Below are 1,153,433 nucleotides of genomic sequence, written 5' to 3'. Positions count from 1 at the left end.
TAGATGAGTTATCTTCAGACATTCATGTTTAATTTGACATTTTTCGACTAAAGCAAAAGTCCAATTTAAAGTGGTTTAAAGAGTTATGAGTTATGCTTCCGTTTGTCAAACAGCTTCATTCAGGTCCTCTCATTGCTCCACACGTCAGAGCAGCGTTAGGACGGATATGCCACACCTCTCTCCATATACAACAATTTATAAAAGGAAGCCGGAGTCCCTAAATTGTTCGTCTCTTTAATTATATCATGGCATGCATATACTGTACCGTAGACCAACTGACAGGTCGACAACACATCCGAGTTCATTACGTAGAGAACCACAAGTAAACAAAAAATTAAACACCCTGTTGGTTGATTATCAGATTGTTGATAATCAACAATTGTTCATAATACGACACATTATTAAGGGGACATACAGTTTCTACGGAACAACTTTCACCAGGCCTTTTAATTGGAGTGAATATAGTCTAGTGAATCTTTTTATCTAAAGTGGTCTATTTTTCAGCAAACTGACAGTGCAGCTCCGTCAAAGTCAATGTTTCGGTGCGATTGCAGAGCAAAGCACAGATGCTATAAAGGGGGTTCCTGCCCCAAAAACATTAATCGTACATACCTGTGCCAAAAGGATGCACAGACAGACAACTGGGCTGAGACTGAAACATCTGTGGCCCATGTTAAAGTTATAATCCGTAAGATTTTCATGAAATCAAACCCTGTATTTTTATATTTGTGGTCTGCATTTTCTTTAGTAGTAGCCATTAAATATGTTTACATTCAGTATTTGTCTCATTATTTATGGTTGATTCCACCATTCCCACGCTGGACTTAAACTATGGATTCATAGGAAATGAGAGATGTATTTAATCCAGCATCCCCTATTTTCCCTGACATCAGCCGCACTGTTTACAGTTCAAGGCATGGTCACGTTACATTTCTGGTGTACGAATATTTGCTGCATCTCCCATCCTCTGTTATTGAAGTCCAAACAAAGGACTAAATCAAGGAGGATTCACAGGTCAGAGTTCACCTTTGTTCAACTTTGACCAGGCGGATTGTGCTTGTTTGGCCGACTCAGACAACGATGCACTGTTTGTGGAGAAGTTATTATTATTAAGTTATTATTATTAATCTGCTATGTTTTATCACTATTGTCATATATTATCAAACTACCAGATGACTAACTGTAGCATCACTTTCATAGTGCATCGACTCTGATCAGTGTTTATTTATTACCCACTGCCTTTTTCAGGACTGAGTGAGGGTAAATATAATTGAATGGAACTTCCTGCAGCTGTACCACAGCTTTATTGAGTTACTGCTGATGCAAACCAAACATTTCCTACTGCTGCTTTGAATTGAAAGCATTCAACTTGCAAAACATAAGGTGGCTTTTATTGAGAAACAACGATTTATTAAAACAATGTGAATTTGTCTGGCTGCACTGTAGCAGATACACCGGTTTCTGTTCGGGTTGGATTTCTGACAAAGTTGCTCAGAGTGTTTGCTGTAATAATAAACCTTCGTGTTGCCAATGAAATCTTAAGTATTATAACATTTTGGGGCCGTTTCTTTTCATTTGTCTCTCCATTATTCACTGTGAGTGGAACAACGTGTTAACATTGTTATGTTGGGTTGAGCTGTCAACGTCTGTAAAATATATGAAACATAAAATAACAATGTGTATACATTAGCTGAAGAGTAAAACCCAACATCTTAAACCTCAAAACGAGCCTGGTATAATAATTCAGAGATAAACATATAACAACACACAAATCTTTAAAAAACGATGCATAGCATAAACAACATTGCAAAATCCAGCTCCACTGCACTTCATACCTAAACCTCAGCCAGGCGATTTGTTCCCACAAGCGAAAACAGGTGTCAGGAGTGTTTTTGCTTTTTCCAGATGGAGCCTGCTGCTCAGGCGGAGAGGGCGGTGGTGAGAGTCTAAAGCGCTCCTGTTGAAAACGAGGGAAGGAGAAGAAAAGAAGCGAGGTGTTTCTGGGGGCCCAGAGGAAGAGGAGGAGGGGAGGTTCGGGGCGGGGGGGAGGTTTTAGGGCTCCCGGCTGTAAACACTTTTGCTTGGGACCAAAGCTCCTCCAACTCTGCTCACTCCACGGCGCTCCTCTCAAAAGGAGTAGGGGCCATATGACGCTCCACACCGATGCTCTAGCTGTCCTCCTCCTCCTCCTCACGGCTGCACACCACCCTCTTCCTCAGAGCTTCATCAGAGAAACCATGTCCCTTGGGTTCTGGGCGGCCCTCAGGGGACCCTCTTCTTCTCCTCCAGACGTCATCCTGGTCCCCGTCCTCGTATTCCTCCTCTTCATCGTCGTCTTCCTCGCCGTCAGCCTCATGCTCGTCCTCTTGATGTTGGATTAACCTCGCCTGCTCCATCGTCTGTTTCTCTGCAGAGACGCATTCATTCACAACAATCAGTGACCGTTTATGAACCAGCTGCAGATAATGTATAATATATCTGTGCTGTGTTTACATCATATATGTACATAATATAAATGCATCAGGGCTCATTAAGCAGTAATCAGTGTACTCTCATATGAAACTCACTCTGGTAGTAATCAGGAGAAGAAAATCGTCGAGAGGGGAAGACAAAATCTGCGATGAACACCAGTAACTGCAAAAACAAGACAACAATAACCATTAATTCACCGTTAATATCCATGTTCATGCCTGATGAACACTGTATTAACATTCATGCCGTTTCACTCTTATGAATATTGATTTAAGGCAACGTAATTGCTCACCAGTCCCAGCGCAAGGCCGGAGAACAGAGTGGCCAAGCCAAAGATGACGTATGATCCCCAAACAGGGATCCCCAGTTGCTCCGTCATGTAATTATGACAACGCTGGAAAACACAAAAACACTTTTAAATATACAAATACAAATATTGTTTTACAACATTCTCATATATTATTGATCATCAAATTCCATGAATATGACTGTTTAAAAAAACATAAATATATATGTATGACCTATTTTTTCAGATTACTTCCTCAGTAGGTTCTGTTGTCTGTTGACAATAAGAAGAATATAGAATAAACTTGTATTTCACACTGTCAAAAACCTGAATTGAAGACTTTGTAAAGACTGATTTACTTCAACAGCTGTATGTGTTTCCAGTAAGTTTAGCTTTCTGTCCCACATTATGTATTGTCTGCGCTGCATGTGAGGTAAACTTCTTTGCGTCTATTGTGTCAGCTCTGTATCCTGTAAAACTGGATTAGACCCCCCCCCCCCCCGTTGTACACTTAAAGGCAGTTTGGTTTCTCAATGCAGTTTCACACTGGGCAGCACAGTCTTCTTTGAATGGCTTGTGGTAAATGGTATAAATACGTTACTGTACGCAATAACCAGACAGTCAGCGCTTCCTAGAGTGAAATCCTCACTTACCCGGATAAACATGGAGAGCTTGAACAAAGCAGACATTGAATTCATTCTGCAAAAAAAAGGAGGAGGAAACGACACCATGTAATTTAACACAGATTTGTCGAATGGTAACATCACTACAAATCCTGAACAGAAAGAATAAAAACAGTAGTGAAGAACAGGGATTTGTTTGTGGTTGAGATTTTAAACCAGCAGACACACGCTAAAAATAGAGCGAGCGAGGCACGAATCTGATGTTATTTTCAGTTATTTCAAAGCAAAGAGCTACAACGGTGATGCTGTATCAGTGGACTGATGCTTCAATGAGACAATCAAGTTTCTGTTTTCACTGCAGATTCTAACCTGAGAAACAGAGGGATTGTGGATGATATCAAATAAAAACTAAAAAACCCTCTCAGAACTTTGATATACTTACAAACGTACTACAAAATATTATTTATTGCCCAAGAGGCTATAAACTCACAAAAAGGAGGACGGCCCGAACCAAGATGAAACCGGCTCCACTGCTTTCCATTTCTGTTCATGAACAAAGCTGAGGAAGTCATCCTTAGTGCGAGCCCCCTGGTACTTCCGGAAGACGCCATCCTTACAGCTGTGACGTACAGACACACACAGATACTGAACTACGTTTTCCTTGGGAACATCTCATCGAATTATCACAAATGTGTGTATTTAACAGCTGACTGTTAATGTTGAGTGATGTTTTGCATTTTAAGCTAAAGGATAAAAATGCAAAACAGGCGTTAGGCCAAAATATACAAAGTGTTTCATTTGACTGCATTAGATAAACTACGCAAATTAGGATACAAATAAACATTTAGCAAAAAACACAGTCACAATGTGAAGACTGTATCTTGTGGCTTTTTTGTGACTTGAAAATTCATTTTTAAGAACAAAAATTAATACTACTTACTGACTAACTTACTTACCAATTACAAATACTTCCACACATTGGTTAGCACTTGATTTTCTGATACTGATGATAGTTGCTTTTACATTAGGTAAGTCTGTTTTTGAAAGGGTGTAAGGGCTGAAATAGTGCTGATCAACAGAGAGTTTATCAATAATTATTGATTAACTGTTTTAGTTATTTTTCAAGCAAAAATTAAAACCTTTCACTGGTTCTACCTTGTTAAACAACAAGATCTTGTATCATTGTAGATTGAAATGAAATTGGTTTTGGGCTGTTATGTGGAAAAACCTTATTTGAAGATGTTACCTTAGACACTGGGTAATTATGATGGGCAGAGATTAATCTAAAAAACACAGACTAGGTTTACTGTGCTATGCTAAATGACACATTGTTAGAAATGACAGACAATTTCCTCCCTTCCTGATGATGGAATATAAGAAGATTGTGCAGAGATCAGCATAACATTAGTTTGTGTGACATTAGGGCTGCAGCTATCAAAATGTCACAATCAATCAGCTGACTATTTTCCCAATTAATCTGGTAAGTTCTTGGTCTGTTAAACACCAGAAAACAGTTATAAATGCCCATACCAATTTTCTAGAGCACAAGGTGACAAACAACAACAAAATGTAAAAAATATCCAGTTTACGTTAATGTATTAATTTAGAAGCAAAACATTTGCAGATTAATTTTCTGTTGATTGACTAATCAATGAAATGTCGCTGTAGATTCAAAACTAAGTAAACACCAAAGGATAATTTCTTTTCAAGGTGGTACACAGCAGCATTACAGACAGCACAAGCAGTCACACGAAAGAGGAAGCAACAAAAACCGCAAGGACTTACTGGTAAATAGTAGGAAGTGAAGTGATGATGAATCGTCCACTCAGACCTTACAGAGGGAGGAGACGAGCACCGTCAATGTGCAGGAAGTAACATTTGTGACTCACAAATAGACTGAAATAAATTTTAGATTTGGCAGATGGGCTGAATTCATCTCAGACAACTGTTACAGTGCACCACTGGCTAACATCAATACTGACAAAAACCAAACATAATCTTGTTTTTGAAGAGTGTGTGAAGATATGGTAAGGTATATGTATGGTATATGTATTGCAGGATTGTTGTATTAGAAAATTGGACCAAATGTCTCTCTGACTGCACCAGCAAAGCCAGTGGTCACAAGGATTCTCTGCTGGATTAAAGAGAACTGACTCAACACTGGTGTGACACAGTTTCAACAACAAACAGGACATTATACTCCTGGCCTACTGATTTGGCCGTTTTGTCCTGCTGTTTGGTACAATGTAGACATCCTGCACTGGCTTGCAAGCTGTAGTTTGTTATCAGATAGAGAAATCACAGTGGAGCTGCCAGTTGGGAAAGATAATTTTAACATACCGGGTTGTTCTGTCACGTCCACCTTGGCTATGTTGACCCCCATGTCATCCCCCCAGTCTGCAAACTCCTTCCACACCGACTGCAGCTGCTGGCATGCTGGACACCAGGGTGCGTAGCTGCAGGAGGGGGTGGAGGAGTGGAGGGTATTAAGTTTCACATATAAATCCTCAGATAAACAGCACAATCACTTACAACAATGTGTAGATGTTCAGTGAGAACGAGCTGACATGTACTGATGACCTGATTAGCTGTTTGTGCTTTTTATTGGTCTGTGCTAGCTAAAAGATGGCAGCTGTTAGCGTAGAGAGAGAGACAATTTTAGCAACTTGTCAGGACTAAAAAGAGACAAATAAGACAATAAGCAGATAAGACTGAGCAATATATCCTGTAGCCGACCGGACACGGGAATTCACGCCCCAATTTCTATACGAGCTTAAAAAAAGCCAACGGACAAGCTAGCTAGCCGGTTAGCCGTTAGCAGCAGGACACTTACAATTCAATCATCCATTCTCCAGCCAGGATGTCCTCCCAGTTCCCGTCGGTGACTTCTTTCAGGCTGTCCGGCTTGGCCCAAACTGGCAGCGACGTTAATTGTAAGACCAGGAATAAACAGCATATCCATGAGCGGTGTTTTGACTGTAACATTGCTATGTCCGCACGGCTGTTCGCCATGACTGTCTGAGCTGGACTTCCGTTGTGCGCCTTAACGTCCGAGTCACGTGGTTTAGTGTTTCACCGACGGCAGGAAGTGAAAGTCTGCATGAAATTATCTTTAGCAAACACAGGTTACAGTGGTCTATCAGGTTTGTTCTCTTAGTCTTAAAGCTGCAATGTTCAAAACAGAGATGTGCTTATTAAAACAAATGCAGTTTAAATTATTGCTACGAAATGCAGTAGGTTTAAGCAGCGTCTGAAATATGTAAAAATAAATGAGCTACTTCATTCTTATTTGTTGTAAACCTTTGAATCCAGCAGGTGGTGCCATTGTCCCTAAAATAACTCAGAAATTAGGTACAGTCGAGACCAAACATTTTATTTCATGCTCTGTGATTCAGCATATTCAATTTAAAATAAAAGAATGGATGAAATATTAAAGTACCAAGTGTCAGCTTTAATCTGAATTTTTTAACATCAATATAGAAAATACTGTTCATGGGAGATATAGACCTTTTATTGTGCCAAACATTTAGGGGTTCGATAGTAATGGGACAGACACAAAGTCAAACAAAATCATCTCATTTTATATTTTGTGGAAAGTCCTATGCTATACTGTCTTGAAGTCTTGGACCAATAGACATCACCAGATGCTTTGTACCTCCCCTGGTGATGCTCCCTTTCCCAGGCTTCACTACAGCCACATTCAGCTCTTGCCACATCTCTCTGCCTTTAGTCTGGTCTTCAGCAAGTGGAGTGCATGATTAATCAGACTGAGATCAGGTGAATGACTCAGCCAGTCGAGGGTATTCAACCTCTTCACCCTAAAAAGCTCTTTGGTTGTGTTGGCAGTATGTCTGCCATCGTTGTCTTGCTGAATGATGAAATGTCGTCCAATGGGTTTTGATGCATTTGGCTGAATCTGAGCACACAGAATGCTCCTGCAAACCTCTGCATTCATTCTGTTTCTTCCGTCAGCAGTGAAATCATCAGTAAATGTCAGTGTTTCAGTTCCATTGGCAGCCTTATGTGTCCTAGTCATAACAGAAGCAGCACCGTGTTTGACAGATAAGCTGGCATGTATGCATTTTTTTCTCTCCATACTTCCATCATTCTGGTAGATGTTTTCGTTCCTAAGGCTTACCAGGGGTTTGCATTTTATTTTGAATTCTCTAAGGTTGTGGTCATGAAGTATTCTCTTGATATTTGACAAGGTAATATGTCCTCCTACATCGTGGAGAACATTTCTTGACCTGCTGTGCAGTCATAAAAAGGTTTTTCTTCACCATGCAAATGATTTTCAGCTCATCCACAAGGCTTGAGCTCATCAGTCGACCAGTTCGTTTGCCATCTTCTAGTTTTCCTGTGTGCAGAGTTTTGCTTTTTTTGGAGCCTCATTATTATCTTTTTCACTTGCACTTACACCTCTTTACTCCTAATATTGACAGACAACGCCTCCTCAATTTAAATGGCAACTTCCAACTCTGAGTCACGTGAAGCCCATTTGTGCATGAACTAGCGTTGAAACAACACGACACATTAGTAGGCAATTACTTGTGAACTCTTGCTCTATGTGTCAAAAGGGATACATCTCCCACAAGGTTCTTTCTATATTGATTCAAACCCACTCAAATGAAAGCCGAGACTTGGCACTAATGTAGTATCAATGTTTGTTTTTTTCAAATTGAATGTGCTTAAGCAAAGAGCCTGAAGAATAACAAATGTCTAAGTGTCCAAATATGTACAGTCTGGGCTGTTATTATGAGTTGCAAATATTTATCATAAATGGAAAGAGATTCAATGAAAAATATATCGAAGATGATTGGCAGGTGGCTACAGATTTGATTAGGTTTATTTTTGGAAGTGGGTGGTGGATGTGGTGGTTAGGTTGTCTTCTTTTCTGTGTGTTTTTTTCTTTTTGAACTCAATAACAGTCCCAAAAAACCACAGCGTGAGCGCAAGCAAAGATTTAAGGGACAGATAAATACATTCATAGTCTTGACAAATATTGAGAACACGTAAAAACAGACCAGAGTAATCAGTGTTTTTGATCCAAGAGGAACTGTGTTCTTTACTTGGTATCTTCAAAGCTGCATGGCCTGACTGTTTTGCATTTTGCATCCATCGCATGCAAAATCCATTTGATTTGACTTGGAGGTGAAGTGCAATCCTATTAGACTCTGCCTTCTAAGTAATGTCAAACTACTTCCCAGGATCCTGACTGCCAGATACAGAAAAGCCCTGTTATAGTACCAACAGTACCAAGAATCTGCTAAAATGTACACCTGTCCATCCATTAGGCCATGCAGTCATTTCCTGTCACATGTCTGGATGGGCTGCAGTGGAGGTAGATTAAGCATACATCCTTCTATTCAGCCATGTCCTCTTGCCGGTGTCCCCAGATTAGATGGGATATAGTCACAGTTTGAATCACCCAGGATGCCTCCCTGTGGCTGCCTCTGCAGGGAGGCAACAATGACATTCATCCCACACCCACAGATACCTAAACAACATCAACTAGCTCTGTAATTGTGAAGGAGCACTGATTGTACTCATGTTTCTTATGGATATCTGAGCTCTTAAAGGATATTTGATCTTACAGAAATATGATATTAATATTCTTTATTGTTATTTAAGATGGACTTACCTTTATTTTTTCAGGTAAGCCCCATTGAGATCTCCTTTTCAAGGGAGACCTGAAGACAAATAATACAAGATACAGAAAAAGAAGAAATGTTTTTCTTTTGGTCACTACCCAAAGATCATCAACATAACTGATGGCAACAGCTGTTGCTCCTAAAACATGTTCTTCACTTATGAATCTGCCATTCACTCTCCAATCTTGACCTTCAAATTGCTTAAATTAGTTTTTTGTGCTCACTTAGTTTGCCACACATTTTGTGGTTCATGCCAGCTTGCGTGTGTGTGTGTGTGTGTGTGTGTGTGTGTGTGTGTTGTGTGTGTGTGTGTGTGTGTGTGTGTGTGTGTGTGTGTGTGTGTGTGTGTACAAGAGCGAGAGAGTCAATCAGCCTGCCTCTGTGTTTCTCTGCATGAGAGGATTTCACTCTGAGTGAATCTGCTGAATGAGAGCAGTTATTATTGCTGGGAACCTGCAGGCAGAATGCAATGGCAGCCAGTTATCAGTGCACCTCACACTCTAAAAATACCCTCCAGATGACATCCTTTTGTGCCCCTACCAACGCCCCCTTTCTCCAGCCATCAGCTCTGCTCCACTTACAGCACAAAATGAATCTCCTTCCTGGCTCGGCAGTCATCTGCTCTCCTCCTTTAAACTTAATGTGGCAGTGAGGAAAATAAGTGGTAGACCTGGGAGTTGTTCTGTGTTGTTTTTCCAATCCTGATTATGTTGCTCAGATTGCTGCCGGTTGAAGGCAGGAACATTGTGGCATTTTCTCCCCTTTTTTTTAGACCACTGATTCCAATATTAATTACTGTATTTTGACAATAAAATCAATCAGAGTTGACATGAATTTTGGCGCAGACTTTCACAATCCTGGATGAACCTAACATTTGTAATAACTTGATTTATCATACCTCTATCACTAATGGTGCTTTTAAGTGAGGTCACGTTTATCTGAAAGGCCCACTGATGTGACACGATGTTGCTCTCAGCAGCAAAAACATTCTCAACTCTGGACGGTTTTTGTAATTTTACATGTTAAGGACCAGTGTGTAGGATTTAGTGGCATCTAGCGGTGTGGTTGCAGATTGCACCCGAGTAATTACCCCTCCACTCATCCTCCTTTTCGGAGAACATGGACTGTATATAAAAATGGACGTCGACTCTGGGTCTGGAAAATGAAGCCAATGTGGAAGTGTCTTAAACTTGTATTCTATCGAATGGCTGACTGCACTGGTTGCAAAAAGAAGTCAGATTGTAGTGAAGTCTATGGGAAAATGACCCTACTTGTCACTTGATTTATTACCTCAGTAAACGTTTTTGTTATGTTTTTATGGTCTGAATCAGTAGTTTGAAGTTTTCTTGAATACAACATGATGTTCATTTTTCAAATTCTGGTCCTATTTAAAAGAAAATAGATGTTAAAGCAGAGTGGTTTTAGGGCAGGGCTTCAGGACCCACCAGGTGTGCAAATGTACACAGAGACCTTAACCAGTTCATCCCAGGTACATGCTTGTGTCTCATAGCTTGTGGTTAAGTATATTGTGTATTTTCATTTCATGCATTTCATTAACCCCATTACCATTCTGTTCAAAGGAATGCATTTTATTAAGATTTGTTTTACCATTTGTAAGTGTCCTTGTTTTCTGCTTTAATTCATATGTATTAGGTGAACCTGGATGAAGCTAATGCAGTATAATGGGACAGGCCTGCAGTAAATCTTCCCTCATGAGGATTAAAATGTTCAGTATTTACTGAATCGGTTTGAGAAGTGTTGGTTTATTTTAATGGTCAAGCTCTTCAGGATTTTGCTAGTTATGTGCCTGCAATGCAATAGCTTTGAAGGCATATATTCGTATTCTGCATACTTATTCATCTTAGTCATCTTCTGTATAGAAATTTCGGCACATAACTAGTCCCACAGCTTTGAGAAAACCCAGACAATATATATATTCTTAGCGAATCGAGTAACCATGGTAATGTAAATGCTGATAAAAGGTGAAAAAATTCCCATAGAGAATGAATGGGGAGACGTCTTGGAAAACGACCAAACCCAGCCCTTGGAGCTCTACTGCTGCATCATACTTCAACACACACACACACACACACACACACACACACACACACACATACACTTTTGACAGAAACACACAAACACCATCTCCACGATTTGGATTAACCTTCAAAATAAAAGTCTCAACATGGTAAAAGGGAATTATCTGCTCTGTTATGCAATTTATACTGCCAAACACAGAAGCACAGACACTTTCAAAATAAGAGTCTTACTCCTCCCCAGCTCCACCCTCTCATCCAAATATGGTTTCTTCTGGCTCCAACTTTGCCAAACTTGAGGCTTCAAAACGGCAGTTCACAAACCAATGGATGATGTCGCGGCAGTTGGTAGAGAACCTGTGGCTTTTTTTTAAATAAACCAAAAGGCCCTCCCTAGAGCCTGTGTTTGGTTTGTTAATTCTGGGCTGCTGTATAGAAACATGGCAGTGCAACTCGCGTTGAGACAGACCCGCTCCCTAAGCTGATAAAAACCCAAGGTTTCTTAGTTTTAGGTGATTACACACTAATGAAACACAATTATGAATGTTGTATTCCACTTCTGTCGGTAGATCACCCTAAGTCACACACACTGGTCCTTTAATTTGCTGTTGATTAAAGTGTTGATGGCTGGCCAGAGGCTGGTTGTTGCCATGGTTACTGCTCCGGTAGAGCAGCTTGTGGATGCCAGTATCTGTGGCTGCAGCCCTTAAACTGTTTTTCTTTTTAAACTCTTTTAGGAATGGGTTGTTACACAACTTAAAGCTGCTATTATCTACATTTTTATAATGACCAGGGTTACTTGACCTGCATCTTGAAGGTGTGCTCATAGTGATAAACTTGCTCCACCTACTCCTCTCTACAGAGAATTTCAGCTCATTGTTGGGTCTACTGTCAGCAATGTTACTGGTTCACTCTCACCACTCCTGTCAGCCTTCGCTCAAAACTTATTTTCTGGTGCAAATTAGTTGTATATAAACATAATTTCCAGGAAACAGGTTTTTCCTCAGGAAATTAGTGGAGACCAAAACAGAACAAATGAAGACTTGCACTTGCATTGGCCAGTTGGCCAGAAACATGACTCTAAATTAATGAATCTAATGTTGTATCTGCTGGATTTGTAAATAGGCAACTGTTTGCTAACATTATGTCATATCAACTCAAGGTGATCATGTGTGTACTACTCATTTTTCCTGTACCCAAGCGGCCAAAAAGGTAAGTTATTTCAGTTTTACTAAATGGACTTTTGGGGGAATTTTTTGTTTTGTCAGTTGCTGTTTCCAAAGTAAAGACTGTACTTTGAACTCTAATTTTCAAGTCAGCATGGGTGAAAAGTATGCATGTACGCATATTGGCAAACACTATCATCATCTGCTGATGAAAGTTTCAGAGCAGCTACTAAATGGACCTTGAGGTGAGATTGTTTGTTGACAGTTGTTTCCAAAGTAAAGAATGTACTCTAAACCTCAATTTGAAATGTAATAATTTCAAAGCAATATTCTGTTAAATATTGTCGAGTGAAGTTACATTTTTTTTGTTTTTGTGAAGCCCAATACCTCCTGACTAACCTGGGCTTTCCTATAAGACAAACCCTGAGCACATAACGAAAGAAAAAGGTGAAAATCCCAGAAGAGGAAATTGCAAGAGAGGTCCCCTCTCATCTGAAAGCTGGACGTGCAGTAGTACCAAAACCAGCAGTGATCTAATAGGATTAAACTATAGTTGGTCCAGTATTAATGTAGCAAATCCAATGAAATAAGTCCAAGAAATGAGTCCAGAGAATGAGTCCAATGGAATGATTCCACTTTATACATCCATGTGAGTTCTACTTTGGTGCGTCGCCATAATTTGGATCATGTAGAAGCACAGACTAATTACTGCCAAATCAAATCCATCAGGGTGATTATTGTAGCAGCACAAAGTGTAGCAAGGCTCCATGAAGCAGCAGAGATTCAGGAAAAAAAAAATCTGCTCCATTGTTGCCACACATCATTGCAGTCACAGCAGGTGTTTAACATCAGGTGTAAATGGCTGTGACCACAAGTGCAACGTACAAGAAAGTCTCAGTGCAAAGAGAGCACTGCACAGCAGTGGTTTGTGTTCCTTAAAGTCAGTGCAGATTTACATGTTGAGCACATTTTGTGTGCACGTGTTGTGTGGCCTGTTTCCTTTAAACCCCATAAGAATAAACAAAAAAGAAGTTCAATATTTAAACAGCGTGTGCACTAAACTACAAATCATGAAATATTATGAGAAAAGTGACAGCCTGAGATCATCACTGTGTATGCATGTGTGGGTCCACATCCACATGCAATCTGAATGTGAAATGTTAATTGTAAAACCCATCAACTTGAGTATTGTCTGGCCCATAAAGGTACGACTGCAACACTTTCCCTGCAGCACCAGCAGGTGTAGATGCTTTTTTCTTCTGACAGTCACAATTTCTTTCATCCTCACATATTTTCTTTTTCATTATTTTCAAGGTTGCATTACCATTGCCACAACTTGGAGACCACAGCTGTGACACTTGCAGTGGGCCTGTGCAACTGTAGCGCTGCATGGATGTGAAGGTCATCAGTGGGCAGTGTTCCTTTATTTTTTATGCAACTGTATTGTCATGCAGCTCTCAGAAACGGTTAGGATCCACGTGAGCCGTGATGGATTCCAGTAATTTCAAGGTTTTGAGAGTGATGAGTGAGAAGTGGCACAGCGTGGGAGTGAGGAGGTGGAGCATGTACTCCAATCACAGCTAAGCCTCTCACACTGAGGCCGCACTACACAACACTTTACAATCAGTTTCTCCGGGTATTCCACTTTTTTCTGTCCCCAAAAAAATCTCACTCACTCGCAGTTTTCTGCCTTTTCACCTAAATTCAGCAGTGATGCATTGCAATCCAAAACCTCAGGAAAATCCTTGTCCGTCTCTTTATATCTCACCATCTTTTCCCAAGTGATAAGATATATCAGTGACATGATTTTTCAGCAGAGCCATTCTGCAGCCCTGCACTGTCCACAACTTGTCCATCGGCAGGTGCCTCTTCAACCGCCTTCCAGATGTGGTGACTTCAATCAAAACAGGCAACATACAGTACTGGCTGTACTTCTTATTAGTTAAGACAGTATTCATAATGGTTGTACAGTTAGGATTGTTAACTCATGGGATACACGGGACCACCCTTCGCAGAAGTCTTGTAGCAAACAGACTCCCTTCATTAGAAACCAGCAGATTTCTAATCAACACATTTTGATGCAAATAATGGATAAATTGAAAAAACATGTTGCTACCAGCAGAAATGTTTCATGTGCATTCATTTTATTATCAGTAGTCATCTTACACACTGTGTTTGACTGATTTGAGCACAGTATAAAGACAGAATGTTTCAAACAAACACAGAAGTGTGTTTGTTGTCGTTCCCTCTTTAAAATGACGTGTCAGAACAATCAAGGGGGACAAGCCGAGTGAGGGACAGTCATTTTTCCCAGTGGACCTTACGAGGAAGACCAGACATGAGAGATGGGAAGCTTAGCGTGGCAATTTCAGCTAAATACCAGCTGCTCCAGGAAACCCCATCAACATCTGGAGCCACTGAAGCAGCCCTAATTACCTGTGAGATTTCATATTTTGCCTTGTGTCCTTTCATACATCTTACTTATTCTCACAATGAGGACTTCCTGTGGTTCAGACTCTCCAGAGGGATTCGCTGCCAACTGCTCACAGATTTCAAGCTTCAGGCAGCGTGGTTACGCTCCAGCTGTTGCCGTAACACACAACATCACAACAACACCTTTCTTTTCACTGTGGATAACTAAATTTGATATTAATTAGCTGGCTATATGTCTTGTAAGAGCGACCACGTGTTGATTAATTGATTACAAGTTCTTTTTATTCAAACATGTTGGTTCTGTTGTGTGTGTATAATAAATAGTGAGGATGAATATGAACATGCTAAAATAAATACAGGACGACTATTGGGATCAATATGATGAGATATACACAATGTGAACACTAGTAAGAGTATGAATATCATGAAATGTAAATGCATAAACTCAAAAATTGTCAGAAAAAAAAGCATAAAAGTAAAACTGTGATACACCAGAAACTGTTGAAGATATCAAAAAGTTGAATACAAGTTTAATAGCTGAAAGTCTTGTGAACAGTTTAAAGTTTGAATGAAGTCTGTAGCTGAAAGTATGCTGAAGTAGTTAAAGTTCACAGAGGCTGAAGTTTTCAATGATTTGAACATCGTCTCCACTCATTTGAATGGCAAACAAAAGCAGAAAAAGCTTAATATTTCAAAAATGATAAATAGTAGAAATAAGAAAAGTAATAGCAGAAATGTCCTGAACGAGCTGAATGTTTTGATAGTTGAATGTTTTTTGTAGCACAAGTATAAAGGAGTATTTAGGTGCCCAAATGCAAACGGAAGATCATAAAGATTTGAATAACAAAAATAGATTTAGATTCAATTTTCTAATTTAGTATTAGAGGTTCTGAAAACTTTGCATGCAAGATTGTGTTTGAGATTTTGTTGTTTTCTATATGAGGTTAATTTCTGTTGTGACATTTCTAAATGGCTCTTAAAGGCCTCAAAAATTCTAATTATACACTTGCACATGATTAGTAATCAGTCATTCTTCTCCCTTCATTTCTATCCACAGGGCCATTAGTGAGCCTTGTGTGAAAGGGGAGCTGGGTGTACTTTATTGCTTTCTATCAAATTCCTCTCTTTTAACATCACAGTATTATGAGTTTTTCTGTTCAGCGTAAATTTAAAACTGCAGTAATTGCCTTTGTAACAGAAACAACACCTCCTGCCTCTCTCATGAAAACTATAAATCACTGTGCAACCCCAAACCACATTAAGGATTCTACAGCATAATGCCTTTTCTCATTTGTGAAGTCACAGTACAAACAGTATCTGCGGTCTTCAGCTCAGCCGCCTGCAGAAGTGTCAAAGTATCAAGCTACTGAACCCTCTGGCCACTGATTAATGAGTCTCTCTCCTCCCACAGCCTGCAGCCCTCTTAGAGGTGCCACTGAGCTCTCATTTGTTTTCACGTCTGTGTCACCTGCAGGGACAATGTTGAATTCAACCCATGTGCCACATTGTGGATGTGTTGCACACTGGATGATAAATGGTTTGTCTTCTGATGGTATGCTGTAATTAAGCTTCTCAGATAGCAGATAGGTGCCTCTAATTACCAAACACTTCTGTGACAAACAATCTTTGCTCAAATGCAGCAAAATGTTAAATTCATCAATGGCAGCTTAACTGGTTACTAATTTAAAATTGCTTTAAAATACAGGAAGTGCACACATTTATCACTTGAAGTATTGGGATTTGTTAATCACATTTTTCCACATATTTTATAATTTATCATCATTGATCAATTAATTATTAATTATATATATATAATTTTAGCCTAATTTTCTATCAAATTTGCTTCAGAAATGAAAGGGTTATTTAGTTAAATTTCTTTTCTTCTAATTTTGTTGAAAGGGTTAGCTGGCTCACTGATTGGTTAGGAGATTATAACCGGGCAGTAAAGTAATTGAAACAAGCACACCCAAAGCCCCCCAACCGGAAATCGGAAAAAAGAAATCCAGTGAAGAAGAAGTTGCCGGACGATCTGGATGAACTTCACATGAGAATATACTAAACTTGGAATACTTCTGTGATAAAACTTGAAGCTTTTAATCGGTGGACCATTACAGACTGAAGGAATATAAATAATGAAGGAACAGACAGACAATCCCAACCATTTAAAAGGTAGGGATTCGTCACCATTTCGCTCTCTTGCTGGTTTAAATCTGAATTAATTATACTTTTGCAAAATAGCAAAAATATAAAATTTATTGGCCGTGACTCACGACCAATGGGAATTATACAAATACTGTTAGCTAACTGGTTCAATTATACATTACTGTTAGCTAACAGTTTCAACTGTACATGTTAGCTAATTATTTCAGTTATACACGGCTGTTGGCTAACTGTACAGTTACAGACATGTTAGCTAACTGTTGGCTAACTGTTATAGACATGTTAGCTAACTGGTTCAGTTGTATGACTGTAAGCTAACTATTTCAACTGTTTGTCCATCACTTCTAGGTAACTAAACTATGTATTGTTTGCTATCTGTTTCGATATATAGGCCTACATTACTGTTAGCTAACTGTTTCAACTGTTTAGCTATTAGCTGTTTAGCTAACTATTTCAGTCATTTATGACTACCCCCTGGAAACTGTAGAAACTAACTTTTTCAACTGTTTATCCAATACTTTTTATCCATTATCCCCTGCGGCACAAATTCCCCTGAATGGGAATTGCTGTGCTGAAATATGTACAGTGACGTATTGCTATCCATTTTTCTCCAGTAAATGCATGTGGACAGTAAGAGACAGTCTCTAAATGTGATGTATGACCATAAATCCAAGAGCTAAAGAACCATACAAAATGGTGAATGCTTCAGTGCGGTGTGTGATATCTTGTGGAATGAATTTATGGTACGCTGTCAGCCACCCAAGAAGAGGCAGGGATGGAAAAATCCATCATCTACAGGGAGAAAATAGTATTTTACCAACACTAACATAATTGTGGCTACAGCGAGATTAGCTGAGAATGCCTTCAGGTCAGTGCCACAGCTGAGCATAGGTCAGTGCTAAATTTGATTTCTTTAATAGGTTTAGTTTAATCTGACTGGGAACCTCCTTAGTAGCATTAGATCCATCTCTCTCATGGTGGAAAATACAAGTTACATGCAATGGTTGGTTTATGATGCATTTTCCTGCATGTCGTCGATTCTCCTTTAGGCAGTTTTCATGTCTGTTTAAGCTTCTATGTGTATGCTTTTAGCTACATTATCCATGTCATTAGACATCAATGAAAGGTTTTGTTTGTCTTGTCTTAATGCATGTGTGTGTCTGAGTCCAATGATGCTTTGCAGTGAGTTATTCATTAAAGGAAAGGGAGGGGCGATGCATTGAATGACTTAAGAGGAGGAGGTATGGTTAAAATGGGGTCAGTTGGACAGTGTGTCACTGGGCCATGGAGCACAAATGATTCTGCTGAGCTCAGCAGAGCTCAGCTGACATCCTGATGCCTTGACTCATCATGGGCCAGCTGTTTTCAGATTTAAGAGTCCTAATCTTTATTGGCACTTTATGACTTCCACTAAGACTGTGAAGGGCATAAATTATCGCTTCAAAAGTAATTGAATGTGTCCGTGCCTCAAGATGAAGTCGCCAAGGGTTCTCCAGAGTGAATGAACTTTTATTTCATTTTGTTTGACTGGCCATCAAAGAGCCTGAATCATCTGTGAACCTGTGCTTTGTATGCAGTTTTTTTGACACCAGATAACATTTCCCAGTTCTTTCCGGTTTTCAGACTTTTAAAATAAAACCTCCTGGATGTGTCTCTGCAGAGCCCATGCAGTGTTGAAAAACATTTTACAGAAATGGGGAGGAAATGAGGTCAGTGATTTTCAAATGATAATGACTTCTTCTGCTCTGCTTGTGTTTGTTTTATTTCTCTTAAGAGAAGAAGCGAGTGCGCTATATAAACAGAAAATCTGCAGTGGTGTCCACTCACTTAGTGCAAAACAGACATTGCATTTGTTTGCATATTCTGTTTGGTTTTTGCAAATCAGCAGGGGCAGATTCTCTGGAGTTTTTGCATGCTGTAGATTAGTTCAGGGGCGTGCAGTGTGCAGCCTGGGATGCCTCTTTATGAGGTTCTATAAATGTGTCAGGCAGCATCAGGGGAAAGCCAGCTCCTCTGGTCCCTGTAATTGGATTTACATGTGTGGAAGAAGGTCTGGATTCATTTGGAACAAAAGACTTTATTCTACTCATCCTACATGGTCCATCCTATTGTTCGACATTTTCAATTCCCTGACTTCCATGCTGGAGCAAAACCAAAAGTGCAGCCAAGAATCAGCTTGTTTGTTATCATAAACAGGTTAAAAATAGGACAGTGTGGCATGAAGGAAAAACAACACATACTGTATGTAGTCTTCTACTATCTAAACAGCCAAGTTGAATATTAAAGAAGATGGCATTGACAATTTTCAAGAATCAGTGTTCAGATGCTCACCACCCACAATATGTTTATATTCTAAAGGATGAGAAAACCTCACTATGCCGTAGAACCTGTCAGAAGATCTATGACAGCACTGTCACATTTTTTATTCTGTTGACTCTGTACTCCTGCACATTAATTATAGCGTTAAACAAGTGCAGACTTTCGCTTTAATTTTAGGGTGTTTACATCCACATCAAATGGCGGGGGTGGGGGGTGGTGGTAGAGAAAATACAGCTCTTGTTAGCCATACTAGCTGGAGACTGTCTCCCGAAGAAGAATAACAGCATCAGTTGTTTCAGCAAGTGCCGCAAAACATCATATTTTTACATTCTAGTGACAGCCCTCTAGCTGTCATTATGACAAGACCAAAGGAGGAAGTCAGGTGATAGTTATTGTAGAGCGAGTACACACGTAGTAATGAGGTTGTGCTAGATGGATGAATGGGTCAACGAAACATCGGACTTTAACATTGGATACTGCTATTAGAGTCCTGTTTCAAACTGGCAGTCAACATTATTTGTTTTGTTTGTTGGTTTATGTTTTTTTCCATGACCACGACCTTACCATACCTTACCTTTCCCCATTATTATAGTAGTTATTTACCCAAACCATGATCTTTCCCTTAACTCATTTTGTTCCCAAAAATCTGAGCAAACTGTTGCCAGAGAGTTGTTACATCATAAAATAGATTTATTTTCAATACATATCAGAAAACATTTATGTCGCTTCTGTACCAGAGGGCATGGACTAATTTGGAGGGCTGGTTGACTAGCAGTGTGGCTCTACAGACGGCACTGCTGCTGAGTCGGTCCATGAAATATCTCAACAATTATGTGATGGATTTCCATGAGATTTTAGGAACAGAAATTCATCTGTACACATTCTTATATAAAACAAGAAACATGTCTGCAACAACTGGATCTGCAGAGATCTTTTTAGTCCCAGGTCATTGGCACTGGCAAACTTCTCTATGTTGTCAGGTATATCATCATCAGTCATCTCTTATTTTGGATAACACAGTTCATCGAAGGTGACACCCTCACCCACCTGTAATGATAAAAATAATCAAAACATTTAACAAAACATTTAAAAACGTATGTTCTGCCGCTTTTTGACCACAGCTAAGCAGGAAATTTGTTTTATTTTGTGGCTGTATTGCTGCTTCGTTCCCTCTTTCATAATGCAATATTGTGGTAAAATTATGTTTTGTAATCCTCTGAGGAGACCGAACCCCAAGCAGCCTTCATCTTCCCTCACAGTGTACCTGAACATTCATCCAATCTATTTTAGAAGAAGGGATGATTTCAGCGGCTAATTTGTTCTCTGTTTGTTTTGTTTTATTTGTGGAAGATTCACCCTCATCTAAATATTAAAGAACACGCCTTCCTACCTTCACCCAGACTTCAGTTCAAATGCATTAACACTAAGAGCTCCGAGGAGGCCATTAATGTTCACACACGTTCACATTAACGTTGACACTTTGCTGTGCAGATCTGAAGGTGAAGACGAGGTGTTGAACACGTGTGACATTAAAAACAATGGAATAAATGGCATCCTCTGGTATCTCATTTACCGCTAATGGTGCATTTTAATGATGAGAAATCTGAAACACACAAAAAACTGAGGCATAATGGAGATGACAAACTCAGTCTCCTTCAAAATTAGATTTTAAAAAGATGCTGTTTTGTGTTATGCTCTTGTGTGTGTGTGTGTGTGTGTGTGTGTGTGTGTGTGTGTGTGTGTGTGTGTGTGTGTGTGTGTACACCAGTGAGCTGCTGTGTATGTTTTTGACTAGCCTCCAGTCTATTGACTACTCTATTGACTGAGTACGCTGCTGCTCCTACAGTCTGTCAGGCCAGGTTATTTGATTGGCCAGACATTTATATCTGAAATTGAATTTGGGGGATGATATCTCCCAGATCCTGCAGTGACTGCGACTTCAAAGTTCATGTTGCAGGAGTAATCAGTGCTAGAAATTAATTTTCCATTTCATTTTCTTTTATTTATAAGGACAACGGACATTTGTGCCAGTGTGAGCCAGCCAGTTCATTTTCGTCCACTGTCCTTTGAATAGATGGTCGAAAATCAAGCAATACATTTACTCAGGTATGGTAAATAAGTACAGTATTTAACTTTTTTCTCTTTAATATTTTGAGCTTTATACTTTTATATACAAATATATATGAAGTACTTAAAATTACCCCCAAGTCAACCGGCTACAACATTAAAACACTGCTTATATGTTAAAGGAATACTTCAACATTTTGGCAAACTCATTTATTTGCTTTCTTTCAGGGAGTTAGATGACAAGACACAAAGCTCTTGTGTAGAGCTGGAACCAGGAGTTGCTTAGCTTAGCTTAGCATAAAGACTGGAAGCCATGGGACACAGCTAGCAATGCTCGGTCCAAGGTTGCCTGAGGCTTTAGAGGTCATGGTAGGAATATTTTTTAACTTTGGTAAAAGCCAGACTGTTTTTCTCTGCTTTCAGTCTTAGCTGATGATCTTATCATGTAACTACAGGAAAGATCACCATTAATAATAATGATCCAGTAATACGTTATGTAGCCTAGATGAGTGACAAATTTAAAAAACAGAACAAATGAGTGTAAAAACTGGATGGTTTGGCTGCACTTGTTGTCTCTCTCATATCCTGTGATAAAGCTTTTCCATCCTGATGAAGGCAGCCTCTGTCTGACAATGCCCCTGTCCACAGGGCACTGGATGGTATAATGAGTATGAAACACACTAATGATAGGAGGGCCCCTACAACTAAGCCCACAACAGGAGGGGTAAGAGATGATATAAAAATAAGTGCACAACTGAGCCAGATCAGGTTTTGTTGCTATGTTTTTGATTTTATTTGCTATAAAGCCTTCATCGCATTGAACTCAGAAGACTGCTAGGGTTGTAATTGAGTCTACAAATTGTGTGGTGGAGGATCTAAACTCATCAGGTGAAGATTTCACTCCCACAACAGTAACTGGTTCTCAACCCAGTTTGACCCAGTGGACAGCACTCTCCATCACCATGATAAAAACACCAAATGAGCAATATCTTCTGGAAGAGAGACTCTTACTGTTAATGTTTTTCCTTTAATTTCTCACCCATCTGTGAATCATATTAAGCAAAAGGCCCAATCTGCATCAAGCACAGACGCAACAACTTACGTTGCTCATACTCCCTCCAGGCCTGTGTTGCTAAAATACCACCAATCCTGCTCTTATTCATCCATAAACAGAAAGAGACTTCTTATATAAGGTGGATATCCTTGTTTCTAAGAATGCCCATTGCCCATGTAAGTACAATCGTTCATGACTCAGTGACAGATGATGCTCACACAAACCTCTACTGGTGTCTGAGCGGGAGGAAGGATGGTCGGAAGTAGTGGGAGGACAGGACAGGCAAGTGTGAGGAAACGGTCTGAATAGCAAGAGGTGGGAAGCATACAATGGCTTATCATTCATGGACAGACACCCACGCAGACACACACTCATCAAAACCCTTAAAAATATATTTACGTAACAAGCTTCCTGCCCTCAGCAAAGTGCATGAGTAAATCCTACTCCTTTCATAAAAATAGTCCCTTTGAAAGAGACACCTCTTTCGGATGTGACGTAAAAGATTTCTCTTGTCACATTATACCTCTCTGTATGTTGAGTGTACTGCTGTCAAGATGCCAAACGCATTGCGCGCTATAGAGCTGGCAGTCACATCAAGTAATTTGTAGATTTAAGAAGGCGCCTCATTGAACTAGCAAAGATATAGTCTGTGTTTCTGGAGCAGAAGGGTTGGACCTCTTCTTGTGCCTGAAACATGTCCACCCACGCTTTCAGCCAATGGCTTTGGGGAAGAAAATTGCACATTCGCTTCTCTTCCCAGAAAATCCCTAAATTAAGACTTTAATGCTCTGAAATGAGACAGCCAGCTTCCTAATGAATCAAGAGCTCATATCAAAAAATTCAGAAATATTTAATGAAAAACTAAACTGGCAAAACTACCAGGACCTTCCAACTCCATGCTCTATTCCATGACGTCCATTGTAGCGTGCAAGAAATTAAAGTACTTTTCTATTGTGTACCACAGTAACAGAATGGATATCAAGTGCAGTCTCCAGAGTTGTTGCAACACCATCCATAATTTCTTTATTGTTTTCCAGCTCAGAGAAGTAGGACAACGCTGTCTGTAAAAACTGTGGGTTATTTGATTTATGGATATTATTGGCCTTGTTGGTTTTTACTGATGGATGTATGAACTTTGGGCTTTTAAAAGAATGTTCTCATTCTCCTTATTTCCAAAACTTACAATAATCTAAAAATATTATTAAATTAAACAAAATTGTTATTGTTAGTTTTATCATGATACAGTTTTTGTGTCTTTTTTTTTTTACTGTAATCATAAAACTTTGGCAAAGGAGTACAAATAAATTCTTAACCCTCACCTTGTAATCTGAATATATATGCAGCTAACCAGAGAAAAATCCTCAATCCTTCTCCAGTATCAGAAAATGCCCCAACTGGTTGAGCCAAATCTAACATGAGGCTGCCACGAGTCTGTCGTCAGGTTTACTTTCTCTTTTTTTCCCTCTTTGCTGCAATGTGTTGCAATCCCAGTTCATCACAGAGACAAACCCAACTGTAAATTTTTTATAAAACATCTTAAAGCCATGATGGACTGTTGTCAGAGTAACTTTTTCTCATTCACTTTGCTTTTTGTTGTTGAGTGCGTATTTGTCTTTCTTTAGTTCCACTGAACTCAGTAAAGAAAACTGGGAAAAACATTTCCAGTATGAAGCAAAAGACAGATTACAGAAGGAAACCTGTCTATATACAGTCACCTGTGCACCTGCTTATCAGCCAATCATGTGGCAGTCCTGCAGATACAGGTCAGGAGCTTCAGTTAATGTTCACATCAAATACCAGATGGTGTTCCTGATAATGTGTGTGTAGCCTGCAGACGTAGGCATGGACTTTAAAAAAAAAATCGATGGTTCCTTAACGTTTCTGTCTCAATAACGACAAGAAATTGAATTTAATAGAAATGAAATTAAAGCAAAGTAAATAAACAGCTATAACAAGCCACAAGACGAGACACATGTTGGATGTACTGGATGTAAACAACAAGCTGTTCTTACTTGACTTACGTGATGTGACACAAATAACAGCTGAGCAAGTGAAATATGAATGAGTTTGCTTCCATTAAAAGGTATACTCTATATAAACATGTTGTTCTTTCTTGCTTTTCATTGTCTCTCTGTAGTACTCTAATATTCTCTAATATTAGTACAGTGGACACCTACTGCACGATGACATTTTAAATCTTTCTGATGCGCTGTGTTGTAGTGTATAGTGCATTAACAGGGAGGTCTCCCAACAAACTCAGCTGCCTTTGGCCCATTTAAAGCTGCTATTTTTAACACAATGCCTCACAAAAAGGCCCAGGAAAATCACCTTGTTTTTAAAGGTAAAGTCAGCCACTATATCTCAGTCTGAGCTTTTCAGTCTTCACTTTGGGTCTTGGACTTTAAAACTCATTGAGCATCATAAGGATTGAACTCACAGCCTCCAGTCTTACAAGCTGTCCTCTAAAACAATGAGCTATTTGGTCACACAATGGAGCCTTATTTCTTAGAGCCTTTGAATGTTTACTTTGAGCATACTCAAAATCCTATAGGACTTCAAAGCTCACTGCAGATCCTAAGGCTTGAACCCAAGACCTCTAACCTCCAGAGTAGTTCCCTTACTCCCTGAGATATTTGAACAGATACTTTAAAGCTGTATTTCTTAGAGACTTTGACTCTTTCCTTTGACTTCAAAATTGAAAGCACTGAGAGTCAAACCCACAACCCTAAAGATACGAACACTCCCTGAGCTATATCCCCAGTCACACTTGTTCTATTTCTTCTAGCCTTTGAGTCTTCCCTGTGAGTGGGGGGCTTACATGTCTTGTTTCAGAAGTTAGTTGGAATGGAATCTTTTGCAATAAAATATTGTATTTATTTCATAATACCACTTTATAGCTTTTAGTAGTCTTGTTAGTATGTGTGTCTGGGTACTGCAGGAGGAGCAGTTGTGGTTGGTTGATTTGGTTTGACGTTGTTGCTTTAGCTAACAGAAGCTAAATGGTTAAATCTGAATCTGATTATTTATTTCATAATTCCTCTGGGGTTCTACCTCCTCATTTATCCAGAAAGGCCAAAGCCCACACTTGGCTGTTGGCTTTCTGATGTCCTTTATTGCTGTTGGAGGTGGTGTTCACTGCTGCACCTCTTACTGTTCCCCAGGGGGCTTCTACTGCTGCTGCTGCTGCTGAGATGGGGGGTGGCATCATGAGCAAACCAGTAGATCAATGGTCACCAAGCCAACCTTTATGTCCTCATCCATGTCTGTTGGAGGTCAACTATCAATGGCAGAGGGGAGAGATTTACAGGGAGACCTGTGTGTGTCTGGCTATGAGAGAAATTTAAGCAAAGGTCGAAAGGAGATAGAAGGAAACAAAGAAAAGGGAGAATGGACTGACCAAAGAAATAAATCTAAAGTATACTAGAAGCCTAATATTGCAGAAAATTTGTATTTGTAAATTTTGTATTTGTTTTTATCAGACAGTTTTTGGACAGCTCCCCCCTCTCTTTCTTTAATCTCACATTGGTGTTAATTTAGCTGTCGCTACCACAAGAATATTACTTTTTAAAATATTTTGAGCATGAGCACTTTGCATGAAACAAAACTGAATTTATATGACAAATTTTAGTTGACAAATTTACAAAGCAATAGGTATGCTGCAAAAAACAATGTTGTCAGCGTATGAACAAAAAATAATGAAACATCTCAAAAATTAAGCATCAGCATGCCATTAGTGTCACTGTGAGCATGTTAGCATGAGCACTGTTGTGCCTATAGCCTCACAGAGCCACTAGCGTAGCTATAGAATATGGAATATTGAAATATTTTGAGCACATGAAAGTTTGTAATTTTTGTAACATATCTTAAATCAGCTTTGAGACTGTAGCTGTGTCTCAGTTTAGGGGTTGCACCCGGTCAATAAAGGCATCGCCTTCGTAGCCATCGTAGCCCGCAAAAGCTGAACCAAAATGAGCCGGTCATCACAAAGTGCCACTCCTGCTGCCCTAGCAACCTTGTTTTTTCTGATTTGTACTGTTAGCTTTTCAACTGAGCTGAAACCCTCTGTTGGTGTCGTTGCTATATTATTTTCACTACCGGTCCGCAATGAATCTTGGGATAGGTTGGGCCATGAAGGATCCATCCGTTGGAGCCTTCGTTGCCCTGGAAAAGAAGGACGCATTTGAAAGGAGCCTTCAAAATGGGACAGCCTGTAGCACTACTGAGATGCAATCAGTCTTCAAATACAGCCCTGAAAGATGTGGACGCTGAATTGGGACACAGATTGTGTCATTAGGAGACTTCAGAGTAAGTAAGTAAGTTATTTAACAATTGTGGGTAACATGACACAGTTTGGACTTTATATAACACAATATAGTCTGTTCAATAACTTTACCCAAACAGTAAAACTTCTTCCTCCATGACTCTGAGATTTGAAATAGCATCAAAAGTTTTCTGAATTATAGTCCCTGAGGTTTTACAGTGTGGATACAGAGGGGAGTTATATTTCTCTGACTGCTGTTAAGGGCTCTTCATATTTGATAAAGGTGTTTAATGGTTGAAATCTCTGGCTGTGCCAAGAGGACATTTCCTCCATTTTTCAGAGCTCCCAATGGAGTTCCCATGCTTTATGTCCACTGATGGAAATCACCATCAAAGTTTCATTGCAACAGAATTTATTTTTTCTCCTTTATCTTTTTTTAAACACGGCCTGTAAGAGCAGCGTGCAGTATCTCCTCTAGTTACCTGGTATCTTTCTCCTCATGATGAATAATAAACACAGGCATTGGCTGTAACATCATACAGACGTTTTTTTTGTTGGGTTTTTATTTGTATTCTCATGCTCCATTTTTCTGTACCTGTTCTGTTTTCACTGTATCGGAGGTAAACAAAGGAGTCCTCAGGCTTGTAACAAAGCCGGCAGTAACAAGAGCTGATTCCATTAGCAGGGAGTCCCTGCTGAATGCCGAGTGGGGGTTGGGAGACAGACTGAATGTATGGATTGAGACTTTTTGAAGCACATTGCATTTGTGGCGTAGAAGGTGCTGGACAAAATTAAAGGAGAAGAGAAGAGGGAAAACAATTTGCTAGCCGTGTGGGAATCCATTTGTACATTTCCCAACTCCATAAGTCTTAACTTTCTTGACATTTCTGGGTTATTGAGAGTATTTAGTGGGAGTCAGTCCTTGGGGGCGAAGAGGAAAATTGGAGCTGGTCAATAAAAAAACAACTGTAACAATGGAGCCTTGTTGAACTACGCAACTGTATTATTCAAATAAATGATCCCTGAAGACACATCGATTTCTTTGTGGCTCAACTAATTCAAAACTACTTGTCACATAATTTGTATGCTTTAGCCCACAGCAGCACTTGGAATTGAGTGATTGCATGTTTAAAGACGCTCAACAGAATCAATAATTTCTGTTGTGTGCTCGATTCCTCAGGTTGCTGTGGTTTTTGGAGAACATTGTACGAGTCCCTGTGCAACAGGAGAGCCGGGTTTAGTAGCAAATCCCCAACACACTTTGAAAAAAAAAAAAAATCATTAGGCTATAATTGCAGCGCAGATTCCCTGCAGAGCCTGGACGGTTTGCACAGGAGACATGGAAAGTGTTGCTGCACGTGCCGACCTTTCCCTGCTCACATGTCTCTTCAGGCAACCTACGCATACTGTAAAATGACGATTGCACTTTCTCTGGTGTTGCTCTGCATTAGTGATGCAGCACTGCGTTGTCGATTTCTTGCTTTGTGGAAATTCACAATAACCGTGACCTTGACCCCTCTCACACGAAAGTTGTGTGCAGCAAGCGGACAGAGAGAAATAACAATCCAGCACACAATGGAGCACTTAAATGTATTTCAGATGCACTTTCAGCTGCTTTGGGCTTTTGTATTTTCACTGACAGCATGGCACCGAGAGGCAAAGCGCCAATTCAAATCAGTGGCTAAGAAACACATCATTATGGGATTCCTCCTGTGCTGATTCCCTGCACGAAACTGCAATATTTGAACTCAGCATGCTTTTTATTCTTACACTCAGAGGATCAGTCATTGCCTGATTGTCAGTAATGCCGCAGGTCTCCACAGTAAGCATTTTTAAGCTGTTTGGGCATTTTTCAAAAGAACAGACAAATAGATACTCTGTGATCTCCAGTTTTTATTTTTTGTTCAATTTACATCAGAGAAGTGAAGAGATCAAAAGGCCTCCTGTCCATACACTGAAAGGAAAATCGTATGTACAAATTTAAATTATACTGTGCTCGCTGATGTTTGCCAAGTTTTCTGAACCAACACAGCTGCAAAATGTTTCCATATTCTCTTTACATTAAAGTCAGACGGGTCGCCTAATGCACAACACCCATGTGCATTTTTCCTACAGGCCTTGTTTGTACAACTGTATTCACTCTCCTTCCCTTCCCACTTCTTCTTAAGGATATATTGATCTTGAGACCAAAATTACACTCAAATAACCACAGAAAAAACATCTCAACGATGCGTTTCATTTCATTAATCCCGGAGCATAATGATTTAGAAATAAGGATCATAAACACAAGGCATCATCACCAGTTTCTCCCTGAAGGCTTAATTTGCAAATATTGCAGCAGGAAAATGCATTTTTCAGGTCACTGTGAAGGGCACAGATGGTACTGAATCCATAAACATGAGTTCATTTGAGGTAGTTGAGGGCGCTGAATTGCACTGAGATGTCAGGAAGTCAGCAGAGTGACGTTGGGCTTTTGTCACTTAAGGTGCCCGTTCTGCTACAGAGACCCATAATAGCAGATGGTTATGAAGTAAGAACTGTTGCATAAGAAAAGGTTACTGGAGGTGAATGTGCAAGTGATCTTTAGGCAGCACATTCATAAGTTTGATTCAGTAGTTTCTGAAGGTTAGGTAAAGCAATGAACTTTGTCAAGTGCAAATTAACTATCAGCACAGTGTCTGGAGGGATTATTTCCTTGTTGGATGATTCTGCATGTGACCAAATAAATCTAATGCCAGTGCTCAGTGCCAAGTCAGTAAGTGGTGTGGTGAGTAATGGTGCGTTGGTTGGGGGGGTGGATGCGTGTGTGGCAAGTCCAGCTTTCATGCAGGACACTGGCCTACACCTCCTGTCACAGAACTGCAATTACATATCTACTTTTATTAATTAAAGGAGCTATTCGTAAGTTTTGCTCTTGCTACATAGCTAGCATTAGCATTAACAGCTGTTTACTTCCCAGTGTAGAAGAAACGTTGCAAGTTCAGCATCAAACCTCTTTCCTTTACTCACCAGCAGCTGTCTCCAGCTGTGGAAAGCAACACCAATGTTAACTCTTGTCTCTATCATGTGAGAAGTTAGCACGCTAACTAGCTAGCCCCTGCCCATCTCGTCACTTTCTAAGAGCGACTTACTGCAGCCTCCAGTCTTCCCTGAAGACAGAGGACGTATTATAACCTCTTGTATTATAAAGACAACAATAGCCAAAGCTCTTTCTTTACTCATGGAATTGTATATAAATGCAATCGAAGCAGCACTTGTAACATCTAAAAGACTTTCACTCACATTTAGCCCAATTTTGACCTAAATGTTTAGACATCTTTTAACCTGCAAACTAACATCCATTCTTACCAGTATGCTGCTGACAGTTCTCATTTACTATACTTAGAATAAAACAATGGCAGTTTTGCGTCTTTGTCTTTAACTCAAAACAAAAGCAACTTCAAAGAGAGAGTAAGTTTGCTTTGCTGTGTAATTTTGGACCCAGTATAACCTTCCAATCTCCTAAATTACAGCAACTTCATTCTTTTAAGAGTAAAAAAAAAACAACCTTTTCTTAAGCCAGAACCCAGTAACAAAAAACTCCATCCACTTCTATTCATTCTATTCTTGACAATATCACGGCTGTGTCCCATAGAGATTCCTATCTAGCCTGAGCTGTGTACGTAAAGCTCCCGCAGCCTGTGTACTTCTTTACACAGATGGCTTGATGCCTCTGAGGCTGCAGAGGGAGTCTGTGGTAAGAAGAGTTAATAGACTCAGTGCAACACACAAAGGAGACTTTATCCCTTATCGATGGAGGGGCAGACTCCAATAAATTATATGAGCTCCAAGCAGGATGATTGAGCTGTGAGTTGAATACTGCTTTTAGTAGCAATTTGACTTTTTTTGCATTAATGAGATTTTCAAGAGCAGACATGTCTGCAAATTTAAAACTACAATGTATTGTAGCTTTTTTAAGAAGTAATTTTGTTTCCTACATGTGATTTCCTGTTGAAATGTGATGGTAAGACGGGATACAATACAGGGAAAGATCATTTCCAATTGGAGAGGCAGTTTCATTTCAAGGCAGGAACAGATTTGTTTGCTGGTATGGAGTAGACAAACAGAAATGTTAGCTAAAACCCGCTATGCACAGCATGCCTCCTACTGAAGGGCTGTGCATGAATTTGCAGTAATCTGATACTCTGCATTCAAAGAGTTTGGAGCATTGTTTCTTATTCTTAGCCTTTCCATAACAAAACTACAAAAGCAAAAGTGTAATGCAATGCACTAAGCAATGTTTTTTTTTATCTGCTCTAACATTAACCTTTTAGTTTCATTTAGTCTTTTCTCTTGAAACATTCAAACTGAAACATACTGTTGAAAAATGAACAATAGAGCTGACCTCTGTCTGTTAGCCAAGCAGCTAAACAGGGAGCTGCAGTTAAACAATAGTCTGATCTTACACCCCCCACCCCCCTATCATACACATAATACTAGGGTTAATTAGCTGCAATGTTTCTTGGTTTCAATTATCAACTGGGGAGGATTGCTGAGATGCTAAGATTTAAAACAAGTCAGCTGGAAACATAAAAAAATCTAGATACTATAACTAATGTTTGTTTAATGAGCTAGCTAAAGCTAATAAAAATGCCAGCAATTCAGCCAGTAAAGCTGACAATTTCCGGCTAGAAATGAAAACACTGCCTCTGTCTATAATCAAGGAGCCATTTTTCAAAACTAGGACTTTCTTGGTTAAATCTGTCAGGCCATCAGTGTGAACTGTATATTAGCCGTGTGAGAACAGAAAGCCTGTGTCTAGTAATAGCAACAACAAAGCATGATATGCACTTACTAACGGTACAGAAAAATGTCACTTTTCCTTTATTTGGCTTCTGTGTAAATTTATACTGTTACATTGTCACAAAACAGTTAAACTCCATTTGTCCTCACGGTAACTCTTCTCTGATGTTACTACACGTGAGGTCAGCAAAAATAGGCGCTTCATCACAGTCTCAGGAGCCTTCCTGGATGTGATCACTGAAGAGTGAAAAGAAATCTGTGAAGATTTTCTCTCAGAGCTGCCTGGTGTCTGTCCTGGCAGCAGGAGAGAGCTGGCACTGCAACAAAAAGGGAAAAGATGAAACGGAGATTCAGCAGGATTGGCCACTTGTCTTCTCAAAGGCAGCAAACAGGAAGATGCAGTTAGGCCCCAAACTGAGGAGATTACATAGAGAACAAATGTCATCATGGTGGAAGCGTCAGCAAGCATGCGTGATCCAAAAATAGCTGATGGGCTTGTTACAAACATTTGATTGGAATCAACGTGGTATTAATTGGTGTGGTTTAATTCAGGGAATAAACCTCCCATTTCTTCTATACTTATATTATGTATTGACCATGGAAGGCCTATGTTTACATGAGGATCGTTTTAGCGATATCTAGAGTTATTTGGCTCTGTGCCAACTATAAAAACAAATTATCTTTTCATTATCTTCTTTAGCATTTACTGTGAACCAACTTTATTCATTTTTCCACTTTAATATGTTTTGTCAGCTGCCAGGACACATTACTGAATGCCAGACTGATTATCTTTAGACTTCCATATTAATGTTCTTCCCATTCTTAAACAGCTTTAGAAAATATGCAAATGTAATCACACTGAGTGGCCTCACGTTGCCCTCTGTGGATCTGAGAAAGGGGGCATTCCCGTTAAATGGGATTATTTCATTTAATTTCCCTATCAACAGCCCCACTGAAGACTAAATCTGGGAGCTCACGTTGCCATGGATGTATTGGAGATGACTGAGGTATTTGGCCATAGAAATGGAGAGGCTCTGGATACCAAACAAAAAAAACTCTTTTCAGTGCAGTGGAGAGTTGCTGCTTTATCTTATCTCACAAGGTGTCAGTTTCCATGTTTTCAATCTCCTCCAGGAGTGATCTTTGCTCCCCACAGCAGCTGAGAGGAGAAGCTTAGAGCTTAGAATAACAAACAATCCAAATCCTGCCAGTTTCTACAGTGCAGCAGCGATGCAGAGCTGTATGGGCTTTTATATGCAGATCCTAGTGTAAATAAACTGAGACAGTCTTTCCTCTTTATGCTACTTTATAATTCTAGTTTAGTAGTCTAGTTTTACTCCACTTTATGTGTTCGACAGTTGTATAATGCGGAAATGATTAGTCAGTTGATCATTTCTGTTGACAGAAAATTAATAACGTTAATCAGTAATCAATGAGAAAAACAGTTGATCATTTTGGTAATTTATCAAGCAAAAACGCAACATATTCTTTGGTTTCAGGTCAAATATGTTTTGTTAATCTTTGTTATTTTATATTTTTATAAATTAAATATCTTTTGATTTTTGGACGGTTGGCAAAGCAGTATGAAGATGCCACCCAGGGCTTTAACACTGCAATACGCATTTTTCATTATTTTTTTTTGACATTTTATAGACAAAACTGTCAATTGATTAATCAATACAGTAAAAATGCTAATAAGAAATGATCATTAGTTGCAGCCCTGTGGTGATACAAGTCACTTTGCCAATAAGGATTTTCCATAAAAAAAATGTGATGATCTTTTAAAATATATTGTATTTCTATAAGTCAAACAACCCAGCAGTATATAAAGCTTTTTAGAAATGATTCAACAGTAACATGTTGCATACACCTAAATGCATCAGTAATAATAGTACAATAATATGATATATATAATAATGTAGCATTCTGAAATCATGAGTAATTTCAATTTTGGTACATTCAATAGTTTCACACTCTTACACTTATACTTGTAACTCAGTATGATTATTTTGGTATAGCTTATTATTCCACCACTACACAAATAGGCTAAAGAGAGCCTCTTCTGAAACAATAGCCTATAATATAAAAGCCTATAATAGCCTTGTCTTCGTATAGAGAAATAATTTGCAGATGATCTATCATGTCTGCAGGATCACATTATATTCATTAGTCTTTCATTGTTTCCTTATAATCCCCTAAACAACCAGGCTGCTTTTACATGTTGAATAATGCTCACAGTCACAAGTGTCTGTTGTTTCAAAGCTCATTAACGGACCCTCTCCGCACTGACGGATGAGTCGTCCAATGGTTGTTTGGAATCCACTGGTTATCCAATGGTAACCGGTCTGAGCTGATGCTGTTTGCTTATTGGTGAGGAGTGTGTCGTATCGGTTAGTCTGCCTCCTCGGTGCTGATGCCTTTCCTCTGGTCAAGGTTGCTCTTGCAGTGATCGCAGTGAGTTGGACGCGACTGGAGCCCCGTTTACGCACAAGCAGAGCAGCAGACTTGATCAGCCGAGGCTCTGCTGCTGTAACTTCTCCTGTTTGTGTTTGCCTTTCAGGCCACAGAGGAATCTCTCCCCTCTCAGCTGCAGCCATGGATGAAATGGAGGAAGAGTTAAAATGCCCTGTTTGCGGCTCTTTTTTCCGGGAGCCCATCATACTGCCGTGCTCCCACAACATTTGCTTGGCTTGTGCTCGGAATATTCTTGTGCAGACCCCCGATGCTGAGTCTCCACAGAGCAGCCGAGCCTCCGGATCCGGCGTCTCAGATTATGATTACCTGGATCTGGATAAAATGAGTCTGTACAGTGAGGCGGACAGTGGATATGGTTCATATGGGGGCTTCGTCAGTGCTCCGACCACCCCTTGCCAAAAGTCACCTAACGGGGTGCGGGTTTTCCCCCCGACTGTCCCCCAGCCTCCTCCGCAACAGCACCTGCTAGCGCAGCCCGGCTCTTTACCCCCGATCCCCCGCAACTCCTGCATCACTTGCCCGCAGTGTCATCGCAGTCTCATCCTGGACGACCGGGGTCTCCGCGGATTCCCCAAGAACCGGGTGCTCGAAGGGGTTGTGGACAGGTACCAGCAGAGCAAAGCGGCCGCTCTCAAGTGCCAGCTCTGCGAGAAGAGTCCGAAAGAGGCCACGGTCATGTGCGAGCAGTGCGACGTCTTCTACTGCGACCCGTGCCGCCTACGGTGCCATCCTCCCCGCGGACCCCTCGCCAAGCATCGCCTGGTGCCTCCGGCGCAGGGGCGGATAAGTCGCCGGGCGAGTCCCCGCAAAATCTCCACTTGCACAGAGCACGAACTGGAGAATCTAAGCATGTACTGTGTACAGTGTAAGATGCCTGTATGTTATCAGTGCTTGGAGGAAGGAAAACACGGCACACACGAAGTCAAAGCTTTGGGCGCAATGTGGAAACTGCACAAGGTACGTGAGTAAATTAAGATGCAAAACCTTTGTTTGTTGTTTACCAGTTGTCGTTTGTTTGTGTGTGTGTGTGTGTGTGTGTGTGTGTGTGTGTGTGTGTGTGTGTGTGTGTGTAGCCTTTGCAGCGACGATGATGATGAATCAGTTCACAGTGATTCATCATCCTCTGAGCTGAGCAACAAGTACGCCTTGAAAATAATGTTCGCTATCTTGTCAGCTCCGCTTAGTATTCAGCAGACACACACAGCGCTGCGGGAGAGTTGATTCCGTCACACTGGATTCAGATTAATGCCTTATAATGCACATTATAGTAACTGGGTGGATTTTCTTCCCTGACACACCTCCAGCTCACATTTCAGTCAGGAGGAGAAATGTGCACGTCTCAAAACTGGGAACTCCGCTGTCTTCAGTGCGCAGTGCTGTGTTTGTAATTCTGTTCACGAGTGGACAACCGGCGGCAGGCCTCTTTTTATCAACAGGAAACCACTTCTGTTACATCTGCTTTTTTCCTTTTAAATGATAAACTGAAGTTGCACAGAGATTCTGGCATGATTTCAGCTCTTGACCATTTGTCTCCTGAGCTTCCAAACAGAGAACTCCTTCCACTCCAAAAATGTTCCACTCCCTTCTGTGCTTTAACAGCTCACAGGTGCTTCACAGATCATTAGACACGCTAATACTGGAGCTATGCTTTAATAAGAACCGGCAGTTGCAGGCCTGTTAGTGTGGACTGAGATGCTATTTTGGAAGGCGAATTGTTGTGGGCAGGGAGGCACGGGCCTCAGCAGGCAGAGCTGAGTTCATATCTCTGCCTCCGCACCAGCAGCCCTCAACCTCCACACTCCAGCTTCCATTGAAGAGGGAGGATGTGGAGCTAATTATAGATGCTCTCCAATACTCACTCACACACCCACACACACCTGGAGTGGGATGTGTAGTGATGATGTCCAAAAAAATGCATTGAGAATTTGTTCACCTGCCTCCCTTCAGGTTTAGATAATCTGGCCTCATCACCAGAGCTGGTCCTATGTGTCTCCAAAACAGCCATTTAACAGACCTCCAGTCCAATCATCTCTCGTAGATGATGGTGTGATAGTGTGTCACCTCAGATGTATGGGGCAATTGTAAAACTGATGGAAAAATCAGAGGGGGGTTTGAGCATTTCACTCACATCAAATTGCCATCACTTGAAAAGTTGCTGACCTTTTCTGCTTCTTCGTTCTTGGATCTGAAATGAAAAAAAGAAAAGAAAAAAAAGCTAGAGGAGTATTTTTAGAAACCAATCAATGGTACCAGGGATATTGGTGCCAACACCCAGCCCGTCGCCCTGTTTTTGGCTTCCATCAGGGCACCTGCTTATTTCTGACCTGTCATCTGAAGCTGTTGCCTACAGAGCTGTGACAGATGGCTCGGAGCTGGCATCTTTTGAGGATGAGTATCTTTTGAAGCTTCAGGGTTTTCCTCATATGGTTCATCAGGGGAAAATGAGACTGTGCTCCATATCCTGCAGATATACTCATAAATCAATTGTAGTCGTGCATAATGAATTTTGTGAAGGAACTCAAGGACCTAGTCAAAGTGGTGGCACTGACTTCCCCTGAAATCTGATTGAATCTGTCACACAACACACACCGCTGTTTTCCTGAACAGCAAATGTTTGCCCAATTTTCTGTCGATTGACTTCTTTTAAGTGGTCAGAAGACGTGCTACGGGTAATACATGCTAATCCTGACATTTTCAAATAAACTTGGGTTTTACGTAATTGAGTCAAAATGAATTATATTGCATATTATTTAGTTCTTTATAGATACATTGTGCATGCAGTGCGTAGCCACACAATGCACACTGTAAAATGTGTGTATTTTTCTTGGCCTGTGCATCTTTAAAGCAGCACGAACTGACTTGTTTTGGCCACTTGGGAGCAGAGCAACAAGATGAAAGCACAATACAGATATATCATCACCTTATTACGATGTTATGACTAACATATTAGCAAACAGTTGCCTCCTTACATATCCAGCAGACATGAAGACAACATTAGCATTCACTTCGGGTTGTGTTTCTGGCCACCAGACAAATGTAAGGCTAATACTCACATTCCTTTTAGTTCTGCTTTGGTTTCCCCCGACTCTTGAGAAAATATATCTGTCTATTTAGCTCCTAAATGTTTCACTGTGTTCACTAGATAGTCGCTACCTTTGTTTGTTGTTTGGTGCTGGGGAGGTGGATTTTTTTTTTTGGCTGAAAACAACAACCTGCCACTGCTGGGTGTTGGGAGGAGTGGGTGTGAATCACAATAGTAAAGTTGTGGGACATAAAACCAAAACGTTGATCTGAAATATGCTAAAACTGTGACGCTGAGCTTAGGGGAACTGCAGATGATAACTCCAGTATAAACTTCATCCAGTATAAATATAATGGATAGTGCTGCTTTAAACACACACACACACTGTATTAATGCTCTCTTACAAATACACATACAACCACAACAAAATGCACAAATGCACATAAACACACACACAAACATCCTGCTTCTCCCTTTATATGCAAACTGATCAAAGCTGTTGGTAGTTTGAGTTTGAGCTTTTGTGACTGGGCTGCTGCATTTTTTAAGCATGGCTGTCTAACGTTGATGCAGGAAGTACTACATTTGAACTCTTTAGTGCTGCACCTTAAACCCACACCTGCATTTACATTTCAGAGCCGAATATTTGGCAGCACGCTCCTCTATGCTTCTATCACTTAATAAGATCTCGACTGTTCTCCATGTGGGATTTTCTCCAAGGCTTTTTAATCTGTAGCATCGTCATCGTCTCGGTACACAGGGACAAACTGTGCTCTCTCTATCTTTGTGCAACATTTCTCTTTTCATGGAGAAAGAGTTGAATCACCTGCCGCCATGGCAACCAAAGCCCTCTTGATGTTGTGCAGAGCAGCAGAGGTCTCTAAGATACTGGACCCCACGAGGAATCCATCCCAGATGCCTTTCAGCCTTCCCCTCCTTCCTCTACAGTACGTGTGTGTCTGAATGCAGCTTCAAATCATTACTCCTGCTATTCATGCTCCTTATCTGCCATTTGCTCACACATCTCCTCCCTTGACTCGTCTGCTGGTCTCAACAGGCAAAGCGCCGTGTTTTATCTCTACCCCCACCTCCCCCATTTTGGATTGCGTGGCTGTGTCTAAACCACGATGGTGATCAATTTCACATCTCCAAAGTCAATTTCAGTTACAAAAGACGAGCAGAAATTTTAAGAGCTACACAGAGCGACTCGTCCGGCTCTCGCCCGACTCTTCAGATTTGTGTCGGAGGGTTTTATGTGTTGACAGGACATCTGCGTTAATCTCAGTAAATCACATTAGAAAGAGTAAAGTGGCGTCGTCAGAGTGTTAAAGCTCTGCACAGCCAGTGGTCCTCAGCTCTTTACGGATGTCACAAGAGGTCGCGCCGGACCCCAAATCCAATCCTGGTCACGCTCTGTCACCTCACTCTGTTTAGTGGCAATTAAAGGTGATTAACCAGATGGAAGCTTAAGTACAAGACGATGTGTGGGTGTGCAGAAAACAAGTCGCAGATTGCAGCAGAAAATTAGTCATTTGCCCTCTTGCCACGCGAGGAGAGATAAATCAGAGGCAGCAGGAGGAGATTTTAACCCAGATGACCCTGAAAGTTTCCATTTGAGCTCCACATGAAAGCAGAAAACAGTTGTAGAAGTGAGTAATTTGAGGAATACACATGTGATTTAAGGGATTTTCCCCACTTCTAGTGTGCACATGTGCTACGCTTTAATGTCGCCATGTGTTTGATCACATGCCTCCTGACATATACAGACGGATCCTCTGGAAGGTTTCATACAAGATGCCCCAAAAACCGAGCTAATGAGGACAGACAGAGCAGATCCTCGGACGAATATTAAAAGACTCGTCTCGGTCTTGAGGCAGATGTTGTCAGCAGCGGCTGATTCACTTTGTGGATGAGCTACCTGCCGTCCTGCCTCAACTCAGTGGGAGCAGAGGAAAAGTCGTGCACTGGCGGCGGGATCCCTGTCATTCTCTCCTGCTTAGTAATGAGACTAACTGTCAGTCTGAATCCATTGTATCCACGGTCGGTCCTGCAGTGTTACTGAACAGCACTCAGGACATCCAGACACAGACCAGCAGGAAACTGTCCCACACAGAGGATATATGAACCTCTTTAGAGAAGAGAAGAAATGCGCCATGCTACTTACTGATGCAAAGCACTGTTATTTATTACACAAAGGTTTCAACCCAAAGGTGTTCAGCATGATAACTGTGTTACCATTGACAACTGCATAACAACAGTGAGCATAATGGCAGTAAAGGTATTGATAATGACATTAGAGATGAAATCAGCGGATCACAGCACATTAAACACGTGAGATTCTCCCAGTTCAACTTTCTAAGCATCTAATTGATATTATATTTATATATAATTAGTTTGTGAAAACTCAGCCAGTTGTTATTTCAGTGTGTCTGAACATTCGATATCGATCAATAATCAACATTTGTGCTGCTCAGATGATTTTCAGTTTGGGGCTGCAGGTTGTTAATACTTATCTCAGTCTCACTTCATTAACATTAATGCTGATTGATTCAGTAGCTGCCACTAAAAACTTCTGGCTTCTTGCCCAACAGCAGCGGATCACAGACTCAAACTGAATCTTTTTTTATAACTTTCGTCGGTTGCAAAGAAAAATCAAAACTAAACTTAATGAGATTCAACAGGTGATTCGAATGGATTCAGATTTGATAATTGGATTTGACACTGGATTTGGATTCAGTTAAATGCTAACGAACCGCAGCCCCACAGACCAATCTAAATCTGATCATGTTGTGGGCACAGTAGTTATTCAAGTTGAGTTTGCTGCCCCTGGTGGTCGATCCAATTCCTGACATTTCCAAATAAATGTCAATTTTAAGGATTATACCTTTAAAACATGATGTAGTATGTAGAGTTTGAGTAGTTTAACATCATTTATCAAGGTAACTATGTAAAAAAGTCAACATCACAATTAATTTTCACATTTATTTATTTGTTTGATAAAGATAAATCAGGGGTGTTGCCATATCAACCAGGACTGAAATCTTAAGGCTCTCTATTGACATACAGGATATTGTGTTATACATCAGAGCATGATATTTACTTTGATGACCCAGTTCACCTTTGATATGGGACCAGTTTAGGATTCTGGTCTTCTGGACTAGACTGTGGACTCACTCGTTCATCGATTGCTGTAACTATTTTCAGTTTAACTAATGGATTCATACAGTCAATACATTGAAAAATGTGCAACTGTGTTATGACTACACTTGGTTGGTAATTTGAAAGATTGTAGTTATTCTGAAATGATCGTAATACGGTATCGTCCAGCTGTGGTCCAAAACATAGGCATGAATGTTGTGTCCACTGTCTTTTTTCCTGTGAGAGGAAACATTCCTCGATGTCCTCCTTTGCTCTCTCCTGAATCCTACATTGTTAATGACAAATCAATAAAGGCCCAGCAACCTGTGGTGACACCGTGGACTAAATCTTTAAGTATGGCATCTTCCCTATAAGTGATTCTGTGCGGATAATAGACACGGTTGTTGGACTGTTCATGAGAGCAGACTGTAATTCACTGATAAGGGGATGAGAGGGAGGACAAAGGCGGGACTGAGGTCTATAGAGACTTAAATTTCACAGTGGGGGGGGCTTGGATGTCTCAAAGCCGTTCAGGTTGATGCGGCTCCATTACAGGTGACGATATTTACCCCTCGAGCTGCCATGTAAAGAGATTACTTGTGTAAATGTTAATGAAAGAAGGAGATAAAGAACAGGAAAATGAGAGCGACAGAATGACCCAGAATGCCCAGAGAGAGGAAGTGAGGCAAAGACTGAGCGGGAAAGGGAGGCAGAGCGATGCTGAATGTGTCATCGCCGGGTAAGTTTGATATACTTATATACTTAACAGAATACCTCAGGTCCAGTCTGGATCTTGTGTCCGCACAGAAAACAATGGCTGATGCACTGAAGGTATTTTTGATTTGACACATTTTTATGGAACTTCTCTGGGGGAACTCAAACTGCCTGAATATTTCAACTGGCTCCAGGTGTGGAACCAGAGAGCGATAAATCCCCCCAAAACTGTAGCCTGCCAATTTTCTTTTGTGGTCTGACTGGGAAAGGGAAAAAAAGAAAGATCTTTTCTTTTCTGTACATAAATGAGTCCCACCCAAAACAAGTTGTCAGACTTTCAGGAGCTTTGCTACATTTTAAAACTGAATATTTCATCACGCTCGGTTACATGTCGCTGCTCTAACACAGTCAGCCCACATTAAATGAGGACACCAGTTGCATAAGAAAGTGGGCTCAACCTGAAATCAGACGCTCATGCAGGTTAACTCCTGCAGTGACCCTGTTTTTATCAACCTCATTGCAGTAATTATCATCAGAGTAATCATCATCAACATTGTTTTTTTTTTTTTAACCTTTAAAGAAGCACTGACGCTATTATCCTCAGTTTGTCTCTGTCTTACAGCGAGACCTTACGGAGCAAAAGTCAAGCAAATTGGAGTTAATACAAACAGTGTTTCCAGAAGAAGAAACAAGTCGGAAATCACTAAATGGATCCAGAAATCCAGGGTTACAGGGACAAACTCAACAAGCTTGAAAAGGGGGAAAAACAAGAAAAGACAGAAGGCAGATCAACCATTTCAACAGAGAACCCTTGTTTCTGATTGGCTAACAGGAACCCATAAATAGTGTTTGGCGGAACAGTTCAAATAAACTAGTTCCTGTCTGCAGTCAATCACAACTTTAACAACAAGTAACCATAGCAACATTACTGATGCTGACCCTAAATACTCACCATCTTGGCTCAAAGTAAATGAAGCAGTTGTTTTGTATTGGTCTTGATCAACTTACTGTATTGTCATTATGATTCTGTGCTGTGAAATGTTTAAGGAATTGTCCATTAATTCCTAATGTTCAGACACCTTGCTGACATAGTTCCTGGCTAAATTCATAGGCTCTGTCCACTTGGTCCCAGCTGGGATCTCTCCCTGTTACATTTGATGATGATGATGATGATGATGATGATGATGATGATGATTGTGTGTCCAGCCTGTTCCCAGGTGCTCCACAGGGCCGGTCCATGCCTGTGGCCATGACAGTACCAGCTATAATACCAAGCCCTGTGAGCACAAGGCAAGTGGCTTCGTCTGAGCTCAAGAACACCTGCTGGCAGCTGACTGCTCACTAATATCTGTCAAATTCCTGTGCATGTTCACAAGGATGCCTTTAACATAGGCTACATGGCAAAAAGTACCAGCTGTTTTTTTTTTCCCCCCTGCTATTATTAATATGCATCTTAATTTCCTCCGGGACTGCTTGTAGTTTCCTTATTTTGGAATCAGGCCATCTGTGGAGGACAAACATCCTTATCTCAACAGTTTTGAAACCTTCAGCTATTCCACCCTAAATGCATTTACAACACTGGAAATGATTGAAAAACACCAGTCCAGAGTGCGTTGTTCTTAGCTATCATTGTAAGAGAGGATTTTACATCGTTTTGATGTGGAAAATTGACAGATTGACTTATATCCCCTCGTCACTGCGAGACATAAAAAGAAAACAGAATTTCTGCAAGACGTGTCTGTGAAAAGGTTCAGAAGAGGAGATGAAGAAAGTGAAAGAAGAAAGTATCAAAGACTGACCTGATTTGGCCTCAGATGTGTCAAGGCCCTTTAAGAAACCACTGCTCCCTCTTAGCAGTAACAACACTCTTCGTTTAACTATTCCTCTGTTCTTGAGAGGTTTTTCCTGACCAGGTATCATCTCTTTGACACAGTCAAACTTGACCGGCAGGTAGGCAACTTGATTATCTGCAGCAGACGACGCCCTCGCCAGATAAATCCGGCGCTGACAAGAATAGATCACTTCGGCCCCATTTCCTGCCGTGCTGTCCCAGGTGTCCGTCAAATAAGGACTCTGTTTCTCACATGAAGAAACTGTGGCAACTTTCAAAAGCCCTCATTGTTATTATCGGGGTTTCTTCACTTTTTTTTTATTGTGTGTGGATAGTTAATGACTTCCTCTGCATTATTGATGACGGCAGATATAAGCAATGAATAATGCACCAGGCACTTAAGTTCTGCTTGTGGAAGATGGTTTCATATGGGATCTTGTTAAGCACAGAGTAGAATCACAGTCTGACCAAGTTTTAACTCCTCCAGCGTGTTGGAAGAGTTAAAAGATGTAAGAGCTCAATTTTTAACAACAGGAAGGTTTCCCAAGGCAGTAAATATCAAGTCGCCTGCTTAATATTTCAGACTGAATTCTCAGAGGGCTGCAACAGTTCATGTAAACAACCGCAACCTTTCATGTTAGAGTCTCTGGTTACTGATACTGTAGGGAGAAACACAATCAGTAATCAGTCTGTGCAAATTACATTCAATTTGAGTTTCTTTCATCGTAGGGATTTGGTGGAAGTGTGTTTCTCTGTTTATTTGGTGTTTTCTTTCACCAGAAGTTGACCTTACCCTCATCTTACGTCTGTTTACAGTGTGTAACCAAACGACTGTGTATTACACACAGGATTAAGTGAGCCTAAAGAGACTGTTTAAAGAACAGCAGAGAAAGTACTTAGCCCCGGAGCTCTGAGGAAGAGCAGGGCACTTAAAAGATTTCTCTGAGAGGTAACACAGCTTTTTAAAATTAGGTTATGGGAACTCAAAAGCTATCTTTGCGCTGGAAGTGATGGAACATTTTGTGGGTATATATGTGTGTGTGTTATAATTAGCTTGAAGAGGAGTGCTTTTACTTTGCTGCGGCTTTAAGAGCTTAGCAGTGACATTACACCTACCTCCTCCTGTCCTTGCACTTCCCACTTCCTGGTGGGGGCTTTAATCCAAATTGGCTGTGACGCCTCTCTGACATCGGCGTTTTCCTTTGACAGATTGGCTAGTTCACTCGCGAAGAGGAACGAAACACGCAGCATGGCCCCGGAGCTGCTGGTGAATTATTCATTTCATGCACGTGTTTCCACTCGGCTTAATTACTGAGATGATTAGTGCTTCCAAATAGCAGGGACACCCTAAGCTCACCATCTCAGCAAACCCTCTGAAGCTCAAACATTCCTGCATCTTCTTCTCCACCCTAATGTTGCATGATGCTTTTATGCCGACTATCCCTGAACAAGATGTATTTTATGTCCCTGGGGCAAGCTTGAAGTCGTGTTGCATTAATGCAAGTGGAGAATTGTTGAGGAAGAGAGAAAAAAACCCTAATTTCTCTGAGGAAACCGTATGTGTATCAGCCAGACCTAAAAGTACAAGAGCATGAATCATGCCATGACAGTGAAATCTATTCCCATGGCAAGAAATGAAAATGCAAATCCAAGTATGATGAGATGTAAATATCATGCATGATAAGTTATCGCTAATAGTTCTCATCAATCATCCTGGAAATGATGGAAATCTCGTTGGAGGGTTGTGTCTTTATTTTTTTTTTAGCCTTTCCAAAACCAAGAACACACAAGCAAAAATGTAAGGAATTAATAAAAAGTATGTTTATCTGCTCCAATGTGAGGTGCAGTCATTAGCATGCCTGGCTAATTAGCTTACTAACTTCATTAGCAACCAGGCGCATTTCCACTGAGCACATCATTAGCTAACACAATTATTTGTGGGGTTACAAGTTACCTTAGAAAAAAAGCCGTGGGCCGTAGTAATAAGGAATGGATTAAACAGTGTGTTTGTCTGCTATATTATAATTGTTAGCACGTCAAAGTGACCTTCTTACTACTAATTAGCAAAATTTTAGGACAGGAACGTCCGCTGTGTGGGAGACAAAATGCTGCTCTAGATAGTAATATTATGTTTGCCAAACACCTGTAATACTGTGCTTTTAATACGACAAGTTAACCAGCTGTAATCAGCAAGAAAAGAACAAAGGTAATCCTTATGTCTGAGTCTTCTGCAGGAATCATGATGCGAGGATGCTAACGTTTTGCCTGGGAATGCTTTAACCTCAATTTTTTGGCGTGATATCTTTGTAGCCATTATGTTTATATTTTACAGGGTTCATATTAAACTGAATTACCTGGAAAAAGCTAAAAATGAAAAAGTCTTCCATAGACTGAGGTTTCAATCAACCTACAGCAACTGTTGCTAACTTAGCTAACACTTGCTAAGAAGATAATCGATAGTCATTGGCTAGAAATGAGAAGCCTACTCTGAAATCGAACGTTCGTTGTTTCAAATATTACTAAGGATCACGAGTGTTGTCTGTTATCTAAACTGCATACGTGCTGACAGGCCTAGCAACAGAAGCTAATTAATAAAACAGTCAAATGTAGCCCCTCCATTAGATCTCAAACTGTAAAGCTCTGGTTTCAGTCCCATCACGCTCCTCAACCCATCTGTTGCTAAAGTCTGTGTTTCCATGTGTCGACCCGCCGGCCATGGCTCTGTGGTCTTTGCTGAGCAGGAAGTAGCCGTGAGCTGTGTAGAAATACAACAGCCTTTACTTTCATGGCACGTTTTGACCTGGTTCTGAGGACTGAGCTCTGCAGGCTCTCGAGCAGACACTGTGGAAAAACGCCTCCAGACAATCAAGTGCTTTTCATTTTATCTGCTCTGTCGCTGAACGCATGCCGACTGTTAACCGGCTGAGGAGAAGCAGCAGCTCCCTCAACGTCCATTACTGTATCAGAGAGGAGAAGAACGTAATTAACTTCCATGCTTGAATTTTGATAATTTAGCAAGCTAAATTGCCAAACATTGGCTAGTTCATGCCTCTTAAATATCACAATTTGCTCCATATCTCTGTTTCACATTGTTATAAGTTGAATATCTTTTGGTTTTGGACTGTTGGCTGGACAATACAAGCAATTCAGGGATGTTACTTTGGGCTCTGGGGACTAGATTTATAGTATTTATATACCAAATTATCAGTCAATAATTAAAACATTATTAGTGGCAGTGATAGATTCTATATCTTCAAAGGCCTACCTCAGGGCTTCATGGAAATCTATAAGATTGTTGAGATATCCTGTGGTGACGGACCTGGGAGACGTGGGAAAGGACATACACACGTCTCAGATCTCTTGAGACGTTACAATATGATTCCCAAGTTAACAAAGAGGAAGTTCCTTGACGTCCTACACGATCCTGGAAAAGTTTACATTTCAGTCTTTGCTCAGCTGTTACCAGCTCAGACTGTCCCTCGGTGCTGTAGACTCATGTTAGCGGCAGCTGTCACGGTTTCCCAAACGCCGAGGTCAAAGGTCAGCTATCGGAGCCCCCGCAGACGGATTCCCATTTGACCAAGCAACGTCAGATACCGAGAGCCGGGTTGACACAGGAGGAGCGGACTGCGTATGCCGGGTTGTTTTCACAGCGTTTTCCACTGTATCAGCTCGTTGCTGGTTTTATTACTGTCTTCCGGAGTTGAAGTGATTTTTCTTTTTTTCCCTTTTTGCCAGCTAACGCCCAGTACCCTCTTTTCCTCCCAGAAGACAATACACTCCCTAAGTTAACGGTTGTCTGGTTCACTCAACCGGGCAAGGTTCCCACAGGGTCAGGCCGTGTCCTCTCGCTCCGTCACCTCCTTGTTCACACAGCCTCGCTTTCACATACATGAACACTGCGTCTGTTTTCCCCTCTATCCAAACAGAGGCATTCGTGTGTCATCGCACACATCCAAAGCAATGGCATTTCCCGTCGGCCCAGTTGCTGTAATCCAATAAGAAAACCATGCAACAGTCGAGTGCTGTATTGTACATAAATCATCTTAGTTTTAGCTGGAAATGTCAGTTTGTGTGTGAGAATAAGGCTGACAGTGGATTTTGTCTCAGGGGTGAAAACTTTGACACTTCAAAATGTCAGCTTCTCAGCAGCTATAAGGCAGCTTTGTTTTCAGATTGACTACCATGCACTTTTGACTTCGCCCAAAACTTCAAAATGGGCGAAGTTAGAGTCGAAAGATTTTCCACAGGGGTAACAGCTAAAGTATACAGTGAATATGTCGGAGACGATCATGTCACGTCATCAAGAAACGATGGGGAATCTGCATCAAAAATAACTCTGCTGCTTTGAGTCTCTTGCTGGGCTGCCTGCATGTGTCTTTCCTGTCGATGTTAAAGGTCCAACAAAATCAGTTTCTTTGGTTTGATGTGTTACAGCATGACACAGGATGTTGGGATTTAACATTGAGAGGGACTTGTTATAGATATGGATTTCTTAGCAACAGATAACAGGCTAGTAAACTTTGATATCCCAAAGTTTACTAGTCTCTTATTTTTCATTTCATGTGACCTTTAATGAACTTTTGTACTGCAGCAAAATGACATGAGAAGAAATGAGGGGCTGAAAGGTTCCTGGACATCGTAACCCCCAAACAATAGAGACACCACTTTAAAAGCATAAATATCAACACTTGTTTGGCTTTTACTCCAACTCCAAGAGGAAAAAAAATATGTTAATCATGATGTATTGAATGGAGAGTTGTAGGGTCTAACAACATCACTACAATGGGCATTTGTTGATTGATGTTTTGAGTGTGGTGCTTAACATTGGCTTTATTGTTGAGTGTAGCATTGTGGCCAGTTTGCAGCTGCCCAAAACTTTGGAGATGAGTCCGTCACTTGATTGAATCTAATTATTTTTGGTTCAGGTGATTCAGCACTTATGGATACGTAATGAAGCAGAGTGTTTTGAGTTACTGTTATTTGAAAATGTAAGTAGAAACTCATATAACTGCAGTGCTGCTGCTGTATCTCTGACACCCTCTCTGTGCTCTCTGCAGGGTCAGCTGTCCCAGGCTCTCAACGGCCTGTCAGACCGAGCCACTGAGGCCAAGGAGTTCCTGGTCCAGCTGAGAAACATGGTGCAGCACATCCAGGTAGTCCACCTCACACACACGCACACACACACACACACACACATGCACATACTCACAGACATACAGAAAACCGTTGTTTTACCAGACAGCAACCAACCATGAACGGCATAAAATTGAATCCCAGTAATACCCCACTGATATGTGTTGGCATTTTGTTACCGAACTCTCATCCCCCTTCTGTGATCCCAGACTGTCCACCACAGCACATCACAGCAGTAGCTGTCGGAGACAAAATGGCTTATCGTATTATTTCAAGTGTCGCTGTTAACATTTTATAATCCCTGGCTGAGGCTGTGTTCATTGTCCAGCTACAGCGCTGTGTATTTATTCCAAAACAAACCTCATTTACAGAAAAACTCAAAGTTGATCTGTTTTGTTCAATTTTTCACTTTTCCCTCTAATTTCGGTTAAAACCCTCTCCGTTAATTGAATTCAGTGATTTTTAAAACATCGAATATTAAGATTTTTTCATGTGCAACATATTCAACTCTAAAGTGATGCCTTTGATTTCATATGTGGATGGTGCATTAGTCACAGACTGTCACGATGTATAAAAGACTGGAATCAATAAAGGCAGTTACATTCAATAAAACCGATGCATTGCCATAGTAACAGGAGACCATTTTTCTGCTGCAAGTTCCGGTCTTTGGAAATGTTTTGCTGTGTGTGTGTGCGATGGAGGATATTGATTTGAGTGGAAATGTCCCTCCATTCACAATGTATCACATGTGAGGAGACAAAGCCACGGTCAGCTTAAGAGACTGATTAGAGGAGGGGGGTGGGATTAAATGCCCTCATCGATTATCGTCACACAGTGGGATGACGCTCGAGGAGGTCCCTGAGACACGGGGGGAGGGGGGTGAAGAGGGAGGAAAGGGAGGAGGAGGGAGAGGCGTGGGAGTTTCGGATGTGTGAAAACGAATAGCACTCTGTGTAATTGTACCTACATTAATCAGTCATCCCATTCGGCTGATGTTTCATGATGATTTTACCCACCCACCTCGTCTGATGGATGATGCAGCTGGAGGAGACGTGTGAGTTTAGATGAATTTTAAAGGAAAACTCTCAGCAAACGACCCGTCCCTCAATTAACTCAGTTTCTCACGTATAAATCATAAAATCTTTATATATTTCAGGGGTAATTCTGCTATTGAAGTGCCCGTACAATTCTACATGACTCATTACATCTCCTCTTTTTCGGTTTTGCACATGGAAAGTATTTAGCTGTTTTTTTGCTTTACTCTCTGCTGTCTTCGAGACGTTTTCCAGCCCCTGTGTGCGTTTGTTCTGCAGGAGAACGGGGTGGAGTTCGAGGCGTGTTTGGTGGCTCAGTGCGACGCCCTCATCGACGCCCTGAACCGACGTAAGGCCCAGCTGCTGGCTCGAGTAAACAAAGAGCACGAACACAAGCTGAAGGTGAGTGAGCGTGACGAGATCTGTCCTGGGACCACTTACGCCCTCTCTCTGGATATCCAGCTGACAGGTGTCAAAACTCTCCCTAGCGGCGTATTTATTCATGAGTTGCAGCATACGGTTGGAAAATCAAACCAAGAAGGCAAAGACTTAGTATAATTTTAGCTTTTGGCACGGAGAGCTTGCTGTTTGGGGGCAGAATGCACAAGATTAGAGGTTTTAAAACAGTCCTGTAGGCAACTGTGTAAGACAATGATCATGATAAACTATCTCAAGCAAGTGGAGTTTTAGACTAGACTAGAAGCTGGAGGCGTGTGATAAAATAAATCTCATACTAACTGAAACCATTGCCAAAAATTCATCTAAATGCGAGTGATACACATGAAGACTGGTTGGCTTTTTTTTTTTCTATCTGTAGTTTAAAATGAAAAAACACAGTTTATCCCTTTAATTCTTCCGCTGAGCACATTATTATTATCAGATGTTGATCATAAAGATTAAATTAAGATTTTGAAGAGGTGAAACTCCATTCCAGTGATTTCAGAGGCGTGAAATGTCCGAATTTTTTCCTTAAACCATCTGCAACATATTGAACGAAGGACATAACTGAGAGATGGAGCTGACAGGCGAGGAGGGGGAGGGAGGGAGATACGGGGGGGGGGGGGGGGGTGATGATACATTTGTGCTGTACAGCATCCAATTTCACGCTTGGCCAGTATGTAGAATCAAGGTTTCACATGTGTAGGTGGTCTGAGGAACACAGTCTGTGCACGGCAGCGTACTCATACACTGACACACACACACACACACGGACATACAGTACATGCACACGCACACATACACTTACATACATACACACGCACTTCCCTTCCTCTTCTCTACATATTGTGCTTGTGGACGTGAAGCTTGTCGTGGTCGTGGTTTTAGATTGAGCAGAGTTGAAGAGTCTCTACAAGCTGAAGCTGTTCGCTCACTGTCGGTTCCACACATGTCAACCTGATCCCCCTACAGGAACCTGATCCCCCTACAGGAACCTGATTCCCCTTCAGGAACCTGATCCCCCTACAGGAACCTGATCCCCCTACAGGGACCTGATCCCCCTACAGGAACCTGATCCCCCTACAGGGACCTGATCCCCCTACAGGAACCTGATCCCCCTACAGGAACCTGACCAGGAAAGGGCAGAAAAAGCTGCTGCAATTTTGCGCCACCTGCAGGCAATGAGTGTCGCAACAGAATTTTTTAAATATAGCTGCTTATTTTTTTATGGTTTACATTTTGTCTTCTGAGGCTTTTGTTACCGAATGTATCATTTGTTTTTCTTTCTAAACATTTATGAACTTGGATGAACCTCAAAGCAGTAGTTTGTGACTTCTGGAAATTATACTTTTTCACATTCTTGCCAAGCGATGAATCAGAAGCTCATTACCATCTGTGAGACAGCAACTCGACTTCAGTTTGTACTCATTAAGCAAACAAAGTATAATGTCTTGATGAGTCGTCATTAGAGGTGCTGGTAGGCAGTAACTTTAAGTTTTGGACAGAGACAGGCGAACTGTTTCCATGACAATGTAATTTAACCCTCTCATCAAACTCTGAACAAAATAAAAGAAAGATATTATATTAAATTGCATCTGGAAAAGTAGTAAGTACCAAAAACAGAGCTTTAACTATATTGATATTTTTCTTTTCACCATTTTCTAACAAAAACTAAAAAAGTCAGATTCAGACGAGTAATTCCTCTCTCTGCAAACTAACCAGAGCCGTCCCGGAGGACAAAGAACACACAGTGACTCTCTGAACAGTGTGTACTCTTCCCAGGACTTCGCAGAAAATAAGCTCAAGTCAACAAAAATCTTTCATTTCTCAGGTTGAAATATAAAACCTCTCACTCTCACAGCAGCTGCAAAAACTCTGCTGTAACACGTTTTGCTTAAAACGCAGAATCTGTTCCATTAATAATTGATGATTGGCTGTTCGGTGAGGGAGGTGGCAGAGGGACATTGGACACTTTCACACCTTCAAGACGGAGGAATAATGTGGCTCAGTGCCGATCACTGACTCTTTAACATTCCTCCGTGACAGATCTAATATTCTTCCTCCTTGAATCTAGTGAACCTTTGCTGCTCACTTACTCAGGGAAACAGCCTCCGTCAGTCCTTCCCATGTGATGCAAGGAAATGTTTTATTTCTCATTTGCTCCTGGAGGGCATGGCCGCTCACTTTAGGTAGATATCAGCCGGAGTAAAAGGATCACAGGGGAGGTTGCGTGTTTCCTGGAGTACATCTGCAGTAATTGGAGCCCCTCTGACATGGACATTCAATGGGATGCTTTCTGCTTCATTAGCATGTGGCTCGGCGGAGGAGGTCGTCCTGCAGCTGTAACTGAATGAGACGTGTTTCTGTGCCGGTGCACTGCTGATGATAATGTTGTACTTTTTTTTCAAATGAAGCATCTCAGAAAGGATTTAATTGCATATTAGAAGCAGATTGTTGGATGAATCAAAATGCTAGCTATGCATTTTATACATGTCCAATTAAGAAACTAACGAGGTGCTCTGATTAATCCTGCTGATTCGGTCACATGAAAGTTGCCGTGATAGCCATGAAAACACATAGAGAACATAAAACCTCTTTAAACAGAGACTCCTGCAGCTGACCTGGCGTCTCCTGTGGAGCCTCCTGCTGCTCTCCCGGTTGCCATGGTGACCAGGACACGTTGAGCTTGTTGTTTGATGCTGCGGAGGCGAGAAGTAGTCCTTCATAACATGAGTCAGGTTCAGGTTTTTTTTTGTTTGTCTGCACATCAGGAGGACTGACCCACGTGGTCGTGAAGAGAGACAGCAGAGGCGGAGAGTTGTTTTCTGGTGGTTCGTCGTTACAAAAGCCCCTTCAGCCAAAGACACTGAAAACCACCAAAAAAAACTGTGTTATTCAGTTTATTTATCAGTTGATCTGATGCAACTGTTCAGGTTTACACTCAGTGGTCACAAAAAGTACAACTGTTCTGCCATAAATTCAACTTTCTTCAAAGAAAAGCAAAATATTAATTTAACTTTATGTTTATTATTAAATTATTGTTGTTGACGTTGCCTACATGATGCTGAGAGGTGCCCGGCCAATAGGCAAATATGAAGCACATTTCAACAAAATGCAGTCCAGTACAACACTCGATATTATTAATAAAAACTGAACATTATAATGGTCCCACGTGTGGAAGCTGTCTCACAACTCTTCTATTGGATTGTATTAAATTGTGTATATACCTAATAAACCCAATAGAGTGAATCTTCTGTAAATGTTATCTTCCTAAATACCGGTTCAAAGCCTTTTCCACATTGTTGAACTATAACTCCGAGGAGGCCTGATAACAAGTCTCTTTTTATATTTTAATTTAACATAAATATTGTATGTGGGAACAACAATCACATTTAAAGATTTTAAATAGTCTACAAACATCATAATCTGCCTTTACAACCTACAATGTGTGTAGAAGTTGAGTGTAAACCCTTCTTCAGGTCATGAAAGCCACCAGACATACAGTAACGTAATGATGCTGCGTGTATTTAATGGTGGCCGCAGGTTTTTCATAGCTTAAAGGATCCTGTTTTAGGCCCTTAACTGGAAATTGCAAATCAAATTTTATACTGGCAGCAAGTTTTCCTTCCTTCCAGGCATCCGTTTTTACCACTTTCTGTCAGTGAAATCTGAAAATCCACTTGCAAAGGCTTTAAACCTGTTTCAATGATAATCCATGATCCTCAGCATCTTTGTGTTAAAGGTTTTGCACTGAATTACAGTTTTTCTGTCCTGTCAGAAAAACCAGCACCTAAGACCTTCAGTCAGCAAACATGGATGTTGTGAGAAGAAACTGTGACTTTGACGTTTCTGGCGAAAAGAAGTCGCCGCTCTGCAACAGACTCCTAAGTCTCAGGTGTTCATGCCTCCCGCAAGCACTTGAACTCATCAGAAAGGAGAATGATACAAAGCAAAAATGTAACTCTGACAAATCCATAAATGTAATGAAATGTACCATGATACACTGCTTCTCTCGCTGTAGTACTTTAATGTAACATGGATGGTGTATTAAATATGATCAAACTGACACGTGCTGTTTCTGCTGTCAGTCCCGTTCACTGTATTTCATGTGGGAGCTCAGCGCTGAACTGATGAGGGATTCTTCTGAGGCTGATCACAGCAACACAAAGTGAATCAGAAACTAAGTCAGGCTGCGTCTTCTTCCGCTCCATGCACAGTTTGCCACCAGCCACGCTGAAGCTGTAGCGAATACTGTAGTGATTTGTTGTTGACTCCTCGTCATCCGACTAAGTGTTTTGCTCCGGGGGAATCCCTGCTCCCCGGGGTCCTCCGCTTACAAACATTCAAACATTCAGACTTTGGACAGTTTGGTGGCTCATAGATGAACTCAGGAAATATAAAGAACACTGGAGGCAAATGTCAGATGATTAATTCTCTGACGTTGAACGACAGTTTTTATTGCTGCAGTGGGATCTGCAGCAGAGAGGATGAACATGAAATATTAAGACTGCTGCTGAATCCAGTATCAGGGTATTATTCTCACGCTTTCTTTGTAAAATGCTGGAGCGATCATCAAAAAAAACTAAGCAACAACAATTTAGGGCAGCGGCTAATAACTATTTCCATAAAAGATGTAACGCTGATTATTGTCTTGATTAATCAATTAATCATTTAGTCTATAAAATTGCAGAAAAAAGTAAAAAGAGCAAAAGAGTTCAAGATGAAATATTGAAAAGAGTGGCTGACTATTTTTCTGTCTCTTGACTAATAGATGAATCTGCTACTTGTTTCAGCTCTAATCCTTTTTGTCATTTATTGAGCAAAAATGCAAAATATTCTTTCAGCTTCTAAGATAGCTGCCGACATTTTATAGACAATGATTCATTGATTCATTGATAAAACAACTGAAAGATGGTTGATAATGGAAGTTACAGCCCATTATCTGTGATTTTTGACGCCTACTTTTGTCACTATTAGAGGTCCCGTCATGTTTGCATCAAGGAGGTGAAGCCTGTCGTACTGTTGTATTTGCTCTGTGTTGGCCTGAGTGAGAGATACATTAATGCCATGGAGGCAGCGTCTCCGTCCTCGCTGACACCAGAGTGTCAGAGGAAGTGGCACTTGTCACTTTCTCTGACCGTCACTGCAGCTTTAACATACAGGACTAATCCCTTCATTCATCTCCCTTTCATCCTGGAACTGTTTGATTGAATGTTTCCCACCACAGTCCCTCATGTATTTCCTTCTCCTCTTTCACTCCTCCTGCCTTTCCTTAACCTCCCTCCTTCATCTCCTCTCGTGTCTCTATCCATCACTCCTCTCATCTCTCTACATTTTGGCTTTTCTACTGTAACATCTTTTATTTTCCTTTCCCTTTTTTACCCCATCTAACCCCGTCTTTCTCTGCAGCTCAACTTTATATTCCACTTCCTTTTCTCAGTATCATTAAATCATCTTCATGCTCCTCCATAATGTCAGACTGTCACAGATTTAATGGCAGGGTCCTGACTGCACTGTAAACCAGCCTGTGCTGCTGCAAGGGAGCAGGTTATTGGAGACTGCAGCCACAGTATCTTGCAAGGCCGAAAGTGCCGCAGTGTCCTAATAATTACAACAGAAACAGATAGAAGGAGGTAATTTATTTCTCAGAGAGGCAGCAGGTCCTGCAGACTCACTCACAGTACACTGTGTGCAGCTGATCCCATATCGTGTGATATTGGTCCCTTTTGGAACATCCTGCCGGTGGACAGTGTTTGTGCAAATCTCTTTAAAGCTGCTATAATCAATACATTAACATTGATCAAATGGCTATGTGTAATAGGAAAGGAGTCACGTGCAGTGAAAACCCCACACTGAGTTATCAGCAACTCTGCTGTTCCTCTCAGCTCTGTGGAGATATCTTTTAACTCGATGTTTCTGTTTCCTGCGCTACAACAACAACAACATACACTTCCTGCTTAGCAGCAAACAGCAGACCGACTCAGTTAGCAACTAGCTGGTGAACAAAGTGGAGCATTTAGCAGCTGGAGAACCAGATATTTCCCTCAGGAGTTGGTAGAGACCAAAAAACAGAGGCTCAAAGTAGAATCAATAATGAATTTACATTCAGATGAACACAAACACAACTCTGTGTGTAAATGGGCAACTATTTTGCCTCCGTATGAACTGAAAAGGTGATAATATGTGAATATTGTTGCTCAGTTTGTTTCTACTGCCCCCTAGTGGCACAAGAAATCACTGATTGCAGCTTTAAATATTAAGAATCTGTTGCCAGGTGATTTTAAACAGATGTTGTTTACCCAGAATGCACTTGATGTTAGCAGTTTCTTTTATACCAAGAGTATTAATGAGTTTGTTTCCCACGGCAACCGGAAAAAATTTCTCATTCGGTCCTGCGAAGAGGAAATTAAAGGAAACCTGCTACGCTAATCATGAATGATGACTGTGAAGGAACGTCTGACTGTATGTTTCATTCGCTCTTTCACTCTATTTATTTCTTATATACTCGCCCTCCCTCCGTTTGGGGCCACGCTGCTGCGACGATGTGCTTAATCACTATGACAGCCACATATGACGGAGAGGACGGAGGACAAGAGCTCCATTCATCTCTACTGATGCAAAAAGAGTCTGGCCCACTTACACAGCCAGATCTGCCCTCTACCACCGTCCTGCACTCCAACTTCTCTCATCCCCGCTGCTTCCCCACCTCTCGCTGCTGCTGCTGCTGCTGCTGCTGCTGCTGCTGCTGCTGTCCCCGCCGTGTTAAATTCAGATGAATGACTCTGATTATTAGCTGATCAGCTGGCAGTGCAGTTCCGCCGGCGGCAGCTTTTGTATCTTATTCCGAAGCTGATTTAAAGCAGATTTCGGGAGAGAAGCTGCTCACTAAGCAACAGTGAGCGTCGAATCTGAGAGAGAAGGACCAGGGAAAAGGGAAAAGATGTGATGAAACATGTTGGCATTCTCTGCACCTTCAAGTCAGATTCCTCCGTGTGTATTATACTCTATGAATCAAGAGATTGTAATTCCAGCTGCGTACGGAGGACGGACAGCGAGTCTGATTGTTAAACAGGCAGACAGCAGTGACAAACTCTTCCTGGAGGCTTGCCAGGCCACTGCAGGGGTGTGGATGCTCCAGGCTTGACACAGCAGGAATGGTTTGGCCCTCAGCCAGAGAAATATAGACCGAACCATCAGAGCTGGAGCGAGATCTCTCACTGTACGGGACGAGAGGTTAAACACTCCTCTGGCTAATGCAACACTAAAAGGGGGGAATAATTGGAGTATGATTAGCTGAGTCTCCATAAATATTAATTTAGTTGAAAATATTCTGTTTGCCGTTAATATTTAATCCTCTTAGAGTGCAGTCGGACGTACAATTTGTTTGCTTTGTTACGAACCTTTAAAGAGGAGCTGCGTTTTTTATGTTTGGTTCATTTAGGTTCACAATGCTCATGTAAGAATAAACCGAGGTTTAGTAAGTATTCACTCGTTTTTGCAGCCTGTCATCTCAGCAGGAAGCAGAACCACAGGTATTTTGGCAGAGGGAAAGGGGTCAAAAAATAAATGTGACTCCAGACTCAGTAACTCCAGCTAAACATGACTGACTTATCTGCAGATTTTGCTGAAATTTACCTTCCCTGGAGTTCACAGCAGATAAGAGCAGATGTGTAAAAAAGCCTTTTGCAGTGTGTTGGAAGACGTCCGAGGTCAGTTAAAATTGTTTTCTAGAGCCACAAACAAACTGAAGTGAAACAGAAGCTGTCCGCTCTGCTTCACTCCTCAGGCTTTCCCTCCTTTCTGTAACTTTTCTTCTCCTTTCGGGGTCAAATGTCAGTGATGTGTCATCAGCTGTGCCCTCAAGAATTGTTCCAAAATGCTCGGCTTTCCCATTTTGCATCCTTTGATATTTTCTTGTACCAAATTTCGATATTCCAAATTCTTCAGCTGAAGCATAAACACCCTTCAACATCAGCTGATGTAGCTGCACAGATTGACCCTGATTCTCCTCAGTCACAGCACCTGTAGCTCTGAACTTCCAACAATGTGAGAAAGTGTGTTTTCCAACGTCCCCACTTACCCCAACTTACCCCAGCTGTCATGGCAACAGCTCATCCTGATCTTAGTACCGGTTGTAAGGAACAAATGAAAACATGTTTCCACGAAGTTGATCATGTGACAGATTAAAAAGTCTGTTCAACAAGGACGATGGTTAAAACGTTTCATCGTGACGAACAGAGGCAACAGATCACCGCACGATTCGACCATCTGATGCTGTGAATTCATGCACCGGAGTGATGAAGGAATGATGAGGAAGGTTCACACGCTAACCCCCCCACCCCTACACCCCCACCCCCTCCGGCTACACCTTTATCTGGTAGCTAATCTCGGAAGCACTGCAACTGTTTTTGTGACATTACTGGGGTTTGCAGGATTGTTGCGTCAGGTGCGATAAAGTTACGTGTCTCAATTCTTGAATAAACTCCCAGAAAAATGCTCATCATAATATATATATATATATATTGCTGATGATATAAAATTACATGTATTGTAATAGAATATTTGATCATACTTGATGCTGTAAACAATCCAGAGATATTTCATGCTCTGAATTAATTAGAAAAGTGTCTCAATGCAACATATGCTGCAAGTTGCTTTTCTTCATCGCAGTAAATAATACGTGAATATTTATTTCCCAGGCCGGTTGCATCTGAGAAAGTGCAATTAATTAGACTACAATCAGCCATAATCATATAGCCGTGTTTTCGCTGTGTCTCAGTGGTGCAGCACTTGCATCTTGATGCTGCTGTCTGACTGCAGTCGTCAGTAAATCATCTTGGTCTCCGAGCGGCTGCAGGAAGGATTTTCCTCTCCATTCAGCCTCGGAGCCCGTCAGACAGCAGCAGTGAAGTTTCTGTTACCTAGCAACCGTCGGTCCAGCACCTCCGCTTATTTCACACTGTTGAAAAGGGGGGAGGTGGGGAGGCTCTGTGGACACCAGTGGTGAGAGAGAGAGGGGGGGGGGGGGGGGGAGGGGGAATCTCCCAGGTCGCATCAAATCAGATATCAAATCAAAGCAATCGATTATCTGAGGGCTTATGTGTGATCAGGTCATGTTATAGGAGAATATGTCATGATTAATAAGAAAGAACATTTTCCAGCAGCGTTGTGTCTGATGTAAGCGGCGATGCTGAAGACTGTTCACGCGGCCTGCGCGCGAAAACAAAATGCCACTTTCCTTCCGTTAACGTCAATAACAGCCTCGGCCCCTGGTGTCAGCCTCCTCAGCCTCCTCTAACCCTCTCAATCTGCCTCCGAGTCTTCAGAGGAAAAAAAATGACTCGATCAATCACTTTGACAATCCTGCTCGTCATCTCGTTATTGGTTTTCCTGCTGGTCGCCTCACCCCAGCTTCTCTTCATCCGCTCACAGCTTTGTTTTAATGTGTCTGTCAGCGTCCTGCCTCCACCCAACATCTGCTTCTCTGTCCTTTTATGTCCTTTATTTATTTATTTTGTCACGATCGCATTGCTTTTCTCTCTCTCTCCTTTTTTTTCTCTCTCTCTCTCTTCCTCATTTATCATTCCTACTTCCACCACCTTCTTTACTTTCTTTGCATCTTCACTCTCTGCCCGATTACAGCTCTAACCCTCCCACCTACTTCATTAAACCGTATTTCTGCATTACCTTCATGTTCCACTCCGAAATGATTACAGGAAAAGGGAAGATGATTAACATGCAATTATCTTCCATATGCTTGTTGTTGTTGTGGAAGTGCATTATACTTGCAAAGCCTGATTCCCTTGTGGTTATTTCTTCTTTCCTCCCTCTTTTCTCTTCCATTTCATCTCATTTTCCCCTTTTCACTCTTTTTTTTTTTTTTTTTTCTCCAGGTGGTTCGGGATCAGATCTCCCACTGTACGGTGAAGCTGCGTCAGACCACGGGCCTGATGGAGTACTGTCTGGAGGTCATCAAGGAGAACGACCCCAGTGGTTTCCTCCAGGTACAATGCAACGCAAGACTCCCTCGCCTTGTTTATGTTACAGTAAATGAAGTGGAGGAGGATGCAAATGTTTCCTAGAGCGCCAGTTCCCAACGTCACTGGCCCTGTCATGAACCCTTAAAGTGAAGCGATGTTTAAATGTTTAATGTCAACCTGTTGCTGTTGCTGTATTTGAATGTCTAAAGAAGTAAAATCATCCATGAATTCACAAGAAAAGGGCAAAGATTTAAGATAGAACAGAAACAAGTTTAACCCCTCTGGGGTTGAGAACGACTGTCTTAGATATCAGGCAGAAAGTAAAGCTGTCAAATTGTGAGGAAATATATATATATATATCTCACATTTTCCTGATTGTAGTGGGAGGATTGATGACATTTCTCACGGGAAGAAAATTTATGCCGAAAAAAGAGAAATCCCTCTTTAAACCCAGTAAATTACAAGCTGCAAATATGAGTCAGACCCAGAACATTTTAGACAAAGTTGCCTCCACATGAAAAATAACAAAACTAAGCTGGTAGATAGGAAAGGTATCTCCTGGTTTTCATAGTCTTAACTGAGCAACTTTGCCTTTTACCTTAAAGTCTAATTCATTTTACGTCTTGGAGTTGGAGGATAAAAACCATCGGTCTTGTGTTTACGTGATGGAAGAGCTGAATCTGCTGAACTCATGAGCACCACCGTACTCAGTATATCACTTGTCTCTCTCTCTCTCTCTCTCTATATATATATATATATATATATATATATTTAAATTATTCATCTTTTTTATCTGCCACAGTGCAAAATCATGCTCTGATGTTTATGTCAGTAACTTTTTCTTTAATGGGTCCCTGATCATTTCCTTGGAAGTTTACAAGGGAAAATGAATATTCTTTTAAAAAAAGAAATCAGCTCTTAGATATTATTATTTATATATGTTGAATTGTTTTCCTTGTCTGGAAACAAATATCACATCTTTGCATGTTCAGCTGACAGTCTGACGTGCATTTATATCCTCATTAAAGGGTTTTTCCTTATTCAAACCAAGGGTGAATGAACAGATTGTGAAGCCATCTGATTCCTGATTTTGGGATGCATAAAACAAACTGACTCTCTCGAGTACCGTTTGAGTTAATTGGAATTTAATCATTGAAACTGTCTCCATTTTCCTAATAGTTATATAATGATATATGATTAAAATCTAAGATGGATGTGTGTGTAAGAAGAGGAAGATCTTAAGTGGATAGACGTAGATACGCCTGTGATTTCCTGGTTCAGACCTCAGTGTTTGTTATCGGTGAGTACCAGAGTTTTAACGTGGATCGATTTGTCCTGTGCTGCTGTCAGATCTCTGATGCTTTGATCCGGAGGGTCCACATGACAGAGAGCCAGTGGGGGAAGGGAACCCTCACCCCGAGGATGACCAGCGACTTTGACCTCACCCTGGACAGCGGGCCCCTCCTGCAGACCATCCACCAGCTGGACTTTGTCCAGATGAAAGGTAAAGAGAGAGAAAGTTAACGGGTGGAGACACCTGAGGGGTTTACACAAGACTGAGCTAGAGGAGGGATGGCAGGTTCAGCGCAGAAGGAGAATTTCTTTTTTAAATCAAAAAGGCAAGTTTAAGCCCCCTTGAGAGCTAATGTCTGCTCTACTGAAGTGTTTTTGAGCAGGACAGTATATCCCTCCAATCCTGTGAAGGAGCTGCAGTCAGACTGCTCTCATGAAGAATCACCATAATATTCCTGCAGCGTTTGCAGTCCTGAATCGTTGGTTTATAGTAAAGCTTTTGAGCTAATTTACGCTAATGTCCTCTGTAAAGGAGTGTCCTCCTTTTCCTGTGACAGCAATCCCTCGGGTTTTCAGTCACAATTTAAAGACAACTTGTCCTTGTATACACAGTGCGACTTCTGTATGTTTTAAAATCACAAATTATTTTCCTGGTGAACATGAGAGGAATTCTCAAGCAATGTGAGTGGGCGAACTTGCTGGTTATCAGGGATGTTTGCATATAGATTTGTGTTTGTGTGTTTTGTACCTGCTTCATATGTAAATACTGAAGGTGTTTGCTTTGATATTCTATAAATTTACCCAGGAAGCCAAAAGAAGTTTTGGTGTGTTGATATTCATGAGTCGGAAGCCTTTGATTGATGTGTTGTGAATTCATAAATTCATGGTGAATTTTGTAAGTGATAAATATTGAACAGGACTTTGTGTACTGCAGAGTCAGATCCTGTGTGTGTGTGTGTGTGTGTGTGTGTGTGTGCGTGCGTGCACATGCGGACATCTTTCCGTATCTCAGTGGGCTGTAATCTGGCCTGGTTTCCCCCTCCTCAGTTCCAGCCGCTCCGATGCTCCAGCTGGAGGAATGCTGCACTCAGAACAACAGTGCCACGTTGTCATGGAAACAACCACCGCTCTCTACCATCACCGTGGAGGGATACATCCTGGAGCTGGACGATGGAAACGGGGGGCCGTTCAGGGTAGGTTTCCCTCCGCAGGTGATCTTCTGTCCCCACGAGCTGGGATTTATCTTTCCACTGTAATAGATGTCAACATTACTTTTCCTTTAAACGGGAACTTTTGTAGGAGCTTTACATTTAGATTACAAAACAAAAAGTGAAACACAGAACCAGTTAGAGTGATAATTCACCTTTACAGAACAATACCCCCCCTTCAAGCTCAACAAAGACGCCTTCACTCGGCGCCAGGGAGGACACCAGCTCACCCGGGGGAATGTGAAAGCGGCGCTTTGTCGCTGAACTCCCTGGAGTCGATGTGTGACGGCCACACCGCTCGGCTCCGCGTGATACCAGAGCAGGTCGAGTGACACACTGTCGCGAGGCAGAGGAGCGACACGCCGTCAGGAGAAAGGGTCTGTGATGCAGCTGTTCGCTGGGATGATCCTGCAGGAAGCGTGATCTGGGTTCACCATGAAATCCATCCCCATAAGACCCTCCCCAGCTCTCTATACGTCGAGGCCCCTGCTTTGTTACTATGACAGCTTATACTTCCTGAACAATCCCCTCAGTACAATGGCAGAGGATATCTGTGTCTGACCTGTACACCTGTAAAGAAAGGCTTCCTTCATACAGCACAGCAGCCCTGTCAGTCTGTGCTAAACTTTGTTGCTCGAGTATTTGATATCGTCTTTTATGAGTCTCTGCTGTGCTCACTGAAGAAGCAAATGAATCCTGGTTCTTATTTTTTTTTGGGGGGGGGGGGGGGGGGGGCGTAAAAATCAAAAGTGATTTTACATTTTAAATCTGAGAAACCCCCGAGGCTGAGAGTTTTCAGAATCAGCACAGAGACGGAGAGAGGAAAATAATCTGTGCCAGTAAAAGGAGAATAAACAAGACTATTTTTGTTTTGAGATGCTTATCCATGTAATGAGAGTAAATGAGGAGAGACAAATTTGTTGTTCCCCATTTCACACAGTCGAGGCACAGGATAAAATACCCAGGAAGCTTCATGGTGACTGCCATTATGGGCTTCAAGCACAAGTAAAACACTTTAAAGGGAGCAGAAATAGCCACAACGGTTTTGGACCCAGCACCTGGACGTGAAGGATTTGGGTTTTGTTTTGCAGGAATCTACACAACCCACAATCTCTGGTTTAACATCAGTCTGAAGGAGTCAAAGTTGTTCATACGAGTAAAGCTTGTGTAGAAGCAAATGGGACTGCAGTTGCTTCTCTAGGCTCAAGAGCATCAGCTAAAACACTCCCTGTGTAATGTGAAAGGTCCAGCAGCTGTTTGCTGAGGCATCCTGTGTTTTAATTTAGGAGAAGCAGGCAGTGACCAGTCTGCTGGTAGCTGCCGCCAGCTGGCTGTGATCTCTCGGCCTTTAACTTCACTCTGGGTTCTGCAAATGTCTGTTTCGTACGCGCCTTCGTCGCTCTGTCTTAATTACAAGTGTTTGGTTGACAGGGTGGTCAGTCTGCCAACAGATTCACCAACCGTATCCGCTAACTGCTAATTGGTAGACAACTGATGCCAAGTTGTGTTACGGCTTGGAGACATTTTGATGCGGTTTGAGATTTACTGCAGAAATAGCGAAGAACGTCTAAGAGCACATTTTGGATCTTTATACAATCTTGTGTTTATTGTGATTATGTTTAAACGGACTGACACAATGTTGTTTTTGCCTTTATATTCTATTCATTTAGTCTGTGCATCTCTTTAATTGTAACTCGAGTCATTTAATGTCAGACCTGCGGCAGATATTTTGCCAAACAACTGTTTTCCAAATTGTTCAGGAAGTTTTCTCTTCCTCTTCCACTCTCTGACTCATTGAGGCTCGCCAACGCAGCGCCACGCTGAGCCTGGCGAGTTGTGTCCCTGTGTCTATTTATATTCCAGTGTGGGCCGCCTCGCCCACGCTCAGTTGTACAAACTCACACTCTCATTTATCGCACTCACCGTCAAATCCAAATGGGACGGTGTCTCTGAAGCGGGACTCTGCTGCGTCTGTTCGGTGTCATAATTACACTCTTGATGTGTCTGCCAGTTTTAACAGGAAGCGCTGTGTCTTTACAGGAAGTGTACGTGGGGACGGAGACCATCTGCACAGTGGACGGGCTTCATTTCAACAGCACATACAAGTCCAGAGTGAAGGCCTTTAACGCCAGCGGAGTGGGCCAGTACAGCAAGACACTGATCATGCAGACATCTGAGAGTACGTGAAGCACCGGCTCCTCCTCATACTTATGTGACTCTATATCTGAAAGAAAAAAATATGCTCTCAAAAAAGAATTCATCCATTTATCCCTTTTGATCTTTGAATTTGCAGAGTGCGAGTATTTGGGAGAAGGTTGTCCACGTCCATAAAGTTATAATCTAGAAAGAGCCAAGACTCAAGTCTGTGAAGTCTGTAAACTTTCTAAAGCTTCGTCACTGGCAGTACTGACCTCATCCGGACTCACAAACCAAATATCTGTCATCTAGCAAGCGAACATTATTTATGTACCAGAAAACAGTTGTGACTTCCAGAAGGGAGGAAGGGAACGGAGGAGAAAAAAGGCTGTTATTGGCTCTGTGAGTTTGCAACATGCTCACAATGACAATGCTAACTGGTATTGTACATACCCTGTTTAGCTTCTTAGTTTAGCCTGTTAGCATGCTAACACTTGGTAATTAGCACTAAACACAAAGCACAACTCTCGTTTCTGACAATCCACCCAACGGTTGTTGAGACATTTCACTCAAACGAAATGTACAAACCCAAAAATATAGTTATCAGATCAAGAAAGAGAGAAAAGAAAAACAATAAGAAGAGCCATTGAGTTTTAAGATGCTTTGTTTTTTTTAATTAGGAGGCTGTTCAAAGTCATTTAGAAGCACTTGTATAAATAGCCTGACAACACTGAAGTGATCACTCCCTGTTTCTAATGTCTGTCATTTAGAAAATGGCAACTACTTAGCAGATTGTGTTGTCACATGGAGCGCAGATGTCCACTGAAGTTATTTCCAGCACATTTGCCATCCCAGCTACCTGCCACATGTTTGCTACTGTATTCCTTTGTTTACCAGGTGGATTTACACCTGGAGATTCTCCTGTTTCCCAGTTGCTGAAGGTTGATGGCACCTACATCTTACCCCTTGGTGTTGTCGATCTTGTGACCATGAGTTTGTACTTTAGCAAACAGCTGGCAGGTATTTTATCGCAGCTCCAATAAGACTAATAGAATCATTTTCTTGTTTTTTTTTCACTTGATAAGATCACAGACTGGAGTCTCGGCTCAGTTTCCTTCTTCTGTTGGGATCCACATGTTCATTTTAAAGCAAATAAATCATGACTAAACTGTAGAAGATCTTAAGAATAATAAACTGCTGCTGCCAGATTAAAGCCTTGCATCTTCAGAGAGTCAACTGCTGAGAGATTTTGGAGGGAAAATATGACTTATTTGACCATTTTCTTAGTTCAATCATGCATTTTGATTTTTAATGATGGATTTCAAAGGGATTTTAAAGGTCCTGAGGCCATCAAACCCCTTCAACCTGTTTTACCTTTCATGTAACACAGAAATAATAACAGTAAAAGCTTCCAAAATATCTGGTGCAAGGCTTTAAGCCTGTAAATTCTGTGTAAGGGTTTGTTTGAGCTTTTATACCAGGTACATCCAGCAGCAGCTGATAATCCACCCATGTGCTTGCTTTCACATTAGTTTAATGCTGCTCTACATAGATGGGGAAGCTTGTCATCCATCAGTGGACCTGAAAGGCCCAGACAGCCTCCCCTACCTGACGGAGCGAGCACTCAGCAGCTGTCGGGGGCTGTACAAAGTGATCTAACCACTCAGACGTTTCCAGTGTTTGTGCAGAGCTCTGACATCGTGCCCCCCCCCCCCCCCCCCCCCCCCCCACTCCCCCGACCGGACTGTGCTTTGATGTTGTCGGTTTTATTCCCCCCCCCCAGGACAAAAGGAAAAGTTTCTCAATCAGAGCAGTTTTTCTCTTTGTTTTCATGCTCGCTCTTTTCAAGTCTTCCCTGGTTTGTTTCTAGGAGCAATTTTTGTTTCTTTTTCTTTTTCTTTAAACCAGCTTCCCTGATCAAACATGCTTTTTACCCTCTCCACCGCCCCTCCCTGATCCCTCTACACTGTCTGCTTCAACGCTTCGCTTCACTCTCCTGCTCCCCTCTTTTTCTTTCTCCTTTTTCCCCCCCTCTTTTTCTTCCCCCTTTCATTTCACATTTCAGCTGGACTCCCTCCATGTGATATTCAGTCTATAGGCACAGGTATGGACGGCTCTCATTGCTGACTGTTTCCTATCTAATCCCTTCCTGGCCATTGCCTGTTTCATCAGTGCACTCCTCACTCTCAGACCAGCAGGTGGGCAGTTTGCTGCCGTGTGGGCTGCACTTATTATATGTTCAATATGGGCTTCTAATAAATGTCTTTGTTTTATTTCCTTCGGGAAATAAGGGGTTTGCAGTGAAACTTTACTGCACATAGTGACACCGATGAAATGTGGACAAGCAAGTCCAGTGGAGCCCATATAAAGTGCAAACGCCCGCCTGTTAAGCTCCCATATTTCTCTGTATAGAATAAAGAGCTGTGGTGCTAAATCTCCAGCCTTGAGTCAAACAGTTTGCAAAATCGTGTTAGCATTTGATTTAACCGGCTGTTGAAGGAACAATTCACCTAAATTACCATTAGGTATATTTTACAACTGAGAGGAATCAAGCTACGCAGAGAGTTTGGGTTTTATTCAATGAGAATAAAACAACATGGACATGCTTTCACCTTAAAGCAGATTTGGCAGTTGGACCATTAATATTCATTTGTAGTTGTGTTTCTCTAAGTCCAATATTCACTCTAATTTTACCCCTTGTTTTGGTCTCAACCAGCTACTGAGGGAAATATCTGTCTCTTTAGCTGCTAAATGCTCCACTAAGTTCAGAAGCCCAGTCGTTAACTTTGTCTGTTTGATGTTCGATGCTGGGAATGAAGTGTACGGTGGGTCAGTGGGCTTTTTCACTGAAGACAGTGAGCGTGAACCGAAACAGTGAATTTTAAAAGAGGCTAAAAGTGTCTAGAGATGTTTCTCTCTTTTATTATTTCAGTAACTGTGAGTGAGACTTTTCCATTACATAAAATAATTTGACACCTTTAAAATAAAAAATATTGATTAGTGCAGCTAAGTCCTTTTACTCAGACCTTGTGTTTTCTTTTGTATTTTGAGTGAAGTCACCCTTTATGGTAAAAGAAAAAATATGAAATGATTAAGAATGTATTTTAAAGTCAGTTTAGTATTTTTTAAAAACATTTTTATTTAAGATTTTATTTAGATTTCTCCATATACACAATTTACACACAAAACAAAGACCCACAATTCAAATAAAAACAAGACAAAACACATAATGTAATGTACAACAAACACTTCAAACAAACAAGCTCAAACTCAGTATCTTCATATCTGATCAACTTCAACAAAATATGGTAAATATAAATAAACACAAATAATAATTTATTCTTCTCCATCCAGTAACCATCATGTGTCATCATTGTTTACCTGTATTATATTCTACAACGTGAAATGAGGATTTCCGGTATTTAATAATCCATCTTATATATAATTGATGAAAAATGACTAATCCAACTATTTTAAAGAGCTTTTTAAGAAGTTAGCTATTTCTGAACTCTGTAGCTGTCACCACCCGTCTGGTTCCAAGCAGGTGAAAACAAACGCCAACTATTATTTGCAGCCTGTCTGACACAGGTGTGATATTATTAAAGATTATTAAGATTATTAGCATTAAGTTATATGTTAAGTTATATAGTGTGATGCTAAGGACTTTTAATCTCAGGGCATCATATAGTGATAGTTAATCTTCTCATCTTCTCTCATGTGTTATTCCTTCCATTTAGAAACTTTGACCGTGTAACTTCACCTCATCTGACCTCCAACTTCTCCTTTGTAAAGTCTGTTCAACATGCCTGTCATTACTGTATTAGAGGTTTGACTGATGCTAAACGAAACGATGTGCAACTCTTCTTGTGCACAGTTGCTTGGTTCACCTTTGACCCAGTGTCCGCTCACCCGGACATCATCTTCTCCAACGACAACCTGACGGTGACGTGCAACAGCTACGATGACAGGGTGGTCATGGGTAACTCCGCTTTCTCCCGCGGTGTGCATTACTGGGAGATGACCATCGATCGCTATGACAATCACCCAGACCCGGCCTTCGGGATCGCTCGGGCCGACGTCTTGAAGGATGTGATGCTGGGGAAGGACGACAAGGCCTGGGCCATGTACGTGGACAACAACCGCTCCTGGTTCATGCACAACAACTCGCACACCAACAGGTGAGGGAAGGAAGTGGAACGCGTGTAAACGAACAGATTTTGTTTTATAAATCGAGAAAGGATCATTAAAGCGACATTAAGTAAGGAGGGAAGGGCTTTTACAGATATTCCACAGGATGTTACTGAGAATAGCTTTTCTTTTACATCTGTGCAGATCGGACGGCGGCATCAGTAAAGGGGCTACGATAGGAGTGCTGCTCGACTTCACACGCAGGATCGTCATCTTCCTCATCAACGATGAGCAGCAGGGTCCGGTGGCGTTTGAAGGGTTGGAGGGCGTCTACTACCCCGCCATCAGCCTCAACCGAAATGTCCAGGTACAGACTGATACTGTGTACAAGATTATATAATGATATTCATTCATTATTTTGATAAATTAACCCCTTAACATGGAGTTTTTTCCCACTGCATAACTCTTTATAAGGCTGTTCTAACCTGCAGACAGATGAGACAGTTTTCAAGATGTTTCGTGCATCATTTTAGAAACAATTCAACACATGAAGATCAACAAAACAAAATCTGCTTGTGTTTCATCTATTTGCATTAGTTTTTTTAAAGCCAGCATTTCCCCAGAATTCAGCCTGATTTATTCGGTATCTTTGGAAACGTTAAGTTTTTCTCCACTAAAGTTTAAGTTGTGTGGGTTTGAAGAGCGTTATGCACATTATGAGTTTGAAAGGACTGAACCACTGACGGGTCAGGGCTTTTTCAGAGGTTAGAATTGAACTAAAATATGTAATTCTGCTGCTGAAGTTTCTGTTCCACAAAATATCTTGCACATTATAAAATGATTTACTATTACTATTTAAAGGAGTACTGATTTGGTAGTGCACCTCCACAAAGTTCAGGGGCTTGTGGGAGATAGATTTTAAAAGGAAAGGTCAAAATCAAAGTAGCAGAGACTGAACTATCCCATAATGCAATCTGTTAGCATCTCTCTTCTTACCTTATCGCCCTGATAAATGTTTGTGACCAAGGCTTTCTGTTGGTATCTTCTTGCCCAAGCTGAGATTGTCTTGGACTTTAAAAATCTCCTCCAGTGTGATTTCATACTGTGAGATAACTGTTTGTACAGGCTGAGTCCTCCTCCTAATGATGAGTAAACTGAACTTCATGTGCAAAATCAGTCCAGTGGTGCAAAATCTGAAACATTGGATATGTTGGATATGTGTCTGCTTAAAGTATTTCAGTTTAGTGTATTTTTCCTGCATTATTTAGACTTAAAACTTCCATTATAATCTATTTTAAATACTGTGCAGTCTTAAATAAACTATATATAATAAGTTGATTTACCCTCCAGAGTCACACTTGATTCCCAGTAACTGATCAACCTGCAAACACCCCCTGGAGCTGTGATGCTGCAAGCAAAAACAGAGGTTTCTACTTGTAGATCAATAAAGTATCACATGAGTACAGTTATTATTCATTAAAACTGCTTTTCCAAGTTTTAAAAATATGGGCTCAGAGGATTAAACCTTGAAAGAGGAAGCTTCAAAGCCCTAACAACAGTTAGCAGCTTTGAATTTCGTATTGCTCACAGCCAGTTTTCTCATAGTGAGCGCTGTTTCTGGGTGATGAAAGCAAACTGCCTCCAAGTCAAAACACTCACTGACGAGGTAGTTCAACAGCTCCACCTGCAGGCACAGGAAAAAAATAAAACTTTTTTTTTTTTTTTTTTTTTCCATACTTTATTAACCCATATATTTGTATGCAAATGTATTTCTCTGCAGGTCACACTGCACACTGGTCTACCCATCCCAGATTTCTACACCCCCGGGGAGGCAGATCCAACTGGCTCTGTGTGCTAAAGACTCACCGCCCCCCAGTTTGGGAAAACCTCTCCAGGTTTTCCCAGGGTTCATCCTGCCAGTCATTAACTATGATCCCACCCTGCTCCCCCTCCTCTTGTCCCCCTGACCGACTGACCCCATGACTCTGTGTAACAGGCCCCATCCAGCGCTGAGCCATGCCTTTATCATGCCTAAACCTTGGACACACGGACCGTCTGCAGAACACTGTCAAAACGGACAGTGCTTCACCATCCGTACCTTGTAATTTGACATGAGACAGATAGTTGAAGAAGGTGAAATCCTGTTGAAAAATAATTGCAATCTCAAGCTGATGGATCGGCAAAGCTATAAATTTATGTACAGTCATTATAAAATGTGCTTAAAGGAATTTGGTATTTTGGAAAGAAAAAAAAACACTCTCATGTCTGTCTGGTAAATATGTATCTACGAGCCAGCAGCTGGTTAGCTTAGCTTAGCTCAAAGACTGAAAACAGAGGGAAACAGCTAGCCTGCTTCTGTCCAAACTTCAAAGACCACCTCAACACCTCTAAAGATCGCTTATCAAAACATGATGTGTCATTTTTTATAATCTGTACAAAAACCGTAGTGTATAAACACAAAGTTGTAGTTTTATGGGGTCAAGATAAAGTGCGGCACCTAACCCCTGCAAATCCACAAATTGTTGTGTTTACATTTTAATTTTTATACGGATTAAACAAACAAGATGCATGTACAGCTTTAAAGCTGCTAATAGGCAGATTTGGTCACCTTTGGACAGAGAAAGACGGAGCTACTTCTTTCCCCGTTTCAAGTCTTTATGCTAAGCTAAGCTAACTGTGGCTCACGTGAGAGTGGTATCGAGCTAAGTGAATGTTTCCCAAAATTTTCAACAATGTCTTTAAAGAAAGTTGGTTGCTTTGTAAATGAGTTGAAAATGGAGCCGCCATCATACCGTCATGAACCATCATCCTGATCCTTCTCGTTTTCAAAAGCACACATGCGCAAACACATCATCATGCATCAGTATCAGTATCTGCCACCAACATCTCCACACCAGGGGGAGCACGAAAGGTCGTCTTTTGTGTGTGTGTGTGTATGTGTGAGTGTGTGTGTGTGTGTGTGTGTGAGTGGATGGGTTGAGACTGGTCAGCAGCAGCAGCAGCAATGAAACCTGGACGAGAACAATAGCCCGACTCTCAGCCGCGTCACTGTCGCATCCTCGTCCGTGTAAATGAGACGCTTTTCTTAGTGGCTTAGCTCATGTGAACCTTCTGTATCGTCTGTTAAAAAAACAAAACAAATAAAACTAACAAAAAAAACACAGCATCAATGTATAAAATGATACTGGAAGCAAAGCCTTTCTCTGCAGTGCAGCTCTCAGAACAAAACAGGAGGGTATTTTTGGTGTAATGTATCATAAAAGCAGGCGATTCTGTGCGTGGAAGTGAGGTAAAGATGATGACTGTGAAGCTATTTGAATAAGGTGCTACAGCAGCTCGCTTAGTTCTGGCTTTTTTTTTACTGTAGGTGACTGAATCCTGGTAGTTTTGTAATATTGTTATTGAAATGATCTATTGCAAAGAGGTGTATAGCTAAATAAGTTATTGATGTTCAGAGTTTTTCAATGAGAATTCATCATTGTTCCTTTATTTGATGTCTAGTTATTACAGAGAGGAAGTAACTGAATCTTTTTGTCGCTTTACAAATGTCGTTTGGAGTTTCAGTTACTGTGAGAACCAGTTTATGTCAGACAAAAGCAACAGGAGCGGTGATGATGCACTGGGATGTTTTTTTTGTGGCATTACATTTCGGGCAACAGCCTCCTCGATGTGAGACAAGGACGTTTCTTAAGACTTAGCCATGCTAGCAGCTCAGTGAGGCTGTGCATAGATACAGTGATACTTTTACGCTAAATGCTAATGCTAACATGCTCACAGTGACAATGCTAGCATGCTGATAAATAGCAGGTATAATGTTTACGATGTGCACCATCCTAGCTTAGCATGCTATCGTCTGCTAATCAGCACTAATACAGAATATAGCGATGGCTGATGGGAGGTGGGGTGATGGCACCAAATCTATCCGATGATGGCATTAGAGAAAAAATGTATGTCTCCATTGTTGTTGCAATTCATCCTTAGAAGCACATGAATGGCGAGCACCAAATCACATGGCTCTCTATCAAGTAGTTGTTGAGATATTTCCCTCAAAACCACAGCGGTGGCGCAAGAGGAAAAATCAGTGGATCACCAAAGTCATTAGGATTCATCCTCTGGGAACCATGAATCTCTGAAAAATGATTTGTGCATATTAATGTAGTGCATGTTGGGATATTTCACGCAATAAGTGAAACTATGACCTGCTAGTTGTGCTGGACGAAAGGTCAGACTATCACCAAAGTCATGAGGGTACATCCTCTGGAGAACAGGAATCTGTATCTGTACAAAACTTTGTGCCGATCCACCTGATAGATATCGAGGTATTTCAGAGTACAAGTGATAACATTGACCTGCTGGTGGCGCTAGAGGAAAAGTCAAGGATCAAGAAAAATCATCCTCTGGGAACCATGAATGTCTTTATGTGGCAATCCATTTAATAGATGTCAAGACATGTTACCAAAAAAACAAACATTTTAAACTCATGCTGGTGCTGGAGTAAAAAAATCACAGGAGTCCAAAGTCCATAGACTTTTTAGTTCGGGGACCATGAACGTCCATCCAAAATGTCTGAGCAACACATCCACTAGTTTTTGACATAATTCAGTCCGGACCAAAGTTTCAGGCCGACACAGACTCCACACAGCTAGCATGGCTAACTGTGACTGAGGTTGAAATGTTCGGGCGTCAGTTCGAGGGAGCAGTTGCCTGTTAGAGATGCCTAAAAAGTTTACCGGAGTATCATAGCCATGACACGTACAGTACATGTCTAGCATTTACATGAGGTGCTATCATGTGTTTGAGCTTCATGGGTGTGCCTTTTCCCCCCTCTTCAATACCCAAAAGATTTATGAAACTTTGCTACAAACTAGATTCATTGCTTCAGCAGAGTCAACCTTAACATCTGTGATGCCTGACTTCACCTGCTGCTATATTTTTTCTATCGTAAAAAAAAAAAGGGCAAAATTCAACAGTGATCATGTTTGCTATGGATATAATAACCACAGTATTGAAGGGAATATTACAGTCAGGTATGGCAAGGTGTGTTTTCTTAACTTTTTAAATTCTCTAATGTTTTTTGTTTCTTTCTCTTCCCCTGGGGTTTCACTGATTGTAAATCATCTGGGACTGAAATCACGTGGCTGCTAGAAAATGGCTGCACACAGTAAACTTTACAATATCCAGTATGATATGTGCATGTGTGCTTACAGTGACAAACTAAACCGAGCCGGTTGCGCAGCCTGTCCCGCTCGGCCGAATTCAAGCTTCAATTTATGCAACATTTAATTGGCTGTTTTTCAAGGATGAGCCTTTTGTCCGGCCGTAATTATAATACCACAGTACAAAAGCAGCTCTTTCCGCAGTGGGTCACCGAGCAGCGAGAGCCTCCTTTGACTCATACGCAGACAAGTGCAGCCATTATCACGGCATTACACAACCTCAGATTCCAGGACAATTATACAAAAACCAGTTTAATTCAGCAAAACAGTTTATTAAAGGCTCATATGTCCAGATGACACGCACACACACGTTTTGTTTCTTACTAGGTAAATACTCTTTTAACACAGTATGTGAGAAAATGTGATTGAAAAGTGACAATTGTGTGTTTCTGTACTGAACACATGGGGGTGCTGACTTTAAAAAGTGTGTGATTGTAACGTTTATTCTTTCTCAACCAGCCAAATACACTTTAATGATATTAAAATAGACCCGGGGGGAGGATTTGAATTCTATCACAGCCTCATAAAACTTTTATGAATTATTAAAAACGTACACACAGTCGCTGGGCGACACTGGGTGTTATATCTCCAAATGTACATACATATGTGTGTGTGTGACCGAGTGTGTGTGTGTGTGTGTGTGTGTGTGTGTGTGAGTGTGTGTTACCTGCACTATAACCTCATTTTATCTCCAAAGTGATTTTTCCTTTTTGCCCAGTTTGATCCGAGGTTATTATTATTATTTACATTGATGCTGAAATATGTCTATGGAGAATTTTACGAATATGAAATGAACATTGTTACTACTATGATTTTAACACCGTATGATTACTATGATTGTTATGATTATATGTCTATCATTGCCATATTACTGCTATTATTATGATGAGTTGAAGTGTAATATGAGGCTCTGTGTTTTCTGTATGTGTGAATATTCAATAAATAGGTGTCAACAAGGTCTGGAATATTTTATCTGTCTCATCCTGGTGCCCTTTGGAAGTTTTTCCTTTTTTAATTTTTTTAACATTAGCCAGTTACAGGAGATTTAATCTGTCTTCATCAACAGATTATAGATTATAAATATCATATATTAATATATAATATCATATATTATAAATATCACCATCACTATCTAATAAAGGAATAAAATGTTCAGTATACAATTCAGTACAGATGCTCGTTCAGCAGAAAGGACATCCTTGAGTCTGTGTCTCTATCAGCTTCGCACATCTGGACACATCCTTCTATGCAAAATTAGTGAAAACCATCGTTTTCAAGTCCAGGCACAAAGTCTCCGTTAGATTGAGATCTGGACTCTGACTCTGACTCTCCATCACATTGTCATTGTTGCTGTGGCTTTATGCAGAGGTTCATTGTCTCCCTCGCTTCTTGCAGACTGTGCAGGTTTCTCTCCCTGATTCATTTAACCTCTTCCCCCACAAGCCACCAGGGGCCTGCTGTCTTTCTCTTTGACACACTCCCATAAAGTTATGACTGGTTAACCAACAGTGTGTACAGCTTCTCTGACTTGTACTTTTCAGTCACTTTATCGTGGAGCTGCTTGGAGTGTTTCTTTGTTTCCATGGTGAAGTTGGACCATGGACCTGGGGAAGAATAAAAGTGTATTTAATTGTCAGAATATCATTGTTTCTTTTTGTTTTCATCTAACTAACGTGTGAATGAACTTATGATAAAATATGACCTATAAATGCAAATTATAGAGACTTGTGCCAACTTTACCAGGACAATCAGTCCCTCAGTGCTTCATTTCTGTGGTGTTTCTGTTCACCTTCTCCTGCTGCTCTGCTCTGCAGCTCAGCAGGGGCCTGACAGGGAAACACCCTCCCCCTGCACTCACCAATGAAAACCAGCAAAAGGCGGAGACTGCTGCATGAAAACTGCCACCACGTTTCCTGTCAACTTCACTTCTTCCAGCCCAGGACCGTCTACTCAACCGACCACAGGACCAAACCCTAACCCTCCCAGCATGGCGACACCTCTCACCGACCAAGAGAAGCGCAAGCAGATAAGCATCAGGGGGATTGCAGGAGTGGAGAACGTTGCAGAGCTGAAGAAGGGCTTCAATCGACACCTGCACTTCACTCTGGTGAAAGACAGGAACATCGCAACTCCCAGGGATTATTACTTCGCCCTGGCCCACACTGTGAGAGATCACCTGGTGGGGAGATGGATCAGAACACAGCAGTTTTACTATGAGGCAGACCCAAAGGTAAAGATCAGAGGCTTCAGTGTCAATGAGAAACTAAACCTCTGCTATCTCATACTGTTAAAACACATCCCACATTCACTTGAGAGTAAGATGCAATACCTCTACATGCAGAGACAATCTTTGGAAATATGTTTTAGACACTTTGAGATTCATTTATTCATTCATTCAGTTCACTGTGAAAGGTTTATCAGATGCAGGAAATGCACATTTCAAATCACCTTTTGCCTTCATGGCTGGTGTTTTTATTTTGAAGGAGCAGGTTCTGTGGCATGTTTTTGCTTTTTTTATGGGAAGTAGGTTGTGTGCAACGTTTTACTGTTGCATAAAACTTTCCACATTTTCAAGAGGTAGAGCTTTTTTTTTCTTTCTTTCTTTTTTTTTAGTTCATTGCGTCATGTTTACTCAGCTATTTTGTGCAGGAAAATGTTTGCTTGTTCCTGCTTCCTTCAGCTCTGCACTGCACTTCTGCACCTTCATTGCATAATCAACCAAAGCAGATCATAAATATTTGTTTGTACTTAATATTAGATTCATACAGTCTCTGTAAAAGGTGTAGTCCGTGCAGAGATTCACAGTGTTCCTGTTTCTTTCTTGTCTTTTGTCCAGAGGGTGTATTACCTGTCTCTGGAGTTCTACATGGGCAGGACGCTGCAGAACACCATGATCAACCTGGGGCTGCAGAACGCCTGCGACGAGGCCATCTACCAGGTCAGACTGAAGTTTATAGGAAACAGAGGTTTCAGCAACCACAACCATAAACACACACACACACACACACACACGCTGAGAACACATTGTGACTGTGATGTTTCTCATAAAAACTCTTTTAAAAAAGTTAACAGTGGGATTTTGTGTTGCCCTCCGCTGTAGCTCGGCCTGGACATGGAGGAGCTGGAGGAGATGGAGGAGGATGCCGGTCTGGGGAACGGAGGTCTGGGCAGACTGGCAGGTAAAAAGGCTGCACATGTGTGAAGATAGAAAATGGAAAATAATTACATTATGCTTTTTTTTTTTTTAAATGACAATGAAACCCAGCTAATGGACAAAGCTCTAGTCATTTCTGCATGCAAACACTTTGTCTCTCCATTATAATTGCTGGGCCAGTTTTGGCAGTTCTCCACCTTGTGTGTGTCTATTGAACATGTGAAGCAACTTGCAGCCACAGAAATGTTGCGACAGACTCTTAATGAACCAACATTTAAATTCTCAGTTCAACACTACAGAGTTTGAATGTTTGATTTCACGCATAACTGTGAACGACTCTTCTGCACACAGCCTGTTTCCTGGACTCCATGGCCACCTTGGGTCTGGCAGCCTACGGTTACGGCATTCGATATGAATATGGGATCTTTAACCAGAAGATAAGAGACGGCTGGCAGGTAACTGCAGCTGCACGGTTCAGTTTCTACACAGCTCCGTCAGCTGTCTCTAACTTAACTGACCTCAAAGTTCAAGCATTCAAGATTAACCTCCCTACATGTCTGTCTTATCTTTCACTCTGAATGTTCATGCTGTTGGGAGGAACAAAGTAGACGTTAATTAGGTCATAATACATCACAGTCTAATCATTAACAGTAATTTCGCTTGTGCCCTGGTGGTTGGTTTTAGATGGAAAAAAAAAAAACACACCTGTGATAAGAGACTCCAAAACTAAAGGCTTTTGCCCTTTTGAATTCTGCTGGTTGTTTGCAGTTCAAACCCTCAGTGTAAACATGCACTTCTGAACGCTTTTTTTTTCACTGAGGGTTGATGATGTGTTAACGTTAATCCCTGCTGCAGGTGAGAAGTAAATATAGTGGAGATTGGTGCGTTTTATTCACTCACCGTGATTGGGTTTGATGAGACATAGTAATAACCTGATTCATCACAGGAAGGAAGTCCTGCTTTTCCCGACCTCTGTCTGCTGCATAAAGAGGTCAGATAAGCTGACACTGTAGCGTGTTGCTCAATGACTCTCTCTCTCTCTCTCTCTCTCTCTTTGCCCTGGACCGACCTGCTGTAGGTGGAGGAGGCAGATGATTGGCTGAGACATGGAAACCCCTGGGAGAAAGCACGGCCTGAGTACATGCTGCCAGTTCACTTCTACGGACGGGTGGAGGAGACGAGAGACGGCTCCAAATGGGTCAACACCCAGGTCCTGATACTGAACTGTCGATTAGATTAAAAAAAAAAAAACACAGGAAATATAGCTGGCTTTTATTTTTGTAAACTTCTATTAACATTACCAGCAACACTTTAAACATGAATAAATACTCATATCTGCTTACGAATACATTATAGTATTTAATAAACACTGGTTTTTAACTCCCTCTAAATGCTAAATGGTGAATTCTCTGTGTTGCTGAGTCAGACTGTTTAGCCTTTTCCCTGTGCAGGTGGTGCTGGCGATGCCTTACGACACACCCATCCCCGGCTACATGAACAACACTGTAAACACCATGAGGCTTTGGTCTGCGCGCGCGCCCAACGACTTTAACTTGAGAGACTGTGAGTACTAACTACTTTTTTTTTTAAAGCCTATTTTTTAGAAAAACAGACTCATTTCATTGTAGCTTTCGACAGAGAAACTTTGCAAGAGAGACGGAAACAGCTGCAACACCGGTAACATGCAACAAGATGTATGGGTTGCAAAATAGATCAAATGCAGCAGTTTTTTATTCTCCTGCAGAGTTTAATTTTTACTTTAAATCACAAGCAGTGTAATATATACATAATATATATATATATAAAATATGGTATCAGTGTAACTAAAATGCATTTAACTGTCTGCAGTTAATGTTGGAGATTATATTCAGGCCGTGCTGGACAGGAATCTGGCAGAGAACATCTCCCGTGTGCTTTACCCCAATGACAATGTAAGTTCAAGATTTCGTCATTATGCACATATTGGTGCGAGTGTGTGATTGTAGCAATAAACCAGTGATGCCTCAACATCTTTCTATCACAAGATAATCTTCTTTAACAGGAAATGTATCATCAACCATGCTAACTGTATCTGTTCTTCTGTATGTTGTAGTTCTTTGAAGGAAAAGAACTTCGTCTGAAGCAGGAGTATTTTGTGGTGGCAGCCACGCTCCAAGACATCATCCGCCGCTTCAAGACCACGAAGAAGGGCACAAGTGGTCGCACCTCCTTCGAGAGTTTCCCAGACAAAGTAAGTTCCTCTTAAAATCAAAAGGGAAGTGTATGAGGTGTATTTCCTCACTTGCAACAAGCGAGGTGCCAGTTTCAACAAGCTGGTTTATGTTTTATGACACCGAGAGAGAAACCCTGCAGATATAATATCATGATATCTTCTTTCATAATACTGAGAAGAGGCTAAAAGTAAACTTTACTGTCATTTCAATCATGGAGCCCGTACGTCATCAACACACTCTCAAGCTCCTACTGTTGTTCACCGACATAACAAATCAGTAATAAAGCAACAGCAGCATCACAACAGAATGTCCTGTTTTCCAGGTCGCCATCCAACTGAACGACACTCATCCAGCCATGGCCATCCCCGAGCTGATGAGAATCTTTGTGGACATTGAGAAACTCGACTGGGACACGGTGAGCTCATTTGAATTCAGCCGTTTTGCTTTTTGAGAGTGACTTGTGATGCGATAATCGCCACAGACTTGAATTAGGAAATAAACTCCTCCCCCCCGTGCAGGCCTGGGACCTCACCAGGCGCACCTTCGCCTACACCAACCACACGGTCCTCCCCGAGGCTCTGGAGCGCTGGCCTGTGGAGCTGCTGGAGACGCTGCTGCCCAGACACCTGCAGATCATCTACCAGATCAACCAGGTCCACCTCGATGTACGTACTGCGGCTTGTGCACGGTCAGACATAGTTGTAGTCCTGAAGGAATAGGTCATCCAGCTGTTGGTCTCCATTTCCCCGCATTTAAACTACGTGTAATCACAAACTGAGAAAGTGCAATAAGAAAGAGACAATGTCTATTACTGACCAACCGCCTGTGTCTGTTTCGTTGCCGCAGAGGATCGCCGCTCTCTTTCCAGAAGACGTGGACAAACTGAGGAAGATGTCTCTGATCGAAGAGGACGGATGCAAGAGGGTGAACATGGCTCACCTGTGCATCGTGGGCTCTCACGCTGTCAACGGCGTTGCAGAGATACACTCCAACATCATCAAGACTGACGTGTGAGACAAAAACACACAACTGTGGGCAAAAAATAATGATGCACAGTAAATCAACACTATTTAGGTTAAACCCAAACTATCACGGCAAACTGTAGCCTGTATTCAAAAAATGCCAAAATCACACCATTAATGGTCGAGGAGATACAACACATACAACCTGTTCACTCGTTTAACCCCTTCATCCACATACAGTGTTTCTATCACACACCAGTTTGAGCTTTTCCTCAGGAGCGTTTCTGTTTTTCCTCCTGCAGATTTAAAGACTTCAGTGAACTGGAACCAGAGAAGTTTCAGAACAAAACCAACGGCATCACTCCCAGACGCTGGCTGCTGCTCTGCAACCCCGGGCTGGCCGAGCTTATCGCTGAGGTCTGTTTGAGCCGCCACAGCAATAACTACACCATCCACTGCCAAGAGGCCGTGTAGTGGTTAAGACCCCCCCCCCCCACGAACGCTCAGCTGTATTTTCACAGACAGTTCGTTTTGCACACGTTTCACTGTGAAATTTAACACCTGTCTCAGGTCATCGGGGAGGATTATGTGAAGGACCTCGGCCAGCTTCAGATGCTGAATGACTTCGTCGACGATGCCGCCTTCATCCGTGACGTGTCTAAAGTCAAGCAGGTAAAGTCCAGAGCAAGTACATTCACTCAAGTGCTGTACGACGTAGTTACAGTTTCTATTTCAACCTGCTTCATATTTCTGCTCCCCTAAATATCTGAGGGTTGTATTCTTACTTTCTTTTTACACCATGACATTAACCTAAATAAAACATAGGACAGAATAACATATGATAAGAATGACACATTTAACCAGTGGCGTGATGTTGTTTCAGATGATCACTTATTATCATTTCCACCAAAGGGATATTTTCCTTCTCTGAGATGGTTTCATTTAAAAAACTATTTGAGAGAGAAAAAAAAAAACAGCAAACATTTGAGAAAAATCCAAGAAACAAATGCAAATTTATTTAGAAGATATTTTTTCTTCTTTCTTCTCCCATTAATCATCTCAAGACCCTCCAGATTTATCTGGCGACCTGCTGGCGTCCGACCCTGAGGTTGAGAACCACTGATCTAAAACCACCTTTAACTGTATATGAAGTAAAATCCTGCTCACACACTGTTGCATCAGTATTAACAATCCAGTAACAGTCACGTGTAATAAAATATCACTCACCGGGAACATTTTTCTGCAGAAAGAGTCTTTTTACTTTTGATGTTTTTTAGTTGAGAATATAAATGCAAAAGTTTTTCTTTCTAATTGAGAATTTTGTAATTGGTGTTTACGTTAGAAAAGAAGCTCAGCACTTCTTCCACCGCTCCAGAGTGTCCACTAATGAATGACAGAAAAAAGAAATTACATTTAAAAAAAATTCAGTAATGTCCAGATTGTTTAAAAGTTAAAAAAAAAAGTTTTAAAGAAAGGTTAAGAAATGCCTATAAAGAGATTTAGAGGCTTTATCTGACGTGATAAAGCTGATTGATTGATTAAAATAAGTGTTCCACAGCATGTTAGTCCCTGTGTTCATGTTACAGCCCACTGGTGATTGCATGATGGTGCTGTACATGCATAGTGGGTGCTTTGTTCCGACTGTCCTGTAATACAACAAACCATCTTTAACGTGTTTATTTCCTCTGCACGTCAAAACAGGCAAAGACATTATGATCTGATTAATTCGTGTGTTGCATCATTGCATTTTTCCTGCTTTAAACTCAGTGCGCGTCCAGACAGGCCGCGCCTGTGACTCAGCGACCTCACATCAGTGAACGACTCCCCCGCTGATAACTTGTCACGTCTCTCTGGTTTTCTCGCAGGACAACAAGGTGAAATTCGCTCAGTACCTGGAGAAAGAGTACAGGGTGAAAATCAACCCGTCCTCCATGTTCGACGTCCACGTGAAGAGAATCCACGAGTACAAGCGGCAGCTCCTCAACTGCCTGCACATCATCACCATGTACAACCGTATGTGAAATCACCCATGTTTGATGACTAAGTGCCAGAGGGTTTCACAAGTCTCTGTAGGTCTGATTCTCTGTGAGTGATGAGTTACATGACACAATCTGACACGATGCGGATGATTCGGTGCGGAAGACACGAACCTGCCGTGTGAATCAAGTGTGGGAATTTTCCAGATAGTCGTCAGACTGGTAAAAACACGGAAGCAGTTTTATCAGCAGTTTGCTTTCATGCTGTTGTCCTTTCACAGGTGTATTCCTATTAGATGTGGCATGTGTATTTCTGTCTCTTATGCATGTCAGCTGGGACAGGCTCCAGGTAACCCCTGAAAGATGAGCAGATATCGTTAATTGTGATCTCATACACAGTGGTAGTTCAGTGTCTTTAAAGTATATATTTTTTGGGCTTTTGTGCCTTTATTGGACAGGATAGTGGAGAGAGACAGGAAATGGGGAGGCAGAGAGAGGGGGAATGACATGCAGTAAAGGCCGTCCGATGCGGGACTTGAACCGGGGCCAACTGCAGTGATGACTGTAGCCTCTACACATGGGGCGTCTGCTTAGACCACTACGCCACACGACGCCCCGTAGTTCAGTGTCTTTAAAGATGTACAACACAGTAAGACAGATACATTGATACGTTAGGAGAGATTTTACTAAAAAACAAGACTCAACAACTGTGCAAGTGGTGAGGCTGTAACAGTTCCTCAGACACAGACGTGCTTTGATTTAAATGATAATTTGATTTAAATACATGTGGAAAACCTCAAAATAACAAATGCTGATCAGAAAACAATCAACCACAACTGTGTGTGTTAAAGATCACACTGATTGTCTGAGGTGCTCACACCTGTGTGTCATTGCTAATCACTACACGAACTGTATGTTTATATTTAAGCCTTCGGTCCACCCCCCGTTTATTATCTCGCCAGCACCTCCACTCGTGCACAAAGGGTGTTTTTTTTTTTGCACCAAATTTCTTTGCAAAACATCTGGTAGTTGCCAATACATTTCAGTCAAAGAGAGAACCCCTGATGGTGCTGGAGGAAAAGTGACAGGATCACCAGAGACAGTAGGAACTATGAACATCGTATATACCTATGCAAAACGCCAGTCAACATGGTAGATGTTGAGCTATCACTTCACTGAATAAGTACTGTGTAAGTGAATAATGTGACCTGCTGCCGCTACATAAAGTAAGGAGATCACCAGAGTCATTAGGGTGTATCATCTGGGCACCATGAATATCTGCACCAAATATAATGCCAATCCATTGAAACGTTGTTGTGATATTTCAGTCTATTAGTCGAGGGCTCCACTGACATTGATCCTGGATAAAAATACCAACACATGAATAAAATGTGAGACACAACAGTGAAGCAAAGACGACAGGAGTTCAACTATAGGCAACACTTTGCAGGGAAATCAAACTAACTAATTTGCAGTCAGTTCAGAGACCTGAGCGCAGGTGTAATGTGTTCATATTTACTATTTTTGTTCAAACTGCATCACTCACAATGAGTTTGTGTCCTTTGTTTTGTTTCAAAGGCATCAGAAAAAACCCCAATGCACCTTTTGTACCACGAACGGTGATCATCGGCGGAAAGGTACGAGCTCTGCCAGAGCAAACATGACAAACAGCACAGATGAGTAAACAGGCCCGGGAGCGGTGCAGCACGGTTTTTGTTTTACAGTAAGTCATTCACTGTCGCCCTCTGCAGGCTGCTCCGGGGTATCACATGGCAAAAATGATCATCAAGCTCATCACCTCAGTGGCTGATGTGGTGAACAACGACCCTGTGGTGGGAAACAAGCTGAAGGTCATCTACCTGGAGAACTACAGGGTGTCTCTAGCAGAGAAAGGTACCACACAGACAACCGGCCGTAACACCGCAACAAAAAAATCTACCTCAAATCAAAAAGGATTCTTCACCAAAATACAGTTAAGAATATTTTCTTCTTGGGTTTTAATTAAAGTTTCTGTTATTGGTCAGTCATACCTGCCACAGATCTGTCAGAGCAGATCTCCACAGCTGGCACCGAGGCCTCAGGAACAGGAAACATGAAGTTCATGCTGAACGGAGCTCTGACCATCGGCACCATGGACGGAGCCAACGTGGAGATGGCCGAGGAGGCCGGAGAGGAGAACCTGTTCATCTTCGGCATGAGGGTGGAGGAAGTGGCCGAAATGGACAAAAAGGGGTAAAGGAGACATTTTTTTAAAGATTTTATACAGTGTTTTCTTCATCTATTTATGTTGTTAAACCACCTTTCACTCGCTCTTTCTTAGATATGATGCCATGTCGTACTACAAGAAGATTCCCGAGCTGAAACAAGTGATGGACCAGATCACAAGCGGCTTTTTCAGCCCCAAAAATCCAGACCTCTTCAAAGACCTCACTAACATGCTCTTCAAACATGACCGGTGAGCAACATAAACTCTAATACTTTTACTTTTTATGCAGCTGATTCCAACCTCCAAAACCATTTCCTGTCTTTTGTCAGTGGTAGATTTTGTTCTTCATACGATGGACGCCTCACTCATGCACATTTTTTCGGCTTTTGATCTTGTTGTTGTCAGATGTGACTGCTTTATTCTCTTTTGTCTTTCGGCAGTTTCAAAGTGTTTGCAGACTTTGAAGACTACATAAAATGTCAAGAGAAAGTCAGCCAGCTCTATCAGGTAACATTTGCCTCAAAACATTTCTCATGATTGTGTTAGTTTCTTTTTTCATTGCCTTTATTTACTATTTTCTTTTCTTTTTCATCTTTTTAAAGGTAATATTTATATTGCATTTAAAGGTCCCATGTTACACACTTTTCTGGTATTTTGGTATTTTTTTAGTTTTAATATCAATAATAAAATACATTTGTGGTTTTAAGAAGCAAAAACCTTCAGCTTCTCTCTAGAGCGTTAGCAACAACACATCAGAGAGCCAATCAGAAGAGAGGAGGGTCTGAGCCTCTCTTCTGATTGGCTGACTGTTTTCTGAGTGATCTAGTAAAAATACAGCAGATTTCACGTAAACACTTAATGAGACCAAATCCCACACAGCTGGAAGGTGGGTTGGGGTGGGCGGGGCTTGGGGCATGGCTGAGGGTGTTCACTGTATAGTTGTGACATCACAAAGTCACAGAAGTCCTGACCGCTTGTTTTAAGGCTCAGCTTCTGAATCCAGGCTGTGTGCATTTCTCTGTGGACTGAGCACTTTGACAGTATTAATAAAGATCCCAAACCTGCTTTATAATCAGAGAAGACATGGACATCTACCTTTATACAATATGGGGCCTTTAGAAATTGGCCTATTAAATATATAGTGATTAGAAAAAGTTTAAAACAAGAAAGAGTCAAAACAATGAACTAGTACCAAGACAATCAACATATGAATATGAATAATGAATAAAGCAATAGATAAATGAAAATAACCTACAATAAAATGTTTATTTTACTCTCAAAGAATCCAAAGGAGTGGACGAAGATGGTGATCAAGAACATCGCAGCCACAGGAAAGTTCTCCAGCGACAGAACCATCACAGAGTACGCGACGGAGGTGTGGGGCGTCGAGCCGACCGACCTGAAGATACCGCCGCCAAATGAGCCGAGAGAGGCCATCGAGGAAACGGCCAGAGCTCTGAAGAAAATGTGAGGCTGTTTCACAACCAAACACTTGCCTTTATGTTTACAATGTGTTAACTGTTCCTCTGTGCCTTTAACCTTCAAGTCACACTTCACTGAACTTTTCAAGAACTTTTAGTGTTTCAGAAACATCACATCTTTTTTTTTTTTTCATTGTCAAAGCACTTGCATTGAAACTTGTCTGTTACAGTCCTTCAGCCCCAGCTCATACAGAAAATGTGGAGTCGCTGTGGAGAGAAAGGTCAAATATTTGCAAATGATTTGCTCATATTTAACATTCCTGGTGTACAGGATGGGCGGGGGTTTCTGCGTTTCGGGAATTCAGTAGGATGTCAGTCACAAAGCAGCTGACTAAACTGAATTTCTAATTACATTCCTGCATGTTTATGCTGTAAAGCCCATACTCCAGACAGTATCAGTATAACTTGATTAAGGAAAGATGCAAACCTACTTCATTTGTCATCCACAGTATTTCATCCCAGTGTTGAAATAAAAAAAGACTCTCTGTGTTATAACATATCAAGTGCTTTTATTTCATGTTTGTAGAAGTTCATCCACTTCTGGCAAAACCAAATCTGTACAGATGCAACAAAGCAACGAAAAACCTGCAAAACACACGCACTTCCCTCGAGCCCGTCTACTGTCTCAATTTTTGAAGAAATCCCCTGCAACAAGAAGCAGATGGAATATTAAATTTATTCAGATTTCCTGAGGGAAATGTGGTTTATGAACAGCGTCTGCAGGAACTGCACAGTTAACATTTGAAAAAACAGATTAATTATTAGTACAGCATATACCAAATGGACAAATATGGACACATATAAACTTATACTGAACTAACTACAAGTTTAACTATAAACTTACTGGACCACATTTGACAGGTTGGGATCTAAGTAGATGCTGCTGTGGGAGAATCCACGATTTGCGGTGTAGGAGATCATTTCAACCAGAGCATCTGTGTTGTGTTTTTTCTGAGCCTGGAGTGATATCTGGTACAGCTGCAGACAGCACAAAGTGCAGAGTCATTCAGCAAAGAGGCAGCAACATTCAACAGGAAGTTATCTAAATAGAAAGGGGAAAGAATGACGTGGAGACTAACTGTACCTTCAGACCCATGTGATAAGGTACAACGTTGTCATCCTCTGCATGCAGTATGAGAAGCGGACCGGTCAAGGTCTTTAAACTGCGTTGGGGTTAAACATATTATAGTCAGAGATGGATTTAATAAAAATGTTAAATCCAAATCATGAACCACAGATGATATGAACATTTCACTGTTGTGCAAAAGAAACTAATACGCCAATAAGCCGATAATACCGTACTTACTTTTTATCATTTGCAAATTCTATGTTGTTCCTTTCCAGTACGTGCCAGAGCAAGCTCTCAAATCCTGGAAGGAACATGTACATCTGGAGGAAAGGATGGGACAAATTAAAAAAGATATTCTTGCAATATCCTGTGAGCTATTACACATACAAATACTTGCAGAGAAATTGCTGTTTGATTTACATCAGTCAATTTCCTGAATGTATTACAGTCAGGATAATGTATTTTTCAATATTTATATTGTCTATAATGGACAAAATGAATCATGTGATCACACACACACCAAATTAGTGATAGAAGAATCTGGGTAGAGAAAGTGCTACGTGAGCTGTTTGAGGCTTTATAAATGCAGGTGAACTTAATGTGGCTTCAGCTGCAGCAGTTGAATTTAAATATGGGCTGTGAAGTAAAATATGAGCTGCTGTGCATCAGTGGCCTTGGATCAATATATAAGCACCGTTTTGTGGCTTTTATTGCACATCATCCGCCTCTCTTTCCCCCGTCTATCCTTATTTAGTCTTGACTGAAATAAAAAAAAAATTCAGTATTTTTTTCATATAAATGTCCCGGAGACATTTGCTATGGTAGTATTAAAGCTGTTTTTGTCTTAGTATTTCCACTTGCTGTTCTTTTCGAAAACATAGACAGCTGTGGACTGGTAAACACCCTGAGGGGCTGCAGACACACAAAAATGTAACGGCTGGCCTCACCTTAGCGAGCGGGTGAGTGGCTACGACCTCTCCGATTCTTGTGTACGGAGCTTCAAGGATTAAAGCATCAAGAGCAGAGCCTGATATTAAAGACAGTAACAAAAAAAAAAGAAAACGATAGTAAAGGATGTTGTATTAACTTCAGATTTACAGCTTTAAATGACCACATGCCACAATATGCTGAATTTCAGAATGGTATCATGTGGTGTGGATTAAGGGCACAGTGAGAAAACAAGCAAAAGACCAGGACCTTTAAATGAAGCGGCTAAATGGAATTCAGCCATGATTACTTTTATTATTGACACCCCTTGCTTTTCCTGCTTCGCCATGTCAGAAAACATGTTACATGAGGTCACTGTAATCTGTGCCACACTGACAGTTGCAGCAAAGAAGAGGTCTAATGGTGTTAGGACTGAAAAAATATTTAAAATCATCTGTGTGGGTTTGTTATGACAGTGCAGGACCTTTAAAGATTTTAACACACCTTTCTCTTGTAGTTTCGCAGCAGCATTAGTTGCCACCCTACAAAAAAAAAAGAGAGTAGGTTTTTACACGTTCGTAATCAATTTCCTAAACTCTACATCTTTTCAGTTTTGTCTATTCGTGTCAAGGACAGAGTTTCTGGAGCGAAACTGACCCAGAGCCAAGTGAGTGTCCCCACAGACAGACAAGACTCCCTCTGCTGTGTTGCTTTACCCACTGGTACAGGTAGAGGGCGTCACTGGTCAACCCAGCTTCACTGGGCTCGCCACTGGAGTCTCCAAAACCTCATGAAAAGACACATTACAACCTCAGAATTATGATTAATACTGTACATTACCTGACAATACAATAACAATACATCAGCAACATGATTAAACTATCCACTATCTATGTTTTATTGACACTGGGTTTACATTAAGCGCCCTTATTTAGCATTTATAAGCAGCATATAAACATTTAACAACACACGACACGCTATGAATATGCTGCAACCTGATATGATGCATCATTTTCTGTAGCAGCCTTCTGAAACATAAGTTTAAAATCATCAAAATGAAAAGAAATCCTCATCCTGAAGTATCAAGTTTAAACCAATGTTAAGACTGTATTTTGTTAAACATTGCCAAAGATGTCCAGGATCCAAAAACAACATTAGCAAATGGATTTTATTCTGAAATTTCAGTTGCATCTCATAAAAAAAAAAGATCAGTTGAAGAGCAACAATAAGCGTCTTACCTCTGTAGTCTAAAGATAAGACATGATACCCTGCGGTACTTAAGACCTGCAACACAAATCAGAGTTGTATCTTGAAGCTTGAAGCCAAAACCATTTGCCAAAAACTGAAAATCAGTTTTACAACATAAACCTCACCTTCACCAGTTCTACTCTGTGTTTGATCGCCCTGCACAAAAATCATGAAAGCAATGAATACAAACAAACACTTGGCTTTTTCAGACTCATTTCCTCTGATCCACAAATCGTTGTGTGCCTGAGCAGTCATGTAATACCCACTAGACTCCATTAGGAGCAACTCAAGGGTTTCTATCGTGCCACTCTCATCCCACCTGGTTCCCACGTTTCCATGGAGATAGATAATAACAGGATGGCCGTCTCCCAGAGTCTCCCGATACCACTCGGGGCTTTTCCCTGCGGCCTTCTCCCATTGGCTGGCAGGGAGTGTATGCCTATGAGACACAAAGATAGGGGGGGGGACTGAGCATCCCAAACAAATACGCTTGTGTTTTGAGACATACAGTAGGTTTTTGAGTGGATCCCGTGCCGCTGAATGAGTAGAGTGCTGTCGTATTCAGCCAGGAGCCACCTGTACCAAATGTGCGCAACTTGCAGTATTTTCAAGTGCTGATGCACTCAAAATGGACACAAAAGGAATCCGAAAATGACCTACCATACTCCCACTGAGATACCTTCCTCCGTGCCGAGGTAGAAGTTGCATGTGTGATTCACAACATCCTCAGGTCGGCCAAGATCCACAAAGAATGGAAACCTCACTGTGGTACACAAGAGCACACAAGGTCAGTACGATTTCTCTTTATTGTCTATCTTATCATATCATAATGTATCGCGTTGTATCGCATTGTCTCAAATTGTAAACAGTTGCATGTGCTATACTTCAGTATTATCATTTATTACTCTCAGTGCAGTTATACTGAAATAATAATAATAATTTTGTGTTACTATTTCACTAAAATGTATCTGCCCTAATTAATGAGTGACAGCATGTTGTGTAGGCACTAGCTTAGTTTAATATGGGTGGAGAGTCTTGTCTAAAGTAACGCATTACAACAGTGCACTGAACAAACATTTGATTGATTTAAAAAAAGGTTTGCGACATGGTAAAAATGTTACCACATCACAATGAGGCACGTGTGTATGTGTATATGCAAAAATGTTCATATTACTGTAATAACAATAATGAGTTCAACTACATCGCCATGGTATGGTATGGTATGGTATGGTATGGTATCTTATGGTATGGTATGGTATGGTATGGTATGGTATGGTATCTTATGGTATGGTATGGTATGGTATCTTATGGTATGGTATGGTATGGTATGGTATCTTATGGTATGGTATGGTATGGTATGGTATGGTATTGTTCAAGGTTATGAGTTATGAGTTGGTTTGGTTCAAAACCTGATGAAAACCTGCTGCAGTCACAGCTCTTCTATTTTTGAAAATGTATTATTTTACTTATTGATTATTTTGGAAATCCAGTGCACATTACTCCTAATTATTGTGGCTGTATTGAAAACACGACACTGTGGCATCAGTGTAATATACAGTAGGCTATTACATCAGACTGTGAATGTTGGCAGGCTCATGGGTCTTTGAAAGAAAGTTTGATGACACACAACGGGCCTTTTCATAACAGACATTTTGGCTTGTCACAAGTAGGAAAAGCAGAGGTGTCATTATTAACACTGATGATGGCTCCATTCTATTTAAGTGGCTCAGTAAAACATGACAGGGTGACAGTGTCACAGCATGCACATCACCAGGTCCCTGAAACTGAGCCAGCTAAATGGAATTCAGCCATTGCTAATTTTATTATTTGCACTTGTGCTTTTACTTTGTGAAAAGACAAAATGTCTTCTCACTGCAACTGCAACAAACAACATGCTGCTTTAGTTGAATAAACTGTGCATTTCTGGATTTAAATACATACAAATATTGATTTTTGGAGATGTAAGATTGAATAAACACTCTGGACGGGAAGCACACAGTACTTACACAAGTGAGCAAATATGGCGTGGCCCAGTATCCAGGGGAACAGGTAGAGAACAACCGGCACTGAAGCATAGACAGTGATCAGAAATGACACAGCTCTCTTCATTTCGGCCACACGTGAAATCAGTCAGCCCGTCTGCAGCTACAAAATCTGCCCCGCTGTCCAGTTCAGTGTATTCCCTTCTGCTTGTTTCAGTCTCGAACTGAGAGAGAATCCAGCAGCGCTCTCCTCCTAACAGCACCAGTATTGTGAAAGGCAGAGAAAAGAGGTCAACGTTCAACTGAGACGAATTGTGTCCTCTTCTGCTATTGGTTCACATTTGATAGAGTGATTCAAACATGTCGTAAAAGGGAAATTGTGTCAGCTTTTTAGGCTACTGATAAAAGTATAAAGTGTGTCACAAGAACAATGACAACATAGGACACAAGTTTGTAGAAAGAATCCAGGCCTGTGATGTTTAGCCAACCCACCAGTCTATTAAGAAGCATTAAATGTAGTAAAATCATACACAGGAACAAACATTTGCTCATAAAAATACCCTTACCACCCCTGTAATGCCACTCAAGCAACAAAACAGAACACACTCAGCTGACAGATCACCACAGTGCACTGCAGGGCATTGTGGGTATTGAAGTTCTTTGACATTTTGCACAATAGATGTTCAAATACTTTTAATGTCAACATATTAACACCATCATATATGTTTAAAATTATATTTCTTACCCAAGTGTGACATTTGAAGTGGTTTGATTGACTGAGACTGGATTATCAACCAGAAAAACCAGAGTGGCAATGACTTTGGAAGAATTCAGTGTGTAAAGTGTACACACTGTCTCCTGACATATGAGATCACATATTTTCCTTGTGCAAGACAGTGACAAACATAGGGGCAGCTAGGTCCAAGGTTGGGTATGAATTTAGACCAAGAGCTGCATTTAGTAGCAGAAAAAGTTCCCAATAGACCCAATAACAGTATTATATTAACCTGATTATCTTATGTTTAAAATGTTGAAGTATTTTATTAATTTTATAGTATTGGTTAGTAGACTGTGGCCGGTCAGGAGTAGAAGCGTAAAGGAGCAGAAATTTTAAATACTCAATTACCTTAAAACTGCACCTAAGTATTAGTAGTTGAGTAGATGTACTTAGTTACTCACCACTTCAGGGTGTTTCTGCAGAGCCCCCTGCAGACCAACCAGTATATTCTGTGTCCAGGATCAGTTCGTGAGAGTAAAGTTTATTATCAGTGATACAAGGACCTAAGAATGAGAGATATTTCTTTCTCCCTTTCTCAGTGTATAATGTTTTGAGTAAAGTCTACAGTTTGTTTTTGGCAGAATGCACTGTGTGGATCTGGGGTCAGCAGTTAGTTAGATACAGTAAAATATGCTATATATATATATATATATATATACATATGAATTTTGTTCCATTTAAATGAAAAGTGTGCTATTATTTATGTACATTAATCATCTGGAAGGTTTATTAGACTGTATAAAACAGCTCAACACAGAACAAGCTTGTCTTTTCATGTGGGGCAGGGTTAGATAGTTACATTTAACTATATAGTATATATTATTATTTACAGGGTCTTGCATTTATTGTTATCCACTCTAAATTTGTTAAAAGATCATGAGCAAATTTAGATGCAAAGTATGAAAGTGAAAACTTTCCAGGACCACTATTTACCTACCATTATTTTTAAGTGTACACACTGTGCTCTGACACATTACTCTACATATTTTGCTTGTGCAAGATGAGAAACACAAGGGTAAAACTGAGGATGGGTGAATCCTTCTAGTTCAACCAACGACTAAAAGTTCAGTGCCAGAAAAACTTCCCTATCTATGCCTTAAGATGAATACAGCCAAACAATAGCGTACCAATAATAACAGGAAGCTTTCGCCATCTTTTAAAGCAGGGAAGTATTTTATTAATTCCACTGTTGGTTTGGTCCACAGGGGGCCAGGCTGTGGCCAGTCAGGCCGTCGCAGGCTCTCGGTCACCGCCCCTTCCTCTCTCAGCCGCTTTTCAAAATCCGCTACGAGCCAGAGGAGGAGGATGATCCAGCCGAGGACACAAAGCAGCTCCCAGAACCTGTAGAGACAACACACACACACTCTCTCTGCTGTGAGGACATAAAACGTCTCTTGCGAGCCTCGATAAGTCAAACTACCGGTAACTGCCCGTTGTATTTGTGGAGAGGGGTAATTTACCTGCGGCGGGGGGAACCACGACGCGACAACGGGGGGGAGAAATGTTGTAAAAGTTAGTTTTACACCCGCGGTCAATCACCAAATTTCGGTTGGAAAAAGGAGCCAACTGTCGCCTCAAGTTCGGAGACTCTGGTGAGTGATTTTAACTGACAATTTTAAACCAAACGTGTCTTTTGTCCGTTGCCTCCTCCTCTGTCTTTCTCAGCCGTTTTTTTTAACGTAAATTTTTAAGGATGAAGTCAGCCAACGGTAAATCCCGACCAACCGTTCACTCCCAACACGCCTGCTGATAAATTAGCCCGGTTAGCATAGCCCATCACTTTCCTATGATTATCCTCTTTGACTCGTTAAGCTACATAAACTACTTCACAGCTGGTTAAGGCTATTATCATGTTTATAACTGACTTCGTGAGCTTTACTCAGGTGCAGTCAATAAGTTAGTGTAGCAAGCGGTGTTTCTAAGGCGACCGTTGACAGTGTAAACATTAAGTAACTAGTGAAATGAGATGTTAATTTCACGTTTTCTTTGCCGTTTTGACTGTTGCTTTTCCTGTACACAGGATTAACAGCAGAGTTAACAGTTGAACTTCTTAGAAACTGAAATGTGGCTGTAAAATGGTCTATTTTAATCTAAAACATTGTGTAGCACCGGATACATTAGTTTTCACATCCTGGAGAAAACACTGTGGTGAACATGACTGTGCAGTTGTGTGCAAATGATCTAACCAGGATTTATTGATTTGAAAATGAGTCATTTAGACTCTTGTGATGCCCATCTCTGATCAAAATCCCTCCTCAGCCAATATCATGCAGTGTTTTCTTTCAGCTTCACCTAATGGAATCACAGCTTTCACACTGTTCAAATGTAAATTAGTTTTGATATCCATGTGACTGTGGCAGCAGACATATGCAGGTTGTTGTTGGGATTATTTTCATTATTGATGAATTTTTCCAACTTTTTTGTTGTTGTTGTTATGAATAGTTTTGTCTGTAAAATTACAGTAAATCATGAAAATGGCCACACAGGCATCTTCATGAAACCTTCAAATGTCTGTTTTCAGTTTACTTTCATGTATGACAGAAACGCAGTAAACCACCACATTTTTAGAAGCTAGAACCAGTAAGTATTTAACATTTTCTGCTCACACTATTACCAAAACTATTACACATAATCAAAATTTTTGCCCACTAATTTTCTCTCGATCAACATATCCATAAATCAACTAATCATTGCCGCTCTAGTTGATGCCAAGTAAACTTGATAGCAGTACAGTCAAATAATGGCGCGCTATAAATAAGTGATGGATCTACTTGTAGATAACTTCAGATCTCATCAGTCACTTTGTGTAGTTTTAATGTAGTTCATCCTGGACAAATAATGTGAAAGATAATAGAAAATGCAATATGATAAAAAATCCCCTGTGATTACTTGATACTGATAACCAACTAAAACAGTTTGTACCAAAAATGGACCAAAGGAAAATTTGAATTTGAAACAAAATAAATATAACACTCACAAAAGGAAATAGTGTTTTCTTTAGTTCAGTGACATTACTTCTTCCAAATATGATTCTATTCAAAGACAGTATGTGACAAACAATATAAAAGTAACTCCCAGTCCTATACAGTCCTGTAAATGGAGGAAGCCTCTTTGTTCCACAATCTTCTCCAATCTGGGAGGAATCAGTGTTTCACCAGGCTGATGTTTAAGAAGAAAAGTTTTGAAATCTTTACTCTTCTGATTGACATCTGCTAGCGATAATTACCAGTCACATCAGTACCAGTGAATGCTGGGATGGTGTGAGGATTAACCTCCTTCTTGTGACCGGGATGGACCCGATTCTTTGGCCTCAGCAGCTGTCAACCCATGGCCACCATGAGCCACAGTGACTGGGCTGAGCAGGAGGACTACCAGGATAATTGGCTCAGAGGCTGCTTGCAGAAAGCAAACTGACTTAGTGTGACAACATGAGCAAAGTGTGTGGAGAGAATCTGATTTAGTGAAAACCTGAAATGTGGTCAGGATGGATCTGTTCTGTATTGCAATTTTCCTGCATTTGTTCTGATAATTTCTTGGTATTGTTGCACATTTTCTTTGCATACTTGCAAAACATGATAGCTTTAGAGAAGCTGCCATACTGCAGAGCCGTGCTCTTCTTGCATTTCATAAGCCGCTCAAATGTGCAGATGCAGAATACTGATTTGGTTTTTGTGGACAGCCTATTGTCTGGGGTGAATGGGTACCCCGAGTCTGGGGTGTGGGGGACACCTGGCCGAGCGCTTCATGATGTCCCTGAGAGCAGCTGGAAAAGCAGGGGGTCAGGCGGGTGCTCATTGTATAGATATATAGGCTCATACTGGGAATTTCAGCTCATTAAATATAGTTGTATGCTCTTAATTTGAAACGTAATTCTGCAAGGTCTTAGATTCAGCATGAATGTAATGTTTATGTTGGAACCAAGTGAGTTAGCATGAAAATAGTTTAAAATACAAAAACACAAAAGTATTCAAGAACTGCAATTAAAAGTGCAGTAAACAGTAATATTAGTTTTTAGTAATATTAGTTGAAATCAAGAAAGTAAAATATTGACACTATATGAACATGGGACTGGTGCCAACAGACCCAGCGCTTAGGTAATGTGCAGAAATGTGTTCGTAAGATGAGGTGGTGCAACGGTCAGATATAAACTTATTAAAAGTATTTGTGAGTAAAAATAGAAGTAGATGAATGCTGTACTCTGATCAGCTCTCTGCTGCTATTTCCAGTCATGTTAACTGACTTCCTTAAGCTTCAGGTGGCTGACCTGGGCTGTTGCGTCTATTAGTTATGTCATTGCTAAAGGGAGTTTTCTTTTTTTGACCCATGATGACCTCTCGGGTTCGACTCTCTTAAAATAACAGATTTACCTCTAAGATAACTACCAAAAATTCATTGTTTGTGTTTTTGTTATTGGTTTATTATGCATTTCATTGTTGTGCTCAGCTCCAGACTTCTCTTTGGGGCTCCCCTTTTTTTTCTCCACTTACTGAAATGATGCATCACAATAGAAAGAACAAAAACTTTCTCCATGTGTCTGTAATTGATGCCACCAGCCAATAATTGTTGGCACAAGGCTCTGGTGTAACCATCTCAATTAGTCCCAGGCTGCTTATTCCACTTGGTTCACTGCCACTTTGTTGTCTTTGTCTCGGTCTTTATAACTAGTTTGCATACCATTAAGTCTAAAAACTTCAAACGTGTTGCTTTTTATATAATGTTTATCATTATCAACTTACAAAATAATGATTTGTATTTTGTCAGCCTTCAAAAAATCGAATGTCTTTTAGATTTTACCATATTGTTCATTGATAGTATTTATAAAAAAAAATCTGAAATGTATTAAAAGGTTATATCTTCCTGTCATGTATTCCTGCTGGAGTGTTGCTCAGTGTTGAGAGAGTCATGGTCAGTGTCAGACTTGGCCATGCCTATCAATTTACCTGATTGTCTAATCACTGTAATTGGATTAGCCAAAACCTCCCCCACAAATGACGCTGGAGCAGCGTGTTGGTCGCTCAGTCGCTCAGCGACATTCTCAGATGAAGGTGCTGTTAGGAACACATCCTGTTGAGATAGATGTTTCCACCCTGTTTGTGAGTATTTTTTAATAGTGATTTGATGAACAATGCTGTAAATGTAGAATGAAGAGATTTTGACTTCTTATCTCTGTTTTGGTTTGCATTGTAACAATGAAGTTGAATGCTACTAACGCTCTGCTATATCACTGTGGTTGGACACAAGCTAAAATGTAATGTAAAACATGACAAAACAAGGATTTTCATACCTTGTTTTTCAGGGCAGGGTGCTGTCCTGTGGGATGGATGACGCCCAAGAGCAGGACCACTACGAGGAGCGCCTAAAAGAAGTTTTTAACAGTTTCGACACCAGTGGCTGCGGCTCTCTGTGCCCAGAGGAACTCTCTGACCTCTGCCAGTCGCTGCACCTGGATGATGCCACTCCAGCTCTTCTCAGTATCCTGCTGCAGAACCAGGACCGCCTCACTGCCAGGGTGAGTTTACTCCTCTGCCCCTGAAAGAAGTTGAAACGATGGAAGAAGCAGTCACTGCATGTCTTTGTTTTTCTGTGGTGTGCAACATTTGGAGCAATTCTCTCAGAAAAGATGTATTTGCGAGTGAATTCTTGTTATTTTTCTGATGTACATGTGAGCCGTGGCCTTTTGGTTTTCCTGTGCATAGAGTCCTCTGTGTCCTTTGATTTTGGCAGATGCCTGTGAGCCACTCCAGCTTTCAGGTCTTTGTGTCTCGAGGCTTTTTGCCGCTTTGTTAGCCGTCTTGTTGAGGAGAAAATGTGCCCCTGTCAGCCTTCATCCCAGGTGTCTGTCGCCAGGACAACCAAGCAAGCTAATCACCATTCACAGATGCATCAGTTTGAGGGTGCTCCATGTGGAAATGTATGAAATGGGGAGGACACTGGTCAGATGTGTATAATTGGACTTCAAACTATAGAGTTCGTATAAAATGCAGTGTACATTTAGCAGATCTCCAGTACATTTTTTTTCTATCTTAAAGTAGAAAGATGAGATAAATCACATAAACTGCTCACCTCTGCACTTTTGCATCAAGTTTTGTTTGTCTATAAGCGTGTGCACAGACAGATGGCTATTGTCTTGCAAGTGCGGGTGTATGTGGGCGGGGTAAATGTTAGCAGAGGGGCCAGTGAACTGATTGCCTACCCATGGCATCCAACAATAAAGTCAAAAAGGAAAAACCCCCAGCCAGCCTCCAAAGCACAATACTCAGGGTTAGCAGCTGTTGATTCTTGAAGTGTGACCTCCCTGCTCCAGCTCTGACAAACCCTCCTCCACCCAGACACCCAGGGACACCCAGCCTCCATCCAGCACACAGGGAATTACACCCAGTCTTAGGAATTTCATGAACTTTTGCTTTGTTTTTACTTTGCTTCAAATATTAAGCATTGCTTGCATTTTTCTACAAAGAAGTCTCATGTTTATTTGAGAAAATACTTCTGTGCATAATCTCTGTTGTAATTCTTGTTGCAGGTTGACTTTGACCAATTCAAGAATGCACTGATTCTGGTTTTGTCATCAACCATCGAGACGCCTCAAGCGGAACAGGACACCTTGCAAAAACCAGGTAAAGTGTTTTTAAAATGCCTGCAGTGTCAGCCTGAAACAGAGCATGAAGCTGCATCATTAACATAAGCCGTGTTTTATGTCATTATCAGTTTAATATTGAACTTCAAGGAAACCTTATCCATTTACCGAGTCATGCAATCGGAGAAGGTGACTCTATAAGCTGAATAAGTGGAACAACCCCCATGCTGATTCAGCTGTAAATCTACATATAGAGGCACAGAGCCAAAAGCATAGGACCCAAAGCCAATTAGCTAACAGTTGAACTGTGTGCACGGTCAGTTACGGTTAGACCACTGGCTTGGCTTGATACTTAATTGGTGTAACTAACACAGTGAGGGCTTATATGCGAATCTATTTCTTAGAAGATATATTTGTGCTTTAAATTGTTGAATATCGTGATCCATCATTTTGTGTGAAATGATCAGACTGAGAGGGTTTATGGTAAATAATACATTAACACACTAATCATTCTCTGATACTTCATATCAAAGTTAATACTTCACTGTCGGTGTCTTACTGTCAATCAAGCATAAAGTGAACTAAACCCAAGTTCCCCTTGAAACCACTGTTGACCTGTAGTTTCCGTTCTAGAGACAAAAAAATCTGTTCTAAAACAAATTGGAACGTGGGTATAAAAGATTCTTTGGTTACCGCTTTTAGAGAAGTAGCTGCTTTTGGAGAAGTAGCTGCTGAAGGCTGAACGAGCATGAGTCATTGTACATTTTTTCCTCTTTCTAACACGGTATCTGCAGGTTTTGAAAGTCTTGAAAGGCGCATTTGCCTTGGAAGGTATTTAAAACAATAATAATAATAATTTAAAAAAAAAATCATAATGGGCAAGTTTCAATTTTAGCAAAAACATAAATTAACTTAAATTAATCATTTTTCATTGGTTAATCCAGTCGCCAATTTTCTGCTACTTCCTCTACTTAATTAATTATATAATCATTATATTATTATTATAATTGTTGTAAAAACTGTTGAAGAACTCCTAAAAGAAGTATATAAGGCCATATATTCCCCATTGCTTTCATTTTTTGGCTGGTATGACTGATTAATAAGGTTGTAAATGTCTTAAATTTAACTGCAGAAACATTGTTTAACCATGTTGTCAGTTGCCCACATGTATACTTTTTAATTTCTTTGCAAGTAGATGTGACATTCATATGATTTTCCTATTCCTTCATCACTGTATCCCCTCAGAGAGTCCAGAGATCCAACCAAAGTTTGTGAAGGGCAGTAAACGTTACGGCCGCCGCTCCACGCCGGAGTTAATAGAGCCTATTTCTGACTTATCCGAAGTTCCCGATGCAAACCCAGCAGAGGGAGAGGATCTGGAAGACAACTATGACTCGGCTGTTCCCAGGAAGCGTGAGGTAAAAGCATAAGACTGATGTCCTCTGAGTTTTTCTAGCTCTGTTCTGAACCTCCAGACGCTGGCATGCCGTTCTTATCGCCTCCTGTCCTTGCATGTGCTGTGTTTCTCTGCAGCCGCAGACCGACGGCGGGGCGTTATTCTTAGCTAATCAGCTTAGCGGCATGCAAGGCAGATCCTGAAAAGTAATATAGACGCTCCAACACAGGATTCACAAAGCTCTGTTCATTGCATAACAATGCAGCACTGTCTGTAAATAACATTGTGAGCATAATTACTGTTTAATAAGCCTTGGGTAATCAAGATGTAACCGCAATGTTTGTGCAGCGTCGTCAGTTTAAGGTTTCATGTTGCGTTTCTGTGTGTGTTGATAAGTGGTCGGTGTCAGGTTGAACTTTGCCCTGAGTGTATGTGCTGGCTGTGATGTGCTGGACAAGTTGGACACTGTGATGCTTACATCATGTCTAAACATATCAGAGTTTTCAGCAGATAAAGAGAGAGACAGACACACATTGTAGTGTTCATGGTTGTCAGTACCTCCAGCGGCTGCTTTCAAGTGTCCTCCATCTTTATTTAAAATTGACATTAGATGCCTCCTTAAGTCTACACAGGATGGCTGTGACTTCAGTCCAACGAGTTTTGCTGTGACAGAGTTTATCTGGCGTTAATTCAGCCGTGGCCATGCGCAGCTGAACGCTCTGCATGGTTCCTCTGGTTGATCTTCTAGATCCTTTTCTTGGATAATCCTGCTCTCACTGCTGAAATAGAGTACATTCAACATATGTAAGGATGATCAGCAGTCTGTGTAATTTATCAAGAATAAGTGCAGACATTCAGCAGCTTCTCAAATGAGGAGATTTGCTGATTTTGTCAGTTTTATATGTAAATTGAATATGTTTGTGTTTTGGATTGTTGTTTAATAAATGATAGATAGTTAGATGCAGGATAAGAATTATTGACTGCTGTGGCCTTGGGACAACAGGATCCTTTTTCATACTAATGCCAGGTTGAACTGGGAAGTGTGGATGTGCTGCAGCAGAATAAACGACAACAAAGAAAAGTTTCCAACTGGTCACCAAAGCGATATAATGACGGCCAGTTCGGCTTGAATGTGGATGAATGTTTTAATATTCTGCGTGTTGTATGTGGCTCCACCCCAGATGCCTCCCGGCGCCAAGACAAATACTATTCGAGGCATTGAACTGAAGCGTGTCTTGGTATTGACTAATCTAGGTTGCAACAATGCTACAATGTCCGGCCTTGGGACCAGCAGATGGGGCTGGGTCAGGGGTGCTCTGCCACAGAGACTGCAGGCCTGGTGCTTGGGGAGGAGGAGGGAGTTTGGCTGTGACAGAGGAACAATGAACCCCGCTACCCCCACCCTCCTGGATGCCTACACACCATGTATCAAAACGCCACTTGCAGAATCCCATCTGTTCTTCATTCCCTCACTGTTTGCTTCCCAAACAATAGATGGCCACGCTGGGACTGAGTTGGAGAACAGTGGGTCACACCCAACAAAACCCCTCCTTCTTTCCTATTTCTGAAAAGCACAAAAACTTCAGTTTTTATATTGTTCTATGTTCAGCCCTCTATAAATACTTAAAAAAAAATTAATAGCAATAAACAATCTTATTTTAAAGCCCATTTGATATCTGGCCTTTTGATCATATTGCATGATCTTCATCAGCACCAGTTTTTCAGCTGGAATTATAGATGTTCATCACAATCATGTTGGTGTATGGCCGTTAAAAAAGCTTATAATAATAATAATCATATATTATTGTTTGCTTCTTTTTAATCATTTTTATTTATTGCTCAGTATTTTTGGCATGAAGTGTGTCTGAAAGGAGGAAAATAAAGAAAAGTGTGTCTGTCCGTGGCACATTTTCTATTGTTCCCACCATTATTACCACCATTCCTGATTTCCCACTGACCCTCCCTGAGGGCCCGTGCCGTCACAAAAGCTCTCTTGTGTTTTTTTGTGAGACACTCCAGCCCCCCCACCCCACCCCCCCCGCACCCAGACTCAGCCTTGCCTAATTTAAAAACATGTTTGAACTCATAAACAGCTGATTGTCACAGGAGAAAATTACTTCTGCGAGTATATATGTTAATGTGGTAATTTTTGTCACAAATGAGTTTCTATATTTTGACTGTTTAAAACTGAAAGGGCTGGATTGTTGAACTGAAGTGATTGTTCATAGGCTCTTTGTGATATTTATTTCCATTCCTTTTTGTCTCTAACAGCGCTGGAATGCTCTCGAGTTAAGCACAGAGGAGTATGAGGCAGAAGGTACGTCTTCCTTTTAGAAAATGTCCTTCATACTGTAGATGTCTGTCAGAAAATGATCACAGCCTCTTATCTTGCGCGTAGGCCAGATGCATCTCTGGAACCCCGATGAGCCGAGCACACCTCGAGGATCCATCGCTCCTCTATCGGCCCGTTTAGAGGAGAGGTTGCGTGAAGCCTGTGAGGAACTGGCTATATCGTGGGACAGATGTGCTAGTCACACTGAACTACTCGCTCTCTGTGAACATCTGGGACTGGAGGTTAGTTGAAGATTGAATGGAGAAACTATTTCTTTCAGGGCAGCTTTTTAAAATCCCATTATCAGAGTTTCTACAACATCGAGCTGCATTTCGATGCACTCTGGCACACAAATACTTCTTTGCAACAAAAGGTTTATGGCTCTAAATTAATGTGATTATGATTTGATGTTGAAATTACTATGCCTCGTTTTTTTCTTGTTTTTCTTCTGATTTTACAGCTCATTAGACAATTTGAGTCCAAAAAAGTGTAAAACATACACACACTGTATATACAGCGTAAAGTAAATACCAGGTCTCTGGTAAAAAAATGTGACTTGAAGAAAAACATGCTGTTATTTTTCAGATAAACTGGGACATGCTCCTGAGTCTAACCGGTGATGAAGGGATGAACGTTCAGGAGTTTGTATCCAGGGTTGTAAACCACAACAAACCCCCCACACCGTCCGCCTCCACACCCTACAGACAGCTGAAACGACATCACTCCACTCAGGTACGCTGTTTGCTTAGCTCTAGCTGGTAACAACATGTGAGCGTCAATCCCTTGTTGTTAATCAAGTTTATTGCTTATTTGTTTTTGCTTCATTAAAAAAATTTTTATGCAACTTCCGTGATTTGAAGACGGAAGCAAAATTTAGTTAAACGTATGTTGATTTTAAACCATTTTTCCTTTCTAATTCCTCTGTAATGGAGTAATTGAAATCAAGATCTCAGGTTGCATTGAGTAGAATTTTGGAGATTAACTCCCTTTTTTTCTCCCTGTGCAGCCCTTTGATGAGGGAGGCCGTAGGATTGCCACCCCCTGTGCTCTGACCAGCAGCATTGGCATGCGTCTCTTCTCCACCCTCGATGATGGGACCGGTTTCACTCCGGTTGAATACCTCCTGGATGCCTGGATAGATGAAGGCATTGAAAACAGCACTGAGATCCTGCAGGTACAACAATATACTTATTCTTCTAATTACAACTGGCCATTACTCTTAACTATCATTAGCATTTTGAATTAGTAAGTTGAACTCATTTGTACATCTTTAACAGACAGCTGATGACATGAAAGAGGAAATTATTTACAAAATTTCAAAAGGCAGTTTTCCATTTTCTTTACTATTCACAATGCAAAAAGTAAAGAATTTCCTGAAATATTTTCTAGTAAGACAAATGTGTAATTGTTTTTTTGCAGGCTTTGAATTTCAACCTAGATGGCAAACTGAGTCTTAGTGATCTCACCATGGCACTTGAAAATGAGCTGCTCGTTACTAAGAATGGGATTCACCAAGCAGCACTGGCGAGCTTCAGAGCTGAGATCAGATATCTCCTGTGAGTATGAGTCACCGCTATAATGCAGCTCAGTAAGATTTTAATTCTTGTTTGTGTTGTGTTTATGTTTGATTAGTTATACGTGGAATCGTTATAGATCTGCTGATTAGACTGAAATAGAACAAGATAAATTAAACTTCTAGGATCATTTATTAGTTTGTTTGTCGTCATGTCATGTTACTCTTTGTACATTTATTATTGTTATGCCTGTTGTTTTCCCCTGTCAGAGAGCGTGTTGACAGGGAACTCAGGGAGAAAGAGAAAATCCGATCTGACCTGGAAAAAGCGGAGAAGTTGAAAACTCAGCTCGCCACTGAGGTGGACGAGCATCACTCTGCCATTGAGCACATGAATACCCTCAAGATCAGGTAACTGTTATTCCAATGTTCGTGCACCATGTTATTTCAACAAGAAGCCACTGAATATGCAGAATGTTTGAATCTGTTTTTTTAATATTTAATTGTGCCTGTTTTTGTTTCAGTCTGTCCCTTCGTTTATCTGGGCCTCATTACTGAGGTGGATTTTAAGGATTAAAATGCTAAGGGATTATAACTGTCAACTTTATTCATCTAGTCCGTTCATATAGTCTGTAGTTGATCCGAATTAGTTTTGTTAACTTTCACATTTCATTTGAAAATATTTAGAGTTCATTTTATATTTAGAATTATGTTATTCCCCTTCAGAAGCAAATCATTTATCAGTTTGTGGGTTAGCTAAATGTAGTTTCCTGCTAAATTCTGGCTAAGATAAAATATTTCGTAAATGTAGAATCAGAATTATGTTGTCTTAACTGTGTTCTCTGTCTGTTGTACTTTTCAATATATAAACATCGTCATTCTGTATTCTCTGTGGATGAATGTGTACAGGAAGCTTGAGCAGGACCACAAAGAGAAGCTAGCAGCGGTCCGATCAGAGCTGATGAAGGAGATGGACCAGATCCGGCAGCAGGCGGGCCTGCAGCGAGAGGAGCTGGAGGCAGAGATCGAGAAGATCAGAGAGGATGAATCTTTTCTCAGGGACCACCTCTCCATATCTGTGAAGGTACCAGAAAGATTTTGTCATTTAGTTTGTGATGATTGTAATGTCTTTGCGTGTTCATAAATATATATTTAAGCAAAGTATTCAGTGACCAAATGGTTTAATTTGAAAACATTGACATGGCTTCACTTTTGTCTCTATACATGACATTATCATCTGCTCATCCAAACGGATATACTGATTGACTTGTGTAAACAAAACCTGTGTCGTTATCTGTCTTTCAGGAAAACAGACGTCTTGAAGTGGAGCTGCTGGACAGCACGGAAAAACTAGTGGAGGCACAAAGTCAAATTACAAAACTCCAAACAAGTATGGACAGCATAATGAAAGAAAAGGTACCAAAACATTCTGTGGCTATATATTTCATAAAGCTGTTACAAGACTATGTAAGTTTCTGTTGTCTCTTGCTCAGCTTCTTTTTTCTGTATCTTTGTTGATCTTTGTCTATGTTTGTTCTCATTTCCTGTAGTTCGGAGACTTGGACCCCGGCAGTGCAGACTTCTTCCTCCAAGAGGAACGTATCAAACAACTGCGCAGTGGCTATGAAGCTCAGTGCAGGGTAATGGTTTCTTTTTGTTTGCCTATCTGTGCAGACAGGGACGCATTAGATGTGGTGACAGTCATATTAGGTTTACAAACTGGGTTGAAGATGCACTGAAAAATCAAACTATAGGTGAAACAAAGATAGCCCTGCACTGTACGTAGTGATAGGATTCATTATTTCTATTCATTAAATGAATAAAACATGTTTAACGCAATATTCTTTTGTTGTTATTTCTAGGAGCTGCAGGATCGTATTGATGAGCTGCAGTCAGAGTTGCAGGAGTTCCACAGTCTTGGTCGAGTTCTTCAGCCCTGCCACAAACCTCTCTCTGAAGAGCTGGACAGTAAAAGCCCCGGCATGGAGTCTGATCCAGGTAGGCTGCACGAATACTTCTACCACCTATACTGGAGAACTCATTGCAGAGCACTAACTACATCTCTTCATGACACACAGACATTTCGCATCGAAACAAGTTGTAATTTGACTTTTTGCAGGCATCGGTTCAGAGGAGGTTCAGCCATTCAGCATGAGCCTGGAGGCGGAGATGATGCTGGAGCAGCTGAAGGAGCAACATCTACAGGAAATGGAAGAACTGCGAAACCAACTGGAAAGCAAGGTAAGTTTATTTGATACCATGTATTTCACATTTAACAAAACTCTGTGATTTCCATTATTAATAATGAGCTGAGGAGAGACCGCAATATAAATAAATCACAATTCTTGACTTATTTGCCTGTTTGAGATGAATGAAATGACCAATTAATTCCTGTGTCTCAAACTATTGTTAAAGTTGTCTTGCCAAGAGCTTCATATTTATTTACTTACTTACTTTTCTATTGCTACAGATCAATGAATTTGATAAGATGGTAGAAAAGCAGAGGGCGACCCATGATGGCCAGAAGGCTGCCTTAGCTCTCCAGTATCAGCAGGAGGTCCAGGCTTTGAGGGAGGAGATGGTCAGGGTTCAGAGCCAGGCACAGGAGCTCCAGAGCCAGCTAGAGCAGGCGGAGCTGGAGCGGACCTCCCTGGAGCAGAAGCAGGCCGAGGAGAGGGAAGAGCTCGAAAACCTGCAAGAGGAGGAAGTGGGAAACCTCAGACAACAGCTGCTGGAGGCCCACACTTACAACGCAGACCTGGAGGAGCAGCTGAAGACCCTCGAAGGCCAACAGGCTGAGATGGATGAAACCCTTCACACTGAGCTGGAGGAACTGAAAAAGCAACATGCAGCTGAGATGAACAAACTAGAGGAGGAGCATGAAGGACTTTCTGAAGCCAGACTGGAAGAGGAGAGAACTAAACTGGAGGAAGAAAAGGCTGAGATGGAGAAGAGGTTGTTAGAGGATTGTGAAAGGGAGAAGGAACTGTTGCAGCAAAGCCATGAGGCTGAACTGAAGGCTCAACTAGAGGAGGCAAAGCTGAGGTTCGAGGAGGAGCGGGATGAGATCGTGCAGGGACTTACAGAGCAGTGGCAGAAAGAGAGGGCTCAGCTGGATGAGCAGAATAATGAGTCTCTGCAGGTGTTGCTGGAGGAAGAGATGTTGAAACTTGTCAAGGAACAGGAAGAGAAGGAGAGCAAGCTCAGAGAGCAGTGGGAGAGTGAACAAGCTGAGCTTCAGGTGTGTCACGAGGACGCTCTACTTGAAAGAATACTTCAAGAAAGATCGCAGTTACAAGAGCAGTTTGAGCAGAGGGAGAAAAAGCTAAAGGGGGAGTGGGAGAGGGAGAGACTGCAGCTGGAGGAGGATTATGAAGGGATGCTCCAGGATAGGTTGAATGAAGAGAGGGAGAAGCTTGAGGCTGAGAAAGAGGAGGTGGAGAAGAGACTAGAAAATTTAATGGCAGAGGAGAGGGCTCGTCTAGAGGAGAGTCACCGAGAGGCTGTGAAGGAGCTGACGGCAAAGCACACCGAGGAGAGGGACGCACTCAGCAGCTTGTTGGACAAACTCAGAGATGACATCGCTCAGGAGAGGTGAGACACGTGACATTTCAGAGGTTTTTCTCCATTTTATTAATGTCTTAGTAACTTCTTTAAAAGTGCATTATTTACAGGAATACTTAGACACTTTGGGAAATGTCATTATTCATTTTCTTTTTGAGAGTTAAATGAAAGGATTGATGCGTTTCTCACAGCTGTTTGAGAAATATGAAGCTACAACCAGCAGCCACTCATCTTAGCTTAGCTTAGTTTAGCATAAAGACTTGAAACAGGAGAAGCGGCTGGCTATGTCCAAATGCAAGCCCATGACCTGCACCTGAAGTTCACTAATTAACACGTTTTATCTATAAATCCATACTGATGAAAAAAATGACAAGTTGTGGTTGTACAGGGGGCTCTAAGGACTAGATGAGTAAGACATAAGGTGGCTTTGGATAGCACCAGGCTAGCTGTTTCCCTCCTGTTTCCAGTGTTTAGGCTAAGCTAAAATAAGAGCCTCGGGCTGTAGCTTCATATTTTCTGTACAGACTAACTCTCAGCAAGAAGCGGATTTTCTAAAATGTTGAACTATTCCTTTTTTAAATAGGATCAGAATGAAAATGTTGTTTTTGTACAGCATTATTTAAAATTCATTGTACTAATAAGAGTTGAAAACTGTTGCTGTAACAATCATTGAATAACCATGTACAGGAGGGAAATCGAGCTCAGCTTCAGCCAAAGAATCAAAGAAGTGGAAGATCGTTTCTCAGGTGATCAAGAATCTGTTGCAGTGCGTTTTCAGGCCGATGTTTTGAAACTCGAGCAGCACTACCAAAGTGAGCTGAAGGCGCTTTCTGTAAGCCATGTCGAGCAGAAGCTCCACTGGGAGGCGCAGATACAGATGGCTCTTGATGCTGCTGAGGAGCAGAGAAGAATGATGGAGGAGGCCATGGAGCAGGAAAGGGAGAACCTGAATCAACAGTGGACAAAAGAACGACAAGAGCTTGAAAGTATTCACAAGGAAGAACTATACGAACTGAGGATAAAGAACAAGCAACTGCAGAAGGAACTTGATGATTTCATTAGTGCAGCTCAGACTAAAGAGATAGAGCTCAGTAAGCAGCTGAATGACCTCCATAACCGTCTTCAGGAAAGCCTGGAAACCAAAGACGAGCTTCTCGCTCTGTCTGAGAACAAAGCGCTTCAGGCTGAGCTGCTGTTAAATCAAACAGTGGAGGATTTTAAACAGGAAAGAGCAGAACATCTGAACAGCCAGTCAGAACTTGAGGCAAACTACAACGAGATGCTGGTAATTTCTGAGAGGCAGATAATGGAGAGGATTGAACTGTTAACAGAGCGAGACGATTTAAAGATGAAGATCGAGGAGCTGGAGATGCTGCTTAAACAGGCAGTATTGGACTTTGAACTTGAGAGGAGGGAGCTACAGGAACATATATCTAGTCTCGAGGAGAAGTTAAAAGATCATCTTGAGAACGACAGAGAACAGCTTATAGCAGAGAGAGATGTGCTCATAAGAAGAATCGAAGAGCTAGAGAGGGAACTCAGTCAGGTTTTGGCCTCAACAGAAAATGTTGAGAAAGAAGAAACTGAGGAATCAAATGACTTAAACACATTAACAGAGGAGAAGCAAAACACCAGAGACTGTATTTGTTTGACCGGTGAAGAACAGGAAACAAGTTTGGTACCTGAAATCCGTATCGATGATTGTGTTGTTCCTACCAATTCCTCTTATCAGGAACTGGTTTGTTTGTCACCATTGATGGTTGAACAAGATGTTGATGTAGAGACTCCAACGGATACTCCTGATGCAGGGGACGAAAGCCCTGGTACCAGTGATGATGATGATGAAGATGACAACAAAGAACAAGACGATCAAACTGTTGAGACTGAGAATAATAACACATGGCCTGAGGATGGCAGTGGTGTTGCTGAGGGATGTGAAAATCAGTTTGGTACTATTTCTGATTTCCAAACTGGAGATTCAAGCCCTGAAGAAGCCGAAGAAGACGACCATCATTTCAGCTGTTTTTCCACAGAAACTGGGCTTTGTGATGAAGAGTCAAATTCGAAGGATGTTGGAAACAAAAACAAATCTGTTTCCCCAGAGATGCTGCGTGAAGCGGTCTCATCGCTGGAGGTGTTTGGAGGTGTGGATGCTGATGAGGATGCAACAGATGGTGAGAATGAAGTAGCTCTCGAATCATGTGAGGATGAGTTCAAACCTCAAAATATGCCCACTGTGGACTCTGGAGGCCCTTCCCATGAAGATGAGCCATGTCATGGGACTGTGGTTGATCCGTCAGCGCTGGAGGAGACAGGGGACCCTTGTGAACTGGCTCTGGAGGATGCTGAGGTTAATTGTTTCCCAAATAACTGTCACCACTATAAACAGGAGGCTGAACTCGTTTCAAACTGTGAACTTTTAACCGGTGAAATAAAGGACGAGCGTGCTGACTGCACACATGGTTGTCTGGAACATCTGGATAAAGCTGGTGATTGTGAGGAGCAGGGTAGCTCTCTCCTTAAACTACAGGCTTTGTATAACACCGCCACAGAGGAGAACATCCTCCTGCATGAGAAGATTTCTCTGCTCCAACAGAAGACTGAAATACTTGAGAATCTTCTGACTCATAACAGTGAAAAGATCAAAACTGGCCACCAGGTGTTAGAGGAGAACTACAGCCTCAAAGTAAGAATGGTACTGTTAATGGAGCACGTCAGAGAGCTAGAGATAAAGGCCTTAAAAATGACAGATCTTCAGATTCGATATGAAGATTGCATGTGTGAAAATGCCAAACTGAAGGACCAGAACAGTCAACTTGAAAAGAGGGTTTGGAGCCTTGAAAGCAGGATGAATATTTTCAGTGATTTCCAAGATCACCAGATTTCACTTGTGGATGAGATCAGCCGGATGAGGGAAGAAAACGCCAAGCTGTCGGATTTGTTCGGTGAACTGGAGAGGCAGGATGAGATCCCTGGACAATCGGAGAGCACCACAGAGGAGGACTATCTGGATCTAACCAGTCAGCTCCAGCTTAAAGTTCAGGCGGTGAGTGATCTGGAGAACTGCTGTGAAGAGTTTGAGAAGCAGAACACCCACCTTCGCAGAGCCGTCACAGAGCTCCAGGACAGGTCGCAGACATTAAATGAAACAACACAGGCCCATAGGTAACGTGGAGAAAAACTAGGATCCCGTCCTCCCATGTCTCCTGTGGCGTCTCGTTGTCCCAGCCCTTTGGTGCTTTGATTTTTAGGAGCACTCCTCCTTTTGTTCCCAGGCACAATGTAGTGCTGTTGGTCCTACCTGTGATTACCGTCCTAATGCTCCTAAACCTTTGTGTGACAGATCTTGACTTGTGCTGCTTTGATCCCTGTAGATCACCAGTAGAACGGCAAAAAAAATGCAAGTTTAATGTGTGTAATTCGTAGAATAAGTTGCTTTTGCTCAGTATGTAGCAAAGCATTTCTTTTTTTGATGTATTCTAAACATGTTCTGTGGATTACAGTTTTAATGCAGCTTGTAAGAATCTGTTTCTGACTTTGACTGACGGAGTTTTTTCTGTGTAGGTCTGAGGCCAGTCGTCTCGCTGAAGAAAACCTCGTCCTCAGGCAAAAGATTGCTGCTTTGAAGGAAGAAGACTTGAAAGAGGCCCAGGATGAGTTGATGTAAGAAAAAACTAATATTATTTTCAATTACTCATGTCAGTGCATTTCTCTTTTGTCGGGTAAAATTATATTTTTTTTCCATAATTAAATTTTAGACAAACGTTGGAGCACTTAAAAAAAGAGAAGAGCACGGCTCAGAAGGCAGCTGAAAATTTCCGGAAACAGGTATTTCACACGTAACTTGATGAATTAAGTTTTTGGAACAGTTTGCTCTTTGTTCAGAAGCATGTCATGAAGTTTTGGTTTATTTCCTTCTCTGCAGATTTCAGAGCTGCGTCAGCAGAGTCAGCAGCTCGATGATGAGAATGGGATGCTGTCAGAGAAAAATGCCCAAAATATTGCTGATATGGAGAATCTACGCCAGCAGCTGGTAGAGCTGATGAAGGAAAACGAGAGGAGGGAGGCGTTCCCCGCTGAAGAGAAAAACAAGGTAAACAATGTTTTATGACAGACTGATGTTCGTCATGGCGTTGTGTGGTGTTGTAGCGGGTAGTTAATCGGTGGCTGTTTTGTGTTAGCTGGCAGCCTGTGTGTCTGCTCTGGAGGCAGAGCTGACCAAAGCTCTGGAGGACACTGCACAGCTGGAGGAGAGGAATATCCAGCTGTCACAGCAGCTGCCTGGCCTCAGAGAGAAGGTGAGAATGAGGCCATGGACACATAAATGGATCTCACATCACCTCCATCAAAGCACAGCATAGACACAAATAAAGTTTTAACAGCACATGATTCCTAAAATAAACTAAGAACAATTTCACCTGCAATGACGAAGGTACAGAAATCATCCTAAAGAAGCGTTTTCTAGCCTTGAAGCACCGAGACGTTTTGGTGTGGTCTAGCTTCAGCTCGTTTTCTTCTTCTTGTTTTAAGGCGTTCAAGTTGGACTCGATGGAGAATCAGCTCAGCCATCTGGTAGAGGAGAGGAGGAGTGTGGATGTGGAGTCTCAGGGCCTCCGCAACCAGCTAACCAAAGCTCAGGAGAAGGTGAGAGCCCATCGTAACCACAGAGTTATATCTTTTCAGTTCAGCCACTGCTGGAGAAAACTAGTGGTGGTTTTTGGTTTGAAAGTAAATCCAACTTTACAAATGTTCACATTTACAATTTTTATTACCTGAGCTCCTGAGTTTATCAGAACAAAATGTATTCTTTTTTTCCACTGTAGGTCAAGACAGTGGATGAAACTCTTCAGGCTGTGAACCATCAAAGTGCTCGTCTTAAGACGGACGTTCGTGTTTTGCAGAAGGAGAGGGATTCCCTCAAACAGGAAGTTTCAGTCCTGAACAAACAGCTGCAGAATGCCAACGATAAAGTAAGATGTTTCTGATCTTTGTCACTTAACAGACTAATAAAATTAGGAATCCAACTTTTTCTCTCCCAATACAGATCCCGATACCTCCTACCTTACCGTTTCAGATTTCTAATCCATATCTAGAGCTCCATTTTCCTCAAATCTAAAATCTGTTCACCTCACTGCATGGAACTCATTGGAACTGAATATATCTGCAATTAATAGCAGAAACACTGAATTCTTGTAATGACATTGACAAAGAAACTGTATTTAATGTATATTGATCATCGTCATATAGTCAACACTATTATCATTTTGTCTGCGAGTAAAGTTCGAAGATGTACAGCAAAATGAAGTAGACCTGTGCATACATTTTCGGTAGCCTTGACCTCTGCCTTTGTTCATCACAGAACCATGTTTTAGAGATGGCCTTGCACTCGAGCGGTGTGCAGAATCAGAGTAAGAAGCTGTACAGAGATGAGATGTCTCGGCTGATCGAACAAGAGCAGCAGCTGCTGAGGCAGGAAAACGAGAGGCTTCAGGCAGAAATGCACAACATTGAAGGAGATCTCGTGCAGTCCAGAGAGAAGGTGAGCTGAGGCCTGCAGCAGACTGAAATTAACTTAAAAAAAAACCTACAGGCTCTCTTCTCTCCCTGGCACTGAACTGTAAGCCCTCTATTTTCTGCTGCAGGTCCGTCAGCTCGATGCCACCATCGTGTCCCTGAAGCAGCACAAACAACAGGATCAGTCGTCCCTGGTGAAGGCCTTGGAGCAGGAGAACACCTCTCTGAAGCAGGAGCTCGAGGCACAAAAGGAACTGACCAAGGTAAAAACATTTTGTGAATCTAACCACTTACCCTTGGTTGTATTGCTGATTTTTTTTTTTTTTTTTTTTTTAAACATGGTGATTATGTGGTGTCCTCTTATGTTTCAGGATTGTGAAGCAGGACAAGGACACACACAGCTGGAGAGCCTTCAGCAAGAAAATGAGGCGCTCAAGGCCCAAATGGCTCGACTGTCTACACAACTGCTAGAGGTACGTCATGTTACCAACATTTCTCCTCTTCTCTTCTTGATCTTGTGTTATTTACATTGAATATTCCCCTCTAGCACTCTGCTTATATTCACTATATGTGACTGCAGCCTTAGTTTTTTTGCCACGTTTCTTCTGGAGAAACTGACCTAGACTCCCAAGGGGAATACATGATTAGATTATTGGTAAATAAAGTTACCTCATAATATACATATTTCTCTCTTAGCTGTAATTCTTTCCTCACGGTTTATTACTTCATCCAGTCCTTTCAGGCTCAGTTGGTTGGACTTCTGCCTCCGTCACCTCACCGGATGCCCAGAGGACAGCATCGAGGTGAAGATCCGGACAACATGCAGGTACAGTACAACCTGAACCTTCCCTGATAGCAGACCTGGGCAAATATACATGAGTATATTTGACCTATATCAGACAAAATGGCTAAGAGCTAGATTTAGTGCCATTGCTTCATTGCATGGTTTGGTATTATATTCATCTCCTGCCATTTTTCTCTCCCTGTCATTATTTTGTCACATCATCATCACGATAATCATAAATTCATCATTAACGCCTATAAGAAGGAATCTATGAACTACAACTCATGTTGGACATATGGTGATAAAATGGGAATTAAAATATAAATACATCCATATTATTTCTTTCACTTTGGTGTAGAAAGTGTGTCCACACAAATAAATCACTCAATCAATTCAGGTGCTGAAATAATTTATTTTATATATCATTATATATATATATAAATGATATATTATCATTTATATATATTATTATAAATATATTTTATATCTTTTTTATTTGCTTTGTGGCTGTAAATGCAAAAAAAAACATAATGATAACATAATAATGCATTACTTTAAAAGTGTGTAATTTTCCAAACGCCTGAGCTGAGTGTCATTTAGTTGTGATGATCCTCATTTGTTTTTATTTCTTATTTCGCTGGGTTTTGCTGTGCTGTTTGTTTTGGTGATTGTCACAGATCCACCTCCGCTCCTCTCTGTCTTCATCTGCTAGTCGTGTGTGTGTGTGTAGTGTTTGCTTTTTGGGTTTTGGTATTTCGTCTGCAGTACCTGTGTGTGTCTCCGTTGTGTTCCTGAACTCACTATTTTCCATCTCGGGACTGAAGTCATGTCAGTGGTGTGATCATCTGGGTGTGGTTCTGGTGACTGTTTTACATTTGTCACCTCATGCTACACAAACCTCTCTCACTTCCCAGCAGGTAGATGTAGCTTGTCCAGGTTTATCTGTAGACAGTCATCCTGCTGTTGGTGTGTTTTAATAGCATCTGACCTCTTGCTGTGTCATCTCACTAGGTTACCATGAATGAAGTGGAAGGAAAGGAGGTTCCCATTTAATACAATGATTGTGTAGACTATACATTTATCTAGTTAATATTTATATCAGCTCAGCTCAGTTTTATTTATTTATATTTGTGTCTGGTGATTCATATGACTTCATGGGATTATTCAGACATGTTCATCAACAGCTAACCAAACATGATGACATGATGACTTCTGGACATAGTGTCCATGGAGATATTCTACAATGGAAATAAAATAAAATAATCATACACAGCCTCACATACATGCAAACTTGAACATAATATACAGATATAAAGAAACATAACCCAAATAAAACAAAATCTACGTTGTTGCATCAACTCACGTTAGATGATGTTACATGTTAACACATGAAACGTGTACTGTAATTCAGTGAATTAATTATATACAGTAAAATCTGTAATCCATATTAAGTATGAGCCTTTTTTTATCTACTATAGTTATTTTTGTTTTTTGTTCTAGCTTCATAAGAGTTGATAAACTTTTTTTAAACTGGCATAAATCTTAGTATAGATTTATAGTATACACAACTGTTGTATAAAATGGGATCTCGTAATAAAAAAATAATGAGTGTACATTACGTGGTTTTCCTGTGTAATGATTGCCAGCTGGCAGTCACCTCTCAGTTCAACACTAAATCAGTGAACATCAGTTTTCAATGAAGTAACTTTAGGAGACTGAAGAAATGAATGAAATATGAATAAATACAGACAAAATATTAAACTGTCCTCTAAATTGTCAAAAACCATTCTAGGATTATTTCACAATTTCACGGTTGTGTATTTTTTTCTGTATTTATTTACATGGTTATTTGATAGTTCTTCTACTTCTCATAAGTTGTCTTTATTTATTTAGTGTTGGACGCACATGTAGCGACCCCTGAAGCCTGTGTACAGGCCTGTGAACTGACCCGCCCTGTGTAGGTTTTTAGGATTAGAGGAGAGGGTAGAGCTCTGGTGAAGTCTACCTGCCTTTTCTCTCCAGGGCCCGATGGCGGAGCAGCGGGCGGCTCACGCAGACAGCTACCGGCGGATCGGTGGATTGTAACACCAGCGCCTTTCCCTGCTCTCCACTTTCTGCTCTTTTACCTCCAAGACTGCTCTCTTCATATTCTGCTCTTCTTCTGCTTTGTTTTGGAGCAAAGATCTGACTCTAGCACATAATGCCGCCCTTTCTGCATCCTTATAGGAGGTTGAACAAATGTGGTGCCCGATTTCAAAGGGCATGAATGTGTAATTGTATTTCCCTGCTGCTAGGTGGCAGGAAAACACAGAAAAGACTCCTGGTGTTTTCCCCATGGGATTAAAAATGACATTACCATTGAAAATTTAAAGTTCGTAAGACATGCCGTACAAAATGTAACATCCATATCTACTGATTACAATGTGGCATCTTGACAAACATTCATTTTTGGACTTTTTAATTCTTGATTACAGGGTGTATTTTCTGGGAATGTTCTGTTGTGCACTTGTACCATTTACTATTGTCTGAGACAGGGTATAAATATATATTTCCTCAGAGGCTGAATCTTGTTTGACAGTTTGCCTTATGATCATCAAGGAGTGTTGACGTTGAGGCGAGGTTAGTGCCTGACAGCCTTCTGAGCCTTTTCTAACAATCAAGCATTTTCAACCTGTTACTGTCACTGTCTGTGTCCACTCAGCATTTATAGAGATTTCTTAATGAAGGTACCAAGTTTTCACTGTTTGTCTCTTCTTGTTTATGTCTGTATTTCGTATTTGACACTACACCTAGCTGAATGTTTCTTCAAGCTACCTGTCCACGTTATGTTTGTGTCCCGGGTCTGTGTGTTGCTGTTTGTGTTGCTGCTGCACAACCAAAGTGAATCACAACTTTCTGGGTTATGTTTCAAACACATCACACAACTATTAACTTTGAATGTTTATCTGGTATTTATTATTAGAAATTCCACGTGAGCCAAATCATTGTTTTTTCCCAGTAGTGGGTTGTTAGTGTAATGTGTCATATCTATTATTGTCATATCTGTGTTTTGGTTTTTGAGTCATATAGTGAGTCTTTTTTCTTTTTTTTTTTTGCACCATGTATAGACTCAAATGTATTTTATTTGTTTTATTTTATTTATTTTCAGTAGAATCATGTCAGGGTTTATTTTATTTATGCATTAAATTATTTTTTTGTAGAGGTATCTGGAATACATGGCATAATTTTATACCTATTTATATTTTATTTATTTTTTCAGTGTGTTGTCCTCTCTTTAGAAATGTACTAGATCTCATTTAATGCAGAAATCAAGAGAAAATAAAGCACCTAGCTCACAAGAATTTGGTCTGTATGTTGTTTCTGACTGCACCAGCTCAAAGGCAAGATATTTGAAATTCATTCTAATTTTCTTGCATTTGATGCAGCAGTTTGATGATATCACTCATTGTCTTGTCACCAGGATGAAAGGAAGAGGAAGATGCAGAATATGGAGGAGCGTATGAAGGAAATTGAACTGTCGCTGCATAACATCAAGCTGCTGCTCAGAGAGAAAGTTGCTCAGCTGAACGAGCAGGTCAGTTCAAAAAGCTCATATCCATCAGACAGAAATTCATTGATATCTCTTGTAAAAGAAAAAAAATTGTCATAAAAAACAAAAACACAATTTTGAATGATTTTCAAAAGTAATACAATTATGGAACTTTGTAGTAGTTTTGCACAAATAGCTACAGAAAATTTGAACCAGATTTTTAAAAGTGGAAAAAAACAGAATCGAGTTGTTGTTTTTCTCCAAGAAAATGCAACATGTCAGGCATCAAATTCACGGTGGGAAACAACATCTTTAAACTAAAGCGACAGGTTGTAGCAGCCAATCAAAAAGAAAAACCAAATGTCAAATCTCCTGAGACAATTACCACATCATTAATTGATAAAATCATCCTCGCCAAACATGTTAACTAGTCAAAAAAAATAATCAAACCTACAGAAACTGTCAAATTATTTCATGAGAAAACAAAGGACCTCTTTAAAAAAGGAAAATGGCAACAAAATTCTAACCCAAATTCAAAATACCGACATGTCGTAGCATAAAGTGAATTAGCAAATAATCAGTTTGGGTCCTTTAAAAGAAAATGTAGATCCAGGATGTTTCCCTCCATTTGAAAAATATGTGAAGGTTGCCCTTTCTTGGAGGGAGGTCATGACAGGATAATTGAGATCTGAGTGTCAAACACTTGACAATCAGTTTGATTAAAAAATAACTTCAATGTAATTATTAAAGAATTGTGACGAAGGCATTATAGTTACTAAGCAGGATGTTTTACAGTTGGGCAAAAAATGATTCAATGGTGACAGTTTTTAAATCAGTGCAGATGCACCTTCTTTCTCTGTGTGCCACAATTTCTTTGCTACATATCGGCCGACAACTGATATATCGCAACAAGCTAACACTAGCTGATAATACTGGCTGGGCAATGTTTTTATTTGGACTCCAGCAGGCAACATGAAATTGGATTAGTAATGGAATTATCAAAGCCTTTTATAATCGACTTTCTCTGACTTTTCCAGATTCGCAAGAATGGCAGAGCAGACGTGGTGATCAAAGACCTGTATGTTGAGAGAGCCCAGCTGCTGGAAGCTCTGGAGGTTACCGACCAGCGGCACAAAATCGCAGAGAAGAAGAACTACCTGCTGGAAGAGAAGATCTCCAGCCTTAACAAGATAGTGCGAGATCTAAACCCATCGGCCCTTTCCTCACTATCGTACCACTATAATTGTTCATAATGCATCACCTTAAACACCCAGAGGTACTCAGGACATTAACTGCACTCCAAAGTCAACCATAAACTGCAATGTTTATTTACTAAGTCTTTTTTCTGCCTTTTTAAAATATGTTTTTTATTGAACACTCCTGCAACACTTCCAGCCAAATGGACAAGAAAAAGTTTTTTTTTGTTGCATGTCCACTGACATGTTTTAGCCTAAATTTTACTGTGTTAAATATGCAGTATATGTTTGTTTTATTCTGAGCAATAATTACCTTAAATTGTGTTGGACCTATGAAGAACTAAATGTCAAGGTTAGACTGTAAAGAAAACATGATATTTTACAGTTATTTATAATTATAAACTATTTTTCAAAGCAGTAGCTGTTACAAGTAAATGAGTAAATATTTTACCATGACACTATACTTCTTTCTCAAAAGAGAAAAGCAATACTGAAGTAAACACCTTTTTATATAAGTGTTCTTTTGTCTATGTGGTCAAAGAGATTACTTGTATTGATCCGTCTTTTTCCTCTCTAGCCCTTATGTAAAGAAGAAACCGAAACCTGTCTGTCAGTGGTAAGATCATGTAAACAGAAACGTCAAATAATCCAAATAATCCGGTGACCTTTTCAGGGTATTTGCTTTCATGTAACACTACATGTTACTTAGACTTTAAATGTCTGGCAAGAGGCAATGACAAGCTATTTATATTTGAATACAAAGCTATGATCTGTTGCAATATGTAAAGCTGTACTTGAAGACTGTGCCATGATGAATGTTTGTGATTCAAGTGAAGGACCTTGTCTTTGGAACTGCTGCAGAGTAAGCACTAAAGTTGAAAACAGGGTAATGTTTTGTGTTTTCAGTATAAATAAAATACATAAATTGTTTGGTTTGATTTCGTATTTGATTATTTAAATTTTCCTCAAGCACCAGTGGAAAGACACTAAGCATGTTTTGTTCAAGTTCTGTACTTGAACTTAAGGTGAGATATTTGCATGGTTATATTTCATGTTTTACATTATTTTTAATATTTTACATACATTTACAAACATCAAGCGTTTGATCTGTGCATGAAGTATGTCACTTAGTAGTGTATAAAGCATTTAAAATGAGCTCGACCTAAAATTAATCTTGTGCTTACACTTTAAATGCCTGAACAAATAATGTGCCAATAAATATATTTATACAACACTGACATGGGGCCAGTCTGCAAAGTGCACTTTTAGCTTGGATACTTTTACATTTGTACTTTGTGACATTTTCAATGAGGGTCTCTTTGCAGTGAAGTATTTCCACTTTTGTCCATTAGGTCCAAATGTAACAAACGCTGTTTATTGACCTGAATTTGGACAACAGCAAACCTATTCTTTAGCCGCTCCAAGTGCAAAGGTCGCATCTCCGTTTGCTGTCAGTTATGTGTTGTAATGATGGATGAGCTGTGTCGCCGAGTTGTCAACATCATTGGCGTCTGTGCTCAGCTGTCTGCTTGCAGGAGGTGAGTTAGCAGATGGGCAGGACTGTGTCGTAACCATTCCCAGTGAGGGCCAGCGGTGGGAGTGGAGCGCTGCTCAGTGCGGACCGGACCGCCGCAGGAAAGACGCTCCCAGTCGCCCAAGTTAGCTGGCTAACTTGCCGCTAGCTAATCTGAAGCTTAAAATGTCGACTTTCCGCGCTTTGCAAACTGAACGGGACGGTTGCAGAGTCGAGGGATTGTGCCATGAAATTGCAGCGCCGTGTTGTTGATGTTTCCGAGCCTTGAGTTATGCTCTCACGAAAGAAAAGTAAAAACGAAGCGTCGAAACCAGCCGAGGTACACGGGAAATATGTGAAGAAGGAAACGTCGCCGCTCCTGAGAAGTAAGCGCAACAAGTAGTTAGCCAGCTAGCTCAAGTTAGCATCGGTTAGCCTGCCAACGAAACTTAAATTAACTGCGAAAAAGTACCAAGCTAACAATAACCAACAGGCTGACGTGAATGAGTGGAGACATATTGCGTCATTGTTGTGGCCCATAAGTTTGTAACCAACTGTTTAATCGCTGTTTCTTTAAACAAACAAGCCTGCTAACCTGGTAACTAGTTCCTTGCTAGCTAAGTGTTCATCAGATTGCTACATTGACATCAGCTGCAGAGTTAAAGGAAAGTTGTGAGATCACGGTAACACTTATACCTTATAAACTCCCCAATTAAACATATTTTGGAGTTAAAGTACTTTTATTTGTAATTGTTTCCTGACGCTATAATCAAGCAGTTTACTGAAAAGTCAGGTTTGTTGCTAGTTAGCCTACATCTGTCCAGTGGTAGACATTGAATGAGTGTTGTCATCTGTTTTGGTGTGTCTGAACGATGTTAAAGAGATTGTTAAAAAGAAAAAAGTGCCCCTTTAACTGACATGTAATTTCTGTTGTATCATTAGTGTTTTTCCCATTAGTAGGAGTGGCTGAAGAAGTATTATTAACATATGCTCAAGTTAAAGTAGCTGTTTTCTATTCTGTGAAGTACGACATTGTTAGTAAAGGTCCTGGATTTGAAATTAAAAGTATGAAAGTAGTATCAGCAAAATGTACTTAAATGTCTCATCATGCAGATTGAATTGCTCCTGTTATTCTTATAATGTATTATGTCATTGCATTATTGATGCATTGAAGTGCAACTGGAATTTTTATATTGTAGTTGTTCCAGGTGTTAATCTACTTTACCTTTTATTCTACCCTTTGGTTAGTTAAAGTTTACATCTTTTATTTTGTATGTTCAATATTTATCTGCCTGTGACTATAGCATTGATAGCTGTGGAGTAAAAATGTAGAGGTGTAAAATACAAGTACCTTAAAACTGTTCATAAGTAGTTCATAGTGCTTAAGTAAGTGTATTTAGTAAGATTCCTCCAATGCCTATTGGTGCTACATCTGTGTTTACTTGACTAATATTGACAGTTGGAGTTGCCCTGTTCATCTGGTTGCAGATCTTATGCCCTCATTCATCCGCCATGGACCCACTCTTCCCAGACGCACAGAGGTCCCTCTGCCAGAGATGGGGCCCTCTGCTTACCCTGTGGCACCCAGCCGGGAGCCCGTGGTGTCCCGCAACAAGAGTTTCCTCCGGGCCCCTGTGCAGAGGCCCCCTCATGAGGTGGCCCGCAGAGAGAGCCACCGCATGTCAGCACCCCCATACCTGCCTCGCAGTCTGGGGGATCTGCCCCACGAATATGGAGGCTCCTCACAGTCCTTCCTCACAGACGTGAGCCCCATGTCTGAGAATGGAGATGCTGCCCGGTATTATTACTCCTCTGAACCTTACTATGACAGCCAGCAGCACCAACAGTCGCACCAACAACAGCAGCAGCAGCAGCAGCGCCAGCCCAGGAGGGTCCCGGACCGCTTTCCTGAGGACTATAGATACTATGAGCACAATGAACACAACTTCCAAAGACTTCCCCGACAGCACACGCCCCCAGCTCCAAGCAGACCCCCTTCAGGTAAACATGAATTGTGTTTTTGCTTCTCACTTTTTAATGGACTTGGAAGGAATTGGAAGTAAGAAAGAATTCAGAGTTTGACAAAGGTCTGGAATTGCATGCTTGGACTGCACACATGGTTTTGGAAAGTACATGGCAGGCAGTCCTGGTCTCTCTTCAGGGACTTAAGTTTGTGTTTTTATTGCTGTTTCTCTGCAAATTCTGTGGTATGAAAGTGGAGCAGTCATGTTTTAGTGTGAGTGAAATCACAATCGCACCAGCAAGCCTACAACTTTTCAGATACATTTTTTCCTTTTTTGAAGAATAAGTTGAGAAAACATTGTAGACTTTGGTGTATAGACAAAATGTAGCAGCTAAAGTACCAATGTATGATTGTTTTTGAAAAGCCAAAGCATTTTGGATAAGTTTTGGACCACACAGGCCTCTCTGAAGGGAATGCAGACTGGTGGTGGTGGTCACTGAACGGCTCAAAAGAGCAATTTCATTTCAGTTTTTTCTGAGGAATTAAATGTGCTCTACATTGTAAATATTAGTATGACACAAGAGTGTAATTTAGGGGGTCATAGGAATTTTCCACCCCCGCCCCAAATGATAGAGAACCTTTTATTTTGTGGCTGACTCATCGACGTCGCGTACATGCTTTAGTATTATGTCTGGCCCACCTATGACATATCATGGAGCCTTGTTTGGAGTGAAGTTAAACAAGCATTAGGGGGCTCTGCATTTTTCACCTCTGTGTTTGCTGAATCTCTCTGCTGGCAAACTAGTAATTTGCAGACCGCCCCCAGTCAAATGTCTCAGCCTCAGCGTGCTCACAAGCATGAATCATCGGTGTATGTACTGCTCTGTGTATAGTTACATTGCACACAAGGCTAATGACTTGTCAGCAGACATGTTTTGCAGGAGTCATCTACCTATAATCAGCTGACACTTCCTTTTATTATTCCACATATATGTTGGTTATATTCATCTTTGTTTAAAAATAACTGTTTACTGGTGCTAATTTTGAATGGAAATGCTGAACATTGGCTAATGATATAAAATATGGGTAAAAACTGCATTATACAAACGCCATTTGCACAACAAACACTACTGTTTGTTGTTCTATTTTGATTATTACACATAATCACCATGAGCATTAATGATATGATTAGCCACACATTTGCATTGCATCTCCATTCTCCTTTCATCTATCAGAAGCATTTCTGAGCTGTGGTTGCTGCTAGAATATCCCTGTTAATAGAGCCCATCAAACAATCTTTTAATCTGATTTATGAGATATTGACCAATAGGATTTTATTTTTAACATAAAGACATAACATGCACAAACAATATTGATACACATCCTTTTGAATTTCTTTTCTTTATTAGATCGTGACAGTGATACATAGTGAGTGGGACATTTCACAGTTAAAAGATCAACTGGTAGATAAACAAAGTACTGGTGACGCTGTTGAACCTAGTTTGGCATTTCTAGTCTGCAATTCTTTGTTACTTATTGACTGATTATATACATCAGTACTGATATAGCTGCACTAAGTTAATATACTGTCCAGTCTATCTCTACTATGCACAGTAAAAGGACAAAGCACCTTGTTGCAACAGGAAACACAACAAATTGGTTGCTGGAAGCGTTTAGTCCAGGTCAAAGTGATCTGGGAATTTTTCTCTTAACAAGGCAGTAAAATCTAAAATCCATTAGCCTTGTGTATCATGAATAATTTGGCTGACAGAATTAGCTGTCAAAAATTGTTGTTGGTAATTCATGGATTCAGTGACCACTGACCTGATGTCATTAAGTTACTCACTTTGTTTTATTCTTTAACTGCTTTATCACCAGTTGTAAATACAGCAGTCTACTCTTGGCTGTATCCAGTGATGTTAGTGAAATGCATAGAGCTTTAGGTCTGCAGAGAGTGTGGCGCTCTGCCATTTCTCTGGAGAAAAGGGCAGAGATGATGATGATGATGATGATGATGATGAGGTGGTGGCGGATGAGGAGGAGGAGTGCATTTCTGCAGAGCACTCGCACATTCCGTCCCTTCACTCAGCAGCTGGCAAAGACCTCCAGCTCTGTTGCTGTCACTCTCGTGCAGAATTTATCAGATTGTAGCCGCCATTTTGCTGAGATGCTTCATTCGCCGCACATTCTCTGGTGTTTTCAACCCTTTGTGGGTCCCTGCAGGCTCATTCATTTTGAGTCACCATACTTCTCACTCAGTCTAACTCGTCCCCGCAGCTGTTGGCTCGACATGCCTTGCTGACATTATTCACCAGTAAAAGTCCAGGACCTGTTGAGTGAGGCCACTCGGCTGTCTGCAGTGTTTGTGAGCGGTTTGTTCTCTTCCAGTGAAAGCCCCTGTGTGTATGTCTGGCCATGCAGAGATCTCTGCCTTCCTGTCCAAAAGTAACAACACTCCCATTTCCTACCATTCATCAAACGGTGTCCGTCAGAATAAGATGCTCCGTCACAACAGTCAAAGAGTCGAGGAGATTAAACAACCCTGTTCACAATCACTGCTCACAGTCATGCTTTAAGAAGTGATTCATCACACTCCTTTCTTTTCCTGCTGTACATACAGTTGCTACATTAGAGTGACCTTTAAAATGCTGTACATCATTCCCCTCCTTTAAATGACATTTTCCCACGCATGCTGTTTTTAACAAATTTTTAAAAAATATTAAGTCTTTCCCAGAGGTGCTGTTAGCTGGCAGCTGCTGTGCTGTATGTTTGTTCAGTTATCTCTCGACCTCCCTCTAGGTTTCTAAAAAGAAATGTTTGTTTTCCTCAGGCATAGGTCGAATACAGGCCAAGTCCCTGGGGAACCTCTCCAGTCTAACGGGAGAGGACCTCCCACTTCCGGCCGGCTGGACCGTTGACTGGACCATCCGTGGCAGGAAGTACTACATCGACCACAACACTAACACTACACACTGGAGCCACCCTCTGGAGAGGGAAGGGCTCCCTCCAGGCTGGGAGAAGGTGGAGTCAGCTGAGTTCGGGGTCTACTACGTGGATCACATCAACAAGAGGGCACAGTATCGCCACCCCTGTGCTCCGAGGTATGTCGTTGAAAACTGAAGCATTTTGTTTTAACAGCATTGTTTTCCACCTCTGCTTTTTTTATGCTTTGGCTCCTCATTTTACGACTAATTCCTGAACTATTCGAAGGAAAAACTCAGTAGAAAATGTTCCTGCTGGTTTAGATGCACCAAGAAAAAGCTACTTACTTATGGTTTAACAGCCCATTTTGTTGAGTTGTGCATATCGGTTTGATAGGAGTAAAGTGACCTATAAATACTATGTTGCGTCTTCCAGTGTGCCTCGCTATGACCAGCCCCCACCACTACCACCTCCTGTGACCTATCAGCCACGCCCCGCAGAGAGGAACCAGCCGGTGCTGGTGCCAGCTAACCCGTACCACACGGCTGAGATCCCAGACTGGTTGCAGGTGTACGCCCGTGCACCACTAAAGTGAGTACTACACGAATGGATAGGTTCATATAGAAGTTATGAAATGTTATTGCATCTGATTGCTGGCTGTCAGGAGACGTTATACACTTGAGTCTTTGGCTGGGTCACTGAAGGACCGTCAGAGACTTGTCCCGTAGCCACTCCAGCGTTGTCTCGGCTGCACGCTTCAGGTCATTGTCCTGCTGAAAGGTGAAGGGTCGCTACAGTCCAGAGTCAGGTCGCATGAATTCTGCAGCAGGTTTTCTTCAAGGACCTTTCTGTATTTGGCTGCATTCATCCTTCCCTCATAACATGATGATGCTACCACCAGGCTTCACTGTAGAGATGGTGTTAGCCATGTGGTGAGGTGTCTGATGTTGGGCAGCGTTTTGGAGCTCTGCCCAAAGATTTCAGTTTGTGTCTCATCAGATCAGAGGATCTTTTTCCTCACTTGTCCCTTAATTGCCGTTTGGCGAACTCCAAGTGAACCGTCACACACCTTTTACTCAAAGTGGCTTCAGTCCAGCCGCTCTGCTATAAAGGCCTGATTGATGGGATGCTGCTGGACAACCTTCCAGCAGGTTCTCCCATCTCTGCAGAGGACGTCTGAAACTCAGAGTGACCTCTGGCTCTTCTTGCACAGTTACTCAGTTTGGCTGGACAGCCAACTCTAGAAAGAGTCCTGGTTGTTCCAGACTTCCTTTATTTCAGAATGATTGAGGCCACTTGCTCCTAGAAATGGTTTTATACCCTTTCCCTGATTTATGCCTTGCCACAATTTTATTGCAGAGAATTCCTTGGATTTCATGGGTTGGTTTATGTCCTGAAATGCGGCGTGACTTGTGGGACCTTATATACATAGTCGTGTGCCTTTCAAAACTATGTTCAAACAGTTCAGTTCTCCACAGGTGGAGTTCAGTCAGGTTCACTTCTCAACGATAATTAAAACAGAGGCTACACCTCACCATACTTTGGAGGGACTGAATTCAGTTTTTGATTTTTAATAAATCTGCAAAAAACACTTTGTGGTTATAGGTTACTGAATGTAGATTGATGAGCAAAAAATCTTATCCATTTAAAATTGAATTTCATAACATGGCTCTATGGTGCTGATAGATGGTGATTCTGATTATTTACCACCAGTCTCTTCCCTTCTATGTCAGGTATGACCACATCTTGAAATGGGAGTTGTTCCAGCTGGCAGACTTGGACACGTATCAGGGCATGCTGAAGCTGCTCTTCATGAAGGAGCTGGAGCACATTGTCAAATCCTACGAGGCGTACCGACAGGCGCTGCTGTCCGAGGTGGAGGCTCGCAAACAGCGGCAGCAGTGGTACGCCCAGCAGCCCAACAAGAACTTCATGGGGAACATGTGACGTGTGTGTGCAGCGGGGACGCCGCGCGGCCACACCTCTCTGAGGTTTCCACAGTTTGGGAGCGGTCAGGGTTTTCCTTTGAAATCATGATTGACTCTTAATTGCCTCTTTACCAAACACATCTGTGCCTTCGCTTGATCCAAATATATCAGCCAGGAAGTTAAGACACACATTGGCGGGGGGCCCTCTTCCCCCCCATGTCACACTTCAATTCACTCATTTTATGAATGACCATGTGACTGAAAAACACTCCAATGAAGAAACAAAAAAACCTATAATGTGCTACATCTGGGGAGACTGCTCGTGGTGCCATTTCCAGCCACTGCCCTGAGAACTGAGTTGCTGTATGGATTTTAGTTTTTAAGACTGAGGAGAACAGAGTCTGAAAAACTCTGGATATTTGTTCCAAACCATCCTGAGATTGTGCCTTTTTAAATAAATAAAACGCAGCATTTTTACAATGTCTGCCCATATCGTGTATACACCAGCTACTCCGTCATTTTTTCCTGTGGGAGAAAACGACAGGCAGCTTCTTCTAATTTGTTCCCATATGAAATACTTCATGACTGTTTTTCCTTTGCTTTGTTATCCTCATGAACTGAAACCACACTCTTTTACATTAAACATAAAGTGTGCATTTTCTTTTTTTTTTTTAATGACATACTGTATGCTTTATGAGACAATCCACCAAAACTTTAACCGATATTTAAGTTTTGATATGAAACACGTCTTTATTTAAAGACCTTTTGATGGATGAAGCATCACATTTGATGCAGTGGTTTGAGCATCTCTCGGCTCTTTGGCATTACTGTAAGTCAGGAATATTCTTGTGTTTGTGTGTATAATGAAACATAAATAAGCTACTGGAACGTTTTAAAACACTTCAGAAGACACATTAAGTTTGCCAAACAAGTGCAATTCAGTTTCTTCTTGTTTCATTCTTTCTGGATATTTCTTGGCTTGGTGATGCCTTATTTTTATGGACTGACACATCTCTTTTGTGATTACATGGAAGTACAGGTTCTTGGAAGCCTATTCTATTTATTAGCAATAAATAAAACCTTTTTAAGATACTCGGAAATGTCTTAAAGTCCAGGGTTTTGTCTAGTAGAGACTGGTGCTAGTGTTCTATAACTATGTGTTAATAATGTTAGGAAAGATAAATAATTTATGACACCGTAACATAAAAAAAAAATGGTGTCAGGAGCCATTTTAAATATGAAAAATATGGGTGGAAAATATGAGACTGAATGCAAATCAATACACTTCTGAATATCCTAAAAGGGTGTGTGTTTAAGTAACAGTAGAATAGGTTTGTAAAGAACTTGTGCTTCTCCTCAAGGAGTCCTTCGCTATGCAGGAAGGTCTCCGTCACATCTTTTCAGAGCGGTGTCATCAGTTTGTACATATCTCGTGTTGTGGATTGCAAATACAGGACATAAGCAATAAAGTCTGCAGTGAAGAAACATACGGTAATGACTTTACAGTTGTGGCCTCTTGCTGCCCCTTTTACTTCGACATGGAGCCTTAAACAGATTTTATTGAGAGATGTAAAATATATATATATATATATATATATAATATATATATATATATATATAATAACAACGGGTCAATGACAATGTGAAAAGTGTCATACATAGAATCTGCATTTACGATTGATTTTCCGGCCTCCAACTTTACTGTTTTGATTCACTCACAGTTGATGTTTGTTGTTTTCAGACAAAAAAATGCTCTAAAAAAAAAAAAAAAAAAAATCCACTTTACATTACCTGCTCATCAGCAAACAGCAGACAGACACAGTTAGCAACTAGCTGGTGAACATACAGAAGCATTTAGCAGCTAAAGAGTGAGATATTTCCCTGGAGAGTTGGTGGAGACCAAAACACAGCTAAAAGAGAGTGAATGTTGGACTTGGGATTCATCGTGTGGCCAGAAATATGACATCAAATGAATGATAATGTTGCTCTCTGTCAGCTGGATGTGTAAATAACCAACTGTTTGCTCGTAAGTTCACCATATTTAAAAGGGGATTATACGTCAGACGTGTTTACAGCTTGTTCCCGAGGCCCCTAAGTGACCACAACAATAATTGTTGTAGGTTTACATAATGTAAGAGCCACAGAGGATGTTCTGCACATCTCAATAATTCTTTTTGTGTATCAGGCTTAAAATCCCCCTTCATTCAAAATGTATAACGTATGTGCAGAGTTTGACAGTAGAAAGCTGTTTTCACTTTGATCTGCTGCAGAAACAAAGTTTCTCTGTGCTCATCTTTAATCATTAGTACAAGTACAAGAAGAATTTGTGTCATAACAACTAGTTTTGAGCCAATCATGGTTCAATATGCAACTATGATGTGGGAACCTGAACCCTCCAGTTCACACACACCAACACTGACTGTGGACTTCTTATTGAAGTATACTACATCTTTGTGTCCAGCAGTTTAAGTAAGTAAGTATTTTTATATCTTAAAACATGTCTGCAGGGAATCTTTCAAGAAATTACTCAAGTCTGGTTTTCATTAATTTGGTCCAACTTTATTATTTATTTCTTTGTAACTGAAATTTTGCAATGCGTGTGCTGAAACTAAGCAGTGCTGACTTGGAAGAGCTCACCAAGAGGTTGAATCATTTGACCTTTCAGTACACTGAGGCTCCCACGATATCCGGAGTTGGTTTGAATGTTGATGAGGGCGGTTTTAGGAATGAATTCTTAAATCCAAGAAAAGTCATCTGCTTTTTTTTTTCCCCCTCCTCTTTTCTGACAGATCTTCAATTCATGATTAATTTGGAGCAACGCAGTGTAAACAAATGCTACTTTTCTGACTTGTTTGAATGGACACAGCACAGCCACGAAGAAATGGGATTTTTAAAACCTCTCGAATCTTAAACTGGACGTAGATGGTTCTTTGCGTGAAGGCCTCACTGATGTTGATTATACATTGTGGAAGACTCAAGAAGCCACTCTGCTGCAGTGCCTTTAAATTTTCAACCCTTGAGGTCAAACCTCAGTATAAACTTGCTAAATGTGCATGACAGTGTTCCTGTACCGTTGGTGACCAGATCTACACGGAGGGGGTGAAGAAAAAAAAACACACATTTCGATGCTGCAGCTGTATGTGATGCAGACGTGTTACAGTGCCGTGATTCAGGGTTATTCGATGAGCTAAAAACAATAACCACAATCCTACAAAAGTACAGTAACAGTCTACTAAGCCAAAGTATTCAAACACCAAAAAGTGCTGTCACCGATACAAGCCTTTTGTTTACAAATGCAAGCTGCTTTGGAAAACACAAAAAGTCGGGGGCCCTGGCCTCTTTCGGCGTGCAGCAGTTTCTCACAGATGATTCAACTTAAGTGTGTGAAGATGATGAAAGAGATGTGGAATGAGGATCCTTTTCCAGAGCAGGCCTGTCGCCCCGCCTAATAACATCTAGCTCTGTTTCCTCGGTGGCCGCAGAATAAAGCTACATTCCTCGGATTTGCTCGAACATTCAGTGAGAAAACACAACAATGGTTTCACCCACCACCTCTACATCACAATGGAAACTAAACACACTCTTTCCCTTCAACCTCAAAAGGCCAAACACACACATATAGAGGATCACCGGGACGCTGCGTAATTACAAAACTGCAAGCAAGACTATAAAGTGAGAGATAATGTCAGCTATGTTGTGTAAACTTTAAACTGTTATTAACTGTGTGTGTGTGTGTTGCGTATTTGTCTTTCCACCCGGTGCTGTTATTTCAAAGCACATGCCAGCACGAAGCTGCTCCCTGATCCAGAACGCTGTAAACCTCCAAAAACAGAACAAAATATACCGTTTACAACTAATAACTGTGCCATTAAGTGTCTGCATGTAGCCAGGCTGCAGAGGATGTGAAATCATTTTTACATGTTATGGCACAATACCACTTTTGTCACAACCATTAAAACTCAATTTTTTTTTTTTTATAAAGTATACCTGGTTTTAGAGCTTAAAGATGACGGACATTAACCATTTACCATGCTGATGATGCTCGTAACGCTTCATTATTTAACATACAGTACATATTTTGGCTTTCAAACATCGCAGATCCTAGATATTGTTTCTTATAAACAGCACTAAACTTCAAAGAACAGAACAATTGTCACAAATGGGGGCGGTTTCACAGGGATGATGTGAGAAAAACCCGTCTGATATGAAATAAAACAGCTGACTGGAGGTTGGATATGCCGAGGTCTCCTCTGGCAGAGCGCCTACAGTGTCTGTACAGGTGTTCATTTTTTTTCTTTTTTTTTTTTTTCCACAGACAAAAAAAGTGAGAGACAATGATTCATGGCATCCATCGCTTGAAAGCACGCACCCACTGACTGAAGAGGTGCCTATACATGAACATTATACAATCCGTTATTAGGTTTAAAGTAGTGAATGTATCGGTGGGGCAGCGCCAATACCAGAATAAAAGAGTGCCTGATGGGTGAGGATGTTCCTCCCCCCCCCCCCCCCCCCCCCCCCCCTCCCTCCTACCCCGTCCATCACCAGGAAGTCTCTGCTGTGTTCTTGTCTCTATCTAATCAGTCCCTCTTCTTGTCCTGCTCCTCGGCAACCTCCTCCACCTGAGGCCCGGGGAAGGCGTGGTGATACAGGTGCCTGTGATTGGCCGCTACATTATACAGCTTGTAGAGAGCCTGTGGAGCAGAGACAGGACACGGTGGTTACCAAAAAGATAGGGCAGCCTGTTTTGAGTCTGAGGGGTAAAGAAAAATGTTCTCAATAAGCTTATTGTTGTGAACACATGGTAATAACTGAGCAGTTTTACTGATGTTCTGGCATCTGGACTGTGGTGGCTGGACAGTCAGGGAACAAGAAGATGAGCCTGAGACAATAAAAGTGAGGGGGACAAAAATAGGAGGGCAGCGCATCCTAAGTGGAAATTACACACTCGAGTTTTTCTGTGGTGGAATATTACATGGGCCTCGACTTTCAGTGTTGTAATTAGACTAAATACATTAATTAAGCCTCGAGTTCTGGGGCAGTTGCCCAATTAGCCCAGTTTGTAATACAGCCTTGGATAATAGTGACAAGAGGAGGCAGCAAAGTCACACAAAGTGTCACTGATTTATTCATCCGTGCCTTGGCCTCCACAGTTTCCTACTAATATTAAAATTACAGATTTTGAGGGTCTGTCCCTGCTGTCTGTCTGTACAGTTGCTTTTTGTAAATATTCCCATGAGCACTGCTCCACTTACCTCATTTGTGCTCCCCTGCAGAGGCATTAAAAAAGAAAGAATATATACAGTGTGAGCACATACATGCGCATATAACATAACACATACAATAAAAAAGGTGTGTCAATAACAGATCATTATTGCTGTGGTGGGTCTGAGCCTGGATGGATCCTGTCACTGATTCCAAGGAGACTGTTGCCACCTAGTGGTTTAATGATACTCAGATACTGATGGAGGTGCAGCTCAGTGTGCAGTGTTCGTCTTCGCTGTACGTAGTGCATTCTGGGATGTTGATTATTCAGCAAAAAGAAAATTAGCAGAGAGCAGATTGATTGTTTAAGTTATATTTTAGTAAAATGCCACAGATTCGCAGGGTTCTGCTTCTCAGATGTGAATATTCGTTGGTTTTCTCAGTCGTCTGTAATGTCACTTAATCACTTTGGGTTCTGCTCTGTTGTTTGGACCATAACAAGCTATTTGAACAGACCAGCTTGAGCTTTGGGAAATAGTGATAGGTATTTTTCAAATATTTTCTAACACTTTATAGAAAAAATTTGAATAATCAATAATTAAAAAAATTCGCAGTTGTAGCTCTGTTTTTTTTCTGGTACTATAATTGATTATTAATTGATTTAACTACAAACTGATTTCATAAAATTGTGTTGAGTCTACTTACAACAAAGTAAGGGAGCAAACCTGAGTCCTAATAAGACGTTAGGTAAATCCTGACCGTTTCATTGGCTGCCGTCTAAGGTTGAACCTGGCGAGTATTGATTCAAGTATTGATAAAGTCAGACAGCCAGCTTTGCGTTTAACTTCATTAATGTTATTGTTGATTTACCTGGTCCCACAGTGCACCAGCCACCTGGTCGATGACGGCGCCGAGTTCTCGGTATTCCCCGGAGTACCGGATGTAGGCCCAGGTGCAGAGAGTGATCAGTGCCAGACCCAGGATCATGTTGCACAAGCTGGCTATGATGTCCACGCCCACAAAGCCCGTGATGCCCGCGGCCACATACATGACAAAGATGACCACGAACAGGGTGGCCGGCGTGCGGGCTGCGTGGAAAATGTTCTTGGAGTCATTGTGCTTGATGTACTGGACAAAGACCTCGTCGATCTCGCCCTCCAGCTGCTGCAGGTAGCGGCGGCTGAACTCCTCGCCTCCCATCTTCTTCACCCCCCGAAACACCTGCAGGGCCTCCTCCCTGATGACGCTGTGTCGGGCCTGGAGCTCGCTGGGGGCCAGGAAGGGCCGATCACCACCACAGACCTGGGGACGGGAAAGAGTGGACAAATGAAGACGGATCCTACAGCTTGGGATTTGTTTGGGATTTCCTCTTCATGTCTTCACCTACCTCCTCCATTTTCTTGTTGTACAGATCTTTTGCGGCTGCGACCGCTGCCAAGTTATTCGCCTCTGCTGTGGCCTGAGAGGAAGCACATGAAAATATAGTGCTGATTGAGTCACAGCATCACAAGTACAAGAACAGGTGCACAGGTGAGTAATTAAAAAAATACAATATTATATAAATCTACTATATATGAAGGAAGGAAAAAGGAACTAAATCCTACATACACCAACATAGATAGTGACTCGAAAGTGTGTTGAGACAAAGTGAGGAGAGGCAGGAAGCTGCACTTGAAAGTCTTGTGTCGCCATGGAAACATCAACATCACTACATCAACAAAACAGTGAAAAAATAATTTACCTGTAGCATGGATTTTGGATGCGGCAGCTCCTCGCCTTGGTAAATTTTGATGTATGCCTGAAATAAAGAGTGAAGACAAGTGAAGGAAACAAATTAAATCAGGAATAGAACAGAGATTTAAAGTTACTGTTACACATGATAAAAAGACAATATATGACTGTGAATCCAAAGCAAGGGGAAGAGGGACAGCAGGAGAAATATGATGGCGGTTGATAATATGAATATCCCTTCGTGGTATCGCTGTATGTCTGATTTATGGAGCCTATGTGGTTTTTAATGTGCCAGAAGTCGGCGCGTGTGCTTCACAGTAACGTCCTTCTTTCCGACCTTGAAGTACTCCACCAGGCCTCTGCAGGTGATTTTGCTGCCGTTGATCTCCTTCACGTCGATGTTACGAGGACTGAGGAGCCACGGGACCAGAACCTTCAGGTTGTTTATGAACTCGCCATCGATTTCTGGACGGGGAGGAGGAGGAAGAGCAACATTCATTCAATCATATTTAATATCTGGTAGATGATTTGCTTTGTTTTGCCTGCATTTCAAACTTCAACTGAGAACCTTAACATCAAAGAAACAGCTAGAGCGTACCTTTAATTCTTCCATCAAAGTGCGGGTTAGTGGCCACCTTGAGGCCGGGGTGAGGCATCAGGAAACAGGAGATGTTGGTGAAGCAGGAGTGGATGTGTTTACGCACGTTCTGCAGCTCTTCGTGCTGGTTCTCTGAGATCTGCACCACAGACACGAGCACACGTTAGACATGATTCAGTTTTGGTTCTGCCAACCTCATGTGAATCTGCGCTGCGATTCTTTCAAACTGCACTTTATCAGCGAGTCGCACGCAGCTGTGGAAACTGACGTGACAGGAGGGAAAGTGACTTGACCTTCAACCCCTGTGACATCAGTGACGACTGACCTTCAGTCTCTTCTCCAGGAACTTCATGCCTCCTTCTTGTCCGTAGGGAAACTCGTACGGAAAACTCCAGTCTCGAACGAGGAAAATCATGGACTGGAAAAAAGAAAATGTCACTGTGATTCATGACCTAACTGACACAACTGGAGATTTTAGTCAAATCACATCTACAAGTAATTACACAGCTGCCAGTTGTTCACTTTGAAATCCTTTTCAGTGATTAAACTTTCCGTTGCTCATTAAATTCTCTTACATAACAAACCTCAATTCAGTATTTCAAGCTGCTTAAAAAATAAATACCAGTAACAATGTTTAAATGTCATTTACAGGCATTTGTCTTCAATCAGCACAGTGTCGCAACTCCAGCAAGTGAAACTATTATACAGTACCTGGAATGGTTTGAGGAAAGTCTCCTCCATTGCTAGTCTGCCATACTCAGTGAAAAGCTGAAATAAATGAGGATAAAACCAAATCAGAGACAATGTCAAATGTTTTGATTAAACGTCCCACTTTTTACACTTTTATTTGAAGGTTTGATATCCATAAGAAGATATAGTTTTACATCAACAACAGGTCGGTGAGCCAATCAAAAGAGAGACTCTGAGCCTCTCCTCTGATTGGCTGATTTCTGAGTGATTGAATAAAAGTAAAGCAGATTGCAGGTAAACATTCGGACGGTGGGTCCAGGCGGGCGGGGCTTGGGGCGTGGCTGAGGGTGGTAACTGCTTTGTTGTGACATCACAAAGTTACAGAAGTCCTGGCGGCTCGTTTTAAGGCTCAGTTTCTGAATACAGACTGTGTGTGTTTCTCTGTGGACTGAGGCTTTGATACTTACACAGTATTAATAAAGAACCTAGACCTGATATATAATCAAACAACACATGGAAATCTACCTTTATACAATACGGGACCTTTAAGTACCATAGTCGTTTTTATGAAAGATCAGGTATATTTGTGCCCTTGGATGCTGAAGAGCTTCTGTGGAGCACTTAAATTCAGAATTTGAATATATGTGGAAGTTTTTTAATTACAACTGGTTGGTTATGTTTCTGCTATAAGCCACAGTACACAGCCAAATACTAATATACAGGTTTCAAATCTGGACCCTGCTGTTTAAGCTCTCAATCGAGCATTAGTGGTGATGTTCGACAGTGTTACCTGCAAGTGCTGAAGGTCGTCCTCTTGTACATTCTGTGAGATATTGTAAACCTGAAACAGAACATGCATACACAGTATTATTTCTTTAACGCTGCTCCATAACAGTCAAAGAACAAACCATGTAAGAGTTTACAGTCACGCTTTTGACCTGATGATGGCGCTAGATGAAACGTTAAGGGGTCACCAAAGCTGGAATAATTCATCCTGAGGGGAACATGAATGTTTGTACCAAATTTCATGGCAATCCAGCTCATACCAAAGTGTGTGTGTGTGTGTGTGTGTGTGGGGGGGGGGGGGGGGCAACTGACATGGCGCTATATTGCCATTGCTAGAACAATGTCACTAGCTAGTGCTAAAAATATAACTGTACTATACTCTTTCATACATATGATTAAATATTCATAGTCTTCACTAAAGCAAAGCTGGGTCAGACGGGTAAAAGTCATCGTACCTGCATGGAGCTTATCATGGTGCTCAGAGCGAAAACAGTGGCAGAATCCCTCAGCGTCGACTGGCTGTCAAACGTGCCTTGTGTGTCCATTAGCAATACAGCAACCTGTGTAATGAGACAGATGAAGACACTGACCTGCGCTGCAAGGTGGTCTGCATGTTTCCCCTGCCTCGATTGTGCTGAGTAAAGAGAGTTGTAATATAGTATGTGGATTATTATGGAAGAGCTGGAGCTCCAGGGAACATGTAGGCAAAGAAAAATGAGTAAAGCAGCTGCCTGAGCTCGTTGGTTTGTTTTTTAATGCAGCTCTAAAAGATCTTGAATTTAAGACAGTATGGGGACATCTTTATTATTATTTTGAGGTCAGTTTTAAAGCTGACAACCAATGGCACTCAGGCCTTTCTTTTGCCTTGCAGCTGTGTTGCGGAAGTTTCTTAGAAGTGTCTAAATGCAAAAACTGACTTCCTCCTGCAGTTTCTAAGTGTGAATGTGTGTAACTATATGAATATGAAGCCGAGAAGAAGTGAAGAAGGGGCAAAGCTGTTGCCAAGATTAATACAAATAAAAATGAGTAATTTTAAAGCAATGGGGAAAAGGTTATGATAGCATCTTACTGTGTCATGTTGAATTATGTCACATTGTACCTCACTGTATTGTAATAGTCTGCTCAATCCTGCCAGGGAATAGTACAGAATAGTTAAGACTTCACCTTTCTTCCATCTGGCTTGTCCACCAGAAAGACCTCACTCCAGATCTGGATCCCAGTGGTCTCCCTCTCGGAGCCCCCCCTCCAGGAGAAGCCGGTCAGAGGCTCGTCTGCTTCCCCGAGCCAGACATCAGAGGCCTGAGCACAAAGACATCAGACGGGTTAGTTCAGTGGGTCAGTTTCTTATCTTCTTATATTGCTTTGGATTAAATATTGAATACTGCATCATCTGTATGTGAAACAAGTACACATGCTTGTGCATAAAGCCTCCACCACAGACATTTCCTCCCCACACACATACATACTGCACATTTAGTAAACACATACACATATCTTGTATTGATCGGTATAAAGAAATGTATATGGAAGCTCGTATGTGCACATGCACCAACACTCTTTGTTTATTTACCTATTATTTCATTGTTCATTGATTCTTTATTTGAATTCATTCATGCACTGCAGCCTATTATTTTCTTGCCGCCTTTTTAAACATCCCTTCACTGAAAAAATGTGAGAGGTGTGACTTTAAATGCAGTTTTGAAATATCCAATAATGAGCTAAATCATCTGACTTTTCCATCCTGAAAAGATGAATATTATCTGTTATGTAAAAATAAAATATCACATATTGGTTTTTCTCAGTAGATTTTTGTTGCAGTTCTGAGGTAGGAGGTCCACATTCGAAAGCTGAGCTTGCACAGACCCAGACACTTACATGGTTGTACATGTAACGCAGCATGAAGTCCATGAGGAAGGACTTGCCCTTGCGGAAAGCCCCAGCCACAGAGATGGCCACCACGTCGCGGTCTCTGACCTCCTCGGCCAGCAGGATGCGACTCAGCGCCGCCTCGTCCAGCTCGAAGGTGTGGTCGTCTTTGACCAGCAGCACCTGGACGGGCCGGGCTCGTCCATCCGGCTCCTCCTCCTCTGAGCTCCAGTCGTAGACATTTTTGTCACTGAGGGACCCTGGGGGACAAGTCAGAGGGGGTGCAGATTAAAAAGGCAGGCAGGGGAATGAACCTGAAAGGGGGACAAATGAACCTTAACTAAACATATTTTCAACTATGAATGTCGTTGTATGCAAAGACAGAACAGTGTTGATGATAAGTAATTTGTGTACTGATATTTTTCCACATAAATTAGCACCAGAAAGTCAAGCAAAGTGCAAGTTAACAGCCATAACTTCTTCACAGAGATGATAAGAAAACACAGCGGTCCATTAGATGAGCAAACAGGAAAAGTTGAGTCCATTATTACTTCCTGTTAGCCCCAGATCAATGGCTTCGCCCGCAAAGCTTGTTAATAACAATAATGAATTACACCATGCCATCAATCCCATCTGTGAGCATCCAATGAGATCATGTGCATTCAGAGCTTTTTCCGGAGCTTTCCAGGCAGTGACTCAGTGTGTTTCCAATCTCTGCTGTCTCATGTAGAGTGTGCAAGCTGCATGACGTCCTGAAGCACAGATTGGGGGAATTTTAGCTCCATAATCCCACTTTTTTTCAATTTTTTTTTCTAATGCTACAACAAACTTAGATCAGCCGATGTAAGTTCTGCAAAGCACAGAAACAGGATCTCTTGCTGAAGAATAAAAAAATTCCTTACACACATTCACCCACGTCAATCTCAGTGGCTGTGATGCTGAGTTAATTGTGTAATTGCATATTAAGCATGCTTATATATCTCACAAAGGCACAGTAACAGGCAAAATTTGGAAGGATGCTAAAAGATTAATGCAGGGTGCCAAGTATGCACAGTGAATAATTTAAGGAGGAATCATCCAAGGTTTCCTCTCAGGCCTGAAGAAGACTGTCAGCTTCACTTCACATCTCCTGCAAAGGCCTCACCCAAGCCCGGCACTAGCCTTCCTGGTTAACCTGATCATGTTGCTGCTGCCCTTAAAACAGCCGAAGACATCAGGAGCAGTGTCTGCTTAAAGTGGGTCAGCCCAGATAAACTCTCTAATGACAAACAGCAGCATTTACCCCCTTTTTTCATCCACTCCTAAAACAGTCATTCAGTCATTTTCCCCCTTTGCAGGCCTGTATTTAAAGATAACATGGGCCACAGAGTGATGTCAGTGGCAATCAAGATGCTGGTTATCATCCTAATCATGGTGGTGGTGGTGTTAATGATGATAGCAATAATGATTGGGGCAAAGATGATGGTGATGAGTGTGATGACAAGCTATTTACTGATGTAATATTACATAATTTCATGCCAGATGCACCATAGACCATGATAAGAGGCTCACAGTGATAAACTCAATAATAGCAGAAGGTTATTTTCAGGCCTTTTGTGGCCTGGACCATCCCAAGAGGATATTTCCTGTGTGCTGGCTATTGAAATCATTTTGGATATTTCATGGTAAAACATATTTATAAAAAAAAATGTGTGCTTTCTTGTGCTTGATTGGCCGATAGTCCTGCAGTGACAAACACAAACATGGTGTATTTCTCACTGCCAGAAACATCACATTTTGTCAGGATCAAAATAAACACACATTGGTCACAATTCTTTGTCGAAATGAAAACAAGCCTTTCGTCATGGAGTCTAAGATAAATATGTAATTGGCTGCGTTGCTTACACCCTCGTCTCGACACGAATAATAAAAAAAAAAAACGCTATGTGCGTCAAGGAAAGCGTGAAATATCAAATGTCGTACGTACACTCACCCCAGCTGTCTCTGTCTTTGCGGTGCTTCGACATAATACTGTCCTTATATCCCTCTATTTGTCCGTTAATGAGCGACCCTAGTCGGTAGTCATGAGTGTCGGGGGTGGGGAGGATGCCCTATCTCCGCCGAAACGATGCTCGTATCACAGGAGGATGATGGAGCTTTTCTTCCTAGCCTGATGCAGCGGTCGCATGTGCAGCCAGGTGGCGCTGTTGTCTGTTGTTCCCTTCTTGCTGTGAAGTAGCAGCTTAATAATGCGGAAAAAATGAATGTGGTTCGCTGTTCGGTGTGTCAAAATAAGAGCCACCGCCAAGTACGGCCTTTGCAATTGATATCAAGGCTCTTTCATTCAGCCTGTTGTTAAATTACCTTACATGCATTTCCTGCTTACGCCGTTAAGTGGCGCCAATTACACAGAGATTGGAATACATGCTGCCTTCGCGTACTGTCGTAAATATCTAGACAAAAAATTACACTATATGCTGGCAGTTGTGTAGTAGTGAGGGGAATAGTGGAACAAAAAAACCTGAATATAATGTTTGTATTTATAAATTTTACTATATTATCATTGAAGGCTGTTACTGGTGGTTGAATAAACAATTTGACATAATGTTTTTTGTATCTAAAACAATATTAGAGTCTCTCAGGGGGGCTATCCTTCTCTGAAAGGTGCACATGGGCTAGTCCATTCCTGCATTGGGGTGGACACGAATAGTTTGTCACAAAAGGGGGGCTAAAGTGAAGCAGTCATCTCATTCAAAAGCAACTTAAATGTAGTTGAGTAGAAGTATAAAGGAGAGGAAAATTTAAATACTATGGGTAAATTCCATTACCTGATAACCATACACTACTGAGGTAAATGTACTTAGTTATTATCCATCACAGAAGAATGGGAATGTCAATGTTTTCTCTAATACTTGTGAATTTTATGAAACACAGTACTGCTTACCAATAAATGGTGCAAAAAAAGTTGACGTTTACACTGACTTACAGTAACTATCAAAAAAATATTTTATCCTTGCTATGCTTCTGTTAATGTAGAAAGCAATTCTCTCGATGCCCAATAACAAATACTTTAATTATATGCTCAATGATATTGTAATTGTTTAATTATTTTATGTTAAAATCATGTGGCTGTGGGACCAGACATTTTGTATTGCTTTTTTTTTTTTAAATTATTATTATTAATGACAGTTTAGATTTTACAAGGAGTTCCTGAATGCAGCATCAGAATCCAGTAACTGCGACTCCTCAGAGATTAGCTACAGACTGTTGCTTTTTTCGGGTGATTTTTTTGGACTGCATTTAAGAGTGCTACTTGACATTACTTATGTAGCTTGCCGTTCATCTTTTACGTATGTGCCTGACGCTTCTCTAAAACTGTCAACAGAGGGAAATGACATGTCAGCGGCTAAACTTAATGCTGGCATTGTTGCGAGGACTGAACTCGACTGTAACGTCTGCGCTGCCGTTGCACTGAAGGAGACGGAGCGAACAGCCACAGCCGACTGAAGTTTACTACTGTTTCCTCGATAACAAAGGGGGACCGCTTTTCTTTCTTTGTGCGATTATTCGACGCCATCGTACAGTTAAAAGCCTGGAAAAGATTTAAAATGCAAGAAGCGCTCATCCGACGTGTTTGTATTGTAAAAGGTAGGCACAGTTGAAGTTAGAACCAGCGGCGAAGCTAAGTTAACGTTTGCTAGTTAGCATTAGCTGACCTGATGCTAAGCCCCTAACTCACCACATCCAGAGTAGACCAGACCTGGATCTGGCTATTTGCTGGAATGACCAGTGCCCATGCTAACGTTAGACACAAGCTAATGTTATTTGAATGCTTTCTGGATTATTCTATGCTTTATTGCGAGCCTCAAATACTTTATTTTGAGGGCACGTTTAAGAGAAAACAAATACCAGAGTTGTTTGTGTGACAGATGTCATGGTAATGGTGACAGAATATTCATATTTTCGACGTAGTCCACCTTAGTTTGTCTGCTGGGTTGATGTTGGGGAACATAAATAAATGAAAAAAGGAAAAAAAAAACATGTTTCTGTTACATTTTGCATTTATGTTCTCTTAATACTTTCCCCCTAAACTTTTCCTATGTCTCTCTATCAGGACATGGGGCACGGAGAAGGACCATCTGAGTAACCGTGATCAACTTTTATTCAGGACCTTCGCTTCGTCAAACCAGCATCACAATAGATCGAGCCAACTAAATGTAAAGGATCGTTTGGTTCAGGCTACCATGGATATCTTTCCCCGACCAAGCGGTGAAATTCAGAGGAGGAACCCTCAGCATGACTTTGAGCTCATTCAGAGGGTGGGAAGTGGCACATATGGAGACGTGTACAAGGTACAGTGGAGTTACTGGTTCCCACAGCCTGTCATTAGAGCTGGAGATATCTTGGTTTACCATCACATGGATTATCAACCCCACAGCCATAATTTAAGGCAGAGTGTTGTTTGTTTTATGAGTCATGATCGATAACATGTGGCCAACGCATCTGACAGTAGCTGTTGAATGAGGGCCAGTTTCTGCATGCATTCATGCCACTTTTTCAGTTACAAAAATACTCCCATTGGCTGAACTACAATGAGCAAAGGATGGGGATCATATTGTCGCTCACCACACATTTCTGTCACATGAAACAAGATGAGTAATATGTTAGGGCTGCGACTAATGATTATGTTCATAATTGATTTAATCTATTGATTATTTTTTCAATTAAGCATTTAGGTTTATAATCTATTAAATGTCAGAAAATACTGAAAAATGTCCATCACATCCTCCCAGATTTCAAGGTGATGTTTTCAAATGTCTTATTTTGTCCAACCAACAGTACAAAACCATTTATGACATTTATGCATTAAAATTTCAGTTGATTAATCAAGAATATAGTCTGCAGATTAATCAAAAATGAAATTAATGGCTGCATCCCTACTATTGTCTTTGATTTCAGTAATATTACAATATACCTAGATGTTGTCTGTCCTGGTTGTGTGGTATTACAGTTAGCTGAAACAATTTCCTGAACTTGTTTTGCTGTTCAGGTTGAGTGAAATGAACAGTGGATGCTTGTACCTGCTTGTCCATTTTATACACATCAGTTTTTCTTTTTGCAGTAGTGACAATGTTGCCCATTCTATTATTGAAACAGCAGCATTTTGGCCTATCATTAGTATTTAGTAAAATTACAGCAATTGAACTTTGTACAGCATTTTTAGATCTTGATTGTGCAGGCAATTCTGCCATAAATACATACATGTATATCTATGTAAATTAAGGGCATTAATCATTCATGCACTAAATTTATTTGCTGTCTTTCAAAGACCTTCAAGTTTAGCACAATTAATTTTAGACACATGAGATAAAATGAGGTGAGGTGAGTGTAGTTATTTTGGTTTTTTTGGCAGACCACAATATGTACACATTTGCAGTTCCGCAAACAAACGCACTAAGCTGCCTAAAACGGGACTGTTGCAGACTCAACATTTCTGTTGAAAAGGAAAGGTACAACTCAGTCTCATAGTAACTCAAAACTTTTCAAAGTGTGTGAAGAAAGACCAAATTAGCAAATTGTTACCGGAATTATAAATCAAGCTACAATCAAAAGACAATATTACTTTATGACTTAATTACTGTCAAGTGGATGCAGTTTTGGAGGGAATTTACTGGAATTATTGTAAACCTTTCATTGGCATGTACTGGAGAGATAGCAGGCATCATGCTCCTGCATTGCATTAAAACTATATTGAGAGACATAAAAGATATATGTTTTTGTGAGGTCTACACAGAAGCTATCTTGTCATATGTGGTAGTTTATCCAGATTTTTCCCACTGTCTGTTGGCTGTAGTGAGGTATGTTTTGCTGGAGAATTTTCTTGTTTATCCATCTGCCACAGACAAACAGATGACCCATCTGATCCACAGTGTGATAGCTCAGGCAGCCTGTCATGGTCCCTCTCCATACAAAGCCTCTCTGGCCAGCCCCCACCCCCAGACAGGCCACCGGTGGAATGCTGCGCCTGGTATTCTCCCAGAGCTCGCAGGCTGAGGGCTGCAGCAGGCTGAAATATGATCAGGCCCCTGTCTAAACATGCGTTTCACTATGGGTGTGTTCTGCGCCGCACTGACAGCGGAAACACCTCAGATTGGGAAAAGTCCTCCTTTGGTCTGCTGTGCACAGTTGCATTTTAATGTGCACAGCATTCCTCACTTTGGATGATTTATTACATCCGATTATATTAATTTGAGAGTCACATATTTTTGCCTTTTTGTTATTACTGTGATAATGATTCATTTATCTTCATTATAGTGTCATATCCTTGGCTCTCAGTGTAGTTTATTTACCATTTATATGCTTGTATTTTAATTCGAATTTGTACTTTTTAATTGTTGCTAGACGTTATGTGCTAAAATCTTACTCTAAGATTAAATAGTTTTACCAGACAAATGCTTATAGGCAAATTTTGTTTTTGAATTGATGAAAGGCCACTAACAGTATTTAGGAAAGGTCAATAATGGAAGTGAGTGCGGTGTTGATACTTGCACTGCCTCTGTTTGTTTCAAAGTGGATGTCAAATAAGGAACTGAAGAATCCTACGAAGTGCACACCTGTACTCTATTTAACAATAATGTTTAGGTCAAGAGTTTCTGATCCTACACACCTCAGTAAGCCTTCATAGTTTATAAGAACTTTGTTGAAGTTGTGAAAAAGTTGGATAAAAGGAAATATGTTCTTCCTTATTGTAAAAAGTTTCTCATATGTCCATACTCACTGCAGTTACCATAGGTCCATGTCAACATCAGACACACCTGTTCTTCCCTGAGCCTGACATGGTGATTGATCTTGTGACAGATTTTGTCTCTTCAGAGGTCTGTTACATGCCAGACTCATCTCCTCCTTCCTCTTGTCAAAGACTGTTTAAGGTTGTTCAAGCTGTCTTGTCTGCTGCATCACATATGTAAACTGCCAGCAAACTTCCTCTTTTGGGGTTTAGTTCTCAGGTTGGTTTTTTGCTGTTTCAGGAAGCTAGACACAGGTTGAAAGCAACACTTTGGTCATTACTTAAACACAGAAAGTCACATAAACAATATGCAAGCTGATCTAATGTGCCATGGTGCAGTACATACACAGTAGAAAAACTGTCCTGTTTTGCAAAATAGGAAAGTTGTTTTTCGTTTGTGTGCTGTTGTTGTTTATATACATGTGTCGTATCAGCTGCAGAACAAGTTTAAGCTTTGTGTGGGTTACCGTTTATATGTGTGAATCACCACCAGCACATTCCCAGCGTTGAAAGGTGGCCATGCTGGAGGGTTTTTGTGGTTTACGGTTGATTTAGCTGCTCGTCTCATCGCTGCACTCCCACAGATTAGGGAGCATCCCGTCTTGACCTGGATTTGGAAGTCAGTGGAACCTACTTTGAAAGAGAAATGTCACATATGATGGATGGATACTTCTTGAAATGTATTTCTATACATTCAGATGTAGTTGCTGCTATAATAAGATATCACACTGTTAAGTTGGTAATGTACGAGAAAAAAAATGACGAGAATGAACAAAAATATCCAACTGTAAGACTGACTAAATCACAAGTCATGCACAGCAGAGATATTTAAAGGTTTGCTGCTCGTCATAGTTGTGGACAGACAGTGTCCAGCCTCTCCCTGCTGACTAACACTACCCATGGGTTGCCCTAATGACCTCTGGGGATGATGCTTGTTTAAGAGGGCTTTTGGTTTGATTTTTGTTGGCCCAGTGAGAAAATACAGTAGAGGTAACCGGTTATCGAGGCACTACTTGAGAATGTAATGATTTTGAGTTTGTCTGATGGATGTAAAACATTCACTACAGTGAATATTTTCATTTCACTTCTCACGAAGGCGAAAGGATCATCCAAACGACAGTCATTGGTTTAATGCCTGTGTAGGCCAAAACTGCAGTCATGGTCTAGTGCTGCATGCAACGATTATAAATCGATTCATTTGTTGACTGTTTATTCATTTAATTTCCTGTTGAGTCAATAAATAATAGTGAAAAAACAGTTTAAAACATCAGTGACAAGTTCTGAGAGCCCAGGGTTACATTGGCACACTGCTTTTTTTGTTTGCCCAACAGTCCCATATCCCAAAATATTCCATTTATATTGATATAAAAGAAAGTAAGGCTGCAACTAACAATAATTTTCTCTCTCAATTTCTCATTAAATTGATCAATCACTTGGTTTCCAAAATGTCTAAAGAGAGTGAAAAATGGTCCATCACAATTCCCTAAAGCCCACAGTGATTTCTAAAAGTATTCACTTTACTATCAAGAAAGACAAACAAGGCATCAGAACTTTTGAGTATTCGAGCATTTCAGTAGCTGGAACTAGGGAATGTTTGGCATTTTTTTTGCTTGAAAATACATTAAGCGAATTATCTGAATATTTACCGGTTATTTTTCTGTCAATGGCCGAGTTGTTTCTGCGCTGAAAGAGAGAAGAGCAGCAAATTCTTACATTTGAGAGGCTCGAACCAACAAATATATCTGATTGTTCCTCGATAAATGAATTAATCACCTAATCAATTATCATTAAACAGGCTACACCACTTAATGGTTGACCATTAATTTTCTGTCACATGAGCAGTATAATGTCCATAGTTTCTCACTGACAGTTGTGTCTGTTGTGTCTTTCAGGCTCGAAACATACAAACAGGAGAGCTTGCTGCTGTGAAGATCATAAAGTTGGAACCAGGTAAGAGTGACCATCTTATTATCTCAGTTTTTCTCATCATAGTGAAGAGAAAACATTCTGTTTTCAGATTTTTCTGTCAGAGCTGAAAAATAAGGTCTGGAAAACAAGTCTGTTATTTTCCAGGCTTTTGAATGGAATGCATATAAAGCACTAAAAAGACTGAAAAATATCATTGCACCGTGCCAATACACATGACTGCAAATATTTATGTGTTGGTAGACCCACTGCTGTTTCACATTTTTTTTAATATGTCTCGTGAAATTTACCGTCTGAAAAAGCGTGTCATTTGGAAAACGAAAACAGAGCAGCGTGACATGAGTGTATGAGGCAGGAGAGGAAAGATGACATTTCTGACTGTGCCCTGCTCTGGAGTCTGTGCTGATGATGACCTAGTGACAGAGTTAGTGCGATCCAGATTAGTGGGATTACCAAGAGGACTTTGTGCCACCGGCAACCAGACAGAGCTCATCTGATTACCAGTCAGTGAAGGAGGAGATTCACTTCTCCTTGTTTTCTCTTTCATTCATTATGTCACTGCTTGTGTAAGGCTGTGAGTGACAGGATAGTGGGACTAATGGTATATTTTTGCCTGAAGTTTAAACGTGTTGTTTTTCTCAGGTGTGATCTTGTCCAGCGTTAAAATCAGTAAACTCTCAGATCATCTGTCTGAAATACATTTTTGCTCCCTCCTGATCAGACTGTAGAAGTCTTGAGCTTTGATATAAGGCCTTGACATATTCTGCTGGCATAAAGGAGGAGGGGGGATTAGAGTGCATTCGTGTGTGCTGCAGAAGATCAGGGGGGCTTAAGCTGCAAGTTGGAAGAAATACTGGACGAGGAATATGATTTTCTTGCTGTCATGACTCCTAAGAATAGAAATTGTAAATGCATACTCACTGATTTATAGTGCAATCGTAGTGAATATCATTTGTAGGAATGACCCCCGAAACGTGGTTCTAAATGATGAAGAACCCTTTTTTAAGATGGATTCTTTCATTGGTAGTTGAAGAAAATCAGGAAGTGAAATGAGCTTATCAGAGTCCACCAGACTCACACTGAGACCAGAGACACCAAGGAGGAGAACATGACACGGGTTAAAGTTTCATACTGTATTTACTTGAGTTGAAGACATCTATGCTTGTTACTGAAAGTGTAAGAAAACCTTTGTGAGCACAAAGCTAATAGAAGTGACTTATCAAAGCAGCTGTTCAGCAAGCATACATTTGAGCTGCTTTGCCACAGACTCCTGTCCACTGCTGGTATGATTTAGCCGTAACGTACTTGTTAGGCTAATAGCAAATAATTTTGAACAAACTTAAACTAAAACCGACTGTTTATAATTGCGTAATCAGCCAAATATCTTAAATTATGGTTGATCCTTATCGACTTTCTGTCTGAGACGGCAGCCCTCGCTCTTTTTAAGTGCTACACAAAGGCAACTGGACTTATTCGTCGTTGTTGAGGACGTTTCACCCCTCATTCATTTCGAACGTCTTCTAGAACCTCAAGTAAGTCCAGTGGCCTTCCTATAAAACTTAGAAATACCATGACCTGGATGACTGAGAGTCTTCACAGACATACAGCCCCCACTCCCAGGCCAGCCCCTCCACCCTCCACCAGCCCAGTGAATCCACATCAGCCGTGAGAGAGAGGATTACAGAGGACAGGATTGATGAGTGGTAGTGATGGTTAACATTTTACATTTGTTTCCAGGGAGCTATTTTTGACTTACAATGACTAAGCTTTTTTAAACATTACTATTACTGCTCTCAGAAGTATGTATCAATTCTAATCCTGTTCTGATATATAATTTCTCTTGTACAGCATCTAGTAAAAAATTGCGTCATGTTTCTGTGCATGTACATCATTTGCAGCAAAAAGTTTCCAGACAAATATCTTTAAACACCATTCACATTTGCTTGATCCTTCTTTTGAGACGAAACGAGGTTTAACCCAGACAGGGTCATCCTGTTTAAGCAGGACTCTCTTTTCTTTACCCCCACTTTTGTAAGAGTCACTCCTTTCTGTGCTTGAGGTAAACAGCTGTGGGCGGACCGTTGAACCAAACAGGTTTGGCCAGGAGAGAGGAGTTAGGAGTGGTGAAGCCCTCTGGCTGCAGGGGCTGCAGGGAGCAGAGCAGGGTAATCTGATCATTGGGAGGGTAAATGATCAGTGAAGACCTTATTAGTGTTGGTCTCACTTCACTCACTGACCATCGAGGGAAACTTTTAGTACCTGCTTCTGTTAAACACTATTACTCTTCGTGTGACAGTTAATTTTTTCAGTTTTTTATTTCTGTCGCTGAGACGTTGGCACAAGCCCCCTGGCAGTTTCCATTAGAAATTCAGCTGCAAGCCATTTGGGTGTGGAAGAATGTCTCTCAACTCTGCGTGCCATTGAATTTATTTTCTATGAGCCTTTACGTCAGAGCAGAACCAGTAACTTCGTGAAACGTTTTTGGGATGGAGCTTAATTAGTGAACTGCTTTTAATTTTTTACTTTAAAGATAAACTTCTTTTTGTCAAAGATGTAATTTTATGTGGAAAGACGGAACAGCTATGCAATCATATACTTAATTCCTACACAATGAATTGAAACTTGAAGCCGTGAGTGAAGATGTGTACATTCACAGACCGGAGGGAAGCGTTCAATATGACAGGAAGTGGCTAAACTCTTCAGCTTCAACTTGCGAAGAAGAGAAGATTGTGTGGAGACTTGTTATGTCTTTTTTTTTCTTTTTTTTTTTGACCAAGCACAGAGTCATGTCACTGAAATTACCCTTGCTCAAATTTTTGTGGCTCCTTGTACCATTTGCTCTCTGTCAACAGATGCATGTGAAAATGACTTATCAACATTAGTTCTTCTTGATGTGAAATGACACTAAAATTAGTAACAGTGTAATTACACATTAGTAGCAGTAATATGTAATTGTAACCAAATGAATCTGCCCAAAGTAGCACTTGCTGGTAGTATTTTGTAATGTGGCAAATACACTGAGACTGGAAATAATTTTCACATTCGTCATCATTAAAGCTGTAAAGCACTAGCTTTTGTAAGACTGTTATACATTCACTACATCCGTATTATGCCACATAAAAAAACAATAAACAAGGCTGAAAAACACAGCAAGCAAACTGAGTAATACTGGCACCTCACCATAACCTCTGCTCTTGTTCTTGAGTGGAGTTCAGCTGTTCTTGCTACAGACTTCTCAAGCATCTGTAACAAGAATAAGAAAATGGAAATAATGGGGCTTGCTGGAATAAATAATTGTAGGTTGTGGCAGGTTGCTGAGCCAATGAGCGAAATGTCTTGCAGAGGATTTGAGTAGAAATTTGAATCAAGCTGTTTTTAAGAGTAATATATTGATGGCAGCATCCCAAGCTACATGTAAAACCACTCAGATGTACTTTTAAAATTCTTTCCACATACAGAACATTGCATGTTCACGGTACATCCTCCCACTGGTGACTTACACTTCCTTTTTCACAATCAACATCTCAGCCATGATGAAGCTAATAAATATACTGATCAAGGCCTTGATCCGATGAATCTAATGAAAAGAAAGGTGATGCGCTCTAATGTAGTCAACAGGGATGCAGGTATACATAGTGGTTCTTTTAGATTGGGTCTGAGATCTGACATTTCATCAGTCTATTGATGTTACTCTTTACAAGAGTCGGCAGCTTGTACATTCAAAGCTGATTGAAATTTGCCAGTTTGTTGTTTATCAGCTGGATAGTTCTGCACGGCATTCCAGCCAGACTTCAATTCAGCCTCTCACGTGAGAGAGACTAACCCCTCCCTTTGCAGACTGAAAACAGGGCTGCTGTATAGCAATTGTACTTGAAAAAGAGCCTCTGTGGCCCAGGAGGTATCTCCATTAATCATGTTTTCTTCCAAACTTCAACTGCTGCTGCATCACTTTTTTTTAAAATTTTTTTATTTGCCTCCTGGTTCAGTGTCTGGAGCTGCATACTGTAGTAAGATGCTGGTCAGGACTGGTTGGTGATATTGCCAATTTTTGCTTGACACTCTGACTATGTTGTCAACCAGATGATTTTTTATAACAGAATTCAGGCATCAAGAGAGGCTTGTTTACATGTCACATTGGTCAGCAGCAAAGACACACACCAAAAAATTGGTTTGTTGACAGTAATTTCCACCACAAGTAATGAGCGGCCTGCTGTTTTGTTTTTAATGTTTTTGGCAGAGATTGTGTCCATTAAATCAGCTTAATCTGGGCTCTTGCCTATGATGACAGTCTGTTGATAGAGCGCCGAAGCTGGCAGGGCCTGGTAGATCTTAACCTCCTGTTAATGTATTCCAGCGCCGTGTCTCTGTACAATTGGGAGCAGCTGGGCTTACATATTTTTGTCTTCTTACTTCCTACTGGTCGGATGTGTTTGAGTGCTTTGCTGAACTGGAGAGCAGCCTGGATATTCGCGTATCCCACATAAACTTTAAAAGTACAAGGTGTTCTTTCTATTGTTATTAGCTGGTCTGTAATCTGATGTATTTACATAGAGATGAAATATTGAACCATATAGTGAGAGGAATAAAAGGGAAGACTATTCTGTGTTTTTTAAGTCTGGAAAGATTATAGTGTTTTCTAAAAGCTCAAGTTTAAGGCTCGATCTATGTATAATCCCAAATGCTTTGAGTGGTTATTTTTGTCACCATTTCAGAATGTAATGTTTGTTCTAGTGTCAAAAACATCACTTCATTGTGTAAGTTTTGCAGATGAATCATAACCCTACTTGTTTTTATTTCATGCCTGCAATCATTCTGTGAGGTGTTTGTTTCCAAACGGAAAATATGTCACTTAAAATGAAACAATTCCCCATACAGAAAATGAAAAAAATAATAATTTTCTGTCCATGTGTCTGTGTGATTTCTCCCTCTGTTTCCAGGGGATGACTTTTCCATCATACAGCAGGAAATCTTCATGGTGAAGGAATGCATGCACCACAATATTGTGGCCTACTTTGGGAGCTACCTCTGGTAAGAGCCAGCTTAGAATAGTCCTGCTTTGTCATTTTACTCTCAGTATTTTCTCTTCCCTTGCTGCCAGTTCAAGGTATAACATTTATGGAAATCACATGTTACTGTCAAAAGGATTAATAAGCCACTGCCTGAAACTCACATGACATATTTAATGACTTAGTCACACCTGTGTGTGAAAGTATGACTCAATGTCTTCAACTCGGCCGACCGGTGCTGACTAGGCCCTTTAGCGCCAGGATGCAGCTCTCATGTTTTAATGGAGCCTATGTTTTGTGGTTGGTATCTGAGGGGAAGTCGGGCTGGTGTGCCCGCCACTGCCTCCGATTTCCAGCAGGTTTAACTGGAATATGAGCCTCTGATCTGTTTCATATGGCTGCTTGTCCACAGAGACGCATTTCTTATCACAGCAGGTATGTCGTATATAGTCTCGCCACACAGAGAACAAATGGTGACTGTAAAGCCTTAATGAGCAATCCACCATGCATCAATTACTATAAAACTAGTTCCATTCTACTAGAAGAACCGCAGCTTTATTCGGGGAAGTTTGAGTTTCCTTTCAGACCTGTTTCCCGACCCAAAATAATTTCCACATCCAGCTAAAAGATGTGAAAAGTAGCACCGTTGTGATTGGGAATGTGGGGCAGTTTACGGTATCATCATCTCTGCTGGCCAAATGTCACAGCTGTAATCATAGAATTTTATCATGGTTACACCAGTCTTATTTTTAGCTTTTTGTTAGAGGGTCGACGTGGGTTTTCTACCCACCCCACTCTCTTTTATTAACATGTGTTGGGAAATTTCTTAGTAACGTTATTTCAGGAAGGATGGATGATTTGTACAGCTCAACTTGTTCAGTAAGAAACCTTTGACAAACTTTTGTGCTATCAAGATATCTAGCTACTTAGCTGTATAAATCTGTCTAGTAAACTGGAAAAGCAACAGCTCCTAACATCATAATCGTCTCTGCTTTCCTCAGTCGAGAGAAGCTTTGGATATGTATGGAGTACTGTGGTGGAGGATCTCTGCAGGACATTTATCATGGTAAGTTTTATTTTCAAGATGAAGTCATAAAATGGTGTTTAATACTGTGCAGATGTAAAATCAATCTCTGTCTGTGTGTTATAGTAACGGGACCTCTGTCAGAGCTTCAGATAGCATACGTCTGCAGAGAGACCATACAGGTTACTTTATTTTGTAAATAATGTTTTGAATTTCAAAGTTTGTAATTTCACTTAAATTCATACTGAATACATTTATTTTGTTTTATAGGGTTTGGGATATCTGCACACCAAGGGCAAGATGCACCGTGACATCAAGGTATCATATCTTTTCTATTTTGTTTTCTTTTCTTTCAACCTTCATTTTATCCAGGACATGCCCATTTTCATCGGCCACACATGGACACTTTTCCTCATGCCTGCGTAGACGGATTAAAGGTCCCATATTTTACACTTTTCCTGTGTTTTATTTGAAGTTTTGATGTCCATAAGACGACCCAAAAACCATCAATCTAGTTTTACATCTCTCTCAGGACTCTCTCTGGAGCTCTAGCAACAACAGGTCGGTGAGCCAATCAGAAGAGAAGCTCTGAGCCTCTCTTCTGATTGGCTGACTGAGTGATCGAATAAAAATGTAGAAGATTTCAGGTAAATACTCAGAGAAACCAAATCCTTCAAGGTATCCTGTGGGCTGAGAGCAGGGACTGCTTTGTTGTGACATCACAAAGTTACTGAATACAGTCTGTGTGTATTTCTCTGTGGACTGAGCGCTTTGATACTTTCACAATATTATTATGTAACTTAGACCTGCTTTATAGTCAAAAATGACACGGGAATCTCACTTTATACAATATGGGGCCTTTAACAAAAAAATCTCAGAAGGCAAGAAAGGGAGAAAGAAGGAAAAGAGGAGGGAGGGGTGAGGCTGACACAAAGGAGCAGCAGTGGCACAGCCTTGAAACAATTAATGTCATGTTGATGCGTCTGTTGGCTCTGAAACAGTCCAGAGGCCCGACGTCTCTCTGAATTAGTGGTGCTGCAGAGGTGTAAACTGAAGTCACAGGAAAAGCATAAGCTGGGGCCATGCTCACCCAGAAGCATGTGACCAGTGGTGTTAGTTACTGCAGTTCTGAGGTTGAGCTGAAGTTGCGTGATTGCCTGCGCACATGCTGGAGCCTCAGTCTCATGTGTTATCGCAGGTCAGGGCTGGACCTATTATCTTTACTCGGCTCTACGGAGTGAGCACTTCCTGTTTCCTCTACTCTCACTACAGGATGCCACCAGAGAGACTGTCAGTCACAGCCAACAGAAACACCATCAGTGGGACTGTCAAAAAGCTGTGCTGGTGTAAATTTACTGGAAGTCAGATCAGTAACAGGTCTGAGCAGTTAATGTTTCGACCAGACCAGATGTTACTGAGAAAGCTTGACACATAATTGGCACTTTTCTTATGAACAAGTTTTGCAACACATCAGTCCTGCTCAGTCAGTCTAATGGTACTTAAATATTACTTTGGTCTTTTGAATGTATTTTCTCTAAACTAAAAACAAAAAATAAACTTTTATGGGACTTCTTAACAGGGTGCCAACATACTTCTAACCGACAACGGAGATGTGAAGTTAGGTAAGTTGCTCTTTAGTTCTCTTAATTCTCAAGGACTTGAACTCCTCAGTAGCTGTGAGTTGTATGTGGATTACATAATCTGAAAAGCCCTGTCAATCCTTGTTACAGCTGACTTTGGAGTTGCAGCCAAAATAACAGCCACCATTGCCAAAAGAAAGTCCTTCATTGGAACACCTTATTGGTGAGTGTGTCACCCTCATAAAATAAGCCTGTAGGCCTTTAACAAGCTTTGCTGAATAGATCCAGGAAGCATGCTTTTCCTTTTGGAATTAGTCTTATTCAAAGAAGCATTGAGTCAATACTTGTTATCAGATACTAAAACATTTTCCTGTCATCATCTGTCTCTATCACCATATTGTATCTAACAGATCTAGTTTGTGGTGACACAGTGTACTAACAGTGAGACAGATGCTTCAGCTGAAAGGTGAAAGTTCAAATTCCCACAGCAGCTGAAGTGTTTTTGAGAAGGTGACTGAATCCTTACCAGCCCCAGGGCCACTGTCCTGTCACTGACCCTGACCTCTAAAACACACTGTCGAAGAGTGAAATGTGAACATAGTTTTCCTACAAAGATCAGCAGAAAATGTCATTAATAATATCAGTTTTAGTTTTCACTTCAGGGAGACCAACCTTTCATTTTTATTTTTGGAGAGTTGTCACTAAATCCTTGCCCTGCATTTATCCAGGATGGCTCCTGAAGTGGCGGCAGTGGAGAAGAACGGCGGCTATAACCAGCTGTGTGATATCTGGGCCGTTGGCATCACATCCATAGAGCTGGCCGAGCTGCAGCCTCCAATGTTTGACCTACACCCGATGAGGTATGTTTTACTTTCCTCAAAAATGATCAGTCAGAGCTTCCTCAAATGCTTCTTAGGCTGCTTCCTGCTTTTGTGTTCTTCTAATGTTTCATCGTGTCTTTTGATTACTTGAATGGTCATCCTGTTTCATTCAAAATACAGTTTATATTTAGAAGAAGTGCAGGCCTTTACATTCCCTAACTTTTGGTCCCCCTTTTTGAGTATATTTCCCTGTTTCAGTCTAATCCAGCAGTTTAATGCTTGTTTCTTTGTCTTCCCCAGGGCCTTGTTTTTGATGTCTAAGAGTAGCTTCCAGCCTCCCAAACTAAAAGACAAAAACAAATGGTGAGGGTCCCAGAATATTCACTGTGTCTCAGACAGCAGCAGTTATGATAATTGGATTAAGACAAAATCATCTTGTCTCCCAGGTCCACCGCCTTCCATAACTTTGTCAAAGTGTCTCTGACAAAGAACCCAAAGAAGAGACCCACTGCGGAAAAACTTCTATCGGTAAAAAATCATATTAAATCATATTGCTGTCTTAATTGAAGTGCAGATTTGGAGTTGAATTTACATTAAATGTTAGAAAATGCTAGTTAAGTCTCAGCCATGTCTGTGTTCTTCCCTTTTTGCATTTTATTCTTTTAGTTGCTGTTAGAACTGTTAGATGCTGTTTTTTGCTCTTGAACTGTTACTATTTGCACAGCACGCAAGAAGAAGTTTGCATTCTGACCAAATCTAGTAGGATCTCAGTTGGCCTGATGAGCTTCTGTGTGGTTTGGCTGAATTTCTAGCTGTTTGGCTCACGGTCAGACTCTGGCCCTGAACGGTTGATCAAAGTTCAGGAACTACATATCTTATTTATTTATTTAAACTTTTCAATTATATCATAGCTGAAGTGCCTCAACTCATTTAAGACGAAGGAAAAGGCCAGTTAGCACCTGTTTTTAATCTTCAGACCTCAGTCATATTCTAACTACACTTCTTCTGTTTCTTAAAAGCTACTTCTATTCTCATGGAGTCTCATTCTCACAGTTCATGTCTCTTGAGGATAGTTCTGGCCCCGTAGTTAATGCAGACAGTCTGAATTACTCTAACAGTGAAACTAGGACTTACATCTCTCTTTCTGCAGGGAGGTTGTGGCTCTTCACCTAGTTTCATGGATCTTGCATGTCAGATTAGGGATGTCACACTGCTGATACAAACTATTATCAAATTGTGCAGCAGTTTACAATAACTTGCAATCCTTTCTTGTTTCTTGCAGCATGTGTTTGTGGCCCAGACGGGTTTGACAAGGAGGCTCGCTGTCGACCTCCTGGATAAGATGAACAACCCAGACAACCACCAGCATTACAGTGAGGTGGACGATGATGACCTCGAGGTAATGTCTGGTTCCATCACATATAACTCAGAATAATGGAATTACCTGGAACAAGAAAAAAAATGTCCTTTTGTTTTTTTTCTGCTTAATTACAAAACAAGAAACTGGTTCAAAAATCAAAACAGTGCCTGTCAAATTTGAGTAAAACAGCTTTTCATGCAAACACTGACTGACTCGCTATCAGCAGCGACTGTAAATATTCCCACAGCCTGTTTTTTCAGCAACATGGATATAAAACATGCAAGGTGAGCTTTGCTGAAATTTCCCTTCCCCTTCGACATTATTATTCAAACGGGACTCAACATGACATCTGTGTGGCAGCCAAAGAGGTGGTACCAGTGCCTTTTTAAAAGCCCATTGTGCTTTTCTCACCCTGACAGCAGTGGCACTGTCTTGGCCACGATGAATGAAAAACACCCTGAGAGCTATTGACTGCAAGCAATGGAGCTTGTTGCAAACAAACAGCCACTGGGATGCATAATAATGTGATGATGCATAAAGACGCAGCACAGAAAGTAGCTCTCGGATCTGCTTTATCTAGTTTGTGCAGATTATTTCAAAAGATAAATTTAACAATTGTGCCAAATGACTCAAGGCAGTGTCGTAATCATTTGATGACTCTTTACCCGACTCTTCACTTGTCTTATCAAGTGCTGCTCCTGCAGTTAAAACTTATTTCCTTATCTTGCAATCTCATTCACTCTTTGTTTCAGCCCCTGTCTGCAGTCAGACACACAATCCGCTCCACCAATAAACAAGCCAGAGCTGAGAGGACGCGCTCAGAGATTAACTGTAAGTGAACAAAAAGCACAAAACCGCATCACCAAGATCAACCCCCTCCCATGAATCCGTCCTGTCACTGGTTGTTGTGTCAGTCAGCCTGGGTGTTTAGATTGAAAGAGGTCCGGCGGCTTGTCTAAGGGTCATCCCACTAATCCCGCAGCACTGGCTGGCATTATTCCAGAAGCATGTGGTAGTGTGTATAAAAATAGCCTGGGGATTCACAGTAGAGAAAATGGATGTAGTAGAGCTAATGATGCTTCTGTGCAGCATAAAGTAGCAAGTAACTGTCCCTCATCTTTCAATAAAAGAATAATGTGAAATGGCTTGTCTGAAGGGTCAATGAGGTTTCCTGAGGAATTTGGTTTTTAGTCAACAGTTGTTGGGACTGAATTTGGCAGAGGATGCAGCTTAATAGATTGTTCAAATTCATATTTAAGAATGTGCAACCCTTCAGGGAAGTTGTTGTGTGTTTGTGTCGTCTTCGGTTGTTGTACAGAACTTGTCATATCTTCATTCTAGGTTGTTGTTGTAGTAACAGTGCGGTGGTGAAGTGTGTCCGTATACGTATTTGTAGCGATACGTACTGTGCCTCATTGTGTTTTTGTGCTTGTTTGTACTGTGATCGTTTGTACCTCCTGTTTGGTTTCATCTATATTTCTCACAATTGCGTCTGACTTTCCCTCCTACATGAAGCAAACAATGGGACACACCAAGGAGGGCCATGCTCAAGTCCTAGCTTCACTGAGGGACACAGGGGGGATGCAGGTTAGTGACAGTGTAGTGAGACAGTGTGTGTTTGTATAAATCCCTAGCTCACTCCTACGACTTCCTGAGAAATAGGATAATGTTGTAGCACACAACAGAACATTTTGTTTGAGACTTAAGTGGCACTAATAAGGTGAGTTCCTGTGCATGGGTTGGCCGCTTACTGTGGCTTTAGCTTGAATAAGGTTGAATAATTTGGTCATTGTGACATTTTTGTCCCTGTCAGTGTCTGAAATAAAAATTAAACTTAAGATGACTAATCAGATCCTAACAAGGAAGCTCAGTTCGACTCGTTCGTCTCACCTGATTCCTCAACCTCACCTTCTCAAATGTTTTCCTGAAGGTTAGTTCTGTGTGTGTGTGTGTGTGTGTGTGTGTGTGTGTGTGTGTGTGTGTTTGTGTGACTCACCTCCTCATTGTTATCAGTGTTTTAAATAACTGCGGCACCACATTATCAGCTCCACCTCAAGTAGAAAATCACTGAAAAAAAAAGTGGTCTGAATTCTTGAATACAAAGTTTCTTTGTTAATGAGAAGCTGATTATGTGGTAGTATTTATTGGCAGGTTGGTTGATTTCTTTCGCCTTCATAATTGCAGCAGTATCACATCATGTTTATATTGGACACCACACCAGTCTCGTCTATGGGATCAACAGTTTGACAGAATGTGACCTCAAACCTAAACTAAGAGGAATCTGCTCCATGGTTTATTTGTACTTCTCTCTCTCTTACCAATATTTCCCCAACATGAAGAGATCTGGTCAGTGTCACTTGTAATCCGTGTTTGTCTTTGGGGACGGACTCGTCTTGAGGCTCCAGACCAAACATTCACATAGTAGTACAATAAGTCAGTGAAGGGCCCTGTTGGTGCTTTGACAGGTATGTTGCAATGGAAGCAGTTGATCTGCTCTTGGTTAATTCTTACACGTGATTATATGCTAAGAATGGACTGAGAGTGTTTTCCAAGGTTCCTGGTGCTACTCCCAAGGCTTTGTGTGTCTTGAAGTGTGGATACTGATGCCCTCTAGTGCCAAAGATGTGTGTAAGGGAAAGGGAAAAAATAAAAGACTGAACACAATTTTTGTCATTCGCAGTCGACAAGCTCCAGTTTGAACCACCACTCCGGAAGGAAACTGAGGCTCATTCTGAAATGGTGATAATTATCTTCACTTTTGTCAATACTAATATTCAAGTACTACTTTCTGTTTCTGTTTGGCATCAGTTGAGTTTATGTGCATGCACGAAAACAAAAAATATATACTCACAAATAACAGAATGCAGGTATTTTAAAATTTCTATTTTTGTGCATGTGTGCCTTTCCACAGGATGTGAGTAAAGATAATGACTTCCCTTCCCCCTGGAGTCCCTTTGCTGAGGGAGGAATAACAACCAGGTAATCCATGGAAACTGTTGTCATGGGAACTGCTCCTATTTACCCCCCTGCTCTCTCTCTCTCTCTCTCTCTCTCTGTGTGTGTGTGTTTCACTTTCCCTCTTCACCTGGCTTATTTATTAGATGGATGCGTCTCTGGAGGTTCATCCAGAGACAAACGTGGTTAAAGTTTTGTGTCTTTATTTATTTTACCTATTTAAAAACACAAAATTCAGGGATCCCCAACATGATTGGTCGATAGTGTTGAGTGACAAAGTATACTTTAAGAAAGCAAGAGTTTCAAATGAAAAGAATGGCATATTAGCTTTCCGCTAGTCAGTCATTATGTTCTGTAATCTAATATCCATTGTTGACACTGATTGTAAACGGATTTTCTTATGGATGCTCCTCACTGTCTCTCACATTAACCTGCTTACTCACTAGATCTAACCTGTGTCTGTGCATGAACTCACTCTCCCTCATCTGCAGTCTAAAATGTCACTTTGGCTCTTAAGCTCCTTCTCACTTGTCCATGTGCTTTGACCGTTTTTCTCCTTCCACTTCTCTCTGTCCCCTTCTGGCTGTCGGCTTCTCTCTCGTCTTGTCCCGCGCAGGAGCCTTCTCAAAAGCGTTGAGGATGAATTGTTCCAACGGTAACACTAACATTGTGTGTGCTGTAGTAGTGTATACACCATCCGCCCGACCCCCCCTAGCTTGGTCACCACCATTTTTGCATTGAGGTTTTAGCACCCACAGTGTTCACAAATCACCGTCACTGGCAACCCTCCATTCCCCATGTGTAGCTGTAGCTGTAGATCCAAATTTTGCATACCGCTGCACACACGAGTCTGAGGTAGGACGGCAGGTCGGACAGTGTGATGTAGAAAGTTGTCTGCGGACCTTGGTTTTGGTCCCAGTGTTAATTTTTCAAGCTAATGTCAAAGTAAACATAGTTGTTGACGATGAACCTCGTATTAAGATAAACAATATTTTTTGTGGTTTCCATCCCATGAAGTTCACTTAAGGTTCAGCAATAGAACAAATACACCCCTCTTCTTCTCCTTGGGGTCATGCTCTCTTTATCTCTAAGGAGGGATTTTACATAAACATTTTAACCACTAACACCCGCCCTGAGCTCTGATGGGTCTTATTTTCCACACTCATTATTTTGTTTATGTCCTGCAGGGGACACATCGCCCATCTTGAAGACGCCTTTGAAGAATTCGAGCTGTGAGTGACGTTAATAGATTAAATTTCATCATAAACACACAAACATTCTTTGCTGTCTTTCTAAAAAAAAAAAAAAAAAAATGCCTCCATTTCAGGTCAACTCTCAAGCCAGGGGTTCCTCCTCCTCTGCCCCCAAAGGTGAGACCCAAAACTATAAAATGTTTTTCGCTATTTGCATTTTTTTTGTAATTAGCATCGATGCTAAGTGTGTCCACTGCAGAGTGTTTCTTTGAATGAAGACCAAACTGTTTTCCCCTTATTTTCAGCCACGATTAAACAGTTCATCAGAGGAGCTCGGCCTTAACGAAGAGAGGTCTCTGACAGTGCGGAGGTTTCCGAACTCAGAGAACGGGCCGAACCAGGTGGCTCGCAGACAGAGCACACCTGAGCAGGGCAACAAGGTGGAGCACTCGTCTCCAGATTTCCTCTCCGCCAGCGTCAGCAGCCCCGGCCTTTTGTCTCACGCCTCTGATCCTGGTGAGTCTCTGCTTTTCTTGTCTAACTGGAATTTACCTACAGTTCTGTGCAGTGAGCTGTTCATATGGCTTCCATTGGTGTCTGTCCTCTTAAATCAAGCATGTCCCTAAATGTGCACTTATTTTATTTTTTACAAGCTCTCAATAAATCTAAATGTAAAGGTAAGACGGCCTGATGCAAATGTGTCTGATCTTTGGATATAGATCCTGTGTGTCTGACAGTATGATTAACAGCTGTGCTACAGATGTAATTTTCCATCTGCCCGCTCTCTTGTGACAGATAATGATTCGGATGGCAGTGTGAATGGAGGCAGTCCCAAGCCGCCACCCAACCAGCAGCACTGGAGAGAGAAAAAGGAATTCCCTGTGAGTTTAAAGATATTGCACAAATACATTACGTTACAGTATGGGTTTCAGTCAAGACCACCACACTTCTCATTTTTGTTTTCATTGGGTTTTAGGATGAAAAAGTAATCTATCATCTTGGAACCTATATTTTATATGTGGCGTGTGTCCAACTAGCTGGCTGATGTTTCACAGAAACCTCAAATATGATGGTTTTCTTTTGTAAGATCCAAACACTGATAATTAAAGAGGGGAATCTGGCGTCCACTCGTGTTTAATTGACTTTGACAGAACACATAGAAAAAACTGTCCATATTGTTTGTTGTTTGCATGATTGTTCAGGCTGAAGCTAAATTAGGCAGCTATATTTAAAGTAATTGTTGTTGTCTCTCTGTGTTGTGAAACTTCATTATCTCACGGTTTTTTTTGTTTCCTCTTCTCCTCTGTAGAAACCAGCTATCAACGGCCTGCCACCCACTCCGAAAGTACTGGTGAGTGAATAATCTGCATTGTACCTCACAGTCCTCACTCCTCCCTGCTGGCCTGGTTTCATGAGCACTGTTATTAAATTCTTGTCAGAAATGCTGCTGTACATTCTGTAGATATTTGGGATCCACAGAGCTTTCTGCTTTGCGGTTGCCTCTGATCTGCTCCAGCTCCAGCTCCAGCTCCAGCTCCAGCTCATTAAACCCTGGCTGACATTTTAGCGCTTCACTGATCCAGAGACTGCCGGTTTTGAGCTGTGTTGCTTTTCGTTGCAGATGGGAGCCTGTTTCTCTAAAGTGTTTGACGGCTGTCCACTGAAGATAAACTGCGCCACATCATGGATTCATCCAGACACCAAAGGTACAGCCTCATGCAACAAAAACCATCAACAAACAGGCAGAATCAACATGTTTTATCAAAGCCAATACATCTTTTTTTCTCTTCTAGATCAGTACCTAATCTTTGGGACAGAGGATGGAATCTATACGCTGAATCTTAATGAGCTGCATGAAGCCACAATGGAGCAGGTAACAGTAGATATATATACATATATTGTTAGCTAACCCTTGCCCCCCATAGTTACTGTTACTACGCCCACCAAGCTTTCCATTCAGGCACAACACATATGCGGTTTACAACTGTAAAAGTGGCAGATTTTCGACTCAAAACTTTTAGAAATTATTGGAAATAATCTGTTGTTGATTTCAGACGGAGGTCGACAAAAGCAGCAGACTTCTCAACTCTAGCCAACAACCAACAACTTTGTCGGTTGAACCATCAGCCGTAACTAGGCTTCTAATTAAGTTAACTTTGGCTCCATGAGTTGGATGGAAAAACTGTCTCCGGCTGACCTTAATGTTTCCGTCCGAGTCGTTTTAATACAGTAATCTGGTTACGCGCAATATATTGCCAAAAGCCTGAGACTAGGGCTCCGTGTCCCAGACTAAAAATTAACTGGATCACCAGTTAATGATCCATGGAAATTACATGTAACTAAATAAAGAAACAGCATTTTTCTTGTAGTGCCGGTAGTATAAATGTGATGAGGAGTGTGAAGGGTAAGATCAGACTCTTATTTTGTTGTAACAAAACCTTGATGGCTGCTTAGCTTCTATATTTGTTTGTATTTTCAAACACTGTGTTTCACCTTTAACGTTAACAAGAGAAAAGACTTTTAGGATGAGGACTAACCAGGATGTTTAGCAGACATAACCCAGTGTCGGGTAATGTTGCTGGAGTGTAAACGTCCCAAAATGCAGTAAAGAGCGGGGGAGAGCTGCGAGCATAACCCTAAACTCTGATAACATCCAGGACTGTCTTAAACACAGTGTGAAAATACTACACGCTGCGATGTGCTAGTTATGAGCCCCACAAACTCATGTGGTCACTTAATGATGTCCTCCTTTGCCTTTGAATTAATTGCATGGTTGGTACTAAAGCACAGAGTTTTATCCCATTTTTGGTTTTAGAAATGTTTGAAAACAAATATACAACCCTCCAGACTCTTACTAGAGCTCCTTTGCATCATGTGCAGAAATCTAAGGCTTGTCAGACCTGCTGTGCCTGGTTACGGTTGCTAAGCTATTATTGGACAGTTCAGGGGAGGGGTTCAGCAGAGATTTAATTGACAAATTCATGTTCTTTCAGCCCCTTTTACTCCCTCCATTGAGATCTAAAGTGCAGCTATATAGTGATTGTGCCATCTTTGTTTAACTCCCTGTTTAGCTCTTCCCAAGGAAGTGTACGTGGCTGTACGTTATCAACAACAACCTGATGTCTTTATCTGGTAAGTGATGGACTTATCACAGCGTCCTGCTTCACTGGCCACTGTCATAACCTGCTGCTTCTTTGTCCTGTGTTATCTGACTGCCCCTGAAGGCAACACAGTCCCTTCATATCTGCAGCCCTAAAATAACAGTTTCTTTTATTTGCCATCAGAAAGCCTCTATAAGAACCGTGTAGCACAGTGACTCATGAGTGACGCATCTGACTTTACAGCCTGTTCCTCTGCAGAGGAACCACTCTTATATTGATCTTTTTTAGGTTGCAGTGTATAACAGCTGCAAAAGCAAGTGTAGTTTGTTTCATACGATAGAACAGAAATGCTGTTTGTTGTGAGAAAACTCAGATCATCTATCATTGGAAACCAAACTGTCTTCAGTTGGCTGTCGTAAGAACAGAAACCTTCTCTCAGTTAAACAGTTGAGAGGATGCGATTACAAAGTGTGAGGTCCACTTTCGGTTTTACCTTCAGCAGTTTGCCCCTTGGTATACTAAACCCCTGTTCTCTTCTCCTCTTCCCTTGGACACTGTCCATCCTCCTCTCGCCTGGCTTGATTTGATATTCTACTAACTGGCTTCATCAGAAGGTAATCATGCTTCACATCATCATCACCACACTTCTTTTTTTTTTTTTTTTTTTCTTCTGTTCACATCTAACCTTTCTACATGTGAAAGCTGCTTCATGGGATACAGGATGTGTTGAGAAAATGATGTTCATAATGTGAAGAAAACGTTAACTCAGTCCTTGTCTGTCATATTTAAGATGAGTACATTTTAACTCTTGGCTTCAATTACTAATATGCTACTCGCTCATGATTGAATATACTGTATTTTGCTTTAGGGAAAACCTTCCAGCTGTATTCCCACAATCTCATCGGGCTGTTTGAGCAGCTGAAGAAGCCCGGCCTGGCTGCTCAGTTCCAGACTCATCGCTTCCCAGACAAAATTTTACCCAGGTGAGATCATCGCATATTTTGCTCCGAATCTTGTCTCTCATATAACATTCTCTTCACCACACTTTTCAGCAACAGTCCTGTCACTTCTGTGATAAGGTGATAACTCTGCTTTTTCTAACTTGAAGCATGTTGTTACACTCATGCTGTGCAATCTTTTTGCTCTGCCATCATGACAAACGACTGCAGTGGTAGAGAAAAAGGAGAACCACTGGCCAACTTCCCTGATTTTAGACGTCATTGGCTCTTTTAAGACTGTGGTCAAGACTGACATGACTGTTTTCTCTTTTAAGGAGGTTTGCCTTGACGACTAAGATCCCTGACACAAAGGGCTGTCACAAGTGCTGCATTGGTGAGTGACCCTCCCCTCCCCCTTAGTTCTATTTCCTCTCCCTTTCATCATATTAAACAAGAAACATCTCCTTATAGTCACATCCTCCATTTTTGTTCCGTCAACCATCATGACTCATATTATGCACTTAATTTGAAATGTTGAATAAACAGAATTTTTCAGATTTTTCATGACTGAGTTTCTCTAGTCTCCTGATATAAACTGTTGTAGAGGATGGACACAGCTCAGGCTAGCTGCACTTGTTGACACTCTTTTCCTCTCTGTTTCACAGTGAGAAACCCGTACACAGGCCACAAGTATCTGTGTGGAGCGCTGCAGTCTGGGATTGTCCTATTGCAGTGGTATGAGCCCATGCAGAGGTTCATGCTGATCAAGGTCAGTTCACTTCTTTCTTTCTTGTTTGAAACATTACTTTGTCCCCACAAATTTCCCTTGTAGAACATTTTTTTATTCTGAAAAACTGTCCTACAATATTTCTCCAAGTAGCATGTCTTTAATTTTATTTTGAAATCTAGCAGTGCAGGGAAACTTGAATAAACTATCCATCACCCCTTTGCTTTTAAAATCAAGTTGTCTATGTTCCCAGGGAATAATTATAAGCACAACACTACTGCACCGGGAGCAAAATGTCACTAGCTTCACACTACGAAAATAATTCAAAACTTTATTAATAATCAGAAAACACTGACAGTAACCACTGTGTCGACTCCCTCTTCCTGCTGCAGCATTTTGACTTCCCTCTTCCCAGCCCGCTGAAAGTGTTTGAGATGCTGGTGGTCCCAGAGCAGGAGTATCCTCTGGTGTGTGTGGCCATCAGCCAGGGCACAGAGCCGGGCCAGGTGGTCCGCTTTGAGACTATCAACCTCAACTCCTGCTCCTCCTGGTTCACAGAGATAGGAACAAGTAAGGCAAACATGTAAATGTACTGTGGCGTAGAGATGAATGCCACGGGACCAATACAACTAATTGTTGTGTTAGGAAGTGGTTGAATGATGACTTCTTCAGAAACCAGTTCCTCTATTCACAGAAACCCCAATAGTGTACAAAGCGACAGCCTCTTTGTGGTTGTGTTATTGATGCTGTGCGATATACATCATCCTCTTTGACGGCTTTTGTACAATTTGAACAAACGGGCAACATATTATGATGTGACTTTCTGTCTGTACATTGGCTGGGATGTTAGAGAACAGGATTGTTACTGTTACCTCTCCTTTCCACAGATAATCAGCAGGTGGATGCAATCCATGTCACCCAGCTGGAGAGAGACACAGTGTTGGTGTGTTTGGACCGTACGTGAATTCTCTTTTTAATAGTTTCGACCTGTAAAATCTCTACAAACATTCTTTGAGGAAACAAGTTTGTTTATTCTAAACTTTTGTTATTTTATTCCCCAGAAAATTTGAAGATTGTTAATCTCCAGGGCAGACTGAAGTCCAACAAGAAGCTGGCATCTGAGCTGAGCTTTGACTTCTGCATCGGATCTGTTGGTAAGTACAGGAGCACATGAGTGTGGAGAATGGTTTATGTCAGTGTGAGAACTTAGATCCTTTATTTAAAGGGGGTATATAACATATATCCAGCAACGATGCATATTCGATTTGTGTTTTTTGTAAAAATCGAACTGAATTGCATCTCACACATACTTGTTGTTCTCCTTAATCAAGCTGGCCATGCTGCACTAACATGTGGCCTCTTCCCTCTCTGTTGTAACAGTGTGCCTTCAGGACAGTGTCCTGGCTTTCTGGAAACACGGCATGCAGGGAAAGAGCTTCAAGTCCAATGAGGTAAAATACATCATAACCACTACAACTGGGTTAAATCTCTGGTACTCCAATACTGGTTGTAAATGTTGCATTCAAACATTTTTCAGTCTTTACAATCAGATCACACTTTAGATCTCCTCAGGATAATGATGGTGTGAGGATCAAAGAGCAACTCCACATAAAACATTATTTTGTGCTTTTATCAGTTTTGATGGGTGACTACAGAATAGAAACTCTGAATGCAGTTTGTGTCACCTCCATGAATTGAAGCGTCTTTGTTCTACACATGAACAAACACCTCTGCCTCTGGTCAACAAAGACCCTGAGTGCCGTCCTTTTATATGCGTGGCTACATGCTGTAGGTGATCCCGGGAGATAAGCCCTCAGGTGGAGCCAGACAAAGTGTCTTTGTGTGAGGCCGAGGTAATGAATTTGTCCACCTTTCACGGAGGGATTCCATGTTAACCTGATCACGAGTCGCGCTCAGCAGCACAATAAAAGTTCAAGAGATCGCGGGGAGGTGAAGCGTTCTGTTTTTATGAAAAGTGATATGGCGATAGGGGCCGCCCTTTTGAAAGCTCGCCGTGTCAGACGTGGTCGCGCCGCACTCGGATGAAACGGGTCCGTTAGTCGAGATCGTGCCCAGCGCGGCTTGACAGTTCTCCCATAGCATGGATTTTTGAAATGTCAGTGGCCATGCAAAATTCATGCTCAATCATAAACGAAACCCGTCACACAACAGGGAGCAGCACTAAATAATTCAGCCCTTGTCTCGTTATGATTCCTCTCAAAAGCGAAGGCATTCAAGGGGGCAGGTCTATTGATCCGTGCTCGCCTCAGTGGGTGCTCCCCTGAACACCCGAGACCTTGTTCTCGTTTAGACTTAAACAGATCAGATCTCTCCCAAGGCCAAGGACTTACACCTAGCAGGTGTCACCGGCCGACTATCTCGCATCTGTCGACAAGTTTTCATGTCATGTCAACACATGGGAGTGTGTTTTGAAGGGGCCCTTGTCTTTTTCACTGCAAAGTGTCAGGCTACATCTTGTGACTAGAGCAGGTAAGCCTCGGGATTGTACACAGTGACACAGAGTCCCTAGAGACAGCACTCAGTTACCTACAGTCTGTTCAAAAAACATGAAGAGTTTGTTGTTAAAGGCACAATACGTGATCCAAATGTAAATAGTCGTCCCAGCACCAAAAATAAAACACAGGACAGAAACTTTCTGACTTTGACATGTGTTTAATTCACAGACTGACACTAAACAACCGATAAACCTATGTTAATGTTGTGTGATGTCATATTAGGTTTGTATCAGTAATATTTGTCAACACACATTTCAATCATGATCAGTTAAACATCGAAATCATCAAATGTAGTTATACTGTATATGTGTGATTTAGAAGGTCAAAAAGACAGATTCAGTGTTTCAAATACTGAACACCTTCACTAACACCTCACACACTCTCACTCCTTTATATAACCTAGCTGGTAGCGCACTGCATAGCAATGATGCTGGTGCCATTTCACATGCACCTGTCTTTCAGTTTGAGCAGCTCCAGGATTTGATTTCTTACAGGCTGCATGTCAGAATATTTGTTGAAAGAATTGTGAAATTGTAATACCAGGCACAAGTATAATGATACTTGACTATTCTTGATTTTCAGCACCACATGTACTTAAGTACTTCAGATATACAGATATATGTTCTCTCATCCGTAGGTGACCCAGGAGATTTCTGATCCGAGCAGAGTCTTCCGTCTCCTCGGGTCTGACAGGTGGGTACAGAGATTATTTCCATCTGCAGCTGCATCAGTGCACATGAGTGATCAAAAGCAACGAGTGGGGGAGGACCTACTGCAAAAATCTCAAGAGGACTTAAATAAAAAAATACATCCACAAAATATTTTCATTATCAGTATAAACCAAGGAAGAAAAGAACAACCTAATTGTATTACATTTTAAATTTCTTTTTACCCCCTCACTTTTCTTGTTTATTCCTGATGGTATAATTTATCAGCCCCATTATTTCCATAAAACCACACGCTCATGATTACGGCTGTCCTCCCTCAGGTGTTTGTGTTTTCCTATTACCTGGAAACCAGTAAACAACATGCTCACCTCCTGCTGCCTCTGACAGATCTCTCACTGTGCCGGTGTCTCCCCCTGACCTGCGGCCATGTTTTTCTCACCTCACTCTGTTTTCATCTTAGCTGAAGTTAATTGTCTCAATCTGTTTCTGCCCCTGCATCTTCCTCTCTGATGGATCTGACCCCTACTGACTGTCCCTGAATGCACCTGTGACATTAACCTTGAATACCCTCTCTCTCTCTCTCTCTCTCTCTCTCTCCCTCTCTCTCTTTCTCTCTCTCTCTCTCTCTCTCTCTCTCTCTCTCTCTCTCTCTCTCTCTGTCCGTCTGTCTGATGCTTGTTGCCTCAGTAGATCTGCTGGCAGCGAGATGAAGGCAGAGCATTGATAAAATACAACAAAACTGCAATGTGTCATTGCTCAAGCAGTTCTCTGTGTAGTGTCACTGTGGATTTATGGATTAATCTCTTTACTTCTGAACCTTTTTTTTAGATGGATTAATTGATTGTTGATGTACATGACATGTTTAGGTAATTATTCACATAGAAAATGTCAAAAACAAGTGAAAAATGCTAGTAGGTTGTGAGAGCCCGATCTTATCTGTCTTTGTCCACAGTTCAAAATGCAGAAGATATTCCAGTTCAAATTATATAAAACAGTGAAAAGCTGCAAATTATCACATTTTCGAAGCTGGAACCAGACAGTGTTCAGCATCTTTGCTTGTTACATTCCTTGAGCAGTTACTAAGTAATATGCAGTTTGTTTGTTTTTTTAGAGTAATCCAATAATCATTTGTCAATAAGATGTCAGATTTTGAAAAATGACATCATTGAAAAATGACATCATAATTACCTCAAATCCAATGTGATGCCTTCAGATTTATTTATTTTTTTAAACCCAAACTTAGTGAGTTTACGATCATAAGATGAAGAAAAGCAGCAGATCTTCACACTGGAGAAGCCAGAGCAAGATAATGTTGAGTATTAGTTTTAGTTTCAGTAATTTTCCAGAATAGTTTCAACAATTCGACTAATCATTTCAACACTATAACAAAGTCAAAGAGGAAAAGAACAAAAGTTGTTACATATTATGATTAAAACTGTGCAGTTAATGCAGTTTGTGCAACAGCTTTACTCCTGCACAGACTGACACTGGGCTGCAGGTAACAATTAGTCTGTGAAATGTCAAAAAGTAGTGGAACAAATGCTCATCATGATTTGCTAGAACCTGAGGTGAAATGATCCAACAAGTGAAAACCTAAAGATATTCAATGCACAATGATATAAAACAGAGAGAAACAGTAAATTGATGATTTATCGATTATAAACGAAGCTGAAAGTTAATTTTCGGTCAGTCGACTAATCGATTAATCGCTTCAGCTCTAGACTGATGTTGTGATGATTGGTTTCAACTGCAGACACAGCAGGACGTGATTTAGCTCTCTCACGCCTGCACACACACACACACACACACACACACACACACACACACACACACACACACACAAACACACACAGCATGCTCAGTTCAGGACACTCCCAGCAGCGGCGCTCAGCTGGTGTTGCCTCCTGATGGAGCCGCCCCGCCTGTGGCACCGGAGCGAGGCCTCTCTCTGCCCAGCCCCCCTCTCCCATGTTTTATTCACCGCTGCCCAGACACTGCCAGCCTGGTTTGAGTGTCTCTCCATGCCTCTGTAATTTCATCTGATGGAACAGACAGTATGGACTGTAGCTTCCCCGCTCACCTGTCACAGCCACGAGACAAACGGCATCTGAAGATGCACCCGCTGCCGTCCCGATCGAGCTGTCATCTGACTGACGCTTAACGTGCCATTTAACATGCACGGCTGTGTCACCGCACTGTCCTGTGAGCAGGCTGATACCGTTAACATGATGCTACGAGTCTTGTCGTTGTCGTTGCAGTTAAATTATTAGCAAGTTTCCTATCAATCACCCTAACAATAAGCGACACGTCTCTGCTGGTGGCAGAAGTTAACCGACCGACTTAATGTTATTTCCTAACATTTTGTCAACGTGTTAGTCCTGGAGAAGAGAGATTTATTGTCGTGTTATCCAGTCAGTAAAGTCTTTAAGCCTTGTAACTGTGAAATACACAGAATTCACACTTTGCAAAGTAAAGCAAATGTTTTAAGGTCAATGTTCTTAAGTTTTATTTGCAAACCATACAGCCATGAACTGAAACCGGTGGCTGTCTGGAGGGAGAAAAGAATTCAGTCTTCTAAAAAGCTCTTGAATGGTTTTGAAAACTCATCAGAGTTAAAGGAATAATCCACCTTTTTTTACAATACGCTTTAAGCTTTTACTACTCTCGTCTGTTTCTTAAAAATGGAGCTAAACCTAGGAGAAGATTGGCTTAGCTTAGCATGGAATCAGAGGGGGAACTGTTAGCATGGCTCCGTCAAAAAGTGTGCCTTTAATTAACATGCTATTTATACGACATCTTTGAATGACGTCTTTGAAAATAGCAGCTTTCCTTGTGGCTGAGTTCAGTTCTAAAGTTGCCACATTGACATTGAAGTTTTCTCAAGGTGCAGCCAGTTTCTTCAGCTTTGGCTTCATGTTGTAGCATCGCCACCTTCATGTAATGTCTCTCGTCTCCTGTGTTTGTTTTGCAGGGTGGTGGTTTTGGAGAGTCGACCCACAGACAACCCCACGGCCCTGAGCAACCTCTACATCTTAGCAGGTCATGAGAACAGTTACTGATCTTCTGCCAGAGACTGGACAGGTCTTAGGAAAGTGGATAAGATGCCTCAGTTTTGGGAGAAAACTCCAGACTTTCGCCTAGGGTTCAGTGTCATGAGAAACTGGTTTAAAACAGATATTGGGAGCTTTTGTTACTGATTGCGGGATTGACAGGTCAGTAAAAGCGGAGCGTCTTCAGACTGGATTCATGAGTAGCCTTACACCAGCAAACACGTTCGCTGTAGCTCCGCTCATCACAAGCGACGAGGAAACTTATGAGAAATAATAAAAGCTCAAATGAACAATGTTACCTAGCATTTCTCTCACTTTTCTGTACTGTGGACTGGGTTACAAACACGTTATCTAGAGGTATTATTGACAAAAGTGCCATTAAGATTCACAAGAATTTGTGATTGTATTAGCAAACAATGGGAGATTTATTGTGTAATTGTCTGTAACATGTCACACATAATCACTGCCAGTGGCAAACGTTATTAGGCTTGAAAAGAGATTTTACAACTTTGTAGTCAAACTAATAGATCAAATTAAACAGGAACCCATGAGCCATGTGGGTTATTTAAGCAATATTTATTAACCTCATGTTAAGTAATAGGGTATGTTGGATTTACAGACAGTGACAGCAGTCCTGCTGTGTGAAGATTAACTACCTAGTAAACAGTTCCTGAGCAGCTTTTGGTTATTTTTACAGCTATGTAATATAGTCGCATCTCTCCTGCTCTGCTGCATTTTTAGAAGTTGGATATAATGTACATTTTTTTCTTTACCCTCTTCTTTTATAGACCTTTTACTTCTCATTATTTGCACCATGTAAGCACTTTTGTACATTTTTTAATTTAAAATAAAATGACAAAATGAGGGACAATGCTAGGTTTTGTTAACATCTTTGCATTCCCTTCGCAAAATGTTTAATGTATGCTGTTTTTGTAATAAAAAAAAAACGCTGTTAACAAGAAAACATGAATGGACTCGGGTTTATTTTTGTGTTTGTGAGCTGATGAGGCGCCGCGTCACTCCTCGCTGATGATGCGTCTCTAATGGGAGGAAGGGGAGAGACGAGTTGAGTATTAATTTCCATTATTTCCCTATTTAGTCTTGCCATCGCTCTGACTTCACAAGCCTGCACTAATTGGTCTCTGTGCGACAGGGCGACACGTCAGGGTTCAGTTTTCCTGTAGTTTACTGCCACATGTGGAATGATGTCAGACAGATGTGGATTGGGGGATTGTGGTTGTTTTGAAAGCCACAGGAAACGTAAAGAAATAAATCCTGAAATGATCAAATCTTCAGCACAATCGCTAACAAACTCATTTAACCACCAACTCAACCTGGTGTCAGGTGTGTGAGACTTTAGGTCTTTTAAGGACGGGATTAAACGGATTGAGTTTGTGCACCTGTGTGGGTGTTTTCTCTGACGTTTACTGACTGTTTTACCTGCATCTTTAATTTTCACACATTTCAGACACTCAGTCTGTCGAGTGTGAACATCTACTAATCTACAAAAACCCCACAGGAGTCTTCTTCTCTTTTTTCTGTAGGTGGAGTCAGTAGTTCCTATGGGGACTGTGGTGGAAAAGGGAGAAATGTGTCAAGTTGACAACAGAGTCAGTGGATAGTACAGGAAGTCAGATGATTTTACCTTCAGAATAAGACTACAGCTAGTTTTGCTGAAGTGAAGGCATCAGCTGATTCACAAAAACAGGTGATCGACAAGTAAAACTATTACGTTTTTTCTTTTAGTGGCTAATTTTTGCTGCCTCTTCTGTCTTTGTGTTGCCATCTGTTTTCTGTTTTTGTTACAATGGGTGTTTTATTTTTCAACGTAAATCACTGGAGCTCCTTATCAAAGCAGTTATGAAATTTGGGATTATCTTCCAGTTACATCTTCACTCGGACTTTACAAATGAGAGAAATCAATGACTGACTCTATCAGCTTTAACCATTTTAACAGTTGCTTATCTTATTACAGAAATACACAAAACACACGACAGTAAAATATATTAATTTAGACTTTAGGAAAAGGTAAAATATATATATGTTATCATGTTTGAACCAGGATCAAAAATGTGATCAGAACTGCTTTTAAAGTGGTTATAAAGGTGCTTTATGTTTATAATATACTGTTCTAGTTATGTTTGTGTAGTACTAGTGTCATCATTATTAATATCAACTTATTTCATGAAGATTCAGACGGTAAATATGGATATTACTATGATCTACACAGGTAAATTAGGGTTTTTGAACTCTGCTGTTGAACTCTACGTTTGTATTTAATCTATTTATTTAGATAAATAAATTGGGTTGTACAAAACAAGAAAAAACATTTGATAGTTAATTGCCTACGAGCATTGAGAGTCACTGTTTGGGGTTTTACTGCTTTACTGAAAGAAGTGACGTGTGCTGACTTTGTGTTTTATTTTGAAAGGCAGGCCCGGATGTCAGCGTGTACTCTGTCTTTAAAGCAGGACACGCTTGGATCTGCAGGGACAGTTGAGCCGGGCTCGTCCACATCACTGGTCGATGTGTGTGGAAGAACAAACGCCTCTGTGTTTCTGCCTGAGAGACACCTGCGAACGTCTTCCCTGAAGGTAAGTTTAAACATTTAATTCAGTGTCTAACAGGAAGTGTTTTCACCTAAATACTTAATATTGAAATGTGTTTAGTTAATGAGCAGCTGGTTTCATGGGACAACTTTACTCAGACTTTAGGATGATAGGAACTATTTTATCATCCCTCAGCATCAGTTATAAACATGAAGCCTCAGCTGTTCATTTTGTCCTTTTTTTGACATTTATTTACCTTTTCCTTGTTGGCCTATTTATAAGTGCAGCACTTTGATTTTATCCCCCTGGCTGTTCACTCTGTGTTGTTTGTTTTCGCTCTGTGTCCCCCCTCAGGGAAATGACCTAATATACTTTGCATTGCAAATGTTTTCGTTACGCAACCGAACTGTTGGGAAACAGGTGTAATGTTGCCTCCAAACAATTAAATCTATCTTTTGGAGGCAGTTTTAAGGGTTATCTTAACATTTAGGTCCCCACCTTCAAGAGGTTGAACCCAATCTGAACTCGGACGCAGGTATTGTATTGCTCGGTCTTGTGAAAGTTTTGCAAACTCTTTCAGTATATTCAGATAATTGTGCACAACATTTCTGTGCAAAATTGTCAAAATACAGCCACAAAGACAAACCTGAGTCAGTTCCGTGTATTATAAAAGCATTATTGTCTTTTTTCTGAGAAGACCCAACCTTCATATCACCTGGTTTTCACCCATTTTTGATCCTTAAAATTTAATTGGGTGAACTATTCATAAGAGCAACAGTTGGTCAAACTCCCCCTCTCTCTTCTTCTCTGTGTCCCCGGTGTGAACCCCCCTCCTGTGTCTCCTCTCTCCTTTTTTCAATAGGCAGCAGAGACGGTGCTGCCCTCTTGGAAAAGTGTTTTTACCCTCGGACGAGCTCCGCTCCCCGCTGAGGATGGAGAAGTACGAGAAGATTGGAAAGATCGGAGAGGGCTCCTACGGCGTCGTCTTCAAGTGCAGAAACAAAGACACGGGGCAGATTGTCGCCATCAAGAAGTTTGTGGAGTCGGAGGACGATCCCATCATCAAAAAGATTGCACTGAGGGAGATAAGGATGCTCAAGGTAACAACTCACACATGCACAATTATTATCCTCAATAAATTCCTGTTTATTCTCCGGAAAAAAAGGAAAAGAAAACAATTGATAGAAATTAAAAACTGTTGATTGTGAGGGAAAAGGTCAAGATTTTTGATATAGAATTTAGCTTATTTAGTCAACATTATATGAGAGAGAAAAAAAATCAGAATTATAAGATGTATTGATGCAGTTCTTGATTTTACAAATCCTGGTTTTAGTGCTGTGAAATATACGGCCTGCTCTCTGTGGTGCAGGGCAGCAGGAGGCGGACACTGTGCAATAAATTCTGCAGAGGGGAAGCATTTTTGTAGCTGCTGCTGCACAGAGAAACTCTCATTTAAGAGAGGTTTACAGGGCTGTAATCAAATGAAAGAAAAGCCCTGCAGTATCAGGGCCACTCAGGTACCTTCATTAAAATGTGAAATCTCTGCGAGAAATTAGAAATTCTGCAGCCTTGAAGAACTGAAGAGGCTTTAGCATCATTTAACATCATCATTGTTTCTGTTTTGTTTTCAGCTCTTTAACTTTAAATTGGCGTCTTAGTTAATTAATCTTAAAGAGCTGAGTGATTAGTTAGTTTTCTGGCCGATAGAGACTTTAAATAAACAACAAAAACAGTGATTGTTTAGTGGCCAAACATTGATGCTGTTCCATCTCTGTCAAGTTTATCTCACATAAACACTCAAACCTGCTTTTTCTTGTTTTCTTTTTATGTTGCGTAATAATAATTCAAAGATGTACTGGTACGATTGTTAGCGGTTTAATTAGTCATGCTGTGGGTGGGAGTGTTAGTGTTCTGCAGGACACCAGGAGCTCATAAATAGGACAGGATGGGGACAGGTTGTCAGGGGCAACAGCATGTTTATTACCAGCTGTTAACAGTTTAGTCTGTTTGATAAAAGCAAACCCCTGATTTTACCGTCCTCTGAGCAGCGAGATTTACTGGTTTACTAAAATAAGTTGAACTGGTTTTGTGTGTGTTGCTGCCTCTCCCTGATAATGTGCGTGATTCACAAAAGAACCTGTGTGTGCTGAGATGTCTCTCCCTTCTTGTATCTCCGCAGCAACTGAAACACGCCAACCTGGTAAATCTGATCGAGGTTTTTCGACGTAAACGGAAACTTCACCTGGTGTTTGAGTACTGCGACCACACAGTCCTGAACGAGCTGGACCGACATCCCAGAGGGTGAGTGACTCCCTCTGGTTACCTGACAACACAGGGATAGATCCACTTAGTTTACTGACTTTATTGACTCTAACATTACAATATAAAATGTATGAAACACAATTTTTGTTAGTATAAAAGTATAGTACAAAAATATAAAGTATAAATAACCACCAGGCCCAAACAACACTTATAGTTTACTCACTGAAAAAATAAAATGGTCACTTTCACTTTCATGCAAGTTTACACCATAACTAAGACTTTCCCTTCTGTGCCTGTACAGAGTGAATTAAGATATTTGAGTTTTGCTCAACTCTCATAATAATTCAGTTTATCTTTATTTTCTTCTGTGACTTTCAGTTGAATTATAAGAAAAGATAAAACATACAAATGTCTAAATGAATGCTCCAACCACAAGTTGCATATTCAAGTCTGTGAGAAAGATTGTTGCGCTACAAGGTCCATTTAGTAGCTGTTGTGTGGCGCTTTCAATCATATCTCATGGTCTTCCTCGCGGAACTTGAAGACGTTCAAGTTTCCGTTGTATTGCGCATTTTTAAGGAACCGTTTGCATAAAGACGCTACCTGCTGAAGATCATGCGATATAAGCGAAAGCTCCAGAACGGCTGCTTAATGGATGCGGTGGAGAGATTGTGTTGTCAGCTGCTGTTTCCAAGAAAGACGAAGAAACAAATGTCAATCTCAAAAAAAGTGTCGAAATCTCAAGGTTTTATATTTTGTGATGAAAGAGAAAAAACAAATGAAAAGACGCGACGTGAAACACGGACGTTTAAAAACAAAAAAAATACAAAATGAAACAAAAACAGCAGCAAATAAGAGATAAAGTTTATATTGACATTGTAAAATATCCTTACTAACATCACCATAATGATTTAAACCATATCCCCCGTGTGTGAAGTTCATTCCCAGCTGTAGAAACTTGTTTTAGTAGCAATCACAATAATACACGTGTGTTTAAGGACTTTATTTTGGTGTGAATGATCTGAGAGGAGCAGCTGACTGACTGACACACTGAGAAACTCGGAGCATTAATCTGAGTTCGGTTGCGTTTCATTAAACAAACTGCTGTGTGCTTTCTATTATCTCTGCATCACATACGTACCACACTGTACCCCGCGCTTTGTCCGCCTGTGATGGGCACAAGGCCCGTCTCCCGGGAGGCTGACCTGCCCACTGCGGAATGTTTACAGTGATGCTGTCCCAGAATGCTTTGCATGTGTCGAGGAGCTGTCGGGACTCTTTAGGCCCGGCCACATTTTATATGGAGTGTTTTCGCTGTCTGGTCCCCCCCCCCCCCCCCCTGGTCCTGGCCTGCAGCCCCCTGGACGCAGAGGGTTCAAAAGAAGAGAAAGCAAAGTGGGAAAAAAGGGGCGGAGATTGTTATTAATTGCCAGTCACAAACCTCGATTTAGCCATTTCCCTGGCAACACTGATAGATGATGGTCCCTGAACCAACAAAGCCTCAGTGTTGAGCATCGGGACTCACAATGGAAACGAACTGTTCACCGCTGTCTGAGGGAGAAGAGAAAAACAGAGCCGCGGAGAGGAAAGCTAGAGAGACAAGAACAGAGTTATCCATCTGTCCATGCTTCTTTCATTATGTTGTGTTAATCCAGTTTCTGTTCCAGATTCCTGGTCCCCAAACAAACTTAGTTCTGCAGCAACTAATTAGTTGAATTTTTAGCCATTAGCAGTGTGGCTCAGGGATTTCATTGGTCTGTTTCTCGCTCCACCACTTTGAAATATCTCAACAACTGCTGGATGCCATGAAATGTTCTACAGACATTCGAGTTCCCCAGAGGATCAATTTTACTGACCGACTAACTTTGGTTGATCCCCTGACGTCTCCTGTGGCGCCATCACGAGGTCGACATTTTTTTGGTTTTGAAGTGAAACGCATCAACGACCATCAGATGGATTGCTGTGAAATTAAGTGCAGATGTTCATGTCCCCATCAGGATGAACTGTGATCGATCACACACGTCGCATCGTCGTCTCGTTAGATGTTTCGATTACTAAGAGGCAGCACAAAAGTCACTGTTACGACAATGAATACAATCAACAAACAGACAAAGAGAGCTGTCACTCACCATAATAATATACACGATATCCCACCCACACATGACACAGGTAGACAAATTCACCAGCATTGATCAGCTCTGATGGATCCGGGTCCTTCTGTACGTTGTTCAAAGAGAAAGTTGCAGCATATTTAAAAAAAAATAAAACCCTTTCACTCTGTCCTGACTCACGAGACCAACATCACGAGAACACAAGCCGCATTGGTTTTGACTTCTGCATGTGCACACAGAGAAAGGAGGAAGCAGTCTGAGGATGAGTCTGTGAACATATGATGATGACCAGGAGAGAAACGGAGTCCAGCGCTGCACAGTGACGTACAGACTCTCTCGGTCAGTTCACCATAATCCACTGAAGATAAAACATCTGCAGCTGTGAGATGTTTCCTTGTCTTGACGGGATTTACTCCTGAAGATATTTTTATTTTGTTTCCAAACTCGTCCCTGACTTAAATCTACTCACTTGATCCGTCTAACGTTTATAAAAACAGACAAAGAAAGATATTTACACTTTGTACTGATATAAAACAAAGAAAAAGTAATTACATTATCAATATAATATCAACAGATGTTTGGCTTTTTTCCTTAAAGGACTAAAATTTAGTTGTTTAAATCAAAGTTTGACTTAAACTACTGGAAATTTTCAACCACATTTCATGGGCTTCTTCAGCTGATGGAGTTTTGCTCAATTTTCATGAACTATGTAGCAACTACTATTTCCAGGGTCAGTAATTGAACCTTATTGATTTCTGTTGATCAGCTGGAACTGATCGATCAGCCCTAACATATTGATTTGTGTTTGTCTCCCAGAGTCCCGGAGCACCTTGTAAAAAGCATCACCTGGCAGACGCTCCAAGCCGTCAACTTCTGTCACAAACAGAACGTAAGTGTCTCGGTCTCGTCTCCTACACGGCGGGTTTTACAGCGGTCTGTCCGACCCTCTCCTCGGCTTGTTTTTGAATTCCTCAGGTCTCCTCCCTCCTCCGGCTCCCAACAAGCCTCCTGCTTTATGGCTCTTTTTTTTTTTTAACAAGAATTCCTTCCCTTGGCTGACCGACAGTTAATGTATCACCTAGACACAACAAACGCAACAAGGGCCTCTATTTAACAGGGTGGCATGAAATCCAGAAAGAACTCTCTCTCTCTCTTCTTTCTCACACAGGCCCTTTATCCTCGACGTCTCACCGCCACAACCATCTGAACGTTACTGAGCCTTCGGGCCTGTTTCCAAGTTCATACAGTGATTAAATGTGAGCGTTTGTGTCCCTGCAGTGCATCCACAGAGACGTCAAGCCGGAGAATATCCTCATCACCAAACACCAAGTCATCAAACTCTGTGACTTTGGCTTTGCCAGGATTCTCAGTAAGTTTTTGTCAACGCGAGTGACGATGCCCCCTGGTGGACACAGCTCTCCTTGAACGTTGTTTAGTTTATGGAGTTTATGGCTCTGGTGTGTTTCAGATATGCAGCTCAGGTTTCTACTGAGAGAGAACAGTCAATTTTTTAAAATGTACTTTCATTTTTTAAAGCCTCAAAATCAGAGTTAGTTGTTTGTCTGGTTGGAGACGCCTCAGTCCGGTGCACACATGGTTGTTTTGAAACCTTCATTATATAACAGACGAGCTACACTGACAGAAATACTTGATAACATTTTGTTAGGTTCATCTTCCACTAACTCCTTTTACTAAAGTAAAACAAGTGGTTGATTGATTTAGTGAAAGATATGTTGTTAGCCAGGTCTCATCGCTCATGTCACGTGTTTCTGCCTCTGTGTTGTGCCGATCAGCTGGTCCTTGTGACTACTACACAGACTACGTGGCCACTCGCTGGTATCGGGCCCCTGAGCTGCTGGTGGGAGACACTCAGTACGGCCCTCCGGTGGACGTGTGGGCCATCGGCTGTGTGTTCGCTGAGCTGATGTCGGGGATCCCTCTGTGGCCCGGGAAGTCCGACATGGATCAGCTGTACCTGATCAGAAAGACTCTGGGTAAGATCAGTCAGATGCTGCTGGTCTCTTACAGTCTGGGAAACACGTGTGAGAAATAGTTTCCTTTTTACAGTAAACCTACTTATTTTGTGTAATGATTTCTGTGAGGATGATTAATGGAGTTTTTTCCACAGAACTATACTGTGATGAAATGATGATTCGGAACAATCTGACAATATTTACATTAAAGAGCAAATTCAAATCAAATCGTTCACAAAATTTGTTGCTGAAACAAAACAGAAAGTGCACGACAATGTGAGGAAGATTATTACAAAGCACATAGAATTTGATTTGAGTGTAACACATGTCTAAATCTATTTATTAGGATTATCAGGATATTGATTATGACGATGAGTCCATCTGTTATTAACAGTCTTTTTTTTCACAAGTGAGAATTAAAAACGCAAAACAAAGAAAAAAACATGTTTCTACTGTGATGAAATTCTTTGGAAGATTACTAAGTTGGAAATATTTACCGGGACTGGATGAAATCTCAATGCCAAGCTTCTTATTCATATCCTGAAAAAGAAAAGAAAAAAAAAATCAAATACACTTCCAGGAATAATTTTGACTTAGAGTCCAGGCTAAAACAACAACAATAACAACAACAACAACAACAACCACAACGACTCGTACTAATCGACTCAAACTGTGTGTTATGTTAATTTGTCCTCTGCAGGAGACCTGATCCCTCGACATCAGCAGGTTTTCAGCAACAACCAGTTCTTCAGCGGAGTTTCAATCCCGGAGCCACTAGAGATGGTGAGACACTCCACCCACTCCCTGTGGATGTGCTGCGTCTGCCTCCATCACACGAGTGGATGTTGTTGCTTTTTAATCTACATCAGCTGTAAACAGAGACTGTCATTCTTCTCTGTAAATGTGGTATTCAGTTGAGTGACTTTTTCCTGGCACAAAAAGGTTGAATAATGTAAATTTTAAACAGGAAGCAGTGAAGTCTGAGAAGTCACACTGAATTAATGTTAAGTCTGTGTCGTTTTGTTTCCGTAGGAACCTTTGGAGCAGAAATATCCGAACCTCTCGCATCAAGCTCTGAGTCTCATGAAGGTAAAGATGTCGTCTTTAACCTCTCAGCAAAATAAAAATCAAATGCACATCTAATGTAATACACATGAGCTACACAAGCTGAAAAGGTTTGGATTTTAATCTGGATAAATTCCCCTTTTCCCTGCATCGTTTACTGTTCGAAGATAGATATATGTGTGTGTCAGAAAAAGTAAAGGAAAACACTAGATCTCATAAAACAGAGTTATCTGGCCCTGACCCGCTCCGTCACCTCTCACCTCTCACCTGTCTCCTGTCTCCTGTCACCTGTCTCCTGTCTCCTGTCGATGGCTCAGGGTTGTCTGAGGATGGACCCGTCTGAGCGGCTGACCTGCGAGCAGCTCCTCCAGCATCCGTACTTCGACAGCCTGCGGGAAAAAAGCCTGTCTCGAGAGCAGGACCGCTCCGTCAACAAGAGGACGCGCTTACCTCGCAAACACCTTCCCCCTGGGGTGAGCTGGACTTACAACACTGATCAGCTGACACATTTAGGGCAAACGTCAGTCAGTGGTGCCAACTATTTCATCATCTGTCAAATCTGCTAGAAAAATTTGTATTAACTTTGAGAGAAATTCTGGGGTGAACAGTGGAGGAATATTTACATTATGTGAGTAACAAAGGAAAAACAAAACCCAGATATCCTTTCACATTTGATTAGGGAATAGTGTCTTACTTTATTAACAGATTATCTTGACAGTTTGATTAATAGAAGTAAGATAAAAGAAAAGAAAAAGGAGAGATGCTGCTCAAAGGACTCGAGGACACTGTGCTGGTGATAAATCTCTGAGTCAAACTGCAGCGTTTCTGTATTGATACTTTCTCTGTTGCGTATTTGAAATGCATGCGATCCCTACTCAACCCAGCAGGTGGACAGGGACATAACATTTCTGCATTGCTGTTATTTTTTAAATATCTTGTTAGTTTTATCTTTCTGAGATGATGTGTCGCTGTAGAAGAATCTAAACCACTGGGAAACACCATGAAATGCAAAGAATGAATGAAACGACTCGAACAGCAAAGTCTACATTATTCACTATTATATTTTCTATATTTGCCAGCCACATACTCGAACTGTATTTAATTTCACAACCAGAGGGATCAGTCCAGTGGTTGTTTTTAGTAAAAAATCATTTTCATTCATAATTGTCCCTTAAATTTAATTGTATTGTTTCTCCACCATCCAGTATTTGCCACAGCTGACCGGCAGCAGCATCTTCCCATCTCTGGACAATAAGAAGTACTACAACAACCTGCGCAAGTTCAACTATCACCTGCCGAACATCTAAACACACTGATCTGAATCTGACCCTGAACACATCACCGTCAAGCATCAACGTTTTCTGAAAAACCTCAGGAAACGCAGCAGCCTCTGGCAGCACCTTTATTTCCTCAAAGCCTTCGAGAGGATCCAACCACTTTTTAAAATGTTCAGTTTTTCCACGTGAGGTGTGTCGGGTGCGTCTTGATACCGATGTCAGTCTATGCACTATTCCCAACATATCGACTCGGGACACGTTGGTTTATGTACATTGCCTATTTCAAGCTGATTGGGTTGTGTTTTTGTGTAGCTTTGTAAAGACGAGGAGCGACGTGTTGCTCCGCTCGTAGTCGCTGAGTGGACTGAAGGTAAAACTACGACGTACGTACTGCCTTGCCTGGTTTGCCAAATGTATTTTTTTATTATATATATATATATATATATATATATATATAAATATAATGACAGACTCTGTAAGAGTGACATGTTTTGGTAGTGAGTTTTATGATTGGTCCTAAGTTATAACGTAGGACACAAACTTTGTCACAGATAACGACTCATGAGCATTTCTGAAAATATTTATTGACGTCAGGAGTGAATACAGTCGTAAACATTCCCTTAAACCACTTTTCACACGCATTTAGCAGCGACAGCACGACGCTGTACTCGTTATCTCTGGAACTTTGGTGCTATGGATGTTCTCAGCCATCTGTCTGTCCTCATATTGTACAAATGCCAAATTAATCTAAAGAGAAATTATTTTAAAGACTATTGAATCCTTGATTCCTCAGCATTTTCTCAAATTCTTTCTCTCTGTGTACATATGGAGTCACTTTTAATACTTTGAATGTTGACAATATAATAAAGTAAAGAATAGTTCACTATTAGGAAAAAAAAAAAAAAATGGTGTCAACAATATAAAGTGCTTTAACTTTTCTCTTTGCTGGACTGTTTCTTTAACATTCAATCACACAGGCTTAGAAATAAAACAGCAACTTAAATATTTCCCATTAACCCAGAACTTGCTCCACACTATCTCCACGAAGAAAGACTAAAACATAATGAACGGCATGTAAATTCACCTGGTTGTTCAGAGCCCTGCACGCTACAGTCTTTCCCTCTACATGTTTGGGTCTTTTACTTTGAAAACCTTTACAAGGCATTCATATGTTACAATTACAGCATGCTCTAAGAAGCAGGAAGCTGTCAGTCCAGGTCCAGTGCTATATCCAGACGTGGAAGTGCTGTCTTTAGTCTGTCGGTTGTCATCTGTTTGTCCTTGATTGCAGGCAGATCACTGAGAAACAGATACTCCAGATTCCTGTGTGGAATTAAAACTTGATTACTTCATCATTCATCTCTTTCTCTCAGCAAAATTAATGAAGCTGATTCATTTTAAACATAACTTTTGTCCTTTGTAAATAAATAAATTGATACAAAAGATTTAAAGTTTACCTCTAACACTCACCTGAGTCTGTGCAGGGCAATGACGCCCTTATCGGTCACGTTTCCACATGACACAACCTCCAACATGTACAAACTCTCCTGCAGATTCTCTATGGAGCTCAGCTTCTCCAGGCAGGTGTCTTCTATGTAGATACACTTGTTGAACTTGATTTCCTCCAAATGTGTCAAACCATCTAGAAAAATGACCACAAAAACAGCATTAGCACATATTCTACTGATTTCACTCACGTGGGCAAAGAAGAACTTTACACCAAAATAAATCTGTGTGGACTCTGGCTCTGAAAAACACACAAGTTTGGAGCGCCGTGGCCAACAAGGTCAGAGACGACGCACTATCTGTGGCTGCCCGGTGTAAAACATCCTCGTCACTTGCGTCACTCTTGGATAATCAGACTTGGAGAGGTGCACTTTCACCTTCACCCTTCCTTTCTTGTTAACACAGAGGGGAATCACTTTCAGCTCAGCGGCCGAGGTTAAGCTCACGTTAACATAGTTAATGTAATATTTACACTTTCTGAACATGGCTTTAAACTTTGATTTGAACAGGCTTTTAATAAGGCTCTCGTTAGTTTGTTAATCCAACACTGCGTGATATGTTGACAACTACTGGGATAGATTCCCATGAAATTTTCATTTATGGTCCACAGAGGATCAATTCCAGTGACTTTGGTGATCCCCCTACTTTACACAAGGACAGAAACATAATATTCTTCACACTGTAACACTGACCCAGGTGATCAAACCCCCTGTACATGATGCAGGATTCAGTAGCGTCAATCGCCTGGATCTTGTATCTGCCCAGAGGCCCTGTTGGCAGTCCGTTGTAGTCGTGATGCCAGCGATCAAAACCTTGGAACCTCACTTTGGCACCGCATCTCAGCAGCCACTCTGCTGCGGCTCGGTCTGGACCAACAGCTTTGATCCTCTCATAGTCCACCCTGAATAAAGACCAACAAACATTCACAGTATGGTAAACACTGATTACACATAATGTGATGGGTCACATTTGGTTGGGGATGACAGGGCAGAGGAGAGGAATGAAGAGGGCAACAGAAGATAAAGTCTAGATGGCAACCTGCCCACCAGGTCGCACATTTAACCTGAGCAGAGCACCCACTGTTTGTTTATTTAGTTAAAATACCATTTGTACTGTTAGCAACTTCAAAATGTAAAGACATCCTTGTTGTTTTCTATTTCAAAACCTTTTAGACTTAAAGTGTATGGTGGGTGCACCACATTTTTAGCAACATAACAAAATGTGGACAAAGTGAAGAACACTTTCTGAATGCACTACAGAATATTAGAAACACCTCTATATATAATGTATTTCACTCTAACACCACCTTTAACTATGACCTCAGTGCTGATATACACACGTGTAATTGAATTAGCACCAGTATGACAGAAACTGAACATTACAGGCATCTAAAGTAAACTATATAGCAGAGCAGTTGTATAGGGTTGCATTATATTGAACAAGTGTACCTAATAAAGTGACCTCTGAGTGTGTCCCTTGTTAACATGTCCTTGCTGCGTAGCTATCACACGTATATTGTTAATATCTAGGCTTATTAATGCTGTCTCACTTGTTAAAAACTGCATTGAGCCATCCCCAGAAGTGTCTGCGGCTCCAGTCCCTCTGCTTCGCCGCACACTGAACTGTCTTCGATAAAAGCCTCATTTCCCTGAGCTGCAAAACAAATTTAAAAAAACGAATAAGTTCTTTAACTGAATTTATACAGTTAAAAAAAAAAAACAGTTGAAGAAACTGCGACACAGTAGAAACAGATTAGAAATTCTCACCTGCCCTCCAACGGACCAGACTGTTTACATTTGGGACGCGTCCATCGCCGCAACCTTTGACATCGTGACGCAGTAAGCTCCTCCAGTCCCATTGGCTGGACGTGTTTACGTACGTGCGTCGCTGACGGAGGGGGCGTGGCTACGGGATAGAGCAGCAGAGTGAGGAGCTAGCGGCGGCTGCAGCAACGGGAGGAGGAGGAAACACCAAACACAAAACTCAGGGAAACCTTTCGGGTAGTTGTACAATGAAGAAGCGACTCTGAGGTGTTTTTAAAACGCTGTGACAATGTTCCGGATACTGAGCGACGCGTCTTTTAAGGCTGTTGGAGCAGCGCAGCCGAAACTGCTAAAGGACATTACAAGCAGACAGCTGCACAGGTAAGACTGTGGAGCAGGCAGGCTACTACTGACAGTGTGCAACCAGTGTGGTGCTGTAGTCCAGTTTAATTACATGTGAGGACTCCTTGTTTTAATTTTACTCACTGGCACAGAAAGGAGCAGACAAACGGGTACCTGCTTGAATATCGTATTACAACTTATAATTACCAAGGACACTCAGGAACAAGAACAAGATTGCATAACATTGCTGCTCTCTGCATAACCTGATCTGCACAAGTCCCGCCACATTGTTTACGCAAACAAAACATTGGTGTCTGCATTGTGCCTCCACAACTGTGCTTGCTCAATCTGCATTTGAACTTTGAGTTTTTAAACTTTTATTTGGCAGAGCACGTGTTGTCAGATTTACTTTTACCTGCAGAACAACATATTTCTTTGTCAGTGTCCAGCAGTCAGTCACAAGTTTTGCATGAAAGCATGTCTGCAGTTTGTCTTTTATATTAGACCTACAGAATCTACATGGCATGCAGCTTATGTTCTGGCTCCCCTCTCCAGCCTGCTTTAAGTAAACACTGAAAAATAATTTTACTTTATTCCTTCATTGCAATAAAGTAATCCTTCTGGTTTCGATAAATGACACCAGCAAGAAATCAGAACCCAATTTCATCACAGATTAAGTTGCCGGATAAAATGTTCTTTAGGTTGAAGTCAGATCAACTACATGTTTTTACAAGTTCTGACAGTCCTGTTCTCCCGCTCTACTCGTCTGAATGCAAATTAAGGAATTAAAGCCCCTCAGCCAAAGTTTCTGTAACATTTCAACTTTTTAGCACATTTTCAGTGATAAACCTGAAGTTACGTAGAGATGATGTTCCAGAGAATGTTTTTCTCCATTGGTTTTATTGCTTCCATCCTGCATTGAGTTTTACTGCTCTCAGCCTGCTTCCAATTTTGAAAAATCAAAACAAGATGTTTGATCTTCCAAGTGTCCCGTGCCTTCTTGTACATTGTGTTCCTACAGCTCTGTGCGAATGTTTCATAATGTGAAAACCCTGTGGTGGATTGTGGAGAAGTTGGATGTACTGGAACTGCTGCTACGTTAAGCCCTCCCACTACATAATAGCCTGTTGTAATTACTGTGGTTTGTAAATGGATTTACTTGTCAGGGAAAAGAAACTTGAGACAGAGCTGGAATTTACAATGTGGAAGTTACAAATGGTCTGTTACCTACAACCCTTGTGTCAGGGGTTTCACAAGTGACCAGTCTCAAAGGTCTATCGGTTGCTCGTACAGTTGGACATTGAACCGCTGACCTAAATATTCTGCTCTCTACCTCCTGCAGTCAGTTATTTATCAGTTAACCATCTTAAATTTGAACGGCCCCTAACCTCACCTCCTGTCTGTCCCTCAGCGCGTATGACGTGGCCGTGGTGGGTGCCGGCATCGTGGGCTTGGCCACAGCCAGAGAGCTCATTCTGCGACACCCATCTCTCAGCTTCATCCTACTGGAGAAAGAAAAAGAGCTTGGTGGGTGGAGGCTTGACAGTTGTTGTTGTGAAAGAAGGGAACATGTTCCAAAGAGTAAAATATTTTGTCTGTCACAGTAATTAATCCCGGTGACAAAGCATGGTCCATGAGGGTTTGTAAAATGACAGATTTATTGTTGCGTTGGCTCCGTGCTGCAGCTCATTGGATCTGCCACGTTTCGTCTTTAATTCAAAGATATTGGGTGAACAGCGAAGGTATGTAATCCTGTTATCGTCCTGGACTGAGTCCAACACTGTTCACCCACTGAACTCCATCAAACATCCTTAAACCTGAAAATACCATTTAACCTCATAGTCACTGTTTCATTTTTAATCCAGTGTGCTGGTGTACAGAGCCAAAACAACAAAAATGCATCTGTGTTCTCATAATTACACACTGCACTGATTTCTACAATTCTGAAAAATATAATTATTATAATATTTATTGTTTATTATAATACCTAATTTAATATAATGTGTCCTGCTTGTCTCATTTGGTTGCTCTACATGGTTTTGACATTTGATTTGTGGCCTTTGAAGTAATAACCCTGAAAAATATCTCCTTTATGCAGTTTCATATTTACTGTATAAACACGACAGTGGTGCCGTCTTCTAATCTAACTCTCTGCATGAAAGCAAATACGTGTATGAAATTCAAGAATCTAGAAAAACTAGCTGTATTTCTTCCATTAGTCTGTGGGTGTTTGAAGAAGAAGAAAAAACAATCTCCTTTTCTTTCTTCTTTTTGTTCTTCCATTTCTCTGTCGTCTTCTTACTCACCAGCTGCGCACCAGAGTGGGCACAACAGTGGAGTCATTCACAGCGGGATCTACTACACGCCGGGGTCGCTGAAGGCCCGTCTGTGTGTGCGAGGAGCCACTTTAGCCTACGAGTACTGCGAGAAGAAAGGACTCCCTTACAACAGATGTGGAAAGGTCTGCGTCTTGTGTTTTAAACCAGATAAGACATAACGCAGCGTGTTTACTGAGGATGATCGGCTCAAGGTGCTCGGCCGACTCAGGGTCACAAGACACAGCTGTACTTTAAATTACCACATGCATGTAATCCAGATGTTGGGGAAAAACTGATTTAGGCATGGTATGAAAAACAAAATCCACACAGTGTGATAAAGAAGTTTTTTAAAGATCTAAGGGGGGGGGGGGTTCATGCAACAAGGCCCCCCAGCCAGGAATCGAACCCCAAACCACAGAGTTATGTAATATGCACCTTTACATTTGGGCTACCAGACACGCCATGATAAATTAACTATCTATTAACAGACGCGGCATTAGTTTGAATTAAGCCCCTGACTCTGGAAGAGTTGCTGTCACACTGTCATACAGGTGTAGAGCTCATATGTGTCTGTTTTGTACTGACACCTTGTTCTTTTTTAGTAATATCAACAATCTACAAAAACACAAGCAGCTGTATGAGAACTTTACCTGAATAAAACACAATCTGAAATCATCACAATTATGATTTAAATCAGAAACTGTCTGATTAAAGAAAAAGAAAGTAAGACAATAAAAGTCTGACTGAGCATTTGATGCCAGAATGAGCTTCTTGACAGCGACACATCAAAGTATTGAGATGTGAACAGGTGCTGTATATTATCTGTCCTGTGGATCGTTGCCTTTGTGTCTATCTCAGTATTGATCGCTGTATCTCTGCCCTTGGCAGCTCATTGTGGCTGTGGAGCAGGAGGAGATACCCAGACTGAAAGCTCTGTATGAGCGCGGGTTGAAGAACAACGTGCGTGACCTCAGCGTCGTCGACGCCAAGGGAATCCGAGAGCGAGAGCCGTACTGCAGAGTAAGAGACTTCAAGATGAGGTTTTCATCTACACAAAAGAGCAGATAGCAGTGAAGGCTTACGGTGAGACATGTTTTCAGGGTATAATGGCCTTGGATTCGCCCTACACCGGCATCGTGGACTGGAGGATGGTGGCTCTCAGGTATGGCACAGACTTTGAGGAGGCAGGCGGCTCGGTGGTAACAGAATACGAGGTCAATGACATTTCCATGGTCAAGGAGAGTCCAGCTGGGAGCACTGAAGGTATTAATGTGTCAACAAAGTTATGATTAAAAAAACGAGCTGTAGTTATTTTAAGTCTATAATTATATGAATGAGTTTTTTTTTTTGTTTGTTTCTATTTGCAGGGATGAATTATCCGATTGCAATCCGAGACACAAAGGTAAGACGCGTACAAATAAAAGCATCGCAGCGTTTAGCCTGGTCTCCGTTCTTCTGCATTCTTTGCATTGTATTGTTTTGGCAGGGTAACGAGGTGCGGTGCCGTTATGTCCTGACCTGTGGAGGCCTGTACTCAGACCGCCTGTCGCAGATTTCTGGATGCAGTCGGGAGCCGAGGATCGTCCCCTTCAGAGGAGATTATTTGGTGCTGAAACCAGAGAAACACTATCTGGTCAAAGGAAATATCTACCCTGTAAGTCTTGATCTGCAGATGTTTCTCATCATATTCTACCAGCATGTGATGAGAAATGATGTAAATGATCTCTACTTCCTTAGAGAAATGTCAAACTTCGGCAAAAAGAGATTTTAATGTTTCAATCATGAAGGAATTTTCTGCCTTAAAATCACATAACATGAGATCAGAAGCTGCCACTCTATTTTTTTAATCGCTACATACGGTTGGAAATGCTCGGGGAATCCAGGTTTCTCTGGAAATAACATCCACGTGCTGCCATCTGAAAAGGTTGGATATCTTTGTATGTTTCAACCCTTCACTCCCTGTACTTTGATTTCGAGGCAGTTCCCTGACAGCTGAAAATAATTTGTCGAAAAATGAGTTGCATTCAAAATATTTTCAGCCCTACTGGGTCACCCAGGGTCGACCTAGATATGACCATTAGAAATCCTGTGAGTGCATCAAACCAAACCTGTGACCTCGTGGCAGAAGATTTCACCTGTGGGGATTTATAAAGTATTAGTCCAGAGTTAGTCCAAAAAATTATATTTGCAGTTTCAGGCTTTCAGTTTAAAGTAAAATTGAAAGCTTGAAAGTATGCTTCCATCTTTTTTTGGAAACAGTTTTACTATTATATGTGCAAAATATCAATGGACCTCCTCTGTTATTGAATGGATCCAATTAAATAATGTCAACATACCTCACTGCTGCTGCTTCATTTTTGTTTTTATGACACATTTTTGCAGGTTCCTGACCCTCGCTTCCCCTTCCTTGGAGTTCACTTCACCCCTCGGATGGATGGAAGCGTTTGGCTCGGTCCTAATGCCGTCCTCGCCTTCAAGAGGGAGGGTTACAAAGTGTACGACTTCAACATCAGAGACTTCGCAGATGCACTTTCGTTCAGGTGCAACATCAAACTTTACCTAAAGGATTATGATGATTATTATAAAGAGAATTTGTCTTAATAACAGCAGCATTTACACTATTCTGAAATGATCCGATGACAGTGCAGTTGTAGGTGAATATTTCATTCTTTCTCTGTTGATGCTGCAGGGGCCTTCAGAAGCTGGTGATGAGGAACATCACGTATGGGATTGGAGAAATGTACAGGGGCGTTTTCATCGGTGCACAGGTTAAAATCCTGCAGAAGTACATCCCTGAACTCTCACTGAGTGACGTGCTCAGGTAGAGGAATGATACACCACTTAAAGATGCATGTTTTTTATAGAAAAACAGAGGCATAATATCTGTTTCAAGCTTTTGGTTTTATGTAAAAAGTGTTTCTGTAACCCTGGTTGTTTTCCTGTACAGGGGTCCTGCAGGAGTTCGAGCTCAGGCCCTCGATCGGGACGGAAACCTCGTGGATGACTTTGTTTTTGATGGCGGGGTCGGAGACGTGGGCAGCCGGGTGCTCCACGTGCGTAACGCTCCCTCGCCAGCGGCTACCTCCTCCCTCGCCATCGCTGAGATGGTCGCGGACGAGGTGGAGAGCCGCTTCTCGCTGTAGAGAAAAACAGGAAACACCAAAAACGTCAGCTTGAGGTGACCAAGTGAAAAGTAAAAGTGCAATTCTTATGTCAAGCTGTCACTACATTAGCATCATCAACATTTTTTATTACAGGTCAAGCCTTAATAAAGGGGGAGAGAAGTGGCACATGTTCAATTTAATTACATTTTTAAGACTGTTTTTACTTAAGTAGTGCTGTTTCAGGTTGCGTAATGTTTACTCCACCACATTTCAAAATAAAATCCATTTTTCTGCACTACATTTGTCTAAAAACAGAGAACATCATGAGTCACTGTCAGTGAAAGCATCAAGCACAGAACAAAGTTTTTAGCTCCGGTGACTTTACCATCAGAATGAAACATTAAAAAAGGGAATAGAAATACACAAACACGTTGTGTTGAAGGTGATATTAACTTTTGTTTTTTTGGACAATCACCATTTTAAATGAGGAATGTTTAAGAGCATTATTCTTGTACTGAATTTCTTATTTCACTTTTGGTTCTGTTGTGTTTTTTCTCAGCAGCTGATTCTATGAGAGCAGCTTGTTTCTGTCGTTTGAGTGTTGTACAGTCCACTCTAAACAGATGAAGACCTTCAAACATAGTTACTGTAAATCAATTTGGGGAAGTTTTGAGCTGAATTAAATAAATTATATTCTCTTTATTATAAATAACAAATACTTAAAGATGATATTTTCTAGTGATCTCTGATTTTACCAATAACTCACATGGGACGTTGGGTATCTGTGTATCATTTTTTTAATTGTTCATCTCATTTTAGAAAGAAACTCTCTATGTAACGCACAGTTATAGCTACAGAACGCACATTTTACAAAGACGGGTTGTCCTTACTTCACTTGACAGTTCTGTCTTCCAAAATAATTTCAATATTTAAAAGGTTTTCAAATTATGTCATATTTACATTAAAGCAAACTGAGAAAACTTAGGTGTTTTTCTTTCTATGTTTTTAATGTGTGTTTGTGGGGAGGTGATCTCACGTAATTCTGGTGCAGTTTGTTTTTGTGGTAGTTTCAGAAGCTTCACGTTGCTAAAAATGTCCAGGTAATGTTGTAAAGTTGTTCTCCCTCCCTGTTATTTCAGTCCATTTACTGACAAATGAATGTTAATGTATTTTTTACCATATATACATATTTTTGAATAACAAATGTACCAATGTTTGCATTAATCTAAGGTACCTTTTAATATAAGGAGAAAAGTAGGGATTTTTTTATGCAAATTCACCTACTTCTAAGGTGCATTGACAAAGGAACTAGAAATCAGAAAATAAACAACTTTATTGTGTTCAGTTTTTCTTAATACTACAAGTTTTGCTGGAAAATGTGACATTTTTTATTTGAGCAGTTGTTAATTTTTACGCACTTCTACAGTTTGTCCACAGGGAGGCGGAATCACTGCAACAAAAATACTGTATAAGCTCCAATGCAAGAACAAAATATACCGAAATTAGATGCTGTTGTTAAACCAGTGCTTCTTTATGTTTGTACTGTCAATGTCTGTGAAATGCCATAAAAAATAAAGTTGCTTTTCTTTTTTGCTTAAATGTGGTACAAATCCATTTTTTAATATTTCTGCTGTATTTTTGTAAACATTGTTCAATTCCAACAGGACTGTGGTTAAGTAAAGGTTGTTTTTTTTATATGACCCATTTATATTCGTGAAACTTTGAATCTCATGCTCACACTGTGGGTCTTCATTGAAATGAGACAGAAAGTCCAGCCTTGTTTTTTTTTTTTTCCGTCCAATAAAATGTGAAATTACGCAGCGTGCGTGCCTGACAGCGGACGCGGCGCAGTGAGCGGCAGCAGACAGACAGGCAGCGGAGTTGGTACGAACATCTTCGACTTCACAAACCAAAAACACCTCGACTGCTCTTCAGCTGCTCCGCTACACAGATATGCCTCGGACTGGTCGCTGTTTTCGGGGGGATTTACTTTGGACTTAGCGCCCCGATCGCCGCGGAGAAGATGACTAAATGCGAAGTACCCAGCGCAGGAGAAAGTGTGCCTTGTTTGGAGCTGAACGGGTCGTGTGCCACAACATAAAACTCGGAGCGCATCAAGGCCAGCAGCAGCCTGTAGCACTAGTTAGCTGGTCGGCTAACGCTAGCCTGCTAACGTTACAGGTGTTCAGGCAGAAAATCACCAAACGTAACTTGTAGCTGTAGTTAGCTGGCAACAAGCTGAGCTCCCATGTCGTGACTTAAAACTGAACTTAATGTGCCTGTTATAAGCTTTTTAGCAAACGCCAAGTAGCAAGTATAACACTTAGCAACATTGTTATTAGCCATTAGCTTTTTAGTCAGACGCTGTCCCGTGTTTACAGCAGCAGCAGGTTAGCATTACTAGCCACCAAGCTAGCGAGTTAACTTTATAGCTACATGTGCTTATTTTTCTTTTGTAGCTTATTTTTCGCAGTTTAACCCGACTCAACCCGGGACTCGCGGTGTAGTTTAGCGATACTCTTCACATTTGCAAGCCAGCCAGTTTGACTTTTTTTTCCACCGTGCCTGCCCTGGACTGACCCACCCACAAGGACTATCTATCCGGGGCCGATGCTGACAGTTCAGACCGGATCACGGCAACGCCAGGAGCCGCTACAGCAATGCAGCCCCAGCAGATATACGACTTTTCAAGTGACGAGAACAGTCACAAATGGAGAGGCCTCTTCGTGCAAGCTCTACGAAAGGTAACACTAGTTTTACTACACTTTCCAACCTCCTCATGAGGTCTTAAACCCTCACACTCCCATACATTTGTGCGAGATACAGAGTACTGGTTTCATCTGTACACCTTACTGACGCAGACTTTTGGTTTCAAGTTGCCAAAAAAAAAAAAAAACCCCATAAAGTTTCCATGTTTTCTGTTATTATTATGAGCAATACAAGCAAATTCTCCCATGTAAAAGCACTTGTAATTGTCCCTGATAAAATCGAAGTAATTGCAAGTATTTAATGTTTTGGTGATCACTAATCAATACTGGAGACACTGTTGAAACTGCTTTCCTCATCCTCTGACAATTTGGCGTGCCTGTAATGTGTGTATTCATTAAGCCTCACCCACAAGTTCCCTATATAACTTTTTTTTTTTTAGTCTGTTAAAAAAAAAAAAAAAAAAGGTTGATCAATTTTGACCAGGTTTTACAGCAACGGGATCCATTGCTGGTGTTTCATAGTGTTGAGGGCAAACAGCCTATGCTAATAACTTTGCCGGGTGTTGATGTTACATCCAAGTTAAATACTAATACAGATGTCCTTGCAGCTGAAAGGCACTTTCAAACGTCACTTGACATGCATGTATTGCTGCCAACTCCTTTATTTGTTCCTCATTTGGTCTAACAGCAAAGACGTCTCATCCTTACTGAGAAGACAGAGAGGCCTTCTTCGGCAGCTTTATGTTGCTTACATACACAGCTTTCCCTCCTTTTTTCACAAGAAATGTTACTTAATTCTCATGAGCCTAATTGAAACTTTTAGGGCAGGAAACATTTTAATTTTAATGTCCTTGGTCAGCAGGACTGACCTGTATCAGTTCCTTTTTGACTGTCCCTCTCTCTCTCCCTTTTCTTGCATCATCTTGGCTTCTCCCCATCATCACCAGGTTTATTTTCTGTTTTCTGTGTTGTTGTGCAGAGTAGAGACAGGACAGTTTTCATGTTGGGTCACCTGTGCTGTGCTCTGAGCAGCTGTAAGGCAAGCTTTCGATGCCATGGTACTTTTCGGGGTGGCCACAGCAAGCGGGGTTACTCACCTTGGTGACCCGCAGGAGGTCGGAGTTCACCCAGACAGCAGCAGTACACTCACAGTATGACCTGCACGTCTTTGTCCAGCCGGTTTACAGTTTCTGTTTCTCTATTTATGTTGCATCTATTCCAACCTGAAACTCATGTCCTTTTGTAATCTAGCAGCAAAATAGTTTCCCATTTTTGTTCTGTCTGTCGTTTAATCGAACTAAGACCACATTCATGTGATAAATAAACAGAGTCAGGAATACTTGTAGTGCATGCGGAGTCAGTACAGTAGGAACCTCACAGCATGTGGACTTTTTTGGAAAGGGATCTTGTTTGAAATATTTGTGTTCTTAAAATAGATGAAAGTACTTCAGACCAAGTTTATTTTCACAGCATGAAAGATACATGTCTGTACCTCCGTAATAGACTTCTCAGTGGTGCTCACTTTATGTGCTGGGCTGTGTTTTGATGAAGTCGGTTAACTACTTCTTTGTTTAAAGTGAAGCTAGTCAAGCTTCTACTTTAGATTTTAGCTGTCAGACTGGTTATTGACTCACAAAATCAGCCCTATCTTTGCCTTTGTTGTGGTTTTGGATTTTGTTAATGCAAAGTAACATTAAGACAACATCAAAATGCCTCCAAAGGATTTAAATCTTTTTATTTGGCTATCAATTATTCAAATGTAAATTAGAGAAAAGGTGCTTTGCCCATGAGCAGCAAGGCCCTGAAACTGGCATGGCCGGGACTTTGTCAAACATTGTTGACATAAGGCTTTTAATACATTCACTTTAGTAACACTAAGTGCCTACAGAGGTAACCAGCCATGGAATTATTCATATAGCAACATGATGTTTATAAATAACACATCCCCTTTTTCTGGCAGTTGTCCGTAGCACGGCAGAGATGGTGTGATGAATCAGGTGAAACTGAGAGAGCAGGTGGTGGGCTGTGGTGCCGCGGTTTCATTGTCTCAACTTGTTACACAACTGCCGCAGGGAAAGCCTGTCAGAGATTGACGCAAGAGAGGTTTGTTATGGTTTTGACAGACTGTGACTCGCTGTTTTTCACAGCTGTCCACTGGGGGGGGAGGGGGTGTGTTTCCTTGTCAGAGGGAGCCATGCTGGATGACTTCACCCTGGAGAATGATTTCAGGTTGTTGTTTAGAGGCAGGATTAAAGACAAACCTGTTGATAAGTAAACACTCTTCAGAGCCGGAGCGGAGAAGTAACTTTAAGATCAAACAGCTGGGGGAGATTAAGATGTGTCACCTTCCCCTGGTGGTTGAACACTTGCAGATAAATGACACAGACTAGAACCTATATTTACTGACATTTGACAAATTGCTGTGAAATCTGACTAATGATTTCAAGGCTGAAACGATTAGTTGATTGACAGAAATTAATTGCCAGTATTACATCATTTTCATCATCAAGCACAAATGCTAAACATTTGTTCGTTCCAGTTTATCATCTGATGATTTGATGGGGTTTTTTTTCTGTATCATAGTACTTAATAACCTGTGATCTCTTTACATGTAAGTAATGCAAACATAACTGCACATGTGGGATGATGAGTAAAGGTGTGAAGCACCTGAGACTTGCAAGTATATACTGTCCTGGGATTAAGACTCAATGGCTGCCATGTCCACAGTTCGAATCTGGCTGGGGACCTTTGTTGCATCTCTCTCCATCATCTCCTATCTCTCCAGTATTGCTATATAATAAACTGAAAATGTTTTTAATGTCTCTATGGTAGAGACGAGGCCTGTATTAAACTACTCTGTAATCTCAATAGTAGAAAGGCCAATTTTGATGCCGAAGTTAAAAGCAGAAAGCTCGTCTTTCCAGTCATGTGTGGCTGACACACACGTGCAGCCGCCCGTGTGTCTGTCTGTGTCGTCGACGTTTACTGTGACATTTTTCCCGGGACGAGTCTAGCGTTCGTCTCCTGGCTGCGTCTGTGTGTCCTGGCTATTCTCGATCGCCGCGGCTCGTGCCTGGTGCTATGCAAGAGCGTCATTTCGCCTCTGACATGCTGGTGTTAATAATAACTGTGCATTCTCCGGGTCTGCTGTTTCACTGGCATCGATAGAAAAAGGCCAGAGCTTTGCTGGGTACAGTTTCATTCCATTGCCATGTTGAGTTAGCACAGCGCTTGTGCTGCTGAGTTCACAGGGCTTCGCTCCATGCGGCGCAGGCCAACTTTTAAAGCTGAGATTGGTCAGGTTACAAGCACGCTTTGTTTTTGTGCGTGTTGCCTCTTTTATCCTCTCAACCTGAGCAGTCAGTTAAATTCTGACAGGATGACTTCACTGCAGGCCAAAACTCACAGCTCAGATTGTATTTTTATTTCAGTCAGGTGGTTTTGCTGCCACATTTATCCAGGGCTAGACAGAGATGTTGTCACTTCAGAATCAGACACAGTGATTTATCACAAGCCTCCACTGCAGTGCTCTACAGTATGAGGCCCAGTCCCACTATGATAACAGATACAGCTGCTGTGACTATTATCTATCTGTCATCTCTCACACAATACCAAACAGTTAAGTCTGATTTGCTTGAGTTTATGACTCTCACTCTCACATGAAGCCCAGTGTTGTTATGAGACACACACACACACACACACACACACACACACACACACACACACACACACCAGGAGGAATGATGGGGGTTTAAGAGCTGACGCACACAAATACATAGTTGAATTTATCATCACATCTCCTCGGGCTCTTGTTGCTTGAAAAAGTTGCCGTTACGTTTCCCCGCAGCCTCTTACAGCTGAGATTTCATTTTCACTTTGCTTTACTCAAAGAGATCTGGTTATCCAGAGAGTCTTGAAGAAAACCCAGTGTTCACAAAGCGTATCTAAATATGACAAAATCCACTAATACTGTATAATTCAGTCACAAGTTTCAGCAGTCAAAAAAAAAAGCAAGCAACACCCAAAGGGCAGAAATTCTAAAGAAGAAAATGAGTCCAAGATTTACAGTCAACATGAGATGTCACTTTTTTAAATGAATTGGGAAGAAGTCATAAATCCTCATTTCAGCATGACTTGCGGTCAGTTCCAATAACGCTGACATTAGCAGAAACCGGTTTTGCAAAGTTCATGCAAGTTTATTCGTGAATCAGTTTATTTTTAGTGTCATTATCCGTTTAATCTTTGAGCTGTCGTCAAGCTAAATGAAGAAATCTTCACTTTAAGACGGTGACTGATGATCTACTGACCTCAAGTGACTCTTCATGCCTTGTGCTAACCTGGCGCTACTACACAGTAACAGTTCACAGATTGCTGTAACAGTAAAATACTACCGGTGCCACTGCAGCAATCTTTTTCTTACTCAACTTTACTATCAAGGTTTGGGTTTTTGTTTTGGCCTCACGTCTCTCCACATGGAACGAACGTCAAGTTTCTGCTTCCGTCAGACCGACTTTGCAGAGATATTACAGCTACATACAGCATACAGCTATCTTTTATTCTATGTTTGGTTATTTTGATTTAGAGCTGAAACAATTTGCCAATCAACTGAAAATTAATCATCAATTATTTTACTGTTTAATTAATAATTTCTGTCATTTTTCTCACAAGAAAATTCAAACATTCAGTGGTTTCAGCTTCTGAAATGTGACTTTTTGCTTTTTTTTGTTTCATATCATTGAAAATTGACTTGGTTGGACAAAAAAAGACAAAATTAATTATTAATTGGGAAATTAACCTTGTGTCTCTGGTTATGCTGCAAAGAACTCAAAGTAAAAACATCAAATATAAAAGGGAAAAACTGGTATTTGAAAGAAGACGACTAATGCAGCCGGTAAACACCAGAATGTCACCCTTAATTAAAGTTGAGTGAATAATTACTCAGTAATTGATATAATCTGGCCCCTGTTGGTCTCATGCAGCACGTCGTCCTCGTCAGTTTAATACTTTGTCTCCAGGATGAGTTTTGTTGTGTTGATCGGACAGGATGTTCCTCGTAACAGGTTGCACTTCCTGTGCACCAGCCCCGGGCCGTCCACAGAGAGGAGCGCAGGCTGATTAATACACAGGTCCCCCACCCTTCCCCGAATATTGAATCAGGTCTGTGGACATCGGCTCATCCTCAGATGGGGTTCAGGCAGAGGATGGGTGGACACAGGGGTCACTGGGTCATGTCAGACTGAGGTCATGGCGAGGCCACATTGCAGCGGACGGCACGTCAGCCAGCTATTGTCTTTACGAGCTGAGTAGCTGAGTGTCAGCGGAGCGCACTTGTGTGTTTAAAGTTGTGCGTTTTTGTTTATTTGTCGTGTGCATGTTGGTTTGCTCGTCATCTTCAGTGCAGCTTGGTGCACGGGTTTTGTGCTGATTACCTTTTGTTTATCTGTCTTTGTCTTTGTGTGTGTGTGTCTTGTATGTCTTCACCATGCATCTGTTGTGTGTGTGTGTGTGTGTGTGTGTGTGCCTGTTGTCTCGGAGCTGATCTCTGCCCTATGGTTCCCCAGACAGTCTGGTTGTAATGGCAGATGATGTCATGGCATGAATCACAAACAGTGACACATGCTCGGGTATAATAACAAGTCCCACCCCCACCCTCACCACACACACACACACACACACACACACACACACACACACACACACAAAGCCACATTACCTGCAACCTGAGCCTGATGCAGCCCCACATACACATCCAGGAGAATAATAAATTGAATTAGAAATGTTAACCCTGTATTAACACCGTCCGGCCTCTATTATTACCTCCAACCTTTCTGTTCTTTTACCGCCGGCGCACACACACACACACACACACACACACACACACACACACACACACACACACACACACACACAACACCACCTGATTACTCGGTTACAGTTCAGACATGGATATTTATTTATTTTTTTTTTTTTTTACTACACAAAGCTCAGGAGTGTTTCACCCTCTGATGAAACAGGGTGCAAGTGATTTTAAAAAGCCGACTGTGCTCTGGTGACCTGAATCTTCGTGTCCCTTGACTTATATCAGTGTCGGCGTGTCGGCATAAGTCTTCCGTGAATCTGCTGTAGGGAAACGACATTAAAGACAGGCTTGTGTTATAAGCATTATCTTTTAACAATAAATATAATCAATGATTTGTGTCTCAAATGCAAATAGACAAATGATTAAAAGAATTGTTCTCAGGCAATGAAAGCATTAATATAATAAAAGTAGTATTTTCATTCAACCATAACCAGGTCGCACTTTATGGAGAGCGGATGATCCAACAATTACATTTGCAAATATGAGTCAGACATGAATCGATTAGTCGATTTAATTGAATAAGCAAGTAGTCGGTTTAGAGAAAATTGATCTGCCAATAGTTTGTTCATCGATTAATCGCTTCAGTCGTGGAGAACAGCGGCTCAGTCCGTGAGGGTTTGACGCTTTTCTTTTATAAATATGGTTTTCAATTTTAAAGAAAATAGATAAAAAATAAAACATACACTGCACATTGAGTAACTTCAGATTTTGAACTGCTACTTTATATTTATCTGTGTGTGGCGGCTCTGTGGTGCATGAACTGGACAGCAACAGTTTCGTGTCAGTTTCCACGTCTGATGCTTTTAATGACGTTGCAGTTTGGGGTAATAAAATCTTCTTTTGAGGTAAAATATCTGTGGTTTGAATGTTTGGATAAAAACACTGTGTGTACTTTTCCACTTGAATAATGAGATTTTTTTTTTTTCCCCCTCTTAACTTTCCCTTGTAAGTTGCAGTGTCTGCCCCATTGTTTTGATTTCATATCTCATTGGTTCAGTGTGTGGAAGCTGAGCATGTTTCGATGTTATGTTTAAGATACCTCGTGAATATACTGCACGTAACTAACACACTTATAGTTATGTAATGTTAGTAATGTTTAGTAAGTTTTTGAGTGGGTGGAGCAACTTATTTACATTTATAATTTTCATGATTAATTAACCTATTATTCATTAATTTCATCTGTACAATGTCGGAAAATAGTTTACAATGATATACAGTATAACAGAAAAAGTATCAAATCAAAGCTGCAACAATAACTCAATTATTTCATTAGTTGATTGACATGAATTATTTGGCAACTATTTTTATGTTTCATTAACTGTTCGAGTTATTTTTAAGCAAAAAAAGAGAAAAAAACTTCATTCTCTGTTTCCAGTTTCTCTAATAATTTGCTGTTCGTCTCTAAACTGAAAACCACTAACGTTGAACAGTTAGATTTTTTTTTCCTTGTGGGTTTTTTTCCTGGTGAATCCTGGTTTTCCCTCCCTGTGTTTTTGGCTCTGGTCCAGTCGGTGTGTGTAGTACGAGCCTGCTGCTGTTGCCTCTTCATACACGCACATCAATACCTCTCAGTCTGCTGCTATGATCTTCTCTCCCCGGGGGGTTCGCTCTGTCGGTAGAGAACAAGGTGGGGGGGGGGGGCAGGGCGGAGGAGGGAAAAGTGAGAGTGAGCGAGCGCTGGGACTTCCTGTACGCTAGCCTTTCCCTTCTTAATGGAGCTGACCCATGAAACTGAACCCCTTCACATGGAACAGGAGGATGTGCATGAAAGCTAACATGTGCTGGAGGTGTTTCTCATTGTAGTGTCCACTGGTGGAGTGGGAAATATATTTTGATTAATCAGTTGTTTTTATGTTTTGTTTTTTATATGAAATGTCACAAGTTCAAATACTCCAAGGTGACATCGGAAAATAGTTTTGTCTGATGAACAGTACAAAAGATTTAAAGATACTACAATACTGACAATAAATACCTTGAGACAATTTATGTAAATTTGTCTAATATGAGCGATTCTGTCCATTAGATTATTTCCATTATTAACTAATCTGCATATTATTTTCTCAAGTAATAGATTGGATGTTAGTTTTTGTTTTTCTGTAAAATATCAGAAAGAAGTGAAATATGTGATAATAAGTTCACAATTATATAAAAAAGAGAAAAGCAGGAAATCTTCACATTTTAAAAATCAGCAATTATTTGGGAATTTAGCTTGAAAAATGAGCAAAACAATTAATCAATGATCAAAAATACATGAAAAAAACAAATTGCTTAATGACAACATTGGATTTTTACATGATTTTTCGTATAGTTATTTATTTATTCGTCAACAGTTTTTCAATTGATCTTCCAGGAAATGGTGATATGTGATGATATGTATTGATATTGTGATATGAAATTACCTATATTGTAATCAGAGTTGAAACAGTTAGTTGATCGACATAAATTCTATTGGCAGCAGTTTTGATAAACCTTCAGTAAGTTGTGTTATTTTTGAGTCTCTGCTGGCGATCTGAGGCGTCTGCGATAGTAAACAAACGTTCTGGTGGTTGTGGATGGCTGGTTGGCAGGACAACCGAGCGGACCGAAGACACATTACCTTAGGCGCTGAACACTGTGAGGGCCGTCTTTAACAGAAGATCGTCTGTCGCAGAGATAATTGTCAGAGAAGAGTTTATCCATTTAACCCAACGTGTTTACAGCGATGAACAGAAGAAGAGAGGAAACTCTGATTTGAAGAGTTTTTCCTTGATAAATGACGTAAACATTTCCTGAATTATAAAAGTTGTCTTTTAATTTGTTGTTCCTTGACAGATTGAATAATGAACTGATTTTTATAAACATTGCCGACTATTTTTTCCAGATCATTTAGACACTCACCCCATTCCCTGGTGAAACTGTTTTATATCTTGAGCTTCTAGCAGTTGGTGGCGGAGGATATTGTCATTTGAAAAGGTGTTTTTCCTACCACGAGAAACCCAGTGAGGACTTTTCATCATTCAGGAGTTCCCCTGTTATTTTTCCACTCGATTACTTTCACTTTGCTTGAATTAACTCCGGTGTCCGCTGCCAAACTATATCAGACCACGTTACTTTCATCACCCATTAGTGTCAGGTTACAGCGGCACTGTAAACACCCCGGGCTGCAGTCTTACCTGCACACGGCCCTGCTCTGCTCTCACCTGACAGATTCACAGGTGGCACAACTTCAAACCAAAGATTGTGACAGTCAAAATGATTTCTCCTTTCTTTTCACCAACTGATTTACAGTAAAACATGTGAAGCTGCTGCTAATTATGATTGAATGATTATGATGTTTGTGATTGAATAGTTTCCTAATGATTTAGATAAATATTTTGATCTATAAGAAAGTTTCCTAGAGTCCAACATGATGTATTTACATGTCGTGTTTGTGTCAGACCAACTGTCCATAACCTTAAAATAAAAAACATTTTAGAAGCTGAATTTTTTTTTAGCATTTTTATAAAATAAATAAACATTTACTTATTATCAAAATTGTCAAAAGATGAATCAGATGAATTCAGTTTACTATTATAGAAGATTAAGAAAATCCCCAAATATTCACATTTGAGGAAGTGGAACGACTGAGTCTTTGTCACTTTTACAAAAAAAGACTTAAATGAGTAAGTAGCTGTAAAAATTTTGATGATTCAAATCGTGAAGATGTTCAGTTTACTATTATTGGAGACTAAGGAAACCACAAAATATTCACATTTGAGAAGCTGGAAGGAATTCATTTTTGGTATTTTTACTATAAGAATAATTATTTTAACAATTAGTTAATTATCAAAATTAGATGGACACAGATTAATCATAATAAAAAACCATAGATGCTCAGTTTAGTATCGTACAAGTCAAAAAAAAAAAAAAAACCTGAAACATTCACATTTTAGAAGCTCTGAATCTTTTTGAGCATTTTTACTTAAACGATCAATTAATTATCATATTTGTTGCAAATTAATTTTCTATTAACTGACTAATTGTTTCAGCAGCACAATACAGACTCTGTTTGTGTTGTGGAACAACAGACGGATCCAGCAGCTTCGGCAGCAGCTCTTTTTCGTTGCCTTTTTATTTTTTTTAGCATTGTACCCACGGTTACATGCACTGTATTGGAATTCACTTTCTATTATGTCTTTATTCAAATGACATTCAATTTTGTGTATTTTTGTTGCTCTGTCTCCCATCCTGACATTGTTGGAGATAGACGACACTTGTTGGATGTGGGCCTCTCAGAAACGGGCCAACTATTCTGTGAATGGAGTCAGGGGAAACCCCCGTAGTTTCAGCGTGGTGACTCACAGCTCCTGGTGTCCTGTGGAATTTGGTCAAGTGCCTATTTGCGGTCAAGAGGATATATCTCATAACCTGCTTCTGCTTTGATATATATTTTTTTTCCAAGTACAGTTTAAACTTGCGGCTTATTTATAACTGTTCGGTCTTGTGAGTGTGCATCAAAACAGAAATGACGTACAGAAGCGTGAATGAGGCCAAGTTGTGGCTTCAGATTTTCCAGCTCCTCTTGTTTTAAAAAGCATCTGAATGCTGTTAATGTGTCCGAACGTGAATCCAAAACAGATCCAGGAAAGAGATCCTTTTTTTTTTTTTTTTTTTTTTTTTTTTTTTTATGATCCCTTGACTTCTCTGCTTCCTCTGTTTTTTCTTTGATTCAGTATTTTATCTCCAGCAGATGAAGTCAAGCTTGAGATAGAAGGGGGACATCCTGCCCGTCGCTGCATCTCTGTTAAGTCAGAGCACAAGAATGCATGAAGCCCGGTCTGCGTTGACCTTTTAACTCTCCTCTCACATTCCTTAATCCGGGGGCAATGTTTTGTCATCATAACGCCCCTCTTTACTATATGCCAGGGTAATTCCATCACTAGCATGTGAACAGGCCATGCTTTTGTGAGTGGAAAGTAAATGTGAGGCTCTCTTTTCTATCCACCTCTCCTTCTCTCTCTCTCTCTCTCTCTGACTCTTCCTTGAGTGCTATAATAGTATCTCAACTGACAGCATTCCTGCAAGAGGGCACGGCCCAAATGACGACAACTTTCGGGAGGCTGGAGGGAGGTTTTTTTTTTTTTTGGGGGGGGGGGGGGGGGTGCTCTCTCTTTCCACTTGTAGATGTAGACCTGATGAAGCCACACCTTCTCTGCTGTCTGCACCTGAAACCACACCTTCTGTCAGGCTGGTTCCCACTGCTGAGCGAACTTGCATGCTTTGTATTTTGTTTTTTTGTTTTTTTGTTTTTTTTCCTGGAGATTACATTTGTTGACAGGTTTATTGTTTGTTGCAGCTTTTTTTAATTTCAGGCTTTAAAAAAAAAAAAAAAAAAGCCTTGATGGAGAGTGGATTTATCTGTTGTGACTTTACAGGGTTTTTGTGGTGGATTTTTTTGTACTGTATCTCTGAGGTTTCATGTGTTTTTAGACATTTCTGTCCATTTAAATTTTAGTGTGTAATGAAAATCCAGGCTTGAAACTCGCTTGAGGGACGTCATCTGTCATAGTGAATATTTTTTGGGTTTCAAATTATTTTATTTTGTTTGATTTTATTAGCGGGGGGGGGGGGGGGTTGGTTGGTGGTGCATTCGAGGACACACTAACATCCAAGAGACTTCCGAGTTTGCCGCCAAAAAGTGTCGCATTCACAGATTTTTCACAAAATCAAATCCAGAGGTTACAGTGCGAATTTTGTTCGTTAGTTTGGTGATTATTGCAGAATATGGAGCTACAGAGGCTGTTTGCCTCCGCCTCCACCACGCCGCCTTCACCTGCAGTCTTGGATCAGGAGGAGGAGGCGGGGGGGAGAAATGAATAAAGTAAACCTCAGCCGCATTCTTTGGAAATATAAACAAGGGTTTTGCCAGCTGAAATCCAAACACGCTCCTCCTGCCATGATATCGCTCTGCTAGCGACAACAAACTGCAAGCTAATGGTTCAACAGCAGTTTTAAAACGACAGAGGTGTCGGCTCGTCGGCCCGCATCATATTTGATTGGATCAATGTTTGTATAGGATAAGTCATAATCTATAACAGAGACACAGGACTATAACAACTTGTTATTTCACTGTCTTTTCAAAGGTGGATGTTTGACTCTTTGACTCTCAGATGTATAAGTCTCCTTGAAAGCAGCAAGAAAGATGTTAATTAAGTCCCTTCTGTATTAAATCTATTACTATAATAATAATGATGATTATGATGTAAAACTGAAAAAGCAACTAAACATTCACAGTGACAAATGAAAGATGAGAAGTGTTTGTAAATGACAGTAAATGTGACCCGATCATACCAGGTGTAACGATCAGTTTCACATATGAAACAGTTTCAGTTGACATCATGTGACCGGTGCAAGAGAGAGTCTTTTCTTTTCTTTTCTTTTCTTCTGCAAGTCTTTACTGAATTGTCTTTTGACCAGATTTTCCTCTTCCTGTGTTTGTGTGTGACGTTCAGGTACAGAAGCAGGTCCACCCGAATCTCACGGCGAAGGAGGACGCCCTGCAGCACATCGAGGAGCTGATCCTGCAGCTGCTCAACATGCTGTGTGTGGCCCAGCCTCGCTCTGTGCAGGATGTAGAGGTAAGGCCTCCTCTCTCTTCATAGTATCTCTGCACTACGCAACATTTAAATATGATTGCAGCAAGAAACTGAGGGATAAAATACATCAATGCAATACAATTTATAATACAACAGTATGATACATGTTATACTTGCTCTGCATCAGCATCCAACGTAACTGATTCCTTTTGTGCGATGCAGCCACTAATGTTCCCAAGTTTATCAGGTGTTAAGAGAAAGATAAATGTCCCCTGTCCCTTCTTACCAGGAACGCGTCCAGAAAACTTTTCCCCACCCTATCGACAAGTGGGCGATCGCCGACGCCCAGTCAGCTATCGAGAAACGGAAGAGGAGAAACCCCTTACTTCTCCCTGTGGACAAGATACACCCACTGCTTAAGGTAGAGACTCGTGGAGAGACCACCAGTCGTAGCAGCGCTGGACGGCAGCTGTATTCACATTCTTATACGACATAATCAACTCCGATGCGAATGCCAGAAAGTTTTCCCAGTTGCTGGGAAATATTTGTAATCTAATTTAACACACTGTTTTGACAGCTCGGTTCAGACTAATTGAATTGGCCTGAACTGATCTGGTCCTTCATGCGGGTTCAGACACCAGAAGTTTGAACTGCTGTTTGGCCCTGGTTTAATATTTACTATGTTTTTATCCTGCTGCAGGAGGTTTTGGGCTACAAAGTGGACTACCATGTTTCCCTGTACATCGTGGCAGTGCTTGAATACATATCAGCAGACATTCTGAAACTGGCGGGAAACTATGTCGGCAACATTCGGCACTATGAAATCAACCAACAGGACATCAAGGTGTCCATGTGCGCAGACAAGGTGAGAAACTGAAGCTGTCAGACATCGCGAGGGACGAGAGTCGCTTTTTTTTTTTCCGATTGTCTCTTGACCGATAATTATTTTGTGTCCAGGTGTTGATGGACATGTTCGACCAGGAGGAAGACATCGGCCTGATGTCTCAGTGCACAGAGGAGCCGTCGTCCTCCGGGGAGCTCACGTACGACGACCTGGTGAGGCTTGAAATCGCAGAGGAGCGGCAGTACCTCCGAGAGCTCGACCTCATCATCAAAGTGTTCCGCCATCACTTCCTGTCCAACCCCAAAATCTTCACGCCTCAGGTGGGGAAAGCCTGTACTGTTAATTAAAAACCTGTCAAAACCTCAGGATTGTTTATTTCACACCTGTCACTCATGTAAACATGGAATACAGACTAAACTGAACATTAGGATCCTGTTTTCACACAATTTCTTTCCATGTGCTGAAAAGACTTTTCGCCTGCTACTAAAACTTCCCGCTGCTTCTGTGAGCAGTGTCCTACTTCTCCTACTATACTGAATATATTTACATTACACTGCAAAAACCTCTGGTGGCTGTGCCGAGGACGCTGTTGAAGTTTGTAGGCGCTCTGACGTGGATGAAATAGAAAAGCTAATAAATGTTTGTTGGGAATAAAAGTTTACACGGTTGTGTCCTCTAGTGTTCTCAAGAGCGGAGAATTTCTACAAGCCGATCGGTTGCAGCCGAACCGCGTCATCGCTCATTATCATAACGTTGCCTGGACCCAACAGGCAAGCTACTGCTTCCAGCTAAGAGACACTGGCGCACATAGAAAATGAATATAAAATAATAGAATGAATCTTAAAAACAGATTTTCTTTTTAGCACCTCTTGTTGGGAATACATCTTGTCTATAAGAAACGTCTTGAGGACAAAATGGACCGTTTCACTGCTTCACAAGCCTTATAATAAGACTGATGTACTACATAAGAAACTGTAGCTGATGCGTCTTAAACCGAGTGTAAAATAATGGCTGCTCCACAAAGTTATCATTTGAATGAAAATGGATTCCCAACAGTTGCCGGCACTGATGAAAACTCCACACTCTTGTGCTGCAGCCAGCTCACACTAAAGCTGCCTTATAAACAAACAGTCAGTTTTCTGACTGTAAACTTAATTACAAAGCCATTTCAGCCAAATCCAGCATAAGAACATTTAAAGATTACAACTGAAAGTCTGTAATCGGCTAACTGGTAATCAGCCTCGTGGAGCGGAACAGAACCAACGCTAACTCTTTACTTTCAAATCATCCGTGATTAGAGACAGTTGTCTTTTTCTGATGGATGACTCGACGGTCGGAACAATCGTCCTGTATCCAAGAAGCTTCTCGGAGGAGCCGATGTGTCCGTGCCTGACGACGAGGCTCCAAACTAATTTGCTGCATCTCCTGAGGCGGTACCCATGCTCTCTGACCTAGTAAACAATAAACTGGCATTCATATCTGTCTCAGAGGGCTAACTAAGGACACCAGTTACTAATTACACCATGTCTAATATAGCAATTAAGAACTCTAAATCCCCTAAAGAGAAGAAAAAAGAAAAAGAAAGGAAAAGTATGGCTAAGAGCAGGGAGTTAAACAGTGGGTCTCTGGGTTAAGAAGAAGTGAATGGAAAGTTGAGTTTAATGGGTCGCTGTGGCTTTGCATATTTTGGGTTGGGTAATTTGCGGTATCATTTGGGTGAAGAGGATAAACCTTTGTGAGGCTTGGTGGAATGCAGAACATGTAATTATGTTGAGACAGGAACAACATCTGCAGCCTTCGCCAAAATAACCTCAATTATGTCTGTTGAAACACAGCATCATCTGAAATTACTCCGAGATGTCAAGACAGTGTTACGGTCAAATAATGACAGGATTGAACTTCTATTCAGACTTTAGCAGTCAATAATCACTACTGTGCTATTTCAGGGTTCTCATCTGCTTGACTAATGATTTCCTCCGGCGAACTGAGCCTTGTTGTTGTTGTTGTTCATTCTAACCGCTGTTTTTAGCGTAGATTTGGCCAAGGGAGGTGGAGTGAGAAAGGGTACTACTTGGCACTTTGTTTCTTTTGTCTTTTAACAGTTTCACTTCCTCAGACAAATTTCGAAAATTTACTTTTGCATTTTGGCAAACTGGCACCATTAAAAAAAAAAAAAAAAATATGGGGAATTAACTATTAGACGTCCCTGTTTGCAATGCACACATCTTTTATTTTTTAGTGATCTCTAAGTGGATGTGCCGATCATTATCTCCAGCGTTTATGTTTATTTACACTGGAGATAACTGCATCCCTGAAGTGTGAGTCACACTGAATCTAGAGATTTGTGTGTCACATCTGTGTGGTCAGATTTGACAGACTCTTACTGGGACGATTCATTTTGACAAGGGTTTCAAGTACCTTAATTGCCTCCATGTGCTCCAACTGCTGACTGTTGATAACCGCAATATCTGACTCCCCGTTGCACCTGCATGCACCTGTCTCTCTCACCTCCTGCAGTGTCCTTGCCTCCCGTCACTCCCTGTCGCTCCTGGTCTGACAGATTAAGAGAAACATGGGAGACTACATATTTGGTCGTGTAGATGCGGAACCACGTTTCTAAAAGGATTTTTATGAGCATGAATGTGCTTGAATAAGACTTTGGACAGGAAATGTATTTCTGTGGCAAGAGTGTGGTTGGATGAAAGGAAAGATCCTCAATCATAGTTGTGCATTTTTGCATCCAAAATAATTAAACCCAGAGTTGCGACTAAAACTGAAACTAAAACTCAAGCAGAAAATGTAGGAAAAAAAAAAAGAAAGAAAAAAAAAGTCAGTTTTCACAGCTGGGGTTTCTTACTACAGTCGCTCCAAATGCTCCAACTTAGAGAGAAAACTCTGATCAGCAACCAGCCGCATGTAAACACAGTTTAAAATCATCATTTTATTGCAGTGTTATGTTAATGCAGTTTTCGTGCCATCACCTAATTTTTTCCAGCTGCCCAGTTTCTTGTGTCCATGTGAACGTTTTTCTTTCACATCCAGGACACAATAAGTCTCCAGTCTCTAATCAGTCATTAGTTATTGACAGTTTTTATAATAGAAGCAGCAGAACCAGAGATATTGTCGTTTTCATTCAACACATTTTTCCTCCTCATCGAAACTGATGTTGCTAAATAAGCTAATCAATCCCTCTCCCTGCTACAGGATTCAGACCCAGCAACCCTCTTGTACCCAAACCCCTCATTTCTAACGTTGTGTCGCCCCGTGTTGCAGGACGTGGAGGTGATATTCAGTAACATCCTGGACATCCACGAGCTGACGGTGAAGCTGCTCGGACTGATCGAGGACGCAGTGGAGATGACGGCTGATGGCAGTCCTCATCCGCTGGTGGGCAGCTGCTTTGAGGATCTAGCAGAGGTACGTGGCATTTACCTCTAAGAAACATAACATTCACCAGTTCCCAGACATCTGCTGCCAAATTTATCTGCCCCCCCGCCGCTAATCTGAATATGAAGCCAAGTGTGTAAAAAGTCACACGATTTGTTTTAGCGTTAGTAACGCTGAGAAATGTTTATAAGGGATGTAAATAATTACACAGGTGCTTGTTACCTCGCAGTGTTTTCCACATGTTGAAAATTAGTTTGAGATTGTAAAAAAACGTATGAGTTGAGTAAGAAAAGGTAGACCGTCTGTATGATTCCTAAAACCTTTTCAATCAATCAATCAACAATGTCAACTGTGCACTTTTAAAAGACAAATAATATTTATCCCTTTTTATTACCTTTTTCATGAGGGAAAATGAACACTGTACTATTTCAGTTTTTCTTTGATTGCCTTCTAAACCCATACTAAATATGCACTCTGTTACCAAACCGCTCCTTATATACATCATCCATAATTAATAATCAAAATACTGACAATAAAGGTTATACGGTAAATAATTTTACATAAAACCAGTAAGTGTAAGAACCTGTTAAAGAAGACGACAGTTACTGTAAATTATAAGTTAATTATCTGATTCCTTGTACAGTTCAGCATGTCAATATTAACTCGGACGTGTGTGTGTGTGTGTGTGTGTGTGTGTGTGTGTGTGTGTGTGTGTGTGTGTGTGTGTGTGTGTGTGTGTGTGTGTGTGTAGGAGCAGGCGTTCGACCCCTACGAGACCCTGTCTCAGGACATCCTCAGCAGGGATTTCCACGAGCATTTCAACAACCTGATGGCACGATCGACCGTTGGCCTTTACTTCCAGGTAAGACGATTGATCGGAGCTCGTTATCGACGCCTTCGCTCTCGATGGGCAAAGAGAACGCGGGAACATGGCGTCAGGGTCTGGGCCCTTTAGGGATATTCACAGAAAGTGAGGAATGAACAATGGAAAGAAGTATTCTGTTCAGGTTTGCGTGATTTTCACATTTTAAGGATTTGTCGTCTGTCGCCTTAAAGACTAAGAAGACGCAGCGTTATTAACATTCAGAAGTGATTGATTATGGGTAATCAACCATGGTTGATATTAATTTATTATAAACCGTACAGAATATTTTTGTTCCAAACTTAATGACTTGGTGTGTCGTTACTTTGGTAGGTTAAAATTAGTAACATTTAATTGCCGTGCTACGGGTTTGAAAGTTCCCAAATTCTCAAATATAAACTTTCTTATGAAGGAAAAAATATAAAAATTACTTGTTTTTAATATGAAGGTACAAGTAGGTCATTTATGTGTTTAGCCCGAGCGCACAGTGTTTGAATACTTGTTCCTGTTTAGCTTTGAAGCGAACCTGAGGTGCCCGGTGGAATTCCTCCCTATATCGTTTGAGGGCATGTCATGTCATATTCAGCGTCCTGTGTACAGTTTATTCGCTGCTGCCGCATTGTTTTATTTGGACATTCCTCACAAGAATAGCATTGAATTATGCTCGGTGGGGTGCAGTTTGGCAGCCTTTGAAGATGAAATATTTGCTGGTGTTTTCTCAGGCCAAAGACCAACGAGTCCGACTGTTCACATGAAGCAACATCAGGGCTCCAAACTCGCAGTAGTATTTACAGTACGAGGCGATTTTCTTCTCTCCTTTTCAAGATTTTGAACGCTAAAGTCACCTCTCATGAAGTGGATATTAAAATGTTGCGAGAGTAGCGCTGTACCTGAGGGCGAGGCCTCGCTGGTCGCCCTCCAACCACCGGCCCTAACCCCAGTTAGATCCAACACCACTGGCACTTTCCTCCACTTACCCACACCCAGTGTTTGTTTTCATGCACTCAATGTAACAGAGCGGAGGAAAGGGCATAGGAGTTAAAAATAAAGCTTTATTCGTGCACTGTATTGATAACGCCGAGGTGTTCATTTAAAAGCCTGTTGCGTTGTTTTTTTTCCTACCAACACTTGACATACAATAGAAAAAGAAACCGGCTCATTAAGTCGCTCTCGTAGATAAAAACTTGAAGATAACAAACATGATCTCTCTCAGCAGATGGGTTCAGCACAGTTGTCAGGAAGGATGTTTTGCCCAATTTAGCTTAAAAGTAGAGACTGAATTTAATGTATTATTTACAGATTGATTGTTTTAGAGTCAATTTTTGTGACATCACAGATTACAAGTCCTTAAAGTGTCAGGAAACGTTACAGTTGAAAGATCTTTGACCTGGTGATTCATTTAAAAACACCATGAAAGAAAATACTGATTGGATCTATTTCGGCTTTATCCACATAAAAAAACAACAACACTGAAACAATCAGTTGATTATTATTGTATTCTGATTGGACCTGGTAAAAGAAACAAACAAAAACAAAAAAAAAAAAAACAAAACGTGGTGTTTACGATGTTGCTTTGCAAAATTCGTTTAGCTCAGCCACTGTACCACCAGTGTGTGCGGGCACAGGATTTTGTATGTGTGTGTTTTGATCATCAGCAGTCCCAGGGGCAGATGGTGTAATGGTTCAGCCTCCCTTCTTAAACTGCCCCCCCATCCCCCTCACCCCCCCATCACCCCCACCCAAACACCTTCCACCCCTTTTATCAAACTGCTGCTGCCTCGTTTCTGCACCGTGGTCTAATCTTATTTTAGAATCTCTCACTTTGTGTTTCATCACTGAGCGGCTGGAGGTTCGGTTCCTCTTCTCTCCACCTCCTTTTGAACAACATGAACCTTAACACGGACACTTTGAATCAACAGCACCGGGGTTTAAATGTGTGACATATGAGAGCGTTTCTTGCGACGGGGATTGAACCGTCGGCGGTGGCGTCGTTGCTGCCTCTGCTCTACCTTCTGCTTTTGTCTCGTTGCATGCGCTTCATCTTTCTCACTCCATCCTTCTTGACTTTCTCCCTCCCTCCCCTCTCTGTCAGATAGATGTGTCTCTCGAGCACTCAGCCCCTGCACTCTGCAGCGTCTGGTATTGTGGGTAAATTACATCGCCTTTTAAAAATAGAACAGGCAGCCACACTGCAGGCCATTTTTCTCCTGGCGAGGAGGAGGAGGAGGCGAAGAAGACGGGGAGGGTGGCGGGTGGCCCAAGACGCATTTCATGTTGAAAATAAGCTGTGAATTAAGATGGCAAAAGACTGTTGAAGCAGCTCTGTACCTCTGTGAAGAGGGGACATGTTGTTCTCATAGTCATTCTGTACCTTTTTCTTACACAGCACTGTTTATATTTAGGCTGCCACAGCGATGATGACGATGACGATGATGATGATGATGATGATGCATGCACCTGTAGAGACTCGTGATGCTAAGAAAAAATATTTGTGTTTTTACATGTTATGCAATCACAGTATAAACATCCTCATCTCCAGTTCACCTGCTCAAACCAGATGTGTGTGTCGCCCCTCACATTAATATGAGAACACAGTGAAATGCTGCTGTAGCTCCAAACACAGTTTATATATTAATAAACAATTGAACTGTGACAAATATATTTAATTATTTATTTATTTTACACATTAAACTGTATTAATGGCAGTAAATGTGTCTATAAGATAAATGAGGAGTAACAAAGTAACTGAACAGCTGAGACTAATCCTTAGTTTGATTATTGATTAATCAGCAGATTATTTTGGTCAGTTAATTGATAATTGTTAATTAGTTTTTTTTAGTTCTAAATAAAAGATTTAACTGGACAAAAGAAAAAGAAGGATCCTCCACTTTCATTATAAACTGGAGCCTATAAAACAGTAATGCGCTGTGTGTGATGCTGAAAGATGTATTGACGATAAAGGGAATAAAGGATAAACAATAATAATATATTGATATAATAAAGGGACGCTTGATCAGCACAGAAATAAGATGTTGAGGAATCAAGAGAGATGATCGGAGGCCTGGACACTGTTATGATTATGCATACAGGAATATGAATAGCCAGGTTTCTCATGTTCCATTTAAATGTCATGTCCCGAATATAATCACAACCACAGTAAGATTTAAAGCCGGGACATTAGAGCAGAGTGAAATGTTCCCGCTGTCTTTTTAAACTAAATATAAATTAATTGTAAAAATGATTTATACTGTACTGAACATACTAACTCGGTCATATCAATAACATGATCTAAACTTAGGTCATTGTTCCCCGGCTGTCCGTCAGTGTGCGTCAGGCAGATGATGATGCTTTCTTTTCCATGCACGCAGACCCTCCCGCTCCCTCCCCCCTCCCCCCTCCCCCCTCCTCCCCTCCCCACGCAGACACCGTGGCCGCTGCTGTGGAGTCTGAGTACTAGCATATTGATTCTGAATCGTCTGTCAGGGGAACAGGAGATTTAAATGGATACTATGACGGCCCCCCTCTCTGGTTACACTGCAGCCTCACTCGGTCAGCCGCTGCTCCCTCCCTCCCTCCCTCCATCACTCGTCACCCTGCAGCCTCTTGCCTGATCTAATTCATCCCCGGTTTATAAAGTGAAACATACACATTCTGGGTGTGCTTGTCTTCACAGCTGTCTCCTGTCAACTGTTTTTTTTTTTTTTTTTTGCTGTATTGTTCTTTTTCAGTTTTGAATTGTTGTACTTTGTGGTAATTTTACAGTCTGGGACACATTATATCTGTCAGTTATAATCACATTTGACTCACCGGCTTTGAAGACGTGAATATGACTACGTATATCTTTACGATGGCTTCCACTTGGGGAACAAAACACAGGCCTTAGACAGATTTGGATTAGGGTTGTAGGAGGAAAAAAAAAATCCACTTTTTTATACAAATCAAACGTTGGCTTGGATCTTTGCTAAGCAGGAAATGCATGAGTGGGGACTTTTTCTCAAAATGAGTACGGTCCTCTCTTCAATCACATGCTGGTTGGTTTAAATCTGTTTCATAATTTCTTCATGCTGATGCATCGCTGACTGGTCTGATGTGTCTTTATGTCTCCAGTCAGTGGCAGAAGGATTCAAAGAAGCAGTCCAGTATGTCCTCCCCCAGCTGATGATGGTCCCAGTATACCACTGTATGCACTACTTTGAGCTATTACAGGTACGTCCTGACACCTGCACAGTCCCAGTCAAAGATACGATTGGTTTTTCCTATGGCTTCAGTTTTTCTGTGGGAATAATAACTTCTTCTTTTTTTTTTTAAATTGCTGATCACATCCTTAGTTATTGGTTAATGATAAACTAAACAAAATGTTGGTTAGAAAATCCTCTGCAGACATTTCTCCAGGAAGAAACAATGTGGCCTATTGATTGTTGATTAGCTCTCAGCCATATCATAAGTCTCTGAATATCCTCTAAAAATAATTCGTCTTTAGTTTGCCCACATAAGACTCACGCTGTAGCTTTGTTTCTGTATGTGCTGTTAAAATGTAACTGGCCTGAAATCCAACACTGTTGTCACATCTCACCTGTGTTGTTGTGATGCAGCTTTCCTACAGAGAACACAGTGGACAGTTTGACTTGTTAAAGCGCAGGTGTTACTGATAAACATTAACAATGACATGTCAAAATGTCTGCTGTGAAAAACATCTATAGACTAATGTTTTATTATTATATTATTATGTTTGTTTGTTTTGCTTTTTTAACAGCAACTTCAGGAGCGCAGTGAAGACCAAGATGACAGAGAATGTCTGAAGCAGGCGATCACAGCGCTGCTCAACCTTCAGTGTAGCGTGGAGCGCATCTATGCCAAACACCAGCCTCGCCGTAAACCTGGGTACATCTGCTCTGCTAGTATTTATATACATATAAGAATTCATTTAGTCAATCTCCATTCACCACATAAGCTAAAGTTTGTTTAGAGTTCAGTCATAAAGGCAGTAGCAGAGGTGCAGACCCTGCTTTGCACATCCTTGCGAAGTAGTGATACTTCAGTGGTTTAAAGGTCGCATATTGTATAAAGGTTCCATGAGTTGTTTGATTATAGATCAGGTCTAGGTTTAAATGACTACTGTGAAAGTATCAAAGCCTCAGTCCACAGAGAAGTACACACAGCCTGTATTCAGAAACTGAGCCTTGAAACGAGCCGTCAGGACTTCTGTAACTTTGTGATGTCACAACAAAGCAGTCACCTCCTTCAGTGATGCTCCAAGCCCCGCCCACCTGTACCCACGGCCCACCCTTGCAGGATTTGGTTTCTCTGAGTGTTTACCTGAAATTTGCTATATTTTTTATTGGATCAGCCAATCAGAAGAGAGACTCTGAGCCTCTCTTCTGATTGGCTGACTGAGAGAGGAGATGTAAAACTACACTGAGATGGTTTTTGGTTCTTAAAACCACAAATATATCTTCTCATGGATATTAACGCTGTAAAAGTGTAAACGCCTTTAAAGTTTAATTTATGCATTGAGCTCTTGAGTTTTCTGACTTCACACTTTATCCCCCCCTCACAGTGAGCCCATGTACCGCCTGTACAGCAGGCAGGTTCGAAGCAAACAACTCGCCATCAAACGCATGAACGAGATCCAGAAAAGCATCGACGGCTGGGAGGGCAAAGACATCGGTCAGTGCTGCAGTGAGTTCATCCTGGAGGGGCCGCTTTTACGAGCGGGCGCCAAGCACGAGAGACACAACTTCCTGTTCGATGGCCTTATGATCAGCTGCAAGGCCAACCAGAGCTCACGGCTCCCGGGGTCGGGCAGCGGGGCGGAGTACCGCCTGAAGGAGAAGTTTGTGCTGAGGAAGATTCGCATCGTGGACCGCGAGGACTCGTCAGAGCTGCGGCACGCCTTTGAACTGATAGGCAAAGATGAAAATTGTGCAGTTTTCTGTGCACGGACAGCAGAGGAGAAAGCGGCGTGGATGGCGGCGCTGGTGACTCTGCAGTACCGCTCCACTTTGGATCGCATGTTGGACACGGTGCTGCAGCACGAGGAACAGGCGCATCCTCTAAGACTGCCCTCCCCGGAGGTTTACCGCTTTGCCGTGCAGGACTCTGAGGAGAATATAGTGTTTGAGGACAAAGTGCAGAGCAAAACAGGCATCCCCATCATTAAGGCCGGCACAGTGGGCAAGCTCATAGAGCGGCTCACCTACCACATGTATGCTGGTAAGATGCTGCAGGACATCGACCCGTAGGTTTCTTTTGCAAAGATATACATCGTGATGCCGATGGTCTGTGTTATCTAATCTTTCTCATCTGTTTGTAGATCCTAACTTTGTCCGCACGTTTCTTACCACATACCGATCATTCTGCAAACCGCAGGAGCTTCTCACCCTGCTGATAGACAGGTATGCTTTAGCCAGAACGCCTGTCCTCTCTCCTGCATCTTTATTCAGCCGTTGTTTATTGAACCACTATCTGAACTGTACGGATAATCATCTTCACCTGGACACTTTTCAGACAAATATTTATCAGTGACTCCATATTGTGGCTGCCCTGACTTCTTGAAATATCGCACGTCTGATTGTTGTTTCCTCTCAGGATTGACATCCCTGAGCCAGAACCCACTGAGGAGGACCGACAGGCTCTCTGGAACGGCGATCAGCCGATGGCGGCCGAGCTCCAGAGGTTCAGGAAGGAGTACGTGCAGCCGGTCCAACTCAGGTATGTATGACAGCTGTCCAATCAGAGGTGATGCTGCCTCAGCTGATCGCTCCTGTGTGAACTCCCCAAAGAGAGAGAGCAGCGGCTGCACGAATAGTACGAACTAAAGGAAATAACAGCAACAGGACAGGGAAATGATTCTCCAAAAACATTCAGGGAACATTGCACAAACTGAGGGAAGGAAAGTAATGTCTGGGTTTGTCTATTTTCTTTGACAAACATGTTGGTCCAGAAGCAATGACGAAGACTTGTGGTGATTAGGAATCCTATTCCAAGGAATACTTCTATTTAGTGCCACTAAAAGCAAGTGAAACATCAAAGTGAAAAAAGGCACCACAAGATAAAACTTTTTTTCTTCTGAATCGAGGCAGGAGATGAGCTGCTTTATTGCTCAGCAGACCCTTCATTTAATGTGTTCAAAGTAAATCGCAGCTTTAAATGACGGACTAATGTCTGCGACGACTCAAGTCAAACTTTTAACCTAATATTCTGTAGATATTAGTCGGTTGGTTACTGATATTTGTGCAGCCTCCGCTCCTTTGAGATGTCTCTAAACTTGCAGATAAACTTTTATAAGCGTGTTCCTGCATCTTGAACTGCTTTCTTTTATTTCCTAACAAGGGCTTCAAAAATGCCACAAAGATTTCATGTGTCTTTGTCTCGTGTTGTTGTTTGGCTCTTTTACACTCTCCTGTTAAGGCCTGAATGTTCTCACTGAGCCACAGAATTACTTTTGTGTGAGACTTTCTATCCTTATAAGGAGCAACAGTGTCAGGAATAGTCTGTTAAGTACCATTTAAAAACTGCGAGTGTCTCAGTATCAGACTGTAGTGAAGGGCAGCTGCAATAAAATCCTTTAAACTTTAGTCACAGAAACAGTTAAAACACAATGAGGTTGTTAGTTTCTCATTGAGAGGAGTAGGAACAAATCCCGTGGTCACACATACTTTACATTACATCCTCTGAATTAACAGCATTTTTCTTAAAGAAACATGGAAGTGAGTCAGCAGATAAGAATATTCAAAAAGGTTTGTTAATGTTTTTGAGCACATGCCTTAGGCAGCAATTGTACATGAAAAACACCAATAATCAAGGATCTGTTCACAGATCGGGACAGGATTTATAGCGGCCTGTCAGGCGGTTTGGGTGGTCTGTTGTTACGTAAACATTGTGATGTCGTCCAGCCGTTTATTTTAGAACCAGGACACTCAAAGTAGGTTTAAAAAAAAAAAACCTCTTAAAGTGTGACATTTGTCCTTTAAAGCACAGAAATGCTGTGTCTCTGCTATTTTTAAGTTTCCACTCTTAGAAAATGTTAACTGACCACCAGCGTGAGGAATACACACTGGGCACCAGCCAGAAACTGTTCAACCATGTTTGCTGAATGTCTCTGTTTTAGCGACGTCTTTGTCCGGGAATCTCTTATCCCCTTGTGTTCCTGTCTGCCTCTTCACCACCAACTGTCCAATAAAAACAGAAATGTTTAAAAAAAAAAAAAAAAAAACCAGCGTGTGGTGAAACAGTAAAAATGTCTCTCCACTTCGGGGGGGGGGGTGTTTGTTTCCTGTTTTGTTACTGAATCAATGTGCATAAATGGAGAAATATTTTCAGCTCATATTCGGACAGATTTCAGTTGTCTGAATTTTTTCTCACGGACAGCTGAAAGTCTGTAACAAAAAATATAGTCAGTTAATAATGGAGCGTGTGTTCGTCTCGCAGGGTTCTCAACGTTTTCCGTCAGTGGGTCGAACATCATTTCTACGACTTTGAGAACGATCCGGAGCTGAGAAGTCGACTGGAGGAATACATCACCAGCAAAATTCAACTGAGAGGTCAGAGCTAGACGCGGGATGCACCGCCCCACCTGCAAACACACATTTAGCTTTGTACCGTCAGTATTAAAACTTCCCTTTGACATCTTTTCTTATGCCAAAGCAAAAACTGCAAAAAAGAAAAATGTGGAGCGTTAAAGGTTATTTTGTCATGAATTACATTTTTGGAATATTAAAATGAACATTTTTAAGTCCAGTGACATTGTTTATTAATATAATTAATAATTTAATTTCCAAATCTTACTCACTTTAGATGTTCTCTGACATATTTATGATACGTATTTGATTAGTGATCCATACCAGCATCATTAAAAGCATATCTCTTCTTGTACAGCAGATCACACACACGAGAAACAACCAGTTTGATGCTTTAGATAAACAGGCTGTTCAAAGTGAAAGTTACAATTTGGTCCAAGCATCAGTTTTAAGAAAAAAGTTTGCAGGTTGAGATTGCACAAAGTTAACCTGTGCTATTAGTGTGGCCCTCATCAGAATTAAGACCATTAAATCCTGTGTGTGTGTGTGTGTGTGTGTGTGTTGGTGCTCACTCTGCTCTGTTTCTGTTTTCAGGCAAGTCAATGAGAAAGTGGGTCGAGTCCATCAACAAGATTATCAAGAGGAAGCTGCAGACGCAGTCGAACGGCGTCAGTCACAACATCACCTTCGAGAGCCCGCCTCCTCCCATCGAGTGGCACATCTGCAGAGCAGGACAAGTGGACATGTTTGAGCTCATGACCCTTCACCCCATAGAGATCGCCCGCCAGCTGACGCTGCTCGAGTCGGAGCTCTACAGGTGAGTGGACGAAGGCTTGGAGGGCAGAGAGGCAGGCTTGTGATTTGTCTGTCGGCAGGTTTGTTCACACAGATGAATAAGATCTGTCAGAGTTTACATTTACAGGTTAAGATCAGATTGTTGTTTTCCCTCTGCTGTTGCCTGTATGAAAAAATGAAAACCCTGCTTCGTCCACAGAGCGGTCCGACCGTCCGAGCTCGTCGGCAGCGTCTGGACCAAAGAGGACAAAGAGAAGAACTCGCCAAACTTGCTCCGTATGATCCGTCACACCACAAACCTCACACTGTGGTTCGAGAAGTGAGTCTGAGGATTCGAACATTTCATTCACAAGAAAAGCCAACATTGGTTTTAGAGTCCTGGCTGCAGAAGATGTATCTCTAACCGTGTGTGTGTGTGTGTGTGTGTGTGTGTGTGCGTGTGTGTGTGTGTGTGTGTGTGTGCACGTGTGTGTGTGTGTGCGTCTGCGCGTCGTTCTCAGGTGTATTGTAGAGACGATGAACCTGGAGGAGAGGGTGGCAGTGTTATCGCGGGTCATAGAGATTCTGCAGGTTTTCCAGGAGCTCAACAACTTTAACGGTGTGCTGGAGGTGGTCAGCGCCATCAACTCTGTCCCAGTCTACAGGCTCGACCACACCTTTGAGGTGAGTCCAACAATCGGCAGGTTGCAGACTGTATTTCCACCAGAAACAAACGGGTAGTTTACCCTACTATTAAGACAAAATGCCCCAAAAGATAAACAACAAAGACTCATTAATCAGAAGACCAGAGCCACAGTGTCCCGTGAAGCTGAAGCTGCTCATTACACACCACAAAATAAAATTAAGATTAAATGGATGAAAGATGGAGAGACAACATTGCTATTTTTACATCCTTGCTAATAGTTGGAAAAGAAAAATTAACTTTATTTGACCTAATGATGGCACCAGAGGAAAGTCCATGTTTTATCATCTTATATACGGTGGCTATTTTAGGACAAAAACAGGCTAAGCTTGTCGACATCAGCTCTACACTCGCAAAGTAGCTCAAGTTTCATTAGGCCGACCCGTGGCTCATATTTAGGAGTCATAATAACGTTTGCATAATAACATGCTAATGTTAGCATGTAAACATTCTGACACAGCAAACTCGGCTTGGACAGATGAAACTAAGTCCTAAATGTCCTAAAACGGCCACCGTACAGAGCACGCTGACATCGTTTATCAAAGCATATAACTCAGGGGAAGCTGATCGGTCACTAGTTGGTCAGGATTCATATTGCGTTGACTTTAAGTGTCTGAAAAATGTCCAACGGTTGTTAAATTATTTCCTTCTGGATCAAAGTGTTGACTGATTAACCAACATGTCCTTAAGGCCAAACTGCGGCGCCAGGACTGAAAGACTTTACACGAGAATCTAAAACACAGATTTGCAAACAGAGACTCTGATACGATTCTGAATGTGACTCTGATTTTGTGAGCTTGCGTTTCCTGCTCGGCTGTTGTATTATGCACAAGCCCCGAGGACGAAGACTCTGTCCATATGGTGCCGAGCCTGGCCGAGAAAATTCACTGGCACAACAGTTACTTTTTTTGGGAAACCTCTGCTGTTTGTCACTTTGATGTAAGCATCCGATCTAAAGCTGAACCTCCTCCGCCCGCAGGCAATACCAGAGAGGAAGAAGAAAATCCTGGAAGAAGCTGTCGAACTGAGCCAAGACCATTTTAAGAAATACTTGGCTAAACTCAAGTCAATAAACCCACCTTGTGTGCCTTTCTTTGGTAAGTCATCCACAGTGTTGCTCCACACACACGACAAGTGAAGTATGAAACGATCTGACAGAATATTTCTAAATAACCGTCCTGTACATTTAGATTCACCATTATTTATTAGAAAGCTTCTTTTTTTTTCTTGATCCCCCCCCAGGTATCTATCTAACCAACATCTTGAAGACGGAGGAAGGCAACCCGGACTTCCTCAAACGCCACGGCAAGGAGCTGATCAACTTCAGCAAGAGGAGGAAAGTGGCTGAAATCACAGGAGAGATCCAGCAGTATCAGAACCAGCCGTACTGTCTGAAGGTGGAGCACGACATCAGGGTGAGAGCTCGCTCACACGTTCGTCTCGCCGCTGTCGCTCAACACACACATTTACACAGATCCTGAACGATAAACTAACAACTTGTCGCTGTTGTTGTTGTTGTTGTACAGCGGTTCTTTGAGAACCTGAACCCGATGGGCAACAGAAGTGAGAAGGAGTTTGCTGACTACCTGTTCAAAATGTCTATGGATATTGAGCCACGGAACTGCAGACAGGCTCCTCGATTTGTAAGTGTTTGGTGACGTTCATGTTGCAGCAATGTTTGGTGCCGTTTCAGTTTCAATTCCTTGTTTTGCTTTAGTCTCGAATTCACATTTACTGCAGGTGAGAGGGAAAAACATTATTTAGATCCTCGATGATGAGTGAAAGCCGCGTTGGACAGCAGTTTCTGTTTCTGTGTGAAATTGTTAAATTTTGCCGTTTGATGGCACCGACTTCAATACTCTCATTTAGCAGTAGCTTCCACAGGGACCAGAAATAGTGAGTATTTCCTCCTCGGGGAAAGACAGAATCGGTTCTGATGGTGAACTCTCTGTTTTTCCTCCTGTAGCCCAGGAAGACCATGTACAATCTGAAATCCCCGGGGATCCGGCCTGTACGAACGTCTACCTCTGGCACCCTGAAGGGCCACCCCGTCCCCCTGGAGAGGGAGCCCCCACACAAGATCACCTTCCGGAGCATCGCCGAGACCGAGCCGGAGATGCCGGCGTCGGCCTCGGTGCCCACCTCTCCGAACACGCCGACCCCTCCGCAGTCAGCCTCCTCTGACCTCAGCTCAGTCTTCATGGAGCCCGACCTCAGCAACTCCTACGGCGGTGAGTTCAGCTAAGAAACTTCCCCCGTAAAAACAATGTTTTTTACAGGGGAAGTTTCTTAGTTTCCAAACATCAGTGTATTTACATGACTTTCAATTCAGCTTCACTGTTTTGTTTTGTGTGTTTTGGGGTTTTTTTTACTCTTTTTTTGGGGCATTTCTCGTCTTAATTAGACAATAAATGTTGGATATGGGAAGTTTGAATTACATGGTCTGTGCATTTTACCCCTAAGATGCCCTACTTCATTTGAATTTTATTATTACAACTAATAATAATAATAATTATAATTCTTTAACTGTGGCTTAATGGAGAGACACTGTTTTGTGTTCAGAGCACTAATGTAAAAGTTAAACTTGCACCTTTTTGTGAAATTAAATCTTGATCTTTTCCCTCCGTTTACAGGAAGTAACCCCATATTCGTTTCAGTCATTCTGCCACCGACAAGTGAGTGTGGAGTTTGTTTTTATTTTTGCAGTTTGTTCCTAGTTGTTTTCTGTTTCAGCTGTGGATCTTTCATCCATTAACTCAATGAGCGTCTTTTCTTTCTCTTTTTTCTTTTTTTCCCAGAGTTCCAGTCTGTGTCTTGCGGGAGCCTCCACCAGCTCGGGGACGAGCAGCTCAAGCCTCCACCTCTGCCACCACGAAGGAAAGATGCAATGTCTGAAGCCAAAGTAAGAGCAGTGCATCATTTCTCGCCATTATACAAATAAATACAACAATCTACCTCCGTTTGACAGGATTTAACGTGACAGTATTTCTGCTAGGTGCAAATTGTTAAGAGACTTGAGGGGACGACTTGGAGAAAGATTTATTTAAGGGGTTTATATTTAACATTTAAAAATGATAATGATTAAAAATATTTTGCTAAATAAATCTTCAAAGATTACAGGGGCGTTTAATAAAATAAGTATAACTTTACGTGACACACATGTTTTCTCTGCCTTCTTCTTCTGTTGATCATCTGTTTGCGGGGCGCCCGGCCTCCATGTTGGGACCCTTCGCTCTGCACCGTATCATTCACTGTTGTTTAGCGACAGTTGAACCTTGTTGTGATCTGTTGGCGTCTCTCTGTGTTTCAGCTGAGCACCATGTCCGACAGCCCTCCAGCCATTCCTCCCCGGCAGCCCCCTCCTCCTCCCAGGAACCAGCCTCGCCCGCCGGTCTACAACGGACCCCCCATGGACGGCCCGCTGCCAAGCCCCCCTCCTCCGCCGCCCCGCGACCCTCTGCCCGACACGCCTCCCCCGGTGCCCCAGCGGCCCCCGGAGATCTTCATCAACTACCCGCCCCTGCAGCCTTCCCCCGTGGGCCGATACCACTGGGACTTCAGCAGCTCCCCCAGCTCCCCCAACACCCCGCCCAGCACGCCGTCGCCACGCGTCCCCAGGCGGAGCTGTCCGCTCAGCGCCAGCCAGAACAGCCTCTGCCCTCTACCTGTTTCCATCACCGCTCCACCTGTCCCGCCTCGCCACAACTCCAGCCCGCAACTCCCCAAACTCCCACCAAAGACATACAAAAGGGAGCTGCTGCAGCCGCCGCTACAAGGCCTCTCATTGGTGGAGAACACCGACAGCAGCCAGTGAGCCTGCTCCGTTCTATTTTTAAACACCCTGAAATGCAAACTTCAAACTGTCTCCTGCAAACTACGACACAGTGGACTCAAAGCTACTGATCAGAAAGAATAACACTGCTCCACGTACTCTTAACTCCACCCGCCCTCCCTCTGCATCGACCAGTCACACCCCAGCTGTGCCTCTCAGGGGATCAGTAGCTCCGCCTTCATCATAAAAACCCTCTGTGCCAATGAGAAACCACCACCGGTGTGCCAGCCAATAAACAACAAGGAGCTGAGTGTTTGTCTGTCTGTGCTGTACGGAGCGAGAATGTTTGTTCCTGATGAAAGTTCTCACCCCTCAAACACTTAACTCACGATTACCCCACGTCCCGCTCCTCCATCACCAGGGTGGGGGGGGGGGGGGGGGGGTGGTGATGGTGGGGGGGGGCCTTGGACTTTGTAGCCTTAACTGTCATGCTTTGTTTCTTTGGGCATTGACATCATCTGGAGTCCTGCTGCAGCTCACAGATTTTTACGACCTCTCTCCTCCTCAACGATCAACGTGGACGTAGCTCTGTCACGGTGGGTGTGAGCAGCGGACATTTCCATTGACTTGTGTTTCCTACTAACTGAAAACAAACAGTTGCCAAAGTCTTATTTTATGCAGGGGGATAAGGGATTTTCTTTTTTCTTTTTTTTAAACAAATGTGACATTAAAAGAAACGCAAACAGGAGGCGACACTGAATCCCCCACCTTGTATCTCAACTGTACACTGTGACTGTAAAGACGCGAGTCGAACTGTCTGATTGTTTGTTTGTTTGTTTTTTTGGGGGGGGGGGGTGGTTTTGTCTGAAGACAGGCTTCTCCGCAGCCACAAAACGTTGCCTTTTAAAAATCCAACAGCGGTGACCTCTGACCCCCGGGCTCCAGTCCTCTCAGCCCCACATTGGGAGGAAAAAGAAAAAGAGAGAGCCAAGAACACTCCATTATTATTATTATTATTTTTTTTTGTTGCACATCAAGCTTGGGCAAAGTCAGCAGGTTTGGACGAGACAGAAAATCCCTCTGCGGTGTGCGACAGAGGGAGAAGTCCGCCACGATATCAAACAGCACCGATCCAGGACGAAGAGAGGGAGGGGGGAAAAAAGGAAAAAGATTTTCTGTCTCCCACTTCTTCAAAAAAAGCTGATGTCTTAACTGATCCCCGTATTGACGTGCGCTGCTGTCTGACACTGTGCTCTTCTCCTAAAGCCCTCATGACCAACTTGTTCTTCATTGGTATTCAAACTCAGCACTGGAAGCACGCAACCTCCCACCAAAGCTGGGTCAGCGCCCCCCAGTGGCCGCCCCAAATAACTATTATTAAAAGAAAAAAAAACCCATGGAAAAAGGGGAACTTTTTAACCCAACTTCTTCTTCTTCTTCTTCTTTATCTCTCCCTCATTCTTTCTTTTTTTTTTTTCTGCTTGAAACGTTTTTGTTTCACTTTGGAAAAGACTGAAATAATCCATGCATCATGCTCAGATGTGCCTTTTTATTTTGTTTTCTACTTTACAGAAATAAGCAAATGGTGTCTAAAATGCTAAAAAATAAAGTTGCCTATGTAATGTTTAGAACAAAGCTATACACTATGAAATTGTACATGTTTGTGGATACTGTGTATATATAACATGTATACACTAACTAAATAATTTGTATAAAGTGACAAGTTTTTTTTTTTTCCCCTGTTGTATTGTACCCTCATCCGCATCTGTTCAGTCGAATATTGCCTAATAATCCAATGCTGCTACAGTCGGATTAAACATTTTAAAAAATAAAATAAAAAAATAAAAAATAAAACAGAAAAAAAAAAAAAAACAGGTCACTGTCACTAACTTACTTACAGACAATCTCCAGTTGAAACACTGGGAGTATTAACTGAGGAAAGCCATTTTTTCTTCCCCGCCCCCCCTTAGCTGTTTTAAAGCAATTTAAAAAAAGAAAAAATATACAGTTGAATATGCCAAGCACTTACTTAGACGTGTGCTTCACTTTGTACATCCTACTAATTGCCTTTTCTCCTTTTCAAAGACTTTTTAATGCTAACACTCATTAAACAAGAGGTTGGAATTGTATTGAAGTTGCAGGTGAATATATCGAGACGTATATTCAGTTTGCAAGTGAAGAATTGGACTTTTTCTTCTTTCTTTTTTTTTTTTTTGTTTTTTTCTTCTGAGAAACACACTTTGTGCACTTTAGGCTGTACTGTTGACGAGCCGCGGTTGTTATAGGTCATGTTTGTAAATGCATTGGTCCTATGCAGCTGTTAAACTCACTTTCTACGCGGATCAGGGCAGAAAAAAAGAAAAAAAACACGAGTCTTACCATCTCACTCCGATTCCCCTCGACGTTTTGTGACAGACGCATAAAACGCCTGAGGACGTCTGATCACCACAAGCTGGATCTCAGCACGTTTTTAAAGATCACTCGTGCCCCCCTCACTTGCTCTGGGGGGGTAAAAAACAAAAAAACAAACCCTCCTAATCCAGAGATGAGAGGGGAGTTCAGGAGGATTTTTTCTTTCTTTTTTAAGGGACAGCTGAAGTCGCATCACTTCACTGTCTTCGCTCGTGTTCTGTCCATTTCCCAAGTTTCCCAAGTCAGTATTGTTGGGGTTCGTTTTGCCAAGTTTTTGTTTTGTTTGTTGTTGTTGTTTTGTTTTTTTAAAGACCCCTCAGCCCCCAACAGATTAACAGACTGGTTTTCCTCCGGTGGCACTGTAACAGCTTGATCCAGCAGTCGGTTTATTTGATGGTATGTGGCCTTTTAACTGCTTTGTATTAATGGTCTTGATGAGATTAATAAATCACCCAGTCTTATTTTGTACTGAACTACTCATTTCTCTTGTTTTTATTTTCAGTTTCTGTAAATCTCAGCTGTTGTAGCAAAGTTGAAAAGATAAGATATTACACTTATTTTGAAACTACAGCTAGCACCTTGTTAGCTTAGCATTATCACCAGCAACAGCACAGTAACAATATTAAAATCAAGTGCTTAAACCTATTAAAAGTTACATTTGTTAGTTCTTAAGCTACATATTGACATGACGTCATCCACATCTCTGGTTAAAAAAATATGGTCTGGAAATTAAAATGGGATTTTTTCAAATGTAAGTCAAAAAGAAAAGCTTCAGTAAGCCGACTGTGCTTAGAGAAGTTTTTTTTCTCATACGTGTTGATAATTGTTTGTTTATTTTTTGGACATAAATCCCCCAGAATGCTCTGATGTTTTTGTCCTACATGTCGGAGTGTAACCCTGAAGAACCAAACACAGATATCCGCCGTCTTAACACGAGCTGTAGCTTCATCAGAAAATCAGGAAAAACATCCATGTTGTCTTCGTCGTTCATGCAGTTGTGTTGTGTGTGTGTGTGTGTGTGTGTGTGTGTGTGTGTGTGTGTGTGTGTGTGTGTGGGGTGTGGGGTGTGGGGGGGGGGGGGGGGGGGGGTCAAACGGTGCTGCAGGGTCCCTCGCTGTCCTCGCTGTCTTCCCACAATCCTCCACTGCTGATCGCTGCTGCGTGTGTCCCCCGCTGCTGAGCCAGGCCTGGTCTGAAGAGAGACAGATGTTCACCAGGTGTTGTCATTGATCAAACACTGTTGTTTTTTTATGGTATTACTGGATCTACTCTTCCTACTCTCTTCTTACTGCGGGGGGGGGGTTGCAGCATCACCATCCTGTCTGTAATCACTGTAAAGCTCGAGTGTCATCACCGTCCCACCCACCTTAGGTTCTCTCTGCTCGGGTTGAAGCTCTGATAGCTTTGCCTCGCCGCGGCTTGAATCGGGATGAAGCCTTGTCTGTGGTCTTTCTCTGGAGCTGCGTCAACCTGGCTCATGAGGTGATACACGGAGAATCGTCAGGAAATGATGACATCACAGGATTTAAGACTAATTACATGGTTTATTTTGGAGACAGAGTCGAACAATGTTCTGTCAAGCCTTAAATTAAAGGGGCTTTGCCTTTTCTTTCACATGAAAATAATTTTTACAAGCCTGTGATTTGTTACCATAAACCTGCAAAAAAGGTCACCAACCTGCATTATGGGAAGTGTAGGATCCAGTGTTTTTGACTTTTCAGTTTAGTTACTTCAGTAACTAATCCAGACTGGTGTTATTTAATTCTGGCAAGAAAAACTTTATTTATATATGTGGGTCAAAGGTGCTGTGGAGAGAAGCTGAATCAGTTCTGAATCTTTGAATTTATGATCGACTGATCAACAAAAATATAATTGTCAACTATTCTGATAATGGGTTAGTCCATTATGCTGAACTTTGCTGGTTCCAGCTTCTCAAATGGGAGAATTGTATCGTTGATGTCTTTGGGTTTTAGACTGATGGTCGAATAGAATAAGACTTTTTGCAAACTTCTCTTTGGGTTGTGGTAAATTAAAATAGGCTTCTTCTTTTAAAGAATTTACTGACATTTATAAACAAGACAAGAATGAATTAGTTGCAGCTTTAGTTCTGACAGTACATGGAAGCCAGTGTAAAGATCTAAGGACAAGTTTTATTATCAGGAGAAGTGAGGAGGACAATAAACCTGGTATATGTTTGTGTAATAAAAACTGAGATACCTGTTTGGACGGGTCGTCCCAGATGGGCCTGAAGGCACTTTTCAGGTGTAGAGGCGGTGACCCTTTCCTGACGTTGACCAGCCTCTTCCCGTAGGAGCCGACGAGACACGGCGTCAGCCCGTCCACACACGAGCCCGCTGTCTTCCTCAGAGGAGGATGAGGGGTCAATCTGGGAATCTGCCACCTCAAACACACAGTCCTCTCTCTGGGAGCCTCTCTGGACTGATGCTGATGCTGATGCTGCTGCTGCTGATGCTGATGCTGCTGCTGCTGCTGCTGCTGCTGCTGATGCTGCTGCTGATGCTGCTGCTGGCTGTATGACGGCTTCAACAGCACCGGCACCTGACTGTCCTCCTCCTCATCCTCCCCGCTGTTGCTGCCCGTCATGTCTCTGCGCAGGGTGCCGTCGGGGCTGCAGGAGGTGACAGAGGAGTAGTCGAAGGCCGAGGTGTCGTCGGGGTCGGTCTCGCAGTCCTCCAGGCTGTGGTTCCCGGGAGGTGCCTCCAGCTCGTTGGTGCCTTTCCCCGTGGGCTGGCTGAAGGTGCCCTGACCCGAGTCGCTGTTCTCGCCCCACCCTGCGGCGTCCGGGGTGAGGAGGGAGCAGTAGGCGTGTCCGCAGTCACGGGCCGGCTGGTTCAGAGTGGTCTGGCCCTTCCTCCTCACCGGGCTGCAGGACCAGCACTCCACACGCATGGAGTGGTGGACGTCCACCCCGTTGGTGAGGGGAGCAGCCTGCGGGGCGTCTCTGAGGGAGGGGAGGGGAGTTATTGTTCTTTAATACAGTGTAGAGTTTCTGACAGGTGTAGTTACTTGTTACTTTGCTGATCCAGGTTTATATATTCCCTGAACTTTCTCCGTCCTTGTCCTTTTTCTTACTGCTTTTCTTTTTCCTATCATCCCCTCCTTTCTTCCTTCTGTTACTTTCTACTTAAAATGACCCTAAAAACATGAAACCCCCTCGATAAACAAGTTTTTTCTCCTTCAATGTAAACACTTTTACTTGAGTTACGTTTCTTGTAAATTCTTTTTTACTTTTTACACAAGTCATGGATGCGAGGTTTTTCTTTGGGCTTTTTGTGCAATTTACTGCGGCTGCTGCAAAACGCATCAGATGCTTTATTTACTGGAAATTGTCTGTATTCACATCGACATCTTCAATGTGAGCGACACCAAAAGAGGTGGATGAGCATGAAACACTTCCTGCCTGAAAGCACAGCACAGCATTGCATGTTGTCGCCTCACAGCTTCACCGGTACACCAGACTTCATTCATCTTCAGCGTGTTTGATCACATTTAGTAAAAAATGGGAACTTTGAATGTGTCTCCTTACTTTTAAGTTTGGTGTGCAGCTGTGACCACACTTTGCAAAACGTTGCTACAGATGTTGAAACTTGCAGCAACATCATGAACACACAGACCTTGCTGTCATTTCCACACGACAACAGTAGAACAGAAATTAAACTTTATGATCCTCAAGTCTCTGCAAGTTGATTTTTTGCTGTTGTTGTTGTTGTTGTACTGAAATGAATGGATGCTAATCTTTGCCTGTGGGAAGTAGGGACTTCCTATTCATGAGTTTAACATGAGCTTGACATTATTCCTGCAGGTGAGCTCCTGGCTGCTGTTCGATCTGCCGCCAGCAGAGGGCGACACTCACCCCTGAGCAGCAGAGTTTGCCCCCTCCCTGCCCCTCTGACTCTCTCTGGTCTCTTGGATTCTTGTGCAACAGTTTGCAGAGGATCCACCGGCCGCAGCATCAGAGCAGCTGCTGTTCATGTGAAGGATAAACAGACATTTTTTTTTAACTCAGAAACACACATTTTGCTCTTAACTGTCCTCTGATAATTACTATTTATCATTTTCTCTTAGTTTTAACTCATGAATAAACTCTACGTAAAGATCATCTTCATGATGCATCAGATGTAAGATACAAAAGCTGCTGCTCCACAATCTCACCATGGAATAATTTGGTTTTTCAAAGTAAAGAACTATCTCAGCTGATTGTAACTGTGACCTGTGTGCCGGCCAATCCCTGTCATGATGCTCTGACCTTTGTCCGGCCCCTTCTCCTTCCTCCCAGCGGACGTCTTCCTCCAGAATCACGTGACAGCGAGACAACACGCTCCTCAGCGCGCGCTCAGCGCCCAGCAGGAGGCTGCAGTCAGGATGCTCTTTACCTGTCCACTGCAACAAGTTCTGCAGCGGGAAAACAAAGGGAAGAATGAACAGCTCAGTAAATGCTACAAGGTTATTTTAATTAATATGATGATATAAGATTTGTCAGTAGACCTTTAATCTCTCTAAACATTTGTCAGGTCATGATCTGGCCTCCAACTATCCTCCAAAAGAGAAAAAAAAACACCATCATGGGTTTTATTTTCTGATGTGAATCATTTTGTGTTTGTGTTTTTCAGATGTTGGACCCCCTCAGCTCAGCCCTCCACTTTAAGGTTAGTGTGGCCCCGCAGCGTCACGGCTCTGCAAAAACTGGCCTCGCCGCAGCGGCTGCTGACTCACCTGAATGTGACTCAGGTAGCCGTGTACACGAGACACGGGCGCCAACAGCAGGGAGAGCAGTTTCATTTCCTCTCTCTCCATCTGGCCGCTCTGCAAAAATCAAAGGAAAAGCTCCCCATCAGCAGATCTGCTCTCGCTAGAGCTTTATGAGTGAGTGACGCTGATGCTGTATCACCTCAAATACCTGCAGTTTGTGGCCTTTCTCAGGATGATTCAGTCTGTTGAACTCCAGTGAGAGGAAGGACGCCAGGGTGGTCGTGTATCCGAGGTACATATCTGAAAAAGCTGTCTGGACAACCCAAATTAGACTAAATGTGAGCAGCCTGTCCCTCAGCGTTCAGAGTGAAGGACTGAAATCATGAAAAATTTTCTCATCTTACGTCATTTTGTCCGATAAGCTGCACCAGGATGTCTCCAACCAGAGACTTCCAGTGTTCGGCAGTTAGTCGCTCCTGCAGGGTGTTTCTGAAGAGGAGGTGTCGCTGTAGCAGCTGCTCCACAAACTTCAGATATGTCTGACTGAATCAAAGAAAGAAAGAAAAAAGACAGTCAAATATTACAAATGTAATTTTAACAGTAAAAGGACATTTGTACTATAATACCTGGACAGTTGTGCTGACACTGACGGCGGATAGAGGATTATTTGATTCCCATTTCTGCCTCTGTGCTGCAGAATGAACGTCCTCAACATTTACCCCTTTTTGCCCTCAGGTGGGAAATATAGTGACTTTACATGCAAGAAAAATTCATTTGCCTTCATTTCCTTCCCTTATAAGCAGTTGAAGATCGTAGCCACTGGAAAAAACAATCCACTGTGTTTCCCCTCTCTAGTTACAGTGTGATGTGTTGTATATAAACAGTTCAGCACTTACTGTGGCTCCACGGTCATCTGGTGAGCTGGCGGTGTCCTGTATCTGTCATACAGCTGGTTTAAGGTTGAAACGTACTCCCACTCAGAATGCAGGAGCTGCATCGCCACCTGATGCCGTGCATCTGCACAGAAAGGACAACAGCTGCACAGATGTGCTTTTCACCTGTAACGTTTATATTTCAGCTTTTTAAATGACAGTCGGCGCTTTGTTCAAAATTGAGCTTCGCATCCAGTCGGATGGAGACTGAAATGAAAGAGGTAACATGTGCTGCCGAAGTGCTTTTCAGCAAGGTATTGAACGGTGGCCTTAAAAGGGATGTCTTACAGAGCACCTGCCGATCAAACAGCTGAGAGGATACAGCGTCCGTTCCTTCGACTGTCTGTACATGAAGTTAAAGGTTCGGTGTTTTTCCCAGCATGCTTATTTTGTTCCTGATGTGTGTTGTAGTTTTGCAGCTGCTTTAGGAAATACACAACTATATGTTTTTGGTTTTTAAATTTCTAAAATGTGGGAAAACTGTTTCCCCTCTCCGGCACTGAAACTCACCTGTGCCTTCACTCAGTCCTGCTTTGAGTCCCTGCAGGAAACAGTGGAGCAGCAGCTTCCCTCTGGACAGACAGGAGGGCGGAGCAGACGAACACTCGCACTGACTCCGTCCGCCGGCCGCCTCTGCTGCGTCACAGCTGCACAACAGTGGACAGATGTCTGTCTGCAGGTTTTACACGTCTCTATGTTGTATTATAAAGCATAACAGGCTAAGATACGTTGATGTGATGTGTCATGTCACACCATGCATGTTATAAGGGTTATAATATCAATGATATATATATATAATAAACCAACAAGGAAAATAATTGAGAAGACCATCAGCCTTTATCTTTCACTGACACATCTTCTGTAAAGTTTTATCATGCTTAATACATTTAATGCAATTTGGAAATTATGTTAATAATGTATCATGTATTAATATTGGACAGTTGTTTCTACATGTGTGTTTTACCTTTCTCTCTGTTTTGACGTGGAGCTCTTTCCGTCCTGCTGAGGTCTCTGTCTGTTACTGTACAGCTGCAACACCTGACACCGCATCACACCAAGTTCTTCCTGTAGGGTGACGAAGCGTTGAGACTAAATACTGTCCACAGCTGAGGGAGAATCATCGTCTAACGCTGAGTAATATCTGTGATGGGTGGACAGACTGGACAGAAGTCCCTGCAGCCAGAGGTTGAACGTTCTCCAAATTATTTACTTTAAATTGTGTGTGTTGCTTTTTTGTGTAGTCATGTGTGTGGAACTCAAACTTTTCACCTTGGGATTTTGTCTGAATATTTAAAGTCTGGATATTAAAATCTCTCCGGTCTCACCCTCAGCGACTCGACCAGAGCCTCCAGACGAACAGCCTTCTTCTGGCAGCTCCTCCTGTTCTCCTCCAGCTCCTCCCTCAGGAACGTGTCTCCATGTTGGATCTGACTGAGCTCCAGCAGAGCGCTGGTGAAACCCGTCTTCAGCTCCGAGACCATGCATTGTAACTGAGGAGACAGCAGGTGTAAGATATTAGTTAGAAATTTTAGATTTTTATATATATTGATATTTGAAGCTGAATTGTCTGAAGTGTGTTTTGGTCCTTGTCTCCATCACATGCTGCTTATTTTACAGCGTCTAATTTAAAGTGAACTGTCTCTTTAACCAACAACAGCAGGCGGGCTGATGAGGGAAGGTGCAGAATACCTTGGAGATTTCAGTGACAAGCTCTGCCTCTTGGGGCTTCATGACCTGTGCAGAGAGAGAGACACAAACAAGCCTGTTTGCAAACACTCAGTGATGAATCTTCACAAACTGTGCAGCCAATATTAACCTGTATGATTTTATCATAGTCATCCTGTTTTTCTCCCAGTAATGAGAATATTTAACCCCTTTCTAACCAAAAGCTCCCACAGATTATAAGAAACACATAAAAACTAAATATCTGCCTGGAATTTGATTTGATTAGTTACATTTTTAAGCGCAAAAATGCAAATTCAGTCAAGATTTTTTTTGCATTTACCAACACATCAAAGCGTATGCATGCACCTGAGGAGTCAAAATAACATTTGCAACCTGTTTTAATGACTTTCAATGTCTATATTCTTGTTTGTTTGTGGTACCTGCTCAGATGTTGCCCCTGCCAGCAGCCCCTCTGCTAAGGAAGTGGCGAGCCAGCCAAAGAGCTCAGCCCTGCAGGGGAAATGGCTGCAGGAGCCAAGATCCCTCCTTATAAGTGTGCTGACAGAAGGACAGGCACGTGTCAGCAAAAAACACTGGAAAATGCAATATGCTTATTATAAGCCTTATAATTTAAAATGAAAATAAAACCAAGTAAAAATCCCTGTGATATAGATAATATTGTCATTTTAAACCACTTTAGGAAACAAAATATGTACAAATCACATTTTTGTTGTAGGTTTCACGTCTGCAATTTACATGCTTGCTACTATAAAGAATCTTTTTAACATTTCCCAACATAACTATAATGTCAGTGGTGTCCAAATATCCAGGCATCCTCCAGAAGACTTAATCAAAGACAGAGACAAGACTCAAGAACAAACTCACCTCAGTCACAGCTCTTCAGTGTTGCCTCTCCAGACATTTTAAAAGATGTTGTGAATTTTAAAATCCAGTAACAATGTCCTGTTTCTACTCCTCTGTGGTGAAACTTGGCCTCAGTCATTTGCGGTGTTTTAAAGGCGGTAGTCTGGTGTTGTGCTGTGCGCTGCTCTGTGCAGACAGCAGATGTCCTGCATGACGCTCAGTGAGCAGCTCTGGGATTTACTGGAGCAGTCAGGTCGAGTATGAACCATGTTAATGTCCTAATGAAACTGTTGCTTTATAACAGGGTTAGTTACAGCAGTGCAGTTATTGTTGCGCATTTATATATATTATATATAAATATATTTTATTCTGCTGTTATTTTACCAGCACATGTTTTTTGTTGTTTTTTAAGATGTTGCTTGCCATTTTTAACAAGTCGTTTTTCAATATGGAGATGAGAAATACTGTCAGTGGTGGCTTGATTTCCTAGAAAACATTAATAAGATGTAAGAAAACAGATAAATATATAATATATAATAATATGGAGGTAAATTTCTCTCAATATTATTTGGATGAACAGATTAACAATTTGTGTGTAAATACATAAAATTATAATAATAAAGTTAATAATAATACAAAAAATTAATTTGTAAACTCACAAAAATGTCTTGCTAATATAAAACAGATCTGCAAATACATGAACAAATTCCACAAATAAAAACATCAGTCACAGAACGCCCACATGAGTATGTGAAAATAAAAATGCAAATCGGATTAGTGCATTTTCTTTTTAATTGTCTTTACTTTGCTGAAGAGCAGCAGGAGAACAGGTGTGCTAACTGGCCATCTCACACAGGTGCCCTGAGTTTTCTTTGTTCTGTGTCCTGAGCTCGTTCTCTGTTTGACCTTCAGGTGAGCTGGTTCCCTCTGTCGTTTCACCTTTGTACCTGAGTGAGTTTATTTCATTATATTTCCTCAAGTCATGTTTATTTTGTTGTTAATTAGTACATCCATAGTCTCAAAACTGTGTGTGTAAAATGTGAATCCACAAGCGCAGAATTGAGATCTACAAATTATTTTTCGCTTCACAAATAGAAAATTGATTCACAAATGTTTGAAAGTTGTAAATGTTAGGAAGATATTCACAAATGCTTTTCATTTATTTGTAAATTAATTGAATGTATTCACAGACACGTTTTTATTTGTGAAATTTGTTTGTGTATTTGCAGATCCATTTTATATTTGCAAGACATTTTTTTTGAATTTACAAATTTCTTTTTTGTATTCATGGAAAGTGTTTTATATTTACAGATTGCACATTTACTCACAGATTGTCAATCTGTTCTCACTAATACTGAGACAAATATACCTCCATATAAAAAATCATTTTCACTCCGCCCGCGTGCATCACTCCGGAGCTAAATCGAGCGCGCTCACGCCTGCGTTGTTTTGGGAAGGGCGTGGTTCAGGCCAATACTTGAATCTGATTGGCTGTTGGGTTCTTTGAGTTTTCAAAATCGAGGCTGACGGAGCTGTCAAAACATGCAGAGGAGCAGAGCGTGACTGGTGAGAAATAACAACAACACGGATATACTGTATGTTTAACCATATATATATATATATATATATATATATGAATCTCTGTAATACTAACACGCTGTGTATTATTTTCTCATAAAGCTAAAATCACATTCTTCCCCCGTTTGGCTTCGTTCAGACAGATGAGCCACACAGCTAACGTTAGCTACAACTGTTTCTAATGTTAGCATGTTGGATAGTGGAGAAACTAGCTAGCTGCTAGCCCGACTGTAGCGTGTCTAATTCAGTGTACAGGTTGGTGTTTGGCCGAGCTTATTTAAAGGACCACACCTGTCACGGTTGTAGCATGTGTTAGCCCACGCGCAGCGGTGGGAGTAGTGCACACTGTTAGTGTTACACACTGAATGCCCACGCTGGTGATCCAGGTGTAAGAGGATTTTATTTTTATTATCAGAAATGCTGCAACCAAACAGAAAACAAAAGACAGTGTGAGTTCTCACATACGCTCCTGTAACTGTCTCTGATATGACTGAGCGGACTTCCGTAACCAACGGTTTTACAGCGTCAATCATTTATATTACCGTACATGTCGGCTAGCGTGCCGCCATGCTAACTTCGCGGTTGAAGCTAGTTTTAGCTGCCCTTCCTTGTACCGCTTAATACACATGTAGAACATAACTGTAACAAACAAACGTCAATACCTTTAACATCAATACTTATCTCACCTGCAACCAAACAGAAAACAAAAGACAGTGTGAGTTCTCACATACGCTCCTGTAACTGTCTCTGATATGACTGAGCGGACTTCCGTAACCAACGGTTTTACAGCGTCAGTCATTCATATTACCAGGCCGCTACCGCCACCTATTGGTGAGAAGTATTATAACTAATAAGTCAACTTCAACAGAAATCAGATGAGTTTTCTCCTATTTACACAAGTATTAAAAATAATAATTATAATCACAAAAATAATGGTGGGGGCCAGGTTACTAACATAAACTAATCTAAACACAATTCTGGAAACAATTTGAACTCATGAAATGCCCAGGGTGCCACACCCTCCCCTACTTAATAAAAAAAAAATAAAAAAAAAATAAAATAAAAAAAATTGTTGTTACTCCATTAACCCAATACTGTACAACTAGTGTCTATTCTTGAATAATAATCATGGTTGCACCCTATTGGCACTTACCTGTCCAATAAAAGCATACTTAGGTTAAACACATTTAAAACCATAGAAGTTAGCACTGCTCAGTTGATACATCAGAGCAAATCATATGGAGAGTAACCATTATTTTCCCATCAAGATTAGTAAACAACTTCATCTCACTGTGATGAATTCTACTGTAACTAGACTCAATACTCGGCCGACACTTCACTTTAGTCTGTTACCACTCTTCCATTGTTTACATATGAAGACACCATAACATGTATTTGTCACTATATTAATTTCAATCTGTGACACTACAGTCTTTACTGTTAAGATCTGTTAAGATGAGTAATATTCTGTCCATCCTTTTTTTCAGCGTTTTCCTTGCAATGTTCTCTTTTTTTTTTTTTTTTTATATCTTAGTCTCTTTAAACTGTATCAGTTTACCATAGTCTCCAGCCCCTTGTTTGCATCCATGAGCACCCAGGGGCGCCACAGTCTCTGGAAGCAAGGTGCTGTTTTGCCCATCTCTATGCAGCCCATACCAGCTTGTCTGACAGTAGGTTGTCCCAGCGTATCATACGTCAGCATCCTTGGCTGCCGCCGCTCTCTCTGAGGATGAGTGTGGACTGTCAGAGGTGATGACCACTGTTCTATGTCAGAGTCTCTGTTCCCTTGGTGTTGGTGTTCTTCTTCATCAGATGTGTGTTCTTTGTGTTGCTCCTGTTGGTCGTGATGATCCTGTGTGATCTGCAGCTCAAGCTCCGCCTCCTCTACATCCGGCTCACTCCCTCTTTCTTGAAGTTCTCCCACCTGTTGTTTCCAGGCCTCAACGCCAGGAGTTGGAGCAGTAACTCTGCCATCATTGTTGTGTTGCTGTGGCAACCTCCACACAAGTTCCCCCTCCTCCTCACTTTCCACATCTGTGCCCTGTTGTTGTAGCTGTTGCTGATCTTCCCCCTTATTTTGTCTCCGACGTTTCTTGCTTTTTTCTCGCCCCTTCCTCTCCGGCTTTTCCACAGGTAAGCTGTCACATGGAAGCAACAGGTTTCTGTGTACTGTGCGGCTTTTGTCCCCTCTCTCAGGTTTGATCTCATACACCGGCATGTCAGGGCTCTTTTGACTCACCACCACGTACACTGTATCCTCCCAGTGTGAACGGAGCTTGCCAGGCCCTCCTCTTTCTCTGAGATTGCGGAGCAGGACTCTGTTGCCAGGATGCAGTTGGGCTCCGTAGGTCTTGTGGTCATAATATCGTTTGCCTCGCGAAGCCTCTTTCTGAGCTGCTGCTGATGCAATCTCATAGGCCTCTTTCATTTGTGATTGCCATTTTGCCACATACTCTGTGTAGCTTACTTGCTGCTCTTTTGATGGTAAGTTGAACAAGATATCTACAGGGAGTCGAGGAGAGCGGCCGAACAGCAAATAGTAAGGAGAAAACCCCGTAGCCTCACTCCGAGTGCAATTGTAAGCATGCACTATTTTTGCCAGAGAGCTTTTCCAGTCTGCTTTTTCATCGTCGGTCAGTGTTCTCAACATGGACAGGAGAGTTCTATTAAAACGCTCCACTTGACCATTTCCCTGTGGGTGATATGGGGTAGTATGGGAGCCACGCATACCACAGATCTTTTGCAGCTGGGAAAACATCTGATTCTCGAATTCTCTGCCCATGTCATGATGGATTCTTGCAGGAAAGCCGAAGTTCACGGCGAAGTGATTGAAGACTTTTTCCACCACTGTTTTTGCAGACTTGTTTTTTGTCGCATATGCTTGTGCGAAACGTGTAAAGTGGTCCATCACCACCAGGATGTATTCATAACCATGCTTGCAGGTCTCTAGATGTAAAAAGTCTATGGAGACCAGCTCGAAGGGGTAAGTAGTGGTGATGGAGGTCAGTGGGGCTCTCGTTACCTTGCTTGGCCGTTTCCTCTTCAAGCATTCACAGGCATGCATCACGAAATGCTCCACATCACTTTGCATTCGGGGCCAGTAGAATCTGTCTCTTATTAGTCCCAGAGTTCTTTCTGCCCCCAAATGTCCCATTTCTTTATGGAGTTCTCTGAATACAGTGTCTCTGTGTTCTTTAGGGAGGAGAAGCTGATCTCTCCCATTAGCTCTCCTGTAGAGGACTCCATCATCATTTACATACAGTCTGCTCCACTGTCTCAACAGGATTCTGACCTCAGGTGGTTCTACTTTCAGGGCGCGACCTTTTGGCAGGTAGTCATTGGCTTTATGTTGTATGAAGCGGCCAATCACAGGATCTTGCTCCTGACTCGCTCTGATGTCATCTTGAGAAAGAGACTTCCCAGCAGACAGTGGTGTGGTGTCTTGCACTAAACTGATGGCAATCTGGCTGACTACAGTGGTCTCAGGAAAGGTGCTCTTTCTCTGTAGCACTGCGCTCTCCACAGCAGCTCCGATAACATCCTGCTCTACCTCCACGGTGCACTGGGCCATGTACTGGTTAATGTCGAGGGGTAGCCGAGACAGTCCATCAGCATCAGCATTCCTCCGGCCTGGTCGGTATCTGATTGTGAAGTTAAAGTCGGCCAGTTCACCCACCCAGCGGTGGCCTGTTGCGTTCAGTTTTGCTGTTGTGAGGACATATGTTAGGGGATTATTGTCTGTGTAGACAACAAAATGTGGTGCATAATAGAGATAGTCTCGGAAGCGTTCACAAATTGACCATTTTAGGGCCAGGAATTCCAGTTTCCCAGAATGCATATGGTAATTCTTCTCAGGGGGTGTTAATGTCCGTGAGCCATATGCAATGACCTTCATCTTGCCTTCTTGTCTCTGATATAACACAGCCCCCAGGCCCTCTTGTGAGGCGTCACAGTGGAGTATGAACGGCTCTGCAAAATCAGGATAGCCTAAAATTGGCGGCTCTGTTAGACAGTCAGCCAGCTTATTTAAAGCATCCTGATGACTCTGAGTCCAACTGATGGGTGTGTTGGGTGGTGACCGGCCCTTCTGTCTTGTACTAACCACTTTTCCTTTTTTTCTGGATACAGGTGGTGAGGCTCTGTCTGGAGGGAGGGTCAGTAGCTGGTACAGCGGTTTTGCCACCTTAGAGAAGTCTGGGATATAGGCCCTGTAGTAGGAGAGGAAACCTAGAACTCGGCTCAGTTCCCCCACTGTCGATGGTGGTTGGTCTTTGAGCGCCTGAACAGGAGCTATTTCGGCTGGGTCCATGGTATAACCCTCTTCTGATATCATCCGTCCAAGGAAGCGAACTTTTTGCTGGAAGACCTCACATTTCTGTGGACTGAGTTTGACACCATGTTTTTGGTATCTCTGCAGGACAGCTCGGATGTGGTCCACATGACTGTCAAATGAAGGAGAGTGGACTAGGTTGTCATCTAAATATGGCTGGCAGGTGACATCACGAAGCCCCTTCAGACAGTCCTCCATACTCCTTTGAAACTCTGCTGGGGCTGAGCTGAGGCCAAATGGTATGCGGTTCCACTGATATAAGCCCCAAGGTGTTATAAAGGCTGTGAGGGGGCGACTCTCAGGGTCCAGGAACCCCTGGTGATAAGCTTTGCCCTGATCAAGAACTGAAAACCAGGAGCTGCCATGCAGGGAGTCTAGCATATCCTGAATTCTGGGAATCGGATGCCTGTCTGGTACAGATTTCCTGTTGAGCTCTCTGTAATCACAGCACAGTCTCAGTTCACCTGACTTTTTGCGAACACAGACGATTGGGGAGGAGTAGGGTGACCGTGACTCTGAAATCCACCCGCGGTTCAAGAGGTCTTGGAGATAATCCTTCACCTCTTGGTGCAGGGGTTTTGGCACTGATATATAGGTCTTACGAACAGGTGTAGTGTCGTGCAGTGTGATGTGCATGTTTAAGGTGGGAATGCACCCAATGTCCTTGTCATCATAAGCAAAAGCATGACACTCCTCTCTTAACACCTGCTTCACCCTCTCCTGCTGATCTTTGCTAAGGTGATCCAGTTTAACAGGAGGATTCCACTGAGGTGGTTCATGGCTGTGTTGTAGGTTGCTGGTTACCTCATTTAGCTGGATGGGAGGCCGCAAGGTGTTCTGTTCTGCTGCCCCCAGTGTCTCATCAGAGGAATCCACTGTGATGGGGTACACTGCTTTAATTTCTTCCAGGCATCCCAGAATGGTGTGAGGGCTTAAGGTGACATCATGCTTGCTGGTGTTGGCTATTGAGACTGGGATGTATACCGACTTCCGCTCGCTGACAGTGACCAACCCCTCCTGGATGACCAGACCCTCAGGTAGCTGTGATAGCTCATCGGGAACAAACAGCAGGCTTTGTCCAGCAAACTGGGCTCCCACATGTGCACAGATGTATGAGGTGGTTATCTGTTCAGCAGCCAGGCGTATTCCCCTTTTCCCTGTCCGCACTGTACCCACACTTTGGCTTGGATCTTGTGTCTGTAGTAATTTCAGCACTGCTTTAGCTGTTTTCACCGACATTGAGAACATTCTGCTGATTTTTTGAATGTTCTGTGGTTTTGACTGCCGTCTGCCCCATTTACCCACGACTTCTTCAATCACATTGAATCCAATAATGGGTTTTTCTGCAACATTGGGATCACTGGACACTAACATGGGAACTCGGAGTGTCTTTTCTGGGTGTGTGTCACAGTCCAAATAAAACTCTGTTTCTACCCACCCGTCATACGGTATTTCACTCCCATTTGCGGCTAATGCTACCAGTGGTTCTGTCCCCAAAAGTTCAATAAGTGGCCTGACAGTGCTGTGTGGGAGGTGTCGTTTTCGCCAGTCATTATTGATGAGACTTGCCTGAGCTCCAGTGTCCCATAGACCCTCAGTTGGTACGTTGTCTAGGTGGCACTGGACCATGCATCTTCTTCCGATGAGACTGATGAGCTTGTTTTGGCGTTGTGAGGGCACATAGCTGGTGTGTGTGTTCTCTTGGGGGTTTCTGGCGGGTTGTGGGTTGGCATACAGTATGTCTGTGTGATCACTTGGTGGCTTTTGTGAACGTGAGGGGGCATTTTGCAGAGACACGGGGTTGAATTGGGACCTGGAGGATGGAAGGGCTACTGTGGATCCCGGCTCAGCAACCCCCTCCCGTTTCCCTGCGTGCTTCTGGCCTGCCTGCAGCCACGAGAAAGGTGGCCTTCCTGTCCACATCGAAAGCAGTGTCTACATGTGTCACCTGCCTGAGCCTCTCTGCATACCTGACATCCTCTAGCCCCTCTTGCAGCTGGTGATGGCCGGGTGTCTGTGCTTGGCCTTGATTTTGTTGCTTCTAATGTTTCACTGAACATTCTCTTCACTTCAAGAACATCAGCCCTGAGGCCCTCAATAAGTTTCACAGTCTCTGGATCTGGTCCTTTACTCTGTCCTTGTTTTTTCTTTGTGGAGACTATATTCCCTACTTTTGTCTGTGTTTCATCATTTGTATCTGTTTCACTATTGGGAGGCAACTGGCTTTTGTTAGCTCGCAGCTCTGTGTGTATCTCGTTTACTCTAGGTGGCTTGACGGCCGTGTTTCTCCTGAGCTTATTTTGTCGTTCTAGCTCAAGACTGGCAGCCTCATTCATTTTTTCAATCAGTACCTCATCGGTGACTCTGGGGTTGCTAAGGTGAGGTTTCAGCTGAAACTTCACTGCCTCGCTGAACAGACCAGTCTCTAATGAGCGAAGGAATTTACGCTGGATTAAGTCTGAGCTGAATTGTTCCCCCTCATCCTCATCACCAGACTTCCAGAGCAGTTTCTCCTGAGCTCTATTGCCCTGAACAGAAAACCCTGAGCCGATTCTTTGGGATCTTGGGCAATGTTCATGAGTCTGTGGAGCAGGTCTGATGATGAGTCAACTTTGTAATGTCCTCTCAATATGGTTTTTAATGTGGGAAGTGTGAGGTCTCGCTTCACTTCCAGCAGGTCTCGAAGGTGAAGGCCCGGGCTTGCAGCTTTAATCACAGCCTCGATTATTTCAGTCTCTGAGTAGCCCTTTTTGAGCCCAGACTCGATCTGGTTGGTCAAGCTGGTGAAAGATAATTTATCTTTCTGTCCCGCCTCCCCTATTTGGCCCCAAATCCGGAACTCTTTTCTCAAAGTCACTTCTGGGGCTGTGAGGGGTGTAGGCTGATTGGCTTCCCTTTCCTTCACTACTGCCATGCTGCTGAACCGGGCCCCCAAAGCTCCTATCTTCTCCTCTAGCGCCCGACGTGCTTCTGCCTGAGCCTGCTGGAGCTGTCCATACTCCTGTTTCAGTCTCTCAATTTCACTAGGCGCTGCTAGTTGTGTCTCTGCTTCATCTGAAGCTTGTTTTTGTAATGACCGGAGGAATAATTGGAGATCGTGCATGAACTGCTGGAACACCTGAGGCTCCTCACTCTCTTCCATCTCTTCCAAAGTGCCCTCGGCTAGCCGGATTAGGGCCCGACGAGACTGTTCTCTGAATCCGTCCCCTGATGGCTCGCTGCACTGTAGATGCTGACACACTGTGATGAGCTCTGATTTCACAAGCGTCCACAGCACTGCACTGATCTCGTCCTGGAGTTGCTCCATCTTGGATTTTCGCTGAACGTACTTGTCTAGGTTCGTCTCTTGGGAAGGGACTCTCAGCTGTCTTAAAGTCCCTCCTGGCTGGCTCGCCAAATTATGTTACACACTGAATGCCCACGCTGGTGATCCAGGTGTAAGAGGATTTTATTTTTATTATCAGAAATGCTGCAACCAAACAGAAAACAAAAGACAGTGTGAGTTCTCACATACGCTCCTGTAACTGTCTCTGATATGACTGAGCGGACTTCCGTAACCAACGGTTTTACAGCGTCAATCATTTATATTACCGTACATGTCGGCTAGCGTGCCGCCATGCTAACTTCGCGGTTGAAGCTAGTTTTAGCTGCCCTTCCTTGTACCGCTTAATACACATGTAGAACATAACTGTAACAAACAAACGTCAATACCTTTAACATCAATACTTATCTCACCTGCAACCAAACAGAAAACAAAAGACAGTGTGAGTTCTCACATACGCTCCTGTAACTGTCTCTGATATGACTGAGCGGACTTCCGTAACCAACGGTTTTACAGCGTCAGTCATTCATATTACCAGGCCGCTACCGCCACCTATTGGTGAGAAGTATTATAACTAATAAGTCAACTTCAACAGAAATCAGATGAGTTTTCTCCTATTTACACAAGTATTAAAAATAATAATTATAATCACAAAAATAATGGTGGGGGCCAGGTTACTAACATAAACTAATCTAAACACAATTCTGGAAACAATTTGAACTCATGAAATGCCCAGGGTGCCACATTAGCATCGCAATATGCTTAAAGTACCAGGAGTAAGTACTCGTTATGTAGACTGACCTTTTACAATTTATTTGTTGATTTAATTTTAAATGGATAAAACTGTAATTTTTTAACACTACCATAATGACAAAGTGAAAAAAGATATTTTTGCAAATTTATCAAAAATCAAAAACTGAATTTATTTCTTATTTACAAAGTGTTCTGATCCTTTGCTATGGCTGTCCAAATTGTGATCACATGTATCCTGTTTGCTTTCATTTTCTTTAAGATGTGTCTAGAAATTGACTCTTAAACTGAATTGATTGGAGATAGTTTAGAAAGGCACACACCTGTATATACAAACAAATACAATATACAAACTCCCACAAGGCCCACTGCATTTCAAGACAAAGAACAAACCATGAAGTCAAAGGAACTCTATAGACATCTGGGATAAAATTGTGGTGTGGCATACACCTGGATGAGGGTAGTGAAGCCTCTTTCTCAACAGTGCTGCGGGCTGAAGCCATGAGGACGAGTGAGTTTGACTCCTCATCTGAAGAGGAGGAGGTCGGAGAGGAGCAGCTGACGCCCTTCCACATCTCCTGGTGAGTTTCAGCAGTTGCGCTTTTGTCTTGACGACCAATTGTGAAATTTCTTTCATGGTTGTGTAATAAAAAAAATGAGTCGGATTGTTTTTAAATGGTGAAACAAGCCCTCACTGTGTACATGTATATTATATTTTGATTGGCTTTAAGGGTACCTCTGTCCATAGTGGAGTGCTCGCAGTTTCTTGGGATATGTGCACTACCAGGTAAAGTTGCAATTAATCATTTTACACTTGCTGTTCTTACTTTATTATTAAAGTTTTTGTGCATCTCAGTGTAAAAAAAATGTCCTTCATCTGACTTCAGGTTGCAAATACAAAGAGATCCGCAGGAGTCTGCAAAGAGACGTTGGTAAGATGGGTTTTGATCGTGTCGATCATGTAGATCTTTTTAATCTGTTGACAGCTGTTTATAACTTTAGCTCTCTTACATCTCGGCTGTTTTTGTTGTTGACAGAGGAGCTTCAGAACCAGGGGGTACAAGAGGTGTTTGTTTTCTGCACCAGAGGGGAACTGAACAAGTACAGGGTTCCCTCCCTGCTGGAGGTCTACCAGCAGCAGGGCTTCACAGTTCACCACATGCCCTTCCCAGACGGAGACGCTCCTGAGCTGGAGCAGTGCTGCAGGATCCTCGAGGAGCTGCAGGTCAGCCTCGAGAACAACAGGAGGACAGTGATCCAGTGAGTGAAATCATCATCCATCAAACTGAGATTTGAACTGAATTTAAAATATGTTTTGCTCTTTGGCATAAAAATAGAACAGAAAACGACTTGTGACTTCTATTTCTCTACCCAGACAATTAAAAAATCCCTTATTTCAAGATGCTTCTCCTTGGGAAGATGCACCACTAACTTAAAAAATGTGCAGAGAGAGGATGTCAAATACAATCAAACTTAACTCAAGCTTGTCTACATGAACAGAGAGACGATACATGAAATCGAAAGCAAGCGGGAGGAGTGTCGCGTAAAGGTTAAAAATAGATGCATCTATACTTTCTATGACAAAGAGTGCTGAGTATTTTTAAACCTTTTTGTGTCTTCAAACTTTGAATTAAGTACCAGACAGCTCCAGAGAACTAGGGTACATCTCACCACAAAGGCATCTGTTTTCACAGTTTTGTGCGGGACACCCCTCGTTACACAAATGAACAATTTGCTTTCAGCTTTTAGCCGTGCATTGATGGCAATTTGCGCTTTTCTTCTTGCCCTTCAGCTGTTTCGGAGGCCTCGGACGCTCTGCATTAAGTAAGGATATTCTTTATGCTCTTACTTTGAAAGTTACCCTTTATTCTTTGGGTCAATGTGGTTTTCTTGCAACACTAAAACAAAAGTTTGACATTAAAAATCCTCTCTACTAGTTTTACGCCAGCGCTCTGATCACATGATCACATGTCTCATGTTTTCTTCTGTTCAGTCGCCGCCTGTCTGCTGCTTCAGCTCTCTTCAACAATGACAGCAAACAAAGCCATCGAAATCCTCCGGGAGCACAGAGGAGGAGGAGCAATACAAACTGTGAAGGTGAGAGGTTACTCTCCTTCCTCTGACTGTGTAGTTCTAAAGGGAAGATAATGGTCTATTTACATGTTTTAGCCCATTATCTAAAAAATCACACATCCTCAAAATTGCTGTCGGGCAGTTTCCACTGTATAACATTAATTTGTGGATTGAGTTCCCTCCTTCCAGGCTGCAGAAGTGTGTTCGTTTCATTAATCGAAATGAATCAAAATAAATGTGCAGAGTCTCGAAACCTGCTGGAGATGCGTGACCCTTCAGAAGTGTTTCATTAGTGTCATGTGATAATGCAGCTGCCAGCGGGCTCTTGTTTTGGAAGCTCTTCCATGGTGCTGCGTTTAAGGATGCTCTGACATTAGAGATTTGGCTGCTGAAAAGCATTCATGAGCGAAAGCCAAACAGTAAGCAAATATGGGAGGTGTGAAAAGGTTGATATGAATTAGAGCGAGAGACTAGTGAGTTGGTTGCTCGATATTATTGGCTTATATTAGCTCAATACAGATATATCTGCATCGCTATAAATGTCAGCTGATGAATAAGGATGAATAATTTCTCTACAGAAATACTGGAATATTGCCATTACATAGTTTGTGCACCAGAGTGGTGTAACATTTAATTAAACTCCTACAAGTTTTAAGTGACAATGTTTATGGCGATTGTGGTGAATTATCTAAGCTGATCCTGATTCCACACAGAAATGGTTGTTCGTCAGTCATCGTGTCTGTATTTATAGTTACTGGGCTCAAACATCACAACAACACAACTCAGATCCTTGAATGTCTGTTTCTGTGAATTCGAGAACAAACGTGAACTAATGACTTAATTTGATTTTTCCCACAGCAATACAACTTCCTCCACGAGTTTCAAGAAAGGTACACAGCGTACCAAGAGAGCAGAGAGGTTTCCACGGAGCGCTCAGTGTCTCGGTGATCGCCGCTTCTCTCATTCAAATCGTGACTCGTGAAAATATCGATCCCTTCAAACTTGCTTTTCTGTCAGTGATTCTTCTTTTGATTGTGTGTGTGTGATATAATTGTATTCTCTAATGATTGCACTTTAACAGAATACTCTAATATATTGCTTTTTGTCATCCTCATTATAATGGAATAAAGACGTGATGAGGAAACCGTTGATGTGTTCAGTGAGTTCAGAATAAATGTCTTTACATGTTTATAATAACAGAGGTGTCTGTTCACCTGCTGTAGTAATGGAGCTGGACTCTATTTTATATATTTTATTTTGAAAAAGTGACTTAAACTATATTTTCTAAACCTCACTTGAATCAATATCACAATAGTGATACTGAAATGCGCTTATTAATATTGTGATATTGAGTGAAGGGAGATTTAATGGATGATTCAGCCTCATGCATCGGACATAATTTCCTTACATTTGCAAAAACAAAAAACATCAATTACTAATTTTGTGATGGTTTTGCTCAGATCAACTAACTCAGAAAACAGAATCTCATCACGAAAGCAAAACGAAACGATATTCAAAAGTGATTTCCTCCTTGTTCTTCTCAGAATCTGTTTTCACTGCAAACCACTGCTCCTCCTTGCAACATTTTATTTCTCAATCACAGTGTCACATGGAAGTGCTCTGTCCTGGCTGCATTTATCTTCAGGCTGGGGAAAGCCCCCTTGAGCAAAACTTGATAACAGCATGCTGGCTAATGTTTGTCACTGGACCTGAGCGTTAGGAGACTTTAATATCTGGAAAAAACAAAACAACCCAGATTTCTGTTAAAAGTGCATTTGTTTAAAAAGATTTTCATGAGGATTTTTTTAGAACGAGCTCTCGTTTTAATCAACGCTGTGATTGAATGATTTGAGATCTTGAACATAATTAAGGAAATCTTTAAACTTTAATGTACAGGTCAGAGGAAATGCTGGTTTCATCTCGACACTGCTGTTAAGAGTTTGTTTCATATGTAACGTGTTTTTAATCCCATTTAGATCAACGGCAAGAAAAACATGTTTTCATGGATTTCCAGTTACAAAAAAGTATTTTAAAGTCTAAAGTCTTTTGCCTAAATGTGTCCCACATCACACAAAAATCATGAAGTACATGAGATAAAAATTGGCCTTAAATATTATATTCTAATCTCCTTTTAAAAACATTGATCTAAAATAACATTCCAGTCCGTAATAAGAGTGGGATCATTTTTATTTAGATTCAAATAAACTCAAGTTGTCATTTCCTAGATGTGACAAGATGGGATCTAATACATAAAAATTTAATTTTATGTGACAAATGATCTTCCCTTTCCCTGATAAATTTACACATTTTGAAAATGGAAATAAATACTCTAGTATTTCTGAAAAATTAAGTCTAATTGCGCTGACACTACAGAAAACAAAAACACCACTTCCCAGATTTTGATTCTGGAAACGAGCGACACTGCGAGGAGTGCTTGATATCGTGGAGACATGAGAAGTTAAAATTAAAAACATTCAATAAGAGTTTTCTAACCACGTGGAATATTTGGTTGTGGAAATGAACAGAATGCACAATGACAAAAACAGTTGAGTTTGAAAAGGTACATTCAACAGTATGGCACGTCAGCAGTCTCATGCTCAAAGCTCAAATGCAGAAAGAGAACTAAAAAGTTCCTTTGCTTCCTAATGCTGAAAACATTGTACCGTTGAGTCTACCTTCTTAATTTATCGATAGCTGCGGGGGCGATTCTACAGAAACACATGTCACATACACGTTGCTTTCTACTCTGGATTCACACTTAAAACAAATATTGCCATTTATTTCAACAGGGATTACATGGTTTAAACGTGATAGACAGGTCTGAAGTACGGAAACAATACGTCAGACGGTTTGAAAACTGATGTTGTGACAACCAGACTGATTGTCCCTGTGCAACATGTTTCACTAAGTGATAATAACCCATGCACTTCAGCCCTCACCGTACGTAACTGTACTTTCATGTAAATGTTAAGACTTAATGTGTCTGTGGGCAAGAACATAAGTCTGGTTTGCACTTTGCTATTTGTTTTAGTGATGGTAATGGATCACTTGGCAGGTATAAATTAGCTGTCGAAGCCCAGGATCTAATTCGCAGAAAAAGATAATGCAATTCAGCACACAGCTTAGATTCTCACAGATATATGCACACCTGAAAATTATGTCTGCCTAAAATTTGTAAACACTCAGAAGTTGGGAACCAAGATGAAAAAAAAAAAAAAAAACTTTATTTAAATCCCAAGCATCAAAAATCACCACACCATGAAAAATAAAAAAAGGAAAAGAAAAAACTTGTCCATTCAGGTTTGTCCTTATTTTCCATAAAATTTAAACTATAGTGTCATGAAAAGAACGCTGCGACCAAGATATTCTCCTAAAACGGGCTAAATGTTTCCGAAATGACACTCTGCGCTGTGTGTGGGGGTTCGAGAGTTCGTCCGCTTGAAATGGCGTCTTGTGTTGCTGAACGGTGGTCTCCAGCAGGTCCAGTGTTCCAGCACTAAGATCATAGTGTCTGGTCGACTACTGTACATGCAGGTCCTTTTCCTTCATCGTCCGGCTTAAGAGCTCACCAGAACATAGATCATCCTGTCGCAAACAGATGAGAGAGTGGAACAAATAATTAAATATTCTGCATTGTTTGGAATAATATAACATAACCACCATCACAGGGTTTTATATATTGTTCATATGTTTTGTTAAAATTAAGTCATTGTGACTTAAAAGTTGGAGGAATAATTCAACATTTTTGAATATAAACTTACTTGCTCTCTTTCTGAGAGTTAGATGAGGAGCTTAATACCACTTAGACCTTTACAGTAAACATGAAGCTACAGCCAGGAGAGTTAGCTTAGCTTAGCATAAAGGATGGACACAAGGGGAAACAGCTAGCCCTACCAGCACCTTTAAAGCGCACTAATTAATGTTGTCTCATTTGCCATTTTACAGAAGACTGTGCTTTACTATGTCTCATCCGGGAGTAGTTGACCGCCTTCAGCGGACTCCATGACGACTCCTGAACCGCTAATTGTTTAATTCATACAAAACCCTGAGTGTAATATGACTAACGGGATATAATGTGTTCATTAGAGGTGCTGGTAGGTGGATTTTGTAACTTTCAGACAGAGCCAGGCTAGATGTTTCCCTCCGTTTTCAGTTTTTATGCTAAGCTAAGCTAATCAGATGCTGCCTGAGGCTTCATATTAACAAGCAAAAGTGGTATTGGTCTTCTCATCTAACTCTTGTACATTAAGTAAACAATCCAGTTTCCCAAAATGTCAAACTATTCCTTTAATGAGATTTTAATTTGCACAGGATGAGTATTGTGAGGAGATTTCAAGCTTTATGAAATTAGATCACGTTATGTACAGTTGACCTATTACTTTACAAATTATAAACATGGCTTTGTATTGGAGGCATCCCCACATAATACAGTCCTGTGTAAATTAGAACCGAATCATGAGCACTTAGTGCTGATATGAACGAGATATAAAAAAATAAATGCGTACCCATAGAGATAGTAGAAGAACGACAGGAGATAGAAAGCCAGTTTGCACCAGCCTTCTTTTTGACAGTATGCCAGGATGTCAGCATTCATGATGGTTGTTGGGTCGTAGAGTCCTGGACAGCTCATCACAGGTCTGCTCATATACCTGCAGCACAGTGGAGCGAAAGTGGTGGATTAAATCAGACTGTGCTGTCTGTAGTGAAAAGCAAGAAATATCAGGGCGTTGGGCAATATAGACTTTTGATGGATCAAACACTGTAATTAGATAATGGATGTCAGAGACCCACCTCCACACATGATAAGCCAACAGTGGTAGGTTGAGACAGAGGGTGAGCCACTCAGCCGCACAGAAGAACATCACACAGAAGAAGAAATGGATGAGATACTCTGGGAGCACCAGCTGCGGAGAGAAAAAATTAGACACGTCAGAATCCTCATATAGTGAACAGTCAGTCCAACTCCCTTATTCTCATGAGCCTGTGTGCTGTGTTATTGACTGTAATGTAAAGACAAAACTCTTTGGCTGTCCACACAAAATACTTAAATTCCAAGTGTGGACTCACAGTAATAAATGTAGTGAGCTGTAATAAGTTAAAGCACACTGGTCAGAAGATAATACAGCATCGAGTCACAAAGCCTCAAAGGCAACGAGGACATTTTACAAAGAGAAAATTGAGCTATTTAAAGAGCCAGACATCTAAAAATTGCAGCCAGCTCCACAGAGGGTTCAGCAAAGGAGTGAAATACAAATGAGCTAAAGTGAGACGCTTATGCTCAACTATGCACTATGTTCTGTGCAGTTAAGCCTCTTGGTTCACACTGTCAGGCCCAGCTTGATGTTTTCTTCCTACACATTATTACATGTACATAAAAATGTCACAGTAAGCTATCGCACTGATCTGACAGAATGTGTAACACAAACAGGGTGAAAAATTAAAACATGCCACCTGCAAAATTTCTGTGATTTTTGAATCCTATGCTCGCCCCCAGAACTGAGGACGAAAAGACGCCACTCGTTTGGTGTTTAATAAGCTTCCACAGTGAGGCTTATTCACTGTCCTCAGATATCCTCTGTGTGATGTGGCAACACAATGAGCAAGGCAGAATGTGTGACTGTGTTTAGCCATGCAGCCACATTTAGCCTCTAACACTGACTTCTAATAGTGGTAAATCTTGAGAGTGGGTTGTTGAATTTAGGAGTCTTCAAGTGAATAGAAAAGGTTAATTAATTTCCCACCCTGCTTATATGTCATGCATCAAGTCTTGACCACAAGTGAAAGAGGGAAACTTATCAACAACTTGCTCTGGAGAATGTTTGCGCATCTCAATATCAACATCTTTTGCAGTGAGGGCAAACCTAGAGATCATCCCACCTCCTGACAAACGGGACTGGGAGACACACTCGAGAGAGAGAGAGAGAGAGAGAGAGAGACCATGCTGTGAGCACTAGCAGTGTTGATGCAGCAGCTTGCCTCAGGTTGACAAGAATTTGAACTGGTGCGGGGTTCAGGGGGGCAGATGGAGGCACCACATGGAAGCCATGCATTCAAAAAGAGCAGAGGGTGGAGGTGTGGGAGGGGGGGGGGGGGGGGGGCAACCAACAGCCCACAGATGGAAAGGTGAGGGGCATGTAGGACGAGGAAGGGGGGAGGAGGGGGCTATAATGTGTTGAAATCCTGCACTGTGCTGCCAAATACAAAACGACTGATCACAGCACAAAAACATTTTGCCAACTGAGCTGAGCGTTCCACACGCAAAAAGACTAGCATGGTCAAAACAGCAGATCGTACAGATCGAGGAACTGTACTTTTAACTTAATAACTCCTCCTACTAGTGAAATCACTGACCAATCAGTGGTCTCGAATATTGCTGATCTGGAGAGTGTTGGGATTCTGCAGCCATCTGCTCTGAACCACAGGTGATGCAGGTTAGAGCCAAACACTGAGCTCATATATAGTAGCTTAGTTCAGCTAATTGCTGAATCAAACTGCAGCCTCCCCCTCATAGGAAAGTGAAATAACTACTATGTGATATGCATGAAGAAAAGTTTGATTTAAAGTTGGAATATAAAATTATTTTCCTCCACAATCTACAGCTCAAAGTATCCACTGTTCAAAAAGCTTTGCTGCAAAATCCAATGACCTGATTTTCTCTTTACATGATTTCTATGAATACTGTTATGTAAAAGCTCTGTCAGGACAGTGTATAGGTCTGGTGTCGTGTTACTGTCATCTCAAACTCAAGACAAGTTACCTGACTTTCTGAGTTTACTGGGAATTTACTGTACCAGTAACACTATATGCAAACAAAGGGTAGGTTGTAATAAAGATCATGCATGTTTTGAGCATTTGCAAGTCTTTTCAGTTAACAACTATACTTTATCAATTATCAATAACAGTGGATATTTCATCCAAGTATTTGTATCCCACTACTTCATATTCTAATGCTTCTCATGAGCACCAAAGCTCCTCTGCTTGAAAAGCAGTTTAACAAAGCTTAAAACGAATAGTCAATTTAATTGGTTAGATGAGGTGTTAAAAGGAGAATATTTTAAAATATCCTGTATTTCAGTAAATGCTTACAACTTAAAAGCTGCACTTTGAGACTTGCAAAATAGAAAGAATAACTACTATTGCAGTCCACAACAGTCAAAAATGCTCACAAAAACAATTAAAGTAATTAATAAATAAATAAATAAATAAAAGGGGCAATTACAAAAATAAATAAATAAATCTATCTACAACACGACAGTGGAAAAGATGGGGCACAGGTGGCGCATTGTCTAATCCCTGAACTCTGGCCTTGACTCAGATTAGTTAACTGAAAAGACGTTTGCAAACACTTCCCCCGTGCAAAATGACAAGACTGCAGACTGAGTTGAACTGAGCGGGCATTTTAAAGATTGGTACAAACCTTTAATGCAATTTTGACTCTTTTAATCTTTTTGACCTTTTCAACTGTCTTTTTGCCGTTAACAAAGTGTAAAAACAAAAGCAGATTAGGAAAAACAAAACAACAAAAGGCGTTAGAGTTTGACAGCTGACAAGATCACTGTATTCATAACAGGCAGGTTATTTAGCATAACAGTGCAGAGAAATGATTGAAAAAGACAGATAGGCGGATAAAGTCCTAAAGTAAATGAAATATCTTTCAACAGAGCATATCTGCATGCAGTCAAAGAGGCAAGTAAGGTGTGTTAGGTACTATGGCGTCACTTACCGGATTTAGAGTGTTACACTGATCTATAGGATTCTTGTAGTCAGTCTTCAGCTCGTCAAATGCTATTATCTGGAGGAACAAGATGACCACAATGAACAGAGAGCACACAACATGGATGTACGTTTTAAATGCAATTTAACATTGGGTATCTTTGAACTGAGTCATAGATGGAGAAATAACTTAAATAAATAAATAAATAACATTATCTTAGTGTACAGTATGTGCAGTATACCATATATTATTGCAAATCTTCCATTACTCTTATTTATTATTTGCCTTAATTTTACAGTCTTACAACAACTGCAACCAGCAATAGTTTTCAATGTTGTCTACTCTCATTTTTAGTTTGTTTGGTATTTCTGCTTGATTAATGACCAAATTATTTACTAATCAACATTTTTTGTTCACTTTTTTTTTTGGATGGTCTAATTAATTGACTCATTAATCATGAACTGTTTCAGCACCCATGTCAAAACATTACACTGTTTGCCTAAAACGTTCTTTTTTCTTGCTTCTTAATAGGTGAATAAGACATAGCTGTATAATTCTCTTGTACAAACTGTTTTTTATTCTGTCATTTAGAAGTTATATGCATAATACTTTGTGTGTTTAGTTACTTTATGCCCTTTTTCTTTCTTTCTTTGTTGAGTATTTTTACAAGAAAGTGACTGGAAACCAAACCAACAGAAGCATTTTGAGTGCCGTTAACTATATGACTTTTTGAGTCATGGACACATTACCCAAAAGTTTACTGTCTGCGCCGCTACTGGCGCCGCAGACAGTTTGACGGTAAAATTAACGCTATTTTCTAAACAAAGACATGCGACATGTCAGGAACTTGAGATCAAGATAACGGATGACAGCAGCATCGTAGTGGTTTGTACCTCCACGATTGGAGGTTAGTTAGCTAAGCCTGCTAACTAGCTGACTAGCTACTAACTGAACGCTAATCATGTGACAAGCTTGACGCGGTAATAGACGGTTACTGTAACTGGACAGCGGTTAATAAATGGTGAACAGTGTAAAGAGATTACGACAACACGTCATGTCAATAAAATTGTGCTTTGGTGTTTAGACTGCTAACTTTAGCTCATAGCCAACGGCGGGGTGTGTTCCATTCATTCTATAGAACACAGCCGTTCTAGAACGAAGGTTTACGTATACTGAGCATTGAGCGCGCAGCGGTTTCTATGGAGTTCCCTTGGTTACGTTCTATCCACACGTTGAGAAGATCGGCGGGGAGCTAACTACGTAAAACCCGAAAACGTCCTGTATATGTGGCTATAGAGCTGGCCTACCGTTAGCCCGGTGTTTGCCAGCCTTCCCCGCTCCTTCAGCTGCCTCTACCGGCGCCGTTGGACTGGCAGGCCAACGGTCTAATCTGAAGTTGTCTAAATGTTTACTTACATGCCAGATTGCGAAGAAGATAAGCGCCGCCGTGAGCAGCAGAGCAAGCATATAACAAAAGGCCGCGAATGTGAACGCCATTTTTTCCTCCGGTTCTGCTCGTCGGTTCCTGGCTCGGCTGGCGGATGATGCAGGCAGCTTCGCAACCGATTTGAGATTTGTCAGTGTGTCTTCTTCTACAGTGACTGTTCAGCTAGCTGACATCATTGCTGTTGCATTACTGCCATCTTCTGGATTTGTTTATGTCCTTCAGGTTCGAGTCTTCCTATTAGTCATAGTGTCCCAAAATTGTAACTTTCCTTAATTATCTGTAGTTTTAATAATTTATATTTTTCTTATTTTATGAAGACATTTGAAGCCTTCTTTTTTGAAGGCACTAACAATGTACAAAAATATATTAACCGTATTGTAAGTTGTCCCTGTAATACCAAAACATGTACTGTACTTATAAATTATATATTACAGTTTAATATACAAGAGCTGTAACAACCCATTATATAGCCTACAGTACTGTGCAAAAGCTTTAGGCACAGAAAGTTCAGAAAAGCTTACAGAAATAATACCAGGAAGTCAGTTAACATCATACAAAATGCAGTAAATGGGGCAGGGAATAAATCAAATAAATATTGGATGTGACCACTCTCCTTGCCTTTGAAACGGCACTAATTCTCCTAGCTACACTTGAATACAAGGTTCTTGGCAAGTATGTTGTTCCAAGCATCTTGGAAAACCTGCCACAGTTTTTTCTGTGGATTCAGTCTGTCTGTGTCTTTTCATGTAATCCCAGACTGACTCCACAATGTTGAGTTGAGGGATCTGTGGGGGTCTGACCATCTGTTGCAGGATTCCTTGTTCCTGCCTCTGAAGATTCTTTATGACTCTGGTTGCAGCCTGAATTTGGGACTGATCAGATGCCTCCTTGATGGTACTGATGATGAGGAACAATCTAAACATCTAAAGTGTCCTAAACTCTTGCACAGTGCTGTATATGTACATGTGTTAGTTTATGTACAGTACATAAAACAAACTAACTGAACATATATTAAGTAACTTCTTTACCCGTACAGTATTTATTCTGTTAATCAAATTGTGAAGGCTTATCGGGTTTTCTTGTTCCCAGCGCTGGACCAAATATGATAAACCCATATGCTAATCATACAATCAGATATGTCAGTTTGAAAAGAGCAGTCACCTGAAAACAGAGGTAAACATCGCTGTCACTTTATTTGGACAATAGGACAATAGACACTTTATAAAGTATGGGAAAATACAAATATCTCAAGTTTCACTGATGCCATGAGGCAGCTGATTATGATACATGTTTCAGGTGTTTTTTTTTTTTTTATTAAAAAGGAAAGAGAATAGTAGGCATTTGTTCAGAGAGGACACCAAAAGCTGAACAACACATTTGCAGGTTACAGAAAAAGACTCAAAAGGCCAAATATATAACAGGCTCACCATATAAAAGGAAAAGCTATTAGATCCACAGGACATAACCAGATACGTGGCTCAAAACCAAAAGCAAACTCTTTTTTCCAATAGACCTTGTACTAGGGAAATAATTTTTTATACTTGACCAATGTACAGTCTGTTACATCCCACTTGCATGAAAATGTATAAAAGAAGAGGGTTGTTGGTATGTAAAAACTTTAGATAGAGTAAGAATGCAGCCGAAAAACCAGATGTTTGAGATGCAATTTTTTCAATCAAATCAAATTAACTTAATCATTTAAGATTAATTTTCTGTTCTGAAAGAAAGCGTGCAACAGAACAGCAAATCCTTGAGCGTGCCATTCGGAAACTTCTGTCAGATTTATGCGAACTGTTCAGACATACGTTAAAGCATGCACTTCTTATACAGTAGCTCTCCACATTTAAGAGGTTTTCAAGAATTTCCTTTGAACCAGAGAACAGTTGAACATGTTTTTATGTATTCACATGGAAAGCAGTACATTGCACATATTTCAAGTGAAATACTAAGACTGTTTCAGAGTGAGCCTGTATTGCTTTTGTCAAAACAATCCTTGTACTTCAGTCAATAGACACCCTTAATTTCAGGTTAGCTGTGCATTTTTGAAAGTCCAAAAGGGTTTAGCAGGTCTTAGGGCCATAAAACTTCCTTTACCCATAAAGGATAGCACACAACTTCAGCTCAAGTAAGAACAGAAACCATTGCGAGTATAATAATTACCCAGATGGAGCTCTGTTTTTCTGCTACAGCAGCATAATACCAAGCTGATAGTTTAAACCTTAGTTCAGATGTCATTAGTAGACAGAAAAAACAAGTGATTACAGTTATATCCCATTGTTCCTGTTAGGCTAAACCTTGCCCGACATGTAAATCATAAATGATTACTGTCTAACATTTGACATCACTAAATGATCTACAGGACACGCTGTGATTGTGCGTACATATTGTCTCTTTGAGTCCGATCTTTAGAAAAAGAAATTGTTTCTATTATTTAATGTAACCAGGTTTATACTTTGACAGAAAAAAAAGAAAAATGTCTCTTTGACTTTATAGATCAGAAAGTTAAAAAAAAAAAAACAACAAAGATTAGTGTTGTAGAAAAAAAAATCTCCAACAAAGCTTTTTCAATCACCATCTATTTTTCCCTCACAAAACATATTTGTGTCATGTTTTTAATTTTGGCCACATGGTTTTTCAAAACAGACATAAATATGACACAAATGTCAGACAAGGCATTAGTATGGTAAACGTAGCAGTAGGACATCATAGACTATGGGGTGATTTAAATCAGCCACAACCCTCCAATATCTGTTCCCAAAGTACAAGTTTCTCAATACGAGACGACACTGATGAGGGAATGTGTGAAATTCATTTGTGCCTATTATTCTTTATTAGGGTCAGACCAATATACTGAGCTGATATTAAGCTTTTATTAATAACCACAAAATCTGCTTCTGTAGTCATCCACCACCTCTATAATGGAGGGGCACCTACAATGCAATTTTCTTTGCAGATGTTGAGCACAATTTATTTAGCTTTTTATCTATCTCAGGATGTTGTTAAGAACTGCTAATCGTTAAGGTCTTAGTTTGGTTTAGAGTTGTAGTGTGCTGCATTTTCAGCAGGAAACAGGGAAGCACTGTCATTTTTCGGGTGTGAAAATAGCCAAAAATATACAACAGAGTCCATAAGCGTGTGGAAAGTGACACATTATTTGTTGTTTTAACTGTGTACTCCAGCAAACTGAATATGTAACTTGCTTAAAGCCTCCGTCTGTGTTTAATCACAAAGCCAATACGACAGAATACAGGTCACAAGTAGGACCTGCTGGCACATTCAACTCATAATTATTAGTATCAGCCTTCAAAAAGTTATATTGGTCAAACCCTGTTCTTTATGGAAAATGTAAATTGTGCAGATGCTGTACTTTACCTACCAAGTCTAAATTTTAAGCACAACTGGCATTTGGAGAAGTCACAGCCGCTCATTCTCAAGGCTGTGACCGCCACGAAGCAATCAAAGTGGCTTTACATCAGAATTAAGCGCAACATTCATAAACACTAATAACAGTAATAGCTATAATGCACAACATTAGCTAACAATCTCCCTAAAGACACAGTAACCCACTTATACAGAGTAGCCCAGTAGAGTAAAAAGAGGGCAGGTAATGCCGCCCTGTGTGCAGTGTTTTCAAGACTGTCGTGGTCACTGGAGATGAGGGTTTGTTGTATAAATTGTTCAGTCTGGAATGTGTCAGTGGAAGTATTGTTTCCTGGGGTGTTGGTGCAGGTGAAAGGCAGAACACAGCTCTACCAAAGGTTCACGCTGTTTTTTCTTCTCTAGGATGTGATCTGATGACGGACTCACAAGGGCAGTTCTGCTCCGTGTGATGGCCCCTGACTAACCTGTTACTGTGGGTGTAGTGGCTTCTGTCAGCGTGTTCATGTGCAGAGGAGACGGTACAACACATCACATTTACTGTAAGTCTTAGGAGAGCCTCTTGTCAAATGCTCGTAGTGTTTTTGTGGTTTTTTTTTTTTAACTTAAATTATAATTAAAATGCCCTTAAATGAATACTGAAGGAGAAACTGACTAAACTCAGATTTGTTCTCTGAATTGTAGCTGTGATTGTTCAGGCAGGAAGTTTGTTTTTCACAACAAATGGAAATGAATGCTATGAAGTGTATGATTACATTACCCTAGATACACCAGAGAAAATTTAAAAAAAAAATCTAAAAAAGTAAGAGTCCCTCAAATTATGAAAAATGATTAAACATAAAAAGGTGTAAACTACGTAAGGAAACAGAAACTGTTGTTAAAATGCCTTTAAATTCTCCTGAATGACCATGGTTAGGAAGGGCGGATGAGCACTATCAATTCCTGTTCAGTTGAAGAGCTATGGGAGTGTTAATTCAATACAGACACATAACTGGCACATGGGGAGATCGTATGGGAGACAAAAGCAGACCTGTGTCAAATAGTATTTTCAGTTTTAGGCTGCCACATGGGTGAGCTTTAGTAAGTGCCACAGATTTTGACAGTCACAGGAAAGTATTCACACTCCTGCGACTGTCTGAACCGTCAGACAAACTACGAGTTGTAATATCGAGTAGACTCCACCAAAGAGGCCTAAAACTGAGAACAGAAAGTGTTTTCACACAGTATTTAAAATCAGGACTGGTACAAAGAGGAGGGAAACGTTAACTGTGGTGTGTTCTCCCCCAGCGATGACACGAGCTGTGCATCCTGGATCCTCCTCACATCCCAGACCCCTGGATGAGCTGAAGACTTTAGCGGAAGAAGCCAAGTTTCTCCCTAAGCCACTCCTCTGTGAGGTCCTCTGTGTTTCTGATCTCAAACACCTGGAAAACATAAAGGTAAGGTAAGTATCATATTCATTCATTTTGTCATACGATAAAATCAGTTGATATTATCAATTACATCAGGTTCAAAGTTTAACTTTTCACTACAGTTTAGTTTTACCCTTATCTCACATATTGTAATATTGTGTGGGCTGCCACTTATTCCAACAACTGTTTTAAGACACTGCCTCTATAAAAAAATCAGCCCCATGTGTCTATTTCCAAGATAAATGTGTATTTAACACATTTCACTTGCACGAATCAGCCAGATTTCTTCAGACAAATTTAGTAATTCACACATACAACAACAAACGGGGACAAAATCTGCACAGTCCAAGATTCAGAAAAACTCCATCAGTTCTCCTGTCAGATGCAGAGGATTTCAATTCTGGAATAAATATCATCATATTCGATACAGTCACAAGGGCTGAGGGCTTATTTAATGAGCCAAACTACTTACTTCTTTTATATATTGTGGCCTTCTATTTACTTTCTTTTAAGCAGTTTTATGTCTGTTGGCCACAATAGTCATTTTATTTTGTATTTTATCGTGGGCACATGCCTGTAATTACATTAATTTTTTATCTCTATTTTCTTGTTTATGTCTTGCTAATGTGTTCCCTCTTTTTCTTTCTTCATTGACAGTTTCATTTTAGATGTTAGTGTTTTACTTCTCTTTTATTGAGATGTTTTTTATGAGACCATTTGGTTTTTTTTAATCTCAAAATCCTTTTTAATCCTTTAATGTATTACATTTTTTGTGTTTTGTACATATAAAGTAACAAATAGACGACAATATGGAAGAAGCACGGCAGCAACTGATACTGCAATATTTGTTAGATAATGATCTTCCAGTACGAATGGGATAAACTGCCCAAGTCCAGGTTTGCAAACTTGTAAACTTGTAAACTCTCTTAGTACAGTGTCACTTTAATTACAGCCCAGTCTGCTTTATAATGTAGCATTAGATAAGTTCATCAGTGTAAGTGTAAAACAGGCACAGCTGACTAACCTTGGTCAGTTCAACAGTTTGCACCAGTTTGTTTTTGCTTCCTGCGTACATCATCTGCTGCTCTGGCCTGCAACCTGCCACACACAAATACACCAACATTTAGAAAAGTGATTATTACACACCATTCATAGTTTTTAAATGCTGCTTAGTTTAAATCTATAATCAAACTCCAGAGATGTTCTTACCCACTGGGCTGGAGAAGATGAAGCAGAGGGGATAAGACACACGTCCATCATCATGTTGGTACTTATAACTGTAGACGATAAATGTTCCCGGTGCTAAGGACGCTTCACATATTTCATATCAGGAGTCAGTGAAATGGAGAACAAGAATGAACACAATTAACTAACAAGATAACATGTATCATAAAATCATCTTCTTCAAACAAAAATCCACCTTAAAACAATTAATATGTCACACAGTGAAGGGGGATCATTTAAATACAGTTGAACTAAGACAGATCATTCATTGGAAGGATATCTTGGCTGTCTCTCAGGCAGCTCGTCCTTCAGATCGTCAGGAGAAATGTCCTAAAACAAGACAAACAGGTAATGAACAACTGTCTAATGTTAAACTATTATAACATTAACATTTAACACTTTTTAAAAATTTTTTTAATTTAAAATGTGGAGGTTAAACATCAACAGCGTTATGTGCTGATCCAAGAATAAATAAAGAGAGAAAATAAGAAGATAACTTGCCTCGTGTTCTTCGTCAAGAATAACAAGCTGCTTGTCTTTATCGATCTTCACTGAAGGGTAGAAAAAGAAAGCATAAGAATATTTTAGTCAACAGCAGCATGGAAACGTCGTGAGTTAATAGTACATTATTTTAAGCCAATAAAATACAGAGAAAAAGAACAAGAAAAAAGTCAGTTATTTTTATATTTTGTTTCATATCTTCTGTTGTAAATCTGCTTGATGTCTCTGCCTTCAGAGTCCATGTCGTGCAGACACACTCCTGCAGTAATCCTTTAGCGGCACTGACATTGTGACCCAGAGTTTGACAGTCAAAGTGATGCAACACTACACTGTCACACCACCTGCTGTGTTTGAAGGTAACTCCTGTGCACTCACAGCATCTGTATATCCTCCAGCCATGTACTGTAGCTAGCTCACTTTTCCTCATCTGATATGTTAAATTTTGTGTTTTGGTTTTTTTTGGATTACATAGGTAAGTTTTGCACATTAAAGTTGTAGACAAGCGTAATCTCATTTTAAAAGATCAGCATGTCTCATCCCTTTCTATGATGACCGGCTTTAACTTGCCTCTAACAGTGGCTGCTGGAAACGTCTGCAGATACGTTTGCTATCCGATGTGGTCGTACGACACATTCTATGTACTACTTCTTTTCGAGTAAACCCTGGCCTTAATCCGAGCAGTAAGACCCCTGAGTTTAGTGAAATTCTCCTTTAAGTGTCAGCTAACAGCAGGAAGTCAGTGAACACAACTGGGCTTGCCCCTGGATTTCAAACTGCAATAAACAAAGCAGCTTGATCTTAGAAACCAAAATCTGTTCCCGAAAATATTTGAGTGCGATAAAGTCGCTGAATTTGGATTTTTATTTGAATCTTCATTCATTCGATGCAGGAGTTTTAAAGAGGCAGAGCGTCCGCCTCCATCTCGTTCCACACAGCAGGAGGCAGTGACCAATCTGCTAGCTGTGTCAGCGTTAATGATGAATTTAACCCACAAGTACTGGCTTAGACTTTACTGAAGGAGGGCGATTTTTGGGAGCTGACCCAGTTCTGTAAATTCGTAAGGATTTTGATATTTACAAAACTAAAAACACTAATCGCACCCTACTGTGGTAATGACGTTCATAATTCTGTGATTGCACTTGTACGAGGGACTCCTCACATCGTCTTCCCGATGACTGTTTGACCTTGAACACATTATCAATAAATCTGCAAGAGAAGAAAGTGACGGACACAAAATGTGTTGCTGGTACTCACTGACGATGGCGGCATTATTGGTCTCCTTCCGGAAACGGAACTCCCTCAGCTTTTTGACCAGATCTTCGTCCACATCACACACCACCAGTGATTCACTCTGACGTAAAATAAACAGGCAAAGACATCGATGTGGTCACTTAAATTTCAAATTCATACAAAAACAAGTCACCATTTATTAATTCAGCTTTATATAGAGCTCATCTAGCACATAAAGAACCCTATAACAGATGTATTCAATCCATGTAATGTATTGCTAATTAATTTGTGTTTCACGTGGCTTCACGAATTTGATGTGACTACAACTAAGACCATTTTATTCTTAAATTTATTGGTCAAACAAGTCATTTTATGGAATATAGTCTAAAAGAACATGAGAATATCTGGCATTTGTACTTCTTTTTTTTTTTTTTTTTAAATAAACTCTGACTTCACTGTGTTCATCCCACCTCTACGACCAAACTTGCTTATTGTTTCATTAACTTGACATTTAGTGTTTATCTCTTTAAACAATCTGTCTGCATGAGTCAAAACTGATCTGATCCAGGCAACAAAAAACAAAAAAAAACCGGTAACATTTCATTGGTCTGAACTTGTCACGTTCACACACAATATTACATAACTCCAGCACAAAGACATAAACTCTTTAAGAGTCTGTGCAGAGTCTCTGAATTCTATAATTACACCTTCCTGAACAGATGGCTGGTGGGAGTCAGGATTTCACTGAGCTCAGAGAGAGATCTCTGCAGATTAAAAAGAGACTGGAGTGTCTGTGGCTGGGACTCTTGAAAAACAGGATGCATAGGAAAAAGATGAGGAACAGGCATGACAATAAAAGCCAGAGGTGGCCACAGGTTTACTTCTCGTTTAAATTCCTCGGGGGGAAACTTAAAACTATCTACTTGATCTAAAGCATCTCATGTGTACAAATGATAAACTAACACCGTCCTAATGTTGGTCGCCACCGTACAGAGTTGAGCCGTCATGACACGCAGTCAAAACCCCAGGGGAAACATTATTCATCCTGATTGAGGCGAGCTAGCATGAAGGCAGCTCCCCAAACCAAGACATGTTGAAACACATCACTGCGAGCCACAAAACAGGAAGCCCGTCACTTTAGTCTTCAGAATAAGAGCATGTAATGTCTCTGGAAAAGTTGCCTCAGTTTTTACACTTTCAGTTTTCAAAACAATTTCGTGCAGAGTGCCAAAATAACGTGGTAAATTAATACTTTATACGCAAATGCTGTTCTTACGCACAAAGTGAAAAAGGGCTGCAACCAGCAACAATTTTTGATTATTCTAACAAAAATACACATTCTTATAAATGCCTTCGGTGACACCTCCAAAATGTCCCGTTATGTTCATCCAACTGTCTAAAAACACCCAATTACAAGAATATAAAACAGAAAAACAGCAAACTGTCACATTAAAAAAAGCTGGAACTATTTCTTTACTTTCTTTTTTTTTTTTTTTTAAATCAACATTTTACAGTTTTACAGTGGTATTTGATACTGACTGTTTGACATGAAATATACAGTCACATTGTTTAAAGTACAGTGTTTAACTGAATACAGCGTTTTGTGTGATTTTCTTTTTCACTGAAATCAATTTTTGTTCCAGTACAGGGATTTTATTTTGAAATCCAACGCCGGTAAACCGTCGATGCTTTTCTGACTGACTTGATACAATGGACAGAGGGTGGAACTATAATGCTAAGCTAGCAGGCTAGCGCTAGCCAATCTGCGACCTTACTTTTTCTCAATAGTCCCCGGAACTTCACATTAGTTGCGAGCACACGATTAAAAAGCAGAGACCGAAATATCGACAGCTCTCTCAAAACAACACGGAACAACTTACCATTGTTGTAGAGTTAAAAATTTCCCTGAAGCTGCAGCTGCTGCTCTGACTGGTAGGGACGCTTTCAATGTTTTTTTTTTTTTACTTCACATTATCTTGTGACTGGTTTGGCCAATCCCACACGAGGCAAGCGCCCCCCTCCTTCAAAAGTTGGTCATAAATCTGTCCTTACTATTGTCATACAGCCCCGGTAGTTTATTAATTATGAATAAACTATAGATAATACTACAAATAGTGATGAAATATTAATATTTTATAATTGTATTTTATAATTGTATGATAAAAACGAGTCGTAGTTATTTTTATTAAAGCATTAAAAATGTGGTAGACAACAAACAACAAACAGTTGGATGAGCATTTCTAGGGAAGCCTGTTATTCATTAATTCCTGGTATTAACTAATGATCACTAGGCCCTGCAGTGGATATCAGGCTGCACTGTCCTGAATCTACTGGGCCCCATGACAGGAAACACTGACCTAACTTACCTTTAAGCTGCCTTTAATTCCTACTTTCACCCAAGCAAAGAGCAGCTTGACCATATCTATGTTGCATCTGATCAGACTAAACTGCCATGGCTCCCTTTGACAGGCAGTATCATCTGAATGCCATGTCCCAGCCATTCCTACTTATCTAGCTCCAAAAGTCTTAGTAACTCAAATACCAATACAGCATTAAAAAAAAACTCCAGCATGAGTAATTTATGTGCAATTGCAGAATAGAAACTCTTCCAAATTCTCAATAATATCAGAGGTCATGACTTTAATGTTTCTCAATAGTAGCTGCAACCCTGCTGTGTCTTATTATATGTAATATTTTTGTAGTTTGTACAAATTGTCTTGTATTCTTAAAATCCCTATCAAAAACTGTTCCAAAATGCCCTTAATTTTAGTCTTTTTTTTTTTTTTAGAGAATCAAGGGTGGATTAGCAACAGGGAAGAGCAGTCAGCAGTTCTAAACTGTGATAAACAATTTTCTAAATGGATTTTGTTCCAGATGTCCTGCAGCACTTTTCCAGAAGATTAGAGTTCAAACAGTCCATTGTTGATGTCTCCTCAGTGATTTAAAGAGCTAAGAAGACAAGTAAAGTATCACATTAGAGCAGCATTTTCCTCAAAAGTTGTTTTTATTAATGACACATCACATCACTGATCTATAAATCATTAGTAAATTATGTATTATAAACCATTAGCATAGTCATTCATTAGAGCTTATAAACTCTTTATAAATGGTGCTTTATCAGGAAGTGGTACTCACATGACTTTCTTCTTGATTTAGAGAAATTGAATTTTAGAATGACATTGTAAATATGTTACACAATTGAAGAAAATAAGATAAAATAGTAACTCCTCCAAAACTTTTTTTAAAACATGTTTGTGCTCTCATCTTCTTTTTACTTTTATATAACTTGGGTGTGTGTCCGCGCGTGTCAGAATACGTCATCAGTCCTTCCCTCTTCAAGAGTTGTAGTTGTGTGTGAGCAGATCTATCGTTAGCTTGTAGTCCTGTCCCTCGGCAGGCAGCTAAATTAGCTGGCTAACTGGCTTCCACGGAAGGATAAATCATCTCTGTTTCCCCGTTATTAACATCTGAGAGGAGTCCATCTTCTGGCGAGGTAGCGTGAAACATCGGCTTTCACTCACTTTACTCTCTTTTGACTCCACGAAGCTAAAATAAACAAACCAGCTAACCATCTGAACAGTTAGCTGCTGTTAGCTAGGTCCGTAGCCAACTGTGTAACATCAGTTAACTAGGTATTTTAAGAACTAAACCCTGTTTAATGTGCTGCGAAAGTCAGAGTAGCATCTCTATAGGTTGTCGTTAAAATAATTCTGTTAAGTCAAGCTATTTTGACTCTGCCCAAATGGATTTTGTTGATCACCAGTCGGGGATGGAAACCTTTACTGTGCCATTACTCAGAGCCTCAGTGTGACATGCCTTGCACTGTTTGACAGTTTGATGTAATCGCTCGTTATAGCCCCGTAATGAAACTAATGAAAGTTGTGTCTTGTTTTGTTGCAGATCATGGCAGATTTCTCGGTGAGTTCCTCGTTTTAAGGTGTTTTTAATTTACTTGTGGCCAGTGGTTAAAAAAAGCTTTTACTAAGATTAACTCTCACTTTCTCTTGTACTTCAGCTGGCAGATGCTTTAGGAGACGACAGCCCGAGCCAGGCAAAGAAAATAGGCAATAATAACCCGTCTGCTCCTGCCAGCCATCCCCCACCTCCTACAAATCCAGGATGGCCTGGTTCAGCCCCTGGAGCACCCACCCAGCCCTCTGCTCCGGGTGACTACACTGGTGGATCATCCGGCCCTGGAGCACCAGGTCAGTTCCCGTTCCCTTCTGGTCCTGGAGCGCCAGGGCAATACCCAGGACCTCCTTCAGCACCTGGTGGGTTCCCCCCTGGTCCTGGGATACCTGGACAATATCCACCTGCACCAGGAGCTCCAGGGCAGTTCCCTTCCAGCCCTGGAGCCCCTGGGCAGTTCCCAGGGCATTACCCACCTGAAGGAGCTCCAGGACAGCTACCTGGAGGCCCTGTTCCTTACCCAACTGGACCATTTCCTTCTGGCCCTGGAGCTCCCCCTGGGCCTTATCCAAATGTGCCTTTCCCAGGTGGTCAGCCAGGAGGAGGAAATGGCATGTATGGACCAGGCGGTCCAGGTGGATTCCCCCCTCCAGCTGGCCCTGGCTCTTTCCCTGCGTTCCCTGCTGGAGGCTTTCCCCCAATACCCACTGGGTCATGGGGACCACCTGCAGGTGGAGGCTTCCCTCCTGCTCCTGGCCCCTTCGGTCCTGGCCCTGGGCCTATGTGTCCATATGGTGGGCCTACTGCTCCAGGTGGCATGCTGGTGAGTACCAATGCTTCTTATGAATAACATTATATTGCTTGCTTGCTGCATTTCTTTGCTGATGTGTTTTTGCTCTGGTGTGCAGTGGAGCATCTATCTTGGTGTGGTAGTCTTTCGTATTCAGGGTGGGGAAATTACAACACTCTTCCAGCTAAATGTACTTAAACCTTTCACTGTGGGTGACAAGTTCATCTACACTGCCAGCCACTTTAGCAGGCCACCTGCTATCTAGACATTCAGCTCTACTCTAGCACAAGGTTTCTTCTAACATATTCAATAAGGCTCATTTGTTGTCTGTCGCTACTGCAGCTGGTGGAAAAGGGTTTCCTGTCTTGTTGGTATTTACTGCAGGATGGTGAACTTTCTGTGACGGCTGTGTTTGGATTACTTTTTCTGTCTTTGGCTCTGCTGCGGTGCAAAGCAAAACATAAAGCAGAATCAACAAATATTCAAAAGTAGTTATCAAAAAATGTATTTTTGTCTTTCAGCCCAGATATAATCCACCATATAATTGAAAGCAATGAACTCAACTTTTCAGTCGGACAAGGACGTCACCTCCAGAATCACCATATGGTTTGATTAGTGCCAAAAACTGAATTTTCATATATATATAAATATATATACACAGTATACAGTTATGTTTTCATAAAGTGAAATGATTTAAAATTACACTTTTACACAAAACTCACGTTAATGTAATAAGACACGTGTTCTCTGCTGAAATCACAGTCTGTATGTTTTTCACTCTCTGCACATTGACTTGTCATTTTTGTATATGATAATGATTAAAAGGTGTTTGTAGTTTTTCTCTCATTTTGCTGTAAAGTCACTTTGTACAGCTGATGCCTTGATGTTGTAAAAATGTTGAAAACAGATTTTACTTTGTCATTGTTTCAACTAATCATTGTGAATTGCGTAAGAGTGGAAAGAGGTGGTGACTCATTGGACATGTTGCTGTAGGAATGTGGGCAGGGTCAAAGCTTTGAATAATGTTTAACTAAAAATCGCCTGTTTACTTTAATATCATTAAACACTTTCCTGTATATGACCATGACTATTAGTGATTAAATGTGAACCTTTCTGCAATTGCCCATGGGGATATAATGAGCAGGGTAAACATTCTTTTCAATTTCTGTACGTTGCTTAATTAACTTAAAAGATACATAAGCAGAAATTAACTTCATTTCAAAATAAAACATAACAAATGAATATATTGTCATGATCTAAAATGTAAATTTTTCTTGCAGATGGTGCCGTATGATCTCCCTCTTCATGCTGGAATTATGCCACGACTTTTGATCACAGTAGTCGGGGAGCCCATACCTGGTGCAGACAGGTATGATAAGAGTCTGCCTCTCATTCTGCTGTCAGTGCTGCTCCCTGTTTGAGGAAGACACATAACTGAATGCCTGATAATAACCCTGCATCCATCCTAATCCTCCAGATCATGACAATGTTGTCATGTTCAACACATGACTAACGTTAGCCCACCCTACACGCTGCACCATTTCCTTCCTCTTTAACATGGAGTTGTTAACAATGAAAGGAGGCCTTTGTTCTGCAAAATGAAAAAAAATATGTTCTTATTTTTTTGTTCAAGCTACTTTTATATTTTATAAAATGTATATTGGAAGAATGATTAGTTGTCAGCAGCAGCACATATTCCTATTATATCTTTTCCCCTTTTTTTAATTCCTTTTTTGCAGGTTCAATGTTGACTTCATCAAAGGTCAAGATGTCGTCTTTCATTTCAATCCTCGGTTTCATGAGCAAACTATTGTTAGAAACTCCAACCTGGGTGGATGCTGGGGTCCAGAGGAGCGGGAAGGAGGCTTCCCGTTTGTTCAGGGAAGCCGTTTTGAGGTAAAGTGTTAAAGAGTCTTGGAGCTGCAGCAAACCATTAGAAAACTCAAAAACTTGAATATGTTGTACATAATTGAGCCTCTCAGTGTCGCACACACCGACGGTCCACCCACATAAGTGTTTTCACTTATTGTGGTTCTCAGAACTGTGTGGGTACGCACAGACCAGACGACTCTTTTTTGTAGCATTTTTGCCATTTAGTTTGATGGCTAGATTGGGGGGGGGGTGATTCACAACAAAGGTCTCTAAATTGAACCAGGAATAAGGGACCAATGAGCCAGAATACGTGAAAACACCTATTTGGGTGTGTGGGGCCTTTAACATCAGACAAATGACCAATTCAGGAAAACGCTGCAGCAGGTGGGGACCTTTGTTCCAAGTTGTATGTCAGCTCGATAGTGGTTGGTAATTGCTCAGTTGGTCGTGGAAAGAAGGGAGTGGATGTGTTCTTAACCAAGTCCTGTATGTCACACAAGATATTGAACATGGGTGAAACTCCAATACTAGACTTGTTAGTCACAGGTACATACTGCGACCTCACCATGTACACAACACCTGAGTCCACAGCTGTTTACGTAGACGTCAGGGCAGCATCATAAAATTCTACCAAACCACAATTCAACCAGAGATGTTGCATTTAAAAAAAAAAAAAAAAAAAAAACCCTGATCAAATATTATTTTTGCAGTGGACATTTGTTGTTGCCGTTATTTACACTACTACAGGTTTACAGGTAAACCTTCACTGACACTATTGCAGTATGATAGTAAACTGTGTTCACCACATTTAAGCTGTGGCACACTCAAGTAAAAACTGTGTTCATGTGAATGAACGATTGATTTATTTGATGATTTAAACATACAGATTAAAATTAGTTAAAATTACTGAGGGTTAAAACTGAAATCAAGATGCTTGTATTAGCTAAATGTCATTAAGTTGCATTTAGGGCTGCAAGTAATGTTTTGTTTTTTTTTTATCATCAAATAACTAGCAGATTGTTTTATCAATTACAATATAATAAAATAGTTCAGTATGCTGATCACATCTTCCCAAAGCCCAATGGGACATCTTCATTTTGCTTGTTTTGTTCAAGGACAGTCCCAACCCCAAAGGCATTTAGTTTACTGTCATAGAAGACAAAGAAAAGCAGCAAATATTTACATTTACATTCCTGACAGGTTTTGTATTGCTCTCCCTGCAGCTGAAGATCCTTGTAGAGGAGGACATGTTTAAAGTGGCGGTGGACGGCACTCACCTGCTGGAGTACGAGCACAGAGTCGGCGGGCTGGAGGAAGTCACCCTGCTGCGAGTCTGCGGAGACATCACCCTCTACAGCGCAGCCCCGAGCATGATCTGAATCTCAGAGCTACGAAGCCACAAGCTGTACAGGAGACATAGGTCAAATGTAACCACTGTATTTCTGTATTTGAAATCCCTTCAAATACTTTGATGCATTTGATGGAATTTGCAAGGCACAATAGTCAGCACAGTGCAGTCTTTGCTCTCCTGGCAGATTAACCCAGGTCTGCACACTATAATCCTTTTCTTTTTTTTTTTTACTGGATGACTTCCCATTTTATAGCAACTCACAATCTGATATATTTTATGACATAACAGCGTAGTATTCAACGGGGTGAAGTGCATTTAAAACAGATATTTTAAGGAAATACTAATTTATTCCTAATGAAAAGATTGTAGGCCAAGTGGAAAAGTGTGACAATGTCCCAAACATTTCATATATTTTCCACTAGTATGCTGTATTTTGTTTACAGTACGTGTATGCTTATTATTCTGTCCTTTATATCAAAACATTGATAAGCCTTTGTAATGCATGAGAGTATGATGATGCTGAAAATCAACTAGTTCTCCTTCTCAGTCGTATATCAGTGCTGGCCAACACACAGTAGGCTAATGATGAAGTTTCTTCAAATTTATCTAAATACAGACTCTGATCTCCTCCTTTGATCAGTATTAATCCTCTTGAGCTCTCGGACTGGAGGGTCGGGTGCTGTTTTACGAATTATGATTTCATGTTGAAGTCAGATCTACTTACTCTAAAAAAACATTAGGGTCAAATTTAAATGTAGAAAAGGGGAGGAAATGGGCCCTATGATTTGTTGCCAAAGATAACAGTGGTATAGTATTTTTAGATTGTTTGCTTATAAATAAAGGGGCAACAAATGAATACTGACTGATATTGCTGTTTTATTCAGAATGATGTACACTTTTCATGAGCTACCTGCCTGCGCTCATAATAAACATTAGTTTCCATGTACAGATTTCTTTATTTAACCCCAAACATGGAGAAAGTTAATTCTCTGTTAGCAGTCAAAACAGGGTTTCTAGGGTGTAGCCACATGTATTGGAAAGTTAATATTACACTAATAAAATGTACATCGTTGATTGCACTCCCTGTTATACCTGCTACAGTGACAGTTATAGTTACTGTTTATCTTAGAGATCAAGAGTTTACATACAAAACAAGAACAGCGGAGGATGTCTGAAGATTCTCCATCATCCAGGTCGCGGTTATCAAAGAAGACAGGATGAAGTATAATGCAAGACAGTTCACCACAAACTGCAGCCCCCAAATGATAATACAATTGAACCTCTTTTCCAGTTTTTACTAAAACTGCAGATATCCTAGTTTTTGTTTTCACAAAACAGTTTCTAGACTTTACTAGTTCTGTGGACAGAAATGTAGTGTCGATAAGAGAGGCCAGAGGAGAATGGCCAGACTGGTTGGAGCTGGTACAAAAAACCATGGGAGTGTTTTCTTGGCACCGACTGGATCCCTTACTACCAATCAATCATGGTTTGATTACCCCCAGCCAATCACAGTATTGTTGCAGAACTGCAGGATTGTCATTGTGTCAAAATGAAACAGAAACTCAAATGAATGCTTCCACCATTTTGTGGAATTCATGCCACTAAGAATTAAGGCTGCTTTGATAGCAAAGGGAGGATCTACCCAGTGTCAACATGATATTCCTAGTAAAGTGTTCATTGCATTTGGACTTGCAATAGTGTATTTTATGTTGTGATATTGTTGAATTCCTCCACCAATGAGAATGTAACATAAAAATAACAATTAGTGTAAACGGTAGCAGTATGTAGTAGTATTAGTAGTAATATTACATTACATTACATTATGTGGGGGCGTATTATGTGTAGTATTCTGCCTCTGTGCTTTCTGATGTGTAATTCAAAGGTCAACCTGCAGTTCCGCCTCAGCCCATTAGGGGGCAGCACAACCCCAAACCACCGAGTGTGCCGAAGGAAGCAAATCGAAACTCCTCAATGAGTTCACCTTCAGATAAATAGTTTGCCCCCCTCTGCGTTTTCTCTGAAGACTAATTTTAATCGTTTGGTGTGTTGACAAGATGAATGGCTCTCTGCCCTCCTCGTCCAACTTGGTGGATATAAAACTGAAGCGAGGACCGGCAGGTAAGAGGAAAACTTGACGTGCAGTTAGCAGGAAGCTAGCTACGTAGCAGCGAAAAGCAGCGATGTCAGGCTAAGTGTGTATCCTCCCCCAAGCTAAAGGCTAATTTGCGAATCAAAACTTTAAAACCTCGTCCCAGCATGTGTTGTCGTGGACTGCACACAAGGAAGCTATGTTGTTGGAGCCTGTTGAGCTCTAAAATCTACGTTTAATTAAAGAAAAACATTGATTTACGCACTTCGACGCGGTGTTAAAATCTTTAAAAGTAACGGCCTGGCAGACTGACAGTTTCTTCTTTGAACCAATGGCGCTGGACAGTCTAGAGGGTTTATTTAGCTTAAAGAGAGAGTAATGTCTGGTTTACGTTTGGGATTTATTATGTAACATTCCGTGAAGTGGCCTCTCTTTGAGTAGCAGCACAGTGTTAGAGGGATTTCTCCTGAACTTTGATCAATTGAGATAAATGGGATGATTGTATCAGCAACTTCTGCCCTGGCAAACATTGAGATTTGTGCCTATTGAATTTTACTCAAAAACCTCTGTCTCATGCCAGATATTGTTTTTGTCTTTCTTTCTTTCTTTTTTTTCAGGCTTGGGCTTCAATATAGTTGGGGGCGTGGACCAGCAGTTTGTTGTGGATGACAGTGGCATATATGTGTCCAAAATAAAAGAAGACGGAGCTGCAGCGTTGGATGGGAGGCTCCAAGAGGGTGACAAGATCCTGGCGGTAATAAATGTCGATTATCATCCAGGAAGTGTAGGATGTAGAGGACAGATATTTTTGTGTGTGTCACCTACACAACATTTGCACAGTTCTGGCCCTCACAAGATTCCTGGGTGAAACATTGGCATAGTTCTGCAGGTTACTCAACAAGAAATAAATAGAAAATGTGAATGCTGTTACCTGTATTTATATGCATTTGTATCAATCTTATAGATAAGAAATTATGATGAACTTGGTCCTAGTGGTTTCAGTGTGACAATAAAGTAAATCTTGCATTTGCAGCTTTAATGAAGCGATCACCTTACTTGACATGACAATTACTTTTCTTGAACGAGACTTGATATTGTATGATAGATGATTTTATAGAGCCCCAAAAACCTCCTAAAAGCAGCCTATGTAGCCTGGGAGGAGAAAACCTGGGTCACTTTGCTCCTACTGGTTAAGTTTATTGCTTTGAGCGTACGGTAACAATTGAGGCTGAAATGTCAAATCCAGCTTTTGACAGCTGGATAGTCAGACGACACTGTTTAGATAGATTTGAGTAAGTACATTGAATTTAAACTGTTAAGGGGGCATAAATAGGATTTTGAAAAACTCACCAGTGGAAATTCAACCTGAATATTTAATTAGCTAAGTAAAGTTTTTGTTTCATGTGGGTTGTGTACCTTAGATCAATGGAGTCAAGCTGGAGAATCGGACACATAAAGCCGCCGTGGAGCTGTTCAGGACAGCAGGGGAGGACGTGGAGCTCTGTGTTCTGAAAAAGGTAGGAGGCATGATGCTTTAAATTAATTCTTCCTAGTATTCACATGTTTCCAAACACATCTTATTTTAAAATCTGCACTATAGAGTCTCTCCGTCACAAATAGAGAAAATAAAGGATGCAAACTGTCTGTCAGGGGGCTCATAGCTATTGTATTGACAGTCTACAAGCTACAACCAGTAAAGCTAAAGACAAATTCTCTCTGTGATGGTCCAGATCTGCACTAAACATACAGCAGATAACTGATTAATTTTGTTAACAGATGATGGCCTTAACAGTAGCCACCCTAATCAAAGTAGCTTTTTCTGTATGAAATGGAGACAACTGATGTTTCTCCAAAGAAGGCAAAAGTTTTTTTTGTGGCAGTGGTTTCTGTTTCAGACATCACAATACGTGGAGCATTTTCTTTCTGACAATCACATTTTCAACGGTAATAAGCCGACTGTTGTTTGCTTTAATGCTACGTGTACTTCCTTTCTGGTTCAGTAGCGTAGTGCCAGCGAGTTGAACCCAGGCTTCCAGTCGCAGCCAAATTTGTCTTGGCTTCTTTTCCTCTTTATCTACTTTTTGGTTTTTTGAATTAGTGGAATGGATGAAATGGTTTTGGAAGCAGGTTCGGAGAGTCCAGCCATTTATGGACAGAAATTTCTCCCACTGGTGGTTAGGAGGCTTGGATTTCACTATAGCCATACCCGTGGTTTTGGCTTTGCTTTAGCCATTAATTACTGGACATATTTTTTATTCGAGCTGTCTGTTTTCCAGGGGATGGCATATGTTTTTAAAGTAAACAGTTTTCTTAGCTTCTTTTAGGCAGAGATCAGGATCAGTTCAGTTTTCTTTGGTGGGAGTTTGATAATTCTTCTATGGTTTTTATGTTCATGGCTTTTTTTAAAAAACAAAATAAGAATGCTCTGAAATACAATATTTTAGACGTCGGTCCACAATTGCTAATGAATCATTACATTCAGTAGGTTTAACAATAAATGAATGTGTTACCTGTTTCAGTTTGACATGTGGTTTAAAGGTCTTTCTATGTAAATATCACCTCCAGTGCAGCTTTAATGTTTATTCTTGTTTTCATATCTGTGTCTTGCAGTTGCCCTCTCACATGAACGGACCCTCACCCTCACACTCAGAATCTTCTGGGGCTTCTCTGGTAATGCTGGGTGCTTTTGTGGGAGCCATCGCCCTCATGTCATTTTTTTACATTCGGCACAGTAGGAAACCCTTTTAACAGAGCTGACGACGACTGTATGTTATTTTTAAGATCAAACACTTTGCTAAAGGCCAAAGAAGTGAAAGAGGGAACAAACTCTAAACAGTAGAGCTTATTTTATTTTATTAGTAAGTGTTGGTGTCACCGATGAGTTTCTCCATCTACATGTTTATTATGGAATTAATGGTAGCTTCTTGACACCCTTCTTATGCAAGAGGATGCTCTCTTACCGCAGAGATGACTTCTAATAGATAACTTTGTGATGGTAAGGAGATAGAGGAGGATGAACACATGACATTCCTGCTGCTGGGCTGAGCTGGGCTGAGCTCTGGCAGAAACAAACAGTAGTTTGCAGAAAAGTATTAAAACCTTGGGTCAAGTCAGACTGACTCAAGCTTCAGGGTCCATTCACAAACTGAAATACGGTGTTGTGTTCAGTCACTCGTGGGCCCGTACCCCCATCGCTGAATGGCAGATCTGTCGACGTGAGAGGAACCCATTCCTGGGTTTTCAGTTTGTCGCTGTTCAAAGTTCACGGCACTGGGTTTGATTTTCATTTTGCTCTGTTGCACAGAATCATTGGAGGAGCAGCATCCTGCTGTGCTGCTTAGATTGAGCTGGGGGTTGAAAAAGCCTGCAGTTCATCTGATGAATCGTGTCCTGTAATGGACTTTTTGAGTGCCTTTTGCTGTATATTCCAAGTAGGTGGTTCTTGTTGCTCCTTAGTGTTGATCAAAATGAAAATCAACCCACTACATACCATTAAATTAATGGATACGAGTGGCAATTTTGTTTTTTCTTGTCAACAAATCTCGTTAATAGCTCCAAACCAATAGCGAGTTAGTCAGTCTCTTAATGCTTTCCAACTTCCTCAGCCACAAGCCCACTTGTTCAATTCACAGATTTACAGTTTAATTTTCAAAAACAGCTCAGTAATTCCCTAAAACAGCTGGGCACTGTGGATTTTACCAAATGTTATGGGGACTATTTTTAACTGCGGATTAATACACATTCAGTTATCTAATGAGTATTTCTGGCAGCAGGGCAGTTTATATATGATTGAGTCAAAATAAACTCTTGTGCCCATGATTATCTTATCATGTCATCCAGTGTGTCTCATTTCGAACAGTTAACAATGGAGCTCTATGGCACAGAGGAAGAAGATAAATCAGGAAATGCTTGTTAGTAAAAAATAATTCATTGTCGGGATTTGTTGACAGAAAAAAAAACGTAGATTATCACCAGACTTATCCTTTTAAAGCAAATATATATTCTTGCTCAGAGTATCACCCATTAGTTTCACTTTGAAGAGTTTATTATGAAGCGTCACATGTTCACTCAGGGTGAACCATTAAATATGTATATAATGTGGTGAGCAGCCCTTTTCCTAATGTCCAGTCACAGCTGATGCTGCCATGTTTGTGTCACAGCCATTTTAAAACATTCTCCTAATTTTGCATCGAGGCCAATGCTTGCAGTCACATCGCACCGACCGCTGAGTGATTTTTCTTGTGGGATGAATATGAAAATTGGAGCATGTTGTCAGAAAGGAAAGGAGTTGTTCTTTTGTGTGAAGGACCAACAGCTTGATATTGAAAAGCAGCTCGAGCCAGTTCCATTTAAAGGAGTTTTCTAAGAGATGAGTTGCTGTCAACGACTTTAAATGTTTTTTGTTTCTTTTGCACTAGCCACAATCATGGAACTCCTCCAGTAACGGCCATAGAGCAGATGAATTGTATGAATTGTGTGTACTGGGTGTATTTGTCCACATTTGTCAGTCTGCAGTGCATCTATCATGTAATTGTCTCTGACTGTATGTGGCTCTTGTTGTCTGTAAATACATTTCATGTCGCTCTGCTGATTGGGACTGTGAATATGTGCAGTATACCAGAGAAGTAGATCAGAAGCACTACTAAATTATGCAAATACTGTGTGTTTGACATCTAAGCACCCATTAAAATTCATGTTGAATTCACCTGGTTTTCCCCTTTTCTTTTCATTTCTAGGCAAGAAATTCATGTGTTTTACTTAAATCTAAAAATGCCACTATTCTTGATTTTGTTTTGTTTTTTGTTTTTTTTAGTCCTGCCAAAAGAGAAAAGATGGATGTAAAGAAAAGATTGGTAAAAAATAAATAAATAAATAAATACTTTCAGTCAAAATGAGAGCGTTTCAGAAGTATGTGGTATTAAGTCAAAATTAAGAGGTATTGTTACATCAAAAGCTTGATTTACTATGTTAAAATTCAGATTTGCCAATTGTATAATATATACAATTATATACTAAATCAAAATTATGAGACTAAGTATGTTGTCATAATTTTATAATTTTCACAGTAAGTGTAAATGTTGCTTATGTATCTCACACTTTTGACAAAAGGCCCGTGACTGTCAAGTTGGCAAACGACAGGTACAACACCGGATGCCGTCAGTTTAGTTTCAAAATAAAAGTGGACACTGTTGCTTGATTTTGACTAAATAAATAAATAAAAATTAAAAAAACTGTCAGAATACAGTAAATCATTTCCTTAAGTCTAATGCTGTTTACTTTGAGCATAATACAGTGGGGAGGAGGGGAATAAATTAACGACTCAGCTAATTTGTTATCACAAAATAAATCACGAAATCTGTTGTATTGTTGCATGTTATATCGCTTTTAACCGTTTTATTTTTTACTGAAGTGTTAATCCATTTTCAGTAAAAAATAAAATAAAATAAAATAAACAACTTCCACAAACAAAACAATGTGTTTTGAGCCAACGGACCTTAAAAGAAAAATGTGTCGGAACCGTTTTTTAACGGTCGGTGTAAGTGGCTCGTGCACCACGCGGAGGTGAAAATGAAGCAGATATCAGCATTTCAGCATGGAGCTGGTGGATCGAAATAGTAAAGTGGTGTCTTTTGTAACAAAATGTGCTCCGATACACCCACCAGCAGCACTGTCTCACATCAGCTGTTGGAGGATGTTGCCTCGGAGGCAGATATGATGTAATCAAACGCTTCAGCCCCGTCCAGAGAGCGGCAGAAAGAGAGCCGGAGCTGGATAACAAGCTCGCCATACGGACGGACCGTGGCTGCCTCGCTACTTTGTGAAATACGTTTGAAAATCAGCATCGAGCGGTTTGGGTGAACGGTTCGGTGTTTTGTTGGAGGAGTCATGTCGCGGAGGTTTGTGCCGACCAGCTTCCCTTCCCGACTTCGAAGAGGATGCTGGATGCGGGTAAGCAGTAGCAGCGGCACCGGCCGGGGATGCTGCTGCTGGTGAACCGGACTCCCCCTATCAGCTTCAATTAACCGCCATGGCTCAGGAGTCCTCTCCCACAGCTGCTCCAACATCTTCCGCGTAAAAAAATGGCCTCGACATCGGTCCGCCCTTGCTGTCCCCCGGCGCCTGCTTCAGATTTCAACATTTGTAGGCCCTTTTTGTCCGTTATGGACCACATTATCAACTCTGATCTGATATTGTGAGCCGCTGTGGTTGCTTTTATTTCGCAAATACACCTCCTGCCTGCATCGGTTTCCCTTGCAACAGATATTACTGGAGCCGGGACATGGGCCGCGTCCACCGCTGCACCCTGCGTTGCCCTGCAGGGATCTGAGCTTCATGCTTTCCTGACCTTACTTGCGATAATGGCTCTGTGACATCTCGCTAAGCTTCAGTTGCCCGGTTGCTTTTGGACATTTTCCCCTGGCTGGCTTTACGCGCAGAGCGGTGTCCCATGCAGTAGTTGTTGCCCTGCGGGGGGAATGAGCAGCCTCCATCCGTCCAGCAGAAGCCTGCCGGCCGCCGCTGCTGCTGCTGTCCGCCGTGTGGCCCTGTGACTTCAGCGGGGTGTGGAGGTGTGCTGACGACCTTAAAACGTGGAGGGTGGGGACGTTCGCCTTTCCAGCTCAGGTTTAAACCATGGCCAATGAACCTGTTATCCTTAACGTGTATGATATGGTAAGGACCCATCTCAACCAAACTGCACTCACTTTTTCTTTTTTCTTTTTTTTTCTTTTTTTTAAACTTATTTCTTGCTTTCTGTTTCTGGCTGAGACTATTTCACCAACTTGGGAAGTGAATGCACCACTAGAGATGTCAGGCCCACACACACCTGTTTCATTTGTGCACTTCACAGCTATTTTCATGTTGCAAAGAGCCAGCTGGACTCAAATATGACATGGAAACTAGGCAGCAAAAACCTGTTAAAATAAACAATCTTCCATGTTGATGTTTCTAATGTAACACTAAACCTGTGGACTTCTAACAGCTGACTTAATAATTTTCTATGGGATATGGTGAGCAGGCACACCCATGTTCAAAGATTTACTGCAACACTAATTGAAGAGGAGACTGGGAGGTATGCAGCCTATACTATAGCTACACAGTGTGTACGTAGCCTTAGCTGGTATGCTGCAGACCTGCTGTGTGATATAAAGACAAATTCTAGGTCTATCTTCTAATTCAGCCTTTACTGAGCAGTATCACTGTGTTTTAACTGGTGGATGAAGATAATCTGGTGATATTTAAGCATAAAAAAAGGTTTTAAAAAAAGTAGAGAAGAATGAAAGCACATAAGACAATACAGTTTCATGTTCCAACCTCAGCCTCCCTCTGACCTCTGTCACTGTGCTCACATGATGCAAACACACACACACACACACATAAACCCACACACATCAGCAAAAGGACAAGGATCCTCATTCAGACATGTGCCCACTGCCAGGTCTTCACATACTGTACTGCTGAATAGTGTGCTGTGTGAGTATTATGCAACATGTTGCTGTAAATGCAAAGAATGACTCTGTTTCTCTCCTGGTTTCACCTCAGTTCTCATTATTCAGCATTCATGAGCAACATGGATGCACAATATTGCTTTTAGTGTATTGTAGTTTTAAGCAGAAATAAGGACATGTCGAGTGTTTATTAATGTGTTCGTCAACCATTACAATCTCCATCCATCCTCTAATAAACACTTAATATATTTTAATGATGTATGATCAGACACATGACCCTACCGTGTATTTTAAAACATTTATTAAACGTTTACAGCTGCGCGCAAATCATTCACAAGTGAGTATAGTTCAGTTCAAAACTCAAGCGGGGTTCATTCTAGACTGAAGATGTAGTAGTTACACAAAAAAAAATGACCACTTACGTTATTTCTTCCAGAGCTTTTTGCCAACATGAGAGTGAAGAAAAAGTATGAACAAATACTGATATTAAATACTAAAATAGTAAAGTTATGGAGTACTTTATGTAGAAATGTATTTACAGATAATGAAATATATACAAACGCATGTCATTTGAATCCAGACCCCGCCACTGACAGTGAAATCTACTGTATAGGGAGGTAGATAATGAGTGTAATTACATTTAATGGCCATAGCAGAAAAGAAACACCATAAATAGCATCAAAAATTAGGTTTAGAATTATAATTAAATATAACAAATAAATCCTTTATACTTCATTACATTTAGTAAATATGGATGACTGTCAAAAGAATGGGTTGGTGGTTTGGCACATATGAAAACGTTTATATCAGGCAGTTACTTGGAGAAAGCCTGAGAGGTGAGATTATCAGTGTGAGCTGTTGATATGTAGCAACCTTTCAGTGATGAAGCTCATTTGGATTCTTGTTTCCCATTAATGTTTTATTTGAAAGAAAATATAAGCGCTCATAATGTTTGCTCTTTTTTTATGTATCCAGAAGATACATATTTTGTAAAACAGCGTTGACTGTTGACTGAGCTACATTGCATGGTCAACCATTCACTATTGGTTTATACATCAGTTACAGATGCTTCACGAGAGGAGTTGTTAATAAACATGTGGATAAACACTTAAAATGTCCTTATACATACTGCTTATAAATAAAGTTTTACACATAAAAGAACGAAAATAACTGCACTTGGAGATTATTATTCACTAGAGTGAGATGAAGTACTTGAAGTTAAGTATTTCAACAAGTGCTCTCATCCTTGAGCTTTTAAAGACCTGCTTCATATTTTGAGAAATTGTACAACTACGAGACAAGAGCGTGATACGTGAATACAGCCAAAAACCAGACTGTGATTTTAAGAACACTCACATAAAACTTTAATCACACACTTAAGCTCAAGACCGGCTTCAGTTTTGGACTCTTGGCTCTCTCCTGATATCTTGAGGACTTCAGTGGGGCCGGAGGTGACGGCTCAAACAGCTGATTTAATTCCAGGGTGGCTCTGCAGTGCCAGGACTTAACAGGTCATACAGCGGCTGTTGAAATGGGAGAAAGTGATCCTGAGCGCAGCGACAGTCAGAGTCAGCCTTAAATACTTTGCAGAGAATTAAACACAAGAACACGAGGAGGCGACGGGATCCGCCTGAGTGTGAATAATATGAGGAGGGAGGAGGATGAGTCGATCATCTTCGATGTGAAATCAGCGTGACTGGTGGATGTGTGTAGTGGCGCATGCTGTATCTGCATAGGCAGGAGGTTGTAGGGGAGGCTGCATGGATCTCTGCAGCAGCGCTGGCGTGCAACATGATTTCACAAAAGCAAGAGAGTGAGGGTGCATCGCCAGAGAAGAGATTTATATCTGTGACTATGAAAGCTTCACTAATGTTGCCAGGACCAATTTGTTAGGGTGAAGTCGGGTCATTTGACAGGCGACTTGTCAATCTCATTTCACTTAGGTGGAAGAATTTGCCCTTGTAGGTGCTTTCTTTCCAGGAATATGGGAGGGTTGCTCCGGTTAAAAGATTTCCAACCATTCCTGGTGTGAAATGACAAAAGCTAGAGAGCCAATAGGGTAGAGGTCACTGCAGACACACGAGAAGACTCTGTTGACACAAAGTAAAGTGGTGGAAATGCTTTTATTGTATCTCTCTGAGCCCGGAAATGTGTTCTATTATTAATAGCGGACAGCTGGGCCAGCGCGGATAGCTCTTAGCATGTCTCCTCCCGGGTGTCCCAGGGCATGGGAGTGTCAGTGGGTGTGGGGTGGGGGCGAGCTGTGGTCCTTCTATGAATAATCTCCTGATAGTAGATTGCAGTGAGAGGCGGCAGCTCGGCTCGTAGCAAGAATAAAGCAGGTTTGATGTGCTGGGTTTGTCTTTTTCCTCCCATAGTCCAAAGATTTCCAGGTCAGACGGACCAGAGACTGTGACTGATTGTATATTTGCCCTTGAGATTGATCAGTCCTAAGTGTTTCCCTTGTTTTCTCTTCCTCCTGGTGCATGCTGGGATGCTCCTGCTGTTACAATCCTGAACAAGAATAAACAGAGGAAGTCAATAAATGAATGAATATTTGCTGCAAATTGCAGGTTAACAGTAGCATGCAGAGATAGACAGTAATAACAATATCACATTTAACAAAATAAAATACTGCAAGTCACTTTGCATTTATTGGACAGTTATGTCTACAAAGCAAAATCAGAACATCAAAATAAAACAGACTTAAACTAAACGTGATTTAAAAAATGGTGTATAAAATTGCTCATAAGAATCATATCAAAGCTCAGATCCTGTAGGAACAACCTAGAATGGCACCTTTAATACCCAAGGGCTGTCTGAAGGGATGATTCAGCTTTAGATGGGGCAAGTGCAGACATTATGTTTAAAACAATATTCAGTTTTATTCAAAATATCCAATTAATAGAGAAGTTATAACTTTAGACAGAAGATGTAGAGTATTACAGTGCTGTTCAGTGTTTTGTATCAGCAATGAGTTCATTACATTTGAATGGGTTAGTGGTTGTATCGCAGTACGAGCCACACTAGCTGTTTCCACCTCTTCCCAGTTGTTACCGTACACAGCTAACCGGCTGCTGCCACCGGCGTCTTATTTACCGCACAGATGCGAGAGTGGTATTGATCTTCTCATCTAACTCTCGGCAAAGAAAAAGGGTGAATGTAAAACAATTCCCTTAACAGAGAAAACAAAGCACTTTCAATTTAATCGAATAGCAAAAGTGCTGTATAATAATTAGGCTCTACAAAGTCAAAAGAATGTGTTTGATTAATTATCATCAAGTAATTGGGATCTACTTTTTCAGTGGAATTGAGTAGCATAAAAAGTTTTTTTTTTGTTTTTTTTAACCAAATAACTTGATATTGATCCTAAATGCCTCACTCCACCTGACCCCCCTTCTTTCACTCTTTCTCTGCAGTACTGGATAAACGAATACACTTCCAATCTGGGCATTGGAGTCTTCCACTCAGGCATTGAGATTTATGGCAGAGGTAAGACGGGGGGTGGGAGGTGTGTGTGTGTGTGTGTGTGTGTGTGTGTGTGTGTGTGTGTGGTGTGTGTGTGTGTGTGGTGGGGGGGCTTCCTTTATGTCTGTGAAATCCCATTACAGTTTCGTCTGAGCTAAACAGAACCAGGCCAGACTCCGACCTGGTGCGTCACTGTCTGATCATGAAATTTTGTGCGAGGCTGCTTTCACAGACACGGATGAAGTGGAGCTTTAGAAAAAAAAAAATGGAAGTTGTGCTCCTAATAACATGACCCCATTTCTCTGGGTTGACTCACCGCTGACTCACTGTAAATGTGTGTGTGTGTGTTTGTGTGTGTGTGTGTTTGTAGTTTAAAAAAAAAAGAGAGGCAGAAACCAGCGTGAAACTAGATCACTGGGAATTCCATTATGCCCTTGCAACCAGAAATATTGGGCCTTCACGCCGAGAAATACGATGAGAGGGAAAATGCAGTCTCTACTCAGGCAGGAAATCACCCCTTTTAATGGATCTTCAGCATAGTATCCAGAGCTTGCAGCATATTTTCACATAACGATGCCATGAATTTAATATACCCTCACTTTCAGGTGAAGAGCTCCAACTCCGAAATATCCTAGTTTTGATAGCTAAGACCACAAAGTATGGCATAAAATAAATCTGATTTACATGTATTGAATCTTGCTGCATAGAGTCCGTCCACCTATAGAATCTGTGTAACCGTCGACACCCAGCACCACAGCTTTGTAAGATTTTAAATGTTGATATTATCAGAAGAGGCTAGTATTGTCTGAATAGTGAGGTTTCATATATAATATAACTAACTACATCTATTCTTGTGATTCACTTGTACTTTATTCCACAAAGGCTAATATTGCACTTTTTACTCTGGTATGTTCATTGGGTGGCTATATTTACTATTCACCTTACAGATTAAGTATTTAAATAGAAAACATATGATCATTGTATAAAATATTAGGCGTTGTTATAGATTAAAATGCTTGCTAGTATATAAAACTGTTAGAATTAGCTTTATATGACAAGTTACAACATTAGAATGTCGTTTACATGTTAATGCTTCCTATAATATATAACAACACAGGTCTTTGCTGGTGATACTTATGTACTTTTAATTCATGTGATTTTCAATGCAGAACTTTTGCTCATTAACAAGTAAAACATTTAAACACTTGAAAAATGTTAATTTGTAAAGTAATCAGTAACGAACACTGTCAGATAAATGGTGTGGAGTCCAAATGACAGTATTTCCCCCTGAACTGTAGTGGAGTTAGAAGTAATAGAGAGAAGAAGAAACACAATACTTGTTTAAATGTAGTTAGTTACATTCCACCATCAGTCTTCATATGGAAAAATTAAATTTTAATACATCTAAGTAACAAATAACTGCTTTAACATATTATTGATAAACTTACTTTATTTCATCTTTGACTACTTGTTTTTATTTCCTGCTTTCTCACATGTCTGAAACAGCGCCGTGCGTCTGTTGGTAAAATGTATACATTCAGATTAAATTCAGATTTTACATAAGTAACAGTTCAAGTTCATTGTATTCAATATCCTGCTGCGGCCCTGGTGTTCATCACTGTTTGCCATTGTGCTGCTGTAATACAGAGCATGGAGGCCTGTAATTAGCCAGGCCTAATGATTTAAGTACAGTGTGACTGTGATTAATTACTCGCTTCGATGTAATCACAGCTGTTGAGTGCTTTTAATTGAAGAGTTAACCTCTGTTTTGCATCTTTGTCCACACAGAATTTGCGTACGGGGGTCATCCGTACCCTTTCAGTGGCATCTTTGAAATCAACCCAGGCAATGCTGCTGAACTGGGAGAGACATTCAAATTCAAGTGAGCATTCTCCAGTTTAGCATACAATGCATTGTGACGTCGCTAATGTTAATGCCAGAGATAAGTGTGTGGGTTTTTTTTTCTTAAACAGGGAGGCCATTGTTTTGGGCACCACAGACTTCACAGAGGAGGACATAGATAAAATCATGGAGGAGCTCGGTAAAGAGTTCAAAGGGAACGCCTACCATCTAATGCACAAAAACTGCAACCACTTCTCCTCCTCACTGTCTGAGGTCAGTTTATATATGTGTGATATACTATACTGTACACTGAAATACACTTATCAGATTTTATACAGACTCCAGAGAACGATGACACTGATGATCTCCTGACTTTTTGTCTCGCGCCACCATGAGGTGAACCTGGATGAGGATGAGGTCTGGATGAAGCACATCAGAAATGTATTTTGGCATTAAACCATTTAGTGCCTCTTAAACCATCAGCAGAGTTTTGAAGTCAATACTCTCGCCAACAGGAAGTCGGTGTAAAGGTCTGAGAGCTGGAGGGATATGATCCACTTTCCTGATCTTAGTGAGGATTCTAACATCAGATAAAGACAATATGTTTAACATCACGTATTCTGCCTTTTTTCAGCTGCTGTGCGGACGGGAAATCCCTCGCTGGGTGAACAGACTGGCGTATTTCAGCTCCTGCATCCCCTTCCTGCAGAGCTGCCTACCCAAGGAGTGGTTGACCCCGGCCGCCCTGCAGAGCCACATCAGCCTCGGCCTCCACAAAGAGGAGCGCAACGAGTCCAGCGATGACGACCCTTCGTCCCCGTCCGGTGCTGCCGCCGCCGGCTCGGGCTCTTCCCACAGCTGTCGCCACACGAGGGTGTGAACTGCCCCACACACACACACACACACACACACACACACACACACACACACACACACACACACACACACACACACACACACACACACACACACACACACACACACACACTGACCTCTGGACCTTCCTGCCACCACTGCAAGTGGCTCAAGTGGCATTAGTAGGCTTGAACAACCACCTGACCTCATACTGTTTGTCCTCTGAGTAAAGAGGCAGGGAAAGAAGACTCTCCTCCTGATGAGGAGAGCTGCAGCCAGAGACTTCAGACCTACAGCACAGAGACCCTTCCTGTCCTCTCTCCAGATGACGGGACGACAGAGGCAAACATTGACCTGAGCACTGAAGTGTGGCTCAGGCTTCGTCAACAACCACTTCTAGATCTGAAGTTTGTAGTACGTTATTATTAGTCTTTTCCATGAACTTTTAAACCTTTGTCAGCCTTGTTCCCTGCCCTGCCTTCTGAGCTGCTTTTGTAGAATAACTAGATAGACACCTGAGACTACTGATAGTGACGTTACCAGGAAACCGCTAATCTGCTCAACTTCAACAAGTTCTCGTTCAATAACCTCTATGTGGCCTTCAGTTAATATTGTTGACTCTGCTTTCTTTGTGTGGAGCTGTAGTAGTTTACTTTGGCCATTTTAGAAGGTTAGCGGGTTAAAGAGGATTGGACCGTTCCCTGAGTTCAAATGTTGCATGTTGAAAGAATTTGATAAAACTAAACTGAGATGCCACATTTCTGATCATATCATCAAGTATTTCTTTTCATTTTCCTTTTTTTTTTTTTTTTAAAGAAACGATCTAAACTGGGACTTGTTTTAAACCGTAAACTGGCCGTTAGCTGCCAGTGTAACCAGTTCACCAACGGTTATAAACAATCAAGGGCAAATACTGTTCGTTTTAAATAGTCGCTGTTCACACAGCGTCGGGCAGCCCAGTCACTTTCTGTGAACATCTCAGAGACACAAACACAAAGAAAGTCAAGCTGCTACACTGACTATTATTGACTTTGTGACCCAGTACAATTTTTGTCTACGCTTTTATATCCAAATAGTATTTATATTATAACGGTGCGATATCTTCCAGGCTAGGAAATGTACATTTACACCCAGAGGTTGCTCCTCTCTGGTCTAATCATTTTTTTCACCATTAAACTGGTAAAGACTGAGCTGCAATGAGAAAGAAAAGCAGAAAAATTCAGTATTCCCCTTTAAGTTGCAGTAATCCTTAAAGGAATAGTTCAACATTTTTGGGAAGTAGGTTTGTTTGCGTTCTTGCAGAGTGTTAGATCAGAAGATGAATAGCACTCTCGTGTCTGTGCAGTAAATATTATGCAACAGCCAGCAGCCGGTTAGCTTAGCTTAGCATAAAGACTGGAAACAAGGGGGAAACAGCTAGCCTAGCTCTTTCCAAAGCTAACAAGATCTGCCTACCAGCACCTATAAAGATCACTTATTATAACTTATTGGCATGTTCCCAGGTCCCAAATCAATCTTCTCCTCTAACCAACAAGAATGAGAATAACAGTATTTCCCAAAATGCCAAACTATTTCTTTAAGACCATATTTTTATGTTTTGATTTATTTTAACTGTGAACTGAACTGTGACATGTTTACAGATACAGAGCCTTTTAAGGAAAGGGAACCAATCTTTTTGTGAAATTACTCATCATGTAAGAGGTTGTGTTTGTTGCAGTGAGAAGATCAGAGGGAGGGAAAAATATGATGTCATAAAACTATTTGTAAACATTGTGGATTTAGCAGATATGCATAACGATTATTTCTGCCTCTGCTATTGATGATGATGGTGGTGATTATAATGACAGTGATGACAAACATTGGCTCCTTGTAGTTTTACTCATGTCACCTGCTTTTCTCAATGTAAAAGTTCAGTAAACAAGGCCACATGCGATTTGAATCTTTTCCCATCCTTCCTGCTGTTGTGTCTTCATGGACAGCTACCCTCTCTCAGGAAGGAAAACGCATGACATGTAATATTGAAAGTCATCTAATTCCTGCTGAACACCTTGATAAATGGGGCTGAAAGTGCAAATTAATCATTTGACCTCTTCTTCATGCTCTTAAATAAGCTATATCCTTATTTATTTTTGATGTAGTCTGACATTTCACCAAGTGTATTGTGTTCAGATTCTTTGGTATATTTTAAGTTGACGGGGGCTGTACAGTGGTCAGTATTCCACACTCAAAAGTCTTTGGCACTTTCTACAGAGCAGAACAGACAGGTATTTTTTTTCTATCGTATGGTGTCAACCTTAACCTTGTATTTCTTTTTTCCTAACCCAAGACAATTTCAAGAATGATGATATAGTACTAGAATAAAGAGATGGATAACCAAGAAATGTTTTGCTTCTTTTGTTTTAGTCTAAAATATGGGTAGTAGCAGACTGTACGGTGGTATATACTGTGAGACGAAGTTTTGCCATCCCGTTAAATTCAAGGTCAACATCTCTGGGTGTATGAAGCTATTGTGGGCAGTGCTGGAGTTCAATGAGCAGGACTGCTTTATGGTAACATTGGATTTTTTTTAAATTATGGTTTTTAGCATCATTGTGATGAAGTACCTTCTTCTGCCGGGTATTGCACATCACTTTCACTGGATTAGCCAAAAACATTAATTTTCTAACTATTTTAGCCATCAAGAATTTCTAAATTTGATTTTACAGAAAATCTCACAAAATATGTTGAAATTGTGATTAACAATTATATCTACTGTCTCTGATTTTATTGCCCAAACCTAAGTAGGCCAATAAATCATCTGGACTGATTTAACTGCTGTTTTTATTCATTCATACATTCAGTTTGTGTTGAAACTGTTTTAGCGAGGCGTTGATATAACTGGTAATTTTGGAGGCTGCAGTTTATGGTGCTGATGAATTGTATTGCACTTATACTGGCAGCCATTTCTGTTATTTTGTCCACCCCATTTATATCCATGAGAATAGGCTAAATAACAGACACACTTTTCTATATAATGCAATACAATTCAACAGCACCGCAAACTACAGCATCCAAAATGATCATACCCCTCACTAAATCCAGCCCATGCTCGGGCCAAATGCTTGTTTTTTCCTGGCGGAGTATACGCCTGGTTCCACGGCCCAAATGTGGCCCATATACAGCACGATTATCAGATGATACTTCCACATGTGGACCAATTCTGGTGCACACACAGAAAATCTTCCAGCTGTCAGCCAAAACTGGAAGATAAAAGAATCTGCCCAGATGTGGAAGTATACGGGCCAGACTCGGACCACGAACCCAGGCATATGTTGGGCCAGAAGTTTAATTTTGCTATCTGAGATATAAGCTACGTGAAGGGATCACGGTTGTCATGTGGGGATACCATGACCTGGATGATAGACGTACATGAGGGGAGGATTTACTTCAGGACTGTTGTATTTTAGCTAGGTGTACCTCATAAACTGTTAGTTGAGTGTATATTTGTTTTTCCAACTACACAATAGTGCTTTAAACCTTTTATTAAATGTGCATACACCGCTTATAAAGGAGAAGTAACGTGTTGTTTGATCTGTTACTGTTACCAAATAGAGGAAAGAACTACTTAATTTACAGCACCTGGATTTAAGATGGTACTTTTCTAACAAGTTTAGCTCCAATACACAACCCTGAACTCTGACCTTGGTTGCCAAATCCGTGCCGTATCCCCCTTTGAGGATTCTAGGAAACGCCGAGTATTTTCTTTTTTTTTTTCTTTTATCTACTGTGTTTCAACTGGATAAGCTATGTCTTACACTACTGTGATAAATTAATACAGCCCACGCACTACATGATTGGGCGATAAAGGGGTAAAGTCATTTGGTTAATAACTAAACCCGAACTGGCAACTTCAAGGCAGCAGCGTTTCCTGTTCTCTTGCTCTTTAGACTCGCTCGCCATTTTGACACAGTCGAGTGGACGGCGCGGTGAAGGTAGCAGCTAACTAGCAACGTAAACAACAGCAAAGGGGACGGCTTGAGGAGAAAATTAAGGTGAGAATCTGACTGAATCTGAGTTAAATAACTGTCTTAACTCGCTGGTTTTTAAGTAAATAACCGTTGGTTTCGTTTATTCCGAGCAGTGAGTTATGTCTTTGTAGCTAACGGTAGGTAGCCGTAGCCGACCTCGAGGCGAGCTACAACCGTTACCGAGCCACAAGTCTTAACTGTGTTTTTCCAGTTTAAATAAAAGCCTGCTTTACCATTTAATATTAAACAGTTCAATCAAAATTATATTTGGCAAATGTTCAGTTTTCACCTCTTGAGTTTCTTCTTTTCAGCAATGCATAAATTTAACACAAATTTATCACGATGTGTCCTCAGGCTAAAATTAGGCCTAAGTGATGACTATTGTAGGGAGTACTCGGATCCATTACTGAAGTAAAAGTACAAAAAACACAAGCTCGAAATACGCCATTGTAGATAAAAGCCCTGCATTAAAATAAAAATGTTACTTAACAAAAAGTGTGTAGGCGTAATCACGATAATGTACTACGGCTGCAAGTAACAATTATTTTCTTAATCGATTAATCCTCTCGTCAAGAAAATGGCGATAAATGTGTGTTATTTCCAACAGATTCAAGGTGACCTCTTCAGATGACTTTTCTGGTCAAAAGTCAATAATCCAAATATTTTCGCTTTACTATCATGTGTGACAAAGAAAAGCAACTAATCGTCACATGTGAGCGGCTAGAAACAGCATGTGTTCGACATCTTCGCTTGAAAAATGACCTAAATGGTTGTTCAGTCGTCACAATAGTTGCTGAGTTATTTTCTGTGAAGTAAATGATTAATCAACTAATCATTGCAGCTGTAAAATGTACTTAAAGTATCAAAAGTTAAAATATTAAAGTCAGGAAATTTTGCTTAATGTCACTTAATACTGTTCTAGAGAGGTGGAATTAACTTAATGAACATTTTTGAGGTTGTAGATTGTGGTGTTGTATTACTGAATTAATATGCTGTCCACTCTTTTTACAACATTAAGGAAGGACAACGTTAGAAACTTACTAGTGTAATGTAAGATAACCTCAAACTCCCACACAACCTCCAGAATCATCATAGATGATGAATTGAATTAACACTTCTTTGAAACAGGCCCATCAAAACCTGAACATTAAACCCTCACGAAGGTAGGATTTACTGCAGCCCTAATGCATTATGCTGCATTACTTTTAGCTAGGTGTACCTAATAAACTGGGCACTGAGCGTGTGAATATCGGGGGTATTAGTTTCAGCTTTGAGATCTTGGGGCCGTGGCAACGTTTGATTGTAAACAACTGTAATGGAACTGGTTTGACCAGAACCTGGGTATAATGTGGCTTTGATCCTGTTCAGGTATGCCAAGTTTCACTATAGCTTGTGTGTTTCACTCCAGACTTGACTTAATGTGGCACTAGTCAGACCTTTATTCACAAGTGCAGAAAAGCATTCACATAGGAAAAGGTAACATATGCACAGTTTTCAGGGAAGTGTTGAACAAGGTGGTAAGCCACCAGGAACATCTAATCATTAAATTAGTTGGTAAAAGACGGCTTAAACTGTAACCACAGTGTTTCCCACACAAAGACTTTACTTGGGCAGGCTGCCCAGGTATATTAACGGCTGCCAAAATATGTTTGGCAACCCATCATACTGTGATGTGCTTAAAATGAACTAAGGGCAAAGTGAAGTCATGATACTGACAAATATTAAACATTAAGCTGCTTCTACTCTCCAGCTGTTGAATGTTTAACAAATCTTGTGTTTTCCCATTTCAGCAGATAACAACATGAGTGGCTGTCGTGTCTTCATTGGCCGTTTGAGCCCACACGCCAGAGAGAGAGATGTGGAGAAGTTTTTCAAGGGATATGGACGGATTCGGGAGATCAACTTAAAGAATGGATTTGGCTTTGTGGTTAGTATCACAGACCACCTTTTTGTCAATCATGATCTCTGTTCCTGTCTTGTTTTTTTGCCTCTACAATTACCATTTGTTTGCCCTTTTTTCAGGAATTTGATGACCACAGAGATGCAGATGATGCTGTGTATGAGTTGAATGGAAAAGAGTTGTGCAGTGAAAGGTAATAATCTGGTGTCTTTGTGTTCTGAGCACATTACTCTGGCAGTATTATAACCAAAGAGAGGCGCAGCATTAGACTACCATCACAGCAAGGTTAGCTAATGCCGATGTTCACCATCCTCCAGTACACCCACCATTGGTTATTAATGTGGCAGAAACTGAATAAGAATCAGTTCCCTGCTTTATATTTATGGTTATTTCCCAAACACTTATTCTAGCTTTGGTGTAACTGTTAACTTCTTCTGCTCCCACTATGACTCAAAGACTTCGTCATCTTACAAGGACAGAATCAAAGGAGCAGATCTGAAGTCAAAATGAATACTCCTATGCTGCTACTTTTTGTAGCTGTGAATTGTGTAGGAGTCCTAATAGTTTGCAGTATATTCTAATGAGAATTGATTTGCGCTGCAGATAAATACCAGTGTAGTCACTCAGTGGTCTGCTCAGAGTGGTTCTGAGTCACAGTGGCAGCAGACATGACTCAAAAGTTGCTCAAAATAAGAAGCAAACAAGTTTGACTTTATCGGAGCTGCAGTGATTAGTCAAGTGATGAAAAATCAAACAATACTATAGTAATTTTTTTTTTTTTTAAATACCAAACTTCCTGTTTCTAGCTTGTAAAATATGAGGATTTGATGCTTTTCTTTGTCACACATGATAGTGAACTGAATTTATTTGGATTTTGGTCAAACAAAACAAGACATTTGAAGACATCACCTTGGTCTATGGGAAAATATAACGGGCATTTCTCACTATTTACTGTCATTTTCTTACAGCCCATAACCACATATAACAAATTTAAGTGAAAATACATGATAGGAAATCAGTCAGGGTGTTGCTAACTGTTTGCAGATGTTGGAGTCAGGAGAAACTTGGAGGTTGTGAAAAATTTCATCATGCTGCACTAGTCAATCTGCTCACATTACACCAGTGATATGTTGCAGTTATTTTTGCAGCAGCCATTTTGCCTGTTAGGAGAAAAACATGTTTGATTTCTTTTCAAACAAGAGAAACACTCATGACGATCAGCTGACCCCTTTTAGACATCGAATCATTGACTGAATCTTTGGGTCGATTGACTATTTGTTTGATGATTTATCCAGATAGTTCTACTTAAATGCAGCACTTGCAACTATGAATCAGCCAACAATGCAGTAAAATCACCAGCATGTGTTTCATAGGAGACCTGGTAGTTGTTGCATTATTAACGGTCAGTTCCTCAGTTAAGGCATTTCTCTCTGTAGTCACCACCGATGATCTGTTTTCTGTAAAGTAAGAGAGTGTTGATGCATCTAATCATGTATTTTCACCTAAAAGCACAAAAACTTAATCCAAGGATTTATTTTAAGTCAGCTCACATAGGATAGTGAACGTGACTGTAAATCTAGCCAGAGCTTTTTTATCAATTATCAACCTACATTTCCTTCTTAGACACATTATTAATTTAATTTGTTACTCATCTTATTCATGTTTTATCTAATGAATTTCTCACTCTGTCTCGTTAAGGGTCACTATCGAGCACGCACGCTCCAGAAGAGGAAGAGGTGGTGGCCCTGGAATGGGACGTTTCAGCAGCAGTAGCAGCTATCGCCCATCTCGCAGCAGTGGATCCAGGTACATTAGTCTTTTAACTAGTTGCTTAAAGCTTCTGCTCATGTTTTGGTACAGTCACAGAGGAAAGACGGGTTCTTGTCAAATTTCCAGTAAAGTAAAACCAGTAGACTCAGTCAGTTGAAATCTTGTGTCATGAGGAAAGTGTGTTTAGTTCACTTTATCAAATGTCAGCATGGATACATTAAAAGTTAATTGAATGGAAACCGGAGTCACAGCTTTGCAAGCAAATGCAGTAGTAGGCAAAATATATTTGTGAGGAAATAAACATAATTAAATCTCTGGTTCTGATCATCATACATTCGACTTGAGTGAGCACAGTGAACCATGACGACTGGGCCAGGGTGTTTATGCAGGTACATGTGATGTACTAATATAAAACTAAGAATGACTTCAAAGCCTGACAAAAATATAATTACATGCGTGTGGCAGAAAACACATGCACAAAACAATATTTGACTTTAATCTTTTAAGCAGGACTAACTGAGATAAAGTCAAAGCTGGTGGAAAATGAAAGCCTGTTGTTCTGCTGCTGCATCAAATTCAAATATTGACCCAGCTCTCAGGCTGGCAAAGTAAATACAACAGCAGTAAATTCAGGTGAATTGTACAGCCTGCATTCAACAGAGGGCTTCCCTGATTGATTTGGAAGCATCTGTCCACACCTGTTTACACAAAAAAGTTTCATTAAAGACCGTCCTTCTTTCTTCGTCTGCCTGTACAGGTATGGCCCTCCTGTGCGGACTGACCACAGGCTCATTGTCGAGAACCTCTCCTCACGGATTAGCTGGCAGGTAAAGGATCACTAAACTTTCTTATCAATCCCACAACACAAGCTCTTTCAAATTTCATAGTAATGATGTTTTTTAAGTGAAGCAGCATTCATTTGATCGGGCCGGGTCAATTTGTTTGTAGTCAGATTACAATAAAAAATGTACTCAACAGTTAATTGGCTAATTACAATAGAAAGCCCCCAGTTTTTTTGTTTACCTCCATCTACATAAGTTTTTCCACACAAAAGCACATGTTACTGCTGGTCATGGGAATTCTAACCAAAAACATTTAACTGATTTTTAACAGCTGCTCTGATATGGTTTCCTTTACATCAGAGGTGAATGCACAACCTCCACGGAGGTGTCAGAAGTGTGTAGCGCCCTCTCCTGGTTGTTTTTCTGAATAGTGTCCATTTGGTGCCTCTCCTTACACGCAGTTGCCGCCGGTCTAAAGTCTTGGCTGGGCCCCGTAGCGGGTGAAAGTGGTCTAGCGCAGGATACGGTAGCCTTAGGAGGTCCGTAGCCACAGTCTGGAGGTTCTGTGGGCTGGCATCCCCGACTGCTGTAACCCCCCTCAAATCCACGGTCCCTACACTCTCCCATTTGGGTCTTTTTCTGTTGCTGATGGAGCTGGGGGGGGGTGTTGAGTTGGGCGCACACCCCTCCTACTACTTGCTCTCTGGTGGTTCCTTACTTGTGGAGGCCGGATGCTGAGTCAAGGCCGAGGTCGTTTCTCAAGGGCTTAACACTGCATTGGTTCCCATTTGCTATTTGGACAAGTGGCTCTATGCTAATATCTTCCTGGGTATGGAGCGGTAAGTAGCATAAAACTCATGTGATTGGGTTTGTTCAGGGTCGGGTGGTAACGGGGTGTAGAGTTTGTAGGGTCTCAAATGGGAAGCGGGGGGGCAGTTTTACTTTGTAAAGATTTTACGTCTTTTGAGCCAAATCACTTTTACATGAACAAAAAGATCAGGTTTTTGTTCACTTACCCATAGTACTGTCGTCATCCATCCCCTTATAAATACATAGAGATAAATAAGTTTATCTCACACATGCAGACACAAAATTTAGCACTGACTTGTACAAAAATGTTTTAAGCTTTGACACATAAAAACTGCTGTTACCTGTCAGGCGTCTTACTCAGAAGTTGAATTTGGTTTTTGGTGAAGAGTTAAAAAAAAAAAAAAAAAAAAAAAAAAATACAATAAACGCGAATTCTTGGGGCCAAGTAATGGGACATAGAAATTGTTTTTAAGAAAAGGCAACACTTGTCCACGCTCACAAAGCATTTTCAGTGGCTCTTTTTGTTTACATGCCCTCCACTGAAATGGGAGCTTATCACAAAGTGACAAAAGACAGCATTAGATAACCCATGTTTCTGTGTGTGCTGGTTTCTTGCTGCCTGCTCATTTCTCTCCCTCCAGGTCAGAAAAAGGCTCTCACTGGCACCTCATGCTCTGTTCTGGTTTACTAATCCTGCTCTATGCTTTGAAACAGGACCTGAAAGACCTGATGAGAAAAGCAGGTGAAGTTACCTTTGTGGACGCTCACAGACCCAACAAAAATGAGGGGTGAGTTCTTCTTCTCATTGTCAAACTTCTCACTCTCTGTCTTTGTCTTCAGAGTTCGGTCCTAACGAATGTTTCTGCTTGAATACAGGGTGGTTGAGTTTGCATCTCGCAGTGACATGAAGAATGCCATCTCCAAGCTTGACGGGACGGAACTGAACGGACGCAAGCTGAAGATTTTCGAGGACAGCAGAAGGTGATTTGTCTTCACTATTTTTTGTTTTTTTTTTATTGTGTAGCTTTAATTATGAGGAGGACTAAAGTGTTTGATCCTGTGATCTAGAAATCTGGTAGATGAGTGAACTCTTCACATGATGGTACAGTTTTAGGGAAATGCTGCTCTTTGCTTTCTAGCTGAAAGTTAAATGAGGAGACTTTAATACAGATGCACTAAATAGGAAGCTAGAGCCAGTAATTAGCTTTGCATTAAGACTGATAGTAGATGGGAACTGCTCGTCTGACTCTGTCCAAAGTTAAAAAACAAGTGCCAGCTGGTTTGTTTTCCCACCAGTGATTGAACCCGACACATCAGAGGCCAACATCATTTATGACAACGGAGAAGATCTATGATTTATCAGAGAATTCAAGACTCTTATTTCTGCGTTAATATCCTGCTCACTACAGCTTGAAGATTTGTCATGTTATTGTTTCTTGTCTTGTGTAAAACTGCATAACACAGGACACACAGGACTAATGTTAAACATGGCTTCTCTCTCTCTTTCTCCCAACAGTCACAGCAAGAGCCGCTCCCGTTCCCGCAGCTACTCTCGCTCAAAGAGTCGTTCCCGCAGCCGCAACCGCTCCAGGAGCCGCTCCAGATCTCTCAGCCGCACCCCAGAGAAGAAGACATCCGGAGGGGGCAAGGCCGCAGCCAGATCCCCCTCCAGATCCAAGTCTCGCTCCAAGTCCCGCTCCAGGTCTCGGTCACGTTCACGTTCACCTGCTCCCGCTCAGAACAAACAGTCTCGCTCCCGTTCACGCTCTCGCTCTCGCTCCCGATCCCGTTCACGTTCCCGTTCCGCCTCTGCAGACAGCAAGCACTGAGTCCGATTCACACGTAGGCGGTAAAATAGACTGGTAGTTGTTCACCATAGGCCTGTATGGTGACACGTGGTTTTGTTTCTTAATGAAGGGGAGGGAATTGCCTTTTACATGGCTTCTTTTGAAATAAGATCTTCAGTTCTTAATGTGCCCACTTTTGGCTTCGATTTTTTTTCTTTTCTTTTTTTTTTTGTTAGTTTGTGCTCTCGCAGGGAAAATATTTTTGTTTTCCCTGTTACTTAATGATTTATACATTTCCCTCTTTTAAAAGTCCCTTCATATTTTGATGAAATACTGAGTGAGAAAAATATTTTGATCGGTGATGATCACAACCTTGCAGCCTGTCGTCGCTGTCTGCCATGTTTTTGATTCCATCCACTCCTCTGTGCTTTGCCTGAGTGTTCAAGGTTAGCTGGGAATGGATTTTGATCCCCCCCCCCAAATGTTGATGGGTCTGTTTTTGTCTGTAATGCGAGCTCCTGGCATTGCCGTGAAACTGTGATTCTGCTTCTGATGAGGCACCAGAACAGGTGCCTCTATACATGCTGCATTCACTGCCCTGATATGTATGTGAACATAAAAATGCAAACATCCCAGTTGGTGATTTTCAGCTTTCTTGTGTAATGATATTGGAATCTGGCACTAATTTAGACTTTTTTTAAACACTGCTGTATCAGGACCTTGTCTTGTGTTGGTGATTAATTTTCTTTGCTTTTACTTTATCTCCAGCCTTGGCTTGTGTGCTGTTGTGTCTATTTGAGCAGGAAGAAATACATTTATTGATTTGATACTAATAAAACTCACTGCATATTGTCATTTCATTTTTTATTAATGTCGACAAGGAGCGATTTAATTATTTTTTTTATATTTTGTGAATGCTGGGAGTCTCATTCTAAAAGTCTCTGCAGTTCAACTGAATAAAGCTTTCTCAAACTATTTAATCTATCAGCCAAAATCATTTCAGTGCTGCGATTACAGCACAAATGTTGCTAAACCCCAGGTACACACATAAAATTTGATGTATATACTATCAGTCTGTTTGAATAATACTAATCAATTTAAATGGGAAAATTGATTTTAACTTGTTTAGTCAGACTCTCTAATCTGTTTCTGTTTCATAAAACAAAAGATTATTATATCTTTGGGGTGTAGAATTATTCTCTAATTATGTAGACAGTGTGGATGATGAGAGAATAGTTAAATGCTCAATGTGACACGAGTATGATGCAAGACTTAATCATTCATTGTAATTAAGACAAACACTACATTGTAGAATTACACCGGGTTGTTAAATAGACAATCATGTCTTCAGATTAAATATGTTTTAATATCCAGGACTGGTGGATGATCAACTGTATATTGTAAGAGATCTTGGTGCCACCTCACCTGGAGGAACTACTTTTAGAAGGCCAGTATAAGAAAGTACTGTGATTTTCTTCTTTGTCCAAAGTGAGGAATAAATCTGCTCTAGATTCAGTATGAAGTGATCCAAGGAAATCTAATGGGTGAACACACTTCAGATTCCTGTTAGGGAGATTTTTACTATATATGTGACTTTAAGGAACAGATTTATGTTATCTTGTTAATGCCAATATGTTTGAATAACTGTCAGTAAAGTAAAAAGTTAAGTTGTCCATTTGTTCATGAGGAGACGACTATAAATGTCACAAGAGAGGAGTGGCCATTGATAAAATAAGAGTGAAGCTGTCCATGGATTAATATGATAACAGCTTATCCATCAGCTCATACTAATCCTTAAGATGCACGCCATGCACTCTCTGAAAACCATGACGGTGAATGGAGTTCAACATGTTTGTTACGGAGCTTGTTCAACAACTTAGAGATTTAATTGTGTAAAATAGTGAACTACAGAACAAAGGATCATTGAGCAACATGTTCAGCCTCAACCACACTGATCACCACATGGTGGCAGTGCCTTCTTATTGTACAATGACAGTCAGCTGGACATTAGGGAGGATACCTGGCTGTTCATAATGAAAACAACTGATCAATGTTCAGTATCCAAATAAATATTAACTTACTCATTCACAATAAGAAAGTTGTTCCTCACATGGTTTGGTCTGTGACTTGTCAAAAGTACCTCAGCAGGGCAGGTGTGGGAACAGGTATGGGTTGTTCCAAGTGAATAATTGTCCCTTAATTATAATAAAGAAAACAAGCTCAGGTAACATCAAAACACTGAGGTGAAGTGGGTAATTAAAATGCAAACATCCAAATTAAAAAAAAAAAATAAAGAGAGAAAGTCAAACTACTCCGCTTCTCCATTTGGGTGTTGTTCTAATATAAGCAGCACTGTCACGTGTAAAGGTGTAAAGGTGCTTCCGTTGGCATCAGTGGACTCTATATGCTTCAGGACTCTCTGCAGTATCAGTGTGGGAGTGGAACCGACCCGGCCCGAGTCCACGGATCCGCCCAAACCTGCACTGTCTGCACCTGCCAACGCAGTCAAGAGGCCTTTCAATGACGTTTTCCCAGGGAGAAAATATGAGGGGTGGTTAGTGCCACAAGATAAGCCAGCTGACTAAAACTGAAAGCTGTGTCATGCAGCTGCCATCTGCAGCAGGAAATTAGTGCCACCTTAAGAAATAAAAAAAATAAAAAATCTGATCTGTTTCTCATTGTAATAAACCAAATCTTACTGTGGTGAGATCATGTGAAGACAAACTGTGTGATGGTGTATGACAGATCATGTCCTTTCACTGCACCGTCAGCTCAAATATTCCAACCAAGAAAGGAAAAAGGAAAATTTTTCAGGCTACAAACATAAATATGTCAGCCTTGGTTCAAAGGTAATGAATGCAGCAGGGAAGAGAATCTGATTATTGATAAGCTGTGGTGAAACAGACGTTTTACAGTAACAAGGTTATTGTTAGCCAGATCTTATGTGTCAGCACTTTGTTTGAGCTGCAGAGATAAGCAACTTCTTTAAAAGATAAATACCCAGCAATGTCTTAAAAACCCATTTAACAATGACAACACAATGCAATCCTCTTTTTATTTTTTATTTCTTTATTTCTACAAGGCTGCTCTGAGCTCATGTTGGTGTCTTTAAATTACTATTTAATTAGATAATCATTACAAAATCCATACACAACAAAGAAAAGCCACAAATCTTCACATTTGAGAAGCTGAGATCAGAAAAACTGTTGTTAAATGACCTTACACATATTTATCTTTTAATAAAATTAAGATGCTAATGTTAATACACAAGACACACAAACTTTGGCACTGAGATTTTGAGTATAAAATGCATTTTTATTTATTATTAATGAGTAGTGCTTTTTGAAATGCAATATAATGCAATGAGGAAACCAAGCCAATTTTTAATCAATGTTTGTAAAAAACATGTTTGTGCCACTCCTCCTTGGACTCATGTGGCACTAATCACCCCTCATACACTGGGAGCAGCGTGGTAGGCACAACAAGCTCAGCGGTCGGTCCGTTCACTCCAGCGCTGCTCCCACTGCAGAGTTCCTCCCTGGCCCAGAGGACCACACCGACCGGCCCGGCTCAACACGGACGGAGAAATGAGCTCGTCCTCCGCCGTTCACATCACACTAACGTGAGCGTGTGACTGCTCTTCTTCACGGACACACACACACACACACACACACACACACACACACACACACACACACACACACACACACACACACACACACACGCACACACACGCACACACACACATATACAGAAGACCCGCACTGGTCTGCTGTTTACAAATCCCCAGCTCGGTGTCGGACAGTCCCACCCGCAGCCCGGACCATGGCGGAGAGAAGTGGCCGGCTGAGTTTCCCCGGCAGCGGGGCTCTCAACAGACCGGTGCCCATGAACCTATTTGCAACATGGGAGATAGACGGATCCTCCCCGAACTGCATCCCGAGGTGAGTCCCTGCAAGCATGACAAGCCATTGTCCTTTTAAACTTTAAAGCCTGTGTTTTGCAATGCGCTAGGCGTGCAGCCTGCACAGTCATTTGTCAGATTGCTAACGTTACAGCTGCACAGCGGCTTACCACCGGCTAGCTGTATCATCATGCCAGGTGGATGCCCATGCAGGCCCCGCAACGGGGTAATGCAATCATGCAGCCATCTGCTCTGTTCTGATGTTGTGGTAAATAGAAGATGTATGGCTTCAAGTTGGTGAGCACCATTTGGCAGGCAGCCACTAATACAGACAACTCAGAAACAAACAGTGCAGCCTTAAAACAGGCTGTAAATGTGTGTATTCTGCAGATAGATGTTGTGTTGAAGGCTCTGAATGCTCATAATCACCCACTCAGTTGTAATGATGGATAACCAGCTTTATGCCAGATCATTGTGCCAGGCTGCACCATGGAGACCATTTGGCTCCTGTGACCCCCAGAGACTCAGAGGATGAGTTCACACTGCAGGTGTTCAGTGTCAAATTCTGATTTAACTCTCTGGGGCAACATTTTATTGTTAAACAACGCATGGTGCACTCAGCTTTTCCCAGATCTTGTGACTGTATCACGCAGCCTTCATCAATGTCACGCAGATTTATTTGTTAACACGTGAGGTCAGAAGCTGACATGGCTGCAGCCAACAGTTATTTTCATTATGAATTTATCTATTGATAGTTTAGTCTTTAAAATGTTAGAGAATAATGGAAAATTCCCATCACAGCTTCCCAGAGCTCAAGGTGATGTTCAAAAAAATTTGCATTTTTTTAATCAGACGAACAGGCCGAAATCCAAAGATATTCATTCTACAATAATGTTAAACAGAGAAAAGCAGCAAATCTTCACATTTAAGAAGCTGCAGTCAGCTAAATGAATGGCTTCAATTATTAATCGACTATTAAAACAGTTGTACTTAAACTTTCTGTCAATCAACTAATTGATTATTTGACTTAGCATATCAGCTCTTTTAGGACTTCTTGTTGGTTGACAAGTCAAACATGGAAGTTTATTCCTCATCTTGAAGATAATACTTTTACAAAACATGACTGACCTGCATGACTGATGATGAACATTATCGAACACCTGGGGTCATGCAGACGACTGAAGGACACATCCATAACCGAAGCGGTGACTCTCTGGTTTCCAGCTTCTCGGATCTGAAGATTTGTTTGTTTTCTCGTCGTTCTGAGACAAAACGATGAATATCTTTTGTTTTGGACTGTTGGTCTGAAAGCGTTTGTGATTCAATCTTGGGAATTTGTGATTTGGCGTTTCATTATTTTCTCATAGTTTTCAGACCGAACAAGGAATCAAGTAATCAAGACGATAACTGGCTGATTAACTGATCATGAAAATGATTGTGAGTCTCAGCTGTGGTTCATGTCTCTGGGTTTATTGCACTGGTAAAATAGTCTGCAGCATTGTAAACTGGCCATTTAATCAAACCACATCCAAGTGTTTCATGTGACTGTTTAGCCTTTTTGGCATTCAGTCATCATTACAAGGTCACTTGCATTTTCTTATCAATTAATCTTCCTTTTTAATTTATTTATTTATTTAGGATTAATAAATTGATCGTGTTGTCCATAAAATGTTGGAAAAATCCCAGAGCCCAACGTGGCCCCTTAAAAATTCCTTGTTTTGTTCGACCAAAGGCCAAAGATCTTCAGTTGAGTGTCACATATGACAAAGAAAAACAAAAATCTTCACATTTAAGAAGCTGGAACTGGAGAATGTTTGGCATGTATGCTTGAATAATTACGGAGACAATCGGTTATCAAATAAGTTGCTAATTTTTAAAAGTTTATTTTCATTGATGGACCAACTGAATATTCAACCGATAGTACAGAGGACGGCACACTTCTGTTATAGTTGTTCATCCTTCCTGAAGTGCCATGTGGGGTCACAGCTGGTCACACTGCCGCAGATCAGACATATGATCTACGCTGAACCTCAGTGACCTTGCACCTACATGTGATGTTGGTTTAACTACTGTACGCTCTGTCATCAGCTGCAAAAAACACAGTGAAGACCTCAGAGGAAGTGGTCGGAAAAAGACTGGAAGAAATCTTCTTTTTCCTCTCAGTCTAATGTTTCTGGAGATTTGATCCAAGCTTTTCGATATCATGTTGAAACATGATAAATATTCTGCTTTTCTTTTTTTTTTTTTCCTTTCCACTCGCATAAGCAAATGCACATTTTTAGCCTGATGTAATGACAGAAATGAAGGAGTTTGTGGTTTAAACTCCACCCGACTAAAACCTGCTGCCAGACTTTGGTCAGCAGCTGTGGAGAAGGGAAAACATCTGTAATTAATACCGGAGTATATGAGGGAGTATATGTGTGTTTATTTATTTTTTTAACTGATGACTGCCTCTCCTTAGCCTCTCTCTATCCTCTTAAGTTAATACCTTCAGTGAGTATTACATTGCATGGCTTTTAGCTGAAATAAGACTAATTCATTTCCAGGAATAGCAAAACTGTGATGTGGACTATTGGATAAAAAGGTTCCTGTAACTAAAAAGTTCCCAGGTTCAATCCCCCGTGACCCTGAATATCTGCCAGTAACATGAACAGCGTAGTTCAGTCATTTGAAGCCGCTTTACTGTGTCCATCTACTTTATTTAACCTATTAGTTGCCTGCGCAGTGAGTTTGTCTGAACGGAGGCTTCACTTCTCGTGCCGATCAAGATCACTGCAGATTTCTATTGACCGCTGTCTGTCAGTGCAGACAAGAGGGAACTCGCCTTGTTGACCAGATGTCAAGTCGACTGCCTCATCCTGTGATATCAGGTGGATCAACAAACTGACCACTGCTTATCTGCAGAGGGTAAAACCTGTTTTACAGCAGCACCGCCTTAATATTTCATTTTCTTAAAATGGAAACAGTCGGAGAGTTAAGAGAGAGTCAGCAGAGCAGAAACCGAGAGAATCTATTTGCAGATTTCGGCATTACATCTAGACGTTGGGCAGGAAAATAAGGGGCACTCAGTATTTTCACACATTTCATTTCATTCTAAAAATCTGTTTTTCCGACCTTCAACATACTGGCTCTTCAGACTGAAATGAGATTTTTTCAAAATGTTGTGATGTTAGAAATGATCTTGAGTTATGTTGCCTATGAGGCTAGCTGTTTCCCCCCGTTTCCAGTCTTTATGCTAAGCTAAGCTAACCGCCCTCTGGCTCCAGCCTCATATTTAACTGAAACATATGAGAGCAGCATCGATTTTCTCTTGGAAAGAAAGAAAAAAAAAAAAACAAGCACATTTCCCACAGTGTGGGACTATTTTCCTCGTTGTCAGGTTATGGATTAATTAAAAATTGAATACATGCATTTCTCAAAGCGGAGTGAGCACGTCTGGTGTGAAAGTAAACATCAGGCAATTTAAAGCCATGTAAGACTTAAACAGCTGGATAGTGGAATCACTAATGACACTGGTGTGGTATGGTGGAAGACATGGGAAAATCTTGAGCTTGAAAGTTCACACTTGACCTCAAAATAAACAAATAAAGTAATTCACGGTCACTTTACAAGCGTTGACAGGAAACCCATCTCGCGGACTGCTCAGCAGATGGATGCTTTTTATTTCATATGGGGGAATATATTGGAGGTTGAAAGCGGAGAGGGCTAGTAACATGTTGTATCTGTTTACCTTGCATGGGTTCATCACTGTTGTAACTCAGCTAAAGTTACTGTCTCTCATGAGGGACCAGGTTGCATTTTTAATTTGAACCGGTACACCGTGTTCTTCTCCTGATTTCGTGTATTTATCCTGTAGTTTCTTCTTCATGCGTCCATAAACCCCGATGGCAGCGGCTCGGAGGTCTCTGAAGCCCGAAGCTATTAGGCTGGGAGGCTTATAGAAGTGCTGTCTCTGCAATGATCTCACGTTTCACGGAGTCACATCAGGACATGTGCCACGCCACGCTGAGATGATTAATAATAACCTATCATAGGTGAGGGAGGGGCCTTAATCACCTAACTCAGAGGGTGGCTGAACGATAACTGCCTGTGGTTCGGATATCCAGATGTCAGATTCAGATGCATGTAACTCCAAGAACTAGTGGGTGAAATGCAAATGTTGCTGTGTACTCTTTTTATTAGGCAGCGCAGAGCGTTTACGAGGCTCTGGTCTAGGCTGCTGCTTATAATGTGAAGCCAGGATATGAAGTACTTGAGGGATACTTCATCCTACAAGGGCTGTCCTTATTACACTCCTCAGCAGAACTGCCTAAGTGTCTGACTTACATTCTGAGTGTGAATGTGAAATGCACTCCTAAGATCTGTCACCTCATCGTGAGAGGCATTTGAGTGAAAGTGCGGCTTTTCATCGCTCAGGGTGTGTCAGCGCGTTATAATGATTGCATACTTATTCCTAAAGATGGACACGTCTTCTAAGAAGCTTCTTCAGCCCCTTCTATCCTGCGTGCAAAATCACTCACGCTGGCGATGTTGCCACCGAAGCTCTCTCCTCTTAAGAGCCAAGGGCAAAGAGCTGCGTTTCATCTTGGTATTTTTGAAGTGGGCATCAGTTGCATTTCTGCACATCAGCCCACGGGCGTGAGGCTAAGTGTTGCGAGAGATGGGGGCCAATCTCTGAGACAGAGCCGGGATTGAACGGGCCCTCGAGTGGCAGCTGGACCCAGTAGGCTGTCATATTTGGGCCTGTTGGAGGCGAGAGTGCTGAGATGTCGCTTTGAGCAGCAGAAGAGACACTCACTCTTTTGTCCCCTGGCTGCCTGGGATGCTCACACTGCGGGAATTTAGAGTAGGATGAATGAGAGGCAGTTAAAGCCTTTCATTGTTTTATGTTCCTCGTGTTGTTCCTGTTGTCCTGCGCTCAGTGCCGCTTCTGTACCAACGTTTGGGAGTTTAAACAAGACGAAGTGTCTACAGCCGCGCCAGCAGCTCTGTGAAGCTGTACTTGCTGCTTTGAGCTAAATGCTAACACCAGCATGCATGATGTTTAGCAGATATAAAGTTAACCATGATCGCCAGTTTGCTATATTTGCTAATTAGCACTAAACACAAAGTAAAAGTGAGGCTCATGGAAATATCATTATTTTGTTTTTGATTTTGTTCAGATGACGTAAGAAAAGTTAAGGAATTTAAGGAATATAAACCTTGTTGTGACACTAGAGGAAAAGTAGCAGGATCAGCAACATCACTCAATTTTGTGCCAATCAATCCAGGAAATGTTGAGATATTGTTGAGATAGCATCAACAGAGTCATTAGTCATTCATCCTCTGGGAACCATGAATATCTATACAAAACCTTTACACTAAAGATAAGAAATTTTAAGTGAATAAGTAAACCTACTGGTGGCGCTAGATGAAAAGTCAGGGGATCACCATTTTCATTAAGATGCATCCTCTGGGGACCATGAATGTCTGTACAGAATCTCAAGCCAATTCATCCGATATTTGTTCAGATATTTCAAAACCAAAGAGCTGGACCAACTGATCAACTCTGTCATCCACAGAGCTATGGCTTTTAGACTGGTACGTGATTTGTTCAAACTTAAACCATACAGCTAATCACCTGATGAATAACAAAGTCATTATGGCGTTTTGTTTTATCCCTGATTTTAACATAACAACAGAAAATTACTGGCTTGTCACGTTGTTATAAGTTAATGTATGGTAATGAACTTTTTAATTATCTAACGTCTGGAGGGCTCCGATCATTGTATCTTCATCTGATATTGAGGTTACTCCTCTTTCCCCCTCCCTTTTCTGAAGTTGAATAAATAATTGATCGTAGGGCTGTGACTAAAAAAACACAGTCATTCAGTCTCATGCTGCTGCTCACTTCTCATACAGATGTCTTAGTCAAGTGAATCTCCCTGCCATGTTCTTTGAATGTTAAGTCAGAGGGCCTTATGTAAGATATCCAGCGCCGCCTTCCCCCCCCTCCATTTTGCTGATGCAGCATGACCTGGAGGACAGACGGGGCAGGACAGGAAAGGGCAGTCGCCTCCTCACTCCACACACACCCTCACACACACACATCTGAGATGCTTTGTGACTCTGCAGGCCGATCAATTTTGCCTCCAGCTGACTTTTCCTCACGCCTCAGTGCCCAGCGCCTTGCCCGACCGCCTGCTTTTTATATTCTTTTATTATTTCCCCACAGACAATATTTGATTTTAAGGACCCCGTGTTGATAATATCTCTTCAGCTCATATTTAAATCCACTGCCTTTCTGCAGAATGAGATCAGGAGCATGAAAAATGACGGTCTGTGTATTTTGTGTGTCCACAAACGAGGGGAAATACTGAGCAAACGTGACATGCACAATATGGGATTGTTCATTGAATGTAGCTGGTGTTCTTGAACTGCCAGAGGGGACGAGACTCTAGTCAGGAGTCAAGGCCTGCGGCAGTCTGAAGGGTATTATACAACTGATAAAGTGTAGACATAAACACCAGATTACTGTAAATAGCCTGAATTAACCCGAACGTTAAGAAATAGCACAGCAGCATAGAAAGGAGTTAATCTTCTTTTGGGTGAATGAAGGTTGTGAAAACTGCAGAAAAATGAAGCTTTTGTGTTTGAGGAGATTAACGCCTTCAAGCTCAGGAGCTTAAAACGTGTCACTCTGCAATATTCTACATGCATCTACAGCACTGATGTTTTATTAGCAAATGCTCCTCTAATTAAATTCATGCTAATTGGAAGATGGGACAGGCACATGTGCCACCTGAGATATGGAGTCGAGAATGACATTTCTTTTTCAGTTCAGCAGCACATTGACTTACTTGAAAGGAAATGTCAGCTCTGATGCGGCAGAGCTAAACCGACCTTGGCCAATCCGTATGTCAGTGTAAATGTTTAGTCCAAGGGCAGGATGTCCTCCTCACTGGGTCCTTTAGTCCAAATAGACCTCAGGGTGACGGAGAGCAGACTAAATGGCTTCCAGCTGAATCCGACACATGATAAGAACAGCTTACTAATAAGATATCAAACGGTTCATCAGCAGAAATGACTCAGTAAAATGTAACGCCTCAGTATATTCAATTAGGTTTGCTACCAGTCTGAGCAGCGGTGGATAAATCTCTGTGCACATTTCATTTTAAGCATCGGAAAGATTGTTGCTTGGCCTTTAAAACTCAGCTAAAACAAGGCGATCCCTTGTTAAAGGTGTTAAAGGTGCTATTTCTAAGTTTTGCTGTTGCTACATAGCTAACGTTAGCATTAACAGCTGTTTACTTACCAGTCTAGATGTTGCGAGTTCAGCGTCAAACTTCATCCCTTCACTCACCAACAGCTGTCTCCAGCAGTAGAAAGCGACGCCAATGTCAACGCTTGTCTCTAACACGTCTTTTTTCTTCTACTGCAGTTAGCACGCTAACCAGCTAGCCCCGACTCACTGTAGCCTCCAATCTGCCCTGAAGACGTAGCGCTGCTCAGAGGGCGCGTTATAATCTCTTGTCTTGTAAACGCAACAATGGCCGAAGCTCTTGTCAAGGGATTATCATCACCACACGCTCACGGCAACAAACCACGTTCAGCAGCAGAGAAAACTTACAAATGTGAAATGTGTGTCCTCAACTTTTCGTGGCATTTTACCATCTTTTAGGCGATTGTTTTGGTTTTACAGCCCACGTCTTCACTGTTCCTGTTCACTTTCATTTTCAGTGAAAAAGCTGTAAAACACAACTTTGTGCTTCCTGCTCCACTCCAAATAGCAGCTAACTAGTGAACATATTCTGAGCAGAGTCGGCTATTTCCTCCTCAGGAGTTGGTGGAGACCAAAACAGAGCAGAAAGGAGAGTTAATACTGCAAACGTGTGAGGCGCACATAAACCACAACTTTATAAGGTGATAATATGTCAGTTTTGTGCTTGTAGCTTGTTCTGTTGCTCCCAAGTGGCCACAAATGAATTAATGCCTAATGTTTGGATAAAACAATTAGCTGATTTATCATTAAGATGACAGACTCTTAATTGTTTCAAATATTGATCAAGCAAAAATGCTAAATGTTTTGTGGTTCCAGCGTCTTCAAAATTTGTTGCATTTCTATGTTTTTATTTATTGTAATTTAATATTTGAATAAAAAAATCTTGACTTAAACTTCACTTTCTCTCGAGCTTTCAAACGCATCTCACTGTTTTCAGTAGTGAATGGGTTTGAGGAAAAAGGTTGAATCTGGACCTGAAGTTAAGATTCTTGTTTGAAAAGATAAAGAAAGAAGTTTGATGTCCTGCTTCAGGTCGACTTGCTTCACTCTTGTCAGTAATGTTTCCCCATTTCCACATTATGTTCACGCTAGTTACGATAACGTCCGCCTCATTTTCAAACCTAAATCCACAAATCTCATTTCCATCTCAATTCTCCTAATAGATGAATTCCATTTCTAAAGAATGTCATCGTGTAGAACTGGGTTTTCTGTGATTGTTGGCTGCAGAGGGTGACCTTATTTCCAAATGTAGCTCAAATTATCGGAATAGCTTTGTGATTACACGGGGCATCCAGGGGCTTGTTTACTTTGTCCCGTGTTCCAGCACTTTTGGGGGTAATGCAGAAAATGAGGTTAACGAGCTGAAAAGGCAGAGAGAGAGAGAGTGAGCGAGCGAGAGAGAGAGATGTGTCAAAACTTTGGGCCAGATGTAGATGAGATTATATCGAGGCAGCTTGCGAACAGTGGAGGCTTAGTGTAGTGAAAAGGAAATGTGACATTTCTAGAGCTGCGTGTGCTGGCTGCCTGGTCTGTCCCTGAATAATATGTTGTTATATTTATATAAAAGGTGTCTTTGTAGTTCAGGGACACATTTGAGGGGAATGTTGATGAGCTGTTCTTCTATTAACGGCAAATTCCTTTCAGCCCTCAAGATTACTTTTGGTTAATATTGTTATTTTCCGTCTTTGAGAGGTGAAAAACGTGAGGGAAATGCGGGAGGACGTTTTGCTGCCGTCCTTCATCGGCAGAAATGCCCCTTTTAATCTTTAATGTCACTCAATACACACATACTGTGCTCACAGAAAATTAATAACATGGACTTTTCCTGGATGATTGTCTCTAGGTGAAATTAAATGTTCTGCCTCACTAGTGTTTCAGCTGCTCTATTATAAACCTCCATTGGGTGAAGTAAGCCTGGCAAATTTTTACATTTACATTTTGCACTCAAGGCGTTCAGACGGCGTTATTATTATTCCCAGTGAGTGCCACGTTTTGATTCATTTCCTGACATCTTGATTCGTTCTTTCATCCTCATATTGATTGTTCTGGCCCGTGGAAATGTGAATTCCTGCACTGAGTGGAGCTTTTGTTTATCCGTGCAGTCATATTGCCAGAATGGCTCTTTTTCTGATTTCTGTCCAAACAGAGACTTCCAGGGAAATCCTTGTAATACATTACTCACTAATTTCCATAGAAACAGTGTTTGAATTATTTCACACTTTGGTGGTGGCAATGGCAAAAAGCATCCGGGCTAAGGAACATTGGTTATTGATTATTGATGTCGTGCCTTTCTTGATAATTTGTTCCCCATCAAACCCTCTGCATTTTGTATAATCTCTAATGAATAAACCCATTTTTCCTTCTTGTAGTTTTGGTTAATTGCAGGAAGGCCCTGTAGGCCAGATTGCGGGCTCTCCTCCTCTTGCAGCAGCCAGTGTGAAAAGAGGGAGCTGCTATTTCAGTCCTCCCTTCACTGAGGCTTAAAGAACTTTTTCTGAATTCAGAGCATGGAGGAGAAATGTAGGTCAGGATCCTTTTTAGAAGACTTGCAGTCGGCAGGAGAGCTTAGAAAGGTTTAACATATTGTTGTAATTAGGGAAGCTGCTGTGCCACGTCTGGCAACTCGCTCCTGGGTGGCTGAGTCATATGACATCGGTCGTATTTTCCAGCGGACTCCTCCCTGATGTATCGCTGGATAGATGGACCCAGCGAAAATCCTAAAGGTTGGCACCGGAAACCAAAACCTTTCATCTCTGCCCCTGGACGACTGTAGAAATGAGCATTCATTATCACTGCCAGTAGAAATAAGCATCGGTTTACACGCCTGTAAACATAACCTCTCCGGCCTCCCAGATGCTGAGCAAGCCGCGGCCGTGTGGTCCTGCTAATCTGCTGCAGCACAGGCATCGACTGAAGCTGCAGAGAATGAGTGACTCAGAGGATTCACACAAACCTCACATTCAGTCGGGGAACTGTAATTCTCTAATAGCTCAGTTTATACAGATCTAGTCCAGAAAGGAGGGATGTTTTATGTCTGACCTGTCTTTAAAATAGAGCTTCGCTGTCTCTTTAATCCATATTTGTTTTTAGCAGACAGTGGATATTAAAAGCTTCAGTTACAGCTTAGAGAATAGACAGGCTTGTCTTTGAAATGGGTTACGGTGTGACTGATGTGTGACCCTGTCAGAGAAACATCCGGTTCTAGCAACAGTAAAACTGGATGTAGAGATGGAGCCGGTTGTCCAGAAATGCTGCAACAACAGCAACATCTGTGAGAATCACAACAAAGGCGTATTTCTCTTTGCTCGGTGTGTTCCCAAATGTTCATGGTGTCGACAAAATATGGCTCCACACATGGCCACCAATTTTTATTAGTGCATTTAGCTGTTAGCTTAGCGTTTGACGGTAAAGACAAACGTAATCTGCTGAAATTGAAAGCAACAGACACAAACTGTGTATGAAATGTGTTGTTATATTTAGAATATATTACTGCTTTGAACAGACTGGGCAGACGGACAGACAGAGTGGTCCTTTTTTTTTAAAAAAAAAAAGGCTTTAAAGCACTCTAGTGTATAACATCCACTCTAGCCACAAAATTCAGACACACATTTAGTTCATAAAGACCTTTAACGGACCATCAGATTAAAACAGTTGTAGGTCTAGGTGGTTGAAACGTGACCCTCTCAGCCACATCCGTCAATACGCTCTGATATAAATGGACAGAGTGCTCCTGCGTGTCCATTTTCCAGCTGACCCTAAAATGCAGAAACCTGTCAGAGCGGCGATGAGAGCTCCTGCCGAAGGGCTCTTCAACCAGCAGTGCAGAGATTAGCGCAGATGTGGTTTCTCTGTTGTGACTGTACGCTTCATTTGCAGACTGCTCTATAATTACTCAGACAAAAGAGCCACAGCTAGACCACCTTTTTTGTTTTGTTTTTTTCTGTTTTGCAATTATATGTCGCGTTTACAGACTCTCGACGGGTATGAAAATCATTATCTAGGACACTTCAGATCCTGGTGTAATGGGATCTGAAGTGTCTGTTTGTTTAATCCATCTTTGCTCTAAATTTTGAACCCAGACGCCACCGCTAAACTTGGTGGAGGAGGGTCAGTTTTGGGTTTGACTGAAGCTTTTTAAAAATGCACAGATTGGCCCGATGGAAACGACATTTATGGACACGACTAACGATTAATAAAGACTTTCATTATTGATTAGCCTGCAGATTATTCTGTGGAACATTCAATAAATGGCGCGGTCTATGAAACGTTAAAAAGTGTCAATAACAACTTGCAGAGAACAAGGTGAAGTCTTCAAATGCCTTGTTTTACAGCCATTCATTCACTACTTTTTGCTTTAAAAAAAGAGTGAAACGATTAATCAGTTCAATCAAAATTGTTGCTAATGACTGTTCTGTTGATCAACTAATCAATTAGTTAATATGTCTAACTTTGGAGTTTCCTGCTTAGTGTTTTTATGAGTCTGACACACTAAGTGGCCAAAAGTATGTGGACACATGGTCTTTTTTCATGTTTAAGGCTAGAACCATTAAAATGTAACTAAAGGAAATCTTAATGAAGTCACAGCCCACAATGATATTTTAAACCGTGTTGTGCTTTCCAACTTTGTGTCAACAGTTTGGAGAAGGTTGTTCTGCTCGAACATGACAATGCCCCTGTGGTCAAAGCCAGATTTACTAAGAAATGGTTTTTCTGAGTTTGGTGTGGAGGGAATGGCTGGCCTGCACGGAGCCTAAACCTCAACCTCAGCCAACACTTTTGGGAGGATCTGGACAACTTCAAGCCAGGCCTTAGCGCCGCAGCATCAGTGTTGCAGCTCACTAAAGCCCTTGAGGCTGAATTGAAGCAAATTTCTGCAGCCAGGTTCCCAGATCTGATGCAATATCTGAAGAGAGGGAGAACTAGTTTTGAATAGATGTGACTGTAATGTTTGTGTCATGTTGTGTAGATGTACCAATAGCATAGCGTACACTTTTCATATCAGAGATATACCGGTAAGCCCCACTGGACCAACCAGTATTTCAGGAACAAACATATGCAAATGTTTATCGGTCTTTTTATCTGACGGTTTGAACATTTCAAGTCGAACACAGCGACCACACACCAACATTTAGCCTCATAATGATTTAAAAAAAAGTCCTGGATTTGAACAGTCGGCAGAGACTAATAATTCTTTTTCAGCCTAGAGATGATTAAAGTGGGTGTCCGGCATCATCATGGGTGGAGCAGCACGCTGCAGATCACTGCATACAAAGCTCTCATTTGTATTCCAGTTTCTGCTGCGCCCCCCCCACCCCCCCACCCCGGGGGGCTCTTGGAGGGCACAGATCATTTTGTGTCCTTTTTTTAGTGGATTAGATTCTCCACACTTTTGGCTGCGAGACATAAAACAACAACTTGGCTCTCAGCTGCCCTGCTTGGAAGTTTCCCTGCCCTCCCTTGTTCTGCGTCAGCTGGTTTAGCGGCAGAGCTCGGCGCCAACTCATAACCTACATACCTCCCGTTTCTTTCTCACTAATAAACACACATTTGTGCAGACGCTGTTGTGTAACCGCAGAGGCACACATACAAATCTCCCTGAAGGTAAATTGGTTTCAGTATCCATCGTGGCTTTAATTGTTTCTAGGTCACTCTTATTCTGAGCCGATGGAGGAGATGGTGTTCATATCTGCCTGTCCTGCATTTTTAATGGAGTGCATTCATTATAGATTAAGAAAAAAAAAAGATTTCTCCTTCTGGTTTAGTGAACGTAGCTCTACGTCAGTGCTACCCCAGTGTTTTCTCTCTCTCTCTCTCTCTCTCTCTCTCTCTCTCTCCTCTCTCTCTCTCTCTCTCTTCTGCATCTCGCTCTGCCATCAAATATCATGGCCAAGGATATCTGGCCCCGAGCAGAAGTGGATAGATTTGATTATTAGGCTCTTTCTCTGTGGATGGCTCTTCAGGATCCAGCCGCCTGTTATTTGTGTCTTGAGTGCGAAGGACACTCAGCTGTGTGAAATGAAGGAATTTCTGTTCATCAGAGGAAAAGAAGGTGGATGTTTTTGGGAAATACAGATAATAAATACAGATTTTATTTCAGATCAGTAAAAAAAAAAAAAAAAAAACTTTAGGTGGTTCTGGTTTTTATTGAAGACGTGAGCGATTCTTAAAGACGCTTGTTGCGATTCATGAAATAGAAAAAGGGTCTTGGGTGTCAAGGTTTCAGTCAAAGTGTCAAGATAATTCTCTTTTAACCTTTAGTCACAAATGTGTTGGTTTAACAACAGACAGAGCTCGATGTTTGACTCGGTGCATGTTGAGTCTGTCCGTGACATTTGGTGCGTAACGCCTGTAGCATGCACCAGCAACCGAGATGTTTCCATCTGGGGAGAGAATTGGATGAAATTGGTGTTTTTCCAGAGAGCTGATGCAGGTTGACACATGTCATTGCAGACATGGAACATAACTTTAAAAAAAAAGAAAGAAAAAGAAAACAATGGGTGCAGGTGTTTCGAGGTGTGTTAGCCGCAGCATTACGAGCCTACAGCCAATCCAGCAGCTCTGTAAGGCTGGTTAATGCTAACATCAGCGTGCAGACATGCATAGTGGCACTACTGCAGCTGAAGGCGATAGAAGTGCCTTCGGTTTGCTGGTGAAGATAAATGCTAAACTGTTAAGGGTTCAACAAAGTCTTTAGGGAACATCCTCTGGGAATCGTCCAGTAGAGATGGAGATTAAGAGCAAAGTTTGACCTGCTGCTGGTGTAACAAGAAATGTCAGGGGATCATAAATATCAATAGAGTTTCTTCCTCTGGGGACCGTGACTATCTGTTCTAAATCGCACAGCGATCCATCCAGCATTTGCTAAGATATCTCAGTTTGGACCAGAGTGGAGGACCGTCTGAAAGTCTCCATGATATATTATAAAACAACAGTCAACAGTGAATATTACATAGCAGTTGTTTCCAAAAAAAAAAATCCATGTATTAAAACTTAAAATTAAACCCTTTATTTATAGCCGGCTGAATCTCACCCTCAGTCTGTCCTCATCTCTACGTCTGATCGGCTTCAGAAAGTCTCTGTCTCTGCAGCACGAATGACAGGAAACTAAGCTGAAGGCCTGTGTTTGCTTGAGAGCACCTTCAATAACTCTTATCTCCCCTGCAGAGCTTTTATCAGAGGATGAGCCTCCCTCCGCTGCCTTAGTGAGATTTCACTCTGCAGCTGTGGTGTCTGGAGGCACTAAAGGCCATAAACCACCATCAGCCTCTGTCCCAGTGTACACAGCCTGGAAGACAGTGAGGGACACTGCTATTGATCTTTGTTTTTCACTGCAGGGTTATCCCGCTCAATACGGCTGTTTAGATTCACTATTAGCTCGGGAAACTAGTCAACGTCAATCAATAAAGAAAGGTTTGTTTTCTTAGTTTCCCCTTACACCTCATAATAAATTCATGGTTTGATGATAAACTTATCTAAGAAGTTGTAGTTATTATCTAAAAAAAACATTGGTTGTCATGAAATAATTGTTTATAAATCATTACAAACATAATTATATAATGGTAATACACTTGATTTATGTTGCATTGAGTCAGTAACATTTAAAAGAAGAAAGAGTCTTGTTTTTCCATTATCTGAAAATAATTGTTTTATGATCTCTTATAATCATGATAAATGTAATACAAAAGAAATCATCTTTGTTTCCGTCCTCTCTGGCCTTTCATACGTTAACACTGACCTCTTTGATTCTTTTCAGCTTGTGTCAGAAATTGCTCAGAGGAAAATTTGATCCTGTGATCAAATGATTTATTCTGTCTTTGCTCAAGTTTGAATCTTGGCAGAGCAGTAAATTTGTTATCTTGAACTAATGAGATATTTGAGTAATGATCATGAGAAAACTATTTGATATGGTTTGATGTCGTTAGTCTCTTTGAAGAAGACTGCAGAGGCTGAGAGCGGCCCTCTGCAGTCTTCAAAATTCGTATTAAAGCAACTTTTTTCAGGACGGCGTTTGCGAAAGAACCCTTTTATTTTCTGTTGCTTTGTGATGTAAGCATTGTGGGAAACATGGAAACACCACAGTGACACTGGGGACACCTCTGTTGTCTATGAGGCCAATTAAGAGGCCACGGTACAGTGAAGCATTGGGCAGATGCCAAAATATGAGACAAAAAGAAGGGAGGAGGTGTCTGATCTGAGGGCTGGCGGTGCTTTGTCTTGAGGACCGAACCCCAGACACGGCTCAGTGGTAATGGCTCCCTCCTATTAATAAAAGATAAGCAGTCAATTATTGAGCTGTCAAAGTAACGTTAGGGACGACAGGGGCCGGGATGGGGCCGGGATGGGGCCGGGATTGGGCCGGAGGAGGGGAGTCGAGGAGGCGTGTGTGAGGGGTTTCACGGAGGAGGGACGGTCTGTGTCCTCGGGGTCTGTATGTTCCTGCTCTCGGGAGATATTTAGGAGACCAGGACCTTCCCCCATCCAATTCACCCCTCACCTTTATCACTTTGTCTTTAACTCACCTTCTTGTTATCCGTTCCTTTCATTTCCTCTGTCGGCTTTTCTCTATTTTTTTGTCTCTTTCTGTCCTACCCTTGTCTCCTTTACTTTATTTCTCGCTGTGAAAACACAAAATTGTCTGCGAGGCATCAGCTGGCGAAACATAGTCCTTATATCAACCCTCAAACTCTCCTTTTTTTTTTATGAAACCGGTGAAGGATGAACTGATTTGAATTTGGTAGTCAAAGGTCAAAGGTCAAGGTTGCTGTGACCTCACAAAATACATTTTTGGCCATAACTCATGAACTAATTATGACTAAATTTCACACAAATGTCTAATAGGATAAAATAATGAAGTGAAAAAGGTCAACTCATAGGTCAACTTCGCTGTGACATCATAATACACGTCATACCTTTAAACTCCTTCAGTGTCGTCACTACACGCAGTTTATTATGAGTCTGGACAGATGTAGATGTAAACTGCAGCTTGACTGGTTGGCGGAGGCGTACGACTGCGAGGCGGTAATTCCACTTCCTGGTTGAGTTTTGCTGTCATTTAGTTTCTGTCTGATCCGGTTTTGTTATGACTTTTGTCATCGTACTGTGGTTGTTTTTCTTTTTTTCCTTTTTTCAGTTTCATTTTGAGACGTCTTTTATGGTTTACATCCCGGGGGGGTTTTCTTTTGAAGCTGGCACAATTTCTTTTTGTGCTCATTATTATCCTGCTGTGCAAATTAAAAATTAAAAATTAAAATTGTCTGTGTCTCATGCACACAGCCATACATACACACATACACACATGAACACACACACACACACACACACAATCGCAGGTTGTTTACACCAAAGCAATTACAGGAATACTATGTTAAAATGCAGCTGATGTTTTCTTCTGTTCCTCCAGTTAATTGTGCAGCCATGTCATAAAATGCCAAGTGTCTTTCATATTTTCATATATTTTGTATTTTCATTTGTCATTTTGCAGAGTCTGATAATTGAGTATTTTATGATTCAATGTGTGCAACAGAGAAAACAAAGTAACACTGTTTATTTCAGTCTATTTCAGCATAAATCAGTCATTTAGATGTTAAATGTTTCTCCTCTTTTTTTTTTCTTCTCATCTTTGATATGCACACATTCACACACATTGATTTCCTCTTTTTGCAATTTCCCCCTTAGAGCCAATTAGGAAATACCAAGTTAGAACCCCAGCCTACATTTTTCCCTCTGTGCTTTACAGATAAAAATCTGAAGTGCTCTCTCTTCCTCTCTCTCTCTGTTTTTCCTCCACCTAACAAGTAATGGCATTCCTGTGTTTTGGCAGTGTGCAGGAAAGCTTCGCCCTCACCTCCTTTCATGATAAAAGCTTGCTGTTGTGGAGAAAGAAGGTGAGGCGTAAAGAGGCTAAAGCAGAGCTGTGTCTGTCTCCTGCCGCTCCGTTGGCCTTCAGAGCTTAATGATCTACTGACACAGATTCATTGAACAAATATGAGCGTGATTTATAGGAAAGCGAGGGCACAGATCAGGATGGAGTTTAGACTTTGCCTCCAGTCGTCTGTTTATTATTCATGAGCAATGGAGAGAGACGGTTTATGTATGAACCTCAGCGACTTCAAAGAGGGGATGACTGTGTCTGAGCGTAGGAGTAGGAGCATGTGTGCTTTTGTTTTGAGTCCATTTTGTGAGGTAATGCTGCTTGTGTATGTCTATGCAGCACAATGTTGTTTTCATTTCATTGACTGGTTTTAATGTGAGATGAAGAAAATTTTAGTCCCCTCAAGATGTTAAAAATATGTTTGGATGAACTCCAAAATGTGCATTTTCATGCTGAACACAGCCAGGTGAATGTATTTCACGCTTATTTTCCTCTGATGGAGAGAAGGTGGATATCACCCTCACATCTGTATGTGAAATATGAATCTCCAGCCAGCAGCTGGTTAGCTGGTTAGCTTAGCATAAAGACTGGGAGCAGGGGGAAACAGCTAGCCTTGATCTGTTCCTTAACAAATCCATTTGCAGGGATTTTCAAAATTGAGCCCCAATGTTTGTAGCTTATATTTGTTTACATTTTAAGAAATTGGTGCCATTAAAAGTAAGCTGAATTAACTATTAGTAGTTCCTGTTTGCAATGTGCCAATGTATGTAATGACAACTATCACTGTATTTCTTTGCTACTGAAGAAAACTTAAAAACATTATAATACTCAGGCAAGTTCTGGGTTATTAGAGTTTTATCAATCCAAGTCTCTGCCAGGAAGTGAGTAAGCATTCCTGAAATGTTGAACACTTGCTTTAAGTGTGTTTGTGTGTAAATGAGTGTGTGTCTATGTTTGTATATGTGTGTGTGTGTGTGCGGACACTGCACTTCAGTACACATTCATTCACATACTTGTACTCTTCCTGTCAGAGCTGTCGTCTCTTGTCAGACAGGTTGAACTGAAATCTATTTTAGGTGCGGTGTGTCCTGAGCTTCGTGACCATCACACACACTTGCACATACAGTAAAACATACGCACACACACACACACACACACACCCCTACCAGTCACTGCTCTGTCACTTCACCACGTCGTCTCCCCAGCCAGCCGGTGAATCCCAGAGCTGAATATTGCATGAGCTGCTGAGCGCTGTAGAGCCCCCGGCACACGCCTGAATAATGGGAAAGAACCACGACAGATTGATTATAGTGTGTGTGTGTGTGTGTGTGTGTGTGTGTGTGTGTGTGTGTGTGTGTGTGTGTGTGTGTGTGTGTGTGTGTGTGTGTGTGTGTGTGTGTGTGTGTGTGTGTGTGTGTGTGTGTGTGTGTGTGTGTGTGTGTGTGTGTGTGTGTGTGGTATGGCTGTTTGGTCTGCCTACCACAGCAAAGCTGGGCTTGAACCTGTTTCACCTGCTTGCATAGATATGTGTGTTTCTGACACTCGTGGTGTTGGCAGGCTTCAGTGAGTAAATCAGGCTACTACCACTGCGGTGTATAAGTGTCACCTCGCACTGGGAATACAGATAATCAACTATATGCTAATATGGTCATTACAGTGCTCGGTATACCAGTGCTCAGACCGAACTGTGCAGCAATCAGAAGGAAAAGTCCCAAGTTTTGGGAAATACAAGAGTTAGCAGAGAATACTGCAGTTAGCATAACTTCATCAAGACTGGAAGCTGGGCTGAACAGCAACTTGGCTTTGTCCAAAGATAACTTTAAAGCTTTATCTTTAAAGATAAAGCTCATTAATTAACAAGTTATATCTCATTTAGTCTCATATCTTTGGACTGAGGCTAGCTGGTTTCCACTGCTTCCAGTCTTTATGTCGAGCTAAACTAATCACCTACTGGCTTTATCCCTTTGCATGGACAGAGTGGTAAATATCCATTCAAAGTACATCCCATCTTCTCTCTCAAAATACAAAGCAAATTATTTGTTTTCACAATAAGTTAGAGACTCAATTATTTTAATTTTAATATGTTTTGGTGGATATTTTAGCAATTTGTGTTCCATTAAAGATATCTAGAAAGCCCAAGTTCTGACCTTTCAAGCTAGCTTTTCTTCTGTTAGCCTCAGCTATCCGATGAGAGTTTCTTTTATCAATCTATCCAAATAGAAGAAATGTGATATTGGGGGTTTCTGTACTAAATCTAAGTTAAAATGGTATCTACTTCACTACATATCAGTGCCTTGCCATTTTACGAGCCAAAGCTCTGGCCCTGTTTTAAGCTAGCTTGTGTTCTGTTAGCCTCGGCTAATGTTTTTTGCCATAGAGGGTTGAAGAAATTTCTGGACATAATCTTAAATTAAAATTGTTTCTACTACAGTAACACGTGATACTTTATAATTTAATATATAATAAAGTCATAATAAAGTCCTGGCTGTTTCAAGCTATATTCTGTTCTGTTAGCGGTAGCCAGACAACGTATGAGAGAGTTTCTTTTATTTCTAAAAAGAAGAAGTCCAGGATGTATAACGTTAGCAGCTGAGACTCACTGGAGCAGTTGAAAGCTGCCACAAATTCTTCAAATTCTTCTTTCATCTTGGTTAACGTAACAATAACCAATCAATAGTAGGCTGCTAGCACAGTACATGCTAATACTAGCCTAGAATATGGACAGAAAAACAGCATGTTCAGTTTTTAAAGCAGAAAAAATAAGAAAACAAAATACACTGAGAACTTGAAGCTAAATTAGAATTAGAGCAAGGGTCTCGATTAATGCTGAAAAAATGTATGTTTTTGCATCACTGACACTTGTCTGAGCCTGTTACAGTGAGCCATGGTGGTTGTCACTTCATTGTACCGACTCACTTCACCCAGGTTTCTTCTTCTTCTTTGGCTTTGACTGAGGATTTTCTAGATAGTCTCTGACAAAGAGGTCCATGTTTCAGAGTGTCCCTTCAAAAACTTTGGATTCATGCCCAAGATATAATATGACAATGATAATAAGAGACCTTACTTCCATAGTACAGTTAATGCATGAAATAATGCAATAAAATAGGATAAAGTTCAATTAAAAAGACAAAAAAGACAAGATTAAATAATGGTTAGATAAAAACTCTCCATGTTAGGTACTACGAAAACCTGAATCTGGCGACTGTTCAGTGGCTGCCCACAGATAATAAACAGTTATGAGGGGTCAAAAGGACAGATTTCCCAACGGGGATTAATAAAATATGGCCTTGCTTAAATTGTGCTGACACAGCCCATTGTTTTCACGACAAAGGTGATGCAGGAACAACACATGCGGTCAGTAGTCCATTATAGCTGCTGTTTTTAATTATCCAGGAAGAGCCAAACAAATGTGAAGAAACGTAGGATGTTTATAAAGGAATTAAACAAAAGCCAACCACATAAAACAAAAACATTTCTGACTACTGGAGTGTGGTGGTGTAATCCAGCGCACAGGACACGAGGTATTATTAAAAATTCCCAAACAGATCACATATCACTGCATGTAGAGGAAAAGGATAAATAATTCATGTTTTATTTTCTACCTGTTACAACCTTATCCAAGATAAAGTAAATCAGAATCAGTCTGTTGTTGATGTTGCCCTGATGTTTTGGTAATTCAGTTGAAAAGCGTTGTGTGAGAGGCTTTAAGGACCCACACACTCATCACAGCTTCCTATGAGGTTTGTGGGATGTTTTTGCCGTCTGATTGATATCAGCTACAGTATCAGCTGACAAGATTCATTACCCTCTCATCCGCTGTTGGCCTCCATGTGTATTAATGATGGACCCCCCCCCCCCCCCCACTTTCTCACTGTCTGTTGAATGAGAGTCAGTGATGCTCTTGAATCCCTGATGTTTTTGTACTTTATTCCCACTCGTCAAGGATGAATAAGCGTTACTCTGTCACAGGCCAGTGTCGGAGCGGCAGGGCGTCGCCCCCCCCTGCTCAAGCTTTGACATCCTAAATTGTGAACTATTACAGTTTCCTAATTAACTGATATAGCTGTCAGTTTTTTTTTTAAGAGTTGACAGCTGATGTCTGAATTAGTGATGTTGAGGGTTTAGTGACTGTCGGTTCATGTGGGAGGTTGTTATGTCTCATCAGAATCAGTCTGACGAAACAGCCTCAGACATGTTGGTTCTTCCTCCAGCACCTTCACTGGAGTGTGTGTGTGTGTGTGTGTGTGTGTGTGTGTGTGTGTGTGTGTGTGTGTGTGTGTGTGTGTGTGTGTGTGTGTTTGTGCAGTGGTGGAAAGCAATGAAATACAGTTACTCATTTATGCTTTACTCTTTACTCCTCTACGTTCATGTTTCCTAACTTTATAATAAAATATATCGTCTTATTTCAGATGTTTATTAGTTGTTAACACTGAAATAACTGTTCCAGATCCAAAGAAGTTAAAAAAGAAAAGAATACAAATTCATGCATCAGAACATAAACACCTGTTTATCATATCAAGACCCCTCAGATTTATCTCGTGTTATCTTGGGAACCACTGGACTAATAAGAGAGCTCCATCACAACCAGCCATAATAATAAATGATATTTATGTTTTGATGCATCAGCACAGAGGATGTTTTTCATTTTGCTTTTGGGTATCTGAAGCACATTTTGCTGACAACACACATGTCCTTCTACTTGAGTAAATGATCTGAAGACATTTTCCTTCTGTCTCTTATATTCTCATATCTTTTTATAAAACACACTTAGTTTAGCTTTATCCATCCCAGTTATATCAGTGAGGGTAGACTAAACTGAACTTTATAAGCTTAATAACAGCAGGATTTATTGCAGGGCTGTGGCATTACACTGCATTAGGTTTAGCTTGTACCTAATATACAGCTTTATATTTGCTTTATGTTGTGTTGTTCTCTCTCTCCGCCATCAGTGCCACAACAATCATAACTACCCAAAAATAATATACAGTAGTCCCTCACTGAGTATAATAATATTTCTTGTTGGTGTTTAATTTTATTTTTTTTTGCATTGCTGCTGTGAGATCGCAGTAATTGGGAGCTGTAGGTTGGCAGAAGTCAGAGCTTGAAACCCAAACCCTGAGAAAAGACGTGTGGCTGTCAAATCTCTTTTTGCACTGTCTGAAATAAGTTGTTGCATCGGGTTGTGACTGTGCAATTGCTGCTCTCTTTCTCTTTCTGTCCTCGGAGTGATCTCACGCTCACTCATTATATTGCTTTCACTCTCTTCCCTTTGCTCAACCTTTCAACACTTTCTGATTCATTTTCTTCCTTCTCTTTCTGTTTTCTTTGTTTCTCTCATGTCTTACCGCTCGCTCTGTTGTCTCTCCACATGTAAGCTCACTCAGTCTTTGTCCCAGACTTTGCAGCCTCATGGATGTTAGCTGAGCTCGGGGGTGTAGTGCAGGACCAGTGGTTTGGAGGGGCAGTCTGGGCACGGCTCCAGCCCAGGACCCCCCCCCCCCCCCCCTCCACTTCCCTGCCCTCCATCCCAAGTCTTCCTGGCATCTCCCCCTGTGCCTCACTCCACCAGGATAATACCGGCCCACAGGAGGGAAGAAAAACAAGAAAAGAGTGCCTAATCATCACTCTCTAACTTTCTCAACTTGAATCAATTTATAGCTTTTACAGATTCAGCACCTGGCCTGACTGCGTTGTTGGGCGATAAAAACAAAACTAAAACAAGAACAACAGCAGATACTTTGTTTTCTGAAGAATAAATCCCGAATGGCAATTTCCAATGACTTAACACTGGTCACATTTTAGTGTACAGATGTGTACTTTAAACTGTTGGTTCACCGGAATCACGTGATGTTCAAATTAATATATTCTAACTTGTAATATGCTCTTATACCAATACCTTTTTTAAATTTGACATAGTATTTGGTTTGACTCCCTCTTGCTTCTTGGGATGTCCCAGAATGCTTTGCTTTCCAAGTGTCCTCCTCAGTGGGGTTGAGGTCAGGCGACTGCGGTGGAAAGTGAACGAGAGTCGGGACTCACTTGGTCATCCTTGTTTCTTTAAGTAGTTCTTGCAAAGCTTTGAGGTGTGTTCAGGCTCATTATCTTACTGCAGTATGAATCATTCTCCACAAAGATGCAAAACAGAGGGTGTATGCCCCCCCCCCCCCCCCCCCCCCCCCCACACACACACACACACACACACACACACACACTTGGAGATTCCTCCCACTGTGTTTCACCTTGGGTTTGATACGCTGCAGTCTCCTTACATAAACCCCTCTGTTCCTGTTATAAATCTCAAACTTGGATTCATCAGTGAACTGGACTTCCTCCAGTCACCCACTGTGAAATGCTTGGATTGCTCAGGCCACCCCAGGCGTTTGGCCTCGTTTCCCCTCCTGAGAAGTGCTTTAGAAACTGCTGCTCGTCCTCGGAGACCACCACAGGGCGGCCTTCTTCTGACAGGGCTGTTTGCTGGTGGGAGTCTTGCTTTCTTTATTTAGCAAATCTTGTGCCTGTGATGAAGTTGCTTTTCCGTCTCTCAGGGAACTCGGCTAGATGTATTGATCTTTTGAATGTGTGGTCACGTTTGGTCGGGGCTGATCGTGCTTTTGAAGTGTTTTAAAGCTCCAAGCGACGGACCCCTCGGAGACCTTCAGTCCAGCCATGATTTTGCGCTGAGAAAGCCTCTCTGTGCTTGGAATAACATCATGTCTTCTGACACTTTCACTTAGTTCTGATGCCGTTTAGTAAGATGCCTTAGTAAACAATGATCTCTGGGAAAAACCTTGAGTTGCATGAATGAGATTGTGGTGAGGTGATCACATCAACCTGAGTCTGTTTTTGAGTCTGTAGTATGTTCACACTGGAAAAATCAAACCGTTCAAAAACCATGAGTATTCAGGCTAAATTTGCTTGATTTGTTTGTGAGCTGTTGATGCACGCAACCGTCCCACACTATGATGAAAATAGGAAATTTAAGAGCCACTCACCAGCTGGAAAAAATAAAGAATAGTTGTGGGTAGTGGTGAGACGGCTCTTAAAACACAAAAGAATTAAAGTTCAGATCACAAAGCCACACATTATCTGTCATTTCCTTCTAGCGGCTTGAAGACTGTTTTAGTTTAATTCACTCCTGAAATGGGGGTGAAAGGAATTTTGTTTGTGGTGCACTAAACGCAAGGTACATTTACTGTTACTGTTGTTCTTGTGTTTCAGTTTTATACTTTACACTTCACTCCACAAGAGGAAAATATAAGAAGCTTTAAAAACACACCCAAGCAGCAGCTCAACTATACAGACGTTTCAGTTGCACTTAGTTCACCTACACAGAGTTTTTGTAACATTTCGTTCATCTTTGCCGAATCTTCTAATGTTCAACAAGGTTTATACAAGTATTCAACAATAATTAGTAAACCATTGAATGGTTAGCGTTAGGGTTAGCAAAACTAACTTATAACCTGTTGAAATATTACAAATACTGACTGTAGAAAGACTCTCCAAATAAAGTGCTACTGGCATTTCCCCTCAAAACATCTCTGGCAATTTCATTGAAATGACAATCTGAGGCCCAAAGAGATAAAGAAATAATATTTCAAAGACAAAGATCGGAGAAAAATGAAAAAAAAAAAGCACATTTACTTCTTTTATCACATCGTGACCCTTCAGATTTATCTTGTGACCCTTTGCACCAAACTGGAGGAAGCTGTTTATTAGCTGTGTTGCACTTTGACTTTTATTTAACCTCCTCTGTTGGAGTGAAGCTGGTTCCTTACAGGAGTCGATGACACAAATATGTCTTTAAAATAAACTGGATCTGAGCGTGTTCATTTCTTGTGCGTGTCAAAACAGCACCAGTGTTTAGATCAGCGTGCTCGCAGTGTATACTTCCCGGTATAGTATTCTTTTGGGACACAGTGAACGAGTGTGTGCGTTCAAGTGCAGCTTGTGAACCTGACAGATCTCGGCCGCTCTGCTCTCGCCCTCCTCTCCTGCAGCTCTCCGCTCTGTGAAGCTCACCAAAGCAGAAATGTCTTGAAAGAAATAAATTCAGTCATGCGTCCACGGCTCTGTGTGTGCGGCGGGGCCAGGCATGGTGGCAGAGACGCTGGTGGCGGCGGTTGGTGTCACAGAAGGTGGTGGCATGTCGGTCGTTGCAGGCTGAGTATGTGAGGCATGTTTAGAGTCGGATGCCACCGGCTCTGAAGCAGTGGCAACCCTGACTGTGTGTGTGTGTGTGTGTGTGTGTGTGTGTGTGTGTGTGTGTGTGTGTGTGTGTGTGTGTGTGTGTGTGTGTGTGTGTGTGAGACGATGTAAGTGTGTGTTGAGGTAGTGTATTTAAATAGCTGGAAGGCAGTATTCCTCTGTAATGTTTGCATCTCAGGTTTCAGCCTGGAGGGCAGGCGTGGCACCGTGTCCCCTGTGACCGCTGCGTCTTCTTCTTCTTCTTCTTCTTCTTCTCTTTCTGATTTCAAAGCATGCAAAAAGATCTGTTTTCAGTATTTACATGCACACTATTGACAACGTGCAATTAGCTGCAGCACGTGTAATCCCAAATTTGAAAGGGTGTGATGAAGAGGCCATGTTGTCTCATCAGAAACACAGATGTGTGAACAGGCTTTACACCTCGGAGGGAAGATAAACGAGCAGCAATTACAATCACGTCTTAAATGTTTCGATGACTCACGCAGACAGAGGGAAAAACAATCAGTGTTTATGAAGCCTGTAATTTGGCAGCAGAGGTGTGTGTGGGGACTGCAACAGAAAATAACAGAGGCTTGATCTTCTCTCTGTAAGTTAACGGCAGTTACATATAGATATTACAGGCATGAATCTAGTGAGCAGGTGAGCTCATGTTGACGAAACGCCTGGCGGGTGATGGACGTATAAGCTGCAACCTGTGAACACACACTACTTACACTGCAGCAGTGTGTGGATCCAACCTGGTGCTAAATAATGCAAATGTCTCAGAAGCAAACAAACGTTCCACAGTCCATTGTTACACGTTTTTCCTTCCACAGTTCAAACTCTCACTGTCATACGACCATAGCTCAACGCATTGTTGTTTTGTTATCAGTTGCAACAATAATGCAAAGCTGCAGCACAATACGTGTGTGTGAACAAATGTTAGAAAGAGATGGAGAGAGGGAAAACCTCATTTGTTAGGAAAATAAATAAATTATATATATATATATATATATATATATATATATATATATATACATGATAAATAAGGGGGTATTTGTTGCTACTGAATGTTTAAGTTGCACTTGATATAAGTAGCATGTAGCTGTCAGGATGATAAAATGTAAACACGACCGTCAGCTGAGCCTGCGTACACTTGAGACTGACAAACGACGGAGCTGAGTCTGACGAGCTGAGACGGAAATGTCCTAAAATGGCCACCATACAGAGAATAATGTCATTTGATTTACAACATGACCTTGCCTCGGGTCAAACATTCTTACAAGTGGTTGATCTGAAAATAGCAAGTTGTTGTTTTTTTTATTTTTTATTTTATTTATCCAACTTGTTTGTCTCCTGATGTATAATTAGCGCTGCAGCTGGCGTGGCTAAAAAAGTCTTATAGCAACAGAATTGCAGAAGTTTGTTTCAGAGATTGAATATTTCTCAGAGGCAGATTTGCTCTGGAGGAAGAAAGGTCGTGTATGTTTCATCAAAATTCTTAATTTCTAAAAATATTCTACTACCTTTTATTCAAGAACAGTAGTTTTTCACGAATGAATGCTAAAGAGAAGCTGCTATCTTTGCTGTTAAAATTAGCCATTTACCTTCTTTCATTTTTTTCTTTTCATTTTTAAAAAGTAGGTCTTTTGCTTCTTTAAGTTTTACAGGAAATTTAACCTCATCTCTGAAATGCTTTAAATTCTCATGTGCAACATAGATTTCCCCACAGAAACTTTATGTGCAGTCGAGACGGTTAAGTTGCATTTCTGCACAAAAAAAAAAAAATCTCACGCTACTTTCTTTTTTGTTCCCTGAGGCCTCTGTGGGTCCCTGTTCCAGTACCACGCCTCCCATGTGACTTTTTTCATTCGCTGACAGGTGAAAATACTCCGTCTTCCTGCAGAACAGCTCCAAGTTTCCTCTTAGTCTATCCAACAAAGGCATTTCTCAAAATACACTCAGCCATCTGCAGCTGAGGAGCGGTTTCAGAGCGTCTCTGAAGAGCTGTTTTCACGTTTTTTCGTAGTGAGTCATAAAGCAGGAGATGGTTTGAATCAGACGGACAGAAAAGAGAGAGAGACAGAGAGAGAGAGAGCAGGACTGCCAGACTGAAAGACAGACAGACGGACAGAAAAGAGAGAGAGACAGAGAGAGAGAGAGAGAGAGAGAGCAGGACTGCCAGACTGAAAGACAGACAGACAGACGGAGAGACGGACAGATACAGGGGGAAGTGGCTTCTCCAGAACCCCAAGAGATGTTAGAATATAGGTCACTCCAGCTCTCTGACACACAACAGCCACACACTGGGAAAAGGCGTGAGCTGCATAGGTTGACCAGTCAGGGTGAAGACGTTTACTACTACCTCGTCAATTCCTGATTAGAGAGTGGACTTTTTAGCCGCCGTATATGTCCACAAAAAAAAAAAAACACTTCCTCTTGGATACACATGTGTACTCAATCACAAACATGGACGGACAGGAACACACACACACACACACACACACACACACACACACACACACACACACACACACACACAAAAACACAAGTAGTTCTCGGAGGCTGAAAGGCATAAAAAGTGAATTTGACTCAGAACACCTGAAAAAAAACCCCAGTCCTGATTGGCTGGCAGGTGTCTGTTAAACCTGTCTGCGACGACGCTTCAGACAAAGCACTTATCAAAAGTTAAACACATTGTAGCATTTTGTTGTATAGTCGCTATGGTTACCCGACACTTCAGACAAAGCACTTATCAAAAGTTAAACACATTGTAGCATTTTGTTGTATAGTCGCTATGGTTACCCGCCCACATGCGCCCACTGGTTTAGAACTTTTCAGACATCATTCTAAATCAGTGGGCATGAAATATATGCTGGTAACCATAGCAACAATAAACAATATCGCTGAGTCAGCGTAAACAGACACTAACCAGGAGGTAAACTGGCTACAAACGCACTTTGAAAAATGGATAATGATGATTTGAATGCTCTTAACTGAGTTTTCTCTGTGGTGTAATGGTCATGGTGTAAGAGCTATAATAGACTCTGATGTGGAAAATGTTAAATAAAATACATAAATTAGTTTGTGGTAATGTGATTAACCTCCTACGCCCGACAGACCCGTTACCGGACACTCAGATGCCAGATGTAGCATCATGGCTCCTGCATTTTTGACCAGGCTTGAGGCTCTGTCATAAAGCAGGGCTCTGTATCATAGTCTAATTTTAATACCTTCACAGTTCCAGTTATGGTGCATGGCTTCCAATACATTTGCATCCAGTCAGCTCATAAAACTAACTTACTTAGGTAACTGTTGGCTAATGTGGCTAGTTTGAGCTTGCTAGGACCGTTTTGGACTGGGTTTGTCCCAGTCTGGGTCTGGGAATTAAACATGCAAACAAAAAAAGAATGGTAAACAAAAACTTTGTGGTGTGAGAGAACTGAAATGGAGGAAAAACTGAACAGTGGAAAGAGAAATGGCAAGAAACTACACTTTTTTTCCCTCCTTTTTTTTTGGCCCTTTCAGTGCAGAGTTTATACAGCAGATAAACAGTGCACGCTGCTGGTTACGTTCCATGTTTGTTTTGGTACAAGAACACACAATAGTCACTACTGTGATTACATAGTCCAGTCATTACTGACCAGTTGTTCAGTCTGCTGTGTAGTGTGTGCACTCAGGCGAAAGGTTTATGTGCAAGTTGGTGGAAACAATCTGTGTGTGTGGTTTTGTCCAGTCTCTGTAGGTTTTTCAGGTTTGTCTCAAGCTCCAGAAAACAAATGTGGCGTGTTGTCTTGTTGTTAGTCAGTCTGCAGTAATACAGATGACATCTCAGCACAGTTATGATGTACAGCAATTCAGGAGCACACAATGTGTCAGACTGCAGGAGGTAAAAACAGCAGAGAATCTTTCCTCTCGATGGCTAAGCAAAGGAGTTAACGGAAAACATCAACCCTGGACTGTTGATGTTTGGACAATGATCATCTGATCTAAGGACTCTGAGCTTTAAAAATGTGTGAATAACATCAAGTGATGAACAGTTTTTGTTGTGCATGGTTACGATTGTTACAGTTTGGAGGAGATTCAACTGTCAAAAACATGGTTCAGTAACAGCTGCAGATTGACACTCAGATACCAGATGTAGCGTCACTGTCTGGCCTTTATGCATCCTCGAGGTGACGGTTACTTTCAGCACAATCTTCCTTATTATGGTGCAAGAGTCATTCAGGCAGGGATCGAGCAGCACTGAAGGGAAATGCTATTAATTACCTGGCCGACACAGTAGCAATTTCTTTAAACAGCTTTGGGAATGCAGCATCCAAGAAGCATCCATCCATCAACCTTGGGCAGTGGTGCAAAGTGGTGATTTGCTCAGTCAGCTTTAACAGGTCAGCAGGTCCAGTGTTGAGTCACTGTCACAGTGTGTGGGATCGGTTATCAGGACCACAAGTAGTCCAATTCAATCCTGTAAAGGGGTTTCCCTAAGTCGCTGAGTGATAGAGTTTTGTTTTTAAGCTTGGGTCAACAGCAACGCAGCCAACTCTCAAATAAAACCAGATTTATTTCTAAGTTACTTTAAGCTCTGGAGGCAATTTATGTGCGATTGTAGCCCAGATGTGACAACAGTTAGACTGCAAAGACCGTGAGAAACTGATATATGACTACATCAAACGGATAAACGTGGTATTGAAATGCATTACTCGGTGGAGCTGGTCCCTTGATGCTTCGGCTCTCCTCACTGTGGTACACTCATGGAAATGTCAGAACAGAAGAAGTGCATCAATATGATGCGCATCAAATTGGCTCTTAATGCATTCCAGCCTATAAAGAGACGAGCACTCAGCCACTCATATATACACACACACACACACACACACTCACTCTCTCGCTCTAACTGTGCTCCACTTTATTCATAACTGATGGTTGCCTGTTAACCTACATCAGAGGAGGAGAAAGAAGTATTTCCATGGCAACCTTGATAATTCATGCAGCGTACGAGTTCCAAACCAATTTGTCTGAGACTGTCAGTGGTCAGTTTGGACCCATTCATTTGTTTGCCACACATTAACAATTCCTTAAGCACACCAAGCCCAAGGAGAGTGTGTGTGTGTGTGTGTGTGTGTGTGTGTGTGTGTGTGTGTGTGTGTGTGTGTGTGTGTGTGTGTGTGTGTGTGGCTGCTCTATGTGCAGCATCTGTTGATTTACTGCTAGTCTTGTGTTTCAAATATTAGAGGTAATCAGATCCTTCTGCTCCTCCTGCTCTGAGCTTGACTCAGCATGCCTGGAGTGGTTCAGCATGGTAACTTCAAAGTGACCTAAAGGGCAATCACTGACCAGGTTAAAGTCTACTGTGTGGCAGAAATGGCAATTACACATCAAAAATTAAAGAAGGAAAAGAGGTGGTTAGCCTAGCTTAGCATACAAACTGGAAACAGGAGGAGACAAATAGCCTGGCTCTGTCCAAATTTTAAAAAATACACCTACTAGCTCAACTAAAGTTCATCAACATGTTGTTTCTTGTTTGTTTAATCCTTACACAAACAATAACGTAGCATTGTTATTTTGCTAACATCCTAACTTTAGCATACTGATGTGCGAACGTTGAGCATGTAACATTTATTAGGTTAGCTTTGAGCTTGTTATCGTAATGTTAACGCTTAGCACTGTAGCATGCTAATGTCAGTCTGGACAAATGTGTAGCTTTGACCACATTACGTCAGAACCTAGCATTCAGAGAGATAATGTTATCTTTAGAGGCTAACAGAGCAGCACATAAACACCTGAAATAACAGATGTTTTGGCCACTTGTGACACAACACAACATTGACATATATGATATATATGACCTGTAGGTTAATATGTTAGCAAACAGTTGTTTATTTACACATCCAGCATTTATGGAGCATGTTTGGAGTTGTGTTTCTGGCCACCTGATGAATGTTACTCCAATATTCACTCTCTAACTCCTGAGGGAAACTTCTGGCTCTTTAGCTGCTAAATGCTACATTATTTTCAGCAGCTATAGTCGCTAAGTGTGTCTTTCTGCTGATGCGGCCAAAAACAACGCATGAATACACTCTCATTAAAAGAAAAAAAAAGTCAGTGTGGAGATTTTTGGCCTGTTGCTAATATTGTGTTTTACAGCACAGAGACTGAACTACACTTCTGCAGAGGGAAGTCCTTCCTCCTCACACACAGCTGTGAGACAAATGTTCAGTTTTTAGCAGGAAAACGATCCCAATCATGGATCAAAGCCATCGCAAAACAGAACGTAGTCGAGTGAGAGCTGAAATCGGAGGCTTTTTCTCCACAGTCTCAGTCTTTGGGGAAAAAAAGAAAAGGCAAAACAAACTGAAATGTTACGAGGCATTTCGAGTGCAAACACTGGAAATTTCGACTTTCAGTAAATAAAGTGTTTTGTTTTTTTTTACACACTAGTGACCAAGTCCAGATCAGATTTCAGGTTCAGGACAGAAGAATAACAGTGAACTTGCAGAAAAAAGTGGTACGGTATAATTTGATGCAGTTTACCGTGCAAGCTCAGCCAGACTGAGGGTTATGCAAGAAGCCAGAGCGCTGGAGGTCAGGACTGCTGTGGTTTGTAGTGCTCTGAAACAATTTTCTACTTTTTACTCAGCCCTGAAGTTCTGTCAAACATTGCAAGGTTGGACCAGATCCAATTTCAATTCAGCAGATTCAGAAATTGGATTTTCTTTCAGAGATTGAAAGTCTCAGACAGCATGACGTGTCCTATCTCTTAAGATGAGATTGAATGCTTTATTTACCACTCAATCGCAGTTTCACCAAACATTTGGTGTGAATCGAAGCAGCTCTGACTGCTCCCCAGGCCTGTTGCAGTACAGTAGAGAGCCCGAGCTGTAATTTTAAATAACACCTTTGAGTTCGCTCCCAGCTTGGCTGTGACATGTAATCAAAAAGAATGCAGGGAGCTCAAATGGTAAATCCTCTAGTTTATCCTTTGCCCTATGGTCTAAGCCTCAAACTCAATCTGTACATAAGCTACATACAGTATTGCTGCTGTCAGATAAAACCAGTGTATCATCAGTTTGTCACAATTAAGAAAACTAAACTTCTTTACTCTCTGTTATTTCTTTCTTTAGCATCATATTCATGCTTTTAAAATAGCTTTTTCGCTCAAAAGCTCAAGCTCCTGAAATTAGACTCTTTCACTCCTGATGCACAACTGGGATTCTCTCACAGACAAGATAAACGCTTTAGTCTGTCTGAGGATGGATCGCCAATCGTCCAGTAGAACTAAATGGAAGCAATACGATGACTCCTTTAATGATATCTGATACACTGTTAACTTAATTCTTACGTTGTGTTCAAGCATCTATTTTAAGTGCGTCTGTGTGTGGGCGAGGTCTGGGGCAGAGGAGCAGGAAGTGGCAGTGTGAAGTATGGAAATCTGACTATCGGTGCAGCACTGCGCCCTCTGTCCGGTTGCCCGACTCTCAGGAGCGAGGAGTGAAAATCCAGGAGGTGAAACTGATCCTTGAATGTTTATGTTGCGTGACGTCCGCACGGTCGCCGTTCCCCCATTTTCGCTTTCTGACTTTTGCTGCTCTCTTGCTCTGTGTGTTGGGGCAGGGTGAGGGCAGATGTTTAAAGATTTAGGTTGATTTTCTTACACAAATCTCTGAACATTGTTCTCTTACTGTCCAGCTGCTATATATAACCCCCGGGACTAATGATCTGAGTTGACAAGATTGTTGATACAAGCCTTTGAATCTTAATGAGCGAGTGATTTGTAGCTTATTTTTGTTTTTTTAGCCCTTGGTTTTCTCAGGCTTCATACAAGCAGCCCTACCTTTATTACTGCAGGTTGTTGAGGCAGTATTCAGCCTGAAGGGAAAACCTGTACACACCACTCAAGGCTGAAAACATTTTAAAGTTTAAAAAAAAAAAAAAAAATTGTATTTACAGTAAATACTGTCCTTAAAAAGACGCTGGCATTAAACAGTCAAAAATACAACAGTAAAACACAGTTCACTTTGCAGTTTAAAGATGCAAATACAACAATTATCAGAAAGTATCAGCATCTAAAAAGGAAACCAGAAATCATTTTTAATTAGGGTTACAATACTGTTTCTACCATCTATCATTTTTGTTTCTGTTTGTTAGTTAGTTAGTTAGTTAGTTTTTTACTTCACTGTGTCCTCCCCACTTCTGAAATCAAACATTTAACCTCGGGGTGGGGATAATTAGAAAATGTTTGTACCCGGTTCTTCGGTCTTGAAATCAACCCTGGGTGATTTTTATCAGAAAAGTTAGCGTCTGTTCGTACTGCCGTCGGGGGGGTCTGCATACGTGGACGTGTTCCTGACCTCCTGACAGCAAGAAGAAGCGCTCCTTTCTTGTATTTGGCAGGACAACATGAAAAAGTCAGAAAAAGAAAAACAGTGTGTGCGACAGCTGAACAAGGACGGGAAATGAATGAAGTGCACGAAACGAGTGTCACGCTTATAAAGAACAACTTTATCGACTTTCTGACTGACCTGTTGCAAATCTAGAGATTAAAATCCAGAGATATAATCAGTAATCATCTTCAATGAATATACAGTCAGTTGTCAATTGTTGTTGTAACCCTAACCCTTGTGCAGGATTTGAGACTCCCATTACAATTGTTTTTATCCATCTTACAGTTTGGTTTTTCTTCATAATGAACTCACCAGATTCTCTCTCCTGGATGGAGACTCTTATCCTTCTTTGAGAAACGAGGTTCAGTATCAACGAATGTAAGATTAATGATTACAGTGGCAGAGTTTACCTGTGTTGAGATATATTCTAATGGCGTGTCGTGCTGATATGATCTGACACTATTCATCAGGTACCGTTGTTTACATCCAGGACGGTGTTGTTACCTCCCCGGCATCACTGACACCAAAACAAATTCCTGTTGGTTTGTTGTTCTTGGCAGATGAAGTGACTGTGATTGTGCTATCGCAGTACCACACTGGGCCTGCCCCCCCCCCCCCCCCCCCCCCCGGCCTTTGCCAGAGCATCTGTGCTGAGCTGGCCGCTGGATTGGGATTTTGGCAGGGCCACGCTACAGGCGGCGGGCCGGGTGTTTAAGCAGGCTGGAGTCCCTGTGGGGCTGCAGAGAGGGGACGGGACAGGGAACAGGTTTCTTTGCTGCAGCGCCAAAACAGCAGCTGTGTGCTTTTCTGCGTGTTGAATGTGTGTCACTGAACACGCAGACAGAAGCTGGGTGTGCACACACGCATCATAGCTGGTGGCAGTGAGTGTGTCCTCGACGTCGGTTCGGAGTGAAGAAGGCAGCAGCTGTTGAGTGAAACCTCAGGACTTGGCCGTATTCTTCTGATGTTTAGCTCTGTGTGCATCAAAGCAGGAACGGAGAGGTTGTCCAGGCCAAAGTGCTGCATGCTAAACATATTGTGGAGAGCGGGGGCATCATGGGAAACGAGAAGTGTCGAGTCTTCGAGTGGATTCTGCTGTCAGAGATTAAAGCAGGAAGCTGGTACGACTCCATGTGATCAGGTTGCATCATTCAAACAAACTAAGATGAACCCAGTGTGATGTCACAGCTGGAAAAAACTGCAAATAACTTTTCCAGTTCAGGGTTTGAATAAACAAAACTTTACAACCGAATCCTCGAACTGAAACATCAGTGATGCTGAGCAGGTTTCTGGAGCTTCCCCATCGAAATCCACAGAAAAAACACCTATTAACATTTTAAAGGATCAATTTTGAACCAAACTGAATCTGATCCAGCAACAGAGTGAAAGACTGGAGTAGCACCTGCCATAATGTCACAAATAAATCACCAAAATGACAGAATTTCCACCCCTACTTATTATACAGGTAAATGTGATGTATGTCATCACTGCATCAGGTTGCTAGGAAACAGTTAACTTCATACTTTTCATACTGATCAAAGACATATTCAGATTTAGGGGTTTGTTATTTGTTGTTACTTGCTTTTTCAGAGGCTATTTTTATCTTGCTCTGGCACAAAAAGTCTTTTAATTTTGCCCACAAAGCCCTGATTGGCTCGGTTTGTGTCACCATCTGGGGAAACTGCCATCGGTTTGTGTCGCACGAGACCTGCAGTGTCTGAATCGCTGAAAAATACTGGAGATGTGGGTCAGGATTCAGAGGTCGTGAGACGAGTTGGAACAAGGTCCCGGGCCCGTAAATCTGCCAATATCAGCTTACTGCAGACATATTGGTGTTAGTGTGTGTATGGGAATCTGTATCAAGATTATTTGTTTATAATATGTGTTAATCTTAATGTTAATGAGGTTCCTATCAGCCAAAATATTTAGTTTGTTGCAGACTTTTCAAACTCCCCATGCACAGCCAATGTTAGCGCTCAGGTGCTGGTCGGTCAGGTGAACAGTACAATTACAGTAGTCCATAATATCAATATCAGTATGAGCCTCAAACACCCAGTATGGTCCAGCTATAGTCTGGAAGTAGGATAATTAAGTTTTAGATTTGATGTGTCATTGGAGGAGGCGAGGCCAGCAATACAGTTATGAATAATATAATCATATTAATGAACTTTAAACAGCCTGTTTCGGTCGAGGTGGGTGTGAGTCTCCGGCAACTAAAATGGTCTTTCGCAGAAACTCAACCACCAAAAAACGTCACAAATGTCAGAACAATTTGTCCAGAGAGAAGAAAAATATCCTCCATTTAATTTCTGCTTGTGTCTGTTTTAGTCAGAATTTTCAGGCCACGAACTAATGAGAAATGGGTCACCGCAGATCCTCTTAAATTAAGTGCTGTTGCATTAGAAATAGCATTTCAGTGCTGCTCCTGCGGGCAGATTAGCTCCTAGAGCGCACACTGCAAGATAAGTCCATTGTGAGGGATCGGGGGAAAAAAAAAAAAAAAAAATCAAATCTAAAAAAACCCCAAAAGCTAAATGTGACTTTTGTAGCAGAGCAGCCTGTGTGGCAGAAATCATCATCCAGCCACATAGCATAACCGACATGGAGAGTGTTGTGGGTTTTGAAAGTGATGGAAACTTGGTAGAATACAAAAACGGGAGAACAAGAATGCTGCGTATTGTGTGTGTGTGTGAGTGAGTGTGTGTGTGTGTGTGTGAGTGTGAGTGCAGGCTGAAAAGACAATGTGAGCCCTTCACTGGCTTGTGTCCATTGTGCCTGGAATTTCTTGGGTCGTGTCTCAGCTGAAGAAGAGAAAGGTCTTCATTCAGTCTGCTGCTGCTGCTGCTGCTGCTGCTGCTGCTGCTGCTGCTGCTGCTGCTGCTGCTGCTGCTGCTGCTGCTGGTGGTGGTGGTGTTGGTGGTGGTGTTGGGGGGGATACTTCTTTAAAACCTGCCATTGTCATCGCTGCTTCTCTCTCCATCCCAGTGTTTTCCTGGTCTGTCGTGGCTGATTGATACGCAGCGTTATGTCACTCAGCAAACTGTGTGCTTTTCGACTGTTCTCTTTGTCGTCCTCTTGTTTGCCGCCTCACCTAACTCGCCAGTGTTTTACCTCCTGTTCTCAAAATAGAAGAATCAGACAGGAGTTAGATTACATCCAAGGTCGACTCCTCGGTCTTTACACTGAACGACAGTGGATATTGGTGTATTAATGTCGCCTCCCTGGGCTTTCTCCGCTCACCCTCTGTCACCCATGGCAGTTTTGACCCACATCTTTTAAAACCATCGCTGCTGTTGAATAGCTCGTTCCTGCTGCTGGACGACATTCAATGCCATGTTTTTTGTTTCTCTCTATCATGCCCCAGAATAATTTAGCAGTGATGTCACTCCAACCAGCAGCACCATTAACACTGTTTAATTTTGCAGGAAAAAAAAAAAAGAAGGAGAAGCAGGATGATAAATGATCGGCCTCCACATTGTGAGCAGCCAGCCTGTTCTGAGCTGCTCTTCTGAATGATTTAATGAAAGGAACCAAACAGTGCCTGAAAAGAAAAGCTCCTTAAAAAACTTTTCTTTTTTCACTTTTGTCTGGTGAGGAAGTGTCTCAAAAAATCGTGACGGGCTTGTTAAAGCACCGTGCCCCCCCCCCCCCCCTTGCTCCTAATACCCTAACAATGCCACCCCACCCCCACGGCTGCCCCACCACCATCCTGCTTCACTGTCACTATTCTGCTCCGCTGGCAGAGACCCGTCTGCAGGACGACTCAGACAAAGTGGTGCAGGATTGAGCTCAGTGTGCCGCGACACCCTCGGTTCACATTCAGTCGGACTAACAAGTGTGGGAATTTTGAAACGTTCCTGTGAACTTCAGCCAGTTCTCCCTCCAGCAGAAAAACTGTTTTAGATGAGGTTGTGGCGGCAGTTAAGTTATCCCACTCTCCGAAAGGTCACATGTTTGATTGATTACTTTTCTCGTGTAGCTCGAACACTGTGCTGAAATCACTGTCGGAGAATTTGGTATATTGGCCGGTATTTGTTATTTAAACCTCTAGATTAAGATTGGGTTAAGGTCACACCGTTCGACCGACCCACAGTAATTCACCAAGATACGCAGCAATGGCGGTGAAGAAGAAAACCGCTTTCTATAATAAACAATGCAGATCTAAAAAAAAAAATTAAAATTTGCAAATGTTTTATGGGGAAATAAACGCTTTTATTAGACCTCAAAGAAGCTAGTTGTAAGCGTTGCTATTGCTACATAGCCAATGTTAGCATTAACAGCTGTTTACTAGCCAGTCTCGAAAAAACGTTGCGAGTTCAGCATCAGACTTCATTCCTTTACTCACCAGGAAATGTCTCCAGATGTGGAGGCCGACGCCATAGTTAACGCTCTATCTCTATCACGTCTTTTTCATCTACTGATGTTAGCATGCTAACCAGCTAGCCCCCCCCCCCCCGTCTCGTCACTTTCCGATAGCAACTCACTGTAGCTGAAGACGTAGCGCCGCTCGCAGGGCGGATTATAACCTCTTGTCTTGTAAACACATCGATGGCTGCAGGTAACTACGTTCAACGGCTGAGAAAACTTACAAATAGCCTCTTCAAGGATACACACAATGTCTTTCGGTGTGTAACATTGAGTGTCAACATAACTTGAGTTTTGAGTCTTCAGGCCGCCTTTAAAGGAATACTTCCAACATTTTGTGAAGTTAGCTCATTTGCTTTCTCTCCCTGAGATATATGAAAAGACAGAATATCTGGGTAGAGTTATGAGAGGGATTTGATTGGATCGCTCAAAAGAGGGAATGACTTCAATATGAAGGTGTATGTGTATGTGATGTATTAAGGTCCATGCTGCCTACTATGTTTTCTCCCTGCTAGCTGCTACAACCAAGTTGCTTGATTGGATAAATGAATGTTACGCTGCCTGAGCTCAGGATGACTCATCCAAAATGTTTTTCAGTGAGAGAACTGTTGACACATATTGTATTTAACGAGAGATAACGGAGCAATTAGCATAGGGACGCAGGTTTAGACAAACTGTATGAAGTATTTGAGGTATTTTATTGAATCTTATTCACCGTGCTTTTATTCGGTGGAGCTTTATTTAATGGTGGTGGGGATTTGTTCATTTTATAAAGCACACTTATTGTTCTTCGTCTTCTTCTTCTTCTTCTTCTTCTTCACCGACAGCATCAGCCAAGACAATCTGTCAGGTTCCTGTGAAATATATATATTTGTATGTTTGTATAAAACTGCTCACACATTGTAACCTGCTCAGCATGAGAGCATCACATCAACACCTGCCGTACGGTAAAGTGTGAGAATGTAATGTCGAAGATTTTCACACATGAAACCTGATGATTCCCTGAGAATGAAATCTGGTCGAACACTGTTTGTGTTTACGTGTGAAAGGTTTACTTGTTGCTGTTTAATAAATACATGCTCGGCCTTTTCTGTGAATGACTCATCTGTTTGTGCTTATTAAGAAAAACATGCCGGCAGCGCTAAACAAAAAAATTTTCTCTCGCTCACTCTCCATCTATGTCTCTGTCTCTCTTTGCAGATTGTGCAGTCTGACTCTGAAGAAGCTGGTTGTGATGAGGGAACTCGATAAAGAGCTGATTTCTGTGGTCATAGCGGTTAAAATCCAGGTATGTTATATAAACAGACACGACAAAGCAGACACGTATGAAGCTGTTACACACAAACACCTGTGCTGATGTAGTAAAGTAAGTAAAGACGTATACAGCATATCTCCACCTTGGAGGCAGCCTTTGGTTTCGGTTCACGTCACACGGTGCGAACATTAACTTGCACAGACTTGTTTGAGATATATTCCAGTGTACTGAACATCATGTTTGCTTCTATTTATGTCAGAGAAAAGCAAGTTCTCATGCAGCCATAATTTAACTTTGACAGTAATTCAACCAGTTGCTGAGCAGAAAACAGGAAAAAAATGAAATTGTAACACCCTGTAAGGAACATGAGATTTGTAAAAAAAAAAAAAAAAGAAAAGTGCTAAAACATAAAAAAAAAAACCCTGGCAGGGTGTTTTAAAATGTGTTGAATCCTGTTGAATAATGTATGTCCCCCACCTTTGCTGCACAGTGAATAACAGCAGCAGAAATACAGAATTACTTAGAGGGGAAAACTGTAAACTAAATTAAACACAACCCTTTTTTTATCTCTTTATTTATCTATTTATTAATCTATTTATTAATCTATTTATTACAGGGCTCCAAAAGGATCCTGAGGTCCCATGAGATAGTGCTGCCACCCAGTGGGTCTGTGGAGACGGATCTGGCTCTCAACTTCTCACTGCAGGTAGAAGAGAAATCACCATGACGCCGTTTGTTGTGCGTTTGTTGTTGTTGATTTCCAAACCATCAATCATTAATGAATAGTTTGTAGCTCAGTGTTTCCTGTTTTTCTTTCTTTCTTGCTGAAGTGAATGTTTTTAGTTAAGAATGTGTGGGATGAGCTTTATTACACCTGTTGCCATGGCAACTGTTCAAACTTACATTAGATATTAGCGAGAGTTGGAAGTTTTTGTATTGCTGATATACTGAGGATGTGGAGACGCATCTTTTCTTGTATTGGTGCAAAGCGCACAGATATGAGGTTGTATCCGATGTTGCCTGTCAAGCGTCAATCAAATCAAATCTGATTTTAAAAAAACACACCCACACCCACCCACTGCTGGTTTTCTTTTCATGGGATTCACTGACAATAAAAAAAAAAACGCACATCATCAGCAGACCTGCTCTTTACGCTGTGTAATTCCTCCTCCCTGCTCTTTCTGTTTCCTCCCTCCACCTTCAGTACCCGCACTTTTTAAAACGAGAGGGAAACAAGCTGCAGATCATGCTCCAGCGGCGAAAGAGATACAAGAACCGAACCATCCTGGGCTACAAGACTCTGGCAGTGGGATCTATTGACATGGCAGAGGTACGCACTGCAACAAACCTGCACTCATGTTCTCGTTGTCGATGCCAGATTTAATGACGGGCGACGCGGTACAGGCTGTGTTAGTTAGTGTGTGTGGACTGTGTAGAAGGTGTGTGTTGTGTTTTTACGTCTCAGAGCAGGAAGGAGCAGAAAGGTGCATCGGCCCCGACAGGCTCTTAGTGTCTGGACCGGTGTGAAAATATAATGAGAAAATGGTGGATGCTGGAGCTGCAGCTCGACTTCGTCCTCCTCTTCCTCACCTGGGATCCGGCTCTAATTCTGGCTCTTTAAATCAAACACTGCACAGAAAAGCCTTCTTAAATAATCACTTCTTCTCGTCTTCTAATCAGTCTGAAAATAACGCTTTTATTTTTGAAAGACCAAAGATAAATCCACTTTCCTCTGCACAAATCGGCTTTGTTACACTTTTCCTTTTAAGAAGTGAAAAAAACTCCCTCTTTTAAGAAATATTTAGAGGAAAATAAAAGTAACTCACAGCACAGACCGATTGTTTCTTGTGCTGTAAGAAAACCTCTAATGCGACTCTCTTCAGATGGATATCTTTCAGTGCAGATGATGCTGATACACTAAGGAGTTCCCATATGGCGGACAAAGCTCAGTGGAGCTTATTAAGGTCACATCTCTGCAGCTGAGAGAAGAAAAAAAAACAAAACATTTTGGCGCCTGGGAAGAGAGAAAAAAAAAAAAGAAGAGGACTTGTACTTAACCACAAAAAAGAAATGGCTCTTACATTTTCAGCTGAAGGATACAGCGAGCCTCTCGCACAACATACCACACAAGTTCCAGTGTAAATTGCTCAAGGCCGACATGGTCTCACAGGACGCTGCGAGAACAGCAAGGCTCTTCCAGATTCGGGGCGGCGCTGTCCTGAGGTGACCTGGGTTTGTGACTAGCTCCGTATGTTTAATAAAAAACACACTCCTCTACGTACTAACGTGCCACCGGGCAAGGCACTCAACCAGCTCTCGCTCTGTGTCTGGCACCAGAAAACAGTGGGTGGTTAAAGTTGGCGGCACACAGGTGTGAATGTGAAGAACCACCTCTGTGCTGAAATGACTGAATGAAAAACAAAACACAGGTGATTTAACTGCTCTGAGTGAAGTCTTCCAAAAACATTAATTCACATTATGAATTTGAAGGAAGAGTTCAACATTTTTGGGGAATGAACTTATTTGCTGTCTTTAAATGAGAAGATGAATGTCTTTCTCGCGTCTGTGCGCTAAACATGAAGCTGGAGCCAGGGGATGAGATGATTAGCCTTTCTTAGCATAAAGACTGGAAACAGGGGGCAACAACTCTCCTGGCTCTGAGCCAGTGGAACCAAATCTGCCTCCCAGCACCTCTAAAGCTCATTAAAGCCTGTTAGCTTCCCTCCAACCAGCAGAGACTACAGGAAGACAAAACAGCCGGACACATTACCCCAGTAAAGCACTGATTTCACTTTCATAATACAACTGAGATATAGCGAGTTCATTACTGAGCTTTAGAGGATTTTGTCACCTTATTGGCAAAGCTAGGCTAGCTGTTTCCCCCCGTTTCCAGTCTTTATCCTAAGCTAAGCTAACAGGCTGCTAACCGTAGCCCTCTCTCTCTCCCTCTCTCTCTCTCTCTCTCTCTTTTTCCACCTCTCACAGGTGATGCAGCACCCGACAGAGGGAGGCCAGGTCCTTCCTCTCTGCAGCAACCAGAAAGACATGCTGGGGAAGGTGGCAGAGATCTGGATCTTTTCCCTGTCCAGTCAGCCAATAGACCACGAGGAGGCAGCCCTGCAGGGAGGACAGAAGATCAAATGCTCCGGTACACATTTTTCCCTCATTACCCCCCCCACTCCCCCACCCCCCGATGTTCTGAGGTTAAAACAGCACGAAAACATCATAATCACCTAATGTGCTCGAGGGGGGGGGGGTTCAGGGCTCAGGGCTCAGGGTGTTGCATTTTTTTTCTCTCATCATGCAGAAAAGCAGCGAAATTCAGGTAGCACACTGTAGCTCGTGTACTGTACATCAGCCTGGCTGCGTGTCAAATAAAAAAAAAAGAGGAAGGGGGGTCACTGAAATATGTATGAGGCATCTTCTGCTCTCCCGCCTTTAATCTCACGACGTCTCCTCTGCTTCAGATAACTACTCAGAGGAGGAGTACGAGAGCTTCTCCTCAGAGCCGGAGGCCAGCGACGACGCCGTGCAGGGACAGGTGAGTGCGACCGGAAACAGACAAATCGCTTTACGTTATCCTGATCAGTGGCGAGCAGGTTAATAATTAAGCGCTCAGCTGGGGCATGAGGTTGGAATAAAACGCCTGTACTTGCACTGCATAATTTGAAGACATACAAGTGTAAATAATGCATTGGCTATTTTTGTTTTCAGGATCTGGAGGATGACGAGTACCGTGTGAGGAAGACAAAGATGCAGAGGAGGTCGATTGTAAGGACGCCCTCCATCACCAGAGTAAGAGACGGGGGGGGGGGACCATGCAGGGGTTGTTAAGGAAAGCTCATCCATTTACACTCTCAGCTAGAGCAGCAGAGGAAATAACACACAGACGGATGAAGACATAAAGTATCTCAGTGAGGGGTCGGGCCGCCAGAAGCTCCAGAGCAGCTCCAGTGCTCCTCGACACAGACTGTCCAGATGCGTTGAACTAAACTGGACGGATAAACATCGGCCTTCTGAAAAGAGATTCACTCATTTGGTGTGTCTCATCTAAAACATTCAGCGAGGCCTCGATATCTGTGTTGAAGCATCTGCATTCACGACATACTGTAGATCCGGTTTGTCGACCAGCTGCATGTTTGAAGTTTGAGCAGCAGCGCGTCACCAGGACAGCGCTTGTTTTTTCTATCTCAATCTAACTCATCCACGATAGTGCCTGAAAATCATTTTATATATTTCATCATAAATACTGAACCGAATCCACCTCACCAGGAGAAATATTAGTTTATACATTAACCTGTTAACAGACACACCCATTCTTCTGCTGGAGCTCGAGAGATGATGTGCCCAACATGAAAAGCTTACTGTTCTTCAACCCTTATGATGACAGTCATAACCCTGGTCTATTTGAAATGTAACTCTTTACATTTTACAACCAAAAAGCCAGAAACAGCCTATAAAAGTGTCTGTACCCTGTGAGTGTAAAAACACTCTGGAGCCGCCGGTTTGAAACAGTTCTGTGTCAACAGCTGCTGCGGTGATCTGGCGATCCTTTTGCACAGGAGACTCGGAGCTTTCAAACAATGTAGAATTTGTCAAGGTTGTGTGAAGAATGAATCCGGTGCAGAACCAAACAGAACTAAAGTCGCTCTAACAAAAGCCGCAGTGCCTCGCAGGCGCTGAAATCAAGTCTAATCAGATTATTAGATGGATAACGCAAATAAATCCATCTAGTATGATATATAAAGTATTTATTAAATTGACTGTCTTGCCTCGTAGATGGCAGTCTAACAGGAATCGCATTTTTCTGACATTTTCTTTCAAAGGCAGCAACAACAACAACAACAACAACAACAGTACTTTCATTTAATCACAGCCTGAAGCACGCCACTGTTTATTGTGTGTATGTAACCTGTGAATTGTTAGCTGCACTGCTAGCCCTCGCTTACTAATGAAAAAGATTATATTTTATTATCAAACAAACAGTTTTCGAAATTACTTTTCTAATTTAATGGATTAAAAACAAACAAATTGCGGAAAAACTGACCAATAATAATAGTTCAGGCTCTGTAGTTGCGATAAACACCAGCTTTTCCAATTAACACCTCAGTGAGTCCAACTTTTATGTGATTCATTTGCAGAATGTCAAGCGCCTGACAAGTATTATCGAACACCTTTCAGCGAGGATGAGTTCGAATATTTTTTGCTCAGGGATGATGTCGCGTCATCGAACTGATCGAGCACCAGCAGGAGATGAAAGCCCCAGAAAGCAGATGAAGCATGATGCTGCTTGATTATTGATTTACATGAGCACAAGCAGAAAAATCGATGCGTAGCCAACGCTGCAAATGTATCTACTGCCGGTAAAATTACTGAAACTGAGGAGCTCCCGCGCGGCAGCGGCTGCAGCTGTTTTTCTCTGCACTGGATTGGTCAGATCACTGCAGTAAAGCGCAACTAGGCCACAAGCTGATTGTGTGTTTATTCTCCTGTGTTTTAGCAGCAGAACTTTAAGCAGCGAGTGGTGGCTCTACTGAAGCGGTTCAGAGTTTCAGACGAGGTGGGTGTTTCTCTAGACGCTGCTGCATCTTCTGGGAATTTCATTTTCCCATGTGCCTCTGCTGCGGAGTTACTGAGCCACTACAGATGTTAACGCCTCTGCTTGTGTGTGTTGCTGTTCCTGTGTGTGTGTGTGTGTGTGTGTGTGTGTGTGTGTGTGTGTGTAGGTGCTGGACTCGGAGCAGGACCCTGCAGAGCCGCCTCCTGAGGTGGAGGAGGAGGACCTGGACCTGGACAGTGTGGAGTTTGAGAACCCCAGTGACAGCGGTCCAGAGCTGGATGACGATGACAGCGTCCTCAGTACGCCGAAACCCAAACTCAAGTGAGTGGCTCTCACTGAGGAGTGTGTGCGTCTTTGTTTGTGAAGCATTTATGTTTTTAGTTGTGCTTCAGGGCAAATAATGATGATAAAACTGAAGTTACATGACTAAAAGTTGCTAAAACTTTAGCTGAAAGTAGTGACGAGTCTAAGCACCAGATTTACAGCTGTAAAGTTCGACATAAACAAGAGCACTGATTGGTCAGAGGGTCAACAGCTGATGTGATCCCATCACAAGCTGGTTTCTAGTTACATGAGCACTGGGTCGGACCACACCCATCTTTGAGCTCTGCCTTTGTTTTGATCTCACCTACACACCTGTGAAGTTTCATGACTGCATCCTTCACGGCTGCGACACGATCGCCGTGATGAAAGACAAACACCTGCCCACACACACACACACACACACACACACACACACACACACACACACACAGACTGACAAGGAGAAAACAATATCAGCTGTTAATAGATTCAAAAGAGTGCTCCAACGATTTAGTGTTGATATTTAATATTAATACATTATTAATATTTAATCGAGCAGAGGCTGCGAGGTATATCCTGACTTTTATGTCCTAGTGTAGGTAAAGCTTCAAAAACGCAAGATCTTTAGCTTCCCATGATGCAATGCGATAGCGTCTTTCTTTCAAGTCTTTCAAACTCGGCACCTCCAGTTTCTAACTCTGGCTTTCTGTTTGAAATATACATCCTCCGAGCCGCCATGTCTCTCGAGTCATTTCCTCACACTTCAGAAAAGCTCCTGCAGAGCAACAGAAGACATTATACGAGTGTTTTCGCGAGATGAGGATTTCTCCTCTCGACTCACAGATTGACTTTTGATGTGTGAAGGCGGCTCGTGAAGGACGGTTGATTTTGGATTTAACCAACTGAAAAGCTGTACCACAAAAAGAGCAACAGCACATTATACTCATAAACAAAAAGGACAAAATTAGATCGGCTTACTGAGACATACTGATTGTTGTTTTTTTTCAAACACAACTCTGGGGAAAAGGAAAATCCTTAAAGAGTTGAGGATGCTCTCATTGACTCTTTTTTTTTGTGTGTGTGTCTGTTTCAGGCCATATTTCGAGGGTCTCTCCCTCTCCAGCTCTCAAACTGAGATCGGCAGCATCCACAGCAGCCGGAGCCACAGGGAGCCTCCCAGCCCGGTGAGACCAGAGTCACCCCACCACCACACTGTAAAACACTGGCCTAAATACCTCCAGCAGGGGTGCAGGTTTCCTTCAGCAATTTGTGAAGAATGACTTTAAAAGGGATCAGAGGTTTTTCAGCTTGTTTGCACCTCACAGCCCTGCATCTGCAAACAAACTGGGTTCCTAATACCACAGCGAAACAGATGGAGATACACCAGTGTAACCAGTGAGCTGCAGTGATAGCAGATGAGTAAATCCACTGGAGCAGAAAGCCTTTAATTGTCCTGCTCAGGGATGACTTTCACTGGAGAGCATAAGAGTCAAATTTCACACACACACACACACACACACACACACCCCCCACACACACACACACACACTCAGATTTTCCCATCAATTCATGCAGGTAATGTGATCACTAGTTTGTTTATGAAGCTGTGGGACTTCTGTTGAACTCGCAATCAGGTCACGAGATGTTGAATGAACCACCGCTTCAGTGTCTATGAAATAAAAGTTGCTGGGACTCCCTTCAAAACCAGTGTAATGTTTATTATTCCTCTCACCATCTCATTCCAGATTGACCCAGATAAAACCAAGTGTGGAGGAGCCAAGTATCCAGATGATAATGTGTCTGATAATGTCTCCTTTGTAAGTATGAACTCTTAAAGCTGCTGGAGATCAATAACTGGCATGGGTGTTGATATGAAGGTCAATATTTTGAGGAAAAACAGAGAAATGAGCAGAAATTGCACATTTGTTGTATGCCTGTATACTCTCTGTTGTTGTTGCTGTTAAAGGATGTTTACACTCATAAACACCCAGAAGCGATTAGATTAAAACATAATTAAGAACAACTGAAATCCTCAAAGACAGTCAGGACTCTGAAGGTGCCGAAAGGTCAGTCTGTTGTTGCGAAAAAAGGCAAATGCATAAACACATCTGTCAGCTCTTAACTCATAAACCCTGTTTTTCTCTGTTTTTGTTTTTCCCACAGGAGCAGCCGGAGGCGGTGACTCCGACCACAGAGCTGGAGATGGACAACATGGACACGTTTTTAGAGAGACTGCCACCAAGTGGCAAAATGACCAAGACAGAGTCGCTCATCATTTCATCCAACAGGTAAAAAAACATGAGCAAGAATAATCTTCTTCTTTAGATCATTGATGTGCTTCTGCAAGGTGGTTTTTTAAAGCTGATGAATATTTATGATGGAAATCACAGAGAACAATCAATAATAACACTGTTTTTTAAAATGGAAAAAAATAGTGAATGAGTTCTTTTATTATAGATGAATGTGTCTAACTGTAATCATCACCCACAGATCAGAGCTTATCCTCCTTGTTGTTGATGATCACATTATTTCCTCTGCCTCCGACACTCCAGTCCTCCGTCTCTCTTCCTCTGCTGTTTTCGTTTTCAGGCAGGAACCGAAGTTGGCAGGTAGGCGAGGCAGGAGCACGTCGCTGAAGGAGCGCCAGCCCAGCAGGCCGCAGAACGAGAGGGCCAACAGCCTGGACAACGAGCGGTCCCTGGACACACGCTGCCACCTACAGGTAGGTGGAGAGAGCTGCAGCACAAAAACATTTCTCATCACACCGAAGTCAGCTGAGCCTTTCTACTACTCCTCACATTTTGAAGGGTAATCTTCTGGTTACTGGTTAAACTACTTTTGTTCAGTTTTGAAGCTGAAGTGTTGGAAGATTCATCTTCGTTTATTTTATCTAAAGTCAAGACCTAAAAACAGGGATCCTTCTTCTCACCCAAAGTTTTCAAATTTTCCCTCCTAAGATCCCAAGAAAGACGGTGTATGACCAACTCAACCACATCCTGGTGTCTGACAACCAACTCCCTGACAGCATCATCCTCATCAACACGTCAGACTGGCAGGGCCAGGTAAGAACAACCAGCGTTTGAGAGAGCTGTTGCTCGATGTTTATTTCAGTTAACTCCAAAATGACATATATTAGGCCTATTCTTTTTTTTGTTTTGTTTTATTTTACAGACTCTTGAAAATATATTATTTTTACATTAGTAAAGAGCTTTTCAGCAAGTGATGTTTATAATGAAGTCACACACATTTCAATTTTAGTTCTGGCGACTCATTTCTTTCTTCTTTTCCTCCCAGTATCTTTCAGATATGCTTCAAAACCACCATCTACCAGTGGTGTGCACCTGCACCACAGCAGACATCCAAGCTGCGTTCAACACCATCGTCTCCCGCATACAGAGATTGTAAGTCTGCCTCTCACATGCCCCCACTGATTTTACCAACAGATAATTACTTAACAACAGTCGAAAGCACTCAGCTGTAGATTAGTGGAGTAAATGGTGACGAATAAGAACAGTTTATTGAGTAAAGTCCTGTTTCCCTGTTTCCCTGGACTAAATGCGACAGTTATTTCTGTGAAATTCTGTGAGTTGTGATTATGTCTCGTTGTTTTGTCTCCTAGTTGTAACTGTAACTCCCAGACGCCCATCCCCATAAAGATAGCCGTGGCCGGAGCGCAGCACTACCTCAGTGCAGTTCTGAGGCTGTTTGTGGACCATCTTTCCCATAAGACCCCTGACTGGCTCGGATACATGAGGTTTCTCATTATCCCTCTAGGTTAGCAGCAGTCCAACCCTAAAGTTTCTCTTCTTGTGTTTTTGTCTTTTGTCTTTTTGTGGGTTTTTTTGCCATATTTTTTTCAAACACAAATAATATGATTTTCCGATTAACATTTAAAATGCTCTACTTGTGTTAAAAAGATCATGGTAGAGACATTTGGTTGCTGCTGTTTTTATTCATTCAGAAATAGCAACCTGCGAATAAAGAAGACTAATACTGAGCTTCTTTATTTGCAGTAGTAACAATAACATCTCAGAATGAATGATACCAATGTTGAAATGCCACACACAACACCTTAGAAACTGTCTGTGTGATGCCTGATTTTGCATTTTGATTGTCTTTAGGTGCTCATCCAGTCTCCAAATATCTCGGCACTATTGATTATCGATACAACAGTCTGTTCCAAGATGCTGCTTGGAGGGACCTGTTTCACAAGCAGGAAGCTCCTGTTGTTGGTGGGCTGTTTTGTCATATTACTTTTTAAATCACAAACACATTTCATTTTTTTTATAATTTATAGAGGTATTTAGAGATCATCTACTATAATGTCAACTGGTTACTTTTGCTGCTAAGTTATAGTAAATATAAATGCACAACTTAAAGATATGAGATTATATGCTGTATGTTCCTGACTATGTATTCTAGTGATTGGAGAAGAGTATTAATTACTGTGTCCTGTGCAGTCCAGGAGAACCCAGATGTGGTATCGAGGGTAACTCAGTACATGCTGGGAGCTAACGGAGCTCACCAGCTCCCCATCGCAGAGGCCATGCTCACCTACAAACAGAAGAGGTATGTTTTTTTTCCCAGGATTTCACTCTCACTTAATAACAAACCACAAAAGAACCAGAAGATTTTCCTACTGATTGTTACCACCAGTTACACTGATGCACAGAAACCTGAAATGTGTTTTTGGAAGCTACACTGAAGTTTGAATTAGGGCTGTCACGATAGCAGATTTTCACAACACAATTATCATGGACAAAAGAATTCACAATGACAATGTTATAATAATATCTATAGAAAATTTGAAAAAATAAAGTGTTTTGTCTCTTTTTTTGGCAAATGAATAAGTTTAGGGAAGTAAGACAATCTGTAACATAACTGTACAAAAGACAACCAGATGAACTGATAAACATAAGATCCACAAGGCCTAACATCAGCCCTCAGTGTTCATCAATCAACAATGTTAGCATATGAGTATTATTAACACAATATCAATATTTCATTCTTTAAATTTCACGGTTATTGTCAACACCGGTATATCGCGACACCCCTAGTTTGAATTTAGATAAGTCTGAAGGTTTCCTCTAACAATGCTTCTAATGCAGAGCTTTCACCTGTTTTTCAAAAGGGGATTGAACTGATCTGTAAAAAATTTACTCTAAGAACAATTTATGTGTTACATGATTCGGCTTTTCAAAAATATTTTTCACACTGTTTTGAACATTATTTACAAATTCAGGCAAAATTACAACTTATAAAGTAAATAAGTCATTGCATGTTGCTTGAAATCAAAATACAAGAGTTTCAAACAAACCAAAATAAAAAACATTGTGTTCTGGCCTCAGTTATACATGTGGTGCACAGCTATGCAGCGAGCTAAACACACTTCCATTAAATTGACCTTGGCCTTTGTAATATTAAACACAATACTGGACAACAAATTCAGTGATAGTGATTACAAATCACAAAAAGATAACATATTGTAAACAAGAGTTAGACCAAAGGTGACATAAAAGTGAATTCATACAGTAAGAAGGAAACTGGATTTAATACTAGCTGTCAAATGAGTTCCCTCAAACCAGGAAAACAATGTATAACAGATGAAGGATCAATAATTAAGCAAAAAACTTGTCATTTTGGGAAATACAGAAGAGATTTATCTGATAAATATGACGCAGCAGCCAGCTGTTTATTACCTTAACTTGGTGCAAAGACCAAAAACGGGGAAAAACAGCTAGCCAGGCTATGTCCAAATGTAATCAGCAGAGACTCCAGCTAGTTGTTGGTCTCAGATAAGAAATACGTTGGTACATATCCCTGTGTGAAAAGGTAAATTGTCATTTTTATATGTTGACTTTTGTACAGATTGAGAAAATAAGATACAGCAAGTTAATTAGTAAGCCCAGGTGCTGGTAGATTTTGTTACCTTTGGTCAGAGCTAGGGTAGCTGTTTCCCCCAGTTCCAAGACTTTATGCCAAGCTAAGCTAATTGTTTGTTGGCTGTACCTTCATATTTAATGATAAGAGTGATATCAATCTTTTTATCTAACTCTAAAATGTCTGACTGTAAGAAGTAAAACATAGTCATTAATCTTGTAAACACACACATAGAGTCCAAAAAAGCAAAAGTTAAAAGAAAACACACAAAAGTTAGCCTAGCATTAGAAGGTTGTATTAGCAACACATTGGCTGCAGACAGCTAGCTAGCCTAGTGTAACTAACACTCCACGCATTTACAAATTAACAATGACATAAAAGCTGCAATAAAAAGGAATGGCTGCACCTAATGCTCAAACAAGAAGAAAATTAATGATGTTTGTCAAATTGCTTGGTCACAGACCTGACAAAATGGCGGATTCAGCAATGTCAGTTAACTAGCATATGGAATTTTGCCAGTAGCTGTTGCTATAGCAACAGAATGTTCAACTCAAGCCAGCTGCTGGTAGCAGAACAGTCGGTTTGGAGTGATTAACACATTCAGTATTAGTATGTGAAATTACATTCATCACAAATGCTGCATTTTCTACTTTCCATTTACTTTGAATCCCCTTTTGAAAAACAAACTGTGGTCAGAGTTTCACTAATGTTGTGGGGGTTGTGTGTTGGAGTTGGAGTGGCAGTGTCTGATGTGGGGGAGTCTGTCTAATAAACATCACTGTCTTTCCATCACTGTGTGTGTGAATAACATGTTTTATCTTTTTGTTGTATGTTTTCTTTCTTTGAAGGAAAAAGAGCTTTCATTTTGATTTTGCAGTAAGGTATTGTGGTCGATTGAGTTTGTTTCTCACGTAGCCTGGTGATTCATGTGCTTTCTGTGTGTTGGAGCCATTTCCTCTTGACCCTCCTCAGTCTTTGCTGTAGCTTGCCACTTTAGCAGCTGCTTCCAAAGTATTTTTTTTTCTATTAACAGCCTGAGCTATAAACTTTCCACAAAAGATCCATCTCTGCCGTCCAAGCCACAGCTCGGAGTTGTAAACAACAGAAGTGCACAGACAGAGTATAAGATTTCTTGAGCTAATTAAAGCTGAACCAGGCCAAATTTTTATATAGAAGTTTTTATAAGCTGAGACACAAGAGCTTTAGCTTTTCTTTTTTGTCCAAAAGAAATTGTGGTTTGGTTGGATCACTTCTTTCCTCAAGGAAGTGACATAATATTTGAGAGGAAAATATGAACTATTTACTCTACAGCAGAAATGGCAGTATATCAAAACAAAACTGAGCTCATGTTAGATTTCCTGCCTCTCATCTTTTGGAAAACTTTTGATTACAAAGCAGCCATGCTAATATCACGTTACATAGTTTCATGTTAGTGAAATTCATGTCTTTCTGCATTTGTTTATTAGCTGGTGCTGCTTTGATTACCAAAAGTAAAAAATACTTAATATTTAAAGATGTATACTTCTTAAAGGAGCAGTTCAACATTTTGGGAAATTATTTTAAATGAAAACATCAATACCACTGTCGCGTCTGTGTGGTAAATATGAAGCTACAGTCTGCAGTTAGCATGTTAGCTTAGCTTAACATAAAAACTAAATGGGGGGGAAACAGCTAGCCTGACTAATCCCAATACAATAGCACTTCTAAAACTAATGAATTAACATGTTATATTTTGTTTATTTAACCTGTACAAAGCAAGTCACTGCTACCTGTCAACAAATAGTTCCACAGATAATGCATTAAACAAACTTGATATAACATTTTAATTAGTGAGCTTTAGAGGTGACGTTAGGCAGATGGTACGTTTGATCAAGTCAGGCTAGTTGTTTCTCCTTGTTTCCAGTCTTTATGCTAAACTAAGCTAACATTTTCCAAAATATCAAATGAACTATTCCTTTAAGAGCTTCATGCAGAAGTTTGGTGTACATCTTCTAAATGTGTGCTTTGATGCATATAAACAATTGTTAATCTGCTCAGAAACTCGACTCAACTCAACATCTGTGTGCTCTTGTTGTTTTTATTTTATCAGGCAATCTCTGAATATTCATCATTCCTATTATTATTCCAAAGAGAGATCATACTCACTCCTCGGTTTCGACTCCAAACACTACTCACTGATAAGATACCAAAGGTCTGAAAAGGGAAAATATGCTGATAAAGTGGCAGGAGACCAAAAACAATCAGCTTTTTGCTCCCTCTGGAGATTTTTTCTTTGTTTCTTCCTCCTCGCTGTTTCCTCTCAGTCATTTCCATGTGCTTGTGGCCATCCATGTCTGTCTGTTATTTGTCCAGTTAGATGTAGGAAACCTGCACATTGTCAGCAAAAATAACAATGTCGAAGTGTCATTAACTCTTTCTTCTGTAATTAACCATGACCCTCAACCACCAGGATAAATGTATTTAAATCACATATTTGGTTTAAACGAATCATGATCCACCGTAGTGTCCTCAATACTACTGGGCCCGTTTTAAGATTATTACAGACAGCGTAGTAGAGCTGAGTAAATGTTTGGCACGTGATACTATTCGTCTACTTGACGAAGTGTCACATATTGTGACTTATAGAGTCTTTCTGGAAAGATAAAGATGTTTAATTTGGTATTAATCATGAGAAGAATAGGAATGTTCTTGAATGCAAATCTAAATAAACGGATAGTGTGAGAGTAACTTTAAAGAGGAGCTCTCAAGTGATCACATTATTGATCACATGCATGCTTAACGTATGAACTTTAGAATAGTCTAATTTATTTATCGTATGTAAATGGGATTCATGATTACAGATTAAATTTGGCTGAAATGGAAACAAAACCAACTGGAGAAGAGGAGGAAAGAATTTCTGTTACAGACAGTGAACAGCAGAGAAATTTGTAAAAGGGGATTTTACTGCCACATAATGAAGAAAACAATTAAGATGTATAGAAAGTGATTGCAAACTAAATCAATATATCGATCCGACAGGTGCTCTTTACCGTGACAGGTAGAAGCACAAAGATCCCAGAAGTCGTGATAGATATTGAATAATGCAGACAACCATGGGAAACAATCTGAGGCTCTCTGTCTTCAGGTGAAATAATTCTGTTCAGGATTACTTATATTTTTCATTTAATGTAAAATACATATTTCTACATCCGGCATGTATAAAGATCTAGAGTCTGTTTGTTTGCCTGTGTGCCGGAGGAATAAATTAATAATATTATTCCACCTGAAGATGGAGAGCCTTGGTTTCTTTTTTTGCATTATTCAGTATCTAGCAGGATCTCTGGCATCTTTTTCTTTTTGACAAACAAGAATAAACCTGATATTGAAAACCAAAAAAACAATTGGTAACATCCAATGTTCAAAGCAAGTGAAGAAAGAACCCTAAAACCAACCAATTCTGAAGTACACCCTGTTCTTAAGAGACATTTGGCGCTCTGTTAAATCTCAGAGGATTTTCAAATGTAAGAAATTTGATAAATATCTTTGTTATTAAGTTTGTTATCAGAAGTAAACGTCTAAAATTTCACATTTAACAGTTTGATAAATGTGGGCCCTGACCTTTATCTGAAAGTGCATGTGTAATGTCCATAGTTTTATGTCCATTTTCATGGATTGACATGCATGTGCATCTTTTATCTGACTACACCTGACATTTAAGCCAATAGCCGGATTAAACATACCAGACAGAAGTCATGTGTTCTGTCATACTCCATCCTTGCAAGGCCTAGACGGACATAAATCGCTCACATACCAGGCAGACATCCGGCTTCCTGTCTCTCTCTCTGGCTGCTCCGACACTGATCACAGCAGAGTTGTGTTGTGCTGGGAAAGCAAACTGTTACCTACTGTAGACTGTCTTCTCTATTCTCTCCCCTCCTCCGTAGTCTCTCTGTTTCTTCCCTGGGGGGGCGATGGCAGGTTTCTTCAAGGCAAGAGCAACAACCTTTCACATCATCAAACGTCTTTACATTTAGAAAACATAGACATATACAGTCCAGTAGAACTCCATCTAGGCTATTTTTCTGCTCACCGCCAGGAAAATAGTTCATAGTGTAGAAGGCTTGTAAACGTAGTGATGCACTACCGCTTAGTGGTAGTGCATGGAACCAGACAGGCTTTTTGATTTAGGTTGGTGCTCTTCCTGCTCATCCATTTGTTTATGGTTCAGTAGTTTAGTTGTTCCCCTGATGGACTTGCTGCCTCCTGAATGCCTCTCTGACTTTAATTTGGTAGATCCACTCTTGTCCCTGCAATGATTGGATGGCTGTGGCGGAGGCCGATAGTTTTGCATGTTTTCTCTCTCCGCTTCTCCTGCTACAATCAGGGGGCCTGCAGTCGGGAAACGTGAATCTATTTGAGTGGAGGTTTAAAGCCCGGCAGCAAGTGCAGCATGCTCTGTTGATTCTGTTTGCGCTGTGATAACTTTGCATACTCTCTATGCAATGGGAAACTGTAGTATTTCCAGATGTGAAACACTGGAAATCAGCATCATCAACATGTACAAGTTACTAACAGTTGATCTTAGTGTTGTTAACCTTAGTTACCATTTCTTACAATTATAACCTTTTACTTTACACAGAGTAGTTTTAAATTCTTGTAGGAGTAACTTTCCATTAGATTTTTCTTTTGTACAAACACTTCAAATTGCTTTTCTTTTTTTCATGAAATGTTTATTGTTTTTGTTGCATCTTCTTTCCTCTGCACCCTCGTCGTTGCCTCTCCACAGCCCTGATGAGGACTCGTGTCAGAAATTCATCCCTTTCATCGGGGTGAGTATCTCCCTTTACCTAAAAACCCACTGTGCTCTGGTTTAGTCTTTGTCCCGCTGATGTTTTATCCGAAGGTTTTTTTTTTTAGAAATTTGTGTTTGTTTGTTTTTTTCTCCTCCTTTTTAATTCTTCAGATGGTGAAAGTCGGACTCGTGGAGCAGACGTCGGCAACTTCAGGTCAGTTATTGTTTGGGTTGTTTCTGGATGTTTAATATTTAGAAAATAAAATATGGCTTATAAAGAAACTGTTTGCATATCGTGTTAATCCTGCTAATACTCTTAAAGCTGCACCGGGCAACATATGTAATCTATGAATCAACATGGTCGTATTTACATTGCTTTCATTCATAATAACGTTATTAAATGTCAATATCTTCTCAAAGCATCAATAATCTTCCACAAAATATCACTTAATTAATATTATTATGACAGGTAAAAATTCTGTGATATTTGATTCTTGTCAATATACCTGCACCCTGGTTAGTTCTATAGTCAACTGAATCATTTATCCTTAAGACTGTAATTAATGAAAATATTTACACTTGCAATTAATGTAAGAAATCCATTTGCAAAAAGATGCTCTGCTGTTGTGCAAAAACACATTTGGACAGTCAAGTCCAAATAGTCACTGGTACAAAGGTAAAACCTGATCATGATTAATACCGTTATAACTTACCTTGATCCTATAACCTCCAATATTATATAAAGATATTATAATTTTAGTTTTTTAAAAATGTTAATAATAAAACAACTCATTGTCCACCAATCATTTTAAACATATTTTGCCTAGTGGGTTGCTCTCTGTGGATTAACATGTGCTGAATGATGTGCACGTCGGTGTTGTTGGTCATTGAGAAGACATTTTATTGTATTCGGTGTAGAAGTCAGCGGTGAGACTGAGGAGGAGACCTTGTTTCAAAATTAACGATGGTAGGGATGTTGTTGTGTCAGTTTGTGTATCTGAAATGTGAGTTTTTGGGGAGACGCGATAATAAGAAAAATCTAAAACAGGATGCCTTCATAGTGTGTACCACACTGTCAACTGTCAATTGTAAAATAAAACAAAAACGGGGAAAAAAACAAATGGAGGGAGATTCGAATTGTTCATTTTTTGTTCATTTTTTTTGTCTGAATGGAAGATTTGAGTTGTGTATCTGCAAAACACTAGTTTATTCCCTGGTTTTAGAATGACCTTCTGTACCGTTTCCTCCCTCAGGAGACTCTGATGATGCAGCACCTCTGGGCTCCTCGCTGCTCTCCTCCACACCTCCGCAAATATCCCCCGCACTCAAAGAGGCGTCGCCCACCCCTCCCTCCTCTCCCTCCGTCACCACCAGCTTCTGCGCTTACAGGTGCCTTTTTGACTTGTGTCCTCAAAACTGAACAATGTCGACTTGTGGCCTGTTGTCGTAGGTTTAATACAGTATGTGTTACCTGAAAAGTGATTTCCCTCCTCAAACTGTTTTAATATGAAAATTGTTTAGAAGCCTGAAGCACTAAACCACAACTAGTCTGTCGCAAGAAAAATACAGTGGTTGTAGAAAAAGTTCTAGATTGTTCTCCAAAAATTTGACATTTCTTAAATTTAAATAAATGTTTTTTTCTTTGTTATAAGAGTATAAGCATGTATAGATGAATAAATAATATCAAATGTGAAATTAATGTGTCATGATATTGGATTTTTCTTCCAGGGGGGAAAACTAATAAAGCTTTGATACAATTTTCAGTATATATTGTTCCAAAATATTTATATTATGTGATGGAAAATTAGGTAAAAGCACATTTTCTATATACATGAGAGTGGGAATGTGACTTTTCTGTAATTGCTGAGCTACAGTGCTGTTTCCTCCACATATTCTCAGTTTTAGCTGCTTTAACTCTCAGTTTATGCATTTTTTTTTTAAATTTCAAAATAAAAGTACTTCCACTTTAACTTTACTGACTTGTTTTCTGTAGCTCCGTCGGTCAGGCGGAGCTGATGGGGCTTCAGGTGGACTACTGGGTGGCTCCAACAGAACGGAAGAAAGACGTGGAGAAGCGGGACTCCTCCTCCAAAAACACTCTCAAGTGCAATTTCCGCTCGCTGCAGGTCAGCCGGCTGCCACTGGGGGGCGCTGAGCCGAGCACCCAGCCCACCATGTCCATGACAGTGGTGACCAAGGAGAAGAATAAAAAGGGTAAGATGAACACCTGTGTCATACAGGTGGAATGATACATGCTTGTTTCTTGGGATTTGTGCACTGTGGTATTATTTTCTGATCACTGTGGGAGCCTTAAAGGGACAGTTCAACCCCAAAATTAACCTCTTAAAAAGTTGATATAATCTGGACATTGTCATTGAGCCGCAATTTACAGATATAAATGAGAAAAAGTGTGGATGAATCACATCAGAGGACATTCACAGAACCGGATGTGATCTGATCAAATCTCCTCTCCGGTCCGACCTCAAACATCGCACCAAAAGGCCAAATGTCATCACAACTTAATCCTCAGGGAGCAGAAAAGGTTCTGAATCCTTCATTTACTCGCAGCGTGCGTCTCTGTCCTTCCCTTCTGCCAGTCATGTTCCTGCCAAAAAAGAGCAAAGACAAGGAGGTGGAGTCGAAGAGTCAAGTGATCGAGGGCATCAGCCGGCTCATCTGCACTGCCAAGCACCAGCAGACCATGCTGAGAGGTAATTTTCTACACAGACCTCCTGCCCTGGTGTTTCCTTCCCTCCCTCAGCGGCCCAGACGTCCTCAGAGAGATCGCTGATGTTTTTCTGTTCAGTTTTGTCTGCAGTTTGTCTGTCGCTATATCAACTTGGCAGTAACAGTAGCAACAGTTGCAATGGTAAAAGTTACAATAAAAAAAGATAGTTCCCTCATACACAATATAACATGACATCTTGATCAAGTATCATGATGAAGATAACAAATATGAGTTTTAAAACAATACCGTGAACCAGCATATTGTCCACACATGATTTGGTGTGTGTTGGTATTTTTAAGTGTATTGAGTGAACAAACAACTTGAAATTAACTAACACTTTTTATTTTGTTTGGTTGATTATTTAAGTCATTTATTGAGCGAAATGTGACAAACAAGCAGAATTTCCAGCTTCATAAATGTGAATATTTGCTGCTTTTCTGTGTTTTGTATCATTGTAAATTGAATGTCTTTGGGTTTTAGACTGTTGGTTGTTCAAAACAAGCAATTTGAAGATGTCACCGTTTTAGAGACTAAATGATCAGTCGGTTAATTGAGGGGGAAAAAAAAGTCCTGTAATGTAAATAAAATTGCCATTTGTTTTGCCTTTTTGTCTCCTGCAGTGCTGATTGACGGCGTTGAGTGGAACGACGTCAAGTTTTTCCAGCTGGCGGCACAGTGGTCCTCCCACGTCAAACACTTCCCCATCGGGATCTTCGGACACACGAAAGGCCCGTACTAGCAGCACCTAAGAGACTGAAACACTGAGGAGAGGACAGCTCCCCCCCCCCCCCTCTCCCTCGTGCCAACCGTTTTTAACCCCCCTCCATCCCACCTTCCCCCAGCACACTTCCTCTATTCTGCTGTCTTAATTTAAGCTCCTGCTTTCCACTGTTGCATTTGTCCGATTATTTAATCTTTTGCGTGTTTTTTTAATTTTCTATTTATGTAAAAACTTCTCGAGGCAAGGCTGCCAAGGGAATATTTCTTTACTCTGCTTTTTAAAAGAAAAAATCCTGCTGATGTTTTATAGACTTTTGAGAAAAAAGCCTAATTAAATAATAATTAGAAATGACTTCTAACCTTTGACATACTGTACGAGTGCCCAGGTTTCACCCTCTGCCATCATGTTTTTTGTTTTTATTTTTATTTGGTGAGGTTGGTTTCAAGCACTTGGCCAGCACAATTAATCAAGAATATATATATATTAAAAAGCAAGAGCAGCTGCCTTGTAATGAAGTGGAAGAGGTGATGGTCATCTCATTTTCTAACCACGGCGAAGAAAGTTTGGATTCTCAACTTCAGAGACTGTTGCCGATTCGTCGTCTTAACCCTGAAGAAGAAAAAAATAAATGGCCCCTGACCTTTTGGCCCTCTGCACTAAATGAAGACGTCCTAATGTGCAATAGACTGAATACTGTGTGAATGCAATTCTGAATAATAACCTGGCACTGTTAGAAGATTACACACCACTCTTAGTTGTGGTTTTCACTCTACGTAGTCCCCCTGTCTTTTTTTTACTTTCTCTTCCTGGTGACTTGGCTTCGAGGTTTGAAGAGTTTTGCTCAAAAATTAGACCAAAAAAGTAAAAGAATAAAATCAAAAAACACCTGCTTTTTAGAAAATGATTCATAGCACAAGATGAGATGGTACTACAAACATAAAGGAATGTATTGATGTTTTGGGAAATTTGCTTATTCACTTTCTAGATGAGAATATTGATAAACTCTCTCATCTGTATGGTATAGGGAGCTACAGCTAGCAGCTAGCTTATCTTAGCATAGCAGGGGGAAGCAGCTAGGATCTGTCTGAAGATTAAAAAAAAAATCTGCCAACCAGCACCTTCAAAGCTCACTAGATAAAATGTTATTTCTCGTTTGTTTAATTCGTACAGAAATTGTACTTTTGTACGAATTAACACAAAATTATTTTTTTTAACCTTCAGACAGAGCAATGCTAGCAGTTTTTCTACTGTTTCCAGTCTTCATACCAAGTTAAGCTAACCGGCTGCTTGCAACCAGCTAGCCTGGCACAAATCAAAAGTAACAAAATACACCTACCAGCATCTCTCAATTACAAACACATTAACATGTTATATATTTTGTTTGTTTAATGAGCCAGGCAAGCTGTTTCCAGTCTTTGTGCTAAGCTAAGCTAACTGGCTCGGAGGTATGAGAGTGGTATCAATGTTCTCATCTAAATCTCAGCAAGAGAGTAAATAACAACGGTTCCTTTAAGCTTATATACAAATAAAATGAGTCAAATTTTACAGAGTGTTTCCTCTGTATCAAGTAATTTTTTTCTAAAATGTTTATTTTTAGGAAAACTCTTCTTCCTCAAGCCCCACACTCCTCCACCACACTCCGTATCTTTTGCTGAAAGCAAACGTTACTTTTGCCAAAGGAAATACTCATCAACTGCAGCTCACTCATTACCTGTGTGGTATTATAGATGACTTCATAATGTAGAGGTGAATGTATTGAAGGTACCTTGATGTAAAGCACTTTTAAATGTTTGTCCATTATAGATTTTAGTGTGTAAAAACCGGCCCCCGGGGACCTGCAGGCACGACTGACTGTGGTTCACGGAGGCACATAGAGACACTGCATCTGTCATTATACCTGAGGTCAACAACAGCACAAGCAGTGGCGACATGGTATATAGTCGATATGCAAAGTAAACCAAGCATCTGTATCTTTCTCAGTGCTGTTTAATATCACTTTACGCTCAGTGTGAAGCCTCGTTGGACTATGTTAGGTTTTAGTTTAATATTCTGTAAGGTTAGCCTAGAACGTGTACAGTATGTGATGTTAACATTTCAAGAAAAAAAAGTTCTGTCAGTAGATTTTTGCTCAATCTTTAGCTGACTATTAAGCATACACTAAAAAAAAAGTATTTTGCTTATACAATTTCTTTCAGTAGCAGTTTCATCATAACCTTTGCCAATTTCTTGATAAGTGCCTAAATTGCTTCATTTTGACAGATCAATATAAATGGATATGTCCCTGGCTAACATGGTGCTGATTCTAGTCCAACAACAACAAAAATATCTCAATACAGTGCATTGATCTTTACAGTCAAGCCTGTTCATTGGAGGGAGGGAAAATCACACTCTGGCCAGTTGACTCTCTAAACACAGGTTTGGATGAATTAAAACAACACTACAGTCCGTTCATGTTGAGCATACTATTTGTTTCTCTATATAGAAGATGTTCTAGATGTTATTTTTGGTTTTTCATGTTGTCTCAGAGAAAGGCTTGTTGAAACTGAAAGTTCCCCTAAAGACTACCACTGTAATCCCAAAAACTGGGAGTAATAAAACTACTATACACACTAAAATGTACTTTTCTGTCCATGTGTGAGTTACTACAATCTGTTTCCTACTCAAGAATTAGATGAAAAAAGGTGATTTAGTCATTTGAACTCCAGCCAGTGAGGGTAACATGAAAAAAGACAACCATTAAAAACAAAATTATTCATATTTTCATTAAATCTGTCACACTTCCTTTTGTTTTTATTTTTTCAACAACCTTTTTATTACAATTTTTCCGACATGTTTTATATGAGAATCTAAAAATCTGAGTGGCAAAAAAACAAAACAAAACACAAACAAAAACCCTTCTCTTTTCTCTCTTTTTACATACACAAGGACAATTTATGAATGTATTTATTTATTCACTGACTGTACTGGTTAGCCCAACCCACCTTTGGCAGACATCACTCTTGCAAACCTTTCTTTTCGTAGGCGGTTAGTGTTTTTCTTCCTGGTTTTTGAACTTCCTGCAGATCTCATAAAAAAATTTAAGCTGCCTCGCACACTCAGCATGTTTAAGATCTACATACAGACTTTCACAGATCTTCAGGTGAGAGGACTGTGCCCATACAGAAATGTAATGTGTGACATATATGTCCCTATATCAAGACTGATGTTGCCATAAATGTCAATTATAAGGAGATATATATTATTATCACATATATACATCCTCTGGATATATGAAGATATAAGTTTATTTATATGAAATGCTCATAGTAAAATTTGTCTATGTATATATATAAAAAATATCTATGTGATGAACTTTTACATAGAACACATGTTTTCTATGTAAAAATTATGTGTTAACATGTGTTAACATTATATTAATTTATTTATGCAAGTTTATTAAACAACATACATGTTAAAAAAAATCTCTTTGTTTATATATGTTCTTCTTTTTCTTCATTAATTTTCAACATTTCTAACTTCACACTCTCAGAAAGTAACATCTGTCTACAATATAAGCATACATACATAAATGTATATATTTGTATATATATACACATATAGATAGATAGATAGATAATACATAATCAATACATACAATTGTTCCAATTTTTAATAGGTGTCATATATAAGTTTTACATATATGTGCATATAAAATAAAGCTGTATATTGGAAATTCAGTATTTGTGCATATTACATTTACGTTTGGGTGAGGGCAGCTCCAAAAGCTTCAGCTTGTGTCTGATTATTCTTGCTATCTGTGCAGTGTTTCCTGTGCAACTTATGTCATACAACCCAAAGTTTCCTCACCACCTACTTAACAGCTGGCAAAGGGGAAGTTACTAAGTACTGACTTAGCACATGCCACCAGTGGATTAACATTTGAAGAATTTTTTTTAAAAATGTCTGTTTGCTGCAAAAGTTGCATTTACTTATTTGCACACAACTATATAACAATGCATCATATAGACATATAGTCAGCAAAATAAAGTAATTAGCTGACAAATACATGTAGTTGAGTATAAAGAAATGTAGTGGAGTAAAAGTAAAGTAGCACAAAATGCAGTTTTATATTTTGCAGCTTAGTTTGACCCTAAAAATGTAAATATTGGTGAATTTCAGTGGGTTCACTCTTCAGACCTCTGGCAGAAACTGCTTTGGCTCTGGTTCAGTAAAATGGAGAAACACTAAATTGAAGCTTGTGGCGTGTAAACGTGAAGTAAGTGGAGCCGTGTCTCTCTGGTGATGCTGAGTGACAGACAGGGGGAGAGAGAGAGATCCTCCGCCGGAGCAGGAAGCTGCTGCCGGGACTGCCGAGAGGGACAGAGGAGGTACGAAACAACGTCGACATCAGCAGCCACCGGGGGATCCACCATAATGTAGACCCAGCCGTGTACCACATCCACCCAACAACACGAGCAGGTGTCCAGGTTGCAGTAGAGAAAACAAAGGCGAAGCGGGTCGTATTTTGTTTTTTGTTTTTTTTTCTAATTTTTTTTTTTTTTTGCGTGCTGAAAATGAAGGAGCTGAAGGGCTGCGGTATGCGGTCCTCGGTGGGCTTTCTGTCCCGCAGAGAGCTGACCGGGCAGCCGCTCATGAAGGAGGAATTCCAGAGACGCAGGCTGGCCGGCTGCACCAGCCTCTACAAGAAGGATATGCTCGGACATTTCGGCTGTGTCAACGCCATTGAGTTCTCCAACAACGGCGGGGAATGGCTGGTGTCTGGTAAGTTGACAAATCCTTCCCTCCCCTAGCTTACACTGTTTTAATTTGTTAGCATGCTACACGCTAGCATAGCCAGGCAGTCAGCTGTAACCCTCCTGGCTATGCTAAGTTAGCCTAGCCTTTCCTGCTAACTAGCTAACGTCAAAACCAAACAGCCAGCGGCTCAGAGGGCAGCAGCAGCCCCGGACCAGTCCCATATGTCAGTGCATAACATGAGCCCTGTGCCCGCTGAAGCGCACATTTACCGCTCCGATGCGTCTAATCATGGCTTCCTCCTGGAATCGCAAAGCTATTTATGTCCTGAGAGGATTAAAAAACAATCATCTGGCCTAGTGTGGCAGCCTGAGGCTTGTCATTTTTGGTCTGCTTTGCACAATAGACCTGCAGTTTGCTTAAACATATGAGCATGGCTTCCACCTGACCAGGTAAATAAAACAGTGCAGATGCAGCTCATTGACTCTGCAACCTCCATGACTGAAAGATATACAGTTTCAGTCCACAGATTGTATGCAAAGGTCTCAGGCAAATAACACATTTTGTTGATTTGAATTTTAAGGTGGAAAAAGTAAATATAACCTGTGTATCAGACAGACATTAACAGAGAGCCTTTATTTAAAAATGACACTTCTTATTTCATAAAATAAGAGAATAAATAATAAATAAATTATACAATAATTATAGCATGTGTTTGCAAAGTTTGTCAGTACTTAGTCACCACACCCCATCCCCCACCCCACCTGCAATTGACAACTGTTAAACATGGGGGTGGAAATGTCCTGCTTTGGGCCTGTGTGGCAGCCAGTGGCACAGGAAACATCGCACCGACGGAGAGAAGAATGGATTCCACTAAATATCAGCTAATTCTGGATGGAAATATTCCGGAGTCAGTCAAGCAAGTGAATGTGAAAAGAGGCTGGCTTCAACAATGAGACAATGATCCTCAGCAGACCTCAAAATCCACCAGGAACCACTTCAAGGAACATGAGCTGAAGCTTTGTGAGCTGCCCTCACACACCTGAACATCACTGGAAGTCTGTGGGTAGATCTTAAACATGCTGAGTGTGCAAGACGGCCTAAAAATATCTCAGAACTTGAAGTAATCGGCAGGAAAAGGCTGAAAATTCAAAAGTCAGGAAGAGAAAGATTCTTAACTGGCTGCAAAACGTGTTTGCAGGCTGTGACATCTGTTAGTGAGCAGTAAGTGCTGACTTCGTAGGGTGGCCAAACTTTTGCACATGCCACCACTGTTTTTGTTTTTTACGTTAATGAAATGAAAGTAACTGTTTTAACATTTGAAGAAAGGCTCCTTTTGATGGCTGTTTGCTGCAGGATTGTTGTGTTTACTTCTTTTTTAACCTCAAAAATCAACAAAATGGGGCGTTGTGTGGCGTAGTGGTCTAAGCAGGCGCCCCATGTGTAGAGGCTACAGTCCTCGCTGCAGTTGGCCCCGGTTCGAGTCCCGCATCGGACGGCCTTTACTGCATGTCATTCCCCCTCTCTCTGTCTCCCCATTTCCTGTCTCTCTCCACTATCCTGTCCAATAAAGGCACAAAAGCCCAAAAAAATATACTTAAAAAAAAAAAAATCAACAAAATATGTCATTTGCTCAAACTTTTGCATACAACTGTAAAAGAAAATATAATAAATAATTATAAAATCTTAGATAAAAATGCTGTAATTGGTCAGGTTTGGGAGTCGGGAGCCGACAGTCCACTGAGCTGTTTTTACTACCTGCTGCAATAATTGTTTATTTATGTTATGTCGACCCACTAATAAATTATTAGACTAAATTGTAGTTCTACATCCACAGGCCTCTAGAAATGATTAAAATGAACCAATCTGTGAAGGGAGCATCAGTGTTTTTGTTCTCCATTTGTCCCTGTCTGCAGGAGGAGATGATCGCCGGGTGCTGCTGTGGCACATGGAGAAAGCCATTCATGCTCGGTCCAAGCCTGTGAAACTGAAGGGGGAACACCTGTCCAACATCTTCTGCCTGGCCTTCGACAGCACCAACAAAAAGGTCTTCTCTGGCGGTAAGAGAGAGAAAATCCCTGTCTGGTCTCTGCTGACGTTTTCACAACAACTAGAACCTTTTCCTCTTTTTAGACCATGTAAGTGTTGTTGCAGATTTATCAGTGGGATGAGGGGGGTTGGAGGTCAAAGGTAAATCTGATTAAATAAGAAAACTTTGTGCAGCAAACAACAGAGCGAACGGCAAATGACAAACACCGAAAGCACTGACATTAGAGACACTGCAGGTGCGGAGCAGTGGAATAAATGTTAAGATAAATAAATAAATCTGAGGGCAAACAGGACTGGGAAGACACCATCCACTACAGACTAGTTAAGATTCTAGATAAAATGTTTGCTTGGTACTTTTATGTGCTTTAAGTAGTTGCAGAAACTGTAGTTAATCGATTGCACATATTTGATGTTGAATGTAAATTATGGATGGAAAAAAGAAAAGTTTTCTATGATGCTGCAGCTGCTGAATTCTAATGTTTTGGAGACACATGTTGAGTGCTGCTCACTGACCACTGTCTAGCTTCTATGCAAATGAATCTAGAGTATCTGTAAAGTGCTGTAAGGCTTTAGTAACTCATCGATAAATAATTAACAAACCCCACTATCTGCTGCACACCTGAGGAAAAAGGCTGTTTTGCATCTCAGCATCGAGGCTGAAGATAAAAACACACTTCACAACTCTTCTGTTTACTGTTTTGCAGGAAATGATGAACAGGTGATTCTTCATGATGTGGAGAGGTGAGTAAAATGACACGATTAATACATATTGATTACACTTAAAGCCATGAAAAACTGTTAATGTGTTTATTTACTATTTAATATTTGGATGAATGTTGCTTCTGCAGGAGGGAAACTCTGAACGTGTTCCTGCACATCGACGCCGTGTACAGCTTGTCTGTCAGCCCCGTGAATGACAATGTGTTTGCCAGCTCATCTGACGACGGACGGGTTCTTATCTGGGACACTCGCGAGCCGCCACACGGAGGTGAGTGGAGGAGCCGTGTATGTTCCTTGTACAACTCACGAACTTGACATTGACACCCTCTATCCTCAGAGCCTCCGTTCTGTATGTGATGTCGTTATGTCTTTTAAATGTCATGTTGTCTCTAACAAACAGCCCAAACCCAAAGATATTCACCTTACACTGATAATAAACAAAGAAAATAAGCAAATCTTCACTGGAGAAACAGGAATCAGAGACAATCAACATTAACGATGAATAGTTATTTATTCATTTTCTCTCATTCAGCTCATTGAGTAGTTGCTTTATTGCAGATCTAAATGAAACACCAAGGATATGATTTCTGAAAGTCTGCAGGATGGCTTATGATGGATTAAGAAGTTGTCATAGAAAAAAATTCAAATCACATGGCTGCAGCTGATCAAATTTCCTGCACTGGAAGATAAATTAATAACTTGCACGATTGGTGCTCCGGCTGGTAAAAGGGATGTGGATCAGTCCATAAAATTAACTCTATAAAAAGAAGATTAACCTCTGCAGTCGTCTCAGTGATAATATAATTATGAGGCGCAGTCAGAGCTTGTATCTACAGCGTGCCCTCTCTTAGCTCGTCTGTCGGTGCAATTAAAAAGCTGCTCATAGGCGGACACACACAGTGTTTTCTAAGTGGTTCTGTTGGACTGAAATGTGTGTATAGCACTTTGTGACCGGACCTAGTGAGACTCGTTGATATCTTTAAAAATGCAGTGGATCATCTTGCATGACGTCCAAGTCCTTCTATTTTGGAAGCCTTCCTTGTGACCATGTTGGCCTAATAATACATTAGTAGTAACTGCTCTTCCATTTCTGCCAGCGGGCTTTTAATGTCGGCGCGTTACAGCAGTGAAGGCCCAGACTGAAAGGATGAATGTGAAAATGAATGTTTTAAAAGTGGCGCTTCATTATCAATTCTGTTGTAAATACAGAAAAGGTGATTTTCTGGGAGAATCTGGGAGAAACCAAAACAGCTGTAAAGATCCATCACTTTTGTTAATTGTAATTCTCATGTCTTTTGTTTGTTTGTTTTTTAAACCTCTCTTCCTGTAGAGCCGTTCTGCCTGGCCAGCTACCCCTCGGCCTTCCACAGTGTGATGTTCAACCCTGTGGAGCCCAGGCTGCTCGCCACCGCCAACTCCAAGGAGGGAGTTGGATTATGGGACATCCGCAAACCCCGCAGGTTAGACTTTTGATCCCTGCTTTCTGTCTCGTAGACGCATGTCGCACCGCTTCCCTCACCCGCGTGTGACGGTCACAGAACCTCTCGGTTTTCATTCCGCCGTCCATGTTAACGGGTTGGAGCAGCGGCGAGAGATCTGATCTCTTGACATTTCATATCGACATCATACCAGCAACATCACATAACTGACACCGTTCGCTTTAGTTTCAGTGTATAAAACTGCATCTGAGGTCATCTACAGGTGAGATAAACGCGTGGCCCAATATTCAAGATAAGAAACTTAGTAGTTCTCCGTGGGGAAGTTAATATTTATTGCAGCAGCAGTAAAATGAACCACAGAGATAATAAAAACATGGAGAACAATAAGTGTTATTAAAAATAATAAAACAGTAAAAAACAACTGAAGGAGTAAAATAGACTAAAATAATTGTGAGCTTTTGTAAATGTATGTAGTTGTTTATTTAACCACTGTAGACATTTAGAAAGTGTCAGAAAATGTTTTTATGTCCGTGCATTAATGTGCATTGTGTACATGTTGATTTCGTATATGATATACATTTTTATTTTATCCATTATTTGTTTTAATGATCTTTTATTTGTTTTCAATTATCTTGAAACAATAGTAAGCAAATGTAACATTCAAGCAGCTAATTGAACACGAGGTTACAAGGTTAAACACATAATCCAAACTTATAAAAAGAAAATCACCTGAAAGTCGTTGCGTCATTTCTCTACAACAGAGAAGATCCAGTGTGCACATGTGAATTAAGTGTGTTACTAAAGAACTTGGCTCCCCTCCTGTCACTTCAAGAATATTTAATTTGAACTTTGGACCGTCAGTTTGTTATTGATCTGTATCAGCATGATCATTTTGCGGTTGCACGATAGTTAACCACAGATCAGTGTTTAATGCGTTTAATCCAAGAGGAGCGAAACATCCTCCTCTGCTCTTGTGACGCTGCTTGTCCGGCTCATATCCAGCAGGTGGCGCTGTTGTCCTCCTGTTAAACTCCTCACCGCTGCTCCTCATCCAACTGCAAAAAACTAATGTTTTTATATCAATAGAATAACTCCGTAAAAAACACTGAGTTGTGCCGAGTGTGTGTTTACACATACTCAGGTTAACTTAGGTCTCAGTTATTAGAGCACAAATGACGGCATGTCCAGAAAAAGTAAGCACTGAGTCATTTCTCTTCCTCCACTGTTGGCCCTGCTTCTCTGCTATGTGGTTGTGTTTACACTTACTCAGTAGAAAGTCTCTCAGTTCACCATTAAGAGTAAAAATAGCTTCCAGCTGAGGTTTATTTAATTAAATACCTCTTTGATGAAATACTTCTTGATCTGCGACGCTGCAGACATGTTCACATTACAGTGGATCTTCTGATGATGTTATGTGGTGAATCAGAGAGTTTTTATGGGATGACATTTATTCTTTTTGTTTTGTAAAATGCTTCACAAGGCTTCAGAGTATTTGAAAAAAAACAAAAAACCCTGGAACATTAATACTCAGAAACCATATTTTCCAGCCTGACCAGTGTGTGAGGTCGACCAGGGATCTCTTAGTTATTGGAGTCGGGGAGAAATTCAAACTTAAATCCAGATGTATTAGAAAACTCATGTTTTGACTCAGTAATTCTCTCGTTTTATTATTTATAACTGATAATTTCAAAGAAGGATGGAGATGGAGTTTATTAACATCTCACTTAAGCTTCTCTCAAAGCTTCTTTGGAAATATCATCCTCTGTTCATTTATGCCTTGTGATGCAGTCATAAATAAATGGCACAACAACTTTCTTCTTCTAAACTACATAAATCATTTTCCACTAATGAAAAGCAGAATCATTATAATTCAGTTCACAATGTTTCGCAGTGACATGGACACAATAACTAACCCCAAATCTATTACTTACACACAGTTTTGGCAGGATGCTCTTCTCACTTTAGGCAGATTTAAAGGTCCCATATTTTACACTTTTTGAGTGTGACATCACAAAGTTATAGAAATCTCACTAACTACAATATAGGACCGTTTAAAAAGCGAGGATTGGTGCATATTGTTCATAATATTTTCTTTCCCTCTTGTTCTCTCAGCTCGCTGCTGCGTTATGGAGGCAGCATGTCCCTGCAGAGCGCCATGAGCGTTCGCTTCAACAGCACCGGAACGCAGCTGCTGGCGCTGCGCCGCCGCCTGCCGCCCGTCCTCTACGAGCTGCACTCCCGCCTGCCCAGCTTCCAGTTCGACAACCAGGGCTACTTCAACTCCTGCACCATGAAAAGCTGCTGCTTCGCCGGGGACAAAGATCAGGTTGGTCATCAGATGAATCAAATATTAAAACTATCGTTACCACTATTACTACTATAAGAATATATTAGAAACCTGGTTAAATAAGTGTTAACACATTTATAAAATATTGGGTTTACCAACTTTACATACAGGGAAAAACACAGTATGTATGAAATGTTACACAAGACATCTAAGAATTTCCATTTCATGTACATGTGCAGCCATAAAAAGCAGCATTTCTTAATATATTGCACCCAAGAGTGTGATTTAGCTTCTGATAGAGCAGACAGACACATGTACATATATATAGAAACGATGTGGAACAGTGGAGATATTGTTTTATGTGACTTTCTGGTTACTTAGAATGAAACTTAAGAGGGATATTGGGAACATGTGGGATCAATAAAAGCAATAAAAATAGAATATATTAGTTGCTTCTCTGAAGTTGGAACTTCTGAGTGTTGGAGGAACACCAGAAGCCGTTGTACTCAGCCAATAGTCGTCCCGTTGGTCCTCCTCAGACATGACATCACCCCACAGTCATGTTTATTATGTTAACATTATCCTCGGGTGTCAGTGGAGCTCACGAAGGCTTAACGATGATCCTCCCCCTACATGAGTGAAGGCGGTGGTTTAAAGGTCACAGACTCAGGTCAGGACTGCGGAGGAAGGTCACCGGTGTGAATCTCTTCACCTGCTGCAAAGGTGGACAGAAAAACTGCATCGCTGAGGGATTTCTGAGCAAGACCACTGATCTCTGATTGATCAGTGGGTCCTACATGTGTTTGAGTGTCGTAATAACACTTCATATTTTTAAGGTTTACATGTATGTAATTGTATAAGAAAAGAAATACTGCTTAACATCCCTCATGGTTTCTTGTTGCAGTATAATCAGCACTCAGCTCTTGTGTGGCAATCGGTGCATGTGCATTGTTAAAGGCCCAAACAGCATATTCATAAACTTATATCGCTGAATCTGACTGAAAGATGAAAATGAAAATAATTAAATGTACAGACCTATTTACTACCGATGTAAACAAGCTTTCACAGCTGTAGAAGACATTAATAACGTACATGCATTTGTTCTGCAGCGATGGTTCCAGTCTTTTGAATTCGTGTTCGTATCGTCTGCCTTTCAAATGTTTTCATCCAGAGCTGCCACAAAAAGTCACATTCGAACTCTGATCTGCTGATGTTGTTGAGTAATGTAGAATCTTTGTTGGTAATTTTGACATCTACATTGAAGAAACCCAAAATACTGCCACACACGACGATCCAATCAACACAGCTTTGTCCAACAAGTGTCCTCCTCTTATTTTTATTTATTAGCTTAGTTTACTGATAGGTCGATCGGGCGGCAACAGGTTGAGCTGTTTCTAAGAGCTCCCTCTACTGGACCTCCGGGCAAACTACTTCAAACGGCCTAATGTTTTATTAACGAATGTTCTTTTGCAAGTTGTGGGAGAGGCTTTGGGAGGGATGAGTCAGATTAGATAATGATAGTTAGTCAACATGTGCAAGTCCAGTGTGCGGATGTGGATGATGAAATGATGAGCTGGACGTTGCTCAGATCATCTGAAGCCGCTGAAGGTCGAGGGTTGAACTTAAAGTGGTTTAAACTTCTCACCTTGTGGCAGTGATGTAGAAATGTACTTGCAGGGTGTGTCGGTACGCTGTGACATCACCAGTGGTTTTGGTTAGAGATGAAACAGAGCACATGTCTGACCTCATCCATCCACACCCCGCAGTGATGCTTGGTGTGGTCAGAGGTGCAACGGACTCTGAAACACTGCTTTTCAGCCTGGTATTGAGTTACTTTTACATATTTATTATTGATTTAATAATGACTGTTGTATTGCAAAGCTGCAGAAGACATTTAATAAAACGTCATCAATATATCTGGTTGAAATGAACCTTTGTAGGTGATATATGTAACTCGATGAACAGGATTGCTTTATGGGAACGTTGGTGTTTTTATGATTCTTGGATCAGTGTGATGAAATGCTTTGATTTGTCAGATATTTAATTAACAGAATGAGCCAAACAGACACATCTATATATTATTTTATGTTTCCAGTGAGCGATTCTTTAGAAAATGTTCTACAGTGTATTACAATATATTTCCATATAAACTGACTGTGTATCTTGTGATAATTTAATTCACACCACCCATTTGTACTCCCTTGACATACTGCACATACATTTATGTCTATACTTTTATTGTGTGTGTGTGTGTATGTGTGTGTGTGTGTGTGTAGGGGGGGGGTGTTGGGTGTTGGGTGTAGTAATAGAGCACAGTTGAGAAAAGGAGGCCTTGGAGAAACCATATCACATGACCAGATGATTTCACGTGTTAAATCAGGAGCCTCATCTCACAGCACTCCACTTCTCAGAAAACCTCCGCATACAGACGCACAACCACAAGTATTAGAGGATTTTCTCAGGCTGGTGTGGGAGCAGAGCCGCAGAGTGGCCACTCACCAGAGGAAATTGATGGAAAGGAAAGAGGGAGGGCGTTACGGGTGTGACATTCCTCCTTGACGTGTCCCCTGGGAACCTGAGGCGGAGCACACAGGTGTTCTGTTCACGGTGTGTTCACGTGCCCCTCGAGCTAAAACCGATCCCAGTTACAGTCTGCGTCTGAGGAATAATGATTTTTCAGCGCCGCAGAGTGTTTTTATGTAGGTCGCCGTTTAGATGAGGACATGAGGATTGCTATTTTTCACAAAATGGGGGAAAAAAAACAAAAAACGTCTAGAATATGGGGTAGAAAAGTGAAGTTGAAAGACAAATGTACCTACAGAGACCAGCAGAATATTTACAGAGGGAAATTGAAGACATTTGTTTAAATCGTTGCCACAAAAATACTACACAACTTTACTCAACGTCAGGAAACCAGCAGCACAAGACAGCGCCTAGAAACAAACGCTAATGACTTGAAAAAAAATGTGCCGCCAGATGGTAAAATAATACTTGACAAACAGTAAGGAAATATGCTAGAAGAAAGGAAAGAACAGAGGAGGGGAAGAGACGGGACAACATATTTTTTTCACATGAAATATTTGTATTTTAAAGCTTGTGAACGTCCACTGTGTAACCAGCTAATGATTCGAGCTAATAAACTCAAGGAAGGTCAAGGTCAGTGGGCCATAACCCAAGATTTAATATGCTAACTATGACAGAATACCTCTTTATTTAATTGTTCTTGAGTCTTCACTAGGTGTGTAACATGATTGGTTAGCCGGAGGCACACAACGGCGAGGTGGTAATTCTAGTTTTTCCCCACCCATCGCTTCAGGACGTATGCATTTATAAGAACAAAGAACATCCCTCGCTCTGGCTGTGTCAAAACTTACCTTAAGTGACAGCTTTAAGTGGAACCATCTGTTTACAAAGTCTAATAGAAGTTCAGTGGAGGAGCAGGAGCTGTGTTAGGGTCACACCGTCATGTCATGTCAAGAGCGTGTTTGATCGCACATTATGAGACACAGCGATTATACATTGAACTCCACCCCTCCCCCCTCGGGGGTCTGTCTCTCTGTATACGGATATATAAAGATTTCCTCTCTCTAAAATCCCTCTGTTTGACCCCTCAGTACATCTTGTCTGGGTCGGACGACTTCAACCTCTACATGTGGAAAATCCCAAAGGATCCAGAAGCAGGTGCGTTACTGAATCTGTCCTCGCCGACTGTGTATTTATGTGTCTGAATGTTGATGTGAAGGAAGTGATTTACCTTAATTTTGTGCATCTCCATGCGACAAAAGAAGCATCTGGTTCCCAAGATGAGATAGTAAATTTTCCTTTGTCTGTTCTTGGCAACAGTGGAACATTTCGTTCTTCTTTGTGTATTTGGTTTGTTTAAGTTCACACTGGTCGTCATCGGCGAAGCAGCGCTGGTCAGTGAACGCATCGTGACTTTGAAGGAGCTTGTTTTTGTGACCCTTTTTTAAACTGCAAGGTTACAGATTTCAGTGGCGTCAGGGAAGTCAAAACAAACCTGATTTCAGTTGTTGTAGCTTTTAACCACAATCGTAAACACAACAGACTTCTCTGTGCTCTTTATAGAAGAGCTTCAACCCGCACTGTTGTTCGCCCTCCGTTTGGTCACAATACACTTTCCAGACACGATACTTTTTCCATTTTGAAGTCTCAGCTCAGGTTCAATTCTCACTTGTGTTACACTGCACAGATTTTTTATTTTTTCTTCTTGAGTTTGAAAGTTTCCACCTGCTCAAACCAACTCAAAACTAAGAATCAAGTCTATTAGTTCTAATTACTCTGGGAAGAAAATCCCCAAAATGCAATAATCCAAGAATGAGGTTGTTTGTAGCTCCGTGGCACCACATGACACATTTATGGATTTCATTTTCCCTCGTGTTACTCACACAGAAAATATGTGCACTGGGCCTATTTGGTGTCAGACTAATGGCATATTATGAGGATTACATTACTGCTGTTACGACGGTTGTATTTCTCATGCCGTATTTTCATGTCTTCTAAGGTCCAGAAGCAGATTGAATGATTGTGGCTTTTACAGCTGAATGTGTTTGTTTTAATGAATCATTGTCAGTGTCTTCCATCTCTGTGACCCTGAGCTTATGTATTATATCTGCCTGTGTCACATCAAGAAACCCGTGTTGTGTTTTTCCTTTTATTTAAGGAGGCCCTGGTCGTGTGGTGAACGGGGCTTTCATGGTCCTGAAGGGTCACCGCTCCATAGTGAACCAGGTCCGCTTCAACCCTCACACCTACATGATCTGCTCCTCCGGCGTGGAGAAAGTCATCAAGGTGAGTAAAGGAGCATCAAGATGGTAAAGAAATCTGTGTTTTACAGAGAGGTAAATCTGTCTGCAGCCGCAGCAGGATGATGAAGTGGTTAGAGGAATTGTTCTGTAAGTGGACCGTCCGGCATTGGAGTCTGCGTGACCTCAGTTGTTGAGACAGCAGACGGGCCCTTAAGTGAGACATTCATCTCGAGTGACACTGCACAGTAACTGATTGAGCTCCGACTTCCTCTGTGGGGCGGGCAAGGAAAAAAAAAAGATGGATTTCCTCGATCAGTGACTGTCGTCTGTAACGGATGAAGTCGGTCAGTTTTCACGAAAAAAAGCGGGTCATGGAGTGACGGATACCGTGTTTCTGAAACCAGACTCTGCCTTTCTAAAGTCTCAGCGGCTTAATGATAGAGCCTCAATCAAACACAAATAGCTGTAGAAGCATTAAAGTTTTATTTTGTAGTTAAAATAAGAAAAACTGGATCTTGATATAATACATGTGGTAAAAATCTTGTTCTTTTCAAGATGTTTGTTTTGATCTGTTGACTTTAAAGAAAAAACCCCACACTCAGACACACACACACTCACACACACACTCACAACATTAAGATTTTACGCTGTTTGAATAACAATGGAAGCACACAGCAGCTGGATTCCTGTATTATTAGTCTCATTCATTGCCGGCTGTCTGAGTCACTGTTCTGTCCCGGTCCTGACCTCATGAATAAACCAGGCAGCATCTGAAGCTCATGTCTCAACAATTTCTGACTGACTCGGTTTCACATCATCAGTCGTAATTTATTTTTTTATTTTTTTATTTTTTTCGCCTGTTCTCATGGAAACACAACACGTGCTGTTTTGCTAATATTTCCTCGTATCAGTGCAGCAGTCCGCTCCCCTCGGTCGATCTTTTCTATCAGTTCAGCTCGACAGCTCAAAATGTTACGGGCTCAACATCAGCTTATTAACATCTAATACTTGTTGCCATGTTTCCATGATAGTATGCCAACTTCCATTAGACATCCACTCTGCAGACCGTAGCCTGTTTAATGACTGAAGACACCTAATATGAATCATCATAAAGGCAATTTCTTTCCAGTATTCAGCTTTCTGTCATCCTGCCTGTGCTTCATCTCAGTGGATATATTTGTACAAATATATGAAACAAATGTGTTTTAGTTGCTAAATGAAGCAGCAGGATGTTTTTTAAGGTTATTAAAATTAGTGTTTTTTAATTTGAATAATTAAGTCCACATAAATATTGTTTTAAAAAAATACCATTCGTTAGAAGAACTGTTCTCATTGACATTGACAATCACTGCAGTTTCTTTTCTGTCAGTACAGTAACACAAGCTCTGTGTTTTGAACATTTTACTGTACAGAGTGAAAGGTGATACAGGCCCAGGTGTTCTGCAGTGAGACTATCAATAACAGGGAATCGGGGGCCACTCCGCTCTCCTCCTGGCTCCTCATTGTTTCTCCATCCATTTGTCATTCTGTCATTCTGCCTTCCCATCTTTCCTACCTTTTAAATCTTTCCTTTTTCTTTTCTTTTATCTCCTCATCTTTCTTTTCCTTCATTCCTCCACCCCACTTCTCCCTCGTGTTTGTAGGTGTGGAGTCCCTACCAGCAGCCTGACAGTCTGGGTGACCTGGAGGGCCGCGTGGAGGACAAATCCCGCAGCCTCTACACCCATGAGGAGTACATCAGCCTGGTGCTGAACAGCGGCAGCGGTCTGTCCCATGACTACGTCAGCCAGTCCATCCAGGAGGACCCGCGCATGATGGCGTTCTTTGATTCGTTGGTGCGTCGAGAGATCGAGGGGTGGAGTTCAGACTCTGACAGTGACCTGAGCGAGGAGGCCATCATGCAGCTCCACGCGCGTGGACGCCGCACTACGCGGGCCACACCAACGGTTCCAGCCACAACCACGACCACGACCGCGACCGCCGGTCACCACAGTGACTCTGACAACTCGTCCTCCTCCTCTCTGGCTGGACCTGACGCCTCAGGAGGGGAGGAGCAAGCCAGGGCGGAGGGGGAGGAGCGGCCCAGGCGACGTAGCAGGCATCAGCGGCATCAGTCTGGCTTTCAGGTGAACGAAGACTCTGACTCGAGCGAGTTTTGGCTTGACCCCATGCCCCGCCCTCGCTCCCCGAGCCCCAGGGACAACTCCACGCTGTCCAGCCCCGCCTCCTCCCCTTCGCTTCCTGCTGGAGCCTCCAGCTCTTCCACCTCCACTTCCAGCTCCAGCAGCGATGACGAGGAGCGGCGCAGCGCGGTGAGGCGGCGCAATGTCATGAGGCGACGACGCATGCATGTGGTCTCCAGAGCCGGGGATCGACCCGAGTCTGTGCAGGCTTTATTTTCAGCTATTGACTCCTGCAGTTACCCGTCAATCTCAATCGATGACCTGTCTTCCTCCTCATCAGGCGAGGAACAGAACTCTCTCCAAATCAAGCCCCAAACTGGCGGCGCCGGAGAAGAGGAAAAATGTCTGAGCCCTTCTGACTTTGTGTGTTCGAGCCCAGTAATGTCCCCCGAGAGCCAAGAGAACGAGGAAGGGAGTGACAGGACTGAGCTGGAAAGACGTCCAGCTGCGTCTCTTCAGTCGCTGGACAGACACAGGACTGAAGGGAGGGCTGCCACAGAGCCGGCTCTAGACAGCTCTGACAGCGGAGAGGCGTGCAGCAGCTCAGCAGCTGCAGACAGTAACTCCCAGAGCCGACGACGTAGCCCCGGAGTGAACGGGCAGCACCGGACTGTGGCGTCATACGTGAGCGAGAACCTCTATGTCTCCTCAGACTCAGAGGGAGAGACTGGTGTCACACCTGAAGACGCCCGGCCACGGAGAGAAAGAGGCCCAGCACAGAGCGCTCTGAAACGGACTCATGTGGGATCAGAGGAGGGAGAATCAGGGTCCTCACCCTCAGAAAAGAAGTTAAAAACATAATAACACATCTCTTCATCTGAGGACGACATCATTTGTTAACAGACTTCATTTAGAAAGTGGGTTTTCTATGGGTTTTTGCAACTCAGCTTTTTCATTTTGCGTCTTGTTGTCGTGTGACACATGAGCTTGCACTGCTCAAGAGCAGAAGACGTTAAGCAGCTAAAAAAAGAAAGTGTGGTTAATTTTTGTTGCAGAACAAATGATTTCGACCTTGTCATCGTTCTTCAGGTCAAACCACAGATGACATTAAAAGATGGGAAATATAAAACATAAGGTAAATATTGTTGATAACAATGGTATTTTAAGTGAAATGCAACAGCTACTCATTTACTTTCATGCAGAATCAGTGTTTCTTTCTCAGTCACGCTCTGGTTGTTGCAGAAAGCTCCACCCAGGATTTGGAGCGCCTCCAACCACAACAAAAAAAAGAAAAAAGAAAAAAAAAAGGTCTTATGGAGGACAAAGGCTTTGCAGCGTTTTAATTTCTACAGTTTCACACTGAGTGTTAATCTGATAGGGCTTATTCTCATTTTTTACGAGATTCTCCGCCGAGACTCCTTCAGGGTGCCCGAAGAATTGACTGTGTCTCCATAGAAATCCTGAGGAGTACCATTTGTTTAAGCTGTGCATTGAAATGATGCTTTCAGTGTCTCTACCGATTGTTTTGTTTTTTTTGTCTCATTATCCAGCCCTTGGGAACCATTACAAGTCAGCTCGCTTTTGTTTTCTTGCAATTAAAGAATAATTTGTTCTCCAGTGACAATGCCACAACGTCTTCCTGAGCTTTTGCTCATTCAGAGTTCGGTTTGTTTGGAGAAAAAGTTTTTACATATTCTATCATAAGTCCATCTGAAACGATGAAACGTTTTATTGCAGATTTTGAGTCCTCCGGGTACCAAGTACTAAACCAAGTTGCCGTGGCAACAGTCAACTCTCCTGTGAAATAAACGTGAAGCCTGTTCATCCGGCCGTGACCCTGAGCAACCGGTTTCCACCAGAGGAGAATATGTTATTGACTGAACCAAAAGGCCGTCTGTGCTTTCAGTAGGAGAACAGTCACAGCTGTTGTCATCAGTCTGACTCTGAATTAAAACATTAACGTCACTCAGAATCACAACATTTGATCAAAATGTCAGAGAGAGTTTCATTACAAATAGTTCATGTCCTTCATTTAAAACAACTACACGGATACTATAAGGAAAATACAGTTCCGAAGTCTCTTGAAAAATGTGTTGAAAGCAGGTGACAAAGCAAGCAAGGTCCATTTAGTAGCTTTTCTCCAGCTTTCAGTCACATCCTCTGATCTTTTTGCTCAGATATAATGGAGTTATACGTAGATGTTCACGTTTCAGGACCTCTCTTCCAAACTGGTTAAATATTGGCATTGAAAGTTCATTCTTCACAGAACTACACTTTGACAAAACAACATCATCATGAGAAAAATGTGATTTTTAGAATCTACAGTGACTTAACAACTGGACAAAACCCCGTCTGCGGAGGAAGACCGTGTGATATATGACCTTGTTTTGTCAACTACTGTTTCCAAACTCAAGAATAAACTTTAAATATTACGTGTACAACTTAAAGCTCTTATTTTGACTTCAGCTATTTTCTATGCTTAGTAGCTTTAAAGATAATTTTCCTGAGCAGTCTAAGGCTCCTTGCAGTTGCACTTCTTGCCCTAAGCTGATACAAAACTATCAGCAATGATAATGTTCAACAACAGTTAAGTTTACGAACATGTCCTCCAGAGACGAAGCAATTTGTTTTATTTTTATTTTGTCATACAGCAACATATTGGTCTAAATGATGTTTGAAAACTTCTCTAAACGCTCCAGATGTGCTATTCTATGTTATTTTGTTATTTTGTTAAGTAATCAAGTTTGAATATGTTTCATATAGAAATGATGGAATCAACTGATTGAACGCCACCATGTTTAATCTTTTAACTGTGGAAAAAAACATGACCTCCCTTTTATCAATAGTAGCTGCGGCCGTGATATCCACTGTTTGGATCCTGTCAGTTTGTCATTAAACTCTCATCATACAGGCAGATGTCAAGAACATTTAAAAGTGAAAGCACAGCAAAGGCAGAAAAAGTTCTGTATTAATTAAAAAGACAGGATATTGGGCCGTCATGTGGCGAATAACCATAAATGGATGAGTGACTTTTCAGCAGAGAAACTGCCGCACCTCCTCAGATTCACCAACAGTGTAATGATTGTCCACGAATCACATGATGTCATTGCTTTCTGAGGAAGCTGCCATGCCCGTTGTCTCCTGTCTCCACTTGAACGACGGCGGTCCTCCTGCTAGACAAAGCAGACTTTACTCAGAGGGCACGCCAGCCCTTGGCGGGAAAGATTACAAAAGAAAAACACAACCCACGGCATCACGGCCTCACGAGCTGGCGGTGGAGAGTTAATCTGAGGGCGGGCAGACGTGTAGTTGAGGGTTATCGAGTTGTTTGTGCAGCTCTCTTGTCAAAATAATTTCCTCTACTTCTAAAACTTCTCAGTGCGGTTGTCACTTATCTGCAGGAAGTAGACACCCTTCGTTTAACCCCCATGCCTCCCCTGGGACGCGTTTTTAAATAGGGATATTGTATGCTTTGGAGTTGTTTACATTTTGACTGCAGCGTGCCTGCTGAGCTGAATATGGCTTAATGATTAATTACAGGCTACAGATGCAGGGGTGTACAGGAGAGTCGGCACCTTTAGCAGCACATAGTTTCGCAGCTGTGACATCAATCAAAATCGTGTAGGGTTGAATTTTACTACTTCACTGAAAGAACTGAGTCACATTTTGTTTTACAGCCACCACACACACAGAGCTCAAGTGTGTTTGTCTGGTCACGTTAGAAGAGAATGGCTCCCATTAGTGAACTTACAATAGCCTTTTTTTTTTAAAATTTTTTTATCTGTATTTATTCAGGGAAGGTTAACTGGTTGTGTGTGCTCTTTCCCTCCCTCATACTGTAGGTCACATTCACAGCTGGGAGGAGCCCAGTGCAACCACAGCCTTTGAGGACTTCCACTGGAGCAAACATGGCTTTAGTCAGATGCACCATGTTGGTTTGGGAGGAGACACCAGAACCTTTTCAGTTTCTTAAAGGCCCAGAAAACCTTTTTATTTTTTTTTATTTTTCAGTCAGTGTCTTACTATGAGTTTTTTGGTTTCTGATTAACTTAGGAGTTTTGTCATATGAGAGAATTTCTGTATTTGTGTTTTTGTTCTTGCTTTTCTTCCTGATTTGTGGTCGGCAGAAAAAAGATGATGTCATGTTTTTCCCTGCACCAATCAGCATCGAGCAGTATTTGAATCAAAATGTGATGCCAGTTGTGGGGTTATGTTTTTTTTTTTTTTTGTTTATGTTGACACCTTTAAATTTTCCCAAACCCACAAAATCCAAATTAAGCAGATAAACTGATATTTTGATTATGAAACTCTAAACTTAAACTTTAATTTTTGCATATTTAGTCATGAATATTTAATGGTACATAGAAAGTCAGAAGAGAAATACTGCACAGAGTCAAAACAGCTGCATCATAACCAGAGATATTAAGTCTGTTTCCATCCACCTGTTTTTATGTGTAGTTGACAAAAATTCAAAAGTGTGATGGAAACAGACCTGGTGACTAAATCATGAAGTCTATAGCAGCAGACAGAAACATCAAACTTTGTCAGAGTGATGGGGGAAACCAACTTTCCTCACCTTAATACATGAAATGAACAGTGTTTTCCGCTGTTTGAGGTTTGACCGGAGCTCTTTTAATGAATTCATCTCGTCCCCTCTTATCTTGCAATAGTTAAATTTTACCCAACTCAGAAATTAGTGCTAGCAGCTGATTATCTCGCTGAACCAACTCCTAATATTCACATATTAATAGCGAATGGAAACACACATTAATTGCATTTTCTTTTGTGGAATTTCCCCCAAAAATTGGTTAAAATTTGCACCAAATTTGGATGGAAACTATCCCATGTATTCTTCAACCTTGTCAAAATCTGGTGCCTTTATTCCTCACGATGAAGATTCAGGTGTAGCCTGGAGGTGCCGGGCCGAAGCAGGGGTGAGGAGCGAGCTGCGAAGGTCTGGTGAGCTCACTTCTTTCTAACTTACTACCAACAGATTTTGTTTGTTTTTCAAACTTATAGTTTTCAGACCCAACTGACACTGACTCAAATGACATCACTTGAGGCAGTCCCATCAGATTTCACACAGCTCCCTCTGCAGCCACAATTTTATCCAACTTTTTTCGTGTATGCAGCAGTACCTCCCGAGCCCTGTACACACACTTAAATGTGTGAAATCAGTGGAGATCCTCTTTAAGATTTGAAGCCAAGTGTTTCAGGGCTTTGAATCAGATCCTGTATTTGGCGCCAGAGCCTCCGTCTGAAGCCCGTCCCCCACACACAGCTGCATTACTTTCTACAAGAGCAAAACTCTCCTTTTCAGATTGAGTCGTGACATTCCCCCGTCCCGTGCCTACAGTATGTTCCTTTTGGTCCCAGATGGTCTTTTGGCTCAACTTGTTTAAACCACAAATCCAAACACATGTACAATTCAATGGGATTACCATGGTAGTTCAGCAGTATCCCATACATGGCTCAGCTTTAACAGCAAGGACACAGCTATTTAAGAATTCCCCTCCCAACATGACTGGAATACCTTGGGAACTTGCCAGAGACCAGACAGAGCCAAATGCACCAGCTCTTCACATGACCTGTGTGCCTCAGAAAGCAGGCCTGAGCTTCTTTGCGCCACTGACTCTTCACAAGATATTCTGGGATTCTGCTGAATAGTATTATGTTGACGTCAAGTGGCTGGACCGGGGAGAAATTCTCCAGTCTGCCCAGACCAAACTGCGCAGTCTGGAGCGTGCCACGGAATAATTATACACATTTCAGTGGTTAATTATAATGAGTTAATTCATGCGTTTAATAAGCCATCATTTGCAGCTTTGAGAGGATGAGTCTCTTTTGTCAGCTGGCCAATTAGCGCCTCTGTTGCTGCTCTGTGGGTTGGATCCCCTTTAGTTTTTAGTGTGATAGGCTGTGTGTTGAAATTACATAATGGACGCTGTGGAAATTCATGAAAGAGATAAATGAGAGAAAACTCAAACAAATCAAAAACAAAGGTCCCGATTAAAACCCTTTTTTACCCACACTAGCAGCTCAGCTTCAGGGGCAGGACTGTCAGTCGGTCCAGCACTTACACTTCCTCCCTGCTTGGTAAATTCACTTTTCTTCAGACTCTACACGTCCAGTTTGTAACGCAGGCTTTCTGTTACAATCTCAAACTGAAGTTAAAACAACCTGATATAATGACCCCATACAACTGTTTTCTTGGCTGTACTTTGTGTTAGCAAGTGTTAGCATGCTAATACGCTAAACTTAGATAGTCACAGCGGTAACCCGGCTAAACTGTGACAACCTTGCTTTTCTTTTACTTATTTATTCTTTGTTCTGTATTCATACTTTCTCTAAATTGAGCTATCTCCTCTTTGATTGAATAAACTTGAGAGTTCAACAAAAGGGGTGAAAGAAAACCCTGCTAGACATCAGCTTGTTAGCATTGTCATTGTGAGCGTGTTAGCATGCAATTTAGCTCAAAGCAGCACTGCACAGAGCCGCTAGTGTGGTTGACAAAGTGAAATTGAATTGGAACAGATAATTACCTTTTGTAAAACGTTTTAGCAAGTAGTTTTCTGATTAGCATCATTTAAATGTAAATTTAATGAATCACTTTATTTTTCAAATGACTGTAGGCTAATTAGCTAATGGAAAAGTGTATAATTATCTCCAGACTGCCTGACTAACAAGATGCAGTCAGCTACTTTGGTTTTCTTCTTTTATTGACCTGGTAACATTCTCGCATAAAGCTTCATTAATGATTGATAAATAATTTACTAATGCTTTTAAGCTATTAATAACATTTTGTTGCCAGGTTGTTATGAATATTATAAATATAAATAAAAATAAGCTGCTCATAAATTGATTTTTGATCCAGACGTCCTGCAGCTGGTTTTTGTTTTGGAGAGGTTTCCCAGGTGAATTAAAGAGCTAAAAAGACACCAGTGTCAAGCTGGAGGATATTTAACGAACCCAGACGTTGTTCTTGTTAATGGCTTAGAACTATATAAAAAAGATCAGAAGAAAAATCTGAAAAATGCAACTGGAAACCAAAACCAGACAAATATCCACAGATAACACATAATTAGTAAAAACAATTTCATCAATCATATAAAGTTAAAGATCGCCAGGAAAGATTAAGGGCTCTAACTTGAGGGCAGTTTGCAGTTCATTCCATTTTCAAAGGTGAAAAGCACCTAAAAGTATTTCTAGCAGGGTTAGTGCGTTCATATGGAGTCTTATCTAAGGATAAGTAGTTACTGTATCGTGTATCACACAAGTACAAAGTTTAAATGAGAGAGGAGATGTGACGTAGTTTGGGAGATGATTAGTCCTTGTCAGCTAAGAAAATCCATCTGACTTTGTGATAGAGAGAGCGACGATGAGTAAGAGATTTATCATTAGTGAGAGTCTCTTTGAGTTTATTTTGTGTCTCTGTGGTAGTTTTGTCTCTAAGTAGTTATTTAGTGTCTTTTTGTACTTTTATGTGTCTTCGTTGTTGTTTTGTGTCTCTTTGTGGTAGTTTTGTGACTCTTTCTAGTCACAAAGTTGACTTTTCCAAAAGAAAATGCTCTGGCCCGGGGGACACCTGACACCCTGGGCCCCTGGGCCCCTGGGCCAGTGCTCAGTAGACCCCTTCAGTAATTCACTATCATACAGGGTTCAGCTGCTGAAGTAATGATGGTTCAGTGGTTCAGAGAACAGAATATCTCCATAATCAAGTGCAGAAATATATGATAACGTAACTATACTTTTTAAATGACGGACGACCTTAAATCCTGTAAAGAACCTAATTTATTTTTTAAGTTTTTAGTCAAATATTGAATATGAATCTGCTGTCAAGCCAAAAAGAAAAGTATTATGTATAGCTAATCTATAAAACATCAGTAAATGATTTATTAGCTAGTGAATGAGCCATTTATATAAACCCTTTACAAATGGTGCCTTATCAGAAAGTAGAACCACTGACTTTCATCACCACAGAGCTGCCGTTGCTGTGTATTCGCTGCACCTCTGCACAGCAGTCACAGCCGGCTTCCTCCAACCAGGGACCGGGCGGTGAGCTGGCAGTCTGCTCCCTCTCTGTGACATCACTTTCCCAACCATCCACCGTTGGAAGTTTGTCCATATATGGAAGAGCACTCCACTTTCTCCTGACTGTCGGGGCTATCCCGTGTCGGCATCTTTCCTGCTCCGTGTGTTTGTGTGAGAATGTGAATACGTGTGTGTCTGACAGAGAGAGAGAGAGGGAGACAGGGAGAGAGGGAGAGAGGGAGGGAGGGAGAGAAAATGGAGAGAGTGGGTTTACCTTACAAGGCAGACAGACCTGGGCATAGCTTCACGTGTTTACAGGAGCTGCATTGTGACTCACTTCTCTTTCTGAATGACTGGAAGCTTGTCGCTCAAGTACAGGGTGGTAACAAACTGTAGTGTAGGGTGGAGGAGACCCTTGACTTAAAGTACTTATAAAAGTACTCCATCACAAGTAAAAGTAGTAAAGTAAAAATGTTACTCAAGTAAGAATGTACTTAAAGTACTCAATTTAGAGAAGTGGCCCCTGTGACTGTTTTACTATTATATATTATATCATTAGATTATTACTGCTCATGCATTAGTGTGTCAGCAGCGTTTTACTGTTGTGGTTAATTGAGGTGGAGCTATAATAGATTAAAATGATTAATTAATTAATAAATCAAATTAAAAAGCAGTTGTCTAAATGGTTAGGTTCAGTTCTGCTTGTAGATATTATACATAGGAACATCATATTTTACAATCTCTTCATATGTTTTGTGTGTAAAATATTGATCTGTAAAGTAACTATAGCAACTAAGCGTCTAGTGAAAAGTGCCATATTTCCCCTCGGAGACGTAGGTAGAGTAGAAGTATAATGTGGCATGTACAGTACAATAAATAAATAAATTTGTTCTCCTCTGTCTCACCCTCAAAACAGATGGGAACGAGCGCTACAACGAGACGTCCACAGATCATTTACACCATCAAAAACCTGCTTACAATAATGATATTCAAGTAGTATAGTAGCCTATTCAATAATATAGCATTCTGAAATTGGACTAAATAATGAGCACTTTTACGTTTATTCGAGTAAGTATATTTGGCAGATGATACTGATAATACATTTCCTAATAGTACTTTTAAATGCAAGACTTTCTGATGCAGTACTTTAATGTTTTAGTGGGACATGGTGAAATTCATTTTAACTGCTTCATATACTGTTGGAGTAACTACAGCTGTGAACAAATGTAGTGGAGTAAGAAGTACAATATTTCCCCCTGAGTTGTAAGAATAGAAGTAAACCATAACACTTTGTATTGTAAGTACAGCACCTGATTAAATGAACTTAGTTACATTACACCACTGCTTTTACTACATTTTGAAAGCTGGACCTTCACTTATAACAGAGCACATTTACTGATTTAAGGATCTAAATACATCTCCAGGTTTTAGAACTTGAGTTGCATCATATAAAAGAATGTGTTACACTAGTTTTATCCTGATTACAGTCTAAAGCAAGGGGTCAGCTATTAAGCTAATCTGTGGGCTGGCTTTTCTCCAGTCTTGTTCAATGGGCGGTGGATGTAGTTTTATAGGTGAGGTGGAGACAGTCATACATCTTTTATAAAACTGTTTTTTAAATTGTATCAAAGGCCAGATATCATCTTTCTCTTGACAGAGTTACAGCAGCTCATGTTAATACTCACTCTGCATCGTTTATATTACAGAAAAGAGCAGCGAGAATTATACACAGAGTGGGTTCAAGGCAACATACCGACCGACTGTTTATGCAGTCAGGACTAATGAGACGTAGCGTCGCAGCCAGTATTAGTTATGTAGAGAGCAACAGGAAAAAAAAGGCAGAAAATGTGCTAAAGTTTGTTTTGTTTTGTTTTTAGCTGTGAGAAAGAGGACCACAGCAGGAATGTGATTTTAAGCATCAGTATGCGTATGGACCACTTTAACGCAGATGTGTATTTCAGTGTGTGGACTCGGACTGAGTGAGTTAAAGGCTTGTTTTCAAATAGCTTTCAGTTTGAAAAATGTATAGAGAGAAAATTATTAGAATATATGAAGTTGACAAAAACATCTTTTATTTCATTTTATTTTTTGCCGATTAGTCAATCATTATATTTGCCGTTTTGATTTCACTTATAAGTAACTACATTTGACAGGCCGCCGATTTCTATTGTTTCCTCTCCCTGCTCCTAGTCAGCGATAGAAAATGTGTGCGAGCAAATTGAACTGAATTGAGCAGAACAAACAAATAAATGAAAGTAAATTCTGGAAAATGACTCACAAAAAGAAATGTCTGCTTTGTGTTGCGCTACAAGACTTGAGAAGTAATTGAAAAGTAACTGTTTCATTTTGTAGTTACATTAAAGTGTATTTGTTTTGGAGAAGCAAATAATAAATCAGAATCAGAAGTTACAACGTCATGTTTTGCATTTACATTACTTCACCTGCAGTCTTGGTGCAAACTTTAACTTTAGACCCAACATCTTCTCTGGGGGGCCGGGTCTGGCCCGCGGGCCGCTGTTTGCCTACCATTGGTCTTAAGTATCCTCACAGTCAAACAGTCAGATGTTTGGATCAACCTACGCAGTCAACCTTGGATATAAAGCCTCAGTAATGACAGCCACGGCGGCCAATCCGCTTCGGGGAAGGCGGGGCCTGTAGCCCCGAGGCGTCCAATCAGAAGCCGCGGTCGGTTATCGATTCAATTTGTCTGAAGCAAAGTTTTTTGCGTCTGTCGCTCCCCGACACTGGACCTGCCTACTGCCTGCAGCCGCGGAGTTCTCCTGCTGGGCGAAAAAACAGAGCAGATAGAGGAAGAAAAGAGGCAGAGTTGGAGGGAGAGGAAGAGAGAGAGAAGAGAGAGAGAGAGAAGAGAGAGAGAGAGGGAAGCCGGGGGTGGACCGTTAATTTCATCCACACACCGTCTTGAATGCGTGGAGGAGAGTAGACTGAGCTGATATACTGCTGTAAAAACATCACCTCGCCGAGGACCGGGGGACACACGAGAGAAGCAGAGAGCGTCTCTATATATATATTATATATATATATATATAGGCTATATATATATATAAAGCTTTATAAATACGTGTATAATATGGATCAGTATGATGGAGACGAAGATTATATGCCCCAAGAAGATGACTGGGATCGGGATCTCCTCCTGGATCCTGCATGGGAGAAGCAGCAGAGAAAGGTGAGCGACTGACTTCCTTCTACCTCCGGTGTAAAGGTGCGGAAGTGAGGGGTTTGTTGGTTGTGATGATAATAACAATGAAGCTGGTTATTATCATTATCAGTATTATCACTCTCACGTTAATGAGGGTGTGTGTTGAAGACTTTTACAGCATATTGAACAGAGCTCAAGGGAAGAAGCGGCAACAGCAGCAAACACCGACCGGCAGCTGTGTCATGATCCGGCTCAGAGTGTCTGTGGCACGGGCTGATCACCTGTGCGGCTCTCGGCTACTTTTTCTCTTTAGAAGAGCACGGTACACATCCCAAACTTTTCTCGCCTTTAGATCGCTCTCTCTTTCTCTCTCTCACACACACACACAAACACACACACACACACACACACACACACAAGCTTGCACATATCCTGCGTAGCGTTATGAAATATCCTGTAGCAGCAATTACATGCAGGAGGCCCACCCATTATCTCTGCAGCAGGAGGGAAAGAGTAGAAGAAGAGAGGAGAGGAAGAGGAAGGGGGGAGAGGAAGAGGAGGAGGGTTGTGTGTGTGTGTGTGTGTGTGTGTGTGTGTGTGTGTGTAAAGTAAAGTTAAGTAAAGTAAAGGGGGTTGAAAAATAATTAAAAACTGGACAGGACCTTTTCCAGCGCAACAGATGTCAGCCATGCGCTTGGCTGCATATGGTGTGGGACTGACCCCTCCTGTCATCTGCTTTATGATGCGACGTGGATTAGGCCGTGCTTAACAACCGGGAGATGGAGTGTGTGTGTGTGTGTGTGTTTGGGTGTGTGAGGAGGAGGAGGAGCGGGTTAAACCTACTATAACTCACTTTGCATCCCCTTTTTTTTTTTATTTAATTTCCGCGCGCTTTCCACTGCACCGTTTGGGGGCAAATATATAGATTCGTGCTTGTTTCTAATTTCTGTGATCACAGTTTGAAAGTTGGTTTAATTTCTAAGTATCTTACTGCTTTGCTTTTTTCCACTTGGGTGAATATGAGCCTCATTACCCGGCGTGCACTCGTGTCACCTTCATTATAAAGAGCTGTGAGACATCCATATATTGTCTTAACAAGCCCAGATCTCCTACACGCGTCTCACAGCTGCCTCGCTTTTTCCAGACACAGTATGAATGGTCTGTTTCGAGAAGGGGTGTTACTTTTTTTTTTTTTTTCTTTCCTGCTCCCCATACTTTTCCTCTGCTTAAAAAAAAAGAAGAAAAAAAAAAAGAAGGGGGAAGAAAAAGCGCAGTGGAATCTGAGTAAGCGCTGTGGTTTGGGCTGGGCTTGCATGGGAGCGAGTGTGCCCAAAAATGGTAATAATCGGCCCCTCTCGCTGCTGTTGGAAAACTTTTTCCCCAAGTTTCTCTCTTGCACAGCGAAGCTCTGGGCTTCTAGTTTCCTGGATTATGTCATCGGCAGGCTGCTACCGGTCGAAAGCAAATTAAGGGAAATAAAGGGAAGGTATGCAGGAAAGGCTGAGGTCAGGTGTGTCCGCCAGAGGAGGACATTATCTACTGCTGCTGCTTCTTTAAAGCCTCCTCAGTCTTAAGTGTGTTCATCCAGGAAAGATGAAGTTTACACAGACCTAAAGGAAACATTAACACCTGACAGTCCTCTCCAGTCTGTGTAACAGACCTTAATGAGAATTAAATAGTTTTCCCTGATGACCCGCACATTTCTGCGTCTGCATGGCCCTCATTGATCTCGCCACCCTGCAGAGAGGAGGGATGTTTTATTCATCTGTTCCTCTCGTCGGAGAGCAGCGATAAGTGCTTATGCTCAGATCTGACTAGACGCATGGACAATTACAGGCTGAGAGACGGGATGACAGCAGCCCCCCTCCCCCTAGCAGGCATGCACCTCTGCCCTCATCCTCAGGGAGCGTTAACTGTCACACACACACACACACACACACACACACACACACACACACATAAAGAAAACACACACGCCACCCAAATTCCTTCCAGGCCTCAGCAAACAGCTTTGCTGCTGATGAACAGATAATCTGGAAGCCTTTCATGTTTGCTGAGTCGTTCCCCATCAAGAAAAAACATCATTATTATTAACATATGTATGATTCTGATCTGTGCATCCTGGAGGAGCTTCTTTCGCCTTTTAGATTGAAACAAGCAGCTGAAAAACATAAAGAAAAACAAGGACGAAACAACAACAGATGTCATTTGTGTATGTTTGCCGTTACCGTGCTGACTGCATGTAGTAGTCGGCAATCAGAGGCATATAAGTAAAGTTATAAAGGCTCTGTAGCTATTCATTTGTCAAGAAGTGACTGGGCAGCAGATATTTTAACACCAAAGTCACCGTGTTTGGTCCAAGAGACAACAGAACTGAGTGTTGTTTGTTCTTTAAATGTCTAAACTAGAGTTTAACAGTAAAAAAAAGATAAAGAAAAGAGAAGCTCATGTTGCGCAGGTGAAGTCTTTTTCTATTTTGCAATTGGCTTTGACGCACACAAACCCAGCATGTCAGAGAGTGCTTAAAATATTTTGAGTGCGATGCAAGTCTTAACCTGACCCCCAGGTATAAAGGAGCTGGTATCCTCTTATCTTGGAATCTTAATGTCTTTGCCGACCCAGGTGTCTCGGCCGCGCTGTGCCAGAGGTTACTTAAAGCTGCAGCTCCCACATATTTTCATGCAACATAGGAGTTTGTTTATCTATTTTCATGACATCACATCTCTATAAAAGAAACAAACACACACACCTCATCCGTCTCTAACAGTTTTTTTCCCCCTATTTTCTCTTCATAGCAGGAAGGTGGAGTTCAGGTGTTAGCTGCCGTAGCTAATTTGTCCAGGTTTGTCCTTATAAGGATAAAAACTGCAGTACCTTCGATCAGGCCCTGCCTGTAAACCTCCCGCCTCCTACATCCTCCCATCTCCCACACCCCAACTTCACTATTCCCAAACACTCCCAACCCACACCCACATTCCCCTGCTCCGACTGTACAAGTCAGGTCACAGATAAGATCGACTGATTTTTACGATTTGTTCACTTATGCCAAAAGAACTTTTGTCTCGTTTCTTGACTTCAAAGCTCGAGTTGATCAGCTCTGACAGACATGGACCATGCCAGCTCATTTGTCTCGTAAGAAATGAAATATCTGGCGTGTCTCTTCATGTAACCCACCGACTGAGTTTATGGATTTTTTTTGGAGTGAAATCAAGGTCTGGGTGTTCAGACTGACGGGCAGTAGCAGCCGTTGGTCAATACATTTCTACAGGACTTAATTAATCCAGCCCACAGGCCAGGAGGCTGTGCGGGAACTTGTCTTTTCGTGTGACAGATATACAGGAAGTGCCCACTAAGCGAATCAGTCATCAGACTTGTCACCACTTTACACTCCCCGCTTTGACTAATCAGCACAGGCTGGGCGGGGCCGTCGCTGGCATTCACACCGAGCATCCTGACCCACATCTACACAGACTGACATTTTATTGCTCCTGGAGAAAATAGAGCTTACGGCAACTGCAGTAAGTCTGATTCTCACAAAGAAGAACAAGCCTGCTTTTGTTTCCTGTTCCCAGGAATAATTAAATTACAGTATGTGACAGGTTTGAGTCGTCAGGAAACTGAGTCAACGCGTGAAATGACGTTTCAGCCCAAGAAAGGAAAACCAAAAAGAGTTACGTGTTTTGTTCCAGGGCTGGCAGCTGTTTACTAGATTGCATAATAGGATGTGTAATGTCAGCTCTGACCACCTCACAGAATGCTTCCTGTCATCAGATTCCTATGCTCCCATGATGCACCTTGCACAAGCACTATATTAACAAAAGAAGAAGAGCGTCACAGACCGCCGATGACAAAGCAGGGAATGTCAAAAGAATGAATTCCCTTCTTTCTCTGTGTGGCGGCGGCTCTGCTCTCGACCCCGATGAAGGCATTATGTGCTGAAATGTTGCTTCTTTTCACTACATAAAACATGAGCGCGCAGACGAGCGTGTCCCTTTTTTCTTCTTTTTTTTTCCATATTCAATAAACTGTCTGGCTGTGTCATGTGATGTTTTCCATCCTACAGCCTGACTCTGTTCACTAATGTCACCCAGAGCTGCGCTTGATTATATGATTTAACTCACATGCATTTATATTCTTGCGAGTACATAGAGCCTACATGGTATTTTAGGAAAGTGAAATGTCATTTTGTAAATAACCTTATGAGAGAGCTGGTGTTATCAGCTGGTCATCATCGCCTGGGGAAGTAGAGAAAAGGTTTGCTGCAGCATTAATACACTCAAATGTTGCGTTTAAAGCCCTTTTCTCACAGACCAAGGTGACGCCTTCAGGTGTCTTTTTTTTGTCGAGCAACAGTCCAAGATCCTCATATCCGAGAAGCTAGAAACACATATTTTAAATATTTGACTCTTTTGCATAAAGTCATGATTTGAGAATTTGATTAATTCCCACTCTGCTTTCTGTCAGTCAACTAATTGATTAATCGACAAATCGCTGCAGCTCTACACTCAGTGTTTCAGACATCCTCGCTTACTGTCTAATATTAATTCAACAGTCTAAAATGAATCTTCTTCATCAACATAGTGCGCGTGTGGTTTTGGGCATCATAAGAAAACAAAAACTGAAAATACACAACATTCCTCACAGGAAGTAATCAAAACTTAGACGGAGGAATTTGTGAATGGCTCACTGTAGGAGGCGGCTTGAGAAAGTAGGTTGTCAGGGACTTTAAGTTGCCCCTGAGCAAGGTGGTAAACCCCTAATACCTCCGATAAAACTGCTCTTGGACCCACAGACGATTGTATTATTGCAACACTTCTGAAAAATCCACATTCTTCCTTTCAATACGTCCCTGCATAAAGGAAGCAGTCCCACAGGTTCTTATATTGGGGCTGCTTCACTTTCTCCCCTTTTAACATTTTTTGAGTTTGAGTTATATGATCAGTTCAATACCTCACTCATACCTGGATGTTATGCATGAAGCTGGGCACAGTTAGCCTAGCTTAGCATAAAGACTGACACGGGGATACAGCTGACCACCCACCAGCACCTTTAAAGGAAGTCGCTGCTCCAGCCAAGAAATATTGAGGCACGTAACTCCCCATCAAAACTCACTGTTTTGTTCAGGTTAAACAGACAAGATCTAACATGTTGGTTAGTCATCTTTAGAGTTTCACATTTTGTTACGTTTGGACAGAGCCAGGCTAGGTTTCCCCCCCTGTTTTCAGTCTTTATGCTAAGCTAAGCTAACTACACTACTGTCATTAACAGACAGGTATGAGTGTTGTATTGAACGTCTCATGTAACTCTCGGCAAGAAAGCAAATAAGCTTCTTTTTATTTATTTTTTTAAATAAGAAAAGCCAACTGTTCCTTTAAGGAGAGGAGAAAGAGTGAAGCAGCTTCGTGTCTCAGATGGCACCTCTGTCTGAATCACGGATGCTTCTGGGAAATGAGCAACTTTCTGTCTGGTTCTTTTAACGGGAGACGGTTCACTGTCCATTTCTCAGTCAGTTAGTCATCTGTCAGCGTGGCGGCTGCTGCTGCTGCTGTCGTCTGTGAAATATTTCAAAGTCAGGAATTTGAAAGATATCTTAATAGAGGTCTGATAATCCTGCGTCCGCTCACTGTCGAGGCGAACGCAGCTGGACTATAAATCCCAACAGGGGCTCCCCAGCGAACTCATCATCCACCCCGGTCACGCTGTCAGGGGTCTGTCTCGTTTGTCCTGATTGATGGGGTCACACGTCGACACCCCGGCTCTGAGGGCCCAGGAGCATCCACCCGTCCCATCACAGGAAGTTTTATGTGTGTGCTCCCAGCTCAGCCTGGTCGGTACGATTAAAGGTGAACGCCCACTTTTTCTTTTTTTTTTAATTGTCCACTGAAGATTATTTTCTTTTAAATCTGCATGGACTTCAACTAGCTTTCAAAAGTTTGAAATCACCCAGAAATATTCATGTTAATGATAGAAATTGTTACTTTTATTCACCACGGAAACATTTAAATTGATCAGAGAGTATGAAGGGAACCAGGACATTAAACTAACGGCTGTTGAAAATGGATCTCGGCTGTCTTATGTGAATCGTTTGGCTTGTCTGGCTATACATTTAAATCAATTTAGTGCCACCTCGGTGGATAAAATGCTCAATGAACGTTTCTGGGTGCTTCCAAACTTTTAAACCCTAGTGTACAACAGAGGGAGATAAATTCAGGAGAGTGTCTTTTTTTTTTCTTTGGGATTCAAACCGAGCTGCCACCAACAAGCTCACCTTTCTACCCATCTTCTCCTCCCTCCGTCTTCTCCTCCCTCCGTCTTCTCCTCCCTGCCTGTAAGTCGATCCTGCGTGAACACGGTCAGAGTTTGATCGAGTTCGCCTCATAATTAACCGAAACATCTTGTTATCTGCCGCTAATGAGAAGCTTCCAAGTCAGGAGGAAACCATCTACTCTTTATAGCCTGAAGCCGTTGGCTGATCTATGGCGTGTCAGAAGATACTGACCTGTGTCTAATGACTCTTACATAACCCGACTCTGCGTCTCAGGGAGGGGTATTGTTCTCCGGTCTTGTGTGTCCTGTGGCTGTTGTTGGAGAACTGGTGGCTGTGTTTACCCAAGAAAAGTCAATGCGACAGCTGACAAACATTGATCCTTCAGAGAGTTGTTTTACTGCACACACAAGTGGAAACACTGGGGTCTTTTCACTGTGCTAACAAGATCATTAGATTCTCAGCTCTGCCAGAGGCATGGCTGTATGGATGGTGAGGATGGTCTTTTTTGTCAGTCCACCATTTTTGCTGCAACTACTTTCATTCATGGTCCCCAGAGGATGAACCCTAATGATTTTGGTGATCCCCTGACTTTTCCTTTGGCACCACAATGAGGTTCGCATTTTTGAAATATCTCAACAACTATTGGATATGGATTGCCAAGAACTTTGGTTCAGCATGTGTCAGCATATTAGCATTCAAAGCACAGCTGTGTCTATACAGCCTCTCTGAGCTGGAGCTGCACGGACGCGGGACTTTTGGTCTCGTTAGAAAATAAAATATCCTTTAAACAATCTGGATTATATGAAACTGATCAAAATAGTCTAAACTACTAAACATTTATTGGATTAGTCACTTGGAAACAGTTTTCCTCACATACCAGAAGTTTTTTATCCCAGCTTCAGCAACTGAATAATCATGTTTGTTTTTTTATTGGTGTACTGCATTTCCTTTGTGGTTTTCTTTTTTCTTTTTTTCTTTTTGTTTTTGGTGTCATACCTGTTGCCGTGCCAGTGATTGAGAAAGCGTTTCCCGACTGACTGAGGAGAGAAGGTTGAACTCCCCATCCTTTCTTGGTCTGGAAAACATTTTCATGCTGTTGTTTCAGCTCTCCTCCCCGAACACTTTCTCCCTTATTTGTTTCAGGAAGGTGAAAGCTAATTCTTCCTCATCAAGCTGCATTCTGCATCAGGGTTTTTTAGAATTCACTGTTTGAAAAGTCAAATGTGAGCAATTACCAGGCTCTTATCTGAACAGCTCCCAAATGCCAGGGCCCTGATGCAAATTCTTGCATGGCTTATTTTCTCAGGCTCATGCTCCAAATTTAGAAACCTATACCGAAATCCAAGCTCATGGTTATAGGTCATTAAAACAGTTTCGAGGCCAATTGTGCAATGAATTTTAACGACCAAGTTTTGGGGGCTTGGATGTGTTTGACTGCTTTGCTTCATTTGAGTTGTATAATTACCAATTCATCCTGCACAGACCTGAGTTTGGGGTTTGTATCTGCAGCGTGGTGGCACATTTAAGACCCCAGACAGGGAGTCTTTCTCCTCATCCACCATGGGATTTGAGGTCAAGGTGCATTTCCGGTAGAGCAAAGAGTGCAGAGCAGAAAAAAAAAAAAAAAACCTGCCCAACGCTCAACCACGTCTGGAACCACTACGCACTTATAGTCACATGCATTCAATAGCATACGACCCAGAGGGGGTTTAAGGGGGATCTATCCGCATGTTTCCAAGGAATTTTCCCGCACCGCATGGGGAGGATGTAGTCGGGTCTTTCCTCCGCTAATGCTATTAATCAAACCTCATGCAGTCTCAAGTGCATGTGCTCATTGCGAAGCCTCTCTTTGAAGCTGGGGGGGGTTCGTACTGTACTCCGGAGAGTGCATGAACACGTGAGTGCATTAGCTGTAAGCCTCCTCAACGGAGCAGCTGCAGTGTGTCTCATTTAAGTGAAAGCAGCTTTGAGTAAACAGACACCGAGGTAAAAGCAGGCAGCAGGCACACCTTTCCATTCAGTAGCTGTGTGGGTGGAGCTCTGAGGGGGGAGAAAGGAGTGGTGGGGGGTGGGGGGAGGGAGGCAGTGAGGGGAAGAAGAGGCTCAGACAGAGGAGCTTTAAGGTCTCTGCACAAAGAGAGCGTGTTCAGGAGGCCATCCTTTGTCACATTGTCAACCTGGAGTCAATAATTTATCCTCACCAGCCAGGATGGCGCACGAGCTATCGAATGACTCTTCAGCTGTTTGAAGGGTGTTTCCCCTCTGCAACGTACCTGCTCTGTCATTAACGGTGTCGGGTTAGTTACTCCAAACGTGTAATCAATTAAAAGTAAAAAAAGTAAACACATTTATTACTTAAATAACTTTTGTTGCTCAGCACAGCTCCACCAAAGTTATCATTAAAACACTCTAAAGCCTCCACACCTGCACATCACATCTTCTGTATTAGGAGCACATTTTGACTTTGACTGTGTGAGTTAGATGATACAGCTCTCACATTTGTCCATTAAATGTAAGGCTACAGCCCAAAGCCAGCTAGCTTAGCTTAGCACAAAGACTGGAAACAGAGGGAAACATCTAGCCTGTTCGAAGGAAACTCAATCCACCTACAAGCGCTAAATTAACTAACGAACTTAAGCTTTTTTAATAACATTTTATTTTTCTGTTCCCTGCACAAAAACCACACCGTAAAGACGACAACTCGCTGTGAGCTAGCTGTTTCCCACATTTCCAGGATTTATGCTAAGCTAACCTAACCACAGCCACAAGAGTGGTATCAATCCTCTCGTCCAATTCACCACCAGAAAGTAAATGAGCTGCTCCTTTAACACGTGTAGGAACAGAAAACATTGCGGGTTCATGTAGCTGCTGACCTACTTTTTAGAAACGTAACTAAACGTCATCAGCTAGCTTAACATTAGCCCTCCAAGGACAAAACCCCGTAGCTAATGTTAGCATTACGGCTACAAGCTAACCACCACCCCTCTCTTCCAGCTCACGCTGTCCTGAATGAGTGTGTCCACTGAACGCACGTAAAATTAATATCAATTCTCCATCAAACTCCTAGAAATCAATCCAACCCCCAAAGTTGCGAAGTAACAGGCATTGCTGGAATTACACATTGTAATATTACTGAATTTATATAATATGATATTTAATTCATAACAGGGAGCCTAATTGTAGCAGTGTAACATCAAGTATTTTTTGAAGTGGTACCTTTAAGTGATGGTAAAGGGGGATTTTTACAGTTGAGCATTTGTTCAGGTTCTTGTCTTTATGTATCTGACTTGATAAAGTTTGACTCTTCCTCTGCCTGTTCAGCCATTGCAGCCTTCATTGCTCTCACTACCTACCCAGCTCTTGTTCTTCTTCTGTTTATCCAAAATCAGCTGCTGTTGCTGCTTCGGCCGGAAACTTATCAACGCATCACTTCCCATGTGGCAGAAGATATTTCCCCAGATGAGCTCATGTAGCTGACAGTGAGGAGTGTAGGACTGCAAGAGCTATAATGACACGGGCTGAGTGGGGTTTAAAACGCTATTATGTTATGTAAATGAGGGACAGGGTGTGAAACTGGAGATCTGTCTGCATTAAAGTGCTGTTACCGGCGCTTTCTCAGTCGGTTGTAGCTAAAAAACTCCCCATAGTAAAAGTTTGATGTTCTTGTCTGTCGTCTTTTACTGTTTTTCTTCTTTCCTGCCGCCTTTTGCTCTTTCTTTCTACCCCTCTTCTGCATGATGTGACTGAGTGGGTGGCGATGTTTTTTTAAGGTAAAAGTTTTTTTTTCTTTCCTGTGTTTTAGCTTCATCCTCAGCGTGTTGAAATCTCCCTCCAGTCGTATCTGGAAGCCCGTCTTCCTCCGCGCACAGGGTGGTGCATCACTCTTATTTGCTCTGCGTGTAATAAATAGGAATTTGCAGAATTTGAACAATGAAGACAGGATGTTTCTGAGGGTTTTATTTTCACTGCAGGCAATTAAGTCGAGTTCAGAAGGAGTTAAATTCAATGCGGTGGATCAGGCTTCCTTGGTGGCCTGTCAGAGGAGTTCGGAGTGCAACGGTTAAACCCACACTGTTTGGAAAGGAGCTAGAGCAAATGTTTCTGTGAACTGGGTTTAATGATAATGTTGGAAATAAATCAATCCATCAATCTGTGTTAGTAAGTCCTTGGGAAGAGTGTGTTTGGATGAAAATGGAGGCCAGAGGCTATTTGTTCAGCTGCACTCCTCCACTTTTCTAAAGTGGGACAAGTATCGAACGTCTGAATTTCAATCAGTGGCTTCTATTGATCGTCTGGTGCACCGGCGCTCATGGTCAGTTAGAGTTGACTCTCTGCAGGCAAGTTGCATTACGCACTAATGACTCTGTGCTGTTGGTGATACAGTCTGCACAATTACATTCTGCAGGAGCGACAAAGCAACACTGACCATCACTTCTTCCCGCTGCACTACTTTTCTGCCACAGCAGGATTAGTCCGCACACTTCTGACGTTACTTCTTTTGTGACAGCAAACAGGCAGCCACTTTGAAGTGCTCACACCAGATCTCATTACAAGCTGTATCACACACTCACCCCTCGAGAGCCCCACCCCTGGTAACTCGGCACAAGAGGAGCGCCCGCCTGCACCTTGTTGGCGTGTAGTGAAGAGCCCTTGGCAGAGCGGCAGGGCAGCAGAGTGGTTTGAGCCGTGTGAAGTGCTGGCAGGTGCTGCGGCTGGTGGACAGATGCAGATAGGGAGGGAGGATGAAACGGCAGCTCTGCCAGTCACAGCTGATTGTGCAGTTCATTTTCAGCTGTTGGTCACACAGGAAATACTGAAGTTCAAAGGTTGTGAAGAGCTCTGCAGGGGACAGGTGTGTGTGTGTGTGTGTGTGTGTGTGTGTGTGTGTGTGTGTGTGTGTGTGTGTGTGTGTGTGTGTGTGCGCATGGTCCTTTTCTTCTTTTTCATTTCTCTCTGACTTTGCCATGAACCATTTCTTATTTTCCTGTCCGGTGTAATTACAACCTCTATGACCTTCCACTGATCCCGCTCGGGTAAGCCAGAAGAGAAACACAGATACCCACAAGATTTTTTTTTGCCCAGCAGAAAATAGTTCCCCTCTCAAACCCTTGTCCATCTTCTGGGTCTGGTTTTATTTTGATAAAGCTGTTTACACGTACATTTAAAATATAATAATATAATATAATAATAACAAAATATTTCTATTAACCTGTGGATCCTTCCAGCAACTACACTCAAACATTAATTCTAATGCAAGCTAGGGCCAAAATCCAGATACAGAGACGAGAGCAGCTAATAAAAATGTTGATTCACCCATCTGAGCGAAATTCAGTTTTTACTGAGCACTCACAGCAATTGATCCTTTCCAGTGGCAGTGAGTGCTTTGTGGACATTTTAACCCCGTGTTTTGCCTCTCAGGCTGCTTATCATTCTGAGGTTGTTGGGTGCACACATGCAAAATGAGACGAAGAAAGCAGGTGCTGCTCGTGGCTGAAGAAAGTACATCAACCTCCACTTCATGCTGTTCAGAATAAAAGAAAAAAATTTTCTTTCTTAGACAGTTAATATAGTCTCTGAAAAGAAGTTTGAATTTAAGTCGAAAATAACGGACTGGAAATATAACGTTATTTATCATAAAGTATCAGGTCTACAGTATAACTAGGAAATCTAAATGTGGCTAAAGGGTTAGTGCCTTAATAATGCAGCAATTCAAATAGCATTTGTGTTTTTGTAAACCACCATTATAATGAAAAGAATAATAACAAATTTCATAACATTTTATCTGTTAGGTTGATATCAATTATATGAATGAAGATAACTGCATTCATTTAATTGAACTGTTTTAACTCTGTGCCCCTCATCTGAAACCAAACCTGTGCCTTTGAACACAAGGGAAAGAAGTTATGGTCCTAACTGTAATAATACATGAAAATGATGCTGTGCACATATTAAACAAACACACGTCTCAAAAATATGTTGTTTTTTTTTAAATCTCTGCTTCATCCATGGCGTCGCTTCTCTTTTCTTCTTCTTTCTCATAAATGGAGTGGAAGCTTAACTGACTTATTCTGACTCAGCTATGGTTGATAATAAACCAGATTAAGAGCAGAACTCGGTGCACGTTAACATAGCCATAGCTTTCTGGTACAACCGCAGTGATGTGACTGTAAGCGTGCATATTCCAGTGCAGCTTCAGTTACGAGCTCGTGTGTATTCTGGGGATCATCAGTGCTGTTCCTTTACATTTGTAGCAGGAGGCAGGAATTTCCAACCAACACAATATGAGTGTAAAGCCGCATAAGATGCAGCTCGGCTACTCAGCAAGTCTGCAGAGTGAGTGTTGCTCATAATTTCACTGTGCGACATAAATACACCGCTCCGCGTCAGGACCGCTTCATGTCGAGGTCAGAGGAAGTCAAGTGGCCTCTAGAGCTGAACCGAACGGATCGCCGAACTCGTGATCGAGGTTCCAGATGATGTATTACCTGGACCTGGACTTTTTTTTTAGCTGAGAGTGGCTTTCATTTCAGGTTTATTTGCTGAACTGAAAATGCTGCCACTTCTCTGTTTGGCTCACATGTGGAACTGATGATCAGGAAGCTTCAGTTTGTGTGTTTGGTTCTCGAAAGCATCCCACATATAAACAGCACCGAGGCCAAAAAACAACAAAAGGCTCTAGTCCTGCTAGCCCCACCCTCCTCCCCACAACCAAGTCACTCTGCCTGGCCCACACACACACTCACACACACACACATACACACACACACACACACACACACACACACATACATACATACACACACAGTTGAATTGTAGATCTTCAAATTTCCTTTTCTTTTCTCCTGAACTCTTTAAGGACTTCTTGTTTGTGTTAGCTTAAAAGCCGCATCCGTTGATGAAGGTCATTTGAAAGCTCCAGAACAGCTACTAAATAGACTTTGTGGTGCCGTTTTAACACATACTCCTTATATAAGTAGGCCTACATGTTTTTCCTACTACTAAAAATTAACATACTACTTGTTCACTAACCGCTTACTAAATCCAAAGCTAGCACCACTACTGGCGAGCTAATCTGCTAGCATGTTTACTGACCACCATACATTAGCTAGCACAAGCTACAAGCTGCGTCTTGCCGGTTGTAGCTGTCCCTCGAGACACTGAACAATTTAACATTTTTGTAATATGCAAACCTCTATGGAAAGAGTTTGTCGAAATAAAAACACTTTTACAAATTCTTCAAACATCATAAGGAAAGAGTGTTTGTTTTTAAACTTGACAGAAAGCGTTGCATCTCTGACCACAGCCGGTTTAGCGGATAGAAATGCAGCACATAAGTACAGTAGCCTTAACAGGACACATACAGTACAGCTGGTGTGTAGACGTGTTGAAAGCGTCCTTTGTTCGAGTGCAGTGTGGCTCCTCCCAGCTCAGCATTTCTCTGAGTCAGGTGATGGTCAGCAGTGAAAAACGCTGCTCTGGCACAAAGCGGCACCAGGACCGAGCCGCACGCTTCCCATCACACGACCACTGCAGGCAAAACGAGCCGGAGCTGACTCATGAGTACTGTGTTATGACTCGGGTGAAGTGGGCCGCTGTACTTCCCATCACACTGTTTAGATTGGCGTCTGACTGTTGTCAGAGAGAGCTGACAGCTCAGGCGTGACTCAGGACTTTTGACTGTGCTGAGTCGTTGTGATAACAAGTTTATTCCTGTTGAGTGCAATGAAAATACTTTTTTCTCTTTGCAGTGCACTGTGCACTGTCCATTTTTAAATAAAGTTCTATTGATATTCATTGATACTTTTTACAGTATGTCACTGAGAAAAACTACTTTTGAATGAATGTACTTTCTTTAAAATTTACTTTAAGTGTATAAAGTATGAATGTGATCTGCCAGAAATCTCCACTGGGTTAATATTTAGGTACGACTTTCAGTGTGTTGTCTCATTTGTATGTTCCTGTGTTTACAGTCCTCCATGTTTGTTTCAGTACCATAAAGCTGACAGACACATACAGTACAGAGAACAGGAGTCTCTACAGACTGGCCTTTGTTCAGTGGGACACCCCTGCTTCGAGCCGGTGAAGCAGGGAGATACATGTTCACGCTGGGCTTTTGAATGACCTGTTGCTCAGCATGGCCTCTTTGATGCCTCTGCTGTATTTGAATAGCATCTGCTCATGGATTTGCATCCAATTTGTGTGCTGATGTGAGATCAGCAGAGGTGCTGCATCTTCTTATCAACATGTGTCGCGCTCACTCAGACATTTGTCACGACACGATGACACATTTGTGTTTGTCTTCACCAAATATGGAGACATAACGTTGCTGAGGCATATTTCTTGTATATCGTAAAACCGTTTCGAGATTGAGAAAAATGTTTTTGTTTATAGAGGAACAGGAGTATTGGATTCAAACATTTACTCAAGTTAAAGGACTAAAGTATCATCCCCAAAATATACTTTAAGTATCAAAAGTAGAAACTCATCGGAGTGTCATATCATTAAATATTGTTGGATCATTATTATTATTTATTAACTTATAAGCAGCATATTAATGTTGTCGCTGGTGGAGCTCATTTAAAGTACTTTATATTTTCTTGAGCAGCTAAATCCTTTATTATAAGTGATATACGATATGTGAAATCTTAATGTGCAAAGTAACTAAAATATACTGTAGGATGCAGAAATAGAATGAAATAGAAAATCAAAACACAAGAACTTAATTAAATGTATTTAGTTACAGTTTAGTGTTTTGTTTTGTTCTGTTTTTTTTTACCTAAAATCTGGAAATCCTTGGGTTCCACCAAACTCTCACTGTTGCAGATGTGTTTGTGGTTGTAAACTTGTGCTGTGTGTGTGTGTGTGTGTGTGTGTGTGTGTGTGTGTGTGTGTGTGTGTGTGTGCTGACGTGTTGGATCCCAGCGAGCACTCGGGGAGTCGTGGACGTGGGTTTTAAGAGCCTTGGCGCTGCCAAGCTGTTTGTTTGTGGGTCTCCAGGCTGTTGTGGTTGTCATAGCAACCGCCCAGTGTTAGGTGCTCTGCGGCATTTTCACAGACGAGCCACTCTTTGTTCAATGAACTCGGTTGAGGAAAGAGCTATTACAGCCACTTTGACTTCTCATTGTAGCACACACACACACACACACACACACAAACACACACACACACACATGAATATGCATTAGGGCCGCTTTGGGCCACAAGAGAGTAAATATCAGTGGACTGGTCACAATGGCTGCTATTCTTTGTCAGTCTGCACTTCTTGGCTGCCTCACTGCTCCGTCAGCACGCGCTTCAACTGTGGACATTGTGAGCGTGCATGTGAGAAAGTGCACGTGTGGAAGTGTATTTGCTTGCATCTACAGTAAAGGAGTCTGCATGCATGCGTTTTTTGCCACAGAGTTCATGCTGACGGACTGTGTGTGTTTTTCTGTGTTAGCATTTTTTTTTTTTACATTTTTCCTTGTGTTCATACTCCGGGCTGCATTTGCTTACGTGCACTCACCCTCGTGCACACGTGCGTGCTGACGCAGCAGCCGAGGCGATAGATAAGTGTAATGGGATGACTGTGCTGAGTCGGCAGTTTGAGTTTGAGTGCCTGGCTGGATGGATGCTGCACCTGAGAGACTGTAGCACTCCATCATGGCTGCAAAGTTGGAGGAAAGAATGTTTCCTCCTCTCTGGTGGGACAGGATGGAGGCTGCTATGGGAAAGTTTGTGTGTGTGTGTGTGTGTGTGTGTGTGTGTGTGCGTGTGTGTGCGTGTGTGAGAGAGAGAGAGAAAGAGTGGAAGGTTTGAATGAGGGCAAGAACTAAGAAATGGGAGCATGAATTAGCTTCATCAATCCCAAGATGCCAGTTTTTACAACTGCACCACTCTGCATCAAATTTCTGGATCTTTTGGTTATAATTTTATGCACATTTACTTTTTATGCACTGTGGCGTAGTTGGTATTTTGGGAAACCTTTGGATCTTGAATAGAATCCAACATAAAGTTCTGTTGGTCAGAAAAATTCATGAGCCTGAGAGTGACGGAGCTGCCAAAATACTCTGTTGAAGCGATTAATGAAGCATCTCGCAGCAGTATCGAGGATGAGGCCTTTGAACATCACACGTACGTTTGGCCGGGTATCAAACCTCATGACGTGTGTCCATAGGAAAGATGGTGAAATATTGGGATCGAGCGTAGAATTTAGTTGATCAGCAGAAAATGAATTGGCAACTGTTTTGATAATTAATCGTTTTTCCAATAATAAAAGTTTATGTATTTATATATTCTCCTCTTATGTGAGAATGTTTCTTTCTCTCTGTGAATCGAATATATTTGGGACTGCTGATTGGAGCAAACAAGACAGTCGCACCATGGTATCTAAAAAACTGTGATATTTTACTGACCAAATAATTAATCAAGAAAGCAATAGGCAGATTAATTGATGATGAAAATAAAAGTTAGTTACAATTGTAATAGAGCGCTCAGATCTTTTGGCTCATCTTTGATCAGATACCTCGTGATTTAAACCAGGAAACTTTTCTTTTCTTAACTTTTCTATATTTAACACTGAGCAGTTTGGCGTCTTGTATTACATTTAAAAAGTTAAAACATTGCCATACAAACTAAGGTATTCTTTTGACATCAGTTCCAAAACTCAGGTGTCATATTGGAACCAATATCTAAACATATCTGTGAAAACTGAAGGATTTTCAAACTTTCTCAGCAGAGAAACGTGATAAAAGAGATGGAAAAAGAAAGTAGGGATTAAATTGGTCAAGTGTCGGCTCAACAAACTGGACCAGCTGCAGGGAGGAAGTACAACGGTCACACACACACACACACACACACACACACACACACACACACACACCGCACATCTGCCCGGCCGAGAGCCTCGTCCAGTGTTTTCGGAGTCAGAGAGGAGCATGTGTGGGTAGTCAGGCTGTATCCTCCAGCGAGTGTTAGAGGAAGGAGACGGAGGGGGATGAACGGTGACCTTTGACCCTCTCAGCGCACTCCCTTTGCTACTTGGCAGGCCCCCAGACTCCTGTCCTTCCTCTGTTGGGGGAGAGACAGCGTAGGGAAGGCTGTCACAGAGAGAGCGAGGCAGATATTTCCCCTTCATTTTTCCACCAGGTTCAAGAGGCAGAAAGGTCATATTGTTCCTGTCCATGACTCACTCTGAGCACGACGGATGGAGCAGTGGCCATTTTTTTTTAATGCAGCGGCGTCGTGCTGTTCATGCCCGAGGTTTAAATGTCGGCATGCTGAGGCGCCTCTGTAGATGTCAGGTGAACTCTTTGTGTTTGCTTTCAGTAATTGGTGGCATCAAAGCAGCCTGAAAATAACTTCAGTGTCCTTTTTCATAGTTTTGTTTTGGCCATCATTTCCATCAGTCATGATAATATTGTACTTCCATTAAAAGGCAAGAAACATGAGCAGTCAAAAGATCAGACAGGTTAGCAGCCGGCTGTGTGGCCAAATGATCTAAACCGCTTTATTTGGAAGTGATACTGAAAGTGAAAACAGACTTATTTTTAGAGATGTTGCCACAGATCACAGGAGTTAACCTTGTGGATACAATCCTATTATAATGATTGGAGTGAAGGTCAATACAATAAAAATACGACCTAATTTGTAAAATAAACAAAATCTGTAGGCGATAAAGGAAAGGAAAAAATCCCCCATTTGCAAAGCCCTCAGTGAAAAACATTTTTTCCATTGTTGTAAATACACAAGGTTACTTCTGTCCACTGTGGGCCACCGTAGGCAATTTGTAGGAGCCTTGTTCCAGCTTGCAGCAGGTTTTTGGTCTAAAAACAAACAAGTTTTTGGCTTGAAGTGGCAGAAAATGTCAGTTTTTTTTTTTTTTTGCCCTATTGTTACCCTGTGTATGTTATGGTTTAAATGTATTTCTGTTATTTCATGTTCAGTTAGTTTACACACTTAAGTCAAGAGAATATATTTCTACCATTGGCTCCATCCATTACCTCTGTTGTGGGACACTTTAAACTTTGGCGGAGCATGGTTACATAAAACCGAATACTGTGTGAGCCAGTGAATAGCCTCCAGTTTGCTTTCGTTCAAGAGTGCAAATGTGTTCATCAAAGTTGTCCAGAGTTGAACTTACATTGCCTCTGTGAGTGAATCCCCTGAAATATAATAAATCTGAAGTTTTATTGTCATACTGGTAAATGATGGTGTGAGTGGACCGGCATATGAGTTGATTATTGGCCACTAAAAAGTGCAAATATATTATTTCAGAGGTTAAAATCTTGCTCTTGAAAGAACAGAGAGGCTACTCAACAACCAGAACCACAGGAATACAGTTTCCCTGCCCTGGTCTTCCTGTTTTCCCTCTCTCTGTCTATACATTCCCTTGTCTCCCTCTTCATCATCTCTGCCTCTGGGCATGCACAGTTCCACCATCGGGTTTTTCAGACTTTGCATCACATCCCTCTGTCCTCTCGCCTCCCACTCAACTGCAGAGATGGACTCTGTGTTGGAGTCTCTCTGCTTGCCAGATGCATGGAGCCACAGTGCAGCAGCCTGCAGAGCGGCCAGACAGCAGTTTGGCCTGTCTTGCATGTCCGCTCCATCCACTGTGTTTCACTGTGACTTTCAAAGAGGAGGGTTGGCTCTTATTTCCCCAGCTCTGCCGCCAAACTCAAGGCAGCAGTAACTTGAATCTTCTGTTCACTCCGCCAGACCTTCATTGTCGATTCTGATTCACCTCTCAATTCTGTTTTTTTGGATGACAGTTCATTTTTATTTTAGGATGTAATGTATATCTGTTACCAATTCTGACAGACTGCACTGTCAGAAATGCACAGGGGAGCATCACATCGGGACTTTTCCAGCTTTTCTTTAAGTTTTTGTTTATGTTTTGCAACTTTATGACCAAATTTAGGCATCGCCCCGAATACTGAAAAAGTTCCTCTATGCCTACTTCTTTCCATTGTTGTTGTCCTGTCTCCTGATTGTGGCTCCGCCAAGTTGTTGTAGGTGTCAAAGTTGCAACAACTGTTCAGGTGAACTGAAAATCTATTGTCTTGGCAACATTGACGAACTCCAGATTGAGCACTCGAATACAAATGATGTGTGGGCTGAATATCTGCAAATACAGATGCTTAACACGTATAACTTATTTAATCAGAAAACACATGATCTGTACAAGTTTAGTGGGTGATTATGAAGCACATGAATTCATTTATTTTGATAAAAAGTTTGTGTTCAACTTCTACACTACCTCTACGTTTGTATAGTATGCCGATGATATCTATGAATACTCGCAGGGCTAGTTCGTGAATTGGTGTAGCTGGTGAGCTATGGCTAACATGCCAGCATGCTGGGAATAATTGCACTATAATCACAATAGCTCTTCAAGCTTCTCCTGGAGCTGGCATTTTGTTCTTGGATTATACATCATTTCATCCAGTAAAAAGTTATTTAAGCTGGGAAATAATAGCTTTCAGAGCTGGCAAACTTACTAGCTGACAGTTTAGCTAGCTTCTTTGGCTCGGCTGCTAATGGAAATGTAAGTTTATTTAAGAGATGTATTTGTACTTTCATTCCTGTCTCATAAATGTCTGCAAAGCATCTGAAGTTTGTGGTGTTTATATTCCAGCAATTGGGTGTTAAACAAAATTTGACGGTTCAGAACAGCTAATAAACTACGACAGCTTCTCCATGCTGTCCATGCCTTTAAAGGTCACCGCTGTCAAGACGACTTGTTATTAGTCAACGGCACAACTTTGTGTGGAAGGCATCATCAAACTTACACTTGATGTTTAAGATTTATGCAAATTTACTTGTCCCTTAAATTGAATCCACATTTAAATAAGTCGATTTTTCCAAAAAATGTTGCCGTTTTGACCGAGCTATTTCCTGTTCTCCATGATACTTAGTGTTTTAAACAAGAGGGGACACACAGTTCAAATGTCCGCAAGTCTGGAAAGTCTAAGTGTAGGATGATCCTGATTGTAAGAACCCACCCCCACTTTTCCAACATCTGTTTTTGAGAAAAAGGCTTTTTGAGGATAGGAAATACTTTTTACACTTGTCCTGTTGGGAAAGTTTCTCTGAGATACCATTAATCCAAGGCGAAGACAGTCCCCGTCATTGAAGCCATTTCTCTCGTGTAAGTGAAACATTAAACCCACGTTAGTGTATCTTGTCTGTCAGTCACACACTCACACTCTCGCCTGTCAGACCTCTCAAAGCGTCACAATCATTTTCTCTGACAGTTTCGCATTTTTCAAACTGTTTTTTTGAGTTCATCATCTGTGACAGCTGTAATTCTTGACTGTTTGACAGATTTTCTCCCTGATTCATTTCTGCAGTGAAGATGTAGAGGGACGCTATGAACTTGTTTTCAGTTGTCACAGCAAAACACATCGAACGAACCTCCAGAAACTTCTGCAGGTTACCTGGGCTGAGGCTACGAACCCAGCATAATTCAGCACCCTCTGTAGAAGACCGTGTTGTACTGGTACTCTCTCCACTCACAAAGAAGATCTGAAGTTGTATATTCAGACTATGACGGTAAATTGGAAAAGTTCCTTCCTTCTTTATCACTTCCCACTGACACATACCCTGCTCCACATGTGTCCCTCCAGGGTGCAGACCGTGCTCCCGGTGAACTCGTCTGGTTATAAATGCGATGCCCGTAATCTTTCACACATGAGGAAATCATCTGGGAGTCTGAGAAAGAGGAAGGTGCTGTAGCTGTTAGCAGCTCTGTTTTCCTGGCACAGTAAACACTTTCCACCAGCACTTTCTGTCCCCCCACGAGCCCGAGTGAAACGAAGGCAGCAGAAAGAGACTTCACATGAGAGACACAACACTTTTACCTCCCCAGGATCCACAGAGGCCCATTCACCCCCCCCCCCCCAACTCATTCAGACATCTCATTACATTACTAGAGCTGTGGGTGGCGTTAAGGTTTTTATGTTGTAAAAAGAAATAGTCTCCCCCATTCAACCTCCTCTCCGCTCCTTTCTCCATCTTAGTCGAACATTTTGGAGGAGACGCTGGAAAGATATTTCTGTAGACGTTTTTCTTGCAATTTATCTGCCTGTTTCTGGGGTTTCGTGGGGACATGAGAGGCCCTCTGGTACCCTTAGCTGGAGACTCAGGCTTGAGAAACTGGCCACGGTGTTGAAAACCGCTTTCCTGTGTCGGACGCTCTGCCAGCAGTATCTGCCTTTCCTCTACACTTGTCTGCCTGCCTGTGTGTTCGGATATGGCAGGGGCTCGCACTCATGAGCTGGCTTGTTTCAGTAAAAGGATTGTACTAATATGGAACTGGCAGGGACGCAGGAAATATTTTCCTAACTGAGGTTGATTAATGGAGTGGGGAGGAGGGGAAAGTGGCCGAGTGAGAGGTGGGGAAAGGAACAGGAGCGAGGAGAGATAGTGGGTTTTCTTAAAAAGAAAACTATGTGATGGCTTTACGGCTGCTATTAATGTGTCATGAAGCAGTTTTTATTCAAGTTTCTAGATTATGTGGTGCTTTACAGTCAGGGAGGTTAAACTCTTTTTAACTGTTAAAGACAGTTTAATTGTTTGTGCTAACAGCGAATGGTTGATTACTCTATTCAACGAAAAATCAAACAAAACTAATCTAACCTCGGGTCACATGTCACAGTGATGGATCTGTTGGCATCAAGTTCAAGTTTATTTTCATCTGTGTAGGAACCACAGGAATTCAACTCTTGTCCCAAGCCAATTTAAAATAAAAAATCTCTCATACTGCTGAGGTGTTCAATGAGAAGATTGATACCACTTTCATGTATGTATGCTAAATCTGAAATACTGCAGGTAGCTTCTTAGCTTGGCCTAGCTCAGCTTAATGACTGGAAACAGCTAGCCCAGCTCTGTTGGATGAGAAAAAATTGGTTCCACTCTCATATCCGCACAGTAAATATGAAGCTGGAGCCAGCAGCTGGTTAGCTAAAGCTTAGCTTAGCTTAGCTGAGCTTAGCTTAGTACAAAGACTGGAAACGGGGGTGCAGCTAGCGTAGTTCTGTCCAAAGCTAACAAATCTGCCGAGTGGCAACTCTAATGTTCACAAATTAAATGTCACGTGTTTGTTAGGTCCACACAAAACAACAGAGTTTAAAAGTGACAAGTTGTGGTTTTACGAGGGTTGTGTGCTGCACGATGTGCTAAGCTAACAGAATGGTATTGAGTTCTTCGTCTAAATCTTAGCAACAAAAGTGAATAAGCGTATTTGTTATCAGGCAAAAATGTTAGACACCCGCTGGTTTCAGCTTCTCAAACATGAGGATTTGTGGCTTTTTTTGTGACTAAATATCTCTGGGTTATGGACTGTTGAGCAGACAAAAGAAGCAATTTGAAGACACCACCTTGCGCTCGGAGAGATTTTGAAGTTAACTGTCAAGTAATTAATATCACCTCGGAAGAAATATCATAAAAATGCAGTAAAATACAGCAGTTTTCCAGTTTTATTTACAACCACATCGGAGAGTACAGTATGTAGTTATACTTGCTTAAAGTAGTTCAGTCTGCTGAGCTTTGCGTTCAGTGGTTACCATGGGAAAAATGGTGCGTGTAATGACGCTGACTGGCAACTTTCCCTGAAACTGATGCGGAGCAGATTCCTCCCGCTCTTGACCCCTGTTGTTTTTATAGCCCGCCTCAGTTCTGGGAGGCTGAGACGAGAGAGAAAAGAGGCAGACGAGAGCAGAACGAGGGGGGGAGTGGGCCCTCACAATTTACGACCCTCCTGTTCCTCCCTCAGACACAGTCGGTCGTGCTTTCACTTTGCTCCGTTACACGACATGTTGCACTGAAACTGCAACAGACTGTGTTTTGAGCTGCCGTAATGAGAGTGATTTTCACTGGCATGCTGTTGATGAGCAGCACATTGAATCGGTCTCCAGGACTCTGATGCAGACATGTTAACAGCTTACAGAGATTCACAGCACATACTGTACTGAGAAAAATTGTGCAAGGACGACACAGTCACACATGGAGCACACAAGGATACAAGACTCACTATAATATACGCAGCAATGTACTGCATGTATTACATTTAAACAATAAACAATCTGTCAAACTGTTCTGAATGTGACAAACAGATGTTTGTCATGCATATTACATTTGAAGTTATATTTTTTGTGTTTTGAGGTATCTGGCCAATTTTATCTAAACTGCACAAGTAGAGTAAATCTCATCGGGTTTTCACTGTTGATCTAAAACAATGATAGAGATAATAAAAGCCTTGTGTCAGTCTCATAGAATAAAAGCAGTTGCTAATGAGACAAACCTTTTCAACAATTACACACAGCTGCACCAGTGAGTTGATTAATCATTTTGTGGATCTTATCAATTGTCATTTTCAAGACAGTCCAGGCTCTGAAATGTGACAATTTACTGCCTTTCTTGGTCTTACATTATAATGAATTAATTACTTAGGGGTTTCGTAGTGTTGGTTGGATTAACACAATTTTAGGGCATTTTTTTATTGCTTTTTGCAGTCATTTTGTTATAAAATGTAGGACTGCAATTGCTTTCATTATTGATTGTTGGCCTATTTGATCAATTACTTTTTCATTTTTGTGTGAGAATAGTGTAAAAGGCCCAAATTTCCAGAGCAGTCCCAGTAAACTGCAGAGCAAGTTCTCCTCTTGTGCCTATTATTGCTTTATTACACAACCCGCTCTCCAGCAAACTCATATGATCAGCAGAGGAATGCAACAAGTTTACACCAGCTCTCGGATCTGGAGTTTGTCAAAAAGTCATTCTCGGACGTTTAGGAAATTCCAAAACGGTTCAGAAGTCGATGAAGCGGACTGAGCAAAAGCAGACGGGGCACCAAAAGCACATTTCATACTGTATCTGATTATACAGTGAGAGTGTTCAAGGGTGAAGCTCACCAGTGGTACTCATTCAGAGCATGTTTGTAATGATGCTACTCATCCTGCCACCCCCTTTGGCTATAAATACCCCGGCCCTCCGCGCAGGGAACACCCAGCGCCTGATGCAGTGATAGCAACTGAAATCTCAGGGGTGGGTGTTTCTCTGTGAGCTCCTTCAGTACTCCACCAGCACGGTCAAGTTAGCGATGCTAATCTTTCACAAAGCCACACTACAGTCATAGGGAAGTGAAAGGCACAGTTGCCCTTAGATTAATTCATTAATAACTACGGTTGTTATGCTTGTCGTTTACAACAATGATGGTCACAGGTTGTCAGTAAGCAGTGGGCTCCTGATTTCAGACATTTCATTTCTCATTTCAATCAGGCGACTGTTGATTCAGCCTGAAATGACGACTGTCACTGGTAGATGTTTTCAGCTGTATCTAGCTTCCTCCGTGAGCTCGTTGAAAATGCTGCCTCTGTATGACTTTTACTGTTCCCAGAGGACTCATTTTAAAACAACAACCCTGTGATAATGTGCTAAATGACTGAGGCTAAAGCTGCAGCATGGCCATAAATATCCATCTCCATGTTCCAGATGAGTCATCAAAAAAAGTTTAGTTTTTTGTTTTTTAGATGTGTTTGGCGTATACTGAAAGTTAACTTACAACAGTTATTGGAAAGTACTTTTTTTCAATTTTAATGTCTTAGAGTTTGAAGCTACAACCAGCAGCCATTTAGCCAGTTAGCTTAGCTTAGTACGAGGACTAGGAGCAGAGGGAAAAAGCTAACTCAAAAAAAATCCGCCAACCAGCATCTCTTCAGTTCACTAATTAACACATTATATCTATATACTGTAAATGTACTTTTTGCTTAACTCGTAGAAACAGTGTAAAAGTTTCTGACTGACTGATGTGTGGAGAGAGCCAGGGCTAAGCAGCCATTTAGCCAGTTAGCTTAGCTTACTGCAAGGGCTACAATCAGAGGTGAACAGCTGGCCTTGCTTTGTCCAAGGCTCAAAAATTGGTAATAAGAAACAACATAGAGCTAAGTAGTCCTACTATTATAATTATGATCATGAAAAATGTAATGTAATGTCTTTAGTTTATACGCTTGTTTTCATTTTTAAATGGTGTGTCTTCACTTTTATCATTAGGAGAGAAAAGACTGAATAATTCTGGTGTTGCTGAAGTGCAAACTTCCAATAACATTAGCATTACGCTAAACTCTGATGGCATCTACAATATCTTCCAGAGAGTGAACACAATTTCTTTAATATAAAGTTCACACATCCTTTTTTGCACACAGCTCATCTCTTACAGGTTTCGTGAGAATATAATGACCATGAGTTTTCATTTTAATGCCTATCTGACTGTCTGCTCAGGCGGTAATCTGCCACTTTGACCAGCGGACCGGTAACTCGGTGTCGTGCCCTGCCAAGAGCCCCAGAACACCTGAGGGGCCTGGGAGTGTTGACCATAACACAGCAAGCGGGTCATGTGACAGTGCAGGTGGCTGCCAGCCTGGACTGTGGGCTGCTGCCAAGCTCCACAGTGACCCAGAGAGTTAGAGGAGCTGCAGGAGGGCCGGCTAATTCTTGTCAGGAGGAGGCTTGTCGTCCAGCCGAACTTACCCTCCTTCCAGCACATTTAACAAGCTAACATTCTTTCTGTGAACTTTTAGTCGTTTTCACAACTGTGCTCTTTGCGGTTTGACTCAAAACCCTTTGGCATTTTCAGCTGTCTGGTCCTGTTAAAGCTGCACTAGGCAGTAGTTTTAAAGAAAAATGCACTCAGTTCATCTACTTAAAGCACATGTCTCATCCCCCTTTGTACCTTCTACATTTCTACCCAAGTGAAATTATGGTTTTAGAAGGTCTAATTCCTGCAAATGTCCTTTGGTATAAAGCCAAACCTAACTTCTTGCTGCTTGGTGTTGCAAATATGCAAAATTTAAACTTCTCTTTCTGACATTTTTGAAGGCGTTTTTGTTAAATTAAGTGGTGGGAAAGTGAACACACACACACAAAAAAAAAGGGAAGGAAGAGAAAAGTAACAAATAATCTCACAGCACAGTGAGAACCTGAACCTGCAGAGCCAGAAAACACTCTTATCTTAACACTGATTAAACTATACAGTATTCACATTAGCTGCTGACACCACAGCCTGGCTTCAACAGTTTAAAGTCTTTGGCAAGCCTCTACAGAGACTATTGATCAGAATTAATTGAAATATCTTAGTGCCTGTTGGAGCTTGACTTAAATCATGACTAACTTTAGAGGAATACAGTATCTCAGAGGCTGTGAGGGCGTGTGCCTGCCAGTTGCACATAAATCTTCACTGCTGGTCTTTTTCCGTCAGTTCTACCCTCAGAGATAAAACACCATATAATCTCCACATCTCCTGCAGTATCCACAGAGTTGGCTTTGGGGGTTTTCATTGGTTGAAACTCCACACCACGCACACATCTGAAACCTGGCTCTTCCACGCTTCAGTTTATTGATAGTCATGTAAACCTCATGCCACTCCATTTTTAAGAGTGACTTCATCGCAGAAAGTTCCACGAGTGCTCTGAAACCAGCTCGCCCAGTGACTTTTAAGTGGCTTTTGTTCCCCCGGCAGTGGAAGGCAGGCCAGCGAAGGACAGTGCTGGCTTTCATAAACGCCTGGCTCCGCTCCTGCAGGTCCTCCTTCTGCTCTCTGGAAGAAACATGGTGCCTGATGTTTGCGCCCTTGGTGTAATTAACCCGGGAACTCATAAAGAGGCGTTCACAGCAGGGTGCGCGGCGGGCCCACTCCTCATGCCAGCTCCTGTTGGGCGGCTGAGATCCTTTTTCCAGATGTTTTCCATTAGCATGTTTGCATGCCAGCAATGCCAGACAATCCGAGGCCTGCTACACCTACTGTATACAGTGTACAATGCCCCAGTGTGTCGCGGCTCCATGGAGAAAGTGCCGTACATAAAGTTGTTAGTATCACAGGGAAAGGTGAAAGGGTGGGAGCATGTGAACAAACCAACAGACCACAGATTGTCAGTGAAATTTCCTTTTTTAAGAGTCTGATCTCACTCTTTATTGAAGGAAAGTCACCCCCCCTCCTCTACCAAAAGGTCAGAGGTCAGGTTTGGCTACACAGAGCTGGTAGTGATTCAGTGTTTTCCTCACAAACACATTAAACAGGAATTTAGTTTGCGACACAACCCTGTCAACGGTAGTGACGCTCTGTCAGATATATTTGAAATATCTATATCTATAAATGATTATCTGATGGATTACCATGAACAGACATTAATGGTTTCCAGAGGATGATCTGAATGACGCTGCTACATGAAAGGTCCCATTCATGTCCCCTTCAGGATGAATTGTAATTGACCCCTTAACTTTTTTTTATTTATCTGATACTTTGGTATTTCGGTATGTTTACTGCTAATTAGCAAATGTCAGAAAGCTAACACACTAATCTAAGATGGTTAACATTACACCTTCTTGACATCAGCCTATTAGCATTGTGAGTCTGGGCAGGTTAGCATGCTGACTTTAGCATTCAGGTCAAAGCACCACTGTGTCTATATATGGCCTCACAGAGCTGCTGGCACGGCTGTGGACTCCAGCAAGACCTCCATCAACCAGGCGGGGAAAAAAAACCTCTCACTTCTTCAGACACCAGCCTGCTGCTCTCATGTTTACCTACCCAAATAAAATTCTGCCTGTGCCGGGTTTAATGCACTGGACTGGCGCCATTAACAACAGATTGTAAAAAAAATTGTGTGAATTTAATAACTCTGCAATATGAACAAACCGGTAGCTTCACAAGCAATGTTGCTTCCCCTGCGAGCACCCGTGGCTCACGCTGGACTTATAAACGCCGCACATACACATGCAGTGTTTGTGCTGCAGTAGATTACATCTCCATATGTGCAGTCACTGATGTTTTTGTCTTCTCCCTCCCCCCACCCCCTTGTCTCTGTAGACGTTTACAGCTTGGTGTAACTCTCACCTGAGGAAAGCAGGCACGCAGATCGAGAACATCGAGGAGGACTTCCGGGATGGACTGAAACTCATGCTGCTGCTCGAGGTCATCTCAGGTAAACAGCTCCTTACTTAACAGGATTAACAGAATGAAAACAGTTCGCTTGGGCAGGACCGTCACATGCTGATTTTGGATAGCAGGATCAACCTCACAGCAAGAGTTCAACATTTTTTTTTTGAAAATACCCTTATTTGCTTTCTTGCTGACAGTTAGATGAGAGGATTGATACCGCTCTCATATCTGTTCCTGTGCACGTCACGGTGACACAGAAGCTAGAACGTTTTCATCTTCTGTAAGTGAAACTGAACATGTTGGTCTAGTTATGAAAGGGACTTCAATTCAATTCTTCAAATTTGATTGGATTACTAAAAAGCAGTTGTGGCAAAGAAATACAGAGCTGTTCTTAAATACGGAGCTGGACAGAAGAGAAATTGATAAATTAGACCTTAACCACATTCTTTGGAAGTGAAAACCAAGTTTATAAACATCCCTAAACACATCTCCTGCTATGATTGTCATGGGTTTGAGGGGTAAGTAGGAACCCAAATGCAGCCAACTCTTGGGAGAACGGTGCAGACAGGTTTATTAACCAAAAATAACAGACATGAACAAACCCTGAACTAAACAGACGAACCGACACAGACAAAGGGGAGCTCAAAGACGATATAGACAAGGGAGGCAAGGGTGATTGAACACAGGTGAAACACATTAGGGCGGGGCAGACAATCAGCACAGACACAGGACCAAGACAGGAAGCAAAAACACTGACACACAAGGAAACCAATTACAAAATAAGATAGGAAGTGCAAAAGTCCAAAACAAAACTAACAAAAAGTGTCTGCCATAGCAAACCGTGACAATGATAGACCATCTCTCTGCTAGCCGCAACCCATGAGCTAACAGTCAACGGCAGTTTTATACTAATAATACAATTATAATAATCTTTATTTATAGAGCATTTTACAGCAATAAAATAGACGAGAAATAAAATCAACAGGTCAAAAACAGATCAAACAATTAAAAATATTAGGTGACAAAAACCAAAACAGAGTCTTTCTGAGAGAAATAAAAGACTTCAAGCTAAATCAAATTCATTTTAGTATGTAGAACAAAATGTTTTTTATTTTAAAGTTGAACGTGCCAGACATTATCATCATCATCATCATCATCATCATCATCATCATCATCATCCTCTGCTCCTGTGTTTTCCTTGTGTAGGCGAACGCTTGGCCAAACCAGAGAGAGGCAAGATGAGAGTCCACAAGATCTCCAACGTCAACAAGGCGCTCGACTTCATCGCCAGCAAAGGAGTGAAGCTGGTGTCTATTGGCGCAGAGGGTGAGTGACAGGAGCTTTACTTCAGTTAACAGTGTCGCTGATCATTTTGGTGATTAATCTATTAATTGTTTGGTTTGTAAAACATATGAAATTAGTGAAAAACGCCCACCACAGGTAAACTGAGCTCAAAGTGTCTAAAATATTAATTACCAAAACAGCTGCAGATTATTTGTTTGATGATTCACTATTAATCAATTAACCAGTTAAACTCAGTGTTGGATAGGTAAATCTTTTACACTGCAGCATATTTTAAATTATTATATATTTTATTATATATTTATTTATATATATTTTCTGCAGAGGTTATGTACATTAAATCTTAATGGGCTCAAATGAGCAGCGAGTCAGTGCTGCTGTCAGATAAAGGCATCACATTTTCAAAATAAAAGTAACTGAAGCCATCAGATACATGTAGTGGAATAAAAGGTACAATATTTTAGTATATTATTTCCCTCTGAAATGGAGTGAGAGCTGTCACATCTCGTTTCCACATGACCTTCTCTACGTTTGTTTACACCTCACACTGCGATGCATCGATTTGAATTAGTCCATCAGCAAAATCAATGTCTACTATTCTGTTGTGAGTAGTTATGTATAATGTAGTCTCTGCCCCTCCCCTCTCTCTCTCTCTCTCTCTCTCTCTCTCTCTCTCTCTCTCTCTCTCTCCCCTCGTTACCATGGCAGTGCCGCCGGCTGCTGTGCCGTTAATGAGATCCTCATTTCGGAGTGTTCCGGTGGAGGTTGTGCTTTGCGATGCATTTTTCCTGAGAGTAAATCTTAGGATCAGCAATCCCCTCAGGGCCTGAGGCTGCTCATTGTTCAGCACAAATAACTCGGGGATGTCCGTCCTCCTCCCACCGGAGAGTAAACAAGTCTTTAGCAAAGTAAACACTCTACTCTCTCTCTCACTCTCTCTCTCTTATTATTTATCTTCCTCTTTCACAGCAACACACGGCCCTCTGGCATTTTCTGAATTCGGCATAGTTTGCATGTTTGTAGCAAACACAAACTTCCAAGTGTGTCCACTAAGTGATCTCAAAATATTTGAGGGATCTTAACGCGTCAGTACCCTTTGTGTTATTTAGCCGTGCTGATCGTTTTAGTTTCGAGTTGTTGTCGAGGTGTGTGTCTCTGAGATTTCTTCTGCTGTCCCAATCCAATGAAGGGGGAACAGAAATTTGATCACGTTGCTCAAAGCTCTTAAAAATGAAATTTAACAACTCGTCCTTCCAGAAACAAAAGTCCTGGTTACTCTTTTTGATGCAGATACTGCACTTTCTATTGCAGAAAAAGTCCCCTCCAACACTGTTCACACCCTTTTATTGGAAGATATCTCAAAGCGTCAGCACACAGAACTGAAACTGTCTGAATGTCCAAACAGCATCAGGGTTAAGTAAGAAAATATGTCATTTTGGATTGTTTGTGAACTGACCTTTTTAAGAATATGAACCCTTGTAAATGAGTCGAATCCAGGTTGAACACTCAGGGGATCTGGCTCTCTGAAAGGCGTGGGCTTGTTCTTTAGCTCCCACCCCGACACATAATAAAGTTAACCTCTGACCTCTCATGTTCAGCCCTTCTACTCTTTCCATCAGTAGCTTTTTCTGTTTCTCACACAAAAATCTTTAAGGAAATCTTGACAAGGAAAAACCTTTAAGAACAAATGAGCTGACGTGTGCAAACTGCAGCTACATCTCCATAAATGTGGATCAATACGATAATGATTCCACATATTTCTACCCCTACATCTCTTCGTGATTCTGCTCCTGTCCTCGGCTCGAAGGTGAACACGCACAAGCTGCTAAAATCTTTATCATCAAGTCCTAAAAGTCTTATTTTCTTAATACGCTTGAAAAAAAAACTTTTATTTTACAAATATTTTAAATAGTTCAGTTTCTTGACGAGGTCTGCAGAGATCTGTCAAGTACCGAAAGTCAGCATTGCTTTGTAAACAGAATTTTAATGTGTCTTTTGTTGCTTTTTATAGTATTTTCAGCTTCTTATTTCTTCATTGCAGAGCTGACAGTAGAGAGGTGACAGGAAGTGAGAGAGGAGAATAAGGGAGAGAAGAAGAACGATGCGTCCACAGTGACTTACCGCTTGATTTCTTCTTAAATTGTGAATTTCCTAATTTTAGACAATATTTGATAAAGTTTAAGGTCTTTTACAGCAGATTGTCTTCCTTTAGCGGCGGCCCAGTGGGCGCAGTGGTTAGCACTGTTGCCTCACAGCGAGAAGGTTCTGGGTTCGAACCCCTGCTCCTCCCACAGTCTTCTACTTCTGTAAGAAACCATAATATTTGGGCCTCAGTGACGGACAGAAATAACTCGATAAGATGGAGATTTTTTTTTGCAGTGCACAGAGGCCGGTATAAAAGCTCCTAAGCCAGACCAGCATTCCAGACAGATTAGCCGGCTGGAATCCCCCCCTGGTCGAGCGGCCCTGCTAACTGTGGCGGTGGGATGGGACTAGTCGCAGGCTCAGATCCATGCGACTCATCAGGGGGTTAGCTGTGGGTGAAGGATAAAGGAGATGGGGGTGGGGGGGGGTGGGGGGTTTCTAATGGAATAAACAGGATTTGTGCCCCCCGATGATCAGTCATGTTCATTAGAGCTAATCTCAACATGTATCTGCATGTGTCAGCCTCGGCCACCGGGCCCAGCTTCTTCTGCCTCCTAATTCAATCTGAGGCGTCTTTCACACACAGTTACATGTACAGACATCTGACTGACATCTCGCAGCACAAGTTTGTCCGTCACGGTGGAGCGAACCGCGGAGCTGCCGTGCTCTGTGCCTTATTGGATTAGAGGCAGAAACGAATGATTATTGAAGGCCAGGCAAACAGGGTGACCTGCTGGAGGGGATTTTCATTATCGACAACACAGAGAGGACTGGACGCAGGCGGTTCATTCACAGCCTTCGGCCGCAGGCGCACAGCTGATTGACAGCTAAACAGGTTCAGGCTCAAATGACTGAATCATCACACATCTCATTCATTCAAAGGTTTAGTGCTCACTGACTCAGTTTCCCCTTTAGAAATACTGTGAGCCGAGCAGAGCCTCTGTGGAAAATCATGCAACTGGAGTTTTGGCTCTGAATCAACAGATTATCTGCCGTGTCGAACTGGGCTCCTGACCTCAAAGGCCCATGAAAGCTGTTTATATTCTGTATATCATACGTTTGTTAAACACATGGTCGCAGTATAAAAAATATGATTTTTTCTTTTTTTTTTAAATCAGTCAGTTTCCTAAGAGTGTGAATAAATTGTGCATCAGGGCATCATTTCTTTAACTCTTGCACTCCTTGTTATTGGCCATTGGAATACTGGATATCTAATACTGGAAAGCAAAGTTAATGTGCTGCTGCACATATTGTAACTGTCTGTGGGCAGCAGCCCAGGAAGCATTGATTAAATAACTGGCAGGTCAAAAGATGTCCAGACATCTAGGTTAGAACTTATTTAAAGGTCCCATGTTTTACACTTGTACGGTATTTTATTTTAAGTTCTGATATCAATAAGAAGATATATTTGTGGTTTTAAGAACCAAAAACAATCTCAATAGTAGTTTAGGCTCTGATCCTCTTTTCTGATTGATCTGACTGTTTCTTGAGTTATTGAATAAAAATATCGCAGATTTCAGGTAAACACTCGTAGAAACCAAATCCTGCAAGGCTTCTACAGTGGGTCGGGGTGGGCGGGGCTTGGGGGCATGGCTGAAGGAGGTGACTGCTTTGTTGTGACATCACAATGTAACAGAAGTCCCAACGGCTCGTTTCAAGGCTCAGTTTCTGAATACAGGCTGTGAGGCTTTGATACTTTCACAGTATTGATATAGAACCTAGACCTGATCTATAAACAAACCACACATGGACATCGACTTTTATACATTATGGGACTTAACATAATTTAAATGATTTTATTTTGATGTTAAGTCCTAATATGAATATTGGTGGAAATTTTGTCCATTCAATAGCCATTGAGACATTTCACTAAAAACCACAACAATCAATTTAATGGTGAGACTTGAGGAAATGTTAGAGGAACAGCAAAGTCTGTTGTTCAAAGTGGGCGATGAACTGTCCGACAGACCAACATCACATCGAGCTACGAAGCTAGCATCGCCAAAAATCTTTTAGTCTTCAACCAAATTTAGCCAAATATTAACCTGAACATCTGGACAACATTTTACCCAGAAATCCCCAGATCAGTGCGGGGAACATCTGCCAGATGTGAAAAATATGAATTACATGTCGCTTTTAAATGTGTAAATTCTAAAATGTAAACGTTGTTGCTTCGTCCGTCTTTCAGAGATCGTAGATGGGAACGCTAAGATGACCCTGGGAATGATCTGGACCATAATCCTCCGCTTCGCCATCCAAGACATTTCTGTGGAAGGTAATTGTGTGTGTGTGTGTGTGTGTGTGTGCGTGCGTGTGTGTGTGTGTGTGTTTCACTTTATTGAATAGGACTCTTGCTCACTGTCTTCATTTGCAGTTGAAAACACTCTTCATTGACACAGTGTCTCAGCGTAAAGACCTTCATCACGATCTCACCCAGCTGCACAATACCAGATATGGACTTGAGCTAATGCACGTTCATTTGAATATGAATGTTTCAGAGAATACTCCTTCCCTTTGGAGGTAGAAATGTTTACATTATGACCCGCTCCTTGGTTAACATATATAATGCATTTACAGTGTAATCCAATTTAAATGTCAGAAGTAATCAGGTTTGATTCGTTCAGCTTTAGATTTCAAAACCGTGCGTTTTAGAGTATTTCACTCTCACTGTGTGGGTGCAACACAATCCCAGACACCAGCTCAGTATCCACTGGAAACAAGAGAGCACGAAACATCCGAGCAATCACACATGCTTCCCATTCACTTCACCTCCACTTAATCCAGCACTAAACAGGGATTAGTCGAGAGTCGGTCAAAGTGAAAAACCCTGAGAGTTTCGCCAACCTCACAATGATCCCTTCTTCCCAAATGCAGAGACATCTGCCAAAGAGGGCCTCCTGTTGTGGTGCCAGAGGAAGACTGCGCCCTACAAGAATGTCAACATCCAAAACTTTCACATCAGGTAAGGCTTGAGGGAGGAAAACATGATAAGTCATTAAAAAATGTTATTTATATTCACATTCGGAGATGAAGTTACAGTTAATGAGATGAGATTGTGGAAGCAGATGTTCGAGCCTCTGCATCAAACAACAAATTAGGCCAAAGACTGTGAATAAACAGCGGGGCCACCACCGTCACCTAAAGTCTGTTTTATTTGGTGCGAACGTTAAATTTGGTGCATTTTAATATTTGGCTGTTGTATTACACCCAAAGTTATATCTGAACCAGAGGTTTTTGGTTAATTATCGTCCCACAAGCTTAAAGATTTTGCTGAAGGGGGACGTCAATACAAATCCAGTTGTGCTGTAATTTAAGCAAAGTAACAGGGACTGATCCCAGTCAGTCCTGACTTTATTTCACTCCCTCTGGTGTTCATGGCGGTCAAGAAGAAGAAAATTTTGTTACTCCATACTTTTAAAAATTGGTGAATCGCCCAGCATCACTTGTGTCTGCCCGTCGATGTAAAACCTGCTTTTTAGATTCAGCTCTTCAGTTTTTAGGCATCTTGGCTCAGTTATCAGCGCAGTGAGTTTGAGTGATGTTGTTTTCATCTCGCCAAGGAGATAACACCAAGAGACATAAAATTAGTTTCTGATGACTCACCCTTTTATCAGTGATAGATCATTGACTATATATCAGTTATAGGACGTAAATAATAATGAAGAACAACTGTTTGGGTTGCCAGGTTGTGAAAAACCCGTCAGACTGGTGATATTCTTTTCTATTTGGTGATAACGAATGTTTGGTAATCCATCACTTTCTAATCAGCCATTTGTTCTTCAGTTATACTTGTTTACAAGTTGGTCGAGATTCTCTGGATGTTTATTTTTTTCATAAAGTGACGCGTTAAATGATCTTCCTGCAATAAAAACCTTCAGTGTCTTTACAATCTGGCAACCCAGAAGTTGTTCTTATTAACGCCTTATAACCGATCTATAATGCTTTAGTAAATTATTTATTAACTTTGGTAACATTTCCTCCAGCATCAGAGACATGTTGGATAAAAACAAGCAGCCAATCGCAGCTGTTCAGTCTCCACATTTTATGTTGGTGTCTTCGCTGTAACTTCTTAACAGAAAACTTTAAATTCAAGCTTCAGACACGACACCGTAGCGGCACCGGGCAGCTCTGGAACACGAATCCCTCAGACCTGCAACTACGTATTAAAGACGCTGTTATAAATTAAAATGTCGGCTTGTCCGGATCAATTAAGACTTTCAGAACAGCAGGATTACATAAATATGTAATTTCCTGACAGTCGACATTAGTGGCCTCAGACGGTGGTGACGGTGAACAGAACAGACCTAAAGCAGACGGAGAGCAGAGCAGCAGACGTGCTCTCATAAACCAGACCAGCTGAGCGGGACAGGACGAGGCGCTAACCAGCCGGCGCATTTAGATTTACACCAGCAGATCTGTCGCATGCAGACAGTTAATGGAATAAGTGCCGAACCCGAATGTGAGGACGTGAGCTACTCTAACATCCTGTCTGGATGTGTCCGCCATGAGTGGGTCTAGTTAGTCCTGAATCCACGTCATGGGATGCCTCCGGGGCGTGTTGAATTATTGAGAGAAAAAACCACTGTGATCCTCAGATCAGTGGATGAAAGCCGAGGCGAGAAGAAAGGTGGAGGTGAGGTCATTTCGGGAGAAGGTAAAGGGAGAGGCTTGATGATCCCTGTGCAGGAGAGAGCGACTGTCAGCGTGGACCCTTTGATGTGGTCTCTCTTTGAGGGATGAGAGCAGATACATCTCTGTCCACAGATGAGACGCAGACAAGGAAAAATACTGATTTTTTAATGTCGTCTCTCGAGCGCTGGAGTGCTGCAGCTTCAGGTATAAGAGCAGCCTTGTAAAAGTCCCTCTTGTGCATTACAGGCTTTTAATGGCAACCAATACACTTAAATAACCCATCGCACTAATTCTCCACCAGTAAATCCTCCAAAACTCTTCCAAACTGAGATTGAGATTGCACTGCACCATCCGGTCAAACTGCTTTTAGACCGCCTGCTTTCAGCCGCTGATCAATGAAGTACAGAAGGTTAAACTAAAAATAACCAGATATAATTAGATACATGATCAATGATTTACAGACAAAATTCTGTTTAACTGTAACGCTCCTAAACTTTGTCCTGGAGTTTAGATTTAGCAGCTGTGCAAACCTCAGTACTGCATTTATTGTATAAGCGCTTAGGTTGTACATTTGTATTTCTCTCATTGTTTATCGCAGTGGTTCCCAACTTTTCCAACTCATGACCCACTTAAAAATCTGAACAATGTCGGAGGCCCACATCCAACGGAGGTGAAGTTCTCAGAGTTCTTTTTATTTTAATGATAATGATTAAACATTCAGGACTGAACTGAAAGCCGTCACTTGTCGATTCACCTTCTGTCTCTTGTTGCTAACCAGTTTTCCATTTTGATACTCAACTTTTTGCCGTGGATTTAATCTTTTAGTGAACAATCCGACTGAGATAGCAAACTAGTGTAAGATGCAGTCCAGTGGCAAAGTGATCCGCCCAGCAACAACATAATCATTGTCTTATCACAGTGATTGGCCTTAATATGAGAAAAAAACACAATGAAGGGAGTTTTTAACAGTTTTAATGTTTTTAAGGATCATTTTCTTTTCAAACATTTAAAAACATAATTTTTATTGTTTGGTTTTTTTTCATTAATAATTACATCTTTTCACCAAAATTGTACTGTTTTCGCAAATGATTTGTCGGCTGTCTCACAATACCTTGGCGGCCCACCACCGGCCCCGGCCCTCAGGTTGATAACCGCTATATAGGTATTATAGAGAATATATGGTTTTAGAGCAAATTTTAAATCTGCTATAACCAGTATCTTTGTATTAACAATAGATTCACTTATTACCTGTAACATGAAAGGTGTTCGTCATAGTGATGAGCTCACAAGGATTCACTCCCTTTGTTGTTCCTCTCAGCCTCTTATAACTCTTTGTTTTGGTTTTTGTGGTCCACAACTTCACTTTCTCACTTCCATAGTGCGGTTTTTGGTCGCAGCAGACAGGGAAGTGCTTTACAAACCCACTGAGCTCCACCTGCTCTGCAGCCAGACCAAGTCAGTGGCTAGCCGGTGAACCTTTAGCATTTAGCAGCTAAAGAGTCAGACAGAGTGAAACTTTAATTGATGCTAGTGCTGCTCCATGTTTGCTTCTTCATATCAACTTTAATCTGTCAGCATTATGTTTATAGTTTGCAAATTACTTAATGCATCTTTAACTTAATCTGGAAGATACAGCTAGCAGCAGTCTTTAGCTTTAATATTTACATGCTAGAAATATAATAAAATATATAAATAAACTTGCATGACTCGATAAAAACGTAGTATTTTCTCGTAGCTTCTCTTGAGTGTGGCGCCTCGTTGCTGCTGCAAACCGGACCACATCTGTAAGTCGGCAAGTCGCCGTGAAACCACTTGCCAAGAAAATTACTCAGGAGAATTAAAGAAAGGCAGTGCCACAGCACCCTGTCTGTTCAGTGTACTAAAGTAACCGAGCAGAAATTTCTTTTTCTCTGAACATGATCCAGAATCTGGCCCTCAGAAGCAAACCGACAGCGATTACCAATTCTGTCCTGAGTCCTTGAAAATAATTTTAATGGCTCGTTTTTCACCAGAGTTCCCAGGTTTCTAACGTTTTTCTTCATATATTCAGACAGGAGAAGAGAGTCTTTGGGTCTCGTCGTGACAAAGCATCAAAAACATTTCCCAAACTTTAGAACCTGAGGTTTAACTTTAATCAGAGACTTTGCGGTACACGTGGTTCACTGAAATAACCCATCATCCCCGTTTAGGCTGATGCTTTCTGCTGTGTTACAGTAACACACCATGTGCTGCCAGGAGGATGTGGGTGTGTTGGGGGTGGGGGGGTGGGGGGGGGTGGTCTCGATCAAAGATTAAAGACAAATTCCTTCTCTTTTCCTCAACTCATTACGTTTCCCCTCACGTTCGCCCTGACATCTCTCTCTCTCTCTCTCTCTCTCTCTCTCTGTTTCAGCTGGAAAGATGGTTTGGGTTTCTGTGCACTCATTCATCGACACCGTCCAGAACTCATTGACTATGGAAAACTTCGCAAGGTGAGGGAACGTTGTCTGACACCACGAACCGCTAAGACCATGAAGCACAAACGCCGGCGGGAGTCACCATGAGTGAAAAGCTTGTAGGCAAATATTCAGTCAGACAGGAGAAAGAAAGGAAACCGTTTTGCTCTGACTGAACCAGTGAAACAGGAGATGTAAACACTTGTTTCATTATGATCACCTGCCGGAAGTATTCTTGTGAGAAAGCACCTGGAGAGTAGAGATCTATCTCAATTACATGAGCACAATAAACTTTGATCTATAAGATATCTGTAAATATAAATACAAAGGTTTATTATCATGTACAACAAAATGATCAAATCCTCACGTCAGAAGTCGAGATTGAGGAATGTTTGGTATTTTGACCAGAAGAATTACATAAATTATAATTATTAATAATATTAATAATAATCATTATAATATTAAACTTTATTTGTATAGCACCTTTCTTACAAGAAATGTCAGACAAAGTGTTTTACAACAAAGACATTACATGCAACAAGTGCAATGAAATAATGAATAACTTAAAAAATTGATCACATAGAAGGCATAAAATCAGTAAGACATCAATACTTTTAACAGCATTTAAAAGAAGTGCTGAACAGTGCATAAGTGCGGTAATTAAAATAAGTCTACACCATTTATTGTTTTATTAGTGGCAAAAGACATAAAGCATTTATAAAAGTTATGTAGAAAAAATGTTCTGGTGATTGAATTTTAGTTTCAAGATTTTTGAAATTTTTCTTCTCTTTCAAGCAACAAAATATATAAAAGCAACATTTAACCTTGATAAACTGATGTGTAGGAGAGACATTGTTCCACGTACAGTAACTAGCTACTGTCCAATAGAAGCGGTTTCCCATCAGGATACTACAGTGACATAAAAGATCTTAATGGTCTCACTGTGTCTGCTGTTGACAGGATGACCCCATGACCAACCTGAACACAGCCTTCGACGTGGCAGAGAAGTACCTGGACATCCCCAAGATGTTGGACGCAGAAGGTGAACAGTCGGGGGGGGGGGGGGGGGGGTGATGAGGAGAACAGACTTTTTCCTGTGTTCAAAGTCAAAACAAAATATACTCTCTCAGAGGTGAGAGTGACAGAAAGCTCCTCTCAGGACATGGATGTGAAAGCAGCCATCTAACAGCCACATCTGCGTTTCCGCGGTGATTAGCCAGGTGTGCAAAGGTGTGAAAAGGGCAGAGCTCCACATTCCTCACAGGCCTACTTAAAGTACATTATGTTACATGTGTACTGCTGAATCAGTGTTGAGAGGGCGATTGCTTTCAGAAAGCTGAGAACCAAAACCGACTCTCCCTTTTCCACCATGTCTTTTTGTTTATTGATCACATGGGACTAAAGATTGCTTTGGCTTCATATGAACTTACTTCTTGTCCCATCCTCCAGGGGAATCACTTCATTAAAGTCTATACAGTTTGGCTTTTTCCGTGATCTGAGAGACTGTATTTTGGCTTGAACGCTCACACACGCAGCTGTGCACACAGAGGGAGACAAACATCCCTTTTCTATTGAATATATTATTGAATTGAATATGCTGTTCTCCTAGTACAAATCAATTCAAGTCTTCAGCTCACGTAGTTAATGTCGACGTTAAAATCTCTGTGTTTAAAAGAGCCGATCCTCCCTGCTCAGCACATCTGGACTGTGATACGACGTGTTTTTCTTTCCACTCTGGATACTGTTTATGAGAAGAGCTGAGCCCCAGCTCTACTTCCTGTTTCTTGATTTATCTGTTCTCTGTTTAACAACCTCCACTGCCCCCCTCCATCCCCCAACCCCCCCTCCCTGACCTCCTCTCTTCCCCGCAGACATTGTGGGCACTGCCCGTCCGGACGAGAAGGCGATCATGACCTACGTCTCTAGCTTCTACCACGCCTTCTCAGGCGCCCAGAAGGTATCCTGGATGCAGCGTCTCCTTCCTCCTGCTCCTCCTCCTCCTCCTCCTCCTCTACCTGACTCCCCTCCTCCTTGTGTTTCTCCTAACGGTGCTCCTTCTCTCTCTGCAGTGCACAACGCCCCCCTGCAGGGGTCACTCTCCTTCTCTTTCCGCATGGTTCACACCACCAAATGCATGATGGGACGACGACACTCTGTTCTTAGAGGCAATGAGCACAAGTGTGTCTCCAGTGTACCTCGTTGTCACGGCGCCGCAGGGCCTTCAAACTCGCTCCCGATTAGGGTTTTGTTGCTCTGAACAGAAGCTGAGCGGAGTGGGAGGTGCGGCGGAGCTTTATCTGATAAATGAAGATGATTGCCTGTGATGAAGGCGAAGGGAGACAAATTGGCCTGAAGTCTAGCGTGGCGGGGGGAAGATGTAACCGTTTAAATGGATGGTTATGTTCAGCCTCGAGAGCGACAGATTAAATGGAGGGTGGAGTGAATGAATGAAATTAAAGGTGGCACTTCAAAGTCAAGCAGCGAGCCGACGGTTCATCTTAATGGATGCGCGCCGGTTTGGTTTAAGTAGAGAGTCTGTTTCCTTGTTTCTCTGCGAGACAGAGGAGCTGTGTGGGACTTTCTCTGTTGGGCAGTGACTGGCTGTCGGTTAGTTTGACAGCTACCTTGACGCACAACAGGAACTGGGAGACGGTGCCTCCTCGCAGAGCATCAGCAAGCAGGACTTACATAAGAGCCAGGTTGATTTGTGAGGCCCCGGCAGCAGAGAGAGAGAGAGTTTCAACACAGCTGTGTTTAAGCAAAAATGTCTGTGTTTATTACTGGAGAGAGTGGGGAGGCGTGGTCTGCCCCCCCCACCCCCCACACACAGACACACACACACACACACACACACACACACACACAACACACACACACACAATGAAAACTACAGCTGGACTCTCAGTTGCATCACAGCTCTGAGAAGTTGTGGGACGGGTCACAGCTGGTTGTTAAATTCAGTCAGACGAAGTTTCGTTACAAAATACGAAAGTTTAAAAGTTCAAAAAGTTTCCCTGCTCACAAAATTAAAGATATTTGACGCCAAAGTTCTAGTTGTATTTTTTGGTTGAACAGCTGGAGGCGATTAATTTTAACACGTCTTGAGATGAGCTTCACATATTCATACATTTAAAAAAAAAGAAAAGAAAGAAAAGACATATAAAATAAAATATATTTTCACTCCGTCCACCCACCTCCTACTTAAAATTCTGCCACATTTATTCTAATATTTTTGAGAGAATTGAACCGAACCGAGTTGAAGACAAACTGGAGGTAGACTGGAGACGACTTGTGCCCTCAGTGCTGCCTCCTCTTGTGATTACGCCCCCTGCTGGCCCTTGTGTCTCTGCACACTTTTACTCTTGTTGCATTTTTTCTCTTCTCTGTCCCCTCTCCCCTTCCTCTGTTCCCTGGGCAGATATCATTAGCACCTTGAGGCCAGATGAGAAGGCCGTCATGACTTATGTGTCGTGTTACTACCACGCGTTCTCAGGCAAGCAGAAGGTGAGAAACTAAATGAAAAAAAACAATCTCCAAACAATGAGCGGATACCTGCCAAAAGTGTCTGGCAGCGAATGACAGCTGAGCCGCAGTCCGACTTTGCCAACATTTGTTTGTTCACTGCTGAAGTGTGATACCACGGTCTGATCCTACGACTCCGCACGACAACAAGAAGGATAATATCAGGCAAAACATCGCCTTCAAAACGTCTCAGCTGAAGGTTCAGAGATGCTTTTTGTGCGGAGTTCACTTTTCTCATGCATCAGCAATTCTATTGATGTTTTTTGAATACGAAAATCTGACTTCTGAAGGCTCAGTACGGTAATTTAAAGCTGCTTCTCAAAGAAAAACCGTCTATACACCAGCAGTCCGGCAGCAAACTGCGGGGCAGACGGAGGTTGGAGACCAGCTGGTGAACATAGTGGAGCATTTAGCAGCTAAAGAGTCAGATATTTCCCTCAGGAGTTTTGTGCAGGTCAGAAACACAACTCAAAGGAGAGTAGATATTGAACTCTGATTCACCAGGTGGCCAGAAACATGTAAATGAACGACTGTTTTTTTTGCTGGTATTGCAGGTTTTAAGCATCTTTCCTGACCCACTCTCTATCACCAAGACAAACGAATGTCAAGAGTGGGGTCAAAGTGGGAGAAGGATCTCTGGATTTTTTAATTAACTAGCCCAAGAAAAACACATACTGACATCTTATCTCCAACAGATCTGTTGAACAGTTTTTGTTTCATGAGCCTTGAAGCGCTATGACTTCATACTTTTCTTTTTATCGTGGGCGGCCCCCCGCTGGGAAACACGACCCCTCAGTCGTTCAGAACCTCCCCGTCTTCCCTCTGTCAGCGGCGTATTGATCCTGGATACATCGCTCAACCTTCCCCCTCGCAGATTTGAAGTTCTTACCCTCTCGGGGGAATACATTATTCCAAAGACATGCCAAATCCGCTCAGGATCTGTGCAGGCAATAATGGAGATGTATCACACACACACACACACACACACACACACACACACACACACACACACACACACACACACACACACACACACACACACACACACACTCAGACAGGTTATCCGCTAAGTCTCCTGTACTTATTAGGATCCACTTCTTAATGGAGCGATTGAACCTCCTGAGGAGAAGGAGTCCGGAAACAACTGCTGGCTGGCACACGGTTTTACGGTGCTGGCAAGGGTTTCACATAGAAACGGGGGGTGGGGGAAACACACTGTCAGACACCTCAGATTCTTCCCTCCGGGGCAGAACTTTCCCCGTAAACACCATCGCTCTAACTTTTTCTCGTTGGCTGGATGTGGATACGGTAATCCTCACATTAACGTTACAAAGAAAGGTGCATGCGTTTATTATCTTTACAGTCATGATGATAAGAATCTAATTTGATTCCTGAAAGTTAAATTGGTCACAGCTCTGATAATATTTACAGACTCCTCAAGGAGTCGTCCGTCCACTGCCAGGCTGACAGCAGAAAGTCAGGAGTTACATATCTCCTTTGCTGTTTTGTGTAAGAAAAAGATTTCTGAAAATATAAAAGCACCAGAATGTAACATGAACATAGATGAAGCAGAGTGATAGAGGTCACATGACTGAGGTCACTGTGGTCATGTCCTCGGTGATGTCTCTGAAAACGTGTGGGGGTTTTATGAGCTGTGGAAGTTTACGATGTGCGATTACAAACATATTCCACATGTGGGGTATTTTAAAGTTAATTACCTTAATTTAAGATTAAATTGCTTAACATTTGACTTTATAGGGGAAAAACAAATTAATTTGAGTATAATGAGGAGATTTTGTGTTTTCGCCAATTATACCTGGCAGTGTAGAGAAGGCTGTAACAACGGTTACAATCGTATAGAAGTTTACAGAAATTATAACTCAGAAGTTGAAGTAGAGATAATCAATAATTTTATGCAACAATTGATGAGATGACGACCTGTAAGCGAAAAGAGGCAATGAGGTTATTGCAGGTTAAAGTGCTTAAATAAGATGTGAAAAAAAATCAGAAAATCTAATATTAAGAAAATGTTCTTTTGTTGGCGAATCAAGAAAATTCTTATGACTGATGATCGGAGGATTTCGCCCTGGTTAAATAAATAAACAGATTCTCTGATTCAAACATAATGATAATACAGCAGAGACACACTGGGGCCGTGTCCTCGTTTGCCTCTAAGATAGTTTTTTCCTTAATAATCGATCCGTCCAGTGTCGTCCCGCTGCCTCCTCTGATGTCAGGGCAAAGTAATTCATAAAAGCGGCCCTGGCTGTCAGGGCTGTCAGTAAACAGGCCTCGTGTGCAAACACTCGCTCACAGAAGCACGACCTGCACATCCTGACTCTCCTTTTAAGGCAGCTCGCCTGCTGCTCCTGGTGGAGCCCCCCGGAGCACGTCTCCGACCGAGCCAAGTTTCCTCGTGATCCCTGGACAAAAGGAGGCTGGAAGCAGCCCTCTGTGAGGAATGCGGGTCTCTGAGCTATGAAACGGGGCGGGAGGGGACGTTCGAGTCAATGTAACTGTGCGTCCGTGCGCTCTAAAAGGACACCGCTGCGAGGTTATGCTGCATTTTAAATCGATTTGTTTCCTCGGAGGGAAACTGATAGTGGTGCAGTTTGGGCTGATTCATTACAACGACATGGATTTCATTCGATTTTTTTAATATAATCTACTTTAACTTCATCACTTTAGAACACCGGTCGTTTACATTTCCAAGCCTAAATCCGCTGCACATTTTCCAGACTTTATGCATGTTGCTTAAATTTCTTGCCTCTATTTTCTCTATAAACCCTTCTCTCTTGTTTTCAGTGAGCTTTCCTGACTACGTGTTGTCATGGAAACTCCGCTTCGCTCATGCATTGCCAGTCCAGTGATGAAGGACTGACAGGCCATGTTGAGGAAGTGTTGTGTCATGGATGAGACCTTCTGTTTCCCCCCGCTGGGCTTTTTGTATTCTCACGGGAGCCTCGCTCTTTATTCCCTTCAGTCTCTGTATGTAGGTTGAGAGTCTAAAATAACACGACTGTACACTGCTGTTCTATAAAAAGACTGTGGTGCAGGGAGAAAGGTGCCCCGACACCTGACGACAGGTACTAAATGATGTGTCCTTGTTAGTCGTCACTGTCGCTCTCCAGAGTCCTTCCTGCTGGAAAAGGACGTTAGATTATTAATTTTGGTGACATCTGGTGACATTCACACAAGCCCAGACAGTTTTCCAGAGGTAGCATCATGCACTAAGCGGTCCTGTTTTCACTGGCTTGCTGCATTGTTGCTGATCTATTGCTTCATCCCCAAAAAATGACTCACTCGGGACAATCCTGCGTAGGCAGTGATGAATATACTGTATGTAAATCAAATATATCCGTTTTAATTTCATGGAGCACACACACCAGATACTCGTGCGTTGTGCGGTATAGATGACTGAACACCAGCGAAGCTCAGTTTACATTTCTGCGTCTCACACTGTTTCTCCCCTCGCCCTCGTCATCCAGGCAGAGACAGCGGCCAACAGGATCTGCAAGGTGCTGGCTGTCAACCAAGAGAATGAGCAGCTGATGGAGGACTATGAGAAGCTGGCCAGTGATGTGAGCACACCCCGATTTTCCCTACAATTGTCCTGCACCTCCACTATCCCCTCTCTCTACCTCTATTCTCCTTTTTTTTTTCTCGAGTCATTCCCTCACCTCCCAGCCCAGGGGTGTCTGTGCTCTGTACAGGTCCAGGGTTAGAGACCACGAAGCTGGTAGATCAAGATAAACAGGCAGCCAGGAAAATACTGGAGCTTTAAGTCTTCAGCACACAAAAAGAAGTCATTTATATAAGACTATAAACATGTTTTTGCCTGTTTTAACTCATTTAAAATCAACTGCAAATGTGTTTTCTTCAACTTATTTTCAACTACATGAATATACAGCAGTTTTTCTACCACTCAGACGACCAGGTCATGTCATTACAACATGAAAATTTAGACTAGATATTAGTTTATCACAGATGTATCAGTGATGCTGCACATGTCAGCCAATAAACAGAAAACTGCCACTGAGAATCAAAATAGCTTTGATGTGGTTTTGAAATAGTGTTTATTTTTCAACTGAAAATATCCAGAACTTTGTTAAAGATTTTATGGATTTATGTTATGTATTCATCTAAAGAAGGAATATTGGCTGGTGTGTATTTATCAGATTTACTAAAACTCTCAGTCAGGCTACAGCTGTTATTTTTAAAAAGTTATTTTTTGCTATAGAAAATTGTCAGCCAATGAAAATGACAAATTGTAGTAAATGGGATGAAACATGCAAAAACACGGCTGTGGATCTTTAAATCAGACACAAAATGTTCTCTTTTGATTGCAAGAAATTAGTAAAAAATTTGCTAACCAATTATCTCAACCTTTATTTTTTTTTCACACATTAATCACATCCACTACACCTCATTTACTTCCTCTCTATCGTTCATGATTCTGCATTTTTCTTCTATTTGCATGATTCTCCTTTGCCTCTCTGACCTTCTTCTTTTCCTTAAACTTGTTTTTCCTCCATTTTCTTCCTCTTATTCTCACCCTTTACCACACACACACACACACACACACACACACACACTCTCCAACACACCAACATCAACACCCCAGCTGCTGGAGTGGATCCGTCGCACTATCCCCTGGCTGGAGAACCGCTTGCCGGAGAACACCATGCAGGCCATGCAGCAGAAGCTGGAGGACTTCAGAGATTACCGCCGCCTCCACAAGCCGCCCAAAGTGCAGGAGAAGTGCCAGCTGGAGATCAACTTCAACACCCTCCAGACCAAGCTGAGGCTCAGCAACCGGCCCGCCTTCATGCCCTCAGAGGGAAAGATGGTCTCGGTAGGTCACAAAAAGTTTGAAGAAAAAAGGACAAGGCAAGAGATTTTGTTGAAGAGTTCCTGTACATGAATCATGATGTCAGCGTATATATGAGCTCATTTTAACCCGTGTCTCACTTGGTGGCTTTGAAGTGTCTGTTTTTTAGCAGAAGATGTGACCAACAGACTTTTAGCCCCGTTAACCAAAGACTGAAATTGTATGAAGTTGTATATGTAAAGAGTTACACAACTGCATGTTTATATTATTTTTTTGAAAACATCAGCAAAACAAGTTGTTTGTCAGAGATTTTGTTTTTCCCATCCAGTTTAAAGCTGTGATGATCAATATTTTTACATTAAAGGAGCTATTTGTAAGTTTTGCTATTGCTACATAGCCGGTGTTAGCATTAACAGCTGTTTACTTACCAGTCTAAAATAAACATTTCAAGTTTTGAGTTCACCATCAAACTTCAATCCATCACTCACCAAGAGCTGTTTCCAATGGTGAAAAGAAACCCTCTTGTTTTGCTTCTATTTCTATCACTTATTTTCTTTTGCTGGAGTTAGCATGCTAACCAGCTAGCTCCAGCCCAGTTGGCCCCTCAGCTCTATGTAGCATTTTGGCATATTTCAGCTAATAGTTTTGGTTTTACAGGCACAGTTTTACAGTTTAATAGTCACTTGTGGGTCATAGCTCTCATAAGCGTCGCAGCAGGCAACAGTTTTAAGTGGAAAAGCCCTGAAAATGAACCCCCCCTGTAAGCTAACTGTCCAACAGCAAACACCAATTTAGCAAACATGGGGCATTTAGCAGCTAAAGAGCCAGGTATTTTTCTCAAGAGTTGCTGGAGGCCAGAATAAAGTGAGTATTGGATGCACATTCATCAGGCAGCCGGAGTGAATAAACAACTGTTTCACCATATCAATTTTAGTGAGGTAATAATAGGTGGGTGTTGTTTGTAGGTTATTTCCATTGCTCACAAGTGGCCAAAAGATCTGTTAAAGCAGGTTTAGCTTTAGTTTAACATCAATAGATGTGCACATATGATATTTTGTTTTGCTCACAGCATTTTCCCCCCTTGTAGACGTTGTTTATTTCCGCCTGTTTTTGGCTAGAATAAATCCTTTGGTACTCTCCTTTGCGTCACTCAGGACATTAACAATGCGTGGGGAAATCTAGAGGGAGCAGAGAAAGGCTACGAGGAGTGGCTCCTAAACGAGATTCGCAGGCTGGAAAGACTCGACCACCTGGCGGAGAAATTCCGCCAGAAAGCAGCTATCCATGAAGCTTGGACTGAAGGTACTGAACATTTTAAATGAGCTGAGAACAGCTCACTGTCTCTAACACAAAGATCCAGCAGGCTCCGGTGCTTAGTGTCATGTGCCTCAGGCCACAGTGAAGCGAAATGGAAATTACAGCCTATAAACATTTACATGTTTGAGATGTTTGCTTGTTAAAATACAGAATGCAATTATCACCTAACAACAATTTTGAACAGTTCAAAATCAAGACACATTGATTTGATATTTTTTTAAAAACTAACATTAACTGTACTGGTATGTTTTCTGTGTCTCTCCCTGCAGGTAAGGAGGAGATGCTGCAGAAGCGTGACTACGAGACGGCTTCTCTGTCAGAGATCAAGGCCCTGCTGAAGAAACACGAGGCCTTTGAGAGCGACCTGGCTGCACATCAGGACCGTGTGGAGCAGATCGCTGCCATCGCACAGGAGTTAAAGTAAGAGACGACAAAACAAGGCCAGGGTCGATGGGATAAAGGATTGTGCAGCAACCTTCTACGGCTCTAAAAGACTAAAATAGAGAAAGGCCCTGGAAACTTTCTTTTTAAATCTTAGACATTCAACTGATTCAGATACACAAAGTGATTATTTTCACGTTAAATTTTCAGTAACTCTCTCTTCCATGGTTGTATTGATCATCTCACTATCTCTCTACACTGTCGTTGGGGATCTAAAACTTTATTATTTCCAGAATTTTAGGTTCACTTCATTTGCAGATGTAAATAACGACACACCAAGAAATTGCGACACAAACAAACCCTTTAGGGATCCATAGAAACATTTCACACCACAACAAAAGACAAAAACTAAATATTAAGATAACGAACAAAGTCACAGCTGGATCATGAAGGCGTTAAAGTGCATCAAAGAAAGATGATGGCACAAAAACAACCTAATGAATACACAAGCTTTATTGGGAATTAAAAGCATAAATGATAATTAATCTCCTCTGCTCTTGTGTGTTTGTGCTCCAGTGAGCTGGACTACTACGACTCCCCCAGTGTAAACGCTCGCTGCCAGCGGATCTGTGACCAGTGGGACGCGCTGGGAGCTCTGACCCAGAAACGCAGTGAGGCTTTGCAGGTGAGAGGGGTTAAAACAGACTCTGGGATACTCCTTAGAGAATTTACAATAAACAAGTTACTGAAGAGTCAGATTTCCAACTTCTAAATTCACTCACTTTGCTGTCCCTCTTTCTAAATCCCCTCTCTCTTCTTGGTGTTGCTTGGAGCAGAAATAATTACACATTTAGAGATGAAAGTTTTCTCCCGCACAGCGAGAGGCTGTGAAGAGACTGGTTGATTTTCAGGGCTCCTGTTGGCCTCGAGAGTCCTTTGAAATCGGAAGATTTTATCCATAAAAATATAACCCCCTCCAAATCCTTCTATATGCGCCAGCTCTTTGTAAGAATCTTAAATAAACCGCAGAGACTGTAAATCCTTGAATTTCACCCAGCAAGTCTTTTAAGGTCAATAAAAAGCCTGTGAGTTTGCGTGATAACCTTTTTATTTATGCTCAACAGAGAACTGAGAAACTGCTTGAAACCATCGACCAACTGTACCTTGAGTTTGCCAAAAGAGCGGCTCCATTCAACAACTGGATGGAGGGCGCCATGGAGGACCTGCAGGACACCTTTATCGTCCACACCATCGAAGAAATCCAGGTGAGCGCGGAGAGAGAAGAACAGAGGAGACTTTATCCACTCTGGAATGAACGGCTGTCACGTTATGTATGCTGGTTAGCTTAGCTTAGCACCAAGACTGGAAACAGGGGAAACAGCTAGCCTGGCTCTGTGTGAAGGTAATGAAAATGACAGATATGAGAGTGATCATGATCTTCTCATCTAACTCAAACAAATAAACGTATTTCCCAAAATGTCAAACTTTAAACTTTGTTTTCTGCTTCAACATAAAGCAGGGAACCATAAGAAAGAAATGCATTTCTCACGTTTATGTAGTTAGGTATACACGTTAGTAGTCTGCACAGTTTGTAAGATTTGATCAGTTTGAGAAGAGTTGTCCTTGTGATTTTTAAATAAATACAGCAGTTCTCTGTCAGTGGGACGTTAAGAGAGAAAACCACAAGCTGTCATTGTTTCATATTCTAAAATTCAAGAAGAGGAAGGAAGCCAGTTCTCTCTCAGATGTAAAAAAAAAAAAAAATGATGATAACCTTTAATGTTGTGGTTGCGGTTTGTATATTTATTTAATATCTTGATGTTTTGCGTCTCAGGGATTAAGCACAGCCCACGAGCAGTTCAAAGCCACGCTGCCAGAGGCGGATAAAGAGCGCCAGGCCATCCTGGGCATCCACAATGAGATTGCCAAGATTGTGCAGACCTATCATGTGAATATGGCTGGCACCAACCCCTACACCACCATCAACCCACAGGAGATTAACGCCAAGTGGGACAAGGTAATAAGATCAATCACGCGCAGGGAAACACGACTCAAGATGTTTTTTTTTCTTTTCTTTGTTTATTCAAGGAAGATCTAATGTGATCAATGTGATAATGAAATCTGTGGCTCAGCGCTTTGCTTCACATTAATGGTAGTGGGATTTAGAAAGTGCCAAATACTTCCCATAGGTTTCTCAACTCTAACTTGCCCGTATCAACTTCCAGTAATCATCAGTCAAACCAAACCTCAGGCCACAAAGACTCTTCATGAGAGATCTTGATAGGAATGAAAAGGAAAATTAAGTTTTGGATGAGGTATAATATATTATTCAAGTCCTGAGACATGTATGATGGAAAACAGGGTTAAGAGCAGGATCAATTTGTTTTGTTCTGATGTTTTTTATTCATTTTTTTTTTACCATTTTGATTCTACAACATCAAAAATCAAACATGCAAACTTGTATTTGATTTGGGTTTTCTCTGCACCGCGCTGCAGGTCAGGCAGCTGGTGCCTCAGCGCGACCAGGCTCTGATCGAGGAACACGCCCGGCAGCAGAACAACGAGCGTCTGCGCAGACAGTTTGCCAACCAGGCCAATGTCATCGGGCCCTGGATCCAGACCAAGATGGAGGTCAGTGCGAGCAGAGGCAAAAAAGACAAACGACCGTGTAACAAGTTCAGGAGGAGGCCAGCTTTTAAGATGAATCACCTACCAGGGCAGTCAGTGTGAAAACAAGGCAGCTCATTTGTATTTTCTCATCATGCGTTATTGCAGGAAATTGGCCGCATCTCCATCGAGATGCACGGCACCCTGGAGGACCAGCTGACGCACCTACGCCAGTACGAGAAGAGCATCGTCAACTACAAGCCAAAGATCGACCAGCTGGAGGGAGACCACCAGCTCATTCAGGAAGCCCTCATCTTTGACAACAAGCACACCAACTACACCATGGAGGTAAAAGCTGGATTCAAGGTCTCCACACATGCGACAATCAAACCTGAAAGAAAACACGTCTAACTTCACGTCACTTTGAAGTAAAACCCCCATTGATGTGTCGGACGTGACCATCTGACCTGGCTGTGTCCTGCAAATACTTTAAGCTTTGTTGAACGGCGCCTTGGTTGCAGATGGTCGCGGTTTGCCACAAAGTAGAAAACAATGGGTGGCAGCATGTTAGGACGACCACAGGAAAGCCTTCAAGAGTTTAATACAAAACTCTTCTGACATGGCAGCTCACCATCGAGTCTCCGGCGTACAAAATTAACTTTTCGGCTCATCGGCCAAGTGCTTAACTCTGAAGCCCTGCCTGCCAAGAACGGTTTTTACTGGCCAGAATAATTCTTATGAATTTTGTCGCAGACATTCTGCACAACAACAGAAGCACTTTCAAAGCTGTCGTGTGGGTGTGTCTGGAATCAGCTGCTGAATGACGAGAGACAAAAGCCACTTTTACATTTTGAATTAAATTAAATTGAATTAAAAAGTAATATTTTTGACTGCATTACATACTGTACATTTCTTGGTGACCTCTTGTGCCCTATCCGTTGCGGTTTAGCCAATGTCAGACCATTTAAAGTGATATTCTATTTTTCTTATTGTCAGAAAATCCCAAAACCAGCAATGGATTGATCGACTTTATCGAATTTAATTTTGGATAGACAGACAATCTGTCTATCCAAAACCTGATATATCTTATTCCTCTGTGCCATAGAGCTCCATTGTTGTCCAAAAACCATTAACTATAACTTCTGGCACTCTATTTTATTATGAGTCAGTTGCACAAATCATATGTGCATATGTGCTCTGCTTTAGAAAACCAGTTTATACTTAAGTTTATATTTCCGAATCAGTTTTTAAAGATTTGTCTTTTCAGTAGGAACCAATGGGCTTAAAGCTGAGAGCCAGAGACAAGCTGCTGTAGAAAAGTCAGACAGTGTTGAGACACGGACTAACAAATTGTGGGTTTTTGTCTTTACATGAGATTTCTTGACAAAAATCTGCAATGTTGACTTATGCTATAGCTGTTCTGGCAGTAGAGAAACAGGGCACAGCTGTCACTATTGTTCTCAGTGTGAAGGAAGATGGTGGCCATCAGAGACAAAGCAGAACAGCCAAATACCAGACTGTGCGGAATCACAGCATTCAAAGTCAAGTTTTGAAGGCTGATTTAGAAGCAATGTCAGACATTATCCGCGATAAAGACAAATAACCAATCATTTACAACCACTGTTTGACCCAAAGCTAAATCTCAGCTGAAGCTCTTGTACTCTCCGTCTCTTCCTTAGCCTTCCTTCATTGTCTCTCTCTCTCTCTCTCTCTCTCCTCTGCAGCACATCCGTGTGGGCTGGGAGCAGCTACTCACCACCATCGCCCGCACCATCAATGAAATCGAGAACCAGATCTTGACGCGAGACGCCAAGGGCATCAGCCAGGAGCAGCTGAACGAGTTCCGGGCTTCCTTCAATCACTTCGACAGGGTCAGTAGTCGCACTGAGTCACTGTGCAGACACAAAGCAGAGAGGCGACGCGCGCTGCTCGTTTACAGTCAGACCTTTTGGGTTTGGTTCTTGGCACAAAGACATGCTGCAGAGTCAGACTGGAGTAGGAATAGTTTGTGAAATATGTTGATCCACTCTCTTGCTGAGAGTTAAATGATAAAGATCAATACCACTCTCATATCTGACCATTAAACATAAGACTAAAGCTAGAAGACTGTTAGCTTAGCATAGCATAAAGACTGGAAACAGGGGGAAACAGCTAGCTTGGCTCTGTCCAGAGGTAATGAAACCTGCCCACTAGCACCTTTTGAAGCTGAGTAATAAATTGAACCTTGTTTATTTAATTTGTGCAAAAACTGAAGAGAAAAAAACAGCAGTTTGTAGTTTTTAAGGGGTGTTTGGTGCCAGACTATTTCCTGGCTGTTACTTCCAAGAGTCTCTACTAATTTTTTAGTGAGATTTATGAGTTCAGTGCTAAGCCAAGTTAACGTCTGCCGACTTCATATTTATGAGAGTAGTTATCAGTCTTCTCACCCAACTCTCAGCAAGAAAGCTGATTAAGTGTATTTCCCAAAACGGTGAACTATTCTTTTAAAGATGTATGCATCACTTTCTGCCATGTGGAGTCACAAGTTTGTCTTTTATATATTTAGACTGCATCTACAAAGCGAAGGAGTTGAGGTGAGAATATATCGTGTCTGGGTTGGTCCTGTCATGTCCGTTATCGATCCTTTAACCAGAAAACAGTGAGTGTGCAGAGTGGACAGTTTGTGTGTGATATGCATCAGGCCGTGGAGTGACCCTTACCGCTTGGTTGAAATGGGACTTACAGTTCAGTGACTCATGTTGAAAATCTCAGGCGCTTTAAGTCAGAATCAGTCACCTTTTATTGTGAAATACAAAAACGTCTAAATGAAAATCAAACACACAGCAGGTGGAAAGAAAGTTTAGACTCTAGTTCATATCACAGGTAGCTACATAATATCTTCCCATTGAAGGCTGCTTCTATAAAACCCTCTGTCTTCGCCCCCCCCCCCCCCAGACTTTAGTGTTTACACTGGGGCTCACAATGTCAGGAACAGCACCAATTATGGATGAGTTTTTATTTAGCTCCCTCTCCTCCTCCTGCCCCTCCTCCCTCTCCTCCTCCTCACCCCAGTTCTCCCGCTGACTCCACCATTACCTCATGCATTCTTCCAGAGCTGCTCTATTGTTAATCAATACCTGAGGTGGACGATCGCAGCCAACGGGAAGTCAAGTGTGGACCTGAGCTTGTGTCTTTATCTCATATTTTATTAGGATTAAGTCTCCCGACGTCCATCTTCACACTTGTTCTTAGACATGAGGGAAAAGCAAGCACCAGATGAATCTGATGGATTCTAAACATTTTTGTTATGGACTGTATTGTATTAGTGTATAAGACCTTTGATCTGACAAAACACACGATTAGTTGATTGATCAAAAGCTAATGAACAGATGAATCAATTATGAAAATAATTAACAGAACGATCGGAACTATTTTTTTAATCTAATCGGCTTTAAGTAATTTAAGCAAAAATGATCACTAATTCCAGCTTCTCAAATGTGATTAATTTTTTATTGTTTCTTAGTTTTCTATAACATCAAAACCAAAACACGTCATTTTACATTCTGAGAACAAGTTATGGTATTTTTTAGTATTGGCTGACATGCTATTGGCCAATTTTAGAAAACATTTGGTAGATTAATCGGTGATGAAAATAATAATTAGCTGCATCCCGAGTCTGTGTCTATACTTATAAACACATTATATGAGTATATGGGAAAATTAATGTGATTGTAAATGTGTTTTATGAAGCATTTCGCTCTTGACGTTTGCCTGTACAGAATAAGGTAAAGAGATACTTCTGCATCTAAGAAGAGCATATTTTGTGTTGTTAAGTACATGTGCCATCGACGATATGAATAACCTCACCACAAGGCCCAGTAGTCTGCCTGCCACACTGCACATTAACGCCTCTGAATGCCCTCGCCCAGCATGGCAGCACTGCTGCCACCGTGTGTTCACCTGCCAGATCCTAATGAATATGCACTGTGTTCTCTGTTTTCTATCTCTCGTGCATGGCCCTCCCCCTTCACCCCCCTCACCTCCTTCCCCCACCCTCACCCCGTGCATGGTGCACTCCCTCCACCCTCCTCCTTCCCCACCACCAACACCACCTCACCCACCACCTCGTCTTACCCCGTCCACCACCACCCCCCCCCCCTCACCATCACTGACACCGCTGTATGTGTTGCTGCATGGCCTGTGGCCCCCCGACGCACCGCCTGGCACTGGCCTCCCACACCCCAGGACCGCTCGGGCACTCTGGGCGCGGAGGAGTTCAAGGCCTGCCTGATCAGCCTGGGTTTCGATATCGCCAACGATGCACAGGTACTTAAACGTAGCCACACCCCCGCGGTGAGAGGTTTAACTGGTTTCTTTTCTTTTTTTTTCTTTTGCACCTTTTCCCTCCTTGTATTTCTTTCCTTTCCCCTACTCTCCCTCTGTTCCCGCCTTTACTGCTGCTCCCTCCGATCTAAATACCCTTTGTGATTTCCCACATCTTGCAACATCCCATTTGTGGATCGTTGCGGCTCTCCTCCCAAAATCTACTCTCTGCTCATCCTTTGTTCTTCCAATGACTTCCTCCGCTATCCCTGCCTCTCCTTCTCTGTATCTCTCTTCTCGTCCTGGTTTCGTTTGTCCATCGCTGACCTTGTAGAAGAGAACAGGAATCATGGATGCTGAAGACTTCAAAACCTGCCTTATCTCCATGGGTTACAATCTGGTAAAGCCATGAGTACTCTTCAAGTATGAAAGTAGGATTGTGTGTGATTGCTGAGGACAGCCGGAAATCGTAATAAATAGATGTAACTTTAATTTCATTTGAATTTGAAAACAATGTATGTACTGTATATCTTATTTTATTTTATTATTATTAAAAATGTATTAGATTGTTTATGGTAATGAAAACCTTAAAATAATGTAAAACTCACTTGTGTATTAAGTTAAGTACATGTAGGATGTCAGTCATTTGCTGAGTTGTTTTAGTCCGTTGCCCTGGGGACTGTCACCACGGCGACTGAGCTTCACAGTTCCTCTCTGTTGCCTCCAGGGTGAAAACGAGTTCTCCCGCATCATGAGCATAGTGGATCCCAACAGGATGGGCATCGTCACCTTCCAGGCCTTCATCGACTTCATGTCCCGCGAGACGGCCGACACCGACACTGCCGACCAAGTGATGGCCTCCTTCAAAGTTCTGGCAGGGGATAAGGTACGATTAGACTGCAGTCGAAGTATCACCATAAAAGAGGAGATATTTCTACAGAGAAAAAGGGAGGTGTTAAAAAACTTTTTTTATATGAAAAAAGGACTTTAAACACCTAAGCAGCACATTTAAAACCCCTATAATCTCTATTTTATATTAATGATTATTCTTATAGAACTGAATAGATTTTCATTATTTGTAGCCATAGCTTAATTTGCACATCGTACCATTCATATGTTTTATGTTTCTCTGTTTTTGGCAAAAATAAAGATGTTTGTAAGTAGCCACCAGCCACATAGAGAGAAATCTCTGCAGCTGTTCACTGTCACTAGTTTTCTTTAAAGCCACAAAAAAAGTGACTTCAGGCAACTAAAGGGCAAAATGTGTAATGTACACGTCCAACAGAAATGGGGCGATTGGTTCATCCTGTTTGAGTCCTCTTACTCGTCACCTGTCAAGTCCATTCGAGTCCAATTTTAGCACTGGTTTGTTCTCACAACTCCTGGTTCTCTTTGACTTGTTCAGTGTCTGACTTCATTTACCAGTGACTCGTTTATTCCAGCTTCAGCATTAGTGCAATTAACTCCTGTACAAGCTAGAAAGATAATTGATTCGGAGTGTGATTGGCAGCAGCAACAACAACTCTTTCACATTATAGTTTTTTTGATGAACTTTATTCATATAGAAACATAACAGAATATAATGTTGTTTTTCGTCCACTACAGAACTACATATTAGCCGACGAGCTGCGCCGGGAGCTGCCTCCAGACCAGGCGGATTACTGCATCGCCCGCATGGCCCCCTACACCGGCCCCGACGGTGTGCCAGGAGCCCTCGACTACATGTCGTTCTCTACCGCTCTGTACGGAGAGAGCGACCTCTGAACACTCTGTCAGTTGTCCTGACTGGGGACCACCAGCCTACCTGCTCCGATCACCGCCACGTCCTCCGACTGCCCCGTCACCACACTCCTGTCCTACTACGCTCATTTTTTGTATGTCTCTGGCCTTATCTTTTTGTCATTATCCTCTGTCTCCTCCTGCTCCTGCTCCTGCTCCTCCTCCTCCCACCTGTCCAGCCTCTTCCCCGCTCCTTCACACCCTGTCTCCGTTGTATTTGCTTCCCACGCAATGCAGCAGCTCTCCAGGTTTACAAAGAGGGAGAGAGAAAAAAATGTTTGTTTCTGTTTTTATTTTTCTTGTTGTCATTGTTTTTCTTCATAAAATGAATAAAGTTAACATATTTTATTATACTGAACAAAAAAAGGTATTTTTCTTCACCTGATTGAAAATAAGAGACAAAAATTGTAATAAAGAAAAATTGCTATACTTTCTCTTCTTATTCTCTGTTTGCTGCAGGGATCAATTATGGTTTTTTAATGGATTTACATTGACAGTATGCGCTTTTAGAGTTACAGATTAGTTCAGGTTAGTTTGTGGTAACTTGTTAAACAAGATTAAACAAGTAACAGTTATCTACAAAATCAGGCCAAAGAACTGACAAACACGAAAATAATGCAGGTGTTCCTTTGATCTGAGCATATGTTGTGATTTAGTGTTTTACACTGCCTTAACCAGCAAATGTGCAATGAATTAAACAAAAAAATCACATTGACAGATCAAAGACTCTTGACTTGAAAAGAAAACCAAAGAATCCAGCACATACTTGAACTTCATTAAAACAACATGTCAGTCCTCAGACCATCATCAGACAAACATCATACAGACAAACAGCACTACTCATAAAAATCTGGGAAGAACCTGCCAGCATCACCTCCCAGTATGCATACAAATGAAGGTCAAAACGCTCCTCAAATACAAAAACAGATATACATAATGAATTCATCAGTATTATTAAAAGAAAATTCACATTATACAGTTATACATACATTTTACAAAACCTCCCTATGGGGACATTATAAAACATTTTTAACCAGTCAGTCCTACATTACATAATGTAGCCTGTTGGCTTTACAAGGTAGAAGAAAAGCACCAAAGGCAATCTAAAGTGAGAAGTCAATTACATTTTTACAAATGAATTGACACACCCTGTTCCTGGAGTATTCTGGGTTGACTATTTTACCTGGTTACTAAGCCCTAACAAAGAATAGAGTACAATGATTATTGTTAATTAAATGAAATCACCTGGGTGGGTCAACAGACAAGAGTGTGAACTGAAACCATTGGCTGCAGAGAAGGTAAGAAAACGTGTGAAAGAGTCAGCAGGAGACTAAACTGTTTGTGACACTAGTGTTGACGGTAAAGTATGTGACTGAGTCTTATTTTTTCTCAACAATACAAAATATATTGCATTCCTATCAATGCTATCCATGAGACCAGTGCAGGGCGGAACCTTGGCTGTGATTTCGCGTCGCTCCGGACAGTTTAAAACGTCGGACACGTTCAGGAAACGCTGTGACCTGCTTGCAGTTTGCACCAGTAAAATGGACTTGTAGCTGAAAGAAGAATCATGTTCAGCATTAAGGCGTTGCAGAAAAACAAAACAGTCAGATATGGAGTCCCTATGCTCGTAAGTAACTTTTACGTCACATTTCTAACATGAAATTTAACAGCAGATAAGCAGTGCTAAGCCTGTTAGCTAACACTTAAGCTAACATGATAGCAGTTCCAGTGCAACTATCAAACATATAAGTGTGTTATTTTAACTTTTTACTCTGGTTATTATGGTCTTCAGAGCCTCACAATAGTGGCATCTGTTTTTCTTGTTTCCTTACTTTCATTTCCTTTGACACGTCTAGCATAGCGGAATTATCTAAACCTGGTCTGAAAAGCAATGTAATTTTCCTTTTTTAGCGTTTTCACAAATAGAGTAAAGGTTTTAAAAATCTGAAACTGTTTTAAAGAGTCTTTAGCTTGTCTGGGGGAAATCTAAAAAAGATTTGACAAGTATAGTGGTTCTTGGTCTGGACCTGATCTAATGTGGTTGAGAGCATTACAATTTAAACAGTCTTGTGTTTAACTGGACTAGAGTATGGACTAAAGGGTAAAGTAAAGGTCATACATGGCGCTGTTTTGAATTATCTCCACTGTGACAATTAGTTGATTAATTGGTAAATTAATTCTCATTTAATTTTCAACATTTGATGATTCCAGGTTCTCAAATGTGAGAATTTTTCCCACTTTTCATATTTCATAGTAAATTTACCATAAGAAATATAGGACACATTTATTTAGAGAATAATGGTAAATAATAATAATAATAAAAATAATGAAAATAATCTTCAGTTCCAGCTCCTGCTCTTAAATGCTTATGTAGCTTGCATAACTTGTGAAATTTCTCTGAATAGTGCTCTGCATAGTCTGAACATAATTGATCAAAATATTTCTGAATAACTAACCAAAGATATTTTTACTGTTATTTCAGTTGCTGGTAATTGGAGGGTCTTTTGGCCTGCGAGAGTTTACACAAATCCGATATGATTCCCAGAAGATCAAAAGAAAGGTTTGTAGTAAATTAATAACATTTTAACATATCCACTAATTGGCTGCATAATAAATATGACAGTAAACTAAGTTCCCAGATTTACATCATTATAGAAAACAGTTAACAGAACTATTATATACACACTTTAAGGATCAGTCTCTGTACACTAACGTGTTGTCAGTGTGTAAATACTCCTCCTAGTGGTTAGAACCATAGTTGCTCCTCAGGGTGAAATTATTATGTCACATGTTTCTACATTTTCAAACACTGCTGGAATATACCAGGTCAGTGTGGTAGATTTCGGCTTATTTAATTAATAATTTTGTTTTTAGGAACTCAGAATTAGACACTAGATGTCTGTCCATTTCAGAGTCACTGCAGGCAAACATCACGAGAGGCTTTTCTAACCAGTTTAGAGTGAGTCAGTAGTGCAAGAGCAAGAAGTGAGAACAAGCTCTAATAATTCATTAAATGACAGACCCAATTCATTAAAATGACAGAGGACTGACCCTTTATTAGAAGCCATTACAATCTGATGAGCTGGCTGCGAGGGGAAGTAGCTGTTTTGTGCTATTTTACTGTGACAAATGCCGATGCATGTCATCTGGGTGGGAGCCAGATGGCAGGGGCGTCTCTTCTTGTTACTGTCCATGTGAAACGGCATTAGACTGTGGAAGACAGTGTGTGTGTGTGTGTGTGTGTGTGGGGGGGTGGGGGGGGGTGGGCAGCATCATGCCACTGGCATGGTGCCTGTGTAGCTGCCCCCACCACTCGCTCTCTTTGGACGGGGCCTGCGGCAGACCGAGCCTCTCTCCTCTGTCACTCTGTGGAGCTGAGATTCATCTCAGCCGTGTGTGTGTGTGTGTGTGTATAAACATGTAATTTAATGCATGGAATATCTAAACAGTTATTAATGAACATGATTGTAACCACTGCTCTGTTTCTTACTTTGGACTGTTATCAGCCTGTTCTTTTGTTTTGTTCTGATTTGCCCACTAAAATCATTAAAACCACTGTCTGAGAGTAAGTCACTGTGTGATCCAATTTGCATTTGCTCTTCAATGATTTAATTTAGCCTGGAGGCAGATATGAACTTCAAGGCCTTTTCTCTTCCCTGTCCAGGTTCTGTTCGAGTCTTCCTCACCTCTGAAGGCTCCCAGTTTGTTTTTGGGGTTCAGGCTACTCGCTTTGTAGAAATAATAATAATACTATTACTAGAGTTTTCTATATATTTTCTATATTATTTATTTTTCTGTAGTATGTAGGTCTAGTTAAAAATCAATCATGGAGTTTCCATAAGTATCCCAAGTAACTGCAGCATTATTGCAATGAAATATTAGAACTCATTAAAAGTAATGAGTCAGAATGGGATTCATTTCAGTCCTATTCTGGGGCAAAATCAGTTTGAATTGCAAAACCCAGATAACTGCATCGGACTCTCTCTCTCCGAAGATTTTTTATTTTATTTATTTTTTAACTTTTACTAAACCTCATAATGTTTATCCAAATCAAGAAGAATAATTTACAGAGTTAAAACACAGTTTGACACTGGTGAGAAAAAGTCAGTCAGTCTTTAGTGTTTGTCTCCTACACAAGTTTATGGAAGAAAACTTCTTCACCTCTGCAGATGTCATCATTTATACATTAAAGAAATAATACACGAAGGAGAGGAGGGGAAGATGCCGCCTAAAGGGGTTTCTCACCGTCTCAGTTCAAAGTTTTAACCGTACAAACCTCTCACCTTGTTCCATTCTTTGTAATTTCATTCAACACTAACGATTTTTAATTTTGCTATCCACCAAATCCAAGACTCAAACAAGGAGCCGCTCCACATCTTTGCCTTTCTTCTCTTTGCTTTCATTTTCTTTTTGTTGTCGTAAACGTGCGTATCTCTGCCAGAAAGCTCCATATGTGTTTCAAATATTTCTTCTCTGTTCTCTGTCAGCTGGATCCTTCACTGGAGGCCAAAGTGAACATCGAGAAGCAGCCAGTCATACTGGAGGAGGAGTATGAGGTAAGGAGAGACAGCTTGAGACCTTGGGGGTGAGGGGGAAGTAGATGAAAGAAACTAACCAGCCTGGTCTGTCTGCAAGACAGTGCAGCTGGTAAACAATATGTGCTTTTGTAGGATGTCATCAAATCCTACAAAAAATGGCTTTTTGCCACATCCCCTGGTGTTCTCCAGCTAATGGCTCTTGCTCAGGTGTTATCACATGATCTAAGTACAGGGTTTTTGTCATGTGATAACAGGTGGTTGTGCATGGTGACCTGTTATCAACACAGCAGGAGCCAAAAACAGTAGAGATGATGTGACAATTTATATTGGTCTATTAGTACCATTATTCGAGTGTTTAAATATATCGCTTGTTAGATACTGTAACATTAGCGCTGAACACTTTATGCCCAAATAAAGGACAGTTCTGTTGCAGTACTTCATTCAATTATTTGAAAACATTATTTGACCTAGGTCTGTAAAAATCAAGACAATACTCACACAAGTCCACTTTTCTCCCAAATATTGTCTGTCTTAAAGAAGACAACAATATAATTTAAATATGGGGATAACTGCACATTTTCAGAAAGCCTCTCCCGGAGGGCAAGTGGAGACTGAGTTTTGGATTGTCAGATTCAGAAATTTACATAAAACTGAATTTTTTGAATATTGAATTATCTGCACCCTGAAGTTTAAACCTCATCATTCACCTGTTGTTTTTCTTCCCCTCTGTCTCTTCCTAGAAAATGAGGGAGTTGAATTTGGAAGAGTGGAAGAACATCCGTGGTCCTCGTCCCTGGGAGGACTCCAGAGAGTATCAGGAGCAGCAGCGATCCAAGCAGAACAAAAAAGACTGAGGCTCATGGACGCCATGCTGAACAGACTGCACACACACTGCAGCAGGACGGGCCAGACAAGAATGGATGGAGTCTGTGGTGAAGACGCCACAGAGACCAAATTATCCCGGATGCTGCCACTTCAGGGCTTGGCCTCAACTTGTTTGGCCTTGGCTTGTGTTGGACTTGAAACTTAGGAAATGTGAATTGTTGTGGTCTCTTCTGGATGTTCACGGCTACTAGTGGTTACAATTATGCCACATGAGCTCAAAACCTTGAAATAAGTTCAAGGTTGCCCATAAATTTAAAGAAGTATGAGTTGCTTCTTGTAGTTTCATACACAAAATTATAAAGCAGTCAGCTGTTGGCTGGTTGTTCTCCAGTGTGATCAGGAGGTTGTAATAAAATCAACCAGTAGGTGGCACATCTGTGTCCTGTTGCACCATACCTTCCCCACAAAAACCAAGAAGGGAAACAAAAATATATCAATATATATAAATATATATATCAATGTATGATTTCCATGTCCCAATAAATTATTGCTATTGATCCAAATTGTTACTTTTAGTTTCATTTTGTTTTTGATAAAAGCTTGTAGATGTGGTGAGTCTTTCTTTACAACTGTATCACATTGATTTACCAGTTGAAAGTATAAAAGAATAAATAACAGAACAGTCCAGCCTTTCCTCAGGCTTTATAGGTCTCGACAGTAATCTGTTTCTCTGACAGTTATTACTTTGCAATGCGGTGGATTTATTACGTTTATAATGGAAATAGTATTACCTTTTGCTTTTTTTGTCCTACAAAACACAAGAACATGATTTTTCGCTGTATGCTGCAATGTCTTCACATCAGTATGTATAAGTAATGTATGTTCTGTCTCGCCTCATTCAGCTTGTGAAACAGGGATGTAATGCATATTCTTCAGGTCCAGAGTTCTCCATGACAGTGTCTCGGGATACATTTTCTGTAATCACATTTTTTTATGTTCATGATATTTGAGTCACTTTAACACCTAGAGTTTCTCAGGCTCAGATATTTATGTGAAACAAACAACAGCTCATATGTGAGGATTTTTTTTTTTTCCATGCACAGGGTTTACAGACATGGATCTTGTTTGGGGTGGTACTTTGTCATTGGTTGTTTCCGTTTCAAGCAGAGCTGCCGTGAAGTAGCAATTGCCTCTAATCCACCAAACAGATCTGAATGACAAAGCGGAGCAATCAAGTAATTTGTCACAGGATTAGCAGATCACATCAAGGCTCTCTTGTCAGGCTGTGTGTTGATAAAAATGTTTGGTGTTTCTGACGAGGCCTCTCTACATTTAGCGTATCCACATGTTGGTGCATCTGTAATCTTAGAGGTGAATCACACACTTATTCTGGATGCTCCACAGACTGCCCCTGGGCTGTTTTTCATTAGATACACACCGCCTGAAAATCAAAGTTACAGCGAGGACGCTGCAGTTTCGAATTGTGGGAAAGAAGAAATATTGAGTTTGATGATAATCAATAAGCCAATGTTGAACTGTTCTTAGGAGAATGTGGCTTATACTGTAATGTTTGCTGCAGTGGTGGAAGAAGTACTAAAATGTTTTACTGAAGTAAAAGAAGCAATAACACAATTTAAAAATATTCTATTAGAAGTAAAAGTCATGCATTCAAAGTGTTAATCATTTAAAAGTTCTGTAAACGATATTCTAAACAATAATATAGCAAAAAACAACTACTGTTTGTTTAAAGATATTGTGGAGTAATGGTGTCCTGAGCAGAGAATAAACACACTCCCTCTTTTGGTTTTGGTATCCAGGACAACGGCGTGTGCATGTTAGTGCATGTGAGTCCGTCCTGTTAAACTGTTGGCCCACACATAGGTACCGCCCACAGGGAAGATGGCACCTTACACTTCACAGCTTTCAGGTGAAAGCTACCTTTCAGAATTGCCTTCATTGAAGAGACCACGTTTTCCTTAAAAAATAAATAAATAAATAAATAAAAGGCCTCAGACCAAAATGGAGATAAGACGAGCACAGGCGAACTAGCCATGGGGACTACCAGCTCAAATCCTGTCTTCCGGTCGACCATCAAAACATCCAGAAAGATTTTTTTTTAAAGTTTTTACCGGCTGTCAGTATCTTCACCGGCCATCTCTGTGTTCCTGTGACTCGTGCGACCCTTCCCAGAGGAAAAGTCCAAGGCTGAATTTCTTTTGTAGTCCAGCTGTCGCGCCAATACTGGTCTGTCTTTACGGAGATGGGGAGAACTACTAGCTGCTAAAGACCCCCACCTTGACTTGGACCCGGTTTTTCTTCTCTTCAATGTTTAAGTAAGTTGATGGCTACGTAATGTCACATGTCTGTTTTCATTAGTGACCGGCTACCAGCCAGGCATGATAAAGTTAGCTAACTTGCTGTTACGTTTGTTATGAATGTCTTCGGGCAACTGTTGCTATCGCTAGCTGGCTAACTGCTAGCATTGCCTCGGGGCATATCACGGCAATGCTAGTGGGCTAACGACTGTGCCTGGATTGTTTAGGTTGGCTCTCATGGACACAGGGTACCTTTTTATTCAGGTGTGCTACTTGTTGTGTGTTTAGTGGCCGATTTCACCGGACTTCGTAACAAGAAGAGAGAGAGGGGTGGGGGGTATAGACTTATTATCAGTATGCAAGTAGAAGTATTAGCTGGATTGAGTTACAGCTCATTTTTAACTTTTCTGTACAGGACTACTATTGTACAGAACTAATATTATTTTATTATAAAATTATTTGGAACATGGAATGATCGCCTGATTATTTTCTCAATGAAATAAATAATGAATAAATAAATAAATAATAATAAATATATGAATAAAATAATGAGAAATGCTCAGCACAATTACCCAGAGCTCAAAGTGAAACCTTAACAATGTTTGTTTTGCCAAGCTTATAATGGAAACAAAGTATTAGAAAGAAAAGCAGCAGATCCTCACATTTTAGATGCTGAAGCCATGAAATCCACCCTGCTGAGTTGTCCTGCAGCACAACACTGAAAAGCTGCCAGTGCCAAGGTTTGCTGTTCTGTAGCTGAGGGCTGAGATCTGACCTCTGACCCTCTCTGGGCAGGAGGATGGGGTAGGTCAAAAGAGCATTTTGTTACAGAAATCAATAACAGCTCACGCTGCTCTTTAATGTGATTTAATGCACAAGAAGCTTTGTGGATTAAGCAAATACTTGTACATGCAGTCACTTGTCTGCAGAAGTATAAGCCTACATGCTGTTTTCACCCCAGTGATGAACTGATATTTAGTGGTTGAATTTCCCTCAGTTTGATGAAGCAACACAGTGAGTGGGGTTTAACCACAGACAATAGTTTGGTCTCTGAAATGGTGACAGTTTCCATTAGAATGCAGTGAGATGAGCTTGAGGAAGTGGATGACCTTTAGTCTTCCTCTCTTCCTCAGCTTTAGGATCCTTCAGGACAACTCAAATCAGCATGTACATAGTCGCTGATGATTTGTTTCCCGTGGTTATAATGAAATATTTCCTAAATTGCTTTTAAAAACTCACCCAATCACATCTCTTTCCAGAAACAGTGTCCCTGTTACTTTGGATCAGAGGTTTTCAAACTGAGTCTCACCTTCCAAGTGGGATGCGGGAGAGCTGATGGGGAAGGAGGGACAGGTACATGTAGGATTTCTAAAGACAACAGGAAGTTAGTTATTGTAGCTCAGCATCTGGTTACGCCGGCTTACCCACATGGTCAGCAGCTGCAGCAGGATATAAAAGGATATAAAAACCCTTATCACCTAATTGCTGCATCAAAATTTGTAGCCTACTCCTTGATGGACTAATAACTCAGTCAAATTTGAACACATAGACATGGTGCACGTATTTTTAGATCCAGTGTGGCTTCCACTTTCTGAGAATATTATTATTCACAGATTATTCATAATATTCCATGAATAAACATCCATTCATTCGCTGTCCAGAATTCGCCTGAGAATCATCGCATTTTCAGGTTTTCTTCAGTCTCAAAGTAAAACAGTGAATGAAATTTTTTCACAGGCGTTTGTTGTTTGACGTATGTTTCTCCGTATTCTGCAGATGAAATGAACTGCGCTTTAAACTAAATACTCCTTGTTTAGTAATTTTTCAGTCCTGTGTTAAATGTACATCACATGGTATTTATTTAGCTGTGTGTTTGTGTGTGTGTTTGTGTGTTTGTGTGTTTGTGTGTTTGTGTGTGTGTGTTTGTGTGTGTGTGTGTGTGTGTGTGTGTGTGTGTGTGTGTGTGTGTGTTTGATGAACCATCCGTAACCTCACTAATTGTGCAAAGCCGTTCTGCCTCACAGCTTCTCTATAGAGCCCACTTTAAATGAACCATGTGAAGGAGACTTGAGAGCTCTGTAGCAAAAGATATGTTTCAGAACACTCCAGTTCTATGGGTGTAGTCGTCACAGGCCAAAATGGGTCAATCCTTAGGGCCTTGCTATTGTAAGTGACCTGTCAGGATGCATGATGAGCTGGAGTCCTAATTTGAAAAAGGCCCATCCCTTCACGTGCTGTTCAATTTTTCATTTGAAAATGCAAGAAAACGTTGTTAAATATTCATTGGACGAGCTAAAAATGGGGAAATGAAATTCAATATTTACCAAGTCGTTCTGCGAGCAGGAGAACTAATGAAGAATCATGTAGCTGGTTGAAATTCTGGGCCCTATGAGAACTGGGCTTCTGAAACACTACATAATCCTTAGCATCTTTCAGTGGCCCCATGCAGCTCTGGAGCTCCTGTATCATTCAGATTTGGCCGCTCGATCTGCAGCTCTGCGAGTAGGTTTTTGACATGAATCAAATCAAACCGCTGCAGCCACATCATCTCGGCTCTGATGTGCAAACACTCAACAGACGAACCAGTCTGCACTCGGTCTTTTTGGCCCTGAGTGAATGAAGAAATCCCCCCTCCTAAACACACTCTCACACACTCCAGATGATGATTAATTACCACTCACAAGAAGACATTTTTCACAAAGATTGGCGACACGATCATTCAGCTCAGTGAGGAAATACAAAATACTCTGTGACTCGTCTGAGGATTTCCTGGCGAATCCTCAAACAACACTATATTTAATACATGTATTAGTGTTTATTATTATTTCCTTAATGTGATGTTTCCTTTTAAAACGGGCTGTTGAGGCAGGACATTAGACAGTGTGAGGCCCACCTTGACTCTAAACCAACAGGCTTTTTAGTTTGACGGGTTGTGTTGACTTCATTAGTTGGACTCTGAAGTCACACCCACTAAATTACTGAAGACACACTCCTGGTTTCATTTGATCTTTTTAAAGCTTCAATCCTTAAGTTTAGTTGGTTTTTACAGCATCAAAGGTTTTTATATGTAGACAAATGATACAATCTGTTTGACAAAGTCAGTTTTGGGTGGAGGAGTGGGAAGCAGCACCGCTGTCTGCCACTGCCGTACACTGAGGGACGAGCAAGGATAATACCAATATCAATATTTAAGAGTTTTAAAATGATGATGATTATTGATATATCAGCTGATAGACATTTCTTATAAACCAATGATGTAATAACCAAAAACACATTTTTGATAAGAATAGCCCTTAACTTAGATATACTGTATACTGAATGGGACAATTTACAGTGTGTATCAGACAACATATACAAAGATAATGTCACCTTTGTATTATCACAGAATTATTATTCTTACAGATTATGTTTTAGTTATCATATCGCATATTTCAAGAATTTGTATACTATGTTGTATATAAAGTATAACCAAATGTGTACAGGCTATTGGTGTTAATTAGTTGATTTGACAAACATCAACAGCAGTTAAAATTATTTGTCAATTATCAGTGGTAACACTTTAAGTTCCCTTATTTAGCATTTATTAGAAGTATAAAAACATAAAATAAATGGTTTATAAAGCACTATAATGACTTAAGACTAACTCAATTAACTTGAGTCGCAGCCCTGGTGTGTATTTGTGTGTTTTTATCAGACCCTTGTCCCAGATAGTAAAACAAAGTCACTGAAGCTGTGGTCAGCGAGAGCCTCAACCTTCCCGACCCGACTGACTCGCTGAAATGTCACTTACAGAGAGCTGCAGAATCAAACGAGGAAAAATAGACTTATTCTACATGGAAGGAGGGAGGAAAGTTAGCGGGGAAATGACCCCTGTGTTTATTTTATTTAGGCTTTCTCTCTCCCTCTCTCTCTCTCTCCCTCCCTCCCTCACTCTCGCTCTCTCATTTCATTTCTATAAATAGACAGACGCTTGGCAGCTGAGGGGTAGTCCACGCAGAACAAATGCACCCCCTGGCTGTTTCACTTCATTCCCCACATAATGAGCCAGACGGAACGCGCACAGATCGCTGCCGTCACTTCCACTCTCCCCAGGACCGAGGCAGGGGCCACACGTCGCCATGGAGACGTGGCTGTCGGGCAAAGGGGGCCCGAGCGTGCAAAGCCGAGACCCCTCAGACGAGCCGACCTCTCCGCCTCGATCTCCCGTCTTCTCGCAGTCCCTTCCTTTTGACTCTCTTCCCTTCATCCTTCCTTTCTCTTTTCATTCAGCACCATAAGGCACGGGGCAGATGAGTAGATCAGTGTGAAGTCCAGTGCCCTGCACTCATCTTCACTGTTTCTCTGATGTAATGGAGTCAGTGTGGGTATTCCTCTCTCACCCATCTTCCGCTGCAAATGTATTCCAGACCAGTGAACCACTGAATGCTCGGCTCCAGTAGCTGCAGCTGCAGAAGTGGCACTCTCCATAGACAAGCTATACTATGTGTGTGCAAATACCGGTCTCTGTGGATATTATTTGAGCTGAAAATACATACAGTGTGAAAGCTTAGCGCAGGGCTCCCTTCTATCTGCAGTGCACTCTGTATATTTATGGGCTGTCAGGGTTTTATTTGAGGAGAGGATTTATTGGTGCAGGGGATGGTCAAGGTTATGTAGCGTTATATGGAGAATAACCGGCTCCTCTCCTCAATATGATTATGTACATATCCACCCATCAAGGTGATGCATGCAGGTCTGAAAGATGGGATGACGGAGATGTTGTGATGCAGTGGCTGCGAAACCATTTTGGTCACTGACCCCTTAAGATGAAGATGATTGTAGATCTCACATGTAGTTTCACTTTGGTGGACTTTGACGTGAGTCTGTGCCACGGGCCAGCTGCAGAGTGTCTTGGCGGAGCTGAGCTGTTGAGGGAACACAGGACTGAAGACTTGAAAATTGAGGATGCTATCACATTGGCTGTGTTGCACCATCGTATATAGACCTGCTCCGCTGAAGCGCAAAGAGCTCTGCGAAGATCTGCAGCAAAGTTTGTAGTAGTCGTAACACGGGAGTCAGTGGTACAAAGAGACATCATGAAGGGTTAACTTTTTTTTCGTCCAGTTAGTTACCAGAGCACAGATGGACAATACTGCTTCCAGCACCATCTCAGGCTTATCACCAGGACGCGTGAATGAATTTTGCTGTGCCGCTTTCTGGGCCGACAAGGCACAAAGAAACAAGAAAAACCACTAAATTCATCATGTTTATTTTTCGGACTTTTCTTTAATCTTTGACATGTCGTAGTTTTACTGACATACTGTCATATAGAAGGGAAATCATTCTTTTATTGAACTTCTCACAACTCATAGATGTGATAAAGAGTTGCGTGTAGACAAGGCTTTGTATGAAGAGGTCACGAGTACAAAATTTTATGAACCACAGAAGCAGGAGCACCTTCGGGAGAGAGATTTTGTTGTTTCTGTTTTTCTTTCAAGTTGTGAACACCACATATGAAATTGGATTCACCTGCGTCCCACTGGGGTAAAGGCTAAAATGTCTGAGACAGATATTTTAAAAAATCAAGCGAATGAAACCAAAAGCTTTTGCATGACCAGAAAGGACTAGTGGTAAGTTAATGAACTGACCCTTCACAACATATTTTCATTTAAGCTAAGTGTTGCATCCCTCCGCGCCATGCATCACTTTTTCCCGACTCGGTGCTTTGCTCTATGTCTGACCCCCCCCACCATCACACCACCCTCCAAACACACACTTTCACTGGTGACAGGAAGGCACCCTCCAGATTCAAGGTCTTTAGATCCTGATGTGAGGTGACTCTTTACCTTTCTCATTTCACAACTTCACTATTCATTACTGACCGTCGTAAGTGGACGTCGCCCGAGGGGTGATGTCAGTGTTAACTCCCCTGGTGACCTCCCCCTCCCTCCCTCGTCTCTCTCTCACCAGCCAGGCCCTGACAGTTTTTTTTTTTCCACTGAAGTTGTTGCAACTCGAGCCTACAAATTATCAGCATGTGCAGAGTGCCGAACGCAGCACGGGGAGAGAGGGAGAGAGAGAGAGGAGAGAGAGAGAGAGAGGGAGAAAATACAAATCACAAAGTGCAAGTGCAGCACTATTCTCTTGTGCTATGCTGTATCGTTCCCTGCTCCAGATTTTCTGCTTCTGCTGCATGCCAGACGTTTTAGTGAAACTGATCCGGGGCCTCGACCGTCGTCGGGCATACTGAGGGGCAAACGGGAAGGAGAGGGCAGGTGAAGTTGCTTTATTCTCACGGAATCAATGCATCCAGTCAGTTTCAGGGCTACGGCCATCAAGCCCACTCCCGTCCTCGTGAGTGCCGCTCCGCTCAGTGGGAAGCACGGGCAGGCCCGCTGTGTTGATTTCAAGTATAATCCATTAATCATCACTGAACTCATGCAGGAGTTTGATGAGAGAGGCAAGAGCAGGCATTGAATTCCAATCATAGGACGCATGCTGGCTGCAGGTACGCTTAAAGAGTCTGCACATCAATCTGTCCAGTGTATTCTCTGCCTCCACCCTTTCCCCTGCAGATAAGAAAACTTCATTAAAACATCCAACCATATTCTCCATACTAATTACAGCATTACATGGAGGGGAGTGGAGGATGGCGGATGGGTGTGGTGGTGGTAGTGGTGGTGGTGGTGGTAGTGGGGGCTGCCTGACCAGATTGGCCCGTCTCAACCCCCCCGGTCCATTTGGGAAGTGATTGTTTTTGAATTTCATATTTGAATTTAACAAGCATGGAAATCTGAACAGGCTAATAAGATTCTGTGCCACAGTGCCGGACTATGTAATTAAAATCGGACCCAATTGATTTTTTCCTGCTTTGCATATAGGCTCCATCCCAAAAGAAAAGAGACTCTGCTTACTGCAATGAGAAGACTGCGCCAAGTCTCTCCATGTTGTTTCTGGGTGGATTAATTATAATTCATTATTGATTAATTGCTAATTAATTTTAAAGACTTTTTAATACTTGTATTAATTTTACACACTGTTTGGTTTGCCTTGGGACTTTTAGGATCTTTTTTCACAATGCTTCAGGTCGGTGTTATGCTGTAATTAGAGGTGGTGGCAGTGTCAACATCCTCCCGCTTTGCTCCTGTCTCTGGGGCTTCGTCTGTCTTGTCAGCAGTGGTTATGGGTGATTGCGCTGCATCAAGGACTGTGTGCCCAGTGAAGCTCATTATCTACTGGCTACTAATGCATCTAACAGGGGGATGGAAGATCACTGGGTTGTGCAATGCAACTGCAAGAGGGGGCACAAAGAGACACAAATAGGATGGTGAGGATGCGCCTGAACTCTGGGAGCCACTTGAGCAGGATTTGTTTAAAGGAATAGTTTGACATTTGGGGTAGAAATTCTAATTTGTGTTAATTTATGAATGAATTTGTTTCACTTTTTTTTTTTTTTTTTTTTTTAAATGTGTTTAAGTAAATTAACTGGGAGCTATGTGAGTATTTTTTCTCCAGGTGTTGTGACTTTCTGGAGTCTGGCAGGTTGGACAGAACCAGGCTAGCTGCTTCCCCCTGTTTTCTGTGTTTGTGCTAAGCTAAGCTAACTGGCTGCTGGCTATATACATATTTAATGGCGAGACATGAGAGTGCTATCTTCTCACTGTTGAACAGTTAGCTGCTTTAAAGGCTTTATGATGATTCATTAGCCCCATGGAGAGCCTCATGCTTAGCCCTACGCTTGTGGTCTGTGTTGCAGTATTTCAACTTTTTTCCTAAATTGTGTTAAAAGATATTTAGGTTATTGATCACAGAAATAACTATATGGACTGACACTTCAGTCTAGTATGGACTTGATCTAATGTTACTGCTGTGGAACATCCTAACAGAATCTGTGGCACTGATTAAAAACCATGCTCTAATTCAATTCAAAAAAGTCCTCTGAAATGTTCTTTCTCAGCTTCTGTAAGACGTTGCATACAGTTCTCCAAATAACTTCCTGTTTGTGTGCATACACGCACATCTTAATATCGTAGTCATGAAGCTGCAAACTTTTTTTTGTTGGCTACTTCCAGAGTTTGTCATGAGAAGAGCTGTGCAGTGTTTGTCTGAAGGAGGAGTCATACAGAGTTTACAGAGGTTAAATAGCAAGTGGTTCCTTAATTACAATCTTTTTACTCCTCACAGCCCCGCCTCCCTCCCACTGTGCACAGTTGTCACGGTGGGCTGTGGGCCTGGACGATATTTATGCTTTGTGTTGCAGGTTTCTTCTCTCAGCTGATGGTGACGTAGTTGCGCGCCTAACCGAGCCTGTCTGTGTGACTTTTACAAATGGGGGGCGGAGGGCTGTAGGGCGCAACCATTTCACACCTCCACCGCGCGAGAAGAGGCCTAATATCAATAGTAATTATCCGAGGATGAGACTTCATAGATGAAGCTCATCTCCAGCGAATCACTGAAAGCTCCAGAAGCCGAGGCAGCGCGGGGGGAGACGGGTCGTGCCTGTTCCGATGGTGCGCAAAGTCCAGCTGACAGCCGTGGTAACTTAAAGAGCGGTGCGCACAGCTGAGCGCGTTTCTAATGTACGACAGTGTTTAATATTAATATCGGTGGGCCATTTCTGTAGAGAGGAGCCGGCACACAGGAGCTCTACAGCAGCGCCTGTTCCCACAAGAGCGACATCATAGATTTCCTGCGCTATCGCAGCGGAGAGAGGAGGAGGAGGAGAGCGCTGATTCACGGCTTGCAGGAGGAGGGAGAGCCGTGCGGACGGGCTCCGAAGATCCATTCCTACCAAGGGTGCAACCTTAAAATACAGACCCCCTCCCACTCTCACACACACATACACACACACTCTCTCCCCCTCCTCCTCCTCCCTCGTCATTGACAGCTTTGCGACCCGGTCAGTCCGTCAGACGGGGAGGATCTGGGGAGGAGGGCGCCAAGGCAGCAGAGGACGAAAAGCGATCACCTCTGGCCGGTTTGATACAATCGCCAATACCGAGCAGGCTGGGGGGAACCTGCCTCTCCGTACATGAGGACGACAAAGCGGCTTCACCGGGGGAATTTGGTCCGAGGAGCACGTTTGACTCCAGAGATCCAAACAGCGAGCTTATTTTGAGACTGTTGGCACGGCTGATCTGAACGGCAAAACAATAATAAAGGGGACGGACAGGAGCTATTTCGCAGTCACTACATAAACTCCCCGGAATACAAATCCAGGTAAGGTTATAACGAACAACGCATGATGCAAACTCACTGATATTAAATCATCTGTGCGTTAATGAGTGATGCAACCTGGCGCACAGTCAGTGCTCAACACACGCAGGCTTTCTAATTAAACACGAGACAGATCACATCAGCCACATTAGATGTATCTCAAGATCCGTGTAGCTGCGAAACACAGTCGATATAGTCTTAACAGATGAGAGCGGGATGTGGTCCGTCACTCCGGGGCGCCTCGTTCTGCTCAGGCTGTAACCTGTCTATCCGCTCCCGTTGCCCCTCATCATTGTGCAGATATGATCCATTGCAACGGGCTGAAATGGATTCGTGATACCGTCTAATGGGTGTGCCATTAAAATAATTGGCGTCTGTCAACGCAAGTAACGGATACCGGTTGTTACAGCACCTCCGAGCCGTCCCTGCTGCTGATTGGCTGAGCACCTGGATTCCCAGTTTTTATATATGAATTTTAATCTCGTATTTTTTTTTTTGCTTGTATTGTGGTTTCCCTCGCACGGCCTGCCACTGTTTACGTTTTTATTCTGGGGCCAAGTGTTTCCTGATGTCAGTCATGTATAGGCCTGTTAATTTCAGCAAAGACACAATAAAAGCATCTACACACGCAGGCCTATATGCACCCTATAAGTTACAGTGCGGGCCTATGGGTGCTCCAGCAGGGATTCCCCCCTCAGGTAGCACTGACATCGGTGTAGTGAGCGAAACAGCCTTCCGATGATTAATCAGGAACAGCTGAGGCTCTCTGTGTCTCTGCTGAGTCCATGTTTACGCGCATCTCAAATAGCCTCCTTAAACAAGACCCCCATCCCAAAATAGGGAAAGGGAAGGAGATCTGTGAGCAGCAGTCAACGCTGTCTGCACCAGTCAGGACATACAGAAGGGTGTGCATGGTGCTTGGTCACTAAATCATTGATATGTACCTCTCTTATTAAAATCCAAGGTTTTAATCTCAGAGTTAGACTCGTTATGGCTGCAACTAGGCAACATGTCTGTCGATTATTTTAAAGATTAGTCAAGTGTTAGGTTCATAACATAATGAAAAATGCTCATCCCAGTTTCCCAAAGCCAAAGCTGACATAATCAAATCGCTTGTTTCCTTCAACAGTGAAAAAGCAACTCAAATATATATTTAGTTTAATATCAGAAAATAAACTTGGGAATATTTTCATTCTCAAATCTGGAACCAGAGAACTTTTTAAAAATGGCTAATTATCATCACAGTTGCCTATTTTCAGTCGATCGACTAATTGATTAATCAGCTAATTATTCCAGCTCAGAGACAGATGAGTGTTTGATGTTCTGTTGGCCAGATGTTTTCTTGGAGGTTCCTCCCTGATCACAAAAGGTTGTAAAGCTTTAAACACGTTTTTTTTTTTTCCTAACACACGTATGAATTCCTGATTTTGATTAAAGTTATATTTACTAGAAAAATTCCCCTCTTACAGGATAAAAGTGCCTTAAGAGCTTGTAGCCCTATAGGAATTAAATCGGTGTGCACTTAAATGGAGAGTATTAATGTCCTCTGATGGTTGTCGTCATGCTGCTTCAGCTTTCTCCCACCTCGACACGAATTCAATTCAGGAAAAACATGAAATACATTTTTTTGAATTTGTATGTTTCAGTGTAAAATTTTTTACAAAATATTTGTAGTTTCAGTAAAAGAATATTTGCACAGGAACCTCCTTAAAAAAAAAAAATCAGTGAACTCTTTTATTAATGGATTTTTATTGATCTGTTTTATTAGCTGGGAGATACAGTATAGCCTATTAGTAAATGTTATAAAGATGGGTAAAATGAATGGCATTTTCATAGAGACCATATCCTCATACATGTTATTGGATTATAAATATTTGTGATATTTGATTTAGTAAATATCACTGAGTTCTACCTCTTTATATTTTCTGAAGAATAAAGCGGTTAGAAGTTGTGTAAATCGAGTTTAATCGGGTTCACCCCCAACTATTTGTGGTCGAAGAGGTCGGAGTAATTGGAATATGTCAGCTGCAATATGGCTCCTAAGTTCCTGTGCAGTTATCGTGAACAACTTTGTCTTTTCACTTGATTATAATACTTTTTGGTAGCTGCTTCTGAACAGTCGTGATTAGTCCCCGCATTCGCAACACAGAATACAATCCTTAAAACAGTAATTAGTATGCAAATTGTTTTGTGTAGCTCCTAATTTGAGGGTCACGGTTCTAATGGTGGTACACTTAGAGAAATGGGGTCGTTCACTCTCCGTCGCCAAACAGCACTCAGTGCAATCTGTGTTGAGATAGAAAGTCAATATTAAGATAGAAAATCAATAGGAAATCCTTGTGAGGTCATACACCTGAACAGACTGTCTGAGTGCTTTAATGTAATCATTTTAATGAGTTTTACGTTATGGCTTAAGATTATGTGTTTGTGTTTCTTAAATGAGCGATCAATCAATCAATCAGTCCATATTAGCTATAGTGCCAGCATTTATCTAACATTGCAATTTTGTTAAAAGATTGTGCAAAAGTCTTTTGTGGGTGTGGAACTTTTGAAAGTCAAAAAATATAACCCTGATGATGTCGCAAGAAGTGTGACTGTCTGCTTGTGTTAACCACTGCATGTTTCTGATGGCGGCAAAGTTTGTTGAGAGTGAAGACGAGAAGTTAACGAGGGACTGATCGAACAATCACTGATTGCCAATAAATTCAATAATGCGACACAGCGAAATAATGTTATTACTTGTTGTTATTATTTGTTACCTGGGAACTCCGGTTCTATAAATCCCACCTCTCGGTATCACAAAGTAAGTGAAAGAATGTAAACACAGTCGCTGTCAATTAACATGTGATCTGTATCTGGATGTCACATCTGGATAAGAAACGATCCATTTTAATGCATGGTGTAAATGCACCAAGAAAATGAATTGTGATCGGAGCGTGATCGGATCACATCTAGGGGTGATCAGGCTCATATTGTGATCAGATCTCAGTAATGCAATTTGTACAGTTTGACTAAACTCTTGAGAAAAGAAATATACCCACCAAATTAAAAGGTCACCTAACTCCGCCCCCTTCCTCCACCTCAAGCTGCCTGGAATAAACTACAAGTGCTGGCAGTAGCTGGAAAGTCTTTCCACAGAAAAAGTGACTTAAAAATGAATGATGCCCTTCCGTCGCATCGCTTCCCTCAATCTGGGACATGCTATGTTTGTCGACAACTTCACCAACCCTGTCTGACTACTTTGCATATTGAGATCTGATCAGTGCTGTCAGACTAATCAAGATAATGAGAACACCAGGCATAAATCCAAAGGCCTGTGGAACAGCTGCCATTATCCAGATAATGTATTCAGATACATTAATACCAGGTGGGGGCTTTAAGTCAAAATATAAGGTCTGATGTTGCTTTGATGTCGACCATTTTTCTTACAAGTCATAATATGGACAACAAAGTCACCTAGAAATTAAAGCAACGAAATGCAAGTTCTGGAAATCAAACTAGTGTCCCACCCCTCCCTCTCCCTGCTCGGTTAAACTCCTCCCAGCCCATCCCCTTCATCCTCATTTTATTCACCGTCTCAGCTGATGTAGGGGTCGGGAGCTTGCTAGCCAGTGAGGCAGCCATAGTGATGTCTTCCAGCGGTCTCGGTGCAAGTAGGGGTATGAGACCAGGAGTGTGTTCACATATTGATTGACAGCCGTGAGCCCCCACCGCTGACTTTAGCCTCCTCTGACTGGTTAGAAGGCCGAGACTCGCTCATAAAATTTAGAAGGGAATATCTCTGCACTGCTGCCAGGCTGTTCAGTGAGTCTGGGTCACAGAAGCGCTTTAACAGCGCTGCTCCACATTTAAGATATGTTTTGGAGCTAGAGCCAGGATGTTAGAGTGATTTTTTTTTCCCCCCTCTGTATATACCGGGTTCAGGCCTCTGAATATTTTGAGTTTTGGAGTACTGACCTTTCTGGCCACAGTAGTGGATAATGCCAGTATCCAGTGGAAACTGAACAATATGCTTCATTATCCTCTAAATTATGAAGCTGTAGGCTAGATAAAGCAGATCAATCATGAAATTAATGTTTTTAATAAACTGACTGTGATAATACTGTGTTGATTTTACCTGTGTGCTTTTACCACAAAATAAACAATATTAATTATTAACACTAACAGGCACTAAAGGTTGTTTAACTTAACCAAACTGCAGCAGCGAGTCTCTCCAAAGTCCACCGGCAGCAGGAATCAGGAGTAATAGCCACAGGATATCAAGCTAACAGGCTAACAGGCACAGAGTGTACTGTCGCAATCTGGTACATGAACGAATCTGGCGAGCCCCGAATCCCCCCCGAGTGGTCTCTTCGCTATTCTTATATGCTCTTATGGGCTGCAGTTCAGCATGTACAGGAAGTGTCGGGGGCAGCGAGTCTGTACGAGAACTGGTAGCAGCATCAGATGATTCGAGTCTACGGGTTTGTAGTACTGAATGGTTTCCTGCACCTGCACTGCTTAAAACTAAACTTTGTCACAGCGCTCAGTTGAGTTTGTAACACCATTTAGGGTTGTAATGCTCTCATTACAGTGAGTTCTGTAACATATAAAAGCTGAATAGGTGGGAGAAGGTGTGACCTTCTGTCTGTGCTGGACTTTAGAGAATAAGGATATGGCTATTTCCTGGAGGCAGTAAGTACCAGTGTAAACTGAATTCATAGTGAACTCACAAAAATACCAGTAGAAAAGATTTGTTAGTTCATTTTGGGCCAGTACTATTTGAAGCTTACGTCAACTAAATAACTAAAGAGAAAAGTTACATACGGGAGCTTTTAGTTTGTATGATACTAATTTAGGTTGAGCTTAGAAATGTTATTGCTGTCCGGATTATAGTCACACCAGTGAAGTAGTGCGTTACATTTTTGTACTGCAGGCAGGTCATAGGGAGGTGGTTGTGGTGGATGCAGGTGTACGAGGCCGGACTCCGGAGACGAAGGTTCCTATCCTGAGTCCTGCATGGGGTTAGGTTCAGACAACAAACACACTTTGGGTTATGGTTAGGAAAAGATCACGGTTTCATTGTCAGTAGAACAAAGAAGTGGTTTTTCGTGCTTCAAGCCATCACAGACAGTTTGAAACCGATATCACAATCTTTAACCAACTACTCTGAGTAAATAATAGCCTACTTTATAAAAAAGACATTATCAGGGCAGCATTATGTTTTTTCTTTGCTGCTGCAGATTAATAGTATACACACGTAATTTCTCAGAGACAACATTGTCATGGAAGTTATGTTATGGAAATGCTATGAAATACTAAACTGCTGTATTATCCCTTTAATTCTGTCTTTTCGGGCCCTGGTAGGTTTTATAAGAGGATTAGTAGAAGTTGTAATGATGAAGTAGAAGTAGCAAGAGTAGTACCAGTAGTTTTAGTGAGCCAGTACATAGTAGGATGCTCTTAGTGATGAAATTAATAACAAGCAGAGGAACTAGTTGTGGTACATATTATATTAATATCAGGGCTGCAATGAGGGGAAATTGGAAAAGATGAGGAATTCATTTTTACATGCACTAAATTGATCATTTAAAATGATAAAAACTATTACTTAGGATAGTGCAAACAATAGTGTTTATAATATGGAAATGGGCACAACTATAGTTTACAGTTTCAAAATAATCTCTGAGCATGATTTTATCCAGCTTGTGAAATTTATAAACCTAATGGGAGCAGGCAGGAGGTATTACCAGACAATTGACTCCCTCTGTCCAGTGTTACTGTATGACCTTATATCTTTAAAATTCTCTGTGTCACTCCGGCAGTTTGCTCTTGGATTCGTGGGTATTTGGTTTGTTTGCCATTTTGTTTTACCTCTGTTTATCCAGGGTAGACTGACTGAGCACATTTTACTCTTTTTCATCACTGTCCTCCTTCCATACTCTGATAACACACATTCACGCATGAGGACACAAGAACCTCCCTCTGTCTGCGTTAAAGCTGCAGGAAATCACAGTGAAGTGTTGAAAGGATAGGCAACGTCAGGCTCATTTAAAGAAGCTACAATCAATATTTTTGTATTAACAATTGATCGTAAGACTATTTGCATGTGAAAAAGGTAGGGATGAACCCACAGACTCTGAAGTTCCCTTCAGCTTGACAAGGCTTTGAAGCGTCTTTTAGCTCATTGTTTTGATTTGGTTCACACCCACTGTTCTCATAGTGTTGTTTTCAACTAGCAGGCAGCTGTGTTTGAATTTAAGCAGCTCTAAAACGGACTGCACACTACTTTCCCAGCATCAAACGGTAGACAGACAAAGTTGGCTAAGCCAGCTGGTAAATATGATGTAGCATTTAACAGCTAGCGAGCCAGATATTTCCCTCAGGAGTTGATAGAGACCTAAACAGACCTAAAAAAAAGAGTTAATATTGGATTTACATTCATCAGTTCAGCAGAAACACTGAATGACAACAAACACATTTGCCATATTGACCTAAAATCACAGGTTTGATGCAGTAATCTCAAATCATGGTGCTTTTCATTCGACTGGTGTAAAAATAGAAAGGTCGAGCAAGGTTACAACAGCAGGCCGACCTAATTTTAGTAGGTCTGAAAATATAGGAGTTGATGTTGATCTGACACTTTAGATTCAGGTTACCCTTCCACCAGTATATCACCTAACAATTAAATAACCAGTCATTTAATCATTCCCGTCCCCAGGTTGTAACATACTGAAAGGCCCTCCCTAGCCTTTAAATCCTGGATGCTGCGTCTATTTCTGCCTCATTGCAGTTTCTGCTCATCCACCCTGGCTAGCCACCATGCAATAAAAAAGACAGGGGAGAAGCTAGCTGGTCAGCAGCACTGCTGCTCTGATTCTAAAACAGGAGAAACATTTCCCTCAGCCTCCCTGCGCCTACATTATCTTATTCATCCCTGCTGACAGTTATTCATCTTTGCAAATTAAACAGCACGTGTTAATAGCATTTTGTAACTGATTAACAGAACGGATGTACAGGTTTTTTTAAAGGGTTATTCTTGTAGGAGGCTTGCTGTGTTCAACTTTCAGATTGATTTTATAAAAAAAAAAAAAAAAAAAAGTCGAAACCAGTGCAAAACCTTTTTTCTCATTAAGTTACCTTTGTCACTCAATTATTTCCCTGTTGTTTTTGTTTGCGCTCAGCGCTGTCAGTTCTCACAGAGATTGCATAGCTGGCTCCTGTCCATATAAATGGCTCTGCTGATTCAGTTAGATTTAAAGTTCCTCGTCTCTGCCTCTGCTGCCGTTTGCTGTCATCCCCTCTTCCCTCCTCCGGATCAGTGTGCTGCTCTGCAATCAGCTTCTTTTTTTAACATCTGAGGAATTTAATTTCAAGCTGAGATATCCTCCTTTAATGTTTTATCACCTCAAAAAAAATAAAAAATAAAAAATGCGCTTCTGGAAGGACATATGTCTCTGAATGTTATTGCGGTTATGATCCCTCAAGAGGCATCATAATAACACTGCCAGTAATGCAATTATTTGTTCCTGTGAACCATTTAATTCGAAATATTAGAAATAATTTATTCCAGAATAGATTAATTGGTTTTCCAAATGCTTGAATTTGCACACAAGATGTTGACTGAAACTGGTTTAATTTTTTTTCTTCAGCTGTTAGGTGTGTGTTGGCCTTTGAACAGATGCGAGTGCTTCAAATATGCCAGCTCTTGTTTGACTATCCACACCTCCATTGAAAATTTTGTCAGCCATCCAAACTGGCTGGTGGTCCGTCTGGATGATATCATTTCCAAAAATATAACCTGGGAGTTCAAGTATCTGGAGTTATTTTAAGTGTTCAGATCCGTTGTACTTAGTAAGAGTTAAATCAAATAAGAAATCAGCATTACACGCCATAACATCTGCCATTTAATGGATGCTTTTATCCAAAGTGCCTTAAAGTGCCATGTGTACGTACTGTACATATTTTAGTGCAAGAGGCCCCAGAGGTAATCAACCCTTTATCCAGGAATCAGAACACAAGAATGCACTTTCAGGTACAAAATGTAAAAATGAGTCAAACTAAACAAAGCTGAAGAAAAAGCAACTGTCAAGGTAATAAAAGAAATGTAATCCTCCGGTGTATTCAGGAGGGAATGATTAACTCACACTGTCTGTATCTCTCTGAAGAGATGACTTTAATTCAGACTAAACTGCCTGTGCGCCTCATGGGCCCCAAAGGTGTGGTGAAAGCTTCAGAGTGGCCCCACCCAACCTCCCGAACCACTAAATAATCAGATACCACCGAAAAGAGAGCCTGAATAATAAATCCCCTGTGTCCCCTTTTAAGTTTGGTGTGGTTAAACTGTTCTTCGCTCTCTCGTTGCCTTTGGCCTCAGCTGTTAGCATCAAAAGAATTGTCAAGTCCCGTCTCACGAGAGCTGACGAGGTACGTAAGATGCTTAGCCTGAGCTTTTATGAATTCGGACAGTGTCTATGTAACGCTGCTCTCTCCGAAGCGGGAAGTGTGCATTTAGGGCTCAGTATATAATGAATTTGGACGGGACATCTGTACCCTTTGTTTTAGTTTGCCTCTTGACGGTCTCCTGCCTCCCCTCTGCTGTTTTTTTTTTTTTTTTGCCAATGCGACATTTTGGACAGTGCTTAGTTTGGCAACATTGCACGCCTGCTGAGCGAGCTGTTTGGTTCAGAGCTGTGTGTGTATTACCCCTGAGATTTCAGACAATCACACTCAAATCCACATTATTGGGCGCATGTATCCACATCTTAACTGAAAATAAACTTTATGATTGGGAATGAGCCCACAGGCTATGATTTTATTAAACTAATGTTATCTACATTGTTCACATAGTGGTTTACAGACCTGAAAATCTCATGAATCTCTGAGCACGAGGAAATGCTTCCCAGCCCGCCTCTCTTAGCTAACATTAAGGTCTCATGACTGTGCTGTTTGTAAAGTAGGAGGCAGAAGCTCTTACAGAGGGATAGTTGGATCGTTTAAATTTGTGCACTCATATAAAAGAGACATTTCTTTCTTGCTTCAGACAGTGTGTGTTTTCCTCTCTGTGAAATACAAACACACAGTCGTACATACTTCTACAACTACTACTCCTTAAACTTGAGATTTAAAACTGTACGATTGCCTTGATTATTTAATTGTGATGTGACTGAAGTGAATGCATTGTACTGCATTGAGTAAGTACAGTTAATGTTTATCAAGCAATAGATGCATTAATTTATTGAATAAGACCCAAAGCGAACTGATGCAATTGTTTTATCACTGTTCTCCCCGTCTGGATGTTGTTTCTAACGTAAAAGATGAAGATGTAATATAACATCCATATAATCTCTATTGTTTCTGTCTGGTGTCTTAGGTGGTGGGTGGAGAAAAAGCACAGCCCAGTGCTGGATCCCAGAGGGACTGTCAGTGTGGTAAGGACCCTTGAGACGAAGGAGGGTGCATGGAGGGTTCAAGGCCTGTGAAGCCAGGGTCGTCAGCCTGCCTCTGGTTGGGGCTGGTCTCCGTGGCTGTAGCCTTCCTTTGTACAGAGGCCCGGACCACTCCGAGCCCTCTGCTCAGTCCCAGCAATGCCACCTGCGAGGGGAACTCCAAGTGTCACGCGGGGATCATCCTGCCCATATGGTATCCAGAGGATCCGTCCATGGGAGACAAGATCGCACGGGTCATTGTGTACTTTGTGGCCCTCATCTACATGTTTCTCGGAGTGTCCATCATCGCTGACCGCTTCATGGCGGCCATTGAGGTTATCACCTCCCAGGAGAGGGAAATTGTCATCAAAAGGCCCAATGGGGAAACAACCACCACCACAATCCGGGTGTGGAATGAAACGGTCTCCAACCTCACCCTCATGGCCTTAGGCTCGTCCGCCCCCGAGATTATGCTTTCTGTAATCGAGGTTTGTGGACACGAGTTCAAATCTGGCGAGCTCGGGCCCTCCACGATCGTTGGCAGCGCAGCCTTCAATATGTTCGTCATCATTGGCCTCTGCGTGTCCGTCATTCCCCAAGGAGAGGTACGCAAGGTCAAACACCTCAGAGTGTTCTTTGTCACTGCAGGCTGGAGCATTTTTGCTTACATCTGGCTCTACATGATCCTGGCTGTGTTTTCTCCCAACGTAGTCCAAGTCTGGGAGGGTCTGCTCACACTGGCCTTCTTCCCCATATGTGTACTCCTTGCCTGGGTGGCGGACAGACGACTGCTCTTCTATAGGTTCATGCACAAGAAGTATCGCACCGACAAACACAGGGGCGTCATCATCGAGACGGAGACTGAACGCTCCAAGGGAATCGAGATGGATGGCAAGATGGTCAACTCTCACTTCATGGATGGAGGTGCGGCCAGCAATCTGATCGGTTTGATCGAGAGCAAAGAGGTAGACGAGTCCCGGCGCGACATGATCCGCATCTTGAAAGATCTGAAGCAGAAGCATCCGGAGAAAGAGCTGGATCAGCTGGTGGAGATGGCCAACTACTACGCTCTCTCGCATCAGCAAAAGAGCCGTGCCTTCTACCGCATCCAGGCCACGCGCATGATGACAGGCGCTGGAAATATCCTGAAGAAACACGTGGCAGAACAGGCGAAGAAGAGCGCCAGCGTGCAGGAGGTGCACGTGGAGGAGCCAGAAGAGTACGTGTCTCGGATCGCTTTTGAGCCTGCTGTCTACCAGTGCCTCGAGAACTGTGGTGCCGCCATTCTGACCATCACCAGAAAGGGTGGCGACATCAACAAGACGATTTACGTGGATTATAAGACGGAGGACGGCTCGGCTAACGCCGGGGCCGATTACGAGTTCACAGAGGGTACAGTAGTGTTCAAACCGGGAGAGATGATCAAGGAAATAAGCATTGGCATCATAGACGATGACATCTTTGAAGAGGATGAGCACTTTTTTGTGCGCCTCAGTAATTTGCGTGTCCTGGAGACTGAGGACGAAGTGCTGTCCCCAAACAGTCTCCCGTACCCAAAGGCCATGCTGGGCTTCCCCGCTGTGGCCACCGTGACCATTCTGGACGACGATCATTCGGGCATCTTCACCTTCGAGAGCAGCTCGGTGCACGTCAGCGAGAGCATCGGTATTATGGAAGTGAAAGTGCTGAGGACTTCCGGAGCGAGGGGAACGGTCATTGTGCCTTATCGCACCATGGAGGGACTCGCCAAAGGAGGAGGGGAGGACTTTGAAGACACCTATGGAGAGCTTGAGTTCAAAAACGACGAGACGTGGTAAGACAGCAACTCTGTTTTTCTAATGGTTGTTGGGCAGTTGCTTTTCATTAATCTGTTGTTGGCGATTTATTATTGGCTATTATCCGATTTTTAATCACCCAAGGTTATTGAAAATGAAGTGAGTTTAGGAGTCATAAATAAGCAATTTTCTTTGTGTCCTAGTTTTTGTGTCCCATTGATTTGTGTGTTTTGATGTGGAATTGCAGTTTGATGGTGGTAAAACTGTCAAGAAGCGATATGATCGCTAGCTTCAAAGCTGTTCGGCAGTCTGCCAGATACACGTCTCATTCAGCGTTCGCTTTTGATACAAATAAGTTGTCTCTTTTGCTTCTTGACATCATTTAATTGAGAACATTCTTTGGTAACCTGTTCGTGCGCTGTTAGCACTCATCACTCTGTGAATTTTAAATGCTTTTTTTCTTTACATGCTTAGGCAGCATACACTCTATATCCCCTTGTTTTCCTGTCAAGAGATTTTGCTCTCATCAGAGCGCTTTGGTAGCGATCCTGTGTGTGTCGCATGCAATGGGGATTCAACTTTGGGATTCGTCACACAACCGTGGAAACAGGAAGTCCTTAAGTAACCCCCACCCCCACCCCCCCGCCTCTCTAATCCCTGCCGCTTTTGTTTTGTCGAACTTTGGGGGTTTATGCTTTTTTTCTTTTTCTTTTTCTTTTTTTTTATTGTTTGTGTTTCATGTCTACTTCAATTGAAATGAAACAGTACAGAGGAACAGAAACAGGATATTAAAAAAGAGGGAGAATTACACCAAAGGTCAAAGGCCAGGCTCGTGGTTCATGTAATAATCAGTACATGGCAGCCTTTTAAGTTAGTAGGTATAACATATAACATGAGTTATAGGACTGAAACTTACAGGGTGGTATGAGCCTCTGCGATTAGTACTAACGTCTTATGTAAATTGTGTATGTTATGTAGTCTTGTCAGCTGTACCATCTGTGTCCAATGCTGCACTACAAAAAGACTGGCTTACAACTGAGTGGGCATATTTGGCAGTGTTGCAATAATAGCAACACACAGTACCGTAGCACAAATGGCATCGGGGGCCATGTATCGTATGATACTCGGGCCTTTCGTCCCGCGCATGTGAGGCAATGCTCGGGGATACTGGCATGCGTACAGAATTGCGCCTCTTGAGAAATATCGATTTGTTTATTTCACAGCTTGCATCCGTTTGCATCTCACACATCAGTCTGCAGGCACTGAATCAAAGTGACATCCTTCCATGACATACCCCTCCCCCCCCACCAATCAGGACCCTCTCAGCACGCCGTGGCTGACTGGCAGTGTCTGTGCTCCAGGGTGTGGGTTCCTGAGGGCTGAGGCAGCCCAGGAGACCGGCGGCGGGGGAATGAGTGTCGGGGTGATCAGCATGCTCCTGGGGCCTGCTGAGCTCTCAGGGCTTTTGCTTGATTTATGTGAGAGACGCTTTTTGGGCCCGGCCTGAAGGCTGCCGGGGGAGTAGAGGGGAGAGATGTGGAGAATGACTATTATTATGAGACTGCTGTGATGTTGTTGGCATTGTGAGGGAATGCTGGTGTATCGATCTGTTTATTGTGTTGCACATTGTGCTGCGAGTTAGATGCTCTTACATTGCAGCAATTCTCCAATGTGAGAGTGCACAACTTCACATGCTGTGAATTGATAAATATAAGTAGTGATCTGGGAGAACAATCTGATTGTATGGTTACATAATTATTTCTTCAAAACACTTCAGCATAACAGTAAGGAACTGTGTTAAAGACATTATTGTCAGTTTTTTAATCTTACGTTTACATGAAATAGAAAACATGAGCCACTGTTGATAAATACTAGTGATCTGGGAGAAGAAATAATTGTATATATACTGTATATTCCCTCACCATACATTACAAAGAAGTGAAAATATCTGTCCAGAGGTAACAAAATGCACCTACCGATGGCTCTAAAGCTTGCTAACTATCACTACTTCTTTCCAGGAAACCAGCGTAGACTGGGGAAGTTACTGGTACATTACCTGTCAAATGTTGAATTGAAGATAATAGTGTTAATTAAGCAAGCAAGCAAAGCTTTATTTATATAGCACATTTCATTCCACGTGGAAGCACGATGTGCTGCACAAAGTTATTACGGAAGTTGCAACCACAAAACCATTTGTGGGTAATGTAAAGAATAAAACATTAGACACAAATTAAAACAAACAAATAAATTATGTGTATGAATTAAAAGCCATTAACAAAATAAAATAATTAAGACCAACAATTTATCAGTAAAAATAAGATATGTAAATGAAAACTATTAAAATGTAGGAATAAAATCTGATTAAATAAAATAATAATAAAAATTAATTAGAAACTGAGAGCTGGATTTTGGAACTTTAGAGAGAGCCAGACTAGCTGTTTCCTCCTGTTTCAAGCCCTTATTTAAGCCACGCTAACCATCTCCTGGCTGCAGGTTCATATTTAACAGACAGACGTGAGAATGATATCAATCCTCGCTGTAACAAAGCAAATGTAGGAAAGAGTATTTCCCAAAATGTCAAACTACTTCTCAGACTGCAGAGTAGCCGTACGTGGCCGAACCTCCTCCAGTTCTCTGTAGTTTACAAACATATCTTTATTAGGAGCTGAGGTTGTGGAGATTTTTTTTTTTACACTGTGTGTAGATGTATTGTCAGGTGGAGAGACTGGGGTGAAGGGCCGGGGCCAAAGGTCATGATGTTTGACCTTTTAATCCTTTTTAGCAAGAACTAAAATCAGATTGTTGCATTTAAATCAGTGGTAAATGCAAACTCTTGACATTTCCAGTGACAGTGAAGAGAAGAGGCGGCGTGTTTACCAAGAAAAAAATTAATATGATAATTAAATTAAAAGTGTCAAAATCACCATCTGTGGAATAAATGTCAAAGAAATAGTCATGCTGATATATATGCAGTCGTTTAGTAGAGTTGTACAGAGTTTTATTGTCCACACTGACGGACGTGGTACAAAATAAACAAGATATGACTTTTACTGCAACTTACAGTCAGTGTTGATTAATGTACTCACTGTAGAGCAATGATAAATGTTGTATGATCACTCAAAACATACTGGACATTATTCAATTAAGCAGTTAAAACAATGAAGATTGTTCATATGCATGAACACGCTCGCATCTTATTATGAAAATCTCCCCTTCCTCCTTCAGAGACTTGTGGATCTTCTGTAGAAACGGCAGACCGCTGTTACTGAACTCCCAACAAATCTCCAGAAATTTCCATAATTACATTCGGATAGTGATGAATTAGATTCTGTGTGCATCCATAAAAAAGACAAAGAGGAGCAGCGGAAGTGACAGCTTCATCCACAAGCATACTAGAAGATTCATGAGAACATTTCCATACACAAAACAAAAGGGGATGAATGTGTAGAATATTCACTAAAGGCATAATTACAATAATGTTTCTTCCGCTGCCTTGAAAGCTCTCCTCGGGGTCGTCTTAACGCTCACAACATGAAAAAATACAGAATTTATTTGCCTCCATTGACTTTACATTCATATTCCATCGGTGGCGTGTGTGGAAATTGACAATGGAAATGTTTATTTCCATTTTGCAAATTACACAATTCCCTCCTTGGCATGTGGTTAAAACAGCTAATTGAGTGTTAATTGTGGCGACTCAATGAGGGCAGAGTGCGCTCCCTGTCTAAAGGGCAAGTTTGTTTTTTTTTTTTGATGTCCTTCAGGACAATTAGACAACATAATGCTTCAGCTCTCATGCTCTTCCTTTCTCTCTCACCCTGTTTTACGAGGCGCTGACTCTCAATCTCTTTTGACACACTTTAGGCCCATTGTTATCAACCGGAGTGGAAATTTATTACAGTCCTAATCTGGAGCTCTGGAATACATCACTCCAATTCTTAGCCAGACAATAGTTCTCAGCACGAAGGATGAAGTTAATAGTTTTTTTTTTTTTGTGGTGATGCTTCTGCTCTGAGCCAACAGATATGAACCTCATCCAGGCACCACAAGCTTCTTAAATGTCCTTTTTATGGCGGCCGAACCTATAAAGCGAGTCCTAAAGCTAAAGAGTGCTTCCTAATAGGCTGGGCTGGGCTAAACACAGGGACACAGTTTGGGGTGGTATATGTCAGTGGCTCCCAACCTTTTTGCCAATGTCTTATTACATTTACATGTGTTCATTTAGCAGATGCTTTTTTCCAAACTTACAAATGAGGTTCAGTCCAAGCGACATATGACCTGCGATCGCAGCTCATGGCGTCAGTGTAGACATGAGAGCAGAGATGCAACTAACATCTGATATCGATCTATTTCACTTAATGTGCTTATTATTTTTTTGGCTAATCAATTAAACGTTTCAATTACAACATAAAAAACATTGAAAAATGCTCCTAATAAATTCTCAGAGCCCAAGGTGATATCTTCAAATAGCTTGTTTCATCAGAGCAACAGTCCAGAACCCAAAGATATTTAATCTACAACACCAGTATCATATTCTTACATTTGAGAAGCTGGAAATGGGAAACGTTTGAGTATTTTTGTTGCAAAATGACTTAAATGACTAATTAGTTTCCACAATTTTTGAGTTTTCCTTCTCATACTATAAAAAGTTTCCAATATTTGTCGATTGTCGATCAGTTGACAATCAATTTATTATTTTGAGTAATTTTTGATGGAAAAATATAATGAATGAATAATTGTCTTGGTTCAGCTTCTCCATTGTGATTACTGGGAATAGTGGTTTTCTTTAGTTTTCTACCAATGTACACGGAGGTGGACAAAGCTGGACTCTGTGGAGCTCTGATGGACATTTCAGAGATGAAACGAATCAGGGAAAATGATCTGCAGATTAATCAGCAGTGACGATATTCTTTAGATGCAGCCCAGAGCAGTACTTAAAAAAAACCAAACATTTTAATCCTCTTGTGAGCCCCCCTCCTCACATTTATCTAGAGACCCTTTGGGGAGGGTCAGGAACCGCTGGTATATCGTCTCTTTGCTGCTGAGAATATTAAAGGGATAAAGGTTGCAGGCGTCTGTTTCCTTTGACCGAGCGAGGATAACACAGCTGTGAGGTGGAGAAGCTCCGTCCCTGGAGAGTTGCATGTTTAACTAGGCGCTGATGGATTCATAAACAAATGAGTGGTGTGCAGCGGACAGACCAGAATCAGCCAAAGTAATTGCCACTGTGGTCACGCTGTATGAGCACGACTCTCCTGCGCTTGTAAACCTGCCATATATTTTTTATATAAATAGCATCATGCAGGGGGGGGGGGGTTGCGATATGCTCACGATAAGATGCACAGATTTGCCCTTTCCCCTGCTACCCGCCCCACCTCCTCCACTTCTTGCCCTCACCGTCAACCCAACCTTTTTCCTTAATATCTCAGGAATGTGTAGCTGTCACCCCTCTGGGCGTCATGACTGACAGAACACATGTCCACGCTGATCCTCATCCTGCTGACCACTCCGTTTTCCCCCCTGCCAGCACTTTCTCAGACATCCTGGAATAGACCCCTGAGGTTTACCTTACCACCCTGCAGCCAGCACCTCTCGCACCAGCAGGATCATCTGCAGCTCAGCTAATCTAGTTCAGCGTATACTTTTGTTCTTTTATTCATGCTAGCACCATAGTTTTTGTTCTCTCAATAATTGGAATGTGTCTTTGTATTTTCACAGGGCCTCGGGGTGTAATCACACTTTGTTTTCTTTAGTAATGTGGTGAAGTTTGTTTTGTAGTATTTTTGTGTGTGCTTCATTACAGTTTACGTCTGGTTAAAAGGGAACCGGGGCTTGTAAACAAAAGTCGCTCTGACTCACATGTGGCTGATTTTTATGGTTGGTATGAGATTTTGGGAGATGAGGGAGCAGAATAAATCAAATTTCATTTTATATATCACAGTGAAGCAGTTTCTAAATATAGCTATTTAAACACTGCTAAAACAACAACTGCACATGATTTTTAACGCCTAAAACATTTTCTTTTTCAACCATTTAACCCAATTTTAACCTAGACATTGATATATATCTTAAAAACGTATCATGGTATGATGTGTCTTCATCGAATATGTCTCTGGTTTTCACACCTGAGAAGAGCACATGAGGAGAAAGCTGAACATAGCAGCTCTGTGAGGTACAGCGGTGCTAACGTTTGCTAATTAGCACTAAACACAAAGTTGGCTGATGGGATTGTCATTAGTTTAGCAGGTATTTGGTCATAATCCAAAGAACTCTGTAAATTAAAATTCTGATCTGATGATGGTGCAGGATGAAAAGTTAAAAGATCATCAAAAGTATCACAGTTAATCTTCTGGGGACCGTGAATATCTGCACGAAATTTGGTGGATATTTCACTGGATGATGTGAATCTTGACCTGATGATGGTGCTAGATGAAACATTTGAGGATTTCTGAAATAGGATTTCTCCTCTGGATACCTGAGCATGTCTGTATCAAAAGTCATGACAAGCCCACCAACAGTTGTTAAAATATTTCGGTCTGGGCCAAAGTGGTTGACTAACATTAGCATCCATAGAGTCTCCTGCTAACAAGGCTAAAAACAAGCCCTCTGCGGTGGAGTGAATTCATCCTTAGTGACAATTACCGGCCATAAAATGGTATGAAATTGTTCCACTCTGCTGTCATCTGATATAACTTGTACACACACACACACACACACACACACACACACATACATATAAAAATACTGTCTCACACAGGCTCTAACACATCCAGAGACATACAGGTAGTGGAGGATTCATGAGAACATTTTTTATCTTTGCAAACTTATTGTAGCTTTTTCACTTTGGCTCCAGCATACAAATACAGTACAGAAACACACACACACACACACACACACACACACACACAGGCACTAACTCACGCACAGGTTGAGTGGCAATAAATATGCTGGCCCTGCGTTTGTTCCTCCCAGTTGGGGGAATGCAATTAAGTTAAAGCTTATTTATAACACAATTCAGTGCAGGGCGTGTCGCCAGCTCCGCACCTCCCCCCCGAGTGTTTGTGTGTAAATCTGACTGAGGTTCATATATTCTGGCTCCCCAAACTTCTGACAGACTCTCAGGCCTAATAGAGTTAGGATAGAGGTAAGTGCATCAGTTTGACCCATTTGACTGTCAAAGCGTTTAGCTACAACGTTTTAACAAATAACCACTGCTTTATTATTTGGTTTGATTCTGGGAAAACATGACATGACGCCTGCTCCTGCACAGTGATTGATTGTGCAAACTTTAAATAAGTTTCTCTGTAAAGTTATTTTAACTGCTCGGTTGACAAAATGGTAATACTGGAGAGTTTGAATGCTGCATGAAGGGGATGTTTTCCACAAAAATATGTGTGTCAGCTTTTAAAGCATTGAAAATAAGATGTTATGTAATTAAGAAATACACTTATTTATATTTAAAATAACTTCTCATCAACTAATTTTTGCGGAATGTAAAGCTGAATGTGGAGTATTTAGGTGCGATTGTTTTAGAATTAAAGGGCTATTTCACCCAAATAAGATAAATACAGAGATAAAATACATGTTTTTCTCACTTAATTGTATCTAGCCATGTAGTTAGTTTCCATAGGGACTGCTTATTCAGTTGTTCAGCTCAGTTGGAAACTAATCAGTGTATATTGTGGATTATCCACAGTAATAGGGACCTTGTTTTTTGAAAGAGACGTTGATGTTGATGTGGCTCTGGGGACGGCTATGTCGACGTGTTGGCCAGTTGTTCCAGACTGAAAAATTAAACAACTGTATGATTGATTAAACATAGATATTGATATAAATGACACCATTAAGCACTGATTTAAATGGTAAAATGCACTGCACTCATATAGCGCTTTTATAGTCTTATCGACCGCTCATAGCACTTTACACTGCAAGCTACATTCACCCATTCACACACACATTCATACTTCTCAAACAGCATTTGAATGACTTTATGTAGGACCTGCCTGAGTATGAAATGTACTTATTTAAATGCTTTTGAAACAGCAGGTATAAGTAACTGAGGAGGCCCAAAAACATTCATTTTCTCACCAAATTTTGCCTCGTTTTAATTTAAATTTCTAGACCTGATCTAAGTAAAAGAGACGGATATCTTAAAACCTGGGCAGATCACCAAAGCTTTCTGCATGGCTGGAGTGATATGTGAGGAAACAGCCTTTTGTAACTTGGACTCTTTAAACTGTAATTAGCTCCAAATGATACTTATGTTCATATAATACATGCTTTATTTTCTTAGTTTTCACCATCCTGCTGATGGATTCTGACCCAGATCTTGCTGTAAACCAACTGTATCTCAATCCAAAGCTCTTCTGCAAAACACAAACACAATCCAGATCCTCCCCGTCCTCCACGTCCCGTTCGACACTGTAACATCTGCACAGCGAAGGAGGCTGCTTACAGTCGATGTTGTGATCATCTGCAGCCTCAAACCTGAGTTTACTGCGGCAGCAGATATGTTTCTTTAATTAGTGTGAGCTACTTTGTGAGGAGACAGTTCAAGTGCTCTGATGCTGCCTTCAGTCATATCAGACATGCTGTAAATAGGAACTGCCTGCTGGGGAAAACTTTTCAAGTCGGCCTCCTAGAGGTGACAAGTAGGATATGTGGGAACTTTTTATTGGCTGTGATATCTTCAGCTTGATGTCATGAACTGTGGAAGTGTGTCAACAGAAATGGAAAACCAAGGAAATAATAATAATTAAAAAAAAACAAACATTACAATTGTTCATTAAAAGAGGCATTCCACTGATTTAACACATGTAGGTCAGTTTACTCATCATGAGGAGAACCACTCACCACAGCTTGTTAGTGGCTGTGGAGGAAGTGTGTCATAGTGATGTCATCAGGACTTCAGAGGCTGCAAAATTTTAATAGAAAGCTTGTATTACCCACTGGTGGTGTTGTGTTCGCAGGACGTAGGTCTAACAAAATATGACTTTTAGTTGCATTATGGGAAATGTAGGATCCAGCTTCTTAAAAACTATGTGATTAACAAGAAGAAAGAAGTGGAGCTGGACAGTTAAAGTAATTTTCACTTTTTATAATCAATCAGTTGAAGCCAAATAAATACCAAACATCTATTTTGTGATAGGAATTTTTCTGACTTAATAATCAATAATGAAAATAATTGTTAGTTGCAGCCCTACTTTGCAAAATACGATGGCAAAATGTTTTTAAAAAAACATCCAGTTTGAAAACTATTGGTATTAAGGTTGACGCTAATGATTCATTTTATCTTTGATTAATCTGCTGAGTAAGTTAAATTGAAAATAACCAAAATTTCTTATAACGATTAATCGAGTATCAGAATAGTTATAATTCAAATACATATTTACTGTATTTAACCGGTGTGATCTCCAGCCCCGTTTCTTTAGCTTTACACAACAGTTCACTTTGTTTGTGGGTTCGCACTTGAAAGAAGGATGAAGAGTGGTGCGTTCAATACAGGTTGCTGCTCTTATTTCATTCCCTGCCTGCCAGGGTGACAGTCTGGGGTGCTGGTAGAGGTGCCCTTCCTGCCCCTGCACCCACATCCAGGCATCTGCATACTTTGATAAAGGTCAGTCCCGCTCCACAGCACCTTACTCCATGCACAGCGCAGCAGCATTAAGACGAGTAATCGATACAGCTCACAGCCAGACGAGCTAAGGTTGCACTGAGCACAGCGAGAGAGGGCGGGGGGGGGGGGGGGGGGGGGGGGGCAGGGGGGTTTTGCACAAGGCTGCAGGAGATGAAGGAAACTGTCGGCCTATAGGTGCCTTTTTTTTTCTGCTGTTGTCTTATTTTTCATGCCTGAAACGGTGAGAGCAAAAACATTTGAAGGTGTTCTTGCAAATGTTCAAATATAAAATGATGATTTGAATGTGTGAATTTGGCTTACGGCAGTTGACATCAGACCAATATACGTACAAAATGCTTCACTGAGCAACCCTGAAGGCTGCTGAGCATCAGTAAAGCTGGATGGAGGAAAAACATTAAAGTTGACTCTTTAAGACCTTTTCCATGAAAAGTTTTGACTTGTGGTTGTGGCGTCTCTGCTGTTGCTTTTTCACAGACAGAACAAGCTGTTTGAAGTATCACTGAAAGGAGGAATATTGATATTTGATCAATGATTTTGTGACATTTTATAAACCAAACAATCAATTGATTAACAGAATATTCAACAGATTGAGGCTGAAGCTATTGATTACTTTCATTAATGATTACTGACATCTTGGACTAAAACCAAAGGATATTTACTTAAAAATAAAGAAGTAAATCTTTTTGTTTAAGATGCTGGAACCAGTTGATGTTTGGCTTTTATTTCTCTTAGATGAATCATTTAAAACATTTTCTATCATCAAAATATTTGGCAAATAATTTTCAGCAGAATTGTTTCAGATCTGAAGAAATATATTTCAGATATTGAAATGAATCAGTAACTAGAAGATGTCACCTCGGCCTCTGGGAAAATAGTTTATTGACTAAACAATTTCTAAATGTATCTTAAGAACAATTGATAGATAGATGTGCAATGAAAATGATCATTAATGTTGAACTTGTTTCTGATAGGAGGGATGGTAGAGGGGTTTGGTTTTCAGAAGCAGGTCGACTCACAGCCCCAGTCAGTCAGTCAGTCAGTCAGTCAGTCAGTCAGTCAGTCAGTCATTCAGCTGATACCCTCCACTACTCGCTCTCTGACCTGTCCTGTCATGAATTGGTGAATCCGTGCTGCATCTCAGGAAGCTCCTCGTTCAGCCCTGGAAAGTGACACTGGATTTTTTCGATATGTGATTTGTGGACTTGACAAAAGTATGGGTTTGAAGTCGAAGAAAAGGAGTCTTTGTTCAGCTGTAAATCACAAGGGGGGGCTTGTACCACTCCAAGTCAGATTTTTTTTTCTTTCTTTCTCCTGTCTTTGATTATCAGGCTTGTAGCAGCCTCCTCTCTCCATATCCCCTCCATCCCTGCAGTGGGGGTGTTCTTTCTCTCCAAACACATTGAACCGATCCTCACTGTGATCTCTCCTCTCTCTCTCTCTCTCTCTCTCTCTCTCTCTCTCTCTCTCTCTCTCTCTCTCTCTCTCTCTCTCCCCCCGTGTGTCAGGCCGGACCAGCATGCTCTGCGGGCAGCTCAGGGGACCTCCTTTAGGGGGAACTCGCTCCTCCATATTATTCCCAGGGTGCTGCAGCAGAAAATGCGCCAGAATGCATCAGTAGTTCCTCGCTACCCTTTCCCTATCCTCTTCCTGCACGTCACCCCCACCCTTCATCCCCTTTCCCATGCCTCCTCTTCCTCCTCCCCCTTCCTTTCTCATCATTTCCTTGTTGGGGAAGCAGCTCTGTGGTGCAAAAGGAGGCGTGAGCTCAACATTCATGTATCAGCTGTTTAGGGGGAAAAAAAGAAAAAAGACTTGATTTGTGTTTTATAGTTAAATTAAAGCTAAAGTATAATTTAATAAAAGCTACTTTTATTTACGATGTAATTATCTATTTAGAATAGATGATTGTAAACACTGATACTTATTAAATAATCTTTTTGACTGTATAACTGAACACAGGCTCAGTGAAGATCCACCTTCTACAGAAGAATGAACAAGCAGATTAAAAAAAACTACCTAATGACCTAATAAAAACATTTGGAAAAAATATTCCCATGGTTACGTCTTGGGAGCGTTCATTTCTGAGGACGGTTGTGTGACAGCAGAATTGGCCACATCAGAGGTAAAAAAAAAATAGAGTGTAATAAAAATGTGACACTACATCAATTAAATCGATGTTTAATTACATTGAACGAGGCACTTTGGCCGACGTGAAGCCTCCGTTTTTACTTGGGTTCGGGCACGTCCATATAATCGCAGCACCAAGACAGATATATCAGAACTTTCCCAGTCGTAATTAGGACTCAGATGTTGACGTGCACGCCATTTGCAAGTCTAATACACTGGTCTGGTAATAATGATAATTCCAGTGTGACATGAATGTGGCATCAGGCCCATGAAACAAACAAAATGAAAATGACATCTTCTATCTGTGTTTTTTTTTTTGTTGTTGTCTAATTTCTGCCACTTCAGTTGTAAGATTGTTTTCACACACTGCTGCTGCACGAGCAATTAAAAGAAAAAGAATAATAAGCCGAAAAAAGATGGACTGGATGTTTGGTTCAGATACTGTTTCCCGGACTCGCTGTATTTGCAGAGCAGCATCTCCTGTCTCAAAAGCCAGTTGCAGACTGGAGAGGCTTTGATGAGCTCGTGTGATGGTCGGTCTTCTGAAGAGCGACGGCACCAGAGAGGCAGACGAATCTCAGTGCAGAAACTCTTGTAATCAGTTGAAGGGAATCTTTATTTTACATCCCTCGTCACTCAACGGCGTCTTTTTTTTTTTTTTCTTCTTCTTCTTCCCTTTCTGTCTCGACTGTGCTTCCCTGAGGAAAACAGTCAGACCCCTGAGGCACAACCCAGCCAAACTCTCTCCCTGCCGCCTCGGGGACAGAGTTGAAGACAGGCTGCGTGCTCAACACATATCGGATGCTTTTGTGTGTCTGTGTGTGTGTGTGTGTGTGTGTTATTTCCCCCTGATGCATCTGTGCTGGTGGGAGAGAGAGAGAGAGAGATAGAGAGAGAGAGAGGTTAACTCAGGAGAGGAGATGGATCTGTTGTGTTCCTTCAAATCCTCCCTGTCGATGCTCGAGTGGCAGTCTTATTAGGCGTCTTATGCTCTGCAGCAGGTTTGCTCGTAGGCCACGCTCTCCCGCATGATGATATTTACATCACACTCCAAACTCAAAAAGCACCCCCCCCCTTTTGCACCCACCGCTTTTTGATAAACATGGATGTGGTAATAGAGGGTAAATCCCTCCCACTTACGCTCACAACAGGAGGAAATGCTCACTGATAACTCCGGGCCCCAAGGATTTTGGCAGACAGCACAATACGAATCATGGCGTCTTGACAGGAAGATGTAAACGGAGGCCAGAGGGAGGCGTAAAGAAGCTGAAGTTAAAGGTTAGCTCACAAGTTCAGCAGAACAGGAAGACGACGCGCAAATTCAGGTCTAAAGTCTTGTCTCTTTCATCGATACGTTGCGTTGGATCCCTGTTCTCGTCTTTGTTGAGATTTGATGTCAGTTTTGTCTTTGTTTTAGTTTTTCTCTATTGGGATGAGCCGTCTTTTCTAATTCCCACTGGGTTCCTTTGTCTCACCTGTAGAGTTCATATTTATGTTCCTTTCTTCTTCATGCGTTTTAAGCTGTCGTTCAAAAAAAAAAAAGAAACTTGCACAATCTTAGCCATCAGAAGTTTTATCTGCCTCACCTGCCCCAGGTATTAAACATGTCGCTTTTTATGTGCTTTGGTGAATGCGAGGTCGTAGGGTCCACGTTCAGCAGTGCTTGAATCTTCAATGTATAACTGCAGAGATAAAAATGTCTGTTGTGCTTCTTGTTGACTTCTGATGTTTTTGTCATGGCTTTGCCACCTCTTCTTTAAGTCTATTCTCTTTTGGGATGTTTTTGTATAAAGCTCTCTGGTTTATTTTACTTTACCCATGGAGTTCGCATTTCTTTTCTTTTTCTTTTTTTTTCTCGTGTTTAGTTTTTAAAATAATATAATACCAAGACCTCGGAATCGTTCTCTTCACCTTCAACAGGTATTGAACAATTTAAATTAAAATGTGCGGGGTCTACGTTCAACAGATCTCACATCTTGAATTTATTTGACTACTGTAAAAGAAATTCTTATCACATAATTTTCAATAAGAATGAAGTCCTTTAATCTTTATTTTGTTAAAACAGGTGAATGAATATGTCAGTGCAGCACAGTGTATCTTTAAATGAGAAGAAAGTCAGGCAGGTCGCTTTATCACAATCAAGAAAAATAAACCTTAATTCAAAAAAACATGCTAATTTGCACTGAATGCTAAAACACTTTTACTGCAAACTCTTTGAGTAGTTTAGCTCCTCAGCCTCGACTTCGGTGTTTTGGTTCACTCTCATCGCTCTCATCAGTGTTGGTTTTAGCCTCTGCAGCAGTCAGTGCCGCCACGCGCTGCTCAGCACCAAACTTAGCACCTGTGTGACGAACATAGTGGATTCATTTATAACGTGAACGAACAAACCAGAGCAGAAAGGAGAGTAAAGATTGGACTGGAATTCATCAGGTGGCCAAATCAATGCTAATGTTGCTAATGTTTCCTAGCATGATAACCATGACAACAACTGAGGTGAAAATGAAAAGTTATGTTTACAGCTTGTGGGCAAAAATCATTTAAAGCAGGTTTAAAGTGTGTGTGTGTGTGTGTGTGTGTGTGTGTGTGTGTGTGTGTGTGTTAGCTGTTAACAGACAGATTCTGGTACATTTACTGCACATTGTCAGTGCAGTGGTTTGGATCAAGTCCCACATTAGACCCATGTTGGTGGCCAACCTAAACCCACATGCGCGTGTAGGAAGGCCGGTCGTGCCAGAGGCTCAGTAATGGAGGTGGAGGCTGGGTAGGAGGGGCCATGGAGGGTCAGTTTGGCAAACAAATGTGCCCATGCTGCCCCTCTGGGGTCCGGAGATGGGTAGAGCTGTCATGTCGAGGGAGCTGGCGAAAGATGAAGAGGTTACGCTGTTGGGATCACAGCTCTGCCAAGGCCTGCGGGACCTCTTTCTCTTTACAACACTCAACCTAATCTCCTCCACTATCTCCCCTTTCATTTCCCTCCCTTTTTCTTCTTTTCATGTTCCTTTGTCTCTTATCGTGTTGGGGGCCCTTGTTCCTGGCTCGCTTATGCTCTTTTCCCCCCCTCCTTGCATTTCTCTCTTGGCTTTATCTCTCCCAGCCTATTTTCAAGCAACCTTTCTTGGTTTTTATCCTCGTGTCTATTTTTTCTCCATCCTCCCCCGTTTATTTCAGCATTAATTTCTTTTCATTTGAATTGTTCTAATTCCATTTCATTTCTTCTCACTCCCACCATCGTTCATATTTATTATTTAAGCCCTCAGCAGTGCCTCCGTATGTGCCCTCCCCTCTTTATAGATGTTGGCCTACTTCTGTCTCAACCTGTAAATTGTGCTTTGGATTGAGGGCTGTTCAGACGTCCGGACCAACGTCACAGCACTGCGGGTGAGGTGTCAAACTGTTAATGCACATTTAACAGAATGCATATTATTCTGCTGTGTATTGCAGTGATTACCTACAGAGGAGGTCCTGATGTTCTGGAAATTTGTTTGGTCTGTGCTTGTGGTCTACATAATATTAAAGAAATATAATTCAACCAATCATTATTACGAACCTGTCATTCAGAGAAAAATCAACCGTAGTTTTCTATTGATTTAAGTTTAGCTCAGATTATTTAGGATATTAGCCTACTTTACATTATACAAGTTTTAAATGGGATAATGACTTTCAAAATGGCATTATATTTATTGATAATGGCTGCATAGTTGGCCGGTTATTGTAATAATAAACTGCTGATGAGTCACTTCTCACAATATTTTGATATCTGCCCGAGGACACCTAATGAAACTGTTGCTAGCCGCTTAAGCTAACATTAACACTAGCTTCACAGAGCTAACTTCCACACAACTCTGAATCTTAATGGTCCAGTCGGAGCTTTTAAGTTAAAACTATGTTATGATTGTGCTTAAAAGATGAGCTTAAACTCTTTTCACCATTTCTGCTCTAAAAGCCAAAATGCAGTAGTATTTAGTGAAGACCAGGATCTGATTTATTGACATCTATTTTTCCGTATATATTCTTTTTAATGGCGTATGCTTGCTAAAAAAGCTAACTAGCCATAGCAGAGTAGCAGTAACTGCCATCACAGTTCGGTGTGGTTAAGCTACTTTTGAATCACATATTTAAATGTTTTAAATTGTAAATCTGATCCCTGCTTTTTGTCTCGTCTCATCTCTTTCACATTTCTGCTTTCGTAATGTAAAATGTACCGGGACACAAAGCTGCTGACACGTGATGTGCCAGCTCTAAGTATAGTGCAGGGCGCTCCCAGCCTATGTAGCCTACATATAGGTTATTTTTGAACAGCAGTATTTATGGGAATAAAACCTTTCTAACCTTCAAACCAATGTCAAAGGAAATGAGAGGGTGTCATTTCTGGATGTAAACTCCAAAAAATACATTTTCCTTCCTGCTACAGTCGTGGCACCTGTCATGTTAGATTTCATCCAACTCGGTGTAGCAGCGCTCTTCAACATGCCACCAACTGAGGCAGCAACAGGACAGCGGGGAGGATGAGGTGGTGCTGGCGAAATGAAACACGCAGGGAGCAAGAAGAGATGGGAACAGATAAAGAAGGATGAAGAGAGAGAGGAGACGGAGAGGGTGAGGCAGAGGCGGCATCAGAGGGAACAAGGTGCAGGAAGATAATGATGGAGGCAAAATGAGAGGCAGAGGAAAAACAGATGCAGGGGAAGAAGAGCGGGGAGTGTGTTTGAGAACGAGAGAAAAACGGCATCTCAGACGGACAGGAGAAAATGAGAGAAAGCGAGAGACAGAGCATTGGAGACGGATAAAGAGAGAGGTGGAAGAGAGAACGGGTGAATAAGGAATGAGAGAGAAAATGAGAGCGGAGCCCCACAGATTTCAGTGCAATGTGTTGGCAGATTTGATGAGGCTTGACCAGGTGTGAGGAGGAGGAGGAGGAGGAGGAGGAGGAGGAGGAAGGGAAGGCACAGGCCTGGTCACTGTAGATGGGATTGAATTTCCTCCCGACAAGCATTGATTGTAGTAACCAACACCATGAGAATAAGTCATTATGAGATAAAAGAAGGCAGTCAGGCCCGATCTGTGTGTGAGATAATGTGTGGGAGATTTTTTATTTTTTTGGATTGATGACAACGATAACCTGCGCACCAGATTGAGGCTCCCCTTTTTATTTATTCAGCAACATTTCAACCTTGGCCTCCAGACTGTCGGAGAGAGAGAGAGAGAAAAAAGGAACTTTAATATAATGACTGATAGCATTACAATGAATTATATCAATATGTAGTGGATGGTAATGATAAGAGCGATTTAGCCTTTGGTTGACAAGATAAAAACACATTGATGTTTATTTTACACGTTCGTATTTTACATAAATATTAACAGATTAAATGGAGCGATGCTGGAGAGCCGGTTCAGACGGACAGCTCGTGTCTGCTGCTACATTTACACATGAAATACTCTCCCGGCTGCAACCTATCTGTATGTCAAAATGCACTATAAGTACAGGAGCTTATTTACTTATTTAAGCTATACATCCATTCACCGCTTCAACCCACCTTATTTTCCATCATCATCACGCGTCGGTGCTAAACTGCGTGCTCGCCGTGTCTCCTCCTCTAGATGTATCCTGTGACGAATCATATCCCTGTCACTTTCCTTTACATCCAGGCTGCTGTTTCTCACAGAGCACTCGGGTCAGGATTCAGTGTTGCGTTAAACAGCAGCCTCTTGCTGATCACATGGTTACGCGCACATAAAACAGGTGTTATTAGGTTGTCCACAGCACCTCAGCCTTACCATGAGCGCATTCATTTGTACCACAAGTGGCTCCGGTGGGAAGTGAATGCCTCCACGTTGAACGGCACAGGACTGTACCGATGTGGGTGTCGGGGAAAGAGCCAGGTCTTTGAAACCAGAAACAGACAGGCAGCACGTGTTTCTCCTTCTCATTGTCAGAGACCTCATAAAGAGAAGGCAGCGAGGCTTTAGACAGGCCCAATTAAAACTTCCAATGCTATGAATTCTCTTTGATCTCTCTCTACAGTCCCAGTGGATGGTCTTCAGTGTCGCATTCCCCTCTGTACTTCTGTCCTATAACCCACTACTTCCTCTTGTTTCAGTCTCTTCCTCCTTTTATTGTTATTTTCATCAGAATAATGTTCATGTAACTGTTTTTGTTTTTTGTTTTTTTAAGTTTTCAGAATGAATCATGTGATTTTTAAAGTAGGAATTGGTGCGGTTTGCTTTCTGTGGAAAAGGTTTTTTGTAAGAATCAGTTTTGCACGTGTAAAAACTATTTCTATCAAGTTTTTCAAAGAACTGTATCGACAGTTTTTATCAGTTTAAGGAAGGACCCTTGGGATACGTGCAACATCAAAGAGCACATTCGCACTGTAGATCTCTTAACGTTGGCTCGTCATTTTTTTCTCCAAACAAGATTGAGAGCCTGTGACTTCAAGCGATAGTTTAACATTTTTGGAAACTTGCTTGTTCATCATCTAGCAGGGAGCTAACTGAGAAGATTGATACCACACTCATGTCTGTCTGTTAAATATGAAACTATAGCTCACAGGCAGTTAGCTTAGCTTAGCACAGAGGCTGGTAGGAGGGGAAATAGCTAGCCTTACACCTGCACTTTGGACTTCATATTATGATCTATATTATATATGACTGATACGATTAAAATAAACAAGATACAACCTGTTAATTAGTGAGTTTTAGGCAGATTTAGTTTACAGGTTAGCCGTTTCCTCCTGTTTTCCAGTCTTTGTGCTAAGCTAAGCTAACTGTCTGCTGGCTGTAGTCTCCTATTTATTGTCTCTCCAACAGAAAACAAGCAAGTATTTAAAGAAATATGAATCTATTCCTTTAAAGTCAATATGAATTTTTAAGGTTTGTTCTATGTGCAGCAAAGACACAGAACCTTGGTCTCTGCAAAACAGTATTAATGTAAAGTAATTTCTTTAGAAACTGATTATAATAATTAGGAGCGGATGATAATTTATTTCCTAAACTGCACAGTGAACTGACTCCAAACCTGCTGTGTAGTAATGACGCTAATTTTAATTTTTTTTTCGGTGGAGAATGGACGTTTTAAACCGATTCTGTAATTAGACGTCAAGCTTTACATAATAGACCAGAATACAAAACAATGTTCTGAAATAAGGTCTGTGAGGCATTTCCATGACTATTATTCAGGGATCACATTAGAGGAAGGCAAATTGTTATTTTACTTCTCAGTCACCGAAGATAAAAACTCCAATTTCTGTGGGACTTATAGATGTCAACATCAAAGTGAGTAGAAATGCAGGCATCTCTCACTTCCAACATGCTGGGGTGGGGGGGTGGGGGGGTGGGGGGGGCATGTTCCCTCCCCCCTTCATGCTTCACGTTCCTTTCCCGCTCTCGGTGTTCTGGTTTGCAAGCGTCAATCCTCCGAGATATTTAAAACAGCTCGTTTCGAAGCCTGAGTTGTTTTTCATCTTTCCTCTTGTGAAAATCTGTCCTTTGATGTTTTGACATCCTCAAAATTGCTCTAATTCCTTTTGCCACTATTTATGAAATTGTTAATTGAGCAATTACCGCAGTGTCGATCTGTCAAAATTACAAGTCGTAATGCTATACTGTTTACCCCCCCTAAGTTTAAAGTGATCTGGTACCTCATTTGAGCGAACAACCAAGCGGACTCTGACAAGGTAATTTGGCGTCGAGATAAAGGCAGAAGCAGACACTTTTAATCTTATGATGTTTGAAGTTTGGCCTGTTTCTGAGTCAGCCCTGATTAAAGATGGAGTGCAAGTCTGTGGATAAAAGTGTGTGTGTGTGTGTGTGTGAGACAGCTGAGGTGGAGGTGCTCCTCCGTTGATGGGCCCTGGTTAAACATGGTATATCTTGTCTTCGGGAAGCAGCGCCCTGCATGGCAGCCTCAGCTAATGGGAATCTGCTGCCTGTCATCTATGGCCAGGCCATTTCATCAGAATGTCAATAAGGGGAAAAAAAAAAAAAAAAGTAGTATAGAATTTCTGTTGCCTACTGATGAATGCAGCGATGGTCGAAGCAAAAGGAGAACAGAACAAATGTGCTGCCCAGAGGGGAGGGGGGAGGGGGGGGGGGGGGGGGGGGGGGCGGCTCCGACTTGGGGGAGATATAGATTGATGAGGGATTGTTCGCTGGGAATGAGATTTCATAAGAAGCTGTAGATTTTCTCCCTCCAGCTGCAGGTATGAAACAGAGTTGTGTCACAAGAGCAGTAATACAAACCCCACCCCTCACCTCACACACTCACACACCCACACACTCACACACTCACACACTCACCTGATGTTTATCATTCAGATGCACCGACAGGGTTCGGCCACGGCTCCTGAGGAAACTCAGGCGTTTACTGGTTGTGTGTGTGTGTGTGTGTGTGTGTGTGTGTGTGTGTGTGTGTGTGTGTGTGTGTGTGTGTGTGTGTGTGTGTGTGTGTGTGTGTGTGTGTGGTGTGTGTGTGTGTGTGTGTGTGTGTGTGTGTGTGTGTGTGTGTGTGTGTGTGTGTGTTGTGTGTGTGTGTGTGTGTGTGTGTGTGTGTGTGTGAGAGAGCTGATAGGGCTCTTTTGCCTATGACTAATAGATGAAAGCCTGGAAGAACTGCGGCTGAATAATTGAGGTCTTATGTAATGATAATTGCGGCCCATAAATAGGGATTCACCTTTGGCAGAGCGCAGACTCCATTTCCACTCTGAGTCCCCCCCCCCCGTCGTGAAGCCGAACAAACTGCTTCTGCCTGAGATCGTTCTCTCTCTCTCTCTCTCTCTCTCTCTTCTTTGGCTAGACTCTCTGTCTCTCCTTCATCTCCTCTTTGTGTCTCTCCCCACCCGTCTTAATGTCTCTCAGGGTTTTTTTGTTTTTTTTTCTTGTCTGTCTCGGTCTTTGTCAGTTACACACAGACAGACACACATGCACAGAGTAGCGACAGTTTCAAAGCAGTGCCGAGTGGAGGAGCCGGTATTGAACAGGAGCCTCAGTGAGATGGGGTTGCTTTAATTGCTGTCAGATGCAGGATGGGAGTGGCAGCAAGCTGCAACAGCTGAAAGGTTTCATTCCAAAACGCTGAAAAAGCTGTTTTGTCAAAAAAAAAAAAAAAATGTTACCAGTAATGTTTAAAAGCACAGGAGGAAACAAACGTTAACATTAAATGATTGATTCACCCACATTATTAAAATAAGAAAAGAAAAAAGGCACCATAATTTCTCACTTACGTTGGGAGATATCTGGTGTTACAGGTAGTTTGAGCTGCCTGTCTCCACCCCACTGCGATTAACTGTTCGCTAAGCCTTGCCCCCTGTTGCTACACCTGTCAAGCCTTCCGCTCTCGCACAGCACAGTGTTTACCAGCTGCAATAGCATGGCTGTTATTGTTTTCACTTTCTGTGTGTGTGTGTGTGTGTGTGTGTGTGCGTGTGTGTGTGTGTGTGTGTGTGTGTGTGTGTGTGTGTGTGTGTGTGTGTGTGTTTGTTAGTACTGAGCAGTCATGTAATAATGTAGTAGTGACTACTGAGTGCCCATGGGTCAGACTGTCAACATGTTAGCCTACAGTCAGTCATATAGACATAATCTTTAACCCCACACAGTAATGTAGTTACTTGATGATGTGCTGGACTTGGACGTAACTTAAGTTACTGCTGTAGGTTGGGCTCCTGTTAGCCCGACATGCTAATTTTAATCAATTTCTCAACCTTATGCTCTCGTGTTTCTTCTTTTGTAAAAGCTAAAAAGTAAAGACACCATGATCTAAATACTTATAATGTCAAAGCATGTGTCTGTTTGTAGAAAAATATGCTGAAAATATTTTTTCTTTTAACACAGATTTTGCAGTTTCCTTTTTTTCATATCTGAGTTTTGGCCTCTCTTCAGCTCCAGCAGCAGCAGGGTCTGTGTGTGTGTGTGTGTGTGTGTGTGTGTGTGTGTGTGTGTGTGTGTGTGTGTGTGTGTGTGTGTGTGTGTGTGTGTGTGTGACGGGGGCATGACGGGTCACTGGGTCTTTAACCATCATGTCCCACTTTCTGGAGCTGCTTAGCCGTGTGGCAGCGTTGTTCCTCCCCCGTCCTCGGTCTCCCAGTGCTCACCTTCTCGCCAAAAAACGCTGCGCCGAGGCCTTGATGAATGTCGGGTTCATAACAGTGATGTAACTACGGGACCGGGGAGTGGAGGGGGGTAATGATTTAATCATCATATAATGGATGGAGAACATCATTCAGACCTGGATTAGTGCAGGTGTTTGCCACCCCAAGAATACTCAGGCTGATGAATCTCATTGTCAGTGCTGGAAGTGATGGTGTGCTTTAATCTTCACTGTGAACCGCAAACACAAGTTATTTTTGAAGTGTCAACGATTCATCTCCAGCAGCAGATGCATGAGAATTAGCTCAAGTGTTCGTTCGAGGAAGCACTTAGCTTCTGATTTTGGCTCACACACTTATTTATTATGACTTTCGTTGTTTCTAGGGCTTCAAGTACTGATTGTTTTCATTATCAATTAATCTGCAGGGTGTGTTCTTTCTTGTTTTAATTGGACAATTGTTTATTCTGTGAAAGTCCAAAAACTAGTTGAAATATACCCATCACAGTTTACACCACAGAGCCCAATGGCACGTCTTTAAATATGTTGTTTATTTGACCGACAGTTCAAAACCCAAAGATAATCAGTTGACAGTGGTTTAAAACTGAGAACCAGAAAATATTTGGCAGTTTTTGTGGCGCCCTGGTGGCTCACCGGGAACAGCACCTTACTGCAGTGGCCTGGGTACGAATCCAGCCCGTGCCCTTTGCTGCAATGTCATCGCCTCTCACTTTGTATGGATAAGATGAGATGAGAAAGTATGTGCATGGAAGCAAAGAAAGTGACCATGATGATGATCAGAAGTTATATTATACCATTTTCTTTGTACTGCACCAAAAAAAGTGAGAATTGTGGTCATATACGTTGTGAAATCTGACAGGTCAAGGTCTTAAATATTGTCAGTGACCATTATCCTGGAAGTCTATGTCAAAACCCGAAATTTTAACATTGTTTTGACTTCATGCTAAAAGCACTCTAACTGAGAACACGATTTCACAGGAACTTCTGATGAGCGTTTATCATTATTTTGTACAGTAAACAGTTAATTGGTAAACTGAAAAAAACCCCCAACTGATCGATTAATCAATAATGAAAATAATCATTAGTTGCAGCCCTAGTAAACACATTAACTCAAGCAGCATTTTTCTTGTGTTTCATTTTCTGAATTAGTCAGTGCAGCCTGCATTTATTTATTGGTGAGCAGAAACGATATCAACCACATAAATGTCATTAAATTTGACATCCACAGTTTTCAAAGATAATATGTGCTCAAACCGGGATGAATTCTTCATTCATATCTTCCTCTTGTTGTGAAACCCCCGAAAAATCCGGTATAACAGACAGATTTCTTTTTCATTTTCTTTTCTCTATAACACCCTCTCTCTCTCTCTCTCTCTCTCTCTCTCTCTCTCTCTCTCTCTCTCTCTCTCTGTCACACTGGAGAACAAAAAGACATTAAACAAACATGTAAGACTCCGGCTTAATTCTCATGGGCCACAAAGTTGTTTTGGATAAAAATGAATGGAAAATGAAAGTGTGTGGAGTGCTCTTTGTGTGAGAGTCCAGTCTTTGAACATGGCTATAATTGGAGAGCTCGACAAAAGGGAAGGAACGACGGGGGAGAGCTCATGGGACGCTCTGGCCTCTTGATTTGGTTTGGAGACGGGGGCTTGTGTGACAGAGAGGAAAACACGGGGAGAGAGGGAGGCAAATCGTGATGTGATAGAAGCACACAGAGACGTGGAGATGGGGAAAAATAAGAGCTGCTGCTGGGGTACGTGCTTCCTCCTCAGCGTGAAGTTTCCATGCCAAATTGGGTATTTTTAGACCGTCTGTGAATAAAATCTAAGCATTTATTTATGTTTATTTTTGTCAGCTTGTCATAATGTCAGCCAAGCCATGTCAACTTATGCATAACTGACTGTCTGCAATTGTTCACAGTCTGTGAAAGAGTCTGAGTGAATGGCTTTGTAATGCAAACAGACGTAGACGGAGCTGCAGGATGCATGTACCTAGATGGCCTGTCTGTTTGCGCTCACCGCCATGCCGGCATATTACTTACTGTACAAGGCACTTTGGGACCAGTAGTAAAATGTGTAGAGGGCTGGCTATTTGAGAACACCTTTGGGAGGCCGTCCAGGCTTTTATTGGTGACATGAGATGAAGGGGGATATTTGCAGGGTGAGCTCCGCGGCTACAGTTACAGATACTTGTGTGAATGCCGACAGTACGGATATTTAGACGCACCTACTACGTGTTTGACTCTACTGTATCTGCATAAGTGCATGTGTGTGAGTGCGTCCGCAGGCTGAAGGAGCAAAGTCAGGACATTCCACAAACGTAGCCCAGGGGGCCGCTTCCGAGGCTATGGGGTTACAAGCCGTCCAGAGTCGCCTCGTGACCAAATGTGGATGAGTTCTCAAGTCCGGATTCATGCCGAGGCTTAATCATCTCGCCCGAGGATACATTATACACTACGAACATCGTCTGTGGTATGCAATGAGGACTCGAGCAGTGAGTGATTGGTGAGCAATGATGGTTTAAAAAAAACCTTCCTATAGAAAAGGCTATATCACTGCTATAACCCCCCCCCCCCGAGGGTCATGATGTCGGTCCTAAGGTCTTGGGCAACACTGACTGCAAATGTCAGATTGTGTCTCAGAGCTGAAGACGTGGCTGTCTGAGGAGAAAATTGTGTTTGACGTGGCTAATTTCTGTGTTGATTTAGCCGGGAGCTGATCATTTTGCTACTGACACATCTGATCAGTGTTGATTTGACCATCTTACCCTATTAGCAATGCTAGCTGGCTAACTGGTCAACGAAAATCACGTTTTATATTTCCTCTTCAGCACTTCAGTCCCACGCAAACTGCTGTACCTAGTAGAAGGAGATCACTGTTTTTGGAGCACCAAACACTCATCACCTGTAGCCTTGAAAGGCGGCTAATAAAGTTTATGGTTCGCTCCTTCGCAATATGGAAGCTGCAGTTCAGATACTTGATTCAAACAGGAGTAAACACTGCATTTGTTGGGAACTACTTTCAGATGCGCCTTAATATACATGGTCCACAGCAGCAGGGCGGTGTTTGTATGATTGCATCAAAATAAACTACAGGGCCCACATTCACCATAATGAAGAAACATGTCACCCAGGGCAACGGTGGCTCATTGATGTGTTTATGGACAACCGTGGATCTCTATGGCACAGAGGAATAAACTACTATGTGTCAGGCTTAGTCGTCCAAACCAGCTCCTTCTTCTTCAGCTGGCAAAGTGGAAAAAAAAAAAAAAAATGTAAACAGAGCTGACTCCTTTTTAAGCTTCACCACAGAAGTTATTTACAGGTTCCTCTTCTTTTTTTCCTGCTGCGTTTTTATATATTTAGTCATTATATTTGAGTACAGCCAATTCTCCAGTGGACCTCCATGATGGCAGCAGCACAGCAGTTGTTGCTAGGGAATCTGTGATGTAACTGCAAAGTGTGTGTGTGTGTGTATAAATATAGCCTGTGTGTGACTGTGCGAGACAGACGAGTGTGAGAGATCTACTGTACGTGCATCACCATTGTTTTGGGGGATGCACATGCAGCACATCACCTGTAGTGTTTGTACGTGAGTGTTTGCACAAATGCACGTGCCCTCTTTGGGGAAAAAAAAAAAATCACCTGAGCCCCAGCTAGTTTTTGGGTCGCTGCTCTTTCACCACAGCTCGAAATGTCAGCAGGATGGATCACATGTTTTCTAGTAACAGTACCCCTCCCACTCAGCCTCCCACACACCCTCCTCCTCCCCCGGGCGTCGTCCTGATGGAAGCTGATGTGATGGGGTCCTCGGCCGCAGGAGTGGCGCTGCTAAAACCAATGAAACCGGCTCTAAGAGGCCCTTGTCTCCTGCCTGCCAGGCGCTTATAGAGATGGATGGAGGGGAGCACATCACAAGCAGCACATGAGCAGATTACTGATGAAGGTGCGGAGGGGGACGAGCGAGCGGCCGCCTCAGCGGCTTCACCCTCGAGCTTCCCACGGCACCACAGCCTGAGCCCTGTGGCACCCGGCCCCGAGCCAGCCAGGCTGCTCAGGACGGGCGATGACGGGATTTATGAATAAGCGGTGGGGATCAAGTAAACACACACAAAGGAAAATAAGACGAATGAAACAATGGCGAAGGGGGTTGAGAAGCACAACAGAAAGAGGAGCGAGGAGGAAGAGGATGATGTGATGCATGCTTGTTGTGGGAGCGCCTCTGTCCCTCCAGGAAGTCATACCGCTTCTCCTCTCCATCTGAAGGAGGCTATGTCGCCATGGCAACCGGAGAGAATCTGCGCCCCTCTCCCGGTTCGCCGGGCTGGGCTGTACGTGCGCATGCATCAATGTGTTTTGCGCGAACACATCGGCTCATCGCCGCTGCATGTGTGCCTCCATCTGATGCGTGACTGTTGCTCGCTCGGTGTGTGAGCGCTCGTGTGTGTGTGTGTGTGTGTGTGTGTGTGTGTGTGTGTGTGTGTGTGTGTGTGTGTGTGTGTGTGTGTGTGTGTGTGTGTGTGTGTGTGTTTGTGTGTGGGTAAGTGTGCATCTGAGTGCGTTTTTTTGTTATGAGCATCAAGTGCAGGCATGCGTGTGCGAGAGGGAGATGCACACACACTCACACACTCACACACACATTCACAGTTCGTACTGCAGGCTTTATTTTTAGCACGTGGCACTTATATAATCAGGGTGACACTGGGGGGAAATAAAAGGAAGGGGAAAAAAACATCTCCTGCATTTCCTTTACCCTCTCTCTGCCGCTCTCGCTCTCTGTTTCGCCTTCCCTACATTTTCCTTTTCTTGCTTTCTATCTTTCCTCCCTCTACATTTTCTTGTTTCTCCACCCCTCTTTCATCCTCTCCTCGGTCTCCGTCTCTTCTCCCCGGTGCTCCCTGCCTCATTATATATTTGACTCCACATCTTCTCTTCTCCCTTTCGCCGCTCCTCTCCTTGTGCTTTTCTGTCTGTTTTCCCACACCCGTCATCTGTCTTCCTCTCTTCTAGCCTCACCTTCATCTCCCTTCGCCATGACACTCTGCAGCCATGGCAGCGAGCGAGAGGGGAGAGGAAAGCGAGGGGAAAAAAGCGAGGGCAGAGGAAACAAATGTCGCAAACAAAAGTGGGAGAAAGAATTATAGAAATGAGGGTGAGAGAATGAGACAGAGACGAGATGAGAAAGACAGAGAGAATAAGAGGAACTGGTGAGTAAAGAGAAAGAAACACAGCAACAGAAAGAGAGAAAGGGAGACAAATCTTCCTCCTAAAAGAGGAGACGGGGATCCTCTCAGACAGATTCCTCGCTGCTTTTAAAGACCCTGATCCACACTCTTCTCAGCCCCTCTTTCTCCTCCTCCTCTTCATCTGTGTTGGCCCATTCCTCAAGATAATTTGAGAATAGATAACATTTCAGGATTACTTGGTGGGACTAGTGCAGAGCGTGCTTCAAGAATCCCTCCGCCACGGCAACTCTGCCTTTCTCCTGTCACATTCGCGGCCTCTCCGTGGACGCACGTCTGGATCTGCCTCAGAAATAGCCGACACTTGGCTGTACTGTACCAAGGTGTGCGTTTGACGTGATCAAGTGGTACACGAGCTGAATGCCACATCTGAAGAGTCATCAAAAAGTAAACGGTGTCTACTGAATGCACAGCACCCAACTACCTCTGTGGAAAACTGCTTACGCTATCACCTCTAATTACTTTTGCTTGACACACAGAGGTGCCAGCATCTCGCACGAAGTGACTCAAACACTGTAGTTAGGGAAACAACTGTAAGTAGCTGCTGATGTGCAGCTATTTAAAACAGCTGAATTGCTTACCAGTTGCATTTGGTAATAAAAGATGTCTTCACAAGGGTATAAACAGAGAGCTCTGTGCTTCTCGGGCACAGTTGTAGTTCTAATTTATCTGTGATCTGAAGTGTCGCTTGTTGATCCTTCACCATGCAAGTTTCTAAATAGGCGGTTTCCTTAAATATTATATTACACTGTGAGCAAATCCTGTGAAAAGACTAAAGACAGTAATGCATAAATCCATCTCCTCATATTTCTGACTTCCTCAGACTGTCTGTGACTCTCAAGGCTGTACTTCCCCGCTGAAGACATGAATCTTCAATAATGACTCACAAATATATGGTGACTTTTTTCTCTTTTTTAAAAACGCTCAATAATTTCCCTGGGCTCTGTAGTTTTTAGTAGAAGTTACTCAAACAGGAGTAAAAAGTGCATCTGTTGGGGACTATTTGTAGCTGCGGATTAATACACATTTGGTCCTCTGGTGAGTATTTACAGCAACAGGACAGTGTGTGTGGGATTGACTCAAGATAAACAACAGTGCCCAGGTTTATAGTAAAGAAGAAACATGTCACCCAGCAACAATGTGCATCTCATTCTTGTGTTTTTAATAGTTTTTGGTTGACCCGCAACAGCTGCACCAGCCCTAATCGCGAATGTCACTGACTGACTGAGTGATCATATTTCCACCATTCCACCAGTTGATAGTTTCCCCATTGGCCGTTGTTCCTTCAAAATGAATTGGTGCAAACAGGTTCTATTAGGGGGTTGTGTGTTGACAGTGCGGCGCATTTCAAGCGAGAGTCCATCAGTTGGGTTCGCTGAGACCACCTCTCGAGGTGCTCTTCAAGCCCGCGCTGTGGTTCACTTAACCTGTTCATCGTGAACACAAAGCGCTCCAGGTTCGCTTCGCCTTTTGCCATTTATATTTTAGCCCTGCTGCAGACAGATCACATGCTGTTGCACTGGGACACTCGAAAAACCATACAGACAGAACCATGGCCTCGGGTGTCGACGGCGTCCACCGTGAGCACAGAGAAGGAGAGAAGCAAAAGAAGATAAAGGGCTGAAAGCAGCTGACACTAGGGAGAATGCAAATAGCCCACGACCTGCTCCGGCCATATAGGAGATTTTGACCTGGTCTTGTTGGAAAACTATTTTGAATAAAAGGGACTAGATTTAGTGAAACTTGCTTTGTGATTTCTTGAAAGTTCTTTTAAAATGTTGTATCTGCAGCTGGCAACTGCACCTGATGAGTTTTAATAGTCCCCTTTTTACCTGCTTCCCAACACAGGCTGAAAATACCTAATGGGAAAAGATTTGGGTGATGAATTTTTGTAATTATGTCTTAATAGGTACAAATACATTTTGTTACTAATACCTGCCCCTGTTGTGTAAAAACCACATCTGCATGTGTGCAGGTGTTAAATATCCCGCTGTGTGTGGTTGCAGGTGTGTGTAGGTATCAGCGGGGGTTATTATGAATGTTTGTGTCAACGTTCATGTTTGCGCTCACTGTACGTGTAAGTGTGTTTGTGCGCGCTTTGTCCGGCGCTTCACAGATCTGAGACAGAAATGTGTCGGCACCTCGGGGAGCATGTTTCACTTCGCTTCCTCAGTGACGGTCAGTCCCGGCCGAACGCTACCAGAGCGCAGAGGGACTCCTCCGCTGCCACTGCCACTACCCCCCCCCCCCCCCCCCCCCCGATACCTGCAACATATACCGCATGGGGAACATGGGAAAATGTGTTTTTCTTTGCCAGCTACAGAAATTGAACCTTTATCGTGTCCATAAATACTTTGATTTTTAATATGCTGTTCTAAACCCAATGGCCTCTGCTTTTAGAGTGGCTGCATTAAAGTTTATTATCAATGCAGATGATGGTTGACACACAGTGTGGTACTGGCGCAGCATGAGATAACACACTTAAAACGGTGAGGCAGACTGAAATATTTACCTCAGTAATGAACTTTGATGTGAGGTCAGTAAAGCTTTAGTTTACTCTTAAGATAGATCAGCATTAGCGCACACACACACACACACACACACACACACACAGACACACACATACGATGGAGATCATCCAGTGTGTTTAATGACGTGCTCATAATCTCATCCAGAAATAAATAACTGAATCTCGTGTGACAGAGATTTAGGTCCTGATTGATTGATCATCCCCATCGATCATTTTTAGACAGACTTTTGGAGGGTTAAAGGAATAGTTGATATTTTTGGAAATATGTTTATTCACTTTTTTGGCCACTTAAATGAGATTAGTCTCTGTACTGAGTACGGAATTGAGGCAGGAGGTGATTAACCTAGCTTAGCATAAAGACGGGAAGCGAGACTGAAAAGCCTAACGTGCAAGGAGAATTTCAAATAATTAGCTACAGCACATAATCACATTTCTGTTTGTATATGAATTAAATAAATGAGACATAATGTGTTCAACACCAGGCTTCAGATGTGCTGGTTTGTTTCTGAACTTTGCTAAAGCATCAGCTCCATACTTAATCATCAAAATAATTGATCTTCTCACGTGAGAAAAGTTCATGAAATACTCTTAAAACCTCAATCCACATCCTATTGAAAAGTAAAAAAAAAAAAAAGTACATATAACCATTGTGTAAACAGTATTAAAAGACTATTTAAATCTGAAGCAGGTCCTAACTACAACTATAATCAGATCAATGCTGTTGAAACTAGAAATCGACCTCCACCAAGGCCGATGTCAAACAACATGTACCAGACTTCAAATGAGTCTGAGACCAAGTTTGGTGCAAATCGATTCAGTACTTTTTTGCATAATCCTGCTGACAAACAAACAAACAGTCAAACAGACACGGGTGATTACATAACCTCCTTTGCAGAGATAATAACGGTTGAAGTATCTTCGACGTCTTCCTCACCACATGGTGATATTCCACAGCCACAGTTGTGCCTCATGTGGTGCAGGAGATACGGTCCGTGTGCATGCAGATCCTGGATAGTGCCGTTGTGAAGTGGAACTGTTGAAAGGCAAATAACACGTGTCCGGCTCCTTTGAACATTAATTCAGGTTTGTCATTTTTCTGTTTCGAGTAAATTCAGTTAAGCTGGTTTGAAATCCCAGCTGGTGTCGTGATTGTGTCTTTGCCAAACTCCTGCATTGCCGGCTTGGAAACCTGCCTCGTTCATCATTGTTGCCTTGACCTCATCCAATGTACAAACCTTGCACGCATGTCCCGAGATCTCAAATCTGATAATATGGAAAACCATCTCAGGTCAATCAGGAAATCACATCTGGAACCTCTCCAGGGATTATGATTTCAGGCGTGGACAAAGCGGTGTAGTATTATTGTTGATCTTGGATTACAGAGCGAGGCAGCAGAGCGATGACCTATCACGCTGTTGTTGATACAGCTTTTTGGTAACGGCAGTTCTGCCCTGGCTTCTGTTTCGCACACAGTTACTTCACCGGGCTCAGTCATCGTGCGAGGCCGGGGGTTTGATGTTCACTGTTGCAGCTGAGTCGAGGGAAACCGCCGGTTAGCGAGCGTCATGGAGGGACTGCTCCGACGCTCCACAGTGATGTTTGGTCACAGGCGGCTGCACATCAGGCTGCGTTTTGTGTTTGTATGCCAGAGAACGAGGGCATTATGCACGTGTGTGTTAAGTCTGCACCGACAAATGCATGAATGCCTGTGTTTACGTTTGTGAGTGCAGGTGTTGTGCAGCTTTTTTTGGGGGGGGGGGGGGGACGACTGACAGGCAGCCACGCTGAGGGTTTTCCAGTGGCTGTCGTTTTGAGCCTGACATCTCAGTGACACATCATTACATATTGCTCAAGGCAGTGCAAGTAACAGTGACCTTTTGTGCTGTTGTTCCCCACACATATATACTTGTGTATATGTGTGTGACTGCAGCTGTATGTGTGAATGTATGAGCTTATGTGCATCATGCGTTTGTACTATCTACTTATTAATTATCTTAATACCTCCTCTGACGTTCACCAGTTTTGATAGTGTGTTATATGAGTGGTTGGCCATGTGTAGACACACACACACACACACACACACACTGTATATGTCCTTTACAAATGAAACCTAGCGCCTTCTTGCCCTTTTTACATTTAGTTCCTCTTCGTACTGCAATACAAAGACACATGCACAAATTCACAGTGGCAGAATCTCCTGCCATTCATGCCCTAAAGTAAACTCTTTTCAAAGTCATTTACTTTAGACCCTTTCCCCTTGTCATCTTCATCCAAAATCCAAGTCAAGTCGCCCTGCTCAGCATTATTTATTCATATCACAGAGCGTAGCAGGATGTTAATTGCTTGTATTATGCACTACATCGGTATGAAAGCATCTATAATCTTTAACCCATCTGTATCTGGCCGCAGAGCTCAGGGTCAAAAAAGGTTGACTACCGAGCTAACTGCTACCTACGTCGAAAAAACACCAAGCACCTGTATTAACTCTTGTCTCTATCAAGTCCTTTCTTCAGCTGAAGTTAGCACGCTAACCAGCTAGCCCTGGTCGTCACTTTCTTTCATCACAATCTGCCCTGAAGACGTATCGCTGCTCAGAGGACGTATTATAACCTCTTGTATAATAAAGACAATGATGGCTGAAGCTCTTGTCAAGTTACAATCACCACCAACAGTTCCTGGCAAGAAAACTTACAAATGGCCCTTTTAACTTAGCTTAAAAAAAGTTAACAGAAAACAAAGTTCCTGGTTTAAACTTGAAACAACAGATGATGTACAGAAAGACATTCACTCCAAATCCCAGACTTAATTCTGATTTCTGATTTAGCTAGATGGTTAAGACACACTTATTTGTTTTTGAATTATCTTTGAAGTTTGACCTCTCTCACTCTCACATCTGTACGGTAAATATGAAGCAACCGCTAGCAGCTAGGTAGCTTAGCTTAGTTTAGCATAAAGACTGGCAAACATGGGCATGTAACCCCCCTTAAAAGAACAATGGGTGTGTTTACACTTCAGTTTTTGTATTAATTAAGCAAACAACCTTTAACACCTGGATTATTGAGATTTTACAGGTGTTAATCGATTTTATTACTTTGTGCTAATCTGTGCTAACAAGCTGCTGGTTGTATCTTCATACAGACACGAGGGTGGTATTGATCTTCTCATCCAGCTCTTGACATGAAAACTAATATTTCCCAAAATGTCAAACTATTGACACAAATGACAGAAATTGATGCTGATGACAGACATGGAAGAGGCAGTTCTCCACCACAGCAGCACTCTCCCTGTGTGTCTCTCTTTTCTGTCGCTCTGTTTTTCACATAACGACATTGTTATCTGTTTTTCCTCTCCTCCATCCTCTCACTCAAGCGGGGCTGACCTAATGTTTTGGACGTGAGTGGTCTGGGATGGCATTCTTTGTCAAAATTCAAAACGCATATGTGTGTTTTTTTCCCTCCTCTCTTCTGGCTGCGAGGCGAGGCAATATCGAGCGGAGAAAGTGTTGACTCAGGGGGAAGGAAAGTGTCAGATTAATAACGAAGACGGGCCACGAGAGGCAGCGGAGGAAGCAATAGAAATTAGACGAGGCGTCCTCATGGTTCAGCCGACCGAGGCGTGCGCCATGTATTTGCAGTGTTGCAGGTTTAAATCAGGTTCATACAGCTGTGCGTCTCAACCTTCGCTCATGTCTTCTTCTTTTTTCTTTTTACCACTGCGTACTGTCTAATGAGAGCGAGAAGGCAGACAACATTTAAATTTTTAATAACAAAGATGGGTCATGACAGGCGGTGGAGGAAGCAGGGAAATTAGAGACCCCAGATGAGACAAGAGGAGAGGAAGGGAGGTGGCAGGGAAGACTGAAGAGAGAGAGGCAGGTAGAGGTAGGTCATTTTCATTCCTGATTAATCCGTCACGAGGGGAGGAAAGTAACTAAGTACATTTACTCCACTACTGCTCGGAGGTACTATGTGCTTTTTCCACAGGACTGACAGATAAATATACTCGTTACTATGAAGATCAACATTTTGCATACAAAACATTTAGGTTTAAACTACCCAACAATATATAAAGTTGCTAAAATCTCTAGTAATAATCCAGCAGTATAACACTAACACCGCTCTGCAGCCTGCTTTATTTCTGATACTTGAAGTGGGCTACATTTTTGCTGCTATACGTCTGTTTTATGTTGTTTTAAAAATACCCATCAGAAGCTCCCAGAGGCAAAGATGACATTAGATGTCTTGTCTGAGCAACATAAAAACAAAACAGCAAATTCTCACATGGATTAATCTGGACCCAGGGAATATTTGGTATTTTGTTTGATGAATGACTCAACAATAAAAATGATTGATGATTAATTTTTATGTTGTTTGTTGTTAGTTGATCAACGGCCTGATAGGTGGGAAGGAAGGAAGAACAGAATAGAAGGAGGAAAGGAAAGATGGAAGGAAGAAGAAAGAGTAGCAAACGAGGGAGGACAGTATGGTTAGGTATGTGTGGTGTGGTGTGATGGGGGGGGGTAATGACACATACCGTCAGACAGGATCAGGAAGAGGCAAATGAAGTACATGGCGTCTCTCCCTGCAACCTGCATTATGCTAATGAGTCTTCTAATGCTGCTGCTCCTCACTGAGCTCATGTAGTGAATATAACACACACACACACACACACACACACACACACACACACACACACCTGCACATGTATACTGCCAAAGATATGGGCATGCACATGTAAGCCAGAGCCAAAGTAGAGAGTCTTACATAATCATGCATGCACACCTTGCGCATGGCTGCACAGAGTTTGGTCAGAAGAAACAAGCTCCCCTCCTCCACCCCTACAGCTTCCCTCCAAGTCGGTGTTGTTTCGGACATGTCTGCACTTCTGGTTATCAGATACATAGTCCATTACTCATGTTTGTTAATAGAAAAGTCACTAGCAGTGACATCATCCACCCTCGCCTCCTGCTCCTCCTGCTCCTCTTCCTCATCTTTGCCTTCCTCTCTCTCTCCTCCTCCTCTTTACCATTGTTCTGTTGATCACGTGACATCGTGTCACCCTCTGAGTCAGGATGTGCAGTCCTAAACCAGATTTGTTCTTGGTCAGAAACAAAGATCATTTTGCGTTGTTTGGAAGTTTTTTCTTTCTGGTCCACATAATTTGTGGCTTTAGCAGCAGGGAATGGTGCAAAAAAACATCATAGATTTACTATCTGTGATTTATACTCACTTTCCCTCAACTCACCCTGTCCTGTATTTCTCCTTCAGCAAGTGTTTTCTTACACTTTCCAGAATGGCCTTCAGCAACTTGTAGGTGGGGAGAACAGTAGCAAAGGAAACAGCAGAATATGTTCGGTGAGTGAAAGGAGCACAATGCTCTGGTATGCTGATGTGATGAAAAAAAACAAGTCTGCAAATACAGAAATTGTGGCTGCACTGCATTCAGGTCAAATGTGCATACTGTCAGGGGAGAATTTAAGTTTGTTTTTGCTCTCGTGTCTCAAAAGACACCTTTGATTCTGAAGCAAAACTTGGCCTATTTTTGATATTCTGGTACAGGCAGTAGTTCAAAGTTTTTTTCCACTGTAACTGTTCTGGAAATATCTTTTTACGTAACGTGATGTCATCAGTGTTTGTAATGATGCGGGAGAAAAGATATTAACAAAACAACAAACTAGGTTTAGAGTTGAAAAGTTGACGCCCGGCCGGTGCAGGTTTGCAGGAACCACTGGCAGCGTTTGCTGGTGGGAAGCCAGTGAGGGATCTCGCACCACCAGCTCTTACCGGTCGATCAGGTTTGCCTCCCAGAGAAGTGGGTGGTGGGATAGCATGACCTCCCTCTGCAGCCCGTCACATCCTTCTGGTAAAAGCTCCTCAAATGTTGCGTGAGCAGAAGCAGCTGGTGTGACTGATGTGCACGACACACGTACACACCTCCGAGGGAGGGAGCGGTGACGAGGGCGGTGGCGAGGGAATTAGCCGTTGCAGAGTGGGAAAAGTGGGAGTAAAAACAAGGTTGTTTTAGGGTTGCACATATGGATGAATAGATGTGCTTAGCTTTGAACAGGAGTCATAAAGTGGAGTCAGGTGGCAATAAAAGGTGAGATATTGGTGCATCATAAACTGCGGCACTAAGAAAGTTAAGACGACTTATATGACACTTTGTGCACTTGTTTTTCACCAGATTTATACTTTAGTATTTCATCCAGGTTTTCATGGAGGTTCGACTGACTGAAGAACTCACCAGGTGTTTCACTGAGGCCTGAGATAAGAGCATTTGGGGTCCGTGTGGTTGCGGTGGTCGGCTCAGATCTTGGTCACATGGGCAGCAGCGTTCGTTCAGCTGTGAGAGGGAGGCTCCCGGTGAGCGTTCATTCATATGTCGGTGGTCGTATTAACAATTTATGACAGAGTGGTTTTTTTGGGGGGGTTTTTTGCCTTTGATTTCTCAGGTTGAAATAGGGTGTGCCGTGTGTGTGTGTGTGTGTGTGTGTGTGTGTGTGTGTGTGTGTGTGTGTGTGTGTGTGTGTGTGTGTACTGGACAGAGAGACACAGAGAGGGAAAGAGGAATGGCTCGGCTTGTTTCAGTGAATGAGTGAAGTCGTGCTCGTGCAGCGTCGTGTGCGTTGAGCTGGCGGACGCTGCATCGCAGAGGGAAGTGGAACGCGTGGAGGCCTGACCCGGGTCAAACGCGGTGCACACCTCCCACACCTGAATATACAGTATAAGTTTTACACAGCATGGTTAAAGGGTCAGGTATATAGAATATGTAAAATACCTGAAACATCAACAATTATCTCATAATTAATAAAGAGAAAGGTAAATTAGTCCTAACAAATGTTTATTTAACTGTTCCTTTGTTTATAATTAAAGCTGGTGGTGAGCAGTATTGCACTATAAAAACATTTTTTTCATTTGATATTTCATATAAATTTTGTTTTTCAGCCTGCAGATTCTGTATTGATTATGCGTGATTGTATTTTACTTAATAGCTGGGTGATGCACATTTTTATTTCAAAGCAGAACATGACTTCCAGACGTAAAGACATAACCTTGTTTTAAACTCTTCGGGGTGCCCTGCATCTTCCACGTTGGTGTCGGCAGGAGAGGCATAAAGAAAACATTCACAGTCACAGCACGTGTAATATAAAGGAGCAATGAATCTCCCTTCCATCTGATGGTGTTTTTTGTACCGATGTGATTGTGTATCTCGCTGTGCAGTGTATTATAACAATGCTGCCATTGTCAGAGTTGGATTCCCAGCGGAGCCACAGTCATCACCATCATCCTGCTTGTAAAATGCAACACTTTGGAAGAACTGCTCACTGGATGCTCTAAACATGTTTGCTGAGTATCCATAGCGACGCTGTGTCCGGGGGGGGGGGGGCAGTGTTGAAGGACAAACTCTCCGCCCTGATCGGATGACACTCATTTAAAACATGTCGGCCAGCTCTTCCCCGCCGGCCACGCTTTTGCCTGCCATGTTCCTGTGTCATTTCTTTCCCTCCTCGTCACATGTCATCCCTGTTTGTGTTGATTTACATCAGTCTATGTTTGGCGGCCCTCCCGCTCAGAGACAGACAGATAACTCTAATGGTAGTTAACTGATGACGCCTGGCTGCGGATTTGGCTCAAACCGAATGAATGAGGGCCGAGTGTGCGAGCGGGGGATCGGAGAATCCAAGTCTCCGTTGAATGCCAGACGGATATAGCGGGCAGGCGGTCTGTGTACCTCCCTGGCAGACTGGAAGAGGAGGAGGAGGATGTGTGAACAGCTGGTGACTGGATAAAGTGGTTTGGGGTGATGGAAGGAAACGGTGCAGAGAGGAAGAGATAAGAGGTCAGGGACACCAGGCGGTTTTATAGTTCAAGAGATCTGACCTGATGTGAGACCGAAATGACCCAGGCATGTTCTGTCTATGTTATATTCGTACGTATTTTCTATTAATTCTAATCCATCAGGACCTATGGTACAGCAGAAAACATTGGCATCGAATGTTCAGAACTGCCTTTAATTGTAATTGATGGTTTTGTAGAACCGTTTTCACTCGTGTCTGTTTATTTGTCGGCAGGATCACATAAAAAATACTGAACCGATTTGAACCGAACTTGGTGGATGGATGGGGCGTGGGCCAGGGAAGAACCCATTAAATTTTGGGGCAGATCCGGATTTTTTCTCTGAAGTCTGGTGTATGTCGTTTGACACTAGCATTGGCAGAGGTCTGCGCTCTCCGAGGGTCCTTCTTTATTTGTCAGTAGGATAACACAAAATGTACTGAACCGATTTGCACTGAACTTGGTGGAGGGATGAGGTTCGGGCCAGAGAGGAACCCACTACATTTTGCTGTGGATCAGTAAAAGCTCGACAGACATATGTAGGATTGGTTGGCCTCAGCGGAGGTATGCACTCCATTCTAGTTCTGTTTGTTTTCCAGCGTTCTTTGGTAGCAGTATGTAGAAAACATTGTGTTTACATTCTGAAAAGAAGTATTTCTTGCTGTCAGTGCTGGAATTTTGGTTTTGAAAAATGACTCGTCTGTTTTTTTGTCTTGTGATGCCTGTGACTTTGATCACAGCGGCGGACGCACTGTCGGGCAGGAATAAACCCAAATCCACACCTTTATTTCCCGCTCTTCTCGTTGTTCCAGTGGCTCCAGCGCCGACCTCTTTTTGATAGAGGTTAATCCCTGAAGCATGCACACTGAATGAGCCATCTCAAGCTGAGTGGCAGGTCTCACTGTGGGGCTGGGGGGGTGCAGCGGCAGCTGGAGAACACGGACTTCCTCTTCTTTTCTCCTCCCAGCCGCTTCCTTCCTTCCCTCCTTCCTCACATTTCCCTCCCCTCCCTGCTCCGCCTCTGTATTCGGCTCAGCCGGCGCTCCTAGGGGGCTGTGAACAGGTGTTATTCCCCTGTCAGGGGCCGCTCTTGAAGGAGATGGCGGGAATGAAGTTGGCATGGAAATGACTGGGAAATCAGGTCAGCATCTTGAACTCACACACACACAAACATCACTAAACTACACAAACCGCCACGAGTATCTAAAAATAACGATGTCACCGGCGGGGGGTGGACAGGAAAATAAAGTAAATGCGAGCAGAAGCATTTGTTGAAATAGAGGATGTGATAAGTGCAAGGGTGGCCTGGACAGAAACAGATATAGAGGAAGGTAGAAGATAAACATAAAGAGCGAGAGTGGAGGAGCAGGAGGTAGAGGGGAAAATGAAACAGAGGATGAGGGTGGAAAAGGAGAAGCTGGCTGGACGGGGCGAACCATATCCCCCATGATTGTCCCTGCCACACTTTGTTAAGGCGTCCTGCTGTGTCCCCGCCTCTTTCCCTGGTTGCTGACACATTGTATTCCTGACAAACACAGTAAGGTGGGGGGGTGGGGGGGTGGGGGGGCAGAGGAGTGGAGGAACAACGGCTGCAGGAGGCAGCGCCATATTGTTCAGGCTGAATTACATGGTCACGCAGGGTGGGCAAAGAAGAAACTCGACGAACAAGAGAGGACGGAAGACGACACATACTGTAAAGAGGGATTAGCTCAAACAGTAGGGGAGGGGCATGAATATGAAACAAAGTCAGACCTGGGTCAGACAGTATTTGCAAAAACTTCCTTGCGTTTGCTTCAGCTTGCCCGGTGAGTGGGAGGCTGCTGGAGCACCATGAGAATACATTTAGGCAGAGAAGTGCAACCTCCAGATGCTGCAGCCGAAACAACGAGCAGCAGATTGCACTTCATGACCTCGAGAGTTTTTCCAGGAACACAGGAGCTCAAGGTGACTGCAACTGAAGTGCAGCAGTCATTTATACTGTAAGCAAGCACTGGATGCCATTAGTATCAACGTCAGGATCCTTGTAAAGTTTGTGGATGTTTTAAAGGAATGGAGGGTTCAGCATTTTGGGAAATGTTGCTTTCGTTACCAGAGCCAGATGAGAAGATCGATATCTCTGCTGGAGCTGTGAGGTTTTTACCCAAGTTTATCATAATGTTCCCTCCAAAGCCCAAAGTCCCCTCCCAGCACCTCTAAAGCTCACTAATGAACACTTTGTACCCTGTTTTTTAACCTGTATGCAAACAGTAAAGGGCAAATGATTAATGGTTTCATGGAGGAGCTGCACACTGTAACTACGTCTTGGTGATCAATAACACGAGCATTGACCTCCTGGAGTCCTGTCATCACAGTGACCAGTGGAGACGCTGTGCACAAAGTACTGAGTGGACAGTTAAACTGGTGTTCGTGAAGGAATAGCTGCAACATGAAAGTTGTTTCCTCTTTAGGTGAATATTTGAGATTCACACTTCAACCTTTTACGTTTAAAATGCTTCACTTTTGCTACTTATTTTCAGCAACTAACCAACTGAAGAGTAAACAGTCTGCTTCCTGTTTACACCGAAACGCCCAGTGTGTGTGAATGGTCATGTGATATAAGTTATTAAGTAGATTTACTGACTGCTCTAAAACAAAAAACAAAAAGAGAGATTGTAGATGGTAAACTGAGACGAAGCAAGCGAAACAAAACTGAACTTTTATACTTTTTCATTGCAGTTAAGCTATAAAACATGATAAAAAAAAAAAAACACCCAGTTCAAAAAAACGGCATCTTTTCTTTCTGTTTCTATATCTGCAGGGTCTGTTTTACAGCATCCATTCAAACATCAGAGCCGCACAACAGTAAATCACAAAAAGGAAAAGAGAGACGAGACATAAACATGGAAGTTGCCGGGACAGAGAGATGAAGATGTTGTAGGGATGTTAAAGGAGGCAAATGAAAGAAAAACATCAGGCAGGCATCTTAATTGAATAGGCATGTACAGCTGTAGAGCTCGTCCTCCCGAGGTTTTTCAACAAATGTCACAGTGAATGAGGAGACTGATGGAGGACAGGATCGATCATCTTAGCTCCCACTGCGTCTTCCCCCTCCTCCACCTCTCCCACCATTCATGCCTTCCCTCCTCTGTCCCAGAGGGCTTGAATGCAGCTCAACCAGAACCCCCCCCCCCCACTGACTGACTGACTGACTGACTGACTGACTCATCTTCGTCTCCCCTCTTCCCTCAGGTAAGGAGAGCAGCATTAGACCTCCCCAGCAGTCCACCGCCCCTCACTTCCTCCGCTGTGCATCCCCTGCCTTTTGCATGTTCCTTCTACATGGCTGGCTGTTTCAGATATCCCGCTGCACACCAGCTAGCCTTTTAGTGCACTTTCCATTTAGCAGCAGCAAAGCGGAGGTTGTCAGAAGGCTTTAATGCTCAGGAATCAGCGGTGGATCCACATGAAAGAGTAATGGAGTAGAGGGACAACTGGGCTTTGTGCCAGATGTCTGGGAATCCTGCAGAACCTTTGGTCCTTGAACCTATGGTTTATATCCACATTATGACTCGGATTTTATTTTCGGTCATTTCTTTTAATCGTGCATTACATTCACTGACTTCAATGTGACGTCACTACAAGCAAATGCAACGGAAAAGTAAACACAAGCGGTCAGATGAATGTACAGCTTGTAAATGAGCCAGCATGTCAGCCAGATTAAACCCCTTTATTTAGGAAAGGGAATAATTGAAAGTGAAATGTTGTGAATAATCATTGCGCAGTAAAACCAGAAGTGCGCTCACCTACAGCACTGAAGGTCAAAGTCGACTAAGAAGCCAGTTTGTGAAGCACAATGGAACAGTAAGTAGAAAGTAAATCAGTTTGTTTTTAGAGCACGTCTCTAGATCTGACTCGGTGAGAGCTCGCTTGACCTTGGTTTTCAGTTTTAACCGAGGGAGAAGCTCGGCACATTCGTTTAAAAAACACCATGATTGGGGATTTCTCACGGCCTATTGATTAACATGCACATCTTATAACCGCAACCTTGTTGTGTAATGCAACCCTCTCTCTTTCTTTGCTCTCAGTCTGTACAGTCAGTGTTTTCTTAACAAGGGTGAAATGCCAATAAAACAAACACATTCCCTGATCTGTGCTCAACATGGTTAATACAATGTTATTAATTGAAAGAAATAATAGAAATTAAAACTGTTGGCGATAAACTCTGAAAACCTTGTTATAGTTTAAAGCAAACAATAAGGACAATTTCTAGTTTTAACAAATTTAACAACAAACTGTTTATAGCCACTGACTTTATTTGTACAGTTTGGAAATCATCATTTTTCATACAATCCTGCTTTATTGAACACATCTCCGGCCACCTCTCAGAAATATTATAATGTATAACACATTTAATTGAAGTTTTCATCTTGGAGAAAAATGGATTTTGTTGAATAAACCACATTTATTTAATACACAGTCAATGAGGAAACAGGAGGCTTGTTTTTAAGATGATGTTGCACCCAGTGTTCCTGCTCAGGTAGATGTGGATTGTTCCTGATCTGACGTGGCATTACTGTGATGAAGGTTCGTCATATCAGAAGCTTATCAGCAAACGCAGCTAATTACTTTTCATCAGCCAAAGTTTCTGCTGGTTTCTACTGGCGACACCGTGGTCGGTCAGCTGTTTGCACCGGCTGATAATGTTTTAGGTGAGATGGACACACTTTTCTTAACAAGTTAAAACAGTAGAAAAACTCCCTCCTGGTCTGTGCTTAGCAGACGGATTGCATGACTCCAGCGTCCAATCCCATCTCCCGCGCTGTTAGCTAATGGTAATGAGGATTCGGGGGGACGGATGATGGCAACACGCTCCATGGGATGGAATTAGCGCTGAGCATTTCAACTTTCCCTGTGAGGCAGTGGCCCTTTTATCCCGTCATTATTGGCAGAGACAATGGTGTGGTTAATCTTTTTAAGACAACACAGCGGAGGGCCAGGAGGGAGGGAGCCGTCCAATAATCTCATCAGAGACCAGACATACACTGTGATGGAGGAGGGTTCCTCCCTTACATGTCGAATCATCCTCCTCTCCTGGCTCATCTCAGCACTCTCCTCTCCAGTTACTCCTCCACCCTCCCTCCCTTTCCCTATCAGTGTGTGTGTGTGCTTGTGCGTGGGTTGACGGTCTGTGTGTGTGTGTGTGTGTGTGTTAAAGAAAAGTGTAACGTGTCGAGGGAGCTGTCAGATGTACAGTGCACATGTAAGGTGAATGTGTGAAGGGGAACTGAAGGCATGTTGGTGTGCAGACGGCAGACAGTGATCATCGCAGTGCAAACCTCTTGTCAGTAACTGGAAAACAAGAGAGTCGCTTGTTCTATTGGATTCTGAAACGTGTCCAGTTTTCAAAAGGCGACTTGCCGAGTGTGACTCACGTCATCCTCCAGACTGATGCACTAAAAATACATCTTATGGTGTGTATCAGCGATGCTGCCACTGAAACAGACTGTGTTTTACCTGTGTAGTAGACCTGCAGGTGATCAGCTGGCAAGTGTTCACGAGCTGTTATGTTCACTGTAGCTGGTTGATGTTAATACGGTCAGTGTTTTGGAGTCGAAGACATTTTATTTTATTTTATTTTATTTTTTTAATTTTTCCTTTGGAGGCATTCGATAGCTTGTCATTGCAAATGTTAAGTTACAAAATTTCTGTTTTCATGCTATGTCCCAATTCAGGGGGGCCTAGCAACCTTGATAACGCCTTTTTTTTTTTTTTACAAAAACTTGAGGTTTTTACTTACATTTGAAAGTGTGATCCTCGAGCTCTCTGTCGACATTGTTTGCTGCCATATTATTTTCATTACTGGCGCAAAGTGAATCTTGGGGAAATGTTGGGCCACAAAGGATCCACCCGTTGAAGCCTTCGTACAAAGGTCAACATCACTCTGACCTCTTTGGCCATAACTCAGAAAATTCCCAGGCTAACTGGTGAGTGGGGGCACACGACCGTGAGGTGGTGATTGTAGTTCATTCAGGGGGTTTGACCCTCTGTCACCTGACGTGATTATGTGTTTGCTTTGTAAAATGGTAAAAACTTGAATATTTTTCTCAGCTAAAGAATTATATGTTATTATTTGGAACAAACTCACACTGTCACACTGTGGAAATGTAAAGAAAAATAAAGAGTTTGAAAGGTGAAACTAACCTGCGGCTGCCTGCACTACATCCGCTCAGGGACAAACCCCACAGCCTTCCTCAATCACTCTCCCTCCAACACCATTTCTTCTCTTCCTGCGGCTTCATCTCTCAGCTCCTACTGGGACAAGAGCATATATAATATAGAGGAGGATTGATTCAGAGAAGGTTAACCTTGTTATTAACACCCCATTCCTCAACCCAACCCTCCCGCCTGCTGACCAAATACTCAACCTTGCACCTGCTCGCCACACAGTGCCACAGTTTGAAGTAGCGGATAGCAGAGGTATAAATTAATGTAAAGCATGTGGCAGGAGATCACAACCTTTGTTTCTGGCAAGCAGCCACGTGTTGAGGCCAGAAAATTCCTTTGACCCCGATAACCATAAAGGAAAATGTTTAGGTTCAGCGTGTGGACCGCATGTGGTGTTTTAATCCATCAGAGGACAGAAGTGAAGCTGCTCTCTTAAGACGCTCAATAGAAAATCATTGGCAAGCCAAGCAACATTTATAGCGGCTCTATGCAGCCCAAAGGCCATTGGAAGACGTTCCACAGTCATTTCTGTATAATTAGGAATTTATCAAGGGACCCATTTTAACATCAGAAGACACTACATTGGTTGCCAGCCCTTAGGTTACAAAACTGTGATGTACTGTAGAGAATTGCAGTGTAAGAAGTAGCTATAGGCCTGATATGTATGTGTATGGAGGAGTGTGTACAGGAGCATTGTGTGTGCAGGACCGCGGGCTGTTAATAGTGATCATAATTTCATGGTGTGTTTTCAAGTGTTTGTGTCAGTGTGCGTTAATGTGTGTTATATGTCTATGCTTGTAGCCACTGAATGTGAGAGAAGCTGAGGTTTCTGGCTGACACACACACACACACACACACACACACACACACACACACACACACACACACAGTCTCAAACCCCCCCCGCATAGAAAATCCATGTCCCTGACTATTTTTAGCGCCACATGCATCCTCCCTGTGCCATGTACCTCTCAATCAGTGATGTCTTTCTGTGTGTGCTGCAAATCCAATGTACCCCCCCCATGCCAACCAATCACACACACACTTAAACATAAACACACATAAACACACACATACACAAACTGTACATTGACTTTTTTTATTTATTTATTTTTTTTTAGGTATTATTTAGGTATTAATTCGATGGTTGCAGTGAGAGAGAGAAAGGAAAGTCGGGGGGGGGGGGTGACATGAAGCAAAGGGGCCGCGGGTCGGACTTGAACCCATGATTTTTTTTTTGCTGCTGAGGGAAAACTGAATATTTCACAAAAAATAAAAAAACTGAAGATTCGACAAATGTCTTAAAAAGCTGTAAAATCTATTATCATCATTATCATATTGTGACCATTCATTCACATTCATGGTCTCAACCCCTCAGAGGGGAACCACTGCTCATCAAAACCTCTGTAGTAATCCCTCACTGCACTGGGAAGAAAACTATGTGAATGCTGCAGTAAGTGATGTCCCATTCTGATCTTACAGTGTAATTATCGTGGATATAAATGATGAAAATAATATGAAATAGACGGGGAGTGACATGCAACAAAGATCCAGGACCATGTGTACCCTGGTTCATGGTCGCCATCAGGTCATCAGGGCATGTTGAACAGTGGTTTACTACCATAAGACAGGATTTACAGATACAATCCCCGAAAGTTATCACTGCAGCAATCTTTTTGTCCTCTCTCTCAACAACTGTGAGGTAAACGGTTGAATCATTACTCATGTAACTAAGCGAACGGTGCACATATTTGATAGGCTGCAGCAATGTATTGCTCGATGACATTGCATTGCGGTAAAAGCTGAGTCAGGTTCAACTGTTTTGCTGGACCGAACTTCTGTATCAGGACCTTTTGCTATTTTAGTGGCCACACTGAAACAAATGAGGACGTTGCGGTTTCCTGAAACAGTGCTAATGCTGGTCTCAAAATGTCCTCATGCTAAACCTAATTTTAGCCTGAACTCTAAAACCAAGTCTTTTACATCAAAGAGCTGTTGTATGATTGCAGGGAGTTGGGCATGTGAGATGGAAAAATACTGTGTTAAATGTATTTTTAATTACCTTAAATGATTAACTTTGGTTGATGTGAGGCGTCCATGTGTATTTGAGTTTCCCAGTCAGAATTACGACTTGACTGTTAACGTCGAACGCTTGGAAACTCGTGGGGACTCCAGTACGACATGACTGTGACATTAATCCTCAAGCAGGCCCTTTAAACAAGCACCAGCCCAAATATCCTCACCCTTTAAAATGTCCTCTCTCTCTCTCTCTCTCTCTCTGCACTTGATGATGGCCCTCACAAAGATAGAAGTACAACTGCACGTGCAAACACAGTAACACACTCCAGCCCCTCCCCCACATCTGCCCCTTCCACTGTAACTGTAACAGTGGGGACATCCAAATGCACAAGAAGACATAATGCATAAGAACATTTGCACCAACTCACACTCATAAATGTGCTTTCTGTTGCTTGATTAGAGACTCACTGAGGCGTGACACTTTTTTTTTTACCCTCCTCCATTCCTGCCAGCAAATGCAGAAATAATAGCAGCATGTGTAGTAACACCACTGTGCAGAGCAGAGCAGAGACAAGGCTGCCCGATGCTGAAACGTGTGCTGAGGGTTGGTCAGCTGCCCGAGTCCTGTGGAGAGCAGAATAACCTCAGAGAGGCCAACGTGACAGACGGGAGGAGAGAGAGCGAATACTGAATGTGGAGTTTCACGTTAAAGGATGGCCTAGTAATTACACAGTATTTTAATTTGCTGACCCAGCTTTGGTTTTTTTTTTGTTTTTTTTATCATGATTATTAAATTAGTGAAACTGATAAATAAAATTGTTTGTACCAGGAAGTGAGATGGCAAAATTCACTGGTGAAGTAGGAGATATTTGCGGAGCTAGTTGATGAACTACTGTAGCTAACAAGCTAATGGCTAACATGCTAACAAGCTGTGAACGTGCTCTCTAACCTAAGCTTCTTTGTATTTCCTCTTTACGATGCTGTTGTTGTCAGGATGGTGAATAATTTAATTTGATTATAGTTACTGAAAAAGACGGTTCAAGCGAGCTATCTTGCTAACTGTCAGTTAGCAAGCTCTTTAAGTACACATAGTCACATCATCACCAACATAGCTAATTAAACTACATTAGCGTCCTCCATGTTGGATTCTGTTTTTCCAAACCGTTTGTAGAGATCTACTTCAGCCCCACTGATTGTGGCAATTTCATAGAAAATTGGTAAAACTAACAAAAACAAGGAGCCTCACGAGTTTAAACCTCTTGTTGAAAATTGAGTGTCCTTGAGCAAGTCACTGATTCCCTCCCAGCACTTTAGTGTTGCTCTGTAGCTGACCCTGTGCTGTGCCTCCCTGGAGAGGAGGTGAAAAGAGAGTTTCTGCACAAGCATCAATAATATCACATTTGGCCCCTGTGGACAGTATCATGACCTTTGTTTGCTTTGTAAATTATGATTTGTGCAGTGGAAATCATATATCTTGGTACAATAATGTTTTATAGGCAGTTATGGTCAATTTCAATGAATCATTTTGGTTCAAAAATGAATTATTGAGACCATAAGTAACTTTTTTTATCTGGTCTGACAGTTTTGATACTGAGCTCTCACTAGCTCACAGATTTATATTCCACTCAAACACTACAGCAGCTCATTTAACTGATTACTACCTTCAACCAGAGAAAAATCAGCCACTGTACCGTTTTGTTGGAGTGAAACGCCGCAGCGTCTTCAGACTTCATAATGGTGTAGAGCATTTCTGTATCTTTACATATAAAGCGTAGAATGAATTAAATCCGTGAAACTAGCCGATAGAGCTTTGAGGCTAATGAATAGTGAGAATATGTTAAAATTATTAGTTCAAACACAGCTCGTACGGCAGCCTGACCGGGAGTATATATGATTTATAAATCATATACATGAAGCCATGTATAAAGTTTAATTCACGCGGCTCTGTTCGAAAATGAAGAAGACGGAATCGGAAAAGTTCTGAAGAAATAAAGTGTGAAGAAAGATATCCACAGTGCAACAGTGTGAATGCCTTCCAGGAAAGTCTGTTTGAAGTGTGAGCTGTTATATATTACATATTTAAAAACTTATCACATCTCAGCCCTTTCTGTGATGGCCGACTTCTAACCAGCCGTCCAGTGAGGTCGTTCAGATCAACTATAAACACTTCTGCCTTTCAGGGAGGTCGGAACAACACGTCAGACGAACTAGTTGTTTTCTAGCGTTTCTAGTTTTGATTATAATCAGCATATACTTTAAACATAATTCATAAAATAATATATATTTCCTATTAATATCATATTATATTGTCAATCATTTATTAAGTATTTATAGACCTGTAAGAGATGCTTCACATGAGGATTAATACAGTAATAAAATGTCATTATAAACAGTTTTATCTACTTTACAGTTTGATGGAATACTGCTAATAAATGGGAAATAGCAGAGTTTAATTAAAGGAATATAAGTAAATAACTTTTTGCAAAGTTAGATGCCCATATGCTAAATATAAAGCTAATGGTAGCAGGTGGTTAGCTTAGCATAAAGACTGGAAATGGGTGGAAACTGCTAGCCTGACTCTGTCCAAATTTAACAACAGCCCCTGTAAAGCTCGTTAACTAACAGGTTATATCTCGTTTTATTGGTACAGCACAAAACACCAACCTGTCATTTTCACACTTCAGTTGTTACATACATATAATAAACTAGATGCTTATTTCCCCAAATGTGAACTGGTTTTATAATGTTTGGCTTTGAAACACCCAGGAAACAGTTTAAAGCCATTCGTGCCATGAAGAAGACCTGCTGCCCACATAGAGCGCGACACCGACGGCCACGTTTTTCTATTTCTGGACCTTCAGCAGTTTCTATACATGACAAGACGGGTCACGATTTACTATTTCAGTGCACTACATTTCTAAGATCGGCTGTTTCCTGATGCAGAGGGGAGCTTGTCGTTCTCCCAAGTCATTCATTTATGATGGTGTTTGTCATTTGGCTGCAGGCGCTTTGGCTTGGCCGGCTCCGACTCTCTAAGTTGTCACAGACCCACGCCCGACACCCAGAATAGCCCTCGTGCATTTCTTGCCCTCAGCCCAACCATCTCCCTCCACCCCCCCACCTCCCCGCGCGCCGGGGTGCTGCTCCAGCTTTTGTTTTGGAGGCCTGACTGCATCCTCTGTTACTTCCCTCTCTTCCTCCTCTCCCTCCCTTGTCGCCCCCTATCAGACACTTCATCTTTGAGTGTTTTATTGCATAGTGTCCTTGTAGAGGAGGACCTTTGGGCTCGCTCCAAACATCCAAAAAAATATAGCCCCCCCCCCTCCCTCCCTCCTCCAGCTTGCCTTGCTCTTGGCTCAGAAAATATGGAGCATGGCTGTCTGTTTTTTCAATTGCCGCCCCGTCCTCTGCTTTACCTTTGAGTGTCCTCCCCCTGTTTTCATCGTCTCCTTTTGTCTCTGTCTCCTTCAGCGCTGGCAGTCAGCAGGTTTTTATGGAGACACTGTTGCAAGGGTGCATGACAAGTGAAACCAGCCAATGCCACTCCTCCTCTCACAGCCAAGCCTCTGTTCAGATCAGGTCTCTCGCCTCTCCAGAAAGAACATTTTATTCCCGACAGTATCTCTCGTGTCACTTAATATTCCTGGTTTTCTCCGTTTCTCTGTCCAGAATTCTCGCACTGGCCGTTTTGTTCGAATCGTTTTTGGAAAACAATTGTTATCGCATCTTTCAACTCTCTTCATGTCAGATGGGAGGTCTTTGCTACAAAGGATCAGGTGATGAGTTAAAAGATTTGAGATTAGGAAATCAAAAACTCATTTTTTGTTAATCAACTAATCAATTAATAACTATTTGTTGGGACAAAACAAAGAAAAACAGTGAACCAGTTGGGTGTTGTGATCACTGGTCAACATGGTTTTCACTGATGCAGATCAGGATGTGTTCTGTATCAGTGTGGGCGTCTTTCTCCTCAGCACCCCTTTGTCGTTAACTGTTATTCATCTGTGGAGTGAAAGGGACGTCGCTGTTGTTAAAGGGGAGAGTTACAGTTGCAGCACAAAGGCGGCATATGTGGCCTTTCTCTAGTGTTATTGGCGTCTTTGGACAATAGGTTTAAGGGCTGGAGTAACGGTGTGTAATCTGACAGCAGCGTTCATCAGCTGCTGAGGTTTATGTGTGTATGTGTGTGTGTGTGTGTGTCAGTGTCAGAGCAGCACACAGATGAAGTAATAGACTGTGTGTCGGCAGACAAAGGTAAAACCTGTTAGGACTCTTTATTCCCTCCAGGGACAGGTTCATTGTGCTGTTTAGCTCGGTGCAGCAGGATGAATAGAGATGAATGGAAAAAGGTTTGAAAGTTTTACGGAAAGTGGTCGTGTGTCATGTGTCGCATTTAGGAAACGGCTGAAAAAGAGCTGGTGAAAAGGGGGTTTTGTATCCATGACGACAAGTAAGAGCGAGGGGCAGCAAATGGGAGCAAGGTCGGGTGCATTAGACATTTGAGTCCTCGACCCGAGAATGTGAGAGATCTACGGGATCACAGAGGTGTCCTGTCACTGGGGGCACATTCAATCATGTCCCCCGCCTCCGCTCTGAAATCACACCGCTGTAATCTGACCAGCTGCCCACTAGGTAAGTTAAATGAGAGATTGACTGTTCCCGCGGAGATGCATGCAGGTTGTGTGAGACCACGAGCCTGCGTTGAAGAAGGCGAGAGAGCTGAGGAGGTACAGCTGCAAGTCCCGCCGTGGCTAATGTGACTTCCGTGTCCAGCTCCGTGACTACCCACGATTCCTCTTCGCGGCGGTATTAATAAACCTGGCCGGGCTCTCGCTGCGAGCTCCCATCATGAGCTACGCGTCGTCAATCAGAGGAGCTTCACCTTTCCATCTGCTTTTGTATATCTGCGTGTTTATATGTGTGTGTCTCCCGCCAATGAGACGCCCAACGCCTGTGTCCTCTAACTGATATCGTGAAGTCATATAACACTTTATTGATCCGTCTGTTTCTTTGACCCCTCACCCTTCCTCCAGCGTCAACTACAGCCCCGTGTCCCTCGAGCTCGTAGCGATTTAGGGGTCGATCGCTCGGGCTGAAGGCTGAGCACACTGCGTTTTTGTTTTTTCTTTTGTTTTTTTTTGACGCCATTGACAGTAAATAATAGCGGATGAGGTGAATGTGACACCAACCGTTGGTTTCTAACTGGTTGCTTTGAAGCCAGCGCACTTTATTTTATTTATTTTTTTTGGAGCCAAAACAGGCAGAATGAAGCCAAGGTCAGCGGCACAGTGGAGGGAGCGAATCCAGGACGGAGCTCAGTGCCGAATGATGATTGTTATTATTATTGTTATTATTATCTGTTAATGAGTCGGAAAATAGTCAAAAATGCCAATCACAGTTTCCCAGAGCCCAGTTTATATCACTTGTTTTGTCCGATCATTCAGCCAGTTCAGTGCCCCCCAGGTCCGCTGTATTTCCTTCATATTAACACTGTATGTAGGAAGGCAAGAAAGGGTGTGGTGGTTGGGGTGTGGATAGGATGGTTTGCCTCCCATCAAAGACCTGCCATCTTTTATAATCCCAACAATATTTTAACCATATTTTATTGGCCATGACCAAAGTTTTAACCATTCCTAAACCAAACCGGTTTGCATTTGTAAGTGAATGTGATCAGAACGGGTTTTCTTGTGTTGTCATGTCGATAGAGTTGGACCATCACTTCAAAATACAAATTTACAATGAATTAAAAAAAGCAGAAAATCTCCATGTTTGAGAAACTAAAACAAGAAAATGTTTTAGTTTCTCATAACCTCTTACGTAACTTCTTCACCTAATCATTTCAGCACTGGCTAAATGCATGTGCCATATTTACCTAAGTGCTACGTTTTCTTTGCGGCTTCATTATTTAAAAAATAATATAGACATATCTACAGTCACATGATAATAAAATACATAAAAATGTATGATTTCGTGTTTTGGTTGAGAAGTTGGACCTACTGAGAGTGATTTAACTGAGAAACGAGGCTATGAACATTAAGATATTGAATAATCTTCATATTAACTCTTCCAGTTTGTAATGTTGTTCAGTAAACATTACAAATGCATAATTACAACATTAAAAGGGATGTAAATGAACCCTGTTCCTGCTGCTTTCTGCTTAGATCATACTAACTCTTCTTTGTGAAGCCGTGAGAATGGATGTTTTGTTATGCGGGTAAATTAACGTTAATGTCACTAATGAATCATCATTAACAGCAACTCTGCGTCTGTCCTCCGTTGTTATTATTTCTAAATCGTCACAGAGGTCCCATCTGTCGCCTGCTCTGATTGGACAGAAGAAACGGAACAACAGTGATCGCGGGTCGAGGCCTTTCTTCAGACTGTAGGTGCAAAAACAGCACAAGAATCAATCTCCTCTTAGAGAAGAAAAGAAAAGAAAAACCTGCCTCTGAAATTGCTTCCAATGTGATCGCACCCTTCATGAGCTGCTCAGGGACACTTCACCAGGGAGGACAGTTGGCAAAATGGGGGCTGGAATTTGGGTCCTCTGGATGAATGACCGTCTCTTTCAGCACGAGGCCGTCCCGTCGCCTCAGTGTGATTGAACATAACAAGCGACACTTACATTGCATCTTGTATATTGGTAGATTTGGGAAACGTGATGCATTCCTCTCTCTCTTTCTCTCTCTCTCTTTCTGGATCCAGTGTCCACACTGAGACTGGCTTTGGCAGACATGTATTATTCAAACGACATCTGGCACCTCCGCGCTCACACAACTCTCACGCTTCTCCCCCTTAAACAACTCGCAATTACAGCCGCTGCATCTGGCTCGGGCTCTGGCCGGCAAAATTTGCAAGTCGCCAAGTGAAGAGTTTTTTTTTTTTGTGTGTGTGATTGCGTGCCTCATTTCTGTTTGGCTTATGTAATATTGATGTCCGACGTCAGCTGCAGAGACGCCATTTCAAAAGGGGGGATTTTACTTCCTTGTTTATAAAACTTTTAGCTCTTTGTTAGTCGGTCAAGTATGCTGTGATTTGTTTGCCTCGCTGGATGAGAAGAAATAAAGCAGACACACAGAGAGAGAGAGAGAGAGAGGGATGGAGAGGAGATGAGGACGAGGGGCAGGGAGGGGCGTATAGGCCTTGTGGGTGTGGAATATTACATCCGATGCGAGTTTGTCATCAGATTGGCAAGAAATCATTGACAAATGTGTTTACTGGCTTTTTTCTGTGATTGCTGGGGTAAAGCAATAATCAGGACTATAATGAGCGAGGCCCATAATCCCTGCACTTGGTGACAGAAACCAGGCCTGCTTAATTAAGGCACTGATTTCCCACGAGGCACTGGGGCCTTTTTTCCCCTCTTGTCCTCTTTATTGGCTTGGCTTTATTTGGGATTTTGAGTGGAGGTGTTTCCGTGATCTTAAAGGGCTGAAACAGTGGAGGCTGGTTTTTTTTTGGGGGTTTTTTTTTTTAACATGTCTACTATCGTATTGTTTTCAGTCCCTGCCCATCTGTTCCAGTTGGTTTACATCGAGCAAGATGCAATGTTTTCTACTTAAACTTTTTAGGAACAGAACTGGTCGTAATCCCGCCACCATCGAAGCCTCCACGCTGCGGTGAAGTGGAAGTAACGTGTGCTGTTTTAAAAACCGTGCTTCAGCCCCTCCACATGTGCTTTAGCAGTGGTTAAATGCAGTCTTGCGTGAGGGTGAAAAGCGACTGAAAAGCACTCAGTAGATTAAGGGAAGAGATGGAGGCAGAGGAAACTTTCAAGAGAATTTGGAAAGGTTGTGTTTAGTTTAACACGGAGAGCCCAGGGCCCAGGTCGGTGGCAGCAGGTGTTTTATACAGAGGGACCAGAGAGAGAGAAAAGAAAGGTCGTATCTAATTGCAGCATTTTTAGCGGCTGCTCCTTCTCTAGCCTGGAGAATCTGAGTCTGCCTGGTTTTTGTGAAAATCCTCAGACTTTGCAGAGTAAAAGTCGAGCGATTTTTAGGGTCAGGCTGCACCAGCAGACGAGACAAAAGTGGAAGTGGAGACTGAGATATCGCACATCTCACTCCCTCTGATGTGTTGCACCAGCACAGTGGTTTCACTCTCGGAGCGGTTATATTATTTAGTGTTTGTGGAACGAAAGCCAGAGAGGAGACCGAAGCAGTGAAGCTGCTGTCGAAGAGGCGTGGGGAAGTGGAGAGGAGGCGGGCAGCTACAGCAAATTTCAGCCGCAGTTTGGTTTTTTTGGCCACAGAACAGAGGGAGAAAGACAATGTGCATCAGCCTCTCCATCTCTATCTCTGCTGCGCCACCTCCACTCTCATGTCTCACTCCCTTCACTGTGTTCATCACTTCCTCTCCCTCCTCCGTCTGTCTGGACGTGGGGAAGGCAAGAGGCTGCTGGCCGAGGGCGGCCCAGTGCAGCGGAGGTGTGAACCCTCTAATCGCCTGTCATTACCCAGTGGCACTTCCCACGCTGAGGGCGCTATGTCTAACATGTTAGCATCAATAAATCATTATCACGTTAATTTTGACACATTAGTGTAATTCGGTTCAGCAGATGACAACACTTGGGAGATGACTTCGTTGTACTTACTTTTTACTTTCCTGCAGGTTGGATTTTATGGGATTTTTCAGTTGTCTGCTCCCACAACACAAACGGAGACCGTTTTATGTGACAGACGAGTGTGGTTTCAACCTTTATGTTAGCTTATAGTGTTGAATTCTATAACGGGCTTTTACTGCCTAATGTTAATGTTACTCTTCAAACCGAATATAGTTACCAGAGAGGAAGAACAGAGGCATGCAAAACGTTCCCTGCAACAATTAATGGGATTCCGTTGGTTAGCATAGCTTAGCATAAAGCCTGGACGCCGAGGGAAAGAGTTAGCCTCGCTCTGTCCAAAGTTCAATCGTTACAGCAGGTAGCTCTCCGTGTGTGTGTGTGTGTGTGTGTGTGTGTGTGTGTGTGTGTGTGTGTGTAATGAACGGGAATTATTTTCAAAATGTTACCGATCAGAATTAGTTCCTAGATCCACTGTGGTCTGCCAGCACCCGGCAGCACATGCTTGTTTATTGTCTAACATCATCAAAGGTGCAACAGACTGCAGCTCAAACCCACCACCCTCCTCCCAACATATTCCTTTCCCTCAAGATAAAAATAGTCACTCGAGGACTCTTCTTTTAAGAGCACTATTTTTATCTCAATACACTTTATAATTACTTTTTAGTTTTGTGTATATATTTAGTTTAGTATATTTACTTTTGTTTATTATTAGCACATGATAGACGCTTATAACGTGCGTAGTTTTAAAATATAATATTACTGTCCTATACTGGGCATGTGTTTCTGTAAAGTTTATCTTCACATATGATTTAAAAGTAAAGATGCCATTTCACGCTGTTGTTACATACATTACATACACTGTAATGCTTGTGCCTGTCTTCTCTCTGCAGAAGAAGAATGCCATGAAGTGATGCCAACTTAGCCAAAACAACAGATTAGTGAACGCTCATGACAAATTCATGCTGTGTGTAGCTCCTACATGAATCTCTGCTCTTCTTTACTTTGACCTCAGAGACGTTTTACTTTGGCTCCTGAAAGTGTGTTACACCCCCCGATCGAACCAGTATCACAGCAGCTCAGGCACAACAGTAAAAAAAGGTGTCGATCAAGACACCGATAGATGAATAACACATGTGAGAGTATACCTTTGAGTCGGGATGTGTGTGTATATACTGTATGAGAGCACTGTCACACCCTCTGGTTCTTCTCTGTCAACACACCACGGTGAAGCCATTCATAACACGCCACCATCCACTGCAGCGACAGCAACAGCAGGACAGTCCCTGTAAACACCACACTCTGATTTGTGTTTGTGTGCACAGCAGGTGTTTGATTGTATCCCCATCACCCTACACACACACACACACACACACATGCACAAGCGCACACACTCATTCAGAGAGGCTCTTTGCAGCTTCCACAGTGGCTGGTGCCAGATGTTGGGATAGATGGATGAATTATTGATAATTGTCACATACAAATGCAAATGTTGCTTAATGTTCCCCACATATTGCTCCATACGTGTGTGTGTGTGTGTGTGTGTGTGTGTGTGTGAGAGAGTGATTATGTTGGGTGAGGGAGTGTCTCTCTGTTTATGAACAGTAGTTTTTAGCAGTTGTCTGTGTGGTAGAGCTGCAGTTATTGTCCAGGGTGAATCAGAGAAAGGGGTCAGCTTTGTAAAATACAGCTGTACGTAACAGATACAGTACATCACCTGCTGCTATTGTGTGTGTGTGTGTGTGTGTGTGTGTGTGTGTGTGTGTGTGTGTGTGTGTGTGTGTGTGTGTGTGTGAGCATGTGCTGAATTTAGACAGATTTTCTCTTTCTCCCTTCATTTCAGTTACTATCGCAGTATCTTCCTTTTCTTTTTGAATGAAGTTCTAGTCACAGTTGCGTTCATGTCATGTGGGAATATTCACTACAGTGAGTGTTAATGCATTCGCACTCATCAGACACACGTGGTAAAAGCTTTTCTCTGCAACGCTCGGCGTATTCACTTTCACACACATCTACTCAAACGTAAAGCAAATCAAACACTTCTGTGTCAAATATAAACAAAATGAGCATTTGTGTCATGTTGTTGTTAAGTTCCCAGTTAAATTCCCCCCACTGTGTATCATGTGAGCTAATTGCAGGTACACCAGAGTGTAAAATGTTGCCGACAAGTGAATTTGTGTCATCAAGCTCCAGAGAAATATAACACAAAGGTGTAATATACTGTGCAACCGCTCTAATGTTTCCGTGATGCTAACATGGCTGTTGATTACTACGTGATTGTTTTTTATTGACTTCCATCAGTCCCTTGTCAAATTAGGGCCACCTAACCAACAGCAGAGAATCAACTCTAATTGGACTTTAATGACATCAAACTTTTCAAAAGATGTTGATTTGCTCTGCGATACTGTCACTGAATGAAGTTAGATTACCAAGCAGCAGAGTAGCTGCATCCGCAAACCCCAAGGAACCAAAAGCTCCAGGCTTTCTGTGTTTTAACTAGTTTGTGCTAATTTTATTGAAAATTTTCTCAGCAATATACATCATATGAGTAAAGTTCAATATTAATTGATGTGATGAGGGCCTCAAGGTGGGTCCTGCTTTATTGCACAATCTTAAAACCCTGTCTTAAAGGGTTTAATCAGCTTGAATCAATATTTTTATATTAACAATGAATGAAATTACTACAAATAATGTGACGGGGGTTGCTCTTAGTGACAGTCTCACAGAGAATTATTAACCTCTGCAGTTACCCGCAGCTCTATGGAGCATTTTAGCATCTTTCAGCTTTTTGTTTTTGTTTTGCAGTTTGTAACTTTACTGTTCGGCTGTAATCAGCATAGATTTTTGCTTTTTGTTTTTTTCAGAAAAACCCACTGTACACAACATATAGTGAAGCATCTGGCAGCTAAAGAACCAGATATTTCCCTCAGACAGCGGTGGAGACCAAATCAGAGCTAAAAACACATTCACCAGGTGTCTCCAAATCAGTGCTAACGTTACTTCATGTCTTAACCTTTGGCTCGCATTGTTCATCACATCAACTGTATAAGCAGATACTATGTCAATGTTATGTTTACAGTTTGTTGTGCTACCCCAGAGTGGCCTTAGAAATGTAGTTTTAAGACTTTTATTATTAGCCATTCATTGGCCATACGGCTTAACCTTTTAGGGTCACACCTTTTAGGGGCTGGAGCCAATCCCAGCTGGTGTCGGGCGAGGGCGGGGGACACCTTGGATAGGTCGCCTGTCTATCAAATGGCTGACATATAGAGATACCTACGAGCAATTAAGAGTCGCCAATTAACCCTACAACATGTTTTGGGATTGTGGGACAGTGCTAACCAATGCACCAAGTAATGTGCTTAATCAAATTACCACAGTGAGTGTCTGAGGCCAGGTTACATTCTTGCATTAAAAACTGTACATATTACACAGAAAGGGGAATGCACAGGTTTCCAGCAGCTCTTTTGTTTTTCTACAGGGAAGCTTAGCGTGTCAGTCAGCCATGCTGCTGAGTGTATGGCTGTGTTTTGCATGTCTACACGGTCATATTGACTGCATTTGCGGTTCCTCTGTGCCTATATATGCATGTCAGGCAAGACCGCACTTCCCTATACTACAGCCGGGCGTTGTGCATGTTATGTGTTTGTCAGATCCCATTTGTCCATTAGACTCCAGTGTTTCCTCTTCTCATTCCTGATGAAAAGCGAGGTACTTTTCCAGGCGGCGGCACTGCAGACATCTCGCCCAGCAATCTGAGGAAAGCCCTGCCGGTGGGACGTGAAGTGAGAGCAAGAGAGATGGATTGTTCTGCTGTGCGTATTGTACTAACAGGATCTTAGATAGCAGTCTCCCTCTCAGCGGGCAGGATTCACATTCAACCGCATATATACAGTGGCCAGAGAAAAGGATTTAGCAATACATATACAGTTTAATTCCTCTGGAGATGCTTGGATTAATAGTTTTATATATATGGTGTGTGCAGCATGAGTGTCTGTGTGTATAAATATCTGTGTTTGTGTGGGTGTATGAGAGACAGAGTTTTGCTTGTGTGTGTCTGAGTGTGCAGAAGTGTGTGTCAGTGCTTTGATTGACGCGCTTATGTCACGGAGCAAGAAGTACATCAGCGGGATGTCAGGGAACGAGCTGCTTTTTTGACTCGATACATGATACATGAGCAGCTATCCATAATGAATGCTGCTGTGCCACTTATCTTATTAGCCGAACCCCCGCTTTCCAAACGCTCTCCCAAACAACACGCGTAGAAAATTGTATTTTTGCTCGGATGAAGAGGAAAAGCGTCTTCCCATGAGATGTCAGAGTCATAATAAAGTATGTCATTCCTATTTCAGGGCTAGCTGCGCTGCTGTCGACTATTGTTGGCTTGTCTGCCGCTCGCGGGGAATGCTTTCTGAGGCCTAAGAGAGCGGATGCAGCGAGTGTCACGACTCGTCTCCAGCGCTGTCGGTTTGTTTCCTGCTCGCCGGAGTCGGGCGTCGGCGTGATGCGCGTGATGTGCAGGTGGCGCGGCGATGCGTTTGCGCGAGTCCAATTGAATTCAACAGAGCCTGTTCCTCGAGGAGTTCCCGCCGTGATGCGCCGAGGCACAGAGACATCTGGGTTCCTACTGACCACTTAACTGCCTGCACTCGTCAATAACTCTTTAAAAAGATCAATTAGGGCGATCAGTGGCGAGAACGCCGCCGGGGGGGCCGAGGTGCCATATTGAGCTGTTTCCTGTGTGATGATGTCAGACACAGCTCCTTTTTCCTGAGAAAGAGGCCTCACCCCTCCGGACATTTGACTTCATTAAAGGGGTGTTCTCCTCAAACCAGAGCAATAAACTCAGCAATAAGCTGCTTCTCTCTCCTCGTCCTCGCCTGGAGAGGAGGGGGTGAGAGGGTGAGGGGGGGGGGGGGTGAGACGGTGGGGTGAGGGGATGAGTCGGTGAGACGGTGGGGAGGGTCCTCGCGGTGTCCAGCCAGCCGTCTCATTGAAAGTCTTGTGACTGAAACATCCAGCCATAAAAATCGATTTAGATAGCGACAGTTTCTTTCATTTATCGTTCACTCACCTTTTTTTGCCCTTGTGAAATGTCCGTTTACACATTTTACACCCTGATTGATTACAAGCTGCTGTTTTCAGTTCATTGTGTTCTTTTATCCGCTCCCGCCGTGGCGCGCTTTTCGCCCCTTCCTTCTCACCCGCGTCAGACAGGCGTGATAAATGTGGTTGTCATGACACCCAGTGAGCTCGCTGGAACCCGTCAGTGTGTCGAGTCCAGCCGCTGACGGACAGGCCGGTCCGGACCACGCTGACCTTTCACCTCCTCACCTTTCTTCCATGCTGATTATTAATCCTACTTACAGTGCACTTCCTGAGTCCCTCCATTGCAAATTAACCTTTCTCTTCTCTCTCTCTCTTCCTCTTCCCCCCCCCTGTCCTTCTTTGTCCCTCTTCCTTTCATGCCCCTTCCTCTTTTTCCTCCCCCTGTTATTCTCCCTCTTGCAGCAAACTTATTCACGTGAAAGTTATTGACGATGAGGAGTATGAGAAAAACAAGAACTTCTTCCTGGAGCTGGCCGAGCCTCGCATGGTAGACATGAGTCTGCAGAAAGGTGCTGTACTGAACCTATTTCTTTGTCTTTTATCGCTCTCTCTCTCTCTCTCTCTCTCTCTCTCTCTCTCTCTCTCTCTTTCTCGCTCTCACACTTTGTCAGTGTCTTTTCTCTCACTGTTTGTAGTCTCCGTCTCTCCCCAGGCGTCTTTGTCTCCTATCTGTCCACTTCCTTCACCTGAACTTTCACTCCTGGAGCCCTAATAGGTGCCTTGTTCAACCCGTTGCTACCCTCTGCTTTCACACCGCTGTGCACCTGAGAACTCTCTCTCTCTCTCTCTCTCTGTCTCTCTCTCTCTCTCTCTCTCTCTCTCTTGCAGTCATGCTTTCATATTACATCTAAAACTCTTGCAAAATCATTCCCATCGTAATGACAGTCTCCCCAGACAGCGTCATCGTCTGCATAGAGAACTGGGAGTCTAGGAGCTGCTATAATTTACCATCCCTGCGGAGCAAGTAGCCATTATTATGAAAAGACACGTTTTGCCTAAAATGCACAATCTAGTAGCCGTTTTATTTAATTTTTTTACGTATACACGGCGGCTTGGGTGAAAAATTCAACAAAATTGCTTCTTCTTTTTTTGTTATTAGACAGTATAACGCACAGGACTGTTTGAATTCACCAGTTTGTATGGAAGTGCAGCTTCACGATCCTAAACACCTGATAGCATCCTGATAGGATCTGGTGTGCCGCTTATATTGAGGTCATGTATTCTCTGGCAGGGGCCATGTTACTCACTGCAAGCTTGTATTCCTCTGCACAACAAGCGTGTCTCGAGGGCTCCTCTCTTTTGCAGCAAGGTGAATATAAAAATAAAAGTAGGACGTAGAAGAATTCAAATCAGAGCAAGTTTTCATCATAAGTTTTGTTTGTCGTCTTGTTTCCAGCTCGTCGTCGGTAATGTCTGCTGAAAGAAGCCAACAGGCATTTTCTTAAGATTCGCGCACCGTTATCTAATGCAGTGTTATCTAACCACGCTCAGGGCCAGGGGATGGGAGAGGCTCACAAGCTGGTGCGGAGGGTGCAGAATCTAACACTTGGCTGTTGCCTCCAAACACTACAGCTCATTATGTTTACGTTATTGGGTCTGGCAGCGCTGTCTGAGTGGTGCTGGCTCCCTGGGTTCTGAGACTAAGAGTCATGATGAAGAGCAGTTACTATGCAGGTCTTTATGAGTGACGGCTGCATCACTCCAAACACTCCTCCGCTGCTCTATGATGCTTCTTGTTTTTGTTTTTTTTATTCCCTTTCTGTGTTGGCACAGGTTTTACCCACACACATGCTGATAGCTGCCTGTCACACATCTCATTTTGGCTGCTTGTAATATCACTCAACCATGAATTTAAACATTATTCCACTTTAGCATTTGCTGCTTAATTAGATGCCTAAAGTGTGAAATCTAAAATCAACCAATGTAAATATACTTGCATATAAATCCACAAATGTATGCACACTTTATTATTATACTGTTTAAATATTATACTGATCTTAACGCTAACTCTAAACAGACATGAACTCATAACTTAAAGATGATGAAACTTTTGAAAGAAGAAATATAGAAGAAATATAACTCTCTTCCTCTTGGAAATGAAAAGTTGAATTCATAATTAATAAACCAAAAACTCAGGATTTAGCTTGGTCTGGTATGACCAGTAGGTTGGCTTCCAAAGTTGGCAAGCAAACTTTAGCAAACTTTAGATAGATATTGCAAGTTGTAACGTCACCAATAAACATTTGATGGTTTTATCACAACAAGACTCGGTCAAGACCCGGGCTAGGGTTAGGCCGACCATTGGTATAACCTTATCACTCAGTCACGTGGCATTCGGCTGACCAATGATGTAACTTCATCACTCAGTCAGCGACATTCATGTTTATAGGTTCAGCCCCACAGTTGCAGACAATATGTGTCGTCTCGTTTGCCAACTTATGTGCTGTAATTGCTGCCTGTGGCCACAGCAGCTGCTGTTGAGCAAAACTTTGACATCTTCTGTCCCAAATCACTCCTAACACACAAAATACTGAGTTAAATTTACTGTCCAACTTTAATGTGAGTGTCTATATATAGTGTCTAATACCGAGTGTGTAATTTATGCACTATACCTATATAGTGCCCTCAGAAATAGCCAAAATTAAACAAGAATTTTTTGTCTGTTATATAGGGAGTGGGGCGATGGGAGGAATTTCAACAGAGCCATGACTTCACTTTACATATTTTCTGAACTCTTTCCTCATCATTCGAGTCTTGTGAGGACATGTGTGGAGTGGTCACTGGGTGATTAGCCCTGCGGTCTCTCTCCGGTAACATCCTAAATGCTCCGGAAACATTTTTCCGCCATTTGAAATGTGAAACAATTGCACTGTGTCTCCAGGTGCTAACAGAATAAAACATATAGTGCGAACACACACTCCATTCTTCGCACATGTCAGTCGGTTTCTGCAGCAGGACTGTTGAGTTGACTGCAGCGAACAAGGAGTCAGGATTGTAATGGACAGAATGGGTGTAGGGGAAGTGGAGGAAGAGAGAGAGATATCTGCTCAGACGGAGGGAGAGATGAGGATGGGTTAAGGAGTTAAGGAAGACTCATGGCCAGGTTTATTCTCCAAAGATCAAAACAGCTGCTTTGTTCGGGTCGTTCACTAACGGGGGAGAGGAAGTGAAACCCTCTGTGTTTTCTTCTGTCTCCAGGAGCTCAGCACTGTAATCCCCTATAGTTTGTACCTATATTATGTACAGTTAAGGTTATTTTTCTTTTATCTGTCATCATGGAGTGTAAGACAGTGACACACCTCTGTGCCACTTCCCTGTCGACATATTGTGTCTGTTTATTACACAAACAGATTAAAATGTTTGCTCATTCTGATCTTGGAAAGACGACAACGCGACCGCGCCGCTAATGAAAGCGCAGGCGGTGTCTACAATGAGTAATACCAGATACATCTACTTACTTATGCTTAAATGCAGGAGGTAATGAATGTTTGATCGAGGGTAATAAATGTTTGATCAATATATGACGAAGAGGTAATGAAAAAGCTTTTCTGTATTATTTCCCGTGCAGGATCATCTTTTATGAATGTGCCCGTGCTGATGAAATCGCTTTGATTTGAAATTAGAGAGAACACAAGCCAGTGTTGAGCAGAGGGGTTACACATACTCTCCTGTTGCCGCAGTAGCTGCCGCAGACATCGCAGGGATGTGAATGATATGATAATTTCTCACTTTTCATATATAATGTGGCGATTATATTGTTGTTCATAAGCGCTGGTGTGGGGCTGATTGGGTTTGTTTTTCTCCTTATTAAAGCCGGGCTGGAGGAGCTGGATTGATGAATATTCTATGAGTCTTTGTTTTGTTTGTTTGTTTGTTAGTTTTGTTTTTTTCTTTTCATATGCAACAGCCTTGCTCCATTTTTTTCCGAGCAGCCTTTCCACCAACGATACTTCACAACAACAACAAAAAGAACGTAACTCTTGTTTCTTTACCTATTATCTCTCTATTATGGATGATCAAAGCAGGAACACAAACATAATCGTCAGATCTCATTTGAACTCTCTGATCTTTTTATTTATTACCAGCAGTTACATCACTGATCGCAAATGTTTGTAGATTTGCTCATACACTACGACGCTGATAGCAGAATCTGGGAGATGTGAGTGAGTCCCAGGCTGGCAGGTCTGACTCTGGACAGTGTGTGAGTAATGAAAGCAATCAAGCCAACAGTCACCCTGACCTGTCAGTCTGGAGTTGTTTACTGCCGGCTCCAGCTATGCCCTTCTCTAACTTATACAGAAGTGGTCAATACCATTAGCACTTCTGGTGAGGTGGCCCGGCGAGCCGCCACTCCACAACTACTGCTGCTGCTGCTGCAACAGCACAACGCTGCAGAGTCGGAGTGAGACTCACGTCCACGTTGGTCGAGGACAGAACAGGATTTTATTGAAGTGACTGGGGTGCTGAGGCGTGTTGATGTTCATGCCGGACGTGTGAAGTTTTTATTCAAACTGTGAAACATTTATTTGTCTTATTTTATTTGGGCAGTTGTCAACGATTCACGAGGGAAACCTGTATTTTCAGGTAGACCTGAATCTTTTTCAGCTCTATTCAAACACAGACATATCCCACTTGGTCTGTGGATAAATGATGATTAGTAAACAGAGACATTAAAACATCTAGTATGTGCAGGGTTTCTGTAGAATGACAGTTACCAAACAGCAAGAAGATTTCTTACTCTCATAAGAAACAAATGCAGATGCACCTTGAAGCGACTATACGATTGAATATGCACATTTTCTATTTGATGTTGTCTTTGTTTTCATGAATTTTGTATCATTCAATATCAGCCATCTTTGTTTTATCTATTTTTAATTTTTTTCATTTGGAACTTCCTGTCATGATTGTATTAATGTTTTATTTGGACTTTTTTTTTTAAATAAATGTTTTATTGTATTTCCTGTTATTTATAAAACTTGAACCCAGAACCCTGTGCATACGTATACAAGAGTGAGTACCAGTATAGATGTTACTGATTATAGTGTATATCTCCATACATCTTCATATGTACTTGCATATTTATACATTCATGTACCCACATGTATAAACAAACACACAATTGTGTGGATGATTAGAAACTGCCATGAGTGTTTTGAATGAACTGGAATTAGTATGGAAGTATGGAAAGGTCAAAAGAAGCAAACAGACAGGATTAAGACCATTAGCCAAAGTAAGAGAAATTGAATTGCTTTTTTTGATAGAAAAATCCCAACCATCGCTGAATGAGGGATTATTAACTGTTTACAACTCCTGGTTTTCTCTCAGTGCAGCAGTCTGACTTTAAACCAAGCAAACTTTGCCATTATGGGGTCAACCAAAGAAAACTGTGGCTGTGTCCTTTTTTCTGTCTTTTTTTTTTTTAATTTAGTAGTTTAGATCAGTCATATATTCACAATGACACAAATAGCACAAGGACAAGAGGACCTCATAAATACTGATTTGTTACAGCACGAGACAGTAGCCCATTTCATCCTGTACTTACAGTTAATACAGGATGGCACCGTGACAGATGAGCCTTGAACCAGCGAATCAGGGTTCATGATAGTATGTCAGCATGTATCTGTCCCGCTGAAGGGCCTTCAGTCAAGTCACTGTACCCTGCAGGGGTGTTGCTTTGTGTCCGACTGTGACCTCTGACCTCTCCGTTGAGGCAGAAGGAAAAATTAAGTTGCACAGAAACCAGTGAGTACCGTGTTAGTTTGTAGCTTGTTGGCACTGAGCAGTGTGGTCTACAGAGTCGTTAAAGCAGCGTTAATTATTCATTGGTAAAATGACAGAAAATCGAGCAAAATTATCGTCACATGTTTCCAAATCCCAAAGTTTTCACTTTGCTCGTGCGGTGCTGCCAAAAGCATTCACTTTACACTGATACAAAATCAGGAAAAACACCAAAGCCTCATATTTGAGTAATTGAACTTGATCTTTTTTTGCTCGATGGACTCGATCAACTAATCAATTGATCAGCTAGTCTTTTTAGTAGCAGCCGAGATAAAAAATGTGGCGAATGACCAGTTAGCTGTTTTTCTATTTTGTTATGTTATGAGCGATGGATACTAAACAGAATAAGACACATTAAATAAATGATGAGCAGGGGAGGGTTTTCTTGCTGAGGCTAAAAATGATCATAGCAAGGTCTGAAGTACACACACTTGTGCTGGAGTATAGAATGAAGAATGGACAGATTGAGAAATAGAAGAAAGGAAGGACAGAGGAGAGAAAAAATCTGCTCTAAAGTGTCTTAAAAAAAAGTATGGGAGAGTATTGGGTTGGCTTGGAAGCGTGGGACCTTCAAATGACACTGCAAAAAGTGTGCTAGGAAGCAGTCGGTGGCATCATCATCGCTCATGCACTGTGGTGTGCTGCATTGTGTGAGTGTGTTTCTTCCATGTGTGCGCGAAAGTGAATGAGGAGGAGCACCAGAGTGAAGTGCTCTGTGCATGAAGGCGTTTCTGTGTATGTGATGGAAATGAGTTTGTGCATGTGTGTGTGCGTGCGTGGCTGTAGGATTAATTCTCTCTCTCTCCCCCCCTGCGGTACTCCATCTCCCATCCTGCCACTTTCCATTCAAATCATGGCTGGCGTGGGGAAATGTGCCACCCGTCTGCCCCCCACCCCCACCCCCCTCTCTGAGTGAGCTCTCATGGCATCTAAGGGCACTTCACATGCTATTGTTTGAGCTTGGCCAGGTCCTTCTCCCAGTCCTCTCTCCATCTCTCACACACACACACACACACACACACACACACACACACACACACACACACACACCCACCCACACATATTCATTACCTCCAAATGAGCTGTGAGTCATTATTATGGAGCGATGCTAAAAACCAAAGCAACTCTGAAGTCCTCTATTAGCAGCAAAGCCAGAGCAGATGAAGTTTGAATGGACATTACTGAAAACACACTGTAAGAGAATGAAGTCTTCATTACGCTGTTCCGTCTTCACGTTGAGTAAAAATAGGTATGACTGGGTTTGGGGAAATGTAAATGGCCAAAGACCAAAATTACTTTTGCAGGAAATTAGATTGGCCTTCAATCAGTCTGAGCCACAAATTAAATACAGTCCTCACCTAAAATTTAATATGAACATGGTGCGGCTCACGGTCCTCATCATTACATCAACCTTTAGACACACTCAGTGATGGCTCCAGCTTCCACCTCCTCGCCTCACTCCTTCCTCGGTGGATGGTTTCCAGAGCACAAACGGTGCCTGTGAAATGTACAGCAGTCAGAGAACATGTACTAACACTAGGAGCAGTAACTTCTGCTGCTGGTGTTGTCGGTGTGGAGCAGCAGCAGTTTTCTTTTGTTGTTGTAAAAGTCACTCTAGTGTAGCAGCTGCAGAATCGCTGGTAGTTGTACTTATAGCATTTAGCTATAGCAGTGAAAGCAGAGGTAGCAGTAGTAATAGTAGTGGAAGTAGCTGTGCGTGTGGGCAAACTGCAGATGGTTTATTTCAGTGAGATCTTTGGCCGTGACTTTGTCTTTTAAATCAATTTATTTGGAGAAAATCCCATAGAAAGAAATCGATGAGATTCCCAACCACCTCAGCGGGTCTCAAGAGAAATCTGAGAGGATGTTGGGAATCTTGTGAGATGATTCACAGGATAGGAAGAGGAAAAATATTTACTGTATTTATAAAGATTAGAAGTTCAGTACACTAAAATTTAAAAAGTTTTTTTGTTCAGGTATTCAACTCGATACTTTTTCAGTTTCATTTATTGAAAATATTTTAATATGAGAAACTAAAAATCTGACTTATATGATATCTGATAATAAACTGTAGGGAGAAGAAGAATACACTGTATTCATGATATACAAAATTAGTTTCACTGATTTTTCCCTTTTCTTTTCAGCCCTTTAAAAACACTCACCTCTCACAGCTCATAAACATACGCAACTATTGTGGGGTCAAAAGGAGACACAGCTTTATTATAACAGGGCACAAGTCAAAAAGATTAGAAACCATTGCATTTAAATTCAGGCAGTCTTCTGTGTCTCCATCACTGGTTGTGACAGCCTGCTGCTGCTGAAACTACGTGGTATATCTAAATAGGATGCTGTGTATGTAAATGTAATTTGGAGCAAGGAAGCATATGTGCACAGTGGAGCGGTTGCCTTTACTCACTGCATTCATGAACAAGAGTAAATATGTGCGTGTAATTTAGTGGAGGAGGGGTTTATGTGTATATTTCATTATTAAATATTGATGAAATATTAAAGCGGCTTCCCTCTGAGGTTTGGTTTACTATCATAACCACATGGAACCTGGAGAAAACGCTGGAGGTTTCACGTGAACCTTCGCACGGTCTCCTCCAACTCATCAGCTCATGAATAATGTCTACCTCCTCCGACATGATGGAACCAGGAGCACAGGACACCTGAACCTAGAGCTCATTACGTTTCCCTTTACCGGGGGTCACGGGCCGCATGAATCTCTCTGAGTCAGTGGGTTTCACGAACGTGGCCTTTGTGTTGCTTTAAAAAGTCAAACTTATCATCATCTTTGTTAGCGGATCTGACCTCGAATGAATCTCTTCCTTCCAGCGTTGCCTCCGTGTCCAGGAAGACAGAATTTAATTTAGAGCTCCAGGTTAAGATAAGTAAATGTACATGTACCTAATGATGAAGCACAGTACTGTAGTTCTTTTCCACCACTGTTAAGTTACATCATAATATTATAAATTTAGTAACACTTTATTTCTCACACCCCATAGTCTCCTAATAATTTCCAAGGAACTCATGTGTTGCTCGACCCTCTTAGGAAGGTTTCTGAAAAAGACTTAAACTTTGGTGATCTGTAATTTGGTTCTCATTGTAGGAAAAAAAAACAAGATGGCGTTCAGCTGGTAGACTTTCAGTTCATTAATTCAAATTCATTTCTAGCAAAGCCGAGGAAGTCTTTTAGTGAGCGCGCAGCAAATCAGCTGAACATGCAGAAATGTAAAATCTGTCTGCAGGCAAACACACGCTTCAGCATATTAAAGTTTCCAATAATAAATTAATATTTACAGTCAGTTATAGTTTTTGGAAGGATTTTTTTTTCCACTGCTTATAATTATATGATATATTACATCATAATTTTACTCTCTCAGAATGTTGTGTGTATTTACCATGTAAGCAGCAAATCACAGATTTCTCTTTGGGAGGAAATTGTTCAAAAATAACAGAACAGGTGAAATTTGAATCCAATTTAAATCTAAAAATCCAATAGGATCGCCTGGTTTTTGACTAAGTCACTGAATTAAATATCTGAAAAATTAAAGAACATCACAATATTACATTGATACAAAATTACAGTGAAACCAATAATGCTATAAGATTTCTAACTGGACGAAGAAATGATTAGAGCTGCAACAATTAGTGGATTAATCACCATTTTTAAACTGAATATCTTTTGGTTTTTCTCACCTCCGAGAAGTTGTAATGGACGTTTTTCTCTGTTTTTAGATGTATAACAGACTTAACAATAATTGACTGATTTAGGAAATAAGCATAAATTAAACTCTGAAAATGAGGCTCGGCTTCATTAAATGAAACATTTGATCCGGTAACAAAACTCTGACAATAAGTGATCAGTCTGTTTGTTCTGATTTATCCCTGATGGGTTTTTCTTTTTAACTCAGTAAGTTTCTTTCTATCCAGATTATAATCTCCAGGCTTCGTGCGGTTGAACACAGTCTCTCTCTGGTCGCTCTCCTCCAGGGACCTCACGTCTGTTCAAAGGGCTGAAGTGCTCAATCCTGGGCCTGGAGGAACTCTAAATGACTGGTATTGAATCAATTAGCTGCCTAATTGGGCTGAGATAAAGACCCCATTTCCTTATCACCAGCTCCACCAGCCATTACAGATGGCACAGGGGATCTCCCAGTGGATGTGCCAGTAGGTCAGAGTGAGGCTGCTGATGGTTTTGGCAACTTCACTGTAATCCAAGGGGGAGTTATAGTGTTGTGTGTATGCTGAAAAACTTCATGTAGAAATTTACCAGAGTCAAATAATATTTTTTTCATGAACTTAATCTCAATATATATAAATGTATTTATAATATACATATGTAATGTTTTATGGATATCAAGTCATTTTAACTTAAAATATCTAGTTTTTATTATCAGGCCACTTCAAAGCTTATAAACATGTGTTGTTCTGACTTAAAGTCTTTTAATTTAACGTGATGAATTTGTTTCTTCCCTCTAGATACTGTATATGTCGATGTTATGTCATAATAATAATGGAAATGATGCGAGTCATGATGAAGATTAGTATTTAGCTAGTCGTTTTTTATTTTCACAACACATGAGTCAACTAAAATGTTTAACTTCAGTGCAGTTAACTGTTATATCTAAGGTAGCAGGGAGACCAGTAACCAGTCTGACTTTACAGTGAAGTAATGTTGAGGCGGTAACGTGACAGTGGATTAGTCTGACATCAGTCATTTTGCCTGGAGGACGACCGCTGCTGTAGATTTTCCCTCATGCTCAGTCCTTTATCGTGTTTTCATGTTAAAATCATTCAGATTGAAATAATCATTTGTACTGTATAGGTGTGTGTGTGGGGTGGATTATGCTACCATCTACTTGATTGTACAGTGGAAACCTCTCGCAGCGGTGCCAGCATGTAAGAACACATCTGTCACCCTGCGTGACGGAGGAAAGGTATGTGCATCGAATATTTCAAAGAGTCACGCAGAGAACGAGCTGCTGAAATCCTCACAAGGACAGACAGGAAGTGATAATCTGAGGATCTGCGGATTAAACACCATTTGCTGATCAAATGACACATTTTACGTGGGTCTCAGTTAAATTGTATTCACTATAGACCTAATATGTCGTTAAATGAGGGCTTATGCCATCATATGCATCATTACACAATAGAACCTCCCACAAAGCAATCCATTATTACCTGAGCTAATGACTCACAGGAGCCTCTGCTCTGCTAATACCTGTCGTTTGAGCTGTCTCCTGGTGCTTTTCACAATCAGTTTTGCAGAGGCTTAGCGAGCCCTGCCCTTGTTTCAGCTGCTGACGGCAGACGCAGCGGGACCTCGGTGAGTGAGCGATGGGGAACAGGTGTCGCTCGCCGCAGCTGCAGCAACCTCACCACCTGTTGGCAGGCGATTCAGGGACGTGACCCCACGACCTCGGTCTGTTTTGTAACCGCAGCTCGGTTTAGGAAGAGCAGCAAAAAAGTGTGGTGGATGGATGGTGACAGTGGATTGACATTGGAGACTTCAGAAGGTATCTGGAAAGTCAAACAACGCAGATGAAAGTATCCAAATCTGTGGTTTTAAGCACCAAAAACCACCTCAATGTAGTTTTACATCTCATCTCTCTGGAGCTCTAGGAACAACAGGTCAGTGAGCCAATCAGAAGAGAGGCTCAGGCTGACTGTTTTCTGAATGATTGCATAAAGAATATAGCAGATTTCAGGTAAACACCACTTGGAGCGTGGCTGAGAGCGGTCACTGCTTTGTCGTGACATCACAAAGTTACATAAGTCCTGACGGCTGGTTTTAAGGCTCAGTTTCTGAATACAGGCTGTGTTCGTTTCTCTGTGGACTGAGGCTTTGATACTTTTATCAGTATTAATATTGAACCTAGACCTGCTTTATAATCAAAAAAGACATGGACATCTACCTTTATACAATATGGGACCTTTAATATGAACCACGTACTGGATCAGGTGCCCTGAAGGCAGCTTGTATTTGAACGTTTAACATTTTGGGAAATGTGCTCATCAGCTTTCTTGCTGAAAGTTAGGTAAGAGGACGGATACAGTTTTCATAATTATCCATTAAAATGGAAGTTAATGCCAGAGAATGGTTAATTTAGCTTACCATAAAGGGGAGCAGGTGGAAACAGCTAGCCTGGCTCTGTCCGGAGCTAACAAAAGTTTACTCACTCACTAAAATCTCTTAAATCCCCTCTCTGTTGTCTGCAAAGTCCCAGCAAAGTTCACTCTTGGCTTATTTTCAAAGCTCTCTTTGAATACAGATGACACAATTAATAATGAAATCTGAGAGGGAGGTGTGACACTGATACTATTCCCCATGCAAGACATGGATTTAAGTAAAGATTATTATGTAATCGTAAAGTACGCCCCAAGGACTGTGTGTCAGGTGACCTGAGCTGCAGGATTCGTTCAGTGAGTCTGAGATATGGAAGCAGGTTTGTTTGTGTCTGTGTTTGCCCATGTGTTTGATTGCAGAATCTAGAGGTGTGTGTTCCTCTTTTTACCCGTCCCAATAGGAAACGTGTTGGAAGATCTTATCAAAAAACACATCTGACTTACGCTGTATGCTTTTCTTTTACCTCTCATCATTCCAGTTGAAGCCTATGTATTGTGCTGGGTTTTGGAATTAGTGGTCAGGGATATAGGCAGATGGGTGTTCACCTCCCTGCCTGCTCCTCCATCCATGGCGCAAATGTCACGACTCACAGGGCCTTCGGTTGCCTCAGCACCACAGAGAAATCACACTGGCACGGATGAACAGATTTAATTCAAATGGGAGCCCAGCGCTTTTCATGCATTCGCAGACCCCGGCTTCATTAAAGCTCCACTTCTTTCGGGGGGTCACGAGGAGGAATGTCGGAGGCAGGGTGTGACATGATAATGAAGGTTATGAAGAGTTAATGCACTTTCTACATTACTCAACTTCCTTTGATTGAACAATGGTCATTTAGAAGTAGGTAACTTGACTTATTAAAGTTGTGATCCTGATTAATTTGGCGACAGCCGCGGTTACTGTTATCAGCAAGTGTGGTTTAACACTACAGGTCCCAGATCTCTAAACACTCCTTCAGCAGCTAATTTGCCAGATAGGAGGAAACTGGTATATCTGTTTGTTCTGCAGCCAGACGAACTCCGTCACGAGCAACTGCAGTCTGATTTAATCAACAGTTCATTGTGGCTCATCACTCCCTGCAATATTTAAGTGATTAAAAATAAATAAATACAAAAAATCATGTTGTTTTGTAGACACATTTTGTGGATGAACACTCGCGGTCACTGTCAGCCAGCTGAATGTTTTGCAGCAGAAGAAGTAGCAATAACTCCAGTCCAACTTGAATTAAATTGCATTTTGTTTCGTCTGCTGTTTTCTCCTTGAAGACAACAGGACATTATGTTTTTTGATTTCTCTGAGGAGTAACCCTGGCTTTGCATTACTTCATTTGAATAGCATAACCTCCGGAGAACTTGTTTCCATACAGACAAATAAAATCTTTGCTCAAAGCAGTTATGTCACTGCTCTGTTACAGGCAGACGGTCACGCTGCCTGCACAAAAGTTACAGACTGAACAGCAACCCACATTGAATTTCCTGCTAAAATCTCCTTATCTAACTTACTAACATGAACATGTCTTGTTCTGCAGATTAGTTTTTTGAATAAGCCACCAAATGAACATTCACTATGGAGAAATACACAACTAAGGTCTGCAAGGTTCATACCAATGAGATAAAATTAAGCTGGATTACATGCAGGCCTCATTTCCCATGAATCCCTCACATGTGAAGGTAATTTGAAGCCATAGGAGTGGTGGATGAAAAATACTATATATAGACGTAATTACTAAATGTAGAAGTGTAACCGTAACGCTTACAGACAAAAGGCTGAGCTCAAATAATAAAATGGGAGTCTGAGTTCATGGAAATCTTAATGATCATAGCTTTAACATTAAAAAATGTCTTTCACATACTTCAACAATAACCTCAACAATAATTAGTCATGTGTGTTGCTTTAATAGCAGCAATCATTTCTGCACGAATAGTTGTCACTTATTGTAAAAGGCAGATATCTTGTTTTGCAGTGTCATTCTTTCCAGAAAAGAAATACAGGATGTTTTTTCCCCTCTTTGCTAGCGCTGAGCTAACTGTCAAAGCAGCATTGATTGTATCAACATGCAATTAAATGGTAATTCAGTGATGCAGTGTTATTGTGGGAAGCGCTGCATGAACAGTCCCTTTAATTATCCCTGATTGTGATTATAAGCTTGCATATTTTTCCTTGTGCATCTTTATCTTTATGTACATTGTTTGCCCAACTTTGTATGAATCGGGACAATGGTGGAACTGCAGTGTATACTTACAGCACCGCCTCCTAAGAGTGGAGGTCAGAGCCGACTTTCTCTGCTGTGATTACTGTGCTGTTGTACAGTAGTTAGTGTAGGATGTGAGACGACGTGTTGGTGATTTACTGCGTCTTTACTCTTTCTTCAAGGACGGAGCCATGAAGTAGGGCTACTTCAGCCGTCGCTGCTGCTGCTGCTGCTGCTGCTGCTGTATTCGTGTCCACATTCACTCTCCATCGTGCACAGCAGATAGGGGGGTTACGGGGGCAGCCATGCACAAAGAATGGCAATAGAAGGTTGGCGTATTGTTATCAAATTAGATTCATTCCTCTGTTTTGAATCACCATGATGCTGCTGCTTTTAAACAAATGCATTTTATTCCATCAGCCCGACGTGATTTATGCTGCAATCCTTTCCCATCCCTGATTGGGGTTGCAGTTGAAGGACGGTGGCCGTCACTTAGCGAATGACACAAGCGTTAATGTCAAAACGCCTCACATGCCTTCAGAGCATCTCCCTGCCGCCGCTGGCCTCGCTGCGGAAGCAGAGTCGCAGCGAGATTGTTGTCTAGTAACGGTTGCCATGGATGCCACACTCTGTCAGGGGCTTAGGTGTAATGGATTTAAATTGAACTGTTGAATTTCGAGCTGGGAGAAACAGAGAGAGGGAAAGTGGGGAAGGAGGAGGAGGAGGATGGCTGTAGAGACTGAGGGAGGAGGGAGCGACAGAAATAGTCTGAGCATAAAAAAAGACAGAGAGGGTGGAGAGAGACAGACACAGTCAACCAAAGAGACAATGAGCCCCAGATAGAGGAGAGAGGAGGGAGAGAGGGGGAGAGTCGTTCTGAAAGCCCTCACCATCTGTGATGAGGAGCTGGAAGAGCAGTAATTGTTCCTGAGAGGTGTGTGGGGGCTGTTCTCAGCACGGAGATATGGATGAGCTGCGCTGTTACCTGCCATGGCGGTGGCACACCACAGTGTCAGGCCTGTCTGATCGCTCGGGTGAGGGCCAGCAGGGGCAACAACCTTCTGTGTGGGCTCTCATTAATGTTGGTGTCAGTGATGACCTTCTCGTGCTCCCCCCGAGAACAACTTCGCTCCACACTGACACACCTCACGCTCTAAGGAGGGGCGAGTCATGTGCTTTGCATCGTTCTTACAGCAGCGACACTCCACCACTCTCTCTCTCTCTCTGTCTCTCTCTCGCTTCTAGTGCTGATTTATTTTGACCAGAATACTTTATTTCTGGGTCTCAGCAGTGGCCTCAGAGGTGTGAGTGGGAGTGTGCGTGTGGTGTGGTTTGTCTGTGAACAGTCGTGGATGGCACAGAGCCTCTGTTTGAAATGACTGTTCACATTACTCGTTGGAAAGTCACAGAGCTCAGTTAAAGGAGCTATTTGTTATAAGTTTTGCTATTGCTACATAGCCAGCGTTAGCATTAGCTGTTTACTTACTAGTCAAGAAACATTCAACATCAACTTCTGCCCTATATTCACCAACAGCTGTGGAAAGCAACACCAAAGTTAACTCGTGCCTCTCTCACGTCTTGTCTTCTACTGAAGTTAGCATGCTAACCAGCTAGCCCAGGCCCATCTCGTCGCTTTTACGCTAGCGACTCGCTGTAGCCTCCAACCTGCCCTGAAGATGTAGCGCTGCTCAGAAGGCCGATTATAACCTCTTGCAGACTCAGCCACTAACAATGAAAACTACTATATAGTGAATATAAATAATGTAAATAGATTAAACCTAAACCTAACCACTACAGGTAAATGCCAAATATAAATAGTATCAAAAATGGGGTAAAAAAATCAAATAATCCTTCGACTCCTCATCTAGCACCATCACTAGGTCAAAATTTTAATTAGTTTCTTCATATGACAGCTGCACCACAAACTGAGGCCACAGTAAAATTCATCAAAATACAGCAACATTGGTAAAGAAATATAAACAAGAACAACAAATGTGAGTAGTTGTGGATCCCAGTCATTCTCTCAGTTCAGCAATATTTTGTATGGTGTGCTGTAGTGTTTTGTGTGTGTGTGCAGGGGAGTGTCAGTGCGGATCTGAAGTGGCAGGAAGCTTTGAACAGCAGTCACACGGCCTCTCTTCATCTCCAGCGTGAACTAAGTGCTGAGGTTCAGGTGCAGCGTTTGAACCAGCAGCAGCACTTGAAGAGTTCAGGTTCACCTGCGAGACGTCACTGAAAGAGACACTGAACGCGTTGTTTGTAGTCGTTTTGTGTCTCTTTCAGTATCAGTGTCTCGCTCCTACATGAGAAGGGTTTTTTACACGTCTGTGATCAGGGGCCCATCGTCTCATAATCTGACCATGTGAGCTGTAGTGCCTTTACACGGGTAAAAGAAAGAATGAATGACTTTATTTTCCCTGTTGGAATACAGTATTACCTGAGAGTCGTTGTTAACTATCTCCAGAATAAACCGTAGCTTTCAGTGGTTATTTTTGTGTCAACAAAAGACTTACATTGCTGAATGATTTGTTTTAATTTTGTGGTAACAGCCATTCTGGAGGATGTCTCATTTAGGAACAAAATTCTTAAATACACATGATAAAATATTCATACTCAAGCTGTCTCGTACCCAGAGGGTAAGACATGAAAGTATTAACCAAAAAAAAAAGTTACTTCCATTGCGCTGCAGTCCTCAGTGGATTTTGGATAATAATGTTGCAGATATTAATGTTGCGTATTATAAGTGGATATTGAGGGCTTCAGACGGATCCTTCGGGCTTTGCCTCTGTGAAAATCCAATGAGTTTCTATCTGTGCACCTCGACCAGGAAGGGCTGTTAATCAGCACTCAGGGTTACATCAATGATGTCAGCACAGTGGCCACTATACATCACGGAGCAGACGAGAGGCGCTTCCTTCACTGATGAACTCAGCACAGAGAGAACCCCTCTGCTGGAGGCTTTTCCTTTGTGTATGTGTGCGCATGTCCCTTAAAACGAGAGCATCAGTGGTTAAATGCCCTAAATTGTTTACGTTCAAATGACGTCTTCTAGTGGCCGTAGCAATCGTGACTCTTGTCCGCTGGATGCAATGGAGGAAAGGGTGATTTTTGGAGCCACTAAGTTTTCAAAGCGAGGACAACAAAACAAAACGTTGGACTTTAAAGGAGCAGTAGAAGTTGAGCTATTGCTACATAGCCAACATTAGCATTGACAGCTTTACCTTGCCACGTTGCGAGTTCAGCATCAAACTGTATTCCTTTATTCTCCAGCGGTGGAGAGCGAGGTCAACGTTAACTCTTGTTTTGCTTCTTTTTCTATCACTTGCTAACCAGCTAGCCCCAGTCGGGCCGGACCGTCTCATTACTGTCCGATACGGAGTCACTGTAGCGTCCACTCTGCCCTGAAGAAGCAGCGCTGCTCATCCTCATAACTTTAACCATGTGGCTGTTAGTGTAATCATGAAGACGAAACCCCCTCACCTGAATGAACTAGTAATTTTTAACACAAACCACAAGTTCTTCTAAACCCAAGTCATTTTCTTGCCGAAATGTTACACACTCAAAATCACTGTGTTAACTGGGTTGATGCAGCTATTGGTTGATATGATGCAGACTCAATAATGAGTTTTTAAGATCTTTACCCAGTACAAATGGGTTGAAAATCATCCGAGGGTTGTTTTGATCCAGTGACCCGGGAGTGATATATAGATAATGCCAACAATGGGCACTGGGTAAAGTTAACCCAGTTAACTGTGCTGTGTAGCTACTGTATTGACCAAAACTGGGTCAATTTTAAACCCAGTGATTTTACCTTTAACCACAGCAGTAGAACACAGTGGACTTCCAATATAAAACTGATGCATCAGAGGTCAAAATATGCAGATTTTTGCCCCTAGTATGGGTCAAGCGCCAAAACAATATTATAGTTGTACTTTTTAATAAGTTAATTTAAAAGTAACTGATAACTGGAGCCATCGAATCAATGTAGTGGAGTAAGAAGTGCAATATATCCCTTGAAATACAAGTTACAAGTTGCACAGAATCTAAATACAAGTGCCTCAAAGTTTCCATCTCTTCTATTGTGAGTAAGCGTGTGAATAAACATGCTGGTGACTGAGCAGTGAACTTGTGACCTGTATAAATACATGCCTGTGTCTGTGTGAGTGTGTTCACTGTGTGTGTGTGTTTGTGTGCGAGGCCTGGTCTGATGACATTATCAGGGCTGGTGATCTGCTCTGTAATTGCCTGCTGCTGACACGGCAGTGAGGCTGATATGGCTGCAGAATAAACAGTCTGCTAACAAGTAGAGGGAGCTGGTTTCCACTCGGTTCACACAGCGCAGCGTGTCCAGCGTGACATCTGGACTAGACGAATCGCAGAGAAGAGGCGAGAGAAAAGACGGGGAGGCGAGGGATGAGAGATGAATAAAAACAGTAGTGGAATATGGAGGGAAGGGGGGAAGGGTGGTGAGGAGTAAAACTTTGAGCAAGAGACGCCAACAAACTGACCAAACTGATCAGGGAGGCTGGGTCCGTGCTTCTCTGCAGCCCCGGGTGCTGGGTGTGGAAACTGTTGAGCATCATGGAGAACATCTCACATCCCCTCCACCTCCTGCCGCTCAAACAGCAGAAAACGTCCAGTCAGACACTTCTTCAGCTCCACTGTGACAAGGAACGCTACAGGAAGTCGTTCCTCCCAGCTGCCATCACTCCGTACAGACGAGAATCACTGTACTGTAAAGTATATTATATTACCACCGTTGCACAGTGTGTATTCAACTTACAGTATAGTTTTATCTCTTATTTTGTATTTTTATACTTTATATATTATCTTGGAGTAAGTATCGTAGTTTAAACAACACAAACAATCCTTAAAAGTCCATTTGTCAGCAGAGTTTCCTCAAATAAGATTTACCTAAAGGGTTTTCAGTTCAAGGACAGAAAACATTATATTTGGCCAATAACTTCCAGATTTACTTCTTTTTTTTAAGTATTGTAAGTATATAAGGATTTTATCTGGCTGTCATTGACAGCTGGCAGCAGATGACAGGAAGCAATGGGAGAAAGACACGAGGAATGTGATGCAACACAGCTTCCCGGATGTGAATGTAACGTCCCTGAACCCCCAGGCCACCACAGTTTGTTCTCTTAAAGCAGTTACAGCAATATTGTATTTTGGTATTTATTTGTCCTTTTATTTCTCATGTTTATTTCAGTATTTCAGTATTAGTTACTGTTACTTAAGGGAAGTATGCATTAGTCTGTATCTGTGATAACGGCTGGTTGGGAAAGCCTGCAGACAGACAGACAGACAGACAGACAGACAGACAGACGCCTCTGGAGACACCAGAGACTTTCCTAATCGGCCCATATGCTGCATCTCACTCAGGACAGTTTCTCATATTAACAAGAGTCTCATTCCTCTGGTGGTTCTCCCTCCACAGCCTTTTCATTTGTTTCACTCTGGGTCTTTCTCTTTATCCTCTCCTAGCCTCTTTCTTATCCCTTTATCTGTGAACTACCTCTCTCTTATTCTACTTCTCTACTCATCCGTCTATTTACTGCTTTTTCTCTCGCTCCTTCTCTTTGCTCTATTTGCTGCACTGTTGGTGGCTTAAAATACACTGATATTGATATTTGTTTTGGGTAAACCCGAATTTAGAATCTAATAGCTGATTGTTATCGGTACATTTTATTTTCACATTCCCTTCTTAAGGAAATGGTTTGTTATTTAGGGAGAAATATACCTAAACAACAAGAGTTAAACTAGAAGATTGGTGCTGCTTTCAATGTCTGTACAGTAAATATGAAGCTTAGCTTAGCATTGCATAAAGAATTGAAACAGGGAGAAACACTTAGCCTGTTTCAGTTTCGGTTAAGTTGCATCATATCTCGTTTGTGTGATCAGCACAAACAAAAGAAAAAGCCGTGGTTTTATGAGAGCTTATGTGAAAATATTTCTTGGCCAGCAGAGCCACTTCCTGGCTAGCTGTTTCCCCCTGTTACCAGTCTTTATGCTAAGCTAAGCTAACCAGCTGCTGGCTGTAGCTTCATATTTAGTGCACAGACATGGAAGCAGCACCAATCTTCTCACCTAAAGAACACATATTTAACAGCTCTAATGTGATGAAACATCAAAATGTCATTTTAAAGGATTAAACTGTTCTAAATAACATGGAACAGACTTTTTCCCGCTTTGTAACATAAACTAAACTCAACTCACTGGCACACAATGTAAAAATACAGTGTTGTGACTGGAGGATCTGCCAATTTTCTTGGCAATGATTGTATTTGTTTACAGTAATCACCCTAATATCTCAAAATGAATGTGTTAAAGATTTATTGATGTCAAAATGCTACACGTAGCAGCTTTAATTAGCTCGGTGAGATTAAAAACATGACTTTTCAGCCGTGAAAGACCTTCATCAGGATGCTCGAGTGAAATCATCCAGCATTCAGTTAAATTATCAGTTCATTCAGTCTAGCAGCGCTGCCTCAGAAGATTAAGTACGGCGTGTACTCAGCATTTTGACTCCTTCCGATTCCACGCCGTCAGAAACATGGATACAGCATAACAAGATGATGGACGCGTTACACAGCCTGCATATTGAAAGATAATAAAGGCAGCTGAAGCATCCGTCTTTGTCATCTAGTTTCTCTCACAGGCTGAGTGTGTGTGTGTGTGTGTGTGTGTGTGTGTGTGTGTGTGTGTGTGTGTGTGTGTTGTGTGTGTGTGTGTGTGTGTGTGTTTAGTGTAGAGCAGCAGTACAGACCGGAGACAGCGGCCGCTCAGCTGCAATCTTGAAACGTTGTTATTTAACGCGTCACTCTGAGCTGCAGGAAACACTCTGATTGTCTGCTGAGGTCCCAGTATGTGTATGTGTGTGTGTGTGTGTGCGTGTTGTATAATGTCAGTGTAAATACCCTCGCACATGCATTTGTTTGTGTTTGTGTGTTTGTCATCCTCGGCCCGTATTGAAGATCCTTTAATTGAATTGGACGGTGGCAGAACGCAGAGGAACATCACTCATCATACCTCCGTCTCTCTCTCCGTCTACATCTCTCCGTTCTAGCCACACATCCCTCCTCTTGTCCTCTCATCCCTCCACCATCATCTCATTCAGCCAACATGTTCCCACTCTTCCTTCCCTTCTTTTCTGTCATCTTCCTTCCATGCTCTCGCTTCGGCCCGGGGATCTGACGGTCGCTGGTTCGATACCCGGCTCCTCCTGAACCACATGTAGAAGTTTCCCCCGAACTCCTCCTGATAGTTAATATATCTCCTTGCATAGTAACTCAGCCACCATCAGTGTGTGTGTGTGTGTGTGTGTGTGTGTGTGTGTGTGTGTGTGTGTGTGTGTGTGTGTGTGTGTGTGTGTGTGTGTGTGTGTGTGTGTGTACACTGTGAGGCACTTTTCTGCTTGGGTATAGCGCTATTTAAGTACAGTCCATTTACCATCCCTCCATAACTCACACTCTCCTCCCTTCTCCCAGCTCTCTCTACCTCCGCTTCTCCTACCTGCACTAATCCCTTCATCCTCCCATCTCTCAATCAATCATCCCTCCACCTATCCACGTTGCTATTCTCTATCCATCCATAAATCTATGTGCTGTCGCTCCGCTCTCTATCTCTCCGTTCCTCCACATCCCCTCCTTTCTTTAATATTCCTCCCATCTTCATTTCTGGCTTCCTCAGAAGCTTCTTCTTCCTCTCCTGTTTCTGCCAATCCCTCCATCCACCGGCTTCTCCCTTCTCCTGCACCCCTTTCTCACATTTATCCATCCATCCATCCATCCGTCCACTCGTCCTTTCAAACACACAATCACACATCAATCCCTGCATCACTAAGTCCTTATCCTCCTCGCATCTACCACTCCCTTCATTCCTCTTTCCATCCTCCAAATCCCCACCTAGCATCCATCCATCCGCTCCTCCACATCCCATCCTTTCACACTCCTCCTTTCATCCACCCCTCCATCCTCTCTCCATCACTTCTTGTTTCTGTTCCTCTTTTGCTCCATAAATCCCTTCAGCCTCCGTCTTCTGCCTCCACCAGAATCTCTTTTCTTCTGTACCTATTTCCTCCATCCTCCCATCCACACTCTCCACACTCCAGGCACAGGCCCAGATCCGCCTCTGGCCTCGGCGACCAGAATAGCCCTGATAAGTCAAATGATGATTCTGTCTTAATGAGCTGTGGAGAGAGAAGGCGTACATTAGCTGCGTATTGACGCTGTGACTCAGAAGCCCGGCTGTGTGCGGGAGCCAGAGGAGGACTCACTCTTTTGTAACGAGACAGATCTGATTAGGCCGAGCACGCAGGAGAACACGCTGATGATGACAACGGTTAAACACAGACACGCCACCCCACCCCCTCACACACACACAAGCACATACATATATATATATATATATATATATATGTACACACACTCCTCCACCCCTCCAATTATATCCCTTTGGTTAATCTTCCCTATCGTAATGCTGGCACAATGACAACCCTCTGGATTGTGAGTGCAGTCTGTACTTTAAGTCTGCCTTTGAAACACCTCTATTTGTCTTTATGTGTGTGTGTGTGTGTGTGTGTTTCATTATCAGCATGTTCTTGTCTAGTTTCTATGTATGTCTGAGTATATATATGCGTGCATGTTGATTATGAATCTACAGAACATTAAAGGTTCCTTACAGAGATTTTGTTGTTTATATTTGCATTTAACCCTTTCATACGACCCTTTTCTGATCTGATGTTGTCAACAGTTTCCTATTTTACACATCCAGCACATACAGAGTAACATTTCATTTCATTTGGATGCAACCAAATTACTGATTAAAGACGCTTTAAGGTAAGGGAGCCCTGGTCGTCACGGTTAAATCATCATAAATATGTCTAATTGTTAATAGTAACTACTTGCTTAAGGTTAGAGAGTGATTGTAGTCATGGTAATAAGAAACCGGCGTCAACTGTCAGTAGGAGACAGTGAACGGTGAGGCGGTCACCTGTGTCGCAGTCCAGCGTTTTGTCAACCTGTCCAACCAGCCCGACCTCGTCCTCCTCCTCACGAGGTTTGGAGGTTTGTTCTATATCAGCAGTCGTGCTCCTTCTGCCTTTGCCCCCGACAGACCATAAATCACGCAGACACTACAAGTCCTTACTAGGTAAATGTAAACATAAGTCTATTTCTTTTTTCCCCTTTTTTTATAACAAACAACTGATGCTTTGTGTTGTTTTTTTTTCCTTGGAAGCAAAAGTCTTGGTGTAATTGATGAGTAGAATAATGTTAACCTACTGTATGTGTGTCCTCGTGTGCTGATCCAAACAAAGACCGAGGCCTCTCTAATTAAAACATTAGCTCTCCGCAGGGAACCTTTAATCCACTACAATTTTGATAATCAATTGATTATTTCACCCGGCTGCTTCACTGTGGCCACATTCCTTCTGTTTGTTCTTCGGTGTTTTACAGTAAGAGTTTTTCCTGTGACGCATTTTCGTCTTTGATTTTAAAACACCACTTGAGTTAGAGCAGTCGAGCGTGTCTCTCTCTCTCTCTCTCTCTCTCTTTCTCTCTCTCTCTCTCTCTCTCTCTCTCCACCATTTCACTGACATTGACTTGTGAAAGTTGACACCACGTTTGTCTTTTAGCTGAAGCTTCCAGCAGCTATAGGCCAATATTCAGCAGATATTATTGAATGTTTTACATCACTTATCAAAGTGATTATCAAATATTCTTCCAGCTTCTCAAGTTGTGAGGATTTTCTCTGTTGAACATCTTTGTAAACCGAATAGTTTTGAATTTGATGGCATCAGTTTAAACTGGTGGGCATTTTTAGTTTTATATATAGTTTTTATATCCTGAAACAATCGATTCATTCGTCAAACAATCAACTTATGTATCAAAAATTAACTTTTCTCTGCTCTTTTTTTACGTGTCCGTCTGTTTCTGTGTATCTGTGCCTGCTGGTCTCTGTAAGTTTTTATATGTTTTTGTGTTTATGTATGTTCACACACATCTGAACACGTGCCGGCCTTTGTTAAGTGACGCACTGTCACTGACGGGGGGGTTTACAGTAAATGGACACTCAGACTCACCACAGCTGGGCTTCACACCGCACTTGGCTTCAGATCAGCGCGGCTCGGCTAGTACTAATGATAATGAAGGAAGTCGCCCACAGCAATTAATGCACTTAGCTACTAATGATGATTAACTGTGGACTGTATTTGATTTCGGAAGTTGATAAGCTGCCTCCAAACACAAACAGGTTAATTAGTATCCTGTCTCCGCGGAGGAGGTTTCAGAAGGAGCCGGTCCATTCATGGAAGATGTGAACAGTTTTGTTTTGTCCTTCAAAGCCTCTGATCCCTTTTAGAAATGTGTCCTTGTTTTATGAACGTAAGGAGAAACGATGATGAAGACGTCAAAGGGAAGAGTTGTCTGTGTGAATCTCTGGAGGCTGAAAGGCGCGTGAAGCCTTTCTCCTCTCTCTTCATCCACTTACGGCGTATCCTGTCATGTAATTATCTTCCTCGCTGGATGACTTTTCGAGCCTCTTTCCATTCTTAATCATATCATTTAGTTATGGTTTACACTTTGCCATGGGCGCCGGGGCGTGTTGTGCTGTGTCACTGATCTGCTCGGCAGCTGCGGCGCACAGATAAACAATCAGGCAGAGTCACAATCAAAAAGCTGAGGGAAGGGGTGTGATGTTTCTGAGCATCTGCACCGGGCACGTTTATCATCAGATGTTGTATGTGGTGAGTTCTCGCCATCTCGCCCATTACGAGTTGCCAGAATACACCAGAACTGCAGGGAGGGGGGGGGAATGTGAGCGGGCGAATACACATCGATCCTCTCGCTGAATAACTTCCATTAAATCCAACCTTTCAATCACCACCTCCGACTGCTCCGGTGGAAAAAGTCACAGTTATTAGTGGAACTTAAGAAAAATCCAGACAGACATTGTTTGAAGAAATAGCACAGAGGAAATTAAAATTCAAGATCCCCTCTGCCCCACCTCTCTTCTGTTGGGTGGTAAATCCTAAATACAACAACGGCACTAATCAAATAGAATTCCAAAAGGAGCAATAATAATGTGGCTATAGAAGGTAGATACACACCGGCTGCATAAACCGCTGGCAGAATCTCCCCCAGCTGCGTTTTATGAAAACAGGTTTCTAATAATAAAAAGTGTATTAAACCAGGATGTGTATTGGAAAGCTTGTCTCATTGTCACTTCAACGATTGTTCCCTGACATTAAAGGAGTCAGACGAAGCCTGGATTTGCTTTTGAATATCTAATCGCAAGGACAAATAATGAAGAAGGGAAGTTTTATGAAGTTTTGATCTCAGTTTTAAATAAATATGAAGCATGCGACTTCAGTGTCTCCAGTGTGTCCAGATCTGTTACCTGTTCTTCACTGATTTACCGTCTGATTTTTTGCATTGCATCATGTTCTTTTGTTCTTTATATAGTACAAATGAAACGAGCTGAACATTTCTTTTGCGTGCGTGTGTTTAATGTTCTTTAAAGCTGATTCCACCGTTGTCTTTTCACTGCAGCTTCCAGTAGCTAATGTTTCACAGACAGTTTGTGAATCTGACACTTTCAAAGCCCCGGTGCTTATTAAGATTAAAAATATTACAAGACTTCACTGCTTCTTCTATAATGTTACAGTATGTCTATAAATAGAAAATCCTCTGAAGCAGCGTTTAGGCCCTTCACGAGATACTAAAACTCTGTAACATGCTAACAGGGCCGTCAGACTGGCTGGCAGCCGTTCATGGCAGGTTGAAGCAGGTTTTGTTGTTGTTTGTTCACAGCCCCCCGACTGACGCTGTCAAATAAAATCCTTGTCATCCTCACGTCCGCCATATTGACAGTGGCGACTCTGGCTCTTACGTAATACAGTTTACAGGCCACCCACTGTTCAATTTCAACATTTGTAGATGCCCCCCAACAAATGTGATTGTTCTAGAGAAGAAGAAGAAGAAAACACCAGCAGCAAAATGGAGAACAAACAAATGACACAACTGCTCAAAAAATATTATTTTATATAATTAAAACAAGAACCAGGAAATGCATCGACTGTAACTGTTCACTTATTGATTTTATTTGGGGTATTTCGTATCCTAAAGTTCAGATTTTTCCAAATCTCTCCCATTTTGAATTATTGATCACTGGATTTGAAAAGTGAATCTGCTAATCTGATTATTAATAAGAAATGTGTGCGTGTAATTCATCTGCTTCAGGGGTTATTTAAAGAGACCTGAGTAGGATGTTTAATTATGCAATTTTATGTTTATTTTCATTATAATTACATTTTATCAGACTATTTGCAGTCGACTTCTTTTTTCTTTGTTGACATCTAGGGATTATTTTATTTAATTACAAGCTCTCTGTGTGTGTTTTTTTTTAATTTTATGTGAACTTATTATTTAAGTGCTCCCAGCAGTTTGCAAGAGTGAACTTACAGATGCAGCTGCATGAATAAAACACAAAGGAGAAGATCCTTAAAGAAAAGTTAAAAGGGCAAAAGAAAAAAGGAGAATTTTATTTAGGAAAAAAAAGACGCTCAGTGGATTTATTATTTTGATATAATCATGATGCGATGGAGGTCTGATTTAGGATGGGAAGTAAAAGTAACTCTTCTTTTCTTATACATTAGTCCAGTACTACTTCATACTGAGTAAGGGTTCATCTGTAATTATTACCTCCAAACTCTTTTATCTGTCTCGGCTGGGAGCAGTAAACTTTTGAATTAGTGTTATACTCATATCTGGAGCTCACCACGCAAAATATTCTGCCATTAGTTGATTTCTATTGGACATTTTCCCCACTAATAAACCTCGATTCTGCCCTGGTGCCCATAAAAAATGACAAAATACCATATTCTTCCCTCCACTTCAGCCGATCACATAATCAGTGCCACATATATTACAGCTCAGGGTCAATACTCAGCCATTTTCTGAAGCCATCACATTTCTCTCCTTCTTCTTAACTGGCTTTTCTCCTTATCAGTGATTCTTTCTTCCATTTCCACTGCTCATTGCCTTTTTTTGTTTTCTCCATCTCTTCTTCTTCCTCTTCTTCTTCTTCTTCTTCCTCCCTGTCTCCTCTCCTCCACAGCCTGGTTGTTAGCTGATGGTAAGTTGTCCATTCTTCCCCTTTAAGCATCTCCACTAACATCCGCTCCTGTGTGAACAGTGTGGTTTAAACATCAGCTGTAAATCTGAGGGTCCCTGTGCACAGTGTGAAATCAGTGATGATTTAGACGCTTTATTTTTTGCTGTGGATCGAGATTTTAAATCAGGTGTGATATAAATAAACTGCATGCTAACTCTGTTATCTTCCGCTGTCATTGTTACAAAGAACTACATGCTCTTTTGCTGCCCTCTCCCGCTCTTAACGACGGATTTGCATGCTAATCAGAAGATTAATTAATCATAAATCCATAAATTATGTTCTCAAGTCAAGAGCAAGGTACAAACATTTGATAACCGTCAAGATAAAAACCTGCAGTTCCGAAATTAGAGTTATTATTAGTTATATATATATTTTTTCAACATCCTTGTCAGGGAAGTAGTGTCATGTAGTGGTGCAGCGCGGAGCAGGGGACGGCTGGATAATCAAATTTTAAACATGAGCAAAAGAAATCCCGTCAGGACTTGAGGGTACACACTGTCTTGGGTGTGTAATTGATTTAGCTTTAAAAAGTGTGTGTGTGTGTGTGTGTGTGTGTGTGCAGGCACTCATGCGCCGGTATATTATGCATGCCTCTGTGTGTGAGTGTGTGTGTGTGTGTGTGTGTGTGTGTGTGTGTGTGTGTGTGTGTGTGTGTGTGCGCGCTCGCCAACACGTCCTCCTATCAAGGGGACTTGGCTGTGATCTTTAATGGCAATGTTAATATTTAATGGTAAGCGTGTTGTCAGCAAAGAGCAGCAGGCTGGGACTCGGGGGCTCGTATAAAAGATGACAAGGTCTCTGCACCAGGTGGCTCAGTGGGGGTGTCACACACGGAGCAGGATGAGAGGCCTCTGGATGCACAGCCGCCTCTTCTTGATAGAGTTCGACAGCACAGAATTGATGTTATGGAGCTCTTTGTAGTTTTGCGGCGCGCTCGGGAACTCTGGGAGGCATTGTGGCTTCTTTCTGCAGCAGAGCCACACAGGACACGTCTGATAGGCAGATAGAGGGATGCGTCAGGACGTCCGTAGTCCTCGGGAATCACTCTGAATATGGAAAAAACTGAAATAAGGCCCTTAAAGAGTTTTGGCAGTGAATGGAAAGCCTTGAAAGTGCTTGGTTTTTATTGTATTGCACCCAGTTTCATCAGTGTGGCTCAGCTCTGCAAACCTGTGGTGAAGAGTAATGATGATACAGTGTTAGATTTAAAGGGCCAGTTCACACAAATAAAAAAATAAAAAACAAGCATGAAAGCTCTTGGCAACACAATGCCAGACTTCATCAGCAGATGGAGTTTGCTCAGTTGTCATGGAAATACATCTCTTGACATGTTTCTATTCAGGTCTATTCCTTTGCCACAGTTTCAGTTCTTTGTGCTTCTATTCACCTCCACTGTGTTTAGCCTGGTTCTGATCCACTGAGTCGCTGCCCGTATCTTGTTGTGTTTGTTCAGCCACTCCTCCGCCTGGTGGTCCAATAGTGAACCAATCAGAGGGCTGGGATTAAGAACGTTAACGTCGTCTTTCTGCATACAGAAAAATGGCGACAGGTGTGGATGAGATATGTGCATCTTGACAAAATGTTGCACGTCGTCTTATAAAAACGCTCTAAATGAACATGTTTTTATTTGATTAATGGGAAACTCGTTCAGTCACTCGCTGCTGATGACTTTGGGAAATTCAACAAAATGACATGGACGCTGTGTATCACGGTGGTGGATGTCAAAACTTTGGCTGAAGTATGATTAGGGAAAATTAGTGTTTTTGTGATTTGTGGCCCTTTTGAAAATGAATGGCTTTCTCTGGAAGTTCTGCATGACCTTTTATTGTCATGTCTGAACCTAAAAAGACTTTGTAACCTCCAACATTTGGGAAGAAAAACAGAATAATGGGAAATCAAAAAGAAAAAGATTTGCACCCAATATTTGCGTCTGCTGTGTTTGTGTGTCGATCAGTCAAGTTTATCTAACCTTTACACAAAAAGGCTGGAGCGCCACCAAACCATCGGACACAGAGGAAGCTCTTGCAAAGTGTTAATGGAGTAAACAGTGCGACAATCGATCTTATAGATGTGCTTTAAATGCTGCACATAAAACAAATCTGAAATTTTAAGCCTGAACATTATGAAGGCGGGATAAACTGTCACCAGTAAGGCAGCCGTCTGATGTTCATACCGTGGCTGAGTATGACACATGATAATCACCTGTTCTTATGTTGATTGCCGTCGTTCTCAATGTGATTTCTTTTCTTTCTTTCTTTTCCTTTTTTTTTTTTGCTCCCTCTGCGCCCAGATGTGCCAGACAGGAAGCTGACATCTGACGAGGAGGAAGCCAAGCGGATCGCGGAGATGGGAAAACCGGTGCTGGGGGAACACTCCAAGCTGGAAGTCATTATTGAGGAATCATACGAGTTTAAGGTGAGAAAGGTTTCATCTTCAAACAGAGCAAACGCAGCCTGAGATGCCTGATAATTACAGCTGGAACCGGTGTTTTCCATGCAGTCGAAACAGATCAGAGATCACGCTAACTAACCAGCTGCCACCTTGCATGGAAGAACAGCTGCATATTTCTAATTTCAGAAGGGTACTGTTGCTCTTCAGAGGCGTCCCAGCCCACATAGATGTACTGCTGGAGGAGATACGGTTTATACGCCTCGTCTAACCTCCTCAACCAAAAACATTCCCACCATATTTGTTTCTGGTGTGGTGCTTTTATCATGCATCAAATAAAGGTTCGTGCCGCCTGGAACTGGATGTCACTGCCATCATGTGGCGGAGCTCATGTATTTCTCTGTATCAGTCTCTGTGAATGCAGATTCCCCTCACTGAGGTAGTAATGGACGGATTGGTGTTGTTGTTTTGGCGTTGTGTCACACAGAGCACAGTGGACAAGCTGATCAAGAAGACCAACCTGGCTCTGGTGGTGGGAACAAACTCCTGGAGAGACCAGTTCATGGAGGCCATTACAGTCAGTGCAGGTAATGTAAGAATCCACAGTGTTTTCGGCGGCACTTTCTCCAGCAGAAACAAAGCAAGACACAAATATGAATGCATAGAATTAGATTTTTCACACTTGTGCATCTATAAGTGATTCCTGGTTGGACAGTTTTATGACACATGGGTCAAATTGTCTTGGCGTGTTATTTATTATTATTGATAATTACTGATATTTTTGTAAATATTGAGTTTTGTTATTGCCGACATTATGACCAATGAGTAAATTTGAGCTGCTAATCTAAGATTTTATCATCCCACAGTATGAAAGCTGCTTTTTAGTACATAACTTGCTTCGTGTGGAGAGTTAGATGAGACGATATATTATTGTTAAATATGAAGGTGGAACCCAGAGACGGTTAGCTTAGCATGATGTGATGATGAAACAAACAAGATAAATAGTATGATAATATAAATTAATTATGGAGCTTTAGAAGTGGGTGGTAGGCAGATCCCTTTACCTTCTGGACAGAGCCAGGCTAGCTGTTTCCCCTTGTTTCCAGTCTTTACGCTAAGCTAAGCTAACTCTCCTGGCTCCAGCTTCTACCAATCTTCGTATCGAACTCTTAGCCAGAAAGCAAATAATAGTATTTTCCAAAATGTCAAACTATTCACGAAACTTTTATACAAGGACAAAAAGTTTTTCCATATAATCGTCAAACTTACAGCCATAGAATATCAGCAGCTCACAATACTGTTTATCACTGACTTCAGTCCAAAACTATTGGTGTCAGTATCAGCCTTCAAAAACTCATATCAGCCGCGTCCTCCTGGAAAGCAAAGCTCTTGAAGCGCTGGAATAATCTCATGTACGTGAGAGAAAACTCATCCATCACGTCAGGTGGTGGCGGCGGTGGCGGCGGCGGCATCAGATCCTCCTGCAGCCTGCAGTGCGGCTGCCGCTCTGTCCGCCGCAGTCACAGCCACCGTGTAGTGAACGTGGCGAAGGCCTCGGTCCATCACTTTGGTGCTGAAATATTTAATCCAGCGGTGCTCTTTATTTTTTCATGATCCACTCGTGGTTGAAAAATGCATGCAGCTCACACGGCCTGACACTTTGAATCAGCACGGTGTCCCTGCGCCTGTCCGCTGTGTTTCCTGTGAGCCGCTGGGACACAGAGGACGCCCTCCACAATGAGGAGGACAACCATTTACATTCACACTTTTAGCTGATATAAGATGATGCTTTTATCCAGAGAGTGAGCAGGGCTTCATTTCCTTGTTCAGGCTCACTTTGACAGAACAAACAGCTGCTGCGATGGATAAATCTGTTGTAGGAAATCTCCCTTTGACCACTTGGTCACCCTGCCAACAAGGTGCAAATACACCAAATATACCAAATACACAAAATACACTATCGTTCCAATTTCTAATAGGTTTCATATATAACTTTTACATATATGCTTTTATTTATACTGTATATTCTTATGCTTTATATGTGTGTTACATTTGTGTATGGGCCAAATTCATTCTACATACTGATTTTGTACAGTGTAAACTTCATACTGTTTTAACAGTGTATTTACAAAGAAGAGATACAACAGACATCAAAATGTTTTTCCTGAGAATACTGTCTATCAACAGCACATGCTACAGTCAACCATGTTTATTACAGTTCGTGCTTTGACACTATGTGAACCGTGAACACTTGACTGCTTACAGACAGTTTGTAGTTTGGATTTGGGACACGATGTGCGAGTTGTTTACGCACAAACTGAGCCAACAGCTAAAAGCCTGGAGCCCAGACTAACCTGATACTGAGAGTTGTTCTCCCACAAAGTGAGTTAATAGAGAGGAGTTTGAGAAACCAGGTTAGAAACCCTGAATTATTAATGAATGCGAATATTAAAGAGTAAACCAAAGTTTATAACCTACAAACTAAAGTGACGGTGAAATCTATTTGTCTCTAAACTTCATTTGCAAAAACATGCAGCTCTTTTAATTCATTAAAAATGTCTCGCTCCCTGTGGCAGTTATTAATCTAGATATGTATTCAGAGTTGAATATACATAACAATAACCTGAGGCTGCAGTGAAACTGTATGATGATGTCAGGCTGAAAAATGTGAGAATTGTTGTTCTCTTCCTTCCCCTCTCTGTCATCCCTTATCTCCTTTATCGATCCTTTATCTCTCCACTCTTTCCCAACTCTTTACCCTCTCTGCTCCCTCTCAACTTTGTGCTTTATCATCTGTCATCATTCTCTCCTTGTCATACCCTCTTCTGCCTCATCATCCTCCATCGCTCTGTTCTTCCTCGCTCCCCGTCCCGTCTCTTAATATTCACTTCCCCTCCGTCACCCCTCTCTCTTTATCTTTGCCCAAATATTCTGCTATCTCTTCGTCCTCTGTGCCGCTCCGCTCTCTCCTGTCATCCGGTTACACTTCAATCTGTCTCGCCTTTCACCCTCCCCCCTCCTGCTCGGCCCCACTTCTGACCATTAGATGAGGACGAAGAGGACACGGGGGAAGAGCGGCTGCCGTCCTGTTTCGACTACGTCATGCACTTCCTCACCGTCTTCTGGAAGGTCCTGTTCGCCTGCGTTCCTCCCACGGACTACCTGAACGGCTGGGCCTGTTTCATCATCTCCATCATCATCATCGGCCTGCTCACGGCCGTCATCGGCGACCTGGCGTCTCACTTCGGCTGCACCATCGGCCTCAAAGACTCGGTCACCGCTGTGGTGTTTGTGGCACTCGGCACATCTGTCCCGGGTGAGTCCAGCTGTGGCACTTAAAGATTCAGTATCTTCATGTTTGTAACGTGTAAATCAGTTTTTTAGGTCAGTTGATGGATGATATTGTTCTTTTATAGTTTGAAAGGAAAACTGTGACTTCATGAGGAAACATGCTTTGTCATCAAGTCGGCCGATATTCTTATTTCCTCCAAACTGACACTTTCACCCGACAGGAGCAATATGTCACCGAGAAGTTGGACTCTGTCAGCGTTTTCTGTTATTAAAGGTCCTATGTGCGGCATTAATAAATCATTTCTATTCCTTTTTTTGGGGATAGGAGTGTCATAAAAACCTATTATAAATATTGTGAACAAACAAAGAGTAAAGCACAGACGACCGCCGACCTTCACACACACACCGACTCATTCAGACGCTGTTTAGCTCCTTTCAAATGAACTGAATGGCTTGTATTTGTCTTAATATTATTATTCAGATGTAACTGCGATGCCACAGGTTGTCGGTTGTTGTGGGAGATACTGTCGCTGTCAAAATAAAATTCCTAATATCTCCAACTTATAATTACAGCAAAGAGGCTGAGAGAAACGGTTTTGGGGGCTGCTCATAATTACAGTTTAAACAAAGTGACATGAATGTGGCATTATCGTCATGATGATCTCCTTTGTTTACAAGAACTGTAAAGTATCTCTGTGGAGGAATGAGCAGTAATGTGATGTTCAAAGCTCCCCGTGTGCAGACTGTGAATGTGACTGTGGCATCTTTTCACATTGTTTTCATACTGATGACAGAAGCTTTTCTCTTTCTTTTTATTTGGCTGCTCATCACACACTACTCACTGAGAAAGTAATAACAATACATTCCCCTAATTATTCAGCAGCAAAAGCAGTGTGTTACATCACTCATTATGGTACTTTCTTTACACCGAGTGGTCTGCACCCGTTTGACACGTGCAAATAGAAAACAAGACCCTGCAGTTTAACAGGCTGGCAGCTCTACAGCTGAGCCCCTGTGACCGCACACAGTCCTGACCTCACAAGCCCCGTCCCGCACCCTCCGACTCTGAAACAGAGGTGAACACAGAAAGTGATGAACCTTGTGGGGCTGCACTTGTTCCCAGCCAGGTTCATCACTTTTCAGTGTCCCCCTGGAAACACCTCTGTTGTGTTGTAGGACTTGTTTTGCGGCGCGTTTGTGTCTCTGCAGGTGTTTTCTTAAGCTGCAGTGCGTTGAGCTCTCAGGGCCACCGTACCTTCCCCATATACACCACCTGCTATCATGTGACCAAAGTTCATACTGCTGATGAAGACCATGAGATGCAGTTGAAACATCAGCTGAAAGCTACTAAATGCACCTAACTATTTTCACAAAGTCAAGAATGATCCTTCTGCTCACTTTTAAAATCATTCAATCAAAGTGAAACTGTCATGACAACCGACTTCTGTCCCCACAGACACCTTTGCCAGTAAGGTAGCAGCCGTCCAGGACACCTACGCAGACGCCTCCATCGGGAATGTGACCGGCAGCAACGCCGTCAACGTCTTCCTGGGAATCGGCATGGCCTGGTCGGTGGCGGCCATCTACTGGCACATGAAAGGGAAGCCGTTCGTGGTGGAAGCCGGCTCGCTGGCCTTCTCCGTCACGCTCTTCACCATCTTCGCCTTCCTGGCCATCTCGGTGCTGCTTTACCGGCGCCGGGCCCACATCGGAGGAGAACTGGGCGGGCCCCGGGGACACAGACTGGCCACGTCAGCCTTCTTTTTCAGCCTCTGGTTCCTTTACATCCTCTTCTCCAGTCTGGAGGCCTACTGTCATATAGAGGGCTTCTAAACGGGAAAGACTTCAGCATGAGAGAAAACAAACACACAGGGGTTTAAAGTACAACTTCAGAGGTAAAAGAGTGAATTCTCACTGTGGAATTTGGGTCAGTCTTGTGTGGTGTGGAAGGACAGGAGAGGTAAACCCGGGGTTTTCCCAGACACCTCCCTCCCTCTCCCTCTCTCTCTCCCTCAACCCCCTCTGTAAGGATGCTTGGAGGTGTGTATCCTGCCCTCTAGTGCCGACAGGCCTGTTCGCCCTGGCTGACAGGAGAGCTGTCCTGAGCCCGTGCGAGTGTGCTTACAGTTGGGATTGGGTTTCCACCAAATCCAGAAGATGCCGACGCCGACAGGTGCTCCTGCATTCCACTGGAAGAGACTGCAGTCTTATATCCGGAGAGAGTTGAGTTAATCAGAGGTCTATATTTTTCTCAACATCTGACGAGAACGACTTTTTTTAAAAAGTATTTTGGGGATAAAAACGCAAAAAATAAATCAAACAAAAAAAAATAAAATAAACACACACACACACACACACACATACATGCACACACACAAAAGAGGAATCAAAGAACTATTTTCTGATCTATGTTAAGGAATAGCAAAAGATTATATCATAAATGGAAATATGTTGTTGAGTGACAGTGGGATGGATTCATAGTATTTATTTTTATTTGCATAGTTTCCTAAGGAGCATTGCAGAGTTCTCAGAAATCACACAAAGAAGAAGAAGCAGAAGCAGAAGAAGAAGAGGAGCGACAGTGACAGTTCATACTGGCAGATGAATCACCATTCAACAGGCGAGGAGGAAGAGGTGGACACAGTGAACATGGTCAAACTGCCCTGGACATTACTTCCGTACTCTATACGTATCTATATATAATATATTTCCATATTTTCTGTATATTTTGAATATTTGTTTAAATGTGGTCACCTTCTGCTCTAACAACAGAGGATTGCTGTGGCTAAGCGGGATGGGGAGGGGGGGTCAAACTATATACTGGAACGATGTCTTCACATTTCTAAGAGTTATGTATCTTGCCTAGGTAAAAGTATGACATTGTATTTTATTTATTTACTGATATCTTGGTCTCACTCGAATTTTCACCTTTTCAATCAGAAATCTGAAAAAAAGAAAAAAAACAAACAAACAAAAAAAAACAAACAAACAAAACAACGTGTTGCTGCAGAGATAAATTCAGAGGTATTTTTGTACTGTTCCATCCATGCACTTTGCTGTATAGTTCTATTTATGGAGACTTCTACTTGTACATGTGCAAAAGGCCCATATTAAAAGTGTCACTATGGACTGAACAAGGTGCCTGTGGAGGGAGAGGCGTTCGCTGCAGCTGCCCACACTGACCCATCAGCTCTGCTCCGCTCAAGAGTTTCTCTCCAAAGTCGTGGATAAATGTTTTTAAAGCTGCATCAGTAGATTTTTGAACAAACTGAAAACACGAATAGGATTGCGACTAGTAATTCTTCCCATTATTATTTGATTTATTGATTAATCTGGAGGTTATTTTCTCAATTAACTGTCTATAAAAATGTAAGAAAATTGTGGAAAATGTGAATCCACATTTCCCACAGTCTGATATTTCTGGTTTGAAAAATGACTCAAATGATAAATTGATAATAATTGCCGACTATTTTTCTGTAAATCGACTAATCGTTTGATAATTGTTGCAGCTCTAAACACATCATCCGCCATATTATATATTATAACCTTATAGAAAGCCAAAGTCTTGCTGCCACGAGATGCTAGCTGCTGCTCTACTAGCTTCTGTATCAGTGCAATCTAATGAAAGGTTTCTTTCGTCTTTATCAGGTTTCACCGTCCAATTTTTAAAAAATAAATCTGTATTTATTAAGTTTAAACTTTTGTGATCTTAACAAACTTAAACAACAAATTTTTTGTTAACACACAAAAAGCTGTAGCTGCTAAAAAAATGTACCAGTACGTCACGTCATTGTAACTTGGATAAACAACAACAATATTCTCTAATAATGTAATTCTTCCAGCTCTGTAGCTGTAATCACTGCTGACTGAAAACAACATCGTTCAGTCTTCTCTGTCCTACTGTTATTAAAGCCTCACTCTGCTGACGTTTGACCCGTTAGGTTCTAGGGCTTATGGGACATTTTGTTTGTTAAACAAAAAAACAGAAATATTAAATGAACAACAATATTTCATTCTTGTTTTTTACCCTCCCTGTCTCAAGAAACGGAGTGAATAACATGACGTATTGTTGACTAAGGTTATATTCCAGGCCGACATTTTATAGTGTCAGTGTAGTTTTGAATAATGTTTACATGTTTATACAAAACCCATAAGTTGTAGTTTCACTTTGGCTCTTTGTAAAGTTGCTGTGGCTAATATGTTAGCAAATAGCCACTGATAATATACAATTAGTAGATATGGAACCATTTGGAGTCGTTCTTCTGAACTTAAGTTTAATATTCTCTCTATTTTTGCCAAATATATCTGTCGCCATTAGTGACGAGCTAATTTAGGCCCAAAACAATCAGCTAAAAGAGGCTAAATGCTCAATACAGCTACAGAATTTAGTAATAACAATAATAATCTTTGTGCTCATAATTATGAGCAACACCTTTCGCGTTACACAAAGGCGTTTGATTTAGTGTTAACATTAAAAAAACGATTAGTGCAGGTTGAACAAAGTAAAATCAACACAGAAAATCAAGGTGAATCCATCTTCAGAAATGTTGTTGTTTTGTTGATTTATTACGATTGTACATCACGACTCTGCTCCTGGTCGTTCTGTGACGAGCGGATGTCAGTGATGTTTTATTTTGGATTGAAACTCTTCAGTGAAGAAGCGTTGTGGAGCGTCAGGGCGGCAGGTAGCTCCAGGTTGAATCTGAAAGTAGCCTCATATTGATACTGAATGCTGTTTAACACATGACTGGTGCTTTGTTTTTAAAATGAGAGAAAAAAAAAATTAGTCGTTTGAAAACCCAAGAGCAGTAAAAAAAAAAAAAAAAAAAAAAGTGTTTATTACTTTATTTGCATAAAGTGTATATTAGTATATAATCAGTCAATTCTTGGCTAATTTAAAAATCACCCAAGATTACCAAAGAGGTGGGATGCAACATCTGTTTTAAAAAAAAATTACAAAAAAGAAAAAGTTTAAATAAAAAAAGAAAAAAAAAAAGAAAAGACAGTGAGTGGCAGTGACACTGTATTTCCACAAGGGGGATGTCAATCTCCAGTCCCTGTGGTCGTCCCTTCTTCTACTTCTCTATTCGCACTCCTCCTCCTCCTCCTCCTCCTCCTCTTCCTCAGTGTTCTTCCTGTGTGATGAGCAGTGTTGTAAATACGTCTCGTGGCTGAAATGGGATGATCTTTCCCCGGCCCTGGACCACACCTGCTCACCTCACTCTCTCTCTCTCTCTCTCTCTCTCTCTCTCTCTCCCTCCCTCCCTCCCCCTCTCTCTCACTCTCTCTCACTCTCTCTCTCTCTCTCTCTCTCTCTCTCTCTTATATATAAAACACACACATTCGGAGTAGAGCAACGGGTCCACTGCTGCATAAGAGGGAGGACAGTTAAGACGGCTGACTGTCCCGTTCAGAGGCAACACAAACCCACATTATGTACATAATTTTTTCAGTGTATGTTTACATAGACACAGTATAGGTGTCCTGGGGGGGGCGGGGTGGGGGTGGGGGGGGTAAGCATGTCAACACGACTCTCACATCTCATCTACAGGTTATCTGCAGTCGCTTCATCTGAGCCAGTGTCAGTGGAAGTGTGAAGTTCTCAAGTTTTTCTCATATCGTTTGAGCCGCTGAGGCTCGTGGCGTCACCCTTTCCTTTGTTCGGATCCTGCAACAGAAAAATATTTTCACTCTTCAGTTGAGCGGGTTTTTACAATGACAAGGAAGTGCCAGTGCTCTTACTGTTATCTCTGCCTAAAGTGGCTACTTGTGTTGTTTATTTAGTTGTATTCTTGATTTTATCTGCCGGGATGTGTTGAGCTGAGCGTCGGCCAGTGTGTGTGTGTGTGTGTGTGTGTGTGTGTGTGTGTGTGTGTGTGTGTGTGTGTGTGTGTGTGTGTGTGTGTGTGTGTGTGTGTGTGTGTGTGTGTGTGTGGTGTGTGTGTGTGTGTGTGTTGTGTGTGTGTGTGTGTGTGTGTGTGTGTGTGTGCTGTGCATGTTGCCTGCTGAAGCCAGGCTGTGCGTCCTCCTCCTCGCACTCGTGTGCACAGGCGGCGTTTGTTGTTGGTCTTCACAAAAGGTCACGACTCTTAAATCGGTTCTGTCATTTCTGTCTTAAAGAATACATATCTTAATTCTGTAAAAGAAACAAATTATTTATCGTACACATCACTTCTCAAGGCACCAGTCTTTTTCTCTTTTTCTTTTTTTCCCTCGGCCTGCAGGATGGAAGTGAAATGTCACTGTACAGTAGTTAGATTTGTGGTTGATGATGTTGTGAGACACTGAGGAAAGCTTCAGTGATGAGGTGAAAACTGTCCTTTTAACTTTTGTTTTTTTTTGTTTGTTTTGTTGTTTTTTTTGGTGTGTGTGTGTGTAACAGAAAAGGGGCACATTTTAATGGATGGGTATGTTTTTTCCTGGCCTGCAATGAGATGTCAAAATAAAAAAGCAAATTTCCAAAGCTGACGATGTTTTGAGATCAACCCGTTTTGTTCTTTTACTGTGGAATAAAAGCAACTTTCTGGTTCATAAGCAAAACACTGGCTTCACTGACTTAAATCTCACCTCTGTGTCTTTGAATCTATGTGTCCACTTGCAGATTTTGGGAAAAAAAAGTGTGTTCTTGATATATTGCCACTGTCACAGAATTAACTTTTCAGGAATTTAGGAGAGCAGACTCATTTACTGCCTGTTCACACTGTATTTTTGTCGTCACAAACAAACATAGTACTTCCACCCAAGATGACATGATCTCTTTAAAGTATCACGTAACGACAGGGACGTGACAGAACGTGCTGCTATTAAGATGCTGCGGTGAAAAAGCACAAGTGTGACGGCCCAAACCGAAGGTGTGGATTTTCAATTTTCTGTTCTCATCGTCCCGAAGCCGAGTGAAGGAATCACTTTGTGTCATTTAAAACATCCTTTTCTTCAGCTTGCAGCTACTTTTGACTCCATCTCTGTGAAACCAGTCCATTGTCTTGTAACTCGTACCTTTACACCATAATTATCTCCATGTCTGTTGATTCCACTTCACTTCAAATCTCCAACCATATCTGACAAAGCTTCCCGGTTGTGTTCGCTCAGGTCATATTTTATTTTGCCTGTTGTGTATGGTGTGTTGTGTGTTTTTCATTCTGCTGTGTGGCCAAGAGCAGGCGGCTTTGTTTACATTTTACAAACCACAGAAAATTCCAAATTTGGATTTGACACAAAAAGAAACGGCACTGAGGCAACGATCCTGTGAGCTGCAGAAACGTTTTTGTTGATATCAATGTCTCACGGAGGCATTTTCAGGTACATTAAAGCTTAATTGAGCATCAAAGGGTATTTTCTAACCTTTCTTCCCTGTCTTCCTCACCTTACTTCACTCTTTCTCTCACACGCTTAAGATCAGAAGTTTTTATTTGGTGCCTGATGGAAAACAAGCTGCTGCTGCGACTTTCTAATAAAAGTTTTCACAGTAAAACTCAAAACAAAAGCAAAATAAACCCTCAGATGTCGCACATCTGGAGGCCTGTTTCTGCCAGAAAAATAATACAAAAAGAAGTTAAATGTTTTGTCTCATAAATTTGACTTATTATCTTGTTATTTACATTTAGTAAGCTAAGATTTTGATTTTTCATCTGATATTTTTGGCTCTTTATTTCATAGTTATGACTTATGGTAAAATGTTGAATAACTATCATCATTTAAAGCAAGATTTTGACTCAAAAGTCAAGTAAACATTATTCTTACTAACTCATTTCCTTTTCAAAAAACTATCATTTTTACTTTTTTATCTCATAATTTTGACTATTTCATAATTTAAGTCAAATTCTTTCCTTAGGCTTAAATGATCAAACCTTTGACTTACTATTTTATAATTGACTTAAAAAGATATTATTTGGTCTAACTGTTTTTTTTTTTACAAAATTTTGACTTACTTTGAGCAGTTTGGTTTTATTCATGTCAAATTTTTCATCTATTTTTCCTTTTCCTGGCAGAAATGGGCTTCCACACATGTCTCATATTTAGCACCTCTGTATGTAGTATACTAATACTAACAATGTATACATACACATGCACACACCACATGTGCAAACAGATCCTTGTGAAATGTGTCAGTAACTAAGCTACAGTATATTCCTGATGTCTTACAACATTTAGACTTTATCTCTTTGTTTTTTCGTGAGCAAGTTGAAATTTAATCAAGTAAAGACAAATCCTTTGAGATTCAGGAGGAACTATTGATTGGATTTTCAACTACACACACATGCACACACTCCGTGTCCTCTCATCAAGTCACTGAAACACTGGGAATTGTTCATTTGATTGTTTATGTGGACTGTTTTTTACCCCTTGTTATATGAATTCTGTTTTTATTTCAGGGAATTGTGCATGGACTTTCACCTTGAGTTGAATATTTTGTTATGTTTTGTTTATTTTGTTGTTTTTTTGAGGGGGGGGGGTCTGTAACTAAATAAAGGAGACTATTTGAAGAAAATCAACAGCTTCCTTGTGTGTGTACAGTTGGCGAGGAGCAGGTTCATGCTGTGTGAAGGGTGACCAGCGTTTGACGCTTAGAGGAGGGCGGGAGATAAACTGTTGCTGACGTGTCTGTGGACCAATAGAGAGCCGGGGATGATTCGCACGTTGGCACAATTGGCTTAAAATAAAGACTAGTGCGCTCCTGGAGTTACAGCGATGATTGGGTGTTGGACTGTGCGTTAAATCATCAAGCTGGTGCCGTGTGTTTGATAGCAGCCAGCGGTGATTGAAAGGCGGGCGATGCGGCAGAATGGTGCCTCCAGTTTCCTGCAGGGTTTGTGTGCGGGATTAGCCGCTACTTAGCTTTGTGTGTGTGTGTATGACTGTGTGTGCGCGTGTGTGTGTGCGCGTGTGTGTGTGCAGACGCAGGGCGCTTCGAGCCGCCAGCACAGCCGCGTCAGGTGGATGCGCCTGCAGTGATCCAGGTCGCCCCTATGGATCGCGTCCATGGATGTCTTCAAACCCGCTTTGGACAATAGTTTGAGTCCCAAGGCGTGCGTGTCCTCATCGGAAGAAGCAGAAGCAGATGTTTTTCGCTGGCCGACACCGCAGAATGGGATCAGCGCCACGCGGGATGCGGGACCCGCTGCGCCGGGTTTCTGGACGGCCGTGTTCGACTATGAAGCGACTGCGGACGATGAGCTCAGCCTCAGGAGGGGGGACCTGGTGGAGGTCCTGTCCAAGGACTCCCTGGTGTCGGGAGACGAGGGCTGGTGGACCGGTATGATAGCAGACCGGGTTGGCATTTTCCCGTCTAATTATGTGAGCAAAGGGAATGGCATCCCGGAGGAAATCCGGGACACCTCGGAGCAGCAGTACTCGGTGCCTCCTCTGCACCGTGAGTATCCTATTGTGCTTCATCACTGTACTGATGAAATGGATGTGCTATCACTAAAACTCAGCACAGGGCAGAGTCTTCCCTTGTCTTTTGTTCGAAGGCCACAGAAACCCACGATGAGACTGCTGTGTCATGGCAGGCGCAGCGCTCTCCTGTTGGCCTAGAAACTGGCTGGTCCAAGCATCCTCCAGCTTCAGGACCATTATTCATCACAGCGCCTGTCAAACAAACAGCCAGCCGCGGTCACCCCGCCTCTGTGCTCAAATTACAATGCACAATGTGTGCGGTATCCTCAGCAGGAACTGGACACGTACCTGCAAGTCCTGCACAGGCAACAACCTATTGTCAGGAGATATAACAGGAATCTTTGTTATGCTTGGTCTGCGTTCATTTTCACAGTGACTGATGGTGTTTGCACCAAAACTGTGCAGCAAGAGAGAAGGAAATATCAAGTAGTGCTTGTTGAGAGAAAGTGTCTGCAGCTAAATGTGCAGCCAAGGCCTCAGAGAGATACAGTAAGCAGAATGAAAAGCAGCTACATGCCAGCAGACCGTGCTGTGAAGGCCAGAGTGTAAACACTCTCACTTCTTACTGCTTTTTGTGAGCTATGTGGCGAGAGGATGCTCAGCACAAACAGACCTTACACGTACATTTAAGCATAAACAGGCTTCTAAGAGGGTTTAAATTGTTTGGGTGGTCCACTCAGCCTCAGCTGTCTTTGTCGGCTGTGTCAGTCTTTGTCGGCTTTCATGTCTTCAGAGGCAGCTGGCCTACTTTCACATACCATCCCACCTGAAATATTCATCAAGGTCAGTCTGCTGAGTAGACTGTTAGGAATCCACAACATGAACATTTGTAGCTACAGTCCAAACACAAGACACACAGGCTCCTGTTCACATCATCAAACAGTCTTTTCGTTTAAACACAAGAGGATTGTCGTCCTTTCTCCCCGTCCTTTCTTGCTTCTCCAAACGGACCTGTCACATTTCAGGACAGTTGCTCACCCTTGTGTAATAGCAGGAGGGATAGTTCTACTAGATTCTGAATTTGGGGCAGCAGGGTGGCTTAGTGCTTTGAGGAAGCATCCTTCAACCGAATGACCTGGTTTTGGGATCCTTGAGTAAAATAGTGAATTCCTGGCTCTGACCTCTAATGTCTTTAATGGCTTTGAGCAAAACTGGAACGCCACTTTAAAGATAGAAACGATGTCAGCTTTGTCTGCCACTCACTTTGTCCTCTTTTGCATCTCTCCTCAGTCCTGGAGATTGATTTCTCAGAGCTGACCCTGGAGGAAATCATCGGGGTGGGTGGTTTTGGGAAAGTCTACCGCGCAGTGTGGCGTGGCTCAGAGGTGGCAGTGAAGGCAGCGCGACGGGATCCGGATGAGGACGCCGAGCAAACTCTGGAGAGCGTGCGTCAGGAGGCCAAGCTCTTCGCCATGCTCAACCATCCCAACATCATGGCTCTGCTGGGGGTGTGTCTGCAGGAGCCCAACCTGTGTCTGGTCATGGAGTACGCCCGGGGCGGCCCCCTCAACCGGGCCCTGGCGGGGAAACGCATCCCTCCCTGCACGCTGGTGGACTGGGCCGTGCAGATCGCCCGGGGCATGCACTACCTCCACAGTCAGGCCATCGTCCCCATTATTCACAGGGACCTCAAGTCCAGCAACAGTAAGAGTCTCTCCTCTCTGTGTGTCAATGTTATTGCTGCAGAGTGAGAAAACTCTTTATCTCTGTAGCAACTTGCTTTGTGAAGCTCTCCCAAAATGAATCAACAGAGCATTAATCAGTTCCTATTTCACTGATAGATCTGCATTTAATAATTTCTGTTAATTTTGCGATTATTTTCTTAATTTTTGTCTAGAAATAGGCAGAAAAATAGTTACAAATAGCCATCATACTTTCCTAAAGACAAAATATTCAATTTACAGTGGTATAAAACTGAGAAAAGCTACAAAGCCTCGTATTTGAGAAGCTGGAACTAGACAATGTTTTACTTTTTTTTTATTTTTTTTAAATGGCTTAAATGGTTAATCAGTCATCAAAATAATTGCCAATTCATTTTCTACTAACTGACTGATAGATTAATCACCTAATTGTTTCAGCCTTAGTTGCATGTTATTCTCTGTCTTACATCATAAATACATACATACATCTGTAGAGTTACTGTAGGTATTAGGTCAGACATGAAGAAATCATTTTGAAACATCACTGTTGTCTCTAGTAATATCTGATGGCCATTTGTCATTATTTTTGTCATATCATAGGGTAAATTATAACCTGATTGATCAATAATAATAATCATAATTGTTATTTGTAGGCTTAGTCCTTCATGTTTTTATTGGTGTCTTTAGTTTCGGTTGTTTTTCTGTAGTTAACTGCCGGAAAGAATCATAATTACCAAACCAAATCAACCAAATTTTTTATGTGTGTGTGTGTGTGTGTGTGTGTGTGTGTGTTTTGTTAAAGCCAGTAATGTCATGATCTGGAATAGTAACTGGTATTAAACAGAAACCTTGCACAGATGTATTATGGTAATGTTGGGCAATGGCACACTCAAAAATAACTTATGCACCTGTCATATATATATATTATACGCTATACAAAAAATCTGTTGGACTGTGCTCAATCCATGATAAACTAGTAGTGATTTACACTGATTGTATATCATTCAGAAATGAGAGCAGAAAGGAAAAGGAGTTTGCATGTATGTTTGTGGAGCAGCTGTAATCTTGCATTTTACCCAACTGGATCCCCTAAATCCCAAGCCTATTACTGAGGATTTACCCAACGCTCTGCCCCAGCCTCCCTACTGGAGGCTCCGCCAATACATACAGCCAGCCTCTTTCCTGCCATTGGCCCGTTCTCTGGTGATCAGCTCAGCCACTTCACTTCCAATAGGCTGCTTTAAAGTGTTAAGTCGGTCTAACTAGTTGCCATCCTGTGCTCTGTGGGGAAAACCCATGCCCTCTTCACAGCACAGGCAGAGTACAGGACAGCGTAGCATGCCAGTCTACTCATGCAAGTGTCTAATCCACAGGTTTTCTTTCCTTTCTTGTCTGTTACACCAGATATAGGTTATACTGTAAGAAGTTCTAACCAGTATGTCATTCTTTTCTTGAGCATTGTGGGTGTTCTTAATGCATTAAATGAAAAATGTTATATTTATATATTTAACATCTGATTTGCAATCTCCCATGACCCAAATATTAATATCAAGCAAGGTGGTCCTCATGGGTTCCAGACGCTGTAGTTGAGTAACTTTAGTCTAATCAGTGGTTAAAGAAGTTGCTCAGGATACATGTCTGCTGTTGGGAATAGGATGTGGGCACACTAAGGCCCCTCCCTGTGACGCATCCATGTGGTAGTGAAGTGGTTGGTGGCAGTTTTATGAAGCTCAGTCCCTGAAAAAGACATGAAAGTCAAGATTTCTCTCATGCATATCTGAATCTTTTTTTTTTCAAATGTTCATAAACAGGGACTTACCCACTGAGCGGTTTCATTTATAGCTGTGCTCATGGGCGTAGGTGTGGTCACAATATCCCTGCCACCCACCCAAAATAGTATGATAGTATAGCAGGGCAAAAAAAAATTCCAAAAAGTTCATATTATAATGAGGAATCAAATGTCATACTATATAGTAAAACATAAAATGTTGGTACACTATGACATTTTATGCCTTACTATACTATGACGTTTTTCACGTTTTTATGGCTTACTATATGGTAACGTTTTTTGTCATTTTTATGCCTTACTATACTATGCTGTTTAAATACCTTACTGTACTACTAGTGGTACTACTGTACTACTACTGTATTTATATGAAATTTTATGCCTTACAATACTATGACATTTGTAAGCCTTACTATGACGTTTTTTCACATTTTTATGCCTACTATACTATGACTTTTTGTGGCTTATTATACTATGACGTTTTTATGAAAATTTATGCCTTACTATTATGACTTTTTATGGCTTACTATACTTTGACGTGTTTTGACGTTTTTGTAACTTGCTATACTATGAGGTTTTAAGACATTCGTATGCCTTACTATACTATGATGTTTTTTTCACATTTGTATGCCTTACAATTCTATGACATTTTTATGTAATTTTATGCCTTAATATACTCTGACTTTTTAAAAAAATTGTATGCCTTACTATACTATGACTTTTTATGACTTACTATACTATGACGTTTTATGTAATTTTATGCCTTACTATACTATGACATTTTTTCACATTTTTATACCTTACTATACTATGATTTTTCTCACATGATGTATGATGTTTTTATGAAAATTTATGCCTTACTATACTGTGAAATTTTTAGACATTTGTATGCCTTACTATACTATGTAATTTGATACCTTACTATACTATGACATTTTTTGACATTTTTATGAAAATTTAAGCCTTATCATACTATGACTTTTTATGGCTTACTATACTATGACGTTTTTATGAAAATGTATGCCTTACTGTACTATCACGTTTTTTCAAATTTTTATGCCTTACTATACTATGACATTTGATGCCTTACAATTCTATGACGTTTTTATGTAATTTTATGCCTTAATATACTATGACGTTTTTTCAAATTTTTATGCCTTACTATACTATGACTTTTTATGGCTTACTATACTATGACTTTTTTCACATTTTTATGCCTTACTATACTATGACATTTGATGCCTTACAATTCTATGACGTTTTTATGTAATTTTATGCCTTAATATACTATGACGTTTTTTGACATTTTTATGCCTTACTATACTATGACTTTCTATGGCTTACTATACTATGACGTTTTTATGCCTTATTATACGATGACGTTTTTATGAAAATTTATGCCTTACTATACTATGACTTTTTATGGCTTACTATACTATGACATTTTTATGAAAATTTATGCCTTACTATACTATGACGTTTTTTCACATTTTTATGCCTTACTATACTATGACTTTTTGTGACTTACTATACTATGACATTTTTATGCCTTAATATACTATGACATTTTTTCACATTTTTGTGCCTTACTATACTATGACTTTTTATGGCTTACTATACTATGACGTTTTTATGCCTTATTATACGATGACGTTTTTATGAAAATTTATGCCTTACTATACTATGATGTTTTTTCACATTTTCATGCCTTACTATACTATGAGTTTTTGTGACTTACTATACTATGACATTTTTATGAAAATTTATGCCTTACTATACTATGACATTTTTTCACATTTTTATGCCTTACTATACTATGACTTTTTGTGGCTTATTATACTATGTCATTTTTATGAAAATTTATGCCTTACTGTATTATGACGTTTTTTTGACATTTTTATGCCATACTATACTATGACTTTTTATGGCTTACTATACTATGACATTTTTATGAAAATTTATGCCTTACTATACTATGACTTTTTTTCACATTTTTATGCCTTACTATACTATGACTTTTTGTGGCTTATTATACGATGTCATTTTTATGAAAATTTATGCCTCACTGTATTATGACGTTTTTTTGATATTTTTATGCCTTACTATACTATGACGTTTTTATGGCTTACTATACCATGACGTTTTTTCACATTTTTATGCCTTACTATACTATGACTTTTTATGGCTTACTATACTATGACATTTTTATGAAAATTTATGCCTTACTATACTATGACTTTTTTTCACATTTTTATGCCTTACTATACAATGACGTTTTTATGCCTTATTATACGATTACGTTTTTATGAAAATTTATGCCTTACTATACTATGACTTTTTATGGCTTACTATACTATGACATTTTTATGCCTTATTATACAATGACGTTTTTATGAAAATTTATGCCTTACTATACTATGACTTTTTATGGCTTACTATACTATGACATTTTTATGCCTTATTATACAATGACTTTTTATGAAAATTTATGCCTTACTATACTATGACGTTTTTTCACATTTTTATGCCTTACTATACTATGACTTTTTATGGCTTACTATACTATGACGTTTTTATGCCTTATTATACTATGACATTTTTATGAAAATTTATGCCTTACTATACTATGACATTTTTTCAGATTTTTATGCCTTACTATACTATGGCGTTTTATGGCTTACTATACTATGACATTTTTATGAAAATTTATGCCTTACTATACTATGACATTTTTTCACATTTTTATGCCTTACTATACTATGACTTTTTGTGGCTTATTATACTATGTCATTTTTATGAAAATTTATGCCTTACTGTATTATGACGTTTTTTTGACATTTTTATGCCTTACTATACTATGACGTTTTTATGGCTTACTATACTATGACGTTTTTATGAAAATTTATGCCTTACTATACTATGACATTTTTTCACATTTTCATGCCTTACTATACTATGACTTTTTATGGCTTACTATACTATGACATTTTTCTGAAAATTTATGCCTTACTATACTATGACTTTTTTTCACATTTTTATGCCTTACTATACTATGACTTTTTTTCACATTTTTATGCCTTACTATACTATGACTTTTTGTGGCTTATTATACTATGTCATTTTTATGAAAATTTATGCCTTACTGTATTATGACGTTTTTTTGATATTTTTATGCCTTACTATACTATGACGTTTTTATGGCTTATTATACTATGACGTTTTTTCACATTTTTATGCCTTACTATACTATGACTTTTTTTCACATTTTTATGCCTTACTGTACTATGACTTTTTATGGCTTACTATACTATGACATTTTTATGAAAATTTATGCCTTACTATACTATGACATTTTTTCACATTTTTATGCCTTACTATACTATGACTTTTTGTGGCTTATTATACTATGTAATTTTTATGAAAATTTATGCCTTACTGTATTATGACGTTTTTTTGACATTTTTATGCCTTACTATACTATGACGTTTTTATGGCTTACTATACTATGACGTTTTTATGAAAATTTATGCCTTACTATACTATGACATTTTGTGACTTACTATACTATGACATTTTTATGCCTTAATATACTATGACATTTTTTCAGATTTTTGTGCCTTACTATACTATGACTTTTTATGGCTTACTATACTATGACGTTTTTATGCCTTATTATACGATGACGTTTTTATGAAAATTTATGCCTTACTATACTATGATGTTTTTTCACATTTTCATGCCTTACTATACTATGACGTTTTTATGGCTTACTATACTATGACGTTTTTATGAAAATTTATGCCTTACTATACTATGACATTTTTTCACATTTTCATGCCTTACTATACTATGACTTTTTATGGCTTACTATACTATGACATTTTTCTGAAAATTTATGCCTTATTATACTATGACTTTTTTTCACATTTTTATGCCTTACTATACTATGACTTTTTTTCACATTTTTATGCCTTACTATACTATGACTTTTTGTGGCTTACTATACTATGACATTTTTCTGAAAATTTATGCCTTATTATACTATGACTTTTTTTCACATTTTTATGCCTTACTATACTATGACTTTTTTTCACATTTTTATGCCTTACTATACTATGACTTTTTGTGGCTTATTATACTATGTCATTTTTATGAAAATTTATGCCTTACTGTATTATGACGTTTTTTTGATATTTTTATGCCTTACTATACTATGACGTTTTTATGGCTTACTATACTATGACGTTTTTTCACATTTTTATGCCTTACTATACTATGACTTTTTTTCACATTTTTATGCCTTACTGTACTATGACTTTTTATGGCTTACTATACTATGACATTTTTATGAAAATTTATGCCTTACTATACTATGACATTATTTCACATTTTTATGCCTTACTATACTATGACTTTTTGTGGCTTATTATACTATGTAATTTTTATGAAAATTTATGCCTTACTGTATTATGACGTTTTTTTGACATTTTTATGCCTTACTATACTATGACGTTTTTATGGCTTACTATACTATGATGTTTTTATGAAAATTTATGCCTTACTATACTATGACATTTTTTCACATTTTCATGGCTTACTATACTATGACTTTTTATGGCTTACTATACTATGACATTTTTATGAAAATTTATGCCTTACTGTATTATGACGTTTTTTTGACATTTTTATGCCTTACTATACTATGACGTTTTTATGGCTTACTATACTATGACGTTTTTATGAAAATTTATGTCTTACTATACTATGACATTTTTTCACATTTTCATGCCTTACTATACTATGACATTTTTTCACATTTTCATGCCTTACTATACTATGACTTTTTATGGCTTACTATACTATGACGTTTTTATGAAAATTTATGCCTTACTATACTATGACATTTTTTCACATTTTCATGCCTTACTATACTATGACTTTTTAAGGCTTACTATACTATGACATTTTTCTGAAAATTTATGCCTTACTATACTATGACTTTTTTTCACATTTTTATGCCTTACTATACTATGACTTTTTTTCACATTTTTATGCCTTACTGTACTATGACTTTTTATGGCTTACTATACTATGACATTTTTATGAAAATTTATGCCTTACTATACTATGACATTTTTTCAAATTTTTATGCCTTACTATACTATGACTTTTTGTGGCTTATTATACTATGTCATTTTTATGAAAATTTATGCCTTACTGTATTATGACGTTTTTTTGACATTTTTATGCCTTACTATACTATGACGTTTTTATGGCTTACTATACTATGGCGTTTTTATGAAAATTTATGCCTTACTATACTATGACATTTTGTGACTTACTATACTATGACATTTTTATGCCTTAATATACTATGACATTTTTTCACATTTTTGTGCCTTACTATACTATGACTTTTTATGGCTTACTATACTATGACGTTTTTATGCCTTATTATACGATGACGTTTTTATGAAAATTTATGCCTTACTATACTATGATGTTTTTTCACATTTTCATGCCTTACTATACTATGAGTTTTTGTGACTTACTATACTATGACATTTTTATGAAAATTTATGCCTTACTATACTATGACATTTTTTCACATTTTTATGCCTTACTATACTATGACTTTTTATGGCTTACTATACTATGACATTTTTATGAAAATTTATGCCTTACTATACTATGACATTTTTTCACATTTTTATGCCTTACTATACTATGACTTTTTGTGGCTTATTATACTATGTCATTTTTATGAAAATTTATGCCTTACTGTATTATGACGTTTTTTTGACATTTTTATGCCTTACTATACTATGACGTTTTTATGGCTTACTATACTATGACGTTTTTATGAAAATTTATGCCTTACTATACTATGACGTTTTTTCACATTTTCATGCCTTACTATACTATGACTTTTTATGGCTTACTATACTATGACATTTTTATGAAAATTTATGCCTTACTATACTATGACTTTTTTTCACATTTTTATGCCTTACTATACTATGACTTTTTTTCACATTTTTATGCCTTACTATACTATGACTTTTTGTGGCTCATTATACTATGTCATTTTTATGAAAATTTATGCCTTACTGTATTATGACGTTTCTTTGATATTTTTATGCCTTACTATACTATGACGTTTTTATGGCTTACTATACTATGACGTTTTTTCACATTTTTATGCCTTACTATACTATGACGTTTTTATGGCTTACTATACTATGACGTTTTTTCACATTTTTATGCCTTACTATACTATGACTTTTTATGGCTTACTATACTATGACATTTTTATGAAAATTTATGCCTTACTATACTATGACATTTTTTCACATTTTCATGCCTTACTATACTATGACTTTTTATGGCTTACTATACTATGACGTTTTTATCAAAATTTATGCCTTACTGTATTATGACGTTTTTTTGACATTTTTATGCCTTACTATACTATGACGTTTTTATGGCTTACTATACTATGACGTTTTTATGAAAATTTATGCCTTACTGTAATATGACGTTTTTTTGACATTTTTATGCCTTACTATACTATGACGTTTTTATGGCTTACTATACTATGACGTTTTTATGAAAATTTATGCCTTACTATACTATGACGTTTTTTCACATTTTTATGCCTTACTATACTATGACTTTTTGTGACTTACTATACTATGACATTTTTATGCCTTAATATACTATCACATTTTTGTGCCTTACTATACTATGACATTTTTATGAAAATTTATGCCTTACTATACTATGACATTTTTTCACATTTTTATGCCTTACTATACTATGACTTTTTGTGGCTTATTATACTATGTCATTTTTATGAAAATTTATGCCTTACTGTATTATGACGTTTTTTTGACATTTTTATGGCTTACTATACTATGACGTTTTTATGGCTTACTATACTATGACGTTTTTATGAAAATTTATGCCTTACTATACTATGACATATTTTCACATTTTTATGCCTTACTATACTATGACTTTTTGTGGCTTATTATACTATGTCATTTTCATGAAAATTTATGCCTTACTGTATTATGACGTTTTTTGACATTTTTATGCCTTACTATACTATGACGTTTTTATGGCTTACTATACTATGACATTTTTATGAAAATTTATGCCTTACTATACTATGACGTTTTTTCACATTTTTATGCCTTACTATACTATGACTTTTTATGGCTTACTATACTATGACGTTTTTATGCCTTATTATACGATGACGTTTTTATGAAAATTTATGCCTTACTATACTATGATGTTTTTTCACATTTTCATGCCTTACTATACTATGAGTTTTTGTGACTTACTATACTATGACATTTTTATGAAAATTTATGCCTTACTATACTATGACATTTTTTCACATTTTTATGCCTTACTATACTATGACTTTTTGTGGCTTATTATACTATGTCATTTTTATGAAAATTTATGCCTTACTGTATTATGACGTTTTTTTGACGTTTTTATGGCTTACTATACTATGACGTTTTTATGAAAATTTATGCCTTACTATACTATGACATTTTTTCACATTTTCATGCCTTACTATACTATGACTTTTTATGGCTTACTATACTATGACATTTTTATGAAAATTTATGCCTTACTATACTATGACATTTTTTCACATTTTTATGCCTTACTATACTATGACGTTTTGTGGCTTATTATACTGTCATTTTTATGAAAATTGATGCCTTACTGTATTATGACGTTTTTTTGACATTTTTATGCCTTACTATACTATGACGTTTTTATGGCTTACTATACTATGATGTTTTTATGAAAATTTATGCCTTACTATACTATGACATTTTTTCACATTTTCATGCCTTACTATACTATGACATTTTTTCACATTTTCATGCCTTACTATACTATGACTTTTTATGGCTTACTATACTATGACGTTTTTATGAAAATTTATGCCTTACTGTATTATGACGTTTTTTTGACATTTTTATGCCTTACTATACTATGACGTTTTTATGGCTTACTATACTATGACGTTTTTATGAAAATTTATGCCCTACTGTAATATGACGTTTTTTAAACATTTTTATGCCTTACTATACTATGACGTTTTTATGGCTTACTATACTATGACGTTTTTATGAAAATTTATGCCTTACTATACTATGACGTTTTTTCACATTTTTATGCCTTACTATACTATGACTTTTTGTGACTTACTATACTATGACATTTTTATGCCTTAATATACTATGACATTTTTTCACATTTTCATGCCTTACTATACTATGACATTTTTTCACATTTTCATGCCTTACTATACTATGACTTTTTATGGCTTACTATACTATGACGTTTTTATGAAAATTTATGCCTTACTGTATTATGACGTTTTTTTGACATTTTTATGCCTTACTATACTATGACGTTTTTATGGCTTACTATACTATGACGTTTTTATGAAAATTTATGCCTTACTGTAATATGACGTTTTTTAAACATTTTTATGCCTTACTATACTATGACGTTTTTATGGCTTACTATACTATGACGTTTTTATGAAAATTTATACCTTACTATACTATGACGTTTTTTCACATTTTTATGCCTTACTATACTATGACTTTTTGTGACTTACTATACTATGACATTTTTATGCCTTAATATACTATGACATTTTTTCACATTTTTGTGCCTTACTATACTATGACTTTTTATGGCTTACTATACTATGACGTTTTTATGCCTTATTATACGATGACGTTTTTATGAAAATTTATGCCTTACTATACTATGATGTTTTTTCACATTTTCATGCCTTACTATAATATGAGTTTTTGTGACTTACTATACTATGACATTTTTATGAAAATTTATGCCTTACTATCCTATGACATTTTTTCACATTTTTATGCCTTACTATACTATGACTTTTTATGGCTTACTATACTATGACGTTTTTATGAAAATTTATGCCTTACTATACTATGACATATTTTCACATTTTTATGCCTTACTATACTATGACTTTTTGTGGCTTATTATACTATGTCATTTTCATGAAAATTTATGCCTTACTGTATTATGACGTTTTTTCACATTTTTATGCCTTACTATACTATGACTTTTTGTGGCTTACTATACTATGACATTTTTATGCCTTAATATACTATGACATTTTTTCACATTTTTATGCCTTACTATACTATGACTTTTTATGGCTTATTATACCATGATGTTTTTATGCCTTACTATACTATGACATTTTTATGAAAATTTATGCCTTACTATACTATGACGTTTTTTCACATTTTTATGCCTTACTATACTATGACTTTTTGTGACTTACTATACTATGACATTTTTATGCCTTAATATACTATGACATTTTTATGAAAATTTATGCCTTACTATACTATGACGTTTTTTCACATTTTTATGCCTTACTATACTATGACTTTTTGTGGCTTAATATACTATGACATTTTTTCACATTTTTATGCCTTACTATACTATGACTTTTTATGGCTTACTATACTATGACATTTTTATGAAAATTTATGTCTTACTATACTATGACATTTTTTCACATTTTTATGCCTTACTATACTATGACTTTTTGTGGCTTATTATACTATGTCATTTTCATGAAAATTTATGCCTTACTGTATTATGACGTTTTTTGACATTTTTATGCCTTACTATACTATGACGTTTTTATGGCTTACCATACTATGACGTTTTTATGAAAATTTATGCATTACTGTAATATGACGTTTTTATGCCTTACTATACTATGACTTTTTATGGCTTACTATACTATGACGTTTTTATGCCTTATTATACGATGACGTTTTTATGAAAATTTATGCCTTACTATACTATGATGTTTTTTCACATTTTTATGCCTTACTATACTATGAGTTTTTGTGACTTACTATACTATGACATTTTTATGCCTTAATATACTATGACATTTTTATGAAAATTTATGCCTTACTATACTATGACGTTTTTTCACATTTTTATGCCTTACTATACTATGACTTTTTGTGGCTTACTATACTATGACATTTTTATGCCTTAATAAACTATGACATTTTTTCACATTTTTATGCCTTACTATACTATGACTTTTTATGGCTTATTATACCATGATGTTTTTATGCCTTACTATACTATGACATTTTTATGAAAATTTATGCCTTACTATACTATGACGTTTTTTTCACATTTTTATGCCTTACTATACTATGACTTTTTGTGACTTACTATACTATGACCTTTTTTCACATTTTTATGCCTTACCAACTATGACGTTTTTATGGCTTACTATACTATGACGTTTTTATGCCTTACTATACTATGACTTTTTTCACACTTTTATACCTTACTATACTATGACGTTTTTCACATTTTTATGCCTTACTATACTTTGACATTTGATGCCTTACAATTCTATGACGTTTTTATGTCATTTTATGCCTTACTATACTATGACTTTTTTCACATTTTTATGCCTTACTATACTATGATGTTTTTTCACGTTTTATGCCTTAATAATCTATGACTTTTCATGCCTCATGAACCATTCTAAATCCATGACAAAAAACAAGGGAACACAGGTTGTCCAAACAATAATACATTTATTAACAACAAAATTACGTAACTTACACAAAAGAACTAAGGTAAGCCATGAGGTGTGGACATCAGTACAATAAATGACGTGGGTGCATGTGTGCATGAATGGGATGTATGAGGTGTGAGCTGTTGTCTGCATGAACACAAAAATACAATTTGCTGAGCAGCTCAGAGAAAGCACCCAAAGACAGCCTGTAGATGCGACCTCTTATAGGGCAGAAGCAGTGGGCACAGGTGCTTCCAACTAGGTGATCTAGGTGTAGCTCTGCTCTCCAGACTCCTGCTGCACAAATTGGAAAACAGAACAATAACTTCAATAGAAATAACAAAGTCAGGTCAGGGGTCCGACACATGCCTTACTATAACTGTGACTTTTTCTATTACTTACTATGACTTTTTATGCCTAACTATACTATGACGATTTTTGAAGTTTTTGTACCTTACTATACGAATATGTTTTTTATGTTGTTTTTAGACCCTACTACACTGTGTCATTTTCATGATGTTTTTATACCTCACTATACCATGACATTTGATGCCTTACTATACTATGATGTTTTTTGTCATTTTTATGCCTGACTATACTATGACATTTTAATGACATTTTTATACCATACTATACTATGACATTTTTTCACATTTTTATGACTTAATATACTATGACTTTTTTATGCCATAATATACTATGATGTTTTTATAACTTACTATACTATCAGTTTTTATCACATTTTATGCCTTACTTTAATAGGACAATTTTTTGCCTTACTATACTATGACGTTTTTTGACATTTCTATGCCTTATTTTACTATGACATTTTAATGACATTTTTATACCATAATATACTATTACATTTTTTCACATTTTTATGACTTACTATACTATGACGTTTTTATGAAAATGTATGCCTTACTATACTATTAAGTTTTTATACCTTATTATGCTATGACGTTTTTTGACGTTTTTATGCTTTACTATACTATGACATTTTTAAGCATTACTATACTGTGACTTTTATGAAAATGTATTTCTTACTATACTATGACACTTTTTGACATTTTTATGCCTTACTATACTATGACATTTTATGAAATTTTATGCCTTCCTATACTATGACGTTTTTATGCCTTACTATACTATGACCTTTTTGATGCTGTTAAGCATGACTATACTATGACATTTTATGAAATTTTATGCCTTAATATACTATGACATTTTTATGAAAATGTATTTCTTACTCTACTCTGACGTTTTTATGAAAATTTATGCCTTTCTATACTATGAGGTTTTTTCACATTTTAATGCCTTTCTATACTATGACATTTGATGCCTTACTATAATATGACGTTTTATGTCTTACTATACTATGAGGGTTTTTGACGTATCTATGCCTTACTATGTTATGATATTTTAATGAAATTTTATGCCTTACTATACTATAACTTTTTTCCACATTTTTATGTCTTACTTTACTATGATATTTTTATGAAAATGTATGCTTTTCTATACTATGACATTTTTATACATTATTATACGATGACATTTCTTGATCTTTTTAAGCCTTACTATGAAGTTTTTATGAAAATTTATGCCTTACTATACTATGAGGTTTTTTCACATTTTTATGCCTATGAAGTTTTTGTGAAATTTCATACCTTACTAAATTATGACTTTTTTTCCACATTTTTCCGCCTTACTATACTCTGACGTTTTATGCATCCTTTATGACTGATAAAAATACATTGTATAGCAAGGCATAAAAACAATAAAAAACATCATAGCATGGTAAAGATAATTCACCTTCACCCTATCAACGATTTCTACTGCATTCTATCTACATAACATGCCATATGGCAGATGCTCCTATCAAAAGCATTGTACATTACACTGCGTGCATACATTTGGAGCATGCCGGCCTCGGGGGGAATCAGCTGTGTTTGTTTCATGGTGTTACTCTTGAGCTACACAGGAGCAGGATTTACTTCAGCCACATGTTTTGCCTCAGTAGCAATAGAGCTACATGAGCAGCAGATGAAGGGGCGCTTGATGTGCACCGCAGCCTGCAGACACACCCTCTCCACTGGGCACAGCCACAGCAGATGGCCCAGCATTGTGGAGCTGAATGGGGATAAGACAGAGAGCATGTGGTTAGGAGGAGCCCGGCTTTGCTTGTGCAAGTTGGGAATGGGTTGTGTTTGAGAGCCTATTACAGCAAATGTGTGTGTCATAGCAGGTTATTTCTGTAGTTTAACTGTAGTGTCAGTGTTTGTCTGAGATGTTCTATTGTAAAAATGCACAGTGAGATCATTAGCATTGATCAAGGTCGGCGTTTTTCATCTGTGTTGTAGTGGCTCACTGTTTCTTGGTTTCTCTGTTCTCTCCTTTTCTCTACTTTGCTTTTATCCTTCCAACACTTTCATCATGGCCTCCCTCCAACCGCACCCTGTTTTGTTCATCCACCGTGTGTCTAATTTTTGCATTTGCATTGTGCTTTATCGTGGGACTCCTGCTGCTGTCTTCCCCAACATTTCAATCCTGGTGATGATTACCTGAAACCTTTTATTTTATCGTCAACACTCCCGCCAATCCACACAAATTCCCCCCATATCCTCCAACCTCCTCCTCATCCTCCAACTGAACCCCCCACCCCCCACCTCCCACTTCCCACTCCACCATTGCCGACCCACATATCCGCTCCAGTCCTAATCCTCGAGAGGGTTGAGATGGAAGACCTCAGCAACAAGACTCTGAAGATCACAGACTTTGGCCTGGCTCGAGAGTGGCACCGTACCACCAAGATGAGCGCCGCTGGCACCTACGCCTGGATGGCTCCTGAAGTCATCCGCTCGTCTACATTCTCCAAGGGTAGCGACGTCTGGAGGTGGGCAGAGGACGGGGGCTTATGCAGCAAACACTCTGCACCAGCTTGTAGAAAAATTGGTCTGAAATCTGAGCCAAAAAAGAGAAGCAGTTTATCCACCAGGCACAGGAAAAAAGTTCAGCTCCGGCAGCAGTTTCCATAGTAACAAAGCAGAGACACAGAACAGGACAGAGTGTTGTGTTTTATGTGATGAGTACAAAACTAAAGTTGGCTAAAGAGTACATTAACTATAAATATACTACACTGAACTTTAGGTTAATGTTGGAGGAGTCAGCATGGAGAGTGTCTCTGCTTTATTTAAAACACTGCCTTAACACAGTCAGACACAATGTCTTGTAATACAGTATATTTTACTACACGGCCCGTCTATTTTAAGATTCAAAGGTTTTATTTGTCATATGCTTGTGCAGTATATGCAGTGAATTCAGGGTGGCATGTTCTTCAGGCTGTTCTAAACAGGCTAGTATGCAGAAAATGAAAAATGTACATATTGCAAACAAAATACAATACGATTTTGCAAATGCGCGAGGTAGTGCGATTCATAGAAGACAGTTTCAATTAAATTTCATTTAGGTCAACATAATTTCTGCAGAGGTAACGCTCATAATTGCATATACATACATTGCATATATTACATATATATATATTGATTCATAATTTTTATATTTTATGTGTCGATTGCAATGTAGTTTGTTAAAGATTCAGTCTTGTGTGTTATTACTGCAAGCACAGCAGAAAAGACTGATTGGTTAATTGACCAACAGAGAGTTAATCAACTTAGCTACCAAATGTGAAACTTTGCTGTTTTTCAATGTCTTACATCAAAGCAATATTTGTTCTGTTGGTCGTACTAAACAAGCAATTTGAAGATGTCACCGTGGGCTCCTCTGAAATATTAACGTGCATTTTCTGGCCTTTTATAGACCTAAGGATTCGTGGATTAAACTTTAGAAGTAAGAATGTCGATATTCCTGTTTTAAGACTTGAATATTTAATGTGGGAATATAATTGAAATGTGTCTCAGTTTCACACTCCAGAGATGAGTCAGATGAATAATTTGTTTGCTTCAATGCCACGTGTCATTTTTCTTCTTTGACAGTCTGCTGTGTTGTCCTTACATATGCAGCAGCATTAACGGCCCAGCTCAGATGTTCCAGACCAAATGTGGGGTTTCCCTCTAGAACAGGATTAAAGTGTGATCAGTGAGAGAGCCAAGCGAAGGCAGCCATGCATTAAAACACTCATGATAGGAAGGTGAATGTGCTAACCAGGGAAAGGGTGGGAGGGGGTTACTCTGTCTCCCTGATCAATTCTACTGCATTAGTGTAGAATAAACCTGAAAAAAAAGAAGAAAAAAGCTTAAATAATTTTGATTTCATGAGTGAGGTTTACAATTTACACCAGGAATTGCAGACAGTCACATCAGAGCATCTGAATGTTATTCTTTAAGAGTCATTTCCAAATGCTCTTTGATCCAGGTCTGTCAATATGATCAACCACATTTTCCAGAATTTAGATAATGATTTAACATGACAGCAGAATCAGACACACAGAATCCGTGACATTCAGCCCAGATCTGTGTGATTTCTCTGTCATTTACTGAAGATCATCAATGTGTGGTTTTGGCGTTGGTCGTGAATCTGTCAGCGACTGTACTTCTCTGTTGACATTTTTCTTCTTTCAACCTTTCCTGTCTCGCCGTGGTATTTCCATGAGTAGAGCGCAAAGTACAGCCATTCAAATCCCTTTCTGACATTTATTCAAATACAGTAGGTCTGCTGAACATTCACACTCTTTGTCAGCAAACATCCTGCTTGACATGCATATATTCATACACACGTTTATCTTTATAACAGATATTATGGAGTAAGTGACTTTGCACTTACCTCAAGCCCCTCATCTCAGGGTGATATTGTAGCATCAGTGGAAGAGCGCTATTTGAAGATGTATATCCATTATGAGTGTTTACAGCTTCCGTCATGATCGTTTCTCATCATCATTTTGTACGTCTTTCTTTCCTTTTGTTTAACTTCAAAGTTACGGTGTGCTGTTGTGGGAACTGCTGACTGGAGAAGTTCCATTTCGGGGTATCGACGGTCTTGCGGTGGCTTATGGAGTGGCAATGAACAAACTTGCTTTGCCCGTCCCCTCTACTTGTCCTGAGCCCTTTGCACGTCTCATGGAGGGTAAGACAGAAAAAATATTAATATTTCCTGCTCATAGCAAATTAGGTGAAACTTATCATGTAGAACTACGTCCAAGCATCTTATGTCGGAGAAAATATAAGACAGGTGTCAGTTTATGAGCTAAAACGATACTATTGAACTTTCATTATTAAACATGAGATGTGTAACCACAAGAATATTTTGTGTTCATCCACTGCAGCAAGGAAAGTCTCTGAAATATGAATAATGACTTGCATCAAATAACCAAAACAGAATATTTTATTACTTTCTGGAACTATGTGAATTGCCAAAAATAATTTTTGGTTGAGGGAAAGTTGGTTTGAGACTGTTTCTCATCTTTTGCCACAGACTGCTGGAGCTCAGACCCTCACTCGCGCCCACAGTTCACGTCTGTTTTGGACCATCTGACGACCATTGAGGAGTCAGGCTTTTTTGAAATGCCAGCAGAGTCCTTCCACTCTCTGCAGGACGACTGGAAACTGGAGATCCAGGAGATGTTTGATCAACTGAGGATGAAGGAAAAGGTAAAGATGAGATGAGTTTCTGTAAAAACCTGCAATTAAAACTCAGGCTCTTCTCTGATGACATACACATTAAAATCTATGTGCAATAGGAAGTTTAAAATTGTGAGTTGAATGCAGGTGTTTTACAGGCTTCAAATGTTTTTTCCTTGTTTCCCCAGGAGCTGCGATCGTGGGAGGAGGAGCTGACCCGAGCGGCGCTGCAGCAGAAGTGTCAGGAGGAGGCGCTGAGGAGGCGCGAGCAGGAACTGGCCGAGCGGGAGATTCACATCCTGGAGCGAGAGCTCAACATCATCATTCACCAGCTCTACCAGGAAAAGCCTCACGTGGAGAGCAGGCAGGGCAAGTTCCGCCGCAACCGCCTTAAACTCAAGGATGGGAACAGGATCAGCCTGCCTTCAGGTACTGCAAACAAACGGTGGTGCGACAGTGTCTGGTCAGTATACACAGGTTTTCAGTCTGAGCTGAAGTTATAGCTGGGATATTGTAATATAGTATTGGTCTATATTTGGTTTTACTTTAAATGTTTGCTTTGCAGGATCTTACAGGGTTAGATTTTGCTGATATTTTTGTACATGTAGAATTATTGGTCATCATTTTTTTTTATCACTAAATATTGTATAATGTACGGGATGCAATTTACTTTTTTTTTTAGATTTTCAGCATAAAATCACTGTGCAGGCGTCTCCCTCGCACGATCGACGGAGGAGTTTGCTCAGCAGCAGTTCCAGCCCTCCAACCAGTCCACCGATACTGCCCCGTCTGAGAGCCATCCAGCGTAAGAACCATGGGCACCTTATATTTACATTTTGATCAGATTTTTATTGATCATTATTACCATGGAGCACACACTTTTTCCTGCAGTTATTATTCATTATAAGCCGTTTAATGTTTGCCTTTTGTTTTCAGTTGTCTGATGTTTATCTTTACTAATCTCTTGTTTTGCAGTCACTCCGGGAGAGGGGTGTACAGCCTGGGGTCGCAACACAGGTTTTCAGCAGGATGATGAGGAGGTTGAGAGGAAGGGCTCCAGGAAGAAAGGCAGATCCCGTGCCTGTGGCCAATACAGGGAGCACAGCGCTGATGCCAGGTGAGAGGACAAAATGAACGAACTCAGCTTGCCGCTCAGTTTACTAAAATTTTTGGTCCAGTAAAAGTATCACTCCGCTTTCTACTGATAGCATTACTCCAATGTTTTTAGCGTAATAGGTTAGATCATGTACTGAAATGAAAAAAAGTGTCCTTGGGAAAACAAAATCTGAGCCTTGTTTTTATTATTTCTTCTTGACAGTGTGAAGCCTCCCCATGAGGGCAGCAGGCAGCGGTCCTGCAGCGCTCCAAACCTTCGCAGATCCCCGAGACACAGTCCAGCGGTGCCTGGGGTGCCGAGCCTTGTGGAGATGGGTAAGCAGGACCGGCGTGGTGGGTCTATTTTGTCTGCCGTATAAACACACTGCATGATAATACAGAAAAAAAAAGTCTTAAGGTTAAAGTGGTGGCAGACTGGCTGGAAAAACATGGAAGAGGAAAGTGAGAGAGTAACATACTTCACTCCCACATGGCTCTTAGTGGTTGACCTGGGGAACTCACAGATGTGCATGTTTGCAGCTGCATGAATGCAAACAGGCAGTTGCTGGAAAAGGATCTTGCTCACTCAGCAAACCGAATTCAGATGGAATTCAAGAATCAGTGTCGTACTAGGACTTTTTCATGTGTGTGAACTGCTCTGTGTATGTGTGTATGTGTGTGTGTGTGGGCTTGTTCGACTATATTCGTGAGAGTCCACTATACTTGTGAGGCCGGACAGCTTTGTGGGACTAAAATGCTGCACCACACGTTTAAAAGGCCACTTCAGGGTTAAGACTTTGTTTTAGAGTTAGGCACAGAATAAGGTTTATGTTGAGGTTAGAGAAATTGTTAATGTTAGGCATTCAGTTGTGATTGTAAAGTCAATGACAGTCCCCAAGACAAAGGTGTGTGTGTGTCTACAAATAGCCTACTGGTTTGTGAATGAGTGTAGAAGCTTTATATGACAGATATAACAGAACTGATATTAACATGTGAATGATCTTGTTTTCAGAAAATGAAGACTGCTGCTTCACTACTGAGCCAGGAGCAGCTCCTGGTCAGTCCTACCTCTGCATCCCCTTCCACAAGGAAGGTCACTCGGGGGTCGCTGCTACTGCTGAAAGTGAAGGAGATGAGTACTGCCCCAGTGGCCAGGTGCCAGGGACGCCACCGTGCAAGAAGAGCCCAGCAGGGGGTCGGCGCTCTGAGCTGGTGTTGCTGGGCTGTGGAGCTCTGCTGGCAGCCGTCGGACTGGGCTGCAACCTCTTAACTTTGGCCCAACCGGAGGAAAGCATTAAATCACGATGGGAGGGCTTCTTCCACAGAACAGTGGGGCAGAGGCGAAGCACCAGCCCCCCGACTCGCAGACTGTTCCGGCGGGAAAGCCCGCTGAAGCCCTCGGCGCCCTCACTACCCGAGCGAGGCCTACCCTCTTCCTATACACTGCTGTCCTTATCATCAGTGTCTGACTGCAACTCCACCCGCTCACTGCTGCGCTCCGACAGTGAGGAGCTGTTAGTGTACCGCCCCGCCTCACCACCCGCACAGGCCTCTGTCAAACTACAACATCAGGCCATCCAAACCCCAGTCAACCCGCTGGTCAACACCCACCTTGAGAGCTTCAAGCGTAACCCTCGCCAGTCTCTCACACCCACCCATGTACCCTGCGCTCCAAGTTCCTCACGTAGCCTGCGCCGAACACCATCAGACGGAGCCATCAAGAAAAGCTGCCCACCTAATAGTCTAGAACCTTTGCCAGAAAAAACAACATTGCAGAACACAGGTAAAGACACATTGGTCTGAAATATCTCAGCAACTACTGGATAGATTGGAGTGAAATTTGATAGAGACATTCAGACAGACGTTCATGTTCCCCTTCAGATGAATTCCAATATCTTTGGTGATGCATCATCAAGTCAACATTTCAGTTTGTAGCAAATGTTAGCATGCCATTTTGCTAAACCAATAGGGTGAACAAGGTGAACATGACATTGAAATTGTGAGCATGGTAGCATGCTAACGCTAGTAAGCTATTTAACTCAGAGCACTTCTGTCTGTCTGTAGACTCTGTTATTTATTGGTCTTAGTCTGTTGTTTAACAAACCTCTGAAACTGCATTCACACTATCTTGGAAAACCAAAACTCTCCACGACTTCAATTAGAATTAATTGTGTTCAATTATTTAAAATATTATATAATAACTATAATAAATAACAATATTGTTCTGATAACAGCCAGTCTGAAATATGATGTTGGCTTTTCTCTTAATGTTTTTCCTCCTTTTTACCACAACAGGCGGCTTCAGAGGTTTAAAAGAAGACTGTCATGAGGTCCCCCGGCTCCCGGATCCAAATATTGTGTTCCCTCCAACACCTCGTCGACGCTGTGCTCCTGAACGCCCCAAAACCCTGGACTTTGTAGCCCGGCCTCGGCCTTCGCCCCGGGCGCGCTGTGATGTGTTTTGGGCAGAGGGGAGGCCCAGGGGAAATGGACATAACCTGGGTAACGGTGAGTCCCCCGCCCACACGTCCAGCACAGAGACTCCCCCCACTGTAGAGTTTGGGAGAGACCCGGCGGTGCTGCCCACCCCCATGGAGGCCCCGACACCCTACTCCCCCCGCAGGAATGAAAACCTGTTGGATCATCAGGATGAGGGACAGTACCGGGATGGAACCGTACCACTCTGCAAACCGGAGATCAGCTTTCCCAAAGACTCACCTTACCGCTATAGACCTGGATTTTGGTCCTAACTCGGCCCCAGCCCTTCACTGGTCCAACACAAGGAGGGGACTGTCCTTGTTGTTAGCCTTTGGATTGTTACAGGTCTGGGTCAATTAGTATTTAAAAACTGAGTCTTTTTTTTAGCTTTAATTGGTACTTAATGAGGGTGGTTCACCTTTCTCCATCTACAATATTGTCAATAAATTACAGGTAGACATTTACTGTGCATATTTTACCTTTCTGACTTTTGTTGTATCACCATATGTGACAGAAATCCTCCAACTTGGCATCTAAAGCTACTACAACAAGCCATGGAAAGTGTTTGAAAATATAATTTGACCCAGGTCTGGTTGTTAATGCATTAGAAGGGCAGAAGAACCATTTTTCTTAACCCTGCCATTTGTCATTCAAGATGTGAAGGACTTTCTTTTCTCTGTGGGAATAAACAGATGAATGGCTTTGTAGCAGAATGGCATTAACAGTTTCACAAAGCTTTACATACTTTTCTTCATTTTAAACTTGAGTTGAAGATTGTGCATTTAATTAAGTGCACTTTTGGAAAGCATCATGAATGTAAAGCTTCAGGTTTTTTCCAAAAAAAAAACAAACAAAGAAACGCTGTCTCTGATTATTTGTAATTTGTCTGTTAAAAGCATTGTGTTATTTGAACTAATCTCTAACTCCTGTGCTAGTAGCTGATGAATTCCTGTTTTGTACTGAGCACCTGTCATCACCAATCACCTCTATAGAGTGACATCCCACGGACAGGGTATGCTGTTGTATAATATGAGCACTTCTTTGCATTAGCAACCTACAGTCTTGAAACAGTGTCAGTCCGACGTTTGACACTGTCTCGAGCTCTGAACTGTGAACTGTACTATAGAAAAGAATGTCACTAAAGCTTCGGTTTCAATTGGGACTGACTACCAGGAAGTCACAATATATCAATAATATCAATGAGCTCATTAATTCCTCATTGTTTGTTTGTGGCCCTGTCGGAGAAGCCTGTTTGGATCCCGAGCCACCAGTTGAGAAATGTTTCTCCAAACTAAAAAGGGAACTTTGTGTTTGTGATTCTGTAAATTGTCTGCCTCAAAAATTGTTCATCAAGGTGAAGGATGTAAAGTAAGTTTTAGGTTACGTAAACGAGAGACTGCATGGGTGTTGAATGGGCACACGGGTGAAGCAGGCCCTGGTGGCATGTGAAAGTTCGTTCGTCATTATTTACATTTGTACTGATTTGTTTTATTTTATTTATTGATTAATTTATCTGATGGTTTATTTTTATAATCCATTGTATTTGCCTTGATTTTTGACACTTATTAATGTTGCTCATGAATGTTTTCTGTGTTTTTGAGCGTTTGCACGAAACTTCAGTTGATTCTGAAAGTGCAACACTAAATAGATTTCACGACTGCAGCCACATCGACTTGCTTTATATTCAATTCAGTCAGTTTCACTGCATATTGAATTATCTTCTGTGTTTTTGCTTCTGGGCTTTTGCTTCAACCAGGGTGCAAGTAGTTTCAATCCAACTGAGAACTACAGCTGAAATGATTGATTAATCGATATATTGATAATCGATTAATAGTTGCAGTAAAAATGCCAAACATGTCTAGGTCTCAGCCTCTCAGTTGGGAGAATGTGTTGCTTTTCTTTATTTTATTTGACAGTAAACTGAATATTTTTTGCTTTTGCACTATTGTTCAGGAAAAACAAGCAAGTTTATGATAACAAGTTGGGCTTTAGGAAACAGTAACAGGCAGTTTTCAATATTTTATAGACTAAACATTTGAACAATCAAGAAAACAATCGACAAAATTGTAAAAGAAAAACTGTGGAAAAAAGGTATTTTATCGAGCTAAATGCATGAAAACTGGATTCTGCACATTATTTTCATTTTGTTTCCACATTTATTTAGGTTTTTCTAGATCAGACTGGGGTTAAATATTATTTTGAAATAATTTATACCCTTTGTTTCAACCTGCTAGACAAGCAAATTCATATTATTAGGTAAATTATGTAAAGAGGTTTCTAAGTCCGGCACGTAAACTGTCAAACTAGCAGGTAAAAAGAGCTAATTGATCAATTATTTGAAAAGTAATTAATAGAAACACTATCTGAATGCCTGTTTCTCTCATTTCATTTTCAAATGTCAAGTGACCTCTCAGTCTTTATCCTAAGTGTATGTACATGTAAATGTGAATGCTTTTTCTCTGAGGATGTGCAGAATGTGATCATGCTCAATGTACAAACACAGTGTTTCAAACTAAGGGTGTTAGTTGAAACGACATTCTCCCTGTAGCCAAGGTGTCATTAACTGTCTGAAATGTTACCATGAATAAGCTGATCCTACTGTTGCTGATGGACATTGTTCAGGTTGGGAATAATAATACTGTTATTGACTGACTTGTATTTGCACTGGAACACACTGATTTGAGTAAAATCATAGTAAACAACAACAACGAGGGTCACAGATTCTTTTACAAGTCTGTGTCTTTCTGTAATAAATGGAAGGCTAACAGGGTAACAGAAGCTTTTATCGATATGTTTATAATAACAACGGATCAAATGACTGTGTAATGTGAAAGATGTCACTCGTAGTGAAGAACCCACACCTGATTTATTGGAGACTCGCAACAGTTTGTGCCTCTCGTGTATTAGAATTAGCATTACATTACATACAGAGATAAGCGTCCATTTATCAGAAAGATAATTACTCAAAAATCTTCAACCATTTGGATGAAAACATTTTCAGCTCACTGCTCGATGAAGGAGATTTTTTAAAGCAGTTTGGTTTGGCTTAGGAAACAGAGTTGAAAACCTTTCTAGGCATAAATTGGACAAAATATTGTTTTCATCCACATGGTTTGAGAGGCCTTTGAGGATTGTGCGAACACATTCAGAAGTAGGAACTACAACTAAGTATTGTTAAATTACTTTGTTTTTTTAAACATCACCTTCCTGAGAAAAGGATAGCTACCACTGTGACATTAAAGTAGCTAAAGCTAACACCAGAGGAACAAACTGGGGCAACCCAACACCAAACAACAGACAGAGTTAGCAGGTGAACATAGTGGAGCACTTAGCAGCTACAGAGTCTTATTCCCTCAGGAACTGGTGAAGACCAAAAACTGAACTAAAATGAGAGCGAATATTGGACTTACATTCATCAGGTGGTCAGAAAACACGTCGTCGAATGAATGCTAATGTTGCTCTGTGAGAAAAACAGATCAGTTATTGCAGGTTTAAAGTATTAGTTCTCGCTCCACTTTTAAATAATTGCCTGTGTTATAATCAGGATCTTTTTCTGACTCATGCCTCCTTATATAATTTTCTGAAAAATCACCTCCATGACCCATCTTATTACCGAGGCCTCACCATGGCAACTGCAGAGACAAAAAGGCATACAAATCATTTCAATCGGCTTCAGTTCACTTGTTTATTTACACATGTGCTTTCATCAGCATCTCTCCATAGATCTATTTTAGCTTATGAGGAATATCATGAAGATGAAAGTTAAAAACTGAAGGGAAATCCACTGCTGCAGCGCCACAAGAAAATATTTCAATCAATAGACACATTTATTACGCATACCTTTACAGTAAACACACAGTATTTGTTGATACAGTAAATGCTGTGGATGAAGTGCTTCGTTTTGGCATTAATAAACACAAGTAGCTTGACTCTCCATAATATTTTCTTGTCATTTCTATAAAGTAGCCTATTTACATTTTGTGATATGTCTCTTAAATTCATACTGCAATTAGCAACCATGTGCTCTTGATGTCCTTCCCTATGCATTTTAAAGTAGAAACCTACTTAGAGAAAGCACCTTTATTAAGATATAGTTGAAAGTATAAAAAAAATCTCGATCTTTTGTAGTACTTTCAAAATCAAAGTATGGTGACACAAGTGTAGGTGGTTGTTACTCACTTGCTCCATGCCATTCAAAAGACATCTTGTGCGAGGGCAGGTGCTAATTTACAGTTACACTTGCCTGCAGACTTGCTGGATTCACTCTACGGACCTTGTTGCTCCTGTCTCTATCACAAGTGTTGGGCCTGTATGTGCAATGTTTGGACTGGCAGTGCATCAGTTTGTAATGGTTAAAACATACTTGGGATCGATTCATACTAGATAAGTTTAGTGGTTTGGAGACAGAAACTCAATATCTGGTACAATTTAAAAAAAAAAAAAAAAAGAAATGCTTCAAGCACACAACGGGGAAGCTCAATCACATAACTGGCAACCAGATGCTGTGCAAAGCAAAGGCAAACATAACATCGCTTCACACCAAGACCTCTGACTCATGTGTAAGGTCTGGGTGGCACACAGTAGGGCTGAAATTTATGACGGGTGAGAAGTCATCAGACATCAGAGTGCTTATGTCGCCTCTTTCTTTTCCCTTTGGGCATTCCGGCGAATCTTCATCTCTGTCAGCTGGATGTAGCGGATGACATTGGTGTCTGAAAAACAAAGACAGGAAAAGGCTGATTTATATCCTGCTCAGACAGGAAATGGAGCATAAATCTACCACTTAAACTGAACAGACCGTGACATAGTAAAATGGCTACAGGAATTAATTTTTGGAAATATTTTCTCAGGGACTCATAAAACATGTTTTTGTTTCCACATGGAGCACCATGCCCTGTTTTTTTTTTAGCTTATCCTGTTGGGTTTAGAAATGGTCTTACAGGACAATCATGTTATCAATCAAGTGAAACATTAACAAAGCTGCAATTATTGGACATTTATATGACAACAATAAATATAAATCATTTAAAGATTTCAAGAGCTGAAGAGGATTGTCGAATACGTTCTGAAGCCTTGAGTTTGAGTGAACCTTTGAATTTAAAATAATTCACATCACATTGTTGTTTAAAGTAATTAAAAAGTAACACAATGAAAAGTGACAAGCGTAGTGTAATTGTGTGTCAAAATGAGGCCTTGGGACTCGAAGGGTCCCCCTGCAATAGAAAATAGTTTAATACCATTCTCCAGATGTTACAGCAGAAGAAGAAGCTATGAAATTACTAATGTTACAGATATTGCGATGGCTGCACCTAACTAACTAACGCAGCATTTTTCCTGCGTGTCATTCGCCTGCTGTTCCCTTCCTGTCCTGCAGTAGTCCTCTGTGTTTCCCAGCATCCCTCATTACCTGACTTACACACTCACCTGTGCACCTGTTTCCAATCCCCTAATTAGCTCCCCTCTATATGTGCCAGTAGTAGTTTCTTACATGTCAAAGTATAAACAGCACACCTACATCTGAGCCCTTTCAGTGCCTCACCGAGCCTTTATATTTATATATATATATTTTATTTTTCTTCGATCCAGTATGTGCGGAAGTTTCGTGAAATTCGGTACAGGCTGTGTTTTTCTTTCAGCCCATTTCATCGTCCCCAAGTCAGATCAATGGGAATTCATGGGTTTGGTACCAACAGAGGTCAGTTGGCCGGTTAAATCAATATTTCAATATCTCAACAACTATTTCATGGATTACCAGGAAATTTGGTACAAACATTTATGGTCCCCAGAGGATCAATCCCACTGCCTTTGGTTATCCCCTGTTAAATGCCACCATCAGGCCACATTTTGCATTTATTCAAAGGTAAAACCTCAAAAACAAATTTATGGTAATTCATGGTTCCCAGATTATATTTTCTTATGACTGATGATTCCCTATAACAATTAATTAGCAAATGTCACACACTAAACCCTTGATGGTAAACATTATACCTGGTCAACATCAACACGCTTGCATGATCATTGTGAGCATGTTAGGTGCTTAAAGTGAAGATGTTGATGCAGATGTGAACTGTAGACTCTTAGTCTCGTTACTTAAAAAACTACAAAATACATTAAGAGGTTGTTTACTACCAATCAGTTAATGTGCTTATTATCAACAAGCTGCACAAACAGAGCACATACTCAAACACGGGGTGTGTGGTTTAATCCAGCTGTTGTTTATGGTCTTTGACATAAGAAGATTCAGGAGCCCCTGACTTACACTTGTGCATGCAAACAATGCAGCCAGGTCTAGAGAACTAATTAGATACTGGAGCTCAGTGTCACAGTGTGTCGGTCCTGACCTGATGGCTCCTGTTTGTGCGACTCCTTCAGATAGTGCAGGGCCTTCTGGAAGTCTCCTAGGTGGTAGTAGGCCACTCCGGATCGATAGAGAGCTTTGAAGTTCTTTCCCTCCTTGTGCAGCACTTTCAGACAGTATTCCTTCACTCGCTCATAGTTCACCAGCTCCATTTGTAAAAGACAGGCTGGATTGGGGAAAAGACAAGAGAGAGGAAGAAGTTAATAGCGATAGCACTGAATGAGCCAATGTTTGGATTTAATCACATAGGGTAGCAGAAGTGCTGATGTGTCCTGTCACCAAACTACGATGGGTTCTTTGGTTAGATCTTTAATATAAAACTAATATAATGATTGATTTGCCGAGGGGTGAATAAATACCATCTACATGAAGTGAAAATCAAAGAAAGTGAGGGGGATAGTGGGGTAAACCCAAGAATGACTCATACTCTGTATGAATCATTCATGAGCTCTGGAGTATTCCCAGAATCTTCCCCTGCTGAAAAGAGAACAGATAAGTGTAGTGTGTGTGTATGTGTGTGTGTGTGTGTGTGTGTGTGTGTGTGTGTGTGTGTGTGTGTGTGTGAAACGTCGCTTACCGGCCAAGCTGTTGTAACACTCCAGCTCTGCATTCTCCATGGCCCCCTTCTGCTCATCTGTCAGCGTGGTGGACTTGCTGATGGTCGGCAGGAGGGAGGACGGGGACTTGGAGCTGGTGTCCGGATCCCCCAGCACCCTGCACAGCCCCTTGATCTCCAGCAGAGCGCGGTGATACTTGCCGATCGCCTCTCGGTACTTCTTATCCTTATAGCACTGGGTACCTTGGCACTTGAAGTCCAGCGCCCGCCTCACGACGTCGGCTGGCTCGTTGTGGGATGGTTGTTTCCACATCGACCCACCATGATGCCTCTGCTGCTGGAGCTGCTGCTGCTGCTGCTGCTGCTGCTGGTGGTATCTGGCATCTTTGGTCCGGCTGCTGCTGCTGTTGGGAGGCTGAGCGCACTGCTGGAGCTTCGGGGAGCCGCCGCCGCCGCTGTCGGTGAGGCTGCCTCTGCCGCCGTCCACCCTGCCGTCGTGCCCAGCCGGAATCACGCTCATTTCGATGTTATTTTATTCTAGCTGCCCTGACGCCCGGCTGTAAATTAGCTGGGAAACTGACGCCCTTTCACTGCATCCTCTCGGCCGTAGTCGCGTCCTCGCTTCGCCTGTGTCGCAGCTACGTCTTCTGTGTGCGCAACCCTGCGCGATGCGCGCTCCACCGTTGTAGCCTTTTCTAGTATTTTTCCCCTCCGACGAGCCGATTGGTCGATGAATGCAGGGCCAATGGTCTCATGGAGGTCGTCCAGCAGGAAGAGGAGAGGTTTGATTTCATTATCTGTTTCTTTGGAAATAATTTCATCATCGATTTGTGTGCAAACTGAACACAATGTTCTATTTAAAATGCTTTTCTTTGTTGTTTGGCAGATGTTTTATTCACAAATGGAAATTTCAATCATGCATTATTGTTTTTAATTGACATAGAAGTCACGAGTGTTATTTTTTAATCCTGCCTCAACAGATGTCAGTATACTTTGTGTTCTTTATCTTGTAAGCCTTGTATCATTTAGTGTTACAGCCAAATAAAAGAACAGTGAAGGCCAATTATTGATAGTGACATTTTTATCAGATTTCTCTCTCTCTAGGCCATAAGCAAATGCTTGTAGACATTTCCAGTATTTCAGCCTCCTTAAACTAAATAGACCGAGGCTATATTACAGTAAGAACAGCTCTTATCGCCGGTGAAGATCAACCCCCTCCTTCCGCCGAAATATTCCTTTCAGTCTGTCGCTCTTATCACAGATTGGAGGAATGCAGCCATCTCTACTCAGATGAACCAGATAGCCTCGATCATCTGCCTGCCTCCCTCCCCAACTGCTCGTTTACTGCGCAGCCACTTCAGACAGACTCATGTCAGGCCACAGTCTCTGTAATGTCAGGCTATGATGTCATTCAAACCGGGGGTTTCTGCAGGGTAATGGTGTTACGAGTCACTATTAAGATTGGGGAGGAAAGCCAGGTGAAGACAGACGAATGAGGTCGTTCTCATTTTATCGACAACACTGAGTGTGTGTGAGCTTGTTTAACCTCCATGCTTATAGATCCATCTGTCCTGTCACGGTCACAGGGCAGTGCACTCAGCTGTCCGGGTGTGTCCCTGGAATTTCAGCTCCCTGGAGCAAATGCTGCTGATCAAAAATAAAAACCATGAACTGCAAAAGCTATTAAAATACGACTGGTTGTTTCATGCTTTGACCGATGTTATTTCACAATGTCACGTGCCTTTATTTGGACTCTAGATAAACATCTGCTGCCAAGAAAGATGTAGCTACACATGCACAAACAATATCTCTCTATGAAATGAAAGAGAAGATTCCTGTGTGCATGTGTAGTCAATGGGGATATAAACAAGACCCGTGGTAAAAGTACTAGTACCATACAGTAAAAAAAAAGTTCAGCATTCAAAATGTTAAAAAGTTAGTTAAAATGTGTTAAATTATAAATGAATCTATCATAAACTTATCTGTAGTGCATTAATGTGCATGTAGAATTTTAATGTTGCAGCTGCTTTGAGGTACAGCCAATTTGTAACTACTTTATAAGGCTGCAACCAATTATTATTTTCATTATCGATACATTTCCTGACTATTTTGTTGATCAATCAGTTGTTTGTTTGTAAATATGAAGAAAATAGACATAAATAATGACAATATGCATCAACTGCTTCTTCATTCAATTTCAAGCCAACAATACAGCTTCAGCTTCAGCCTGTGCAGAAGATGCAATAATCATATATTTAGAGTGAGAATGTATCACTGATTTTGATTTAGAATTGTTTGTTGCTTTATTCAGCCATCTTTCATTTGTAAAAATATAACCACTCAGCTGTAGCTACTCACACCTGACTGAATGCAAGCAAAAGATTCAATACTTTCAAATGGATCAATATTTTTAGTCTTATCTCTCTGCACCAGATTCTTTGAGGATGAAAAACTATACTATCCTCATGGATTGTGCATTTTTACAGAGAACCCACTCTTTTCTAAGAATTCACATTTCTTATTCCTGTGCCCCAGAACAGTTTGGTCAACATTTGTGAACATGCAACACTCTCCCCTAAAGTTAGAAACCAAAGAGACAACCTTAAAATGTGCAATATCATCCCAGTTTGTTCTATAACAATGATGCTGTGAGGTCATAAAAAGTTAGTGTCATTTCTTACATCAAAATGGGTGTTTAAACTTTATATCTAATTTAAAATCTGGATTAGACCTGTTGGAGGGTTATTGAGGTACTCAAAGTAATTATACCCTCAGTAACCTGACTGATGAAAACAAGCCTTAGGCTTTTTTAGAATATGACATTTGTAAATTTATACGTTCAGAACCAGTTTTTCTACTGTATTAGTTCATCATTTGCACTACAGCTCTTAATGTGGGGGAGTTCAATTAAAAAGTGCATTCCACATTTTCATTCGTCACTTATGACATGTAATCGATATTTTAATAGAATACACAACTCTTGACACAGAACAAAGTCAGTGCCCTTGTGTCGTCTGTGGAGGATTTGAGGATCCTGTGATTTCTAGCTTTAGGACAGATAATACAAACTTAATGTCCTTGGGCACAATAATAATGTGACATTTAAGCCTTTTATTTAGACAAATTTGCTTTCAAATGAATGAACAGTATGTTCTTAAATGTTGTGATTATTATTCATTTGTATCTTAAACTTCATGCACAGCAGTTTTACCTTCACTTCCTGCTGCAGTTGATGAGACAAAGCGGGAAAACTCGTCACAGCACCGGATCTTTCGGCCCAGACTCGCCCTAGTCTTTGCCAGAGTCATATGAGTAACAGCATAAGAAAAGTAACTGTGGACATGGATGTGGGCCTGTTATAAGACATGTTAGGTTCAAATAATACATCCATCCATCAACATCCATTTGTGGGGAACGAACAAACACCTGTAACAGACGGATGAGCAGGAAGGGGAGGCCGAGCAGAGAAGCGTCACACTGTTTATACACTGCCCCCATGTGGTGATTGCGCAGTGTTGGCGCCATTTTGGATTTGCGTAAATACGGACGACAACAAACATGATGGCCTCAGTGAATCTGTGGGGTGCCGAATGTAAAGATTCAGTTACAATTTCTTTTTAGCTCACTTTCCTCACATTTAGCTAATTTTCATCTCATTTGAAACAGAAATTCATGTAAAATATCATATTATACTTAACAATGTGTATGAATCTTAAGTCTAAAAGTTAAAAGTTAAATCTAAATATTAAATCTAAATCTAAATGTTTAATCCAAATATTTATTATTATTATATTATTCTGGCCTGTGCAGCAACAGATAACAAACATGATTCGATATTATTATAGAACAAAGCTATATTAAATTTTGTATTTGTGGTGTTGGTTAGTTGGTTTCTATGGATACCTGCTCATCTGCACCTGCTCTTCCTCTCCCACGACCTCCGCTGCCTCACTCCGGCCCCGAGCCCGGCCTATGTGATATGAGGTGAAATCAGAGCTAGCAACGCTCGCTTCCTGGACACTTTAACATGCAAAACAACGTCATATGTGTGACTGATAGTAAAAGAAAAATGTCAGTGTAACTAGTTAGGTGCTACACTTTTTTCATAGATGTGCCACTGGAAATTCAACGTAAAGGTTCAAAAGAAACGTTAGCTGTACTAGTAGTATAGCTAACTTAGCATTAGCAGTGTAGCTAACTTTGTTGATGCTTCTAGCTTTGCCTGATATACAAACGCAGGTGGCTACTAGCTAGCTTGTAATTGTATTTCCAACAAAAAAAATCACCAAACATATTAGCTTGACAGCATCGCGTACAATCAACAGTCATGTTGGTTGTTTACACTCATTATGGTAATCTTTCTATGTTTTCTTATTTGTGAATGAGCCCTTCTGTATTAGGATATCACAACGACTAGCACTGCTATGTTCTCTCTCTCTCTCGCTCTCTCTCTCTCTCTCTCTCTCTCTCTCTCTCTCTCTCTCTCTCTCTCTCTCTCTCTCTCTCTCTCTCTCTCTCTCTCTCTCTCTCTCTCTCTCGTCCACTCATGACAAATCTATTAGGAGAAATATGCTATTGGAGCAGTCAAGGTAACTTTCAATGTGACAAACATTAGCTTTGCCATGTGTGTCAATGCGCACAACTACAATGTTTACAGTCCTACACACCAGGTAAGATGGACAGAGAAAAGTCAGACTTCAGCAGAAAGGTGCAGCACGTTTCCTTCATCTTTTCTTTTCCCCACAGGAACAGATGCAAACGACTGGCAGTTAACATTTGGAGAAATATGTTATTTTTCAGTGGGACAAGCATCAGTATAAGGCCAGTATATTGTTGATCTACAAGTGACACATTTTTAAGCTTTCATGTTTATCAGATGGAGGAGCGTTTTGTAAATATGCACTTAAAAAAAAGAAAAAGGAGTTTGTAATTTGTGTAATAGCATTTCCACACAGATCATAGTTAAACATTTAAGATGAGTTGAAATGATTCTGTTTATTACATTAATTGTTTTTTAACTTGTCATCATCACTAATGCATCTGAAAATAAAAAAATAAATAAGCAAATAATGTGACTATTACTACACTGCTCAAAAAAAATTAATCATCACAGCATAACACCAAATCAGTTAAACTTCAGGGATATCAATCTGTCCATTTAGGAAGCACAAGTGATTGTGAATCAATTTCACCTGCTTTGGTGCAAATTAAAGTGACAACAAGTGCAATTGAGAGGCAAAAGCAAGACAACTCCCAAAAAGGGAATGGTTTTGCATGTGATGGCCACAGACAACTGCTCTCTCCTTAACATGCCTGAGTGATTCTTCTCTAGTTTTGTGTTTTACCAGTGTCCTTGTCACTGCTGGTAGCATAAGGCAGTACCTGCAGTCCAATCAGGTTGCACAGGTAGTCCAGCTCCTCCAGGATGGCACATCCGTACGTTTGGTCGCAAGGTTTGTGGTGTCTCCCAGCACAGTCTCAAGAGCATGGAGGAGATACCAGGAGACAGGCCGTTACATGAGGGGAGCTGGACAGGGCCGTAGAAGGGCATCAACTCAGCAGCAGGACTGGTACCTGCCAAAGAGTCCAAACCTGCTAAATCACTGTGTCAACTAACATGACAAGGAGTTAAGACCCTGTCTTTACCATGATCCCATCCATAATGTTTAAACCTGAGAACATATGGTTGGGATTACGTTTGCATCAATCCCACCCAATGAATTGTTCTCTGTCTCCTCCGGGACAGCAGGGGGCAATCAGCTGTGGTTTAGGAGACGGAAGTTAAGAGCATTCAGTAAGCTTGGGTTACAGCAGCTCTTACAACCTGCGCCAAAACAGTTCATGTGTCAAGTGAGCAGCAAGTGGCAGTCAATCTAACTTCTGGTTTATCCATTTTCTACAAAAATAAAGGCGCAGCCTGAAATATATATTTAAAAAGAATACAAAGAAATAACTCAATACTTTTGGAAAAACGGCAACGAAAAAATTTCTTTCAGTTGACAATGTAATGTAATAACATAATATAATAATATGATTGTTTATGAGTTTTGTGATGCTAACTAAATAACCACCACTGTTAAACCATTAAAACACTGAAAATTTTAAGACGTCATAAATGTTCTAGTATGTTTTTTAGTTGATAGCATCGAATCTAAACATTTTCTACACCGTTCTCCTTAGTTTAAGAAGCTGTAAATGAGGTTTAAACATTAAACCTTAACGTTAAAATATTTTTAAACAAGTTGCAACTTTTACTTTGAAAAGTCACGTACCGGAATGCACCGAGTAGCTGCTGCTAGCTTAAATCTGCACATCACCGAGTGTCACATTTAGCCACAAATTTGACCTGAACTCTATCACTTTGGAGAATTTACATGTACATTTTTGGTGTAGTGAAAGACATTAAGCCTTTTATTCGACCAGTTCCGTCTAAAAATATCGCGCGGAAACTAGAGTTTTTGTTGAAAGTTGACGATGGTGTAACGAATATTTGTGTCGACCGGACACAAGATGTTCTGAGGTGGGAAACGGTTTTTAGTGAAGAAACTTTAGCTGTTGTCATGATTAATACGTTGTATGAAAATTACTGATATTTTTTGATGTATCAGAGTTGTGTTGATAATCTATGTGCGTTTGCCCTTTTAAAAAGGCCTCAAAATGATTTTTTAAATGATTTTTATCGTTTATTATAATTATTAATTAACCTACCAAGGAGTTTATTTTTTCAGTTTATCAATTGATCATTTGGTTATGAATTGTCAACAATTACCAATATTAAATTATTTGCTTATTAGCTGCAAAAATGAAACGTTTAATAGCATACTCTTATTTATTAATGGGCAAACTATTAGTCAATCTATCAGTTGATTAAGGGCTGCAGCTAATGAGTATTTTCAGTATTGATCAATGTCTCTAAGTATTTTTTAAATTAATCAATGAATGATTTTATTTACAAAACAGCTGAATATAATTTTTAAATGCCCCAAAACATTTGGTTGACCCAAAAACATTAGGTTTACTATAATGTAAGGCTGCAACTAACAATTATTTTCATTATCGATGATCGTTCCCTCATTTAATTGATTAATTAGTCGTCCAGCCAACAGTCCATAACCCAAAAATGTTAAGTTTGTAATTATATAAAATAGAGAAGAAGCATTTTGCTTGAAAAATTAAACCATTCTCTTGTCTCTGTCTGTGTCTCTCACCTCTTCACTTACAGATGCCGTCTTTTGACTTCCTGGATAAGGTGGAGCTTTTTGTGCGGACAGGAGTGCATTCTGTAGATGCATCAAAAAATTCAAAGAACCAAACCAGAGCAGCCAGCAAGCACTTTACCTACAAAGGTACTTTGGAGCTAAAATGGCAGGTCACACAGAGAAGCTTCTTACACAGAGGAAAACATGTTTTCTCTCAGTGCAGAGGAGTTTCCAGATGCTGATGATTTTTTTTATATGTATTTTTTTCATGAACAAACATCTGTTCATCTGCATTATACCGGGGCAGAGGCATGAACTGAAAACAGGAACAAAGAAAACCAGAATGATCTGCATGGTTGATAGCACCAGACATAAGTGAGAAAAATATGTTATTTGTCATTTAGGTAAACAGACTTTATACATGTAAATTTCATAAAGCTTTAGTGTTTGTCCTCATATGTTAATTCAGATTTTATGGTCAATCTACCATCTCCTGTAATCTTTTCTAATTTATTGCAATAATCAGAACCATCCCTGACTGAAGAAAGAAGTGTCTGCTACTCCATTTGTATTGCAAGAGAAATGAACGTAAAGATAGTTAGTTTCACTGTATTGACAGTAGTTCCTCCCTCTGTCCATCAGATGGCTGTCTGTGGCGAACTTATCGAGGCCGCCTCCTCAGGGTTGTCAGGAGCGACAAGGAAGTGCGGGAGATCCTGACCCGATACCATGACAACAACAACCACGCTGGCCGGGTTCGGGCAGTAAAGGAGATAATGGTGACTTCAGATCATATGTCATCAACAGAACACTTAGGATGTGTGATCAATAGAAAATTGATAGATTTGTTCACCATTATAAAAACCTGCTGCAGCAGTGCTGGTGGTGTTAGACACAGGTCTTCCTCCTCTGTTTCTCCAGTTGATGTATTACTGGGTTGGAGTGACGGAGGCGGTGAAGAACTGGATCAAAGCTTGCTCTGTTTGTCAGAGTCGAGGTCCCAGCGAACCACCTGGTCCACCTGTCCAGTTCTGCCTGGCCTATGGCTGCGACACCTCCAGCTACAGTTACCCTGAGCTCGGCTTCCACAGGTCAGACACCACATTTACAAAGTTGGTTGATGAGTCAAAAAGGTCAAAAACTCATAGGTCTTGGGTCTTTTTCCACTCTGACAGTCAGCTTTAAACCGTCAGACGACAACTATTTATGTCAATAGTAGATAAAAGCAAGTGTACAAAAACAGTGTGGATCACCAGGTTACAGAGGAAGGTACAACTGAGTATTGTCTGCATAACAATGATAGGAACTGAAGTGTTTTTAATGAGAATTAAATGGGACCTCAGATAGGACCTTGTGGTTTTCTGCAGGCGGACTTTCATTTGGTTCAGCTTTGTCTGTAAGTTCAGGTCAGATTCAAAAACAAAACTCATCTTCCTCTTTCCTTCAGGTTCCCGAAGGAGGCCGAGCAGCGGCGGAGGTGGCTGGCGGTGGCTCAGAGGACGAAGGCTCGCTGCGCTCCAATTCCTGCCTCTGCTCCCGCCACTTTGAGCCGTCCTGCTTTACGCTGAGTGACGATGGTCAGCTGACTCTGTCACCGGACGCCGTACCAAGCATTATCCCTGTGACAGCGCAAGAAGATGAGGTGACACGATACTCAACACACTTACAGTTCAAATCAACATGATGCTCACTGCACTGATTACAGTATTCACATATAAATATTTGATATGCACATTCACTTTTTATATCAGGGGTGAAGGTCTGGGAGGATCAGCAATATGATTATGCAACTAACAAGCAGCAAAAATATGAACAGGTAACGGAACAACATTTGGCCAAACACACAGGACACTGAAATATGAGGTCAAAATAAATATTTTAAAATTAAAAAAAGTAAAATCAAGTCAAGTAATTTGAAAGGAAGAAACTGCAACTTTCAGGGAATGAAATAAGAACATGCAGCGCACAAATGAGCAGTGTCAGGTATTGATTTGTAATGTGAGTGAATGATTTATCACAAATAATCCCACCGACATACACTTGGTATCTTTTAAAAAGAGACTCACCACTGTCTATGAAGTATTTATTATTTGTCTTTGCTGAGATATTTCCAGCCTTTCTTTTTGTATGGAAGTAAAAGAATCAAGCACAAATCAACATTTGAGATTTCATTTCAGAGTTGTGTTCATGTGATCAGGATTTCTCAAAACTCATACTGCTTGTACAGATCTGTGCCTGCACGCTCTCTGTGACTGACTTTGCGCTCACTTGGTTCTATTCTCATTGTTCTTATATGTTTATTAACTCTATTTTGTGTGCAACATTAGAATGACCTATAGTTTCCATAATGCATCCACAGCAGATAAGGAGGTTTAAGCATTTTTAAGCCTGAGTGATCAGGTGATTTTTCTTATCAGGACCTGTAGAGTTTGCACCTGAGTTAGTTGGTGTGATCTGATCAGCTGATCCTCCTCGGTTTTCAGGTTCCTGTCCCTTCAGATGAAGACTTCCTTCCCTCTAACTGCCTGGAAGACCTCATCTCTACAGCTGCTACTGCAGAAACTACAGCCCGCTCTGAACCGGCTTTTGATCACTCTGAGATACCTGTGCAGCTGCAGGAACACCAGTACTGCCTCTCGGCTCCGGATTCAGACTCCGGGGTGGTCCAGGCAGTGAGGGAGGACAAGAGGAGGAAGACCATCATCGAGCCAAGCTTCACGGCCTATAACCAGATCGCCAGGTAGACACGTGATCGGCTGATCACTTTATCCATGTAACATTTTTCTATTTAATTCAACATGGGTTGACAATTTTATTACCTTGCATCCTGCAGGTATCTGAGCCACAGGGTTTTACCGATGCAAAGCAAAAAAAGCAGAGGTGCTCTAAAGAGGATGGCCAAGCGCTTTGGTTTGATAGGTGAATTAAGCCTCAATGAATCAGATTATAGGATCTAATTAAGATTAAATTTCTTTTAGAAATAATTTAGAAACAATTGTGTTGTGTTTCAGATGGAGTGCTGATGTACACACGAGTCTCTCCACCTCTCAGAGTGCCGCGCAGCAGAGAGGAGGTAATTACAGTGTGTTATTGTTACAGCCTCCCTAAACAAGAAAGAACTTTATTTGAAACTAAATAAACGATACGCCAAAAATATTACAGAAACAAACAAAAAAAGAACAAAAGATGGGGAGGCCGCTGAATGTGCTGTTGCAACCAGGTACTCCACCTTAACTGCCTAAAGAAAACTAAGCTAGACTGAACCAAAACAAAAACTGATACCCGAGGCCTGATGTACGAAGCGGGATCTGAGGTTATCGATGTAACTTCAGGTGTTACTCTGGGTATTTCAGTCCTACGACGGTGATTCACTTCTTATCATTTCTCATATAATAAGTACTTTATTCATGGTTCTGACGATGTTGCTTATAATTAAAAACTCTGCCTCTTTCACATGAACGTGCCCGCAGACAGAGAGGTAAACCCAGGGTTAACTGAGACAGCTTCATAGTACAGGTTATCCAGGGTTGTCAATGGTAGCTTCAGTTAACCCAGATAACGAAAAGTTGTCCTGGGTATGTAAAACTTGATTCATAGTACAGGCCTCAGGACAACTGGTGTTCTCCAACCCAAAACTGAAATAACAAATCAAAACAACAAAAAACCAGCACCCTGGAACACGCTGGGACACAAAAGGCAAATCTGGGGCAAAGAGTCCACCCCGAGCAGTGCGCTGGCTGAGTGGTGAGAGAGTGTGCAGTCTCTGCTCGTTCGTTCCCAGCTCACTAATTGAGTTCGGGTGCTCCACTGCTACAGGAGAAACAGAGAGAGCACCAGAGGGAGAGAGAGTGGGAGAGCGAAGGAGAACAAAACAAAACAACCCTATGAGCGGTGTGCAACAGTGCACATACCGGTCCGCACGTAACAATGATGAGGTTGAAATGAAACTCGTACCATCCTCGTGCAGCTTAAAGTTTGTTGTCACTGGTCTGAAAAACAACGGCTCGAGCAAACTCATGGCCGTCAGTAGCAAATTAACATAATAAGTGTCTCGGTCAACAAACAGAATCTTTTTTTGTGCATTTTCTTAAACGTTTCATAAAACATTTCTGTCCAGCTTTGGTCTGTGTCACCGCGGGAAAAATAAAATCAGTATCTGCAGTTTTCTTATCATCCAAGACGCAGCTCATTTTTAGCAAAGACTGGGATAAATGAAAAAAGTGCAGCACCATGACAGGAAGTCTCTGAATGGTGAGTTATAATGTCAGCACATTGTTGTTGTAAAATCGACCATCACATCAATTTAGTCACCCACAGCTTGACTGTAAAATATCAGAAAAACATAATTTCTCACTCATTAAAATGGTGTTGTCTTCGTCCACTCCCACATAGCTCCCAAACATTTCAACTTAAGCTCCATTTTTACCACGACCACAGATACATGATACACAATTCTTTCTTTGTCAGAATATTTCCTAGATCTCTGTTTTTGATGGAGTAAATTGATTATAGAAATATGCAACGTGAGATAATGAGGGCCAGACTTTTACATAGTCACCCTCCTCTAAACAGACCAGGAAGTAATCCTTTGCCTTAAAGTAATGCTACTTTGCCTTAATGATGCATAGTCACATGATAATTTTCAAATTTAATGAGCACAAAGCGGTTAACACATAGTAAACAGGGACTCCAGTGTTTGTCAAATGACTGTTGTGCTTCTTACAGGTAAGAATGAATAGATGTATGTATGAGTGTGAAGCTGGACAGCACTAATAAAAACAGGCAGTGCAGGAAAATCCTTTGGGAAAAGATGATCTGCATATCATTATCTTGCCTTTTGATCCCAGGTGAACTCGATCCTGCAGCAGTTCCATGATAACCAGGGTCACTACGGCCAGGGAATCTGCCAGCGAGAGATCACAAAGCATTTCTACTGGAGCACCATGACCCGGGACCTGGCCCGCTGGATCTCCAGCTGCCACACCTGCCTCAACAGAACCAAGAGGAAGTGGCTCCGCTGCAGCGTCTACAACTGCAACAACTGCTGCGGGCCGGTGGAGCGAGGCCTGGGCCTCACCTTCCACAAGTACGAGTCCGTTTTCAACACTCTCCTGGTTATTCTGCAAGATGCTACAGCTAACAAGCTAGCTAGCTAACAATGAATCAAACAGATCAATTACATTTGATTAAATGAACAGTCAGATTGAAATTATAATCCTTAAGACTTCTGTATCAAAAAATCTAAATCTTCCAGAAGCACTATGTTTGTGTGAATGATTTGTAGTGATGTATGATTTGTAGAGATACTATACACATAGTAAGCAGTACACATTACACATTAGCTGCAGTAATTAGCTCTACCTTCACAGTTACATCCACAAACCAGACGCAGGAAATAATTAAAACGAATCTACATGTAAAACAATAAACAATCGTAATTTACAATGAAGACAAAAACAAGATTGTCACAAATGCACAAATAAGCAGAAAATTAAAACAAGAAACCACAATAACAATAATTTATCATTCACTCACCTAACCTTTTGGAAAAAAAAACAAACTGGAAGGTGCTGTAAGCTAAATGCTAACATCAGCATGCTAACATGCTCACATCGTACCAAATTCACCTAAACTGAAGTTTTCAGGAATTTTCTTCATTTAGTTAAAACAGATAAGTCTCATTATAATCTCTAGTAGTGCTGCTACATGGTGCATGACTGAATAACAATCTGATACTTAATAATTCCATCCGTACCTTCAGGTTTCCTCTTGACAACGCAGCCCTGTTGGCTCGGTGGTTGAAGGCTGTTGGCCGTCCTTACTGGCATCCTCGGCTCCGCTCATCCATTTGTTCCACCCATTTCACTGAGGAGTGCTTCGACCGCAGCGGAGAGAAAGTCTCCCTCCATCCAGACGCTGTGCCCACACTGTTGGTCCACAGCGACTCGGCAGTAAGGCACAAGAGTTAGTTGCTGTAATAAAAACAAACTGTGCTGTTCAGTAGCAGAAGCTTGAGTTCTGTTTTTCCTCCACAGATATTTGTCAAACTGATGCAGAGTGCTGTACGTACTTCTAATCTCTTCTTCATGTGTGAGCAGGCCTATTTTGCAAAGTACAACGCTGTGGAGCTCTACCTCCGAAAACGCACTTACCCTCATGGCCTGAGCTACGTCGAGAAAAACACCTTCAGGAGGTTCTGCAAGAAGTTCGCCATCAAAGGTTTGTACAAACCAGGATCCCTCAGCATAGAACAGGTCAGGTGGTTCCTCCAGAAGAGACGAAGCTCTGAGCCTCTCTTCTGATTGGCTGACTGTTTTCTGAGTGATCTAATAAAAATATAGTAGATTTCAGGTAAAACACTCAGAGGAACCAAATCCTGCAAAGTTGGGTGGTGGGTCCAGGTGGGCGGGGCTTGGGGCATGGCTGAGAGCAGTGACTTCTTTGTTGTGACATCACAAAGTTAGTTATGTTAAGAGTGATGTGAACTCTGTTCATTGTTTTCATTCCCTGGTTTCTCAGATGATGAGCTCCACATAGTGAGGGGAGATCAGATGCATTTGGTTCTGAGGAGCCGACAGCAGGTTGAAGTCGCCCTCATGGACTATCACAATGAGCTCAACCACCTGGACGTCAACAAATGTCTCCGACTGCTCAATGACAGGTGAGAGGGGATCATCTGTTAAATTGTGTTTTTCAAGACTAATCGTTTATGATCCTGCAGACACAGAAGAGAGAACTTCCTCGAACATTGATACAGGCAAACACATCCTCACTTCAGTTTTACTGCTTTAGCTTAAAGTGAAGCTGGGATTACACTTAACACTGCAGGTGTAAACGTGTAACATCATGCTGCAGGTACTTCTGGAAAACCATGAGACCTGACGTGGTGCAGTGGATCGACAGCTGCTCCCAGTGCAACAGGAAGAAGAGGAAGAAACCAGCAAACCAGACAGAAGCAGGAGGATCAGAGTCACTGCTGCAGGCGCTGCGATCACCACAGATACATGGCGAGTTAGACAGGTATGTGTGTTTCTGTCACAGACACAGTTTGAAAACATTGGTTTTTAACACGCATGTTTATTATTAACACTTTGTCTGCCTGAGTACAAATTTTGTTTCACTACAATTTCTCTCAGGACAGTGTAAACAGGCTCTTTGTTGTAGTATGACATGGTTCTGGTTAAAGTTAAGGTTCAGGTAGGTCGGCCCTATCTGACCAATCATAAGTCAACTCAGACAGGTGTCACTTACTGTATATCTGATGTTTTTGATGATTCTGGAGAAAAGTGATGGAAATACAAAGTGCTGCAGCTAACAATTATTTTCATTTTCAGTTACTGATTAATCTGGTGTTTTATTTTCTTGACTAATCAATTTATTGTTTAGTTTGTGTTAAATGATTTTTTAAAAATAGTGAAAAAATGGGATTCACAGTTAGTGGTCTTATGTGCGACTAAAATGTTCAATTATTCAATTTACTGTTAAATGCAACCAAGAAAAAAAACGTAGATCGTCACATTTGTTGATCTGGAACCAAGAGAATATTTGGCATCTTTGATTTGGAAAATGAAATAGTTAAAAGACTGATTTTATGTCAATTTACTTAATCAATAAGTCGACCAATCGTTTCAGCTCTACAGAGCTTTCAGTCCTGTAGAAACACTGTGTTTTGATCATGAAGCAAAAATGAAAAGTTGTCTTGTTATAGTTATTGGAGCAGTAATAGTATTAATGCGACTATTGACACTCAGAAAAAATTGTAGTAAACATAGTGATAGTTTCTTTACAGCAGCAGCAAAAGGTTTAAAATAAGTTGTATCAGATGAAATAGAAGTGTGATATTAGTGAACTGTTGGTCCTTAATGTGTGTGTGCTTTTATTCTCTCTCTCTGTTTGACAGTGGGAATGATGATGATGTTGAAGAGGATGATGATGATGGTGGTGCTGGGAGTGTTGGGGAGCCAGTAACGGGTTCAGAGGACAGAGCGGTAGGTTTCTCAGCTTCATCCAGCAGAACGACTCTATCTCAGATGGAAAAGCACTTGTTTTAATCATTGTGTTGGATTTTCAGGTAAAACCTCAACCAGAGGAACGGACTCAACCTGGAGACCAGGAGGAAGCAAGTGACTGTCAGAGCAGCACCAGAACAAGTCACTACGTCTTAGTCCAGGGTCCTGACCTCCCAGCAAGGTCAAGAAGATCACAAGTTCAACCTCCAAATCCAAACAGGGGACTAAAGACCCCGTCCAGACCCCAACCCAGAGACCGTGGCAGCGTCCAGCGTCCGGTGAAGAGGAGCAGAGACCTGGAGGCAGGCTCTTCGGCTAAAAGGAGCTCCAGCTGTGGCCTGGAGCCCGTCGTGGCCCCGAGCACCAAACCCTGGCCCGTCTTCACCATCGCCGGCTCTGCACGGGTACACGCAGCCAAACCCCCTCCTGAGGTGGCCAGGTAGGAGCTGCTTTCCTTGAACTGATCTCTTTTTTTAACTGCTTAGTTATTTACTGTGTAACAAATATTAGTACCTGCAGTAGTGTTACTACAGATATACTGACAACTGTGTATCAGCAGCCCAGCCGTCTTTCGGAGGCCCAGGAGGCTCCAGGCTCGGACCATCATCCAGCAGTGCAGTCGGGCCAAGGTTAAGATCAAACCAGCCCTGGACGGGGCTGACGCTCAGTGGGCTGAGGTGGGTGTGTTCTAGGGATGGCTGCTGTTCGGTTCATCCATCACTTTCACATTTTGACATGAAAATAAGAGCTGTAGTCAGAGATGCTGCACGGGAGGACTGGGCAGATGGGTTTTTTTTTTTTTTTTAAATGATGGATCATCAAAAAGTTTCATCTTCTAAATCTGCCTGAAACTATAAATTGTTTTTATTTTTCTGTCTGTACAGATGGAAAAAAGAACAAAAACTAACTTTTGTTTTTGTTCATCTTAGCACAAACAAACAGATGATTTTGATGATCAGAATAATTTGCTGTGATCGTGTAAAAACATACACATAATATTTAAATCTGAGTGACTCTGTGTGAACTGGGTTTTCACTGTGACTCTGTTTCCTCAGATCGAGGAGGGAATGGTCGTGTACGTGTGCTTTTTCCACGGAGCCACTGAAGACGTCACTCATGAAATGGGTAAGATGTGTTATGTTAGTTCATAATCTGACAGCCACATACATTTAGTCATTCAATTAAAACTCTGTCTTTATCAAGTTGTGTTTGTCTTTTCCCTTGATCCTCTCAACAGCCAACAGCCTGATGACCACTAAACTTTTCCGAAAAGCCACTGGGTGCTCAGTGTCCGTTCTCGACCTTCCCGGGAGCGTTTTATTTATCCCCCAGGACTCTTTGCTCGGGGAGCCGGTGCCTAAGAGGAGGGTGCAGTATAAAGGCGGGTGTGAGCCATGGTGGGGCGCTCAGCTCTTCTCAAACCTGGTGTACACCTGCAGGGAGCTCGTGGCGGGCTCCTTGAAGTGTGCGAAGGCGGACGTGAAGGTGGAGCAGGGAGTCTACGGCCAGAAACAAGAGATCGTCCTGAACTGTGTGGAGCCAATGACGCTCCTGCTGGAGTTCTGAGGTTCACCTGATCTCCAGGGTGGGATGTGGGACGTCTGCTGAATCTGAATCTGCTGTGAGTGAGTCCAGTCTTAACACTTCACCTGTTTTCACTACAATTTCTACAACTGCTTGTCAAGCCTTTTTCTGTCAGAAGGTTCTCGAGCTAATAGGTTTTATAGATCTGCAGATAGATCAGTTAATTAAAGGGAAACTAGTCGATTGTAACTTTTTTTTCAACAAAAGAAATCCAGGAACTAAACATCTGTAACTATGTTTACATGCAGGCTGTTTAAAAATGTCTCCACACTCTTACAGTTTAAAAAACCAGATCTTTTGTTCATATTGTTTCTATTGTATAGTTGAGAAACAAAAAAAAACATGATATTAAATAACTATTTTTTGTAAAAAAAAAAATGTGTACATTTTATTTATTAGGTTATTTATGACCTCAGCAGTTTTCTCGTTTAAGAAACTTTGACAAAGAGACAACCACAAGCACCAAAACTTATTCATGATCGGAGTCACTTTTAATGAATTCATCAGTAGAATGAAATTAGTTACTCAACTAACAATCAACCATTCAGAGCAGCGTCGACATTTCTCTGTTCATATGAATTTATCATGTCTATCAATTTTACATCTACATTAAAATAAAACCAGTCGATTAAACTGGAAAAATACTAAAACACAGTACAAGGAATCAGATACAAAGAACAAAGTAACAGAAAATGACAAAAAAAAAAAAAGACCAAATTAAAGAATAAAATTTTCTCTTTTTAATTCATAATCATCGCAACATTTTCCACTTTCAGCCTACACATCCTCATGATCTTTAGGCTTTAAAAAAACGGAATAATTACAAAATACACAAGTACTATAAAAAATAAGTTCTCTTTCAAGTCTTCTTGCAAAGCTCAGTTTTGGTTTTGCATGGCTGCTACAATTTCAGTCTTTTTTTTGTGCCTACAGTCGCACTGAAGCAGATGCTCCATAAATTATAAAGGCAAACTTTTCAATATAAAAAATGCAGGAACAAAAAAAAGCAAAAACAAACAGTATCTTTCAAGTTTGAGTCAGTTTCGTAAGAAACAAACGGTGGTGCTTTCTCCCACAAATCAGTCTGTGTGAAAGTTAAGTAAATTACAACAGAAATAAAAAGCTCACAACTCAAATGCACAATCGGCCTGAAAACAGCATCTTCATGGCAACATAGAAAAAAACACCCAAGCTGCCAGAAAGTGGACTAACTTATAGTATGATTAACTGTTACCAGTTTGAAGCAAAAGATGAATCACTGTGGATTAAAACCAGAATATTAATCAGTCACTTCATTTTAACCCTGTACCGTTCACCTTGTCCCGGCTTTTCTTTCCTATTTCAAGGGTTTGACAAAAAACAAAAACATCTCGGAGAATTCGGAGACCTTATCTCATGATTATGACTAACTCTCATACTTATGACTAATAGAAAAGGAACTTGCCTGAGAATCACCAGGTTTTTACGTTTTCTTCATTCATTCAGTGATAACCGTCAGAACATCTAAAGGTGCATAGAGAGAGGAAATGTTAACAGTTGAGTCTGTGTTTAATTTTTGAAAATGTAAACAAATATAGGCTAAAAAAAAAGAAAAAAGGGCTCAAGTTGTAGTTAACGGTTTGACCCACTGAATCCATGGCAACATTACACTTCCTGTTTCTTGTAAAGCTTTACACTTCTACACTTATATTGATAATTAAGCTCATATTCACTATACAGATACAAAAGAGACCTTTCTCAGATCTCAGTTGTGAAAGAGTGACTGAAAACGTTTTGTTCCAGCTTCTCAAAACTTTTCTTCAGGTTTAATTGTAGTAAGATTAATACTTTTTTAATTTTGCGAATGCTTCGGTCTAACAAAAAACTTCTTCCGTGTACTTCAAGTACTGCTGGAGGTTTGACCTCTTTTACAAAAGCAGCAATCTGGAATATTTGTGATGAGCATTTTCACAGTTTTCTGACGTGTTACAGACCAAACAATTGTTAATTAATCAAGCAAATATTCAATAGTTTCTGTGGACGTGGAACCAAGAGTGACTTTTATTTTGTAATAAGCCACAGGGGAACACAGGGGTTAATAGTTCATAAATTATTCAAATTTTAGCTGCACTACCAATTATTTTAAATTATTTTATTATTGATTGATCTGCAAGTTAATCAGTTCATCATTTGGTCAATAAAGCATTAGAAAATGATGAAAAACGCCCATCACATCATCCTGGAGTCTAAAGAGAAATCCTCAAGTGTCTTATTTTGTCCAACCCACAGTCAAAATATTACATTTACAGAAATATAACAAATGCTCACATTTGAACCAGCAAATGTTTTGTGTGTTTTTCTTGAAAAATCGATTGTTGAAACAGTTGCCAATTAATGAATCGATCAACTAATTGTTGCAACTCTAATTTAAATTAATTATAAAATAATTAATAAAATTTTACAAATAAAGTTGATATTTGGAACTGAAATCCCCATGTTTAAATTTAGTTGAAAAACATACAAATTGTGAGATATTCTTAATTCATCAACGTCCATGTTAATTTGTTATGAAATACATAAACATTTATGAAAACAAAATTCATATATTTCCTCAAAGCTGTTTAAACAATTGAAATTATTTTGCAGCTCAAAGTAAACTAGGTAGTTTGTTCATAAATAAAATGCGTGATAAGTACATTCTTTGACTTTATAAATAAAAAAATTGACAGTATTTAATTGATTCCTCCAAAAGTTTTAATAATCAAAGTGCATTAATTAATTTTTGGGGGGAACAGTTGGCTGATGAGCGACACTTTGACATCTATTTGTTTATTCTGATCCTTGAGCTCGAGGCTCCTCAGAGTCCAGCGCTGTCATTTGGTTCAACAGACTAAACTGTTCCTGTATGAACAGGAAGGTTAAATAAATACTGATCTTCTTGAAATAAATACTGATACATATCGAGCTGCGTCGATCTCCTCACAACTGACTGACGTCTGTCTGCTTTTTATTTAAAAACACTGTAAACTCTCAACAGTGGCCTTTCTTTTACTCGGTGGCAAAGGACCATTATTTAGGCTTCAATCAGTCAACACTTCCTGCACAGGCTTCACATTAAAGGCCTATCGATAATCAATAAGGGAAGGACTACGATAGTTTTTGCTGAATTCACCGTGTGAGCTGTTGCAGCACACAACAGTTAATTCCACGCCTCTATTAGCTACAGGTAGTAGTTGGCATTCGAAACCATTTTATAGAATCTGAGTCCGCTATCAGATCCACTTATTGAATCTGAATTCTTTCGAATCATTCTCAGATCTCATTAAGTTCAGTTTTTATCTTTTGCAAGAAGCTTAAAAATAAATTAATTAAGTTAAAAATAAATACAAGTCAGAGATTCAGTTTAGATCTGTTATCAGCTTTTGTCGGCTGAGAAGCCAGAAAACCGTTTTTACTGGCACTAAATAAACCAATAGCAACATTAATGACGCTAACCCAGTTAATGTTGACAACATGCAGCTCCAACCTGAAAAATGATCTGAGCAGGAGGTCTGAAATGTTGATTATTGATTGATATTGTCTGTTGTGACACAATGAAATACCAGCTGGACCTCTGGATCCATTACTCTGACCATAATGAGCTCCAGATCTGATCTATGTAAGAAGCTGAACTGAGAAACTTTCCTGTATTTAACTAAGAGCATCTCGACTCTGTTGAGCTACAAAAAAAACATTTGACTGGCCGTCGTAGAGAGACATTACAGAGTGATGCGTCTTTTCACTCACAATCTTTGGCAGAATCCAGTCAGCGGCCTGGAGAGAGCACATTAACCTACAGACTCAAGTTTCCTGCATGTTTTCAGTGCTGGTCTTTGCTAATTACAAATAACCAGGAGAGAATAAAAAACAAAAAGTTCAATAAGAGATTTGTTAGCGTCAGAGCTTAACGAATGTGAATATTTTGCTGACTGGGAACGGGATCCAAAACAGACCCAACCCAAGCTACTGGCCTCTATTTGTCGGTGCTGGCCACGCCCCTGGCTGTTCTTTGACTATTTTATTTCAGGTTCAGGTGAGAATTAATGCTGTGAGTTCACAGTCAGAGCTGAGCCCTCAGTCTGTTCACTGTGTCTCCTTTCTGATAAAACTTCAGTGCATTTCTGGAATCCAAGAAATTTCAAGCCAAATGATTGGCGAACATCATCCACTAATTATCATATTCAGGCACTTTCATGAGATTTATAATTTTAACGTCCAAGGACCTTCAGTGTGCCTCACTTATGGCTGCCCCACTTATGGCTGCCTGTTAACTTCATAAGAAAACAGGCATTATCTGTTGCCGTGTGTTTGATTTACTCCAACCTGGGTGTCGGCGTTCCCAACTCTGTCGTCTGTCGCCAGGAGGACAAAAACGACTTCCGGTTCTCATTTCCTCCCGGTCTTCAGTCCCCCTCCCACACACAGTCACATTCTCGTAGAGGGTTTCTCTGGCGCATCGTGGTGATGACGGTGATCCTGTTCTCGGACAGCTCTCTGAGCTGGTTGATCAGCTCCTGTACGCAAGGGCTGGGCCAGGGGTGACCATTCAGGTAGTCTCTGAGGATGAACGAGCGCTCCACCAGCAGCTCCAGCTGCACCAGGTGTCGTAGCCGGTGGAGGCTCAGCAGGTCCTTCTCTGGTTCTCTACGGAAAAACCTGGAGATGCAAAGAGAAGACATGAAATCAATTTACCTGATAAAACCACACTTTAACATCGCTGCTTCCAGGGTTTCTGCAGAATTCACCAAATTAAATTTAAGACTTCTGAAGGCCTTTTTAATACTGCTGAGATTGACATTCAAGACGAAAACAAACGGCCTGTTCCGTTATCATGTCACCTCAATGGTTGATGTGTTCGAGTCTGTGACACTGAAAGCTGGTTTCCTGTGTGGCTCACCGTATCCTGAGTGTCCTGAGCTGAGGAAACAGCATGGGGATTCGTCTGCAGAGGCTGCCGCTGGAGCGGTTCTGCTCGATGTCCAGGTGCTCGAGAGCCGGGACTTTAGGAGCGATGGAGTCCATGTCTTTCAGAGTTATGGCCACACGCAGTGTCAGTCTGGTCACGCTGGACGGGATGGTGGTTGTATAGGTAGCGAGAGAATTACCACCTGAGAGGACAGAGAACTTGAGAACTTGTCCAGTAACACGACAGAACCCAGCCTGGTTCACAGTGGAAAAATCAACACAACACCCACAACAAAAGCAACAATGTGACTGGCAGCCCGACTGACCGATAATGGTGAGTGTTTCCAGCTGCTGTAGAGGACTGAGCCAGGACCTGAGGCGACACTCGATGCCTTCTCTGATGTACCTGTAGCGGACAGTCAGTGACCTGAGCGAGGTCAGACTTCTCAGGGCGTTCTCTGGCAGGATGGTTTCTGGGTAATCCACCAGCTCCAGGCAGGTCAGTGCCGGGCCGCCGTACCGACCTGATCCTGAAGGACCCAAGAGGAATTTGTGGGAAATTTTATTGCTTTACAGACAGTGAAGAGATACAACAAAAGTCCCTGGCTAGACTGGAAACGAGGATGTTTCAGTTAATACATTTATTTTTGTGGAAAACTGGTTTGAATATGATTCATCAATTGACAAAAACTAATAATTAATTAACAATTTAAGCAGAAATTACAATGGCTCACGGTTGTTGCTTTTCTTATGTAACAATATCTTTGGGATTTAGGCTGTTGGTCACACGTAATAAGGAATTTGAGCAGCTTGGGCTTCAGGAAATAACCATTAGTTTCAGCACTTATTATTTGTTTTTTAATTATTCTTAATACTGGTACAGGTCACGGGCTGACCTGGCTGCTGCTGGTCCGCGGGGCTGAGGTAATCGTCGGGCAGCGGCTCTGGCGGTTCCCCCCTCATCCCCCAAGACAGGTGCTTCAGCCTCTTCAGGTTCAGCAGCAAGGTGTGGAAAACGCTGCAGGGCACCGGCCTCACCGTGTCCAGCCCGTAGCCCTCCCCCTGCTGGTGGAAGAGCAGGTACCGAAGGTTGACCAGGCGCGACACGGTGTTTATGAACTCCACCGTGCAAGGCAGCCTGACGTTGCACACGCTCAGGTGAGTCAGACGCTCCTGCAGCTGCTCGCTCAGAGTCCGCCCCAGCATGGCCTCGTCCCAGGTGGCGTTCCGCACCCCGAGGTCCCTCAAGTCGGGGAACCGCGACAGGTTATCCAGGTATTTCTCCTTGTACAGCCGCCCTCCGTCCACGAACACGATGGCGGTGAGAGACGGGAGAAACTTGACGAGCCGCCGCCACTCTTTGCGCCTAAGGTGTCGCACCGCCACCCGGGTGAGCTTGCGAAGCCGCAGGGTGTCCCAGAAGCCGTAGGTGTACCGGCGGAGGTCGGACAGTACCACCGTGTAGTCCCTCCACAGGGACGGGTGGTCGACGAGCTTCTTGAGGTACCTGCAGCAGGTGCGGAGCGTGTGTTTCTCCTCCGTGCTCAGGTAGCTGAAGACGTACACCCAGACCTCAGGTGGAAGCTGCGGCGGCTCCTCCATCGGTGAACTGACAGTTAACGGCTACAAGCTAAAGCTCAGACCGCCTCCGGAGAGCACGACGCGGGTAAAACCAGTTTTGTATTGAGACTAAAGCTACAGCAGCTCCCACTGTGTGTAATTAAACACAGGCGGCAGCGTATATTTGCCGCTCCTGTTATATTTACACATACTGCGGGTTCATGTTTACACCGAACTGTGTAACGCCTACGAAGCTGTCGCGCTGTGATGACGTAATTTGTTATTCACAAACGTTAAATATATTTTTAAATGTATATATTTAAAAAAACAAAACAAAATAGTAACAAAAAAAAATAGTTTTAACATAACAAAATGTCTTTAAACACTTAATGTTACTGTAAATGTTATGATTTTGATGGGAACATATTTTATTCATAAAATGTCATGCTTTGATTTACTTTGGTTTCCAATAGTTTGATTATTTTACTCTTTTTGTATTAATTTTATTTATTTTTGTTGTCGGTTATAAAAGATTATTAGTATAACTGAATCTTGTTTTATTTCTTTTTCCTTCACATTTTTTGTGCTTTTCACTTGTATTTTCCTTTAAGTGAAATGATTTATGTCATGTTAAAACAGAGCTGGAGTGGATTGAAAAATACAAAACATACAATCGCTGCAGATCAAATATATTTTAATCTTTTTCATTTGTTGATGTAAATTAATACATATAAATTAAAAGAAATGAACAAAGATACCCCTAGTGATTTGATAGAACTGAGGTGACTATCTGACTACAGAGCAGGGGTCAAAAGTTAAAGGTCATCAGGCAGGTTAGTAGACTGATCATAGCCACAAAGCAGAGTCAGAGATTCATATGTTTAAGGACTAAAATCACTGTGCTACCCACTTTTCCTCAACCTGCTGCATCACCTTCTACTCCAGTTTCTGATTTCCTTCATTTCCCAGAATGCACCTTTTAACCCTGCAAGGAGCATTGAGTCTACATGCTTCCATTTCTGTATGTTAACATTCTGAAAGTGTGATCATTCCCCTGTGTTGGTAAAGACAGAGATCATGATGACATTTAACGATTTGTAAAAACGGAATCACCCCTTACTCTAAACCCAAACAATCTGACTGCTGCAATGCATTCTGGTCCCTACTTCCTCCTCTTTCAGATGAATTTCTCCTTGTATCATTTTGACAGCCAAAACCTGTTGTCTGCTGCCGTTTTTAATGGCTTAAATATTTTGCTATCTACAGGAAAAAGACACATAAACCAGTCTAACTAGCTAGATATTTAGTACTGACTACTGTCCTGTGATTATAACTCTCCTTTACTGCAGCCAAGAGGTTTGAGCTTCTTCTCTCATTTTACAATGTAAGGACCCGACACACCAAGTTGACCTCACAGGAGAAGCACAGACAAAGGCTGACATGGTGAAAGTCGCACTTGAACACAACACAGGAACAAACAGCTGACTGCCACTGTGCGGCGTGCCTGTATTAGAGGAAATAACCAGCCTGATAATGAGGCTGAATTACTACTTTGTCTCATGTCATAACTGTACTTCAATCACTGAAAAAGCATCTGAGCAGGGATGTGGGCGGAGGTTCTGCCAGCAGAGACGGACTAGGACACAACAAGTCAGTGGTCTTTAGTTATATTACTACCATGTTCACGCCACTGAGTCAGTTTAAATGGTGAAGCTGAGAACTGTTGCACCTGGCACTGTAAAGTTTTGCTTTGCGGAGCTGTGGTGTGGTCAGTCTGTGGTGTTTTACCTCTGGGAGAAGAAAAGTTGGAGGCAAAAACAACCAGACAACACGATTAGGCCCCAAATGATAGTCTGTGTGTTTTGTAATCTGCCCACATCAGAGAGGGACAACAAATAAGTGTGAATGTGTCAGCCTGTGCAGAAACTCGCTTGGCTTGCTATATTTTCCCAGAGTCCTTGTTGACATCTTTAAAAATCTTGTTTCGTTCGAGCAACAATCCAAAACCCAAAGAGATTACATTTAGAGTGATTAAAAAAAAAAAAAAAAAAAATTGCAGATAAAGTTTTTAAAATAGACAAATCATTGCAGGTCGAGATTATTAAATTCATCAAACAGATATTTTGACGACTGATTAATCATTTATTTGTTTTTCAAGCAAAAACACCAAAACATTTGCTCAGTCTCAAATGAGAGGATTTGATACTTTTCTTCAATATATTACAGTAATCTGAACTTTAGGGTCTGGACTGTTACACCGACTGTTACTGTATAAAACAAGAAACTTAAAGACATCGCTTTGGTTTGTGGGGTATTGTAACAGGGATTTTTCAATATTTTTCAGGTTAGTTGCAACCCCAGTATCACTTTTCTCTCCTGGTAAGACAGCGAATAAGCGTATTTCCCTATTCTTTTGAATGAACAACAGTCAATCAGAGAGCCCTCCCTCTCCATTGGCTGATTTTAAACACTGGTTTGGGAATGCTCTGGTGGTCGGGAGGGATTTAAGGAGTAGAGCATGAACAGAGATGTCCCATGTTTGGGTGTGGCTGAGAACCATCTGTCATCTGTCAAATAAAAACAAAAACGCCCCTAAAATACTAAAATAAAAATGCCGAAAAGGAATGATTGGAGCCAAACACTACAGTTGCTCAACAACAGCTCAACGGTTCAGAAACTTGGTCAAGCTTTGTAAAAGCATCAGATAATTATCTACAAATGCAGAATGTAGTGTGTAAATCTAAGCTGTCAGTCTATTTTTGCACCAATCTTTGAGGCCATATGAGGCATAACACCCAGAGTGACCAAGAGGGAAAAGAAAAATAATCATAGCCCTGGTAGTTTAAACATTCATAGAGTATTTCTATATACAAGCCTATGGATTTTATTTTACACAGCTCGTAAACATATTTTAGGAGACAAACTGGAAAAATCCAAACATATTCATCAGCTTTTTCACACTCCAACTGCAGCATGGTCTCGACTCGACTTCTTTGCATCTGAGTACGAGCCACTGCTTCTGCTGAAGGAGTAACTTTGGTGTCCCATGAGTCTAAATGCTGTTTCAGGGGCTCAGAAACACCTGGTCTCTTCAGTAGTCGTTCATCCTCATTCAAAGGCAGATTCTGGTGGTTGTTTTGAGTTCTTTCACTCTGTAAAAACCTCCTTCATCTTCATCGATTCAACTCAAATCCAGTCCCCTTTGTTTCTCCTCTACTGTGAGGGCGAGAACGTCAGGATCATCCACCCGATCACGAAGTAGAAGAGGAACACAGGGTACACCACCAGCGCCTTACGGTTGGGAGGCTGGCTGTCTGCAAGGAAGGCCGTGGAGGCAAATGTGGACCATCCAAAGGACACTGTCACGACTGCCAGCCGCACGGCGAAGCTGACCGCCCCCGAGCCGCCCATCAAAACGATCCGGCACACGACCATGGCCACTGTCAGAGGCATGATGCAGTATCCCAACACACATAGGCTCTGGAAGAAGGAGATCGTGCCGCCCAGCAGCTTAGAGTTGAGGGTGATGATGATGGAGCCGAACCAGACGATGACAAAGACCTGGGCAGAAGAATATATTTCAACATGTCAGCGTGGAGTCAGCAGAGATATTTATCCTTTCACATAAGAAATGCAAGGTCATTTTATTCTTAATATTTTAATTTTCTGCTGTTTATCCAGAGTCCAGTGAAGGTGGATGCAAGCTTAGCAAGGTAGTCCAGACAACCCTTTCCCGAGCAACATCTTCCAACTCCTGGGGGATCCAGAGGCTTTCCCAGGCCAGATGAGAGATATAATCTCTCCGGCGTATTCTGGGTCTACTCTGGGGCCAGGAAAAACCTCCAATGGAAGGCCCCCAGGAGGCATCCTGATCTGATGCCTGAACCAGCTTTGCCTTCTGGCCCAGCGCCTCTTCAATAGTCTGGTAAAATGCCCATGTTACTGTTGACGATGCACCTGTTGATCTCAAGCTCCATTTTACTCCTCACAAATGAACTCATGACAATGCACCGTTTCCCAGTTGGAAACCATGGCCTTGAACTTGGGAGGTGCTGACTCTCATCTCAGCCACTGATGCTGTGGTATGTGCTGTTGGTGCTTCAATTAAGAGTTCATTATTGGTCTCACCTCTACACAGCTAACCAATTACAGCATGAAGTAGGTGTGAATGTCAGATCTCAGTTCAGTTCTGACTTTTACAGACAAAACTGAGGTGTGAATAATAAAAGTCAGTAGCTGCAGCTCTTTGGAGGAACAACCTTACTTCATATTTGTGGTGCAATTTACAATTAATCAAAAACAAACAAAACAAAATGCTGTGAATCAGTGGCTTTTGTAGCGCTGGAGGTTTGTGGCCCCAGGACAGCCTACTGTCCTGTAGCCAACGTGGTTTTGTCCGGTGCTCCTGTGTTCCTCAGTATGCAGTCTGTATTTTTTTCCTTATACTACTAAGTGAAATAAGAACATGCAACCCTGCAGCATTAAAACATTAAAACTGAACCTTTCTTCAAATGTTAGCTGTGTCCAAATGTGTATTTTGTGCCAACTGTTAACTGGAACTGTCGTTATTGATTAAATTCCTAGAGGAAAAATGATAAGTACTTAGACAAACAAACAGTACTAGAGAAGATAAATAAATCATTTGAATACCTCAGCGAACTGCGGCCCTCCCTGGTCGTCGCTGTCGGCCGCGCCGCCCTGCAGCAGCAAGGCCAGCGTCACGCAGAGCAGCAGCGGACCCCACAGGTCCCAGTCCCGCAGCAAAGCCGAGCTCCGCTTCGGGTACAGCACGTGGACAAACTTATTCCCCACCGCCCGCAGGTCCCGCAGGATGGTCTCCTTCACCGGCTCGTCCAGCGTGGAGAACTCATCGTCTCTCCTAGACGACCCGACGGGCACAGAGATGTCCCCCTCCACCGGGATGTCCTCCGAGATAGAGACGTCGGACAGCCCGGCGAACGGCTTGCTGGCCTCCTCAGCTGCCGCCATCTTGCCGCACAGAGAAGCTTCTAACACGGACCGTCAGTTATTCCAGGAGTCCAGACGACGCCGACAGACACAGTTTAACTTATAACACAACAAGACAGAGACTGATACGACAAATGTTTCCCTAATCCAGTTGAGTCGGGTCTGGTTAGTTCAGTCCGTCTGCTGCTCCACGTCAGCTGTTGTTTACTTCCGCAAGACGTGACGCACGAACATCCGTGTGGTGCGTTCAGGTACACTTGCAGAACTCGGGGAATCTGTAATCCCGAAACGATTTTTTTGTTTGTTTGTTTTCTCTAAATGCAATTCAAACAAATAATACACAAATTCATTCATTCATCCTAATACACAAATTACAAAAGTATATTACAGAACAAGAAACATCATGTAAAGGAGCCAGAAAACATGTAAATTAAAAAGTACTGAGAGCAATGTAAGTTAAAAGTTTCTGTGTTTTTCAGACTTACTGTAAACATAATTTACTGGGTAAATATTACCTGAAATCTTAAATTTGTTCTTTTAAACCTGAGAAACAGGGTTAAAAATCTTAATTTAACCAATTCATCATTACTTATGCATTAACAGTCTTGTTTGTACCGCTTTGTACCATGTGGCAAACTGCTGTGACGTCACCCATTGGTTTGTGAACTGCAGTTTTGAAGCCTCGAGTTTGGCTCTAAAAAATACTTTGTTTAAAAATAGGCTTAAAACAAAATGTACTTACCGGAAAAAAATGAATCACTGACTCCTCTGAGTGTCTTTTAGAACAACTGAATGGTGAACAAGACATTTTCAGACAAACATGTTGGAGCTAATTTTGATGAACTAAAAACACAATGACAAGTCAAGTGTCCGACACATCGCTCTGACCTTATATCCAGATTAATAGGCAGGTCCCCCTACATGTCAATCACGCAGTAGCAACGCCCTAAAACCACTCTGCTTTAACGTTTATTTTCTTTTAAAGAGGACCATAATTTGAAAAATGAACATCTTGTTGTATTGAAGAACAGTTGAAACTAGCCATACAGACCATAAACAAATAACGAAAACGTTTACTGAAGTAATAAATCAAGTGACAAGTAGGGTCATTTTCCCATAGACTTCAATACAATCAGACTTCTTTTTGCAACCAGTGGAGTCTACCCCTGATGGTCATTCGATAGAATGCAAATTTTAAGGCACTTCCACATTGGCTTCATTTTCCAGACCTGGAGTCGACGCCCATTTTTATATACAGGTATAAATTGATGATTTCAAGCCCAGAGCAAGTCCTGTAGTAGTCTTATTACTCTTCCATGAAGTCCGCTAGCATAGCATTTATGAACGCGCAGTGCCAGTTCTGGATCGTTCTCATAGGCCAGAGGTACGATGGGAGTGACACTACTGCGCATATTCAGTGGGCCGCATAACGCGGAAGTAACCCCAGAAGCCAGAAACTTTTTAAGCGTATGCGCCAGGCGAGCAACTTCTATAGAAATGAACGGGCGTCTTTTTCGATCCAGTATCCAGTTCTTACATCCATACATCCATGACCCAGAGTCGACGACCATTTTTATATACAGTCAATGGGCTGTACACGTTGATCTGTAAAGAAGAATAAATAACCACGCTCCTTGAAGGTACCATTAACTCTGACGATGACGCATAAAATCGGCGACGGTCGCAGCAGAATCGTGTGTTTACGTTCGTGCAGCTCACAATAAGAATCGTATACTGGTCAAAATGGTGACAACTGTAGTCGCGGGTAGAGAATTTAAAATGTGTGGGGTTTTGTTTTAACGTGAACGTGTGTGAGGAAGCGGCAGAGAGATGGAGTTCTTAAAGAAACAGGTGAAATCAGACTGCGAGGAGCTGCTGAGGCGCTTCCAGGAAACGGACTCTGTCCGCTTCGAGGTTTTCTCCAAAATCTGGAGGGAAATGAACTTCGCACAAATTTTCTAGTAGGTTTACTTTAAAATACCACAATGGTTTCAGACTAAATGTCTTTCAGGTTCTGTTATAAGCCACGTTATTACACTTTTTAGAATAGCTTGTCTCTGGGTCATGTGACGTGGAGGCATTTGAAAAAGAGGACACAATTATTGTCTGTTGAGATATTTTTTAATACATTATTTTAGAATTCTTTTCAATAGCTTCTTCATCATGTGACGGAGTTGTTCACAGTATATAAATGTGTAGTTACATGGCCAATGAGGGTACATCAGTTTATATTACTACTTTGTCTATTTGTTTATATTTCTGTCATAAATATGTTTTTTTTTTTTCTCATTTGAGCCAGTGATTCACATATTATGAAATGTGTATTTACTCAATATTAAAAACAAGCAGAATTTGTATTTCGGTGTGTATTATGTGTGTCAAATTTGGCCGTTGTTTACAGTGTACAACGAACAGGGGAAAAAATTATGAACATATTAAAACACACACAACATTAAAAATAAAACAGAATAATAATATTCGTAATTAAAAGAATCATGAACATTATAGAACAATCTTAAAAGGTCTAAAAGTTTTTTATTTAGAAATTAAGATTCAATTAATATGAGGTATAAACTAGGCATCATAACAATACATAATTCATACATTATTTTCATTGTTGATTGATTTAGATTCATTTTATAATTAAATGATGGTCTATACATTTCAGACAACTGTGCAAAATGGCACAAAAAGCAGTAACTCTTCACATTTGAGCTGGAACCAGAGAAAGTTAGACTTCGACTCATGACATGTAATCATGTTCAACATGTTTTTCCTGTGTTGCAGTGGCACTATGGGGCATGAGAAGCGAGCGTTCAGTCGTCTGGTTCTGGACTCCAGCTGCAGATTCTTCCTGCCGCCCTTCAGCTTCCAGATCAGAGTGGGAGGACTTTATCTGCTGTACAGCCTGTATCGGTGTCAGACCGCCTCGCCCTCAGAGCAGGTCAGGACATGACACATGTACATGGTCTTTAAAGGGTCAGTCCTGACATTATTTATATTATCTCCTACTTGAAATAAAGTGGATAACGAAGTTCTTCCCCTGGCTACAGATCCGTCTGGCGCTGAAGGACTGGGACGACATGAAGAAGTTCGAGAAGGACGCTGTGGACGCTCAGCACATCGACGTCGTCTACATCTTCCGACAGCTGATGTTCCTCAAAGCGTTCCATTTCACCGCCATGCCCACTCAGGTGAGCTGCCTTCCAGCCACACACATTCGCATTTTATATTCATAGAAACCTTGAATATCATCGAATGTAGGAATATTTTGTGTAGGTTAGGAACCCAGAGTCTGGACTGGGATCCTCTACTATCTTCCAGTGGCTCTGTTCCAGTTTGCGTATGTTTTTTCTCTCCTTCCTTCATGTCTTCCTCCTCCTCTTCCTCTCCTGCCAGCTCACCTACAATAAGAAGAAGAAGGCAGAGAGGTCGGCGTTGTGTGAGGAGTTCATCGAGCGAGCGTCTCGTCCGCAGCAGCTGATCAACATCGAGCTGCTGGAGGTAAACGCAAAGAGAAGAGGAGCATGAATTCCCTTAACTTTAACTCAGACAAGCCAGAGAACGAAAAGGTTGTACAGTGATTTTCTTTATTTTTGTTCTTCTTGCAGGAATTGTCCAACATTCACGAGCTCTACAAGAAGCTCAAGTCTTCTGTCTTTATGACAACAGAACAGGCAGATTCATCCGTCAACCTGATCCATAAAGACCTGGTCCCTCAGCTGCGCAGCACCGTGGTGGATTTCTACAAGTGGCAGCAAAGGAAGGTGAGACATCTCCACAGGTTTTAGTTTAAAATAATCTGTATGTGTGTTTTTCTAGACAACACATCTGCTATATAAACAGGTGCAAATCCTCACATTTCAGGCTGGAATCAATACAGAGTCACTTCTTCTTGCTAAATGACACTCTCACTAATAATTTCAGCATATTACAAATACATATGAGGTTTTGCCCTATTTTTTGTCTTGTCATGTCAGGATGGTGCAGAGGAAGATGAAGATGATACCAGCGGTGAGGGAACGTCATCTCAGCAGGAGGTGAGTTACACTATATTAAACCTTAAGCTCAGTTTACAGGACAAAGCTGCACCGCTTTGTACCTCTTTGAAGTTGCGATCAGTGTATTAATAAAAGCAAAATAAAAACTTGCACTTTTAAACACAAGGTTTAGCACCTCATGAAAGACGTCTCTCATTTGCACAAAGTTTCTGCATTAAAAACAAACATTTTTGGTTCATTAAATCTGAAGTTATGAGCAAATAAACGGTGATAACTTGAGAAATGATAAAGCACAGATGTTTGTATTGCTTCCACAAATGTGCACAAACAATGACCACAAGAACGAGATCACTGACTTGTTCTTAAAAGTTTAATATTAAAATGGTTTGAGCTTAAAAAACAGTCTGTTGTTTGCACAAACAAACTGGAATAGTTGTATTCATATCCTGATCATACAGGCTGCCAACCTCACAGAGGCGCCCTGTTTGCACAAGGTTCAGTTGTATTCCCTACAGATGTCATTAACCGTAGTACTGTCTGTGTAATTAGACGCACAAGCTGAGTAATTAAAAGTCCCATATAGTATAAAGATAGATTTCCATGTCTTCTTTGATTATAAAGCAGGTCTAGCTTCTATATTAATACTGTGAAAGTATCAAAGCGCTCAGTCCACAGAGAAATGCACACAGCCTGTATTCAGAAACTGAGCCTTAAACCGAGCCGTCAGGACTTCTGTAACTTTGTGATGTCACAACAATGTAGTCAGCGCTCTCAGTCTGAGTGTTTACCTGAAATCTGTTATATTTTTATTTGATAACTCAGAAAACAGTCAGTCAATCAGAAGAGAGGCTCAGAGCCTCCTCTCTTCTGATTGGCTCACTGACCTGTTGTTACTAGAGCTCCAGAGAGAAGCCTGAGAAACCACAAATATATCTTCTTATGGATCAAAAACTTAAAATACAACACAGGGAAAGTGGAAAATATGGGACCTTTTAATCTGAAACATGCAGATTTAACCATTAAGCTTGACTTGTAACAATCACTTCGCCATAAACATTTGTAACGTTCACGTTGTTTAACTCAGTTCTGTCATATTCTGTATATTTCTACTGCTTTTACCAAAGCAGTTACCAAAATAAAAGACTCACCGGCTGCTGCACACACCCTCCTGAACAGCCTTTGGACTCTTGAACTTTGACAATACTGAATGAGTGTGTATTTGTTTGTGGGTGTGGTGGGGTCCGTGTGTTGTTTCATACCAGCCTGGACATAATGAAAGCTGTGGTGGTTACATTTCACCTTTACATGATATCCTCCTGCTTTGTCTTGCACCTTTATTAAAGCTGTAATAATAAGCTTGTCCAGATAGTGGTGCTGTTGACTGACCGTCTGTTTGTGTCCTCAGTGCTCGAAAAGAGCCGGGCTCCTCGCCTCCATCAAATCAAAGGCGTACGGACAGGCATCAGAGGTTTGTGCTTCATGTTATAGATTTTAATATTTTCTTTAAATATCTAGAAAATTAACATTTACTTTGGAGGATCTTTAAGTTTCTTTAAAAAAATGTGTGTTATATTAAATGTATTCCTCATGAATCATACAGATGCAAAACCATTTGAGAGTCTGTGTGATTGTATTTTTGTTGTCAGGCCTCCAAGTCACGTCGTCATCGTCAGGTGGAGGTGGATTACACCAGCGCTGAGGCTGGACCCTCCACCATGCCGGGTTATTCCAGGATTAGTAAACCGTCACTCAAAGCCAGAACCAATGAGAATGTACACATCTCAGGTAAATACCTCCTACTACCTGCCTTTATGCTGTTGTATGGGATGGAAGGTGTTAGGCTCTGGTGGTATCATGGTATTCAGGAATCCAGAAGGTGTGAGATTCAATACCTTCCCAACATACACTCCTTTTTCTATTATACTGACATGGAGACTCTATTAACATGGTGTGTTGTGGTGCACAAGACACACCAATCAATTAACAAGACTTGTCCAAGTGATTGGCATTACACGTTGTTAAAAGTTATTCTTAGACCAGGACAAGTCAGACTGAAGGAAAGTGAACTCTAGATTTTCTTTCTTTTGACTTGAATGTTGCGTTCAATGACTGAAAGTCTCTTCTCATCAGGTGACATGAGGAAAGAAGCAATGACAACCACTGCGATCCATCGTCTCACCAGTTTGGAGTCTGTTCCTGAAGGTACGCAGCCAACACACACACACATCTGACACACCTCATGCTGTGTCACAGTGAGGCCTTCAGTCCGTACTGGACAGAGGAATCCTGTTAGAAGATGATGAACGGAGGTGTTGTGAAGTTTTGACCTGTTGATGGCATTAGGTTCATTTTAGATTCATCTTTAGGAGCCATTTTCCAGTATTAAGGGTTGATGAGAACATACATAACTCCATGTAAGTTACATAAGTTCAGTCCAAACATCTAAGAGCAGAGCACTGAATGTGATGAATTTAAGGGATGTTACATCTTTGTTCATGGGAAAGTTCTGTTAACAAAGAGTTATAGAGAAAAGTGTTGCATTATGTTTCTCATATTGTTAATTATGATCTTCCTTTGTGTCCTAAATTAAATTTACCAAGTATATTTCCTACTCAGTTTTAACACAAACTGAACATTATAACCTTCATGAATGTCATGAATATACAGTATATTCAAAACAGAATAAATATAATGGCAGAAAAATGTAACCCTATTGTTTCACACCTGCTTTTTATCTTAAGAAATTATTGGACCAGGATCATTTTTTCTAATCTCAAGAATCTCTTCAACATAAACCAAATGTTACTGTATGTCACTAAATAATCTTTATATATAATAAAAGACAGATGACATTGTTTATTTCTCTCTTTTGTAACATTCACATGTTGATTTACTTTACTTTTTCTATTAATAATGTTTTATTTTTCCTCCTTTCAGCAAAACCAAAAAAATACAAAAGATTTGAGTGGACATGAAGACAATGCAGGAATCAACCTTCATTCTGACTGGAGCAGAACGTTTTTTAAGGATGATGTATCGGTGAAAATATATTATAATTGTAATTAATATTCTGTAACTGAAAGTTTGTCCTACCACTTACTGGCACTATATTACAAAAATGTGAATGCTTTTATATTTTAAAGAACTGGTCTGTTAAAGAAAAACTATAGTTGTAACCCTGCTTACGTTTGTTACAAAATGTAGAGGTTTGCAAAAAGTAAACAACAACTTTGCAGAGTCATCAAAGATGAAGAAGTTTCCTGTTTTCTTTTTACATTCTTGCAGCCATCAGCAGTTGAAAACTCACTCTGTACCTGTTTCTTTGAGTAAGTGTTGTTACAGAAATGTTGTCTTTTACTCACTACAGGAAATGTCTAAATACATTATGCATGTTTAGGAGGGTAAATTCATCCTAATGAGGTTCATCTCTCAGCAGGTTCTTCTCTGAGAGGTTAAAACTGGATATCTGTGATGTCTTTATTTTTGCTTCTGGTGTTTTAAATGTTTTATAAAATGTCAGTGTTTTATTTTTACTGTTAATTTTGTCCATCTCTTTTATAAGTGACATTTGATTCAGACATAAAGTAAGAGGACATCCTGCTTTTGGCTTCGGCCTGGGTTTCATGGTTTTGGCCCCTCAGTTCTAATGACGGGAAATCTTAAACCTTAATCCGAAACTGGGGGTCTAAAGACAATATGTTTTTGTTTTGTTGTTTTTTTAAATGTAAAATGTTATATGTTGGTATCTGAAAAGTAACAACAGCTGTTAGAAATACTCAAGTAAAGTACAAGTATTGTAAAACTGATTTTAGTAAATGTACTTAGTTATATTCCACCACTGGACTTGTCTGATGTGGTCTTCATGCTGAAAAGAAAGTAGTGAAAATGCCATTTTTTTTCTGTGTGTTTCTTATGTTTGTTTGTTTCTTACAAATAGAATAAAGTTTTCATGAATGTTTAACAGTTCTGAACAGTTACAAACTCTCCTTTCCCCTTCATTTATGTGCAACCAAGCCAATCTTACTAAGCTAACTTTAACCTGTAGCTGGGTTTAGCTAACATTACTATTAGCATTAATGTGGCACATTTTTTCTACGTTAAAACAAATGTCACCAAATAGTGGTCTAAACAAGTTGGTGTTAAATAAATTTTAACTAAATATATCGCACTCATTTCTTTTTTTCTTTCTTTTTTTTTTTTTACTTCGTAGGAGAGTAGCTACTGCTGGAAACGCAAGTTCAAGGACCAACGGCAAGTGCGCGTTAAAGGTAAATATTCGTCTATTTCTCCCTAAATTTGATCAATTTAGGGAACAAGTAACGACTTCAAGTAAAAGAAATCTAAAATTGAAGGTTTAAATCACCAAAAAAAAAACAAAACAAAACAAAAAAAACGAGATGAGTATAATCATTGAACGTGGATGTTTCCTACAGTCCGTGAAGGCGTCGCCGTTCTCCGCTGTGTGGCTGTAGATTTGCGGGTCTGGAGGATGAGGAGCGGCGGGGATGCTGCTGCCTCTGCTCCGCCGATCACACACTCGGTTCCGCAGCCAGTCTGAGGGGAAACAGCCGCAGCCATGGCCTCGGACAGTAAGTACGATCACATCCTCACCGTGTGACCGTCTCTGATGGAGATTTTACTGAGGATGGATCCTGTTTTCAGGCTCCTCTCCTGGTTTCTGTCTTTTTTTTGGGGGGGGGGGGGGTGGGCTGAATGAGAGCGACAGGATGAGTAGGCCAGTTTATCCTCTTTTTACCTAATAATACCATGTTTTTGACTGCATTTTATCCAGATTAATGATATTTAGGGGCCTTTATCAGTCATCACACTAATAATAATTATGATATTCCTTCAGTATTCCTGCAGGGGCTCAGTGTGTTGAGTTGATAGTTGCCTCATCATGGCCACCTCATGGAAGTCTATTTTTGTATCTCTTGCACCAAATTATAAGATATAACGTACCACTTTTTTATTGAGGCTTTATAAGCTTTAATCAGTGGATTTATTGATGCATAATATACCATTTTCTAATGCTTTATGGATCAGTTATAAGCCGTTAATTAGAACAACTTTTTGGTGGCCAGATTGTGGAAAATCTTCCTCCTTGTCATACTGTTTTATTATTATGGAGACCTCTCCAGTGGACTGTCTGGCAACTCATCTTCTGTAGAGGAGCTGCAACTCATTATTAGTAATTGACGTTTTATTGCTTTTCAAGATGCGGTAACATCACACAGAACAAAGACATGAATAGAAGAGATAATATTTAAACTAAGAATACAGGAAGAAAAAAGAAAACACAGGGCAAGTACTGGCTGCTGCTCACACATCCAGTACTAATGACATATAAGGGCAAACGTCACATTACATTGCTATCATCCCGACCATCCATCCCATATACTGGGAACACCCTATAGGGCAAACAACACTTTGACATACAATACAGGCCGTCTCTCACAAATCCTGCTAGTAACACGCTGCATACATTAAACTGATTTTTAACACTTACAGCTGCAGACTTGTTGGATTATTATTGAATCTTTTATTAACATTTATAATGGCAGGTGACTGAGGACAAATGTTTACTTTCAGCTCATTAGAAATTGAGAAACCTGTTTAACCCGTTTACGTTTGCAGAGACTGTGTGGTATCTTTTTTTGTTATTATTATTCAGGTGTAATATTCCTGTCACATTGCTGCAGGGCCTGGCAAAACATGCTGTGCCCTAAGTCCATTGACTATGGTAGTTAATGCACTGGAAGTAGAATTTTAAGAGACTTTTACTTCTACTTCTACTCCACCAGATGTCAGAGAAAATGACTGTACTCTTGAACCCACTGTCAAAACAGAAAAGGACAGTGACACTGCAGCAGTTTCAAGCTTTCAGCTTTACAAGAGTCAGAAAACAACTCCTAGTAATTACTTTACTTTAATAAACAATATAAACAAAGGGGTTCATTTTAGATCCATGCCATCAGCCGATATAAACCTGCTCTGAGCAGTGGATTAAAAGGACATTGACAGCATTGGGTGTTCACGTGTTTGAACTTTTAAAGAGTTTACACCTCTGACTTCATCAGACTAACTGATGCAATCACTTGGTACTTATCAGCTGCTTCCTGTCACCCCCACCAGAGCCGAAAGCTTGAAACTGCAAACATGACTGTGTATTTTTCTCAACATTAAGCGTCTCAATACAAGACACATGATTATCTTATAAATATGATGTATAGTTATAGGTTTAAATACCCAACAGAATGGCCAAAATAACCTTTTGTGAACTCCACAGAAGTTTTCAGGGAGGATTAAGATGAGGTTTTACTTCATCAGAAGGCAGAGTGAAGGTGCGGCAACAGGTACAGCAGGTAAACAAATGTAAAGGGCAAAAGGAGGCAGGTGCAGCAGGAAGGTGCAACTGTTGATCTGACAGGTGCATCAACTGAGGCGCTAATGGTGTGATGAGGGCCGGGTGTGCAGGCAGGTGGAGGATCAGAGGCAGAGAGTTGGTGTGTGGGAGAGGAATCACAGGGTCTTTGTCAACTCCTGAGAAAAATATCTGGTTGTTTAGCTGCTAGATGCTCCACAGTCGTCACCAGCTAGTCTTGGTGCTGAGCAGGAAGTGGTCAGTGGGTTTATCACAGCCTCCTCAGGGGAAACAGCTGCTGCTGCTGGAAACACTGAGACTGAACAGTAAATGTGGAAAAGAGGCTGAAAAGTGAATCCAGGTGAATCTCCAGTGATTAGACCTCGTACCAACTGGATGATTAAGGTGAGCTGCTACAGTTATTTAAATTATCTATCAATCTATTGATTTGTTTCTTTATTGTTTAGTCTGAGAAATGCCAAAAGTAATTACTAACTCCTTCATAAGATGTGAAGTGTTTTCTTCAAACGCCCTGTTTGGTTGAATGAGCTGTTAAAAAATGAAGACAACAGCAAAAATATTGATCTTGGTAGATGTTTTTAATAATTCTACAGATACAACTAATGATTATTTTCATTATTGATTAATGTGCTGATGGTGCTAAGTTGTCCACAGGCCCAAGGTGATGTCTTCATGTCTTGTTTTGTCCAAACAGTCCAAAACCCAAACACATTCAGGTTACTGTCACGTACGACCAAAACAACTAACTTTAAATCCTCACAGTTTCAAACTTGAAACACAGAGTGTTTGATATTTTGCTTAAAAGGTTTTTGGTCAGGACGTCACCAGAATCATATCATCAAAATAATTCAGACTAAATCTAATAACAAATCCTGGGTCTTGAATATTTATTTTGTAGACAGTAACAATAGTTATGAATTTGTGCTTCAGGAGACAGATGTTAGGAAGTCCATTTAACAAAAACTTCAATTAGCAAAGTAATTGATTATTTTTTAGTTGTTTAATCATCAATAAATCGACCAGTTAATAATGTCTTGTATCTGGTGCTTATCTGAGACCGATTATGAGACAATGATCCTCGTAGCATAGACGAGTAAAAGACCTTTACCCTTCCTCCGGTATACAGGACCCCAAGACTGAAAGGCTGAACTCTTTGTGGTTGTTTGAGCGTCTCTTTGTCGTGTTGAGTCTTCTGAGGATCCTTTCGTGTCTCTTTGTGGTTGTTTTGAGTCTCTTCTGCAAAGTTTTGCTAGTTTTCGTCGTCTTTTAACTGAACTCTGTGACACTCAAACAAGAAATATTAAGTCACTTCATACAGAGGCTTTGACCCAGGGGCCCGAGGGGACAGGGGGAACCCTGCAGAAACCCTGCCTCAGGTTACATCTCTACAGGAGGCGATATGAACTCATTGGTGGAGGTAAAGAGCGGGTCGACCTGCAGCTTGCACCACATGTGGACATAACCTCTTCACCTGCTTCTGTCTCCGGGTGTGACAGTCGTTGCTGAGAGGAGATGCCAAACAGCGTCACACTATACCGTCAGCGCGCTCCGTTAATCAGAAGCTAGACAGTCAGTTATGTGCGATGCTGTTTCTGGTTATTGTGGCCTAGTTACAGACTGGTTCAATCTCTAATTCATAGCTCTCTCTTCTCCGCTGTGGGCGCAGACTGCCGGCTGACAGGCTGAGAGGGGACTCATGAGTAATATTTAATGCTGCTGCTGTTGTGTGTGTGTGTGTGTGTGTGTGTGTGTGTGTGTGTGTGGGGACAATTAACTGTATCAGGAAATTGAAACCGCCTTGAAGTCCATGTTTGTTCCTGTTTATTTGAGCTCCGAGGCCTCCTAATGGAGCTGTGCTGCCTTCCATGCTGACTGACGGGAAATCGGACTCGTCTCAGTCACTTAAACTCACTTTCACTTTTCTCCAGATGCTGATTGGAGTCACGCAACAGTTTCTCATAGGGGTAGATTTTCAATTTGGTTGAGTTAAAATTACCGCGGGTGAAGCTAAAACTGCCCACCAGGGGGCATTAGAGCTCGACAACAATCTGACAAACACTGAACCTTGATATTTCGCTTTATCATTAAGTTTATGTTATCAAACAGTTGCCAACTAAGCCGACTATCTTGATCATTAACGAGAATAAAAACAACAAAAACTTTACTAAGTTTGTACAAGAGATATTTGCGGATCTTTCAATCGTCGTACCGAATGGTCTTCATCAGGAGAGTATCCAGTAAAAAATGCTTAGAATAATGAAAACTTTGAATATCTACCGTTTCAAGATAAATGGTCAAGAGCTCCATAAGAATCGAGTAAGTGGACTTTGAGTTTGAGATTGTTTTGTAAGTGCTGCAGACTGAAAATATACCCAGAATTTATGAAATTACATTTCAGCAGTTCAGTCCTTTATTCTCCGACACTACAGCATAAGACGGGGTCACGTTTTTCACCTTCCTCCGTGTTGTTGTGTCTCGTGGTAATCAGGAAGGGACGGCGGCCTCGCCCAGTGGGAGGCAGGAAAGAGTCGATGATTGACCGTTCACACAGGACGTAGAAAAAGCTCGAGACTGAAGAATCAGATTTCATTGAAGGGCAAAACACGAACAGAGGGATGAAGGAGAGAGTTTTCAAAGAGCAAGTTTCAAGTTTGTTCTCTGCCTGAGTTTGTTTGGGGAGAAGAAGTCAGAAGACGAGAGAGAGGAGCGAGGAAGAGGAGAGAAGAAGGAGGAGGGGAAGACATGGGCAGCAAAGGAGGACCTATGGAAACTCAGCCAGCAGCAACAGACAATGTGCCAGAAACTGAAGGCCGTGAGCTTTTCATTTATTATCTTCTTCCTGAAAAGTAGAAAATGTTTCACGATGATGAAGCCCAGTTTTTTATTCGCCTCTTGTCTCGACTCTTTAGTTTCACCTGCTCTCACTCGAGGAAAAGTTTCCTTACTGGTAGTGATTGGGAGAATATATCAAGACGCTGAAACTCATTTCCCCTTTGTGCAGTTTGCCTTTTCAGTACGCTGCACTTGTGTCAGATACTGTTTACTCAAGCTACTATGAGACTGATGATGATGTCGGAAGCATCAAATATCAGAAAGCTCTAGAGACGATCATAAACATGGACAGGGAGCAAAACACCTAAACACCTAAACTGAACGACGCAAAACAACTACAAGGAACGTGTTGCATCTGTTTGCGGTTGTTTTGATTCATAATAATGTACTGCCAAAGCTTCTTAGGTCAAATAGGCCTGTGATCCATTTTATACCCAAAGATGCTGAAATTTGAAGAATAACACCAGTGTTTCTCATTGCTTTAGGGTTCATTTGGGATCAGGCTTCCTCACCTGCCCTCCATCAGTGATGTCACTTTAGTTGTTTTAGCAGCTGGAGTCTGTGTGTGTGTGTGTGTGTGTGTGTGTGTGTGTGTGTGTGTGTGTGTGTGTGTGTGTGTGTGGCGCGCGCTCATGTTTTACAGTTGTAATGCTGCCTTTCACCACTAGGTGGCAGCTCAGCATCAGCTTTGTGAAGCGATGGCGTTAGACAACAGCTCTGCTCCCTCAGTCTCTGATCAATATTTCTAAATTACCAGATAGATGGTGGTGGGGTTATGACTTATAACTTTAATGGTTTCTTCTTCCTTAATGGTTCCCTCATGTCATCAAGTCATTAACTGTGACTTGAAAGTTGGCAGTGTGGTGGTGTGTTCACTTCCTGTCAGCTTTAACTTAAATACCAGTTTCAGACTGTGGAAAAAAAATGTGAAACTCCAAAGAAAATCTTATATATTCTGATTAATTGTATAACAAATAATATATAGATAAACATGCTGTGTCTGTATAACTGTCGTATTCTCAGTAATGCAAACTAGTTCAGCTGTATCTGCCAGGGGACTGTTTGTGGCTGATTTTAAAGAGAATATTGGATGTTTAATCAATATTGATATCGGGGAAAAAGCAGAAATTGGAAATTATTCCTCAGACTGATAAAAAATGGATAGAAGCAGGATATTGTAGAACCAGAGAGTAACCTTTATAAACAAAGACGACGTTAACATAAAAAAATAAAATACTAACAAAATTTCACACTGAATTCATTTTATTTTAATGGAATCATTACAACCTGAGAATTTGCTGAAACACTGAAAGTGTCGGAGGACTCGGTCTACGAGAGCGTTGGCCTTTGTAGCCGTCGCAGACCGCGATGGCTGAGCTGAAAGGAGACGTTCTGGCCTACAGTCTTAAATCGCAGCTCTTGTCACCTAGCAACCTTGACAACACGTAACTTTTTATTCACAAACTGAGCTGAACCCAGTACTTACGTTTAAAAGTGTAATCCTCCGGCTCTCTGTCAGCGTCGTTTGCTGCCATATTATTTTCATTACCGGCGCGCAGTGAATCTTGGGATAGGTTGAAAAGAAAGACGCATTTGAAGGAGCCTTTGAAATGGGACGGCCACGTCTGTATTAAAATGCTGCCTCTGAAGGATGCAGTCCCTGAATTAGGACACAGCTACAGTGTGGAGTCTTTCTTTTTCATTCAGTTTCATACAGTTCCTTCAAAGCTCTGTTGGAGGTTTACTGTAAAGGCCTCTGTACAGTCTTTGAGTTTGGGTTGTCACTTGATAAAATCTGTGGTCGTCAGTCGAAATGATTGTCGGTCAGCCACGCCCAAGAGATTGCTCTGCTAGCTACTATAAGATACTGTACATGCTAACGCTCAGGTTCAGCTTTTTGGACGTGTAGCTTAGCTTTAGATAATTTAAGAGTCTCACAGCACTTGGTTAAAGTTAGTGTAAGATCCTAGTCTGGTTGAATACAGAAGAAATTTCAGTGACTTCAACCACAACCTGTTTATTTACATTCAACCTAAACTACCATCTTTCCCCCTAACCTTAACCAAAGAGCTGTTGTTGCCTAAACCACAGACGAGACTCTGGATGTGAACCTGGTCTCTGGTGTGACAGTCATGACCATTGGACGCCAAACATCCACCCTAACCACCGTCTTACTGACTCCGCTGGCATGAAAGCATGTAGCACTAGAAGTATATGAACAGGATTTCTAGCAGACAGGGTTGTTTTTAGAGTCACTTGAATGCAGCATGAGTCTCCGTCTGTGCAGTTTTACTGTATATTCATTCAACAGTAAGTGGGAGTTTGACTGTTGTTGCGGCTTCTCTCCAAGTGAAACCACTTCTGAGTTGTTGTTTTTTCTTCTTCTTATTCATCATCTCTCCATCTCAACCCTGAGATGCTCTCATCCTCCCAGCCAATCAGGACAAACAGATAGACAGCACCATGGTAACATGAGAACTTCTTACATGTGGGTGGGAAAAGGCATACTCATTATACCTTAATAGAGGCTCTGGGCTGTTTCCAGGGAAACTATGATTTTCAGGTGTGTGTGTGTGTGTGTGTGTGTGTGTGTGTGTGTGTGTGTGTCAGACTAAAAACATGATGTGCTGATGTTTTCTGGGTTGATTTGACCTGCCATCCCGACAACAACAGCTCGGCTGTTTGTGTGTTTAGTGCAGCAGGGTTAGTGAACGTCACATGTCGGCTCTGGAGTTCACGGTGCATTTTAAAGGGGTTCAGTGGCTGCAGGTCTGATCACTCTGTTCAGGGTTAACAGAATCACCAGGTTTGTGAGGTCAAACATTTCTACAGAAAGCTCCTGTATCAACCTCCAGTTGTCTTTGAGTCAAGTTGGACTCTTGGACGTGGTTCTTGGGATGGCACTGTCACCTCAGTCAGTCCACCACTTTGGTCCAAACTGATTGCCATGAAATTATATACAGACTTATGTAGTTCCCGGATGATGAATCCTACTGACTTTAATGAGCCCCTGACTTCTTCTTTAGCATTTTTTGCCTGGAAATAATAGAAACATCTTGACAACCATTGGATGGATTGTCAAGAAATTGGACATTAATTTGTGTGTCCCTCAGGATGACTTGTAAAAACTTTGGTGACCCTCTGACTTTTAATCTTGCGCCATCATCAGGTCAAACTTTCAAGTTGTCCAATACTTCGCTTTATGACCCAATATCTGCAAAACTGATGAGCCTTGGTCTGCTATGTATTTATTGCTAATTTGAGCACGTTAACACACAAAACACCAGGTGAACAGGATGGTAGAGCGACAACTAGGATTATTTGATTCTTGATTAGCTGATTACTTGTGTGACCCGTTCACACCAACACACCTTAAAGTGCATATACACATGACCATTCACGTACACTGGGCATGTGCTAGCCGGTGTAAACAGGAAGCTGATTGTCGACTCTGCAGTTTCTGTTTTCTCCCACAACCCCAGAGTTTTCAAACTAAAACGGATCCAGCAGCGTTTCAGAAAGTTTCTGTTGTAGGCGCTCAAACACTCCAGGAGCAAAAGAGAAGCATTTTAAAACTAAAACGTAATCGTGTGGACACAGCCTTGGTTTCTCCAAAACATTAAGTTTACAGTCATGTATGACGAACAAAAACATCAGATCTTTGCGTTTGAGAAGCTGGAATTCACGAATTTGTGCATTTTTTTTTCCAATAACAATGACTCAAGATGATTCATCAATTTTTAATGTAGTTGCTTATGAATTTTCTGTCATTCAACTAATCGATTTAATGACTAATCTCTGACCCTGTCTGAACAGGCGTGAAGTACGTCATTGTTTTGGAAAAGCTTTGTTTTTCCCTCCCACAGGACGTGAGACCAGACTTTTCTGTGGGAGGTAAAACCGCCTGGTTCAGTGAGGATAGAGATTAGAGAAAAAACACATTTCAAATATAGCATCACATCCAGTCTTGTATAGTACAGAGGAATTAATCCTCCTGGAGTTCATTTTACCAAGACTGTGATCGCAGCAGTCAGCTGTGTTACAGTAATAATCTATAGGAAAAGGGCCAGAACACACATACAGAGCCCTGAAAGTAATTACCCACATTAATGAGTGACCTTACGACGAACTGGGAGAGACAGCCGGCGCTCCTTTTATTCATCGCTAAAAAAGAAGAAAGAAAAAACTACAAAGCGGTGCGTTCGTCCTCTTCAGGATCTCTCGTATCTCTCATTAATGAGCGGTAACAACGTGGCCTTCGCCTCCACCGCTTCCTCTTCTTCTTCTTCTTTTTCTTTTTTCTTTTTTTATTCATCCTAATCTAATGCTCACATCAAAGTGCTCTCTTCTCTCTCTCCTCTGGAGCTCCTCACTTCAAAGCCGGGTTGGAAAAGTCAGCAGCTGCATAGTAATCAGGGGATAAAGATTTAGTATTCACACACACACACACAAACAAGCTTTCACAACCGTGTCTGTCACAGATTAGTGATAGTGAAATTTTTATTGCCATTGGTTCCAGTCTTTCCACTTCATTAGCCTGATCTGATGCCTCTCATTGACTTCTGGGTCTCACCGCCTCCCTAATCCTTGTTTGTACATTAATTCATTATATTTTATATTCAGCACATTGCAGTGATGGAATTCACCTTCCACAGAGATTATTTTAGATTTATCACGTCTAACCTGTTCTGATGGGAATATTGTCATATGACAAATCTGAACAAATTAAAGGTAAAAAAACCCAAACTTTTCTGAAATTTCTGTGAATTTTATTATTCTTTGTTTCATTTTTTTGTGGAATTTCTTAACAAATTTAGAGAATCAAGTGTTTAACCTTGTTAACATGCCCATGCTGTTTTTTATATCGTACAAGACATATCAGTCAACTCTGTGACTGAGTGTTTCCACCTTGAACTGCAGTGAACAAATGAAGCAGATTCAGACAGCCATGGTTTCATACATCACAAACCTAAGGAACCAATCCTGTCAACTAGAGGGGACGGGGGGGGGCGGGGCAAAATAAACCTGAAACCTTGTCAGTACAGAGAGAGAGAGTTAGCATTAGCACAATCATTAACACTGCTTCAGCCACTGCCAGTTACAAGCTAACAAACAGCATAATCAAATAAAAGATGCTAACTGTGCTAACCGTTCTGCTAGTCTCTGATTCTGCTAGACTCCTCATCTGAGTCTGGGTCTGACTGAGGCTCAAACATGTGGCTGAGTCTCTCTGATGTTTCCTCCTCTGACCATCTTGATACTCTCTGCTCTTTCACCTGTCCACCTGGAGCCAGCAGATGGTGGCGGGCAGGGCACGAGGCCTGATCCAGAATTTCTCAATGAGGAAGTTGATGAGCTTCCAGCCCCTGTTTTCGATTTTATTCTTCACTTTTTATGTGGGGAAAACCATTTTAAATAAAATCTTAATTATAGCAGACGTTTAAAACATGTCTGGAGAAGTACTTTAAAACAAACTCATCATTCCTGTCAGGAATGGACTGAAACATCATCACCATCATCTGCAGTCATTATGGAAAGGTCAGATCGTCACCAAAAACATGAGGAATCTTCCTCTGTTTGTTACAAATATTCACTGGAAACACACATCCTTCCTCCACATGTTTAAGTCTTGTGTATGAGGATGTACTGCAGCTGAGACTCAGTATACAAAGAGTTTGGAGGGTTGAGGCTGTTTTTCATGTTTTTCAAAAAAACATGATAAAAAAAGGTGTAAAGAGAGGATTAAGCACTGTTGTATGTGCTATTGAATTCTGGGAGGAGGTACAGGGTCGCCTTGTGTAAGCAGTCGTTACAGACATTCATTTGTCCCTGTGTGTATGGGCGGCTCCTCAGACGCACGGCATGTAAATAGAGATGTGTTTGTTTGCTTTAAATTTATGTCCTGTATGCTCAGAACGCTTGTAGTTTAAAGAAAGTGGTGATAAATTTGCCAGATTTTTTTTTTTATTTTTATCTCAGCTCTTAGTGTATGTTCTTATCTAATGTGTTTTATTGTGACATTTGGTTTTTTATGCAGCAGTTTCCTTAATCCGAGGCAACTTTCTCCCTTGGGAAACAATAAAAGTATCCTCGACCTGTGTTTACTACCTACAGTAGTGACCTAATGTTACTTACAGGGTCATGTTTTTGTTGTCTCATCAGTATTATACAGACTAGAGGATGCAGGGGCGGCACTTGAGTCATCAAGACCTCAGTATTTCTAAAATCAAACACATGCAACCTGAAGATGTCACCTCGGACTCAATTAATCGATCAACAGATCGATTTATACTGTAGATAATCAGTAGTTGTATCCCTTATAAAAGTTTAGTGAGTGTATAATGATGTGTGTGTGTTGGAGGTGAATCTCTGCATTTTGAATGAGTGTGTGTGCAGCAGGTGTGAGGCCAGACTTTGACCCAGGGTTTCTTCCTGTCCATCTGGATGTAGACAGTAGGAGGCTCTGAGTCTCCAACACTGAGCTCAGTGTCTGACTGTCAGAGCAGCTGAGAGGGAAACTCCACTTTACTGCTGCACCCAAACACACCGTCAAAACAATAACTGTTGCACTGTGTTCACTTCATTAGGGGATTTATTTGTGTCACATTCACAGCCTAATGTCAATCCAGTCAGATCCTAATGCCAAGTAGCATCAGGTACAGTTTAGTAAAAGAAAAAAAAGTCTGTCCAGGTACAAATTTAACATGTGAGTGTAACATGCTGATTTTCAGTGTATCGGGATAGATAAAGAACCTCTTCCACAGTCTATGATGAGCTTGTGCTATAAAATACAGTAAATCTGATACTCCCATTTGTAATTTCAGAGGCCGACAGAAATATGTTCATTGTAGTTTCAGAAGTGTTAGTAGAGAGTTGCTGCCATTGAGTGTAAATAAAGATGGACGTAGCCTCCCTACGTCACCCACATGTTTCTGAAGAGCATTTTTGAGGCTCAGAGTGAGCTGCTCCACCGTTGCCATCTTGGCAGTGCCTGAGAGGCAACTCTGGGCAAAGAGGTGGGGCATGTTTGGAGCTGATACTTTGTTTGTGGTGAAAATAAGCTCACCCACCTGTCACTCAAAGTGGCCACGGCCTCAATTATGCAAAACTTTCAGCCTTAATAAAATTTAAACAGGGGAGTTATATAAAAATTCACCCCATGTACAGTCCTTCATGAAGGAGGAAATTAACTATAGAGACCACATGAGAGTCTATGGGAACTGAATCGCTTTTGGAGTCAGCCTCGAGTGGTCATTTGATGAACTGCAGTTTTCGACACATTTTCAGGTCTGCAGGTTGCTGCTTGGATGATCTTTGGATGAGCAAATTCAGTTGATGAATGCATCCTCTGTGGACCATGAACCTTTGTACCACAATTCATGGCAATCAGTCCAATAGTTGTAAGGGTATTTCACTCTGGACCAAAGTGTCCTTCAGGTAGTTTGGATAAAAACTGATTGAAAAAACATCGGCAACACAGATAATCATGTCCTCCAGGTCTGTTTGTGAGTTGCAGTAGGAGCATCTTCTCTTTCGCTGTCGTCATAAATGTGAATGTGAGGACAGAGTAGGTGGAGGTGTTTTTTTAAAGTGAAACTTGGACAGGGTTATAACCAGTGCAGAAGTGTTCCCTTGCTGCACCTGTCATGTGTTAACATTTCCAGACATCTCTCTCTCTCTGTGGGAGTGAACAGCAGCTGAACAGAAAGTGAGTCGTCTGCAGGAGAAGTGCTAACCGCAGCGGCGTCTCCTGTCCGCTTTAAAAAAGACAAATTTTCCCATCACAATGTAGGTAGAGGGGGTTTGAGTTTGCAGATGGTGTTTGGTGGTGATGTTAAATGATTTTCAGTTTTTGCGTATTCACTGTGTCCATGTACACAAAATCAATACATTACATTTTGTGTAGACCAGGTCGGCTCTAACCTGAATAATGCGATCAGAATCAGAGAAAAGCTGAAAAGACTTTTGTATTGTTGGATGGGTAGTTGACTTCATGAGTCACAAACACCATGGCATACATATAGTATGGCATGTCACAGGGGTTCATTACTTTCTAATGTCCCCCAGAAACTGTTGTTGGAATATATCTTTATAACTCATTTCCATGCGACTTGCAGGTCATGTTCTTTTGCATGTTGTGTTTCCTGCCGTTGATGAATACGTTTTCTCTTCTGCTCCATTCATTTGCTGTAGCGAGCTAATGTTGCTAAATTCATCACTTCTGGATGAATACGATGAATTCATTGTAATGTGGAGGCAGACATGTTTACATTCCTGAACAGCTAACGTCATCAATAACTGAACTGATATTGTTTTTCTAAAACTGGATTTAGATTTTTTTGTCACAAAACCTTTGTGTAACACTGAATGGACCAAATACATTTTAATACGCGTAATCAAGTTTTAAAAGAAAGCAGCAGCTAATATTACATTTTATTAACACACGCACACACACACACACACACACACACACACACACTGTTGCTTGGTGATCTGAGAGGATGTTTTGGATGCAGATTAATAAGATACATCTGCAAAGTGGTTGGAGTTTAGATTCCTAATAATAACAGAGAGAGAGAGAGTATCATCAGCGTGACAAAACAAAAGGTTATGAAACAAATAACACATAATACTATTACACACACACACACTCACCTACGCTGTCTTTGGCGTCGGCTCTCAGCAGGATGCGTACTCATCTCCATTTGCTCCCATTGATTCACTTCTCTGCTCGCTAAAATGTTGCCGTGGAAACGGGATACGGCGACCCCCTGTTATGCATTTCTATTCATCTGCACTGAAGGAGTCTCAGACGCCTCATTGAGAGCAGAGTATGCCTCGTATCACCTTACAGCTCATCGTTTATCTCTACCACAGTTTCTCTCCTTTTCCATTCTGCCTTTGGTTCTGTTTCCTCACTTCTTTCTTTCTATTTTTCTGCCTCTTTTTTTTTTTTAAATCTCTTCTTCTTTCTTTCTTTCTTTCTTTCTTTCTTTTCATTCATCTTTTCCATTACATTTATTTATATTCTTCGAAAGTTCTCTGATATTTTTATGCAAAGAATTTGTAATGGAGGAATGCTTGCCAATCTCCTCTGTACTAATCACCACAGCTATTTATATAAACAATTCAATTTAGAAATAAATGATGAAAATCCTTTTTGTTTCAGTCCAATAGAAGACACAGAATCCCCACCCCAAAAACATTTGTCCATCTACCGTGATGGCCAAACTCAAAAACTGACCAACACAAAGAAAACCTGACAAATGCAAAAAAAAAACTTGGACTCACTGCCCAAATAGGAAAGTCAATGTAGTCGCACTGAAGCTGTGATTTTAGATGCCTATCACATTTCTCCATATTTTACATTGAAGCTCTGCTTGCTGGAGAATCCCAGTCCTGGTGAAGACGCTGAACTGACCACGGAGCGTGTAGCTTTAGCCTCTTTTAGCATGATGTCATGTGTGTAGCTATCACGTGTACTTGTTCTGAAAACCATTCAGCTGGACACATTTAGCCGGCAATCTTAACGTCTCGTTGCTGTTGCCGCGGTTACCATAAACTCCATATGTGGAGAAAGGAATCTAGAATGGAATGTTTTACAAGCATAGCAACAGTAAGTAAGGAGGGGGCGGGGCTTTTCGAAGGGTCAGTTGAGGGCAATGCAAATTCAAATGAGTACGGGAAATACAGGAAAAAATGAGGAATATCTTGTGAACAATAACCAAACGACAGGAGGAAAAGTTTCTGCTTAATAAAACTACCCATCAGGTGCTCTTGAGCAAGACACTGAGCTGCTGGTTCAACCCCAAAAACTGACTGGGGGAGCTGTCTTTTTTCCATCAGCTGCACACCAGCTATTATTATATATATATACTCTGCTCTTGATCAAGGCACTGAGGGTAACTCACATACTAAAGTGTCACTCATTCTGTCTGTGTGTGTATCACATGTACCATGCGTACTGTGTGTGTGCGTGTGTGTGTGTATCCAGGCTGTCTGTTTGTGTGGTCTGATCAGTGTGTCATTGTGTGTCCCCTCTCCCTCTCCCTCCTCCTTCCAGTCACCCCAGAGGCCATCGGCTTCCTGTCGGCAGTAGGCGTCTTCATCGTGGCGTTGGCCGTCCTCTTCCTCTTCATCAACAAGAAGCTGTGTTTCTCACGTGTCGGCGGACTGCCCTGTCTGGAGCAACATGGCCGCCGGAAGAAAGGACGACTGGGAGCCCGCCAGGGCCTCGGTGAGTGACCCACATACAGAGAACATGTATGATCTCTCTACTTTGACAGACAAGGACCTCTAGTGGCCGTGTGAATTATAAATCTTGTCTGTCAACATGTAGGCTGCAGGTCAAAGTGTGTGACCAACAGCAAAGACCACAGTTAGGTTTTCACTTCCTACAACAGTTAGTGTCTTGGTCTTTTTGGTCATATGAGTATTTCTCCGTGAGCTCAGGCTTTTGGTCTCTTTACAGGAATGATGGTACCAAACTTGGCAACTTCACTGCGATGAGTTTTAGTAGTTGTTCGGGAGCTTTTGGTCATATCACATGATTTTCATCAGCAGAGGGAATTTGCCCAGTTGCCATTGAGTTGTAGCTGGTCAAATTTTGTTCTTCTTTTTCTTTAACTTCCACTCAGTAGTTGACTCACCTCAAGGTTTATTTAATAACTGTTCTGGAGCTTTTGTTCCACAGCACATGGTCTTCATGAGCAGGTGGAGTTTACTGGAGGCTTCTTGCTAAGAAATAGCTCCATGTTAAAACTCTCCCTAAAACCTTGTTTTTATGCTTCTGTTTACACTCAGGTTAAACAAGCAGGATGCACGGGCTAAATGTTTCCCAGTTTCCAGTCTTTATGCTAAGCTAGGCTAACCATGTGCTGACTCCAGATCTGTAATTAACACACAGAGATACCAATCATCTCATCTAACTCTCAAAAAGAAACTATTAAACTACATATGAGACATAGCAGTGAGCAGTGTTGCTTTCTAGTCAAGCTTAATTATTATATAAAATGAAAAAGAATGTGTGCGTCTCCACCACGAGTCCAATTAACGCTACAGGAACAGAGAGAGAACGTGGGTGAGTTTGTATTTGTACAGTAGGTTTCTGTGGGCGAGTTTGTATGCATGAGAGAAAGAGTCAAGTGAGTCAGCCACACACTGCAACAAAGCTCTGCAACAGCTGACAATAAAAAATATTTACTGTAAAACCTTGAAGAAAAATTCAGCAGAAAGAAAAAAGTACATTCAGAGAGAAAAAGAGAACTGGACACTCGGTTTGTCGCTTTATCATCCAGTGAAACTCTTTCTTTTCCTCCCACTTGTCAAACAATGCAAACATCTGGAGCAAAGGTTTTTAAGGTTAAATAAATGATAAGTTAAAGGACCATACCGGTATTTTTTTCATCTGTCCAAGGGTGATTTTGCGAACATCAAAGCTTTTTGTGGCTGACACGGAGTCAGGGTTTTAGCCATATGTTAGCAAACTTTTAGATGATTGGACCTCCTGTACTGGCCATGCAGGTTGTGATGCAGGAAAGTCTCCAATTCTGAAACCTTTTTAAACTGCAAAAACAATATTGTACTTCATGTTTGCCTGAAAATCGAGAGCCACGTGGATGGTGGGTCCAGGTGGGCGGGGCTTGGGGCATGGCTGAGGGCGATGACTGTTTTGTTGTGACATCACAAAGTTACAGAAGTCCTGACGCCTCATTTTAAGGTTCAGTTTCTGTGAGAGTAGTTTCAATCTTCTCCTCTTTCAACAAGAAAGCGAAGAACTACATTTCCCAAAATGCAGAATTTAACATTTTGACTGGAGTTTCACGTCACTGTTGAGCCCTACAGAAAAAGCTTTGGCAGTCATGGTAATAAAACACTGTTTTACTGAGAGCTTCCTCCATGTGGGCTGAAGAGGGTAAATCCTGCACACTGATTTAATTCTGGCTCAGCACCTGTGAGTCACTGTAACTCAAAGATCCAAGTTTCAGCTCTGTGATAGTTGTTTTTCTTTCTTTTTTTTTCTTTAAACCTGAAATCACACTCAGAAAACCTCACAGAGTTTTAGATTACATCTAAAACATCAGATTCCCACCAGCAGGAAGTATAAATCCAGGTGGAGACTGTGAGTCAAACGCTGAGCAAACACTGAGCTGGTTTGTTGGTTCCTCACCTGCAGCAGGTGGAGTCTCTGGTATTTCCAGTTGGTTTCCTGAACAAACAGCACATCCTGTTTGGAGTCTCTCCATAACACTGACAACTCAAAATCCTCTGGAGAGTCACAGGACGAGGTAGGGGCTCTTACGTTTTCAACCACAAATACAGACGAACTATGTGCTATGTAGTTTTTTTTTTTGTACAAAGATCAGTGAAAAGCTGATTTGTCACTTTCAATTAATTTGGCTTTCTTTAAACAAAGTGTGACACATGAGGACAAAACATTCACTAACACTATGTTGAAGTTTTAGGTTGATGACCCCTCATTTTCTTTGCTTTATCTGAAAGATTAGGAAATTCAGTAGTCAGGATTTCTGAAAGGATTGTCTAACTCACTCACCTGTTTACTTTAGTACATTTAATTTGATTAAACCTTCAGGGTTGGGCTTGAAAGATTTGTTTTTCCATTTTACTTGCACTAAAGAACCACTGCAAGGATATTTCACTTTTCAGTGAGTCCCTATTAACACGTTATGCTTTTCACCATAATGTACAAGGTTAAAGACGATTGCAGACGAACAGACATAGAAAGTGGGGATGAGCTTTGTAGTTAATAAAAGTTCCAGTATTTGCAGTGCAAGCAATAAGCGGTGTTTTTCACTTAAGGACAGAAGTGTAAATAGTAGTTATAGTAAATAAAGACCAGTGGAAATGCAGCTAATGTATGCACCAGCCTGTGAGTTCAACAGGTTTATACATGAGAACTGAGAAAAAAAAGAAAAGAAACAGTTTTTTTGCCTTTTTAGTACAGCAATTCTTTTTCCAAACGCCCAAACAGCTATTTGTTGTTTATCTTTCCATGATGTTTATTTCAGGGAGAGGTCTATGTACACAGACTGACTAGAATGTATGTTGACTGTTGTCTGTTTTCAAAGTGCAGTTTTACAACAGAAGATCGTCAAAGGGTCAATTCTGGTGCCAGTTTTTTTAAGTTTTCTCTTCCCTTTTTCTTCATTTATACCTCACTGAATAATATTCTGAGTGCGCTGTTGTTCAGAAAGTAGTCACATTTATTTATAGACATTTTACTGAGAATACTTTAACTCCATACGGAGTACATGACTAGATTTTGGAGCACATTTCATATAAATGAGATAAAACTTAAACTTCTTGAAACTTGTGTCAGTATTCTTGATGGAAAACTACTTGTACTGTGAACATGTTTTTTCTGTCATGGTGGGACATAAGGCAACCCAAGTGTCTCTCTTTTTTATGATAATTTGGCTACTTTTAAATAAGAAAAAGACCTTGTGCATCTGTACATGTATGTATGTATTTGTGTGTGTGCGTGTGTTACATTTGCACATAATCACTGAGCCACATTACTTCGCTCTGAGAGCTTCCGCCTGTGAATAGCTTTACAAGACAGAAGTTAACAGACCAATCAGTCGTCACTCGCCCACTCAGAGTAGCTTCCTGTTCTGTAGGTAACCATGGCGATCACTCAGGTAGGGATGATGACCTGCACTTTAGCAAAAAAGGTGGCGGTGGTGGGTGGACTGATCGCCCCACCACTGCGTCACTCATTCAGCTGTTGCTATCCAATTATGGTCACATTATGATGCGAGTGGAGTGACCCTCCAACCCTTTTAACGCTAACAGGATCTGTGTTTTTCATCAGGAACTGACTGAAAGAGAGAGTGAGTGTTTGAGTTTATATGTCCTCTCTCATTTTATGAGCATTTATGTCTCATAAAAGAGCAATAATCTTACTCCCCCTCAGCAAAGAATGGCTTTAATATACTGTACCTGAGAGCTGGTGGAACCCAGTCTGCTGCTGAGAGAATAAAAATACTCTTGGTACCACTTTCCAATAAGGCAACATTTAAGGGTTGTTAAGATGTAATTACTGCTTTTATTGATGGTTAATAAATAATTTACCAATGATTTATAGATCAGTCATAGTGCATTAATGAAACAAGCTTTCAGGTAGACAGACTGTGGGAAATCCTCCCCCAGCACCACCAGACTGTGTACTACTGTCTTTATGTTCTTATTTTTAGTCTGATGCTCAATTCTAGCATTTTATTAGGAGAACATTAACTGTAATTAAAAAAACAGATTAGACAGATTTAACTTTTTTTACCTAATAAACACAGTTGGGAGTAGGCTACTTTTTTTCAGCTCTGGGTATTGGGTACCCTGGGTACGGTTTGATGTGTCCAGTATTTCAGTTCCAGTGTTGCTGAAACTTTTTATTTGTAGTCTTAGCTCAAAAATTAGGATTCAGCAGGAAAAGCCCATTAACCATTATATTTTTGTATTATTATATGATTAGGAAGGTATGCACATGATGCACCATCTATTTTGACTTTTAAATCATAGCGTGAATCAATTTGTTGCTTCAGAAAGTTCAAGATGTTAAACTTTTGTGTGGGAAAATATGTTGCCCCTGATTGAACATATTTAGGAGAACCAACTTTAAAATGTATTCTGTTAGATTCAGCCCCAATAACTATTATTTCGATCGTCTTAATTTAATTTGGAAGCTGTCATTTCCTTCAGGCGTTTTGTTTAAACAATTTAAACTGTTGCAGTGCTGGAGCACTAGAGAAAAATAGAGTTGTGTCGTCTGCGTAGTGATGAACAAATGTTTTTAATCTGTAATTGAGGCCAAAAGTACTTGAGTCAGCCTGTTAAAAACTCACTCAAGTGTTTCCTTCCTCCTGGATTTCCTCTCCTCTCTTTCCTTTTACTCCTGATCTCCCAACTCCCAGCTTTTCCTGTTTGTCAACCCCTGTGTTTCCCTGTGTTTATCTCCCCCCAGTGAACAGCTACGGCGACGATGACGATGATGGCATCAGCTCCTCCGACAGCGAGGACGAGATCCTGAAGCAGTTCGAGATCTCTGTATCACGTTCACAGAGCTTTCGCACTGCAGTGGCGAGCGGAGGTGAACCGCAGTCCCAGCAGACTCAGCTGCCATTGGGTCGCCGCCACAAGTTCACCCGACTGTCAGACCAGGAGGAGGGCAGCACCGAGCCATCAGACTGTGAAGGTGTGGTGTTGAACCAAAATGTTTATTTAACACACTACAGTACAACTGGGTGATATGATGACATATACCCAAAGGCAATCCAAGACTCTGGGGGCCCGAGTTGAAGAAGCCCATTGATGCCCTTCTCCAAAGAAGCCCCCATCATAAAACACTTTATTTTACTTATGCTACATGAGAGGGATTAGGTAGAGCTGTAGGTTTCACCATTTTACTGCTTTCAAACTAGAGACTCGAAATTCCATCAAACAGAAAACCAGCAAGATCCTGCTCTAATCCATCCCAGTGTCAATGAGCCAAAAAGCTCCAAATAGCATCTTTACTGCAGATTAGAGGCTGTAAAGAGCTCAGGGAGGCTCAGCATGACTGGAGTGCTGTGGCTGGGTGAGTGTGGACAGGCAGCAGCATTAATTAGGACACATGTTTGTACACCAGTTGTGTGTTTTTAAGAACAACCCAAAGAGGAGGAGTAAGTTATGGAATTTATGTAGTTCAGTATGAAATGCACTTTGCCAAAAGTTTAAGTAAAGTGGTCCCTAAAATTTTATTATCAGCTGAGCTTGAATCATGTGACACTTTCACTATTAGTGATTTTCCCACCAAACAAATCAAACCAAAGTCCCACACACTTTTACATGTACTGTATAAATGTTGATAAATAAAAAGAGTAGCAGATTAGCACAAACCTTTACAGAAACCTCAAGTCGAACCAATATAAAGTTACACAGGAGGAATAGCAAGATGAAAACTTTGGTGTCCTCTATAGGCTGTTGGTTAACTCACTTACAGGCTGCAACACTGACCATATACAGTATTATAGCCATATCAATTTAAAAGGTGATTGTATGTCAATGTTGTGTTCACGGCTTCTGGCTGCTATTAAATTAACAATTAACCGGGGCGCCTTGGTGGTTCACCTAGTAGAAAGAAAATATAGCTTTTAACCTTTTGTTTTGTTGTGTATGATCGTATCCAACATACGTCCTCATGAGGAGGAGGCCATACACGACCCAGTGACACACGGTCCAGCTATATACTAGGTTTAAACATAGTCTTGTTAAATGCGCATCTGGCTGTTGGTGGGTGGTGACATTGTTTGGTCTGGGTCACTCTGTCTCAACTGGTATTTATTTATTGTCTTTAACCAATATGTGATCAGTGCAGTGACATAACCCACAAATGTACAAGGTAACACAGACACACACACACACACACACACACGCACGGGCTGGTGACTCACCTCAGCTTGTTGCTATGGTGAACCCTCTATGCAGCCATTGATGTAACAGTCAGAACCACCTTAATGACAGTGAATTGGAGATAATTGCTATTGATTGGTCTGAGGTACGGCCTGTTCTCCGAGTCTTTCTGTCTCAGGAAAAGGCCACGGTTTGACAGATTACACAATATCTCCTCTGTTAACACACAGCAGCGCTAAACAAGGTTTAGGAAGCTTCTTTTCGATTCCCTGAGACTAAATTAGATAATTTACCAAAGGAGACGTTGAGATGGTAAGAGTGATGTATTTATCATCTTTACTGTCTCTGTAAGTGACCTGTTGGTTTGAAGCAAAGCCACAATTAGTTTTGTTCTGTCAGTTATTTTTACATCCAGTCTTGAGGCTTGCTCAGACATTGGGAAATTTCTGCCGTTGTTTGCATGAATGTGCCTCTGAATTGTCGCACTGGACTGCACAGGCATTAGCTTCAGATAGCTAGCAACATTCTCACTGACTACGGGTACTTGCACCTTTATGAAGTATTTTATAAGATGCAATAAATACAAATGTTTGATCTTGCACAGACAAGCCTTCGCCTTATTTCCCCTCCACCTAGCGCAAACTTGCTTCTGTTGACACGTTACACGTTGTGTGCAATTTTGTACATTTGAACACACCATTACTCTAAAACCAGAAATCAACCGAAATTTTGTAATTACCTACCGTTCATTACATGTAATTAATTTAATTAACTGTAAGTTATCAGGCCGTTAAAGTGAAACACACCAGCCATGTTGCGTAGCATTGACGCTTACAATGAGGCTCATAGCGCACACCAAATGCACCGCACATGCAGAGGAGGTACCGTATTGGCCTGAATATAGGACCATCCTCATTATAAGAGGATCAGGCTTCCTCACAAACTGCATGTAACGTCCACCAAGACAGCAGAGCGGACAAGAAGTGGAGATTACTTCCTTGCTCACAGACTCACTGTCCTTACACACACAGATTTAAGACCAGCCGCCAGGAGGCCTAATGCTGACTTTCCTACACTGTTGCCTTCCTCCTGCAGAAACGGAGGCTCAGAGCCGGCAGGGTTTCCAGGACCCGCTCTCTGCGGCACTAGAGGAACGCGAGAGGGCGTCCGCTCTCTCTCTGGACAAACCCACCGGGGTCGAGGCGTCGGGCACCATGGACAGTCCCGCCCCCAGTATGAACCGGCAGGCCGCGGACGGCAGCGAGGACACAGAGAAGGCCGTGGATCGCGACAGAAATGACGCCACAGACAGCTCCTCCACCTGGAGCCCTGAGGTACTGCAGCCTGACATTTAGAATCATTAAAGCTTTTAGGCAAATATGTCATATATCTGCTGTTTCTGACTTCTTCAAGATGTCACCTTGGTCTGTAGGAAACTGCATGACTATTTTCTTGCAGAAAATGATCAAATGAAAACTAAACTAAACTATAGCTGTGAAATAAATGTGGTGGAGCAGAAGTAAAAAGTAGCATGAATGAGAAATATTCAAGTAAAGAACGAGTACATCAAAAATTTTACTAAACTATAGTACTGGAGTATATTTGCTTATATCAGTTTAATCAGTAGGAAGCTGATTGAAAACACATCCACACATCAGCCCACACTGAGACTTCACAAACTTACTGACAAATCCTGAGAAAACAACATTTCACATTTTCTGGTCATAAAAATGACAAAAAACCCCAGAAATAAATAAATAAAGTAAGGCAGGGATTACTTAACGGGGTCAGCGAGCTGACCGCAGCCCTGCTGTTACCCATCACGCTTGGCGGAGGTATCATCATCATTCAGCTGTGAGAGGATTGTCACTCCGCCATGTTATCCTCTCAGGTTCATTTGGCAGAAACAAACCAAACATGGCCCTCAAGGTTTTGTATAAATAGTTGATATTTCCTTCACTCTCCACCACGCTGCTTTGGCTAACAAACAGAAGTTCATGAATAATAATGACTGTGTGTGTGTGTGTGTGTGTGTGTGTGTGTGTGTTTGTGTTTGTGTTTGTGTTTGTGTTTGTGTATCTCGGCGTGTGTGTGTGTGTTCTTGGCGTGTGTTTGTGCACGTAGGAGAGCAGGAATGTAGAATGTAACAACCTCTCAGTCACCAAATCACACTTTGAAATTGGGAGCAATCTGTACAGTAAACACCTCCCACCCACACACACACACACACACATCAATATAGACACAGTGTGATACTGACATCTAGAAAACGCTTCATAAATAACAAATGAGGTTGGATCAGAGAAGCTAGAGAAAACCTGGGAGAGCCATGTTGTAGCAGTTTATTTATACAGTTATATAACAACACTGCTACAGCTACAGCTAGTACTACTGCTGCTATTAATACTGCTATCTCTACTCTGATAACTGCAAGTACTGCTACTGTAAATAGACTTACCCATACAGATATTATTAATCAAATAGACCCTTTCCACTGCATGGTACCAGCTTGACTCAACTTGCCTCTTCTGGTTTTCCATCTGGTAAAAGTTGTGAATAAAAGTAGTTTTCTGCCGAGGTTCAGGAGACATTGTTGTCCGTGATGGGACGTTCTGGACATGATCAGCCAAGACGCCAAACAACAAGTGTTTCTCTGTTGGGTTTCACTTTGATACCCTCCATCGTTTATGTGTGTGTCACGTTGAAGATGACGTCAGGATAGCTTTGTGCGTTGCTATAGTAATGATGCCGCATTGAGGGAGTGCAGTGGAAAAAGAAGTACCCGGTACCGAAAGTGAGTGGCTGTGGTTGTAGCTCTACTCTGCAACTCACAACACTTCTACTGATAAGGTGTGTCGGTGGGTTGGTTGGTTGGTTGGTCGGTCGGTCGTTCAGTGGGTGGGTGGGTTGGTTGGTCGATTGGTCGGTTGGTCGGTTGGTCGATTGGTCGGTTGGTCGATTGGTCGGTTGGTTGGTTGGTTGGTCGGTCAACTGATGTATTCAGTGGCATCTTTAGTTGGTGGGGTGACAGTAGCTACTTTGGACAGATGGCGTTTGACGGGATATTTCACATTTTCCACAGTTTTCTCCTCATCTCCTGTCGTCCTGACGATCATCTCTACTAAAAGCAAGAAAAAAGCCACTCCAATGAACTACCTTCAGAAAACCAAAACTCAGATTCAGGATTCTTTGACAGATTTCTTTTTAAATTGCGGCAAATGTATCCTCAACAGCAACAGAAACGAGTAAAAGCTTTGGTGTGATAATTTCGCCTGCTATCCGCATTTTATTTATATATACAGCTTGAAAAAACTTGTAGCACTGAGAAGAAGACGTAGTAAACATTCACAGCCTCTGCTCGTTGACAGGTGAGCGTCTGCCTTTGTGTTTTTCTCGTCTTCATGCGTGGACCTCCTGACCCGCACGTTCAATAGACTCCAGCAGCAGCAGCAGCTCTGTGATTATCTTATCTCCTCTCCGGTTGCCATGTCAACGCCGACACTCAGCCCCGCTCTGTCAACACTCGACACAATCGATGTTGTGTTTGCTGACTGTACGGGAGGCTGAGATTGGCTGCAGAGGGGAGGAAGAGGAGGAGGAGGAGGAGCAGATGCTTTATGACCGGATTTCTGCTCAGTTTCCCCCACTGACCATTTTAAAAGAGTCTTTACACAAGACGCATGCATCATGATTGAAAAGTAGAAAATCCCCATAAATTAAAAGCTGACAATCAGATCCACATTTAAACTTTTATATATAGGAAAAATATAAAGGTAGTCTATTATTGACATGTTTATCTTATTAATAATATAAATGCGAAATGTATTTCTTTGGAACAAATTCATAAAGTGGGTCAAAAATAAAAGGCAATGTCAAGAAATACATGAATAAAGCCTAAAACAAACAAGAAAAGAAGAAGTCCCACATTTCGTAAGCATCCATTCGTTATTACCAAACAGAACCAATGAGTGTACAAACAAGTATAAAATGGTAATATGCGTAAGTTATGTAAGTATGTTTCATATAAAATCCACTTTTACCTTTCCACCTTGGTGTACTCTAAGGGAGTATGTCTGGTAAATGATCTCTGTGGAGTCATCATCATCATCATCTTCATCAACATCATCATCAGGGGAGCCTCAGGTTTTAGCCAGTTACAGATTACAGCAGAATTACGGCTTTTATCTCCGGTTTATCTCCTGTGAGCTCTTGTGTACGGCGGATATGGGACATTGAATCTAAATTAAAAGGGATTGAGGTTCTGAATACCTCTTCTGAAGTGTGGTGCGTACTCTTCCAATAAGTTATCAAATCAGGGTCAGACCAGTTATATATAGTGATGATTTGCATTATTCATCAGGCGTTGGCCTCCAGCCATCACAAGTAGTTGTTCTGTGTCGCTTCTGCAGACGAGTCATGAAGAGTTGGACGAAACTCTTTTCAACAAAATTCTACCCCAATAGGGGAACTTGTATTTTTACCTTATCCCACTCCTTCAGAGGGAGAAACATAACTCTCCCTGTAATGTAAAGTCCGTCTTCTTGCTGCTGCTTATAAGCTTCTTGTTCTAAAATAATACAGTATATTGCAGCTGTACAGTCACAGGACACAGCTTGTGCAGCGTCTAATGAATAAATCAAACTCAAACTGTCCCCAGTGGAAATTACACCTTTAGAAGATCTCCTGAATAACCTTTCAGTTCCTGCAGAAGAGGGTGAATCTGCTCATTCATCTGATAAGATTATCTTCAAACTGGCTTTGCTTCGTAAACACGTGGGCTGAAAGGAATCAATGTCCAAATGATTCTTTGTTTGTCCTCCTTCTCTTGCCTCTCCGTTCGTTTCTGAGCTGATTGCGTGTTTGGTCATAGACCACAGCGGCGAGCCCAGTAAGAGGAGAGAAAAGCTCATGGTTAGAAAACGAACCGTGTGAACTTCACTCTCACTGTTTTTGAGGACTTCTTTGAATTCATTCTCACCTGTACCACAGCTTTTTATTTCTTCATTTAGTATTTTTGTCCATTGATCACCCAGTGGACCACAGAATGTTTTAATGTTGGTGCAGTAGGTGGAAAAGGGTCTTTACATTCTGTGTATTTGTCTTCATGTAAATTCATTACTTTAGAGTATTATGACATTACATTAGTTCTTCCATTACTGCTCTTTTAAACTGCAGCTGCATCTTAATTCATAACCCACGTAGCTGCCATAGGTAATACAGCACAACCCCTTACAACAGAAGTGCTTTGAATTTTTATCGTTTTATTTGGTACACCTGAACCACAGTTTGTTTTTGAAATAAATAAACTTGACTTTTAAAATTGTTTTATTTTTTCTCTCTCTCTCTTGTCCTTCTCAGCAAGAGCAGCCTCCCCACGACGAGGTTTCATCTCAGCCAGTCACCTCCTCCCCTCGACCCCCCATCTCCAAATGTGGAGACCTGGTCCTCTCTCTGGAGTACCGTCCCGATACGGAGAAGCTGATGGTCTCTGTGGTCGCGGCCCGGGACATCCCCGACAAGGCCCGCAGCGGGATGGACTCCTGGCAGGTGCACATGGTCCTGCTTCCCTCCAAAAAGCAACGGCACAAGACGTCGGTACAGAAAGGCTCGCTGCCGCACTTCAACGAGAAGTTCCGCTTCTCGCGCCTGGAGCCTTCAGACCTGCAGATGTCGGCCATCAGGTTCAGGCTGTACGCACTCGGAGGCAGGATGTCCCGTGAGCGGATGATGGGGGAGAAGGTGCTGCGTTTAGGAGGGATGGACCCGGACGGAGGGACGATGGAGACGACGCTGGTACTGGAGCCTCGCAGTAACCTCAAGGTGACTCTAACATAGGTGTACAGCATTTTTAAGAAACAGTAAGAGGGTGCACTTCTTCTGTTGTTGTGAACTCACTGTGTTTGTGTCTCTGTGTTTCATCAGAGTGTGGACTCCCAGCTGAGTCTTTCTGCGGTGTCTCAGAGCGACAGCGCCTCGTCCACTCAGTCTCTGACCCACGGTGGAGTCCCTGAGCTGCTGGTGGGTCTGTCCTACAACGCCACCACAGGACGCATGTCTGTGGAGCTCATCAAGGGCAGCCACTTCAGAAACCTGGCCATCAACAGACCACCAGGTCTGAAGAGAGAAACACAAACACCATACTCACATACACTCACCGAGCACTTTATTAGGAACACCTGTACACCTGCTTATTCATGCAATGAGTCAGTCAACCAGGAGGATTAGTATGGTGTTTTTAGTGAGTGTTAGATCCAATGACAGATGAAGAAGTAGCAAACTTACATTTGTATGTTTTCTTCCTTCTTCCCTCCACCTCTTCTTCTCTGTCCCCTCATCTTCCTCCCCTCCAGACACGTATGGTCGGCTGACTCTGCTGAACTCGGTCGGTCAGGAGATCTCTCGGTGTAAGACGTCGGTGCGCCGCGGCCAGCCCAACCCCGTCTACAAGGAGACCTTTGTCTTCCAGGTGGCTTTGTTTCAGCTGTCGGACGTCACGCTGTTGGTCTCCATCTACAACCGGCGCAGCATGAAGCGCAAAGAGATGGTGGGCTGGATCGCTCTGGGTCAGAACAGCAGCGGCGAGGAGGAGCAGCTCCACTGGCAGGACATGAAGGAGAGTCGAGGACAGCAGGTCTGCCGCTGGCACGTCCTGCTGGAGGCGTAACGCTGCCTGCCAAACAGGGTTTAGTTTCTTTTTAAGGTTGAAGGGAGTTAATTGTTTAGTCAGAAAGTTTGAAAGTGTTGAGAGAAGAAGAAAAAGATGGCTTTGGTTTTATCTGCGGACTGGAAGATGGATGTGGTTTCAAAGTCAACAGAATCAGCACAACATCCACCATCGTCACATCTGTCCACACACATCTGCCATAGAGAAACCGGCTTGAAATAGCCATCTTTGTCCTCTTGTGTCCAGCTATCGTTGTCTTCACACGATCTGCCATCGCGCCAACAACATCTCGTTTTGACATCTTGTGTGGATGTGTGTGATTTGGACGACTTGCAGTTACGCCCACTTAGAGTTACACTCTTCTCTTGCAGTCTGCAGACAGACCCCTGTCGTTGCTTTGGGTGTTTTGATTTTTCTTTTCCCATGAACACCCACAAAGGCGGTCATTTGTCTGCACTCAAAACAAACACATAATTTGAATGCTTTATCAGCAGTGTTTTTCTGTATTTAGAGTTCAAGGTTGAGAAAAGGACTGGATACAGAAGCCCTAACTGATCTCGTTAAAGAAAATAAAAATAAAAACATTCTTTACATTTTAGACGGTATAAACAGCAAATATTCCCTCCTGTCATTGATAAATGACACAAACGATAACTTGAAATTTTCATCAATTCATTTGCGTCATCCAAAGATTAGTGGATGAGCTAATGGTGAAGTCAGTATTCTTGTTCCCACTGAAGGAAATACTGGAGAAAGAACCATGAGTAGAAGTGGATATGTTTCATGATTCAAGTAGAGGAGGAGGACGGCGTCTCATTCATATTCAACACTCATTCATATTCTCCTGACACTCATGCCACTACAGGCAGGAAGACCAGCAGCTGGAGACTCTTAACCCCTGTGGGATGAGAGAGCGCACCCCCCCCCCCCCCCCCCCCCCCCCCCCCCCACACACACACACACACACACACACCCTAATCATCAACACTGAATTATGTTATTTGGCCGTGGCTCAGTCTCCTTCACGAGTCAAAGCCCATTCCAACACCCATCAACGCTGAGCTGAAAAGAGGCTTTAAATATCTCACTGCAGCTGTTAATAACATGCAATGAATTACCCTGGAAGTGTGTGTTTCACCCCTCCTCACATACACAAACACACACACACACACACACACACACACTCTTCTGTCTGTGGTAATTGGTAGTTACAGCTGTAGAATCGTACAGTGTGAAGATGGTAATGCTCATCCTTTTCCCGTCTGAGCATCATTCAGTCATGAGGCAGCAGCTCAGCCCTGGAGGTGGGGGGTGGGGGTTAGGGGGATTATATCTGTTTGTGTAGACAGATACTGTAGCTCGGAAACCTTCAGGGGGTTCACGCACCGATGGCAGAGATGTGTTGATTTTCTTCAGACAGGTGATAAAAAGAGCCTCTTTAGAAAAGATGAACTGCAGCTCGGTTTGGAAACTGTGATCGGAAGCAGGAAATTACTCAAAAATGCAATTTTCATTAAAGAGATGACAGTCTGTAATTCATTTTGAAAACCCAGGCATAAAAAAATTAGGTGAGGTTAGACGCCCATAATCACATGCTTCATGTGAATTAAAGGGTCAATTCACCCAAATCAAGCAAAATACCCGTCCCACACGCCCCTAGAGGTATCAAGCCATCCAGAGTTGTAGACTTGGTTTTAAGAGTCGTCAGCCTCCACCCCAATACATGGATAGACATGAGTACAACTTTGGTTTTGCTGCTCGAAGCACTAAAAAAATTTGATTATTTAGTATTATTATCATTTGAAAAACTAAAAAAAGATATTTTACATAATCCTAACATGAGTATATCCAGGAATTAGCCATTACAATTTCTTTTTCTTCTTGTTCATCTTCTTCTTCTTGTATAATTTACAAACCTATTTTTGTGCAAGTTGTCTAACTAAATATACTGTATAATCCTATTTATTGGCCAAGGAAAACGGACACTATAAATCCACTACAGGAGACACATGTTGAAGTGGATAAGTAGATATCCAGTTACAGCAAACCTCATGACCTGTTTGATTCACAACAGAAGAACATACATGGTTAAGAACATTTGGTTTTCATTACCAAACCCATCACTTTCATCATCGTCATCAACACACACATTCATTAAACTTCAGATTTCATAAATCAGAAGCAGATGTTTACAGTGTTTACCTAGATAACAATGAACAACATGTACAAGTGCTTGTTAAGAAAACACAAATGCTCCACTCCATCGAAAACACACTCTCTTCTCTAGTGAGAACACGGTTTATTTGTTGTAGTTGTTGTTGTAGGTGATTCAGGGAAGACTGAAAACAACATCTTTCATTCAGAATGAATGATATGTTGAGGGGCACAATTGAATAGACTCACTCTAGATCTGTTAAATGCAGGAAACAAGCTGTAAGTGCTGTATGTCTCATGTTTAAGCTACAGATATGTAATGATGACTGTTTCAGGTATAAACGAAGCATTGGTGAAGAATAGGAGTGCTGCAGCTAGCTTGATGTTTTGTAAAAAGCCAATTGGCGTGTACATTTTTAGGATTTACAGCAAATGCGAATTACATTACTGATTCATATGTTTATTTTTGTACATAAACATTTGTCAAAGAACAAAATAATGTCATTTTGAATCAAGGCTACATGGGAGTCAAAGAGGACAGCAAAAGTGAGCGACAGAGACCTTAGCCGCTACTAGCTTCAGTATTCTAAAGTGAATCGATATTTAGCAACTGTACTTGCTGTTAAAACTTTAGCACCTTGTCATTTTACCCACGATAAAAAAAAAAACAATCATCAAGCTCCAGCTGCTTCGCCTGTCAAGATTTGCACACACAACTGCACATATAGCTGCAATTTATAGTAATAGCAGATGTTAGCTGTAGTAAGCTAGCCAATTAATGCATGCTAAAAGACAAAAGCTAAACAAGCCATGTCCCACGTTAAATGTTGGCATCCTCACCAGTCGATCCATGTAGACAATACTAGAATAAATGAGCAGTATTGTTCTTTGTATTGTTGTTAGCCCTCGAGTTCGGTGAGTATTAGCCTCGTATTCAGTTGTAGTATGACTCTGTTTGGACAGTTAGTACAGTAGCACAGTAGTACACAATATGCTAACGCTTAGCCGTTGAGGTAATGCTGCTGGTTACAATTGTAGATAGTGAGCTAGTTAGCCGGGTATGCCAATGTTAGTGTCTTACGTTAGAGCAGACAAATAGATTGTTTTATTTGAATCTTCACAGTTTTGCAAAATATAACACCATGTTCTAGACTCTTTTGGCTGCCATCTGCAACATTAAAAAGACCAGAGGTTGTCAGATTGAGGTTTTTAAGCTATGACGTGACCATCCCAAACAGTATCTGATATTTAATTTAGGATTGGCAATTATGCGACGTTCACATCGTACTGGTGTTAACTGTTTTTTTTCCCTGAAAGATCCAACATGTCCGACTTAGGACAGCTGGACTCCGCAGTGATGAGACTAACAGCTGCCACCTTCAGTAACTATGGGAATCTTTCCCATCATTAGCTTCTCTCTCACATGCTGTGAACTTAGCATTAGCTTAGCTAGGATGACGATTTCATTAAACTGTCTCTTCGGTTTCGCCCATTGACGTTTAAAATGAACTCAATTATTACCATAGTGAAATAGAAAAAAACAAAAATATGAGCCCCAGACAGAAAATTTTATTTTAATTTTAGCAAAAAAAATTGTGGCAAAACTTTGTATATTACAAAACTTTATTGGTTGTAATTTTCATTGACAAGTTATTTTCTGGTTTTGACCTGCTCTTATTAAAATAAACTTCAATTGGGAAGATAAGTCATGACCCCTCACAAGATTTGATGTCAGCACTCCTATTCCACAGGCTTCAGTTGTGAGTGTGAATAGTGACATGAACTATATTTACTGCACAGACTGATATATTTTATGCATGTCGACTCGTTGTACAGAATCTATAATATCTATTCTATATTTTTTAAGATAGTAAATGTTCAATGTTCTTAAATATTTCCCAGGATTTCTATTGTAGTTACACATCTGCATGCTCCGTTCGAGATCCCAGGTTGTATTACAGATGTGAGACAATCAGATTGTGCTGCAGATGTAATACAGTTGTAATACTCTTGATGAAGTGCCTGTAACATTTTGACATGATACATATCTACCGTGACAAAGAGATGATCCAAATTTGCATGAAACCTTCTCGTTGTTCCCTGTGAATGCAGCTGTAGGACTGCATGCATGGAAGGTTTGTTCAGCCTGTCCATCCAGGGCAGGCGTCCTGATGTCAAGGCCTGGACCAGGGCTCAAGTCCAAGTCAGACCAGATTCAGACATGTTCAAGTCTGCAGCAGGTTTAAAGGGAGTCGAAACATAGTAAAAACCAAGGCCAGAGCAATTGGAAAATCAAATGTAGAAAATAAAGTTCATTTTTTCACACATTATCAAATCTAGGGATCCGGAACAGATAAAAAATAACTAATATAAAGGGACAGTGTTACATAATCACATCAGAATTTTTGCCTCTGAAGCTTGCAGTGTCTGTATAATTGAACAAAAAACAAGTTTATTACATTTATTCCCCACTCTGTCCCTGCAGAAAATTTGTAATGTGTGAATAATACTGCATATTACACAATGTTTAAAGGAACAGTTCATCGATATGTTTACTTGCTTAACTGCTGAGAGTACGATGAGAAGATCAATAACGATCTCATGTTCATTTGTTAAGAATGGAGCTTGAGTCATGAGGCAATTAGCTTAGCTTAGCATAAAGACTGGAAACAAGCAGAAACAGCTAGCCTGGCTCTGTGGACAGTTCAAAAATATACCTACTAACACCTCTAAAGCTCGGTAATAAACTGTATCTCGTTTTTATGACATGTACACAAACAGAAATGTAAAGGCTACAGTTTTTGGTTTTAGATGTAGTTATGTGGTATAATTATTTCTTGATGAACAACAGTTACTTAGAATTTAACAGTGTTAATTAGTGAGATTTGGAAGTGTTTCTAGGTGTATTTTTTAATTTTGGACAGAGTCAGGGAAGCTGTTTCCCCCCTGCTTCCAGTCTTTATGCTAAGCTAGGCTAATCATCTCCTGACCCCAGACATAAGATTGACTCCCAGCAATAAACCAAATAAGTCAATTTGTCAAAATGTCAAAGTACTCTTTTAAACCAAGGGGTTATTTGATCTTAATGTAAAAGTTAGAAAAGACAAAAGTAAAACTCTTCTGATTCTATTACCAAAAACGGCAGAGAACTGAAGCAGACTTGATTTTATATTGTCTGCTTTGTAAATCAAAAAAGTAAAAAAATAAATAAATTAAAAGCTGTGGAAACACAAAGTAAGTTGGAGCTTTTGTTTGTTTTATTTACTTATTTAATTTGTAGAGCTGTTGTGTCCAAGGTCCCAGACAAGCCTTCAAGCTCATCCATGAAGATTTTGATTAATTCTTTTCGATCTTTATTGACATCCAACCTCCCTGTAGGCCTGAAACAAAACAGTGGACATTGAGCCTGTGGCAGTGACACTGTAGAGAGTGTATAAACTACAGTATGGAGGGACTGTAGTCCTGCAGCCCTGGTCTGGGTCGTGCATGCTGAGCCCCCACGGCATCCAGAAAGCACTTTTTGTACCAAGTTTTGTCGTTGCCAATAAAACCCAGAAGATCCCCGCTGTGGGAAGGCCTGTCTGCCATCTGTTTTCTCCGGTCCTCCTCTCCTTTCTAATCTCTGTTCAGATGTCTTAATTCTGAGAATGAGGCCTTTATATCCACACTGAGCAACAATAACAGCAACAACAAAAACACACTTCACCCCCTCGTAATTGGTGGTAGAGATTTCCAGTCTTAAGTCTTTGGCCGAAAACACTGAGGGACTCACACGGAGCAGATTAGAGATTACAGAAAGTATCTTGTTTTTTTTTAGGTGTTTTGAGAGTTTAACCAAATCTGTGGCAGCAGATGCGTTGTTAGATTTAGCCTACAAACATGGATTTGCAGCTTGTTTATGTCGCTGTTTATTAGCTGTAGTCAAGTATTTGAAAATAAATTCTGGGCAGGTTTGGCTTATTCAGCCGGGTCTGCCTAGTGTTTACTGTTCATAATGTCTCGTAAAACCTCTTTAATGTACCTGAGTCTCAATAGTTAATTCAATTCACAAATAATACTTACAAAGATATTTTAAATGGCATTTAATACACAAGAAATTGTATTTTTTTTATCACTTTTAATGGTATTTATAATCTCCTTTATCACTGACCATTCCAGTAATATGCACCTGCTAGGCAGTCATTTTTTAAAACCTAAAATGTTTTATCCTGTTCTCCCCTGAATTTAGGCTATTCATTTTACTTCCTCTGTTCAAAGTCTTTGAAATTAAAGTTATTATAGATTATTATGACCAATCTTATGGTTACAACACCTAAATCCTTACAGGTCTAATATGGGTATGAATCACCCCCTCAATGGAAATAAGTTCATAACTTTTTTTTTTTTTCATTTTTTATCCCTGAAAATTTTTATTATTCTGTAATTTTGTAAATATATCAAACATGTTTTCATTAAGTCAATACAAAGAAAAAAAAAGGTTGAATTTAACATTAGCCTCAAACGTTAGGTTTTTAAAAAGTAACATAATCATCTTGAGTGCAGTACAGTACAATAGTTGGCTTTTTAGAATCATGGATGGATTATTGAATGAGCCCAGGGCCCTGTAATAAGTGGCTGTTAACATTTCTGTTAGAAAGTCAATCAAACAACCACAAAGAGATGCAAAACGACCACAATGACAAACTGAATGACCACAGAGAGATGAAAAATAAGCACAAAAATACATTAAACAAGTACAAAGAGATCTGAAATGATTAGAGAGAGAAGCGAAATGATTACAGAGACGTTGCAAAACGACCAATGAAAAGACGTAAAATTACTCCATAATACTACTCCAATTGAAAAGTTTCAAACCGCCCCTGAGTAGGTTAAAGTAAAAGCTGTGAGAGTTATTTTAACACTGACAGAAAGTTCGGCTCCTAACACATCATGTGACAGGACAGGTAACTTCTCCCACTGCGGCCCTGTGTTGGTACAAAAGACAAGGAACCGTGCAGCGTTGGATGCGGGAGGACGAGTGTTGATGCTGCAGCGTCATTACCACGCCTACTCAGTCTCCTAGCAACAGGAAACATCTGCCTCCGCGAAGACCAATGGGGGCGCGGGGGGAGCTGTGTGTGTTGTCTCCCGTTGCTGTGAACGGGATATTTTAGGAGGCTGGAGAGCAGTGAGCGTCTCACCCCGGAGGAGTCGGATCTGTCTACTTCTCTGTGTGTGTGTGTCTGTCTGTCTGTGTGCGGGAAACCAACCGAGGGAGGCTCTGACTTTAGGCCGAGCGGGAGAGTCGCTGAACCGGTGTGAGGACGGTCGATGTCGCGCCGAGGAGCGAAGGACATCACCGGAGAGGAAGGCTTTGACTGGGATTTACTGAACCGCTGCCGGACTGAATTATTTAAAGGTAAGAAGCTTTAACATTCAACGGGTTTATTGGCTGTATGTAGTGACATATAAAACAAAGGCTCCTTTAGAGTGGACATTAAAGGCAAGTTTTTTTTTAACGATGCTTCTTTCAAGCACAGAGGCAAATGAAATTGATTCACATGGGGTGAAGAAATGTATTCAAACAATTACAGAACCCATAAAAACACAAAGAGAATTAAATTAAATTGAAACTGAAAATGCAAAAGATAATAGATCAAAATATGTCTCTAAGTCTACATAAATATATATACCTATATGTAGCCTGTGAAAACATCTATTATAAGGCATGGAATTTAAAACATAAAAAGATATTTCTAGTGAAAATCATGAGATCCAGATTGGATTATTTAGAATTTTTAGGATAAATTATGAAAGACTTGTGTCTTTATTGGTTGTGAAAATTCCCGTATTTCTTGAAATAAATAGTTAAAACTTCTGTCACAAAGGTCAGAGCAGGTCTGATTTCTTAGTTTCTTTGCTCACAAAAAGTTGATATTTTGCAGATTATATGTAAAAATTAAAAGTCTTTTAAATCAAGATTCTTATAGTTTAGTCACTGGTCAAAATTCAGTTGGTTTTCCTCTAAAAATTTTCTTTATTTGTGGACAGTTCACCTCGGTCTTAATCAACCTAAAGGTGGTTTTAAAGGGGGATTGTGAAGTCATGACCTGCTGTGCAAACAGCTTTTAGTGGAAATATTTGCTGCAAAAGGACACATAGAAAGTGATGCATGCACGCACACACACAGACACAGACACACACACTTCCCACGCATGCAGCCTCTCTCTCTGCTCATCCATCATGGTGCATCCTACAGATGAAATATTCAGGCGGCAGTTGGATGTTAGAAACTGTGTGTGAGTCACTGCAGCAGCTTTAGGGGAGCCAGCGTGAATGTTTCGCAATGATAAAGCTTCCCACTCTGTGTTTATGATTGATTTATGGCATCTTAAATAACAACACCCCCCACATTCAGACACACACACAAACAAACACAAACACCCGCTATACACACAACAACACACATTCAATAACACCACGCTCTCATCTCTCCTCCCTTTGCTCTTTCTTGAATTCAAATGAGCCGCTGAGGACAGGAGATTTATTGTTTGTCTGTTTTTAGCAGCCAACAAATAAACACCACAACTAGCAACATTAAAGGGTCAAATCAGGATGTTATACAGCAAATGAAATAAAATGCAGATTATTAATAACTAAGAAACCTAATTTAGAGCCTGTATCAGATTTAAAAAAATAAAATAAAGTAAAACAGTCACATTTCAATGTTTTTTTCATTATTGTTAGATATGTTTTCCTAATTTCTTTCTTTTTCCTCACATTTCTTTTCATTGTTTTTATGACATTTCATTTAAATTAATTTTTTAATTTTAATTTTTAATATATTTCCTTTTTTTTCTTACTTTTTCCTGCTCACAGAGAGTTGTTTTTTTTTCCTGTTGTGTGTCATATAAGCTCTGATGACAGCTTTACACCAACACATCTAAGCACTTTTGTCAGGCCTTTACTTGTATATAAAAATTGGATTTCAAGTTTTCAATCTTTGAAAATCAAAATAAGAGATAGTAAGTTTCGAAAGTAAAAAGTCACATAGTATCTGATACATATTTATATATCAGCTTTATCCAGGTTGCACAAAGAATGAATAAAAGATGAAATCACTGTACAGCAGTTTTTGTAGTTTCTGCGTTCATGCTCAGATATTTCTCTTCTCTATCCTCTTCCTCTTCCTCCCACTCTTCCTCCTTTCTGGGCCTGTTTCCTCCTGCAGGAGCCTGAGGGCAATGTGGAGGCTCAGATCGGCTCAGACGCACTGATTCAAACTCCAGTCAGAGAGCTGAGTGCCGGCTGTGGACCGTCAGCAGCAGGTAACAACCAGAGCTGCTGTGTGTTATTTACACTGACTTCACAGGTGCTGCAAAGTAACATCATTCAACCAGGAAAGTAGTAATGCACAAATATAAGCATTTTAAAACTTAAACATGTTTCCCAGCCTTCCATCTGTTCAATTTGTAGTCTAATCTCTAATCTGCTTTCTTTCCTCCAGCAGCCCCTTCCCTGTGAGAGAGAACAAACCATTCAACAACGTCGAAAGTTGCTTACTTCAAGAGGAAATATGCGGAGGAGGAGGATTTACACCGAGGCCTACACGGATATTTTCAAAAAGTATGAACCTGTTCCTTTTAATAATTGCACACATTTCTCTGTGGACGTTCAGGGCCAGGCTTCAGTGAGCTTTGATTTGCTGTGCTGTGCCCTGACCTGTCTGAACTGTCTTTCTATCTATCTCCTCTTTGCTTTATTTCTGAGTTACATTTTACACTTGTCCTTCAGCTTCAGTCTCTACATACAAGTCACCACCAAAGCTGTAGCCTTTCAATGCAGATGACGCCTTTATATTCATGACAGAATTCACTTCACAATAAAATCCAGGTGTCAGATTTCAGCTCAGTGTGAACCGATGTTCTGAATGGTATCTCCTGTGGTGATTGATCATATAACAATCATGTATTAGTACATTACAAGACCTGCATTGAAAATGTTACTTAAGTAAAAGTACTGTATGTAAGTATAAGTGTTAAAAGTAAAAGCAATGCAGAAAAACGCCCCTGTGACCATAAGACTATTATTACATACATTTAGCAACAGTTTACTGTTGTAGTTGAGGAGTGGCAAATTTTTGACTATTTTGTGCAACTAATGATTGTTTTCATTATTGATTAATCCCCAGATTATTATCTCATTTAATTAATTGATTGTTTGATTTGTAAAAATTAAGAAAATAGTGAGAAACATGCCTGTCACAGTAACCCAGAGCACAAAGTGACAGCTTCACAGCACTTGTTTCATCAAACCAATTGTCCAAAGCTCAATTGTATTAAAAATAAATAAAAAACGTTAAAAGGAGAAGGTGCAAATCACGTTTGAGCAACTGGAACCATTAATTGGCTTGACAATTATCTGCCAGTAGATTTTCTAACTAATTGTTACATCTATACTGTTGAGTAGTTTAATTTATAACAAAGCATCATATCTTATAAGTTCTTCATATGTTTTGCATGTAAAAATATTAATTTGTAAATTAACTAGTAACTAAAGCTGCCCGATAAATGTGCAATATTTCCCCCTGAAATGTAGTGAAGTAGAAGTACACAGTGGCATGAAAAGGAAATACTCAGGTACCTCAGATATATAGAAGAGTACAACAAATGTATGTAATGCTTGTCCATTCTCGGCTATATCGCAAACAGTGGTTTTCGAGCTTTAAGGCTGTGTGTGTACAACTTGGAGATTGCTTTGACTCAAAAAACTTTCTGTATCTTTTCATGACTCTTTTGAACTGGCTCGTGTTGAGATTAATATCCTTAAAAGATGTGGCTGTCTAATAAAATTCAGAACATCTGGCTCAAGAGTCAGTTAGACCTGAGAAGTGCAAGACATTGTTTTGTGAACTTTCTCTGATTATGTGAATCACAACTGCACACACGACAACATGTTAGTTCTTTTGTGCTGCAGCTTTGAATCTTTTATCTGCTTGTATCAACTTCAAATATAAGTTTATTCCTCTGATATCCTCCTTTTAAATGATCAAATGTCAAGTTTAACACTAATACCCCGCCCTTTGCGTTTGTCATCTGCAGCACCTGATACTGCAGGAGGACCGGAGCTGCATCCTGAAGCTGTCCCTGGAGAAGCTGAGGTTCCTGGAGGACCCTGAGGCCTACCTGCGGCGCTCCGTCCTCATCAACAACCTGCTGAGGAAGATCCACCATGAGGAGGAGGAGCTGGAGGCTGAGGAGGAGGAAGAGGAAGAGGATGAAGTAGAAGAAGAAGAGGAAGAGGAAGAAGAGGAGGAGATTACTGGAGAGGGTGGGCAGCGGAGGCTGATGTACCCGGACAGGAAGAGAGTGAAGGTGCTGGTGACGGACTGCTGCTCTCCTGCGTTTGGCCTGGAGGACCTGCAGCATTACCGGCTGGTGCCCTGTTACCCTTCGGCCGGATGCCTGTACAGCCTTGGTACCTGCCCAGGTTTCACCCCCAACCACCAGGTGCTTCTGTACAACCTGGATGACAATGGTTGACTCTGCAGACCTCACCGACACGCCTCTGTTCACAAAGCTGGGAAATGCAAACACGTACTGTTTGTTCAAAATCACCAGGAGGGAAGCTGCTGCTGCTGCTGCTGCTGCTGCTGCTGCTGCTGCTGTTTTCCCTCGGTTTACTACCGAAAACCTTTGGGGGTCATGTGTCGTAGGCTCTGTTTTGTGCGGCAGCGGGATGTCGCCTCCTCTCGTCACCTTGCTAAGAGACAGCAGCAGCTGTAAGGAGCTGAGAAACCCTGATTCTTCTTCTGCCTCAGGATCAACAGGGTCTCTGGTGTCGATGTCAAACTCTGTCACAGCGTCACTGCCATTTAGTATTCGTGCAAACATGACAGACTCTGAGCAGACGGGATTGTTTTTTGCTGTTGCTGTTGTGTTAATGATTTTTATTGTTACTGTTGCTCATGTGAACAGTGAGCATATTCAGGGATTTACAGACTGCAAGCTACCTTTGATGCACCTTGGCTTGCATGGAGAATATGCGCTGATATGCTTCTGTTATCTTTTTATGCTACTGTGTGATCTATGAAATATTCTGTGTAACATTCCCTGGACTGTGTGAATTGCCATGCTATCTCAAGATCCTCATTCTCTGGAGGTGCATTTACTGCCTGTGGGCAGACTGTTCCTGTCTGTAGTTGACGTCCTGTGTTCGATCAGTATGCTGTTGGTTCTTTTCATTTGGCATCACTTTGCTGCTCTCTGCTGGTGAAAGAATTCATCTTGAAGCCCTTCTTGCGAATGATAAGAAAAAAATGGTTATGCTTTATTTTAATCCCCCATTACGCATTTATAAGCAGTATCAAAATAAGTAATACATGCTTTATAACATTATAATGCAGTTATAAGCAGATATAATTAATGTTTATTAATTTAGTTGTCAATAACTTTAACTCCTCCAGCAGGCAACCATAAATGGCTGCTGTCTAAACATAATAAATGACTAGTAGTGAGATACAGTTTTAATGATATAAAATATTTCCTATAGAAGAGGTTATAACTGGATCAAATACTGTACATTAATAGACTCTTTAAAAATGTCCTTATATCTGCATATAACTGCATTATAATGTATAACTTAGAATAGTAACATATACTTTAAATGCTTAATAGAGGGGGTTAAAGTACAGTGTTGCTGAAAAGGCAAATTAATTTTCTGTGGTGAAATGAGTCATACTTTTGCTTTTTCATGGTTAAAAAAAAGAAAATTAAATCTCTTCTCATCCTCTTCTGCTCTCAGAAGTCACAATGTTTTTTTCTGCTACCAAATACTGTTTTTCTTAGTGAGTTTCAGCTATTTTGTTTTGTGAAAGCTGAATATCAAAGAGCAGAATGTCTTTAAATTGATATTATATTTCATATTTTCCTACTATCAGTCCTGATTAAAACAGCGCAGGGGACCATGTTTTGCTAAATTGTCAAATTGTCAGACGATATTTTATTATTTAATGCAGCACAATGTGTGCTTTATAAAGCTGACCAATCTGCTGTATAACCACGGTGATTAATGATTCATCCTTTTTTAGTGTCTCTTTCTGTATTTTGAGTGTTTGGTCTCTGTCTGGGAGTTTTGCTGAGTTGAAAAATGTGCATCTTGATAACAATCACTACAATTAAAAAAAAAACACAACAACAACAAACTGAAGGCAACTATTAAATAGAAGCTTGATATTTTAAAACAAGAATTTATATTTTGATGAAAATGCATATTCCATATTTAAGATGAACTATTTTGAAAAAGGGCCATTAAACTTTTTTTCAGGTGATTGATTATCAAATAAAATATGTAAGGTGACAATATTGTTTGTGTTTTGATGCATTATTGAGTGGCAGTTACAATCATTCTATCTATCTATCTATCTATCTATCTATCTATCTATCTATCTATCTATCTATCTATCTATCTATCTATCTATCTATCTATCTATCTATCTATCTATCTATCTATCTATCTATCTATCTATCTATCTAATGTTTTGGTTGTTGTGCTACAGACCAAAATAAAAGGCTACAAACCGCCAAGCGCGAACACGTTACGTCATGACGTCTTCAGAACGTCTATACTGCGTGCGCGCTGGAACTATTGTTGCCTTCAAGTGCTCCCGCCAAAGACAAACTTTACATAGTTGACTCCTAATGCACTCATAGCCTTGTCAAGTATTCACATTAAACCACCACCCACCTGGAAACAACATAATATCAATTAGTGACATGTTTGTATTTTTGTGTACATTTCGATGTCTTCTTGCATTTCCGTGTTCAATAGTTTAAGCACATGATCTGAAAACATCTCCTACATGTGTGTTTAAGTAACATTTAATGTCATAAAACAAGACTGACACAGGGTCCCCATACAAGGAAGGACCACAATATGGAGGACGGACGACCCGTTATACCTCAGTGATACAAATTACTAAAAAATTTGCAATAACTCAATTTACATAAACCCAAATATTCGGTGGTGGAGAAAGTGTTCAAATCCTTTACTTACGTAAAAGTACTAACACCACACTTATCCTGCATCGAAAATGTTACTAAAGTGAAAATTATTAAAGTATAATCAGGAAAATGTAAGAAGTACTGTGACTTGCGCATTAATTTAAAAGCAGGAATTTACTGCTTTAGTTGTTGGTGGACATAATAGCTAATAACGGTTTTATATAAGGCTACAACTAATGAGTATTTTGTTAATGGATTAATCTGCTGATGGATCTATTCATTGTTTGGTTTGAAAAAAAAAATCAGAAAATAGTCAGAAATACTGTCACAATTTCCTAGGGCCCAAAGTGACACCTTCACAATACTTGTTTTGTTTTATAAAATAAAATAGTTACAATGAAAAGCAGCAAATCCTAACAACCATGAGAAATGACTTAATGAAATCTTATTTTGTAAAAGCAACTATATCTGTCAAATACATGGTGGGATAAAGTATTTACCTCTAAAGTGGAAATAGAAAGCTGCATGAAAAGAACTCAAGTAAAGTACAAGTTGCCTACCTCAAATTAATTAGTACTTCAGTCAGTGTACTTAGTTACACTCCGCCACTGCACTAAATCTGACTTTTTGTTGGCCCGAACGATTAATTCTTAAATTTCTGTCCGTTTAAACGTGACCAAACTTGGGGGCTGGACGAGGAGTTGCAACATTTCCGACAGCAATGAAAGGCAACATAGAAGGCGCGCTCCACTGACGGCTGCATAGACCTGTCAGTTACAGCAGACCACTCAGATAGCGGGGCACTGAACGCACCTGGACCGTGTGGAACAAGAACCGTCCAGTTCGGTTTCTCCGTTACCGTCCAACTGTAACAGTAGTTCTACTCTTTTTTGAATAATATTACTCGTCGTCATAATAACTTGTTTCAGTTTAAAAAACGACTCGGGATTCACTTCTGAGTGTCACTCTGCCATGATGCCCGGGCTAGCCAGCTAACGTTAGCCGGAAAACTAGCATCCACTGTTTGGGGGAGAGTAGCGGAGTCCGAGCTCCTTTTCTCGGCTGTGTGTGGTTGACTAAACCGGATTAAACATGGGAGAAAGTAACTGGTTCACGGAGCCGTTCCGATATCTCCAAGACCCCCACCTTGTCGCCCGCTTTCAGGACATTTGTGGGGTACGGGGGACGTTTTCGAGAACTGTTTGTGCTAGTAGTACAGCCACCACCACCAGCGGCAGCATCAAGGAAGCCGACCGGACTCGCTCGCACAACAACGGGGCTTGCCATCATCACATCAACGGGGAAAATGAGAGTGAAAATTTGGCCGTCATTGGAGCTGGTGAAGGGGAGACAGTACAAACGACAGCGGTGGGGGTTCGGAAGAGGATTACCGAGTCGAATGTTGTGACAACCCACGGGGAGGAAAGTGAAAATGCGCCCCAGAATGGGGCAGTGGTGTCCGCAGCCACCGCCGGGGGAGAAACGGTTGGTGTGGGCAGAAGCAGTCGCAGCTTTGCCGGGGCTGCAGCTGCTGCTCAGGGCGGCAGCAGCGGAGCCGGGCTGGATTCTTCAGGGGCAACCGAGTCAGAGGGGAGCGAGAATGGCGGTGAAGTCCCGGGTCGCTCGCGGAGCAGCACGGTGAAACCCCTCCGCAGAAACTCTCTAACGGGCGACGCCGGGCAGGAGTTTCTGATCGAGAACCGCTTCTTGTACTATCTCTTTACTTTCGGAACCGAGCTGGGCAACGAGCTCTTCTACATCACCTTCTTCCCCTTCGTCATCTGGAACCTGGACGCCTTCGTGGGCAGGAGGCTGATCATGGTCTGGGTCTGGGTCATGTATCTGGGACAGTGCACCAAGGATGTGTTCGGCTGGCCACGACCCGCTTCACCGCCGGTGGTCAAAGTGGAGATGTTTTACAACTCGGAGTACAGCATGCCGTCCACACATGCTATGTCGGGCACAGCCATCCCCTTCTCCCTGTTCTTCATGACCTACGGCCGGTGGGAGGTACAGTAAATCCACCTTCATACACCAACTAGCTGGCACACTGGGGAAAATTTGAAGAAAGAGAAGTAGACAGGAGATACTTCCCTCTGATTTCACAAAGGAGAGTGAGGAAGTTCCCCCCTGTGAAGTTTCACAACAATTGCCTCTATTTGCCTGTTCCTTTTGTTCATGGAGGTGAAATCCTAAATGTTCACTTGAGAGCAGAATAAACAGTAAGCAGTGGGGTGAAACTTTGCAGGAACTTTCCTGCCTCCACAGAAACATTAGACGCATAACTGCACCCCTGGGAGCTGCACATACACCTGCTGCTGACCCTTTGCCTCCTTACAAGGCCGGTCCATTAGAAAAACAAATATTAAGGCAGATTATCTATCTAATGTACACATAGAAATCATTCAGAGAAAACTTAATTAAATAATTGCTGCATATATTGTTAAAATACAAAACACACCATCACAATATTTGGTAACACTTCATTTTACACTCTTTGATTTCCTAATAATTGTCAAGAATGTTTCCTGGAAAAAAACATAATTTCCTCCATCAACAGCTCCCTTAAAAGCCCAACAATGCAACTCCAATATAAAGATATATAGATATCTGATTGAGGATTTTTCTTCCAGACTTGGTGTAAGAAAATAATTTTTATTTCAGTATTTCCTGCAGAGATGTGCACATTTGCATCCACATTATTGCAGACAACAGCATCAGCCAAAAGGAGTGTTACCTTCACCCACTTGGCTTCTACTCCTGTGCTCAAGGGCACTGTGATATTAACTGATTTGATGTCAATCCTGTAATCTACTGGTATACAGGGCAGCCCATTTGGATATCTACTCCCAATTCCACACCCACCACAACTGCCAACTCCTGATACACGATCACTGAGACTTTGTCAGTGTCCTGAAGCTTTGTCATTAACAATTAATGAGCGGTCGGCTCAGTGGATACAGTGACAGCATCCAGGGTGGCTGTGCAGCTCTATGAGCACATTTGTTGACTCTTTACTCCTTGTACTACACTGAAATCAAGCTCATTGTGGATACAACAAGACTAAAAGCCCAGAACCAATTTCATTACACAGCAAAAAATTTGTTTTTTAGTTGAAAAGACCAGATCAACAGAAAATTCAGCAAAACTTTTGATAATAATTATCATCATTTAAGTCATATTTTAGGCAAAAATCCCATTAATTCACAGGTTCCAGCTTCTCATATGTGAATGTTTGCTGGTTTTCGTAGTCTTCTATAATAGAGTCAATGTCTTTGAGTTCGGACAAACAAAAAATAATTTAAATATGTGAGCTTGGGCTTTGGGAAGCCTTCTGACACGTTATAGACCAAATAATTATTGATTAATCAAGAAAACAGTGAGCAGATGATTCGAAAATCACGATCTTAGTTTGGCTCAACCTTGTTCAATGTGATGGCATTTAGCATGCAGCATTCATAAATTTAGCATGTTAACCACTCGGTATGTAATATTTTGTATGCTAACACGTGTGGCAAAAAGTTTAAACTTTCTCGACTTTGGTCAGTGATGCATCTCTTGGTGAAAGCTTGCTGTCAATCGTCTGTTTTCCAGCTGTGGAAGATGTGGATCTGTTAAAGTGCATAGAAATGAGAAAAGATGGAATTGTCCCAAATTGCTGGAATAACATTCATGCAGGAATTTTGTTTTAACAAGCCATTCCCTGTTGTTCTTTGCTTCATCTCCTCCTATTCACACAGGAGGAACAACACTCCATTGTGTCCAGTCTGTTAAAGCTAACAGAAAGACTATGTAGTCCAGCTCCATTGTCTCTCTGTACATCCACACAGTGAGGAACATGAATAACAATTTGCAGGAAGTCCATTTGTTTCTTATAGAACTGAGGGACAAGGGAAAGTGGACGAGTTTGTCAGCTGGGCAGATATTTGCTCTTTGACCAGAGAAGTTCAGTCTAGCATGTGTGAAATGGATAAATAAAAAAATTAAAAAGTATATTATAACCATTTAAAGAACTGAAGTTCTACACAAGACTGCATTTTATAAATCTATGAGGTTAAATGATAAAGATCAGCTAATTAAAAAAAAAAAAGAGCAGAGGACCAGGATTGCTTCTAGACCTGCACAGAGAAATGTGCTTATGGTGTGAACAGCCAGGCTACTGCTCGCACGACACAGAGTCAGACTGTTATTAAACCTCAAAATAAAATAAACAAGCCAGGCCTACCTTAGTCCTCAGCAAAGTCCGGCTTGTCTACTGGATTTTATTCAGAGATAGCAACATAGGGACATGCTGTGGGATTAGTCTGGAGCGCAGTCTGTTAACTGTGAGACCTGCGGTGGACAATACCCACTCAGATGGTACTGATGTCCGAGGATATTTTAACAGTTTAACTGATAGTATTGATTGGTCAAAATTCTCGTTATAGGTTAACAATTAAGAGAATGATTATGAACAACACAAGCCCTAACATTACCATACCCTAATAAATTACAAGAGCTTGTTTGGAAAGCGTCAAATATTCGTCGTGAGTCGACTCTGGTTAAAGAGTATTTTAGCTGCACCAGAGGTCAGAGCATTGACGTGAGCAGAAACGAGAGTGAAGGGGTGAACAGGTCAGGCCGCTCTTTGTGTCTGTACTCAACCCCATGTCCCTATTTCGTACTTTATTCTAACCATGTTTAAGTTTGTGGTGCACTCACACTGGTGAATCGAGTTTACTTAAAAACATCTCCAGAAACCACATACTGTGGTGTGCCTTTCTGTTTGCGCTGGAGAGACTCAGCGGTGTAGAAGCAGCAGATGTAGGCTGGTATTCTCATGGAGAATCTTCTGCACTTCTAGTTAAGTCACTGCCTTAAGTGAGTCCAGTTCCCATAATGCTTTGCCATGTTCTCCAGAACGTTGCTTGGCGTACAACAGTCCTTACTTTGGTGTGGCTGGCAAAAAAAACAAAGCCCAAGAGTTTTGAAATGTAAAACGTGTGGGCTCCCTGTAGTTTGAATCACAGCAGGCTAGAGCAGAGGTGGGATTGATTTACGACTCTCTGCCTCCCCGTCTGTCTGTCAGGGGAAGACAAAAGAGAGCCGACCCCTGACCGTCGAGTGTGGGACTCCGAGATAAGACTGATTTAGTGTCTTTATCTCTCTCCTTTCTACTTACTGTCACAAAAGGCCTCTTTCTATTCATCAACCTAAATTTGAAAGGGCATACGGAGAGTGTAACGTTTCCCAAATGCTACTCTACACGGCTTGTTAAACACTGTGGATAAATCACTCTCTATTCAAAGTCCTGAAATACAAATAGCTGACCTGCTTGTGTGGAACACCAGATAAAATGTTGACCTCTGTCTCACTTTCTGAATCTGATCCTCTCACATTCATTTAGGTCTCAAATGTCACTCTTCAACTTTGCCCTAATTGGGATTTTAGGAAGTGCCGAGACCTGCAGGCAGCAGACAGAACTGTACCTTGCACCTGAGTTTTCTCCAGATGTATAAATCCTCCTTTAAGCTTTTTATTTCCCGTCATTGTACTTCATTTCATTTCATAACTGAAGTGTATTTAATGGGAGGGAATGGCAGGGGATCACACTTCTTTTCTTTTCTGAAGGCATTTTGGAAGTTCTTCCACAGTCATTTGCAGGTCACAAAACATGACTTGCACAGTGCTAAATTAACAAAATGTTCCTTTTTGTAGCTTCCAACTTGTTGTCATTATCATCTATCTAACTGTCATCCTGCAGTGAAAGCACTTGGAAGCACCAATACAGTTTATAGATTCAATAGATTTTGGTTTATGTTCTTCTTGCACAACACGTTCACACATCAGGTTTTTGTTTAACAGATTTTTTACTGAACAAACTCTGGCTTCGTACCAAATTGATATGAAGTGTTTTTTTCTCGCATGCAAGTTTCCTTTGCGGGAAAAACATTCAACTGACTTGACCACTAATATTATTTTAGCCTTGAAACAGCTCATACACGGGACAGATGCATTTCCTTTTCAGTGTCTCAGACAGATTCACCCCAGAACTTTAAAAAAACAAAAACAATAATAATAACTTGTACTTTTACACAAGTCAAAACACCAACACAAAGTCAAAATATAGCCGCTTGTCTACTTGTCTGTAGATGACGTAGACCGAGTATCGTGAGAATCAGATGAATCAGATTTTGGGTTAACGTTTGATTATTTGAAAATGGTGGAAAAATTAGATATTTTTTAGAGCAGAGGAACATTAGAGCAAAGATGCGCAAGATTTCAGAGATCAAAATGGCAAAAGAATTTTGACTGTAGCCCAAGCCGTTTTTGAGAAAATTTCATAAACGTATACTTCATTTTCATAGTCCCCCCGACACCCCCACACCCCTCTTCCTCGGCCACTGCCCATCTGAGCAAAGCAGGAATGTTTGGATTTGGATGGGCTGGCCTGCAGTCAGACAGTCCTCCTCCCATCCCACCGCCCTCGTCCAGCTCAGACGGTAACTCGAGCCAGATGTCTCCGTGGAAGATAATAGAAAGAGTGAACTAAGTGAGAAGATGAGGGACAGAAAAGAGCAGGCAGAGAGGAGACAGGAGTCAGGGAAAAGATATGAGAAGAGATTAGACAAGATGAGACTATTGGAAAGGGATGGAGAAAGAGCAGACGAGAGAAGTGGTTAGGGGCAAGGGGAGGGGTGAATGTACAAACATGAAGGGGAGAAAGAATGATATAAGAGCTAAAGAGGCCTGGAGAGGAAGAGACGAGAGGGAGTGAAAGAGGAGGAATACAGTGATGGAAAAGATCAGATGAGGGAAAGATGGAAAAGAGACACAAGAACAGAGGAACTATAGTCTGAACAGTGTTTTTAACAAGAAGAGAATATCTGTTTCTTAACTAGAAAAGTAAAGAATAGTTATAGCTTTCTTTAAAGTCGTGTTACTACTACGGTGTCCAGTCAAGCAAGAGCAGAAAACATTATGGTAAACAGGCTTTGTGTGAGACTTCCTCCCTCGAGCAGGAACACTAGGTGTGAACACTACAGCTTTTCCTGCAGGCATGAATGAGCAGTATAGCGTTTCCTAACTCCAACCATCAGTAGTACATTGTGTTTTCATTCAATTTGCAGATGAGTATCAACTCATTTTTTTTTCTGAAGAGCAGTTTTTTAAGCAGTAGTTTATTTTGCTAGCTCACATTCATGTGCAGAAATGAAATCCCAATGACTGTTGCAGCAGCTGTTTTATGTGTTCAGACGAAGCTTTGTTTGAACGTAGTAAAGGAGAGACACCATAAAAATGCATTACCATGTAGAGTTAACCCATGAAGATATAACTTAAAATCACAAGTCAAAACTAAATAATTAGAAAAATTGTAACAAACTAATGTGAGAAGATTATTTTTTTTCAATATTTACACATTTTATTATTAAGATATTAATAGTATCTGTCACGTCACCTGTATTAGTTAACATCCCTTTTCCTTTTATGATGATACAGACTTTCAATTACCGCTACTTGGATTACGTCTAATCCAAGTAGCGGATTAGACATAAGATTGATTTCACGCTGCGTTCAGGGGAGATGGGAATTGCTGCTGACACCACTTGGTTGCTTGTAACTAAAGCTGCAACAGAAAATTAATCTGTAACTATTTTCATAATCGATTAATCGTTTTAAGCAAAAATACCATCAATTCTCTGATTTTTACGTCTGACGTTTGGCGATTTGCTGTTTATCTTTGTCATACATGTATATGACGGGAAACTACTTCTCTTAAGGTTTTAGATCGTTAATCAAAAACAAACTGAAGTCATTGCTGCAGCATCTTGAGAGTTTGTGATTGCACTTTTCTTTAGTATCTTTTAGATCTTTATAGATCAAAGATTTAGAATAAATTGAGAAGATAATTGGCAGATTAATAATGAAATCTTTTGGTGTATATGTCGGTTGAATCTTTTTGCTAATGTGCACATTTTTCCAGAGACGTTTGTTGGTGTTTTTGTTATTTGTGACCATTATCATGTGTGGTAGAGCCATTTCCAAATATTGAAAAACATAACTGTGCTGAAGTACAATTCTGAGGTATTTGTACTTTCCTTTACCTTACACTTTCTTTTATACTTGTGTGCTACTTAATACTCGTACCCCACCACTATGCAAAGTGATATATTGCACTGTAGTTACTAGTTATGACTTATTTACATCTTGGCAGTGTTGAAAATCAAACACAGCTCATCCTGGGAGCGTTGTGGTTTGGGTGTGTATGTATGTGCAGCATATGTCACGTTAGGGAGCAGAGAGCAAACCCTACTCTGAGGTTAACGGTCAATAAGCAGCGTGCGTAGAACCACAAGCCACACAAAAAACACACCATGTCCATAAAACTGTGCACGAGGCGACCGCCGTACCGCCGTGGTCACAGGCCTGAGGCCAGAGCAAGCATGCAAACACGGCCGTGGGACCCGTTGACACATTGCTCTGTTTGCACACGGACAGAGAACACCGTGTGGACAAGATGTCCGCACACTGATTCCTCAGTGCCCCCTGCCTCCGACTCTCAGCTCGGTTTCCCAAACAGTGTTTATCTGAGCTAATCCACACACATAAAGACGCCTGTTTCCCAACTAAAATCTCCCTCTACACTGACCTAATTTTTGAAAGAGGTCTCAGAGTTTATAATTGACTCTTTCAAGTGCAGCCTGGTGGTTAGAGAGACACCTGTAAGAGAGTCTCACAGGAGTCCCTCTAAATGTAGCCTGTCAGTCACATATCTGATGCAGCAGCCTTTGAACAGGTGTTGTGTTTTGTGCTGCTGCCTTTGATTCTGGATCTAAATGGCTGAAATATAAATGTACTATTTTTGTGGAGATTGTAAAAAATAAAATGCATGTAAGTCTTAAACACCTACTGCTGCTTGACATCAGTTTTGGGTGATGTTTTAAAAAGGAAAAGTGGTTAAAAAAAAGTATTGGTGACACAAAATGCTTTTGCATGAAATTGGTCAAATGCTTAAAATATATGTGCCCTCTGACTTTCTTTGTTTGTTGCCTTGTCAGTCACTTAGTTAGGAAATTCATATTCCAGAACATGGAGCACTGTCTTTGTTTTTACCACACAGCACAAAAACACAATGTTTTTAGTTTTTTTTTTTTTTTTGAGGACAGTCATAAAAACAAAACGCCTGGCTTAAAATACAAGATGGCTTAAAATACACAGATTAGATTAGATTAACTTTATTAATCCCACAACTGGGAAATTAATTTACCACAGCAGAAAAATAAACATCTATAGAATAAACATCTATGGAAATATACATAAAAAATACAGCAAATATACACTAATAAATACAATATACACAATACACACGATATGTACATGAAAAAGTGCAAGTTTGCACCTGGTCAGGAAGAGCAGGAGTTGTGGAGTCTGACAGCTGCAGTTATACAAAATCATAAGCCTTCTCAGGAACTGCAGCAAGACACTTGGACACACTCAAGCCTAAGTTTTAAATATCATAGACCTCTACAGAAAGTCTGGAAAAATTCACTCATGGTCAAATATGTGAAAGAAGTGAATCAATTTAATTTATTTTTCCATTACACACAAGCTGTGAACTAAGCTCATACCTTTGGATAAATACAGGCGTATTTTAGCTGTGGTTGGTGCATCTACAACACACCACTGGCAGGACGTACAAAACTTCCCCCCTCCCAACCCCCACTCTTACTCCCTCTGAAGGCTGGAGGTCTGGGAGTCACAGTGGTGGTGTGTGATTTGCCATGTAACTCTGGTGTGTGAGAGGAAATCTGAGCTATCTCAGCACACAGGAGCCACAATGGAGAGAACAAAGGGCTTTTAGCAAGTGTGCAAACCTCAGCAGCTCATCCTTTCATCTGTCACCTCTTTCAACTGAGCTGTCACTCTTTTTCTTTTTTCTCCTCCTCTTTCTGTTCACACTGCAGACCTGCCTGCTAAGTCCTGAACTGCTGCTCATATCCAGCATATTGGTCAATACAAAGAGTCGTTTATCAACAGATTTTAATTGATGTTTATTCAAGCTTATGCCAAATTTTACCTTGTTCACTCTTCTTTTCGGTCCTAAAGTAGCTTCTTTGTTTTATGTGACCGTGGACTGAATGTTGTAGGGTTTGTAGGGTTGGTTGCATGAAACAAGCAATTTGAGGACTATGGTGGGCAGCTTTTTTTCTTTTTTTTTTGGTTTTGGGTTTTTAAATGGGCCCTGAAATGACTGATTCACCGTTTCTTTGTCAGTGTCATTATAAAATTCAGTGTTTCCACTGTCCACTACGTTCATTCAGTCATGGTGAGCTGCCTAATGATTTTAAGTGCTGAAAGCAAACCCTGGCTTTATGTCACTTTCCATGAAAAATCTTCCAGCTTTAGGGAGTTATACAGATGTTCATTTGGGAAAAATCTTTTTTCTGGTGATGGATCTGTACCTTGGTACTGACAGATAGCTTGAGTTGAGGCGCAAGAAGCATTTCCAGGAAAGGAAATGTTGGATAGGCGTCCACAGTCGTACCCTCGTTCACCTCAGAATTGTTCAGTGACTTAGACCTTCCTCAGACACCCAGTAACTCAGTCATTCATTAAAAATTGCAACAGAAGAACGGCAACAAGCAAAGCTGTTGTCAACTTAACAGATATAACAACTCTTAACTTGACATTTCATTGACCAGGATCACAAATGAAAGAAAATAAATAAAAAGAAGAAATCGGCTAACATGAACAAACTGGCAGCTCAATGCTGCATGTGTTGCTCTTGTTATCAGATTTGAGCTTTGTCAGGTGCATTCTAAGTTTTTCACAAGCCTCTTTGTTCGATCCTGCAGACGTCTAAATTACACGTCCCTGCATCTTCAATATGCACATGGGAGTGTCAGTGGCGCTTGACTATGTTTTGATTTGTCTTTTTTCAGTGTGACTTTGGTCCTTCTTTGGTTTCCCTTTGTTGCTGACGATGCTCAGCCGAGCTGCTGACACTTAAGATTCACTCGTTCATCGCAGCACCACATCATCTTGGCTTGACTGCACAACATTGAGTGTTTGAGTCAGACGTCACTTGTCTCACAGTTCGGGATGTGATTTTGAGGCATATGCTCATGTGACTGAGGAAACTGAGGAACAGTGACTCACTGCACTTTTTTTTTTGCAGTTTACACTGATTAGAAAACAAATAATCTGAGTCACATGAGGGGAAAAGAATCTGACTTTGACCACTTTAAGCTGAAGTGTGAACACAACCCCCAGCTTTCTGTTCCTCCGCCCTCCCTTTGCCACAGGCCAAGTACATCTGATAAGGAAACAGCAGAATTGCTGAAATATTTATGAGGTCCTCTGAGTCCAGTACACATTAGCAGATTATCATACCCACTGCATCAACGCACCATTCTATCAAGGCTTGTTACGAACTGCACACTCAACAAAGTGTAGCTGAGTGTCAACTCCAACACACCCAGTTATTTCATCATCATTTAAGGTCAAATTAATTAACATACCGCAGTTTAATAAGTTAGCTTTCATGCAGCGACTCATTAACAAGTAGACTTAGTTATTACATAATGTGAAACACAGTTACCTTCATGCTGATCAAAGGCAAAGAACAGAGGATACGTACAAAGCAGAGTCAACTTTATATGCATGTAAAGGAATGCAGCTTTAATTATTTTAAAAGAATTGTATGTTGAAAGGAACTTGGCTTCTGTTTATGTTCAGTGTTTCTCACCAATACATATTGGATGTATCCCTGAGGTAAAATAAAGGTGTTGAAAGCATTTATTTCCTCATAAAGAAAGTTAATTAAGCTTTATTTACTCAGGAAGTTTCACTGAGGCTACATCCACCTCAGCCCCTAAAACAGAGACTTTTGGAGATGCTGCTGGACCCGTTTTAGTTTGAAAACTTCGGAGTTGTGTTATAGTCCGGAAAGGCAAAACTGAGACCTTTGGAAACGATGAGGTAGACACCCACGGTCACTCCCTGATTGAGTCTTATCAGCCTCGACTACCAATGGTGAAAGCAACATGGATAATGAAGTACAAGTGTTATTGACCTTGTTGTCTTTGCTAGAAGCTATGCAGTTAAATTCTGCATTTTAACTGCCTCTTCTGTTCCTCATTTGTAGTATTTTCTGCAACTAATCAACTACAGAGTAGACAATCTGCTTCCTGTTTACACTGGGGAAAAAAAAACGTTTTGCTAATCACATTCTTGTCATTATCAAGTAAAAACATCACACATTTGCTGCTCACAACTTCTCAAATGTGTGGATTTATTCGCTTCTGTCCAGAACTGCAGTGATTAGTTTGTTAATTGAGTAGTTGAAATAATGAATTAATTGTTTCAGTCGTGTCGTGTTTCAAGCAAAAAAGCCAAACATTCTCTGGTTCCAGCTCCTCATGTGGATTTCCAGAGTTTCCCTGTTTTATGTGACAGTCAGTAAAATATCTCTGGGTTTAGGACTGTAAACCAGCTTTTTGAAGATGTCACTGTAGGCCCCCTGAAAGTCATCAATCAGTCAGAGACTGACTGATATGAGTCACTCATATTGAAAGTCATTGTTGTTTTTGTTCTGGTTTTTACTACCTCTCTCTCTTTAGGTTAAAGTTCTCATACGTTAATCAGAGCTGCATCAGAGATATTTGTTTTAATTATAACCAAACCCGACCGCTTTAATGTCCAGACAAAAAGAGATTTAAAAATTTCTCCTTTCCCCTCCACAGTACCCGTTCACACTGGGCTTCAGTCTGGCTCTCTGCTGGTGTCTGCTGGTCTGCATCAGTCGAATCTACATGGGGATGCACTCAGTCCTGGTGAGTCTGATCTCTCTCTCTCTCTCTCTCTTTCTCACACACACACACACACACACAGACACACACACACACACATACACATATGGTGCCAGCGTTGCTGCTTGCACTGCCAATGTGACGTCATTCTGTCTGTTTGAACATGATAGCTGACCCGTAGGAAACAGTATCTGACCAGCAGTCACTTCAGCTTCAGAACTGGGTCAGCGTCAGGTTCTGGTGTCAGCAGCTCAATCACCAGTGTAACTACAGGACTACTACACGCAGAACAGCTGCTTGTGTTTGTGACACCATTCATTCGTCTGAAAAGAATAGAAATGTGAAGAACAACAACTTTCCACCAGGCTACTTCGACAGTTGAAAATAGATACTCAACTGTGTATTTTCTGTGGCTGTCTCTTTTTTCAAAAAGTCGACTTTGAATGAATTTGAACCAACATGTAATTATTTGAGTTAATTCAAATGCAACCCATGAAGACTACTAGGCAACCGTTTTAGAGCACTTCCATTTTTCCAGTTGTTATTGAGTTACCAGCCACCACAGCAGGGCTGGTAGTGTTTTTCATCTTGTGAGTCTGTGTCTGTGCCATCATGGCAAAATGTGGTCCAGGAGATAGTAATGCATCAGAGGGTGTAGTAACACAGTTGATTCCAACATTGCCTTTGTACAGACAGTGGGTCTGTAACTCATCAACAACGGTTGCATCTGTTTTCAGGCTTTAATTTACTCCCACTGCTGCAGAGAAGCTGTGAGTTCACCAGTTTCCTGATCCTGAAAAAAAGAACTGTTTTACATGAAATTTACATCATCACTTTGCCCCAGTTCCTGTGCCTCTGTATGTCACTTTCACCTCTGATCTGTTGTGGTTGTAGAGAAAAGCAGATGCTTTTACAAAGTCATCAAACAACCTTATCGTTAATTTTGGCATCCACAATATGCAGTAGAAAGTACTTCACACATCACATAACTGCAAAGTCCACAGTTCAGTTCCCAGACAGGGACCTTTGTTGCATGTCACACAGTCAATGTATCAGTGCTCATGTCAAATATATCAACCCAAGTTTCACTCAGTGGGTTCCTCAGAGCTGTGAATGAGCTACTTCAGCTGGTGAAGACAGTCAGATGTGGTTAAGAGCTCGGATCTGAATTAAAATTATTGTGTCGCCCACTGTGATACTTATTGTGAACAATAATCTTAGTAAGTAATATTGCTTAACAGCCAAATAGCACTTGAATTAAAAACAGACAGGACATGGCTGAGAGCGATGACTGCTTTGTTATGGCATCACAAAGTTACAGAAGTCCTGACGGCTCCTTATAAGGCTCAGTTTCTGAATACTGTGTGGCTGTGTGCATTTCTCTGTGGGCTGAGCGCTTTGATATGTTCACAGTATTAATATAAAACCTAGAACTGCTTTATGATTAAAAAAGACATGGAAATCTCACTTGATACAATAAGGGGCCTTTAAAGATTTCCTGCATACACGTTTTGTGGTGAATAAAAACTGTTTGCACTGAAGGTTTCAAATTTCCACATCACACGTGTTCCTCTCTGGACCACGATTGAGACGCTAGTTGTCACAACATCCTGTTGGTACGGGCAGGTGTTAAACTCAAAATTAAGGTGAGCACAGAGACACTTTGAATGTGACAATAAACTCCATCACTACATCATTCTGCACAGCAGCGCTCAAACATCACAGGGAAGTAACAGTCAGAAAAACACATTTTTGAGCGTAGTGGGACTTTAACATTTAAACTGAACCGTCCGTCTTTGTGGAGTTATTTGTAAGGTGTGATCAGCAGACAGGCTATGAAACAGGAAACCTTTCCACCCATTGATTTTCAAGCAGGAGGTGTAATCTGAACTCAAGTCTCCAAACAATGGTTTTCCTGCTTCAGACTTTAGAAATGTGGAGAAACCAACCCGAGTTTACTAACATCTGGCAGGTGTCTGCTTCTCATTTACACCCAGCGGGGGTTGTTGTTATTATTTGAGGACTGAGGATGATGATGATGAACTACTGTGTTTTTCTGTGCAGTGTAACAGCTGTACCCTAAAATTGCTCCACATTTTAGGTTTGTAATCTGGGTGCATTTTCATTCCGGGCATTTTAATCTGTGTACAGATCAAAGTTCATTCATGCTGCAGCGTTCACAGGACCTTGTTAAGCGCCACGTTACGCTCTGTCCTCACTTTGTTTGGAGTCGTCATCACGTCCCCAACATGCTCAGGTCTGTATATGTCTCAGTGCGGATGTGTAGGTGGGTTAGACAGTAAAAGGCAGCATCTCACAGTTTCTTAGTGGAAACTGTTGAGGAATATCCGTGCCTGCAAAGACTTGCCCCAGCATCTTTTGTCTGCCTCTCTCACGTTAGTGGATTGTTTTGCCGACAGCAGGGTTCTGGCTAGATGAGATCACTGCTGTACGATACAGGTACTGTCATGAAAAACATAATCTAACACCACTGGGTGGGTGTGTTTCCCTCAGGTTCCCCTACAGCATTACAGTATTTCTCAATGTCTGCAAACCACCCACTGCATATGAGAGACTGACTGAGTCGTTAAAACACCAGAAAAAAGCTAAATACTCTGCAGAAATTTTGAGTGTGGTCACTGAACAACCACAGTATAACATGTAGGAAATGTTTTAGTTCTCTAACAAGTGCATCAATGAACCAACTGTTGTAAAGTAAAGAAGAAACAGTTTCCCTGCAGTTCTCCCACTGCCCTCAAATGAAAGTGGTCGGCAGCACTGAAGTCCTCAGCACCAAAAGCACAGACACATTTAGCAACTAACTGGTGAACATAGCCGAGCATTTAAACTCTATAGCAGCAGCTACAGAGGCAGATGTTTCTCTCAGGAGTTGGTGGAGACCAAAAACAGAGCTAAAAGAGAGGGAATGATGGAGAGACACACGACTCCAAATGAAAATTAATTAATTTGCAGTTTTTAATGCTGTTTTTTCCAACTATATAAATCTTACTCTTACAGACCCCCTGCAGTTCCTCCTCCAGACCTCTAGAAGTTTGTGGTTAAAGGGCTCTGAGTGTAGTTAGTTATTTTAAGGAAATAAATGTTCTGGCAAATAATTCAGTCACCGCAGAATCTTGTGTGGGTTTCTCTGTCCATGCTTCGGGCACATTAACCTCGTATGTGCTAATTCCTCTCACCGGTAAATGATGTCAGTCTCTGTGCACTGTTGGGGTCGGGCTGTCTGTCGTCAGGGCAACGGTCTCCGTGGTCACGGCTGTGTCATAGTGACTGATTGATGGTTGTGTGGGAGCAGCAGACGTTACAGCACACTGGCCTCCCTCCCAGATCAACTGTAGAAGGTAATTCCACATCAGAGGCTCTTCTTTAAGGGCTCTATGTGGCTGCCCGCAGGTGGTGTCACAGTCACGACCTCCACCTCAGGAACCACATGCACATCTGCCGGCCCACATTACTCTGCTCCATCTGTGACCGTCCCAACAGAAATAACATTCATATTCCCTCAGATAAACAAGACCTGACCCAGACAAAACATTAAGATGATTAATTCAACAGTTAATTAGATTTATAATTCAAAGTGAGTAAATTATAGGACGCGGGTGTGAGTCATCCTGTTCCAAACATCTTGAGACTTGTCCTGGCCAATCAGATTCAAGTGCATCCGTAGCATTAACAATACCACAAATGTCTGTGAAAATCTGACGCTACAAATCCCCATCTCCTTTAATGAGCAACAGTGGAGCCTGAGAGGGAGTTTGTTACTGTGATTATGGTTGTGACAGTGAGACGGCACTTAAGTCCTAATTAACTCAATAAATAACCAAGAGTAATGTTCCGTTTACATAACGGGTGTCTGTGCCATTCCCAGTAGGATCGCAAGACTTCACAAAGGGTCAAACAAGATCTTGATACAAGTTCCATTTCAGAACTGTTCCTAAACAGTTCCTGTTTGTCTTTGTTATGCTTTTAAACACACCATCACACACAGTACCGTGCAGATGTTTTAGACACTAAAATAAAAGGGAAAAGTGAGGAAGCTTTCAAAAGTTAACTCCATACAAAGTGCAGCAAATAGAAAAAATCTTGAATCAGATCAGTATTTGCCGTGACCCCCCCTTTCCCTTTAAACCAGCACCAGTTCTCCTCGGTACACCTGCACATTGTTTCTCAGGTACATGGCAGGTATGTTGTTCCAGATCTTGGAGAAGCTGCCCCAGTCCTTCTGTCTCAGTCTCTCTGTCTCTTCATGTGATCCCAGACTGACTCCATGATGTCAAGGCATAGCCATTTGCTATGTTTAAGATGTCTTAGATCTAACTTGGTGAACTTTGCAAAAACCCAGATTAAAAAGTATAACATCTTAAGTTCATCTAAAATCTAAATTATTTCCAGCTGTTAGAGCTGCAAAATGCCTTTGGGGACATTTTGTTTTGCAGGATCTAGTGCTGCCCCGTTGAGTACATTGTTTACTAACAGCAAGGAGCATTTAAGAACCTGTTTCCTTCCCACGAAGCACTTGTACTATTTCTTCCTGTGACAGTTTGTACTCCAGATGTTCCGCCCTTGTCTCACTCAGCCCTTTCCTCTTCCTCCACTTGACCACTCATGGTTCTGTCAGATAGATAAAACCTTCTGACTGTCATCAACAAACTCCTGCTGCTCCTCCTCGTACACATTTTTCCTCTCATTCGATCGCATGATGGATATAAATAATATCTATAACCATAGCAACAGCACATTACAGACCAGTTTACTTTCCACCGTTAACCAGTTAGCTTGTCTTGAAAATCCCTTAAACTTTCATCTTCCCTAAACTTTTCCCTTAAATAAGCACAAATAAGAAACCAGATTTTTCCAAACGGTTTTTCACTGTCATATAGCGACATAATCTACATTTACTTCTTCCAACGCTTCAGTGAAACGATGTCATACTTGTGCTGGGTCAAATATTCAAGCCAGCATCATTACAACAGATGGGAAAATTTGACAAATCATATTTGGGATCTCTCTCTTGCTAGAGTTTAAATCGAAGTGCAGTGGGATGTAACAGTTAGTTATATGTGCTGAGCTTTACTTTTGAACCCTAGGCCTTTTTTTTTTTTTTTTCTTGCCTTTTTTTTTCTTGCCTTGATTGATTAAGTTAAGAGAAGGGGGGGTGTGAACAGGAAGGTGTTGGGAGCATTAATCAGCCTCATGTTTTCTTTAACCAGCACATTGTTTAAACAGTGATCTCAGAAACACAAAATTTAGGTCGAGACCTCAGACCTGGAGTTATGTGAGATGGATCGGTCCGTGGGTCGACATGCACAGAGCTCGTTTCCACCTGATAACACAGTCTGATGTCTGCAGTCAGGCCATGCGGGGACTGTTGTGTTTCAGGGAGTGGAGCTTGAACACGTGGGAAGCCATTAGCGGTCTGCTCTGCAAGGCCTGCCGGGCACTTAATGCGCTCTGGAAATCATCACGCCCAATGAAACTACTTCCTCCTCCTTTGTTCTGCAGGAAGAGCTCAGAGACAAAAAGCTGTTCTGCTGCTGATGAGTGTTGTTGACATCTGCAAACCCTTTGCCAGACTGCTAAATGAGCACTTTCACTTTTAGTGTTTTTGGTGTTTTAGCTTGCATTGTAAAATAAGTTAAGTACAAATGAGAAGTACAGATGCCAGTATTTTTTGTTCACTATCCAAAACTAGTGTACAAAAAAATACACTACTTGGTTGGTAGGTACTGTCTAAAGTTGCTGCTCCCAACTCCTCTGCTGCATTTATGGAACAATGTTGGGATGGGGGGGTTGTCACAGAATCTGAGGGTACGCTTGTTCAAAGCCCCTAAAATCTTGGTTTTCTAAATCTTAACTGTTTCTCTATAACACCAAATACATTTTATTTTTATGAATGTTATAATTTTATCATGTGACAACTATGGATTGATTTTATTTTCAGCTGTACCTGCCCGCTGAAAAGAGCGTTAACTGCAGACAACATTAATCTCTCTTAGGAAAAAGCAGAAAATTGGGTTCATGCAAAATCCAGTGTGTCGTAGTACAAAGCTGATTGGCTTTTCAACAGATTATATTTTCCTCTTGAGGCAAATGTGTTATTTGTGATTGTGGCTAAAACAATCAGTCAGTAGATTGATCAACAGAAAATTGTCTAGAATCAATTTAATATTTGTATAATCATATGAGTGATATTATGAACTAAAACCTTCACCTTCACTTTCATCTGCCAAATTTATGAGCCAAAGAATGGATGGAGAAATAAATAATCATACAACACATAAATTAATAATGGAAATAGTATTTAGTTGCAGCTCTAAGAAATAAAGTGTAGAGACTGTTATCAATCACCTCGCTGTATGTCCACAGCTCGTACACTTATTGAACTTGTACATTCTTTTAATGGATGCTGATTGCAGGATCCATTAAGTGATTAAGTATCCGGATGAACAACAGATAGGAGTCACATTGGGTCAAGCTTTATGTACAGGACTAATAGTGGTTGTGTTTCCACTGAGGCCACACAGCCTGACAATATACACACTCATTTATTTTCATTGTAAGGCACTTTAGATAAAAGCTTCTCCCAAATGGCTGCGCGGTCCTTCAGGCCGCCGCGCCACCGGCTCCTGCTCCTTCTGGACATTTATAGATCAGGCGGGTCATTGTTTCAGAGCTCCCTCTACTTGTGTCAGTGGAGGAGAAAATTACAGGCAGCTGAGAGCTTTCACTCACTGTGTGTTTGTCATTAAGAGAGAGAGGGCTGATAAAAGTTTGCAGCGGCAGCAGTGGTGGTGGCAGTGATGAATGTCAGTAACCTTCTGAGGGGTTTCCTGTCCGTTACCTCGCCCGTCGCCTTTAAACGGCCGTGCAGTAAAATGTGTCCTTGCAGTCTCGCCGTGTGCTGTCGGTTACTCTGCAAGGAAACGAGTTCCTGCTGCGCTCATAGTTCAGCACGGGTTAATGACTTACTGTGAGATCAGGGCTTATATGGACCACAACATGTATTTAAGCAGCCAAATAGATATTTAAACTGTAACAGGACCTTGGTTTCCTGCCATTGTAGTCGTCCAAGTCGACTGACCTGCCAGGCTGGGCTGAAATGTCCCAGTGTTTGGCTGGTGGATGAGGTCTGGTGTAAATATACAGTAACCGTCATTGATTTCTTCTCCAGGGAAACTAGACACTGATTAGACGCCTGCTGTCAGACCCTGAAGCAAAGTTAACACTGTATACACCTAGGTCGGCCTGAGGAGGGACTATAAAGTATTGATTTACACACTACACCCCCACTGTGCACATTCACAACGACAACTTCCCCCTCAATATTTAATATGTTATTAATATTCATGCAGGTTAATACAAGAACAGGCAAACCACCCTAAAAGACACACTAGGGATGAACTAGTCTGACTTCATCCATCTGATACCAGTTCTTTTTTCCTGTAATTTAAAATCTCCAAACCTGTGTGTGTGTGTGTGTGTGTGTGTGTGTGTGTGTGTGTGTGTGCGTGCGTGCGTGCGTGCGTGCGTGCGTGGGTGCGTGCGAGCTGATTAGGATCATTCTTTTGTGTAAAGTGAGATGATGCTATAACGTCGGTCAGCAAGTGATTCTACTCCTCTGCTCTTCTCTCAATCACATGTAGAGCTGATCTTTACGCTGGTTTTTAAGTGTTTAATATACAGTTAGCTCCTTTAGTCCTAGAAGAGTTCTTGGTCAGCTGTGATGTAAACACAGGGATATGTTTGAAAGGTTAAATCCACAGGTAATCAGTGCCAGAGCAGGAAGCCAACTCAGTTTGCTGCTCAGGTCAATAAATAAATGGTTGTGATGACATTTGTGTTTGTGTCTAGAGTTCATGGCCATGTTGTGCTCGCTGACTTCCTGTTTCCTGTCAGTAGTCCTTCCTTCATCCATCAGAAGGAAACGCACCAACAAATATTTATCTCAAGAGATTGTGACATGATCCAGACGCTGAACTTTTGTCACATTGAAGTTTGTTTTATCTGGATTTGAACTTGACTCAGTGAAATGAAACCAGGGACTCAGCTGATTCGGTTTTAGACGTTGTATTTGTTGTTGTTGTTGTTATCTTTTACCTTTTTTTATCCGATGCAGGATATCGTTCAATAAATCAATTAATCGTTCTTTATTTATTGTCTGCAAATAGTAAATTTGGTCGGAGGTTCGTTAGTATCTTGTTCTCACAGCATCCATACCATGTGCACGCTGTTACCTTTTGCACAAAAGACCTTAGATTATCTTATCTTATCTTAGATGTTGTATGCATAAGGTATTATTATTATCTTTGCACAAGACAAAACTTAACAATCCTTCAGGACCTCAAGGGCATCAGTCCATCCCAAAGCAAAGATAAAAAAAAAAAAAAGAATCCTGCAACAAACACAAGACTCCTGCTCCGGCTCAGGGTCACAGGTTTGTGAGAACAAGGGTGAAAAAAAATGATAACGACACACCTACATGAGAAGCCTCAGAGCTGTAACCTGTACAGTCACGTGTGTGTTCTCCCTCTCAGGATGTCGGAGGCTTTTCCTCCCGGCAGCCGTGTGTCCTACCCTTGAACAACCCCATGAACTCTTTGACTGTGTCTGAAGGCCACTCCCTTCTTCATGCACTCACTAATCCCTATGTAACGGACACTAAATGCTCAGTAGTGAGCAGTAAACGGAGACTTCAACACTTACTAATCATCATCATCATTTTGCGTCACTGACAGCTGTAAATTTGCTCAGCTCTTGACAAGTCTTAAAAAGCACTGAATTCATTTCCCGCTGCGATTGCAATATAAGTCACAGTTTTTGTGGGAATGGCAACTTCGGCTTTGCAGTTTCACTGAAAAAAAAAATCTAAGAATTATAATGGTGTGGTTTTATTGTGGGCTCTTAAACCAAACAAGCGTGTTCCCCTGTGTCTGGAGAATACGATTTGTAGGCCTGGACATCTCTGTGGCAACATAATGCTTCATTTATAACGGCATGTTGTGACACATTTTACCTTTTATTTAAATAACTGAAGCTCCTGTGATTTGGATATTGCAATTTCAATTAGTTTTCAATGAATTTGTCCAGTCCTAGAGTATATCAGGAAATCTGTCATTTCATTTACAAAAGTCTTGAATCTATTTTCTTGCCTTAGACAGTAACATTATTTAAAACTGTTTTATAAATGGTTGAAGGCTGTTGTGAAATGTTAAAGGTTTATAAACCACAAGTGAGACTGGTGCGACAGAGGAAGCAGCTTAATTCTTTTAAACACTGTCGCTGACGCTCATAATGGTCATGTACTTACTAAATAATTGTAAGCCGTATATTCCGTAGTGGTTAACTGTGAAAAGCGTAATTTGTAATCACTTAAATTTAAATCCTGGAAAAATAGCAGACAGTAAATGTAGTAAATTGTGTAGTGTACAGTACACTGTATAGTAAATAGGGAGTGAGCTTGGACACAGTCTTTGTGATTCAGTCTGGATAAAAGTGTCAGCTGAACCCTGAAAATATAACTCCCTCTGTGGCTCAGGAGACGCAGCGGGTCATCCACTCATCTCGAGGTCAGTGGTTTGATTCCCGGCTTCTCCTGTCCTCAGGAAGAAACTGAGCCCAGCACCATGTGCGGTAGCTCACCGCCATCGGTGTGTAAATGTGTGAATAAGAAGCGTTTTGAATAAAACCACTACCATCTTTGTTTCTCTGTTTGTTTCCTACAGGACGTGATTGTCGGCGTCCTGTACAGCGTCTTCATCCTGCTCTTCTTCCTCCCAGCCTTGGACAAGATCGACGGCTTCAACCTGACCTGCCGCTACGCCCCGCTCATCATCATCTCCCTCCACCTGGGCCTCGGCCTCTTCTCCTTCACCCTGGACACCTGGAGTACCTCGCGGGGTGACACCGCTCAGATCCTGGGCACAGGGGCCGGCGTGGCCCTGGCCTCCCACGTCAACAACTACCTGGGCCTGCTGCCTGACCCGACGCCAGACCAGCTCCCGCTCATCATGCCCGCCCTCAGTGTGGGTCTGGCGGGCACGGCCATGCTGCGGCTCGTCCTCGGCGTCCTGGTGCTGATGGCCACACGGGCGCTGATGAAGGCCATCACCATCCCGCTGGTGTGCCGGGTGTTCGGGGTGCCCAGCGGGGACGTGAGGAAGGCCAGGCAGCACATGGAGGTGGAGCTGCCCTACAGATACATCGTCTACGGGACGGTGGGCTTCAACGTGCTCTTCCTGGTCCCGCTGCTCTTCAGCTACATGCGGCTCTCCTGACTGGATGTTAGCTCACAGTGACGTGACCCTCCAGATGTTCACCCAATGCTGTAATCAGATCAGTTTTGCTACTTCTTTGCATCCAAAACCACTTTCCTAACCAGAGGCAGCCGGTTTGGGACTGATGAAGGTGAATTAAAGCCTCAGCACTGACCTGCATGCTGCCTTTTTTTATCTGTTTTCTAGTTGTTTTTCTCTCCTGTTTGCTCAGAGTAGCGCTCAGGATGGACGACACAGGAACAGCTGATTGCTTCCAACAGCTTTCCTGAGTTTGTCCTGATGGCCAGGAAATCTGGCGAGTGATATCTGTTCTGTTCTTTACATTTATTTAAAATCAAATCAGCTGGCTCCACCTGATCCCAGGAGACACTGTGGCGGCTCAACAGCGGCAGAGCCGAACATCCACTCCTCCTCTACCAGCCTAATTCATATTAAAGCAAAACAAAACAAAAAAAAACACATTTTTATTAACAGTGGCCTCCGAAAGACTACAAACGCCACTGATTGCTACTGATAGAAGACCTGTGTCTTAGCATTTATATTTTTATTAATGCTGTTATTATTATTATTAAGAGCTCAGACAAAGAACCATGAAGGTAAGAAGACTGAACAACTTCCAGCATTTAAAAGCAACATTTCACAACAGTGCAGGGAATTCACAAAATGTTATTTTTACCAGATCAGAAGTGTAAAGTAGCTTCTTAAAAACATGACAGACAAATGGTGGGCATCATCCATTAATCAGCTGATTTGGTTTGCAGTTGATCTTTGTGTAAAAGTGTCAGAAAATAATGAAAAATTGTCATTTAGTTTGAAACCCAAAGCAAGAAGCTGCAACCAGAGAAAGTTTAGAGTCTGATCGATGATCAATATCAACAGCTCAGGTTTGTGTGTTCAAACTTTGTCTGGTTCTTTGTCTGAAAGCTTCTTAATATTAATATTTGATCCTTCCTCTCTTTTGTCTCACCTCTCAAAGCAATATAAGATCCCTGTGATTTTATAATTCCTTATTCTAATGTAGAAAGGTTCCTCTTTGTCCTTGCACCCCCCCCCCCCCCCCCCCCCCGTGGATCGGACGTCCTAGTGTTTGAAGTTAGTTTGTCTCCTCTTAAACTACAAGAGACAGATTACAGGAATGGAGTCTTTTTCTGAGGTGTTTGATCGCACATGTACAGAGTTTTCTTAAAGGGCTCCTCCCACTCTGTCTCCGTCTTTCCTCAGACAACGTGTCGTCTGATCTCTGCTCATAGACTCATTGCTTTTCCTGCGAGCTGACATGAAAAAAGCAATGACAAGGCACATATTAAATGATCCAGAAGGAAGGAATGAAGCTTCACTTTGTTTGGGAAATGTACAGAGAGGTTTTTAATATTTTAAGGATGATGGAAATCTGTCGGCTCGGCTCAGCTTGTTCTTTTTTCAACACTGTAAAACTTTCACCTGCTGGCGTCAGGAGGGAGGAGGTAGCGGAGATAAGACTGCTCATGGATCGTGAGGTCAGGATGATGAAGGGAGCAAGATGATGCAGCTCAGGCAAAAAAAATATATAGTTAAAAATCTAGTTTTGTAAACCATGACAGTATTAGAGTGAGGTGGAATTATTTTTGAAAAAAACAGCCATAATTTCAAAATAAAGTTCTAATGTTTCAAGGATAAAGTTTCTCAAAATGCACAGAAAAGAGTTGTAATGTTTAGAGACTGGTGTAATATTTTTAATTTTAATTACAAACTGTCAGCTTTTACATGTCATAAAAACATAATGACTTTTTAGGGAATTACAATTACAAATTCCTTCTGGAAATTTTTTTTTTTTTTATTCCTATAAAACAATAAAAATATTGTAGCACACTCAATTGTAGTAGCTGCTTAAATCAGCTGGAGCATCGTCACAATGAGCAGAAAGTAAAAGATTGAGCAAAACTTGATGCTTTAACTACAAATGAGCTGATGATAGATTTACTGATAATTATCTCCACTCCTGTGATTTAGCTGCCAATAAGAACACAAATGATTCAGGTCACACTTGTCATATGTGTGATTCAAAGACTTCCTGACCTCGACAAACACGTGCCCCAAAACCCTTCATGGTGAATGTGAGCAGGGGTTTGTGTATTGACAGCTGTTAGACAGGAAAAACATCTCATCAGCGTTCACGTGGACTTTGCCTTTAGCTCTCTCCCTCTCCTCCTGTCGTCCTCCCACGCTGCAGCTGAGTCGCACTAATGAGTAAACCCTCTTCAGACCACTGTTATTCCACTTTAACCTTCAGTGTGGATTTACTGGGTGATGCCTGTAGGACCGGACCAATCTGAACTTTTACTGGAGCGTGTTTTTTTTTCTGTGCCTGCTTTACTCTTCAGAAGTGACCAAGTTCCTTTCTGGTTCTATACGTAGATGACATTGGCATCAAAATGCTGCTGCTGCTGCAGGACAAAAAAACATCTGTAAATTGTGACCTGTTAAGAAATTAGTTTTCAAACAGATCCCCATGTGTTCATTAAATCCAACAGTGACGTCCTGTTGGAGTTGAAAGGATCGTGAAATGTTATGAAACTGACCCTGACCACTGCAGTGATGCGTTTTCCAACACAGCAGCAGCACAGTGTTGTCTGTGTGAATCCTTCAGTCAGTTTCATGGCAGCTTCTCATCCTAAATCTGAAAAGTAGTTCCACGTCCACACACATAATGAGCGCTCAGTGATCAGTTATGAAACCCTGCAGCCCCAGCGAAAGTGTCCTGTTTCAGTTCAAAACTTTTAAAAAGAAATTACAGTCTCATCTCATCACTGTAACTAATCACCCAGAGATTTGGGAAACACAGTGTCCAGCAAAACAGTCTGTCCTGGGGGCGACACTCGTTAAGTTTTTCCAAATAAACATTTTGAAAAACTCACGTCTGTGACTGTGCAAATAAGAACACACAGCCCTCTGGATTAGCAACTCACTGAAGTTGGGAAAAATCTGAATTTTCCTTTTTAGGATTTGAGCATTAAGGTTCATTCTTGACTCTGGAGACAGAAAACATCTTTAACCAACGTTCACTCACTAACTCTCCGAGCTGCAGGTGAAAGCCCCAGAAAATATCTAGTGAGTGGACTTTGTGTTAAGACTTTTTTTTTTCATAGCATTAAGAAAGAAGAATATCCTGCACATCATCCAAAACCTAATTTGTTTGAAAAAAAAAAAAGTTGAGTCTAAATTCCAGATGAGTCCAGCTGTTATTCCATCTGACATAAAAAAAAAAAAGGAAAAGTAAACTTTAGCAGTTGACAGTATTGATCACTGAGCGTCTGTGAGTGTTGACCTTCACCTGAAACACGAGTGATGTTTCCACTGTTTTCACTTGTCTGTCTCAAACGTTTCACTGTCCAGCTGCACTGAGTCTGTTCTGAGTCTCTCTCCTGGAGGTAACAATGACTGAACATCTGGACAGAGGCCTGATGTTTGGTTCACACAGGGAGAGGAGCCTGCTTCATATTAATCCCTGTGTTTTATCCACTGCAGCAGTTGTGGGCGAAGTGCCTTGCTCCAGGGCAAATTGAGGACAGTTGTTTTTATTTTTTTTTTCCCCAGCTAGTGCAGCGTTCAGGTGCTGCTGCCCCCTGCTGGTGGCATCTCACCTCTGAACTGAGGACCAATACAGTCAAGAGAAAAACAAACTTTTCACGTGTCTTAATTTGCCTCGTTGAGGGCAGCAGGTTCAGCAGGAAGCCATGTGGCATAACCTGATTTATGTTGTTGTTGTTGTTGTTGTTGTTGTATACGGTACTGTCCTAATATGAATGCACTGTTCCCAGAATGCACTGCCCCCCACCCCCCACCCCCCACCCCCTCCACTCTTCCCAAGCCAGACAGAAAGGGTGAAGTTGATCCTAAATGTTGATCTGAGGTCAGATTTGGTCATTGCCCTCTAGGGAAATTGAACTAAAATAACACCAGAGTTTAGAGAAAATGTCAGTTTTTTTATTCAGAATTTTAAGATTGTAAAAGTTTACCTGCAGTCACATAAATTTGGTTAGTGGCAGGTAAAGTACCATCATATTATTTTACTTTTTTGAAAACTTTACTTAAAGTAGCTAAAAGATCAGAAGAATTCTAGCTTGTGGCAAAAGGATGAAATAAGACAAGTTTATTTGCATAGCACCTTTAAACAATAATACAAAGTACTTTCTATAAAACATAAAGGGAACGAAGGAACTAATGATAATCTGTTGATTATTTTCTCAATTAACAGATTTGTTGTTTGGTCTATAAAATGTCAAAAATGGGGGAAAAAATGTCCATTACAGTTTCTCAGTTATCATTGTTTTGTCTGATCAACAGTTTAAAACCCAAATATACTTAAATTGCAGTGATATAAAAGAGAGAAAATTGAAAATCCTAACATTGGAGGAGGAGGAACTGCAAATATTAAGCTCAAAAAATGCCACAAATTTCACTCAATACAACTCTACACGCTACAAATCCAGAATTTACAAAACTTAAACCAACTTTATAAACCGAAACGTCTACCCAACTTGCTCACATGTTGTCGGACTCTAAATAAAACCGAGTCAACACAGATGGGCCATCTTCACCTGGGAGTGTGTCCGGCTCGTTTTCACATCCTGTGGCCTTGCCTCGTGCACGAACATATTTCTGTTTGTTGTAGTGTTTCTGACCGAATGTGTTTTCCTCTCTGTATCAGTGAAACCGGAAGTTTGTTCCCGTTGTCTTTTGTTTTTGTTTGATCGACAAAACACACATCCTCTGTTGATCCTGTGGTGGGATCAGGTTTGTTGAAACAGTCCAATAAGTATCAGGAGGCTGGTTTAAAAATCTAAATGTTAAATCGAGGTTTTTTTTTGGAGCCAAAACCATGTTCATGTCTTGTGATATTTTTGACACAAAACATAATTATTTACCTCCAGCTGAATCTGTCGGGACAACGTTGTGACATGTGAAGTAAGTCAGTGATGAGGCAGGAGAAGCTGTGAGCGTTCAAACACGTGTTATTTGTGGTATTTTTATCCTCACAGGCCGATGTTTCCTGCACATGGAGGAACAATCGAGGAAATTAGATTTATAAATGAGATTAAACCAAACATCCTGAGTGAGATGATGATGACTGTGTTTCTGTTGTGAGGACTGTCAGAGTTAAAGAGGACCGTTTCCACAAGACCCCCACCACTCATGTTCACCAGTGTGTAACCAGTGTGTGTGTGTGTTTGTGTGTTTGTGTGTGTGAACTGAAGAAAATCTGTTTTTCTGGATTATTGGAAGAGTATATTTCATCTGTGGTAATCTAGTCAGAGCAGGGCTGGACCCAGGTGTTTTAGGGGCTTTAATAAGGATCTGAATTTGTTTGTTTAACTTTACCAAAAGTATTTAAATATAAATTATTACAATTAATTAACCTTACGATAAATTCCCTGATTGTCAGTGTTATATTATATAATCCAACATGTTGTAGTTTGATAAATTCAGGATTTCAATACTGGGATTATAATCCAAATTTTATGTTTTAATCAGGTTTTAATGGGTAGAACAATTCTTTTTTTTTTTTTTTTAATTTTTTGTATATTTAATTTTTGTCAAAATCAGGTCTTTAAATCTGTTACAGTCCTTAATTGTATTTGTTACAATTTCATATTTCTTATTTGGTCTATTTTCATAAATTAGGATTAGGATACCAAATTTGGTAGAAAACATCAAAATTTGTTATAATCCAAATTGTTCTTTCATAGAATGCAAAAGAATTATATTTATCATAAATATCATTTGCTATAATCCCATTATTTGTTATATGATAGATTCCCAAAATTTGTTATAATCTTGTTTTGTTTTGTTTTATGATTGTTAGGATCTCAAAACCTATTACAGCAACCTTGAACTATGTTTTTATAATATCTACTTTTGTTAAATCAGTTACAGAAAACTTGAATTTCTTTTTACCACCCCTTATTCTCAAATGTCTTCTGAGCTTGTGAACAAAATCAGGGAGTTTATTAGTAAATGCTTAAATTGTAATGTTTAAAAAGAACTGCTGACATTTTCAGCTCCTCTGCGCCCCCTGGTGGCCGAGGGTCCGGCTCTGCTCTCTGCTGAGCAACATGGACGTCTTTGTGTCGTTTGAGGCATTTTCTTTCTTCTTTAAATACTGGATCTCAGAGAAACGACTTTTTATATATAAGATTCTTTCTGACCTTGACCAAATATACAGTGGTTGAACTGTGTAGCTGTAGCTCTGTTAGCCTGACTCTGCTTCACGCTTCCCTTTAGTGCCTTTATTGTTGTTCAGGAAGATTTTTATCTTTCATGTGAAACCTCTGGTCCTGACATTTCTTGTTTCTTCACTTTGTCCTCTCGTGTTGCCTTTTGCACTTTGTAGCTGCATAACTGTCTCCCTGCGAGGAGGGAAAATGGAAATAAGTGACTAAAATTTTAAAAAAATATTATAAAAAATTAAGTTTTATACTGTAAATTCAAACCAGATTATCGTTTCCCACACTGTTGCTCGTTTAGAACTGCCGTCACTCGAATAAGCAAGAGGGGAGTCACTGTAGATTAGACTTAAGTCATTTTTATATTAATGTTAATTGAAATCGAAGTATTTGATTTTAACGTTTGGACATATTTGCATTCACTGACTGTTTGCATGTAAATGAGTTTTGTCTGTTCATCTCAAACCAAATAAATCCTTTGATGATTCACCTCTTTGGTTTGGGAAGAAAAATGTTCATGTTTTAAAGGGTTTAAATCCAAACTGGACACAAATCCATCTCAGAAAAACAAGTTCTTGGTTAATTAATAATTGATTAATAGTTTTAGAGAGTTTCATCTGCATCACTCTGAGTAATCGTTTTGTCGGGGACCTTTAACTTTGGAATTAAACCCCTCATGTTCCCCTGTTTTCATCTTTAAAGCCAGTTTCAGTTCAGTCGTGTCCTGATCTGACTGATGTGAGCATTAGAGGACCTTTTATGCAGTTTCACAATATTTTTTTATATCCGCAGATTTTATTGTTGGATTTGATCTCTAATTCAAAATGAGGCTCTGTTTCTGTCTGATTGTTCGTGTGAAATTAACTGCAATAAAAATGATGATGAAATAATGTGCCTGCTGCTCTTTGGTTAATTTTACTCCATTAAAACATATAGTAGGTAATATAGATCTGAAGATAACTTTTGCATAATGGACACAGTCACATGGTGCAGTTATTTTTTCCCCCATACACAATCACAAACACCCTGAAATCAGTCCTTTTATTATCACAATAGACCTTTTTTGCAGCAGACATTTTGGCGTGTCATATTACAGGAAAAGAACAGGTGTAATTGATAACATCAATATCAGGTGAGCCAGTTCCAGGGTCCTCATATTACACATTCTGGCTCACTGGTATGACTTTACTGGGACGATTGGTGGAACTTAGCCATTGTTGACAAAATTTGTGTCACCTGTGCTTTTCCTGCCATGACAAGTCAAAGTGACTGCTGTGGAAAAGATGTTAGACCCAGGACGTAACTACAGGAACTTTTTGGATAATTCATTTTTAATTATTTCTTTATTAACGGCTTTAGCCTTGAACTAAAAGATGTCTCTGAGCTTGGTGGCTACGATGTCCGACAGTTTTTAAGTTTTTGGGGTCATTAGCTACGGCTCATTATCATTTCACATACGCCCTGCCTTTTTGCCCATTTTTGGATTAGCCGGGAGTTAGGCGTTGTCAGGCACCGCCAAGATGGCAACTGCTGTTGCCATCTTGGCACTCTGACTGACTTTCCTTTAAGGCATGATGGGAGAACTAACAGACCTTAAACCATCTGTGACCAAACTGCAGCTGCATCAACCAGACAAACTGTAAAATGATTTCAGACGTAAGAGAAACAGCCTGGAGCATATTATATGACCCTTTTTTAATCAAGTGTTCATGTTATTTTGTCTTCCCCCTGCAGGGGGAGGCTATTTACAGTCTCTGGGCGACATTATAAAATCTGTGGTAGCTCTTCTAACGTGTGACGGAGCACATGTGAGCAGTTTTTTCTTATTTGAATAAGACCATGAGGGTTTTTAATGACGTCGTCTCTTCAGCGTTTCTCCTGCTGCAGGGCTGCGCTCTGTCCACAGATGGTGATGTGGTGATGTGGTGTGTCACAGGACGACCAGTTTTCCACTTTGCTCTGCCAGAGCTGCCCGGCTGCAGCAGCAGAGGAGGAGACAGACTCCAGCTGCTGGCCTGAACATTAAAGACATTTCTCTTTGTTTTTTCTTCTTCTGCCGAGTGGCGTGTCAACACAAGTGAAAGAGCACAAAACTGTGGGTGAACCTCTGTCTGTGGATGTTTTATGGGAAATGACTAAGGGACACAACCTGGACTAAAGAAGTACTGAACCAAAGACACCTGCTGCAACTGAGGCTCTGAACCTCTGCCTTGAACTTTCAACTTTTGCAGGTTTGCAGGATATCTCAGCAACTTTACTCACCAAGGAAGAGCAACACAGACTTTAGATGTCCCTAAATGTCTCACATGCAGGAGTTAGGACAGGGTGCAAATGACATCACAGAATCGGAGGATTTACTAAAACCAAAACTGAGTCATATCTCGACAGCACAAAGTCAGACTTTGTGGCTTCAGTGTCATCTTAAAATGACATGGTTCAGTGTCTGTTTGTTTGTGTCCAGTCTGCAGGCTTTTCCTCTTCTTGCTTCAGTGGCCATGAAGGACTGAGGTTTTATTTCATTTGTTTCTGTGTGACTGAACTGTGCCACTTCAGATTTGGGTCAGCTGGGAAGCTTCAATCCAAACAGCTTTAAATCCTCATTCATCCAGAGAGCTGCTGCCTCTGCTGCCTCTGCTGCTGCTGCCGCCTGCTGGCTGACCGAGGGCTCACAACTGAACTAAACTGAAAGATTTGTACAGATTTGTATGTATCACTAATCTTTGTATCTGTCCACAGCCTCTCTGACGTTTTTTTTTAAAGTTTTTAACCAGCTTCGAAGTTTCGCCATGAAGGCATCAGTTTCTTTTATTCTAAAGGACTTCCTGCATTTCCTGTACAAAACAGATTCTGTAGAATAAAAGCTTGATTTATTGATGAAGTTTATAGAGGAATGATTTCATTCATCTAATTTAAGCGGAGAATTTTAGTGTTCCAGAGGTTTTTCATCCTGACAGAAATGGAATATTTGCACCATAAATAGGGTATCTTTTTAGAATATATTGTAAAGTCACATTTAGATATATAAAAGTGTTTTAAAGAATTTGAGTTTCCCTAAAGGCAGAATAAAAAAAATTAAAAAAAACAATTCCAATCCTGTGTTATTTCTTCAGGTATCTCTTATATACCAAATATGTCTACAGGATCTTTTTTAAGTATTTCATTGTGAAGTATTTTACCAACATTTTTATCAATACTTGAACTAGACAAGATTCTGGTATGAATCAAGGTGACAATATCAGGTTGATATTTTTGATAAGGCATGTCTGACCATCTTTATTAACAAAAACAAAATAAAGCAAAATAATATCTTGTGATTGGACCCGGCAAAAACAATAATTAAATCAATAAATTGAAAAACAACCTGAAAATGTGTCATCAGCAACACCGGAACCATCAAATGAGGGAGAGTTCCAAGCCGGCTGTAGATAGTGTAACACAGAGAGTGTCCCCCATGCGTGTTTTGAGTAAAAGTGGTGTAGTTACATTATCGGTGTATTATAGCAGGTGTTTATTCAACGTTAATGTTAATATTGGACATAATATCGTCGTTGTGTTTTGCGATATTTTGTCCAAAATGGAGACAGACGTGTCCAGATAGTCAAAGGAAAAGTTAACGGTCGTTTTTCCTTCATTTGTGGAAATTTCTGGAAAGTAGGTAGGTTGAAAATAACAACACACGAGACACTGATAACAACACATAACAGACAAGCATCATGACTGATTAAAACTGTGATCGTGACCCGATTTCTTCTCGGGTGTTTCAGAGTTGAAGAAGACGAAGCCAAACTCCATATAAAATGTTGTAGATTTTGTTGTATCTTCGCTTTACGGCAAACGTAAACGTCACACTGAATACGACATTTAACTCTTTTATTTTGTTATGCTGCTGTGCGCATTTCGGCATAAGTCTAATCCACCAAACGACGCGTTATTGTAAAATGGTCTCAAATAGCAACGTACATTGGTGGAAGAGGACGACGTGAATAACTAGCTAGTTTTTATCACTGATAAACAACTGTTACTTGAATAATCACTGCTTCCTGTGTTGATTATATCCCGAATGTCACAATATATCACAGTACCACAAACATCAAGAGCTACACCTTCATGTAGATTTAACTATGGCCAAAAACCGAGGATACATTAAAGAGTCAGAATTTTGAATTGACCTTTGCCATAAAAGATGAGGTGACATTTAGATTTTTTATTTTTGTTTCTCCTATGTTGGACATCGTTATTTATATGGTATGTGTATAAAAGTAAAGTGTTTTTGTTTCTTCCTCTTCAGTGTGATTGCTTCCCTGAGCTGAACTGTCATGGAGTGTTTGGACGAGAAGCTCAAAGGTCTGTCCATCGCTCGGCGGTCTCGTCCTGAGGAACCCACCTACCTGCTGCACGTCGCCCTGCAGCCGACCAGCCTGCTGGCAGTGTCCTGCTCCAACTTCACCATCCACCTGCACAACAAGGACACTCTGAACCTGGTGGGAGAGTATCAGGGCCACAGCGGGCCTCTTTGTGGGGTTACATTTGCCCACAGCTCCCCTGACCTCCTCTACTCTGGTTCGGCTGATGGGACGGTCCGGGGCTGGGATGTCCGCCGGCCCGGGACAGAGTCGGTTCAGATGTTTAAAAGTGACCCGTCGCACAGCTACTGCAGCTTTGACCTCAGCTGCAGCGACACGCTCCTGTGTGCAGGCACTGAGCAGGTAAACGACGAGGACAGCTTTCTGGTTTTCTGGGACGTAAGAAAACCAGGTGGTGGACTTCTAGGGGTGTACTCTGAGTCACACAGTGATGACATCACACAGGTGTGCTTCCACCCTCGAGACAAAGACCGCCTGGCGTCTGGCTCCACAGACGGCCTTGTTAATGTGTTTGACCTGAGCCGGGGAGCGGAGGAGGAGGCGCTGCTTGCCACCTGTAACAGCGACTCCTCCGCTGGCTCAGTCTGCTGGTCCGGAGCAGACTACACCCAGCTTCTGTGCCTCAGCCACGACGAGGGGTTACACCTGTGGGACCTGGGCCAGCTGGACACAGACGAGCCTCTCACCATCTTCAGCACCTCCGACGCTCGCAGCCTGACTCCGCTGGCTGACGGAGGAGGCGTGGATTACCTGGTGGGAGGGAGGTGGCTGGAAGAGGCCCAGAAGCTGCTGGTGGTCGGAGGGAAGAACAGCGGGGATCTCCACCTGATGGAGTGTGATGACAAGGGGCTCCGTCTGCTCAGGAACTTGGAGGGCGGCCACTCCTCCACGGTGCGCTGCTTCCTGTGGGACGCAACGGGGGAGGCGCTGGTCACAGGGGGAGAAGACGCTCAGCTGTTGCTGTGGAAACCAGGAGGGGAGGAGCTCACAACGGGTAAAAGGGAGTCCATGAAGAGCCAATCAGCTTTGAGACTCAAATCCAGACCACATAAAAAACATGGCTACCAGAGGCAGAAGAAGGCAACGTAACAAAGACCTAAGTGGACTGAAGGAACATTTAAACTCCAAACAGTTCCACACAGACATAATTCACTAAACACAATCCTGAATCTGAAAATCATGTTACAGTTTGAAGCAGGTCTTGGATGTGACCTCTGTCCAGGATCACAGATATCTACAGTGATATAGATACTTTTTTATTGTTACAAACAGCTGTCCAGTCATGTAATGGAGAGAAATTTGTCTCATTAACAGGCTTAATCCCATGCATGTTTAAACTCAGGACAGTTTTTGATAGTAAATAAATACGCTCCTGCCCTCCTACGTGGTTATAGTACTTATATCATGATTGACTGACTGCTACCACTCTCCAACATCAAACTGGTAGTGTCCCACTATAACTACTGGTATTGCGTTGCTGTTTGACTGGCACATGCCAGTTAAGATGGTGTTGTCACTGGTGTTTTGTGCTGAAATGATGAGTACATTAATTTGGCATTTGACAGAAATTTAATCAGCAAATATTTTGATACTTGATTAATCCTTCACCTTTTTAATTTTACAAAAATGCCAAAAAATTCTAAAGTTTCAGCTTCTCCAAAGTGAGAATTTTCTGCTTATCTGTTTTTTATCAGAGTAAACTGAATATTAATTTGGTTCTGGACTGTTGTTCAGATGACACAAGAAAACATTTGGTCTCTTTGGTCTCTGGAGAAATGGGACGGACACAATATTTTGCTATTTATTAGACTACATGATAAGTTAATTAATTGAGAACGTCATTTACAGAATATGGAATGATTTGCAGCCCTCACCATCACACTGGTATACTGCTGTTGTGGTAACTGTCAGCCTAATATATGGTCCACTGACATGTTCCACTTCCTACATTAACATATAATTAAAATGACATTTTGCCCTGTGGCATAGAGTTTGTATCAAGAAAGTATTACACGCTGTTTATTTGTAATATGAAACTGGAAGGGGGTATTTCTGAGGTTTTCATTCTTAAATTAAAATTTGAACAAGTTTGCGAAATTTCCCATTAATATTATTATTATTATTATTATTATTATTATATCATTTTGTGTCAGTAATATTTCTCCTTTAAAGCTGCAGTGATTCATTCGTCCACCGGAGCCGCCCAGTACAGCGGGATCACGCTGAGAGAGCAGGTATCGCTCTCAAATGGCAAAGAGTGGAAGAATGTGTGTGTGTGTGTGTGACTCAGGTGAAATCATGCAGTGATTCAGGTAGTTGAAGCAAACTCCCATTCACATTACAGACATTCAGGACTCTCAGAAATGTTTTGTGTTGACTCAGTGATCTTTATTCACAACAAGTTCACGGCTTTTTATAGTGACTGAAAAATAACACACACTGTTGCATGGTGATGAGACAGGCGGAGTCGCTGCATTAAACAAAGCAGCTCATTGAGGAGTTTCCTTTATTTGTTTTCACATTAAAAAAAAAATCAAATTTTCATAAAAAAAAAATTATACATGCACACAAAGACACTTTACTCTTTTAAGTACATATACTCAGATATACATGAATACACAGGCAGACTCCAGTCAAGATAATCAGAATTACACTGACAGGAAAAATATTATCTACAAAATAGATAAATAAAAAAAATATATCAGCAGTAGAAGTAATGCAGGCTACTATGTTAAACTATTTCTTACATGTTTAGACATCAGTACCAAATCCAGGTATTTTTTTATTATTAATATTGGCCATAAATCCAGATGTCCACCTGAAATGACAGCTGTCAAAATCCACTGTGCACTTATAAAAACTCAAAAACATTGACTGAGTGACCCGCTGAGGCATAAACTATATAAAACCACAGTTCAGTAGTTTCAATTAATTACATGACACCAAGCTGCAGTGAACAGAGCTGTGATTTTGCACCTGGTTCTGTGATATTTTGCAGGTGAAACATTTCTGCAGTGCTGATATTTGTGAAAAAATGCAAGTATTTTCTTTTGGAAGAGAGTCACACCTCCAGCAACACACCCACACTGACATCCTCTGTGTGCATATTATCAAGAATACAGTTGTACATTATGTAAAATATTATTGGAAGTTATGACTGGCACATTATGTTTTTTTAATGAAAAAACAGCATTCAAATAGATATTGGATTATAAAATTTTGGAGATCCACAGGTCACAATCACATACTGATAATACCTCGCTCTCAGTGCAGAAATGACAGGCTGTCTGTGATGTGGAGGAGTCGAAGATACTCCTACACAAACCATCATAAACCTGGATAATATTAGAATCATACAGGTATATAAACAGCCAGATTATGTTCCATATTATATCCTGAATAAGATTAAAAGCCTGATGATATGTATATAGAATGTAAAGATTATAAAAGATGATATTGATGACATGACACACACAGTTGACTTAAGTTGAAAAAGTTCAATTTTATATAATAGAATTACTGTAATTAAATTAATCTAAAAATATTTTAATGATGCTGTATTGGGACATGTGCCAGGTGTTTATTTATTATTGGATTCTATCATACATTAAAGCTGATATTCTGTCAGTCAGCATACAGTAAAGACTTGACTGCCCTTCCAGCTTTGTGAAGCAGCTTTCTCTTTTTTGTCAGCCACATAAACAAGATTTTTGACTAGAGTAAATATGAGAAACACCCTCCCATAGTGGTTTTTACCATGTAATGACAAATAAATTATGCAAATAAATTTGTTATGAAAGTACAAACGGGACTCTTTTTTTACTAAGTAGGGAGTTTTTTATTTTTCCTTGTAATATTTGGTATAACATAGCTTCATAAAGTCCATGGAGGTCTCATCTGACACTGGAATAAGTTTACCATAACTTTATAGACAAGGTGCTACATGTGGCTGTTTTTGCTGGGCTGATTTCCGGTGGAGGGAGGGAACATGTTGCCCCCTTCACGCTCCTAAATGTACGCCCATGGAGGTGCTCTAGCGTTGGCTATATTCATAGTAGACCTATATGTTATAGTTATGTAACTCCCCTCCTGCAAACATATCTGTCTGTAATCTTAGAGCTTGCACAGAAACCCACTCTTCGTTCATACGGCGCTGCTTAGGCTCTGAGGCCGGTAGTATCTGCGGTTAAACCGACCGTCCAAGTGCCGGTAAAGAGTGCTGAAGCGCAGGGCTGGGCCTCGGACAGGTTTAGCCTCATTCCAGCACGCTGTGTGGTAAAGACTCTCCTGACACACACACACACACACACACACACACACACACACACACACACACACACACACACACACACACACACACACACACACACACACACACACACACACACACAGTGCACTCTGCTTTCTGCCCCGATCTCTTTCCTTGTCCCTTCTCCTCCACCTAACCGACGAATTCAGAGCCTCGTTTCCCTCCGCGGTGATTGACAACCGCCGCTGTCCAATCACAACGGCTGACATCGACACCAGCGGCCAATCGGCGTCGTACGTCGACCTGAACCCCGCCAAGCAAGCTACGCTGCGTCTCTGTTATGTGTGCCATGGTCTCAGCCCAGCAGTGTTGACAATAGGGTGAAAAGAAACAGCCCCGAATCATAAACGAGCTGAGGAAAACACCAAAATCCAGGGGTTTGGGGAAGACAAGCAGTTGAATCAATAACAGGAATGTAATTGCGTTAACCTAATCGTTTTATATAGCCGTATTTTGTTATTAATGGAAGTTTGAGGATTATTCCGTTGGAAGGAAAAAGGTACTCGTGGGTTTGGCTGTTTCAGGCCAAGATTTTCCTGCTGCTCCGCCGCTGCTTGGGAAAGGCTGTTTGCACCGAGCTGGAGGTAGCCTAACAGTTAGCCCGCTAGATTTCCAAACATAGGATAACTCCTCGTCGCCGTCTCCGTTGCGAACCGCAGAGGATCAAGGTAAAGTACTACGATTGGAGAGCTAACAGCCACTCGGTCGGCTGCAGCTTGTCGGGCTCGGGTCGGGACTCGGGACGGTGTGTGTTTCCCAGCCCAGTCGGTCTGTCAGTCTGTGAGCGCTAGCTAACGGTAGCAGCATTAGCACTGCCCCTGTATTTACATCTGGGATGATGGGTGATCGCCCAAGTCCGCCCAGGTAACGTTATCTTATTAGCACACATGCAAATTTAGATTTGATCTATTCACTGTGTTTATATCAGCTTCTTATGTTTCCTTTGCACAGAATGCGAGCTGGTGGCGGCTAATAAGCTAAGGCTACATGTTCAACTTGAGCTAACCCGCGATAGCCGTAGCACTGACGTTAGCTAGCTACCTAAAATGTCGTTTTCTGAAATAAAGCTGGGCGGCTTTAATAAAAGGCTGCATTGTCTCCATGATAACCATATTTAAGTGTTTTGTGGACTCTGAGGAGACAACTAGTTAACGGTTTATAAGTTACATTCAGTCGCTTTGTAACGGTTAATCGGGATGCTAACGTTGCTAGCTAGCTAACGTAAGTGGGGGTTATCGCGCTGTCAAGTTTTGAATATTCTGCTGCTGCCAGGCCCAACATGGCCAAGCTAACGCCAGCTCCCCTAAACGGCTTGATTTTTTTTTTTTTAACCATATGCAGCTGATGGCCGTCTTTGCTGCCCGAGCCGATAACAGTAAATATGTAACATCAAATTGCATTGTAAAGGGATATAATCTTTATTGTGCTATTTGGGTTAGGTGGTGGCTTAGTGGCTGATCTTTCCAGGCAGAGCTGATGTCAGGACGGTCACGGGCAGGTTTGCTTAAAAGTAAATGGTGATGTTTAATCCTCATGGGTTGAAAAAGCCTTTGTGAACATGGCCTGAGACAAGTTTAGCTTTCCTGTCAAGTGAAGCCAACTGTCAAATGTGTGGTGATAATCCGATATGAACTTTGACTGGCTGTGCACTAAGATACTGTGTCTGACAAACTCCTACCTCATGCCACAGGACTGTAATGTTTTTTTTTATGTGTAGGCCACCATTGTGTCAACATCTTTGGAAGTGTGTATACCACCATCATCGCCACTAATGACACTGTAGTGACATGGATGATGAGAGGTAGAAACAGTGATGAGTGAGAGGTGGATACAGAAAGATAAAGCTAAGGGCTGATGGTATGTACAAGACTGAATTGACTTCCGTCAGCTCAGACTTTTACTTTTATTTTCACCTAGCCTTTGCCCTGTCAGGCATGTGGGAATGAGAGCAGCGTGCCAGAAGCCAGGTGTGGCATTGTGGATTTCATATGATGGTATTTGTGAAGGTGTACTACCAATTTTGATTCTGTCTAGCTGGCTCATCTTCAAGGTTTCTGAATGTCACACCAGTTTGAGGGCAGGTCCAGCCCAAGTTGAGATAGCTCAACTTCCAAAGTCTCCTGTGTTTATGATGAGGCTGGTGTAGTAACTGCCTCCTCCTTATCACTTCTGTATAGCTGTGTGTGTGTGTGTGTGTGTGTGTGTGTGTGTGTGTGTGTGTGTGTGTGTGTTTGAAAGTTGCTGAGTTCATTTGTTCTTGACTGAACAGCGTAATTATCCCATGAATGAATCACACCAATTAGACATGCTGTCAGATTGCAGCATTCAGTCAAAAATGAAATGGGATTCATACTGATATAATTAGTGGTGTGACCTCTTATCCATTAATCAGTAAATCTAGGAGATTGATATGTTAAAAAAATCTGTCCTTTGTTATGTATAAATAATTTCTTGCTGTGATAGGTTTGGTTCTGGCTCCTGGAGGAAGTAATGGCAGCAAAGTTGAAGCAGTTTTTGGCATTAACTTACAAAATGATTTAAGGACATTTTAGGACTTTTAGTTTCTTATGTCTAGGTTTGTAGCCTCCCTCAGTAAATGCAAACCACAGGATGTGAATACAGATTTTTAGTAATATATATAGTATATATATATTAATATAGATATATATTGATTTGTACACTTAATACAACTGGAACGAAACTGGAACTGGGAATTACCCTGCAACAACTTAAAATGGCAATTAAGTTGTCATCTCAGTAATTTTTTAAGCAAAATGCCATTAATTCTCTGCTTCCAGCTTTTCAAATTTGAATATTTATTGTTTTTTAGTCTTGTAATTGCAAAAAAATATTACAAATATAAACGTAATAGTTTTGGACAGTTGTTGGACATAAGTTATAGTGGTGTAGAAAGCTGTGATCACCTTTTTCAAATATCAATACCTTTTTATAATATTATAACCAAACAATTAATTGCTTGATTGGAAAAAAATCTATTTTATTATTATTATTATTATTATTATTATTATTATTATTGTTATTGTACAGATAGTGACCACACCTGCACAGGTACACTGGTACAATTTATTGCAAATGTAATACAGCTGCTCTGCCATAAATTCTACCTTTACAAAGTTAATAATGTCCGTTTTTTGGTGACATTTCTCTGAATATGTAAATATAAACATATGTTTATTACTGAGGTCATTGTTGTACTGGATTACATTTAACTCGGAAGTATTTCTTGTTTATGTCTTCCCCATTTTAAATTCTTGGTAAATAATATAATAGAATTAACATAGATTTATTAGAATTTATGGCAGAACAGTTGTATTGGATTGCATTAGCTTGTGCAAAATTGACTCATTCCAATATCTCAAATGTGATATCATTATTATTATTATTATTATTATTATTATTATTTATTTATTTGCTTTTTTTCTGTTTGTAGTTTTACTATTGGCTGGACAAAAGACATTTAAAAACGTCACAGAGGGCCACCATTTTTTACTATCTACCAACATTTTATATACGTGTTTATACAATGTTTTATTGATGAATGAAGAAAATAATCTGTTGATTAAGTGACTACAAACATGTTTAGTGGCAACCCCAGTAATGTCAAGATTTAGGTATAATGTTCTCCTTGTTTTTAGGTATTGAGTCCTGCAAATATCCCGTGTCAGCTGTAGATATAATATTCATCATGACATAAGACTAAATATCAGCAGAGATGCCTTGTGCTGTGTCTTAAATATTGGTTTTAAAAGCTGCATTCATGGTTCAGTGTGATGCAATTCTCTGAACCGATTTCATTGTTTTAACTGAGTGAAATCAGGAGTGAATCCCCCTCTAGCTGTTTGTCTGTAATATTCAAATCATGCCTGAGTTTAGAACAAATATTCCTACCTAGAGTTGAGTCATTACTATAGCTATGTTTGATTGTTGCATATCTCAGGGGTTTTAACTTTTGACCACAGGCGAGATCCCTGAGATTTCCTACTGCCAGCCTCCTTTTTATCTCCTGCGTCTGTGTTCTTGTTCATGTTTGTGTGCAGTTTGTTCCCTCTATTCAGCTCCTTTTGCTCTGCCCTGCCGCTGCCTATGTGTTGACTTCCTGTTGAACGGCAGCTCCCTCCCTTGCTCCCTTTTCCTCCCTCCCTCCTCTTCCTCCCTTTCTGTTGCTGTCTCTGTTGCTCGCTGAGCCCCCTCCTCTCTCCTTCCTCCTTGTTCTTTAATCCCACCCTCCCCGAGCCTGTTTGGATGTCATCTGGTCTCTTATGTAAGAGGCATGGGCGGGGAATGGCTTTGGTGCTTGGGTGCCGTACGCCTGACCACCCGCCGTAGTCTTGCTCTCCCGCGTGTGTTGTGGCTGCACTTGAGTGTTTTCACCATTAGCCGGCAAGTCAGGGAGAGGGATAGAAAGTGAGGGACTGATGGTTGTACATGGGGATTCCAGTGCCCCTTTGCACAGGTAAGTGAAGTAACTCTGTTGAAATGCGTAGAAAATTTTCGGAAGCCAACAGGTTGTAGTTTGTCCGTTTTTGTAAAATATTTTTCGTTTCCATTAGAGATGTAGCAGGCAGAAACTGAGTCGGTTACTGAGTGTGTTCCTTGCTGCGAGATGTACACCTTCACAGATGCTTGATAAATGCAGCACTGAATGAAGTAGACTCGCTGTCTGAAGTCATCCTGGCAGAAGCTGAAAGTTGCATTAGGACTTAGTATGTATGTGAGAACTGTATTTAAAACGCCGCTTCCTTAAGTAAAAGCCAAATCAATTATTAATCTGCTGATAATTCCCCAGTTAAATCGATAAATGGCTTTGTGTGTTCAAAGTGATGCTCTTTAAATGTCTTGTTGTCTGACCAACAGTTTAAGATCCGAAGATGCTCATTTTACTTTTATATGTGACAAAGATGAGCATCAGATTCTCATAGTAGAGAAGTTGAAACCTCAAAAAGATTAAAAAAGATTATTTGATTATCCAAATAGTTGCTGCTTAGAGATATAATTCATTTTCTAATGATATAAAACAAAGAAAACCAACTAATAGGTTTAGCTCTCTATCACACACTCTCTGTCCTCAGACAGTTTAGGAAAAAAGCTCCTCCCCAAAAATCCCTTTTGCCTCTGAGTGAAACTTCTTTGGACATTTGATGGCAGCTGTTGCGCCAAATCAGCATCACAACTCCTGTAATTGTGGATTTAACTGATTACAGGAATAAAACCTGATCGCCATAAAGGTGTCAAAGAGTGTGTACGTCAGAGCTGCTCTGCTTTAAGGCTTTAACCAGAGTTAATCTCAGAGTGAAGGTGATTTTCAGAGGCCTTGGCCCGCTTTGCGTCTGGTCTCTGAGGTTCAGCAGCAGCACACAGGACAGGTGTTGAGGCGTCAATTTGCAGTTTGTTGTTGTTGTACACTGAGGTTTGCGTTAAGGCTGAGATGCTGCTGGGACTCACTTTGTATGACATTTGAATAGTCCTGTGTCAAAGTTTGAAAGGCAAAACTAGCAACTAGGGCATGAAATCAAATTTTTTTTGCACGTACTGTTTAGTCTCCATGCTGCTTGGTATTCAGCCACAGTTTTATTTTTACCGCCCAACGCAGCAGGACTTTCAGATTACTGGCGAGTAACCTGCCAAACTGGCTGCTGGAGAATTTAAACTCAGCAGCCACAGATAAGACAGATCAGTGCTCAGCTGGAGGTGTTTTCCCACCATGGTGACGATGCTGATGCCCAACAGAAGGCGTTTTACACAGATGGATCATTAACAGCTGTGTGGTTCTGAAGGATAAGACAATGAGCAGTGTTGACAGATGATTCTGTTGCCATGTAATTGCTATTGTCATATGGGACTCTGCATCTGTAGGGCATAGTTAGACTATACCCAAAGATCCAGTTAAAAGTAAATTTACATGAGTGATGAGTGCACATGCCGCCTGTTGCAATTGCTCCAACTTGTTTTCATATTTTTCCAACTTCTTAGCTTTTTTTTTTTTTTTATATATATATATATATACTTATTTTAAGCTGCACCTCCTCTAAACAGGCTAGCAGAGAGAGTTCTCGTCTGTCCAGCTATGTTATTGTGCAGCAACTCCACAGTCGCATTGTTTGCACCTGATCATGTTGATACTGGATGGCATGGTGAATAGAATTACCAGTGACCAGAATAACAGACATCCCTGCAGAAATCAGAAGAGGGACAAGATGGAGAAGTACCTCCCTTCTATCATCATTGCTAATGTGAGATCGCTGGACATTAAGATGGATGAGTTAGTGGCCCTAGTGAGGAATCAAGGGACTCCCATGAGTGTAGTGTTGTGTGTTTCACAGACATGGTTACAGGAAGATACTACAGATCCCATCTGTACCGTTGACGGCTTTCAGATGGTTCTCACAGACAGAAATAAATCTGAGAAGGGAAAGAAATTCATTACAGTCATAACTTTCTGCAGCCCAGACATCGAACTGTTAGCTGTCGGGCTTTGTACATACACCCATATTCAAGGAGTTCTCACTCTCCATCTTGGTTGTTGTTTATATCCACCCCTCCGTTAACCAGACAATGTGTGTGATATCCACCCTGTTACCACTAAACTCCGGACTCTGCGCCTCAGTCTTTTCTTCATGGTCTCCGGGGACTGCAGCTGGACCAGACTCTTCCCACTTTCACTCAGTTTTTGGACTGCACTACCAGAGGAAACTGGACCCTGGACGTGCTGTATGCTAATGTTGAAGAGGCCTGGAGATTCGACCTTGCTCATTTGCTTTGTACATTTTTCTATTCACCTACTGTGTATTTACTATTATTATTACTATTTATAGTCGTATTTACGTATTTACTTCCTCTTTCCTAACGGTGTGCTGTGCAACTTTAACAAAGCACTTTCCCTGTGGGGAGCATTTAAGTTTTTCTGATTCTTTCACTGTCACATCTGACAGAAAATAAAATATCTTTGGGTTTTTAATCCATTGGTTGAATAAAACAAACTGAAAACTTGCGTCATCAAACCAAATTGACATGTTTTTCTTAACGAGGGGAAATTATGACATTGAAGTTTAGGGTTAGTTTAGGAACTCTTCTTATTAATCACAGTTGTCAGTCTTGATTATTATATTCCTCCAATTAGTCATATTCGAATCGACACCCTGACAGTCTCTAACCACATACGGGCATGCTGCTTCTCCGGAGCCATGAATCACGTTTAAATTGCAGTATAGTGTATATGATGATGGATGATCAGCTGTGTAGACACAGATAGCTTGTAAACGGCTTTCACTGTCCATATCCTCAGGCAGCACAATGATGTTTGTGGGTGTGTGTTTGTAAAGAAAGCTGAGTGTGTCCCGCTGTCTCTCTTCTCCTCGTCTGTCCTCTCTGCAATGTACATGGCCTGGTGGACATACTGTATGACTGCCTGCTTGACTTTGATGCAGCCAGTGCACAGTACGGCCCGCAGCGTCTCATTCACGTTTTATTACGTAACGATTTTTGCTGGACCTCTAACTCTCTCTAACTCATTTCCTCTGATGTCTTCATGTCGTCCAGCTGAGTTAGTGTGGACTGGATTTGTCCTCTCTTGGCATCACTGTCTCCAGTTCTTGTTGCCTTAGTCATGTGCAAGTCTAGACACGTAATTTTCAAAGTTAATGGCACATGATTAGAAAATAAATAGATTGACATGGAAATTACTCAAGTGTGAAATAAGCATGACTTCACAGATTAATTCCATTATGAGTGGGGTTTGATTGATTTTGAAGGTTGATAATGACACCAGTTTTTTTTTTTACTTGTGTCAGTGTAGCTTTAGGGAAGGCAGAGTCGATCTGCCCGTCCAACGCTTTCATTTAAAGTGAATTATTTAAACAACCGCTGGGTGGACGGTCATGAAATCTGGCTCAGATATTAATGACAACACCCCTCATCCCCCCACTGGGTGAATCTTATTACTTGGTGATCACTGACTTTTTATCTTGTGCCAACTTTATATTTCCAATAGTGCGGTTTATAAAGGCAAACTAGCAGACAATCCGCACACTTTATTTGATGGCAAAACGGCCAACATGACAAAGGACAAGACGATCTGTTCGCCTCATGGTCATGAATAACAATCAAAAATCAATAGTCTCAAAAAACTGAGGAATCACAGTAAAATAAAATAAAAAGTCTTAAAATCAGAACTGTACGCTTACTACCATGCTAGTGTTACTGTATTAAACAAGTATAAAAGTGAAACTCACTGCTTGTTTATTACATATTTGTTTAGTGGGGCAGGTTCTTCGCCTACAAACGGCTCCATATTCACACACAGAGAGAAGATTGATTATCTCAATGACTACAAAAAAGTGGCTGGTAGCTGGTTGATAAAAGACAGGTTAACATCAAGCCAAACTTTACATTCTTTGTTCTACTAGTGGTAAGCATCTGACATTAGGATTTGAATGTAAAAAAAAAATTGCTTCAGTTTTGTCTGTAGATTGTGTTTTGCATTGCATAGCAAGATTTTGTGTCTCAGCTGCCCTTTCACCAGATGGTTCTTTGTACCTCTGACAACTGCTAAGAAATCTTCACCTTTATTTTTCCAACCATTTCCTCATGGGTGTGGTGGACTACCGTAGTTTAGCAGTCAGTAGTTTGCAGTGAGAAGTGTGAATGCTTCTGCTGCTGCGGCGGCGGCTTGTGTTTTGTTGTTACCAGACTTTTTTTTTTTTGGCATGTAATCAGCAGCAAACACATAGCAGTGGACGTTTCCTCAGCTTCCTCCCACTGTGGCGACGGCTCGCAGCCACAGAGCTAGCTCCATTGTTGTGGGTAGAGGCTGGTGTTTTCGGTGTGTGTGGGTGTGTGTGGGTGTGTGTGTGTGTGGGGGTGTGTGTGTGTGTGAGTGTGATGGTCCACTGGCAGGTAGGACGGTTGTGTGTTTTTGCACTGTAACAAGGCCTCTGCTGAGGCCTGAATAGTCTCCCATGCTGGGAAAATGAGGCTGTCTGCTTTGGCTGCACAGGTTTGTTGTGAGACTAATAAAAGGCTGCGGCAAGGTGGACTGATACAGAGCTAAAAAGTCAGTGGGGAGGTTGTTTTCTTTCTTTTTATTTTGTTTATTTATTTATTTTTCTTTTGCTTTCATGAGCTCACTACCCAGAATAAACTTCAGGGTTTGGAGCTGCATGGCAATGGCTAAAAATGAGTCTGTGCCCAAAATTCAGCTCAAATCAAGGAAGTAAGAGTTAAATGTTTGGGTTTGTCTTAAATCATGGAAATATAACTGTTGCTTTTGATTGATTATTATATAACTGTCTTGTGATATAATAAGAATGATCAGTCTTGAAATTTCCAAAACTCTGTCTTCTGATTTTAAAGACTAATCAAGTTGAAGTGTTTTTAAATCTGAAATTTTGTTTTAAAAGTCCTTCAAATTCTTTTGTTCCTTGGTTTGCAGTTCCACTAATGACAAACTCCCAGAAGTCTGTAAGACTGGTTTAATTAAAGTTTTTTAAAGTATAATTTTTAATTAGCATTCTTCTAGAGCCCCAAAGAACTCAAAATGAATGAATTGAATAATTACGAAATTATGAAAAAACGTATAATGATGTATAAATGAACCAATAAATATTAAATTAGTGTCATAAATTTAAAAAAAAAAAAAGGGGGGGGTCATCTGGAAAAATGGCATTATTGAATATAGTTATTACATATTTATTGTATTTTAAAAATTTCTGAAATACAAAAACTCAAAATAAAACCCTCTTTAATAATAATTTATTAACTCATTTCACAGTTTATTGGTTCATTTAGAGATTGTATTTATTCGTAATGCTTCCATACATTCAGAGGGTCTTCAAAAGGCATTTTGAAGACGGAATCAAGTTTAAGAGACAAACTGGAGTCTTGCATTTGTTTTCAAATTAATACCACCTGACTTGTAGGCATTGAGTATTATCTCAGTCTCCAGTTAAACGTATCAAACAAATCATACAATTGATATTTGCCTTTAAAAATCCACCTCAGCTTCATTTCTGTGGAATTGTCAGTATTCTGTGGTTAATCATTCTGCCCTCAGTGAACTGAGAGCTCTCTAAATGCATGTCTAATGTGATTGTGTTAACCCCCCCCCCTTCCCATGTCTTTCTCCCAGCAGGGCTATGTCCTCGGCAGCCACCACATCTCCATCTGTGGACAAAGTGGACGGATTTTCACGGAAGTCTGTCAGGAAGGCAAAGCAGAAGCGGTCGCAGAGTTCGTCCCAGTTCCGCTCTCAGGGCAAACCCATAGAGCTCACGCCCTTGCCTCTGCTCAAGGGTAAGAGGGATGCAAGTGTGTGAATGTTGGGGTTGATCATGAGGGTGGCTGAAGTGGTGAAGTCAAGCGCTGACATAATGTAACTGCTGAAATCCAACTGTAAATCTGTTTCTGCAAAAGTGACCATATTCCATTTATTATGATAGATCACATCAGAAGGGTGTTTCACAAATGAAGTTGAAGTTTTGCTTCATGAGGTCAAGCTTACTCCGATGTAGATCAGCTTTAGCACACTTTCAGCCTCTGACCTCTCTGATTTGGATCATTAAAGTCAGTTTGTGCTGTCAAAACAGGTTTCACATTTTCAAAAAATTCAAGTTAAAACGAATGAGAACTAACATGTAATCTGTTTCAGTTCATTTGAATGCAACCCATGCAGTCTATTATTAACCTACTGTGAAGAATTGATATGCACTGTAGTGTTCATGCATGGTGCCTTCACTGCCTTACTCCAGTCAAAAGTTACTGAAAAGCACATGAAGTTTACAAAGTCAACAAACAGACAGTTTTCCCCTTTTTTCTTCAGAACAACAAAAAGAATCTCCTCTCTTTGTAGTTACTCCACTATTTATGCATGGTGTTTTTCATATGTACAACCCACACTGTGAATGTCTGTCTGAACATCTGCAAACGTGAATGACTAATATACACTTTTGATATTCGATGTGATTGGCAGCACGTGTTATAAAGTAGTTCTGGGAGATCATAGACCGATCAAGAATGAAAAACGTGGCTGTGTAGACCAGCCTTTACAGTAGGGTAAATTCTTAATATTTACTCAAATGTAACATTAGGTAATTTGGGTTTAACCACACAACATGGTTTTGTGAACATGGACCCACCAGGGGGTTGGCAGATGAAACACTGGTATAGGAATATGTAATCTTCGTCATGGAAGCTGTATGGTGTCAACATTGTGCTGTAAATTTTCAACAGTAGCTTCACCTTTAACCCCCAGCTCGTCTTTTAACATGTACACCACGCACTGAGATTCTGTTAGTTTGCTTTCTGTCCTCCCTTGTTAGAGCTACCGTCATGAAATTTTGATGGACCTGCTAACCTCAACCCTCAGTTAGTTATTTTCATGCCTCGCTCAGTCCAGAGTCTGGTTGGACTTGCTCTGTCTGAGTGCTGTCGATGTTTCTAAGCCTGCTCTTCTGTATATGTGGTGTGTGTTTGTGAGCTGCGTGCCTAGACAGGTGGATCATCATAATGATAACACAGGGCAGGTCAGTGCTGCGCTCTGTCTGTATCACTGACGTAAGAGAAAACACAACATATCTGAATCTGTAATCCGTATTCAGTTCAGGGACATTTTTTTTATACACTTCATGTCATAAACCCAACACACCATGTTCATATGTAACCTTTTAAGGCCGTTACAGCTGTGCAAGATTAGATAGATTAGCAATATTAATGATTTTGAAACTAAACATGTGACTTTTCAGCCTTTTTAGGGGCAGATTTTTTTAGCAGATTTTCACCCAGGTATTATTCTGCAGTGCAAGCCTTTGTGACACTTTATTATTAGTGTCTTAACAGCAGCACCTTTACATTATACTATATTGACTCTGACTTGTTAGTTAGGGAGTGTCAGTGTGTTGTGTGTTACTAAGGAGTTCAGTCTATTCAGTCAAAGTTTCTATCATTCGGCATCTCCTGATCCTGAGCGGTATGCCACTGGGTGCTGTAATACGCATTGAGGCACCCCTTCACGTTTCACCTTTGTGAATATGGCGGTGGTGTGGTTTGGTGGTGACAGCAGGAATGCTGCCAGACAGAAACCAGACAGATCCACCACCTGTCAGAGTCTGATGGAAAACCACTTCCTGGTTCCGTCTTAGGTGGAGGGTCCACCCTGCTGCCTCCTGCATTACATTTACTTACATCGGGGACCAGACGGGAAGCCTCTGCTCTCACCGTGTTTAGGTGTTTAAATGTGAGCGTCTCTGCTCACGCTCCACTTAAACTTACACTCCTTATGTAAACAGAGCACCTGACCTCCACCCTCGCACACTGCTGACTCCATAAACTGCAGGCATCATATGTAAAAGTACACACTGTTTGATAAAGAATAACCCTAACCTCCAAACAACATCAGGCTTCTTTCAAAGAAAGGCACAACTTTGGTTCCTAGAAAGCACAATTTCTCATTTCCCTTTTCACGAATACAACTGCATTATTGTAGAAAAAATACACAAAATATGAACTCAATCCAAAATAACTTTTGTGAATTAATATATAGCTGCAACAACTGAGTACTTAGACCCTTGGAAGGCCAGACTTTAGGCTCTTAGTAACTGATGAGCATTTTTTGGACTAAACGATTAGTTGATTAATCGATGATGAAAATAAGCCTTAGTTGCAACCCTATTAATATTTTATTTTCTCTGTAGAGGCAGTAAAATATCAATTCAGACTGCCTTTTCATATGTGGGAAAAAATGTATATCTGACGTGTAATGATGTGACAGAATTCTGAATTTACCATGTAAAGGCACATCAGGCTTTGAACTCCATAGTGAGAATGCGCTCTCAGTCAACTACTATAACAAATCTGAAGCCTGTTTGTATCCTCATAATCAGACTTCACTTCCTTTTAAATCTCTGAACAAACTGTGGATGTGGATATACTCAGATATGATTCAGAAATCTGGAACCAGACTTGAACTGTTAACCTGTGAGTCAAGTCACTTATCATTTGTTCAGACTTTATTTTTTAACTCTTTGCAGTTAAAGTTAGACAAAATTATATATGCATTCATATTCATACGCATCAAATATGCACTTCTTTTTTATTGATTGCAACTATAATTACAATTTGGTTAACCATATTCTGACAGGATGTCCCACCTAGACATGAAATAAAGCAGTAGTACAACGCATTACAATAATAGTCTGATGATTTAGTTGTGTAATTGTACACCTGAGTTAGCGAGCAGTAATTGCCCTGTGTGTAAAACAGCAGACAGACTGTACACTCAGTTCTTGTGGTAGTTTATTTTTATGGTTGTACTGTATTTATCTGTGGCTGAGCCGGCACACGCTCAGTGTTTTTCCGCACCTCCCTGCTTCACTTTCACACGCTCACTTCACATTCACACAGCTCCACACATTTCTCACCTCCCCAGTACAATCAAAGTCTGCTGCTCCTGACCGCAGCTCCGACTCCAGATCCAGGTCCACTGGAAGTTCTGCTTTTAGCCCTGAACACTCGCTTCAGGAGGCGGCTCACTTACAACAGTGCCGGGTCGTCCTGAATTAGAAACACAGTCGATAACATATTCCACTGCTAGGTGTTGTTCTGCGTCTGTGGCTTTTGTACTGTATTCTGTTCCTGTGGAGACATACTGAACGTTATGAAACAAAACATAGAGTTGATGATTACCACTTTATAAACTCATGGATTCAGTGCAACACTGATGTGTAGTTTTGTTTGAGGTAGGCCTTGACTGACATTTGATCATATCGATAATCACGTATGCATATTTGTACTTTGGGCATGTGACAAATAAAACAAAACTAAACTGCTGTTTAATGGCAGCATCGCTTATACCTGAAACTTAAAATACAATCATATAAATCTATTATAAAGAAAATCCCACATCTGATAATATTCTATATCATGATATTTGGGCTGGACTGTGTCAATTACTCAATTTTGGATATCACCCAAGCCTAGTTTGAGGGTGATGCAGGCAGTGTGGTGCTTTTGCTGGAGAAAGGAGCTGATCAGATGTAAAGGTTTTTTCAATACTTTAAATGTTCTGTTGTGCTTGCTTTAATTGCATGATCATGAAAGTTTAGCTTGGTGGAGTCTGTAGTCTATAGTTGGAGGACTTTTTGGTATGATCAGGTATTACCGCTACACTGTGGCTGGTATTGTTTGGAAAAACAGTATTGATGTTGGATATTCAGCCTTAATCACTACCTTTTTATATTTTTGGCAAGCATTAGCAAGTTGTCCAAGAAATATAGCTGTCCAGTGTGTGCGTTTGAAGTACTGAGAGACGTTCCAACAACTCGGATTGTTTTTCATGTTAATTATCTCTGAACGTCTGCAGGTCCAGCCAAACATTTCTCCAGCAACGCAAACATGATGTGAAAAAAGGTTTGTTGTTGGCTCGTCAGATTAATGTGCAAGTTCAACTGCTTTTTTGCTAACTTAGTGTTATTGTTTCTTAAAGGAATAGTTCATTTTGGGGATGAGATGGAATCAAATGCAACTGCTAATGGAAAAGGAAACTGAGGTCCATTTTCTTGAAGATAATGCAAAAAAACATTTTTTTTCACTAGTTGCACTCAGAACCACCATAAAGGCCGGTATGTAAGGAGTTATACTAATGCCGTCCGTAAGCACATATAGACTGAGGATGCTTTTACGTCCCTTTGTTCTTCCTGAGCTGCTGAAATGCGAGCACATCACAGCCTGTAGTTTGTAAAGAAGCAGGAGTGTCTCATTTATTTCCCAGAGATCCATTTGGTCACAAGATGAGACGGGTACTCTAACCTCTGAGCCTCCTTCCACTCCCATATATGTCCACGTAAACCAAGTGGAAGAACAAGGATTAAGTTCGCTTCTTCCACCTGTCTGTTGTGAACTTGAAGCCACAGATAAACAGTAGACTCTCTGTGAAGAGCGGCACAAGCCCAATGTTAAACCACTAACCGGTAAGATTGAATTAATTAATGAAAACAGTCATAGTAGAACGTCAGAGTCGACCTCATGCGACCATAACGCATGCATGGCCCTCAGGTATGCCGCACAATGACTGCCTTTTGTCGTCTCTCTTACTGACAGCCTCTTCTACCTCTAATCTCTCAGCATTATATAACTGCCAGGGAGATGTGTATCGGGCAGCGCTGTATTTTATTAACTGGCTGGCAGTCTCTGAGGTCGCCCCAAGGCTCAACCCATTTGGGAATGTTTTACACCAGCGTTCAGAGAAAGATCTCAGAGATGTATATTTCTAAAGACTTTAGTGTTTTCAAGATTGTTTTTCTATTTTCTCTGCAAATTAGTCTATTTTTATTTGCTGCTCCTGGGCTGCATTTTTGCATACCATTTTAAATTATATATTCATTGTTGTTTTACAGTCTCAAGGGCTGTTTTTTTTTTTTTTCTTTAGATACTCCCTAGACATGTTTCCCATTTGTTTGAAGTCAAAATTCCTGCTATCCCACTGTGTATATTTAGCCGCAGGATTTTTCGGGTTTGAAACATGGAGCAATCCAACAGGTATCTTTTATTTCTAGGACACTAGAGCTCAACTTCCGCCGCTTTTGAAATGGATTTCCTGTTTTCTCTCAGTTTTTAAAACATGTAGAGGATGTTATCATTCATAAGAATGTGGGATATCATTCCTCTTTTTTGTATTTTGAGTCCACAACTCAACTAAAACAAACCTTTTCTCCTGTTTGTCCTTCATTCACCTTTTCTTGTTGGAATGCATTTTTCTTTTCTTTTTTTTTTTTTTTTTTTGTGTCTTCCCAATGGTGGAAGCTGCTTTGCTTGTGTTTCTTTCTCTTCATTTCCATAATCTCTCTGAGTTTACCTCCCGCCTTGAGGTACACATGTACGCAGCAGCAGCAGAGGTGGGCGTATATCTGGACAGCTGCATCCTCAGTGTAGTCGTTTAACAGCCTGCAAAAGCACATCATCAAGATGCACACATCACATCTTTTTCCCCCCTTCTTCATCCTCCTCCTCCTCCTCCTCCTGGGTTAGTCACCGTCACAGGTCAGACCTCAGCCAGAAATGACAAGCAGGGTCTCAGTAAGGCACGGTGGATTACATAAATCCATCGTTGGCAGTGCGGCTCATTCCTAGACATTTAGAGGAAGACGAGCAGGGCGCAGTTTCCTCAAGGGGATCCCTGGGCAGAAAGGATGACGCACACTGTCAGGAATTTTCACAATAGACCAGGTCCATGTCAGTTCATACCCAAGGCCACGCCCCTGGTGTAAGAGAGAGTGACTTTTCTCAGTGATTGTTTTTATTCATTTTTAATTTTTTATATTTTTATGATGATTTACAAAATGAAGCTGCGGCCCAGGATGTACCTTCACCAAGACTAAAAACTAAAAACCAGATCTCTGGTCTCTTCACAACACCAAGTCCAGCGGCACCGTCTTCTGTCTGGCTCCAAGGTTCTTCAGGCATTAAGCTGCATATGTGTAATTTAGAGGCTTGTCAATCTGGTCTGTCTAGAAGTTAACTGTGAATTTTATTGGAACATGTCTGTCAATCTGAGAGACTGGCATAACATGCAAGAACATGCTAGTCAGTGCCCTGTCTGCTAATAACATTGGATTTGCTGTTGTGTCTGAAACTAATAACCTGTTTTTAATCATCAACAAGTATAGAATTGAAAAAGAACAGCCCTCAGAGGTTTGGAAGGAGTGTTGTTTTCTGTTGTCTGGAAGTGCAGTGCAAAGACTCCAGAGTACTTTCACCACACTGGCTGAGAGGTGGAGTCTCTGTTCTCCCATTAATCATCTGCTCACTCTGGGTTGTTGAGTTGTTTTTGATAAATGGCTTCCAACATGTGCTCTGTGCTTTCAAACAGTAAATATTTTAGTTTGAAATGTTTTGGAGGGCACAGTTTAGTGCATTTTCTGTGCAGCAGGTAAAACTAAAGAAATGGAGAGGAAAACATTTTGGTTATTCATGGAGTTTACATATTCTCCTCGTGCCTACGTTGCTGTCCCCTGGATACTCCGGCTTCCTCCCACAGGCCAAAGACATGCAGGTTAGGTTAATTGGCGATTTGGTGTGAATGTTGTCTCTATATGTCAGCCCTGTGGTAGACTGGCACCCTGTCCAGGGTGTACACCGCCCTCGCCCAATATCAGCTGGAATTGGCTCCAGCCCCACCACAACCCTATAAGGATAAGTGATATAGCGAATGAATGAATGAATGAATTTTGAAAAACGTTAGAAAAATAAATTTTGGCTCCTTGGCCATAAATCTTTCTCAGTCACGTCACTCTTTGCAGCTTGTGTTTAGAGGGCGTCAGGAGAAGCATCCTAACATGTGAAGTAACATTATTATAAGGTCTATTAGAGACACATTAAGTTTATGCAGTTGCATATGTTTGTTTCCTGAAATATGTGTCACTTTGGTTGAACACACAGTTTTCATCTGGTGCATCACTCTTTGTCCAGTGTCGGTGTATCTCACTGGAAAACCACAATGCTCCCTGACAATGGATGTTATTGACTCTCCAGCTCCGGTTTCTAATTTGTGTTCGCCCCACCAACAACATTCGTTACAATATATGAGCTAGCAAAGTTTAGCCAAAAGACAACTGTCCAAATGCCAGGTGATGTTATTCTCACGTCACTCTGGCAGGCTGCCCTTGAGCAAGGCCTTAATCTTCCAGAACAAGACTGAGATTTTACTACACAACTCCCTGGTGGGAGAGTATACAACTGTGTGAATGTGAAGCAAAAACAGAAAACATGGACACTCAGCCAATCTCCTAAATCAATAAAGGTTAAATAACAAGCCAAAAAAAGAGAAATCAAAATGGAAATTGGAAGCTTTATCCGCCCTTTATGTCTGTAGATCCCAAGGAGTTAGATTTCTGTGCTTCTGTTCCCCGTGTGCGGTGAAAAGTTTTCTCCAAAGTAATAAACATTCATAAGAGGAGGGCAGGAAAAAATGCCAGCGAGCTCCCTGGTTACCACCAGAGTTGGCATAGCAACAAAAACATCAGTGCCTGGATGAATCCACCCTGCATGTTACACCATGTGAAAAGATACCGCCGTGATATTGTGAATATACAGTAGGAATTATGTCATCTAATTTACATACCTGTTACAGTCGGCCACATAGCTGAGGCTTCATTAAGCGTTTCCACAGAGACGCTCGCTTAAGGAGGTAGAACGAGGGAGGAATGCAAACGGAGAGAGAGAGAGAGAGGTGAAGAGTAGGGACGAAGCTGGCGGGAAACCTGGAGGAAGGATTAGGAGTCCTTTAATGTTCTGTGGCAGAGGAAGGAAAGAAGGAGGAAGAGGAGGGGAAGGAGATAGTTCCTGTCAGGCAACAGCTAAACATAAACAAACTCAGCTCCTTCTCTGCTCTGTCCCGTCCTTCTTTTATTCTCTTTCTCCTCTCTTCACATGCAAATCGGCAGCACCGAAACATTTCAAATCACATTTGATGTGGAGACGATATTACAAGAAGCACAAAGTCTTGCATCATGTTAGATTTAATCAGAGAGGAAAAGGAAAAACGTGGTCAAACTTTTAATCAACCTGCAACGGTTATTAATTCTTCACCTATAGTCAGTTTTCATAAAGCACTAAGGAAACTAAAGAGTTGTGAGAAGTCCAGCTCCTTCCAAAATATGACATTACACCCTCATAAATATTCATGCAAGCACTTGTAGTTAATTAAATTTTGAAAACCCCCCAGTCCTATTATGATAAAACTTTTCCGTCACATTCTTTAATATGTCTGTCTGTCACTTAAATACTTAAAGAACCAAGAAGACAACAAATGTCATTTTTAACAGTTATCTTTCTTACTCAAATTAATAAATTTTAACTAGGACCTAAACTATTATTTTCATTATCAAGGTGACATATTCAAATTCTATCAAATAGTTGCCAATTAATTCATTGTCTATTGACTAATTCATTAATTGATTACTCAATTAAGCAAATAGGAGTTCGGTGTGCTTCGCAGTTCTGACCCACAGCCGGTGCGGTCTGTAAGATAACACTGTAATAACAACTGGCACAGACCAACAGTGGTCAGCCGGCGGTAAATATGCTTGCAGATTAGCTCTCTAGCTAATTGTGCTAGCCCCGATACTTGTGTCGGTCATGTGACCCTCACCTTGCACGCTTTAGTGTTCTCTTGAGTCTTGTGTTGATCATGGGAAATTACAACAAATCTCCAGTAATCTCCAAAAAAAGTAAGAAAATGTATCAATTAAAGAACAACCCCAGTCAAAACATACTTAACTCACATTTACCTTTCTCCAAAGAAAAGACGTAGACAAATACATTTAAGTAAGAACTGCTATCCAACAGAGGAAAAAGGACAATTACCACCAGCCATGAGTTTTTACAGTCCCTGTGCCTGTTGAGTCTGGCTGGCAAACTGAAAGTCCCAGGGGTAAATCTGAAGTCCACCAACATCCGTGTGAGGAGAGGAGAAAGATTTGTGAATAAAAATCAGGTGTCTTGTCCTCGTGCTCCTCCCCGGTGTCCTGGAGGTGGTCACGTCCCCCCCCCCCCCCTATCACAGATGCTGTGGCATAAACGGGGAAAACATGAGTAACACTGTCTGTTGAAGAACATAACTGATTTCAGCAGCAGCCCGCGCTAATGGGGGCAAATCCTCCTGTGGTTGAACGTGTTGTCGCCATTTTCAACCTGAATTAGGTTCCTCTCACGTCTCAGGCTCATGTCCACCTTATGTAGGAGGACTGATCTGCCTCTGACCTCCCTGGGCAGCAGGCTTTCAAAAAGAGAGGAGCAAAAAATAGACAGAAAGAGAGAGATGTACAATGCTGCACCGCCCCCCACCCCCCCGGCCTCTCTGCGGCTTCCTCTGGTCTCTGTTTGGCCAATGAAGCCCACCGACACGCTGCCGTGTCTTCCCTCCCCTCCACGTCCTCCCCTCAGGAGAAACCTGATCCACGAGGTGTCTCTTTACATTTTTCCAGCCCCACTCGCTACAAACAAGACACAGGAGGAGCGTGGGTCTGCTAAAACTTCTGTTGTTCACATGTTTGGCTCAAATCAGCTCACCCAGCGACGTTCATGACCGTCGTTTGCTACTGTTGGTGCCTAACAGGGAGCGGAAACCTGATTAAGTGAGTGACATTTTTTTATGTGCGGGTGTTGTGGGGGAGCGCATACTTGCTAGCACAGGAGCATGGAGTGTTAAAGTTAGCCTCTGCTGTCAGGGGCTGTTGCTACTACCAGCCGGCCCAGCCTGTCGTGTGTGTGTGTGTGTGTGTGTGTGTGTGTGTGTGTGTGTGTGAGAGAGTGTGTGAGAGAGAGAGAGAGAGAGGCAGATGGAAAGGTAGACTTAAAATGGACTGGGATGGTAACAGAAGACGAGTGTTTTTACTGGCTGAGAGGAGAATGGAAAGTTCACTGATGGAATGAGTACATTTTATCCATATGATTCCTCATGGAAGAATGTGTTGTTAGTAGAGCAAATGTTGGCATTCGACTACGTGGATTTAGTCTGTGGCTCGGGGATCAAACCGGTTCCGAGTTTAAACTGGCACGAAACGTCAAAAGAAGCCGGGATTTGCAAGGAAATCTCCTTTTCCACTTAAAGATTACTGAAGTGGAGTGAAGTTACGTTTGGGCCTGCTGAGCTTCCATCTACATGTGTCAACGCACATGTAGAGTGTTTACAGTATAGGGCTTAATAGAAGTCTAGAAAATGTCAGGAAATGGCAATAACATAATTTCACACTGCACAAGTGTCTGAAAACGTCTTTCAATTTTTTTTCAGTTCAAGCCTCTGTTTTTTTTTTCTTCTTCTTCTAATGGATAAAAGACAATGCAACACATAATGTATTACAGGAAGTCAATGAATACACATAGTAGCTAGTCTAATAGAAATAAGTGAAACCAATTTAGTTTATTTATTTAATAGGGATGATGCAATTTACCATAGTTCCAAAGAAAAAGCATGAAACACATGCACAGAGACTTTATATCTGTCTCTAATTTTAACTCTTGTCGCTATTTGGGCTAAAATGCCACAAAACCATGAGACACTACAGGTATGAAAGTAGAATAAAATACTGAAATGCATTGATTGTGATGTGTAGTCTAAGGAGAGACAACAACAGCCAAAACAAAACAAACAGACAAAGCAATTGATAAAATCATACCATTAGCAAAAAATATACAGATGTGCAGTAAAATAAGAATGAAAGCAAGTTTGAGTTCCAAGTCTTAAATATTTGGCACGACACATTTGAATCGGCTCCAAAGAAGTGTTGAAGTTTGGACCCAGACCTAATAGATAAAATCTAAACCAACCCTAATCCACCTCAAGGCAGGGAAGATTAGCACGTGCTGACGGAGACCCATCTTCGTCTGACACCACACAAGCTTGTTGCGTGTTGACCAGTGGCAGACTTGGCTGTTGTGTTAGGAAAACTCTGCAGCAGGAGGTGAATAGTGAACTGAAGTGAAGGACAGGTACCTCCTGTGTTGCGCTGCGTTGTGTTAAGTTTGATTCTGTGCTGCCCACAGCTGGAGGAATTCCTGCTATGTGGCTCCTGTGAGCGTCCTAGCGGGCTCACCTGGACTCGTGAAGGCGGCCTTTGTGTGAACCGTCCCAGATGATCATTCCTGCTGCCGCCGCCGCCTCAGAGGGCAGCGTTTACACTTCAGACTTTGTGCTGATGCTCTCGAAACAGCATCTTACTCAAGGAAACGTTGACATGACACATCAGCTGTCACCGGGTTCAAACCTGTGACCTGTCAGTTATTTGAAGGTCTGTCCAGCCAGAGCCAAACAACGCTGCACTGCCACTGTGGTTGTTGATGCTTTAGACTTAAAGGAAATTAGATGTGTACATTTACATGTATAATGTTAATGTCTGCTTTGATCGCAGAAAAAGTAAAGAAGGTAAAATGTTTAAGCCTTAAAGCGTCTGTCGGTGTCTTTACACCTACAGATTGTAAAGCCATTTCCTCACCTGTGGCACAAATTATATTTCAAGAAATCCGTCTCTTCAGGAACTTTACTGCCACTCATGTTCAACCATATTGAAATACATAAAAATATTCATGCTTTAATAAGTCTATCAGTCTATTAATGGATTTTTTGATGGACAGGGTTACGGTGGGGACAGTGAACAACTTTTTCTACAAATGATTTAACATTTTAAGGTTTTTTACTAAATAAAAATTTCAAACATCTGTAGGTTTCATCATCTGCAGTGTGAGGATTGCAGGTTTTCTGTAAGTTTAAACTATTGTAAATCCCCTTAGTTTTTTACCTGATTGATTATTAACTGCAACATGACAGAGAAACTTAATTACCTGAGACTTTCATCATTCAGCTGGGGCTACAGCTACTTTTCATCATCAGTTGATCAGCTGATTATCTTCTCCATTAATAAATCAATTGGATTATAAACTAGTAAAAAAACACCCATCACAGTTTCCTACAGCTTGAGGTGGTGTCTTAAAACATCATGTTTTCTCTGACCAACAGCCCAAAACCCACAGACTCTCGGTTTACAATGAACCAGCAAATATTCACTGTTTAGAAACTGAAACCTGTATCTATTTATTTATTGGCTAAATGATTAATAGATAATCTAATTTGTTGCACACTGATTTTATTTAATTTTTTGTAATTGATTTGTCGAATAATCTTTTTACTAACTAATAGAGTTAGTGCAGCATTTGACACTAATATCAATTAACAGCAGTTGGCTGTTAATGAACATTCAATTGATTATCTTTGTTATTGTGACGCATAACTGGCAACTGTTGTGAAATGATGTGTCTTTTCATGGGTGTGAACCAAACAAGCGTGTTCCCTTACATCATGTAGCACTACACTGCCTCATTTCTTTATTTAATTGTTTAAGAAATATCAGCTTCTATGATTTGGATATTACACTTGCCATACTCCAATTGATCATGTTTCGATTAATTGTTCAGGCCCATGATGCAACAAGCATTAATATCCAGCTCAAGGAGGAATAGAAACCCGTGCACCGAAGGCTGCGTGATGTTTTTATGTTATGTTTACTCATTGAACTGTACAGGGAATGTAACCCCTAACCCTTGGTGGGTGTCAGTACCAGACTCCAGCAACAGAAAGGCAAAATTAGAGAAAGCAGGGGGTGCTGCTGTTGGGTTTTAGTGTCTGAGCTTGGGAAGGTGTTCTGTGGTTTAAGGTTACTGGGATCCAAAGTGCTCCAAGACAAAAATATAAAGAGCATGAGGAGTTCAAAAGGAAATAAAACAGGTCTGTGACAGAGCTTACAGGAGCCTCATAGTTTCTCTCAGTCAGATTTAATTCAGACATTTTAGTCCCTGTGACACCTTGTTACCTAGTGAAAGTGACTAGGCCCTCCACAGCTCTGCCATCTGCCATGTTGTTGGCTGCAGTAGCAGGAGCAAAGTTTACCAGGACGACTGTGCGTGTTAATGATTGACAGCAGCCTGGCGCCTTGCACGGATGATTATATGAGACCTGAGAACATGGAGATAGGGGCACAGGGAGCTCCTTTCTGGGTCATGAATGTATATTTATATGTTCGAGGTCTTCCATTACACAAATCCTGCACTGGTGCCTGTACAGGGCCGGTACATGTATGTACAGTAGCTGAATGTATAGCACAGTGCAGACTGGGCCGTCTCTAACCTGACATGAGTATTCGACTGTCAGTGTTGTGCTAGAAGAACATGCACTGCAGGGTCTGACTTCAGTGCTGGTATCTGAAGTACAAATCTACCACAGTACAGTGTTAGACAAGGAAACGGCATGAAACTGCTACAGCATGGACTGGGACACAGTGTCATTAGATTTTATTTGTGCTTCGATGTCAGTCCTTTAGTCAGCTCTGATTCAGCTGAAAACATCAGTTGATTAACAGGAAATTACTGTTCACAATTTTAATAGTCGGCTAATCCTTTAAAGTGGGACTGTGTAACTGATAAGCAAAACTAAAGTTGTTGCTCTATTCATCACACTCAGGTGTTTAGCAGCTGCAGCCTGACTTGGTCTGGTCTGCCCAGTAGCTAATAGTGGCTAATGTTATCAAACCTAAGCCAGCTATTTGTATGTGACTAACACTGCTGAGTCAGTTTGCTGACTTCAACTCTTTTCTACTTGTTCTTCTGTTAGACTACAGTACGTTTTATCATGTATTTATTTAAATGTTCATCCTATAATCATCATTTGCGGCCACAATAGCCGCAAAAGTCGTACAGTCTCATTTTTAAATCATCCATCATGCAAAAAAGCCAAACACTCTCTGGTTCCAGCTTCTCTAATGTGAAGATTTTGCTGTTTTTTTTTATTTTTTTATTTATTTTTTTTTGTTTTGTTTTATATCATTTTAAGTTGAATAGCTTTTGACTTTGAACTGCTGGTCAGACAAAACCAGACTTTTCTTTGAGCATTTTTGCCATTAATGACATTTTATAGATTCAGTTAATGAGTTATATAGAATAATCGATAACACAAAATGAAAGTAACTGCACCTAAAGTGCTCTGTATTGCACTAATTGCACCAGGTATGGTGCACTGTGATCCAGTTTAGCATTCGTTTGACTTGGCTGCCATGGTTACACTTTTTTCAGTTTGGCTGGTGCAGTCCACTTTTTCATTATTTGGCTGTATGTTTGGCTTGTTGTCCTGCTGCAGAATGAATTTGGGACCAATCAGATGCCTCCTGATGGGACTGTGTGGTGGAATAAGAATCCAAACATTTATAGTGCCTAAAACTTTTGCACACTAGTGCATATCAGTTGTATGTTTTGGCTTCCTGTGGTGTAAAATACAGGGCCAACTTGATCTATCCTCCCCCTCAAGACTTTTTTTTTTTGAGAAAGTAGTTCAGTGAGACCATAGAGTTATGTTTTATGTCACCAAACTTCATGAAAATAAAAATAAATCCTTGAACTCTTGAAGTATTTTGCACAAAAGCCTGAATCTCTGAAGCGCTTCTATAACTTTACACAAGGTCGACTTGACTCCTGCAGCAACTGTATTGTGTTGTGTGCGTGTCTGGCACAGGACACCGCTGCACTGTATCAACCAAATGTGTGTACATGTGTGCACACATGCGAGTGTCACCACAGCGTCATGACTGTCGAGCAGCTGGTCGTGTGCCCGCTTCCTGTGGAGATTTGCATCAACAGCTGATAACAGCCATGTTGCTGGGTCATGTCTGTCTTCCTTTGCTTTGAGGACCAAACAGAACAGATGTTATGACAGTCAGCTCTTCTCACTGTAATCCTTTATGTAATGTTTAACCTCAATCGCTTATGGGCCCAGTAGCGACAGCAGTGACTGCTGGGAAACTGTGCTCCCCCACAGGAAACATGACGCACATTTTCGGCTGTGATGAAGGTGCTTGTATGTATAAATTTAGTTCGGTAATGTTTATTGTAGAAGCGGAGGTTTGGCTGAAAGCTGGAGCCTATATACAAGTGCCTTAAGATGCAGAACCACTACGTATCATCAGATATCAGATCCTTGAGCTTCATTCAAAAAGAGGCAGTTGTTTTCCACAGTGTTTTTAATGGCAACTGTAGAAATTGCTGTTATTTTTTTAAAGCTTTAGAGGGGCTGTTTGTGAGTTTTTCTATTGCTACATGGCTAACGTTAGCATTAACATTGCTTGCTTTCCAGTCTAGAAGAAATCTTGTGAGTTCAGCATCAAACTTCATTCCTTCACTTGCTAAAAGTTGTCTCCAGAGGTGGAAAGAAACACCAATGTTAACTCTTGTCTCTCATCATGTGTTTTCTTCTACTGAAGTTTGCACACTAACCAGCGAGCCCCGGCCCGTCTCGCCACTCCCTGATGGCGACACACTATAGCCTCAAATCTGCCCTGAAGATGTAGCCCTGCTCAGAGGATGTATTATAACCTTTTGTCTTGTAAACGCAACAATGGATGAAGCTCTTGTCAATCGACAATCACCACCACCTGCTCCTGGCGAGAAACCATGTTTTGCGGCTGAGAAAACTTACAAATAGCCCCTTTTTAAAGGGACACATGATTTCATATTTGTGTACTTGATCGACAGCAACTGTAGTTTACTACACTCAGGAAGAAACATGGAGCAGAAAGATTCAGAGCTGGACAAGTTAAAGTTAAAAAATAAACTTGTCTTTGATCTCTGGTGCCCAGATTTAGGCATTTCTGTAATGCAGTTTTGTGTTTTAATGACTGACATGTTGGCCAATACCGATTATATCTGGGATTAGTTCATAGTGGCTCGGCTCCAATACATATGCTAGTGAATTTTAGGAAAGATTTAAAGACATTAGACGTATTAGAGAGCAGTCAAGCACAATAAAATCTGGGTCATTGAGTTGAAGTGTATTGTTCTGTTATAAGCATGTAACTCTCATAACAGAGCCTCATGTACAGATGTGTGTATTTGTGACATATGCACTGTTACATATATATCTTCGAAAGAAATTGGCTGATTTTGTTTTGATTTGTAGGAAAAAACTTTAAATTTCAGAAAAGAAAGAAAGTTAATTGATTTTGTTGACATAAGGATTTTGCAAAGATGCCAACAGTAGTCAGATAAATCATTAGTCAATTTTATTCTTCCAGTGTATGCTTTAGTTTAAAGTATTTATCAGCTGCTCCTGTTTACAGTCACTCAGACAAACTGCATAGAAAGCTTCATCTGCCATATTCAGCCACTAAGAAGCTCACGTGCTTTTACAGGCGAGAAAGTGACGAAACCTTTAAAACATTTCCTAACTATTGATGAGGCTTCCTTTACCCCTGACTGTTCATGTGACCAGCAATTAAAGGCTGCATGTGGGCAGAAAAGCTGCACCTCTCTGCGGGTTAATCAGGTTAATTAGAAGCCACCAGCAGCGAGGAACACAAAGGTCACACCCACAGCGCCTTGACATTCCTCTGTCAATAGCCCTGATTGTTGGACTAATCTCAGGTCCACCTTAACCTCCTCTGTTTATACCTTTATGATGGCTGTTTGTGACGGCTGAATGGAACCCTGGTAGTTTGTGTACATACATAATATCGTCATAGTCAGTACATAACGCCCTACAAACTGACCTTCAGGCCGGGGTCCAGTCACCTGCTGAGTCCATCTGTTGGAGCTGCTCTCTCTCTCTCTCTCTCTCTCTCTCTCTCTCTCTCTCTCTCTCTCTCTCTCTCTCTCTCTCTCTCTCTCTTCCCCCCCCACACCGTAACTCAAGCCCGCTGCTTTTAGAGACAAGGGGTTTTCCCCTTTACACTGAGTGTGTGTGGACTGCTCTGAAAGAGTGCGTCTACTGGTCATCTTACACCTTCCTATGTTTCTCTTCCCAGACTTGTATTTCCACTAAAACCTGTGTAGCACTGCATGCAACAGTACAGCCCTGGAATAGTGAGGTATTTTCCAATGATAAACAAGCTATGATGTTATAAAAGTCAGCAGCCAAATGAGGTCTTTATTTCCACATTTTTGACATAAATGTAAGAGGGAAAAATAACCTGAAATGCATCATAATATTTATGAAATATATACGTTCTAGTTTGTCAAAGCACTGTGGTTTCTGCCTGTTTTGGCTTGTGATCTCTCATAAAAAGCAATGTCCACTGTCCCCATGTCTAGCAACTCCTAAGATGTATCTTGCAGCATCTTGTAGGTGTTCTCACCTCTCCACCTTGAGAACATAAAAAAAGTCTGTAACTGCAAATTGCAGGATTTAAGTGTTTTTTTTTTTTTTTTTTTTTAAATGTGCAGCCTCTTCAAGACCCATTTTCTATACAGTCTGAAAGTCAAGACAGCTACCTGCTCAAACTGCAGGTACGGCAGAAAACATTTGCCCAGATGTTACCAGCATTTGGCCAAAGGCAACACAGTATATGAGCTATGTGACGTGAAGAAGGTGCCAATTTTTGTTCTTGAGAATGGGTGCGGGTGTGGATGCACTGTCCAGTTTAGTTAATCATCCCCATGACTTTGACTAATTTTGTCAGTTAGCTTTTCAGTCACTTGACTCAGGCGCTCAAGCTACACTATGATCCCTCTGCGTTTGTGTCTGGACTTATTTCTTACTACATTCTCGCTGGCGGTGGAGGGTTGTTTTCAGTTGCACGATCTGTGTTTTCAACCATGTTGCTCCTTTCAAAACAGCTCCATTAGTGGAAGTTGTTTACCAAAGAATGCGGTGCCCTGCCATGCATTTATACACCGTCAGCGTGGGGGAGCCGCTAAGTACATCCAGTGGCCATTAAATAACCACACATGAAGCAGTTAGGCAGTTGCGGTGCCTATCACCCACATGTTCATGGCTCTGAGGCAGAAACCTTTGTTTATCTGGTTTTCCTGAACCTCCCAGCTCCTTCATTTCTGTCACTTTGTACAGATAACAATGTGACACCTCTGAGTGTTTCATTTCAAAAACACATTTTGTTTGTTTTGAAAATTTCCCCTGTGGTTTCAGGGTTGTGATAGTTGCACTTGTGCAGTTTTGGAGCAGGTTTGCACTTAATTTTGATGACCGGACTAAGTGAGCACTGCCAAGTCACGTTTGGCTGCTGGAATAATCAGTTGCTGATGTAATCTGGAAGACACACCATGTTTTTCCCTGAGCACATCTTCTGCAGAGTCTATGCTTTTTCTAATTAGATACCATATTTGAGACTTAGCACTAAAGATCATCAAAACAAGCACACACAACAACATTAAAACAACATAATTTACAAGCTACTCTTCCTTAAAGATGGATGTGTACATTTACAAGCTGCTAGTCTCTGAGCCTGTGTTCAATAGATTGATGCTGTTATGTAATTAGCCTAACTTAAAGGAGTTCCTGTGGTGAGCCATCCAACTGCTCTCTCTCTCTCTCGTGCTGTGAGTCGTTAAGCTTTTTTCCACCATTAATTAAGCAGCAGCGACTTCTCTCTTCCTCTGCCAAGGGAGCCCAGATGAGAGTCTCTTCCAAAGCTTGAGAAACAGAACAAGCAAGGAGGAGAAAACCAGGCTAAGACGGCTGAAACCAGAGCAGAGCATCAGTGTTTCCACAGGCCCGGGCCGCACTCATAAAGTATCTCAGAATAGTCGTGTTGATATGAGACCAGTTTGCTTCATGAGGAACAGTGATGCTTTTATAGTTCTGCGACCTGGTGTCAACAGTCATCCTCTATCGCCACTCGTTTCCTAGAACACCAGGTTCAAATCTGCGCTGCTACATGTTTTTATTTAGAAATGAACCTGTTCTGTCAGCGAGAACGGTCGCACGGCAGACAAGCAGGTCCCATCTTCACTTAAAGAATGAAAATGAATGTGCTGATTATCTTTTTGGTCAATCCTTTTTTCTACAAAATCCAGAAAATAGTGAAAAATGCTCATTGTCACCTCAGTCTGTGGGAAATGACATCTTCAAGTGTCTCTTTGTGACTGATCAACAGTCCAGAATATTGTGACAAAGAAAACATGTAAATATTTTGTGTGTATTAATACGTATATATATATATTTTTTTTCTGTATTGGTATTTACCACAACTCAAAATCTATGAAAAATTACACGTGAAAATAATCAAATTGAAGTTCAACTGTTCTGCATTAGACAAAACTCTGTATGTGACATTAAAATCCGCATTAAATCATTCATTTGGACAACAGAGTACATTATCCTGAAATGAGACCATGGAAATATGAGACCACAGTAATATTGAATCATTGCCAAGAGCTGCTCATATCTGAATCCAGTTTGATGTTTCTTTGAACACGACAAAAATTCTCTCCAATATTCTCGCTGTGGCTCAGGGGGAGTTTGTTTAATTGAGTCTGCAGTAGATTGATAAGTTTGTGAGTTAAAATGCACAAACAGAGCAAATGTATTTACTATGAAGTAGTGGTTTCTAGAGGGGGGGTTCTGTCAGAGACGGAAATAAATGATGGTTCTTGGTTCTCATCAAAGGTTGTTATTTTCATGGCCATGTCTTGGTTGCTGGCTCTGTTATAGGCAGAAGACATCCCGTTCTTAATCCCACCTACAAAGCTCTATTGTTTCTTCAACCAATTAAATAGCTGTTAATCACCACAACACGTGACATATGTGGGCTTCTATTTTGCTTGTATGGCAAAACCATAATTAATATCTTTGGAGGACACTGATTGGATGTATCGTTCTAGACCCCCTAGAGACAGAGGCCCCTTGACGCTTCTTAGACTAATCTTTAACATCCAGATCTTAACCCCAGCTGTCATTAACCTTAACCCAAACATTGTCAAGTTAACGTTTGAATGTACTACCAACCTATGTCAGAAAATATCAACAATTATAAACAAGCACATAGAATGCCGCAATCAACTAAACCTGACACATTTTGTAATAAAGCCCACTTTACTACCCCCAGTGACTTCCTCTAGCCGCTGCTGTGATACAGCCATAATAATCCTCCAAATGATGGTTGGCTTATGCACAGAGAGGCTGACGGAGTGGATCGGCCACTGCCAAACACTCACGTCAGCCCTCATTTTTCATCCACTGGCCACAGTGGCTGCTGGATTAAAAAAGATCACATTTGTACCAGCTAAATGGATTTGGGGATAAAGATGGATGGGAAAAGTAAATTCCCTCAGTGATATGGGCAGTTTTAGTCATGGAAGAGCTTCAGTTTAGGTCTTACGACAAATTGGTCCGGTCAGTGTGTTCATCTGAGCGACTCCAGAAGATCAGCTGAATTTATGAGAGATTAAAGATGCTTAAACTTGAAATCATTGTCATAAGTAGCAGGTTCATGTAGCCTGAGAAGTTGAGCAGGTGTAGGTATGTTAATGAGCTTTCTTCTATTATAATGTCATTTAGCTTTGGTCTGACTAACTAGTTTGCTTATACCAGCAATACAAGCAGAGAAGCCAGCAGGAAACACCAGCTCAGGTCTTTATAGGTCCGTGGGTGACATGTGGTTTGACGCTGAGTCGCAGGCCTGAGACTGAGGTCACGTGTCAAACAGGGGCGGAAATATAAGCAAAGATTCTTTGAATGTTTAACCAGTTAATGCGTCCCGCTGTCCTTGCCATGCACTTCTGCACCTCTGTCCAGGAAACATTCGCTGTAATGTGGTGAATTATTGTGGTGGAGGGGTGAAAGCTCTGGTCACACTGAGGTTCTCACAAATCACATGTGGATTGAAAAAAATTGCAGCATTTTGCGGCACTGTCACTGTCAAGGTTTGATGTTTCATTCCTTCTAAGGTGACATATACATTTATTTACTGAAACAAACAATTGACATTTAACTCTTAACTAAATGTCTTTGGTTTTGGACGGTTTGTCAGACATGTGAGTATGTCAACTTGGGCTTTGGAAACTTTTTTAAAACTATTTTCTGACATTTTATAGACGTGAACAAACATTTGATTATGTCAGTATTTGTTTGTTTCAGCCCTAATAATGATCTATGTTCAAAGGCTATTGTACCTTGAACCTGGCAAAGTGTGTGCTGCATTTTTCCTCATTAGTCTTACACACAACAGTTGGACAGTTGACGGGGAGGAGACCGGCAGGAGAGACAGGTGTGACATGCATCACAAGTGCCTGGCTGGGATCGAACCGTGGACATTGCAGTCATGTTACATGCCATGGTGTTCCACGTTATTGCAAGTTTTAAGTAGGTAATCAGTACGCAAGGTAACCAGTCTGTCATACCCACCGTTCTGCATTCAACATTAAGTCAGGCCAGGTCATCTGAGTGAGAGGTCTGTCTACTCAAGTGGTCACCTGACCAGGTATCCTCAGTAAAATACAGACCAAATAAAGTTTAGTTTTCTTTTGTATGGCATTGAAAGTTGAATATCTTTAGATTGGTATTGGTAATTTAAAGATGTCTCATTCAGCTCCTGGCATCATTAGCTGCTGCCCTGTTAATTAACGTGTTAATTAACGTATTAATTGATCAAAAAGTTAAAGGGTCTCGTTGAAAATTGGGATAGATGATGATCGGTTTACTGATTAACAGGATTAACTTATCAATTAGAGACTATTACTCATGGTTTGATTTGTGAGCTCAAAGACTGGCAGCATCCCGCCACAGGCTGCTCTTTGTGCTGATGTATGGACATGGCTCTCGCGCGCGCGCGCATGTATGTGTGTGTGTGTGGGGGGGTGGTAACATTTCTGCTCCAGGGTTCTTCCCAGCTGATGCGAATGAAGGGTAGTTTCTGGGTTATTCTAGGCCACACACACACACACACACACACACACACACCCACACACACACACACACACACACACAGTCTCTCACACTCTGTAAGTACAGTTACACACACTTTCACATACACAGCAGCGGTAGAGTCTCTCTCTCTCTCTCTCCCTCACATTCATTCTCAGTCGCCTTGCTCCAAGCCGGTTAGCTGTGCTCTCTCTCTCTGTGTCTCTGTAGAGGGATTACTGTGTCCTGTGTGATTATCTGTCTATTAATAGCTTCCTTTAAGGCCGTACACATGCTCCTATAGTGGCAGAGCTGCAGGAGCCCGGGGCCTGGGCTCCTGCAACACAAGCCGACCCCGGATCCTGCAGCCAGTAATTACTGTAATGAACTACAGCGTACTGTACACTACTGTACTGAGAGGAGGATACACGAGGACCTACACACACACACACACACACACACACACACACACACACACACACACACACACACACACAGTGCGCCTCCGTAGCCACAACACAAATATTCAGAAAGCAGCTCTTCTCAGGCCCGTGAACTCTGACCTCTCTGCATCCTGAAAAATGGCGCAGCCCGCCCACACACCCAGCCGATATACACTACATGTACATTTTGATACTAATTCTTCTTCTAATTCTTACTTTTTACTCATATTCTAGTTATAATACTTTATTACACACTGGCCTCTTTAGTGCAGCCTTAAGAATATGTCACCCTGCATTTCATTCCACAGGGTGTTTGGCCGTTGAATCTTGAAAGTACACACACACACCTTTTTATATCCACATTTCACAATGCGTTCATGCATATTAGGGGCGTGCCATAGTGCAACGCAGGCTGGGAAAGAGTGATTGTTTCAATGCCATATCGCCCACCCCTTGTGCAGGATTGTAGGATTGTCCACACACATACTGAGGCCTTAAACCCGAAGAACACCTTGCTCTTTAGCTCCTAGATGTTCCTCTATGTTCATCAGCTGCTCTCTAGCTGTGTCTGTCTGCTGTTTGGTGCTGAGCAGGTTGTGGACAGTGGCTTTATCAGAGCTTTTTTAGCTGAAAACAGAATTTGTGTTTGCATTCTGATAATTTACATGAAGTTACTTCTTTCTGATGCTCTCATCCAGGCAACTTAAAAAGAGTGAGCATGTAGACTGTGCAGCTACTTTAACTTTCTGGTTAGAAAGTTTTATTCGGATCAGTGTGTGATCATATCACATGCATGGCCTTGTTTCATCGTAAACACTGAGGCACCATCGACCTCAGACTGAAAGTAATTCTCCATCATGTTTTAAATTCTTCACTTTGAAATGAATTTTTAATAAAAGTCAAGAGTTGAAGTTGAATTTTTCTGATAAATGACTGGGTATTATGGGGGGAGTGTTTGTGGAGCGGGGATTAAAGCCTGCACAGCCAGTCAAGACTCCTGCCAGTCAATCGGGGTTTGGGTTTGTTTGTGACTGGCCTGGTTGGACGCTGCCTCAATGAGCTGAGCTGAAGCAGGGGGCCAGCGGGTCGTGAGTAACTAGTGGCATTTGGATCAAAACATGTTCAGTATAATCACTTTAAATGCACTTGATGAGATCTGCACAGGGTTGTTTCCCAGGACAGGAAACTGCACTTTGAATGTTCAGAGCTTCAGGAAGAGGATTTAATTCTGCCTTTCATTCTGACCTGCTGAATTGATTTTTGATCTAGAACAAAAACACTGACTGATACTGGGCCCTTATGCGACTGAAAGTTGAAGGAAAAATATGTATTTTAATCATGATGTGGACTTAACTTCATCAGTATGCCTCTATCCTCTCTCATGTGATTTTGCTAAGATTTCTTGATTTGATAAAATCCAAAATTAACCTTTATGAAATCTTAAGGGCTCCAACTGATTATTTTCATCATCCATTAAACTGATTATTGTTTTTGATTATTCAATTGATCGTTTTGTGTAAAATTGCTAGGAAAATAGTAACTGTTTTGTTTTGTCTGACCAACTGTCAAAAGATATTCAGTTTACTCTCATTGATGACGATGTAACTCAGTGAGACCTCCCTGTCTTAATGGTTTGAAAATGTTAACATCAAAGCAATAAGTAACAACTATATCAATTAATCAATCGGTCAATAAAATGTTAGAAAATTTTGAAAAAACATTTTTTATTACGATTATTAGTCACTGTTTCCTAATGGCTCTGAACAGCTGCATGTGATGATGATGTGAAAAAGTCATTTCATTGTTACTGGAAAAGTTTCTCACTAATTTATATGCAGTTTGTGACTCAACATGAAGTGCAGCAGAATTCAAAATGACAAACGAGCACTTTGAAGTGTAATTTTCGGAGCATACTCGCACTTCAGACACACACACACACACACTGCTACTGGTGTGCTGCCTTCGGAGCAGCAGCTTATCTCTTACATAATAATGGCCCGGTCCTGCTGGGACGGGAACATCAGGTCTGAGTTGTGGCGATCAGGGAAGAGCATCGAGCGTCTCCCTGCAGGTCTGAACTCTGCGCGACCCTCCGCCTTGTCTGTCACTATGGAATCAGAATAAAGACACCTGCCGCCCTGTTCTGCCTGTACGTCCGTATGGTTTGTGACAGCTCAGCCCCCGTCAGAGACACTCACCGCTAGATAATGAGGCTGTCACACTCATCCTCCCTGTAACAGAGCAGGCTTACAGGGAGGGTGAGTGAGTGAAGAGCTAATGCAGAGCAGGAAACTGCAGTAGAAGCATCCTTTGTTTTCTGTGACAAACATTATTGTTAAAATCCGTCTATAAATACCTTTTTCAGATCTATAAAACTTACTCATGCTTGCACTAAATCGGCAGTTCTAGGAGTTATAATGTGAAAGAGGTGGTATCATTTGATTGAGGCTCTCTCAGCTTATACTATTTCTAACAAAGAGGCACTTTACTGCTGCTGAAAGAGTTAAACATCACTTCATGTGTGTCGGGAAAAAGAATAGTCAGAAACAGAACAGAAAATCTAAAGTAAAAATGTCAAATTGCTCCTTAGTAAAAAGTTTAAACAGATATTGTTCTGTAATTAGGAAAAAGCCTTTTACTTCATTTCTTTAGTTTGTCAAAAAGTAAAGCACAACAAACAAACAAATCAAGTTTCGTTTGATAGTTTACAGGAAACATGTGGAGGGTGGAAAAGTCCCAGCTCGATCAAACCAGTGACATCACAGTTACTGACAGTCTGTCCGACCAGGACGCCCCATGTCTCCATTTTTCCCTCCACTGTCTTTATTCTAAATCTTTGATGTTGTGGAGTTTGGTGTTCCAGCTCTCTGGCTTCTGTGGGAGTCTGTACTAACTTAACTTTTCTCTGCATCTTTCTCTCCCTCTGTGTTTGTGTGCGTTTGATTCGTGTGCCCAGACGTGCCAGCGCCGGAGCAGCCGGAGCTGTTCCTGAAGAAGCTGCAGCAGTGCTGTACTGTCTTTGACTTCATGGACACGCTGTCGGACCTCAAGATGAAGGAGTACAAGCGCTCCACGCTCAACGAGCTGGTGGACTATGTGACCGTCAGCCGGGGCTACCTGACAGAACAGGCCTACCCCGAGGTCGTCAAAATGGTGAGGGGGGGCACATGCACTCATTCTACAAACCCACTGGACTCATACACTCTGGACGATAGAAAGGATCCAAGGCCGGGTTATGTTTAAGATGTTTGAAGCTTGTGTTACACCCTAGTTACAGTCCAGGCATAAAAAACATTCCTAAATCGAGTGTTTCCCCTTTTAACATAAGGGAGTGTCAACTGAAAGCCACCCATCACATGTTTAAGACCTTTTTGAGTTAGAAGTTTAGGCTTTACACTTCACAAGTTGTCTAATTTGAATAAATCTTTTAGAGGTAAAAATGCATCTATGTAAACTGAAAATCTTCCAGCGTGAGCAAAAACTTTGCTGAGGTTTTATGACTCTGTGTAGCGGCGAGAGAGAAAGTAGAAGAAAGTAACAGAAAGACGAGGAGCTGATGGAGAGGCACAGCTCAGGTCTCAACAGTCGGTGTGTTGTCGGCTTGTAGAGAATGAATATGTACAACACAAACACATTCAAGCAGTTAAATTTGTATTTGAACAGTCAGGCAAAAAAACTCAGCGCTGGATGTGAACGCTGCGGAGCCCCTGAAGTCCTGAAAGCAAATATTTTTACAACTTGTATAAACAAGTTATAATTGTGGACGCTCAAGATTCTCATCTTTTGGGACTTTGAAGCTCAACCTCAGGCTGCCGTCATCAGCGCCACACGCACACACACAGACACACACACGCAATTCTTACCTGAATTTGGTCATAAGTTGATCATGAGTTGTTTTCATGCACACAAACATTTACAGCCACACACACACACACACACACACACACACACACACACACACACACACACAAGCACACTCATTTGTTCTAAGTGTCCTTTGTGTTGTCTTCCAGGTGTCTCACAACATATTCCGGACCCTTCCGCCCAGTGACAGTAATGAGTTTGACCCCGAGGAGGACGAGCCCACGCTCGAGGCCTCCTGGCCACACTTACAGGTAAACACAGCCGAAGAAGTGCGTGTGTGTATGTGAGTGTGTGGATTCATTAATTAACATGTTGAATCTAGTTTAAGAGGTACACAAACGCAAATGTAAAAATGACAGCTTTGAGATGTAACGATTACTCCCCCTCCTCTCCCCCCGGTGATAATATCGTATTGCCATATCTGGGCTGGACTGTATCGAGATATAACCTGTTGGATATCGCCCAAGTCTAATGGCAACCCTGCTGTGACACTCACAGTGAGGTGCAGACCAGTATGAGCTTCATTGCAGATCAATCAAAATTAAGCCATTAATCATTTGATGAACAGAAAAATAATCAGCAGCTCTTTTTATAATCAATTAATTGTTTCAGCAATTTTTTGAGCAAATACAGTAAAAATGTCACAGTCTCTAGTTCCTCTTTTCTGTTTTATATCATTTAAAATTTCTAAGAAATAAGACATTTGAGAAGTTGAAATTAGCATTTACTCAGAAATGAAATTAGCATTAATCAGAAATGAAAATAATCTTTTGTATCAGCCCGAGTTGTGAAATGTTTTGAACCATATTGCGACGACAGAATTCTATGATGCTGCAGAGTCACTGTGTCTGTTGTTCATCAAGAAATAACTCTACCATGTAACTCCCACGGAAACCACCGGTTGCCGTTTTGACATTTCGGTTTGTGTATGTGTTAAACAAACAAGACACAGCATGTTAATTAATGAGCTCTAGAGGTGTGTGGAGCCAGGCTAGATGTTTCCCCTCTCGCTTCCAATCTTAATGCTAAGCTAGGCATCAGAATGGTACTGGTTTCTTTCATCTCTCTCAGAAAGAGAATCATTTATAAAATGTTATACCTGTGCCTTGAAGAAGCATCAGTACCATTGGTGCCGTTGTATTTGGCTCCCGGTAGTTGGGTGGGTTCTGTTTTGTTTTGGTCCAGTTTTGGGTCCAGGTCTAGAGCCAGGCTCTCTGGTCTCTCACCTCCCCTCCTCCTTCTCTGTGTGCCTGCTGCCCAGGACTCCTTTAGAAATGAGATGCAAATCTCAAGGAGAAGCTTCCTGGTAAAACCTTTTTTTTTCTTTTTGTCGTTTCATTCGCACAATTTTTCCAAAGTCATAAACAATATTTTTTACCCCCCCCCCCCCCCCACACACACACACACACACACACACACACACACACACACACACACACGCCCCCTAGTCAAACTCCCTCATCACCCACATTCAATCCTGACATTTTCCTTTACCTAGCTGTTTTCACTCTACTCTGCTCCTTTTGTGACCTTTGACCACTTTGACCTTTCCTTTTAATCCAGTCCAGTCCCAGTGTGTACGGGGTTCGTTTAAAGGCTCTCATTTCTAAGAGGAACCTGTCAGTCTAAGATTTTTCTTCTGTTTATTGATCAGCTTGTTGTTGTACAGCAGGAGTACTGGCTCCAGTTTGTGTATAAAGTCAATCATAGTTTTTACTAAGTGAATATAAAACACACACGTGTCAAACTGTGACCAGTCTCACTGTACAACATCCAGCTGATCAAAGGAAATTCAGCAGAAATTTGAAGTTTTTTGTTGTTTTAACGTCAACAACTCTCTCTGTCATCCGTCCTCCGTCCGTTCCCCATCCACCCTCTCTTCTTCTTCTACTCTGTCCAGTTGGTATACGAGTTCTTCATCCGGTTCTTGGAGAGTCAGGAATTCCAGCCCAGCATTGCCAAAAAGTACATAGACCAGAAGTTTGTCCTACAGGTGAGTCGCTGAGTCAGTCTGCAGGTAACAGGTCATCTTCAAATATATAATAATCAGAATAATCGATCAATTAGTTATATTTTTAAAGGGAAAATGTTAAATATTTGTTGTTGCTAGCTTCTCAGATGTGAGGATTTGATGCTTTTCTTTGTCACACATGACAGTAAAGTGAATATCTTTGGATTTTGGACGGTTGATCAGACAAAACAAGACATTTGAAGATGTCACCTTGGTCTGTTGGAAATTATGATTGGCATTTAATAAACAAAACGATTGCAGTTACTGTATATTCTTTCTTCTGTTTTTCTTTGATTGTACTGAACTGTCTGTGTTTTTCTGTTGCACCAAATTCACCTTCCCCTGTCCCTGATCTCTGTCTGTATTTCTTCTGTCTGTATTTACAGCTCTTGGAGTTGTTTGACAGCGAGGATCCTCGGGAGAGAGACTACCTGAAGACAGTCTTGCATAGAATCTACGGCAAATTCCTGGGGCTGAGGGCTTTTATACGAAAACAGATCAATAATATTTTTCTACGGTGAGTACACATGTACTTCTCAAATGTCAGAAGACACTTCACTTCACCGTGCAGATGACATGATTGCTTGTAGCATGTTACAGCTGGCGAGGTCGAAACAGGTGACACTTTTCACCCACCTGTTGAAGGGACACGACAAGTTTGATCTGGATGAAGAGTCCATGTAGACAATTGACAAATGACAAATTAAAAACAGTTTACAGGACCTTTCCATGGATATGCTTTGACATGCAAGACTTTAGTTACATCTTATTTATCATTTGCAAAATGGAGCTGATACTATTATTATATTTTTATCTTTCCCTTTTCTGCACCACTAAGACAAAAAAATAGTTTTTATATATAGTTGATCTGATACGAGAATAATCTCCTCATCAACTTAAAATGAACTCAGTTACAGTGGTCGTGGTTTATTAAACAGTTTTCATCATTACGAAGTGATGCATTTATGGCTGAGTTCTTTGAAACGTTTATTTCATTTTGTGCGTCTCTAGCCTTTACGTTAATCTGACAACATTTAATTCAGTTTCACACCGTGTTTGAGTGTCGTGGAAAAGTTACAGGTTCAACCCAGTAAGACTGTCAATGTGACGCATCATCGGGTTGAGAAATCTTGTTTCCATCTTCAAATTCCAACCTGACCTCGTGTCCCTTGATGAATAATTTCCTGGTGATTTTCTTTTCGTTGTTTTACCCACCGTTTATAGTTTCCAGTCAGTATGTTCATTTACAGATCATCTGCTTTCACCAGCTTTGTTCATTTGTTCAGTTGTTGAACTTTTTTCTCGTCTGCTGTCTTGTGTCTCCTCCTGTCTCTGCCTCCCTCTCTGTCCGCTCTGCAGTTTTGTTTATGAGACGGAGCACTTCAACGGGGTGGCTGAGTTGCTGGAGATCCTGGGGAGGTATGTGCAGGCCTCCGACACACACACACACACACACACACATACATTTACATTCTGCTCTGTTAGCTGAAGCTTTTAGCAGGAGCCACACTGACCTGAGAGCAACAGCAGAACTGAACCAAACCCTGGTATCTCCATGTTTTAGTTTAGTCCTAACGACATGAGGATGTTTTTATCTTGTATTTCATCAGCCTGTCTTATGGAGATAGAGATCTCCCCCAGAGAGACTTGAGAGTGATAGAGAGCGATAAGAAATGTTAAAAACTGGAGCTGAGTGATTTGGCTCCATAACAACAGGATTTTCACAGAGTGGAGATGTGAGGTTCAGGTTAAGTCGGGAGCAGAGTTTGACTCGTAGATAAGAAATAAATTAATCCTCTCCACTCAACAGTGTTGTTAATCCATTTCAAAAAAAAAAAGAAAAGAGGTGTGATTTACACAGACAGTTTATCAGCTTTGTGTCAGGAGCTGCATGGTGTCGTTTGCACACGAGCCGAGGGCGATTTTCTCACTTATTGTAGTTGTTGCTTATATTTTTGATTAAAAAATAAATGAAACATGTCTGAAATATATCTGCATAATCCCTTTAGAGCTGTGTCTGTGCTCCTGAGTATTAAATATCAAGTGAAGCCAGACTTAGATTTGACTCTTCCTAATTCCTGGTTTCACAAGTTATTTTTAGAGACCGTAAACTCCATAAACAGGTTCATAATGAAGCTGAAACAGTTGGTCATTAATCTACATTATTTGATCAGCAGATGGAAATTAACCAGTGACAATTTTAGATCTGCAGTTTTTCTGTTCATGATAGATTTATTTACTTATTTCTTCGCACACAGGAGGTGAAACGTTTTACATTCCCAGCAGAAGTAAAGGAGGTAGTGATGAATAGAAAATGAAAAGTTACGATTAAAAAAGTTCATCCAAAAACTTTGACGCTTTTGATGGATTTTTCATTTCGTAAAGGTCCCATATTGTATGAAGGTAGATGTCCATGTCTTTTTTGATTATAAAGCAGGTCTAAGTTTGTATATTAATGCTGTGAAAGTATCAAAGCGAAGAGAGGCTCAGAGCCTCCTCTCTTCTGATTGGCTCACCGACCTTTCGTTACTAGAGCTCTAGAGAGAAGCCTGAGAGAGGAGATGTAAAAACTACATTGAGATGGTTTTTGGTTTTTAAAACCACAAATATCTTCTTATGGATCAACACCAGAAAACATACAAATGTAATAAAATTGTAAAATATGGGACCTTTATATTGGAATACCTGCATTTTGCAACTGCTGGTCAAACCAAACACAAGTTTAGGACAGTGGTTTCTCAACCTTCGGGTCTGGGCCTCCCTAAGGGGCCACGATGTGAATAACGTAGTGAAGTTACAGAGCTAAACCTAAAAAACAGAAGGAAACTTAAGACACACAGCTTTCAGTCAAGGAGTTAAAGGAAGAAACTAAACAACCAATAAATTTAACATAATTTTTCATACACACGAGAGACTCTACACAAAAATCCTCGCACAAGTAGAAAACAATACGAAGACTATTTGTGTAAGAAAATGTTGAAATGATGCTTTCATTCATTAGCTCAAAAATGATTGGGTTCAGTTTGTTTTTGCAGTTTGTTCTTCCAGCAGAAGCTCTGATGAAAACTTGAATCAGAATGTAAACAAACCCAGTGCATGACTGCAGCTTTAAAGGCGCGTCACGTCTGCTCTCTGCAGGCCCCAAGTTTAGAACATCACTTACATCTCTTTATTTCTCCTACAGGCTCCATTGCCCATACACACAGACTTTCTTTTTGTCTGCTGCTCATTGATCTACCATTTGCTTTCAGACAGTCGCAATGAAACCCTTTTATGTGTTCATGTTTAATTTATGTTTATATTTTCTCTGTTTTCTCTTCTCTCTCTCTCTCTCTCTCTCTCCTCCAGTATAATCAATGGTTTCGCTCTGCCACTGAAAGCAGAGCATAAACAGTTTCTGGTTAAAGTGTTGATCCCCCTCCACACTGTCAGGAGTCTGTCCCTCTTCCACGCACAGGTAATAGTTCTGTGTGTGTGTTTGTTTATAAACTTTATTCTAGGTAACTATCCTAGTATTTAAAAAATATTCCATTAACTTCTTAATGTTTTAATTTAATTTTTTGACACTTTTGAGACTACGTAGGATTCCACAGTTATAAATGCAGAGTTGGTGTAAAACTTTAAACCTGCACAATCTTTTAAAGTCATTCAGTTGTGTGTGTACATATATGTGTCAAAGTGTCATGCCTCATTAAACGTGTAATTTCGCAATTATAAAAGAAACCTGAAATAAGGAGCTGTGGCGTTTGACTTTCTGTTCGGCCAGTAAATGTAAAATCGCATGCAGGAGTCACCGTGATGTTTTATGGTGTATATAAGAATGAAACTATTTAAACCATTGCAAGTTAAAATTGATGAAATTTTTTTTTAACAAAGCACTTATAGTTTATCATCCATTTATAGTCCAGCTCTGTTCGTTCTGAGCTGCTGTGTACTAACTTGTTTTTTGTTTTTTTAATTAACAAGGACCAGTGTTGAAAACTTGCAGGTCACTTCAGCAGCTTCACATTTCTAGCCGAAGCTCTAATATCAATCAGTTATCAAACCTGTCAGATCATCTGCTGCTCAGCTCACACGTTCAGGTTGGAGCCACAGGGCTCAACATTAATTAGCTTCATTCTTTATATAAAACTTGGTGAAAGCTACTTAATGAGACTTGATGAGTGGATTGAATACGGGATTTAAATTCAGTAGAATGCCGTCAAACCCAAGATTTTGTTTTAAGCTAAGCTAAAGGGCTAAAACATGTCACAGTAACATCCGTTCTAACCTGTGGTTTCTTCTCTCCCTGCAGTTGGCGTATTGCATTGTACAGTTCCTAGAGAAAGACCCAACATTAACAGAACCAGTGAGTATCAGTGCACTGCCTGTCTCTTACATAAATGTTGATAATGTTGCTGTTTGACGTCCCATTGAATCACATTCACTTGAGAGTGCAGGTTCATTTTACGACCATGGAAACAGCAGTTTGCCCAAAAAAACAAAAAACAGCATCTTGTCATTAACTTTTTCTGAGGATATCAGTCGCTTCAGTCGCTCAGTCGTCCCAGTGACCACTGACACTCAGCCATCTGTGTTTGAAAGCTTTGGGAAAAGCTATTAAGTCAACACTGAGTTTTCAGTCAAACCACAGGGACTGTGTTCAAATCCTTATTGCAGTAGAAATGTCTTCTTCCAGTGTTTTCGCTCCTGTTTGTCATGCAGCCTTTAACTCACCAGCTTCACTGATGTAAACAAATAATAAATGGCTCTTATCTTCATCCTCAGGTCATCAGAGGCTTACTGAAGTTCTGGCCAAAAACCTGCAGTCAAAAAGAGGTGAGGCTGTCGTTTCTTCATGTGTGCGTGTGTGTGTAAACTGTGTGTGTGTGTGTCTCTGTGTGTATTAACATTTTCCTCCCGTCCTGCACCCAAGGTGATGTTTCTAGGGGAGCTGGAGGAGATCCTGGACGTCATTGAACCCACACAGTTCGTCAAGATCCAGGAGCCGCTCTTCAAACAGATCTCCAGATGTGTCTCCAGCCCACATTTCCAGGTCAGCGAAAGCCCCAGTCTTTAAACAGTGTGATTTAACTCTGAGGGGGTGATGAAACAAGCGTCTACAGAATGTATTTAACTCTTTAAAACACAGATAGAACAAAGAACAAATGATTCTGGGGTTTTCTGGTCGTCACTTCCTCTGTGTCGGTGTTCCCCCAGGTTGCAGAGCGAGCCCTGTACTACTGGAACAACGAGTACATCATGAGTCTGATTGAGGAGAACTCCAGCGTCATCCTGCCCATCATGTTCGCCAGCCTCTACAGGATTTCCAAAGAGCACTGGAATCCGTGAGTGGTTTTAAAATAACTCGGCAGCAGCTCAGCGTGATGGCGTTTTTACAGATATTCAAAAAAAAAAAAATCCAGACATTGTGTTACGTTTATATTCTGGCTGATCATTTATCAGCAGCTCCTCAGGTTTTTCCCCTCTTCCTGCTGGGTGTTACCGACAGAGGCCGTCCTCACCACATGATGACCCAGTTTACTGTAAACTGCACTGAAAACAGAACGTTGTAGTTCATGGGATTAAACAGTAGCAGGTGAAAATTAGTCAGAGCCCCTTGAAATCTGGGTTTGTAATCTTAAATATCTTTCTCTTACACATACCAGAGTTAAAGTTTTAGTAATTATTATTTATGAGAATCAGGAATCGAACTTAAGCAGCGACAGAGAGGGGGGAATAGAAAGTGGTAACGTGGGGACCCATCACTCATAATCAGAAACTGTTCAAGGCCTTTAAAGCTGATCTTAGAAACACTTGTGCAGTTTGTCTGTCAGTGTAATAAAGGTTATGAACGTGGTGATTGATAGAAACAATCATTTAAATACATCAGCTGTGATCTGTGAGCTGCACGTCTGGAAAGTTTGGGGGAAAAAACATGGGAAATTAACTTGATGCTTTTGACAATCACAGTTCAGTCTCTTGTCGGAGGTTCTGGCTGAAGCTGCTTGTGTGTGATGATTTATTGCGAGCAGCCAAGATGAATTCACCCTGAGTCATGAGTGTGTCTGGGATATTCTCCAGGTTTAATGTGACAAATGTGACAAAAGACCAATCATCTTCTATTCCCCAAATCTTCCTTGTTTATTTAGCGATATCTTGCCAAAGTGGAGAAAAAAAAAAACTGCCTCCAGCATTCGTTCTGTCCCTGATGAGTCACAAAGTATCGTCATCTACAGTTTTCAGTTTTCGGTATCTTTAATCTGATCTATATTGACCAAATTTTCCATTTGATGAATGTCTTTACTGAAGTCGTTTCTGACCTGAAGATATTTGAGGGAATCTTTTATGTATTCAAATGTTTTTTTAAAAACTCAAATCTTTCAGTAAATGTTTATTGTTGCACTTAATTTCCTGGCTGTTGTAAGGTCACAGACGTCGTCAGTTCTGTTTTGTAATAAACTGTCACTGACACCTTCAGAATAAAACGTGTCTTGAAACGGAAATGAAACTAAAATCTAAAAAATATATAATCCGTCATAAATCTTTATTGCAACTTTCCCATCAAACATCAAATGTTTCTTTAATGTGTAATATTTCAAATACTTGTCCACATGTCACAGACTCAGCGACTTGTAATGATAAGAGTTTACAGAAGCTGTAAAAGAAGAAGTTGTGTTATCAGCTGTGAATTGTGATGTCACTCTGCCCCCCCCCCCCCCCCCCCCCCCCCCCCAGGGCGATCGTGGCGCTGGTGTACAACGTCCTGAAGGCCTTCATGGAGATGAACAGTACTTTATTCGATGAACTCACAGCAACTTACAAGTCGGACCGCCAGCGGTAAGAAGCTGTCCACATCCCCATCTTCATCATCATCATCATCACCATCACCACCATCACCACCATCATCATCATCACTGAGCGAGCATTTACAAATAATGTGATTGTTTATGATCTCTGCAGACAGAAAACACACACTCTCTGCTACTGTCATCACACTGTACTAGTATCAGGATTAATGGCAACATGACTAGTTGAAACTGTCTGTGGATTAAATGAAGAGAACCTCTGGATCACATCACCCCACCGCCCCACCCAGTCCTGATTCTGTTACCAGATCATGTTACTGGCCGACACAGAGCAGTGATGAGACACTGGTGCTCTTTTCTTTTTCTTTATCAGTTTAGAATCTGCAAATCTTGTTGTGTGGAACCGACTCTCATCATTCTTGCTTCTGTAAGATGAAATGAGATCTGAGCTTCTCATCGCTCTTTAACTGTTTACGGCACAGAGTTGGTCGACCCCTAAACGCATATTGGATGGATTTCCATGAAGTTGAATGGATCCCAGGTGGTGATCCTGCAACTTTTCTTTAGGCTCAGGTCAAAGTGATCATTCATTTAATTTATAAAACTAACAATGTTCCCATCAGCAGTTTGTACAGCTGTCGCCTTGTGCCATTAGGTCCTGTAGCTCTGTAGGAAGACGACACCTACATTCAGTCTGAAGCAGTCAATAAAACCTCATCATCATCATCATCATTATCCTCATCCTCGTGTTGTTTGTGTGTTGCAGTGAGAAGAAGAAGGAGAAGGAGCGGGAGGAGCTGTGGAAGAAGCTGGAGGACTTGGAGCTGAAGCGGGGCCTTAGGAGCGACGGGATCATCCCAACTTAACGAAGACAGCGCCGCGCTCCCCTCTGCCCCTGCCCATCTCCCTCATCCCCTCCTCCTCCTCCTCCTCCTCCTCTCCTACTCTGACTCCCCTTCCCCCTCCATCCTGACCCCAAATCCCGCCCCCGCCCCCCCCTCCACATCAGCCATGTTTGCCCAGAGCTCCGAAAATCCCTGATAAAGGCCATCGTCTCTGGATCGACACGGAGCGCCCGCTGGTTTCTTAATTGTTTTTTTTTTTTTTGTTGTTTTTTTTTCTTATGTTTTTTTTTTTCTCCTGTGTTTATGCGACTTACTTTACAGTAGATTCATCACGTCTGTTTTCATTATTTCAACAGCACTGTAAATAATTATTTTTTCTTTTTTTTCCCTTAAACTGATATTATTGCAAACGGAAAAACAAGACAATAATAATAAAAAAAAGAAAGAAAAAAATAGAAAATGAGAAAATGACTTGTGTGGGAGGGGGATTTAAACATCAACAAAAAAAAACTTTGGACTGTAGGACATGAAATGAACTCTTGGAAAACAGAAAACAACAAAAAAAAAAGAGAAGATAGATTGATTTTAACTCTTCATCCCATTCTCCTCCGTCTTCAGTACAGTCCTGTATGTAACTTTTATTTTCCTGGTTCTCCTCTTTGCTTTTCCTCCTGTTGCCTCCATTTTTCTGTTCCCTCCCTCCTTCCTCTCTGATGGTGCATCTGTCATTTCTGCCCCTCTCCCCTGCCCTCCGCCCAAAGGTTCTTAAAGGACCACCCCCCCACCCCCCTCCTCTCTGGCCCTCCTTCCTGTTTTAAACAGGGAAAAAAAAAACTGAACAAAAACACATTTAAAAACAACAACAGGGACTTTCTCGGTACACAAACACACATTTTAAAACCATCTTTCTGAGTGCGTTTACATGTGTGTTCTTACTGCAGTTCGTGGAGTCCAGTTGGTAGGAGGAGGCAAAATTATTGATTAATTATTTCCTCACATTTGTAATTTGTGCATCTGCTCAGTGAACTTTTCTTCCTCTCAGCTGAGTAACTCCTCCCTCAAATTACATAATTAATTCTATCACAATTAAATCTGACGCAAGATGATTGAACAGCTGGAAAATCGGTTAGAAATGTAGTTCACTTTTTTGGACTTTCATCTAATCTTCGCTTCTCTCGAGTGGAAACCACTTCCAGGCCTCTGAAAATGATTCAGAAAAACAATGTTAGAGGAAACTCTAGACAAACATCCATAAAGTCTGTTAATCTGCCTACAAACCATAGAAAGAAAACACTGTTCTAACATAAGATTCTGCCAGGAAATCATCCTGTTTCAATGTTTTCTCCAGTTTAAAAGTAAATCCAGGAGATTGTGTCTGTACATTAATTGTTACTGTTCAAACAGGACCTGCAGAGGGAAATGTGAAACAAAAATAGGGTAAAAACAAAAGGACTGACTCCAAGGCTACGTTGTACATCCCTTTCGCTTCATCCAAGCATGGCGGTAAATGTAGTTCCAACTCTCAGAACATCATTATCCCAAATAACAGCTGGAATGAAATCCATTAATATTTGCTCTTTTTTTTTTAACACTAACAGAACTTTTTTTGTTTGTTTGTTTACAGAACTAAACTTCAAAATGTTTTTTATATTTCTGAACTCTCTTCTTTATCCGTTCATGTACATATATTTGGCTTCGGACAAAAAACTGCTTGATTTTTTTTTTTTATTAAAACAAGATGCACCAATGATTAATTCAGCGGGCCGTTTGAACAGGCGGCTCTGAGCTGCATCACCTGGGATACTTTCCATCTTGGAAGAGTTGTTGTGTCCTGTTGTGCCGTTGCTCCAGTGAGCTCACATCCTGCTTATCTCAAATCCTGTTTGCCGTTATTTATTTTTACCTTTTTGTGACCAGTGCTCCTTCCTCTGGTCTCTGCCCTCGCAGGCGTGATGCGGCGATGCATGTAGACGATGAATTATTCGGAAATGCAGAATTGTTGACATGTAAACGCACTCGCTTCACCTCCACCTCCTCCCTCCTCCTTAAAGAAACGGACTACTTTTCATCCCTTTATTATTTCTCTCCTTCCCTCCATCTGTTTTTTCTTTCTCTCTCTCTCGCTCTCTCTCTCTCTCTCGCTCTCTGACCCCTCCCCTCCCTCTTTATCTACCAACCAACCATACCAGGTCTCCCTGGTATCAGTCTGGCACTGGTACCCTCCGGCCATAACGGGGACTTCAAAATAAAACAAAAAAAAAGTCTTCAGAGGAGCGCCAAAAATCTTCCTCATGTTGTGAAAAAGACGAGTGCCCCCACCTCACCCCACCTCACCTGGGGGGGGCGCCGCGTTGACTTCACAGTATTACAACAACAGTGACAAAAAAAGACAACCCTGTACATTGTTATTGAATGCAGTACACTGATAATCTTGTATCTTGTAGTAATTTAGCCTATGTTTTTTGCTTAGGAAACTGTGGAGAGGAGTATCCAGTATATAAAGAGGTATTATGGAAGAAGACTTCCTGGTATTTATGATAGTGTTTCCCCCCTTTTAGTCTGTTTTTTTTTTTTTTCTTTTCTGTCTCTCACTCCTCCCTCTTCTCTTGGTTTTTATCTCATTTTGGATATTTTGCTGAAGTTTCTTTTGACCATTGGATATATTTTTTTTAGTTGGGGGAGGGTGGGGAGGGGTTTAGGGGTGAGGGTGTGGGCAGGTAGGCAGGGGGAGGGGGGGTCAGAGGGGGGAGGGGGGGAGGGAGGGATGGATGGATGGAAAGCAAGGCGCAGACCACTTTGCCCTGTTGGGAGTTTGACAGTGAACCTCCCCCCTCCTCCCTGGCAGAATTAATGTGTGCTTTAGAATGGCCCAGAAATAATATGATTTAAAAACTGAAAAAAAGATAAAAAAGGGTTGGAGAAATACAAATGTTTAATTATTTTAAAAAATAAAGAGATATTAAATTAAACCTGTTTTGTGATAAAGCCCAGATGCTGAATTGCTTTATTTACTGGGTTCATAAGGAGTCTGTATGTGAGTGAATGTGAGTGTGCGAGTTCAATCTAAAACATACTTTTGTATCTGTGAACATAAATAGATGTTTGTTAATGTGAATTTAAACACAATTTTACTTAAATTCCCTTTTTTTTCTTTCTGAATTTGAAATAGAGAAACGAAAGAAGCAAGAGTGTGAGAAGTGAGTGAGGTATAATTAAAAAAAAAAAAAAAAAACATTTCCTACTGTGGACAGTATTTTGAAATGAATAAAATTTAAAAAAGGGGCTGGAAAATAACTTGATTTGAGCTGTTATTGCTCAGGAACCAGGCAGTCTTTGTCTCTACAGAACAGGACTGGTGACATTCTGTATTTTTCTCATCAACAAATCCCCTGAAAAGACCAAAACCAACAAAGTGTTCGTCCGTCTCTCAGAACTTCCTGCCTCCCTCCTCTGTCTGTGTCTCACAGCTTCAAACACCTTGGTTCCTACTGAAGATGCAAATCTTTAAAAACCCTCACAAATACAATGTTTTATTGTTAAAACTGACAGGTTTCAGCAAACAAACAAGAGGAAATAGTGCATTTATTGGGGACTATTTTCAGTGGCGGATGAATCCACATTTGGTGCTCTAGCGAGTATTTGGGGCAGCAGTGGAGCTCCATGAGGAATAAGATGTGAGTTTTCATGGGATTTGTTGACCATAACAATAATACAGAATTATAACCAGACTAATTTAATATATAAGTTCAGGACCTTCATAATATATTGTGTTCTGTCCATGGGCGTCCTCACAAGTGTAGTGTGTGTGTGTGTGTGTGGGGGGGTGTTGGAGGTTTGATGTGTTTCTGCAGTGGCCAACGTGCACAGATGTTGGAGGAACGTGAAAAAGAGACAGGAACAGAGTCCAGGTCCATTACAGGTGAAGTGGCTTCATCAGTAAAGAGCAAAACGGTTCTTTTGTTTTCTCTTTATTTGCAATCAGATTTGAAATGGAGCAGTTTAAAGAGCAGCAGGTGTGGGAGTCTTTCATCGAGCTTACTCTGTTTGCACCTGTACATCGTTCCGCTTCAGAAACCACCAGTTGGGCCAAATGGTTTTAATGTGGTCGGGTCATTAAGGTCCAGGACAGAAATACTTCCTGATGGAGACTATTGTGTTTCATAGGACGAGAACTGGAAGCTGTTTCTTCTTCTGTTACGGCACAAAAATCAATGTGAAGATCACGAGGGAGAAGAAGAAACCTGGAAAATAAAACGTGAAAGTCTCTGCACATCCTCAGAGGTCGGTTTGGTGCTGGCCAGAGGCATGCTGGGAGTTTGCTGAGGTCACCAAAATCCATAAAGAATGATAAAGACAGAGGTTAACTAACCAAAATCACTGCAGACACCTGTGTGCGTGGACAGTCGGTGTCTATGGGCTTTTATTTGTGTCTGTCTCTTCAGGCGACTCATACAGACCAACACCATGAGCACACATCTGGATCCACATCTGGATCCACATGTGAGTCCACATGCAGAGTGGAAACCCAAATCCTCCAGACTGGGTAGTCGGTATGGACAGCAAATTACCAAACCAGGTGAAAGCAGGTCCTCTGACCAATAAGAGAGCAGGAGGTGGGCTGTCCAACATGGCCACACCAACACAGGTGTATTAATGAAGTCCGTAGGGCCCAGTGATGATTGTGAAGTGAGTGTTTTGAACATTATATTCCAGATGGACAGAGGGTGAGTGGATATAAAGTGTTTTGATGCTTTTTTTCAGCAGTAAAAACTGGACACCTCTGGAATCCAGACTGACCACAGCTGCTGATTTCAGAGCTTTTTCAAGTCCAAAGCAGGTGAGTGTTTTTGACCTGGTGGAGTTTTAGTTTGCTGCAGAGACTTTTCTTTATTTTGAAGGAGGCTCACTTAATTTGGACGGAGTCTGCAGGTCACCAAGAGAGAAAAAAAAACAATCACACATCTTCCTGTTTTTGAAAAATCATAAAAATAAGTAGTTATCAGGCTTTGGGGAACATCTACTCAGTTTTAGCAGCAATAACAAACACAAACACACAACTATTCAAACTACATTTTGTCAAGGTTTAATATTTGAGTACATAATCACCAAGAAAACACAAAATGGGAGGAACTTCTTTTATTGAAGCTACATGAGTTGAAAACACTCCGGATACAGAGCAGAGCCTCAGTCCTGCCACTAGAGGTCACCACAGACCTGCAGTTCAGACCTGGTTCCTGTTCAGCTCTGACCACAGTGAGACAAATGATTTCACCTGCATTTATGAAGCGATCAAATACATAAACCTGATTTCATTTTTACACGTTTTTGCAGTTTAGCTTGAGCTTCTCCAGCAGTCAGCTGGTCCCATCACAGTTTCTTCACAAGTTGCGCAGTTACATTTAAACTCCAAAGTGCTGGAGCTCGGAGACGGAGGTGGAAACCTGACGCTTCTGTCTTTTTCTCGCGGTGTGTGTCGGTGGAGTCGAGGCCTGTGTTGGTGTTTGTCGCACACACACATGAGACTGTCAGGATGCAGTGTGGACTGTAATTAGGAGTGGAGGTGGAGGTGTGCTGGTGAAGCTGAAAAACCATTTATCTCATTAGGATCACCTGCGGAGCAGAAAGTCCTGACAGCTCGCAGCGCAGACGTCGCTTCTTAAAACACCCGAGCAGCTTTTGTCCCTGCGTCTGGTCCAGGTGTAATTACTGGAGGTTTCTTAACGCCTCAGTGCACGTTTGGCTCTGAGCTCTTTATGTGGAAAAGGCGGTGACATGATGAGAACACTGTCATAATTAATCAGCCCACACTGCTGATAATTCAGCTGATTATTATTTTAATTTAATTAAGAAAGATGAGGATGTGGTTAGCTTAGCTTAGCATAAAGACTGGAAGCAGGGGGGAACTGGTAGCCTGGCTCTGTCTAAAGGTTTTTGTTTGAACATAATTGACTTGATTAGACAGAGTTTCTGTATGTGAACTGTAGTAGCAGAGGTCGGCCTGTAGGGGGAGTCGTGCTCCTGCTCACCAACACTCAAGACTGTGTCGAGCCTCCTCCTTCACAGCATGTCTGTATGAGAGAATGATTTAATTCAAGGGGTATAAACTGTTAATTCTAGGGAACAATTAAAAACTCGAGGGTCCAAGTGACTAATTGAGGAACTGAAAAAGTAAACTGAGCGCACAAATGTGTAATTTGAGACGATGATTTGTCATTTGAGCGCATTAACTGCTCATTTGAGAGAAAGATTTAGCAGAAACGTTCAACCAGAGCCTGTGTAGCAGAGTTACTAGTGTATTAATCTGTCACCGAAGCTGTCACCTTTTTCTTGTTTTGATCAGCTGTGAGTGGCTCCTTCAGCTCTGTGGTGTTGTTGCGTTGTGAATCATTAAAATGAGAAGTTAAAACCCTTAAAACTTCGGCAGATATCACAGATTCCACAGAGTCTTTCTCTTCTGTTCAGCCTCCTCCTGCAGATCACTTCAGGTTCGGAGATATTTTAGTTTGTCCTGCTCGCACAGCAGGTTCAACATCTACCCACAGATTGTCAGTGATGTTCAGGTCATGGGTGGGACTGTGGGGGCCGCTCCAACAGTTTCGGCTCTTGAAACTTCTCTTGAAGTGGATTTTTGAGGATCATTGTCCTGCTGTAGAAACTGATATTTACTGGACAACCCCCGCAGCAGAATATTTCCAGGATCTTTCCAGTTGTTATCTAAATGTACACAGTTGAATGTCTCTGGGAAAGTAAAGCATTGTTGCAGAAGTTCCCACGTATCTGTTGCACTTGCAGGTTTCTTTGCTTCCACCTGGACGTGGCTGGTCTTCATCATGTGAAGCCGCCGTCTGGTTCTGTTCGTCTAGTGTTGTGGCTCATTATCTTGCTGCAGGATGAACCTCTGACCAACCAGTCCGCCTTCCTTTGTTTCTTGTTCTGACAGCGACTTCCTGCAGTGCATTGTGGTCCTGATAACGCATCAGAGGCCGTAGTATCACAGTTTGTACAGACAGAAGGTTTGGAAGTCGTCAACCTGCATGAGAAGCTGGAGGTTATTTTACACGATTTTTCAGTTTTTGGGGTGTTGAACTTTTCGGGCTGAGTCATGCTCTCTCTCTCTCTCTCTCTCTCTCTCTCTCTCTCTGCATATTTTCTCCTCTTTCTCTGTTTCTGCTAAATCATTGCAGTGACAGTTTCCTCTCCTCTTTTCCCTCCCTCCCTCCACCTCCTCTCTGATTTCCTGATATCACTCTTCCCCATCTCTCTTCCATCTCCATTTCCCCCATCTCTTGTCTTTCTTTTTTTGTTCACTCATCACCATCTCTTTTTGTCCCCTTAAATCTGCAGTATTTTTTCTCCTTCCCTCCATCATTCCTCTTTCCTCTCCCCTCTTCTTTCCCTCTTTATTCTCCTATTTCTTGTGCTCTTTTCTCCTTTCCATTTTTCTCCTCTCCTTGTTTCCCCTTTCTCTTCCTTTTATCCTTTTCTTTTTTAATCTGCCTTTCTGCCATTCCCTCCTTTCCTTATCCTCACCTCACTTGTTTCCTCATCTCTTCCCTATCTTTCCTAAATTCCTCCTCCCATCTTTCCTGCTCTTCCTTTTCCTTTCCTGTTCTTCTTGTTTTTTCTTGTCTCCTCTTTACTTATTTCCTCCTTTCCTCTCTTCCTTTTCTTCTCTTCCTTTTCCTCCTACATTCTTCTCATCCTCCTTGTTTTTGCCTCTTTTCCCTGTTTCCTCTCTTCGTTCGTTTTCTCTCCCCTCTTCTCTCCATCCTCTTTTCTCTTCATCACCTCTGCTTTCCGTTCCTCTAGTTTCTCCCCTCCTCTCCTCTTCCTCGGTGGACTCTCGTCCTTCCTCTCCTCTCTCTCTGTCTGGATTTTCCTCTTCTCTTTAATCCCCGTGCAGTAATGGATGTATGTATATTAATATGAGCCTCTTAATCCCATATTGCCCCGGGCTAATCTTTGCCATTTTGTGATTCTTGATAGAAAAACAAAAGACGCAGCCATGAGTTCAATCCACATTAGCACACTGTGATGTGGAGACGCGGCGCCTGGGGAGATTTCCCCATCAATGCACTGAGGATATTGTACTTATCATAAGAGCCATTTCTGTAATGTTAATGATGTTGCTGTGATTGTTTGACACGACATAACATGAATTAGATAAAAGCTTTTAACCTTTTTTTTTCTTTTTTCTTTTTTTTTTTCTGTCAATGAAAAACAGAAAAGTGTCGGAACGTATGATTCCTCCCACTCGCTGCCATAAATAATGCTGCTGGAGGAGCTGCGAGCCCACACATGTACTGCAGCTCTGAATGCATGATCTGTGACATGCAACAAGGCTGTGTGTGTGTGCGTGCATGTGTGTGTGTGTTTGTACCCCACGGCTTCCGTGTGAACACACACATGAAACGTCAGTCTGACTGCCGCTCCTCTGCAGACTCACACGCCACTAACACGTCACGGTAGAAACCCTCTCCTGCTGCTGAGACCAGTTTTCATTCCAACCTTTTAATCTCGTTTATTTAATTGCATTTATTTGTTAGTATTTGGGAGATTCTGGGAGGCTTGGAGCAACAGTCCAGACACGATGATCTTAGCTCACCTGCTTGACTTCAAACATGGTGTAAAGCTGTGATGAAGAGAGAAAGAAAGCGCCTGCACTCGGGCACAAACACAGAGAAAGTCTAGTGGCTGTTTAACTTTAGACCAAAACAACCCTGATTTTAACAGCTGCAGAGGGTCTGCGTTAGTTCATAAAGAAATATGAATCAGAAAGGCCAGTTTGAGGAGCATGTCTATGGATGGATTATGAGACAATGAGCCGGTGTGCACAGATCAGTAGAAGACCACCCAGCTCCTTGCATTGACACAGAGACACACACAGTGTAAGCAGTCATCTTGAGGGTCTTTGTGGTCTTTTGACTTACTCTCCAACTAAGTCACAGGCCCCTCTGATCGCTTGGGCCCCTGGGCCTGTGCCCCTTCAGTGATCCCTCCATGAGTATATCTACTAGTTCGAACACTTATCAGCTGCCAAATCTCTGCACAGCTGTTTATAATACTCAGAAGAGATTTTACATCATTGTGGCAGTTTTTTTTTTTAAATTTCTCATCATGACAATCACAACGAGAGTTTTGTGTTGATGATGAATATGTTTTCTCATATCTTGTCATGGCAACGACGCGTTCTCGTGTCATTTTACATGATAGTGTTAAGTCATTTCTTGCCATGTTTCCTTTAAATGTTAAGCTCTCTTGTCATGCCATGTAATTTCATCTATGATCTGCTAGGAATGAGTACCTTTCTGGATGATGGCACATTTTTTATTTTCTAAATTCATTTATTCATTTATTTATTTTTGTGTTCTGCGCTGGCTCTCCTGCTGCTTCACTTGTAATTAATGATAGGGCTAATATCAGCCTTAATGCTGCCTAACAGTGGAAGTGACAGTAGCTTACTTCAAGCTAACTCTGCAAAATCTGCAGCTAAATCTGCGCAACCAGCTTCACAACCTCTTCCTCCTTCTAAAATGCATAGAAGTGCCATTACTTTATGCCATTTTGCAACATTTTCAAAGCATGAGAAAGGCACAGATGGGACGACATGTCTCTGCTTGCATCAGTCTTTTTCTATGACCAATCATTTTTCCTTTTTATGGCTTGAAGAGGAGCACTTCAATGCACAGTTTCAGACTGTCTCAGCTAGGAAGGAGGTGTGAGTTCATCCTGGACTCTGAGGGCCACACCTTCACACACCACGGCCTTCAAAGGATGCAGCTCTTTAATATGAAAAACTAAAGTGACTTCCTCGTAGTGCTGTCAGGGAGATTAAGCAACTCTTGTGTGTCCTCAAAAGCACCACAGCGCAGGTCAAAGTGCTGCCAAAATGATGTGTAAAATGTAATTTAAAGTTTCCTTTAAACTCCTTTGTCTAATTTCAGCACGGCTCATGTTTGTGTCCGTCTAGATGAGAGGATGGTTTAAGACTCACTCCTACATATTTCAGTAGTGTGATATTAGATCTAAGCGTGTGAGGATTGCACAGATGTTAGGAGACACGAAGAGTCATAACACACTCCCACACATGAACAAACAGCACGTCTGAGTCTGGTATGCAGCAGAAACATGAACACACAGCGTGTTGTTACTAACAGAAGAGGCTGGTGTCTGATTCCACAGACAGTCAGCATTCATATCAGTTTTTTTTGTTTTTTGTTTTTATAGCAGCAATACATGCTGTGTCAGTGTTTGTTGAAAATGAAGCACCATGTGGAGAAAACAAATTCCACCAAATAAGTTTTGACATTGACTGACTTTGAGTCCAGATTTCACTCACTTCCTGCTGGTTGGGAGACAAATTACATTTTTGTTTTCATTTATCTGTGGGACAAGTATAAAATCATTTGTTATAGCTCAGATATGACTCTCTTCTTTGTCACTGCACCAGCATGTGATTTATGCGGATAAGGCAGCAGTATTTTTAGATTGTATTTTTTCCAACTGGGGCATATTGGCCCAGTTAATTTCATTTAAAGGTCCCATATTGTATAAAGGTCGATGTCCGTGTCTTTTTTGATTATGTAGCAGGTGCAGGTTCTTTATTAATACTGTGAAAGTATCAAAGCGCTCACTCCACAGAGAAATGCACACAGCCTGTATTCAGAAACTGAAGCCTTTGAATGAGCCGTCAGGACTTCTGTAACTTTGTGATGTCACAACAAAGCAGCCACCGCTCTCAGCATCCAACCTTGCAGGATTTGGTTTCTCTGAGTGTTTACCTGATATCTGTTATATTTTTATTCCATCACTGGGAAAACAGTCAGCCAATCAGAGGAGAGACTCAGAGCCTGTCTTCTTCTCCTATAAACTTAAGTGTAAAGCACCTGATTTCTTCTTTCATCTCAGAGGGAACTCCATTTCCTCTCCACACTCTCTTAAGCGTTAACTTGTGACTTTTTATGTATTACTTTTTCATGGTCCTCATGTTGTATGTTTCTGTTGAGTTAATTAATCCCAGTGAACGCAGCAGATGCTCTGATGGAGCTCGGCTTGTTTATTAGTAGGGAATGCTGGGTAACTAGGAAGCAGGCCAGAGGAGGTCAGAAATCCACAGAGGACTCTAAACATCCATTTTGGCTGTTCCAAGGTAGCGCGGCTAAATATTTAACGACTTAATGCACCATGCTGAGAAACAGACTGTCAGATCGTGTAAAAACCACTCCTCACCCTCGCACAGCCGCTCTCCTCTGACTCCATGACCAAGGTGGCGCGCCAGAGCATTTTAAAAGCCCAGTTTCACCCCCCAGAATTCCTCGCTGCCATCAGTTGTATCTGGAAGAAAAACAACACAAAACCTCCTGACCCAGAAATCCAGCGGCGTGTTCATGCACCAATGCAAGCACATGGCCCATGTGAACTCAAAAATTAATTTTCATGTTTTTTCTTTTTTTTTTCCTGCTGCAATTAAATCAAGTTACACAACTTTTAGTGCCTGTTGTTTTGCAGTTTTATTATGAAATAGCAGAGTTTTTATTTACTATAAAAAATAAACATGTAGTAATAACCTTATTATCACAGTACGTTCAGTAAAACACTTCTTGATTTTAAAAGTTATCAGCTTTATGCAGCCTGCAGTGTAATATTTTGGGAGGACAATGATTCGTATTCTTTAATTTCAACTTGATAACGGCTTATCATGTTAGTTTGCCCTGCACTCTTGCTGCCTGAAAGGTGTACAACACCCTACACTGGAGAACTTTTAGAAAGCCTCATCCAGTTTATATCAAGAGGGTAAAAACACTCACATATCCCAGCACTACTGACAAAACCTCACCTTCTTTTTGTTTCTTATTCCTTATTTCTCATAATGTCACTTTTGTCTCGTGTCCTGTTTCATTTCATTTTGTTTCATCTCACATCAGCAGAACTCATAACTTTGACATCAGGTCATTCCATAAATGTAATTACATCTCATTCGCATTTCCTCTCTTTTCTCATTTTAAGCCTTGTTGCTTCACCTTGTGTGACCTTATAATTTCAACTTCGAAATTCGTAATTTCGTTTTATAGAACGTTATATCATTTAATTCTGTTTTGACCCTGCCTTATGGTATTGTCTACCTTTTTGATCTTCCCTCCACCTCACTCCTTGTTTATCTTCTGATTTCATGTCATGTCACATGATCTCATGTAAATGTCAAACCTCATCTCAACTCATATCCTGTAAATTTAGCTAATGTACAGAATCTCATCTTTATCTTTTGTTTTTGACATCATGTTTTTTCTATTAATCTCATCATCTCAATTAATATTTTCTCATATCATCATGTAATTGAATATAATGTTAATACTTCATTTTCATTCTCATTCTCACCTTACCATGATGCACCATTCTTACTGTCAATATAAACTACATAAGCCGTCTGGTTCACATGGAAACCAAAGCTGTTTATAAACCACGGTGGGTGTCATGGTGACTCAATCTGAATCTTCCTGAAAAACTTCTCCTCATGACTAAAGATTTGTTCGTTGGCAGTTTCTGTTGATTGATACCAACCAAGAAACAAACATGAAGAAGAAATGTATGCCTTTGCTGTCCTTAATATTCATAATTTCATTCTGGTATTTTTGAAGTGTATTTTTTCTTATGACAAGCAGGAAAGGATTACCAGCTGGGGAGATTATTTTACTCATCTCAAAGCTGTAGCAGTTTCCTAAGATCCACAAAAGAGTGACAGTATCTTAAAATCAGAGAGATTTCCTGTTCAGTGTCATGAATTTGTCACTGAGGGAAGCAAAGCAGGGTGGCGACTCCCAAAGTCCTGTGTGAGCACCACAGCAAGAAATCTAGGAACAAAGGAAGAATGTTTTGCTTCGAAGCAGGTGCACTTTATTGAGAGCTGTCATCTAATTTGATGTAATACAAGTCAGTAATGTCTCCACGGGCAGACAGGTAAAACAGATGGCCTGCAGTAAAAACAAAATCTGTGAAAAATCAATGTAAATAATCCTCAGGAGAGGATTTTGGCTTGATGGTGAGGCTGAGGAAACTACCAAAAAATTCTTCCTCTGGGGATCATGAATATTTGCATCAAATTTAATAGAAATCTGTGCATCAGTGCCCAGATGCAGCGTTCAGGTGAAAGCGACCTTCCAGAATTTCCCCCACTTAAGAAACCACATTTTCAGCTAAACAGGCCTCCTACAAAGAAAGAGATAAGACCAGGGCACAGGTGGACTGGCTATGGCTACAAATCCCAGTCGGCCGGTGGACCATCAAAACATTCATAAAGCTTTTTAAGTCGTTTGTGTCCCAGCAGATAAGACAGAGGCTGAATTTCTCTCCAAGTCTGACCGTGGATCCAATACTGGTCTGGCTTTACTTAGATGGAGAATTCTACGAGCTGCTAAAGTGTCCAGCTTGACTCACAACTAGTTTTTGTTCTCTTCCTTGTGGAAGTAACTTGATGCTACACAATGTTTCATGTCTGTTTTCAGTAGTGACCGGCTACAGTAGACATAATAACGTTAGCTAACCTGCTGTTTCCCTTATTATGAATTTGTTCAGCAAATGTTGCTATTGCTGGCTAGCTTGCTAAGTGTATCACAGTAATGCTAGCATAGGCTCTCATGTACACAGGGTGACATTATTCAGTTGTGCTTCTTCTTGTGTGTTTAGTGGACACCTTCTTTGGGCTTCCTGACACCTTGTTGACTGAAAACGTGAAGGGACGGGATTGGGGTTGTGGATCAACAGAGGCTGGCGATGTGGCTGACGAAGCATTTGTTTTGTTCCGAGATGCCAGTGATCGTGAGCGACATTTAGTGGCAGTGACGATCGTTTGCAGAACCTTCGAGGGAAAAGTCTTATGACACTCCTTCATCTTGTTGACAGTCCTCTAATATGGCTCTGATTTTATGTCAGGCTTCTGTTTCCTGCTCCCGGGGCCTTTATTTAACTGCATCCTGTGTCAGTGTGTGTGACTGTATGCCACCACAACTGCTGCTGCATAACCAAGATTAAGAGGAGAGTGATTAACTAAAAGCTACAGAATTGCTGCTCCAAAATAAGCCTATTCAAACTGTAACACTCAGATAGAGGAAAAGAGGATTCAGAGAGAGACACAAACTGCAGCATGAGCAGCACGGTTGTAATTAGCAATAACAGCTAGACAAAGTGCCATCACAGGCAGGTTACCTCAGGCGCCTCCTCGAAAAGCCTCCACACTGTCCGACTGAAAGAGAGAAAAACATTTAAAACATTTATTTGTGATTCAAAAAGTAGTCTGCAATTAAACTGCAGCGGAAGAGGCTTTGCTAAATGCCACAGCGAGCTGTTTATGCGCCCACCAGGTGACACCACATTGCTATTAAGTTTTAGGCAGAGGAGCATCCCTCAGCAGTAAAAGAGGAAAATAGGAAATCCTACTGCTAGATTATTAGCTGGGCAAAACAGGGAACACTGCTGTACAATATTGTTGTATAATGTTATACATTGGGTGCTCACATCTAGCTCTACATTTGTCCTAATGGATTAGGTTCAGAACATTGTTTTCCAGCTACTGTATGTTTTTTTACGACCTGAAAGTTTTGTTGAAAGTGGTCTGGGGTTGATGGTACACAGCACATGACACCAGAAACGCCAAAACCTCCACAGCTACAGATGATCTGTAGAAATAGAAAACACTGACCATCCTGCAGCTAGCTCATCTTCACTGGCTGTACACGCTCTCCGGAAGTCCCAACCTCAGCTGCACGGTTCGTATACCCTCCAACTCTAAACAAAACCAGAAGGGCAGAGAGTCCAGACCTCCACTAAGGCCAGTGTAAGACAACATACACCAGACTTCACAGCAAAAAAATTTAATTCATAGTAAATGAATCCAGATGTGCCCCAAAATGTTGTGTTTTTCCCCTTTCCCTGCAGGCTAGCGTTTTTGTTACCAACTAAAACTGATTGGATTTAGGAAACTGGATTTTCTCCCTGACTAGGATGATGGCGATCGAGCCACAAAAGCACCTGATTTCTTCTTTCATCTCAGAGGGAACTCCATTTCCTCTCCATACTTCAAGTTCACTGGTGTGGTAGGATTTGTCAAGACCCCATATTAATGTTGTCTTATTCCTAATAGGGTGCACCCAGAGGAAAAAAACACTTACAGAAACTTGATTAAATTCTCTTACCCAGGTAGATGAACACTCAAGACTAATTGACTATAAGACCATCACTCAGCAGCACTTACCTAGACACTGGTTCACTACTCAGCTAAGTAGTCAAAGCTTATGGGTCTCATTCATTTCAGGCAGGTTAGCAAGGTTACACTTGTAAGCTATGAAACACAGTTATGAAGAAGACGAACGTGTCAACATGAGATTTTACACCACCAAACATTTAATCATTTACTTTTTATTATATGGCAATACTCCAGCAAAGGCAGGAAAGATGAAAACTGTCAGCCAACGTAAACACAAGTGTAAATGATGAAGATTTTAAAATATGCAAAGAGTATATATAATATTATAAAATGTGAAAAACTTTTACACCTTTTATTATTTTAGTTTATATTGTGCTCACGTGGTACATATTCTTAAATAAAGTTTTACTGAATCAAAATACAAAAAACGAATGGACACGGCAAACCAGGAGCAATTAATATTGTAACAGCATAGGAGTTGGTTAAATGATGCTGCCATGTGTTGTCTGCTTTGCAGTCTGTATTTGTTGGGAACCTAAAGGCAGACTGGTTGGTTGAGGTCAGTGGGTGCACAGCAGTACATTTTTTGCCTCTGCTCCCTGACCAGGTTAATCGAGGCATGGAAAGACCCTTTATCCAATGAGTGTAATGGAGCTCTTTTTATTGACTAGTACAGCAATTTAGACCTCCTGCTGGTCCCCTGACACAACAGATCGGCAATACAACACAGACAAAAATCACTTACCACCAAGTCCCTGTGCTCTGCTATTCCCTACCTCACCTCACCCCTGCCTACTTTACCATCACACCAACTTCTCCCCCAACAAATATTGTGTTTTTATTCCAGTTCAACCTTTGAACTTCACTGTCAGCTGGACGACCAAAGTCTGGCCTGAGGTTGGAGGTTTGGCGGGGGCATTTGTGCTTTGATATCTGATGCCCCTCCCTTTTTATAGAGCCAGTGAGAGACGGGCAGCACTGATGGAAGCTGGACTAATTAATTCTGAGATCAATACGAAGGGATGCAGCTATGTCTCCCTTCCAGATGTGCAGGTGGTGCATTGATCGGTGCTGGAGGGTTCGATACCTCTATCCCCGTCTCTTCCCACTTTCTCTACCCAAATGAGGCTTAAGTGTCACCCCACTGCTGCCTTTGATCTCCACCATGTGACATTTACTCGTTTCTACTCAATGAGCAGTGGAGCTGGAAATAACAAATGTTCAGATTAAGAACTACAGAAACAGAAATTGTCTGTTGCCCTTCTTCTAACTGTGGCATTTTTTTTTTTTTTTTTGGTCATTAGGAAAAAAGCATTTTATTCTGTCAATGAGGTGATTTACACGTGTCTCTCCGGAGCTCCTGTATCAAGAAATACATTTGTCAGGCTCATGGGTGGTGTGTGGTTTGCTACCAAGACTCGTGGCCACAAGAGCTCGTTCCACATGAACAATGGCACCCGCCTGCTGAATGCTGATTGGGCGTAATTGGGGGTTAGTCATGCGATATAATTAGAGTGATTACAGTCATCAAATCCCCATGGAGACTCTCCTCACTGTCCAACAAAGTCATGCTTCAGTTTTGTGGTGAGATGCAAAAACTCAGAGGTGGAGATCAGTCAGCTGATGTTTGTGTACTTTGATCTAGTGTTAATGCACTTGGGATTATGAAGTCACGCACATTTTTTATAAAATTTTGTCCAGGAAGACTCAGAGAGCATGGAGCAAAACATCAAGATTGAATTCCTAAATCACCAAAGTTCCAAGTACAAGTTAACTTACTCTCTTGTCTGTGGTCTGTCTTTGCCTTTCAGCCTCAGTGCAACCTCTGTAATGGACCTGAACACAAGACACTTTACCCAAGTGATGATGCTCACTTTGTGGTTGTGAGGGAAAAAAACTTTCCCTCCATCTGCACGGCCCCCCCCCCCCCCCCCTCCCCACACACACACAGACACACACTCTAAAAATTATATTTATTTACTACTCATTTACTGTCCCACATACATGCTTTAGCCCAACAAAAGCACTTTGGTTAAGGTTTGCGAAAGATTGTCGTTTCAATTAAATATTAGCAAAGTAAACGCATTGTGTTTTGTCCCTCTAGTCACTCAATATTTAACCAAGGCCTCAATCTGTCCTGAACTTAGATTAACTTTAGGTGCTTTAAACTTAACCTTGAGAAAGTTTTTTTTTATCAAGCTTTAGTTTCTGTGTTGTCAGTGCTTTGGCTTTGCAGTGGACTTTGTTATTATACCACTTCTGCTTCAGGGTGATATTACTTCACAGTGTAATGACTGAAAACTTGTCAGTATCAATTTACAAAATCAGTAAACAGGAGAAAGGGAAATCTTTAAAAAAAAAAAAAAAGTTATGAAAAGATTCCTTTAAAAAAGCAGTAAACTTGTAAAATGCTGATATGGCCCCTCAGTGACACTTTCCATAACTGGAACCCATGGACTTCTCCCAACAGCAGTTTTGCCTTTAATAAGCCTCCATACATTACTGTGTGCAGCGAGACAGAGAGAGCAAGAGACATTCACACAGAGAGAGAGAGAGAGAGAGAGAGAGAGAGAGAGAGAGAGAGAGAGAGAGAGAGAGAGAGAGAGAGAGGAGAGAGAGAGAGAGAGAGAGAGAGAGAGAGGAGAGAGAGAGAGAGAGAGGAGAGAGAGAGAGAGAGAGAGAGAAGAGAGAGAGAGAGAGAGAGAGAGAGAGAGAGAGAGAGAGAGAGAGAGAGAGAGAGAGAGAGCTCAGCCAGACGGCAGCTGTTCTACCTGTGCTGTCACATATGTTTGATACCCCATGATGCAAGTGGGCCAATTAAGGGCGTCCCACAGGAGCGTTTGGCACTGTATGCATTTACTGACAACACAACCACACACACATACACACACTCCCTCACAGTTGCATGCTGTAATATCGCAGGTGATCTCAACAGACTACTTGACAACATTGGATGATGATCAGCGTGTGTTAAAAGGTGCAGAAATGAGGTGAGAGATTTCTAAATAAGACTTTGAGACACTGAATACAGTCCAACATCAAACAAACTGTGTCAACCATAGCATTTAATTGCTCTATTATTCCTATAATATTCATGTTCGTGCTGCCTTATGGTGGAACAGGGTGCTCACTGGAGAGTATTATCATTTTGTAGGATTATGGCTGTAGGGATGGCAGTGTTGGTTGGTCCACCCCTTTAGTCCATTTTGAAATATCTCAGCAACTATGGGTTGGATTGCCATGAAATTTGGTTCAGACATTCATGTTCACTTCAGGATGAACTGCAGAACTGCCAACCTGTATACATTTTTACATTCAAGTACGTTGGTACGATTTGTTGCAGTAAACTACACCTGGAAGAGTACAACTGAATGTTTGTTAAATACCTTTTTTATTTTATATTGCAAATCACTGAATTATATGGAAAATAAAGCAGCAAAAAACTAGGCCTACTGGACGTAATTGATGCCTTTCAATAATTAGAAGTCACCTCAGCTATGTTATTTATTTTCTGTTTGCATATTTTTTGCCTTTTCAATTTGCACTGATTGTACCTCTTCACATTGTGCTCTGTTTTCTTAAGAGCTTTCCACTAATGTATCACTTGCCATATTTTGTTGTACACTTCTACAAAAAAAACATTAAGACTTCCCTTATACACCTCGTGCATTCAGAATAAAAGCAGAGATCTGCTGCTATCTAAACCAATTGAACGAAAAAACATGAGTAATTAGAACATTTTCCTTAAAAGATAATAAACCAGGCTCTTTATTTTAAAAAAGTGCGAGTTCAAACGCACACATGCAGTACTCAAATTGAACTGCAGGGGCAGTACCGTCTAGTTCGCTGAGTAAGAGAAGAAGAAGAGTTCAACCAATCATTGCGCGGAGTTCAGTCACCCAAATGTCACGCGGGAATAACTGACAAATGTCAATCATTTCAACACCGCAACAGAAACAAGTTTTCACAGCTTCTTAGGCCGTCTGGTTGGTTCCTCAGGGGAAGGCGGTGCTCAAACGTCTCTTTAAAGGTAAACGGACTCAGGTTGATGTGAAAAGGTGACATTGTGAATTGAGTTAACACAAAAAAAAACTGTCAAACCATTTAACGTTGCTAACGTTAGCCGAACGTTACGTAGCTAATTTGCAAACTAGCTAGCTACCTGAAAATTACCGCGACGCCTTGGATTTAACCTCCTAAGACCTGGCGTCCACATATGTGGACCTCACATTTTGGGTTCTCTAGACCACAATACTAACTTTTTCTCAACAAGGGCCTGGTGACCACATATGAGCCATGTTCAGAAGTTGAAATTAACAGTTTAGAACAGTAACAATGCAAAATGTTCAGAATGTTTTTTACTTTGTTACAGACATACGTCTTTCTGCAACTGTTAGCAGTACTTCAAATGAGCGATATTGCTCAAAGGGGCACAATTCTTTCTTTTTGTTTTTGCACTCAGGAAAATGCTGCTGTGTTCTGGCACCAAATAAATAGTTTTGCACATCATTACTCAATTGTCTTTTTATTGGTTTCTATCGAAATTTAAAACTAATGTCCTCATATGTGGACATCATTTTTCTCAGAAACTACATCATGTAAAAAGATGATTTTTTGGTGTTACACTCATCAGGTCCCAATCTGCCTAAATAGCAAAGAGAAATTAAAAATGCACGCCATGCAAGAGTTAGGGTCTTAGGAGGTTAAGATAAAAATGATTATAGACGAATAGTTCACTGACAAGTGGAGACTGGAAATGTTTTACATCACAGCATGAGTTTCTGTACCTGAAAAAGAAAACTTATGCTATGTTATGTTATTATGCAATACAGTGTTTCCTCTACATTCATTTAGCAGTGGTGGCCCGCCACTGCTAAATCATAGCCGCCACGCCTTCAAATTTCTTTTTTTCTTTTTTTTTTTTTTTTTTTTATTGTCGCAAATGCACCACCGCCACATCTCTCCACCTTCACAGCACAGCCTGTGTGATGATGAGCGCAACAGCGGAGGGAGGGAGGGAGTGGGGTGGTTGGGGGATCCTATTGGAGTTAATTAGTCGCGAAAGCGCGGCCTTGAAAGTGACATCACGTCAGGCACCAGGTCAGAGTCAGAGAAGTGTAGTCGTGAGGAATAAGGCAGCGAATTACCGGAGAAAAGGTAGACTTATTAGCCAACTCAGTGACGCTAACTTGGGTAAACTAATCGATAGCATTAAGCTAATATCTACACGTCATTATGTATTAACTGCTGACAGCATTTTCAGATGAGCTTGTTCAGATACTTCTCTAAGAAGAGAAAGACAACAGATGAAGAAGACGCTAGTCAGGTAGCCTATCATAAGCCTTTTACTGACTCGTAAATGATGATGTTAGGTAAAAAATAGTATTTTAATGTTCACACTTGTAATCAGATGTGATATGAGTGTAAACTATATAACGCTGTTAGCGTTACGTTACTCACACTTTTAATGTAATCTTATTAGACAGGTAACATTAGACAGGGAGGAGTTGTTATACAAAGTGGAGGAGAGCAGAGCACAGCAGCGGGAGAGCTGGGTGAAGGTGCAGGAGAGAGAGATGAGCCTGGGTGCAAACTTTGCCACTGACTCTACAGCTCCATCTAGCTGATCTTTATATGTTTATTTATTATTTTTATTTATTTAATGTTATTGCTTTATTTATTTTTTACTTTTTACATTTTCAACTGGTTAGAGTTGAAGTAACATTTATTTTTCACAAACCAAAGGTATTTATTTTTCTTGACATTGTATATGGCTGAGATATATATTGTAAAAGTTCTATGGTAGCGATAAACGCCATTTTCAACTGGCCAGACAATAAATAGATTTTGAAAGTAAAATCTGCTGTCAACTGTCAACTGCTCATTTGGTCATTTGTGTATGCCTGCCCCCACCATCCGGAGAGCATGCCCCCCACTGCTGAAAAAAATCCTAGAGGAAACACTGCAATAATATCACTTTATAAACACGCCTATCATACAATTACATATTCATCCCTATCATGAAAACCATGGTTTTAAGAAGCTGAAACTTTTGACTTTCACTGTATATTATGATATAGTCCACAGTGTAATATTTTAGAAAAACATGGTTCCAAGACTTGAGGGAAACGTGAAAAATTGCTCCCTGCAAGTCAAAAACCAGGGCTTCTGGCTCCTCTGAGCTGATGCCACATCATTCACACACATCCATTAACAGCTGACTATCCTTAAATGTAAATATGTCCTTTCACTGTTCTCCAGGACATATAATTGTATTGTTTTATTTATAGCTGATTCATACTTTGAATAACTTGATATGTTTCTGAGTAGGGAAAGGACCTGTGCAAAGTGGTGTGGAAGCATGTGAACTAAGCATTATACTATTATGGTACTCAGTCTTTTCCAAAGCTTGGTAGGTCTGGAACTGTAATAACCTTGCTGATCCCTTCACTTTCCATATGGTGCTATCATCAGATCCAGCTTTTAATTTATCCAATACTGTGATTCAGTGCTCTGTTGTGCTCAGTAGGTGTAGGAGTTTTTTACGATCTCTACATTAAGTTATCCTCTGTTCTTTTGTATCAGTGTATTGTTTTATTATTTATAATTTTTCTCTGATGTTTTTTTTGTTATTACAGAAACCTGACACTGAGTTAGGCCTGAGATTTGGCTCTTACGTAGCCTTTAATGTGCTTCAGTCATTACAGGCGGAAATAACAAGGTCAATGCTACCAACTAAAATGCATGATACTATTTAAAGCTAACCGTGCACCCACTTCCAGTCAATAATTCAGATACTCTGGGCAGCTTCATTGCTGCTTTAGTACTGATATCTACAGTAAAGTAAATAAAATGGGGTGTGGACGTGATGCCCCACATGGAGACCTGGCTGCCTCCCTAGTGGGGTTCCCTGGGGCCCCATTAACCCTAATGAGCATTCCTGAGAGAATTCCTGCAGAGGGCGACACAGTTTTCACTGCTGCATGGTAAGACAACACACTTATTATTAATCACTTCATGGAAGTTCAACCTGCTAACGACTTTATTTTTGCAATGTCACTGACCTATGATGGTGTGTTTCTTAAAGGGATAGTTCGACACTCTGGGAAATATGCTTATTTACTTTCTTTATGAGAGTTAGTTGGAGCGATAGATGCCACTTTCATGTCTGTGTATTAACTACAGAGCCAGAGTCACAACGTAGTTAGTCTAGCTTAGCATAAACACAGAGAGAAATGGCTAGCCTGGCTCTGCCCAAAGTTGAAATATACACCCGCCAACACCTCTGAAGCTCAATTAAACATGTTGTACCTCATTGTTTAATCTGTAGAAAAACATAATGCAATAATGCAATAATTTGTGGTTCTAAGGGGAGTCATGTAGTGTAACTATTTCTTAATGAACAACAGTTTATTGCCTGGCAGTGTCACTGCCTGACTATTGTTCCAGCACCTATCTCCCCTCAAACCTCAAATAGAACTTTTATGTCGATTTTTTTTTTCTTTTTAAAAAATATTTTAGCTTCCTGAGTTGCATTGATAACAATTGATTTTTCAAATATTTCTTAATATTATAAAATACAGACTTAATTAATTATTGTAGAAAACATTAATGACACCAATAACAGTATAACTGCAGAATTAATAGTTTATCACTTTGTTTATATTTCATATTATAAAGTAAGAGACACATGAGTATTTATTTATTTATTTAACAGTGGCAACCCAAAAGTTGTAAGAACAAGAAATGTTCTTAATTTTTCATAACTCTTTAAATAATGCTATTAGGGTAGTTACAGTTTCTAAACCTTTTATAAAGGGAGACTTGTGATGTGTTATGATTATGATGATGATGATGATGATGATAATATTATTAATAGCAGTAGTAGGCCATAATATTGTACAGAAAATGGTACCATGTAATTTGAATAACTTATGTATGTAATGGGTCTAAATACGTAATCAAACTGTAAATAGACTTAGTGCAGTTGTATAAAAAGAAACAAATATATCCCTGCTGTGATTAAAACCAAAATAATAGCTATTGTATATTTTAAACACAGCGTTTTATACAGGCCCAGCTGGTTATAATTCAAGATGCTGATCGACCAGTAATAATTCTGACTTCAATAAAAATGTCATTTTTTAATTTTTTGTATCCATACTAAATCATTTATTACACAAACCCTGAACATATCAGTGCATCGTTATTTTCAGGACCGAGCCCAGAAGAGCAGACACGCATGCGTCCTGACGCTCCGGGCAGGCAGCGAGATGCAGTGCCGCCGCTGTGGCTCAGTGCGCCACGAGCATCCAGAGCGCACGGTTACAATGAGCTTCTCCATCGGTCCGACTGAGAGCCAGCGTCAGTACCGACCTCCGAGCAGCAGACACACCGCCACCGACCCTAACCGACACCAACTCCGCCCGCCCGCAGCAGGATGCCCGGGGGAAAGAGAGGGCTTGTGGCACCGCAGAACACTTTTCTGGAGAACATCGTCCGGCGTTCAAGTGGTGAGTCCGTGCGTCGGAGCGAGGCTTGTTTTTTTGTGTTTGGTTTCACCTGACGGCTCGGACCCAGACTCAGCTGGAATACTGCGTGTTTTTGGGGTTTCACGGCGGAGGTTTGGCAGAGGATAAACCGCCATAAATCCACTTCTCTACCCGCAATTATTTGCAGTGACGGAGTTTAACCTCTCTCTAAGGCTACGTGTGATTTTATGATGTTATAGATCATAATAAGTCACGTTAAACTGACCAAAGTCATATATAGAAGAGACTGTCTCCACTGGGGGAAACGTGAATTTTTTTTTAGATAAATAGAATTGAATTTTTGCTCATATCGGCGGTTGTTTCCCTGAAGCTGCTCACTCGGAGCCACAGTTTACGCACCATCTTATTCCCCAGTACATTAGTCTGTGTTTGACTTTCCGAGATGAAATTATGCAAATGATCTCTCCAGATTGTGAGACATCATTATATGTGTTACCGCGTCATTAGCTGCAAATTAAAAGTTTATTTTGGTCATTAACTCGCCCGTTTGTGTTTAATAAACACTGACACCTGCTCAGCCAATAAAGCTGGAGCCGGCTGATCATTAACTTACTGTCGACTCTGCCTTTTCATCATATAATTACTCATATTAGTAGTATTTTTAGTAACTTTCCTCCATAATGGGGGAATCGTGATTGAAACGAATAAGCCCGAGTTCATTTTTGATGTATGTTGCGTCATTATGTAATACTGTAGCTGCGGGTTTTTTTATGGGGAAAGTGACACGTTGTTCAGTAAAATGAGAGATCTACTGGTTTGAATAGTAAATAGCTGCGCTGTGGTTCATCTTAATGTGTTGACTATACTCAGTGGTATTTTTGTTTTGTTTGTTTTTTGCGCACAGCTCGTGTTTTTACTTTCTCTATCTGCGCTATAAACTGCGCCTGGACTTGGCACCGGCCTGAGAAAGCAGCGCTCTCTCCTCTGATTAGATTGATTTTTCTCTTTGATCTTCCCAGAAAAGTGAGTGGAGAAACGGGCCGGAGTGAAAGTCAGAGTTGTGGGTGGTGGTTGGGTGGAGATGTAAGGTCAAGAAGACTGTTCCAGAAATGTGTTTCTCTACTGTCATCGCGGGGTTTAAGCCTGCAGGACAGCCACGGGACTGTGGTGTGGCCCCTCAGGAGGCTCTCAGCGCTAATTGGAGAGCCATTGGTTTCAGTTGGTCTAGTGTGTGTGTGTGTGTATGTGTGTGTGTGTGTGTTTCTTTTCTGCTTGACAAGTCACACAAGCAGCTGACTGGAATGATGCGGAGAGCAGACGATGTGGAGATTGTTGTGGGACTGTTCAGTGGCCTCAGATCAGATCAGATGCTGCAGCAGTGAAACACTTGAACCACAGGGTTAGGCGTTTTCTGTGTTATTCAGTATCAGACACAAGGCTGCAACTAATAATTATATTTGATATTTACGTTGACCTTTTTATTAATTGAAAGAAGATGTTCTTTTTACTTTACAGACAAAACAAAAATATAACGAAAACTGGATTTAAGCTCTTGAGACATCTAAACAAATAAACACTGATAGAAACACTTTAGATTGTAAAAGAAATGGTGCTGTAGTGACTGTGGTTTAACATAGACTGACTTCTGACTGTTGTAGACTGCTGAAGTTTGGTTTTGATTTGAAAACCTGCTGGTATGGATATAGATACTTCCACTGATTCAAAAGCAGATTAACAATGTATTAAAACTTTAAGCCTTTGAGATTTTCCCCAACTTCAAAAAGCAAAGATGTTTCTTTACAGTCAACAGAGACAAAAATGTCAGCAAGTAAACCTTTACATCATTTTGGGGTGAGAGAGGGGGCCAGATTTACCAACAAGTTGACAAAAAATGAGCTGTACTGACTCCCTGTTTGTAATAATTTAATTAAATGCATATATAATTAGAAATATGCCTCAAGTACAGAAGACAGGTCTCAACTGTCCACTTGATACTGAACTTTAGTGATGCACATTCCCACACAAATCAGCAATATAGCACTTGACCACAAACCAACAGGCACAGAGTGAACAGGGTCTCTGGGGCTCCTTGGGCCCCTGATGGTAATGAGATGGTAATGACTAAAAGATAAATTATAGGAAATTTTATTAGAATGAATAAATAAATATATGGGGATAAAAAAGCGACACACACAAAAGTGAAAGTCAAAGTGAAATACATTTTGTGTACAAGTGTGAAACCTAAACAGCATTTTGAGTCCACAAAGAGATCCCATCTTCCAAACTACTTTAGCTTTAAATCTGTAGATCATTGACTTAAGGTGCTATCAGGTGATATTATATTATTTTACAAATATTGATACTGTACTTGAATTAGTAAATCCACCCATCATAGTAAGGGAAAATACATGTTTCACATACACAATTTCAGTTTTGTCCCCTTGTAACTATAAGAGTTTCCAAGAGATCGCTGAATGTAGCCAAGCAACCAGAAAAAGGGCTTCATTTATTTATTTCTAATTTAAATTCAGAATGGATATCAGTGCTCAAACAGGACTGACCAGATCAGTTTGTTTACAAGTTGTGCAGGGAAGTAGCAAGAAGACAAATCAACGCATGCAGACACATGGCATGTAGGCTACATTATTTTATTTTAAATGAATCAACTGATCATCTTTAGCTACAAAACAGTTACTGTTGTGCAGAAAATGCATGACGTGCAATAATCAACATGTGTTGTATATTGTCAGAGTTATGAATTTAGTTTTGATCTGCATGTATTGAAGAAGTCATTAAGTGGATGCAGTCAGTCAATATCCTCTGCAAATGGTTGGAGTGTGTTAGTTTTTCTCTGATCACAGCTGCAGAGAAACAGGTTGGAAACCTGCCGTCATTTGAAATTAAAAGGTCTCATGTAGCCCATCATAGAATTTCCTGCCGATTGAATCAGAGCTGTTAAAGCTAAAATAATCCCATCAGTGGGTTTCAGTAGAGACCTGAGGTCCTGCCATGGTCTGAATGCTGGATCAGAGGCTTTTCCACAGGTCTTGAAGCAGCCCGTGTTGTTATCTACCATATTGGTCGAACCTTGCTTCAACTAAGTAATTGATTGTGATGAAAGAGGAGAGCAGTAAAGGTCAAGATGATTCTGGGTTTTTTTTGAGTGTGTGTGTGTATGTTGTATTAAGTCTTACTCAGCTCTTTAATTTCAAAGGGCACACAGGCGGCTGCAGCTTCAGACATGAGGGTGATAAATTTAAGTAACTCTGGTTCCTTTTTGTGCTGAAAAATCACACAAGTAATTGTTTGGAAAGAGGAGCAGAGAACAGATGAAGCCGATATTGTTGTGGATTGTTTTGTTAAAGGTGTGACCCTCTCACACCTTACCCACAATGCACTGCAGTCCTGTGTCATTTGTGGTAGGTGAGCCTGTGTCTTTTGGTGGATGAAAAATGGAGAGACAACTTCGCTTCTGTTCTTAGATCTTCACCACAAGTGGGGCAGAAAATGTAAAAGTTTGTCCTGAGGGAGGTGCCAGAGAAGAAGCAGTGTTGTTATGTAAAATCTAAAGGGTTTAGCCTCTGTACAGTGGCCGTTTTAGGACATTTCAGACTCAGCTTTTGTCAGACTTGGCTCAGTTTTCATCAGATTAAGCTTGACTTTTTAGATTTGGTTGCATGTAGGCAAATGTGCACAGTAGGGCTGTGTTCAGTTTTCTTTAATCTGATGAGTATTATCTCAGTTAACTGATAATCTATCATTTGGTCCATATTATATCTGAAAATTGTGAAAAACGTCCATGAAAATGTGTGTTCTGCCTGTTTTGTCCAACCAAGAATCCAGAACCCAAAGTTCTCACATAATGTCTGTCCGTTTTGTTTGAATTTACTTTGGAATAGTTGCTGATCAATCAGCTGCTGTATCAATTAATTGATTAATCGTTTAGTCTATAAAATGTAAAAAAAAAAAAAAAAAAAAAAGTCTGTTGTAATTTCTAAGGACCCAAAATTACGTCTTCTAAAATCACTGACATATCTCTAACATATAAGACGGTCAATGAATCTTACTGATAAGAATTGATGGTCAAAGGTCAAAAGTCTCTGTGATGTCATGAAACACATTTTTGTCCATAACTCACAAATGAATTAGGAAATTATGATATGACTGAATATTAATAAGATAAAGGACAGAATACTTAACTGTGACATCATAATGGTCTGTAAAAATATTATTCAACGATGTAGCTCAGGATGGGGAGATTGTGACCATACTTCCTGCAGCTTGGCTGATTGAAGGAAGCATGCAGCCTTGAGGTGTAATTGTAGTTAAGTTTTTCAATGTCATCTTTGACGCCTTGACCGCTATAAACACAATTTCAGTTATTTGCATTATCTCCGCATTTTCTTCTCAGAACTTTTTCTGTGTGCTGGCAGCACTTTCTGACTAGTTCTCAGAACCACAAGGGACCTTCTTTACTGTAGTGCACGAAAATGATGAGTCTTAGCTGTTTGCCAGTATATACACAGTAAACCAGTGTCGTCTTCTGTAGCTTTCAGGTGCATCCTGTTGCAGCTTAGCTCAAATAATTAATATTAAACTATGACAGGTCATAAGGTTCAAGGTCTCCGTGCTTGCCTTGAAATGTAGTTCTGTGTGTTTTCCCGGTTTATGTGGCCACATGATTATTGGAAGCAGTTTGTTACACAGAACTTACTTTGGTGTTTTTTATTAAGAATTGGATTTCACTCTGTCAGTGATGTCCACTGCTGATATAACAGAGGCTTTTCCCTGACTACAGCTAGAAGGTTTTTATTATAGCTACTATTGTTTTATATCATCAGATGGCTGACCAGTAAAATCAATGGAGTGTGCTGTTGGATGATTTTACTCATCAGTCCGTAAAAACCTGCAGTGAAACCTTTGCTGGAAGAGCTGCTGACACACCTGCAGGAATTCATCCGTCTGTGTTTCACTGCAGAAATGTTATCTTTACCACAGGCTCCTCCTCCCTGCTGTAAACGTACACTACACTTTGGGAAACACTGTGTTTCTGGGCCAGGTGCTGTTACAGTTTTCACTCTTTTACCAGCCAAATATTTTTTTGAAAAAGATGAAGCTCTCTAACAATGAGTGATTACCTGCCAGAGTTACTGGTGCAGCAGATCTGGAAGGTGTTGAAGAACATTATGGGCAGTTTTACCAGTGTTTCAGCTCATTAATCACAAATTGAGTCACTTAGCATAGTGCTGACCATTTTCTAAAGCAGGAGATACTGTTCTGACCTTTCAGGTTCTGTAGCCATTGGGTCAACTTCGTGCCAGTCTGACTGGCAAGATTTGAACCTAGCCTGAGATGTTATGGATCTATTGCAGTGAACATTTAGTCATTGTCATGTAATATTTATGGAACTGCTTTGAAAAGTTGTCTTTTCTCAGTGCTTATGAGGAAAACTTTAATACAACATCAAATAGTAATCAGCTGAAAATCTTTTATGGAAAGAAGCTTCAAAATTCATATAATTGTTGTCACCATATTCGTGTTTTTGTGTTTGTCTTTTGGGAAGGACCCGCAAACATCTGAGACTTCATAGTCAGTTGCTGAAATCTTCTGGGGTGTCATTATATGCTAGCTGACTGCCAGCTTGTGAACGTCTGAGTGTCCTTAAACACACTGTAAGGAGAGTTTTTGAGTCTTGTAAATACAGTGCCATGCTACAAATAGTTTATTTTAAAGGGGTTATTTGTAAGTTTTGCTATTGCTACATAGCTAATGTTAGCATTAACAGCTGTTTACTTACCAGTCCAGAAAAAATGTTTGGAGTTCAACATCAAACTTCATTCCTTTACTTGCTCCTTTAATAAAAGCACAACGACCAAGGCGTCATTGTTATGGTGGATTAAGGCTTTTTTAAATTAATTTTCATCCATCTAAAAACATGTTATTTGAGAGCTAATTGTTCAACAGTCTAAATACCACCTGTATTGTCTTCCCTGGTGACCATGCTGCCACCATCAATATGAATAATTGATATCTATGTGGTTATGAAGATGTTTCCTCTGTGTGGTGTTACCCAGGATGCCTGTCTGTATTTTCACATTTTCACTCCACTGTAGCTCGTGGGGGGTGGTGTTCATTTTTGCTAATAAGGAGATACCTGCCACCCTCCTCACCCTCTCTCAAACAAGCCTTTCAGCTGCCGGCCTGCAGACAGTGCTGCATGGATTTATCCTCATTTTGTTGCCTAATATTTAAAGGTTTACGACTGGCTTGACATGACCTTACACATTAAAACTTATTTAATGGGGACCCTTGTGTGTTAACCAAGCGAAACACTGTTACTGAAAGGTAAAATTCAAGCAATTAAATTACCTCAAAATCATAACTTTTCCACCGCTATTTGCTGAAAATACAGATTAGTAATTGATTGGCATTAAAGAGGAGAGCTGAAAGGTCAAACTGACTGTCTTGAAGTAAGTCTTACTCAGCTTTATTCCAAGGGCACACAGGAGGCTGCGGCTTTTAAAGGATAAATTCAGAGTTTTTGAAGTCTGTCTTACTATAATACTCCTTTTATGTACGTTCAGAGAGGTATTTCCCACTGTAATCCATCGTCCTCATACTGTCTGTGCAGTGTTTCCTCTTTAGCGTGAATCCACTGCAAGAACTTTTCTGAGGGTTGATGTAATTTCTTAGCTGCGGCTGTAGCCCTCACTGTAACACCAGAAACAAAGGTTTACCCCAACAGTTTAAACTGAGACTAGGTTAGACCACGGTTAAACAAAACCAGTTTGGAATCATTTAACTAATTTAAATTTAATCCCATTTGTGCAACACAATTCAAATTAAATCCTGTTCACTCAGAGATAGATTTGAATCTGAATTTATACAGAACTGAAACGAGATTCAATATTTACAATTCATCAAGTGTTGGTGCAACAGATGATGAAATTATGTTATTTAAGGTTAATCCTGGTTGGTGGGACTCACCCCAAGTCTTTGTTTTCTAATCACTTTGTGCAGAGTTGTAATGAATATATATATATATATATATATATATATATATATATATATATATATATATATATATATATATAGTACACATTTATTATGAATGGCCGAGCATCAATGCTCAGTTTTAACAGCTGAAATCTTGTGTAGTATCGTAAACTCATATTTCTATTTGACAAAAGAACCTTCTTAACCTAACCTTCACCTTGAGTAATGATGTAATGTTTTTCTGCTGCTTCTTTTCTCAAGCTCATATCCTCATGTAGAAAATGTGGATATGTCAGTGTCAGTATCAATTGTATTATTACTAAAATCATTAAACATTCCTGAAATACTACTATTGAAATATCATGAAATTACTTGTGATGTATTCAAACCTAACTATTTGTGTATTGCAGCTTTATAAACCAAGAACCTGTAAATAAGATTTTCTGAAATGCTTGGAGATAAATGTTTCAGCTGGATCTTCACATTTATAAAGCAGATGGTTAGATCTTTAAATCGGACTCTTTCGAGCCACCTGTCCATGTGCACACCGTCACCACATTACTGTACCACCAACAAATACCACAGCCAGAGCTGCAGCTGTAATGTGTGCTGTCTTCATGCAGGGAGTTTCTCTTTGTCAGTCATGTAAAATGCATGCTCTATCTCTGAGTACCCATAAACTAGGCATGCTTCAGTAGGTTGATTAGCTCATGTCAGTGTCACGGCCGGAGCCATCTTTATTTTTAGGCACAAAGTTAGTCTGTCTTTTTTTTTTTTGTGAAACCATCTCTTTCACTTTAGCCAAAGACTTGATGACTGACTTTAGACCAGTGTAAAACATTTCCTGCACAGTCCTCTCTAGAGGCTGAGAAGCTTTGCAGCCTTGCATCTAGTTTTTCATATTTGATGCTGTTACTGGGGCTGATGTTCTCTCTCTCTCCCTCTGTGTCCTGTCCAATCTGTCAGAGACCAGCTTCCTCCTGGGAAACGCCCAGATTGTGGAGTGGCCTGTAGTTTACAGCAATGACGGATTCTGCAAACTGTCTGGCTTCCACAGGGCTGAGGTCATGCAGAAGAGCAGCACATGCAGGTAAGACATTTGTTTGCTTTAAGTATTATAAATGAGCACAATTATTGTTGTTTTATGTTAGATTAAAGCATTATTAGTGACAGCCTGCTAATGGGGCGATAATGACTGGTTTGTCTTGTTGTTTTATTGTAAGTGAGTTCACATTGTAACTAAATATGCATTAGCTTTCATCTTTATACTCCCTTTACATTTGCATACACTTTCCTGCTGAATGTATAGTGGGCATATGTCGTATTTAGCCCTTGTTTAAATGCTTCAGTTAAAGTGGAGCTTATGAAAACCAATATATTTTTACAACACCAGCGTCTCTGTAACCACCCAAGAGTAGCAATGAGTCATTGTTTTTAAAACTAAAACCATGTCCTTTTCAAAGTGCTCCATTTATCCTGCAAAAAAAATCCACTGAATACATCCTTTTTTATTCCGTTTCATCCATTATTTAAGCACAGTGAGAGAGAGAAATAGAGAGAGAGGGCGAAAGAGAGAAGATTAAAAAGTGTCAATTTTTTTTGTACCTCCCTGCTTCTCTCCCGCCGTAGCGACCATTAAAACCACACAGCGCTGCTCTTGAGAGCTGTTTACATGCTACTAACTTGGTTTACTGCTCCAGAGCTGCTTCGATACCACGCAGCAGAAGTGTGGACCTCAGCAGAGTCATCCTGCCAAAAAAAAAAAAAAATCAGCATCTGGCATTTCCACTCTCTGAGAAAGAGAGAGAGAGAGGGACAGGGAGGGAGAGAGAGATGGGGAGATGGCACACCGCTCAGCGAGACTCTGAAATGAATCCAATTTAAAGCTGCCAGGGGAGCTCGGCCCGGTCCAGCTCGAGGACAGTGTCTTGCTCGCCTGTCAGTCAAGATGTTTTAAAATTTGACTCCAAAGGACAACTCCTCTCCTCAGGCGCCTTTCAGACTCGACCGGGGGGGGGGGGGGGTGGCCTTGACTAGCCGGCGGTTAAAAAGGCTCCCTTGGACACTGAGCTAAGTGAGGATAGGGGGCAGTGAGATTTATCCGTCCACTGCGTGCTGCTCTGGGCTGAGGAGAACACTGAGACTGACAGTCCGCTCAGATCTGACACCGAGAAGAGAGAGGAGCCCACCGAGAGCTTAAACTCACAGGCTGCTGCCAGAGTGATGGAAGTCAGAGGCCTGGAAGCAGGGCCCATGGCATTTTTTGGGGGGAGTAAGTTTTCATTTTTTGATGTCAGGACAAGGGGAGAACTTTCTGGCATTGGTTCAGATATATCATTGATGCATATAATGACACAAGGGTCATATGTTCTGTAGTGCAAAGGGACAAACAAAGGAATCTGAGGAGCTCAGGACCCTCTAATGATTCACAAGGTAAATCTGAGGGGTCAAGACGATTAATGATGGGAAAGAAAGAGTTCTGCTACAAAAAAGAGACGGTTCTCCTACAAAGTTTTTACTTTTCCTTTAATCTCTGGGTGGTTTTGCTTCTCAGGGTCTCTTATCAGTCTTTGGTGGAACTACTCTTAATTCAGATTCTCTCATATTCAACCTGTGACAAAAGGTCGCAAATAAACAGTAATTGATTTTAAGGGCTCACAAGCCAAAAAGGTTGGGAACCACTGAGGCTGTATAGACGCTATGGGCAGTGGTTGTTAATTATGAAAGATGAGTCCCTCTTACTTTATTATAGTGTTTCAAAATCACCAAATTTCCATCTAAATTATTCTTGCTATAATAAAATTTAAATGTGAAGTGGAACTTTAAGTGCAAGTTCAAGCAAGAAGACAATTATCATTGTAATGTTATCACCTCTTGGGGGCTCCACCTCTCAATCATCATCCAATTTTCTGAATGATGACTGGGATCTGTTCGCCAAAGCTGATTCAAATGACCTCACCTGTTTGGTTTCTCCCTGCTGCTGTAAGTTGATTTCATTGGTTAGCGAAACATCAAAGTCTCTTTTTTATACTCTATATAAAGCATCTGCATTCTTCTTCACTTGTTTTTCCCGAATGAGCTATACTGAAGCACTACTACTTGAAGCTAGAGGGAAACATCACTGTATCACCTGTCAGTCAAACAGTGTGGGCGGGACCATAACTTTTTCACATTTTTCTGTTAATGCATAAAGTTTCCATTAAGAGTCTGAAAAGTCTAAAAACCTTTTACTGAGGATGTCAACTACAAAAGATACAGATATAAGATTATAAAGAACATTTTAAAATACCCTGTTTACACCTGGTGTGATAATACGATCTGTATCCAGATAAAATGATCCAATCTTACCTTTGCGTTTACACCTGGTATTTTTAATCCACTCTCATTATCCTCATTGAGATCAGATCTTAGGATCAGAACCTGCGTGTGAGAATTGTGAGGTGGCAGCAAATTGTCTGCAGGTGTCAAAAACTGCATTTACACCTTCTTGAAATCTGACCACAATGCGATCCAGACTACCTCCTACCTGGCAGATCCCGTCACATTCTGATCACAATGCATGGAATGGGAAAAAGGTGGGGGCAGGGTCGTCTTCTTTATATTACAAGTGTTGCTGGAGCTTTGACCTCTTTGTGTGTTATGGTTAACCATGCTTGAAAATGGAGGGAACATTTTCAGCACACACCCAGTGAGCAGCTTTCACTGCAGTAGTTTGGCAGTCGTTCAACATGTTGGGATTCCACATCCAAACACATCCATGCTGGCTACTAATGTGAACCCATATAACGACTGCAGAGCATCATCTCTCTCCCAGACACTTTCTGGAGTTAATCCATCATCAGTGTGGTTTTTTGTTTGGAGCCATACAAAGGGAAAACAAACTACTGTTTAGTGTTTATTTTCACCTCTCTGTGGATCTTGGGAAAGAAAGTAATCACTCAGCGTAATTATATTAGCAGAGATTAAAATGTCCTCGGCCCTTTAAGGAATAATTACAATCATGCCCGGAAACGCCTGCTGCACCAATCCAAAACCAATCCTCAATCCTTCACTGAGAGCTGAATTTATGCTGCTGCTGCATCAATTTACTCAGTTTAAAAACCAAACATAAAACTTAATGAAATCTTTATGGTAAGATAACAGATTGTCAATGCCATTACAAGTATATGGGATATACTATAACAGGGTTCAAAGGCTAAAGGGTCAGGAAACAATCAATTGTTGCTGTTTCTCATGTCACTCGTTTCCTGTTCTAGTTTTATGTACGGAGAGCTGACGGACAAGAAGACCATCGACAAAGTCAGGCAGACGTTCGACAATTATGAGTCCAACTGCTTCGAGATCCTGCTGTACAGAAAGAACAGTGAGTGCTGACATCTTGCTTAGATTGTTGTAATGCCTAGTACCACTGTCTTCACTATTGATTACTCTGTTGATGTTCTGATTAATGAATTCATCACTTGTCTATAAAATGTCAGGAAATTAAAAAACATAAATATGAAATGAGAAATGCCCACCAGAGTTTGCCAGAGCTCAAGGTGACATCGTCAGGTTTTAAAAGAGAAATTATCACATTTTAAAAAACGGAAGCAGCTGATGTTTGTCATTTTTGCTCGGTGAACATTTATCACCCATTATCATTTTCAGCTGTAGCACTTGCCTTGTTCATCTTAACACTTGAGCAAATGCTCAGATTTGTTACACTGAATGGTATTTATTTGTATAAAACAATGTATTGCTGGAGTTTTAATTGTCAACAAATCCCATGTGAAGATCTCAAACCAATAATCCATGTCTCCAACTAACAAGTGTTGTGTGTGTATGAAAGCCTGATGAATCTTATTCCTCTGAGCCATAGAGCTCCATTGTCATCCAGAACCTGTTAACACACATCAGTGAGCTGCGCTGTTGCAGTGGTGACATGTTCCTTCATATCCATCAACACACACTGTAGTTTATTTAGACTCAGTCCCACACACACCTCCCTGTTGCCCCAAATACTCACTAGGGCACCAAATGTGCATTAATCCGCCGCTGAAAATAGTCCTCAAACATTTCACTATTTCCTCCTGTTCGACAAAATCTACTGTAACCAGCTGTTTAGTAAATTACTTTTTTTTTTTTTAACAAATATTTATATTCATGAGCTGTTTTTAAAGATTTCTGAAAACTATGTTATGTCAGATTTTTTCTTTATTAATCAAGTTATACTGATCTTTTAAGTTCTTCCATCTTCTGTTTAAACCTGTTGTGTTTTATTTTCCTTCTACTGGAAAAGGAACAGATTAAATTCCAAACAAAAATTATGATCATATCTGTTTAATGCTGAGCAGTTTCAACCACTGCTTTTCTCTGCCAGGTCAGATAATTTTTTGGAAATATGGATGAAATATAACTTCAACACGTCAACCTAGGTAGAAAAGTATTAGATGCTTCAGCTGTATTAGAGCATCTGTATCAGTCTCTGGATCACCTACCAGAAAAAACTGCAGGGTGGAGGAGTGTTGGGCAGAAACACAGTAAAAAAAAGATTTTTAAAATGGCTCAAATGTGCTGACAAATCAGGTGAAGGAGGGGCCCCTTGATCATCTCTGTGTTTTTGATTGTTGGTCAGACAAAATTGGGCTATAGGAAATTGTGATGGCGACTCATCACCAAATTATCACACTGTGTATAGACTAAACAATTGAAAGAAAAAAAAATATGGACCTAATTAGGAGAACACAGCTAAGAGCTTGTGATGTCTTTGCAGGAAGTCCAGTGTGGTTCTACATGCAAGTGGCTCCCATCAGGAACGAGAACGACAAGGTGGTTCTGTTCCTCTGCACGTTTAAGGACATCACCCTCTTCAAGCAGCCCATCGAAGACGAAACCACCAAAGGTGAGCGTCTCTCTTCGACAGCCACAAGGCTCTGCTTCTCAAAACATCTCTGCACAAACAACGACTTCTCTCTCTGTTTTTTTTCTGAAGATTATTTTTGGAGAAGGCTTGTTTTATTATTAGATAATTCACAGTAGAATTTAAGAAGAGACATGTGGAGAACGATGTGCGACCAAAAGTCTTTGATGGATTTGAAAACCTGAGTACATGATGTGCAGCTTAGTGTGCGGAGACACCAGGAAAGATTATTTTTATGCTGTTTCTGTTTTATTAGATAGTAAAGAGTTACAGGGGGGGCGGCGATACAGGGGCTGACATGTGACAAAATTTCTGAGTGGGAACCAAATTAGGACATGGCTGGATGCCCCAGTATGTAATGTAATGCCACTTTGGCTCCTGGTGGGACATATAATTATGTTTCTTCATTCTCCTTCCTCCCAACTTCATTTTCTTCCTCTGCCATCATCTTCCTCTCTGATATTTTCACTCCCTGGCTTTTGTTCTTCTCCTCCTATATCTTTTATACTCATCCTGTCTTTTTCCTCCTCTACTTATTTTTCTCTTGCTGTCCTCATCCTGTTTTTTTATAGTATTTGTTCGCCTTTTTCTAAATCACCTTCTCTCTTATCCTCCTCTGCCCTGATATTTTAATTATCTATCTTTTTTCCTCTCCTCCTTCTTAATGTTATGTTTTTCATATTTCTTATCTTGTCTTTTACTTTTTCCACCTTTTCTTCTCCTACTCTTCTCCTCTCACTCATCTTCCACCCTGATATTTTAATCCCCTGGCTTCGTGTCATTCTGTCCTCCTCCTCCTTCTTTTTATTCTGGTCTTATTGATACTCCTATCACTCTCCTCCTTTGTCCTTTTTTTTTCCTGTTTATTTTCTCAATCTTTGTTTCCATTGTTGTCCTCCTCTTCATCCCTCCTCTTATACCTCTTCTCCTCCTCTTCTACCTCCTTGTGTTCTGCCTTCGTCTTTCCATCTCTCTCCTCACTCTGTCCCTCTTCCTCCTCTTCTGTCATTTTTCTCCCACTGCGAAGTCTCAGAACATTTTCATTTTTGTTTGCGACAAATCTTTTTTCCCGCTCTTATTTCATTCCAAGCTGCAGCTGGATGAAAAAAAAAGGGAGTCAAGTCTTGTTTCGCTGTGATGTGGGAACGTCTCGAGCTGTCAGGTTGTGTTTGAGGAGGTTGTGGTGCTGTCAGGAATCACAGGAGATGTGGGTGGCGGTGTTGTCCTCCATGCCCTGACTGATGCACAGTGTCAGCTTCCCGCCCTGGGAGTCGTTCTTGGCGCCGCTGAGCGGGTGTGTTTGCCCTTTGACAAGGATCCCCCACCCACCCCTTCCCCCTTCCCCCCTTCTCAATGTAAACACGTGCACACACATGCAGTGATGCCCCCTCCCAATCCCCCCGCTGCAGAGACCTGCCCTGAGTGTGTCGTGTGATTTGTTTAATAATTCATTATGTGCGCTCAGCGACACATGAATAACATGGGTTGAACATGTAATTAGTGCTTGAGTGGAACTAATATTGTCACATCAGTGTGTTGACGTCTGTGTGAGTCAGATGAAGCTTCTGCTGACAACATTCAGACTGAGTTCTGTCATCAGATGTCTGTGATTTGTTGATACGTCACTTTGTCCAGCAAAATGTTAAGCAAAGTATAAATACTTTAGAGGCTGAAATGACCTGTAATGTAAAAAAAATGTTTTCATTTGTTTCATCTTAGCCCAAGCAACCGTCAATGCATATTTTCCTCGTTGTCATTGATCTCCTTAATTTTTACGTTGTTGTTTTAAGTTGTTGAAAATTAGGCCAAAAATGTTATCACAATAAAAAATATTCATATCACAGACCAGGACAAAAGTAGTCCACGGTGTCCTTGTACCATATGAATGTTGTGTTGGACTGTGTTGTTGCTGAGCACCTCTCTATTGTGAAGCCTGTGGGTTGTTTGTCGTGATGTAGCAGATGTTGGTCGAGACTGACGACATGTTGCATGATCCAAAGCGTGGAAGCAGCTGAGGTGATGAAATAAGTTTGGTGTATTCCCGCTCTTGGTCGGGGTGGTTTTCCGGCACAGATCTCCAGCTGCACTCATTTACTCACTCCATGATTCTGTTGTTGTTTTGTGTGACCAAACAACACACCTGTTAAATTATTGGCTGTTTGTTGCTTGTAGCACGCTGCATTATCAAGGGATATTGTAGACTGTTTATGAGTCAGGGAGGGAGCATGCTTGGGGTTTGTTGATGCAACTGCGAGTTATCGAACTTTCTATTGAACAACTTTCTTATTTGTAGCTGAGCTAGAAAAATCTTTCTGTGTGTGTGTGTGTGTGTGTGTGTGTGTGTGTGTGTGCGTGCGTGCGTGCGTGCGTGTGCGTTTGTTTGTGTGTTTGTGTGGTGTAGCAAACCACATATATTGTATAGTAGCAGTTATCAGCCGGTCATGTGTTGTGTTCAATGCCACAAAAGAGATTTGTTTTTACAGTAACTGTAAAAAAAAAACCAAAAAAAAAAACCCGTTCAGACTGAACAATAATGAGAGGAAACACAGATTATTAAAGATGCAAGGTACAAATCTGAATGTAAATCTGATCAGTGTGAAATCTGAAAATTATTTGGTGCCTATTTTTGTCTCACAGATATGAACATTTTTCTTTGACATAAAAAACGTAACTCAAAGGCTACGTACAAACTTTTACCAGAACTTTAAAAACATCAACTGTATGATTAATTTATTAATGGATTAATCAACAGGAAAATAATCTGCAAATACTTTGATACTCAGTTCATTGTTAATGTTGTTTTTCAAAATAAAAGTCTGAAATTCTTTGGGTTAGGGGTAGCTGGATAAAACAAGCAAACTAATGAGATCATCTTTGACTTCAGGAAATTGCCATTTTGTAGACCAATCAATTAATCAATACATTGAGAAAATGATGGGCAGATCGTATTTCTCAGTTGACAGATTCTGCACAGTTGTCATACTTTGTATATAATGGTAAAATGTCATCACAGTAGTAGGCAAGTGTTAACTGCATTGTTAAACAGATGTTTATTGTAGACATTCATAAAATGTAATAAACCAGTAAAACAAAATCACCTTGGCAACAAGGCTGCACATTGCTGTCGGGGGTTTGACTGACGTGCTGCAGCCAGACTGAAGCCAGCCAGTACACTATGTGTATTTCAGTACAGTACAGCTTGTTTGGGGCCACAGTGAGGGCACATCATTACTCTGCTGTGTCACAGAACAGCGTACTGTGGGCTGCAGTTTAACCCGCCTGCTGATTAGAGGGGTGGGATAGGCTATTTGTGAGGGAGGGAGATTCATCGCCGCAGGCCCTGGCAGCTGAGTTTGCTAGTGTTGCAGACCAAAACTTGCTCTTGGCTCCGTCTCCGGCAGCTCTGGCGGCTCGGGCGGCTTAGCACGCCACAACATGTCAGCGTCAGCCGAGTGGGAGAGAGATCCTGGTCTGCTGAAGATGTCCACCACTCAACTTAAAATAACAAAATAGGTTTTAAATGTATTGTCTGCACCTTGTGACCCTGTGTTCATGCCTCCGTTTTGCCTCAAATTGCTCTCCTTTCCGTGCACTACATTCTGTATTGTTAACACTTTTTTTAGCATACACGTGGAGCCACCAGCCAGTTTTGTTCACCTGATAGTGCGGTATATCATCAGCTGAGCACATGAAAAGCACAGATTTATGCTATTTCCATCATCTGACTCAACAGGTGCCTTTTCAGTTATTTTAGAGTATTTTAGATGAGCACCATGAGCTGTGGCTGCTGGTCGTGGTTATCAAGGTGACTCCACAGACGGCAGAGCAGGTTCAGTTAATCCTCTCAGCACCATCAGTGTAGGAAAACAGCAACAAAAAGATCAACAAAGCTAAACGTGTCAGGGCAGAAATCTCAGCATCATGTTGCTGTATTATTCCTTTCCTTTACTATTGCTTCGTCAGCACCTGTAGAAGCTTCACAGGCGGATGTCGGCTCAGCCTCAGACAAGACATCATTTCAGGTAGACAGTTGATCATGATGAGTGACGAGACTGAGGCAAGAGCACAGGAGCTTCAGGCTTAAAGCCGCTGAACATTTTTACTACTGAATTCTGTCATTTTGCTTGATACAGTTGTTGGACATTGTTCAAAAGCTGTAATATTCACCTTAGAATTACTGAAAGGAGTTTTACTTAATGGAATTCAATGACTGTATCTTTCAATAAAATACCATTTGAGTAACTGATTTGGATTGAAAACAAATAAAAATAATATTACCCAACAAATTGACCTTTGATCTAATTAAAAACGGTTTGACTTAATTAATTAGTCTCATAGTTCATACAAGGTAACTGCACTTGAGCCAGCTTTGGGCCAGAGTTGTCCCCCAGAGTTTGACCAATACTTGAGCCGACCAACCAATGAACTGATTCACTAAATTCCCACCATGAGGTGATTTCCTTTCACTATGACACATAGGACATAAAAATCCATATCTTCAATATGGAAGCAACCACCGTTTGTGAAATGTGATGCCATCATGCTAGATCTGTGTGTGAGGAGTGCTTGCAAATCTCTTTTGTGAAACAGGCCCCTGGCATGTTGGCGTTTGGCTTCCTTTACCTGTATGGACAGAATGAAAATACATTAATTCTTATACCTTGAAATAGGAATAGCAGTTACAAAGAAGCTAATATTGCTGACTTAGTCTTTGGTTGCAGCTCAGTACCCATGTTCCAAACCATAGATAATGAAACCAGATACAGATTAAAGTAAACAACCTAACATGTTGGGTGTGAACTCAGCTGCAGTTGTGTTAAATGAAGACAACCCTCTTACGTCTTATCAACAAACATGTAAATCAGCCTTTTGCATTGACTGTTAATGCAGCTGTATCCATGTGATAACCTCAGTGACACACCTGAACTCTCCCACACTCCACCTTTCCTTCAGTATCCCAGCTTAGTTTGTAAGTGCACACACAGTCAGGGCAGTACAACACGGACCTCCCCCGCTGATTCTAAAAGAAAGATGTTAAATTTGGACATGTGCTTATCAGGTGTTCTACACGTGTCTGTGTCTCCTGAAGGACAAACCACTCTGTTGTCTTTGTCGTGCTCTACAGTTTTGTGCGAGCCGTCCTCGGAGTGGAACTGCTGATCAAAATCTTATTTCAGAATTCACTTTGGTGGTGCATGCACCAGTTCTGCTCTCCCGTTATTTTTAGCTCAGGCCTTTTACTTTTTTTTTTTATTTCCACTTCCATTGTGCTCCAGTCTGATAAATCACGCAGCGTTGCATTCTTGAGGGGAACCATAGCAGGAGCATTATTATTAACTGTGAAAAAAGACCTCTTATTTACTTGTCCTGCAGTTTCTCTTCATGCTCTGTGAGGTCCTTTTGTCCTTCTGTGTCAGTATGTACGGCGGAGACCTGTAAGCTGTCAGCATGTATTTACATGAGCGCCGCCAAGACAAATTCCTCCATTTTACTTCACGGTGAAAGTGGTTCTGGCTTTGAATAAGAACACATTGGCTTGCTTTCCGTGCCAATGCTTTGCTATTATGCTCAAACACATTAGGGCATTGTACTACTCTATAATAAATGCACACTATACAGTGAATTATGCAACCGCTGTTAGTGTATAGGCAGTATAGAAAATCACTCAAGACCTTTGCTTAAGTAAAAGGAGTAACGCCACAACTGAAGACTACTCCATTACAAGTAAAAGCACTGCAATCAAAGTTCTGCTTCAGCAAAAGCATTAGCAGTTAGCCTAGCTACGTTTATCATCTTTGACTTTATAACCAATAAGACGCATCCATCCTTAAGTATACTCAGATGTTTTACAGCGACAGTCTAACTTGTTCAGGCACAACTACTGTCTGATGTTTGCTAACTTCTGTTTTACCCAGATGTTGCAGATGTTGCTGAGTCAGACTGGTCTACTGTGTTTAGCAGATTAATGTTTCGGTGTCTTATCACAAGAATCCAACTAAAAGCAGACACCTAATTTCCTGCCAGATGAAGAGTTTGATAGTTGTTGTTTGTCGTTTCCTTTTCCGCTCACTCTGAGCCAGTTTTCTGCACTTCATTAAAGGGAGGGGCTCATTTAGCAAAAGTTACTGAGGCTCACTGAAGATTCAAGAATAAAAAGGACTGTTTTTGTTTTCAGAAAGTAGCTCTTGTGGAGGATTTTCCTCTGTTTTTCACTTTTTCTCTTTTGTTGTAACTTTGTCACTCAGATAAAGATAACCTTTTGTACGTTAGTGTTTTACTCCTTTCTACTGCTTTAGTTTAACCTCTGAAATGACATTTTATGACATTCACAATTATTGTAATAAACATTACCAGGGAGAGCTTGTCTCTGCTCTCTCTTTCTTGACAGAATCAGCAACATTTGGAGCAAACTTTTATTCTTGTTCTTCAAAATAAATTCCTGCCATGAGAGTTTTTTTATTTGAATAATGTCCTTTACACCAGGTAAATAATGTTCAAATTACTGATGTGTCATCATGTACTTGGTTCATTTTAATGCATCAGTGGTAAAAACCCCCTTAACTTGAGATACAAGGTTTTAATTTGAAGACTTATAAACTCATCAGGAAAATCCTCAAGCTCCAAAATTATTAAATAATTGAGCATGAAATTTAATTGTCAATCTTGTAAATGGTACTTTGACAAAGAAAGAGAAGGGCTGTGTATTGTAAATTATCATGTGAACGATATTTTATACAATTTCCATGACAAGTCAGAATACTTCACTGAGGAAGACTGAGATGCCGTTGAAGGTCCAAAATTAGGAAGAACTTGTTGCAATTTTTGTTTTTCTTCTTTTTTTTTTTTATATGTCATTAAGCTGAAACAAGGCTAAGATACAAAGTTTTTGCCTATTGGTGGTAATGTTGTTTTTTTTTTTTTTTTTTAAGTATATTTTTGGGGCTTTTTATGCCTTTATTTGATAGTATAGTGGAGAGAGACAGGAAACAGGGAGGCAGAGAGGGGGAATGACATGCAGCGAAAGGCCGTCCGATGCGGGATTCGAACCGGGGCCAACTGCAGCGAGGACTGTAGCCTCTACACATGGGGCGCCTGCTTAGACCACTACGCTACACGACGCCCCGGTGGTAATGTTTTTGAGCTCATTATGCAAAATCTAGTAAATTGTGCAAACCAGCTACAGCTATCAGATAAAAGCAGTGGTAAAAGAAAACATAGCATTTTCTGTTTCAATGTACAGTACTTGCATAGATGTTCTTAAGATGTTCTTCAAGTTAATTGACAGTTTTCTCTGAGGCTCAGATGACTCTGGGCTATTTGAAATACTTTTCAACAGCCAACAATATATACAATATATACAGTAATATACAGTGAGTTACATAAGCACTACTGCAGCAATTTTCCTCCAGGAATGATCTAAAAAAAAAATCTCAATTTTTGGCTAAGAGCACCCAGGCTTATTATTTATGGCTTTACAGTGCCAACTTTTAGTATTAGCAGATCACATAAAAGACGCCGCAGTGAAGCTGAAGATGTACAGAAAGCTACTCAGCAGCCACTACAACAGTTTCCTCAAGGTAAAGTGAGTGATTGGGACTTGCTCAGAATAAGCTTTGAATAGATTGTATATTTTGTTGATATCTATCCTATATGGGTCTCAGTGCCATGTTGTGTTTTGCAGTTTTCACACCACTGCACACAGAAGTGAATGGCTGCCTCCAACAGAAAATGAAAGGGTCAGGCGGCTGGAGGCCTGAGGGTTAAAAGCTATTTCAAAGTCCACTTTTTATTCATAATGGTCCCTTCAAAGGGCCGGGTCGATCACAATGTGTGACTACTGTATTTGGTGTGCCTCTGATGCGCTACTCTCTGCCCTTTCAAACATTTGATTTTATTTTTAGAGCAGTACAGTAAGAGCAAACCGTCCTCCCAAATTGTGTTCGGCCTCTTTCAGCAGCAGTGTGGTCAGCCCCACGGCAAGAGAATAACCACTGCCGGACAGGCTGGTATTAATTAGAGAAACTTCAGCCTAAAACACATGAACACTCAGCTTCATGTTCTGCATTAATGGGTTTAATATCATAATAAAAGAGGAGGAGGTGGAAATACTGGCCTTGCTCAAACAGTATAATAGTTTTTCATAAAGCCTGCTATGTATTTCCACAACACTGATAATAAACTATCACTTCTCAAGACAGCATGATAAGATGCTTATCAGCTGTCACAATAAGAATATATTAAGGATTTTTGTGGAATAAAATGATTTGATCCAGGGCTTGTTATGCAGCAGTGACTCCCTGTCCCCTTGACCTCTATACACCCAGTTGCTCCACCTATAATAAAAGCCCCAATCAAAGCTGTTGGCAAGCTTCTTATTTTTAGATATCATCAGCTGTAGTCAGTCAGTGATAATGTCATGATTAATTGTTTGCCAAATTACAAAATTAAACTGTTACGAAGTAAACACATATTGCGAGCCGGTGCTCTTGGCAAGACTAGTAAGTAAACAGCTGATAATGCTAACATTAGCTATGTAGCGACAGCAAGACTTACAAATAGCTCAGCTAACTCCAAAGTGGAGACTGAGTTGCAGCCATCAACAGGATCATTTAGATCATGTCTGATGTCTTCAACTTTAATTGTCAGATGTGACTTACACAACAGTCATCACTAAATAAGACACTTTTGAAAGTAATTGTTCGTTTTGAGAGTAACGGTAACATTAAAGTGTCCCAGTTATTCAATTATTATCTCACTAAAAGTAAGCCGATCAGCTTTGATACTGAACTTTGAAGTCCCATGGTGAATCAAAGGGTTTTATAGTTTCTATAAGTTCTAATTCTCTGTTATGTAATCAAAATCAATATTAGTCATGTCTAATATATAACGTGTGTCTAATATCCTCGTTTTGTATTAAATAGTGTTTTTCAGCTCTGTACATTGTCTAGCTTAAATAAAGCAGTTACTCAATAGAAATGTACTAATGGACCCAGTTGATCCTACTTTACCCAGACAGTCCTAGCTCAAACATTGTATACAAAATTAGTGTACAAGTGGTAAAAGCAGTAACCACACTGAGACGAGGACATAAAAATATCATTGGTTTGAAACTTGAAAATCTATCTCAGACAGTAGCTTTCCTCCCTTAAGCTTTCATATTTATTAGACAACCATATGCTAAATTTTCAGTGATTTCTTTGGTGTTGATCCCCCGAAGGAGAAATTCTCCTTCAGCTCCCGCATCCATGTAGAGGTCAGAGCACGCTGGACGGCTGCAGAGTGGAAACCCTGCAGCTGGTGGAGATTCAGTTGTGTTCAAGGACGCTTTGAGCTTGGTGCGTTGTTTGCCATGAAGGCAGGGCTCATGCTGCATTCACATCATGTTGGATGTACTGTAAATATGAGCTATCAACTGGGGAAAAAATTCACTTCCTGTCAGTTCTCTAGTGGCAAGTACAAGTGGAAGCTGTGGGAATATTTTGGAACCACAGTACGCCTCTGTTGGAGTCATGAATTGGGTAACTGTGTCAACAGTGGTGGCAAATGAGGAAGCAGGTTCAGAAATGTTTGTTTTTCTTTGCTGTTTGAAGTGTTTGCCTCTTAACCAACAAAACATATTTGCAGTTTTGTTGTATATAAACTTACTGTAAATGTAGCAAAGGTACATTTTATTTTTGGTCATCAAAGCATTGTCTCACCGTGCCATTCTTTCTTTCTTCATCAGCTGAGATCTGAAGTGTGATGCAGCTGTGATGACTGTGACTTGAGCACTGATTAATGTCTCGTCTTTGCAGGATGGACCAAGTTTGCACGGCTGACACGTGCGCTCACCAACAACCGCAACACGCTGCAGCAGCTAGCGCCCATAGGCAAACATGAAGTCAGCCATAAACAGTCCAGACTGGCAGAGGTGAGCACAAACACACACAGAAATACACAGACTCACACATGCAGTACATGCTTACTCTTACACCCCTCACACTGTACATTATACCATGACCATACTGTTTTTAACTGTTGTTCTAAAGCAGGTGTGTATCTAAACTGCAGGAAACTATCTGAACGATAATAACTAAGTACTTCTGCTTGAAGCCAGGAATCCACTTCTCTCTCACTGGTTAAACTGTCTTCAAGCAAATGTGGATATATAATACAATTTATCTATCTGAGCACCAAAGTTATGCAGCGTATTACTGTGCAGTATAATTTATTTCTTGGCTCACTAGTTAGCCAACATCAGCTTACAGGACCAGAGCTATGAGTGGGTCAATATAATGTCAGACAACAGGGCAAAAAAGTAGTAGCTACGATTAGCTAACATAAATCCACCGTCACTTCATCTTCATTCATCATATGAAGCATAATTTCATTAGCCAGCGAAGGTCTTAGGCCTTGGGAAATGTTGTTTTCATACGACTACATAAGACTAAGTAAACAATATAAGATAATGTTTAAAACGATGTGCCACCCCTGTCTAGATAAATAAATGAGCTTTTAGTTATCTTACTCCAAATGTCGGTGTGATTATGCAGAACCCAAAATTAAACTTGTGCTCTCAATTAACTTGGAACCAAAACTGTCAGGTTTCATAAACATAGTTTTTATGGATCAGCTCTGAAAGCTCCAAACAAAAAAAACTACCGACTTAAACTTGATTAAATAATAACAAGATACCAATAGTTCCACAGGAACAGTAGCTAACCTGTTACCTGGAAGTTGGTGCCACTGCAGGCCCCTCCATGCACACACACTGCAAATATGCCACCGTAGCAACTCTCTGCTCTTTATTCATTATTTCTGCACAAATAAACCCTCATATTAAACATTAACAGCCACATGCAGACCTTTTAATCAGTAATGGGCGAAAGCAACCACACAGATGTGCATCCATAAATGAATACAGCCATGCAAGCATACTCCACTTTCTCACACACAACCACGTCCTCAATACATCCATCCTCCCCACCCCTCCCTCAGCACACACTCGCGTCCCAGCCTCATTGGAGCTGCAGTTGTTTGACACAGTGAGCGGTGCTTCCTCTGCTCCCGTGGACTGCAGGTGTCATTAAAATTTCATGCTGGGTGGAGAGACAGGTTACTTTGGGCACTCAGAGTGATTGTGACTGCTGCTAGAAAATTTAGAAAATGGATTTTTGGGTGGGGAGAAGATGAGAGAAGATGTTTCCTCTTGCCAGAGCTCCGCCTCCTGTTTTATTCATGAAGGTTTGAGTTAGCTGTATCGCCTTTAATCAGAATTTGTTTGAGTTTCATCCCTGCTCATCACACGAAGTGAGCAGTGTTGTGCATTTTAGCAAAAGTGTCACTTCCAGGGCTGTTTAAAGGTGGCGAGGGCAGAGAGAGGAGTGAAAGGAGGAGGAAGTGAAGCAGGGCGGGGAGGGAGAGGAAAAAGAGGATGAAATGGTGAAAGGGCAGTGAAATGAGAGAGGGGGAGCAGAGAGAGCAGCGTAAATTAAGTAAGGAAGTAGTGTGGGAGTCAAGTCAAGTTTTTTCTGTGTAGTCATTATAGTGTAGATAGCAAATCACAACAGAAGTTATCTCAAGGCACTTTTCAAATAACGGTCTAGACTGTACTCTTTATAGTATTACAGACTCATGATCTTAGTTAAGTTGAACAATGGTTAATTAAAAAGTACCAGCTCCGATGCACATGTACTTGATCATAAATGTTCTTCCTTATCCGTGATCTGTTTTTTTCCAAGTTTTAGCTGTAGTCTCTGCTATTGCTGTCTGGAAAATACATGTACTGTATTTTCAGCAATTAAATCTCCTCTTATGAAGATAGATTTTATATAATTACGAATATGTTGTCATTAGACTGGGAAAGAGCAGGAGGAAATAAGTTAAGGAAGTGCGGAAAGTTAGAGACTAAAAATATGAAAGAAGTTGTGAAGGGAGGAGAGGAGCAAGCAATGGACATAAAGATGTGAGGAAGAGAAGAATGTAAAAGCAAAAAAGAAGTAACATTGGGAAGGAGGCAGGGAGGGAGGAAGGAAGGGGCAAAGACAAGCTGATACACCCGGCTTCCCGTTTCTTGAGCCTGGCGTTGGATGGCAGAGGGTTGCGTAATGTCCTGAGTGCACTCAATAGATATCGCAGGTGATCCATCTGCTCCTCAGCCTGAAAGGCACAGCTGGCGTCTTCTGTCGAGGGTGCTGTCAAGTGTCACATGATCAGAGCAGTTTTTTTCCTGTTTCTCCCCACAATACCTCTGGGCTCCTCAGTCCCACTTTTGAGTGGCGGCGCTGCTCTTGACCAGGAGCTGTTTGATTAGCGTCTCTGATGATAAGGAGTAGATGAGATGCAGCTCTGCCGGTATGAATCATCAGGAAAAGAGGAATTCTTCATCATGATGATGATGTTACTATTGTTACAATTATTTGTAGTCATAGGGACTATTGATAACTGACATACTATGAAGAAATAATAGTTGTAATGTTGGTAGTAATGCTGCAGTAGAATTAGCAGTGTTAAGTAGTAGAGGCAGGAGAAGAGTGACACTGGAACAGCTGGTTGTAAGAACAGTAGCAGTAATAGACACTGGTGGTAAAAGCAGTGGTAGTAGTAGCAAAAGCAAGTGCACATTACCTAGTATCAACAGGACAAATATTAATAGCCGCAGTTGTAGTAGTAATACAAGTGTACAAGGGGTAGTATCTGCAGTAGAAGCAGGTTTTAATACTATCATCTTCAGTATACTAGTATCTATATTAGTAGCAATTGTTGAAACAGCAGTATTAGTACTAGAATTAGTCATAAAGGTTGCAGTTAAAGTACCACTGGTACTAAAGCTGTTACTTTAAAACTATTTGGTGGCAGTTTGTATTGAATAGTAGGACGTGTTAGGAGGTTTAATCATGTATTATATATCTGCAGCTGTAGGCCACATTACACTTCCTCTCTGCAGCAGCTGGATACAAATAGAATAATATTCAGTTTGGTGTAAAATGAGCTGAGTGGTTGATGTGTGATCGGTGTGTGTGGCCCGCAGAGGAAATCAAACTGCTGTCTGTGGGATTTAATGTGGTCTGTGTTTTGCAGAAGAGGCTGAGCTCAGCGGGGGTCAGATCACCATGCTGCAAAATTTAATGGCTGTTTTTAAAAATTTTCTTATCCCTTTTGGTCAACGTGTCTCTCCCTTTCATCTGATATTTCTTTTTCTCATTTCACTCCTCCTCTGTCTCTGTCTCATTTCAAGCCAAATTTATTCATAATGTGGTTTTGTCACAGAGAGTGCTGCAGAAAAAGATGAATACAGATGGAAAAAAGGAGAGGAAAATTTAGATATTCAAATTTAATATACTTTTCTTGCACTGTTGTCCCCCACACACCTAGCAGCAGGGGGTAATTATAACTAGACTAAAAAACAAAACAGAAGATTTCAGTTCACATTATTCTACTTAATCTTTTCCACATATCTCACTAATTTAATTCCATCTCTCTCCCCTTCAGTTTTCCTTTCTAGTCTGTGCTCTTTCACCCTTTCAAAACAGTTAAAGTGCATTTAGATGGTGAAATAGGAATGTAAAAATGTATAACCCTCTTCCTCAGGCTTCTGTTATACATATAATTGACTATTAGGAATATAAAAGACAGAATAATCCTAACTTTTTAGTCTACAACAGTAAAGTATATTAGGATTAATCAATATATCATTGCTCAGATGAAAGGGAAAAGTTTAAATTGTGCATAGTATGTGTAAACCTACAATAAATACAAAACAGTCTTAAAGAAGAAGAAAAACTTAATCTATATACATGCAGAACATTTACAATATATATTTCAGGATACAGTGATACACCCAAAGAGCTGCAGACTTGTTTTTAATTTGACAAATGAAATGTATTATAAACAGTATCTCAGTAAAGACAATATCTGTAATTTGAAAGCCTTGGCAATGAGATAAAAAAGGAGGTTCATTATTATTGGTCTCAGTTTTACAGCGGTACAGTGTGAAAACTAGGCCAGAAATCATGACGAATGAAATAAGATCACATAGATAAAGTTTTAATTTGTTGAGTCTAGGAGACGTGTGAAGCAGTGAGAGTTGAACTGTTTGAAGATACAAGTTTTATTTCTTTTTGAACATCTTTGAATGTGTGAAGTTTTTTTTTAAATTTGAATAATTATAGCAGACATACAGTGATGGAATGAATCTGTTTGTTTTTATTTTGTTCTGTTTAGGATTAACTGAGTCCTGTTTGTTGATGTATTTTATCATTTATTCACAATTTAACTTATTTTTAACTTACATACCCATTTCTATTTTTAATCATATGATGTGTTCAGGTGCTTTGTGTTTTTATCTTGTTTCTTTTTCTTTTTCTTTTTTTGAAACCAGCCTTCCTTTGAAAGTGATTGATCAACTGACTGATCACATGATATGCTTTTTGTTTCTTAGTAATTGTCATAACATATAAAGATAAGATGAGACCATTATGCATCTAGAGGGAACTTTTATGCCCAAGATGCTACATAGTAAAATTAATATATACAAAGTAAAAATATCCTATGAACACATATATTTTAAAATTAAACATACATAGATAAATGTTTCAAATTACAATCAGAAATAAGTATGGATGGAAACAATGATACATATTCATTGGTAGAAAATTAGCATTTATTTAAAAGTGGATTTTGCAAAATGTTTGAAAATAATTAAAAAACAAAACTTGTAAAATACATGATCAAAATAAGATCAGATGAAAATAAACATGAGTGAGTAAATGAGATTCAAAAGTTAGCAGCTTCATAGACAAGTCTATTAAAGTGTGGATTTAAAGATGTAATTGAAATGGTCAGTGCATTTCTACAATGAATTTCCCAACGAATCATCTAATGAACATGATATATCTACATTAATAATAAGTTTTAGTGTGTGTTCATTACAGGGAACAACAAACTGTCATAAAAAGTTTTACTGAGTCAAGGTTCTTTGCTCTGTCTCATCTCCAGGTTTTGCAGCTCAACTCTGACATCCTCCCCCAGTACAAACAGGAGGCCCCCAAGACGCCTCCCCACATAATCCTACACTACTGCACCTTCAAGACCACCTGGGACTGGGTGATCCTCATCCTCACCTTCTACACGGCCATCATGGTGCCCTACAACGTCTCCTTCAAGACGAAGCAGAACAACATTGTGTGGCTGGTGCTGGACAGCGTGGTGGACGTCATTTTCCTGGTGGACATCGTCCTCAACTTCCACACCACGTTCGTGGGGCCCGGCGGAGAGGTGATCTCTGATCCCAAGCTCATCCGCATGAACTACCTGAAGACCTGGTTCGTCATCGACCTGCTGTCCTGCCTTCCTTACGACATCATCAACGCCTTTGAGAATGTGGACGAGGTACAATTTTGTTTTTTTCTGAATGGTTTTCTGTGTTGTGAGACAGGTGTGCACGAAGGGGAAACTATTCAAGAGGCCATGACTAGTCTCATCAAGCTCTGCCCCTGCAGCTCACAATCTCTCAACATAACCTGTAAATGGTTGATCAGCTTTAGAGACTTCTGTCCTGGAACAGAGACGTCGGGCTGATTACAGAGTGGTGTTCAGCAGGTGGAGTGCGTTTATATCCGAATATAACCACAAATGATTCTGTGTCACTGTTTCAATGGACTGCTCCTAATTGCATTTATGTTACATTTACTCATTTAGCAGATGCTTTTATTCAAAGCAACTTGCAAGTGAGGGACATCACTAAAGCTTCAGTTGCACCTGTGATTTTCCTGCTATTACAAATCAAAATATCTGCTATGTGAAAGGTCTCTATGGCTACATGAAGTTGACATTGCTGTTGACAAAAACATACAGTAAGTACTGCGAGATCCCTTGCCTGTAAAACCTTTTCCCAGCACTTCACTGTTCAAACACCACTTGGCCTTTAGATTATTACTCTAGAAAACATCAAACTAAATTAAACTCATGTATGAAAATCAGCTTCTGAATGAATCAAGGCCAATGCTGTTCATGACAGTTCATAACGAAGTTTCGTGTTCTGTCTTGAGTGCCTAGATTACTGTAAGTAGTCTCAAGAGGGGATGAATCATCATCTCAACCATTTCCTCCAGTTTGCTGATTGGTGCAGTTTCCAGCTGCTGGCCTCATCTGAGTCACAGTGGATGTTTGTTTTACACCTTGTATTAACATAGAGTCTGTTTCCTCATCCAGATAAGACATCTAGACAAACGCATTTATTGCAGGTGCGAATGCGTCAGAATGCTATCAAATCGACCGGGCCTCATCTGGAGGTGATCCGGCTCACATTGTGATTGAATCTCAGGCAGGTGTAAATGACAGATTTGAGATTTGGTTTGGTGGTTGAAAGGTAGGACAGAGGACAGAGCAGGAAAGAGTTTGAATATGATTTGTCAAACTGGTCCCCTCCCTCAGAGACAATGTTCCTGGCAGAAGAAATGGAGAAGTGACTTTTGTGGGGCAGCAAGGAAGTTTAGAAGACAACTATATATTGTTTAGTTGACTTCAGGAACTACACATGCTGGGAGTTGCAGTACTGCTGGTGATGTAACCGAAATGTTATCAGTGTGGCTGCAGGGTTGACGGTGTCGGTGTTGTGTAGTCGACTGCTTTGGTTGGTCCAGATTGTCCTCTTATGGATTGTGATAAAATTTGTTTCAGACAATCATGAGTGGCAGATGTTGTATCTTAATGACTTTTCATTTAGCGCCACGAGCAGAACAAATATTTTTGGTTATGAGTAAAATGTCCTGATACCTTTGAAAGTAAATTTGGCACAGACAGTTACATTCTTCTCAAGGTCTTTTTTTAAATTTTTTTTTTATAATGTCTTCATTGAGTTTTCATTATACAGACATTAGCATTAATATGCATCTTCATCTAGTGTCATCAGGTCAAAATCAAAATTTGTCCAACACTTGATCATATACCTCCAAAGCTAATGACCTTTCCATGAGCCCCAGCTGTACTTAAGTGCGAATGTTAGCATCGCTTTTTATTCTGAATGAGATGATGATGGATCACAGTTTGCTTGGGAGAGAGGAGAGAAATTTGAATTTCTAAAAACAGTTAATTTCCAGTCGTCTTTCAGTAGCTCCTGCTGTAATAGCTTGAAATTCAATATTGAAATATTTAAAAGTCAGTACCCTGATGTCTGTAAAGCCACGTGGGTGTATTTAAATCTGCTAACATGTAGAACTGAACTGGGACCAAGTATAATGATGGTGGGATTGCGGTTATGATTTTCCATTGTGACTTAAGTGAGCCTCTTCAGGCTGAAGAACAAAAGCTGATATTGATCGAATAATGGCTTCATCAGCTGTTTGGCCTCAGGGATACACAGAAGAGGACATTCACCAGATTTTGACATTGGTAGAAAAACCTAATGTCACAGTGTATCTCACAAACTTTCACATCGCACTTAAGCAAATTTGGAGTCTAATTAGTTTGAGAAGATAGTGTTGGATATCTCTGCCTTTGGGAATGAGAGTTTTTAGATGCTGAACCTCTCTGTTTGATTTCTGGATGATTTTCCATAAGGAGATCAGGCCTGTTCTGAGTATTTTTCACGGCCATTTACACCCGTCAGATATCGAGGAGTTATATCAATATGGCCTCAAGTCCATTAGAGGTGATTTTCCACTTGGTTTCCCACAGAATTAATTAGACCTCAGTCTGAGTGGAAGGAGCCGTCTACTGACTGTGAAATGAAGAAAAAAGAACAAGTGACATCTACTTATATTGTGCTCGTGCATTTCTTAGTTTTATATTTGAGTATTTCATCTTTTCGTGAGTGGGTGTGTATTTTTTGTTGGTGGAAAAACACACATTTGTGTATCTGCAGGCACGTGCATGTGAACACACACTGCACTGTGGGTTTGTGTTTGTGCACTGACGTCCATTATTGAGTTGTGCGTCTGCAAGTGGGGGTTTAATCACAGGAGTTTTTGAACAGCAGTAATAATAATAATCATTATAATAATAATGATAATAGTAATACCAGTATTTGAGCTGCCAGTAGCTGAATTTTCAACATCTTTTCATTTTTAATGCCAAGAAATGATCCCACACCTCCCTCAGCAGTGTATTCTTGTCTGGAACAACATTAACACCAACACAACACACTAAAACTCTGACACACAAACTGGTGACTTTTTAAAAAAAATTCTTAGCAGCTCTGAAAGTCACAACATAGTGTTGTGTTGGCAGTTTCTGGCTTTGATAACTTTGTTAAAATAGGATTTTGTGACAAGTAGGTTGTTGTATTTAAGGGGATTGTTCTACAATGACCAAGGAAATAACAGTTATTAGATACAGTATGCACACCTACTTCTACACCATGTCTTTACCTCTAAAGAAATGAAAAGGGGTGTTGTTGGTTTTTAGTGAAGCAAGGGGGCTGGAGCCAATCCCATCTGACATTGGGCGAGGGCGGGGTACACCCTGGACAGGTCACCAGTCTATCACAGGGCTTACATATAGAGACAAACAACCATTCACACCTACGGGCAATTTAGAGTTGCCAATTAACCTAAACCTACAAGGACACATGCAAACTCCATACAGAATTTGCCCCATCCATCCATCTGTCCCTCTGTCTATCCATCCATCCCTTGTAGGCTAGATCCAGGTACGTGGACTCGTGGCCGGGTCAGGGTACTGGGGCAGGGCGTGCCATCTTGTCACAGACTTTTAGACAATTTATACACTCAAATAAAAAAGTGATCCATGTGCTGGCATTTGCTGATTAGTACTAGTATAAGTACAGCTGAGGATGATGGGAATATTGTTTTACAGGTAGTTGGTCATAAACCAAAGTGTTAGACATCACATTTTGATCTGAAAATAGTTGTTTTTCCTCATACATAGACATAGAACGCAAATTGCTTGACAGGGTGTGTCCATATCGGAAAATAACAGATTAGATGTGAAGAAGGGTGCTGGTTTCTTCCACAGTTTTCAGTGAGAGCTAACTGGTGGGTTTGTGTAAAATATGAGCATTGCTTCTATGCTTACCTTGCAGTTTGATATACCCTGAGCATCGATATAGAACAGTAGTTAAACTGTTTCCAAAACAGTCAGAAACAAATATTTCCCATGGGCTTGGTGTAAAGTTAAACATGGGTAAATTATATCCTGCAACACTGATTAACAGGCTGTGAAGGGCTCAAAGGCATAACGGCGCTCCTGGGATACATTACTGCTTTTAAGTTACAGAAAATATTATTGAGTGAATTAAAGAAGACTCCACACTACACTACAGGGTTTACACACTTTTTTATTGTAGCATGAGCAGCTCAAATATTGATATTTAATTAAAGACCAATATTGAGCCCATATGTCTCATTCAGTCTTAAACCTGCGGCCCAGTATGTTGCTGTTTGTGTTTGTGTCTGCCCTCCTGCTGCTCCCCTGCTGTGTCCTTCATCAGTCTGAATGGTGTATTATATTCAGAATCAATCATTCAATAAATGTCTGATGTGGTGCTGCGTCTTGGTCCAGGTGTCTCTCGTCCTCTGGCCTCTTGCTGCCGGTCGCTGATGAATTCGATGAGGTCCCGCTGCGTGGAGTTTTCTGTTGCTGTCTGTTAACCATCAGCCGGCAGCAAGCGGGGGAGACGGGCTGAGAGGAAATCAATGGCACGTAAATTTCCAACCACTAAAGAGGACGCAGCTAGAGTCTCTCTTCCCCTCTTTGCTTAATTGACGTTTTTGTTGCTGCTTCCCCGAATTAGCAGGCTGGGGGAATGGATGGATGCTGACTGAGGACAGTGTGTGGGCGGCTTAAGGTGCAGTGTGAAAGAAAAAAGCTGAGATTATTATAGGCTCTTTACAGACTGTTGCTGTGTCTGATGGCTGAAGCAGGCAGGAAGTATTTTTAGTTGCATTTTAATGTAGGTTTCAAGACACCGCTGAGCCGTGCCAAGCTGGTCACATGCAGGTGCTTCCAGCAACATTCACACACATACACACCTACATATTCATGACCATGACCATGGGAGGACCATACAAGTCATTCCTGTAAACTGAACCTCATGTTTCTGACTTTCTGACGATCTGCTTCAGTGAAGAGTTGGGTCTTGTTTATGGCCAAAATTACTGTCAGTGATGGGAACACTTTACTCAGCAGTGTTGGTAATTTTGATGGTACAGCTAAGGCTGCAGCTAGCTATTAATTAAATTATTCATTAATCTTTGATTAACTGATTAGTCCTCATTACTCTGTGTAAGGTGTCAGAAAATAGGCCAACGTGATTCAAGTTACTGGTTTTTCTGAATAAACTAAAAAAAATCAATTATAGTCTCAAAAATATAAAACTGGAAAGATTTGCAAAGCCTGATATTGAGAAGTTGAAAAAAATCAATGTTTTTTGCATTTTTGCTTGATAAATGACTTATTGAGTGTTTTATGGACTGCATTAATCAAAACAGTTGTTTATTTTATTTTGTGAGTTTATTCGTCCAGGACAAATACACAGAAAAGTTATGTTAATCTAATGATTATTTCAGCACATTGTGAGTAAATATAGTTTGACACTACAACTTTTGAACTAAACTGAATTAAATGTGTTCGATCTTGAACAGCTGCCTCCAGGTTTAACATATTGTACATATTGTACACTACAGTGTTTTATGCACAGACATGTTACAGTTTTCCATATTGAATTTGGCATTTAGGTGTGTTCACTTTCCTGTTCACTTCCAAACAAGTGGATGTGATAATATGAAAACGTTCATTTGTTTACAGCTTGTACACTGGGATAGTGGCAAAAGTTTCTCATTGTATCGACAGTATTCCAGTAAACAAGCTCTCATTAAAGTGCCACTAAATCCTGCTCCTGTAGTGATCAAAGAGTTACCTCTCTGTAGAGGATCCACAGTGCACAATGGTCACCTTGTTGTGAGTGCAAGAAAGTCTGAGGGAGACTATCACGGCGCAAGACAGGACAGCATGACTAAAACAGTACATCTGTCTTTTTAACAAACTGGAAGCAGAGCCTGAAATCTATATAAAGATAAAGATTTAAATGAAAAATAATCATTTAATCTGCTTGGCTGCACATTCAGTTAGTCAATCCAAAACTCTACAACATGTCACATCCACAGACCTCAGCAATTCAGTTGATGAGTAAAATATTTTCCTAACCAATAGAAAATATGGTAATAATAAACTATGAGAACAAGAACTTTCTTTTTCTTTCTCTCTCTCTTTCTTTGTGTTTGTTCCTGTTGACATTTTGGAAATACAGTTTTTCTTCTATTTCTACAAGAGCAACACCTACATGAAGATGCACACAGGTCAGAAGTAACATCAACAAAAGAAGTGAAGTAGCCCGGCTACATCAGTAAAACAACCGCAAAAAATGATGATGTAACATTCTCATGAGGAGCTGTGCTGATGCTCCCTCAGGTTACAGCAGAGGTGGTGTTAGGAGTCTGTGTGTGTGTGTGTGTGTGTGTGTGTGTGTGTGTGTGTGTGTGTGTGTGTGTGTGTGTGTGTGTGTGTGTGTGTGTGTGTGTGTGTGTGTGTGTGTGTGTGTGTGTGTGTTGTGTGTGTGTGTGTGTGTGTGTGTGTGTGTGTTGAGGTGGGGAGGGTGAGTGTTGAGGTGGGGAGGGTGAGTGTTGGAGTCAGGCAGGGAGGAAGCCCCTGCAGGTCCTGAAGCCACCTGCTGTCGCAGAGGAGCCCGGCAGGATGATGGGAGCTCACAGCGTGCGTCTGCAGGCGCCGCGGCGGCTCAGAAAGTTCTAATCCAGGCTGACCTTTCTGCGTGGCGTGCATGTTGCCGCCACCACGGCCCGCCAAGCTGACAGAGCCAGGGGGAAGCTGTGCGGCGTGCAGTCAGGGGTGGGATATTAACACTCTGCGTGTTTCCACTGAGAGAGGGAGGAATTGAGGGAAGGAGGAAGGAGGAATCATGGAAAGGTGGGCGTACCGTAAAGGAGTGACAGAGGATTACAGAGGCAGGAAGATGGAGAGATAGAGGAATCAGAAAAAGAGATGAATGGATGAAAGCGTTGCCTTAATAAAATTTAAAGGAATAGTTGTTGGATGAAGGAATGAATGTTAAAGAAAGGGAAATTGTAGAAGAGAAGGATGCAGACAGTTAGAAAGTAGATGTGGATGAAGGAGGAATGGAAGGTGCGATGGAAATATCACACCATCCAACTTTTATGTCTATTTGTTTTGTTGTTTGTTTTGTCATAGAGTACGACACTAGCACATGCTTATCAGAGCTATAGCAGTGTTGGTAACCATGTTGGGATAATGTATTCTAAGAGGATGCTTTTAATCATTCTTGCTATTTAGGCGACACTGTGTGAATCTAGCATAGCGCAGACATTTTGAATAGGTGGATGGAAACATGAAATAAAAGGACCAAGGAAAATGTGTATGAATAGAGAGATTTTTTGGAGTGGAAGGCGGAAACCAATGAAAAACAAAACTCATTGTTTTTGCTGCTGACTTAATCTGATTCAACATATAACAGTCTGTTTCTGACTTGATTTTGTCTCCACAAATAGTTTATACTTTATGTCTTGCTTGAATCAAAGGGAGAAAAACATTGTGGAAAGATATTAAACCAAATGTATTCTATGGTAAAACATATTCAGTTTGACGTTTATCCTCCTGGTTCAAACGTTGAAAGGATTAAAACCTGTACACAAAGAAACCTTTACTTTTTAGTCTTTGCCGCTCAGGAAAGGTTTTGCATTTGGCTCCTCTTGGTGTGAAGTGACAATTGAAAACTGAATTGAAGCATGGCGTTCTTTGGCGTTAAGCTCCCAGTGCTGTCAGGAACACGTGACGGTGCGTCCTCTGCTTTGAAAATAATGAGAGAAAGAGTCGGTGCTGTGAAATGAGCTTCCCGGTGGACATGTAATTTCACACCATATCCCCTCGCCAGGCTCTGTTTTGATAAACAGGTGCTTATAAGCCATGATTTTACATGCGCTGTGTGCTCTTGACTCGTGCTCTTTTCATTGGTGTTGCTCTATTCTGCGGCTTCTTAATTTAGAAGCATTTACATATGAGCTGGGAACCGTCCGAGTCCCAGGGGAGGCCTTTGAAGCTGCAGCCGGAGAGAGGCAGGGAGGGCTTGGGAGGACGGAGGAGGGCTGGCTGGGGCTTGTGGCATCAGAGAGAGGGAAAAAAAGAATCTGCAGCAAGAGTGAAGGTGCAGTCAAAACCTTTGTCCAGTTGAGGTCAGAAACCTGACTGGTTGAATCTGACTCAAGGGTTTAGAACAACTTGAAACCAAGAGTCTAATCTGCTGGTGAAAATACTCCCCAACAAGTTTTTTTTTTTTTTTTTTTTTTTTTTTTTGAAACTACAGTGTTCAGCAGTTTTAGGAAAATAAAAAATAAAACCATATACCTGTGATCAGTTTTAAAAGGTTTACATCCTCAGTAGTGGTCTTGGAGCTGAGAGCCACAGACAGGGTGGGGAAGCTAGAAGGTGTTGAGAGACAGACTAACACATTGTTAGTTTTGGTCTTTTCATGGCTTTTGTTGACTATGAGAAATACTGTATATAGAATATCCAATCTGACACATCCTCAGTGGGACTGGAGCTACTGTAATAGGTGGCAGGAGCGCCGCTGTGACAAGAACTGTGTCTAAAATTGGGCCAGGTGTGAAGCTGCTCGCTCCTCGCCTTTGACAGGAAAGAGAGGCTGAAAGTGAAGAACCAGCTCGAGCTGAATCAGGGAAAAATATTTGTGAGGAGAGACTGTTGTTAAAGTGAAAAGGCTTGACAAAATAATCAACTCAAATGACATTACGGGTTTTTCCTGAGCTTTCAACCTCACCTGACACATCAGCCAACTCTGTGAGGACTGTGAGGTGTGGTTTAAAGTAGTAAGTAGAAGTAAGTGGTTCTTTGACTTGAGATTATTTTGTCACATCCACCATGCTCCTGGTAAAATGTTTGTTGAAGATATTGTTGTTCTATATTCTGTTTGTATATGCAAAATAAATAACTTAAGTAAACAGCCTCCTTTCGAACAGACAGTTTAACTCCACAACCTGGTCTTGATTCGTTTTCCTCGGTAATTAACTGCTGAATTACTTCTAATCAGGCACATTTGAAGCATCTGACCCAATAATCTAACTGGAAAGACTCTGTAGCCAATACTGATTATTGTGACTGAAGTAAATGTTCTTTTATGTGGTGTTTTAAATGTCCCATTGCATCCATTGTTTACTAGTACTATTGCTTACTAATGTGGTCACTAACAATGTTTGTCTTTGTGCTTTTCCTGTAATATCTCTAACTCAGTGGGTAAACTACTGTAATGCAAAGTAAAATTTTAACATTTCATAATTTTAGCCAAAATAAAATGGTAACACTTCACTTTAAATCCCCTGATATGTAAGTGGAGTCTGGTGTGTGATTAGTCGTAATAAAATTGGCTCACTTGGCCAATGGCATGTTGGGAACCTTATGGGAGCTGTAGGTAATAATAGTTTTATTCATGTTCTTAGAAAATAGACAGAAAGCCCCAGGAACATGTTTCAGCTTTTTATTAAGACTGAAACTAAGATGGAGCGGAAAGGAGGAGCTGAACACTGCAAAACATGAGGACAGAGTCAGGAAACTCTTAATTAAAGTACATGAATATGGAAACTGAAAAGTTTTTAAACCACACGTGAAATGATGTCTCAGTGTGGGGCAGGAGAGAGAAGCTCAGGTCTGTTACTGGGTTAAAAAAAAGAAAAAGAGGAATGAGAGCTGAATGGAGCTGCTTTGCAGCTGAAGATGTCAGACGTTCAGGCTGAAAATGAACGTCAGGGTGGACATGAAGGCTCGAAGCAAACTGCAGAGAGCAACTCTCCTCTTCCTTCAGCAGCCTCCCGCTTTATTACATAACATCATGGCCTATATCATTAGATAACCCGGCTGGCTTTCATCTACTTTTTACTCTCTCTGCTTCAAAATGAGAAAATTATTATTATTTTTTTTGTTAATGTTGGTGTATATATATTTGGTAATGTCTAGCTTCAGGTTTTACAGTGTTGGCCCCTGCTGCTCTGAACGCTCCGCTTTGTTAATTGTGTTAAACCGGATTGTGCAAAGCGTGCTGACGCCTCGGGGTCCTGGCTGCTGCTCCTGTTGTTGAAATAAAAAAAATCAGTTTTGTTTATTTTGAGCCCCTCTCTCTCTCTCTCTCTCTCTCTTTCCCTCTCTATGTCTCCGCCGACTGTGTTTAGGAAGTTTGTGATATAGAACAGGCTATGAAGAGCCAGGCCCTCTGAGGACATGGGCCAGTTAATGAAGCATTGAAAAAGTACTCAAGAGACTATGGACTGTGGTGCATTTAAAGTATATTTGTTCTTTATTTGTTCTTTAAGTGTGTGTGTTAGAACCTGCCCGATCCTGGATTTTTGTCTTTTAGTTTCTTTATTAAATGTCCCATATAGTATAACGGTAGATGTCAATGTCTTCTTTGATTATAAAGCAGGTCCAGGTTCTATATTAATACTGTGAAAGTATCAAAGCGCTGAGTCCACAGAGACATACACACAGCCTGTATTCAGAAACTGAGCCTTAAAACGAGCCTTGTGAAAACAAGCCTTCCGTAACTTTGTGATGTCACAACAAAGCAATCACCACCCTCAGCCACGCCCCAAGCCCCACCCACCTGGACCCACCACCCATCCTTGCAGAAAGTGGTTTCTCTGAGTGTTTACCTGAAATCTGCTTTTTTTTTTAATTAGATCACTCAAATAGTCAGCCAATCAAAAGAGAGGCTCTGGAGAGAAACCGATGTAAAACTACACTGAGATGATTTTTAGCTCTTAAATCCACAAATATCTTCCTATGGATCAACACTTCAAATAAGACACTGGAAAAGTGTAAAATATGGGACCATTAAAAACTGTGACCAAGATCTGAACTGAGTTTGACATTTTCCAGTTGAAAAATAAATTAAAAATAACTACTATATTAAAAAAATAATGACAATAAGTTACAGTCTTACTTTTCTGTACCTATGTATGTGAGATATTTTAATTTCTGAATCAATCCTGACCTCTAGTTTTCATCTTATAGCTTTTGAGCCTTTGCAGCTATATAATCTGTTAAAATGATGTTATTCCATGAAACAAGTAGTAAAATACTGAAGCAAGGTTTTCACTGAAAAGGAGAATAATCACCCACTTCAGTACCTGCAGAGCCTTTGATTAATCTGTCATTACAAATTCATGCTGTGCCCATAAGCTCTGTTTAAACTTGAAGCCTTTTTTTAAAAAGAATTCTTGTGAAGATGACAAAGTTTCCACAGATATCAGATACATCAGGTTGAATTATAGAGAAATGTGTAAATTATGAAAAAAAACATTGGGAATTTTTAATTTGATGAAGACTGCAGCCTTAAAACTGTTATTTTACACAATATACAGGAAATGTGAGAGAGTTAATTTCTTGCTCTGTGATAGGACAGGATATACGATACATATGATCTCCACAATGTGTAAAAAGAATATAACTTATGCAAAGTACTTAGACTGTAAGTAAATCTACCTAAAGAGAAAGTTTTTAAAGTGTTCAACAGGTGGGAATTATTTACTCTTAAGCATAACAAACATTAATTTTATTGTGGGTGTGTATGCTGAGTACATCCCCTGCAGCCATGTTTGTGCTTTTAGACGGACCTTTTGGCTTTCAGACGCGTCGGTGGTTGTGTCTGTGTTCGCATCATATTTGGCTTTGTCCACAGAGTCTTTGTGCAACCAAAACCACTTGTTGGTTTATGCATTTTAGGCACTGTGTCGCTGTTAACACTCCCAAATGTGATAAGAAATGTAGTAGAGACGCTACACTGCACTTTAATGTTGGTGGCTTTGTTTGTAGCCATAGTAATAATGTTTTGAGATTTGGTTTTTGTTTTTATTAAGTTTTGTTTGTGCACAATGTGCTTTTGTTTGTCACATTAAATAAACGTTAATGGTCCATCCTCTTCAGTGACATAGCCAACATGGCGGCAGTTTAGGGAGAGAAGTGTCCATCGTTTTACACTCAACTCTTTGACTTACAGTGCACTGTATGTTGCCGTACTTGTCAATATGAACAGACATTTTTTACTTCCCCCTTGAGCTTAGAGCTGCATATCATTAACAAAATATAATTTAGAAATAATTTTGAAAGGTATTGTCCTTTCTGTTTTTGCAGAGACCCTCATTTGTTAGTTTCAAGTATTGCTAGTGTGGTTCTCAGAGATAAATATGAAGCATTTTTCTGAATGGAGCTGCTCATTTGTGGATGGACTGAAAACAAACTGTTGCTGTTGTTGTATTCCTTTACTCTCTAATTTATTTCCCCCCACTTGTGTAGCTCTTACATAACCATTTATGTCTCTAACAAACTTTTGAAATAAGTTTTAATTGCTGCTGCCCACAGCAATTAAAACTATGTTTACAGAGCTTTGCTTCTGTTATTAAATTGTAGTGTATTATTGCAAATGCAACAAGGTGATAGGAGCCTCCAAATTACTTGAAGTTTAGTGTTTTAGGGAAGCATTTGAGCCTGAACTATAAATGTAATTTGCTTTTTTAAAAGTTTGTGTTTGTGTTTTTTTTTTTTTTAAAAACATGATATATTTTAAACCTTCTTTCTATTTGCTTACATCGAGTGATTGACACTTTGCTAAACCTCTCTCTTGAGCAGTGAATAGCTAAATAACAAAGCGTTCAAAATAGTCACCTATAGCATAAGCGTTACTTCCAAGACTAAGAGTTAGCATCATATCATTAACTATATTTTGTTGGGGTCATTGTTGTGTTAGAAAAAACACTATCCAGGACTAAAACGTTCACAGTGTGGGAGCCAGGCCTGGAGGGTAACGTTGAGGCTAACGTTAGCGGCTCAGTCCACTTGTCACTTCAGCACCCAGTCTAATTTATCCAAGATAATTTTACGTTTGCCAAAATCATTGGTCAGGCCTCATCCTAGAAGTCTTCTCTCTTGCAAAAGTAAAACACAACCTGCTGTTAGGTTAGTTTTCAGAAAAACTCATGGAACTACTGTTAGCTTAATTAGCTATCTAGCTACAGGTGATAAAATCTACTAGAAACAGTTTTCATTCCAGTTAGCTAATGGTTATCAGCTAAAGATAGGAAGCTGCTTTTGTCTCTTCTCTCTGAAACCAATGACCCATTGTTTTTGATGGTAAATCCCCTTTCTTCTCCTCTTCCTCCTCCTCCCTCCCTTTACCTGCCCTCACCCCTTTTCCCTTTCTTCACCTGCCTCTTCTCTCAACTCTCCACCTTTTCTCCTCTCTTCTGTTCTGTTGCTCCTTTTCTACTCCACTTTCATTTTCTTCTCTCCCTCCGAAACATTTTCCATCTATCCCTCCCTTCTCTCTCCCCCCTCCTCAGGGCATCAGCAGTCTGTTTAGCTCTCTGAAGGTGGTGCGCCTGCTGCGCCTGGGGCGGGTGGCCAGGAAACTGGACCACTACCTGGAGTACGGTGCTGCCGTTCTGGTCCTGCTGGTCTGTGTGTTTGGACTGGTGGCCCACTGGCTCGCCTGCATCTGGTACACTGTTTTTCTTTTGTTTTGTTTTTTATGATGTTTACAGTCACTTAGGGAACTTTTCCTAATTTCCTCACAGTTTAGTGCCATTCAAAGGCTCCTGCTGGCTGCTGGGAATTTACCCATTTTCCTAACTGTTCCTAATTGGTTATGTATGCTAAACATTGCCTCTGCCCTCCCCATCAAAGTATATGCTGCTCTTCTGCTGACTACAAGCTTTGTTCAGTTTCCTCCAAGTCATACAAAATCGAGTGATATGCTCATTTATTTATACCCTATGGCAAACGAGGATTTTTTTTATATAAATAATTTCTGCTCTCCCAAAACACAGAATCCCTTTTCAATTCATCCCTTAATTGAAAATAAATTACTCACGAACATTAAACACAACTGCAATATTCTTATGATGCATTACTACTCATTTTAATTCTCTCTTTATCCTTGATTTTACACTTTCAAAGCTTCAATAACTTTGTATAAAGATGAAAGTGAATAATGCTAGCTACCTTACAGGCTAAAATAACTGAATATGAGCTTTGACAGAGCAAAGTGAAGCTCTAACATTAATGATTAATGGTTTTGATAATCATATTTAAGGTTTGCTCAAGTGGCCCATCACATACTCATACATACTAAAAGCAAATTACAGAGAAATTAGAGGCAGAGATTTTTTTCAGGTGAGTTTTGTCCTCTGCTCCACCAGTCAGGCAACCCTGTCTCCTGGTTCCTAATATAAGCTTCATTTATATGTCAGCCACATGTATCACCTTGGTCGAGCTGTGCAGTCAAGCTAAACACACTAACATTCTGGTTTTGTCCTCATTAGGTACAGCATTGGGGACTACGAGGTCATTGATGAGGCCACCAACACCATCAAAATGGACAGCTGGCTCTACCAGCTGGCCATCAGCATCGGATCGCCTTACCGCTACAACGCCAGCGGTTCGGGCCAGTGGGAGGGCGGCCCCGGCAAGGACTCTCTGTACATCACCTCTCTGTATTTCACCATGACCAGCCTGACAACCATCGGCTTCGGCAACATCGCCCCCACCACGGACGGAGAGAAGATCTTCTCTGTGGCCATGATGATGGTGGGATGTAAGTACAAGACATACAGCTGTGCAGTGGTGGCAGCCTTCTGTTGGTTTTCTGTATGTATTGCTGTAGTTTTGTTCTTTTAACAGAGTGAAGCGGCACAAAAGACCATTTTCATTCAGGACGTATCACTCTACTGTTTCAGTGTTATATACAGACAGAGGATCCACAGAGCGAGCTGCTCTGAGGAAACACAGGAGTTTTTACGATATATTGCCATTTGAAACAAAGTGATGAGCTGTGTGGACGTTTCAGTCCTTGCTGATTGTTGCCATATTAGTTTTGTAACCTAAGGATGCCAATGTGGGTTGGTCTCTCTATCACTTTAGTCAGATGTGTGAGCGAGGTAGGCACTGATGAGATTGCCATAATATTTGGTTGAACATTCATGACCTCTGGAGGATAAATGCAAATGATTTTGGTGACCTCTTGACCCTCACTCATGTGTCAGCGTCAGGCTAAAATATCCTTGCATACACTCAGTATCATGGGCAGACTGTTGTTAAACTGACAGTGATGAACAGCGGATGTACTAAAGTGATAGTTCGGGTTATTTGACGTGGGGTTGTGTGAGGTACTTCTCTATAGTCAGTGTATTAACTGTAGTAGATTCAGATCAATGTGCTGCCAGTTTAGAGAAGCAGCAGGAGCACTGGCACAGAAGCTGAGTGATGTGCTGCTTTAGATGGGGCCATCTGCAAAATCATGTTTTACTCACTGCCCACAGAAAAAATATCAGTTTACACTCTATTCTGAATATTTGCACCACTTTGTCTCGTAGTACTACATTGCAACCATTGCACTACCGTATTACTGCGCACAAGCACACTCATGGCGTAATACAGTGTGCACCATAGGAGAACTACATGGAAAACATTTCTCAGTGGATGCGACTTTGTTTCAAGACTAAAACCTGGGCTTTGGAGTCCCTCTATGGCTGAGCTGCTGACTCCACTCACATCAGTGATATGAAAATAACATGCTCATGTCGTTCTTTGAGACTTTTCATTGCTTACTGGATAAAATGGCTAAATTTGTGTTAATTTTCAGAGTACTTTCTGGCTGTTTTGAGGCTTGGTAAAAGGTCTTGATTATTTTACAGGCCTTATTTTTGGAATTATTGTGTATGGGAAAAGGTCTTCATGGAGAGGGTGAAAAATGATTTGCACCCTGGGGGGTTTAGGGACCTATCATTTTCAGACCCACTGCAGATCAGCCTCTGAAGCTCAAATGATGCTTTCAGTGTCTGGATAGGGACTGTCGTCCTTGTGATGCAGATTTTGTTGCAAACCAGTTACCTGTGTAGAACATGTCCACATACACAGTTCAATGTCATACAGACAGAACTGCATTCATGTGCACCTCAGCTGTGTCAGCTGTGTTGTTTTGTTCAGATTGTAGAGTCAAATGGAGCCACCAGAGGCTGCTTGCAGACTGACTGCCAACTGTTATTTTTCCTAATTATTTTTTAAGCTGTTCCCAATCACAGCTGATCCTGCTAATCATCACCACTATGTAAAATATTGACTACTGCATAAAGACTTCATTAATCTATTAGTTCCCCCCAAAACATCCAGCAGTTAACCCAACAGTAAAGTTTCAGGTGTGACACCACAAGCCTGTTTGTTAATTGAACTCTCTTTTCCAGTGGAGTTAAGATAATGAGAAATCTGAACAGTTTTTTCACACTGTCAGAGGCTGCACACAGATCTGCTCAGCAGGCAACATCATGCTGATGATGAAAGCAGCAGATAACTGAGGAGAATATTAGAAAGCAGCATGTGACATGTGATTAGTGGCAAACTGTACTCAATGTGGTTCATCTTAGGAATCATCTGAACAAATGAAGGGAACAACGAGTTATTCTTCTTTAACAGTGAGTGGGGAAATACATTGTTTGTGTAATATATGGATTTTACTCATCTTACAACAAAGGTCTTTGTCTTGTGTGACAAATGAGCAAAAAATCTCTTAAACATTTCTGCTTCTGAAGAGGTCGAGTTGAACTTTCTCCTTCCATTGATCATTTATAAATTCTTTCACAACACCTCTCTGTCACGCATCTTTACTTTGCAAATGTATCCAACACCCACATATTAAGCCAGACACAACTACAGATACAGTAAATCTCTTTCAGGGCTGCAACTAACCATTAATATCACTATAAATTAATGTGTCCGTTGTTTATTAGATTAATCAATCAATAGATAATTCTTTAGAATATCAGTTTTCTCGATGAAGATATTCACACATCCAAATGTCTTAGATGTAGATGTGTTGGAAAGTGTCCCTTCAGTCTTGAAGAGAAGAACATCCCGCACACTGCTCTTTCTCAGCATCACAATTTATTGATCATCCTAACGTATCAGTCTCTCTATGCTCTCTATACTGACGCTGAGCAAGACCAGTGTGCGAAGATATTCCTTTCTTCAAAATATCAGAAAACACAGGAAAATGTCCCAAAGCCCACAGTAACATCTTCAAATGGCTTTTTTGTTCAAATGTCATTTCAAACCCAAAGACATTTAATTTCTCATGATAGAAAATAGAGAAACAAGAGAAACTGTCAGATTTGGCATTTGTGTTTGATAAATGACTGTTTGGTGATTTGTTGTCTGTTGACTAATTATTAATTGATCAAGTAATAATAGCTGTCTCACTGTAAATGGTTTATGGAGGAATGCAATGAGTTTTATACTGACATTAATTAATGATGCAACCCACTGGCAGCTGAGATCTGCAGGCGAAACATCGCTATCTGAAAAAAAAAAAGTTTCATAACGACAGGTGAACATTAGTTGCATTTTGTAAGGGACTCAGCAGGAAACCTGATTATTGACAACAGCAGGTAACCGTGTTAGTTCAGTCTTTCCATATCCACTTTCTTCTTAAAGCTCGGTTCTGCAGAGAAACAGCTAGTTAGTGTTACATGTAAAACACATTGATGTATTCAGACTTTGTACATTTGCACACTCGGGTCTATTGGTCTCTCTGATGTTATTGTAGTGAAGTGAGATTGCAAAGATATGATGGAGCTGTTGGAGATCTAGTTATGAAGGCACAGGATATCAGGATGTTAAGCATCTTAAATATCCATATTTATGGTTTTAACAATATCTTGTGTCTGTGGTTCAGCAACCTGTAGGTTTTCAAACCCTTTTCTCTCTGGTGTTCTTGCTTCTCTGCTGGCCTGATGGGATGGAGCTTGTGTAACAATGTCTATATCCTGAAGGAAAAGTTACTTTGAGTGCATCAATTATTAAACTGTATATGCACAGTCTGCAAAACTGAGAGCACAGATTCTTACATTAAATCCTTTTATTTTTCTAAGAAGTCGAAGCCTGGAGGCTTTGATGGAAAAGTGACAAACAGAACAGTTGTTGGTATTAAGGTTAAACGGCTGCAGCACTGACCTTTTTATTAGATAACAAAAGATGGGCAGTCATGTTGTCCACAGTGGAAAGGGTTTTCTACAGGATGTAAAATGTGTGTTTTAAGTGAAATTGTTTGGTTAGATATGTGTCTGTACATAGGTCATATAGAATCTGTACGTTGTTTATCTACTCACTGTTAAGCTCGTCAGACGTACCTGAACCTGGAACCTCGTATCTGTCCTTGTACCTCGTAGTTGTTTGACTTCGCGTCAGACTGTATGTCCGTTGTGTTTTTTCCTTGAAGCTTCCTGCCTTCGGGCCAACAGTGCTGTATATTATTCAACAGATTTGGTGTGCATGAACATTCCTGATGCGCGCTCCCTTTATCTCATCATGTAAATAAGTTGTGCACATGTGAGTCTGCTGATATGGAACCACCTTAGGTTAATTGTTTTCTGGTCAATAAAACAGGAAGATTTCCTCGAAAGCCCTGTTAGACCACAGTGCTTCTGTATCTAGTGGCCATTTACTTTCAGAATTGTGCAGTGTGTTTTAGGAGGAAGTCTATCAGTGCCTCATGGGTAATGAGTTCTGTTTCATGTAGGAAACAAACAATTACACTTTGAAGAAAAAAAATATTCACACAAACACTCACTCAGAGATGTTAAGCTTAGTGTTCTTTCATCCCTTTTCCAGTTTAGTTTTCCAAAAAGACTTTTGTCCTTTACTCAAGATTTAAACTGCCCCGTGTTGGCAATGCATTCTGGTCCTGAGGTTCCCTACACATGAGCAGTGGTACAAGCTGTGTTCACCACCCCACACCTTATAATTCATGTCCAGTGCCTGCTATAAACTTTCAACTTTTCATTAGCCACAACCTTTCCCTGACGTCAACGTAGTGTTGTGGTTGTCTAATCCTAACCGTGCCTTAACTATAGTTTATTTGCCAAAAGTCTTTCCCTATCCTTAACCATAGTTGCCATGTGCTTAATACTGTAGAAAAGCGATTGTCCTGGGTTTTGCACAGAGTTGATAGTGTTGGGCCCAGAAGACTTTGGCAGAGGCAAGCTGTAGCTTATGTCATCCATGTGCACAAAGTAACTGTGCTATTGTTTACTGTCAGGTAGCCCTGTCTGACATGCTTTTGTGGTAAAGTCTCGCTGCTTAGACTGGGGTATGATTTTAAGGTGGTGTTGTGCAGGTCTGGGTACCCAGAATGAGCTTGTCTTCTATCACAGGTCTTCATCATTTCACTGGTTGTGCACCGAAACATCATGAGCAAATACGGCCAAAGTTTCGCCAAGTCAGCTTTATTCATATATCTCAAAATCTCACAATACAAATGTTCTTCAAAGGGCTTTACAATCTGTACAACACAGAGAACAATCTATCCTTAGACCATTCATTTGGATAAGGACAAACTGGACGAAGAAACTTTCTTATGGAGAACATTTACAGTGTGGAGATACAGAATGATAACATTAGGTGAATTAAGAAGATATTAAGTACAAGTGAAAATGATAAATATTCCAATATGAAGAGGAGACAGAGGCTTTAGATCAATTCTTTAACTAAATTAGATTTTAAAAATGCAGCATCTCTGCATTTGAGGCTTGTATAACAACTCTGGAATGATCTGCTTAAATGTCTTTTGTTTTAATAATATAGTTGATGATCATGTGCTAAGTTCATGAATGCTTAACTTGAAACACAACTAGACCCAATTATGTCTCTTAAATTATGTTTCTCCTTCTTTTTCTTTGCGTTACTCACACAACCAAGTCACTTTTAAGCATGTACTTAAGTTGTCGACTTTCTCTGATGGGAGGGCTGAACAACTCCTGGCCCTCATTTGACTTTGTTCAACAGGAATCAGGGTATTCCTCATTATGGCAGTGGCTCACGTGCCACATGAATACAAAAACCTGAGGATTAATGCACAAACTGAAGGCATAGAGGGAAGTTTGTGTGCATGTAGAAACATGGGCAACTCTAGATAGAAGCCATTGCTCTTTGGTAATGGTTAGTGGTTGATGTTTTAGATCGCTGGAACATTTTCTGCCTTCAAACCCCACTACAGCTGCTGGAAATCTGTGATATTGTCTGAGTTTGCCCGGTTTTCTGAAGGAAGTAGAAACTTAAATCAGACAACTTGAAACTGAGGGCGAGTCGCCAGTGGTTATTTTTAAGTGTGTTTTCATATCTGTTTGGCAGGACACACAATTGTTCCTCATGGTTACAAACCTCCTAGCCAATTTAGAGTTTGCTAGAACTCCAGATGATCCGGCCTGTGGAGAGCATTTGGATTTGGCTGTTTTAAAAGCACCGTGAAGCCTTTTTTTGAATCACTCATTTGGTGACAGCAGGCATTTTAAAATGGCCGAATCTCATTTTGGAACTAGAGCGCGTTCATGTTTTTGTCTCGGCCCGATCTGTTCCTGCCCCGGAGTTTAGTATCAGGGCCAAAGCAGAGCCTCCCTCGGCTGTACTGCATATTGTTTGTTCCTGGCAGCTGGACAGTAAACAGCCTCAGCTCGGTAGTAAACAGTACACAGACATGATATGCTCTTCAGTGTCTGTTCTGTCTGGCTGTGACTGATAGTCTTCTTGTTGTGGCAGACCATCACACATCCTGTGTGGGCAGTTTCCTGATCTCAGCAAGTGAGAAGTGATAGTGAGATGCACAGACAGGGGGTCCATTCATTCTGGTTCCCAGATTTCTCTGAGAGAATGGTGGCGCATTACAATATAAATCATTTTTACAACATCGTAGAAGGGCGGCTGCAGAGAGAATAAACAGCTTGGTACCACTTTGTATTAATGCACCATTTAAGATGAGTTTATAAGTTGTAAATATTACTGCTGTGTAAAAGGTCAATAAATAATTTACTGAATTTTTCAGATCAGTTATAACACATTAATGAAAATAATTTTTGAGTCTTCTGCCAACATGACACCTGCTTTGTCAGTTTGCCAACACCTCATGTGATGACACAAATGATGCTGTGTGACATCACAAGCATTACATCAACGCTATCGCCGATCGTTCTGAACACTGTCAATCAGCACAACCACAGAGTGCTGCAGGGATGATATGTTTTTGTAGGCTAACTCCAAAGCTAGCATCACCCTGGTTCCCTAGACAAAAAGCAAATGGGATTTTAACACTGTCTTTTGGATTACTGTAGATAATAAACTCTATTCACTGACATATTTTATGTTGTAGAAAAAAATATGAAAAAGCTTGTGTTAACCACGGACCTTATTTCAACCATCTAATCAAAAACACACACATTTCTTTCTTTCTAATCATGCAGCCTCTTCAAAAGACTTTTCATCAAATCTTAACCTGATCTTGCGCTTATTGAACACATGTAGTACTTACACCAAGATCTCCTACTGCACTGAAGCTTCAATGATGTCCCTCACTTTTGAGTCACTTTGGATAAAAAGCATCTCCTTAATGAATAAATGTAAATATATCGTAAGATTTTATCGATGATTTTCAGGAATTTACAAACTGAGACGACAGGTAGACGAATAAACAAAGGCAAAATAATCTGCCTGGCTTTGGTTGATGGAAGTCAGGGCTTGTGTCGCTGTTTATAACAAAGACGGAGGCGAACTGAGACTTTAACCTTCAGTGAGGAAGGATGGAGGCAATTGTTCAGACTGTCATTCAGTTGAATGGTGCCAGCATCTGTCAGACTCAGCAGATTACAGTGATTGATTGATCAGCCAGACAATACATTGGCTTTGCATTAATGACTCAAAGCAGTACGCTGCATGTCAGAGGAAAATCAGACAACCCGACCAACCTGCCTGATCAGTTTCCAAAAGATTTATTATTTTCAAAGATGTCAAATATTTGCCTAAACTTTTCCTGACAGTTGCATGGAAACATACAAGATCAACAAAGACAGAGACGGTCAATTACACAAAGGTAGATGGAGGGAAGGAAAGTGAAACATGAAGGTTAGAGAGAGTGAACAGTGAAAAGCAAAGACAAAGTCTGGGTCAAGTGCTGCACATCAGGTCCTCTGCCTGTTTAAAGTCTTCTCAAACCCCCGTCTCTTCCTTTAATTCAAAGTTAATCCCACTTGACAAATGCTCTCTGTTGGCGACAGGAGGCTGAGTGCGACACAGATGTCTTGTCTTGAGGGAAAATGGCAGACAGGCCCTGATTGGCCCCGTGGTTGATTGTGGTGAAGCAGTGACATGCCAAGTTTGAAGGCAGTGTTAATGGAGCTGGACCAGTTGATCAGTTGATGCTTTTGATCTGTGGACACCTCTGACAGGATACAAGATACAGGTTGTTGTTATCATGCGTCTTGGATGAATGCTGACTGACAGACGAGCCATCGCATCCATTCAGTCAGTTTCAGGCTGAATCTAGATAATGTCCCTGTGTTGGTAATGTACACAGACAGTGTCATCTGTACTATTGATTGAGGAGTTTATGTTACTGTAGCAGCGTCCACAGCAGCAAAAAGTTGTACAAGTCAACTGAAAGTCACATTAGATTAACTGTTTCCACTTTGAAAATACCTCTCCATATACAGTGTTGTTTGTTTTTGCTTTTCATATAATACAGTTACAGCACAGTGGGTCACAGCCTTTTTTTTAAAATGAAACATTTACGTGTGACCTCTCTCAACACAGTTTTAGTGCGGACGTCAGTTAGTTTTCTTTCTCAGATGGTTTAATTTGAAGTATTTTTACAAAATTGAAGAGGCAGTAGAAGTATTCAGTTTTTCACAGGAAAAAAAGAAAAGCAGCTTGTCTGCTTTCTTTAATCATCTTGGGAACCAGTGGTTTAGCATACTGAGAACAAAAGCTTGTTGAACAGAATGTGATCAGATGAATCAATATCCAATAACATGTCCACGATGGAAATGCCATATCTGACATTCCTGTTGTAAACAGATCCAAATATTTGGTCCAAACTTTTCCAAATTTATAATTGGTAGAGTTGGTCTCCTCACTTCCCCAAAATTCCTCCCAGCTCATTGTTGAGGATCTCAAGAGTCTGTCACTGTTGTGGCAGAATTGTTAGTGGAGATCAATTTTTATGCATCTAAGAAAATTGATCAATACTTAATTAAGGAGCTACACCAGCTACCTACAAGCTGTAAAACTTGCTACCACCTGTTTCCCGTGCCAAAGAAAGCATGTGGGTCGTACCTCAGCCCCGGTGAGTCTGACTCACCAGCTGAGTGCTGGTAGCCAGGCCTGTTGTCGTCTTTTGTGCGTTGCCAACCTGCGCTGACAGCTCACAGCTCTGCTTTTGTTTGAGTTCATTGAGGTCAACACCTACACACAGAAATAAAAACATAACTACTGTAGAGATAAGGGCCAATATTCATGGTCCATTTTTTGTCCACTACTCTGCTGCAGGCCAGCTTCTCCGCCTCTTTCTTCTTCTTCCTGTGACATGCTGTTGAGATGCTCATCAACCCATTGATTAGAAAATAACAATATCTTCATATTGTGATGAGACAGTTCCTGCATGAAACATGTTGTGATACTGTCGTGCAACAGTACAAAAGCTCAGGAGTCACTTCCCATCTGACAGCATGTCCCTCTGTCCTTCTGTCTGTGTGTCTGCTTCTCAGCCTGAGAGTCAGTCTGTTTGTCCGTCGTCGTCTCCGATAATCGACCCAGACTGAGCACAGAGGACTGTATGTGCACTGACATCTGAGTGACTCTTCCTCCTATCAGTGCGACAGAGGCCGATCTGTGCGGCTCCTCCTCCGTCCTGTCCCCTGCCCCCTCTCTCTCCCAGCTGTCCTCCCACATGTCCTACACCCTGTTTGCCACAAAGACAGTTCAGGATTAATGGGCCACTTAACTTTATCTGTGGCCATCAGCAGAGTGCTAAACAGCTTTTACTGACCCGTGCAAACCAACCTGTGATCACGCTTGACTCACAAGAATACATTTAGAAGGAACACATACAGAGCTCTGAACCTACAAGTTCCAGAAATCACAAATTCACACGCATAAACACACATACATGCATTCACATGAACACACAGCCCCGCACACGGATATTATATAGCAAATGTATAGGACCATGAAACTTTGATCAGCACCATTAAATAGCAATTAGCATAATAGCCCATTATCATTTCCATGCCATTTCATTAGATGTAATTACATAATAGCATTAACAAGTCGCAGTAGGATATCTTCTAAGTGTCATGCCATCTCGTGGCCCATCCCACCCTCGGAACGCATGATCCCACCTCCTTTCCTCTCCCCACTTACAGACTCCATCTGTGCTGATGACACCAGTGTTGTAACTCAATATAAATACATAATAAACACATTCATAAATAGCTTACACTGTGATAACAGTGGTCTCTTCCTTAGCTCTGAGTTCTCTAAATTTGTGGTTCTCAACGTGAGGTGTGGGGACCCCCATTGGTCCTTGATGGGGTTCCTGGGGGTCCCCAGCAAAAAGGAGAATAATGTATTTTTCACTATATTTCCATCCACATTTAACACGGTGATAAAACATATTAAAGCAAAAATATTATCAAATGGGGGTCTGTGGTCTTGACATGAAAAAGTTTGACATAGAAAAGATTAATAATTGTCAGAATCTTTCAAATCATTCAAAATGTTTTTATTACTAAAAATTACTTAACAAAAAGAACACGTATTTACCAAAGGAAAGTACAATAAAACACCAAAGACAGTCACTTTGTACACACACAAAATTTGACTTTTTTTCCAAAGCAGCGTAAATACACATTAAGTCAAAATACACCAACTCTAATGTGAATTCAAAGAGACTTTTTTCTTTTTTGCTGAGTTTGTAAAGTCCTGATTTTCAGTGAAGTAACCAGAGTTACAGGGTGGTTGTAGGTGGTTGTAAAGAATAGAATATAAAGGGTCTATAAAACATTTATAGAGCAGCAGAAGTGATTTAATGTGAAGGGACACTGTTCTTTTTAATATTTCTGTGATGCTGTAAAGTCAGCAACACAGATGCCAAGGGCACATGGAAGAACCTGTGCGGCTCTTATGCTCATGCAGCACTATTGACGCACACAACTGTACTGTACTGTAGCATGCAATAATGCTGCAGGTAGTCGTGGTAGATGACTGAATCTATTCTGCATTAATGCTGCTTGAGCTGATAAATATTCTGTGCTGAGTGGATGGTGTTTAGCCACAGCACTTAGATAGATAATAGAAACCCTGATCCTGGTCTCCCTCCACTACCTTCACACACTTACAAGGAAGAAAATGTAGTTACAGGGATCAAATAGAATGTAACTTAATTACAGTTTGCTACACACTTGAACTTCGTCATGAGTGAGGCTCAGACGACACATTATCGGCCTGATCAAGGGCCAGTTCAAAAAAATGAGAGTGCAGCAATCGCTTGTTTTATTCAGTGAAGTCTATCATAGTGGAAGACAACCTATGCAGCTCTGGGACACCTCACTGTGCCCTGTTTTTCCATCCCTCACCAAGTTTTAAGACTAATAAAATTTTTGTGAATTGTGAACTTCTGTGAATAAGGATGATGTTTCATTTCATTTCTATATGAACCTGCGACCATTGGACTATGAGCTCTGGGGCAGGAGTGTTACATCTGTGGGTGTAACATCACTCTGCAAACACATCTTCCAGTCGACCTCACTGTCTAAAATGATAGAAAAGGGGCAGATCCCACATTCAGAGCTGACGGATGATGAATGGCCCAAGGTTCACTTCATTCAAAAAAAACCTATGGAACAGTGAAGTTGGTACCTGACACCCATCAATCACTGTTTGTAGCTATGAGTAGTCAGGGTCCATGGCAGAAAATTATATATGCTGTGAACACCTTATGTGTTCTCAGTGATGCAGAGGACTCTGGTCATGAAGCTGAGGCCTGAGCCAGAGAAACACTAGATCACGGATACAAACCTGGATCGCTTGTAGTTTGTCCTTAAAGAGACGGCGAAGAGAATCTGGAAACTTCCTTGGTTTTACTTCTTCAGGCCACAACATACTGTAGAGTTCTGTGCAGTTGAGTGTCTTTGACTTTACAGTCCAGTTTGAAAGATGATAATAGTGTTCAATTCAAGACCAAACACAAAAAAAACCCCAGAAAGAGCATGTTTTCCCAGAAGCAGAGATAGTGTTTAACTAGTTTAGGCTCAGCACGCAGTCACATCGTGCAAGAGCTCTGATCAATACAGAGGGCGTGTAAAATAGTTGAATCAACGTTGAGTTTTTGTGATCCACATGAAATACATATATTCCTACATAAAATGAAATACACCAAGCAGTTCAGTGGTAGCAAATATTAGAGAAGCAATTTAACTCTTATAGGTTTCTATAACAACAGCAAACTATGAAACACATCTGTGCAGTGCTGACTGAGTGACAGATTTAAACGTCATTGTGGCTTATTCCAGTTCAGTTGTAATTAAATTCTTAGGGGACCAATTAGTTTGCAGCAAAAAGCCGTATTTACACAATGAAAAAAGTAGCACACGTCATATACTTTAGTTTTCGAAAAAAAAAACTGCTGCTTAAATCTCAGGGGACAGAATAATACAAGGTTGTCATTAAATAAAAACTGAATGAAACAACTAACTTTGTTTTATCTTGGCAGCCATGCAGTTGTTTTGAATGAACGTCCTGAGGTGGAGGAGCTTTTTAACCTTCTTCCTCATCATCTTACATTTTTAAAAAGTCAAAACATTCAACAACGGCATGTCAGTGTTTCTCAGAAAACGTCTGTTTAGCGGTTTGATTGCGGAGGAGATGGTTCCTCCTCTTTCTCAGCAGCCTGTAACAGTGATTTCAGAGCACAGACAGTAATCACAATCTGAAAGGATTGCATAAACCTTGTGTAAGAACTTTCTATTAAGCCCAAACTCCTCTGTCTGATTCCTGTAATCTTCCTCCTCCCACTGACTCTGCCATTTACCATATTCTTCTTTGTGACACTAACATTGGAAAACTGAAAAGGTCATGGAAAAGCACAGCTCTGCATCGAATGTGTGAATTATAAAATACTTCCAGAGTGTAACCCAGGCTTTTCACCTTGGTGCTGGTAGCTGGTCACAGTATAATTGGCTGAGAGAGATGATTTCCCTCTCTGAACTCTCACCATGCTCGCCGAGGTGAAAAAGAAGTCATCGCAGATGTTGGTAGAGAGTAAACAAATCATCAACCCCTGCCACTAGTTTCTCACTGGAAGAGTTTTTCATGATACAGAACAGAAAGGTGTGAAAATAATTTAATAGGACACCTGGATCACAGAGGTGAGGCTGGTTAAGACCACAAAGCCATGAGAAGCAGCCGCCGCTCTGATCCTGAGCTGCAGGTAAAGCTCTGCACAGCCTTCAAGTGCAGCACAGGGAAATAGGCATCCATGCTAACAAGTCAGTCAGTAATTTGTCAGGTCCTAGTTTTCATTTATAATGAATGTGATGAGTCAGTTTCCCTTAATCCCGATGCAAATCACGATTTTACAAAAGTAATTTTTATCCATCTAATGAATATTGAAACTTGACACTGTGGCCAAGGACACCCTCATCAGGCCGACTTAATCAGACCATCCATTTTGCAACACTAATGAAGAAGATCATTTCAAGAGATTGTAGCTTGACACAAGTGGATTTTTGCAACAAGGAATAATTGAAATGCAGTAGAAGTGATAATCTCACCCTGGTGGCAAAAATCTTTATTACACTTGTTTAAACAATTTTGAGACGCGACACCAGACGACCATTTCTGTGCGGAGCGAGAAGGAACGTGAGGTCGCCCGAGACAGGGGGTGTGGGTTGGGGGGTGGGAAGGAGTATCAGGCAAACAATGCTCACTTGACAGGCTCCAGCTCGCAGGGAATTAAGGGAATTACCTGGGCTCAAATGTTTGGCGGCGCCAGTGAAGCACGCAGCCGGGCGGAAGGATGCGGCCGATTTGGCCCGGGGAGCCCGGCTTGATGGCCGTGTATCCTAAGCGGAAGAGACTTACCAGACTCAGCAGGAGAGGAGAAAGGGGGGTCGGGGGACAAGAGATGAAAGGAATGAAGGAACGGAGCGGGGAAGGAAAGCACAGAGGAAAGACGCTCTCGCCCTTGGCCAAGTATTTATCCGACTTAAAACCCCGCCTGATGCGAAAAGTGCTCCAGCGAGGACTCTTCTGGAGCCTGTAGCTACTTCACCACAATCCCAATACGAGTTTGGGTATCACTCAGTAGATTGGTAGTCCTCCTGACCTGCCACCCCCACCCATGCATCCCAGTCCACTTATACAACTCTCCGCAGAGGCCTGCGGGGGAGGTACGGGAAGAGAGAGAGGAGAATGGAGGCTTGGAGGGTAGAAGGAAGGTTGATGAAAATGGTGCTACAAGACGGGAGAGGAGGGGGATGAGATGATGGAGTTGGAGGAAAAGGAGAAGTGGGCGAGAATAAAAAAAAATAGAAATGGCGATACGAGAGGATGAAAAAGGAGCCAAGAAGAGAAGAAGAATAGGAGGAGAGATGGAAGGATGGGAAGATGGAGAGAAAAGGAAGCAGCTCGGAGTGTCGTCCTCCCCTCTGGCTTCTCATCTGAGATGCCCTGATTAGTTTGGAAAGCCAGCTCTGGAGAGAGAGAAACACATACACTCCGAAACAATTGGACGGTGAAGGAGAGAGAGAGGAAAAGAGGGAGAGAGAGCTCTATATTGTATTTGCTGATCCTGAGGGAGGCAGTGCTGTGTGTGGCCTCTCTGTCTGACAGCAGCAACAGCAAGGCGATTAGTCCACTAATCCATAAAGAGCTGTCTTGCGCTTTCTCCTTTTGTCACTTTTTCCTCTGTCACCCATTCTTTCTCTCTCTCTCTCTCTCTCTCTCTCTCTCTCTCTCTCTCTCTCTCTCTCTCTCTCTCCATCTCTCATTATCTTCCCCCTCTCTCTCTGTCCTCCCTCTTTCCACCCACCCTTTTTTCAGAGGCATCCCCTCATATCTGCCCAGCCCCTTCCTCTCTCTCTTTTTCCTCTGACTCATCAGGGTCAGGATTAATCTGTGAACATCAAGTGCCCCAATTCTGGAGACAGTTGGCCCCAGAAAAAAAGATCCATTACTTCATCACCCACTCCAAGAGGTCAAGTTTTCTGTTCTGCTTGTGCTTCGTTAGTTTGTGGGTTAGTCAGGATAAACTGCCTATCAGATTTCAGTGAAAATTTAGTGGAGAGTTCAGTCAAGGGCTAAGATATGGTTAAGATAGAATATATCATACACTTTACATTTTCTCTCATAACTCAAAAAGCGTGAGACACAGAAGCAAAGTTATGTATTTTCTGGATCATGTGGTCCTAATAGTTTCTGTCCATGCAGCCCAAACTGAATCTCTCAACAACTGTTTGACAGATTGTCGTGACATTTGGCACTTACATTCATGGTTCCCAGAGGAAGAATCCTAATGATTTTGGTGATCATCTGACTTTTCCTCTAGTGTCACGATGAATTTTTATGTTGTTTTGATTGAAATATCTCCAGAAGTATTGGATGGATCCACATATCCATGTCACTCGCAGGATGAACTGTTATAACTCTGGTGATTACCTGACTTCCAGTGCCATCACCAAGTCAAATATTTTAACTTGTCCAAAACTTACACCACTGCCTTTATTAAACATCTTATTGTTAAGGTCGTTTTTGTTTGTTGGGCCTTCATGTGTCTCTTCACTTTCGTTAACGTTATTCTTCCCAGATATTTTTTAGCTGCAGCTTCTCTCCTGACAGTAATATTACTACACACTATGGCATTATATTTAAAGTGCTTCCAAATGACAACCCATTTTTTCTTCCTGAACACAGGTTATGAACTTTCAGTTAGAATTAAAGTGACTGGAACCACTAGAGCTGTGGCATTAACACAGGTTCACTACTTCTTTCTCCGGAGTAGCTCTGTTTGAGTTTTCCAGCAGCTACATGTCACGCACTTCACAAAATTGTTAAGAAATGTAGTGGAAAGTTCACTGGTGAATGTACTTGGACGTCCGTTCCTTAGGTTGAGTTTTTTGCTGTTCTCTCCAGCTCTGGGTTTTGTTGTGGGACACTTGGTCTGTTTGAACCGAGTCTCTTTTTTGAAAAACTCAAAAACTTTCTTTGCAAAACTCTCAAAAGTTTTCTAAGCACGTTTGCTGCTTTTCAGCAGTACCCTGCTTTACATTCATACAATTCCTCAAATTTCCTCCCAGGAGTTGCCCACTACAACTAGACATCCTCTGTTGTTGGACACTCAGCAGCTCTGCTGGGTTTAAAAGGTGAAGTTGATGGACAACTCAGCGCTCGCTTTGCAGATTCAGGCAATTGTTCTGTTTACTTAATCCACCTGTGTTTTCCCAGCTGGTCCAGGGATTAGATGCAGTGATCTTTATCCATTCTTACTTTTTTAACTTTATGTCAGTCTCCTTTGAGCCTCTATTGGTGCCTGGATTCGTTGGTTATGAATCTCCTTACTGTAGATGCATTCATTGTTCTGTCCTCTGGAGGTTGCATTACCATTCACAGTCTCATACTCTTATTCTCTTTCATCACAATGCCGTCCTCTCGTCAGCAGCTTTAGAAAGTCACGGCGTTACTCGTAACAGAATGCTAAACATGGTAGAGGGAGAGCGCTGGGCACCTTGGCACACTGAATAATAAATGTAAAAAGAGGAGTATAGTCTTCCTGCTTTCCTTGCAGTGTTTTCATCACCAGGTCTTGGAGCAAAGTAGCTCTCCAAACAAGGATCTTGTCACTGAGTCGCCAAAAGCAAAGGACACACACTCAGGTGCTTAGATATTTATTCACTCTACAAATCTGCTTTTCTGTCCTGCTACATGTGCAGCCAAAACAACCGTGGAAGAGAATTGGCATTCAGCATCATCATATTGCCTCAAAAAAAACCTTAGAAAGCAAATGCAACCATCCAGCAGGCTCTGCTTCTGCCTGTATTCAGGTAAACTCATTATTTATCTGTGGACGGTTTAATCCAGAGCCTCAGTGGAACAGGGACAAAGGGCTGCTTTGGTGTTTTGTTGTTAAGCATTTACCATTTTCATTGTCCCCACTGCTGATGCTGCTGTGTGAAAGCTGTACATTTGGATGCTTATTCAGATATGTTGCTGCATCCCAAGACGAGATGTCATTGAGACAGGCTAACAAGGGCCGTCGCCTCAGTCCCACAGTCCACTGAATAATGAGCAGCTGTTTATCAGGTATTTACGGTCTGGTGGTCATCCGTCACTGTTAAATCCATCTAATAAAGAGCCAGTGCAGGATGTAAATGATGGAGGCCAGCCCAAAATTTTTATTTTTTTCTTGTTAGCAACCTGGAAATAATGTTAAATGTCACAATTTATATTGATCTAAACTTAACTTTATTATACAAAACAATTACCCACTTAGTTGTCTGTTGCAGGGAAGGCTTCTGGTGTCCCCTAAAGCTACCCAGAGCATACATTTTCTTTTTAAATAAATTTTTGCCCATGGACTTGTAGAATTTTGACTGTACAAATTTACAAAGAGCAGCCATTAGAAGAACACACCATTACTTTTGGTTCTGGACTTTCCAGCAAATTTATGTAGTCCTTTCCAACCTTAGTACTTCATTCAGCTCTGCACACACACTTACTTACTCTACTAGTGGCAGTGGAGCTGCTGTGGAAAGTGTCTGGCCATTGGGCGCAAGGGGGGGGGGTCTCAGTGCTCTGTCATTAATTGACAACCAGCAATTCAGTTCTGCACTTCTATAAAGATGGAGACAGGTATTGAAAAATGGCAGAGTTACCCTGATATCCTTAGTCCCCAGTGTGGGTCAAACTTCAACATCCTTTGATCCTACACTTCCAGAAATGCAACTTGATAGTCATTTTGTCAGACTGACAAAAGGCCACTCCTTTCTCTGTGGCTGGCTTCCAGTTATAAGTCCATGCCAAGATACTCCAGAAAGTCTGCACAGAGGATATTATTATTTACTTTTATTAAATATATATTTTGCCAGGCTGAGTCGTGCTCATGAGTATTATGTTGCCTGATGTAAAATCTGTAAAATGTCCCTTTAAGACCTATAAAAACCTGTAGAACAGCTGCTGCTGGAGCGGTAGTTGCCTGTAGTGGTGAAAGAAGTGGGCTTGTGGTTTCTGAAGGTACTTAACCCCTGATAGAGCAGGATGTGCGTCATATTGAATCTAAATGTTTCTATTGTAAGCTTCGGACAACATGTAGGATTCTTCTGTTTCTTTAAAAACCCATTTCCTGTGAGGAATGACTGACTTGACCATTAATGAACCCATCCTGCCGCTCTCTTACACCCTGACAAGCCGATCTGACCACGGCAGGAAATGAACTTACATCCAAAGGCCACAGATCTCACTCTGCTGTTGCTCTTTTACCTGTCAAATACCGTGAGTCTCAGACATGTTAGCTTTTCTGATTGCATTTCTTTTTTAATTGAAAAAAACAAAACAAAACAAAAAATTACCTGCCCATCTATTACTGGGCAGAGATGTGTGCTCAGCCTTCTCATGCATAGTGAGGGTTGTCAAGAAAGTCTATCACCCAGACGTTTAACAGCAGAGAAAAGGGAACCTCAGCCCTCTTCACCCTGACCTGCTTCTCTTAACTTGTTGACATGGCAACCGCAGAAAGAGCAAGAGCACATGCTGTGAGTATATTGTCACCGTTGAATCAAAACCTCATGACTCCTTGTTTAGGGAGGGGGTTTCTTATTACTTTATCTGGTGGAACACATGCTTATTTTACAGGAGAGATTTCTGCAGGGGTTGGTCTTATGAAACATTTCCATAACTGTGAGGATGAAGATGAAAGACGGGTGATAAATGAAAGGAAAGTGAGTAGAGAAGCAGCACATGCCTCCATACAGGTATACTGCATGATGCAACTAAGCAATTAATTCTCTGCTCATGTAATAATGATGCTAAGAAACCTGTGGGAGAGTTTAAACTGACAACTCCACCACCCACCATCACAACATCAAATGAAGGAATATCTTTTGGAAAAGTGTTAATGGCTCCAGTAGAGAGAATTAGTGTGACGGACCACTGAGTCTGTCCTGGAGCTTATTTGGTCCTGGTTTTTCCTTTCAAGGTCCCATATAGTACACTGTTGCTCATAAAGTTGAAATAAAATATATTTTTTACCTCTTTCCATGAAATGATTGTGACAATGTGATTTATTTAATTTCACCTGGGTAATTGGGACACATAATGTAATCATTGCACCTGGTTAAAAGTGATTACTGATGCATTTAAATAGGAATAAACAGAGGATTGTGTCTGAAAACAAAATTATTCCAACTTTATGGGCAACAGTGTATAAAGGTGGGTTTTTCTTTTTTTGATATAAAGCAGGTCTAGGTTCTATATTAATACCATGAAAGTATCAAAGCGCTCAGTCCACAGAGAAATGCACACAGCCTGTATTCAGAAACTGAGCCTTAAAATGAGCTGTCAGGACTTCTGTAACTTTGTGATGTCACAACAAAACAGTCACCTATCTCAGCCTTGCCCCAAGCCCCGCCCACCTGGACCCACCATCCAGCCTTGCAGGATTTGGTTTTATGGTGTTTACCTGAAATCTGCTCTATTTTGTTACTTGTTACTAGAGAAGCCTGAGAGAGGAGATGTAAAACTACATTGAGATGGTTTTTGGTTCTTAAAACCACAAATATATCTTCAATGGATCAACATTTCAATTAAAACACAGGAAAAATATAAAATATGGGACCGTTAATTTGTCAGTCTGTATGTGTGTGTGATGGTGCTTGTTTGTGTTTCAGCATGTGTGTGAAAACGTGTGAATACTTGAATATTAATGCGCATTCAGTGGCACGTGCTTGAAAGTCTGCTGAGTGCATACACGCTGTTAGTGTGGCCTCTGGAAAGAATAAAAGAAACACTAGAAAACATTACTAGCGATGAATTTCACTACATTACACTAGAGCTCAGCCATAAATAATTAATATCAGTTTCATCTATTTTACGTGCACTGTACAAATCACTCGGAGGTTTGGGTTTGTAGTGATTCACACCCCATTTCCATAATTATCGCTAGTTGTAATCATCCTCGTGGCAAATCTCTTCCTCGCTCATTCATTTATGAAGCCAATCTTCCAATTGTCCCCGCTGTAAAAAAGCCTCTAAAGAAGCTTATCGCTCCTATATTTATTATAATTTTTTAATTTATACCGGAGCCAAAAGTGTGGAGCCTGCAGTCAGATGGGTAGCATGGGCATAATTGAATCAAGCAGGTGCCAGACATGATGGATTGGTCCTCCTCAAGTATAATTGCTGACAGTGGGGAAAACGGGGCCAAGCTGTGTTTACCACGAGTTCCGGAGCACGTGAGCCTTCACCGTCGCTCTGCACCTGTCTCACCTGCTGAACCAAGTCGGCACCGCTAAAAAAGCCACTTCACAGAGCACAGTGTGTGAATAATGCCCTCAGATGTTAGATCCCCTGACTTGTAGTCTGCTAACTGGTGTCAGTGTGACCTGGGTTCCTCCCCGAGCTGCCAAACCCGAGCGGCTGAGCCAGAGTCAGATGAAACCAGAAGCTGGAAGGTCAATCAATGTCTGCTGCAGCTGTCATCTGATGCTAACGCCCTGTACAGGGCAGACTGGGGTCTCACGATCAGTCATCAAGGACTAATCAAAGAGCAACAACTATTTACAGTAACACACACTGTTTGGACAAGCCAGCAGTTCATGAGGTCTCTACAATCACGTACATTCTGTCATTTATTTGAACTGAATTGTGAGATTCCTGTTTCTGAGGTTTATGTTTTCAAAACATAGCATGAGACTGAAAGTGAAGTGTCTCAGTGACAAAATTATTCTTTGCACACTCGTGTAGGAAAGACAGACACTGATCTTCAGCATGAATCATGGTAAACACTTCAAATTAACAAGCATATGCTCACAATTAAAATAGAAAAACCCAAAGACTCTGAATTTTATAATGAAATCAAAAAACACCTGGAAAGGGTTGAAGAAGTGGGATGAGGTAAGACACATCAAGGTAAACTAGGAGACAAAACAAAAACAAGGACACAGTTAAGGGCCATTTTTTAATTAATTGCTGGCAAAGTAATGAATGAGTCATTTGAATGGATCAATAAATATTTAAACATTTCATTTTTTATTTCCAGACTGTTTTAATGTTGGAGGTACTAATGTTAGGCTTCATTATCTGGTTAGATAATTAATGTTGGACACTAAAAACCTGTCGCCATTTTGATGAGGTTGGTGGACTGTGTAAAGGCTTATTGTGGGGGAAAGTTTGACAATCTGCTGTTAGTCACCACAATTTGTTAAGATATGACGTTTAAAGTGAGCTAATGAAATCTCCAGGTACTGCACTGATCTGCCTCCTGGCTGCTGTTTTCTGTTCAGATCAGGGTAACTGTGATGGTAAAGTTTCCCAGCCCCTCAATTCATTGGGGGAAAAAAAACACAAATGAACGTACGCACGTGAAACGCTCACTGCCTATAGAAAACAAGTATAAAAGACGCCTCTCACTGCAAAAAACTGATCCTGTCTAATCAGGGCTAAAGTCTGAGATGATGCACTGTTGTTGCAGATGTATTAGAGTCAACGAACTTACACTTTACCTATGGCAGTGTCAAGCCATGCACATATATATCAGAAATGGGGGCGATGGAGACGTCTTAGATCTCATACTAGACAAGTTTGTTTGTATTGCACCGTTCAACAACTAGACATCTCAAAGTGGTTTTTGATAAAACATAAAAGGCATCAAGAAAATAAACACAAGGCAATATAAAAAGACAATATAAATAAAACTGGGCCAATAAAACCAAAATTAGCTGCATGACGAGATAGTAAGAAAATATTTGTTTTCATAAACTGGGTGAACTGACCCTCTAAACCTTGGCTGCATGCTAACCTATGCTCCAATCTGTTCCTCATTTCATTTGTCCATATCTGACCACAACCTTCTGACCCGGCACACGGCGCCATACGACGGCATCACTTTCCCCATATGTTGACTTTTAGTCCGCAGTCAACATCAGTGCAGCTGTGAGCTCGCTCAGCTCGGGGTTAGCTGACTTGTCCCTCCTCATAAAAACATATCCCACTGTTTACCAGGCGCTTGTGGTTCGATGAGAGCGCTCCTCCATGACTTCATTACTCCTGCAGAGGCCTGTCCCCCCCCCCCCCGGGGTCCACAGGGAGCCCCGCTCAGCCCCTGTTGGCCTTGTTACCTTCAGCAGTGAAACCTCAGAGCCGTCTTATTGTGCTGTGGTTTTAATTCAGTCCCACCAGTGAAACTACAACACTCCGTCTTCTTGACTTCAAAACACATGTGCACAAACAGTGAACACAAGATAAGACCTTATTGGTACTCATTGTTTGTCGTTAGGATGTGTTCTCATTCCTAGGGATTTCTTACTCAGTGAAACTGTAGAATAATTGAGAAGATAATCTCTTTTTTTAAGTTTGTGGCAGTAATCAAGGTTACCCCTCCCCTGCTTGTTACTCCTGGTTTGTCTGCAGACAGTTTGAAGAGTTGGAGAGATCAGTCTGTGTTCCTACCTTCAGAAAAGCTGTTTGCTGTCATATACATGGTTAGAAAATAAAAAACAGATTAGAAAAACCTGGAAAAATGCCAGTGCTAGACAATAACCTGACAGTAAGCAGGAAGCTTTTTTTGTTTTATCCTGTTTTCATTTTGTCTAAGATGAGTTTTCACATCAGCGCTTCAGATGAAACACAGGAAATTATCTGCTCTGTGGAATTAAAGCTCCCTGGAGAATTGAGCTTTATTGATGATATTTTGATCAAAACAAATCGCCCCAGGATGATGTGATTGGTTCAAATGTCACAAGGGAGCTTTTCCTTCCAGCGTGCAGATATGTCTCTATTTTTCATGGCATTGATCTTTGCATCCAGCACCTGACCTACTGCGGTTGTTATGGATGTTGCACACAATGACTGCGTCTTTGCTATTATTCTTATGAATGCTGCTTTATAATATGTTCTGTTTTCTGCCAAATTTCCAGACAACACGACAAAGGCATGTGAGAAAGGCCTTTTGTAACTTTTTTCCTTTAAAAACACATATTTACAATTTGATTAGAAAATGTAAAAGTAGATATAAAAAATGTTGAATGTGTATCTTTGGCTTTTACATGAAAGGTTCACCTTTTGTCTTGAGGGACACGTAGATTGGGAAAGCCACTCGTAAAACAAAACATGAAGAAAAGAAAAAATCCTAATCACTGCTTGAAGGTCACAAGTAGAATATTTTATTTACAATGTGTATTTGAATGTTTCAGAGAGTCAAGGATCTTATACAAAACGCATGCACAAGAGAAGAGCTGATTCCTTAGCAGAGACACTCTAGCTGCTGCATCATGAGTAAATACTGATGTACAGTAACAGACGAGTCTCATTCATATCATTGAGCTTTGCAGTATTAATCTGTTTACAGTTACAAGGACACACAGAGTTGTAAAGTCAGTTTTCCAGTGTCATTTCAGTAAGAATTAAACAGTCAGAACTTACAACAACTAAAATCCCGGGGCTTTTGTTAAAACTGAGGTACTTTTGGTTAAAAAGTTATTTTAGCCTTCACGTTTTAACAGCATTCAAATGACTGTATTTCATTGTTAAATTGGTCTTAACTACACATCAAAAATATAGTAGAGCTGAAATAATTCAAATAAAAATGAACCTGCAACTATTTTGATAATAAATGTATTGTTTTATTTTTCAAGAAAAGATTATGTGGTTCCAGAAATGTGAGGATTTGCTGCTTTTCTTCATCATGATAAATACATTTATGATAAATTGAATATATTTGGGATTAAAACTGTTGCTGGGGGGAAAAAGGTAAACGGAATACAACACCTTGTGTCCCGGGAAATAATAATCAGTATTTTCTTGTATTCAGTATTGATAATTTATTTGATTTCATTTTAATCGATAATGAAAATAATCAGTAGTTGCTAGGCTTGGGCCAATATTTGATGATATAGACTATTGTGATATTTCCCACCAGATGCAATATTTTTCATGATATTGAAAAAAAAAAATGTATTTCATTTTTATTTTTTTTATTGTTTTTGCCGTTTAGCACAATCTGCTCTGCTGCTGAGTCTGACCCTCATTTCACTGATGTTAAGAACCGTAGCAAAGGTTCTAATGCAGGTTTTAAACCTCCCTAATGTCTGGAGTGTAAAATCACTTAACGGAGGTTGCGGTTTAGGTGGACACAGACATTTGTCACACATCAACCCCCCCCCCCCCCCCCCCCTTCCTGCCATCCAACCCACTCACGCCAAAAACCCATTATCATTTCATATCACACAGCAATAGGTCGTCTATTAAGTTGACCTGATGAGAAGTAAACAGTGTGATGTTTGGAGAAAACGATGAAAAAAGAACCTTATTTACTGAGTTAGAGTTACAATTACAGAAATGATTGATGTGGCTTGAGGAGGGGCGGGGCTGTGACTAACGCCAGGATGCCTCTGCAGATTTTCCAGTCAATATTTATTTGCAGACAATCAGCCAGAATGTTTTACTTACTCAGACAGCGCTTGATGCACAATTACTGCTTGTCAAAACAGATTTATACAGTAGCTTTTTTTTTTTTTTCATGAGGTTTGGACTCTGATGCAGCTGACTGGCTCTCTCAGCGTTTGGCTGGCAGAGCCCAGTGTCCTGTCAGTGTATAATGTGTTGTGATGCGGCCTGGATGCTGACTTGGCTCACTGAACAACAAATGGACTGGGCTCAATGGCTCGTGATGGAGGTGGCTCCTCTGAAGGCCCCCGCTGCTTTGTTGTGAGCCTGTGTTGCTATTTTGGGCTGTTTGCATCACAGGTGTTTTCAGGTTTTTACCAACAAGAGCTTTCATGTGGGCAGATCCATCTCCTGAAAAAATGTGAAACTACAGTCAGTCATCTTAAATGATTGGCGTGTCTGTTCTGTCAGACAGATGTGAGATAGACGGACATTTGTAGTGTGTGATTTAATTGATGTGCTTTCAAACCTAAGCCTGCCCAAGTATATTAAAGCCCTCTGTACAACTATATTCGTTAAGGATGTAGAGATTAAAGCTGTGGTTGGCAGTATTTCATCAATGGGAAAAAATTCCATAATCACCTTTCAGCATATTGGAATTCAACTGGTCTGAGAGCAAACGTCTGCACATTCCCTTGGTTCTGTTTTCAGACTTAAGAAAATCTACGGCCGACGCTTTTAACAACGTTGAAAATAATACAGATGGATGACACTGACCTGTACAATGTTATATTATAATATTGACTTTTTTGTAATTAGTCAAAATGAATATACTTAGATTTATGACCAAGTAATAATATCAAATCCCAGCTGGTTAACATTGTAACAAATATCATTTTTATCAGATTGTGGAGTAATAATAAATGACAGGGAGAGACACAGCACACACCCTGAACATCGACCAATGTTCAACATATTCCACGTGTCATTCAGGAGAATCACACCTTTAGTTTTCACAATATAATTATTTTCAACCGGTTAATCTGTGAAATGAAAAGTGAAGAAGTACACATCAGGTCCATAAGACCAGGTGACATCTTCAAAGTCAAAAATGACGTCATAAGTGTTTTTTTGAAAAACAATTTAACACAGACAAAAAAACACTTGTCGTTTTTGATAGAACTGAAAAAAGTTCTGATAGAAAAGGAGACACTGTGTTTTGGTTGGTGGAGATATTTACTGACCAACAACAGGTGGGAGCAGCCACAAGCTTAAACAACTGTAAGGCCTTTTTTGGGTTGTTTCTGCCTTTTGTTGCTGTGATTATAGTTTATATCTCTATTGGACACACAGATATGAAATGAATCAATCTTCTTATCTTACTATTGATAAAACAGCAAATAAGATAATTTCCTTCCAATTCAGAATTAGATTATATTGATTGTTGTTGGTGTCATTGTGTTTCTTGCATGTGAATATGTGTGTGAGTCCTACCATGTGTGTTTATGTATGTGCTGGTTGTCTCCTCATGTACGGGTCTTGTGAGTAATGTTTCCTGGGTGTCTCGGCTTCAGGCGTTGACACTCTGTCTCCGGCCTCTTGCTGGACTGACAGATATCTGTCCGTCATACTCATTCACTCTGACAAATCATCCTGAACTCCTGCGGCAGTTCGTCTGAAACCCAGGAAAAAAAACAAACAAAAAAACCCAAAACATACACATGACATGGAGGTAGGCGGCTTCTGATCTCTAATAATTTCTCACAAAAAAGCATCATGGTTTTATTACTGTCACACTGAATCAGTCTGAGAGAGAAAACACACAAGGCTTTGTTTAACCTCCTCACCGGCTGTTTGACACTGATTTGCTGCTTTAAATCTACCAGGGAGATATTTCATCATCCAGCGCTGTCTCATCTTGACGGAAGTAATGACAGGGGAACAGTGAGGTGAATAATCCCTGATTGATATATTTTTTTTATTGACTGAATGAGGATCTGAAAGGGATGGAAAAGAAATCTGGAGAAAGTTGTCAGATGAAATACAACATCTGATGACCATCATTAGATTTTCAAACAAGAAAATTTTAATTAAGATGCTACAAAATTGTATACATTTTGCAGAAACTGTAGAGTAGTGTTTGGTAAATTGACATTACCTGGTTTCACTGATAGAGATCAGTAAGCAGAAGACAACGGCACAACAAAAACCACAACCACAACCATCCACTGTGCTGTTAGCTGTGAGACTCCATCTCCTCAGACAAGCAGGAAAAACCACAAACATTCCCTCTAACTCTCTGGTCACAAATCTCTGTCATAGGTAGCTCACATCACAGAGGGGCACCCTGGAAACCTCAGTAGCAGCACTTAAATTTTCCTTTTTATCTGAACTGACATCTCTGAACAGGCAGATTCTCACAACTCAGGCTGTCAAGAGATTAAAAAATTAATCTTATTAATTACATGCTGCGCGATTAATTAATCTGAATTAATTGCACAGAGAAATAATTGCACCAAAGATGCAAACAGGTTTTTTGAAAATGGATGTTTCTGCAGGAACCTTGTTTTTTAATTTCTAGCCATGTAAATTCAGCACTGACGTAACTGAGACAGTATGAGATGCTGCAAAAACATAAAACTAAAGCACTTAAGTCATGTGTGTGTACAGCCAACACAAATGTGTTCAGAAAATTAAGATGTATGCAGATTGGGTTGGAAGCAGCAACAACAGAAGAGTTACAGAAATGCATCTGATCATGTCTTTTACTCCATCTTCATAATATTCACAAACTTCTTCTGACTTTTTGGAAGTTATAGGATATATATAGATAAAGGAGAAACCGTGGCAGGTCACAGCAGTGATTCAACCAACACATTCAGTTAATTGAAGCTGTGTTTCTGTCAACACCACCCTCAGTACAACAGAGATGTGTTTTCCTTTTCAGCAGTAGCAGCAGGGGTTTGATTGCGACACATGTAAAACCTGGGTCGTTAACAGGAGGAGTGTTGCATGTAGCTGCTGTGACTGAACAGTCAAAAAGAAACTGAAGCTGAAGATCCAAACAGAAAGGCGTCACAGCCGTGCCCACACTGTTTGACTTCCAGGTGATCTCTGGGAGGTGCAGAAACACTGCGGTAATGAGCGCTTAGCAACTATATAGAAGTAAAAAAAAAAAAGTTGCTGCCGTCACTAAAATGAGATCAGCGCAGCTTCAAGATGAAATAGACCGACAAACTGCAACCCAACTATCACACTGATGTATTTTCCTTTTTCAGCCTTACAGTCAATTTGGAGACAAACTTCCTACAAAGCTTCTCTGCAGCTGATCAGTCTCATTTTGACAGCGTCGGTTCTTCTCTCTAATAAATATGAGGAAATAAAGCTCTTCATCTGCTGCTTGTCCTGACTTTCACCCCCCCCCCCAAAAAAAAAAAAACTCTGTGTGGCCACCAGAAGGGAAAACAGAGGCAGACTGAAATACACAGAGCCATGGGGGACGGATGAGATTTCAAATATAGTAATGACATGACAACTATAAGGTGACGACTTTGATTGAGCTGTCTAGCTTCATAGGGTTTCTTATGTGTTCTTTATAGACTGATGCAGGCTGCTTTAAGGATCTAATCGTTATACTGTAGGTTTTTATTCCCACCATGCTCAAACAGTTCGATATAGATCAATTTTACTGCTTGGATGATGCTCAAAATCAACACCATCATTGTGTTCTTTAGCTTAACAAATCTTGTTCTTTGTAGAACCCCAGCCCCGGTCTGCAAATAGAGCTGTGTTGGTTAAAATGGTTTGCATTTATAGCTCAGAGAATGTTCATGTTGCTTTATTCTTTGTTGCGTGGTGGTTATGGTTGGTGGATTGGGTTGATTTATCCTGTTAACGGTCTTTCATACTAAAGGTCTTTTATACAGGAGCACTATAGTGACTCATCTGATTAAGGCGTTAACCGTTTGACTGTGATTTGAATCCAGATGAGGAGCTCTGCTGCGTTTCACGCTGCTTTGTTTCTGCCAGAGTGTCTTTACTGTAAATACAGAATAAAAAATAGATAGAGAAGTTCATATTCTACATATATTCATACATTTCCACAGCTGGTCAGTTGCTGGGGGAAATGGCAGTGATTGTCGAAACGTTACAAAAATGATCAAGGAAAGGTTTGGGGAGACGGACAGTCCAGGAAGCAGTTCAACAAGTCCTCATACCAAAACTACAAAATACAATCACCCATTTGATAGTTCCTGTTGGCTTCCTCTCATCTGCTGCCACTATGGTTGGGAAACAGAGATGCAAACCACTGTTTCCAATATCAAATTCAGACCTTCTATGCCCAACAATCTTTGCGCCCTATTAAGTTTTTAAAGTGACAGACCACAAGAGGGAACTTGTCAGTAAAGGAAAATCAAAGTTGTTTAAAATCTTTGAGCAAACATCTGCTGCTGTCAATATTCTGGCTAGGATGGTTCAGGAAAGTTTTTCTGGGATGTGTCAGGTCTGTCGTTCATTTCTTCTTTGTCGTGCTTAGGGCAGCGTTACCTGTTGTATTCGGTTTGCTTGGATCCAAACAGGCTAAAGAGACGTGAAACCAGGTACATTAAAGAGACTTGGTAAGCTGTCATTGCGCCAATTTTGGCAACATCAAGAGAGAGACGAGAAGAATTGAACAAACTAAAAGTTGTCTGTGTATTCAGTTGCACAGAGGTAAAAATACTATAAACACAGTTGCTGCAAACACTGCTGCAGTGACGGTCGGTCGTATTACTTTGTGTTTTCTGTTTCCTTTGGAGTTGAGTTTTGTGTCTCAAACATCTTTGACAACCCATGCATCAAAGTGCTGATAGCCAGACCTTGTTTACACCTGACAGATAGATAGATAGATAATTAGTTTCCATGTACTATGGTTGACCCCTGCAGAAACGTAGTTTTGAGTTTGTGGTTAGTTTGTTCACAGTCCTTTTCCTAAAGCTTCAGATGTGTGAGAAAACCTTCTGTTCCGAGTCTTCTGACAAGTCAAACGTTGAGTTTGACTTGTTAGAAGACTGAAACTCGGAAACATTTTCATGTGTCTGAGTGTGGTTTTTACCACCAGAGTTCACCTGGATAAATGAACCGAACTAAGACGATGATTTGCCAGAAGTTTGAAAGAACCACTTCAAATCCTCACAAACGCCGGTAGATTGTTTCAGCTCAACAGAGGAACTTCCAGGGGGTCAAACCTCCGTCACAGTTTGAGCTGGGGTGACAGTGGCCAACCGCGAGCCACAGAGTCACCCAATTAGGGGTCTTATGTTTGCGGGTGAGAGCGGTATCTCTGAGCTTTCAGTTCCAGCTCAGCAGTGTAGTCAAAGTCCTTCTTTATCAGCTGACAGGGTCCTGGAAAGGTCCTGGAGGGTTTTGGAAAGCAGCAGACTTTGAAGGTACTAAACTGGAACAGTGTTTATCTCACCGCTGACACACTACTCCTTTCTGTGTGTGGCTGTCTCTGCCTTTCTCTCTTTCCTTGTTTCTGTCTCTCATCCAAACACACTCTTTCCCCTTTGTGTCTCCGTGCCCTTATTTTCCTATTTCTGACTCTCATTGCTTCTGTGAGATACATAAAACCTCTCTGTGTCTTCCTGGCTTTCTTTCTTTCTTCCATCCACTTCTTTCTCATATACATACACTTTATCTCGAAGACACACTCACTGTCAGCCGCTGTCTTTCCAACGTTCTCCTCTCTTACTTGTACTGTACTTTCACTCTTCAGCACCCTTCTCATTTTGTGGCTCATGTACCAGCATCAGATCCCTCCACCTCCCACCAATCCCCATTTTTCAAATCAGAAGTCTTGTTATTTCGTCTCTCCTTTCTTTTGTCATTTTTATTGGCTTGGAGGAGGAGGAGGTGGGGGTGGGGTGGGGTGGGGTGGGGGGGCAGAGGGAGAACTATTTCGAGTGAGGTCTCTATGGAAACAGTAGAGTAGCAGCAGCAGGGTAAAGAGGAGGCTGACAGCTCGGCTCGGCAGCGACGACGCACAATAACTTTAAGTTCAAAAGGAGGGAAACACTCATGCTTCTCCTCTTGAATGCCTCCTCAGCAGTAAAGGCCATCGTTAATGCAGCCTGTTATCTGCCAGGAATCATCATAACTGCTTGTTTTTATAAAAATCATAAATATTTTACGACTTTTTTTTTGGCATATTTAAGGTGTTAATTAAATCTCAAGTGCCACTTTAACAATGTCCACCTCCCTCGTTGTCTATGTTTTTCTGCCCTCACCCCAACGTGATTTATATTTTAAATAATTAACAATACAAACAACAATACAATTCTCTGTCGTTTATTGCACGTACCAAACTTCCTGAGGTGTTGTTAGGTGGTTGCTGATATAATAGTTAGTTGGATTCTGTTTTGCTATGCTTTCCTGGGGGTTAAGGTGGGTTTTAGGGTGTCAGTATGTAGCTTGTGGCTCACTTGGTGACTGACAAGTCATTTAGGTTGTTACTGGGTGATTGTTAGGGTTTTTCCAGGTGATTGTAATGGTATTTGGGGTAGTTCAAAGGGTGTTAGTAGATAGTTGTCAGGATTTTTCTACAAAATAATTCTTAGCACAAGATCAGGAAGTTTTCCTTTCAGCCACATCAGTGGGTGGAGATGAAGAAAAAGACAATATGACATTGTGAATATGTGACGCTATTGTCAATGTCATTAATGAATCTTCAAGCTTAAGCTGTTTGGGTGGAAGCTACAGTGTCACAGATGACTGATAGAGTGTAGTGGATGATTGATGGGTAATTACTAGTCGGTTAGTAGGAAGTTACTGGGGTGCTCTGGTGGTTTAAAGGGAATCATTTAATGGTTGCTAAGGTGCTGAGGGTGGTTGTTTGGGTGTCACTTGTTATCACTAGAACATTTTGTGTGGTTGATCTTATTTGTAGAACATTGTACAGAGACAAAGTTCTTTGTTTGCGATATAATATAAGTTATAATAGTAACAAGTTATTGTCATCTCTGACAATTATTCCACAATTTCAATGATATTTTCAATGGCCTCTAAGTCCGTGTGGACCGGGGACTAAATCCATGACACACTAGTCCTAACTAACTATGGTGTCTTGGGTTGTTATTAATGTGTTTGACACGGGTGGTACAGTGATTTTGGAGGGTTGGCGGGATGTCACCTATCTCTATGTGCAGGAAATGTTCTCCTCCACATTGTGGAAAAACTTATTTTGTTCTATTTGTGTTTACATTTATTCAAACACAAACAGAATGTTGAATCTATAATCCATCCACTTTTATGACTGACTGCCTACAGGACTGTGATGGTTCCTCACTGTCGTACTCCAATCTGCATCAAGGCTGTGTTCACTTCTCTCACTGAGCTGCTCGTCTCTTCAGCCACAAAGTGCTTTCACAAATTCATTATTCTTTATTTATTTGGTTCCCCATTAGCTTCCACAAAGTGGCTGCTGGAGGAACGTGTGTTTATGAGTGTGTGTGTGTGTGTGTGTGTGTGTGTGTGTGTGTGTGTGTGTGTGTGTGTGTGTTCTGTTCCAGTCAAAATAATCACTTTCATGAAAGGCTTTAATGAACCATGTTTTATGGAGCACTCACAGGGCAACAAGAAGAAAGAAATGAGAAAATGGTTTAAACCAAGAAATAAAGGATAAAACAAGGAAGAAAAACACAAGTTTAAGACACAGATCCAGAGTGTGTGCGTGTGTGTATTTGGCAAAGATGTATTTATCCTTCTCCTCTCTGCTCCTGTCTAGCTCTGCTCTATGCCACCATCTTTGGAAACGTGACCACCATCTTCCAGCAGATGTACGCCAACACCAACCGCTACCACGAGATGCTCAACAATGTCAGGGACTTCCTGAAGCTCTACCAGGTTCCCAAGGGCCTGAGCGAGCGGGTGATGGACTACATCGTTTCCACCTGGTCGATGTCCAAAGGCATCGACACAGAGAAGGTACGACTGAAAGGTCAAAAGTCAAGTTTGATCAGTGTGAGACGGTGATGTGACATGTTTGTGTGGTCACACTGAGGTTTTGTTCATTCCTTTCGTCACAGCAATGATCTGATTTTGTTGTACGGTCGTTACCTGAGATTACAAAAACGCCAAGTCACATATGAGGACAGGAATAGAGGAGACATTTAATGAGACATTTTTTAAGCTAATTCAACCAGACTGTCGTGTCACAAAGACGCTATAAACAAAGCATCACAACAAAACAGGTGAATATAAAGGAGTAAAATACAATCATAACAAAATGCCTTACAGCCAGCCACCAGTCACATACAGTTATTACCTAATCCGCCCAAACACTCAGTAGTGAACTTTTGATCCTCAGATCATAGGCTGCAGTTGATATTGTAAATGTGTATTATATTATATTACTGAAAAACAGATTAGTGTGACTTATGGTTAAGTTTAACGTGAACTCCAAGCTCGAAGAATAAAGGCTGCAGGGGCTCTGAATGAGTCTGAGTTCTTCAGAATCTGGGTTATGAATTGTTTAAATTCTGTCTTCTGCCTTCACTCTACCAACAAGGGTTCAAGACCGGGTACTGCATTTGAAGCTGAACTATAAAAACAGTATTATATACAAAACTAATTCAGTGATGGTGGGAGAAAGATAAGAGAAAAATGTTTTTCCATGAAGAAGATTTAGACCAAAGGAACAGATGAAAGTAGTATGGCTACATGAAAACTGTACAAGCTAACTGTCCCACGATCATTGAACTTACCAGGAAGAAACAAAGTATGACCAGTGAAAGAATAGCATCAAGTCCCCGTAGCAAGTAGTTAAAACAGTAATTAATCTAGCCAACAGAATCACAGTTGACAATACAGAAATAAAATACATCAACTTTAAACCACACACACACACACACACACACACACACACACACACACACACACACGTCACAAAATGAATGTGTAAAACAGAAGCTCCCTGAATGTAACAATGGCAGCTGCTACTGAAATGTGCCAGGACCTGTTGTTATTGACTGAAACTGATTGTCGGTGACAGAACAGTCTGAACTTTCTTAGTTAATGAAAACATTAATGTCACCATAAGATGTAAAACTTAACATTGGACAGATTAAGTACATTGTTAACCCCAAATTGCCCCCAGACTAGCTTTAGTATCAGGCTGAATTTATGGCAGATTGGCTTGAAGTTTGAAGCTCAGTGACATGTCTCAGCTGATTCAGCCCAGTCCCCCAATGACATTCATAAACTACTAAATTATTTTCCCATTTATGTTGATCGGTCTTCTGTAGTTTAAGCAGGTGCACGATTCAGTTTCCCACATGGCTACTGTCAAGAGGTCTGTTATGAACTGTAATGAGCTTGTTGTAATGTTACTGGAATAGTATTTAATGTGATAAAGCAACATGCAAGCCTGAGTCTAGCCTGCTTTATACGACTCAAGTTATTGTTAAACTATAACTACCTTTTCACCTTGTCATAAGACTATTAGTCAACTCAAAATTTAAATTGTTGCTCCACACTAAAGGACTGCAAGATTAAAAACATTCTCATTATACTCCTCCATGCTCTGCATCCATTTATCCAGAGATCATTTATCTTTTCAGAATCTAGATCTGACTTTAACATGAGCTCTGATCTGATCAAACACAACACACACCTCACACATACAATAGCACTGAAGCCATTAATGAAGCTGTGCATCACTTGCATCACCTGCAGCCTTCAGAGCTGAGCTGAGGAGGCAAAAAAAGGAGCTAATAAAAGCAAACACACATTAAAGTGCTGGGGGTTTTTTCACATTAAACACAGCTTCACTTCTCTTCAGTATTTCTTCTTCCTCTCTTTGTATGCATGTTTCCTGTGGGCATGCAGTGACTAGTAATAACTGTGGTGAACATTGATTATTGTTATCAAACATTAATGTGTCATGTCTTATGTGTACTGTAAATCACCTCCTGTTGTTCTGCAGAGACGGACTTCCCCCTCAGATAGCACTCTAAATCAAACTGTGCTCCTGCAGCCTTAAATTCAGCTTGATTTCTGACTCTGTTTATTATTGTGTTGCGTCTGTCACCTCAGGAGGGACGTTATGAAAGCAATTCAATTCTCAGTGCAGGTGTCAGGTTTTTCTTTTCTGATCTGGGAACCGACCAATCATAAAATCCTGTAAGGAGGTCTGTGTTAACTTCAGAAGTGGTCACAGCACTAACTCATCAATTTCTCATAATTCTCTCATTATATTTGTCCTGTTTCTTTTTCAGTTTGAATCACAAGCGCACTCCCGATCAATCCTATTTTTGTAGTTTTGGTAGAGATAATTAAACACTATTGAAGAGACATAAGGCGAGTCTTGTGCCCACCCTCAGTATAAATACCTTGGAGTCAGAGCTGGGGCCAATTAGTGTGTATTTTTTGTCACTTTGGGAGCAGTTACACAGTTCTCAGTCAGCTGTTTATGTGAATACACACCCCAAAAAAAAGAAAAACACAGGCTCAGCAGTACTAATAATCCTCTACTTTAAATAAGGCAAATAAGATTTTCAAAGGCTGTTGTGTTGCAGAGGCTTTTAGATGATTTATTGTTCCCCTTGGTCGATTTTGTTCATATTTAACAAGGCAGGATTGCAGAGGACAGGCCAGTTAATATTTTGTTTTCTGTTTTACCTAAATGCTTCAGTTAATTAGGCTGGATTTCAGAATGTGTGTAATGAGCCGGACAAAATGATTATAATTTAAAGTTTAGGCTCTTTGGCAGACAATTGTTTCCAAAGGGAGTTAATGAATGTAACAGCTAAATAAGCTTGAGTTTCTAAACTGTAGTAAAGCACGGACAGTAAGCTGCAGGAAAGCTGGGTGGGGAACAGGAGAGAGACAGAATGTAAGTCTTGGGTCAGAGAACCCAAACTTCTACCTGAAGCAGTAAGTGTCTCATGCTGATTGGCTGTCAGATGGAAACTCCAGACCTTTCAGTCACTCAGGCATTCATCATATTTCTAATGGGAGGAACATTGAAAAGGAGAACTCTGTCACAACTTCAGAGGTGACAATAAACAACGTCAGACAGGTGTAAAGTAACAAAAAACATGATTTACTCCAACAGAGAACGAGCTGACTTCAACTCAAGTCAGAGCAACAGGTACAATCAAAGATGGGACAGGATTACTTATTTGTTTAGCAAGTGGAGAACTGCTGAACCACAGTCCACTCAGTGCTGCTGCCGCCGGTAGTCGGAAGCTGTACTGCAGCAATAACACTGATTAAAACAGTGGCAGCACTGATTGCTTCACAGGTCAGCAGCACCCCTGCACTGAGGGCACTGCTGCCGTGGTTTGTACTGACTCTAAAGGAAAATCGTGCAGTTTTTCATTGACAAAACAATCTGAAGACAAGGTCCATTAACCATCTGTTCTGAGGCTTTTGACCGTTTCACACAGAGTTTCAGAACCGTATCTTCTGAGCCTCAGAGCCAAAGCGACATTAATATAACAGCATGAAATCAGGGATTTAAAGACCTCTGACCTCAGTGCAAGTAGGACAAGACAAAAGAGACTGAATTCAAGGAGACCAGTGGAGTATCAGAAACACAAAAATGTATTTAATGAACCAACAACAGTGTTGTGAAGACAAATGTAAAATATGTCCTCAGTTCTTTCTCTTTCACCTTGTTTCTGACAGACCTCCATCAGTTATTGTTTGTGAATCTGTTGCTGTAATGAATCAATAAAGGAAAAAATGAAAGAATGATTTATTATTCTTTTATTATTCGTTGTTCCTGATACTGAGTGTGACTCATTAATGTGTCTCTGTCCTCCAGGTCTTATCCATTTGTCCCAAGGACATGCGAGCCGACATCTGTGTCCACCTCAACAGGAAGGTGTGTGTCTGTTGTTTTCTTATGCACGCATTCGTTCTGCCGCAATGTTTAATCTGATCTGTGTAGAAAATGCCACAAGATAGACAGTGTGAGTTCTGGGACAGGTTAACATTACACTGTGATACATGTACAAATGTTAAAGCTATAGGTAGATGTTGATTGTTTATTTATTTTGTTACAATTGGGGAGCGCTAGACTCAGAAATGTTGAAATCTTACATATCAAGGTTTAAACAAAGCTGAAATGATAACAAACTGACCTTGTGAAAAGTCCTTTAATATTTCATCCTGGGTCACAAAATGTAATATTTATTTAATTGGTAGTAGTGCAAAATGGAAATGCATTTCCAAGGACTTATTCACCTGCATTAGACAAAATCAAGAATAAAAACTCATGATGGGATGATGGTAATGTCCTTGTGCACTGGCCACAGACCTATATTGAACACACATCTAACACAGTGATGTTAGATTTCTGGAGCAGGACGTTCATCAACTCCTCCTCCATGAAGAGTCCTCGGTTGCTTCTCTTACATAACGATGCTCAGAAGCTTCTGGGCATCACTTGACACGACTGATACAGACCCCAAAACTTTGGCAGGCTCAAACTGCTGCGCTGGCATTGAACCAAGGACACCTTTTGGTTGGGTAACTGTGCCGTGTACCAACCGTCTTCATGATAAATACTCAGAACTCCCTAAAGTTAATCTTGTCATTCAGCGCAGCCGATTATCGATTAGTCTCAAATATCTCTAGAATAACTCAAGAAGAAGCTTTTCATTCATCAAACATAGTGGTTCTTCAAGGATATTTACTAGTGATGTTGAAATGTTAATAAAGGCAGTACACTTAAACCAGGGCAAAAAAACTTATTATAACAGATGGTAAGATAGTATTTATTATTATTATTCAAAAGAAGCAGATCTGTTTATTCTACACTACACTCATTATAAATGAAGCATTGTGGTGCTACAGAGATGCCCCAGACTACAAATCATATTCTCCAGATGTTGAGTGAACATGCTTGTCTGGTACAGACCCCAGCAAAAATTACATTGTTATTTTTATACTTTTTTTTTTTTTTTTGTGAAAATGAAATTCAAAAATTATAATTCCCACCAAAATCGTGATTCATACCAGTATCGTTCAACCGTAGTCCTACATATCCAAAAGTTGTTTTGCCAGAAGACACTGGCCACCACAGTTTACTGTAAACCAGGTCCTTTTGCAACAAAAACCGAGCTGATAACTCATTAAGCACCACATTCCCACAGAGTAATTAAAAAATATTCTCCTTTATTAAGTAAGTCTGGTTTTTCTAATAGTTTAGTAACACTGCAGATTTCAAAACTAAGGTCAAAGTTAGTAAAAATAAGAAAATAAAAGTCCCTTTCCCCTTCACTAATTACCTTTCCTCTATATAACATTGTGTTTTCAGTGCTGCTGCTGCTGCTGGTTGAAAAGACGTCATGACTAAAAACATGAAATGCTAAATGTGTATTTCAGGAAAAAAACTGGACTCAAACAGTCGTCTGCCTTTCTGCTTCTTTTGATGTAAAGCATCACACACCAGCCGAGTTCGTAAACATGACGAGTTTAACAGTGTCACATTAGAGGAATTCTGGGTTTTGTAGTCTTCGATCTTCAAAACTTCAAGCAGTCACCATGTGCTGCAGTGTGGGACTGCTGACAGCGAGCCGACTGCTGTCCCAGCAAAACAAAAGCCCCTTAAATAAAAACTCAAAGATGAGACAGTGAAACTTGAAGGGAGACGAGGTGTTGAGGGATTATTTCCTGATGGAGACGTACGTTTCCTCTCTAGGACTTCAGGTGATTGACAGGAAGCACTGATATAAAAACACTGAGCTCATCTCAGTGAAATGAGGAACAAAGTAAGTGAAGGCTTCACCGTCACTGTAATGGATTATCTCACTGTGTGGAAGCGGTTTTTCATTCTGCATGTGTGTGAATGGATATCAGTAAATGACTTCTTCTGCAGAGAGGAAAACAAGGAGGAGGAATAATCTAGATACATTGAGATACATGAGAGGAAGACCTCTGTAGTGTCCTCCAGAGCTGCAGTGCTGCTTCACTAACAACTTTCTACAGTTGTTTTACACTTGTTTGAGCTTTGCAGTGGTGATGTTGAGGCTGTTACTTTGTTGTAACGATGGAGCTAAAGAAAAAAGTCTCAAACTCTGTAGAGAATGAACATGATCAGCAAAATGTCGTCGTCTGTGGACTGAATATTCATCAGTTAATGATAATCTGGCCCATCGGTGCTGAGAAATCTCATCAATGCAGAATTGATTGAGTCATTCAAGATGAGCCACACAGACGAACTGTTAAATAATCTTAATTCCCGGTTACTAACTCTAATATTATATCTATATCTAACATTCATAGAAATCTTAATAATAATCTAATATTTGATGCTTTCTTTGTTTAAAGTTGTTGCTCAGCTGTAATCTGATTACAGAGGTGGTGCCTTTTCATCAGTAAATTTTAAATAATTACAAAACAAATGTCTCAAACCGGTGCTCGCTGATTCGTGTTTATTCTGCTATTCAGGAAACAGTCTCACTTCCAGTCTTCTTTCATCTCACTCAGGTGTTCAACGAACATCCAGCGTTCAGGTTAGCCAGCGACGGCTGCCTGCGCTCGCTGGCCGTTGAGTTCCAGACCACCCACTGCGCTCCCGGAGACTTGATCTTCCACGCTGGGGAGAGCGTTGACACCCTGTGTTTCGTGGTGTCGGGGTCACTGGAGGTCATCCAGGACGACGAGGTCATTGCCATCTTGGGTATGTGGTCAAGTAATTCAGAATTAGAAATTACACACAAAAAAAAAACTTGACAGTGAGTTTAACAATGAGTTAATTGTTTATATGATATATAAAGTAAAAATACCAAACTTTAACTTCTCAAATGCAGATTTACAGCTTTTTTTATATTTACATATTATTGTAGATTGTGAATAATCTTGGGTTTTGGACAAAACAAGTCGGTTGAAGACTTCCTGGACTTTGGGATGTTGTGATCGTCCATTATCTGAACATTTTTGGATAAAAATAACTATTGGCAGCAGCCATAGTCTGGATTTAATGCTGTGTTTGGAGGATGAAATCAACCCTCTTTTTTATCACGAACTCTTTATGATTGTGCAACATTAAAACATTCACAGAGAACAGGCAGAGAAGGATACAAACCATGTTGATAGGCGACTGTAGGAACCTACAACAGGCAGTGAATTTCAAATACTGGGAATAAAGGGGTGATCGTGTGTCTGGAGCAGCTGCAAAGACCTGACAGCTGTTGTCAAAAAGAACATACGACTGAAACATGTCACAATAAAGCAGAGGAGAAACAACTAAAAACTCAAATAAACTACTGACATTTTACAAAAACAAAATTTTTATCACCAAATCGTCGTATTTGTGGAAAGTGGGAAATGATGGTTACGCATTTTTGACCTTATCCACTGGAAGTTGAAGGGGTTTAATGTCTCCACACACATAGAAAAACACATAACCCTTCAACTGAAGTGCAAATCACTCATACATCAACAACAGGTATGTAGTCAGACCTGCTATTTTTATGCCTGAATTGTGAAAATATAAACATTTCACACAGAAAACAAAAGGGTGAGTGAGCTTGAAAGCTGAGTCACTTGAATGAAAAACAGCAGTCGGCTTGTGTCGTGTCTGACTTTGGAGTGTTAAACACAAACAGACTCTTATCTGCTGCCATGCATATTGCTCTCTGCAGCCTTGCACTGTAATATTCATGAGGAGGAGAAGAACCGGAAAGGAAGAATAAGAGGCTAACGGCGATAATGTCGGGGAAGCTGCTTTTTATTGAGACAAGCACAGATAGTACTGATGACATAAACTGGCAGCGGCAGCAGCCGGTGTAGTGCACGTCCTCATCACCATCAGCGAGCCCCAGACGAGCGTTTACTGACAGAGAATAACAAGAAGGAAAGATGATTACAACAGAGCGGGGGCACAGCTGCACAGAAAACTGGTGTTAAGATCATTTGGTGTTTGTAGAAGTTTTTAGGAATTCACACACACATACACACACACACACACACACACACACACACACACACACACACACACACAAAAGAACTTTACTTAACAACAACAACATAAGTCAGCTTGACAATCACTGCTCATTAGAAATATAAAAGTTGGACATTTACTGTTGCTGTTTACCAGGTTATAACAGTACGGTCATGTTGAAACACAGTCTGAGCTGTTTCCTGGACAAGACAGACAATTCAAAAACTGGTTTATCACGACTTGGGTTCTCACGATACTAGAATTTCAAACTCGATAATGAAACCCAGGAAAATACTCGATACTCAATACGGTTGTGTGTCAACCAGAAGAGGCGAAAGCGGCACTGTTGGTATCGATACTGTTGCAAAAAATACGTTTGACTCATTCGGACCGACAGAGAGGTTGTAAAGACGCCAACAGTTTTTCTAGATTATCTAGACCACTGTTTTTTCGAAGGTCAAGCTGAAAATAAGTCTTTAATTATTCCTTGTTGTTGATACGCACAACTACTTATACCACTGCGTTTCCTTTATCTAGAAAAGGAAAGGTATCCCTGTGAAATTTGTAACGTTTGTTTGTGGTCAACATTTGTGTCTTAAACATATTGTGTGTATCCTTAAAGCTGCATGTGTCTATTTGTGGCCACTAGGGGGCAAAAAACATTAAAGCAACATTTAATCCCTTTATAAATTGTTGTGGCAAACACGCAGCAGACACAGAGTAACATTATCATGACATTTGGAGTCATGTTTCTGTGTGTAACCTTTGTCTTCCTGTATTCAGTTCTGGTTTGAAAACCTCTTTAGTTTACACCCAGGCTTAATCCATGTGCAGGTAAACTTTCAGTCAGCTTCTTTCTTGTTTGATGATATAATCTCTATTAACTCGATGTTGCAATACTACGGAAGATTGTGACCTGGGATGGCACCCATAGAAACTGCTGCAGCTGGTAATGCTAGCTGGTGGCATGCAAGATAGTGATCCATTATGTTACACCTATAGATGCACTGCAGCAGATAGAGAGGATCTGTTGCAACAGCAGTTTGTGCTGAACCATGTAAGGAATGATGCAGGAGAAAGAAAGGACAAGTAGGAAGGACATTAAAGAGATAAAATTCACAAAATATGAAAGATAAAAATAGAGGAATATAGAAAGGAAGAGAAGTGATGAAAAATGAGACCGCTGAAAAGAAATATTGTTCTGTTCGGAAGGAACAGAGATTTGAAAAGTAGGAGGCAGAACATAGAAGAGAAGGGAGGAAGGAAGAGAGGAGGAAGTGCAGAGAGCCGTCGCTGCAGCTTCTCCATCTGTGTTGCCTCTCCACTTCCTTAACTTCATTAGAAGCTCGAGTCAGACGCAGTCAGAGGTTCATAAAAAGCACATTAGATGCTTGATAAATTGCCTCATCACACTGAAGACATTAATCAATAAACTGTCAGACGGTTGTCATCGTGAGCTGCTGTTGCTGTGAAGAGACGGACAGGACAGTTACCAAACAGCAGGATATTTTTTTCAACATGTCTGCAGTTGTTTTCCACTTATTTCTGACGTGTTTCCTCCAAACTCTGAGGCTCACATTTTGAATATTGAGGCTCTACTGCTTCTCAAACCTCAGCGTCAATGTCTCACAAAGCACACCTTCTGATTTCCTGCAGGAAGGCCAGAAAGCTCATTCAGTGTCCTGTTAAAGAATATTAACCTCAGATAACATACCTGCGGCCACTGCTCATTTGTCAAATCTGTGATGTGAAGTGATGTTTTGAAAGTTTGCAGAATGATACTGGAAACTGCATCAAAGTGGCCTCTTTTTAAATTGATTCATCACACCCTTCAAAAGTCAGCAGAGCAATCATTAACTGTTCTGGTTGCTTCTCTTTCATTTTACCCCTTTACTTTGCAAATTCTGGTTCCTTCACTCAAGAATTTCCAAATTCTTTTTGTCATAAAAGTGTATATATTTGATATTTTAATGAGAACACTCCTTTCACTGCCCCTATAGGAAGCAGAATCCCCTTTGAGGTTTTGTTAAACATCTGCACAATGTAATACATTTGATTATTGAAATAACAGCAAAGTAGAGAAGAAATAATAGAGAAACTGTAACTAACATAGTGGTGAATGTGGCGTGAATACGACTGTTGTACTGATTAACGCTGTCACGCAGCTAAATGCACCAGGGTGTAGCTTAAAACAGAGAAAATTAATGGCAGTATGATGCAGGTTTTGCAAACTAGCATTAAAAACTTGATCATCCCAGACCGGATAACCAGACTTTAAAGTTGATGTTGCTCCAACACTGTGTCTCCTCCTCGATCTGTCTGTTCTCTGTAGGTAAACGGTGAATCATTCAGATTACTCAGATACGGTAAAATCAGCGCCCATACTGCTTCCCCCGACTGTAGTTTCTTTGGTTGCCATGGTCACATAGTGAGTTGTGACAGCAAGTTGAAGAAGTTGAACCATTAGCACGTTCACGACAGCAGGAGCAGCCCTCCCTCTCCTTTCAGCTGCCGGCCTCAGGAGCACGACTTAAATGAAAAACTATGGAGACGGTGAGAATTGCTCATTGTCCAAAAGCGCCTTTAGTATAGTTTAGACTAAAGGTCAGTTCCTGGAAGTCTAGAACCAGACTTCTGGAACTGACCTTTTTCTATTAGAGCAGACCACACCCCCTGGCTTTAGTGAGATTTATTTAAGTAGAAATTAAAGGAAATTAATTCTTTTGTGAAAATATCTCGAAGGTATGACAGACCACAGCTGTATGTACAACTGCATTTGAGGAGATACCAGCAGAGTGAAGGCAAACAGTCCTTACACATGTTGTCAATGAAATGATTGCTTATGAACCCTTGAAAATCTCTCAAGGCCCCTTTGAGGTCCACAGACTCAATTTTAGGTAACAACTAAGCTCTCTGATGCTAATTGGATAGCTTGCAAATTGTTGTAAAATTTTGTGTTGCATAGCAACCAGAAAAATGTTCCTGTCCTCAGGAGCGAAGCTTGCAGCTGCAGTCTGTGTTTGAGCACATAGAACAAAAGCTGCTGTCTGATCGCAGCCTCCAGAAGGAGAGGAGGATGAAGGGATGAAGAGGAGGTCAGTGAGAGAAGGACAAGGTGGTAGTAGGAGAGAGTAGAGCTGGAATCAAAAGTAAAGGTTAAAGGACAGAGTGATGCAAGGAAATCCAAGATAAGGGGTTGGTCTCTGTGTGTTCGTGTTCACAGCATGCGAAGGAGGCAGCTTTCTAAAAAATCACAAAGTTTTCCTCGTCCTCGTGACAGCAGACCTGTTCTCAGCCAACTTCTTCTGTCGTGTTGAAAAGGAGAGAAAGCTCTGCCAGCAGCAAGCTCATGTTGGGAAACAAAAAGCAGGAGAGAGAGAGAGAGAGAAAGAAATACAGATGATAGGTGCAACAAAAGAAAAGTGTGTTTGAATCTTTTCAGGATTTACAATGTCAAAGTGTTTTTCAATTTTTAAGCTGCCATTTGTAATTGTTGTAAATGTAGTTTGGAGGTGGATGTAGAGACAGTCGCAGGATGGAGGTGGAGTTTCTGCAGTTTACAGAACAGTCTGTCTCTATCGAACTCAAGGAGACATTTAGATGTGAACTTCAACCAGTATTTATCTTTTCTTCAGAAAATGCAGGGATTTGGAGGATGATGGTTGTTTTCTGTGGAGACATGTTTGGAGACAAATTTGATCTGCATCCGACAACTTGTTTTTCTTTTACTTACGTGACTCACTGCCATGGTCAGAAGATCACAGATGAAGTCACAGAAGAATACATCGTGATGATAGTAGTGGTCCGTGTAAACATCAGCAGAAGCATTATTACATATTTAGCATTAGTGAATGGTATTAGCATTTTTAATACTGGTTAATGTTTGTGTGCTGACTGAAGCATGTTTATGTTACCTATAGCTAAACCTTACCTGCTAAATAAGAGCTTCCCAGCATCATGAAAAAATCGAGTTGACGTGAAAACCCAACATTGGCTGACTGACATTGTGACGTTTAGGAGATTGTGTTTTGCTGTCAAGTCCAGATGATGTTGACTCCCTGTCATTCCCTCTGCAATGTCACCGCTGCCGTGATCTCAGCATCAACAATATTGTAACCTCTTTGAGCATCGCCTTGTTTTTATTTACATTGTATAAAAGTGGAAGTTCACCAGGACGTTTTCGGCCAGGGATGACCAAACCTTAATCTGCCCCCTAGTTGACACTTGTTTATCCTCCAGATATACACAAAGTATTCGAGCATGACACTGGTGTCACAGCGCTTGTGTATGTGTATGTGTGACCGTCTGGTGGCCTCGGTATTGAATATAAACCTTAAGGTTGCAACATGGCCTATATTCTGGGGTCCGCCTGAAGTACAAACTTTAGAGTTTTTGCTCAACTACTGGTAAAGATAGATATCTCTCACCTGATAATTGTGCTGTGTGGGTTGGACTGGATGTGTCAGATTCTTTATGGATTGTTCTTTATTTCCTCCTGTAGCACTGTGAGTTGGCGCTGTAGGTTTCTTTTTTTTTTGTTGCTCAGTTTTGGCTGCTTTAAATGCTCATGCTGTCTGTCCCATTTTTTTCAGTTTATTCCACATTTACCAGAATTGTAAATGCATCACTTACTGCCTGGCAGTAGAAGGACACTTGCTATATTGATTAGTTATAGAGAGACAACACACAAACAAGCACATGCAGAAATAGTTTGTTTAAATTTACACTGAAATGCACACATACACACGCTCTCCCCTCTCATAAGCTTGTTTCTCTCGTAACACACACACACACACACACACACACACACACCCACCCACCCACACACACACCCACCCACCCACACCCACCCACACCCACACTCACACTGGGACAGACTGCATATATGAGCAGTTGCTGAGCACAGCAGGGAGTGAAAAGATAGAGGGAGGGAGACGACAGGAGAGTTTTTTTGGATTCTCACCTGCTCAAATGATCTTTTCTCGTTTCAAACCAAATTAAGCTCATAGAAGAGGAGGCTGGGAACAGGGACAAAAAAATGATATAGAGCAACGCAGAAGAAAGGAGGGAGGAAGATGAGATGGAGGAGGACATTGGGGAAAATAGAAAAGACGGGGAATGATGTGGCAAGAGGGAGAGTTAAAGAGAGGGATGAATGGAGCAGATGGAGACACAAGACAAGGTACATGAAGTTGATGGCTTAGTGGAAAGAATAGAGGGAAAGAGAGAGGAATAGGATGGACAGAGGTGATTTGCAAGGTAAGAAGACAAGTAAAGGATGAGGGAATTGAGGATTGGAGGTAGGAGGAAGAAAAAGGAGGAGTGGAACTGAAAAACAACAGGATGGGAGGAGGGACAGTAAAACAGGGAGACAGAGGTTAGAAGGATGGAGTTATAGAAGAGGAAGAGATTGAGAGGATTTGCAAAAGAATCGAAAGATGGAGGGAAATGGGGCAAAGTGAAAGGATCAGAGGAGGATGGAGAGAAAAGAAGAAGAGGATGGAGGGTGTGTGTGTGTGTTTGTTGTGGTTTTTTAAGCTGCTGATTTCCCCAGGCTGAGCAGTGAGGCTGCTACACACTCTGCCCTCATTAGTGTCCAGTGGCATCAGGTGTACAACACAAATACACACGTATACACTCGAGGTACATATACAAATGCCACTGTATATTTTCTTATTATGACTCTTTAATGTGTGCATGTACAGGCTGTGGAAATTAGTCTCAGTAACACACACTCATATACACACCACACCTCATACACAAGTGTAAACGAACAAATGCACATGACTGTGGCAACTCCAGTAAATACTCATATGTAATAATCCTCTAATTTCCCATCGTCCACCAGGCTTATTGTGGCACCAGCTCTAACCAAGCTCATTCACCAACAACTGCAGCAGGCAGCTTTGATGTGTAACACACTGAAAGATCAGTTTGTCCTGATGAAAAAGATCCTGATTCTGGAGGCTTGGAAACCATCCAGAAACCATTTCTGCTGCGATGCTGCAGCTTTTCCCAGACACATCAGGCCAGACAGAAGTCCAATAAGATTACTGGCTATTGTCAAAAAGAATGGGGGACCAAGTCATTTGCTGCATTGACTGACAGCTGGAAGAAAAACATTTCAGTTTGAAATGAATTTGTCAGAAAGTGCAAACCAGCAGAGCAACAAACTTTTGTGATAAATGATCAGTAACAAAAACACATCTGTGTCCAGTTTGTGCTGTTAGCTCAGCTGGTAAATCTGCAGTAAGGCTGGACTGTAAACTGTAAAGTAACCAAGACTGTTACATCTGAGATTCAAGATTCAGTTTTGACCTTGGAAGTTGTGACATCTGGTGAACCACAAGGCAGAGGACTCAAAAGCACAACTCTTTACTGGGAAACTGGTCAACACACAGGAAGTCAAAAATCAAACAGGCAGACAAATCCAAAGAGATGAAGCAGAGGCGAAGTTAAAAAAAACAAGGGAAAGAGTAATTAAACCAGAAGACTTAACAGTAGGAATAATGGCTGGTACGGTTGTTGCAGAGGTATGAAGATAAAGAGACGCAGGGGGGAGGGAGCGGGGAATGAGACACAGGTGCAATACATTATTTGCAATGAATCTGAAATGCAAAGGGAAAATTGACGACTCCAAAATAAAACTGCGAACAATTGGAATAAATGAAAACATGACCTAGGTGACAGAGCAGGCCATGACAGAAAGTGATGACAAGATCCACCCACTTGGTTTTTTTCCGAAACTGATTAAAAAACCAAGCAGATGGAGTTTTTCAGACCCAGTAAAAACCAAGTGAGTTACTAACTAAATCGATCTGCCAAATTTTTGCTCATGAGAGTGTGTTCAGTGAAAATTTCCCAACTGTGTGCAGCTGAGCGCTAGCACCTTAAATCATCTTAAGTTTGCTACCTCACAAAGTAGATTCAGAAAACACATCGTTAAAAGATCTACTTAATCATGTACATGATCCATTTTTGCCCTCATACTTGTTCTCTAGACATTGTTGCTTGTTTCTATTAAACCTTGGATGATCTGTTGGTCTCTCAGCACTGAAAGAGCAGTTGGATAAACAGACGACCAAACACCATTAGCACTTTAGTCTGTATTATCTATTGAGGATTTCTTCTTCTCAGCTTTTGGTCTGAGAAAATTCAGCCGCCCTTTTATTTTGTTTTGCCAAAATGATGAGCTGATTAATTTCTTAATCCATTATTCATGCTCGGTTATGAGAAGGGGATTTTATCCTGGCCTTCTATTCACACAGCAATATGTTCTGGCCCAGCGAGCACTACTTCAGCAGCGAGCAGGAGGAGATGAGCCTCCAACCACATATGAATCTGGCTGCGTTACAAGATCCAGTAATAAGAATCAGTGCAGGGCTATTTAGATGTGGAATAGATTAGTAGAGGAATATATTAACAGTGCAGTTTAAAGGGACAATGATGAAAGTCAACGTGCAACAGAGAGATTCTTGTAAAATTTCTTAATGCATAGCTGCTATTCGCCACTATCTTAAAGGAGCTATTTGTAAGTTTTGCTGTTGATGCACAGCTACTGTTAGCATTAACAGCTGTTTACTTACCAGTGTAGGAGAAATGTTGCGAGTCTCCAGAGGTGGAAAGCAATCCCTTTGTTTTGCTTCCGTTTCTATCACTTATTTTCTTCTACAGAAGTTAGCATGCTAACCAGCTAGCCTCGTCCCTTTACTTTCCAATACCGAGTCACTGTAGCTTCCAGTCTGCCCTGAAGAAGTAGCGCTGCAGAGGACGTATTATAACCTTGATAACATTGTTTTGTACACGCAACAATGACTGAAGCTGGTTGGCGGGAGAGAAAATGTACATATAGTACCTTTAAAACTAAATTACGAACACTCTTCACCTCACATCTAAACTGTGTGGATGTAGAATAGCTCCTGCTTTGCAAAGGCTAATGAGGGTTCTTGACAACATTGTGTACCATGCCAAATTTAAAGATCGCCATGCTACGTAATGTCAGAAGTTCGGACATGTACATCTACCTGTCAATCTGCCAGTGAACACTTTCTTCTATGTGAATGAGGAAGTTATTCAGTCACTGGTGTGAAATGTGAAAACATTAACTGTTTCTGTGTTTGGATGTGAAATAGTTTGCATCACATGCTACCTTATATAATTAACAAACCTGTAATCTGTGATGTCTTGACTCGTAATCAGATGAAATACATCACATATCTGAAATGCATAAAACTATCGAAGTGGAATACTGCACGCAGATGGTCTTTAGTTGTCCCTTGCGTGGTCTTTTCTCAGCATGCCACTCAGAATGAAAATGTGAGGATTAAATGGAGATGAATTAAAGTTAAATTATGGATTATGCCTTTAAATTCTTGCCAAAGTTAAAGTGTATTGATGGAGGAGCATTTAGCAGCACAGCCCAGTAGCTAAATCTGGATTATTGAGTTGCAGGTGAAACTGGACTACTGAATTTCATTTTAAATTTTAGGTGTTTTAGTTGATCGCCTTTATTTAAATGGAATTTTGACTATATTTCAACATGTAACACATTCTTCACAATCTACAGGAAGTATTTTTCTGGTATTTTTCTGGTAAAAGCAGTTGAAAAGTAAATTCCTAACATGCAGTAAATCATTGTTGTGCACAGGTTTGAATGTGAGATGCCACCTCACTGATTGTGAACCCAACCTTTCAGGTAAAACCTCCCTCATCTCTAATGGCTTCCGTTAGCTGTTGGCTGCTTATAAAACTTTGGGGTTTTCTGCAACTATATTTCGTAACAGCTTGAAGGACCATTCTGCAAACATTTGTATATTAATCTTGGGAGGAAAAAAAGTTTGTATAAAATAAATCTTCCAGCCTTCACGATCTGAAGCTCATATAAATACTGCACATATGTTGTGTGGACCAGACACATCACCATTTGGTAATTAATACATCAATTATCTTAATGAATGGTCTCATTAGCATAAGTGGTAATGATTAATATCACGCTGATCATGTTGGAACTTTTAAGCACATCATGTTCTTCTTGTTGAGAACAGAATGAGCTTCATTAAACTTCTTTATTGCTTTTTCTGCAGTGAACATATTGAGAAGACCTCATTAATCATTAATCAATCAATTCCCGTCCAAAGTTGGAAAAAAAATTAAAACGTTTTCAGACAGAAGCTGCGGCTGAATCAACATTTGGCAAAAGTCTGGGAGTATAAGTGCAGTAATTATTAAGAAGCGTGCTTCAAATGATAATAGTTGTAGTACTTCTCATATAATAAGGACCATTAATGCTGCTGTTGGTGGATATCAGTGTCACAGCAGCTTTATAACTGTGTCCGCCCACTCAGTTCTGCAGGATAATGGCCTGACAGGGGCTACAGCAGCATCAGCAGCCAGCTGTAAGTAGCAGCGTGAAATGGCTCTTACTGGACTGACATCCGGTGAGCTGCACTGCATGATAAAGCAACAGGGGGGGGTGCACGCCCACCCACAGGCAATTTCTTTTTCTGCTGATGGGGGATACAGGCTCTAACAGCATCCCGAGTCATCACCACATCTGTCAGGATGTTAACTGTGAGTTGATCTCGTATAGACAAGAAAAGCTCCAACATACTTAATTTAAAACCGATACACTTTCCAATGGATAATGCAGCTTTCTGTCTTAATGGCTCTGATACTTTTACAGTTTTTGTGTATTTGGTTTGTTTATGTTGAGAGGCTGAGATCTTGCTGTGCATCCTGTGGGTCCTACAGGATTCCTGTGGGATCAAAGGAGTATTAATGTACTGTACACTGTGTCACAGGGGGTTGGGGTGATGTGGGAAAAACAAACCTTGGCAGTAAATTAGGTAGGGAGGAATTTAAATGTGTTGTTTCATCTGCCACAGCCGTTTCAGCATGGAGTTGTCATATGCGGTACAAATATTTAGCCAATAAAAGATCAGAGAACATGACTCACTAGAACATTTAAAGCGCCCATGTTCTCTGGGGATGAAGCTCTGTGAGACTCAGACTTAGAGATACTCAGGATTTAAACGGTTTTGTGACGAGATGTGACCGGACAAGTAAACCAGGACTCGTAAACAAAAGAGATATGAATCAGAGGTGGCTTGTTTATTTGACTGTTAGGTGAAGTTTCTCTGCTTTACGTAACTGTGATGGATCATGTCTCTGCTTTCATTTTACCTCATCTGGTCTTCGGTGAAGGAGACTGAAGAAAGAGCTGAATGTAAGTGGAAGTGTTGTAGAAGAGAAGACTGACTGATTTGATTATAAGAATGTGTGTGTATACCAACATACAACAAGTGTAAACTACTTAAGAAACACATGAATGCATCATTGGGATCACACAAGCCGCCCCACCCCCGCCAACATGTTGTTGATTATTACATGTGTATTCGGTATCCATATTTGACCTCGGCCTTCATTTTGCTTTCAACAACAAACCTGTAAAGTTTCATGACTGTATCTTGGCTGTGACGCAATGATGGTGACAACATCTGACCACAGACAGACAGACAGACAGACAGACAGACAGACACCTGCCAAAGTACTCAAATCTACCTCTGTGGTACACACACACACACGCACACACACACACACACACACACACAGAGGAACTAACAAGGTGAAAACAAAACAGTCCCACTGTCACACCTGGTAGTAATGAGCAGTGTGTTCATGTCAGTGTAATTCACCAAAACTTTTGAGGTGGCCACAGTATAGAAGAAAGTCCTGTTTCCTTTTTCAGCACCTGTAGTGACACTCATAAGGTTAAACAGGGTGACGAGGAGAGTTGGGAATCAATCAGACCTTATTGATAACCTGTTGATTGTAAATATCTCGAAGCTGGGCTTGCCGGCCCCTGCTCTCTTTGCTGACTGCCTTGCTTTGGCAGCCTGTTTTTATTTGCTGGACTAAGCCAGAACCAAACCACGCAACAATACAGTAAGTCTAAATTGAATTAAACACTAGCATTGACTTGCCATTCACGTACATTGATGTTATGGCAGTAGATAAGAGGGGTTACACTGACCTTTTTGACCATGTTGAGTGTGTAATAGTCCCTGTGAGCAGTCAGGCAGAATGATATGAGCAATGGTTACAAAGCCTGGTGATAGGGGTCATGGTCACCAATGTGTCCACCTCCACCCACCCATTCGTAACAATCTCCACTGTGATTTTTAACCCTGCTCTAAGTGTCATAGTCGGTGCACACAACCCTCTCCTTCACACCCCCCACCCCCACCCACCCCAGCCCGTGTGACCAAGTCCACATCCAGACGGTTAATTGCCGTGGAGCTGCGGTTCTCCGGGGAGCTCATTCCAGGCGAGTCCTGCTGCACTGAGCCGCGGTTGGCTGTTGGGAGAGAGAAAGGGACCCTCAGGGGGCACAGAGGAGGGATTGTCGAGATGAGATCCACTCACTCACTCACTCACACACACACACACACACACACACACACACACACACACACACACACACACACACTCCGTCAGCTTTTTTTGCAATATTATGTTGGGACTGTCACACGTCTGTTACTCAGGGTGTTGTGACAGCTTGTGGACAGTGTGGACTGCTTTTCGTCTCATCCTATCCGGGTCAGCTGTCAGAGAAATGCTGAGCTGAGTGTTGTGGCAGGTTTGACACAGATCTGAGTCCTGATTGTTCTAGATTTTACTTTTTTGTGTCTGCTACGGTGAGTGTGAATGAATCTCTTGAGCGAAAAGTGGTGTAGAAGCACCATTATACTCCATTTACTACTCATCAAAAGTTCTTTGCATGATATTATTTTTTAGTACTTTCTCTTTTTTCTCTATTTTTTCCTCACTTCATGCTGTCAATTGACTCAGTGCTGTTAAACCATTTTTATAGTTTATTAATCCACTTTATTAAAAAAATAAAAATGATGGTTGATGATCAGTTTCTCTTGATAACATTCGGCAGATTTTGATGACGTGAAACATTTGATACTGCTTCTAATTATGATTCTTCATACTAAAAATCTATTATTATCAGAAGAACCTTGGCGTTGCCCAGGAGATGCTCACAAGTGTAAACATGCGTTCATCTGCTCTGGGTGATTAGCATGGGGAATGTATGCTGGCAGGTGATAAGTCAAGCATCCAGGTGGCTGTGTTTGGGTTGAGACCAGTGGAGGGAGGCAAGTGGGTTTGAGAGGGTCAGTGCTTCAAGCTCAAGAGTTTAGTTTATTTTTGTGTTTACAAAACCACAACTACCTTCTGTAAAAATCTTTCCAATCCGCTTCATTGAAGCCGCAATTTCCTTATTGTGTACCTTATTACTCATGAAAAAAAACATGTTTAAGCTGTTTACTTTCCATTTCTTCTTTTATACTTGGAAATGGCAGTATTTGACCACAGATAACCTACCTGTGTATACCTGTGTATATAGATGACACATCACATACATCATTAGGTAATTACACTAAATTACATTACAATCATTTGGCAGACACATTTGTCCAAGGTTATTTTTAATCTCTAAAGATACAACAGCTTGTTGTCATCAAGAACTGGAATCATTCAAAATAAAGTGTTTTTTACGGAACAGTCTGACTGGGATCATTTAAAGTAAATTTTGCCCATTAATATTTCTGTACTTTTACATAAATATGTAACTGACACTTTTATAGTAACATGTTGGATGCAGGACTTAAAGTAGCATTCTTGATGATTTCTGTTTTGTTATCAGGTTTAAATGTGCCAATTTCTCAGTTGCCACTAATCTATCTAGGACCCTGTTGCCTTTACTTGACCATTTGTTCTCCAAAAGTTGTGATCTTTGTGTAGATTGTGTCATTTTGTGCAGATAAATTGCACCTGTAAAAAATGTATGACTGTGTGTGGTCCCTGATGCATCCCTTATTATTGTTATTTTTTACAATTACACTAATGAAAGATGCGCCTTCTTTTTGCAGTTTGGCTTTAACTGTGTAGTTTCCATCAGCAGCAAAAGCCACCATGGTTGAACAGACAAACAAAAGAACAAAAAAATAAATAAAAATCAAATTCAAAGAAAATTTCAACATGTTACAGCACACACTGTTTGATCGACAGGAAGAATTTGTACCAATGCGGAATTCTTCGAAATGTCAATTGGGTTTTGTGATGAAAGTTGAGGAGAAAAGGTTTTCCTGTTCTCCTGATCTTTTGTTCCTCACAGCAGTTTTTATTCCAACTGACAGCTGTCAAAAAATACTGCCAACCCCCAGCAGCTAAGCTAAATGGATTAATGCAGTCAGTGGACAATCTTCTTCTTAATGCAGTTTGTTCTTATTTTACATGTCACCACCTGCCTTTCCGTCATACCACCACTTTCTTTGTGCATTTCGTTATTTGGCTGTGAGTATTTTCCTTTCCTTCCTTTGTCTCTGCCATGTTTTTCCTTTTCGTTCCACTCGGATTATGTTGGATCTGAAACTGATGAAATAGCTGTAACTGTACCTGTTACGTGCCTGGTGGTATCAGCGTGTGATGGTACACATGGTGAGACCAGCAGCTCTGGTTGCTATGGCCAGGTAAAACTGTTGCTAAGGACAGAAACAGAGTGGAAGTGTGTGGTTTATGCAGAGATGCAGATGGTGCGTGTTCAGTGTTTTAGAGACAACATATGTCCATACAGCTAATCAGTGCTATCCTGTTTTTCATTAATGTCAGATAAAAAACCTTTTTCTACTCTCTTCTTCTCATAATTTCCTAACATTATACTAACTCATCAATATGATGCAATGTACTGGTCCAATAGAAGATGCTGCTGTTCGTTTTTCTGGAAAACACATTCTAGCTGCTGAACCTTGACTTCCCTGTTCAGTGATAGCATGACTTCCTCTGTGGTTTAAAGCTGCTGGATCAAATAACCCCGTTGTTAGGTGTAAAAAATATGGCCTTATAAAGATAATAGAGTTCCTGGAGAGCCATAGCTGGAGGGATTGACTCTTCAACACACACGAACAACTCTGAAATCCAGGGCAGCTCTTGAAAGTTAAGCTTCCCATCGGACTGTAGAGGTGTAATTTGGTATTCTAGAAACTAAGTGCTCATCGTCTAACAGCACTTTTTAAAAACACATAATCTGGCAATAATGACCACTTTGCATGTCAATTGTAAAGTCCAATCTACCACAGTCTTGATAATGTATGGCTCAGCTCTGTTAGGGGAGTATTTTTGTCTCAGTTCAGCAAAAGTTTGAAGGACTTTATATCCCAAAAACCATGTAATTTTAAACTAGTATATTGCTTTTTTCTGTCTCTGGCCAGAACTATCTTCATTTTGCCGGCTTTTCCAGTTTTTTCCTTGGCTGAACGACATGATCATTTGGTCTCTAAAATGTCAGGAAACTGTGACAAATATCTGTCTCAATTAATCAAGTAATTATTGGATTTCAACATACCTAAAGTTACACTTGAAATGAATGTTAAACAATTAAGGTAAGTCTAAAGCATCAATTCGCATTAATGTGAATTGGACACACCGGTCATTCAGCTATGGCCCAGTAGCAAGACTCAGTTCTCTTATTGTGGTGGTGGTGTCACCTCTATCAACATTTATCAACATCATCAAACTCTTACCTTTCTTGTGTTGTTTCCTTTTCTCGTCAGGTAAAGGTGACGTGTTTGGCGATGTCTTTTGGAAAGAAACCACCCTTGCACATGCGTGTGCGAACGTCAGAGCACTAACGTACTGCGACCTCCACGTCATCAAGAGAGAAGCCCTGCTCAAGGTCTTGGAGTTTTACACGGCCTTCGCCAACTCCTTCTCCCGCAACCTCATCCTCACCTGCAACCTGCGCAAGCGGGTAAGTTTTACAGCTTTTTGAACAGTGCAGACAAACACACCTGAAAAACTACATTCATATATTCTACATAAAGCCACATGTACAAACCTAAGCATCCTCATACCAGTACAGTTGACCTGTAAACATTTACACACATTACATGTTTGTGCTCAGCCTCATATTCAATCTAGACAGATTACGTAGCTTATTAGCAATCAGTGAGTTGCCTATTTTCTCAAGATTTTCCTAAAACGATAAGGAATGTAATTTAGCTCAGTTTTCACGGTGACTTTGTGAGGTGAGTTGACACCAGCGCAGGGCTGGAACAGGAGGAAAAATGTTAGTTAATGCAGCTAGCTAGAAGTGAGCCATTCAGCTCAGCCGTCTGTCATACGTAAATCCTGGACACAGCAAAGTTCATCTGTGCACTCTCTTGAAACAGGTGGTGTTAGAGGCTTGATGGCTTATGGGACATTTCCATCCAGCTGTTTTTGAGCACATTTTAAATTTGCACATAAAGAAATCTGAGTGGAAATGATGAGAATATTAGAAAAAATATCTAAATATATAATTTTACGCTTGGGAGAAATGGAAAAGTTCGGGTATTAGCTAAGTACAATGAGAATAGATTTGGCGCATAAATGAAATACAGAAATCACATGACTTCCCCTCCAGGAGAGACAGTGGCAGACAAAAACATGAGACTGCAACGTTCCTTGAATTAATACAGGAAACAACCATTTCCATTGTCCACTTTGCTCTCTGTTAACGAACTTTGCATCATGTTAATACATTCATGGTTTGCCTTCATTTGAGGTTTGACTTTTGCTCTTTTCTTTCTTGTCTTTTCTTTTGCTTATTTTCTGAAAATCTGGTTAAAATTTGCAATAAATTTGGATGGAAACTCGACTTTACTGACAATTCACTTGGCAAACTGGTGAATGAGCCAGACACATGCTAGTGCCAGTCAGTCATAGTAAATTTCTCTGCTAGTTAGCTTGCTAAGCTAACCTGGTTGTTACTGGGGCAGTAAGTTTGCACAGTTTATTCAAGAGACATAAATTACCATTTGTAAGGTTTTGTTTAATGTTGTGCTAAATGAATGTTCAACAACATAGAAGCACAGGAGTCTTTCATCGGGTTTCCTCAAAGCATATATTTAACTTCAGCTAGCCATTAGAGGCATACAACAGAATTTGAAGCTCTGTGACTTGTTGCTTGTTACTGAAATACACCTTAGGAGTCAGAGTTGACTTCTCTCCTTTAGTTTTTATGTCCACAGGCTTGTACCTTTAACTTTTTATAGAAGAACCAGATGTTTTCTCATATAGTTTCTCCTTTTCAACTGACGATTCAACCAGGAGAGTTTTATGTTCATTCAAGCTTTGAAGTGCTCCAACTGTCAGTCACCTTACACTGTCTATGCAGAAAATGAGCAGCACTTTATTAAAGAAGACTGAGACGTCCAGTGGGAAATCTAAGAGGAAAATCAGGGATTGAGGGGTTGAAACAGGCAAAGAGATTTCTCAAGGATTTTTTGTTTCCCTGCCTTCATGAAAATAAACTGTAACCACGTCATAGTCAGAGGTGGGCCATCTAAATTGGCTTATTTCACACATCCTTTCTTCTACCTTTCTCTCATAATAACTCTGTTGTTGTTTACTTGTTTAAGTTGTTTTTCATTCTTTATATTCTCAGCGTGCTTTGAACGCAATGAATTATACATACGACACAGGTAACCTCATTATGTCCTGTGCCCTTTTTGCTCTTTCTTGCTGAAGCCCTATAGCAGGCAGTCTCTTCGCTCGCAGCAGCATTTTTCATACTGTGTTTAAGTTCATTGTTTATAGATCATAAGTTATTGATGACCATTTGCTTGTGTTGTAACTTCCTGTGCCTGTGCAGTATGTCTACATGCAAATTCTGTGCATACTCTGACTTAGAAGGTTTTTATTTAACCAAATATTTTATTTAGAAATGATGGCTGTGTATCGATCAAGTCTGTACTTTTAATGCTCACAGCTCTAGTCCGGCTTCAGCTCCAGGTTTCTGGTTAGTGACTGGATGCTTCTGTGTCAGTCTGTTAACTGGCTGTTTTATTTAGTTACCGGAGATGTTTGACTGTGGATCTGTCTAGTTCATTTTTCTTAGTTCATAACTCACTTTTGAGGTCCCAAGTTTTGATGCTACTGTTGATTTCTAGAGGAATGAACTGCTCCATTTAACCTAAATAATATTTTCACTCACTGTTCATTCATTTATTATTGGCAATTTTATTATTAATACTTGTTGAATTGCATAAATGTCAGTAGACGATGTCAGTCACTGAGTCACTCAGACTGAAACACCTTAACAACTTTCGGGTGGATTGCCATGAAATGTCATACAGATAATCATGTTAAACAGATGATGAATCCAGATGATGTTGGTGACGTTTCCTCTGGCGCTGCCATGAGGTTGACACACATCTAATTTTTCATCTGGCACCACCGTTAGGTAAAACATTTCAGTTCATCCATTCTTTTGGTTTATGACCAATTAATTAGGAAACTAATGTATTTCCCATAAGCCTCAGCTGTACTTTGTTTTTAATGCTAACTAGCAAATGTTTATGCTAAAACTCTAAACTGCTTTAAAACGGGTAAACATTATTCCTGCTAACATCAGCATGTTAGCATTTTTTCTATGGGTCTGTAATTTCTTGATAATTTTACAAAACATTTCCTGGAAATAACAGTAACTGTACTTTTTCACACTTTTACATGTTCATGATTTGCTGTGCACTGATTAAAATTCTCTATGATATGAGAGCAGTGGAATTAATGAATTGGTAGAGCAGATGAATTGTCTCAATTTTCCCTGTAATTAGCACTAAATTATATACTTCTTTCCAAGAACCTTCCTATCAGTTTGCATTTATAATTTCCTTTTAAGGGAACTGCAGTAAACTATTGAGCCCGTAAAACAAAATATGACCATTTTTTTTAAATACATGCTGTCTAGTTCTTACAGGTAACTGTTGGTGCAACATTTTACTTTTGCATGTTAGCTTGACTTAGATATGACGGACGGGCCCCATCAGCTAATCATAAAACTTCAGGATCAGTTAAAAGATTTTATTTTGGAAGGGAATGCATCTCAGTTAGAAAAGATGGGATGCTCATTTTCATTGTGTCCCCGGTGTGTAATTTAGGCCGATTACACAGCAGCAGTTCACACACAAATCTGCTAAGTGAAGCTTTAAAATGAGTTAAGAAGTAAAACTACCATTACGATGAGGTAATGGCTCTTATTTTAAAACACAATCTCCCTTCATCATGTGTTGGCAAAAGAACGTGTCATGATTCATGAACAGGTCTTTAAACAAGCTTAGCCGCTCTGAGAGCTGATGACTAAATCTCACATCTTTGGCAGACACTCTCTCTAAACTTAGTTAATTGTAACAGATGTGCACTTTTTTTTTTTTTTTGCAGTGTGCAGCAGGATCTGACCCAGTGGTATCCTCATGTAAACACAGAGCAGAAATAGTGATGTGGGCAGAGCTCTTTTCTCCTCTCCTCAGTTAGCTATTTTGTTCCCGGGATGCGTGACAGCTGCTACAGCGCCGCCATGATGAAGATAAACAACTTGTAGCGGGAGCTCAGACAGGGGCCTGTGGGGGCTCTGAGGAGACCAGAATGTGTGTCAGCCCTAACTCGCCGTGTCACTCATGCAATAATGGCCAGCTACCAATCTGCCTCCCTAAGCACTTTCCTTTCTCTCTCTAGCTTGTTCTCTGTCTCCTCACGATTCTCTGACTTTAACTTTATCTCCTCATTGCATCCTGACTTTCTGCAAAACACTTGTTAATATTTGAGGAAGAGTGTTTAGTGATCGTGTCTCTCTTCAGACTGAGTGTTAGACGGTGCTCATTAGGCGAAGGCAGTGGTTCTCAACCTTTATTTTTTTTTTCAGTATGTCCTCTCAGCCCTATCAGATGGGCTCGAGTACCTCTTATTCATTTTAGATAGATGGCGATGGCTTAACGGATTTTTTCAGCAGTATTACACGGCAGAGAATATACACAACAGTTCTGCAACAAATCCTCCCTTCATAAAGATGAAGATGCTCAGTTTTTAGAGAGGTGTTGATTTAACTGTATGATCATTTTAGACGATGTAGTTGTTTTTCTATTGTTTTGTCAACCTCATTTATATCAGAGGAGAGGCTTAATAACACAAGAAAAATTTCAGCAGATAGCAGTGCAAGGTTTTGCCTGTAAGGCTACGTTCACACTCCTACATTTTAGTTTCAAAATACTCCTGGTGTCCACTACTCCGGAGTTTTCAAGCACCTAAAACTGAGACTTTGGGAAACACTGCTGGATCTGTTTTAGTCTGAAAGCTCTGGGGTTGTGTTCTTCGGAAACGCAGACACCCATGGTCGCTCCCTGATTGGGTCGCGATCAGCTTCAACTACCAGTGTTGAAAGCAACATGGATACAATCGTTGTTGTCAGCAGCTTTTGTTCAGTTAAATTCTGCATTTTAACACTGCAGCTGTCTTTGCTTTTCCTCGTTAGTAGTATTTTCTGCAACTAATCAACTGCAGAGTACACAATCTGCTTCCTGTTTACACTGGCTCGCACAGGCCCACTGTACGTGAATGGTCATGTATGTATGCATTTCCAGGTGTGATGGTATGGACAGAGATCATTTTTGTTTGAAAACATATTAGTGAGGACGTAGCTTAAGGGCACTTTTGCATTTTTTTGGTAAAACCTTTAATCTTCCAGTTGTGAGATATACGAGCTCTTCGGTGCAGCACCACAGTTTTGTTGGTGTTGATCTTCACAAATGGCTGAGTTTTACTTTGCGATTGCTGACATATCCCTGGTCTTCCTCAAACAGACAGATTACAAAGATATAATCCAGATGAGTTTTTGTTCTTTGTATTTTTGTTGTGTTCTTTGTACCGGCTCCACCTTTCTTTACATTTGTCTGCACCACAAACACTGTAGGGCACAGCTGTAAATCATGCACATGTTGATGAGAACACAATAAAACAACAACAACACAAAGAATTATTATTCATTCAAATTATTATTATTAATATAATATATAGAATAGAGAATAGAATTTGTATCCGTTTGGGTTTTGTTTACACGTGTAACGTTTGTAGAGACAGTGTTACAGTCTATTCATAAATGTGTTAGGAAAGTGTAGCCTGGAGAAACGGTAGTTTATGTCGGCCACATCAGTCCAGTCTAGACATTCAGCCAGTGGCTCAGGACTGCTGAGTGATTTACAGCCAAGTCTGCACTTTAACTCTCAAAGGATGTGTTAGGATACAAAAACAGCTGAGAAGCAAATACTTGGGGATATTTATAGACACTTCCACTCCTTGAAGTTATTGGCCTTTTCCAGCTTTTGATGAAAGGCTTCTCTGTCAGCGTACTTGAAATACAGAGACCATGAAAAGTGTTCCAGTCCTTAAACTGTCTGTGGTGAAGCTGATTAAATCCTGAATTACAGTAGGTCTGCTTGTTTGCAATTTGACGTCACACTCATTGTGTCAGTTTAAAGAATATACACCGGTAAAAGATCACAACCAACACAATGACACAGTATTTTACGATCAAATAACTTTCTGTAGAGCCTTTTGTATCTATATCTGTAAAGCTGTCTTACCCATTCATCCATATCCTATAAGATCTGGACCAGGAAACTCTGCACATCAGTGGCAGTGAGCGAAACATTTTTCATTACTGAAGACTGATGTGTTACAGGAATCTGGTGAATCTCAAACAGAGACTTTGACCATATTTACAGACAAACTGTTCATGCATGGCTCATAGAAACCACCGATAAAGTTTGTTCCCACCAACTTGCACAGAGTACATTTTTATGAAATATAAAGAGAAGCCTCACGGAAAATAGGCATGGGCAGCTCATCTCACAGCAGAGGCCACGGCCTTGCAACTACGACTGATTGCAGAGTGGATGGAAATATGCATTTTTTGTTTTCTGGAAATTAGGTTCAGATATGAGCTATGTTCAGCCATGTTTTGTATCCAGTTGTGTCTGGATTTCCTGGACAAATGGACTGGCTCACTCACTGATGTTTGAACTTATGTCCTCACACTTGAACCACATTTCATTTTAGCTTCAGAGTTTGCAGTGTCTCATGGAGGAGGGATGGTGGGTGTTTTATTTTTTGTCATAGCTTCATTTTTTCTTGTTTACTACAGCTTTAAGTCAACAGAAAGGAAGAGAAAGAACTCCTTTATCAGGGCTTTAAACAGAGAGTAGAGATTAGGTCCTTACCTACAGAAACATCACATTAGTGTTTTTGAGAGATTCAGTTCAGAGGGCAATAGAAAGAATAAAAAGATGCAGCAGTCGTGTTCTACAGTCATGGTGCACCAAACCTCCTCCTCCAGAGCTCAGAGCTTCTATTACACAAGTACTGTGTAAATGTGGCTTCTCTTTTTACTACTTCCCCAAGGCTGTTCACCTGGCTAAGCGGTATATATTACCTGCAGAGAAAAGTGCAGATCTGCCGTTTCTTGGTCGTTGCTCTAGGGCCTGTTATCCTTGAGTCCCGACTCTGCAGCTTCTTCTTTGTCAGTAGAAATGTCCCTTTTCTTCACCAGGGAATCACTAACTGTTCATCACAGTCAGAATCGTTTTATTGGCCAAGCTCAGTAAAAGCGCAGGAATTTGTCTGTGATTTTGGTGCAAGGACGTAATGAGCGTTTCAGAGCAGCAAACTGCAGAGTTTAAAGGGAAACAAATACAATTGACTACAGACTGTAAATGTTACTTTACATTTAGGTGTTGGACTAAATATTCTACCTAAAGCATCACTGATTCTCATTTTCTATTAACAATGAATCAAATTACTGCAGTGGGTGATTCCAGCAATTAGCCCACAGAGAATTATCATCAGCTCTGCAGCTCGACTTTTTTCTGCTTGCCCCTTTCAGGTTTTATGGCACATTTACTGTACGCTTCTGTGCTGGACTGTAGTGGACGGTTCAACAAGCTCAGATAAACCCATTGTACACTAGCTACCCACCACCAAACAGCAGACAGACACAGTTAGAGAGCAGCTGGTGAACATAGTGGGACATTTAGCAGCTAAAGAGTCAGATGTTTTTATTAGGAGTTGGTGGAGACCAAGCACAGAGTTAAAACTGGAGTGAAGATTGGACTTAGATTCATCAAACACAACTCTGAATACTAATTCCCAGAATCAGCACCACTTGTGCTTTGCAGATGACACCACAAATCCACTTAGAAATCATAGAAAAAAAGGAAACTCCTATAATCTTGTCTCATAATCATCATGTTCCGACTCTTTCTTCAGTGTAAAAGAAATCCAGCTGTGGATGGCAGCTGTGGTGACAGAGCAAACAGGTTATGCAGCATAATGTTTCAGAGGGCAAATTTCAAAGTCAAAAAGCAAACACAAAGCTGCTCATTTATATCCATGGCAGCATTGTGCATACAAACTTTCTTTTGACATAACAAAGGCTGCAGGACATACACATACACATCCACTGATATGATCCTCGTCTTATGTTGCCATTGATAGCCATTTGTTTTGTGTTACAGAGACACTGTCTGTGTTTTATTGGCTAAAATTGAAAACTGTAAAAGAAGTATAATGGCACATTTTTGTATGTTTAGGTCCTCAGTTGTCAGTATGTCCTTGCCTCATTATCACCCTGATAAAACCCTGAACATTTCTCTACTTGGCGAGTTAACTGAATCTGATTTTCTGACACTGCCAAACACCAACCTTCGGATGCCAGCACAGAGCGACAGCAGACAAACTGATCTGAATCCACACCAGGAGGATCTGGCTGCAGTTGACTCGCAGTGTTTCATCTTTGGGTGGTATTCATCCTTGTTCTGCTGAGTTTTAGAAACCTAAATAAACAAGTAAACAGGACCCGTGAGTGAGTTTGTTTGATGGGGAGGAGCTGTTAAAGGCGCCTGCTGGGAGGCTTCTCATGCTGCGCTGAGGTTTTTCGGGACAGCTTGTGTGCTGGGAGGGACAGACTTCAGGGCTAAAGCCTGCAGAACGGGAGGCTTTTACCAGCCCTCTATTGGATTATTCATGTGACCGACAATAAAGACGGGTGGGCATACTGTGTGTGTGTGTGTGTGTGTGTGTGTGTGTGTGTGTGTGTGTGTGTGTGTGTGTGTGTGTGTGTGTGTGTGTGTGTGTGTGTGTGTGTGTGTGTGTGTGTGTGTGTGTGTGTGTGTGTGTGTGTGTGTGTGTGTGTGTGTGTGTGTGTGTGTGTGTGTGTGTGTGTGTGTGTGTGTGTGTGTGTGGGGGGCTGGCTGAGTGTTATTGACTGTTGAGGGCATATTTTTTAAAAGCAAGCGGACAGCAAGAAAAAGGTAGTATTTTTGTGTGTGCAGGGATGGAGAGTAACTGAATACATTCACTCAATTTAGAGGCTCTGCTACTTCACTCGACTCTTTCTACTTTTCTGCTCATCAGAATCAGATTTTATAATTGAAACAGGGCACAAGATATAACATGGCTGTGGAATCTGTCAACTCTTCAGGATCTTTGAAAAAACTGCCTTTATTTCGGCTCTGTGAAGCTGGTTCTCACATCAGCTTGTATTGTATTTATAGGTTATTTTGCTCTGACCAATCAAAAGCCATTTATATATCCGTTTTGCCGAAATCATTTTCTGGCAACATCGAAGCTGGGTAGGTTAAAACTCCAGCAACACTTGTGGCCTTTATCAGGGTCATCAAATAGATGGGTGAAACCATATTTGGTATATTTACTACTACTAAACTAAATATGGTATTTTCTCATGGATATCAAAACTTTTTATACTTTGGTGTTAATAATCTTACTTAAGAGATCTGAGAACTGCTTCCCCCACTGTTTGTGTGAGTGTCTGTGTGCGCATGCTCACGCCGAGCTGCGGACGATGTTTTAATCAGCGAGCAGCCAGCTGAGTTGTCAGAAGCTCTTTATAACAGGCTGTTGACCAGCAACTCGCTCAGGGCAGAGCTTCCCAAAAGCTTTGTCTTCATTCTGCTCACTCACAGCGGAACAAAGTTAACGTGATAATTAATTGATTGCTTAGAGGAATTTGTTTCTGCGTTCACCCCCTCCTGTGAAAACGCTCTTCCCTCAGGTCCAGGCAGTTTACACTGATTTCAGTCTGTGAGTCTAGTGTGCTCTTATGGAGTTTTTTTCCACGGTGGATGTGTGCAGAATATCTTTTTCCACAGTGAATTTTACCACTTTTCTCCATGTTAGCAAAAAGTCAGTCAAGCGGCAGACGCACATTTGTTTTTAAAGGTCAGAGGTCAGGATCTGCTGCTGGAGCTGGAGTTGTGTTGAAGGTTTTGAAAATTCAGTAATTATTGACAACCAGGCAGCAAGGATGGAGCTCTGCTGCCAAACCCTCTTCGCCTTAGTTGCTGTTTTTTACTGTGATTGTTGACGAAGCATGTTGCTTTTTTTTTTAGGAGATTCGTTGCTGTATATTTTTCTCTTTTGTTCGCATCTTGGATTAAAATAACACAGAGAGAAACTAAGGTCTTTAGGTCATGCAGATGTGTGCTCTTAAAAAAGCAAAGCAGCATCTGCATCATGTACCAAAAATACACATGGCTGTTTCTGTTCACCACATGCTATACAAAGTATATCTCATATCTTCTCATGTATATATGTACACACACACACACACACACACACACACACACAGAGGCCATCTGTGTACTCTCAGGCTACAGCCGACTCTGATTCTTCTACCAGTGACTCTTTCTCATTTATAACAGTTCAGTTTTCATTCTCACCACTTGCGTTGTGCTAACAGACCGACAGTGGAGACACACTGTCATGCTCAGTGACAGAAAAGAAGAAGAAAATAGATGTTTCAGATTTGGTTCAGCAACTTTTGTTCCTATATTTGTATCTATTACACTCAGCCCTGGGCTCAAGGCATTCTGGGACATTCTATATTAATCCAAGGCCTGAGGGGCTTGTAGTCCATGGCTATCACTTCACATTGGTACCACGTAAAGTGGGCTAAAGCCGTGTTTGGCAGCAGGGTTAGCCCCAACTTTTCATGGCTAAAAATAGAAATGTAGGATGTAACTCCGGGCGAACTGGCTTATTGTGAAAGAAGGCTGAACAAAAGCTGCAGGCCCAGTCTTAGCTCACAGAACAGGATGTCCACAGGCTACGAAAACAATTACACACTTCTCACATGATCACAGTAATTAGTGGTTGTTCTCATCTGCTATCATCTCTTCTTTTCTACAGTCATCACAGCCTAATCCCAGCTACATCATTGTAACATCAGAAAGATGTCGGACAGATGTTACGTCAAACCCCAACGTTGGCGACACTGGTGACAAGACTAAAGCAGTTTTGGTCACCTTACATACACTGTAGGATATCAGAGATAATCTTATTTCATCCATTAACGTACACCTGGTGATTTGTGTCTCGATCGCTAATGTTGATATTATAATTAGCATGCTAATATGTTAACCCTAGCATTAGCATTTAAATGTACTGTGCTAACGCTTACGTTAGCATGTAAACATGAGTGTAGTTAGAATGCTGACAAAAATATGTTTATGAGTTAACGAGTTGTCACGTAATGGATTGAAGTGAAAGTTCAGACGTGTTGATGAGTCCTAATGACTGTTTGTGCTGATTTTATGGGAATCTAAAATTATTTTTGATATTAACTCTTTAAACCAGAGGGTTGGACTGACGGACCGACCAGCCAACACTAGGCGACCATAAACCAACCGACAGTGTGGGTAAAAATTTCACAAGGTGAAAATGTCAAGATATGAAAGGTTTGGGATTAAACAGAAGCGGTTTTTTATTTTCGTCATTTTACAAAAGACATTCAGCTGTTTAGTGACGAGGTAAGGTTTTGTGAGATCATCTTGTAGACTTCACTGGCATCAAAAATCGTCCTGATCTTATGACGACAAACCAGCTTTGACTTCTGAAAGTAAGAGTCAAATAAAAGTAGTTGATCCCTGCCGTTTCTCATCAGGGCTCACTGTTCTACTTTTCTCACATCGCTTCACCTCAGAGGAGCAAACACACAACCTGACGTTTTTACCAGCTGACACATTCTCATTTTACTTTTACTTCTAAACTGACGCTAAGCTTTGTAAGTGCCGATCATCTGCATCAGTCACAAAGCAAAGACAAGGAGAGGGGGCAGCTAACATGTTCCACATTGAAATGAGTCATGACCGGATCTCCAGCTTTTATTAAACATGCGCTGATTTTATTGATTCTCCTTTATGTTTATTTTCAGCCTCTTAATGCTCAGAAAAATTTCATATCACAGTAAGATTAAATATGAGCATGTGTAAAGCATTGCACTGTAGCCTCTGTTACCTTGTGTTTCAGAGGAGGACAAATTTTTAATAATGAATAAAGTGGAAGATGTGTGCACAGGAGTGTGTCCTGAAGAGATGAAGGGGGGAGGAGAAGCTTGTATGCATACAGTGTGTGTACGAATCTGAAAGATGAAAGATGTTATGGTTGAGGTGTGTGTGTGTGTGTGTGTGTGTCTGTGTGTGTGTGTGAGCACAGGTTTGTTGGATGATGGGAAGGTTGAAAATGTGTCTTAGTGAAATTAAGAGTAAGGTGGATAAAGGTTTGTTTGTGTAGCTGTGTCCCAGTTTTAATGTGAAGTTAAAGTCATTTGGAGTCTGTTTTTATTGTTTGTGCTGGAAACATCATTAATTTATATTCAAGTAATTAATCTATAAAGTGTCAATAATAGTGTCAAAGGTCAATCACAAGTTCCAGAGGCATGTTCATGTCTTCAAAATAATCCAAAGTTACAACAAAGAGCCAATGTTTGGCATTTTGTTTGAGAATCAATTAATCCTTTAGATAATTCATCAATAGTTACATAATTTTCCTTTCAATAAAGTAATAAATTAATTGACTGTTTGTTTCAGCTCTGCACTTAATAATGTCAGTAGACATGGGTTGTTTCATTTTCAAGAGTGGAGTTGATTTTTAATTTCTAATTGATATTATTGATTTGTCCTGATAAAGAGATAAAAATATGTGGGTAACATTGGAAAAGTAAACTTGTGATGCATTTAGACTTGTAAATGCCGAGGAGCTGCAGACAGAAAGAGTGTAGCAGCCTTAATTGGGCCCAGTGGGTTTGTCTAGCTTCTCAGCAGTCTCGCAGTCTGTCCTGCTCTGTCTTGGATTTGCACAGTTTACCAAAGATTCTCTGACCAAATTCATATGTATGTTCTCATAATTCTGTCGTGTAAACATGAAGCAGATTTTTTTTGGAAATACCCACAATAAAGCAGAAGCCTGACCTCTGTGCTGCTTGTCCATGGAAATCATTATGTATTTCTACATATGCTGCAGTACAAGCACAGTGCTGCCCTTTTTCCAGGTCTTCAACATGAATCATCATCTCTAGAGAACCTGTAATCTGTTAGCTCTAATATGTAACCTTTAATTTAACAGGTTTCTCATTGTCATACAAGCCAGATACAGTTTTCAACCAACTGCTGTTCCAGTGGTTACTTACCAGTGGTTCGGTGTGTTGTGTGGGGTATTTACTCTTAAGCAGGTAGAAACACTCTTTTTGTGGATTTGTCCAGTCTTTGTGGCTTTCAGCTCGTCTTCAGGTTTGTCCAAGCTTTACTGTTTGAAGGCCTGACATGAACAGACTCTGCCAGGTGTGAACCAGAGCCAGTTTCACTTCTTCCTTGTTTTGGCGGTGGCTTTCCAGGCTGATGGCAGTTTTGCCTTAAAAATCTTTTTGGATGCCTCGCCTGTTTGGCTAGGATTACTGTCCTGCTGCTGCATGGTCCTGACAGGACTGTATGTAAAAAGAGCTGAGTCCTGCGTCCTCAAATTAAAGCTGACTGCGCTCTAGTATTTCCCATAATTATAGCTACAATTCATACACGATAAGACATCAGTAATATTTTTAAACTGCACAAATCGCTTGTATAAATACATTTCACTAAAGGAACCACTGAGCTGATCTGCTGAATCAGATTCAAACTGGAAAACTAGGGTGAAGCCCCAGTACAAGCACAGTACAGTGTCTGTGTGAGTTCCTCTGTGTGTCTAAATGAATATGGGCTTTCAAGCATATTGGAGTCTTATATGAGCCTATAGGGAATGTGTGACTGTGTGCTCAAGTGTGCATGTGTATATACTAATTGTGTGTGTGTGTGTGTGTGTGTGTGTGTGTGTGTGTGTGTGTGTGTGGTGTGTGTGTGTGTGTGTGTGTGTGTGTTTGAGCGAGGCTGGGTCAACCGCAGGGAGTCGACAGGCGCATTAGGGACGAGGTGCAGCAGAGAGGAGAACAAGTCATCCATGCACACAGTCTCATTTTCTCCTCCTCTCTCGTGTCTGGTAAATAATGAATTGTTGAAGTAAAGAGGAAAAAGTCACCAATTCTTTCCTCCTGTGTTTGTCTCTCTGGAGAAGTCGTAGCTGCATTAAAGAAAGACAAGGGAGGATTTTCTCTGCAGAGTAGTTGCAAGAAACGAGAAAAACTAACACGCTTTTAAAAGGAGTGGACGCCGTGTCGTCCACATGCTGTTCTTTAAGCAGTCATTTCACAATGCTGCAGCAATAAGGGCCTGTGTGTGTGTGTGTGTGTGTGTGTGTGTGTGTGTCCCATATGCTCCAAGGGCCAAAACAATTAGTTGATTAACAGATTTGTCAATAGATCCTGTAAAAATATGAAACGTTTGCTGATTGCAGCGCGTCAGATTTGATGATTCAGTGCTCCTCTGTCACTTTGGGCTCTGGTTAAGCAGACAATTTTATATATATATATTATATATATATATATATATATATATATATATATATATATATATATATATATATTATATATATATATATATATTTTATAGTTGCACTTATTTATCAACTTTCAGAGGAATCATCTCATGATCATGTGACAATATTGTTTTTGTCCTTTTTCCAGATCCTCTTGTTCAAATTAATGATAAATGACTGTAACCATCATTAATTGGGTTGGATGGTGATGGAAGGGTGTCTCTTTATGTGCATTATATTTTATTCAAGCTTGCACTGTGTGTTTAGCCATATATTTTTACATAATTTTTTTTATGTATTTTTGTTTGGCTGCCTTTGTGCACAATATTATTAATGTTTAAGCTGAATCACAGGAAATCAATTTAGTTTTTTAACATACTAATGTTTTTGTTTTACACGTGTGAAAAGTTACGTCTGATGTAATATATAAAACCCAAACACTGATTTGGTTATTTTATGGGACATCATGCTGATCTCATGATATTTGTTTCCCAGCCTCATTTTATAGAGTAAATAATGAATGTGTGTGTGTGCTGTGGTTGTGTGTACATCACTAACGAGGGTGTTAACGTGTGGCCATGTGTGTTTCATTTGTCATTATGAGCGTGTATATATTCCCTCAGAGTTTGGTACCCTGTGGTGACTGTGTGTGTGTGTGTGTGTGTGTGTGTGTGTGTGTGTTTGTGTGTGTGTGTGTGTGTGTGGGTGGGAGAGAAATGACAGGATTACCTGGGATTACCCGTCTCCTCTCCCCCCTCAGTCCCGCAGGACCTTTTGTGATGAGCAATGGAGGCAAGAGACGGAGAGACATGAAAACACGTACACACAGTATGTACGTGTTTGTGCATGATCCAGGTATTACTCATGTTATTAGTCCCACAATGGGGATATGTGCTGTGCTGTGCTGTGTGTGTGTGTATGTGTGTGTGTGTGTGTTTTGGATCTGGACAGATGACATATCATCTAATTTTGATATCAGTAACAGAATCAGTCAGTCTGTAACTGCTTTCAGTAAACAGAGAATCAATGATGTGATAATAATGGACAGTCTAACTGGAGCTAATTAAGTAGCTTCTCATTTCGTGATTATTTGTTGCATTTTTTTCTTTCAATGTTTGTTTCAAAGTTTTGAAGAGTTTTTGTCTTCATGTGCTTCTGTGATGTCTGCGTGTGTGTTTTCTGAAGCTGCAGTGTGTTGATCTCTCTGACGACACACCTTTGTTTTATATCCATTATACGTGGGAATGAAGGGGATTGATGGATACCAGTGTATACACATATCGTTGGTGATAGAGGACCGACAACTCCTCATTCCTCTGTGATGGAGTTAAAAAATAAGCAGTGACACTGTGTGTGTGTATGTGTGTGTGTTTAGCTCACATTGATTAGAGACCACAGAGTCTCGTAGAATGAGCTGATCTAAGTGTGTTTTAATCTCTGTAGTCAGTAAGTGTTATTTCTTCTTGCAATCTTGTTTTCTGCCCAGCACTCTCTCTCTTTTCTGCCTAGCACTCTCTCTCTCTCTCTCTCTCTCTCTTCCTCTCTCTCTCTCTGTTGCTATTTTTAGAAGCTTTATGATACGAGCTCCTTCGATGTCTGCCAGAGCCGAGCTGTAATGTTCCTCCCTCACCGCCGCCTCCCTTCGCTTGCTCTTATTGTTATTTCACTCTCTCATTGATGCAGGATCGTAGTCGGTAGTCAGATCCAACACCAGCGAGCCCGCGGTCCAGTTTAGATCCTTTTATTCACTCCAGCTATTGTTGTGTGAGCCAATCGAGCATCTATCCATCACTCTGACTGCTGCTGCAGCTGCTGGTGTGTGTGTGTGTGTGTGTGTGTGTGTGTGTGTAACAAAGAGCTACAACTCAACAAAAAGAATTTAATCAAGCGCAGGATTGAGAGCACCCACATCATGTACATGCTCACACACACACACACAGTTTCTCCTTCAGCATCCAGGATTCTCACACCAACTGTAGAGGTATTACTCCACTTCCACCCGTCATGGTGACTACCGCATCGTGCAGGGGGGTCTCAGGGGACCACTGTGACATGCAAGTCAAGGCAAGGGGGTAGGGACTGAATATGATACCGTCAGTGTGGTTTACTTTGTTTTCATCACGATAAAAAGAACCAACCTTGACATATCTTAACATGTATCAAAGACACAACAAATAAACTGTAAAAGAAGGGTCTCTGGAGGATTTTAACTTTCAATATGCATGCTGGGAAGTCTGCTAATATGCTGATGATGAATGTTTGAATAAGCTTAAATAAGCTGAGTGAACTCTCAGCAGTTCATTAATTCAACTCATTATTTTAAGTGAAAAGAACTCGAGTCAGAAGATCTCAGTTTCATAAACTCTGAAATGGTCTGAAAATAAAAACAGTTGGATGAATTTCAAATAAGATATAATGAAATGTAGAAAAGATGAAATACACTAAATTTCTGTGTGATGTTTAGTGTTCAGTGACCAGGGAACCAAGTGATCCCAGGTACAAGTTGGATATGTAGTCGAACTAGTTTTGATTTTGTAGCAGGTCTCAGTTCTGTGTGTCAATATATCAAATACTGGATCCTCCCAGTTCAACACGAATGAACTTTACACTGCTACGGACTGAAACAGCCATATGCTCACACTCTAGTCCAACACTGACAAAAGCCTTCACCTCCCATCTACTCATCTTCTATATGTTACCAAACTAACTGATAGCCTTAAGAATAAAAGCATTATGACCTTATATTGTGTTAAAAGCTCACCTGAGTATCTGTGTGACAAAGTTTAGCTTTAAGTAGTGCAGACGGCGACTGACTGACACGTTTTCCCCTCAGGCCTCAACGCAGCTGCATGTGCTCGCTGCTGAGACTGTTTAGTTCCACAAAATACATACTCAACTTCTGCTGATACTAGCAACTCCAAATACTTTGAGAGGTGTGCACCTGGTACAGAGGAAAAAGAAACATTTGAACCTTCCTGCTCGACATCAAAGTCACGTTTTGTTCATCCCAACCTCTTCGCCACTCAACAACATGGTCGAGCTCCTTCTGCTTTTGCTTCTTACAGATGAGTAATAATTCAGATTGGTCAGTGTAGCTTCTTGACAGGTGAACATGAACACAACTCATGGCGTCTTCTCTCTGTGACTGTAGAAACTATTTGACTTTGTCTCCTTTCTGTTTGCAGTAAATGCTACAGGCTGGTAACATACGCCTACTGTACTTTGTCTTTCCCGGTGCGATGCTCAAATCAGAGCTATAATCAGTCGTGTCATGTGTGCCCACCCCTTCACCTGCCTCAGCCTTTTCAGATTTGTCAGCCCGCTCTGATTGCTTGCCAACTGTAAGCCCGTTTATTGATTTTTGAATTACATAAACCGCCTATAACTCACCCAGCTGTATCTGCATTTGGATCCGGTTTCCTGTTGCCTGTTATTAGAGCTGTTAAATCACCAATTTCTGCTGCTACAAACCTTTTTTCTTTTTTTACTTTTATTATTGTATATCTTCAGCTAATGTGGGATGAAAGCAAGAACGCCTCCGCTGCAGTTAGATCATGGTTTATTACTAGGAGAACTTTGCATAATTTACACTGTTTGACGGACTGCAATTTGGCATCAGCAGATGAGAGTGTGTGTTTGGATGCGTTTCAGTGTGCTGAGGTGGCTTTGGCTTCGTGCAGTCGCTCCTGCTGGTAATTAGATAAATTCTTTTTACATCAGAGCCTGCAGAGTCAGGTGAATGAACAGATTTTGATTCTCATCTTCCTTGTATTGAGTCAGATAGGAAAAAGATGGCTGGCTCATTACAGCTAAATGGTAAGGCATGTTAACTCTCAGCATGCACTTCAGCAACCTATAATTTAAGTAACTGCAGGGGAAATGCATCTGTTAAAGAAAGGAAAACAACCATGTAGACAAGCTTCACCTGTGGTCAGTCCTGACTGTACCTGCAACATATTTTTTGGCCACTTGGGGGCAGCAGCAACAAGATGTGAACCATAGATTGTAAATAAAAATGGACATAGCTTCTGTGACTTCAGCCATAAGTTTCTGAAGAGCAGTTTTAAAGCTAAGAGTGTTGCACCACCGTCGCCATCTTGGCAATACGGTACTTCACCCCCAACTCCCAGCATTTTCAAAAAATTTAAAATAAAGGGGGGGGGGGGGGGGTGTTGCTGGTGCATGCTGGTTTGTTGCAAGCACGTGCCCATCCACCTGTCACTGACCACACCCTCAGTTATGCAGAACTTTAAGCCTTAATAAAATTTAAACATGTGCGTTATATAAAAATTCACCCCTGTGCAGTTGTCATGAAGCAGGAAATTAGCTATAGAGACCCAAACTGTTTTTGGTACCAGGCCGTAAACATGTTTATTTCTGCTGTAAGGTTGGACATTTTAACATGGGAGTCTATGAGGACTGACGTGGCCATTTGAGGAACTGCAGTTTTTGGCACTTCAGTGTTGACTTCAGAGGTTTCACTTTGTGTGAACACAACATTGGCATTAAGCTGATGCTGTGAACTGTTTTTAGCATTTTAAAGACTTGTTGTTTGTGAATAAGGGTTAACGATATCTTTGCCAAACCAGCTGCGTCACTGTCTGACACTGGGCAGAGTTCAAGTGTATCAGCGTGTTTGCTCTGCTCTGTTGGTTGGTGCTGGGCTTAGCTGCTTTTATCTGAATGTGACCCGTTACACAAACAAGTCACGCTCCTCTGTAATGGGCTCCTCTGTCATTCCTGCACACTGCCAAGACGCTCTCTAGCCACATTCACACGCAGCCGCTTCCTGCCGCACAATTACAGTGATGAATGAGAGAGGGAGAGCGGCATGTGACCGCCGGCAGCTCTGCATAAACAACAAACCATCAGCAGTAAAACAGAGAGACTGATTTCCTCCTCCACCGTACAGTGAGAGTGATGGAGGAGCTGAGGAAACATCCAAATAAAAAGTGTGCAGAGAGAGAGAGAGAATGGAGGTGATCATGACCCACAATGCTTTGCAGCAAATTCCTCATGGGCCACATTTGATATTGAGTTGGGTAGTTAAAGAGGAAGAAATCACCTGGTCATATTCAGCATGACGTCCACTGATTTCTTTTTCACTCTCTCACCACATTTCATCATTTTTATTTCTTTAGGCCAGTCTTTACTGTAATATGAATTTTCTCCACGTTTCAAAATACAAAGATTTCAGCGGGTCTTTAAAACACCTTTTTCCAGACGATTGGCTGTTTCAGGGGAGGGGCGGGACATATGTCATATAACCGCCATCTTTGGTTTTACAGACTTTTCTTTAGGAAGTGGTTTGTCTCCTCCTTTATAATGTATTCATATCAAGTCTTTGCTGCAAGACTCCAGGAAGTAACTGCACCCGTCCACAATTAGTCCCAGTGAAACCTGTGTATAAAACCACAACTTGTCATTTTTACACTTTTGTACAAGATGTAAAGTGTTTGCTAGTGAGCTGTAGACCTGCTGGTGTTGGGTTTTGTTTCCTTTAGACACAGCCAGGCCAGCTCCATCGACTTCTTGGCCAAAGCCTTGGAAACAGGGTTTATGACTATCTATGGGTTGATTCTCCTGTAAGTGTTGGAGCTTCCGTGTGAAAAATACCTGTGACTGCTGCAGAGTCATTTGAACCAGGACTGAATGCCAATTGTACGCTTTCACACTGATGACAAAAGACAGATGTTAGTGGGTTTTTTGTCCAGTGTGAGAGGGGCTTTAGTTTTACTTTTCACGCTCTGACAGATGTCTTTCTTTTCTCTCTCTTTTGTAGCACGTATATTTCTCTTCCTTTTTCAATCTGATTCAGCAGGTTTTTTTCTGTCCTGTTTTTCTGTTCCTGGCCCGTCTTTACTATAATCTATACAGAATCGCCTCCTCTCTACTCTGCTGCTATTTCTCTCCATCTTCCCTTTTTTCTCCTCGTCTCCCTTTGTCTACATTTTTACATTCTCCCTTAAGTGTTTTCTGTTTCTCATCTTCTCTCTCTCTTCCTCTTTTTCCCTGTTGTTTTTCCTCCTTTTCTTTACCTCTTGTTATCATTAGTATCATGTACAGGATCTACTCCTCCATGTCAGTGTGTCTCTATTTAACTTTTTAATGTGCTTTATTAGCTGGCTTGTACTTAAATTCAGTATTGCCAAAGCAATATGTGCAACGTGAGCATTTAACAGACAAAACAAAACAATGGTATGATTACCAGACACTGTACTGTACATATGCTATATATGTGCTGTATACTGTTTCTCTGTACTCGCATTTAATATTATCTAATATTTCCTCCTCCTCTTCAGTCTCTCTCTCTGTAATGTTTTCAGTTTTATTCCTCCCCTCCAGTCAGAATATCATGACCTGACTAAAATGAAGACATTACTCAGCCCAACCAGCGTCTCTGTGTGAAACCCTAAATAAACCCTGACACTCTCCTTCTGCTCGGCTCTTGAATATTTAAACAGGCCTGACATACATCCAGGCAGCTCGTAAACATAATGTTGCATTAGCTCTGTCTCTGGCGCTCTCGGTCTCGGGCCGTATCAACGCTGAGATCCAGTTTATATTTGAACTTATCTCGTAATGAGAGCTTTGAAGTCTGAGACAAGAATAGATTTTTGGTGCCGCGATGTTTAGAGTCCCTCTGCTCCCACAGCTGTTTGGAGCTCATAGAGCAGAGGAGTGTACGTGGCTCCTCCCGTAGAATAACACCTCAATCAGCTGCCTCCTTACATAATTTATAAGGCAGAAGATTTCTCACAGTAAAGCAGAAGAGCATGTAAAACTTCTCAAAATGCCACTAGTCTGCGTAGCACACCACAACCATTCTGTTGTCAGCATCATAATGATGATGTTAAATAACACTGATGGAAGAGTGACGTTAACGCAAATTCCCCACTGTAGGTTAACACAGTTTAAATTGTGTTTTGGATCAATTTAAGTACGGTGGCCCTGAGAGCTCAACACACTGCAACTTAAGAAAACACATGCAAACTAACAAAACACAAACATCCTCATTAACACAAGCACATACAGAAACGCACTGCAAGTAGCACAGACAGTGAACGTGGCTGGAGGTGTGATAGTACATCCATGCGCACTTGGCAAAGTTCCTCACTTTTTAGTGTCCCCTGGAAACACTTTCGTTGTCGTCTGTCCCACTTGCAGCGTGTTTACGCATTTGGTTGTGTTGTGTGTATTTGCAGCACATTGTGTTTTGTCTGTTTGCGTGTGTTTTTCTTAAGTTGCAGTGCTTTGAACTCTCAGGGCCACCGTATTTAAGAGCAGAGAAGCTCTCTGACATTGTTTGTATTTCATTTTTGAGCTCTAGAGTTGAGTTGTGATAGACAGACATTAGTAATGATGGAACTGCTGCAGAAGTGTGAACAAAGTATTTCTCCTGGTTTCAGTCCGTAAATGGCCAAACCTTCTATGAATTGGGATCTACTGTCTGTTATGTATAAACAGTATCATGTCATGACTCCTCTTGCACTGTGAGAGCCAGAGAAGCAGAATCACTCCTTTACAAACGCCTCCATCCCTGTGGAAATGTTTTGCTAGATTTACGTGTCGATTTGGCTCCGAATGTAAAGAAGGTGACACATTGGATCTGTGCCATGATGATCTGTCACGGTCCTCTCATCTCTGCAGTCATTTCAAATGTAAAAGTTCATTAAAAATTCACATATCACAGGTTCTAAAGGTGGAAGTACAGTTCTCTAAATCAACATTGGCCTTAGTAGTTTTTTTAATTTATTTAAATATAACCATGGTTTATTTAACACAACCCTCCTGTCATCTAGGAAGGATTTTTCCAGTCAACCAAACCTGCTCATGCCACAGTTACTAAGATCCAAGAACATTTTCAAAACCCTCGACTTTTTTTCTGTCAGCTGGTTAATTACGTTCACATTGGTTCCTCAGGTGTAACTCAGCCCTCAGTGAGAAGCCTGGCATGAAGAGTAGCAGCTGAGTTCTTTGCCTGTTATGTCGACGTGCATGTAAATTAGTAAATCCAATTATAAATCTAATTCACTAGATGTAAATCAAATGATGAAATCAGTAACACCACCTCCTTCAAATGATTGAGGTTCAGATCCTGTGAGAGGAGCTGTGAAAAAAACATACAGATCATCTTTCTACAACACGCTGGACAGAGGAGCTTTCCTCCCACAGAACAGATCAGACAACACTTCATTTCTAAAAAGGAGCGGAGCTGTCTTTGTGATTCATCTTCAAGCTCTAACATCCTTATGTTTTGTTACAGAATTATTTCAGTAATATGATAAAAATAGACTTCACTCCGACAGGGTCAAAACTGTTGCATGGAAACAGAGGCAATGTAATTTCTATTATAAAACACATTTCATCACAAGTAAATTCAATGCTCTATATATTATAGTACAGATGAAAAGAATATAAAAAATGCAAAAATAATAAAGGAATAAAACAAAAAATAAAGCTAAAAAAACTCAGCTCACCAGTAGAAACGTTTTCAGTTAGCTGTTGTGACAGATCTCAGGTCATCAGGTGGTTTATTCCACAGACTGTAACCAGAGTCTCTAAAACCAGCTCCATTAGATCTGGATCTTACTGTAGGACACGGTCAGAAAACAACCACATGATGATCTGTGAGGTCTGACTGCAGGTCAGAAATATACTCAAGACTCAAAGCATTCATTACTTCATCAGACATGGATAATATAAGAACTACCTCAGTACAAGAGAGCAGGGCACGTCGGCATGTTGATTCAACTGACTGATGGTTAATGCAAGGCTACACACACATATATCAATACACACACACAAATAAAACCCATAGAGATGCTACATACATCAACATAAAGTATATTGAGTGTGTGTTTAAGCAGAATAAGAACTTATGTTTTATTAATAGATGGTCAGCACGAGAGGGACTGTTTTATTGTTAATGGTTTCATCACTACACAGAATATGCATTTTATTTTGAATGTGGTAACCAGTGGTAACCAGTGGTAACTGGCGGCCGTGTCTGGAGAGACAATTGGTCGTATGGATGATGGTGTATTTTTACTTTGTTCTCTTTTCGAGGGCTTGTTTGCGCCTTGGCTGGATTCAAGTAGATTATTTATGCGTCTGGAGACAAGTGGCTGACGCAGGTCGACTGAAGGCAGCGGAGACTGTGCACAGATCATACACTTCACTGCTTAACCATTAAATTACACTGAATTACATCACACTATTGTCTGATACAGTTCTCCCTCTAATTCATAATTCCTCATAGAGATTCCTGGTCACCAAAGGAACAGAAGCTGGATATGATGACATAATAACATGAAAAATATACAGCAAAATGTATGAATTTGCAATTGAAAGTGTATGCGTGTGGTTGCTGGTGGGGAGAGCAAGATGCTGGTAGTTTTACTCAGTTTTACTTTTAGTGTTTTTTTCAAGGACTCATCTGCACCTTGACTTGACTGACACACTGTGGATTATTTAGTGAACGAGATGGAGACTGTTGCAGGTTCTTGGCTCTTTGTTCCCAAAGCTGAGCTGCAAGAAGCTGCGCTCGTACTGACTCTGGACCAGAGTCTCTGTAAGATTCAGTTCTGTAGCTGATGCATAAGAGAATTTACCCACAGTGAAGTGTGAGGCCACTCACATGTATTGTCCAACAATTTCTCATCATTTGAATAACTGAAGTGTCTTCTAATGTCTGTGGGAGGGTTCATGTGTTGTTGTTTGATTGACTGTTATTTCTGACGAACTTCCTGTTAGAGGGTGGTCCATCCCCTCCGGGCTCTGCTTACTAATTTCTCTGTCTATTAGCGTAAGCATCCTGGAATCTGCATCTGTAGCTCTCAGGAGAGAGTGAGGGGTGAACTATGAAGGAACCAAACTGACTTAATTCACATCAGCTCTTAGATAAGAATCACCAGAGTGCACATCCTGTGAAAAGGTGGTGAGATTATACAACTTTAATGGACAATTAAATTCAACCTACTGACCCACAGACTGGTGCTGAAACGTTAGCTGATTACCTGATGAGCAGAGTGTTTTGCTGTTCAGAGACTTATTGAAAAACAAAGCTAGGAGGACACAGGTGTGTCTGAGCTCACTGGAATGATCTGTTGCATCACGTATGTTTCCACTAATTTGTTTGTTTTTGTGTGTGACTGAGGTTTGGTTGGATGGTTGTTACTGCTGATGTCTGAGTGGAGGACACTACAGAAAAACATTCACCCTTTTCAGGCTGCACAAGTTTTATACAGATAACTGTTGTTTCCTGCTCGTTAAGATGTTTGTCACTTTTTTCTCAAATTAATTTCAGATGCTGCAAAGACACAGACATGGACATAGAAGCAAAATGCAGACAAATTAAATAATCCAAATAAATAATGAGAAAGCTTATCTTAACACTTGCTAATTTGCTTCCCAGTAAAAAAAAAAAAAAGAAAAGATGTATCTAGTGCAGTTTTAATTATAATGTCTACTAAATAGTTCATTTCTTGAGGGGATAAAATTGTGCACTTTTAATCCTTATCAGTGCTAGAATCCAGTGTTTGGTTAGACATAGGTAAAATAACAAAGGAGGACACACTGACATGAAGGCGCTACACAAGTTTCAAGTTGAACATAAATAAATAAGACATCCTGTACATGACTGTACACTAGATAGCTGGCTATTTAAATGACAGCTTATAACCCACACAATGAATTTCAATTTCTCCTACACATTCATAGTCGCAGATTAAAATGGTGTTACAAGAGCTTTGTTCCAGCAGCCATCACGCATATGAATAAGTTGTAGAAGCTCTGCATAGAAGCAACATTTACTTTATTTATTTACTCATTTTATTTACCTTGTCTACATGGTGTTGTCTGTGCTGTGTGTTAAACATGTACGTGTTGGATTGATTACTCCTTTTACTGCAAACCAAATTTACCTACAGGTTAAAATAAAGTAACCTAACATATTTTCGATTTATATGTATTAAATTATTAGGTGAATAAATGACTTAGACTCAGCTATGTAATTGTGTAATTTCAAAGGTCTGTATTCAGACCTCATGTTCACTATGAACTGTAGCTCAGATGTTTCTTGTAAACTCAACATTAAATTCACTTTCGAACTGTTTCTGTACAGTGTGTAGACCAATCGGCCACAAAGGAACACCTTTAACAGACAGATAAAGTTCAAAGTTAGAAAAGACGTCTATGAAGAAAAGTATCATTAACTCAAACACTTTACTGGTGAATAAATGTCAGCTGATTCTTTTAAAAGGCTCTTAAAGAGGCAATTTACTCACCAGAGGAGGAAATCAAGTCCAAGTACTTTCCCTGCTGGAGATGAATCAACATTTTGATTAACGAAGTATTCAATAACTTCTAATATTACCTAATTTCATAACCTATTCAGGTAAGGTTTTATGTCATTGAAGGTTTTACATGTTAGTGATATGATATAAAAAAATTCATCACTTAAGCCATAGTGTCACCTCAAACCTTCAGTTTTACGTCTAAAGGCAAAAACCAGTCAGTCATTAAATGGGTTTGTGATGCTCACATCAAACTTTTTTATAACCTCTGTAGTAACCACCGAGAAGCTCTGTGTTAATACGACAGCTGTTCAGCCGAGAAGCCGTTCATCCATCACGACTTCTCACTCCTCACACACTGTGAGAGATCCATTCAGCAGCAGGGTCACTCATGACTCCCGGTTCTTCTATGCTTGGGTAATGGTGGACAGCCACTTCTGTGTTGGCTGTCAGGAGAGAATAATTGGGTCAGCAGAAATTAGGCTGAATGTGAGAAATGAGTCAGGCCACTCAACCCAATGCCACGAGGTCAGAGCGCTCATTGTGAGGAGCTTTAGAGATGTGTAGCGCTGCCTGTGCCAAACCATTTACTGTGGTCTTTAAAAACTCTGACCGGCAGCCAAAGTCTTTAGAGTAATGGATCTGAGTAAATTACAGTCACAGAAAAGTTTCTTTTCAGTTGAGGAAAGCATCAGCATGTCTTTGTGCTGATGGTGTTAGAAGTTTGTAAACCAGAGCTTCTGCTATATTAAAAAAAAAATCTTTCTGTTTAACCCAAACACAGAACTCAGGACAGGGAGTTCACAGCTCACAGGAATGATTTACTATCAAAGTAAAGGTGAAGGGGGGACTGGGCTGGGGGAGCGGGACAGGACCTGGCCAAGGTGCTCGAAGGCGGCTGGGCAGGCGGTGTACAGGTACTTAAGTTGAGGCTGAGTGTGCTGGGTGAGGCAGATGCACACAAGGGCAGGCAGAGAAAGGTGAATGGACAATCTGGGGATGAGTGGAGGGATTTATCCTGCAGCAGCTTGTTAAGATGACAAGGTGATCAGGTGCAGGTGCACAGGAGAATTGGTGGGAGCTGGAACCAGAAAGCAACACCTAGCACATCCAGACACACACAAATATACAGAGACGGACAAACCAGGAACAAGCGGGAAACACCAGGAAGGGGAACACAGTGGAAACACAAGAGAGTGATAGGAAGGCAGAGCAGCTGTGCAGATATTGTAGAAAGTAAAACTTAAAATGAAAGATTTTTGTACTGGATGTAAAAAGAACTCCAGGGTTTCGCAGTCATGCAGTGTCAACAGTCTTATCATGTAGTACGGTTTCATTTTATATCTACAAACTCAAGTCTGAGTGGTCACAGTAGACATGAGGTTCAGGGGTGAAAAGGCTCCTGGTCAGTTGTTTGTACATTAATGAAGTGGAGTCAGAAGAGGTTTGAACTTTTCATTTGTCTGCTTCAGTTTGCACAACATGGATCCACATCTGTTTGCATCTGTCCCACAACTTTGTGGGGACCAAAACGCTGGACCACATAAGTTGAAATATCTGTTTAGTCTGTGTTTGTGTGAACATGGCAAATGAACTGTGTGGGCAGTCGTCCTGGTTCTACAGCAGATGTCACTTCACTTCACTGTCACAGGTTTTGTCAGGAGATTGACAGCCTTGTTCTGAGCAGAACGATGAGCTGTCACTGGACTGTTTCTGTCCTTATTACCGATAAAATGCAAACAGAATTGTCCCAAATCTAGACATCGTAGGATTTAGCAGAATTTTTTCTGTGAGCAGAGAATGAGCTGCTCATTTAGTCGACAGAAAAGTCACAGGTGACAAAGTTTCCAGACTGGACTCAAACCCAGGATCTTGTGGTTGAACAGTCTGAGCCAGGACCTCCACCTTACTGTTTTTAACCTGTAGAATGACTGAGTAGTTAAAGATACATTTAGTCCATATAACACTTCACTTCGTTTGATCACTTTCACTTCAAGTGACACTTCACTTTCAGCATTTTCTTTTCACCGTAACTGACGCTTGATGTTTTCAGCTCTTTCACCTCAGTCCATGCGATGGGAGATAAATCTGTTAAGCTGTATGTCAGACTTTGGCTTTACTGGACAGCTTTCAGAAAATATCCTGTGTGCTGTATATGTGACTGACTACACGAATAACTGCTTACACACTGATATTCATGGGTAATTTACCCTGTTTCAGATCCATATGCTCTCCACTGAAGTGTTTGGATGCACTTATATGAATCAGAAGTGTCAAAGATACTTGGGTCTGACACATTATTTCTTGACAGATCAACAGGCAGCGACGGTAGTTGCTGAAGTTAATGGAAAGTGAAGTTAGTTCATGGAGGTTCATCAGATTTGATCCTGTCACATCAGCATCAGCAGCTCAGCTGTGACAGTCTTGTTTTGATCTATACACAAAGACAGTAGAATCTTTGTTCTTTTTAGAAAGATATGAGTAAAAAAAAAAAAACACCAGTGATAACTTTTCATTTACTTTTTTCTGAAATCACACTTTACCTGTCAGAGTTAATTTAATTAAAAGTGCTAATCTTCCAGGTTATGCCTCCAGGAAGCTGTGGAGTTTTGAAATGATTGACAGGGCGTCTCTGTCTCCCCCTCCTCATATGTTCTCCTGCAGCTCAGAGCAGTCTTTGCTTGGTTTGGCTCAGAGGGCTCTCAGCAGCAGTGGTTGGAGGAGCAGGAAGTATAGGTGGATGAGAGGAGGGAGTTTCGGAGGTAAAAGCGCTTGGTTGGGTAGATTATGGACGGACAGCAAGGTGGGCGACTCCCCTCGCTTCCATCTTTAACTCAAAGATCGACTCAGGTTGCCATCTATCGGGAGCTTTATCATTTTAACCAATAATAATGCTTAAATCGCCAGTTGGATGGCTGGCTGCCTGCCTTCCAGGGATTTCTGTCATTCCCAATGTAATTAGTGTGTAAGGGGAGCCAGGAGAGAGGCTGGCGCCAGACTGAGGCTGAATAATACAGGGGGAGGTGTAGGAGCGCTGATGGATAATTTAACACGGATCTCCAGAAGCCGGCTACACTTTGCAGTACCTGAGTGCACTGCAGAGAAAATGTGACGTGAATATACTCAAGTGAAAAGGTTAAGACAGACTGACAGATTTCCATAATAATAAATCTTCCTCTTTTCTGTCATTGTTGTAGAAAAAGGTTTTATCTCCAATGATTAATGTGCAACGGCCGGCGGGGAGAGAATTATTATTCATAGTATTCATATGAAATGATAAGTGCTCTGATAAGCAGTGTGCTGCTTTTTTTTCTTTGCATGTTTCCCCTGCAGATAATTTTCCGCAAGATCAGTGAGGTGAAGAAGGAGGAAGAGGAGAGGCAGCGAGCGAAGAACGAGGTGCAGCTCACCATCCCGCAGGACCATCCGGTCCGGAAGCTTTTCCAGAAGTTCAAGCAGCAGAAGGAGCTCCGCAACCAGGGAGCGTCTGCCGCCTCGCAGCTGGACCTGGAGAAGAACCAGCTGCAGGTGGAGCAGCACCAGCACCTGCACCCCCAAAGCCTGCAGCTCGGCCACTCCAGCCTGCAGCACTCTCTGCCGCTCAGCCTCCAGCGGCCCCACTGCTCCATGCAGAACGGGGCCCCGCCCAGCAGCAGCGTGCTGACCGTGTCTCAGGTCACGCCCATGCAGAGCTCCCTGGCGTACAGCCATCCCAGCGAGCCTCCTGCCAAGCAGAACAACTGCGATATCTTGGAGCTGCAGCCCAGTTCTGCTGGAGCGGGAGGTGAACAGACTGTCAGGCTCAAGGTCAGCACGAGCCCTGCCCTGGGGAAGCCGCCCCCCAAGGCCAGCGGCTGGATGCGCCTGAAAAATAACATGGCCCCAGTGGAGGCCAGGAAGGAGGGGATGAACAACAACGTTAAGGCCGTTTCCGTGGAGATGCTCTCTCAGGAGGGTAAAGGTCAGGAAGCAGGGCGTAGTGGGGATATAGAGGAGGGCGGGGTGTCCAGCAACAACCCCCTCCGCAAGACAGACTCCTGCGACAGCGGCATCACCAAGAGTGAGCTGCGGATCGACCGGGCGGGGGAGGCGCGGACCCCCGCCGCGGTCACCCCCCTCCTCCACAGCCCTCTCCCCGGAGGAGCGGGGTCTCCTCACCCTTTCTGCCCCATCCCGGAGCAGGCCCTGCAGGCCGCGCTGCACGAGACCCGGCTGGAGCTCCGGGAGGACATCCAGACTCTGGGAGGCCGTCTGGGCGCCCTGGAGAGTCAGGTAGCTGAAATTATCAAACTGCTGTCAGACAAGAGGCGGCCGTCCACGGGGCTGCCGTCCGCCTCCACCACCCCTAAAACCAAAATACAACGTCAGGACATTTTCACCGTTTCCAGGCCTGTTTCTCCAGACTCAGAGAAGGATGAGGGGCTCTGAAGAGAGCTAAACCAGTGGTGTAGAGAGTGTCCTGGAGCCACAGTGATCACATGGCACATTGTTCTACTATGATCACGATTATCAATTCAAGGTTACGATCGCTCTGTCAGATTCAGTTACACCACTGGTCTCAATTCTCTGAGATTATAAAAGAAAACTGGCTTCTTTAACATTTGCACACAGACTTTTACCTCCAGGTCATGTGAGAGTCCTCGCTCCACAGTGACCTGGATCCCGTTTTTTTGATTGTACATACCTCTCTATGCATGTCCAGCTGGATTCTGGCCTGCCAAAGAAACAACAACCGAACGTACTTATTGCCTGTATATTATGCAGTTGACTGCATGCAAATGGAATTTAAAGAGACATTTTATTGAGCTACACTGTACATATGAATATTTTTCATTGATAATTTACTATGTGGACATTCAGGGTTTGCATACTGGTAGCACTATAAACATTAAATAACAAAAAGGGTTTACTGGCAAAGGGATTGTGCATGGATTATTTATGAATAGAGAAATTGAACGGGATGAAGTTTGTTTTTTTGTTTTTTTTGTTTTTTTTCTTCTTTGCCTGTGAGATGAAATAGAAGTTTGATTCTGCTCTCACCTCCTCGCCCTCCAAGAACACAGATTGCCATATGTGAAGAAGCAGCATCCCTAAACACAGGGAGGGAACTTCCTGGTTTGAGGTAAATCTTTTTTATATTTGTTAGTGATTTTGCTTCTTATAATAATTTCTATTTTTGATTACTGAAATGTCCTTGGCCTCATTTTGACTTCCGGTAAACCCTTAAATGTTTATTTTGTTAGAATCCTCCTTGTGTCTATGCATTGCTCGGGTACGCCGCTAGAATATTCTGAATATTAATACCTTTGTTATCATGTCGGTGAATGATTATTTTTTTTGTTCCATTCCTCTGCATGAATCAGGGATGGCAGAACGCACTTTGGGTAAAGCTGGGATGACGAGAAAGCTTTGGGGAAATAACACGGAGTTTAGTTCACACAAAAGTCCACTCAGCACAGTGACATGTAATCCCGCAGCCCCAGCACCACCACCACCACCACACACGGCAGTCTTAACAAGCGAGCGTCTCACTGAGGCCCGCTCTCAATTCCTTTAGGGACCGCAGCTTCGCCGCCAAAAGCTCGAGTAATAAAAAAATGGAATACTGTACTTTTTATGATGATATCAGTTTTCTACATCCGCATGCAAAGGAGTAGTTTTATGCTCCAGCACATATACGTGTGTGTGTGTGTGTGCATACATATACACATGCGTACACGTGCACAGTGTGACGGCGTCTCTTGATGTGAAGCCTGTCGGCCCGGGGAGACTTGTGCTCCACAGAAGTCAGATCAGTGGGCTTTTCAGGTCTTGTGAGACTCAGACGCTGTCCCTCCTCGCCCTGCAGTTCAGCAGCACTCGTCCCGTGACGCTCATACACATGATCATATTTAATAAGGCAGAACAAGAAGAACACAGATGTACAGTAGCCATCATGAAAGCCTCAGTTGGTAGATTTAGGTCATTCCTGCTTCATAACTTTACCCACAGTGTGGAGTGAACAGACAGGTGGCAGAAAACGAGCTGATGTGACAGAAAATACATCAGCAGTCAGATGTGACTGAGAGGGTTCAGGTCATGTAACACACCTTCTGGTGGCCATATTGGAGGCCATTAGCTCTCGGATCACCAAACAGCTGGTTGGATTTTATGCTTTTATAACACAGTCAACAGTTGAGCTGCAACAGAACATGAGGAGGGAGAAAAGGGCCCTCATCAGAGTCTGACAAGGATGTTGCAGATCACAGTCAGCACGTCAAACCCCAAGGCCACCAGGGTGCGCAGGGTGGTTGCATTGCTAAACACTGGGTTTGACTGTCTCAGTTGAAGTGTGCTGGTTTTGTTGGATATTGTTGGACTTGGCTGATTTTGATGCCACTGCACGGTGTTTGTACAGAGAGAGGATCAAAGGATCAGAGTCCACAGCGTGGCCCATCCGACAGAAATATGGTTGCAGAAAAGAGAACTGGTATATGTAACTGTGTCAGCACTTCACATGGTGGCCATGATGGAACATTGAAGTAGTTTCACAGGATCTACGATGTCCTGCGTGACGATGCACAGTCCCCCCCAGTTCTGACATCAGGAAGGCACGGGAAGGAAAGGATGTGAGAGGTACTTTATTTGAAACCTAGTAATGTGTCATTCCTGGCCCCTCATGCTCACCAAAAACCTCACGTTGTGATTGATTAATGTTTGATGTGTTGTCTGACATATCTGCTTTGAAGGCATGAAGGCATTTTGATGATCGAGTCTGAAGAAGCAGCCATTTCAGAAGACGAATACTTCTCAGCGTAGATATGTGTGCATGAAAAAGAACCGATGAGGTAAATGTCAGTGCATCTGAAATTTTAAAAGCCTATTTTTAATGATCGCCACTGCAAGTGAACACAGTCTCTTTGTGTAGTTTTTCACTCTGGAAAAAAAAGTGTAAATTAAAACAAAACATTGTCATTTACATTTTCCTGGCTTTCCACCAACTTTCCACCAAACCACACGCTGCCCCGAAATTTAAGCATCTGTTTTGCATCCTGGTTGAGGCCGATCATGATGTTAGACATGCTGATTTGTGTCTCTCTGCTGCCAGCAGACTGGAAAATGAGGATTATTACTTTGTAATTTTAATTAGCATAAAATCACAGCAGATGAAGACGAGTTTAAACGAGATTTCTGTCACTGTATGCTAATCAGGTTTTTGCTTTGGAACATTTTGGAGAGGAAACTGTTTTAATGGCTTCTCCTCTGCAAATGACAATAGTTTTATTTAAATGGGATTTTCGTCCTGTGCACGCAGCTCTGTTTTCTGCACCAACCTGCTTCACGCTCACAATCGGCGCAGCCCCTCGTTCGCTCTGCTGTCGGCCCCTGAGCAGATCCCCTGCAAGGATCAGGGGTAAGTGCCTTGCTCAGTGGCACCTCAGCAGCAGTTTCAGGCAGTTTGGATTGATGCAGAAGTTGATTTACTGGAAGGCTTTGATGATGGCTACCACTGTACCTGTGTAGAGCAGCACATACCAGTATGCTTCATATCTTCTAACATGTCACTTATAGCGAATATCGTGCAAAGCTATGCAACACTTGATTCTCTTACAGTTCAAAAGAGGCCGTTTCTGATCAGTTTATTTTGTCTATAAGCGCCAGGATAAAGGTAATTACTGCAAATATATCTATTGGAGGGATTGAGGGTTTGTTTGCTTGTGTACATAAGATCAGATATCAGTTATTTATATCCACCAACTAACCCTGAGACCTAAAGCTACCAAGTGATAAGTTAAAATCAAGATGAGCTGAAACTTTTTCCCCAGTGGATGAATCCTAACGACTTTGATGAGTTTTCATGTTATAACTTTATTTTTTACAGCACTTTTCCAAAAAGAAGTGCTTTACAGAGACATAAACCAAGAAACACCAGATACAAGTAAAATAGATGAATAGGACAAAGATCATACAGTAACATAAACAGAATTGCACTAAGATAGTGTAATTCTAAAATAATGTGTATTTAATAAGAGGTGTTCAAACAAAAACAGAGCTGGTCTGTCTGATCTCCTCCAGCAGGCTGGTCCAGAGTTGAGGGGTCATGACTCCAGAAGTCCAGTCTCACCGGTCAGACCGGATCTCAGGCTGCACTCAGGCTTGTATGGGGTTGGCAGGTCGGAGATATAGACAGGGGCCAATCAATCCCATACATGTCCTAAGAGTCAATCCATTCTAAAACATAGTTACAGGTAGCCAGTGTAGGGATGCCAAGATTTGGGGTTATGTGCGTTCTTCAGTTGTATCTTGTGAGAAGTCTTGCTGCAGCACTCTGGACCAGTTCAAGCTTGTACAGGTTGTATTGACTCGCAGCGTCACCAACAGGTCAAGGTGCTTTTCTTTTTCCAACTCCTGCAACACTTGAGTTCTTGACAGGAGATCTCTGAAACCAATGACCAAAGTCCAGTCAGGTAGTCAACGCTAAATATCAACATGTTCATATTAAATAGCTAACATGCTAACTGTTAGCATCTTAAAATGGCCACTTTTCGATTTCATGGATTTTCCCTGTGGCGCCCCCCTCTGGTCAAACTTAGACAAGCTAAACAGACTAAAACAGAAATACTGAATTAAGATCATTACTGGATTTATTGTGATACAAACAATAGTTTCTCACAGTCATGAGTAATATAGAAATGTCCTCTCTTCCCTCATTTAAATTGCATGAAACTTGAGGTAGAGGTCTTTACAAGTAACCAAGGCCAATTATATTCATTAACAGTTGGGGGGGGGGTCACGTGTGACATGATGCATCATCACAGGAGTGATGAATATGTTTATGTGGTATTCATATAAGGAAAATTACATGTATTACTACCCTTTTCGACCAGATTGGTGGACTTACATGTTACTTACAGTGTTGGAATTCTCTTTCTTAGATCTGCTCTAATTATCTTTGCGTGTTTCAGACTGGGTCTCGTGTTTGAAAGTTATTTATGCACGATGGATTCGGGTACGTTCTTCGTGGGTCTGTTATGGATCAGGGCCAAAATGTTTAACCTGTGAAGACTTCTACGCTCCAGCAAGCTTGACGATGATCCCTCCTGTGGTTGACGATGGCGGGTGTGCATGTTTTTACTGTATTTCCAGTTGAGTTTGAAACAATAATTCTTCCCATCTTATATCTCACATCAGGTTTTATGAGACCTCTATCACAGACAAGTTGGTCCATAGTAGCAGTGGCAGCCTGTATCTGTGAGGATCTGCAGATGGAAGTGTGCAGTGAAGTATTGTGCCCCACTTCAATGATGTTTTTGTAGTTTGACCAACTGGGCACAACACACTTGGCTCTCTGTCACTCAGCGACAGAGACTGTTCTCTGAGAGACGTTAAAAAGCTTTTTGGGAAACCAGGAAATCACTGATGCACCAAACATTAGAGATTTATGTGTCTCTCTAGACCTGAAAAGATTATCTGAGATGGATTTTTCCTTTTAAAGATATCTGCAGATGTTCGTTTGATTCATGCTGCTGGTGGCCTGACGATGCAGCTGGTACTGAGCTCATATCATGATGGAGCTGAACTGCACTGAAACAGAAACAGAAGCTACAATACGGGATGTGGGGATCTGGTTGTTTTGTTTCGTTTTCTGCAATTGTAAATCTTTTAAAACATGGAAATTATCAAATTGATTCTATGATCTTTCAACGTTATGAAGGAAAAAAATTTTCCTTGAATGGCATTTCAGAAACAAAGCATGCATCTGAAGAATGTGTCAGGTATACACCGGGATTCTCCCAGAATCTACAGTCTGAAAAATGTAAGAGTAGATATCAACAGAGCAGAGAGCAAAATCCGTCAAAGACAGAAGAAAAGCATGTTGGCTTCCACAGAAACGTGAATGTAGATTGGAGCGTCCCCCTAACTGCTCCCGCAAATCACAAATAACTGGAGCAAATCTTCACCAGAGCGGCTGCACGCCGTCAGAACCTCAGACCAGCAAAGAGAGATATTATCTTTATTTTTACTATTTTACAAAAACTATATATCATATCTAACAAAGATTTATTAAAAGAATAAAGAAGGATATACTGATATCTGATTACATGGATCTAGTCAGAAATTTTTCTTTAAGTCAAGTTCATTGATGAAAGAAATTCTAGTTTTCTGGAAAAAGTAAAAGTAACATGTTTAACCCGAGAGTCTGCAACTCTCTAACAGATGAAGCCATCTAAGAAGTTTTCTCTGCATCCTCGCTGCTCTTCTTTAGTTCTTTAGTTCAGCTCTAAGTCTTCAGAAGGGACACTGGAAGACTTGGAACTCTAGTGTTGGGTAAGATTTGAACATTTTAGATTACCATTTGCATTTTGTTAAGTGTAACATTCAAGAAAGAAACTGTCAGCTGTAAGGAAGTGTACCACTGGAATAATATGATAGTTTCACAGTTGGTTTGTTTTTAATCAAAATTGATCAAATTTTAAAAAGCTAATAGAAGTGAGTGAATTAAAATGTAATTTAAATGATGCATTATAGAACAATAAAGTTTAAAGTTACATTTAAAAAAGTTTGTGATTCTATTTACCAGTATGTCCACCTTTCAAATTACATCATTTGCTGCTTTAATATATACAGTTTGCTTTAATTTAAAGATGTGGATGCAGCATCCAACCTAAAGCAACATCTGGAGCTCCAGCTGTGCCAGCTACTGTGTTCACAGCTCAATCCGAGCTTCTCAATTATTCATTTATCATTTAAAGACAGATCTATAAATCTTATACATTTTTACTTCATGTTTTACAATACATTATTTAAATGTTATTAATTAAAGTGTATTCACTCCGGTGGTGCCATCCAGCCTCCGTACGTTACAACATTCGCTGCAGTATTGTGACGGACGCAGCCTTCGGAAGCTGCTCTGACTCATCTGGAGATTTAGTGCCGTGCAAGATTTGGCCACAATCCACAATGTGAGATTAGCTGTACAGTGACTCTCCTTTTCAAATCTACCAGTCTAGAGAAATACTCGCTCAGCAGTCTGAGGTGCAGGACGGGGGACTCCTCCGATGGCTTCAGAGTTTTCCTGTCACTGAAATTGCCGGAAACTTTTGCGGCTTGTCGGGTCACGTGAGGAGCCACGAGCAGCTGAGAGCTCCTCCTCTTTTTTTATTAATTTGACAAGAGAATGAAGGGCAACTCCTCCTGTGATCTGAGCCCTACACACACACACACACACACACACACACACACACACACACACACACACACACACACACACACACATACACACATACATACACACACACACACACACACTTACACATACACACATACATACACACACTTACTTTTCAGCACAGGCTTTTTCAGCTTTGCCACTTGAATGTACAACAACCCTCCTCCCCAGCCCGGTCCTCACTCTGCTCTCCCAGCATTTTCTCTGGGAGTGCCGATGTTTTTTCTTTACATTTAGAGAAAAGTCTCCCCTTTATACTTTCTGAGGAGTCCTCTCTCTCTCTCTCTCTCTCCTTTTCTTTCTCTCTGTTGTTCACTTTCCGTCTTGAAACTAGTAGGAGGTTCTCTTCTGTCTCATCTCTCTTTGAAAAACACCTCCGCCCTCTTTCTAAGGCCTCCTCTCTATCCTCCACCTTCACCCCTCTGATCCTCTTCTCTCTTTGTCCTCTTCCCCTCTCTTTGATCTCCCTCACTCTCTCCTCCTCAGCATGCTGATGATGTACAGTCTGTCTGCGGCGTGCCGACTGACTGACACCATGAATCCACCTCTCTGGGGACAGGCAGGCACGGCCGAGGGGGCTTCATTTATTAAAATTATCCTTTGGCTTGATTCGATTCTGCAAAATTGTATTGAAGATGACACTACAAGGAATGGAAGTCATTTCCTGGGTAGTGATAGAATTTTTTTTATTGTTTCACTTATCTCTGCAAATTGACGCAACCTGCAGGATTTTCTCACCAGGATTAATTTTTCATCAGTCTCAGCTTTGGTTCAGATTTGGTCATGAAACTGGATGATTTTAATGAACGGGGCCCTTTCGGAAAAGCTCTTCTCTTTTTTCTACTGGAATGTTCTCAATTTCTACTGTTTTTGTTAAAGCAATGGTTTGGAGCAGCACTGAAATCCCACACTGACTCATGTATTGTTTTACAGTTGCACCTAAACTGTAGTGTCAGAATAATAAACAGCCGTCTGGGATACTCTCTCTGCGCCTCCTGTCTGTCTTTGTCTCCGTTTTTAGAAACCTCTGCCTCTGCACTCAGTTTCCGAAAGGGGCATTAAGTAATCAATCGAGTTTATTGATCAGTATTGGCAGCACCCAGGAGCTGAAACGACACGGAGAGAACCTTCACTGCTGCAGGACGGCTCTTCACTTCCACCCACCTTACTCCCTCTGTCCTTACGAGCTGTGGTGACTTGTGAGTAAAAAACAAAACAACATCCACAAAACAAAGTCACATTTTCATGACACAAGACACAAATTCAGTTTCAGTTTCCCTGAAAATCTGGGAATTTTACCAATTTACTTCAGTGTTGTTATCCTGAATAAAACTGGTTTGTAGCTGTTAAATATTGAACAACATCGTAAAGGACAAACAAGCACAATCAAGGTCATTTACAGTTGTGGAAAGTATGGTGGTGGTACTTTACTTTATTCACTGTATTTCCATTTTATGCTACTTATATTAACTTTTTCTACCTCTACATTTACTTGTCAGCTATAATTAGTTACTTTTCAAAATAAGATCTTACTTAATTAAAAATAAAACCCAACACATTTACATTTATAAAATACCACAAACTGTTAAAGATCATTCTGCTTTGCGACCTCTTACATAGACTGAAATACACATGTGGACCCCACTGAATGTAATGTGTATAAATAATACATATAAACAGTGTCTAGTTGGTGCTTCTTGTCACATATCAGATATAAATGAGAGAAACACTACCCTCAAATGTGAGTCATTAGCACAAAATAGTTGCATATGAATAAACTGTCTTGCCTCACTGCTGGTTGGGTGAAACTCAGGTCAGAGGAGTGCATCATGCAGATGTACCCTCCAGCTTTGTAATTGCACAGAAAGCCACACTGCTGCAGTTCATGTAAAAAAAAAAACAGAAATAACTGCACTAAAGGGGAAAGACTGAGTTTATTCACTTACTCCTGAAGGTTTCTCTGCAGGTCCCTCTTCTTATTACACTAACCGCTGTGTCAGGAGTCACATAAAGAGTTTGAAAAGTCTTGTACTTTTCGTTCTGTCCTGCAGGACCTTAACCTTTTAAAGCACCTTTGGCAATTCATTGTTTTCGGGTTCTTCCTTTTCCTCCCTCAATATCATTTTTCTGTTTCTCTCTGTCTTTGTGACCAGGATTCATTTTACAGGCTCCTGGCTGCTGCTTTCTAAGAGGATCAGTGTAATATGAAATCATCTTTAGTCCCAGTTTAACACCACAGAATCTCTTTACGCTACTTTGACAGTTCTGAGGTGTTTACAGTCACTGCTGTGATTTGTGTTACTTCAGCTTTCAAAAGAAGGTTGATGCCACTTTTCTTTTTTTTTTATCGGTGTAGTTATTTATCTGCCTGCCTTTCCATCCATTAATCTGTCCAACTAATCCAACCCAGCATTTCTCTGACATCCGGAACCATTTGCGGTGTAAAAGGCTCTGAATCTCTGCGGCCAGTTACCGGCAGACAGAATTATCACGGTTACTTTCCCTAGGATGGTGGGCGCTGATGACCAGCCAAAGGAAACAAACAGGAGAAATTTGCCTGTCAAGACTCTGCTGCAGCTCCAGCCAGACCCCACCTGCGGCTCTGCCTGGACACACGAAGCCTCCGCTGTCTCCAGAAGTTAAAGCTGAGCCTCGTTTTATTGCCAAGACAGAGCAGATGCTTATCCCCATTAGCGTCTCCTCGCTGCTGCTGAACATAGGAGGAGGAGTGAGGTGCGCTCTTTTTACTCAAATCGTCACCCGTCAGGTCAGGGTGTGCCAGTGGATTCTCTTGGAAAACATATTTAATTGCTGCAGGTGAAAAGTGAAAGTGGGAAAGGCTTTCTCACATAATTTACAGCTCTGAGTTGCTGCAGTTTGAAGCTGCACGGCGCTTTTGAAGCTCATTTACTCCAGAATTCTTCCTTTTTAGTGTCATTCATGATATGTAGGTATTACTTCAGCTTTACAGGCAGTTTCACTCAGCGTTTTATAGCTCTTTTCAAACCAAAACCATGTCACAACTTCCCTTGAAGGCGTGATTGCAAAATCTAAAATACTATATATGGTACATTTGGGTAAAATTATTGAGTAAAATCCATTATCTAAGTGGTCTGAAACATAGACTGTGTATAAAGATGGACATAGTCTCTGCAAGCATTTTTGAAGCTCAGAGTGGAGCTGCTCAGAGGGAGCTGCTCCGCTGTCGCCATCTTGGCAGCGTCTGACTCCCCTGTGGTGGGCCGTGTGTGGAGCAGAGACTTCGGTGCAAGCTGGTTTAATAAGTGTGGCAAGCATACACTCCCGTTAGCATCGTTAGCTCAGCTGGGTGTCTGGGCATCTTGCTCAAAGGCTAACACAAGGCTAATTCATTTGGTGGCTAATTAGCAAGTTAACAAGCTAAGTATGATGAGCGCGGACACAGAAACCTTCTAATTAGTGCTTACATATAGATACTAGAATTTGACTCATCTTAAAAAACAGGAGCACAAGTTATTAGTTTTCTGATATTTGCATGAGAAATCCCCCAAAAGGCATCAACATCTTAAACATGGCAGGAGCCAAAAGCTGATGAAACATCTGGCAGACAGAGCAGCTAGCCAACAGCGATGGCACCCACCTGTCACTCAAAAGGGCCACAACCTCAATTATGCAGAACTTAAAGCCTCAATACAATTGAAATAGTTTAACATGGGAGTCTATGGGGATTGAGGAACTGCAGGTTTTGGCACTCTGTGTTGGCTTCATTTTTCAGGCCCTGAAGTTGCTGCTTGCTGCTGAATCTGTTTATTAGAAAACAAACATAAATTATTTTAGGTTGAAAAGCGCTTTTCAAATGTAGTTATCAGGCTTTTTGTCAAAACTCTTCAGTTTCTCACATGAAAAAGCCGATTACCAAATGTATTCATCATTCATCTGTATTGTTCTCAGTGCGACTCGGCTGGATGATCAGTTATTAGAGGAGAGAGGATCTGTGAGCTTATTTCACACTTGCTGAAGTTACCAAAATGTTGGAGAATGAGATGCTATAAATCCGTAAGAACTCAGAGGAGACGTTAAGTTTTTAAATTTATGTCAGATATTTCATGATGCAAGCTTTGGAGATTCACTGTACACAAACTGAAAACTGGTAAAAGACTGACATAAATGAGCCGTTAACAATCACTCTTCCCTACAGACTTATTTTCTCTTTCAGGTAGGCAAAAACTGACTTTTCCAAAGGGGAAGTAAGATCCAATGAAGCAGAAAGAAATCAACAAGAAATTCCTGTAATTCTTTCTTTTATTGATCCAATTTCCACGTTGGAAATTTGCAGTTGGTTGCCTTCGCAAGAAAAGTCAGTTAAAATATTAAAATTGAAAATAAGCCTGTCGATAATTTAGGATATGATGCTGTTTACTTTTAACATTACAGGTCTTTACTTAGAGTTCAGATTTAGTTGTTGCCAGGCGTTAACACCTGACTCTTAATTTAACAGCTACTGAAGGACGACACAAGATTAAAGCCAGTGTTAGATGGTGAACAGCTGTTTCATTCATGCTTTACAATCACTTACTCATTAATCAGCTGTTTGGCTACCAGCTGACTAATAACATCCAAATCATATACATGCAGGTGTGCAGACATTATAACCTGACACTTCTTACTGTTCAGGAAAAGTCATGTTAATTATGTGTTTAGTAACACAATCATTTGCCTTTCTGTCAATTCCTTGATAAGTATCTCTGATGGAAATAAATGTATTCCTCCACAAATTACACAGGCACCTCACATGTAAAAGAGCCAGTTAATTCTGCGAGTCCTTAAACCCCCTGTTCCTACAGAGCCTCTAAAAGAGCAAACACATTTTCTCCCTCAAGTTTCTGTTAAGCAACAGTTAGCTTTGACTAGTTTCACCAGATAGAGGACCAGTAGTTTCTTTTTTTTAACTGTTATTTGTGTCCCACAGCACAGAGGAAGGTCATCCATCGAAACGTGATGTAAGAGCTGTAAAAATAATTGTTGCTACAGTTATAAATATACAGACTCTCAAAAACAAGTAGTCGATATGTATTTATGTAAAAGAAAAATCCAGTTGATGAAAGAGGACCACCTGAAAGACAAAACATGCCCCTTTTGTTCTGAATCCACCTCTTTTATTACACAACTTTCTTATAAGACAGCAGGTTAATGATGCAAAAATGGCTTTTGAAATATAAAAAGACTTATGGACTTTGTTTCCAAATGCACTACTGTACTGTAACTGTATATGTTTATCAAAACTAACATTGTGAGAGTGAAGAGTTGAAATGCCTCATCTTTAACACTTTAACGTCTCCATGTTGATGCTTCTTCGATATCAAACACAGCAGTTTGTCCTCAGAGTTTCAGTCTGGAGATTAAAGTTGTGTTATCCAGTCCTCCCCCATCAGCTGCTGTTGATACCAGGGGAAATACTGTAGCAAAGCCCATAATGCTTATAATAAAATCTTAAATTATCTTGTGGAAAACCAGTCGGATGTTTGAAGCCATTGTGAGAAATTGGAAAATTGGACTGTTAATAGAAAACGTCTCCAAGCATCGCTCCCCGTGGGCCCTACCTCCTCGGATTCAAAATTGAATCTGATCATTGATCTGAGCTTCTTCAGAAGTGTTGGCACGGCAATGAAAAGATAAGCTGATTGTAGAGAAGAAAATAATCTATCCCCTTTGAGTCTGTAAATTTAATTGTCCATTTATTGTCAGTAATCCTCTTGGTCTCCTGATGATACAACAGCTCCTTTTTTCCATAGAATGAGTACAGCACCATCTAGTTCTGTTTTTCCATTTAAAAGAAGCACATTTTCCGAGTGATGTGCGTTTATCATGCAGGTAGGTTATTAGCAGGTGTACGCTAATGAAGGCTAACTTGCAAATGAGCTTGCTCCTGTCGCAAACCGCCTATTCCTCCTGATGTTATTGTGACAAATCTTTAATGAAATGCCTGAAAACACTAGAAAAATGAGAAACATGCGCATTAGCGCTTCACCCACTGGCACTCCACTGACTTTACATTATATTTAGATAAAATCACAAATATTAAAATCACTTTTCTAGGCTCTGGGAGAGTTTTACAAATATAAACCTTCAGCATTTAACACAAAGAGTAATAACTGGCCTCATTTGCAATTTGAGGTGGATGAGCATTTTCCCCATAGACTACTATGGGGAAAATGCTTTTTTTTCTGTTGCAGTACCGTGAGTGGCCACTGGGACAGATAGCATGGGAAGAGGTGAAAATAAGAACTCACCAGGTGGTAAATAATCTTCTTATTGCGACTTCTAAGTAAAAAAAAAAAAGATCCTGTGCCATCTTTGATTTCATTATTTTGTAATGACTTAGATGTAATGTACTTTTCTCTGGGTTGATCATGTTTTGTGCTACACCTGTCTGATGAGGTTAAGTCATTTAGAGGCCTCTGTACCACCTGATGAGTTCTTATCATATATGATCCTGCATACTTATTAGCATGAGGCATTCAAATCTTTATACACAGCTGAGTGATATTGCTTGTTAAGAGACTCTTTGATCTCTGTGATGTTTCCAAACACATCCACACACACATGCACACTACTAACGCAGTATCTGGGCAGAAATGGGCAAAGCTGATTCTTATTGGCTAATTAGACTCATTAACTCTTACCCTTATTATTCTCAAGTATGAGAGCATGTATTATGCAAATCAGCACTGTGTGTGTGTGTGTGTGTGTGTGTGTGTTAATGTCTTACTATGATTGTGAGGAAAATTTTGTTTAGAACCTATTTTTGTGAGGTCATTTTGGCCGGTTATGACAACTTCAAAGGGCTTTTTGAAGGTTAAGCTTTGGCAGTTCCTAACACTACGCACACACACACACACACACACACACACACACACACACACACACACATGCAGTGACAGTCACACAAACACCATCTCCACCTTTGGATATTAACTGTGTGAAATTGTCTCAACGTGGTATCTACATGTGTGTATACATGTTTTGCTATTGCTGTGGGGACAAATTTAGGTTGGAAACCATCATGCTGAGGTCACTTCGGCCAGTCCTCGCAGTTTCAAAGAGCTTTTTGATGGATACCTGCAGTGACTGAGGTCAGAGTTAGTTTCATTCTCTACAACGTGAATGAAACTCAAAGTAACGTCCTCTGTAGAGATTGAAACGTGTGTGATGGATACGCACCAAGCAGCAGGCACGTTCAAAATGTCTTCAGGAATTTTCTAGTTACTCTACATTTTTACTTATTTATATCTTGTATGACTCATGAATTCCCGAGCAACTAAAATGTCCAGCTACAATGAGATGGATACAGTGATGAAACATTTTTCAAAATTGCCATTTAGTCTGAATATCATGTTACTACGTCCTTTTTTATATATCTAATATTTAATGAAACATTTATCTGATCATCTCACACCAGCAGAGACACCCTGACACAGCCAGGAACTTTTCTCTCTGTTTGATCTGTACTGGTCTGTGTTCACGAACAAAAACTTTCACATAAGACAAGATGTACTGTACACACTTGATCTCAGCGGGCAGCGTGGTTATTGCCACAGCAAAGAACAGGGATGTAGACTCTAGAACAAAGAGAAAAAGTGGCAGTAAAGACTAAATTAAATGTAAAATCTAAAGTGTTTGGTTATTATGATCTGACATTATTGCAGCTGCAATTCAATCAGTAATTCCACAGTGTAATGTAATTATGGTGATTTGACTTTCTCCTTTAAATGACTGAATGTCTCATTGCTTTGATGCTTAAACTCCACCAGGATTTCGTTTCATCATGGCACTAATGATCAGACTGACGAGTTGTAATGTGGTCATGACTTTAGTTCATGCTTGTGACTTTAGTTCATGCTTAGTTTTGGTCGTAGTAAATCATGTTTTTTGTTGTTACACATGCCTGATGTCCTTTAAGGCCCTAGGAGGATTCCCTACAGATGTACACATACAGATCCCTGTATGTGTTCAGCCTCTGTTTCTTACATGTAAGGACATTTGTCTGATTTCAGAGGATTACATCATCAAGAGGAGGTGGAAGCAAAGCCGACACGGGTTACCCAGGATCTAAAGCCTATCATCCCACGGATCCATCATAAACCAGTGCCACATTATGGTTGTACTCCATTTGGCCTCGCTAGAATGCTGCATAAGTAAGTACAAAAACAAATACATAGAATTGAATAGATCTTGTTTTTTCATTGTTAAAAAAAAAAAACAACAAAAGTCAGTTTAGCAGCTCTTCATCAATAAAAATCATATTGTTTATACAAAGCAATTTGAAGTGCTTCATTGTTGAAAGGTGCTACACAAATACATTGGCCTTGCCTCACCTAAACAGTTTTTGGTAGCTATTTGGTGACAAACAAATCTTCACCTCACTCTTCACCACATTCAGGCTGATGTTTGCCAGAAATAGTTCCGGCACATAACGCCTCACAAAGCTACAAATATTAATGTAATAAGCTACATTTCTGTTTGTGCGAGATATAACGATATAACATTAATCATTAGCTTTTAGAGCTGTTGTTAGATATATTTTGAACCTTTAGTGAGAGGCAGGCTAACAGCTTCCCCCAGTTCCAGTCTTTATGCTAAGCTAGGCTAATCCCCTCCTGACTCCTGCCTTGTGAAGGAATGTTTATACGTATGGGTCCCGGTTTTGTTTGTTCTCGTTCATAAGCACTTGGACGCAGGCGCACACGGGTGACACGATATACCGTCCTGCCCATGCTTTAATACTGTTTCACTGATCTGATCTATACGTTCTGGTGGGAGACACTGAATGTAAACAGAAACTTTGTAAAAATCCACAGGACACCTTTCACACGCAGACATGACAGTGAGTGCTGTCAGTCTTCATCTTTAGTGCATTTCCCAAAATGTAGTTCCCAAAACTATTCTTTAAAACGTCTAAACTGAACAATCTGAGTTTTACATTACATTTTATTTATTTATCCAACACTTGATACACACTACCTGAGAAGCCTGCGGTTCTGATCAGCACATACTGCTGGAGTCAAACCAGTGGCCTTTAATTTACATGACTAAATCAACTCAATCAGCCTCATTATTATTACTATCGTGTATTTATATTTATCTCTCACTCACTTCCCTCTGTTTCCTCACCATCTGTTCCTATGGTCACCACATCATTATCAGCACTTTCACTTTATTTGCACTCCTCTCTGTTAGTCGCTTCTAATTTTGTGCTTCGATGTGAAGTTGTGTCCAGATCACAGCACGAGCTAAAAACATGAGTGTAATGTCTGTGTCCCTTTGTGTAAATAAAAAAAATGCTTTACCTGCCGTTTTCCAGATGAATGGGATTATGCAATACCTAACACACTGCCAGTATAGTGGCAGTGGTGTGACCTCCCGGAGTTGTAATGGCATTATTGTTTTATCTCCTGCAGAGGAGGTGGGCGTGCTGTGACCTCTCCGCCACCCCTCCCGGTTATATTATATGTCAATGGTATTTAAGGCTGATAGGCTGACAGATTGGATCCTGTGGGCGATGTGTTCTGAAGCAGCAGAGCAGCGTGTTGAGGAAAAACTGTGTAAAAATAGTCATAGTGATATATTTAAAACTCCTCGGCCATTTCTCTGCTGCACCTTTATTTCCTTTATCAAATCAGCCAAGATATTTATTACTCCACTGACACTTTATTTCTTGTCTCTTTTTTCCATTTTCTCTTATATTTCATAATTCTTTAACTTATTTGATTTTCCTCCTTGATATGTTTATAAGTATTGTTCTCATGCATTTGACAGATGGAGTGGTAACCTGACAGCAGTTTCTGTGTCTTTTCTTGTTCCATCCATCCACCGCAACGATAAAAACTACAGTTTTTCTGTTTTTCTAGATAGATTTTAAAAAAAAAACAAGAACATTCCAACTTTTTTATTTTTTTTATTTTCCTTGTTGAATTAAAGAATGAAGAAAGGGATTCAGGTGGCATGGAAGTCAAGGTAAATATAAAAATGTAAAATGGTTTAAAATGAAAGAAACGGAAATAACATGTTTTTTTGTTGTTGTTGTTTAGTGTTTGGTTTAAAATGAAAAAACGAACTGCCCGGAAGTCCAACCTCAGGTTTAATATCCTTTAGCGGAAACTAACTCTGTGTCCAAGTCAAACACTTTGTGACCCTGACCTCCTCCTCTAACAACGCTACGCTATATATACGTCCTATTTTACACAACCACTAGAAGCCCTTGTCATGTTCACGTAAATATATGTTATTTTAAGCACTGTTGTTTTTCTTGTAAGGACAGACAAATGTCCGATAAATGTATTGTGGATAAAAAAGTACCACATTTCCCTGTGGTATGTAGCAAAGGGTAAAAGGTTTCCCAGAGTGGAAATACTGCAGCGAAGTACCACCTCCAAATGTGCCTTCTTGCTTTGTTCAAAACCAACAAGGAAACCCATACATTACTGCTTCCCATGATCCGTTTCATGATTCCATCACTAAAAAATGCTGTGTGCAGAATTTTCAACCAGCAAAAACGGGTTCATCAATCAGCCATCACCCACGCCGCCTCCGTCACATTACGCCAATGTTAATAAAGGGCGATAAGCATCTACGGTGAGGTGCGTCCCCGGAGAAATCTCACCTACCAGAGCTGCTCTTCCATTCTCTCCCTCCAAGCGTCATCGTCCTCACAGATCCTCTTCGCCAACCCCGCGTCCCTGCAGGAGCGACTGTATAATTCATAACCTCAGCTGGTACCTGTCAGGCTGTTTCAGAGGCAGCGGAGCGGAAGTTGCCCTTAAGGCTCAGCTGCAAAATACACTCACCTGCCCTTAAAACCAACCTGCAGTTTATCAGTGAGAACATGTGGGAAACTGACCCTGTTTTAGTGACCTACACCCACAGTAGTAGCCTGGGAGAAGACTTTACTATTCCTAGTGAATTTCAAATGAATTTATTTCAGGTGTGTAACTGCCAGGCTCACATTTTGATGTCAGTTCAAAGACCAGTTTGTGAAAAGTGTTTCAATTAAGAAAACTGCATTAAAGGGATTTAACTTGGTTATTTTAGGATCTGGATTGTGACATATGTTCATAAACCCCAACAGAAATCGGCCCAAGGATGAACTGAGTAGATTTTTGATGTGAGGGTCCAACATTTTTAGCTTTTTTGGCCATGTCATGTCGTCCATTTCGAAAATCAAAACTGTACCACACAGTAATTGGTTAGATTTTGTTGTGGAGGCCACACGTCATCAGTACTAGAATCTCGCAGCACTACTGCATTAGCTGCTTCATGCCACTTGGAGACGATGTCCTGCTGCTCTGTTCAGAGTAGAGTTAGTTTCAGCTTTGACCTTGTCCATCTGTGACGTCTTAGTGTGCAACCAATGAGATGACGGCTCTGCGCCATAACCTGTAAGCAACCCATGATGGACGGAAAGAATAATAAACTCTTTATTATTCTTTTCTCATGCAACAAAACCTTTTTGATCATCAGCTCTTTCTTTCTCTAAAGGAGCATAGGTGATTGGTAGTTCCTTCTAACCCAGAATTCACTGCCACACTGGTTATCTAAACCCACGCTACATGTAGACCTCTTTTTGAGTCATGTGACTTTTTGGCCTTGGTAGTTCAAATATTTTGTTGCTATCTGTTTTTAAAGCTGCAATAACTGATTTGCTCAATTGGAGGCATCAAAACAATTTGACAACATACTACCCTGACATGTTAGCATGTTATAAAACTGTTGTGGCTAACATGTTTTCAAACAGTTACCAGCTTGTCCATCCAGCAGACCCAGAGCAACATTAACATTCAGTTGGGATCATTTTTACTCTTCTTTTAGCTCTGGTTAGTTCTCCAGAAACTCCTGGGAAACATATCTGTCTCTTTTACGTTGCCAATGTTCCACTTCCTCTAACCTTGCCTGCTGTTTGGTGCTGAGCAGGTAGTTTACAGTGGGGCTTTCAGAGTTTGTTTGCTGAAAAATGAAACAGTTAATGTGCAGGAAAACCAAAACAACGAGCTAAAAGAGGTTTAAAAGCACTATATAGTCTGTTGATACATTGGAATGATATTTCACAACAATCTATTTGACCCCTGAATAACCCCTTTCAAAATAATGCTGCTCATTTCCCCCTGAATGAAAGGTCTCGGATATGAGTCATTGGGTCTCCCTCTGAGATCCCAGAGGAGGCTGCAGACCTCAGGATAGAAACCTCTGTCGATGGCTTCATAGTTTCACTGAGAGCCTCCTCCTCCTCCTCCCGCCCTCCTTCTGCGTTAGGGTCCTCCTGCCAAGAGCTGCCGCAGCCCCCCACCTCCCTTGCAGCCAGAGGAGGAAGTGGTAATGTCAGGAATGATTAGGACAGCAGGGGTCATCACAGCGACTCTCCTGTCAGGGCTGTTGAAGATAACAGAGGTCTCAAGAGAGCCAACAGTCCAGACAGCTAACCTCACCTCTGTTTCTCCTTTTAACCTCTCCATTTTCTCTTCACGCTTAAAAGCCTCTTCCCCACTCACACAGACAGCTGTTTGTTTATGATTTTTCCCTTTTTATGGCAGCTTGTGGTTTTTCTTCTGGACATTTAAAAACAAAATTCTGCAGAGCTGATGGCTACAAAGAATTGCCGTCGCATCACTCATTTTAGTAATTTTATCAGCTGCATGTTGTTTATTTTGTTGTTTTCCTTTAGTTTGGTTGTTGGTATGAAGAATTACAAAGTAAAAGTTCTGTTACTGGCCAAAATATTTCCATACTGCATTTTAAAACACATGCACATGACTTACACTGAATGTTAAATCAGTGATCCAAGGTATTTTAGTATGTGGCAATATTCATAAATGGCAGTCGACTGCAGATAAAGTTGAAAGGAATTCGACGTTATATGATGATGTATGGTTGTATTTTGCTGACATGATGGGGTTTGTCTTCTTTGAAATCCTATTGGCCGAAAGAGCCTTAGATTATATTAACTGCTTTGAATGTCACCACAAACCTTGTGTTAAAAACCTAAAAAACCTAATGTTTTCTAGTAATTGTAGCCTAAGAAAAGTGCAATGAATTTTTTTTTCTTTTTTTGAATTCTCACTGATGTGTTCACCAAAACTCTGTACTTGTAATATCACACGACAGCTCGGACAGCTGATACTTTAATGCTACAGTGTGTGATTTCAAGCTTAAAACAAAAGACAAAAATCAATGGCAGCCAATGATTTTCTGTACATTAGATCATGTGTTTCACTTACTGTCACTGACGGATGTAAGAATGACCTCAGCCAAAAAAAGTCAACCTGTTTTACCTGAGTGCAGATTTAGCTTCTAAAAATGGAGAAGAATCAATAAAACATAATGATTATCTTTGCACCAATTGACTGAAGTGTCAGTCATGGTGATAACACTTTTTTACACAGTGTCGTTTAGATGACCTGATGGTTAGAGAAACATCCAGTGACTCATTGGTGTTTTCTGTAATACAAAATCAAAGTTGGTGTCATTTTTTGTGTGTGTTTGTGTGTGTACTCTGATCACTCTTTAACCCTGCTATCGATGAGTTATATGGTAAATATGGTTGAGTGTTTTGATATTTTACAGATTTTATTACAAAAATGCTTCGAACAATAGAAAACTGAAGAGAAAACACAAGGAAGCTGCTAAATATGCAACAAGGTTTTATATTTTCATTATTGATTTTACCCATTTTTTTGTATTATTAAATATTCAAAATAAAAACAAATCAATTCTGACTGACAATAATGTGCGCCAATGGAAGAGTGCATATCAATAGCCATCCATAAATAAATTCAGACCTTTGCAGCAGTTCAGAGCTGAAGTATAGCTAATGTCTTACAGTGTGAACAAATAGAACAAAGAGAACAAACCCAAACCCAAACAGAGACAGGCTGAGAGAGGGGTGGGGGGGGGGGGGTGGGGGGGTGGGGGGGTGGGGGGTCCTGGGAGGAGTGTGCTCTGTTTCCCCTCTGAGCTCTGGGGCTCAAACGCATCCCTGCAGCTCCTCAGTGATACGTGAGCACTCAGGAATTACATAAACCCTGTTCTCCTTGGGAATCATACGAATGCTGACACTTAGTAAGGGCTGGTTTTTCTGCCCCCGCCACTGATGACTAACCAGCAGGACATTTGGCCTCAGAGCTCAGGTCAGTTAATGAAGCGCTAACGAGCAATCACATCATTAGCCACCCATCAATGGCTGATTATTCTTTGAGAGATTCTTTAAGACTTATCATTAATTATGTCAATTACAGCAATCACAAGCTTTAAAACTGACTGCTACCTTTTATAAAGGAAAGTTCTTATGTATTTAAAAAGAAGTGCTGATGGAAGTAGCTTTCTACATTCTAAGGAGCGCACATTAAATCACACAGGTGAAAAGATTTTATATTATATCAAAGGAAGTTCAGATAACTAGCTCATGTGGGTTTGAGCCCCCATGACTGTGAACATCTGCCCCACTGAGGTGTCCTGTAGCAGGATGCTGAATCCCTACCAGCTCCAGGGATGCTGTGACCTTTGACCTCCCTTCAGAACAGTGTCACCAGAAATCACACATTTCTGCTTGTGTGAGAAAAAAATAAGCCAAAACCTTATCTGTTTGTTCGCTGAATAGCCACTTTATGGTGGATGGAGACGGAGATGTCTTGTGTTCTTTGTGTCCTCAGGAGTCAGAATAAGAGCAATAATAATAAGAGCAAAATAAAATAGAGTAAAATAAAACATTTGATTTGCTTTAAATGGTACATTTGAGTGTGTGTCACACAGAGGTTATACATTCAGTGGTGCTGGTTACACAGACTCCACAGTCGCATCTCAAGGCCACGGGGTAGGTGTACATTGGGTCGACGTTGGGCTGGCAGTTGGGCAATTTCACAGTGACCATGCGGGTTTCATTGTAGGTACAAACCCGCTGGTGGGACTCAAGGTAGGGAGGGTCCAGGACGGGCTTCTGGAAATACAAACACACTATATATTTACTCTGTATATACCTACACACACACATATATAGATGTATCAAATATCCTACATATTAAATGTCAACATTTTGAGAACTGCGTTAATTTGCTTTCTTACAGTTAGATAAGAAGATTGATATCACTTTCATATCTGTCCGTTACAGACTCTTTCAACTCTCAGCAAGAAAGCAAATTAAGGTATTGCATTAAACACGCACTTACATGTTTAATGCATTTCCTGCCTCATAAAACATTTGCAAAGCCCTTTTTAAAAATGCTTACAAAATTTGTTTTGTCCAGCTTGTTTTCTCCACTTTAAGTGGCACTCTGCTCCCTTTTATTGTGAGATACCCCCACCAAATACTGGGGAAAATATATATTATGTCATATTCATGCAAATATAAACAATGCACGGACCTACTCTTACAAACGTTACTCTAAAGCACCGCCACTGCTTAAAAACTCCACACAGTGACTTCAAGCTCCAAACCAACCTGAAGATTAGACTCTTTTCTGTGTCACCTGATGTGAAAAAAATCCATCTCATTAGACTTTTCTTACTTAATAAATTGTTTTGTTCAGCCTCTCATTATTTGCTCATAACCAGTGCCAAGGAACCTCTGTTTTGCCATCAAGCCGTGTTTAACATGAGATTTGTGACACATCTGCGAACCCTCTATTAATTGTTTGTGGTGTTGGCACGTAATCTCATTCTGCTGTTGCTGTAATTAAAAGTTTGACTGGATCATGTCATCAGATCAATACACAGGTACAAATGTAAATCCTGAAGTTGGGTAGTTGTAATTAGAGACTGTCCTGTCACCTACAGTTCACAGATTTCACCCCTGACCCCAGTTACTGTTCCTAAGGCAAGACATGGACTCCCTCTGCTGTGTCCTGACCTCCCCGTGGGGTAGAGCAGACAAAAAGATGAGTCTCCTCCCTGAGGGGATCCAAAGAGTATCACAAAACAAAGCTCGGGCCTCCTGCACAAACACCAGCTACACTGCAATAATAACAAAGCAGGGAGAATCATGAGCTTTCTAATGCCTCTTGTCACTGAATACAATGTACTGGATGAATCTTGAGATTTCACAGCATAATCAGTATCCGGCAATTTATGGAATCCATTTGTGTCTTCTCAGCACTTGAGGCATTGTTAGGGAAAGCACTGCTGTCACTTCAATCTCTGGATTCCTCGCTGCTTTCGTTAACTCGGTTTCAGAGCACGCTGCTCCAGAAGCCTCCTGTCCTCCAATCTTCAGACAGCCTCTCATTACTACGCCACAATGATTAGATCTTGATAGGGGAATATAAACACAGAATATATTTTTCTTGGACATCCCACACACTTATCTGTCCCTCTATCTGTTCTTACATAGGTCCATCTATGTACTGTATCTGTCCAGCCGCTGAATCCCTGCTTGCATGCACGCTGTCCTTGCACTGACCTCCCTGCAGAAAGAGGAAAGCGAAAACAAATTTTCTCCATGGGGATCACCCCATCTCTCCATCTCTTTATCTACAGTATTTATCTGGCTGTCTTCCTGCCTGTCTGTGTGTTTGACCGTGTGTTCGTCTGAACCTGCATCTAATCCATCCTCCTCCTCTTCCTCTTCTTCTTCTTCTCCTTCTCTCTTTCTTCAAATCTGAGCTGATGCAAACAGCAGGGTAATATTCTTTTGTGTAAAGTTGTCAGCTTTGCTCACGTCACCTCTCTGTATAATCACATTTACACTACTCTCCTCTCTGTGTGTATTGTACAGTAGATGTCTCCCAGCTGCTCACCTCCCAGGTCTCACAGCGCCCCCAGCAGGCGTCAGTGGTGATGTGCAGGCCCCCGCAGCCGGGTTTCTTGGCGAGGAAGGTGAACTCCCGGACGGCACAGCCAATGAAGCGCCGCAGGTTGACGGCTGACACTGTGTGGAGGGAGTCTGGTTGATGAGAGATCCAGAATAGAAACCAGCAAAGCATCAGTCCAGGCCTCCTGAAGGTGGGAAGAGACAGTTTATTTTCAGTCTCAGGCTTTAGGTGCAGGTACAGAAGAAATTTGGATTGCTCAACGACACTAAAGCAGATAGAGGCTGAATCCCAATCAGAGACCTTTCATTTTTTCGTGGTTGTCATAACCACACAACTGCAGTCTGAGGTCAATTCAGGAAGCTTTCAATAAACATTTGAGTTTTAATCCTTTAACATAAGCATGGTAATTAGATTCTCATGTTGAAGTTACATTTTTTTGACCCAGAGCTGGTTTCAGACCAGTATCAGGAAACTGGACTCAAGCTGTCAAGCTGGACTTGATCTTGATCGGCTTCTTCCTTTAAATCCAGACTGAACCTGATGCTGTTCAATCAGAGAACATCTGATTTTCCCTGAGCAAGAGCACAACCAGGACACCCCAGTCCAGTAAACATGTGGCCCAGTAAAGAAGTGAAACTGTTCACTCAGGCCAGTTTTCAACATTTACCTACTGTATTTAGCATTGATTAGCATTGCCAAAGATGTGGCATTATGAGGACTCAAAGTCATTCAACTTTTAATTAAATTGAGGAAAAAATAAAGTAGCTTCTGTCATTTAAATGTTTTTTTTTATATAATATTTATATTTGGTAATAAGCATGTTATTTGCAAAAATAAGCCCCTGAGGTTGAATTAATTCCCTTCAGTGCTTATTTTTCCTTCTACATTATCTCTTACTCTGACTTTAAAAGACCAAAAAAGGTTTTCAGATGTGAACAACTTGACTGGTTTCTCTTTTCTCCTGAACACTTGAAGGATTTTCTATTGGCTTCAAAACTGAAGATCAAAATTCAAAATTCAGTCTTGACCTTGGAAGTTTAATTTAATTTAGCTTTCAGTTTGGGAGCTTTTAATTGAAGAGCTTTCAGTCACATCACATCCTGTGAGAAAGAAAAATGGAAATTTGAACAACCACAATTTCAACAGGTCAAACTCCTGCTGAGGAAAATCATGTGACATGATCAAAAAGTCCAGAACAACTACTAAACTGACCTTGTGGTGAGATTTTCTTCTTAACTGCTGTTGATGTATGTAATCAGGGCTCAATATAAAGCAGTACTTCCTCTGAGCAGATTATCCTGGTGAAATAAAGTAAATTGAAATAGTTTTACTCACCATCCTGGCTTCTTCCTCTGTAGCATCATCTTAGCTGTAACTCACACTCGTCACGCAGGCAACAACCACGGGGATTAAATGTATTGACTATTGAATAGACACTAAAAAACAACGACACAGTTAAATTAAGCAGGTTGTTGCTGTCAGACCAGCAGTTTTTCTCACAGCTGTAGCACGCAGGGCTGAAGTTACTCTTTGGCAGCGTGGACGTCTAAAATGAACCACGGTCCTTGTCACTTTATGCTACTCAGACCTGAACCACCTGCTAATGGATCTGACAGTACAAGCCAGGGCTTTTTATCACCCTGTGTTCTGCCAATCAAGAAACTGAGGTCTTCACCTCAGTCTCTCTTCCCCATGACTCCTTAAATCCCCCGGAGGCACCTTCTACCTGTCGCTGCCCATCTAGTTGAGCTACCAGCTTGTTCCCACTCCATTAGCTTGATTAGAAAAAGAGTCTGCCCTTTTGTTCATAGTCATCCACATGGAAGAGGGGGAACAACATACTCAAACACAGTGCCTACCTGTGTCTACTGTCACTCATCCGAGCTCAATTAGCTGGCTCCAGAGTTTCAGACCCAGCTCCTGTTCTCACATGCCGACTGTAATGACTTCACCCCCAAGCTCCAGCGCTGCTGTTTGCCTTATTCTGCCACTTTGTCTCATTCTTTTCATTATGTCTTTTTTTTGTTGTTGCCAGTGACATTTCCATATTCACACAAAGAGAGAGAAAGCTGGCTGTTGCTCAGGCCATGTCTTACAGGCTTTACTGCATGGATCATTCACTTAAGACGGAGCGGATGCATGTGAAGGATGCGTCACCCCTCGCAGGAGACAATGACAGGAGGAGGCGAAAGGAGAAAGGGAGATGTGAAGAAGGGAGGGAAGGATTGATTTGGGTGAGTAAGCGCCTCATCAAGAAATTACCATCGTCAGAGGCCCCGCGGGCAGCGTGTGGAGCCAGCAGAGCAGAACTGCTCTCAAGTAGTTTGGGAAATGAATCTCTAAAAAGTAAAGTTGAAAGTTGAGGCCAGGCAATTAAAGTTAGATTAGAAAATATTCAGCGGGATGAGTCAGAGACAGGTTCACACTCTTCTCAGACACCCTGTCCTCCTCGCTATCAGAGAGAATTACCCATCTGGAGGCTATTATTGAACAATGTGCATAGTGTGGAATAACAGAGTGCATGTAATTGGATAACAGTGGTGATTACAATGATGTTAATTGTAATCCAGTACAAAGGGGAGTAAGCCTGGATTTCCACAATCCGGCTTTTGTGTAATTATTTGTGGATTGTTAATGAAAGATTCCTCTTTTTTTTTTTTTTGTTATACTTCATTTCTGTGAGGAAATCCATCTTCTTCATTTAACCCATCCTGACTAATAGAACTGGGTGGCCACACTGCAGGAACCAGTGACCAAATCCAATTCTTAGGCTTGAGTCTTACATAAGGGCGATGACAGAGAGGTTTTTCACACTTCAGCCAACGTGCATGTATTTAATTGAGAGAGGAAACATGTGGGAATTCCATACAGAAATTATTATGACCAGACTTTGACCACTGGAGCTTGTTGCTTTGAGGAAACAAGGTTGAAAATTCATCTACGGAGCGTCGTGTGGCGTAGTGGTCTAAGCAGGCGCCCCATGTGTAGAGGCTACAGTCCTTTGCTGCATGTCATTCCCCCTCTCTCTGCCTCCCCATTTCCTGTCTTTCTCTACTGTCCTGTCCAATAAAGGCACAAAAGCCCCCCAAAAAAGAGAAAATTCATCTACTAATCCTGAATAATCTGAAAATAGGTGACTAAAAAAAGTAAAAGTGTCTTAGTAAGGTATTGGTAGCTATTTTTTTTTTACTACTCTAGCACTTTTATGTCCATGTTTGCTCAAAAGTTGAGCTTGACATTTCATGATAATAACTGTAACATGATGATGATGATGATGATTATGATGATGACGATGACAACAAGAACAACCGTGTGATGTGCTTAAATGTTCCAGGACAAGGGAGTAAGGAGACGATTGCTTTGTACTTAGTGTAAAGTTTCTTTATGGGTACTAAAATTTTTCAAATCCATACAATAGTTAGTGTTATTTACATGGGGATGAAAAAAAACACATGCTGTTAAAAAAGCAAGACAGTACCTGTGAGATTTCTTTATTACATTTACAAACAACTGCCATTTATCTGCACAATTCTTGCCAGGGAAAGTAGCTACATGAAAAGTTACTGCCACTTAAGTACCTTCATCCCAGCAGGACAGTGGCTATACTGACCAGCTCATGGTCGTATGTTACAGAGCAAAATATTAATAAAGTCCTCTCAGCTTCCCTCATATAAACAAAGACTTGACTCAAAACCCTGAGAAATCCTGAGGTTCCTGTCTGCGGAAAGCTTCAGCCCAGCAGTACATGATGTTGTGCTGACCTCTGGTGCTCACTTGTAGTATTAATTCTTTCCCAAAACCTGTGTTCACACCATTGAATATGACTTTTCACAGTATCCATGTTGCAGCAGTCTAATCAGTTCTTGCTTTGATGCCATTTTTACTTTGTTATTCCGTGTAATTTGTTCTTACTGTTCTTCTTTTGTCTGTGTGTTTTCCTTATGTTTTGAGTTTTGCTGCTACATTTTTCTCCTGTACACCAAATAAATGTTTTTCGTTTTACTGTATACTATGTGGAAGCCAGGAAAACACCTGGGCCAAATAAACAAACAGCACTAGTACAGGGGCAGAGCCAGACATTGTAAACATTCGGGGGGAAGATTGCTCCTCATATTTGTGATATTTACCAAATGTGGACATGTATGCAATTAGCTACTAAGATTATTTTAACAGTAAGCTATAACCTTTACCTCGAATTATGATTGCTAACTGTGTTAGCAGCAACTTCCTACCGCATAGCCAAACGCTTGTCGCGGTCAGGTAGCCGGTGTGGGCGGCCGTGCATAGCACTACTCTATGTGAACTTTGACCTTCAGTTTGTTTTTGCCATTTATCAACTTTTTATTTATTTATTACTTGGTTATCATTTATGCATTCTGAAATTATTACAAATGTAATTATTCATTTTATTTATTTATTTTTATTAGGAGAATTGGGTAACAAAAAAGGAGGGGGAAAATGCGCATGCGCAACCCAACGCCCGTTCGAAATGGTCGTTAGAAAGTGTTCCTGTTAAAAATGTAATATTTCAAATTTTCATGTAACGTAAAGTTGTTTAATACGCATGATTGACATTACTTGTTGTCAATTGTCAGTTAGTGCCTGGGAAATCGTTAAACTGTTTCAGACGTTTGGACGTGATGAGCTAGCAAACCGTTCTGTTAGCTAGTTTCGTATCTAGCTAACATTAGCAATAATAATGACGTTTATCCTGCATACACTGCCAGAAGTGTCCACATCATCTATTAGGACAACATTGCTGATTTTAAGGTTAGACAAACAGGGCTGCTGAACATTTTTCCACATTTTTGTGGAAAGTTTGGTGATAAGAGTATCGGTAACTCAAATTAACTACGTAACATCTAGCTATTACTTTCCAAGTCCACATTGACTCTTGGACCCGTAAAACTACTCTTGCGAACAGTCTCTTTTAATAGTAGTCTCTCAGTTTCTTTTCTTATTCTTAATAGTTTATATTCTTCCCTCCGTTTCAATCTTTATGAATGAATTTGAGGAGTCTAGAGTTGTTGTTCTCAGGTGCTGGATTTGGTCCACAGTGAGCTGATATTAAATATAAGATTTCATGCACTTGTAGGAGCTGGAACTTTAACTCAAGTGCCAGCCACTAGTGCCAATCTGGAGGTCTGTGTGTGTGTGTGTCTGTGTGTGTGTGTTGAACCTTGACTGGTTTCTATATTTAGTGTCAGAGGGAGTTTTTTTTTTGCCCGACACCGGTATGGCTCAGACTTCTCCGGTGACAGTCCGACCCGTCCTGCAGCTCTGTGGACTCCAGATCTGTCGAACTGCGCTTCAGGTTTCATCTCCACCAACCACTACGGAGCAAGATCTGTACTTCAACATTAGAGATCATTATTGCCTGGACCTGCATCTTACATCTTCACAAATAACGCACTCTTTGCTGCATGTAAGTACACGCAACTTTCTGAATGTTTGTTATTCACCAGAAACTTTTGAATAACGAGTTGTATCCGCAGGTGGTAGGAATGCATTGACTCTTGCCTGTGTTATTTGGAGGTTAGATTTACATAATCCAGCTATAATTGATCCCAGATATCATCAGTAATGTTACTGCTGTCATCCCCCTTGTTTCCTCTGCCGTGTTTGAGAACAATGACTTTCCACTACAGTTTCCTTAAACCTGCAGGGCAACCGCTTGTTATCTGCGTTATTAAAAAGTCCTCTGGTCTTCCTCAAGGACTCATTATATGGCTCGGCTGAGCTGATCTGAAAGCAGCCACACACACGTGTCCCCGCTGCTATTTTGGGCCCTGACAGTTTCATAACATCGACACAATCTTACATTCCTGCACTGGAAGGGAGCACACTTTGTAGCACTTGATAACATACAGAAGTGATATAAAAATGGTCAGATGGAATAAAACAAATGGCAGTCTAAATGGGTTGAAATACAAGTGGTTGATGTCATACATATTTTGTTTGAGATAATAAGTGATTATTTTGCCCTAATAACATTGATTAATTAATGAACATTTTAAGTGCCTACAGATTAACTGCATGGCTTTATAATGTATTAACATAATAACGTTTTCTTATCATATTCAAAACATGGAAAGTTTTTGTTACTGTGTCTAAAGTTGATTATTAATCTATAGTAATGAGATCTTCAGTCTAGTTAGAGGGACAGTTTTATTACTTAACCTCTCATTTAACAAACAATCACTTGCTTTAGACTTTATGTTATGATGAATGCTTTGACAGGGATGTAGTGAAGGGTAAACCCACTTAAAAATCAGTTTTAGTCTTAGAGAAATGCAGGTAATCACCTTTTTGAGGGTGACAGTTTCTAATTTTCAGACACTTACATTCTTAGATTCAAGTTTAGCCACAGAGAGACTTATTCTTTTTAGAATGTATGATTAACTGATGATTAATTATCAAATGATCCTTGGAGTTCTCTCAGCGATTTATTGAACCCTGCATCACTGGCTGTGTTGATAGGAGGGGGCCACATTAAAATTATTCTTTTGTATAGATCCAATGACATGTGTCCCTCAGCACATTCAATTCTGGATGGTGAGCTTCTTCATGAATGTAATGTTTTACAGCACATTTCGGTTTGCAGGCTCGTTTGAGGCTTATTTTATGACACATCATGGCTCTCTACACCTTCGGCTACTATTAGTACAAAACTATTTCTGCTCTTACCATAGCCACTACTAATACTGCTGCTACTGACACTAGTACTAGTACACTACAGTTACCTCCAGTAGTACTAGTTGTAAACCCATGCATTTAATTTTCTTAGTCCACATTGCTGCTCCTCCATCTCAGGTCATTTCTGCTACTTCTGTATTGTCACAGCATAAGATAAAGATGCACAAGGGGGATGTACAAAGGAATGCACTATTTTGGTGAAACTTACAGTATATGCACCATATTCTTCTCTGTGACTGATTTCAAATATTTTTTCTGTTTGTTTAAGACTTGCAGGGTTTTTGTAACTTTTTTAAATTTCTGATGGAAATAACTTTTGCTAACAGCTTGCTATCAAATTTAGACTACTTCCTATTTCTCATTTATACGTGTCAACAGTGGGAACTCTCCCTATGTGTCTTCAGCTCTAAAGTAATCCAGACATAGTGCTTGGGCCTGAGAGCTCATTAAAATATTTCTGACTTGTAAACCCATGCTTACCAGCTGGTAAAGCAGATGAGCAACATTGACACAACCCACCTATGTACAGGATAAGTGAAGTGAAGTGAAAATCATTCTGTTAAGTGCACTGGATTAGACATGCATTTAATGGTATGCAGGGGAGTGTGACAGTGATAGCCCAGAGGTTAGAGGTTCAGGTTCATATCCTGACCATTCAAGAAAAACTGGATATGGGACTGTGTCTAATATTCGATTTTCTGAAGGTGCCCTTGAAGTAACAAAGGAGTGAGTGGCAATTATCTTTTCACATTGTTAGCTGATTTTTTGCATCATTGAAAAAAAACCATCCAAAATATCTCCCCGTATCTTCCCAACATTCATTGCTTTAAAACATTTATTGAAAGCTCTTTTTTTTACATGGGTGAGAAATGGTGCAATGTTCATTTGTCATGTTTAAAATGACACTACACTGAAAGTGTGCCTGTAGGATATTTGTCTCAAATCAACCTCTGTGTTGTGTTTTCAGTCATATGAAAACAGACATTGCTTCTCCCCTGTTCTATTATGATATCTTCTAGGGTGTGTCTGTGAATGCTCTGTGTGACAGGTTTAGCAACACCAACTCTATTGATATATTTCCCAGGCTTGCACAAAGACCTGCTGGAAATCATTTAGAGCGAGCTGATGAGTGTGTTGTTGCTGCAGAGAGAGTCACGACATTGACGATGAGGAGGAGGAAGCATCAGGAGAGAGATTTGTTGAGTTGGGTTTGTCCCAGTACTTCAAATCAGTTCAGATCAGTTCCAGCTTGTGGTGGTTATATTTCAGTGCCTCAATTCATATTTATTCTGTCCATTTCTTCCACTTTATTCTTTACTGTGTCCAGCGAGGTTACATCAATCTGTACAGCTGCATCAATTTCATCCATGTTTTTTGCCATTTGTCCTCTGTTTTTTTAATGAATGTTTACCTCCATCAGAGCTGGACATCTTCTGATCTTTGAATTACCTTTTACTCAACTAGTTTGGTCTTGGCTCAAGATCCACTCTACAAATTTATACTTATTAATGTGAAACTGAACTGCTGACATGAGATTACTGATGTAGCTCTCTCTGACTTGGGTAGCTCTCAGGTGTAAACATGATTGAATGCCCTTTCTATCCCATCAAACCTCCTCACAGACTTACTGCTTTAAATAATAATGTGGGCACCTCAACTGGATAGATAGTCACATAAATACATTTAAAAAGCATCTAAAGCTGGTGTTGTGGCCTGGCGGTGTCCCCCCTCCCTGTGCTTTTTCCACAACACTGCAACGTGTTTCACTGCCCTCTGCCTTGTTGCCACAATTAGAGCTGACCGGAGTGACTTGTGACATTGGCTCATTGATTCTGTCTCTTGGCCTTCTGTAAGCTCTTGCTGTTACATACTCATAATCTTTCTCTCTCTCTGTCCCTCTTTTTCTGGTTCTTATCTTTTCTCCTTCAGGTTCATTTCTCTCTGACATGCTTTCTCATTCTATTCCGTTCTGTTCTGCCGTATTTCTACTTCCTTAGCTCTATTTTTCTTCTTCCCCTCTTGAGCTATGTTTCTCTCTTCATCTTTTGTGCCTGACTGGTCTTCCTTATTTACTCCTCCCTGCCTTTCTCTCGATCTTTCCCACATTTCCTTTTTGGAAATGTACTGTTTGTGCTTTTATACAACAATAATGGCAAGAATCAGTAATCAACATTTATTTGTTTAGCAAGGCAAAACTGCCAGGTATAAAAGATCTGTGGGTACGAGTATTGAATTGAAACAATTCACATCTACTAATAAGAACTGTGATAGATCACTGAAACTTTTTCGTTTCCAATTGTGACTCATACAGCAGCCTCATACTGTATTGTTGTTGGCCTGCAATCTACTAGACACATTAACAGCCATGTACAGTTTGTTTTTATTACTTGGAGACAATGAAAATAAAAAGCAATAAAATCTGTCGTCTTTTCCTGTAAATGATACATGTGTTTGAGCCCCATGCCAGTTTCCCATTAGTTACTCTCCACTGGAGTCTTGGACTAATTTTCTTTTTTGTTTTTATTTACAACACTTCCTGTCTTTTGCTTCCTCTCTTGGACCTGCATGTTCCTCTGTCTCTGCCTCCGCCTCCCTCCCTCTCTCTCACACCTCCTCTCTTACCCCTGTCACTTATTCTGCAGCTGACATGAAGCCTTAGAATAACTTAAATGCTGCGCTATGGTGGTTCAAATCCCCTCCACATACACACACATATGTGTCAGTGTAGCGTTATTTCAGTGTTTATCCATTAACACTGGAGCGCAGTGGTTCAGTTTTTAAGTTGTGTTTTTAGAAATTGCACATATTAATTGCTGCTGTGCTCCTGTGTAGAGATTGAACAGCACCATGGGAGTAACCTCAGACAAATATTCAGAAATATAGCTTTACATTGTATTCTAGTGTATTTGAGGGTCTGATGCATTGAGAATAGAATTGTGCAGAGTTCTTTCTCGTTTGTCCTTTCTAGTTTGTTTTGTTTTTACTGACTTTGTGATGACTCATCACTCTATCATGTCAAATCCCTTTTAACCTGCTGAGCATGCGTCAGTCTTCAGAGAACTTGGAAATCATCTTTGCACTTGTTTAATGCTAGTGGTAGTAGTAGGTGGGTGATTGAAGGCAGTACAAGAAGTTGATCAACATGATACTGTCTGATTTGTCCATTTGATGGCGATCCGACCCCTCTGCCAGTACAGGCATGTTAAAACAAAAGAACCACTGCTATTTGACCTGATCTGACATTCGGTATGATATGTTGGTGAGGCCTGGTGCTATTTCACACTGTTTTATTTTAGCCCTGCTCACCTGTCAGTTCCCCTAAAGTGTCAGTTGTGTTTGTGAACAGCAGAGAAAGTGCTGGTCAAATCAAAGGCACCTTTATTTTCTGACAGTGTGATATGTTTAGGCAGGCGTGTTAGGAGAGATGTCTAAATGTCACGCATTTTTTTAAGTTCACTTACTCATTTCCCAGGGCGAGAGAGAACAAGATGAAACACAGCCCAACACCCAGCGCTCTTCATCCACTACTCACTGTCAGTTAACAGTGTTTCATTGCTCTATAAACAATGATAAACAACCCTTCAGCTGTATTTTAGAAGTGTTTTCTGCTGGTTTGTTAATGTGTTGGCAGTGGTGCATGGCTTTCTGTGTCTTTGAATGATGTCAGTACTAAACTTTAAGCTCTCTTGAAATTGTTGGGCTTTTTCCTATCGTTTCTGTATCTGTCTTTGTTCAGTGGAGTTATGGTCTTTGCCTTGTGAAGCACTTCTTGAGATTTTAGTTTTTCCCAACAAACGCAGCTTACAAATACTTAGAGCTTGGCTACATGTGTGCTTGATAAAGAGTGTAAACAGTTCTTTTTTAAACAGTGAGGGTACAGAAGATTAAAAGCCGCTGCGCCAGGAAAAGATTATAGACGGGTCTACTCAGTGTATTCATCAGTGACACAAGACATCAATTTTGAAGAAAGATGGACCTGAAGCATGCGCTCCATATTGGGATAATTGTCTGTACGGTACGAACATTAATCTAGAATGCCACTGAAAGCATCTTCAAACCTTGTGGAATTATATCATTTTTTCTCCATCTGTTTATAAAGATCAACGATCACAGAGATGAGGTGCATACTACAATGTTTTGATATTTCATGTTTTGAAATGTGTGTCAAATAATTCAGAAGTAATTTCTACACATTAAAATCTCACTCTGTTGTCCAGTTGGTTCCCTGCGATATGCAGTATTGTTATTCCAGATGTGCATACACAAACCTTTGTTTACAATGCTGACATGCAGAATTCAAGCACACTTAAGTAAAAACTTCAATAAATATCTAAGAAACATTTAACCCTTCATAAAGTTTGCTCATGTAGTTTTTGTTCAGAGGGAGGTTTCTCAGAAAGTCAGTTTTAAGAACCAGAAATCTCATCACAGTGGCTCCAATGGGCATCAAACCTTGAGCCACACAAACATACTGTTCTGCTTTGCTGTTGAAGCTACACTGGACTGATGTTTTCTTTCTCTCCTCCAGATTGGTGCCATGCTGCCGGGAGGCTGTGGGTGAGAAAGTATGTCGTCAGACTTCTACTCTAGAGATGATCTGGTGGAGAGGGGGTCCATCCCCCTGGACATCGACAACGTCCACATGCTGCTGCAGGGTCAGTCTTGATTTACTTCCAGCAAAGATGCAATAGTTTTTTGGGTTTTATTGTGGCTGGATGGCTTTAATGTATTATTTTTGTAGGTATTTTAATTTTTTTTTTACTTTGAATACTTAGTTTCGGTCTCAGCTTTAGGATATTATTGCAACCATGGTGCTATAACAGATGAATTACTTCAACAAGTATTGAAGCAAAACTGTCCGAAGGCTCATTGTTTCTGGTCTCTGCTCACCCTGAGAGGAAGGTTGAGGTCATGCAAGTGTGAAAAGAAAACTCCAGTGTCCTGAGTTCAGTGTTTTATCTTGGTTACTGTGGCAACATAATAACTATTAAGCCTCAGTTATGTGTCTCGCTCAGGGGAGCAGTTTGATGGCCTCATCTCAGTCTGCTGCTGGCTCCGTCCTGTTTCAGTCTTGTCACTTTTTTTGAGGCCATGCTTGGTTTAATCTGTTGAAACTGAAGCCCTGCTCTCAGAGAGACATGAGTCATATTGCAAAAGAGCCATTCGGAGGGAGAGAGTGAGAGGGTGGAGGAGATAGTAAATGCTGCTCGCTCATCAACTCACTGTCTTGAGCATTCAAAGCAAAGCTGTCATCTGCTGGGATTGTTGTTTGACTGTGTTGTCAATGCTAGTACAACATATGTAATGCTGAAACTAGTCAATCAATTTTCCTGACTTATAGCTGATTCATTGTTAAATGCCAAATTTAAAATGTTTTCCCTTCTCCAACCTATAAAATGTGAAAATTTGTTGGTTTGAAGACATCAGCTTTTTCTTTTGGAAATTTTGATTCTCATTTTTGACCTTTCATTGACTAAACAATTAATTAAAAGAATAATTGAGAGAAAACTGTAATGCAAATAACTTTTAATGATCAAAAGCACTCAATGACTTACTGACAAATTATGACAGAATTCTATCCGATAATCACTACTTTATTGTCATGGCAGGGTTTTTGTACTCCTGGAGTTTTTGCCTGGAGAAACAGCTCCTAATATGGTTTCTAGAGGGTTAATGCAACTGGACTGAGACATCTCACTTTTCATCACATACATGGAATGAGCACTGCAGCTCTCAGATTCAGTGTTCACCGTGACATTTGCAGGAAGGTTTTTATATCTCTGTTGCTGTCGTATTTTCAGCTTGTTTGGTGAAGTGTTGCTTTAGTGAGACCTGGTTCATTCTTTAAGTTTATTATGTGGTGACTGAGGCGAGGTCGCAGTTAAGCTCTGAGAGCAGCAGTGTGGATAGGTATCTGTAAATCTGACAGTGCTTCTTCTTCTCTTTGTACTTGTGATAGTTGCATCATGAATAGATGGCAGCACAGTCTGACATGGACAGTCGCTTTCTTTTTTAGCATCTGATCTATATTGTTGCAGGATGTTAAAAACTCTCTGTCCATGTTTTCTTGATCTCTTGTTCTCTCTCCTAATTGCCCATCTGCCTTTCACTTTCAGTCCACCCACCTCAGTTCTTTCTTTTCCTTAGATTTTGGGTCCATTCTTGTATGGTTCTCTACTGGACTATTTTCAGTGCATGACTCCCCATACCCCCACCCATCCCACATTTAGAACACAGTGTTTTTTACTAAAAGCTTGTAAATGTTTTTCCAACTATGTAATTTCCAGCTGGTACAATGTGCAGAATGGATGATGTAAGACTTACGCCCCCATGACAAGCCAGCTTGTTAAATAAGTCTAAGAGAGTTTTTTTCGGTGTATATTTGAAGTGGTAATGATGAAAGAATGTCACTAAAATAGCTCATTTTGTGTGTGAGTGTTGGGTGTATTCAGTGTTTGCATCAGCATGGTTAGAAATGATCCTTCCTAGAACAGAGAACATGTAATCTGGTTTCATTATGTTTTATTACATGATGCTTTTAGAGTGATTAACTGCAACAAAACACACATAAGGTTCAAAGTCGTTGTTCAACAGCACGTGAGAAGAATGTATTGTGTTTAGTGGCTACATAATGGCTCTGGTAGGGAGCAGATGTGATGTTCCATGTAGACTTGATGACTATAGTAACATTTTGTAGCACTTTTTTACAAGGTCACAGATTGCTTCACAGTCTGTAAATATAGTTTTTAAGAGCAACTCATGATCCAAGCAGAACAAGCATGAGCAAAATAATGCAAAGTAAAAAACATACATGAAAAATGAATGAATAAATAAATGTGCATAAGAAAAATTCCATCTAACAGTTTTTTTTCAAGTGGGCAGTAAATATGATGTATATAATACAAATTGACATCATGGTTATCATTTAATTTTTTCTATCATTTTTAAAAACGTTGTTCCTCAGATAAACATCTAATCAAAGGAAATGTAGCAAATGCAAAAAATAACGAACACAAATAAAAAGTAATTAAATAAGTTAACTTTTGACCTTAAGATCTGAGTTTTAAGCTGTGAAGTAAAAACAAACAATCCTAATCCTAGTTACCACTTTAGTGGGTCATTTGTGGGGAGGGGTCAGGTTAGGGCAGGTAAGAGATCCAAATTTTCACAGCACTTGACAATTGAATATGACAATATGTTTATGTACAATAAAGTTCCCATGAGGCTGCAGGGGGGACTGTTGCATGTCTTATTTGGGCAGCCCTGAAGCCTCTGTGAGTCAGAGGTAAAAGAGGCGGAGTCAAATGGATCTCACCTGCTTCCCTGCAGGCTGGAAATGTGGACTGTGAGCTGTTTAAGCAAGAAATGCTTTCAAAGTAATTTTATATCAGCTTTTTCTTCACGTCTTCTCCTGCAATCATGGATCTGCAGAGTCCATGTCCAAACCAGGTGTTTACTAGATAGAGAAGTTTGGTTTAAATTCATGAGAGTTTGCTGATCTGGTAACTTTCCCTGCTGAGTCAGCATGAGTGATCTCATCAGGGGTGAGTGTTTTTATTTGTCTCTGTGGTTGTGACAGAACAAAACTGTGCAGATATTATTGTACAATAATATAATTATCATCTTTATTAGTATGTATATCTCAGGTGGACTGCTGCGGTGTAACAGTAAATCTACAGCTATAAATAAACTAGTTCCACTGAACCATGCTTTTCCAGCTTAGCAGGGATTTTTCTTTTCAACAGAGAGTAAATCAAAAATCAAATACAGGTTTCTTTTTCTTTTGAAAGGGAGTTTGTCCTTCGGGCCATGGTAGGTTTTGGACCTTATAGCAAGAAAAGTATTTTGCCTACTAGGTCATGCATGTATCAATTTCTTTAGTCACTCTGATCAGTTTAGGAAATATACTGGTATGAAGATTAGGTGGCCTATGTTAAATAATGTGTTGCCTCCACTTTGAAATAAAGTAACTGTTTTCAGTGTGTAATATATTTGCTTAAAATCAGCCAGTATAGCACTCATTACCATAGAAGTTAATAGAAACTCAAAGTGAGGTTTTGGCTCCTGTAGCTTTATTTGTAATCGTGAAACTTTGAATAGATCATTACCCTGAATGTAGAGCTCTACTGTGATGCTGTGAGCCATGATACTGATTTTTGTTTACATGCAACTGCTAGCTTTTGTAGCTAGCATGTAAATTATATGCATTACCAAGATGATCTTAGTTTACAGATACTAATTTAGCGATTAAGCTGGAAGCCTATTACCCAAAGGAAACCAATATGCGCTTAGTAAGCCGACTCATGGGTCGGTATTAAACAATGTGATGTAACATCAATTCTGAAAGGAAACCCACACATAAATAAACAGTGTCTGTTAAATTCTGTTGCTGTTGCTGAGATGTTGTTACCTTTAAACAACATCTCAGCCCATGCCAGAAGTTGCCATAACAATGGAAAACCATTAGCAGAGTTGAATTATTATCGCCCACTTTGTCAGCAGCTAAGAACCTTAAATATCACCTGTTGTTGTGGATGACATTTTATAAATTCCTTATTGTTACCATATTATGATTTATGTGACAGAAGCATCAAAGGCACAAATCACTTTCATTTGGTTTCTTTGACCTTCTGTGACTGTTGGTGTGAATTTTGTGTGATCAGCGCACCTTCATATTTTATTGACTTTTGCACTGTTCTTTCTGCTAATCAGTCAAATCTGTATTTGTCAGTATGTTGGTCTGTGATGTACTCCACCAGGAATTTCAGAGTAAATTATTTCTTAAGAATGAAGCTGAACTTCTTTGGCTACCAAAACCCCGATGATGACGGCCATAAATTATATTTTTACATGCAGAACAGGAAGATGATGTTTCAGCTCTATTGAAGATGTCAGGAAAAATAATATGAATAGTACTTGGAAAACATCTTGGTAGTGTAATTTACAAGATCTTGGTATAAATTGTTGCTTGTTGTGTTTGTTATAAACCCTGTTACTGAAATGTAGCAAGGATTCATTTCAGCTTCTCCAGCTACTAAAATACTCTGGAACTGACTGAAGTTACAGTGACCAAATGGGTTTGTTTAAAATAATTCTTCTGGCAAACTCTCAAGTGTGTCACAGCCCTCCAGTTTCTCGATCCTCTTCACTTGGCAGCCAGAAACCCTTACAAACTTCTTCTCATCAGTTTTTGTTGGTTTGAAGATGAGTGATCAGCAGTGCTTCTGTCCATATGTTAAACAACTCAGAGTCATGTTGGATCATGTTGCAACAGAAAACCAACCCCCCTTCTCCTCTCCCTTATCTTTGTTTGATGATACCAGATTAATTATAATAAGGTGTCTGAGTCACCATAGAGGCTCTCTATGATTAAGATTAGACTGCAAGTGAACTGCAGCCAGAGGTGACCTGCTGTTAAACATATTAAGACAGAAAATAGTCTGTAAGCTGTCTGTTAATGCATCTCAGAGGTCTTTACAGATTGAAAGAGAGTTGGAGCTCAGCATGGAGGAGGAAGGACCACTAGTCTCTAGCTGCTAATTTATGCAGTAAACTGGGAAACTAATCGGCCAAAAGTTCAGCTGGACCCTGGTTAAAAACTTCAGGAGCTGCAAGATGAGGCAATTTCATAATGATCAGTGTTAGGAAATATCTGAATAGATCGTTGTTGTCAGGTAAAAACCTTCATAGTTCCTATCTCATCTCAAGTTTTATCACAGTTTTTTCACTGAGCAATAGATAAGAGATGATGATAAATTTTTACAATATACTAGATACTATATGCAGTTCTTAATCTGATGACAATGATACATTGTAAGTTTAAAAAAGCTTTGATTAAGATGTTCATTTTGGTTCAGTTAGTAAGTTGACTTCATGAGGACAATGGAGAACGAGGACTGGATTTTATGTGAGACTCTTCATACTGTCACTGACCTGAATGACTTCATTGAGTTTTACAGTGGTGAGTGGCGGGCTAGTTTCCCGACAGCATCTTGTTGCTTACACTCATTAATGTTGGATGCCGAAACCTTTCTGTGGCGTGTGATAATTGTAATACAGTTTTTAGTTGTGAATATATAATTTACAGTTTCCCTTTAGAGCAATCAACAAATTATTTGATATAAAAACGTTTGAAATGCCACCTCACTGATGATGCATGCTCTTTGTAAGAACATAAATTCACTGGTGGTAGCTGTCAAGAGGCAAATGCAGTACAACAGAACAGTGTATATTTCAAAATGCGTGGTATTGGTAAAAATGCATGTATGAAATATCATATCCCAAGACATGTACTTGCAGGGAAATTGATGTCAGTACTTGTGCAGCTCCTCTATGTCAGATTACATTCCAGTTATATTTGTGATCTCCCGCCTGGCTTAAAAATTTTATTGCAATTGGATAGATTTCAGAAACATATTGCAGACTGACAATAACTTGTTTTTAATGTACTTTAATACAAGTCAAATAGAAAGCTATTTCCTCACTTTAAAATAATCTATGTGTGATGCTTGGTAATGCGTGGTTAAGACTCTTTGCTTGCAGCTCTGTTTATGCTGAATTATTTTCCATGGCTATAATTATTGAACTGAGGCTTTGTGCTTGTTCAGACAACACACAGACCAAATATTTCTGTTTGTAATTATTATACCCAAAGGTTTTCCAAGCTGATTGGCCAAACCCTTGGGTGTAAGCTAAAGTCATAACGTGTTTAAAAGGAACAGTTATTACTGCTGTTAACGCCTGGCTAATTTCACAATAAGTGCACAAAAGTCTTTGTCTGCCTGTTGTTTAAATGAATCACACACTGACAGCTGAAAGCTATGGTCCTTTTATATGAGGCCCTTCGCTGACTCAGGTAAACAGGTACTGGTTACACAAACTTTGGTTGTGTGATTTTGACTTTTATCCGACTTTCACAGCTGTTCAGAAAACTGAGTTTGATGAGTCTTGTCGACCTTTAGAGGAGTTTTGTTTTCCTGCCAGAGGGACCTAAGTTTGTAGAGCAGGGTATGGTTTTGTATCGATTAAACAAAGGAGACAGAATGTGAGCTTTAGAGGTACAGTACTTGTAGACGGATCAGGTTTGGGGATAGGGTTATCTTTAGACAGAGTCAGGCTAGCAGTTTCCCTCCTGTTTCCAGTCCTAGTTTATGCTAAGCTAACTAGCTGCTGGCTCCACCTTTCTGTGCAGATATGGGATTGACATTGATCTTCTTATGTACCTCTCTGCAAGAAAACTGAAGTGTATTTCCCAAAATAACCATTGCGTGTGATCATACATAAAAAAAATATAACACAGATTTAAAAAGATGTGACATGAACCCGGATGTCTGCCATTAGAGTTTGGGTTAGTTCATCGGTTGTTTTGAGCAAGCAGTGGTGAGGACAATGTTACCTAACCTGATTTGATCTCAGAGTCACTGCAGCAACTGCTCTCTTTACCAAGGAGTCATACAGCTTACTCGCTGTTGTTAATAATATTAGAAATCTAGGGAATTGAGCCAACTCTGCAGCTGCACGCAGTATAAATAGTTCATGTTTAGCATCATGACCTTTGCGCAGTTTAAATGTGAACTACCTGTGTGATTTACTGTTTGCATGACTGATAATATAAGGTAAACTTGACATCCTGTGTCTCTTCCTCTTCAACAGTGGAGCAAGAACAGATTCAGAAGAGGACCTTCACCAACTGGGTCAACGCTCAGCTGGCAAAGGTGAGCTGTGTCTCTGAACCCCGGACTCTCTACAGTGTCTGACAGAGTGGACTGTGTTTGTGATCGAGGAAGTTCAGCTGATTTGAAGAGAAAACTTCTACAAAAGAGCTATAATGCAGTGTTTCTCAAACCTTTTCTGGCATGCCCCCTTCAGAAGGCAAAAAAAAGTTCACGTCCCCTCTTCCCATTATTTTTATCAGTCATTAACAATAATAGGGGAAGCAACTAATAAAAAATGATCCATGTTGCGTTTTAGTATCATCAAACTCTTGTTAATTTTGCATAAATAAATCATATTCGTTCAGCTTAGTTTCACTCCCTGTTTTCCCCTGCAGTGACACTACCAGTCTTCTTCACTCTTCAAACAGTAAATGATATTCTTTAGGCAGAATTACAGCTATAATACTAATAACAATTATTTGGCTTTTTCAAAGTGCAATAATAACTAATAAAGGAACATAGCAGTGTTTCCCACATAGACTTTCCTGGGCAGGCTGCCCAGGTATATTAATGGTCATCAAAGTATATTTGGTGATCCGTCCGAGAGAAGGACACTGTCTCTATCATCAAATAACTAGTGGACAATCTCCCCATGATCTACCCCTCCTGTTCCTGTTGGTTCACTTGCCAAAGTCTAATTTGTGTATAGAAATATTTTTACATAAGAGATCTCTAAAGCTGTGTTGTGTGCCGTTCCTTCATTGTAGAGCTGCTCAACTCACACACACACACACACACACACACACAAACAAACACACAAACACACAAACACACAAACAAACGCGTTGACGATGGCGCATCTCTTGTGGTCAGACTGGCCATTGGGAGCACAAAGGAAATCCAGCAGATGGATTGTCAAAAAAATCTATACGGTTTTTACTGGCCCTGTGTGTCATTTTACCGGTCCTCTCTACAGACTGTGTCCTCCCTGTGTGCCTGTGCTCAATGACATCGTGCTGAATGTGTGCCCGGACTGGGCTCAGGCAGAACACAATATTACATCAACCCTTACTGAACCACCACAAATAGAATCTAATTCTGTGGATGGGATGGACAGCTAAACAATGATTCATTTTTTGTTTATATTTCATATCACATACCGCATGTACTTCAGTAACTTTCACCAACCAAATAATAAACACCCCCCCCCCCCCCCCCCCCCCAAAAAAAAAAAAAAAAAAAAACCCCACTGTGGTTATGTCCATAATGAGCTCAACCCCACAGTAGGCATCACATGGTCGCGGTATAGAGGTTTTGCTGTTATCATTTCTCACCATCCCTCATCAGCCCTACACACAGCCCTGTATACTTCCTGCCTCAAAGTTATATGCTGTATATGGTGAGTCTAATGATAATTAACACACATAGTTAGATTGGCCACATGAAACCAAACTAAAAACAGAAAGACACCAGTAGGCTTGACCTTGATAAATCAAACTATCCTTCACATAGTGATCGTTTAGTCTTTTTAGCATAAGGGAACTTTATTTCAGTTAATTAGACTCTTTAATATTCAGTATACTTTATGTTACAGCACACAGGTAGTTTTATCTATACACTCTCCTTCTCTCCTTCATTTTATCCAGTCATTGTATAATTTATACACAGTAATTTCCATTCCTAAGATGAGCTGATGCAGCTGGTGGGAACATGTGAGGGCATGATATGATGGATCACCAGCTGTACTCATAAGTACACCCATAGTCCCTTAATATATAAAATGGTTCAATAATAAGATGGTCCATCAAACATCATGTAACCTGCTCACTGTGACCCAAATGAACAAATTTTCAGTAACCAGTGATTCAAAATATGTTTTAGAACATTTAATTCCAGTCGCTTGTAGTTCATTTATTTTTTTAATGTTAACATTTGTATTATTCATGATAAAGATAAGAATATATAGAATTGAATGTGTATTTTAAAAGAGTCATGAAAGGGAACAAAAAAAGCAGTTTTGCAGTTAACAAGATAATTGTTTGTAATTGAAGAAGTATATATTATATAATAATAATAATTGAATTCATAATGATATACAAGAGGCATAATTAGGTAAGCCAGGCTTGAAGATATCACATTGTAAACACGTGCACACTCGATGAAATATTAAGGATATTTTCCTGACAGCAAATTGCAGCTTTGTCAAAGATCAAAAACAAGTGAGAGTTATCAAAACTTATAAAACACGACCACATGCTACTTTTAATTACTGTTGGAGGGCTTTCCCAGTGACCAGCTCGTGTTTAAAATAGATGCATCATGGTGTAAATTTGGCAAAAACAGTATTGTTGCAAAAGGTCACTGTCTTGCTCTCAAACTACCCCTCAACATGAGTCAGCAGCAGACTGTCAGCTCTCTCTCAGCCTCATGTTGGAGGTCAACTGTGAATGTGACAGTGGGGGGGTGGTGGTGATGATGGTGTTGGTGGTGGTGGGGGGACTGTGCACATAAATATAGCATTGCGTAGCAAGGTTCACAGCACACAGACAGACAGCAACAGGCGGCCACCACTCTCCCCCTCCCTCCACCACCACCCGCCAACCACACCCCCCTCAATCCACCTACCGATGTCCAGCCAGCTCAGTGTTGGACTCTGTGGGGACTCTGCCAATAAACTGAATGGTGGAGATGATTGCTAATCCTTTGGTGGTTGTTCACATTAGAGCTCACATTGCAACAATACCTTGTGTCACATGTGAATAGTTCTCTTTCTGTAATGCTCTATATCCACTTTTGGAAGTGCTGAAATTTAAAAAGGCAGGATTTTGCTATTCAAGCAAAGGTTATTTTGTATTGTAGAAAAGCTAAACATAAAGCCCTCAGGAGAAAGGTGTTTATTCATCTCCAATGTCATTAATAGGCTACTGTGTGGAAGGAAATAACTTGTTTGTTCCTCATATTCCACTTATTTGTTACTTGTTGACATTAGTAAAGTTCACAGACTATAAGGTTCCCATTAAAGATGGTTTGTAGCTTATTATTAATTATGAAGGAAAAATATGACATGCTATTATGGGTTGTTTTGCATAAAAAGACAAAATTGCAGTTACTAAACTGCTGAATTACATTTTTTCTTACTTATTGTCACATATGCTGACAGTTATCTGATAAGATTAGGTAACCTTCAGACATTTTTCCTCTATCATTGAACCACATCAAGAAAATGTACAAAAACATTTGATAAAAGCTCAATTGTTTTAAAGATTTTAGAGTTAGTAATTGTATTACCTGTATTAAAATCAGAATATGTCATCATAACCACGTTAATTGCCAAATATTGTCACAAAAAATACATACAGTATAATTTTAATCTGAGCCGTCCACAGGCCCTTGAGATTCTCTTGTGAAAAGCTTTGGGCGGTTTGTTTATCTGACTATCATTCAACACCTTCCTAAGAACTGGGACTGAGAACTTCCTCAGAATTGGGGCATGGTGATTTTAATATGAACATGCCATCATTTATGACTTATACAGATTTTTCATTGCTGCTTCGTGGAGCCTGACAAAGGTCTCTGTGAGATGAAAACTTTGATTCATGGCCTGTCAGATGCACTAGTAAAACATGATTGATCATCATCATGATTTTCTGGAGTAGATTTCCCATCGTATGAAAAGGTCAGCTTCTCAGAAACAAACAAGAAGTCTTGTTTTCAGCTTGACCACAGCGTCTTTTGAAGTTTAACTATTTGGTTTTGATTAGATGCCACAAGGAGAAAATCATCTTTTAGGTCAAGCCACATAAACATGGTAAATTTCAAAGTTGCGCACTCCAAACTCCAAACGGATTTTAAATTTCATTTGATTTAGTTGCAAAACACATTTTTTAATAGTTACAAAATTCTTATACTCCTATTCATCCTTTGTATTAATATATATTTTATACTCATATTTGAATAAGTATAAGTTTTGATGTTTTGTGACTCATGATGTGTTGTGACAGCGGAGGCCACCATGTATGGTCGTGGATCTGTTCAACGACTTCCGTGATGGCTCCAAATTACTGGACCTGCTGGAGGTGATGAGCGGCCAGTACATTGTGAGTCCTGTCTCTGCTCAGCCCTTAACATGCTTTTCAAATAACAGCTAACATTTTAAATGCACCAACTGACTGACTCTCTGGGTGTATTCTGCAGAGTCGGGAGAGAGGCAGGGGAATGTTTCAGCACAGGAGCAACATTGAGAAGGCTCTCTCCTTTCTAAAGAAGAAATCGGTAAATGACTCACTAAGTGGGATCTGGATCTGTCGACCAAATAAAAGCACAGACTTTATAGTGAGACCTTTAGGTCTGGTATTGAACAAATCAGAGATATGATACATTTTCAACAGAAAATTACACCAACACATGTATATTTACGGGTCAAAATTTCAAACTCCAAATTAACTACTGCACCACCTCTCTGGTTTTAGCAAACATTTGGCAGACGATTAATCTCGTGACTGACTGTGCAAGGGTTCTTTTTTTTTAATTTTTTTTTTACAGAGAATAATGAGATTATTCATAATGTTTCAATAAAGACGTTGTGAAAGTCTAAATTAGATCCTGTTTTCTCCCCAGATCAAACTAGTAAATATAAACATTCCTGACATCATTGATGGCAGACCATCCATCATCCTGGGCCTCATATGGACAGTCATTCTACAATATCATGTGAGTTAAACATTTTTCATTTTCATAGATTTTTTTCTTCCTCTCCTGTCTTCTTGTCCTCTTTGTTTTACATTTGTTGTTCTCTCTATTTTTATCTTTTCTCTCTCCGTCTCAGCTCATACATTTTGACTGAACCTTTAAACTTAACATCTCCAAAATATATTTTTTATTAGCCAGGGATGCTTTCTCATGCAATTTTTACCTTCCCCTTTCTTTGTTTCTCTTTGTCTTATTTTGTATGTTTTTTTGTTGTTGTTGTTGTTTTACATATTTTTTTTACCTTCAACTCACTTTTCAAATACAAATGCCTAAAATGTTGATTGTATGTGTTGGGGGACTTCTCAGATCGAGGAGTTGGCCAGCAGTCTATCATTCGACTCACGTCAGTCCTCCATGGAGTCGCTGGCCAGTCTGGACTCACGTTCCACCCTGTCGAGCCGCTCGGCCAGCAGCAGTCCTGTTCCTCCCAGAGGCTCACCACTACACAGCCGCTTCAGGGTTTCTGCCAAGAAGGCCCTGATGCTCTGGGTCCGAGAACAGTGTCACAAGTACGCACTCAGTGAATGGCATTAATGAGCAAAGATGTTAGTGTGTTGTATAGGGTATATATAGGGTTATATTGATATATCAGCTTGCCAAATCATTGAGAAACCTCTATTAGATACAACTTCTGTTGTGGGCCAAGTATGTGATTCAAAAAGTGATATATCCTCCCACTGGGACCTCTTGGTCATTTCCAGGTCTGGGTTAAAGACCAAAACCTGATCAGGGCTTTACTGACCTGTACTTGCTCAGGTACTTTGGCTTCCAAAATCTGTTAAAATACATTCCTATACACAGGAGCTTTAATGGTATTTTTTGTTACGTATTTCCCTCCTCTATTTAATATCATCAAATTGCTGTGTTTCCTTAGTAGCATTTGTTATTGTGTTTTTTCTGTGAAGAAGCAATGATAATGGAACTTCATAAAGACAATAGTATTAGCACTAATTTAAGCACTGAAAATTCATTTTTTATCCAAAGACTTTTTTGGTATATTGTTTATATTGTCCTGTTTCATCTGTTCAAATATTGATGTTGTCCTGGATGTCTTGGACTTAGTCTGTGAATTAGTTTTTTACTTACCTTAAATGCTGTGGTTGGTTTCTAAGTTTCTTTATGTTAGATTCATTCTTTTGTCTGTTTTTTCTGGATTTTGGTCATTGGTTGCATTCATATTGTTAATTTTAATTAAATTTATCTCCCATTAGCAACATTATCAGAACACTGTGCCATACAGCAGCTCATACTAAAGACTGTATATAATAAATAACTGAATGATTTATTTCCGTCAGAGCTGGCTGTTCAATAAATGTGAAGGACTTCAAAGCAAGCTGGAGGAGTGGAGTGGTCTTCCTGGCGATCCTGTACGCTCTGCGGCCCGACCTGGTGGATCTGTCCAAAGCCAGAACCAGAAGCAACAAACAGAATCTGGAGGAGGCCTTCCGCATTGCAGAGAAAGAGCTCAGGATCCCCAGACTGCTGGAGCCTGATGGTGAGTGACTGAACTTTATTGCAATAGTTTGACAAACCGCTGTATGACAGAAGAAGCACGAGCACCTACTAAACTAGCGGTGACCCTGATGTAGGTGTGATGTGAATATTCTGCCGACACTGTTCAGGTTTAACTAGTGCAACAGGTGCGGGTGAAGTATGATTAAAAAAAAGCTATACCAGAACCTCTGTCGCTCTGTATTACAAGTTAAAATTCAGATAAAGGTGGATGCTGTCAAGTCACTGTAGAAATATCATAGCTTGCTGTTACTTTACCAGATATAAGTCCATATAGTAATATTGTTGGACTATTATAAAATACTCTGTTAATTATATTACGGAAGTCTCAGTTTGTTTTGTTTTTTAATGAGTTAATACTTGTTCCCATTGGATACATTATTGAATGCAGTTCTGTTCCATAATATAACATTCTGTGCACTGCTTTCATGGGAGAGAAGTACAATAATCAAATACACATTTCACACATTATCATCAGTTTGTGTGCACAGGGAAATTCAATATCATTTGTTCATGATATTGATAGCTGACCTGCTGCTCATTATTTTTAGCCCCAGATTTGTTCATCTTCCCACTGCACTTTCCACCAGCTATGTCTCACCACTAAGGAGCAGAGTCCTTTGTCTTCAGAATAATATGAATAAACATGATAGTAAAACAGACTGAAAATATATTCTTAGATTAAATACATTTTAACACAAATTTACAAACTTTTCAAAACACATTATTATTATTATTATTATTGCTTATTTTTTAGATTGTTGACAAAGAAAAAAGTCGTAGTTCGTTTTCATTTCAGGCTGCAAAATCAGGAAATATCAAGTAGGCTTGCCGCCCCCACCTCACCCCTGCACCCAGCGATAATTTCATATATCATGCTACTTGGGCTGGACTATGCATATGAATGCAGCCGTTTATAAAGTTGATGCGAATGCAGAAACATTTTGAGAATCCTCTGAGTTTCACAACACAGACTCACATAGATTGACCATGTGGTTGACTTTTTATGATGATTTATTTGCCAGTCTTCTGCAATCAGTTTTCTGCAGTTGCACATAATTCTACTGATTTACATGAAAACTATCTATTACTAACTATTAGTGTTTTGCTCATATTTAGCGTATCCCTCTGTGCCTCTTCGTCTGCTTCAAAAACTCTATTACAAAAATGATTTCTCCCATTTTTCTCACTGGCATACTTGTGTAGCAGTAATTGATGTGGTGCCATGTGAATCATTGTGAAAGTGTGCTGAATGTGGCTGAGTGCTGTGACTGAGCCATACCAAAGGAGCCTGAGGACAAGTGAGATGACGATCTAACAAGTCTGCTGACTCACTTGTTGCTTGTTTGCTTCAGTCTAATATAAAACCCTCACTTGTTTCACTTTGCTCTGCTTGTTAGTTTGTCAGCAGACTTTTAATCAGCCGGATGTTTTAAAAACAGAGTTACACCTCTGTCCCTCGGATTTCAGTACCGAGGAGCTTACTTATGTCTTAGTCTAAACCTTTGACAGTAAGGGGCTAATCATGGAGGATTGTGATGTGGATGCAGATGTGGACGTTCGAGACCCTGATGAGAAGTCCATCATGACCTACGTGGCTCAGTTCCTGCAGTATTCCAGGGACCTGCCAGTGCCAGAGGAAGAAATGCAGGTCTGTTTCACTATATCATATTCTACACAAACATCAAGCAAAATAGGGCACCATGTGACACTGCAGCAATGTTTGCAGAAATTTCTAATGTCAGTGTAGTACTTGAGATAGCGTTTCGGATTCTGGTGAAGATGGTATTAACTTTTTAACTACTGCAGTCCATTGTCAATAATTAGGATGCAGCTGAGCTCTGTCTAATTCAGTCCTGCTCAGTCAGCCTTGATTTGATGGATTGCAGGTCAAAAGAAGTCTACACATCTACACATCAAAGTTGAATAAGGCACAGTGTGGTTGAAAGGTTTTTACATGCTTTGGTTACATATAAAAGTTGTTTCAATGTAGACAACTTAATTTTACTGTGAAGCAGGGCTAAGCTAGACTGTAAACACATGTTTTAACCAAATTTTGCCAGTTTTAACCTCGACACCTGGATGTCTTTTCATGTGCAAATCAGTAAATCAATGCTTAGTGGATTTTTCATTTTTAGCTTCTTCAATCCTTATGGTTAAAGAGTCTGACTTATGTCTGATGTGTCCAATGTTTCAAAATCTATATTTGAGTATAAAGATGGATGCATGGATGCACGTGGGTGATAAGTACGTAATCACACTCCTGTTGAACAGGAATCCTTTAAATCTGGTCAGAACAGAGAGTTGTTCCAAAGATATATACCAGAGGAACGCTACTTTACACTACCACAATAAATTTATTGTTCTTCACCAACTCCCCACCACCATCTGTTCATCTGTTTCTTCATTTGCACTGTCATCTCTTTTTTGCAAATTGTCCAGAATATATGCAGATACAGATGTATGTATGTCAGCCTCCGACATACCAGTCAGGTCTGAATGTTTCTGGAAATTGCAATGAATTATTTAAAGCTTACAAAACACATTTGGTAAAACTGTTACTGTGTTACTAATTTGTAAATTGAAGGTTTTACCTGCATCCAAGTTGGCCCCGGTTCGAGTCCCGCATCGGACGGCCTTTACTGCATGTCATTCCCCCTCTCTCTGCCTCCCCATTTCCTGTCTCTCTCCACTATCCTGTCCAATAAAGGCACAAAAGCCCAAAAAAATATACTTTAAAAAAAAAATTTGGTTATCTTCACCATAACTAGTATAAAGAATCACTGTGTCTGTTTTTGTTAGTGCACTGCCCTTCAGTTACCTCTGCCACATGCCACTTTCCACAATAACTTTTTGTTTGGAGTTTCTCTGTTTTCTTGGCATCATTTTCTCGACTGTTTCTGTTTCTGCTCATCCTCTTTCCTTTCCTTTTTCCTCTTAGACACAATATCTGACTCCTCCTAAAAGTCCTTCTCCAATCAACCTGCCTGTTCACTACACTCCTGCTATCTCTGCTTCACCTCTGCGACAGGTAGACACCGCAGCCATAGCGCCACACTGTTTCATCTCTCAGTTTTAAGCCACTTGCTTATGTTATTATTAACCAGCAATGGATTCAGTGACACGTTAGATTTAATAATAATTTAAATATCTGAAATAATCTTTTTTCAACACTAACATTTTTGGGAAGAGAATTTACTAAATAGGGGAAAATGTCAACAAACTGGACAACACTGACAGGACTACGAACTATACAAAACTATAAAGAAAGAGAAGGAATGAATTAATGAATTAATAAATAAAACAGTTTGACTGAAATTAAAGGCCACATAAACAAAAACAAGGCAGTAATACTTGACATTTATAAAGAAACTTTTACAAAATGTATCATTTAATTTTGAAAACAAACCCATATGACTTCTTCTTTCATTTGTCTCAATCTACTCTGTCTCTGTCACTGCCACACTGCCCTGTCACTGCTTAATGGGTTAAAAATAACTGACATTTTTTGTGTGTTCATTCAGTGTTTGCAAACCCTCTGGGTTGCTGCTTTGTCACACGGTGTAAATCAGCTGCACCAATCCTCTGCAGCACCTGTAAATAGCATTAGATTTTATTGCTAACGATTATATACTAGGAGAGTTGTTTAATGGGACAGCATGGCAGCTATTTAAATTAAAAAGTCAGTTGCTCAAGCCAAGATTAACTATAAATCACATGGAGGTTTCATAGCAGGACTGATCATGCAGAATCGAACTAGTTTGACCTGTTCTCTGGGAATAAATCCAAAAGCACGGTAAGGGTGTGTTTCTCTGCCTCCCATGAGATGAATAAAGTGCTCATGGGGTGACTGCAGTGCAGCTATGAAATCCTGCGGGCTTGGCCTGTTGCAGAACTCATGAAAGATCAGTGGCAGTGGACAAAGCAGCCGTCAGCTCGAGTCTCTCACAGGATATCACCTTGTTCACGTGTAGCTGCTGTAGACATTTGAGTTTTTAATCGACTTTTTATGTTGTTACTTTTTCCCCAAAGTGTTTCTTCATTCTGCAGTGATTGTGCAAGATGTGTTGCAGGGTGAACAGCACAAAAAATCAGAGCTCTGCAAAATGAAGAGTTTTGTTCAAATTTGGGAAACGCATCTGAAAATAAATCTAGAAATTGCCCTACGTAATGCATCAAATTAAAACAAATAAACCTTAATTCTACTACACACTGAACTCTTTGTTTTCATACAGCTGACATTGTGAGAATAAAGGTGGCTGTTGTACATGTTGCCATGTTCTTATGAGTAAAAAACAAACTTTGTTGCCAAAACAGACATCTATGGGCTTGGAACTCTACTGTGCACAGGCTTGCTTTAAATGCAAGACATTCTGGCACCCCAGCCTCCATTCTGTTTATTAAGTATCCCATGACTGGTGCTGTTGCCTTGTGGGAAATGTTTTTGCTTAGCTCTTTTGTTTACATAATTATAGCATAATAAATATGGTATTTTAGTGCTAGATGGAGTAGAACAGCTTTTTCTCTGCATCCGTTGTCTTGCCTTTGTTTTACCACCTGTTCTATTCGTGAGAGATATAAATAAATAAACAAAGCTGCAGTTTTTTTTTACATGGATTTGTATGGGGAGAAATGTTTTAATATTCAGTTGCAATGTAGTTTGTCTTAGTTGTCATAGATGATAATATGTTAGAGCAGTTTGACAATGATTGACTTCCCTTCCTCTCCTGTGTCTTGGCCTCAGTGTTCTTAAGATATTTAAATCAAACTAAACGTCACTGCTTATGACTGACCCTGATAAGCATGAATATACCACTGGGTAATGAAATTAGTTAGGCCTGGAAATGTTTTCAATCTATAACTATTTTGTAATTATCATGTTGCCAGGCAACACCTGATCGCAAGGCACAGGAAGTGACGTGCTGGCTGGCCCAGGCCTACGATGAGCTCCTGGAGGGCTGGGACTCCACGGAGGGAGAGAGCTACTCAGAGAGATACCATGTACGTTTCCAGCTAGTTCCTATCAAGATACGTAATGGCAGAACATTGTGTTACATGTAGCATTTTAAAGCACTGCAGTAATTGTCTTGTTAACTGTTACATTCATATATGATTACAACATGCCAATTGGAGACACAGTTGGCAGCCTCTGTCTCATGTTGCCTTCACTTATTAAGAACTTATTGCTGCTTCAATTTAAAGCAGCCCCATTCTGTCTTGTTGCACAATGCCATGTAATAGTTTTCTCATGAAACAATCTATCTATCATCAGTGTCCTTAAAAAAAAAAAAAAGTGGATCCTTGAAATTTTGCTGTTTGAGTTGACCCTACAAAAGTGGCACTAAAGATGTCATTTTCCATCCCTCAGGTATTTCAGACCTTTCTCGTGTCCTTTAATGAGCAACGGCGGCCCATCATGCCTTTGTTGACAGCAATGAGACGAACCCCCCAACTGAGCGAAGAGCAGCGGGCTCTCAGAGAGGCATGGGACACCCTCACTGAGAAGGTCCGCTCCACTCAAATCTCTCTTCCCATTCAGTAAAGCTTGTACAGTTTTTGATATTGGTATATTTAAACTTTTTTAATGTGGTTAAATGTGGTTAGTTTTGGTTGTGTTTGATTAGGTTACATAGTTGGCTTCTCCAATATGTTATATATTTACAATGTCTTATTTACATGTATGCATCAATATACAATATGCAGGTATACATCTGTATTATATTCTTCTGCATGCACTATAAATGTTTTTGTATGCATTTTAATTTGAAAAACGGTTTACTTTAAATTGAATTTGACTTCTTTCTCTCTGTTTTTTCATTTAGCTTCGTGAATACAAAATTGAGTTAGATAAGAGCCTTCCAGCCCCCTTGGATACTGTGGCCCGCTGGTTGCTGAGAGCAGAGGGAGCTCTGGCCGAGGAGGAGGGTGACCCACAGGACCACGGTCGTGCTGCTGACGAAGCCAAGGAGAAACAGGAGCTGCTCAAAGTGAGTGTTTACTCCATCCAAACTTTAAACTATAGGACTCTAGGAAGTGAAAAAAAAAATGATACTGACTTAACAGACCCAGGTTCCTCAGGCAGGGGTTTTCATGTAAAGAATAAAAATAACATCAGCTGAATAATTCCTTTATCTGAATATCCATGTTTTCATTTACAGTTCAGAGAAAGTGTTGAACACAATGTCGACATAACTCTCCTTTTTGTAAGGTTATATAGACTTTCATGAATGTGTAAATGTACCTGTGAATGAGCTCACACCTGAATGTTGCTGTAGGTTTGCCTGGAGGAGATGCCGCAGCAGGTGAGGACCTTCCAGTCCTTCCAGAACCTGGATGAGTACGGAAACATGATGGTTCCTTCTGACAAGATTGAAGAGCTAAAGAGGAGGTGAGGATACTTTCCCAGGTGGACTGTTTGTTCACATGTATGTGTTTAATCATATGTACTGTACCTACAGTGCATGAATTGATTTCTTTCCATAAGCTAAATGTTCTAGTAGTACATCACTAGTAGTTGAACCTTTTTTGTGGATGTCGTTACCAGGTTCACCGGTGTGAGAGTTACTGCTAAGTACCATGGGATCAAGCTGGAGTACCGGGAGCACCGCCACACAGTTTTGGATTTGTTGGGGCAGATCAGGACCAAGCTCCGTGTCTGGAAGAGGCCTTACATTTCTCCAGAGGCTGTCAGGGTGTTGCTGCAAGAATGGCATGTGAGTAGTCCTTGATCAGATTTGGCATCTTCAAAACAAACTTTAACAATTGGGAGTAGTGGGAAGGAAGTGTCCTGTTGGTGTTATATTGTATATTGTTACATGTTATATAAGTTGGAATTTGGGTGATTGTAAGCACTTTAGCACAGGCCCTGATCCCGAAGGGGGGCATCCTAACTGTATGTATATTTGCATTTGTATATTCTAATAGATTTGCTACTGTAGTAACATGCTAAGGCTAATGCTAAACATCTGATATATCCTAAAATAGCCACTGTAAAGATGACAAAACCTTTAGCTTTGGTAAGAACATGGTCTTTCCACTGGTACCACTGTGATAAAACTTGCTCCACCAGCGATGAAGGTCCAGGATTGAAAAGTTCATCCCTCAGTTTTTCCCCAAAAATGTTGTTTCTATTGTATAATTTGCATGGCTGTAATGGCTGTGTATATAAAATCTTTTTTTTTAAACACAGGAGCTGGTAAACACACAGGAGCTACCTTCTCTGTTGGAAGCAGCTCTTCATAAGTTGAAGAAGATTTCTGAGAAATATTCAAGCAAATCTGCCCTTGGTAAGTGTTCTGTGACTCCATGACAGACGTATTGAATTCCTTTATCTATGTCTAACTGATATGTTTTGCTGCTTGCAGTTTGATTGAAGCCAGTTCATGGATTCAGTTTTGGATTGTATAAGTATTTGACTGCTGTTTTTCTTGCTCTTCAGCTGCAGACTGCTACCACGTCAGTCTGCAGGTGAAGCAGCTGGAGGAGGACACCACTGTGGTTTTAGAGGAGTTGACCACAGCCAAGAGCACCATGGGACGGGTCCTGTCTGCCTGGGACGCCTACAGCGATAGCCTCAGCTCCCTGCAGGCTTGGCTGGAGCAGGGCTCTGCAACATTCAGCCCTGGGCACAGACCACAGGTATTGTAGATACAGTAGAGAGAGCAAGGAAGAGAGATGAACATTTGAAATATTTTGGGGAGAACATGTGCAATGGCACAATTCCTTGAGTTTAGTTTTCTCTTCATTAAAATTGTGTAAACAAATTTATTTAGTGATTAAAAAAACAACAACTACAGCTACTTCCTTTGCTCAACTCCCTGCGACTCAACCAATGAGATTATTTTTTCTCCAGAGCATTTGGGGACTAAAATGTTTCAAAATAGTAATAGAATAGCCTACACTTAGACACAGTCTTTTTATACACACTTCAATATTCATCCTCTCTCTTGATATAATCATGTTTTTTTAGGTAACGCCTGAATCTGTGGCTGAGTGGGGCTCCCGACACGCCCACCTGAATGAGGTGGGTAACTTCCTGATCGAGTCAACAGACCCTCAGACCAGCAGGAGCCTGGCGGACGAGCTTCGCAGGCTCAACATACACTGGGCTGAGTTCATCAAGAGAAACACTTTTGTAAGTTACAGAACAAGGAAAACCTGGTTACTGAGAAACACAGTTGTGTTTGCTGTCATTTCACTGCAGCTCAGGCTGCAGATGATATATTTGATAAGGCACGTGCCATATTGCTTTACATAACTAACATTTTGAAGGGCTGTTTCTTAACCAGGATGAGTGGCTTTGTTGTCATAATGTGTTGCCCTAGTTTTTTCAGTATTTCTTGCTAAGTGACTGGTGACAGCAGGGATTCAGGTTATATAATGTCTCATGGCTTTGGAATTTAAGGCGTAATTGTCATAATTATTCCCACACTCTAATACTAAGGAGTGGGTTCAAGTTTGAAAGTGGTACTCCGCCTTTACTTTTTGTATGGAGGTTATTATGAATGTTAGGCATTATAGTCTTTAACAATAGTGCATTATCATGCGGCTTCATTGATATCTCGAGTTGCGGACAGGTGTTATAAATACCGCCTGTGAAATTATTCTATCAGACTATTGTATCATATCCACTGTGGTATTAACCCATTCATACCAGATGCTGCGCAGTGCAACATTGCCCCTCCCGCCGGTCAATGCTGCGTAGCGCAGCATTGACTCTCCTGCCAGTTGCTGCTTAGCGCAGCATTGTTGATTCCTCGTCATTTTCATGATATATTTATACATATTTTACATATTTATATGCTGCATGCGTCATGAAAATGACGAGGAATCAACAATGCTGCGCTACGCAGCAGCCGGCAGGAGACTCAATGCTGCGCTACGCAGTAAACCGGCAGGAGGGGCAATGTTGCGCTGCGCAGCATCCGGTATAAATGGGTTAACAAACAAGAAACAAGTGTCATTAAAATACCAGAATTAATGACTAATGATTAAAAATAAATTTAACAGCCTAAGCTTGTCTGATTGGCTTTTGTTGTGAAAGCAAGAGCTTTTGTCTTTCACATTATCAAGTTTTTTCTCTTTGTGTTATGTAACATCTTGTGCATTTTTCAGGACAACGTGCCTGAGCCCAGTGCCGACATCCAGGCCAGACCCCAGGACCCCCAAGCTCTGATCAGAGAAGCCACTCTGATTCTCAAAGAGCCTCTGGAGGCAATGGCAGGTCCTTTGCGCACCTACAGAAAAAGAATACAGGTAAGACCAATGGAGTTGTTAGCCGTTCATTTTATACACTGTTATGATTATGGCACTGAATTACTCACTCTTGCTTTCTTCCCTTCAGCTCATATTGAGGAAGCTGAAAGAGGTGGATATGGAAGCTCTGGCTCCCTCTTCAGAATGCCCAGCAGATCAGTTACAGAAACTGAAGCTTGCTATGCCTGAAGTATGACAGATTTTGTTATGTTTTACAAGTCTTTATGTTTTGTTCATCTGTTCATCTCATTTTGTAACTAAGTACCACCTGGCAGCTAAAATTTGTGCATGTATAGTGTACTGTAATTTATTCATCCATTACTATCCAATTCCTTAACATCACCAGGTGATACAGACCCTGTTCGAGGCAGAACAGGTCTGTGCGGAGCTGCAGCACAGTGTGTCGGGTCTGGACAGTCGCTTGGCTGAACTCCTGCATTGGGAGACGGAGGCCAGGGAGCTCTACCAGCTGCTGAGGGCCGCAGAACGACAAAAGCAACAGCGGGGCCAGGACCCACGAGCCAGGGTAAGACAACCCACAGAGAAGAAAGGTTGTTCTGTTTTATGTCCTTTCATAAAGCATTATGCATATTTGAAGAAACACTGGTGGTTATTCAACACCATTTATTCCCGCAGGTCCTGATTTCCCGTGGTCTACAGCTGGAGGGTCAGCTGGTGACAGAGGAGCAGGACCTGCAGGTGGTGGTAATGACGAATCAGAAGAGCTCTCCTATCCAGTACCTTCATGCCTCCGCCATACAGGACCGAGTGCGAGCGGCTGTTGCTCAGTCACAGGCAAGTAGACTGCACAAGTCATTATATTTTGCATGTTCTATATGAGAATAGTATAGCAAGAGAAGCATGACAGATACTTTTAATAATGTAATTACAATGCCAGTTTTTCTAATATATGTGATTTCAATTCCAGGAAGCTGTTGGTATGTTGAGCAGCTTGGGAGCCAGACGAGACAGAAGCAGAAGCCCCCCAGAAGGTTCTCCTCCATCTAAAATCCTTATCCAGGCTAAACAAAGGCTGCAACATCTGAGACAGTCAGACACCAGCCAGCCAATGCAGCAGCAGCCAGACACAAAGTTAGTTTCTCATCAGTATCATGAAACCTTTATTCCAACGATAGTGGTGCAGGAATACAGAGAGGAAAAGATGACCTCTCCTCCAATGCCATATACCTATGCGCAAGCTGTGATGCAGACCAAGTCACTACCAGAAGTCCAAACTCAGGCCTTGTCAGAGACTGATGCACAAAAACAACCGCAGATTCAGGAGCAAGGGTGGATACAGCAGCAACAGCTGATGCAACAAGAACAACTTAACATACAAAAGGAAAAAGAGCTACAACGGCAAGAACTCAAGCACCAGCAACTACAAGAAGTGCAACAGCAGAAGCTGATGCAAACACAGCCACAACAACGGCAGCAGAAACAGGTGGAGCAACAGGTGGAGCAGCAGCAGATAGAAGTACATCAGTATCAAGTTCATCAGCAGGTGGTAACTCATACACAGCTTGAAACACAAGTCAAACAGATACAGGAGTCCCACGAGCAGACTTCGCGTCAGCAGCCAGCTGTAAAGAAGCCATCTTTAAGCTCAAGTGAGCTTCAAAGCAAAAAGGCTCGGGCCATGAAGAACCGGCCCTGGCTTCAGAAACCAGTTTCAGCAGAGCATAAAACTCCTGCTTCAGCTTCAGAACAGGATTCTGCTCAGGACCTAGTACAGACTACACAGACTCCAAAGTCAGACAGGGAAATGGCATCAGTTCAGGTTGTTCCTCAGCATACAGGAACTCCCAGGCCTCAGCCTGAGGCAAATGCCAAGACCACTAAGCAGCCAAAACAACAGAAAAAAGAGCCACAAAAACAAACACAACAACCTCAAAATCTAGATCAGCAACAGCAAGAACAACTTCAAGATCAGCAGCAATTACAAAAAGAGCAGCATCTGCAACTGGAAAAACAGCACAAGCAACAAGAACAGTTGCTGCCACAAAAACAACCACAACAACCACTACATATTATAAGACAAGCACAACCAGATTCAGACACCAAAGCTAAATCCCAGACTGTAACTGTGGCTCAGCCTCACCCACAATCTAAGGCACAACTCCAAACTATGGTTCAGTCTACATCTCAGTCCCAAGTACAGTCAACAATTGTGTCCCACATTACCACAGACAGCCAGCAAGCAGTGAAGACCATGTCACAAACCAGAGTGAGCCAAGGTCAGTCACAGACACAAGTCCTCCCACAGCCCCATGGCCCTGTCAAGACACAGTTACTGACCCAGCCACAGACACAACCACAGCTACAGTCTCAGGGTCAGGCTCAGTCCCAAACATGTGTCCCAGCTGATCCTCAGCCAGGTATGCACCCACAGGGTCAGCTGCAGGGTCTAGGCCATGGTCCAGCTTTAGCTCAGGTGCAGACATGGGCTCAAGTCAGGCCTTCTTCCCCAATGCAGGCTCCACTACCGGGCCAAATTCAGCCTCCCATTCCATCCCACATTCAACTTCGTAGTCATCCACAGTCATGGGCCCCTGTCAGACCCCCCTCCCCTAAGCCCCCTATACAGACTCAGCCTCAAACCCATGTTCAAGCAATCGCTGATCCTCAAACCCATGCTCAGTCAATGGCCCTGGCTCAAACCCATCCTCAGCCAAAAGCCCATCCTCAAACCCATGCTCAGTCAATGGCCCTGGCTCAAACCCATCCTCAGCCAAAAGCCCAGGCTCAAACCCATGCTCAGTCAATGGCCCAGGCTCAAACGCATCCTCAGCCAAAGGCACATCCTCAAACCCATGCTCAGTCAATTGCCCAGGCTCAAACCCATCCTCAGCCAAAGGCCCATCCTCAAACCCATGCTCAGTCAACGGCCCAGGTTCAAACCCATACCCAGCCTGTGGTCCAAGTCCAAACCCATTCTCAGCCAAAGGCCCAGGCTCAAACCCACGTCCAATCAATGGCCCAGGTTCAAACTCATACTCAGCCCATGGTCCAGGCTGAAACCCATGTCCAGTCAATGGCCCAGGTTCAAACCCATACCCAGACCATGGTCAAAGTCCAAACCCATCCTCAGCCAAAGGCCCATCCTCAAACCCACGTCCAGTCAATGGCCCAGGTTCAAAGTCATACCCAGCCCATGGTGCATCCTCAAACCCATGTCCAATCAATGGCCCAGGTTCAAAGTCATACCCAGCCCATGGTCCAGGCTCAAACCCATGTCCAGTCAATGGCCCAGGTTCAAACCCATACCCAGCCCATGGTCCAAGTCCATACCCATCCTCAGCCAAAGACCCATCCTCAAACCCATGTTCAATCAATGGCCCAGGTTCAAACTCATACACAGCCCATGGTCCAGGCTCAAACCCATGTCCAGTCAATGGCCCAGGTTCAAACTCATACCCAGCCCATGGTCCATCCTCAAACCCACGTCCAGTCAGTGGCCCAGGTTCAATCCCATACCCAGCCCATGGTCTATCCTCAAACCCACGTCCAGTCAGTGGCCCAGGTTCAAACCCATACCCAGCTGGTCCAGGCCCAAAGCCATGGCCAGTCAATGGCCCCAGTTAAAACCCATCCTCAGCCAAAGGCTCATCCTAAAACCCATGGCCAGTCAATGGCCCAGGTCCCAACTCATCCTCAGCCAAAGGCCCATCCTCAAACCCATACTCAACCCATGGTCCAGGCTCAAACCCATGTTCAGCAAATGACCTGGACAAGTCAGGCCCAACCTTTGACTCTACATCATACACAAGCTCAATCTGTAGTCCTGGCTCAGGGTCATTCTCCGCCTACTACTCAGTATTCACATACACATGCTCAGGCACTGGTCCACCACCCTGGCCATCCCTCCCAGGGCCAGTTACAGGCTTGGACTGAAGTCAGAACCTCATCCCCAATGTCTTTCCAGCATCCACAAGCTACAGCACAACCCCAGCTTTATCTTCAGGGTTACTCCCAGGTTCAGTCTCCATCTCAGCAGTGGACACCCAAACAAGAGCGACAAAATCAATTCTATCCCCATCAGAGACATCCCATTCCTCAGCCATATCATCAACAAACAGATCAGGCTTCACAGTCTCAGGCCCCTCCAACATTTCAGGCTCTACCACAGTGGGCCCAAACTGGGCCCCAGCAAGGACCTAACATAGGGGCACCTGGGTATTCTCACATGGGACCATCATATACTCATCCTCAAATGCAGCCACAAACACAAACCCAACCCTGGGGTCAAACACAACCCCAGATGAGGCCCCAGAGTCCCATGCAACAGCAGCCTCAGATGAGAGCTTATAATGTTCATATCCAGACACAACAAGGCCAAGTGCAGCAGCAGACTTCTGTTCAAGCACCCCCGCAACTCCAGCCCCAGCCATATCCACATCCTCAGTCTCAGCAATATCCACAGGTCCCACATCAGCCCCAAACCCATCATCATCCTCAGCCTCAGATACAAACTCAAAAACCTCTTCAGTCACAACCACCACATCAAACCCATCCTCCGGTTCCTTCACAGCCCCAGCTACAAACTCAGTTGCAGGCCCAAACACACATTCAGACACAGCTCTCGGGACAAGCAAAGACTCAGCAGCCTCAGCTTCAGTTCCAGGAACCCCCTCCACATCCCAAGCATCAGGCACAGATCCAACCACAGCCAGAAATTCAGTCAGCTGTTCAACCAAAATGTGAATCACCTTCAAAACCCAAACCTCAGGCCCAATTACCACCACAACCAGAGGTTCAATCACCAGCTCAAACCAAGGTTCAGTCACCAATACAACCCAAGACTGGATCACTGCCACAACCTGCAGCTGAGCCTCAGTTGCCACCACAACCAGTTGCTCAGTCACTAATCAAACCTAAGGCTGGATCACCTCCAAAACTGAAGCTGCAGGCCCAACCAGCACCACAACCTGAGGCTCAATCATCAACTCAAACCAAAGTTCAGTCACCAACCCAACCGAAGACTGGATCACCTCCACAACCCAAGCCACAGGCCCAACCAGTACCACAACCTGAGGCTCAATCATCAACTCAAACAAAGGTTCAGTCACCAACCCAACCAAAGGCTGGACCACCCCCACAACCAAAGCCACAGACCCAGCCAGCACCACAACCTGAGGCTCAATCACCAATTCAAACCAAGGTTCAGTCACCAACCGAACCCAGGTCCCAATCTCCGACACAACCCAAACCTCAGGTACAATTGCCACCACAACCCCAACTTCAGGCTCAGTCACCACCGTTACCCAAGGCCCAAATTACAACACATTCCAAGGCTCAATCACCCCAACAGGCCAGACTTCAGATCCAACCACTTCCACAATTGGGACCTCAAACCCAGTCTCCTCCACAACCCAAAACACAACATCCCCAAATCATTCTCCTCTCTCAGGTCAACGTGCTGCCTCAGTCCCAGGCCGAGTCACCAGATCTCTGCATCAACCCTCCAGCCCTGGCTCAGGCGCCTCCCCAGGCCTACACAGAGGCTTACGCCAAGGCCCAGGCTTTGGCCAGGAACGGCTTTGAGGAGGCCAAGCACTGCCTGCAGGAACACATCCTGGAAGCCATCAATGTCTTCAAAGACAAACGTATATCACCCGAGCAAGTATCAGTGAAAGAGGTAAACTTAATTACTGATATTCTCATCTGATTTATGTCATTAGTGACGGTAATGAGTAGGTTTTAATCCACAATCTTTTAAATTCAGTTACAGGTCTGTTTTAATACATGCTACTGCCAATTGATATTACAGTTTAAACATGTTGTTTTGTATTAGGATAGATAAAAACTTGATGCTGGGGAATTATTTCACACAAGACATGCCAAAATGAGGAATTGCGAGGAGCCAGTCTGCAACTTTAATATATCACTTCCCCTCAGGAGACTCTAAAGACTCTGGATCCAGAGTTGCTGGAGGAGTTCCTGAGAGCAGCCAAGGGCATGGAAGCCTTTTGTACCCCCTCAGAGCTCAGAGACATGGAGTTCTTCACCCAGTCTGTCAGGACACAGTGGGAGGTAAGACACAAACTCACTGTGGGAGTTGTTTTAATGTGTGGGATTTTTAATTGCCATAAATAGACTTTCACATTTGTTAGTTTTAATGAGGCTTTATTGTGTTCTTTGAGGGAACAAATGTGATAACTGCTTGCACATGTTTTTAAACTATAAATGTACTAAGACCATTGTAACATTTTCTGCATTTGTCAGCAGATTGTTCATTTGCTTACATATAAAGCATTCATATTATAAACCATTTAATACTTTGTTCTAACATGTCGTTTTTTAAAAATTCATTTTATTCTATTTCCCAGGCTGTGAGAGCTGAGATCTCAGGCTTTTTGCAACAATTGCAGTTCGAAGTAACAAGGACAGACTTTAACACAGCTGCCCTGCAGTGTGAGATGCACTTAAGCTCCCGATTAGAAAAACAAGTTCAGGTAGCTCAATTACTAGAACTAAGCTCTTGGCAGGTGTGCTTCAGTGGATGGGTATTCTGCCAGCTTATCAGCTCTGCTTGTCTAACCTTTTTTCCTCTGTCTTCTTTGTATGCCTCCAGGGAGACTGACAATAATAAGATTTGGTAACTGTTTTGGTTTCTCTGTAAGAGAGTGCTGTTTTTATTGGGCTGTGGTTACAATAACATACACATATGCAGAAAAAATAATTTAGATTAAATTATTAGCCATTATACAGTGTAAAGTACACTGTATAGAAGACAAAACATTTCAGTAAAAGATAAAAACTGCATTCTTTTATTTTTGTGTAGTTCATCTGTTAGCTGCTGCCATCTGGGGTTTACTTGTGCATTGCAATATGGCTATGTTAATCAAAAATATACAAATTTAAAAAATGTTTTGTTGAAAATGATGTTAATAAATTATGTTTTGAGTTCATGCATATTTCTATGAATCTGAAAAAAACAACAAAAAAGCCAAGCAAGGTTCTGAGTTAAACTAGGATTGAGTTGGTAGTATTAATCCCCTGCCTGCAATTGCAGTAATCACCATGCCTGTACGCTTATTGTTTCTGCTCTGTCAACATTAACCAGGCTTGCTTCTCAGTGGATGGCAGCTTTGCCCAGGCAGGGCAGCACCTCGAGGCCTTGAAAGAGCTGTGTGACACCCTGAGCCCAGAGGATGCCCACCGCCTGGCCCAGACTCAGCTGAGGGAGTGTGAGAAAAGGCTGGCTGCCATCCAGCACCAGTTCAGTGGAGACCAAGACACAATGCTCCCTGATTCTAGGTGGGATATTAGAGTGAAATACAGTATTCTAAACATCAGAGATGATGGTCGATTTTTTTCTTTTAAAGGAAGACATTTAGGGATGCAGCCTGTCATATTAGATGATTTCTCAGACCCAAAGTCCTTGAAATTTCATGTCAAAAGTTTAACTTCCACTGTCTACAGACTGATTTTGTCCTGTTTAGCAAGACAAAATACTGAAAATGATCCTTGTTTCTTCTTCACAGGATTCCTGTTGCCTTCAGTGAGGATCTGACCACAGAAAAGGAGTGTGACAAACCTCAAGTCTCAACTGAGGTATGAGTCACGTCCACTGAGACCATGTACTCTCTAAATTCAACTTAGTTAGAGCTCCTCTAAAACCTTTTTTACACCATGCTAAAAAACTGTTTGACGTTTTCTTGTTTTATACATTTAAACCTGGAAGTTGATCACCATCTTTTACAGGCAGTCACGGAGCAGTTACAGAGGTTTGAATTCACAGATAAGGCGCTGTTACTCTTTTTCAGGTGTCCCCGGTGACAGTGAAGACAGTGAGCGTGGAGAGGAGGGAGGTTGAAAAGCAAGCGTCTGTGGAGGAAGAAGTCACCAAAAAGGAGGCTTTAGACAAGTAAATTGAATTTACCACAGTCCCGTGTTTCATAAACTAACACAGCATAGATTTTTATTAATGAAAAGAATTCGGATAATCAGTCTTTATCTTGTTGTCTTTTAATTTGTAAAATCTCCAGATTTGAGAATTGTAAGAGGACTCTGCAAGCCCAACTTTCTAAAAATGAACAGAGCATCAAGGATATCCCCTCAGACTCCGTCTCTCTTAAAGGCCTACATACACGGTTGCAGGAAATACAGGTACAATATAAGTCTGTGTGTGTCAGAAACTGATAGAACTAAAGACTGAGAGATTGTTTCAGTGTTTGGAGATTACATTTGTTTTTGTACTGTATTTACTAAGCAAACAAATCCCTATGACATGCCAACAATCTTGAGTTGAACTTTTCTTTCCGTAGTTCTTGAGGCAGGAGACTGAGTCTCTGTGGTCTGAGTATGGAGTCATGTGCTCCCAGTATTCCCAGCTGAGTGGAAACACTGGTCTGGAGCAGGAGAAGTCGGAGCTGCAGGAGCAGTGGCGCAGCCAACAGTTTAACCTTCAGAGGAGAGGCAGCTCGCTGGGTGCTGCCCTCAGACAGATTGACTCCACTGAGAACCACATGGTGGACTTCACCGACCGTCTGGACCGTTACCTGAGACAACCCAAAGACATCACTGCCTTCACACTGGCCAGTACCAACATCCTGAAAGATATTAAGGTGTTCTATCAGTCACACATATCTTTCATTTGTTTTTTTATTTTGTCATTTTGTCAGATTTACTACAAGTATATGCAGGGAACAGTTTAACTTTTCAATCAGCTTTGGAAATAAACTGTGCACATTGTCTCCCTTTGCAATAGGAACTAGATGAAAACATTCAGAGTGAGCTGAACCAGCTGTCCCGTCTGGACCCTGAATCCAGTGATCTGGACCCCAGAGACTGCTTCCCTCTGACCCGTGAGGTCGAGACTCACAGAACCAGCCTAGATCAGCTCCGACAGCAGGTCCGCAAGAGTGAAGCAGCCGCCCGTGCCCTCGACCGGTTTCTTATGTCACTGCGGACTGTGGATGAAGACATCTCCGGTGTCCAAGGTGCCCCCTGCAGTGATGCAACGGTACTGCAGGACTGTCGCTCCAAGCTGGCTCTGATCAGGCAGAGCATCGACAGTCTGAAAGAAAAGGCACCTCAGCTGGATCTGCTCCTGCAGGGAGCCAGACTGACAGTCACAAGGGAAGGTGTCCCAGCCTCCTGCCTGGATATGGTAACTGCCCTGTTGAGAAGACTGGAGGAGGCTGATAGTGGGTTGGCCAGCCAGCAGCAAGACCTCAAGAAGGAGACCCAGAGTAAATCTCTGGGCCTGAGGAAGAGGACGCTGATGGTGGAGCTGAGGAAGCTGCAGGATACGATTGAAATGCAAGGCCTTAAGGAGCCAACCATTCCTGCTGTGCAACACAGGTGTGTGTTATGTGATTTATGCTGATGCAACAATACTTAAGCTATCTTTCTGATGGTTGTAATTGTGATACTTACGTGTTTTTCAGGGTTTATGTTTTATTTAACATGTAATTTGAATGTGTGTGCTCTTTTACTTTGCTGTTTGTGTTTTTAATGAGATCCTTTTCTCTCAAGTGTCTGTGTGAGAGGCTGCAGTGTTAACCAGAGTTAGTATACTACATGTAAATACACAGTACTTATTAGAATATAAACCTAATAAGTATCTTAATAGATTTATTTGTAGAATTAAAAGCCAGATTTCCTGATAAAATGTCTAAATAATAAACTCCTATTTTCCAGGCTCCGTGCTTTGTCAGATTTGGAGGACCAGGTGCAAACCCAGCATGCAGAGCTCCAGAGCATCTCTGAACTTCAAGAGAAACAGGGAGGAGGGGAAAGCCTCCTGCAGGAGTTGGAGACTCAGTGGAATGAGATTCAGAAAGGTTTTTCTGACAGGTGTGTTTAGTGGGAGGAGCATGCTCACATCAAGTAATCTCAATAAATAAAGCCTTTAGGAACAACTGGCTCCTGGCCACTTTGCTAACATGCGTTACCTGAAACAGAGCTGCATTTACACTACATCTGTGAACCTGAACAGATGATATGTTTAGCTATCTAACACACAGACCTCATCAACTAGTGATTGTCGCTTCTAATAGAGAGGTGTGTCTTTAATTAAAATTGTGATATAAGCTTGTTGGATATTCATGTAAAGCTTTTCTAACAATTCTGTTAAGATGCTAAGCTGTATGTTAACAGCTGCTCAAAGGGGCTTTTGGCAAATAGCAGCATGTGTGTGGCCAACAGAAGGCAATACATCACTCTTAATTCTTTTTGTCATTTTCTCCCTCTTGCAGGAAAAAGCAGTGCAGCATCCTGTTGGAGAATCTGAAGAAGTTTCAGAGCTGCCGCAGTCACCTGAGCAACTCCATGCAGAAAGCAGAGCAGACGATCAGTGACCAGGCTTCCTACATGGGCAAAGACAACCTGCAGAGAAGTATAACCAAGGTGAATTCACAAAAAAGTTTACTTTTTTCTGCTGTGACCCATTAATTTGCTGAAAAAGAGTCATGTGCTGTGGCTTAAATTTACATGTAATAGCAGTGTTTGGGTAGACAAAATAAACATTCTGTTAATGAAGTGAATTTTACAAAGTGTAACCCAAATATTTAACACAGCTTGAATTTTGGTGCATATACACAGTAAGTGCAAAGAACCAGTAGATGGCAGACACATTCTAAAAGAAGACTGTTGTTCTCACTGTGTGGTCAGGTGTACTCCATGTTAACATGTGTACATTTATCCAGGTCTGTGATATTAAGGAGGAGCTGAGTGGTCTTGGGGAGTGTATGGAAGAGATGAGAGGTGTTTGCAGACAGCTGCAGTCCCAACTGAAGAAGTTCCCAGACTGCAGTGAGTCTCCGTTTGAAGCAGAGGCTGACACTCTGATGGACAACTGGCTGGATGTAAGCATCTATGCATTTGTATTTCCCATAGACATTAGATAGGAACATATGGATACTATATTTATCATATTTACCAACAAATACAAGAATTGTACTAGACCTGTATGCTGAGTGGATTCAAGGAGACAGATCAGCCGAACTTGACTGAATGCTGTTGTTTGTTGGTTCTCTTTCAGGTGACTGAGAAGACAGACGCATACATGGACAACCTTAAGGTGGGACTGGAGTTGTGGGAGAAGCAGCTGATGCTAGGAGGAGAGGTGGACAGCTGGGCAGGAGCCAAACTTGTGCTGTTTGCAGAGAGCCACCCATTCAACAACGAGCAACAAGTACTCGCCATGAGGGTAAGATTTCTGTGGAAGTGAAATTCACAATACTTAACAGGCAGGTTTTCATTTTAAGGACAACTTCAACCATTTTACACTTCACCCTGTAGGATGAGATCCATGCTAATGAGGAGAACATTGAGCATTTCCACAAGAAGTCTGTCGAGATCCAGGAAATGCTGCAGAGTCAGGAGGCACCACTAGAGCTACAGGTGAGTGGAGAAATTAATAGATCTTCTTTTACAGTGTTTGTGTCCTCTTGACAGTGTTTTAATAAGTGCTGCTGTCGTTGAGAAAACTCATCACTCCTTAGCAACAATGATGATTTACTCTATTCTCCTCTGCTCTGTTCCTCTCCTCTCCTCACCGCGTCTTCCAGGTGATGGAAACCCAGATGAGGAGGAGGATGGAGCAGGTGAAGGAGCTGTTTACCGACTGCACAGACGTCTTTGAGGAGCTGATTGCTGTGAAGAAACACCTAGCTGAGAAGATAGAGGAGTGCCAGTCAGCTGTAGAGAGCATCCAGTGTTCTCTCAGTAAAGTTGATGCTTCAGGACCAGAGGTTGAAGCCCAGATACAGGTATACAGCTGCTTTATTGCAGAACAAAGTACAGTTTAGCAATATAAGAATGAACAAAATTAGGATATATATATACAATATATATATACTGTAATAGTATACACTGTGAGCAGTAAAATATACAGACCTAAAGTACAGGATCTCATTCATAAAAGGAAATATGAATAATTTTTAATGGGTTTTCAGCTTATTCAATTCAACCTTATATCAGTCCCACATTAGTGAGTTAATCAATAACCTCTATTTTTACTATTTCATCTCTCCCCACCAGGATCTGTGTGATGATCTTGAGACTCAGGAGGAACAGGCTGAGTCCGTGTTGAAGGAGGTGGGTTTGGTTTCCAGTGTGGCCAGTCCTCAGGTGCTGGAGGCGCTCTCTGTAGACTGCAGCAGGCTGAGAGAGGCCATCTCCCGCACCAAAGACATGATTCACCTGAAGAGAGAGGAGAGGGATCAGGGCCTGCTCGAAGTGGTCAAAAGTTTGTATTTCCTGTTTCAGCAGTGTGTATTTTTGAAAGTGACCAGAATTATCATTGAGTGAGGTGGTGATATACAGGGTGATATCTTGTTCTTTCATTCTTCGTTATGGTAATAGTTTCCAATTTTTCCTCAGATGAAAGGCAGTCATTTGAGGCATGGTTCCAGGACTTGCAGCTATCTGTCAATGAGTTCTTTGAGAACCCTGAGAGCAGAACAGATGTGGAATCATCTCTGCAAAGGCTCACTGTAAGTGGATGGAGGAGTAGATGGATGATTGGAGAGAGAGGCATGTATGACCCTAGTCATATGAACCTATGTGATCTAGGTCTGATAAATAGATAAAACTTTTCAAGATGGATGGGTCCTCACCATTTCTCTTGTGTGCATCAGAGTTTCTTAAAATCCAAGGATGGAGAGAGACGTCTGGACCAGCTGAAGGTTCAGCTGGAGAGAGGCAGCCAGCAGATCCCTCCCCAGCAGCTCTCCGAGTTCACCGCCTGGCTGAAGGAGCAGCAGGAGGAGGTGGGCACGTTCAGAACTCATTGCCACAACAGGCAGAAACAAATGGAGTCCCTCCTCAGTGACTTGAACAGGTAAATGCTGTCTTGGTTCCTCAACAGCACCAGTTCACATTAATACAAATGAATCACCATTCCTACAAACAGTCTTTTAAAAGTTGTCAGCATTTTATCATGAATGAACACAATATTATCTGGACTTTGTGATCAGTGACATTGTAAGTGTAAGTTAACGCGTTCCTTGACTTGTTTGTGTGTGTTTTTCTTGTGTTCTCTAGTCTACAAAAGCAGCATGATGGCTTCCGTGAGTGGCTGCAGAGCAAAGAGAAACAGTCTGTGGTGTCAGACAAAGTCAAACTCCTTCTCAAAGACCTTCAGGATGAGAGGTGATTTTCAACTTGAAACATTCCAGCTTACATGCAATAAAAACAAAATAATTTATTGTACTGAGGATACATATGGTATTAATACAAAAGTGCACATAACACACATACTTCTTCACAAGAGAAATGAAAGTGTGATGAAACATTTTGCTGCCGTTTTAACTGGGAGTACTGTTCATCTTTGAGAATGATACAGTACATTGATCACTAACACAAAGGCAGCGACATCCTCCTTGTTTTAGGGAAAAACAAACATGCATGTTTGCCACCAAATAAGGCAAAATTGCACCATAAAATTGTTTCACCATTGTAATGAATGGTTGTAGAATATGAGACATATCTACTGATTACCTGTACTGATACTGGTGTTAGTAGGCTACATATTTAGGATGAGCTAAACTGCAAAAAAATAATGCCTGAAGTCTAGAACTGTTAATCCACAGTGCAATACAGGTTCAGCACATGCTCTGTGATGCATTGTCTTGTGTACTTTGTGTCTCTCTTTCAATGTGACAGTGGTAAAGCCGAGACCCTCAGTGAGCTGGTAGCATCAATACGCAGACAAGGGGTGAGAGCTGAAAGCCTCCTGAAAGACAGTGATAACCTTATACAGCGCTACAAAAACCTTGAGGCAAGGCTGCAGGAACAGGCAGAGGCCCAGAGTGCCCTGGAGGAGGAGTGCGACAGGTTTAATACCCAGGCTGGGAGCACCAGGACCTGGATCAGTGACCTTCTTCAACCCCTCACCTCCCCAGGCAGAGACATACAGACGGAGGAGTTGAAATGCAAAGCACAGGTCAGTAGAAAGACTTTAAGTCTGATCTGAGATAATTGACTCAAATATTCACATTAGCCTATTATGTTACCCTGAGCTGAAGCTGACAGGAATTTGATCATAAGGTTTAGAATAAACTTAAGTGTAATGTAACTAAGTGTTGCACAAGTACAACATTTGATCTGTTGGAAGCACAAGATAAAATGTCAGAAGGTCACCAAAGTCCTGAGGATTTATCCTCTTAGGACCATGAATATAAAAGTACCAATTTCCCATTGTGTCACCAGGCCATTCTGAGCTCCAAGCCTGAGGGAGACTCTAAGATGAACGACCTGATAAGACAAAGCCAGAGTCTGTGTGAACAGGAGGACCTCAACAAAAGCAGGAAACAAGAAATCCAAGAGTCGGTCAGAGAAATGGAGGAGCAGTGGAGGACAGCCCTGCAAACAGCTGAGGACTCTCTGAACAAGCTGGAAACACAAGCCTTGTTAGACCAAGACCTGGTCTCTTTCAAAACCCAGAATGAAAATATCCAGTCCTGGATCAGAGAGCAGGAACAGAACCTGCTGTCTGTTGGTGGTAACATGCAAGTTGAAGAAACACTAAAGATTGCACAAGTGAGTTTAAGATTGTGTGTGGATCAATTTGTGGTGGGTTATAATTTCAAGAACATCTTGTAGTGGTCAGATAATGGGATATTTGTTGTTTTTCAGGCTACTCTGAGCTCCAAGCCTGAGGGAGATTCGAAGCTCCACGATCTGAAGCAACAGTGTCAGAGTCTGTGTGACAACCAGGCCTTGGACGAGAGCAGGAGACGAGAGCTTCAGGACGCAGTCAAACACAAAGAGGAGCAGTGGAGCAGAGTCTTGAAGGCTTCTGAGGAGGTTCTCAACAAGGCAGAGACTGAAGCTGCCTCTGAGAGGGACTTTGATGCTTTCAAAACCCAAAGTGAAAGCATTCAGTCTTGGATCAAAGAGCACAAGCAGAAGCTGTTGTCCCTGAATAGTCAAATGCAGTTTGAAGAAAGATTACAGATTGCACAGGTGAGTTAACGAGTCAGGTTTGACTTGAAAATATCAGGCTGTAATGTTCATAATATCAGAAATAATTTAGTGTCAGTATTTATTTTATTTTTACTGACTTTATAGAGAAAATATCCTACATCATGTTTGATTGACTAACTATGAAGCAGTGTTGACCAGTGACAAGTTTGTAGTTGGAGTTCCCTCACCACCATATCTGTGTGTTCACCTTCAGGCTGTGTTGACTGCCAGACCTGAGGGTGAGTCCAAGGTGCTGGATCTGAAGCAACAAGGCGAGAGTCTGTCTGAGCAGCTTGAGGAGAGCAGAAAACCCGAGGTTCAGCTGCTGGTTGAAGACACAGAGCATCAGTGGAGAACAGTCCTGCAGGCTGCCAGGCAGGCAGAGCTCAGAAGTCTTTCAGATGACTTTGACACTCAGAGTAAAAACACTCAGTCCTGGATCAGAGACAGACAACAGAAGCTGCAGTCTTTGGGTAGTCACACACCACCTGAGAAAAGATGTCACACTATCGAGGTTTGTTTCAACTTTTTGATGAGTTGCCTTTAAAAAGATATGGCATTAAATTCATTACAAGTGTCCATTTAATACATCCCTGATGTTTGAAAGTTTAAAAATGTTGGGGATTGATAATGTCATGAAATGCCACTGAGTCTGACAAGATTAGTTTTAAACTGATTAAAGATAAGCCATTTCTGACAAGGTCGAGCTGAGATGTACTAAAATGGTTGTAAACAACATTTTCTATCCAGCAACATGTTTTCTGATATCAGTTTTACAGCCTAACTCTTCATCTGTCTTCCTGTTATTCCTTTTGTTAAAGCTCTGAGGTCTGAATTAATCAGCTATTGCAGTTAATGAATATTGTGTTTGCATTATTGTGGTCTTCTGTAGACCATCTTGAGCTCCAGACCTGATGGTGACTGTAAGGTGAACAACCTGAGGAGGCGAGGCCAGAGTCTGTGTGACCATAAAGATGCAGACGAGGGCAGGAGAGTGTATGTTCAACAGACTGTCAGAGAGACAGAGGAGCAGTGGAGGACGGTCCTGCAGGCTGCTAAACAGATCAAGGCTGCTGCAGAAGCACAGATCGCTCAGGAGACTGAGAGGAAAAAGTTAGAGGTGAGAGAAGTCAATGTAAAGTTTTTGACCTTTTTTGGCCCTGTAGGTATCATAACAATCATATATATGTATTTTTGCAAGTCTTACAATGCTCCCACAGTGGGAATGTATGATGAATTCTCTAAATAAACATGCGCAAAACATGTTCTCCCTCTCCCTGAGCCATTTTAAACCACCTCATTAAGTGTACGTGTCTTTTTCTTTTCAGCTGAGGGAATTTGATACCTGTCAGCAGGACACTGGGCGCTGGCTTGTAGACCTTCAACAGCGACTGGGCTTACTGGGCAGCCAAACCAAAGCTGAGGACAGACTGCACACAGCACAGGTGAGCTGAGAGGCCAAGAGCAGTGTGGCTCATGTTACAGGGAGAAATGACATCACCATAATGGAGAAGAAAGTGGAACATTTAGCAGCTACAGAAGCAGATATTTTTCTCAGGAGCTGGTGGAGGCCAAAAAATAGATAATACAATCACAGCTACAAATGAATGATAAAGTGACTCTCTGTCTGCTGGAAGAAACATGCATGTGTCCCAACCCCAGAATTATGCTGTGGATCTCACAGATTATGTTCATTGCTTTAAACCAAGCCTTGCCTTTTAGATGTGACTTTCTTTATCTTATCTCCAGGACATCATGAGCTCCAAGCCTGAAGGAGACTCCAGGCTCCAGGAGCTGAGGAGACAAGGCCAGAGTTTGTGTGGTCAGGATCTTGAGGAACACAAAAAGCAAGAGGTTGAACAAAAAGTTAGAGATGCTGAGGAACAATGGACTAGAGTCCTGCAGGATGCTAAGCAGGCTGTGGATAAGGCTGAGAAGCAGTGTGCTCTGGAGGGCCAGCTGAAGGACTATGAGGCCCTGAGAGGAAACACCAGAGCCTGGCTGGAAGAGAAGCAGCAGAGCCTTGTCTCTGTGGACGGTCAGAAAGATCCAGAAAAGATAATAAATGTTGCACAGGTCAGTTGCCATACAAGATTAGGCAAAAACTTGGACATCTGTGCTAATATAAAAGTTATATGTGACATATAGCTAGCAAGCATGCTGTTTTGGTCTGCGCTTAAGTAACTTACTTTTCTCAAAATTAGCTTTTTTGTTTTAAGTTTTAATTCCTTAACTTTTGCATGTTTTTTTTCGATGATTTTTGTCTTTTCAATGTTAATATTTAATATTTGATATTGATATTTTATCACAACTCAAAACAGGATTGATTTGACTGTTCAGATTATTTTGTAAAACATGATCGTTGTTTTTTGCACCCTTGACATTCTCTGCAGCAGCCATAATTTATTTTCTCCTCTCTGTTTGTTGTAAACACACTTGGTAACTTCTTCTCAGACGATCCTGAGCTCCAAGCCTGAGGGAGACTCCAGGTTGACAGACCTGAGGAGACAAAGCAAGAGTCTGTCCGACCAGGAGGACCTGGAGGAGAACACGAGACAAGAGGCTCAGCAGACAGTAAAAGACTCAGAGGAGCAATGGAGGACAGTCCTGCAGACTGCTGAGACCACTCTGAAGAAAGCTGAGGTCCAATACTCACTCTCCAGGGAGATGGAGGCCTTCTGTAACCAAGCAAGGAGCACTAAAACCTGGGTTAAAGAGCTGCAGGAGCAGGCTGAGTCCAAAGGGGAAGGCACTCAGGGTAGCAAGGCTGAAATAGAAGACAGGCTGAACACAGCACAGGTAAAACATAAAATACAGGTTTTATTCCAAAATACTGTGTATCTAAAATCCATCATTTGTCATTATTTTCAGTAGAGAAGTACATCAAGTAAAATATCATTATTTTATTGGCTTAGAGCAAAATAATATAATTAATTAATGTATCATTTGAAAAAGAAAAGATGACAAGATGATTATATTTGTAAGACATTTTTATTTCAGGACAGTGGACAAATGACAACTGTTCAACAGTAAATATCTATATCTATAATAAATATAATTTAATCTAATAAAAACTATGATTGTGTCTTTAGGTCATCCTAAGCTCCAAGTCCAATGGTGAGGCTCAAGTGATGGAACTGAAGAGTCGAGCAAAGAGACTTTGTGAGCAAAAAGACTTGGAGGGAGAAAAGAAGCTTGAGGTTCAGCAGATGGTCGAAGACATTGAGCAGCAGTGGAGGACGGTCCTGCAGGCTACTGAGGAGAATCAGAGGTACAGAAAGCTCTTTTCAGATGTTTGTGGGGAAACAGATCAGCTGTCTGAAGTTTGTTATCAGGCTCAGACTTCTGTGGCTGTAACAGACAGCAACACACTGAATTTCTTTCCAGTGGCAGTGTTTAATAACATTTTTATCAGATCTGCTTATTGAATCTAAATCCTTTGAAATCCTCTATCAGATTCACAGTATTAAGGTTTACTAACTCTTTAAACTAATAAATCAAGAAAACAATATTGATAATATCTATGAATTATTAAAGACTGACATTCCTGGTAGATTACACATTTGTTTGTTAGCTAATGACTATCTCAATATTTTTTTCATTACCCATGAATAAAAAAAAGAGAAGAGACAAGAAAGATTCCACTAGAGATTTACAAGATGGAACCGTTTTTTAGAACTCAACCTTAACCAGCAGCCATTATGTGACTGAAAGGCTTATGTGAATATGACTTCAGTTGACTTAATACTGAATTTACTTTGAGTCTGATTTCTAACGTTATCTGTCATATGCTGTTACCCATCAGAGAGTTGAAGGGTGTTGTGGAGCGCCTGGAGTCCTGTCAGCGTAAGCGAGGCCAGGCTGAGGCCCGTCTGGCTGAGCTCCAGAATCAGACGTCCAACCTGCCACGTGTCTTCCCCTGGCCGGGCCTGGGAGAGCGGAGGCAAGCAGTGGAACAGGCCCAGACCCTGCTGGACATGAGCACAGCCCTGGCCCCTGTCCTCTCAGACCTCCGCACACAGGTAAAGACCTCATATTTCTTTTCCTGCTGTTTTTTTGTACGACTTTAATAAAGCTGAAAGAATGTGATTAAGATTAAGTTAAGGCTCACAAAATACAATAGAACATATACTTTAGAACATCCTCATTGTGCTGCACCGCCCCCTAGGCTGCAGAGCTGTTTGAGATCACACAGGACCATGGCTGGACCGATCCCTCCTGGGCAGCCAAGCAGGAGTCCATTCCTGCTCTGCTGAGAGAGCTGACTGTGAGTTCAGTGCTCTTTGCTTACCTTCTGTTACAAGTAAAAACTGTGTTACTCAACTTCTCTGTTTAGTACAGTACCACTACATTTTCTTTTTTGCTTCCTCCATTGCCCCCCAAAACAAGATCATCTTCTTTGGCCCACTCCAATATGCCCTTATTCCCCTCATTCCCCTCTTCCAAATAAAATCTAAAAAACTACTGTTATTTTCAGGATGCGGTGGCTAACTTGGAGCAGGGCATCCTGACAGAGAGGCAGTGCACACAGCTGGTGGAGCAGCATGAAGCAGCTCAGGATTGGCTGAGGGAGCAGGTTAAAGGCCTGGGAGCTCCTCCAACAGACAGACAGGGTCTGCACAGCACTGTCAATACTCTGAAGGTCAGATAATACAACATAATCACACAGTTGTTAGCTGTTAGATAATCCAGAGGCACTTATTTTGATCTATCATTGAAATTATTCATGTGACGTTGCACCAAACTGAAGAAATTACTTTACTAATAATAATAAGACATTTGAAGAAAACATCAGAGACATGAGAATTAATTTGTGGAATGTGTATGCATGTTCAGTTTATCACTAACAAATTGCAAATGTATACGTTTAAAAGGATGTAAGACATAATGTAGTAATAGCAACTGTTATTTTACTTTGACAATCTTACAAATTAAAACAGCCTCATTACGCTGTTGTTAGTCGTTCTTTGTTGTGGTTATAGTCAAAAATACTTTCAAAAGATGTTAATCACTGTTCATTTCAATAATCTGGATCTCCAGGCTTTGCTCCAGACAGTAGACAGGGAGCAGAGAGAGATGAAGGAGCTAGACTCTGCCAGAGACAGTTTGCTGAGCCTTTGCACCCCTGGAGGTCAGGATGCACTTACCCTGGAAGTCAGTCACCTCCACAACCTCTGTGCCACCTCGAAGCATGAGGTAAGGGAGCGCCTGATGGCCTGTGAGGCCCAGCTGGAAGAGCTGGAGAGTCAGTTGGCCAGGAGAGTCCAGGATCTAAAGGAGAGAACGGCAGCCCTGCAGTGGGAGCTCCGCTCTCTGGACCAGGCGCTCAGTTACAGTGAACCACAGAACAACATTGCTCAGCTCCAACAGCACTGGCACAGCCTTCAGGTTGTTACTAAATTTAAATTTACAAAATTTCTGATTCAGTTGTCTTAAAAAAAAAAGGCATATGTAAGCAACTTTTTAGGGAGCAGTTCACATCAAAAATATGAACCTGTGCAGTTTAGAAACTGCAGATATGCATGCATTACATATGTGATGTTGTCCCCTTCTGTTAGACCTGTGAGAAGTCACTAGAAGATTTGGGTGTGAGAGTTCACGATCTCCACCAGGAAGTAAAGTCAACCCCTGCCACCAATGAGCTGCCAGCAGAAATTATCAGTGTGGTTGAATCTTTATGCCAGCAACATGACAGGTATCTATTTAACTGATGACATTTACTTGTTGTTGTAGCAAAGCTGTTAAATGAATGCACAAACAAAAATTATTGCGATTGTTACTCATGTCAAAAGACGGTGAACACCACTATTTTTGCCACTTTTTGTTTGATTCATACATTTTTGTTTCACTTGAGATATAAATGGGAAAATATAGAGTGAAACATGAACTTGATCTCAGATGACATGCTGTACCATCTGTCCAGTTTGCTTTGGGGCTTTTTGAAGTGTAGATAGCCTACTTGAACAAATTCTCAGCTGGAATCCTTCTATTTCTATTTAGTTTTCGATTATTCTTACATACCCTTAACAAGGCAGACTGGGTCATTCTGCTCTTGATCAATTACAAGGAAACACAACGTTCTCTTTTATTTATTACATATTTGAGGCATCCAGAGATAACATTTTAACCAATACCTGGTTTCATTGATCTAACTTAAAGGACTCACATCCACACACAAACATTTTCCTATTGTTTGTTATGTCAGAAGAAAGTTTTTAATCGGTTCTTGTACTTGCAGTAGTTCCTGTTTGCACACCGTTTTAAAAGTTTTTTTTTTTTTTGCCCGTTTTCATTTTCATCTCATCTAGAATAATAGATTCAGGTACCATGCAACATGTTATGTTTTAAAGAAATGTGCTTAATTCTGTCTACAGTCTAAAATCCAGGCTGAATGAGCGTCAGGGTACCTGCTCTACAAACACAGCTCGCTGTCTGACGGATTGCCTTCATGCCCTGCAGCAATGGAACCACAACAAAACATCAGAGTCATTTTCTTCTGTACAGGTTTCTTTCTTTGAATGTTTTTACTTCTTTGCTGACAAATACTTTGTTTCAGTAACACCCTTCTTCACATTTGTGAAGTTAAATATATGTGAGAGCTGCATAGTAAATGTAATTTTCTGCAGTTAGCTTGTTGTTAGTGTTCTGTTCAGAGGCATCTTGCTTGTAGATGTTGGAATTATAATAAGAGTCTATTTAAGAAAGCTTAGTGAGTTTAGGGATTTGTGAAATGTAACATTTCAAGTCTGTGGACCACTTAGCAGTGGCTTATTTATACTTGCCTGGCAATGTGTGATCCATTTTCTGATGATATTTCACATATAGATTTGTCATCACTGCAGACACTTAAATACTTTTTTCTCCTGGTTTTAGGTGACATTAGAGGAAGGTGAAAAGCTGCAGATGAGCCTGCGGGAGGCGCTTTCTCACCAGCAGTTTCTAACAGACTGCCTGATGCCAGTTTTGTTTGAGAAGCTGGAGAAAGAGGGGTCACAGACACTCAGAGAAGCAGACACACATAAAGGTTTTCTAAGCCAGAGCTTAAAGGTATTTGATTAAATATATTTGGAATCGAATTTCACAGGATCATAGAAGTTTCATTTAAACAATATACAAATTAATATATACAAGTGTTATATCATTTGTTAAATATTTTGTGTTATATTTGAGAAACGGCTAACTTTGTAGTAATTAATGCATATTTATCCTTTCATTCAAGGTACTTGAGGAAAAGAGGAACAAAAAACCACATGACATTGACAGTCAATCCTCTGATGTCCTGTCCGTTAATCTAGAGGAGACAACGACCTCTGTAGTGGCACCACCACGAAAAAATAAGCACACATCAGAGAAAAAACATCAAGTGAAACTACAAAAAACCACTCCCTTAACAGAAAAATCTGTTGAAGATGAATTGTCAGTTTCAGCTGATTCAATCATAAAAACTGAAGCTGAAGCGTTAGTGTCAGCAGTCTTGGAACATGCAAAAAGTACTGGTGAGGAGCAAACCACAATTGAAACAACAAAAAAGAAATCTCAGAGTCCAACCCATACTTCAGAATTTATAACAAAACAAAGTTTCAACACCTCTGAAGAGGCACAAGTTAAAAGTGTAAAGCTAGATGTCACAGGTGAGCATGTTGAAGCTGAGCAAATTAAACCTGCTGTTGTGGAACCTACACAGATCCAAAAGGTCATTGAAAAGTCTGCAACTGTCGTAAGTGAGGAAACTAAACCTGTACCAACCAGAAGAAAGTCCAAAGCTTCAACCACTGATAGACTCACAGAGCAAGCTCAGACCACGACCAGGCCTGGACTTGGACATACTAGTAAAGAGGCAAGGAGTCCAGAAGTGTCCTCAGAGATTAGTGATGCAAAACCTACACAGATCAAGGAGGACTCTGAGAGTCTCCTAACTTCAGAGCCTGTCACAGAAACAGATGTTGACCAGCCTAAGCCTGTACAAAAAAGGCAGGAGTTAAAGGGTTCAAAAGTTTTCACAACTTCAGAAACTGTCACTACCCAGGGTATAACTACTGAATACTATGCGGAGCTTGAGGATGATAAGACTTCTTCAACTGCATGGGTGATCACAGAGCCATCTGAAACTGCTATTTTGGAAGAAAGTAAGGTTATACCAACCAGAAAGAAGTCAAAGAGTCAAGATGTTTCACCTGCTCCAGAGCCCGTGTCAGCGGCTGAAAGACCTACATGTGTGGTTAAAGAACCTGAGATGTCTCCAACCACAGATTTAGTTCCAGGGCAACCTGAAATTGCTGTTTCGGAACAAAGTGAGATTTCACCACCCAAGCGAAAGTCAAAGAGTCCAAACCTTCCTCAAAAACACACCGACCAGCAGGTAGCAAAGATGAAGGTAGAAAGTCAACCATCTTGTTTGAATTTGAGTGAGCAAACTGAAAGTATCAGTATGGAAGAAATAAGACTCATACCATCCAGGAGGAAATCAAAGAGTCTTGAGGTTTCCACAATTACAGAGCGAGTGTTTCCCCTCAATAGAAATACTGGTGTTGATCCTAAGGAAACAAGACAAGAACTTGAGGAGTGTCCCACAATCCCTCTTTCACAACTTTCAGATGCTGAAACTGCTGATGTGGAAAAAAGTAAGATTCTGCCACCGAGGAGAAAGTCAAAGAATACAGAACTTCTTCTTAAACTTGCTGACACTGAATTCCCTCAGATAATGGAAGGACCTAAAGGTCAAAGATCTTCGTTGAGTTCCAGTGACCAAAATAAAAATGTTGTTATCGAAGAAATGCTTCCATCACCCAGAAGAGAGTCAAACACTGGTGATGTTGCCACAACTCCTGAGACAGTTGTTACAGATGTTAGATCACCTGATGGAGAGGTTGAACAAAATAAGAAAGAACTTGATGGTCAAAAGTCTTCAACTCCATTTGTGGCCACAGAACCAATTAAGAGTACTGTTGTGGAAAAAGGAAAGCTTTCACCAACAAAAAGAAAGTCAAAGGCCCTGAAAGTTTCCCCAGAATCTGCCACCAAGGATGTTGCAGAGATCATAAAAGAGCCTGATAGACAGAATCCTTTAGATCAAGTTGAGGCAGAAACAAAGCTCATAGCGACCAGAAGGAAGTCAGAAGGTTTTGATGTTAGCATTGCTCCAGAGCCGGTGTCTGCTATTGGTGGGACTACTGAGTGTAGGGAAGCTAGGAAAGAACTTGAAAGTGGGAAGGCTTTTTCAACTGCACAGGTAATCATGGGATCAACTGAAATTACGATTGTGGAAGAAGCTAAGCTCACACCAGCCATGGAAGAGCCTGGCAGTCAGCAGCCATCTTCAACTCCACAGGTGGTCACAGCACCAGCTGAAATTACTGTTGTGGAAAAGGGAAAGCTTTCTCCAACCAAACAAAAATCAAAGAGTGTGAAACTTTCCCCAGAACTTGCTACCACAGACCTGACCAAGACCATGGAGGAGCCTGGCAGTCAGCAGCCATCATCAATTCCAGAGGTGGTCACAGCACCAGCTGGAATTACTGTTGTGGAAAAGGGAAAGCTTTCTCCAACCAAACAAAAATCAAAGGGTCTTAAACCTTCCCCAGAACTTGCTACCACAGACCTGTTAAAGACCATGGAAGAGCCTGGCAGTCAGCAGCCATCTTCAACTGCAGAGGAGGTCACAGCACCAGCTGAAATTACTGTTGTGGAAAAGGGAAAGCTTTCTCCAACCAAGAGAAAGACAAAGGGTCTTAAACCTTCCCAAGAACTTGCTACCACAGACCTGACAAAGACCAAGGAAGAGCCTGACAGTCAGAAGCTATCCTCAGCTCCAGAGGTGGTCACAACACCATCGGAAATTACTGTTCTGGAAAAGGGAAAGCTTTCTCCACCCAAACGAAAGACAAAGGGTCTTAAACCTTCCCCAGAACTTGCTACCACAGACCTGACAAAACCCAAGGAAGAGCCTGGCAGTCAGCAGCCATCTTCAACTCCAGAGGTGGTCACAGCCCCAACTGAAATTACTGTTGTGGAAAAGGGAAAGCTTTCTCCAACCAAACAAAAATCAAAGGGTGTGAAACTTTCCCCAGAACCTGCTACCACAGACCTGAAAAAGACCTTGGAAGAGCCTGGCAGTCAGAAGCCATCATCAACTCCACAGGTGGTCACAGCACCAGCTGAAATTACTGTTGTGGAAAAAGGAAAGCTTTCTCCAACCAAAAGAAAGTCAAAGAGTCCAAAGGTTTCTCCAGAGCTTTCACACAGGGAGGAAACACAGGCCATGGAAAAGCCTGACAGTCAAGTAACTGAAGCTGCTATTGTGGACGAAACTAAAGTTATACCAAACAGAGGGAAGTCAAAGGAAGGTCCTGATGGTCAGAAGCCATCTTCAACTCCAGAGATGGTCACAGGACTACATGAAATTACTGTTGTTAAAAAAGAAAAGCTGTCACCAACCAAACAAAAATCAAAGGGTGTGAAACTTTCCCCAGAACTTGCTACCACAGACCTGTTAAAGACCATGGAAGAGCCTGGCAGTCAGCAGCCATCATCAACTCCAGAGATGGTCACAGCAACAGCTGAAATTACTGTTGTGGAAAAGGGAAAGCTTTCTCCAACCAAGAGAAAGTCAAAGGGTCTTAAACCTTCCCCAGAATATGCTACCACAGACCTGTTAAAGACCATGGAAGACCCTGGCAGTCAGCAGCCATCTTCAACTCCACAGGTGGTCACAGCACCAGCTGAAATTACTGTTGTGGAAAAGGGAAAGCTTTCTCCAACCAAACAAAAATCAAAGAGTGTGAAACTTTCCCCAGAACTTGCTACCAGAGACCTGACCAAGACCTTGGAGGAGCCTGGCAGTCAGCAGCCATCATCAATTCCAGAGGTGGTCACAGCACCAGCTGAAATTACTGTTGTGGAAAAGGGAAAGCTTTCTCCAACCAAACAAAAATCAAAGGGTCTTAAACCTTCCCCAGAACTTGCTACCACAGACCTGTTAAAGACCATGGAAGAGCCTGGCAGTCAGCAGCCATCTTCAACTCCAGAGGAGGTCACAGCACCAGCTGAAATTACTGTTGTGGAAAAAGGAAAGCTTTCTCCAACCAAGAGAAAGACAAAGGGTCTTAAACCTTCCCAAGAACTTGCTACCACAGACCTGACAAAGACCAAGGAAGAGCCTGGCAGTCAGAAGCTATCTTCAGCTCCAGAGGTGGTCACAACACCATCGGAAATTACTGTTGTGGAAAAGGGAAAGCTTTCTCCACCCAAACGAAAGACAAAGGGTCTTAAACCTTCCCCAGAACTTGCTACCACAGACCTGACAAAACCCAAGGAAGAGCCTGACAGTCAGAAGCCATCTTCAACTCCAGAGGTGGTCACAGCACCAGCTGAAATTACTGTTGTGGAAAAAGGAAAGCTTTCTCCAACCAAACAAAAATCAAAGGGTGTGAAACTTTCCCCAGAACTTGCTACCACAGACCTGTTAAAGACCATGGAAGAGCCTGGCAGTCAGCAGCCATCATCAACTCCAGAGATGGTCACAGCAACAGCTGAAATTACTGTTGTGGAAAAGGGAAAGCTTTCTCCAACCAAGAGAAAGTCAAAGGGTCTTAAACCTTCCCCAGAATATGCTACCACAGACCTGTTAAAGACCATGGAAGACCCTGGCAGTCAGCAGCCATCTTCAACTCCACAGGTGGTCACAGCACCAGCTGAAATTACTGTTGTGGAAAAGGGAAAGCTTTCTCCAACCAAACAAAAATCAAAGAGTGTGAAACTTTCCCCAGAACTTGCTACCAGAGACCTGACCAAGACCTTGGAGGAGCCTGGCAGTCAGCAGCCATCATCAATTCCAGAGGTGGTCACAGCACCAGCTGAAATTACTGTTGTGGAAAAGGGAAAGCTTTCTCCAACCAAACAAAAATCAAAGGGTCTTAAACCTTCCCCAGAACTTGCTACCACAGACCTGTTAAAGACCATGGAAGAGCCTGGCAGTCAGCAGCCATCTTCAACTCCAGAGGAGGTCACAGCACCAGCTGAAATTACTGTTGTGGAAAAAGGAAAGCTTTCTCCAACCAAGAGAAAGACAAAGGGTCTTAAACCTTCCCAAGAACTTGCTACCACAGACCTGACAAAGACCAAGGAAGAGCCTGGCAGTCAGAAGCTATCTTCAGCTCCAGAGGTGGTCACAACACCATCGGAAATTACTGTTGTGGAAAAGGGAAAGCTTTCTCCACCCAAACGAAAGACAAAGGGTCTTAAACCTTCCCCAGAACTTGCTACCACAGACCTGACAAAACCCAAGGAAGAGCCTGGCAGTGAGCAGCCATCATCAACTCCAGAGGTGGTCACAGCCCCAACTGAAATTACTGTTGTGGAAAAGGGAAAGCTTTCTCCAACCAAACAAAAATCAAAGGGTGTGAAACTTTCCCCAGAACTTGCTACCAGAGACCTGAAAAAGACCTTGGAAGAGCCTGGCAGTCAGAAGCCATCATCAACTCCACAGGTGGTCACAGCACCAGCTGAAATTACTGTTGTGGAAAAGGGAAAGCTTTCTCCACCCAAACGAAAGTCAAAGGGTCCTAAACTTACCCCAGAACTTGCTACCACAGACCTGACAAAACTCAAGGAAGAGCCTGACAGTCAGAAGCCATCTATAGCTCCAGAGGTGGTCACAGCCCCAACTGAAATTATTGTTGTAGAAAAGGGAAAGCTTTCTCCAACCAAGAGAAAGTCAAAGGGTCTTAAACCTTCCCCAGAACTTGCTGCCAGGGACCTGACAAAGACCAAGGAAGAGCCTGGCAGTCAGAAGCCATCTTCAACTACAGAGGTGGTCACAACCACAACTGAAATTACTGTTGAAGGAAAACCTTCTCCAGCAGTTTCCCAAGAACCTACTAACAAGGAGCAGATTCAGACCAAAAAGGAACATGACCATCAAAAGTCACCATTGCCTTCCACAGAGCAAATTGAGGTTGCTGCTGCAGACGAACCTAAGCTTATACCACCCCGAAGAAAGTCGAACAATGTTGAAGTATCCACAGCTCCAGAGACAGACTCTGCCCTTGAAAGACCTACTGATGTAGAGCCTAAAGAAACTAAGAAAGAACTTGACAGTGTGAAGCCTGCCACAACTTTAGATATGGTCACAGGACAGCCTCAAACACAACCACATCTCTCTTCCGAGCCTACAGACACACCATTCATAGCAGATTACATTGACAAGTTATGGAAAAACACAGCAGATATTCAGAGGAGATATCTGGTCCTTGATATGCCTGACATAGAAGTTACCCAGACACATGAAATAAAGCCAGTCCAGCCAGAGGCGGAGATTGTGGCTGAAAGGGACTCCACGAAACCTACTTCTGCTGTTTTTGCAGTGGCACAGCCTCATGAGGCAGAGGCAGAACTGGCAGAAATAAGCTCATCTGAGCGAGAAATAATGGAACTAAGCGAATCTATGAGTCAGCTGAAGATCATGGAAACCACACAGGAAAGACCCAGAGAGGACAAGGAAATCTGTGTCCAAAAAGAATATGCTAAAATTGATGAAATTCACAATGTGGGAGAAGTGAATGTTTTACAAAAGACTGCAAAGACTGGTACACACAAATATGAAATCGTAACTGTCTTAAAAGAAAAAGAGCATGAGATGGATATAAACCAATCAGGTATCATGAGTGAGACAGTACCAGAGAGCAAAGATATGGCTATGTCTGATGTTCAGCGAAAGAAAGTTGCAGTTGAGATTACCGGGGTAGAAGTGGGAGAAATCAGTACTGACAGTGTGGCTAAAAGTGATTCCACTCAACCTACCTCTGCTGATGATGCAGCTGTGCAGCCACATAAAGCAAAAACATCATTTGCAGAAACAAGTTTATCTGAGCATGACACAGAGAAACTGAGCCAAACTGTGATCCAGTTGAAGCTGTTGAAAACCACACGGGAGGGAGAGCAAACTGAAGTGTCTACACATGCCATGCAAGATTTCCCAGAAAGCCTGGGTGAAAAGTCTGTAAAAATCCAAATGGAGCCTGAAGTGCGCATTCTCCAACTAGATATACCAACCAGTCCAGAGGAAAATAAAAGCACATCTATCACAATAGCAAAGGAGCAAAAGGTGGATATTGTTGAAACAAGTGTCCAACGTGAAAGGGTGCCAGGAAGTAAAGATGTAACTACCGCTGATGTTAAACCAGAAAAGGCTGCAGTTAAGATGACAAAAGCACCAGAAATCTCTGCCGAATGTCCAGACAATATGGCTCAAATGGACTCTGCTCAACCAACCTCTCCTGCCTCTGAAGCATTGTCATCACATGAGACAGGGACAGAATTTATAAAAATAAGCTTGTCTGAGAAAGATATGGTTATACCAAGCCAGACCGAGACTCGGATAGAGCTCTTAAGGACCATGCATGAACAACCCCAAGTGGTCAAGGAACATGTCCAAGAACAGTCTCCTACACTGTTGACACATGGCATGGACAAAACACCCAAGAGCTTGGATGAGAAGTCTGTTACAATGGAGAAAATTCACATGGGGCCTGAAGTGCGCATTCTGCAACTAGACATAAAGACCACTACAGAGGAGCATGAAAACACAACTGTCACAAGAGCAAAAGAGCCAAGAATACATATTGTTCAAACAAGTATCCAAAGTGAAAGAGTGCCAGAAAACAAAGATAAGACTACTGCTGATATTAAGCCAGAGAGAGCTGCAGTTGAGGTGACTGTGTTAAAGGTGCAAGAAAGCAGTACTGAATGTCAAGACAGTGTGGCTCAAAGGGACTCACCTCAATCCCATTTTGCTGTTTCTGAATTAATGCAACCATGTGAGACAGAGACAGAATTTATAGAAATAAGCTTATATGAGCCAGCACCAGAAAAACCAAACCAAACTGAAACTAAGATAGAGCTCTTAAAACCCACACAGGACAAACCTACAGAGGTTAAGGAACATGGGGTTCAGGAAGAACATCCTGAAGTGGCAACACATGGTATGCACGATATACCCGAGAACCTGGATGAAAAATCTGTTAGAATGGAGCGTGAGGTGCGTGTTTTACAACTTGATATACCAACCAGTCTTGTGGAGCATGAAAACACATTTGTCATGAAGGCAAAAGAGCAGAGGGTAGATATAGCTAAAACCCAGTGTGAAAGAGAGTCACAAAACAAAAATATTACTACAGCTGATGTTCACCCTCAGAAGGCTGCAGTGAAGACAAGAGCGGAAGTTCAACAAATCACCGGTGAAAGGCAAGAGAATGTGACTCCTAGTGACTCCACTCAACCCACCTCTGTTGCTTTTGCAGCAATGGAGCTGAGTGAAGCAGAGACAACATTTGCAGAAATTTGCTTATATGAGCAAGACACTGTAAAACCAAGCGAAACTGTGATTAAGCTAGACCTCTTGAAAACCACACAGGAAAGACCCAAAGAGGTCAAGGATGGTGAAGTTCAAGAAGAGCATGCTGAAGTGTCTATGTCTACAAAAGACGTGCATGATGTACCCCAGAGTCTGGATGAAAAGTCTGTTAGGGTGGAGAAACTCCACAAAGGGGCTTCAGCATGTGTTTTACAACCAGATACACAGGCCACTATCAAGGAGCATGAAATCACATCTGTTAAGATCACAAAGGCGCCAAGGACTGATATAGATCAAACAAGTATCCTGTGCGAAAAAATGCCAGAAAACAAAGACCCAACTTCCACTGGTGTTCAGTCAGAAAAGACTGCTGTTGAAACAACCATGATAGAAGTGAAGGTTGAGAAACATGTCATGGATGATTCACCCAAGGTCCTTAATGAAAAGACAGAATTAGTAGAAATAAGCTTTTCTGAACAAGACACGGTTAAACCAAAACAAACTGATACTCAGGTAGAACTCTTTATAACCGCACAGGAAAGTCTCAAAGGAGTCACGGACCCTGGTGTCCAAGAAGAACGTGCACAAGTGTCGACACATGAAATAGATGATATACCCAAGAGCCAGGATGCAAAATCTGGTACAAAAAGAGAAATCCACACGAGTGTACATGAATACAAAACTGTCACAGAAGAGGAACCAAGGATGGATTCAAGTATCGAGTTTGAGACAGTTAAAGAAAGCAAGGATATGACTACCACAGACGTTCAGCCTGACAAATCTGCAGTAAAGATGACCAGGGTAGAAGTGAAAGAGAGCCGTACTGAATCCCTGTCTGGACTCAGTGTGTCCCATGAAGCCCAAATGGACAAACACACAACAGATGCAACAGAAAAGAAAGAAGAACAGGAGGAGGAGAAGAAGAGGCCAATTGAGGAACAAGAAAGGGAAACAATGGTTAGAGTAGAGCTACAAAATGTAGCCTCAGCAAGCACCACTGATGAAGTGAGGCTTCAGGACTTTGGTTTGCCACAGGTAAGACATGAGGGGCAGTAATCTGCTTTTCTAGCAGTTAAAAATATTTGAAACTATGCCAACAAACAACTAAACTAATGTATTTGGTATTGTTTTAAGGAAAATTACAATCTATTCTCGTCTTCAACTTTTTTTTCCCTTCAAGAATCATGTCAGTTTGCAGTGTCAGCAACAGCACAAAATACCTACATAAGCTAATATTACATATTCTTCAAACACAAGTTGAGTAAACAGAGACAGAGAGACAAAACAATATCCTGAGAAAAGAGGATAAATATAGGTTTCTTGCTCCAGGGAAGTCACATACAAACTGTCTCCTGTATATACATGTTTGCACTTGATCCCTAACATTCTTTGTCATGTCCATTGATGATTGGTCAATTCACCTATAGAGCCTCTGAAAAAGCCTACAGTTTTCACAAGATATTTACTTGATATGATATGATTAATATTTACTGAACACGGCTACATGGCTATGTTTTATTAGCATTACGAGCAAAGCCAAGAACATAATCCTGAGACATTTATTACCTGTGCTATCAAAGGTTTCAGTGTCTCAGGGTAGAAATATGAGCTACCTCATACATGATATAATTATCCTGCAGCTCATAGGCAGTACACTCGGTGCACTTTCAGACAAAAGTTATGATTCAATGGGATAGACTTGTAGTCACAAAGAGAGGGAGTTCTTTTCTTAGCTCAACCGAAACAGTATACACTTGTGTGTCATAATTTTTCTTGCATTAATACTGGTGTTTTGTGTCCACAATAGGAGCAGGTGCCCAGTGCTGACAAGATATCACCTGCATCACTGCAGGCGGTTCAGAAATCGTCAACTGACATTATCCTGGATGAAGTTACCCGGGTGGAAGGATTACCTACTCAGGAAAACAAAGCAGAAGAAAGTGTTGTGAAGACTGAGAAACTCGTTCTGGGGGCACCAGAAGGCTTCGCAATGAGGAACATCTTCACAGAAATACAGCTGCATCCAGGGACGGGACCCAGCAGTCAACTCATTGAGGTATTAAGATTACTGTCTGAAATAGTGCCTTTTTGATGCTACCACCAGGAGTTGCCAAAGTTAGAAACTGTGAAATCCTACACAGTCTTTAAATCAAAAGAGAATAAAGCTGTGATTTGTATCACAGAATCGCTGGTATTAATATAGCTCAGGGTTGTCATGTTCTTTTTTTTCTTTTACATCCTACCTGTTGCTCTCCAGTGTATAATGATAAATACATTGTGAAGTCCTCAAAGACTGGTAAAATTTCTTAATTCAGAAACTCAATCTTTTTAGAGTACTTCTTATCTTTAGAGGCACACATTACTTTGAATAAAACTTCTCAGTTTCAGGTCTAAACATGCTTTGGCTTTCAGACTGAATTTTCAGATTCCAAGCTCTGATGTGTCTTTTTGTCTCAAGGGTAAATCACTGGAGGATGCTCCAGAGACTCTGGTTACATCCACCAGTGATCTGGATGCTTCTCTAAGCAGACTGGTATCTAAAGTGTTGAGCTTCAAGAATCGCCCGGCTGAGCTCAGCCTGACAGCCATGGCCCAGCAGGTGGAGGAGGTTCAGGTGAGATGAAAGACTGCATGACTCACCAGAGAAATATCAATGATTTATAGCAGCAGCTGGATTTATAGGTGTTGTGGAGTTGGACAGTAGGTTGGTAAAACATGTAATGATGCCAAAGTACCTCCAGAATTGGGCATCTTTAATTGATATCTGTACCAGTCAAGACATGGATAGTAAAACAAGCACACATTTGTCAAAGCAATGTGCAGCTTACCCTTGTATGGTTGTCACTGTTTGAAACCACTCATAGCAGTTTACTTATGTGTAGTATTAATTTTCAGATAGTCTCGATAAACATAAGATTTGCATTAAAAAATTCAGGTTTTGAATAATGTTCTGTGTGTTTACTGTGACTTGCTGAGTACAGCAGTGCAGAGACACTGCCCAGGCGCAGTTGTCATCCCTCTCCCAGCTCAGAGGAGCTGATGGTGAGAGCCGGGACACGCTGGAGCATGCGGAGGATCAGTGGAGCGCCGCTGTTCGGGATGCAGCTGCTGTGATCCAGAATAAAGAGGCCCAGCTGCAGCTTGTGACTGATTACTGCAGAAACACTCAAAGTGCCAAGACCACAATGGAGAGACAGACAGTACAACTGGACGCTGTGAAAATGTGAGTTTGAATAGTTTGAGACTGGACCATAATTCTCAAAGAGGATTTTGTGGCTCTGAAATATACTCTCTCATACCTACCCTTGTGTAATCTTTTGCAACAACCCAAATGCCAAGCATATGATGTGTAGACTTTTCTGTTTTTCTTTCAGGTGCCCAGATCAGAGCAGCTCCAAGGAGGCAGAGCAACTATACTCCTTACAAAGAAGTATGGAGGAGAGCAGAACAGTACTCGGGGAGTTGCTTGTGACCTATACCAAGTTGTGCCCCCATCTCAGCCAGTCTGAGCGTGCAACCGCACAGAATAAGCAGAGGAACCTACAAGAGAAGTGGAGAGGCCTGGAGAGAGATGTGGAGAGGACCCTCCATCACACAAACGTCCATTCTCACGAGATCGGCAGCCTTCAGTCAGAGATATTAGATCTACAGGAACACTTGGAAAAAATTGACAAAGACCTTAAAGTCAAGTCTCCTGCAGGTACTCAGTGGAATTGCAAGAAAGCACAGCAGCTGATGGAAGCAAATGCTGAGGTTAAAGCTGCCAAGCAGAAATGCATCCATTTGCAGCAGCTTTCAGAGACACTCCTGCATAGCCCACGGTGGGAGAAGGAAACAAAAGAAATCCATCAAGGGCTCCAGACAGTCAAAGACAAGCTTAGCCACACAGAGGAACTAGTGTCCACCCAAACCCAGAGCAGCAGCAACCCCATCATGGAGAAAATTATTGTGGTGATGAGGGATGGCCTTGCCTGGGCTAAACAGACAGAGAGTGATATCGAGGGCAGGAGGAAAAGGGTGGCTGTCCTTCCTGAAGAGGTTCACCGGCAGCTCAGAGATCTGAAGAAGCTGCAGTCTGAGGTGATGGTCAAACAGGGCCAACTGGAGTCACTGGTGGAGGAGCTGACGGAGCTGCTTCCACAGCTGGACCAAGCTGAGGAAGTGCCCATGGTTCGCGCTTCTTTGGAATCCCTCGAACAAATCTCAAAGTCCACCACTGATAAGCTAGCCAAGGCTGTGAGAGACATAGAGTCAGGGCTGCAGACCAGAGAAAAGCTGTCAGAGCAGATTGCAGATTTAGATTCCTGGGTTGTGGCTCATCTACACAGAGAGGCCTCCAGGAGTGCAGACAGTGAGTACAGAAGCCCCACTGAACTTGATCGCAGAGTTCGTCAGATGCAGGAGACACTGTCTGAGGCTGATAAGCAGACTGCTGTCTGTGAGGCTCTTTTAATGAAGAGTAAAGACATTTCCTCTGAACTCAGCATCACAGAGAACTGTCAGCTTTTTGAAAAGCTTACTAACCTCCAGGAAGACATCAGAGCCATCTGTAGCTGTGAGAAGGCCAACAAAAAGGAGCTGGATGAACTCATTAAGTCTGTAGATTTAAACAAGAAACACCTTGTCACCATTGAAAAAAGCTTGAGACTGATGTTAGTGGATCTCAACAAACACAGGTTTCCCATCACAAGAGCGTCCCTGCAAGCTCTGGAGCCTTTCAAACACGTGATTTTGGGGCACAAGTCCCAGGTTGACCTCCTGCAACCCTGGATTCCCCGGGAAAAAACAAGGGAGCTGCACTCAGTCATTTCTGAACTTTACAGCAAAATTGTTAGCCTGGAAATGAAAGTCACTGATCATGAAAGGTACCTGAACATGAGGCAGTGTGTGGAGGACCTCAGAGAGGATGTTCAGGAGCAGGTCCGGCAGAGTAAAGAAGACAGCAAGGAGCTGGAGGAGAAGTACGAAGTCTGTCAGACCTTACTCATCCAGTTTCCCCTGATGAAGTGTTTGTGTAAAGAGGCTCACACCAAACTTCAGATAATCTCCGCCGACCTCTACCCCTCCCAGCTGACTGTAGAACGACAGAGGCTCAAACAAATTGAGGAGAGCCTCGACACCTTGGAGATTACGCTCTACAACAACCTCAGCATCATCGAGTGGAACCTGTTGAAGGGACTGGACCTTGAATCGGAGAAGAAAGCCACTCAGGCCTTCCTCTTGCAGACCCAGCAGGAGCTCCAGACACTCACCGTGGTGGAGCCGAATGAAACAGTGATCAACAAGGAATACCAGAGAATCATGTCTTTGAAAAAGACTGTAGAGTCAAGAATGAGAGCACTGGAGGTTCTAGAGCAAAAAAAGGGCAAGAAAAGAGGAAGTGGATCCCAAGATCTGATGGTCTTGAAGGATGCAGTCATCAGTGAATGTGACTCAAAAATGGCAAGTTGCATTGTTCTCCTACATTTTTCATATGCTTTTTACATATTAGACAATCGTGTTTTTATGTTTAGAAAATCCCAGAGAAGCATTTGAAAGTTAATTAATACAATATTATTCTGTGTCCTCAGGCTAAAACAAATTCATCGCATTATTTTCATACTAAAGTATTGTCCTGGGCATTAATTATTTTCTTTAGTCAAGTCCCGGGTATTTCCAAAACCAGGTCCACTAAAATCTGTTTCATGATCAGGTTCAAAACATTTGACACCAAGAAAGAATCCAACGCAGATGACATTCAAGCCTTGGCAAAGCTAAGATATTACTGCTGAAATAAAGATTTTAAAAGTTTCCTGGGCAAAGAAAAGCCTGGTCTTATTTTTGCAGTCTTGACCATCAATAGCCATAAACAGTGATAAACTTGTGCTTGCCATCTTAACTATGAAAAGCCAGGGTCAGAATTTATGGAACTGGTTAGGTCAGGCATAATCTAATCGAATCGAATATAATCACACCCATAATCAACCCCTGGTTTTACCATATTACTTAAACCACTCATTTGGAAGATGATGTCTGAAACTTTTGTCTTTCACATTTTGCAGAGCTACTTCTTGGTTCAGCTTTGAATTGTACTGCACTCAGCATAGTTCCGTTATACTGTTAAACAAAGCAATGACAAATTATACTGGAAATGGATAACATTGTCAAAAACATCAATAAACTGAATGAACTGACTAGAATAATACAGCCCAAGTATGATGACAATTTGTAGTTAAAATTTGTATTTATTATATTTTAGGAAAGCATCTCGCAGGCCAGGGAGGCTTTGAGAAGCTACACCTTTGCCGTTAAACGAGCAGTACATTTCCTGGGGGACATCGAGGTCTCTCTGCTGCCGCCACAGGGCCCTGTTGGTCTCTGCTCTGAAAGACTGGAGGAGACCCAGAAGGCTTTGGTTGCCCTGCAGCAGCAATTCCAAACCCACGTGGAGCAGCTCCAGAGCCAGTTTGATCTGCATCCTTACCTGTCCCCTCCGAAGGTGCAGCAGCTCCTGGAAGATATTCTGAGCCAGCTCCTGGTGAGGATGTCCACTCTTCAGGCAAAGGGCCATGTCCAACTGGAGTGTCTCAGCAGGTACGAGGCTCTAAGATAAAACTCTGATTCCTCAACTCCTAATCGAAGTCTTATGGATGCCAGTGTGTAATTGCATGTGTGAAAGGGAAAACTAAAATTGCACAGCACATTCATCAACGACAAGGATAGAAAATTCTTTTATATACATTTTTTAAGAGTAAAGAAGTAGTGTACAGTTTATGTTTTGTGGAGAGATAACAGTGACTTGATGATAAAACACATCACCTGGTACAGACTGCAGGATCTACCATATACCTTAGAAAATATGAGCCATTCTATGCATTCAGATTCTTTGTGCATATGACTACAAGCAGTCACTTCTTCTTTAATGAATTTCTGTCTTTCAGGTGTGCAGAACATCACAGAAATTATATCAAGTGCCATGATGAAATCACCCAGAGTATGAAGAGTGTAGAGAGCAGCCTATTGCAGTTAATCTCTGAAAAAGTCATCTGTCTCGCTGACTGCACTGACCAAGAGGCAAGGCTCAGAGTACGTAACAGATTGCTTCTCTGCAAGGTTGAGTTCTTTGGGGCATTGTATTTTTCCCCTCTAATACTTTTGTAAACAAGTTATGTCAAAAAATGAAAACAACAAAAAAAAAGAAACGACTGACCTGACCCTTTCTCGTGCAGGCTTTGTCTGAGGAGGTGGAGTCTCTGCTGAGGCGTCTGGAGGAGCTGAAGGAGTGGTGCCCAGAGCAGAGCTGTCGTGGAGGCAGGGAGGCCGCTGTGGCTGCTGTCTGGAGAAGGGTATCAAGACTACGGCGCTGCACACAGGAGCTGGCGACTCGTAGTAAACAGAGGATCACAGAATGGAGTGATATCACCAACAGTGTAAGTTGATGTAGATACAGACATAGATTTATAGAGTCAGCTTTACATGCACTTTGACTTCAAGGTATAAAAATTTCCATTTGAAAAAAATGTCAGTGGCTGGTTTTGTAAGAGTAATGCAAGAGTATTATGTTAGAACCATGTGCTTTAATAACAGATTTAACAAGTACATTAAATTATCTATGTGTTTTCTTTCCATATAGTCAACAATTCATCCTAAAATTACAAGTCCAAGTACATTTTCCAATGTGTGCATTCCCTCCTTAGGTGGAAAAGGCCTCTACTGTCCTGGAGCAGGTGGAGGCGGAGCTTCCTGAAGGCTCAGGGGTGAAGGCCTCCACTGAGGAGCTTCATGACCTGCTGCAGTCCTGGGAACAGTACCAGGACAGACTGGACTGTGAGCATCGATCCCTGTCTGCACTGGAACTGCGCGCTGCTAGGTTGCTGGGTGTCCCTGCCCACCTAGAGCAAGCTCCTCCCACCCCACTCTGTCAGCAGCTGCAGGCAATGCAAGCGCGATATGGCAGGTGAGATGTTGTTTGGTGTGCAGTTCAGAACTTTACTCACATCAGTGCTGCTGAAGTGGTAAGGTGATGATCTATGAAAATCCAGTTTGAAATTCTTTGATTGGTCACCTAGTATTTATATAGAACATAATTTGCAAGTGTAAATTTCCAGCTTGCCTCCAAATCTCATGCAAACCAACAAACAGATACAGGTGAAAAGATAACCTCCTTGACGGATGTATTGAACCCCGTTCATAATGATTTCTGCTCTTGAAAAAGTATATGACTGTTTACACGAAAAACTCAATTACCCATAAGCCCTGTTAAGCCAAGATAAACAAATGCAGGAAAAAGTGGGTCAGGTTAGACAGCAGTGCCTCTGTGGTACATTATTAAAATACATTTGCACTGACAGTGCTTGAACTGCCGTACCTCTCTGCTTTCAGTTTAATGGTGGATGTTTTTCTCAATGCAAACTTACTTTCATGCATTTAAGGTAAGAGTCTGTACAGTTTTTAACTACTCTCTCTGGATATACTTGTCTATGTGTTTCCACAGTGTGAAGCAGAGCAGCAGGGAGGGTTTAGAGGCATCCAGGATGGAGCTTGAGGAGAGAGAAAAGGTTCGGGACGAACTGCAGGGCATCCGGGTTTGGCTGGAGGCTGCAGATGGTCTTCTGTCAGAGATGGAGCAGAGCAACAGCACACAGGAGCTTCAGGTGGATACTAGATACTCTTCTGCTTGAAATTGTGTTTATCGAGGATCACACCTGCTGTTTTCTTTTCAACAGTGGTTGGAAAGGCAAAAGTTTTTGAAAATGCTTTTGCTCTCATTTTGTGGGTGTTTTGGTTGCAAAAAGGTGAAAACTCAACTCTGCCCTGATGTGTAGACACAATTCTGCGTTCCAAACAGCCAGCATTACATCAAGGAGCACATTCTCACCATTAAACATCCCTCATTGTTGATGTTCTCTGAGAAACAACAGCACATTTAGCTTTGTTTTACCAATGCTGTATGAGGCTCTAAACAAATCCAACTACACAAGTCCTCACAAGTAGCTTGTTAATTTGTCAGATTTTATTTTGACAGTGATTGCTGTCACCTGCTCTACAAGTAAAGCATTGTCTGAGCCTGTCTGAGTTGCCATCATTCCACATAAACCATAGGTAACAAATGAAGGAACCTAATTTTAAGCTCATTGCAACATTAAATAGAAAATAAAATTAGTGTGATGTAACCAACCATCCATCCGTGTCCTACTATTACAAAGAAATGGAAACAATAGTTATATTTAAGTACTTCTCATGAAAGCAAGCGACTCCTCTGGACTGATCTGGACGGATCCAACTTTGAACCTTAAACAGCACATTAGAGTGTGAGCTCCTCTCTCTCTCCTGACCAGTGGATTGTAAATAATGGGTCTCTAATGAGACAGGACAGTTTCATCAGCTGAACTGAAAACACAATGATGCGTTTGTACTCACTGTAACATCATTGCTATTTTTATAAACAGCACTTGAAACACACTTGTCTTAACACTCAGCTAGAAATCTCATGTCCAGAAACATATCAACACTACACACTGCAAATGATGCACCACAAACATCACAAATACTAGAAGTAAGTGACAAGTTTTTACATTACATTTCATATGCCTTAAAATAAAAACACAGGTGAAAAGGGATAGAAAACATCTACTTTTTCATTAATTTATTAATTCACAGCTTCTCTGGTCTGAAGATCTTAGGATTTTAAAGGTTTTGATAGGATGTAAACCGTTAACAAGTGTCTGGTAAATATGAAACGTTTAACCGTTGACTTGGCCTCAGGCCTGGAGGCTGTTTGGTGTCTGGTGTTCACTTCTATCCACCCACCTACTCGGAGAATCACTCTGCCCTTTGTCCCAAAACCTGAGCAGAGGCCAACATCTCCCCATCCACTTCAGCTTTCACTCCTCACACACACACACACACACACACACACACACACACACACACACACACACACACACATACAGACACATACACACACTTCCTTCCCCTAGGAGAGGGTCTGTGTTGATGAAAGACCTGAACACCCCCACATCTCCCCCCATCATTCCCACCACCGCAACTCCCCCTCTTGTACCAGACACCCATTTGTTCACTGTTGTAAGTGGATCTTCCAGGTGGCCTTTGTAGCAAAGTCGCTTCATAGATACACACACACATTTGTACTTCTATACTTGTGAGGACCTTCATCACACAACACATTCCTTAGCCCCAAAACCTCAACCCAGTTCCAACCCTCGAACCAAACAGTTCTTTGAAAGAGTCAGGACCTGAGAAAATGTTCTCAAAAATTGCTAAACAATGTTGCTTTCTAAAACACCCTCACTTTATTAGAAATGTCCTCACTCTAAAAACACACACGGTCCTTGCAAAGATAGACATACTTGAATACACACACACACATACACACTCTTTTGCACTTACCGTGTCTCTCTCTCTCATGCAAAGAAACCATCTCCCTTATACCCTCTCTTCCTTTGTATCGCTCACTCTCTCATACACACACACACTCACTCACACACACACACACACACACACAACATGCTCAGTTTCCCATAGTGATAACATGATGCACCTCCCTCTTCAGCAGAGCATCGGACACATTCAGACCAAGGTAGTCTCTCCTCTGTGTTATTTCTCACATTTTACCAGATTTTCGTTTTTGTTTAATGTCGGTTGTTACTGTAAAGTAGAATCTTGTCGAGGGTGAAAAGAGTTTTCTCTAACTATTGTGGAATTGAAGGACTTTGAAGAGGTAGGCTCTGTTTGATGAAAGCAGCACATGGGAGAGAGAGCTGTTTAACAAAGCACTGATGGCTTACGAGCAGGTTCATCGCAGACAGATGGAGAGAGGATCAATGTCTGTGTCCTTTTGTTCCAAAAAAATACTGCAAGATTTCCACTATTTGACTGTAAAATTACAAAATTACACCAAAAATTATTGCCCTCCTTTAGCTGATGTTGCTTGTAGGAAAGGGATGTGTCACTAACTGTTGTTAACAATCTACTTACAAGTGTTTCCAGAAGGAGGCAAATATTGAAAATCTGTAAATACTGAGTTTTTCTTATTATTGGTGCAGAAATCAAAACTTATTAGCATGACTCTGTTCTCTCTGTGGTTTCAGGAGGTCCACAGCCATCTGTATACCCAGAAGGCTTTGCTGCAGCGCATCATGGAGAGCCTGAAAATGAAGTACTCTGACATGTACACACTGGTCCCGGTTGAGATCGAAGGCCAACTGCAGGAAGTCAAGCAGTCACTGCAACAAGTGGAAGTAAAGGTACACACGAATTTGATTTTAATGTAGCTGATTTGAAAATTGAAAATTTTTGGGCTCTTAAAGGAAATTTTGTTTTGACACATAGTATTGAAAACTAGCAACTTCAGGGAAGATTTAAAGAGTGTAGTTAGTGTAATACAGGGAGGGGTTGTTGCTCACTGGATTTTCACATTTCTGTCAAATTATAGATTCCACTTGTGGCTGCCTGAGCCAGTGTTCTCATGGGTAGTATTGGTTCAGAAATGTCTTAAAAAGAAATGAAAGAATTGATTATATTCAGAAGTCTACAGTAGACTTTCTTAAAATTGTTCATAACATGGGGCAATAGTTAATAAACTAAAAATGACAGGAAAAAAATTATTAATCCATTTATTTGCAGAAAGGCTCACGATCACAACAAATTGATTACTACATTTTCTGTTTCTTCCTGTAATTGCTGATCAGGTGGGACATGCCGTGGAGAGGAGTGGGCCCGTTCACAGGCTGGGGGCAAAGCTGTCTGAGATCCACGCTGGCCTGAGCTCAGTTCAGAAGAGACTGGAACAGAGAAGTCCTACCATGATTGAAGCAAAGATCACTCAGAAGGTGGGTAGAGACATGGAGGAGACTCTGTGTTATTCATCTCCACTCTTGCAGAAAAATGACAAAATTACTAATAATGTATATATATATATATATAATTTTCATTTTTGTCATAATGTCCACCCCGAAGCCAAGTTTCATGTCTGAATGAATAAGTAGATCACCAGTAAACCTTCACATGTGCTTGTGTCTGTTCAGCGTGCATGGGACGACCTGGATGCGTGGCACTCTTGTCTGGCAGCCTTGGAGGTGGACATGCAGGATTTGGAGAAGCCCCAGGAGACACTGAGCCTCACAGAGAGATTGGTGGAGGTCCAGCAGCTTCACTCCCAACTGGCCAAACAGGCCGAGCAGAGGACCACCCTCCTCAGCAAGGTCAGAAAGACATCACTTCCCATCTGCCCTCTGTTTCACAGTGTTTGTTCCCCGTCTAATGATTTCTGAGTTAGCTGCTGTACCACTAGATTTGTCAGCCTGAAGGTTCTGTTTTCAGATTAAGCCAAGTTACTGTGTCTATATGTGTTTGTGTCAGAGCTCGCACTGGTTGGTTGCTATGCCACAGTGTTCACTTATTACGTCTGGTTTTTTGATTAAGGTTTTAAACTAAATGTTGTCTGTGTGTTTCTGCTTAGATTCATACGTGGCTTCAGGAGCATCAGGAGATGATCAGCAGCTCTAAGAGCTGGATGTCTGAAGCTCAGTCGTGGCTTGCTTCCCCCTGCGCCTACACCACCGCTAAATGTCTTAGCAGCCATGTTCATGCTCTGCAGGTTGGTCAACTGCACGCTGCACTGTCCTTTCAACACGACCCTTTCTTTATACAACTCTTTACTGAATTTATACTGAATGTTAACTCATTTTTGAACAAATATTCCTCTCCCTTGTCTTGCAGATGGTGTTGAATGACTCAGCACAGATCCGGACCACTCTACAGGGCTTCAGCTCGGTACTGCAGGAAATGTCGCAGGTTTGCGACGTCACAACTCTCCAGCAACAGCTGGTTGACGCTGATCGCCAAGTGGCCGATGTTCAAGACAGCTTCACTGCTCCTCTGTCTCAGCTGGAGCACGCTGCTGCTGTGAGTCCTTGATTTTTTTTCTTTTTTTAGTTGTGTTTAAACTCTTCAACAGGTATTATTTATTGTATTTATTTTAGCTTATCTCTCTTCACTGACTCTCACCCCTCTGCTCCTGTACTTCTCTGTTTTGTAAATGGCCAAATATATTGAGGGATTTCTTGATTTCTAGGAAGTGGAGGCCATTGAGACTGAGGTCAGACGGATGGAGAATGATGTGGCTGAGATCAAGACTTTATTATTGTCTCCAGAGACTTTCCCAAGCCCCAGAGAAGAAGGTCTTAAGGTGAGATGAGGAAGAGGAAGCATCTCTTTCTTCAGTATTTTATATCAACACATCGTGATTGTCTGCACGAGAAAAGACTAAAATCATGTGTGAAACTGTTCCAGTGATTGTCAGTGCCACAGTCAGTCAGTGCATTCTTTAATGGCTCAAACTTCTAAATTGAAAGTTTGCATTATGCCAAAAATATACTGAATGCACCTTTTATGTTTTTTGCAGGAGGTTGAACAAAAGATCCAGACCATGAGGAGAACAGTGGCGGAGATCCAGAAGTGTAAACCAGGCCTTTGTCTTCCAGAGAAAGCTGACGAGACTCTCACTGTCTTTACTGTAGTGGACAATCTCCAGGCTCTGCTGCTGGAATTGGAGAAGGTCTGTTAAACAACTAATCAATCAGTCAGTCAGTCAGTCCAGAAGTATAGACTTGTCGATCACTGAACCCTTGGCTTTACTGTTTTTGTAGAAAGTCCCTGCTGTGTTCATCCAGCAGCCTCCGACTCCAATCCAAGCCAAAGCACCGTCAGCAGAGCAAACTATCTTTCAGTCTGAGCTCCCGAAATCCACTTCAGATGGGGCTGAGGTTAGTCTGGGTCACTGTCTTAACTGTGTTTTGTGCTTTGGTATCAGCTGACTGTTTAATTTTAGTGATCAGAAGTGGTGTAGGAGATGTGGAGATTTTAGGGGAAATATCCATTTGGGATTGATTTAAAATCCTGTATTGCCAAGATTATGTACAGCCCCAAAGTCAAGTTATCATCAATTTAACATAACTGTGCTTTTCCCTGGCTCTCAGAAGGAAGACACAGAACAGGGCCAAATCAAAATTGTCCACTTCAAAGAGGACGTGCTGAAGAGATCTGGAGCCACACTGCTGACCGTGGAGCAGTCCTCACCTGAGCTGAGACAGTCCTTGACACTCGACAGTGCTCAGGTAAGGAAGCCATTCTCCTCTCTTTGAGCACGGAGAGAAATAACTAAAGAAATTAACACTGCACCTTCACACGAGTAGATCCTCATGGTTTGCCAACAAAACACGTTTATCTTCACTGTTTCCTCATTTCCATGAAATTAACATCACTGGATGCCAAAACCTGAGTTTTGAATATCAAATACTCACCCTCTGTAGTCTTCAAAGATGGATCTTGGAGAAGAAAGTTTGTTGGTTGCTTCTTTATGGTATATTACAACAAAGTCTGGAGTGGTTTGGACTAACATGCATGCATACCCACTCTTACATATGTTATTAACTAATAGTGTAACATATTACAGAGTTGTTGTATGTTTTCCCTGCATGTTCAATTCTAATTTTTTCTATTGAAAATTATTTTTGAGCATGAGTTGAGTATAAACTGTTAAAAGTGCAGGCACTGGGACATTGATCATGACATTGTTTGAGATACTGCTATGTGCTATTTAGAAGCAAGATATTTTCACATCAAAAGTTCGGCCATCATGTTAACCTCCCCAACTGAACTCATCATGAACACATGTTGAGCAGACACATGATCACTTTTTAAACTTAATTTCTAGTGCAGATCCCAGAGTTCCTAAAGATAATGTTGTTTTTTTGAAATGTCGTGGTATTTAACAAACTCTCAAAAGTTATCAAGGTTAAAAGGCATTTGTTAGCAGCAGAAACAGTGGTCAATTAGAAGTTCAGTGTCCCAGATGCACATCTTTCCAACCCCACCTCCCGCCACCCCACCCTCCAACCCCCTCCCCACCCTGTGTGACTCTGCACATTCCATGTCAGCAGCGGGAGCATCAGGGCGTGCTCCAGGCTGAAGAAGCCACAGAGAAAAAAGACAGTGAGCAGCACAGAGTGGAAGAAGGTGGAGGAGGTGTTTTGTGGTGGCTCTGGGATGCTTTCCTGGGCGCTTCTCCAGAGGTAAAGAAGGTTGAGAGCTACTGTGGAAAAAAAACTGTCATCCAATATTATTTCACTGTCCTTCAATCCTTTTGGTCATGTCTTTCTACCCTTGGAGATGCTTGTTACCCAAGGTCATCTACTTAACATAGACTGGGAGGGATTTACCACACTGGATGCCATATTGATTTCTAGAGCAAATTATGGGAAATTATTTGAAAGTTAATCAATTATGTTGCTTAATGAGACACATGAGACCATATGACTCATCTGATGTCATAAATCCCAGTAATGCAGTTATGCTATTAAACCTATTAAACCATTTGTAACAGCTGTATGACTAATCTCTGACCTGGGTCACTCTGCACTCCACATCACTGTTGGTTCTTTCACCTTCCTCACCTCTACTACCATTTCCCTACTTATCATATCAATTCCTTTCCTGATCCTTAATACATCTCTTCAGGCACTAAAGTATCCATTTTTCTTTTCTTTTTAAACCTCACTTCACACCCGTATTCTGGATTTCGTTCTCCCTCTAGAGGGCAGTATTGAACAGGGTTTGTAATTTGTGTGACCGCACTGTAGATGAATGAATCCTGTTCTGAGTGTTTTCTCTTTCAGCCATTAAACATTTTCATCTGGTTGTTTATGTAGACTTTTACAATATATGTCATTGTTGGTGTCAGGAACCTGTGGCCATTGCCTCAGAGGAGACTGAAGCTGCCACTGGACAAAGCACTGAGCAGACTGGAGAAGATAGACAGGTAACGCCACTCTCAGCACTGTCAAACCTCATCATTTGCTCTCACTGAAATAACTGAAATGATTAATTATTAGCTTTATTTATGAGATAAGTCTGGTGATATTCAATATTTTTCCATATTGTCAGCAAATCCAATACAAACACCAAAATCAATGAATTAATTAATATTTGTACTAACAAAAATATTGCCTGTGTATTCAAAGCCTGATATATCTCTCTACATCTCTTACATAGAGCTCCATTGTTGCTGACATAGATGCTTGATAGGAAACCAAAAGTATATATTTTGAACCCATTTTTAAAGATTTACATTTTAGAAGGAACAAACGGGTTTTGTCTGACACCATGTAAACAACAGACAATAAGATACAAAGGTACATCAAAACCGATAATTGAGATTAATTAAAAGATGTATTATTTAGGAATTTGAACTCATGCATGAGTTTACTTAACTTAAAACAGTGAGCCAATACATGTTACATGTAAATTATTGATGCCAATGTCTATATTCTTGGAAAACCCTTTAATAAGAATTAATGAAAACTGCCAAAAAAAGCCATTTAATTATTTGCAACACAGCAGGTGTTATATAAGACAACATAACAAAAAGATGTCTTTAACATTACGTAACTTCCTCAAATTCCTTAACAGAGTGTATCAATAACTGTGTGTCTCCTTATCCTGTGGTAAACCTTTAGACTAAATGATCAGTGTTTTAACTGACTGACCTGACTGATCTTCTAACCCTGCTCATGTTTCAGGATGTTGAGGGCCCCACTGACACCACAGAAGCAAGTTCATCTGAAGCTTTATCAGAACCCCTGGGCACAGTCAGAACTCAGGCCCTGCCTGAGAGCATGGTAAACACAGAATGTGTAGTGTCCTAGATCTAGAACTTGTTTTACTAGAACTTTTCACTTCTTCTTAGTCTAAAACAAGAACTACGTCTAGATTTATGTGCAAAATCTCCAAACCCTCCTCGAAACAAGCCTAGATTCCACACCTTTTTCTACAATTGTTTTCTGAAAACAATCATTGAGCTTCCAGTCTCTTCTAGAACGTACTTTAGAACTCACAGTGTTCTCTAGAACCCAAATCAGACCTGCCATTCCTTCTAGAACCGAGCCTAGACACCAGTGTCTTATACAACCTTCTTCTAAATCCAGTCATAAATATCTTCTAGTATCAAGTCTAGATTTCAAGGCTCCCTCTTGAATCTTCTAGAATGAATCCTGGAGCTCCTACTGTTCTAGTCCCATCTTAAAGAACTTCTATTACCAAATCTAGAGCTCTGTCTCTTGTTTGAACCAGCTGTAAGCTCTCAAATTACGCTAGAACCAAGGCTTTTACCAAAAAAAACTTTTTTTTCTACTACTGATATAAAGTCTCCCAACTTTTGAGCTCCTGGTGTCTTCTAGAATCAAGCCTAGATTTCTAGGCTTCTTGTAGAATTTTTTAGCACAAGAACTCCTACCTCTCACAGTCAACACCCCGATCTAGAGCTCTATACTCTTCTTCCTTTTTTTATGCAGCCAAACCTGATGACTCCTCATGTCTTCTTGAGCCAAACCTTGAACATCAAGTTCTTCTACAACCTTTTGTAGATCTACCAACCTCTTCTAGATTTCACCATAAAACATCCAATGTCCTGTGGAATTCTAGATTTCAAGGTTTCTATTTCCAAACATTGATACTCAAATTCATCTACCCAGATTCTTCTTAACCAAAATCTATTTTCCCAGTCAAGAGCTGCATGCCTTTTAAGCCAGCTGTAACACTCTTGACTTTTCTAGAACCATTCTTTTCTCTGCAACCAAACCTCAAAACTCCTCACTTTTTCTAGACCCAAACCTAGAACACAAATCACTTCCAGGATCTATTCTAGATCTCCCAGCTCTACATCAAACCTTAGAAACTCTTAGAACTCTTCTAGAATCAGGCCCGAATTTCAAGGCTTCTAAAATGTTCTAGAACGAGACCTGGAACTCACTTCTGACCTTTTCTACAATCTGTTTTTTCTACAGAACTTTCCTCTAGAAAGTAGCTCAGAACATTCATTCTTCTTGAACCAAGACTAGAACACCTGACATAATCTAGCACCAAGCCTAGAACTCTTCTAGATTACTTTGAGAAATGTCTCACTTTGAATCCTCAGTGCATTTACATGGCAGAGAATTCCAGATATAGGCCTCCACAGTTCAAAGCTGTGGATGTTTTGTTCACATCGTAAATTTGGAATCATTATCGGTGTTACTGCATTATTGAAACTGAAATAGAGGATACGATTAAGTCATTAAATTAAATCTAATGTGTGCCAAAGATGTATTTTTCTAAGTCTACCTGTGTGTTTACATGAAGGATTATTGAGCTCCACCCATCCACAGAGTAATTCTGCCAATTCAGTGACAAGTGAAGACCACTGAGATGTGGTTCGAGATTACACAGCACAATATTTGCAATTAAGAGAGAAGTGGTTGATGGGGTGATGGTTACTATTTTACCAAACAATGAAAGCAGACTGATCGTATTTAGCATGTGTGGTGGATGGTTTTAACAGTCTGTAATAAGCTTTTGCATGAACCTTAATTCTGATGGGTTGATGTTTTTATAAAAGGCAGAAACAAAGTGTACTCATAGACATATTTTGTGAACCATGTTTTATAATGTATCATATAGGGAATGGTGATTTAAAATAGTTCCTGATTGTTGACCTTTTCATTTACTGTCTGTGCTCATTTGCCAGCAAATGCAGAGCAATTCTGTTAGAATAAACTCCTGTTCGCTTGCTTATATGCATCTGCCATTTGTTTTTCCATAAGCTGAACATAATAATAAATTGTTGTTTACAGAGTTGATCGATTAACTGAGTAATTATTACTTTGATTGATTGCTCAGTCACTGCCTGGCAGCAGGAGTGTGTGGAGAAAGATTCCCCCTTTGTTATGAATCAGCATCATTACTTTAACTATATACAGTACAGCTTTTATACTGAAGAAAACAACCTTTTTCAGATGATTGTTGGCCATGAAAATGCACTGGTTTGACATAATTACTGATTAACACATGCTGTTAGCAGGTGAAAACCTCCAAATTTCATTTTAATTTAGTATCACTTAATTTTACTTAAACAATAAGATAATTATGTTACTTGCTCTTATGCAAAGTTTTTTTTTTTTTTTTAAAGAAATTCAATATTTATCTAAGAAAAGTAACTTCACCTAAGAAGCTGCCATTTTTGGAGATACAAGGTTTTCACCTGAAAGCAACAACACTGAGATGTCTTACATTATATGGCATGTTCTGTACTTGTACTTTGTTCCACTTTTGTCTTTCCATTCTGTCTACATATCCAAACAAGAGCACAAATACAAATAAACCCACAACAGTGATCTACTCCTCCGTCTCTCTTTTTCTGTGTCAGGAGCTCATGCAGGGTCAGATGGGGCTTGCATGGAGGGGGGATGACAGCCACCCAGAGGGGCTGAAGACAGACACAGTATATGCACAGAGCAGACACACACCTTCACAGGACTCACTCATAACTGCCCAAAATACACTCACAAAGCAGTCATGCACACGTTGTGAGGAAACCAAAGACTTTAGAACTGTAAGATCAGACAGCAGTGAGGTGGACAGTGGTATGTGGTCAGTGGAGACGTCTCAAAGTCTCGAAGCACACACACCTTCACAAATCAGTGTAACATCAGCAGAGCGAGCAGAGGCCTCAGAGCCTCAAGTCTCCCTCACTTCCACATTCACACCCCAGCATCAGGACCACACTGAGGGCCTGCATCCTGCAACAGCCTCGGTAAGTTAAAAAAACAAAAAAAAACAAACATGAAATTCATACTCACTACCCTGATTTCAGCATGATACACAAACAAGAACACTGTCCTCCTCCCTAACCCTCTAACAGTGCAGGAGTGGATGCAGAGGTGGGGCCTGGTTGCACACAACCCACGGAGTTGACAAAACTATTGTTCTTTCCCAAAATAACCATCTACCTGTTGATGAATTTTATATTTGAATTGAGCAGGTTGCACCATTTTTGAGTTTACTGACACTCCATTGAATTTTGTATTGGTTTCATTTGCATTTACCTGAAATGGATTTTTTATTGCATTATGCATTTACATGTGTGAATTTACATTCATATAGAGCCTGGGAGATTGCATGGGGAGCACAATTTGGAAACTATACCTTAAATATTTAATTAGCTTGAGATGCTAATTTTTGTTGCCTAAGTTTGGTTACATATCTACTCTTAATAATTTGCTGTAAATTTACTTAACTTTTCTGGTGTTTCTTCCATAAGAATATATGTTTTATGGTATCTCAATGTAGTTTTACATCTTCTCTCTCTGGCTTCTCTCTGGAGCTCTAGTTACAACAGGTCTGACTGTTCTCTGAGTGACCGAATTAAACTATAGCAGATTTCAGGTGAACATTTCAGATTGGATGGTGGGTCCGGGTGGGCGAGGCTTGGGGCATGGCTGAGGGCGGTGACTGCTTTGTTGTGACATCACAAAGTTCAGGAAGTCCTGACGGCTCGTTTAAAGGCTCAGTGTCTTAATACAGGCTGTGTGCATTTCTCTGTGGACTGAGTGCTTTGATACTTTCACAGTATTAATATAGAACCTAGACCTGCTTTATTATAAAAGAGCACATGGACATCTACCCTCATATAATATGGGACCTTTAATTAAGGTTTTGGCTCTTAAACACCTGCTTTTGTCATTTTGCCGCCCTTTTTTGTAACAGAAGGGAGAGGGCTGATTTAGTCTCTCAAAAGCACAAACGATCGATTTAAAGGCACAATTTACATAATTTAATGGTAAAAATATGTATCCACAGTTTGAAATAAATGTAATGACTGGGCATGTTACTAATTTGACATAAGCTTTTATCAAAAATATTCCCTTACAAACAGAAGGCTCCTTACATTCACATTAGACTGACTGTCATTGAAGCCTGGTGAATGGTTGAGTCAGGTGATCCTGACCTTTAAAGCAGGTTTGTTGACTCTTGGTGTTCACCTCCTGTTCTGGCTGCATTAAATGCTTAGTGTTTTTTTGGCAGCTGTATGCAGAGCATTCAGCCATGTAAGAAACATAGCTGTTTGATTGACTGTGAGTTATGGACTTTTCAATGAAAATGCACAGGAAAGCAGTGGTTAAAAAAGTCTAAAGAAGAGTCAATGAAAACTAAAACTTTTCTGAGAGCTGTCACTCATTTGATAAGCTGTCAGATGAGTGACTGCTACAAACTGCAACAACAGTTTCATGAGGAAGTAGGGGAGTACTCTGTGTTTAGTGCTTGCTCAGCTCACCCGGCCCTCTGTGTCAGCTCCACCCCTGTAGCCTGAGGCCTCTGTTCCTTCTCTGTCGGTCTCTCTCGCTCTTCCTGTGATAAAGAGTCGCCGTCACAGGAGCCTGGCCACCGCTCCAGGAAGTGGTTTGTGCCACAGGTGGGTGGAGCAGACAGGGAAAGAAAGAGGAGAGAGACTGTGAGAAAGAGAAAGAGAGAAGCAGGCAGGGGAACGGTACTAGAAGTGTCAGTGTGAGAAGTAGAGTTACATCTCATGATTATTTGTTTAGATCAGTCTCAGAGCTACAACCTGTTCAGGTAGCTACTGTTTGCTCAGACCTAGTTCAATTTTCAGCCTCACTCCCCCTTGTCCCCTCTCTACTTATGATCCTGGAGCAGGAAGGCTCAGCCAGGTGTGTTGTGTTTGTGTCCCAGGCACCAGAGGAGCCTCAGCCGGCCGGGTTCCAGCCTGGACCCTGCCCCAGTGAAGGTGTCCTCCATGTCTGCCTGGAGAGGGTCAGCCAGCTGGAGCTGTGGCTGCAGAAAGCCCAGAGGAGCCTCGTAGCCGCCACAGCTGCCAGTTCATCCACCATGCAGGACAGTGTGGAGCAGCAGCTCCTCACCTGCCAGGTAAGCCACACCCACCAGGGGACCAAGCCACACTCAGGATTTCCAGTTTAGATAATGCTTAGATATCTTAGATAAATCTGAGTTAAATATGGATGAAAATTAAACATTTTTAGACATTTAAGTTACTTATAACTGTTGTTTTAACAGCTTTTAGATAAAGCAGGTCCCAGTTTGGAATATTCTGCCTCTCACTGAAACAAGATGTGTTTTTAGTTCTTTTATCAGTGTTTTTCATCATTGTTTTACGTTTTCCCTCAGGAAGCTTAGCTACCACTCTGTGAATCTAATGGATATTCAAATATGCAAAAACATTCAAAATTGCTGTAGAAACGACGGAAGTTAATTTAATTTTAAGGTGCATATGTAAATTTCTTTTGACCCAGAAATCACCAAATCAGTTTTTTCTGTGCTGCTGCTTGTAGTAGTTAATCAAGAATAAATATCCCCTTTGAAACTATTACAAGTTTTTATATTTACTATGTTTGCTGATGTAAAACTACAATGTCAGGAAGCTCTTTCTAGGAAACAATCCTTTAGCTCACTGGCTCCTGGACTTTTTTTTTTTTTTGCCAGTCAACATTATCTTGTTGCGTGTGTCTCATCCCTCTGTGATAAACAGTACATTCAGCTTTAAACTGGTTTTAAATGACAGTAACATATAAGTAACAGCTTTAAGAACTGAGAAGTTAAACTAGTTTTTCAGTCTGAGGTTATCAGCTCACTTCTCCTCCGTCTCTGTGCAATAAGCATCTAATAATAACAACAGTCATAGGGCACTGGTCAGGTCATGTGACTTTACAGACATTTTAAGTTGCACAAACTAGTTTCAAGAGCGAAATATGACTCATGAGTCATTTCCAAATCCATTCTGCTTATTTCAGATCTTTCAACATCGAAAAACTTAAGAAACTACAATCAGCTCAGATTCAAATTTCCCTCCTGTGTCAGTTTGATTGAGTCTCATGTATGATGTAAGAACTTTTCATGCGCAGGAAGGACTCAAAGTTCATCAGCGAGGAGTGCTCAGTCAGTTGTGTTTGGGTTTGCATGTTATAGTGACACAGACTGTTTGTCTACCGGCTTCCTCCAGCAGCTGGATGTTATAGATTTAAGTCATAGGTACTAACCTGTCTGTCTGCTTTTACTATCTCAATACTGATAACACAATAACGCTGACAGTGTCACCACTTATGGCTGTAAACACCAGTGACATTTTTATACCTGGTGTTTGTGCTTCCTGAATCCACAGTGGTTTGTGCTGTGGAACAGTATCAGAGATGCACACAGAGACACTCAAACAAAAAAAAACACTCAGAATCATTCAGTGACTTTCACTGTGCTCCAGATCTGTTGAGTTCTGACCCCAATCAGATCTGCCGCCAACATGTAACATCTGGCCAATCAGAACTCCTGTTGCTGCTCTGTGGGTCGGACCTCATGTCATTCTTAGATAATACATTGATTACACTTTTATTAGTGAAAAACAACTATCATTAATTACTGCAGTTATAGTATGGGAAGTTCATAAAGAAGGAAACAAAAGACTTTTGAGCTGCATAATGAGAGGCAGACATAAGTAACTATTTTCAGAATATGTTTAAAAGATCATTTAAAATATGATATCTTATGTATCTTCTTATTGAATGCTGAATACTGTTTTGTATTATTGTTCTCGGGTCAGAATGTTCTCAGGTGAATCTCGGTGAGGTTGTGAGTTCATTTACTGTCACCTGCTCTGATTTTATTACCCCTGAAGTTTGCCTTAAGTCCGCCTGTGAATGAAAGACCGTCCATTCAAACCAGGCCCGGTGGGGAAAGTGAAAGAAGGACTCGTTAACATTAACCCAAAACAGCTTTATTCAAACATCAGCAACATTTCTACTTTTTTTTTCAAATCCACTGTGGTTGTCTCACTCTTTGTGAACTATGTGATATTATGTCATGTCAAATATCACTTGTTCTCTCCGTGCTCATTGTCACAACGTTGCAGCCGTCGTCTCAGAAAACAAACGAGCTGTAGAGTTCACAGTTAAACAAACACTAAATGCCAGCTGCTGGTGTTTGCAAAACTGGCGAAGATAAGAAATCAACAAGTCAAGTGTTGTAGTTTAAAAATCTTCCCAGTTCTCTAAAACAAAAAATGAAATGAAACGAAATTAAATATTCACTTAGTAGTTTTTATAATTATATTCAGCCTTAGCCATTATGTGAATTTACAGTCAAGAATACTATATTCAGGTAGAAACCCATCATATCAGAGGTAGACAGAATTCCCTTTAGAGCATTAAAATTATGAAAACGCAGCGTATTGTACATTTTGTGGATTTTCAATATTCCAGTTGAATTATTACTGTAAACTCTAAAACTCTCCTAGAAAATGTGTAAAAGTTCCTGAGTTCCTGAAATGTTGGCATGGCAACAACATCTAACAACAACTAACATGAAAGTACAAACTCTTAAAAAAAAGGAAAAACTCATGCAAAGTTCAAGAACTTCAAAAATGTTCCTAAAGGTTTAGTGCCGTTGTAGACATTTGCTCTTACTGTTATACTAGTAAAACCTAACTGAAAGATCTTTGCCTCTATAGAGATTTTGTGTTTGATGATCTCCATGACTCACTCTGTGGTATAATAATCTTCAGTCAACAGTCATGCCCTCACAGGCTTCAACTTTATGTCTTTATTCAAAGCTTAAGAAGGTATTTTCCTCCCAGGATTCACTCCCTGTTGACCCTGTGAATGTAACTCGAGCCTCCATTAAAGTTTCAGAGGTTGAACACGTCCCACAGTCACACGTCACATTTGAATGAAGCTTTGTGTGCAAACAAACAGCAACTGATGATATCTTTTCTCCTATTGAAACTCACTGAAGAGACTCCATCTCCGTGGCCCACATCCAACTTTAACATCATATATGAATCTTTGTGATGCTTTGTTCACAGCTGACCTCATAATCTCAATCTATTTCAGATGTTGTTTTTGAGACAATAGTGACAAAAAGAGAGCAGGAAATGAGATTGTCAAGGTGAGTCCAAAAACAAAAATAAAAACAAAATGTATACAGGGGTGTGTCTGGTGAGCAAAACAGGTGAACAAAAGCGTCCAAGGGCAACTATGATTATGATTGGCTTATTGCATCAGGATAGAGACCCAGATCCCTCAGCCATGTACAGCAGAGAAAAAAGCTTTGCCACAGGGATCCAATATAAAAATTAAAAAAAATAAAAATAGAATAAAATAAAAACAATTAAAAGAATTCAAAATGGGTTTTAAAAAAAAAATACATCATCTTCTTTTACTAAAAAAATGCAGCTAAGACATTTGAAATATCTTGGACTAAAATGTATTTTATCAGGAGCTGAAAGTTATCTTAACTGAAAAGAGTGAGAGTTGAACTGTAACCCTGAAAGGAGATCGAGTCAGTTGAAGTGAAAGCGTGGAGCGTTATCACTGAACGGAGTTAGATCCTGAGGGAAAGTGTTGAAAGGAGTTGGTTGCTGGATGTAAAAGTTTAGTTGTTTTTGTTTCAGGTATTTCATTTATCTTGCCTTTGTATATATTTGTGTATTGTATACATGTAGCTATCTTTGTGTACATGTCATGTAATTTTATTGTAACTGTATTTTTTCTGTGCAAACAAATACTGCACATATCTGCTCTCCAGTTCTTGTTCTTGGGAGTTGTAGTTTAAACTATAAATGATTCAACATGTGTGTGTTGGTTTGCAGGAGATGTTCCTGGAGATTGAGCAGAAGGTGGCGAGCCTCTCGTCGCCCGGCCAGGTTGCTGACCTGCAGCAGGAGGATGAACTGGGAGCTGTGGGATCCCAGCAGGAGGCGGCTGAGATACTCTCCTCCAAACTGGAGCTCCTTAAGGCCAACCTGGTCTCCTTCCAGCAGCTGCTGCAGGACAGACAGGGAGAGGAGAGGATGGTCACACACAAAGAGCCACAGGAACAGGTACGTACAATCAATACAACAGGTTGGTGTATTTGAGGTGTTTAGTTTTACTTGTATTTGGTTTATTTTCATCACTTTCTCAGTACTAACACTTTAAATGATTCCCACACGTCTTATATTTTCTGGGATATGGATATGTGACGTTATCTTATGCAGCTTCATGCTGAAACGTCTGAAACAATATGGTGGAAATAGAAATATTCAAAGTCAGGTTAGTAAAACAATTAACTAAATCATTGTTCCCACAAAGCGCAAAATCAAATTCCTCTGCTCTGCTTGATTCATTAAGCTGTTATTCTGTCTCTTTGTTGAGGCAGGTGACAGCAGAGCAGACAGGTGCACATGTGGCAAAGTCACTTCCTGATAATTATTAACAGGTTTGCAAATAAACCGTTAGAGGCTCACACCGGCACCTCGTTAGGACTTTCCCGCTCAGCATGGAGGCAGGTCTGTTTAGTCTCATACCCACAAGTGCTAAGCAGAACTGTTTGTAAGACCTTTGTGAATCTTCACAGGCACATTTTAAAGTCATGATCCAAGTCTTTCAAGTCTTTTTAACCTATTAACAAAATGACCGCACCATGTCTTCAGGGTGTTCATCAAGTTCTTGACTGACACTGTTCAGTATCAGTTTCATCAACTACTTTAAATGCTTTATGCTTTACTATCACTGGTTTTAATCTAGTGAAGAAGGTAACTACACTTCTGATGATGACAAAGATAAACCTTTTTCATGTCTCTTCTTTTTGTCTTTCTCCTCAGAAGTCAGAACCTCAGGCGGAGCGCCACCTTGAGTCTAAGATGAAGCGCAGCAGCAGCGTTCAGGAGATCTTCTCCTCGCCAAGAAACAAACTCCTCAGACAGAGCAGCCTGCAGCAGCAGAAGGTACTGGAGGTGTAGAGTTCGACTTGTTGTGACATGCCAATATTGTTATATGACAGTCAGCATCAGCATGTGATATTTATATTTAAATGTCTGAAATTAGACAGTTTTGACCTATTTTAAGCTTTGAGATTGTCGTGGGACACAAAACCAATACATTTATTTTTATTGATATTCAGGTGAAAGTAGTTTGCGTCTCTTTTTCACTTTTAATATCCAGATTTGTTGCTCTGGAATTCAAACCAGTAACTCAGTTCAATGCATCATGAAACTCATGTTGGTATTTGTAAGCTTTCTCATTTTATACCTTGTTATTGCTGTTTGTTTTGCAGGAGCTGGAGCAGGAGCTGACTGAACAGAGAGGACTGACTCAGGCCATCGCCCGGCAGGGCAGCAGAGCTCGACTTCACAGCCAGGAGTCAGAGGACCACAGCCAGCTGTCACCGTGGTATATGACAATATACAAGTGGTTTTTAAGTTTTATTTTATTTTACTGTATTTCAAGCCTGTTTTACAGGTGTCCCTAATAAAATGCTTAGTGAGTGTATATGTGCAACATATTTACATTCAAGAGTGACATATAAGTCAATGGATTTATGCAATTTAAAAAAAAGAAAGAAAGTAAGAAAGAAAGTAAGAAAGAAAGTAAGAAAGAAAGAAAGAAAGAAAGATGAAGTGAAATGAAGTGTTAATTTTCAGCCTTTTCTCTCCCTGCAGGTTGCCTCCTGCTGAGGCTGATGTGGAGGAGGACTCTGCTCAGAAGAAGTGGGATCGGCTTCACAGTCGGCTGCTGGCTCTGGAGGAGAGCTGGCTGCTTCCTCCCTCTGAGGTAGGGCCTTCATCGTGAGAGCTGAAGTGCTTGATTATCACTTTTCAAATACAAAAAAGAAAAGAAAAATTGGTGTTCTCGCTATTCTTGATTATCACCTTCTTTGAGCAGAAGGCACTTTGTTGTCTCTTTGGTGTTATGGGGACTCCTGCAGGGCTTGATAAGAGTTATGTGTGTCTCCGACTTTTCTTTCTGTGTTTTTTTCTCTCTTTGTCTGCTTTTCTGGATATGTGACCCTCTCTATTTCTCTCTCTCTCTCTCTCTCTCTCTCTCTCTGAAGGTGACAGACTCATCTAGGAGGCGTAGTGATGGAACAGCAGGACGTATGATTGGCACACAAAACGTGAAAGAGCTTCAAACCCTAATCAGCCATCTGAGGGAGCTGGGAGATTCAGCAGCAGTGCTTCAGAATCAGGTGAGGGGCTGATATTAACGCTGTTTATAAGAAAATCTGTAGGTTGTGACATGTGACCTCTGGAGGGTTGCTGATGATTAGCCCCTTCAATTTGTAAGCCTTAAGATTTCATCATATCAAACACAATGTTTGACACTTTTTATGGCTGATGTTTATTCTGCTTTAGCCATTGAACAACTAGCCATTGGTCATCTTTGAAGGGAAATATGCATGAAGAAGTACAAGCAGTTTAAAAATGTGAAAAGTTTTAATCACACTCATCACACAAGTGCATTTTCTACTCCCAGTGACAGAGAGAGGTTTAATTAACGATCAGAGTTCTGGGACTTGTCTTATTAAGTAGATTTAAATTAGGAAAAATCATCTCATTCCACTGTTTCTGACAGTAATATCCTGTTCCAGCTCTTCATTGAAGAATTATGAAATTTACACAATAAAAAATCCAAGTCTCTATGATGTTACACAAAATTTCCTGAACGTTTTGTCCAAATTCTTCTTCTTTTGTCAAAAGTTTAGGATCTCTACTAGAATTAGAGCAAAGTTTCTTTTTTATTCTTAAAACTTAGATTAATTTCTTCAGACCATAAGAAATAAATAATAAACCAAATCACCATCACCATCACAATTTGTACTGAAAAATATAGAGTCAAACTTTTTGTGGTGTAAAAAATAATATTTTGAAAACTAGGATGTAACTTTGTATTTATTGTAATTTACATGAGTGATGGTTAGTAAACATGAAAAAGGAAACTGATGGAAGTGAGATTGTCCCAAATGTTTCAGAAATAAAGAACGACATATTGTAGTTGTGCTACATTTTTTAACATTAAGGCAGAAGCAACAAAAAAGTGAAAAAACTGAGTCTAGTCTTTGTAGATTAAATTTCAAACCACATTTCTCTTTGTTTGAAATCTGATTAAAGTGAAACTTGAAATTAAACTCTGATGAAATCCTCAGCTTTTCGTGTTGTTTACAGTCGCTCACCGCAGGGTGTGCATTCTGACATCACACTTTACAAAAACAAGAGCAGGAAATAACCAACGTGAAAGATGACCAGGAAGAGCAGAATGATGCTGGACTTCATTCATAGTTTGACTTCCTGCTCTGACCCCAGGCCTCCTCTGTGGATGGCTCCCATCAGACACTGTACGAGGGTTTATTTCACGTGCTGCACGGAGCATCCTTGTCCCTGTCCTCCATCAATAACCTGCTGCACTCACCTGCTGGGAAGACACATGAAGAGGATGCAGAGATGAGGCTGCTGCAGCTGCAGGTAGGACTCCTAAAAAAGTCATGAAAGTCATGTGAAGTAGCCAAAAATGTCCTCCACACTCACCCCTTCCCTGAATGTGTTTGCAATCCCTTTCACTTCAGCGTCTGTCAGCAGAGCTGGCAACCCTCGGCAGTGAGCTTGCCTCGCAGGGGTCAAAGGTCACCGGTATCCTGAGGTCAGAGTGCGGTCAGCGGTGTGTTGATGACCTGAGCAGAGTCCTTCCTGTGGTCCAGGCTGCTCTGAGCAGCAGAGAGAGGCGCGTCAGGAACCTGCAGAAGGAGAGTGCCGACGAACAGGTTGGAGATCGTCTGTGACTCTTCTTTAACTGCTCAAGCAAAGACAAAAACACACTGGTCCACCCTGACATATTTCAATAAAGTAAATGTTTAACTAGATTTTTGATTGATGAACTGAGTGAATTGTCCTGCTGTTATTATTTATACAGTAACTCACCTCCTCCACGTAATGAACATGTGTCTACCTTATACTTGTGTTACCTTATCTATAAGGAGTATAACTGTAAACCTGCGGTCTTAAAATAGGAATGACCTGAAACCTTTGTTGTTTGCATGCAGTTCACAGAATCAGTGTTGTCTGTCTAACCCAACACAGAGACCCCTAAAAGAGTTGCATGCAGCCTTCACCTCTAACCAGTCGACTGTTCGTCAAATAATTAATGAATTCAATGGGACGCTGGGCCTTAATGAACAACTACAGGTACTGTTTGCCATGGAGAAGTTTCACCTCACAAGATACTACTATTGTAAATATTGTCAAACATTGGTCTGTATCTGAGTGAGAGTTAACTGTTATTGACTGTAGTGAGTTTAGATGCAGGTTTTTCATATAAATACAAAAAAATTTAAACAAAAAAGACTACAGAAATAGAAGATAGAAATAAATCTGTCTCTGTATCTCACCCGTCTCTGCAGGACTATAGGACCATGTCCATAAATCAGCCAAAGTTTAACTTATATAAGTTATAATCCGTCAAAACTTAACATTACATTACATTAAAATATGATCATTGCTGTCAGAGTAGAGTGATACATAAGAGGTTTTAATCTGCAGAAAATAGAGATACTTTACTCAAGTATTGCACTATTTAGTGTGTCAGTCTTTATTACCTTTGTGTCATTTCGATGATGTATTGTAACTTCAGATTCAAGCTGCTGATGATGAGCACTTGGCGAGTAGAAGGGTCATTTCACAAGTCCATGTGTTTAATTTCCAGACTGTGATTCAGATGCAGGAGACTCTGCAGCAGCAGGTTGAGCAGGTAAACTCTCTGCTGGAGGAGGCTGACCAACACAACCTACCTGCTTCTCTCATCCACCAGGCCACACAGCTGCAGGTAGCTACTAGTTGGTGTATTTCATTTAGATACTGCTAAATAACAGACGGATTAATTTGCCACAAAGCATGTTTGAATCTTCAGAGTGTGTGTCCTTCCTGTGTGCAGGGCGAGCTGGACACATCTCTGGGTGGTGTTCGCGACCGCTGTGAGGGACTGAGGAGTAGCGTGGAGCTGCAGCATCAGTATGAGCGGCTGGTCCACAGCCTGGAGGAGCTGCTCGTTCTGGGCTCTGAACGCCTCACACAGCAGCCTGACACAGAGCTCCAGAGCAGAGCTCAGCTCCAGCAGCAGCTCAGTGGTCATACGGTCAGTCTGAGGGAGACAGAGAAAGTTGAGAGCAGTTTAGAACGGCGTAGAGTGTTTTGGTACTTCAAAATAAAAGCTTAAAAATATCACCTTTAACATTATGTACTGTTTCTATCATCAGAAGTTCTTCCAGTTCCTGGGCCATCATTTTAGGATCCTGCAGTGCCTGAACTGCAGACTCCCAGAGAGCATCCAGCGGTGGGACAGCGTAGTGATGGGCCTGCAGGATGAGGTGGCCGCACTGCAACAGCACGGACTGGAGGAAGGGACCAGGATGCAGGAAACATTACAGGTAGTACACACAATGTGGTTTATCTATTTGCAAAGTGAATGTGAAGTCAAGCAATAAAACATGCCTACAATGGTAAAAAGACTTTTATCAGCCATGAGTAATCTGTCCACCAAAGTTCACCCAAACTTTTGAGATACTTTGTAATTTAAATAATGCACCAGGAGCGGGTAATTGAAGCCAACAGGAAGGAAAATCATTAAAAACCCAACACAAGATTGACACGTCCTCTGACCATTATCACGTCTCTGTCTGTGTCAGATATGGTCACAGTGGGAGGAGGACAGTGCCTGGTCAGACTCCCTGCTGAAAGAAATTGAGACTTCATTTCCCAAGATGCACGAGGGGGATGATTCTGAGGAGAAGACATCAGAGAAGCTCTCCGTCTACCAGGTAGTTTTTTTTATCAGTTTAGCTGCTCTTTTCGACTGACATGAGGATAATTCTGATTTACCAACAGGCAGCCAACTGGAGGACAGAGAGCATTTTGCAATGTTCCTCTCCGCTCATTTGGGCGCTCTCTCCATGCTGTACTTTGTGCATTGCTCTCAAAAGCCTAATTGGCTCAATCAAATGCAGGCAAATTGGTTGTTTTCTTTAGGGGAACATGATGTTCCTTGGCTCTGATGTGAGTTATTAGCTGAGCGGAGACCTCCAACTAGAATTAATTTTGGTTCATGTTCCTTGTTGCTCTGCTTTGGGATTGGAAATGTGTCTGTTATTCAGCTGAAAGGGACTAGGTGTTGAAGCTTGTGGTCAACAAAGTGTGCGGTAAAGGAGATGAAGAAGGGGGTATAGAGGATGAGGGATTTGCTCACTTTTACATTGTCAGACTCAATATTCAACCTCCACTGTGCTTTGAACTTTCAGGAGGCCTGTCCCGACTGCTGAATGTACACACACATTTTAATATTGAAATGAGCAATAGTAGGCTACAGTGTTATAGAGGTTAGAAACCAAACTTACATCAGAACTTATATGATGTCGATATGATGTGAAAAAAAAAAGAGTTTCCATCTGGGAAATGTGATTCATGTTGAGTCGAGCGAGCATGCATGTGTGTTTGCAGAAATGAATGTGTCGACAGGTCTGTGTGGTGTCGTCTGGTGCTTTATGTTATAAAGTTGTGCTTGTCTGGCAGAGACTTGGAGGTGCTCTGGAGGAGAACAAGGCGCGGTTCAGTCGGATGCTGGAAGCGGGGCTACGACTGCAGAGGTCGGGCCTTAGCAGAGTGGGTGTGACCGCCACTGAGCTGGAGGCACGCAGGAGAGCTCTGAACAAGCGGGTGGAGGATGGACGCACCACCTGCTGCAGAAAAAGGAAACTGAGAAGCAGGTGAGAGAAAAATTGAAACTTCTGCGAAGTAAGAACTTGTCCTGAGTTTAGACTCTAAAGGTTTTGTCTGTTATGTACTAGAAAGGTTAAAGTAGTTTTGATACATGTTTTATTTTTATTTAAATTTTGGATCCTTCCGTTTATTGTTCCCCATTGAAACTCTTCCTTCCTTTGTACTATAATTGTTGATAAGCAGGGTTACTAATGTGATCAACACATATTAAAATTGATTTACAAATTTATTTTTGATAACACACTGCACATAATAGAAAGGACCTTGCAAGACTCTTAAATAATGAATGTCTTTATTTAAGATGTCTGGCAGATGCTTTAATCACTTCTGACATTTTACTGTTGCTCTGATAAACAGGTTTCTCCGTGACTCTGCTGTCCTGGCAGCCTGGATGGGCGAGGCCAGAGTGCTGATGAATAAATGTAGTCAGTTCGCTGTCACGGCCAATGAGGAGATGGATGTTGAACAGAGGCATGAACATTACCTCCAGTGTGTGGTGAGCAGGAACTGGAAACACCCAGACATAAAACTAGTCTGTAATCAGGACCTCCTACATCTGGGAATTTAAATGCTTATGTAGAGGCTGAAAACTGAGTTGAGAATTCCAGATGTTTTGGTACCAGGTCAGTTAATCTCTGAGCGAATGATGCTGATCAATGACCTCATTAAACCCCACAGACAAACTATATTATGATCATTTTTGCATTTGTGGAAAACAGTATATAACCAAACAGTTTATATACTTTAGGCTTTGACCAAAGAGTTGGAGGTCAGATCTGAACTGAAGGTGGCAGTGATTGGTGCCGGTTCCCAGCTGCTCCAGATGAGGGAGGCAGACGGGTACTCAGAAAGAAATCTGGAGGATGAAGAGACTTCAGAGCCACATCTCTGCTCCATCCACTCCCAGCTCAGAGAGATAGAGGTGGACTGGTCCTGTCTGTTGACTGATGTTACCGTCGTCCAGCGAGCTCTGCATAAGGTGAGGAGATTCCCCGTGTGACGTCCATAAGGTGAATGTAAACAACAGGATCTAACAGAAAGGTGTGTTTAATGTGTAATTCTCACTTGAACAAAGTCGATTTTATCAAAATTATTATTTTTTCTACTTTTTCTGAATGTTTCTTGACTTTTTTCTGGTTTTCTTGATTTTTTAGTTTTTTTTTTTACAGTGCAGTTTAATATTTTCAAAAACCACGCTGCAGTTTTCAACAACCCCACTGTGCAGCACAATGCCAGCCTGAGGACTCTTCTCGCCCTTTTTGGTGTGAAACCATCCACCCCTCTATCTGTCTGGATCTTCCTTTCTCAACTCCTCTCTCTTCTCTTTAAAGTATATTTTTTGTGCTTTTATGCCTTTAATGGACAGCACAGAGAGTGACAGGAAACGGGGAGGCAGAGAGAGGGGGAATGACATGCAGTGAAAGGCCGTCCGATGCAGGATTCGAACCGGGGCCGACTGCAGCCTCTACACATGGGGCGCCTGCTTAAACCACTACGCTACACGACGCCCCAACTCCTCTCTCTTCTCCTTACCAATCTTTTCCTTCCATGCTCTCTCCTCCCTCTGCTTTTCTATCCCATCTTCCATCAGCTCTCCTCTCTCCTATCCCTCTCTCCCTCTTCTTCGTTCCCTCTCATCGCCCTCATCCTGCTGCTTTCATTACTTTCTGTTCCTCTCTACCTCAGTTTCTGCTGCTCTTCTGAATCATAGTCTTTCTTTTTCTCTCACAGCCCTCGTCTCTTCATCTCCCTCAGCTTTTTGAACCTTAACTCACCTTCCTTTTCTAGTTTAAGTTCAAATTTATCTTTATTTATCACACAATTTGAAACAAACACTAGAGAGAAATCACATGAATCTTAATTTATTTTACTGATAGTAAAATAAAAGAGTCTAAAATTCTGTGGAATAAGGAATTTAGTTGTGGTTTGTAATTTTTTGGCAAAGTCGATGAAGATTGACGTCACTCCCTTCTGCTCCTCCTCCTCAGTGGTGGATTAAGATGGTGACCCAGCAGGAGGCGCTGCTGGAGCTGCAGTTCTGGCTTGGAGCTGCTGAATCTAAGCTGGAGGAGAAACGCAGCAGGATCAACCAAACATCCTCCACAAAGACTGACTTCATGCAGTTCCTAAAGCACTGCAAGGTAGAGTTGGACTGACTGATGAACTGCCGCAAATAATCTGCTTAAATATCCTGATTACTCAAGTGTTCTCAGACAGTGGTGGGTTGTTTTTAGTGCACGTTGTAAAGTACAATCCTGAGGTCCTGGTAGAAGTTTGTGAGTTTACTTGTGTATCTGGATGACTGACTCTCTCTCTCTCCATCCACGACTTCTCTCTCAGGAGTGTCAGGTTGAGATGTCGACCCATCAGGCCACACTGGACTATGTGAACCAGCCATTGCAGACCTGTGGTACTGAGGATGGCCAGAGGGGGAGCTACGAACACAACCAGTTTGCAGAGGACATGGGTCATCTCAACCATCGGTGGCTCAGTTTACAGGAAACCCTCAACTCTCAGGTCAGAAGACAAACATCAGACTGTGACAAAAAAAAATCACAACACAACAATTATCTTTTCACTGTTAAATAAAGCTCAACAAAGCTTTACTGTCATAAGTTTTGCTCAACACCTTCAGATCTTTTAGAATTGTCTCAAGTCAGAAGAAATGTGTCTGACCTGCTGTCAGTGTTTGTGAATTTCAGATCCAGGAGCTGGAGCAGGATTTGAGGAACAGAGCAGAGCGTGAGGCTCGACTGCAGCAGATCAACAGCTGGATCACAGCTCAGAGCCTCTGGATGGACTCAGCTCAGAAAGCGAGCAGCCAGACAGAGCTGCAGAGGAGCATCAACACCTGCCAGGTCAGGACTCACACCTGTCCTCTGACATATGTGCCACCTGGAGCACCTTCGCTATTTCAGGTTTAATATTTCAGTCGTGATGAATCATATTGGCTGAAGGCTTTTGCAAAGAAAAACAAAAAAGCTAGATATCCTTTTCAAGTCTGCAGGTGGTTAAATCTTCTCTCATCTGTGTATCAGGGCCTCGGGGAGAAGATCAGGCAGAAGTCTGCAGCTCTTCAGGAACTGAGAGACAAACTTTGTGGCGAAGGAGGAAACAGCAGCTGTGATTTTATCTCTCAGACAGATAAATCCATCCGGGCCTGTGCAGCTCTCACACTACAGGTACAAATGTAGAAGGCAAATGTCTCAGCAACAGTTTTTACTGGAAGAAATGAACACAAGAAGTGCATGTAGCATTGAAAAATAAACATATGCAGAATGTGTTCATCATATCAAACTGTAGTTCTTTGGATTTGAACTTGCTTTAGATCCAACTTGAACATGTCTATGATCAAGTCTTTGTAAAGACTAAAGTCTCTTAGATCATAACTGTTAGGTATTTGCTTGTGTCTCTTACAGAATGAGTCAATGAGACAGAGGCTGGTTCAGGCTCAGCAGCTGTGGGACTGTGTGGACAAAAGCCTGAATCACATGAAGCTGAAAACAGTGAGAATTTCCCAGAGTCTGGATTATGACTGCAGCCCTCAGCTCTCCCTGCAGGCGCACAGAGATCTCCATGAAAAGCTACAGGTCAGACTGGTGCTTTCCATATCTGATTTGAAAATGTAAATATTGGGACAGTAGATGTTCAAAGACATCATGTTTGGACTTTATTCCACAATCTCACATTAAAGTGCAGAAAGAGGATTGGTTAATGATTCCTATATAAATCCTGTTTGGACATTGCACCTGTGATGACTGATGGTGGTGTTTGTTGTGTTGTGAGCAGCTTCTTCATGAGAAGACCAAAGCTTCGGCGGCAGAGTGGGATGAACTGAGTCAAACCGTCTCCTCCCTCAGAGACATCGTGAGCCCTGCTGCTGTCCTCCTCACTGAGCAGCTGGAGAGACAGACAGACAGGTGAGACAGACACCCACAGGCACACACAAACAACACACACAGATTCACTCTCTCACACTCAATCTCTTGTTTTTCAGTTGGACTGAGGTGTGTGCAGCTCTGAACCAGCAGCTCCAGAGGAGCCGGGGGGTCCTGCAGGTCTGGGAGGTCTACGCCGGGCGGGCTGAGTCTTTCTCCCAGCGGCTGCAGACGCTGCAGAGTGACGTCACGTCTGCTCTGAGCGCAGCGCCCGGGGACGACATCACCGTGGAGCAAGTCGCTGACAAGATTCACAATGTTCAGGTGAGAGGGAAAAACTTCTCAGCATAAAATTGAAATATACAAAAAGTAGAAACATAAAGTTTGCTTTTCCAACAGCTCCAATCTTTTCAATTTGTTTTCATAATTTTAACCGTTTTATGTCACATATCCATATTTTGGAGAGTGAAGTGTAGAACTGAATAAAAAATTGTCCTGTGTTCCCTATTTTTACAATAATAATTTCTGTAGATGATTTGTGTTTTTGTTTTTGTTTCAACACTGAAGCACATAATTGCACTGAACAGATATCAACATTTAATTTCATTCTCAACCTTGGGAACAGTAGTAGTAAATATTAACTCAAGATCCACTTATTAGCTTTTTCTGGAGCTTTCAGCTTCATCTCTCGCCTTCCTCGGTGGATGGATCTTGCTTGTGCTTGTGCGATCTCCAGTAGTTAAGATTCTAGTTAGATGACCTTGAGTTAAGATTTATTCCGTCTTGCACTTGCACATTCACACAATGCAAAGTTAATTTTTAAAAGATTTTAGTGAACTGTTTTTGGAGAAAACACTTGCCGTGTGTGCTGGTTTGTTTATGGTGTCTGAACAGATCTGTGCATTGAATTACGTTTCTGACAAGCAGTTTTTATGCTCGTTTACTTGTCACTTCCTCATGAATGTACAGATTTTTGAGATTTTTGTAGTATTTTTTAACTACAGCTAGTTCTTCTGATTTCCTCGAGGAGAGCTCAGGAAACAGTCCAGGCTCTTCAGCTGAAGAGGGATCTTTCCACACTGACAGTACATTCTGTGGAAACTCTTTAATCTTTTTTCTTTTTCTTCAGAGCCTCCTAGAGAGGACAGACACTTTGCAGTCCGACCTGGAGGGGGTGCTGGATGCTTCCAAGGACTTGATTAACCACCTGGAACCTTCAGCTGCCAGTCTTGTCCAATCAGAGAGCAGGTTGTTGTCCCGTGGTGTCTTGCAGCTCAGCCAGACTCTGACAGGGAAGCTGGGTCAACAGAAGGTACAACATGAATGGATTTGTGTGTTTGTGGGATTTTGTAAAGTGGGCGTTTTATATCCGCTGTGTCTTACAGAAGTGCAAAGACTTGTTAGATAAAGGCTGTTACAAGAAAAGTTGCATGATTTAGTGAATTTTTGTGTTTGAAAAACTAAAACGTCAGCTTTTCATTGTAACCACCTCCTTATTATGTTTTTCTCTAACCTGTCTAACATCATAACTGATGGTTTTTGCTCATCCAAAGGATTTTATTCACTTCATTGTTATTTTTCATTGTTGATAAAGTGTAAAGCCAAATACAAGATAGATTTTAATTCATCTTCATGTTCTTGAACACACTAAAGCACATACTCTGTCAGAGAGATGTACTCACTCTGCATTTCTTCCCCAGCCTGACACCTGAGTGCACTAAGCATCACAGTGACCTATAAATTAAGACACATATGGCCGTGTGCCATGTTGTCATGTTTGCATGTAGGAGGAGCTCAAGCGGCTGCAGGAGTTTGGGAACATCCTGGAATCATTGGAGAGAAACCTGGAGGTCTGGCAGCAGCGTCTGGAGAATGTGGCTCAGATAGCAGATCAGGTGAGTGGAGATTATGAATGACTGCCGCACCGGTATGTCTTCAACCATGGACTTTTACACTGTAACAAAGGTGTCTATGTGTTAAATATATTGTGGCTAGAAATATCATCTTTGGTCAAGGTGGAAATTATAGTCACAGCACAATTTTTTTCTGCATTATTGAATCTGAAAATGTTATTTTCTTCGAACAAAAAATTGTGACTTTGAATTTTTCAAGCTGTACTCAAGACAAATCATCGTGTTTCAAGGTTCAATCAAATGTCATTTTTATGCTTCAAGTGATTCCAGTGTTTTATTCTGTCTTGTATCAAGATAAACAGATTGATATTGAACACTTCATATTGATGATGACAACTTCTCTTTCCAAGGTCAAGAAAGAAATCTAAATCTCTAATTTCTGTGAGAGTTCGTTTCTGTTGGTTGCAGGATGAAATATTCTCACCTGACACCTTGACATTTTTGGACTCATTATAGACCTAAAGATGTGTTTAAATTGACATTTTTTAATTTATTTTGAATCAGAATGACCATTACATTTTTATGTTAGTAGAAAGTGGATCTCTGAGGAGTTTTTTAATCTTTGATAAGAAGTTTGTCTCCATCTGAGAGGAGAAATGACAGAACAACGACTCAAGACAGTAAAAAGAAGCAGAAAACTCAGAATACCAGACGACTAAATGGGGACAAAGAACACAGTATATGTAGCGTGTAGTGTTTTGGTCTTCGGCTGTGATGTCATGCGTGCAGTAGTCCAGACTGCCGTGATCCCTCTGAGTCTTTGGTGCCACCATATGTTCCCAGTCTGGCATCCTGGAGCTGAGCGGCCTCTCTGCTGACCTGGATGTGCTGAATGAGCTGAGCTGCAGCCTGACAGTGGGTGACGCTGCAGCACGCTACCTGCAACGCCTCAACCGCCGCTGGGCCGATACCGCCGCCAGAGCTGAGGAGGCCTGCAGGTCAGTGAGGGAGGAAGGCTGATACATGATAACAGCTAAATGAGCACATGGTTATATCCCATGATCCTCATCAGCAGATTGAGACTCAGTTAATCAGTACATATCTAGAATATGTTTTTGTGGAAAATGATGCTACAAGTTTGGAGAATTTTCATCCAGTTACCAACGACAACAGCAACAAGGATCTGTATGTAAAATTGCTGATTTATATTTAATCTAAGTTATTTCATTATTTGCATCTGGGAACAAAATCAATAAGGAAAAATTCCTGTAAACAATTAAAACTGCAAATATTTGATTATCTAATATCACTTTAGCAAAGTAAGTGGTTTGATTCGTTGTATTGTACTGACTATCATTAACATTAATCTGTTGACATGTTAAAATCGTGAGGAGATTAAGAGAAAGATGTTGATCACAAACAAGGGTTTTATTATTATTAGCCCCTGCTTTTGCACCAAAATCTCTACTTCCACTTTAATTTAAGACACTTCCAATAACTCTCACCTGAATAAATATCATATTTGAAGGCTTGTTGTCAAGCTAAAACAAAAGCAATTCACGAAACTGTCTCAGTGAATGGTTTATATAACATACAAAAACCTTTAAAATAACATTTCTTTAACTTCAGAGGGATATTACATTGTTTATAAGGCTAAAAACAGTTATATAATCGTGAAATAAAATGTGATGGAGTGTTGTTCATTCAGTTTTTTCTGTGTGCACAGTGAGCTGCAGACTGAGGCGCTGAGGCAGCAGAGCTTTGAACAGAAGTGTGAGAGCTGGATGTCTTTCCTGCAGAGGATGGAGGACAGTCTGGCTGTGGATGTGGCCGGCTCTTACATCGGCCTCAGACAGCAGCTCCGTATACACAAGGTATCAAAGCATGATTAACAGGCTCACTGACAGACTTAACAAAAACACGGCAAACACACAGAAGTAATCATGATCTGTCCTGGCGTTTCAGAGGTTTCAGGCAGAGCTGTCCACTGGTCACCAGATCCTCCACTCAGTGATCACTGAAGCTCTTCATCTGCTGCAGAAAGGAGAGGTGGACGACAGGTAGGAAGATCAAACTGTAGAGCAATTCCTTTAAGTAAAGAGAGGGTGAGGCACAAACAAAAATGCTGCCGTATAAAACGTCTTTTAAATATAAAATAGCTCATTTTGAATGACACACTGAGTTTGTGTTTACAGGAGTGACTTTATCCTGAAGTTGGCCCAGCTCAGAGAACACTGGCAAGGGGCGGTGCAGCGTGCCGACCAGCGGCGCTCCCTGGTGGAGGGGCTGGTGAAGCACTGGCACCTGTACACCCGCAGCCTGAGGAAGCTGCAGAAGTTCCTGTCGGACACGCATACCTTCCTTCCCCCCTCCGGACCAGCCCGCTGCAGCCTGCAGCAGCTCAGACGCTCCCTGCAAGACCTCCAGGTTAGACACAAGTCAGGAATATCATGGAATTTATAGTGAATGCCAGATACGGGAAATATGGGAATTTTCTTAATTTTGTGAGGGGGTAAGTGAACATAGGAGGATTTTATAATGAAGACACATTAAGGGGAAATAGAAACTGGCTTAATAACTCAGCCTGACTATGGTGGAAATGAGGCTCTTGACCTGAAATTTGTGTCTCTAATTTTAAAAACAGCTGCAAAAGATCCATGCAGAGAGTTGTTATTGGTTGTTTATTCAGATTAAGACTAGTCAGACACAAATAGGACAGAAGCCAGCTGCTTAAAGCTGAGCCTGGGGGCTGATTTAAGATATAAAGACTAAGAAACAAATGTTACTGATTGCATTTACATGAAAAGAAAGACAAATGAGATGAGGAAGAGAGTCTTCCCATTCTGATTCTTTTTGAGCCTTTGATTACCATCAAAGGGGAGTGAGGAGATTGGAATTGATTATGAATGAAGATACAGTAATCAGATAACTTTCTTCTCCTTCAGCCTGTTAATAGTCACTCCTCAATAAAAGCAACTAGTGTGCCCGTAACTAACTGGATTACCCATTTAAACTGCAGCAGCACAAACAGTTGATTTCTATCTTTCCTATCGTTCCCTCCTTTCCCCTCCCTCTTTAAAACCATATTTAACCCTGTCTCTCCTCGCTCCTCCTCCTCAGCACACAGAGCTGTTGTTCCAGAGGTATCAGTGCAGTTTCATCCACACTCTCGAGGTCGGCCGGCAGCTCTTCTCCATGGGGGACGAGGAGACCCAGACTCAGCTACAGACAGACCTGGGAACCCTGCAGGAGGAGTGGGACAACCTCCACAGCCTGCTGGGCCGGAGGATGGACCTCACCGAAGCCATCGTCAAGGTACTTGGTCACTTCCTGTCAAATTCTTTTATCTCACTGTGGTTCTACAGAACCAGTTAAAGTATCAAGGATTCTGCAACATGTTTTGGACATTGTATAAATTAACACTGGGACAAATCTCACATCAGAATGTGTATTATATCTCACTTCTTGACCTGTGAATTGGCATCAGTGGATGAGTCTTTTGTGCCGGGGGCTCAGTTGTGTGAAACCAGACCAGTGGGCTCCAATTGATGAAACTGGAGGGTCAGATTCCACCGGATATACAAAATCAATGGAATTTAAGAAACCTGATCTGTTCAGTCACAGAGTGAGGCAGTGAAAGTACTGGACTGATGTCCCCCGAGACAGTTACATAACCCTGTATGGATTGTATTCTCCTGTTCTTTGGTTCAAGCTGAAAAGTGTCAGAATTTTATTGGATTTGACCAAAAGGTCCAATATGTTATATTTTATTAGTATTCCTGTGAATTATGACAAAATGTGACCATTTGTGAAGTAATATCTATCATACTCTCAGATTCCAATTTAAATTAGTGTTTTTTCATATATATAAATCCAAAGATGCACTTAAGTCTTGAACGCTCTGTGACAGTTATTACTTCTTGTTCATTACAGAGATGGAAAGAAACGAAGGATAGGATATTCTTACACACTCCCACACACCAGGCATACTATAGCCTTGTGCTGTGGGTTATTCAATACATTCAATTTTGCTGTTAAACAGAAGTTTTTTAAAGAATCTGGAAAGTTTTGACATGTTTAAATACATAAAAATATTCATAAACCCAATAGTTTCTAAATTGTCCCACACTTTTTATTGTTATGTAGCAGAATAGCTAAACATAGGGCACATCCAGTCTACTCTGTCCTGGTATATCAGAAGCTTACATGTTGCAGAAAAAGACTCATGACAAACGGGAATTAAGAAATACTCCACAGACAGTGCAGTAAACTAATGGTTTTGTAAATCTTTGCAAAACCTTTTCATTTTCTTTCTGAATGAGTTGCAGGTAGATGTGATATGCAACCATGATGCTAGAGTGAGTTTTTGTTTGACACCAGTTGTCTCTGAGTGTGGAGACATCTGGATCCTCCGTCCTCCATCTGTCCCCTGCAGCCTGTGACGGTTTCTGTTCACCTGCGAGCAGCAAAGTTAATCCAATCAGCTTTAATTAATGACACAGGATGTGTTTAGGAAATAAAAGACAAAGGAATGCAATGGTTCTCTTGTCATTCTCAAAGCCAATCAGTTAATAAGAACCCATTTCATTGATCTGTGTCATCAATTTGTTTGTTTTTTCTTTAAAACTTTATTGTGTCTCAGAACTGGGAGCGCTGCGAGGTGGGACTAGCAAACAGCATGCTGCAGCTAAAGGATGTGAAGACCAGACTGAACCAGTCGATGCCTGAGTCTGACGATGAGCTACAGAGTGTGGAGAAGTTCAACAAGGTACAGCTGCAAACACCTGGTCTGGCCTTTGTACAGATAACAAAACTAATTAGACATAACAATGTCATTTAGTGAGCTTTATAAGCGTTCTGACAGCAAGATTTATTTTACCTTAGTACAGAGCCAGGCTAGCTGTTTACACCCATTCTATATGCTAAGCTAAGCTAACCTTCTCCTGCAGGCCGAAATAACAGTGTTATCAGTCTTCTCATCTAACTCGCTGAAAGAAAACAATTAAGCAAAGTGTCAAACTCTTCCTTCAATAAGTCAGTTACTCTAATTCATATTCATATTCATGTAACTCTCCATAGTGCCATCAGTCTGAAAGCTCTACATAGCTCAACTTTTTTTTATAAAAGCTGAAATAAATAGCTCAAAGCCGAGTGTAGACACGTCAGTGAACAACGACAGACACTACACACAGATAAGTCGCCTTCAGGCAGTTTGAGGTTGGAGGGAAACTTAAAGTCACTTAAAGTTTCAAGTGAGCAAAGCCAAGTTTGAAACAGGTTTGACTCACAACTCATCCTCTCTGACCCATCAGAGCCTTAATCCCCCACCCCTCCCTCACTCTCCTCCCCTCCCCCTCAACAGTCACCCCTCCCCTGGCCCTGCCTGCAGCCTGTGGGCCTTAATCCTCTCTCTGGGCGGGGAGAGACAGAGAGAGAGAGAAAAAGAGAGAGAAGAGTGACAGAGATAGAAAGAGAAAGGGGCCGGAGCAGAGAGAGAGACATTAGGGAGTAGTTGTGAAAGAGCGAGCTGTGGAGGGGGTCACTGACAGTTTGTTGTGGTGGACGGTGTGCTATGGTATGCAGGAGACCGAGGACTCCCTGGAGGACTGGGCTGAGAGCCTGACGGAGCTGAGCACCATGAAGACGGATCTGTCCCAGTACATCATCGCAGACGACGTCCTGCTGCTGCAGGAGCAGGTGGAGCACCTGCACTGCCAGTGGGAGGAACTCTGCCTCAAGGTTGGTCTTCTGGGTTTGATACACTACATTCCTACCACAAGCTGAAATCTGACTACAGTCATCTTTTGATAAACTGCTTCTTTATTTATCTGCTTTGATTTTGCTTTATATCTTATGCTTTGTTTCAACTGATTCCGGCAGTATCTTCATTTTGCTCTTTACTTACTGGAAGTGCTTAACTTTGTGGTTCTGTGGAGGTTATGGGAAAACATCAGCAAGTTCATTCACCACCTTTGTCAAAAAATTTAAAAAGCTCGTATTTTAATGAATCACTGGTGCAGAGGTTTATACAGCGCATAGTGAGAGCGCATGATGTTGCAATAGTTTTCATCCTAGGACCCGTTTTTCACTCCTTAACATGATATATCCTTGAATATCCTCTTCAAGTAGCTGTATGATAATTACTCTGAATGAAACATTCAAACCCAGAACTTCATGTTTGTATGGCTGCACTAAACTATCATATGGACATTTTCTACATGTCTTCAGCATCATTGTATATGATTTTCCCCAATTCAGCCTGGCATATGTGACATCTTTGGAAACTTAAGGATCTCCACCATAATTAGAAATAAAGTTGTGTGGATTTGAACAATGTTTGGCTGCACAGTGTGAGTCAGTATTGACTCTCCTGCTGGAGGGACAGTTTTATTTTAAGTGATATGTGTGATCTGGCTTGCATCAAATGACGTTAATTCAAACTTTCAAGATTTAACTCGTGCTTAAATGGAATGGCTTCAGTGTCACGGTGTGAGAGCAGGAGTTCATGTCAACTGCACTGAGGAGGTGCAAGACACAAACACTCCCATTTCTAACATCTGTCCTTTGTCCAGCTCTGACAAGTTTCCCTGCTGCCGATTGAAGAAGGTTAATTATTAAAGAACTAACATATGTAACCACCAGTCCAAACAGTCAGTCACTTTGTGTTTTCTTAGAGTGTGTGTGTGTGTGTGTGTGTGTGTGTGTGTGTGTGTGTGTGTGTGTGTGTGTGGTGTGTGTGTGTGTGTGTGTGTGTGTGTGTGGGACAGCAGCAGGTCAGGCGTGACGATTTAGCTCCTCAAACTGCTCCAGGACAAAGAGAACAAGGGAGGGAAAAGTTTGTTTGTTAATGCAGAAGCTTAATTACCTCCTGCAAGGAGGTTATGTTTTCACTCGTGTAGGTTTGTTTGTTTGTTTGTTTGTTTGTCTGTCTGTCAGCACCATTACGCAAAAAGTGCTGAACCAATTTGCATCGAACTTGGTGGAGGGATGAAACATGAACTCATTCATTAACTTAACGTTCTGATCCAGTTAAAGGGACGGATCCAGGACTTTTCACTTTCCTAAACATTGCGAGATGGGACATTTTTTTACACTTTCTCAAGAAACAATGTTTGGATCTAGATGTAACAAAAAAAAACAGACGTATTTATGGTGTTTAGATCTATTAGTTTGTACAATCTGGTGCAGATTGAGATAATAATCCAGAGCTGACAGACATATGTAGGATCATTTGGCGGAGGTATGTGCTCTACTGAGTGTTGTTCTAGTTTTCTTCATTAGATCAAAAGTTGTTGAAGAGAAGAGTCACCTGACATGTTTGTGGCAGTTCTCACATCTACAGTGTATAATGCTGCACTACATGTTAATGTGCATTGTGCTTTTAGCTCGGTGTCTTTGGTGTAAGTTTCCCAGTCATCAGTGTTAAAAATCTAAGCCTTTAATGAGGAGTTAAGTTAGCAAATCTTAGTCAGACTTTAAAGGGCAACTACAGGTCTGGGTGGGGGGGTTGTTAGGGGTGACCGTGAGGGGCATTGTGTGAGTGGGGGGAACAGATGGTGACACGAGAGAAATGTTGAAATGAGCTGAGAGACGTCAGGAAGAGGAGCTTTTGTAGTAAAATAAGTTTTGGGGTGGGGTGGGGTGGGGGGGGGGTGATCACAACGACTTTCACTTTTTACTGTCTGAGCCAGGAATTTGTCACAACCACAACTTGGCTTCATCTTCCCCATACAAAACCAACATCTAAAGAAGGCTGTAAAATAATTGAAAAATGCTGGAATTTTTGAAAAATGTTGAAGAACAAAAACAAAAACAGAAAGCCGTCAACATGTTTACAAGAGAAAATGCTTTTAAGAGTGAATGTTAAAAAAAGATAGTTTTTCTGATTGAACTTTCTCACCTCTGAGGAAAAGCTTTTTTCCTCTAAAACTTTTCGTGCAGTGCATGAGACGGGGCTCATACATATGACTGCATGTGTATTGCTTGTGTGTGACTATGTTTTCATTCATGCCTGTGTAGGTATTTGTGTTGTTTGTGTATCATTGTCAAGTACCGTCAGTTCAACCATCCTCAGTGCTTCTGACTGAGGTGAATTAGGAAATAAACTCACTGCAGCTCTGTGTGCTGACATGTTTCTGACATGTTTCCTGCTGCTTCTACAACACTACACCACCTCTAAGTTGTTTAATGCTGCTCTGTCAGCTAACAGCCTGCCTGGTTCAGTGATGCTCTTAGCCACACTCAAAATTCAGTGATTTTTTTGTTTTGAAAACTTTTTACAAGCACATCCAGTTATTTTGTTAAGCCTAAACCATTATCGGGATGAAAACTGATTCATTTAAGTGATCATTTTTTGGCAGTCTCAGTCTCAAAACTTCATCTGAATCAAAACTTTAGTTCATGAGTTGTATTGACTCTGGAGCTTAATGCTTTTACCTATTTTGGGAGCAGTGACTTGTAAACTAGATGAGGAAACGAGATGTGCTGCTGAGGTGAGCCGGTGTAAGTTGTCTTCAGCAATGGAGTCATCACCATTTCCAATCAAATCAAATCAAATTAAAATTATGTTCAGATAATGTGACTGATGCATGAGCTGCATCAATATCATAAATAAGATATGCACACACAGTGCTACTAAGCATCTTTAATTAATAAAGCTTATTAAATTCATGTCCTGCAATCCTCTTTGTGTCAGGTGTCTCTGCGTAAACAGGAGATCGCGGACCGTCTGAACGCGTGGATCATCTTCAATGAGAAGAACAAGGAGCTGTGTGAATGGCTCACGCAGATGGAGAACAAGGTGGCGCACAACTCCGACCTCAACATAGAGGAGATGGTGGAGAAACTCAAGAAGGTAGGAGGCTGCAGCAGAGGCACACCCCCATCTGTCATTGTGATAACAATAGATACTTAGCTACTGGTTGTAGTGGGTTTGAAGATTAGAGAAGTGCCACTTCACACATTTAGGTGGCTGTAAATTCCCTCTTGCATCGGAGCTGGTGATCAAAGTCACTGTGTGAATGAGACAGTGTTTTTTGTTTGGACAGGATCTTGTGGAAAGTTTTTTGTGATGAGTAAGAAGATTGAAAACATTTTTTTTTTATTGTCAAAATAATAATTTTGAAAGATTGTGCAGCAAGTCAGAGGTATGAATTGTGTGAGTGTGTTCTAGTTATATTTTAATATATGTTTTGAAAATCTCTTTTAAAGAGAGCATGGATTTAAAGTAACAGAGCCATATGAACAAGAAGAGCCTTGAAACATAAAGGAGAAAAGATATTTAACCTTCTTCCTCCATTTAAGTGTCTCCAACACACAAACACAAACTTTCTCATTATATTATCATATTTGTGATAGTGAAAATGAATAATGCTACAGTGTTAAGAATTATATTGTCAATATAAAATCTTCAAAGTTTATCAGAGAGACACAAATTGAGAAAAGTTAAAGGTGAGGTGGACCATGCAGTTTGGTTTTGTGTGTTTTACTTCTCCACCATGTTTTTTTTTTTTTGCTGTGTCACTCATCCTCTGAGCTGCTCGGTGTCGGGGATGGTCAGGGCTTTTCAAAAAGCTGTGAACTCCCTTCTGATTGTTAAAGAGACGACAGCTGTTTCAGCCCTAGCAGGGCCACGCGGGTTTGTTTTGTGTCGAACTCGGGGGCCCTTTCATTTGTTATGGTGTGTTTTGTGTGTGTGTGTGTGTGTGTGTGTTTGTGTGTGTATGTGTGTGTGTGGGGTGGGGGATGACCAGGAGGTAGTTGGAGGTTAGTAAAGGCAGTTGCTGCTCCTGAGGCCCAAACTACTTATTGCCCTGGCAGGGGGTTAAACTCTTTTCAAGCCCTTGGGCTTTAAATTTAGTGTTTTGGTTTGGCACACAGAGTCTGGACAGAAGCTGTAGTCGTTTCTGGCAAATTTCTAAAGTCAGGAATCATCAAGAGTAAATTAAGGATTTTACTTTTACACTCTTTTTAGACATACAAAAATGTGGATTGCGAAATGGTGAATTTCCAGTTATAATTGTAGTAAGTAGTGTCACGTTACACGTTAGTGCACACAGTTAGTGCTTTTAGGGGGAAAACAAATGAATACTTAGTATATATTTATCTTCATTTTAGTCACTAGAAAAGCTGAATCTGTCCTTAATGTCAGACTTAAAGTGATGATAGTTGGACTTGGACGATATCCAAAACTCAATATCTTAATTTAATGTCTCAGCCCAAATATACCGATATACAATATTATTGCAATATTTGGGCTGGACGATGTAATTACATTATGTACAATGTGCAGTAAGCAAAGCAGTGAAATGAGGGTCAGACTCTGAAGCAGTGCAGACTGCAAAACGATTTTAATGAAATCGATATTATGAAAAATATTTCATATATTATTGAATATTTACATGATTATGTATACATAATATACATAATCACTTTAGTTGGAAATGTGAACTGTCACACACTTATACCTTTCTTTTCTTCCATCAGGACTGTATGGAGGAGATCAACCTGTTCAGTGAAAATAAAACGCACCTGAAGCAGCTCGGAGAACAACTCATCACCGCCAGCAACAAGACAAAGGAGACGGAGATCAATGACAAGCTGAAGGACATAAACGACCGCTGGCAGCATCTGTTTGACCACATAGAGGCCAGGTAGGAAAAGCATGAAGTGTGTTGACATTGCTAGAACACCACGTTCAGTCTGCAGCTGCTTGAGTTCGGCACATCGTGATTTGAAGGTTTGTTCTCTGGAAGAGTTTCTCAGCTGTTTGATATGTAATTTAGCAAATCTAGCACCTGGCTCAGGATAGTAATGTGATATGGTTAATGGTCGGTCTGTCAATCCAACACTTCGGTAACATGATGGAGTTTTTGTGTTGTTGCAGCAACACCCAGTGTGTTGTGTGTACCAATCACAGTGCTGACTTGGTGATTGCTTCTTTATTTTGTACCTTTTAACAGCTGTTCTTACTTATAGAGAGCACTGTTGTGATTTATTCAACACTGCATTAGTTATGAGAACAGTTCTGGATTAAGGTCGTGCTATAGCTGGTGCCACATGAAGGGTAAGGTGAAAACTCTGAGGACGTGATCTTTGAAATGCTGGAAGTTCAGGTCATTTATTAGGTGTAGATCCTTGAAAGTTCTTTGTATGGCAGTGCTCAGACTGCAAGATGACTCAAATCCAAGACTCAATTTCCATAAAAACTGTTGATTCTTTCTTTTGTTATAAGGCATATCAGACTTTCTTTCAGCTATAGTTCCACACGTGCAGCTTTTATCCGTGTGTTGTGGGGAGAGAATAGAAACAGGCAGAGCACAGCTGTTATTCTACTGTGGCTGCAGATTAAAGCAGAAAAGCTCAGAGCCAACAGAGGATAGAGTGATATTATTGTTAATCCATAAATGCAAATCTCATTCCACCACACAGAGAGAGAGAGAGAGCGAGAGAGAGAGGGAGGAGTGGTGGCTGTGTGCAGACAGCTCCTGAAATGTCCATCCAGCAGCTTAGTGCCACTTTGCTCCTGATCTACATGAGAGCAGCATTATGCAATGTGACTGACAGCTACAATGAACAGAGAGAGAAAAACCTTCTGGCCGGAGAGGCTGTCTCGTTTTACATGGCAGGTGTAATCATGTCCTGCTAAAAAACTGAACCTGTGATGGTTAAAGCCTCAGTATGAGACAAACAAACTACATCTGAAGGCAAAAGTCACAGGCTGAGTGAACCTGCCTCTGTGTTTGTAGTCTTGGCGTGATAAACTGGCACTGACAAATGACACACATCTGGAAGACATTCATGGTGTGTCACTTGGTTGTACACAGGAAAAATGAATAAGTTGTGTGAAGGAATGAAAGAAAGAAGGAAAACAAGCATCTGAAAGGTTCCAGATTCTGACTTCATACTCTAAGAGTTTAGTAACTTTTGGCTTCACTATTTAACTGATACAGTAATATGAATCTTCAGCTTACAGTCTGCTTTAGTTTGAATGGTCTGAATTATGTATAGATACAAACAAGGCTGATATCAGAAACAAGCATCAGCTTGTACTTTCTTGCGGTCCTTCAATAACTTGGTTTTCCTGTTGTCCAACAGTCCAGTAATTATTACTGGCCGTGGCCTCGCTGTGCATAACGGCTGCAGGGTAGCAGAGTGCACAGTCGTTACTGTTACATCTCTAACAATCAACAGTTCAAACTGATGATGGAGTTCTGCTCCTGGTAATTGCCTCTTTGGTGACTGTGAAATGATTCTATGTTCAGTGGATGGTACATTTATAAAATCCACATGTAGAATCAGAACAAACTGAACTGAGTCAAGCTGAGCTGCAGTGAAATGCCCCCTCGGAGGCAGATGGGTTAAACCAGTGCGGGTGGGGGGATGGGGGTGACTTATCCTCCATGAGAACGACTTAGATCTGCCATATGGCGGCTGTTTAGTGACTATGGCCATTACATCTCTCCTCGGCCTGTTTCTCTGTCATTTATTATTTCCAAGAAGAAATTTAAAGGTCGAGTTCTTCTCAATAAATGTGTGTTTTAAGACAGTGTGTCATATTGATATAAATACTTTAACCTACAGATACAGTTCCCATATAAAGATACAAAGAGGCAGACTGTGTCCTGTCTCTTACAAGCCTGAAGCTTGTAGGCGTGTCTGTGTTGAGCATGTGATTTACAAACCTAGCTCCCCCTGCACCGTTATGTTGCCACCATAGCAGTTCATGATGAAGCAGTTTCTTTCTCACGTGATTTGAGAAGCTCTTCAGATTTTTCTCCATTTTACTTGAAGGACTTTTACATAGTTGAGTGGAGAAGAAAATAACTGCTTTCGTTTCACGAGGGAATCAAGATGAGTGTGGTTGATTGTTTTCAGAGATCATTCAAATTAAAACTTTACCATAACTTCCCCTACATTCTGCCGCTGGCTATCTTTGGAGATTTTTAAGTAGCAGTACCAGGATGTTTTTTGAGGTTGAGTTTACAATGAATGGCATCCTGTCACATCTCTGTTTGGGTGTGAACATGGCGATAAACATCTGTCTTCTGGTTATAGGTCCAAACAGCAGTTATATTTAGAATAAGTGGTAGAAAACTGTTATAAAAGTAACTTAAGTGTAAAAATAGTACACTGTATAATGGCATCTTTTGTGTCAGTGGAAGCCTGAAACTGAGAGAAATTGGTGGTTTCAGATTTCCTGTCAACACATCCTAAGAAGGAGTACACTAGAAACTTACCAAAATCTCCAGTCAAAGCAAAAATTACAAAGAGGGTGAATGAACACAGGCTCAGCTGTTTGGTTCATGGTGGACGAGGATGAGGGTCTTTATAACGGCTGACAGGTTGTTAGTACAGAGATCTGTCCTCCGTCTTTGACAATAGAAGAGGGACCAGAGTGGAGAGAGGGAGCATAACACACAATAGTGGATCTGCCCTCCTCCCCCCCGTCCCCTCAGGGACTGACCAGCAAAACAAGGCTAAGCCTGTTAATGAGCCACCGCTGAGGCACGAGCGTCGTGGCTGTGGTGGAATGTGCTGTTGTCACACTCTTGATTTAGATTTTATGATACTACAGCTACAGAAAATGACCATATCTGATTGGCTTGCAGGAAACCGTTGCAACCGTTACATCAACATTCAAGTTCATCCCAATCCCTTTGAAAGGGGTTGAGTTAGGGCCAGTACAGCTCTTCCACACCAAACTGGGAAAAACCATTTTCTTTATGCAGCTGGATTTTTATGCTGTAAGCATTAAGTTTTATTTTAATTGGATGTAAGTGGCCAAAATCATGAAAATGGATGTGGATGCTTGTATCATGTTATTTCAGTCAGAGCCAAAACCCACAGTGAGATTTGAGGCTCAGGGTGGCCTGATGCCGGCTGCAGTAAGGGGGTGAAAACCCACTAAGCTGACAGACATGGGGAGTGTCTCTCTACACTGGTCTCCACAAGTTGCTTAACATGATCAGGAAACCACTTCATTCTGTCATGTCCGTGCTGTTTACAGCTCAAAGCAGAGCAGTTTTGGGGCTCACGTAAGGATGAAATTAGATTATTCAGCCCAATTATTAACGATGATACTAATACAAATGAGTTCCTGCCTGTGAATATTGGGGCTAGTCAAAGCGACAAGTGTGTGTGTGAGTGGGTGTGGGTGTGTGCAGGTGGGTAAAAAGTAGAGACGGGGCTAAAAGTAGCTTTGTAGATCAGTGGGTCTCAGCCCTCGCTTAACGCCCCAGCAGCCTAATCTAGCCAGGCTCCGCACGATGACAGAGGACACGCCCCCAACTCCCTGAGGCAGTGAAGCAAGAAGCTGATCAGCCGTAAGGTGCTTATTAACACCTGCACGTGGTTCCCTTTTCTTCAGTTCATAGAATCATGCATGGTTCTGAGGAGTTTCTAAATTTGACTGACCTAATGTCATCATGTCATCAGAGTTTGACACAATATATTATAAATGCATAAAAGAGAACTCCTCTTAACTTTTCCCAGGCCTCACTTCTCTATTCCTTTAATGTGTATTCATCTTGCACAACAGAAAGAGATGAAGTTTACTTCACAGATGTGAAGTGAGTCATTGGTTGGTTCATTGCTGAGTCCAGCAGTACTGTGTCACATGTTCAGATTAGCACTGATGGCGTTGAAGAGGAGCTGATTCAGAGTCAGCGATGACGGTGGTGTCCCTCAGCCTTTGTCTGCATCTCGCCTCACTAACTTATGGCAGATGACTGTTGAGGTTTGACTTGCCGAGGGATTAGATGCGTTGACACTGGCTCTCTGCTCGCCTTTGTCCCCCAAAACAAACCGGGTGCTCCGTCACCCAGCCCAGCAGCTGCCGTCTGCTGACACGAGCCTTTGTGCCGATGGGCCCTCGGCCTCAGGGGGCCACCGGGAGCCGCCATGCTCTCTCCTCATTGTCTAAGTAAGATGCACGCAAGGCAGGTGTTTGTCTTTAAAACACAATCTCCCCTCTCTCCTGCCCCCTCCTCCTCCTCCTGCATCTCCTCACACCTGGTACATGCGCAGATTTACTTCTCTTATTGTCTCACAGTGTTTGTGTTTCTAAATTACAGTTTGTTGAGCCGTTAATTTCAAGTGGAGCCTTTTCACATTATATAGTGTCATGTTGTTTGACGCCGACATAAAAGAAATAAAGAGCGCACTTACAACCACTCGGCTCTCCTTTCAAGTGGCCGTAGATCTGGTCGTCATGGTGATGATGCCATGCTTCTTGGGTTGCTGGCTGGCTTTGTGTTACCATGGTGATTTGTCAAGTTTGAACAAGGGATTGTGAGACAGAGAGATGAAGTTGTCTGAGAGTTGATGTCCTGGAGTGTGTGGCTGTGGAGTTGGTGTGTTTCATGGCCCTTTCAGGCTGCACAGAAAACATGTGTCTGTGTGTGTGATGGCAGCAAATGTGAGTTAGAGGTTTGAGTTCGGAGGTTTCAAGCTTCTCAGTGACTTCGCCGTTGTGTGTGTCTGTGCGATAAGTATCTTCCTTTTTCAGAAAGTTTAAACAAAGACTTTGCCTCACACAACAAGGTGTTTGCAATCAGGTCAAGGATAAGGTGTTTCGGTGTAGAGCATCTGTATCCTTAAGCCGCTTCCAGATGTGCACTTCATGTTTGAAGCGTCCGACTCACTTTTCCCTAACAGCTTGGGCCTGCAGCACTTTCATAGAAGATTGTTAAATGTTTTGCTTGTTGTTTCTTTGCTGCGATGATTGAGCTTCACTGTAGCAGAGTTTGACACTAGAGGCTCATCTGCTGAGGGGGAAAAGTTTCTGTGTTCACGTATGAGCAGGATTTTGTGACATCACAACTTGTTTTGAACCATTTATGGTCCGGTTTGAATTTTACAGAAGTGTGATGAGGAAACTTAAAGCCTGGACTTTTGAGTGAAGGAGGAGACATCCTGTTAAATAGTCCAGCACAAACCAAAACACACCTGAAGTAGCTCTACCAAGGCTAGGTAGGTTAAAGAAAAACAAAATCAGACCAGCACTCTGTCCCTGTGTTTTCAATTTCCATCTACATATGAATGAATGAATGAATGAATGAATGAATGAATGAATGAATAAATATGCAGCAAAATGGAAAAATAGGAGTTAAATTAGACTTAATTACTGTCTTTTCATGGTGAAATAGGCTGCTGATAAATATTTATCTCTATAAATAGACAATAGAAATGACTCACTGGGTCTGTGGGCTTGTGATGTCATTAATTAAGATTTCAACTGCAAAATAATATAAACCCACCACTGATGCAGCTTGTGGGAGAACAGAAAACTCTCTTCTTCTGCTGCTGTTTTTCAGACGTGCAGTCGCTCCCTCTCTTGCACCAGGTGCCAAGTAGCTAATAAGCATTGCGGCCCATTTCTAAATAAAGCCACAGTAAACATTTACATAACAGACACCTATATCTGACCAGCAGAAAGACATTACTCTTACAGATAGAAGAAGCCAGTAATCTTATGTATTCACTGTCTGAAAGGGGCTTTAAATTTACATTTCTGTTTTCTTTTTTCAGGCCTTTTTTTCTCCACGTCTGTGTATTTACTCATCATTCTTTTTCTCCTCCACCTGTTTAAGCTTTCACTACTTTTTAGACATGTTATTTATTACTTGCTCTAAGTGTTCTGGACCCCAGGCTGGTTTATTTGAAATGGAAGAAGGTGGCAGATGGAGGTTTTCCAGGCTGAGGTTTCCCCGCTGGGTCTGTCTGTGTCAGCAGCTCCAGCTCTGTCGGCGGTAACGTCCGACGTCGTATCCAATAATGGTAACAGCGATCGACAGCTGCATCTGTAATCTGCTAAAGACCTGGACTAACTTGAATGGGCTTCTGTGTTTTGTTACCGGTTGTTGACTTTGTTGATGTAGGATTCTGCTGTTGTAAAGAGACAGATCTTTTTTCTATTTAAATATTTCCTTTTCTGCTGCTTACTAGGTGCATGCCTCAAAAGTCAGAATAGGGCTGAAGAGATAATATCCAAACACATACAGAGTTTCTTTCTCTGAAAACTGCAAGATAACCTGCATTTTGTGCCAAGACCCTCTGTGAGAAGATATACAGTTTATAACACATCAACTACAAAGTTATAGCCCTGCCTCACAGCAAGAAGGTTCTGGGTTTGAACACTGGGGGAGTTTGCATGTTCTCCCTGTGCTTTCATGGGTTTCCTCCCTCAGTTCAAAGACATGCAGGTTAATTGCAGACTCTAAAATGCCCATAGGTGTGAATATGAGCATCTCTTTGAGAGTCTCTGTGTCAACCCTCTGATAGACTGGTCACCTGTCCCTGCCTCTCGCCAAATGTCAGCTGGATTCGGTGTCTTATATTTTAGGATTTGCCACTTTTCTCTGTTTTATATTATTTATATATATATATATATATATATATAAATTGGAAAAATAATATATATTATATTGGACAAAACAAACAATTTGAAGTCATCACTTTGAGCTCTTTCTTCACCAGTTTATACCAACGATTATTGTTTAATAATTATGCAACCCAAGTGAACATGAATATTATTTTACAAATTTTACTAAGACTCTCTTGACTCTGTGTATCCTCGAGTGAACCTGTCAGTGCATCCAGCTGTTCGCAAAAGCTGGAAGTGGAGGAGAGAGGACGGAGTGAGGGGAGGAGGAGGGGACAGGCAGACTGAAGAGTATAGAGGGGAATGATTGGGGGGGGGGGTGTGCCTTCTAGCGGATGAGACATCGCCATGGAGTAGCCTCCTCACCAGTCCGTAAGTACCTCTCGCCCTCACCCCAAGCCCTCATCATGCCCCGACGCACCCGGCTGGCTTGAGTCTGAGGGGGCAGACGGGTGAAAGGGGAGCACATTGGGTGTTTTGTTGTGATAAAGAGAAGAAGCAGGAGGAGGTGGAGGAGAGACGGAGAGCAGGAGCGAAGGGGGATGGGCTAAGCTTTGTCAGTGCAGGCATATAGGCAGGCAGGCGGACGCACACCGACTCCTTCAGAGCAAATTCAATTCAGCTCCAGTTGTCTCGTGTGTGTGATGGTATTTATACATGGCTGCAGCTTGGACAGCAGGTGTGTGTGTTTGGGTTTGGTTGCTTGTGTGTTGATGCATTGAGCCTTTAAATGTTCGTCTATGATCGCAGCAGCATGTTTTTGATGTCACTGATGTTGCTCTCCGCCCCTTCATGTACTGCCACGTCCTCACATACTGTAGAGACATGCAACCTTGGACGCACACCTGCCTGCACACAAACACAGCTGCATTTCAAGCCAAAAATAGGACTGGAGCCCCTCCTCTCTGTGTTGTTGCAGTGTCAGCATCTTAACAATTATGCCAATTGTTTGTTATTAGTCGGAAATTAAAGCAAAATGCAGCTTCTGTGATGTGGGATTTCAGCAGCTTGTTGCTGCCTCAGTGTCACTGTTGCATCATTCGGCTGTGCTACCTTACACAGTGTCTGAAGTAGCATGAAACGTGCACACACACACACACAGTTACACTTCGGTTATTAATAGTAATGTCGACAGTGTATGTAAATGTGCATGGAGCTAATAGCCTGTTAATCATTGAACATTACGATAAGACACATAGGAATGAGCTTCGCAGCTCAGAGAGACACTGTGACATGTTCGTTTGAGTTGCAGCTGCTCTGCACAACCTGCTGCCTCCTGTCCTTCAAGATGCACAGAGCACAATGTTGCTGTGTCAAGTTTAGTGATTTTTACATTTTCAGATTGAAGATTAACTTGTTGTTGAGATACATGTCCACATATCAACAGCACGTATTTTCAGGAAATAAAATAACAGGCAAACTAATCCAAAATGTATTTAAAGCCTCAAGCATCCTGCTAATGTTCTTTGACGTGAGATCAAGCAGGTGTTCAGTAACAGAACCACTGGATTTTCCTCCATATTTAGGCAGCCCAGCCCCTTTGCCTGCTCCTCTCACACAACTTCAGAGAAAAATTTTACTTTTTTTCAGGTTTAGGTGCTTAGAGTAGAGTTATAGACCTACAGATGTATGCTACTATTAAGCTTGTTACTGATGCATCATTTTTAATGTTTTTCTCTGCAAAAGTTACAAGAAATTACTGTAAGGAAATGTTTAAGGTCATGTAGAGTCAGTGCAGCTAGGACAGTGTTTGTCCAGCCGAGGAGAAATGACAAGTTTATTTTTTTAAATATATTTCTTAACTTTAATGCTTTGGTCACATCTTTGTCACAAATCTTAAAAAAGACATAATTTAAGGGATCTGTTTAAAGATGTAATCTCAGGAATTCACTATTGGGCAGAATGCAAAAGCCATGAAACTCATTGGAGTTAATTAGAAAAGGCACCTACCCCTGCTTTCAGTGTCACTTTGTACTAATTTGTATTTTGTAGATCACACAAAACCACTGTGTGACAGTCAGAGTATCCCACCATATGTACACACAGAGGTGTGTTTTGGTGCTCTGTCACATGACGGAGGAGTGTCACCCTCTCTGCTTTGTGTTGGTCTGTGTAGAGGAATGAAGTGATGTAGGTCACTGACCTGAGAGCAGAACTGGAATGCAATCTCCCCTCCCAGACTACACCCAGCTCTCCGTCAGATGTAGGTCAGCCCGCAGCTCGGCTATAATGGCTCCTGTTGTGTCGTATGTGAGAATGATAGCGACTCTTCCCAGACACTGTGACAACCCTCCACCGTGCTAATCTGAGCCGAGCGTAGTGCTAACAATGGCGAGGTGATGGGTGTGATTCTCACTGTGGACGGCCACGCTCAACATTTCTGCTCCGTGACATAAGGTTGTGTTCACGCTGCATCTCAAAGTGTCCCAGTTCAGATTTCAAATGAGAAGTTCAGCAGATCTGATAGTTTGAACAGTGAAAAGCTTCTTTTCAATTATATTCTGTGCAAACTTAGATTCAAAGGCCTTGGAAACTGTTAATTCAAACACTGAAATGAGACTTTCAAAGCATTGCCATAACAAAAAGTAAATCTTGGACCAGTAAATTGAGACCTTTGGTATCAAATAAGTTCATTTGTTTTGAGGCTGAATGTACAGATATACTGTAGTTGCAGATATTGTTGTAGCATCAATTGTCCCTTCAGTCCGCTGATTTATACCAAAATCAAAGAATATATCTGTCAAACAAAGCTGCTGTTTGGTGAAGTAGTAAGTTTTAAGGTTCTAAAATCAGCTGTTGATTGAAGAAACTTTGTTGTAATAAAGGATCTAAGCCTTGTGACATTAAAGGAACATATTTGCTCCCACACATACTCACCAGAGCATCAAATGTGAATTAATCCGCCACTGAAAATAATCCCCCAAAATATACTATTCCCTCTTGTTTCAGTGACATTTGCTGACAACTACAGTGACCAGCTGTTTTAGGGAGTTACTGTGTGTATATTGTGGACTTTTGAGACATTTTTAAAGATTTTAATATTCAATAGGAACCAATGGGTTTGTGGCTGAGAGCCACAGACAGTGTAGGAGGTATCGAGAGATTGACACATTACTGACTTTGGTCTTTTCATTGGTATCTCTAAGAGCTATATGAGTGGGTGGAAGGATGAAAGAACCTCAAGCAAGTCCCGTTACTTTTGTATTGCTCTTGGACGTACCTTGACCTGGATGGCTGAGAATCTCACAGAGATATAAATGCTAAAGTAGGAAAGAGACAGAGGAATTATCGTATCTAAACTTCTTAAAAGTTACAGGCTTTAGTAGAAAGTATGTCTGAATGGCTCCAGTGGCACAGTCTATAACATGGCACCTCTCTTTCTGCAGGGTGAGGAAGCTGAAGGAGACGCTGGTGACGGTGCAGCAGCTCGATAAGAACATGAGCAACCTGCGGACATGGCTGTCTCGCATCGAGGCGGAGCTGGCCAAGCCGGTGGTCTACAACATCTGCCACAGCGACGAGATCCAGAGGAAACTGGCTGAGCAGCAGGTGGGCAAAGAAGGAAGGATTTTTAATCTAATGCAATATTTAAGCAGCTTATAACCTTCAGTTTCCATCTGGTTAAATGTCTTTTATATATTAGTTAACTTCAGCTTTCCTTAGTTTAGCTTCACAGATCAACAGATCAAATGAACAAATTTGCTTGGACAGACATGAATTTCCTGGTTGAATCATCACTACAAAGATCAACAACTGTGTCCGAAAATCAATGTTTATTTTGGGGAGAAAAGCCTGTGGACATAAAAACTAAAGGTTCATTTCAGTTAAAATATCCTTCTCAGAAACCTGATAAAACATTGAGAATGGGGGACTCCACTGACTTTACATATGAGGTTCAGTTGTATAACATCTTCTGCATCTTTGAGGGAAGTTTTAAAGTATAAGAAAATAACCCTGATCATGTCATTAGAGGTTATTTGGACTTGGACTGAAGAGTTAAATATTTTAACAAAAAGCCTGATGCAGTAAGTTGGAGGTTGAAATTTAAAAGACATGAATATTTACCAGACAGTGAGGGTGCTGCTATCAGGTTGCATTAGGCCAATTGGGGGATCTAGTGCTTTTGGAGGTTCATCAATACAGGTACCAAGAAGTCAGGATATCTCAGTGTCTGCTACAGTGATTTTCATCACTTCAGATTTTCAGTGACAAATTAATTCAGAAATTATGGCTAAATTTTCTGCTCCCAATTACAGTGACAAAGCATTCCAAATGAGCCACATCTCTGGGTTCATATTGCAGAAACTTTCTAACTTGCAGATGCTAACGGACCTTAACTGTTTAGTAACCATGGTAATGAAGGTTAGGACTGGATTTAGGAAAAAAAGCCATCACAGATGAATAGTTCCTATCCTGACTGAAGACAGGAACTTTGGGATAACTGTTAATCTGTTCTAATGTTCACTTTTCCATCACTTAGTTAATTAGTTTTATCCATATCACTGCTGTTGTATTGTTTTTACACAACCAACGAAATGTCAGCAGGTGGAACTTATTCGTTTAAAGTCACATGGCAGACTCTAACACCTTAGCCCCAGGGTTAGTGCTGTTATTAATTTCCCTACACTTCTAACTAACCTGTCTTGATGTTAAGCCTCTGTTGTTGTTTTTATTTCTTTCTTCGTACGTTTCAATGACAAATCAACAAAAATACCTCAGTGAGAGGAGATGAGAAATGAAGCACTGGTTGCTAGGTAACAGATGTAAAAGTTGATAACTGATGTTGGATTGAGTATTTAGGATTTCCTAACCTGAACCAAGACAGGATGAAGTAAGATAGGATAGGATTAATAAAGTTAGTTAAGATTTGCCTCAGTATTAACAACTTGGGAAAAATCAAATCTCATACTCTTCCTCCCTTAATTTAAGAAGTTTCAGTAAAATGGCCCCAGATTCCTGCCTCTCTCTCACTTCTTCTCCATCCCCACTGAGGCTGAGGCTCAAGGGTGAAATCATTGAGACTCACATACTTCTATGTGAAGGAACAATGAGTTATCAGTAAGAGAAGGGTTTCAAAAGGGAATTTACAGTGAGGAAACATATAGCTCTATGTAGCTATTTAAACAGGAGGCTTAAAAAGCTGTCATGAATTTGTCCAGGGCAGAGACACTTCAGGGCACTTTGAGGGAATTTTAGAGCAGGAAGTACCTCATTCACTCACTGATGATACAACCCATGCTTTAAAAACCCTCCATGTTATGTCCGCCCTGTAGAGGTCCAACACATAATAACTGAAGACTTGAGTAATGTGTGCTGCAAAGTGAACTCTCAGCACGCTGCAGGAAGAGAGGGGCATTTGTGAAGGAGGAAGCTGGGCTGAGAGATGGTAAATGCAGTGAGAGGCAGGCCTCAGAGGGGGGTCCAGAAAAAGAAAATGGACTTCAGCCTGTTTGTCCATTTGTAGTCTGCCGCTTTACTTTACTTTACTACTTTACTAAGTGGAGGAAAGTTCCTGGTTTGAGAGGAAGTGGAGGGGCAGAAAGGTTCAGGGGGAGAAATAATAAATAAATGATAAATAAGATTTGGTCTTTCAGTTACAGCAGGCTGTCTACCTCCCTGCCTTCCCCAACACCATGATCAGATCTGTTCTGTTTAATCAAAAACTGCCTTTGGTGATAGGACAGCCACATTAGACATCAGTGACAGGTGGAATCTGTGGCCACTCAACATTTTTTTGGCACACTGATATCACTAAACTAAGTGTCTTCATATTTTTGGCTCATGGGTATTCATTGTGTCAAATAATTACTTATTAAATAAGGATTTTTTTAAACTGTGAATCATGCAAAGCTGCTCTAGTGGAGTCCCACAATAAAATTACAGAGCTGGAAATGAGCATAATATGTCCCCTTTAAGATGATTTAAGATGACCTAACTCTCTTAGATGCTGGGCGTCACTGATTGGTTGACAAGAGTCATAGTTTTTCTGACAGGTGTAAAAATGTCAGAACTTTGAAAGTGCAGTGCTCTGTCACAAACGTGTCAGACAAAGTGCTTTATGTAGCTACTGACAGTGATGAAATGGCTTTAAGTGAACTAGAGTTGGATATTTCGTAGTCTAGTTTTATGATGGATGTTGTGGTCAAAACAGGTGCGCGCCCACATTTCACATCATATTTTAACCGTCTGTAAATCTGAGCTGGTTTCTGCTTTTAAAAATCAGCCTGACTTTGAGCTGATCTGCAAAACAAATTTGACTTAAGTTTCCTGTCTGAATTTGGACAGAGAGATGTCTGAGGAAGAGGAGCACACGTCTGAAGAAAGGAATAATTCCTTTCACAGTGACAGAATTGCAGAAAAACGGAGGAAAGAAATATGAGTGAATTAGTGAGAGCAATGAACAGATGGAGAGCCAGGCGGGCTGAAAGAGACGGGACTTCTCCTGTTCTTCAGAAAAAGGCTGCAGCTCTCTCCATTAGTGGATGAGGGATGGCTGAAATGACTCCTGTGTGGATGGGCTCTTTAAGCTTTCAACCGTCACCATGGCAACCCAGAGAGTGGTAACTTTTGAACAAACAGGAGCCGACAAAAGTGCTGTCAGGCCTCAGAGGGAGCTACACATGCACACGCGTGCACACACACGCCGAAAATCACAATGAACACAAAACAGAGGTGTCCCAATTTCATACTTGTGCTAATAGCATATAATGTACATTATACGAGGCTTTACAGTGTATTGTTTTTGCAATTAGTAAACAACAAATCAACATATTTCACAGTTTACACAAACCGGAAATGAGACATTACAGGTCAGTCAAACTGCAACTATGGAATATTACTGCTAATTAAACTTCATAAAGAGACAGAAAAATGTCTTTTAATTTTTTGTTTTCCAAAATGTTCAATGGATTTTCATCTTTTGCAGCTATAAGCAGTTTCCCATTTGCTGTGTGCATCACATCGTGGGACAATGGTGTAAAACAGCAGCACATTAACATATTTTACTATGCATACTGAGTTTTTAAAATATGCAGAATTTTGTCACTTTTGTACTGTGAACACACTTCATACTCAAAACATGCATAAATGTGGGACACGTTACACATGTTAATGTGCTTTTCATGAACACTTCTGCCCCACGAGGCAATGCAGATAAGAAATGGAGGAGCTGCTCATGCCTGTAAAACATTTAGGCAACATGCTGGAGGTGAAACGGCCCCATAAAGATTTCTGAAAACAAAAGGTACATTTTAAATCTTTGGCAAACCGGATTGCTTCCTAGCTGAGCTGCAAACCTCCGTCCTTTGATGCTTGAAGACATTTGTTGAGAGCTGCTACAACTTCATTAAAGTCTTTTTTTTTAATTTTTTTTTTATTTTTAAGCAAAAAGCCAAATTGTTGATTCTGGCTTCTCCGATGTGAAGATTTTCTGCTTTTATGTGTTTTAAATTATGTTAATTTATAATCATCTATAGTACTGAATATTTTTGTTATGATTATAATGATCCACTATTTTCTAATGTTTCACAGACCAAACAACCAATCAAGAAAATAATCAGCAGATTAATCAGTAATGAAAATAATTGTCCGTTGCATCAGGTTGACAAACAATCTTAGTCCGCTCACTAGGTTCTTCCACAGCTTTAACTCTCATGATCTTAATCAGCAAATGGAGTTGGTTCAGTTGTAATCACGCGACTTAAATATGAAGCTTCAGTCACATGGTAACAGATGGTCGCACATGTGCAGAAGTGATCTTCTCTCTTCAGAGATGGTCAGTGGCGTCAGCTGTGGATCGCTGCCTTCTCTCTGACTTGATGGATGATAAGTTTAACCTCTTCCCAGTCGACCTACTATCACCTGACTGAAGATCCATACTGTGGTCACTTATAACTCCACTGCTGTTTTTACGCATGTTGTGAGGACTCTTTGTGCTTGTCTGCTCTTCACATTCAGATTCTGTGTTACAGTCATTCCACTGTTGCACTGGGAAACTCTTACTTCTAAATTATGGTCAAAGTCTGGGGTGTTATGTGGCTTATTTGTCCAGCTCAAAATGACCATGCCAGGAAAACTAGAATATTGTTGTATCGATGTGTAAAACTCCATGTGACTTCCATCGATGAGCCCCGGTTTGTTGATCTACTGACTGTAGATGTGATCGAGATGTTTCTGTGCTGTTTGACCTGCAGGACCTGCAGCGGGACATCGAGCAGCACACGGAGAGCGTGGCGTCTGTGCTGACGCTGTGTGACGTCCTGCTCCACGACGCCGACGCCTGTGGCAGCGACTCAGAGAATGACTCGATCCAGCAGACCACCCGCAGCCTGGACCGTCGCTGGAGGAACATCTGTGCCATGTCCATGGAGAGGAGGATGAGGTGAGCAGTTGTGGGATGTGCAGTTAGAGATGCACCAAAATAAATACACGGATCTCATTATGGCAAAATAAGAGATGACAGGGTGACTCAGTAAACCAACCAAAACTGGAGACTGTTCTTTATGTAAACGAGCCAGTCACAATAAATAAATGTATCACATGGTCGCTGCAGACTGACACTGGTAGATGTGAAGCAGGAGGCTGCACAGGTTTTATCATCTTTTTTTTTAAGCCAGATAAATAAAGAAGGTTAAATGAATCTTGTTGTTGTCAGGATCGAGGAAACGTGGCGTCTCTGGTGTAAGTTCCTGGACGACTACTCTCGCTTTGAAGACTGGCTGAAGACAGCTGAGTTCACTGCTGCCAACCCAGACTCCGCCGACGTCCTCTACACCAGCGCCAAGGAGGAGCTCAAGAAGTTCGAGGTCAGCAGACATCCTTTGTCTTTCACTTTGGCAGAATTCTGGAACGGGACGACTGGAGGCAAAGTGATGCCAAGAAAGACCTTAAATTCACAGGAAGATCAGTCTCATGTCCTGTCACTGTCTTCCAGGCAGCGGTTGGCTGGTCCAAAACCATGATAGACCTAAATCATAGCAGCTTAAAGTTTGTGTGAAGTTTTCTCCTAATGGTGGCGCTACAGGGAAGGTTTGTTCAAATCAAGGCGTTTACCTAGTTGGTAACAAAACCGTGCCCTACGAATTTCCATATCGTTGATCTTTTGATGTGGAATGAACCTAAAACAGTCCAAACTTTCAAGAGTTTCACCCTCTGGGGAGAATAGATTTAAATTGTGAACTGCTCATTAGATGCAGTTTCCTTATGTAAATGATGATGTTTTGACCAGATGGTGGCAACACTAGAAAGGTTCAGGTGATGACCCAATATTCAAAATCATCTGCAGGTGTGAAAGCTGAAGTTAAGTTTATATTTTGTGCTTTACTTGTTTGACCTGCTTGGAATAGCAGATTACGGCGACACTTTTAACGCCTCGTCTTATTCACTATTTGTGTGAGTGCAGTTTCAGGTTCAGGTGTCCTGTCATGCTGAGACACAAAGGTAACCTTTCATGTGTCGGTCTGGAATAGAAACACAGATTAGTGTCCGGTAATCTGGACTCTGCTGAGATGCCCTCATCTCCACAGCAACAGGGATCCAGTTTAGATGGTGTTTACTTCTAAACGCAGTGGAAGACCACTGACTGACCTATATACAGCACTGGCTGTCAGTGACATGTAATGGAAGCTGTGGGAGCATCATCATCATCATTAGAGAAGCAAATCAGTAGAAGGATGAAGGTTCACATCCATAAACTGACTGGAAAAAGGTTGTTAATCCTCTCTGAGCAGCTGGGAGTGGAGGCCTGTTGTCTGTTTATATGACCTTATAATAATGACATTAATATAAAAGATTTTTAGACAGAAACAGATGATGTGTTCTTGTTTTAATTTTATCTTTGCACCCATCCTCCCTCCACAAAAATCCAGGCCTGTGATCATGGCCTCTTCAATCTGGTATTTTAGTGATTTTTAAAATCAGTAATTCAGTCTAGCACCTTTTATACAGGGTGATTATAGTGTTTTATAAGTGAATTGATTCTAAATGAAAAGGATGACATGTTAAAATACATTACAATGTGAATAAATAGAATGGAGTATAAAAGCAGGAGGCTTCTGTCCTTCATCAGGACGGTGTCTGATGTTGCTTCCTGTTTCCCTACAGTCCATTACCAGTTGTCTGACTTTACAACAGATACTATGTTGAGAACACATATTACCATAATTATTCTTACAATAAATTTGATATAATTATAATTATTATTATTATTATTATTATGTATTTAATCTTAGTTTTAACAAACATTTTCACAAAGTTTCTCCAGTGTGTTGGTGCCTAAAACACCTTCTCAAGTCACAGAGAAGAGAACAGATCGTTCATTTCCATGAACTGTGTCACAGCTGGGCTTTTGTTTTTTACATCATGCAATACTTTTAAGTTCTACTAGTTTCCCACATGGAAATTTTAGTAGATAAATCATACCCTTCCTCTCCTTTTCACTTGAATTATTATCTTAATATGTGCAGTCCATGACAAACGTTCATAAACTCTAAAGAAACTTCTGATGTGCTCATCCTGTATTTTCCTCTCAGGCGTTCCAGCGGCAGGTTCATGAGCGGCTGACTCAGCTGGAGCTGGTCAACAAACAGTACCGCCGTCTGGCCCGGGAGAACCGGACCGACACCGCCAGCAAGCTCAAGGTCATGGTCCACGAGGGGAACCAGCGGTGGGACAGCCTGCAGAGGAGGGTGGTGGCTGTGCTCCGCAGGCTCAAGGTGAGTGGAGAGGGTGGGGGTCAGAAGCATAGTGGTTGATTTTATATGAACAGTGTTTAAGGACTTTAATTGCACCGACTCAGCCACTAAAACCATGAAGGATCTTTAAAGCTGTGTTTGAAAAATTCCTCAAATAATCTGAACCCTAATATCTAGAAATCCAGTGACAACAAACTGCACATATCACAGCAGAGGAAGTTTTTCTTTACGAGAATGAAAATTAAAAAACTAAAATGAGTCAGACAGAAATCAGAGATCGAACATCAGCATGCCTTAAACCTTCCCAGCAGATCTGTGTAGTATCTCCCCGCCCTCAGCTCCACCCTAAGCCGTCAGGATTTGGGTCACCTCTCAGACGGTGACGAAGCACGAGGCGTCATGTTGGCAGGAAGCTGTTTTCATGGCGGCATGTGGCTCCGAGCAGATGGAGGGTGTTTATGTTGCATGTAATCAAAGAATCCAGCCGATTGGTGCTGGTTGACCTCTGCAGGCTCAGCCCCCATAAGCAACATTCACATCAGACTCCAGCCAAAAACATACAGTCACAGTAATAAAAAGAGACTGGCACTGTAAGAACAATAATAATAATAATAAATATCATTTAGTTTAGATTGTTTCCGTCCAGTGTTTCTTCATTATCCCACTGAGGTTTAACCCAGTCAGAGTAAGTTTAAAAGTGAACAATTTTAGTTTAGTTGATATTTTAGAGAAGATCATCAAATCCCACATAACTACAACATTGTCAAGAATGACACAATAAATGTGATCTTTGATGTTAAAAGAGTAAAGATGCAGGATCCACGTGACATCACACAACCAATAAATACTTTAGAAAAAGGATCATCAATAAAGTAAATTTGTGTTTAACATCTCAATAGAAATTTAAACAAATTAAAGACAGTACAAATCACAGCAAGGATGATAAGTTTACACTTTCATTTGCTTTTCTAAAGTTGAAACCCACATTTTGTTCGATGTAGCTTCAAACGCTGAAGCTTGTTTGGATTTATTATATTAAACAAGGACGTTTTTCATTAAAACTATCAGATAGTTTGGGAATTAAAAATGCTTCAACCCTAGTCTGACCTGTGACATTAATATCTCTGACATTCATGAATACCTGCATGAATACTAATATCTGAACAGCATTTAAATAGTGATCTCCGCCCTCTGTGCTCCTGCAGCACTTTACCTCTCAGAGAGAAGACTTTGAGGGAACTCGTGAGGGGATCCTGGTCTGGCTGACGGAGATGGACCTGCAGCTCACCAACGTGGAGCACTTCTCTGAGAGCGACATCGAAGACAAGATGAGACAGCTCAACGTAAGTCAGCCCCCGTAAAGAGACGACATACACACTGCTTACTCTGGCCCCCTAAAAGACGGAAACATGTGCTGTGTCGCTGTGCAGGGCTTCCAGCAGGAGATCACCCTCAACACCAACAAGATCGACGCCCTCATCGTGTTCGGGGAGAACCTGATCCAGAAGAGCGCTCCTCTGGACGCCGTGCTGATCGAGGACGAGCTGGAGGAGCTACACTCCTACTGCCAGGAGGTGTTTGGCAGGGTGGCGCGTTTCCACCACCGCCTCGTCAACAGGCGCCCGGTCAGTGCTACACAAGTGTTACTCTTAGAGATAAAAACAGATGCAACATGGAGACAGGTACAATATAGTTCTAAGTGATGGCAGAAAAAAACTGCAGAACACAAAACATACACACAAACAGTTTGTGAAGTTTAATTTTACTTATAGTTTTTAGTTTACTTTTTTTCTTTTTTTTTTTTTTTTTACTGTTAAATCAATTAAAAAATGAAATTATCCCATCAAATTGTAGTTTGAGGGTCTTACACATCTTTCAGGAACATGGACGACAATAGAGTTGTTGTTTGTGTGTCTCACTCATGATGATGCTCAGAGTTTCAGAGCTAAATATCTTTCCTCGTCCGTTTTGAAGGTGCTGGAGGAGGAGAGGGATCTGTCAGACCGGGACACGGACCTGGAAGACTCACCCGATCTGACCAACGGGACTTCGTGGAGAGAAACGAGGAAGAAGGAGGAGGAAGTCCCGGCTGTAGGCGGAGTCTCGGCTGGACGTCAGGCCGTGTGCCACCTGCTGGCGCCTCCTCTGGAGCGATCAGGGAGAGAGACCCCCGTCAGCGTGGACTCCATCCCACTGGAGTGGGACCACACTGTTGACGTGGGAGGATCATCGTCACACGAGGATGATGAGGATGCCACCTTCTTCAGCGCTCTATCAGGTAACGACAGCTGCTTATTTTAGCTGTTCATTATTGTCATCAGCCAAAAGAGAAAGAGATTATTTACTGTACTCTTATAAAGAAGTACAACAAACACAGGTTTTTAGAATCCACTGTATTTCGATTGGTTTCTGTTTACCTTTGATTGATCGATTGATTGATTGATTGATTGATTGACTGACTGACGTGTTCAGACTTTATTTGTGCAGCACTTTTAATACAGGTTAGTGCAGTTCAAAGAGCTTCACAGTTGATTTATGAGCTAAAAAGAAAAAGGAGAAATCAAATAAAGCTGACAAATAGATACAATAAAAAAGATGCTATAATAACTTTAGCAAAAAAAAAAACATTTACGCAAAATGAAATAACAGATAAAATAGAATAAACTACAATTTACAACATAGATACAGTAAAATAAGTGAATAAAATAAAGTGTCCGACTAAAAACCATCGGCTCGAAGCATAGAAACTAAAAGCTGCCAGAGGACCTGAGGAGCTGTACTGGTTCATAGAGCGTAAGCATGTGAGACATTTAAGTCGGTGCAGAATTTAAAAATCAAAACAGAAACTGACAGGTAACCAAAGTAGGTACTTGACAACAGGTGTAATGCGTTCTCTACTGCTGGTCTTGGTCGGCACAGAACATATGAAGCTAACTTGGGTGATGGAAAAAGAAGCCAAGACAACAATAATCAATGAGGCGAATTCAAATTTAAGAGCATCCTTGAACACAGCAGCAAAGAGTTCAGAACAGGTCCCTGTGTCCACCTGCTTTATTAAGCACAAACAACAAAAACTGTTTTCTGTGACTGATATTTACAAGGTAATTTCCAGACTGCATGTCCTTGAAAGTAGAAAAAGAATTTTAAAAGTTTGAAAACTGGTCAACAATGTCAAATTTTGTCAGTTTGTAGTTAATAATTTGTATCTTTAACTCCAGGTGTTTCCTTTAGGTCAAAATGTTCCGTCAGTTTGAAGTCGCAGATTACTGTCTTGCTCTCTTCTTGGCGTCCCCACTGTTCTGTTAACTGCTCGTTTTGTGATCTTCCTGAAACCGCTTCTTAACGTGCGCAGAGCTCCATCTTTACAGAGCAGCTGTCACACGCCCTTCACCTCTGCTCTCTCCTCCAGATGTGCAGGTCACAGAGAGCTCAGAGTCGTTTGTTAAAGCCACTGTCAGAGCAGTGGAAGGAGCCTCGGGTAGGCACTCTGCCTGCTGCATGCTACTGCATTGCTGTATGTTAATGCATCCCGTCTCCTAGCAACCCCAAACTCATCCACATCCCTGATCTAATTCACAGACACCTTGTTTGTATCTTCACTTACAGATGCGTCTGTTCACTGCTGCAACTTATTATCCACTTTGACAAATGTCACAATCTTTGTTCATCAAGATTGAGTCTTGAAGTCATGAAAGTTGCATGAGACCGTGTTTTATTTTCTGCATTTCTGCAGTGGATTTGTGGTTTGTTGATAGTGTTTTTGCATGTTATTGACAGATACTTGAATTTCATGCATGTGTCAAATGGCTGATGGAAGAATTGAAAGACTGTTTGATATTTCAATGATGAAATTTGTGGCTTTATTGTTCCATTTTCTGTCTTATTGTTTAACTCATTTTTCTTGTTCATTCTCTATTTCATTCTATTAAAAAAATTTTACCATCATTTTGTTGAACCTTTCCATCTCTCTCCTCAGTGAAGTCTGACCCGCCCAGCTGGCACCAGCCCGGCTCCCCAGAGAGGAAACGAGTTCCTCGAGAAATCGTCCGAGGCCTGAGCTCGTCTCCCACACACACCACCAGCACTCCCTTCCACCAGCAGGGCTACGTAAGAACACACATCGAGATCTACGAAATATTCCCATGTTAAAGGCTTAGTTTCCTCACTGTGAAACCAGTGTTTGATTGAATCTGTGTGCGTTCAGGTGAAGCTGATGTCGGAGTGCAGCGGCAGCATCAACAGTGTGAAGAGAGTCAAGCTGATCCTGAACGATGAGGAGGATCTGGAGGACGCAGGTCTGACCAGCAGCACGGCCAACAGACAGACCAGCACAGGTACAGTGACAGAGATAAACACCATAGAGAGAGGCGTCACTCTGTTTGACTTTGTGGAAACAACAGTCAGAGCTGATAATACAGATTGTAATATAACTTTAACATGTGGTAAACCGGTTTGTGAGACCAAAGGAGGACATGACTGAATACTCACGTGATTATTTTCCCATAATCCTCTGGTTTCCTCTGACAAAGACAATGTTGCAACTTTCATGGGTCACATTTTTGTCATGAACCACACTGGCAGATTATTAATGAATGTCAGTGTACTAATTACTTCTTCTGGATTAACTGACTAATCATTTTGTTCATACAATGTCACTGAACTGTCGAAAAATGTCCATCACAAATCCTCAAATAGCTTCAACCAACAGGCAAAAACTCACACATATTTAATTTTAAAAAGCAGTAAATCCACATGTGAAAGAAGCAGCACCAGGAAACAGTTGAGATTCTTTGCTTGATTATTGACTTTTAATCAATTGTCAAAATTATCACTTGATTTTCTATCGACTAATTATGTAAAAACATCATGTAGAGGCTGATCTTCTTTGTGTGTTACAGAACTCTCACAACTGCCTCATAGGCGGCGATTGGTTATGATTTTTATTTGATGTTAAAGATAAACGTTAGAAATAACATTTATTACTCAAATGCACATCACTCAATCCTGGGTTGATATTAACCAATTCAAACAAGTCATCCTGCTAATTTACTTTAAGAGGGACTCACATAGGTTGTGCACAACAATACAATCTTTATTCGTAGCGGTGTTAAAGCGTTTCTCCCTCTGACTCTTGTTTATCTGCAGGTGTGATCCAGCGCTGGGAGCTGCTCCAGGCACAGAAGTTCAACAACGAGACGGACATCAAGCAGGACCTGGAGCAGTGGCAGAAGCTGAACTCTGACCTCTGCGATGTCACTTCCTGGTTGGGCCGGGTGCTGCCAGAGCTGGAGAGGCTGCAACGGATTGCGCCATCCACCAGCATCCGAGACATCGAGGTCAACATTAGGAAACTAAAGGTAATGACATTCCCCACATTTCTTCTCAGAAATGATCCGTGAAAGATAAAATTGTAACTCAGAGACGTTGTTGTGTACACGTGAGTCTGAGAAAACAAGGGCCAGATGTCTCACATTTGTTCCTGCAGCCATACAGATGTTTGAAGTGTGACCTTAACACGACTCAAACAAAAGCAGCTGCATCAAAGAGTCATCTCCTCTCTTCTAGTCTTCTTTTGAGAACATGTGAATCCCTCTTTTGTTCAGGAGATGCAGAAAAGCTTCAACAGCTACAAGTGTCTGATGATCTCCGTCAACCTGAGCAGCCGTCACTTCCTGCGGGGCGACAGTGTCGAGCTGCGGGAGCTGCAGGAAGCTCTGAGCTCAGCCAACCTCAGCTGGACGCAGGCCTGCGGCGGCCTGGAGAGCTGGGAGAGGAGGCTGCACTGCGCACTCATGCAGTGTCAGGTGAGACATGGAGACACTCACTGCAGTTTGTGGTGGTTAAAAAGCTTTGTTGTACGTCAGTGTTCAGAGAGCAGCAGTAGCACATTATCTAGTTTCACATGAACAATAGAAACTGATAGAAACAGGAGTTTAATATATGAACTGTTTCAACCCTTCTTGCAATCTGATGTTTTGAGTTTTGTGAAAGATGAACAGCCTCCACATCCGTTACACTCTGACCTTTGTGTTCTTCTTCAGGAGTTTCACGAGACGCTGCACTCTCTGCTGTTGTGGCTCGCTCAGGCCGAAAACAAACTCTTCGGCGTAAACGTCAGTGACCTGTTGACCTCACGCTCTGTCCTGCTGGAGCACCGGGACGCGCTGACGGTGAGCAAACGACCCATCAATTCATCCATCACTATTTTACTTCAGAATACATGTTTTCATTATAGAGAGGTTTAATAATTCAAAGATGAATTGGTATTACAATACACTACCTTCTCTGCCGGCTCTTAATGTCATATAAGATCCATTGATCATTAAGAGGATGGATGGAAACAAAGTTATCAGTCGTGTCTGTATATTGAACACTGTTCAGTCTCAGCCCTGTACCGAGTCCTCTGCTCTGCCGCCCCCTGCTGCAGGAGCTGCAGGAGGAGCTGCACGGCCGTCAGCGGCAGGTGTCCTCGCTGCAGGACATCTCCTCTCAGCTCCTCCTCGAGGCCACCGGAGAGGACAGTGTGGAGGCCAAAGAGAAGGTCCACGTCATCGGCAACAAGCTGCATCTCCTGCTGCGACAGGTGGCGGCTGACCTGCACGCGCTGCAGGGAAAACTGGTATGTCCACTTTATGTTTACTTTATGAACACAAGGACTCTGCTGTGATACAGGTTCACAGCCAATAAGAGGCTGTTTTTTCTTGCCAAAAATTTATTTATCTGAGGGAAATGCAAAGGACAAAGGTCAAATAAGAGACGTGTAAGAACTCTGAGGCCTCTGAACTGGTTTGATCAGCTCCATCTAATGATCTGTTTGTTTGTTTACCGTCTGCGTCTCAGGAAACCTGCTCAACCAGCTCTGAAATGGACAGCATCGGTCTGGGAACACTCAGCTCTCCTCTGTTGCTGCACAAGGTACAGCTCGGTGTTTACCTTCTGTCACACACACACAGGCTGAATGTAGAGAATAGTGATGTACAGTCACACAGAACATGTAGAAATTAGACACTTATCATGGGAAGAGGGTTCAATTTCAAAGTTTTACATGAGAGTAACTAAAGTAATGTGGTTCTAAAAATTCAGATTCTTTATTAAGTAACTACCAGCATGTAAAATACCCTTACAAATAAAATTCCTGCATTTAAAATGTTACCTCAGTATTCTTAGTATTAAAAATTTATCTTTTAGTATGAAAAGTACTAGCTCCCATAATACAGAAAATGTCCACTGTGATTGTTATACCATTATGTCATTGATTATTGCTGCCGTTTGAGGTGGGACCAATTTTAACCATTTGAGATTTCCTGTTTTGAAAGTAAAGGGTGATTAACACCTTTGACTTGTGTTTTCCTTCAGGAGGAGGCTGGTCCACAGGCAGCTACAGTCAGACAAACGGCAACTAGAAGGTAACTTTTGCATTGATTTATTTTTAGTAAATTAGCTTCAGGATTCAGTTCAACCAAGTTACAAAAGTTTATATTCTCACCATGCAGATAGTTTCTACAAACACACCAAAACTATTTTCCTATTACTCTGGATAATCCACTGTTGTACGGCATAAAAAAAGTGACAGTTTTCATAGAAACCACTTCTCTGGTAGAAAGTAGTTCCTATAAAAACTGTTTATATTTCAGTCTGTGGATGATCCTGAGTAACAGATGTTGCTTTTGATTTTTTAAGTGTAATTTTCAATGCTATGAGCGGCACAGACTTTACTTACATTGTACTGGGGTGACCCAATACTGACCCTTCAAACAGCAAGAGTGAAACATTGCACCTGGCTGCTGTATGTCCAAAAATGAAAAAGTAACAGTTTTACAGGAAGTTACAAGCTTTAACAATTTGCTTTTGGGCGAACAGCATCCAGGAGCGGTGACTTGCAGCCAGGTTACCTGTTTGCTAAGCTGATCACCTCCTGGCTATAGCTCTGTATGAGTGTGGAATCAAGAGTCATCTAACACGCACCAAGAACATTAACAAGCTTAGATCCCAAAATGTCAAACTATTAATTTAAAGTCGACCTTCACCTGCGTCTTTCATCTTAAACTAATAAAATCCACCTCTGTCCACATCCAGGGAGGAGAGGAGGGATTCTTCCCCACACCGACCCTTCTTCTACCGGGTTCTACGAGCTGCCTTCCCTCTTCACCTGCTCTTCTTAGTGCTGCTGGTTGTGGCCTGCCTGGTGCCTCTGTCTGAAGAGCACTACAGCTGTACACTGTCTAACAACTTTGCACGCTCCTTCTACCCCATGCTGCGTTACACCAACGGCCCTCCGCCCACGTGAAACACCGCCACGATGCTCAGCAAAGAAAGTTTGTCTCCAGCTCTTCCTGACAAGGGAGAGGACTGAAAAAGGAACAAGCACGTATGAGGATGAAACCTAAAACGGACAAGTTCAAATACACCTGCTCCCTTCCACAAAACGACGACACCTGAAGGCCTCGTGTTTTTTGACTCTAAATTTTATTGGTGTATTTAAAAACATATTTATTTGTGGTGCGCCACAGTAAAAGAAAAAAGAAGCCATATTACTGGTCTGTTTTAAGGTTGTGATTTTTTTTTTTTTATATATGTAGATTTGCCAGTTAACGTCCCCACTGAACATTTTCAATATAAAAAAGGTCAGGATTTATTTTGATATCTACATTTTGTACGTTCACAACAGTCTGGTGTCGAGTTTGAAGGATAAAGGACACTTATTACCAAAGCATCCAGAAACTGAGAGGCACACTTGCCATTTTCTACCACTGCAGCTATTTTTACTGTTTTTCATAGAAGGCAGCCACTTGTTGATGATAGCACATTTTATACAGAGATGAGCCGAGGCGTTTTTTGTTTTATTTAGGGTTATTTAACATCTGTAAGCTATAACTGTTTTTTAAATAATGGCAGTGACTCATCTGCAGACATGCCTTTCTGTAGCCAACAAAACTACTGTATTTTATCAGATAACAATGTACTTTTAATGGCGTTAATTAATTTTTGTATATAATGGCAAACTACTGAGAAAGAAATAGGTAACTTATTGCTTTTGTGTATGAATGTATGTTTGAGTGGTACTGAAGCCTGTCAGATTAATTCAACATGGCGTTAAATAGTTTGAGTGCCACAAACATACAATATAAAAGACTGTCCATTGGTTATTTTGTAATGGCCATAACAGGAAGTTAAATGGCACTCCTTTTTCTCAGATTAAAGCTGCATGAAGCGATTTTTGATATGAAGCTATCAATAGCTAATCAAGTGTTTTAACTAACATAGTAGCATAAAAACTGCCCATTTACAAATGTAGCAACATTAGCATCCCACAGGAGACAGATGTTCCACTTTCTTCAGAGGCTAGTGGCTAACTGTTCGTCTGCTATTTGGTGCTGGACAGGTAGCTACACTCAGATGATTGACTTTGCTCTCTCGAAACATCTGGCTATTTAATCATCCTGTGTGTGTGCAGTTGTAAATCTAAAATTGTAATCTAAAAGTTCTGTATAGGTACAAAGTTGAGTTAATTCACATTTGATTTTAGTCATGCTATCAAAAATACCCGCTTCATGAAGCTTTTAAAGGGATTTGTTTTTGATCTGGTTACGATTAATGCAACAATGTATTAAGGGGTCAACAGCACACACATTATGCTGCCACCTAGCTGTTAAACAAAGAAGGTGCAGCTACATCATCATGTCAAGAACTCTATAATCTGCCCCTTTAAGAATAATTTGATGTTGTTCAGAACTTACCCCGATGATGTCCAAATTGGTCCCATGACTTAAGGCCCTGCAGGTTGTTGAACATTTAAAAAAGGTTAAAAACAAGTGATTATGTACATGAGGGATTTACATGAATGCTGCTTTGAAACACTTTCTTCCCTGCAGTTGAACTTAACTGGTGTCAAGATTTCTGTGATCATAGACTCTGAGTAGAACATGAATGTAAGCGATTCTTTGGGCACTGAATGTAGCTGTGTACATGCACAATCAAAGATCATTAAATGTTTCTAATTTACATTGTTAATATCTATATTACAGAGAGGATTTTGTGACATTTGATTTAAAAGTCAGTGTTTGATCCTTATTTTTTGTACACGACCTCAGACTCTGCTCAGAAGGCCGACAGAACAGAAACAAACAAAAACATTTAAAGTTTGATTTATTTTGTGAACACTTATTTATAGGATGTATTGATTGTCAATAAACTGTGTTTGCCATGATTTGCTCCTGTATGTTTACTGTATCACTGGGTTGGAGAGAGATCCAGGCTTAACTGACAGATAAAAGTTCAACTAGATCGGAGATATGAACGTGTGTGTAGTGCAGAAACCACCGAGAAATACTTTTATCATTAGATTTGTTGTTTGAGTACCTCTGTTCATGCATGTTAAAGCTACATATAAAACAAATTTTTATTACAATTCGATTTTTGTGACTTTTTATGACATTTTATGCCTTACTACACTGAGGTTTTTTGACGTTTTCTGCCCGAATATACTGTCGTTTTTATGACTTTTTATGCCTTACTATACACGTCGTTTTTATGACTTTTTATGCCTTACTATACACGTCGTTTTTATGCCTTACTATACTATGACATATTATGACTTTTTATGCCTCACTATACACGTCGTTTTTATGACTTTTTATGCCTTACTATACTATGACCTTTTTATGCCTCACTATACTATGACGTTTTTATGACTTTTTATGCCTCACTATACACGTCGTTTTTATGCCTCACTATACTATGACATATTATGACTTATTATACTATGATGTTTTTATGACTTTTTATGCCTCACTATACTATGACGTTTTTATGACTTTTTATGCCTCACTATACACGTCGTTTTTATGCCTCACTATACTATGACATATTATGACTTATTATACTATGATGTTTTTATGACTTTTTATGCCTTACTATACTATGACATATTATGACTTTTTATGCCTCACTATACACGTCGTTTTTATGCCTTACTATACTATGTCGTTTTTATGACTTTTTATGCCTTACTATACTATGACATATTATGACTTATTATACTATGACGTTTTTATGACTTTTTATGCCTTACTATACTATGTCGTTTTTATGCCTTACTATACACGTCGTTTTTATGCCTTACTATACTATGACATATTATGACTTATTATACTATGTCGTTTTTATGCCTTACTATACACGTCGTTTTTATGCCTTACTATACTATGACATATTATGACTTATACTATGACGTTTTTATGACTTTTTATGCCTTACTATACTATGGCGTTTTATGACTTATTATACTATGACGTTTTTATGACTTTTTATGCCTTACTATACTATGACGTTTTTATGACTTTTTATGCCTTACTATACTATGACATATTATGACTTATTATACTATGACGTTTTTATGACTTTTTATGCTTACTATACTATGACGTTTTTATGACTTTTTATGCTTACTATACTATGACGTTTTTATGACTTTTTATGCCTTACTATACTATGGCGTTTTATGACTTATTATACTATGACGTTTTTATGACTTTTTATGCCTTACTATACACGTCGTTTTTATGCCTTACTATACTATGACGTTTTTATGACTTTTTATGCCTTACTATACTATGACGTTTTTTGACTTTTTATGCCTTACTATACTATGACATATTATGACTTATTATACTATGACGTTTTTATGACTTTTTATGCCTTACTATACTATGACGTTTTTATGACTTTTTATGCCTTACTATACTATGACATATTATGACTTATTATACTATGACGTTTTTATGACTTTTTATGCCTTACTATACTATGGCGTTTTATGACTTATTATACTATGACGTTTTTATGACTTTTTATGCCTTACTATACTATGACGTTTTTATGACTTTTTATGCCTTACTATACTATGACATATTATGACTTATTATACTATGACGTTTTTATGACTTTTTATGCCTTACTATACTATGGCGTTTTTATGACTTTTTATGCCTTACTATACTATGTCGTTTTATGACTTATTATACTATGACGTTTTTATGACTTTTTATGCCTTACTATACACGTCGTTTTTATGCCTTACTATACTATGTCGTTTTTATGACTTTTTATGCCTTACTATACTATGACGTTTTTATGACTTTTTATGCCTTACTATACTATGACATATTATGACTTATTATACTATGACGTTTTTATGACTTTTTATGCCTTACTATACTATGACGTTTTTATGACTTTTTATGCCTTACTATACTATGACATATTATGACTTATTATACTATGACGTTTTTATGACTTTTTATGCCTTACTATACACGTCGTTTTTATGCCTTACTATACTATGACATATTATGACTTATTATACTATGTCGTTTTTATGCCTTACTATACACGTCGTTTTTATGCCTTACTATACTATGACATATTATGACTTATACTATGACGTTTTTATGACTTTTTATGCCTTACTATACTATGGCGTTTTATGACTTATTATACTATGACGTTTTTATGACTTTTTATGCTTACTATACTATGACGTTTTTATGACTTTTTATGCCTTACTATACTATGACATATTATGACTTATTATACTATGACGTTTTTATGACTTTTTATGCCTTACTATACTATGACGTTTTTATGACTTTTTATGCCTTACTATACTATGACGTTTTTATGACTTTTTATGCCTTACTATACTATGTCGTTTTATGACTTATTATACTATGACGTTTTTATGACTTTTTATGCCTTACTATACACGTCGTTTTTATGCCTTACTATACTATGTCGTTTTTATGACTTTTTATGCCTTACTATACTATGACGTTTTTATGACTTTTTATGCCTTACTATACTATGACATATTATGACTTATTATACTATGACGTTTTTATGACTTTTTATGCCTTACTATACTATGACGTTTTTATGACTTTTTATGCCTTACTATACTATGTCGTTTTATGACTTATTATACTATGACGTTTTTATGACTTTTTATGCCTTACTATACTATGGCGTTTTATGACTTATTATACTATGACGTTTTTATGACTTTTTATGCCTTACTATACTATGACGTTTTTATGACTTTTTATGCCTTACTATACTATGACATATTATGACTTATTATACTATGACGTTTTTATGACTTTTTATGCCTTACTATACTATGGCGTTTTTATGACTTTTTATGCCTTACTATACTATGTCGTTTTATGACTTATTATACTATGACGTTTTTATGACTTTTTATGCCTTACTATACACGTCGTTTTTATGCCTTACTATACTATGTCGTTTTTATGACTTTTTATGCCTTACTATACTATGACGTTTTTATGACTTTTTATGCTTACTATACTATGACATATTATGACTTATTATACTATGACGTTTTTATGACTTTTTATGCCTTACTATACTATGACGTTTTTATGACTTTTTATGCCTTACTATACTATGACATATTATGACTTATTATACTATGACGTTTTTATGACTTTTTATGCCTTACTATACTATGACGTTTTTATGCCTTACTATACTATGTCGTTTTTATGCCTTACTATACTATGTCGTTTTTATGCCTTACTATACACGTCGTTTTTATGCCTTACTATACTATGACATATTATGACTTATTATACTATGATGTTTTTATGACTTTTTATGCCTTACTATACTATGACCTTTTTATGCCTCATTATACTATGACGTTTTTATGACTTTTTATGCCTCACTATACACGTCGTTTTTATGCCTTACTATACTATGTCGTTTTTATGACTTTTTTGCCTTACTATACACGTCGTTTTTATGCCTTACTATACTATGTCGTTTTTATGACTTTTTATGCCTTACTATACTATGACGTTTTTATGACTTTTTATGCCTTACTATACTATGACATATTATGACTTATTATACTATGACGTTTTTATGACTTTTTATGCCTTACTATACTATGACGTTTTTATGCCTTACTATACTATGTCGTTTTTATGCCTTACTATACACGTCCTTTTTATGCCTTACTATACTATGACATATTATGACTTATTATACTATGATGTTTTTATGACTTTTTATGCCTTACTATACTATGTCGTTTTTATGACTTTTTATGCCTTACTATACTATGGCGTTTTATGACTTTTTATGCCTTACTATACTATGGCGTTTTTATGACTTTTTATGCCTTACTATACTATGGCGTTTTATGACTTATTATACTATGACGTTTTTATGACTTTTTATGCCTTACTATACTATGACGTTTTTATGCCTTACTATACTATGACGTTTTTATGCCTTACTATGTCGTTTTTATGACTTTTTATGCCTTACTATACTATGGCCTTTTTATGCCTCACTATACTATGTCGTTTTTATGACTTTTTATGCCTTACTATACTATGGCGTTTTTATGACTTTTTATGCCTTACTATACTATGGCGTTTTATGACTTATTATACTATGACGTTTTTATGACTTTTTATGCCTTACTATACTATGACGTTTTTATGCCTTACTATACTATGACGTTTTTATGCCTTACTATACTATGTCGTTTTTATGCCTTACTATACTATGTCGTTTTTGACATATTATGCCTTACTATACTATGACGTTTTTATGTCGTTTTTATGCCTTACTATACTATGGCGTTTTTATGACTTTTTATGCCTTACTATACTATGTCGTTTTTATGACTTTTTATGCCTTACTATACACGTCGTTTTTATGCCTTACTATACTATGACGTTTTTATGACTTTTTATGCCTTACTATACTATGGCGTTTTATGACTTATTATACTATAACGTTTTTATGACTTTTTATGCGTTACTATACTATGACGTTTTTATGACTTTTTACGCCTTACTATACACGTTGTTTTTATGCCTTACTATACACGTCGTTTTTATGCCTTACTATACTATGTCGTTTTTATGCCTTACTATACTATGACTTTTTATGACTTACTATACTATGACGTTTTTATGACTTTTTATGCCTTACTATACTATGACGTTTTTATGACTTTTTATGCCTTACTATACTATGACATTTTATGACTTACTATACTATGACGTTTTTATGACTTTTTATGCCTTACTATACTATGACGTTTTTATGCCTTACTATACTATGTCGTTTTTATGCCTTACTATACTATGACGTTTTTATGCCTTACTATACATGTCGTTTTTATGCCTTACTATACTATGACGTTTTTATGACTTATTATACTATGACGTTTTTATGACTTTTTATGCCTTACTATACTATGACCTTTTTATGCCTTACTATACTATGACGTTTTTATGACTTTTTATGCCTCACTATACACGTCGTTTTTATGCCTTACTATACTATGTCGTTTTTATGACTTTTTATGCCTTACTATACTATGGCGTTTTTATGCCTTACTATACTATGACGTTTTTATGACTTTTTATGCCTTACTATACTATGACGTTTTTATGACTTTTTATGCCTTACTATACTATGACGTTTTTATGACTTATTATACTATGACGTTTTTATGACTTTTTATGCCTTACTATACTATGACGTTTTTATGCCTTACTATACTATGTCGTTTTTATGCCTTACTATACACGTCCTTTTTATGCCTTACTATACTATGACATATTATGACTTATTATACTATGATGTTTTTATGACTTTTTATGCCTTACTATACTATGTCGTTTTTATGACTTTTTATGCCTTACTATACTATGGCGTTTTTATGACTTTTTATGCCTTACTATACTATGGCGTTTTTATGACTTTTTATGCCTTACTATACTATGGCGTTTTATGACTTATTATACTATGACGTTTTTATGACTTTTTATGCCTTACTATACTATGACGTTTTTATGCCTTACTATACTATGACGTTTTTATGCCTTACTATATTATGTCGTTTTTATGCCTTTTTATGCCTTACTATACTATGACGTTTTTATGCCTTTTTATGCCTTACCATACTATGTCGTTTTTATGTCGTTTTTATGCCTTACTATACTATGCGTTTTTATGACTTTTTATGCCTTACTATACTATGGCGTTTTATGACTTATTATACTATGACGTTTTTATGACTTTTTATGCCTTACTATACTATGACGTTTTTATGCCTTACTATACTATGACGTTTTTATGCCTTACTATACTATGTCGTTTTTATGCCTTACTATACTATGACGTTTTTATGACTTTTTATGACTTTTTATGCCTTACTATACTATGGCCTTTTTATGCCTCACTATACTATGTCGTTTTTATGACTTTTTATGCCTTACTATACTATGGCGTTTTTATGACTTTTTATGCCTTACTATACTATGGCGTTTTATGACTTATTATACTATGACGTTTTTATGACTTTTTATGCCTTACTATACTATGACGTTTTTATGCCTTACTATACTATGACGTTTTTATGCCTTACTATACTATGTCGTTTTTATGCCTTACTATACTATGTCGTTTTTGACATATTATGCCTTACTATACTATGACGTTTTTATGTCGTTTTTATGCCTTACTATACTATGGCGTTTTTATGACTTTTTATGCCTTACTATACTATGTCGTTTTTATGACTTTTTATGCCTTACTATACACGTCGTTTTTATGCCTTACTATACTATGTCGTTTTTATGACTTTTTATGCCTTACTATACTATGGCGTTTTATGACTTATTATACTATGACGTTTTTATGACGTTTTTATGCCTTACTATACTATGACGTTTTTATGACTTTTTATGCCTTACTACACACGTCGTTTTTATGCCTTACTATACTATGACATATTATGACTTATTATGCCTCACTATACACGTCGTTTTTTATGCCTTTCTATACTATGACATATTATGACTTATTATACTATGACGTTTTTATGACGTTTTATGCCTTACTATACTATGACGTTTTTATGACTTTTTATGCCTCACTATACTATGCCGTTTTTATGACTTTTTATGCCTTACTATACATGTCGTTTTTATGACTTTTTATGCCTTACTATACACGTCGTTTTTATGCCTTACTATACTATGACATATTATGACTTATTATACTATGTTGTTTTTATGAATTTTTATGCCTTACTATACTATGACGTTTTTATGACTTTTTATGCCTTACTATACTATGACGTTTTTATGACTTTTTATGCCTTACTATACTATGTCGTTTTTATGCCTTACTATACTATGACGTTTTTATGACTTTTTATGCCTTACTATACTATGTCGTTTTTATGCCTTACTATACTATGACGTTTTTATGACTTTTTATGCCTTACTATACTATGACGTTTTTATGACTTTTTATGCCTTACTATACTATGTCGTTTTTATGCCTTACTATACTTTGTCGTTTTTATGACTTTTTATGCCTTACTATACTATGGCGTTTTATGACTTATTATACCATAACGTTTTTATGACTTTTATGCCTTACTATACTATGACGTTTTTATGACTTTTTATACTATGTCGTTTTTATGCCTTACTATACTATGACGTTTTTATGACTTTTTATGCCTTACTATACTATGACGTTTTTATGACTTTTTATGACTTACTATACTATGTCGTTTTTATGCCTTACTATACTATGGCGTCTTATGACTTATTATACTATGACGTTTTTATGACTTTTTATGCCTTACTATACTATGTCGTTTTTATGCCTTACTATACTATGGCGTTTTTATGACTTTTTATGCCTTACTATACTATGTCGTTTTTATGACTTTTTATGCCTTACTATACTATGGCGTTTTATGACTTATTATACTATGACGTTTTTATGACTTTTATGCCTTACTATACTATGACGTTTTTATGACTTTTTATACTATGTCGTTTTTATGCCTTACTATACTGTCGTTTTTATGACTTTTTATGCCTTACTATACTATGACGTTTTTATGACTTTTTATGCCTTACTATACTATGTCGTTTTTATGCCTTACTATACTATGGTGTTTTTATGACTTTTTATGCCTTACTATACTATGTCGTTTTTATGACTTTTTATGCCTTACTATAGTATGTCGTTTTTATGCCTTACTATACTATGTCGTTTTTATGACTTTTTATGCCTTACTATACTATGTCGTTTTTATGACTTTTTATGCCTTACTATACTATGGCGTTTCATGACTTATTATACTATGACTTTTTTATGGCGTTTTATGACTTATTATACTATAACGTTTTTATGACTTTTTATGCCTTACTATACTATGACGTTTTTATGACTTTTTATACTATGACGTTTTTATGACTTATTATACTATGACGTTTTTATGACTTTTTATGCCTTACTATACTATGTCGTTTTTATGACTTTTTATGCCTTACTATACTATGGCGTTTTATGACTTATTATACTATAACGTTTTTATGAATTTTTATGCCTTACTATACTATGTCGTTTTTATGACTTTTTATGCCTTACTATACTATGTCGTTTTTATGCCTTACTATACTATTACGTTTTTATGACTTTTTATGCCTTACTATACTATGTCGTTTTTATGCCTTACTATACTATGGCGTCTTATGACTTATTATACAATGACGTTTTTATGACTTTTTATGCCTTACTATACTATGTCGTTTTTATGCCTTACTATACTATGGCGTTTTTATGACTTTTTATGCCTTACTATACTATGGCGTTTTATGACTTATTATACCATAACGTTTTTATGACTTTTATGCCTTACTATACTATGACGTTTTTATGACTTTTTATACTATGTCGTTTTTATGCCTTACTATACTGTCATTTTTATGACTTTTTATGCCTTACTATACTATGACGTTTTTATGACTTTTTATGCCTTACTATACTATGGCGTTTTATGACTTATTATACTATGACATTTTTATGGCGTTTTATGACTTATTATACTATAACGTTTTTATGACTTTTTATGCCTTACTATACTATGACGTTTTTATGACTTTTTATACTATGACGTTTTTATGACTTATTATACTATGACGTTTTTATGACTTTTTATGCCTTACTATACTATGGCGTTTTATGACTTATTATGCCTTACTATACTATGTCGTTTTTATGCCTTACTATACTATGACGTTTTTATGACTTTTTATGCCTTACTATACTATGTCGTTTTTATGCCTTACTATACTATGTCGTTTTTATGACTTTTTATGACTTACTATACTATGTCGTTTTTATGACTTTTCATGCCTCACTATACACGTCATTTTTATGCCTTACTATACTATGACATATTATGACTTATTATACTATGTCGTTTTTATGAATTTTTATGCCTTACTATACTATGACGTTTTTATGACTTTTTATGCCTTACTATACTATGTGTTTTTATGACTTTTTATGCCTTACTATACTATGGCGTTTTATGACTTATTATACTATAACGTTTTTATGACTTTTTATGCCTTACTATACTATGACGTTTTTATGACTTTTTATGCCTTACTATACTATGTCGTTTTTATGCCTTACTATACTATGGCGTCTTATGACTTATTATACTATGACGTTTTTATGACTTTTTATGCCTTACTATACTATGTCGTTTTTATGACTTATACCTTACTATACTATGTCGTTTTTATGACTTTTCATGCCTCACTATACACGTCATTTTTATGCCTTACTATACTATGACATATTATGACTTATTATACTATGTCGTTTTTATGACTTATTATACTATGACGTTTTTATGACTTTTTATGCCTTACTATACTATGTCGTTTTTATGCCTTACTATACTATGTCGTTTTTATGACTTTTTATGCCTTACTATACTATGGCGTTTTATGACTTATTATACTATAACGTTTTTATGACTTTTTATGCCTTACTATACTATGTCGTTTTTATGACTTTTTATACTATGTCGTTTTTATGCCTTACTATACTGTCGTTTTTATGACTTTTTATGCCTTACTATACTATGACGTTTTTATGACTTTTTATGCCTTACTATACTATGTCGTTTTTATGCCTTACTATACTATGGCGTCTTATGACTTATTATACTATGACGTTTTTATGACTTTTTATGCCTTACTATACTATATTGTTTTTATGCATTACTATACTATGGCGTTTTTATGACTTTTTATGCCTTACTATACTATGGCGTTTTATGACTTTTCATGCCTCACTATACACGTCATTTTTTTGCCTTACTATACTATGACATATTATGACTTATTATACTATGTTGTTTTTATGAATTTTTATGCCTTACTATACTATGACGTTTTTTTGACTTTTTATGCCTTACTATACTATGACGTTTTTATGACTTTTTATGCCTTACTATACTATGTCGTTTTTATGCCTTACTATACTATGACGTTTTTATGACTTTTTATGCCTTACTATACTATGTCGTTTTTATGCCTTACTATACTATGGCGTCTTATGACTTATTATACTATGACGTTTTTATGACTTTTTATGCCTTACTATACTATGTCGTTTTTATGCCTTACTATACTATGGCGTTTTTATGACTTTTTATGCCTTACTATACTATGGCGTTTTATGACTTATTATACCATAACGTTTTTATGACTTTTTATGCTTACTATACTATGACGTTTTTATGACTTTTTATACTATGTCGTTTTTATGCCTTACTATACTGTCGTTTTTATGACTTTTTATGCCTTACTATACTATGACGTTTTTATGACTTTTTATGCCTTACTATACGATGTCGTTTTTATGCCTTACTATACTATGGCGTTTTTATGACTTTTTATGCCTTACTATACTATGTCGTTTTTATGACTTTTTATGCCTTACTATAGTATGTCGTTTTTATGCCTTACTGTACTATGTCGTTTTTATGACTTTTTATGCCTTACTATACTATGTCGTTTTTATGACTTTTTATGCCTTACTATACTATGGCTTTTTATGCCTTACTATACTATGGCGTTTTATGACTTATTATACCATAACGTTTTTATGACTTTTATGCCTTACTATACTATGACGTTTTTATGACTTTTTATACTATGTCGTTTTTATGCCTTACTATACTGTCATTTTTATGACTTTTTATGCCTTACTATACTATGACGTTTTTATGACTTTTTATGCCTTACTATACTATGGCGTTTTATGACTTATTATACTATGACATTTTTATGGCGTTTTATGACTTATTATACTATAACGTTTTTATGACTTTTTATGCCTTACTATACTATGACGTTTTTATGACTTTTTATACTATGACGTTTTTATGACTTATTATACTATGACGTTTTTATGACTTTTTATGCCTTACTATACTATGCGTTTTTATGACTTATTATGCCTTACTATACTATGTCGTTTTTATGCCTTACTATACTATGACGTTTTTATGACTTTTTATGCCTTACTATACTATGTCGTTTTTATGCCTTACTATACTATGTCGTTTTTATGACTTTTTATACCTTACTATACTATGTCGTTTTTATGACTTTTCATGCCTCACTATACACGTCATTTTTATGCCTTACTATACTATGACATATTATGACTTATTATACTATGTCGTTTTTATGAATTTTTATGCCTTACTATACTATGACGTTTTTATGACTTTTTATGCCTTACTATACTATGACGTTTTTATGACTTTTTATGCCTTACTATACTATGGCGTTTTATGACTTATTATACTATAACGTTTTTTATGACTTTTTATGCCTTACTATACTATGACGTTTTTATGACTTTTTATGCCTTACTATACTATGTCGTTTTTATGCTTACTATACTATGGCGTCTTATGACTTATTATACTATGACGTTTTTATGACTTTTTATGCCTTACTATACTATGTCGTTTTTATGACTTATACCTTACTATACTATGTCGTTTTTATGACTTTTCATGCCTCACTATACACGTCATTTTTATGCCTTACTATACTATGACATATTATGACTTATTATACTATGTCGTTTTTATGACTTATTATACTATGACGTTTTTATGACTTTTTATGCCTTACTATACTATGTCGTTTTTATGCCTTACTATACTATGTCGTTTTTATGACTTTTTATGCCTTACTATACTGTGGCGTTTTATGACTTATTATACTATAACGTTTTTTATGACTTTTTATGCCTTACTATACTATGTCGTTTTTATGACTTTTTATACTATGTCGTTTTTATGCCTTACTATACTGTCGTTTTTATGACTTTTTATGCCTTACTATACTATGACGTTTTTTTGACTTTTTATGCCTACTATACTATGACTTTTTATGACTTTTTATGCCTTTTTATGCCTTACTATACTATGTCGTTTTTATGCCTTACTATACTATGGCGTCTTATGACTTATTATACTATGACGTTTTTATGACTTTTTATGCCTTACTATACTATATTGTTTTTATGCATTACTATACTATGGCGTTTTTATGACTTTTTATGCCTTACTATACTATGGCGTTTTATGACTTTTCATGCCTCACTATACACGTCATTTTTTTGCCTTACTATACTATGACATATTATGACTTATTATACTATGTTGTTTTTATGAATTTTTATGCCTTACTATACTATGACGTTTTTTTGACTTTTTATGCCTTACTATACTATGACGTTTTTATGACTTTTTATGCCTTACTTACTATGTCGTTTTTATGCCTTACTATACTATGACGTTTTTATGACTTTTTATGCCTTACTATACTATGTCGTTTTTATGCCTTACTATACTATGGCGTCTTATGACTTATTATACTATGACGTTTTTATGACTTTTTATGCCTTACTATACTATGTCGTTTTTATGCCTTACTATACTATGGCGTTTTATGACTTTTTATGCCTTACTATACTATGGCGTTTTATGACTTATTATACCATAACGTTTTTTATGACTTTTTATGCCTTACTATACTATGACGTTTTTATGACTTTTTATACTATGTCGTTTTTATGCCTTACTATACTGTCGTTTTTATGACTTTTTATGCCTTACTATACTATGACGTTTTTATGACTTTTTATGCCTTACTATACGATGTCGTTTTTATGCCTTACTATACTATGGCGTTTTTATGACTTTTTATGCCTTACTATACTATGTCGTTTTTATGACTTTTTATGCCTTACTATAGTATGTCGTTTTTATGCCTTACTGTACTATGTCGTTTTTATGACTTTTTATGCCTTACTATACTATGTCGTTTTTATGACTTTTTATGCCTTACTATACTATGGCGTTTTATGACTTATTATACTATGACGTTTTTATGGCGTTTTATGACTTATTATACTATACGTTTTTTATGACTTTTTATGCCTTACTATACTATGACGTTTTTATGACTTTTTATACTATGACGTTTTTATGACTTATTATACTATGACGTTTTTATGACTTTTTATGCCTTACTATACTATGGCGTTTTATGACTTATTATGCCTTACTATACTATGTCGTTTTTATGCCTTACTATACTATGACGTTTTTATGACTTTTTATGCCTTACTATACTATGTCGTTTTTATGCCTTACTATACTATGTCGTTTTTATGACTTTTTATACCTTACTATACTATGTCGTTTTTATGACTTTTCATGCCTCACTATACACGTCATTTTTATGCCTTACTATACTATGACATATTATGACTTATTATACTATGTCGTTTTTATGAATTTTTATGCCTTACTATACTATGACGTTTTTATGACTTTTTATGCCTTACTATACTATGACGTTTTTATGACTTTTTATGCCTTACTATACTATGGCGTTTTATGACTTATTATACTATAACGTTTTTATGACTTTTTATGCCTTACTATACTATGACGTTTTTATGACTTTTTATGCCTTACTATACTATGTCGTTTTTATGCCTTACTATACTATGGCGTCTTATGACTTATTATACTATGACGTTTTTATGACTTTTTATGCCTTTTTATGCCTTACTATACTATGTCGTTTTTATGACTTTTCATGCCTCACTATACACGTCATTTTTATGCCTTACTATACTATGACATATGACTTATTATACTATGTCGTTTTTATGAATTTTTATGCCTTACTATACTGTGTCGTTTTTATGCCTTACTATACTATGACGTTTTTATGACTTTTTATGCCTTACTATACTATGACGTTTTTATGACTTTTTATGCCTTACTATACTATGTCGTTTTTATGCCTTACTATACTATGACGTTTTTATGACTTTTTATGCCTTACTATACTATGTCGTTTTTATGCCTTACTATACTATGGCGTCTTATGACTTATTATACTATGACGTTTTTATGACTTTTTATGCCTTACTATACTATGTCGTTTTTATGCCTTACTATACTATGGCGTTTTTATGACATTTTATGCCTTACTATACTATGGCGTTTTATGACTTATTATACTATGACGTTTTTATGACTTTTTATGCCTTACTATACTATGACGTTTTTATATGACTTTTTATGCCTTACTATACTATGTCGTTTTTATGCCTTACTATACTATGTCGTTTTTATGACTTTTTATGCCTTACTATAATATGTCGTTTTTATGCCTTACTATACTATGGCGTTTTATGACTTATTATACTATGACGTATTTATGACTTTTTATGCCTTACTATACTATGTCGTTTTTATGACTTTTTATGCTTACTATACTATGGCGTTTTATGACTTATTATACTATGACGTTTTTATGACTTTTTATGTCTTACTATACTATGTAGTTTTTATGACTTTTTATGCCTTACTATACTATGACGTTTTTATGCCTTACTATACTATGACGTTTTTATGCCTTACTATACTATGACGTTGTATGACATATGACATTTTTATGACTTCTCATGCCTTACTATACTATGGCGTTTTTATGACTTTTTATGCCTTACTATACTATGGCGTTTTTATGACTTTTTATGCCTTACTATACTATGGCGTTTTATGACTTATTATACTATGACGTTTTTATGACTTTTTATGCCTTACTATACTATGACGTTTTTATGCCTTACTATACTATGACGTTTTTATGCCTTACTATATTATGTCGTTTTTATGACTTTTTATGCCTTACTATACTATGGCCTTTTTATGCCTCACTATACTATGTCGTTTTTATGACTTTTTATGCCTTACTATACTATGGCGTTTTTATGACTTTTTATGCCTTACTATACTATGGCGTTTTATGACTTATTATACTATGACGTTTTTATGACTTTTTATGCCTTACTATACTATGACGTTTTTATGCCTTACTATACTATGACGTTTTTATGCCTTACTATACTATGTCGTTTTTATGCCTTACTATACTATGTCGTTTTTGACATATTATGCCTTACTATACTATGACGTTTTTATGTCGTTTTTATGCCTTACTATACTATGGCGTTTTTATGACTTTTTATGCCTTACTATACTATGTCGTTTTTATGACTTTTTATGCCTTACTATACACGTCGTTTTTATGCCTTACTATACTATGTCGTTTTTATGACTTTTTATGCCTTACTATACTATGGCGTTTTATGACTTATTATACTATGACGTTTTTATGACGTTTTTATGCCTTACTATACTATGACGTTTTTATGACTTTTTATGCCTTACTACACACGTCGTTTTTATGCCTTACTATACACGTCGTTTTTATGCCTTACTATACTATGACATATTATGACTTATTATACTATGACGTTTTTATGACTTTTTATGCCTTACTATACTATGACGTTTTTATGACTTTTTATGCCTTACTATACTATGACATATTATGACTTATTATACTATGACGTTTTTATGACTTTTTATGCCTTACTATACTATGACGTTTTTATGCCTTACTATACTATGTCGTTTTTATGCCTTACTATACTATGTCGTTTTTATGCCTTACTATACACGTCGTTTTTATGCCTTACTATACTATGACATATTATGACTTATTATACTATGATGTTTTTATGACTTTTTATGCCTTACTATACTATGACCTTTTTATGCCTCACTATACTATGACGTTTTTATGACTTTTTATGCCTCACTATACACGTCGTTTTTATGCCTTACTATACTATGTCGTTTTTATGACTTTTTATGCCTTACTATACACGTCGTTTTTATGCCTTACTATACTATGTCGTTTTTATGACTTTTTATGCCTTACTATACTATGACGTTTTTATGACTTTTTATGCCTTACTATACTATGACATATTATGACTTATTATACTATGACGTTTTTATGACTTTTTATGCCTTACTATACTATGACGTTTTTATGCCTTACTATACTATGTCGTTTTTATGCCTTACTATACACGTCCTTTTTATGCCTTACTATACTATGACATATTATGACTTATTATACTATGATGTTTTTATGACTTTTTATGCCTTACTATACTATGTCGTTTTTATGACTTTTTATGCCTTACTATACTATGGCGTTTTTATGACTTTTTATGCCTTACTATACTATGGCGTTTTTATGACTTTTTATGCCTTACTATACTATGGCGTTTTATGACTTATTATACTATGACGTTTTTATGACTTTTTATGCCTTACTATACTATGACGTTTTTATGCCTTACTATACTATGACGTTTTTATGCCTTACTATATTATGTCGTTTTTATGACTTTTTATGCCTTACTATACTATGGCCTTTTTATGCCTCACTATACTATGTCGTTTTTATGACTTTTTATGCCTTACTATACTATGGCGTTTTTATGACTTTTTATGCCTTACTATACTATGGCGTTTTATGACTTATTATACTATGACGTTTTTATGACTTTTTATGCCTTACTATACTATGACGTTTTTATGCCTTACTATACTATGACGTTTTTATGCCTTACTATACTATGTCGTTTTTATGCCTTACTATACTATGTCGTTTTTATGCCTTACTATACTATGGCGTCTTATGACTTATTATACTATGACGTTTTTATGACTTTTTATGCCTTACTATACTATGTCGTTTTTATGCCTTACTATACTATGGCGTTTTTATGACTTTTTATGCCTTACTATACTATGGCGTTTTATGACTTATTATACCATAACGTTTTTATGACTTTTATGCCTTACTATACTATGACGTTTTTATGACTTTTTATACTATGTCGTTTTTATGCCTTACTATACTGTCGTTTTTATGACTTTTTATGCCTTACTATACTATGACGTTTTTATGACTTTTTATGCCTTACTATACTATGTCGTTTTTATGCCTTACTATACTATGGCGTTTTTATGACTTTTTATGCCTTACTATACTATGTCGTTTTTATGACTTTTTATGCCTTACTATACTATGTCGTTTTTATGACTTTTTATGCCTTACTATACTATGGCGTTTTATGACTTATTATACTATGACGTTTTTATGGCGTTTTATGACTTATTATACTATGACGTTTTTATGGCGTTTTATGACTTATTATACTATAACGTTTTTATGACTTTTTATGCCTTACTATACTATGACGTTTTTATGACTTTTTATACTATGACGTTTTTATGACTTATTATACTATGACGTTTTTATGACTTATTATGCCTTACTATACTATGTCGTTTTTATGCCTTACTATACTATGACGTTTTTATGACTTTTTATGCCTTACTATACTATGTCGTTTTTATGCCTTACTATACTATGTCGTTTTTATGACTTTTTAGACCTTACTATACTATGTCGTTTTTATGACTTTTCATGCCTCACTATACACGTCATTTTTATGCCTTACTATACTATGACATATTATGACTTATTATACTATGTCGTTTTTATGAATTTTTATGCCTTACTATACTATGACGTTTTTATGACTTTTTATGCCTTACTATACTATGACGTTTTTATGACTTTTTATGCCTTACTATACTATGGCGTTTTATGACTTATTATACTATACGTTTTTTATGACTTTTTATGCCTTACTATACTATGACGTTTTTATGACTTTTTATGCCTTACTATACTATGTCGTTTTTATGCCTTACTATACTATGGCGTCTTATGACTTATTATACTATGACGTTTTTATGACTTTTTATGCCTTACTATACTATGTCGTTTTTATGACTTTTCATGCCTCACTATACACGTCATTTTTATGCCTTACTATACTATGACATATTATGACTTATTATACTATGTCGTTTTTATGAATTTTTATGCCTTACTATACTGTGTCGTTTTTATGCCTTACTATACTATGACGTTTTTATGACTTTTTATGCCTTACTATACTATGACGTTTTTATGACTTTTTATGCCTTACTATACTATGTCGTTTTTATGCCTTACTATACTATGACGTTTTTATGACTTTTTATGCCTTACTATACTATGTCGTTTTTATGCCTTACTATACTATGGCGTCTTATGACTTATTATACTATGACGTTTTTATGACTTTTTATGCCTTACTATACTATGTCGTTTTTATGCCTTACTATACTATGGCGTTTTTATGACTTTTTATGCCTTACTATAATATGTCGTTTTTATGCCTTACTATACTATGGCGTTTTATGACTTATTATACTATGACGTATTTATGACTTTTTATGCCTTACTATACTATGTCGTTTTTATGACTTTTTATGCCTTACTATACTATGGCGTTTTATGACTTATTATACTATGACGTTTTTATGACTTTTTATGGCTTACTATACTATGTAGTTTTTATGACTTTTTATGCCTTACTATACTATGACGTTTTTATGCCTTACTATACTATGACGTTTTTATGCCTTACTATACTATGACGTTGTATGACATATGACATTTTTATGACTTCTCATGCCTTACTATACTATGGCGTTTTATGAATTTTTATGGCTGACTATAAAATTTAGTTTTTATGACATTTTTATGCCTTACTATACTATGACATTTTTATGCCTTACTATACTATGACGTTTTTATGCCTTACTATACTATGACGTTGTATGACATATGACACTTTTATGACTTTTCATGCCTCACTATACACGTCATTTTTATGCCTTACTATACTATGACATATTATGACTTATTATACTATGTCGTTTTTATGACTTTTCATGCCTCACTATACACGTCATTTTTATGCCTTACTATACTATGACATATTATGACTTATTATACTATGTCGTTTTTATGACTTTTTATGCCTTACTATACTATGTCGTTTTTATGCCTTACTATACTATGACGTTTTTATGACTTTTTATGCCTTACTTATACTATGTCGTTTTTATGCCTTACTATACTATGTCGTTTTTATGACTTTTTATACCTTACTATACTATGTCGTTTTTATGACTTTTCATGCCTCACTATACACGTCAGTTTTATGCCTTACTATACTATGTCGTTTTTATGACTTTTCATGCCTCACTATACACGTCATTTTTATGCCTTACTATACTATGACATATTATGACTTATTATACTATGTCGTTTTTATGACTTTTTATGCCTTACTATACTATGGCGTTTTATGACTTATTATACTATGACGTTTTTATGACTTTTTATGCCTTACTATACTATGTCGTTTTTATGCCTTTTTATGCCTTACTATACTATGGCGTTTTATGACTTATTATACTATAACGTTTTTATGACTTTTTATGCCTTACTATACTATGACGTTTTTATGACTTTTTATACTATGACGTTTTTAGGACTTTTTATGCCTTACTATACTATGTCGTTTTTATGACTTTTTATGCCTTACTATACTATGTCGTTTTTATGCCTTACTATACTATGACATTTTTATGACTTTTTATGCCTTACTATACTATGACGTTTTTATGACTTTTTATGCCTTACTATACTATGTCGTTTTTATGACTTTTTATGCCTTACTATACTATGGCGTTTTATGACTTATTATACTATGACGTTTTTATGACTTTTTATGCCTTACTATACTATGTCGTTTTTATGACTTTTTATGCCTTACTATACTATGGCGTTTTATGACTTATTATACTATAACGTTTTTATGACTTTTCATGCCTCACTATACACGTCATTTTTATGCCTTACTATACTATGACATATTATGACTTATTATACTATGTCGTTTTTATGACTTTTTATGCCTTACTATACTATGTCGTTTTTATGCCTTACTATACTATGACGTTTTTATGACTTTTTATGCCTTACTTATACTATGTCGTTTTTATGCCTTACTATACTATGTCGTTTTTATGACTTTTTATACCTTACTATACTATGTCGTTTTTATGACTTTTCATGCCTCACTATACACGTCAGTTTTATGCCTTACTATACTATGACATTTTATGACTTATTATACTATAACGTTTTTATGACTTTTTATGCCTTACTATACTGTCGTTTTTATGACTTTTTATACCTTACTATACTATGTCGTTTTTATGACTTTTTATGCCTTACTATACTATGTCGTTTTTATGCCTTACTATACTATGACGTTTTTATGACTTTTTATGCCTTACTTATACTATGTCGTTTTTATGCCTTACTATACTATGTCGTTTTTATGACTTTTTATACCTTATTATACTATGTCGTTTTTATGACTTTTCATGCCTCACTATACACGTCATTTTTATGCCTTACTATACTATGACATATTATGACTTATTATACTATGTCGTTTTTATGACTTTTTATGCCTTACTATACTATGTCGTTTTTATGCCTTACTATACTATGACGTTTTTATGACTTTTTATGCCTTACTTATACTATGTCGTTTTTATGCCTTACTATACTATGTCGTTTTTATGACTTTTTATACCTTACTATACTATGTCGTTTTTATGACTTTTCATGCCTCACTATACACGTCAGTTTTATGCCTTACTATACTATGACATATTATGACTTATTATACTATGTCGTTTTTATGACTTTTTATGCCTTACTATACTATGACTTTTTATGCCTTACTATACTATGGCGTTTTATGACTTATTATACTATGACGTTTTTATGACTTTTTATGCCTTACTATACTATGACGTTTTTATGACTTTTTATGCCTTACTATACTAAGACGTTTTTATGACTTTTTATGCCTTACTATACTATGTCGTTTTTATGCCTTACTATACTATGTCGTTTTTATGACTTTTTATGCCTTACTATAATATGTCGTTTTTATGCCTTACTATACTATGGCGTTTTATGACTTATTATACTATGACGTCTTTATGACTTTTTATGCCTTACTATACTATGACGTTTTTATGACTTTTTATGCCTTACTATACTAAGACGTTTTTATGACTTTTTATGCCTTACTATACTATGTCGTTTTTATGCCTTACTATACTATGTCGTTTTTATGACTTTTTATGCCTTACTATAATATGTCGTTTTTATGCCTTACTATACTATGGCGTTTTATGACTTATTATACTATGACGTCTTTATGACTTTTTATGCCTTACTATACTATGTCGTTTTTATGACTTTTTATGACTTTTTATGCCTTACTATACTATGTCGTTTTATGACTTATTATACTATAACGTTTTTATGACTTTTTATGCCTTACTATACTATGTCGTTTTTATGCCTTACTATACTATGACATTTTTATGACTTTTTATGCATTACTTATACTATGTCGTTTTTATGCCTTACTATACTATGTCGTTTTTATGACTTTTTATACCTTACTATACTATGTCGTTTTTATGACTTTTCATGCCTCACTATACACGTCATTTTTAAGCCTTACTATACTATGACATATTATGACTTATTATACTATGTCGTCTTTATGACTTTTTATGCCTTACTATACTATGGCGTTTTATGACTTATTATACTATGACGTTTTTATGACTTTTTATGCCTTACTATACTATGACGTTTTTATGACTTTTTATGCCTTACTATACTATGTAGTTTTTATGCCTTACTATACTATGGCGTTTTATGACTTATTATACTATGGCGTTTTTATGACTTTTTATGCCTTACTATACTATGTCGTTTTTATGTCTTACTATACTATGACGTTTTTATGACTTTTTATGCCTTACTATACACGTCGTTTTTATGCCTTACTATACTATGACGTTTTTATGACTTTTTATGCCTTACTATACACGTCGTTTTTATGCCTTACTATACTATGACGTTTTTATGACTTTTTATGCCTTACTATACTATGACGTATTTATGACTTTTTATGCCTTACTATACTATGGCGTTTTATGACTTATTATACTATAATGTTTTTATGACTTTTTATGCCTTACTATACTATGACGTTTTTATGACTTGTTATACTATGACGTTTTTATGAGTTATTATACTATAAAGTTTTTATGACTTTTTATGCCTTACTATACTATGTCGTTTTTATGACTTTTTATACCTTACTATACTATGTCGTTTTTATGACTTTTTATGCCTTACTATACTATGTCGTTTTTATGCCTTACTATACTATGACGTTTTTATGACTTTTTATGCCTTACTTATACTATGTCGTTTTTATGCCTTACTATACTATGTCGTTTTTATGACTTTTTATACCTTACTATACTATGTCGTTTTTATGACTTTTCATGCCTCACTATACACGTCATTTTTATGCCTTACTATACTATGACATATTATGACTTATTATACTATGTCGTTTTTATGACTTTTTATGCCTTACTATACTATGTCGTTTTTATGCCTTACTATACTATGACGTTTTTATGACTTTTTAAGCCTTACTTATATTATGTCGTTTTTATGCCTTACTATACTATGTCGTTTTTATGACTTTTTATACCTTACTATACTATGTCGTTTTTATGACTTTTCATGCCTCACTATACACGTCATTTTTATGCCTTACTATACTATGACATATTATGACTTATTATACTATGTCGTTTTTATGACTTTTTATGCCTTACTATACTATGACGTATTTATGACTTATTATACTATGACGTTTTTATGACTTTTTATGCCTTACTATACTATGTCGTTTTTATGCCTTACTATACTATGACGTTTTTATGACTTTTTATGCCTTACTATACACTTCGTTTTTATGCCTTACTATACTATGACGTTTTTATGACTTTTTATGCCTTACTATACTATGTCGTTTTTATGACTTTTTATGCCTTACTATACTATGTCGTTTTTATGCCTTACGATACTATGACGTTTTTATGACTTATTATACTATGACGTTTTTATGACTTTTTATGCCTTACTATACTATGTCGTTTTTATGCCTTTTTATGCCTTACTATACTATGGCGTTTTATGACTTATTATACTATAACGTTTTTATGACTTTTTATGCCTTACTATACTATGACGTTTTTATGACTTTTTATACTATGACGTTTTTAGGACTTTTTATGCCTTACTATACTATGTCGTTTTTATGACTTTTTATGCCTTACTATACTATGTCGTTTTTATGCCTTACTATACTATGACATTTTTATGACTTTTTATGCCTTACTATACTATGACGTTTTTATGACTTTTTATGCCTTACTATACTATGTCGTTTTTATGACTTTTTATGCCTTACTATACTATGGCGTTTTATGACTTATTATACTATGACGTTTTTATGACTTTTTATGCCTTACTATACTATGTCGTTTTTATGACTTTTTATGCCTTACTATACTATGGCGTTTTATGACTTATTATACTATAACGTTTTTATGACTTTTTATGCCTTACTATACTATGACGTTTTTATGACTTTTTATACTATGACGTTTTTATGACTTATTATACTATGACGTTTTTATGACTTTTTATGCCTTACTATACTATGTCGTTTTTATGACTTTTTATGCCTTACTATACTATGTCGTTTTTATGCCTTACTATACTATGTCGTTTTTATGACTTTTATGCCTTACTATACTATGGCGTTTTATGACTTATTATACTATACCGTTTTTATGACTTTTTATGCCTTACTATACTATGACGTTTTTATGACTTTTTATACTATGACGTTTTTATGACTTATTATACTATAACGTTTTTATGACTTTTTATGCCTTACTATACTGTCGTTTTTATGACTTTTTATACCTTACTATACTATGTCGTTTTTATGACTTTTTATGCCTTACTATACTATGTCGTTTTTATGCCTTACTATACTATGACGTTTTTATGACTTTTTATGCCTTACTTATACTATGTCGTTTTTATGCCTTACTATACTATGTCGTTTTTATGACTTTTTATACCTTATTATACTATGTCGTTTTTATGACTTTTCATGCCTCACTATACACGTCATTTTTATGCCTTACTATACTATGACATTTTTATGACTTATTATACTATGTCGTTTTTATGACTTTTTATGCCTTACTATACTATGTCGTTTTTATGCCTTACTATACTATGACGTTTTTATGACTTTTTATGCCTTACTTATACTATGTCGTTTTTATGCCTTACTATACTATGTCGTTTTTATGACTTTTTATACCTTACTATACTATGTCGTTTTTATGACTTTTCATGCCTCACTATACACGTCAGTTTTATGCCTTACTATACTATGACATATTATGACTTATTATACTATGTCGTTTTTATGACTTTTTATGCCTTACTATACTATGGCGTTTTATGACTTATTATACTATGACGTTTTTATGACTTTTTATGCCTTACTATACTATGACGTTTTTATGACTTTTTATGCCTTACTATACTAAGACGTTTTTATGACTTTTTATGCCTTACTATACTATGTCGTTTTTATGCCTTACTATACTATGTCGTTTTTATGACTTTTTATGCCTTACTATATTATGTCGTTTTTATGCCTTACTATACTATGACATTTTTATGACTTTTTATGCCTTACCATACTATGTCGTTTTTATGCCTTACTATACTATGTCGTTTTTATGACTTTTTATGCCTTACTATACTATGTCGTTTTTATGACTTTTTATGCCTCACTATACACGTCATTTTTATGCCTTACTATACTATGACATATTATGACTTATTATACTATGTCGTTTTTATGACTTTTTATGCCTTACTATACTATGTCGTTTTTATGACTTTTTATGCCTTACTATACTATGGCGTTTTATGACTTATTATACTATAACGTTTTTATGACTTTTTATACTATGACGTTTTTATGACTTATTATACTATGACGTTTTTATGACTTTTTATGCCTTACTATACTATGTCGTTTTTATGCCTTACTATACTATGGCGTTTTATGACTTATTATACTATAACGTCTTTATGACTTTTTATGCCTTACTATACTATGTCTTTTTTATGCCTTACTATAATATGTCGTTTTTATGACTTTTTATGCCTTACTATACTATGTCGTTTTTATGACTTATTATGCCTCACTATGCACGTCATTTTTATGCCTTACTATACTATGACATATTATGACTTATTATACTATGTCGTTTTTATGACTTTTTATGCCTTACTATACTATGTCGTTTTTATGACTTATTATGCCTCACTATACACGTCATTTTTATGCCTTACTATACTATGACATATTATGACTTACTATACTATGTCGTTTTTATGACTTTTTATGCCTTACTATACTATGTCGTTTTTATGACTTATTATGCCTCACTATACACGTCATTTTTATGCCTTACTATACTATGACATATTATGACTTATTATACTATGTCGTTTTTATGACTTTTTATGCCTTACTATACTATGACGTTTTTATGACTTTTTATGCCTTACTATACTATGTCGTTTTTATGCCTTACTATACTATGACATATTATGACTTATTATACTATGACGTTTTTATGACTTTTTATGCCTCACTATACTATGTCGTTATTATGCCTTAAAATACTATGACGTTTTTATGACTTTTTATGCCTTACTATATACTATGGCGATTCATGACTCATTATACTATGATGTTTTTATGACTTTTTATGCCATACTTGTTATGACGTTTTTACGACTTCTTATGCCTCACTATACACGTCGTTTTTATGCCTTACTATACTATGACGTTTTCATGACTTTTTATGCCTTACTATACTATGGCGTTTTATGAACTTTTATGCCTGACTATAAAATTTAGTTTTTATGACATTTTTATGCCTTACTATACTATGACATTTTTATGCCTTACTATACTATGACATTTTTATGCCTTACTATACTATGACGTTTTTATGCCTTACTATACTATGATGTTTTTATGACTTTTTATGCCTTACTATACTATGGCCTTTTATGAATTTTTATGGCTGACTATAAAATTTAGTTTTTATGACATTTTTATGCCTTACTATACTATGACATTTTTATGCCTTACTATACTATGACGTTGTATGACATATGACATTTTTATGACTTTTCATGCCTTACTATACTATGATGTTTTATGGCTTACTATACTATGATGTTTTTATGTTTTATGACTTTCTACACTTTCATTTTCATGACTTTTTATGCCTTGCTATACTATGACATGTTATGCCCTATCATACATTGACATTTTTATGACATTTCATGCCTTACTATACTATGGCGCTTTATGACCTAATATAGCATGACGTTTTATGCCTTAAAATATTATCTTTTTAAGAAGTTTTATTTTTTAATATAACATGGCATGTTAAGCTTACTACAATAAGACATTTTTATGACGTATTATGCTTTAGTATACAATGACATTTTTATGACATCTTATGTCTTACTATACTTTTACCTATATTATTAATTATACGTCTTAATATTGTATGCCTTTTTCTTACATTTTATGCCTATCACGCTTTCACTTTAATCTATACTAAGACTTTTTCACACCTTACTTTAAATAAATACACACATGCATGCATGTATTAAAAGGATTTGTTTTTGATTTGGTTACCATTAATGCAACAATGTGTTAATAGCTTAACAGCACACACGTCACGCTGCCATCTAAGCTGTTAAAGAAGGTGCAACTACATCATATGTCAAGAACTCCAAAATCTGCCCCTTTAAGAATAATTTGATGTCATTCAGAACTCACCCGATGTTGTCCACTTTGGCCATCATGAGTTAATAGCCCTGCAGGTGTTAAACATTGTACAGGGTAAAACAAATGATTGTTTTAAAAATAATTTGTTGTTGGCGGTAGTGTACATGTGGGATTTACCTGAATGCTGCTTTGAAACACTTTCTTCCCTGCTGTTGAAGTTGACTGGTGTCAAAATCTGTAAGATGCCAGACTGAGGAGAACATGAACATAAACGATTCTTTTGGCAGTGAATGTAGCTGTGTACATGCACAATCAAAGATTGTTTAATGTTTATAATTTACATTGTCAATATCAATATTACAGAGGATTTTGTGACATTTGATTTCAAACTCGATGTTTGATCCTGATTTTTTGTACACAACCTGACTCTGCTCAGAAGGCCGACAGAACAGAAACAAACAACAAAAACGTGTAAAGTTTGATTTATTTTGTGAACAGTTATTTATGGGATGTATAGATTGTTGTTTTTGATTGACAATAAACTGTGTTTGCCATGATTTGCTGCTGTATGTTTACTGTATCACTGGGTTAGAGAGAAATCCAGGCTTAGCTGACAGGTCTGACAGGCAAAAAGTTCAACAAGATCTGAGATATGACCGTGTGTGTAGTGCACAAACCACCAAGAGAAATACTTTCAGCATTAGATTTGTTGTTTGAGTGTGTGTGTTCATGCATGTACAAGCCACAGACATCAGGACATAGAAGATAGTGAACATGTATCTGTCTATTACAAGTGGATAATCTGGCACCAAGGCTGAGTTTACACTGGCAGAAAAGTGGCACAGCTCATGACTCTATATCAAAGAAGCATCTTAATGGTGCATTTGGGGCAGTTTATCAGTTATTTGTCCATTAATTTGAACTTGGAAGAAACCAAATAACCGACTGTTCTTTCTAAGACAACAGTAGTTTGGTTAATGAGAACACAACCCAAAAAACCACTGCAAACAAGCCCAAAAACATGAGGTTTTACACATGTAAGAAGACAAATTGTTTAAGGATTTAAAGCCAACAGTTCTTTGCACCTGGAAAGCTATGAGTAACAAAACAAGGAAGTTCTGGACTGATGCTCATATTCAGCCCTTTCCTCCCCTTGTAATCACTGGGGAAGATGCATAAATTACAGCAAAGAATGCTGATGACTCCATCATGTTAAAGTTAATAGTGTGTGGATAACCGGCCACCAAGACTCTGTCCATTCACAAACCTGGATTTACTAATGGAGGGTAAAACTAAACCTAAACAAAGAAAATATAACAATGCAGATATAGTTTAACTCTGTTTAGACATTCTGCAGGTGTTTGTCAAAGTTACAACATTAGCAGAATTATGTTTTGTTGTACAGTCTATGTGTAAGTACTTAGGATACCATTTATTAGGGAAAGAGTCACTCACTCACATACATACATATGCTAATGTAATTATGGCCGCACACATACAATAAGCACGTTACAAAAGTACAGCTGAGCCTGACAGGTCATTTGTCATTAACCTTAAGTGTATAATGTATGTGTATACAGTAAATGAGCATTAGGTTAAATTTGAATGGCTTTTCTTCTACTTTCTTCTACTTCTAATTTCCAAGTAATATGATTCTTTATAATATTAACAACACTGTTAACATGGTTTACAAAGAGATGTTGGCTGGTAGACAACAATTAGCAAGTAATATTAAAATGTTAGAACTGCCCAGTTTGCAAGGTAATACATTAACTTTAACCTTTAGCTTTTAGAGATTATATCAGTTCAATTTAGTATTATACATTTTAGCTAATGTGTTTCTTCAGTTTTGCTGGTGGGTGCTAGGTCAACTGATTTTTCCTTTATGGTAAAGACGACAGATCTGTGCCACCTCATATTGTATAAATTCAGCCTAAGCTTAACCAGATGAACTGAAAATAAAATTATTTTAACAGTCATTTTGTAAAAAGGCCACAAACTGCTGCTTCTTGACTCCACTGACAATTAAGGTTTGTACAAAGAGTAGAAAAATCCTGGATGAACAGGCACCGATTAAAACACCAAAGTACACAGTAGCAGTGAAGGAGAAAAAATACACCACGGTGTGATAGAAAACACTGCCCTTTTCAGCTGTAGGACCAACAACCCTTATGGAAATAGATACTAACTGTGTGGACCACATGCACCTGTATAAGTCACTGCAGATGGTTTGTGGATGGCTTGTTCTGGATGTTACATCAAGGTGAAAAAAGAGATACAAATACTGCATATCAAAAAAGAGCACAAACTGACTGGCAGAGGTTCAGCTATGTCCTCAGAAACTGTAGTGCACATTCACAAGAAATATTTACGCACACAAAATATACATTCGATCAAAAAATGTTTCTTTTTTCTCCAAAGACTAAAAACATCTCAACAAGAGAAAAAAAGCTTTACCTCACAACAGCACTTGGGTTTTGTTTTGTTTTTTTTGTTTTTTTAAGCCTTTTTTTTGTTTCCTTTTCTTGATCTTTGGGAGATGGAAAGGTGTCAAGGTTCAATCTCAGTCCGTCTCTGTTAGTCCCGTCACCCCTGCAAGGTGGTTTCCATGATAATTCGATCAGCGATGATGCAGTGTGTTGCACCCACAGAGGGATCCCCATCCTGTGCATCCACTGACCACTGCTCCGGATGGATATAACTGTGGGCAAAGTCATTACAGTCAGTTACTAGAGGTGAAGAAATTAGCACATTTACTCACAGTTGGACACCAAGTATTTCTACCTTTCTCCAACAGCTTTAAATATGAGAAAAATATTTTCTTTTACTTCTTTACTCATTTATTTTATCTAAATCTCTCTATTACCCCATCTTCTTCCTTTCCTTTCAACCCCTTCATAACCACCTTTTTCTTTCCTTTATTCCTTATTTTCTTTCCTCCTTACATTTGTCCTTACTACCTTTCTTCCTTCTTTTCTCATTTCTTTACTTCTTTTCCTCCTACCCTCATTTTTCCTCTCCCCCCTCCCCTCTACCTTTCTTTACCCATCTGTCTTTCCTTCTTTCCCTACAGTCCCTTTTCTTTCTGTCCTTGTTCCCTTCTTTCCTTTATTCACATTTTTCTTTCCATCTTTCATTTCCTTCCTTGCTACTTTTCTATTCCTTTGTTCTGTAATTTTGTTTTACCTTCTTTACTTCCCTTTCTTCCTTTCTTTCCTCTTCTCCTTCCATCTGCCCTTGTTTTTTCCTTTTTTCTTTGCAATTCTGCTTTTTCCTCCTCGTGTTTTTACTTCTTTCCCTTTTGCGTTGCTTCTCTCCTTCCTTATTTCCCTGTCTTCACTTTTTTCCTTCCTTTTATCTTGTCCTTACCTCCTTCATCTGATCCGAGAGTGTAGAACCCCTGTAAACTAGAGATATGAATCTATCACCTCAGAATCAGATTCTTGTCCTCTTCACTATGATACTGTTAGTACTGCTTACTGGAATTTCCTTCCTGGCTTTACTGCTTTGAGTTTTCTAAAGAATCAGAGTTTCTCTTTCACCACGTGAACTTACTCGTTGCTGTCCATGTGAGCCACCACCAAATTTTGTGATGGAGGTGTGGACAGCAGGGGTAGAGACTGCAGGTGTGTGTCCATGAGCGGGGCTTCAGCTGGTCTGTGTGGAGGCACAGTGGTGTGGTCGGCATCAGTGGCGGTCTGGTCCGAGCCAGGCTGCAGGTGAGACGAAGGTGGGGGGTATTGGTGCTGGTCAGAGAAAATGTCAGAGCTCGGTGAGGCTGATGTTTGACTGCTGCTGCTGGATGTGTTGGCGTCCAACATCTCCAGCAGGAGGTCGTACACCAGCACCACATTCTTCCTTTTCATGGTGGAAAGGTGGTCCATGCCTTTGTTACTGCAGAGAGAGGAGAGATGACAGTGAACCTACTGCACACAGCTAACGCTGTGCTAAGACACTGCACACCGATGACACTGCACACAGCTAATAAAAACTGTCTTGGCTCCCTTTATCAAAGGTCTGAAACCAGCTCACAACTATTATTACCTAAACATGGCTAACAGACTTTTGTCATAGCGTTTGTAATATTTTAACACATTTCACAGGATCACATGATAGATGACACACAATAGATTTTTTTTTTAAGCCTAATTATTTTAACTCATAAAAGCCTCTAATAATCACTGGATAATAATATCAAAAATTCATTATTTTGAAATTTAAATACATTTTGTGTACTATATCAACCTTTATAGTCCCATCCAAGGACTATAAAATCAAGTGTAGTGTCTGTATGTATTTATTTCTATGTGATTGTACACAAACCTGTTGAGCATGAGTATTAATGTGTGCATTAATATGCTGAGAGTGGACTAATAAAGAACACATCGGCAAGAGTCTAAATATGTCCTGCTCCAGCATGCTTTTTCAATTATCTTTCTGCTGCTATGTCACCGTTTCCTGTTGTCTCGGTCTGTACCTCATGTGGCGGATATGGGAGAGCAGCATTGTGAGGTGTCCGAGGCGCAGAGTCTGCTGCTGGGTCGTCAGCCCCAGTTTGGAAATGGCCCAGACCAAAGCATCAATCACTGAGTCTAACAGACGCAGCATCTTGTTCCTGCTCTCCAGCTCCTCAGCTGTCTGAGGGGAACTCGTACACAGATCTGAAACAAACAACATAATTGATATCGACCTTTTATGAACCATCGTATATCAGCGATTTATGTCGCCCAGCTCAGTATATCAAAAGTTTCTCCATGATCACAGACATGAGGATATAAATTAATAAGATTAATGTTACCTGCAACTATTATTTAAAATTTCATTCCAGAAGCTTTTACACTTTGTCTTGGTCCCTTGAGGCTGAAATGTTCACACTCCACAACACAAAAATGTTGGCCTAAACCTAAATAAACACAAATTAAATGAAAATCTAACAATAGTGAAATTTACTGAAGGTGTGGTGATAGAAAATACTGTGATTCATCCTCTGGAGACCATAAATACCTGCGGCAGATTTAAGTGACATATGGCCACTTTTTGAGATACCTGGCATGGACCAAAGTGCAAAGGGAATTTTTTGGCCTAATAATGAAGCTAGAGGAAACCTCAGGCTGCCACCAAAGTAATTCGAAATCAATATTTAGGTCCCACTGGCAGTGAGGAAAAAATTAGAGGATTAATAATGGATTTAAAACTCACAGACAGACTAGTCCAGCAAATACATTTGTTGTCATTTATATTTGGCTGTTGTAATTTCTGCAGTTTCTTTGAATGAAGCCTTTATATTCTGAGTCCATTTACAAAATACTGTCAGCTGCATGTTGTACATAAAGTAATTGGTAAATTCTTGATATGTGAAATTTAAGTGACAATTCTAATAGTACGCATTGTCCTTAAAAAAAATAAAAAAATAAAAAAATCTGTAAATCACCCTGTCCACCCACCACCAGGACTGAGGACACAAAGAGCAGTTACGCCACAACATTCAATCTGTCCAGAATCATGAATCTTAAAATTCCTCTCTGCTCATTTGACTTTTCAAACTCAATTTCACTTCTTGCACAATTTGTTCTTTTTTTTTTCCAGCCCAGCTGCAGTGAGGCAGAGTCAACAGAGAAAGAGTCTGTCAGATGACCCTGTACGTGTTTGTGTGTATCAGAGGAACTTGGTTAAACTATATGAGGACACGCACAGAGGTCCCTCACCTCTATGAAACCTGTACAGTGTCTGCTGGTGGTTGTGCGTGAGCTGGGACAGGGAGAGGACACCGTGACCGCTGGGAGCATGTGAAAGGCAAAAAAAAAAAAAAAAACAACCAAAAGCCGCTCTGCAATAAAGTCCATCTTCACAGGTTGTATAATCCAGACTTTTTTCAAATTCAGAGAAAAGGTCAGCCAATGCAACTTCTATGGGAGGATCACCAACATCTTTAACCATGTTGATGATAAAAAACCACATCCAAACGCCTAGTGTGGTGTAACCCTGGTGTGCAGTGTTTACAAAGGCTGTTAAGTTGTCAAATGGTTTTTATCATCCTGGAAAATATTCAATATCTATAAACTTTAAACCAGTAAAATAGTAGAAAACTTAAAAGCACTGAGGAAAAGTACATCTGTGTCACAGTCACAACCCTCTAAATGAGTTATTATGTCCTGCTGATGTTTTTGAGAACAATGAATCCTGGAGGTATTAGGACTTTGTACAAAACTAAATCCTGCCTTCTTTCACTGAGTCAGACTTATTACCACTAAGTTGTGACTTTTTAAATTCAACAAGTTTCTGTAGCCCCACCTATAGCCACAATGTCATCAAGTTAATTTGGTTGCAACTGCACAAAACACTTCAAAAAATAACTTTGATATCCGTCAAAGAGAACACACATACTGTAAAAGTATATGCAAGCATTATTAAAAACCCTATTGGCAGGGTTGTGTTCTGATAGCCGGTTCCATCTTGGATCAGGTTCCTGTTTGGCTAAAAACCCTGTATCTGTAATGAAACCCTCTCCTCTCTCTCTCCTCTCTTTTTTATTAGTAAAGAGAAATGCAGTAAACATTTGATACTTCTCATGTTTAGCCAAAGCTGACAAACATCACCAGCAGCAGATTTTATCACCGTCAGCTTCTAAATCTTAAACCCGTAACATCTAAACTGACCAATACCCCCCATCTAAGCTGGTGTTTTCTGTGACATTATTTATGAAGGAACAGAAACAACACTTTGTAAAAATCACTATACAAACCAGGTGGACCGTGTTTTCATAGTTGAACAGGACCAACAGAGTCTTCACTAAAGAAATGATCAAGACACTCATGTAAATAGAATTTAAGAAAACCTCTTAGATCCTCATAATATTCTCAGACTATCAACTTCTACATGGAGACCTCACAGATTCAGAGCAAGTAGTTAAACAAAAATGTGTCTAAAACATACAGTATTTAATCAGTGTTTCATACTTCTTGTTGTAGCTCCAGTTTGTAAACATAGGATACGCTCTCAATGGTTTAAAGTTTGTCTTAAAACAATATCAACACTGAAACATGCTTTGCTGATAGTTTTGTCATTTTGGAAGAAGTCTGACTGTTGAAGCCTCATCCTAACTTAATATATTAACATATTAACTAACAGTAAACCACATAAACTTGAGCAAATGCTTTACACAAAACAAGGACTGTGGAGTTTGTCCCCCATCACTTACACTGACAGGGAAATTAGGAAGTGATCTGTTAGAGCAAAGCCTGTTCCGATCTCCATCTACTGTTGTGAACCTGTCTTCTCATTATGCTTCCATCAAAACATTATTAAACATCTCTGAGCTTCAGTTGTTCATAACTTTATTCAGTAATAATCGCTAAAAGCTGAACCTCAATAAGCAGATTCAATACTGAATGTTGCTGTCTAACCCAAACCCAAAGTATAAGATATCAAAGAAATTTAGAACTTATTTTAAGGGGCCATGTGAATAAGATATGTGTTTTGGGCTGGAAAAAAAAAAAAAAAAAAGAAAAGAAAAGAAAATCACTTTAAAAGCTGATATTCGTTGTTTTTGCTCTGTTGAGATTAATTTTATCTTGTAGGTCAGATAAGAGAAACGTGTCATTGACTCACTCAGTTAAAGATTATAGTTTCAATAACCACAACAAGGCATACAGACAAACTTATCTGTGTTATGTAAGAACCATAAACACACACACAGACATGCACACGGTACTGACTGGACAGGATAAAGCAGATTTCGTGGCTCACTGAGAAGCTAACTCATCTTTCTCAGGGGCAGTAAAGTGAAAACGCACTCACTCGAGTTGAGCAGGATCATGGCCTTCAGACAGACGTACTCTTCCCTCCGAAGCTTCAGCTCTCGAAACCGAGAGGTGGCTGCCAGTAGCATGTCGAAAATCTCCATGATGCCCTCCACGCACTGCCCCTCCTCCCTGCACAGGCAAGAAACAACACTGAGAAGACCGCACCTTGAATCACTTTGCTTATGCAAATATTACAATCACAAGTGACATGGAACATTAAAACAGAATAAAAAAGGAAACTAAAATGAACACAGCATCATAAAAATAAAAACGATAAGGATAGCGTACTGAGATGAGGAAAAGAAACCTGTCACCTGGTATCCCAACCAAATGTACTTTATGTATTAGTTTACTGTTAGTTTCATGAGCTGGAAACGCCATTACACCATTAAACGCCCAATATTTAAGAATGGTACTGCCCCCATTTCAAGTGACACTCCTCCACCTTATCAAACAGCCATGGTAACTGATCTAGAGCTAAAGTGTGCCACAGAGGTGATGCTGGTGCAGAGGAGGCTGTCCATTAACCTTGTGTCAGTTCTGTTCACATATATATATATATATATATATGTGTCAAACTCAGCGGCGTGCTGTGACATTTGCTGACAGGCGAGCAGAGCTAAGCCCATACAGTGTACATACATCCCACTGTACGTTGACAGCTAGCCTACTGCTAACTACTAACTAGCTAACTCTCGATTATGGTCGCCAGCATCACCGCTCTCTCTCGCTCTACGTACACAACCTACATACTGAGCTACTCCTGTAAGGAGCTGCGCTACTTGTGTAACAATATTCTCTCAAACTTACTGCGGATCTTGCAAAGAGATAATTCATTGTAATTTGTTCATTTACTTGCCACTGCTGACTCTTAATACGTCTGCGCATGTGTATAATACCGCAATATCACAACTGATCTCCGAACGGCAAGTTCACTTCGGCTATCGCGAGTCAACCGTTAAAGAGTCCAGGAGTGTCGTCAAATGCGCATGCGCACACATCAAAGAAGGTACGCTGTCCTCTCCAATTGACAACACCCAGAGACTTACAACAGCTCGAGGCCAAGCTAGCTTCCAGAGACAATACCCTGCTGCCACCACGAGGGGCGGTAAATTACATGATGAATGCAAACAGGAATCAGATCCTTTACGAGACAGAAGAAAGCTGCTCCGAGGTCAGATGGAAGTAGAGATATCACTTCCACTTCAGTATCGCTTTTATTGATGTCGATTTTTAGCTTTAACTAGGCAAACACTGCTGACCTTGCTTTTCCTGACGCCACCCCACTGGTAATACTGCACAAAGGACAAATACTGATGTAGTTGTACCTCTGTCAGATATTTTTATTTTTTAACTCTCTTAATTCCTCTATGTTAATGTACAGCAAGTTACTGAACCAAGGCACACACCTCCATTCAACCACTGACTTTTTTTTGTGGTATGTCTGTCTAAGTTACTGTTTTAATTGTGTTTCATTCACCAATGTTATTGTCTTGTGAGGTCTGATTGTTTGCTGTACTTGGTTATATGTTCTATGTATTTAGGGTGAATGGGAATAACATTTTTAAAAAATGTAATAATTTTGGTAACAAAACCCTACTTGTTGTTGCCTAATAATTGCACTTTGAAAAAAACTCTAGAGCTGCAGGTGTTAATTTAAAAAGGAACAGGACTAGGTTAAGATATCGTACTGCCACTGAAATCAAAACATATTAAACAATACCCAGCCCTACTGTCTGCATTGTCCTGGTAGGCAGGCGTGTTACACACTTAATAACACTGCAGCTTATTAGTTCACACACATCACTCACAAATTGAATCTAAGTGTGTTGCTGCTGCTGTTATTTTGATCGCAACAGCACATCAAAGATGCAAAATACACTCAAGAGGATCTGGATCGAACCACGATCTGTGATGTAAATTTATGCGGTGAACTGCAGATTGGGGGTGAAACAATCCCTCCTCAGATTCCTCACTTCTGCTCCCAAAACAATAATCCAAGTGTTGATTGGCTACAAAAACATTAACTATGGTCCTGTTATCTGCTAAAACCTTACACCTCCGACTTGTCAAATTCTGTTGTTGAGACACCAATAGCTTCCAACTAGGTTAATTCACACAGCGGCAACTGTTCAAAATCTTACACACTGGCTTAAAAAAAAAAAAAGAAAAAAAGGAAGGAGTGAGTAAAAAACCACAAGGCTAAATAAGTGAAATAGTGACTGTGAAAGAAGATGGTAGCAGAGAGAGAGAGTGCACGGAGATCAAGAAGGCAGAAAGCGAGAAGAGAAAATGATTCTGCTCCGTCTGTTTGAGCCTTTTGTTGAGCAACTGGATGGATTCGCATCCAGGATGTTTTCCTCAGAGGTCCAAGGAGAAAGGGCTAACACGGGTTAACAGAGACCACTCCACAGAGAAAAATAAGGCTGTGTTATGAAAACATATCAAGGTTAACCTAAGCCTATAGTGATAGTTTCCGTGGTAGTGGAGGAAGAAAGGTCAAACACTAACTCAACCCACCAGACCAGAGCGCCTAGAGGAAGACGGTCTCCAGCGTTCTCCCCTCTGTCCTCATATGAATTCGCTTATTATCGTACTCAGCTTTTGTCTTTTTCACATGAGGCTGAACTATACTGTAATCCCATCACAAGACCGAACCAACAATGAATGTCTCCTACTAACAAAAACTGTGTATCAAAGCCTGATATATCTTATTCCTCTGTACCAAAGAGCTCCATTGTTGTCCAGAAACTATTAAAACCACATTCATGAGCCACACGTTTTCACCGGGTGACCATGAACACACCAATTTATTTTCACTCACCGTCCTGCTGCCACAAATGCTTACAAAATATGGATTCATCTGCCAAAAAAAAAATAGTCCCCAAAAAATGCGCTATGTCCTCCTGTTTGAGTGACGTTTGCTAAAAACCTGCAGTGACCAGCTGAATTGGGAAGCTGCTAATCCTTCATTTAAAAAAGGAAAACACTACATTTGTGCGTCACTTTTAAAGATTTAAATCTTTCAGTAGGAACCAATAATGTGTTTGGAAATGAACACCAAGGACAGTGTGGGGAAATCAGAAACTACTGGGACATGGACACGTTGTTGGTTTGGTCTTTTCATGGACATTGGGTGACAGCAAAAAGTGATAACACCAGCTTTAAGGCCCAATAAAAACCAAATGAATTAGTTCATTTCAGTGGAATTGCCACATTCACTGAATTAACACAGATGATTTGTGTTGCATTTAACTTTAATGAACTTTTTTTATGCCTTTTTTTGACAGGACAGTGTAGAAAGACAGGAAATGGAGGGACATGTAGAGTCTACTGCTCCTCAAACACCAGAAACAACACATTTGGTTTTAATGTCCTATTACCCGCTGCTACTGCTGACAGATTACACTTAAGTTTACTCTGGTTCATCAGGAAATACAAAGTGCGGGTAAAGTGACATCCTAATTACAGCCTGTTTACCATGAACACAAAGGGTGAATGGCGGTGCCAGAAACAGCCAACCCACCGACCGTCTGGCCAAAGTTGAAGGTCAGTGTGGTGGGGAACAGCGAGTGATAAAAGACTTTTGGCAAGAAAATGAGCCGGCGGTGAAGAGGAGTCAGAGATATACACTCTCTGCAGCAAGTTTGATATCTATGCCGTTTCAAGGTCTGAGTGAACTCCCTGTTTATTGTGTGACGTCAACTCATCAGAGCGGAACAATGTGGGAAGATTACACCACAACCACCATAACCGGTGTAACTGCAAATAAATGGCAGCTGCACACGAGTCACATTCAGAAAGACGAGCTGTTCACCTTCATTCATCACTGTTGACACTTACAGAGACATAAAATGTGATGTGTTGATACTGTATGCACATCAGTCAGTCATCATGCACTGTTGATAGTGCAGATGTTACTTCCTCACCTGTTGAGTTTGAAGTCAGGGGAGAAGATGAGTTTTCCAGGATGGTCCACCGACCTCCACATCAGGCCCAACATCAGAATCTCCAGCCAGCAGCACTTCAGCAGGTGGATCTGGTCTGCTAGACTCAGCTCTAAAAAGCCTGAGGACCAAGCACACAAGAGACATACTCCTTTTTAGAATCACTTTCTTTCCAGACACTTCATATGAACGTTGTTGCTAAAGAAATATTTATACAAAAGGATGCTGATGTAGATCTACTGTGTTTGGAGCACTGTTTGTAGCGTCATGTAGTCACACTGCAAAGAAAGGTTACTACAGACAACGAGAAAAATGCACAGCTGTACTGGGAAGGCTTGACACATACTCACTTAGTAATAAAATGTACAACTAAAACTTCAGAGCGGATTTCCAGCTGCTCTCATCAGGACTCTGTGATTCTGTCTGTGGCTGAGGTGTTTCAGTAACACAGGTGAAGCTAATGAGCCACATGACACTGTCACATGACAAACACCTGACTCTCAACTCTCCCCCTTCTGATTATGCCTGAATGATTAAAGCCCACCTTTCCCCAAGTCAACAGTGCGAGGTGATAATACACCATTAATCATTTTAGAGCAATACTCAACATTAAGATAGACAGTAGATTAAACACTAAATTAAATAAAAATGCCACAATCTCAAAATGCACAACTACAGTGGTGAAGACTGAATAGCAGCTTTAGCTTTTAGCTTGACAGCGCTGTTCTCATCTGTCCATGCTTTTTTTTTTTTTTTTTTAAGGTCTTTTATAATACAGACTGCACACTCATTTTCACTTCTGTCTGAGTTGGAAAAAAAAAATCAGGGAAAATGGGAGTCTTTGTGTGATCCCTTCACATTAACACCTCTCCTGAGAAGTCACCTGCAGGGCTGAGAGGAGGAGAGAGGAGGAGAGAGGAGGAGGAGAGGAGAGGAGAGAAAGATTTGATGGAAAAGTAGGGAAAAACAGAGTGAAAACTGAAATAAAGAAAGCCACAAATTTTACAAATTTAAACACAACCAGATATTTTACAGATTGTTTTCCCTCCGTCCATCCATTCACTCTTTGTCTCATCTGTGTGTTTATTTAGCCATGACCCACGACATCTCAGACATGACCGACATGAATGATGGGTAGAAGATGTGTTTACTGTAGCCTCTGGTCTGTTTTTACCCTCAGTACTTCTTTCCTGGTTTCCACACACAGTCACTGCTTCCACTGACCTCCAGTGAACACATGGCCCTAATGTTTACCCTGACCTTAACCTTGGTTTTATTCCAAAGTGTTACCATTCTTATTTGGTTACATGTAAACGGGACTGTGATTAAAAGTTCCCAAGTCGAGTCCAATTCTATCGAGATCATATTACTGTAAAACGGGAGCTGGAGATATGGATGAAGACAGACTTGAATAATTGTCCTGTATCGTGTTTCTCCATGTTCTCATTGCATAATGGTTTGAGTATGGAGACTATAATAAATAATAATAAACAAACAATAATAAAGTTTTTTGCATTTTTCATTCACAGTCACTCATTTACAATTTTATTTTTTAATCCAACATCATGTTTGGCCTTAATTTATTTCCATATTCGAGAACCTTAAGACACAGAGGTTACAACAAAACTGTGCTCAAGAAAATAAATATCACAGTTATACTTATTACATTTCATTTTCAGGATACTTGAGTCAAGTAGATGGCCTTTCATATCAAATTGTTCTGAGGTTATATTTGGTGAAAAAAGCCTCCATTCATCACAAGGCCGGACGTGACAGTTCTGGTCTTACCTGGAATCTTTTTAGCCCAGCTGATCATGAGGACCAGTTCCTTGTCTGCCAGGTTGGTGAGGGACATCATCATGCTGGCCTCGGTGAAGGGCTTCTTCATGTCCTCCATGAGGTAGATCTCTGGAGGCTCTGCCTCCATGATGCGAGAGATGAACTCCTCTGGGCTCATGGCCGTGTGGTGTACGTGGTTCACCTGAGGGAGGGGGGCAAATGGGGCGAGAGGTGCCTCCAGGTGGAGATGCCGCTGAGCTCGAGGACCGTGCCCCACCCTCATCAATCCCCTGCCCGTTGGATCCCGAGGGTGAATTCCACCGCGGCGATGTCGAGCTCCTCGGTAGCTGCAGCGTTCACGTCTCATACCTGGAAACAGACGGACAAACAGACACAACAGAAAACAGTCTGTCACATGACCTGTGATGTCCCTGGTTTCATGTGTTCTAAACAGAAAACAAACTGTACCACAAAACACTGACAAGGAGTAGCTTTAAAACAAGAATAAAAAATCTGCACTCTTTCAGTTTAATTTTAAAACTTAGAGTTTTAGCAGCAAGGTCTATATCTCTGAACATGTCTTCTGGTCGCTGGTTTGGATGCCTTCACTAGAGCAAAGGCATTTATAAACACAAAGATCATCACTATCAACTCACTCTCAGTTTGAATTGCCTGAAGCAATAATGACTACAATGCCTGGTAGTATATATTAATGAAGGGGAGGTACCGTCCTTTACCTTTCCATTTCCTGTGCTTGAACTTTTGTGTTCCTGTGAGATAACAAAACATCAAGGACCCCTATCATAATAAAGTGAGTGCCTACCACATTTCATCATGCCCACTTCGTAGCATTTACGTAGGCGGCAGGCCTGGCAGCTTTTACGTCGGTTCTTGTCGATAGTGCACTGATTTGTGGCGGGGCAGATGTAGTCATTGTGTCCTGATAAAAAAAAAAAATGTAAGAAAGAAATTATTTTGAAGGATGGGAAGAAGGAGGAAACTGTGAATAGATATGGACAAAGAAGTTCATACCTTGGATACTCCTCTTGAAAAAGGCCTTGCAGCCCTCGCAGGACCACACGCCATAGTGGTACCCCGAGGCGTAGTCATGGCACACGGCGCAGAAGTGCATGTCGGCTTTGCCTAGTGCGGATGAACACGAGGAAGAGTTCACTCGTTCCATTCCTTCCTCTGATCTCTTCCCCAGCAGCTTGTTACAGCTGATGATGGAGCTGCGAGAAGAAACACAGACGAGGGACAACTTGACATTTGGGATTTTAGCCTGTCATTCACCTGCCATTAGTCCTTCAACAGGTGCTGTGTCTCTGAAAATGTCTCCACAACCGCATTTCAGTCAACAGGAAATTGCATCAAAACCGTTGAAACATAATGGGTATAGAAATCTCAAACATCCATGGCTGGTGTCTTTACGGCCATCAAGCTGGTAGCACAGGTAATCACTTAATATACAGTGTAATAACAGAAAAGAGATATCACTGAAAGAGTGTTGTAATGTGAGAGTTTGTGAGTGTTGCGAGTTTCTGTGGATGAGAAATCGGCTTGGACAATATCTAAAATTGAATATCTTGATAGAGGCTGGCCCAAAAAAAAAGTTTTTTAAATCAATATTACGCAAAATATAAGATATTACCTAAAACATCAGTATCTGCCAAAGCCCAATGAAAGACTGTACTAAAATTCCATTATTCCAATTTCCACTAATGTTGACATGGTATTATTTTAGCACTTGATATAGAAGAAATTCATTTACGGGCAGATGTTATTGCATCACAATGCAACTTGTGGACGCTACAAGTGATTCAAAATGAGTTTAAATCTCTTTTTTAGTTGTTATTATGTTTCGTTTATTTGATGCATGACTATTTTGTGTTGCAGTGGATAAACTCATATTATACATATTTCTTTACCTAAAGGGAGTGTGGAACATAACCGGAAGCCCAATTGCATGTTTATCCCTTTTCATTTCTGTAACCTGGTGCATTTTTTTTCAACTGTCAACATCATAAGATAATGAATGTACTATAAAGTCTTTTTATTTTGCGATAGATAATAATGTTTGGGTGTATAGGGAGGTAAACTGTTTCGGTCAAAAAAACCCAAAAAAAATAAGCAGGGTTACGTATCACTGAGAGTTCAAAAGTACAACAGGATGTTTTCAGTTTCTGAGAATTATTCCCCAAAGCTCTGTTCAGCTAAACTAGGCCAGTTGAGCTTCAGTAACACCCATTAGCACAGTAAATAACCCTCCTAGGTAACACTTCTGTACTACTTCCGTCCATGGCTCAGTGTCAGTAATCCCACCTGCCGGCGGTGATGCTGTGGGGCTTGGGCTCCAACCATGGCGCATGTGGGTTGGGTTCGTTGTAGACGAGAGGCTGAGTGCAGCGCAGAGTCAGTGAAGGCACGTTGGTGTGACTGTGGGAGGGCCAAAAGGCAGAGGGGCTGAGGGGGGGGCACGGAGATGACTGGTTGTCAGCGATGGGCTGTCTAGTGTAGCTCAGCACAGGCGGGCTGTAGAAAGTCAGAGGTCCGTGTCCGTACTCGTGGCTACTGTCTGTGTACAGAGAGGGGATGCAGACGGTGTGGTTGTCCATGCCCAGCGGGGGGCTGTACACAGTGGGCAGGAGTCCCGGGGAGCTCGGCCTCTCTGAGGTTTTACTGGAGTCCACCTCCTGGAGCTGAAGCAGTGGTAGTGGATCAGCATCCAGCCCAGGGGAGGAGGCCATGTCGGGGGGGGGGGGGGGGGGGGGTGAGGGTATTTACTGTGTGTTGAAAGTGATGATAAATATGATGTTGCAGCCAGTTCCTCTATTGCATGTTCAACTGCAGACGAGTCCTGTAGCAGAGGGAGACAAGCATTGTGTTATTGCAAATAAAGTCACGTCACAGAACACACAAACTACTGAGTTACTACTCAACGCTGATTTGGTGCTTTGAAGGTCAAAGAAACATCTTGGTTTATTTGAAAATTTACAAAGTTTTTCAAAATGTGAAAACATAAAACGAAGATGTCAGGACCTCTTATCTTCTTGCCGCCTCGTACTGCACTACGTCACTTCATCTAATTCACTTCACTGTTTGAGAATGTCAGATTCTCTTTTTCAGTAACCGTGAAGGCAAAACATTTTCTTCAGCTCCATTTGAAGAGCGTCATCAAAAAAAACTTCAGCTGTCTTAAAGAAAAGTTACAGCAGAAAATTGAGTCAAAATTTGATGAAAAAACACACAAATTAGAGTAACTGAGATATTTGTAACAATAACAAGCTGCATTATTTCTAGGAAAATTATCTATTCACCTTCTGTTAAAAACAGATAAGTCCTTTTTTAATTGTTTTGCCTTAATTTCGTCTAGACTGCACCAGACTGTCGGCCAGTGTTGAGCTGTTGTGACTCAGTGCCGTTCGTTGGGAGTTAACAGGAATTGTCAACCAGCAGTGTTGCTATAATTCAAGGACGCTCGAGAAAACCACATGAAAAACACAAGATAATGGGATTTTTATTGAGTGAATCACAGTCAAGAGGACAAAATGAAATCCTAGAGCTGCACGTGTGGATCTGAGAAAAAGGAGCTTTAACAAACTGCGCGGGAACGATTCCAGGCACATTTCTAGGAACTCAGGATAGTGTGGTGTTTGAAGCACTGCATGATGCTGATGGATCAAACACAAGCCATACAACTGCTATGTTCATTCACGCTGTGAGAAAGCAGGTACTTGTAGTAGCAACATTACGACTGTATATGGATGTAATTTCTTATAATGTTTAAACAATGTTTTTCAGTTGACTTCTCCACTCCTCAACAACTCTAGGGGGGTGAAATAAAAACCTAACCTTTATTTGCTCATTGTTTCAATGAAGTTCTGCACTAAAGCAGAAAAGTAACCAGAAAACAGTCAGTGGATATGTGTTCAGTCCTCTGTGAGTCTTTTCCAACGTCCATTCAAACTTCAAAATCCCACAGCAGCAAAACGACAAAGAACTGAATGATGGGCCTCCCCCTCCACCTCCTCCCATTGTAGCTGTGGATCATTGTGGCTTTATTTAACTTCCAACTTCATATCAAATCATTCCCTCTTAAATTTCGGTCACTGTGCAGAGCTGCTCTAACGACACCGCAGCGGTATCAATGTTTTTTAATTGCAATATTTGTTATGTTTTTGGCTGCTGATGTGAACGAAACTTGGCCACAAATGGAGCATGAATAAATATCATGGACGTGCAAACTCCACATGAGTCGACACAAGTGATTTAAAAGGTTTTGAAGAATCCAACTTAAAAATACTCGATCAAAACTCACACAAAAAAAGTGCGAGATATCCGAAATTAACACGAAATATTTTTGCATCGGGCCCATTACGTTGTGCTACCAGATGCAAAAAAAATAAATTATGCATCAAAAAAAAGGTTGCTGCTTCCTGTAATCACCAAGCAGTCACTAATGTCTTTCTGACTTTACATTGATGTCCGGACTATAACGACTCCAACAGACGTTACGTTTTTGTTGGAAATGAAAATCAGTTTGACGTCAAAGCCCAACGTTGGCTGAGTGACACTGTGACATTTAGGAGACATTGGGTTTAGCTCACGACTAAAGTATTTATAAAGTATTTACATATAAGTATTTTACATGTCAAGATGGCGTTGGGAAGACGTTGGATTACTGTCCCTTAACAACATCGCGACCTACATTCAACAATATAACATCTAACAATGTTGGTGGCCAGCTGTTTGCCCGCAGCGCAGTCTAACATCATCACATCTGATCATCGCGGTTTTTCAGCTGAAAATTAACAAAAAGGGGCTTTTAGTTTGTGAATTACTTCCCCAGTTTAGTTCCTGGGGCTCCTGAAGAGGCATTTCAGTTTTAATAGTTCACTGAAAGTGCAAGCTTCTGCCAAAAAGCAGATTTAACCTAAGCTGTGCTGCAGTATGACGTGTGGACAAATGTACCTGCTCTCTGTCACACACTGAGTTAAATGAGCCAGGTGATTGAACAGCTCAGCTACTGTGTCAAAGGTGAAGAGAACACCTTTGTATTTATTATGAACATTTGTTCCAGAGACAGAATATAAAAGCACAAAATGATTGGCCTGTGTGACCTTACAGCTCAAAAAAAATACTTTAACCAGAGGCTACAGAGGCTGTCAGCTGGTTAATCAGTGCCTGAATCCACAGTGAACCTCAGACACCACCAATCACACCAAATACACGTGGGCTGTCTGGATGTCTTTTTGGAGATGTTTGTCTTCACTTTAACATCCACTTCACTGACATCTTCATCACACAAAACATGACTACAACCTCTACTACCTTGTGTGATGTGGACCTAGAGGAAGTCATGACAGCAGTTTGAAAGATGAGATACTGATACTGAAGTTCATCGCTGTTGTGAATTGATGACAGATTGACAGGAGACGCCACGGCAAACAGCTGGAAGGTCAATCATTTCAACAATCGATGCGCATATCAGACAGGTCAGGTCAAAGTGGCCTTGTTCAAAACAATGCACCCTTCCCTGTTCACTGTGTGTACCATCACTGCTGTGTCCCAATTTACAGAATCGACCCTTCAAAGTCGTCACAGGTGCGGTACATTTTCCATTAACCTGTTAAAGTATTTGTCACTTGTCCATCATGCGCTGATGTTTACCTGATGCAACACCTTGTACTGTAAACTCAGGTATCATGCAACACCAGTTTCTATTTTGAGGTTGCTAGTGATGAACTTGTGACTTTACAAGTTGACCAGCAACACCCGAACGCACCACTAGTTTTGTTCTCAGTGAGCTACACCTTAGCTGTGTCCTTTGACAGATCAAACCAGTGAGTCTGGTTCGCAGGATTTGGATAAGTTTGATAAACCCAGTGTAGATGACCTGAGAAAAGACTTGCACTTAGACTTATGGACACGGGATGAACACGACTCTGATGGGGCGATAATGCTGCTAAATAGGCAACTGTTTCCTACACAAAAGCCGTATAACTTTATAAAGCATGTGTCAGCTTGTTGTGGAGTTCTTCTGCCCCCTAGTGGCCCAAAAAAATCTAGCTTCATATTACCGCTCGATAAACTTCCAATCCTAGAGTCAATAAAAGCTCCCCTCTAGACACGTTTTAAAGTGTGTAAAAATACTATGATTAATATATTGTTTAACATGGTTTTCCTACATGAAAAGTAAAAAAATAAAAAAATAAAAAATTCAGAAATGAGGCCTTAACGCATCCACTTCCTCACCAAGAAATTCTGGATCAGGCCATGTGCCCCGCCCCACCACCGTCTGCTCGTTCCAGTTTGACAGGTGACAGAGCAGAGAGCATCAAGATGGTCAAAGGAGGAAACACCAGAGAGACTCAGCCACATGTTTGAGCCTCTGTCAGACCCCGACTCAGGTGAGGAGCCGGAGGTTTCGTTTGCCCCACCACACCCCATCCCATAAGGTTGACAGGATTACTTCCTTAGGTTTGTGATGTTTTTTTGTTTGTTTGTTTTTTAAGACTGTCCTATATTTCAATAACCTCAGGAAGATGAATGTCTTAGAACTTTATACAGTATTAGTATATAGTATTTGTTTGCGTTAAGGATTAGGGTTTGGGTTAAACCTGTGGGTTGTAGCCTCCTGGTGGGCGCGCGAAGGTATTGCACGTGGGCCGACAAATCATTTGCAACAGTAACAATACAATGAAAAATGTAATTACAAAAAATAAAAATATGACTAATATTTTTAAATGTTTTAAAATGAAATGATCTTACATTAAAAATGTTTAAAAACTTCTTCTATTGTTTTTTTTTTTTTCTTCCTGCTGTTAAGACGTTCCTGTCACTCGGATGAGCCAATAACAGGAACTGTTGTGTTGTCACCAGCTGAACCGCTTTGCCACTGGGCCACATTGTATACTTGTTTGACATCTCAGTCTCATCCATAGCAAAAACTGAGTATCAAAATGGATAGCTGATTAGCAGAAAGAATTAAAAAAGGAGAGAGAGTCAAAAGAAAGACGGCGACTCAACAAGTGATCTCCCTTTGCTGCTTTCAAGAATGTATTATTTGGCCTCCATATTGTTCTGTGGTTGGATGTGGGCATCCAACTTTTCTGAGATTTTCAAGTAGGCCATGAGTTGGAAAAGGTTGGGAACCACGGGTTCGAATTAAGTTATATAGTTAATTAAGCTAAACAGAATTTTGCACTTCAGATTTGATGTTTTAAATGGATTTGGCATCAAATCCGGTCGAGCGCTAAAGACTTTCTACTCAGCGAACTAGCGTAACACCACAAACACCACAAATCAGGCAAGAATATTTTGTTGCTACTCATAAGGTTTAGATTAATCTGCGGTAGTGAGTGACTGGGGATAAGGACGCCACATACATCCACTTATATGCAAAATGAAAATGTTACTGTGTCCAGGCAAGTCAAACTGTGAGGGCTAAACACAACCAAGTCAAGGTTTATAAAACAAACAGCTACACAGCAGCAGAGGTGGCTGTTACACGGAAAATTCGGGAAATTCGACTGTCACGAAGAATTAACACAAGATGCACAATACTAGAAATAACTGTAGTAAATCTAACTGCCTACATTCTGGTTGACATTTCACACATGATTATTTTCTCAAACATGCCAGAATTAAACACTGACAGGCTGAATTTACTTTATTAATCACAGACTTTTGACACCGCGGCTTGGCAAAAAAAAGCCTGACATTAAACATTCTCCAAACCACAGGCTAAAAAAGACTCCACAAAGCATAAAAAAAAAAAACACCAGAAAGATTAAAGCACTCACTCACTTCTTCAGGCTGTGTGGCTCAGCTGTTAAACTTTTACCCGTTGACCATGCAGAGAGCTGTTTTGTCAGAATGTCTGTGCCGACGTTTGAGCTTTGGACAGACTGGTGCTCATGGCAGCCTTCCATGGTAAACCACCAGGCAGGCAACAAGGGGTCAAAGGACACTGTCTTAATGCTACTCTGTCATTTATTCCACTTCTTCATTCACGTTACCAGTAACCAGGTCTGTGCAGCTGCCAGGCCTGAAGGACTGTTGAGATTAGGGTTTTTCTGCTTTCTTGCTTTTCTCTTCTTTTACATTTCTAAACTGCTTCCCCATCAACAAAAACTCCCAAAAAACAAACAAATTCTTCAGATAACATGGAAGTATAAAGTTGAAAATACATTCAAACTATGACTGTTTCTTGAAGATAACAACTGAGGAAAACTTTTCATCCACTGCAACAAAGTTAAAATGATAGCTATCACCTAGATTTTATCAAAGACTGTATGACCATTAAAACTGTAAATTCCTTTCATTCAAATTTCTGTGCGTCATATTTAGACCTGAATAATTTGTATTATTCTGTTTAGCTAGCAAACAAACAGAAGACTAAAATAGACTTAAATATTAGACTTAAATATTAAATATATTAAGGGGTCATACTCACTGTGTCCCTTCATTCCCTGTTTGCTGCCTTCACTGTCAGATATCCAATAATAACAAAAAACACCCAAAACAGAATTAAAACAGTTGTTTGTATTTTGTAGTTACAGGACGTGTTGAGTAGATGTCTTGAAGGTCCCATATTTTACACCCTTTTCTTGTGTTTTATTTTAAGTGTTGATCCATAAGACAAAAAATAACAATAACAATAACAAAAACCATGTAGTTTGAGGTGGGTGACTGCATCGTGACATCACAAAGTTACAGAAGTTCTGACAGCTCGTTTTAAGGCTTAGTTTCTGAATACAGGCTGTGTGCCTTTCTCTGTGGACTGAGCGCTTTGATGCTTTCTCAGTATTAATAATGAAACCTAGACTTGATCTATAACCAAAAAAAGACATGGAAATCTACCTTTATACAATATGGGACCTTTAAGGTTAATTCATATGGTAAATGGACTTGCACTTATATAGTGCTTTTTTCTAGTCTTACTGACCACTCAAAGCACTTTAAAATACTTGCCACATTCACCCATTCACTCACATTCATACATCACAGTCATACACTGATGGAACAGCCATCAGGGGCAATGTGGGATTCAGTATCTTGCCCAAGGATACTCCGACTTGCGGCCTGGAGGAGCCAGGGATTGAACCACTGACCTTCTAATTATAATAATTATAATTATATTCTATTACAAAGCATTAAATAAAACCAATATCATAGATTTTTTTCAGTACTGTTACCTGTGAGTTCTTTCTCATAGCCTGCCTTTGAGATAAATAATAGTTTTGTATCTTAAATGAAAATGGCCCAACAGCCATCAGGATTTTACTTTTTAGCTTATGATAAAACCTCTCTATGTGATCTCTCTATGTACAGTACTATGTACAGTTGACCACTGGGACAAACTGACTGACTGTCTCCACCACACTGTTTCCACTCACTCTCAATGTTCACTAACAGTTTTTATTCTGTTGCTTTGACCTGCTCGATAACTGTGGACACCGTTTTTTATTTACAGTAGATGCATGAAAAAATTAACAGAGTAAATCATTACCTGCATTTTTCATATGATTAGAGTCTGTCTTGCTACTCTGCTGACTGATATGAAACAGTTGAGCAGCTTCTATGGAATGAAGCAGAAGAAGAACTGTGCAAGAAAAACACCTCAGCCTCAGAAACACAGTTGATTAAATGCCAAAACCAGAGTCATTTTCTGCTCTTTTGAATAAACACGACTGTATCAAGGTTAACTAAACTAACCAAGCCCTGCATGTTATACAGCAGCAACACACAGCATGACAGGTCAAAGGTCTGTGCGTCACCTAGACGCATTGTTGAGGGAGAACACACTGTAAAAAAATAATCTAGAAAGTCAAATCATCTGATTGAGTGTTCAAATCTAATTTCAAGTTAAAAGTCTGTCAGAGTGAGACGATTTAACTTCATATAATCAAATACAGTGCATCACTTATTTGTGATTTGAGCGATGAACTGATTGCATCATTAAATTATCATTTTTTGCAGTGCAGTAATGATCTGAAGAAGCCGCCGGCAGAAGTCGGTGAAGACCCATCAGATTAAATACCATCCACAACTGTAATATACAGAACATGTGTGGGATCCTTCCTATATTCACAGTATGATAATGTAAACCGACCAATCAAAGCTGCCGATATGAGTCGCCTGGTTTAAATGATGAAAACAGGAGTCAGGGATCTGACTCATATCTGTGCTCATAATTACAATATTTAATTTAATTTTTTGAAATATATTATCTGCACAAATCAAGCTCCATCATTTGCAAGTGACCTGTAAAGGATCTGGCATTTTGAAAAGGCATTTAATTTGTAACGATTATTTTCATTATTGACTTAACTGAAATTTTCCCAAATAATCAATTTGAAGTGTATAGTCTATAAATAACAGGATAGTGAAAAACACCCCCTCACAATTTCCCAAAGCCAAAGTTGACATCTTTAATGTTTGTTTTGTCAGACCAACAGTCAGAGAATAAAGACAGATATTGGTCTCTGGATCTAAGAAGACTAAGAAAACCAATATTCACATTTCATTAAAACCAGTTAATGTTTAAAATGACTTCTTATGATTAATCAGTTATCGGTTTTGTCTTTTACTAATCATTTACTTTATTAATAATTTGTTTCACCTCTAAACAGGCTTTTATAGACATGCTTTAAAGACTGATCATGATCAATCTGTGGTCACAGGATGGCCATCAAGTTACTATGACCTTTGACCTCTTTAGTTGGTAGCAACAGGTTGCTCACAATCTTAGAAATTTGGAGCATTAAATTAAAGTTAACTTTTTCTGGATAAGACCACTGGCTGAAAAGTCTCTATTGAAAAATATGCTGGATGTTGTCTATTGATGTTTGAGCTACTGCAGAACACAAGTATCTTATTCAGTTATTTATACTAGAAATTGGACATGAATTTATACATTAATAAACATGAAATTCAACATCTAGTTCAACACTGGTGAAATAAATTGGTGCTGCATTGTGATTCATGAATGAAAACCTGCAGAATCCAGTCCGAGAGAAAATCCACCTGAGACCCTTTTCACACTGGAAAAATGTGTTTTTTCTCACAACAAAGGGATCTCTCTCTGCTTCTGACCACAACAGCAGCTCAGACCTGCATCTCTGGACGACAGAAGATAAGGTCAAAGTCTGTATGTCTTGACAAACAAATATCTTTGTTGGAAAAAAAACAAAACACGTCCATCTACTGGAGAGCTCCAGAAATGTGCGTTTCACAAAGAACATGTTGCCAACATGCTTTAACAAGGCACCGCAGAATAACATGAGAGCAGAATGGGGATGAAAATGCAATTTCTTTCTTCAGAGAGCACAGTGTGCAGGCCAGTATAATAAGAACATGTTTATTTCCTGTGTGTAAAGGGGATAGGCACCCTCCTCCCCTCGGACCAGGGCCCCCAGCCAGCAGCACATACCGAAACACAAAGATCCCAAGCAAAACCATGAGCCGGCCTCCACTCCTCCATTCTCTCAGCCGCACAAAGCCGACAAGGAGCCGCTGGAGGAGCCGAGCCGAGCTGAAGAAGTCGACAGAATACACCGGAGCGGGAGGAGCAGCTCCCAGAGGAGCCGAGCGGCGAGAAGCTTCAGCCGAAATCGACAGGCTGATTACGGTGTCAGGATGTGGAGTAATTTTACCTGTCACCTGTCACCTGTCACCTGGCACCGCTGCTGCATGGTCTACCTGCCAGACAGGTCCATCCCATCTACTGTGCTCCAAAAAAAAAAATACGCCACATCCTCAGAGTCATTTCATCTTCTTTTGAGCCTTGTATTCAAAGTCTTGCTTCCCTTCAAACAGGCTGATATCATATTGTAAATCACTGGGAATTAAATGATTATATTACAAGATGAAATGAGTTTGTTAAAAGGTGCCAGGTGTAGAATTTTTACACATCAGTACATTACAGTCAAACCCACTGTGATACCTCACTTATGTCTAATAATTGAAAAATACTGGGTGAGATGGAGGCGGTGATGGAGGCAGCGCTTGAAGAAAAAAGCCAAAAAACGCCACAAATTACCTGATTCCAACTTCTAACGTTAGGTTTTAATGGTTTTTTTGTCGTCCTGCATGATAGTCCTAAATATATTTGGGTTTTTGGACTGTTCAGAACTTTTTTGGACTCCAGTCTGACACAACATCTCTAGACTAGTGCATTAATGTGCTTCTACCACTGTAAGCTGGGGCCGAAATCAACAGGTATTTCTTTACACTTTGCTTCGGTCAGTTTCACTCCATACTTAGGGTCAATTTCACTTCTAGGAAGTACTGTCGCTATGGTTACCTGCAATTTAATATATGGATATGACACCTAATTCTATTATCCACACTGATGGCAGTGAGCTAACACTGATGGCAGTGAGCTAACACTGGTTAACCATCAGGAGCCATAACAGGAATCTACCAAAACACACTGGCACTGGTGACATGAGTTTATTACTACCTGATACTAGTTTATCAGCAGTGTATCAGTATGGGCAGAGCTGCTTATCAGTAACTTATAATAGAGAAATGCCACAGCTGTTTGAAAACAGTGATGTCATGAACCAACAGAGAGACTGACACATTTATTTTTCCACTGTAAAATGTACATATTTTAGTTCATTGCAAAAAAAATAAAAATAAATTTAGGAGAATCTTAATAAAAGTTAAGTGTTTATGTAAAAATCATCATGCAGGTCAGATCTAAAATCTGGGCAACAGAAGGAAAGGTCAAAGTCTTATAAATTTGCTGGGAGCTCCAGAAATGTGTCATGTGTGAAGTTATACGTCATTATCAGATTTTTAAACTCTTAAATATCAATATTAGCCTAAAAAAATCCAGCATCAGAAGAGAAGAGACCTTGTCCACAGCACAGAACCACACAGTCAAGGAAAGTCATGTGACTCCTCTATGTTGCGTCAGTGCAGAGGCAGACACACAGACACATTCTGCCATTGACAAACCTTCACCTGCTGAAGTGTCATTGAGCAAGACACAGAATCTTTCTATCTCCAGACCTGAAGCTTTGAAGCCGATGTTGACCTCTGACCTCTGGCCTGCATAGGAAACCAAGGTTTCAACTTGTTTCAACCGACATGCAGACACAATATATGAACATATGAAGCTGCATTAAAGAGTCTTAAATTTGTTTGCCAAGATCTCACACACATTTATCCGGAAGTCTTTATCCATAAACCCAGTGGTTCTCAAAGTGGGCTCCGGGGACCACAAGGGGTCCTTGAGGGGGTTCCTGGGGGTCCCCAGCAAGAAGGGGAATAACTAATTTTCACTTCAATTTCATCCAAAAGTAACACAATGACAGAATGTATGAGTATTTTGTTCATGGATTTCACCATACATCCAAAAGTATAGGATTACACACCGAGTCCCCATGTGCATATTCATTATCATGAAGATACAGTGTTCATGTGGAGCCAAGTGAAAGATATGTGGGTTTCAACCCACAAACCGATAACTTGCCGGACTTTATCACAGATAATTATCAAAAGACAAACATCCCTTCAACACCAGACTGCAGCTGTCCTCTAATAATCAAAAAAACCACATCCTTGTGTATATCAAAAATAAATCGCCTAGAGCACATCTAACAACCAGCAGCAGGCCAGCTGACTGTCACACCAGCAGTAGCACAGCACAGCTTTTCATCACAACAGTGGTCTGTGAAGATCCTCAGACAGGAAGAGCTGAATGAAGAGAAGTGGATACTTGAAGACGTCTTCACATCTCATCCAGCAGGCTTCTTCAGGTCTTAGATATCACACACACACAGCCATTCAAAAATCACCATGCTGGGTCCAATTACAGAACTGAGTTAGCAATATTTCTATTTAGATATTATGTTAGAGATGGTTAGAAGGTCATTATCACCTTTATAAATGTTTGGGATTGTTTACATCAACTTTTAATTTTAGTTTTAGGGTTTTTTTGTCATTGCTGTCCCATGCAGAAATGTGTATCACGTTACAGCCGATCACAAAACAGCACATGCCGCTTATGCAGACCTGAGTCAACGGCTCCGTGCGGCACCTTAACAAAATACCACTTGTACCAATCTGTATCTCTTCAAAATTGTTTTTACATTTGAGGATTATCGTTTCTCGAACTGAATATTTACTTTCAGGCCATCCTTGAAGAAGAGAGCGTGCTCTCAGTGGCATTCCCTGCATAAATGAAGGTTTGAATGAATGAATGTCTCCTGCACCTTCGCCACTAATTAACAAGCAGCGCACCAAACGGAGAGCAGCCATTATGAGCATGCTTGTAGAATGGTAACACATGATACAATCAGGACCTGCACCTATATATTATAATTAATTATTGAGAATTATCAAATTTTGACGGAGCATCTCTATTTCAACCGCCGCAGCTTTTCTAGCCTTTACGGCTCTGGTCACGTGACACCACTACACACAGGGGAGAAACAAGACGAGAGATAGTAGCCGGAGAAATAAAAGGGGAAAGTCTGGGAGTGGGATATAAGTGGGGAAGAGAATGACAAAGGGAACCTCAAGCTACACTCTTTATGTCATTTTTTCTAAAATCAAGCATTTTCTTTTAAGATTTTTTTAAGCTCTCTAAATGTAATTGTTAAACCCCTGTTTTTAGAATTAGGCTTGATGCAGTAAAGAGCAGGTTTATATTTGGTCAAATCTGTCTTAATATAAGACTCACATGCCCACATGTACACTGACAGAGTTATTGATCACTGTGGTCATTGCTCCCGTCCACACTGGCTCTGCTGTGACCTCTTCCCAACATGTAACTGATAAGATAAAACGGACAATACGTGCAGAATTCTTCAGTTCAACTAAAGTCCATCTGAAGCTTCAGCTGTCCCACTTAGTCTAATCAAGTCAGTGTCTTCCAACGTTGCTTCTTTGGTCTTTTTAAGCACAGAATTTCCTCTTTTTGTTACTGTTCCTCCACAGCAGCTGAGCAGAGGAGACACAGAGAGGGAATTAGTGTTGAACAGACTGTAACTGTGGAAGATATCCCCCGGAGTTATTTAACACAAATTTTATACCCTATTTCTTTGCAGTGGAGACTGAAACGGGGCTGAACAAGTAATCGAAATATGGCTAAGTGCGATATCCAAGTCAAAGGAGCTGCAGCCTGTTTGAAAAAAGGTGACCATAAATGAAGCACTGTGGTGCTACAGAGATGTTTCGGCCCATCATCATCATTTTTATATTGATTTCAGTGAAACTGAAATGTAATGATGACCATTCCCACTGAAATCTATCGTTCAGCCCAATACTCAAGTAATGGATGTGCATCTGCTTTCCAACAGTACAACAGTGACGTCATGAGGTCCACACTACACCTGCACATCACTGCAGAGAGGTGAGCTACACTGCTGGAGGCGAGAAAAGGTTTAAGGTGATGTTAAGTTGACTAGTTGTTTTTTTATTTTAATCACATAAGAAAAAGAAATGGAGACAACTAAAAAAAAAAAAGGTTCTGATTAATTCTAATGGCATCGTCATCAAGAAATGAGGATTGCACATGCACAGCCAGTGGACCGGCCCTTTGAGATCACAGCAGGAAGCAGCTGGGTGCGTCAGATATCTTCTATGAAACCTCCAGTGGTCTAAATAAGTTTCAGGGTTTTCAGGGATCCCGTGGTAAAGCTGCGCTGCTGCCACAAACAAGCTGACTTAATACAGAACACACTCCGGGGATCAGACAAACCACTTTCACCATGTTTACTGAGATTACACCCTGATAGTACAAAGTGACCCCCTCCTCTCACTGCTGCCTCACCTGCCTGGGAACGCCTAATGAGATTGACAGAAGCGAGGAAACAAACAGGCAGAGCAGCTTTTCAGCTCACTACGGACGTGTTTTAGTTACACTCTGTATTTGGGTATCTCCGAGGATGGACGACCTGTGGGCTGGATTTCGGGATGGGGGTGTATCAGTAATTGTTGGGCAGCGTGACCTTGGCAAGTTTTCGGCGCCGGGCCGGAGGAATGCTTCTCAACGTGGGCGAAACCCGGAGAACGGAAAGGGATGTGCTTAAATTCCAACTTCTTAATTTTGGTAACGGCAGGACTTCCCTCCATCCTCCTCTCCACACACACACGCAAACACACACACGCAAACACACACACACACACACACACATACATACACACGACTCCCCCACAGCTGTTATTCACGAGTGGAAAAGGAATCTGGTATTTACAGCCACAGCCAGATTATTATTACAGAGTGAACAGTCTCAAGGCTGCGGAGAGGAGGCTGCCCGCCTTACATCCTCACTGGTGAGAGCGGCAGCAGCAGCAGCACATAGTGCTCAGTTTTGTTCAAGTGATAAAATAATCACCAGTGGCGTCAAGAGATTAGAGTGTAAACCAAATATCAAACTACGGTAATGTTGTAATAAAGTGAGAAGGAGCAGCAACTGAGTCACAAGATGGAGTTCTGCAGACACACCCTAAGTCCCTGCAGGAATCTAATGGGGCTATTACCATTAAAATTTTGGGGGTAAACATGATTTTACAACTGCTGTCATGGGGTTTGCAAACTTTTTCATGTTAAATGCAAATCAGCTGCAGAGAAAGATGTAGTGCACAAACTGGCTGCAGCACGGCTGAGCAGCAGCAGTGAAATCTTGCACCTTATCCTTATTAGGGCTGAACCATAAGAACTTCTACTGCAAACTAGATAAGACGGACATACACAAATTTAGTAAAACCTGTTCTAACACAGTTCTCACTGTTCAAAGTGAGAAGTAGTTCTCACATATTTGTATCCACACGACTCTTTTTTCTGGGTTTTTTTCTGGTACTCAAGTAAATTTCCGAGGAAAAATATTGAGATCGACATTTTGAGGATTAAAGATGTTGAAATTGAACACACAACATCAGCATCAGCCTTTACAGTCCTGCATCGCATTCACACATTTTCCATTTTGCTGCTGTACACTCAGCATTGTCCTGACTGCACTTCAGCGCTCACCAGTCTGGACTTTTTCTCCTCTGTGCGACTGAAAAGAGAAGGTTCAGCCAGATAGAGGAAGGAGGTGATGTCTCTGCTGCCTCCGACAAAGGAACCAAAGCGAAGCCAAACACTGATTGACACTGAACTGACGGCAAGACAACTGAGTTCATACTAACCCAACTGAGGATGAATGTGTGGTAGGACTGAAAGCTCTGGAACAACTACTAAATGGACTTTTGCAGTGAGATTGTTTTGTCAGTTCCTCTCTGACACTTCCTTTTCTCTCTGCAGAATCTCCATGGTGTGTTTTTGTCCAAAAGTATTAGTAACAGCAACATCATCATATTAATTAGCATTCTCCTAAATTGGCTCTGGTTACACTGCAACATATTTCCTATTCACTTGAATGGGACTCACTGGATATACCTGCTATAACTATAATCATCACCAATTATTAATTCCTAAGGGTTGGTTCAAGTTAATATAGTCACACACCTGTCCTGCAGTTAAATGAAAAAGACAGTTCCTGAGTAAGTTGACTGAAAAACACTTTTGCCCATTTTTGCAAAAGTACACAACTGATCAAATTCACTTACTGATCAACTCTCGAAGCTGCAAAGCGCCGCGTGAAGTTGACTGACAAACTCACACCGGGCTGATTCTGACCTGCAGAATAAATCATCTGAGCAGAGCTGCACCTGTCGCACCGCACACGGCTGTTCCCTCCTCCACGCTCCGCGGGAAAAAACTCTGTGTCTGTGTTTCTCTGGATGAGAAAGTTAAGAGATTAAAACAAACTCTGTCATGTCACAGACCTGTCACTTGGTTCAGGCGGTGTCAGATGCTGCTGCTGCTGCTGCTGGACTTCAGTCGGTGTTTTCAGCTCCGCCGCTGCCACTGACACAAACAGTGAGGGCAGAAAAGAAAAAAAACCGACCTTAAAAGTGAAACTGTAAACGGGAAAAAAAAAAAAAAATCACATGAAGATGCCGTGTATTCCTCCGCGTTTATTCCTCGAGGGGATCTTTATTCCTAGTGTCTCATTAATATTTCCCTTCATCCTGTCTCTGCTCGTCAAAGTGCCAGTCTTAAGGTTTGGCCGATTTAGAGACGTCACTGACCACGCCTTGGTGGAGAGCTGCCCGCCAGAGGAGGAGGAGGAGGAGGAGGAAGAGGAAGAGGAGGAGGAGGGTCAGGAACTTGACTGAAACATATTGTGAGAAAATATAATAATAAAATGATGTATGTTCTTTTTTCTTTATGAGACGTTTGTCATATAATAAAAAAATGACTTACTGTTGTGACCAGACTTTATCTGCGTAATTCTTCTGCTGCTTTCATCTGCTCACTGTTAATGATTAAATAAGATGGAGCACAACAAAAACAGGAGAGTTCAATCTGTTTCCACCAAGAAAATTCATGTGCTCATAAAACTGCACTAAATTCAGGTTAAGATTTAAAAAAACAAAAAAACAAACGTATTTAAAAGCGGCAGGACAGATGAATAAACATCAGCATCCAGCCTCCTGCTGCATCTTTGCTTCACGTGATTAATTTTAGCCACATTTGAGCTTCAGTTTAAAGCAGCAGCTGAGTCACTGTAATAAACTGTGAGGATGCAGATTCACAGGAAGCACTCAGCGACGTTACGGTGATGAAAAACATCTGGATCTAAAGTTGTTTTCTGTTTAAGGGTTAGTTCTTCTTCTTTTTTTTTCTTTTTTCTAAATATTTAGACTTCCCAACAGATTAAAAAAAAAAATTGGTTCAAATCAACCTGTTTTAAGTGCTTCTCTACCGATTCTGCGTAAAACTGGTTGAATTAGTGAACATGAACATGCTGTCTGGAGTCTGAAGAGCTGACTGATCTGAGAGTTACCTAATATACAATAGTGCATATAGAGCAGCTTTAACTTTGTTTGAATAGAAGTATATAAAAACCTCTTTCTTTAGTTTATTTTACATCAGACTCGCACATCACAGAGAGTGACAGAACATTAGTCCTTCAGTAATGCTGCAGTACGTATACATATTACAGGTAGGAGAGAGTTAGGAGTTTATTTTCAAGACCTTTAAAATGATCAGGGAGACAAAAATTACTCAATCTGTAAACATATAAATGACCAAATACCCAATTAAAAGCACCATAATTACTTCCATTAGTGCCATTAGGCTGTGTGTTTGTGTAGGTGGTGTTTATTAAACAGAGGAGATGTGATATGAATAAACCTGTGATTTCACAGTGAAATGGCTCTAACTGCTAACTGCCTCTGGGCAGGATTTACATCTCCTTTGTAGCCCTTCGGATATGATTTCCACCTCTGATTTAGCTTCTTTAAACTCATCTCAGTACTATTAGGTCATCATGTCTTATTTCAGCTGTCTCCCTCAGTGACCTCAGCATCATGTTCAGATTTGTGGGATTTTTTTTTTTTGGTAGTCGGGGTTGGGCTTTAGGGTTGGACACCTGCATATTTTACAGCTGGAATGAGATCAGTTAACTGACCTGAACTGCAAAACTTGTTTGACATTTAAAAAATATTTTCTAAGGCTGCTACAAAGGGCCATAAAGGTAAGTCAGACTGGTTTTGACCTTTTTGCTTTGAAGTTTTCATTGTCATGAAATGCTGGTGTGACCAAGTCCTAGGACTGATGGATCAGGCAGATTAAAAATCAGGTATCAGTCAGTCAGAGCTGCCCACAAGCAATATGATGCAGGTGAAGAATATATTTTCACCCTGGTTTATGAAAAACAGCAATGAATTCTGCCCCAGCCTCCTTAAAAGAGCCACCCCAGGCCAGGTTTAAGAGTCCGACTGTCGACATGCTGCAATATCTTGTCAAAAGTCAGTAGCAAGTGCTAGCAAGACCTAAGCCATGTTTTGGACAAAATTATTATTATTATTATTTTTTAAGTACATATCAGACATTAGCAGCTTTAACCTAAAAAAAAGATCAGCTTTCAATAGTCACTTATTTGAGTTTATGTGCCATTTTCTTCATAGTAAACCATAAAAACTGGGATCTGATTGAAATAAACACAATATACCTGGAATATAACTAGATTGCAACAAAGAAGGAAGAAATTGAGTTTTGGTAGAATGCAACTTTGTTTTCTTCCCGCTGTACTTTTGCCTCGGATGATTCATTCATTCAGTTTTTTAGTTCTTTGGAAATACAGAATATTTGTTTTGATTCATGGATTCTTTCTCTTCCTACTTCAATTATCTTCAGATAATTTTATTTGCCATATTAGTCGCTGACACACACTGCAGCATGATGTTATATGATACGAGGCAGGACTATTTCCTTTCCAAAAAATCCAGAGTGAAGGGAGGAACTGTGTGTTCCCTCTTGTGTCCTTTCCTCTCCTTTAGCCTTTGCTCTAGTAGCACAGAGACCAGCGAGAGAGAAAAAGATAAATGTGCCCTCCCCCTCGGACTGGGAAATGTGTGTGAGTGTGTGTGTGTGTGTGTGCGTGTGTGGGAGCGAGCGTGTCACGTGTTCGGACAGGGTGTCTGCACTGACGTGGAGTTGCTCTGCTTCTTGCGAGTCCAAATTCTTTTCAAATACAAGCTGATTCATCTTTTGCCTAAATTTTTTTTCTTAATCATGTCTGAATGCGTTTCATTGGGCCTCTGTGCTCCGGCTGCTCCGGCAGTAATGACAGACGGGGAGAAGGAGCTGGATTCCCAGCGCTTTTATCCGCCTGCTGCCTATTACTCCAGTAATTGACTGAATATTCAGCTGCATGTACTCGGAGATGGAGCACAGGTTAGGTCAGGAGGGCTGATGGATTATTAGCATCAATAGAGATCTATGTTCTGAATGAGAGGAGTTCAGGTATGAGGAAAACCAAACGTATTGTCTCAGTGGAGCTGGAGGGGGGGGGCTCTTTATTTTACATTTATTTTGAAGTTAAACAGAAAAATAACAATAACAAGAATTTCATTAAAGTAGAATTGATAAGCTTCAGATGTACTGAAGGCATCACTGACAGGAAAAACAATACAAACTGATGTCCACCTAAACCCAACAACAGCAACGCAAAAAGAGAGACTTTGTGACTCGTCCTCCACCTGGACTGAACTCACCGGAGTCTCTGTATCTGCCACCAACCCTCTGTAACTACTCCACAATCCTGCTGCTCATCTGCTGTTTGACCCGCACTAGCCTGCTTCTTCCTACTGTACCTCCAACTATACACCATCATCTCAATCCTCTGCCTCTGGACTTCTAGCTGCCTGTCACATCAAAGACCCTGAGATTGCTCATCTTAGTCCAGGTTAGTCTCCGTCTTGGCCAGACAGTGTCAGAATAGTAGAATGACGTCCATTTCACCAGTCTGAAAACCTAGCTTTTCAGACTACACCTAAACACCCCATGCAAGCACGTATTTCATAACCCTCTAAGTACTTAGAGAACAGTAGCTAAGCACTTACACTCTTGTTGTGCGGATCAGTTTTTACTGAGGAACACTGCTAATGAAGTTCTGTGACAAACACTGGATCCTCACAGCTGTTTCACTATAAAAGCCTTGTCTCCATTAGACAGTGGACAACTGCTTGACAAACAGTTGATTTGCATTAACAGCACAGGTGTAGTTGTAGTGGGTGTAGTCCTGCACCTGAACGATGCTCCGACACTTTTTTCTCCAAGTGAGGAAATAGAGTATTCGCAGTTCGCATAATCCGGTTGAAATTCATTTACTATTTTTAAAACGCTTAAAGATCCAATTATCATCCAGTAAACATCAGTGGATGTATAAAATATTGAGCTTTTCTTCATTTGCATCAGAGAAGTAGACAGACACATTAACTTGAGTTATTGAGATCCAGTTGATGACCCACCAGCATATTTGGAATTTCTTGATAACGAAATCGGGTAAATGTCAGTACAACTGCTTTCCTAAGACTATGGCGTAAAACATATTATCTTGGTTTCAAAAATCATGTTAAATTATCCTGAAACCCCTCAAACTAATCTCTTCTTATTCAACATCTGCGATGTTTCTTATCACTTATCACTCATACTGGAAGTAAAGTGATGCATTGATGTAAAATAATCCTGAAACCTCCTTCCCCTCAGAACTGTTTCCTAACAAAGTATCTTTGAGCTTTCGCTGGCTTTTAATTGTGATTTGGATCCACAGAGTGGAGCTGTGGGGGAGTGAGGAGGAGTGGCAGAAGAGGTTACCTTGAACTCTTGTACCTTGTCTTGTGGAAATCCTTCCCTTGTCTGGGAAATTTAGGGCTTTTTCTAAATTCTCTGGCAGGACACGGTCTACTTTCGGCCCTTGACCACAAGACACAAAACCCCTGACGGCAATTTTTCACGAGAAACTCCCTGTTCAACATGGTTATGGGCTCCATGACAGAAACAACATTTTATATTTTCCTCTGCGCTGTAAAGCCCCATTGTTGTCCAAAAATGATTAAACACATCAGTGAGCCTCTGTGTTGTACTGGGTCACAGGTTCCTTCATTAGCATGAGCACACACATACATTTATTTTGACTCAGTCCTACATACACTATCCTGCTGCCCCACTAAGCCACAAAATTTTGATGAATCCGCCACTGAAAATAGTTCCTGAGGAAAATATGGAATAAGGCCAGGCTTATCCTTTAACAAATTCTGTTTCTACCACCTATGTACTAAATATTGGTGGCAACTTTTATCTCCATAAATGGGCTTCAGTGCTAATTTTTAACGAGACTAATCTCACTCAATATTAATTAAAAGCAAAAGTGATACTCGAAGAAATGGCGACTCTAAAATGAAACTTGTACTTTTTTAACGCAGAAGAGTCTCACGAGAATTCTACGTGAAATCATAAAAAGTGTTGAACAAAGATGGCTGAAAGTATGAACGAGTAAAAGAAGATGAAAAATGCATGAAAAGTTGTGGAAAACTGGAAATTTTCAACATTCCATCCATTCATCTTAATGGGAAGAAACTTGATGAAATATATCAAAAATACAATGCAATACATCCAATAATATCCCCATGAAGCTAAACATTTTAAAGTTTGAATGGAGTTTCTGTTACCTGTGGTCGGACTGGCCGTGCGTCACTCAGAGAACAGTGAGCTAGAGAAAAAGAAACAGAGGAGATGTGAAACTATATTGAGATGGTTTTTGGTACTTAAAATCACAAGTACGTCTCCGTATGGATATCAACATTTCAAAAGTGTAAAATATGAGACCATTAAGAGGGAAAAGACAGGCTTGCCATCACGGGCCCACATCCTCACAAATACAGGACTCATACGACTCTATCTACTTTCAACATCTAAACCAACCACCTTTTGGTTGGCATTCCTCTGATGGTCAGACAACATGATTATTATCATGGTCCACTGTAGCAGCCAGCTGTTGGCCCTTAACCAATCCAAGCCCAGAGACCACAAAGGCCGTCTTACATAACCAGAATCTGACTAATTCATGATTATCAGATCTGCCCCATCATGCTGGTTAAGCAGGTGTGTCTTCTAGGAATATCTACCCACACAGATCAGACTGAAGTAAACTCCAACATTTAGAGCTCATGGTGTTTTTGCATCAGCACTGCACTGCTCTCAGCACTTTGCTGCCATGGAAACGTGGAGGTTGTTTACCCAACCCAGGCCTCAGGGCTGGATAAAGGTGAACCAATTCAGCCGTTTTTCCACTGCATGAAAATGCTTCCTGCATTTATATAGTATGTTTTTTTTCCACTTCTGTTAACCTCAAACTATCATGAGATGCAATGACATTTTAGGCATTTAGCTCATCCGGAGAGTATGTGGCGCTGCACAACAAAAAAGTTTGATTTAATATGGAATCAGGGATTGTACCTTTATAGAGTTTATCGTATTTACTAACCAAAAATACAAAGTCAGTGTGTTTGACTGCTCTAAAGTAAACCGCAAACATGAGCATGACTCGCTAACTAGCTCATAACATACAGTTTTAAAGTAATGCTACTTCCAAGGCCAAGAGTTAGCTTATGATTATCTGACTGCATTGTTTTGTGAGAAAACAGGTTTATGCTAAAATAAGCCTCAATCAGGACCAAAACATCCACTGTGTGGAAGCTGGTCCAGCACCAGTTAGACCAGAATATAATGCTACTAATTCAGAGTTTAAGCTAACGTTAGCTTAAACTCTGAATTACTTGGATTATATCTGTCCCCATTTGCAACAGTTTACGCGACATCTTCGCTTAGTTCTCGTCCTCAAATCCTTTTCTCATGTAAAGTAAAACATACATATCTGTCTGCTTGTGTTTAAAATTAAGAATTTTTTTTGCCTAAATCTGGCCCATACACAGCATGATTGCCAGATGCTATTTTCACATCTGGATCAATTCTGTCACACAAACAGAAAATCTTCTGGCTGTCAGACAATACCGGAGGATAACAGCCGGATTCTGCCCAGATGTGTAAGTATATGGGCCACACATGGGCCGAGGACCCAGGCGTATTTTAGCCCAGAAGTTTCATTTTGCTATCCGGGATGTGTGTGAAATTGCAATTTAATTTCTGCCATTGTTTGGTAAGAGTTAATCCTGATGAAGTTCTTTCGACACAATCATTTTATTAATTCTTTCACAAACCATCAACCTGTGGCAGCAAAATATTATGATGTGTTAAAAGTTCCAGTAAAAAAAGGTAAATAAAGAAAGAATCATGAGAAATGATGGGAAATCATTCAGCAGAGAGGCGTTGTATAAATTGACACAAGTGAATTTGTCTCAGATCCTTTTTTAAAGAAATATTTTCCTAATTGTGCGAAATTGAGAAAATATGTTGTTAATGGATGCTCTTCACAGGATTTATGTTGTTTAATGAATGTCAGCAGTGCCAAAACCGACATTTGCAACAACCTCAGTTTATCACTTTAAGTGGGTGACAACTCCATTTGATCAAAGTTTGCAGATGCAAAATATTTCATTTTCAGCCGTGGCATAAAATTGATCTTTTTTCTTTTTACTTTCTAAAGCTCTGATCAGAAGGAGAACATTTTTGTCACGCTCAAACAAAGTTCTGCTCTGACTGACACCAGACCAGAGAGAGCAAGAGGTCAATGAGCATCATTATCATCCCAGTTGCTGTGCAACACAAATTTTGAAAAGCGCTGGAAGCCACAAATATGCCTCTTAATACGAGGTAATAAATAATGATATCGAAAATAACAGACTTGGAGGGAGTTGTTGGTGGTTTCTCTGCATGTTGCTGAAGAAAATGAGAAGAAGCTTGTTCAGAAACAGAGGACGAGGGAACATGACGTCCCACCAAAGAGAAGAAAGAAAAGAGTGCATGTTGTACAAAAACTCTGTCTTTAAAAGTTTAAAGGAAAACTTCTGCACTCATGTAACATGTTATGCAGTGAATCGGTCCTACATGCTTCTTCTCAAATATGAAGCGCAGCATTTGAATTAGACCTTCCTGCTGCCACCACACTGGAAAATTGAGCGACAAAACTGCATTGACTCATTTTTCTGCCTGTTTCAGGGCAGAAGAACTCAACGACAGAGAATGTAATGTCTCCCATGAAGTTGTGTCCACCGGATAAATCAGCTTTGGATTGATCTTCCAACTCCTGAGAACAATACTGTACAGCTACGAGGTGGTTACCGACTAATTTAGACTTCTCAAGTCTACTTCGTGTTAGTTTAGTTTCGGTTGGACTTTGGATTATGTAAAGATTCTTTCTTAATGCCACCCTGCTGTCACAGTCTGATGCCCTTATTGTGCAAAAGCTCAATGCCGATAAGAAACCAGTCATGAGTGTGACCAGGAAATCGTCTATCTCCTGGAGAAGTCTAGCTTTGGGAATCAGGTTTGTCTAATGGCCTAACCCAGTTACCGACTGGGTTTCTCACAGACAATCAAAGTCCAGTAATTTGGAATCAACTTTCTCCAGACAAGATACAAGTGGATGATTTAGCTGAACTTTCAAAGGTCTTTAGTCCTTAGTGCAGCAACAGGATGTGATCCCTCACTGGCTTCCCAAGTTAAGGCGGTACAACATTTACTATTAGTTTTTCTTGTTTTGTGGAGGGGACTTTATTTTGTGGTATTACACATTTGATTGTGGAGGCAGGAGTTTATGATGTTTTATGTAATGAGCATTAGGACTTTATCAGACATAATGGTGAGTCAAAGGAAACAAAGGGGCCAGAGGGACTCTGCTGTGGACTCGAAGTCTGAATTCAGGCTAATAACACTAAGCGCACATGTATTTTTCAGTCTGCTGAGCCACCAGGAAGTGATAGTGTGTGTTTTGTGCATGTGGCCGATCACTTTTGTGAGATTTTTAGAGACTGTTCCTTTCCATGGAGGCCCTGAGTGGTAATTTATGGTTGAGTGTTTACTGCATCCAGGGACACAGAGTAACACACACAGGGCAGTAATTATTTGAAGGTCTATTACATGAAATATTATCATTAAAACCTTGGTCGGGCTCTCAAGCCATGCCCATCGCCAATAAAAAGGAGTTATATCAAAATGGCATTGAGTTATGTCAAAGAGCAAGATTATAAAGACACGAGGGAGCCAAAGAACTGCAGATGGTTGGAGCGGGAGAAATCCAGACATGATTTGGTAAAGGAAATATCATGCATTTTATTCAACTATTTGTTCTTTCAGAATTTTAACAAATACTTTTTTCTTTTTTTTTTTACTATTTAGAGGCCTATGAAGTTTTGGTATTGAGAAGTTGTTCTGGAGCTTTTGGTGATTTAACATGATCCTCATTAGCAATTGGAGTTTGCGCAGTTGTTGTAGATTTGTAGATGTTCAAACCTCCATTTCTCTCAGCAATAGAAGGACGTCTTGGTTCTATTGGTTTAAAATGTAACTTTCAACCTTGGCAACAGCAGCTGTCAAAAATTTCCATTCCCCAAAACCCATTTCTTAAAATGTTCTCCCCAGAACAGTATTTCAGCATCATTCACTTTTCTATTCACACCTTCTTTAAAACCACTCTGTGTGACATTTACACTGCTAAAATTTTGATGCCATCTGGTGGCAGCATCGAAAACACTGAGGTAGAATGATTACGGTGGATTGAGCAAGCAACAGTTGTCTCCTCCAGATTTGGACAAAAGAAAGGTGGCTTTGAAATGGACCAGGACTTGATGACTGTTATATATTCAGTCTGAAAATACACACTTTGTTGGATCT

General features: G+C 40.8%; 39 protein-coding genes and 2 long non-coding RNA genes across 80 annotated transcripts in view; 30 read left to right on the top strand and 11 right to left on the bottom strand.

Moving 5' to 3' along the window:
* Positions 1 to 6,431, bottom strand: part of tmx1 (thioredoxin-related transmembrane protein 1) — a 6,810-nt gene extending 379 nt beyond the window's left edge. Inside the window, exons 1-8 of the mRNA XM_056393983.1 lie at positions 6,215 to 6,431; positions 5,722 to 5,837; positions 5,167 to 5,212; positions 3,872 to 4,000; positions 3,412 to 3,457; positions 2,765 to 2,866; positions 2,568 to 2,634; positions 1 to 2,407 (exon numbers count right to left, since the gene is read on the bottom strand). The exon at positions 1 to 2,407 is cut by the window's left edge and continues 379 nt beyond it. Of these exons, the coding sequence (XP_056249958.1) occupies positions 2,169 to 2,407; positions 2,568 to 2,634; positions 2,765 to 2,866; positions 3,412 to 3,457; positions 3,872 to 4,000; positions 5,167 to 5,212; positions 5,722 to 5,837; positions 6,215 to 6,393 (924 nt within the window). The 5' untranslated portion in view covers positions 6,394 to 6,431 and the 3' untranslated portion in view covers positions 1 to 2,168. The remainder of the gene's footprint in view (positions 2,408 to 2,567; positions 2,635 to 2,764; positions 2,867 to 3,411; positions 3,458 to 3,871; positions 4,001 to 5,166; positions 5,213 to 5,721; positions 5,838 to 6,214) is intronic.
* A 26,967-nt stretch (positions 6,432 to 33,398) lies between these two features.
* On the top strand, positions 33,399 to 74,017 carry trim9 (tripartite motif containing 9). Of its 2 annotated transcripts, XM_056394017.1 has the most exons (11): positions 33,555 to 34,742; positions 47,551 to 47,646; positions 48,940 to 49,062; positions 58,992 to 59,102; positions 60,429 to 60,582; positions 61,419 to 61,564; positions 63,620 to 63,758; positions 65,781 to 65,819; positions 67,590 to 67,893; positions 68,048 to 68,210; positions 69,624 to 74,017. In XM_056394017.1, exons 1-11 carry the CDS (start codon positions 33,906 to 33,908, stop codon positions 69,699 to 69,701), a joined length of 2,190 nt encoding a protein of 729 aa, XP_056249992.1. In that variant the 5' UTR covers positions 33,555 to 33,905; the 3' UTR covers positions 69,702 to 74,017. The 2 variants fall into 2 exon arrangements, with proteins under 2 accessions (XP_056249993.1, XP_056249992.1); XM_056394018.1 differs by lacking the exon at positions 65,781 to 65,819 and having other exon boundaries at positions 33,399 to 34,742.
* Positions 74,018 to 74,985: 968 nt separating this feature from the next.
* pygl (phosphorylase, glycogen, liver) lies at positions 74,986 to 85,550 on the top strand. The gene is made up of 20 exons (XM_056394016.1): positions 74,986 to 75,289; positions 75,896 to 75,997; positions 76,160 to 76,238; positions 76,565 to 76,668; positions 77,292 to 77,423; positions 77,665 to 77,776; positions 78,062 to 78,144; positions 78,306 to 78,443; positions 78,749 to 78,841; positions 78,945 to 79,091; positions 79,273 to 79,436; positions 79,691 to 79,805; positions 79,959 to 80,060; positions 81,254 to 81,401; positions 82,943 to 83,001; positions 83,116 to 83,257; positions 83,389 to 83,596; positions 83,685 to 83,819; positions 84,011 to 84,077; positions 84,853 to 85,550. Exons 1-20 carry the CDS (start codon positions 75,047 to 75,049, stop codon positions 85,039 to 85,041), a joined length of 2,562 nt encoding a protein of 853 aa, XP_056249991.1. The 5' UTR covers positions 74,986 to 75,046; the 3' UTR covers positions 85,042 to 85,550.
* A 3,424-nt stretch (positions 85,551 to 88,974) lies between these two features.
* Positions 88,975 to 118,387, top strand: nin (ninein (GSK3B interacting protein)). 4 transcript variants are annotated; one of them, XM_056394006.1, is made up of 28 exons: positions 88,975 to 89,082; positions 96,352 to 96,564; positions 97,576 to 97,669; positions 98,875 to 99,047; positions 101,297 to 101,342; positions 101,424 to 101,599; positions 101,943 to 102,089; positions 102,364 to 102,531; positions 102,777 to 102,913; positions 103,141 to 103,281; positions 103,780 to 103,954; positions 104,176 to 104,286; positions 104,421 to 104,510; positions 104,733 to 104,868; positions 104,990 to 105,111; positions 105,341 to 106,464; positions 109,999 to 110,097; positions 110,193 to 110,262; positions 110,360 to 110,527; positions 110,616 to 110,732; positions 110,965 to 111,078; positions 111,258 to 111,404; positions 111,794 to 111,973; positions 112,077 to 112,211; positions 112,320 to 112,421; positions 112,682 to 112,774; positions 116,193 to 116,306; positions 117,299 to 118,387. In XM_056394006.1, the coding sequence occupies exons 1-28, from the start codon at positions 89,002 to 89,004 to the stop codon at positions 117,512 to 117,514; spliced, it is 4,689 nt and encodes a 1,562-aa protein (XP_056249981.1). In that variant the 5' UTR covers positions 88,975 to 89,001; the 3' UTR covers positions 117,515 to 118,387. The 4 variants fall into 4 exon arrangements, with proteins under 4 accessions (XP_056249981.1, XP_056249983.1, XP_056249984.1 ...); XM_056394007.1 differs by lacking the exon at positions 88,975 to 89,082 and adding an exon at positions 92,386 to 92,647; XM_056394008.1 differs by lacking the exon at positions 110,616 to 110,732.
* Positions 118,388 to 118,475: 88 nt separating this feature from the next.
* On the top strand, positions 118,476 to 127,272 carry sav1 (salvador family WW domain containing protein 1). Its single transcript, XM_056394024.1, has 5 exons — positions 118,476 to 119,356; positions 120,459 to 120,971; positions 123,764 to 124,034; positions 124,291 to 124,446; positions 125,589 to 127,272. The coding sequence occupies exons 1-5, from the start codon at positions 119,263 to 119,265 to the stop codon at positions 125,800 to 125,802; spliced, it is 1,248 nt and encodes a 415-aa protein (XP_056249999.1). The 5' UTR covers positions 118,476 to 119,262; the 3' UTR covers positions 125,803 to 127,272.
* Positions 127,273 to 128,320: 1,048 nt separating this feature from the next.
* Positions 128,321 to 138,967, bottom strand: atl1 (atlastin GTPase 1). Of its 4 annotated transcripts, none has more exons than XM_056394019.1 (14): positions 138,626 to 138,964; positions 136,669 to 136,919; positions 135,958 to 136,092; positions 135,249 to 135,353; positions 134,798 to 134,848; positions 134,029 to 134,085; positions 133,643 to 133,735; positions 133,318 to 133,456; positions 133,057 to 133,184; positions 132,730 to 132,786; positions 132,376 to 132,447; positions 131,859 to 132,290; positions 131,039 to 131,053; positions 128,321 to 130,477 (listed from the first exon to the last, which is right to left on the bottom strand). In XM_056394019.1, the coding sequence occupies exons 1-14, from the start codon at positions 138,663 to 138,665 to the stop codon at positions 130,364 to 130,366; spliced, it is 1,689 nt and encodes a 562-aa protein (XP_056249994.1). In that variant the 5' UTR covers positions 138,666 to 138,964; the 3' UTR covers positions 128,321 to 130,363. The 4 variants fall into 4 exon arrangements, with proteins under 4 accessions (XP_056249994.1, XP_056249995.1, XP_056249996.1 ...); XM_056394020.1 differs by having other exon boundaries at positions 138,632 to 138,963; XM_056394021.1 differs by lacking the exon at positions 131,039 to 131,053 and having other exon boundaries at positions 138,626 to 138,967.
* An 886-nt stretch (positions 138,968 to 139,853) lies between these two features.
* On the top strand, positions 139,854 to 171,254 carry map4k5 (mitogen-activated protein kinase kinase kinase kinase 5). 4 transcript variants are annotated; one of them, XM_056394010.1, is made up of 35 exons: positions 139,854 to 140,286; positions 140,753 to 140,990; positions 145,318 to 145,375; positions 150,289 to 150,379; positions 151,359 to 151,423; positions 151,508 to 151,563; positions 151,652 to 151,699; positions 152,961 to 153,003; positions 153,112 to 153,184; positions 153,690 to 153,821; positions 154,083 to 154,145; positions 154,229 to 154,310; positions 155,065 to 155,181; positions 155,895 to 155,973; positions 156,658 to 156,729; positions 157,823 to 157,881; positions 158,054 to 158,121; positions 159,285 to 159,329; positions 159,425 to 159,467; positions 159,596 to 159,806; positions 159,944 to 159,967; positions 160,086 to 160,171; positions 160,600 to 160,641; positions 160,912 to 160,996; positions 161,084 to 161,163; positions 162,362 to 162,422; positions 163,260 to 163,374; positions 163,665 to 163,723; positions 163,995 to 164,098; positions 164,449 to 164,626; positions 164,944 to 165,012; positions 165,118 to 165,210; positions 165,437 to 165,507; positions 167,210 to 167,265; positions 170,212 to 171,254. In XM_056394010.1, exons 2-35 carry the CDS (start codon positions 140,883 to 140,885, stop codon positions 170,297 to 170,299), a joined length of 2,724 nt encoding a protein of 907 aa, XP_056249985.1. In that variant the 5' UTR covers positions 139,854 to 140,286; positions 140,753 to 140,882; the 3' UTR covers positions 170,300 to 171,254. The 4 variants fall into 4 exon arrangements, with proteins under 4 accessions (XP_056249985.1, XP_056249987.1, XP_056249986.1 ...); XM_056394012.1 differs by lacking the exon at positions 156,658 to 156,729; XM_056394011.1 differs by lacking the exon at positions 159,944 to 159,967.
* A 1,401-nt stretch (positions 171,255 to 172,655) lies between these two features.
* cdkl1 (cyclin dependent kinase like 1 (CDC2 related kinase)) lies at positions 172,656 to 182,465 on the top strand. Of its 2 annotated transcripts, XM_056394025.1 has the most exons (10): positions 172,668 to 172,884; positions 173,702 to 173,939; positions 175,019 to 175,140; positions 178,029 to 178,101; positions 178,491 to 178,581; positions 179,006 to 179,206; positions 179,886 to 179,968; positions 180,218 to 180,274; positions 180,568 to 180,723; positions 181,456 to 182,465. In XM_056394025.1, the coding sequence occupies exons 2-10, from the start codon at positions 173,772 to 173,774 to the stop codon at positions 181,555 to 181,557; spliced, it is 1,053 nt and encodes a 350-aa protein (XP_056250000.1). In that variant the 5' UTR covers positions 172,668 to 172,884; positions 173,702 to 173,771; the 3' UTR covers positions 181,558 to 182,465. The 2 variants fall into 2 exon arrangements, with proteins under 2 accessions (XP_056250001.1, XP_056250000.1); XM_056394026.1 differs by lacking the exon at positions 181,456 to 182,465 and having other exon boundaries at positions 172,656 to 172,884; positions 179,886 to 180,098.
* On the bottom strand, positions 182,092 to 184,893 carry dmac2l (distal membrane arm assembly component 2 like). Of its 2 annotated transcripts, none has more exons than XM_056394028.1 (5): positions 184,800 to 184,893; positions 184,583 to 184,686; positions 183,726 to 183,973; positions 182,998 to 183,169; positions 182,092 to 182,850 (listed from the first exon to the last, which is right to left on the bottom strand). In XM_056394028.1, exons 2-5 carry the CDS (start codon positions 184,675 to 184,677, stop codon positions 182,736 to 182,738), a joined length of 630 nt encoding a protein of 209 aa, XP_056250003.1. In that variant the 5' UTR covers positions 184,678 to 184,686; positions 184,800 to 184,893; the 3' UTR covers positions 182,092 to 182,735. The 2 variants fall into 2 exon arrangements, with proteins under 2 accessions (XP_056250003.1, XP_056250004.1); XM_056394029.1 differs by having other exon boundaries at positions 183,726 to 183,934; positions 184,800 to 184,892.
* Positions 184,894 to 184,943: 50 nt separating this feature from the next.
* On the top strand, positions 184,944 to 192,159 carry l2hgdh (L-2-hydroxyglutarate dehydrogenase). Its single transcript, XM_056394023.1, has 10 exons — positions 184,944 to 185,177; positions 186,550 to 186,665; positions 187,448 to 187,599; positions 188,345 to 188,476; positions 188,557 to 188,719; positions 188,824 to 188,858; positions 188,943 to 189,110; positions 189,839 to 189,996; positions 190,146 to 190,277; positions 190,404 to 192,159. The coding sequence occupies exons 1-10, from the start codon at positions 185,086 to 185,088 to the stop codon at positions 190,597 to 190,599; spliced, it is 1,344 nt and encodes a 447-aa protein (XP_056249998.1). The 5' UTR covers positions 184,944 to 185,085; the 3' UTR covers positions 190,600 to 192,159.
* Positions 192,160 to 192,375: 216 nt separating this feature from the next.
* sos2 (son of sevenless homolog 2 (Drosophila)) lies at positions 192,376 to 227,428 on the top strand. Its single transcript, XM_056392954.1, has 23 exons — positions 192,376 to 193,304; positions 205,599 to 205,724; positions 205,972 to 206,103; positions 206,383 to 206,547; positions 206,640 to 206,846; positions 209,800 to 209,943; positions 210,665 to 210,775; positions 214,883 to 214,981; positions 215,529 to 215,656; positions 216,333 to 216,988; positions 217,089 to 217,170; positions 217,364 to 217,486; positions 219,206 to 219,318; positions 219,889 to 220,111; positions 220,289 to 220,408; positions 220,590 to 220,752; positions 221,751 to 221,868; positions 222,014 to 222,186; positions 222,298 to 222,414; positions 222,738 to 223,002; positions 223,405 to 223,446; positions 223,570 to 223,673; positions 224,082 to 227,428. Exons 1-23 carry the CDS (start codon positions 193,221 to 193,223, stop codon positions 224,583 to 224,585), a joined length of 3,999 nt encoding a protein of 1,332 aa, XP_056248929.1. The 5' UTR covers positions 192,376 to 193,220; the 3' UTR covers positions 224,586 to 227,428.
* Positions 225,237 to 235,383, bottom strand: LOC130179856 (uncharacterized). 3 transcript variants are annotated; one of them, XM_056392957.1, is made up of 15 exons: positions 235,148 to 235,383; positions 234,703 to 234,820; positions 234,287 to 234,331; positions 233,923 to 234,087; positions 233,562 to 233,662; positions 233,108 to 233,244; positions 232,562 to 232,682; positions 232,070 to 232,208; positions 231,874 to 231,978; positions 231,690 to 231,779; positions 231,223 to 231,368; positions 230,830 to 230,937; positions 229,173 to 229,917; positions 228,322 to 228,425; positions 225,237 to 228,147 (listed from the first exon to the last, which is right to left on the bottom strand). In XM_056392957.1, exons 3-15 carry the CDS (start codon positions 234,326 to 234,328, stop codon positions 228,045 to 228,047), a joined length of 2,106 nt encoding a protein of 701 aa, XP_056248932.1. In that variant the 5' UTR covers positions 234,329 to 234,331; positions 234,703 to 234,820; positions 235,148 to 235,383; the 3' UTR covers positions 225,237 to 228,044. The 3 variants fall into 3 exon arrangements, with proteins under 3 accessions (XP_056248932.1, XP_056248931.1, XP_056248930.1); XM_056392956.1 differs by having other exon boundaries at positions 230,830 to 230,940; positions 234,703 to 234,855; positions 235,148 to 235,380; XM_056392955.1 differs by having other exon boundaries at positions 230,830 to 230,940; positions 235,148 to 235,380.
* Positions 233,184 to 234,046, top strand: LOC130179858 (uncharacterized). The gene is made up of 3 exons (XR_008829332.1): positions 233,184 to 233,276; positions 233,627 to 233,782; positions 233,929 to 234,046. It is a non-coding gene; the product is annotated as an uncharacterized LOC130179858 (long non-coding RNA).
* A 1,214-nt stretch (positions 235,384 to 236,597) lies between the features above and the next one.
* Positions 236,598 to 248,325, top strand: cdkn3 (cyclin dependent kinase inhibitor 3). Of its 2 annotated transcripts, none has more exons than XM_056394349.1 (8): positions 236,598 to 236,692; positions 245,591 to 245,687; positions 245,838 to 245,893; positions 245,994 to 246,038; positions 246,144 to 246,366; positions 246,899 to 246,930; positions 247,100 to 247,203; positions 248,038 to 248,325. In XM_056394349.1, exons 2-8 carry the CDS (start codon positions 245,608 to 245,610, stop codon positions 248,125 to 248,127), a joined length of 630 nt encoding a protein of 209 aa, XP_056250324.1. In that variant the 5' UTR covers positions 236,598 to 236,692; positions 245,591 to 245,607; the 3' UTR covers positions 248,128 to 248,325. The 2 variants fall into 2 exon arrangements, with proteins under 2 accessions (XP_056250324.1, XP_056250325.1); XM_056394350.1 differs by having other exon boundaries at positions 236,641 to 236,721.
* A 1,023-nt stretch (positions 248,326 to 249,348) lies between these two features.
* Positions 249,349 to 256,467, bottom strand: cnih1 (cornichon family AMPA receptor auxiliary protein 1). 2 transcript variants are annotated; one of them, XM_056394353.1, is made up of 6 exons: positions 256,310 to 256,467; positions 254,903 to 254,971; positions 254,597 to 254,644; positions 251,971 to 252,083; positions 251,685 to 251,828; positions 249,349 to 250,764 (listed from the first exon to the last, which is right to left on the bottom strand). In XM_056394353.1, the coding sequence occupies exons 1-6, from the start codon at positions 256,388 to 256,390 to the stop codon at positions 250,737 to 250,739; spliced, it is 483 nt and encodes a 160-aa protein (XP_056250328.1). In that variant the 5' UTR covers positions 256,391 to 256,467; the 3' UTR covers positions 249,349 to 250,736. The 2 variants fall into 2 exon arrangements, with proteins under 2 accessions (XP_056250328.1, XP_056250329.1); XM_056394354.1 differs by lacking the exon at positions 254,597 to 254,644.
* A 1,047-nt stretch (positions 256,468 to 257,514) lies between these two features.
* gmfb (glia maturation factor, beta) lies at positions 257,515 to 266,095 on the bottom strand. The gene is made up of 7 exons (XM_056394356.1): positions 265,966 to 266,095; positions 264,110 to 264,206; positions 262,856 to 262,905; positions 262,635 to 262,684; positions 262,340 to 262,422; positions 262,155 to 262,228; positions 257,515 to 261,142 (listed from the first exon to the last, which is right to left on the bottom strand). Exons 1-7 carry the CDS (start codon positions 265,966 to 265,968, stop codon positions 261,071 to 261,073), a joined length of 429 nt encoding a protein of 142 aa, XP_056250331.1. The 5' UTR covers positions 265,969 to 266,095; the 3' UTR covers positions 257,515 to 261,070.
* Positions 266,096 to 267,418: 1,323 nt separating this feature from the next.
* lgals3a (lectin, galactoside binding soluble 3a) lies at positions 267,419 to 272,949 on the top strand. 2 transcript variants are annotated; one of them, XM_056394342.1, is made up of 6 exons: positions 267,419 to 267,578; positions 267,986 to 268,003; positions 268,101 to 268,817; positions 270,065 to 270,153; positions 270,524 to 270,680; positions 271,880 to 272,949. In XM_056394342.1, exons 2-6 carry the CDS (start codon positions 267,989 to 267,991, stop codon positions 272,033 to 272,035), a joined length of 1,134 nt encoding a protein of 377 aa, XP_056250317.1. In that variant the 5' UTR covers positions 267,419 to 267,578; positions 267,986 to 267,988; the 3' UTR covers positions 272,036 to 272,949. The 2 variants fall into 2 exon arrangements, with proteins under 2 accessions (XP_056250317.1, XP_056250318.1); XM_056394343.1 differs by lacking the exons at positions 270,065 to 270,153; positions 270,524 to 270,680; positions 271,880 to 272,949 and adding an exon at positions 269,306 to 269,865 and having other exon boundaries at positions 267,420 to 267,578.
* Positions 272,950 to 273,928: 979 nt separating this feature from the next.
* Positions 273,929 to 278,801, top strand: synj2bp (synaptojanin 2 binding protein). Its single transcript, XM_056394355.1, has 4 exons — positions 273,929 to 274,125; positions 274,714 to 274,850; positions 275,518 to 275,613; positions 276,707 to 278,801. Exons 1-4 carry the CDS (start codon positions 274,062 to 274,064, stop codon positions 276,842 to 276,844), a joined length of 435 nt encoding a protein of 144 aa, XP_056250330.1. The 5' UTR covers positions 273,929 to 274,061; the 3' UTR covers positions 276,845 to 278,801.
* A 139-nt stretch (positions 278,802 to 278,940) lies between these two features.
* Positions 278,941 to 290,516, top strand: LOC130180677 (deubiquitinase DESI2). The gene is made up of 5 exons (XM_056394351.1): positions 278,941 to 280,768; positions 284,964 to 285,036; positions 286,801 to 286,894; positions 286,986 to 287,127; positions 287,489 to 290,516. The coding sequence occupies exons 1-5, from the start codon at positions 280,730 to 280,732 to the stop codon at positions 287,732 to 287,734; spliced, it is 594 nt and encodes a 197-aa protein (XP_056250326.1). The 5' UTR covers positions 278,941 to 280,729; the 3' UTR covers positions 287,735 to 290,516.
* A 1,093-nt stretch (positions 290,517 to 291,609) lies between these two features.
* srsf5a (serine and arginine rich splicing factor 5a) lies at positions 291,610 to 299,620 on the top strand. 2 transcript variants are annotated; one of them, XM_056394346.1, is made up of 8 exons: positions 291,610 to 291,740; positions 293,510 to 293,643; positions 293,739 to 293,809; positions 295,315 to 295,422; positions 296,144 to 296,213; positions 297,693 to 297,766; positions 297,855 to 297,959; positions 298,495 to 299,620. In XM_056394346.1, the coding sequence occupies exons 2-8, from the start codon at positions 293,518 to 293,520 to the stop codon at positions 298,805 to 298,807; spliced, it is 867 nt and encodes a 288-aa protein (XP_056250321.1). In that variant the 5' UTR covers positions 291,610 to 291,740; positions 293,510 to 293,517; the 3' UTR covers positions 298,808 to 299,620. The 2 variants fall into 2 exon arrangements, with proteins under 2 accessions (XP_056250321.1, XP_056250320.1); XM_056394345.1 differs by having other exon boundaries at positions 291,625 to 291,740; positions 293,507 to 293,643.
* Positions 299,621 to 302,232: 2,612 nt separating this feature from the next.
* Positions 302,233 to 364,568, top strand: pacs2 (phosphofurin acidic cluster sorting protein 2). 5 transcript variants are annotated; one of them, XM_056394319.1, is made up of 26 exons: positions 302,233 to 302,709; positions 341,932 to 342,019; positions 342,603 to 342,692; positions 343,191 to 343,316; positions 344,972 to 345,134; positions 345,454 to 345,527; positions 345,701 to 345,781; positions 347,490 to 347,546; positions 347,713 to 347,867; positions 348,943 to 349,033; positions 349,595 to 349,666; positions 350,013 to 350,137; positions 350,439 to 350,571; positions 350,807 to 350,911; positions 351,144 to 351,250; positions 351,469 to 351,623; positions 351,971 to 352,081; positions 352,310 to 352,418; positions 354,578 to 354,610; positions 357,653 to 357,697; positions 358,495 to 358,537; positions 358,672 to 358,714; positions 359,754 to 359,889; positions 360,494 to 360,714; positions 361,098 to 361,211; positions 361,849 to 364,568. In XM_056394319.1, the coding sequence occupies exons 1-26, from the start codon at positions 302,591 to 302,593 to the stop codon at positions 361,965 to 361,967; spliced, it is 2,715 nt and encodes a 904-aa protein (XP_056250294.1). In that variant the 5' UTR covers positions 302,233 to 302,590; the 3' UTR covers positions 361,968 to 364,568. The 5 variants fall into 5 exon arrangements, with proteins under 5 accessions (XP_056250294.1, XP_056250292.1, XP_056250295.1 ...); XM_056394317.1 differs by having other exon boundaries at positions 347,487 to 347,546; XM_056394320.1 differs by lacking the exon at positions 354,578 to 354,610 and having other exon boundaries at positions 347,487 to 347,546.
* Positions 364,569 to 366,247: 1,679 nt separating this feature from the next.
* Positions 366,248 to 382,508, top strand: dcaf5 (ddb1 and cul4 associated factor 5). Its single transcript, XM_056394323.1, has 9 exons — positions 366,248 to 366,710; positions 368,600 to 368,743; positions 369,437 to 369,473; positions 369,581 to 369,720; positions 370,783 to 370,912; positions 373,004 to 373,217; positions 376,793 to 376,859; positions 377,860 to 377,987; positions 379,588 to 382,508. The coding sequence occupies exons 1-9, from the start codon at positions 366,503 to 366,505 to the stop codon at positions 380,926 to 380,928; spliced, it is 2,409 nt and encodes an 802-aa protein (XP_056250298.1). The 5' UTR covers positions 366,248 to 366,502; the 3' UTR covers positions 380,929 to 382,508.
* Positions 382,509 to 390,823: 8,315 nt separating this feature from the next.
* Positions 390,824 to 449,127, top strand: actn1 (actinin, alpha 1). 5 transcript variants are annotated; one of them, XM_056394313.1, is made up of 22 exons: positions 390,824 to 391,288; positions 419,374 to 419,488; positions 420,652 to 420,771; positions 425,081 to 425,167; positions 425,767 to 425,854; positions 429,917 to 429,995; positions 430,920 to 431,001; positions 433,378 to 433,463; positions 436,970 to 437,062; positions 438,106 to 438,336; positions 439,467 to 439,614; positions 439,899 to 440,049; positions 440,587 to 440,695; positions 441,135 to 441,275; positions 441,845 to 442,027; positions 442,507 to 442,641; positions 442,786 to 442,965; positions 444,342 to 444,488; positions 446,842 to 446,922; positions 447,254 to 447,319; positions 447,647 to 447,805; positions 448,525 to 449,127. In XM_056394313.1, exons 1-22 carry the CDS (start codon positions 391,190 to 391,192, stop codon positions 448,681 to 448,683), a joined length of 2,739 nt encoding a protein of 912 aa, XP_056250288.1. In that variant the 5' UTR covers positions 390,824 to 391,189; the 3' UTR covers positions 448,684 to 449,127. The 5 variants fall into 5 exon arrangements, with proteins under 5 accessions (XP_056250288.1, XP_056250287.1, XP_056250291.1 ...); XM_056394312.1 differs by lacking the exon at positions 433,378 to 433,463 and adding an exon at positions 431,831 to 431,916; XM_056394316.1 differs by lacking the exon at positions 446,842 to 446,922.
* A 1,044-nt stretch (positions 449,128 to 450,171) lies between these two features.
* LOC130180682 (cytochrome c oxidase assembly protein COX16 homolog, mitochondrial) lies at positions 450,172 to 454,627 on the top strand. Of its 2 annotated transcripts, XM_056394358.1 has the most exons (4): positions 450,172 to 450,328; positions 451,184 to 451,261; positions 453,189 to 453,257; positions 453,980 to 454,627. In XM_056394358.1, the coding sequence occupies exons 1-4, from the start codon at positions 450,269 to 450,271 to the stop codon at positions 454,091 to 454,093; spliced, it is 321 nt and encodes a 106-aa protein (XP_056250333.1). In that variant the 5' UTR covers positions 450,172 to 450,268; the 3' UTR covers positions 454,094 to 454,627. The 2 variants fall into 2 exon arrangements, with proteins under 2 accessions (XP_056250333.1, XP_056250334.1); XM_056394359.1 differs by lacking the exon at positions 451,184 to 451,261 and having other exon boundaries at positions 450,183 to 450,328.
* A 9,973-nt stretch (positions 454,628 to 464,600) lies between these two features.
* On the top strand, positions 464,601 to 573,906 carry slc8a3 (solute carrier family 8 member 3). 2 transcript variants are annotated; one of them, XM_056394310.1, is made up of 8 exons: positions 464,601 to 465,577; positions 474,927 to 476,794; positions 536,520 to 536,626; positions 563,339 to 563,356; positions 565,686 to 565,810; positions 566,271 to 566,370; positions 568,830 to 569,099; positions 570,531 to 573,906. In XM_056394310.1, exons 2-8 carry the CDS (start codon positions 475,014 to 475,016, stop codon positions 570,905 to 570,907), a joined length of 2,778 nt encoding a protein of 925 aa, XP_056250285.1. In that variant the 5' UTR covers positions 464,601 to 465,577; positions 474,927 to 475,013; the 3' UTR covers positions 570,908 to 573,906. The 2 variants fall into 2 exon arrangements, with proteins under 2 accessions (XP_056250285.1, XP_056250286.1); XM_056394311.1 differs by lacking the exon at positions 563,339 to 563,356.
* A 1,129-nt stretch (positions 573,907 to 575,035) lies between these two features.
* map3k9 (mitogen-activated protein kinase kinase kinase 9) lies at positions 575,036 to 605,631 on the top strand. Its single transcript, XM_056394307.1, has 11 exons — positions 575,036 to 578,444; positions 579,701 to 580,114; positions 595,257 to 595,437; positions 597,475 to 597,623; positions 597,972 to 598,147; positions 598,306 to 598,546; positions 598,800 to 598,922; positions 599,093 to 599,234; positions 599,436 to 599,548; positions 600,225 to 600,995; positions 601,508 to 605,631. The coding sequence occupies exons 1-11, from the start codon at positions 578,054 to 578,056 to the stop codon at positions 601,960 to 601,962; spliced, it is 3,156 nt and encodes a 1,051-aa protein (XP_056250282.1). The 5' UTR covers positions 575,036 to 578,053; the 3' UTR covers positions 601,963 to 605,631.
* LOC130180673 (tetratricopeptide repeat protein 9A) lies at positions 605,357 to 610,244 on the bottom strand. The gene is made up of 3 exons (XM_056394347.1): positions 608,626 to 610,244; positions 608,032 to 608,214; positions 605,357 to 606,402 (listed from the first exon to the last, which is right to left on the bottom strand). The coding sequence occupies exons 1-3, from the start codon at positions 609,122 to 609,124 to the stop codon at positions 606,320 to 606,322; spliced, it is 765 nt and encodes a 254-aa protein (XP_056250322.1). The 5' UTR covers positions 609,125 to 610,244; the 3' UTR covers positions 605,357 to 606,319.
* A 4,636-nt stretch (positions 610,245 to 614,880) lies between these two features.
* On the top strand, positions 614,881 to 631,331 carry LOC130180663 (uncharacterized). Of its 5 annotated transcripts, none has more exons than XR_008829429.1 (20): positions 614,881 to 615,124; positions 615,827 to 615,950; positions 616,111 to 616,178; positions 616,446 to 616,582; positions 616,725 to 616,894; positions 617,251 to 617,445; positions 618,287 to 618,543; positions 618,637 to 618,722; positions 618,815 to 618,876; positions 620,651 to 620,889; positions 621,565 to 621,754; positions 621,902 to 622,022; positions 622,323 to 622,464; positions 622,659 to 622,823; positions 623,704 to 623,791; positions 623,875 to 624,251; positions 624,369 to 624,489; positions 624,868 to 624,937; positions 625,050 to 625,433; positions 631,203 to 631,331. XR_008829429.1 is itself a non-coding variant. In XM_056394328.1 (20 exons), the coding sequence occupies exons 9-20, from the start codon at positions 618,662 to 618,664 to the stop codon at positions 625,376 to 625,378; spliced, it is 1,965 nt and encodes a 654-aa protein (XP_056250303.1). In that variant the 5' UTR covers positions 614,882 to 615,124; positions 615,827 to 615,950; positions 616,111 to 616,178; positions 616,446 to 616,582; positions 616,725 to 616,894; positions 617,251 to 617,445; positions 617,555 to 617,619; positions 618,287 to 618,543; positions 618,637 to 618,661; the 3' UTR covers positions 625,379 to 625,774. The 5 variants fall into 5 exon arrangements, 4 of the variants coding, with proteins under 4 accessions (XP_056250303.1, XP_056250300.1, XP_056250301.1 ...); XM_056394328.1 differs by lacking the exon at positions 631,203 to 631,331 and adding an exon at positions 617,555 to 617,619 and having other exon boundaries at positions 614,882 to 615,124; positions 625,050 to 625,774; XM_056394325.1 differs by lacking the exon at positions 631,203 to 631,331 and having other exon boundaries at positions 614,882 to 615,124; positions 625,050 to 625,774.
* Positions 625,866 to 634,213, bottom strand: LOC130180668 (uncharacterized). Its single transcript, XM_056394339.1, has 4 exons — positions 631,216 to 634,213; positions 630,646 to 630,849; positions 630,312 to 630,522; positions 625,866 to 630,070 (listed from the first exon to the last, which is right to left on the bottom strand). Exons 1-4 carry the CDS (start codon positions 631,919 to 631,921, stop codon positions 629,818 to 629,820), a joined length of 1,374 nt encoding a protein of 457 aa, XP_056250314.1. The 5' UTR covers positions 631,922 to 634,213; the 3' UTR covers positions 625,866 to 629,817.
* A 534-nt stretch (positions 634,214 to 634,747) lies between these two features.
* Positions 634,748 to 637,265, bottom strand: yipf6 (Yip1 domain family, member 6). The gene is made up of 2 exons (XM_056394348.1): positions 636,530 to 637,265; positions 634,748 to 635,440 (listed from the first exon to the last, which is right to left on the bottom strand). Exons 1-2 carry the CDS (start codon positions 636,866 to 636,868, stop codon positions 635,093 to 635,095), a joined length of 687 nt encoding a protein of 228 aa, XP_056250323.1. The 5' UTR covers positions 636,869 to 637,265; the 3' UTR covers positions 634,748 to 635,092.
* A 1,253-nt stretch (positions 637,266 to 638,518) lies between these two features.
* snapc1b (small nuclear RNA activating complex, polypeptide 1b) lies at positions 638,519 to 645,009 on the top strand. The gene is made up of 10 exons (XM_056394344.1): positions 638,519 to 638,808; positions 639,635 to 639,791; positions 639,901 to 640,041; positions 640,247 to 640,351; positions 640,459 to 640,614; positions 640,828 to 640,887; positions 642,254 to 642,316; positions 642,495 to 642,633; positions 642,979 to 643,050; positions 643,786 to 645,009. The coding sequence occupies exons 1-10, from the start codon at positions 638,678 to 638,680 to the stop codon at positions 643,821 to 643,823; spliced, it is 1,062 nt and encodes a 353-aa protein (XP_056250319.1). The 5' UTR covers positions 638,519 to 638,677; the 3' UTR covers positions 643,824 to 645,009.
* Positions 645,010 to 645,282: 273 nt separating this feature from the next.
* Positions 645,283 to 678,879, top strand: syt16 (synaptotagmin XVI). 2 transcript variants are annotated; one of them, XM_056394331.1, is made up of 7 exons: positions 645,283 to 645,437; positions 660,129 to 660,302; positions 665,046 to 665,276; positions 667,568 to 667,806; positions 671,831 to 672,292; positions 672,395 to 672,584; positions 672,823 to 678,879. In XM_056394331.1, the coding sequence occupies exons 1-7, from the start codon at positions 645,425 to 645,427 to the stop codon at positions 673,134 to 673,136; spliced, it is 1,623 nt and encodes a 540-aa protein (XP_056250306.1). In that variant the 5' UTR covers positions 645,283 to 645,424; the 3' UTR covers positions 673,137 to 678,879. The 2 variants fall into 2 exon arrangements, with proteins under 2 accessions (XP_056250306.1, XP_056250305.1); XM_056394330.1 differs by having other exon boundaries at positions 660,060 to 660,302.
* A 9,158-nt stretch (positions 678,880 to 688,037) lies between these two features.
* On the top strand, positions 688,038 to 710,507 carry LOC130180665 (sphingosine-1-phosphate phosphatase 1-like). The gene is made up of 3 exons (XM_056394332.1): positions 688,038 to 689,281; positions 699,997 to 700,086; positions 709,803 to 710,507. The coding sequence occupies exons 1-3, from the start codon at positions 688,364 to 688,366 to the stop codon at positions 710,352 to 710,354; spliced, it is 1,560 nt and encodes a 519-aa protein (XP_056250307.1). The 5' UTR covers positions 688,038 to 688,363; the 3' UTR covers positions 710,355 to 710,507.
* A 9,481-nt stretch (positions 710,508 to 719,988) lies between these two features.
* wdr89 (WD repeat domain 89) lies at positions 719,989 to 723,476 on the top strand. The gene is made up of 2 exons (XM_056394341.1): positions 719,989 to 720,212; positions 720,846 to 723,476. The coding sequence occupies exon 2, from the start codon at positions 720,874 to 720,876 to the stop codon at positions 722,008 to 722,010; it is 1,137 nt and encodes a 378-aa protein (XP_056250316.1). The 5' UTR covers positions 719,989 to 720,212; positions 720,846 to 720,873; the 3' UTR covers positions 722,011 to 723,476.
* Positions 723,477 to 725,515: 2,039 nt separating this feature from the next.
* On the top strand, positions 725,516 to 773,949 carry ppp2r5eb (protein phosphatase 2, regulatory subunit B', epsilon isoform b). Of its 6 annotated transcripts, none has more exons than XM_056394336.1 (14): positions 725,516 to 725,898; positions 735,375 to 735,538; positions 760,809 to 761,005; positions 761,866 to 761,967; positions 763,617 to 763,709; positions 764,114 to 764,244; positions 765,087 to 765,146; positions 767,076 to 767,184; positions 768,022 to 768,075; positions 768,495 to 768,545; positions 768,643 to 768,762; positions 768,927 to 769,054; positions 770,445 to 770,546; positions 771,282 to 773,949. In XM_056394336.1, exons 2-14 carry the CDS (start codon positions 735,382 to 735,384, stop codon positions 771,379 to 771,381), a joined length of 1,404 nt encoding a protein of 467 aa, XP_056250311.1. In that variant the 5' UTR covers positions 725,516 to 725,898; positions 735,375 to 735,381; the 3' UTR covers positions 771,382 to 773,949. The 6 variants fall into 6 exon arrangements, with proteins under 6 accessions (XP_056250311.1, XP_056250309.1, XP_056250312.1 ...); XM_056394334.1 differs by having other exon boundaries at positions 725,516 to 726,094; XM_056394337.1 differs by having other exon boundaries at positions 725,517 to 725,898; positions 735,378 to 735,538.
* A 20,731-nt stretch (positions 773,950 to 794,680) lies between these two features.
* kcnh5b (potassium voltage-gated channel, subfamily H (eag-related), member 5b) lies at positions 794,681 to 929,502 on the top strand. The gene is made up of 13 exons (XM_056394309.1): positions 794,681 to 795,069; positions 803,011 to 803,134; positions 806,301 to 806,407; positions 807,797 to 807,925; positions 817,738 to 817,853; positions 822,920 to 823,312; positions 836,317 to 836,474; positions 837,298 to 837,569; positions 869,208 to 869,407; positions 873,252 to 873,311; positions 875,921 to 876,113; positions 891,995 to 892,191; positions 920,642 to 929,502. The coding sequence occupies exons 1-13, from the start codon at positions 794,997 to 794,999 to the stop codon at positions 921,734 to 921,736; spliced, it is 3,117 nt and encodes a 1,038-aa protein (XP_056250284.1). The 5' UTR covers positions 794,681 to 794,996; the 3' UTR covers positions 921,737 to 929,502.
* Positions 929,503 to 942,174: 12,672 nt separating this feature from the next.
* On the bottom strand, positions 942,175 to 946,917 carry gphb5 (glycoprotein hormone subunit beta 5). The gene is made up of 3 exons (XM_056394357.1): positions 946,625 to 946,917; positions 945,275 to 945,473; positions 942,175 to 943,479 (listed from the first exon to the last, which is right to left on the bottom strand). The coding sequence occupies exons 1-3, from the start codon at positions 946,651 to 946,653 to the stop codon at positions 943,288 to 943,290; spliced, it is 420 nt and encodes a 139-aa protein (XP_056250332.1). The 5' UTR covers positions 946,654 to 946,917; the 3' UTR covers positions 942,175 to 943,287.
* A 9,631-nt stretch (positions 946,918 to 956,548) lies between these two features.
* Positions 956,549 to 969,891, top strand: LOC130180361 (nesprin-2-like). Its single transcript, XM_056393857.1, has 7 exons — positions 956,549 to 956,640; positions 963,638 to 963,699; positions 967,641 to 967,736; positions 967,834 to 967,911; positions 968,257 to 968,349; positions 968,695 to 968,897; positions 969,684 to 969,891. The coding sequence occupies exons 1-7, from the start codon at positions 956,553 to 956,555 to the stop codon at positions 969,889 to 969,891; spliced, it is 828 nt and encodes a 275-aa protein (XP_056249832.1). The 5' UTR covers positions 956,549 to 956,552.
* Positions 969,892 to 980,083: 10,192 nt separating this feature from the next.
* Positions 980,084 to 1,085,848, top strand: syne2b (spectrin repeat containing, nuclear envelope 2b). Its single transcript, XM_056393850.1, has 109 exons — positions 980,084 to 984,793; positions 985,054 to 985,245; positions 986,222 to 986,415; positions 986,643 to 986,712; positions 986,925 to 987,025; positions 987,147 to 987,267; positions 987,426 to 987,725; positions 987,869 to 988,464; positions 988,804 to 988,959; positions 989,361 to 989,511; positions 989,811 to 989,969; positions 990,146 to 990,313; positions 990,406 to 990,507; positions 990,675 to 990,875; positions 991,147 to 991,354; positions 991,489 to 991,601; positions 991,746 to 991,948; positions 992,152 to 992,259; positions 992,773 to 993,052; positions 993,319 to 993,648; positions 993,745 to 994,074; positions 994,289 to 994,588; positions 994,967 to 995,194; positions 995,403 to 995,519; positions 995,824 to 996,150; positions 996,529 to 996,873; positions 997,167 to 997,345; positions 997,880 to 998,096; positions 998,243 to 998,341; positions 998,552 to 998,716; positions 999,115 to 999,462; positions 999,633 to 999,769; positions 1,000,449 to 1,000,578; positions 1,000,948 to 1,001,121; positions 1,001,294 to 1,010,458; positions 1,011,231 to 1,011,479; positions 1,011,882 to 1,012,037; positions 1,012,405 to 1,012,646; positions 1,012,798 to 1,014,865; positions 1,015,662 to 1,015,996; positions 1,016,344 to 1,016,488; positions 1,016,632 to 1,016,832; positions 1,017,100 to 1,017,359; positions 1,017,897 to 1,018,056; positions 1,020,514 to 1,020,669; positions 1,021,114 to 1,021,254; positions 1,021,450 to 1,021,626; positions 1,021,884 to 1,022,021; positions 1,022,144 to 1,022,329; positions 1,022,499 to 1,022,612; positions 1,022,829 to 1,022,981; positions 1,023,073 to 1,023,189; positions 1,023,403 to 1,023,540; positions 1,024,363 to 1,024,497; positions 1,025,166 to 1,025,243; positions 1,026,004 to 1,026,102; positions 1,028,664 to 1,029,050; positions 1,030,760 to 1,030,867; positions 1,030,985 to 1,031,179; positions 1,034,907 to 1,035,137; positions 1,035,900 to 1,036,022; positions 1,036,352 to 1,036,467; positions 1,036,737 to 1,036,848; positions 1,037,129 to 1,037,263; positions 1,038,378 to 1,038,536; positions 1,038,638 to 1,038,832; positions 1,039,149 to 1,039,253; positions 1,039,771 to 1,039,890; positions 1,039,999 to 1,040,199; positions 1,040,321 to 1,040,491; positions 1,040,750 to 1,040,881; positions 1,041,630 to 1,041,823; positions 1,042,194 to 1,042,332; positions 1,042,585 to 1,042,815; positions 1,043,825 to 1,043,977; positions 1,044,177 to 1,044,353; positions 1,044,539 to 1,044,694; positions 1,044,875 to 1,045,018; positions 1,045,256 to 1,045,426; positions 1,045,626 to 1,045,756; positions 1,045,834 to 1,046,038; positions 1,046,844 to 1,047,026; positions 1,047,502 to 1,047,609; positions 1,048,411 to 1,048,565; positions 1,049,294 to 1,049,441; positions 1,049,533 to 1,049,627; positions 1,049,763 to 1,049,994; positions 1,050,688 to 1,050,882; positions 1,052,210 to 1,052,335; positions 1,053,151 to 1,053,306; positions 1,056,263 to 1,056,421; positions 1,058,053 to 1,058,219; positions 1,068,337 to 1,068,499; positions 1,073,143 to 1,073,330; positions 1,073,604 to 1,073,754; positions 1,075,480 to 1,075,662; positions 1,076,847 to 1,076,984; positions 1,077,072 to 1,077,266; positions 1,077,616 to 1,077,919; positions 1,079,051 to 1,079,119; positions 1,079,618 to 1,079,748; positions 1,079,846 to 1,079,975; positions 1,080,787 to 1,080,998; positions 1,081,245 to 1,081,445; positions 1,081,683 to 1,081,811; positions 1,082,069 to 1,082,260; positions 1,082,482 to 1,082,556; positions 1,082,998 to 1,083,047; positions 1,083,718 to 1,085,848. The coding sequence occupies exons 1-109, from the start codon at positions 980,096 to 980,098 to the stop codon at positions 1,083,926 to 1,083,928; spliced, it is 34,797 nt and encodes an 11,598-aa protein (XP_056249825.1). The 5' UTR covers positions 980,084 to 980,095; the 3' UTR covers positions 1,083,929 to 1,085,848.
* Positions 1,085,849 to 1,115,216: 29,368 nt separating this feature from the next.
* Positions 1,115,217 to 1,144,371, bottom strand: esr2b (estrogen receptor 2b). Its single transcript, XM_056394324.1, has 10 exons — positions 1,144,079 to 1,144,371; positions 1,128,611 to 1,129,145; positions 1,127,321 to 1,127,520; positions 1,127,112 to 1,127,228; positions 1,126,298 to 1,126,657; positions 1,124,492 to 1,124,630; positions 1,120,558 to 1,120,691; positions 1,117,238 to 1,117,421; positions 1,116,316 to 1,116,654; positions 1,115,217 to 1,115,461 (listed from the first exon to the last, which is right to left on the bottom strand). Exons 2-10 carry the CDS (start codon positions 1,129,033 to 1,129,035, stop codon positions 1,115,347 to 1,115,349), a joined length of 2,013 nt encoding a protein of 670 aa, XP_056250299.1. The 5' UTR covers positions 1,129,036 to 1,129,145; positions 1,144,079 to 1,144,371; the 3' UTR covers positions 1,115,217 to 1,115,346.
* LOC130180683 (uncharacterized) lies at positions 1,140,962 to 1,144,429 on the top strand. Of its 2 annotated transcripts, XR_008829431.1 has the most exons (4): positions 1,140,962 to 1,141,170; positions 1,141,357 to 1,141,444; positions 1,141,609 to 1,141,661; positions 1,144,344 to 1,144,429. It is a non-coding gene; the product is annotated as an uncharacterized LOC130180683 (long non-coding RNA). The 2 variants fall into 2 exon arrangements; XR_008829430.1 differs by lacking the exon at positions 1,140,962 to 1,141,170 and having other exon boundaries at positions 1,141,178 to 1,141,444.
* The last annotated feature ends 9,004 nt before the right edge of the window (positions 1,144,430 to 1,153,433 follow it).

This window comes from Seriola aureovittata, chromosome 13, assembly GCF_021018895.1.
Source record: "Seriola aureovittata isolate HTS-2021-v1 ecotype China chromosome 13, ASM2101889v1, whole genome shotgun sequence".
In the NCBI taxonomy this organism is placed as follows: Eukaryota; Metazoa; Chordata; class Actinopteri; order Carangiformes; family Carangidae; genus Seriola; species Seriola aureovittata.
This window is presented reverse-complemented; position numbering and strand designations above follow the sequence as displayed.

Coding starts and splice junctions, on each gene's coding strand:
- LOC130180663 (XM_056394326.1), top strand. CDS start 618,662: ATGCAAAGCAAAAAAAGCAGAGGTGCTCTAAAGAGGATGGCCAAGCGC. Junction 623,792..623,874: donor CGGGTTCAGAGGACAGAGCG/GTAGGTTTCTCA, acceptor TTGGATTTTCAG/GTAAAACCTCAACCAGAGGA. Junction 624,490..624,867: donor CTGACGCTCAGTGGGCTGAG/GTGGGTGTGTTC, acceptor CTGTTTCCTCAG/ATCGAGGAGGGAATGGTCGT.
- syt16 (XM_056394330.1), top strand. Junction 660,303..665,045: donor GGGAGCCCGCCAGGGCCTCG/GTGAGTGACCCA, acceptor ATCTCCCCCCAG/TGAACAGCTACGGCGACGAT. Junction 665,277..667,567: donor CGAGCCATCAGACTGTGAAG/GTGTGGTGTTGA, acceptor TTCCTCCTGCAG/AAACGGAGGCTCAGAGCCGG.
- nin (XM_056394006.1), top strand. CDS start 89,002: ATGTGTGATTCACAACATCCTCAGGTCGGCCAAGATCCACAAAGAATG. Junction 105,112..105,340: donor GAAACCAACTGGAAAGCAAG/GTAAGTTTATTT, acceptor CTATTGCTACAG/ATCAATGAATTTGATAAGAT. Junction 110,263..110,359: donor CTGAAAATTTCCGGAAACAG/GTATTTCACACG, acceptor CCTTCTCTGCAG/ATTTCAGAGCTGCGTCAGCA.
- map3k9 (XM_056394307.1), top strand. CDS start 578,054: ATGGATGTCTTCAAACCCGCTTTGGACAATAGTTTGAGTCCCAAGGCG. Junction 578,445..579,700: donor CTCGGTGCCTCCTCTGCACC/GTGAGTATCCTA, acceptor ATCTCTCCTCAG/TCCTGGAGATTGATTTCTCA. Junction 597,624..597,971: donor CTTTGCACGTCTCATGGAGG/GTAAGACAGAAA, acceptor CTTTTGCCACAG/ACTGCTGGAGCTCAGACCCT.
- slc8a3 (XM_056394310.1), top strand. CDS start 475,014: ATGGAGGGTTCAAGGCCTGTGAAGCCAGGGTCGTCAGCCTGCCTCTGG. Junction 476,795..536,519: donor TTCAAAAACGACGAGACGTG/GTAAGACAGCAA, acceptor TCCCTCTTGCAG/CAAACTTATTCACGTGAAAG. Junction 569,100..570,530: donor ACTCGGCACATCTGTCCCGG/GTGAGTCCAGCT, acceptor CTGTCCCCACAG/ACACCTTTGCCAGTAAGGTA.
- pygl (XM_056394016.1), top strand. CDS start 75,047: ATGGCGACACCTCTCACCGACCAAGAGAAGCGCAAGCAGATAAGCATC. Junction 78,842..78,944: donor AGAAACTCGACTGGGACACG/GTGAGCTCATTT, acceptor CCCCCCGTGCAG/GCCTGGGACCTCACCAGGCG. Junction 83,002..83,115: donor CGGTGATCATCGGCGGAAAG/GTACGAGCTCTG, acceptor CGCCCTCTGCAG/GCTGCTCCGGGGTATCACAT.
- dcaf5 (XM_056394323.1), top strand. CDS start 366,503: ATGAAGGAGCTGAAGGGCTGCGGTATGCGGTCCTCGGTGGGCTTTCTG. Junction 368,744..369,436: donor CAAAAAGGTCTTCTCTGGCG/GTAAGAGAGAGA, acceptor ACTGTTTTGCAG/GAAATGATGAACAGGTGATT. Junction 370,913..373,003: donor GACATCCGCAAACCCCGCAG/GTTAGACTTTTG, acceptor TTGTTCTCTCAG/CTCGCTGCTGCGTTATGGAG.
- lgals3a (XM_056394342.1), top strand. Junction 268,818..270,064: donor CTGCTCCAGGTGGCATGCTG/GTGAGTACCAAT, acceptor TTTTTCTTGCAG/ATGGTGCCGTATGATCTCCC. Junction 270,154..270,523: donor CCCATACCTGGTGCAGACAG/GTATGATAAGAG, acceptor CCTTTTTTGCAG/GTTCAATGTTGACTTCATCA.
- LOC130180361 (XM_056393857.1), top strand. CDS start 956,553: ATGTCGTCAGACTTCTACTCTAGAGATGATCTGGTGGAGAGGGGGTCC. Junction 956,641..963,637: donor CGTCCACATGCTGCTGCAGG/GTCAGTCTTGAT, acceptor CCTCTTCAACAG/TGGAGCAAGAACAGATTCAG. Junction 968,350..968,694: donor CAGTCATTCTACAATATCAT/GTGAGTTAAACA, acceptor GGGACTTCTCAG/ATCGAGGAGTTGGCCAGCAG.
- LOC130180673 (XM_056394347.1), bottom strand. CDS start 609,124: ATGAGCGTGATTCCGGCTGGGCACGACGGCAGGGTGGACGGCGGCAGA. Junction 608,215..608,625: donor GTGTTACAACAGCTTGGCCG/GTAAGCGACGTT, acceptor TCCCCAATCCAG/CCTGTCTTTTACAAATGGAG. Junction 606,403..608,031: donor GCACAAACAGGAGCCATCAG/GTCAGGACCGAC, acceptor TTTGTTTTTCAG/ACACCAATGTCATCCGCTAC.
- snapc1b (XM_056394344.1), top strand. CDS start 638,678: ATGGAGTTCTTAAAGAAACAGGTGAAATCAGACTGCGAGGAGCTGCTG. Junction 640,352..640,458: donor TCAACATCGAGCTGCTGGAG/GTAAACGCAAAG, acceptor TTCTTCTTGCAG/GAATTGTCCAACATTCACGA. Junction 643,051..643,785: donor TTTGGAGTCTGTTCCTGAAG/GTACGCAGCCAA, acceptor TCCTCCTTTCAG/CAAAACCAAAAAAATACAAA.
- gphb5 (XM_056394357.1), bottom strand. CDS start 946,653: ATGATGCTACAGAGGAAGAAGCCAGGATG. Junction 945,474..946,624: donor CAGAGGAAGAAGCCAGGATG/GTGAGTAAAACT, acceptor TCCCACCTTCAG/GAGGCCTGGACTGATGCTTT. Junction 943,480..945,274: donor GGCGCTGTGAGACCTGGGAG/GTGAGCAGCTGG, acceptor TTGTATTTCCAG/AAGCCCGTCCTGGACCCTCC.
- sos2 (XM_056392954.1), top strand. CDS start 193,221: ATGCAGCCCCAGCAGATATACGACTTTTCAAGTGACGAGAACAGTCAC. Junction 215,657..216,332: donor CAGCCTCGCCGTAAACCTGG/GTACATCTGCTC, acceptor CCCCCCTCACAG/TGAGCCCATGTACCGCCTGT. Junction 220,753..221,750: donor GGCTCGACCACACCTTTGAG/GTGAGTCCAACA, acceptor CTCCGCCCGCAG/GCAATACCAGAGAGGAAGAA.
- LOC130180677 (XM_056394351.1), top strand. CDS start 280,730: ATGGCCAATGAACCTGTTATCCTTAACGTGTATGATATG. Junction 280,769..284,963: donor TCCTTAACGTGTATGATATG/GTAAGGACCCAT, acceptor CTTTCTCTGCAG/TACTGGATAAACGAATACAC. Junction 286,895..286,985: donor GGAGAGACATTCAAATTCAA/GTGAGCATTCTC, acceptor TTTCTTAAACAG/GGAGGCCATTGTTTTGGGCA.
- LOC130179856 (XM_056392956.1), bottom strand. CDS start 234,328: ATGAAGCCCCAAGAGGCAGAGCTTGTCACTGAAATCTCCAAG. Junction 232,683..233,107: donor AGGACTGAGTGAAGGCACAG/GTGAGTTTCAGT, acceptor CTTTCTGTGCAG/ATGCACGGCATCAGGTGGCG. Junction 228,426..229,172: donor GGGACGACCCGTCCAAACAG/GTATCTCAGTTT, acceptor CTCATGAGCCAG/GTTGACGCAGCTCCAGAGAA.
- l2hgdh (XM_056394023.1), top strand. CDS start 185,086: ATGTTCCGGATACTGAGCGACGCGTCTTTTAAGGCTGTTGGAGCAGCG. Junction 186,666..187,447: donor GGAGAAAGAAAAAGAGCTTG/GTGGGTGGAGGC, acceptor CTTACTCACCAG/CTGCGCACCAGAGTGGGCAC. Junction 188,477..188,556: donor AGCGAGAGCCGTACTGCAGA/GTAAGAGACTTC, acceptor ACATGTTTTCAG/GGTATAATGGCCTTGGATTC.
- trim9 (XM_056394017.1), top strand. CDS start 33,906: ATGGATGAAATGGAGGAAGAGTTAAAATGCCCTGTTTGCGGCTCTTTT. Junction 49,063..58,991: donor AGCACGAACACAAGCTGAAG/GTGAGTGAGCGT, acceptor TTTTTTCTCCAG/GTGGTTCGGGATCAGATCTC. Junction 61,565..63,619: donor GAAACGGGGGGCCGTTCAGG/GTAGGTTTCCCT, acceptor GTGTCTTTACAG/GAAGTGTACGTGGGGACGGA.
- synj2bp (XM_056394355.1), top strand. CDS start 274,062: ATGAATGGCTCTCTGCCCTCCTCGTCCAACTTGGTGGATATAAAACTG. Junction 274,126..274,713: donor ACTGAAGCGAGGACCGGCAG/GTAAGAGGAAAA, acceptor CTTTTTTTTCAG/GCTTGGGCTTCAATATAGTT. Junction 275,614..276,706: donor AGCTCTGTGTTCTGAAAAAG/GTAGGAGGCATG, acceptor TGTGTCTTGCAG/TTGCCCTCTCACATGAACGG.
- LOC130180665 (XM_056394332.1), top strand. CDS start 688,364: ATGGGAGAAAGTAACTGGTTCACGGAGCCGTTCCGATATCTCCAAGAC. Junction 689,282..699,996: donor TGACCTACGGCCGGTGGGAG/GTACAGTAAATC, acceptor TCCCCTCCACAG/TACCCGTTCACACTGGGCTT. Junction 700,087..709,802: donor TGGGGATGCACTCAGTCCTG/GTGAGTCTGATC, acceptor TGTTTCCTACAG/GACGTGATTGTCGGCGTCCT.
- yipf6 (XM_056394348.1), bottom strand. CDS start 636,868: ATGGCGGCAGCTGAGGAGGCCAGCAAGCCGTTCGCCGGGCTGTCCGAC. Junction 635,441..636,529: donor GAGGGCCGCAGTTCGCTGAG/GTATTCAAATGA, acceptor TCTTCTGCCCAG/GTCTTTGTCATCGTCTGGTT.
- gmfb (XM_056394356.1), bottom strand. Junction 262,906..264,109: donor CAATAATGCCGCCATCGTCA/GTGAGTACCAGC, acceptor TCTACCCTTCAG/TGAAGATCGATAAAGACAAG. Junction 262,685..262,855: donor TTCTTGACGAAGAACACGAG/GCAAGTTATCTT, acceptor GTCTTGTTTTAG/GACATTTCTCCTGACGATCT.
- cdkn3 (XM_056394349.1), top strand. CDS start 245,608: ATGAGGACGAGTGAGTTTGACTCCTCATCTGAAGAGGAGGAGGTCGGA. Junction 245,688..245,837: donor ACGCCCTTCCACATCTCCTG/GTGAGTTTCAGC, acceptor ATTGGCTTTAAG/GGTACCTCTGTCCATAGTGG. Junction 246,367..246,898: donor AACAGGAGGACAGTGATCCA/GTGAGTGAAATC, acceptor CTTGCCCTTCAG/CTGTTTCGGAGGCCTCGGAC.
- kcnh5b (XM_056394309.1), top strand. CDS start 794,997: ATGCCCGGGGGAAAGAGAGGGCTTGTGGCACCGCAGAACACTTTTCTG. Junction 803,135..806,300: donor CAGAAGAGCAGCACATGCAG/GTAAGACATTTG, acceptor TTCCTGTTCTAG/TTTTATGTACGGAGAGCTGA. Junction 823,313..836,316: donor CCTTTGAGAATGTGGACGAG/GTACAATTTTGT, acceptor CCCCCTCCTCAG/GGCATCAGCAGTCTGTTTAG.
- atl1 (XM_056394019.1), bottom strand. CDS start 138,665: ATGTCGAAGCACCGCAAAGACAGAGACAGCTGGGGTGAGT. Junction 132,787..133,056: donor GCCTGGTGGAGTACTTCAAG/GTCGGAAAGAAG, acceptor TCTTTATTTCAG/GCATACATCAAAATTTACCA. Junction 132,291..132,375: donor ACAACAAGAAAATGGAGGAG/GTAGGTGAAGAC, acceptor TCCCGTCCCCAG/GTCTGTGGTGGTGATCGGCC.
- esr2b (XM_056394324.1), bottom strand. CDS start 1,129,035: ATGGCCTCCTCCCCTGGGCTGGATGCTGATCCACTACCACTGCTTCAG. Junction 1,126,658..1,127,111: donor AGTGGGCATGATGAAATGTG/GTAGGCACTCAC, acceptor GTCTGTTTCCAG/GTATGAGACGTGAACGCTGC. Junction 1,117,422..1,120,557: donor CATGATCCTGCTCAACTCGA/GTGAGTGCGTTT, acceptor TGTTTGTTTCAG/ATCTGTGTACGAGTTCCCCT.
- LOC130180682 (XM_056394358.1), top strand. CDS start 450,269: ATGTTCAGCATTAAGGCGTTGCAGAAAAACAAAACAGTCAGATATGGA. Junction 450,329..451,183: donor GATATGGAGTCCCTATGCTC/GTAAGTAACTTT, acceptor CTGTTATTTCAG/TTGCTGGTAATTGGAGGGTC. Junction 451,262..453,188: donor CCCAGAAGATCAAAAGAAAG/GTTTGTAGTAAA, acceptor GTTCTCTGTCAG/CTGGATCCTTCACTGGAGGC.
- actn1 (XM_056394313.1), top strand. CDS start 391,190: ATGGATCAGTATGATGGAGACGAAGATTATATGCCCCAAGAAGATGAC. Junction 442,028..442,506: donor TTAACGCCAAGTGGGACAAG/GTAATAAGATCA, acceptor ACCGCGCTGCAG/GTCAGGCAGCTGGTGCCTCA. Junction 447,806..448,524: donor AAGTTCTGGCAGGGGATAAG/GTACGATTAGAC, acceptor CGTCCACTACAG/AACTACATATTAGCCGACGA.
- srsf5a (XM_056394346.1), top strand. CDS start 293,518: ATGAGTGGCTGTCGTGTCTTCATTGGCCGTTTGAGCCCACACGCCAGA. Junction 293,810..295,314: donor AAAGAGTTGTGCAGTGAAAG/GTAATAATCTGG, acceptor TGTCTCGTTAAG/GGTCACTATCGAGCACGCAC. Junction 295,423..296,143: donor TCTCGCAGCAGTGGATCCAG/GTACATTAGTCT, acceptor CTGCCTGTACAG/GTATGGCCCTCCTGTGCGGA.
- dmac2l (XM_056394028.1), bottom strand. CDS start 184,677: ATGAGGCTTTTATCGAAGACAGTTCAGTGTGCGGCGAAGCAGAGGGAC. Junction 183,974..184,582: donor CTCAATGCAGTTTTTAACAA/GTGAGACAGCAT, acceptor ATGTGTAATCAG/TGTTTACCATACTGTGAATG. Junction 182,851..182,997: donor ATTGCCCTGCACAGACTCAG/GTGAGTGTTAGA, acceptor AATTCCACACAG/GAATCTGGAGTATCTGTTTC.
- sav1 (XM_056394024.1), top strand. CDS start 119,263: ATGCTCTCACGAAAGAAAAGTAAAAACGAAGCGTCGAAACCAGCCGAG. Junction 119,357..120,458: donor AACGTCGCCGCTCCTGAGAA/GTAAGCGCAACA, acceptor ATCTGGTTGCAG/ATCTTATGCCCTCATTCATC. Junction 124,035..124,290: donor CGCCACCCCTGTGCTCCGAG/GTATGTCGTTGA, acceptor TGCGTCTTCCAG/TGTGCCTCGCTATGACCAGC.
- LOC130180668 (XM_056394339.1), bottom strand. CDS start 631,921: ATGGAGGAGCCGCCGCAGCTTCCACCTGAGGTCTGGGTGTACGTCTTC. Junction 630,523..630,645: donor GGAAACACTCACCATTATCG/GTCAGTCGGGCT, acceptor CTGTCCTCTCAG/GTGGTAATTCTCTCGCTACC. Junction 630,071..630,311: donor CTCAGGACACTCAGGATACG/GTGAGCCACACA, acceptor TTGCATCTCCAG/GTTTTTCCGTAGAGAACCAG.
- ppp2r5eb (XM_056394333.1), top strand. CDS start 729,667: ATGGTTGTACATGGGGATTCCAGTGCCCCTTTGCACAG. Junction 763,710..764,113: donor ACCAGAAGTTTGTCCTACAG/GTGAGTCGCTGA, acceptor CTGTATTTACAG/CTCTTGGAGTTGTTTGACAG. Junction 765,147..767,075: donor TTGCTGGAGATCCTGGGGAG/GTATGTGCAGGC, acceptor TCTCTCCTCCAG/TATAATCAATGGTTTCGCTC.
- pacs2 (XM_056394317.1), top strand. CDS start 302,591: ATGGCGGAGAGAAGTGGCCGGCTGAGTTTCCCCGGCAGCGGGGCTCTC. Junction 350,138..350,438: donor CTCATCATTTCATCCAACAG/GTAAAAAAACAT, acceptor TTTCGTTTTCAG/GCAGGAACCGAAGTTGGCAG. Junction 361,212..361,848: donor CCAGCAGACCATGCTGAGAG/GTAATTTTCTAC, acceptor TGTCTCCTGCAG/TGCTGATTGACGGCGTTGAG.
- map4k5 (XM_056394010.1), top strand. CDS start 140,883: ATGGATATCTTTCCCCGACCAAGCGGTGAAATTCAGAGGAGGAACCCT. Junction 160,172..160,599: donor GAGAGAAAAAGGAATTCCCT/GTGAGTTTAAAG, acceptor TCTCCTCTGTAG/AAACCAGCTATCAACGGCCT. Junction 163,724..163,994: donor CTGTCACAAGTGCTGCATTG/GTGAGTGACCCT, acceptor TCTGTTTCACAG/TGAGAAACCCGTACACAGGC.
- cdkl1 (XM_056394025.1), top strand. CDS start 173,772: ATGGAGAAGTACGAGAAGATTGGAAAGATCGGAGAGGGCTCCTACGGC. Junction 173,940..175,018: donor GGGAGATAAGGATGCTCAAG/GTAACAACTCAC, acceptor GTATCTCCGCAG/CAACTGAAACACGCCAACCT. Junction 175,141..178,028: donor CTGGACCGACATCCCAGAGG/GTGAGTGACTCC, acceptor TTTGTCTCCCAG/AGTCCCGGAGCACCTTGTAA.
- cnih1 (XM_056394353.1), bottom strand. CDS start 256,390: ATGGCGTTCACATTCGCGGCCTTTTGTTATATGCTTGCTCTGCTGCTC. Junction 254,645..254,902: donor AGTGTAACACTCTAAATCCG/GTAAGTGACGCC, acceptor AACGGCAAAAAG/ACAGTTGAAAAGGTCAAAAA. Junction 252,084..254,596: donor GAGTCAAAATTGCATTAAAG/GTTTGTACCAAT, acceptor TTCTCTCCGCAG/CTGGTGCTCCCAGAGTATCT.
- syne2b (XM_056393850.1), top strand. CDS start 980,096: ATGTTGAGCAGCTTGGGAGCCAGACGAGACAGAAGCAGAAGCCCCCCA. Junction 1,038,537..1,038,637: donor TGAGGCTGCTGCAGCTGCAG/GTAGGACTCCTA, acceptor CTTTCACTTCAG/CGTCTGTCAGCAGAGCTGGC. Junction 1,075,663..1,076,846: donor CTGTGCTCCGCAGGCTCAAG/GTGAGTGGAGAG, acceptor GTGCTCCTGCAG/CACTTTACCTCTCAGAGAGA.
- wdr89 (XM_056394341.1), top strand. CDS start 720,874: ATGGAGTGTTTGGACGAGAAGCTCAAAGGTCTGTCCATCGCTCGGCGG.